This window comes from Pezoporus occidentalis, unplaced genomic scaffold, assembly GCF_034315485.1.
Source record: "Pezoporus occidentalis ecotype Australia unplaced genomic scaffold, CSIRO_AGI_Poc_V1 ctg3, whole genome shotgun sequence".
NCBI lineage: Eukaryota > Metazoa > Chordata > Aves > Psittaciformes > Psittacidae > Pezoporus > Pezoporus occidentalis.
In genome coordinates, this window is record NW_026914940.1 from 20404933 (window position 1) to 21530501 (window position 1125569).

The following is a 1125569-nucleotide window of genomic DNA, read 5'->3' on the forward strand; positions in this document are numbered from 1 at the left end:
TGCTTCTTCAGCAAAATCCCCAAAGCGACGACGATCAGCACGGCTCGAGGGAGTAACGGCACCGCCGGGCTCCCCGCGAGCCAGCGGTGATGCCCGCAAAGCTCCCCCACACCGGTGCGGGCACACCAGCACCACGAGGTGCCGATACCAACGCCCAAGTCACCCGCGAGCAACTTCGATACCGAGGCTCGAGGCTGCGGACCGGGAGCACACAGCTCGCGCATTTACCCGCGCACTAACCGCCCCCGAGCCGGACCAAGGCGAGACAGGCTCTCCGAGAGGCAGCAGCACCGCACACAAAAATCCTAAAAAATACCTTTAAAAAAAAAAACAACCCTCCTTTCTTCCGCCTTCCGACAACCTTCTGCAACCGGCCGGTTTGATATAAAATAACCCGGTGAAGCGAAGCCCCCGGACCCGGCGCAGCCGAGAGGAGACACCGAGCGAGCCCGACCCCCGCCGAGGCCACAGCAGCCGCCGCCGCCACCTCCGCCAGGCCCGGCACGGAGTGAGCCAGACCCCTCCCGCCCTTTCACCCGCCGCCGCCGCCTCGCAGCAGCCTCCCGCAAGCCGTTAAGTTTCGAATCCGCCTCCGGCGTGCTCCCCCCTACCCCCGTCCCTCGTGCCGCCACTGCCGGCCCCAGCCCTCACGGACCGCCGGGCCGCCGCGGCCTCCTCGCCTCGTCAGCGCCCTCCTCTTGCCCTCCCGCGCCGGGAGACGGCGGCAGGATGAACCCCAGCGCCCCCAGCTACCCTATGGCCTCCCTCTACGTGGGGGACCTGCACCCCGACGTGACGGAGGCCATGCTCTACGAGAAGTTCAGCCCTGCCGGGCCCATCCTCTCCATTCGCGTCTGCAGGGACATGATCACCCGCCGGTCGCTCGGCTACGCCTATGTCAACTTCCAGCAGCCCGCCGACGGTGAGTACTGGGGGGCCGGGCCGTGGGGCTAGCCGGGGCGGCCGCCGGCGGAGGAGCCATGTTTCTCCCCCGCCCCCACCACGGCTCGGCGCGATCCCCCTCCCTCCTTCCCCACCCCCCTCCCGGGCCGCCGCCGCCCCGCGTCCATTTTCCCATCCCGGCGCTGCCGAAGCGGGCTCTGGCGCTGCCGGGACGGGCAAACTTGCCGCCGCGCGGGGGAAGTTTGCGGCGGGGCCGCTGCTGGCTGACACGCGGCCTCGGGCCGCCCGCGCCTCGTGGCGGGGAGGAGATGGGGGGGGGGGAGGCGCTTCCGCCGCCGGGAACCGAGAGCCGGCGACGGGCGGGGAAGGGCCCCCGCATGGTGGAGCTGCCCCGGCCGGGCCGCGGGGTGGGGTGGGGGTGAGTGAGCGTGTGTGTGTGTACGGGCGGCTTTTCCACAGGCGGGCAGGGCACGTCCGTGCGCGGCTGCATGAGGAATCTGGGATGAAGGCTAGCTTGAAGAAAGCATCATAGTCATTAGCATCTTTTAATAACTATGCTGGAGCTGGGTGTGTATGCGTGATTAAGAAGCCAAAAAGAAGGAAGCAGGACGTACCAGGATGGTTTGGTAGTTCCACAGATGTCCAGTCAAAGCATAGGCCAAAGCGTAGCATGTTAGGACACCATGGCATGTCTGTCACATGTAGGGGAGGGGGTGAAGTCACTTGGGCCTCCTTTGCTTGCCCTTCATGTGGCAGGCTGTACGCTGATCCATTTCTCTTTACAGTGAATTCTTTATTAAACTTGCTTTTCACAACGTGTTGCTGGTATCAGTAGAGAAACTTTCCATGTAGTTCTGGTCATGTTTGTGCTAAGTTGGCCAAACAGGCCTGTTCATTTGGGAGGCACTTCAATAAAAGAAACAAATGTGACTGATTCTAAGTTTTGTGGAGTACAATTAAAAGGAAGGAAACCCCAAAACAACAGTAAAACCCCTAAGCGACCAGCTAGAACATGTTTGATTTCAAGTACAGTAAAAAACTTTCTATTATAATGGTTTTATTTTCAAGGATATAAAAGTGAGGTATTTGAATTACAAGCTTTTCAAGCAGATTAACTGACTTGCAAAATTTGCTTCACTATATAGTCATTATCAGATCAGACTTTGGTGTACCACTGATATCTGTATCTAAGTGGTAAAAGTTATTGTCTCATCTTTGTAATGGGCAGGTATTTAACCTGCTATCAGCTCACTCACTTCAGGAAACTTTTAATTTATCTAGCCATTGTTTAGGATGAGACAATTTGAATGCTTGTTTTAACATACCTTGCTTTCGTTCTATAAAAAACTGCAGTACAGTTTACTCAAAGAAAAATAAAGGGTTAGCAGTGCTCTGATAATGTCAAGGCAGAAATTGATGGTGATTCAAACACTTCTGCTGCTTAGTGATGACAGAATTCTGTAAGGGCATCTTTATCGTCATTAGTTGAGCAACCTGTTCAACCCTAGGATTTGCGACTTGCTTTGTAATTTGTCAGATATGGGAAAAAAATGCGGCTTATTCACCTGAGCAGTGCTTGCATTCAGAGTTTGAGAATGTGCCTCTTACAAAAATGCTGTTACTCCAAATGTTGGTACATACGTTTCAGACTTCAGGAAGTGCACATATTTTATTCTACACTTAGTCCGGTTCAGCTAAAAGCATTTCTCATCTGTATCAAACTTGCAGCTGGCACGTATCCATAAGCATTTGTTTAAAATATACTTAAATGATATTGTGTGATCATACTTTTGCAACATGATTTGATATTCTTGGCAAATACCTAGAAAGCATTTGATTTTTTTTTCCTTCTTTATAGATCATTCTATCCATTTACTGAAACCTTCAAGTAAGAGGGAGATTGGTGAAATAGCAGGATTATTCTTACACTGGTTTTATTTTTATTCCAGAGTAGCTGCCTTTTCTTGGTTTAGCCTAATTCTTAGCTATATCTCCAGCTATGCTTATTAAAAAGCTAGCAACAAATAGCTGGGGTTTAGAAAAATGTCTTTGAAGGTGTGTTTGACATCACCAGCTGTCTGTAAACCGGAGATCTCAAAGCTCTCCCAAAACCTCATTAGACCTGATGACACATTGGTGAGGTATGCACACATTTCATAATTGTGACTTTTCAGATTTGAGTCACAGTCTGGAGCAAAAACCCAGGCACTCTTGTTTAATCACTAAACTAGAAATATTCTTGAGTAATCTGAAACTGTGCCTCTCCCGTCACATTTTTCGAGTGGTTATGTTTCCAGAGGTTTCTTAATCTTACAGCTGTTGCTGTGCATGTTCAGCGCAGTTTAGCATTAAGTGTATATTTCCTGTGATTTTTTTAAATTTAGTGGACTGTCCAGTTGCTCACAACTAAAAAGGGAACTGGTGACTCATTCAGTAAAAGCTCCAGCAGAATCAGCAGAAGTACAGCATGGGGTAGGTGTGTCCACTTGGTAACAAGTTAACTGCTGGATGGAATTGTCTCACCAGCATGCAGCCTTTCCTGGTTGAACTGCAATGAAAGTAAGCCAGTTTTACTAGTTATGGATTTTAATGAGACTGGCTCAAACCTGTTGTCGGATGTATTCCAGTAATGCTTTAAAATCTATAGTGGAATGACGATGTGGTGTTGGCTAAGCAGGAATCTTTAAACATCTATTTCTGCTCCACAGCAGAGGTGAGGAGAGGTGTTACGAGTTTCCATGCAGTCCTTGTCTTTGCGGAGGAACTGCATTGGTCTAAGTGCAAGCTTGCAGCTAGTTAAGAGTGGCAGTGCTTGCAAAGGCTGGGAGGGACCAACTTTGAGTCAGATGTTTGGGAAATGTGTCCAGGAACACACATTTTTGAGGGAGTGTTGGGATTATTCTAGAAGCAATTAGCATGAATTAGAAAAGCCTCTTTTCTAGTAAAGGAAGTACTGTTACTGCTTCTGGAAATAATGAACTGTTTGTTGCTGGCACTTTTATAGGTGCTGGCAGTAATAATTCTAATTACTTTCAAGGCAATAGCAGTGTGTTCAATGTTTCTACTGTAGCTAGCCTGATTATCCACAGTTCTTACTTTTTCAGCCATCTTTGGTTTTTTTTTTTCCCCGTTTGTAATGTAAAGCCTTTCAATGCTTTTTGTTTCTCATTATCAGTATCTAGGTTGTCTTTTCCCTTCTGCTTAATTTATATTAAAGTTTGTGAAAGCTTTGTTAACTTATTTAAAAGACTGGCAATGTTTAAATTTTTTTGTGTCTTCAACATAAATTGGTTGTTGACTTGCTACTGTTGTGTGAATATGGTGATATTATCAACAGGTAATTTTTTCACAAACAAATGTTAGATGTTTGTTTTGTTAATTTCTGCAGGTGTCTTTCAGAGAATGAGCTTCAAATGCATTTATAATCTGAAAATGTGGCAGGAAAGGATGTAAAGCAGGGTGTGCCACCTGAACCAGAGGCTGACAGCAGATTTTGTTTTACCATGAAGATAAAAACAGCACTTAAAGAGCAAAAACATAAAATAGGGGTTTCCACAATGAGATTGGCTCTTGGTCCTTCTAAGAATAGCAATTAATGACATGGTTTTTAAACGAACACTAAACTGATTTCAGTCTTGTTAACATCATATGGCTCTGCTATATGCAAATTGCAGTGAAGTGACTTAGGTGTGACTTCAGGTATTCATTGGGACTTTTTTCAGTGTTCTTCCAGACATACAGGAAGAATGACAAAAAGGAGTTAATGCAGGAGATCATTGCTTAATAGCTTGTTGACTTAAAACCTTACAGGCATGTCTTGTTGCTTTGAAGGGGTATATGAAAACTGAAGAACTCTTGCTACTTCTTATCTAAGTATACTGAGATCTTAAGTTCAGGATTTGAAAAGTTAGTTACAGAGTTCTACTGTAAAAACTGCTCAATTGGAGTAACAAAACCTGGTTTATTGTTTTTGCTGTTTTAATGTTTGCTCCTTCACTGAGCTTGTATGTATTTCATCATAGCTTTTAATATACATATCATTTCAGATTTTGAAAATTGAGCTCTTTGAACTGTCCCTTTCCCAGAAATCCATTACAGGTTTTTTTTTTTTGTCACTAAGGAAGGAGTTGTGTGGAACAGCTGCAAGAGCCAGGCTTGAACTCCACCTAGCAAAGATATTTTGTCAGTTTAGGGTTATTGGTGATTTAGGAGTTCTTATATTAATGTTTTCAAAAGGCCTCATGTAGGCACCAGCCGTACCCCTAAAAGCATTGTTACTGATATGATAACGGATCTGTGTGGTGTGGGAGTGGCCTGCTGTTTTTCAGAGATAAATGTTTAAACTTCTTATGGAACAGGTTGTAATTGCCATCACTCAATGCATTTTCTCCTGTTACTGTGCTGTCTTTTCATAGTGGAGTCTGATCCTTAGCTTACTAGCATTTCTACAGCCTGTTCAGCTGACTTGTGCTCCTTCCTGTCCTGAGTGCAGCTTTTGCTGAGGAGTTTTTGCCAGTTTTTATTTGCTTAAAACAGCGGGGTGTATTTACATTGGAGGGTTTGGGTTTGCATCTAAATGGTGGTGCTTGACTTAAAATAGTAAAAGTTTTCTGAAGAATTGTACTTCAGATGCTGTTTGTTTGCTCATTAAGATAAATTTCGTGCTTCCTACTAATTTCATGATGTTTTTCCAGCTGAACGAGCTTTGGATACCATGAACTTTGATGTCATTAAGGGCAAACCGGTGCGCATCATGTGGTCTCAGCGTGATCCATCTCTACGCAAAAGCGGTGTAGGAAACATCTTCATCAAAAACTTGGACAAATCAATTGATAACAAAGCTTTGTATGACACATTTTCTGCTTTTGGAAACATCCTATCTTGTAAGGTGAGTGGAAAATTATTGGTGTGTTTAATGGTTTAACACAAAACCTCAAGTTCATGCTGGAAACTTTCCATGGGTTTTACAACAGGTTTTCTCTTTGATAGGTGGTATGTGATGAAAATGGATCCAAGGGTTATGGATTTGTACATTTTGAGACACAAGAAGCTGCAGAAAGAGCCATTGAAAAAATGAATGGTATGCTGCTTAACGACCGCAAAGTGTAAGTAGATATATATGTAATTGGGGGTCGACAGACTGAAATTTACTTTACAGCAGATAAATGCTTAAAACTCACCTAGAAAAGACAAGCTGTTCTAGAAATCTTTAATTCTGAAGAGAATTTAGAATTGTAGTGCTAGGAGTACTATGAATTGTATCACCTGCCTATTCTAAAGGCAGAATAAGTTCAGAAAAGGCCGGTAACTGACTCTAAAGGAAAAAATTGTGTCTCAAGCCAATGCTGTAATGAGGATCTGGGAACTTCTCTGGTTTTCTGATCTTACTGGTCTGAGATAAAATGCAATCCATCAGATATTCTGAATAATGCTTCCTTTGTAAGAGTGAGTTAGATATATGGTCCATTTTTGGGGATGAAACTTAAAGCTCTAGAGTTACTTAGTCCTGAATAGTGGTCAGGTTACACTAATGTATTTATATGAATGTCTATTAATAGGCATATCTAGGGAATAGTAGTAGAAAATAAACCTTACAGAAACACAATTTTTTTAAACATTGCTGTTCTATACTAAGGGGGAAGGTATTTGCTACTTGGTTAGTGATATCTAGGCTGGGGGGTAGGGGGATGAATGTGCCTCACAGCTATGCCTGAGGGATCATTATGGTATTTGGCATAGTTGCAAAATAGCTCTGTAAATACTTGGGAGGGTTTGGAAAAAGAAAAACAGAAATCAGCATCAGCTTACCATCGTGGATTACTTTTACATGTAGAGATGGATAGATCAAGTCACATACAGGGAGACCATACAGTTAGTCCTGCTTATTTTGTGCTTGACTGGCATACTGTGAATTCTTTTAATCAAATTCTACCTTTAAATAGAATTTAAACCTTTTTAAAATAGTAAAAAAATAAAGTCAGCATGTAGTCATAAAAGCACATGATCTATGTAAACTTTGGTAAATTACATCACAAGAGGTGATTTTGCCTTGAATTTCTATTCAGGCTAGGCTTTTAGAAGTTAAAGTATTTCACTCACAGTCAAAATCTGCACCACATTGCACTATCATTCTTGCCATCCCTTGATTACTATAAATGGGGCAAAGTTGACAAAGTTTGAGAAAATACTGAGTTACTGTGTGCTATTTCATTGGATTTATCATATTTGGAACTGTAAAGTTGGACAGTACAATAAAATTTGAGCAGAAGTCTACTACAGTCAGAAATGAGTGGTTGCTGTATAACGCCTGTACTAGAGCAGTTCGTTGGGTTACAGAGTGCTGGGTTCAGCTTCTGGCTTTCTCGGTGTGAACTGACCTTTGCTGTTCGCAGCCAGTTTGCTATTTACCTGTGTCTATTTAAAAAAACAAACCAGCCCCCAAACAAACAAATATCTTGTTTTGTTAGAGGCTGGGAAGTTGTGGAAGGGGTTAGTTAAATATCCTTTGCTTAAAACTGAGCCGGTGGATCAGAGAATGGCAACTGCTTTAAGGCTGCTAAGTTTTAGTATGTCAGAGGCATTATGCTGATACCTAGAATTTCTGTTTAGCCACTTCACCCGCCTATTGTCCAGTTCTTATTATCAAACGCTGTTTTGTAAGAGTAAACAATCTTGCCAATGCCTTGAAAGCATTTTTGTGCTAGTAACTGCGATATGCACACTGACGTAGCAATGGATAGTGAAACTGGTTTTCTGATGAAGTTTTATGGTCAATATTTTATCTAAAGAATTTCATGCATATAATGAACAACAAAAGCTATTAAGATTAAAGTATTTATGGCAGAGGATTAAAGTAAATTTTTGAAACTTGACAGGCATGCTTTAATCTACATTATTCTGTTCTGCAACCAGATTTGTTGGAAGGTTTAAATCTCGCAAGGAACGTGAGGCAGAGCTTGGAGCCAGAGCAAAGGAGTTCACCAATGTTTACATCAAGAATTTTGGAGAAGACATGGATGATGAAAGACTTAAGGAACTCTTTGGCAAGTTTGGTAATGTCTTAAACCTTAAGTTTATATAAACACGAGTGAACTTCAGCTTCTATTTTATCAGTAGGATGCTTTATAATACAAGGAATCAGCTGGCTGTTGGCATTTAATTCCAATTTCAAAGTGCAGTAATAGCCACTGCAAAATTTTAAATATGCAGAATAGCATATATAATCCTGCCATCGGAATTGTTCCCAGTAATCTGAAAATGATGTCTAGAATATGTCTTTGGGATTTGAGTTTTTATTTTGATGTTGCAAATAGAAGTATTTTCTGGTTTAGTATATATCGATGAGTTCACTACAGGTTATATGACAAACGAGTTTGCAGCATTTACAGGAAATTCCTTTCCACTATTGAAGTGTCTGTGGTTGGAATGGTAGCAAATTTAGCTGCTAATGTCTGTCACAATTTAGTCTGTGAACTGCAATTTTTCAACGATTTGGAATTGCTGAACTGGAATGGTCTTTCACCAGAATAAATGGTGAAGCACATACCTGACAGAAAGGCTTCCTCTTCAGCTTTCAGTATCTATTTCAGAGGATGGAAGCCCTACTAATGCTTTTAAAATGTCATAGTTTCTAATGCCAAGCCAATTTAATTAATGTAGAGATGAAATTCTGACCCCACTTTGGTTGAAAGCACAGTAGGGGAGAAATTCAGCATGGCAGACTTCCCTCATAAAGGCTGAAGTTCACCACCAGGGCAAATTAGCGATTTTGTATTGATGGGTACTGTTTCCTAAATACTGTTATTGCTGCAGGAGTAATTTGTAATACAAGTGAAACAAACTAAATGTTAGGACTTCTAAACAGGACTTTGGAAAGGTGAGAATATCCTCTGTAGGCAAAGTGTAAGTATTTCATTCTCTTTTTAGGTCCTGCCCTAAGTGTGAAAGTTATGACTGATGAGAGTGGGAAATCCAAAGGCTTTGGCTTCGTTAGTTTTGAAAGACATGAAGATGCCCAAAAAGTAAGCTTTTGGTCTTCATTTTAGGAATTCTGAAGCTGAGACCCAAATAATATGTTTCATTAAGTGATCTGAAATCCTGTGAATTAATTAAGGGCTTTTAATTGGTCAAGAACACTGCAGAAAAAGCAGGTGTCAGCTTCCTAAATAACTTAGCATAGTTTCTGTCATTTAGAATGCTCTCTTAGGAGCAAATGTCAGTTGATTTGAGGAGCCTGTTAAGTCAAGATACTCTGTAAGACAGCTAGAACTAGTGTAGAAATGGGGAATCTTGAAAAATTTAGTAAGTTATTGTAGTTGTGCTTAAAGGTCTTGCTAAAGATTTGCACTCCGTCATGCTGGGCAACATATAAGCATAATAAATTATTACATCTCTGCAAAACCCAGATGAATCGTTGGATCCAATTTGGTTGCACAAAACATTTGTGCAAGGCAGAAAGGATTGTGTTTTCAGACTTAAGTGCTGCAAAGTCAGCGAGAAAGCTAATAGTTCTATGAAGCATCTTTAGCACAGCTATAAGAAAGATGTTGCTTTTACTGTGAAGAGTAACTTTGAAAGAAGGGTTCTTTTGATTTGTATATGTGTCTATAACGTGCCAGTGTGCTGTACAGCTTAATCCTTTGTCAGCTGTTTGCCTTGATGTGTCAGTTGACTGCGGCAGTAGAGAAAAACCCAGCACAGAATGAATTGGGGTAGCAGATGAAGTTTGCTTTTCAAAAGGCATTTTGGTGATTTGTCAGTACTGCAAGTGTACAAGCAAGAGATTAGAGCAAATCCTTTTTGTCTTGCATCTACATTGTTCAGTCTTGTATACATTCATTGATGAATTGATTCTCTTATAGTAGTCAGAATCACTATTTAATGTTTCAGATAACATAAAATTCTAATATCTTAGTATATATATATTTAATGGCTTTGATCAGGAAGGTACATAATAAGCTGGTGACTTTTGGTTTGAAATCAGTTGAATAAACCTATGCCAGAATTTTCACCTCTTAATAGTTGTAACTCAAAACAACGTAAGGAGGAAAAAGTTTATTTTTTATACTGTAAGTATTTCCTTAATGAAAAATTAAAAATTAGTTTTAAAAAAAGCCATATATACCAGCTGTAGCTTAACATACGTTATGTGAGTTATTTCTTTTCTCCCATATCAGAATAGATTTTTGCATCCCTTGTCACTGTAACTGGATGGAAGACCTTCTGAAAGCAATTTCCATTTTACTTTATCAAGAACGTCTTGGGTTATTTTGTGTCAGCTAGTGGTATTTTAGATAGATTGGCTCTTTTTCTGGAATACTTACATAACTTTTTGTATTGGAATTACGTAGTTTTTTTTGCATGCCTGAAAAACACTGGAATACAAAGCACTGCTAACTTCTTGTTTTTTAATGAAGGCTGTGGATGAGATGAATGGGAAAGAGCTTAATGGGAAACAAATCTATGTTGGCCGGGCTCAGAAAAAGGTGGAAAGACAAACGGAGCTGAAGCGCAAGTTTGAACAGATGAAGCAGGACAGGATCACCAGATACCAGGTTCAGTTTTAATTCAAGAGGAGTAATTTTATTCTACAATATTTTTAGCTTTACACAGGTCATTTGCTTTCAAAAATAATTTGCCTTTTTTTTATTTATTTTAGGGTGTAAACCTTTATGTGAAGAATCTTGATGATGGGATTGATGATGAGCGTCTTCGAAAAGAATTCTCCCCATTTGGTACAATCACTAGTGCAAAGGTAAAGTTCATAGATGGTGCTTATCCTTTCTCTAAAAATGAACAGTTTCCATTTTCCTTCACCAAGGGAGAGTGATTCATTTCACTGATAACAGATGTGACCCAGTCATTTATCACTGCTACTGTTCTCTCTCTATATATATATGTGGACACCTGCTTTCTTGATTATTGTACATCTCAGGTTAAATGCATATGATCATCCTTTCTTGAAATAAACTGGGTACTAATATTAATGTGAGAAAATGGCATCTCTTCATTGGAGTAATATGTTTATCATTATTTCATTGAGATTTTAATCTATTCAGTAAACAGCGATTAGTTAAGCAGTTATATTCCTTTTTATAAATCAATTCAGTAGAAAAATTGCAGCTCACTTCTAGTGAGCTGAAGAATGAAACTCATGCAAGTTGAGTAGATACAACATCCTCTTGTTTTAAAACTAAATTTTGTGCTGACAGGTCATGATGGAAGGTGGCCGCAGCAAAGGATTTGGATTTGTATGCTTTTCATCACCAGAAGAAGCCACCAAAGCTGTCACAGAAATGAATGGTAGAATTGTGGCTACTAAACCATTATATGTAGCTCTAGCCCAGCGTAAAGAAGAGCGTCAGGCTCATCTCACCAACCAGTATATGCAGAGAATGGCAAGCGTAAGAGCAGTACCTAATCCTGTAATCAACCCATACCAACCAGCACCTCCTTCAGGTTACTTCATGGCAGCTATCCCACAGGTACGTGTGGAGATGAGTAACTGAACATTTTGTTCTGTGGATAAAATCTGTTTAGATTTAACAGTTAATATAACTATTAGCAGGTGTCCAGAATCTCAGTATTCTAATGTCCTAGCAGAAAGGTGGTGGACTGTTCAGTATGCCCTTCAAAGCTAATGTAGTTACACAATGTTTTTGTTTGACAGACTCAAAACCGTGCTGCATACTACCCTACTAATCAACTTGCTCAGCTTGCTAGACCTAGTCCTCGCTGGACTGCTCAGGGTGCCAGACCTCATCGTAAGTCACTTCCTCACCTCTTCCCAGTGACTGTGGTAAACTCCAAAGCATTTACCTTTGAGCTTTAAATACGTTTTCACGGCATTATAGGATGAGTCTTCTTTGTCATGGTAGTGATATAACTTCTGAACTGTTCTTTGACGTCCATTGTTTCAGCATGTAACTTGGTATATTTTTTCTAAAACATAGCATTCCAAAACATGCCTGGTGCTATCCGCCCAGCAGCACCTAGGCCACCATTTAGTGCCATGAGACCAGCTTCTTCACAAGTTCCACGGGTCATGTCAGCACAACGTGTTGGTGAGTTTGATTTATGCAAATTTCAAGTATTAGACTTTTTATTTTGCTCATTCAGAATGATCTCTCGAGCATTCATAACTTCAGTATCACAAGTGGTAACACTTCCCTCCTCCCTGGCTCTTACTAAATGAGTAAATTAGTAGTTGCTTTAAATATTGTCCCAGCAGAGATGCCTGCTGTAATCCCATCTCTTTGGCAAGAAGCATTTCTTCTTTTAGTATGCAGTTCAATAATGCTGCGTGACAGCTGCCATTTCTAAGCATTGTTATGGCAGTTCTAATAGGTTGCATGTAGAAATAGTGAGATGGCATGATTTTAGCTCTTATTATTTTGTCATAGATTACTGTGAGCCAGTATCGTTTATGCAGAATCTGCACATCACTGAATAAACCAGAATTGATTATAATAGAGTCTTAATTCTCTCAGAATGTATTAGGCAGTAGTATTTTTTTAGCTATCTGCTTCATGAAAGCATCTTTTTTAGGCTGTTGACATAAATTGCTCAGGAAATAAAGTGTTGTTTGAGGTTAGAGTGAAATTGAGTTAATACTCAACCAATGTGGATGTTGTCTCACAGATCTTTCAATAGCATGTGGGAAAAGCAGTTCATTAGAAAAGTGACTGGAAAGTAACCTCCACTAAACTTTGAGGTTTGCAGATACAACCAGTGATGTGACAGTTGACAAAGCTATTGAGATGAATCTATAATGCAGTACGTATATTAAGTATTCAGTTTGGGCTGATTTGTTGGTTTGTTTTTTTTTCTTTAACTTGCAAGCGTAGACTAAGTAGAAAAATGAATTATACACAGAATTATGTTACTTTTTTCAGCTAATACAGCAACACAAACCATGGGTCCACGTCCTGCAGCAGCAGCTACTGCAGCTACTCCTGCTGTACGCACAGTACCACAGTACAAATACGCTGCAGGTGTTCGTAATCCTCAGCAGCATCTTAACACACAGCCACAGGTGGCCATGCAGCAGGTATGTGACTTCAGGAACTGGTCCATGCTTTTGATGATGCTTTTTGCAAAGGAATATGGTGAGTGGGAGTACTTGTGGTTGAGTTGTCTTTGTTATTCTAGAATTGAAGCCCTGCATTATGGCAGCAGAATTAGAGCCTTGAGGTTTTAAGTATATTTCAAGTTCACCTGGGACAGGATGTGATCCCATGTTGCTTCATATTTTCCAGTTGCTTGCTACCTTAGCCTGAATTCTGTTCGTGCCTGCTCCACGGTGAAGTGGTTGATACTAACCTCTGGTATCACTTGGCTCTAACCAGCTGTATTTGATTAAAGTGCTTATTTGTAATTTCTTCCATGCCTGACAGTACAAGCATTGTTTATGTTGAGTTGTGAAACGTTGGGCATCGTAAGCTGCACCTAATTATGAACTAGAATTTAATTTTGAAATGGTGTTAAATTAAATTTGCAGCCTGCTGTCCATGTGCAAGGTCAGGAACCCTTGACTGCTTCCATGTTGGCTTCTGCCCCTCCACAAGAGCAAAAGCAGATGTTAGGTATGTACGCAGTATGTATATGCCTTGTAGCCGGGTAGTCAAAGTAGTCTTACCACTGTTAAAATGTGGAATAACTGGTTTTATCACTAGAACAGGTGTTTGTTTCTCTTTCTCTTGAATCTAGGTTGTTTGTCTGATGAGATTGGTCACTCAGATTAACTTTTATCTCTCTAGGTGAACGTCTCTTTCCTCTCATTCAAAGCATGCACCCTACTTTGGCGGGTAAGATCACTGGGATGTTGTTGGAGATTGACAACTCTGAACTCCTCCACATGCTTGAGTCTCCTGAGTCTCTTCGTTCGAAGGTAGGTGGACTGCTTCACTCTAGTTCTATCAGCAGTTAAGTCTACACTGATTGAACAGCTGTTTATGCTGGCACAGTAGAGTAGCAGCAATGCAACGGTGGCCCAGGGCAAGAAGTTAGAATATCCTCTTTCAGGGGGTGGCAGTGACTTACATTAGCACGAACTGCAACTGTAATGTTATCCCATTCTTTTTAACAGTGCAGGCATTGTTTGTGTATATAATTTAAACTGTTTCATTATCTTAAATATGCAGAAATGACTAAGCTCCCCTTAATTAATTTTCCTTCTTAACAGGTTGATGAAGCTGTAGCCGTACTACAAGCCCACCAAGCTAAAGAGGCTGCTCAAAAGGCAGTTAATAATCCCACTGGGGTTCCAAGTGTTTAATAAGTAAGTTTTCTGAGCAGTGTGGTTTTATAGGTTGATTGGGGCAGTAGCCCTTAGTCCATGGCCTTCTAAGCAGCATGCTTCCAGTCTCTGAATCATTTGCAGCTACAGCAAGTGGCACCTATGGTCACATTTGTTAACAAATATTGTACTAAATCCTCTTGTCCAGCTATGTAGCTCGCGGTTAGCAAATGCTACTGGTATGTCTTGCATATTTAGCTGGTATTAGAGCATTGGTTTTAACAGCATATTTAGCTGGAATTAGTTCTAGGTATGTGTGCAGAAACAAGCAGTTCTGTAAAGTGCTGCTATTCATACTGTTGTTCCAGAGGAACTTGTGACGTAAGCTTAAAACGGTACTGCAACTTTATTTTTCCTTAGAAATGAAGTACCTTATTCACACTATAATTTGTATACATTTGCCAAAATCTAAAATTATACAGTAATTAAAACTTCATATTGTCTTGACTTCACATTTTGGTGAATTTAACTTTGATGTCAGTTAAAATTCTGATTCTCTTTACTGCTTCCTGTGGGGTTAGTGTCTTAATTTGCATGACAGGAAGAGGCAAAAGGTAGCATCTTCACAATGTTGAAAGGGGAAAATGTTGTGGAGTTAAAGATAATACAGGAGTCTATTCTTTGTTCAGTCTAGTTAGGTTTTGCCTATGAATTTACTTCCCATATTTATAGCCATCAATTGAAGATGCCTGCTTTAATATTTGATCACTTAAAATTGCCCCTTTTTTTTTCTTGGTCTTCATTTCTGCAACTTTCCTTTTGGAGCCAGAATTTGAGTTATATTTTTGCCACACTTCTTGCTTTCTCCACGACACTTTCACACTGCTTTGAGACCAATACTCTATATGCTTCATGAGGGTTTAGTAGTTGGAAATTACACTGCTGGTGTAGTTATTTGCTGAGCCTTAGTATGTTGGTGTTAAGAGTAGAGTTACTTAGGTAACTTACAGTAACAAGTTAATTGTGTGTAGCTATTGTGTGAGGCTGTGTGATGGTATCAATCACTTTGGTGTGATTGATACTGCAAAACCCGAAAGTGCTGTTAGGCTTAGCGTTGCAGAAGGCATGTCAGGAAACATAAGGTGCTGCTTTAATTTACAGCCTAACAACGTTGTTTTTGTTTGCAGAAAGATCCGGGACTACAATCTAGAACTTCGCTTCACCGAAGAAAAAAAAAATCTAAACATGGAAAAACTATTAAATATTGAGAAAAACATTGCAAAATATAAAATAACTAAAAAAAGGAAAGGAAACTTTGAAGCTTATGTACAGAGCAACGCCGGGGCTAGCAAAACAAGTGCTAGTCCTAGATTACTTATTGATTTAAAATCTAAAAAAAATAGTAAAATAAAAAATACAAATTAATGTTTTATAAACCCGGGGGAAAAGAATTTTCAGCACAGTACAAAAATTTAAAGCATTCCTTTCTTTAATTTTGTAATTCTTTACTGTGGAAAAGCTCAGAATATCACCACTGTTTTAGTTGACAGTGAGAATTGATAGCTGAGCAAAGAAACGTAATTTGGATTATAAAATTCTTGGTTTAATAAAAATTCCTTAAACACTGACTGACTTGTGGCAGTTTCTTTTGTACAGTGTACTTCTCATAAGGTGTTTGTTCAGGGTGCCAAGTTAGAATCCCACTCTATAGTGTGTTTCTGGAGCTAAACTTACATTTAGCCATCTGCTACTGATAATACAAACTTAAGCATTAAAACAGACAAAAAGCTAGATCCATAGCTGGGTTTTAAATCCTGAATAGCATGATACCTGAGCTCTTGTCATTGTCAAATTTGAAATAGACCTTTAAATACCCTGCTTTTTGATTATTGGTAAGAAGTGTGAAAGGCCTGCATTGGAGTTGTGTAACACACCTTCACACGATCCCATTTGGCCGTGTGTGCATGGTGCAGGTTTTGGTGGAAGGAACAGTTTCCTTAGGTCTCTGGCTGTGTCTTTAGCTGGCCAGTGAACTGCAAGATGGAGGCACAGTCACGTATGGATAGAGGTGAAGGAGCAAGGACTGCCTGCAATAGGCAGTGTTGCGAAATACCACTATTGTGAGTATAAGAACACAGGGTGTTCCTAGAACAGAAAAGGTGAGGCTTCCAGGTGGCAATATATTGAGAACTGAATGCATAGTAACAAAAATACTGTTACTATACACAGTAAATTCCTCTGTGGACAGGACTGCTTAATCCTCTGAGGAGGAGATTTCTAGTGCTGTGTATCCTAACAAGTGGATGGCTACTGTTAGCTTTTCCTTTTTAATCTGCTAGTGAGAGAACAATTGGTTTAACTTTGGTACATTTTGTGGGTTTTTTTAATGTGCTGAACCTTCTTGTCAGAGGCAACTCTGAAAGTCTTGGCTAGCTCTTTGGTAAGTAAATTACTGAATTATTACTGAAAAAGGATACAGTTGGGGTGATTTAAATCAGCAGTTTTGAAACTGTTTGAAAGAGATCTGAAATTGAATGAGGTTCCTTATTACTTGACTCTAGAGATCTTGTCCATAACTTCCAGTTGTAATGTGTCTAAGCTCTGCATACAGTGACCTAATGCAAAACTGGGTGGGTTGGGTGTTGTTTTATCAAATTTTGTGCATGGAGAAATAATTCTGGCAATTTTAGTAGCTCCAGAAATCATCTTCCTGCAAAAGGTGAGCTCCTGGTTCATCCTTATGTTTGACATTAAAAAATAAAGTTGAAGGGGGGTGGAGTCCCTCGTTTAAAAAAACTGCTGCTTGGTCTAAATCTGCTCTAGTGTACAATACCATAGAATCATAGAATGGTTTGGGTTGGAAGGGACCTTAAAGATCATCTAGTTCCACCTCCCTGCTCATGGGCAGGGACACTTTCCACTAGTCCAGGTTGCTCAAAGCCTAATCCAACCTGGCCTTGAAATAATAATTGCCCATACTTTATAATTGAAATATAATTGACCATAGAAATAACCCTCTCTTCACTCGGGGCTGATAGGACCTTCAGGTCCGCTTATGTGTTAGTCACTAAAAAGCAGTGGCAGCAAAAGTGAGCAGAGCCAACACTAGCATGTGAGCTGCTTAATTTGCTACAGGACCTTACTGAGGCTGAGAGCTTTGTAGGCTTAAAACTTCAATGCTTGATCAAGGCAAAGTAACAAGTGCTTTTGTTGTAAAACAAACTGTGTAAGTTAGCAGATAACATTGAAGTTGGCCATCTACAGACAGATTATTTTACAGTTGCTGTCTTGCCTTCCAACCCTCCCCCTCCTTCTTCAGGGGAATATGTTGTGCAGACTTGCAGAAATTGAGAGGCATTTTCCACTTAGTTTAGCCCATAATTGGCTCTGTAAGCTCCTTAATCAAAATTGATAATACAGGGGAGAAAGGAAGTAGTGAAGATGGCAAGTTCTCCTCTTACAGACAATGGAAACCTGGCAGGCTGGCAATGAGGAAGGGACAAAGCTGTTGCAGAGGATGGCATGATTCTTATCCATGGCAGTCCAATGGGCTCCTGTTGCTGTACTTGAAGGTCAGAGTTTTACAGAATTGCAGGAAAGGGCTAGTGAGTTCTTTCTGGAAGGGTCCCCCAAATCCTTGTTTTATAGGAAAAATGCCAGTGTTCTTTGACCCTGTTGTTGCAGTCTTAAAGCCCTTCAGCATGCTTTCTGAACTGACACAAAAGAATTCAAGAGTGCCCTTATTTTTCCCCTTGTGCAAAGATTTTTAGACCAGAGTTTTTGGAAGTGAGTTTAAGAAATAATTCTAACCTAGAGAGGTGAAATCAGTCTGGCATAAATGAACCCTATTTAAAATCTCTCACTTCACTACAAAAGCATTAGGTTAAGCTTGTACAAGCCTTATGTTCAGTCCTGTCCTGATGTAGGTAGGCTGGGTTAGCCTTGAATTTGCAGTCCTGAAGTGTATGACTATAATTAAGAATTTTTTTAATCGAATGGTAAATTTACAGAGGAGATGGTTCAGACAGATCCATACAGGATAAGAGATTGAATGTACAACTGTAATTTCATGTAATTTCAACTGCAAAAACATTGAAGCTTCGGAGATAGCTTTAAGCAGTAAAATACTTTTATTGCTAAAAGTATTTAGCAATAGAAATGCTGAAGAATCAGATGACATTAAAAGTTTAACAGAAGGTCTAAAGGATGATGTAAAGACCTATTTGCAGGAGTTTAGGGCCCTACCAGGGAAAGTAAGAGCCCACCTCAGTTGTGCTTGTTTCCACAGATAAGAGGTAGTGTCTTTGGTGAGTGTGCTGGAGTTCACCAAACTAATCTTTGTGTTTTGTAAGAATGAAGTTCTTTAACCTCTTGCATATGTGGAAACTGAGAAAGGAGGAAAAGAAAGGCTCTTCCAGCTCTGTACTGGGCTTTTGTGGGTGTGTCTAGCACCAGCATCTGTACCAGCCTGAAATACTTGGAAACGTTTGTGGTGGAACAGCACAGTGAGGCAATTCTGCTGAGGCAGTCATGACAGTTTAAGAAAACAAAACCCTGGGTTGGTTGGGTTTCTTCCCACTCTTGCTTAAGCAGTAATTGCCCACTCTATACCACAGGCACCTGTTTAACCAATGTCTTAAAGGTGGTTTGCTTGTTTGGGGATTTTTTAATCTTAAGAGATAATATGTGTGTTAGCACATTTATCGATGTGTTTTTAGAGTACTGCTGTAAAACAACATACCACAGAGAAAAATCCATTTCTTCAGTAGCAGTAAAGCCCTGTTCCCTTGTGTTAAAGGGCAGACTCACTGGCAGTCACTTCGTTCTGCCACATGTGTCAGAGGCTTACACTGATCCTCTACTGCCCTGCAGCCACCCAGCACTAAGCTGATTTTGCTGTCTCCTCTGGTATTTCATTCCTTCAGTCCTTCCCTGCCTTCCACTCTAACCACAGCAAACACTTCAGAGTTTAGCAGCACTGAAAAGCCTGCTGCAGAAATTAATGGCAATTTGAACTCACCATCTGCTTTCCCAAGCAGAGTGGCTTTACAGGCAACCAAATCAAAGGTTGTGTGCCCAGGTAATTGGGATTGTATGTGTTCTCTTTGCTGCTCTGCAGGTTAGGAAACCTGGATTTCACTAGGTCCCGGGGCAGGAGTGGCAAGGTCATGGAAATCAAGATGTTCTTGAGTTGAGCGAAGTCAGTACAGGTGCTGGTTTACACTAATGGTTTACATCCTTGAATAAAGGATGTCTTCAGTCTTTGCACCTAAAAGCATTTTCTTCTCAGGACCACTGTTCATGATTGTTATGGATAACTGGATGCTGAAAAACAGACACTGATTTGGATTAGGATTCTCAGCAAAAAGGCTTCCAGTATCTGAAGGGGGCCTATAGAGGTGCTGGGGAGGGACTCTTCATTAGGGTCTGTAGTTACAGGACAAGGGGTAACGGGTTAAAACTTAAACAGGGTGTCGTGGTTTAAACCCAGTCAGGTAATTCGTTCGCTCACTTCCCCCCCTTTCTTGCCCTCCCCCTGCTCTCGGAGGGACGGAGAGGAGAATCGAAAAGAATGCAACTCCCACGGGTTGAGATAAGAACAGTTTAGTAACTAAGGTATAACACAAATCACTACTGCTACCACCAATGATAATAATGATAAAGGAAATAACAAGGGAAGAGAATACAACACCTCAGCACCAGCCGACCGATAACTTGCCCCCCCTCAGCCCGACCAAGCACCGACCGATACCTCCTCCAACCCTGCAGTCTCCCAGCCCTTCCGGCTAACTCCCAGTCACCTCCTGGGCATGACGTGCTGTGGTATGGAATACCTCTTTGGTCAGTTTGGGTCAGGTGTCCTGTCTCTGCTTCCTCCTGGCTCCCCCTCCTCCCTGGCAGAGCATGAGGCTCACAAAGTCCTTGGCCAAACCAAAACATCGCTTGTCATCAGCTCTGTTCCCGAGCTGAAAGTCAAAACACTGCACTGCACCAGCTACCAAGAAGGGGAAAAATGACTGCTACTGCTGAACCCAGGACACAGGGGAAGTTTAGATTGGATATAAGGAGGAAATTCTTTCCTGTCAGGGTGGTGAGGCAGTGGAATGGGTTGCCCAGGGAGGTTGTGAATGCTCCATCCCTGGTGGTGTTCAAGGCCAGGTTGGACGAAGCCTTGGGTGTATGGTTTAGTGGGAGGTGTCCTTGCCCATGGCAGGGGGGTTGGAACTTGATGATCTTAAGGTCCTTTCCAACCCTAACGATTCTATGATTCTATGAATTCCGTATCTAACAGACAGATTTCACCTTTGGTAGTGTACACGAGCATACCTGTTCGCATAACTGGTATGTGTTCTGGTTCCACATTGAGGGGATTTTGTTTGTGTCTTTAAGGAAATTAAGGCCAGGCTGGATGGAGCTTTGAGCAACCTAGCCTAGTGTGAGGTGTCCCTACCCATGGCAGGGACGCCTGGATGATCTTTAAGGTCCCTTCCAGCCCAAAGCATTCTAGGATTCTAGGAATAACTGGAGACACATACCGAGAAAACTCCACCAAACTTCCTAAACCCAATGAGGATTTGTATTTATTCTCAGCAGGCCCAGGAGCTATGGTCCAAAGTGAGAGCGAGTCACAGTCTTGTCCTTGGGACCACAATTCCCTAGGCTTTCACAGTTACGTGTTCCTGGCCCATCTCACTTGGGATTCAGTAGGAAACTCCATTTCTGTGACTTAGTATTCCGTTTTCACTCCCTGCAGAAGTAGTTTAAACTACTACTGAACATTTCATAGCTTTCCACATACACAAGTTGCCCCTGAGAGGTGATTTGAGGTTAGAAATGTCTTCTGATCAAACCCAGCACAGTCTTGGATTTACTGGAACCAGCAGCTACTCTTGAAAAAGTCTCAGTTCTTCTCTCAGGTTACTTTTTGGTGTGAGTATGCACTTTGAATTAAACCACCCTGTTCCTCTTGTCCCTTCAACTAGTCCTTTCCTTACAAAGAGAAACACTACATCCTGCTACATCATTAGCTGTCTCATCAATGTGAGGGCAAGCAATACTAAGAGCCTCACACCACCTCTGCAGTGAAAGCCATAGGAAGGCTACAGGGTCTGGCTGGGAAATGCTGCAGGTTGTCTCTGGCTGTGTTTCAAAGGCAGCATGCTGACTAGAAGAGGACCTGCAGCTCAACTGCTGGTCCTCAGGAGGAGGTGTCTGGGACCTCCCTGTTCTCATGTGAAGGCTTGAAGAGTGGGGAATCCTTGTACGCCTTACTCCTGCCAGGGGACCATTTTCGTCTGGGTTCCTGTCTCTTCTGAGCCACTGCCTCCCCTCCTCAGAGGTTTTCCCTCACCTGATGAACCAGAAGTACACAAAAGCCCCACCAAGATACGATTCCTCCACAAGGCAGGCAGACACCAGCAAACTAAATGATGTTCCTTAGGCAACTGCGAGTCCTTGTGGTACAACCACCTCTGAGAAGGAAAGCTTTTTACCTTCTGTAGAATGTGGTCAGTAATGACAGATAGCAGCTGTACCCACAGGAAAACAGAGCTGGCAGGGTTGCAGATCCTTAGGGCATGGCCTTTGAAGTGTATACAAATTTGAAACATATTTTCAGCTGCAGTAAGGCCACAAGGAGCACAGGTAGCCGGATTTGGGCAACAAGAACAAGGGAAAAATGTTTTCAACAAAATAATCTGAAACTTAGATTTCTCACTTGTATTGGGGTTGAATGTAATCATTAAGAAAGAAGGAAATGACAAGCTGGGCCAACATAACTGACCTGTTGCACATTAAGTACTAAGAGGAGTGTATCTGTGCCAAACAGTCTCCTGCTTCCCACATAATCTGCTAAAGAAACATCCCTGATCAAGTCATGTTCCAGCTGGCTATAGCTGTCCAGAGGTATGTACTTTTTTATAGCTCTGAGGGCACATAGATGTTTCCTTTTGATATCTGAGCATCCAGAAAACAAAAATGATGCCCAGGGCATGTTAACTGGTTGTGTCACATTGTGGTAACTGGGACCTTGGGTTACACATGTTCTAGGTTAAACCTGAAGTCAGCAGATGACATAAAACAGGGATTACAGTTCAAAAAGTGCCCCCCCAACATGTCGCATTGCCACATCTGTAGGCAGAAGGTTGCTTAATCCTTGTGTCCCTTGCCACTGTTAGAGAGATTTGCCACAAAAGGGTGCTCATTTTCCCTCCCATAGTTTTCCAGAGGGGAACCAGATTCAGGCAGATGAGAAGAGACCACCAACCTGGAATGGCAGCAGAAGTGGAAAATTCCTGCCCATGTCCCAGGGCAAAGAGCTTTCCTCTGTCTGCCTGTACCCCCATTTTTTCCATCAAACTGATTCTGCAGCCACTTTGTCTCCTGGGTTACAAGTAACGATGGGGAATTGCCATGTTTGCCACATCCCAGCTACAAGAGTGGCCTGGTATGCAAACAAGGATGCACACAGCCTTGCTCAGGAGGGGAAGGAAAGTTCTTCCGAAGCTTCCCAGAGCACGGGTGCCTCATCTGCCAGGTGCAACAGGGCAGCTGTGGCACCAGGAGCTGCAGCATTTGCTCTGTAACAGGGAGGTTACAATGGGTGCTCCACAAGTCATCAGACTGGTTATATTTGCACAGATGAAGAAGAGAAACAAGTCAAGTTATCAAACATGTTGCACAATGTTATTTTACCGAGTCTTCTCCATTTGCTCAAGAATGCCCACAGTTAATCCTGTTTCTCAAAAAACACTTCTTGTTCCACTGGTAAGGGTTTTCCCCAGGTCAGTTAGTGAGCCACGGCCCTCCTGGAGTAATTGTCTTCCTTTTGGTGAGGGCAGAGCACTGCACTTATGCCAGGTCCCAGTCTGCAGCAGAGCCATTTCAGCTGCATTGTTGCCACGCTGATGAACTCATTTCATGCCCCCAACAGCTCACACTGCTTGGGTAAGGCTGTGAGAACTCCCACAGTGGTTCCTGCAGCGCCTTTCCTTCAGGGGTACCAGAAATACACTATGAAACACAGCAATTGTAACTCATCTTTATTGTCTGGCAATTAGCAATGTATGAAAGTCCCATGGCAGAGATGGACCTGCTGTTTTAACTGTATTTGACCTTCAGTGAGGTCAAATTTTCTTCTTATTTTCTTCTGAACCTGCTGCATACCGCTCTCACCAGTTGGTTCCTTGAAAACCAGCGAATTATCATCACTTCATAGTGAATTGTCACTTTGTACCCCACTTCCCTGTGCTACGCACACCTGCTTCACTGCTCCGCACCGACCAGTGCCCGTCACCCCTGCTGCCCTTCCAGCCCCCTTTCCCTGCAGGCCATTCGCTTCCCCCATCACCCTACCAAGGCTCTGCCGCGGAACCACCCCACCACAGGCCCCTGTTTCGGGGGGTGTTAATTAACCTTTCCCGGAGGGATGTTAATTAAAAGCCGCCGCAGAGATAGCGCCTCAAGGACCGCTCCGTCTCAGTGCCCGCGCGGTTGCAGCGCCCCCTGGCGCCGCGGCAGCTCCTACCCGCGCCGCCCGGTGTCTCCCTCAGCCCCGCCGCTGCCGCGAGGGGATGGCCCGGCTGGGGCCCGCCATGAACCTGCACTTCAGCATCGCTGCCGCCGAGGAGCTGCGGGACAGGCGTGGGGAGTGGAGCTGGCGGCGGGGTGGTTCGGGCCGGGCGCGGTGTGCTTGCAGGTGTACTCGGTGTGTCTGCGGGGCCTCCTGCTCGGCAAGGCGCGGTACAGCCAGCTCCGCCGGTGGGACGCGCGGGTGAGGCCGGCCGGAGGATGGCGGGGAGAGGGGCACCCCGGAAAGCCTCGGCGGGGCAGCCTGAGGGGACCGGCGGGATCTGCGTCAGGCCGCGCCCCGTGAGGGCTGCAGGGCAGGGAGGGCTCTCCTTGCCCTCGCAGACCCAGTGTGGGATGAGGACGGCGAGTTGTTTCCGCCCAAATGCGTGTTGTTAAAGTTTCCTTCATGCTGATCTCGCAGGGAGGATATGCCTGGTCCCCTCAGTGATGGGCTGTTAGAAAGGCAGAGCTTCTGCTTGCGTGGCACTCGTGTCTGCAGGGTGAAATCCAGCAACAAATGAGAGGCAAATCTAAAGAAAGCCAAGAGATGTGACGGAAGGGTACGGTAAGCTGGCTTAGTGGGATGCACTGGCCAAGCTGTGGGCTCCAAATGCCTCCTTTCCTTGGGCTCTGGGAGAGAGGTGCAACTGCACTCCTGTAAGAGGTCTTTAACCCTGTGAACAAGTCTAAGTGTGTAGAGGTCAGTCCGTGCAAGCTGCACAGTCAAGGCAGGGTGTTTTGGACAAGGCAGGGGTTAACTGAGTGTGGGATCCTTTGGCCTGAATTGCCTAAGTGGATACCTCAGGAGTGACCCTTTCCCCAAAGGCAATTACAAAACAGCTGGATCACAGGCCTGGAGTATTCAAAGGAACAGTGGGCGTTAGGAAATAATGTGGAGTATTTCAGGGTGACCCTGCCTGTTTATTTCTGCTTTTGTTTTGTTTCTTGTTGAGTTGCCTCTGTCCCTTTCCCCTCTATCTCTGTTTCATTTTTTTTTTTAGGATGATAAAAGGGAGCATGTGATTTGAGCTTTTTCATGGAAGCAGAATGGCTGCCAGCCTTCGCTTTGCTAGCCTGATCTCTCTGGCCTTCACCAGTCCTTGGCTCCACACAAGATCTCTCCCAGCTCTTCTGTCAGTGTGGGTCGTCCTTGCTGAACAGCCTTATTTTACATTTTATTTTGACAGCCCTATTTTAGGCCCCTGTTTGATTAATACTTCTTGTGGTAGTGGCTTAAGTAGGTGCTCCTTCTCTTGGCAGCCTTCTCTCTGTGCTCTCAGTTGCAATGATAGAACCACTGTGGAGCAGTTCTTACAGCCAGCCAGGTAACTCCAGATGGAGATGGATCCATCTCTCCCAACTCTGTGTGACTGAACAAGCAGTTGAAGCTGCAAAGCTAGAAAACAGCTGAGTCAGCAGCAGGCTTGCTACGGGAAGCTGTGTTTGCTGAGGTGTGCTTTTGTGCCCCAAACTCTGCAATTCTTTTCCCTGTGGGAGCTCTCACTGTAATATTTTGCTTTGGTTAATGGAGCATTTTGGATAACATATCTGAGCTAATAAACCAGCTTATGTATTTGCATGCTTTTTCTTCAAGGCTTACGGTTTCTTGCTCAAGAGTTTAACTTCATTAACACGCTCAGCAAAATCTTCTCCTTCCCTGCATGCTGTGTTACTAACAGTTTGCCCCTTGCTGGGCTTTACAACTTGTTCGGTGATTTTTATTTTTAATTGCTTCATTCCTGCTGTTGGTAACTTCCATACTCTGTCTTGAAGCTTACAACTACACTGCTGTCCCTTAATTGCCTTCTCTATCCTTATGCGAGATGCTTGTCTGTAATCATTACATCCTGTTCTGCTTATTTTGCTTTAAATATTTTGTTAAGGTAGAGAAACGCACACATAAAGAAGTCTTAAACTCCAGGATACAGTAATTCAAGCCTCGTGATCAGTGTGTCCCACACATGCAGCATTTCTGTGATGGATAAGAATTAGGAATAAGCTTCCCCTGTGGACAGATTCCTGCACAACTGTACTTTTTAGTTTGGCTTTTTAGTTTGGCAACTGATCTCTAAACAAATATCATAATAATGAATCCATGTTCTGTTGTAGGACTGAAAGGAACAGATTATTTCTTGCATATTTTTAAAGCTTTCACTGCTGTATTTCAAGCAGGGAGTAAATAGGATGCATCCTATGAAGGATTAAGAGTGAAATGCAACACTGGTGGATCTGGATAGCTGCCTGGTCAGGTAGGTCCAGCTAAGAGAAAATGGCAGTGCTCAGGGTACCCTGGCTTGGGGCTGAGATATGTGTTTTCTGTGGGGTGGCTTTAGGTTGCAGAAAGAAACCTAAAGCCTTGAAGGGGGAAGAAGAGGGAAGGTCAGCAGCAGGTTTTGAGTAGGGGATCCATCTCTTATTGTGGCTTTCACATGGCAGGGCAGCAGGCACCTGGCACCACCAGGTATAGCATTGATGACTTGCATTTATAATGTAGATTGAGTTTGTGAAGACAAATGCTGTCCAGTTTCATTCTGCTAGAATGAAATTCCATGCTGGTTGCCGATAGTCTGGTGGATTTTCAGCACTGTACACAAATACACACTTAGTTGACAGGTAGTTTTCTTTAATTGGTGGGAGAAGTTTCTTTTCTCTGTAGCCCAAATCTTGGGGACACACAACTGTGGTTCAGGAAACTGACCAAGCAGTTGTCACTGAGATAAATTCATTTTAGTTTATTTTACTCTAAGTAGGCCAGAGTCTCAGCTTGTGCAAACAGATGATAACAGATGGTACCACTCCGTGTAGGTGAGGCATGGCCTGAACACAGAGGGAAGAGAAAGGACCTCCTTGTTGTCAGTGTAGCTCTGCCTTTCTGACTTCTGGCAGGTTTTTTTGCTGTATCTCCTCAGTTTGCCTGCCTGTGGAGCAGAGATAATATTTTTCAGTCCCTGGGGGAAGATCACATACATGAAGGACTTTGGAGATTAAAAGCCCTCTGTACTTAGGTATTACGCTTAGCTTTACACAGAACCAAAGCATGTAGTGCTACCTAACTCTTTTTGCTGCTGTATCTCTTGAGTGGCTCATGCATATCTAATAAACAAGAACTGGCAATGTGTGGCCACTGTAGGGAAAGTGGATCTGTCGGAATATGCCTTACTCCTGGTTTTAGCCAATGGGCAGGAAAATGTATTGCTAATTCTTGCAGGAGTAAACTTTGTTTTTTCTTCAAGCTTCAGCTGCTGAAGTCATGTGAAAGACAAGGGCAGCTGGGGCCAGAGGGAAAATGTCATTTTTCACAGGATTTAATGATGCTAATTGCTGAGTTGAATACTGGTGCTTAAAATTTAATTAGTAGGAATGTCTCAGCATACTACAGGAGTCTCATTTTCCTGATCAGATGCTATATTGATTTTATTTAGGTGAAGGAATAGCTAATCCTTCTCTTGAGATAATTTGCCTATGGCAGAGAATTTTTACACTTCCAAGTGACCAACCTATCTTATAACTTCTTGTGTTAGCATAAGGTAATTGTAGTTCTCCAGTCCTTACAGATGTGGTTATACATGCAGTGGTAGTGTTTATACAGAGACATCGTGCTCTTGTTAGCCAGCTAATACAGCTGGAGCAAGAATCAGGTAGTTTGTATTCCTGAAAGAGTCTCTGTTTGGTTTTTGTTTGTTTGGGGTTTTATGTGTATGTGTGGTTTGGGTTTGTTTTGTTTTGTTTTGTTTTTTCTTTGACAGTACTAGATTATCTGATAAAAGTTACTACCTCTCACAGACAAAATAATAAAAGCATCTGAGGTAGCACTAATCAAGGGCAGAACTCACCAGCTCTTAAAATGTAGTTCTGTGGATATAGATCGAAGAAATCCTGTATGGACGTATTGGGAAAAGAAGACATCTCTAACCATACCTTGTTTGTCCATGAGGTGTATAAGACCTAGCTGATAAGGTTAATACAATGCTACTTTTCTGTCTCGGAGCAGGAGATCAGAAGTGGTAAGACTGAAAATGAGAAACCTGACAAAAGAGGCTGCTCAGTTGGGCTGCTTCTGGTGGTTGCCCAGGCAAAAGCTTTGCCCTTGCTGTGGTCCCTGATGGCCCCCAGGGAGGTGCTGGGTGGGTACCCTGTGCCCTTTGTAGGTCATCGTGTCTCACTGTCAAAACAAGAGAGCATTGAAAATTCCTTGGAAACTGTGACTGTTTCTTCACTGATCTGTAGCTTTCCTTTGGCTGGCTGTGCCTGCTTTTCCTCTAAGGTTTTACCTGGCAATGACCAATTCGATGGCAGATGGGAGATGATCTCAGCTGGAGCAGTACCCTCAGAATGGTAAGCTTGGCTAGACCAACCTGATCACCTTTCATACAGAAGGCTAAAACCTTTGAGGATGTGTCTCTAATTGTGACTGCAGGGTGCTTTACCTTCTATTCTCTGTTGAGTAAGGCTGTGTCTAAAAGGCTGGGACTAGATGTTGCAGCCTTGTCCTGTCTGGTTTACTGCTTGTAGAACAGCAGCATATCTTATTTCTCTTATTTCTGAAGCAGCTGCCTTTCTGCAGCTTTCCCAAAATGTAAAGGTGCAGTTTCACACTAAACTTAATTCACTTTAGCCTTTCAGTGGCAGCCTGTGGTCTGACTTTCAACTGTTCTTCCAGATCAGTGAGCTGAGCTAACCATCTCTACTGCTTCACAGCTGCCAAAGCTGACATTGGGCTGGGTGTGAGAACTCGTGGCTGGTGGGTAAAAGAGGAAGGCAAAAAAGGCAGGCACTTGGACTGGTGGAAACGTAATATGGAACTGGGCTCTGTATCAAGTCTTCCCTTTAAGAGTTTCCAGGTTGACTTGTCATAATTATAATGAGGTTGTAGAAAAATCTCGGGCAGAATGTGTTGTCTTATAAACTAGGTTTGCAGGATCTTAGAATGCATCTCAGGAGATTCATATAAGCCAGGAAATTAACTAAATAAAAATATTCTACTACCTCAAAAGAAAAGAAGGGATGAGCTTGAAGAGGTTTTGTAGCCTCTGGCCTCAAATACTTTGGGCCAGGACTTACAAAACAAAACCTTAAGATTAGTCTTTAAAACTTGGTGATTATTTGATCTTTCTCGCTTAAGTATTCAACAGTTACTTTTGGTATTAGAGGCCCAGAATGACCATGGATTTATGTGGCCAAGCACCTTCCTGTAGTTTTGCTTTGGGAGAATAGCAACACTACATGTGTTTTGCACCTGTCAGCTTCAATGATTTAACAGCAGGCTAGTAAAGGTAGCTGTGCCAGAAACCAAAGGATAAGTAGTTTAACCAGCAGTCATATATACAACTTTTTAGACATTAGCCATCTTTTGGCTAAGTTTGGCTTCCTCCCTCCCTGTTTTCCTCTTGTTTTTCAATTACTTTGGATTCAAATATTACCAATAGTGATGTCTTCAGAGGGTTTTTTTTGAAAGCTACAGCAGGTAAGTTTTGAATTTTTCAGCCAAATAGTTTGTTATATGAAAGAGTTGAAATATCCTACCTCCTGAGTTCAAGGCTTCCTTTGCTATCTTCCTTTTCTTGTGTTCTTAGGGTATTTCTCTGTCTTGTAAAGCAGTGAGCTCCGATGACAGAGTGCTCTCTGTGAAGCCTGGGTGGCAATAATAATAGTGGTATTATTGTTTTGTCCATATATGAACTTCTTTCTCACATGGAAAGAACTGTTTGCTTTGGTTTTATATCCTGTGGTGTATCTGATGAATCTAAACCGTTCCCAGAAGAGTCTTTGTGAGAGCTCAATAGGAGGATTACACACATGCTTGGATTTTGCAGCTGTAAATGCTTTTTGGTAGTGTCAGTGCTTTGGACTGATAAGTGTATTGATGACTGCTGTGAAAATGTCATGTTCTCTTATCTTGCAACTGTAGTGATGGGCAGAATCTGGCATTGTATTTGGGCTGGTGCAACCTAGATAACTCTTGCAAATCCATTTTCATGTGCTCTATGACATGTATGATCCTTGGCAGGCTTGGATAGCTCTTGCTTGTGTCTGACTACTGCAAGGTGCTGTATTTCTCTTTTTCTCCCTTACCACCTCTCCAGCTGCTGTTGTTCTTATGAGGATGGTGGTGGTTTGGAGCAGGTGGGTGCAGTATGACTCCAACAGTATTTTCAAGGATGGGATGATGCTTACTTTTCTGGGAAGTGCTTGGCATGCTTCTGGTGCTGCTGTAACCCCACTTGTGGTGAGTTATTCTGGAGAGAGGAAATGTTTTGAAGGAGCATGTAAGAGGTTTGTGACTTGAGAGCTCTTTGCTTGCTATGTATGATTAAAGGAAGTTCAGAACCGCTTAGGAAATTAAGTATTCCTAACAAACTCTAGAAAGGTTTTGCCTATGTACTTTGTAGACAAAAAGACAGTTTATTTGCAGTCTTTTAAATTCAGACCTACTAAAATGCTCAAGACAGTGAATTAAAAGTCCCTTTCAGATTTCTTTTGTGAGGAGTAGTCTCTCTTTAGTTCTGATCCAGTGCCAGCTATAGCCCTATGGATGACTCCCAGCAATTACTGCCGAGTCTTAATTACTTTTGATGAGACTGATAACAGGTCTGCTAAAGAAAGTTAAATCCATCGGGAATGCCTGCAATTTGCCTTCAAACACTGCCAATTGCTTTAGTTTTGGCAACAATCTGGCAGGATATAACTCCTCAAAATGCATGTTTGCAGTGTTTAAAGATGTCTTTTGGCATGCCAGTAGATTTCTCTCGACACCCCATCAGAAATGATGTTGTATATTTAGGTTTCTCTGTACTATAGGCCCTTTTGGTGAAGAGGGGTGACTTGATAAGTACATGTGTAATACTTGATTTATAGGTTATGTATGTATTTGTGCTTATTAAGGCATGTGATGACTGTGCTGCCAAAAGCAATCAGTTATTTTGTAGAGTTCAAGGTAGGCACTAAATTATACCTTAAATGTTAGTGCAAGGTTAGTACATTCTCAAGACATAAAATTACCCCAAATTTCTGTTCTGTAATACAATGGAGTTTCATACATGATGTTTAGGCCTACTGCTTGGCAAAGACAGGAGTTCTCCAGCTTTTATTTGTTAACAATTTAAACTAAAAATGGTTGTGCATACGTAAATTACTGCTTCCTAATACAAATAACAGTAGTGCTTTATGTGTTCTTTCATTATGGCAAAGAACAAACTCCTAAGAGAGATCAAATAATTCTGTGAGAGACAGAAGTGCATCCACTGTCATTAGCTGTGCATGGTGCCTTTAATTGGTGTAACTGGTGGTTGAATAAGTATTCATTTTGGCTTTTGAAGAATCTCGCTCAACAGACTGGCTTTGGTGTGCATGTTCCAGTATTTATCAGTATACTGGGACTTGTGAGATGTGTTTATGGCAGAGTGATGAAACTTCTGTGACAGCATTGAAGACATGGAGTGAAGTTCATCTTTAAAGCACCTGGGTATTGCTCTTTCCTTATTCATTGTTGAAGATGTTGTAGCAGATGTTGAAGATGTTGCAGATGTGTTGTAGGATGCCAAGTGCTGCATGTTGCTTACGAGGGTTTCAGTGTTACTGCTACTTCGTGTTGAAACCAGGCATTACCCCAAACTTGCTCTTGTTTATGTTACATTGCAAGAGGGATGATTAATGAAAGATTCAAGAACAAAGCATCATTAAAGTGATGAAATAGCATGCTCCTTTTCTGTCAGTGGCATGGACCGGCTTTTATTAGGCAGTCTTGGCTACCTGAAACAAGTTAGTGCACACCTGTACAAGCAACCTGCCAGCTAATGTAGGAGAAGTGACAAAGGAACCGCAATGCAGGTGGTGATGAACAGGAAGCAGTCGGCCACTCTTCTGCCACCACAGCTATTTATTGAGCACAGATCTGTCTGAAGGTAAAACCAGCTTTTGTAATAGAAACCTTCAGTTTTAGTAGATTGAGATGGATAAGATTGCTAAGCTAGGGTTTTTTTCCTAAAAATTCTACCACTGATTTGTTTTCACCTTCACTTCTGTCTTTCATTATGAGAGAGAATAGAGCTGTTCTCTCAGGTAGCCTATTAGTGCTTGGTTTGTTTTCTTGGCTTGTCTTAAAACAGGCAGTATTTAAGCTTCTCACTGAAGAGATTTGTGTACGTCACTGACTGAAATAGAAGATACAAAAGAAAATCAAACTGAATTTGAGACCCTTTTGGTCCTTGTCCTGTGTTTTTCTTCTGAATGTGATGGCTGTGCAGAGATGAGCACTCACTGGAGCGGGAAGGCTGTGCAAGGATCATGGCTTTACTGCATCTGCCTGACAGTAGTGAATATGACTCTTTTGTATCTGCCCTCAACATCATGCTGCCCCCTGTATCATATCTAACAGGGCAAACTTTTCAAGTGGGTACAAAGCCATGCAGGTTAACCCTGCTTTCCAAGCCCCTCTTTTGGCCCAGCAACACCTATACCTCTTGCATAGGTTGTTATGGTTTGCTCCTTATAACAGGCATGCTCTGGCTGTTTCCTCAGCAACCTAGTTTCATGGGAGGAGTTGTCAGGGGACAGGAGGGCTCCTGACACATGGGGAAGCAGCTTGGCACAATGGATGCTTTGCTCAGAATGAGCATTGCTGGAATATTTCCAATGGTATGTAGTGGAGTTGAACAACTGAACCCATAACTCTCCTGCACCTCCACTCTTCCAAACCCTGCAGACTTGGCCAGTGACCACGCTTCAGTATATGCCCTGCTACCTGCAGCCCCTAAAGACAAATGGCACAGTTCTTGCAAGAAGTCATTAACAAGATGTGACTTTTGTGGCTGTGTTGTGTCTTCTTTTTCGTCAGGAGAAAGACAGTATGAGCAGTTACATGCAACCCTAACAGTCTCCTTTTAATGGAAGTCCACTATATCCTTGAATGGAATTCATGATCATGGTATGTCTCTGTATTAGGCACCCATGGAATAAGGTGGTTTATTTGGGATGTAGCTGTGAGGACAGTCAGTCATTATGCATTTATGAATAAAATTGAGACACTTATTCTTGCAGCAGCAGAGGTTTCAAGTCAGTGATGTAGCAGGCTGACCTTTTCCAGTCTCTGTTGCTGGTAAACAGCAGCTTTTAGCATGTGCAAAAGGATTCAGGTGTTGGTGAAAGGACAGATGAGAAATTTCTGAGAACTTGAACAAATAGTGTGAACCAGTGCCTGATAACAGGCAAAAAGCAGAGTTCTTATGTAGTCCTTCATCAAAGGACTCTGTAATGTGCTTTTCCTTCTGAAAAGCAATCATGAGGTCAAGGACCGAATAACATGAGAGCTGTGGTGTGTGTACTATTGAAAGTGTAGGTAAAATGCAAGCCAGAAATCTGCAGGTGTTGCCAGGAATCAAAGTCGGTCTGATCGTGGGTTGCATTTTGTTGGACAGAGACCATGTCTCTGACGATGCAGGTCCTTCTTCTCTGCCCTTGCAACACACTGGGCATTGTGCAGGCAGTGGAGGAATGCACGTTTAACAATCCTGTAACTCACAAATGTGTTTGGATGTGTATGTACACAAACAGGAGTCAGGCTGAATAGCTACAATTTAAGCACTGCTCTAAGAATGTTATTTCCTCATATCAAACCAGGTTGGGTTTCTTATTTATTAACTTCTATTTTAAAAGTACAGCTGGCCTGAAATCTGAATTTCATGTGCAAAGTTCCCATTTCTTGTGTTCTGGCTGGGGGGGGGGTTCTGGCATAGAAAACTCTGAAGAATTTTAATTCAAGGATGTCTGGTTTATTTTTCTATGTTAAGATTCAGTTCAGTGCCCTGACCTGCTGTTCTTTTCAACCATGTTGTAATAAGGGCCTCCGTTCTCACCCTTTCTCCTTTTATGGCACACGCTTCTTAGCTGAGCAACAAATCCCTTGAGAGTTTGCTGAGGGTTCAGGTTGGCATTGACTTCTGTTAAAACAAAATCACTTAAGTTTTCTAATGGAAAACTGTGAGGAAAGATGTAGTTGCCAGTGGAGAACTGTGTAATAGATATTCCTTTTGGTTCCTTTATTTGCAGTTTTTAATTCGAGGTTTTTATTTTGTTTGTTAAAAGAATTTGTTCTTTTCACCAAAACCAAAACACACAGGAAACCCCTCACCGCCTCTATGTTATTCTGTATTCCTATGTTAATGACTGAGCTCTGCTTCAAGTTTCAGGAGCCAGCAAGTGGGGAGTAGGCAGCAGTTCTGGATGTTACAGGAGATTCTACTGCAGGATAGTAGCATCATGAAGGGAAGATTCAAAGAAGCAGTGCAAGAAAGTGTCCAATTCTAGTTACATGGCACATTCCCTGAATTTCAGGAGCAGTAGTGTAAGAAATGTGGAAAGTACTGCTGAACTTGTTGGCAAAACACGGGGGCAGGGTGGTGGTGGTGGTGGTGTGGGCGTTGTGTTGGTGCCCGCTTTGAGTAGATGAGACAGTGACTCTTAACTACTTTTTCCAAAACCTAAACAGCAGCCTGCAGAGAAGATCTGAACTTCTCTGACTCGCTGCTGCAAATTCCTTTCAAGAGTGTTTTTGTGTCTGCGGTGGAAGTGATTGGGATTGCCGTGGGCATTTACTAAATGGATTATTGCTAATGCTGATAAATGCTCTTCCCTTTGTATTTCTACTAAACTTATGCTGGATTCTCACGTCTATTTGTATTTCTTCACTTAATACTGTCTTCTGCCTTACAGCCTGCACTGTTTCCTCCTTTCATTTTTCTGTAAGTAAATTTTTTTGGTCTCAACAATACTTTGCTGATAAGAGGCTAAACACAAATATTTATAACACTGAACAATGTGTGGAGCTTCTGGCATAGACAGTTCTGTCTTCTGTGCAGAAGCATGTGGTAAAGTGGGAAGAAAATCCCCAAACCCAACAGTTTAATTCTTATTTTTGAATTGCTATATCATAGCCATAGTAAGAGAAAAGTGATCAAAAGTTGGAGATAAGAAAGTAGGGAATTTGTCCCCAAGACCATGAAATGAAGCTGTACCTGTAGTTCAAGAGTCAAATAAGGTAAACAAAGCAGTTTTTTAAAAGACTGTCGAAACCACTGGATTGAGTATTAAACAGTGATATTTAATGTGACCATTGTAGATGGGGCTGAGATTTTCTTTTCTCTAACACATTCTTTCTTGTAGCTCTTCAAATTAATCTGCCTACTGTTAGGTTCCATGGTGTTCTTGGAGAACTCAAACTATTAGGAAGTGGCTTGAAAGTGCCCTTTTTCTTCCTCTCATGATTACTGAACATTGAGGTAGTCAGCAGGGTAGGATGCTGTGACAAGTGACTCCCTTGGTGTGGCAGAAGGGTAAAGTGACCTTTATGTCTTTGACTCTGGGCTGCCACAGTGGATGAGGTGGCCTATACCCAGTCTGTGAAAGCTACAGTAGCAGCAGTGAGGATCTGGCAGAAGCAGGTGCATGAAGTCTTCTATGTCCTTTCCCTATGGGAGCTTCCACATTAGCAGCCCACACTCAGAAGTGCTTCCTGAGGTGTGTGAGCCTTTGCCCTCACCTTCACCCAGTACTGCTGAGGCCTGGGTAGTAAACTTGCTATATAGTGATCTGCTTGCTCTTTGTCAAGAGTCAGTGATGAGCTACGTGTCTTTACCTCATTCTGCTGTTTGCATCCCATGTTTGTTCTGAGTTTCACATACATCTTTATTTATCGCCTGTGAAATGTTTCATACCGAAATACGTGTGCCAAAGGCATTTGTAAGAAGTGTCTGCTCCTTCCCACTTCAGGAAAGTGGTAAAGTACTCGGGTAAGCACCAGATATGATGATCCTTGATGTAAGAGAGGGGCTTTTGTATCTCCACAGAGGCAAAGTAATGCTTATATTAATTAAGAGGATTGATTAGACCTGTCTCCTGGATAAAAAGGAAATTAATTTGAGGATGAAGATTAAATCTGTGTGGATACCCAGAAGGACTTCAGACAGGGCATTCGTTAATACCTTGAAAAGAGGTTCTCTTCTTCCTTAATATGTGCAAACAGATTTGTAGGCATGCAGCTAGGTGAAATACTGGTGCCAGGAAAACCTGTGGGAAGTCTGTTTAAATAAAAAAGATTATAGTTTTGTTTTCTCTCAAGACCCTTTTTTCCCCACATATCATTCTACAAACTTTTGACAACATGTTCTTAATTTTTAAACGTTTTGGAAAAAAAGGTGTTTGCATTTGATCTTACCTTGAAGTAACTCTTAAGCCAGAATTACCAGAAAATGTGGTCTTTCAGACCCCAGAAAGTTACCAGTATGAGCTAAAAGTGATACATCCTACTATGTTTTCCAGGGCAGCCAAAGAGCGGCAGTGGAGTACCCAGCATAAATGTCAGCCTTGCCACCCTGCTCTTGTTGATGGTGGAGTCAGGAGATGCTCCTATATGCAGGCACCATGAAGACTCTGCAGCAAGATCCTGAGAGTACTTGAAACCTAAGGGCTCCCAGATCTTTTTAAGTACTCCCATACCTTCCACCAGGCTAGGTGGATACAAGAAATTAAAAATTAATGTTGCATGCAGTATGTATAATTGCAGCATTTTCCTCCACTATTTGTTGCAAGGGAAGTACCTCACCTTAATGACTTAAAATGCCAGGAAGACCATTGCTGTCCTCTGGTACAGGGCAGTTAACAGGAAGAGGAGCTGCAGTGATGAGTTTCTGTTGCCTCATCCAGAAGCATCCCCAAGGGAATTCTCAAACTAATCTCTATTCTCTTGAAAAAAGAAACTGATTTCTTATACATAGCAAGGCATGGGGCTTTCTGAGTTTGAGTTCAGGAAAATCTTTTAGAGAAATAAAATCTTGATATAAACCCAGTGGGAAATACCCCATTCCTGTGCACTGCCTCACTGTTAGAAATGCATGCTTTACTTCTAGTCTGACTGCATCTATGATCAAATGACAGGCCATGGATCTGGCTTCTGTACTTCAGTTTTCCAGATTGCAAATCACCCCTTTATTATGACATTTCTCTGAGGTCACTTACTTGACAGCTTTCTTCTCATGGCCTAAACACTTTCAGGTTTCTTCTTATACCCTCTCCATTTGTGATGGCTTTGAATCTTGAGCCCTGGCACTGCACAGTAGCAGTGTCTCTGTTAAGATACCATAGCTTCGTTATTCTCACTAGAGATTTTCCTATTTATAGGTACAGGGGTGCATTTTTTAGCTTTTGGCAAGACTGTGGCTTTGAATACTTGCACGCAGCTGCTTATCCACCTCCTCTTTTTGGAGTCTCTACTTCCTAGGACGGTGACTGCATCATTCCTACAGATGCTGAGACACTAACTTGTGCTCAGCTTAACTTCAAAGTGATTTTCCTCTAATTCTGCAGTATCTTCCCACTTGCAGTTCTGCATATGTTTGGGTGTTTACTAAACAGTAACCTGAATTATTTTACTTGCGTAAATAGGGAAATGGAGCATCAGCATCTTCAAAAGAGCTCCAGCAATATGAAAAGCAATTAAACAGTGTTTTGTTTCTACCTAACAGGATACATTTAAGATCCAAACCCAGAGAGCCTTTTTGGATGTTTCCCTTGCTGATGACAGCAATAATAGACTTGAGATCCAGACACTGGACACTGCAGAAAGAATATTAGAGGTAATGGGTTTCTAGAATTATGTTGAAACTTCCATTTCTGAGAAGTGGGGGAAAAAAAGAAGATAATTTCGGTCAGGAAGTTATAAAAGACCCTATTTGAAGACATTCAAAACAATCTGTGGTTTTTTGGGGGGGTTTATTGGGGTGGGAGGCATTGCTCATTTTGTTATGAGTGGTTTTGGTTCTTGAACTAGTCTGTAATTTGCCTCATCTTAATGTTACACACCCTCTGCTTCTATGGCATTTGGTTGTCAAATTCAGATTTCCTTCATACATGATAGAAAAGGTATACTATTTCGTATAGGGACACACTCTTAATTAACTCTTCCTTTTGGCTTGGCATAATGAAAGCGCTAAACATAGCACCATAGAATCATAGAACAGTTAGGGTTGGAAAGGACCTTAAGAAATGATGGTCTAGTCTTGACTTATGTCCTGGCTGGTGTGCTGCTGTTAGAACTTGGTGTGCAACTGATATGTTGTGTTTTTCTACATACTTCTCCTTTACTTGTTTTGTGTCACAGAATCATTTAGGTTGGAAAAGATCTAGTCCAACCGTTAACCCAGCACTGCCAAATCTACCACTAGACCATATCCCCCATGACATCTACACGTCTTTTTAAATACCTCTAGGGATGGTGACTCCACCACTTCCCTGTGGAGCCTGTTCCAATGCTTGGTAATCCTCCCCTGATGTTTGCTGTGAAACTGTGGGACTTCCTGTTGGTGCAGTTCAAGTACTGTGGCTGTGGGATGTCCGTAACAGCTGTTGTAATACATACAGTAAACACTTGCTAGCTACATTTTGAAACCAGGAGCAACCAAACGTTGTTTATACAACTGGTTGGCTTGCATCTGAAACTTTCAGATGGGACTCCCTTCATATGCCAGGAGAGGGGGAGCAGTGGTGACTCTGCATGTTTTGTGTATTTGCATGTGTGTGTGCACAAGCAAGGCTGAAGTCTCTGCCTTGGTTGCTTCAATTTCCTAGTCTTTACAGCAATAACAAAGCATACACCTGCCAGATGGGAGCTCATTTTTTATGGGAATCTGAAATTTCCTCTCATCATGCAGGAAACTGTGTGCTGTATTTCTGCTGTGCCTTTGCAGGCTGAGTTTGTGGAGGTAGTTCTCAGCTGGCCATAGGTACCAGCAAGCTGAACACGTGTTTGCTTTCCTCCATCAAGCTGGCATGGTCTGGCCATGTCAGATACACGCAGTATCTGTGCACAGTTACCATGAGTTGGATAACACAAGGTAACCCCTTGCTGGCTTTGTTCTGCCCTGGGGTTTGCATCACCTGAGGCAATGCTAGGACTGGTTCTTCCATGGGAAGGTGTCAGAGTTGGCCTTAGACCCTGCAACAGGAGACTTGTGGTGTGGGAAATGCTGAAGGCAAAAAGTGTTGGGGATTGCAGGAAGATAGGAATTTTGATTTTGGGGGAGAGCAATATAATAGATTGGAAGAAGTAAGGAGACATCTTTTAGATAAGAGGCTTGCTTAGGGACCTTAAGTAAGGAAAGGATTTGCTAATATACTTTAAAAAATAGTAATAATTTGGGCTTGATTAACTTGTTAGCTTGCAGTGGGTCCAGATAACTTCCAAGCCGGGCAGTGATGTTGTATGTTGCTTTGTCTATTGCATTTATAGACACCTAATCTTTATGTGGTGCTGTAAAGAAACAATGGCATGTTAAATACTGCAGACACCATTTCTTCCTTAAGAAGACCTTAAGGTTGAGATGATAGAACTTCTAAGCACTATTTAACTCCTGTGATTGTATATGTGCTGCTACACTGACTGTCTTTTTTGCAGTGCAGGTAGATTTTGCAATGGACATTCCCTAACATCCTGGTGCTCAGGCAGCATATACCAGCTTGTGCTTTGATCCGAGAAATAAAATAAGTCAAAATCCTACTGAATGAAAGATGTGTGTTTGACATTCCTGGGAAATGCCATCCAGTATCCTTAGCATTTTGCTACAAAGGGGACTTCTTAGCACAGAGGCAGAAAGAATGGAAGACGGTGCTGCTAATACTCACTTTTATGTCTTTTATACTTTTTGAACTTCTGTAACTCTCTTCCCATTATATTTGGTGTCTGAACTGAGTGTGAGGCAAGTGATTTTTATGCTCTGCTGCCCTCTCTGGTAACAGCCCTCATATTAACAAGTATAAGGAAAACTTCATGAATGTCTTCTTCAACTTTAACTTGGAACAGTTCTTCCCAACCTATATTGAGCTCAATGTCTACTTTTTTCCATGCACAAAAAAAAAAGCCTGCTTTTTAAACCAGCTGATACAGCTGAAGAAAACCCTTCTGAACTGTGGAGATGATTGAATTTACAATGCTACCACATAGAAGTGGTTTGGGATGGTCACCCTTTGGAAGAAGACTGAAAACCCGTATTTCCACCTTATGCTCAAAGAAAGTCCAGCTTCTTTGACCACAGCATGACTCCTCCATCAGGTTGCACAATCTGCCACATGAGCTATGGCAGGAGTATTCTTGGGGGTGGAAAGTTTTCTTACAGCTGCCACACCACTTTCCTGAGAGATCTTGGGAGATTATGGTCACTGCAGGATTTAGGAATGCTCTGATGGCACTGTGCTCTTTTAGGTTACGGCTGCTTTGACTTATGCTTTTATTTTTCAGGACCTAAACCAGAACTAGACAATTGCCCCCATCTGATTCAGCAGTTTCTGTGCTCACCTCTGCCTGATTTTTCTGTCTCCATTAACCCATTCTGCAGCTGGTCCTGCAAATAAGTTCATCTTCTGTTGGTGCTGCTTCATATCCTCTGAGAGGGCAGGGCAAGCTAAAACAAATCCAGATGTCAAGCTGGTAGAATTTTTCCTCTGTATGCAATAATGAAAGCTCAACGGACCTCAAGTCTGCTCTTGTCAGAAGCCCTCTTGCAGAATTGTAGAATCCTGCAAGTAAGACCAGTGCTTTCAATAAATAGGCAGGGGTTTTAGATATTTCCTAGAAAAACAGAGGACTCTATCAGCTCAGAAGATGCACACATCCTGTAAACATACATATTTGTAATTCTCCTGAGCAATGTTGTTAGCTCATAGCACACAGTGCTCACTGTACAACACCATGTGAGGATTTAGTAATAAAAGATTTGGAAGAACATGGCAGATGCCTTGTGGTAGAGGATACTTAAATGCATAACAGAGCAGTAAACATTTTCTGGTTTGTTACATTTTTATGTTCTTTTGAAACTTAGAAACTCCTTTTTTAAGTTTGAAACTCCTCACAAACTCAAATGCTGCAATACAGGAGTGGTTATATTTGCTTTTAAACAGGCAATTAAATGGGACATAAGGAAAAAAATATTCAATACTTTCTAACATATTCCTGCTAATGGGTAGCTAAGTTCCTCATCTTTGTTTTTAAAGGTTACATTGTTCAAGATGGGGCTATCAAGAGAATTAATGAAGTATTTTAGCTTATTTTTCTTTCAAGATCATGACAATAGAGTGCTCTCTGGTAAGTTTTACATTGTGCTTAAACCAGCCCTCCCTTAGATATTGTGTTGTCTGAAGTGACTGAACCTGGAGTCTGAACAGAGCTTGTATGAGCCTGCTCAGGCTGAAAGACCCACCCTGTCTGATAAACCCCCTCCATTCCTCTCTCCACATAGCTTGGAAAGAGTGGTAGTGGGGAACGAAGTATGGCAGTACATTGTGTGGTACAGGGGTGAGACCTTCACATACAAGTATCATGTTCCTTTTGGTTTACGCAACATGTAGCAACTTTGCCACATGGGAACTATTGGGTGTATCTTCTCGGTAGGTATTTAATCAGATGGCCATACCTACATGAAACAGTTCTTAATTTACAGATCACATGCTGAGTTTAACAATGGGACAGGAAACTCTTTTGTTATATTTCTAAACAATGTCTGTGGCTTACTTTCCTTTGTATTATGACATGTTTCCTTTCTTAACTGACAGAAATGTAAGTTTAACCACACCACGAGGGCACTGAGCAAGCTATATCTCAGGGTTGTGAGTCTCTGTGGTCAGTGTGAAGGAGCTTTTCTGTCCTCATTGGTCTGTTGATGTCCTGTTTCCCATGTGGGCAGCTGTGTGGATGAGGCTGGATCCAGACCTGGGATGGGGTAGGCTCGGGTCACATCAGGAAAGTGAACACAGTGTTTGTTTTTGACTGGAGAAAAGTTTGGCTTTGCAGCCTCTCTGTGTGGCCTTAACAAGTCATTTAGCCTTTTTTCTTCTCATTGGTATAAAGTTGTTAATGCTCTTCTGAACCTTCTCTAGATGAAAGTCCAGTAGTAAAATCAGGCTTACTCAGTGGCATAGGAACTTTACTCTTGTGTCTATTTGATATGTTGTTCCCCTGCCCCTTTCTCTCTGTCTGTGAAAGGTATCTCTGAGTATACAGAATCCCTGGCTATTACTGTGTCTCATGTATCTGGATATAACACATTTTATATACTTTTCTGTGGTTGCAGATGGAATTATTTTTTCCTTGCACTGAGATATAATCAGATACACAACATAAGATAAAAGTCTTTCAGTTAATTAAATTTCAATGCATCTTCAATATTCCTTTCAAATACATCAAGTCCAAATGTAACCCACAGTCCACTGCCAAAAAATGTTTGATGCTTATATGCTTAAAATGACATGTTTGGGTGTTCTGCTGAATTGTGGTATTAGCTTAGAAATAATTGGTTACAGGTTTGGGCCTTCAGACCTTTTTAAGAGTGAGCAGGAAAGTAGTGACTTCTGAAGAGTGACATGCTTTTCTTGCTGTACATTAGTTATACTGCTTGTCTGGTGTTCAAGAAAAACACCAGTCCTGGGAGCTTGCATCAACATCTTTTCAATGCAGAAACATCTATCCTGCTTAGCTGTGTTCTGAGAGAAGGATATTCTGTAAGACCATAGTCTAAGGGAGCAGAGATATTCTGTAAGTAATAGAGCTATGTAAGTTTACACTCGGGAAGTGAGGAAGATAACTAACCTCTCTCCATGCTTTACCCAGAATTTAATTTTGTCAAGTTTCCTGCTTCTCCAAAAGCACACTGGTAACCAGTACTAACTGATAAATGAGAGCAGTGGGGCTGTTTCACTGACTGTCTCTGGTTTTTCTTCTTTTCCCAGTGATGAAAAAAGTGGCAGAATTTGAACTTCCTTATGTGAGTTTTCAGAGCATGAAGGAGTTGTACTGTAAGCTTGGGATCAGAAAATGGTGAGCAACAAGCTTAAGAGAAACTACCAAGATGCGTGAATGGAGGAAGAAATCCCTTGAATAACTTGGCTACAAAGTCTTTAAGCCTCAGCAACTTACCTATTTTTCTCTGAGGCCAATTTGTTACTGAAATTGGCTGGCCCTGAAGGTTTTATATTTTATCACTGAAAGTGTCCTTTTCTCCAGCTAGTTATTTATTCCCTCTATTCTTTCAGAACCTAGAGAGGTACTTTGTAGCTGCTTTCCTCCTAACTTTTATACCTGCATAATGCAGTGATCACAAATTGGAATATACTTGTAAACTATATAGAAAAGAACTTTAAGTTCTGAGTTGCAAGCTGCAACTCTGGGCAGAGAGAGGTTATTTTATATCAGAAGTGTTCATTTCTATATGCTAATACAAAAGATACCTGAGGCCATAGCTTGAACATTTCTTTTGGTAAGTGGCCTGGCTTAAGCAGCAGTGCACTCTTCCCCTTTCATTTGCTCAAACCTTGGGCTCCTCCTCAGTTATGCTGGTAGAACTGTGTGGCAGACATGGTGAGCTGGAGTGGAGAGCTAGCCTGGCCTAAAAACAAGTTGCTGGCTGTAAAATTTATTTGGTTTTGCTGGCCTATTTTTGGCCCTGGTCAGTTCCCCAGTCTTGTTTGCTGTGCAGCAAACAGTTATGCTGACTGGTGGGTGAGGATAAACCCAGGGGACAGTGAATCTGGTGCCAAAGTCTTGCTTGTTCAAATAGTGCCCTGGGGGTGCAGTTAGGCAGTATAGCTGAGCCAGGCTAATGGCTCACAACTGTGACTGTGGCATGGTCTGTTCCCTACAATGAAGAAGAAGAAAAAAAGGTTTTTGCACGCTTAGTGAGTTGTATTGGCTGCATCAAATGAGTGCTAGAGCAGCAACCATGATTGGGAACAGAAGAGGAAGAACAGACCATATCTTTTGGTGATAGCAAACATCAAACCACAGAAACTTGTTTGATGCTTGTAACTTGTCTGGTTTAGATCTACTGGGCTAGAGCTTGACCTCTGCAAAACTTTCTCTGTTTCTTTATATGTGCTCTTACAAACTGCAAAACCTAGCAGCCTAATAGAAGAACTGTATGGTTCTAAGGCATGACAAAGGGACTGTATGAGGAGATACTTCTCTCATGCAGCTGCAAATCACAGAGGTAGGAAATGGCAGCTCTGGGGTGGTTTGTGTGCTGCAGGAAGTGTATTACCTGCTTAATGTAATGCAGCTGGCCTGCTGTATTCATTCTGTCATGTAGACTTATCTAAGCTGTCTTCGAGAAGACAGCTCAAGCTACTAGCTGTTGCAGCATGGCACTTGGATAACTGAGTATTTAACTTGCTTTGTTGCTGTACTGCAGCAATTCTACAGTAGCTGGTATTGCAGCTGGCTGGTGTACGGTCTTGTATGTCAGCACTGCAGCATGGCACTGGATGCTCTCAGAGTCTTACCAACTTTTATGTAGACAAACCTTGAGCTGCTTGAGAAAAGGAAGAGGGAAGTTTTAGTTCTAAACTGCAGCTGTTATGTTTGGTACCACCAAAATCAAGGTGGAGAGACTGGATCACCAGACTTCAGTTTATTTCCATTCTGCTATAGTGTATAAAGAATAAGCATAGTACACACTTCAGAGGCATAACTGGTTTTTGTTTTGTTACTCTGGTAAGTAATGGGATCTTTCCAGGTTGTGCTCCCATCATATTTCTCTGAAAAATCACAATGCCAAACTTGGAAGCATATCTACGTATTTTATTACTTTTCTTTTTTCCCGTTTGCTTGGAAAAGGTATATGGATTCTTCTCTTGACACAATGCTGATGGATTGTACAGCTTCACTGAATTTGCTATATATGCAGGTAAAGCTGAAAGGTCTTTGTAATTTTGAAAGCTATGAAAGGTGTTTGTAATTTTGAAAGCTATCTTTCCAATATTAATATTTCTTGAAATGTTTGTAAATGTTTAGCACTGCTTTGTTGTGCTTTTCTAAGTGCTGGGTGTAGCTGTGGTTGATCATATTCCTTTTCCCCTCCAAAATCATGTGCTAGAGATTCTAACTCATCTATGTTTTGTGCATGGGAAAAGTATTGAATAAAAAAAGACACATTTAGGATATTTAGGTATTTGTCTCCTCTGTTTTCAAGTGTATATGGATGTATCTGTATCTGTAATATGTAGGCACTCTGCCGTCCTGTGAGAGCATTTGATTTCTGAACTGTAGGTGTGTTGAACTGTACTAGCTTTGGAAACTGTTAATTCAGGAGGAAAGAATAGTGTGGAGTGAACTTGACCTAAAATCAAAGGCCTTGTTTAAAAAAAGCCCTCTGTGTGTGTTTCTAAATGTTTGTGCACAAAAGGAAATACGTTTTTGTTGACTTCTTTGGCTATTTTAAAAAACTCTCTTAAGGCAATCCAGGAAGTTGAGAGGAATTGGGTTAAACCAACAGAAGAGCAGATGCAGGAACTTGGATTCCTACAAAAAAAAAAGGCAAACAAAGTAAAGGTAAAATGGTATCCTAAAAATAACATAAACAGATGAAAGGGGTGGTTTTTGAAGCAATGATGTGACTTTAAAAATAGAGCATGGTTTTGTGGAGTGGTTTGAGCTAGAGAGCCAGGTCTCCCATATCCTGGTCAGATACTGAGCCACCAATAGGAAAGGAGGTTACCATCCCTGCTAGCATTTTAAAATAACCGAACAGAATTCCTTGGATCCTGAAGGTTAGCAGGAAGTTTTTGACTGTGAATGCTATTCTTTATTTGCTGAACTCGGATGCAAAGTTTTGTCATCCAGATTAGGAGATCAGATGGAAATTCAGAGTGCTGGGACTACTGTTCTCATAGTTCTTACTGGTTAGTTTTTTGTCTTCCTATCATCATATCTCATAAGCATCCAAAAGACTCAACTCATCGTATTCAATGTGTGTGTGTGTAGAAATGAAGTTTCTAAGTCTGGACCGTGAGTGCTATTCTCTGAATCAAGCACCGACATACTGTGGTGAATCTATGTCCTCCCAGGAGAAAGTGTTAGGAATCTGAAAGATTTGTCTTTATAAGTCACTAGATTTCACTTGTCTTTACAGAAAATCATTTCAGTTCTGTCTTTTTGGTGCAGTTCCTGGAGCTGATTTGAGAAATGCAATTCTATGGATGCGTACGGATTGATCCTTGCATTTGTGACTATCCAGAAGAAGGCTGTTCAGCTGACATCATTGTCGGCAATAATGAGATTCACTGCTGTATAAAACTTCCTACTAACCAGACCAAAGAGGTCAGCTTTAAAATCAACAGGTTAAGAAGCTGACAGGTTACTTTTCTTGTAAGTACTTCACCGATTCTGTGTCTGAATTCATTTTTTCTTCATGAAAACTAAGGTAGATGGGGAAGGGCAGATCTGGGGAGAAGGGGTGGTCTGTTTTAAATCCCTTTCACTTGCCCATATTTCCCTCCAAACCTGTTCTGAATCATACTCCCTTAGCAGCCTTTATAGCAGCAACCATCTAAGCTTACTCTGCTATATTTCTCCCTTCTGTGGTATTTCATGTTATACTGTACCTGCCACTTTGCTTTCCTGTTGGAGTTGTCAAGAGAGTTTTGCATGGGAGCAAAACTGCTTTAGCCACCTTTAGACTTCTAAAGACCCCATTGTCCTACCTCCTACTTGCACCCTGCCTGAGAAGTGTGCTGGTACAAATTTCAGCTGCTTTATTTATATGCTATATAAAATGAACCTAATTGATTAATTCTGATTTAAGGCTGAACACCTTGATGTTGCTTTTAGTAGTTTCTTCTGTCCATTGGAGGGTTTTGGTTTTGTTTTACAGAGTGCTACAAAGGATGGTGAAGAAGACACTCTGGAGCTTAGATTTGAGTACAATGACTCGGGCACATGGCAGTGGAGAATTTTGTACACAAAACAGGTCAGTTCCCAGTCCTTTTAGGATAGGATCAGATTAAAATGTATCTTCAGCCATAAGGCATCTTCAGAAGTGGCTGATCTATCTCTACCAGAGAGCAGCAGTGATGCTTTCAAGCAGGTTAGCCTGGTGACAGAGTTATGTGGGAGAAAGCGTTTGAGTTCCTAGTGTAAGAGGAGGAGAATTTTTGTTTTCCATTGAAGAGAAATATCTAGCAATCAGCAGCAAGCCTGGGATGAAGTGTGGACAGGAGCCATTTATATACTGGTCTCAGTAAGTATCCAAAATCATTAATTGGTCAGACCTACCTAAGGTCAAGGGCTCCCATTTTACACAAAAATCTTATTGTTCAAGTATAAATATGCCATGTTAACACAGGCTAATGGAGGGTGTGAATATATGACATTGTAAGTATATTTTATTTTACATATAAATAATTCTTAAATAAGATTTTATAGGGTGCCAGTCCTCCTACTGTTTTTTCAGGCAGCTCTTTAAAGATATCCAGGAATTCAAGTCATCCATCTGTGGTTATGCTGCCTAGCAAATAATCCAGACTCTGCGATATCAAAGACAGCACCAGTCTCAGTTTAGGTACAGAGCTTCTATATAAAGTGCATAGCCTGCTATTCAAGTAAACTGCTTTTCTTTCTTGCTTCTGAAACCAACCCAGCAGCAGAAAGGATTTTTCAAGTAAAGCCAAAATGCTTAATTTATCACACATGACTTCTTAATTCCAGGGTGATGATGTAGTTCACACAGCTATTTAGTAAGTGTTATTTTCCTTCCACACTTAGGTTTTATGAGAGCATGAGCCATAAGCAGTAAGCTTTCTAATTTCTTTGCTGCTGGAGAGAAAAAACAACCCCAAACCAACCTAATTCAGTATAAATTCTCTGTGAAATCCATTAGGGTTGTGCTTGATGCCCTGACATGTTGATTAGCAATCCTGTGTCCCATTTTGCTCAGAAGTGTGAGGAAGAGCTAAAGGCCAGAAATATGCTTCTATGTGGAAGAAAGAAGGGTTTGATGCAAGAGCCCACTGCAGAAAATGGCATGACTGGATGATTTGGAGCTTAATCAGAGATGGTTCCCCCCTTCATCACTGATGTTGTAGAATGTTTTGTCTTCAATTCATCTTTTGGTGCTTGATACCCTACCTGAGATGCTGCTTTTTGGAGAGTAAACAGTGAGGTGCAATTCAGGGTGAAATTCAGAACTTAACTTGGGCTGCAGTATCCCAACGAGTTGTACGGGCTTATCAGACAGCCTAAGGAACTAAGAACACCACCGTTCCTCTCTGAGGTGCCTTTGTTAGGTACCCAATATGTTGGATGAGTGCATACTGCTCTGTTTGTATTAGGTGTGCAAGATGTGACTCTGAGATGGTCTACAAACAGCTGCAGCCTTCTCACGTAACCACCAGGCTTTTGATTTTTGACAGTGCCGAGTGCCTGTGAACTCCAGCTTGCGTCATTTGTTGAAGTGGTCTTGATGCTTTTGATTAACCTTACTTAGTCCTTCGTTTAATTTAGCAGCCTTTAAGGTAGGAGCCACAGACAACTAGAGAGAATAACTTGCCTTACAAAGCCAGTCATAAAAATTCTTATTCTCGACTCTGAGCATTGCTGTGAGGGTTAGTCATGCTGAGGCTGGGCTTTAAGCAACTGCAGCAAATCTGGTGCACTGTGGGGATGCTAAGCACAGAGTAAAATTAACTGACTCAGGGAAGTAATAGTTCAGTATTAGGGACTGCAGTTTTCTGGTGGAGGACAAATGGAAGAGTTGAGTACATCTTTTAATAGAAGAAATCAGAATGTTCTGTGGTTTATCCTTTTATCTTCTTTAGGCCTTTTTGCTCAGTAGCTGCTTGAAGAAAATGGTATCAGAGCAGATGATAAAGGCAGCCAAAGAAAGCCAAGAAACAGTGAGCATGTGTGTTTGTTGGTGTCAGAATTTGTATTTAAAAGAAATAAGTCTGCTACTCTAACATTCTTTCAAATGTGCTGAGAGAAGTCCCATTGAGAAAAAGGATCTTACATGTTCCAACATTTCAGTAGAGAATGAATTGACTAAAAAGTACATCTTTGGTCAGTTTTACAGAAATAAACCACCTTTAACATTTAAAATACTATCATCAGAGATTTAATAATCTGTTTTGCCTTCCCTCCTTGACTTAAATTTTTGCTGTGTATGATAAAGGATATCTGTGGCATAATTTTCATATGTTCTGCACTACCCTGTTGTATCCATTTCTGGCTTCTGCATTTCCCCCCCACTTCACTTGCTTGCTCCATCTGCTGCAATGTTAGACCAATTTGAGATCTGTGACATTCACACTGAGAAACATTTTGGGTTTAAATAGAAGTGTTAATTAAATGAAATTCAGGTTTGTAGCTAAAATACTTCTGCTATCTTTTGTGTAGCCTTTAAGGATGAAAATGTTTAGATACTTGTTATTTGAAGAAATAATTTCCAGCATTAAAAATGGCTTTGTTTAACCTTGTGCTACCTAAAGATTTTGAATGTCTGCTAACTGAAAACTTCTGAAGAGAAAAAAGGGAAGGAACATGTGTGATCTTCTAGACCCATGCTGATTACAGTGAGCAATGAGGCAGTGAACAGCGTGTTATTTCATAGTTTTAAAATAGAAATGATTCAAAAGAAAAGACCAATTTTAATTTTGGAATAGATTTGACCTCTCCCAGTTTATTTGTAATGGAAGTACAGTAAACATTTAATTATGAAGATGACCATTCATTACTTTAATATTCAGCTGTTGCTAGCATTGCTTGGACTTGATTAGCTTGGACTAAAACAGAATTATGAGAAAGGTAACTATGCTAGTTCATTTCCTACACTTTCTGCTGGGTTTAACTGAATGCTGCTTTGCTCAGTGTAATTTATGACAGTAGTTGGGGGAGCATTCAATCTTATTGTAAACTTGAATTTTTCAATCTGTTTAGGAGATGAAGATGCCTGAATGCATGATAAATAGTAAGAAATCCAGCATCCAACAAAAGCAGGTTAGTGAGTGAGAAATTGTCTCCAAGATGTAAATACAGCGTGTAGTGCTTGCTAGTGCTGTTTAGCCCAACCTCTGTTTTTCTGGTTAGGGAGACTCCTAATAAATTTAATATGAACTTCTTCAGGCAGCAGAAGAAGCTAAGCTTGAACTTATGGAGAAAGAAGAGGGCAAGAAACATGCCTGAATGAAAAATTTACTTTGGCTGGGGTTTAATGACAACTTGCTTCATTTTATTGCTGTTTGAAGGTGTTTCTGAATGAGACGCTTGAGGTTAAAGAGAGTATATACAGACTGTGTATATCTACATGCAACCCCTGATGTAGTTGACGTACTTGGATTCCACACTGGGATTGTTTATGCATGTGGATTGCTCTTGATTTTCCTACGAAATCTGACTGCTGCACTGGATTGTCTATTCAAACAATAATTTATCGGCTGTTATGCTGATCTGTTATTATCACTGTACTCCTACAAAGAGGGTAGATTAAATATTAGGAAGAAGTTCTTAAGTGTAAGGATGGTGAGGCATGGGAACAGGCTGTCCAGAGAAGCTGATGATGCCCCATCCCTGGCAGTGTTCAATACCAGGTTGGATGAGGTTTGGAGCAACCTGATCCAGTGGAAGGTGTCCCAGCCTGTGGCAGAGGGGCTGGAATTAGATGATCTTTAAGGTCCCTTCCAACCCAAAGCATTCTACAATACGATTCTATGATGTGTTACCACATTTGGAACTGCCATTCAATCTGCACCACACGTAGTACACTGCAATACGCCTTAAGAGCAGAAACAACTGTTCTTTTGTCCTATTCCAGCAGGGAAAATAAAATCTGTTCTCTCAAGTATCTCTTAGAGAGATCAATCACTGCTCCTTAACAGTATCATGTCAGACTTCCTAGCTTAATTTTGTATTTGCCTATAATTACTGAAATACATATACTCTTTAACTATTGTTTCACTGCAGGTAGTTCATTCAGGTTTTATATCAAGGAAAAGATTGTTGGTTAGGCCAAATGAAGATGACTGTGTATTTGAGAAAATAGGAGAAGAGGACCTGTAATAATTTATTTTGGATATTTTCTTTCAAAATTAATTGTCTGGGAATAATAAAGCTGTAGTTGAAACTTTGGGGAAATTTTTTTTGCCCTTATAGTTCAATCTTCAGTGTAATTCCTTGCCTTTGCAGAGTCCTTTGTAGTATTTACAACTCTACTGAACCAGTTTGAAAAGGTACTTGGAGATGTCTTACATGGATACTTTTTTGGCTTTTTTCCCCCCAGACTGAAAATGTTGGAGCAGAAAGGGGAGGGCTAATTAGAAATGGTGCTATTAGAGAAAGAAAGAATATTTACCTATCAGTTATGTTTCTGTGAGTATTGGGGTTAGGGTGATGGCTGAGCAGGCTGTTGCCACCTAGACATTTATTTGGAAAATGCATTCCTAGTGAGTGGAAAAGGATTTCCTACAATCATCCCTCTTATCAGGGCCAGTGGTTCCTTTCTGGAATGTGGTGCTGATGTGATGCCCTTAGTGACCTGTTGAGTCAGTGCCTTAGAGACCTGTTGAGTCTCCAAAGCTACTACGCTTTGGAGAATTGAAGTTAACCTATGTCACTACATCAGAAGTTGCGCTGGTTTACACTGATGACACTGAGGAAAGCAAGTACCTGAGGTAGCTGGATAAAGGTAGGCATGCCGTTAGCCACATGCCTAACTTGGCTACTACTGCAAGGAGACTAAAGGGCCTAAACCATGATATTCTCCATACCAGAAGGATCTGGGTTCTTCTTAATGTTTTGCCTTTGAAAGGCAGGATCAGCTGTGAGAAAAGGGGAAGGAAGTGAAAATCATAATAAGAATTAAAAAAGACCCCAACAAACCCCAAAGCCCCACTAATGTATTTTGGGGGAAGTCAAATGCCTTCAGCCCTTTTGTATACTTACACTCACAGCACCTTGATGCTGGACACGCTCCAAGGGCAGAGGAGCTATACCCTTGCCTGCGTTTTCAGCTATGCAGTAGCACACGCAGCGGTATAAAAAACACAGTTTCCCCCAAGGAGTAGTTAAAACAACTTCGTGACGTTTCCTTTAACAAAAACAGTCAACTACTCCATTTTTGTTAATTTTGTTCTTCTATCCCCCAGCCCCTCGGTTCGTTCCATTCGGGCTGTTGCCCCTCTCCCGTCATTTTCTGTCTCTCACTCTTCGTTTCCTACTGTGCCAAGGACGTCCCAGGGGAGGGGTCGAGGGTCCCGTTGCAGCCCTCGCTCCCGCTGCAGGGTTTATTTCCCGATGCGGCCGGGTAAGCGACTCAGAGCACAGCAGCAGCTGTAACCGCACCCTCCTCTCGGGGCCGGGGAAGGCGGTGCCTCCCCACCGCGGCTCCGGGGCGGCGGCAGCGCTGCGAGCCGCCGTGTGTCCGCTCCTCTCCGAGCCGCACGTAGCGGGAGCTTGGAGCGACCTCCGCCCAGCAGGGGGCGCGCGCGGTCTCCACCGCGCTTCTCCTTCCCTGTTGGCTCGGCTGACCCGCGCCGAGCCGCCGCCGAGGGGTAGGTACGGCGGGGGATCCGTCTGCCGGCCCGCGGGGAGCGCCGGGGTGGGTCGGTCTGTCCGGGAGCGGAGGGGAGGGGTGGGCGCCGTGCCCGGGCCTTGCCGAGCACTGCGCGCCGCGGAGTGGGGGTAAAGAGCAGCGGCACCGGCCGCCCCGAGGCGGCAGCGCTGTGGCCGGAGCGGCGGCGGGGAGCGGGCCGCATCCCTGCCCCAGGCCGCCGGTGAGGGCGGCGGCGGCGGCTCGGCCGGGGGAGCGCGGAGAGGGCCCGGCCGTGACAAGCACGGCGAGCGGCGGCAGGAGAGACACTGGGCCGAGACCTGCTGGGGAGCGGTGTCGGTGCCGCGCTGGTGGGTTTTGAGAGCGGCGAGCGCTGCGGGAGCTGCGGCCGCGGGAGGGGGACGGCGGCAGGACAGGGGCTGCGTCCTGACAGGGCGTTAGTGAGCGTGCAGGCCTGCGGCCTGTTTGAGCGTATTGCTGGGGGGGTAACAGGCGATAAAAGAGACTAAAAGGCAATGCGTGGTTTTGCTTTTCAACCTGTCCTCAAAGCTGTCTTTGATAAAGTAATTGCTGTCTTTAAGGGAAATGGAGTAGTTACTTTTTTCCTTAGACAACACTAAAGTTTTTGATCAGCTGCTGCAAAGGGTCTTAGTATTGTGCTGAAAAAATAAGGATTATACCCGAGTTGTAAAGAGGATGGGAAAATAACTTGAGACAAACTGGTGAGCAGTATTGAAAAGAAACTCCATCAAGTGTGAGAATAAAATTAGTTCTTTGAAGATCTATCTTGAGACCAATCTTATGAAAATTTAAATAAAGATCATAATGTAGCAATTAAAACTTCAGTGGTTTAATTTGGTAGTGATGAAGGGTTGGGAGGCATTGGCAATACAGAAGAGGGTACTAGACAAAGAGAATTCAGTGATCCTGAGGGCTGGAGTTTGAAATATAGAACAATAACAGTTTAAAGAGCATGGGTTTGCATGGTAAGCACACAGTTTATAGATGAAGTTCTTACCCTTTGAAAGCAACACAAACCCAAAATATGTTTTAGGTAGTCACAGGGTGTACGTATAAGCACATGGAATATTTCAGGAGGCATTGCTTTATACGTGTACAGTGATACATGATCCCTGATCCATTCAGCTTTCTGTAGTACAGATGACAGACAGGCTGATAGGCCTGTCTTTGAGTGCATGAGCCTTGTCCAGCAAATTTCAGTCGTGGCGTTTACTGAGATTCTGCTGTCACCTAAGTGAAGACGACAGAGGGCACCATTTTGCTGCTCCAACTTGGTGTACCCACATCTGGGGAAGTTGTGTGTTTCTGATCTCTGCATCTGAAGGATACAGCAGGTTATAGGAGGACAACTGAAAGGGCCAAAGGACTGGAAAGCCAGGATTGTTCACATTAGAGAGGAGACGGCTGGGGCATGACCAAGACTTACGAAATGAAGGCAGTGGATAAAACGAAAGTTATTTCATCCAGTCTTGCAGCGCTGGGATGGGGGTTGCTTGCTGGGGCGGCTGGCAGGGCAGTTTAAGGTGGCTATAGGCAAGGACTTCAGTGGGTGTGATGGGGAGTTGTGGAGGCAGTGTGGGCAGGTTCAGCAAGGGATTAGAAAAGCTGACAGGAAGTCTGTTGAGGGGCTGCTAAAAGGACGAGTTGGAGGTGGCTGCTGGGGTGTGTTTGGGGAATAGGCTGCAGTTTGCAGCCAGCCTCATGTGCTCTCCCAAAGACGGATCTCTGATTGCTGAAAGCAGAGTGCTAGGCAAGCTTGATCAATCTCATCCAGGACAGCAGTTTCTGTGAGCTTGTGATCAGTCTTTTCAGTGGGAGAATTTTAGTTCTGCAGGGTTTAGTTCTGGGTTCTGAACTGTTAGAATTTCCATGAACAGCCTAGAAAAGGCAGTGAGCAACAAGGTGCTAGTGTTGGCTGATAACGGGTAGCAAAGATAAGATTTGCTATGAAGAGCTGCAGAAGGACCCTGTAAGTCTGAGTAATTGATTACTAAATGTAATGGCACATGAATTTAGTATAGGGAGAGTGATTCAGATAGCATAAAAAGAATCCTAACTTCCCATATGAAATACTGGTCTCACAGTAATGAGCAGTATTTTGTAGTTACATTGTATGGTTCCATGAAAATGTAACCACAATAATCAGCAGCAGTCAAAAAGGCAAATCAGATAGTGAGTATTATTGGGAAACACATAAAGAACAAACCAGAGAATCTTGTTGTGCCACTGTGTTAATCCATGGTTAACCTCAAACGCCCTGTGTGGTTCCCCCACTCCATCTTCCAGCTCAGAAAGCATATAGTAAAAAATAGCGAGATTAGGAGAAGCAAAGCAAGAATGGTCAAAGACACAGACCCCCTTAAATATAGAGAATGGCCAAAAAAGCTGAAACTGTAAAATTCATCCTGATTTCTGAGGAGGATATGATGAGGCCTGTAGAGTCATGAGTGGCAGGGAAAGAACAAGCAGGGGTCAACTGCCCATTCTTCCAGCAGGAGATCTGGTCCACAGGTGAAGCTAATGAGGCTTTGATTCAGCAAGATCAAAAGATGTAGTTCTTCACAGAGAATTGAGATGGAGAACTTACCAGAGTATGTTGTGGATATTACATGTGTTGAAGAGGAGAGTGGGGAGGTGCACAGGGTGGGCACTGAGGGGTGCTAAATATACAGGAACCCCATTCAGATGAGAAAGGATTTGAATGGAAAATGCAAACACTTGCCCTATTCTTTTTTCTTCTTTTTTTTTTTTTTTTCTTCCCCCTGGTCTTTGCTTTTAGCCACCATTTGAAAAATAATGCTAGGCTTAAATGGACCTTTGCTGTGATCTCCTGTGGCTGCTTTTACGTGAGCTTCTTATTTACGGGAGTGACAGTCAACATGGACTTTCTTCTGTGTGGGTTTTTTCCACCCTTTCTCAAATAGAACTGAGTACCACCTGCCAAACCTCTTTAAAGAAACGTGGCTGTTGCTGTTCAGTGTCTGGGCAGCAGCTTTCGTGTTGAATATAGTCTTTTTCACGTAAGTTACTAGCATTTACAAAGTTATTTGAAGGTGGAAGTTTTCCCTGTGCAAGTGATGTTTTCTGTTTCTAGGCTCAGCAGGATCCTTTGCTGAAATTGGTAAACATTAGTTGAGCTGCTTCACTCTCAGGTGCCATAGTTACAATTCCAAATCTATTTCACATCTTTCCAGTAATTTTCCATTATATTTTTAGTCAATTCCAGCCTTTGTGCACATCAGGAGCTTAAGGATGGCCTCCCTGATTCTCCTTGGACATGCCAGTTGTCCCTGGAACCTGTAGACTGCTGATTTACCCCCTTCAGTTCATTAAGACATAGTGTTGGCAGACAGTACTACTACAGGTTTGCCTACATGGAAAAATATTTTGAGCCTAAGCATGGTAAAATAACTGTTTATGAAAAATATCATCAATATATATGAATTAGAAATATGACCTTGATAGTGTTACCATATCATCTTACTTATCATGTCATGTAACGTGAACCAACATGATCCAATTAAATATTTAAAGTCATGCTGTATTGATAGAGATTTAGAATATTGGCAAGTAGTAATTAACTATTTGGGTTTGATAAACTGGTTTAATGATTAATGTGAAATAACAAACTAATGAACAAGCAGAGTAATATTTTAAAGGTAAAGTCAAAGATACAGTTCTATATAAATGACTTATAAATTTAGGCAACATCTGCTTTCTAAAATGACCTGCTTTTGTTCACGAGCTGTTGGATTTAGTGTTGCATATGTTACTAAGGTCATGTCATGAAGGTTATGTATGACAAAGATGACATAAGGTATTATATATATTATAAGAAATAAAGTAAGAAAATATGGACTGTACAGTAATAAGTGGTTTAGTGACAGGCTCTTGGCTGTTAGTTTACTTTTTTGCTGGAATAAAGCTGACTAAGCTCTGACTTCTGCTGATTCCTGCTGGACACTGAGTTTTTCCCATTTTAGTAAACTTGTCATCTCAGAGTTACTGTTTGTCTAGGAAGGGTCTGATATTTTGGGAGGTGTTTTGGGTTTAGGTTTCATGTTTTTTTTTAAAGAAACTGGCATAAATGCATATGTTTTTAAAGGAAATACCTTTGTCTTCAGAGCTCAAGCCACATAACCACAGTCCTCATTTCACAAATACAGCAGCAGAGCTTAAAGGAGGTTGCTCTTTGTACCACAGGGGAATAGCAGTTTGGATTCCAGAAGTCTTTTTCATCAGGCTTTATAAAATCTTCTTTCAGGCCTCCCACCGCTTCCTTCTCAGGAAAACACAACAGTGCGGGGGGTGTGTGAGTGGGTTCCGGGCCGCGGTTAGCTGTCACCCCGCGTGGCGGCAGTGTTCCCCTGCCTGCATCCCTCGCTGCTCCTCGCTGGCCGCTGCCTTCTCTTGCCGAGGGCTGCTTCGAGCTCTGCAGCAAGTTTAAATGCAGACACTTCATTAGGAGTGGGACGAATTCTCTCTGGTCTGTTAAAACAAACAGATAAACCAACCGCCAAACAATATGCAGTGACCTTTGATGATTTCTTCATTAGCGTATACTAGCACCCTACCTGTTCCCAGCAGAGACAAAGAAGGAATTTGAATAAAGGTCTGTGAAAAGGTTGGTAAATATGACCGATTTAAGTGATTCGGTAACTTCCTATAAAAGCAGATGTGTGCAAACTGACCACAGTGATCAGGGAAGTACTGCAGTTATGTACTGACTTATCTGACCTAGCTGTGGGGTATTGAATTTACAGCTGATTTGAAGAAAACTATAAATTGCCTTTCTTCCTAAATAGTTCCTTTGTGGAAGATGAAAAATGAGCAAGGTTCAAAAATGCCTAAATGTATATTTGATAGAAGTTAACTGCACTGAAACGTGATGCAATTGATTTGCCATTTAAATGTAGTAAGGATAAAATGTTTGTGAATCTGCTTGTCAATAAAGGTGCTTTAAAAGAATGATCTCTTTCCTATTGTTCCCTTAGTCTGTATACATAAATACACAATGCATGTACTATATTATCTGGGGAAGTATTCTGCAACCCTGGAATGGTATTTGAGATCTTGTTCATTTTTTATCTTGTAATGTTGGCATACTCTACATTGATGAGCAAAGCTTCCTGTTTCTCAATGCCACTGTCTGCTGATCCATAGACGAGCAGCAATAGTTATTCTGATTTTTTCGTAAAGCACTTTGTAGCCTGTACATGGAAAGCACTAGGTATGTGCAGTACACCAGAGTTTCTGCTCACAGGATGGTCCTGACATCAGGAGAGTATACCTGTATGGCTCATGTCTGCAGAAGGGAATGACTGAAAACAAATGGTATAAATAATGTTCTTGTATTGCCACCCATGTGTCTGGCTAGGGATGAGAAGGGAGAGGTAGGTCTTATGAACCTGCTGTTACATTGAATCCAGGAACCGTTGGAAAAATAACTAAAATGCTGCAAAATATAGCTCTGTGTAGCTGACATTGTGCTGTACTGAATCTGAGATGCTGCTTTTAGCAGCAAATCCTTATTAGTGAAGCAGTAAAACTCTGTTCCTGTTGAATTCATAAGATACAGGTTTTTAATGGAAGATACAGAGCTCTCAGTGAAGCTTCATGTAGATAAAGGGGCTCTTTCCTAAACAGAAATTATAATTGATCATAAGATATTTTGCTCAACATAACATTGACTCAGTTAAATGACTTCTCAGTGACTTGCACATAAATACATGTATGCATGAAAATGTGTGCAAGGAATTTCTCCCTCAGCCTACCTAGAAAGAAGAGAATAATATTGTTGGGTTTATATTTCAACAATTGGTTGATGTTCAGAGGAAGCACAGCTTAATGTGGTGGGGTTTGTTTGTTTGTTTTAAATGATTAAGTTAAGCCTACTTAAAAAATTAATCTTGTATATGCAAATAGAGCTTATGTTCACATAGTGGTTTTAAGGGAACAATCCCATTTGACCAGGAAACATTGTCTTCAGAGATCATGAGCTTTCAGTTTAAGCAAAGGACTAGAATGTTTTTCATTCATTTAAAGACTGAAGAGGAAGAGCTTCGCAAGCCACTGCCACTGAAGTACTCTCAAAATGCACTCTTTCTTGACTTTTAGTTTCCATTTCTTGGAGGAGGCAGTTTCTTTTGTAGTCTTACTGATGCGCCAGTTCTAGATGTTGAAGTGTGTGCTTATATTGAGGAAGTGTCAAGTACTGAGCAATCTGGTATTGTTCCCTTGTCCTGATGTATTGTTTTAAAACAGGGACAATTACTTCAGTTTGTCTGAATGTTCCTGGAAACATCGAAGTTTTGCAGAACTGGATATCCCATGTAGCAGTGACTGGCTCATAAATTACAACTTGTCGAGTTCATTCACATTTTTGCAGTGGAGAGATGGGTCCCATTAGTGATTCTGTCTCACAATCTAGCTGTTCTCTCCTTTTTCCAGAGCTATTTGGTAACTTAAAATGAGAAGGCAGAGGCAACAGCATACATTTACTGCAAAATAAAACTGTCCATGGTTAGCGCAAATTTAGGACTACTTTAAGAAGTGACAGAACTTGTATCTAGCCTCTATGGTTTGAGTTACTCAAGATCACTCCTGACTTCTGCAGGTGTGAATGTGTTGTACAACAGATCAATGTGTGACCCTGAGTTACTGTTGTACACAGTACTCGTAAGAGACAACTGGCTTCTAATACAGATAAGTAAATAATTCGCACAGAATCACTCAATATAAGCATTCCTTCTGAAAGCAGAACATTCAGTTAAATTTTCTTATCCTCTACTAGCGCCCATGCTTACAGCATAATTTCTGAAGTTCTGTTAATAACAGAACGCTGTGTCGAGGCCGTATCCAAGTTGTATAAATTTAGGGAAAATGTATTCTAATATTATGCCTTTCTAATGGCAATCATTTTTGGTTGGGAGGGCGTCTTTGATTTACTTTTTTTTTCACAAAAACTAATTTTCTATCAAAGGACCAAGTTATTAACATCAAAACATTTTTTCTTTTTTTTAAAACCCTATCATTTAAAATATGTATTTTAATTAGGCACTGATCCATTTTTAGAAGCAGTCATTTACTGAACCAAATCAGATATAATTAACTCCAGTCGTAGCAGGAATACATAGAGATATTAAGAACGCTCAGTTTGCAATGCTTTCATGTCTTGTTCCTAATGCAAGTCTGTTTGTCCTAATATATGCCTGTGCCATCAGTGCTTAACGTAGATGTACCAGCTCCTAGGCAGGTTCAGAGTTGTTATCCAATTCATCTTTCGGAAGCAATTTGAAGAGAATGGCCAGTGCTTTGGAATTTTGTTTCTAAATCCATTGCATTAGATATTCATTACAGCAATAAGCTTTTTGATACATACTGTGGTCAGAAATGTAACCACAGTTTGCTTATTCAAAAATGTCTAATTAAGTTGGCTATTGTATTTGTTCTGAGTTTTGCTAGACAAGAAATACTGCTAAATTGGGTTAAATTTGGGGAAAGAATATCATTTGGAGCCTGGCATTTTAAAGATGGTGTATAGCTCAGCTTTGTATGCAGCTTGTATCTGGCATTGGTTAGGTAGCCATATGTGAAATAGAATTGTGTTTGTAGGAAAAAATCTTTTTAATCACAAAGAAAAATCAAACCAGATGGTCCAGATTTTTTGCCTTGGGAAGAAGGATTTGTTGGGATTTTGTCTTTCTTTATGTGAAACACTAAGGTTTCACTTTAGCCTTCTACACTTCAGTGATCCATTCTGAAAGATTCTGGTGATAATAAATTCTGAATCAGAATGACTTCCAGCCACACTTTCTGATAGCTGCTAATCTTTGTGCTTCCTTTCCTGAGAAGATAAGGCAGTGACAGCTTTTTTTCTGGTATTATTAGCTAATGTTTCATCAGATTTATATGTGAAGTGACAGGGAATTCTGTAAGGGTTTAGTAGATATACACATCTGGTATGAAAGTGTAAACATTAGCTTACGTTTAACAGAGTGTGCTATAATGTTTCTCAAATAGCATGCATTTCTTCCAGCATAATATTCTGCTGTTGTGTTATGTTAGGCCGTGTTGTATAAAACAGGTCTAAACACTCAAATATTACTTTACAAGTGAACCTCCATTGTTTTATCAAGTACAGGTAGGGTTTTGCACTCTTGATATGCTGTTACTATGGCTAATAATCAGAGGTTTTTAAATGATTTATGACCTGGCTTTAAGGAAGATTTAGTTCAGAATGTAAAGGTCACAATCGCATTGTACAGAAGCTATGCCCAATGTTTTTCTCAGCAAAGAGACTAACAGAGTTGAAGGGAAATTCTTTTATCATTTATGACTTGGGTGGGCAGTAGGCAAGAAAATTGAAATTGCTGTCAGCTGGGAATTCCAGCTTTACTACACTGAGGGGTTTTGTAACATATTCATCAGAAATATGAGTAAGTACATTTTGCTTTCTTCTTGGGTAGAGTAATAAGAAAGCTGTTAGTGCCCTAAATGACACCAGTCTTGCGTGAAGTGTTTCATGGTGCGTCAGTGAACTGGCTTTTGCTATTGGAAATGACTGTGGAAAAGGGTGCCTGAGCCCGTGATACACCGTCACGTGCTTAAAAACATGCTTGCAGCCTAGGCGAATGTACTCTGCTTAAGATCATTCCTCATACAGATACCAGGATGTAGAAGTTATTCCCATCTCTTCTGCATCCAAGAATAAAAAAAAACAGTTGTGCATTCCTGCGCTGGGAATCTAGACAGTGTTGACACATGTAGCAGAATTTGTCCAGATAGGAAATACAATAATGAAGTTTAAATATGATTTACTAACCTCAACAGCCCCAGATGCTGCAGCTGTTAATCAGACCAGAGTGTAAACATTTTGAAATTACTTTTGTAGGTACTTTGATCTGGAATTTGATCTAAAACATGGGGGAAGAGCTGTAGAATACAGACGTTATAAACTCTCGAAAAAAGGAGAGGTTTTAAATCTAATTCTTTGGCTATAGGCCATGTTTCCGTTCTCCTGGCCGAATGAGTGCACTGGTGTGGAAGGATACCTTATATAGATGAGAAAATGTAAATCTGCATATAGCAGACTTAACAAGGGCTATTCAGAACACTGGTACATCATGAGCCCAAAATACAAACCCCAGGGCAAGTGAAATACACTGTTTCAAGTGAAGTTTCAGTTCAGTTTCCATTCAAAGTTTATCTTGTAAAATCACTTTTTCTTGTGTCCCATAAGCACACTGTCATCATAACCTCATAATTTGACTCATTTTTAAAATACTGTTCTGCAAAACTTAAATCACTGTTCATTAAATACTCTCTATCAAGAAATCCATGGTGAAACATTCATCTTCCTCTTTTAGGGCCTGATACAGAAAAGGACTTAATCCTTTTTTTAATAGTAAGTCAGAGAAACTACGTTTGTGTTTCCTTATATAGAGGTTCTAGTTGAACCCACAGTAGCTCTGTACTTGATTTTACCATTGTCCTTCTTGTACCCACTTCCAGTTTCCACTTTCAGGTGGGTAGTTTCAGTTTTCTATGGTCAGTGTTGCTATTCTTGCTTTTCAGTAGTCTGTATATCTGTGGCACTATAAAAATAATGTTCTGCAAAGAGTATTGAAAAATACGTTTCTTGCAGAATGAAGGACTTAGTATTTATAGTAATCACGCATTTTCAGCAACTGACTGTACTTTGTACATCAAGTTCAGATTCAAATGGTAGAAATCATGCTGGAGCTTTGCTTATCGCTAGTAAAAACTGTAGTTAGCATCACTGTTGACTGGATTGTATACGGTTTCCTAGTTTATGAAACATGGCTCTTCCTTTCAGTTCTGATCTCCAGTGTTTTGCCCTTTAGTACCAATACCACTACATGTGATCTTTTACTGGTTGAAAGCTAATGGCTTGTCTTGCATTTGTGACATTGATCTTATCATTTTCTGTAATAGTAAAGCTTTGCTGCTGTTTCCAGAGGTGTAGACTGAAAGGGGCTCTTTCCATATTACCGACAGGGAATGCAGCACACAAAGTTAGTATGTACAATATGAAGATTTCAGAGTTGGTTTATGAGCTAGTTTGCATTTTTGCTTGGGAAGGCTGAGGACTACCAAATCGTGTTTATTTGCCTAGCTTCACCATAATTTCTTCCCACTTTATTTGCAGGTTAGTCACCTGCTCCAAAGAGAATCGGAACGATGTCCTACGTGTTTGTAAACGACTCTTCCCAGACAAATGTGCCACTGCTGCAAGCTTGCATCGATGGAGATTTTAACTATTCCAGACGACTGCTAGAGAGTGGTTTCGACCCCAATATTCGTGACAGCCGAGGCCGAACTGGCCTTCACCTTGCTGCAGCCAGAGGAAACGTAGACATCTGTCAACTCTTGCATAAATTTGGCGCTGACTTACTAGCCACCGACTACCAGGGTAACACAGCCCTTCACCTGTGTGGGCATGTGGACACCATCCAGTTCCTGGTTTCTAATGGACTTAAAATTGATATTTGGTAAGCCACTTTATTTTATTTCTATTTTTTTACTTTAAACTTATTTTAAAGTTTAACGTTTTATGTGTACATAGAATCATAGAATAGTTAGGGTTGGAAAGGACCTTAAGATCATCTATTTCCAACCACCCTGCCATAGGCAGGGACACCTCACACTAAACCATATCACCCAAGGCCTCGTCCAACCTGGTCTTGAGCACTGCCAGGGATGGAGCATTCACAACCACCCTGGGCAACCCATTCCAGTGCCTCACCACCCTAACAGGAAAGAACTTCCTCCTTATATCTGATCTAAACTTCCCCTGTTTCAGTTTTAACCCGTTACCCCTTGTCCTATCACTACAGTCCCTAATGAAGAGTCCCTCCCCAGCATCCCTATATGTAACACATTAGTCTTCTCTTGCCAGAGCCTTCCGTATTAATTTCTTGCTGAAATGTAGTATGTGGTGCAATTCCACTTTAAGATATCTTTTAAAAATCCCACAAAATTAAGAAGGCAGGAAAACAATAAGAGGCCACTTCTGCTAGTCTGTGCAACAGGCAAAGCAAATAAACAGAGCAGCTGCTGGTGGGGGCTGTTGGAGCTAATCCTGCCTCACCGCTGACATTGCAGCCCTGGGTTAGCCAGACAGCCAGGTGTGGGTGGTTGGCACCGAAGGAAAAAACACATTGACTGCTCTAAAAGAATTTTCTCCACTCCAGTTCTATTGTTTTAATTGTTGCACTGTATGAGACAAAGGAAATACAGCGTATGTGTGTGTCAGTTCATTCCCATACTCCTTTGGTAACAATGCTTCCTTTCAGTGCTTTCCCCCTCCCTCAAAGTCTGTGACTCAGTTCTTCTTTTAAATATTGTATAGTCTTTCCTTCTGGCTTCCAGCAGCTGTCAGATGCCAGGGCTCAGATGTAAGCTCTCAAGCTGCAAAATAACTAGCTATTTCATTGCAGTAATGGAATTGTTTTCTTTGTGGCACTTTTGCATACTTACAACATGTGCAAAACCAGTAGTAACTTTGAAACCTCTCAGTTTTTTAATCTGTTGCTTTTTCACCTGTACCTCATTAATGTTTTCAACTCGGCAAAAGACCAGATTCTTTAAGGGCTGTGGCTTTGGCTTTCTTTGTCCTCATTTCAAACAACTGGTGAAAATGCTTAGTCTGAAGGCAGCTCTACTCCGGTACGATTTTAATAACAGCAGAGGGACCATCTGTATTTTATTTCATTTTTGCCTGATGTCCTAATACTCCCATGGAAAAGGAACTATGAGGAACCAGATTGCACAATTTCTTCTTGAAATTAAGCTTAAATTTGAATACTGCCATAAATCTACTGCTTATTTTTTTGTTCTAACACACAGAGATTCCTATTAGGTTACAGTACTAGGAATTTCAATAGTATTTAGAAGAGTTGTGTAGTTTCAAACCTAAACATACCAGTTTTCTTGTATAGTCAATTATGTTGTAACTTGTATAAATGGGAATTTCTTACTGTCTGGTATGACAGAAAATAGTTCTGGGGACTTAATTAATTGTAATGTTTTATACCGAGTTGTCTTGTTACAAAATTTCTATATTAAAAGTTTCTTTTCTTCTCATTTCCTTTTGTGGGGTCATTTTAGCAATCACCAAGGTGCAACACCACTTGTTCTTGCAAAACGAAGGGGAGTGAATAAAGATGTGATTAGACTGCTGGAATCTTTAGAGGAGCAAGAGGTGAAAGGATTTAACAGAGGAGCTCACTCAAAGCTGGAAACAATGCAAACTGCAGAAAGCGAAAGGTATTTACAAAACAAAAATAATTACTAGGAGAAATAATATTAATGGCTTTTCCATTTCTGTGATTGACTTGATAGTTAAAGGAGAACTGAAGATTTCAGGAAGATTGCTGGCAATTTCAGGTAATGTGTTGGGTTAGAGGGAAGTTACAGATGAATTCGTAAAGGTCTGATTCTGGGAATGTGCTTATTTAGAATTTGCATAAATTGTACTGGCACAGAAAGTAGTAGCAAATTAGTGGGACTAAGAAGTGAGATACAGGCAACCCAGAGGAAAACTGGGATGGCACAGACAAAAGCCTGGGATGGCAAGGGGGGGGAAATTAGTAGGGATAAATTGTGGTTCAGGAGCACAAACTGGAACTTCATTTACCTAAAGCGGTATGCTGTAAAATGGAATTTCGTCACTGGAAAGTGGTATAGGAGAATAGGCTTGATGTAGTTCATGTGGAAGTAGTGAAGTCAGTTCTAGGAGTTGATGCTACCCTGAAAACACAGTGAAGTCCTACAAAGCATAAAATGACATACGTCCACTGTGTAAAGCTGCCAGTGCTGTCGTAAAAAGCAGTGTAACCTATGTTGTGTATTACAGTCTATAATGCTCTTTAGCCCCAGTCGAAATAAGTTTCATCCCTTAAGAAGCGTGGAGAAGCGTTACTTCAGTGCTCAAGGCAACAGTGCGTCTCCTTGCGAAAGAAGGCAACTAGAGGTCTGTGTAGCCTGGCAGAGGGAAGGCTAAGGTGTGTGGCTGCTGACAAGAAATACTGGTTTTAGACAACATAAAGTGACTATTTAAGACAAAAGATGATGATAGCACAGGAGAAAAAAGACACAGATAAACCACAAATACTTTTCTGATGGAAAATTGGGAGTGGTTTTTTACCGTGAGCTTCCAAGACAGCCTTCTTGTAGGATTTAGATGAGGCAAGAAGCCTTGCACATTTCCAAGGAGGCTGATTCTCTTGCAGCAAGAGATCACTGAATTGCCAGTAAACATGACAGAACATGGGTCTCAGATTAATAATGCAAGAGATCTTTCCAGTACTGTTTTGTTGTGTTGTGTTGTGTTGTGGGGGGTTGTTTTGTTGTGGGTATTTTGTTTGCTTGTTTGTGGGTTTTTTTTAATGATATTGGAAACAGAATATCAGTGTTGCTTGGAATACTTGCTTTTATAATGTATTTATTTTATTGTCTAATAATGAGCATGAACTGTGACTGCTGGAACAGTGTGTCACAGAAGACGGGGAGTTTTGTCACATAATTGTTGTTCAGTTTGTGTCAAAATGCACACAGCTGGTACCGTAAATGAAAATTAAACCCTGTAGCTGGAGTTGTTATCTAAGATACTCTCAGTGAGCAGATTGGAAGTTCATTCTTATCCATTAGTGACCTCAGTCATCAGAGAGACTGTTTTAAGCCCTGAAATAGAAAATTTAATATTATTCTCAAAATGACACGGGTATAAAAAGAATTCATGCATGTTATCTTAACTACATTTCTATGAAGGTTGCTTGTCACACAGCAATGCGTTTATGCTGGTTTTGTTTAAACATATGGACCAACAGCTCAGCCTCATTTAAGTTCCAGTTTTTGATTCGATAGTGTCCCTTTAATGAACATAGCTTCCTTTCTGTTATTTGACCTTCATAAATGTTATATTGTTTGCTTTGGCAAGGAAGTCAGCAACTCTCCTTGGGGAGAGGCACAGAGACATAAACAGCGCACTACCCAGCATGTTTGTGAACGTGTTTAAAATGTCTGAAATACATTATTTTTAAAATAACAAATAACAGATGCCTACAGCAGCGAGAGAAGTGAGCTTGTCTGCTGTTTGCTTTGTAAATAAATAATGTCTTCATAACGGTTGGCTTTTGAGACCTCTGCAGTTTCGTTCCTCCCTCTTAGTATTATTTTCACATTTTAGAGACGCTTAGATGAATGTCTTCTGTCCTCTCCCAGCGCACCAACTCTCTTACATTATGTATGAACCTATGGAGAAATAATGGTTGCTCTTTCTGAAAACAGTCTCTGGCTTAAGTTTTCTGCTCCTTATTACATGCAGTGCTGCTGCTCTGGAAGCAGAGGCCAGAGCTAGGTTCCCGAGTCAAATTCATTTTCACTTGCTTGGCACTCCTCCCGGTGAGGAGTGGCACTGTGCCCTTTGGAGGCAGAGCTCGCTCTGTCCATCTTCCAGCGCAGACAGTCTGTCCATGTACACAGCACAGTGTGACCTGTGACTGTGCCCGCAGGTGCATCCAAATGTCAGTTCTACGTTGTGTTGGAAACAGAAGAGAACATCTGTCTGGGCTGTGGGACACAAACCTCTTCTGTAGGATGCACTGCTGCATTACCTTTACCATCTTAAGCAGCTGTAATTCATAATAAGAACAAATGGAGAAGAGAAGGTTCCAGGGAGACCTTAGAGCATCCTTCCAGTACCTAAAGGGGACCAACAAGAAATCTGGAGAGGGCCTTTTTACAGTGGTATGTAGGGACAGGACAAGGGGGGATGGCTTTAAACTGAAATAGGGAAGATTTAGATCAGATATTAGGGAAAAAATTCTTCACTATGAGGGTGGTGAGGCACTGGCACAGGATGCCCAGAGAAGCTCTGGCTGCCCCATCCCTTGCAGTGTTGGATGGGGCTTAGAGCAGCCTATTCTGGTGGAAGATGTCCCTGCCTGTGGCAGGACAGGGCAATGAGATTGATTTTAATTGGGTTGTGATATAAAATAGCAAAAGTGTTTTCTATGTACTCTTTTCTATTTAATGAGCAAGCGTGATCTTTTCACTTAAATTACATTGCACCTTTATTTAACCTCTGTGTGGTTATGTATTAACTAGTTAGTACTTAACGAATGTACTTCTGTTCGACACCAATGGCTGTCTTATTAAACCCTTTGTTTCGCTTGGGAAACCATAATAAGCAAGGAAGATGACTAAATCTTGCAGCTATGGGCAAGCAAACAGAGCTTTACAGTGGGTAAATATCTAAAAACCAAAAAAGCCAAGCTATTTAATAGGCAGTTCCTGAAATCTTCTGCTCATGATGCTGCAATACTCAAGCAAGCTACAGGAGTTCAGGCTAATTATTCTTCAGTGGCTGTACTTCCTAAGAAAAAATACCTTATGAATAGTGGGAAGTTTTTCAATGGTGTAATCTTAGGAGAAAGATTTATAAGTGAGACCTTTTTCTGATAACAATCATTTGTCAATTTATTATTGTCACCAAGAACAATGGCATTTCTGCAGTTAGTTTTGACATGGAAATTACTTCTCCCTGAAATGTTTTCTTTTATTGTTGCTATAAGAGATATATAGGAATGTGGTAACTGAAAGCAATTAGAAGGGGAGAAAAAACTGGGTTTTCTCTGCTTGCCTTCTGCTGTTGACATCATCATGTACGTAGTTGGTTTCACCACTTCTTTTCTGTGCTTGTCAAAGCCTGATCCTGTAAACACCTGTGTGTGTAATTTCACTTACGTGAGAAGTAACAGGACTGTGCAGATGGCTAAAATTTTATGTAAGTAAAATCAAGTGATGAGAAAGTTTCCCTATTCTATGTGAGGTTTTTCGTACAGCAACAGTTTCCTGTTACAGACTAGTTGGTTGAAACGGCAAAATAAGGAGAATGATACAAGAAGCCACGCAGTATTTGAAACAACTTATGTTTTCCTGAAGGAGATTCATTGTCAAGATGACAGCTTCATTCTGATTTTATATTTGTTTCTCATTTAAAAGTGAGAGTTCCAGTCCCTAATTTATAGTCTCACAATTTAAGAGGGCCTGATGGATTGGTAGTGGAATGTTAAATATCAGAGCAGTTGCTGAGCACCATAGGATAGAAAACACAGCAATGCCAATTTGTCTTGAAGATCAGAAAGTTTCTGAACTTCTTGTTACCCAAATTTATTGTTTTCTGGGATGTTTTTATGCTAGAGAAGAGGCCTCTGGAACAAAGAGGTTCAGAAGAGTAGTAAAGATCACCACAGATTTCAGAACGTAAATTATATTGGTCAAAGTTTCCATTTTATTAGTCAGAGGTTATTTTTACATCATAATTTGTTAGCAAGAGCTGTGCCCCTTGAGGTTTTAGCTTATGCTTCATTAAAGTTTACTAAGCTGTATTTAGTAGTAATTATGAGAACTGACTTTTGAAGTCTTCTAGGTGGCAAGCCTACAAACAAATAGCATTCTTTTTACACAGGTTAATAAAACATCCTTTCAACTAAGTAAGTTTAGAGTTAGGAGTCTTTTCCTGATCTGCTTTGTCTTGACTTAGCAGAGGCAATGCTATAAATCTGTAGTTTAGATGTAGTTTTTAATTTAGAATGTTTCAGTTGCTCTTAGTAGGATTACTGTCATACTTAAAGGTACATTCTTTTGCTCTGATGTATTTTTAACTTTAATCCTTTGTAGTGCGATGGAAAGCCATTCCCTCCTTAATCCAAACCTACAGCAAGGTGAAGGAGTTCTTTCCAGTTTCCGGACAACGTGGCAAGAGTTTGTGGAAGACCTGGGCTTCTGGAGGGTCCTGCTCCTCGTCATTGTCATTGCTCTTCTGTCGCTTGGCATAGCGTACTATGTTAGTGGGGTGCTTCCTTTTGTAGAAAACCAGCCTGAACTGGTGCACTGAAGCAAATGTGCAGAAGTGCACCATGGTTTTCCCTGTTCTAATGTTATTTTGAGCTTCTTGGAATTATTCTCTTGGTGCAGGCAGTGGCAGCTGTAGATACTGTTTGCCTTTTGTACTTATTATTAACCCCTTTGAAAGAGGGATTCATTCATTTCAAGGAAAACACTAAATTCTAAAGCATTCCTAAGCTACCTCTGACTTACCTTGACTTGCAAATAAGATGTGAAGATAATCCTCTCTGTTGATAAAATATTATGATTGGAAAAGGCCTTTCCTAATAAATACTAAATTCCTGGGCGTGAGAACTATATCCTAGTACAGAACCAAATTTGATTTATTTTCCCTATGAAGAGGTAAATCTATTGTTGGATTTTTTTTGTGTGTGCTCGGGTTGAAACAAAAATATTCTTTTGTAAGTCCTCCTCAAAAAATCTGGATAATATAATAATGCATACTGATATATAGACAGTAATAAGCTGCAACTTTGTGTTCTTTTAATGCCTCTCCATAGCTTCATATCTGCTAGCTTATGAAAAGAATGAGAAATAGTTTGAGTTTTTCTATGTCTTTAATGAGTAGATCACTCCTTTATTTATTAGGTTAATGTAATGTTTCTTCTCTACATGGATTTAATGTTGTTAATACCTGCCTGAAGTAAATCTTGTAGAACAAAGCTGTTTTTTGTGCTTTGGAAGTAAAGTTGTTTCAGCCTTAGGCTGAAAATTTTGCCTTTTTGTTGCAATGTTACTAAGCAAGCCTTTCTTTGTGAGGGTGATTAAAAAGTGATTTAGGTGTTCTGCTCTGTATATAATAATTCTGTAAGGTCATTGTGAAATATGTCATGAAGGATAACTTCTTATTCCGCCCACAGGGACAGAGTGAACCATACAATTAGTATTGGTATTGTGTTTGTGGAGAGGACTCGACTGCATAGGATTCCTTTCTAGAATTGTTTTCCATTTCGGTTGTTTTCAGACAACACTTACAGGCTTATGGATTATTTTCTGAATATGCAGAATAAAAGGATTTTAAGTGTTACTATTTAGGAACATTGTATGAAATTAAATGAAATCTTGACCCATTCTGTACTTAGCTGTGACATCCTTTGTTTGTAAATAGCCTAGGGATATGAATCAGTTACTCTTTTATGAAAGCTAGAAAGGTACTAGGCAGTAAGTTGGTGGCTTTCAAAGAGCAGATTCTCTCCTCCCATGCTGATCAGACAGCTGACTCTCTTGCTTGCTATTGCCTTGAAAATCCCAACCAAAATGAATTCTGCAAACCTAATGAATCGTTGTTTTTTGACTTAGCCACTCCTGAATTGTTGCTAAATAACATATAACAGTTAAGAAATTTTAAATGATTAAGTATTGGCAGAAGTAACCGACATCTCTCTGTTCTGCTACCGCATGTATTTTTCTGTCTTGTTTATGGGTTTGAGTAAAGAGGGTTGTTGTCTGTGTTTTGATGTGTGACACGGGCTTCACTGAGCTGGGCTCCATTCTAAATTGCATCTGAATAATCCTTGATCTCATTTGTTAAGTCAAAGGTTAATGAAACGATACTTTTCTAGCAGCTGCAGTGCTGCAGGAAGGAAAGCCTCTGAGGAAGAAAACAACAAACCAAACAAAAAAAGGCCCCAGTGCATGCTCCTCTTCTGAATATTTCAATTATTATATGTCTGGTCATGAACAGAGAGTTATAAAGTCATAGAAATCTAAATCACATTCCCTTCTCTCAGTAAGTACATTTCTGTTAATAATACACTGTGTCTTGGATAATCATGTCGTCTCTCAGTGTGTACTATCTCCATAATTTGTAACTGTATTCTAGTATGGGTGAATGCCACAAATAAATATATGTAGTAAATATGGTTTTGTTTGTTATTACATTAGTGCATGGTAATGATGCTACCCCATCTTACTGAGCTTGGTTGGTTGTTGTGCATTGTTAATGAGCTTTTCAGAAGTGTGGAGGTTCCCACCCAGACAAATGGCAGCCACACTGTCAGTATAAATGAGGTTTTAGAGCATGGTTTCTTTAGATTTGCCTGGTTTATTTTCACTGGTGTTACTGAATTGAAGTTGCTGTCTGGCCTGTCTCTCTCTTACATAAGATATCAGGTACTGAACATGCGCTAAAGAGGTCCCTCGAGATTTAAGATTATCTATAAAGGGGTGCAAAATATAACCAAGAAAACAAAGCTTGAGCCTCAAGTAGCCTTTCCTACTTTGCTGTACTTTGCTTATGCTGTATGCAACAGCTGCTTATGCAGCTTCAGAGCTGTGCATTGAAAAGGTTTGAAAAAATTGTGTGTATGATGTTCCAAATTAACATATTTTCACTTTTTAAACCCAAAGAGACCCAAAGCAGTGTCTGAACTTCACTGTGTAATGACTGCTGCTCTTTGAAATAAGGATGTGATAAACATCTGACTACAAGAGGAATTTGATCTGGATATACCTCTGTTACTGAAAAAGGGCAGCTCTGCCTTTCAATATACCTGTAAACATTAACATCTTCCTTTTCAAAGGTTGATTCTAAAGAATTAATTTACCTCCTTTACACTAGATTCCAAGGAATACAATCTGTCTTTCCTACAGGAACAGACTTTAGCCTGCTTCCTCTTGAAACTGTTGTCGTAAGGAGTTTCACTGTTAGAGCATAATGGCATAGATTGTTCAGATTGTCTATAGGTCAGTAAGATTTATTTAGTTATTGTTGCAGTCTGGATACCTTGATCTAGGGACTCCATTTTGCTAAAGCATTCTTCAAATCCAAGGCAGATTGCTGTTTCAAGCTGTTCTCAAGCTAATGAGCTAAAACAGAGTAAGTAATTGAGAGGGGAAATGATCATGGACGGATGAAGTGATTTTTTCCAGTGTTATAAAACTTGGTGGACAAGATCATGCAAGGTAAACTGGAGTGTAAAATAGATGCATTTAGGCTGTACTGCAGTGGGCTGTGCCTGCACTCACATTTATTCCACACCTGTCTTACATTGTAGTAGCTTGTTCATGTACCATGTATTTTTATCTTCAAGGGCTTCTGTTTTCACTCATATTGGTAGTTTGCTTTGTGGAAGGGGATATCTGTTCTGTGACTGTCATGGGGTGTTTCTGGTTGCAACAATATGACAGCTATTTCATTACTGGACATACCTGGCACTGTGAGGAAAGCTGCTATGAGAGAAAGAACGTGGTTGCACTTTAAATTATTGAAGCAGAAGATTTAGTCAGTTTTTGGGCTCTGCAGCTGGTCTGAAGATTGATTTTTAGCATGAGCCATCTCTCTGTCTGTTATATAACTTAAGTAAGTCAAAATTATCACCTTGACCATCTATTGTAGATGGGCTAGTTAGCTAGGTAGCTGATTTTCTAATCGAAATGTGTTTGGTCATAGTACTTTAGAGAAATGCAAATTAATTTATTCAGAAATTCCATAACATCATTTTAAAGTAATACTAAAGGTGCAAATTGCAATTGAAACTCTCTGCAAACTCAAAAAAAAATGGGTAATGTCGTCACATTCAGAATTTGCAAGTCTAGCATATGTTTAAATGTTACGTGGAGTTGAATTTTAACAGAACTGATTTCTTCCTCAGCTGACACACAAGCTAACTTGATTCTCTAAGCCAGTTGTTTTTGAAGTTGTTCCTGTTGCTGAAGCCAGCTCTTTGTTTAACTCAGATTTGCATTGGTGATTAAAATAAGTCTTAAATGACGTGAGAATTACATCAGAGTGCTTTTTCTTCACTCGGTGTTCATTTCTTACATTTCACCATTAATCCTTGGGGGTTGGTTACTTGGGATGCACTTTCCTAAATCATCCAGAATGATGTAGAAATTGTTGCAAATTGTTGCTGCATTTCTCATCCCTGGTGTTGGGGCTTTCTGGAAGAATTCAAATGTCATTGCACAGTTTCATAACTCACAGTTCCCTGCAAGTGCTGAAACTTGCAGCAAGTTGCTGCAGGTGCAGATGTTGAATCATGAATCTCAAATCTCTGTTAACATGGTGCAATTAATTTCTGGTGGCAGTAGAGATAATTCTGTACCCACACTCAGAGGGTAGTGTGATTCACCTGTTGTCTTGAACTTATTCAAGTGCTTTGGCTGAGTTTTGTGTTGCCTGATATCTTTGTATTGCTCTTGCAAATGTTTCAAAGGAGGAACACTTCTAAGATACACAGTATTGGGAGACAAATGCAACCAATTGGTAGGTCTTTGCTGGGAATTCACTGCCAGGGAGCAGAGTGTTCCTACGGTCACTCTGCTACAGAAATCTGAGATGAAAACTGGAAGTCTCCATCTGACAGTGATGTGGTGCAGCCTGTGCTCTCACACAAAGCAGAACTGACACTCTGGTGTTGCAGCTGAAGCAGTCTGTGTGCAGAACCCTGAAAAATGTGTTTCTGCTGTAGGCGTTTATAGTTTGTAAATCATTGTAACTAAGCGTTAAGCAATAAGCATTTCCTAATGACTGTGATGAGACAAACCGATTGTTCTTCATTACTGCCAAGGGAATGGGAAATCTACTGGAAATTGCCACAACTAAAAATCAACAAATCAGGATTTCTTCTAAAGTCAACAACAAGTGGAAGAACAAGTCACAGCTGTGGCTTCAAGTGACACGTTCTTTCTGTCTGTGATTTTAAACTACCTTCTGGATAAGGAAAAATGGGGAGACGTTTGGAACAGAATTTGTTGTGTGGTGGTTTGCGGAAAATAGGAGGGAAGTGAATGCAGTGAGCCAAGACAGCAGCAAGAGAGGCAGAGCAGTGTGGTACCTTCATGAATCACTGCTTAAAGGCCAATCCTAATGCCTGTAAGAAGCGTGAGGAGTGACCAGTAACAGCCTGCTAGCAGGAGGAGGATTTCACTGGCTGGTGATGACACCATAGCATAGGGGTGGCCATGCAGCCCTGCAACCTGAGCTGGCCTTCTTGACTTTCAACGTCTAGAGCGCTGCTATTTCAGACAACGGCGTGCTTGAATGTGTGCCTACATTAACAGCTGCTCGTGTGGAGCCCGAACTGGTTCCTCTCATACAAGAATCCTTTTGCACACAGGTTAGCAAAAGAAGTTCCACCAAATGTGAACAGAAGCTCTTTGTAAAACATTAAATATTTCTGGTGTATTAAATTATGTTTATCTAAATATCAGAAGGCAGGAATCCAAATGAAGGATCAAGTATATACAGTAGTATCTTTGCCAAAAAAAAAAAAAAGACCAGATAATATCCTCTTAATGTAAAGCAGTAAGAAAATCATAGTAAATTTGGTTTGAACTGTAGAATATGAATTCGTTATTGAGCCAAATTCCTTCATATGAGGACTTTTTCAAATAACACAATCTCTGTCAGGTAAGTGTTCTGGAAGAGAGGCTGAGAGCCTTGCATTGGTGTGAAGGTATGAATGTGTAAAGGTTGCACTGGCCTAATGAAGTTGTGCATATTGAAACAAACTAGTTAATAATTTCTGCTGGATTTCTGCTAGCAAGTAAGAACTGGAATGCCATATGCTCATCCTCATGCTGCTGTTGTCTCATTGCAGGCTGAACATCTGGCTTGGTTTCATTTGGTACAGATACTTTCGGACAAAAAGTGAAGCATGTAGACATCCATAGGTTTAAGCTGGCAACCACCGTTTCTGTAGGAGACATAGAGACTAATGGAGTACCCCAGTGAAAGTCATGGCAGCTTCTGTGTGGACTGGTTTGTCCTGCCAGATGCATTCCTTACAAACCAGTGGGTTTCCCATATACCTTGCTGGTTTGAGTCCTTGTGTCAGTCCATGAACAGTGGTTAACCAGGGCCTGAACTGAAGGCTGTTTTCAAACATTTTAATTGGAACAGAAGGCAAAGCTTTAGTCTTTATTTCAGAGTTCAAGGAGCTCTCTTTTTTTTCTCTCTCTCTCTAATGTTTACTAGAATTACAGCCTGCAAATGTGCACAGATAATGAGCATGTGTGTGTCCTTACCCTCTGCACTCCTATGCCAAAAGGAGGTTTAGGAAAAGCAAACAAGGCCTCCAGTGAGATCACTTTGAAATAAGGCTGATTTAAGGAATTCTGGGGCTTTTGATCACCAGGTTGGTGTTTAGTATACTGCCAGGTTCCTGTTGAGTATACCACCAGCTCCGGTTTTATTCGTTGCACAGACTTAACGTATTTTCTTGGTCCCAGTGATACAGTTTGGGAAGTGTAGATCATGTTACCTACCTCACAAAGGTGTGCTACACCCACCAACGTGCCATTATGCTGATGGTAAGTGAATTCTTGTTTCAGAATGTTATTCAATTCTCTTTGGTTTTCAGAGTTGCGCTGTCTGATTTGCAAAGTGAGCACCTCGATTGCTAGTACAGGACAGTTTGCTTAGTTAAGGCTTGGTTGGTTTGTCCATTTTTCATGTGGAATGCAGCAGTGGTCAGGGGAGCTGTTGGCCCTGGTTTAACCTGATCCTCCAGAAAGCCTCTGCAGATGGAGCAAACTCTTTGAGGATTAAAAGGAATAAAGCTGGAGAGGTGTCTGTAGAGGTGTCTATTCCCTGCATTTTCACACTTCAGGACCCTGGGCATTTCATATTGGGTATTTGGAGTCACTGCCAGAAGGACGACAGCTTTGTAGAAACTTCTGGCCTTTATATGTTCCAAAATTCAAAGGTGAACAGTTTTGCAAGCTCTTGTCTTCCTCCAGGCAACAAGCGATGCTCCCATAGAGCAGTATTTTTAAGCCAAGTAAGCAATCTAACTGCAAGTCAGTTTGTAAATCTTAACTAACGTAAGGGTACAAGGACTCAGACTTTACCTCCTGTGGGCGCTCAGGCACCTGCTGTTTCATTCCCAATGTGCTTCCCTGCCCTGGCACTAATGCTAGCACACATCTGACCCAGGGACCTGCACTGGGAAGCTGTGCCAGTTAGCCCTCCCACTCCCACTGCATTCTTCTCATCTCTGCCCCTCTCTGTCATTTCATCACCTGCCCTCCAGTCCAGGCCTCTCTCATGCTTCACCTTGACTTGAGGTTTACACCGTTTCTGATGCACCAGAGATTTTGTTCATCAAAGATGTTTCTCTCACATAATTTCATCTTGTCATCTTCATTGCTTACAGCACACCATAACCCATCTTATTTGAGCCAAGCCTAGCCGAGTCTATGCTGAAAGCTGTTGAGGAGGCGGAAGATACCATGCTTTGAAGAAAGGGTATCAGTTTGCTGTAATTCACCAGTCCATTGCTACCAGTAGTAGTCATCTTTTTACCTTCCTGTAATAAAGAAACAAGAAGCTAACATTGTATGAGTCTTGTTTTCAGTTTTTACTTCCTTTTTCTAGCGCTGTAGTTGATTCTGTTGGTACTGTCATTAAATCAGACGTAAGTCATGTGTGGATTGCTTCATCTTTCATTAGAAAATGTCTGAAATATGACTTGTGAACAAGCTGAGCTTGGTATGAGGAGTCTGTGCACCGCTTGTGAGACTCTGTATAGTGGGACTGGATGGAGACCAGTCTCTCCTGAACAGGGTATTGTAGCCTCTGGGCTCCTGTAGTCTACAGAAGCAGTACAGATCACAAGAGCAGCACATAGGGATGTCCCGCATTCGCCACTCTTCTTTTGGCTATGGCTCCATAATAGGCTTATGCTGGTCACATAGAGGATGCTGAAGTGGCTTCTAGAGTGGACATACACCACTGGAGACACTCCCCTTCTGTTGCAAGACTTTTTACATAGGGCAGAGTTAGTCTATGAGGCCAAAAGAGATGTTTAGAGATGAGACCAGTACAGCCACGTATCAGTGATCTGGTACAACCAGCTTCACATGGGCCATGGGTTATGATGGTACCTCAGCTTTTTCAGCTATGCCCTGTACTGCACAGATGAGACACGGACACACATCTGCTGCAGAGGCAGGGAGGAGAGGAAGTGGGGTCTGAGCTGTGCACTCAGTTATCTCTGCATGGCCAGTTAGCAACCAGGTTGGAGTTCAACCACATGTGAAACTCACTGGTGTGCAAGAGTGAGCACAGCTTCTTCATAAAATTTTATATGGGCAACTTCCCCGGTTTGGGGGTTTTTGGTAGGCAAGCAAGCATTAGGATGTGCGGTTCAGTGTGACTTTTTGGCACATGCAGGAAGAATGCTGAAAGTAATGGATCAAAAAGAGTAAGGAGGAAGATTCAGAGAGAGATTAGCAACTTCCTTAGAAACTGCAGATGTTTCCAAGGAGAAGTAGGCAGATGCAGATGTGCTCCTGGCAAAGAGAACAGTTTTGGGAAGATCTTTTCATTTTCATTCTTCCAGTTGTAAATATCCAAGTGTCATTTTACCAGAGCTTTCAAAACGAGCAAAACAGTCCCAGTTTTGTAGTAAGAAACATAAGCAGAATTGGAATTTTCCCTCTTGACTAAAACTGATCAGATTTTTATTGTGAATTTTATTTGTAACATCATTTAAAGCATTTCTGTATACTGGGACTCAGAAGGCCACGCATCTGAAATGATAATGTATAGCAGGAGTAGTGTCTGGTTCTGACTTACCTACCCACAGAGTAAGTTTAGAATGCCAGGCTCTAAATTCAGTATCAGAATAAGTGATTTCCCCATCTATTTTCTACATGTGTGTATTGGATCAGGAGCACTTTTGGCTGCTTGACTTTAACCAAAGCCAAGTTCAAACAGGGCTGTTCAGTTTATTCTCTACTTTCTGGGGTTTTATTGTTTATACTTTGTCACTCAGATCTCAGTCTCTGCCTCTCAGTGCACAAAAAAAGATTGCTGTAGATACTTAAATCTGAATCTACCAGCAACAGGCTGGGATTAATGCTGTGACATAAGTTGCATAAGCATAAATGAGATGCAGTTGGAAGAGAGTACATGGAGCAGGTAGCTTGCAGCTTGAACTGCTCTGTGCATTAAGGCCTTTACAGCTCCCGTCTGATTACTCAGGGAGCTATGTCAGGTTGGGCATCTCCCTTCTCTTTACCTATAAAAGGAAATGAACTTTTTATGGATGGAGACTCTTAATGGAATGAAAATGAATTCTTTATTCCCACTCCAGAGCCAAATTCCAGACCGTCTGGTTATAGTATTATCACATAATCGGCACTTCCTTTCACACTCATCTTGGTTAATGTCTCACAGAAAGTCTTTGAAATTGCAGGGTCAGTTCCATTTAATTTTCTTAGTTTCCCTAAAATATTTCATCGTTAAGAGGACTAAATTAATATTTCAATTCCTAATTTGTTTCAAATGGGTTGGTGGGGTTTTTTAAGTGTTCCAGTACATACAGATAGGTCTGACATTGAGGAGCAGACTTGTATAATGTAGAGTAGAAGCACAGAAATAATAGTCCAGAAACTGGGATAACAGTATCACTGCGGGTTTCTTACAGCCTTGTGGATGCCAGGGTCTGCACAGAAGGAAGGAGCAGTTGTGACTTCTCTGGACTTAAAAGCGACCTTGGGGTAAATCTCCATAAACTTCATGTGAAATCTCAGACACGGACTGGATTTTGTTTGTATTGAAATCTCATGACATCAGGCTGTTGTGTCTGACTTTCAGTTTTGCTAGAAACACTGTTGGAACACTCTCCCTCCTGTTATTCTAGTGCTCCTGTTCCGGGCTAAGTGCTGGTGAGGTCTGACAAACAGAAGTTGGCTCAGGTTTCTTGAATGGCAGAAAACATTTATGTTTTAGAATTAATGCTTACTTTATCTGTACCTTTTGTTCCTTTTGATTCCTCTCGTCCCGTAATGGTCTGCTGGAAACATGCATTCCACAGTGAGTCAGCATAGCCTGCTGGGCTGAGCAGAAGGCAGACTTGGGAGTTATAAATCCAAGCACTTGCTGTGTGGCCTTAAAAAACTTACTTAACCTCTGCCTCCCCACCAGTAAAATCGGAATAACTTATAAATCTTTGAGAGATGTTGTCATTAATATGCATAAAAGGACTTTAAAAACAAATGCTGGTGCTGACAGCCTGTAGGCTTTTTTACTCAGTAATTGTATTCTTTTTACCCAACATATACTAAACATAATCTAATGACAAAGGAATAGATAGCCTTTGATATGTCAATTATTAAGCTCGTTGTTTCCTGTTGTTTCTCTAGCACTCTTAGGCATGCATGGATTGCAGACAAAAGCTCTGATCTCACATCATCACTTTCCAGCTGAGACTCATGCACCTGTGTGTGAAGTCCCATTGATTTCAGTGGCTGTGGGCAAGCGCAGTGGGTGTCCAGAGGTGATTTAGACCCAGAATCATGGCCCAGTATGGAAGACCTGCCTGTTTTCAGCTCGACATAATGAAAATGGAAGGCGACTGAAATACAGAAGCTGAGACGGGTGTCTGCCATTTCCTGAAGTTCTTAAGAAACCCATTCCCAGGTTCAGTGCCTCTGGCTGCAGTTCAGTGTAGACAGAGTAGGAAGGACTGTGAGCAAGGCACTTCCCTTTCTTCTTTCTGGTGGATGTAGGGGCTCTCACATTTCCCTGTTGAGTGGGGGATCAGTTTTCACTCTGGAAACAAGTTTGGCAGCAGGAGGATGTATGAGCTATGGAATCAGAGGTTTGGAAGGTCTTCAGTGACATTTCTCCATTCTTAGCACATCATTCAACAACAGCACTTGATGGCCAGGTCCTAAATCCAGTGCCCAGTCTCAGAAGTCAAGCCAGACACTGCATGTTTGTGTGCAGGAAGCTAGGGGAGTGCTCTCCAGCCATGCCATGGACTCACTGGGGAGCTGCTTTGCTCAGACTTCTCCAATCCCACAGTTACTCAACTTTCACAGGGTGAAGATGAGTTTCTAAAGAGGGGCTGCTCGCTTTCTCATGGCATTTCCAAGTCTTACCTGTTCTGCTTGCTGGGTTGCCAGCCCAGGCACTCACCCAGGACCATATCTTAAAGGCCCTATTCAGCTGTCATACAGCCCTTGCCAGCACTGGGTCCTGTGCTGTAGAGGTTAGTGCCAAAACCACTCGCAGCCATGCAGGAGGCAGGGGCTGGTGGTCCAACATGTCCTTTGGTATCCAGAAGGATGAAGATCAGGAAACTTCAAGGGAAGGAAAGAAAAAAAAAATGATAAAAAAGGTAAAAACAATCGAGTATCCACTGGGAGACAGGAGGGAGGACAAGTAAAGGGCACTCAAGACCCTGATGGCAGGTAATACTTTATGAGGCTTTATTCTGGCTGCAAAACTCATTGCTTTCACCACCACTGTGCATGGTATTGGGCTGTGGGAACAGAATTCCTGTTTAAGCTGCTGCATTGAGAAAAGTTGCCTGGAAATATCACTTTGATTTTGGTGGGGCTCTTGGTGCAGCATAGCTATCATGAGAGACACCTATCTGCTATGGACACACACAAACTCAAGAGTATTCCTAAGGCTACAAAAGGTACAAGTTAGGCAGTCTTAGAGCTCCTGTGTAAGATTCCCTGCTCCTATTTTCTATTGTGTTGTGCTTTATAAAATGTCCTTTACCACAGACTTTATTGCCCTGGGCTGGGGCAAGATCAAGTGGGAATCCCTCTCGTTGGTGTGCATGCCTCAGCCTACATTGGCCACATTGACCACTAAGTGATCTGTCACATTGATTGTTGGAGGTGGCTGGTTTCTTTTCCCAAGTAACCAGTGATAGGACAAGAGGTAACGGCCTCAAGCTGCACCAGGGGAGGTTTAGATTGGATATTGGGAAAAATTTCCTCACCTAGAGGGTGCTCAGGCACTGGCAGAGGCTGCCCAGGGCAGTGGTGCAGTCACCATCCCTGGAAGTGTTCAAAAGCCGTGTAGATGAGGCCCTCAGTGACATGGTTTAGTGGTGGTCTTGGCAGTCCTGGGATAAAGGTTGGACTTGATCTTAAAGGTCTTTTCCAACCTACTTGATTCTGTGATTTAAAAATAATAGTAATTCTGATTCTAGAAAAATCTTTCTCCCTCTGCAACCAAAGATCCATCTTCCTTTGGAGCAATTGTACCCTGTGCATTCCCTCACTTGGCTGCTTGCTCCTTTTCCGTGAGGATAAACAGAGTTTTAGGAATTTCCCAGGTGGAAAATCCCTGTCGTTTATGAGAACTCCGTGTGGAGGGTTGTGTGCAACAGCCACTTCACTTTCCTTTCAGCCCAGTATCATTTTTATTAGCTTCATTGTCTGTCTTAGGGGTAAAAAAGGTGAGAAAAGGACTTACTAGCCCCTCAGTAGTTGTCCAGATTCCAATCTGACTTTCACCACTGTAAATCCAGAGTAACTCCACTGAAACAGTGCTATTACTCAAGCTTCTGACTATGGATTTGCCCATCTTTATTATCCTGAGGCTCATTGTACATAGAGATATCCCACAGAGATTGAGAAAACTGTGTAAGAAACAAAACTGTCACTTTCCAGCTGTGTGAATTGCAGGCAACTTTCCAACAATTCACAGTCCAGAAAAGTATTTTTGGATATGGGCAGCTCATCAATTCATCAGAGATACTGCTGTGCCTTAGCAGGGAAGCTAGCAAGTAACTCACCCAGTGGATTTTGTTACAGCGGCTCTGTCAGTGTAAACATCTGGTTATAATTTCTGACAGGAACACAAAAGGGTGGCAATACTGATTGACAGTTTCTCTGAGAATGGGGGAGACATAGGTGAGCTGAGTTGCGTTGATGAGCTGGTTTCTGTTGCCAAATACTCTTCCAGGAGTTGTTACAATTTGCAAACAAAGATATTTATTTGCCATTACAAATCACAGCTCAGCCAGTGACATATTCAGTCAGTGCGTCCCCTCGGCACCCTGCTGCACTGGCCATGTTGACACCCTTTTTACTCTGCCAAAGCTGATCTGCTGTTTTGTTGGGGTGGTTTTTAATCACCCATCTCTAAGATGAGGTTCTTGCCTCCTTTTCTGAGTCTAGGCTATAGATCTGATCCTTTGGATGAACTGTACTGGCAAGCAGGATGAGGCTTTCCAAAATCTTTTTCAGTTTAGGTCCATTCTGCTGTCTGCAACACCAGAATAAGCTTAAGTTTTGGAAGAGATGGTTTGACAGAAAAAGGATCTTAATCCTTTCTTAAGCAATTCTAAGAAAAACATCTATAACAAGTGTGAAGTGCAAGCCTCCAGCCTGTTCTCTCAGTCCTTGCAGATGCAGGTGCTGGTGTGCTGGGATTCCTAGTGCTTGTATTGGTAAAAAACTGCTTGTAAAACTTGGAGGTGCAAGATAATTCTTAATGGGTGGAACTTGGCTACCCAGTGTTAACTGGCAAATCTGTCTAAATTAAATGTTGATTAAAATGCTTGGGCTCTGCTTGCAACATCTTTAGCTTTAAACTCTGAATGCACTTTCTTTGTATTGGAGAAAAGAAAAAACCAAAGGAGGGAACTTGGAGTTTTAACGATGGGGTGGTTTGAAGACCAAGTCCTGAAACGAGTCCTGAGTGCAGGAAAATTATTCCGAATAGCATACTGGAAAGTCAATGAAGGCAAAGGCATCTCTCCATAGGGCAGGGAGAGTTCGTTTGCCATCTCAGCTGGGTAGAAAACAGGAAGTCTGAAAGAATTAGACCAAATGTGTCTTCCTATATAAAGAGGGTAAACGGCCATGTGATTCAGGAAAGGAAAATACTGTTTCACTGGGAACAATGAAGTATGATTCTTTTTAACATTAGAATTCATTTCTGTCATTCCCTCGCCCCAATTTAATGGCACCCTGCCTCATGAACTTGCAGTGGCTTTGTCTTTACTTGCCATGTTTATTCATAATTTATATTACACTAAAGGCCTCTTTGTGAGAAAGTGATATTATCCTGCCATGATTACTTTAGGGATATTAAAAAGGGAAAGAATACATTTTATGCTGTTTTCTTAGTTTATGTACCCTGTATCTTTTTTCCGCTGTGCTAATAATGGAGAGAGTCCAGCATAGGCTTTGTAAGTCACAGGCAGTGTAGTTCCAAAAAGGCTGTTGTGAGTGAGGTTATCATCACAAAAGATTTCCAGAGACCTTGCAGGTACTGGATTCTTGAGAGAAATTGGCTCTTGTTCCAGCTAATGGCAATGCAGTCTTTATGGATTCCTCTGTCAGGGAACGCACGCAGTGTGCTTTGCACAGAGCTATGCAGCATAAATATTATGGGTAAAACCCATTCTCTTTGAGCTTTGGATTGTAAAATAAAGAATAGTGAAAATTCTGTCAAACTAAAATTAGGCAAATAGATACAGTGTTCATGGAGTTACTCTGGATTTTAATACCTGTTACCTGAAAGCTGCATCAGGCCTTAAGCACTGACTTCACGCTTCTCTGTAGTCTTTTAGTTCTTGGCCCTGACACGTCCTCTTTCTATCAGTGTAACATGATTCACCATTTTACAAAGATTATTCATGTTCTCTAGCCTGTGTAGCCTGGGGTTCCCCAACTGAGAACGGGACCAGTTTGTGTTAGGCATGGCACAAGCATCCTGTTCCTCCATAGCATGCAAACCCTGTTCAGACATACCCCACATATTAATCATCATGGTTCCCTGGAGCTGGCACTGCTGATGGCAAAGCTTGGTAACAGTAATGGGTGTGTTATATCTTCCGGAAGCGCATCAGGAAGTAAATTATTTCTGGAAAGACACCAACTGACATTACAGGAGTTTGAGCCACCATCTGCAGGAGTCAGCAAGACTTTTTCTGTAGATAGCAAAAATCATTTAATAATGAGGTGGTTTGAAGACTAGTTCCTGAATGTAGGAAAATTATTCAGAATAGCATATTGTAAAGTAAATGAAGGTAAAGGCATCTCTCCGTAGGGCAGGGAAAGTTCGTCTGTCATCTCAGCTGAGTAGAAAACAGTAAGTCCTGACCAGAGCTTCCACTTTTCATGCTAAACAGAATGAAAGCACAAGCCATTTGAGCTGACTTTAGTATTCCTTACTCTCTGACAAGCATGTGAATACATCATTATGCTGTTTGGACAATTGTCATTTTCCACCCCACAAGTTGCTTTGGTCTGTTTCCTGTCTATGGCATTAATTTCAATCAGCTTTGGGATTTCTTATAACACATGCCATTCATGTTAATGGATATTTTTTAAATATCACAAAAACACTTGCATTAGCATTAAATAAAAACCATCACTTGTACTATCCAGCCACCAGGTACATGGCTTGCTGTGCTGATGGTCCTCACAGAGGAAGAACACAGAAAGCCATGGCTCTCTTGGGCCTCTCTGTCCCAAATATATGTTGTAAACTCAATGACGAAAGCAAGAAACTGTTTTCTATCCTAAGACACACCTATCTGAGCTTACAGCAGAGCCAGGTTTTACAAAGCTTTCATTCTACGTGGGCTTTTATGACTAGCCACATCTCCGTCATCTCCGAGTGCATTCCAGTGATGCCTTAAGCCCTTTGCCCAACATCTGTCCAGTGGGGCTTGTTCACTCACTGTTGCCATGTGTCCATGCTTTCCAGTTGAGCTTTCCAACAAAAAAGTGTCAGTCTCTCTAGACTCTGCTTCCTGCTATTTTCGCTCAGGCCTCACTTTCTCAGATAATGCCTATCTTCACCCACATATCCAAAGCAGCTTAGGAGGCTGCTGAGTAGCTTCTGCAGTTGCAGTTGCTGTGTGGGAAGATACAGACTTCTTTTTCTCAAAATAGCTCTTCTGTCAATTTGTGTTCTATTTCTTTTTCCTGCCTCCTAAGGCCTTGAATAGTTCCCTAATTTTGGTTGTTGGAAAGCTGTCACTAAGCTCTTCTCATAGCCCAAGCAGAAACAAAACAGAAATTCCGCTATGTGTGACCATCTCAAAACCACTTCTGCTATGAGCCTGCAGTTCTGCGATAGCTCTTCTGACAGTGAGACTCACTCCTAATGGGCAGTGACAGCAGTCGAGCTGCATTGACTCCACTGTGTTTGACCCATTTGGCAACTGACCTTCTTTTCATGTGCCTGTTGTGATGTGTGGGGCTTTCCACCATCCAAACCTGCCCCAGATGCCTACAGCTACTCCTCCAGCACAAAAGCCTCTTCTTCAGAAGTGGATGTTTTGTCTTTGGAAGACAACAACTAACAGTGTCACCAAAAGCCCTGTCTGCCTTTTTGGCACAGTAAAGATCTCCTCAGTTTCTTCAGTTAGATTTCTTCAGTTTCTTTGCAAAAAGCCATCCCCCCTTGTAGCACAGTTTTTCCATCCCCCCTGCTGTCCCATTCAGTGGTAGGAATGAGTCATGGTTGTGAAGCAAATTAATCATCTGTTCAAACTGAGCTCTAAGTTTCTCAGCAGTGCAAATGAAACTGATTTTCGCTGTTGCAAGGATGGCCTGGCCTAATGTGAGAACTGAAAGAACAGAGTGAATGACTGGGGTGGGCCTGCAGTCAGATGCGCTGCTTCTGCCATTGCCAATGGAAAGGGAAGAGGACATAGTAGTGACTTGCTGCAGCCAGGTGGGCTGTCTTCATGAACCACAGGTGACACGGAGAAGAGCAACGGGCATGGAGCTACACAGCAAATGGAGAGAAACCTGAATAACTACATCATCCACTACAGCAGGCAGCAGTCTTGTGGAAAATTAGTACATTAAGAGTATTGGTCACTATAGTTGCAGTTAGTGAGATTCATTGGGAATGATCACTCACAGTTATTCCTGCAGCATCTTTTAAGCATGGGATTTCAAAGCACCTACTGGAAAAACAAGCAAACAAACAGAAGCCACTAACAAACCACCAATATGTGAAAGATTTTGAGCCCCAAATCAACAATTCCCACTCGGTATAAATATAAATAAATGATATAAATAAAACCTCAGTTAATTTGCAAAGTCAAGCACTCAATGTTACAAATATGTTTCTGTTGAAATTGATTGTGGTTTTTTATACAGGGGCTGCAGCTCTCAAAGCACGTTACTAACCCCCCAAAATCTTTACTACACCTCTGTAAGAAGGTGAGATATAAATGGGATAATTGTCAGTAAAGTGGATGGAAAATTGGCTGGACTGCCTCACTCAAAAGGTTGGGATCAGCAGTACAAAATCCGTCTAGTGGCAGGTTACTACTAGTGGTGTCCCTCTGGGATGGATACTGGGGCCAACACTGCCAAATGCATTTATTAAGAACTGGAACCTTTGTATGACACCAAATTGCAGGGATGTGGGTGATACGTTGGAGGGCAGGGCTGCTATCCAGAGGGACCCTGACAGTGGGAGGAATAGACTGACAGGAGCCTCATCACAATCAGCAAAGACGAATGCCAGGCCCTTGACATGGGATGGAATAACCTTGTGCAATGGTTCAATCTGGCCAACTGTCTAGAAAGCAGCTTTTTAGAATGGGTGTTGTGGTGGGCATCAAGCTGAGCATGTGGCAGCAATGCCACAGTAGTTAAGACCAACCGTGTTGGGCTGTATTAGCAAGAGTATAGCCAGCATGTCAGGAGAGGTCATTCTTCTCTATTATTCCACACTTGTGAAACCACAGCTGGAGTACTGTGTCCATTGTGGGGTTCCCCAGTTCAACAAGTTCATTGGCAAACTGGAGCAAGAGCAGCAGGGGCTCTCCAGGATGGTGTGGGGGCAGGAGCACCAAACATGATGTTTGAAGAGAGGCAGACAGAGCCTTTCTAGGTTTTGTCTAGGTTTTATCTATTTTGGGTTTTGTTTCTCTAAAAGAACATGAGAAAAGATAAGCTATTTGTCTGGTTATAAAATAGTAATTGAACCTGAACCTGGAGTTCTTTCATCCAAGAAGAGTGCCCTGATCTTCATGCCAGGAAGTGCTAACCTCCCTCCACTTTCCTTGGCACCGCACATGCTCCATCTGGAAAAGTAGCTCTGAAAAGAGTAAGTGAGGAAAATACTTCAGTAAGAAATTTCTGACCAGGCCTATCTGCTGCCTGCAGTGCAGAACCATGCAGCAGCTTCAGTACAAACAGTGAAGAAAAAACTTGCTCACATTGCAACGGCTCTATTTCTGGCACAGAAGGAAACTGGGGACAAAGAAGTTGGCCGGTATTTTGGGATTAACACCTCTGAAATGTGAAATATGTGCCAGGACAGATTATAATCATAATGACAGAGCTTTGCTTTTGTGTCTCATGCAGTAATGATTTATTTGATCTGAGCAGTGATTTCCCACAGAAAAAAAAGTAAGAATTCATGTGGTCATCAGGCACCTTGTGACTGTGATGCTTCCATATGTGGCAAGAGGGGCAGTGTTAACTACAGTTTGGGAGCAGACTTTGTGAGCAACTACAAAATAAAGATGCTTTCAGTGACAAAGGTTGCTGCCTTTATCTTACTGCATCACTCAAACAGTGCAAAGAGATGTAAATCTGTCCTAAATGTCAGATGAAATCTTTGCTCACTGCTTTTTCATCACTCCTTTTGCCGGAGATGTTGGTGAGAGCTGGAAAATGCTCACCTGCATGACAGTGTCCCACACTTCAGCCAAGTCTGAAGAGGCGAACATGGGGAAAAACTGGCCCTTATGATTTTTATTGCCTCTCTTTCAGCTGAATTTAGTTGAAAATTTGATATTTTATCTTTCCATTTTAATCTTCCGTTGCAGTCTTGAGCTCTTCAGGGCAGGCATTGCCTCTGCCTGAGTGACCAGCGTCTACCACAGCCACTACTGCAACAGAGAATACTTATCCCCAGCTATCCATTGTGGGCACTGTGGATAATGGTGGTAGCAAAATGAGAACCAGGAGGAAGTTATTTTTGTGCTGGTGGTAACAGGGCATTTGGGGAGACCATGTAGAACAACAAAACCATGCTGCCATGCTACATATTAGCCAGCAGTGTTATATACTATGTTGTCTTGAATATTGCAAAGACTTTTTATTCAGTTCCCAAATTGCTTGGTGAATACAGGGAAGATTATTCTGAATGGATTTGATGGTCAAAAGTTGACCATCCTGACTTGTAGCTCGCTGGCGCTTGGGTGAGGCCCAAGGATGCTTAAAGATGCACTTTGCCATCACAGGCACATTTGGGAGTTCCCAAAGAACCTGTGAACACTTGGCTTCCCACAACCACTCTGGGAATCCCAGGGAGTCTTTTGTTTACAGTCTTCATTCTGGTTCTGTTCAAACACAGATCCTGGATCCTTCCTTTGACTCCTGGATCCCACTCCCCTCCCCAGTTGTCTGTTTCCTGCCGCAGCCATTCACACTGGCCCTGCCCGCCCCACATCCTCTCTTGGTGCGGAGGGGGAAAACATCCCTGCTAGACCGCTAACGAAGTCTTCCACAGAAAATGCTTCACATCCAAAGCCAGGATGCATCTCTAGAGAAAAACAACTGCTTTCTTGAACAGGGCCACTGTGTCCAAATCGGGCAAGGAAAGTTTTTAAATAGCCTTAGCACAGCCTGTTTACCAGCTCCCAGGCCATGAGAGGGAGCTTTTAAAATGCTCTTCATGTACAGCAAAGCCTTTTGTCTTCAAGAGTTCAACACAGGCCCCTGTCCCAGCCACACAGTCCTGTTTACCAGCAGGCTCCCATCCTTTGCCCCTCTGCTCTGGGGTGCCTGCTTAAAGTGAAAGATGCCAGCAGCGTGCAGTGACGCAGCCATCCATTCTGGAGCAGTTCTTATCTCGTGTTTATATCCTCAGTGTACAGCTTGCTCCAGATTTGCCTGCTATGGCTGGCGGCAGAAAACGTGCTGCCTGACACATTCAGAGAGGTGACAGTCAAAGGGTTTTCAGTTTCTTTCCATCACTCTGATACTCTCATTTCTTCTTTCCCTTTTAATAAATCTCTAGGTTTATAAAGTCATGTGTGTGAGAAGTTTTGCACAGTTTGGCAGGGGCATGTTAGCTGTTAATCTATGAGCCTTAATAAGTAGTTTTAGCTCATGGTGAAAAGACTAGTATTTCTGATAAGCCTGTGGCAACAGACATAAGAAGTCCCATAATTACAGTTAAATAACGAGAGTTTCTTACGGTCTGGAGCCAGGGGACAAGGTCAGGAACCTAATTGCCATGGCACCTCAAACTTGTACAACTGTGCCAGTGTGGTAGGCATCATCAGGGGCTGATGTTACATACCGTTATTCTCTCCTGTTGCCTCCTTTTACATCTCTGTAACCCTGGAGTCTTCACCATAAAAAATAGACATGATACAGTGAGAAGCAAGGCAGAGTTTAAGATATTTGAGTTTCTTAATTGTATTTCTGAATTATCCAGTGTCCAGCATTGTAGAAGATGGTGTTTAAACTGTTTAAAGGTGTTTAACTCTTGAAGCTTCAGAATTTCTTATTTGCAAAATAAGCCCATCATGTTCTAGGGTATTTTGTATAATATACATATTATATAACAATTTGAGGCCCAGCTGGATGGACTACTCTTCTTGAGCTTTTTAAAATATGCGTGACTGGATTATAACATATTGATATGTGGTCTTGTTTCTGGAAGATGGGTTGGAATGTGCAAATCTCCCTAGAGGAGGAGGTAGATTTAATCTTTTTAAGAGGACCTCTCAGGCTTATAACCACCACAGGCTGTACCCTCTATGGGGACCCTTTGACAACGTCTTGGAAGATTTATCTACAAAGATACCAAAGCTCAAATACCTGATCAGTTTCTATATAGACAGCCTCTGCGCAGATACTCCAACATCCACCCAGTACAACTTGCTTCTTCTTCCTTTGGATCAATAATGGCTAATAAGGATGAAGGTACCACATCAAACTCCTTCAGCATACTATTGCTGCATTCTGACAGGCTGTTGGCTGAAAGGAGGGACCTGCAGGCAGTGTCTATTAAGAAGAAAAAATAACAATAAAGTTTTTAACACAATCCCTTTCATTTACAAAGCATGTGCAGAAATCTGTTTCTTTCAGAGCAGAAGAAATGAAATAGGAGTGACAGCATCTTGGAGCTGGGAACAAAGGCATTATCTTCCAGCCAAAAGTCTGTGCTAGGGTGGGGGGAGATTTTTCCTGCTATGAAGATGTCTGTTTGTCTACACTTAGCTGCTATCTTTTTTTTTCTCTGCTGTGTCTGCATGTCTTTTACACTCACACAAACCAGCAGAGACAGCAAAGGAGACACTCTGCCTTTGTTATGAGGAGAAATCTCTGTTGTTGGAGTGATTTCATTTCAGAAGGGAGCCTAAGCCTAAGCCTTTCTATAATGCTGGGAAGTGACTATGTCTAGCCCATAATGTTACTTATCATTGTAATAGATCTGAAGGTGTAAGGAAACAAATAAGGAGAGGACTGTAAGTTTAATTTTTCATGAGACCAACCTATGCCATCAAAAACTATACAAAATCTTTGGACAACCAAGATCTTTTTTACAAGTCTGAGCTAGAAACTGCAGTTTTCATGGTACTGGTTGGGAAGGATCGCTTTGAGACCAGTTGACTTTCAATAAAGTACTTTTAATAGACTAAGGTAATGACACTGACAGACCACAGAGGGAGTTGGCAACGGGAGAGGTGATATGCTTGGGTGGTCCAGCAACAGGTAGGGAGCACCTGAGGACTAAGAGGGATTAGTGGGTGAAACAGTGCAGGATGACATGAAGCACACATCTGTGCTGATTTTCAGTGGCTAGCAGAGGTAAATATCGTTTCCTAGGTTTATTTTTGGTAGGTTTTTCTCAAGAAGGTGAGCAGAGGTGGGCTGCTTTTTTTCATGAAAAATACTCTCTCATGGGAAGCTGGTTTAAAGGCTGTCTGGGAGAGGTCATCCTGCTGGGCAGTGGTCATGGGCTCGCTCCCTCAGAGACTGTAGCACATCACAGCTAGAGTCTTCCCCCCTCAAATTCTGCACTGGGGAAGATAATAATAAAATCCAAATAAGTAATAAGAAATCCAAAATATAGTCTATATATTCACAAAGTGAATTTTCCCATTATTTGGTATTTTTTTCCTGTCATCTCAACTTGTCTGATAAACTAGTGCAGCCATCCCTAAGCCATTTTGAGTGTCTTTTCTGACACAAGAAAAATCACACTATTGATTCCCTTCAGGTTAATTTAGCTATGAGAGGGTGTGAGTGTGGTTATGTGGGTGCGGTGCATGGGTATGCTTATCAAAATCAGATAACACCAGGAAACTAATTACAACTTTTAACTGCTGTTGCAATCTCTTCTGTGGAAGAGAAGTTTTCACATGAATATTTCTTGCATTAGAGGTGAAACCAGATCCCTGTCCCGCACTTGCTGTGTTTGGAGGGCTGCCAGAAAAACTCTTTTAAAAAGGCATTCCTGCTGGAATATGTCACGGACTATTCTCGCTCCCAGCTCTGACAGGCTTCAGATGGGGAGCTGGAATGCAGACCTCCCAGTCACATACAGGAGTGGCAGCATTCGCAGGGCTCACATTGCAACCTAGAGAAAATAAGCATCAAGGCAGGGGCAATATCAGATGAAAGTGACAGGAAGGAAGAAGCAAAACCATGTGCTGTGTGTGGGGAGCTCAGCAAATCCACAGCTCCACAAATCTGCCCCTAACACTAGCCAGAGCTTAAGTCAGTGTAATGATTAGATGGGATTTACACACACGTACTTCTACTAAGAACTTATTTTTGTTGCTTTTAAAGGTGGTAGCCCCACAACAGAATGGCTGCCTAAAGCATAGTTTGAAAAGCAAAGGGAAAAAGAAGCGTCTGAGCTGAGTAAGGTGAGAATTAGATCATAGAAAACTCATTGAGGCAGAGTATTTGACGCAGAGTCCTCTTCCTGAATCTTCTGGTTAGCCCATCTCCCTTGGAAGGACTACCCTGCTGTATGGAGAAAAAAGGGCAAATACATATATTCTGAGCTAGGGATAATTTCATTTTAGGTTCTTTGTTTCCCAGGTATACTTTAAACAAGCAGACCCCGCCACCTCCCACTAAATGTTTCCTGCTTCCTTTGGTGTCATGTCAGATTAAACTTGTACTATCTTCTACAGATCATGTGAAAATGGTTCTATTTTTGCTGGGTAACTGTCATGAATATCAATATATCAAGTAGAACAGACTGTGATAATAAAAGTGTTGATCTGTGTGGCTGCTGAAATAGTGGCAGTGAGTGAATCTCACTGATATTTAATTTGCAAACTGAGTTGCACCTATTTAGGGAGGGGGAAAACAGCAATGCTCATATAGATGAGAAATTCAGCATTTAAAACCATTCATTATTAATGATTCAAAACATACAGTTCCTAGAGCTGTAAACAAGTTTGGTATTCTGCACACTAATTCATAACCATTATCATATGTAGAGAACAAGAAGTTACTCACAAACAGATGTTCCCAAACCCATTCATTTAAGGCACATTTTACTTTCCAAGTCCTAGTTAGCAACTTTCTGTGGTGGGTGGATTACATGAAAGGATGGGAAAGCAGGGATTAGTTTGCCTGCAAAGGAGCAACATCTCCATGTCTGTTCTGGAGTCTTTTCCATCTCGCCTTGCTTGGATGAGTTATTCATTTTAGCCTTGCCCTTTCTACCCTGGAGGGCACTCAGCTTTATGTTCCAAGGCACTGTGAGGCACTGTGAGATGCCAAACTCGTTCTATTACCAGACAGCTGTATCATTAAATGTGTTCTTTGCACTGGCTGGTAATGAAGCCTGGCATTCACAAATGCTTCTGCCCAGAGAAGGCAATTACCTTGCCATAAGTTATAGGTGAGTTTTCAGGGAAAGGAATGCCAACAGAGAAGGGAGGAGGAAGAATTACTGCTCGAAGTATAGCTAATTTCAAAGTGACTTCATGTTTCTCAGGGTCTAGTTCAGCCATACTTGAGTACCTCCAAGCATGGAGATCCCACCACCTTTCTGGGCAGCCTGTTCCACTGGTTAAGTACTCTTGTGAAAATGTTTTCTGCATGTCCGGCTGGAATTTCTCTTGCAAACTGTAACCACATCTGTTCTCCTTTTGCTGTGCATATCCAAGAAGCACGTAACTCGGTCTTTGCTGTAACTTGCTATTCAGTAGATATAGGCAGCATGAAGACCCTCCCTCAGCCTTCTCTTCTCCAGGGTTAACAAATCCAGTTTTTGCAGTCCCTCCTCCCGCAGCGTGTGCTGCAGCACCGTGACCATCTTGGGTGGTGACCCTCTACTGGACTGTTTCTAATTTGTCAATGTCCTTCTTTTATTAGGAGGCCCAAACCGAACACAGTACTCCGAATGCAGTCCCACGAGTACAAAACAAAGGGGACCTTTACATGGATCCTTACAAGGAAAAGTACTATCATGAATTACAAACCTGACCAGGCTGTGCTGAACTCTCTGAGAACTCCATCACTGCAATTACTTAAAGAAGGCTTATGAGAAAGATGGGGAAAGACTTTTTAGTAAGGCCTGTTGCAATAGGATAAGCAATAGTGGTTTTAAACTGAAAGAGATTTAGACTAGATACAAGGAAGACATTCTTTATGATGAGGGTGGTCAAACACTGGAACAGGCTGCCTAGAAACGGTAGGTGCCCCATCCTCGGAAACATTCAAGGTCAAGTTGGACAGGGCTCCGTGCAACCCAATCTAATTAAAATGCCCCTGCTCACTTCAGGAGGGGGGGTGTGAATTAGATGCTCCTTCCAATGTAAACTGATTCTATGATTTAATGAGCATGCTACTGACCCTTTCTCCTACCTTTCTGAGAAAGCCAAGGAAAAGAAGACAGGGCCAGACTCTTCTCAGTGATATTTAGTGAAAGGACAAGAGACAATGGACACAAACTGAAATACAGGGAACTCCATTTAAATGTAAGGAAAATGACATCATACTGTGCAGATGGTCTAATACCATTCAGTTTGCCAGAGGGGTTGTGAAGCCTCCATCTTTGGAGATGCTCAGATCCCAGCTGAACATGGTCCTGAGCAACCTGCTGTGGCTGACCCTTCTTTGAGCAGGGGTAGGCTGATGCATGCGTCTCCAGCGATGTCTTTCAACCTCATCTGTTCTGTGATCCTGTGAACTGCTAAGTGGGATTAAAGAAGCTATAAGGCAGGTTATAGGAAGAGGGAATTTCTATTACCCACATTTGGATCAATGCCTCATCAATATGAGATCCAGAGATACAATAAAATATAATTTCCTAAAAACCCTATCCTAGAACCCACAAAAAGATGCTATTCCGGATTTAATGTGGATGGCACACAGAACCTCCTTCAAATGTTAATGGGAGAGCAGTTCTGTGATAATAATCACAGTACAGTTAGATCAGTGTTGAAATGGGAAAGAACGACCCAATATTCAATTTCAAGAGTATTTCAAAATGAGATTGAATAAAATATGAAGTAAAAAAAAAAAGAGAGAGAGAAAGAAAGCAAACCTTAAAAAGAGCTGTGAAAAATCAAGAAGAGGACGGGCAACTGAGCTGCTGTTAAAAATTCTTATATTAAAATCCCAGGTAAAAGTCATGCCACAATTTGAAAAGAAAACAATGTGGTCCAAAAAGGCTGCTTCATGGCTCAGCAGGAACATTAAGGATGGTATCACAGATAATAAGTTAATGTTTAAAAAATTAGAAGCTTACCTGAATTTGAACAAGAAAGCCCATAAAATATGGCAAGTCAACCAGATACCAGAAATGAAAAAGGGCTAAAAAAGAATGTGAGTTGAGTCTTGCAAAGGCTGATAGTAAATAGTTCTTTATATAGCAAAGGCAGGAAGCCAGCTAATTTGATGACAAATATGTAAAAGGGCACTCAGGGAAGACAAGGAATCAGCAGAAATGCTCAATGAGTTTTATGTACCAGTCTTTCCTGGTACATAAAGAGCCCCTGGGAGAGCCCCAAACCCAACAGATACTTGATAGCATTTCATTAGAAGAGCTAGACCAATCTGAACTTAATTTACAGGAAATATCAGCCCAAACAGAGAGCTGGAGGTCAGTAAACCAGCAGGACCAGGCACTATTTACATGATAGTTCCCATGTGAAGCTGTAGGTGTATAAACTGTCATTACAGATGGCCTCTGTGCCAGAGGAGGGCAGAGTTGCCAGTGTAGCTCCCAGCTAGAGGGGTCTTGGGTAACAACAGACCAATGAGTCTGACTTCCATCCCTCCTGTGACAGCAGAGCCGTAAGACTGCTGTACACACAAAGATGATGTCAAGGGAAGCAGTCAACATGATTGCTTTAAGGGACAATCCTGCCTCATCAGTCTGCTGGAGCTCCTTGGCGGAATAACAAGTACATAGATAAGTTGGACATAACGTATTTGGATTTTCAGATAGCTTTGACAGTTTCTCAACAAAGGCTATGAAGATACTAAATCACCATGGATGGGGAAAAAGGGTCCTTTTGTAATCTGAAAGTGGAAAGGTTAGGGCTCAACACTGACTTTTCAGGTCACACAAAGGCAAGACAATGTTTTGGGAAGAATGATCTAAATCATGCTCACCTGGTGCTGAACTCACAGCTGGCAGCCATTACTCAAGGAACAGCTCTTGGAGTCACCATTGACAGTTCCCTGAAAACCTTGGCTCAGTGGTTGGTGCCAGCCAGAAAGCCGGGAAAATGGTGAGCATCCTCAGGGAATCTGCTGAGAAGAAGATGGAGGGCACCATTTTGCTGCTCCAGCTTGGTGCACCCACATCTGAGGAAGGGTGTGTAGTTCTGGCCGCTGCATCTGCAGGATACAGCAGGTTATAGAAGGGCAACCAGAAGTGCCAAGGGGTTCAGCTTCCTTAAGAGGAAAGACTGGAACGCCAGGATTGTTCACATTAGAGAGGAGATGGCTGGGGAGTGATCAAGACTTCTTTGTACTCTTATCTTTCAGAGTATAGAGCTGGGTGTGAAATCTGGTCACCTGGCAGTGAGGGAGCAACTAGCTAAAAAGAAAAGCAATTGTTTCCAGGAAGCCAAAGAGGTTTGTTGATGGTGTTGGTAGTCCCCCAAAGGAACTTGTTGTCACAGGGACCGGGGTTGTTCCTCTGATCTCATCGCACCCTGCACCCAGAAGGCTCTGCAGATGGCTAAGCAATGTCATGTGTTCTGCAGGAAGTCAAGTTTTTGTTCTGTCACCCTTGAGCCAAGGGCCGACCCAGCCCATGGGTGTGCAGTAGCTTTTTAGTTGAGAAGCAGCAGAGGTCCTGCAATCAGTGCTGAGGCATTTCCATTAGAGCAAGGCATTTGCTCCAGTCTTCTGGCCAACTTGTTTTGAGTGTCTTTTGCCATTATGTGGTTTGCAGTTGTGTCCCAAAGGAAAAGAAGTTCTATGTGTGCCCTTTATGCTCTTTATAGGATATATAAAAAAAAGGGGGGGGGGCGTGTGGAGGAGAGGGGGAGTCCTTTGTTTTGAGTTTCCTTCCAAACAGGATTTTTTTGGTTGTCTTTGGACTTTTTGCCTTGTTTTGTTTTACTGGTTAATGTCATCATTCATCTTTCCTGTTTTTGCTGTAGGACTTAATAGACCGTTCACAGATGTGCACTGGAAATTCTCTCACTGGAAATGAAAAGGTAGTGTGCTGAATCTCAAATACGAATAATCTTCAGTTGTAACTTCAGTTGGTATTGCTCACAAAAGCAGGCAGAAAAGAGATTTCACCAGAGCTTGTTGCTTTGGTTTCCTTTTTCCCTGGAATTTTTAAAAACTGCCTCCCAATACTTGCGCAAGCCCCAAAATAGGTTTTTACAATAACATCACAGCTCAGTTGGCAACCTTCCCCAAAACAAGTCTTTCCTCATCCCATACTTTCTTCAGCCCTTTGCTAAATGCAGTGGAACTTTCTAAACAACAAAACCTGTTTTTTTCTTTTCTTTCATCTCTTCCCATTTAAAGTAACTTGTTGCCTGTTCAAGTATCCATTTATGCTGTTTACCGCAAAAACGCCAGGCTGATTTGTAGACTTATTTCCCTAGTTCTCCCTATCAGCTGTTCTTCTCAGGATCTCCTGCATACATATTTTTCCACTCAAGCTTGTATTTGAGCTCCTAGATGTGACCCTCTCTCAGCTTTCCAGGTCTGCTCGGAGGAGTTTCCGCCACATCTGCTCCACATACTGAACACTTTTGGAGATGCTGAATCTTTTATCTTTCTTAATTTTGCATCTTCTTGTTTCAGTCAGGACATCTGCTTTTTAATGGAAAGCCATGACTCTCAAGGCCACCAGTGACAGCGCTATACCATCTGGCCCATTAAAACAATATTCCCAAATACTTCTGTGCATATATATGTCATATTTTCTTCATAACATGTGGCAAAAAGCACTTGGTTGGAAAATGTACTATTCACTGAAGATGGTGGCAAACATCCCCATGTCTGCTGTCCCACCCAGTGTGGGAGTTAATCATGCTCCTGCAGAGAAGCTGCCTGACGATTCAGCAGAGAAAGGTGGCTGAGCACCAAGGGTACCAAGCATCTCTGGAAATTGTATCATGTTGTTTTCATTAGTTTCCAACCTTGGTAAGCTGGAATTGACTGAATGCTCTGAGGGAGTTCAAAATGAGAACGACTGAATCACAGCAGACTCACTGGAATGACAGAAGGCAACAGCAAGCAGAAGTCTGCGTGAGTCATCCTCAAGACAGAGGCCAGAGAAAAGGGTGGGTGTGCTTTGTACTAAAGCACACGGCTCTTCTGGGGACATGAACTTCTCAGGGGCCTCTGCTGTCCTATTCTGGTCTAAATGCAAACAGAGTCTATTGATTTCTATGAATTGCCCTAGGTACAGATGGGGTCTGCTAGGAGCACGAAGTACAGTGCCACGAAGGGTGTTGGTCTGAATCCCACACATCAGCACTGTCCCAGCACCCTTGTGTTTTGACAGTTTGTAAACCATGTTGTCTAGTTCACAGTAGACAGCTGCCTGGTAAATACAGCCACCACCAAGCCTTTGCTTGAAATCCCAGAAGGAAATGAGCTCCCCCATCTTCTACATATCCTGTGTTTGTTTCTAGAAGGACATGTTTTACCCTGACATCTTCAAGTCAAGTAGTTCAAATCAGATACAAACTGCTCATCTCTGATGGAGACTGCTCTCTCTCCAACATGCTGATGCTGCTCCCAAATCTCCTTCCGTCAGAATGAGTTGGGTGAGATCAGGCAGTTTAAATCATCTGATGGCTTGACAATTTAACTCCTTTTGACCTCAAAAGGTGAGGGATGGCCCAAATTAATGCCCACCCTAGCAGTGTGCCAGTGCATGGGGGCTGAGCAGCCAAGTTCTCACCCTCAAGCTCCCTGCTGCTGAGTGTCAGACAGCATGTTTGAACTACTCCTTCCAAGTGACTCCAAAAGCTGCCTCTGGCCAGGCTCCTGCTGAATTTTCCATTCAGGGCACTGTTATCTACAAGATGTTATGCTTCCACATCATGGTCCAGGCGAGGATCTCAAAGCTCTTCATAGATGCAAATGAGCACAATCTCATCAGCAGCCTTCCAAGAGGGGGACCATCAAAAGCCTCAGCTTGGAGCCATAGTAATGGAGCTATTTTGGTCCAAGGATGCATTGCTGTACCTCCCACCAGTGACGGAACAGCCTCAGCTACAGCAGTGGCAGAAAGAGCTGAGGGCACTCAGCACAGTGACTGAATGGGCTCCCATCCTGGCAGGGAGAAAACAAAGGGCAAAACCCAGCCAACCTGTTAAAAGCATCCCAGAGGTTATACTCCCACAGAAGTGTCCACAGGCAAACCGCAGCACCTGTGGATACCTGTCCCTTCTCTGAAGGAGCAGCTAGCAGCGACTGAGGTGACTGAAACAGAGCCTGACCTCTGTCCTGCTTCCCCAGCTCCCATAGCTCGCCTCCTCTCTGCCTGGCTTTATCTTCCTGGGTTTGCTGCTTTTGCTGCTCTTTCTGTTTGTCACAGGAAGAGTGCCAGCGTGACCATAAACTGTGTTCTCCTGTGGCGAGGCCCCTCCACATTCAAAGGAACAAAGTCAGGCTACTATTTACAAGAAATATTCTAATTTCAGTATGTGAAACCATCATCTTGACAACTTCTTTCTGTGCCCAAGCATGAAAATGTTTGCTCAGACTGGACCAAGGTCTGTTTCAAGTCAAAACCTCACAGACAGGCATTCCTGCATCCTACAACAGCATTCTCTCTGCACAGGGACAGTCAGTGGTGGCTCAGTGCCTAAGAAGCATTGCTGCTCTACACATGAATGAGTGGCCAGCACTTCCAGGGCAGTTCCACTTTTTAATGCTCTCTGATGTCCAATAAAAATATATATGCTAAAATACGTGTACCAGCTGCCTTGATCTAAGCATCTGACTTACCTGCATGTTCCCACCAATCTTCAGCAGCAGAGAAAGCTACAAGGCTTACATGTAAAAACATGATAAAAGCAAAACCAAAGGATATTCTCTGCAGAGAACCATGGCACAACAACTGAGGTGGCATGTATGTATACGCACATGTGCATATTGTGCATTCCTGTCCTTCAGTGTTACTATCTTGGAAAACTAAAAAATAAGACAAAATGATCACACTTTCTTAAAAATGATGAGATTTTAAAAAGTCAACATATAGGGAATTCCCTGTCTTCCACTTTTTCAGCCTTCAGGTTCTGCTCTGGAATATACTTTCAAGCTTAAAAAACAAGCATTGTTGAGATTCCTGTATACCCAAAACAGGGCTGGAAAAGACACCATTTGTCATGAGCCACACACTGAAGCTGTGAGAGCTGGCAGCGGTGACAGTATAACAATTAAGAATAACATTTTTTCCAGATAGGATAAACACCATTTGTCACTTCATAAGCTTTAGGATTTGAAACTGGAACTACAACTATTTCCTTTTCTCCAGATGTAAATGATGTTGCTTCATCTTCTGACATTGCAAATATTAGTAGACATCATTAAATGAAATTAAAACCCTCTTCTTTTTGAGCTCCCCTCCCTTCTTCGCGAGTTCTGACACTGTTTTCTTAAGCATTGACATAGAAGTCATCCAAGTGCTTTACTACTGATTTGCTGTATTACCTGAGACTCAAAATATAAAAGAAAAAAAAGATTCAGAAAGGATGACAGTATGTGGGAATACTTGAACTTCTCAGTATCTATACTGGAAAAACCTGGTATTTGTTATGGCAGTGTGTTTTGGAATTGCAGGCCTAAGGGCTGTGTGGCAGAGGTAAATTTGCAGCTAAATTGGATGCCTGGGTATCTTTTTATTATGACAGTTGCACCCTTTATAGAAATGTCAATAAAGCTGCTAGCTATTAATTCCATATGTCAGCAAATGGGAGAGGGATGTGACCATGTCTGTGGGTGTGGTTGGGAATGCTTACTGCAGCACCATGGGGCAGAGGAAAACTAGGAAGGATCCCAGCAGGATTTCCAGATATTCCCAATGCAACAATCTGGTGCGCATCACCCAGGAAGCTGTGGAAGTGCTGGACATGTAACAGTTTTAAACACCACTGAAAATCCTTCAGCCAAATGTATGCCATTAGGCGAAACATAACTGGAGGGTGCTGGATGGACCATTTTTTCTCAGCAAAGTTAAAAAGGGATTTCTAATGACCACAGATAAATAGGATCCAGGCCTCTCGCCTCTGAGATGGTGTAATAGAGTGTTACAGAGGAAGATGAGCCAAACAAATGGCCAGCACCAGCAGCACTCCCTGCAGTTCTCAGGTCTTTCTGAAATCTCTCTCCTGCTCTCATGAGCTCAGCTGTGAGCCATAGAGAGATGGGCTCCTCTAATGGCTTCTCATTTCATCTCCCAGAGTCGCTGCCAGAGCACTGCTTGCTGGTGTCCTCTGCTCCTGCCTAGGCTTTGGGCACTGACAAGTCACAATCTTTCCAACTGTTTTTCTTCTATTGGTCTTGATTTTTCCCAGGCAGTGCCCTCCACAGCACTGAGAGGCAGCCTGGACGCAGATGGCCAGGCCAGAAGCCTCTCCCCATGACAAAGCTAAAGAAAACGCACATTCCTTTGCAGAGTCATCACTAGAGACACACAGACCCCTTCTGCCCACCCCTGCTCTCACACTGGCAAAAGGTGGTGTCCATGTCTTGGGGGAGAAATGCTGCTGGGCCGCTGACCCTCTGCCTTCCGTCATGGAGGCTGTCCTTCCTGTGACCCAAGTTGGTGCCTTGTGTTAGCCTGCACTTGGTACTCCAGTGAAGAACAGCATAACATGACTCTGTCCACCTAAAGGAAGGTTAATTTAAGACACTTGATTTAATTACAGTTCTTGAGAGAACAACATCCTGGAGCTATCGCTAGGAGCAAAGCAACAGTTTAGCTGGGGACAGAAATGCCATGTACAAAATGAGATGAAAACCTGTTAGAAACTGCAAAGTGGCATAACCCAAAAAGCTCGCGTAAATGCTGAACCTCCTCAGCTTAATGTTGTGCATTGCAATAGTCTTTCCCCACATCACTGCACACTATGTCTTCACCAAGACCCTAGCACACTATGATAGGCCATGAATGAAGTGCTGTGCCCAAGCTTCTCCCTACAGTTTAAGGCCTAGGTCCTTGCCCCTGGGCAGTCCTAACCCTGCCCTCTGCTCCCACATGAGAAGCAGCATTCTGAAGCAAGGACCCCACTTTGTCCCACAGGCACCATCTCGGTTCTGGGGAGAATAGGGACCAGCTAGAAGGACAGGCTTTTCAGCCTCCTCTGCTCCCAGAGTACCTTATGTATAACCCTAAAACATTCTTTATCATATTAAAACATCCTGGGAACATGGCATCTCCACTCTGACCCTCTGACATTCACTCTGGCTGCCTGCAGTTTCCCATCTGGGGAGGGTGGAAATCTCATGATGGTGTCCCCCATCTAAGCACATGCCTGTGTTGGGGTTAGGTTGCCCCTGGTGAGATGATTTGCAAAGCAAAGCCTTCCTGACCTGAGCTCATGTTTTTTTGGCCATGCTGCCTGCCTGCCCTGGGCTGTGGAAATACATGTGTAAGCTGGTTCATGATGCACAACCTCAGAAGCAGGAGAGAAATCATTTGACTTGTATGTGTCATAGAATCATAGAATAGTTAGGGTTGGAAAGCACCTTAAGATGATCAAGTTCCAGCCCCTCTGCGATGCCAGGAACACCTCACACTAAATCATGTCAAGAGCACTGGAAACAGATCAGCATGAGGCACAGATGCCTTTTGCACTGGAGAAAAAAGGAGCATTGCAAGCCTTTTGATGTCTCTCAGTGAGCAAGCAGTGACATCAACAAAGACAGAAAAAGATTTAGAAAAGCATACTTGTAATAGCTGAACAAAAAAGTGCCCAAAAGTGGCAATTTTGATAGCTTGGGAGACGATTTGTTTTGTGTTGTGCCTGATTTGCCCATCATTTCACAGAAGATGAAAACTTGAACAGGAAGCACAGTCAAAACGTTCTGGAGAGATAAATGGTTGCTTCATTTCCGAGTGCTAACATCCTGCCCAGGGTGAACTTTCTCCATCCTGCAGTCAAAGATGGGAGGTTTCCATAGGCCTCAAGATAGGCATGGTTTAGGCTATATTATTCAAGGCACTTCTGAGTGAGGGGGAGACAAGGAGCTTGTAACAGTCCTCCCCTTTCACCTTTCCGCTTGTCCTTCTGCAGTGAAAGAGTCTCCACAGCCATTATCACCCACCTCCCACTGGCTTTGTTGTGACCCTGATCCAGGGAGACCCCACCTGTTTAACCAAGAGCCAAACAAAAACTGAAATGAAGGACTGTGACTAATTAAGATGTTACCTTGTGAGCACATTCAGATGAAAGCTCCAGGGAAGAGAATACAAAACTCCTAAGTAGCTCTAAAGTGGCTCTTTTCACCAACCTTAAAGCACAGTACCACATAATAACTCACAGCTGCACATATTTGATCCTCCTCTAGCATCAGCTCATGCATTATTTACATCCTTATTACTGGCAGTGGAGCTGGGCAGAAGTGACGGTAATATCTGTTTACACCTGATGGGAGACAAGCGTTTTTCATAGCTCACACTTGTTGCCGAACAGGGCCCAGAAAGGCAGGCAAGGAGCAGGTGGGAAATCAACTGAGCTTGGAGAAACTGGAACCCTTTATAAACCAGACAACAGGGAAGAGGAGGCATGTTTGGGAGCGTGAGCAGGACTGAATGGAAGGTGGGAGAAAGAGAGGAATCTCGTTCACTTTTGCTTCTATACACTGCTGCAGCAGAGAAAGTGAAGAGAGGAGTGACACAGCTGGAAAGTCCCGCAGGATTAGCATTGCATGAAGCGACTGCATGCTCTTAGAGTGAGCTGAAGTCCTTGTTAGTAGAGTCCACTGATTGACACTTCATGGCCGATGATAAAGGTGAAGGGGCAGGCCACTGTCCCAGGCAGGGAGCTGCTGTCTGGCTCAGACCTCTAATTGGCAGAGAGGGCCCTGGTGTGCCTCTAAAAGAGGCAGTGAGGCACACCATACCCTGGTGCTCAGCAGCCTCCTGCCATCAGGAGCCAGGACTGCTGTCACGTAGCCTAGTTGCGGAGGTGGCTGGTGGCAGCTTTTGCGTGGATGAGTGCCCTTGGGGAAATTGATGGACACCACCAATTACACATCTGCAGACCACGTGGCAGCTGAAAACTTTCCCTCTTTTCCAATGAGGTCAAGAACAAAATCAGGAAAAGCTGCATTTTCTGTGCCTGAAACCCATGTTGGCTTCTGCAATGCTGTCCTGGTGGCAGGGTATCTTTAAACAGTAGTTCCAAAATCCTTGCTGGACAGCAGGGACAGCCTTCCCAAATAGGCTGCCAGGCAGAATGGTTTGGCTCTGCTGGTGCCTCATGGTTATTACCAAAAGGATATTCCAGGACCACATCCAGCTAAGGCAGAAACAGACAGCTAGCACACAGCCTCCCGTACACCATCTGCTCCAGAAACTGGAATCAAGACCCAAAGCAGCAGCCCTTCAGTCAGCAACATGACTAAACCCAGGTCAGATGAAGCCAAAGTCTCCATTTAAATAAGCAGATCTCCAAGTATTATTTCCCTGACACACATGGTAGCACCACACAAGATCAAGCTAGCCTTTCTCCTGTCCTAAACCCAAAGTCAGAGGCAGCTTTTCAAAGAATCATGGATAGATCTGTCCAGTTGCGCCTAATCCATGTGGGCCATGAAACAGGAGCGCCACATTGCAAAAGCTCTGTGTGCTGACCTGGCTGCAGAGGATGAACACGAGGAAGGAGTCAGCAGTATGAGGCTTACATCAGATTAAGTTCCTGTATACATGGAAGGTTTGGACTCAAGTATGCTACTAGTTGCAACCATTAAGGGCAGCCAAGTCTCAAGGACAAGCAGATGAAGGGCATGGGAAGAAAAAAGGTCCAGAACTGTACAAAAGCACCCAGCCCACTGCTCAGAGGTTTGGAGGACCTCTGAGCAGTGGCCCACAGGGGAAGCATAGCTGCCAGTGTGAGAAATTGCCAAGAGTTTTAAAGGGAAATCCCACAGCACAGCATGACTCTTGAGTTGCCCAGATCAAAGCAGCTTTGTAGTGCAGAAAATGTGTCATCAGAGGGAGGGTAAAAATAATGGGAACCTCTTTCAGGACAGCTTATTACTGGGTAAGGGATAACCTGCTTGGTACAGACACCCCATGTGAGATTTGTGTAACCCTCACTGACAGCCTGGCACATTGGCAGTGGGCTTGAGAAAAGAGGGTACAACGTGCTCCGGATCAAACCAAGCTTGTGTGCATGGTCCGCGTTTGCAGTCTACACCACATTACAGCTAGTTCAGCTGGCTTCTGTCTTGCAGGACACCCAGACAATTTTGTCTGACCTTGCATATTCTGTAGTGTCATCCGGTGATTTAGGAAAATGTAAGGAGACGTAGCCTCCTCTTTCCAGGAGCTTCCTTCACAAGGCAGCCTTTCACAGGACAGCTACAGTAAAAGTCCTTATATTCCAGACCCCCCTCCCCAGGTTGCTCTGTGCAGGGCTGAAGTACACATGCACCTCAGCATTTGCTCCTTGAAGACAATCCCCCACTGAGACCTTTACCTGACTCGCCTGGTTTGCCCTGGCTCCAGCATGTGACTGATGTAAGCAGTAGGACAAGCCAGGTGCAGGGGAATATGTTTGTTAGCACATTCCATCCGTCCAATTGTCCTCAGATGCTTAAGGAGACCCAGGAAGGCAGCCATGAAGCTGGGCAGCTCTGGCCTTGTCTGTAATTGCTTCCTGTGCAACAACTTGCAATTAATGTGAGAGCTACAGACATTAAGACTATTGCCCCACCAGGAACAGAAGCAGGAGGAGACCTCCCTGACATGATTTTAGTTCAAATTAACTCAGGATCTGTGTGTGCTACAAGAATCACAATTCATGGGCTTAATCCTGAAGGCCTTGCTCAGTAATTTTTCTGGAATTGAAACAGTGGCTAAATACTTTGAGCCTGGGTGTCCTGCTTTCTCCCAGCAGAAATCCAGTGTTGTGAATCCCTCCAGAAAGCTAAGGTACCAGACCGCTCTTCCATGTTTACTAGTGAGACCTGACAGGAGCAATGGCAGGGCAGCTTCAGACCAGACACCACTTTATGGTGTTCATAAAGTGATGGCAGGCGCTGACTCAACCATACTCGTGGGACAGAGAGAGAGAGATGGGAAAGAACAGGGATGGGATTCCTTGCACTAAACCAGATGATTAAGTACTACATGGTGTAGTACACTGTGTGTTCTGGCTGTGCCTGGTGAACCCAGTGAAGGCAAGGGGTCTTGAGGCATTTAGTTCAGGCACTCAGCCTAGTAATAGGCTGACCCATTATTTCTCACAGACCATGGCAAGACATCACAAAGAAAGATGTCTCTTCTGTTCAGTATTTATCTTTACGGCTGAGGCTTCTTCAAGGACTCCCTGTCCTCCCATCCCCTACAGGCTGAGGTCAAATGAGGACACAAATCTTACTGATAAGGTTGTCAAAATATGCCAACTGAATGTCAGATGTGATTAATAAGGAAGATAATAGTGATGTGATTGATCATAGGGGACATGCAAAACCAGTTGTACAATGAAGAATACGTTAAAGGAGGAAGAAGAGCCGAAGCAGAGCCAAAACAGAGTAAAGAGGTTTACACTGCACAGGAAAAGTCAAATCTGGGTGCTGCCACAGAAAACTTTACTATGAATATACCAGTCATTATGGGGGGGGCTTGAAACATCTGTGGGAAAGTCACCATCTTATGCCATCTGGATGGTTTTGGGATAACTTCCAGAGACACTTGTGATTTTATTGCATTAATGTGTGGCATTGCATTCCCTCGTATACTGATTTTCAGCCTGGACATCTATCCAGCTGAAACATCTCTGAGCGGTGGTGGCATGCATCCTTAAACAGTCTAGCTCTGTAACACTGGTTATGCGGCAGACCAGGGATATAGCAGGGAGAGGAAGTACACACACACACACACACACACCATTTTGCAGGATTACAAGGATAAAAAAATGAGCCACAGCTTTCCTATTCCTTATTAGCATCAACTGCTGTGGCACACATGCTCCAGGTCACCCAGGAATCATAGACTCATAGAACGTTTCGGGTTGGAAAGGACCTTAAGATCATCGAGTTCTGAGCCCCTTGCCATGAGCAGTGATGCCTCACACTAGAACATGTTGCCCAAGTCTCTGTCCAGCCTGGCCTTGAATACTGTCGGGGATGGAGCATTCACAGCTTCCTTGGAAACCTGTGCCAGTGCCTCACCACCCTCACCATATATCCTTATATCCAATCTAAACTTCCCCTGTTTAAGTTTGAACCTGTTACCCCTTGTCCTATCACTACAGTCCCTAATGAAGAGTCCCTCTCCAGCATCCCTATAGCCCCCCCACAGATACTGGAAGGCTGCTATGAGGTCTCCACACAGCCTTCTCTTCTCCAGGCTGAACAGCCCCAACTTTCTCAGCCTGTCTTCATACAGGAGGTGCTCCAGTCCCCTGATCATCCTTCATGGCCCTTCTCTGGACTTGTTCCAACAGTTCCATGTCCTTTTTATGTTGAGGACACCAGAACTGCACACAATACTCCAAGTGAGGTCTCATGAGATCAGAGTAGAGGGGCAGGATCACCTCCTTCGCCCTGCTGGTCATGCTCCTTTTGATGCAGCCCAGGATACGGCTGGCTTTCTGGGCTGCGAGCGCACACTGCTGGCTCATGTACAGCTTCTCATTGATCAAACAATGAGAAACTGGTTTCTCATGGTCATACTGTCACTCAGATTACAGCTGTTTCCAACCCTACACATATTTGCACCAGAAAGGGCTGAAGGCTGAAGGTCTAGGTGGAGGAGGAAGGGAATGGCTGTGCAGAGAGTAATACGCTGCCCTATCAAAGAAAGTAGGGGAAAGGCAGGACAGGTTTTACAATGCCATTTCAGCCATCCCAAAGCACCTCTCAGCAGAACCAACAGGTAAGAGCACATTACTCACTCTGTGTGTGTAGTAGGAGTGAAGAGCACATCACCTGTACCTCAGAAGGTGGCAAGGCACAAGGAAGAGCTCTTGCTTTCCTGGCTCATGATTTCTTGCTTACGCTGTTTCTGAGAGAGTGGCCCCACACAATGCTTCAGGCACAGAACAGGCCACTCGACCCCAGCCTCAGCCTCATTTATTGCCTTGGGTTCCAGTTTACTGTGAAAGAGCTGGACAGGGCAGACCTGGCAGCTCAGCCTGGGACACCCTTGGGCCCTTTAGGTACTGTGGCGTCCACAGGTAAGCCCTGCCCTGGGCACTCACTTGGTGTGCTCTGCCTTTCCTTTCCCAGCTGCACCAACACCCTCCTCTCCTTCTGTGTCCCAAGGCTACCACCTTGGCTGGGCTGAGGAATAAGCAACAGAGAAAGCAAGTGCTTTGCACCCATGAGAGGGTGTTTCTGTGTAAGCTGTCAATATACCGAGTTGTACTGACATAGCCCTGGCACAAATGCATACAGCTGTAACCTACACACAACAAAACTCCAGACAAGCATACACTGATGATGGGAGCTGGGGTCATGGCAAGAGAGCAGGTTTCTGGCTACCAACAGCAGAAATTTGGGTTAATCTTTTATGCCAACAAAGTTTCCTTTTTAATTTAAAGTGCTCTTTCATCCTTCTGCCTTTCTACTCTAAACCAAATATTACTTTTACCTACTGGAGACTCACTGCCAGTCAATAAAATGAAAAAAAACATTTCTCTTGCAATGTCACAAAGCCCCATCCATTCTGGGGCAATTGCACGTGTGTAATTTTCCAGGTGGCAGTGATAAGCAGCCTGTGTGTACAGAAGAATAAACAGTATGGCCTTTAGACGCTACTCCAATTGCCCTAGATTATTTCCGTAACACCTGTACAGGCCCTTAACCAAAGCCTTTGGCTGACTCCAAGTGGAACAGGACATTTGATGCTGTCAAGACAACCAAATGCCGAACAAAGAATTTAGAAAGTGTCTGCAAACAACACTGGAGTTGTTGGGATATTTAAAAGTGTCTTGAGCAGCTGTAGCCAGCTAAAGTACATAAAAGAGAGGAGTAATTAATTCACAGTGGTCCACACTGTGATTTATAACACACAAACTGGAGGAGCAGGTGCCTAAATGCCATGCTCCTGGCTTGTTCCTGAAGCCCAGGTAACAGATTTTCAGTTCCTACCAGACAAGGTAGAAAAAAAAAGCAATGATTTACTGCAGTGGCTGTAGAGTCAGGTAACTCCATTATGAAGGGTTATTTTCTCTTATCCATTGACAAACAAAATGAAGAGCCCTGCCTCTAAGTAAGCATAGAAAAAAGCCCAGTTCCAAGGCAGCTGCTTCCCTCCTAGTGTTTTCTTGGGTATGTTTTAATTTTCACATTTAGTGGTACATAGTTCCCTCTTACCTCAAATCAAAATTTCACAGATTCCTCAGACCACTCATGCTCTTCCTAAAGCCAGTAGGAGTTTTGTTGATGGTCAGTAGGAGAACTAGCTCCAGTGCAGACCCTGATCCAGTGTACAGGCATCAGAAAGGATGCATAGTACATAGGGAGTACATAGGAAAACAGTGTACCTCCCTCCACACCTCTGCTTTAGCAAAAGACACAGAAAGGCCATATATAGAGGTCAGTCCCACTTCTGGGCTTGGCAGAGACCCTATGTTTGCTGTATGAACCTAATGCACCCATATGAGGTGTCAGACAGCAATATGTATACCTGAGCTAGAGAAAAAGGGTTAGAAGGAGCTCCCGGGTTCATGAAGCTGAGCCCCTCACTGCCACAGGCATTGTGTCTTCATTCCCAGTGTGAATTTTCAGACAGGACCTTCCCCTGGCACCCCAGCCCTGTGACACCACACATCACATGGTGGCTAGGCTGTTCAGCCTCTGTGTGTGCGGGAGCTGGATTTTCACCATACATCCACTTTTTGGAGTCCCTAAGGTTTTCATGTGTCCCTGAAAAGTCTCCAAATTTCCCTGGCACTCTTGTTCCTTAGCCTTAAACCTTAGCTACATAAGGTTGTACCCCTTGTTGCTCCTGCAGCCAGGCCTGTGATCCCCTCTTGAAATCCTTAATTGCCAGTTTCCTACAGTGGACCCCCTTCACATCCTTCACATCCTGCCCCATGCCAAGGACTCTGTTCTCCCTCATCTCTCTGCTACACACCTGAGCCTCTCTGCTCCTCATGTCTCCAGCCACTCATGCTGTCACCTGGTATGCTTCTTCCCCAGCAATCAGCACTTCAGACTTCTACCTTCCCTGTTACCTGCTGAGCATCTGGCTGCAGTGTCAGCTCCACAGCCAACAGGTGATCCAAAAGAGGTGAGAAGACAGCAAGACCTGTGACATGGAAGCCTATTTACTTCCTCTCTTTGCTTGTACTGTCCTATGGGACTGATTGGTACCAGAAAGGTGCAGGCATGGGGCACCATCCAGACACAGCTCATATCTCTTCTATGAATTACAAGAAGGAAAAACTTATGGGGTGGTTGTGGGTAATGTCCAAAAAACAGCCCCGGTGATGTTCTTCAGCTGGTGCCGCACCTCAGGTAGTCCTTAAAGGCTGGATCTGAACCAGTACACAGCAGCTTGGGGACCGCTCTGTGCGTAGGCATGAATACAAAGGTCACAAGAGCTGCAGAGGCTCTTGCAGTCATGCACGAGGGGTGGCTGTACCAGCTGAGCCAGGAACAGCTCACAGGGAGCAGACAGCAGAGCCAAAGAGCCTGTGAAAATAAAATCAGCCCAAAGGCTTGAAAGGAGACAAATTTCTTACAAACCGCACTTTTTTTCTGCAATGCTAAAAAATTGTGCTTGAGAAATCCACCTCTTCTTACAGAGAAATTCACCCAACTTGCTCCTGATCTGGAGAAATGCTTCTGAGCCCAAAGTGAGTCAAACAGATGCGAGTATGTCAGAGCCTGTGAAAAGCTAGAGAATCTTTATGCGAAATGGCAGCCCCACAGAAATATACCCAAGATTGACTTTGAAACTTAGTCACAACAAGTCCGACCTGAACACCAGAAATGGTGTCAAGAGGATGACTTTCATGAAGTATCGAGGCAGCTCACCCGTTCCACCCCTCACAGTGTCCCTGCTACCTTCCCAAGGGCTGGTAGCTCTGATCCTCCCTGACTGGCTGCTAAAACCTCTGCCTCCACTCCCGGGACGTAGCCCAGCACTTTTGCTTTAGCATTCTGTAGTGCAACAACAATGTAATATTGAAGAGGAGCATGAAATTAAATGTGGTCTCAAACTATGTCTCCCCAGGAGCACTGCACAGGTTCATTATTCATTTTCATATTTAATTAATTCCAAAACTCCATTTGTGGATCCTGTGACGTGCGCTGACCCGGTGCAGCACAGAATCAAGGATTCTCACCACAGGATGGGAAGAGCTTGAAGAACACTCTTCGACTTTCTGTGTGTCTGAACATAACTGTGAGGCACATGCCTGGGTTCCCACGACTCTGCAGCTTGGGCCTGTGATCTGAAGTTAAAGGTCTGTCTTGGTGCTCCTTGGGCTCATTTTTCAGAAGGGATGAGCACCAAACTGAAGTTTTTGGGAGCTGAGCTTTGAAATTATAAGTATTATTTGGTGACGGATAGTGTGAAAAATGAGGCATATCTTAAACTGTGTCCCCCAAGCTTTTTAATTTCTCACCTTAATCTATCTCAGTTTCACCTAATCAAATCTACCTTACCTTAAAAGCTAGCTCAGTTTGCCATCAGCGATGCACATCACTCCCACTGAAGACAGGGTGTTAGGCACAGAAACTCATGAGGCATTCCCAGGTGATAGAGATGAGCAGCAATGCTAATAAAGAAATGAGAAAATAATTTCTTCTCGGAAGCAGGGTTTGAACAGCATGCAGTAAATTCACAAGTGGAACAGCTGAGGAAAACCAATCTTGCCTCATTGCTCAATAAGTTAGTACTGCACATTGCATACACTGAACGAGGCAATGAAAAAGGAAAAAGCAGAATATATGATCAGGTAATCAGCAGTGTGCAAAAAAGACTGAATTGAAGTGGCACAGGACTCCCTAATCCTGGTCTTTCCTATCTCTGGCTGCTTGACTCTGCAGCCTTAGTGTTCTTTGAAAAGAGATTTTGGGTTATAAATGAGTATTTATATTACAGGAATACCTTAATTTCCCCCTTATAAGATAAGGGTGAGATAAGATGCACCATTACATGCACAGCATCTGATCCAGCAAGTTTACAATCTGAAGAGACTAGTATAGAAGGAAGAGGATGTAGGGGAAAAAAATAAGCTTAAATACATATTGTTGTGTGTGAATATATATATGCACATGCACATACACATACACAAAAGTGCATGTATGTATAGATAGATGTTATATATGTACTCATTTAGTATGTATATGCATGGGTATCTGCAGAATATATATAATTATTTGTGTATATGTCTTGAGTATTTACGGAAGCACTGCCTTTCCCCAGCTGCCTCGTAGCCTTGCTAACACACAGTGGCTGGTTTTCCTGCTGGTGTCATAGCATCAGAGAGCTGCAAGAGGCATATAAAAGACACAGCCTTCCAGATTTTCGGGGAGATGTTCCATGCATAAGGTCAAGTGGGATGATACTGCAAAAAGTGTATGTGAAAGGAATGGGCAAATTTTCTGAAAGCTTCTAGGAAATTACATTTATAATTAGGTTTGAATGAAAATGTTTTGAAGAAGCATTTCAATGGGAAATGAGTTTTATATTTCTTCTACTTACTTGTCTTTTTGTAGAAATCATTCATTTTGATTACTCAGTTTTGAAGGAGAGAGAGCAAACCCTAGTTTTTTGGTTTCCAAAATGATTTGTGTGTGCATCACATGAAAACTCAATGTATGAGTTTTAACATAAAGAAACACTTTTCCACTGTGAGGGTGAACATGCACTGGTGCAGGCTGCCCAGGGAATTTGTAGAGTCTCCACCCTTGGAGACATTCAAAACCTGCCTGGACACAGTCCTGGACAGCTGGCTGTAAATGCCCCTGCTTGAGCAGGCTGGACCAGATAACCTCTAGAAGTCCCTTCCAACCTCAACTACTCTGTGATTCTGTTCATTTGGGCTAAATATAGAATTCTCATGATTTAGATTTCTAATTTATCATTTGCTTTCATCTGCAAATAGCAAAAGTGGTACTCAGTAGTTTTCAGTTATTTTTGAATCATTAAACCCTAAGTGTTTTCCAGTGGAAATACAGATTCATCTAGAGTGAAATGAAACATAATCACAGGAAGTGCAATTTTCTCATTCATGGGTTACTGAAACTCCTCATTCTGGGTTAGAGGACCCCAGAAGGGCTCCAAAGACCCCAGTAATGTAGTTTTTATCATTAATAACTATTTATTTTCTTGGAAGGACTGTGAGCTCTGTGAGGCACATTCAAATGGTTACCAGTGAGTAATATTATAATACGTTCATATTGAGACACATGCACTACTCCCATCCTTTAGGTCCTAATAGAGATGTCCTGTAAACACCTGTGGGCTATTCTTAGGACATGTATTTCCATGTCAGTCTCACACACAGCAGCCCTTGCTTCTAACCTCCAATGTAGTTTATTTCTGGAGTTTTGTTGATTCATTTTTGAAGTGAACAATTATCTATTTCAACCAACCTTACCAAACCCAACATGAGGGTTTACAAGAGCACTGAACGTACCAGGAAACCCACACAAACACTCTTTTGCTTTCTCAAAAGCCTTCTTTTGCTGTGTACAGACTAACAAATCAAAGTGCCTGCAGTGGTGACTAATGCCTCCCTTGAAGAAAAGGACTGGTTTTGTGTGATCTGCTGTACTTAGCAAACCTGCCTTTCTTCATACTCACCAGTGTAAATAAAGACTAATTTAACTGAAATCAGTGGTTATACCAGTGACAAACTGGGGTGTAGTAGGACCTGATTCAAGCCCACAGGGGTGAACATACAGTTGTTGACACGTGTGTGTATCTCAGGCCAACGCCTCAGCTTTCAAAAAGACTGAGAAGCCTTGAAATTGTGTATAGCATCTGTACCAGCTAAACTCTGGTCTTTGAAATACCCCTTCTCATTCTGACCCAAGAGGGAAGAGAAAAATTACCTTGTCTTTATTTTGTTATTGGTTAGCACTTCTCTACATATTAATAGCAGTCAAAGTGCCCACCCTTCCTTCCCAGCCTGCTAAGCAGGTATGACTGAAAGAGGAATGATTTTTCAGAGGAGGAAACTGATGGACCTATGAATGTGGGAGACAGTGCTTTCCAAAACGTGGGAGAAAGACAAGGAAGGGAGGGCTGAGAAGAGGCAATCATTCACATGCCACATGCATCTGCGAGTCTTTGCAAATCTCTTCTTTTTCATTCAACTTTATTTCACAGCTGCATTCAGTTGCTCCAGACTTACATAAGCACAATTGTCAATCAGTGTTACAAATGGTCTAGCTCTCAGTCTGCTGTTGTCTGCTCTCACACAGATTTTGTACTAATCCTGATGGCTGAGTCCCATTTTGAGCACCTTGCCTTAAGTCTAAAGTTAAACACAGGGAGTTTTGTCCTATTTCTGATATAAGCTACTTAAAAAACATGTACTTGACTCAGGAAACTTCTACTACTTCATATTTCTTGATAAAGGTACTTCCAAAAAAGGTGCCTGTATGTGTGGCAGTGTTTGCTAGAGGCACACTGGTAAATGGGTACTCTGTGTCCTTTTGGTTGGCATTAAGATTGTAATGAATCATTGATAAAGCTAATAATGCACTCAGTTTAATCTAATATTACAGCACAGTAGCTGCACCCAGTACTTACAGCACAGGAATATACAAAAGTAATTAATTTTACACTACTGAAGCTACTGCAGTTGAACCTCTCCAGGTTATGAAAGTTTGCCAAAACAAGTGATGAAAATGATCACCATAGACTATGGGGCTGAGCTTTAAACAGCTGGGCCAGACTCAGTGGCACTGTAACAAAAGAGGGTATAATATACATCTAATGTATCCTAAGCAGCCCATAAAACAGCCATTGACACCTACATATGAAACTGAGCTACATGGGTGCGCGTTTCAGGCAGGCATTGCTGCTTCCCAAGTCTTTCATGCAGCATTATGGGTGTTTACTTTACAAGAGACTCACTTCATTTGCAAAGTAAGAATAGAGAATATGGGCCAAAAGTAATCATAGTGTTCAAGACAGCCCATTTGTTGGTACGTACATTAATACCTTTTTGATGGAGTCTTGCAGTCATGGACCAGATGAAGCGCTGATCCACTCCCTGAAATGGCAAACTAAGCATTTTCTTTTAAATTAACATTTTTCTTACTTAAATCAGAATGCTATATTCCAGCTTACCATACATTTAAGTAGTATCCATAAAGAGACAACTCTCATCAGATATTGTGTCCTACCCAGGTGGAAAAATGTAATTGAATGCTGCCTTTTCTGCCTCTTCAGAAACTGTAGCATTAACTACAACAGAAGAAGGAGGGTAGGAAAGGAGAGGACAGGAGAGGACAAGGATATGACTGCCTTGAGCTTGTGAGGCCATCAAGCCCAGTCTCCTACCACATGTACTTCCTTTTGGAGATGTTTCCAGCTTAGAGACACACATCACCCCACTGCCAGGCTCACTCTCAGGAGTGAGAGAAAGGAAACATCAGCTCAAGCTCCCAGCCAGCCTCTGAGGGAAACCATCCTCTTCCTACCCAAATGCCTGGCATGTCACATCTCCAGAGGAAAATCAAACAGATGGACTTGACCAAACAGGAGTTTATTGGGCAGGAAAGATGAAGAACAGAAAAACCTCCCCAAAGACAAGCAGTCAACCCACAGCTTGACTCTTGGGGGAAACCTGTTAGGCTGGATGGCTGCCGTCCCCCACTGCTTCTGGCTGGATAAACAGAGACATCCGTCTCCTCAGCCCCCTGCAAATTGCTCAGTTTTGACTCCCACTGTTCAAGCATTTGGCAGCGGCAGGGAGAGCAGCGAGTCCCCTGCTGGGGAAGAAGGCCTGCAAACAGCTTCTCACTTTCACTCCTTGTCTGTAATTTCTTTACCTGAAGATTCCAAAAGCAGGCAGTGTTTCTACTCACCCTAGTCATGTAGGGTTGGTTTGCCCTTTGCTATCATAACAAAGGGATGTATTTCACATTAGTTATGACATGGTTGCTGTTCTTCCTCAGGCTACCAGGGCTTGGCCAAGCCAGACATGGTGGGACTGAGCTGGGCATCAGGTCCTAGCAAAGTCAACTGCCCCAGAAACATCTACCAGGCTCATGCATCATGTTTAGTAGCAATGCTAAGGAAGCAGAAGAGTTCAGTGGAAAAAAATAGTCCAAAGGCAGATATAAAATGTTAACAGAGATGGAACACCACCAGGAAACAAGAGTACTCTAGCCAGCTGAAATAACACTGAACATTGGAAAATTGCTATTAATCTAGGAGATAGCCTGTCACAGCTGAAAAACAGGGCTTCGGCACAGTCCTCCCTGGTTTTGCTACCTCTTAGTTCGATCTTTACAGCTAATCTACTTTGCTGTATTTACTTTATGAATCTTGTCCAGCTGGGTCATGGATGAGTTTTACAGAGAAAGTTTACTATGTTGGTCAACACTGGGGTGAATCTTGCCAAAAAAAACAACTCTGCTAGCAGTGTGTTGAGTTTTATAGTGATAGTCACTGCAGACTCTTATTTTGAGCATTCTGCTTTATCACCAGGACCACTTGTTTGAACAGAGAAGATTCTTACAACCACACAACGTGGCTTTTTAGCAGGGAAATTTCTACAGTCACTATTTTATCTCTGAAGTTACCATAAATTTCCATCAGCTACTTCCCTCTCTCTTTAGAGATCTATAATGATAATAACAATAATAACAGATCATAAACAATTATGAAAGGTCCTAGCCAACTCATTTCTATCCATAAAGATAGACCTGCTTTGACTATTGTCCCTGCTGTCCAGAGTTCCCTTCATGAGTTGAAGTCTCTTCTGTTCCTGTGCTTATTTTCTTGCCATTTGGCCTGGCTTTCTTCAGCTTCTCTTCAGCTTTGTACAGAGAAGATTAAAACAGAAAAAGAAATAATGAAGAAAAAAAGACCCAATTGCTTGAGATGATTTTTCTTCTTGGTGAGAATGTCTGTCTCTTCAGAGAGACCAATTAACATTCTCATCATCTCTCTGGACCTAATCTAAATATGAATAAAATATCAAACCCTTCCTAAAATTGTTCTTTGCTCTTCTTAACACACTCAAATTAACTTTTTGACATGATGCCAGGCAGAACTTCAATACAAAATGCACAATTCCTCCCCCTCCACATTTGCATACCTCAGTGCTGCTCCATGTATCACTCGACACTGCTACTGTAACAATGGACATGCAGTCTTCCCCAAAAAATCCCAATAATGTGTGACAATTCAGAAATGTCCCCAAACTTTGGTGCTTTTGGGTGTCTGAATTATGATACACCGTTTATGAACAGACAACAGACTCTGTCTTTAATCTAACCACACCTTTTTATTGGCTTAAAGAAAGAAACTTGTACTGAGCACAGAATATCTCATGGAAAGATGAAGAAACTCTTCTATATAGGAACACTTGCAAGGTTCTTGCTCGTTTTTGGCTAATTATGGTTATTTCCACATATAATTACCCAAATTTCTCTTGCAATCAATGTAATTGTGCTAAGTTGTTTAAAAATCAGCCTCATTAGATTTTGCCTGGTAAAATGTACTGTTTCTCAAAACCTAAATTTTTATCTTATGTTAGCCGCCGACATGCCTTTAAAAGCAAATAGGCTTTCTTTTGTCTTCCTCCTCCCTTTCTTGCGCGCCAGTGTGAGTTTTTTTACATTCATTACAGCTTAGCAATAGTCAGAAAATTGTCTATGCCTCCTGTAAAAAGCTATTATATGCCTCTGCAAGTTATTGTATAGTTCACTTTCATTTACAAAACTGTAAAATGTCTAATCTTTATGGCTGCAGAATTAAAAGAATATTTCAAAATGTGAATATTGAATGTTTAGGCCCTGTCTGACCCCTACATCTCTGTCTGGCTATCCACCTTGCTGCTTTCATTTCCTTTCCAGAAAGTTCCCTTTCTCTATGCAGTCACTTACAAGGAGAAACTATAACTTGACTGTGGCTAGAACTGCTTCATAGGACCTGCCATGCTGTTAGCAAGCATTTGGGCTGGCATCATTAGTATATGATGCTCAGAACTAGCAAAAAGTGGGGCTTGTGCTCTGGGGACGGAAGGGCACTGGGGTGACAGGGAAGAGTGGTGCTCTGCAGCTGCCGGAGATGAGCTGAGAACGGCCACGGCTCTGCTCCAGCGGCACATCAGAAAGACATTGCCCCTTCAGTGATATGTTTAACCCCACTGGCACCCTGTGTGGTGGGAGAGCCAGCTCTGCCAGCTCAGCAGCCCCGAAGTTACACCCAGGAGGTGATAATTGTTGAAAGAGTAGCAATAAGTGCCATGCTGAGTGTGAACATCCACTGATATGCCTCCACAATCCTCTCTCTGAAGGATACTTTTTAGCATCATGTTTTCTTTTGGAATAAAAGCTATTTGCTCATCAGTAGTAGCTACTTGAGACTCTCTTGTGTGTTTTCTTTTAGCTAAAATAAATCTCTTTTAGCCCTAAGGACATGCCATGATCACCATTTGTTCTAGAGCATGAAACAGGAGAGGAAGACAGGTACAGAGAGAATATAATTAAACAGGACATTGAATTTAGTATGGGGCAGTGCCTGAATCATGTGAAAGGCATTGTAGCATAGAATCATAGAATAGTTAGGGTTGGAAAGGACCTTAATGTCAGCTAGTTCCAACCCCCCTGACATAGGCAGGGACACCTCACACTAAACCATATCACCCAAGGCTTTGTCCAACCTGGCTTTGAATGGGATGGAGCATTCACAACTTACCTGGGCAACCTATTCCAGTGCCTCACCACCCTAACAGGAAAGAATTTCTTCTTTATATCCAATCTAAACTTCCCCTGTTTAAGTTTTAACCCATTACCCTTTGTCCTATCACTACAGTCCCTAATGAAGAGTCCCTCCCCAGCATCCCTATAGGCCCCCTTCAGATACTGGAAGGCTGCTATGAGGTCTCCACTCACCCTTCTCTTCTCCAGGCTGAACAGCCCCAACTTTCTCAGCCTATCTTCATACGGGAGGTGCTCCAGTCCCCTGATCATCCTCATGGCCCTCCTCTGGACTTGTTCCAACAGTTCCATGTCCTTTTTATGTTGAGGACACCAGAACTGCACACAATACTCCAGGTGAGGTCTCACAAGAGCAGAGTAGAGGGGCAGGATCACCTCCTTCGACCTGCTGGTCATGCTCCTTTTGATGCAGCCCAGGATACGGTTGGCTATCTGGGCTGTGGGCGCACACTGATGCCAGCTCATGTTCATTTTCTCACCAACCAGCACCTCCAAGTCCTTCTCCACAGGGCTGCTCTGAATCTCTTCTCTGCCCAACCTGTAGCTGTGCCTGGGATTGCTCCGACCCAGGTGTAGGACCTTGCACTTGTCATGGTTAAACTTCATGAGGTTGCCATCTGCCCACCTCACAAGTGTGTCGAGGTTCCTCTGGATGGCATTCCTTCCCTCCAGGGTATCAACCGAACCACACAGCTTGGTGTCATTGGCAAACTTGCTGAGGGTGCACTCAATCCCACTGTCCATGTCAGCGACAAAGATGTTAAACAAGACCGGTCCCAACGCCGATCCCTGAGGGACACCACTTGTTAGTTGTCTCTAGCCAGACATTGAGGCATTGATGACAACACTTTGTGTGCGGCCATCCAGCCAGTTCTTTATCCACTGAGTGGTCCATCCATCAAATTGATGTCTCTCCAATTTAGAGACAAGGATATTGTGTGGGGCAGTGTCGAATGCTTTGCACAAGTCCAAGTAGATGACATCAACTGCTCTACCCCTGTCCATCAGTTCTGTAGCCCCATCATAGAAGGCCACCAAACTGGTCAGGCAGGATTTCCCCTTAGTGAAGCCATGCTGGCTGTCACCAAGCACCTTGCTGATTTTCACATGCCTTAGCATGCCTTCCAGGAGAATCTGCTCCAAGATTTTGCCAGGCACAGAGGTGAGACTGACTGGTCTGTAATTCCCTGGGTCATCCATTTTCCCCTTCTTGAAAATGGGGGTTGTGTTTTCCTTTTTCCAGTCATAGGGAACTCCCCTGGACTGCCATGATTTTTCAAATACAATGGCCAGCGGCTTCGCAACTTCATTCGCCAGCTCCTTCAGGACCTGCAGATGGATTTCATCAGGTCCCATGGACTTGTGTACATTCAGGTTTTTAAGATGGTCTTGAACCAGATCCTCTCCTACAGTGGGCCCGAAGTCTTCATTCTCACAGTCCCTGCATCTGCCTTCCAAGACTTGCGTGGTGTGGTCAGAGCATTTGCCAGTGAAGACCAAGGCAAAGAAGTCATTAAGAACCTCAGCCTTCTCCAAATCCAGGGTAGCCAGTTCTCCTGATAGCTTCAGGAGAGGGTCCACGTTGTCCCTAGTCTGTCTTTTATTTGCAATGGAACTATAGAATCCCTTCCTGTTATCTTTAACATGCCTAGCCAAGTTTAATTCTAACTGGGCCTTAGCTTTCCTAACCTGGTCCCTAGCTTCCTGGACAACATCCCTGTATTCTTCCCAGGCTGCCTGTCCTTGCTTCCACCTTTTGTAAGCCTCTTTTTTCCTTCGAAGTTTCCTCAGCAGCTCCTTATCCATCGAAGCAGGTCTCCCGGCCCTCCTGCTGCCCTTCCTTCCAGTTGGGATGCAACACTCCTGAGCTTGTAGTAGGTGATCCTTGAAAATCAACCAACAGTCTTGGGCCCCCCTGCCCTCTAGGGCTATATCCCATGGAACCTTACTAAGCAGGTTCCTGAAGAGGCCGAAGTCTGCTCTCTTGGAGTCCAGGGCAGTGAGCTTGCTGCACGCTCTTCTCACTGTCCTGAGGATCTGAAATGAAAGGGGGTCTCCCCATCTTCAGCGCTTAGAGGTGAGTGGCGTCTCAGGAGGCTGAATTCCAGGCAGCCCCTCAGTGGGTGGTGTGTGGAGCCAGGCTGAGCCCCTCCACTCTCCAGCCTGCAGTGAGGTCCCATGGGTGTGAAGGCAGGATTTGACCCACATCATCTTCTGAAAAAAGAAGTAAGTGACAAACCTAAGCACAGCTACAACTGATTTTTCTCTTACCTGAAGATCTGCTACTTTCAATGCCACCCTTTGATTGTAAAAGAGATGTTAAACTGAGAGTAGATTTTGAGTAGTTATTAGGAATAAATTTGTCACTATGAGGGTGCTGAAGCACTTGGAACAGGTTACCCAGAGAAGTTGTGGCTGTCCCATCCTTGGCAGCACTAAAGGCCAGGTTGGATGGTGCTTGGAGCAACCTGGTCTAGCAGAAGGTGTCCCTGCCCATGGGACGGGGGTGGAACTAGATGATCATTAAGGTCCCTTCCAACCCAAACCATTCTATGACTCTACATTGATCATCTGTAAAAGCTGCAGTGTAAAATACCTCAGTCATGGTTTTAAGCAACCCAGGCAGGAGAAGAAAAAAGTTCTTTAAATGAAGATGCATGTATTCTTGTGACATTTCCATACAACTGCAGTTTTGAAGGGAGCCCAATGCTCATTACTACACAGGCTGTTCTTCAGAGGCCAAACCTGACCTTTTAGTCAGATAAAATTCCCATTTGGCTGAGCTTATTCATACAGCCTACAATTTTGTTTGAATTCTGCACTGACTGAGAAAATTTTAAACTAGACTGGAGAAGTAATTAGATTAAGAGTAGGGCTATTAAAAAGTCCTGTATTGGCAGAGAAATGGCTCTGCCTCAGGAACTAAGGCTCTTATTGTACATGTAGTTCCCAGGAATCTAGGTTTAGAGGAAAAGTGCTTTATAACAGTGTATTGCAACTGTAGGGAAGAAGATGAGGTTAAAGAATGGCCCCAGAGAGGCTAATCAAACTAGGACTTAATAGGCCACTCAAATATCCAGCTTTTCTGTATGGTAGATCACAGGTCAACAAAAAGACTGTCTTGCAAACTCTATCTCCCCTGCTTTCAGGGTTGTGGAGATCATTTTTTCTCCAGTACACATTCACAATACTCCTGGGGCAGTCATATTCATTACTTCTGTGGAATACCGTTTTCCCCCTGCTTTTATTAGAAACTAGCAGCTGGAAAAGATGCGGAGCCAGCAACACGTGATCAGAAGAGTCTGTGGGGACTGCCAGGCAGCTCTCCATAGATCACAGTTGGAAATTTCTAGACAGGTTGAAAAGAACTGGTCTCACTGTTCCTCTGTGCACTGACACTGTCTAGTTGTGCCAAGAAGGATATTTAGCAGAGTATTATATGGGTTATGATTTTTCTGAATTTTTTTATCAATAATCTAAAGTCAGGCTCAAAGAGCAGGCAAATGAATGCTCACGGCATGCAGCATTTCCAAAGCTGTATTGAAGTCTTGCCCTTTTGGGTAAGATGTTAGTTAAGCACAATTATTAATTTGAAAACCAAAAAAGGGACAGGAAAAACCTGCAAAACACTAAGGGAAAATAATCTAATTAAATTGGTAGGGACATAAGAGTTGGGGAAGTGACCAAGCTTCAGAGAACTGGGGGTGCATGGCAGGGCTGTGCTCTGTCAAACTGGCCAAGCCAGTTGGAACAGCTTCCTGTATTTCCCAAAGGAAAGAAAATGCCATCAATACTCTCCTCCAAGCATATTTGTGCACATGAAAGAAGGGAAGGAAAGAGTCTTCTTTCCACACAGCTATTTTCAAACTGTCTTTCATTTACCTGGCTTCAAAGAATGGCACTAGGATTAGAGATGTAACTATGATCAGTTTTATTTATCAATCAAACCCTTCTCCCCAAAGTGTATATTCTAATGTGGAGAGATCCTTGAGCAACAGGGATGAAGGAACCTGGAAATGGAAAATGTTCAGAAGGCACATCTAGGTACTTTTATTTAGCAACAGAAGCACTAGTCAGTTTGGATGCCCAAAGATTTGCCTAAGTCCTGTTAAAACATTGCATCTGGTTTTCTTGTTGCTCTGCTACTTCATTCCACACATGAATTATTCTGAATATTTCTTTGACAGTTGGTATAGAAGTACCATATACCCTGCTAGTGTCCATTTCAGTTTCAGGAAACATAATATTTAGATATTATGGATTATTCTTCTTGTAATTAAACTAGCTCAACAAGTTTAATTGCTCAACTTGTTTAACTTGTCAACTTGCTCAACTCCAGTTGTGGTTTAGAATTCCTCTGTTTTCTCCAAAGCAGGACATACTTTAGTGAAGTTCTACTTGTTCTTAATTTTTCATTTTCTATAGGCAACAATCTTTTCTCTAAGTATTTTGCTTAAATTGACTTCTCAACTGAATGCAACATTTTGTCATCATCTTTAGAATTCTGCAATACTGCTGAGATGGCCATAATTGACAGCTTCACTTCTCTTGTTATATATATGTGTCTGTGTGTAAAACAGAACACTATATCTTCCAACAAAAATATTACAGGTTTACCAGCATCATGTCTTCATAGTGTGCTAAAATAATCTCCAGCATGCTATATTCAGTGTTTCTATTTATGCATCCTGTATTTTGCTTAGCAGTAAGCACTAAAAGAAAGCAGGCCATCATGTGTTATGAGGATGTTAACACTGAGCTCATCCTAACCTATCAGTATTGAGGTTGATTCTTGTTTTATAGCAACATGTTTAGAATTATTCTTTTCTGGCTTCTGTGCGGGGAACATGGGCTTGGACTCAGAAATGCAATGAGGCTCAAGAGCAGATGCTCCAGAGTAGCATTCTGTCTCCTGGTTTTATACCATTTATCCCATTGAAGCCTCAGCTATAACTGAAGGGAGTTGTAGAAAGCCTCCTCTTGTCAGTTTATTCACTGCTGAACAGCCTACCACTTCTCTTCAAGGATGGCTAAGAGCTACAAAGGCAGAACTAATGCCTGTGAGCTGTTGGGTCTGGGTGCCCATGCCAGCTGCATCACACATGCCAGCCCCTTCCTCTCTTCAAGCAGGAGACACAAATGGTCTTTTGGGGAGTCCTACCTTCGATAGTAAGCTTGATAGCTCAGCCTGGACTCTTCAGGAAAAAGGGACTCTGAAAGGGTAAACACAACAGTTCAGTATGGTGAGAAGTACCTGTGATCTTGCACTTTCTCCTTCTATTCATTCTAACTCCCCATTAGTCCTGATATGCTTTAGTACCAAACAGGGTACTCTCAATGGCTTTTACTTGGCTATAGTGTCCTTTACATGCCTCTGGTATTGCACAAGCACTACATCAAGATTTCATGTGTAATAAAAAGGAATAAAAGCCACCAAATTGTTTGCTCACATCCTTCCATAGCAACAACAACAAAAGAAATCCTTGAAGATTGCCTCATTGCCTCCCTCCAGTTGCCCGTTGTGATGTGGCTGACAAAATCCTCCAGCTGTGGAAAAATTGGTTTAAGGGTCTTAGAAATGGGATAAGAGTTTGTTTGCAAATTAAACTATGTAAGCTATCATCACTGACTAATTACAGCACTTTGCTTTTAAGTACGAGCATTTATTATACCAAATAACTCTGCAAGAATCACTATCTAGATTTTTAGTAATGCTGTGGAGGAAGGAAGAAAGGAACAGTTGATATCTTCTGCCATTTGACTAATCTGAGGGCAGAATTCATCTTACCTAACCGTAACTGTTCAAGTGGTAAGCATGAATCTAAGATCATAATCTGTGCTTTCTCTATGCTGGAAGAAGAGAGACAGACGGAGCCAGAAGGTGTTTCATAGACAACTAGTTTACATGAGGTTATAGTATGTCATGGGAAAATGGCATGACTTACATATATGATAAAATGTTTACATTAGCCTATGACTTCAGTGTCAGAATATAAACTATTTAAGTATCTCCAGCCTTCAGAACAGCATGGTATATCCTTCATATCCTATTTTCAGGTGCTCAGGCTCCAAGTGTTTTTTCTTATCATGATAAGTAAAAAAAAAGTTAATAAAACTAAACCCATCAGTCTTTCTGCATTCCTATTATCAGATGACAGGAACACAGTTTGTGAGTTGGAGATATTTTTCCCTTTTTGTCAACAAAACTAAAATAAGCAAGCATCCTTCCATGCTTGACAACTACCTTAACCTCACTTTTAGGGTGGAAAGGTGTTTCACTGGTGTAAATTACAACCTAGTAAAAAGCCAGTGGTGACACTGGACTCTAACTTCTAGCAGCACACAGAAAGAAACTGCAAACTGGAAAGTGATCACTTCAGAGCAATAGGAAGTTACAAAGCAATGAAAAGATTCACTCCCAATAAATGCAAAATCCTGCAAAAAGGAAAAAGAAAATAGGAAATGGCAAAGAGCCTAAAGATTTCATAAAAGTTTATTGTCATTTCTTAGGCAGTGACGTTTTTTCATGTAACCAAGCAATACAGCTGTCACAAGGGAGGTAGGGAATCAAAAGCAGGAGTGTGTCCTGAAATCTGTGCTGTTAAGCTGTAATTCAGCACTACAGACGGGATGGCAAACATTGATGGCATTGGAGTATCTGTCATTATGACTAAAGTAATTGCTTCATTGAGCCCTGTCTCTAGCAATGGACAATATCAAAGGCTCCAGAGGAACTGTTCTACTATGAAGACTGAATGCACGTGTGGAGGGGCAAATTCTTTCCTGGTTGGTGGTTAGTAGATTGCATGGCCCAGATCTGACAGCTAAATACGTCATGAACTGGGGTGACCTAAAGCTTAAAACACACACTCCTGGCATTGCAGAAAGACCCCCATACGAGCAAAGATTTGTGTTTCCAGTTACTGTTCCAGGAGATAAATTTGTACCAAATCCCATAATCTTTGCTTTGTTCTAACTCATCATTCCCTACTGAAGTGAAGGAGAAAACAATCATGCATCAATGGCAAGACTAGGTTATCAAGATCTCAACTGACTCAGTTACTTCAGAAGTGCTGTGCAACAGCACAGCACTTCTCTGCTTGGAAGGCTGGTGAGCTGTTGTTCATCACTGGGCTCTGTGCTCTGTGGTTGCATGGCTGGCTGAACCCATGTAGAGCTAGCCCAAATGCATCCTCATCCCCCGCGTTATAGATAAACCCACAACAATGTCCGAGAGTCTGCTTGCTGAGCAGTATGGCTGCCCTTTTGTTGCTTCAAATAGAAACCTGAACTATCTCAGTGGTTAAATTTAATCAAAACTTGAAGCAAAACAAAAAATTGAACAAGTTTCAGTGTTAAGTGTCAGTTCTAAACCTTTAGAAATAAATATGGTGCATGAATACCTTCCAGAGAACAATGAATAGCACTGCAGACCTTCCAGAAAGTGACAGGTAGAACTGCAGTCTCCAGAGGACCCACTTCTGCAGGTCTTATGGTAGACTGCATCTGCAGTGAGTATAGGATTAGGAATGGAATCTGGAGGAGAAAATGATCTCCCAGAAGGCAGGTGAAACTCTAATCCTTCCTTCTCATCATCCAGACTTTGTGACTCATTACCCTTGGGTGAGAGGAAATCTCTGTCCCTGTATCTTGGCCAGACCTGAGAGCAGGGGGTGAAGAGGGGCAGAGTGAATGAAGTCTTAGGTGTCATGTTTAGCTGATCTAATGCAAAAATAGAAAGGAATCAGGGGGAAAGAAACCCTGTGAAGACAGGCCAAGGGTAAAAAAAGGGAAGCAACACCAACACACAGAGCACTTTCTGCAGGACCAGAGGCAGACACAGTCCTCAAAGAAGCCAAATCCACTGATTCCTGCCTTGATTACTTCAGGACAGTAGACAAATTCTAGCATGAAAGAAAGAAAGAGGCTAACTCAAGACACCTGGTTCTAGAAATTAACAACTGCAGCCTTAAACATATGTTAAATATGCTTTAAATCAATTAAGTTTTCTTTCTGAGGACAGGCAAAGTCGGCACACCAACCAAGAGCTGTATCACTCATTTGTAGCATGGCAGAGGTGGCAGAGGTGAAGCCAGGTGGAGGGTCAGCTCCTGGGGACTTTGTTAGACAGCAGGGGAAAGAAAACACAGCACAGCATTCTCCTCACTTTGCCAGGAATGCAACTGCACATAAAATGCGCAAACTGCATATGTTTTCTAGTCCTATAGTTTTAAGCACGATAAATAGACTGAACTGAACAAGACTCTGTAAGATGTGGTTCAGAGGATTATCCCATAGCTGATCTAGAAGGTCGTTAGCATGGAAGCTGTTATGGATGAAGACCCACTGCCCATTCTTAACAACCCACGGCTCGTCTTCTCCCAATTACCATGGTCTGTAGCCAATCTGATATATGCCCAGGAATGTTCTGCCAACTATGTAGTTACATGGCTAATGGATGACAAAAGAAATAGGCCTTTTCAATGAACCCAATAGGATTCACTTCTTGTCTTTCATGGGTCCAGAACCCATGTGTTCTTCCTCTGAGTAAAGGTGGCTGGCTCATCCCCATGCAGGCAAGAAACTGAGCTGTCAAAGGCTTCAAGAATGCAGAGAAGCTAGAAAGTAGACAAAAGTACTTCAGATTCTGTAACAAATATTAATAGTTTTAAAAAAGCTATTTAAAATACCCTTTCACCATGAAGTAAGTTGGTCTTTAAGCAAACTAAAAGAAAGGACTCCCACAATGCTCCTGTGGACTTCTCACCCCTCACAAGCCCTCTCAGTGTGCAGGCTGACTGCTATGGACCTAAAAGGATGAAGCCTGTGGGAAGTGGTCTCTTCATCTCCCTCGAGGCTTGGAGCTCACAGTGGCAGCCCTTGAAGTCTCAGAACAAACGCTTCACGGTTCCTTTGCCAGCTCAGCTGCCTTTCATACACAGGAGAAAAGATTACCATAACGGCTGGATTTGCAGCTGATGGCAACACTGCTGGAGATAGCTCTGTTGCCACTCCTTTGTTGTAATGTTCTCCAGGCCCCACTGGAACACGGCTCTTGAAGATACTTGCACCCTCAAGGCCAGCACTGCAGCCTTGTGTATGGATGCAGAGGCTTGGCTCAACCCTTTGCAATCTGCATCCTCAAAGTGCTATTTGGAGTAGTTCTCCAAAGCTAACAGAGTATCTGGAAGTATCTGGAAGAGGTGTCAGGAAGTGGGGCTCAGCCCTAGACAATGCACATTTCTGTGAGCACTAGCTTAGACTGCAGAATGAAGAAGCTTAATACACAAAGCTAATCTCTACCAAATGTTTGGAGCATTATGTCAGTGGTCTTCATTGATATTTCTCCTTCTCTGTAGCATGGTCTGAGTGGTGACTAGAGTGAAAACCTTTGGCTGCTTCAAATACTTCCCTTGCATGTGGAAAAGACATTTGAGACCAGTAGCTATCTTCCAGTCATGTTGCATCATGGCCAAACTAGGCCTGTTCTGGTATGCTGCCTACCATGAATCAAAACTATTTAGAGCTCTCTGTCACAGGTTTAACTATATACCATTCCTGCGTAATCTCACAGCGCTGCAGTCACTGCCCTCTCTCTGTGCAATGACTGCCCCAAAAGGGTCTTGAAGTCTTGAGAGCTGTTGGAGGGATTATTGTAATTGGATGCTCCTGACCCGGGGAAATTTCTGTAACTACCTTACATCTGGAGTCAGCTTCATGCAAGGAAGTAAGAGGTTCCCACTTTACTCTGGAGGCAGTCTGGGGAGGGCCTGCTCCTGGCTAACCTGAGGAAGGAGAGACAACAGAGGAGACTTCTGGGCAAGAGGTAAAAGCCACAATTGCTGCCTCATGAGGGTCATACCGAGCACAACCACAATAAAGAGCAAACCTGCCAGAGATGTTGGCAGGAAGGCAGGCATGGTCACAAGTGCAGTGCTTGTGGTGAAACTGGCACCCTGGTGGTGGCCTCAGGGCGTAGAGAAGAGCAGCTGTACACGGCATGCACAATTCACCTGCTGGTGCTGGGGAGGACCAGGCTACCTCAGTGTCCTACTCGCATCCTCCGCCCTTGGACAGCAGCTGGGGCTGCAGGATGCTTTATTGCAAGCAGGAATTGCCAGCCAGTCTGGCAGAGCTGTGTCTGCAGCTCCCATGTAGAGCAGGCAACTCTCCCCATGAATGGCCTATCCACCCTGCTGAGGCCCGGAAGGGTGATGCTGTTCTGGAAAGCTCTTCCTGCACAGAGGTCCTGTGTCCTACTGCTGCTTGTCTTTTGGCTCTCACAGCCTTAGCCACTGTATCAGAACCACGTACCCTCTAAGCTGGGACTAAAGGCAACCACTCCTCACTGCCCCCCACCTCTGCTCTTTTCCACCACCAATGTGGCAACACACATCAGTGCTCCTGACAGAGCCCTGCTTGTGCAAGCACCTCTTGAAGTCAGTGATGGCCAAAGCCATGCGCAGTCTCTCCATTAAGACTGTGCTGGGACCCTGAGGGCACCCACAGTCCTGACTGTCCCCTCCCCAGGGACCCCACTACAGCCCCCTGGGGCCATTAGCCCCTGCCCGAGTGACACTGCAGCAGGGCCACAGCGCTGCCCTCCCCGTCCATGGGTCCCACTGAGCTAGGCCCAGCTGTGGGCTCACATCCCAGCCTGGCTTCAGCCTGTCCCCAGGGAGGTGCCTGATGTCCAGGACTGGGGCTGTCCCTGTGCCCCCCAGCTGGCCTGGCTTAGGGCAGTGTGTCACCACACAAGACAAACCTTTGAGTAACTGTGACTCAAAGGACAGCTAAATCTGATTAGCTCCTCAGGGAAGGGCAAGTCTAGATGTCCTCTGGCTCTGCTGAAGATGGACTGTAGATGAACTACCTGAAGGTCCCTCTGACTGAATTGAGACCAGCTTTAGAAAAAGTACAGGCCCTTCCTGAGCAGGGTTATTTCCACCATGATTTGAATCTCTTCACATTTACTGATGCTGATGAAAAAGTTATTTAGAAAACCCTCATGCACTTTTACCTTTATGCAGTGTTTCCTCCTAACCCACTGTTTTCACACTTAGAACAGCAAAAACATTCTTGCTCAAGCTTTTCAGAAACTATTTCACCTTTGGGCAGAGACTAAGCACACAAAGTCTCAACCCAGAAAACCAGAAGTTTCAGGCTTTTCTGAGTAACAGAGGAGGAAGGCCCAGGGGACTAGAATTGAAAGAGTGCTGTGCAACAGAAATGATAGTCTGCTGCTTTTCACTATGTAACTCTTACTTGCTTTTCATTAATTTTTCTAACAAATTAAAGCTACCTAAGGATACAGACAGTTATAGCAACTGACCTTTAAAAAGGGCTATCTCTAAAAAATTACATAGGTATCACGCATGCATCTTGCAGCTCCTCACAGTTAGGCATCTGACTTCCAGAATAGTTTCCAGAGTTTAAATATTACATCCAGGAGTAGGGTTTTAGATGTTAGAGAAATATTAAGCTCATAAACCAGAAACCAGTCTTTTACAGCCTTCTGGAGCCTTCTAAGGCTAACAACTGATACGTGTTTAGGAGCAACTTCCTGTATTCAGGCACCCAGATTTATCTCTTTCTATTCTCTCTCTTTGGGGCTGTCAATAAACCTATTTAATTGATTCAAACAAATAGATTTCTTTCTTGCAATAGACATGTTTTGGTTGTAGATATCCTAAATTTTCTACCTTGCTTTTTCTTTGTTGACCATGACAGAAACTGATTGGATGAGATGATGTAACTGTAAGATATCTGAGAAGTTTGAAATGGCTATAGAAGCCTTCATCTTTAATGTTTTATGACATGCTGATATTTTGGAAAGTTCTCATCCTGCACATTGCTTACTGGTATCTTACCACTTTCTAACTTGGATCAGTGAGGTTGCATATACATCAGATAGCTCTATTTGACTTATTACCCTAGGTTTGTCATCATGGTACCCTCTATTTGAATATACTTTCATTTTATCTTCAGGATATGATTCTATGATTCTATTCTAATGATGCCTTTTGAGAAAATCCTAACCTAGATTTCTTACAAAGTATGCATGTTTTAATCTACTGTGCTCAATACAATCAATGACAATCAGTGTATGGCAATCTTTCACAGAGGGTAAATAAGAAGCCTGACAGAATTCAACACTTATTACTGTTTATGCAATTTGTATCTTAGGCTATACTAATATGTAACAAGACATTTATCAGTTACGTACTGGTATTCGTCAGTATTGTCATTTTTTGCATGCCTGGTTGAAAGATATGTTTATCTATCAATGGATATTGTAGACATTTTAGTTCATCAAAGGCTTTTCTCCTTTCTTCTTTAGTTGCAAGTCAGAACGCATTTTTATATTATATTTTCTCCAGTGGCAAAATTGATCTAGACAGTTCTTTTCCTTCCCTATGCCACTTGTTCCTGCTGCCACATCAATCTTCTTCTATGCTTTTTGTGCAAATGCAGCCATCTGTGGGGCAACACTGTAAGACAGATTGCTAAAATCAGGGGTGCTAAAAATAAATTCTCCAGAAAAAAAATAAATTGGCAAGACAGTTGAGCTGGAAAATGTAGGAGAGCGGTGAATCCCCAAACAAAGGGTGTTCTTCAGAACAAGATGAACGAAAGGTCAGGGACACAAATGTGTGTGTCAAAAGGGGAAAGGTTGAGGAAGTCTTTTTTTCCCTTAAAAATGATGGACTGGAGACCAGATGATGGCAGAGGCTGCAGGAAATACACAATTATCTATAGAAAAAAGACTGACAATTTTACGTTGAAGATGATGGTTGAATATTCAGATAAAGATTTCTAAGAGTTATTCAGATGTGGGATCAGAGACATGGAAATATTTACCCATCATATTTGATACTCTTCCAACATAAGTTTAAAGAAAAGACCATACACACATGAAATTCTCACCCAAGGCAATGGATTTTACAGTGCCTTTTCATATGAGATAGCAGTGTTTCATCTGTAAGTACTGAAACTATACAGAGGCCAGCGCTCTATATGAGCAGAGATTGAGAGAGGTTATACTGAATTAAGATAAGGTTGTCCATATCATGCGCTTTCAACATTCTCTACCACTAAGAAAAAAAGCACTTTTTTTCTCAGCCCTGTCTGCTCACTTCTCTTAATGATACAATTTTTGCCTTCCATGTTTGACCATGTGCTGTGCACACTTATGCCTCCTTAGAACTACCAATGATTTGCTTGAAAGGCAGTATTTTTGTATTCTGATACAATATTTTGAACTTCTGTGCCAGCAGCTGAATTAAATACCAGAACGTTTTAATTCTAGATGTTCTCCAGCAAGTGTTTTGGAAAGACAGGCTTGTTTGCTTTCATAAATCTTGTATGCTTCACAAAATGCAGTGTGCGTGAGGTATTTTCCTCTTTGTTAAAGGGTTTGAGCAGCCTCTACTTTTCTTTAATACCTATCCTCTTCTAGGATAATAAGCAAGCAAGCAAGCAAGCAAGCAAACTTATCTTCCCTACATATCATAACAAACCACTGTCAGGTTTTGTGTACGGCTTTGTGCAGGAAAGATTCTCTTTCCTCCCTGTGCTTTCTGTGTTTTGTTAATTGACTGTTTTGAATGCTTCTGATGAAAAGCACCTACTTGGCTGCAGGCTCTCTGCAGCAGAGCTCTCAGGAGGGTGGCTGCTTGGGGGTTTGCTTTGTCCCTCATTGACCACCACAGTGTCTGTTCAATCTCCTGGTGCAGAATTTTAAAACCCTGGACTTCTAGCATTAGCCAAGAGACTTCAGGGTATTTGTGCTGATTTGCTGAATCCCTTTGGTCATTTAGAAAGTAATACATTACTGCATTGCTTTGCATTCCTTGTTGCTGGCTTTTGTTTTATTGGTGGTTGCATTACATTTGAACTGGTAAAATGGTTAGCTGTTCCTGTTCCAGTCCAAACGTGTTCACTGTCCTATTGTGCTATTCTACACACTAATCTTGCTGTTCCCCCCTTCATCTTTCCATCATTTACCTCCACTCTTGCCTTTCCTTTTTCTCATTTTATGAACTTCAGTTCTCCAGTTCCAGTTCTCTGTACCAAATCCCATACGTAAGAAAGCGGCCAGTCACCCTGTGTAAACACTATATTCTTCTGCGTTATCTTATCTATCTGAATACAATGGCACCATTTACATGCCTTGAATTACATGTACATGTTTGCAGTACTGCAGTCTAAGTAACTGACCTAGCTACCGCCTTTTAGGAGCCTAACTAACTCACCTAGCTACTGCTTTTTAGAAGTAAAGGAACTGCTGTGGTTTGTATGCAGCATACCAAAATTCCAGTATAATCTCATTGCTGTTACCCTCATTTTCCACTTCCCCACCCCGTTTGTTGTAATCGCCTATTCTGTCATTTCAGATTAAGTATCTCACCAGGAATGACTTGTATTCACTCTTAATTTGATGTGCTGGAAGTAGTCCTATTGACTTAAATGGAACTATGCACACAAATAAAGGTAGGTATACATACAAGCCTTCATCAGACTGTACACCGCAAATCACGCAGGAAAAGCACGGTACATTTTATTCATTTTACAATATTTGCACATGGTAAATGCCGGCTGGGTAATCAATAACTTTTTCCAGAGTGAGCTTTCAGGTTTCATACCAGCTTAACAGAGGCACCACAGGACAAACCCCAGTTCCAGAGAATTCAGAGATGACATGAGACAGTATGAATGATTAACTATAGAAGAAAAACAAAACAAAACAAAACAAACCCGCACGATTTTAAACGAACGTGGTATTTTTGTGTGCAACAAGTTCTTACAATGTGCCAGAGGACAGGGAACAGGGGTTCGGAGCTCGTCCAGAAGCACAGGTCAGGAGCAGACAGACTGTGGGAGAGGGCAGCAGCTGAAACAGGGAATCCCGTGGAAGGCCGTGTGAAGGTCGGTATTGAAAACAGACGTAAAATCGAGAGGTGGGGACGGGTGAGCTACACAGGCCGGCCCGGGGCCGACCGGGACCACAGCGGGTGGCCGGTGCCCGGGTCTGGCTGCAGCTCACCACGGAGCGCAGGGACATGCCACGGCAGGGAAGTTGGGGGCTGCTGGGCGAAATTCGTTCCAAATGTCAAAAAGGGTGGTGAAAAGGAAGATCCGCCTGTATTTTACAGCACGGAGTAGGCGCGTTGCCGCTTCGGCGAGTGAATCGGCGTCATAACCTTATTGACACGCCTCGACAGGTCACTCCCCTCCGTGCACTTTCACATTTTAACCGGAACGGAGCCCACGGAACAGTCAATAATTACTCCGCATTGCCGCTTCCGTGGGCAGCGCCGCGGAGTCCGCACTCACCGGCCCAGCGACCTGAGCGCCACCGGGGAGCGGACACCGCACCCGCCGCTCATGGCCCGGCAGAGCCACACCGAGCCCAAGCGCGGCGGGGAGCAGAAAGAGGGGCACGCACCGCCGGTCCCCAGCGCCACGAGGGGATCGCCCCGCCCGCAACGGCCGCCGGGAGAGGGCGAGGGGGCGGCACCGCCGTGCGCGTGAGCTCAGCGCGTCGCGGAAACCACCCACGCGGGCAGCACCTCCCCTCTGCGGGCAGCACCGCCCCTGTCCCGCCCCGCCCGCGCAGCGCCGGCCCCCTCCGCGCCTCACACACACACACACACAGGGCGCACACACACACATAGGAGCTTCCTGCGCGGGGCCGGGCCCGGGCGGGCGGAGCGGCGTCGCTTCCTCCCGCCGACTCGCAGGTACCGGGGGTGAGCCCGCGGCGGGGCAGCGGGTGCGGAGGGGTTCGGCAGTGGCGCAGGGCGTCCCCCGCCTCGGGCCTCGGCCGGCAGCCGCCGCCCTGAGCGTGGCGGAGGGTGAGGGGTGGAGCGGAGCCGTTGAGCCGGAGCCGCCTCTGGGCGGGGGCCCGAGCTCGGGTGGGAGAGGGCGCGGGTTGGTCTCAGCCGCGTCCGGGGGAGCCGCGGCCTGGGGGTGTCCCGAGGCCCGGGAGGAAGCCGGCGGCGTCCGCCGCTGCTCCTCACATTGCTGGAGGGTGAAGTCATCGCGCCCATTGTCTCCCCTCGGTTCCCCCCGGGCGGAGCGAGGGGGCCGTCCCGCCCCGAGCCTTGGCGGAGGAGGGGGGCACGGCAGGCCCGGGGGGCTGGCGAAGTGTGGGAGCTGCTGGGTGGGTTTCGTTTGGCCTTGGCAAGGCGGGTGGGGGTTTGTCGGAGGGAGCTGTTTCCCGCCCGGGTGGGCCGCGGCGCCGCGGGGGCCCCTTCGGCGGGCGCCTCCCTCCTGCCGCCCGGCAGCGGCCCTGGGAAGTCTCGCACTTGAACTTGCAGGGCACGGGGAGAGCAGTGCTTGCCACTCCCGAGCCTTCGGCGCAGAGCGGGTCAGGGTTCGCACGCTCGCCTCTGGGAGTTTCTAGTTCGTATTTCTCTGCTCTGCCGTCCATCTAGGGTCTGGTGACTCGGGGGAAGTGGAGGCGTTTCGAGTGGCCGCGGATATTGAATCTCGGCTGTAAAGGCGCTGGGGACACAAGCAGTTGCGGTAGCCAGCGTCTTGCTGAGTGTTTTCCTTGCCCAGGTCCTTCTGCGGGGCTGGGAGTTTTCCACCTAGCAGTGGACTGTTGCAGGCGCAGCTTGGAGGGATAGGGGAAAAAGGGGTAACAGTTTGAAATCCAGCGTGTGTGTACGTGAGCTGAGGAGGTGATGGTTGGCAAAAGGGAGGTGTCCTTCTGCCTCTCCCCTTCTGCTCCAGTGCTCCCTGACAGAAGGAAATGGGGCTTTGCCAAAGGGGTAGTAGTGGAGCAGTTATGGGGATGTGCCAAAGGGACAGCAGTAGAATGCAGTTACTGCTGAGCACAGAAATCAAAATTTGAAGCCTGCATGCCCTTGTGGTTGCTTACTGGAAATGTGCCTGTGTTTCTCTGTGAGGAGCACAACAAATCTTGTTTCTGTTAAAATACCATAGTTGGCACCGGTACTGATTAGTGTTTTATCTCAATTGCCATCAAGGACAGCGTTATTTATAAAAAGCAAAAGGCAGTTTGGGAGGTGTGTCTCGCACTGTAGACAAAGCTACTGATGATTTAAAAAAATATTTTTTTTCTTTCAAACTGTTGGTGGAGGGTTTTTTTTTTGTGTGTGTATTTTTGGTTTGTTTTTTTTCCCAGCTGAAGAACCACGTTTCAGTATCTGATGAAATCTTATTTACCAAGTTCATTGGAAAAGAAGGTTTTCAGTTTAATACCTAGGTTAAACTGAAGTATAAATTCTGAATTGCCTACCTAACAGAATTCACTTGCATGCTTAGAAATGACGGCAGTGTAACATTACTTAAGTTTCCAAAATCTTGCCATTGTTGTCTATAAACGTTTGAATGGTTGCAGTTTAAGATTTCAGAGAGCTGAGAGAGCACTTTTTTTAATTGTATGTGAAGGAGGCCTTTTTGGATCAGAAAATGAAAGTTTCACTTTTGCATAATGGCAATAATACAACTCTTAAAAATGAATCCACTAAAAGGCTTCCACACACAACTCTATATCCGTATTTCTTGAAGTGTGCCAGAGTTTCAACTGTTTTACACAATAAAGTGCTGAATTCTAGCTGTTGTCAGCTGTTTTTAAGTTTGAGGACATCAGATCATCTTTTCTAAAAGAGGGAGTTGAAATGTGTGTGTGGTTTTCTTTTCTCCCCCTTTCCTTAAAATCTATCAGACAAATGACATTTCTTGCACAGAGCAATCATCAGATTTTGATTAATTATGCTTGCTGAGCCTCAGGAGGAAGATGCTTGACAGATGTATTTGTTTACCTTTGTAGTGTGTACAAATCCTGGTCTCTCCATTAGTAAATGAATCATTAACACTCCCTCAGCTATGGGATTCACTGCCAGCATTAATATATGCATTAGGAAAACTTGCTTTATGTGAACATTATCAACATGTGAAAGAACACAAGCCCTTGAATTCTTTTGCCAGTTGGGTAGAGCCTTTTGTGGTGGAAAATGAATATACTTTTTTTTTTTCTTTTTCCTGTTATTAGTTACCAGCATTTAGGTGCTACTCTCCCTGACAAAAACTAAAGACTGATTTTGTTCAGTGGGCAGGGGGTTCTCCCTAACCAGTCCAGGGTTTGTTTTTTCCTGTTTGCTTGGGCTTTTTTGATCCTTATTTAGTCATGCTACAGTATTTCTCACAAAGATTCCCCCTCCACACACTTCTTTCCAGGGAAACAAAGTAGGATGCCTACATTTTTTTCACTGGACTTCTGAATCCCAGTTTGGAGGTGCTAAGAAAGAATTTTGAATGCTGAAATACAACTGTATTCGCTGTGAGGTCAGTTTATTCTGGCCCATGGTCAGACATCATAGTTAGTGTTGTGATTTGTTTTCTGAATTGTACGTAAATACCACATACCAGCCTAGTAGAATAAATTATACCACCTGACTTAACTGAGTTGATGGATACATGTTTAGGCTTTACTCTTTTTAAAGTGATCCTGACTTGCAGCTGAGTTGCGACTCAGTCTGATTTTTTGCTTAAGATGAGAAAAGATTCTTTGAAGGACTAGTAATAATATTCTAACACTGGCTTATCCATAAAGAAGTTGATTTCAGATGTTTCTCTTTTTGTATTTGTCTTAGCTCTAAGTTTCCATTGTCCCTTCTGTGTTAACTGTTGGAAGATGTGTAGCTGAAGGAATCGGTGTCTGAAACACAGCTTCAAGATACTGAGAATGGTGTTGGATCTCCCATTGCTGAAAGCACCTGGAGGTAGACTTCCACGAAGAAGGTAAAACGTTACATTCATCTTTAGAGAACTGGTTGCTGTAAGTAGTGTTGCAGTGTATGATCCCCCCCCACTCCATAGGAAGAATGTGGAAGAGGGTGCATTAGTACCTCAAAACCATTTTTTGTTTTTAAATTGAATGTTCCAATTTTTTTCACAAGAGGAGACTTCCTTTTATTTCTGAGTTTCTGAAGTGGAAGTTTTATCTGTGATTTAGTCTGATAGTTCATTTCTGGTAGTTTGTCTTTTAAATCTTCCGTGAAATATTTAAAGAAAAATCGAAACCTTTTTGTGTTGTATATAGATTAGTTTTCAGACATTGTGTGATCTGCTTCAACTCGGAAATAAATAAAAATCCAGGTAAACAACTGTGAGTTTGAACTAAAGAGTAGAATTTAGAGTAGAATTTCAGTCTTCCCTATGAAGGTTACTTCAAAAGACTTCTTCAGGCACTCATTTTTTAATTCTAAGTGCTTTGTGATGAGTTACTGTGTAAGTAGGGATTTGGTCTGTTGCTGATACTTATAGATTGATGGATTTTTTCCAAACTTACGTTAGCTAATGTTCACCTCATCTCAGATTTTCTTACAAGTTTGTTCTTTAGTTGATGAGAAGAGTCTGTGTGAAGAGTCTTTGCTCCTCGGAGTCATAAGGCAGCTTAGTCTTCAGTGATCTCTGCTTGTTTCATGTACGTTTCTGGCACTTCTCAGGCACTGAAGAACTATGCTTTATCTTGGTTTTGATTGCTGGTCCTTTTCTGGTGTGGTGAGTTGCTTCTTTTTTAATGCAGGTACTCAAGGATCCAAAATAAAGCAATGGCTATCTAAAAAGAGATGTAAATTTTATGTGGGACTAGAATATTACAGGGCTGTACTAGAAATTTTCTTCCTGCTGTGAATGTGGCTTATACCAGCTTTGGATAGTCTTTGAGTTCCTCAAAGTAGAATTCAGAGAAGGAAAAAAAGTCATGAGGTGTCATTTGCGATGTCACCCTTAGATCTTTCCTCATTAAGGTAGGTTGGGCTGGTCTTGACTGTGGTTTGCTTCACTTTCATGGAAGTTGTGGCATAGTTAACCCTACCTATAGGTTTATCCATGAAATAAGAAGTAGGAGTATTTCTGGTTTAGGTTACTTTTTTTTTTTCCAGTGGGAAGTTTGCTCTGGGCTTTTCCATTCTTGAACTGTGGACTGAAGTCAGTTACCTGCTGGGTGACTAACTAGCATCTTATTGGACAGGTAGTCAGAACACTGCAGCTGTAATTGCCATTTACAAGACAAGATCAGCTGTAGCTTTTCCTTTTTTTTTTTTTCTAAAGGGCAAGTTTCCATCAGGTTCACTTCACATCTCGATACATTTCACCAGTCTAGAAAGTTCATGTAAGGGTTGCATTAACCTAAAGCAGTTTAGCAAAGAGACCTAATGGAATGAGCTTAAATAAAAGTTACATATACACAGGTGTTTCCTCAGGCATTAAAACTTCCTCTCTTTAGAGGCCAGCATATCCCCTAATGATATCTTCAGCAAGACATTTGAAGGGCATCTTGCAGAAATAAATGTTTGTACCAATTCTATTTGGTATAGTTGCTTGGTTTTGCTTCCTAAGTAGAACACAACCCTTGTTAATGCAAGTATCCTGTTATTGTTCAGCCCAAACTGTCATTGTGGGACCGTGTCAGTTCTGTTTCCATTTATAGTTGAGACAAATTACCGTTAAACGTTTTTCCATAGGTCCTTTAGCTACTCCTGTAAGGCAGATTAGACCTCATATTCTAAATTGGAGCCCCTGGCTGTCCCCTTCATTTGTTCCATTTAGTGAATGAAGAACTGCTTCAGCAAAAGAAGTAACTGGAGGAACTGTCTAAAGTAAGAATCATGTTGCTTTATTCTCATTGTGTTTCACTGGTGCTGCATATCCTTAATAAATCAACGTATCGCTTTTAAATTTCCCAGTTAATGATCAGGTTTTTCACATAAAACCAGACTCTGCAAGCCACAGACTTAAGTTCTATTTTTATCTGAAAATACCTAATCTGTAAGACAGTTCCAGCTATACTGTTAAGTGCCCTGTGTTAGACTTCCAGTGAGACAAATTTACATCATCTATATTTTCAAGAAATGGTTTGTAGGGAGTGTGAAGTGGTCCTGCACCTTGGAAGATCTGCTGAATAGCAGAGGTTCAGGTGGGGCTGAAGGTTGTAGTTGATGCATGAAGATTTTGCAGCACTGCCTGGCTAGCACTTTGGATATGACATCACAGCAGTAGTGTTGCTGCACCTTGGTTTTGTTTTTAAATATTTACATAAAATAGCTTAGTTAACTGTCTGCTTTTAGACAAATAAGAGTCTGTCTTGGCACCATAATGGTTGCATTCCAGAGGAAGAGCCTACCAGTGGTGCCACGCTTATACGCGTCATATTTTCTTTGCTGAAAGTACATGGTGCACAGAACTTGCAGTATCTTTCAGTGAAACTGTACAAGGGGAGTGATGTTCTGGCAGATCTAGTGCAGTATCAATCTGCAGAATAAAGATTTATACCTTTTTTAGGAAATAAAAGGCTTTTATTCTGTGAATTAAATAGTTCATGAATGCTTTGGGCTTTTTATGACCTGAAAATTGGAGGCCATATGCTCAGTCTATATTTGGTGCTGCAGCTCTTCCTTATATTAAGCTCTAATTGTACCTTGACAGTATATGTTTTTGTAAGTATTAACATCTGTAAGGGAACTGTATATAAGTGAAGAAGCTGACAGCAGTTGCTGCTGCGTACTGTTTGGCTTTTCTCCTTCGTATCAAAATGTTTCATGTAGTGAGTATCCAGTTGTCCCTCAAACATTAGTGGAAGAACAATTGGATGTCAATAAATAGTGGCTGTAGTGAGACCACCAACTGGTAAAGGTGGAGCTTGCTGAGAAACATTTTGTCAGGTCAGCCATGGGAAAGTATCTTACTTTTGGTTTGCCTTTCATATTTTCATAATAAGTAATATAATATGTTGATCAATGCAAAGAAATGTGACTGTCAGATGAAGTGTATTCAAGGTTAAGACTTTATTTTTAGAACGTGTACTGGAAAAATAACTTATCAGAGATTTCTCCACTGTGTGTCCTGATGGAGGTGTTCTGAGTTTGTGTTCCTCTGTCTTAAGTAAAATATAAACAGAATAAAGCCTTTAAAATTACTTCTTTTTTCTTTTTTAAATTAAAGACCTTGCTTCAGTTTCCTGAGAAGAACAGTTACCTTCTCAGTTTCATTGTACATGTGAAGCTTTATCTGATACTTTCTTTTTGATTGACTTTGCATTTTCAAAAAAAGGAGTCAAGCTTTCCTTTATATGACACAGCTAAAAATACATCGTGGGAGGCCAGAAGCCCTTTTACTCAGGGTCAGAGATGGAGGTATCAAACTTCTAGGTCCTTTTTAAGCAAAGGGATCTTCAGTGCTTATAGTCTGGGAAGCCAGGCTGTTGCTTTCCTGAAAGTGTAAGATTCTGTAGTCAATGTAAGTTTATCTGTGGGACAACATATAACGTTCTATTGTGCTCACTGTTTTTCTTAATTTTACAATATCATGGTTTTAAGCCATCTCCATTTAGACTGAGGAATTTTTTTAACTAGTGACCAAAAGTATTTTCCTCTTTTAAGTTCCTGCCTAACTAGTTACCTTTTTTTTTTTCCTTCTGCTTCCTGTTCCTATTTGCTCTTGCTTTTTATTTTTTTACCCCTTTATGTGGCAGTTTGCTTTTGGTCAGACTTTATCTTTGGTGGTGGTATGTAGCTGCAGAAAAGTAGACTTTTCCTTCTGTGACCTGACACCAGGCAGAAACTCAGCCAGGGTAAGAATAGAAGAGGGCCCTGTAAGCTCAACACAGGACTCCTGAGTCTTTCCATTATTAACAATTAAAGATGATTCCAAGATGAATTAGGTAATGGAGTAACTAACTGATGAAAAGAGAACAAGGATAAACAAAGAGAAAGATCCTGATTATTAGGATTACATGCAGCCTGCCTGTCTGAAAAAGGCAGTACAAGCTCTCCTCTTTTCAGTGTTAATTTAGTTAGTAGATAAGGTATATCTGGCACATACTATACCTTATCTCTTGCTGTTGAATTGAAGCTTTGCAAGGAGCTGGTGTTTACTGGGGCATGGGTTAAGAAAAAGCAGCATCCTGTTCAGTCCTGCCCAGCTTTTTCTTTAAAACAGTAAGGAGTGAAAATGGTTTCTTTACACCTCCTACACCCTGCCCTAATCAACATAATATCATGGCTGGATCTAGGCGAAGAAGTGTTGTTTCAGTAAAATATGAAGACAGTGACGTGGTTTTGTTTTCATTGGTTGGGGTTTTTTTTGTTTGTTTTTTTTGTTTGTTTTTTTTCCTCTGTTGTTTGATGTGTGAAGTACTGCCCTATTTTTTTTAGGGCTATATAATCATATCTTCATCTCAAAGTTCATGCTATATTACCTTTCTGTTTTAAGGGTAACAAATAATTTCTAAGTCAGTTTCAGCCTGGATTATCTCCTGCAAGCTGTGGGGATATTTGCACTGTATGGCTTTCAAAGCCATTACATGGAAAATGGCATATGCACAATAAATGTAGAGCCACAATATGCTGCATTTGTGGGACAGATTATTTTAAACCTTCTGTAAATTTGCCTTTGTTCATCTCTGGTTGAAAGTTAAAAAAAAAAAAACAACAAAACCCAACAAATGTATTTTGATATGGTTGGGGTTCCTCCTGACACACGTGAAATGCACCTCTTCAGAGTATGCATAACATTTTTATGTGCTGAAAGTCATTCAGTGCAAGAACAAATTAGAACTCTGAAAGGAGGGAGCTTCCAGTTGGCCGTACAATGAGCAAAAATACAACACTTCATGGAAAACTTTGGTAGATTGATGCTTTCATCTGTAAAAAAGCAATGTAGGTACTGAAGCTGTCTGTAAAATGTAGTCCTTCTGAAGTTAGAACTATTCACCTTTAAAGTTCAGTTGTCTGAAATGTGTGCTTCATTTGTGCAGTATTACTGTAGACTAGTAACAGAATATGGCTGGCTTTGGATTATTTGATGAGGAAAAGAAAACCTTGGTTTGATTTGATTTTCTTCAGAAAGGGAGATTGGGTATACCGTCATTATCATGTAATTGTCAAGTCATCAAAGGAGTTGACTAGAGTATGGCTTTGAGTAAATATTGTCTGTGTGCATACATGCAGTAATTTTAAATTATGTAATAGGCATTCTGCAAAACTGCATTTTGAAGGTGAAGAGTGGCTCAGGCTTTAATGGTGTGTGGCATGCAAGAACTTTTTCTAGTGTAAAGACAAGGAAGGTGCCTTAGGATGCTGATAGTTCAACTTTGTTTCTCAGAAAACATGATGGTGAATGCACTAGAAATACTAGAAACAGGTAGGTATGGCTTCAGCAGTGATTAGGTGACTTATTTGCCCTGTTTTTTTTTAATGTGAAGGATTGTACATGTCAAAGCGAAACTGATTCTGCCATTGCATACAGTTTATTGTCATTTTAAGGTTTCAGGTCAAATTCTCAAATGTTAAGAAAAGCCAGAATTAAGGCTGAAGAAGCAACCATAGTTAGCTTGCTTTTTGTGCCTACTTTTATTAAGTTGTAGTCCTTAAATACATAGCTGTGGCTTTCTGGTTTCTTCCTTGCAGGAGCATTCTTTAGAATGCTTTGCCCTGTCCACTGGTGAGTCTATCTAGGTTGGACAGCAATAAACCTAGTCTCTGGGGCAGTTGTTTCCTTATTGAATAAGTTTGGAGATACAATGAAAATAAAGCAGAAGACTTAAAAGATTTTCTTCATGCCTGATGGAGCTATCTGAATCCTGGCTATGTGTTGTGGTAGTTACTGGTTTGGTTGGGGTGGCGTGTGTGTGTACAAAATTGATATTGCAGGTGTCTTTGAACATATAATTTGCTGTGTAGCATAGCCTAAACAAAATTAAGTTCTTGGGTATCTCGGATCAAGCACCTGAGGTTGGTAAATAAATCCATCCTTAATCGTATGCTTTAATATTGTGTCTGTTAATAGGAATTATACCTATGCTACTTCAGTGGGATGAATATGCTATTTGACTATTTCAGCAGTATTAATCTAACATATCTGTGCTCTGCAGTGGCCCATTTAGATGCAGGTTTGTTTTTATATATATATATATGTTGGGGGTTTTGTTTTTTGTGGGTTTGTTTTGTTTGTTTGTTTTGTTTTAGTGTGTTTTTTTAATTAGATAAGAGGGTATGATCAGTAAGAACAAATAAAATATTGAGTAGTGACCTGATTAAATGTGAACCTGGCAAAGATTCTATGGGGTGAAAGGGGTAAGAGCCATGCAGTTAAACTGTCATCATGTACTTCAGCACTCATATCCACACTCCAGGGCTCAATTCTGTTTACTTTATGAAGTTACTTCTAATGTAGTTTGTGTGCTGTCCTAGCTGTTAAAAATAATAATTGCAATCATATCAGCAGGTTTAGAAGCTACCCACTAGGCAGACTGCTGCTATTTGAGCTAGTGGCATCTAATAATACTCTTTCATGCTTTATAGGGATCAACCCTAGACGGTATGATCCATGTGCTTATGCAGAGGGTTTTATGGATGTCTTTGGACTGTGAAGGATGGGCACTAGAGGAAGCCATGCTTTGATAGTGCAAGCTGCTTTGGCAGCTTTTTTTAATTTGTTACTAACAGCATACCTTTTGCTTTCTACATACTTCATAGTGTTTTTTCCAAATCCTATTTGTGTGTAGTCAGGATTTTTATTAGGAAGATACCTTAGCCAGCCTAAACTCATATCCTTTTCAGTGCCTAATCTGATGCCTCTGTCTTGTCATTTGAGGATGCTCCCTGTTTCCAGTTCAATTGCTCTTTTAGGGTCTCTCTTACCTTTCCCCTGTAATTGATACCTTCTAGTGTTGTGATTAGCTAGTCAGTTCTCCTGCCTCACTGGATTTTTCATGAGATATGTTGTGTTTCTTACCTGTGCTGGAGTTCCCAGGTTACTTCCCTTGAACAGCTCCTGTCCCTCTCCTCACTCTGTGCTCCATGTTGTTTTGTTGTGTTTTTTTTTTTAATTTAAATTCTTTCTAGCACTCTGGTGGAGTTCAGCCATGGAGGAGTTCTGGTGCAGACTTCGGTTGCCCTTCTGGCAGCCACCACTTCCACTGTTGTTAGAATTGCAGCATGGTTTGGGTTGAAAGAGGCTTTTGGAGCACAGCCCTTGCTCAAAGCAGGGCTATTCCTGGTCAGGTTGCTCAGGATTGTGTCTAAGCAAGTCTGGACTATAGCCATTTTTGGTTTTATTATTCCCCCCCCTGGCCCCTCCTCTCTCCACGATTTGAATCCTGGGCCTTCCCCCGCCATAAGAGTATTTTCTACATTGCTGCTACTTTGTAGTGGGATTTTAGAAAGGGTAAATCAGCTTCTTAGCTTTATTTTCTGGTGTTTTGGCCCAGCATATTTTATGCCTGGAAGTGAAAGGGAGAGTCTGATTCCAGGCTGGATCAAGTTTGGGAGAGCTTTTAGCAGATTAAAATACATGCTTTTTTGCTGAAAACCGTATATCTTCCTCTCCCATTCCCCCAAACTTGCAATATTTGCTGTATTTGCATTTCTGGAAGGCTCATAAAATGCACATCTTAGATACATAGGCCAGAGTTCAAATTCCAGCTTTGAAGTGTGCTTGTGCTAAACCTTTTCAGAGGAAATACTGAAAGTTTTTTGTCTTTTGTAAGATTTTCTTTACTAAAATGTTGTGTTTAAGATGTGTGGGGTTTTATTTGTTATTGGCTTAAGTAGCTTGGTTGAAACAAGAATGCTGAAGAAGATCATAGTACACAACTTTCAGCCCAGTTTTGCCTGAAAAGATTCTGAGCAGCTTTGGAAATAGTTGGAAGTGTCAGTCAATCATAATGATAAGAGTTGCTAGCCTTTCTTTTAACAAGAAATGATTGTCTTTTGAAATAAGTGAATGACTTAACTGTAAAAATTAGGTGAGTCACAGTGAATTTAACTTATTACTTTAGCTTTTGTTTTCAATAGCATGGTTATATTTTCCAATTTGACTTAATCTGACTGTCTGCTTACATTCTTCTCCCCCATAACATCTGCTGTTTAACCGTGAAGTGCTATATCCATCCTTGCTTTAAGCCTGCTGTTGCTTTTTGTAGGCGTACTGCACTCTTTTATGCTGCTCGTATCTGGCCTGTAGAGTAAGTTCTGGTAAATGATTGCCTTTTGAGAGTTAGTCCCACAGAGTAGTGTAAGAAGCTACTTCAGAAGCTTAGCTGGTATTGTAAAGAGATTCTTAATTTCACAAATAGCCACAGTGGTTTAAAATGTTAAACCTGTTGCCACTTCCTATTTATTAATGTCTTCTTGGAATTTACTAACCTACAGCCATCTATAATGAAATGAATGCCCCTGTTTGCATTCAGATATGGAGATATAGCTTAAACCTATTTTACAGGCACTTTAAACTGAACATCAGAAGAGTGCAAGGTGGCCCTGTTCTCAATTTCTGTTGCAGGGTAGGTTAATCTACAACTGAGACAGCATGGGCAACTACCTGTACTAATTTAAACACTTTAGGCTGGTTAAGTAGGGCTTCATCTGTAGGACTCTCAAACTATGTAGTGAAGCTTACTGGAGCATACCGTCCCTGTATACCAGAGCATCTTGCTTTGAGCATTGGAGAAGACTCATTCCCTTTAGTATTCAACATTTTAAAATGCAGGAAAATAACATCTTATCTGTCTGCATTCCTGTAGAACTTGTCTGCCATGTTTCTGTCCACATCAAGTTGCTGTGTGCATTGTTGGAGGAAGTTATATTAAAATATAAAACCTCTGCAAGTTGCCTACCTGCACATTAATATAATTTTGTTAAATGTATTTTTTTTCCCCCACCAAAGTAAGTTTCTTAAAGTTATATATATCTTAATTAGTTTTAACTCCAGGTGTTACTGTAACTTGTGCTAACTGGTTTATACAATAAGTTTGAACTAAAACTGAGGGCATCTGGAAAACAGGGTAGTGTCTTATGGAATTCTGCAGTCAGGCTTAAAGGGTTTGGGTTTTGTTTATAACTGTCATGTCCCTAGGTATTTTACTGTTTAATTGTAGTGATGTTCAGGATTTTCTTCATGTATTTACAACTTGAAGTGACATTGGTGTTTTTCTGGTACTGTTGTTTAATTTTGTGCTTAGGCCATACCACAGAATGCTTGCTAGTACTGTGGAATAACTGTGGTCGCTTTCCTTTTGTAAAGTAGTAAGATAAATGTTGAAATGTATGTTCTAGCAGGTAACTTAAAGAAATGTTTGAAGGATCTCCTGTGCTGACATGAAGTTTCTTTTTTTAAGAAACTAAATAGATTTTCAATGAAATTACACACCTGCTTCCTCTAATGTATTTGTGTAACTATTTTCTTTGGAACTGTAGGAGGAAATAAAGGGTTTCAAATAAACAGCAAAGCTCCTGACTTCAAAGAACTTCCTTCAAAAGTGAAATAACTTCACTTTCCTTTCTTAAATGAATAAAACCCAAATGTAACTTACTTTGTTATATGTTTCATTAATGTGTATAGATCTAAAGGGATTTTCATCTTGGGTCTTTTATAGGGAAAGAATTATTAGTATAGGATGCCTTGAATAAGGTTACATGGAAGATATGGTTTAGGGGTAGACTTGGTAGTGTTAGGTTAACCTTTAAGATCATCAAGTCCACCTGTTCCACCAGCACAGCCAAGGCTACCACTAAACTATGTCACTGAGGGCCTTGTCTACACAGTTTATGAACACTTGCAGGGACGGTGACTCCACCGCTGCCCTGGGCACCCTATTCCAATGCCTGACCACCCTCTTTGTGAAGAAAACTACCTTTCAGGTAGTTGCAGAGAGCAGTAGAATCATAGAATAGTTAGGGTTGGAAATGACCTTAAGGTTATCTAGTTCCAAACCCCCTACCATGGGCAGGGACACCTGACACTAAACCATACCACCCAAGGCTTTGTCCAGCCTGGCCTTGAACTCTGCCAGGGATGGAGCATTCACAACCTCCCTGGGCAACCTATTCCAGTGCCTCACCTCTCTAACAGGAAAGGGTGGTGAGGCACTGGATATATCTAATCTAAACTTCCCCTGTTTAAGTTTTAGCCGGTTACCCCTTGTCCTATCACTACAGTCCCCAGCATCCCTATAGGCCCCCTTCAAATACTGGAAGGCTGCTGTGAGGTCTCCAAGCAGCCTTCTCCAGGCTGAACAGCCCCAACTTTCTCAGCCTGTCTTCATACGGGAGGTGCTCCAGCCCCCTGATCGTCCTCATGGCCCTTCTCTGGACTTGTTCCAGCAGTTCCGTGTCCTCTTTATGTTGAGGACACCAGAACTGCACAGAATACTCCAAGTGAGGTCTCACGAGAGCAGAGTAGAGGGGCAGGATCACCTCCTTCTACCTGCTGGTCACGCTCCTTTTAATGCAGCCCAGGATATGGTTGGCTTTCTGCAAGTGCACACTGAAGCCAGCTCATGTTCATTTTCTCATCGACCAACACCCCCAAGTAAGGTCCCCCCTGAGTCTTCCCTTCTCCAGACTAAACCCCTCAGTTCCTTCAGTCATTCCTCATCACACTTGTACTCCAGACCCTTCACCAGGTCTGTTGCCCTTCTCTGGACCTGCTCCAGGACCTCCATGTCCCTCTTGTAGTGAAGGGCCCAGAACTGAACGCAGGATTTGATGTGCAGCTTTTCCATCCTGTTTGATTCTATGCTTCTGTAATGGTTGGACAAAATAATCTTGAGGGTCTATTCCAACCAAAATGCTTCTGTGAATTAGTGTTGGAAAATATTTACTTAATTTATTCTCATCTGTTACCTATCTTTATTATAGTGATGCAAAAAGAAAAGTTCTCCTTGGAGATGAGCTCCCCAGATGAGAAGAGGTGCTACAGGTAATTTTTTCTGTAGTGAGGCTGCAGGGCAGTGTCTCTTCTTCAGTGACTCCTTACTTAGAGTATCCCAAAAATAGACTAGATAGCATCTGTTCTCATGCTGTGCTTAACCAACACATTACTTAAGGAATATAATTAAAACAGAATAGTTTTTACTGGCAAAGGCTGCTTAATTAGGATGCCTGCAAGATATTTGATCTTCAAATAAGCTTATGTATACACACAGATCAAATGTTCAGAAGTGTTGAACACCCATTTCTTTTCATTGTTCTTATTATAATTACAGTATTGAATGCTTCTGAAATTCTGTCCTGGTTAGATTTCTTTTGCATACCTGACCTATAAGGACCAGTTCCCCCATCCTCTTAGGATGCTGAGTGTGTGTGCTCTTTGCTGTGTTTGTAAGTGTATGTTTAACATTTTCAAAAACTTGATGCTTTTTTTTTTTATTTTTTTGTTCTGTTCTGTTATCCAGACTTTTTATTAAAGTGTGCTCCTTTAATCCTACCCTCTATAATACAGTGCTTTCATCTCCTGGAAATAGCATCATTTTTAAGATTTCTATCAGTTCAGCTTTACTTCACAGCAGTTTTTTCGTAGATGGGAGAAACATTTCTGAGTCCGTGATGACTGAAATAGTTTATTCTTCTTGACAAGCCAGACCATATGTAAATTACGTATGAATACTAGGAGTATGTTTTATATACTAAATACTGTCCCTAGCTCAGTAATTGGTCTGACTACTTCTTGCTTTTAATCAGGACATATTATTAAATGTCATAAATCAAAGTTTTTTAATCATTGGGAAAAAATCCCTGTCACAGTAGATAAAAGTGTACTTTGTTACCTTAGAATAAAGTTACTTGGGTTTTTGTTTGTTTGTTTGTTTTTAAACGAAGCTTTTCTTCACAAGCTTAGTATTAGTTAGAGTAGGCTAGTATGCTTACATTGTAATAAAGACCATTGCTTCCCATCCTGTGTTTGGTATTTTTGGAAGGCTGTTTTTTAAGAAAACATCTGTTAGAAAACTGAAATACTAATGTATATTTAGGTGGCCCTAAAATTTTAGCTCCAAAGCTGATTTAACACTCAAGGCTGATTTAACACTCTTGAGCTTTAAGCTAACAGTTAACTCTGAGTGAGTTCACACTCCTCACCAAAAATTATATACTAATACTCTTTTCAAAGGCAAAACTTTGAATTATTGGAGCATCTGAAACCCAAGCCATCAGTTTGAAAAATTTTCCCTCTTGCCAGTTGTGGTTGCAGACTTGTTTATGGCTAATTAAAACATCTGAGGCTTTTAAAATAATGATTGAAAAAAAAAAATATTTAGAGTAAAAGCAATTGTTTTGCGTAATTGGGTTGCTATTACAGTATTAGATATTTTCTTTCATTCAGTGATTTTTGATAGAGTATGCGGCCTATTTTAGGTGTTATATGTAATCAGAGGGGAATATGCAAATAGCAGGGAGTTATTTCACCGTCTGCTGTAAAGGAAACAAAGGAAGGGAATTCACCTCTGAGCTACAGTATGGTACCTGGTTTGACTGTGCTTTACCTGGTAGCAATACGCAGAGTATCAGAATGCTCCTGCTGTATCTCTTTTTTTTTTTTTTTTTTTTTTAATGTAGCTGATACAGTGATTGACAAGAAGTCATATTTCCCTCTGCCTTTACAACAAAACCAAACCAAATCCAAGTCCCTTCCCCAGTCCAGACTGGGAGAGGACAGAAGTCAGGCATTGGGCTGGGGAGACACAATGACTTCTGACCCCTGCAGGTGGCCGGTGAAAGCTTTGCAACCTGGGATTAAATCACTGAATCGGATACCAGTGTCAGCTGAAAGACATCCAGCATGTTCCAAGGGGATTCTATTACAAGTTTAATAATGCTTTACAAAAAACATATCTTCTTAGGATGAAGTTCTGCTTGTTTTTTTCCCCCTTGTATACTAGTTTGGATTATGGGGGAAAAATATTTTAGTCCAAAACTGAAATTAAAGTGGTGTGGTACCTAGCTGTGGTTATAGCCTGATTCTGTTCCTCTGTATATGCAACTACACAGTCATCTTAAAATGTACTGTGACATCCTGATTCAATCTAGCTTTTGACTGCCATTTTAATTTTTGTGGAAAGACATTTTCATGAGAAATTGGCTTTTCTATATACTTTTTTACAGTTATTTTTTATCCTCTTAAATAAGAGATGAGACAGTCTTGAAGTGGTGCTCAAGGGTAACAGGCTTTTGCACTTGCATGAGAAAGTGATTTCAGAACTTGAGGTTTATTTCAGTTGTTGTAATCTTATTTCTTAACAAAGTTCATTGAAGGAAGTCTTAGTGGGATGCAAGTGCTGTATCACTAGCATATCTGTAAAACAGAGGCCTGGAGTACAAAATAAAGCCTGTCATGTGCACAGCTGGAAGGAAAATGAAGGGTTCACTGTAATTTGGCTTTTCTTTCACATGTTTATTTGGCTTTTCTTATCTGGGCTGCTATTCCCTCAGTCAGTGCACTTATATATGGATCACTTAAGTCCCATTTATTCCACAGCCAGCTGAAAATGTGATGCATCAGAAAGACTGTGGAAGAAACCTGTGATATGTCATAATAAAGAAAAAGACCCAAATTTGTTTTTCTTCTCTGAACAATCCATTGTTGCTAACTGTTAAAACCAGTTTTTTTAGATCAGCTTGTCGAAGTTCCTGTCACTTTAAAAGAGAATGAATTTTATGTAAGACCAAAAAATTTCATGGTGTTTCTTCTAAAGGTTTATTATTGCAGTCTGATTCATTTCCTGTTTTTCTGTTAATGCACCGAGAAACGCAGAAACAAATACCCTTCAATACTTTGTAAATCTAGAAAATATGTAATCTGCTGTATTGCAAGTGGCTGTGTGTAGCTGCAAATGATGCAGAACTTTATACAGTAGTCCCCTCTGCCAGTCTCTGGTCATGCACTTGCTTCCCTGGCTAACCTTGCTGCTCCAAGGTCTTGCATCTCTCTAGGTGACAATTCTATTCAGGTATGAGAAGGATGAGGACAAGTTAGAACTTTTCTCATGACAACAAGAAGATATGGAGTAATACTAGTAGTAAATTAAGTACTGATTTTAAAGGAGTAATTTTATTTTTGAGCTGTGTTTCATTAGGCTATTGATCTCCTTGCCGTAGACCTTCTTGGGGATTCACTGCATTGAGATTTGATATTTATATGGATGGCAATATAGAAAGTGCTAGAACATACTGACATGGAGATAAACTTACTTTCTGGATTTCAAAGCAGTCTGAGGTTAAGAGTTCATGTTTAGGGCATGAGCCCAATGGGAGATGCCTTTCACCTTTCATCTGTACCGTAGAGTCCTGCATGCTCTGGAAACAGGATCCTGTACTCTTGCAACTTGTGTTCTTATGTTCTAGTGACCTTTGAGGATAGTAGGGAATGTCAGTGATTATTGAAATAAAAGTGTGTTTTTTCTCATCATTACTGATATCTAGAACTATACTAAAATTGTAACATTTAAATAAATTCTAAAATTTATGCTGTTTGAGTAAAATATAGATATGCAATATGTTAAAGGTGTATCAAAAGATTGTCTTACATAAAGGTTTAATCCCATCCCTTTTCTAGCAAAGGCTTGGGAAAAGATAAGCGCTTCCGGTAGGGTGTATATATGATTCTATAGTTCAAGCTGTAATTCACAAATTTTTGAACTAAGAGACAGTTGATAGTTTGCAGTTTCTTCTACAAAACATAACCAAATGAAATAATTGCTTAAATGGCTTTTTAAAATTAAGTTTGGGGTTACAGTAGTATAGTATTTAAAGTCCTTTTGAATTTGTCTTTCAGAATTAGTTTGAGAGATGGTATAGCAGGCTTGGTCTTATATTTATTTCTCAGTTGGGGAAGGCTGCTTCACTTTGGAGAAGCAAAGGCAAGACCTTCAAGCTTTTAGATTCTTTTTATAGTGAACTTTTGTATGTGTAGGTTGTTTTATTAGGTGCTTAACAACAAAAAATTTTATCTAAAAGTACTGACCTTTTTCTGTTATGGTTTATGAAGTTAGTACTGGAAATGTCATTAAGTTCTTTGGAATTGTTTTTGTCTTTTTTTTTATCAGGTATTTGTCTTCCTTCCAGGTATGTGGGTCCTTCAAGGATGCGAAAGACGTACTCTTGAATGACATCAAATATTTCCAGGCTACCATTACAGACCATGTATTTTGCTGAGAAAAGGAAAATTTAAGGGCTCTTTCTGCAGTGATGTCAGTCATATGGGGGATATTGTACTGTAAAATGAGCAGTGAATAGAAGGGAGAAACAAAATTTTTTCTGATGACATAGGTGGATATTTGAGAAACTATGGGGATATGTATGCTTTATTTGTGCTGCAAATGGTGGTGGGATCTACAAATGATTCTAAGGATAGCCATGGTGATGAGACTGGACTGGTGTGCTGTATGTTTTAGAGTACAGGCAAATAAATGCGAGTTGTGAAGTTACTGTGCCTTAATGCTTAGTAACTCAGACACAGGAGGCTGACCGCTTGTGCAATCCCGGGCTGACTGTGATATAAGACACATTCTGTCTGCCATTAGGCTGTTCTGTGTGTTGTCTGTGTGAGAGCTTGGGAAGTCACATTATCCATCTGCCTCAACCTCCTACCTGTGAAATAAGAGCAATACATCCTTCGTGTTTTGTGTTTAGAATTAACACTATATGAAAAGAAACATATATGCCAAGTGTACAATGTAGTGGAAATGGTCCTGGTAGGTGTAGGGCTGCTATCATCAAGTAAGCAAAAATTCATCTATTCAAGAGTGTATGGCTGTATGTGCATACGATGCTTGGAACTGACTGTATTTTCTATAAATAAGATTGTTTAAGACTGTTTAAATACTTACATTATGAAACCAGGCATCCAGATTTTTTTATTCTATTTAATTAAAAATGTAGTTGGTCTGAAGCATTTATATTTTGTGGCCCAATGTGGATATTTAAACAAACAAAAACCTTACCAAATATTGTTTCTGTGAATGCAGAGAAAAGGTTTTCTTACTGCTTAAAAATATAATCCCTTGCAACTGTTCTGAGAAAGTTATATGTAATGTCTGTGTTTGGGAGCAGAGGTGGTTGTCTTTTTATCTTTTTTTTATTTTTAATTTTCTCTTTAAAGAAGCCTTATTCCATATTTATTCTTTCCTTGGGAAAACTTGAAAAGAATGGCAAATTTTTAGAAAATGGTTTTGAGTATTTTCCTTAAACACTGGTTGGTGTGCACCTAAATTCCTGAATATTTCACATACAACTAGGCTTTTTCAGCTATTGCAGCAACTGGTGAGATAGTTAAATTTTGTCTCCCAGCTGCCAGGCATCGAGTCATTAGAGACCCAAGTGAGAGGGGGAAATGCTTCCTCTGCTAGGTCAAGAGGCTTAAAATGGAAGATGCCTACGTCCAGTTCAGAGGAGGTAGGAGAAAAGGTAGTGAGTAGAGGCAACAGAGGAGGGAGAAAGCAAAGAGATAAGTGTAGGTTATGAGGAAGATCAGGAAGAAAAGGTTGCATGCTGAGATAGAACAACTATGAGGACTGAAAATACTGAAACAGCTGCTTTTAATTTTTTTTTCAGATCAAATCTCCCTTTTTATGATAGCTTTCCCTATTTCCCCTTATTGCTCCCCTCCTGCCACACATGTATTTCTGTAGCTTTCAAACTTCAGCATCTGCAAAAGAAAATGATAGAAGGAAAGAAGGGACTGCTCGCAGATATTATCTTTAACCTCTGCTAAGTACTGGCCAACATCAGGGCCAGCATGTCATGTGGATTTGGTTCCTGGGGATGGAGGAGTGGGAGGTTTAATGAAGCTTAGCCTTGGATAGCTCTCTTAATACCCTGTGTCTGCAGTTGCAGGTGCATGGATTTATTTTGCAATTTCTTGTATTCTTCCACTGAGATGTATTCCACAACCTCTAGTTTGAATACCACTGGAGCAGATTGTAGTCTCCATAAGGGAAGGCATTCTTCTAGGTTTATTTTCCTTTTTAGAAACCCATGAGCCAATATTAATAAAATCTGTAATAAAAGCTAATTCTGGCTAATGCTAGCTAAGTCTTCTCATTTGGTGTCTGCACATAACTAAATTCTATAAAATTTTGTAAGAGAAATTCTTATGCCATATCAACAGAACAAAGTATTGTTCACATTTAAATCATTATAGACAACAGCCACATTATGTGGAGCATGCTGGGTTATAAACTTAGGGTAGGAAATGCTGGAATGAGGTGTCTGTGGTAGCCCTAGCTGTAGAGTGTTTATCTGGTGTTGGGCAAGGCCATTATAGAGTAGTTTGGTGTTTTTCCTTTATGCCTATCTTTAGACGTTCAGGTGTTATCTGTAGGTACCTACTACTGTCAGTGCTCAGTATAAGTTTTGAACCTATACATTTCTATATGAGACAAAACAACCTTACAACTGCGGCAGACTGCAGTATCTTAATCTTATTTCAGGTGACAATTTCAGCCTTCATGTTTGTTTCCCATTTTGCACATTTTGAAAACATACTTTTCCATTGAGAATTACCATGAAGATTTCACAGGAGTGCTCTCAAGATTAATTTGTTAATGGTTTTGAAGCCATTAATCTGGTAAATATGTCTTGCAGACTTGGGTGGTATTTGTGAGTTCAGTGTTGTATAATGCTGTTGTAAAGCAAAAGAAATTTACAATATATAAGGTACGTGACCTTTAATAGGGAAATGAGAAATGATGCCTTTCTACGGGTGGCTGGCTCCAGAAAAATCAGTATGTCTGTGTGATCCTATAGGAAGTTCAGAAGCCAGACTCAGCCTTTAGGATATTTCCATCTGGCTTCGTGCCCTTCTCCCCAAGACTTGGAACAGGCTGCTAGAGCACTAAGTGGCATCCAAAGAGCAGTAGTCTTCCATCTTCTCTCACTCGAGTTCACCTACATGGTATTATACTTGCAACTTGTTCCTCTAGTAATCAGCCAGCTGCATGGGTGGGAAGCAACTGGCCCCAATTAGTCTGCCACAGCACCCTTGCAGTTGCATCTCTGAGGACAGGGGAGGAGATGTCCCTGAAAACGGTGACAAAGATCAGATAGTCCCATCAGCACATATAATGGCTGGATACTAGAGCAGCATTTGCATTGTCTTCCAATGCAGCAACTACACACTTAAATGTATGGACAGGAGATGCTGAATTTAGTTTTTATGGACAACTTGCATTCTGTTACCCTTAATTTTTGAGCACTCAAGTGTACAGTGTTAGATGTCCAGACAGTTCTTAGTGTAGCTCTGTGTGCTTCTGTTAGCCATAGAATATTTGGTAATGTTGTATGTCAGAAGCAGATAATGTATTTATTGCAGCAAGGACTTTTTTGGGGCCAGAAGAAGGATAAGATTGTCTCTCTTGTAACCACACTTGCAATATGATTATGGTAGCCTTGCTATGCAATTCTGGCTAGGTATGGCATGGCTGCATTGGAGTTTATGTAATACAGTTCAGTACACAATGGGAAATACTTGATTCTACATGAAAAAGATCATCTTAATATAACAGTTTTATTGCCCTGGTTGCTCGAAAAAAACTCGGTGTCTCAGCTTTCTTGTTGTATTTTGGTACTCCAGACAAATGTAAAAGGATTAGAAAAGATGTCATTAGGATAGAAAGTTAAAGTTGTCACAAATGCTGAAACACAGGCATGATCCAGACTTGTATAATTAATTTTCATCTATGTCATCAAGCCACACTTAAGGAGGGAGTTGAAGGTGTTGCTTAGCCTAGTGTAAAATAATTGTGTAAGAGAGTACAAATGAAAAAAAGGGCAGCTTCTAAAAACCTGTACTTTTTTTTTTCTTACTGTCTTGAGATCAGTTCGTGTCATATCTTTCCCCCCCCCCCCCCCCCTTCCCTCCTCTCAGTAATCTGTATGCCGTATTGTTACTGTGAAATGAAATTGGTGAACAAATAATGCTGCAGCAGTGTGCCAGTTGTAGACACTTGTGATTTCTCTGGTAGCTTATCTTTCACTCCACCGATTTTGTATTTCTTCTGCCTGTCTCCTTTGCCTCGCCCTCCTTCTGTCTGAGGAGCACAATCCTCTCTCTAGGATTGTGATTCTAGAGGTGACTATGTGACTGGACATTTGGAGGACATTAAATGGAAAGGAGAGGGATTGTGTCCAGACAGGGAAGGCTTTAATAACTTGCTAGTTGCTTCTGACACAAACTCTTTGCCATTCTGTTGGAAAGCTGCAAATGTAGCTGAAGCTGCTGTAACCTCTCTAATGGAGAAGTGTGGGCAGATATAAACTACTCCAGTTACATAAAAAATTGAATCTGAACAAAGCAGTATCTTTTTAAATGTAGCTCTTATCTTCCCTGTACAGAACAATGTCATCCTGACCAGCGGTTGTTTATAAAGGCTGCACTCAGTGTACAGTTCAGTTTGAGTTAAGGCTTGCTAGTATAGGTAAATAATGGAAGTCTTGCATTGTGACATGAGTGTTGGCTTGGCAGATTGGTTTTCTTCTTTATTTGCATTTATTATTCACATTCTCTACCTGCTTTCATGTTAGAATCCTTTTGAATGTGCCATGGCCTTATTGCCTTCTTAAATTCCATTGCCCACCTCTCACAGGTATCCAACTGTGATACTACAAGGTGACAATTTCCTTTTGCTGGGTGGCAACAGTTTTGCTCTTCTAAAGAGGATTCTTTAATAATAATGGTTAAAAATTTGCAGCAGACTACTTCTGTAGTTGCATGCTGTTTCAGAGTGAGGAGTCATTTATGTTCCTTCAATCCAGTATTTGATAGCTTCCAGTCAGTAGAGTGATTTGAGGATGACTGCTAAACAGTGGGAATGCACATGAAAAAGGTGAAAAATAAGGACAGAAAGGGAATTGTCATTAATACTTTCTTAATAATGGTATTCTTAAAAGATGTAAGCAGGAAAAAGAGCTGCTAAAACCTCAGAATTAAATTTCTGAATAACATTTCAGTTACAGCTTTTGATTACTTTTTTTTTTAGTGCAATGTTTATAGGCTATCCTCTGGTTAGAGAATAGCCTCTAAACCCTCCTTACTGAAATACTTTAATATACCAGAAATGGAAAAAATTGACTTTAAGTAAGTAAAATTTGGGGAAGTATCTACTATTTCGAATCACAGACTTGAAGCTTCTAAAGAACAAATCATAAAATTTCCTATTTTAACAACTTATGTTAAAGTGATCTGATTAAAACGTCTCACTTCTAGACTACTAGAACTTTGACATCTTGTGTCTTTTTGGGGGCAAAATTGTTAAATTTCAAAATTACTTCAAAAGTTAATCCTACAGTGGAAACAGTTGTGCAGCTGAGGGATTTGCAGGGGACTTTAGTTCCTCAATAACAGTTATTGGGCCTGTATTATTCTGTTTTGGCACTGGTACAGTGTATGATTCATTTTTGTCTCATGCTAGCAAGGAAACCACAAGCATATTGCAGCATAACAAGGTTAGAGAAGTATATTTCAAATCAAATATGAAACAGTCATCAAGGATATTTATTAATTCTGTGGAACTTTCGTCCTGTGTTATAAAGCAGATCTGGGGGAAAATGAATCTCTTGGCAGATGTTTTACCTTTGCCATAGGCAATTGCGTGCCGGCTGAAGAATGGAGCTGGTGATAATACTCCATTCTTGAAACCTCAAATAGTTTTGGAGTTTGTTTACCCTGGCTGTTTCCTCCTCTTCACCACCCTCCTGAATACACATAACAGTGTTTGTTGAATTGGTTTTGGTAGCCAGAGGAAAGGTCTGGGTTGAGACTAAAGCCTAGGATTCATACCTGTATAGTGATTCTTACAGCTGAGGGGAAGTAAGCTGTGATAGCTGGACTTTCCAAGGCGCAGCTGGCATTGGGTCCAGGTATTTTATATTTTTCCAGTCTTGCTGGGAGATGGCAAACACATTCAGGTTTGTCCAGATCACAGTCCATTGAGCTTGAACAGTTGACCGCTGTTAACTCCAGGTAATGTTTGATAGTGTCACCAGGTTATCTAGAGGCCGACGTGGCCCTTTGTGAACATGAAACTTGAAGCTCTTTGGGTTTGTTTTTTGTTCAAATGTCAACATCATCTCTGGTTTGTCTGGTTTCTCTGCCAGATGCTCATTTTTCTCCCAGAAACTGATTTTCATTCGAGAACAGTGATGTTGTCCGTGGCTGGGGAAGCTGAGTGCTGTTACCCTTGAATGTTCGTGTGCAGGTTTGTAAAATCCATTTAAAGTCTGCTTCAGCTACTGCTGTCCTCTGTGAAGGGTCTTGTCTTTTGTGTGGGACTCTCAATATGTCAGACAGAAGCTCTGATAGAAATGAGGAGCCTTTAATTGTAAATGTATGGGGGTAGCTGAGAGTGAGGTGTGAGGATGGTTTGCAAGGTCCTAGTGCCATTAGTGGACTGCAAGTGTTCTTTTGTGTACAGACTTGAGCTTGAGGATCTGAGACATGAGCAGTCCCACTTGTGAATGTGCCTTCATGTCTGTGTGTGGCTTGCTATGTTTGAGTGAAAATTCAGAATGTTGTCATTGTTGGATTGGTGCAGAGGTGAACCCTGGTAGCTGTGAAAAGCCGAGTGCATAGAGGAGCCTTTTGAGTTAATTTCTGAGATCTTTTTAGTATTATTGTTCATTCCCCAAATAGCTAGTGTGAGGTATTCTGCCACCATCATAGACACAGTGTCTGCAGGCAGTTTCAGGAATCTTTTTAAAGTGATCTGCGGAGCATACAAACTGTTAGCTTTGGCTCCAATTTCTGCTTTTAGAGTATTTCAGATGTTCTTACTTGAGGCATCTGCTTTGTTTTTGAAGATGGAAAAGAAGACAAGTGCACTGCTGTCTGCCCTCTCTCTGTCTGGGTCAGGCTGCTTGACTCGAAAGGACAAGGTGTGCTAGTTGAGGGCTTGTGCTGGTTCCGGCTGAGCTGCTATGATGGGACAGGAGGGCATAAACAGGGCAGCAGGCTGTGCCTCTGTGTTGCCTACTCTCTGGTCACTGCTTAGCTGGTTGCTTCAGCTGACCTCTTCAGTTTTTATGGCCACTGCTTTGTTCTCCCTCTGCCTTTGATTGATACAGAGAATTACCTGAAGCCTGGAAAATGAGCCAGTTAGATGAAGAGACTGTGCCCGATACAGCAGCAGTCTCGGACTGAAAAATTGAATTGTCCTCTCTCACTTCCTGCTCTTCTGCATTTGTTTCTCGATTCAGGAATCTAGCCTCTGAGTTACACAGCACAATGAAGGCTTAATGTAACTACTTCAGAAGCATTTGTTGGCAAGAAAACTTTGACGTCAGCAGAGTTAGGGTGAGGTTTGCATTGTGCACATGCAACCACTCCGGCTGGTGTGGATAATGGCATGTAGGAATTGAAGCAGGATTTGGAGGGGGGTAGGGGTGGTGGTGGTGTGTGGAATCATTGTGAATGGTGTTTGTAGCATTACTTCTAGGTGTGTTTTGTGGGTAGAAAATGTACTTGACAAACTATATGTTGTCCCATTTGTTTATTACAGGCATTTCAGGTTGTTTTGTAAATATTTATGCCTGACACTCTGCTTGCAGGATATTGCTTTTAGCTCTTTAAACTGGGATTATAGTAGCAGTTCTTTGCTGGTGTTCCATGCGAAAGTATTTTTGAGCAGCAAACCACATGTATTGCTAAAGGTTTTGTTGTTTTTGTTTTTGTTGTTTTTTTTTTTTTTTTTCCCGGTGTTAACGTGAGGTTTAGATAAGCAGAAAAAAAACAGTATTCATCTACTGCAATTTGAAACTCCTAGTGGTTGACTTCCAAGTAGAAAGAAAGCAAAGACTTAAAAACTGTGAATTCATGAGCTGCCAGAGAAAGCTGTATTTTACTTTTAAGATGAACAAAGAATTGACTTTTGTTATTGTTGATTATTTCTAAGTCAAAGAGGTTTGTTTAAATATGAAAGCCTGTGCTTTATATTCAGTGTAAGATACTTGTTTCGTCTGGGATTTATCTGGCTGCAAACAGCTCAGGAGAGCTGTGTAAGGCCTGAACAGAATTGTTTGTGTCACTGTGATGGGATTCAAAGTCTGGCTGGAGGACTGCAGCTGATGTAAAAAAAATAAGCAAAAAGCTTTTGTAGTGCTTACTCTGGTTTTTAAAGGGAAAAAATCATCCCAGCATTTGAGGACTGTCTCAGGTTTAGGCTAGCAAGTACTCTTGGCCAGAGGCAGCATCTTCTGCACTCATTCAGTTTACCAAACGTTATGTTTCTGTGGTCTAGGAGGCTTTTATATCTGACTTAAGGTGTTGGGGTTTTTCTTAGAGTTTTACTAAAAAGGGTATAGTTGAAGGCGTATTACCAGTGTTGCTGTTTGAAAACCACAAAGTACAGTTTTTACCTCAGAGCCTGAAATAGCACAGGTTTGCTTGGAGACTGTAATTAGAAAGTGTTTAGCTGTTCACAGTAATGGAGAAAAGCACAGTTGCTTTTCTAGGAATTGCCTGATGCTTGATTTATATGTGAACTTTTTCTTTTGTGCCTGTAATTCTTTGAAATGGATGATGTGTCACAGTCTGTCCAACAAAGGGGCCTAACTAATGATGATTCCATAATTGTGTAGAAAGAGCTGTTTAAGATGATGCTATGTGGAAGAAAAGAGTAACATCCACCAAAAGCGTATTTAAAGGTGTGTTAGCATATGTGAGATTGCGCATGTAAATATGGAGGGGGAAAGTATTAGGGGGAAAAAGGCTCTCTGCTCAAAAGCATGAGGGCAGGGGAGCTGTATTTCAGCTGTGTTATGGGGCCTGGCAGTGGAGGTGTAGCTTGCTAATTTAAAAGTCATGGAGTAAGTGGAATAGTGCAAATACATCTTGACCCACACTTACTTTTCTGCTTTCCGGCAGCTGCTCACCAAGTGTGCCAGCAAGCACTGCTGCAGCACTCCTCAGCTGGCAGGGTGGAATCACTCCAGGTCCTGTGCGTTTTCTTCTGACTTTGTATTCAGTTGTTAAGTATATTGAGCACAGCAGGGAACCTTGGAATGCTGGGTTTTTTTTACAAGTTTGTTGTGAAGCATTCTGACAATCCAGAATATCACAGCATTGCCCGGGTTTCATCACCACTGTGATGCAGTGTCTTCTGACATGAAAGACTGTAAGACCGCTGGCTAATGCGCAGTGGCTTGCAGAGGATTCACAAACTCTCCTGTATTGCTGTATGCTTGGGTGCCGTTTACAAGGCAATAGAAGTTTCACAAGAGTAAGTCTTTAAAGCCAAGAGTGGGTGTTTTTGCACAAAATTTTCTAGCCATTGGCAGGTTTTTGTGCGTAGAGAAACTGCTTACTCCCCAGTTGGTTGCAGTTACACTGTGTTGCTGTCAGTGAAAAATGTTTGGAAAAACTTGCATTAAAACTGGCTAAGCCTTGCTGTGTGCTGACATAGCATATTTTTTGGCATTGGAAATTACGTTGTTGTAGGTGGAATAACTGTGCTGGCAGAATAACTCCTCTGGTTGACATATATTGTATTTCCAGCATAGGTACAGCCTCAGGTACACTTTAAATGTCACTCATTCAGCTTTCTCTTGCTTTGTGCTTTTTAACTACTGGTTACACTGTTTATAGTGCTAGTAGACTCTTTCTGTAAAGGCTGCCAGATAATTCCCCTTCTCTTGCGCTGTCTATGCTGAATGGGCTCTATCTTTTCAGCCTGGTCTTTTTTATTTATTTATTTTCAGCAGGACTGGAAGAATCCTTTCCACTGACTTGCCCCCAAAGAAACGTCAGGAATTTTCACCTCATGTATTCACAAGCAAATACATCAGTGCTTGATGCCTAGTCAGTTTGTCTTTACCTTCCTCTTGTAATGTTCTCCTTTTGTTCTACATTAGGTTTGGCATTGACATAAGTTTCGTGGTACTTTTGCCATTTCCTGACGCCAATGGTTTTTCTGGAGGCAGTGAGTGTTTCCTGTCTGGAAGCTAGAGGCAGTGTTCCTGGCAGGATGAAGTATTTTTGTTTCCCTGGCTAGATCTTTCCCTGTCTTTGTTTTTGTCTCTGTTTTGTTTTTTTTTTGTTTTGTTTTGTTTTCATTTTGGTCTGTATTTGAAATTGCACCAGTTTAACCAGAGCTATCATTAAACAAAAAATGGACTTGGTGATTTGAAATACATCCATGCAGTGTTTTTCAGTAACATACTAACGGAATAAATTCACAGGCCAGGCAGCAGTAGGATTGGGTATATTATACTAGGCTTTGCTCTAATCTCATTTCTTGGGTGAACAGGAGCAGTTAGTTACACTGGGGTACCTTTGTACCTGACCTGAGAGCAGTTGCAGCAGTTATGGGATTAGCCATAGCAGAATTCAGAAAACTCATAGTTCTTGTCTGTATCATGGGCTTGATGCTGCTAGAATAGACACACAATCACCCAGGTCTTTCTGAAAATTCTATATTGAATTATATTTACCAGAATTAGTAGTTTCTCTGTAAAGAGGCGTCAGCCGAGATCAATACACAGTGGCTATTCAGTTCTCAAGGGCCGAGATATTGTCAGTCTACAGTGGTTTAGTAAATTGCTGTAAGTCATCACAGTGGCTTTCAGAAACTAACCCGGTTCTTATGACAGCCCATGGTAAGGTAACACAGCCAAAATTGATCTCACTGGAAGAATTCAGAACTGTTACTAACTTGCTCTTCTTTTTAACTGTTTTAGTTTACAAGTTTTATCCAAAGTATATCTGTTTTGTTAATAAAACTGGGAAAATAGCACCAGAGGATTAAAAAATAATCCATTAATAGTTTCCAGCACTTCTGTGTTGAGGCAAAGCTGTTTCAAGATCAGTGTGTGGGGTGGCTTTGTTTATTTTTGTTTTTGTTTATTAATATATTTTTCTTTCTTTCTCCCCCACCCTGAAAATAGAGGTTAGTTTTATGCCAGAGAAAAGACAGAGCTGGAAGAGGCTGCCTGTTAGCTGATCAAGAATGTCTTCAGTTCAAGACAAACTTCTGGCCCTTGTTGAATTTAAGAATCAATAGGGGCCAGGAACTGAGATCTGCTAACTCTTATATATCCTTCCAGACTGCCGTCTCTGTGGCATAATGTTCAGATTCTGTGTGTAGTGTCTCTGGAAATTCTGTTATTGATTTCAGATCCCTCTACTACAATATGTCTCACCTTGTATCTTGATACGCTTATATCTGGTTTTTCTAGTAGGACAAACTTTAAAGCCTGGTGGAAAACAAAAGCTTGTCAGAATTCAATATATAGCCATTACTGTTTGATTGGGTAAAACTACAGATCTGAAATGACATTTAGGAATGCTTTTCTGTAGGAATGATCTCGGCATTCGGGAGTGTTGCAGTGTTTTCTACTTGCAGGATTGGTGACACTGCTGGAAGCAAAACTTTCTGAAGTTGTTTCACTGGTGTGTATATTTATTCCAGTTATTGTGCAATGTATAGTTTGGAATAAAAAGCAGCTGCAGGAAATTCCAGGGTATCATTCAGCAGTAGTAAAGAGTAAAACCCAAAGTGGTGAATACTTGCTTTTAACTAGAATAAATATAGAGCTGAAAACCTGAACGCTTGCTTTGGGATTATTTTGCTATAGTAGTTGCCAGATAATGTGCTTTGTTTTATTTATAGTTTCAGGCTGCATTGGTGAATCAATCTGTTCATACCATATAAGCCTTCTCAGAAGACATAATTCAGAATTAAGTCCCTTAGCTCTTTTATATTGACTGCTCTTACAGATGATTAGGATTTTAAAAGCAGAATTTACAATATATTTTCTCTTTAGGGGTGGGGAAGACTTTGGGTTTGAATTTTTGTATTTGTCTCAGGTAAAGTCATCTGTCAGTCTTTTGAATGATGTGTTCATACTGGCTAATTTTCAGCTGATGGTCATAAAGAATGCTCTAATACAGTTAGATTAAAACTTTTTTTTGTGCATAGGCAGTTTGTGCAGTTTTTAATCCTGGAGTGCTGCTTCCACATTCCGTATCTCTAGCTATATTTTGGAATTGTCAGATATTCTGGAACATTACTTCAGTGTATACATAAAAAAAAATCAATCTCCCCACAATATTTAGAAATGAAAGTACATGCTCAACATTGCCCAGAGAATGTATTCCCATCACTTAGGCAAGAAAATAATTATGCTAGTGTGAGGATTCTAATGATTAAAGGATTAACATAGTTAAAAGTTCTGGTGATGTTTTGTTTTCCTTCCTTCCTCTCCTTGTCTTTCCAAGACTTTGGTTTCTGTTGGCTGAGTTTGGTGTACATTTGCTTACAGTGCATAGGATAAGCTTTTCAACACAGCAAGCAAGCGCATAGTTGAACTAAGACTGCTCTGCTGAGTTAGATAAGGGAAAATTGATCCTACTAGTCTTATTTGAAAAAGATGTAGGCCTGAAGATTCACAAAGAAGCAGCTCTCCAGTGAGTTCTTAGCTTTGGTCAACCATTGCACTCAATACCCAGATTTAATGCTGCTGGTTTGGAAAATTAATGTTTTTACAATTTAAGGAATTTTTGCTTGTTTGTCACCAGACTGAGGGGAGGTGCTTGAAGTGAACTCTCTTCTTTAACAAGCGTTATGTGCAAGAGGAACAGTTTTGCTGGAGTTGGCAATCAGTCATTCAGAGACTTTCGGAATGAGTTGAGCAGCTTGTGAGACTTCCTTTCCTAATAGCAGCTGTCATGGACACATGATGCAGAATGTATTGCACAGAAATTTCTAAGGAAGAAGCATAACTTGTTTTATTAATAAGCTGTTGAAGATTTTTCTAGCTTCAGGATTGGTTTGTCGTGTCACTGTGACTTTTAAAATAGAACACTGTATATCAGTTAACATTTGGCAATTCTGCAGCGTGTACTCTGCAGGCTTCTGTGTCTTTTAAATACGGTCAATCTTTTGACTTTAGTGCCTGGTCAGTCTGGCTGTCTCAGGCTTTGAACCTAAGTGGTTTCCTAGTCTGTCTGTTTGCTTTATTGTTTTACAAACAATATTGCTTTGTTCTGGAAGTGAAAGTAGAATTTCCAGATAATTGACACAGGACTTTAAGGAAAAATAAAGTGCAGTCAGAATAAACTGGGACATGGTAACAGTGCAGTATGTAGATTTTTAAGAGATTAAAATATCTCTGTCTCGCAAGTGCTTTTCTCTTAAATTCTTGTATAACAGTATCTCTGAATAGCGTATTTTCTTATAACATGATTTGGAATATGAAGTAACAATCTGGACAGAAAGTTGATTAGAGAAACCATGTTTTATTTCAGTGTTTTTTGAAAGATACTTTACAAATAAATAGCAGTCTCCTTGCTTTAGTGAACATCCCAGTTGAAATGTAGGTGATCACCTGAAAAGAAAAGCTTGCATGTGATAAGGGAATTACTCCAGCCTTTTGTCTGCTTTTGGTACCTAGTGATACTCTTTTATTTAATTTTTACAAGGCATTACATAGCGTCTGTGAGCTGATCCCAATTATTACAAGACTTCCCAAAAGTAATGCAGAGTCTGTTTATAGGAACACCAAAGAATGTCCTTTTGCTCCTGGAAGACCTCATTTTTCTCACTCGGCACTGGTCTAGTGGTCTACATGTGTCAAGCTGGCTTGTCCAAGAGAGTTTAACTTCTTTTCAGATTAGGGATATGGGCCCTACTCTGTTCTGCTTATCAGTTCTGTGCTCGTATGGGTATGTCCCAGATCTTGTCAGCACCTTTGCTGAGCCGGATGCAAACACCAGTGTGAAACTGGTCAGTGAATGCCTGGTACAATAAGTGTGGGCAGCTTAACTCCCAGTGTTTGGAATATGCACAAATTAAAAACATAAGATTATTTCACTGTACCTGTTCTTCTGTTGTTTGAAGATATGTAAAATTTGAGACTTGACATGGCAGATTTCTAAAGGCTTTCAAAAACTGATCAGGGGAGTCCTGGTTTTGACAGCTGCGCAGGGACCATTATTTCAATAGGCTATACGAAGTATAAAGAAATGAGAGCCTAATTAACTGAATGATCAAGTAATTTTAACTCTGAAAAAGATTTACTAGAAGTAGAAGCAACTGTGGTAGCTTCCATAATGAATGGTCTTCATGCTTTAAGAGAAGCATTCACCTGTGTGGCTCCTAGAATAAAGAGTAAAAATACCTTCCTGAAAAAAGTGTCTGAGATACTAAAATTACTTTTTTGCTTAGATAAACTTCATAAAATGTGAACTACCATATCAGTGCCCTCTTTTCAAAAGAGGAAAGCCGTAATGAAGTGAAATTTACATGAGTATATTTTTAAAGTCATTTTACACAGCTCAGTTTGAGTTAAATGACTTAAGTCACTTCGACTTTACATTTTTTGCATCCTGGCGTAACCCTAACAAATCACTGTAAATGTCCGATAAGTATATGTAGGTTTAAGTTTGGTTTAAAAGCTTGAGAAATCTGCTGATACAAATTTGTTAACTTTGTTTTATAGAATAAAGTTTTCAGCTTAATCCAAATATTATCAACCCTTTTATTTCACCTTTTATTAGAAATCAAACTTAGAAGTCATCCAAAAAAGCCACAGCAATTAAACACGTTTAGAAGTCAGTCTTCTAAAGATGTAATGGAAAACATTGCTATTCTTGGTTTCGGTTTTTGAGGGGAAATACATTGAAGGAGTCACAATTAGCAGAAAGCACTTACTGCAGTCAAGCATTTCACTTATACTGTGTTATGTTACCATTAAAGGATTTTAGTTTTCAACTTGGTGTGTATAAAAGCTCTGCCAGAACGTTTGTTGTTTCCACATAATTTCCATTTGTTTACTTCCAAGTTGCAAAGTGTTGGTTCTGCTTGTACTAAATCATCTGTGATTAAACCACCTAACAGCCTTAGCATGCTCTGAGACTATATGCATTGATGTGAATACGGTGGGGTTTTTCAGTGGGACATAGTGCTGCAGAAGCACATAGCTGTCAAAATTGTTTAGCTGTTTCAGACTGTTCCTTACTGTTTTAGCCATGCCAGATTTTTAGCTGAACCTGAGGCATGTGTAGAGGGAGCAGGGGTATGTTCTTCTAGAAATCCTCAGGCAAGCGTTTCTTTTCCCCCAGTTTAATTTAGTAGTTTAAGCTTTTGAATATTTTCTACATTTCATTCCAGTAGTTTTACAATTTTTGCACCATAAGAAGCAAAATGCGGTTTTGATGCCTCTTTCTAGATGCTTAAAGATAACCTTGATGTTAACATCATAACTTAGAAATTCCAGATACTATGTGATTGACAGGAGATGCTCCTTGGAAGAGGAAGGCAGAAATGTATTTTAGCTCTGTGGTGCATTGTCAGTGGATGAACTTTGAGCTCTGTTTTTTTTCTTTTTTTTCTTTTCAGCTCTCTTTAAGCTGGAGCAGTTTAAGCATCTCTAAGCATCTCAAAAAGCAGCTACAGAGCATAGATGTTAGAAATGTAAGAGAATGAAGCTGGTAGCAATCAGTTTTAATAAAGCAGTAGCTTTCAGTATGCTAACATAAAGATGGTGCATGGTTAAATTGCAAGGAAGAGCAAATGCCTGAAATGAAGAGTGGTTTTTTTGGTGTTTTTTTTTGCAATACAGAAAGTCTTCATTTGCCATTTAAGCACCAATTACATGAGGGAATGTTTGAGTATTTTAGTGAGGATGTAGCTGTATCTGTGTTAATGGTGATTTTTCTCCTTTGCTAGACAAATGTTTAAGCCTGCCTTCATTTTGCAAATGTGTATGAAGCTGCTTGGCCTGATGGCAGACTCCCACATTTGTTGGTCCGGTATGCTCAGTTGAAGGTGTAGTGGAAGAGCAGGCAGAACAATGAACTTGTGCCTCTGGTGTGTTTGGGGGACAGTTTGGAGCATGAGGGAGTTAGTCTTCCACAGAAGCTGGCTTATAGAAGTGTAGGGCTTTTTCTTGCAAAATCTGTAGGGTTGTACTTGGCTACCCCAAAAAGTTTGGAAATTTTCAAAAAAGTTTGGAAATTTGTAAGATGAGACAAAGAAAAGTTCTGTCATGGAGAGCTATACCAGAAGATACTTTTTACCCCTGTGATTTTGTCAGCTGAAAATTTCTCCCTTTACAAGATTATTCTGATTTTCCTTTCTCTCCCCCTCTGCTATATGGTCAGTGATAGCACATACTTAAAGCAGCATGGTCAAGAAGAATTCTAGAAGGACATTAGCTGGATGTTAGGTAATTTTCCTCAGCAAACAGTTTAGGAAAGATTTCTGAAGGAACAGATTGCAGTTAAGTATTGAGCTTTATGAGAGTTACATCTTTAAACGTCATTTTGTGCTTTTGGAGCTCTTCAGATGACAAGGTGTGTTTGTGCTTTGGCAACTGGTGTTTTGTGGTAGTCTGTGGCATGAGCAGAATGCGAAGCGTGCCTGGAATTTGGATGTGTGGTAGGGCTTTAGGGATGGCAGGAAGCCAGAAACATGGTTTTTCTTTAGTCAGTTAAGCGCTTTTGAGGAAATGTTGAGGACAGTGGTGAACTTACATTTTTAGATACTCTGTGTGCGGTTTTCCTAACCCTTTGCCGTTGCCCATGTTAGTTTCCTTTGTATGTTGATGGAGTTTATACTAGTCAGATGGGGCAGAACTTGCAGAATGTTGCTGGTCAAAATCAGATCCTTTGTTGTTATTACCCTAATTGTATGTCTCGGCTTGTTTCAAGACTTACTTGATTCGGAGTTTCATTTTTCAAACAGTGTATTTCATGTGGACACACTGTTACTGGAATAATACAGGCGCTGTGTTCTCTGGCTGTACAGAATCAGATCATTTTTTTCCTTCTTTTTGTCAGTAAAATCATGCAGATGCTGTGTTGGATTGGGCAACATGAGAACTGGCCAGTGCTCCAGATGGTGCTAGTAAGGCTTTTATGGTTTTTAGCATTGTAACATTTGTCTTCATTTTTTCCTGTAATAAATCATCTGCTGTATCTTTTCACTTCAGCAAAGTCATCTTTGAATGTCACTAAAATGGTAATCCAAAATTACTATATAAGGAAGAGTATGGCTTTTAAAACTGGCTTTATGCATTTAAATCTAGAGAGCATAATTGATGATTGTCTGAAATAACTGGCAACTTTCCTATTCAAAACCCTGACAAAGTTTTAACTATTTTCTTTAGAAGAGCAGTCTGCTATTTCTGAAAGACTGCTTATCAGATCCCATTACACACAGAGAACTATAGAACTAATGGTCTCTTTCTTTAGAACACGGGAGAATCTTTGTTTAAAAAAAAAAAAGTAAAACTGGTTCATCACCAGAGCTGTTATTTCTTGATTTCTTGATTTTTGTACATCTGTTGGAACTGGCAAAAATGCTGTAGTACGCATTCTTTCCTCTCCAGAGAAAGGGAGGAGGGGAAGGCTTGTGGTCACAGGCTTGGCTGTATTATTGTGTTTATTTCCTACTTTTTTTTTCTATTATTTTTTTCTTTTAAAAAAAAACAAAAAAACAAAAAAACGCACACACAAAAAAAAAACAAAGAACACCAAACCCACAAACAAACAACCAAACACTGTCTTGCCTGAAATGAATGCTTGGAGAGGATGGCAATTTCCACTGTCTGGTAGGATCTGTGTGAACATACGAATGTTAGTAAGAATGTAGTTATAATAATGCTTTCAAGGTTAGTCTTGTACTTCTAAAACATACAGATATAATTTATCACCAGCCATGGGCTATAGGATTTGTGTATTGGATACTGTCCACCAACTGTATGTATCTAGAACATCATGTCAAAGTCCGCGAGAGAAGGATGTCCTTTCTGTCATCACTGTTGAGCAGTTTCATTTATTTCACCTTTTCCCTTTAGATAAGGGAATACTTTAGCTCATTTAATGAGAAACAGCAGCTATAAAGCTACTAAATTTGTTCTGGGAACAGAAGCAGGTAAAGTATCCAAGATTCCTTTTGACTAGATTTTAGGCTGAAAATGTTCCCTTAGGAGGGAATGAAGAGTGGGTTATGTTCTTGAAATATGCTTTAATAAAATAAGATTTTTTTGGATAGTGTTCCACAGAGGTAAGATTTTGCTTTGGGAGGGAGGTAATACTAATTCAGCATTTAAAAAAAAACAGACTATAGTGGCTTTTAAACTTTCTTAAAAATCAAACAGTCTAGTGATCTAAAACACACGACCTCTATTTTACAAGTCAGATGAGAGGGGGGTGTGGGTACTATGTTTTTTTATGGGTGGGTTCCCTTTTTTGTTTGGGTGGATTTTTTTGTTTGGTTAGTTTGGGGTTTTTTTCTTTTTAAATTCTTACACTTGAGGAAGGAAGTATTCTGGTAGGTACTACTGTAGTATTATGGTAGGGTACTACTGTACTAGATGATAGTATAAATAGAGTAATGTTGACTTGGCTACCTGCTGGTATGTATATAATATCAAGCTACAGCAGTCTGCAGAGGACCCAGCAGTGGGTGTGATGCACATGTTGCTTTGGTGAGCTGAACAGCCCGTGGGCTATTTCTGTGTTTCCTCTTCAGAGAGGGATTCCTGCTGCTGGTGGTCAGCCTTCCTCTGAAACTTCCTGGTCTTGACCCCGTCATTTCAGTGATCCTGTCCTGAAGACAGGAAATAGTTGGAAGTAGTTGAAGCTTTATATGTGATGAGAATCTGGGGTTTGGGCTTTTTTTAATAAAAGTCAGTATAATGAGAAAATCAAATGTCACCTTAACTACTGATTGCTTGAATAGCAATACGGAAGTTGAAGGGCAAGACAGCATTGGCTGTCACTCACTATGTGGCTCTGCTTCCTGAAATATTCAGGTGCCTTGCATGATAAAAATGCATCTGGGTACTTCCCTGAGAACCCTTACATTTTGAGAATATCTTGAGTTGTTTATCCACAGTAATTCAGTTCCTGCTGTCTAAATGGATTCCAGATAGACACATCTTTCTTATAATTAACTATATAGGGTTTGTACACGACATATGGAAAGTGTAACATAGAGAAAACAGAAAAGTTTCCAGTGCTCTAAGCTTATTACTAGGCTTTGTAGAAGAACTTGTTATACACTTCTTAGCTGTCACCTTGGGTTATGGTAATTTCTACACATGCACACATACCATCTCCCTTAGGGAGCAGGGGAGTAAAGATGCCGTTCTCAGCACTTACTTAAGTGTTGCAAGGGTATTCCTTGACCACAGGGAAATTTCAGGCTTGTTAAGATGAGAAGGATGTAAAGGATAGAACATGATAGAAAAAGTATCATGTCAGATGGTGACAAGATGGTAGTAATACGAATAACAAGTCATTAGAGTGCTGTGGCCTTTCAGAACCGAAAGCGATGGGTGTGTTTCTAATCTGATTTTTTGTTTGTTTTTTCATCTTTCCTTCTAATACAGGGAATTCCTTTGAAGAATATGCTGGAAGCTGTTTCATGTGAATTTTCTGCATGAAAACTCTCAAACTGGATTACATAATAATATGCCTGTATTCTCTGTTATTTTGATCCTTAAAAATGATTAACGTTGTATATGAAATTTAAACCATTTCTGATGAGTGACCTAGACATGAGTTTACATCGGCAAATGGGTTCTGATCGGGACCTCCAGTCTTCTGCCTCCTCTGTGAGCTTGCCATCAGTTAAAAAGGCACCAAAGAAAAGAAGAATTTCACTGGGCTCTCTTTTTCGGAGAAAAAAAGACACAAAACGCAAGTCTAGGGATTTAAATGGAGGTGTTGATGGAATTGCAAGTATTGAAAGTATTCATTCAGAAATGTGTACAGACAAGAACTCTATTTTCTCCACGTGTACCTCTTCTGATAACGGAACAACCTCTAGCAGCAAACCAAGCGGAGACTTCATGGAATGCCCCTTGTGCCTTTTGCGGCACTCCAAGGACAGGTTCCCGGAGATAATGACTTGTCACCATAGATCATGTGTGGATTGTTTGCGTCAGTATCTCCGGATAGAGATCTCTGAGAGCAGAGTTAATATTAGCTGTCCAGAATGCTCAGAACGATTTAATCCTCATGATATTCGTTTGATACTAAATGATGACATCTTGATGGAAAAATACGAAGAGTTTATGCTTAGGCGCTGGCTGGTTGCGGATCCTGATTGTAGGTGGTGCCCAGCTCCGGATTGTGGGTATGTACTTTGTTTCCCAATATTTGCAAAAAAGTGACAGCATAAATAATGTTCATAACATTATGCTTTTTGAAAAGTTAATTGCTTTGCTTTAGCATTCTGTTTTGTGGTGTTTGAGTAGGTGGTAGGCAGAATTCTGTTAAAACCCAAAACAACACAACAAATGAAAACCAGAACAACAAAAAAACCCTCCTTAAGCCACGGCCCACTTTCCAATGTAAAATTCATCCTCAAGTAGGATTTTTTTCTAAACAGGGAATTACAGCAGTGTCATGAAACTTAGTGGTAGGTAGTTGCTATGTACCTTCATCAGGAAAAAAAAATTGAGATGTTGCACTTCCAAGGCAACAGTGCAAATCTCCAGCTAAAGAGAAGTGAAAACTTGGTGGCTGTACTTTTAACTTAGTCCATTTGTTAAAGCACAGTGGGTATTTTGGTGGGTTTTAACTGTGAAAAAATGATTGAAGATTTTTTTTTTTGATAAAAAAGCCTTTCCAGCCTTAGATATCATCCATCCTGTGACTGGTTGAGACACTGCCTGTTGCCTGTCAACAGGATTGTAATGTAAGATAATAATCAGTTTGTTCCTGCTTATTATCTGAGGAACATAGTGTTTTATCATTGCTTTAATACTTCAGCAGTTCTGAAACCATTCTGAATTCTGATGTGAGTAGGCTGAATGCTGCTGAGCAGCTCATCACACTTTTCTGCTGCTGGTGTCTCATAATGCCCTTCAAGTTGCTATTTTAGAGATTGTGTGTGTTGTTATAATGTCTAAAGGTTATAGCCATGACTACAATCCGGATGTGCAGTGCACACTGGAAACGAAGAAGGTGACATCTGTTTCAAAGTCTCACAGATGAGCAGTAAGTAGAAAGAAGAAAAGGAAGAATGTTGGAAGATAAAAAGCAAATTGGTGACTATGTAAATTGTAGACTGTTAGGTAGATTAAGTATTCATATATTAATGTTTAGGTGTCTAAATGTTTAGGAGGCTTTCAAATTTAACCTGTATGTTAAGAAACTTACTTGAAATGCAGTTTTGCTTTCATACTTTAAATGAAACAAAATTTGCTAATGTGGGTCAAAAGCAGGGGCCGAGAAGGTGATAGTCCCTTATGTGCTCTGGTCCAAAGTGGATGGCATTCCTGTGGTATAGTTTGAAAAGGAAAATTACTTGAGAGATGGATTGGTTGCCTAAGCATTTAACAGCCATGTGGGCAGAACCAGTTATAGTTTGCCTGTAATATTTTGATACTGCAAAAGGAAACAACCACTAGAAGGCTTTATTAGATAGGTAGAGGTATGCTTTGCTCAACTTTCCCTGAGCGTTTGTGTTCTGGACAAATGTTACTCAGGGTAATGGGAAGTATGTAAGAACTGTTAAATCATTTTCTGTTAAACCATGATTTGGTGATTCAGATACTGATTTAGTACTTCTGTAAGTAGTCAAAGTCAGATTTGTTTAATAGAGACTCTTCACTGTGCTATTTGTTGTGCATAAGTCATCTCTTATAAAGTAAATCCGAAGTACCTTTAAATGGTCAGAAGCTGTAATGATAACTGCTATAGGTAATATACCATTATAAAAAGTGGATCTTCAGAGTGAAAGTTACGCACAATCATGTGCAACCACAGCAAATATTTAAGTTGCTGCTTCAGAACTGCCTCCTGCATGCTCCTTACTCTGAGAGTGAATCCTGTGGAAAACACAGTATGCTGCCAGGAAGCTAAACTAATGCAGTGTTTGTGTGAGGGGAGTTCTCATTACTAGTATAAAGTTGGATGAAGTTGGTTACTTGGATACTTCTCCACAGGATCATTCATTATGGTTGTCATCCTAAAGAAACAAGAGCTTGTGTGATCATGTTTTGTCTTTTTTTCCAACCTTATTCTGGTCACTTTTGAAACCTTTAGCACCTTCAGATATGTTGGGCAGAGAGGGGTGAGCACTCAGCATAAGCTAATCTAAGAACTTTTGGGGAAAAAACCCACATATTACTTGAGCAAGTGAGAGTAATGCCTCCAAGTGAAGTAAATACCTGCATGTATATCCTACAGTGACCTTTTTCAATTCGGCCTTTCAGGCAGCCACTGCAGCAGTGTCTGCAAGCGGGTATATGCCTGGCTGGGAGCCTGCTGCAGCACTGGTCTCTCACCTCACCATCGGCTGCAGAGATGAGAGAAAGCACAGGGAGGTGGGGAGAAGTGGCAGAGGTATAGAATGTAGTAACAGGGACTTAATGTTGTTGAGGAGCGTAGGAGGGGGATGAAGGAATAGTATAGGTGTGAGGATTAGGGATGCAAGTGCTATTCAGACTTCCACTGAACAGCCTATGTCAGCATTGTTTAATGATGAGGTATCATGCACAGTATGCACAAGCTTCAGATCAGCAGATACTCACTTTAACAGTTATGTGATACAATAGTAGTTCAGTTTTTCATTGCTTTGGCAACTGTACTCAACTTGTATAATATGCAATTGAAATTGAGGGCTATATTTCTGAACAGTTTTTGATGCGTAGTGCTGGCAGAATGCATTGGGGTTATGATGATAGCTGAACTGATTTTAGCATGGGTCAAATATTTCATGAAGGAGCTGGATGGAATGCATTTACTGAATTTGCAATTAATCCCAAAGTAGAAGACGTGCAATAACTTTAGGGGGTAGCATTATTTCCTAAAGTTGTCTTTAAAATTAAAAATAAGTAAAATAAGTACTGTAATAAGTAGGGAATAGGTGGAAAGTAGAGCATCTCAGGAAGAAAAAAACTGCTGCACAAATAGGTAAGAAGGAATTGAGTGGATAGTGCATGACAGTGCTTAGGCTCTCCTCAGCATTGACAAAACATCCTATGTAATATCATTCCAGGGCTTGGGCATCACACTTGGACAAAGATCTGGACCAGATAAAGAGAAAATAATTCTAAAGACTTTGATCCCTGATGGGGAAAAAATGAGGAAAGGGAAGAAAAAAAAAAAGGAAGCTAGGTGTCCTGGGTTCAGCAGTAGCAGTCATTTTTCTCCTTCTTGGTAGCTGGTGCAGTGCTGTGTTTTGACTTTCAGCTCGGGAACAGAGCTGATAACAATGATGTTTTGGTTTGGCCAAAGGACTTTGTGAGCCTCTTGCTCTGCCAGGGAGGAGGGGGAGCTGGGAGGAAGCAGAGACAGGACACCTGACCCAAGCTAGCCAAAGAGATATTCCATACCACAGCACGTCATGCCCAGGATGTAACTGGGAGTTAGTCGGAAGGGCTGGTAGCCTGCAGGGTTGGAGGAGGCATCGGTCAGAGCTTGGTCGGGCTGGGGGGGAGCGAGTTATCGGTTGGCTGGTGGTGAAATGTTGTATTCTCTTCCCTTGTTATTTCCTGTATCATTGTTATTATTGGTGGCAGCAGTAGTGATTTGTGTTATACCTTAGTTACTAAACTGCTCTTATCTCAACCCATGGGAGTTGCATTCGTTTCGATTCTCCTCTCTGTCTCTCTGGGAGTAGGGGGAGAGCAAGAAGGGGGGGGGAGTTAGTGAACAAGCTATCTGGCTAGGGTTTAAACCACGACAGTTCTTTTGGTGCCCAACGTGGGGCAAGAGGGGTTGAGATAATGACAGATCTGACTGGATTAATAGTCACTCGTCACAATGGTGATTTATTGGCTCTCAGAGTTGTTCCTCTTGATCTCACAGTTTCAGAATGTTGTAACTTACGTAGAGCCGGTATTTGCTGTGTTAGTGTTTATCAAGTGTGGGGCTTGGGCTAAGGTTTTTGTCTCACTGTACTTTATGGCAATGACTTGTAATAGGGGCGGGCTCCAGCAGCAGGGCGGGACGGACGTGGCCGTGGATTTGTACCTGGCTGTCCCGCTGCTCTTCACCGTACTGGTCCTCGCCTCCGTCTTGTGAGGCCGCGGGGAGCCGAGGGGGAGCGGCCCCGGGAGCCGGCGGCTGCTGAAGCGGCCCGGGAGAGCGGCCCCGGGGGCCGAGCGGGGCCGGAGGCCGGAGGGAACGGCTGCCGGTGGAGGAGGTCGGGGCGGTCGAGGAGCGAGGGAGAAGCAGAGGGAGAAGGCGGCGAGGGGCCGAGCCCCGCGGCAGAGCCGAGCCCCACGACGGCCGAGAGCATCCCCCGGAAGCTGCCCGCCGACCCCCAGGAGGATGCAGGAGACCACGCAGCATTTTCCAGCAAGGCAGAGGAGGAAGAGCTGAGCTCAGAAGAGAAGCTGGTGGTGGGAGAGCCGGCAAGCACAGCAGCTACACCAGCCCCAGTGACAAGTACAGCAGCATCGTTTGAGAGTTCTGAAGGTTTTGAATGGCCTTTGGGTATCCTTGGGACCTGCCTGCTGATTGTGATGGGGATCAGCATGTTGGCACACACACAGACTGTGTTCTACCCACGACCATTTTGTCTGATCTCAGAAGTTAAGCAGAGTCAGGTTTGGGTCTTGTCTGGGGTTAGACGACTATATAGGAGGACCAGGAGATTTTCCCCGAGGCTGGACACTCATGAGTGGCAGGGTGTGTGGGACAGTATGGGCAAGTATCTAGTCCACTGGGCCCCTCCAGTGCTTTGGAAGTGTCGGAGATGGAAGGCAGCTGTATGGAGTCCCCAGCAACAAGCTGCAGAAACTGCTTAAGGGGACAGTGAATTATTTTGAGGCTGGTGGGCCCATGACATTCAGGCTATCAGGGGAGAAATGCAACATAGAGATGGACTCATGATCGAGGGGTGGACTTAGCAATGGACGCTACTGCCCAGATTATTCACGAGTGTGAACACTGCACACAGTCTCTCCTGCTCTGGAAGACTTACAAGGGATGGAGCCTGACATCATGGACCAGGTGGACTCAGCAGCTTTGTAGGGACTGGTGCATGCACTTACATAAGAGTGATGGTAGTATATTGAAAATGTGGGGTCTGAGCATGACGTGAATGGTATGGAATAAGGGCTGGATAATGTCCTGGGTTCAGCAGTAGCAGTCATTTTTCTCCTTGGTAGCTGGTGCAGTGCTGTGTTTTGACTTTCAGCTCGGGAACAGAGCTGATAACAATGATGTTTTGGTTTGGCCAAGGACTTTGTGAGCCTCATGCTCTGCCAGGGAGGAGGGGAAGCCGGGAGGAAGCAGAGACAAGACACCTGACCCAAGCTAGCCAAAGAGGTATTCCATACCACAGCACGTCATGCCCAGGAGGTAACTGGGAGTTAGCTGGAAGGGCTGGGAGTCTGCGGGGTTGGAGAAGGTATCGGTCGGTGCTTGGGCTGGGGGGGAGGGACGTGTTATCGGTTGGCTGGTGGTGAGATGTTGTATTCTCTTCCCTTGTTACTTCCTTTATCATTGTTATTATTGGTAGTAGCAGTAGTGATTTGTGTTACACCTTAGTTACTAAACTGTTCTTACCTCAACCCGTGGGAGTTGCATTTGTTTCAGTTCTCCTCTTCGTTCCTCCAGGAGTAGGGGGAGAGCAAGAAGAGGGGGGGAGTGAGTGAACAAGCTATCTGGCTAGGGTTTAAACCATGACACTGGGTTACTCTGTTATAATGGGGTTGGTTTACATCATGGGCCCCCATGAAGCAACAAAGACTATTTAAGAAGTAAATACCTTTGAGATGTCTTTCACTCTATTTGGGGTAAAAATAGGTCGTCGAGATGGTGAAACTGGAACCAAACAGATCTTGAAATAAAGTAGTGAGTATATTGCTACTAATTCTGTCCCAGTGGAAAATATCGTGTCTTTCCCAAGAAAGAAACTAGAGATTTGTTAGGAGGAGAACCTCTGTTGTCGTAGTTAATGTCCTCAACAAGCTGCTTGGGAGATATGGGATCTCTTTACTAAAGCAATTTAATGTCATGAATGGTCCATACTGGTGGCACCATGGACTTACTGATCCTGGGCTACTTCATCCTTAGTTTTTGTTGCAAGCTCAAATGCATCCTGACTATTGATGGTACCTGAAATATTGTAAAAGTCTGGACCGGCTGCAGCCTACCTGTAGTGGCTGTGTAGGGGACATTGACAAGTAGGTGACCATTCCCTGGGGAAGCAGCATGGATAAGGAACCCTTTTGGGCTTTGTTCCAGACCACACTTTTTAGATTCTATTTCCTCATATCAGTTTTCCAATGTCGTTTTAGCAAGCCTTAGTAAATCACTATTCCGAATGTGCTCTGTCATTTCTTCTGTCTGAATTATTTAATGATTTTGCTCTGAGGTTGTATTGCTGACAGTATTAGAAGGGAGCAGCAATTCCTGTCGTTTATCTTTGTCAAGCAAAAAGCAGATTGGGCAAAAAAGTGCAAATTCCTTCATTCTTCCTCTCGCTGTACATCCTTTCTTCAATTGCCCAGGGAGGTTGTGAATGCTCCATCCCTGGCAGTGTTCAAGACCAGGTTGGACGAGGCCTTGGGTGATACGGTTTAGTGGGAGGTGTCCCTGCCCATGGCAGGGGGGTTGGAACTTGATGATATTAAGGTCCTTTCCAACCCTAACTATTCTATGATTCTATGATTCTAATTAATTGCTGTTTGTCTCTGGTTTTTGTTTTACTCATTATTACTTTGAATTTGGTTGGTTGTCCCTTCTCTCAGCCTGACAAGAACTTTTGGCTTTTACATCACCTGTAAAATGAATGCAAAATGTTGAAATTAAATCTGTAATCTTGTACAGTTTGAACTGAGAATAACTTTGGTTTAAAAAGTTAGTTTCTAAAGGTAATAAATCAGACCCAAATGGGGAGTGCTTTCAGAGATGTGCCCATTCTTTATTAGCAGTGGGAGGCAGGATATAAATTGATACTTTGTTCTGTGGTCTACAGTTGAGATTCTTTGATACATTAGTGGGTCCTGAATGTGTCCCTGTATACTGAAGAAGCATTTGGATCAGTGTCTCTTTGTGTACACACAAAGCAATTATCTTCTCAGTTGCAGTAAGTGGGGATAATAGAGCCGATTAACTTGGCAACAATATAGAAGAGTCTAGCAATTACTGAAACAAATTTTTACTTGGAAAGTAAGAAATATTTGAAAACAGGCAAGCACATATCTCATTTTTATTTGTCACTGCATCATCTTAAAGGTTGAAAACTCCTAGTTGTTTGCAGAACTTCCGGGGGGAGTGAAGCTCAAACACACTGTTTCAAAACACCAACGAAAGGGGTAGGATTTGCATTAACTTTAGAGCTTCAGATCTAGCTACTCTAAAATGAGTAATAGCTAAATGTGCAGGTACATATATGAGTGGGGATAATTTTAGTATCATTACTGATACAGAATATTTTGAGTTAATTTATACAACTGCTATAAATTGGGAAGAGGGTAGAAAAAAAACAATTTCGTCTTCTAAAATGGAAATACCTTCATTTGAATAGCCATAAATTTAAGCCCTACTGCATTTATAAGTCTGTTGAAGTCTATTCAGGGGAACTGTTCATGTGAAAAGTTCTAAGTGCTCATACCAGTGGACTTAGTTAATTTAAAAGAAAGCTATTGCATAAAATAATTGAAAAAATTACAATGGGTAGGAATTAAGGCATGTATGTTTGTGTATATATATATTTAGGATTAATATTAACTGTAATACACACTGTATTTTCATCCTGTAAACTTTAAAATGCAAACCTGATGGAGGAATTTATTTGTGACAGATCACTTAGCAGGGATCCTCACAGATATAAAAAGGATCAAGCTTAAACATGTTCATAGTGACTGGGACACTTTTGAAACTATAACTTTTTCTGTTTGCTTAAATACCTTCTCTGATTTTGTTGTCCCATTCTTCTAAACTGTGGTGCTTTGTGACTGTGAAGGTTACAGTGGTACGTTCAGCCTTAAATACAGAATATTTCAGTACTGATTTAAGTTATTAAGGTGGGGATTAGCAAAGTGTTGCACTGGTTGTAATATTTCTGTACAACCACAGTCTAATGTGATAGTTGTGGAAGAAGGTGGTAAGGAAGCTAATGTCAACTCCTGATGTGTCCTGCCTCTGTACCTGTTTCAGCTGCTCTGGCAGCTGTCTTGTCTGCTTTGGTCTATAGATAGAATTGGTTTTATTAACAAAATTCTCTCTTGCCCCTCTTGATCATTCAAGATATGCTGTGATCGCTTTTGGATGTGCCAGCTGTCCCAAGCTTACGTGTGGACGAGAAGGCTGTGGAACTGAGTTTTGCTACCACTGTAAGCAGATTTGGCATCCCAACCAGACCTGCGATGCTGCTCGCCAGGAGAGAGCTCAGAGTCTGCGCCTGAGAACAATTCGTTCTTCATCTATTAGTTACAGCCAGGAATCTGGAGCAGCAGGTATTTATGATTAAGATACTGTGTCTGTAAAATATCTTTTTTCATACATTTGCGTAATTAAGCCTAAAAAGCAAAGAAGGGAATAAATAGTAGCATGGTAGATACTAGCTGCTTTGTCTTTATATTTCAGAAACATAAGATTACTATTTTAAGCTTGAATTCAAATTTTAAATGTTATTATTTGAAGTATTCTGTGACCAGAGCACCTGACTTCACTCTTGGAGGCATTTTAAATTCTTACTACTTAGCTGAAAAACACAAAGTCGAAGGAGCTCTGCAAAGCATTCTCTGTGTTTGGCACACTGCCTTTATTAGTTACATCACACACTGGGAAGAACACTTACTTTCTCCACCGTAGGTGAAATTTCACAGAGCTGCCAATAATAAAAGCTGTTAAAAATAAAACTCAAAACTACTTACTTTCTGCGTTCAAAATAGACTGTTAGTCTGATGCCAGCTCTGATGTTTGACATCTATGTTTGTTAGTACTAATTTCTGTTTTTCAGTAAAATGCTCGTCTACTAGAAAGCAGACCATTCTGTATCTTAAAATTGAGCTTGTTTGTACCTCCTGCCAAAAAGAGGATAAACTATTTAGTATTTTCCAGCGCAAGAGTCCAGTTTGCTATTGGTAAGAATTGGCTCCAATTGCACCAGACTCTGGTTTATTTGGCAACTTTGTGTCTGCCTGATCAATCAGGGTAAATACCTGGTGGAGTCTCTCTTGTACCTAGAGTGAGTCTCTCTTGGACCTAGAATGAAGCTGTTGTTCTCCAGCCCTAGACTTCAGAGACTGATTTGTTTTTCTTGCTGGCTTATTTTAACAAGGCACCCCATCTTGCCTTAAAAATTGGCATCCTGCTCTAGTTATCAAATACGTTCAAATAATAAACTTCAAATAAATGGGCATGCCAGCTCTTTCCTGGACCTTTCAGTCCCTCCCAACATGAGCAGCAGCAGCCCTGTGCTGCAAGAACTTCCTCAGTTTAGTTAACTGCCCTATATGTTGTGCATTTGTTCCCATCTGGGAGTAGCTATTGTGTTCTTTCACTGTCTGTCCCTGTGCACTGGAGTTGGTAGAGTTACTGTTTTGTGCTGGTTCTGCACCTCTTTGGATATATTTTATACCAAGTATATTCCTTCTTTTCCCTTTGTCTTGCCTAGTAGCACAGGGGCAGTACACTTGGACATCTGAACTAGGCACTGCAGGGTGTTTCTGCTGCTGTGAATAAATAGCTTGTCCCAAAGTGCAGGTGCTAACCAGTAATGTGAAGATGACAACTATGGCTGTGTCAGCATACAAGTGTTTCACTGTTGCTCAATGACCCCTTGTTTGTTAATGACAGAGCTGGTCCGTTATCCATGTTTTTCAGTATTTGACCTGGGAGCAAGGAGAACTTCCAGAATTTTCTTCTTGCTACAGTATTTTTTTTGTAGGGAGTAAGTACTAAGTAGGGCTATGAAAAGGACTCAGGAGGAGGTTCGTGATACCAAAGAAACATATTTGATGTGGAAGGGGGGATGGATTTAAGATAAGAAGAAATAAGAATGGAGACTCAATATTCAAGTAAAGCATTGATAACAGCATAAAATGTAAAACAGGATTATATTTAAAGAGACGATATTATCAGTCCTGTATTAACATACATGTTTAATCTCTGATTCTAATATATGTTGCATTAAGCTTAGAAAATCCTTGAACCAAGTGCATGCATTAACTATTCAATTACTTGAATGTGAGGTGATATGCCTTGTTTTCTTTAGTTCTACTCAGTCCAAGGTTTACAAATACAAAAAGATATCAAGTCATTGCCAAATCAGGATGTGTAAAGCAAACTTACAATAAACTTCTTCCATTTTTCATATAATGGTTCAGTCAGTTTTCTCAAACAAATGTCTATATTTTGATTAAATCTGCTTGATCAAGAACTGATATGATCTTAATATTCATTTTTAAACAGCTGATGACATAAAGCCATGCCCCCGTTGTGCTGCTTATATAATAAAAATGAATGATGGAAGCTGCAATCATATGACTTGTGCTGTTTGTGGCTGTGAATTCTGTTGGCTGTGTATGAAAGAGATCTCAGATTTACATTATTTAAGGTACATAGAACAAAAAAATACCTGTGTTGTTGGCAATTTGTTTTCCAGAATGCTTAAAAGTAGATTCTTGGGTGCTGTAAGTCTGACTTTCTTCCTGTTTGAGAATCACAGTTGAAGTATCTATATCTGAGAAGTTTTTAATGCATGTATTAAAATTAGTGCTGTGACATTTTTATCTTAAAATACCTTCCTAAGTTTCATGCATGCAACATGTACTTAGTAGAACAAATGAGGGTTTAGATTAACATACCTACTATTTTCACTGATGTTTTTATATACTGCTGTATTGTCTTCATAGTCATACAGAAACTCTGTTTATATAAGCTATCACAGGTCAGCATGTAGAGAAGAGAAGGCTGTGTGGAGACCTCATAGCAGCCTTCCAGTATCTGAAGGGGGCCTATAGGGATGCTGGGGAGGGACTCTTCATTAGAGACTGTAGTGATAGGACAAGGGGTAACGGGTTAAAACTTAAACAGGGGAAGTTTAGATTGAATATAAGAAGGAAATTCTTTCCTGTTAGGGTGGTGAGGCACTGGAATAGGCTGCCCAGAGAGGTTGTGAATGCTCCATCCCTGGAAGTGTTCAAGACCAGGTTGGATGAGGCCTTGGGTGATATGGTTAAGTGTGAGGTGTCCCTGCCCATGGCAGGGGGGTTGGAACTAGATAATCTTAAGGTCATTTCCAACCCTGACTATTCTGTGATTCTATGAATACACAAAATGCTTCTCTTTGTGTTGCAAAATATGCTGTAAAGAAAAAAAAACACAAATAGCTGATGTTTGGTATCCATAACATCTGTAATTTCAATCTAATAATTCTGGAACTAAAGAACAGTAGTGTATAGTTATGTTGATTTGTTTACAATTTCTTTACACTTCTTTCTATTAGCCCTTCAGGTTGCACATTTTGGGGAAAGAAACCATGGAGCCGTAAGAAGAAGATACTCTGGCAGCTAGGAACACTTGTTGGAGCTCCTGTAGGAATTGCCTTAATAGCTGGCATTGCTATTCCTGCTATGATTATTGGAATCCCTGTGTATGTGGGACGCAAGGTAAAATGTACTACAACTCCTAACATGCTTCAGGTTTTTTTACCTCCTGCTTTGTATGACTTAGGCAGTCTTCCCCTGTGTTAAAAAAAAAACCACCCTGAAAACAGAAACAGACCAACCCCCCAGAAGACACACCAACCAACCTCTGAATTGTTCAACTTGTACAACTTATTGCAGTTGTACAGGAAGGAGAAGCAGTGTGTTTAAGAATGCAGTTCCTCTTAAAATAGGCAGCAAAACACTAACAACTTCCAATTTCTGCATCTTGCCATGGAAGTTCCTGCAGGCTTCTTTGTCCAAGTTGCTTTGTTTTTAATCACTGTTTTCCCTTGTGCCCCTTAGAATTAAACAACAGAGGAGAAGGAAAGCAAAAAAGGTATCCTTATTTTTCTTAAAAACAGGTAGTTAGCGGTATTTTAGTACAAAGTTCTGGTAGTATAGGTGTTTGCCTGTACATATTTAAGCATTTATACTCAACAGCTCGTTGGTTGCATTGGGCCAGTCCACTATATGGAGCAGTGTTCCATGCAGGTAGCTAGCCTGCATCTGTCTTCATTTAGTGTTTGTGGGAATCAGCTAGGAATGATGATGTTAATCATAAGGTAGTTTGTGTATTTCCCCTAAAAAATGTAGCAGTTTTTTATGATAAAATAAATGACAGATTGCAAAGAGAAGAAAAGATAATTGCATCTCCTATTTAGGATAAAGTAGTAAGTTATTCAAGTCTTTTGGAAATGGACTTTCTGAAATGATGACTTGCTTTAGTAGGCACTGAGTGTTCAGTTACATGTCCTGGATGGCATAATCAGAATGGTGTTTCTGCTTTTATCAGCATGGATTCTCACAGTGACTGGCACAGGCACATAATTCTGCTTTTACTTGGAGTGGAGGGGAGGGTGTTTCTCTCACATGAGCTGTTGCTGCCAAAGTCCAGAGATGCAGCTTTTCAGTTGTATTCTTTTTATTTTTTACTTTCAAGCAAGTACTCCTACCTTCTGCTGTGGGTTTTTTTTGACCCTTTTGTTCTGTTTTATCTTAGTCACATACAGTCATTAGAACTGTATGAAGGGTAAGAGGAAGAAGGCAGCAGTTACCTGTTTCAGATTGCTGTTGTGTGTTCTGCTCTTACTCGTTAGATTTTGGGATAGGCCTAACATTGTCTTCCTACATGAAATTCGTATTGTTCTGTCTTCAGCTGACATAAAGAATCCTTTTGTTTTACAATATCCCATTACATATTTGATAATTTTTAAGTCCACTTTAAGTCTTATCTCTAAACAAACAGCGCTTCCAGTTTTTCTTGCCCACTTCTCAAGAAACCACATGGTTTGAGACTTCTGATTTTCATCTTTTCTGGATTTCCTTCCAGCTGTTCATACCACCTTTGGTTTTGTACAGTTTGAATATAGCAGTGAAGCTGAAGCATTACTACTGCTGAGTGAAATGAAAGGGTGATCCTCTGCATGTAACTGCCAGTTACTTCTCTCTACAACATGCTATTTTCATTTTGTATACTCTAAAACACATACACTTCCCCACCATACTGGTAATTTAGGCTCTTGGTTTCTTCCTAAGGGTAGTGTAGAGCTCATTGCTGTTGTGCTGCATCTTAGTCATTTGTCAGCTTCTCAAGGCTCGTATGAACTCTGGCATTCTTGCAACCTTGCCAAATTGTATTGACCTGGAATTCAACACACATGTTCTTCCATACTCCTGGTTAATGAAAATGTTTAATGCTATTGGATCCAGGGTATATCTCTTGGGGAAGAAAAATACAGAGTGAATAGTTTCAGTCTGGGGAGTAAAAGAAACTAATCACAACTCAGATGTTTTCTGTCAATTTTCCTTGAAGCTAATAGATTTCTCTAATCCATTTTTCAGTCTGGACTATTATAACCTGTTTGTGTGTAATACAAGAAAATGTCAAAATTTTGTTCGAATGAGTGCATGACATCTGTTTCTCCCTATCCTCAAGGCTTCTTGTCACAGAAGAAAATTAGATCATCATGATTTTTACTTGAAAAAAACCAAATCAGTTAGCCTCTTTATTCCTATTGCTTTGGTATCTACAAGTTCTCAGTTTTCAGTTCTCAGGAAATTAAAGTTGAGTTCACTGGTCTTGAATTCCCCAGCCTCTTGTTTTACACCTTTTTAAAGACTCATTGCAATTTAACTGGGGTTTTTTTGTTTGGTTTTTTTTTTGACATCTTCTATGGATAATAATTTTCGAAAATTATCATTAGGCTCTCTGAAATTGTGCCTGCTGAGGTGTTTTTTAGATCAGTTCATGTATGTACACTCTAACCTGCTGTTTTCCTACAGGTCTTACTCCTTTGTCACTAGTCACTTGGCTCACAGTTGATCTTCAGTGACAACTAGAGAGGAAAAAAACTGAACAGGGCTCCAATTTTGTCTGCTGGCTGTCTTTTCTTTTTGTTAAATGGCAGATTGATCCATTTTGGTCTTCCTCTTACTAGCAGTGTACTTGCAGAATAATTTCTTGTCAACTTTGATGTCCCTTGCTTTTTGTCTCCTCTGTTTTAACCTTTCTGATTTTGTCCTGACACCTTCATGCTGTTTCTTTCTATCCATTCATAGTAATCTGACCTACTTTCTATTTTCTTATTGCTGCTGCTGCTTTGGTAAAGGAAGCTTCCTTGTTCTTTTAAAACATTCTGTCGTCCTTTGCATTGGAAGAGTTTGTGTTTGTGCTTTGATGGAGCTTTGTTAAGGAAGTGCTAGTGCTTTCTTTTTATAGATATGTCTTGTAACCTACCAGAGGTTTATTGAAAATCCCTCTTCTTCTGGCCCAGTTTTTTGTTGTTTGTTTTTATTTTTTTTTATTTGAAAAAAAGTCTGAAGTCTTCTTCCATGATCATTCCTACCAGTGTAACCTTATATCTCAATATTTTCAATCAGTTTCTTCTCTGCAACCTCTCCCTTCCAGTCCTTTTTATTGCTTTACATTTAAGGAATCCAGTAGCCTTTATACATAGTTGTATGCCTTTTGTTTTGGTACTTAGAACTGTACTTAACAGTAAAAGTCAGTGCCTGAGGTGATCCTGCTAATTGCTCAGAGCCCCATTAAACCTGATTTCCCTGGGTTTGAAACTCTTATACACTCATACTGTTCAGTTTCTCCTTTTTAATCCACAAGTAGCTATGTTCCACGTTCAGTCGGCATAATGTACCTCAGAGCAAGTAAATGCATTCTCTTTATATGGAATGCAGCGTCTTCTCTGCCCTTTCATTGTCTTGCCTGAACAAATACAAATATTTTACATTTATTCCAAAATGAAGACTACCCTACCAAATCTCTAATTAAAATTTTAAACTTAGAAACCAAATACTTAAGACTTCCACTCATGTCATTCTTTTTGCAGTAGCATATTGATAAAAATCAGAATAATTACAATATTTTGTATGTTCCTCTTGAGATGTGGTGAGGATTAATTTAACTTTATGACATCCATTAAGATAGCGACCTATTGTTCTTTTGTAATTATGTCTTAAGCAAGAATGATGACAGATGAAGCGCATATCCCTGGAAAGCCACATTCTCAGAGAGAGTAAATGAAGCTCGCAAAAAGTGGGAAAACCCTGTAAAACACTGATCTTTGAAGGCCTTCCAGGTTCATGTGGGGTTTCTGGCAGATAAGTTTGAGGCAGTAACATTTCAGAGTTGCTGCAGGCTTGAGCCATCAGTAAGGATACTGCTTAGCAGATTCCTTGGTAAATAGTAGCACAGCAAAAACACAGGTTTGCTGAAATATTTCTTGTGTCAATAGATTGTCATGAGGGGTGCCAAAGCAATGGAGTGCTTGGTCTCCCTTCCTCCCAGGCTATGTTTGGTGAAGGATGCCTTACTACAAGGATTTTGTGGCTCTGTTATGTCAACCTCTGTTTTCATGTTTCTGTGAAAGTTTCACTCTGTATTGTTCAGGGGAAAGATGGCTGGGAATAAGAAGTATCAATGTGATCAGACGTGGTAATTCTTTGATCTTGAAAATAGTCTGCTTTTCCCAACCATGTAAGCTGGAGTAATGATTAAACAAACAAAAACAGCTGGTTTTGTGATTTGGCTCTTCTAACTTGAGGCTGAAAGTAAATGCTTAATTGATGGATGGGAGGGCTTCTAGCTTTTAAGAAGTTGTCTAAAATGAAGAATTTTTCTTTGAGATAAAGAGTAAATTGTGACATAGAATGTGATCTCTCTGAAAGAGAGCAGGGTACAGGTTCCAAACTATGTTGGTTCTTCCATCCCTGAAGCAATATATTACTGATGATAATACTCTAAAACCTCTTTCCCTTTTCTTCAGATTCACAATCGATATGAAGGCAAAGACATTTCAAAGCACAAGCGAAACTTGGCTATTGCGGGTGGTGTAACCTTATCTGTAATTGTTTCTCCAGTTGTAGCTGCAGTAACTGTAGGTAAGCAAATATTATTTTGTGTACTGGTCCTGAAGCTTTGTAAGCACTTTTGAATAAAACAGCTGGGAAGTCCTGTAGTTTCCTTTTAAAGGTGAAGGAACCAAGACAACGAGGAGTCTGAGACTATACATTTATTAAGGGGAAATGGAAGATTCAGTACTTAATTTGAATGCAGCATTTCCTGGAGAAAAATAATATTAAATGATATTAAATATAATTTTTATCTTGCAAACTGAAGTTATCACATTATCATATCTGGCTTTTAAAACTGAAGTACATAAAGATTTTTTAAAATGATTGACCAAGAAAAAACTTGCCACAGAGTCTGTTTGTGTTTTAATAGCTTCATATTAAACTTTTCTCAATGCAGGAGACAAATACAGTCTCTTACACTTAATGTTACAGTAGCTGACAAACTATTTGTTATGCTCTAGGAGTCAGTTTGAATTCTGTCACATTTTTTCTCATAGGTACTGTTGAGAATAGCATTTGAGGAAAATCTGGTGGCTGTACATTACAGAACACCTGTCTCACCTTACCATGTAATTTCCAGATCACTGTAAACAAGCCCTCATTTTTTTTGAGGACTTGCCCAGCGCTGCCTTGCTCCTCTGTTGCAGCACAGGCATCTTTACAGTTGCACAGCAAGCTGCTGTGTAGGACTGATTAACGTTATGATCCACCATTTAGTTTTAAGCCGGCTCAGCCCCCTGATCCAATTCATCATGCAGTTGTGTTCCACCCTGTGTCAGAAGTAATGCTTAGAGAGGAATGAGTGGTGTCAGGAAGACAGTGCTGCCTTTAGCAAGTGGTAGTTTAAATTGCCATGAAACTGTGGCTTTAAACTGCTTGTTAACAATGGTGGACTGCTGTGCAAATGCAGATGTGCTAGTCAAAACTACCTCTGGTTGTATTGTTCTCATGTAGCTGTGATGTCGGATCCCTACTAAACAGGCAGTGGGACACAGTCTCATAGTTGTATTTATGGCTGTGCTTTGCCTCATTCTTTCAAGCTGTTTCTTATTCCTGATCAGTCTTCTTAGGGAAAGCAGTTGTGTTTTATTTTGTGAAGTTTTTGCTCTTGGCCCATTGCCATTAACATGTGTCCTCCAGTCTCAGGGCATTATATGGCTTCCAAAATAATGGCCTTGAGAACATGGATTTCCTCCTTGAATGCTGTGGAATTTCTAGTGAAGGGGCTTCCCTATAACTGGAACCTTTCTTTTAGGTTAGACTGCAGAGCCTTTGCATTGGGTCTGCCTCCACCACGGTGTTTTTCAGTCTGCCATTTTTCCATACCTTCTGTGTACTTCCATCAGCAAAACTACAGAATGCTGTAATTCATATGCCAAAGGAGTAATTTTGACAGTCCACTAGCAGTGGTGGGATGGATGTGTGTGTATATAGTATGCGCTTTCACTGGTTTCTCTTGCCATCTTGCTCCACAGAATTGTTTTCTTTTAAGGAAAACTTGCATAATTAAATTTCAAATTGAACCAGTCTGATACAATTAATATGAAAGATCCCACAGTAATACTAATGTTAAGTCCTAGTAAATTGATAGCAAAGCTGTGTCTGACTTGAGTGGATGCAAAATCAAGCCCCTTATTAAATTAGTAGAGGTACTAACACTTCTAGTTGGATAACATTTGTAATAGATCTCTGCTATTTCTGCTTCTGAAGTAGCACATTATTACACAGTCCCCAATGGAGTTTATATAAACCTTTAAAGTACTTTGTTTGTAAAAGTTGTTATGGATGTACCGGAAGTATTAATTCATCAAGCATTAAGCTTCTCTACCTGCCAATGCTGATGGAAGGCATTCTGCCTACTGGAAGTACTTTTCTGTCATTTCACCTTGGTGATTTACCAATGTATCTTAATTTTGTTTCCTCCTGATTTCTTTCAAGTGTAAAATACTAAGTAATCATGGAAAATGGAACTGCTTTTATGAAAGGCTCTAAAATATCACATTTAATAAAAGACTGTATTTTCCTGTGTAGGTATTGGTGTTCCTATTATGCTGGCTTATGTGTATGGCGTGGTTCCAATTTCCCTCTGCCGAAGTGGAGGCTGTGGTGTGTCAGCAGGCAATGGAAAAGGTGTCAGGATAGAATTCGATGATGAAAATGATATAAATGTTGGTGGAACAAATGTGGCTGTAGGTAAGAAAATTCAGTGTTTCATTTTCTATAAATATGGATTTTGGCTTCTATTTGGCCTTAGATACTAGAGTACTTATTTGCAGTTAGGACAAATACTTCTTATTGCTGGAAGACCACCTCTAGATGAGGGTAGCTTCTCTGTGTTCATAGAATCATAGAATAGTTCATGTTGGAAGGGACCTTCAAAGGTCATCCAGTCTAACCCCCCTGCAGTGCGCAGGGACATCTCCAGCTAGATAAGGTTGCCCAGAACCCCATCCAGCCTGTCCTTGAATGTCTTCAGGGATGCATGCTGTAATACAAGCATCATGAATTTTCTTGCCCACTTTAATCAAAGCCAGGCTCAAGTCTTTTCCACAGGCAAGTTTTAAGGTAAAATTAATGCTGGGTTTTTTTTAGCATCCTGATTTTGTGGAAGCTGGATGCCTTTTTTTTTTTGCTACAATAGAGGGAACTGGGGAACTGAATCATGATCTGATAGCTTATTTTTTAATTATATGGCAATATTCTTTGTGATAGGGTGTCTCTGTGTTCCTTTACTGCATGTTACCTGTCATATCCCTGGTTAACATTTTGGTATTTGGAACCTTATGTGATGGTCTCTTTGAATTCTCTCCCTTCTTCCCCCCCCCCCCAGCTATTCTTTTGTGACAGTATGTTTAATAAATCCTTTCTGTCAGCATAATTTCAGGAATGCTTTCCATGGTCACATTCTGGAAACTACTATGCTCTACTTCCATAACTGAGAAGCCTTCTTTATTTCTGTCTAGATACCACTTCAGTAGCAGAGGCACGTCACAACCCCAGTATAGGTGAAGGAAGTGTTGGAGGCCTGACTGGCAGCTTGAGTGCAAGCGGTAGCCACATGGATAGAATTGGAGCCATTCGAGACAACCTAAGCGAAACCGCCAGTACCATGGCCCTGGCTGGGGCCAGTATAACTGGGAGTCTCTCAGGAAGTGCAATGGTTAACTGCTTTAACAGGTAAGAGACGTTCTTCTTGCCATACGGTATCCTGCTCTACATGTAAGCAGGCAAAATGGTATTACTAGGCTTTTTGGTTTTAGTTTTTTAAAACTGGTTTCTATTAAAAGGAGCTGTGTCTGGGAGATAGAGACAGTTTATCTGTGATAAAGTTGCTGGCTTCTAGTAGATCCTGCCAGACCACAGGGCTCAAAAGAGAGTTTGCATTTTTTTTTCAGGGTGAGCAGGGTGTGAGATGTTGTTCCTGCTTCCCAGGAGAACAGCCTCTACCCAGGAGTCAGAGGGCAGCACCTCATGTCTGACTAACACAGTTGTGTTTTGTGGGCTATCTCGCCCTGAAGTCAGAACTGCTGACTTGTTCAGTAGTCTGCAAGTACCAGGCTGTGCCTTCAGAACACCTGGGTGGAGTGTGGATTCAGAATGGACATAGCCAGGAAGAGAGGCAATTGGGCAGTTGGCCTTGCTGAGGTGGCAGCTTCTTGTCACTTATGTGCTCAATGCCTCCTGTGAATTAGGGCCTTACTGTTTGTTGGCTGTCCTGCACCCTGGAGAGAAAGGGAGTATCTGGAAAGGATTGTTAACATTTATGGTTCAGGGTGGATTTTGCTCCTTGAACGAGGTGCTAACACTGCTGATTTTTTTGAGTAATTTGGAAATCCCGGTGTGCTCAGGAGTGCAGGTTAGCATCAAGAGATCCCTTAGGCTGGGACAGTGTTCCAGGCTCTGACTGCTGAGTGAGGAATACCTGTCCTTTTCTTTAGAGAGCCAAGAGTGGAAAACAAAACAGAACAAAAGCTTGCTTCCAGTTCACTGACAGAGCATATGTAAAGAAGGCATAGGGAAAAAAGCTTGTGATTAGATTTCTGGCTTATCTGCTCAGCCCAATTTAAGATTGCTCAGGTTTCTATTATTCCTGTTGCAATATAATATAAAGCAGAGTACAGAACACAGTTCTGTCTGTTATTTGGTTAGTAATAATTTTGCAGCTGGAGAAACATGGGTAGTGTCATTTCTTGACCTTATACCCTTCTGATTTGTTTTTTTCCATCTTTAAAGTACAGGACGCTTACCTGTAAAAGAATTGTAGTTGTTCGTAAATCTCAGGGAGGAAAGAATCCAGGAGCTCTGGTTAACAACACAGTATTTTGCTTTTGGGGAAATTAATCTGGTTTTACTTTGAGCTGTTTTAGTTTGTTTGTCTCTTAGTCAAAAACCAGTCATTTTTGATAGTGGGAAGAGAGAACCTGTTTCAATAAGGTAAATACGTGCATCTGGAGTAACTAAAACTCTTACTACTGAATGGGGGAGGAACTCTACAAGGTGACACTAATTTTCACCTAGTATGCTTTAACTGCAGTAACAGTACATGCAAGTCTTTGTCTTTCTCTCCCAGACTGGAAGTACAAGCAGATGTGCAGAAAGAACGATACAGTCTGAGTGGAGAATCTGGCACTGTTAGCTTGGGAACAGTTAGTGACAATGCCAGTACCAAAGCAATGGCAGGATCCATTCTGAACTCCTACATCCCTTTGGACAGGTAAAAGAAATGTGGTGAAAACAGCAGATTAATAAGCCTTGCTTTTATTAAAGGATATTCTAAGCATGACTCAGCTGCTCTGCTTTAATTATGACCCTTTGAAACTGCGGATTTTGTTACAAACTGAATTACATGTGACTGCTTACATTTTGCCAAGGTTATTTCCAGAGAGAAATGCTATCACGGCAGCACAGTGAAGTGTTTGGTCTTCAGACTTTGTGTTTTTCTTTGGGCTATTTATTTGGTTAAACACTTCTTTAAAATATGTTAATGGCCCTCTGTTTTGCTATGCGTTTCGGAAAGTAGTGGGAGTTTGTTCTGCTGTGTTAGCTGGCTTGTTTTAGATTAACACTTAAACTCACGAGTCTGCCTTGTTCTAGGGAAGGCAACAGTATGGAAGTGCAAGTGGACATTGAATCAAAGCCAGCCAAATTCAGACACAACAGCGGCAGCAGTAGTGTTGACGACGGCAGTGCTGCAGGTCGTAGTAATGCCGGTTCGTCATCCGCCTGCATGCCAGAAAGTAAATGTAGTGCCACCAAGTGGTCCAAAGAAACAACAGCAGGGAAAAAAAGTAAAGGTAAGCTGAGAAAGAAGAGTAGCATGAAGATAAACGAGACAAGAGAGGACATGGATGCTCAGCTGTTGGAACAGCAAAGCACAAACTCCAGTGAATTTGACTCTCCCTCTCTTAGCGATAGTATTCCATCTGTAGCAGATTCGCACTCGAGTCATTTTTCTGAGTTTAGTTGCTCAGATATGGAAAGTATGAAGACTTCCTGTAGCCATGGTTCCAGTGACTATCACACTCGCTTTACCACAGTCAGTGTTCTCCCAGAGGTGGAAAATGATCGCTTGGAAAACTCTCCGCAGCCAAGTGGAATCCCTGTGCCTGTTCCAACAGCCCCAAGCACTGATGTTCCACAACTGAGTTACATTGCCGAGGAAAGCATTAACAACGGATCTTCAATGGATGTAGGTTTAGGTGTTGGTGAAACACTGAAAGAAACAAACAACAACCATTCACAACATGCTGTGGAATTAAGCACTGCTATTCAGACTGAAATTTAAGTCTATAAGTGCTGCAAATATATACTTACCACTAAAGAACCCTGTCTGAAAGCTGGTTGAATTACATATGACTTCTGTAAGCTTCAGGTGACCAGCAGAAGCGAGGTTTTGATATAACTGCATTGTCTGATAAGGCAAAAAACTTAATATGGATCTTAGACCTGTGTGAAGAGACATGAAGGCTTTAACCAAGTGCATTACAGCAGTACAGATACGTCCATGTTTTGGGTTTTTTGCCACAACTTTGCTTGAAAGCATATACTTGGTGTATTTAGATAAAAACTGGTAAATTCTTAATATGTTAAATGCTGAAATGAATAATATGTCCTGCACTGTTCACTTGGAAAATATGGGGTTTGGGTTAAATGGGTGTTAGCTGAGAGTTAGTGACTTAAAACCATTCTTGTGTGAACTCTATTTAAGGGAAGCAAAGGTTCTGCAGAGACCTGGACAAACATATTTCTACAGTGAATACTCGTAATGACAGTTTTGTTTCATAATTGGACACACTATTTAGAATGCATGTAGAAGGAACTGCGTCTCTTCAGATGGATGTAGCCTGTGTCAGAAGTTTGTGTGTGTGTGTACATTTTGAGCAGGGTTATGGCATTTTACATAATTTTAAACCAGAAGCAATTGGTACTTAAATATGTGGTGTAACGGAGACATCGCCTGTGAAGAACAGTGGGGTTATTTATTCATGCAACCAACCACACAGCAGATAAGGTCTACTATATAGTGTATAAAAACTGTAAAATACCAATCCAGTGATTTATAAGCATTGTAGAGAAGCAGGTGCAGTCACCTTTCAGCAGGGGGAAAAACAGTGCCCCATCCATTCTTGGTGCCTTTGGAAAAGACTGGGTTTGAAGTGCCTGGTCGTTTGAGGATGTTACTGTAATGTTTTCCAAAATGTCCTCTCTGGCCACCTTGCATCTCAAAAGAAAACTCTAGTAAATAAAATGACTGTGGTAGATAAATGTATAGTAATACTGAAGTATTAGCCTACCAAAGACTCACTCAGGCTTTAGCGGACATGACATCTCTTTGCAAGACATGTGTACCTTCACTCCCAACATCAAAGTGCAGTGCAATGACTGTCCGACTGCAAAGATGGGTTCCAAATATGCTGGCTTTTTTCTTTTCCTTTTGCATTTGGAAGCTGTACAGCTGAACACAGGCCGAAGTTGTCCAAAGCGCCTGCACCGTTAACATTGGTTTTTGCTATGTAATTCACTAATATGGAGGAAAAAAAGAAAAAGACAAAAAAAAAAAAAAAGGAAAAACCCTTGTGAATATCAGAATAACAGTTAACAGTGTTCTGTCTTGTGTTTCATGTATTGCCATTATGGTGCTACTGGAAGTTTGGTTGGATACAAAGAACATGCCATGAGCTGCAGTCCTTTTCCATGACTTATCCTCACCAGTTTCAGTAATACGCTTATAACACTAGTGCCAGTTCTGTTATTTGGTAATGCTTGTTACAGTATTTGTATATTTGCAGTTCAGTTTCCTCAGTAATATGCGTGTAAACTGCATATCTGAAATAAATGTCTAAATACTGACTTCTAGTGGTCCTTTGCTTGCTGTGCTGATGAGCTGTATGAGAATGTGTCTGTTCCCAGAAGGAGCTGTGAGGCCTTTCCTTTCATGTAAGGTGCTGACTGCTGACATCTCTTGTTGCCTTCAAACGTTTTTATTGATGTGTCCTTTGGCAGCTGAATGCTCTGATACCTTGAAATACAAGATCTAAAGCTGCATTTTGTAGAAGACTTTAGCCTGATTTCTTTTTACAGAAGAGAGCAATCTGAGCAGCCTCTGTGGCAGGCAGGACATAGAATAGCTTTGAGAGGCATAAGTGTATTACTGTTTAAACAAAATTGCACTGCCTTGGCACAAGTAGGCTGTGGTGAGATTGTGGCACTAAACTCAAACTCTACTTTCTGCATCTAAAATGATGCTCTTCTCAGTTCCACAGTCTGTATGAAGTTACGTGTGAAACTGCAGGCTGGCCAGAGTTTCTGGGTGACAACTGGTACTTCTTGCTTGGCTGAACAGCCTATTATTCATTAGGCTTATTTCCTCACTGCATTGTGACAGACTCAGGAAGTAAGAAACTGAAACTGGTTGGGATGCATTACAGAACACACAGCTGAATACTTCATCCCAAACCCATATGTAAGATATATATCAAAGGGAATAACAAGAGGAGAACTGTTATGCTGGGTCAAGTCTAAAGCTACAGTTGGAGCATTGTCTATTCCACTTCCAGTGGCAGAAGCTCAAAGAGAGATGTAACAGGTAAGTGGTGCAGTGTGCCCTAGAAATGGCAGCAAGGCACATGGGCAGTTTTTGCCATATCATCAGGCACTCTGAATTGGAAGCAAATGCAAATTTTGTTCTGTGGGGAGGTTTGTGTTAACAGCTCCTTTTTGTGCTTTGTTCTTGATTGATACCCCCCCATCTGAATGCTTTTATAAAGGACATTGTTCCCGAAGATTAATTGTATTGAATTAAGGTCAGCATTAACTGAATGAAGCACCAGTGTGTGAATTCCACTGTGATTTTTCAGGCCTGTACAGAAATGTCTGTTAGTCATGAACTGAAGTGTTAACTGATTCTCATCCAGGGGCCAGAGAACACAGTAAAACATGCCTTGGTGAGCCAGTCGTGCTTCTGTCTCTGCACAGTGACAGGCAGTCCAGCTGCTTGAATGTCCTGCAAGACCTGTTTCTAAACCTCCAAGTAAGTCAAATTTCAGTCTCACTCGACCACCTTCAGTTTGTCATCTTAAGCCAGATGTTCTTTGCTCCATGCCATGCAGCAGAAGGTGAACCTCCCCTTTGGCTTTTATTTTCGGTTTAGTTTTGAATCTGATGTCTCAAGCAATAGCTGCCTTTTTTGGCAGTAAAGCATCTGGAGTTTTACATCCCTTTGCATTGAATCAGTGCCACAAAATTCTGCATGAGTGAGCTGGCACCTTTTTAGTGGCATGAAAACATCTTTTGCATGGCTTGTACCTCTTCCAATCATTTTGATCTGCAAATCCAAATTAAATAGTTGCCTATTTAGTGATGTCATCACTCCTGTGGGTAGCAGTGCTTTATAAAGGTAACCGAGCAGATGGCTGAAAAATATGAACTGAATTAATGAAATTAAATGTAATTTCCTAACAAAAGTTTGCTTGATTCAGGTGCTGTGGGGAGAGATTTTAGTTTCATTACTGAAAACAAAACCCCAGGCCCAAAATGCCAGGTCACGTACTGTGGCGTTGTCTGGTTAAAATTTATTCAATCATATTTAAGCCAAGTCATACCAGGAAGGGGTCAAAAAGTGTTGAGCAGAAACAGACTGGTAAAATACCCTGTCCTGTGTCAGTGTTTGAAACTGGGGTTTTGGCCCACGCTGCACAGCTGTGCTCTGACGATGCCAGAGGCTCTGGTCTGAGTGCAGCTGAGGGACTGCTTGATACTCCTATGTCTGCTGTCTTTGGTGTCTGTGTGCTGCGGCTCCCAACCTCCACTGCATTGTGAGCTTCAAGAAAGGGGAAGTGAGGCAGGAGGTGCCCACGTCATCCGGTGCTGATGGATGGGGGCATGGGGCTAGGGCCGAGCACTGCTCTGGTGTCAGCACTAACATGGAGCTGCCACTTTGGCGACACGGGAGGCCCGAAGTGAGTGGGACTGTATGGCTGAGGAAGTCTGTCCTGCTGCTCCTCAGTCACAGGCAGCTGTGTGTGAAGCTCCTGCCAGCACTGCTGCCCCATCAGCAGCACCCAGCTGTGATGTTCCAACTGTATGCTCTCTGGGAGCTGTGGGGAGCTGCAGCACCTGGGAGCACAGGAGGGGCAGAGCGTTCCATTGCCAACCTCTGGGCTGATACCACCAAGTGAAGCTGTTGCACTCGGCTGCCCCTGAGATGTTCTGGGTTTGGCTGAGGCAGCAGAGGGGGCAGGTATCCTCCTGGCGCAGAATCCTGCCTCTTCGAAGCAGCCGGAAGCTCAACCACAAACACAGAGTTGCTGTCACACCTCGTTCATGGGCCAGGCCGGGTCAGTGCATAAACTTGAGACATGACTGCTTCATTACCTGCCTGCACACCAGGTACCAGCAGCAGCCATCCATGGTGGGCAAAGCCATCCAGCTGACCAGGCACAGCTCTCCTGTCACCAGATCCTCTTGAGTGTGCTTGACAAAAGGACTGTTATTGCCTATCACAATAAGGAAATTAAAATTCACAACAGCCTGAATTAGAGCGGTTGGGTTTAGGCAGCAGACCATCAGCATGATGGGGTTTATGTGGCTCAAGCTACCCTTTACCCACAGGCTGTGTGCTCAAGTTGTTTCTGAACCCACCACTCTGGGCCAAGAACTTTATCCCCCTATAATCCCTCTTGCTTCCTAACAAAAACACTCTCTTGTTGCTGAATTTATTTACAATTTATTTATTTAGGAAGCAGCAACTGAGAAATAGCACTGGGCTGCAAGGAACTGACACCAGGGCCCTGCACTGCTGCAGCTGGAGGATGTGCCTTGCACTGGGATGTGTGTAGGAAAACAGTGCCGCATGGGCAGAGCCCCATTGAGCAAGGGAGCACTCCTGGAGAAGTGATGTTTAATGCTCCTTCAGCCAGGCATTGGGGTTTGAACCCGCTCCGAGGTGCCTGCCCTTCATCCTTGGGTAGCTGCAGCTTGCAGGCAGCGAGCAGTTACACTGACCCAGGTCACACACCTCCATTTACAAGTGGGGAAGGAGCCTGGTTCCCTGCTGTTCACAAGTATTTATTTTTGTTTATTGTAATGAACAAGTGCAAATACTTCAGTTTGCTTATGAAAGGCCTGGCAGCCACCGGGAGTAGCTCTGTAGTTGGGCAGCTGTGTTACATAAAGCAGAGCAGGTTCTGGTGAGTGGAAAAAGACATCAGAGCAAAGTGTGTGGTTTGCCAGTAACTGGGCTCCCACAGGTCTCTGCTGCCCGCACTGCTGTGCAGGAAGCGTGGAAGGGAATGGTGGCGAGGGCGCTGCAGTAAACCAGCTTTTTGGCCAGTGACACAACGGTGCTGTAATGATGCTCATCCCCTGCAGCACCTCTCTGGGTGGCAGCAGTGGTTCCACCTGGAGCTGCTTCCCTGTGGATTTCAGAAATACTTTGAAGGGATTGAAGCAACAGCAGTGAAGCCCTGGTTCCCGGCGGGCCCTGTTCCCTGGACACCAGCCATCTTTCCAGTAGTTACAGAAACTCGCTGCCTCCACGGGCGTTAAAAACAGGGTTTGTATGCATGGCAAGGGAGTGTTCAAAACAGGCATCAGCTGTTGAGGGCTGCAGAGGTTCCTCCCTCTGGCCCTGATGAGGTTTCCCCAGGAGATGTTCCCAGGAAGCACAGGTTTAGGCAGCCCTCACCTGCCAAGTAAGTGGGTTTAGGACATCATCTGGAAGTTTTCCTTTTCACCCCCTGTGCCCCCAGGATGACTTCCAGCAGTCAAACACTGCCCTGCAGAAGGGGCAGGCTTTGAAGCCTCGTGGCTTCAGCTTGATCTGTTCAGGCCAAATCAGTACAGGCCCTAACGAGATGTTTGAGTTGACTTTTCTTGGAAGTTCATTCTACATCTCTAGGAATCTTTTGCCTGTCAGTCCAGCACTCCCGGTGCCAGTCTGAACTAAGCAGCCAATCTCAACAAAATCTGAATGAGGTAGGACCATCACCAAAATGACTGCAACCACAGCTAGCCCACTGGTGGTGTGACAGACAAACAGCTCACCTGGCAAACTGAGCCATTTTTCTTACATCTGAGAGTTGCTAACTTGTTTAAGAAATACATATTTGACTTAGTCTTTCTGTTATTAAAATAAGAAACGTTTCAGTTTCTTTTTTATTCCCTTGTAGTTCCCGTATTTCTTTAACTTTGGAAGCTGAGACCAAAAGTTTCTGATTGAGACAGGTATGAGGCACATCGGACAAGGCTTGCAGGTAATACAGCTGACCTGATACTTTAAGAATAGACGTAGCAAAGGTTTAGCACAGCTACAGCTTTAAAGGTCTACTACTCGTACTGCAGGGCATTCGTAATTATTGCATCAGTGGCTGTTAAAGGTCTTCTGTGTCACAGGTTCACTTCGGAGGGAGGTGAGGAATAAGGTGCTGGAGGAAATTCAGACATCTCTCAGAGCTGCAGCTGATGCCCTGGAGCTGCTGTGAGTGTGTGCCCGGCCTGGTGGCAGCTTCATGAACTCATGACTTCAAGAACATGTCTACTCCCTTTGGGATCATGGACTGGAATGAGCTTAAAGATCTTAAAAAGCAGCTCCTGGAATGCAACAAAGGCTGGGAACATACTGTAATGGTGGTTGAGATCAGTGTCAAGCTCTAGGAAAGGGGATGTCTAACACAGAGTGGCTGGGCTAGGTTGGAGGTTGTCTAAATACTCAACCAGCCAAAGCTTATAGCCTGTCTCAAGACTGAGGAGAGCAGGCTTAATCACACACAGAAAATGAAAACCTATTTGTTTTGCTAGGGCCAAGTTTAAGCTCTCCAGGAAATCCTGCCCTCTTGTTACTGAAGACAGACACGCTCCTGATCAGCTCTTTGCTGTAGGAGATGGGTGACTTCACAGCAAAGTGCTGTTTTTTTGAATCAGAGGATTTCTGTTAATCTCCTGCTGACCACATCCGAGACACGTGGGTACAGAGCCCTGCTTGCAGCAACAGCTCCCTCCTACCAGCACTGCCTCAGTTCTTCATTTAGGACTTCTTACCAAGGGGTAATTTTAGCTTCCTGATCTGTTCATCTCCATAATTTCCACCTCAAACCCAGTTAACCTCTGGTTCAGCTGACAATCAAGTGGAAGGTATTACAGGAAAAGGTATCTTCCTGGACTACTGGGCTACTTTTCCCTGAATTACTTTAAGGTTTCTAGTTTAATTGCTAGGGACTGACCAAAGCTTTACTGTGATACTGTACACCCATCTATGACAACACATTTCTTTTTCTTCATGGATAAAAGATTTATCAAGAACACTCTATTTAAAATCTTTGTATTGCTAATAATGTCTGTCTTGTCTCCTAGATGTGCTAAATTCCTTCTTGATTTACTGCTACAACTATTCTGATGTTTGTCTTTAGCATCAAAAGGAACTGTACATATGAGATACCGACTTCAGCAGTCAGGGCTGCTTCTCAGAAGATACCTGAAGAGTTTTTAATACTTGGGGGTTTGGGTAGCATGAAAAAATACTTAATTTCATCATGAGCTTTTCTGATGTGGTGGCTTTTGCCACTGGCTCTTACTCAACTACAGTTTCCAAGCAACTAAAACTGTTAGGACTACATAGCTGGGTTTTATGCTTTCTTTTAGGCAAAGTAACTTCTTCCTAATCCACGTATTATTAATACAATCCTCCAACTTATTACTTACTGTTATTAAAACCACTCTGAATTCTACTAAATGAAAATGGATTAAGTTTTCTAAACCATGTCAGTAAGCTGCACACATGAATGTTCTCTGAACATACTAAACTGCAGACTGCAATCGCTAACACAGAAATTAGTGAAGGTACCTTCCTTCCACCATGACTGAAACTGTCTCTTTGCTGGTTAAGTACAATGGGTCACACAGAGACAGGTGAGTGACTGATCTCTCCTGAACATGAGAGCCTCATAAAAAGAGGGCATTTAAAAAGAAAAATCCTAAGTTGTTTTAGGAATTAAAAGCCTTGTTCTCGGCACTCTACTTCTGCCACACTCCACATGTCAGGATTACAAGCCTTAAGAGTATAGAACCAGGAAAGAGATTCCAGAATTACACTTTTCAAGAAAAAAACCCTTTATTTTTTTTTAGTTAATCTACACCTGAGCAATATTTTCATTAGAACAACATTCTTGCTGCTATCTCTGCAGTGCCAGTGAGTTTGACATTTGTATCACATGTGCAAAGAAGGCATTGGGATATTTTAAAAGCTTTATCTTTAAAAAAGGAGCTTTGTCAGAATCCAATATAAAACATGAAAGTACTGCCTGAAATAAAAAAAAAAGTCATACTGGTCCACAGAATGGTTTTACTTTTGGCTTTATCAATGTCCATAAACAGAAATAGCTGGTGTCTGACATAATCTGATTAAGGAACTCAGAGTTAAGTACTTTTATTGCTAAGCGCAGCCGCTTGTTCTGTGTGTAACTGCCACCTCAAAGGCCACATGAACCAGTGGTCCTTCCACACACAGAGAAAAAGCAGAATTCTCTGTGCACTGAAAACTACTTGCTTGCCAAAATCCATACCCATTTGATAACTATTTAATAATTAATTATTGTGATTTAAAGTGTTCCATGACAAGCTAACATATTATTCATTCACCTTTGCTGCTTACCTGTATTACAGAAATAAATATTTAAATCTGTTTTGTATAGACCAGGGACAGTGAAGAAACAGGAGGCCTAAGTAATGTATCTGCAAAATGTTAATACTTTTTGTAAACTCATGTTAGCAAAGCTATTGCTAACTGACCCGTTTAGTTTGAAGACACTTCTTTATCACAAGAACATACAACTCACAAAATGATATAACAAGTGATGACTAACAGTGCTCTCTGTCGTACCATCAAGATATTTCACATTATATACCTAATGTAAAATATATTTTCATATATATAATTAAACCAGTCTAAATAAAATCAGTATGCTAAACTACATGAACTCTGCTACTGAACACAACGATACGTATTAAATTCTGGAGATTAAAAATGTATACAACTACAAGAAAAAAAAAAAAAGAGCAGCGAATTTTAAATGTGCATATGCTGTCAAAACAAAACAGATTTCAAACAGCCTGGGTAAAGACCCAGTGCAACCCATGCAAGTCTTCAGAGTTCAAACATCCATCTTCTAAACATCAACTATATGCATGTAACCAGTACATTTTAAGTTCTTAAAGTTCATAAACCTTTTTAAGGCTCTCAAGATCTTCTGAAGAGTACTGATTATTCTGGTTTTCTGGAAGTAAATTGAACAGCTGTTGAACCTGTTCCTTCTCATTTTTGCTAAGAAGGGCCAGCACCACCTGAAAAAGCAGATTATTTTATAATTAGCATAGGTTGATTGAAAATCATAGTATCTGACAGAGCCAAAATCTGTGTACTGTTTCCTTTTAAGATATGAAAATTTCCTTTAGGTTTCCATGTAACTGAAGCACACATTCAGTCCAGGTTCTTACCTTAAATCTTTCTGCTTTGCTCAAGTAGAAAAGGTGCTGATATACAAGACCAGGATCTTTTCCAACTACGTAATATTCCAATGACTGGATGAAAAACAGAAAGATTTCTCCTTCAAGTTTGTTACTTAGCAGCACTGGCAATTTTTGGGGATCAGTAATTGTTAAAAGATCTGCACAAGCAGCTTTATCATTATTGCTGTTCACTGCATTTATAATCTGACCGAAGTCATAAGCATTAGTTGGTTCAGAAATAGGCAGTTTCTCAGAGGTCTTCAGTGACACACTCTCCTGAACTGCTTCTTTAGAAGTAATGCCATCAGTCACATCTGATGTAGCAAACAGTCTCTCTTCCTCTTCATCAGATCCAGTCACCTTCACAAACAAAATGGCAACAAATCATTTTAACGTACACATACAGACAACCTGAAGCTTCATAAACTATATGCATATAATCCATCAATGTCACCACATTAAAGTCAGCATTTTACTCTTCATAAAAGAAAGGCACCCATGCTCTTTTATGTTCTACTTCCCCCCAGAATAGTACCTCTCTAATTCATCTTTAAAGGTTTGTAGTCAAAAGTGTGTATTTTACATTTCCTTTCACTGCTTGGCATTCCACTGTAGAAAGAGAACCGAAGACCACTGGGAGAAATCTAAGGAGGACTCTACATGCAAGTCAAGTCATCAGACACCAATGTTCCATTTCATCACTGCTGTGCCTTCAGAACAGCACAGCTATATATGGCAGCTACATCAGGTTGCTGGTGAAGCCTCGCTGTGGAAGAGAAAGCTCAGCATGGTCTGACTGCCTGAATACCCACTTAACTTCTCCCAGGTGTGCAGCCTGCAAAGAGGTTCATGAATCGGTCACTAGAAAATTAACCATGGGTCCAACTACATTTTCTAAATTCTATTTCAAGTTACCAGGAGTCATGGAATTTGTATAAACTGACTAAAACTCATTAAACAGGGTCTCTTCAAAGGAGGCCAAGTGTTTTAGAAAGTCTAAGGCACTGTATTGCACAGTACAGGGGGGCTAAGTTAGTTTTTTTGGAAAATACTGCACTGGGCTTACAGCCATTTTGTTCTGTTTTTCAACAGTCTTTACTATCAGAAGAGAAATCTTGATTGTCTCATATATTTATAGCTTGATTAAAATGGAATAATAACGATAAATCCCAGTTTCTGACTTTCTTTACTTTGCAGCCTGTTTTCATGGACCTAGCTTATACTACAGCAGATGAGCTAGGGAAAGCTCTCTTAAGAGGGCAGCTATAATTATGACAGCAAACATGAATGATTCCTGCCCCACCCCTGGAAAAATTACCATTGCCAGTAATGTAGTTAGCTGGTCCCTGAACAATGTGGTCACTTCCCAAACCTCCTGTGAACACTCTCCAGGACCCTTTGTTTGTCACAACTGAGAGCTTAACTAACACTACACTCAGTTACATAAAATCCCATGAACTCGCGACAATGTGAAGTGTTTCAGTAAAACGATTTTTTTCTGTATTAATAACTGAGGTTTCCATTACACCAGCATTTTGAAATTATGTTATCAAATTACAGTATCACCATACAGACTGGGAACTATGTATTTATCGGTTTCAAAATTAAATGGGAAAAAAACCCAAACCCGAAACATTCTTAAAGGACTAGCAAAGCTACAATCCAAAAATATCAGATGACTGAGAAAATCCTTTCGTCGCCTAATTCTATCCAGAACTCTGCAATGCTAACATTTTGATCCAGTACGGAACATTACATCACGTATTTCTTTTACAAGATCCTACAGATGTTTTACCCATACTTTTGCTCTTTAAGGTGGGACTTCATTCTTCAGAAACTTTACTGCTAGCACCAGAACAGCCAGCATGCCTGCTGACAATGAACCTCTGCCAGCACAACCCCAGAGGCTTCCTGAGTAGCACGGAATTTAAGAGCACAACTGCTGGTACATTCTGTAAAACAGGTACTCTAAGTCTAAGCAGTTTTTGTTTACAAGGAGCACACCCTCAAGTTTTGTGGCCTCTAAATGTACTTTCTCCATTCCTGCTATGGTTCTGAACACACTTCAAAGCAGTCCAAGCTTTACTAGGGAATATAATGGACACTCAATACATATGGCAAGAATCCTCCAACATGCCCTCAAGATAACATGAAAAATACAATTCCAACACCCAAAAAAGCTAGAGCTAAGAAGTGAAAAACAAAAGATTCAGTATTATCTTCTCAAATGTGTGGTTTCTATACTGCCTGCTGTTACAAATGAACACACATACCTCTTGTATGGTTATTTTCCTCCTTTGCTTTTCCTGACTGCCAGCTGCAGCACTGCTGTCAACGTTAAACAGCTGGGTTACCTCCTCTAGTTCCTTTTTTGCTTCAAGAACGTTTGGATCTATTAGAAGTACTCTGTTCAAATCATCAATGCTGGCTTGATAATTCTATAAGCAGAAGGAAAAATACTTTTTTCATATGCACACCACTAGAAAAACAAATGTGAACCCATAACTTCCTTTACAATTAAGGAGAATAAAAATACTGGGATCTCAACATTAAGCAGACAAAAATAATCTAAATACAGACAGTGTAATTTCATTATGGTTTCAGGGGAAATTCCCTATATGAGAGAACAGATTATTGAAGATTGCTGCTTTTAAGCACAACGGCTTACAGTGTAACACTGTAAATTTTTGGTAATACTTAAGACTGGGATGATGTTATGAACTCTGAGATGAACAGGTTTAGGAGGGCAAACACAGCCATAGAGTGTTATTAGGACTCAGACTTGTGTTTAATGTTTTTATTTCAAATATTACCATTAAAAATTATGGGGGTTTAGACTAAATTTTCTGGAGAGACAAAGTTAACAGCATCAATTCTGTGGAAGATTAGAATACCACAGGAAAATCAAGACACCTTGATGGCCGCAGTTAAAAATAAGGATGAAATGTAGCAGCAAATAGTAGAAGACCATGCAGACATTAAAAGATCGATGTCATTTCTTTGTGTGAGGGACCTCATATTTCTTCTGTTGCTAAGCAGTTATCATCAGGTTACTATAAGTAATGGGTATTAGCATGAAAAGAAATCCTCATGTACCAGCTGAGGTATTTCCTCAGCATCTCAACTGAAATAAAAGCACTAGTGTACAAGTCACTCATTTTCTGTTTCCTACACGAACTATTTTGTTCAAAACTGATGACCAGTATTCAAGGTGCAGAGACACTGCAATAAGTCTGTAAGTGAACTGAAGCCTGCTATGGCATGAACAAAGTGAACTAGAATTATTTAGCTTTAGCAAATGAATGCAGGAAGGGGCATACTGCTTTAATCAGGACATAGCTACTAATTAAGCTAAACCATTTGAACTACAGGTATGAGCATTCACAACTACAGAGAAACGAGATTTTGGAACAGTCTTCTGGAAATGATCACAATGGTCAGCAAACAACCAACCCTCCTGGATTTAAAAATACAGCCTGACAGACTTCTCAACAAAAATCATACAAGATGGCTGTACCCAAAGCAAGAGACTGGACTATAAGCCAGACTATAAGGACACGCAGACCAGGGTCCTGTGTCCTATGTTACAGGCCTGATTCATCACACAAGCATGATTTTTTTCATGATCTTCTCTTAAATACATCTCAGTCAATCTATTAAAAAAATCTCATTTACTCCATTAAATTCCACTGCAGTCTTTGTGGTTAAGTATCTGGATATTTATACAGGAAAACCAGTTCCCAGCATAGTTCTTTGCCAAGCTACATGCTTTTACCTCTTAAATTTTTTCATAACGGAATCATTAGTCAACCTCAAATCACTTTTGTTATTTTCTCTGGCTTTCCGAATCACTCACATTCCTGGAATTAGCAATAATGAAGGCATTAAATCCAACCACAACAGAGTATTTTGGGAGTCCCCAGCAGAGACTGTTCTGAAAGAATCCATAAGCAGTGTGTTTCACGTTATGTCTTCAATAATACAAAACCAGCATTTTTTTCCTAGGATATTCAAAAAGCTGTAAGTTCTCTAATCCTTGACATTCTTCACTACCGGGTAATTCCCTTTATTTGACTGGTAGAATCACTATCTGCCTTTCCTCATATTTATACTAATTTTTTATCAACTTCAACAGCATAAGGTTACAGATGATTAATACTGGGTAGCTTGGTGTAATTACAGAAAAAATTTATGGAAAAATAAGACTTTTTACCACCTTTGAAAATTAAAGCAAACTTTCAAAATTTCATAGCTACTGCAACAAAGGAACAAATTTATCACAAACAGAAAATCTCATGGCTTCTATGACTTGCATTTGGAATTGTAACATGGGACAAGAATGGCCTATTATAAGGCTAAGCGCAATCCTCCTCAGGTGATTCAAGGGCTGAGAGACCATCAGGTAATTATTAAGACGTTAAATATAACAGAGGTCTGAGGTAAGTATTCACTTGATAGACACTGCCAAACCTTGGTGGATGCCTGGAGTGATCACTTCCAGTCGTGAAGAGCAGCGTGGGAGAAAGCTCGTGAGATGCTTGTTTAAAAGACACTTGTAAAATTTCATACAAAGTAGATGAGGATAGCTGCCATCATGAGCCAACAGAAGTGAGAAGCTGGTAATTCAATACCAGGTAAGTGCTGACAGATAGGGTAAAGACTGCTATCAAAGGATTACGAAGTGCAGGGGCTAATTAACATGACTGAAGAATGGGAACCAACAGGGACAAAAGGAATGAAGTCATTCAAGTGATGGAACACGAGATTTGCAGTCACATTTAGGATGGATATGAGCAATGTAAGCCTGCATTTATGATGATCAAGTAAAAGGATACTCAAAAAACTGTAAGATGAGCACAGTATGGACACCACCACCAATGTGTAGATGGAAAAGGCTGAATACAAACATTGCCCAGAAAGTGAGAAAGTAGATCACTAACAAAGGTTCTTAATGTGCTTCGGGAAGGAAGAGAAAACTGAGATAATTAAAACCCTGGTTTAATAACGACAAGCACTCAAACATGAGCAGATGCCAAAAGACAGCTTGAGATTTGAGTATGGACAGTGGCAGGCAGACTTGAAGAGAATCCATTTGTCATCAGCAAAGATACAGTGAACACCCTGACATAAAAAACAGACTGGGATACCCAGAAGAATATTAGAACATTAGAACAGAGCTGAAACTTGCATAATCAATCTCCAGTCAAACCTCATTTATTCCAATGTTCCTGTAATAAAGTCAACAGGTTTTTATGTTGCAAAAATATTTATATAAGATTTTATGTATGTCTAATGCTCTAAAAAGTAATAAAACATCAGCACGGCATACTTTTGTATTTTTGTATTCACCCATTGAGTGCAACTACCTGATTGTCTTTGAAGAGGATAAGCAAGTTTAGAAGTGCTTAAGAATACCTGCCATGTTCTTTTTCCTCACCTGTAATCCTTTGTACGCTAGTGCTCTTCTATAAAAAGCTTTAATATTAGAATCTTCTATCTGAAGAACATGATCACAATCCTGCTTAGCCTCTTCATATTTACACAGTTTCAAGTAACAGAGAGCTCTAACACAGAAAAACAGAATACACTGCAACATAAGTAAATTCTACAGTGCTGTAGTGCCAACAGTATCTGACTCATAAATGCTCATTATAATACTTCTCATAATTCACTCTCAATGTGGTTATTTTTTAAAGCACATAAAACCCAGTAGGTAGTAATGACATCTCTGGATAGAGAAGGTCAATTCCTGCAATAAAAGTCAAAATTAAAGTATGACTAATGCTTGAAATTAGGCAGATATGTAAGTATTTTAAAGGCAGAGCCTATGCTAGTACAATATCATAGTACAGTAGCTGATAGAAGTGTTCTAGATTAAATAAACAATACTTCTTTCTGCACATAATTATTACTTGGAAGTCTCCTCTTCAAGTAGTAGCCTTATCAAATCCTTCTTAGTTTGTGAAAGCTGGTAAGACTGCAGCATAAAGAATTATGACGCAGAATTAGGTCAAACTTTAAAATAACGCTGTTGTATGGCCATGTTCCTACTTTCATTTTCTCAAAAATGTACATTTTTCTCTGAATTATTCCTTTTCATATCTGAGATACTGCTACTGCACGTTAGCTTTTCATTAAAGTCGTATCAGTATTCTCCAAAATGCTGCAAAATGCTACACTTATTGTAACTTTCACTATTGCATACTCTATTTATATAGAGATATATAAAGATACGTGTTAGTGGCATTATTACTTGATCCCCTTGGAGAATAATGTGGTTTAACAAAAAAATCAGTTAGAAACACTCATCAAGTGGGAAAAAAAAATTCCTTTTTTTACGACAGTGACTAAAGGGATGCAAAAAATCTGTATTTCCAGTGAGAAAATACAACTACTACCACTAAAAGTGGGTTTATATTTTGCATCTTTACCTGTTAGTGTAGATTGCACATTCCTTGGTATTTAACTTCATGCATTCGTTGTATTTGTTTACAGCTTCTTCATATTTACCCTCTTTTACAAAACCATTCCCTTCAGTTTTTAAAGTCTTGAACTTCTGCTCAGCTTCTTCACCTATATTACAAAAGGATCACAGTGTTACATAAGAAGGTCAGTTCATTAATGGTAGCTGAATAACCCACCCACACTAAAAATAAATGCCTGGCAACTGGAGTATCTATTGGTCTGCACATTGCCATTTCTGTCCCAGATCTCCTGCTCTAAGAAAGGCATGAACCACCATGTCTGTATTTGGCACAACACATATTTCCCCATCCACCAGTGTAACTACCTTGCTGAAAATAACAGGAATGCAACAGACAGCTCTATGCTTTCATCTCCCTCTGTCTACACTTTCTGTGTGCAGAGGGACTGCGTATCTCTACTGGGATACCAGTTTCATTTACAATGGTGGAGATTTAATCAACAAGATTAAAAGCCTTCTAAATCTCCACCATCACACCAAGGTGGCCATAATTTGAGCTAATGTTCTTCCTACAAGCAACTATCTATCACAATTACTATGCTAAACTGACAAATGACAAACAAATCATCACATCAGCAGGGGTTAGTGATTTATCAGTAATATCCTGTTAATAACTATTTATAAAAGATGCTTTGAAGAACCTCAAAACACCTAACTAGGGTTTTTTTATTAATATTATGTTCTTTTGTAACTCTCTTTCCTTCAAAACTCCCCATCATTTCTTGCATATGTTTCTGGGTTAGACTACAACTTTTAGCTATGTTTGCAGTGGAAAACCAATCCTGACTGCAGTTTCATGTCTCTGTTGTGAGCAAACAGTAATTAGTAGCATAGCTCTAAGTAAATCATAATGGAAAAATCTATTTTTTTGTACTTTGCTAAAGAATAACCATCACATTTTAAATGATGGATATAACCAGTTATTTTTAACCAATAACTGAACTCAGTGAGTTCTTTCATAAAAATATAGCAGTCCCCTATGCCAAAAAATACATGGGTGGTTGGGTCAAAAATTTAACAACAAGAAACCAGAACTAAATTTTGCAAGAAACACAACTAAATTATAACTCAAGTTGTAAAACAGAAAAAACAACAAGACAACTTGCAAAAAATCCCTTTCATGCAACAGAAAGCCTTACTTACTAATTTAATTAAATTCATGAGAAATTTTTAACTACTGACTGATCATTATTGCTGGCATGCTTGTGCCACCAGCACAGGTCCCAGTGATTTAGTACAGGCCGAAATAGGCTACCACAACCTTAGGGTCAGCCTGCAGTGAAGAAAATAAAGTCTTCATTTAGTACTTCTAAACTCAAAGCCTAACCAAAGTCCCACTCTATCTGAAACAGACCGAGGCATGTTTTGCATCAAAATACCGCACTTCATAAACACAGTCATGGCTGGTTTTGTTAACTTTTGTAACAGGCTAAACATGATCACCACTGTTCTCAGGAGTCACTCATGTGTATACCTTTCACTACAAACATCTTCAAATTCTCTCTTGACAAAATTACATAAGGTTATACAGATCCAAACTTACTACTTGAAAGGTTTAAGAAGGTTGGTTATACACTGAAATAAAAATCCAACAAGTCATATTCTTTAATAGCAGAAAAAGCCTGGAGTACAATCAGTACAACAAAGAGCACTTTTCTAGCTAAGCATTTATGTTTAATAGCAATGACTGTGTAAGGTATCAGTTTTCTATTTCATTAAAATAATCCAAGTGTTAAACCCAATTGCTGCCTGTTCCTTAAGATCCATGAATCAGTAACAACATACAGTGGCAACTGTAATGAAAATACTTGACATTGGACATCTTAAAAAAAGTGAAGTTTTTATCAGTTTAATTGAGCTTAAATTATACAGCATCATGCCTCATGTTTCTTTAATAAAAAACAATTTTCTGTAGCATTACTGAAGCTTAGTACACACTACTATTCAAATCATTTCTTAACCACATTACTGCAAGTTTCTAGAACTACATCTTATTCCTGAGAAAAACATCCAGTTTTCACAAACATATAAGTTGCCTGCTGTTTTACATCAGGTACAAATAAATTCAATACTATTTGAAAGATCTTTTTAAAGTAATTAAATCTGTAGTGCCCAAAAGCGCAGATTATTTGAGGACATGCATTACTGCAGTAATGTGTTATGGACAGATAACCCAATCACTGCTACTTATTTAGCCAGCAACCCAGTAGTTATGCATTGCAGCCTCCCCTGCATTAATCAAGGTGAAGATTATCTTCAACACTATTTTTCTTTAAATAAACTCGAAGGGGAACCTATTAATAGTTGAGTGAAAAATCATAGTTAAGGCATTTGCAAAAAGAATGCTCCAGGAAGGTTCCTTCACCTGATTTACAGGAAGAGAAAAATAGAAACTGCAATAAAAAAAAAAGTCAAAAGGAAGAATGTATCCTAAAGGAGTTAAGCACACACTGCTTATATACAAACAAATCTAGAATTAACACCTTTGAAAGGTGACTACTGGCCACTGTCATAGCTAGAATCCATTGTAAAAAAGTAATACTCAGAAGTGTTTTCCTATAGCCCATGTCACAAACAACTATCATCTACAAGTCTACCCTTTCTAGTCTGAAGAACTGAGTAATGCTTTCATGAAGAATTAAATGACAGCTACAGATTATGCAGCTGATTATGTTACCAAGTGATTGTTTGTGTGGTGTTTTTTGGGGGTAAAACTGTATATAACTGTAGTATGATGTCAGGGAAACCACTGATACTTGTGAGAGGACTCAGTATACTGATGATGAGTATTTCTGATGTGTTTTATGTAACTTCGGAAACTGCATGCTGCAAACTACATCACTTAGTTTAAAAAAAGAAATTAAAATAAAAATTTAAAAGAAATTAAAATAAATCATACCTGTGGCTCCCTGAAGCACATGAAACCAAATCATGTAAATGACAATCACCTAAATTGGTTTATCACAAAGGTCTCTGGTAAATATTTTCTAAAGCAGTTTCTTTGACATTATTAAATCTTATTCCATTTTATAATTAGGATCTTTCTTAGAATCAGCTAGGTTGGAAAAGATCTTTAAGGTCATCAAGTCCAAAAAAAAGGAGCAAGCTCCAGCTTCAACTCCTAGTGACAAAAAGTCACTTAATGCGAAGTCCTCTCATCATATCAGACATTAAACTGGTAAGAACAGATACTACACTTGATTTTAGCCAAAAGGCCAAGAAGTCATTTTCCTTTTTTGTATATATATATATATATACACACACAAAATATATGCATTTGCTATACGTACAATTCATCGACAACTGTTCTCTTTTGCTCTCTGTAGGACATCTTGGCATATTTTCTGAAGTAAAGTTTCCTCCATCCCATCTGTGTAGCTGAGCAGCTACTGGTACAACTGGAATTGGTGGCAGTTTCTCCCTCCAACTGGGACCATCCTGATCTATTAATGCCTTCGTTATTCTGGAAGAGAAAAGTCCCACCAACATGACTTTTCACATATTTAACTCACACTTCAATGACTTACACCCAAATTAAATAATGCGATGTTCCAATTTTAAAAAAACTAACCAAGCATTTATCCTGAAGCATAAGTCACAGCAGTCAGTGGTGGTGCTGCATTCGTTTCAGATTTATACTTTTTCTGCTTTTTAGAGTATTTATGTTAGCATTTAGAAGGTAAGAAGCTGAGTTCAGCAGGATCTGTAAATATTTAAGCAAGTGATTTTGCAACTAAGCTTGAAATGCTGCCTACCACATGCTATAAATAAATCGGAAAAAAGATTTATTTTGTTTACTCTTCTCACCTGTTCATAGAGGTTATTTGTAACAAGTGTAGATTACAATACCTAGATTTGCCAATATCAGATGAAATCTCTTACACAACAGTTTTCTAAATAACCAGTGCAGGTCACAAAGTAGGTATTAAGCTGCATTTTAAATAATAGCCAGAAATTTATCAATCAATCATTGTTTATCCCCATTTAAAAATGGGAAATAATAAAATATATTAAAACTATTTACAACACACATGTTTATATATTATACATTATGTATTAGCCATTATATAGTATGCATTACATATAACATATATATTATATATTATTTTCTATATATGTATTATATGTACATGTATATATAGGTCAACTATTTCTGTACATGAGAGGTTCAATTCAAAATCCATTCAAGTGGGAGTTACCCATTGCTGTGATACATTTTGGAATAAGTCCTAAGTCAATATAATGATTAAAGCCATATAAGATTTCATGGCTCCATTACAACTTCTGTGATGTTAAAAAAAAGAAAACCAAACCAAGAGAAAACCCAAAACATATTCATCAATTATGAGAATGAGAATAACAGTGGGGTAAACATCTTCTAATCTCAAAGTGATCTTAAGAGTCAAGTTCAACTGGGGACAAGTCTAATATCTACTTTAACAAAGAAAAATTCTGAATTGAGTAGCAAGTCAAGTCACATGATACCACAGCAAATAAACCTGAAATCTGTGTATCAGGTGTACTTCTATCTAACACAGGTATAAAAACCACTGTATGAATACACATCTCCCCAAAAAAGAACTAACCTAGAATGTGACATGAAGAATGAACTAGAATGAGTATAAAGGATCCAATCCAGTTTTCTTGCTTAGTTTTGGTCTTTTAGAAAGTCCCACAAAGTAAACCAAGAGTTCTACAGTAAAACATGCTGCCACTGTTTAATTTTTCTCTATTTATCACAATGGGCTTAAAAAGTTTGAGAAAAAAACTGATCTAGAATTAGATCAGCAGAAAGAATCCCACAGTATTTGATGATAATCATTATTTCCTTTTGATTGCAAAATAACCAGGTAAAGGGTTTATATTAAAAATTATATTTGTCTTTTACGTGAGATTAAAACTATCAGACTGAACACTCATTCCATTCTAAGATTTCTGGAAAGCCTGCTTAGTTAGGCAAGTACAGAAGGACAAGCCTTAACATGATTTATCAAACCCACCCTCAGACACATGTAGGATGATGAGTTTTTCCTCTCCTTCAGCATCACCACCCAATTTCCCACCAGAAATTAAAAACAAAGAAATTCTCCAATAAAAACAGGTTGTTAAGACCTGACATTCCTAAAATAATGAAAAACAAAATAAATTGAACTATGTTTTGGGGTTGTCCCTTTAAATTAAAAGGCAGTAGAGAAAATAGCATTTTTTGTTAACATTTATTTTTAAAAAAGGTCTCTTTGGAAATGAAAATAATACTTTGGGAAACAATTTCAGCTTAATTCATAAATATAAAAAAAATAAATTATAGCAAAAGTTCACTTATGCGGGAGGTCTATGCTTTAGAAACTAAGTATCTGCAAGCAAAAATGAATTACCAGCAGAAGAGAAGGAAGAAGCAGCTGAAATAAGGTGATGGGCTGCCAGGGAGGAAAGAGTAATGAGCAGTGAAGCTAAAAGTATAAGGAAGGCCTAGAGAGGAGAAAAGGAAGAGTGTTAGGAGAAATAAAGGGAAATAAGCTTATTACTAAGCAAGTTACAAGTCAAGAAATATGAAAAGAGTATCTGGAGATAAAATAAGCCAATAAGATTTTAAAAAAAGAAAGTATAATAATCGCACAGATACAAGGACAAGCAGTTATGCATCCCACCAATCCAAGTGCTCCATTGCTGGGACAGATATAGGAGATTAGTAACAATTTGTTGCTATCAAAAATAAGTTTTCTAAGAGGAGATGATAAAGTGTCATCATGTCCACCTCTGGTCAAGTAAGCAGAATTTAAAGATATTATCCACTTTTTAATGAAGCCGTAATGTAAGTGCTCATGACTTTGTCTTAAAAGGGTACTAGATTCCATTGTTAAGACTTGCATGCATGTGGGTTCCTGCTCAACGATTAATGGCTGTTACACTTTCATAAATACTTTTTTTTTTTTACCCATTAAAGAAAAAAAGGAAAGAAAAGGGATTGGAAAAACCTATCATTCATGCACTTAAATACTTACTATGGGTTAATAAGACAGTCACTATGGTGTGTATACACCAATTTTACACTATTAAAATATAATTATAGAAATTGAGAAGTCTCTCTTGGCAGCAAAAATTCATGTTGGAAGTATTAACATTTCAGTTTAAGATAATATTCAGTCCTATTTTTTACACCTTTAAGTTTTGCAGCCAAACACTGTATCAAGCTCCCTCAGTGTTTCCATAACTGCAGCATGCTGAAGAATTCACACTTAACACACATCTCCAGCTGCCAGAGGAAGACTGCTAATATGAAAAGGAAACAGAAATGTCAGATAAAAAATATGGACCTTAAAGAACTACTTTATGTGGTATCAAATAAAAGAAAGAAAACATGTTGAAGTGCCAGAAAAAAAAACTTTAAAATATGTTTTTAAAACAGAAAGCGACCTACTGCTGGCAGAGGAAAACTGTGAAGCTACAGGAAAACAAATGAGACAGCCAGTCCTCTAGTTATAACACTATTTGTGAGGATCCTGACTTTGAACTGAGGGTGTGTGTAAAACAAACACTACTGAATTCTACTTTTCTGTTTGGACTGATATGAGATTTGTAAGTGGAGTTACCTATTAGCACTATCATTTGCTGCTTGGATGCTGCTGTCTATTTGTAGGACTGTTTTATAATCTATGTATGCCTGTCGATATCGCTCCATACACTCATTTGCCATTGCTCGTCGTAGAAGAGGCTTAAGGGAAAATGGCTGAAGCTCCAGAGCTCTGGAGGAAAAGAAGAAAAATGCAGGATTGAAACAGAGTAACTGAAATAATATTAGTAATATTCTTTTATGATATACACAAAAACTTTGCTATTTCAGATGGGTCTTACACTAACACAAGCAAGGAAAATGGCACTAAGTGGTTTATATTAATACTCCAAATGACACATATTTCTGAAATTGTTAGTGCTTTTACAACTTACTCTACTCAAACCCCCATCTTCCATCTGGAAAACTGCTTTTAGCAGAGAGAAAAGATTAATGGAATGGTAGCTGTTCAAGAGCAAAAGCTAACTTTCTTAAGTCAAAACCTATCTTTCTTTTCAATGCCAAGATGTATGGGGATTTCAAGTACAGGGTGCTTTTGCCTACATGACTTTCCATCCTTCTTCCTTACGTGGAAGCGTGCATGTAAAAAATACATTTAATAAGACATGAATATGCACCTATTTCTGACTTTTTGTTTTGTTTTGGTTTTGCCTGTTTTTTGCCTGTTTACTTTTTTGATTGTGTGCCTAGTCAACACTGAGCTCAACTCCTGACAGTGTGCAACCATAACGCCTCCCAAATACCATGTGCTTTTACAGCAATATGAAGAAGCAGTCCACAAAGGCCTTACTTATTAAAGACTAACTTCTATAAATCAGTGATTCTTACTACAGAGGAAGAGATACAAATTTTGAAATACTGAAATTAAGATGCATCTAGCCAATTTGATTTTACGGAATCGTAAAGTAATTCAAGCTGAGAGACTCCTAGTCCAACCATCTGCTATAGGTGGGGTCAGCCCTGAGATCAGCCAAGGTTGCTCAGGGCCTTATCCAGTCAGGCCCTGAAAACCTTTAAAGGAATCTCTGCACATCTCTGAGCAACCTGCTGCTATGCCCCACACTGTTCATGGGGAAAAGATCTCTCCTAAAACAAAGCCAGAACCTTGTGGTTTTGCCTGTTGACTCTTGTCCTGCTGCTGCCAGAGTGAGTCAGGATCCATCCTCCAGGTACCCCTCCTCATAGGTACTGTTAGGCTGCTGTTAGGACCTCTAGAAGCCATTCTCTAAGCTGAACAAACCCAGCTCCCTCAGACTCTCCTCTCCAGGCAAGTGCTCCAGAGTTCACAACCACCTCAGTGACACTTCATTGAACTCACTCACTCCAGCTGATCACTGTCTTTCTTGTACTGGTGAAGCTCAAAACCAGCACAGTTAGACAACATCTAATTTAGTTAGATATTGCCTAACAAGGGCTGAGTACAAGGGGATAATCACTTCCCTCAGTCCAGTGGCTGTGCTCCTGTTCATATGAAACCCAGGAGGCTGCTGGCTGCCCTTTCTGTGAACTGGCTTTGCACCATTACTCCTCCTAAAGCTAGAGAAAAAAGATTACTCGAAAAAACATTTCCAATTTCCATTTCATAAATATCACTACTGTTCCATTTGTCTTTATGTTGGATTGCATTTGCAAATTGCTGGATGCATTTGAAAATTACAACAGCACACAACATCATAGCACCTGCAAACCTTTGCAAAAATGCTTGACATTCTGTAACTCAGAAGAGTATTGATGTGATTTCAGGTTCCTAACATCAAGAATTAAGAAAAAAAAAAACAACAACTATAAATAAATTTAGAGGAAGCCACAGCCTGAAGAACAGCATCTGTGGGAATGGGAAAGTACAGTTCCAGAGTAGAATGCAACTATACAGCCAGGGACCAAACCACACTACAGTACTAAATAAATTAACATTAGTGCATAGAAGCTCTATTTCACCTCTGTAGTAAGAATCATAAGGCACTACAAATCAAGATCCAACAGAGGGGGTTTTATACACTTCTAAGCCCTAAATAGCCAGAACTTAATAAAAGATAAAATGTTCAGTACTTATTTTTATGCCATGAATATAAGCACTACACCACTTTTTACTTTGAAATCAAGTAACCTATTCATAGATCATTCTTTGTGTTGTGCTGCCTAGAGAACATTTAATTGACATTTCCCGGTTCCTGTGTATTTGCAGTTTTGCAGTTCTGCTTCCCAGTCTAAATTACTTCTACCTCTGTTGTGCTCACTAGGCATCATGGCTCCTTGTGTAACTGTAAAATATGCATGACATTAAGGACACTATCATTACGCAGTAAGAAAATAAGCTTCCAACTGGTAAGAATCCAAAACCCCCTGTCCTATTATTGATTTCAATTGAAGTCTTACATACTTCAAACCTCCTGAAAAATGCAATGGCTGTTAAGTATGCCTTGTTTTACCAGACAGCTGTGCTTGGTCCTTCATCTATTTTAACAAAATATTTACAAGTGTCGAGGTTTAAACCCAGTCAGGTAACTCGTTCACTCACTTCCCCCCCCCTTTCTTGCCCTCCCCCTGCTCTCGGAGGGACGGAGAGGAGAATCGAAAAGAATGCAACTCCCACAGGTTGAGATAAGAACAGTTTAGTAACTAAGGTATAACACAAATCACTACTGCTACCACCAATGATAATAATGATAAAGGAAATAACAAGGGAAGAGAATACATCATCTCACCACCTCGCCCCCCCCAGCCCGACCAAGCTCCGACCGATACCTCCTCCAACCCTGCAGTCTCCCAGCCCTTCCAGCTAACTCCCAGTTACATCCTGGGCATGACGTGCTGTGGTATGGAATACCTCTTTGGTCAGTTTGGGTCAGCTGTCCTGTCTCTGCTTCCTCCTGGCTCCCCTTCCTCCCTGGCAGAGCATGAGGCTCACAAAGTCCTTGGCCAAACCAAAACATCACCTATCAGCTCTGTTCCCAAGCTGAAAGTCAAAACACTGCACTGCACCAGCTACCAAGAAGGGGAAAAATGACTGCTACTGCTGAACCCAGGACAACAAGTCATTCTTTTTTTTTTTTCAGATTACATTTTCAGAAAACTTTTCTGTCAGGCAGAATATATACAGTAAGTCAAAAATTTAATTAATACAAAAGTACTTTTTTTTTTTTTATTTTGGGGGGATTTGCAACAGTTGGGTTACGCTGTAAAAAAAATTATTAATTAGTATGATTTCTAACTGCCTTGGGATCCTTTCTTGCATGTTAAGCATCAGTCTTACTAAGCCTAACTATGAAAATATAAAAAAAGACTTCTAGAAATATACTAATAATTTAGTGGAAGGCAGTGTTTCAAAGTTGTTGAAGGTGTCTAATCTTCTCTAAATCTGGTATCCTTAAAAGCCACAATAAGCAGAAAGGATTTTAGCTCAATTCCTGAACAGCTGTAATTACTGTTTATAACTATGACAAGTATGTATTAAATAAAAACCCAAACCAAAACAACAAACCAAACACAGAGAATACACACATGTACACCATGCACATGCTTGTAAGCAATCTCCAACACTGTGATAACCATCTGGCTTAACGAAGTTTCTGCACATAAGTTATTACAGAGCATCACTGAAATAAACCTGCATTTGTCTTAGAAGTTTTAATCCTGATACGCATTTCTGCATACACAAGAAGCCTAACGAACAACTGCACTCACATAAGACAGGAAGTTAAAAGCTACTCTGTCCCTAGGTTCCATGTGATTGTTTACATAACTGACAAAGATCTCCCTTATTTAGAGGGATCAAATTTAGGGACTCAGTCTTTACTGACTGTTCTAAGTCAAACTGCAATAACAATATATCAGTTAAAATGTTTACTCATCATCAGGAATGCTGTTGGCCCACATGGGAGGTTGCAATTTACCTGTTACAATCCTGAATGCAGTCACTGCAGTTCCCTTCTTTGAGGTAACATGCTGCTCTGTTTGAGTACAAGATACTTAAATCATCTGGACTCTGTTCTCCTAGAAGAAGTTACAATTAAAATCAAAGACGGTTACTAAAATGACATTCAAAAATTAAAGACTCACATACTGTGACACTGCAGTGATGTAGTTTGCTGACAATGCAAAGCTGCAAGCAGCTTTCCTTTATCACGTCACTTAGAATATGTAATTATTCAAACACATAAATAAATACAAACAGCTCTGCCCTAGGAAGTTAAAAGTATTGTTTCAGTCATAATCTTCTATTTTGTGTCATGTAAACTGTCCTTCACTGAAATCACGAAGAATTTACTGCTCAGTAACTCTTGCCAAAAATCCAGGGTTAGGCTAGGTTAGTTCATTTGTATTCCCTTTAAATAATCTAGACAACAACCCTAGATTTAAGTATAAGGTATTACACTCACCTAGACCATTGACATACTCAATTGCTTCCGAGTATTTGAACACAGCTTCTCCAAACTGCCCACTCTTAAATAACTCATTTCCTTCACTTTTTAGTTTTGCTGCAGCAGGAGGAAGTGACATGGAATTGCCACCACCAGCCGACCGAGACCCTGATTCAAGCGATCCGGAGACCTCCTCAGCTTCAGGACTTTCACTTTTTTGATCACTGTGTAAACAGCCATTAACTTCACCTTCACAGTCTGACAACTGCCTCTGTGTATTTTTCTCTGATGTGCCTTTTTTTAATCTGCTCTCAGTGGATTCCTTCTGCTTCTGTGTCTCCCTGTCCTCCGCCTTACTGCCCCCTCCTTTGCTATGAAACTTCCTCTGCGCGTTGCCCATTGCAGCCTCTCCCGCTACCGCCTCTCCTCCGACTGGCACGCCAATTCCTACAAGGAAGTTAATGAGCTGAGTTAGAGCTTGCATCATCAGGAGAAACTATCGTCCTGGCAAAAGAGGGGTGCACAGCTAAAGACCAAATCCTTCAGGCATCCTAGTGTTATAAAGATTTATTTGCCTTAGAAAACACTTTCAAAAACACAGATAAATTTCCTACTTACAACTAACTTGCAATTATTACTGAGAAGGTATTACTATGAAATGTAATTTCCCCTCACCGGGCACACTATGAACCCCTGTTCTGTGGTGTCAGAGTGGTACAGAGTTCACCTTGAAATTAACTCTTTACATACTGGCTGTTGCAGTATTGGTACTTCGATTTTCCGTGACCAAATCAAAACGCTTGCATGTTAAAATTAAAACACACTGCTAAGAAACCAGTAATGGTGCACACGTCAAAACTCTCAAATACAACATAAGAGGCATAAAAGCTTATAAATCATTCTCAAAGAGGTTTCATTTAAACATAGTGTCAAAAAGCCTTTTACAAATAATCCTGATGATTCAACTTTCACTATTCTTTATTACTAGTTTAATTCAGAAAAATCATACAATAAGAGTATCAGATATTAACATATATATTCCTTCTTCACCTGAATTCCTACCAGATTGCCACCACAGTATTCAAATACAGATTTCTGCAGAATGCCTGACTATTGATAGTACCAGTCACACAAAGGCAACTCTGTGTTTGGTATTCTGGGGTGCTGGGATTTCACCTTCCCTTAACTTGATGTGTTCATCTGTCCAACAGCATTTTTTCATGCCTTTGTATATTGCAGTGACACTTCCAATAATTCAAACTAAACTTACGAAGTTGATTTAATATGGATGAATTCCAGGTTGTTCCAAATTACAGAATTATTTTTTTAAGGCACAACATGCTACTGAAATCAAACTGAAAAGAATAGCAAAACATAAGAGGTTTAAAAACAGTTGATTCTCTTGTGCCTAATAGACAAAAGCTCCAACTGTCCTTCCTAGCTCTGGCCTCTGTCTTGAAATAGCATGTTTAATAATAAGTTCATACTACACAGTGGGAACAATGATAGCATACATCTATTCTACTCACACAGACTCTTTATAAAACTTAAATATTTCTATTTGAGACGTACATCCATCCATGCAGTTAGGCAGTGCCCAATATGCCAAAAAGGTTTAAAGTCTATTTGGTTGAGAGGATGAGGGGAGAAAAGCTAGCTAGGCCAATGAGCGAAGCCAGTGATAGTATCACAGTAATTTCCTTAGGATACATGCTAAAATACTTTTTGCTTTACATCCACGAAACCAGACAATACTCTGTACACCTTCTAGCAAAATAAAGGGAAAAAAAAACCAACATTTTAAATATCATGGACAAACAGGCAATTTGACAAGATTTTAGAAAAGGCAGTGAAACACTCTAGAAGCACAGCCCAACTTTCTGAGCCACAGAAAAGTCGATAATGTGTGAATAATGACAGGTAATGACGTGAATGTCATTAATATGAACATCACTTTCTGAACACAGCAGAAAATTTCCTGAAGATGAAGTGCACAGAACTGATCCTGGATGGACAGGGGACATTTATAGCCTTTGGAGCCCTCCTGATAATACGAGTAGTTATAGTCAATGGGTTTAGCTGTCAGGTTATGCTAACTGCCTAAGTATTTCTGAACTGAGTGAACACCATGCACAAAATTGCTCAGATATATATTTCTCAAATCTCATTCTGTTTTTCACGTTCGCTCTTAATAACATAACCGCTACTCTTGTATTGGTCGCTGCAGAGAAATATATTAATGAAAGCAATATTCTGGGCTTGTCATAGGGAAAAAAAAAAATAAATAAAAAAAAAGCACTTACAAAATTTTCTTCAAAAAAAAACCAACCCCAAAAAACCCCTCTGGATAGATCATAAATTCCAAAGAAAAGTTACTGAAAATTAAAGTAAAAAAAGTGAAAAGTGTGGGCAGGATTTTGACTAGAATGACAGTAAATACAAACTAGCAAGAATTTTAATTCATGTTACCATTAAAATAGCAAACTTAAATTGGAAGGAATGTCATTAAACAAAAGCTACTGAATACTCCAAAAGGAATATTTGTTTGGGGTTTTTTAATGGATGACATTGTCTTTCATTTGAAAGTAGTTTCCAACTATACGAAGTTTTTATTCTCCAGAAGCATGGCACAAAAATAATGGTGGCAGAATGAAAAGTATCTAAGTTCAATTCACAGTTAATTCATTTATTATGAAGCCAGGAAACATTTCCAAGTCTTTTATCCACACTGGACTGGCTATATATGAAGACAACTGGAATGGTCCAAATTTCCACAGATTAAATTTTAATAATAATTTTTCTTTTTCCTTTTTTTTTATATGGTCAGCAAATTTTTATGAATTAAAAGGGCTACTTAAAATACATTTATCTTTAAACCGTATTTATCACTGTATGACTTCTATAAACATGTCAAAATATCAGGCGCTTTGTCAAATACATACAAGACCTTTAGTTTTTACAGTGTCTGCTAGTTTTTACAGTCTTAAGACATAAGCAATTTTCCATTTCTATTGTACAGAAAGGATTTACTTTTTCTCTCAGTTACACAGATGAAGAGAGACTACAGTCTTTATATATACTGTTTTGTCTGAGAAATCAACTTTTCAGAGCTGAGGAAAACAAAAATATTTTGTTGTTTTTCTTCCAATCTCCATGCTATAAGTTTAGTAGGAATGCACAACGCTTACCAACTAGAATGTGAAATCAGTGTGACTACATGACTGGACTACATGGACTACTGGACTGACTGTGACTACATGACTAGATGTATAAAAAAGACAGATAAGACGTTTAGTCTATTTAGTGCTGTTAGGTTCATGGAACATACCAGATTTATTCAATAACTGAACTGAGTTTGTATTTGCTTCTAGTTGTACTTGAAAACAGAGTAATATATGAAGGTGCTTGTCTCCTAAATCTCAGAAATACCTACATGAACACATGCGACATTTACGTCAGTTGGCAATCCCCTGTTTAAAGGCCTAACCTTTCATCAACAGAATGGGAGTCTTCCTATGGAGCTAGAAGGCACTTAGTCATCTGAACGCTCCCAATGAAAGCAGCCCCAAATTAACTAGTATTTAAGACTAAGGACATGATCCGTCTTCCAGGGTTTTAGCTGAGGTGACTTAGTAGATACCTACTGATTTTGAAAAATATATTTTCCTTAAATTTCTTTGCAAATAAGGCATTATTAACTCACACATGCACAGTTTAATATTTACAATTAACCTGTAAAAGCCACACACTGATTTAATTTCAAGATAAAGAGCTACATCGACAACAGAAAACACAGAAGTCACAGTTGTCAAGCCACATTACCTTAAAGAACCAACAGAAAGGAGAAAGGGTGGGAATCAACCTAAGGATGTCACTCTGTCGAAGGCCGGAGCCCAGACATGCAGCTGAATCTAAAAACAACCTGCCAGTGCAAGCCTCAGTAGCACCTATTGCTTCCCTTCCTCCTCCAAGTCATATATTCTGATTATACCAGTAGCTTCATCTCAGCAGTCTTGCAGTTATTCACACACTAATCCAGGAACAGGAGCTGCATTCAGCTGCTTGGAAACTATATACAGTACAAGAATTACATATTGTTCACCTCTAATACATACTTTCAGACTAGATGATCTGTTAGGTTAAACAAACAAACAAACAAAGATTGATAGATTTCAAAACAAACAGCAGCAAAATAACCAAATTACATGCCATTTGGTTATTTTTACACCCTCTGATCCAGTTACGGGAAGAAACATGCAGAAGAAAAATGCAATGATGGGAAGGCAGGAGACCTGTGTGAGAGAAAGAGCTAAGGAACACACAGTGTTCTCTAATACCCGAGAACATTCCCAACTGGGTCCACACCAAAGGATAGGTATAAAATTACACAGAACTCAGGGAATTAGGTGATTTATAGCAATATTTTCCATCTATCCATTATACCCCTTCTAGAAATAATTCCAAAGATGTGTAATAAAACTTAATTCTAGATTTCACTCAAATTTAAGTAGTGAGTGCAATTTTAGTCTTCAAACAGGCAAAATTCTTTGCAAGCAAATATGGATGAATTGTGTGAATAAAGATAGCAATAACAAAGGCAAAGATTTTTTTCTCAGATTGAAAGTAAATAGAAAGTAACCTGACATTACTTTTATTTCCACTGCTTCTTTCACATTCAACTGTATTTTCACCTCTTTCTTCATCACTTTCTGAATCCTCTATGTCTTGAATAAGTATCCTTTTTCCTTTGCCTTGAGTCTCAGATACAGGCTTTAAACCTTTCAGTTTCTTTTCAACCTCTAGCAGATTTTTCTGCAATATAAAAACACAGAAAAAAACCATGACATTACTTTTCCAAGAGACAGTATCAAAACCAAGATTAACACTCAACTTCTGTCTCTTAGAAACTCGGAAGATATCACACAAATACTTGTCTTGAATGAACTGCTTAAGGAAGAGAAAAAAAAACCAACCAAAACCAAACAATCAAACAAAACAAAAAACACAAACACAAACAACCAAAACCCAGAAAGAAAAAGAGCAAACTGCATTATAGCAGTATCTGGCATGGTCTGCTCAAAAGAGTAAGAAAACAGATTATTTCTAGTGGATTATTTCCAGAATCTCAAAAAAAAAAAACAAACCTAAAATCAGTTTATCAAAATTTATGCTATGGTTTCTGGCAGTTAGCAGAAGGACACTGTTGAATAATGAAAAGGTTTGCTCCTCTTGTAAGAACTGCAAATTAGATGACCAAACAGCCTCTCATTCCATAAACATTTTTGATTACTCAAGATAAAATACTCCAACTGCACTTTACACTTCCAGAGCAGAGACCCAACATTATGCACTATTCTGAATTGAATTCAATGCTGTAAAAGGAAATGCCATTTCAGTACCCACTTCCTCAAGGAAAAGTTAAAACAAGGACAGGAACAGGCAATGATTCATGTGAACATATTGAAGAATTCCAGTTAGAGACAATCAATTTACCTTTATATTAGTGACTCTGCACATAAACATTAACTCTACATGTGTTCAATACATTCATATTTATCTGAAGAGGGTTTTGAGGATCCTTCAAGCAAAGAGCAACTGACAAAATTCCCTGTCGAGCACTTGTCACTTCTAAATGTCTCAGCCAAGGCATAATAGCAGGCAGAGATAAGAACAAAGTACAGACATCTGCTTTCAGCTACAGAAGCATTACTCAGCAAAGCTACTAATGAATTTACATCTCTGGAAGAGTACTCAAAATGAAGGAGTACCTTATGCCTGATATTATAACAAGACTCAGTACAGCCGATTTGACAATCTTTTCACAGACTGTTGTGGAGTTTGTCAACACAGACTCACAAGCTATTTAGTGGTTCAGTCTTGCAGACTGAAAAAAAAAATCCCAAAAGCCCTTTCAGAATTCAAATCTAGAGACAGGTGTTTAAAAAGAAAGAAGGGGAAATCAGGCAGGTTGATTCCTTGGTTGATGTGAAACTGTGGAACAGGACTCTGGACAGGAATTCAGTTCCAAGAATGCTCTAAAAGGGATGAATGCTGTATATAGTGAATTTGACATAATAGGCTTGGACCTCCCTCACTGGTGCAATAGCAGCGATCATATAATTCCATGGAAAAAAGCAGCAATCATCAAGTTGATAGCAGGTCAAAATGTGCCAAAAGAAGCTGAACAGAATTCAGGTGATGAGGCAATTGCACAGCACCCAGAAGTCATATGTAAAAAAAAAAAAAAAAAAAAAAGCAAGGGAATGTAGCAGTTTGATGGATTCCTAATTGACAAAGAGACATTTAGTATCAGAACTGCCTGGTCCTGAAGATTCTCAGGACACAGAAGAGCCCAAATGCAAGGCTTAGGTTCTAACCCACAAAACACCCCTAAGAAGCTACCAATGAAAGGACACAAACAATCCTCTCCTAAATAGCTGAAGTAATAGTCGTACAAGGACCACATCCTGACCTTGAGTTTCCAAAGAAAGCTTCTGGCTTTCTTAGATCCAAAATTGGCTAAGGAGGGTCCAGGTTCATCAGAAGGTATGAAAGGTTTTTCATTCTAGCCTGGGGGTGAGAAATGAGGATTTATAACATCATGCTGAACTAAGGACAGAACCCAAGTAATCTCCTTTTAGGTTAATAATAAAAGCTTATCATCTCTTTAGATTTTTCGTGTGAATTATGTGTCAGGTTTAAATATACCTATCCCAGGGATCTTCTTGAGCCAAATGTCCAAGTAACTTTGATCAGCTAAGACACTAATACTGTAATCATGTTCAGTAGCAAAAATTCAGGCACCTAAATTACACTGGTAGAGAAGACTTGAGTGCCTACAAGTTCTCACAATTAAGTAGTAAAGGTACTTCAGTAGGCTGAAGGTCTGGTCACATTCAAGTACCTAATTTCCACCACAGGTACCTATGTGATCTTGAGAAACTGACTGCTGTCACAGCAGAGCACGTCCTCAAAACTCATATTCAAATCAAACAATATAAGCTCTACGTACTTCATGCTACAACTGCATACAACCTGTTGCTAGACATAGTAAACTCATTGGTCTTTACCTTAGCTATAGCATTTTGTGGTTCAACACCTAATACTCTGTTCAGGTCCTCTATAGCTGCCTGGTAATTCTGCAGCTGACTGTGTACAGTAGCACGACGCATAAGAGCTACAAAGGAACAAAGAGTATTATTTATGTATTTGAATCACAAAGTGGATAAAATACACTTTTTTTCAAGGGTAAACCAGTTTTTAAAATTCTGCATTTAATTCATAATGACTGCATTAGTGTGTCTGTTCTCTTGATCATTTTTAATGATGCAATTTCACATAATGCCTTTTGAGATGCCAATCATGAACTGTGAAGCATCTTTTTACATTTTTCCAACTCTTCTCCTCCACCCATGCAAATATAGCCATTTCCTTCAGAAAAGATTAAATCAGCAACTTCTACTGTTTTCATGTTGCTTTTAAAGTAATTAAAACTTCAGTGTGGGTATTATGGAAACAGTGCATTGTATGCACAAAAGAGGGCTTAAGTCGTCATATGAAAAACAAGTTAGCCCCATGCTACCCCATAAGAATATGCATTACAGATCAACAGAATGAACTGCCTAAAACTTCCCTGACCTCAGAAATACTATTAAAATTACTTTGGGGAGCTCATCTGTTTCCTTATTCATACTTGGACCTGATCTAAAGCTCAGTTAAGTCAATGGACAACATGAATAGACATGTACTATTTTATTTGCTAGAAATAAAGTACCACATAGAAGAGCAAGTTTATGTTCTCCTTTACCTTTTAAGTTGCCAGGTTCCATATCTAGTACCTTCTCACAATCCTGCAAAGCACTGTCCCAGTCCTGAAGTTTGATTTCTGCTTGAGCTTTGTTGTTATATGCAGCTGCAGTGGGTATTACTGATATACTTCTGAAAGAAGGGAATATTGACTATGGTAGGCTCATAGCTAGAAAGCCTGAATGTAGAAATACTTTGCTATTAGAAGCTGAAAACAGTATTATAACAGTATTAGTACTGATACTCTAAACTCCCTCCTGTGAGACCAGAGGCAACCATCCACCAACTAGATTTACCATCTTCAGAGGTCTGTTGCTTGCCAGGGCTTAGGTCTGAGAAGCTGCAGAAAGATGCTATGGCTCACCTATCGCTTAAACTGTTACCTCTTGCTACCATCCATCTAGTCTTTAATAAAACTGTCAAATGAAACCTTTGAGAGTATCAAGAGTTAACTACAGATCTTTGGAAGTTATAATGGGAGGGCACACGAGCTTCTCCTTGATCTTGCTTGTAAAAGGGAAAGACTCAGGTGTCAGTGGATGAATTTTCCAGGTTTGGCTATGTGACTGGTATTGCAGGTAGGGCTTTAGTTTCTATAACAACAGGATCATCTCTGATGAACAAGGACAACTGGGATGCATATGACATAGTACAAGAGAATCTTTGCCCACACCCTTGCTAACCTAGCAAGAAGGACTCTTCACCGTGAAGAGGGGACAATAGGGAAGTGTCAGGGTGACAGCATACTGCAAGAGATACAAGGAAAACTTTCTTCACTGTAAGGGTGGTGAGGCACTGGCAAAGGTTGCTGAGAGAAGCTGTGGCTGCCCCATCGCATCCTTCTCTTCCTGTTGTCTGTTCTGTCCATCTTAAGCTCTTCTTCGTTTGAAACAAATACAACAGAGATCTTGTAGCAACAACCTCTATTAATATAAAGCCGAAGTCTGAATGTAGTGCACTGAGCACTAAATAAGGTAACCTGAAAGAGTCTTAATTCTTTTTAATCCTCTGTCTATATACTTTTTTTCTGGACTGCTGCTAATTACAGACTGTATTATGGTGATGCTGTACACAGTGATTTTTCTTTCTCCTAAGAAGAGGTTATTAATTTTACTTATTACCAACTGAAGCAATCCTACCAATATGGTTTTTTACAATTAATTTGTAATGAATTTAGTTTTTCAGCACACTGCTTATCCTTTTATTTTTGTAAACTTGCCCTTGACTCTCACAGGGTTTGAAAAATCTGAAGAAGTTTGTGAAACCTGCAAATTACATCCCATCACTATTTAACCATTTCTCTTTCTGATAAATAAAAATTGCTATCAGGATGCAACAATGCTTTAAGGATTCTTCTGTCAAACCTTTTTGCCCTTTTAAAAAATAATCTAATTGTCACTATTTGTCTCAGTAAGAAGCTGCTTTAATTACATTGCTCTAAAAATAATATTCAGAAGTAACAGCCATTAAAATGAAAGAACACAACAGTATTTACTCACCGAGTATAATATGTCACTGCTTCCACATAATCACCACTGGCAAAGGCTTCATTGCCCTTTTCTTTTTCACGAGTAGCAATAAAAATCTTCTCCTTCTTTGTCATGCCTAGAAAAATAAATATTTATACATAAAAAAACTAATAACTGGCACAGATGTAATCAAAACACTATCAGCTAAAATATTCTGAATGCCATAATCTTTATTATTTTTAAAAGAACATGACTTACTAAAAGACAAATTTGTATTGTATTCTACCACTGGTTTGTAACAGATGTATGCTCTACTTCTTTACCTAGCACTCTCAACCTAAACACAACATAAATATTTAACTGATTATTAACACCAAGACTAGATTTTATTTCAAATATGGCTTCATGTTCAGTTGACCTCCTAACGTTTCACATTTCTAGGGATTGAGAAACCTTCAACTCTATAATTTGTATTCACACTCTACAACACAGTACTACAATTGAAGAAAAACTGTACGTTTCTAAGACATTACCAGTTGTGTCTATTTTCTTTTTGATTATAGGTGGACTTGGCCTGCTAAAGAATCTTGCTTTTGAGTTACTTTCTTCGCAGCTTTCATCAATTTTTGAACACTCCTTTTCCACATCGAACCTTAAATTAATAAAATTACAGATTTAATGATACTGCATAACAAGACTCCTTTACTAATAGAAAGGCTTACTATATTTCTATTATAAACCAAACGAAAAGAGAGTTTAAGGCTGTGTTCAGTTATCCATGACTATTTAGGAAAAAGATGTTTCATCTTATCTCCTTTCCTTGTGTTGGCTTCTTTTGCGTGTGTGTGCACTTGCCCTGCTTTTACATTACTTCCTCTCTCCCTCATCCCAACAACCAATATTCCATTTAACAAATAAATAAGATTAAATATATATATAAAAGATTTAACATACTTTTCCCATTCACTGTAATCCCGTGGTGTGTTTTTCTTGTTTCTTTCTTTGTTTTGTAAATTTTTGTTCTGAAAAAGAAACAGCCAGCCTGTAAAACAAGTTTCTGAAGTGGAAATTCACAGCCTTTTGTTTTGTTTCTGCAATACATATTCCTAGTAACTGACACTATTCATGACTCTTCTCAGCATAGTCTTCAAAACTTTGTCTTGCTTTAAAGAAAATCTTCATGTATTTCACATATCCTAGTAATCTGAGGAACTCTTCAGCCTCACACTTTATCTTCACTGGCCGGTTATGTCACAGAGGAATAGGATAAAAATTTCAGATAGGAAACTGCTCTTCTTAATTAGTATCTTGTGCTGCCACCTTGCAAACCATCCTTTCAACACAGCAAGGGAAAACTCAGTGTTGGGAAAACACAGCCTTGTGATGAGGTGTTTGGCAGCAGTAACCTTGTTTTAGGCTCGCCATTCCCAAGATAATGCAATGCACAGATTAATATTGTCCCTGGAACCCTCACAACAAATTTACAATGTTTTGACTTCAAAATAGTGTCTGGACTTCTTCTGACTATGTCACACTCCATTCAAGCAAATTCCCAAGATAATTTACACTCATTCTAGCTTTTAAATAAGATCCATCATTGAGGTTTGCCTTACCTAAAATTTATCCTTAGGACCTTCCTGCAACAATCAGTCCCAGTAACACATTCAAGTAGTTTGTATCACAACCCATCTCCTACACTAATGGCACCTATTTCCATAGCTGGCACCTTTGTCAACCTTTCTACCTCTGTCCTGAGACTATATTTCTGCTATGTCCCTCTCTTCTTGTTGACTTCAACAATACTTAATAGCAAGGTGTGGTTCCAAACAGGTAGAACACTCAGTTCAAAATATTACCATCTACTCTGTCCTGGCCGTTCAGCCCTCTTCTTAACCTTGCAATCCAACATTCACTGAGCTGCACTGCAATTGTTTGTAGAGTTGCAGATTTACAATTTTCTGGGATCAAATATACAATTTGATAGAAATTGCAGCACAATCCCTAAATATCTGTAGCACTTCAACTGAGCACATGATAAACTGGACCAAAGAAACAAGCAGCAACCTCTTAAACTAGCTTTACCAGTGGTGACACTGTAACTAGGAAATACCTCTGCAGTTGAAGTAAACACCACAATTTACATAATGCAAATGTGGCCCTTCCTGTGAACACTTCTAACTATAAAGTTAGGTTACACAAACTTTTACAGTATGCAACTTCAGAATTACTCTTAATGCTCTGAGTCTTTATAGAAGCTTCCAGGCCAGGTTGGACAGAGCCTTGGGCAACATGGTCTAGTGTGAGGCTTCCCTGCAAGGGGGTTGGAACTAGACGATCTTAAGATCCTTTCCAACCCAAACCATTCTATGACAAGCTAGACAAAATGAGAAACACATTTTGTCTAAATGCATGTTTGGAGGAGGTAACTCCTAAATATGGCTTCCTGAAACATGAGTTACCATTCTACATCCTGGCTTATATTACAAACTTAGGAATTTAATAAATGTTAAATCTTTTTTTTCAAACAAGAAGTCCTTATCTTAAAGGAACACAAAAATAGTGAAACTTTCTGAAGAAAACTCATTTAAGGTATTTAATAATGCAACTTTAATTTAGGGAGAAAACTACAGCATGTGAATGCTCCATCCCTGGTAGTGTTCAAGGCCAAGCTGGATGGGGCTTGGAGCAACCTTGTCTAGTGGAAGGTGTCCCTGCCTGTTGACACCTTCAAGGTGATCTCAAGGTCCCTTCCAACCAAACCATTCTATGATTGTATGATTCTATGTCCTTTTAAGGACTAAGGCAGAAAAGTTTACTCAAAATGCATGATTTTTAAAGTTCTAGGTCTCATTCTTGGGACCACTGTAACCATGTTGTAGCTCCAGGAGAGTCAGGAATTTCTCAATGAATAATACTTCAGAGCATCCCATCCAAGAGGCTTTGGTGAAAAATGATCATTTGCATGCTAAGAAACTGAAACAAAAAAATCGCTGCCCTTGTCCTCTTTTTGCCACAACTCACAATGCATTGATCCCACAGGTTTTGAAGCCCAGTAAACAATTTCTAGACCAAATATCAAAACATGGACTGGCTTCAGTTCAGATGACACAGAATTAGGCCTTGGCTCTCTTCTGGGCTTTCTGTTATGGTGTAAGACATAACTACTCGGTGTCAGCTAACCGGTATTCCTTTTTAATTCAGAAGATCCAAAATATATGAAGGCGCTACAGATACTATCACAGTGGATTTCTGTAACATAAAACTTGGACTTTAGTGTGAGGAGGTATCTGAAGACAGAAATCATTCTGGAATAGTATTTAGAACTGTGTTTGGCAAAGGAACCCAAGTCTGTTGAAATCCCATCAGCAGTCATTGGGAAGTATCTTTAAACCAATGCTTTAGTTCTGTCCTGGAAAAAGTGAAGCAGCAAAAGTAACAGTTAAGCAATGTGGACAGTAAAGAACAGAAAAACTCAAGCTGTCTCTCCAGTCCTCTTTTCTTTTGGGGTATACATATAACCTCACAGTTCTGGGCAGTGTGAAAGAAAAACAGGGGTATAAGAAAATTCCATACTGTGTTAAAGAGGGAAATATGGCATAAAGTTCACTCTTTTCTTTTTTTTTGGAAAATATTCCCTATGACGTCACATCAATAAAAAGAGACCACCATCTAGAGTTATAAGCTATTAGCAGTGAATTGAAACTGTACCTACATCAGCAAGAAAATCTGGTTACAGACACAAGATGCTTTCATTTACCAAACTCGTACCCATTGGTACAATCCACTGTTTTAGGGTCAGTAAGGTTTTCTCCAGAATTGGCTTCATTGAAGATACTGAACTTTTTATGCATCAGATCAGATGAAGAGTCTCCAATCAAATAACAACATAAAATTATAGAAGGGTTTGTGGATTTTCTTCTAGTAGAGAGTAGAAATTTATCATCCCGACTTTGTACTTGATACCACATTGCAAAATTATGTGATGCCAGTGTAAATAATAATTACAGTCCTAAATGACTAGCAAAAAACTGTTTAAAATTTGTAAAATTACACCCAGCTTTATCAGCAAGAAAAAAAAGAAAAAAGGAAAAAAAAAAGTATTTACAGGTATAAATTTAGTGCATACTATAGAAACAGCTTCTTTTTATTCAGTACTGATCTAGTAGTGCTATAACCACACTGCTATATTAAAAGACTGAATTCTAGAACTCTTCCAGGACAGGTTACAATTACTTCAGAAGCCATCTGCTTGGACAAAAGGGATGGAAATTATATACCACAGGCAAGGCATAAAGCTGTATCTAGGTTTTCTGGGTAATAATGCTAACACCTCAACCTTGTATGGAAAACAAAAGTTATAATAATAAATAATTATTCCAATATTTTTTTTCAAATTATCAATTAATAAAAAATATCACATGACCTATAAGGATCCTTTTATAAAATTTCTCACTTCCAAACAAACAGGACTAGCTCCTGTCTGGTCTTCTCCAAAAGGAACCTAGCTCATATGCTTAACACCACTTTGAAATGTGAATCAAAGAACATAAAAGGGTATTTAAGAAGATTTGCTCCAGAGTGATTGCTTCATCAGAATTAAAACATTATTACAAGACACCTGCTAGTACTAAGGAGGCACATTAGTCTTTTGTAGAGAAACTTAAAAGGTTTATATTTCCTGGTTAACAAAATGAAACTAGTAAGAAAGGCTCAGTGGCTGGAAGTCTATAGAGATAAAATTTCCAGATTTTAGAAAGGCATATGATTAATACACAATAGAAAACTAGAGATACCTGATTAGCAGGAAAACAACTGGAACAACGAATAGGAGGCAAATTATCTTGTCTTTCATGTAGTGGATCTGTTCTCAGGAATTGCGGTTTCTTACCATCTTCATTCATTTCTGTCACCCAGCTCTGAAAAAAAATAAATATCTGTACGTTAAGGCAGTAAAGCAGATATACTTCATAGTCTACAATGACACTAATAACTATCTTTATAATACAGTGCTCTTAATGGGGAAAGCAATTAAGACAAAAAGCAATTGTGCTTTTTTGAATAAAAAGAAATCTACAAAAAAAATTTGTAGAGCTAAAAAGGAGAGTAAAGATTCAATGACACCAACTCAAGAAAATAATAAAACCACCACCATAATCTTTTGATCACTTCCTCATTTAATCAAACAATTGCATTCTACTTACGCACAAGAAGAGGAAGATTGATAACATCAATGAGATTGTATTATGACCATTATAAATTAGTTATACTGTACCATCAGTTCACCATTAATTATCTCCCATTCTTCAGCTGTGAAATCAGAAGCTGTGGCTGCAGGCTTTTCTTTTCTCAGAGCCCTGCTCCTTGGATCTAAGCGCTCAATACGCTTTTCACAAAACAATGTAAGTTCAGGGTAACATCCCTCCTCACCAGACCTTTAAAATTCAAAGATATAAAAGTTACAGTACTGAACTGCACTGGATCTTCCATATTTCTCTTCATGTATAGTCATCACAGAGACTGAAGAGGAGTATTTTCCTGTTACAATTTGTCCTGAGTTCAGGACTATAACCAGAAAATTCCAGTCAGCTAAGCTTCAACCACTTTCCAATGCACATACATACACAGTTCAAAATTATCATCACAGTGCTCAGGAAAAAATGATTGTGGTTTTTTTTTCTGTAGAATTTAAACAAGAATTTCACCTGAAATGACCACACTCAGGCAAGATGGCAGTATTTGAGAAAAACTGGCACTGGGTTACTCAAATCTTTTGGATGGTTAGAACAAGACTTGGATTTCTAGCATTATCATTTGGACACTTTTAACAAATTTTTTTTTTTTTTTTAATTAGTCACAAAAAGGTTCAAGACAAATAGAATATTTAGGTACAGGTTCTGTTGAATTTTACAGAGCATTAATATAATTAGTAATGAAGGTAAGAAAATATGTTTACCTTAATATCCTCAGAATCTTTTCCAGGTGTTTAACGTCTGTGCATTTTTCAATGAACTTGTAGTCCAAGTGACCAATGGGTATTTGAAATGTTTTAGTGGTTCCTTGATCCATAAAAAATGGTAGTGACTCATCACCCATAACTAAATATTAAAAAGAAACAAATGCAGCAATTCCATAGGCACTTAGTTATATTTTAAAGCAATGCTAATTTATGAAATAACTCTACTCATGCTCAGAAGTACTACTCTGTTATGCAAGCAGAACTATTGCCACAAAAGAAAAAATTCAAAATTTAAGACCTGGCCACACAAACTGGTTTTCAGAGAGGTTTGCTTACAGAAGTACAGTTATGAGATATGCTTTGGAAAAAAGAATATGGACAAGCCTACTGATTCTGCAAGGCAGAACATGTCAGAAAGAGTGCTTAAAGATATCAATTTTTGCCTACTAGATTCTCCATTATTCTTTAAACACAATATGGTATTATCTATTTTAAGCAAGTGTGGTGTGGATGGTGCAGTACCCTGTACTTTTTTTCAGAGGCAAGATGTTAACCAACTCAGTGCATGTAATGGCATGGTAACTTTTGCCTTCTCTTTAGCCAAAATAAAACCAATTGTCTTTCTTCACTAACTGCATTTTCTAGACCTCTGATTATCTTAGTTTACCAATCTAAATCTTTTCCAGTAAGTCTCTAGCTGATGAAATGACGTTTTCAAATGGGACACTTCCTGTCTCCCTGTACCTTTCAACTGCTTATCTGCATCTTCTTCTATTTTGATTCCAAGCTCTGTGAAGCAGATGTTATTCTTTTTTTTTCCTCCCCATGTTATATAGTGCTTAAAGTGATGTTATTTTAACAAGAACAGCTAGCTAGTACACAATAATAGCAACGTATAAACTCAATTAAAGTAACACAATTACACACATTAATTTTTAGTTGCACAAAAAAAGTTTTTTAAGCAATACTCGATTGTAATTGGTCGTAATTAGGTATTGCATAAAGACAGGATTCTGTCCTGAGAATGTGCGGTTTCAGTAGAGGAGAAACAGAGCAATACAGGAAACAATAGGAGTAAAAAGCAAGAAAGGCACTCATCACAGGCTGCAGCACTTTCTCCCGTGTATTTCCGTACCTGTCAGGGAGCTGCCCGGAGCAGCTCTCGGGCCAGGCGGTGACACGTACCCCTCGGTCGCACGGCACCGCCGCAGCCCAGCGCGCTCCTCGCCTGCGGGCAGCTCCCCGCAGCCGCACCGCCGAGCCCTGCTCCGCGGCCCTGAGAGTACCGTCTTTACCCCCGGCGTCAGGAATTTACTTTAAAGCCGACACCGCCGGCTCCCCTAGCACCACAGCGCGGCCACCCGGTCCCTAGCAACTGTTGCCACGTACAACATGGCGGCCGGCCGCGCGCACGGACGGGTGCGGGGCAACGGCAGGGCAGTGCAGCTGCCCCCCTCGGTGACCGCCTTGCGAGGCTTCCGCACAGCCCCGCTGAGCTCCAGCAGCAGCAGCAGCAGCAGCAGCAGCAGCAGCAGCGGCAGCGGCGGCGGCGGCGGCACCGGCGCAGCGCACACCCGCACTCACCTGCCTGGTGCCGCACTGCCTCCTGGAGACGACCGCAACCTAACACCTCGCCTCAGCCGATACCCGCCTCCCGCTGCGCATGCGCTGCTGAGCCGTGTGGAGCGGAGGGTGAGGGGCGGGAGCGAAACGCTAGGCCTAAGGAGGATGGCGTCGGGGTCGCTCCTCTCCCTCGCACGGCGTGGCCGGGGTCACGACACGGAAACACAACATTTAGGTTATGTTTTATTAAAACTACAGCCCGGTTTGTTTTCAGTGTAGTATTTTATCTAGCTTAGAACAATCCCCTCCCAACGCTGGTGCCTGCAGTGGTGCCGCCCTGCAGCCCCCGGCACTGCTCTGTTAAGCACGTCCGCACCACTTCCTAATAGGAGCAGATGCTCATCTGTGCCTTTGCCCACAGACCCGCAGAGCCCGTGCCTTCGTGCCAGCAGGCCGCTTGCAGCATGAAAACTGCCCTCTCCCCAGCGGGCAGCTCTCAGAAGCCTTCGAGCCCTCGTTGCTGTTGTGCAGGCACACACTGCATGCTACGTGTGCCAGTAGGGAGAACAACTGTTGCAACTGTGCAACGGTGCAGTAAAATTGCTATATTCTCATGCATTTACAGCGAAGTGTATCTGGCTTCCAAGAAATGAGATGAGAAATGTATTTACAGCTAAAATGAGATAAGATACCTAAGACAATCTTTATCAAACATCTCCAAAATACAATCTCAAGAATGCTTTTTTATCAGCGGCAATGACCCACTGCAGTTCATTTATGAGCCAGTACATGGCCATGCAGTCTGGCACAAGGATACCTCACTATATTGATAAGAGATAAACTGTCTTAACACACACTCCAAACAGGTGAAAAAAAAAGTACTGGCTCATCAATACAAACCCACTTTGATGTTTTTATTACAGTCCCCTGAGAAGCCACCAGAAAAACAAAACAAGATGCTATTTTTGTTTTGGGACACTACCCAAATTATAGGACAGATCTAATTCTTTCCCAGGCACAACCAAGACAAGAAGCACACTGGGAATTCCCATTTACACATTGTTCCTGATGTTTACCTTGCCTCCCCTCTTCTTTTCTGATAGATTATTTTTTTGACACTTCCTTTACAAACAGGTGCCTGAACTGGGTGCTTTTGAGTCCTTTGAGATTTGCTCATTTGTAATGGAGATTTGCATTTCAGGCCTAGCCTTGTGTAACCTGTTTATTTTCAGTAGAATTTATTCAAACCACTGTTACTTTATGGAGTCTGTAAGAGTCCAGAGAACATGTAACAGAAGTTAAAATGCAAATAATGTTTAGATGAGAGTAATGAAAATGAGGTTAACTCAAAAAGAACACAATACCACTGAACTTAAAACAACTACTGCATACTCCAACTACAATTTAAAGGACAAGTTTAGAAATCTACTGCTGGAAGACAATAGAGACATGATTTAGTATAACAGTAAACTTTAATATTTCAATCTCTTAAAACACAAATAACAGTGTGCATTTGTACATGAATGAATTTACAAAGCAAAGTTATCAGAAAGATTAAACTGCCCTCATGACATCACTGTATCTTCAGCAGACATTATCGGGCATCAAAAACCACCACTGGAATAGTGCAGTTAAAGAAAAAAAATGCATTGTGGTTGAAAAAAAAGATGGGGGGGAAGAAGATTGTCTAAATGTAAAATCACAAGTAACTACATAATTAAAGATGAGTTTTGAAATGCTTTTAACTCCACAGCATCTTTTCTTAAAAGGCTGAATAATACCAACAATCCATAGTACACCACCCAGCATACTATCATAGCTTAATATATTTTGCATAGAAAATGTCAAAAAGAGAGAAAGTGCCAGGAAAAAGTACAAGGTGCCCAATCACACTGCAGAGATTTCCCTATAGTACTTTGCTCTACTATACTGATTTCTGGCCTTGAAAGATTCTTACATCCTTACTCAAATCTTCCACTCTGTTTCCCTTATATATACCTTGTCTCCGTCCACAACTTCCCAAATGCTGTCAAGTGCATGTTTAAAAGGATACATCTTTTTGTCCTTTTCTTGTACATTATTCTGTAGCCACATTCTCTGCATCTGATGGGATCTCTTGCCTTTATTTCATTTTCTGTATGACATTCTGACATGATGAAGATAGAGTGGTTAAACAAAACCAGCAACTTTCAAAAATCGTAACAGTCAAATTCCTATTTGTGGCAAATGTAACAAAAACCAGCTGCAAAGAATCTGTAGCAAGAGCTGAATGGTATCAAGATACTGCATAAAAAAAGAAATTCACAATCTTCAGTTCTATTAAGATCAAAGAGGATCTTGCTAAAAATCACCAGATTGTTACTGTACAGAATATATTCCACTCTTGATACAACTAGACTGCCTACTAATGAAATCTTCAGCTCATTCTCCCAACCCAAGTTTATTTTCTTAAAGACAAAATACTTCAGGTATTCCCAAAGTGATGGCTCAAAATCACCAATTCTTAAGTTGTTGACATATATAGATAAGAGAGATTTGACTACTGCACTTCAAGAAAATATGAGTAGCATCTGTGCACATAGCACTTTCAAAAAACTCTTGAAGTGCACTAAATAGAAGGTCCACTGTCTGCACCACAAGCAGACACTTGGAGAAAGCATCCTCTGGAGGTGGATGACCTCCACACAGCAATCTCCACAAGCTCTCATGAATTACTTCCACATTGCTATCCAAATACACCCCATGTATGTGGTACCATCAGTGTGTAAACCTTTAAAGAACACCAGGAACCACACTACAACTATTCATATTTATGCACTCTTCAGTATAATGATTAGGCATTCTTCATTATTAAAACACCAAATCTCCAGTAACAAGTAAAAAAATTGATGTCTTTTCTTTACCTCCACAAATGTAAATCATTGGCTGCTGCTTTGGAGGCTGAACATCCTTCTGTGAATCCATGCTCTAAACAAAACACACATGCACATCATGTATTTTTTTAATTACTTTTTCAAGGCGTACATAATCATTTCAATCTCTCAGTCTAAAGCTCAGTCTAAAGCTCAGCTTCTCAAAACCAAAGTAACATCAGGTTTCTCAGAGCTTTACCAATCTGGTATAGAAAACCTCCAAAGATCATAGAATCATACAGTAGTTTGGTTGGAAGGGACCTTCAAAGGTCATCCAGTCCAAACCCCCTGCAATGAACAGGGACATCTCCAATTAGATCAAGTTGCTCAGAACCACATCCAGCCTGGCCTTGAATGTCTCCTGGGACAGTGCATCCACCACCTCTCTGGACAACCTGTGCCAGCATTTTACCACCCTCACTGTAAAAATTTTTCTTCATGTCCAGCCTGAATCTCCCTTCTTTCAGTTTAAACCCATCACCCCTCATCCTATAGCAACAGGCCCTGCTAAAATGTCTCTTCTCATCTTTCTTATAAGCCCCTTTTAAGAACTGAAAGGCTGCAATAAGGTCTCCCCAGAGTCTTCTCCAGGCTGAACATGCACAACTTTCTCAGCCTTTCCTCATAGCAGAGGTGCTCCATCCCCCTGATTACTTCTGTGGCCTCCTCTGGACCCTCTCCAACAGGTCCATGACTTTCCTGTACTGAGGACTCTACAGCAGACAGCATGACATTTTCTATTTAATGAGATTCTAAACATTAAAGCCCAATTAATATTTTACTCCTACCTCTTGCCAATGCCCTACTAAAAACATAAAAAGAAATTATTTCTTACGTAACACTATTATCAACAGTGTTATCATAAAACAAGATAAGCTTTGCATTTTCCCTTTCACCCTCTGATACAACACTAGCTAACCTAATCTACCTTTTCATTGATTTAAGGAATTATAAATCCTTGGAACAGACTGTGGGTAGAAGAGTAAGAGGACTAAAAAAAAAAAAAGGGGGCGGGGGGGGTGGGGGTGTCAAGGGGCAGAGAGAAGAAATTCCACCCTGAGAATCATAACATATGTGTGCACAATCACCAAACTGATCAAGAGTTTGGTAACGCAGTGCTACTCTTCAAACACTTCTTAATGCCCTATGACATTTTTGATTGTTTGGATTTATTTAAAGACAAGCATTCCTTCGCAGTATATCAGACTAAATAGTTACATATCCTCCAAAAACATGCTACTAACCTTTAAGTAATCCTATTCTAACACAGAAATATGGCTGCAACCGTAAGTTTCAAGGTTGCTCCTGTAACCTCTAGACAGATAAACAATACTTTTTTTCCACACAATTCAAGACTAGACTAGGATGTATCTCCTTGTACATGCTTTTTTTTAATCTTCTGAGGTAGCTGTTTTCTATGTCACTGTTCTGTCTGACAGAGAAGACAAAGATTCCTAACCCTTATGGCAGTGAATTGCATTCATAATACTTCTTTATAAGCATGACTCTTGGCTGCTTTTGCTTAATATTACAGTAAGGATTATTTCCCTATCTTTACAGTTTGTTTGAGCTAGGATGTTGGAAATAGAATGATAGGTTTGACAGAAGCAGTTCATCCTGTTTAAGAGTCTAATCAACACCTAACAAACCACCTTTTTAAAATCCCATTATGCCACTCCATTTGAGGGAACTGGAAATAATTCATTAAACTCTATAGCTTTCAAGTAAGGTTTTGCTCTACCTTAACCACAGTGGCAACTCGATCCACAGGTGTTATAGCCTTTTTGTGTCAGTACATTATAGTAAGATTAACATTATAGTGATAATTATAGTAACAGTACATTATAGTAAAATATACTATAGTAATTCATTAGCACTTGAAAAGAGCAATTTGCAAGCCAGAGAGCTGAACTAAGGACCACAGCTGCAGTGGTACACTGAGTGCTGCTCATGCAACAAAATATACTGCTACTAAAGACTACAGCTATGTATTTTGCAGTGAGGTGCCATGGATTGGCCGGCCTCCACGTACCCTGCAATTACAAGTGCTGCCGAGGTGCCACAGGCAAAAGGCACACAGCGATGCACCCGGGTGCAGCCGCCATCTACCGCCAAGACGCGGGACGCCGGCCGAGCTATTACGTACCTGTGAGAGCCGAACCCGCTACTTTACGCCCCGTAGCACCCACAGAGGGGGACGGCCAGCGGCCTTCCTCAACTGCAGGAACAACAGCCCGCCCCAGTTCCGCACCGGGGCCTTCCCTACCTCCCCGGGGGGGCTTTACGCAGGAGCAAAGGTCGAGGCTAGGCCAGGCCTTTCCCTACTCCCCACAGTCTCTGCACCTCCCCGCTCCGAAGGGGACTACCGGCTGCGACGGAAGAATCCCAGAACCCCCAAACAAAACCCAGACCACCACTCGCCTGCACGGCAACTCCACCCGCCCCGCTCTGCCCACGGCGCCGGCTGATGACGACACACCGTGCGCCGGTGCCGCCCTGCACACCAGGGCGTGCCGCTGTGGTACCGGCCGCCAGAGCTGGAGTGCGCACGATGCGGATAGTCTCTGCCCGGCCGGTTAATCCCGACACCTTCAGCCTCCTCCCCTCTCGGTAGTGAAGCCGAGAAAGAAAGAAATGCTTTTATAACGAGTGTGAGCGTTAACCGCTTATGACGAAAGCGCAGAATATTCGGTGGCATTTGTTAAACGTTCAAGCTTTCGGCTGAATCGTATCGCCGGTGTGCGAAGAAGACAGCGGGCGGTGCAGGGGTAGTGCGACAAGATCGAGCGCACCCGGCTTTTCGGTGTGGCGGCGCCCGACCGGCTGTGCGTGCGCGGGTCGGGCAGCTGCGGGCCTTTTAACACGTCTGGGCTCTCGCCTCCGGATCTTCAGTTCTATGTAAGACACTTGGATAAAAACAGCATCTTGGTATTCATAGAATCTCAGAACCGTTTGGGTTGAAAGGGAATTCAAACCTCATCCAGTTCCAACTCCCTGCCAGGGCCAGAGAAACCTTCCACCAGACCAGGTTGCTGAAAGCCTTGCACACTGCCAGGGATGGGGCAGCCACAGCTTTGGGCAACCTGTGCCAGTGCCTCACTGCCCTCACAGTAAATAAATTCTTCCTGGTGTCGAATCTAAATCTACACTGTTACAGATTAATGCCATTCCCCTTTGTCCTATCACTACATACCCTTGTAAAAGTATTTTAAGCTTGTGGGCAGTATCATATGTACCCGTATTAATCCAAATTTACAAGCCGCGATGCAACACATTTTAAGTGTGAGTTACTATGAAAGAAATTCAAACGTCGATGATTCCCGAACTGGAATAGCACAGACGAGACTTGGAATTTCACCGGCTGCACTCTCGGTCCCTGGCTCAGCGTCACTGGCGCTGCAGATTTGGAATCCTCGCTGGGCATTTAGCAGAATAACCCATCTTTGCTTTATTTCTGAAAAAAAATGCTTAACAAATACTGTTTTGAGAATATGCCCATTTAAATTACTTCATCATTTAAAAAGTTTCCTAATTTAAGGAAATGTATTTCTTCTCCTGAGTATAAAATGTTTCTTAGCCACCCAAATGCGTGGATGTGCATGAAGTTTTACCAGTGGTAATTTATTGATACTGTTCTCATAGTAGCAAATCACCTTCATACATTACCTACAGCTTATCTAAAATAAACTCGGCGAATAATAAATAGCTGCGCTTTTCCTATTTTTTTTATTTAAGTTAAACGTAATGAAAATACAGTAGTGATTTCAGGCAGCTCTGAATAAATATATAGAATAAAGGGAATGTGAAGCAGAGCCGGAGGGAAACCTGAACCCTTCCCTTCATGGTAAATGCATGCGAAGTAATAACCATCTTATAAATAAACAAAAAAACCACAACTGTTATTTCCGCACACCCGTTTTAAAACGCGTTTGTCAAACCGGTAATTTTAAAAGAACTTGTCAATAACTCCACGCCATGAAGAAGTCAGTTGAAGTTAATTCTGTGAAGCTGCCTCCCTTATTAGGGAAGGAATCTTATAATTGCTTGATTATTGTCAGCTTTTACCTGTTCGCTTGAAAAACCAGGATGTTTTACCAGATCTTAAAGGTTCGTTCCTTCAGTCTGTTCTGAAACAGCCCACTTCCCTCAGCGGAGCGCTTTAACAGCAGCCCGTGATCTGATGGGCGGATAAACTCTCGCCCTAAGGACGCTCCTTGGATTTGGAGGAGCAGAAAGGGTTGGGGGCTGTGTGGGAGACCTCCACTGTCCCAGAAAGGGAGACAGCTCTTGGGGAATTGGTAGGAAAGAGTAAGGAAAGGCTTGTGGCGGGAGGCGGCGAGGTGCGGGATACTTCTAGATGATAAACAAACGCGGTCAGAGCCAAGCGCAGCGTATGCTGCAGACTGTCTTACCTTGTTTTGTTTAGAAGCAATGTTCTCAGGTTTGGGGGGTTTGGGTTTGTAGTGTAGGTTTGCATTTTTCTGATTCGTTGGTTGGTGGGTGTGTAACGCATTTTGTTAAATCGCGCTTTGTTTTTAGCGCGATGTCTCTGTTTATTGCATTAAATGCGGCAATTACAAATTGTTACTTTTTTTTTTTTGTCTATCAGGGTTTGAGTGACGAGACAAAACTCGCAGCTACTGGCCCGCTTTAAGGAGCTAGCAGGCTGCCAATTTCACAGAAAAAAAAAAAATCATTTATTTTATAAATAAATACAACTATTTGAAACATGTTTTCTTCTGATACACGTGAAATAGACGATATTACAGAAGGCACTTCTGGAAAACTTGTATTACATGCTGGAAAGTTTCTAACGATTTCTTCTAAAAAGGAAAGAGCAGATACCCTGACTTTTAAGCCCGTGTTTCCTGAAGCCACTCTGAGCCTGCCGGGCACGTCGGCTGTCAGAGACTGGAGGTTGCCAGAGGGGAACGCTGCAAATTTGGGGATGACAGTATCTCATTTCGGCGTTCTTTTGGAAAGCCTCTACTTTGCTTCTTTAGATGTAGGTGTTGCTTTTAGAGTCGCACACGACGATTTCATCTCTCTCCTTCATTGTCCGGGTGGAGGAAGAAAACTGGAAGTGTGAAGAGGGAAAGAAGCAACAAAATTAGAGATAACCCGGAGTAATATTAGCGAGATGAAGGGGAATAACACCCAGCAGAAGGAGAACACTACAGTGATTTAATTGGGTCTTCTTTATGCCCCTGTGTAGCAAGCTCCTGCTTCCCCCCCCCCGTGTAGCCCCACATTATCCTTACCGAGCTCACAAAAAACCAGGCACCCAGGTACTCGTGGGTTTGTTTATTCCTTTTTTTTTAAAAATTTATTCTTAATATACAGTTTAATTAAAACTAAAACCATGCAAAACCTAAGCGACTTCTGTCTTCCACCCGACAGTTTATTTAGATGGCGCTTGACAAACGCTCGGTGATTGCTTTGTTTCTGGGCTGCCGGGTACAAACGTACTAATTACTCGCATTAATTAGCACCCTTATAATTCAACCTTAAAAGTTGTGGTGTAAAGTTCGTTATGTGTGAAAGTCTGTGGCTGGCTGAGATCAAGCCGCGCCTCTGCGGCCCCCCAGCCCTGGCAGCCCCTGCAGGGAGCTGAGGGGGGTCCCACAGAGGCGGGAAAACCGCGCCCTCCCCAGGCACCTGAGGAGAAGCAGGGCGCGGGGCGGAACGACTCGGGGGTGTCTTTAATGGTGGGCTGGGTGCGGCGGGGGCCGCAGGGCTGAAGTATAAAGTGTAAGGAGAAGGGTAAGCCCTTTCGTATCTTGGAGGAGTGGGCTTTCACGTTCGGCGGAGCCGTCCTCCCCAGGCTCAGGCCCTCAGCCCTCTGCCCTGCCCTGCCTTGCCTTGCCTGTCCCGAGGGCCGCAGCACGAAAGGGGTGGGGGAGGCAGTGTGGAGCGGTTGGTGCGGCGGGTAGTTCAAATCCAAGCGAGGGAAAGCGGCGGCGGCCGCACGCGAGGAGCCGGTGTGGGTGGAGAGAAGCGAAGCGGCTCCTCACTAAGGGCAACGGGCTTCAGAGCCGGGAGGCGAGCTGCTGGAGCGGTAGGATCCCTGTTCTCTCTAGTCTGCAGGTCCTTGCTTTCAGCCCTCAGGGGGTCCCGCCAACCGGCTCAGCTGCACCCGGTGGTAGGGGGCCTCTATGCTCTGAATCCTGTGCCCAGCCGTTTGGCAGATGAGGGAGTAAAGCTGTTACTGTCCGGCATCCCAGGTGCCTGAGGTACCCTCGGGGGTTGGTCCCTAGGTAGCCGTTACCTTCATCGCTGGATAATTAGATATTGCAGTAAACGCATAGATGAGCTGACAGTTGTGTCTTAGCTAGGTAACGTTTCTTTTGCACCTCTCTCTCTTCTCTCCACATGCTTTCTCACTTCAGGTAATCAGTAGCGGTAAACAATACTTTGACTATAGAACCTTTCCTTTGGAAGATTTGTAGTTGCTTCACAAATTGAGGTAAGTGACCCACATCTTACAGATAGGACCTAGCTATACCATCTTCAATATTAATACCTTTGAAGGCACTCATAACTTCCCTGTTTTTATATATGGATGCTTACAGAGCAGGGTCTTCAGATAATTTTACTGCAGATATGGTATCTGTTTAAATAACAGAGAAAATAAGTCTTGTACCACTGGAACTTTGCCTTTATCTGTTTTGTTAACAATGGTGGCAAGGACAGAAAAGTTCAAAGCATCAATGTTCAGTGTGTGTTACTGGGGAATGTAAATTAGTACTGTAAACAAGTGACTCCGTCCTATGATCTCTGCTTAAGTTATAGGCACCATTTATCACTGCCTTCTATGACCAACATTTTTATCTCTTTAGGACACTGTAAGACTGAGCTTGTCAGAAATTATGTCTTGTCTAAATACCAGAATCCTGTTCTTAATTTAGTTTGGGACTCTGAATATGAAATATTTTGTTCTGTAAATTGCAGTTGACTTGTAGATCAATTTGAGAACTACAAAATTGGTAATAGATGTGAAAAATGCATACAGCACAAGAATCTACATCTAGAAAATAAGGATTTTAGTCCTTCCTCGGTAACTGACTTGCTTGTATGACCAGTCTTTGCTGCACATGTGTTTTATGATGTCTAAGCCAAGGTTAACAACACTTTCAGAAATTACCTCAAGATCACCAAATGAAAAGAGCTTGATGTATTGGATATAGTAGATGAAAATTTCCCCTCATAAAAAATGAGTGTTTTATAATTTAGATAGGTCATAAGAGGTTTTACTAAACATCTCTTATGAATGTGAGTAGCATCTCATTTCATGTGAGAGATGTTCAGCAACTCTGAAAGCCTTTCCCTTCTGTAGTGTATTTGTAAAATGAGACTTTTTGTTAAACTTAAATCTTCATTTGTACAAGGAAAAAAAGTATATACAAACCTCAGCTGTATACCGGGACTTGCTGTAAAGAAGCGTAATGGACTTTGTTCACTACTGTATTGCAGCAGCTTTCTTAAAATTTCTTAAAAGTTGTTCTCTCAGAATCCATCTAATAAGTTTACAGGCTCCTCCTGCTGGGCGCTAGAGTATTTACAACGTATTTACAGCTTGAATTGCCAGCATTCTGTCAACTCTGCTGTTCTGTTCTCCCCTACAGCTGAAAAAACTTGGTTTTCTATGATTTTTATGTTATTTGAAGCACAGGTTTGCTTAAGTTATTTTATGCTGTAATATTTTAAATTTCCTCTGCTTTCAGTTGTTCATAAGGCTAAGTGATTGGAATGTCCAAGAATGAAATTTGAAGAGTGAGGTTTTCCTTTTGTTGTTTCTTCAGCATGTTGGCTGAACACTAAGTTTCTAAACCTGCAAGCCTCTGCACTTTTGTTAAATGTGTGTTTAGTTTCACTGTGTTTAAGGAAAATATTAATATTTTTAAAGGTAAGTGTGGGTATGTGATTTTTGGGGTGTGGGGGATGGGGGCATTGAGATTTTGAATAGCCAACTCAAAGTAACACTCAAAGTTTAAAGGTCTGTTTATCAGCGTTTTTGGTAGGAATATCTCCTGACAACGTTTGTGAACTACTGCACTTCCACAAATTTCAGCATAGAAAACTAAAAGCTCTATTCTTGCCGATTACACAATGATAATGCCTTATTGTTACTACAGGTTTCTTAACAGGTCTTCCTCCTTTTATGAAAACAAGAGATGTTCTTATGTGGTTCTCTGCTCTTAGAGTAAATAATCATCTGAAGAGCAACTACAAAGACTCTTCATACCTTTTTCCTATATTTTAAAGTTATTTTCCAGTTCATAACACAGCATTTTCAGCCTATTGCCTAAAATGTTGAAAAGTGAGGCAGTTGAAATGGTAAACACTGCTTGGAGTTGGTCCTCCACTGTTAAGGAAGTTATCCCTAATTCATTTTATAACTAGCTTAATGCTGTGCACTTGTGTTTCCTATTTGTGCTGTCATTTATTTCACAAAATGAAAGCAAGGAATGAGGACAGCTCAGTGAGGGGAAAACAAATGTGAAAATAAGGTACCTGTAGAGGTAAATGGGAGAGGGAAAAGAAAAAGGCCAGACTTCAGAGTTTGTTGTCATCTTGGAATTATTTTTACGTACCTTTCTTTTCTGGAAGAATTTTCCTCAATTATATGGATAGATTCTTTTGTTGTTGCTGCTTTAAATCTATTTGATTTCATACTAATCCAACATGATGCTGTAGGCCTTTATGCCAAGTTCTGTTTGCTGTTCAAGATCCTGTTCTTTTTGAGCTTCTATACATTGCTCTCTCCTCCAGAGTAGAAACCAAAACAAAGCATTTTCTATACTGCAATGATCTTCTAAAATGCTTTCAGTATGGGTCAAAAAATGCTAACTAAATCATCTAAAATCATCAAAGGATAGTTCCCCTTTAACCCCTTGGCAATTTTGGTTCCCACTGCCTGTGTTTGGTGTCTAGGGGCTTGACTAAGTCACAACTTTTGGAATATTAGCTATGTCTTAGTATTTGGTGTTTAAGCCATCTTTAAAGTTTCCTATGTTTGTCTGTTCTGAAAATTCAACCGATATTTCCAGGCTTTGTGTTCCAGAATACCAGTTCTAGAGGCCAGTAACATACCCCAGTAAAAGGTGCCGATTCAAACTTTGAAAGTCTTTCAATGTTGATGTGAACTGCTATGGTCTCTGTGAGAACAGCCCTTAGACTGGCATTTATTCATAACATTTTTTACTGTGTCTTGTGTTCAGAAAGCAGTGACCTATTGCCACTCTGGTTAACGCATGAACGGCAAAAAATAAGTCTGTATTCTTATATCTCTTATTTCAATGGATGCATTGGTCACTTGTAACTTTATTCTAGGAAAATATGTAGTAGTTCTTAAAAGCTTTTATACTTAATAAGTTTGAAGGAAACTTTATTTCTGTGTGCGTGATGAGAGAATGTGTATAGCCAGCCCATCAGTTTCCTTGAAGTGTAAAGCTTCAGAACACTCAGTTTACACACAGAACTGAGCAAAAGCAGAGAGCTTCTTTACAAGATAACATTTAAATGCAGGTAAGAATGCACTACTGTTCCTGTTGTAACTAGAGGTCAGATTTTATTCCACCCAGGGACTGTAGGGGTCTAAATAAAAGACTTGTGGACTTGCGACTTCATGCTTAATCCTCTCATTTTTCTCAAGGAAAATTTGTCTAAACCTTCTTAATAGCTCCTGCTAGTTCTTAAGACTGAACTGTTAGTGGTTGGATGTATCAATATTGTAGTGCTGATAAGAATCTTGGTCTTATTGGAATGAGAGGGAGTTTTGTCACCAGTTTCAGCCCAGATGAGATTAGCTGCTGTGCTACTTATTTGAAATGTTTTTCCTTGGATGAGGATTGGCAGATCAATTGGCTAACTGGATATACATTTTAATATGCCTCATGGTATACTGTGTATTTTAATTAGTCATTCTAATGATCTACTTGATTGTAATTTATCTTTGTGTTCAACTATAAGCACTATTTCTACCTAGGACTAGTGTAAATACTTTTTGTCATGGCTGCTAGCTTGATAGATTTACAAAAGGCTTTCTCACTAATCTGAGGGTGATTTGGTGACTACTTTTATCATTTGTTTCAGAAGTAACACTGGTATCCTCATTTACAAAGTCAAAGTACCAAGCAGAAGATGTCGGACAGTAGTTCCATAATGTTCAATGTTCTTAAAAGAAATAGATTAACCTCTCCCAGCAGCAGCTTGAAATACTCCAGTTTTAAAGACACGTGTTGCACTTCATTATTTTTGGACAGCAAATGCAATGAGCCAGTAAAAGATTCTGATGTAAAACATAGAGAAGGGCTGAGTGCAACAAGTTTATCATTGCTACAAGAGCATTCTGAGCACATTCGTCCAAATGTCCCCTTTCCTGTGTCACCATGTATTGAAAATGAAATTAATTCTATCACCTTATCAGAAAGAAAAGAAGCAAACAGAAGTGCAGATTTTTTTGAAACTCCTAAAGTGAGTAGAAAAAGCTCCTCACTACGCAGGAGGCTGCTTTTATGTAGGGCTGTTCCAGCTGACACAACTGTAGGATGCTGTGAAAGACAAGCTGGTTCTTCAGGAAGGATCCCGGGGAAAATGCTCTCTTGTGTTTTGAGCTGTGAAGAAAAGCTTTCACAAACTGCTTCAGATTCTCTAAAAGATAAAGGTTACAAATGTCTTACAACTAGTACTTCAAAAACTGAGGACTCTATTCCTGATTGCTCAAAGAGGAGACTTTCCTTTTCACAACAAAGAACTTCTACACTAGATGAGTCCAAATGTAAGGATCCCATATTGCTAGAACCGGAGTGTTTATCTCCAATTCAATGTAAGGATGTTATTGTTAGCAATGCTGATGAATTCAATGAAAGTGCCCTTATAAGTGTTACTGACGGGTTGCTTAGGACTCCTACTTACAGTGTGTTACCTGAGGCCAATGAGGGTAAGTTTCTGACTTCCATCAACAGTCCTATAGAGAACTTTAACTTTGAACTATGTGATATAAATTCTCCCCCTGTTAAGCTGGCAAGTTACCAAGATCTTTCAACACCTGAGGATAGTGGATATAATTCACTTCATTTGGACAAATCGGGAGACTCATTGTCTGATCATGAGGGATCTTTCCAAGAGTTATCCCAAAAACGTAAAGAAGATTCCAAAATTCTGGATAGTAAAAGAAAGACAAGAAAACTTGAACGAGTTAGAAGGTTATCCACTCTTCGTGAACAGGGCTCACAGTCAGAGACAGAAGATCGTCATGGCAGTCCTTCTACTTCAGCATGTATGTTAACAGAAGAAAGCAACTTTGTCAGTGAAGACCATGCATTAGTTTCAGAACAGCCTACTGGAGATGTTGTTGTAAGTCATGGAGATCTCTCAAGAACTCCAGCTCTGAAAGTAGTTCATGAAATTTGCTTGCAAAGACAAAGATCAGACCAAAATCAAATATTGGAGGATATTGATGGAACAGAAATATTTGCATTAGAGCATGTTCTTGCTGGACTTATTGGCAAGAAAATGGGCCTTGAAAAATTAGATATTTTAACAGAGTTAAAATACAGAAATTTAAAACATGTTCTTGCTATAGTTTTAGATGCTTTGACAGTGGAAAGTCTATGCAGGTAAGTACTACTGCTTCCTTCTTCCCTCCTGCCCCCTCCCCCAAAGAGGAAAATATGTGTTTCTGCAAATAAATCAGAATAACTTCTGGAAAGGTGTCAATAGATTTTGTTTGTAAGGCAATGAAAAAGTTTTGTTGCCATTAACTGAGTGGCTCTTTCTGTGTAGTTTTAAAAATATATTGTATGGGGGGAATTAAAAACCAAAACAAATGAAAAGCCAAGCATGGGAATTAGTAAATTTAAAACTAAATCACAGTATTTTTAAAATGTAAAATGTATTAAAATTTTATTTAAGTGTAGGAAGTTCTTCTCATTACAAGTTCCCCAACAATGTGTAGTACTCAAAACACATTTTCTAGATTTTTTTCTTGTGTATTTAATTTCCTCAGTTATTTCTAAGTACAGAGATGCTCAAAGAATTTTGATTCCTGAGTAATGTTCTAGATTAGTTTTTAATTAATAGAGGCTGTCACTTATTTCAAAGAAATCAAGAGTGCCATGTGTTCCATAGTTAGAGGGAATGGGAGAATAGGCATGGATTTTTTTGGTAACATTTAATGCATGAAAATGTTACTTTGGAAACAAACTTGGTAAGTGGAAGGAAGGAACTTAAATAATTTTGTAAGTCAAAGATACTCTGTGTTATTTATATTGCAACTGTTCTTTAGGCTCTTCTATTATTCTATACAGTGGTGTGTAAGAGTATATGAGAGCTATATTTCCTAACAATATGGTGAACTAGAATATAGCAGTAGTCTGTAAAATGACCAATAGGACATGAAATCATGCAAAAATCTTTTAAAGGTAGTCTTACTAACGTGACTTCTGTACTTCTTGGCAAAAATGTGCAGGTGGGTAACTTTTTTCGTTAATTTGTTCCAGCATTTGGGAAGTAAGCAAAAGCTGGCGTGAAATCATTGTACAAGATAAAAGTGCAGATAAGAGGAGAAAGTTGTACATAAAACACCTGAAAGAAGAAGCTGGGGTAAGGTTGGTCTCAAAGGTAATTTTTTATGTTTTTTTTTTTTTCCTTCAAGTGTGGACCAAGGCAGGTCAGAGGAAAGAGGAAACATGTTGTAAAGCTACAGAAAGGTAGCTGGTACATTTCCAACATAAGTATGTGAAGGATTCTAGTAGGAGAATGTAATAGCTTTTATTACTTTTCAACTGTCCACAGTCTGAGTACTAGTCTTTCAGCTATGCAAGACACTGCCCTGCCCCATGCCCCTTGAGAATCCTGTAGGATCTCTTCCTTAACTGATTCTGGCTTTAGATCTGAAACCTTGTTCACACCTTTGTGCCATACTTTTCCTCATTTTCCATTTCACTCTATGCTGTAGGAGGCAGCCTAGACTACTTCCTGTTTATTTTCAGGACTGCTTGTAGCAAGGCTTCTTCATGGTGTACTTGTGAACATCAGGACATGTAGAAGTTTTTTAAGGGGCATCTAGAAGAGCAAGCATGTTAATAGCAGTATATATATATATATATATGTTTGGGTTGGTTTTGGTTGGTTGGTTTTTTTTCAGATCCTCCACAAGTGTATACAGACACACTTCACTGTAACCTTGCTTTAATTGTGATGAAACTTATACTTGCTATTTCCATGCTTGCTGTTGAGATGTGTCCAGATTTGGAAACATGAAGTCTTCTGGTAGAGAGTGCTAAAAGACAGTTGGCTTTTTACCCTGTTCATTGGACTTTGTTTTTAATAGTTCCTGTCTTTTGTTCTCTTACTAAACATAAATATTTAAGGAAAATACAGGCACTATACATAATTTCATTTCCTAATGTGTTGTTGCAGAGGGAAAACAAAAAAAAAGGGCAAAACCCAGCTGCAAATCTTAACTAAAACCTTATTTCCTTTTGTGTGTTTTTGTTTTTTCTTCTCTCTGTTTGCTCCCCTTCCCCCCATGAACTTTAACAGGAATATTTATTGAAAGCTGAAGATGCTGCCACAAGACTTAATGTCCTCAATAGATCTGCTCTAAGACCTGTTCAAGCTCAAGCCAGAACTCCTGTCTTACAAACACCATCTTCATACACTGAAGTTACACCTAGGAGATGCAGTTCTGTTCCCCATTCGAGCAGTAGACAGGAAGAATACATCAAAGTAAGTAGCTAAGAAACTCTTCATTTTCAGTTTTTAGAGACTTTTCATTTACAAGGTCTGAGCAGCTCTCGTCTCCCTCCTCTTGCTACAGGTTGCTAAAACTCTGTGCACTGATGAAGCTATAAAACCTTGTCCAAGATGTCAATATCCTGCTAAATATCAATTGATAAAGAAACGGGGACTATGTAGCAGAGAGACATGTGCATTTGAGTTCTGTATTTTATGTTTGTGTGCATTCCATGGGTCAAAAGAATGTAATAGTTCATCTGCAAAACAGAACAAAAAAGATGCTCCTCCAGGAAGTGCCCAAAGCAAAAGAAATTTAAAAAGACTCTAAATTTGTAAGACATGTAAGTCCATACATTTAATTCCCTTCCCCCTTCTCCTAAATTCCTAATCTTGTTCATATTATTCCTAAATACATGCATTTTGAAAGTCTCAATGTGTTTTTGCTGACTTGTCAAGATAACTTCTCATGTATATATCTTAATTTAGCAGATTTTTGTTTCTGAAAAAAGTGAACATTTCAAAACATTTTGTCATATTTTACCTGTTGCATAGTAGGTGGGCATTTGCTAATATCTGGATTATTTTAATAAAGTGTCTTAAATGTAGTCTTCAATATCTGGCTTCCAGCACCTCATAGATGTTTAAAAATGCAATTTTTGTCTTAATGACAAATTAAAGAAAATTATTTTTTAAATAAATCTTTTTAATGGAATTTATTTATTTGCTTTAAGTTACAGTGAATGTTATAAAGTGGAGCACTAGGTACATACCCCAAAAATACTCCTGCCTATATAAATGATGATACCTCAAAAGCAATATATTAGTTGTCTGAATTTTGTATTAGAATAATTACTTTGTTTTTCTCTTAGCCTCTGTAATGTAAGTCAAAGGAATAGCAATTTCTAAACCAAGCTGTAGTATGTGAATGTTACATTGTACTGTTTTTTTACAGAGTTTTTGTCTTTACTTGAAAAATTCAGGTGATACTGTATATATTCACACATCTAAGCATGCTGTTGCATTACCCTTGTTGCTTTGAACTTAGTTTTATACTTTGCCTGACTTTGGCTCCCGGATACTGGATTATCTTCATACTTCTGCTTGAATTAGAGGATTATCTACTGCTAGAAATCATTCTTTCTCTATCTGAGGATTTAGTTAAGGGAATTCACTGATTTTTGCTCTTGAACTGAATATGCTGAGCCTTTACAGTAGAAGAACTCAGTCTGTCTCTTATAATACAAAAATCATTTGAGGTATTTTTTTGTTTGCCTTTTTTTTTTTTCCCTTGAAATCCAGGTGACAGAAGTGGACACAGTACCTGCTCTATGAAGAGGTAGTACCAATTTACTTCTATTTCCCCTTTCAAGGAGTTAACTTGTCACCAGCATCTTGCAGAATGCTTGTAGTCAGCTGGTGTTTCTTCCTCACTCTTCTTCTGATTTTTGTCCTATGTGTTATATTTGTGATGATGCAATTTTACTGTGTTTGTAGGTAAGCCTTATCACTGAGCTATTTAAAAAGTAGTCTTAAAAAAAAACCAACTTTCAACTAAGCACAATAAGCTGTGTATTTGCCTCTAATATTTATTAACGTATATAATTTGGTTCAGGATGTTCTATAAACATAACTTCCTCATCTCTAACTGTTGTGATTTGTAATTTGGTTAGTACTTTCAGTGTATCTGACTTCTGCGGTAGTAGCTCCACATAGCATTTGGAAGGAGGAGAAATAACATGGTTAATAAGATGCTTATGGAAGTTTTGGTACTAAATCTATTAACCAAATATGGTATTATTAAAGAAGGGATCAGTGCAATATATCTGCCAGAATCCTGTTTATTGCATGAATAAAATTATCAACACTTTCATTCCATGCATACTGGTATTTGCTAAGCCTTTGCATTATACTTGTCTAGGGTTAGACTGGTAGCACTTGAACTGGAAGACTGAAAAAAGAGTCTGTATAGAATCAATTCTGAAGAAACAATTGAGGGGAAGGATTTGGGAGCAAGGTAGGGGTGTAAATTGGTTCTGGTATAGGCATTATTGTTTTTTAATGGTAGCATCTTGAATATCTGCAGTGTCCCTCCAATGAGGACTAGCTTGAGAGGAAAAAATCTTGACTACTATTTCACAATTTTGAGTTTTTCTCCTGTTTTGACATCTCTAAAACTTTTTTTTTTCCCCTCTTCTAGATCTGTCTCACAAAAATCTTTTCTTGAATCAAATGTCTCTTGTTCAGTTAGGTATCACAAATGTAAGTATGCTCTGGTGTTCAGGTGAAATGAGTTCTCTGCTGTCATCCAGTGCTATACTTAATGTGTGGGGAAAGAATAACATATCTAACAGAGCACAAGCTATGTTATAGATATCTCATAGCCTGTAAAAGTTTGGGTAAAAGGAAACAGAATTCTTTCCTGATATTTGATTGCTTAGTGACAAAAATGAAGGCTCTGGGGTAGGAGAGTGGAAGTAGCATTTGAGTCCTTGTTCATATGCATTTTCTATATACTGTATCTCTCAATTAGCCTCCATCAGATACCACTAAGCTATATCAGTCTCAACTTGAAATAAATAGAAAAGGAGAACATAGGTTCCTACTTTGTTAAAAAAACAAACACACTCCCCTCAAAACCAACAAAACCAAATCATCAACCCCCACCCCCTAAAAAAAACCAAAACAACACCACAAAGTCAAACCCAAGAGCAACACCCCTCTTGTCCCTGCCCCAACCCAACAGTCCATGAGTGTCAGGGGGTCTAGGGATTCATGTCCAGCATCTTTTTCTACTGGGCTGAATTAATTCCCAGAGACTCAAGGTCAGGTACTAATACTTACAGCTAGCACAGGGAAGAAGGATGCAATTGGTCTTTAGCTAAACATGACAATGATCAAAAGTTTCCAAAAATATTCTGACCATCATTATTCTCTAGCTCAAGAATTTTTCTTACAATTGACAACAGATTGTTGGAAAGGGAGGAGTGAATTGTCTTTCACTCTGGAAGATGGGGATGATGAGTTAAAATTAACGTTCAAGATAATATTTGGTTTGTTGGCTGCTGAAAGTCTTACTCTCGCAACGCTTATTTCCCTTCAGACAGACGTGATCTGTAGTAGGAGGAGTGATGTTACCTACAGAGCATGCCCAGGGAATGCTTTAATGCATTTAGTTTTTTGGAGGTGATGGTTTGAGCCAGACCTGTGGGTTTAAATTCCTGAACAGAAATCTTAGACGTAACATTTTGCTCCTGACAAACGTTGCTGCAAGGATTGTACTTCATAAATCTTTATTTTTTGGAGCAGCACCCATAAACCTCAAGGTTTGTGAGAAGGGAACTGAAATTACTTAAGCCTCTGATCATTCTTGGTGATAAGAATGGAAGAGATTAGGCAAAAAATTTGTTATAAGTCTTTTGAATTGTTTATAGGATAGAGCATTTGTATGTTCTATCACTAGTTAGCTAAAAATGATAAAAAAAAATTTGTTTCTTAATTTAAGGTGCTCATCAACACCTACCATATTATTTTCCTATTCCATATGCTGGTTATTCATTAGTACCCCTTAGGCAATTTAGGCAACGTAGGTTAATTTTAATAAAAGAGGTAACTCCCTTTCTTTCTGTTTCCATAGGCACATGAAGAAATACAGCATTGTCAGATTAGAAAAGGGATTCCTGGAGTCTAGCACCAAGCTCTTAAATCAACTCATCAAATTCTGCCTTAAAACTGGATATGATACTGTCTTATGACCTTTATGTTGGAGACCTTTTGCTCTACTGTTCATTTTGATTGCCTTTTTTCTAAGCATTGTGATTCAAGTAACTATTCTTCCACTGAGACTTTTTTTCCCACAGTGTTGTTATGACTGAGTGGTATAAATACCACCCCACTCTTTATTTCATTGACAAAAAACTCTTAACTTAGTCTCATCTCTTAGATACAACCTTTGTTTCTTGTACTGTCTTAATGACCCTTTACTGTTACCATTGAAATCTGTTCTTTCAGTCAATGCAACCAGTATTCCAGGTAAAACCTCCTTAAGATCTTGAATAACATTAGGGCTTTCTTTTCTGTGGCAGAAATAATTTGACCAGTGCATATGAAGACTAGCATTTCTTTTACGTCTTCTGCACACTCACAATTTAGTGACTAGGTGCAGTACTCCCATGTTCTCTCACAAATTTTGAATACATTATTTTTTTCCATAAATTCTTACTGAATCTTAAGTGGGTAACCTTGTACTTTATGCTCCAAAGCTTCAGGCTTTCTTCTTTCTCTACTTCAATGTTGCAATGATTTAATATTTGATGTGATTATATTATATTTTTATAAATTAAAATTCTTTGTGGTGACTCTTACATGATTTTTGATGCAAAACATCTAGCAGATTCTTTTATCACTTGTCAGATGCCCAAAGAAAATCTGACTGTTTCTTGGGAATGATGTGTTTCTTTTTAGTTAAACAAAAACAAAGCTTGCTTTTACTTTCTGAGCTCTGATTAGTTGAAATTCTCATTACAAGAAGACTTAGCACGTTTTTTCCTCTTAACTTTGACAAGCCACTGTGCAGTGTTAGAACCTGCCCAAACTTGTCAGAAGCCTAAATGCTCATAAGGCCTTATTGAGTTGGGTGCTAATGGATGAGTAGTAAAGAAACCAACTCTTCAGTTGAAAATATGTGTGGCTTGGCATTCTGAATGAACTCATAAACACTGTTGAATATTAGACGCTTCATATAAAAATAGATTTCTGACTTGGAGACTGAAATTCAGGAGTTAAAATCCTCTCTGATTCCCCTTCTGCACTCTAAAACTCATTCTGAAAACAGTTCTGCAAGGGTGGTTGTGTCTTAATTCCCCCCAGTCCCTGGCAAATCGGATGTGGAAACTGTGCCCGCATTTCAGCTGCTTCCTCTCAGTCCTGAATCACAGTGAAAAACCTGTTTCTGTAAGCTGTTTAAACATTGTGTCATGACTAGAACCAGCTGAAGCAGTAGAAGGATAATAACTTCTGGGAAGCAATAGTATCCTAGATAAACACAGTAACACTTGCTAAAAGTTATCATTTGGAGCAGCAAGGTTACTGCAGAATTAGTCAGCAGTTGTGCAGTGGTCTTCCACTTCAGCAAAAATGTTAATTATCATCCTAAAGGACTTATGTTGCTGAAATGGAGGACTCCTGTCTCATTCCCCAAGTACTGAATTGGGTGTAATGCGTTATTTGGGGCCCGAAGAACATGTTTCTAGCAGTGCTCTGTCCTGCCGGGACATGGTAGCTCAGTGCCTAGAGTATATGTAGACCATCACAATACAAAATGAAGTTTTCCTCTGGTATGAATCCATCACATTTTCCTGGTGTACGTTTCAATTGATCAGATGCTGCACAGATAGTGGCAATGGCAACATCTTTGGCTCTTAAATGGGAATTTCAGTTGTGCTGGCAACATTCTTCCATCTTTCAAAAAATTTTATACACAAGAAGAACTCTCATGAAATACTGGAATTTCAGATTCAATTTTCCTTTATCCTTTTCCCATTGTCTACTCTGTGGTGTGCAAGAACTATTATTGGGATGCCTTGCTGTTGGAAGCATTTCTGACAAGATACTGTTCCAAGACTCTGTATTGCAAATAGCCATAGTGTGAAGGAGCACAGTGGGTCCTGTTCTCTGCTTGAAACAGAAATGCTTAGTGGTGCACTGTTTATGTTCTGGACTTTTTCTTTATTTTAAAGAATTGTCGTAGAGTTGTCCATGGAGAACATTATACAACACAGAATGGATAATAAGAAAACAAACTAATTCTTGAAATGCTTTGCTTAGTTAACTAACTTAAATGTAAAGCTATCTTAAGTGTTGAACTGCTTTTCTCACTGAAAACAGTCCTTGATTTCAAATGCTTTTCTGTTGGTAAAAACATTTTATCAGAAGGGGGCACCAAAGATTTTTCTTACAGAGAACTTCAGTCATTTCCCCTCTTGCTTTAACCCTTATACACTAACTGAACAATACAAATGCAAAATGTTTTGAACAGCTTAAAGCAAGGGTGGCCATAATTCCAGTCCCTAGGAGCTTCCTTTACAGGGTGAAGCTGTGCTGGGCACACAGCCAGGTCCTACAGAAACCAGGCAAGATCATAGAATCATAGGTTGGCCTAAACAGTGGCTGCTGGCTCAGTTCCTCTCTTAGCAATGGGCTTAGATTATCCTGCAGTCTCGATGCTAGCCTGGTGTTGGCTACAAAACGTATCTCTCTCATGGAACTGTTGCAACTGAAGTATTTGAAAAGCGATAGTTTCAGGAGCTGCATGCTCTGGATTTTATTTCCCAAAGAAAATAATAAAATCCAATATACTTTTACAAAGTATGGATAATATACAAGTGCCTCTTCAATCTACCATGATTTAAAATGATCACAGGAAAAATAACTTATTGTGTGTGTCTTATACTTAATTGATGTTCTGATGCCTTTAGTGAACAAGAAAGGGAAATTATTATCTCAAAACTGGAAAGGGACTAAGTATCTCCATGGAAGATATTTTAAACAATATCAGAATGGCAGGATTTTGTTAGGTTTTTGTTAAATGAAGATCGGGTGAGAATTTGAAAAATTAATGTGTTTTTTATCCTTTAACTAAGTACTTTTGGAGTCTAGGAGAGCAGCAAGTAGGAAAGTAGAATACCTACAAAATAAGAAGACTAATTTTGTATGCTTTTCTGAAGCATTATTGAAATCTTAAGGAACACTAATTAGTTATGGATTCTTACACCTTTCTTAACACCTATTGCGTTGACACTGCTGTGTTCTGGGAGCTGATGTCCATGAAATGTGTTTCCTTCTTCCTTCTGATTTCTTCTTCTTTCTTCTCCCACTCTCCCTCCCCCAAACCAGATCAGTCTCCCAGTCTGCTTCATGAAGCTGCTGCACAAGCAGCTCCGGTGGCATGACACAAAAAGGTGGGAAGTGATGATCAGTGGGATGTGCTGTTTCAAACAGCACTGCTGCTATCCACAGGCTTGATGCACCAGTAGTATCTCTGATAACTTAGCTCTTAGCTGGAGAATCCTGGGTTTGAGGACTGTTGTTGACATCTGTTTGACTGTAACAGATGGAAAAAAGATGGAAAACAGACTGGAGAAAGATATGCATGCTTTTAGTGTTTCTTGTTTGGTATATGCCACCTACTGTCAGGAGATGATCTTGTTAAAGGACCTGTTTGGCATTACTGGTGTATGTTATTCCTGTCTGCTGAATAGTCTTCATACACCTCTTCTGCTGGCTCTCTAGTTGGCTGGAACAGCTTTTAAGCCAAGTTCAAGGAGCTGACTGGCTTAAACCAAGCTACAAGTAACCCCAGAAAAAAGAAAAAAAAATCATGACATTTGCTTCCACAACTAAAAGAAAGAAATGGTGTTAAACCTGCAAAGCTTAAATTAGCACAGCCAAAATGTATTACAAACCACAGCTCTAGTTTATCCACGTGAAAAATTTAGAGTAGACAGTGACAGCACAATCTTTTGTACATAGTGCCAAAATTTCTGATACACCCCCTGATAGCAAAATCTCTGTGAGAAATAACTGTTGTAGTTTCTTCTGATCTGTATCTTCTGTTTCAGTTGAAAGCTATGCTATGTTAATTGTAATGGGCTGCTAAGAAAAAAATATCTCTGCTTGCTGTAAGCTTATGTTCCATGGTAGTTCTTTTATGTTGTATGTGGTTTGATAGCTGTGGGTCTAGTAGTTCTTTCCTAATTTTCATATTTTCATAGAATGACTTTATTTCTAATATACTTCTTCAAACTGCCACAATCTTGGTGAATGTTTTTTTTTTTCAGTTAAGTCTTAATGCTCTTTTCCAAACTTAGAAAACGTAGTGTGATACTCTCCCAGAGTTCCAGCAGTTATTTCTTAGGACACTCACACAAATTTGTGAAGGGATAACATGACTGCAGGTATGTATACAGAATCATAGAATCATAGAACAGTTAGGGTTGGAAAGGACCTTAAGATCATCTAGTTCGAACCCACTGCCATGGGCAGGCACACCTCACACTAAACCATGTCACAAATACACTAAACTATGTCACTAAACCGTACCACCAATTGCTGAATGGTCCTTCCAAATCTAATTCACTTTCCAGGTGTGCCTTGTATTCCTTTTGTCTTTTCTAAGACTTGGACTAAACAAAGATTTATACGAAACTTTTAGAATCATAGAATCATAGAATAGTTAGGGTTGGAAAGGACCTTAAGATCATCTAGTTCCATCATAGTGCGATGCCTATTGTATCATACCCCCGTAGACGTTCACACATCTCCACATCTCTAATTCCTCTTGTTAGTTCCCCATGCTACGGGCATTTGTATAGAGGCATCTGAGCCAAGATCCAACTGAAGCCGGCTCATTGGCTGGAGTGGCTGGAATATCTCTACATTGCTCCGAGCATTTATTATAGGTTCTGGCAACTGACTGGGTGTGTTGGGATGGAATGATGCCCCCCTCCCCAACACATCTAGTTTAAAGCCTCCTTGACCAGTCTGGCAAGCCTCCTACCGAAACTGCTCTTCAGACCAGCTCCACCAGCCCCCGCTAGACCTGGCCTACAAACTCGGGTCCTGTGTTCAAGACACTTTTAACCCTTTATTAACCTGGCTAATCATCCTAGATTTTTTTAGGTCCTGCCCTGTATCCTGGAGAATTGACAAAAGGATTATCTGAGCTCCAGAGCCCCTAACCACCTCCCCCAGGGCTCTGTAGTCCTTCTTTATGTTCCCTAGGCTACTACTGTCTATATCCCTAGCACCCACATGTACCACCAGAAGTGGGTAATAGTCTGTGGGACTTACTAGAGCAGGCAGCCTCTCTGCCACATCCCTGATCCGTGCCCCTGGACTTTAAAGACTTTAAACTCTTTAAAATTCAAAACTTCTAAAAACCATTTAAACTTCTACATTGTCCTGGTAGAATAAGATTATTATAGGAATCCTTTGGTTGTTGGTGACACGGACAATTCAAGGAATATTCTCCAGTGACTATCCAAAAAGAGACTTCTGCAGAGGTCTAGCTCTTTGGGCTTGCCTTCCCTCTGACAGTCTCCTCCACTAGTAAAAAGTTTCTGATGTTGATAGACTAAAGCTTTGTCAGATCTTTTCCTTTACTATTTTAGAATCATAAAATCATTTAGGTTGGAAAAAACCTTTAAGATCCAGTCCAACTCTTACTCTAGCACTGCCAGGTCCACAACTAAACCATATCCCCAAGTGCCACATCTACACATCTTTCAAATGCTTCCAGAGATGGTGACTCCACCACTTCTCTGTGCAGCCTGTTCCAATCCCTGACAACCATTTTTGTGAATAAATTTTTCCTAATATGCAATCTAACCTCCCCCCCCCCCCCCCCCCCCCCCCCCCCCCCCCCCCCCCCCCCCCCCCCCCCCACCCCGGTGCAACTTAAGGCCATTTCCTCCTGTCCTATTTCTTGTTACTTGGAGAAGAGACCAATGTCCACTTTGCTACAACCTCCTTTCAGGTATTGTATTTGTTACTTTTTTGAATGAGTAATTAATTATGGGGATGTTCATAACTTCACTGTGACCACTGCCAGGAATCAAACACAAGTTAGCACCTAAAAACACAAGTGCACATTTGGATTCAATAAAGCTATCCAATTTATGTCTTTACTGAGCAAGTCACAAGGGGACTTGTTCACCCAGCAATCTGACATAGCTTACATGCTTGTTTCTCTTAGTGCAAATTTTGTCCCAGCAGTTTTGATCTGATTTGCCTGAGTGATACTTTAGTTGATAAATTGCTGAAAGCCTAAATTTCTGAGAAATGTGGAGGAAAGGGACAATGACAGCATAAAGTCTTCACTGAAAGTCCACTTTTCCAAATGGCTCTTTAGTAAGGAGCAGAGGAGGGAGATGTCAGCAGGAATGGAGAGAATCAATCTATGTTTTCCTCCCATTTGTCTTCCTGTGCAGATCTCTTTCTATACCGGCCTTATGCTAATAATTTGAAACCTATTTCTTGTCTTTTTACTTTCTCTTGTCTAGAATTCTCTGTCACGCCTAGCCATTCATCTTTTCTAAAAGGTCAGATGCTTTTTGGGATAGATCATGGCTTTGATTATATTTATGAAACATTCTGTAGATCTGCAGTTCTGCTAAGTTAAATAATAATCAAAATGAAAATAAGAGCAAGGAAAGAAAAATGTGGAAAGGGGGGTAAATCAGCTTAATCAGGGACTGGTAGTGGCAGGACAAGGGCTAATGGGTTAAAACTTAAACAAGGGAAGTTTAGATTAGGTATAAGGAAGAAGCTCTTTACTGTGAGGGTGCTGAGGCACTGGAATGGGTTGCCCAGGGAAGCTGTGAATGCTTCATCCCTTGTAGTGTTCAAGGCCAGGTTTGACAGAGCCTTGTGTGACATGGCTTAGTGTGAGGTGTTCCTGCCCATGGCAGGGGGGTTGGAACTAGATGATTTTAAGGTCCTTTCCAACCCTAACTATTATATGATTCTATGATTCATATCTTTGTTTCACCTGCTGGTGAACTTTTAACTGCAAAATAAAATCAAGACTGAAATGCACACACCCCCAGTACTTGACTAAAATCTATGTTGTTAACTAAGATAATGAAAAAATGATAACGACTGCTAATAGATTCTTCATGAGAGAATACAGTATTTCCTGATGAGCTTAATCCAAAATGCAATCTTTGAAGCACACTACACAGAAAACAAAAACCTATGAGTTTTATACCAAAATATATCAGATGACAGGAGAGAAAAAGGACTTCTTTTTCTAGTGGACTCATTTCCACACTTGAATTCTATCTAAGCTGAATTGTGGCTTCCACTTCTGATTAAAAAAAAAAACCAAAAAACCCAAAAACGCATTCACCATGTTTCTTTGTTTTTTTTTTTTTTTTTTTTTTCAAAAATTACAAGCAGCTAGGGAGGTTTAGGAATATTATACACCAAAGACTATATTTAAACCTGCATCAAAAAGAAAAAGGGGAAGGGGGTAAAGAAGTGCTTAAACATTTGAAATCATATTAAGTAGTTTGGTTATGAGACAATACAGTCTCATATACAGTTCAGTGCAATTCTACCTGTTGGAAAGGGTTAACTTCACATTTTATGGGTGTCCTGGGTTCAGCAGTAGCAGTCATTTTTCTCCTTCTTAGTAGCTGGTGCAGTGCTGTGTTTTTGACTTTCAGCCTGGGAACAACACTGATAACACCAATGTTTTTAGTTATTGCTCAGTAATGTTTAGTCTGACCAAGGACTTTCTGAGTCTTGTGCTCTGCCAGGGATGAGGGGAAGTCAGGAGGAAGAAGAGACAGGGCACCTGACCCAAACTAGCCAAAGAGGTATTCCATACCACAGCATGTCATGCCCACTATATAAACTGAGTGCAGTTAACCAGAAGGGTTAGATCATTTCTCAGTCAGGCTGGGTATTGGTCAGTGGGTGGTGAGCAGTTGTATTCTCTTCCCTTGTTATTTCCCTTATTATTATTATTGGTGGCAGCAGCAGTGATTTGTGTTATACCTTAGTTACTGGGCTGTTCTTATCTCAACCTGTGGGAGTTACATTCTTTTGATTCTCCTCCCCAACCCTCTGGGAGTGGGGGGATGAAGCGGGGGGGGGGGGCAGTGAGCGAAGGCTGCGTGGTTGAATTGCCAGCTGGGTTTAAACCACGACAATGGGCTATCTTGTCATGCTATTCCTCTTTCATTTACATTAAGTATACCTATTTGAAATATTTCATAATCACAATAGAACAGAATCTTTGAGGGAACTTGCATGCAAAAAAGCCTGAAGCATTTATTCAGTTCTAGGATCAGAGACTTGCTCGGTAGGGTGTTTTTCAGATCCCACTTGTGGAACACCTAAATTCCACTGAAATCCTCATACAGGAACCTGAATTCCTTCTTTGTATTTAGCTTTTGCTGACCATAACAGAAATGTGACTTTTTATATCCTAGAGTACCCCCTCAAGCCAACAAAGAAACTAACATTCTGGGAGTAGACTCTATTCTATATCTTTTAATGTCTTTTCTCCTTCTACCCAGCCTAATTATAAACTTTTCCCTAATTGTGGGAACATGTAGCTGCCTTTGGATTTCTGGGCCCTGGCAGTAGGAGGAAGCAAAGAAGGCTGTTACCAAGGCTGCAGGTTGTGTTTCTGGCACACTGCAGTGGGGCTGTTTGTACATGTATGGATGCAGAATTATTTGGTATGTGATGTAAATCCATTGGTCATTAGTCATATGTTTGGGGATTTAAGGCAAAATCCCACATGGCTGGAGGCTTTTGCTAATGTAGGAGAAGACAGAATATCATTTTGGACTAAGAACTGCCTAGGCCAGTCAAGAAAAGAGCATTTAATTTCTATTCTTGCTACAAGCATCCTGAAGTTCCTAGTTCATAGGCATCTCTTTTGGGACCGTATCACCAGTATGCCTGATATCCAAGTCTGCTTCAGGGAGATCTGCATCCGCAAGAGAAGTATTTGCTTACTGCTCAGCTCACCCCATGCATTGTTTACAGTGTCATAGCAACCCCCCTTTGCTGGGAGACATGCAGCAGAGGCAGGCTGCCCTGGTGCAGACCAGCACTCACCAGCCAGGTCCAAGAACTCTGCAGCTTCTATTTCTGGTCTGCAGTAAAGGATTTCACCTTTGCAAATGAGATTGTAATCTTGTAGATGTGGGTGCTGGCCCTTACGTGTGTAGATCCAGGATGCAGTCGAAGAGGCTAACCACTGGTATGTAGTGCTTCCCATGCAGGGGGATGGACCGAAACTATGTCAGACAGGGGTCTGACCCAAGGGTGATTGTCTTAGGTACAGAGATGGTGATACAAAAGGGGGGGATTTGGACCTGCTAGGTTTAAATTCAGTAAAATTCCTTCATCTCAAGACAGAACTTTATTCCCTTCAGACGTAATCACGGAAGGCAGAATACCCTTCTAGAATGAGTGAGATTTTGATATCTGGGAACACCAACAATCACATTTTTAAAATTTTATCATATGATTCATAACATTTGCTCTTCGAGGCTCCCCCAGTCTCATAGAAATCTACATTTTCATTAAAAACCAGCAAGATTCTAGTAATCAATTTTGCAGAGCAAAGCTGACAAGTTAACTGATACGTATGAGAAATAATCTAGTTAAATAATACTTGAATTATATTTAAATCATTCTTGTGGTAGATTTTTTATTTAATCCTTTTATCCTTTTTATACATGGGTCAACATTACTGCATGTTCTTAGAGTTTATTTTATTTCCTCAGGCTAAGTTATTTTATTTAAGAATATCCAGGAAGGTTGTCATGCCTCACTACTTTTTGTTTCTGTTCAGTAATCATAGTTGAACAAGCTTGACTGTATTGCTTGAATAACATATTTCATTTTTGTATTTCAGAGCCTCCATGTATAACAGAAGAAGTGTTTGTAAGTATGCTTTATAAAGCTTGATCATTCATTTTGTCATGCAACTGTAGAACACAAAAAGCAAAAGACATTTTTGGAAACTGTTGCCTGATTTCTCAATTCTTTCTTCTCTGTAAGTATGGAGTACCGAGCAATTTCTTGCTATTTTTCTCAGACAAAAAAAAAATTACTTAGTTTGAAAATAATTAGAATGTAAAAAGTAACAGGAAACTATGGAGAAGACGGATGGAAATGAAAAGGAAAGTGAAATATGATGAAGGAATGAAATCATGAGCTCAAATGTTCAACATGACAGGTTTAACAATCTTCTCCTTTATCTTTTCTGCTCTTTGCGTCTAGCTCATTGTAGGATTTCTCTGTTGTTTGCCTTTTTTACCTTATTTGTTACTCTGTTGTTTTACCTTATTTGAAGTGGCACAAGCAATGGATGAGAGGAAATGGCCTCAAGTTGCATCAGGTGAGGTTTAGGTTGGGTATTATGAAAAATTTCTTCACAGAAAGGGTTATAAAGCATTGGAACAGGCTCCCCAGGGAAATGGTAATAAAGAATAAACTAAGTATTCAGAATAAAAAGAATACCCCCCCTAAGAATAAAATTAGTCTTTAAAACTAATTTTTGTTGTTGTTGTTGTTGTCTGAGAAAATACTATGAAATGACTCATTACTCCATACTTTCTTATTTGTAGTGGTAAATACCTCCAGAAGGAGTCACCATCCCTGGAGGTATTTAGAAGATGTGTAGACATGGCACTTAGTGACATGGTTTAGTGGTGAACTTGGTAGTGCTAGGTTAATGGTTGGACTTGATAACCTAGAATGTGTGAATATGCAAGTGCAACTATGCTTTCAAATGAAAATAAGACTGACCCCAAAAAAACCCTTCAAACACCAGAGGACAGTATATTGTGCATAGATGCAGTAAGATCAGTAAGTAGCAAAGCTTGCTTTAAAAAGATCATAAACATTTTATTGATTAATCAACCACTGTGTTTACATTTCTTGCTGTTATATGAGACTGCAGAGAATTATATCCTTAGCAAATTAAAAACACATGTTACCTGTATATTCTTAAGGAGCTTATACTTCAGCCAGTAATAAATGAGTTGTTTTGAGTAAGTCTTTCAACACAATATTTTAATGAGGTATTATGATATCTGTCTGTCTTCAGATTCATGCTTATCAGTGTCAAATCTAATTTTGCATTGCCCAAACCAAACATAAGGCACACTGAAGCTTGTTTAGATTTTTTTTTTTTATTCTGTTGTTATTATTAATTATGTTAACACTTGCTGAATTGAGATTTCTGGGTCTGATTGATTGCCTAGTGACATTAGGGAGAGGATTTTCTGTTGACTTCAAAATGTTTTGGGTTAGACACTTTGGTAAATTCTCCTATTTAATCAATGCCCTAACATCTCTAGGTCCATGGTACTGCAAGTGCATTGGACCGTGGTCCTGTGATCCAAAAACCCCACTATCTCTGTAATGCAGGAAACATTGCTTTCAGTGTTGTCAGTATCTTCCAGGAATAAACGTGAGCTAACTTGCCTGTCCTGTATCACTCCCAGCAGCAATCACAAATGCCAAGGAATAAGTGTTGTCAGGTTAAAGCCAGACAAACACTTTTAACTTAAAGAGAAAAAGGATTTGTCACAAGACTTTTGCTGATATTCGTAAATACATTTGATTTGGGTGAATTCTCCTTGTGTTGCAAGACAGGAATAATAGAATATTCAAGAATCTGAAACTATTACAAACATTTAGGAGTCTTCATTATATTGAAGATAGATTTCTGAAGACCAATGAAATAATGTTCTACTTCTGTCTTCCGTTGAATGGAAATGGGGGCTTCGTGATTTGTCAGCAGCGAAAAACATTGATTTCTACTGTGCAGTTTTTGACTCTGATTAGCAGGATTTATAATGCAGGGGTCAGAACAGGTACAAAACCCACCTGCAGATGTAGTCTTTACTTCTGACGAGGTCAACAGGAAACATCTCAGTTCTGTCAAAGAGATGGCATACACTGCTTGCTGGTGAGCCAAATTATAGATCAGTGACCTCCCTTTTATTTCCAAACATCTGCCAAAACATCTCCAAGCAGCAGTGTGGAAGCAGAAGCAGGCTCTAGTGAATGTTTAGACTCTTCTTCTTCCCAGATGCAAGAGAGAAAGGTTTAATGTTGGGAATTTCTAGACTCTTAGCTTAATGCACATTTTTTCAAAAGTAAATGAACAGATTTCCAGCACTTAGAAGCTGTTGGGTTTATGAAGGCTTTATCTGTAAATTTCTTGGCAAAGGATTTACTTTCATGTGTGTTTTTTAAATTGCTAAGGGCCTCAGCAATGTGCAATGGCTGGAATATAACAACGATGCAATGATTATATTCTCAAAAGTGTGAAACAACATTTTGCAAAAGTTTGCATGTCATATCTCATGGAAAAAACATTGAGGCAATAGTGCATTCAAACCATGTTAGTGCACATTAGTACAAGCTTTGCTTTGTGGTTTTATTTCTCCATAGGAGGAATTCTTAGCCACAGATGATACGCTTGTGGAATACTTTAATGAATTTTTGAGTCTTCCGGTAAGTACCTTACAGAAATCCCTTGCAAAATATAAGAAACACCTGACTAAGATTAAATCAGCTTAAAATATTTTGCATTTTTCTACTGGGTAGTTAAATGACTTATACAATATATCTGTATTTTAATGGTAGCAACTCTTATTGTTTAATGTTATTATCAGTGTCAGGAAAAATAACAGTATCTGCACTTCTGGGGACAGATATTGTCTTGCAAGTTAACATATTTAAATCATGGCTCACTAAAATAATATGGATAGGAAATGAAAAAAACACATAAATACTTATTTAAATAGTATGAGGAGTCCACATTTACTCCAGTATCACAACAAGCCAGCATAACAAATGTTTGTCCTTTTGCATTATTCTGGCAGTGCACTCGGTGATTAATAAACATTTTAGCTCAGAAACCAATTCTGTTTCTCTTCATGGCTGTGCAGGTGTGAAAGGTGGCATGCCTCTTCCTCTCCCATCTGCAGCTGGAAGGATGCAGCCTTACACCGTAGTTTGTGTTCTGATCTGGTTGCAGCTAGACCACTGTACCCAGTGCCCTATATTTAACCAGTTGTCCTATATTTTTCTCCTTTTCCTCATCAACTACCCTTCCTCCCCACACTGTTGTGACAGTCAGATGTACTGTCCTGCTCCCTTGACATGGCAGCCTCAACTTCATTTTAGTAGCCTTGGCCCTGACTATCCCTATTCTTTCTGTCTCCACACCTCACATCCCTATTCTCCCTCAAAGTGGCACAGACCTTTCCGCAGCATAACTCATGGCTCCTGTGGGGTCTGATCTGAGGCAGAGCTGTCCCATGGCCTGTGCCCTCCCAAAGCACTGCAGTCCAACAGGCTGTACTGTGAGAACATACACCTATTTCTGCAATTTGCTTGGTAGGAACCACCACCAGCATTAGGAAGGGGCAGTATATTTTTTGATGCTCCTTGGACTTAAGACTATGGTGTAGCCACCATTGGAATAAATTGTTATGATTCAGGCTTATCAAACCGAACTAGACACAGATGTGCTCTCTAAGCCACATCACAGATTTGTGTAAAAGTACACATAATGGGATTTGCAGAACTAAGGATGGCAGAATGGACTCTCCATACCTATTTTTTATCTTAAAATAAAATCTGGAGGTATTAACTCTGTATCAGAATGTGGGGTTTATGCACAGCAGCGATACTGACTTCCCTGAGGAGACTCAGCCTTTTCATACTTTCACCACACTGCAAGATTCCTCAGAATAATTTTTACAAAGCTAGGGAGACACAGATGGAAGAAAATGTGTGTGAGAGGGCTGTTTCCACACACCCCCCCCCCCCCCCTTGCAGCTGTTCTAGAATATCTGTCTAAGTCTAAGCCTAACTACATAGCTTTTAAACCCAGGCCTCCTTCCTTGTGCCAGATTGTTCTTAGCACAGGAATACCATCCTCCATGCCTTTGCTGCTTATTTGGAAACTATGCTTCAAGTTTTCCTCAAATCACAAAGGACAGAGTGGGTAAGAAGTTCAGCTTGCTTAGTTTCTGGGTCTCCCTGGATGTGCACAGATCTCAGAACGTTTATTAGAGGCCAAAATTCTCCTTGGCCTCAGAGGGCTCCTCAGCCCCTAGTCTTGGCGCAGCTCAGCAGCTCTGAACTGCAGTGATTGTCCAGGCATTCCTGACCGCTCTGGAAGCCCACAGAAAAGAGTTTACAGACACTCTTGAGTAAACACTGTTTTATGCTGGTAATCTTGTTAGGTTTCTAAGATGACACATGGTCTCTATTCTATGTATTGACATATCTTCATGAAAGCATGCTCTATTAGCTACTTTTATCTGTAATGTTCTCATAAATGTTTTTATTTTCTTTGACCTTTTCCTGAGGATTTACCCTCTTCACGATTAAGTTCTATTAATTCCTGAGTTCTGTGGTTTGAATACCTTATATTCCCAAGTTCCTTCTCCTTCTCAGAAGGCTTCTACTAAAACACCACACTGAAATTTCCATTGCTTTATTCTTGTTGTATTTATATGCAGTTGCCTGGGAACAGTATTACCCAGGTGTGCTAGTAGTTAGGCAACAAGTTAAACTGAAAATATTGTGTGACTTGATACCAGAAATCAGGGGTAGCATATGCTTATTTTAAGGGACTGCCTCTGCATTGATTTATAATGCACCGGTAGTGTATGGAAAATTGTATTACTGGGGACTTGCTGTAGCAGCAGCAGATTGGGGTTGTTTTGTGTTTTTTTTTGCTTTGATTTACAGTATATCCTTTAAGTGATCCTGTTGTTATAATAATATTCAATACAATCTGACATGAATATCTAGGTACTCCAAAGCTCTATATACTGTAATGAAGGATAGTTTGTACAGAAAATACTTATGAAAGATAAAATAATACAAAAATCCTCATGAGGGCACTTGTTGCCAGTAGTACAATGACTTCACAATAGCAGAAATCAATTACGTGACACACAAACTAGTAAGTAATCTAAAATGAAAGATTTGAGAGAAACATTGGCAAGAATACACTTCCATTTCTAGCCTGATAGGCATCCCTACAGTTTGAATCTTTTATCCATGTATCTAAAACATCCAGTTTTAATATATTCACCCAAGAATGAAAATTCAGAAGCCAGGAATGAAAATTCAGAAGTCAAGAATGGCCATCCAGCTCAGTGTTGGAGGCTTCAGTAAGAAAGTGCAGTAATGTCAACTTATTTCTCCTGAACTTTGTAAGCTGACTGCTACTTGTTCTACTCCAAGTCCATGCTGTGGCCTTACCTCGTAATTTTCCAGTTACCACTGATCCTGATGAAGGCACACTCCTCCTCTTTGCAACCTCAGGGAGTTGCGCTAGCAACGAAAGTGCTAACTGTACTTCATTTGAAGCATATTCAGGAGATGACACTTTTGGTGGCAAATCCCTGGCTGTGGGTTTTGCTTGCAGCAGAAAGCTACCAAGGGATCACAGTTTCATCAACTTCAGATTTGAAGACTACTTCTTTTGAAATTGTTCTCATTATAAAAGCTCTCTGCTGAGTAGTCAGGATCCAGAATTTGGTGCAGGTGATGATTCTGAAAACAATTAAAGCCCAAGTAATAAACTTTGAGTGAATTGGTCTTTCTGAAAGCAGAATGGTCCTGAAAACCTAGTGCTCTCAAGAGCAGAAACAGCCCTGATCTACAAAGTAGCAAAAGATGGAAAGGACAGAAGGCAATCCACTGTGCTGTATAGTTCCAGCCCTTCTCTGTTTTGAAGATGGCTGTGACTAATTTGATGCATCAATGCATCAATTCAATGCATCAGTGCATGCTCATTAGTTTCCTCTTGTCTTTTCTAGGTGTGTGGAGGGAGGCTGCAGGTGCCAATACAACCTCCCTTAAAAAGGCTTTACATTAATAAGGCCCCATATGCATATTATGTCAAGACTCAGGTCTAGAACTTGCTTGATATCTTTGACATTCAAGAAAGCAAAAGAAGCATGTTTTACTTTTTTTCTTGTTGATAGTGGGTTTATTCAAAATGTTAATTAGATTGTGATACGTAATTGTGACCTGTGTCTTACCCATCAATGGAAAGGAAATCCTGGACTCATTAAAGTCAAAGGGAGATTTGCCACTGGCCATCTGCAGTGTGAATTTTCCAGATACTTCATAGAACTGCTCAAATTCTCTTCTGGTCTGGACTCTCACTGACATTTAATTATGCTACACACCCCCCTGTCTTAAGGAAGTTTTGGCAAAGCTCCTCGATGAGGCCTCTATTAATTCCCACCCTTTCAAGGCCTTAACCTAAGAGGCAGCCAAGCTGTGGTCATTCTATTTCTCCTGGAATCTAACTACGTTATTTGGGGCGGGATGTAGTGAACGTATTTACACTTTGTTAACTGTATCTGAAGTTATCTGAAAACTGTTAAGGCAGAGAACAGTGAGATTTATACGCCTGACATCCTGGTAACATGGTGATGGATGCTGTTTTGGTTTCTGTTTTGGGAGGACCGAGAGAAATTTGCCTTCCCTTCAGTTAAATGTATAACTTCAGGTTTCAGAATTATGTATTCTATTTATTCTTCAGCTGAAACCATATTCAATGTGCATTTGACAGTTAAATTTCTTTGCTGTCAAAAATGTACATGCAATGGTTTATTTATTTAATAGTATTGCTGTAATACAATCTGAAAACTGCTTTTTGTTGTTTGCTTGGAGATTTTTTTCTGATGCTGAGGTTACCACACTGAGTTACATTGTTCATACTGAGTTCAAGGGGAGAATTGTCTGAGTGAAACAGTTTGCAAAATCAGCAGACCTCTTATTTGTTGGTATTCTCAAGTCCTAGTTGATCCTATTTATTGTGTTAAATTCATAATGTATGAATCCCAAGCTTCAAGGCTCCTGCCAAACCATATTTATTTTTTCTTAACATCTTGAGGTATAATTTGTCTCTGGAGTTTTCCATCTTCAAGGGATCAAAAATTGGCCCAAACTAGAGAGAGAATGATACACTTAGTCTTTCCTTAGTGTATTTTACTTGTCTGTAAAAAGCCAAAGCACTTGCCAAATGTGGGGTAAGAAAGATATTTCTTAGTATATTAGATTGGCATGGATGACTTTTTCCCCTTCCTTCCTAGTGTAGGTTATTACCCACTCATTGACACAGGCATCTTCACTGAAGAGATTCATCATTATTGTAATGACCTAGAATATTGGTGGTGCTATAAGCCTCTCTCATTACTGTCCTGTGAAACATTGTATGATTGTACAGGTCTTGGCTTCTGTGGAAAAGGTTTTAAGTTCACTACAGGGTATTGAACAGGGTTTTTTTTTGCTTTTTTTTTGTGGCTTGTAATGTGTGGGAATGGTTAGATAGTGTGTTTTGCTCCAAAGTTCTTCACATACCAGAAGGGAAATGGATTGACTGATCCTCTCTCCTTTACTGTAACTGGGAAAATGTTATCTACAAGAAATCACACTTTTTTTTTTCTGTTCTCATTTGATTTTTTTGTCTTAACATTATCATTTTATTTTTGTGGCTGGGATGAGTTAAGGAGGTCAGGACTTACCTCTTCTTTTATTATGCTTATAAAGACATTCTGATTTATCATTCTAGTTTTCCTAAGTAAGCAAACTATTCCAAACTATTCTAGAATACTTTTATACGATCACTTTATGAGATGCTCTCTCTAGTAGAATTTGATATCTGTACAGAATCATAGGTTACTCAGGCTGGAAAAGGCATTGGGGAGGTCTGTAATCCAGCTTCCTGCTCAAAGCAGAGACAGTGCTTTAGTATTGAAACCAGGTTGCTTGCTACTTTCTCTTGACCTTGAAAACCTCCAACAACTGATTTCATAGTCCCTCTGGACAGCATGTTCCAATGCTAATCATTCTACACACAATACCTTTTTTCTTATACCCAGTTGAGATCTCTATTTCAGTGTATGACCACAGTCTCTTGTCCTCTCACCATGCACCTCCACAAAAAGTCTGGTCTACTTTCTCAGTAATCTTGTAAGTACTTTCAGGTTGTTGCTAGGTCCTCCTAGAGCTGCCTCTTCTACAGGCTAAATAAGCCCTCTTCCCTCAGCCTGTCCTCACAGGGAAAGTGCTCCAGCCTCTGACCAGCTCAGTGGTCTTCTGCTGGACTTACTTGAATATGTGAACATTCTTCCTGCACTGGGAACCCAAGACTGGATGCAGTATTCCAAATGCAGACTTATTAGTGTCAAGTAAAGAGGATCTACTGGCTACTTTCTGACTGATACAGGAAGTATGTGATGCCCTTTTGATGTTCTTAGGTATAGGTAACTACACCTTCGTCCTAACCCCAAAAGTCTGGACAAGAACAACCTTTTTCAGTCAAGTATGTAGTGTATGAAGTTTTAATCTTCTTATCCTATCAGTGTATGTTCTTTGTTCCTCCAGTATATTTGTCTTACAAAGGATTTGTAGTCAGACTCCTAAAACAACAACACACTTTACATTTGAAAAATTGTTGCTTGCATCTGTTTCACTACATTTAAGTTTTTGTGTGTTTTCTGTTTAGGTAATTAGAATGTATACTGAAAAAAATGAGATCTAGAGTAAGTTATGAAGGATTAAGTAAAAATAGATGTGTGTGATAAACTAATGTTGTTGCTTAGTTTCCAAAGTTAAACAACATGGAACTAAAACAATCTGATCACATCTAGTCACGTAGCCCTGTATTATGGAATTTGTACTTTGTTTGCTTTTTTCCACAAGCAAGAGAGTTTCAAATCTTGAAAGACTGATGCACCTTGTTTCTTAATGTACTTCTGTTTCTTTTTTTAAAAACATGAAAAAATAAATAGGGAAGAATACATTTGGAGGTTATTAAGGTTGCATAGTTAGTCACATGAATATTGTTAGCAGCCCAAATTAGGTTTGAAAGTAAATGAAATATACACATAGCAAACTGGGAGGAGGTCTGAACGAAGTACAGAGAAATCTACTACACATAAAAGGCTCTTTAAAATGCTGTTCAGTACATCTGAAAAAAACCTCCAGAGTACCCTGGAGAAAATTAATGCTAAAAGAGGCACAAGGTGTCAGAGAACAAAAACCAAGCCACGATTTCAGCTGAAGTTAGGTAACTAAACAGACCAATGCAATTCAATGCATGGCTCTGAGCAGTGACAGTCTGATGTCATAGGTGCTAACCATACACTTAAAGCTCTCACATGCTACATGTTTTGCCAGGCTGAGCATCCACAGTGAGACATTATGGGATAAGCAGGGAATGTTGTAACCACATGTTGCAGCCACATGGTTCGATCCTGGGCTTTACTCTACAAGACTTTGATTAATAAAGGGGCTTCAAACAGAAGCAACAAAATAGCTGACACTGACATGGTTACTTTGGACTTCTATAGGTGTGGAGAAGAATAAAATTGTCTGTGATATATTTCTATAATATATGTAGCATGTATTCAGCATCTATGGTATGTATATGAATTATGTCTATATTCTTATACATGTGATATATAAAAAGTTCAAGGAAATTGAAACCACAGTGCTTGAAAAAATAAAATAATCTTATTAAGTGTAGGCGAACGACAACTGTACAAACACCAGGTGGGATCATGTCTGGAATGAAGCCAAAAAGAATTTTGGCAGAGGGTCTGGATACGGCCAGGATTTTCTTCAGTTCTTAAATACAACATGCCTTCTTGTCTTCCAGCTCTGTGTGGAGATGCTTATATGCTCTGCTTGTATATCATCTCATATTCACAACTGTCTTGGGTATCCTCCATTACTTGTAAAATCCATCCATATTTTCCCTCTTAATTTTAAGGAAGAGCATTTGAAAGATAGTCTTTCAGGGAAATACCTAATACCAGAGCTCAAAAGATGAAAGATGATTCTGTCTTAATGTGTACACATGCAGTGTTTTTTTCTTTTTTTTTTTTTTTTTTTTTTTTTTTTTTTTTTTTTTTTTTTTTTTTTTGTTGTTTTTTTTTTTTTTTTTGAGTTGACAGAAGTCACAGTTATGTAGCAGAAGTTGAAGTCTGGTCAACCTCATGTCTCAGACACTATCTGAACTGGTGATGTATAATAACTCACTACAAGCCTTAAAAGTTCTGGTAGGTATTTGACCTAAAAGTAACAATATGATGAAAAGCCATTCTTACATATGGAAATTTTCAGTTTCATCCTCTTCAAATGCATCTCATTTAAAAGGTCTGCTTCATTGCTAATCTTTTCAAGCCTTGATTGTTTGTGGTAATGAATAGGAGAATAGCACTGGAGATCTGATCCTGTAGGTAAGTAGCCCCCTGCAGAACAGTTACTAAAGTCACTGTGAATGATATATTCCAGACATCTGTGTACTGGGTCTATTATTTGCATATGAAAAAGAATGGTCTGTGATCTAGAATGAATTAACATTCTTCACAATTAAGCGTAGCTGAGATAAAAAGTAGGAATGCATTGGAAAACTACACAGCATAGAGACTAAAGAACAAGAATACAGCAAAAATTATTATTCCAGGCCCCAAACATAAGCTACTGCGGGCAAGAGAAGGAAACCTCATAATACCAGGTTGCAACCTGTAGGATGCTCCTATACTATAAAAATTAACTTTCTTACATTAAAAAAGTTCCCTTATTACAATGTAATAAAATTTCCAAATATTTTTTTTTGCAGACATTTGCCCAGACAGTTAAGTTTAACTCTGACTTTGGGGTTTTTGAAGTTGTTAATGATGCCCCACAATGCCTTGAAAGCCAGCTGAAAAAAAGTCTACATGAGCAGAAAACTCCAAAGCCCATTTATGATGCTCTAAGGAAAGTAAAGAATGATGGGCACCTCTCCAAAATGCGCACTGCTTCTCCAACCTTCAATATTGATGCAAATTACAACACTATGGTAAGCATCTTATAGCCCCTGAGTTTATATTTAGATCTTACTGTAGAGATACTGGCAGTAGTTTTTGTTGTGTTTGGCTTGGTAGCTTGGGAAAAATGTTAATTTATGTTAGGAAAACATAATGATGGGCCAAATTATGCCCTGCAATGCACATGTGTCTAGCAGACAAGTGAATGGAATTACAGATGTACATCCTGTAGCACAGAATTTTGAAGATTCCGTAGGGCAGGATTCAGTTGTGTGGTCTGAATACTTTTTAATATTAAAAGAAAAAATATTATGACAACAGTTACTTTACTAGTGATCCCTGGAATGTGCAAATTGACTGAAACTAATGCATCTCAGTCTTTCCTTATTAATTAATTTCCTTGTGTGGCTATGAGCTCATCTGTGGTCTGGCAACACATAAGTCTCTCTTCTATTAATTCCCAAAGGATTTACATGGTTACCATCAATTGAAATGGCCAGAGAAAATAATCTTTGGCAAAAAGAAAGCAAAATTAATGGAAAGATAGGTTGGATTTTAGAAAAATAATCTTGTTTTTGACTTGCCCAGACATTACCGATTTTGGTATTCTTACCTGTTTACTTTACTTTCAGGGCTTTCTTCAGCACCAAATTATTCAGGTTAAAATCAGGAGTTGAAGCGCCATATGCACCTGAAAGAATACAAGACAGTATAATTAGTTGTGGGACTTTACCTTTAAGCAACAGCTTTTGAGGAGAAAAAAACGTTTCACTGGGATACTTGGTTTATTCTTTTCTTGCTTACTTTGCATAGGTGTGACTGCTGTGACTTCAGTTTGTTTCATTCAAGGCCAGGCTAAGGTATTTCTGTATTTTTAGAAGTGGCTGCTCTAAATTATGTCATAGCTGGAAAGCTGAGAGAAAAGCAAGGAGCTGTAGCAAACTGCTATTTTGCCTAGTATAAGCTTAATTATTTTCACAAAAGAAAACAGTGTTGAGAGAGGTCAAAAGGCAAACAGGTTTAACAAAGTGATAGTAATGTGAGATAGCAATTATCTGCATCTAGACTGAAAAAATGCTACAACGGCACAAGGCTCACAGGCATCCCTACCATGTTAAATAATTATTTTCACAAATATTTTGCTTGAGAGCACAAAACTGGAAGAACTATTCTTGATTTCTTACTTGCTCTCAGGATTAAACTGAGGAAACATTGTGTGCTTGTGCAAGTGTGGCCAACACTCTGTGGGATAACCTTACATCATTGCAACTGTGGATGGCCTTTCTTGACAAATTCAAAGCCATTTCACTATTGCTTACATCTTTCATGTGGTTTGGAGCAACACAGCTCCTATATTATTTAAGAATACATTGCTTTCTCTGGGCCATTTTCCATAGATGATGGTCTTTTGTGGAGTGATACGCCTCAGTATGCTTTCTTCTTGGGAGAAAAGGGTGAAGTTTTTTCTTATTTTTGACTCCTTCACTGGGTAGGTAGCATACATTCCTCACCCAGTTGATAATGCCTTGGCATCTCAAGGCTGAACTGGAACAACATGGCCTGCACACCAGCATATCAAAAATTGTTACTGCAACTACACAAGGTGAAAGAAGCCAGCTTCATTCATTGTGTTACGCTGTGACAGAACCAGAAGTCATCATCCCAGACCAACTGCATCAAGTAGTTCAGTTCATCTCAAATAGGATTTGATCTTTCAGGCATCAGCTGATGCTAGCCTTTTTCCTTTAACTTTCTTCACACTGACTGAAGAGACTAACAGTTGCTTTGAATGTTACATTGCTACAAAAAAGTAGCAAGAGGCCATCACTGGCACATTTCTAACGAAAATGAGCTATGGTTGGAGAATCCTAGTAGGCATTTCAGGCTACAGCTTGAATTTAAACAAATCTTACCTAAGAAATACACCTACAGGTATTTTTCTCTGTATTTTACTTCCCTCTTAGACTGTTACAAATTTACAGATAAGCAAAAGTTCTCTGCACGTGTGCATGCACACTTGCAAATTATTGATACAGAGGTAAATACCTTCTTATCAACAGCCAAAATCAATTTGGTGTAAAATACATTAAGAAAATAAACCTGCTGAGCTGGGTAGAATTGATCACAACTATGGAAAAAACCTGGCTGGCATCCCACATACCTTACTTCAGAGAAACCCCAGTTCAGCAAAACACTTAAGTATGTGTTTAACTTTAATCAAGGGAAGTTAAACACATGCTTAAACTTAAACACGTGCTAAAAGCTTTGCTGGATTGAGTCCCAGCAAGGCCTAAGGCTGACTGGGTAAGGAAGCTAACCAAGGTAACAAAACTCATCAGATTAAATGTAGCATCTTTCTCTGGGGGAAGGGGAAAGAGTAGAGATTCTTTTGTTCTGATAGTATATATAATGTTGTGTACCAGCCATGTACAGACACAAACATGAATCACTCAGATAAAAAAACTGGGCTGTTATTCAGTAAATATGTAAATATTAAATGCCAAAATAAAGAGACAATCTTTTGTATTTCAAAAAAGCTTGTCAGTTACCAGAAAGAGGCATACACTGTGTGGTTGGGACTAATTAGTCTCCATCTCCACAAATTAGTGTATGAGCCACTGCCAACATAAGCTTTTCATATTTTGAAATATTTTCTTCTCTCTAAATGAAACCACCCACATTCTGAGTAATTCAGATATTTTTTTAATCCCCTACAGATATATATGAGGCAGAATAACCCTTGTCCCTAATGGAATATTAGCTCATGGAAATAAAATTTAAAATGTAATCTACACAACTGATTATTTGATATAGCAAGTAGCATTCACCTTTGCCCCAGCTTCACCTGTTTTTATGGACAAGAAGAGTTACTGCATTCTTCCAAACCATCAGTCTCACTTTCACTAGAAGGAAAAATGCACCTCAGATAAATAAAACAGCTCATCCCCTAAGAATGGAAAAAGTACACTCTTAAAAAAAATATTGAAGTATGCTGTGTGTCATTTCTAAGGGAAACAGCTATGGATCACTGCGGCCCATAGTCAGAGATCTTGCTCTCTGTGTAAATTCTTAGGCATTGTTTTTGTTTGCTGGCTCTGTATTTGCTCGCTGTTCAACACATCCCTTTCATACCCCAGACCACTCTTTGGAAGCACCTCCCTTTCTGCTTTGATGAGGCACTGATGCTTGGGCTGCCTAAGCAGAAATCTGTTACCAGCCCGATTCATAAAATACTTAGGTTTCCATTATAAGTGTTACTTTGTGCAATGCAGTTCTGCAAAGCTCTGACATAAAAGTGAGAATCGTTTTAGCTGATAGGCTTTTTATTTGTTTGATTTTGTTTTTAATATCTACAGCTCTCTGATTCTCAGAGTCTAATTTAATTTAAGGGTTTCTTAGTCTTCAGATTCTTGAAGAAAAATAGTGGGTTTTTATAAAATGTGATGAAGTCAGAAAAATCAGCTGTTTCCTGTTGCAAAAAAAAAAAAAAAATCTATTTTGCATTTTGATTTGTACAGCAAAAGCACGATCGACGCACATACTATTTCTGAAGAAAAAAACACCATGATTTGTTAAAAAAATTGTACTCTTATAGATGAAATCAGATTTAGACCTTTTTAGCTGTTGTTAGGAAAGTAAATCAACTCAGTTATCCCAGCATGGTAAAGGCTAAACTGGACCTCACTTGGAGTACTGTGTACAGTTCTGGTGTCCTCAACATAAAAAGGACATGGAACTGTTGGAGCAAGTCCAGAGGAGGGCCACGAGGATGATCAGGGGACTGGAGCACCTCCTGTTGAAGACAGGCTGAGAAAGTTGGGGCTGTTCAGCCTGGAGAAGAGAAGGCTGCGTGGAGATGTCATAGCAGCCTTCCAGTATCTGAAGGGGGGGCTATAAGGATGCTGGGGATGGACTTTTAGGGACTGCAGACATTAGACTGTAGTGATAGGAAAAGGGGTAACGGGTTAAAACTTTCCAATCTAAACTTCCCCTGTTTAAGTTTTAACTTATAAGGAAGAAATTCGTTTATAAGGAAGAAATTCTCTACTGTAAAGGTGGTGAGGCACTGGAATGGGTTGTCCAGGGAGGTTGTGAATGCTCCATCCCTGGTGGTGTTCAAGGCCAGGTTGGACAGAGCCTTGGGTGACATGGTTTAGTGTGAGGTGTCCCTGCCCATGGCAGGGGGGTTGGAACTAGATGATCTTAAGCTCCTTTCCAACCCTAACTATTCTATGATTCTGTAACAACAATAATGTCCACTGCATATTTGTTTTCCTGAGACAATGCCTCTGTAGAAGGGGATTGGAGTGAATCAGTTACATGGCAAACAAAGCAAGGAAGTCAAGAAAACTGCAAATCTTTGGCATTTCTTTTTTAATAGTGCCTTGATAGAGAACAAGCAATTCAGTGGATTAAGAAAGAAAGGCTTCCAGCATTTCTTGAAAGCGACTGTTATTTTGAATACAGGTATTACAATCTTTTATGCTTTCAGTTTTAAATTTGTGTAGTTTTTCTCTTCTGTTTAATTTATCTTGACAGTACTCTTAATATGTTTTCTCCCACCTCTAGGTCTGTTTGTTTAATTTTAGTATTTTTGTGACCTGGATAAAGTAAAATCAGAGCCTTTTTTTCACTCGGCTGTTTGTAATTTTCTTTGACCATGAATTACTGTTTTCTGAATCTGTGTTCCACAGAGATATCATGGTAGTAATGCATCTTTCTCTGATCAATATATAAGCCATGTAAGTGGAAGTTATGAATCCATAAAATCTATTTAGAAAAAAATAAGCCAGTCCTTTTTATTTCAGTTACTAGCTTTGTGTCTGTGGGACCCACTGTCAGACTTCCTTTTGCAAGGTTCTCTGTGGGATGCTGTGGCATAGTTGGATGATGCACTGTTATACACCTGCTATATATTTCCAGATGTCCTTTCAGCAGATGCTCTTCATGTATGCTTTTTTGAAGATCTGCCTCTACATCCTTCAAGGTTCTGTCTAGATCAAGATAAGCCGAGATGCTAAAAGGGAAACTTGCATTTATAGATGAAGATACCCCAACCCTAGAATGAAATCCTATTTTCCTTCAAATAGTGAGGACAAATTAAACTGGGCATTCACTCATGGTCGTAGGCTCAGGCATAGGCTTTGTTTTTCCCTTCACATGCACTTTGGTTGGTTTTGTACTGCTTTCTAACTTAGCTAAGTTTTGCCCCAGTTCTTGAGCCCGGAACACCAACATTATCAACATATGGTTCTAAGACTGCCTTTTTTGAACATCCTGATGTTCACACTAACACAAGATAGCACCAGAGGGCTCTTCAGTCCTATGATGTCCTCAGACATCTGCCAGTTGAATACAATAGCGCCAGTTGTCAGTTGTCATCTGAAAGTTTAATTAGTATGATCACTCCTGTGGCATCACTGCTGGAAGATTGTTTGTATCAGGAAGTGTAGTGTCTGGTGATGATACCAGACTTCTGCAATCTGGAACAATAGTTCCATTTTAATGATCAAAATATTTGAGGGCTTCTTAGCAGGGCTTGGGACTGCATAGATACATGTAAGAGCATCCTGACAGAAACTGGTTTTACTGGTAAAGACTGATAATACAAGGCAGGTCACCATCTGTAAAGCTGGTGGACTACAGAATGGCAGTACTGGTGTTTATGAACATGACATAATATGGGTGAAATAGTATGATCTGTGAAATAACATGATCGAGGTCATGATCTGCTGATCATGACCTTCTCTGTAACAATTTATTTTTAGATGGGTCATGGGTTTTATTGCCTATTCTGGGGAAAAAAACCTCAACTTTTTCTCTGATTAAAAGCTAAAATTAGCTATTGTCTCAACATTTAATTTCAGGCTAGCTAAATTGATATCACAGGTAGAATGGAGCAAGACTGGCATTAATTTCATTATCGATAATGACTACTATCCCTGGATAAGGAAGCAAGACCCAAGTCCTTCCCCTCCTGAGGAGGATGACACTTCGATGACTGTGAGAAAGTTAAATATATCGCTTGGAGTGGTAATATAAAAATGTTTAGTGGGTGTAACATCAAGATATATTGAATGCATTGGGTGAAATTATTGTAACTGAGGTCACAACATTATTGGACATCTGATTCTCTGAATATCCCTCATTTTCAAAGCTTTTTGTACTGCAGATGAAGGTTGTTGGTTTGTAATATAGCTAAAACACAAGCTGTGTTACAAGTATGCTCAGCTACCATCATACAGCTCTCTTCACTGGGAACTAATGGTACAGAAATCTACACAAACAAACTGCACAAAATGACTACAGACAGTAAGCTCTGCTCTCAGAAACACTGCAATAAACAGAAAAAATTGAATTGTTCTATGACATTTCTTTTCCTAGGCTACAGTTTCTCAGACAAAGGATTGTTTTACATTAGCAAAAGGAAGTGAATTAATGAAAACTACAGATTCATTCTCACATCCTGTAGCTTCTAGTCAAACTCAGTGTTTGTCTGGACAGCGTGAAAGAGATGATTCATTAAGTGAAAAAGATAGTCTTCTGGGTAAGTAACAGAGGCTCAGCCATAGTATTTATAACAGAACTCTGACTAGGTGGAAAGAAAAGGCATTCCAAGAAATTGCTGCTAACTCGTTATATTCTGAGTATCAGACGATATCTTAGGTTTCAGACAGGGATTTGTTTCCACAGCCACAATGTTAAATGAAATTTTGAGCTACAAACCAAGAAATTTTGTGATAGTAGAAGCCTCTTTTCTTACATATTTCTGTTTCATAGATATCTGTAAGTTTCAGCTGTTTTTCTTGTTTGTTTTTCCATTTGATATGTTTTGAAAGACTTTCTTCATAGAATCATAGAATGGTTTAGGTTGGAAGAAACCTTAAAGATCATCTAGTTCCAACCTCCCCTATCCCTGCCTTTTTGTCTGGATTCTTTGGGTATTTGATAGTGTATGGTTTGTGTTGCAGCCATCTTCTTAGGGTATTTATGAGAGGCACTTTCAAAGGCCTTCTGGCTGCCAATTTTTATGAATCTTATAGAATGTAATTGTGACAATTCTGTCAAATTCAACTGAAATTGTTCAGCAGGTTTCAAAGAGAGAGAATGCATGTGAGAGAACATAGAGATTGCTTGCAGGTTAGGGACATTATGGGCATACCTGATAACCTTGCTTCTGTTAGGTAGGCAGTAGCAAAATGAACAGGGAAGTCTCAGCTTATGTTAGGAGTTCTCTGGCCCCAATTCTTGGGGGGAAAAGCTGCCATTCCACTCTGAGGCTTGTTCTGATGGGACTATGGTGTCTAATGGCTGGATGGAAAATTGGAAGACATGATAACTCCAGAAGTCTGTCTTCTTCCTCAAACCCGTAAGGATCATCCCAGGATATATATTGCTGATGCATGGTTTATTAATGAAGTTATTGAAACTGCTTTTGTTTGCAGCTCATGACTTCACCACTAATTATTGCAGTGCTTTGAGCAGAGAGGTCACACATGCGCCATTCTTGCAGAGCTTTTATGTAACTCTGTGTTGCAGTGGGCTGGGCGTAAGCCTACAGAAAGCCTCTCTGCCCTGTTTGCCTGAAGCTGTCCTGCAGTCAACAACATTTTGCCTCAGTTAATATTTTACATCTAAAAAAATTATTTTATAACATAGACCTTCATTTTCCCTGTGCTTATTATTCTTCTTTATGCTAATTTCATGGGAAATCCAGCATTTTTTGTCAGAATTTCTATTCAGGCACAGTATTCACCTGGTGTCAGGCACTGGAAGCAGTAAAGGGCATTAGTTAAGTTTCTCAGAGTCAGCCTGCAATTAGAAAGAGTTTGAATTCCTTGCTCACTGCTTCAGTTGGATCAAGGTTATCAATTAATGTCTTGAGCAAAACCCTGATCCACTTGACTTTTGATTATTCAAGAACTGTGTTTCTCCCTCCCTAATTGCCTCAGGTCCTGTTAAATCATTCTTTATGTTTCAATTTCACAGAAATGTGTTGAGAAGGTATAATTTTTCTTTGTCAAGTGAAAACATTTGAATACAATTGTCTGTCTGTGACAGTGGCCAGCACTAGTTAGATGAAGCTTCTTTTTTGGAGAAAGATGGAAAGAATGTTTAACTACCATTGCCATTTATTGACCAGGCCACCATAGATGTTTGCACTAGCTGATGACATTACAAATGTGAATTCAGTGGATCTGAGAGATTTAGCCCTTTTCTGTCGCAACCTTATGTAGGACATGTGCTCAGAGATTGTATCAGTCTCCTCACTGACAATGTTTTGCCTACCTACAATAGTGATACAATACCTGCATCTTGGCTTTAGGGAAATACAGATTCAGTCTATTCTGTAGTTTAAGCACTGGATTGATATGAAGATATTGTAGAGCCACAGCTGAACTATGACTTTTTGTTTTTTCTTTATTTCACTTAGATTCTGCTGCTGTTCATAATACCTGTAGTTATTCTGCTCAGTTTTATAGGACTGACTTGTACAGTGACAGCAGCATTAACCTAGCTGAGCAGTATGCATAGTCAAGGTCATCTTTGTTAACATGCTCCAGAACTACTTGATTTGCTGAAAGTCTGGCAGAAGTAGAAAATGTATTTGAGCAAGTTAAATCAGTGAATTTCTTTCTCAGAAGACCAGGATGATGGGGCATGATTAATAGCATGGAGACACTGAGGGGCTGGGAAAAAAGGAATTAAATAGAGAAGTGTAGACGAAAAAAAACCAGGGCTGGTCACTGTTATAAACTTGTTAGTTATGAAATATTTTTAAATCTAAATGAGCCATTCCTGGGTGGCAGATTGGACTGCAGGATTATTAAATGTTTCCAGAGCCCTTGACATAATCATTTGTTTTGTTATCCCATGTATGTCAAGAATTTACCCAACTGACAGAGGCCTGTTTGATGCTTTAGTCTTTTCCAATAACCAACTTAAATAGACAAGAATTATCACTTACTAGTTTTCTCAGGCCTAAACAAAACCCAATCCTGCTACATACTGTGACTTTGATCACACTATGATCACAGGCTCAGGAAGAAAACAGATCTTGCAGCACAACAAGGTGGTTTAACAAGTGCTGAGGAGCTGGGTTGTTCAGCTGAGTAAACAAGACAATTAACTCCAGAGGAAGTTACTCCTGAACTCTCCTGCTCTGCTGGAATTCAACAGGGAATGAGTTTCTGAGTCATGGGGCTGAATTTCTAAACCCATAGCAACGGCAGAAGCTATTCCCTGCTCTGCAGTGTGACATGGTCTGATTGTTCTGCAGTAGAACAATATAAAAATATATTTGCATTTTTTAACTTGGAAATGTTGATATGCAAGAGAACGGTCCTGAATCTAAAGAGTCTTCAATGATCTTTTCTGATTTAATGCAGAAGCAGGTTCCCTGTCTAAGGAAGCCCACCAATGGAGTTTCCTTCGCCCTTCAAGGAAAGCAAAAGCCATCATTTTAAGGAAGACATCCAGAGAGGCTGAGGAGGGTTCTTCTGTGGCCATTGCTGAACTGCCTGCTCATACTCAGTTAAGAGTGTATGTAGACCCGAAATGGGACAGTGCAGCAAAAAAAAAAAATGAACAGGAAAGCGTAACTATTCAGACACCAGGAGAATTCATACCAGATTATACCCAACTTGTAATGAAGGAACCTGCTTCAGAATCGACTCGCCAGCCAACTGCTGACATTCACAATAATGTGGATTTCCACAAACAGCCTGAACTATTTATACATGAGCTATCAAATAATGAATTTGCCTGTGGCACTGCAGAGTCACTCCTTTCCCAAAGTTCTCCATTTTCTGTCTTGGACTCCCACAGAGATGTAAGAGAACAAGACACTGAAGAAGTAAGCTTAAAATCAAGTTCTGAAAGTGGTGGGTCAGACAGTAGAGCCTGGTGTATTAGTCACAGGACTTCTGATACTGGCAACAGACATGAGTTTGAGAGATTCAAGAAGTTCATTAAAGGAACACTTGGGGAGAGGTACTGGTGGCTCTGGATGGATATTGAAAGACTAAAGGTGCTCAAAAACACTACAAGGCAGCAAAGGTACTTCTCATTATTTAATGGTTATTCCCATTGTTTTAATACTTGTAACCCAGATGGATTAATGCAGGTTTTGAGATTTCAGAATAACTTGTAAAGTTTGAATAGTACAGACACATTCAAAGTAATCATGAGTGTCATAAGTTAGGAATGACTCGGTTGAAGCCGATAAAACCGTTTTTGCAGTCATGTTTGCAAAGCTTACATGAAGTCAAAATTACCATAGTATTATGGCATTGTTTAGAAAGAAATTTGGAAAACAGGTGACAATAAAAAAAAACAAAAACCACCCAAAAACTTAAATTCACAAGTAGGGCATTCAGTATAACAAACCGCTTTAACGAATGGCTCTGTGGAACTCAGATTGTCTATTCTAAAGCACTGTACATTTTACACACAACTTGTCTCTAATTTGTGGATTTTTTGTCTTTTGGCCTCTGCAATTTTCTATTAAAAACACTTTGCATGACAGCAGTTTAACCAGTAGGGTGATCTGTACTTGGTTCTGTCTAGCATTTGGTACATACTTATATGACTATTTTTATTGACTCAAGGCAACTCAATAAGATGAAGAAACTGTATCTTTTGAGCAGTGGAGACTACTTCCTCAGTTCAGAAGTGTTACTCAGACTTAACTTGTTGCATGGAGATCAGTGGAATGTAAGGCATTTAAGACGGATTCAGCCTGAAGTAGTGAAACCTCTGCTTCTTTACTGGTACGAAAAAGTGAACATAATATATTTTCCTTTTCTTTAATAAGCTTATTAGGTTTATTTCACTTCACTTATCCCATGGCAATTATGGGGAGCAATGTCATCATAAATACTAGCAGATGTTGCATCTGAATTTTTAGTTGATCCTAAACTACACTGCAATCTGCTGACGAGTCAGGTAGATCTGTCTTACTGAGCCCGTTATTTTACTGCCAGAGCATCTGAGCTACTTTGTGTATAATTATCTTGGATACCATTCAAGTAAACTTTAGGCTGCAGGTTAGAGAAACCCCTCCAGGCATAGAAGGTTAATTCTGTCCTAAGATATTCCCCATACTGCCCTTCTCAAGTTTCTGAGGATGCCCTGTGTATACATCTATGTGGAAATTGACCCTGAGACTTTACTGTTCAATGTCTGTCATACAAAATGCCTTTTGCTTTATTGACAGCTTAAACAAGGATACAAATTCTAACCTGTTTCCAAAACATAAGCTAATTTTTTGAACATATTCTCTCCTCCCCAAGGGGGTCAAGAAATTGCAGACATAAACAAGTACCTGCAATTGTGAACTTTGCTGTGGAGCCTCATGAGAGTTGTGGTGTATGTTCTATGACCTACAATCCTTCCCTATTATGTGCTGTAGGATGGATGGGGCATATCCTACTGCAGACTCACACAAAGGCAACTATGTAATGGTGCAGAATTTGCAACCTAAGTTTATTTATGTTTGGCTTGGTTTTAGATTTGGAAGAGTGCAATGTCTAAACATATCTTTAACACTAAGTGCTTTTTAAATTTAGGTGCACATAGCTCCATATTTTGATACAGGAAACACCATTATGGGGGAGGGGAAAGAAGCCAAATAGCCCAGTATTTAATGTTTTGTGAAAGTTCTACTTTTTAGATTTGTGTTTTGTTTTGTGTTTGGGTTTTTTGTTTTGTTTTTTTTTTTCCCCTCTAGGGGTCCCAGATTTTGTGTCACTGATTCAACAGCAATACAAACTGCCAGTGCAAAACTGAAGATGTGGCACACATGCCAACAGAGACCAAGGGTGGACATTGATCCTTTTCCACATATAGTATCATTGCTACCATTGACACTTAAGTCTTGCATGCCCAGGATACCACCTTCCCTTTCTCAGGTAGGTAGGATCACAAAATAGAAAAACAAAGCCTTGTCCCATCAAAAATAAAGATAAAACTCCTTGAATTCAGTGGAATAAGAATATAGTACTTGATTCTTATGAAGTCAAGATTTAGCAAGCTGGTCTGTGGCAGATGCTTGTATATAAAAATGCAACACTATTTTACTATACTTTATGCAACAGGATGCTATAAAACAAGTCAAATTATCTTCTCAGTTACATCCTGGCTATTTCATAGGTCTTTTGGATTGAAATGTAAAATGAAGTATCTATTGGCACAGATTATGCCCTTCAACCAGTTTTATCTTAATTCAGATTAATCCTTACTTCACTGCAGTTACCCTGAATTTACCCATTATGTTTGTAAAAAGGACACAGTTCTTATCTTCTGTTGCCTGCATCCTTCAGTCAACTACACATGATTTTTGCTTCTATAGAGGGTCATAAACACAGACGTTTTTGTAGCATGTCACTTGCAGGTGGCTACTTCAGTTTTGACTCTTGCTTGAAAGCCTGAATTTGAGAGATAACTGCAATGAAAGCTCCTGGTTTTCAGCGGCACAGTGTTAAGGCTCAGGACAGAATGTACCTGAAGAAAGCGACTCAGGTCTGTGGTTCCAGTATCAAGAACTGGATGGGCTATGCCATGGATCTGTTCACACACACATCTCTTACTTTGAGTTGGATAGTTTCAGGCTACAATTTTATTTTTTAGAAAGCAAATTCATGGAGATACTGGAGGAAAAGCAGTGGGACAGATTTCCTGTTCAGAAGAAGCTGGGTTCAGGAGCCAGATTCCTGCTGATCACAGCAGGAATAGGAGCCAGGCACAGCTGCCTCTTACAGAGACCAGTTCTGGCTTCACAAGGTGTGCTAATGATCCAGGACTAGCTGTAGGTTAGGCAGACAGGATCCTAACTCTGCAGGTTTTCCAGTCCCTGTTGAGTTCAGTACTTGAAGAAAATGATGACCTGGCACCCATGCACCTCACAGAATCAGCTGATGGACTGTTTCTTGCTGCTTTCCCTTCCCTCCCCTCTCCTCCACTCCCCTTCCCATCCTGAGTGACTGTATCTATTTTACAGCGACCTACTTAAGGCAGTCCTAGTAAAGAGTCACAAAACATGTTCAGGAGCTTTTCACCTGACATCTGCTGTAATTTCTACCTGTTAAAAATACAGTTTTAAAGCTATAATGGTTATTACAATGTGCTGAAAAATCTTGCAAAATATTCAGAGAAGATTTTTGCAATTTGCAGTTTTCCATACTGTGATTGACAAGGAAAAATAGACCTGAAAACTCTTGAATATTTTTTAGTAGTTAATGAGAACATGTTAAGAAAACACAAAGGTGGAAAAATAACCAGAATTGTCTTATTTTTCTGTTATTTATTTTAGAAAAGTAGAACAAGCTCACCAGCAACTTTATTAAAACCACCTATGTCAAATTTCTCTTTGAAGAAATCATCAAGATTATCACCTACCCTACCATCAAGACAGAGCCCCCAAAGGGATGACATTTCTACCAGTAGAAAGTGGTAAGTACAGAAGTCCCTTGTACTTCTTTCTGCATACCAGTGTACCTCAAATACTTATGAAAGACTTTTAGATCCTACTGTTTTAATGAATATTTTTCTTTACTATAATGATCTGCTTAGGGAAGCACACTTATGGTACAGATTGCATGCATGGAGAATTCCTCCCTGGCTGATTAGTTTCCCATTTGTTTGTGCCACCACACAGAAGTGTTTATTTCTCCAAACACAAGTGTTTTGCCCTCATTTGTGTAATAGTTGATATTCTCTACATACATTAATATTCTTTTAACCTGTCTCAAGCACTTACCCTCAAAGACATGCTGTATCAGTGATTTCCACAGGGCTGCATGAAAAAGTAGTCCTCTACATTTCTTACATTTATTGTAAGTTTGAAATCTATAGGTACTTTTTCCTCTACTGTTCACTATGTCATTCTACCTCTTTCCATGCCCCTTCTTAGTTGTTTATTTTATAAGAAGTCCTAGCTTTTCTTAAGTATGTATTGAAAATTTTGTTTATTTGTGGATCCAGGCCAAAGTCAGCCAACAGAGACATGATTCATTGCTCAGCTTTGGATGACACCAAAGACTCAAAATGCCAGGGTCATAGAAAGTACACCTATGCTGAGCTGCTCCAAGTAAGTACTACTTAAAAATAATAGTAATCTTGAATCATGGGTTAAACCACTTTATTCTCTAGTATTAAAGGGGAAGTAGTCAACTATGGGGAGAAATTGCTTTGATTACATAAATCTCCATGCCTTATGCAGAGGTATAATTAGAATGTCAGCATTTTCTGTGTGGTATCTTTCACCTATCTGGTTGGAAATCATGGCATATACAGAGGTTTATTTTCACTAGAAAATGTTGATCTTCTCCATGGTGACCATGTGTTCAGTAGGCTATTATGGAAAACTCACTGAAGAAATGCTTCAGTAGAATCACTGCCTAGAAGAGTATACCAGACTTACAGTGAAAACTGAATCTGCCCTAGAAAGTCATTAAAATAATAAAATCCTGAAGAGAAAAATGCTCCACTTGTGCTATTCCTCTTTGTTGTTTGTGTAATCCACTCTTTTCTTTGTTGAATTATTGCCTGCTAAGCAGGCCCTCAATCCAGCAAACTTCAGGAGGCACAGGCTACACAGTAGAGCCTCTTCTCAATAACTGTTAAAATGCTGACAAACTGAACATATGAGATGTCAAGATCTGGCAATTTACAATATATTCAAAACCCTTCATGTTTGTGGAATGGTCTTAAAACAGCCTGCTGTTTCAGTGAGATATTGATACCCATGGTCTCACAACTAGAACAGCCCACCATATTATGAAATCTGGGCTTGTTTACATATGCATGGAGTTCACTGATCACTTGAGCACATGATTGATTGTTTTTTTACATAAAAATCATACTTTATTACTTCACTGCAACCATTTTACTTCTTTGTTAATTTTGACAGAAGAAAAGGCTAGTCTTTGCAATTAGGGGACATTTGCAGTCAGAAACTTACATTCAGGAAATGTTCACACCATGAACTATTAGTTTTTATACAACTTCATAATTCAAAATTTCCCTCTAGCTGAGAGAAGAAAATACTATCCATTTACATGTACAAGGCTAGACGGGAACCTACAGTCACTACCCCAGTTTGCCATGATGCAAAGGGGAATGCAGGAATTCATAGTTCATCTTCATACTGGGGAGGGGGTTCTTCCTAATCTGCTTCAGAAATCTGGCTTTCTCCTGCCCTTCTCCATCACTGTTACTGTTGGGAAAGAAGCTTGTTGTCAGCCCCCAGACTCATTTGCTCCCACTTCAGCTATCAGAGACAGCAAATCAGTGAGTTTCTCTCTTGTGATCATCAGAAACTTACCATTTTGTAACCTCCTCCAGCTTCTCTGTGAGCATTGTTAAAATGGATATATCCTTCCTCAAATGCTTCAGGATTAAAAAGCATGGATTTCTTGCCCCCTAAATACTCATGATTTTGTTGCTGATGTCAGTATGTAAGCCCAGGAAACAAATCTTTTGTTCCATGATAGTTAATTGTTTTGAGGCTTGACCAAATAGCCACCTGTTAACTTAATCCCAAACATGGTAGCCTGACCTCAGTCAGCTTTTGACAGCTAAGTAATATGGTCTAGTATCACTGGAATTCCCTGAATTCAGAGCTAGAGTTAATGACAGAAATAAGGCTGGATTTGCTTTTCCGTTTCAAGTATTGAAGAGCCACCTAAAGGTTACTATGGCTATTTTGCTACTCTGTGTGCCTTCAGTCATCAGACTTATTCCATTGGATGTGAGTACCTGGTGGAGAAAAGGTATGGAGAGTTATGATCAACTGCATATGTAATAGAAAATTGAGTCTAATTTATTGGGTTGAAGATACCAATTGAACACACTGCATGGCCCTCCATTGCAATATACTGACATTTGAAAATAATGAAACCTTCTTATTCTTGCTGTATAACCGTATTTTATTTGTCCAGGGGAAAAGTGCTTCTGGCAGTGCTGTCTTAAGGGGATCAAGAATGGAAAGCATGCTGCAGTCTCTTTATTTGGACAACAGAGCAGGCTACTACTTCACACAGTTCTGTGAGAAGTCAGGGAATAAGGTATGATCATTTTCCTACCCTGTGATAATTTAGTCGACAATTGACTGAATGCCAAGTTATAGAGGGCAGCCAGACTGAAAAAAAAAAATGGAGAAAGAAAGATTGATGACTGGATGAATTATTACTTATGAGACTTCAATCCCTCAACAACAATAAACTGTTCATGTGTATATTCAAACTAATGACAGGTCTTAACCAAGCTGTCAGATCCTAACTGTCTCAGACCAACTGGAAATCTGATTGTACCATCAGGGATAAAAAAAGACTAATTGTTCTTAAAAACTAGCCTTTAACTTGGCAGAAAAAATGAGGTCTTAACCCACAAAAACATTTTTTAAAAAGATGGAAAATCTGCTCTGCTATTACTCATGATAATATACCTCCTTCTTACTTGTTGTGTTAGTGATGTCCAAAATCTCCAATGTTTTAAAAACGTTCTTCTGCTTCCATGAAGCTTCTTGGATTTCTGGGAAACATAACACTATTTCTTTGCTGTAGTCAGCAGATCCATCATTCATTGCTGGGTGTAAATTGAGGATTGGTTGGAACAAGTTATGAATCTGAGTCAGTGTTCAGTGGCTTTGCAGAAAAATTGAGTCTTTAGGGGAAACTTGAGTGCAATCAAGATGGACATCTGTTTCACTGTTGGCACAACCCAGAATCCAGCAGCAGTAGCTAAAAATGCCTTTGGCTACCAGAAGGCAAGAGCCAATATTTCTAAAGCTGAATACCTTCATCTAAAACTGTTAGATGTGTATAGATAGAAATCTACATAAAAGTAACTTATTTTTTCATCAGAGATAAGCACCTACCCACATGGCCTCTAGTCTTTGCAGGTGCCAGACTCCTTTGAAAATTATTTCCTTAAGTTTCAACTACAACTGTGGAGCCTATTTCAATCATATGCCAGGTCTGGCAGCCTACAGTTTGTGGAACAAAGTTTCCTGCCTTTATCTTTTTGAGACACTATCTTTATTGTTCAGTGGTAGGGTTTTCAGGGTATTTTTAAGATCCAAACCCCATAAGCACATGGTTAAAAGAGAGGACCTGGGGAAAGACTCCTCCTTCTGAAATAACTTTTGATGTTTGTTTGGATTTATGAAATGAGGCCAAGACACTGTGCCTCAGAAATGCATGTAATAAAAATGTAATGACTGTTCCAGTAACATACATCAAGTACACAATATTTAATTGTTTTGGTTACTGCTGCAAAATGCTATTTCACCAGGGTACAAATCTTGCATGTCCATTATCAGCATTTCTTCTTTAGTGCTGGCTTTATGCCACTGAAATGTGGTTACTCTTCAAATGTTAACTACAATGTTAACAATTTTAATGGCCAATTATGCATAAAGGATTCAATAAAAGATATAATATCACAGTGATGATGCCATTAAATATGTTGTCCTTCTGCCAATATGCCTCAGAAGATTAAATCCATCTTAGATTGAGCTTGATTTATGGTGACCCCAAGGAGATAAATAACTTCTTGCATTGGAAAGTGAACCTTTTATAAAGCTGTGATATTTGGGTAGCAATAACTTACAATATTTTTCATCTGTAGTTGTGGAAGAACAGCGCGTATTTTTGGTTTGACCTACAAGCTTATCATCAGCTTTTCTACCAAGAAACTCTTCATCCTTTCAAAATCTGCAAGCAAGCTCAAGTAAGTTGTAAATAATGTGTTTTCCCTTCAAAAATACACTTGTTCATTCCCTTCGAAAATACATTTGCTTAGTGTAAAGACTGAAAAGAAGATAGAAAGCAGAAAAGTTTCCAAACCTTGACAACCCACACCAAAGTAAATCTGGATTGTGGACAATAAGAGAAGCTCTTGGGATTGGTTCCATAGTATTTCTTGATTTAAATGTTAAACATGCATAGTTTGATTTCTAGGCTCTGCTGCCTGTTCCAGTTTTATCTATTACACTCAGCTTACCTAATCTCCCCTTTGCTACTCTGTGTCATATTTGAAATTATCTGCTTTGTGTTAAGATCAGAGATAATATTTTTCTAAATCATCTAATTGTGCTTTACCTTTGCTTTGACCTGTGTGAGTTAGAATTGCAGGGCTCAGAGTCCAGACCTTAGATAATGACCTTAGTCTTGAAAATGGATCTTTCACTGGTCAGTTCTGCTTTTTCTGATTGTCAGGGCATCAATATGCTCTTTTTGCAGTTGTCATCCTTTCCATTTGATCTTTAGACCCTCACTTAACTGTTGAGAGGAACTGGTATTTCCTATAAACAAGCACCCTTAATTACGCATGCACTGTGAGTCAGGGAATAAACATGGCTCATCACAGGCCATGCGTGCTGATGCTGTCAATAACTGCAGAATACTCTGAGACTGCCAGGGAAGGAGGCTGCAGCAGTGTGATATCATTAGAACTCTCAACTTTTAAAATTACTTTGTGAAACTTTGGTCTGTTTTCCTTCTGCAAACCTTGTGTAGGAGTATATCGTATCTGCGTATTTCAATATATGCTGTAATAAGCAAAGCTACTTCACATGTCTTTCATGTCTTTGAAATTAATATCATAGAGAGCAGTGGCTTGCTCTCTTTGTATGGTTTATGTTACTGAGTGTCTGGACTTCCTTCTATTTGTCTTCTTTTCCTATTTGGAGATTTTACTGGGGCAAATGACAGACTTTTGTGTATTTGTCCAGAATTACCACTTGAGTGTTATTTGTACAGAAACACCAAGCAGAGGCCGAGGCTCCCTTCTGCCACACACTGGCTAACTTAAACTGCTACTCTATTTAATTGTTTTTCCCTCCAGCTCTACTTATGACCTGAGGCTGACTGTCTCCCCTGTCAGCCCAGCCCAGTGGCTAGGGACACTGCTCACAGCAGGTGTACAAGTTAACCATACCTAGATTGTCTTCATTTTCCTATATGTTTTGTTGTAGGCCAAATCTTAGCTAATGGTCCATGGTAGTTTTCAACTTGGTTTCATTTCACACCAGCTCATATTCTTTCTGCAGTGGTTGCATGGCCCAGGTCCTTTTTACTTATTTCCAGCGCTGGCCTGGTGGTGACAGCAGAACATCATACAATCAGTGTTACCAGGCAATTACAGAGAGCTCCATACACATGGCCATTAAAGTAAATACATCAAAACGAAATATATGAAACTGTTCCATTAGCATAACTAACAGCTGAAATGTAACATAGCAAATCAACACATGTGCTGTAACATTTGGTATCATTCTGTAGCTTGCCTTTTAAGGCTGCACAAATATAATTCTTGTTTTCACTGGAACACTGTAAAGAGTCAAGCTGCAACCAATCTACAGGGTCTGCTTATCGAAGAGATGCCTTCCCAAATTCTGTGCTCACCTTTGGCACAATAAGATAGTCATTCCAAATATTCCTAAGAGAATGTGGGTCAGATTCGCGCAACCCATCGTCATGTATATTTTACTATTTATTACAGAAAGACACATCCAAAGTATTCTGTATGTGTTCTGCCTGCTTCCTATTAGAAACAAGAGCAAACCCGGATTGCTGTGTATCTGTTAGTCATTGTTTCATTTGTTAGGCATTTTTATGATAGAGTAAGAAAGTGCGTTCCAAGGTATATATTCATTCACCCAGGAACAGAAACTACAGTGAGAATGAAATCTGATGGATAAAAATAACGATGAGTACTGGTAATCATCCAGGAACATATATGGTTATTCACTATAAACATACACACGAGTGTAAAATAAATTGAGAAAGAAAAGCAATAAAGAAAAAGATACTGTAGTTTTGGATAAAAAATAGTTATTTATAGTTAGAAGATTTAATGCAGTTATAGCAAGCACAATATTTTAACACTAGAATCAATTTAGACAAAGGGAATTATCATCACTGTTAACTTTTAGGGTCAGACATAAGATTTATGTTAGTGGAATGTGATGACAGGGTTAAGGCAGTTTAACCTTTCCATTTTAGACCAGCCAGTGCATTGTATTCTTCCATCATATGATTCTGTTGAGCAGCTGCACAAGCCCATCGTTTAGATCAGATCAATATTCATGCCTTCGGCTGCAATACAAGGCACTTGGAGTTCAATATTTTCCATGTTTCTTGCTTCACTCTAGTCATTCTGCAATTGCTTACCAAAGACTTCTCATGTGGGGCTGAATTCACACCAAAACCCAAGGCCTAAACAAGTCCTGATTTGGAAAGTCATAAATGAGGCTAAAGACTTAATCTGAATTTCTTAAGTGTTCTGTATCTTCAGATTTGTGCCATTATAAGCTCTGATCAAATTTCCAGATAGGTTTTTGGGTTTAATCCATCACTTATCCTAATGCAATTATAGGAAAATGTATAGCTGGCAGGTAGGGAAATTCTTTATGTGTTACAAAAGGAGCAAAATACTGAATAAATAAAGTACAATGTGCACTTCACATCACATGCGTAAGATTTTTGTATGAATTTGATAACCTTTAAGTTCATTTAATGTCATTTTTTCCTATTAATGCTTTAGGAGATTAGCCAGTAAAACAGTTTCACTAATTCATTGAGATTCAGAAACCCACAAGACTTCCATGACATGGGAGTCAAAAAAGGCTATGAATATTCTTTTTTAAAGGATAAAATGTATTTTCCCACTATATCTTGCTAAGTTCATTTCCCAGTGTTGAAGTCTGTGAACACAGCCACGTTTCCTCTATTTTGGCATGTCTAGAACTTGTATCTTGTAACTGCTTTATCTGCAGTCCTTGCATGCAAATCTATATCTACAAATGCACCTGAACCCTCAGCAAGGGACACAGGGATGGATGCTCCTTCTCTTTTCTCCCGTCTGCATTCACTTTGTCACCTTGTGAAGTTATCTTTCTACTTGGTGGGCCAAATCCCATAACAATGGGTTCTTACCAGAATTCAAGAAAAAGATGGCATTATGCCAAATCCTCAGACACTGTAAATCTGCATCCTTCAAAAGTGAAGAGGCCATCCTGATTATAGCACTGAGGGTCTGGTCCTTTATGTTAGGAAAAGTGGACTCCTGTAGCTAGCCTAACCACCTCTAAATTTCTGCTTCACGTGTATTAGCCCTAACTATTCACATGTAATAGCCCTAACTATTGTTTCTGGGAAAAAAAGTCTGTATTTACCATGCTCCAGTTTTGCATGTGAAATGATACAGAACTGGGGATTGGGGGGGGTGGAGGGGTGGGGCTGTGGGGGCCATAGGGCAGAAGGAGTTCTGCAGGTAGAGCAGCCTGCAAAAGCAGACCTTAAAATGGCAATATATTGTGACAGTGTTTATGTGAACAGATTGTCAACAGTTTTTGACTAGAGCTTCCTTAGTCTGGGCAATTTCTGACTCTGTAGGCTGAAAGTTTTTGTCAGCTCTAAAGAAAAGTAGCAAATATACTCAAGTTAACTCATTTCATACAAAATCACAAGGGGAAAAAAGAGTTTCATCCAAGAAACTTGTGCAATGTTTGTTTTGGTTTTATTCTTAAAACTATGCTAAAAATGATCAGCCACTTAAGGAACCTGGTTAAAATATTAAGGACGTGTTTTGGACCCTTTTCACTAATTTATAGATCTCTTGTGTGATTATATGACTCATAATAGGTGGAGCAATGTAGCCCTAATGACGAACAAAATGGTTAACCCCTCTATTTTTGAAGATACTATGTCTTGGTATCATTGGACTAGTCCCTTCTAATTTGGCTATTTTATATGTTAAATGTTTTGGATCAGAGTAGAACATGATGTAAATGAAACTTTTCTAGTGTTAGGGTTTTTCAACATAACTTCCAACTTTCTGATATCACTAATTGTATCTAATTAATGCTGTCTCTGTTAAATTTAAATTTATTTGGGGATTTGCTGAGGAGGGCATAATTTAGGATAAATGTGATTATTCTCAACTTGCTATGACTCTTCTTGTGGATGTCCTAATTCTTTGACCTTACCCTTACACCTGGGGTCTTTATTGCACTGATAACATGGATAGCCACAAACCATCTTTGTTTTCAGTGATCAGATCTATGTAGAAAGGGGGTGGAATGCTGCATAAAGAGTAAATATAGTAATCATAACAACATCTAATTGGGGAATGGATGTCAGCCATCATAGCCCTGTATTCCTCAGTGACCTGGTATCAGGAGAGTCTAAAGGGTGTGTTTCAAAAGGTCCAGAACAATAGGAATGTAGTCTGGTGGTTTTAAATAAAGAGTCTAATAGAACAGAATTTCATTTAAAACAAACAGAAACATGATTATTCAATGTAATCAAACATTCTCTTACTATGCTTGAGATTTAAACACAACAGTTTTATTACTGCTGAACATAGAGTAAATATATTATTTTCTTCTTCTATACCACTTTGTACATCTGCTAGTTACAGCTAGATTTCAGCAACATAAGGAAAATGCAAATTATCAGAAACCTGCATTCTTTACTGTCAAAACTGTGTGATAATAAACAGTGAAGGTGGGCTCCTCAAGGCCATCCTAGAGAGAAATTTGATTATGCTACTAATCTGATTCCTTGAACATATGTTTGAATATTAGTTAGACTTTGAAAATATGAAGAAGAGAAAACATGTATAAGTACATGACATCTACTATGGCAGATTCTTTTCTCACTCGCTTTCCTAGCTGCAGTAAGAATCATGCTGTATTAGAAAGATATTCTAGAATATCTTCTTCCAAGATATTCCTGGCAGAAAGTGCTTTTTCACTGAGTTTTCAATGTTCTTTTTCATGGCAATTTCTGAAACATTTAAAAACCAAGAATTTGACTTAGGGGACTATTTGGACGAAAAAAAAAAAGAAATAAAAAAAATTACCCTATGCTTCAAGAATGAACTGATAGAGAGAAAGAAACACTCTCCAGGTTCAGCTTTCTTCTGTCTGTACATGGCAAACTCTGTGTGCTCCACAAAAAAGCATACTGTAATCTCTGCTTTGCTAAGTATTTAGAACTCAGTTGTGCAGTGCTATCTCCTGTTATGGATCCTATCCCATGATAGTGTCACTCATATCAAAGAACTGTGCATGAGAATCTCCACACAGAATTACAGAATTAAATCACTTTTTCACTAATTTTAACCTTAGATTTACAAATTCCCATCTATTCAGAAGAAGACACCTTCACAAGTTGGCCTAGCACATATTCTGCAAAACAGCAACGCAACTTCATGAAGAATGCAGTTGCTGTAATGGTTGTGGTTCCTGAATCTAACAAGGATCAGTCAATATTTCCAAATAAAAATTACATTAAGGGTTAATTTGTGATCTAACTTTACTTAAAAAAGTAGAAATGGCAGGGAAGTCAGTTATGGCAATAACTGAATTTCAGGCAAAATTGTAATATTGGTGAAAACAAGGCAGGTTTCTGATAGGTTAGTATCTATCTAAATAGAGGTTAGTATAGGTTAGATAGGTTAGTATCTTAACTAGATATATGTTTAGAATATACAGCAAGGCAGTATGGGACAAATATACATTAATTCTCTCCTCTAATGGACTGTGACCATTGGAACAGATGATGGCTTAGAATAAGTTTTCTTCTGTTTTATTGTAGTTCCTTTATGCAACTTACATTGCCCCATCTGCCAGTATGGACATTGGACTTCATCAGAGGAAGAGAAACATGATTTATCAGAAAATTGACCCAGCTTTTGAAGATCTTTTTGACCCAGCAGAAGAATATATCCTCACTGTTCTGATAGAACCGTGGATGAAGATGATGGAAGAAGACAAATGTACTTACGGAAAGGTAACTCATCTGGATGATACAGCAAAAAATTCTTACGATGGTGGAAGAAAACTACAAGAGCCTTCATATGCAACCCTGTTACATTTCTAGTCAGAAAGGGAGAAGTATTATGTGGTGTTTTGCTCACCCACTCCTTTCTACACTGATGAGTGGAGCAGGCTGGGCTTTTTGCAGAGAGCAAATTTCTCATCAGAGAGGAAGGTGCAAGCCTTGTGGACCCCTTGGTCTGTGAATTAGGGAGGAATGTACCTTACTATGGCAAAATTTCTCTTTGTACTCAGGAAGTGTCATGTTTCTGCAATCTTACCATTGATCAAATAAAAATAAGCTGTGTTTCTAGAGCATTAGTACCATGATGTTAGGCCCATATTAATTCTATCATCTATTTCCTGGTGTTCAGAATTAAAGTGCAGCTACTGCTTAGCATAAGAGGAAATGTGATATGGTGATCCAGCTGTATTTGCCCTGAACACTTTTTAGATAGCTGCCCTGCTGTGTAAGGTCTAACTGTGCCCTGCAGGCTTCCTGAAGCAGGTGGCTCAGTGGTCTACTCAGTTCTAATTCCAGAAAGCCTCTGAAGGCTTGAATTTTAAGCAGGCTTATGCAGGTCAGAGGAAATGGCTGCAATCCTGACTGTGCTTTTGACAAATCAGAAATGGTGGAGCAGCGGTGGATGCTGTGGCTCTCTGCAGTTTATACTTTCTTACAAGTTACCAGCTGCAGGTCAAACTTCTAATTCCAAGTCTTTAAGATCTCTCTCTTTTAGGTACAGAAGGAGAAACTTACAATAAGAAATCAGGAGGTGGAGGGTGGAAGTTAGTTCTTGTTCCTATTTTTCTCCACTGTGACCTTAGCATCTCCATTTTTACAGTAAATATTGTTACTTACAGCTGATACTTCTGTCAGCATGTAACGAGAATGTGCATGCATGCATTGACCCCACAAAAGATTCTGAATTCCTTTTGTGGCAGTTTTGTAGTACAGTGTATTTTTCTTACTATGTTGTGCATGCATGTATGAATAACCAGGAGAACAGATACCCAAAATAAAACTTGACAATGACCTTTTAAGCCTATTAAATTGTGGCCAATATTAAACATTTAAGAATACAGTATAAGAACAGGAAAAAAAAAGACAGTATTGCCAGCTTCAGCACTCTGCAACTGAGGAGATGAACGAAGCAGTGGTCTTATCCACATTTTTGTGTCATAATAGTCTTTGATGAGTAGGTTGGTTTTTTCCCCCCAGGGATTTATGTAAATGTGTCTTGAGTCATTTTCTATCTTCAGCCTCAGTGCAGTAACGGGTTCTGTGTTTTAACCATACAATAGGAGAAAAAAATGTGTATCTTGGTTTTCTTGCAAACCTCTCCCTGATAATTTCACATGGTGCCCTAGTTTTGTATTTTATGAGGAACAGTGTACAATTGTTATCTTGTATTCTTAATGTTGTTATACTTTTACATGTTTTTGTTTTATCCCACTTCGGTTACATCTCTTTGAAACTCAGGAACCCTAGACTATTCGTCCTCTCCTCTCACAGAAGGCATGCCATACCTTTATTACACTAATCACCCCCATCTGTTAATTCATATATTTGTGATGAGATGTAAGCAGTACTCAAGATCTGAATGCACTAAGGATTATTCAGTGGCAGACTCATGTTTTCTGTTTTGATCTTTGTTCCTTTCCTAATTGTTCCTTGATTCTAACTGCCTTTTGACTCCTGGTGAACTTTGAGTGGATGTGCAATACGTAAGCTAACAGCCATTTGCAATGATTCCAACATCTCTTAACAGAGTAAGAACAACTAATCGAAAGCCCAATTTGGAGCTTATTAGAATGACTTAATTTTTGTTGTCCTTTAATTCAGCTGCCCTTTTATCATGCAGATACTGAAGTGTCCTGAAATCCTGCAACTCTTCAAAGTCAATATACTTTTTTTTGCCCTGTGGAATCATTTTGCAAACTTTGCTGTATCCTCACTCACTTCCTTTTCCAGATAATTTCTGAATGTTTAAAGAAAACGACCTCAGAGCAGATCCCTGTGAGACTCTAATGGGAACCCCACCCCGTAATAAAATTTATTTATTTATGTATTTTGCACTTTTTACCTTATAATTAATCCACACAGGGGCTTTCCCTCTCATCCTGTGATAACTTAATCTCCTTCAGAAATGTTGAAAATTTGAACTTTGAAAAAAACCTTATCAAAATGAAATATACTAGTCCAAACACATCTGCAAAATATTCTCTTCACTTTTCAGCATCTTTTCTCAGCTTTCAGGTAAATTATTTTTTTCTAAGCTATTTCAGCTATAATTGTTCATGAACTGCAGAAAACCATGTAATTGGTCTATGATTGTATTAATATGAAGTTTTTGGTCAGACATTAATATGAAGTTTTTCTATCAGACTAGTTTTAGTGTTTTGTAAATCTATATTTTCCATGTGTATTATCAAAACTAGTAGTCTAGTAGTTGATGCCAGTCCTCACTGAGTCGGGTCATGGACTCAGCCAAGTATTATACATCATTTTTATACAAAAAGGACTCTGCTTTTGAGCACTCTCCAAATACAGTGCTTTCACTGCTTCTAGTGATTGAAGAATTCCTCCAAAGTAAGAATTGAAAACATAAACTTTTGCTTTAAATTAATGTGTTTGTCAGTTTATACCTCCTTGAGTTAACTGAGGGATAGTCTATTGCCCTTTCAGTTTAGATGATGCTTTGCTTTGCACGTGTAGTTAGGTGCAGACTTCTCAGTGCCCTAATAACACAAACATCTTAATCAGAGCATGAAAAAACAAAACACTTTTGAGCACACAATACATGTGTTTGTGAAGAGTTATAATACATAGATATAACATGACCTGTTCTAGGAGGCACTAGAGTCTCTTTGTACAAAGCACAGACTGATGCTTAGGCACACACTCCTTCTCAGCACAAAGACAAGGTCTGCTTTACATTTTGTTCAGTCCCTGGCTCTACTCTTCCCTTTTGTTCTACCATACAGCAGGATGTATTTGGCCCATTATGAAACAAGATACTTTAACAAGAATTAGGTGAGTCCAAAATTGTTTCTCTGGGACATAATCAGCATGTATCTACATTTTTATCTTTAAATGAACATGAAAGCAGGAGATTCCCTTTTTATTGTTGACTCTCATCCTGCCTCTATCTGCTTTCTGTTTAAATTATATAAAAAATGTTTTGGATTATTTTCCTATTTACTTTTAAACTATGTTTTCTTTTAAAGGAAAGAATATCCAAAAGCACTTTATAACAGTGGAATAGAATTATTTCAAGCCTGAAGGCATTCAGATAGCACAGTGATTAGTGGGTGTTCACATGTAGACAAAAGCATAATGAATATTAATTTAAAATCGGCCTTCTCTCTCTTGAGCATAAATGCATGTATAATAAGACCATAGCTTTCTAATCTTTGTAGTGGGTGTGCTGATCTGTATAACACATTGGCTTAATTTTGCTAAATATCCTAAAAACTGCATTTGAATGGTTTAGTCAGCTGAGAGGCTCATCAAACTATTCCTTATGCAGTTACTGATTGTTTTCATGTAACATCGAGAACTGCTCTAGTTATATACATGAAGCTTCTAATTAAATTAAAGCACACCAATACTTCATGAGTTCTAACCATGGGCAACTTATTATTTTAAAGCATTACCTGGTATAAAACTAAGAAGGTGCCAAGAAAGTCTGAAAGCTTTCACCTTTGTTATTTAGATATTTTAGCATTCTTATTTTAAATTTCCGTTTCTGGAAGTCTGTGCCACTCTTACCTTTTTGACATTTCCCACTGAGAGTCACAGTTTTAAAAACTTTTTCTGATTCTCAGTGACAGTCTGATACATAATTTGCTGGTATAAGCAATCAGGTGCATTTTATACAATATACACAGCAGAGTATATACACAATATACACAATAGATTGTATGCACAATATAATTTAGCAATTTTTTTTTATACAAAGCTATTTTTTAAAAGATAGTTTTTTCGTGGTGTTCTGTGGAAATCCATGTTATCTTACACAGATATGAAGATTTTGTTCTACTAGATCTTTTAATTGAATTGTTTCTCATAAAGATGTAATGTCTAGTATCTTCTAAACATCAACCTCATTACTGCCAAATGCATCCTTTTCTATCCCCTGTCACTGGCAAGGTGCCTGTTCAGTTCTCTCCATCTTTCTATAACGTGTACTGTAGGGATGACATAAGATATTATTTTTATTAGGTGGAGCTGGTGGAGGAAACTCGACAGCTGGACTCCGTGTACTTTAGAAAGCTCCAGGCTCTGCATCAAGAGAGGGGTTCCAAGAAGCATGAGGTAAGACAAGTACCTACTAACAAAAACAAACTCATTTTTCTATCAGAAAGGGTTGAGTATCAGCAACGAAAGACTGACTACATGCCAGTTTGGAGAAGCTAGTAGTCTGACTTCTACCATTAATTCTGGGGAATGATTGACAGCTATTGTGTTAATTACAAAAATAGGTCTTCTGCCAGTAACATCAGCATCAGACCACTGTATGATTGGAGGCAGTAACAGAGTTTCCACTAAAGTCTGTGGAATGTATTTTGGGCCCTTAATCTTGAGTAAATACCTACATTTCAAGTAAATTACCAGTATATATTTGTTTATTTGATTATGGAACCTGGTATGTTTAAAGCAAACATAAAACTAAAGCTGATTAAGAGCTGGAGCTTTAATTTATTTTCTCAGAAATCAAAAGCTGCTCTACAGAGACAGAAGTTATCTAATGCAAGGATTATCAGACTGAGCAAAACATAGAGATGAAAAAAAGCAGTTATGCAAGTGAAAGAATTTCTTCCCTCAGAGTACTGTTGCTGACACTGGTCTGCCACCTTGCCCTGATGCTCTCAAAGAAGACAAGCACTTGAGTCAAGTTCCCAAAGAATTGACAGGTCCTAATCTATCTGACCTCATCCATGACAAAGAGAAGTTAGAACACTTCTGGGCTTTTCTTAACGAGCGTTCTGCTAGGTATGTTTTTTTGTTATTATTATTTTTCCCATTTCTAAGTTCAGAAGAAATTTTTGCTGGGGATCTTGGCTATCTAAATGTTCACAGATTTTAGCCTTTTTAAAAAAATGTGTTTGTATATTTATGAAATACACATGCACATTGTACATACAACTGAATTGCCTTAACATTTTGGGGTAAAAATTCTCCCTACATAACATGCTTGTATTACAGTTCTGCTTTCAGTTTCTGCTTTCATTAGTGGCAAAGCCCTGAGGAGAACAATTAGCCTACAGTGAATAAAAATTTCTCTTTTTTAGTACAGACCCAATTTAGTACATTTTAAAAATTAAAGCTGGGTATTATAACAATGTACAAATAGAAGACAGACACGTTATTCTTACAGTGTGAGAACAACTGCAGTTTTGTGTTTGCACTGATCTAAACAGAATTAAGGACCAGCTTGCAGCAGATACAGTTTATGCAGGGTTTTTGAAAAAGTGAGCCCATTTGTTTGAAAGTGAGCATCTAAACAGAAGTTCTAGTACTGGCAGAAGTAAATGTGACTTTGCCCCCCCCCCCCCCCAGTCTCTATCCTGTTTTAGGAAAAGGCAAATATACTTTTTAAGTAACTGCTAGCAAGTTCTGAAACTGTCACTTCCTTCCTTTAACCTGGGTTCCCATAATCTGATGCTTTAAGTACTGCGTCTTGTTTCTAGTCAAGCACTGCTATCATTTTAGACCAGATACTGGTCAGCTCTTCTGCAAGTGTCCAGAGATAGACATCTAGGACAACTCCTCTGGCCAAAATTCAGTGTCATCACTTCTGCAGGTCCCTATGTTCAAGTGAATTCTGAATTAGTTATCTAGACCAGTGGTCTCCAAACGTTTTTGATTGTGCACCCTATCAGTAAAAAATTTTTGAGCATGCACCCTCGATATATGTATATTTATTTTTTATAAATTATATACATGTCCTACTGAAGTTCTATTATTTTCTTACTGTTCCCCAATGAACCATCTCTTTGCACACCCTGCTTTGGAGACCACTGGTCTAGAGTTTGCCTCTAACTGGGTAAATGGCAGAAATCACCAGATAACAGGTCACTGGCTAAGATCAGGTCTTGGGACAGGTACACTGAGTTACCCTCGGGACTTCCTGCCTCCCTGTTAATCACAGACAAGTCCCATTTTACATGATAGACCCAAGCAGAGAAATATTTAATTTATGGAGAAATTTTATTTTGTAAAAATTTATAATGAATTAAAAATTTGAAAAAAGTCTCACAAAACAGTGTTTCAGAGCTGAGTCCAGACCTAGTAACTCTGAAGTCCAACCGGCATGCTACAGTTAAGATACTTAATGGTACTATAAGCTTGAAGTGATCCTAGAATTAATGCAGTCTAGAAAATTTCAGCAAAACCCAACAAATATGTCATTTGCTTCTTAATCAAAATGTGTAATTTTGTTATTGCCTAATTACAAGTGATCCAGGTTTCAGGAAGGACAGGCTGATTACCTCAGCACAAATTCTTGTTTGAAAAGAGTTCCATCAATAAATATTTTGTTAAATATATAGGACATATTCACACAATTGCAAAACAGTTACTTTACCCATTACTTTGGGTTAGTGATTTACCACCACTTGCCAGACTGCCTATTCACATGCTCCTGATCTGTTGAAAGGAAAAAGTAGAGTATGGTAAGACAAGCCACCACTGTAAACAGTTTAACCTAACATACTTTCCAATTAGATATTTTGCTTTTTAAATAAAATGGACATATTTGATTGTTTGTCATTGGCAGATGCCAAGGAGTAGCTCCATAAACCACAGTGACTTGGATCACTTGCATTTGGGTGAACTTACGTTGTGATGAACTAGCAAATGAAAGAATTTCAGTCTCAACAGAACTTAGGTCTCAAACTACTTTTGAAAGTGGACATCTGTTCTTAAATCAGTTAGATGCTTTTGAAAATTTTATTTCTAGATTAATGCTTTGAAAAAAACAGTTATTAACTGAATGGAAAAGTGAAACAGATTTGTCTTAATTTAATGTTTCATATTTTCTTCTGCAAATATAGTGAATATCCTCATTAAAGTGCTCACAAAACTTCAGATAATAAGATACTATCAGAAAACAGCCTATAAATAAAGCTGAAACTGTAGGTATGTCACTTATTCTGTCCTCTGGTTTAAGGAACAAAACCAATATATGTTCCATTAAAACAAACTTAAATTAATAGTGTACACATAATCAAATATGAACAAAATTTAAGAACTGCATATGGTGATTAATTATCATTTACTATGAATATTGAAATAAGTAGTAGAACCAGTGATTTATGGAGAGGCAGCCTACACAAAGCCATAGAAACAAAAGCTACCATAAATTGTTTTTGTCTGATTGACTGCAAACTGACTTAAGCTCTAGCACTTCACACAGGGTAGGAACAGCGTGATTTCTGGGGCTGATGTTTCCAGATGTCATCCCTCCTCCTTTCTCAGGCAATATTACAAGGAGGCAGAACAGGAAGTGTCAACTCATCTCTTGGTGGCTCACAGCCTCAGTACTGCTTCAAATTCTCATCTGTTTCATTTTTCATTCTCTCTGTGAGCTCTGCACTATGACTCTGGTTCACAGTCCCTGCTGGAATTAACAGCAACACACTGCGGAGGTTACTTCTTTCAGGGTACCTCACAAGGGACTTTAAAAGAGATCCCAAAGATGTGTTTGATCTGCTTGTTCAACAAGTGGCATGGTCTCACCAGATGGTACTAGCAAATTAAAAATGACATAAAATTTCAGTCCAATCTGACCTGGTATTTAGGACTTGAACATTCTGGTGGCTTGTGATTAAAGTAATAACTCTCCAGAATGTTGATGAAATTAACTCAATATTGAAAAGACATTCTGTTTAAATTTGTTTGTAGCATGGATCTCATGTGCTGGCTAGATATTGAACAGTTCAGAGAGACGCTCCACAAGGATAAAGAAAATAGGGAGGAAAAATCTAAAGACATTAAAAACAAGTACTTCAACAAACAATACTTCTTTGGACCCAACAGCCCAGCTACCAGAGAACAACAAGAACAGGTACCAGTTACAAAACTGTTCATAGAAAAAAAATCACACTGAATATGACTGAGATAAAAGTCCATAAGCAGCTTTGCTCCAGGTTTTCCCCTGGCTATCTCCTAAAATTTTACCTGTATTTTTTGGCCAGAAATCTGGTTCTGGTTGTGGCAGTCTCTTCCTTCTTGTTCAGGCTCTTCCTCCCACTCTCCTTACAGAACATCTCTCTTAAACCCTGATCTGAGGCTGCAGCCAGCGCATGCACAAAAAAGCTCAGAAAAAGTGTAAAAATGGCTGTCAGGTAGAGTGACTTGTTCCAGGTTCCTATCTTAGTACATCAGTAAAGCTACAGACAGCAAGTCTGAGCTGTGGTACTCTGATATGTCTTGATACTTCAGAAATTTACTTGGTCAAGCTGGGGTAGTATTTGCTGGAGTCTGTATTCTATTATAGGTAGGGACAAATGTAATCTGTTCCCTTTTATGAAAAGTACATGTGAGCCTTGGGTAAGCATGCATTAAATGCTTTGCTTACAGTTTAAGCTCATGCTTTGCTAAATCAAGGATGTAGAAAGATGAAGGATTTTTGGTATACACAGAAGTTTATGTCATGTGTTATTGTATTTGGATTGCTCAGATAATTCATTCAGGTGGAGGATGGGGACAAATCCTTCAGGATCAATTTTCGGCAACAGTTCTGCTAGAAATTCAGCAATGTGTCCAGAAGAGATTAGAAGAACAATGGCTGCCATTGTTCCTGGCAGATGAACACCATCGGGTGGAGGGACAAGCAAAGGTAATTTTTTAAGAACAGCAACACATCCAGACTTTGCGTGTTGTTTGGCTCATAATTCACTGTTGGGATAAAATGCTTCAGATGAAAAGCAGCTCACAACTCACATTCAGTTAATGTTTAAAGAGACACTGTTGCATGTACAGGTTGAAGTATTTAGCCTGGTAACTGTGAAGGTAGTTCCTCTGAACGCTTAGTCTAGCTGACAGTATTATTGTTCTATCCTAAATGTGAAGAACCTGGTGTTGGTTTTGCTGCCAGCCAGGCTGCCAGAAGAGTAATCTAATCTTTGCCATAGTGCTTTACTGTCTATATGACATTTTGCCCTAGCCATACCCTTACATACAGAAGAAACGCTGCTTTGTATAAAAAATTTGCCCAAGGGGACAAGAACACAAGCAAATGAGTGGGCTTTCCCTGCTGTATTCTCTCTCTTCCTCTCTCTTTTATGCTGCCTGTATTCTCCCATCTGGAGCTGTGGTGTAGAAATTACTCCAGGGCTTGTGAAATCTGCTGAGTGGGGATGTTAACTGCTACAAGCCTTGTTTCAATTGGTTACTTCAGAAAGTTGCCAGAAAACTGGGAATGAGGAGCCTTTCACTCCTGCTGGCTCATTAGAAGGACTGGGGAATGGGCAGAGCTAACATCTGCCTTTTATGAGTGTGCCTATGTGGCTGGGATCTATGTAGGGAGATCGTCCTGATGGTGACAGATGCAAAATGACTTGGCTTTTTGCGCTTCCACAATTGCTTCTGAAATGCAAATGTCACATCAGAAGGAAACTTGACAGTTCCACCAAGCAGACAAATACGCACACTATGGTGATTCATAAAACTTGTTTTCTATCCTCTTTTTAATATCAAAAAGGTTATCAGAAGTGTTGTTGGAAGTGCATATGAACTGTAATTCTTTTCATTGATTCAGAGCACTAAGCAATCTGAGAAGTATAGGTTCTGATAAGACAAACAGTGATTTTAGTAAAGAATATGCTAATTAGAGCAAAATTTCCTAACCCTCTGCCCTTTTCAGCTGACCTCTGCCTCCTTTCCAAGCCCTGGCACAAGACCATGCACTAAGGCTAAGCTGCTTCCAGGTCTGGAAGCTAGCTCATGCATCTTCTTGCACCTGCTGCACTGTGCTGGCAGGGAGAATAGCCCACACAGTTTGGAAGATGCTGTATTCAACAGTTTATAGGAAATACATACTTCTAATGAGCTTTCAGTCTTTCTACTCCATTGATGTCTGAATTCTCTTTTCTCTTTCTTATTGCAAATTCAGAGGATGAAAAGGTCCTTTGAAGAAAGTATTTCAGAAGAAATGAAACCAGATGACATTCTCAAATTGGCTTCATATTTCACAGTGACCAAGTACAGTGGCCATGCTCGGTAGTCCTTACTCAGAAAATCTGCCCTTGATTTGAGGTGTATTTTTCCTACAAAGAAGCTGTGAAGTCAAGTCTGTGTTTCTGATATAGCTGTCCAAAGGAACCAAAACAATTTCATACCAAAAAAAGAAAAGAAAAAGTCCCAAATTTCTTTCTAATGTAATTGATCCCTCAGAGCATTATGGATAAGATAAACCAGTGGAAGAGTGCAGTCTGACCGCTACTGCCTGTTGCCTTCTTTAACTTCCCTCTCTTGATGAGCATGTGCTCATTTATAGCTGAATGAGGGATGGCATTCAGTGTGGGTCCACAACACGATTCAGATATAAGCATCCATATGAAGATGTATCAACTATAATAGTTACTGGGCTGAACAGGAAACAAGAAGAGTTAAAAAAAGCAATTATAATCTGTTCAATCGTAGATAAGGGACATAACTGAAGATCTTTCACGACAAAAACAGAAGACAACTAGGCTGTGGAAGGTAAGTGAAGTTTCCTGTCTCTTGTGTCTGCAGTTTCACCGTCTTTTTCATTTGGACCTTGCACATCCTTCACAATTTCCATGCTGACAGTGTGTGGCCCAAATGTAATGCTGTTGAAAGCAGGCATGATTGTATTGGCTGCAGTGGACTGATTGCTCACATCACTGGTGAATTTAGATCCCTGCTGGGTGTTCATGGTAAATTTCTCTCCCTTCCTGGCTGGGGAAGTCATACTTGAAAAAACATGTCTCTTGTCCTGGGCTTTGGAACACTAACCCTCCTCAAACTGATATTGTACCTTTAATTCACATTTATCTGTATTTTGCATGCAATGGACTTATTGGGACAAGCTGTTCATTCCAGCATCTGGTAGTTTATTTATTATTGCGAGTGGATTACGTGCAGACACAAAAGGGAATGTGAAGTATGCAGTGGAGTGGGCAGGTTTAATCGTATCTCACAGTATCTGTTTCATTCAGAATTGTATTTTAATCTTACAGTACTGAGATAATATCAATTTTAAACATCTTAAACCTCTGTAATAATACATTTCATCAGATGTTTGCCAGTTTTTTCCTCTTGAAGAGCAGTGAACTCTTTGTGATTGCCAACACACAAGTTGTGTACATTTATTCAGTTGAACTTTTATTGTCTGTTGAAATCAAACTGGAGACCCGGTCACCAATTATTCATGCAAACCATCAGCTCAAAAGGGATCCGAAGGGCATGTGGGTTCTGTTAGCTGAGTTTTCCCTTTGTCTGTCAGGAAGATGGTTATTTTCCCTGTTCTGCTTCAAGGTTGACCCATAAAATAAGCAGTGTTCATATATTAGTATAGGGATGGGAGCAACATTTTGTTCTTCCCTTTATGCACATGCCCCAGAAACATGTTTTCCAAAAAGTTGCCTAAATCCTGGTCACAGGGGGCAGAACATGACTGGAGAATTGGAAGAGGGGTGAGATGATCCCACCTTACTGTCTAATCTGAGCTGACTTTATTTTAACCAAAGGACCTTTTGGACAGCCACCACTCACCCTTTTGCTAGGGTAGGCTCCTACCCCTGGCAGCCTCTGTGGCAGGACGTAAAGTATAACCCCTGTTCTTAAGAGAAGCTGCAGAAAGACCTTCAGGTTAGAGTCAGGTTAGATTTCCAGGGCTGTCTGCAAGAACTAAAAATGCCTTTGTCCTGTGCTGACCATTGAACAGCACTCCATCCCTTCAGGACTTCAAGAATTTTATACTGTTACAAGGCACTTATCATTCATCCATCTGATAACAAAAGTGGGTTGTTTGGCTTGCTTCTCAGTGACAACACAAGAACTGTTTGTTCAGGAAGGCAGGCCAGCCTGAACTTATTTCAAACAAACTGTCTCTGAATAAGCCATTTTTCTTTCTCCACCCTTTCCTGGCTGCCTACCACTCTGTGCTTTGCAGCATGTCTCGATGACTGTGAAATGTCTCTATGGCTTTAAATTTCCTTTTACTATTGGTGGCTTTATTCCACAGAGAGCAAACTCTCCAGCTTCTGTTGGTGATCATTGCAACACATTTCAAAGCTCATTTTGTTGGTGAGATCCCTGTCAGAAGCATTTTACAACTTTAAGCTATGTGGTTTTTCTGTGTCTTTTTCTTTGTTGTTTGTTTGCAGAAAACTCAAACTGTTCTCTAGAAAAGTAGCCTGTTGCCATAATCAATAACAATAGCTGTTTCCATACTTTATAGTATGTAGTCATATGGTCTAAATCATTGTCAGTCATTTCCTCTCCCATCACATCTTCCAAAAAATGCTGCCCAAACCAAACTGGAAAAAAAAAAAAAAAGAAGAAAGAAGGAAAGAAAGAAATGAAACCTTGCCACATTCTATTCCATCCATGCCATAAACTCATAAACTACTGAAAGCTAGGATCAGTGCAGATAAGAATCAGACAGTTTATGCTAACTATCGCCTTTGTTATTGCTTTCTGAAACAAAGTTTATTTGGTGCATTTATTTCTTCTTTTGACAGCATGCGAACAATAAGTGTGTTTCTTCATCTAGTGAAGTAATTGCTTTCCGCAAAGCACTGTTGAATCCAGTAACAGCCAATGAATTTCAACGTTTTGTGTCACTGCAAGGAGATCTACTGGCCAATGGATTGCTCTTTTGGCAAGAGGTCCAGAAGTATAAGGTACAGTGGCGAAATGGTGCAAGGGAGTATCACTCAATTTGTAAGCAAATGCATTCAATACTGCATATTAGGAGAATTTTAACAAAATATCTCTAGGTATTTTCTTGTTCATCGTAAAAACTCTTTCACTGTTTAAACCTTTTTTCTTCTATGAAAATTCTCACTTCTTAAAAGATATTTTAAATTACTTGAATGTATTATTCCTACATTTCTTTATGTTTTTCAAACTGTAATATTCTTCTAGGTCTCTAAAGGGACACTACTAACTAGCTAATGCCCAGATTTTGGTATACATCTGCTGAGCAGTACAAAATACGTGAGCATTAAAATGTTCATTCTGTCTTTCTAGTTGCATACTGTTAAATAATGGGATTATTGCTGAATCCGGCAATCACTCAAAAATCAGAGAAAACTAAACTTTTAAATTCAATCAAATGGACAGATACAAAGACAGTATCTCCATAAAAAGCTTATATGTACAATGCAGAACCCAGCTCCCTTGCATTTTGTAGTCACTTTTGACTGGAGCTGAAGACATGGCTGAGATGAAATGTGATGGGGAAGGTCAGCAGGGATTTCCACTCTCCCAAATACATCACCCTTTGTGAAATTGCTGCTCTGTGGGGTGAAACACAATGGGAAAACTCTGGAGTGAGCTTTAAATCACACTGCAGTCTCCTAGCATCACCCTGGACTGAGCACAGGGACACCACGTATCTTTCACATGTTCCTCATTCCTTTTGCTTCTGCAGTGTTGCTGATGCAAAGGTGCTACCACAGTGCAGAGCCTTTCCTGAGCTCCTAACCATAGGCTGTGTGCACATTGCATGCAGGAAGCATGAGGTTAGAATAGGCTCAGAAATTAGGAGGTAAACACAGCTGATGCTGCAGTAGCACATGCATCAGCATCAGCACTGGAGATCCTGCTGTAGGCATATGGGTGTAATTTCATTGTTTAATTTTACACATTTGAATTTGGGGTCTGCTTAAGAAGCTGAAGCTCCTTTGTTTCCAAGGCAATCTCCCCTCAGATCCCCAGGCAAGGAATCATTGGCTGAAATGCTCTCTGGGGGTGCTGCTGTATCTCATTTTTAGAGTGAATAGCTTAGACTAGAAGCTTGACATGAAGGCACCTGAAGTTCCAGGGCATAAACCCTTCTCAGATTTATGACTCTTCATTGCTACATTGTGGAGGACATGTGGAGTGTAGTTTAGACTTTTTTCTTTGTGGATCTACTCTCTGAAGAAAGGCTTCATTGTTTTTTGTCCCACTCCCTCTCCTTCATTTGTTAATTTTACTTGTCTTCTTATCAAGATAAAGTACAATCTGACCATATTTTCACATGCATGAGATTTGTCGTGGTTTGCAGTTGATGCTCTTTTATAGAAGCAAAGGGCTAGAGTATTAGGAGTGTTGTGGGTCAGGCTGAACTGGAGGCACATTGCCAAAGACGTGGGCAGCACTTTGCACAGTGCATGCTTGTATTGTCTGAGCTCTATCATGCCATCAGTTTAGACAGAACTCCCTCTAGGAGTCAATGACTGCATCGCTCCCTGTAACCCATCAGGCTGGCAGCACATCTTGGGACAATCCCCAAACATTTTTTATTTCTTAAACAAATACAAAAAAAGATAACTCTGTGGATCATTTCCATCTGCTCCTCTGTGCTCATGTCTCATCCCTCTTCATATCATATGGCCTGTTTGTCTTCTCACTACGGCTCTCTGCCTTTTCTTCTATGTTAGATGAACAAAGGAAGCCGTAATATGTTCTTAGGATATATTGAATATGTTTTTGTATTGCCTTACTTTGTTCATTGTAGCTGTTATCGTTCTTTTTTCCTTCACAAAACTATTCATAATAATAGAAGCCAGCTCTTTCGCATACCACATTTCTGGTTAAAAGCCCTGTTTTTAATTTCTTTGCAAAGTAAATATCCAGCCTCCTATACCAAAACTAAATGTGTATTCTTCATTTAGAGCTCTCTTCCTGAAAATTCTCTAGAGGGCTCATTGTGTCATTAGACAAGATGATCTCCTAATGTTACAGAAATTTCTTGGTGTTTATGGATAGATGGAAGGTTTGTGTTCCAAAGCATTTGAAGGATGTTCACTGAATTATTTTTCCTTCTTGTCAAAGTCCAATTGTAGCACTGTCAGAGTGTGAAGACACAGTAATAACAGGCTTTACAAGAACAACAATAGGATCACATTAAAAAAAGGTAGCAAACCTCCAGTGTTCCTTTGACATCTCACCCTTGTAAGTTCAGGTTTATTTTATTTTCTGTTCTGCCCAGAGTTTTTTCAAACACTGAGGTTTTGGGAAACTAGAAAATGAATGGTGAAACTAGTAGATTTCAACGAATGGAAGATCATACTGGTAGTTTAGGGCATGGCTTTGCCTTTTAGTTACCATGGGTATGCTAGTCATAGCAGGCTCATTGTGAGAATCAGTGCATTCCATGCTTGTAGGTGTGTTTCTCTTTTCAGAAATGCCTCCTATTTGACAGTAACAGACTGAATGCAGAATAAATACTATCATGTTTCATTAGAACGTGCAGGCAGAGATTATTACCTAAAAGCAAAGATTGCTATTATCTGCATTTGCAAACCAGAAGGCCTGCTCATGTCTTAACTATGTCTTTGACCATGCACATTTGCTAAAAGAATTTTGTCCTACATACTGAAAGGATCTACTGTGTAATTATTTTTGTATGACTATTACTCTTTGATCACTGGGCCCCTGGAAAGGGTCTTGCCTCTCTCTCTCTCTTTCTTGACTGAATATGCTATTTTTCATCTTTCAGGACTTGTGCCATTCTCACTGTGATGACACCACAATCCAGAAAAAGATCACCACTATTATTGACTGCTTTATTAATTCTGCCATACCTCCAGCTTTGCAGATTGACATCCCAATGGAACAAGCAAAGAAGATTTTGGAGCACAGGAGAGAGCTAGGACCTTACATTTTTAGAGAGGCACAGGTAAGAAGCTGGGAGAATCTTTATAATGGGTCTGGCTAGAGTCTGCATGTCTGATTTTAAGGAGAGTCTTTGTTGCTCATGTGACAATTTGGACTCCATACATAAACATGGGCATGAAGGAGAACAGTATAGTAATGCATTTCAATGAAGATTGTACAGTGGAGCTGACAGAAAGGCTTCAGATTTACTGCTCAATAAACCGGGCAATCTCTGACAGCTGGCAAGGCATTACCCAAGACTGTGTTAGGAATTCTGGCAGTAGAAATCACTTATGTCTATGTTTTTAATTGCTCGCTCTTTACCACTTGGTTAATGAAAGCAAAGTAATTTGTAGTTAGAAAGTTTGTAGTTTTTGTAGTTTGTGAAAAAAAAAGCAGATGTGAGTAAAGCACAAGACAGCTTCACTTAATATCTTTCCCTTTATTACAGAAAGCCTGTATTAAATGGCAGTAGACAATTTTCTCTCTGATCTTCGTACTAATCAGACTGAACAGGGATTTGTTAACTTTACTATAGACTTACTATTTTCTTATTCCTCAATACTGTCTTCTCTGTTCAATCTTCTAAACTTAAGAAAGCTAGTTCTTCTTGTTTTCCTTAAAAATCATTGCCAACACCTTTAAGCATCAACTGTGAGTTTATAAAGTGTTTGGACCACAAAAGACAAATGGTTTGTCAGAGAAAAGTGTACCTATAGGTCCTAAGAGAAATAGAAGTGTCATTTCAGCCTGTGTAAAACCCACTGAACTCCAGAAACATGGAACAAAACCAAGGGAAGAACTTGGCCAAAAAGCTGTGACAGGCACATGAGAGGGACTCGCATGTCACTTTCAAGTCCAGAAGCAGTGAGGTGCTGAGCATGTTTGGCTCCTTTGAAGCCTAGTTTCTCAATGAGAATTAAACATCTAAACAAATTGAAAAATGTGAGCCTTAGTACGTGCAGCAACAGAATTGACTGACCCCCTCTGTTTGCTTTTGTAAAATTGTTTTTCTTATTCTAGTTCAAAAAAGACCCTGTGAGAGATTATATCATTTAGAAATTATCCAAGATTTGCTCATAGATCTGTAATGTGGTTTAAGAGCCTTTCCAGAGGCAAAAAAGTATTTCCTTTCTCTTAAGGAGGGGAAAAAAGCCCTCCTCCTAATGAACTGAATATTTGAAATACTTGAGCAGAACAGTGGTGCAAAGGCAATTCTACTGGTGTATATGTTATCAAGAATACTTGTAAAAAATGATGGATGTTTTCATTAATGCAAACAATTGTTTAGGGAAATATATAAAAAAAGGAGGTGCCTTTTAGCTGTGTTTTAGGAAGATTTCTCACCAATAATAAACACACTGATGAAAAGCATGTGCTGAGCAAAGCTGGGCTGAAATGTCAGGACACAGTACGTGGGAGGAACAAGGCTGTATATTGAAAAAGAAATAGTTATTTCATTCTCATGGTAAACTACATTTTATTTTACAGTAAACTCTGTTTTCTTAATATAGTCAAGATTGACTTTTTTTTCTTCCTGCACAGATGAGTATTTTTGCTCTTCTGTTTAAATTTTGGCCAAAATTTTGTAAGCTTCAAAGCAATTTGGCTAGTGACAAAATTCTACTTGCCTTGGAGAGAAAAAAGGGAAAAAAGATGCAAAAGAAGGAAGATGGAACAGCAGAGGTAAGGTTCGCAAAGTTTCGGGTGACAGCTGACAACCACATAAAAACTCCTTCATGAGCAAACACACATGAATTGTAATATACCCTCAGCCTGATCCAAAGCTACCAACATCTTTTTGTTAGAATTCAAGCTTTACATGCAACCCAGTCCTAGGGCGATTAGTTCCCTATCCTGCCGATGCATATACATATGTTTAACTTGAAGCAGATGAGCCAGTGGAATACTCCTTTTGTTAAGCAGAGAGGAAAATGTATTTTAGTCATCTTTTGTGCCAAGAGAAGAGTGAAAAAGAGGGCTGAATTTAAAAAAATATAAATCTATGTATGGTCCATGTGTACAATGGACAGCATGCACTGTCGTATTTTAGAATATACAGTTCTGGGTCACTATTGAAAGCTAAACAAAACAAAACCAAACCAGATTTCATATCTGCTTTTCAGAGGAAGCATTTGAAAAGTCTGCACATTATTAAAAAAAGCCCAACAAAAGTGCTAATTGCTTTGTCTTTGTCTTTTCTTGAATATTTCTCAGCTTTGACAGTGAATTTGTTAGACTGTTCACAATGAGTTTCCAGACAGTTTCAGTGTATTAACAGAACTGTGACCTCTACAGAGGAATGCTTGCTTGTAAAATTGTTTTTCTTGGAATTTTGTTATAAAAATATAATGGATTTTTTTTCTATTGATTATAGGCTTTGCAAAAGTTTATTTTTTACAAAATGCAATTGTTTGGCCAGCTTTGAGGAAAGAACATTCATTTAAGGGCAGAGAAATTATTGGACTTGCAAACCATCATAAGTAGCATTAAAAGACCTTCACATATTTTAAATACCACGTACACATGTGTTGAGATGTTACTCATGATGAGAACCACATGAGTACCTGGACAGATAAAGACATATATGCCCATAAGAACATGTACACATTGTGATCCTCTTTCAGACACATGAAAACTGAGGACCAGTGAAGCATTACTCAAGGCCACACACCAGTGTCAAGTGAAGCCTAAAATCCAGGAACTCATGTTCCTTTCTCCAAAGCACGTTGCTCCATACAGATATATCTGGCAAGGCCATTGGCAATACTTACAATACAAGAATGCAATATTTCAAAGTAATGCACTTCTGCATTTTCACAGACTTATATTTTCCATCTGTTTGTTGCCTCTCTATAAGATTTCTGATTAAGATCAAGGAAGTAAAGAACAAATCTTGGCCAGGAGCACAAAAGCTCAGCTTTTATGGAGAACAAACGGGAAAGGTGAATTACCCTTCTAAGCTGGGAAATAGGATAAGAAATTTTAGAAAGTGACAGGCAGAGAATGCACTTTAGTAAATAGTCTGCAGACTACTCTCGCAAAAAAAAAAAAAGAAAAGAAAACCAATTACCTTGTAAAATTTCTTGAAAGAATAGGTGGAACAGGTAAGTTTTTAAAACCCTTTTCCCTTTCTTTTACTGTTTAAGGAATTTGCTATTTCCTGTTCTCTTGCCTAAGATTTCTGTCCTCTTGGTAACAAAACTATTCAACTGATTCAGTATCCCTGAAGAATACTGATAAGGTTCATCTAAAGTAAGTGATAGCAGGTTCACTTGGCATCTTGTAGAATGTGATGATTTCTTGGCATTTAAAATAATGTCTGTGCTCCCCAGTCTTGCCAGGCTCATGCTGAAGGACAGTAAAGCTCTGGCAAGGGTTAAAACCAATATCTTTTTATATATATCCCCCCCATCTCTGGCCCCACGAATCAGTTGCCATTTTGGGTTTATGTCAAACAGAAGAATCAGGATCCTGAAAGAGAAATACTACTTTCTCTTTCCTCACAAATATGTCCCTAGGGTGCCAAATCTACCTGGGCTCACCTCAATTTCTGAACTGACTGGGTAGGAGTTGGACTTTTATGTAGTACAACAGAAAAAATGGGCAGACAAGGAAGTTTTCACTGGACAACGATGCATGACTTAGTATGACTTAGTATCATTTGACAATAATTTTTGTGTGTGCCTAGTTGTTATTTATGGAGCAAATCGTATCAAAGGCTACCCGGCAATTGACTCAGGGCAAGGGAGGAGTGGCTGACAGCCACTCTCCCCACGGCGAGGGATGCCAACCAAGCACGGTACAACGCAAAGACCTCTTATCTGGAAAGCAGGAAGGGGTAGGTACAGGGTGAAGTAAGCTTGAATGTTCAATATAATGTGATTACTTCAGTACAGAGCTGAAATAGTTGTTTTGAAAGATACTGCCCTGGGAGAGTATGGTTTGCTTCTGTTTTCACATATTTGCCCTTAGTGTGACACAGCTATACGGACTCATCTTTGGTTCATCTGTGGATTTGTTCCTTTATTAACTGCTAGATCCACATGAAATATACTTAAAATACTTTTTACATATATCCCTCCCCCCATCCCTGGCTCCACAAATCAGTTGCCATTTTGAGTTTATGTCGAACAGAACAATCATGTTCGTGAGGGAGAAATACTACTTTCGCCTTCCTCACAAATTTGTCCCTAGGGTACCACATCTACCTGGGCTCACGTCACTTTCTGAACTGACGGGGTAGGAGCTGGACTTTCATGTAGTACAACAGAAAAAATGGGCAGACAAGGAAGTTTTCACTGGACAATGATGCATGACTTAGTATGACTTAGTATTATTTGACTATCTCAATAATTTTTGTGTCTGCCTATTTGTTATTTATGGAGCAAACCGTATCAAAGGCTACCCGGCAATTGACTCAGGGCAAGGGAGGAGTGGCTGACAGCCACTCTCCCCACGGCGAGGGACGCCAACCAAGCACGGTACAACGCAAAGACCTCTTATCTGGAAAGCAGGAAGGGGTAGGTACAGGGTGAAGTAAACTTGAACGTTCAATATAATGTGATTACTTCAGTATAGAGCTGAAATAGTTGTTTTGAAAGATACTGCCCTGGGAGAGTATGGTTGGTTTGCTTCTCCGTTTTCACATATTTGCCCTTAGTGTGACACAGCTATATGGACTCATATTTGGCTCATCTGTGGGTTTGTTCTTTTATTAACTGCTAGATCCACATGACACATACTTAAAAAAGTATCATTAGTCATTTTTTGCAGACTTCCTTGATGCCAGTATCTGTAATTTGTTGTATATACAACTGCATTTTACCTCCAAAGTAAATTTTGGAATTTTTACTTTCAAGTAATAGTTTCAACTTCCGCTGTAAATCTGTACTTACTCCTTCCATGCCCTTCGCAGAGAAAGGTAAAACCATAATCACTGATTTTCCTTTTCCATTATTTCCCTCACCTTTGTTTAATCTTCTTAGCAGTAAGTTTATTTGTTAGTAAGTTGTATGTCATGGGATAAGACACTGGTGCAATGTCATGGGATATGACATTGCCATAACATTGCCTAATTTATTATTCAAGACATTATTAAAGACCTCACTTAATTCACCATTCTCTAGCAAATATAAACTGCAATATATTAGTATACATGCTACTGCTATATTTGCTTTGGCATCCCCATTCAATTGAGTGGGCCACAAAAGTTAGTAAGCTGGCTTCTAGAGAGAAGAAAATTGCCTGGGTAGTTCTATACCCAAAAGTCATCCTTATAGATGATGGGCTCATAGGACAGTGGGTGTGATGAGGAAGGAAAGGCACCTTTTTATAATTTTGGTATCATTGGACAGAATTTACAAAGATACAGCCCCAGTAAAACACTAAACCAACATGAAAATGACAAATAGTTAGTCACCAGACCAGCTTACCAAGGGTTACAGTGCCTTGTCCTTCACTTTGAATGTTTTAAATCAGATTGCCTGTTTTCCTAACATGTATACTGTAGTTCATTCACAGATACTGGACCAAGCTGGAATTAATCATGACAAATCCAATGTTCTACATTTATACCTGAGGCCAAATTAGAGGATCACAATGGCCTCTCTGTCCTTAAAATGCATTCTGTTTCAGATCTGCCCTCTCACTTAGCTGTATTTTGGAGCAGGTATTGAATCTGAAAGGACGGTAGTCTGCAGGAGTGAAGAGGTCAGGAAACTTTGCTTAGGACAAACAAATGCTTTTTAATCTTCTGCTACTTTTCATTATGCCAATGTGAGGAATTATGAAACTGGGCATTACAAAACGTTACTGCATATGACACTATCTTGTTCCCAACGTTAATTTTTCCTTCCCCAGATTTAGCTTTTTACTTTAGCTCAGTAACTATAATTTCCACCTAATTATGAGTACTTATTATTAGCAGGGTAAAGAAGGGGGGACAAAACCTGGGACAAAACCCATCAGTTTGCTAAGCAGTGCTTTCACAGATGAGACTGGTGTGGAGACAGGACAAGCACCATTTTCAGTTGGACATGAGTCACAGGTGAATAATAAACATGTTGCTATAGATGTCATCATTCAAGAGAGGGGAAATGTCTTGGAAGAATGGGAGGGTGGAGTTTGTTTTTGAATGCTACTGTCACATGGTTCTTCAATAATTATTCATTCTTTTACAACTAACTTCATTGTTATAAGTTTACCTACCTTATAGGTGATTTTTTTTTTAAGATTTAGGTTCTGAGGAGTATTACTATCCAGCAACATATTAAACTCTTTATGTGTGCAGATTTAAAGATCATTTTAATTTAAAGATAAATTGAAGACAATTAAGTTCAATTCTGGAATAAGAAGCTTTAAAATACTTGTGAATTTCATGTCCTGAAAGAATTTGGTTTAGGCTTGAGTCCTGTTCTGCTCAAATGTCAAAAACGGAAGCTGAACTCATTTAGGAAATCCAGGTACTTGAATAGAAAACCTGTCAGAAAACAGGTTTTTAGTATTCCAGAACAACTCTCATGATGTATCAAATCTGTAATGAAAAGATAACAGTCACTTTATTGGAGAAACAGGAAGAACAGACATGCCACCTTGGGCAGATCAAGGGATCATTTATAGCTGAGTTGATACTGCCATAATGGGGAATCTGTGCAACCACATAATCACAGCTATGATGTGATGCAGGAGTAAACTGCACTTTGGTCACTCCTTGTATTCCACTGAGCTCTGCCCATGGCATTATGTTAGCGAGGCGCAGAACATAGAAATAGGCAGCCTGAAATACCCCCAAAATCTGAAACCACCTTCCAAACCTCATAGTTAAGCTCACACTGTTATCCCTTAAACAAACCTTTTTACCTTTGCTCATACTTATTTTTAAAAAAAAAACACAAACTTGAGTTGAGTGAGCCAGTATATCAATATCATATGTCTAAGCCCTCAAGAAGAGGCCAAAGTACAGTTCTCATACTGATTTGAGAGAGTGACCTTAAATTTACATGGAACCTGAACTGTGGTTGTTGCCATGTAAAGAGCAATTGTTCCTTAGAAAAGGGAAGGATGAGATCTCCAGTTGATCTGCCTGTAGCAGTAGCAGCATTCTGCTGGAGAGGGCAGGGAGAAATAACTGTGAGATTAATGAGAACTTTGATGATTTGAGGAAGGGCACACAGGAAGGATGTGGCAGGGAGATTAAATTAAGTCCTCAATAGCACAAAAGACTGATATTTTGGGAGGGAAAAGGTCTGCTGTATTAAGGTTTTGAAGAAAAAAGGAGAGAGAATAGCACTCAGATCAGGGATGGAGAATAAATGAATATAAACATCGTATCGATCAAACTTGCTTCAATTGCCTTTCATGGTGTTTCAAGATTCACTTATTTGCAGCAACATATTTTTCTTTTTTTTTCCCAGGATTCCAGTATTGTCATGACAAAATTTCTCTTCTTAATAATTGTAATTATTCAATATCAGGGATATAACATAAACAAGATTTTTGTCTTACTGTTGAAATTGACCAGGAACTGCAAGTGATATGATCTGGAGGCTGATCATTTTTCATGGTTCTTTCAGGCTTCCTGGTCCTATTCCAAGTACATAGAAGCCTTGGAGCAGGAGAGAGTACTTCTTAAAATGCAAGAAGATCTGGAGAAAGCTTCATCATCTGTCCTTACAGGTTGTTAACCAAGCTCTGCGGTTTAGGAAAACAAGCTTGTAGCTTAGGTGAAATTCTCACAGTGTAAGGATTTTGTTCTCCTTTGGAATTGTGGATATAAATCTCTGCCTCTCTTACACTGTCTGCAGGGGAGTTGCTCTCTGCACTGTACTTGTGAGTGACAGTAGGTTTCCTAAGAAAGGGAAAGTGAAAGTTGTAGGGTATCAGCATTGCCTTTACTGCAGAGAGGAATATGGACATTTCTTCATTCTGCAGAGTGACATGGCAATCCTATTTGGTTCACATACGCATTTCACCTCCCTGGCTTCTCATGCTTCATCAACTTACATACAACCAGAGAGATGCAACTTTTTTCTCACCAGTTTGTCAGTGTGCTTTTGGGGGATGTAAGAGGCATTGCTTCATCCTTGTTTCAGCTGTGAATATCTTCTTAGGTCTTCCCAAAGGATTTGATGACCTGTTTGTTCATTAAATAGCCCAATTTAGCAGTAGGGCTAACAATAGCACTATGTAATATTAAACCCCTTCAGTTTCCCATTATTTTAATTTTCTTTTCATATGCAAATACCTCATCTATGTCCTTCCCCAAGCCTTGAAACTCTGAAAAATCCACAATTTCTCCAAAGATTAGTGTGATGTTGGAGAAACACTCAAATCTTCCCAAGAAGCAGAAAGTGAATACCAGATGCCAACAAGTGAGCTTTGAAAACTGGGTTCTTAAAAGCTAGTTTTCCTGCTGTCAGTGCTGATGCTTATTAGTAGCGAGTTATCCCACTCCAAATCACGTTTAACTGAAGCTGTACAGCCTCAACATGAAGGCAAGATTATTCTTCACTCCAGTCATGGTAAGCGGACTTAATGCTGACCAGATTGACTTTGTTGCAAAATGGTACTCTCTGAAATGCTGGTAAGTAAGCTTTCCAGTTAAAGTACTTTAAATAGGAGTGTGAGATAACTGGAGGAAGCTCAGACCCCATGGAGTTACTGGCAAAGGCTTGACACAGAACTAGTAATAGATCATCTCTGCCAAAGCCAATTAAATATTAGAATGGGAGAAAGAAGTGGGACAGCAAAGAGGTCTGATAAAGACAGAAAACGAGATTCTGCTTGAAAGCTTGAATTCCTAGATGGAAATATCCCCTGGAGGTTTTGGTTTGGTTTGGTTTTTCTTAAGCCTATGCTGAAATTAGATGGACTTGAAAAAATTAACAGAACTTGGACTATTGCTGCCCTTCCTCCTCTGCTTCTCTTTCCTCTTCTAATTCTGTACTTCAGCACTGCTATTTTAGGGAAGTTGGTGTCCTGCCCTTGCTAGTCCTCTTGAACTTCTCAGTGTCTGAACACACTCTTCCCATGGCAGCATTTTCTTTATGCGGCTTTAGAGATAACTGCAGCGTTCCTTGGTTTTCCTCATGTTCTCTTATTGTCCTCCTATCACCTCCTCTAGTTAAAGTCATCCAGTCACCTTGGGTCTTATGCACCCCTGCAGGTGTTACTGTATTTCATACATTTATGCCTTTTGTACTGCAGTTCTGCTTCACACATGGCTACATCACTGTGGTGAGTCCTTATGCAGGGGCTCTGGTCCTCTTCTGTAGCTGAGAAACTTCCAGCTGTGCCCAGTGCTCAACAAGGGCCTCCAAGGCAGCTGCAGCTCTTGCTGCAGGACAACCCAGCAGTCCCTGGCCCTCCCTGTATTCAAAACCTGAAGTTGCATTCCTGCCAGCCATCAGGCTGTGCTATGGGCTAACACAGTGATAAAGTAGTGGTCTTGAGCTGTTTGAGAGGTCTCTCCCGACAGCTTCAGTTGCAGCTTGCTCTGCAATACCACTGGAGATTTGCCAGCCCTGCCTAGTCCCTCCCAATAGCTTGTGTTCCCATGAGTAGTTTCCTCTTCCTCCACCATGACCCACCATGTCCTTAGCCGTGCTCTGCAGTGATCTGATCACTCTCCTGGTAGGGTGAGGTATCTATAGATGACTACTGCTGCTCTTGATGGAACAGCTTCTCTCCACTTTGCTACAAAGGTGTCCAGACCTTGTGTATTGGCTATAAATGGCAAGGTGCAGGCAGCAGGGGGGCTGTAGGTGCAGCCTCTGTGAGGAAAGTCAGGGGCTGCTCCATGCCAGACACTGCTTATTCCAGTCAGCTCCAATGGACCCACCACAGGACACAGCTGAGCCCCTTATGGTGGCACCTTGGGGAAATGTGTTTAAGAAAGGAAAGAAAGACAGAGAGGAGGAAGGAATTAAAAGAGTGAAAAACAACATAGGGAACACCAAGACCAGAGAAAGAGGAGGAGGTGCTCTACGGTGGAGCAGATATTCCCTGCAGTCCTGGGAGGACCCATGCTGCAGTAGAGGAAAAGAATGAGAAGAAAGAAGGGGCTTCCAGTGCCTCGCCAAAGGAAATGAGTGCAACTTGTGATAACAAGGAGAGGAGAAGAGGTGCTTGGAGTGAACTTGAACCTGGGAAAGGCAGGAAAAGTGTCTTCTCTAAGTGTGTAAATGTTTGTTTCTTCTTTTTCTTGTTTTTGTTTCCTACTACCTGAATCAGTAAGGATTTATTCTAATTGACAATATATTAATTCGCCCAATTCAGGTCTGTTTTGCCTGTGACAGTAATTGGTGAACAACCTTCATCTTGATCCACAAGCTTTCTCTTTCAAGGTTTTTCTCTTTTCTCTCCTTGTCCTGCTGGGGGGAGTGGGGGAAGTAAGGGGGTGAGCAGCTGGGTGGGAGACTGGCTGCCAGTGAGGGTCAACACAACCCGACCTTGTTTTCCTCATTTTGATGCATTTGTTGAAGGACTGTTCTGATGATTTCAATTGGCTTCAACACAGCAATGACATTCCTTTATCTTTAAAATCTCTCTGAAGGAAGGGAATGCTGTGACATTCAATGAAGCTGGTCAGGAGACACAAAATTAATGTGCATGGAAGGTTTGTCCTTACATTTCTGAAGCAAAGATGATGACCTGGAATATTATTAAGAACCATGTGACATTAGTCAGGGGTAGAAAATAAACATCTTCCAGTGTGTTCCATATCAGCATGATTGTGATGCTGACTCTTGTGTTACTTATTTATTTAACGCTACACTTTGAGGTTCAAATTAGAGTAAGATTCCACTGAAGTATGCATGGTACAAACAACTAAGCAGTCTTGGGCCTAAAGATCTTATAATTAAACCCAGTTCTTCAGTGTGTGATCTAATGAATAAGTGAAACACTGCACTGAACTGACATTCCTGAAGCTGTGTCTTGGCACACTATGATCTCAGTACTACTATTCTCGCAACTTCTGCTCATCAAAGATAACTCAAGAGGTGTCTGAGCTATCATAAAATCAAATGCTGTTGTGGTTTATTCCCAATCCTGTCTGATTTCTGGTCTAAAGTACATCTGCTTCATTTCTAGTTTTGATCCACCTGAAAGGCGTAAAATACATTAGGGGACAAATGCGATTGAAAACTTTTGTAAAATGTCATTAGTCCCAAGGTATTGCTTACCAGAAGGTTGCAGGAGCTCTTAGCGCTTGCGCAGCACTCTACTTTCTTGCTTCTTTTCACAATTTTAAGAGTTCAAGAAAGAAATGGGTTAGAGTTTATGTTGGGACTAGGGCCAAAGGATTAATTGGGAAGTTAAGAGGGGACAGGGGCAGAATTAACTGCTAGGCAGGGGGCAGGATGACGATAGACCTCTCCACATTTTCCAGACCACTTTAAACACCAGTCCCTAGCCACAAAGTTGTTGGCTCCATTCGTCTCTACATATGTGTAACGCATGTAAGAGAAAAGGCACTTCAGTGAGCTCCAGCTTGCTGAATCCCTGAGGACTACTCCTGTGTTATGGATGTGATTGTCTTCCGTTACCCCTCTCAACCTCTTGGGCAATAAGAATGAGCCATGCAGCCCTGTCTCAGTTGTCAAAAATAAAGTTTTTTAACTTGGAGCTCTTAGACCATACTGCTAAGGACCATTCATGAGTGCTTTCCTTCTCAGTGTGAAGTGGCAGCTGACCAATTGTCTTTTTATTTTTGACTCTTGACACAATGACCAAGAGTTGTATGGGATTTCCATCAGGAGTCACTTCAAACAGACTGGCAGGGAAGAAAGACATTCTCTTTTATGGAAATAGCTGCCCTGCTCATATATCCTTGCAGAAGGAGCAATGGAGATTAATTGGTTCAGTTCCTACTTTCCCCACGATCTGCAGAGTTTGCTTCGTGCTTATCTCCATTCCTTCGGTGTTTGGATTGTTTGCTTGTGTGATATAACCTGAGAAAGATGTCTTGGGTAGAAGCCACAAGAGAGTAAAACATAAAATTCTTGTCCCCATTTTTCAGGTTTTCCCAAAATTTAACAGAAGCAGTAAACTTTAATGCACAGTATGTATGAAGAGGGCGGAATGTAGCATCTTGTAGCGAGTAGAGCACATGTGGTACTGTGTGGCCTACCACTCATTAATGTGAAAGGCAAAGAAGAATCATGAAATACCATAAATGCAGTGATGTATATCAGTCTAAAAAACATGTGAAAGGCCACCTTCTACTGCTGTGGTCAGAACAGTGCACGCAACCAAATGCTGTAGCGCAGCAGTCCGTTTCAGTTTTGTTGTATTCTTGCCTTTGTGGCATTTTGAGACAAATAATACGTAGACAGTGCTTATCTTATGCTGGTAGCTTTGACTTGAATCATACTTGGTTTACTTCTAAAATGAAAAATATTATTGAGATATTGTCACAGATGATGAAACCAAGTCTTTGTGAACATGTTCCAGCCTTGCCAAATTGTTAATGAAAATTTACCAGCCCCCACGCAAAATCTACTGTCCCAGACAGTTACTATGATTAATACCATACACATCTATCAAACTTAAAACCAAAGGAAAATAAAAGTACTTTCTGTACTTCCATGAGAGAGTAAAATTCCACAAACTGCCTCTATGCACTCAAAGTTCCGCAAACCAATGACAACCTTCAATCCAGTCTGCAGTTCTGTCTCCATGTTAACTAAAATATATATGCATGTATATACGTGTGCATACACACACACATGCACAGTCACTTATAGCCCATGTCTCTAGTATGCCACTGAGGAGGATAACATGTATTAGTAATGCTAGAGACACGGGTCATACCATTATGCCAATTTAATGTGTTAATTTTGAAGAAGTATTGAGCAACTGGACAAGGAATATATTAAGAGACTTGGACCCTTTCATTTCTGGGTTACTGAATCTAATCTGATGCAATGGTAAATACCCCATAACTGCTATTTGGTGATACATCTGTAACAGAACCATGGTTTTAGTCTCATGCTGAGAGAGCAAGTAACGACTACTGCCAGTTCCAGCACAGAGTCTGAGAACTGAACAGGTACAGAGATTAACTAAACCTTATTGTTCTAAATGAAGACTCCCTTCAGAAAGCTTGCACTCCTACTGCCTTTTTACCTTGTTCTTGAGAAATATTCCCTCTCAGGTTGCTGATCTACATCTATATGAACTCAGCAGTTCTAAAGGGGTAGAAAGTTTTATTCAACGATTCTCATACCTCTCCTTTTAGATAACTGTTATTCCTTGTTTGTTTTAACTATGTATACTTTGGGAGTTTCACAAGTCTATAGCAGAGCAACAGTTCTCTGTGGAGTTTGCTCCTACAGACAATAAAAACAATTCTTTTTCCAGAAACCTGCAAACCTAGAAACAATTCTAGGTAAATTTATGCTTTAGTGGCATTCAAAATACACAATCCAATCACATTCATTCAGACTTACTTCTGTTGTTTACTCCAAAGCAATGCAACATCTTGGGACTATTTTGGATTTTTTTTAAGCCATTACTTGGATTTTTAAATATTTATGCTTAGACGCTAGTAGTGTGTATTTCACTTTTCTCTCATCAGACTTGGCATGTTTATTAAAACATTTTATAATCTTTGAGGGTGCAGTCCTGATGTTGCTCATGCAAATACTGTTGGTATCAAAACAAGCCGTGCCTATGCAACTTAGGAAGGGGCTTTATACATTTTGCCTTGACTTCTGTCTTGCTACTGCATGGCACAAAGTATCAGACTAAGATGAATTCCTGAAAACATATAGCACTGGATTATGTTATTAAGGTGCACACTTACACATTTATGACAGTGGTAGTGGTCATTTAAAACAGGGAAACAGGGCAAAATGCTTTCTCATTTGTATCCGTAAAATGCTGGTTTTGCCATTGCCTCTGTACTCCTCAGGTTTCCTTTTGAGGTGCGATTTCTTGAAGTACTATTAACAGGGAATGGTCTTAAAACTCTAAGTAAGTTGTGAATTCATTTGTCCCTTCCAAGGTGTGGAAATCTCGTATTTAATCATCAGGCACTGAGACCAATGAATGCAGAGAGGTACTTTGCAGACACAGAATAGACCAGGTTCAGCAGACCGAGTTTCTATGTACTGGTTCTCTTATTATACAGTACTGGGTGGCCAAGGCTAGACTGGTTTGTGACACACCTTCTACATCTTTTACATGAGAAGAATCAGTGTGACTTGCTTTGCAAATAAGATTGACTTAAAATAAAGAGAAACCTGAATTAATAAAGTCTGCAGATAAAAGCACCAATGAACTGGGTATTTTCATAAATGCAGGGCGCTCGGTTTCCTGCTGAGTACTAGAAAATGGCAGGTGTCCATTGCTCCTTCTGTGCTTTTAGCCTTGTGCGGTATCACAGACATGGGGACATTTTCTATCCTGTACCACTTGCATGCTTGTGAAATAGCCAGCCTCAATCCCACCCAGTGCTATTGCTCTAGTCAGAACTATTTACTTTAGCTTATGTGTGTGTAAAAATGATTGAAAAGAGACCAGGTGTTTCAAAGTTCTCTCCCAAACTTGGAAAAGAAAATCCTTAAATTATTTATGTTTCTAATGTTAATACTGGGCCATGCTGATCACTGTGCGGCTGTATGCGGCCAGTGGAGCTGCAGAAATCCAGCTTGAATTTAACCTGTTTAAACTGCGCAATTACATTCAACAGAAGATTTTTGTTACTGCCTTTTATAGAAATGCTTTTAGTCAGTCACTGTGAATCATGTCTGAATACAGCTAAGATGGGGTTAACTGGTATTTATTTTTTAAGCTTATGGAACATTGCTGGGTTTAATACATTCAGTAGCTGCTGTAAAAATTTTAGGGAAAGACAGGTTTGAACAAAAATTTTAGATCTGAATCTGTGCTCACAGTTCAAGCCTACCTCTAATGACCTGATCTGGAGCATACCCAGGATTTCAGAGAGTTATAATTCACATCTGTGTTTCTAACTCCTTCATGCATGATTGTTTGAATGTGCACATTTGGAACAGGTCCACGTCTAATAGGCTAAATTGTAGTTCCCAAATCAGAAGCCACATGGTATTGCTATGTAGTTTTTCATTTTCCCTTTTATTACATAGCCTTCAAATAAGGTTCTGCCAGTCCAGCAGATTGGATTAACACAAAATACCAAAGTCTACATTTTCTGCCTACCTGCTAATGAACTCACACATTCTGATTTCTACCAGTGATTTGAGAAAGCCTTTACACAATGGCCACTCCACCAAGTAATAATTAATCAGAGTGCTGGAGCAGACTGGAATGATGCAGGACCCACCAAGCTGTCCTAGTATGGTAAGGGTAGTCAACGCACAGATCTCTTAGTTTTAAGATTCATGGAGCCAAGCTAATTTATATGTCGAGCACAGGCTGCATTTACTTGGATTTCCCTCTATTTCTCTACTAACTGAAATATTTTAGTTTCATGGTAACATATGTGAAAGTGTTGACAACAGTATTGCTTATTCCACATGTTAATTATGTATTTGTTCAGAGTGTGCATTTCTCACGTTAAGATTTCATTTCATGTCAAAGGAAAAGCTGAAATGTAGTTAAGTGGATTTGTGCTTTTAATTTTAGATTAAAATTATAAATTTTTTTTTCTTCTAAACCAATCTTGTACATGATTCCTCTGTACCATATGCGTTTGAAAATCTGGTGTTGGCAAGAAGTTTAAAAAGAAAGTAATACTCACTTCTCAGAAAAGGATTTTTGAACAAAGCAGACCAATTGTGCCATTAATGAGAAAGTTAAATGAAACAAATGACAAAGCAGACAAGAAAAAAACACAGCATCACACTCAAGGAATGCATAGGCACACAATAGCTTATGCAATATCCCCCATCTGTCAGAATCAGTAAATACAGATATATCACTGGAAATATTCATTACGATCAGTCATGGTGCCTATGGATCAGTAAATGTAATCAACAAGCTTACAGCACTCTTAGTAGTTTTCACCTGTAGGCAACTATGTTAATTTCATCCCAGCTGCAAGACCCAACTGATCAGTACTGGTTTTGTAAACCCCAGACCACAACTGGTTTGAATACCACTCACTCCTGAAAAAGGTACTTCGGGATTCGAGTCTGTCACATCTCTAGAGTGTATATGTGTATGTGCAGGCATTTACACGCCTATAAAATCAGCACTTCATGGACTTGTGTTTCTGTGCAGATATAACTATATATACATTATATACATATATGCATAAAATTACCTTGTTTGGTAAACTATTTTACTGTCATAATCACATACTGCTTAATTTTGTTGTATATCACCTTTTTCCTATTCCAACTATTTTCTTATGTGTCTTTTTTTTTTTTAAAGAAAGGTCTTTGTGTTTGTATTCGTGCTCACTTGCATTTGAGAGAATGCAGCCATTACACTTGCCTTGTTGAGGATTATGGTTCTTTCCAGAGGTTTGCATGGCTGCTGGAAAGAGAAAATAATGCACTTTTTGGGAGTTCTTTTCCCTCTAGAAATTATATACAAGAAAAAATTAATTTCTCTTTTTTTTTTCTCCCAAATGAGAAAGTAATTAACAGCATGTGTTGGGCCATTCACTAAATGCTATGATAAATGATCTATTATTTTCAAGCTAATGAATGGAATGTTTGTTCTAAAAATGGAAACTGTATGATTGTGTTCACCTTCCAGTTACGACCTTTCAGTTCAAAGATCGTCTTAACTTCTGGCTGCCTGATCCTGAAATTTGATGAATGTATTGAAAGTTCTTCTCTTAATTCAGATCTCCAGAGGTGCTTCAGCACCTGGCAGTAGTAGGCCTTCAGAAACACTGTGAAAGCAAGGCTTTGTCCTGCAGCTCCACACAAAACTAGGTTAAAAAAAACCCAAAGCAAAACAAAATCAAAACTCAAGGCTTGCCAAGGCAATGTAGTACTAATCACAGATTGTATTCCAAGACAATAGTTAAGCATTGGAAACAAACTGCCCAGAGAGCTTTTGGTATCCTTATTGTCATCAGAGGGGTTCTAAAACCAGGTAAGATACACCCATCTGCCAGGGATGTATTTTGAGACTCATATTGGGGCAGAGGAGTGAGTAGACAAACTCTTGAAGGACTTACTTTTTTCTGAATCCATATTCAGGTTGTTCTGAATGCAAAAGCTTAGACTTTGCTGAGGAATCTTATGAGAGTCAAGGGCTGTGACACTTCATTTGCTCTGCACCCGAAACTCCCACTGAAGCCAATTATTCAATCTAATTTAACAAAGACCACAGCTTCTCTGGCTGTGCAATTGTTGGTAACCATCAACAAACTGATTCATCCACAATTGGGCCAAATGTTACAAAATCTGTTTCTGAGTTCTTGTTTGTACCCCCATCATAAGATTACACCAAAATTAAAGCATGCAGTACTTGAACTAACTTCAAAGGCTGAGCTTACACTTCTAGCTAGTTCAGCCTTTTTACTGGTTCATGTTTTCCATTTGGCTTCAACATCCTGTTCCTTACTGATGCCCTTCTAGAGTTTCATTTACAAATATTACATCCCTGGTTAGTGAGCCATGCTAATTAATACTGTGGTGGAGGCTATGGATTATAGTAATCTCATGCCTCCTGCTAGGAAAAACGCAATTTTTCCAGACATTTACATGTAATGCTGTATTGAACATGGCCAAATTTGTCTTAGGAAAATGAACTCATTTAATCAAAATATATTCAACCAAGGTTTCTTATGCTGTTATCTATTGCCAGTTTTGTTAATCATGAAGCCCAAAAATTTCAATGCAGTAGAAACCTGAGAGTCACAATCTCCTAATTAGATTATTTCAAACAAAACACTGAAGTTAAAACAGGCTGGTTTAAGTATACATATTTTTAAAAGTTTATGCCAATAACAAGTTTGCTAAAAAAAACACGAACAGATGATTTGACTACTTTCTGGAAGCCCCACATGTCTGACTGTGCCTCACCTTTCAAACCAGGGACCACAGTCTGACACGGATTTTATCTCCACTGGAGACTTTGGAGTCGAGACTCCCTTGACTGGAACTTCGAGTGTTGCCTAATTTACAATTGTAAATTGATATTTGCAGCCATCAAATACCAACAAATATGAAACAAAAGCTATGGAGCCTTTACACAACACAGCAATCCTAAGTCGACAGGTTCTTCCAACACCAAAATAAACAAAAGCAATGGCAGTTTTTAGGAAGAGCGGTTATCTTTTATTAGACCTGGTGATGTAATTGGAAATAACGGATGTGCTTCCAGGCTCACAATTCATTCACCATGTTAAGAAATACATCATCCCTGGGGTACTTGTTATTTTATTTTTGTTTTTAACTCTGTTCATGTACTCTCTTTTCACAAATGGACACAATTTGGTTGACATGACTTCAGTATGATGATACAAGTCACAACAAACCTGAAAGAGATACCCCCTCCCCCCTTCTAGACTGTCATTTCAGACCCAGAAAACTTGTCAACATCTCCTAACACTCACCACGTCATCACCTCAACACGAATGAAAACAGACCAAAATGAGAGGTTTAGAAACCTATGAGAAAAGGTCTAAAAACTCGGTACAGGAAACAACTGCTAAGTGGCATTTTATACGTAACCTGGCCAGGTTTTTTGTCAGAATGAGCTGTACCAGGTGAATTGAATAAGGGGCACAGATGTCTCTAGGTTAAATCCTATACAGTCATTCTCTCAGGCTGCAGTCCATACCTGAGCAAGGCCTCTTCTCTCCTCTCCATGCAGCTTCTTCCTCTGAGGGGAGCACACTGAGTCAGGACCTGCCCAGAGCAAGCATGTTGAACCTAACCAAGGAAGGGGCTAAAGACAGTGCCTTGTGGAAAGTGAGTCCTACCTTCTATCTGAAGGAGACTTTCCCATTTCACAGCCACTGTTTTATACCCACAGGTAGGTTGGTCTGTCATTTTCTATAAGAATTAATTTCTTGAAAAAAATTGCAGCTGTACAAACAGCAGTAGTTGGCCACTTTCTGCTATCCTGGAGGTCAGATAATCACTGGTCACATCAAGGAAAAACAGAAGCTATCAGAAGGGCCTGGTCTAAACCCTGTGAAGGTATGAAGAACACTCCTTGTTCCAATGGCTTTGGACTACTGAAGGGCACCCACAAATCTGCTGATTAGACTTACTGTAATGCATCCATGACCAAGGAGGAGAGTACTGGTGAAGGTACCAGATGCATGCATGTACAGACTGACCAGGATTGCTGGACAGGACATGCAGACATTTTCTGCCATACAATCATTTCCATAGGATGGATGATGTTTGGAGCTAGAAAGTTTCACCTTGTGTGAGAGTAAACCATGCCACAGCACATCCTCCAAACTGTGCTTTGAAAAGAGTGTGAGAAGCTTGGCCTTCTGTCCTTGTGTTACAGTCCTTGCTTTCATTTTCAAAAGGAGGAGCTCTGCTCCTGTGCTGTTCTTACCCTGGACACTTGCAGGAGCTGACCCAGGATAGGAGTGCTTGTAGACTACATCTGATGGGCAGTCAGTTGCTGAGCTGGAAGTGGAGGGACTGAATTACATGTAACAAGTCTATGGGTTGACTGGTTACACTGCATATTGGAGTATTTGTCTGTAAAGGTGGTTTAACTCCAAAGATTCCTGGTAAAAACAGGATAAGTAATGAAAAACTTTATTGGATAAGGTACCTCTGCGCAAATACAGATTGGTATAGTGGTTGCCTTTGATGAGTTTATTTCCAATGCATACAGGCTACATAACATTTTAAACCACAAAAGACAGACTAATCATAGAACAGTTAGGGTTGGAAAGGACCTTAAGATCACTTAGTTCCTGCCATGGGCAGGGACACTTCACACTAAACCATCTCACCCAAGGCTCCAATTGGCCTTGAACACTCCCAGGGATGGACCATTCACAGCTTGTTTAAAAATCCAATTTATCTAAACAAGGTTTTCCCATTGCTAAAATTGTGTAAATTTGTTTCAGATAAGGCCTCTGAACGTGGAGGACTTCAGAGTGAGAACAATACAAACTATACTCCAGAAAAGGAAGCGGGTATCACATGAAAATGTCTCAGCTGTGGAACCTGGTGTGTTTCTAGCTCTTGGGCCTGAATACACACATTAGCCATGTCTTGACTGCAAGTTGGGAACTTGAGAAATAGTTGTCTCTCCTTAACGATATAATTCCTGATGGTACCAAACACATGATCATTCACATAATTATATCACTATTTGAGGTGTATAAAATTACAGAAATCTGTCCCTTTATAAGTTGAACAAACTTAAAAAATTAGTTTTTTTTTTTTGAGATTTTTCTATTTCAGAAGCATGCATAAAATCAGCAAAGGCTTGTGAAATCCCTGTCTGCTTCATTTATTCTGATCTGAACTCTTGCTTTTTTCCTTAATTTATTTTTCCCCTCCTTTGTTTATAATGAGCTTTTGGAAGTATGAAAATATTTTTCTTCCCCCTACTAATTTTGACTTTTTCCACTTAGGAATCATTGATTCTCCCTCATTTTTTTTTTTGTACAGCTGTCATTCCAATTCTGCTAAATAAGTTATTGTGCCACAATATCTTTCTTTGTTCCACAGCACCGATTGATGTCGACAAAGCCATGGCAAAAGAGTGTTTGATTAGTTAATTTTTGTCACAGAACTGGGAGAAGGAGCACAAATGTATGTGCTTTCGTATGTGGCACATAGCATTGTTTGATTTTTCTTTTTCTTCTGTGATAGAGAGGTAGATTTTATAATAAACTATTTAGGAATGTATCTGGCTCAGGGGATTGCTGATGTCCTATGTGATCTTTTTCCAGTAGATTGGTTCTAATTTGATCCAGATTATGATTATCTAAAGACTTTTTGTGGCATATGCAAAATCACTTGATTGTCACAGTCCTGTTCCTAGTTGGCTCCTGTCCACACCACAGAAAGTACAGTCCTAAGTATCACAGCTGGCACTCTTTGTGGAAAAAAACAAGGATCCACTGCCTGAATTTTCTCTCACTAAAGTCAGAGGTAAATTTTGTTTTAAATTTCAGTGAAGCACAAGCAAGAAACGATTTAGCATTGATGACTTCCTGCACTCCTCAAAAGATGATCCCTTTCAAGGATACCATGAAGTATCAACTGTTGCTGGTGCTACAGTATTTTCGAGATGAAAAGAGGACTGCGCATTCTACTCTGGTAACTGTGGCACCTTTTGAGCAAACAGTCCTAATACAACTGGAGCAGGTGCCAGAAACCCCAGGGACTGGATGGACTGGGAAGGAAATAACTGCTGTTGCTGTACTGTATGCCTTGGTGTTTATTTGCTTTGATGCGTTTGGATGCATGAGGTCTGCTCAGGTCCAAAACCACATTCAGATTTATAATTCCTTCAGAAACTGGAGTGATAGGAGCAACTCTGTGCACTGACTTAATGGAGCTGATTATCCTTTCCTTCCTTTCATGCCTCTTCCTTCCAATGTACTCTCCATCCTTTTTTTATCCCTTATTTGCACCATCCTGAACTGCCCTTTATACGGAACAATAAGGAGTTGGCTGTATATTCCACACCAATGACATCAAAGAATAATAACAACTAGCACTTCGTTTAGCATCTTAACTATAACACAAAGATGCCTAGCTAGCACTGTCTCAGGCACATCTTTTCTTTGTATGTGACCAGTTTTCACATACACAGAAAAGAATTCAATGACCTGGCCAGTCATGAAGTAAGCTACTGAAAACAGCAATCAAGATTTTTTTATTTGCAGACCTAGGTCCATCCACCAAAATACTCTCTCTCACCAAGACTGGCATTTATGGTAAAATTCCTCATCGATAATTTATAACAATAGTAACCACAAAACCTGCTATGCTTTTATTCCAATTGATTTCACATCCTCTTTTTCTGACATTGTGAAAAACAAGGGCAAGTTGAATGCAGATTTTAAGATGCCCTAGACAACTCTCCCTGCCATTCCTTTCCTGGTCTCTCTGAATGACTGCACAAGCTCTCCTCAAGAACAGCAGTATGCTTGTGGACCCATATATTTTCCTTAGACCCCCACAATCAAGTTACAGATCTATCTTGCCATTCCTTCTGCAGGACATCATTAACATTTGTCTTTTTGTGTTAATCCACATGGGAAGGATTCTTGGGCAGACATTCTTTATTTTGGTCTCAACTACTGTAACAAACTTCTCTTCATTTTGAGGAACACTGTCCAAATTGCATCTATTCAGACTGCTGTAGCAAAGAACACTCTCCCAGCTTGTAGCCATGGCTGTACGATTTCTCTCTGCACTTTTCTACTGACACTCTCCTCTTCTTCAATCCCATGAACGGAAAAGAAACTTCAGTTTAAAGGGCCATCTCCCCTGTCATTTGATGTCAGGATCTGCTGGCTTTGGCAAGGGAGTGCAAGGCTTTAATGAGTATCTTGCTGCGCAGGAGGGGCTTCAGTTTCTTGAAGGCAGGAATTCACAGCATTTAGTGTAAATCCCCCCAAGACTCCCCAGGAATAAAAACGACAATACCACATGCAGGCGGTGATCAGGTGGAATCCATGGGCAAAGCACACATGTGCCTCATTTCCGAGAAAGGTACAAAAATTGGCTAAAGGATAGCTAGGAAGGATTACCAATTGCTTAATTTGTTTCTAGGCTTGGCCAACCCTTCTTAGCAAACTCTAGAAAAGATTATTATTTCATGCACTCTGGTATTCCCGCCGTTTGGATTTGATAGCCACGCTGGAGATCTGGAAAAGCGACTGATGTCTCCTGGAAGGGCAGAAGGCACCGATTTGTGTGGGGAATGGTTGGGGCAGTGGCATCATGAGGGCTCTTGGTGGGCGTGAGGCCTGCCACCCGCCTTGGCCCAGCACGCTTCACCAAGACTGCTCCATGCCGCTCCCTCTGCTCTGCACCACAGCGGCGCACAGCCCGAGCGCAGCCCTCGGTGGGCGCAACCACGGCCCCGCCGACGGCTCGCAGCTGACACCGCATCCGCGCGGGCCGCGCCGCTCCCTCCCAGGCGCGGCAGATCGCGCACTGCCGGGTTTGGGCCCAGCCGCTCGCCGTACGCCGTCACCGCCCCGCGCGCATGCGGGACAGCGGGGCCGCAGAGGGTGCCCGGGCGGCGGTGCTGAAGGACGTTGGTGCGCCAGCGCTGAGGTGAGGTCGTGCTCGCTGCTCCCTCCTCGTGCCGCGGGTCCCCTGCCCCTAGTGCCCCACCACAGCCCAGCGCCCGCCGCCGCAGCCCTCCCCACGTCTGCCGCCCGCCCCGCAGCCCGTGACCTCTGCGCGTCCCTGAGGTTGCGGGGACAGGCCCTGCGGCCTCTTCCTGCGGTAACGGCGGGAGGGGGGCCTCGCTGGGATGGTTCCTGTGAAGTGGGAGAGGAGGGTGGGCAGCACCAAGGGCTTTGGGGACAGCTTGGTCTTCTCCCGGGCTTCGCTACCGCTCCGGGGGCCTGTCAGCGCAGGGGGCAGCACCCTGCGGGCAGCCACAGCTGGCTGAACCTTGCTTTAGACCATGTGGGGTTTTAGTAAAATCCTACCGGATAGCAGGATATCCTTTAATGCAATAAGGGTTGCAGTTACTTAAAAGAAACCCCAGACCACTACACGCGCTCGGGAGTTCAAGAGGCATGTGCTTTTCCTTAGAAATGAATAAAATGTGATCAACGTTATGAATGTCATCTGATGTAAACACCAGGACAGCAAGCCTGAAATGACAGATCTTGCAGGAAGAGAAGAATTCAGTATGAACAGTGAAAGCCAGTCTTGATCTGGCTGTAAAAAAACTTATATAGATTCACGTCATAAATGCATTGCCCTTGAATGTCATCCCTTAAACACTCTCATTAAAAGTCTGATAGGAGCGCTGTTGCTTGTACTGTGAGCGTAATTGTTGCACCATACAAAAAGCACGATCTTTCTAGAGTAGAGCTGCAGAAAATTATTTAAGTAGAGCGTATTGTCCCATAATTCCTTTTCTTTTTTCCTTTTTTCCTTTTAGGAAATACAATCACCATGTCGTCTGCACTGTTACCTAAGCCACAGATGCGGCGCCTTCTGGCCAGGCGGATGAAGCTTCACCTATTTGGGGCATTTTTTGTATCTTTGGGATGTGCGGCTTTATACAAGGTGAGCTCTGCAGTCATTCAGTTATAAACGGGGCTCATTAGAGTGCTTTAAGAATTCATGATATTTCTTTGTTGAGATTTGGTTGAGCTGTTCATCAGAAAGCTTTAGTAATATATTTTTGTAAGCATGTTTCCAGAACATAAATAAATCTTCTAATCTTCATTTGAAGAAATCATATGACTAACCTGATGCTTTAAGCTGTGTGATCAAGATCACGCAATTCATGACAACTTAACCTTGAGTCTCCTTGTCCTAGACTACTCTTAATCATGTACATTAACTCTAGATAGTCTGTGTCTCTGTCACAGTATCTAAGACAGTATCTAAGAGTGTTGTCAGATTCTTATTTCTAGGCTGACTTCAGAAAACTTGCTCAAAAGCAGTTTGGAAAACCCATCCTTGATGTCAGTGTGGGGAAGGCTGATGTGGTCATTTTATCCTTTCTTTTGAAGAATCGTGGAAATGGAACATTACATTTCCAAAAACACCCCACCCACTTATAGATTGCTTTTCATGGTCCTTAAGAGACTTTGGTAAAGATATGAGTGGTATTTGTTCTTGTGTGCCTTTAACAAATGATTCTTGGATCTCATACACACAGCAAGCAACACAGAGTTACTGTGGAAGAAGTAGATCATGGTTTGCTTGTTGAACTCATGCAAATGTGATTTGCAGCATTTGAGTACTCAGGAAGCTGTTGATAAAAGTGACTAGAAATTAAGCTGATTTCAGGTTGTTCATCACAAAAATATCCCAATCTATGTACACTTCTCAGAGATCAGCAAACATCTCAGAAATGAGTTTGCACAGTTTAAGTTCAGCATGTACGTAAGACCTCTGTTAAGAGGTAGGCAAGCTTGGTTTTTGTCAGACTTACGATATTTTTTTTATTAATAGTTAATAAAACATAGAAGGTTTTGTACTTTCTTTGGCACTCCTACATTAATACAGTAGTAAGGCAGCAGACCATATTTAGAATCGAGTAACATGGATCTCAGTTGTGATTTACTTTATTACATGTTAAGATACTTTCGGACAAACCCGCCTTGGACTTTCCTTCACGTCTGGGGGCTTTTGAAGCATATCTGTGTGCTTCGTGTGAATGAGTATCCAAGGAGTCAGGACTGTTTCTGTGTTGGTGAGCTGTATGAGTGGCTTGGAGGTATTGTAAAACTTCACCAACTTCTGTAGCTGATCTACAGTGTAACTCAAATGTAATTGTTCAGGACGCCTTTTTATCTGGAGTTAAGAGTTCTGCAGCTGCCCACAGGCATAAAACTTGCCGTAATGGCGTGTTTTAAATACAAAAATATTAACAAGGAGGTTATTGGACACTTAAGTGTCAATATAGGTGGAGTGTTTCTGGATCTTAAAAGTATAACGTGCTATCTTGTAACAGACTTTCTTTTTAAGGTTTTACTTCAGATAATTGTTTTCTTGACCAGTGGTCAGGTAGACTGAACTGTGGATTTGAACAGAAATAAAATAATATTTTACTTATTTGAGAGAAAGGCTTTTAAGACCAATGATACAAATCATAGTGCCAATAGAAGAAAAGTCCTGGTTGTAAACCTTGGCAAGGTCTGATTTTCTGTGTGTCACTTTCCAGTTTGGAGTTGCTGAGCCCAGAAAACGAGCTTATGCAGAGTTCTACAAAAACTATGATCCCATGAAGGACTTTGAAGCCATGAGAAAAGCCGGTGTGTTTGAGTCTGCACCACCCAAATGATGGCATCCTGATTTACAGGTAGTAAGCTACTCTGCAGTAGAACAGGAATAAATTAGGTTCAGTGAAACATCTTGCTTTCATTTGGAGGTTCTTTCCTTTTGATCAAATAGAAGGATGCTCCTAAAGAAATAGGATATAAATTGCATTTGAGATACCTCTGGGTAATAAAAATACGAAGAAATATGGGAGCTGGGGAGAGGGAGTAAGGGCAGAATACAAAGCTCCTGATACCTTGTGGATAATTTGTTTAACTTCTGTGATACAGGAGACTTGCAAAGAGTGATGCCAGGCCTTTCTCTCCTCACGCAGCCATGGAGAAGAGACTTGCCTGCTACCACTGTTATGCTGCTGCTGTGACACCTTGAACTGCTTAGCTTTAGGCTATCTATATGTACTACTTGGGTAATTGGGGTAGCACAGTGAGATGAGATGGAGAGGCTGTCTCTCATAGCATGCATCTGAATGTAAGGGAGAAAGGCAGGTTCCACACATCCTTTTGTCTTTTGTAGTTGGTGATGGGGAAAGATAACTAGTCCTGAGAGGAAATATATTTAAATATATACACACACACACATATATAAAAATTGCAGTGGCTCACAGCTCTGTGTGCTAATATTCAGATTTTTGCCATCCTGGGTGAGATGGTTTAGTGTGAGGTGTCCCTGCCCATGACTGGGGGGTTGGAACTAGATGATCTTAAGGTCCTTTCCAACCCTAACTATTCTATGATTCTATGAATTAAGGTTGAATAGAGCTGTGTTCACGATACTGTTTTCCTAGCACTTAACGCTGCCTTTTGTTTGAAGACTATCAGACTTTGTCCTCGCTTAGTCTTCATAACACCAGGAAAAAAGTCCTGATTTCAACCTTGTCTTAGTTATTAATGACCATACTCACTAAACTGCACGAGCTCATGGTGTGACAACTCAATAAAGAATTCCTCCCCCTTTCTTGATCCGAATTTCTTACATTGAGTTCTCTGCTTCTCTTAAAATTACTTCTAACTAATCTAGGATGATAGCTTTTTCATTCTTTTGGAATGTTTTCATATTATGATCATTACGTGATAATCTGTGGCTCTAATTATGCCGGCCAGCTGGATCTTCTCAGTCTGTTTGCATAAAGCAACAAGATTGAATAAAGGGTTTGTACTCAACACTATTAATATTAAATTCTGTTGTGTGACAAGCTAGAATTATCTGATTTCTGAGTAACACCATTACATTAAAAAAAGCAGAGGTCTTCTGAAAAGTTTAAAAGTTAAAAAAAGAAAAAACCTCTGTGACAGTCCCTTTGGTTTGGGATTTTGTTTTGTTTTTTTTTGTGAGAGGGAAACTTCTGTCCTTTAGCTGTGACTGCAACAAAGATAAATAACGAAATGCTACATTTAACTGGTTTTATTTTTGTTAATTCTGCCTCTGGTTTGGTCCCATTGCTTAATATATTGGCACTTCTAAACTTTCTTAGACACTGGAATTGCATTCTTTAGTCAGGTGGCCTTCATCAGAGTGTTCTGAAAGGCCATCTGGTGGTAAAATCATTTGAAACAAACACTGTCAACAAGGATGCATGTTGAATATTTAATTGGAATCATGAACAGGACTTTTTTTCAGTGCAAATAGAGCTTTGCTCTCTATTAGCTGATGTTTGCAGCTTAAAAAAAATTGCACGTTGTGAGCACCTGTTAAAATTAAATGTTTCCTAAACATTTCTTCCATTCTGTAATTACACCAGCTCAAAAGAAAATGTGAAAGTCAAGGCTTTAGATGGGATTTTGTTTGTATTGCTCATGGTTCTTATTCCTTAGCCTGTTTGTATCATAACTGATACTTTTCACTTCTTTACAGTGGAAAGAGTTTTTGGGTTCTTTTTTAATGTATGCACATGAATGCTTAAGTAGGAGTAGGGAAAAGCAATGCCAGTGTTTCAGATGTTCTGGAAAGACACTGAAAATGACAAGTACACAGAACAAATGGAGGACATTTTCATTTGCCTCAGTAGTTTAAATCTTGGCTATGGAGATTGGATGGAGGTTGAATTTGATGCTTTTTTGCTGTACTTACCCAAGGGTATAGTGGTCATGCATGCGCTACATCTCCCATTTTACTGGAACATATTCTGTATGTGGCAGTAAATACAGTGGTTTAACCTCATTGAATACTGACTCTGGAATTAGCCCCAAAACTGAGGAAAGGGAGGGGAGTTCCTTAGCTAAGGTATTAGCTTGGCATGCTGCATGGAGTTTGTTCCTGCTGGGCATGCAGGCAACTTGGTACCTATGGGTGAATTGGCATGGACTTTGTGTGGGGATATTGATAGTGAGTACAAGTGTAAATTTGAGGAGTATCCTACCTCTAAAGTGTGCTCAGTAACAGAAGAAAGGGGCAAGCTAAGAGTTTGGTGCTAACCCCCACTTGCATGACTTGTCATGGCGCACAGCTGGTCTTGGGTTGTGTTCAGTAATGTGGAGAAGCAATTTGAATTTGGTTTTCTTCCTTTCTTGGTAGGTTGCCTACACCACTTGTTTCCTTTCTGGCTTCTATCTGAAAGCTACATTCCTTTCTCTTTCAGGCCCTTAGCAAGATTGATTCAGTTATCGGTGCAGCATGTATAGTGGATCTGACATGCTGTGCAGTATTGTTCCAGCTCTTGATTTGTTCCATGTTTCACTTCTGTTTGCCACATGAAGGGTGTGTGAATCTTAACCCATAAGGAAATAACAGGGGGAATTCCTTTAGACGAAACCACCACATAAACATTTCTCTCTTGCTTTGCATTCATACATGCTAATAATGTTTACTTAGAGCATGAAGTTTGTCTAACTTAACTTAGTATTTTTTTTATCTTGCAGATACCCGTCAGCCTAAGGAGATGTGGTGACCGAACCTTATTTGTTCACTGAATTGTAAAGTGTAATGCACTTCAGTGCATGGCAAACTTTAATGTAACTCAAATAAAATACATCACAGTGGCATTAGTTGTCTTCATTAATGTTGAAACGCTTAACTGCTCAGATGCTGGGAGGAGTGATGGAAAGTCTTCATAAATTGCTCAAGGTGACCAAGTCTCGTTTTCTTTTCCCCAGGAACTGTTTGCTTCTGGTTTGGCCAAATTCCATTTTTGATAACAAACTGTATCATCTTAAGCAGTTACAGCTAGGTTGTCCTAGGTGCTGATGGGAATGTGCAAGAGGATAGTTGTTATAGGGAGGGGCTGGATTTCTGGAAGGGTCTGGCCTCTGGCTCCACAGGGTTGAACTGGCCTTGACATGAAAGTCTTTGGAGAGGAATTCTGGAAGTACGCTGGCCAACCTTCCTGTCTGTTTCTGTTGTCATCACTGTGTTGCCATTGTTGCAGAAGCCAACTGTTATATCAAGACCTAAAAACTGTGCAAATGCACACTCTTACACATGGTATGCTACTCTAATGGAAAAATGACTTTAAACTGCAGGTATTTGATGTATAGGGAAGGGGAAAGATAAATATTTTAGGGTATTACAGTAATGAATATCTTTGCATGCTGCTTCTAGACATGTATTATTTCAAGTGTAGTTTTGATCTCTGCTACGCTCTGTGTAGTACATGACCTGATGATCTGTGTTCTTCCACGATACCTGTCACGTGGAAACATGCTTTGTGCATTGTCTGTTGCTGAGGTTGATGATGAATGGTACTGGGACTGTGGCTCTTGATTGCTGAGTGTGAGTTCTGAGAGAGGAGTTGGAGCTGACGGTGTGAAGGGAGGGAAGGCTTTGTACGGAGCAGCATGACAAATTAGGCCATCTGTGTTGTATTTGAAGGTCTTCAGTTCAAATCCTGTTTGGAGTAACTCTATTATTTTAAATGGATCATTAACTACTTAACACTTAATAGGTATCAGTGAGCAACATTTGTACTATTGAAAGCGCGTAGGTAATGTATTTGATGGAGAGTACTATTACAGAGCAACGTGGAATTTTTAAACTCTCCATACAGGCAGTGCTTCCTTTAAGCAAAGAAAGAATTTGACATTAGTGGTGCAGGGGGAAACCATCTTGTAATCAAAATACCCCTGCTCCTATAAATGTAAACCAGAGCTTAACAATAGCAAATGATACCCATTTATCTTCCCAATGTACAATATAAACATTCCGTGCCATTGAGTACTGACTAGCGTTTTCTCAGGCTTGTCTGCAGGTTTAAGTAGACGGGGGTCTTCAGTCATACTGACAGCTTCCGAGGCAAAGAACTTGCTACTGCCAGGTGTGCTGGCTAGCAGACCTGCCTTCCCTTGCAGCTCTACCCTCTACTCTTTCCCATTGCTGTGAATTAATTTACTTTTAAAGTCCAAGTTTCTTCTAAACTGTTATAGCCAACAGCTGTTATTGTTGTAGTCTGTGTTCCTTCAGTTACCAGCATGTGCTGATTTAAAGAAATGAGAGCTTTGTGACTGACGGTTTCTTTTTGACCCTACAGCAGAGCTGTTTCTAGCTAAATCTGTTCAACCATGACAAGGACAGGTGAGCTTCAACTGTTATGTCTGTGCTTTGAGAGGCTGCAGGGTAGAACTGTTGCTTTCTGTGTGTATGGATGGGTATAAAGCAAGTGCTTCCTTTCAGCAGCAAAGGTAAAAACTAAAAAGACATTTGAAGTTGTGAGCTTTCCAGGTCTAAAGAGCATTATGAGAGCAGGCATGTTTTAAGAGTACACACTGGAGTGCTTGAGCTGCCAAGTAGAGACAGCTGCTCTTTGGACAACTTTGTTTTCGTAGTTCACACAGCCCACATGTAGGAGAGTCTTATTTATATGCCATCTCCACACGTTTCCATCCATGTGGTCGGAAGGGGGAGAAGAAACCTGCCTAACACAGTAAAGATGCCAGCCTGATTCACTGAGTGTAATTCATGGAGTGTAATTTAAGCAAGTGTTCATTCCAGGAGAATATAATTCAGAATAACACAAATGTATCTTAAACGATGGCTTCAGTCTGCAGTTTACCAACTTTTAGAAATTAAACTGCTGCTTTCCCTCTTTTTTTTAACAGGTGTGTGTGCATTTTCTTGGCTGGTCTGTGTACTACATAAATAATGAACAGATTAGACTAATTCACATAGTAACTACACTGCTGTTTTGATTCAGTCACAAAAGCAGAAAACTTTTCAGCACTCTTTTTTTCAGCAAGCTAATCATCAGTTTTTACTTACCATGTATTGTCGTGATCTATTGCATTTTTTAGGACATGAATCTGATGGGGTCTTACATGAAGCTTGCGTGCCTGTCCTGTTCTACACAATGACCTGTTCATTCCCTGTAACCAAATTACCAAATAGCTCACAAACCCAGTATTATAGGAATAGCTTTATTATCTCTAAACAATCTCATTATATTACAATTTGTCCACCAATATGCAAAATTAGAAGTATTAAACTATTTCCATAAAATATTCAGGAATTAAGCATGTGTGCGTATATACATACATTTTTTTAAACAGCATTATTTCAACAATGAATAAGTTATTAAATCACTGTATGAAATGTTGATAATGGATGGGCTTATTTCACAGTCAGAAAAGGGCAATGCAGATCCCAGGCTTCTGTATTTTCGGTACACAAGAGACATGGCTTTTACAAATACCCTTTAACAAAACAGAACTCATGAGAAAAACATTGCAGTTACTAATTCACTGTGCATTTGGTCATATCAAGTATGCATAGAAGTTATTAACTATAAAGCATATGCATCTGCTTCAAATGATGATCAGCTTTTATTCCAGTTCTTGTCTCCAATTCTGGCCATGTTCAGGAATCCCCATACAAAATTCATGTCCATAAGTACATAGAAAAGAGGGGAAAAGTAAGACACATAGTTGAACACTAAGTAAGCTTTTGGGTTTTAAAACTGCCATAATCATATTTGGTTTATAAAGTAATCAAACTCTGCCCAGAAAGAGTCTTTTTTTTTTCTCACAAACTGTAAAACAATCTGAAAAATAAGACACTTACTTAGAAAGCTCTTTCATCTTGATGTGTTTAACATATATTTGTAAGTGTATTGTGATGGCATCATGAACTGTTAATGTAACTGATGCCTGTGGGTCCATAGTTTTTACTCACTCAACTTGAAAAAGAAATCTCACTTTGCTTAGCACACATTTGAAAGGTCATGTTTCTAAATATCTCTAGTTTTATCTGTTCGAAGATGATAACAAAATGAATCCGGGCTCATTTGTAGTAGTAGCTGGTCAGAAGTAAGCAAGACCCAGCAAGGCTATATTTACCACCTGCACATCTATGTTACATTGTACTTGTGGGTTTTTGGTAGATTTTTAAGGAGACTAAACTCTGTTTCTTAAATTTTTGAACTGCATGTTACTGGCTTAGAGCTAATGACCAGACAATGCACGATGTCATATATACGTTGAAAGTCCTTCTGAACATTTGACAGTGGATAAAATAAAGCTTCTGTATCCAGAGAGTTTTAAAAAGAAATTCGTGTTGTAGTTCATGTTTTGCTCTCCAAACCACACAAAGGCACTAGTTTACATTAAGGACTAATGTCCTGCAAAACTTCAGTCAAATAAAAGAAGCCATTGTAAGGTTAAAGTGGTGCTACAACCCAGCTGTCACTAGTAACTTACTTATACCAGCCACACTGGGGTTTTCAGATTTAGTGGGGGAAAATGTTTTACCTCGGGACATACATGTTGGTAGGGGTGCGTGTGTGGGGGAAAAAGGCTCGGCCTTGAGCAAGTTTTTACAGCCCAGTTATAAAGCTTGTTTATAACAGAAACTGGCAGACCCTAAAATATGATATAAAGGGTACTGATACACATTGTGTATGTGTGGCAAAACTGTCTGTATGCACACTATTTTTCCTTGTTCTCTGTTTTTTGGCTATTGAAAGGAAAAAGGATTTTGATAGAGCTACAGTCCAAGGCTGTTTGTTTCTTTTCCCTTTAATCATCTGCTATAACACTTGCCTTCCAGCACTAGTATTTTGGCTAAGGAGCAGGAATGTTGTCAAGATTAGAAAAAGCTATTGGGCTTTGTTATCATCTCCTACCTCCTCAAAAATTGTATGCAACTCTACTTGATGTAGGTTACTGCAGAGAAAGCACTATTTTCAAAACAGGAAGACATGACTATACTCACCACAATTGTTATTAATTAAATCCTTTTCTCAAGGCTTTATTTTTCACCATGGTGAATTTGCTAATGAATACTTGGGCAAAATTTGGATCAACTACATATTGGTATGTTTTCATTGTAGTTGGAAGGTGTTCAATAGCCACGGTCTGCAACGCTGGCAGTGTTGAGGTGCTGGGAGCGAGGTGATACGATGTCTTTGTGATGTACTCCACAAGGCGGTTGTATTGTTGTTCTGATAGTCTCTCTCTAGCTCCATCTGCCTGAAATGCAAATGTAATATTAAACAGTAATATATAGATAATATAGTTACTAATTGACAGTAGCTGAACTTGGTAGTAAGGGCAGTTAACTTCCACATTACTTTCTGTAGTTAAAAATCTTCGTCCCTGGGATCTTTCTTATAATGGTCTAATGGTCTTTCTTATAATGGATGTTTTAATGAAGTGTTCTCCCCATAGTTTAGTGCTTGGTGGATTAGTCATCCTCTCCTTTACTATTTTGGACACTTTTGAGAAGCTCTAACTGTGCCGTAGAAAATTTAAGCACTATCAATCATCTTTTGAACAATTTCAGGGATGGACACCTTGGTCAAAAGTAGATCTTTGCAACAGATCAACTCTAACTTCAGACAGGAAAAGCATCTGAACCCCTTTTAGAAAGATGTCGGTAGCTCTCAGTAGTGCTTATCAGATGATAGCAATTCTAATTAGCAAAAACATTTTCTCACAAAGTCCGATTGAAGACAGCCCATAGATATATCTGGGCACTTAAGTTTAAGTAAATCTTTAACTTGATTTAAAATAAAGCCTAGAAGCTACTTTCCAGATGAACATTCTATGATGGGATATATCCATCTGTTTCTGGTAACCAAAAAAGCCGTCCTGGGTCAGAGCACCCAAAAAACCTTTTTTTTTTTTTTGGTTTAAACAAAAGGGTTTTACTAAAGATGGCTTGGGGGTGTCATTTCTGGAGAAGAAATCAAGGTGTCTGTGCAAACTGCCTTTTCCACCACCATGAACTGGTAGGGTTTCTTCCCTGCTTGAAGGCTGAAATAGAGGTTCAAGGTTCTAGCAAGAGGGATGCAAATAAGCTACCTCTAGCAGAAAAAAATACAAGAAAACAAATGCTGTCAACAGAAAGGTGGCTTCTACCATATATACTCCAAATAAAGTATTAGATGAAAAGCCATAGGCAAACCTGGCTTTGGAAGATCAACCTGCTGTGCCCTTTTTGAAGAAGAAACTGGAGATGACTATGACCAGCTTCAGAATGGAAGGCATGCAGGCAGGCATCAAGCTAGTTGCATAATTTCAAACAAATGTATTTCAGAAATACCACCATGTATGCCACAGAGGTTTCACTAGCAAAGTCATCCAGAGTAGAAGTTACTTCCAAAATACGACCGTGAGCAAAAAGGCAGAAGCTATCCTAGGGCTTGATGCTTCCACACTGACACTTAGACAACTGCTGACCAGTTTCATTTTTGGAGGGTTTAAAATGTCTTTGTCAGATGTCATGGTAAAGATTCAAAGACTGCGCTATCACCTTCTGACTGTTTTTCAGGGAGTTTTACACATGCCTCACTAGATGCGGTGGCATTTTCAAACAGTGCCGTTGGATTCAATTTAACATCCATGATCAGTATCTTGTCACATCTCTGGACTGCAAGGCTCATTTTAAACAAACCCTTGCTTATTTGAAGAATGAATTAATATGACTGATAGACAGTGACAGATGTCACATCCACATCAAAACCGGCCCCTCTGGTTTTTTTTTACTGTGCCTTTGGAGATATATTTGCTGCTCAGCAAGTAGAAACACTTCTGTTTCCAATCATCACCACAAAAATGCTAAAGGAAGCAGGCTCATGAACAAGCTCAGAAACTCAAGTTGGAGTCCATGCCTAGAAAGAGTGGAAATGATGAAATGGGCAGAGGAGAGTGTGGTTTCCATGAATGACCTTAAAGGGAGGGAAAAACGGTGGAGAATGGTGTCTGAGCCGTATAGAATTACAGAACAGTTAGGGTTGGAAAGGACCATAAGATCATCTAGTTCTAACCCCCTGCCATGGGCAGGGATGCCTCACTCTAGACCATGTTGTGCAAGACTGTCCAGCCTGGCCTTGAACACTGCCAGGGATGGAGCATTCAGAACCTCTTTGGGCAACCTGTTCCAGTGCCTAACCACCCTAACAGTAAAGACCTTCTTCCTTATATCCAACCTGAACTTCCCTTGCCTAAGTTTTAACCCATTACCCCTTGTTCTATCGCTACAATCACTGATGAAGAGTCCCCCCAGCATCCTTGTAGGCCCCCTTCATCTTCAGTCTGGTGACACAGAAAAAGTATCATCTCAGCAGTTGTTTTACCAGTTGAAAAGAGAGAAACATGCTGAAGTCCCACCTACGTAAATAGATTTTAAGTTATGGGGTAAATCTTGCATGTATGCGGCTCCACCATTTTTTCTGATTTCTACTTCAGGACAGGTAAGCCCTGGGAAGCTGGGTTATAGTCTGACCTAAAGACCCAAGTTAGTTATTAAAGGAGATGGAAAGGGTGCTGGTATCCCACACACCTGCACTTGTGAACCCATTCTTCATTCACCCCCAGGCTATATTCCACAAATGCAGCATAATTATTCAGAAGGAAATACTAACTGCCCTTGGATGGTTTTCCAAAGTAACTGGGACCTTACTTGCTCCCAGATGACTGCAACCGTCTGCTTCTCCAGACAGTTTCAGTTTACCTTATATTGTCAAGACAACACCACAAACTTGGAATTGTTGTTATTCTACATTTTTTCCTAACTGGGACTAAACGTTGTCACTAAGTGCCTTAGCCCACTATTTTGAACACTATTAATAGCCAGAACATTCAATGACTCATAAGTGAATCAAGAGCTGCTTAATGCACCTGCAAGAGGAATCTTAAAGATACCACGTGCTGTCATGCTATAAGGCCATACTTTCAGGTTAAGAACTCCAGTATTTTTCCAAAATTCCTCCCGTTACAGCTTATAAAGAATAAACCTTCAGCAATTCTAACTCTACAGTAGCTACAGCACCTTCATGGTGCATTCAGATGTGTGTGCCACTGGTGGGCTGCTCTGTGCACACTGATTCTGGTTCTTTAGGTTTTTTTTTCACTGCTTTAAAAACTCCTGAGACTGGTTTTCAGCTCCAGCCATGATACCATGTAGCACTGTCATGGAAACCCTCTTGCAAATTATCACAAAGAAATTCTGGAGTATCTGAAATTTCAGGGGCCTTATTGTCGTCTTGACATTGTGAGCTCTACCAAGAGCAGCTGGAAGAACAGGCCTTTTGAGTTTGATATCTGTCTGGAAGCAAGCGGTGTCTCAATTACTCTGGAAGATAATCCAAGTACAATTAATGTTTCCCTTTCAATAACAATGTTGTCAGTGCCAGAGTTTTCAAGATCCCATCCAGACTATTCTTAGCCAGATGGATTAAGTTATATATTGTGGAAGCGAACAAGCCATCAGGCAAACCTGTTGCTGAACAAGTTAAAATATGCTCTATAACATCTCTGGTGATTACAGCTGTAGAATAACTCATGTTTTGTTTCCTAATAGTTCCAAGAAACTGAGGAGAAGGAAGGGAAGAAACTGGTTTGGGTACAGCTGAAACAAAACTTGGCAATTAGTTTTGTGAGCAGTAAGACAAAAAGGTGGATTTTTATAATATTGAAACTACACGGTTCAATCTTTGACTAAATTAGTCAGAAAAATAGACACAATTTACATTTGGTAACATTACCTCCATTTTGCTAAACTTTCCATAATATTTTGGTTGACCTGACTGGGAATTTTCCAGCTTAAAATTCTGGCCATCTTCACTAATATAACTGTGTACAGATGTGCCTGCACTTCAGCTGAGGACAGCTTCAACGCAACAGGATGGCCACCATTCATAGTTTGGGACCATGTCTGTTTAGGTGTAGCTCTCCAGCTCTGAGGCTGCTCACTGCAAGTCACAGCTTGCTGCTCCTAAGGTTCCTTTTCCTAATCATGTTCTAAGGGCTTTTAGAAGCTCCTGCCAGCACCAGTACTGTACACAACACCGCAAGCACCACAGAGAGGAAGCTACTAAATATGACATTTCCCAATCCACTGAGAAAAAAAAAACCACTATAATAAACTTTATATAAAAGAACATTAGTTTAAGTAATCAGTAAAACTTTATGAAGCTTTTGGAATCTCTTACTGTGTAGCTGCCTTAGCATAAAAAACCTAAAACTTCCTTATTGTTTGCCTTACTTTCAACTGCTCCTCCTTGCTTATCTCTTTCTTTAAATTTTCACACAAATTTCAGCATCAGCATCTGCATTCCGAAGGAATATTTCTCCAGGTCTGTTTTGCAGAGCCTCACTCAGCTTTTGCTGTCTTGCCACCACTAACTTTGCACAACTGGAACACTGGCACTCTTCACTGCTTGTGACATATCATACATTTTCACTGCACTCCCAAGAGCCTGTGTCAGCAAAAGAGATTGTGTGCTGAGGCTGGGTGGCTCAAAGCTTACAGCTCCCGGCACTGCTACACTGCTGGAGTAGGACTCCCATATTTCTACCCAGAACTTCAGAAAAAAACATGTATTTGGTCCTGGGCCTCCAAAGCAGGTCCCATCCAGTGTGTGTACTAGCATGTGTATATGGGAATGCTGGGCTCTGCACATGCCATGTACGGTTGCACTGTGCATGTACTGCCACCACTTGCCCAGAAGTCCTGTACATTCCCAGCTGCAGCAGCGGTGGGACTAGAATTAGGCTCCCTGTCCCTCACCTTCCCCTCTCCCTTTTGGGCAAGCAGCCCTAAACTCAGAGCAGTAGCTTACTCCTCACCCCTTGCACAAACAGATGCAAAGACAAGAGTCATCACACTAATAAAAGAAGATCTAGGCTGGTGCTAAAGTTAGGGTTATGATGGGTTGAGTGCCTCAAATGCCTTAGGGAGAACAAACTATATTCCTCTTCCCTCCAGGACAGTAGCTCTGGACTGAGCAGGATAGTCTGGATTCAGTCTGACTTGTCCCTCCGGCAACCACTCAGCACTCAGGGATAAAAAAAGCTGAGCTTCGCCCACCTACATTAAAATTTAAGTAATGCCTCATGTAGCTTTGTGGTGAGAGAAGGCAGCTTCAACAGCACTCTGTGAGACTGAGGTTAGTGGAAAGACAATACATGTAAATAGAGAATTCACCACTAAAAAAGGCTTTCATGAGAAAATCTAAGCACTGTCATGATACAGATGAATCCTTGTTGTGTTGGAATTGATGGCAAAGCTCTTCAGTGACTTCAGCGAAGTTAGGATTTTACTGAAGGTGCTGAAACGTCCCCTACTTTTTGGCACACCCCATACTTCACGGGTGTTCTTTTCTTGTATTTGCAACAGAGAAATTAAGCAGTCTATGAACTACCTGACATAGATTTAGAAAAACAGTAACTGGGATATGTGTGTTTATTTTTGAAATGATCTCTCATATGATTCCACTTGAGAATTTAACACAATAAACATTGTTTCCCGAAAGTGTAAAAATATAACATTCTTCTACCATTAAAAGAAGATAATTCATCCAAAACCTCAGTATTCAAATGGCTTAGAGATCTTTCAATATGACGATGAAGGATTTCTGCTCTTACTGGCAAACTTGGTGCATCCAAACTCAGCAAAAGAACTGATCCGTTTTAAAGTTAGCATTTGCAGAAGAAGGAAGATCTAAGCAAGTAAATACAGCTAGCAGCCAAGCAAGACCACTGCACTGGAAGAAGCAAGATAAGAAACATGCTGAAAGGAGCTGTTAGATGTCACAGAAGAATAAAAGGAACTGTTCTCACTGTGACTCTGTAGGCACAGGCAGCCTGTAACTTGCCAAACAATAAACAGCCCATGCACATATAGTTGTGAGAACCTCTTAAGAAAAGAGGTGGTGCTTACCAAGAACCCAGACTTCCTCTACTTTATTGCTGTCACAGATATGAAATGTCATGATCAATAAGAGGACAGAAGAAAGAAGCCAAGTCACTTTCATCCAAAGTTGACTGAAGTCAACCTTGGGGTGCATGCGAGCAGCAGTGCTACAGGTTTGGCACTGAGACCTCTGGCCTCCTGACCCAAGGTGAGTATGCCCGTTGCTAAAAGCCTCATCATTGGTGTAACTTTATCTTCAAAAAACCCACCATACTCAGGTCTTTACCTCCAATTCAGAAGGCACTCGCTGTTGTTTCAGCTGCACCTTCAGCACATCTTTTTGCTGCTCATCTTCCAGACAATCTATTTCAGTCACGGGGAATGCCTGCTGCTGCGTGTCTTCACTGATGCTGACCACAAAGAGTACCTCTGAGGTGAGCAGCAAGCAGCCTTCATGCTGCTGGCCTGATCCACTCACAATCATGACGTCTAAGGCCATATGGACCTCTGGCTTTCCCAGAGATTGCAGCATTTTCCTGCATTATCAAAGGGAGGGTGGAGGCAGAGGAGAGAAGAAGAACAAAAAAGTACTCAGTGTTATGCATTGGCTCCTCCAGGACTTCTTTTGAACACTTAAGCCTGTAACTATCACCTCAAACTTTAAGCCAGGGAATATTTTTCAAATCTCCATTACTGAAAGATGTAAGACTTAAGATTTAGAGAATGAATGTGAAACTGTTACTTATCAAAACTCTTTAATCTTTTGCTGCAAAATTGGCCTACTAACTGTGCTAGGTCAGCCTATTTCCCATCTTAATAGAAAAATTACCTTGAGAAGTGGCTTACAAATTCAGCACAGAAAATAAAGCTATCTTCACTAACAGCTGTTTCTGGAGAGGTGCAGTATTTTTCTTGGGCTCAGCACAATGATAAATAAGTAAGAACTCACTGAATGCCATTAAATAAAGATCAGCTCTGTAGTTCTAAAGCTGGAAGCAGGTCAGCAGCCCATCATTTGCAGATTGGGTTTCTATGCACTACCTTTGTGTTTAATGTTCCTAAACAAACTGCCATAACTCAGCCTTTCCTAGGGAAGCAGCCTGTTAACTTGACCATGGGCCAGAACCTATTAATAAACAATGTGGATGTAAAAATGAGCAAGTGTCTAAATAATTTTACCAGACATATTTGACGTGGCTATTTGGAGCCTGCTCAACACGTTGATCATCTGGATGAGAGCGCTGCTTGGGAAGCTGAGAAAGTCCAGCTCCATGCAAAATACCTGTGGTAAGAGAACGTAAGTTTTTAGTAGTTGTTTTCTACAGAACAGTTACGTGTTGCAGTGATGTCATCTGTTTAGAGCAGTTCATAAAATAGTGCAGATCCAAAATGATGTCACATCTTTGGAAGCTGTAGTCGAGATAATTCATTAAATATTACAACGCAAGAGTTGTGCACTTAACCCCAGTGATCTTGCATTAGCAAGAAACAAAAAAACTCCACTGTGTGCTCTAAAAAGCAGCCATACACTTGCAATCAAGAAAAACACAATGCTCCTGAGAGCCATCATTCCAGAGTAGGATCGGACACATCACTTAGCATTTATGCAGAAAACTCAAGACCTTTGTTAACTTTCTTGCTTAATATTAAAATAATTTCATATATGTGTCACGATTAGTACAAATTAGAAGGCAAGTTTGCCTAGATACTGTATCTAGATGTTCAGTTACTTAATCCAGGCATTAAACAGATTCATATACATTTATGAGATCTCCCGGGGCATCTGGTTTATTGTGAATTCTTTCTAATGCCAGCAGAGAACGGAGACTACAAGCAGCAGTTACACAGGTTTCTAAACAGACTATCCAAAGCTGAAGGCGATATGGTATGTATGCTTCCAGCTAGCCTGAGAACTCTTAAAGATGAGGTATGGTCACCAGAAAGAATGAGTGGCTTGAAAAAGAAATCACAAATTAAGTAGTTTTACAAAGTTTTACAAGGCAGACAGGCAGTAGGTTACGCAGCGAGCCCTGCAGTGAGGCAGCTCAGTGCGAAGTTACTCTTTAAAGAAAGACATTTTCTTTTGTCTAATTAAGCATTCCATGGAAGCAAAAGGCATTTTTGCATAAGGGTGTCAATAACTCAGATTCCTTTTTACACAATGGATAATAATTTAAACAAAACATCAGCACTGAAAAAAAAAAACCCTTTAATTTTTAGCACAGATGTTGATGGTAGTACTTAAAAGCAGCATCCCAGTTGTAACAGTTGGCTTACCGAGGTTCTCAGCATTATGTGCGTGAAAATGTTATTTACAGATGGAGGAAGAGAGAACATGTGTTTATTTCTGTGTGGTCCCCCACCCCTCGGTCTCCCCCAAGAGGCACGGTCCCATTTCCAATCCAGTTGTGGGTAAGAGTTACTTGAACTCTGTGTGTTTTCCTCTCACGCACCATCAGCTATTATTGATACAGTTTTTATGTTTTTTTTTCCTGGCTAACTCTTTTTGTCACATGCTCATGGAAAACATGATGTCTTGTATATCGTATCTGCCATGAAAGTGTCCTTCTTCTGTTACAAGTTTCTTGATAAAGACTGCAGCAGAAGTAAATCTAGAAAGAGTAACGCTGAAGGCAGCAAAACCAATGCACAGGCAGCCAGCAACAGACTGAAGTTTCTGATTTTACTGATACGGGTTTTATACCTATGGGATGCATAATTCAGGAGGACGGTTATTATTTACACTCATCAAATAAGATAAATTTAACTTGAAAGAAGTGTAATAATTGTTTCATTATTTCTTTAAGTAGGTTGCTTCAAGGAATGAGTTCTGCATGTGATGGGAAGCATGGAAACAATATCCCGAACTTAAGCCCTGGGAGAGCTACTCATATGCTAATCAACATCGCAAACATAAATACTGCTAGCAATTAAAGACTTAAATCTTTAAGATTTATCCTGTGTAATTAGTGAAGTAAAATTATTGACACATTGTTCTTATATCAACAGGTCACCCTCCTTTTCTTTCCTGACACCCCTTTTAAATATCCAGACCAACAGCTTTGATTTATGGATACTGGAAATAAATAAATTAGTGCATTTTCATATTTTTATCTTTTATGGTTTTTGGTCATTCAGAAGTATTCACATCACTTTGACAGGATTCATCACTGCTGTCACAAAGTGCTCAGCCTAGCTGGAAAACCCACCTCTGGTTGTTAAAAGGTTACTTGTATCTCCAAAACCAGGAATCTCTTCTCACAACTCCGCAGTTTAAAAGGGATGCTCCCACTACATGACTCACTTCTTTCTCCCAGGAAAATAACTCTCTCTTTGCGTAGAGACAGCACAACTCTTTCCTTGCTATAACAAAGCAATCTCAAAATAACACTCTAATTGGGTATAGTGTTGCTCTAATACTTTTATGTCAAAAGCTCTTTTGTAAGCACATATGTTTCTGTAACTAATTCTACTGTATTCCAAGAATTACTTCATGCTTTCTGCATTCTGTGTTGCTGTGGCTGTACAATGCTGATCAGTAACACCACAGAGAAGCAGAACAGGATGGCTTTTAAGGAAACGAGCACATTTATAACTATTCAGCACTGGCATTTTTAACCTTTCTCTAAGTAAGCCACACAGCTACTGAGCCAGGTAAGAAAGACACAGCAGGTTGTGCCTGAAAAGCATTTTAGAATTCAAGTGGAGATGCTGGAAATAGAGAAACTCACCGTAACCTGTCTGGGAGACGAGCTCAGCTGCTCCTCCGATGGGCTTTGTGAAGACCCCCATGATTCCTTTCCCCACACCCGAGATGACCCCTCTGGCTTTATGCCCAGCTGAAGCCTGGGCCTCAGACACTCGCTGAAAATTCTGCATCGGCTGATCCACAATCCCAGCAATTGCACCTGAAAAAACAAGAGTCCCAGCAATTAGTGAAGATTAATATCCCAGAATAAGAGGAAATCTTACTGCTGGATGTGAATGTTGCCTGGATGACCGACTGTACCCCACCCTTCTTATTACAGCTATTTAGCATGCAACCAATTAGCTAAACACGACCTTAGCTGCAGTTTCAGATAAGTCTCAGCTTCCTCTTTTTTTTAAAACACATTTTACTTTTCAAACATTCAGATCACCGAACCTGACAGCGCGTTTTCATCTTTCAACTACTTTCGCTAAATCCTTTTGCTGAGTTGGTTTAATTTAGCTCATTTTGTGTAGCAATTCTGAAAATGCTGGGCTTGGAATAAAGTCCACCAGTTTTAGAAGACTGGAGCTGCTATGGAAATGAGATTTTCATGTAAGCCTCAGATTGACTTCATGAGAATAAAAACTGCCTGTATTCAATACATCATTTTTATATCCTCTTCCACTGCCAGAAATGTTCATAAGTTAATGCAACTTTTGATATATTACTAAGATTTGCAGAATTAGACTTTGAGACTTTTTGTTACCATTTTGTGAAAACGATCATATTTTACTTTAATGTGCATGGGTCAAACTTTTACAAGTGACACAGTGACCTTCCCAGCTTTTAGTATCAACAGAGAACTCCAGCTCAAATCTTCCTAAATGTAAACAGGTATGTGCGGTGGTACATTCCTTTGATCTTGAGTTTACGCGAGCCACTTAACCACAGACATGTCTCTAGTTATTGCAATTTTGATAGATAAGCTATTTGGAAATTGCTAAGAGTACAGGGATTGGACAAAATGACATCAGTTAGGAAACAGTGTGCCTGATCCGAGGTTCTCTGCTCAGCGAAAAGCAAGTTTGCAGGCTCCTTGGTACCTTCTGCTGCAAATATCAAGATAAAACAACTATTTAAGAAGTAGGCCCCTGTGTCACCTTGGTGACTAGGCATTTTTACTGCAACCCAGACATCTCTGAAGATTCGGCTTTGAATGTGGAAGCAAATCCAGGCATAATTCCACAGATTCGGACAACCACAGCTGAGGTATTTGGCCACATGTGGTTACCAGCATGAAATGCACTAGTCAGCTAGCTGCTAACCGGTTTTCAGATGGTTTTAGTTACTGTTACTGGATAAACGGAGAAGTTGCTGACTTTGAACAACAAGAACTAATATCATACTTGGACACTGGTATCCTGTCCAAACAAAAAAAAAGAGACAAGGATGAGAAGCAGTACACATTCCCCTAAATCCCTGTCCCTGAGATACTATCTATCAGCAATTCAAGAAACTTGCATTCCCTATAAATGCCTCCCTCTCCTCTTAGAGAGACGGCTTCCAACTTCTACATGTGTATCCTTTACTGATAAATGTATGGTATTTCCCAAGAAAATGCTGGTCTATTTTTAACGTGACACCCAGCTTTTACTGAGCTCCCTCACTGAAGCTGAGCGTGCAGCTGAACACTCACCCTCTGTACCACAAAGGCCGTGAAGCTTCCTCAATGCCATGCCATGGAAACGATACAATTTTCAATTCAGTTCTGTTTCATTAGTACTCACCAGCTGCTCCTGCTGCTTGACTAAAATAATACCCCAACACGGCACTACACAATTGGGATTGTTCATCCAGTCTTTTCTTTTGTGCAATTGTGATGCATTTGAAGACATAAAACAATACTTGGTGTTCTGCTAAGTTACAGTATTATGTTACCCTGTGACCTCCATCACCCTATCTATTGAGGTCATCCACAGCAACTGTACTTTCAGGACAGAAGTTATTGCCTTATTAAATGTAATCCACCTAAGTCCTAGCACTAGTAAATTATTTACTGTGATACACTTGAGCAATGTTATAAGGTAATAATAAATAAGAGCCTACTCCAAAGGACCTGAGGTATGCTCCAGGCACTTCTCAGCTGGAATTAGGCCCAGGGGACAAGGAAACAGAATGGAAACTACTGTGACTGTGTTATATAACATTATTTATATAGTATCCCAAATAATATATAGCTTAATTAACCAGTTGTTTAGTACTTCCACACTTTGTTATTCTGCCATTTTATGCATCCTCTGAACTCGCCTGTGAAGCCATTGCCCTTTTGTACCTGAAATCCTTTTGCAAGTTGTGTCTTTCTACCTGCAAAAAATATAACCAATGATGTTCTCTTCTCTCTCTGCTCACCCTTTTTAATCTCTTATCTTGAACTGCAAATCAATGACAATTCATTCATGTACTGTCATTATGCCCACAAATCACATAATAAACTATAGCTTTACTCTTTCATTCAAGAGTAGCTGGCCCTACCATCCTTGCATTGGAGGCAGGATCTGTGCAGCTCCTTTCCTGGGTGCATCATGTGTGGGCAAAGGAGAGGGAAAAAGACACAAAAAGGTCGAAGGCTGAGCAACCTCAAAACCCGACAGCAGTGGGAAAATGATGACACACATGTGAGGTTCACTGCATCTCCTAGTACCAGGAACTGTGCAAAGCAGATGCTCCCTGGGTCCATGTGGCTTCTTTCTTGTGAACATAAAGTTAGTGGTAGCAGCACCATGCTGGATGGGCTTACCACAGAAGGTCTCTCCCCCAAGATTTCAGTAGGGTATCAGGGAAGCACAGTCTGAAGACAGCTATGGTGTCCTACTTCTGTCCCTGTCTGTTCTCTGTAATGTCCTTTGCCCTTTATTATTTTTTAAATGAAACCATTCTCTATTTTTGTTTTCATTCCTACCCTAGGCATTTAATTTTATACGCATGTCCACATATGTACACACAGATTATGTATGTATAAAGAAAACCTCAATAAAATTAAATACCAAAGCAACAAAACATATTCTTCCATTACTGGACAAAGAAGTTCCAGCAACATCATAATATCTGCTAAACATCAGATGGGGTGCAATCAGGTTAATGCATGTTGCTCAGTAAGCATAAAAAGATACTTTGATAACTACAAAATTCAGATAGAATCATAGAATCGTTACGGTTGGAAAGGACCTTAAGATAGCTCAGAATATATCCCTGTATTACTTCAAGAAGAATTTGATTATGGGCAGCAACTGCTTTGCACGCAGACTGACAGTCTTTGGTAAACGTAGCACGGCTTTCAGAACTCGGCAAAGCTCGGCTTGCTTGTGACAAACTCTTTCAGACCAAGAACTAGTTGGGGAAAATCCCCCACCAGCAGAAACTGTCCATGCGCTGCCATGAGTCTGGAAGGTAGCCAAGCTGAAACCATTTTGTTTCCTTTTCTTTTCTCTTCTCTGTTGTCCGTCAGGATTGCCACAAGCATTTCACACTGAAAACACAGCTGAAGCCTAGTCTCATCACAGCAAACATCACATAAAAATACAGATAAAGGGAAAGAGCACCTGTTGGTGTGCATTAATATATCTGCAGAATTAGTGTGTGGAATAGCATACACCTTCAGGATTAGCATGGACTCTTAGTATCTCGCTTGTAGATAGGCAAAGTGGAGTGGCTCTGATTCAGTGATAGCTGCACAGCAACAACAACCACCACCCATAATATCAAAAATTTGAACTACTGAAATCCAGGCCTTACCTTCTCTAGTAGCACAGTTGCACTGTCAGTCACTACTACTATCAGTTCACTTTCCCCAAAAGCAAGCAGGAGTACCTGAAATGTTGAGCACTTTTGCCATTGTGAAAAATGTTGTCAGGTTTTTGGTTACTCTGAAATGCTCAACTCCTAAAGGGAGCTACTTCAATATGATATTTTTCACTAGGACCAGTAGTTGAAAACAAAGCTTATAGTTTCCATCTCTTCTTTTATACAGTTATAAATTATTATTTTAAAGCCTGAACCCAGCATGCAAAATGCAAAAAACAGCTCCTTGGTGGGGAGTGCCAATGATCTAAGTATTTTACATACAATTCCATTGCATTTTTGTCTAATATGAAAGAAAAAACACACCTATCCCAAAGCTTTTGCTTATTTTCATGCACAAACATTGCTAAAGTGATCCAGAAGTCTCCCTCAAACCAGAAAAGAAGACGACAACAAGCCAAAGATAACAATCAAATCAAACAACACCCTGACAGTGCTTGAGTCATTTAAAATGAGACAGGACAAAGCACTTAAGAATGTACCACAGGGAACAACTTGCACTGAGGAGGAGACAAGAGTACATGATTTTGGCCCTCATTCAGCAAAGCACTTAAGCATGTGCTTAAGTGAATCAAGGCCACCATGAGCCAGATTTTCAGAAAAATCAGGAATGCAACTCTTCCTTCTGCACAGATACCACAGCGTATTGGTGAACCGCGGGCTCCTACACGCCCGTGCCTAGGCGCGAAATCTGCATTTGCAGTTCTTAAAGCTGCTTGCCTGAGTCAGATGGCTTTTACAAACATGACAGTCCTGTGACTATCCCAGAAATCTTTTTCACATGGCTCAATTATTGCCATTAGAAAGCTATAGAAATTGTGGCTTCCAAAGGTCTTGCTCCCTGCGTCCCTGTGCTCGTTGGAACTCTTCATGATTGTGAAGGGAGATAAGACAGCAGTTTCATTTTGTTACGTATGAAGAACATGGAAGTATTTTTTAGAGTAAGCATCTTCATGTTTACTCTGAACATGCCGGTAAAAGAAAGCAGCACGGTGATACCTCCCCTTCAACTGTGACTGGTTGTGGGGGGAAACCCACTATATTCTTTAAACTAAATGGTGAGGACAGAAACAGCTTTCTGATGTGTTTGTAAAAACTGAAATGCAGGTCTAGTCATAATTCAGGTCTCGACACAATTTACATGAACGCTGCTGTGCATACGAAGAAAACACGCCTTTTAAAAATCCAGTTTAAATAATTATGGCTGATACAAATTCAGAGGAATATTTTCAGTTATTCCCTCAGTGAGAGGTCCCACACTTGTCGAATCCAGCTACACATTATCAGTAGCTATTTATCTGGGTGCTGCATTGCCTCCATTGCTAAGAACAGAGGAATTTTGCAGGCAGGAATCTCGTAATGGCAGGAGTAAGAACAAGATTCTAGCTTGCAGAGGAGCACTGTCTTAAGTGCTACTATGAAGCCCTAAGCTTCTAACATGAAGTCTGATTTTTCAGGAACTCAGGGACGCTGAAATTCTAACTCCTTTTTTTTTTCTGCTTTTGTTTTTAACTCGGGCATACTCCAGCGGCAATGGAAGCCTTGTGCACAGGGAGGCACAGGCGCGGTGTATTTGTGCATGCATGGTACACATTCCCCACTCTTCTGAACAGCAGAAACTTTGCTTTGCTGCAGCCAAAGCGACAAAGTTTTGCTCTGCAGGCTGTACAGCTGATGCTTTTAGTTCTGAAGAGCTCTGGTGTGTCACTGAAGGGGACAACCACCACGTTACCTCGCTGTTTTATTAACGACTGAGCCAAGATCACCAAACCATTTCATCAGCAGATACACACCACGCTGACACAGTTCTTCTAAAAGTATAATCTTTCCTCCAGCTACTCAACCTGACTGCCCTTAGCCCAATAAAACAAGAAGGAAAAATAAAACCTTCTCCGAGGTGCCTTTGATTTGCAACACCAGTAACAGCTTACTATTGGGAAAGTAGCTACTAATATATGAAATTTCTCCTTTATACGCATTTCTCCCAGGACACTTGCTTGCAGCTTTACAGGCATTATCAAATGACAGTGCTTCACATCATCTAACGTTATTGCTCAAAATAATTTCCAGTAACTTAACCCAAACTTGTAACATTTTTACCACTTCCTCTTCAGGGCTTTCAGGGTTGCGGTTGCAAATTTAGGAGTTGTGTACACTAGTGAAGATTAGGAAAGAGGACAAATCCTTTCAAGCTTCAGCTCTCCTAACCTTTTGCACTGTACTGCTTTTGGTCACTTTGATCTCGAAGGGATTCATACTCTTTAATACGTACTGAGGAACTCTGCCAAACAATACAGTTCTGCATTCCTCTGCTGTGTGACAAGAAACCTAAAAAATACAGCCCCTTACTGCAAAACTTCTCAGAGGTTTTTTCCAGTGTGGGTTAGTTTTCGAATTTTTAGGTATTATTTTGAAAAGGCCAGAGTAATCTTCACTTCTAACTACCAAACCCCTTGGCTGCTCAGCAAATACAATTACACTGAATCAGGATAATCTGGGTCTTTTTGTAAAAGCAGAATTCCTCATCAAAGCTTACTTAACATCTGCACTAAGTTCAAGTGGTTTTCAAACAAAACCAAGAATCCCCAATATCTACAGTGCAGCAAAACCAAGCAGGTTTGGAAGGCATTCCTATAACTCATTGGAAAGTAAACATCAGCATGATGACGTCTTTGTGCTTAGTTACAAGTCACCCTGCCCTGTGCAGAATTATTTGTTTCTTCTCAGAGATGCATTATGTACCAATGAAAATATTTCACTAATAGAGTGCAAATTTGCTCTATTAATCTCTGCAATTATTTTATCAGGAAAAAACATACACAAAATTCACGAAATATAATTCACTTGATAAAAAGAAACAGTATCTCATATACATACCGTGAGGCTATTTCACAAGAAAATACCAAAATAAACAGAATTTGCAAGTATAACTCACATGTTGAAAAGGCTGGTGAGCAGATCAGAAAACAGTATCATCACTCAACTTGATATTTAATAGTACATTACCTAGAAGGCTAATGCCTAAACGAGAGAGCCCCTGTCTCAGTCCTTCTCCCAGGCTCTCTGGAAGCTGCCTTCTCCATTCTTCTTGTCTGTTGTAATGCTCCTCATCCAGTGACAGCCTATCCATATTCCGAGCAAGACTTGTTGCCAGATTGGTAATTGATGTCAGTGTACCTAAATACACGAAGATATACATTTGGGTCTGGATCAAAATGCTTTAATTTGAAACACGGAGGCGTTCTATGCCTCACTGCAATACTGAGCTTACGAGAACAGCAAGTCAGCTGAAAAGTCACCCATGTGTAACTTGCTTTACTATTTGTTAAGCATCACCACACTGCTTCTACGGTCTACGTCACGCCTTTTACATTAGCTGGTACCAGGTTTGCCTGACCAGTGGGAACAGCAGCTCACCCAAACATCAATTCCCAGCTCCCAAACTTCTGTGGGGCTGACCTAAACGGAGGGGGGTGTGTGTGTGTGTGATGGAAAGGTAAACAACCGTTTACAGGAGGAGCCAGGGAGGAGGTGTCCTGAGGGAGCCCCCCAGGAGGAGCAGCAGGGTCCTGCCGGGGTCTCTGCAGGCGGCAGAGCCACGCGATGGCACTGTTTGTACAGACTTCGCAACACAAAAGCTGCTCCTGCTCTCCGGCCAGCCCAGCCCTGCTGTCAAAACCCATCCACGCACTTACACAGCTATGACAACTGTATCTATTCTCTCTTTTTTTTAAAGGAATAATGAATATGATGAGGCGACAGAGTGTAGAATTTCTGATGGTTAGCAGAAGTACAGAACACCTTTCATATTTCTGCAGTTATCACATGAAATACCGGCTGAGCCAATCTCCATTTCCCACTGGGAGGTTTAAAATTCTGAAGTTTCTGAAATGTTCTTATGCACTGTAGTTAAGCGGTGATCTGTTTAATACATATGATGTTATATGTGAGCTTTGTTACCCTCCCAGCACTTCGCCGCAGCCTAGCAAGCCAAACAAAGCTGCAAGCAATATTGTTTAAAACTTTAACACATCCTTTAACAACGCCTGACAACAAAGCAGTAGTTGGAGCAACAAAGTGAAAGCTCTACCTTTGGAAATGTGTTTTACAAATGATGTTGTTCCTCTGGAAACTCCACTGACAAATGCTCCCGGGCCTCTGGTCAGCCCTTCATAGGGGAGCCTAAAGAAATCGGCTATGCCATTCCCTATACTTCTCACCAGGCTAGCCGGGCTTCCAAGAATTTCCAACGATCCGACAACCCAGCCTGCATGGAAAAACAAGACATATGTTATGGCTGCAAAACCTGCAGGAGCAGCAGTTGTGAAAAGGTTATTCCTTAATTATCTTTTTCACACTAGTATTCATCGCATTCTGACCTTCCTTTGAGCAAAACACAGGAAATAACTCATCCACTATGAATTCAGAAATTGCAATCTTTCATACTTCGTAAATCAAAGAAATCCTTTTGGCAAACTCGCAAATAGCTTTAGAATGACTTCCTTCCAGGAGCTTCCCGTATTTCTGCTAAAAGTGTGCTAGGGAGGCAGATGCTGGAACCTCACAGCTACGGAGGGATGGGACTGGAAGTTCAGATCGCCAGGTCAGTTTTAGACACTATAAGGCAGCCTGGTGATCTCACATCCTTATGTGATAGAATTGTGACAGGGAGTTTACACTGATACAATGTACTGCTTTACGGGAGTGTGCAGGTCAATTGCTTGATGGAGTGTTAGGAAAGGGGATGCAGATTTTTGACAAGTGCTTAAGAAGTTATTTTAAATCCACCCCAACGCTTCTAAGCTGATCATTTTCTTTCAGAGTGCAGTGAAAGCCAGACAAATGTCTTTTGCTCAGTACAGTTGTGTAAACAGCAATGACATCTACATGCTGATTAGGTTACTCATAGGGGAGTATTCCTTATGCATGTCCCAGGAGAGGTATCTGCAGATCTGGTTTCCTATATAAGTGCAGGGCTGCCAGCAGCTTGCTGGATGGCCAAGCATGCAGCAATCTGTTGCTGGAAAGCTGTCTGCAGGTCTTGTCTTTCTCAGGCTGGTTGGCAGCAGATTTATTAGGAAATAGTGCTGCATAACTTTCAGCCCTGAGAGAACGATTCAGAAATGGCAATAAACCTTAAATGGGAACTGCCTGGTCTTTGAGTCCTGGTACCATGAATTCCAGCTGGCACTGTGAGAATGACACTGGGTGTGACAGGGATGGGACACTGAAGGGTGGCCAGCTTGTCCTCCTGTTCTCCTGCTGAGGGCCTTGATCTGCACTGCCCTCCTCATTCCCATCTCACCACTGCAAACTCCTGCTATCCAGATGCTTTTCTTGTTTTCTATTAGCCCCTCCCAGTCACTCCTGTGGAAGGCTGAATCATGAAACTGAACAGAAGAGAAAATGTTACTCATATGCAATGAATTAATCTCATACTATCATTCTAAGCTCCTGGAAAATCTATTATTCTTGTTGAATCTGTCCCACATTTCAGCCCTGGCAGCTTGAGAACTCCAGTATCCATAGCATAAAAAGCGGGAACCACAGCAGACATAAGGGAGAGGGTGGGATGGACTATGAGAACAAAAATCAAGTACTACTGGCAATGCAATAAGGAAGGCAGCAACAAGCACTGTGGCCCTGCAGTGCCTGCCCTGGAAAGGAGCATCCCCTGGCAGTCTCTCCCTGCTGGGACAGGGGAAGCCAGTACTCAGGCTGGGCCTGTACTCCCTCCCTGTAGTATTTTTAATAAATTATCTGTGCCACTGTGTGAAGTGCTGAAAAGCTGGAGGGGTGGGGAGGTGTGTGCAGATGAAAGAGATGTTCTTTCTGCTTGCTCAGATCAATAATGTTACAATAATCCCTTACAGCCTTCGTTGCTTGTTTTTTTTTTTCTCTCTAAATATTCTCATCATTCGTTGTCCTGAGGTGGTGGTGCAATGGAAAGCAGCTGAATGACACCACAGCTTAGTGCCTTGGTGCCCTCCAACTCCCCCAGCAGACACTGCCAGGCTGGAACATGGGAGACTCCAACTCCACTCACCTGTTTAATCAGCTAGTGTGCTCAGGAATGAAAACCACATTAAATGCGTGAATGAAACCAGGCAAACACAAAGCTGAGGGGGTTGCCTGGTATCCTGGGGGTGAGCTGTGACAGTCTGCCCTGGCTGGTAGGCTGCCGCTTTTGGGAAGCTCTGGAAGGAGCATGCTCACCCCTGGAGAGCACATGGGAGGAACGTGCAACCTGCATCAAGTGTGGCGCTCCTTGGCCAACACTCAGAGCAAACCAAATGGCTCCTCACTGCCAGCATGGACCACGCAATCCAAGGAGGAAGGTGTGGGAGTAAGTAAGGATAGGAGAGTGATGAATCAGGAATAGTTCCTCCATTCAGAAGCTCTGTGCTGCATTATACTTTGCAGAAATACAGTATCATGTCAGGTTACCATTTCCCAAAGTATGCTTAGTAATTACGTCCACTAGTATGACTATATCAGCAGAGAGCCACTGCAGTTTCTTTCTAGGCAACTATAGAGTTAGATCTGGCTGATATCAGTGATCTTTTTAAATAGAATTTTATTAACTTTTAAATAGAAGCCAACTTAATTAGAAAAGGATGGGAGATTTCCATTGCAAGCTTTGCTAATTTGAGACAAGCAATGCTAATCAGCATATCTGAGCAAAGCTCTCCAGCGCTACTCACTGCTTAGAAGACATATATTCTAGCCACTCTTTCGGAACATATGGGGGGCAGCATGACACACCCCTTTTAGCAAGCTATGGGGTCAATCCTGCCCTCTCCCATAGGGCAGCAATGATCCTTCATACAGCTAAGGGCAAAATGAAACTAACCTGTTTGGAGCATAAGGCATACCTGTTTGGGAATGCCATTCGTGCAGATGCTACAATGATTTATGCATTGGACAGTGGTTAGCAGAAGGGGGTCAAACAACCTGTCATTTTTCAGATTAATGTGGCTAAAATGCAGGAGAGCAAGGCCCTTTTCCACAAGAGACCAATCCAAGAAGCATAACTCACCTGATGGTGAGGGAAGGTCTCACGGTTTGCAGACCATATAAGGTTTTTGCTTATTTTTTTTCCTCCTTTTTAACTTTGTTGACACAGCCTTCTGACAAGTGTCACAAACTCTTCAAAATACAGCATCTTCTTTGCCCAAGCAAACATTAATCAATATAATTCACCATTTTAATAATGGTAACCCCTTTCAAAAAAATCTATTTTAGTTTTAGTGCTTTGAGTGTGGTTTAAGCAATGACTAAATATATGCTTATGTATTTTCCTGAAGAGAAGTTCCACTGAAGCAAACCTGACTTCATAATATTTAAACCTGTTTGCTTCCATCTACATCATGAGCCCAGAGCAAGGGGTGGCCTTTGCACTGCACCCTGCAAGGGTAGCACAGGAGGTAAGCCCAAACCAGGCTCAGGAATCCCTGACTCTCATATGTACCTCACCTGGGATGTTGCAGATGGAAAGCCAGTATAACCCCAATTTCCTGTCGCAGTCTATCACCACTTGTATCACCACTCCTAGGCAGTTGTGGGGAGAAACATTCACACTGGGCCATAGTTTCACTCTTAATTAGCAAGAAACTACATCTCCCCTTTTGTACTATGGAATTTGACTGTAAAACAAATCCAAATAAGCAGTAAAAGGAAAAACCTGCAAATTTTTGGAAGCAAAATAATGCAAGAAAAAAGTGAATCAGTGCACACTGTGCTGGTGCAAAACTGTGAGAAAGACCAGATCAACATCTCACTATTTCTATTTATAAATACCTGAAATGCATGCGTACAATTTTGGAAATTGTGCACAGAAATTAGGTCACAGCTATGCTTCCAGCACATCAGGATTCCAGAAAATCTGACAGTTAGTATTGCAGGAAAATAAATCCCATGTTTCAGTGTGGATTGCATTACCTACATGTGAACATGGAGAAGCTTCCTCCTGTCTCAGGTAAAAATTCTGTTCCAGACTAAGACATGTCAGAGACCAAATTTCATAATTTCTAAATTAATATTTATGGGAAACAGAATACACCTGCTAACCTAACAGACTAATTGCTTACTATTGATCCTATATGGGAAAAAGTTAGTAACAGCAAACTTCATAGTTCTTGGATCAAAGGACAACAAACATCTGCGTGCCAGTTTAGCATGAAGGCTGTATGAAGAAAGACAGAGTCCTAATCATAAACTGCAACCAAAAGGAGTTTTAACAACAAAAAAACATCCAAGGCTATAATTTACTTCTGAATGCAGAGCAACATGCTGAATAATTTGATTAAACTTAGTTTTGGGGAGTTTATGTGAGGAATGTGGGTTGATTCTGACTAGTGCTATAATACAAAATGACAAAACCTAAGCCTGCTAGAATACATTTTTATGCTGTGTTCAGGGTTTCATAAAGCTTTCAGGTGGCTGGCTAATGTTTAGCACAACCTTACAAACCTTCACTGGTGTCTGCTCAGCCATTTTATTTCCCTTCTGTTGTATGGCAGAACATGAAAGGTGCCTGAAAATATCATTATCAAAGAGTGTCTGAGGAAAACAATAATGTATGGTTAACATCAAGGTTATTCAGCTTGAGAGACAGTCACAGAATCCTGGTACCTAATAAAAATGTTACGTGTTAAGGAGAAGTACTGACCTGCTCGGAAAAGTGCTCCAGCAGCATAATGCATGGCCAAGGCATGGACAAGTTGCCTGGCAGTGGTGAAGATGGGTCCTCGCTCAAACACAGAGAAAGAGAGAGGGGTGTGATCTGAGGCTATATACAGTTTCAGTGAAGCATGAATACTGACAAGGAGATTAACAGGTTGTATTGTTAATTTTCTTAGCTTCACTGGCTTGACCAAAGCTCTTGCATGCTCTCTCACTTGTTCAGGCAGCACCAGGGTAGTATCTGAAGTATGCATGGATTGAAAAGTGGTTTTGTTTTCTGGAAGATATGTATCAAATAAAGTCTTAATGTAGTAAACAAAGGTGTCTTCCACATACAGCCTAGCTGGTTTGAGCTCAAAGCTGAGGTCATTTATGTGAAACATGAAATTCTCTTCCTCAGAAAAAGCAATGCAGAGTTTTATAAAACAGCTTTCTTTATAGCTTTCCAAATCTTTGTTACAAATAGTGAGGTTGCTCACTCTGGACCACTGCACAGTCTCATTTTTTTCTCCTTGGCACAGCAGGACTGCAAAATGGAAATTGGACTTGCTGTACAACTGATTGTCTAGTTGCAAGTCTTCACAATACACTTGGAGACTATGAAACTGGGGGAGGCCTTCCATGGCGTCCCACTGGAACTCCTGCGATAGGGGTCTCAGGTAGCTGTTGGCTGGAGCCATGTGGAGGAACATGTGGTCTGCTGTGAGACGCAGAAGTTCAGATGACACTTTGTGGTTTGTAATATCATCAAATGCAGCAAGACTCAACTGACCGATGAACATTTTCAGTGATAGGGTCTGCTCTTGACTTCTAGAAAGGAAAAGCAGTTTTGTTGCTTCATGTACTTTGAGTTCACCCAGCATCTTACTTTCTAGAAAGCTGTCAGAAGAGATGTTCTCTATAATACACAGGAAACTCATTGTACAAGTCCTGTTACTCTTAATGGGATCTGGCAGCTTCAGCCACCACTGTGGATAACACCCAGGAGGTCTTCTAAGAAATGGGATATTTCCATCTATCCTCTTTCTTTCTTATCAATCAACAGGATCGTTTGGACAGGAACATCGTTATATACACAGTAATTTCCTATACTTTTTTTTTTTTGTAACAGAGCCAGATGTTAAAGCAGACAACATTACAATTTTCTGATAATTCACATACAGCCTCAGATGTTACAGTATTTTCTGAGAGACACTACTGAAGGTTACTATTATGGATAATTCATTTCACACCACATACAATGAGTGCCCTCCAAGGAAGCCACCACAGCACTGAGAGCCTCCCTCATGCAATGTTAACTGCCCATTGCCAAGTTTAACTAGCAAGTGGGCTATTATGTATCGCTGATGACCAGTTTCTTGGGGATTAATACTTAATTACTGCGCAAATAAAAACAGTACAACAAATTCCACTCTAATAGTAACAGCATTGCTGGAGGCCAGGCTTTTTGCGTCTTAGAAAGAGGTAGTGTTATAATTGCACTTGAATGGAGCTGAGGTTGCAGTGTGTTATGGAAGTGGGGAAGTCTCCTAAGAAGAGTGTTATAATGAAGCACGGTTATTTAATGACTGTAAGACTATTTCTACAGCCCTTGTACTTCAAAGTTCCTGCCAATTTTAGTGGGAGCTTGTACAGTTACAGATGGCAGGACCTGGCTAAATACATTTTATACTGAAGAACACACTCAAAATTAATTCTGAAGGGAAAATCTGTGTTTTTTGTTGTGTTTTTTTTTTTTTTTTTAAATGAACAACACAGGACTTCTTTTTGTACCAGGCATCCAGTGTTTACCCTAAAGTGACATGACTTTGGTGTTAGATTGTCCTTTTTTAACTGTGACATACAAAGCGTAACATCTGGTCTAAACATGCCACAGAGCATGCAGCAGTATTAAACAAAACAAACAGTTAAGCCAAAGTTTGTTGGTTAGTTAAACACTTAGAAAGCTGACTGACCAGTCAGCACTTTTGGCAATGCTTTTTCATCACCTTTTATGTGCTTTATGTACCTGTTGAGGTTGATCTCGACAGGTCCTGCTCTTCCTTCTGGGGCCAAGGTTATGACTATTGTTCCGCACTGATGGGCAATGTCCACATAAACATAGCCAAAGCCAGTTAAGAACACAATCTAGAGAAGAGAGTTAGAAAAATACGGAATGCCACTGAAATTACTATTTTTAATGTCGGAATAAGAATTAATCCTATTAGAGATTTCTTATGCAAATCATGACACTTCAGGAAAAACAGAAACAGATCTCAATACTTTAGAAAATAACAGCTCTGATACTTTAAGTATTTCAGTTGAACAGCAAGATGAAATTTGCACCTCATCCTTTAACTGCATAACTGAATATATTTTAATATGAAACTTCTTCTCCAGAAATAAGCAAGATGTGCTGGAGAGGGGGGAAGTTATATGAGAACAGAATAAAAAGGAAATTTTAATTTGCAATTTTAGATGAAGGAGAAAGGCACATTCCTAAAGCTCTGCACAATAACACCTCCACTGGAAAACCAACCCTAAATTAACATTATGTTGCTATGCCCTAGCTCAGAGCTGGTTAGATGAGTGGCTGATAGCATGATGCTAAACACATGAAGATTAAAAATTAAAGTAACATTCTGGATTCATGAAGACTTGCTTAACAACATTGAACACATTCTTAAGCCATCTAACCTGCATTTGAGAGACAACATTCAAAACCAAGGTGTTGCCACAAAGAAATGGCAAAAGTATTAGAAAGCATAAAACATTTTAAAAGGCGGGAAAATGGGAACTTGACAACAGGTTTGTGTCTTGCTTACAGATGAGCAAATTTTCATTCTGAATAAGTTGTCCTTACGAATAAATATTCTACTTAAAGAAATAACATATTGGGTTTTGTAGCTTAATTCTACAATAGTTCTGAGCAAGTTTTGTGTTCTTCCACAATACAGAAGACAAGTCTTTTCAGGCTTGGAAAAGTCACAGCAGTCTTTGTTAGAGCAAACTGACTTCTATTTTGTAAGGCTACTATCAGCACAATTGTTTACAAGATTGCAACGACAGAAGAGATAATTTAAAGGAATACAAACTCAAGAGATAACACAAAGATAATGGGCTAGCATAGGTAAAATAAACAGTTGTTTGCTTTGAAGAATCTTTACTGCTGTTAACAAATCACCAGAAGGAAAGCACTTGGAAGTTTAGTAGGTCAGCTCTTAAATAGATTCTCTATATTACACTACATATAACAACCTTGCAGAGATAATTAAATTTCATTTATCAAATTATGTCTTATTCTTCTGAGAATTACTATACAAGAATTCATAATTTTGATATTTCAGTTTTAAACTTCTGCTTATCTGAAAGAGATCTGCAATCCTGCATGATGGAAGTGGACAAAAAAAAGGACACTGAATTTTCAATACACCCTCATTATTCTAAAAAACCCTTACTGATCTTAAAGATTGGAAATTTTAATTCAAATTTCAGATGTTATTAATTTTTGTAAATTAATAACATTTTCATTTAATAGAATAAGTACCTATCTGTGACTAGGTAGAAAGAGCACAAATTAGTCAAGATCTTCTAAATCCCAGTTGTTTCACAATCTGAACCAAGCATGTGAAGCTATTAGCTTATTCCTTATTTACTTATAGTTTCCTAAGATGGACTGAGAAATCCTGGGGAAATTCTCTACTTGTAAACCCTAAAACTTTGTTAACAGAAGGCTACACTTCTTATTTGGAGAGTTCTTCAAATAGACAATGATCCCCAAATGTTGTCTTAGCATCTAATTCCTTGTAGGAGCCAGATACTTATAAAGAACCCTGGTCTGGCATAACATTAATGGCTGAAATTTGAAACCTTGCATTGCTTGACTGGCTTGCTGAATGAAACTGAACTACTTGCAATATAACATAACACTCAATAATCAAGAGCATTTTTGTGATTGGTCCCCAGGGAAAACATCTGAAACTAGTATTTCTTTCAAAGAGAGAAGCAGTTTATGTTGATTCCATGTAAACTAATGACTTCAAAGATGGAAAAAATTCCCATCAAAAAGAATTACTCCAGTCAAGGAAGTTTTCATTTACCTCAAAACAGGAGAAAAATAACAGAAGGAAACAAAAGGGTTTTTTTGCTTTGTTTTGTTTTAAAAAGACATGAGTAGCTTCTGTAAAGACACAGAGGGAGAATGACAGTGATGATTCTTACAAGATGTAAAGATAAAAATCCTGTGTTAATTAAGTCACCAAATAGAAGGATTTTCCTGGATCCTTTGCTTATAGGGGATTCTTTGTTTACAGGGGCCAGAAATTATCAGGACTGATTTTTTCCAGGGAACACCAAGTTGATGAAAAAGAAGTGAAAAAATTCAGTGCTAGAAAGCCTGTATTTTTATCTAGCTATTTTTAAAAATAGCCAGTGAAGAAGGTAATCTGTATTCTAAAACTTCCACAGGATGTGGATTAGGGAGGAGAACTCCCAAAACTTAAATAAAAAAAAAAAAAAAAAACCACCAAAAAAAATGGCCTCAAAGCCCAAAAAACCCAACAGCACTTAGAGGAAGAAGAGCTCCAAATACTTACCTAAAAAACCCCCTGAACCCAACAGAGTTTAGTTAACCAACAGAGTATGCTTCTTGCAAAGGAACAATATACTGTGCAGGTCAGAAAGACAACCATTTATGCTGTGAACTCGGAAAGAGTTCATAATGATTTACCTGTGTTCCTTGATTGTTGATATCCACAAAATCACTCCATTCATTTACTAATTCATCATATGACACCACTTTCAGAAGAATGCTGGGCAACAAATCTCTTGTTTTGCAATCTGGATAGCTGGAGACTTGATGGTAAAGTTCATGATGAACTGAACATTCAGCTGGAATCCTTCTACAATAAACTTCAAACTTTGGTGTATCTGAAATTTCATAAAATATACAGGATTAGAACTTTCTAAAACGTGCATGAAATGAAAACTCACCTATGCTTACACAAACAAGGAAGTTTCTGTCTAAAATATTACTAATAAATAAAAACATTACTCTTCTATTGGTTACAATTTTATATGTTTGGGTTTTTTTTCCCTTTCTTTTTCAATACACTAAGGTTTACATAAATAATGTTCTACTTATCACTGCATTAACATTAATGTTTTGTGTTACACTTGTGAATCTTAGGAAATTAAAATGTTCCATAGGATTGAACTGATGTCAAAAGGACTCTACTGCCTACTAGTTTCCTACAGCTGAGTCACCTTGATGGATGCAACTAGGGAGACCCAAAAGCCTGGAGTCATGTAAATTCATACTTCTGACCTCATGCTTAGCTCCATTAGCTTCCAGGCTTCAGTACCTTCCAGAGTCTGTCACTTTCAGATGGATCTTTATGAGGGCATCAAGTTCTTGTTTTATCAAAAACACATACTGAACTCAATTTTGCACTGGAGATACAGAAAAATAATCTATACTATAACACTGCACTGTTTCTGCATACTACCTACCTTTGAAGTTTTCTTTTACAAGCAATGGAACAGAGCACCTATTGTGAATAATTATACGAGGGCTAGGATCTTCTGTAAGTGTTAGGTACGTCACACCAAGATGCTCTTGGTAAGTGAGGGCTATAGCTCTAAAACAGAAGCAGATATATTTGATTATGCATGTTTTGGATGAAATCTTTACATATCATTACTCTGAACAATAGAAACATTCAAAATTAACATCTTTAAGACTCTTTATAATCAAGTTCTTAGTCACAGATATTTACAAATATTTAGGCAAGTACATATCTCCACTGAGAATTATACTGAAACAGAGAAATGCGTGGAAATACCACAAAAAAACAGTATTAGAGAAGAAATCACTTAATAGAGACAACTCATGAGTTAAATCAAGTATGTGTGTTTACAAGCTGAGAGCCCTGGCCAGCAGAGATTTATATTAAATTAAAAACATGAGATTGTAGGTCCAAATTTTCAACATAAATCTTTAAAATTTTCCAGAAGAATTTGCACGCATACTTCTTTGATACACATGAAAGATATTTTTAACAAATACATAAATTTGTAACTGACTGCTCTCCTGGAATGATCCCCAATGCTATCACCCCTTCAAATGTTAATCTTACGGATCATCACTACATAAATTTCTAAAATGAAAATAAATTAATTTAGTTCTACTTATTAGCTACATAAAATGTCTTCATGCATAAACACAAGTTCATGTTTTCTTGTGCAAATTTATTGGCTCTTTCTAAAAAACTTCACCTCATGGTGATTTTAAAAATCCAAACAGCCTGCAAATTGGATTAGGATCACGAGATTCTCTGTATCCTTCTCGCAATCATGAAGAAGCTTTTCTTTGTTCTTCCCATTATTATTTTTGTTTTAATCTGAGTCTTTATGAGAATCTTTAGTACCCACACTGATACTTCTTAGACTACAGAGGAACAGTATGTGGGTTTGAACGATATCAAGCACTTCAGGCAAGAGGAAGATCATATTGCTGCAGCTTCTCTAATTTCATCAGATTGTTTCTTGTTTATACCAGTATAAGGATAAATAGATTCAGATACGAGGTCTGAGAACTGAAGTTGGGCATCTGACTAGTCATCGGACTGTTACTTTAAACTAGCTGGGTGCATTTGTTTGTAAGTAGAATGCACGTTTCGATCATTTCAAGCTTTAAAACATGGATTTTTTTTCCTTGTCTCAAAACAGTTTCATTCCTTTTTTGCTTTTCCTGTTTATTTTCTTATTATTCTTGCTAAAATGTATTTTTACCTTTTATAAACAAAACCTAAATTTCTGTATTGTATCATTTCATACTGTCCTTGAGCACTCAAATTGTTACCTGCAAATTGAAAAAAGACCATAATCTCAAAAAATCCCTTTTCATGCTCTTATTTTGTATGCACATAAAAAATAGCAGTCCATGCATTATAAAAATAATTGTACAACTTGTACACAGTCATAACATGAAACCATTTATAATAAAAGCATCAAACCCATCAAAAGATAACAATTTTTAAATTAAAGTAAGGCTTGCCTCTACATATGGGGGGCATGTGTTACTCTGACTTCTGCATTAATGTCTTATGGTTTCTTCCTAGCTGAGGCCTTATAGCAACACGCAAAGATCATTATTCATGACTGTTCAGCATACAGTACCTGGTACAAAATCCACTTTCACTAAAGACCCCTGTGGGCACTGCCACGCTCTGTCTAGCGAACTCTTGTTTAATGACAGCTGGTAGACTCCACAGCTCACAGCTCCCTGCACAGCCGCCTGGACTGAAACTCAGCAGCATGCGTTTTTCAGTAAGAGGCACCCCTGAAGTTAAGGGAGTGGTGTCTGACATCAGGTCCCAGCAGGGCACAGCACTCAGCACCTCACTGGGTGGTGCCCCAGCTGGACTGATGCTGAACACCGTACTGTCTGGTGAATGGAAGTCCTGGGAAGAAAAAAGATGGTGGTAGCATGACGTACTGGCTTCTAACAGGAAGTTAATTCATGATGACCTTGCACAGAACAATCTCAAGTAGCTAATGACCACAACTAACTAAAGGTTGCACTAAGCTGACTGCATTAAAAGCTGTTGGGCCAAAATCTGTCTTTAGGTATACTTATGCAGTTAACTAAGCACAGTTATCTACAGTCCAGTCTACATCACTCTACCAAAACCAACAGTTATATCACTGTAATAAAACCATGAGAAGAAAATCCATTTATAGATACAAAGCTAAAACCAGGTTTTAGCCTTAACGGTTTTCCAGTTCCCCATCCAGTAAGACTGCCACAAAATGTGTGATGCACAAATGTAGATACTGATGTGAAGAAAACTAATGCAGAAGGAAAACAAAACAAATAGGGAACTTTTTTTGTTTACCTGCCAGCTCCTCTAGCAAGTTCAACCCTGAGAATTCTTTCCACATATTTTACTATAAATGTAATCTTCAATAAATATGTACAAATGGTTGATTAAAATATATTGACCATGCATACATTTTGGTTCCTGCAAACTAGTCCTTAGATACACTGTGCAATTATTAGAAAACTGATATTCACAATTTGATGCAGTTTGCTGAAATACATAAACTTTGGGCACGTCTCTAGTTTTGCAGCTTTGTTCAGATAACTGGAATCTTCCCAAAAGAATAACAAAAAGTTTTCAGCCTGCCAGGCCAATGCACCTCTTTTACACGCAAACTCAGTGAAAATTCTCAGAACAATTTCATCAGCTACTATGGATTACGCTGCCTATTTTACAGAAATGGCCATTAGTGCCTGAACAGATGGAGAACAGGCAGAACTAATTCTGCAATGTGCAAGAATCTCCTGCTTTGCACAGATTCCTGATCCCAGTTAATTACTGGAGTTGAATTTACCCAGGATTCTGTACTTTAAATAAAATACTTTAGCATTGTTATGTCTAAAGATTTCTGTTCAAGCTCTTCTATATGCAGCTGAAACCATACAAATCTAAACATACTGCAGATGACAAGCAAACCAGTACTGACAGTGCTTTACCTCTTCTCCCGAGTGGGTTTTGGAAATAGAAAGCTGTGGCCTATAATAGATTTGATATGGTGTACTATTGATCACTGTTGTCTTATCTTCTATTTGTAAAATTTGTATACCTTGTCGAACCATTGAAGAAATGCAGAACTGACACAACTGTAAGACAATAAAGAAGATGATGAGGTCACACACAAAACCATAAAATATAGTGGCAGATCTGCCATTTTCTTTTTAACTGTGGAAATCCCATCTATATCCACACACTTTGTAGCTGGAGCCACATCAAATACTTTTGAAGTTGCATCTATCAATGTTTGCCAAACAAGATGGAAAATTCATTAATTATTTTCCAGGAAATACTGTATTATCTTTATGAGTTGGGCAGAATGATTTGGAGATGTAATTCTTTAAATTATACTTCATACACTGTTTATACTCTCATTAACATAATTAGGGAGGAGCTTTCACACTGCTTACACTTGATTGCTTTCATTCACTATTTGACTTAGTTTTTACATGATAAAGTTATAAATCAGGATAATTTTCTTCTAACCTTTTGATGACCTGGAAAAGCACCAAGTTTTATCTCAGCTTCAACAAAACCTTCTTCATCCAATGTTACTACTTCCCCATTATCGGCATCCTTCCATTTTGGGGAGGTCACATTATGAACCAGTTTAATTGCCACTGATTTGTGCACAGTATTAGTGTTTGCCCAGTATATTCCAACCTGAAAAGCTTCCTGCAAGTGAAAAATGATCGATTATTACTTGTTGGCAGTTTGATACAGCTCTACTAGAGTTACATGTAGTTTCCAGTATGAAGTCAACCTCATTTTTTCCCTTTCTCCCTCCTAAAGAATCTTCTTTGTTTATAATTCACCCTATCTCATTATCCAGTGTTTCCTGGTAGCATATGAAATACGAAATGACTCAATCTAAACCACTCTCAAACCAAACATTCCTTCCAGGTGGTCAGCTTTGCTACTGCGCTCAATCCACTACCCAGGGGCTGGTCAGCACAGCAGGGGCCAAAGCCTTTATTTGGCCTTTACAGCAATTTACTTGGGCTGCTACATTTTGCAAATTCACTGGCTGAATTGAGAGGGAGTAGGCTGCTTAATCAGATGGTGTGAAGGTCTTCTTCCTGCAGTAAAAATGTTTAACTATGCATCTTTAAGACATGTTGCTCTTCAAACATTCCTAGTATGTTGTGCTACTCACTTGGTGAGTCAGCATGGCAAATTTCTACTGTTATTTCTGCTCATCATATGACTAACAGTGACTGGAAAGTGGGAATCATCTGCATTAATAACCATTCTTCAGAATCAGAAGGTTTAGCAGAACTATGCCTGTTAACATCAATGGTAAAGTTACCTCAAAGTTGGGAGGTATAATTATTTTCCCAGTAGGTACTTGAAGAACAATCTTCTCTCCTTCAAACAGCCACAGGTCCCACCTGGACTGATTGATAAGCAAAGCCCAGGGCAGAAGTTCAATCAACAGAGTTTTAACACACGGTTTCCACACCGACAACTTTACCCGCATTGGGCTATCCCACTGGGAGAGTTGCTCATTGCTGTTCCAAAACAAACCAACAAACAAATATAGTCAAAGGAATAATGAATTCAAGATTACAAATGATAAGCTGTCATTTTCAGAAATTTGCAAGGCTTTTCTGGTTCTGAAAAAGAAAAACAGCCTCTTCTTATCATCCTGGAACATACCCAGATGCTTTCAGACTGATTTAGCTATGTGTAGGCTACAAAGACATATTTTCAACTGCATAAGCTCAACCTAAGTTGGTCAATTAAAGAAATATGTTCACAGAATTATCACTATCCTTCAGAACTAAACCTGTAACTTTTAGAGTCATAAAATCACATTTCCATTGTTTTTTTCTCAGCAACTCCCTGTTTCTGTACTTAAACAGCTGCTGAATAAACAACAGCCTCTAGAGTTGCAGTAAAGAAGGTGCATTCACAATAAAAAGATTAATTTTTCTTTAATCCTTGCTGATGTTCACAGTGTAATCAAGGGCAGCCCCTAGGCTGACTTCTATTTTTTCCTACCCACGACAGATTCTGCAGCTTACATACAGGAATCACGTAATTATTGAAAACATATTCAATGTTGAACACATATAGTCTTCTTGAATGTGATTTAAGTTTATTTGAAAAGGCAATGCAATAACAATGAAGAAGGTTTAGCAAAGAATTACCCGTCTGAATCCTTCCTATTATATGGCCATGCAGGCTGGGGAGGATTAGTGGTGCCATAGAACTCGGACAGTATTTGGTTGACATTGCCACCTGCATGGGATTTAGTCGCTATCTGTTTAATTAGCGTGGTTGAAATAGGGACTGCACACTCTGATGGATCATCTTCCTCCCTGTCATTGAAAACAGATTCAGTCACTCACACAACAAGATTAAGGATTAGTAGCATAAACATTTTCTTAAATGAAGCTTTCCAAGCTCACTCTACAGTAGGAACAATCACAAGCTAATCACAGATGAATCAAGTTACAATGTCTAACAACTTCCTGAGCATTAACTGATACACATGAATTTGTTATGACACTGTAATGACCTTTGCGTCTGAGACCCTAGAAACTCTTCAGTATTCCCCAAAAAATATTTCAAGATCATTTAGGAATTTATTTTTCAAAACATAAACCCATGGACTGCTTAAGCAAAAAATGCTGATGTGCTTAGGACAGTTATACCAAATTTAGTATGTTCTGTCATATAATTTCAGGCCAGATATGCTTGTTCTGTCCTATCTCCTTTGCATATGCTATGCTCTCAGAAACAATGCACCAGAAGTTACAGTGTAAATTATTCCTTCTTGTCCTGGGTTCAGCAGTAGCAGTCATGTTTCTCCTTCGTGGTAGCTGGTGCAGTGCTGTGTTTTGACTTCCAGTCTGGGAGCCATGTTGGTGAAACTGATGTTTTCAGTTGTTGCTAAGTGATGTTTACCCTGACCAAGGACTTTGTGAGGCTCATGCTCTGCCAGGGAGGAGGGGAAGCCGTGAGGAAGCAGAGACAGGACACCTGACCCGGGCTAGCCAAGGAGGTATTCCATACCACAGCACGTCATGCTCGGGGTGGGGGGTAACTGGGAGTTACCCGGAAGGACACGGGCTTCTGGGTGGGACTCGTTTCTTGGCCGGTGGTATCGTATTCTCTTCCCTTGTTATTTTCCCTTATCATTGTTGTCGTTGGTGGTAGCGGTGGTGATTTGTGTTGTACATTGGTTGCTGGACTGTTCTTGTCTCAACCCGTGGGAGTTGCACCCTTTTGATCCTCCTCCCCATTCCTCCGGGAGCGGGGAAAGGGGGAGCCCCCGGTGGGGGGGGCCCTCGATTGTTGTCAGCCCAGCACCACTCACTGGGAGTGAACAAGTTGCCTGACTGGGTTTAAACCACGACAGTTCTTTTCCATACAAATGAACCATTTTCAAGGAAAGCGAGTATTTTACCTGGCTTGAAATGTCAGGTGGTGTGTAAGATCAGGTTCTATATTTTGCAGTGCTTTCTCCTGCCCTTTCCCTGGAATCACTTGTGTTTCATTCAGTCCCAGACTTCTTTTCTCTAAATGTATGATAATTGGGTCTGGAAGATGGCTCCTTACAATGAAAAGAGGGCTGAAAACAATCTACAAAAAGAAAATAATATACCAATTCAAGGCTAATTTTATTCCAGTATTACAGCTGTTGAAACAAGCTATTAATAAATCTGTCAAGTAGGTCATTCTACCCTTGATTTATAATATGACATGTAAGGCATAAAAGTTTAGATTTCAGAGACATAAAGTGTACTTACTAATCGTTGCTGCGCATTAGAGTTGGGCTCTAAAGTCAAAATGGTGCACCACACATATGTAACTGAACTCTCTGAAGATGGTACCTGTATACAGAGAGATCAGCAGCATCACACTAAAATTATTTCAGGATGATAATGTTCAACATTTTATCATATTAAGCGGAAGTCTAAATGCTAAGTCCCCAGCTTTCTCAAACATTTTTAATGCTATAATTCCATATACCTCTTTCTAGTCATACCTGAATGACAGTGCTGTGTTCTGTATGTTTAGAACTTAGACATACATCTCGGGACCAGTCTTCATCTCCTGTAGCTTTCACACTCAGTTCAGTGAGCTCATTATTTTCTAGGACATATGAAGGCAACTTCTGCTTGGCTGCGAGGCAGTTGATGTGTTCTTTTATTATGGCCTGTCCATCCTGGCTAATGTAATGCTGAACCACTTTCAGTTCAATACTTTCGGAAAGGTAACTACAGACAGTCTGCCTTCCACAGATTAGGATCTAAAACACAAAAATATGCAGCTCATATATAACAACGGTGAAAAAGAAAGGTCAAAATGGAATTACAGACTGAAAACCTGTACAAGAATAATCTCCCTATTTTAGGCTTTCCCAAGCACTGCTGAAGGCAATGAATGGTAAAACATTATTTTTGTTGGCCAAATGTATGTGCAATTTCATAGAAACCTAGGCATTAAAATGCCTGAAATATTGCTAACGCAGTATCCGGGCTTGAGAGAAACATGTAACATATCCACTTTCGTTCCCACTGAACTCAGCAGTACTGTCCAAGGCTGACATAGCTCTGGATTGGATTTTAAGAGTACCGTGATGGTCTCAGAATGCTGAGCCCTTTCTGAGCAGACACAGTGAAAGGTTTCTACTGACGCCTCACTTTCCCAGCACAATCCAGCGTTCCAGACTTTTCAGTATGTTTCCTGTTTTAATGCTTATAATTCCATTAAATGGCTGTACCCTATTTCTGTATTTAAGTGCACCCACCTAGAAAATCATCAAATTAGACTCAGAGTTGTTGCTGTCCATCATACACGAATTGTTTATCATAGAACATATAGCTGACTTTTTGTAAGCTCTATGAAGAAACAGTATTCCATGTGTATCCCTGTGTAACCATCTTCATTTGCTTTTCATTAAGGAGGGTGCACACTCTAGCTACAACCTACCAAGCAAAGTCTCAGCAGGGCTTTCAGTAAAACACCAGGCACTGTTCTCATCTGAGAAGGTGTATTTCTGTTGCACAACATAAGGTGCTCTGTCATATCCATGAGCTGAACATGTTACGTCCACCACATGCTCTGGCTTCTGCCAATGCAGACTTCTGGACTGCGGTGTTATTAAAGATCTCTTTACGAAGATAGTATGTGAAAAGTCACTGCACAGAAGCCTATTTTCAAATGTTAATTGGGTCATTACTTCTTTCTCCTTTAACAAAACTGTCAAAACTTACAAACCATGCAGAGATGTTTACTAGAACATGTAAAATACATGGTGGCAATTGAAATTTTAAATGTTAATATACATATGAAAGTGAAGAAAAACTTGCAAAATCTCACCAGAACACCCCCAGAAGACCGTTATATTTAGTGTGGGGTGTTTTTTTTCAGATCCCAGTAGGAGAGAATAAATAACAAGGTGACTAATTTGTGAATTGCCCATGTTATTTTTTCCAAACTGGATCAAATACTTACTTGCTTTTGCACTCCACTGAGCTGCTGAACTTTGATAATAAGTGATGCTGTCCGGCCCTTGTACTGAATGGTACGAATAAAGGTCCCTGTATTGTCCACACTGAATGGTTCAGACCACCGCCAGTTTCCCCAGCCTTCAATACAGATGTGTAACAGCTGGAAAGAAAGCAATTACTGCTTCAATACATAACTGGGGGGGGGGGGGGGAAGCCTTGCAGTAGGCTAGGAATTCCCATGACAGAAAAATATTCTTGGCTTTAAAACTCAGCAATGCTAAGCACACCAGTTCGCTGACTGATCCACTCAGATACAAGCAGAAGAATCAAAAATACTGTAAGATAGCTCTGCATCATGCATGCCTAGAAATTACCTGCTTTAACAATGTATTTGGGATGGTAAAAATCCAGCACACAACTGCTTCAGAAAAAAACAGTATGTAGACTAGAAAGATAAAACAGGAAATAAGAGGTTTTCTTTAGTGCCCTTGAAATTGTTCTAGAAATCCACCCTCAATTATCCGCAAGGTGATAGGGAATGCGGTCCAGATGAAACTTCTGGCCTTCAGAATAAGAGAAAAAATTACAAATACCCTTCCCTTCAAAATAAAGATGAAAATCTGTATGTCTACGTGTACAGCTCACGTATAAATGTGTGTTAAATGTAGAACTTAGTATATTGCTGAGAGATGGGAAATATTTCATTTCTTACACAAATGTGGTGGCAAGTTCAAGCTTGACTGCATGAGAAGAAATTTAACTGCATAATTATACTCCCTGTGTGAGTTATTCCGGAAAAGGAGTGGCTTTTTTCCAGTTTAACTTAAATCACTTCCAGAGCAATATAGTCTTTCATCATTTGAAGAGCCTTTCATCCATTTACCCACCATACGCACTTACCTCTATCCCATGGAGATTCTTTAAGCCAGAGTAGTGAAAATTGGTACTGTTCCATGTAGGTCAATGAAGTTACATAAATTTACACCAGCTGAAGATCTGGCTATTTAGTTCTGTATAGATCTTTTGTGGCTGTGCAAACTTAAGGATGTGAGTTACATATAAGGGATCAAAGCAATAAGCATTCTGGGTAAAACTTATTCTTTGCAGAGGGCCAGCAGAGAGCCTAAGCATCACTTAAGTCCTTTAAAACAGTTATATAAAGGCCTTGTGGGAATTCTCTCAAGGGTTGAATTTCACTCTGATTTTGGACATCTGTCATTAATTAATTTAAGTAATTAAGACCAGGATCAGGCCCAAATTATTTATACTAGCAAAAATTGAACCTTGTAAATATGATGTTCTCACGTGATTTGTTTCTAGGAAGAGATAGCACTGGCCATGGGTCTGGCCAGATGGACTTAGTGAAGGGCTGGATGATGGGGTTTTTCATTGTTTTAAGAAACAACCACAGCAACGACTTTCAAAGACATTACAACTCAGTAGACTGTTTGCAATTTGTGGTATCCTCAGCACAAGTTACACACAGAACAATAACATCCATTCAGTGGGTGGCTTTTGAATTTGCAAGAGTGATGACTGTTGTGTTCAGATTCAAATTAGTTTTATGCTGGAAGCACAAAGGCTAATATGTGCCAGTGTGAACATGGGCATGCATCTGGATGTGCACATGGCTGGGCAGAGCGTTATATTCTAGAATACATTGAGGGAAGCTATGCACTAGGATACTCAAAGTCGTAAACAAACACGTCACTTTAATTCTTAAGTATTAGTTACAGAAAAGGAAAAACAAAACAAAACAAAAAAGTCCAACTGCAGTGGTTGGAATCAGTTCAGTTTCTTACAGAGGCAGCTGGGAATAAATCTCATCACATATGAAAACTAAGAGAAACAAGAAAACTGTTTACTTTGGAGAGACTGGTAGCTGGAAATGACAGCCAAATAATGAGAAAAGGTACTAAAGCTATAAGGCACACAAAACATGGTGTGCTCCAAAGACAGATGTCATATAAATGCCATAATTGATGTTTAGTAATTTTATGTAGCTCCAACATTAGGATGTCTCTCACCCTGTATAAACAGCTTTGCTCATGGGCTGAATGTTCCCAAGGAAGGCGCTGTCAGCTTTTCCTGAGCAGTCATTAGAACACAAATGTTGCCTTACTAATTTTCTTTGTAACATAATGATTAGTCTGCATTTAACTTCACGGTTCAGAAAGCGAAACAAAAAAGATATACACATACACACACGGGTAAATGCTACATACAACGGGAACAGCCTCTGTAAATTAAAGATATCCAGTATATTTGTATTAGTGACATAACAATGTAAGAATTGGGTACTGCATAAGTTTACTTCTGAGCCAAGAAACTGCATTCCATGAAAATGCAAAGGGATCTCTGGGCAAATCAGTCATTTAAATGTGAGATTTCTGGAAAACATGCCTAGAAGTAATTAGCAAATGACACTAAGCGATACAGAGATATATGGCAGGAAATAAAAATTGAAGCAATTTTAGAAAATTAAGTAATCAGGTTTAACATTATTTTAGCAGAAGACGTCGTAATAGATGGCGTTAGATACTCAACAAGGCAGAGCTCTAAACCTGACCAAATACTACAGATTCACAGTAATTGCCATGAAACTCCCTTTCATTTATCACACTTTAAGTGAATTCTAAGTATTTATTAGATACTCTGCTTAGAGAAAGTTCAACAAGTACAGCTACGTATGGTACATATATTAGGAGAAAAGAGAAGTCATTGCATAAAGTTAAAAAAAAATATTCAATGGACTTCAAAAGCATTCTAATAAATATAATCCAGTGATTAGTGGCAATTCCTAGTCTAGAGAGAATTTAAAACAGACTATCTATTGTACATGTGAAAACAGGCACTCATTTGTGTAACCATTTGATTTCTGCATTTTCTTTTAAGAAAATGGATAAACAGATAACACAGAGTTTTTTGTTTTGACTAGATTTTGACAGGTTTGGATTTTTAAATCTGAGCTATTATAGATTTCTGTTTCAAGAAGGAAAGAAATTACCTTCAGGGAGGCAGACTAAGATGAAGCTGCTACTATTGGAGTAAATGTCTAGAAAACCTGTATTCTTTACAATGTCTCTTTACAGAATGTTTCTATGTACTCCTCAAAATTCATTTAAGTTTTCAGCTAGCTGTGTGAGTGAAGGATAAGAGCTGAGTAAATAAGGCTAAGTGTCATATGACAAGGCATGAAGACTAAAATGGGGGATTAAAAATGAGACTAAGAAGGGAGTCTGTCCAGAAAAGGCAGCATTTTCCAGCTGTGTAAGTAATTTAAAGCTTGTGGCCTCAAAATGCTTAGTGATACAAATTTGATTTCTACTTTGCTTATAGATCAACCAAAGTTAGCTTAGTTTCACTGTAGTTAGATTACATCTGTCTTCTAAGTGAAACTAGAAAATGCTTTTGGGGAAGAATAAGGGTTATTACTCTTGACTGAGAGACTGTGAGGAATCAAGTGAGGACCTGGTTAATGATGTGGAAGCAGTCATTTTTTTCTAAGAGCTATAAGACAGTAAAATAAAAGCTGTGATGACACAGAAACATGGAGGAAATGGAGACCTGGAGATGGGAGCTGAATTCTAAGACTTGAAGGTATAGTAAGTTTTCATTGAAAAATTAAAGGAGAAGGATGATCAGCATTTTACGGTTTTTGGTTCAGGATACAAGGAGGCTCTCGACCAGGATTATGATATGCCACAATAAAATTAATTAGTATTTGGGAAAACAGTGATTGAAATGTTCATTCTGCACATTGTCAGATACAACGACCACCAATTCAGTTTGAATTTCAGTTTGGCTTCATTTTCTCATGGACCTGGGAGATCTGACCAGTTCTACATCATTGGGCCTTGTAAGACAGAAGGGCAGTGCAGAGCATGGGAGAAAGCAATTTCCATAATCCCATGCTGGCTAGTAGCAAAAAATGTCACACTTGGTAGATAAAACTCTGAGCCTTGGGGTGTCCTGGAGATGTTGTGAGCCTCAACATAGTCTGCAAAGCCGGTCTGAACCTCACGGGTAAACCTAGCTCTACACATTGCGGAAAAGAGTCTTCTGATTAAGGAACAGTAACCAAATTATCAGGGTTCATGTGATTCATGGATGATACCAATCCTTATCTGCTCCAGATATTATCTAGAGAGTCAATTACATATAACATAGTATAACCATTGATTTCAGATGCAGGACTCCAAAGGAAAGCAACAATACATTTGTCACTACTTGAAAAGTGTAAAACAGCATAAACCAGCTTTTTTTGTTTTTTTTTTTTTGTTTCTTTTTTTTCCCCTGATGTTGTTCTGTAAATGACCTGTGAAGGATTATATAAAGTACAAAAAGTTGTGCAGAGAATTTGTAAGATCCCTAAACAATAAGACAGGAAAATATCCCAAAATAAAAGTCACAGTTTCTAAGTTCACAGTTTCCACAGAGCATTGTATATCATCTTATACTTTATATAACCCAACACCTGAAAGAATGGCAACTTCGAAATAAGTAACATTGAATTATGATCCTGCTGGACATGCAACATACATGAAAATTTGGCTTCAGTCTTTTCTTTGTAGGAGGAGATTCTTAAAGCTATTTCCAAATCTACATCTACCTTTAAAAATTATGTTTATAAAAATCTAGAAAAAGTTGTGCTATGCAGGCACACTATTTAAAATAAGAGAAAAACAACTTTAAAAGGGTTTCAGAGAAGGTATTACTAATATACTAACCACTAATAGCTATTCAAAAATTTATAAGTGTGCATTTAGAAGACCAGAAAAGCAAATGATAAGAGATATTCCCCCCCAAATTCTATGTAAGTAGCAATAAAGTGACAGAGAGCTGTTTCAGGCATATTTACCTACTTTGATATGAAATAAAACTATAATGTTTATAACCAGTAATTTCACCACATTCTTACTGAAGTCATTGCCCAAATCAACATAGGAACTGATTTTTACCCACTACACTTCTCAACTGTTTCAAGTCAAGGATGGTGAAAAGTGAAAATGGGCATCATAACCTTGGAGGAAGGCTCTGGAGAAAGGTCAGGAGCTGCTACTTTAAATACAGACTTCTCCTATGCAACATTATGTTTTGCTTAGGGAGTAAAATAATGAATATAGATCCATTATTCTTTGCTTTTTCAGAGGACTCTGCTGAAGTTTGAGTGTGGGGAAAATAACTAGTGATAACTAGCATGTTATAGAAGATTTCTACTGTTTATTCACAAGGAAATGATCTCTGCCGAATATGTTCAGGGGACTCCCATGTGAATAGCTGTGTTTTACATTTGCTGTGATCCCCAGTGTGACCCTCTGACTGCCTACTGTCTTGCAAGACAGAACTCCTTAACTGAGTAAATTGCTAGGAAGGTCTGATCTCTCCTAACTTCGGAGTTTCACCCTATGTATCATATGCTCCAGTTCTCCTAAAAAGCACAGCTGTCTTGGAGACAAACATGACTTTTGACATAACTGGGGCCCATCCCACAAAGCAACTCGAAGATCAAGATAAGGAGCGCAGACTGGATCCAATAATAATGTAGGAGCCAGTGTTGTCTGTAAGGCACAGGAGTGATGTAGCTTCTCTTCCCTTTTAATGATATCTAACAGACCTAACTTTCATTAAAATCTGCAAAAGGAACTCGTAAGGTCTGGCAACTTTTGTTAGAATTGCTTAAAGCCTTAAATATCATCAGTTTTGGACTTACCCCAACTCTGAAAGGGACTATATAGTAGGGGGTGTCTTATCCCTAAGGAAGGACAAAACCTCATGAAATCTGAGGAAAACGTGGGGGATGGAGCAGAATAGAAGAGAGAGCATTGGACCTCAGACTTATTACTGAAATATTAGCCAAACTAGCGAGACCTGCAGGAATCAGAGTGAAAGTTAAAAGGGAAAGGTTAGGTTCCCTGAAATGTAGAATATCCGGGCTGTGAAAAAATGAAGGAAGGAAGGAGCTTTAAGTTAAGCCAAACAGTTGGAGGGACACCATCAATAGCTGATAAATCCAAATCCTTGGTGTGCTATAGCTGATTTTGTAACATGAAAAACAGTTTTTAATTACAGACTATTGTAGCTTCATTAATATTAATTCTAAATGTAAATAAAGCATTATATAGAATATAACTATGAGCTACTACAAAAATAACTTTAGGTATATATATGTTAAATAATTCAAATGGGCAATTACTGCATCTCTCACTATGCTTAATTATCAACAAAAGAAAAATGGAGAATTTTCTTGATGTGAATGTAAAAGAAATACAATCCTTTTAAAACTATTTATTTTCATTTAACTGAACTGCCTTGCCATACTAGAAAAACATTTTGCAGAGGTTAAATAAAGTATTTCATGGCAACCGCTGCTTCTTAGTGCCTGTGTAACAAGAAACATGAGCCAGCTGAAGTTGTGCAAGTTGGTTTTCTTTCCCAGTAAGAGAATGTGGTATCTAAGACCTTGTCCTAACTCATTTTATCCCCAAGAGTAAGTCAAGTAAGTCAAATATGAACTAATGCCTGGAGGGAAGTCCCTGACTCCAGAAGTATGGATTATTTCACATTTATCTTACAATCTGCTCTCAGAGTTCTTAAAATTCACTAACTTGGCAAGTCAGGAATTATCATGAGAAATGAAATAATTTCATAACTATGAAGTCATCTAGCATTCCACGAATATGACACTTGGAGGGTTTGTCCATGCTTGGGCATTATTCTGACCTTTGGATAACAAGCTGTTAGATAGTCTTGCATGGAAACAATTAGAAAAGTGCCATAGCATAATAGGGACAACCTGATGTCTCGATTGAGTCTTTGTTTTCATTTCAAGGATTTGTATTAATCACTGAAAAAATTTACATGACAATAATATTTAAACAAACTTATTTCGTATGATCTAAAATGACAAAGGATTGTGCTGTTTAGACTGTTTAGACGAACTGCCATTCAGAAGCATGCGAAATTTAGTGATTCATATTTAGCATTAACCAAATGAACAAACCTTACAGATGGATGCCAAGATTCTCTGACCTTTGTAATGAAAATTTGCTTCTATCTAAATAGTGCGTGGAAAGCCTTACATTTTTCAGTGAAATTACCTCAGTGCTATTTTTTAGTCTCTAAATTTCCCATTAAGAAATGGCTGTTAAAAACATTTAAAGAGCAGAAATATTCTTGAAATGATTCCAAAGGCTGGGACAAGGGAGTTACAGCCCCTCTACTAGAAGAGCCTGCTGCCAACAATGTGGTTGAGTCAGGAGGAGTGAGCTGTTGTTAGATTCACCATCTCCTGGGACATGGGAATCCAACAGGACACTCCTGACTGTTTATGAGCCCAGTTGTTCCCTGAATCTGATCAGAGCAAAACAGAACGGGGAAACCCTTTGACATCACCAACTTTTAGCTGAAGAATGAACATCTGAAAAATGACTCTTAAGTTCCTACTGTCACCTCACCCACTCCCTAATGTGTGATTTGGTTTAATGCTGGCTTTCTCCACCTTTCATCCTACACTTTTCTTTTTCATTTAATAACAGACTTACATAGTGGACATGGAAAAAGAATATTTTGCACTGCTCAAGTCTGTGACTGAAAGGACAAGCTAAAGATCAATGTTTAAATATTAAAGTTCTGCAGGTGTTAGATGGCTAATGCCATATGTTGGGCTGGTGGTCTTTGGCAGCTCAGCTGGAACAGATAGGAAGTATCAGCAAACAAGCAGCAATTTTAACTCTTCTACTTTTCACTCTGCTTCAGATAACCTTCATTAACCTTCATTTTCAAAACTCTTTAGAGTTTGCACCACCATCAGAAATACACCATTATTAGAAATACACCATAATCAGAACGACACCATTAGTAGAACTACCTAGAATGATGGTCAAAAATAGGATTCTTCCAACTGGACAATTTTATATCAGTAACCAGAAAACGGATGCAAAAAACTGTTATGGGACACCACAGGCATTTGTTTGTATGAGAAAACACATGTCCTTTTCGAAAACGCGACAAGGGCCACGCAGTACTCCAGTGTCTCTGTCTCCAAAGGTCCCCCCTCTGTGTACTATGACACCAGCACACACCATTTAAACAACTCCTCTATCCCTGGGGTGAGACTGTCCTTTATTAGGCTGCTTCCTCTTGACTAAGGCCTTGACTTCAGCATCAACTTCAACTGTTTAGTCTGGCTGAATTTGCTCTGCACAGATTACTGTATTTATGTAAAATTCAGTAGTTTTGCATATCAGCAACTGACATATGAAAGAAAAACACAGTAAATTGGCCATCTCTGCCTCTCAAAGAAACTTGAAAGTTGTCAGCAGTGAAAGTGGGCACAGCTCCTGTTTAGAATTACCAGCCAAATTTCACCTTTTTCGCACGCTAAGGCTGGTATTTTCCATGGCCCTGGAAGAGTTAGGAACACCCAACCATTACACTTCTCCCACGAGCTATAAAAGTTTTAGCAACTGTGCAGTGCAGGACTACTGCTCATCAAGTAGGGTGGCACAGGTCTCTAGTCTCCCACTCAGCAGGAGATGGGTATATATTAAAAAGAGAGAAGAAATGGCTTTGCTGTCTCATAAATGCTTATTTTTAGATTTAAATTCTTGCCCTGTCTTGAATCAAGATGAAAAATCCATTTTTCACCACCACTCACAAAAAACAACAACATGGTTTCATTGAAATATTTCCTGAAGATAATTTTAAAATAGTTTACTTCAGTTTCACTGTTTATCCTTAAAAAAACACCCAAGAAACAGAAATGGCATTATTTAAACTTTGTAAATGGGGTGTTTCTGACAATTTAAAAAATCTTTTCTAATGCAAGCACATGCTGAGTTGAGAGATTTGTCCAGTTTGACCCTGTTCTGCAAACAATTTCAGGAACAGATGCTTCTGGTAAAAATAATTCATTAAAAAAAATTCCCCAAACCTCTAATGTACATCACAGAAAACAGACACTGACCACTTAGTTATAAAAACCTGGCAAGCAATCTTCCTTTGCTTTTTTTTCAGAAGCTTCAGTTCCCACAACTGCTCAGTTTAACAAAAAGCGGTCTTGCACATCCAGTTCTACCCTCGAGTAACTTCTAAACACTTCTGGCTTTCCTCACTTTTTGTTTACCTTTTCTCTCTGATGCAGCCCCGGCATTTGACTCCTGAAGGAACCAGAGCTTTAGAGATAGTTGAGACCATAGAGAAAGCCATAAAGCCACCAGCCAGCTTTAGTAACTGCTGCATTCAAAGGGCTGTTTCTGACATACCTGTGGGGACTTGTGAGAGCGCCAGCTGTACTGGTGACTGTGGAGACTAGCCAGCAAAATATTTTCATCAGTATCCACCTGGCCAAACCTCAGTGTCTCTTGTGTGTCATTACAGATCACAAAATGGCTGAAGACCAACTCCTCTGCCTCAGGGCATTGGTTCTGAAAGGAAAGGGATATGAAAACCAGTAAGCATCAGATTAATTGGAAGACATTTGGCAGCTGACTGCCCAGTGGCGACTGTTACAACACAGAAATGCTTCAAGATCTCTTGCCATTAGCTTTGGTCTCATAGTACTCTACTCTCTGCAAAAAAAAAAAGGTGTTTGGGTTGACAAAATATATGCTAAGACTTAACATATTTTACTTTATGTTTCTGTAATACTTAGAAATTTAAAACTACAATAAAAACTTGATTTCCTCATCTATGTGAAAGACTTCAATGAAATTAAATTCAGTGGGAAATGACAGATCACATAGGGCAGATGGGGCACTGCAGGCTGAACAGCATGAAGAGGTTTCTCCATGCTGACAACTGATCTCTCAGGCAAACAGGCTGCACTTCCTCTTCCCCAGCTGCTGCTTCTTTGAGATGCTGCGGTCGGTCAGGAGCAGAAGACACTCTGCTGATACCACAACGCTTTAAAAAAGGGAAAAAGAAAAAGCAGGCTAGTCTGAAAACGCACCATGCAATTTGACACAGTCTAATAGGAAAAACAAAAAACTGTTACAGGTTTTAAAGCGTTTTATATTCTACAATACTTTTTCTCCTGCTTGCAACATCCTTCCATCCCTTTCCGTTTTTCATCTGGCTGCTTGTCACTTTATTGACACAATGAGATTATATGATAGTCATAAAAATTACCAGAGCTACAGGTCTTCCGTCCCTGAAGGCATGAACCCTATACAGGAGAGGTCAAAGTGTGACTGACAATTTGATTTGGAGATCATCTCTCATATATTTCTGTCCTAGCCATTACTGGGCTGGCACCTCCCACTTTCAAGCAACTATCTAGCAACCATAAAAATTACTCCAACAAGGCTACATTTGGATAGTCTTCACGCAATTTAATGGGTATAACACAAAGAACTCTTCATCTTCTGCTTTTTGTTACCTCTTTTTGACCCATCTTTCCTAGCACATACTTTTGACAATGCTTTATTGTTGGTTGGTTTTCTTCTCTCCACAATATAGCCCAGCTGCTCTTTTCTCATCCTTTCTTCCCATGATGTTTGCTCCAACTTATGGGCCCTTCATGGTCTTTGAGAGCTGATTCTGTTTCCCTCCTTGCTCTCTCAGCGGACATTTTAAACAGACAAAATAAAGCTAGCACCTCCTCTGTCTACGATCATATGGGTCTCTAGTTCTTTGATACCAATGTGCCCGGAAGCATGCAGAAATTCAGAGATCAAGCAAGAGAGAGAGAAAATTTTTTCCTCATAGACCCCTATGGATCATTAGTTACCCATGAAGAACTGTTTCGTACATTGCTTGTAGCAGACTGCTGGGTGACACACATGGAACAGATTTTCTGAGAAGTGAAGTGTGCAAGGTATTTGAGCTTGAATGCACGTTCACAACTGTTATTAACTTTAGAAGAACATAAGGTACAGGCAGGTTGCGATTCCTTTTGTGACTGGATGTCAGAATGGTTGGCTGGGAGCATTTGTGCAAAAACCATATTCACCCTAGCAGATTTAAGCATATTTACATTAAAGCTTCTCTTCAAATCTCATTAATTTTTCTGCATAAGATCAGGTATCTTCTGTGAAACAAGATTCAGGGAAGCATAACCAAAATCTCACTTTTTCAAACCAGTAAAACTCATTACAGAGCAATATGTCTGTATCACATCCAGTAGCAGATCTGGGTATGCTAAAGGCTGACATTTACAGTGCCACTTCAGAGTGCAGAATTTATTTTGGCATTTTCTAGTGGCAGATCTATGACTTTCTACTGTCAAGCTGCCATACCCACATACTCATAGGTCTACCACATGTATAATATATATATTTTCCTGTTACAGCTTTGCAAAATGTTCTTTTTAAAAGGGAGGATTTACTATCCACAGAGCTTAACATGTTGTTATAGTCAAATCTATTTATAACCCATGGGGAATTGAAGAAATTGTTGGTTATTGTTTTTATTCCAATACATTTTCTTGCCAATTACACAGAGACTGGAAGCACAATATCAGAAGATTGTCAACTTCCTTCTTTTTACCTGAATAACTAACTTAGTTTCAAGTAAGTTAACAAAAACTGTAGGTTCTTGTATTTTCCAGAGGGAAAAGAGAATTTAGCAAGTTTTTGGCATGTACAGAACTCCTAAATTGTACTGAGGGAATGTTATCCCATCAGGAATTATAACAAGACTTGCACACATTTTGGTGCTTATAAATGATGGTCGTTAATCATTAGTCTTAAATTCTAGATTTGCTACTAGAATCTACTGCTTTTAACAGCAACATTTCTCAAAGTAAACCAAAAGAGGTATTTTAATCTCAAATTATAACACTTCCAATGTTTTAATCAAAGAAACATCAACACATGAGGAACATGGACTGCTTCAAGTGAGTCCAGATGAGGCCACAAATCTGCGCAAATAGCTGAAACACCTCTCCTGTGAAGACAGGCTGAGGGAGCTGGGCTTGTTCAGCCTAGAGAAAAGAAGGCTCACAGGAGACATAACAGCAATCTTCCAGTACTTAAGGGGACCTACAAGAAATCTGGAGAGGGACTTTTTACAATGGCACACAGCGATAGGACAAGGGAGAGTGGCTTTAAACTGGCGGAGGGTAGATTTAGATTAGATATTAGGAAGAAATTCTTCACTATGAAGGTGGTGAGACACTGGCACAGGTTGCCCAGAGAAGCTGTGGCTGCCCTATTCCTGGCAGCGTTCAAGGCCAGGTCGGACAGGGCTTTGAGCAACCTGGTCTAGTGGGAGGTGTCCCTGCCCATAGCAGTGGGGTTGGAACAGATGATCTTTAAAGTCCCTTCCACCCCTAACCATTCTATGATACGATTCTGTGAATACGGCATTGCTCCATGCTGCCAGGCTTAAGAGAGAGCTACTAATACCTCAAGTCTTGATAATAACAGCTGACTAAAGGATCAGCAAAGAAGCCTGGGAATATTTTAGCTCAGTATGGCAACTACACACTGTACAGGCAAGTTTCTAGGAAACTTTTCTTCTAACTGCAGTAAATGCAGGGGATTTTTGCCAGACGGTACCTCCCAAGCTTCTTGTTGCCTGAGGAGCTACAGAAGTTCCATGTACCCATCACACGTAACTGGATCTCAAATTTGCTGCTGAAGTCTGACAGCAAAAGCTTCTAGGATAAGCAGAAAGTAACAACAACAACAACAAAAAAATTAAAGAAAAAATAGCAAAGGATGGAGTGAGGAAATTTTGATTGATAAAAGAGAGTGCAGAGAAATTAGACATAATAAAACCAAACAGAACTTGGCCACAGCAGATCACTGCTCGAGTCGGGCTGGGTATCGGTCAGTGGGTGGTGAGTGGTTGTATTCTTTCCCCTTGTTATTTCCCTTATCATTATTATTGGTGGCAGCAGCAGTGGTTTGTGTTATACCTTAGTTACTGGACTGCTCTTATCTCAACCTGTGGGAGTCACATTCCTTTGATTCTCCTCCCCATCCTTCTGGGAGCTGGGGGAGAAAGGGGAGGGAGTGAGCGAGCGGCTGTGTGGTTCTGGGTTGCCAGCTGGGCTTAAATCAAGACACACATCTCAACTCACAGCTATTTCAAAGCTGGATCTGGAAAAAAAACACACCACTATAAAAGCCTAGGGTTCTTTATATGCACAAAGTTATTTTCTGTGTGCTTCACAAGCTACCGAAGACCTATGCAAGCCTTTTTCTCTCTCTCCAACACATACACACACTCTCTCTCTTTCTAGCACCTAATAATGTTTTTTGACTCAAAAATTTTAAAGTGTTTTTAGCAATTTCTCATCTCCCTCAAAACTCCTCTGAGAGAAAAGAACACTTTCCTTCTGATAGTTTAAACTTCATTCTTACGGCAGTGTCCTGATGTTCTCAGCTAGAAAGGTAAACTGAAACTGCATGCAAATTTTCTGTACCTTTTTCCTTTGTTCTCCGTGCTTACGGTAAAAATATGGGTAAACTACTGTGATCACAGATGTCATTTTGACTGATCCCATCTCATTAAGAAAACTTATGCAACTGCCAACAGAAAGGTTAAGCACCACACAGACCTCAAGGAAAAGAAGTTCTAATGGTTTAAAACAGGTTTAAAAGAGGAGCTTTTATAACTTCTGAGGGGCTTGGGAAAACATTTGCCATGTGAGACCACAAAGTTTTTCTCCCTGGGAATACTCACTTAGAACTGTACCTGGGGAGCTGTTTTCTCACTTCACCCCGTGTATCTAGATACCACAGGACACCAATGCTATAAAATAACTTGTGAAGGCTTAAATGACCAAGTAAATGGGAAAAAAAACAACATACCCCCAGGTATACTCACAGGAGACACACATTTTCTCTCTCACTAGATACTCTGCGTGTTATTATTAAATAATAAAACTAAATTTTAAAAATCCTAACGTTCCCTGCCCAGTTATTTGATTATTAAAACAATTATTTTAGCCTTGCATTTAGATGTACATTAGTCTGTTTCTGCTTATACTTAAACAAGGATTTCAGACTAGACAGTGAAATACGTCAAAAGGGGAAACTGTCTTTAAAAACTGCTAATCCTCTCAGATTTTCAGCATGTGACTTAGAAGTATAAAGCAAGTTGTATGCCTGGTGTTTTTTACACCTATCTTCTTTCAAAATGTTCATCATTACTTAAACCACAACAACAAAAAATCAGTCCACATCTAAGAAACAAAGACACTGGCAGAGGCTTCTGGTAATCCTGAACTCTTGACCTAAAGGTGCAGGGTCAAATTGCTTCATGCTTCATCTGCATGTCCACTGAGTACAATATTACTTATTTCAGATATTAATCCAGTAAAAAATATGTGGAGAATTCAAATAACCTTTCCTGCTTATTAAATTCATGCTTCTAGTTGGCAACATTTATATTGTACTTTGTGTGAACAGCAAACATCAAATAATGATTATCATTGGGAATTTCATTCCCTCCCGGTGCAGTCCCCCCCTCCAAATCTGGAGGTAAAGCCACATACAAAACGTCTTGGTAATAACTAATTTAATAAGCTGTTTTGAACTCAATTGTGTGTTAACTGTTCCCTAATTTTAAAGTAATGCAAGTTTTTAATCTTGAATAGTCAGGGCTAGATACCCACCACATCAGAACATGGTGGCAAGTACCCTTGACATGAGAGGAAACGAGAAAATTACAGCAACAATTACAGAAGTATATCCTCCTGTGGCTCATGTTAACATTGCCAAATCCATGTATAAATCAGTACCAACTATTCATAGAATGTACCTGTCAGCAATATACTATGCGACATATGGCTCTACTTAATCAAATATACAATTCCATTTTTTCAATTCAGAATATTCCTTCAAGGCACAGAGTAGTCAGTCAGTCATTCACACTCTGATGTGGTTTAAAACATTTAAATATTTATGCACCATATTTTATTTATATGTATAGTTATGTCTGAGAGATCTTTTCTTTTTTTTCCATCCTAAGAGGAAACTGACCTTTCTGAAGGCCATTTTGCAGTAGTTGCCACACATGTCTTAGATGAGGGACTAGTACTAAGTCAGAAATATTCTGGGTTTAAACAGCCTATCAACGACTCTTTTCTACTTTCAATGTTTGTTTTTTATTAAAGGCATTGTTCAAAATATGACAAAAACCAGAAATTGGAGCTACAAAGATTTTTGTTCACATTGACATTTGAGCCAGCTGTAAAGATTTAAATCACACTAGATCTTGTTTTATGAATGTCCTTTTGCAACAAGAAAACCATGGAATGCTGTTAAAAAAGAATTTTTTGATATAAAACACATGTTCTGTCCTTTTTGGGGGGCTTTGTTATTGTAGTGCCATGATAGGTAATTAATTCCCAGGCTCCACATAGGTTTTCAGGCAGATGAAGAGAATGATTTGATTTCAAGGCTACAGTGGAATAAGGGAATTACAGGCCTTCGTGGGGTCACTGAATAAGTACGGTTCCTTACGCTGGGACTGGCTTCAGCCATTAATGCTGCTTGTGCAGAGTGTAATGTGAAACTAGTGCTGAACTTCAATAAGGATAGAAGTAGTAGCTGGAAACAATATTCTCTACCACTCAGACTGAGCTGTGCTTACATACCATGCATCATTCACCTTTTCATAAATTAGTGGAACATTATGCATTTCAAGACCAAGATCCTGATTATTTTGATATAAATCCATGTAGTTTCACAAAAACTCAAGCAGTTCTGGCTACATTTACCTTTACATCTAGCATTCATTGCCTCCTAATTTTCATTTTTATCACGGAATGAATGTTTATTAGCAAAAAGCACTTTTAAATTAAAGCTTTTGCACCTTGGAATAATTTTAATGAATGCAGTTGGTATTCTAATTTGATATGCAGTTAATTGCAATAGCTACATTTGTTCTCATTATTGTTTTTGCCTACCTGCTGCCAAGCTTGAATTGCTGTATTTAGAGAATGAAGTGCATATTGGCCAAAGTTGATGAAAACGGGGTCCACCATTATTGTGCAGTCCAAGAGCCTTCCTACTGTGCTGCTGGAAATAGCAATCTGCCCCCAGATTTTGAAAGGTTTCACAACACTCTGCATAGTCATGTTTCGGCACTCCAGAAGTTTACAGTTGGCTTGAGTTGAAAACTGGATCTCCTGGAACACTAACTCATCGCTCCACTGACGAAGATATACATGAGGCTCAACAAAGGAAATTATCATGTATTCTAGTTCAGACGGCATGTTCTTATCAGATGAAAATGGCTGAAGAAACTTTGGTGGTGCTGAAAAGTAAAAGAACGAAAAAGATCAGAGCCTCACCACTGAAACATTCTGTTTGGTTTTGTAAATTGCGTTTTAACTGTTTGTACATATGATGAAAAGAAGTAAAATTCGTAAGAGTCAACTTTTCTGAAATCTGACATTAATCCTGTTCACACTGTTAGATGTAAAATAGAACTGTAATTAATAGCAGCTGCAAACAAAAAGAATCTGCAAACCAAAATCTTTTTACCACAAATAGATTAGCCACCCAAACTGCTTTATCAGCACACTGCAGAATACTTCAGATTGCCACCTATTTGGAGCAGAGACCATATTTCTGTGAGAATTTTTGCTGTAGTAGATATATATGATAGCATGTTTTGAATACAATAAAAATTAGCAATATAATATTTGCTGACACGACTCGCAGGCTCGCAGGCCTCAAAATGAAAACGGTCTTTACTGCAGTGACAGAGTTCAAGACCAGAAACCCACTGAGATGCTACATATTACTGCATAATAATAGAAATTAAACAAAGTAATATCTTGAGACTAAAGTATGAGAAATATATTTATAAAAACTGTTTTATCATGTCCACTGAAGTCTCAGTCCTGGCATAGGGATGAGCACTGTGGCAGCAGATACTGCAAGGCACATATGCCACTTCTGCGGCATTCAGCATATGAATGTTTCCTCTGATGTTATTATTTATGTTGCTAGAACTACTCACATGCTTAAAATCAGAATATGCTCAAGTGCTCTACAGATTTGGAACCAAAACACTCATCACTTCCTAGAATCAAGCCCTATTATTCTGCAAATGCATAATGGATACAGTAAGTTTTGTGCTCCCTTCGTGTACAACATAACACAACAGAGACCCAAAACTTAAGGTCTATAACAGGAACAACAGCATAAGCATAAACTCAGTTACTGTTGAAAAATGAAACAGCTGGGCTTGACTTTAATCTGATTTTTGCCTTTTCCAGTACATGTAATTTTAAAGATTGAGCATCTGGAATTGGAGTGTAATAGTGCGGGAGATTATAGTGATAGAGGTAAGCCTATAGACAAGAAATTATTTGCTAGACATTGAGTGTCAGTCTTGGTATGATTTGATAATGCATATATTATAATACTTGCAGAAACACAAAAACTACTCATGGAGAAAGCTGTCCCTGTCAAAATTATCTAAGATATTTGCTCATCTTCCACAGAAAGTATTCCTGGCATCTGCAAATCAGACAATAATCTAAAGATCTCTTGGAATGTATTTGCCATTAATGCAATGACAGAGAGCACTGAACAAAACCAGATGTAGCTCCAAAAGTGATCATAACTGAAATAACAGTTAAATCTGCAGTTCTCAGAGCCTTTCCAAGGAATTCTTACTATAAGGGGGTTTCAAAATCTTCAAATATTTTAATAGTACTGTTAATATGCTGGAAAATTTAAAAGACAAAATTCATTCATTAAGATGGCTCAAAACTGAAGTGGCACCTGCTGTCACTGATCAGACTATGGAAAACAACGGCTTCTACAGTTACCCATTCTGGAGGGAGGAAGGGGACTGATCAGGCAGCCCCACTGCCTACCCTATGTACTTTCTCAATGCACCAAAGTCATCCATTTTACCCTCAAGTCTGCACCACCAGTGGCTGCTGGTGATAATTTATTGCAAGAATGCCTGTCTGAAAGAGGAAATGTGGACTACCTGCAGCAGAAGTGCGATTAAGCAGCATGTGTGAACTATGTATTTTAATTTTCCTGTGTAAAGGAATACATACCTGTGCCTAGTTGATCAAGATGATGGCAGAGGTGGACTTCCACATAGCTAAATTGGATCGACACACTCAGTGATGGCACAAACCAAGGAGTAAAACAGGAGTCAACCCTGGTACAGGCTGCTAATGCTGTGGGAGTCACAAGCTGATCCCATGCACTTTGTGAGCCAGATTCACTTTCTGAGCTGTGGAAGGTACATAACAAAATGGCAGTTCAGCAGTTCCAGGATTTTATCACTTTACAACAGGACTTGGCCATGTGCTGTGCTGGTTTTCCAACACAGCCAATGTCATAGTTTTCTAATTGCTAACGTCAGTGTATGTGCTTTTTCCCAAGCAGAACATAGCAGACAAGTCTGCAATTCGACATTGCTTTTATCATGCTGCACTTTCAATTTACAAACTGTAACTGCAGAAGCAAAGTGTACTTACAGAAAATAAAACCAAAACATACCAGGTATCTTTAATTGCTGGTATAGTTGAACAGAGTACATTACTGTTACTAAAGCTGTAAGAATGAGCTGAAAGTTAATCTGGTCAAGAGAAACATTTCTTTCATTTTAAGGAGACCAACTCACAACCATCAAACTACTGTTATGTATAAACCCTGTCCCTTTAAGCTTTCTTTCCTTTGTCCTTCTCACTCTATAGAGTCATCATTTAAAAAACATCTCCAAGTATTGTAAGCTCAGCCTGGAGCCTTTTACCAGCACCTATTACAACATATTAACTATACATTTAAAATGCCATCCCGCTGATTTTTTTTCCATAGCCGTGCTCCTGACGCCATGAATTTCCAAGCATTATCTTTCAGTCTCTTGAGAGACACTAACACTACATTACAATTCTACAGGTTGCTAAGACACCACTGAAGCACAAATAAACTTTCTAATTTAAGCCAAATCTACCCTTAATGTTCCTTATTCTCACTCCCTTTGCAGTTTGGCATTAGAGTTTTAGTTTGAGTCAAGAAAGCTAAGGTCAAATCCTCAGTCAAATAATGATCTTATTTTTAAAATAAAATTTAATGAAGGACTAGCTAAGGCCAACTTGCTATTTTTGTCAGAAAGTAATAGGCTTTTACAAAGCACTGAATAAACATTTTAAAGATAGTTTAAATGCAAACTTAAGTTTAAATTGGTTTTCAAAACAACGTCTTAAGCCTTTAGGACCAAAGTTTTCATAATTCCATGCATGTTAATACAAAATTCTGCACAAATATAGTAGATACTCAAGAAGTTCAGCTGCAAATGCTTAAAATTCCATGGATAAGTAAATTTATCACTATTATTTTGTGTTACGGTAGCCAGCTAGCACGGTATTTATTTATGGAGCTCAAGTCCAACTTCAGATTTGTGGACATAAATTAAAATACTTGTTTAACAGTAAAACATGACTAAAATTAGCTCGTTATCAAAGAATCAAGACAAGACATCAAGAATGGATTAGGTTTGTGAAGGATGAAAGACAGATTATCATATTTTTAGTTGCTTTCCTGTGCTTCTTTACGTCTTCAAATTGCCCGCTCACATTTCAAAAATGGTGTTGCAGGTTTTTAAGAACTGGCATATTAGGAAATAAAATTATTCTTTGTGTTTACATGACAAAAGATCTGTGGGACCGGACTAGGGTCAAAGAAACAGGATGCTTTGCTTTGCTCTGACATGGATACTCCTTAGATTGTTTGGAACCAAAGCATGGAAGCAAATCCAAAAGCTGCCAAAATCTGGAGGCTGATTTAGACCATTTAACACTTCTAAATCTATGAAACTGGTTAGTTCTCTTAGAATAACTCTTCACATTTTAATTATTGTTGATCATTGCATTTTGATTAGAAACAGAAGTTCAGGGACACATGGAATTAAAACAGAAAAAGGGCAGAGAGGTTCAAACAAATGTTAAATTATGAGGCACTTTTTTGCTTTTAATTATGTTTTAATACTTTCAGTTAATACTTAATTTGCATCAAACAGCTATAGCACTATCTGCACTAACGAAAAAGGACATTTATTTCTAAAATTTGAGGTTTATTCTAAAATGGTAAATTTCTTTTCCTTAGAAGCCTATTCCTCAAGTCACCTATCAGTGACTTAGCATTTTAATTTCCTTAAAGATGTTTTTTTTGGAGATGGATGTTTTCCATAAAATAAAAACCCAAACAAAATCTCTAAATACTTAGTCAAATTTTATATATCTGTTTTTTATTTATCAAGCATTCTACTGTGATGGGACCTTTCTCATTTCTCATTCATAACCACACTGATTACAGGGCAACATAACATGCCTCATGCAGGAGGAAATGTGGCAGGAGCTTCACACCAGGGAAATAATTTAAAGCATTTAGCCATACTTTGCTCGACCTTTCCTGCCCCACAAGCAGCAGACCAAGAAGACGTAATATTCTGGAAGTTAAAATGATTGGAACAGTAAGATTCAAAGTGACTCATGGACAATCACTATAGAAACCAAAAAGACCCACCACTAAAATGATTCTCTAACAAACTTCAGAGTCCAACCATATGCTTAAAAAAATAATCAGAGTGAAACAGCAAATGAGGATGGGACAGTGTTGCTCCCTGGGACAGAACCGGCTTTGCATCCTCTCCCATGCAAGGGAGGGACAAATGCTGGCAGTGAAGGACTGAGAAAAGCAGAACAATGTGGGACAAGCTACATTTTAGAAAGGAAAATCACTCTTCAGAGACGAGATCACCTTTTAGAAATCATTTAAAAAGAAATGCAATGAGGATTCGTTCATCACTGTTTTCCTATCTGTTCCTTGTTCAAGTATTATTATCTGTGAAGGAGTCCATTTGATTTTTACTCAACTAGAAACCATAGCAAGAATTATAGCCCCCATGTCATTATGAAAATAAAAATGTGTAACAGTATAAACCAGTTACAGTACAAAATATACTGAAAGCAGCATCCAAATTACTATAGTATTGATTTAAAATAAATTGTAATAAGAGATCACAATATAGAATGAGCAGTTTCTTAAGGCAGACTGCAGTCCTTACAATCGGTACCATGACCCTTCGATTTTAAATTAAATCCCATTTAAACTTTTTGCCTAGTAGACTTCCGTCAGACCTTTAGCACTGCTACTTTATCCTTTTACCTCGCATAGAGCACAGAAATCAAAAACACAGTCCTTCATCACATGCTGTGCACAAACAGAAAATAAAGCGGCGTTACCCAGGTAACTTTGTACTAAGTCTCGGTGACCAACAGTAGGAGCATTAACATCATAGCTAGATCTCACTGTGAAATCAAAATCTGTGCATGAAATGAATACAGTATTTAAAAAAATTCCAGCATTCTCTTGGCTGCTTTGGAGCTACAAAATGAACTGTCAACTGTCCACAATTTTTCAGCTGGGGAAAGAAGGAATAACCAGCTTCTACTGCTTTGTGTTTAGCACAAACACATGCTGAGAGATGGGTGTAGCAAAACCAGAGGAAATTCTACACAAAACTGACCTGACGTTAATACTTGAAATTTCTTTTTGCCTTTTTTTTTTTTTTGAATCCTATGAAACAAAATTTTTAACATGGAAAACACCTCCATTCAAAGAAATTATATATTATAAAATATGATAGCTTCACATCAAGCAAAACAGTTCAATTTAAATACATGGCAACTGGGAACAATGACTTAACAGTGACCTGCATTATTCTTGTTATTTTAAGAGTGGAATATTTAAACCAAAACTGCCATTTGTGATGAAACCGCAACATGGGAAAATATCCACTGGGAAGAAGAAAGAGACCACTTAATTCATTTAATTTATGACTCAACTGCTGGTCTGAACCCAAACTGTTAGAGGTCAAAATCCAGTACATCATTACTTTGAATAAAAGCTAAAACAATTAGCAAGAAACATGATCATGATTCCTTACTTTAATTTTTAAAAAGTAGCAATTTAAGGCTCATTTAAATGTTTTTGTACTTGTTTCACGGTTCGTATCTTAAGGCATTTTCAATTGCTATTTCACATTAGTATGTCAGTAATTATAAAAATACTGTTTACATTACACCGGAGATGCACAAATATATAAAACATCTTGCAATGGAATCCACTTAAACAAAGAATGATAAACTCCTCCCAACCAAACTAAGGAGGAGCTTTAGTGTCTCACCAGCCAAACAGAGCTTTAAACAAAAGTTATTTTGATTATAATTTGCTAGTACTCCAACACAAAAATACAACCTCTGAAAATATTTTATGATCATTTCCTTTCAATTCCCTATTTTATGGTCTTCCATAAAAAGTCATTTATGCCATATATGATTCCTTTGAGAGACACTATGCTGAATCCCCAAGGGAATACAAAATTATTTTATTTCAATCTTACTTCAGATTTGTTCATTCGTTGAATAAACATTGCTAAATGTTCATTCAAACCTTATACATTCATTGACTAATGAATGGTCTGCAAAACTCTTAAAAATAAGCAATATATACATAAAAATTATGTCCTTAACCAGATAGCTCCTTGATTTTTATACTTCTAATTCGATCCTGATCAAACTCAGAAAAAGCTTGCATACCAAAAGATTCTGATCATGACATCTTTGCATATTCCTATATTCATTATTGGTTGATATACTTCAGCCTGCCAGCTACTGCTGAACATACCAGCTGGATCTACATCTTCTCACAAACCTTGGTGTTTTCCTGTCACATGAGCCACATAAACTTCACACGTTATAACTGATGCTAGGAATCAGTAATAAAGTACTTAAAACACAAGGGACTAGCTTTCTGCTATTAATAATTAGCATATCATAGAGGTTACCACAAAAAAAAACACCTCTGCAGAATCTGAAGGAAAAAACATCCTTGAAGAGCAGCTGCATGCATATGGCAGCTGTTAGTCTGACCCCAAATGCAAGATCAAACTGAGAAAATAAACTTCAACAAATCTAAGCATTTTTGTATTTTGTAATTAATAGTGAATTAAATTTGCTAATCAATCACACAGTTACAGAATGTAATTAATGACAAATCATAATGAGTGTCCAGGATAGCAAAGATCCTCTCACTTGCAGATCCCTCAGCCTTGAAGTTCCCTAGTCTAACACTTGGCACTAGCTTTGAGCATGGCTCCTTGTGGCTCTTCTCACAAGTCTGTACCATCTCATGTTAAATGTCTACTTCAGGAACAAGCCTAGCACTGAAATTTACCATGATATGGGGTAGTCTCCTCCAAAACCAAAAAAGTTTGGCATTTTTGGCCAAGTAGAATCCAGAATACATTTTAGGGCTCTTGGTCACAAGAAAATATCCAAACTGTTAGCAGTATGCTTGTTTGATGAAGCCAAAATCTCAGCAAAATTACTGCCAGCACAGACTTCCTATCTGCTACTAAGGGTCTATAAAAGTTGGCTTTCTCTATGGGTCCACAGCATCTGTCACCATCTCCTAACAAGGCTTTCCCTTAATAGAACATGATCCTTTGGGGCTTAACTGTTACCTTAAACTTGTTTTGTAGTTGTAACTATATGCATTTCAGTGTTTGTGAAGAGTCCCAAAATCTCCAGGTCAGTGACATGTGACTGGTGTGATCTGCTTGAAGACACAGCCAGTGTCTTCAACAAAGCAACAGTGTGCCTCAAGCACCATAGGTCAAAGCTTCATCTCTGAGGTTTTTCTGATCTGTTAAGTTTCTCTGAGAAGAATCACCTCAGGCTGGTCACAGAGTCATAGAATGGCTTGGGTTGGAAGTGACCTTAAGTATCATCTAGTTCCAAGCCCCCTGCCATGGACAGGGACAACTTTCTGAACAATTTCAATGCATTAGATTAGCAGATCTCCCTGAATGAAACACTGCATGTAGTGATGAACCCTATTTGAGCAGAAAACAGTAAACACAATTAAACTGCCAAAATTTTGATGAAAAAAAACCTACTAAATTTCACTACTTCATTTTCAGTTCCCACCGAGTTCACATTTCTGTGGTGTTAAGCTGACCAGGAAGGCAATTTTGCCAAGGTCCCACATTCAGAGGAATTAACCTTGTCTAAAACACTTAACTTCTCAATGATGAAACTGCATTCTTCCACAATTAACATCAAGAAATCATTTCCAACCTGATACTATTAATGGAAACCAGATGTTCAGTTTTCTTCATTGATTTCGTTAGCCATGTTCATATGTCCTGATTTCTCTGATTTCTGTAGCTTCACATAACATATATGTTGGATGCTGCACACTCATTCAAGCATGTGTTCATATACAGGCAGCAATAATCAGCAAAAAGCAATGATTCAACAGGGTCATTCTGGGTTTTCTGCTCTAGCTACACAATATTAAGAAGATCTTTGAAAGCAATTCCACTGCTGTTTGTGTAGAGAACTTCCACTCATTTCTTCTCACTTTACATATTAACCAAAACTGGATGAATGCAAACAAGAGTATTTATCATTGTACATTGTTTCCAGCTGTAAACATAATGAAAAATGGATCCCAGTGTTTGGAAACACTGATTAATTTTCTTTAGCATTATAAGCAAGCTTTGTAAATGATAATGTAATGCTCTTGAAGTATTCAAGTTTTGTTTAATATATTTAAAATAGTCACTTGGCTTATTTTACTCATTGACTTGCACTGAGGACAAATTAAAGGTGATGTATGGAGAGTACATGGAAGAAGAATGTTTATTACTATGTTATACAGTGGATTGCGCCTCACCCTTCTTTTGTCAACTAGCTAATTTTACTGCATTGTGCAGCTAAGAGGTTTCAGTACATGGCCTGTTTGTCTTCATTCTACAGGAATCCTTGTATTCAGAAAATGGATGAATGTAATGCTGCCAGGATGCCTATAAATCTAAGAGAGCCCTTTTTGTGCATAATACATGCCCTTGCCTGAAGATGAACTACAAGTCTGAGGGTCATTTAAGACCAGCTACTCTTACCGCATATGAAAACAGTATCTTATTTCCTACGTCTCTTTAAAAAGATGTCTCAAGAGTGTAGCATTAGATTTCTGTTTTTCTCTCCTCCTTTAAAATTACCTTTGGTCATCAGCCACATTCTGACTGCTATTCAGGACAATCCTCCACAGGTCGGAGGCTATGAGTTCTTTCTGATCATTCACAAGGTTGATACTTGGTAGCTGTAGTTCACAGACTTTGCTTTCTGACAGACTGAATTCCCGGAATGCAACAAATGATTTCTGAAGCTCATCCCAATACTCCAAGCTGCAAGGAATCTGTGATAAAAGGGAGAAGGCATAATTATTTTATTCTTGATCAAAAATATAATGGGATTTACTGTACACACTAAAAGTGTTTTTTAGTTTATTTAGTAAATTAAATTAAAGCTGTCATATAGAAAATCAGAATTTTAACCACTACTCCGATTCTGAGCTATCTTTACTTAGAATGTTTTTACAACATCACTGCAGTATAATGCTTCAAACCTTTCTCTTGCTGGGCACAGAAATAGCTACTTGTTCCACAGTAACTTGTTCCACAACTAAACTGATCGTTACGCATATTTTGCAGGTAAAAAAGTCATCAGATGTGATCACATTATGGGATCAAGGCAAATCATTTTGAGAACCCAAACCCAATAAATACATGGTAGCTTTGGTTTAATTACATCCCTTATTTTTAAATCTGTATATAAGCCACTGGGATTATTTCTGGATGTATCATTGTACCTGGAGAGAAAGTTATTAGAGATACTTCTGAAGGCAGTAGAAAATTTTAATAAAACCATGAATTTTAAAAGATTGGGTCTTAGGCCTCCTTTTTTTCTATTTTTTTCTTTAATAATAGCATGAAAATGAACGAAAGTATGAATTTAAAACAAATGCAAACTCAGTGAGATATGAAGATTTTAGAATTAAGATACAGAAATCCAGTTATGGCATTTGCACATGCTCAAGAAATAATAAAAATGAAGCTGACATAAAGCAAACAGTAAAAAAAAGTGCTATTACTTTTTTGTATCCCTTTGTTTCTTTGTATAGACATACATATATAAATAACCACAAAAGAAAGTAAGAATGTGGTACAGTTGTAAGAAAATCTCAGCACAGCTAGAAGAAAGAGCTCTGTAAGTATTCTTCATTGCTACTCAGTAAGGACTATAAAGCACTTGACGGTGACAGCAGGCTAATTAATTAACAGGAATGAAGGTTAAGAAGGAAAATTCAGGGAGCTCAGTGGTTCAAGCTGGGGAGGGCAGGGGAACACAAATAATCACCAAAGAATTCTGGAGGAATTAACATGTGGAACCACAGAGCCTGAAACAGGGACTTTTACTACATGTGTCAAGTCACAATGATACCTGAAGACTGCAAAAACCAACTACAGTCACTACCATTTTTTAGTTCAGGATGGAGGAAAACCAACCAAACAAAAAAAGTGCCTGACAACTGCCTGCAAAACTCTGATGCCAGTAATGTATAAAACAGAGAGGAGCATAGCAATATCAATCAGGAGTGCTGATTTAATTTCAAAGACTACAGTCTGAGAAAAAGGAATTATTTTAACATCAAAAAGCACACATCATATACATAAAGATAGCAACACATATGTTTATAAGCTGCAGATTCAATTGGAAATGGTGAAGATACGCAAATGTCAGCTGGAAAATTGTGAGGCACTATGACAATGCCTGGAAAAAGCAAATGCCATTCTGAGACATGTCACGTGAGATACTTCCAAAAGGAAGAGGCAAATAAGAATTAACTTGTGTAAGACACCAGTGGGGCCTCCTCTGGGATATGACACACTTTCCAATTCTTCATGTTAAAAGTGTATTAACTCACACTGGGATCTGTGCAGAATTGAGGACCAAATGAAGGACATCAAATGGAACATGATTTTTCTACCCAGAAAACTCAGGAGAGAAATAATTAATGGCAGAAAAACTCGGTAGAAATATGGATCAAACCAGAGTTGCTCTATGAATAAAGTGTAAGGCTAGAAACCCAAAAGAAACAGATAGGGAGGTTCAAGGACAGCCTTTGTGCCTGTGACAGCTGCTTTTAAAAGCTTGATCTGATAATAAGCTGAAGACAGTAATAACCACTGGAAGGAGGCTGGGCTTGATGACCCAGAAAACATCTTTCTTAGTTCTGTTAACTAAGAGAACCATGCTAATTCTACAACAGTGCTGTGCAGCAATATGAAATATTATATTATTGTGTTTGTAGTCATATTCTTTTTTGCTCTTTGTGTCACTACAGTTTTAGATTTCAGTACTTCTCAGTATTGAATTATTTTAATGTTTAATGCCTGTGAACAAACACTCAAGACCACAATACCACAGCAACATTCCTACTCTTCAATTACAGATGTATCCAAGGAATTCCCCTATGTTAACTATGAACACATAAACAGCAACTTCCATCATTTGCTGTCTTTCAGACTACATTGTGAAGTCATTCACACTCACATACTTCTTTTTTAAACCTCTACAGCCTACATTTGATTTTATTTAAAATATTGCAATACTTGGCATATTTCGTATTTGAATAATTTCTTACAAAAGGTTGCAGGCTTTCATGGCTGTACAGGTACTTCTACATACAGCAGCGTGTATTTCTGTGTATTTTTAAATCTCAGTCCTTAAAATACCTTGAGACTCTTTTGGAATCTGATTCAATATATTTGAATAGCTGGTTTGATCTTGTGCCTCCTATTGCCTATCAACACCCAAGTTATCTTCTCCTGTCAATGAGTAACATGTGTGTAACAGAAGTCCCATGAAGCTATCCTATTATTTAGGATATTTATTTCTTTTAAATTACACCTCAAACAAAACTTCCTTTGTTTTAATATGCAAGTCTCCCTAATGTGAATCTCACAAAATTGGATTAGAATGGCAAGTAGGGGACATTGAATGAGAGACTAAGCAAGGTGATGAATTCTATTCCCACTAAGATTAATGATCTGGAAGAACAAATTAAAGAGCACAATAAAGAAATTTTGTAAGTAGCACTACAATAGGAAAAACATAAAACTATCAGTAAGGCCATTCATCTCTCTTTATATATACATGTCTAAATATATACATATATATAATGTATGTGTGTATATATATATATATATACACAGAGACCAGTAACGAGTGGTGTCCCTCATGGATCGGTGTTGGGACTGGTCTTGTTTAACATCTTTGTCGCTGACATGGACAGTGGGATTGAGTGTGCCCTCAGCAAGTTTGCCGATGACACCAAGCTGTGTGGTTCGGTTGATACTCTGGAGGGAAGGAATGTCATCCAGAGGAACCTTGACACCCTTGTGAGGTGGGCTGATGCCAACCTTATGAAGTTTAACCATGACAAGTGCAAGGTCCTACACCTGGGTCAGAGCAATCCCAGGCACAGCTACAGGTTGGGCAGGGAAGAGATTCAGAGCAGCCCTGAGGAGAAGGACTTGGGGGTGCTGGTTGATGAGAAACTGAACATGAGCTGGCTTCAGTGTGCGCTCGCAGCCCAGAAAGCCAACCGTATCCTGGGCTGCATCAAAAGGAGTGTGACCAGGAGGTCAAAGGAGATGATCCTGCCCCTCTGCTCTGCTCTTGTGAGACCTCACATGGAGTATTGTGTGCAGTTCTGGTGTCCTCAGCATAAAAAGGACATGGAACTGTTGGAACAAGTCCAGAGAAGGGCCATGAGGATGATCAGGGGACTGGAGCACCTTCCGTATGAAGACAGGCTGAGGAAGTTGGAGCTGTTCAGCCTGGAGAAGAGAAGGCTGCGTGGAGACCTCATAGCAGCCTTCCAGTATCTGAAGGGGGCCTATAGGGATGCTGGGGAGGGACTCTTCATTAGAGACTGTAGTGACAGGACAAGGGGTAACGGGTTAAAACTTAAACAGGGGAAGTTTAGATTGGATATAAGAAGGAAATTCTTTCCTGTTAGGGTGGTGAGGCACTGGAAGGGGTTGCCCAGGGAGGTTGTGAATGCTCCATCCCTGGCAGTGTTCAAGACCAGGTTGGATGAGGCTTTGGGTGATATGATTTAGCATAAGGTGTCCCTGCCCACAGCAGGGGGGTTGGAACTAGATGATCTTAAGGTCCTTTCCAACCCTAACGATTCTATGATTCTATGATATTTTTTCCCTAAGAAAAGCAGGTACTTCAATATTCCTGCCACTTAGGAACTTCAGGGTAACCTCTAAGTGAATTATGAAGAATTTGGAAAGGCACAGGAATGACTGCTGGACTTAGTAGTATGAGAAGCCAGAAAGACCATATCACCTAACAGTTAAAGCAGGCTGCTAAGCACGTTGAAAAGATTATTCCTCTTTATTTTTGCTCACTGATTTTGTCCTGTGTTGTAATATGTCAAGAAATCTACCAGAGCAAGAGACAGTATGTTTCAAGATGCCGTCTGCACAACATTAGAAGTAAAAGGTCAAAGACACGCTTTATGTGATTGCCTATACAAAATACAGCTCATGCTTTGGGACTGTCTAAACTGTAAGCTTTCTAGTTTTAAGCTTGCAAAAGACTTAGTTGACTTAGAGTCTTTGATTCCTACATATCTAGCTTTATTTGTTCTATGGGGTTTATTACTAATGCCTGATCTGGATAAGTTTAAGGAAAGATGGTAGCTCTGGGCATTATTAGCTGCCAAAAATAATAGTTGTGAAAGCCTGGAAATGGGCTATAATGCCAGAACTGAGTCATAGGCAGTGGGAATAAGTGAATTAACTGCAACAAAAAATTCCCCACATGTAGAATTAAATATGGTGCTTTTACCTTTAAATATTTTAATAAAACCTAGGCTATAATTCAGACAATTGTTATCTGTTAGAAAATGTGAGCGCTAGCACTGCCCCTATAAAACCGAACACTAACAAAGCATAGCTAACCACAAACTTCTCTGCCAAAAACCAAGCTTGTTTCTTCAACAGACACTTCTCCATAGCTTTTTATTTTCTTTCCTAGATCTCCAAGAAAGTTTTAATCACAAGGATTTTATTCACCTGTAAAATGCAAACAGAACCATCACTGTACAGTCCCTGTCACTCACATGTGCATAAAACTGTGATTTAACTCGGATTTAACCAAGAATCTCCTAGTTTAATTTTGCAAGAAAACCATATACTATGAGACAAACGTTTGTTTAGAAGGATGATTACAGCAACAGAGAGCATAACAGCAGTTAAATGCTTTTTTTTTTCAGCAGCATTAACGACACAGAGCAGAAGCAGAAATCAAAAGCTACATGAAAACAGCCTGAACACTAAGTACTTATAACAAAATCTGTTAATAAAATAAATACATTTAAAGCAAAGCAGAGGTTTCAAAAATTCCTCCTTTTTCTCTTTACTGATGTTAGCTATAGACATGGGGGATCTGATAATTGCTTGCCACTGTTCTGATGAAGAATGGAAATGGTATTAACAAATTCTGATAGGAAGGAAAGCAGTTTCCTCCAAGTGACAGTTTCAGTCCTGTCCCCGCGAGTACAGGACACAAAGAACGACTCAGCTGAAATAGTTGCCTTGGAGCAGAAACCTTTTGAATTAGGAATGTGTGGATTCCTGTTCCCTATGGATTTCTCTTTTTGTCCTATTTTATGGGAAAAAAAATCATATATACTACATTAACATAGACATTACAAGAATCACGTTTGTGAACCCACATCAACTCTCTACAAATAGAAGCAATTCCAACATTAGCAGAGCTGAAACCTTTATCATATTCATTTCACAAAAAAAAGAAAAAACCCAAACCAAAAAGAAACTCAAAAACGCTCTTAAAAACCTGTATCCCTCAAGAAATTTCCCACTTTTGTCAGCTTAGTAGGAAGTCATTGTTAATAACCAACTGAAGTATGACCATTAATGAACTGCAATGTGATAGATCATGTTTTTTTAAATTCTTCATATAATGTTTACATATTACCTATACCAGAATCAATGAAGTCCTTTTTGGAAACCAGATGTCAAGAAATGCTATAGAATCTGTTAATGCTATGTTACGTATCAATACTTTTATGCATGTGTTGTACACACTATTGACCACATGGATACTCCTTATTCCCTCATAAAGTTATGTGTAATAATAAAACACAATGGGAGACAAATGCCTGTTGATCCATATGTGCTTTTCAAAGGCTTTCATAATCACAACATGCTTCTAGATTTTCCCATGTCCTGATGTTATCCTCCCAGCTTTAGAATACTTTGCTAATTTGGATTTTAAAAGCTTTGGGTACACACCACTTACCACTAGGTATGCTCCTATAGCTAAGCTCTCTAGCTGAACTGAGGGCCAATACTAGTGCACTTCCACAAGGTGTTATGTTACCGTAAATGATCAATACCTATTATTCACTATACATATTGTCATAAAGCCAACAGATCTCAGATAGAGACATCACTGCCATTTGCGACAGTGATGGCGACAGAAATAATTAAAATATCTCAATTTCTCAGCTAATCCCATCTTTTTCACAGACATCTTTTTCACCTCTAGGAAAAAGCTACAGCCATCTGCCTACTGCTTTGAGGTTGCTGAATGACGGCTATATAAAAGTATTATTGCTTTGTTACTTAAATACCAGAACATGTAATTTTTAAATCAGTATGAAAATGGACTTTTAACTATACATGTGTAGATCTCTTAGGCTGCAAAATACATCTTGTCCAACTGAGAAAGAAAGATATTAACAGCTGGGTTGCAGAATGTGCTTAATGTTGTTTTCAGTGATGCTTCCTTTAGATTCATGTTTTTCCTATAAAATAAGCTTTCACAGAATACATGTTCATTTCTTGAATCTCAGTCCCTCAGATCGTGGGCGCTTCCTCTTGGAAATGAATTTATTCTTGTTCCAGAAACAACTACTGTACAAGAAAATGTACACAGAAGACAGGAAGCGTGTGTGTGTTTTATCTCCTCCAAGCAGGGCCACCTAAGTGAATGAGAGGCAGAATACAGTACAAACTAGCACTTTGTGTAAGACATCAACCCATGCTGAGATTTTAACTCCAGCTTCCTGAGCATGAGTAAACTGATTACTCTGTCATAAAGCTATTCTGTTATTAGGATATTTTACTGTTTTAGAGCCAACTGCCTTAAAAATACAATTCTCCCCTTAGGTGAACAGTAGTAGCAGGAAATAAAAAGCTTTATCCAGATTTTCATTAGGGAAACAATTCTGGCAATAACTACCAAGAACTTTACTTTTAAATTTGATTTGGAAGTATTATTTATATAAAACAGCAAAAGAAATATACTTTCCTGTGGAAAAAATAAATACAGAGAAATGAAAAATAAAATCAATATTAAGTGGAATAAAACCTCTTTAATATGCCTGTTCACAGAACACACACAGTCCAATATGACCAGTGGAACAACATTTTGAACAATTGTACGATACTTCAACATCCACGCTGCTGTTTATCTTATGTGACTGACATTGTGAAATCATGCTGCAAACCAAACTGCCTGTTGGATAACATTTTTTTAGCCTTCCTCAGGGCTAAGATTGTATCATATCAGTGTGGAAAACAGCCTCCCCTGGCACAGCTACAGACCACCAATTTTCCCTTTTCACGAAGATCCAAATAAAATAACAAAAAAAAAAAAAATCTAGTGGTTTACAGTGAGGTAAAAATTCAGCTCAGTATTAGTAGTATTAAGATTAGCAGTAGTAGTAGCATTAAAAACATTCTTGCTGTACAAGGAATTTGCTGTCCTCCCGGCTCGATCCCCTTTGTGTTTTTATTATGGTTTTCTGTACTTTGACACCATTTTGACTTGTTACATACTCGTATATTTTGGGCAGTTAAAGTTATTCCATGGTTCACTCTCAATTTTCAACACTCAGGAATAATCAGACACCACAACTCTAAAAGTTTTTCAAAATTATCTAATATAATTTCTTCACTGAATTTGTTTGACTTCTCTTTAAAATCTATTAAGAAATTTCTCCTAAAGCTAGAACATTTAAATTATAAATACCCACTTTAAGATCAAATACGCAATATCTGCTTAATTTTTTCCCTATTCATACTGAGGTCTTTAGCTGAATAATGAAAATAACTACTATTTTGCTTCCTGAGTAATAACATATACCTTAGTTCTTTCAACTCTATTTAACAAATTTATTTATGGTCCTATTAGCATATTTATTTCATTTAATTTAAATTTACATCTATACTGCAATTTATAAAATAAATATTAAATACTTAAGAGAAATGTGTGTAATAGATGTGAAAGAAAACTCCTGTCTTCTGAGAGAAACTGTTCTTTAAAAATATATAACTGCCTTTTAGCTGACTTTGGAAAAAAACTTCTATACATCTTCAACTAATAGAAGCTATAAAAAACCCTTTGTAATATTGGAACCAGTTGAGAAACCACAAGTATTCAAATGCAGGAAATCATGATTTTATAACATTTTAATGTGATCTACTCTTGGGAAACAAAGTTAACCAAGCCCTATTTCTGTACAGGAAATATTCCACTGTACAGTTGTAATACATTGTGGTGAGGGGTACAGCTGCAATTTTTTCACCTGTAATGCCCCACTGGTATTGTGGCTTACTGAATTGCATCAAGATTGCCTTCCTGTCCGGAAAGCCCTCTAAGTACAAACAAGACTCTAAGCCCAGTTTTTATTTTCCCTTGGTATCAGAATATGGTAATTTAAGAGCCCTGAGAAATGCTTTTTAACCTTTTAGAAGAAATATGTAGCATTCTTTTATTAGGAATGATGTTCTTTGCCTTTTTAAAACAACATGTGACCAACTTATCAATTTATCAGGCTAGCAGGTTCAGAGCAAATGCAGGTGTGTATAGTAATGTAATCTCTCACAATACTGGCTTTTTTCATTACTCTAAACACACTAAAAGCTTTTGTTAAGAAAGCACAGAATAGCGCTGTGCTATAATTGAGACTTCTGCAGGACATTTTAAACAGGAAAATGATACACAAGCCCATATTTTTTACTAACTGTCATTCATCTCTCAAGATGAACTGAGTTTATGTGAAGATCACTTGCTTTTCTAATAGCAAAAGCAACAGTATTTAATTTAATTTATCAGTGTCAACCTATTGTTGCATGTATTGAGAAAGAAAAGCATACAGAGAAGAGATCTTTCTTACATTAGGGACTTACCTCCTCCTTGCAATACTCCTTATTCTCTTTTTCTGATAAAGGAACAATCTGACAACAGTTTTCTAAAGGCTTTTCATTTTCTAAGCTTCAGTATTGATTAATAATGTAAGCACTATGCTGTTGATATGTAGTCACCTCTGGGATTGAGGGTAGCAATCTATTAATACATAAAGTATGGCACAATTTTCAGATACAGGCTATTTTGACCACATATTCTCACCACAGTAAAGCCTGATTCCTACAAGAAATGTCACAAGATCAGTGCACAGCAGGAAGGACTTGGGTTTGCAAAGTTTTATAAATCAGAGTTACAAAATCTGAAAAACTACAGAACACGAGGAGAGTGTAAATCTGTCATTAAGATAATCTGATGGTTTCGTCAGTCCTCTGGCACCCGGTAGAATTTTCACTGGCTCAGTAACCCCAAAGGGTAAATTTCAGTGTGATGCACAGGCAAATTATGCACAACTTCCATTAACATTCCCAACAAGTTACGCTTAACTCCCTGCAGACTGCACAGAAACTATAGGCCAATGATACAGTCTCATCCTGATGCAGTGAACACTAAGATCACACAGCAAAATAATTAAGATTATACACACAAAATACAGTAACAAAATAGTAAAGTCTGACATAATCCTACTCTCAGGCAAGGAAGTTCACAAATAATGTTTAAAGCTGGAATTTCTAAAGAGAACAGGCTCCGTTTCACCATCTGCTTAAGACTCACTGTATAATACTGCAACTCTTTTAGCCCCTACTTCCTTCCTTGCAGGAAAATGAAGACAATGCTTATCATTAATAGTCAGAGTTTTAACTTTGGGAAACCTGCATAACTCTGCACAGCATCACAAAACTTGCTAGCATCAGGCTACAAGCCCTCTTATACAGACCAGTTGCTTATATGATGACCTGCATACATTTTGGATGGATGTAAACACTTTCTACTGACAGGAAAGCAGTTTCCTACATTATAATTACAGGCATTTGTTACAGTTCCAGTTTATCATCAGATACGCTCACTAATTACACTGTACTGTTTCAAGCTTTTGCAACTCTTCACACAATAGAGTGCTCATAGAAACTCTGTATGCAGTCTATGTATAGGAGGAATAGGATTAGTACAATCATTTTGAGTAACATTAGAAAGTAGAATTAACAAGAAACTGAAGTTTTAAAAAGCAGAATCCTAGTCAAAACACCAAATTTGCCTTCTGAGTAATCCACAACAGCTAGACAAATTATTTCACCATCCATCTAAAAAACCTGATTATTTGAAGACATGTGCTGAACTGCGTAGCAGCAGAGCTAAAAATTTGCAAACTGAAAGGTTTATTGATAAGCACAGTTGAACTTTACGGCTTATTATCTAATAATACTATGAACTTAAATCAGTAACGTGTCACACACAAATCATCTGGATTTCCAAAATAGTTCTTGCTTTGGGAATGTAAAGAAATAAATCAAACATGAATAAAATTTGTGGTTTCCCCAAAAGTTCTTTTCCCAGACTCTCAAATGCCCAGCTGAACACTGCAGCCCCAATAGGGAATGAAAAGTAAAAAGGAAGCAGAGCCAGCCAAAAATGAGATATTCTCGGTTAAAAGGAAAAATGAATGTCTTTGACATTGATCGTAATTCTTTTCCTGTTGACTGTCATGTCAAATCCTTCCTGGAATAATGACTTACAGTAGGTCTAATGTCAGTCATTCTTAAGCTCATGCTTCCTTAAGCCACTGTTTAAACAGCCACAAGGTGTTAGAAAATGACTGTTTATTGGCTGACAGCGTTGAAAAAATGAGATTCCAGACTTCAGAGCTTGTCAATGCTTTATTTAAATAACCTAAGCACGTAAGGCAATGCAACAGACAATTCTTTGAATCCACATCTTTTGAAGTTGGAAATATTTTATGTTCTCTTACAAGGGATTTCACCATCTCAGCAAATGCTCTGAGTGAATTTTACCAGAGTGGTTTTATTTACCTAGTCTTTCCTCATTAAATCTCAGTTAAGCCCTGGCAACCTCAGAACTACACTCATTGCCCTGATTTCCTCCAGCAGACCTTGAAATTTGGTTAATTTAATCACCACTTTTCTAAACCAGAAGTGCTCTGTTTATTAGGACACTATATAAAGAAGAAAGACCTCAGCACATATTCATCTTTTCATTAGCTGTTATAATGCTGACTATGCTTGCATGCAATAGGAATTCTAGCAGGTACACAAGGGAAACATCCTCAAATACAAACACTTGTCAGGGCTATAGTTCAGTAGACAGTTTATTTTAACTTCATATGGAGAAATGAACAAATGTCACAGATTATCCTCCTTTTGTCTTGTAAGCTTTAAGAGCTTGCATCTTTCACTGGATGACAATCCAGAAGAAAGAATTTTAAGTCTCTATTGGTGATGCAGCTTATATAAATCAGAGAGCTCAGAATTTGGAGCATTACACATTATGTGATCACTTTGATTAGACAAATCTGCTTTTCTCCACCTTTTAAATCCATAACCACTTGTGTAAATGCTCTTGTAACAATACATACCTGCTTTTTTTTTTTTTTTGAGATATGGAGCAGTGTCAGCAATATCCTTTATTGGAAAGATACCTCTACAATGGATGGCAAACACTAAGCATCTCTGTAAAAAGTTCACGAGCCAAAAATAGGCCTTCAGCGGCACAGAAAATCATTTGCATGTCCTGTTCATCTGCCTGAACAGAAAAGCAGAACAATTCCCTGACATTACAGAAATTATTTTCCTATTTTGCTGAGGTCTCTCTCCTGCCAACCCAAACTTGTCAACCTCATTCTTGGTAAAGATAAATGATATAAATACGTGGCCCAGATGAAATGAGAAAAGTAAACCAACATAGTATAACCAGAGATGAAGGCAAATGCAAATCTGAGGTTCTCAGAATGCAGGAAGACACAGGAAGAAACTAAGTGCATAATGCAAGTACAGTTTTAAGCTCCATGGCAAAGATACCCGACAGCACTTTCTTTGAGCTTAAACACCTAAATATAGTTAACTCCATACTGTATCTGTACAATTTTAAAGTCATTATATGCCATAAAAATCATATTTTCCTTGAAGGCTATTACCAGGCTTCAAAGTCCTCAGGGGAAGACATTTTATGCACAGATTCACAAGAATGAGAATCATCACCGCCAACAGATTCTAACTTTTAACTGCTATGGAACAAGGACATCACAGAGCAAATAACAGACCTTTTGCACAATTTTTGCTATAGACACTATCTGCATAAGAGTGTCCTAAAAGTAACCCTAACTTTTGGAGCAAGAACAGTAGGCTTTGTCTCCCTGGTTTTGTGTGCATAATTTCTGTAAGTACATAATAAAATAGGCTTTTAAACTTGCTTATCCACATATCTTCAACCCAAGACTTTCTCTTAGCAGTAATTTACTTGAATCAAGTAAAAGTTTCACCTGCTGTAACTGAGAAAGTCTCAGAGAGCATCCCTTTTGATGCACCAATATAAATCTTCAATATTTTAAATTAATGGCATTGATATTTCATCTTGCTTATTACCTTTTGAATTAATTTTTTGAATTTTTTTTGCAGGTTTGGACTTTCCTCTGCTTCTATGGTGTGAATATGATTCTCACATCAACACTGTTCCACCCTTTGCCCTTGCTGATTTGGGCAGTAATGGATTACCCTGCTTTACATTGATATTAGATGAAGGCAGCACTGGAATTAACTTCACTCTTAAGAAAGGTGCGCTGTCTTAAGTAAAGTTATCAGTGGAACACACTTTTTCTTCTTGATGTATTTCAAAAATAATCTTAGCAGCAGTCAAGATCAAAAGGGTAAGCCTTTACTAAGATTTGAGTTCCTGTTTGAAGGTCTTTCTTTTCTGTAGTTGCCCCTTATGCAAGGGGTACACCAGAGGTGGCTTAGAGCAGTATTAATCACATAACTTGGACAAAATGCAGCCTATTTACTTTTTCTTCTGGTAAGAACATGAAACTACTGCTCTTGTGTGTATACTCCACCTCACATTGATCTTTACGAAGATATTTAGCTCTATTTAGAGCTTTCTAAACACGAACCAAAAAAATCTCACAACTTGGAACACAGGCAATCATTAGTAGAAATAAAAAAGAAAACTGGTAGAACAGACAAGAGCTGATAGTTTTGATCAAGGAACTAGAAAGATATTCAGTTTAGAAGACTAAGGAATATTCTACATCAATACCACATCTCTTTCTTGATAGAGAACTCAGTATTAACTTCTGTTCCCAGTTAGCTACACAAGATTGCACCCACAAGCACAGTGGCAAATTGTTTTTTGCTTTACTTAATTGATTTTGTGTTCTGAAAATAATGCCCGTGTATATCCTTCATTACTAAGAACTTGCAAATATTACCACATAAACTTTGAGAAGGTATATTCAGAGCAGATCTTGGCAGTGATGTAGGAAGAGGTACCACGGAAGTCTAAAGGTGTTTTCGAGAATGATAAATCATGGAGAGCCAAAGAACATTTGTAGCATTTGCAGCATTTGCAAACGGGACAATGAGGGAAGAAAAATTAAATAGAATGGGGTTGCAATGTCTGGTAATCAGGGAGAACAAGTTCAGATACTCAATCTCCCAAAAGAAACACAATCCTGATGTAGTTTCTTACAAGTGCATTTAGAATTCTCTCTCACTTCCTTTAAACAAATAGATCAAACTTCTATTTCAAATCACTAAAGAAAACGCAACATGCTGTGCCATGGCAGAAACATCAGTTGCTTTTTTCCCTTCACAAATAAAAGCAACAATGTTGGGATTGTAAAATAGCATTACCAACTCAATCAGTGAAACATCTTTGCAACAACACAAGTAAAAGGACAAGAATAAGCTCTTGGGACAATCTAGAGATAGCAGCAAGGTAAGGTTAAGAGAAATATATCTTACATCAACTCTTATAATCTGAAGCTGTTCACTTATACAGCAGATGACAAGCAACTTCAACATCTAGAGAAATTCTTTTTGTGGTGATGCTTTTGCAATTTTCAGGAATTTAATAGCTGTCAAAGCAAAGCAATTTCTAAAACCTACCCATGAATAAAACTATATGGCTAAAGTTTAACAAAGATAGCTTGATGAAATGTCACAGCAACTTACTCAAAAAAAAAAGAACATGTAACTGGCAAACTTCTAAATCAAGACAAACTATGAAGTGCACCTTTGCCTGTGTTTATGCAAATTAAAAGACTGAGGGAAACTGGTAACACAGCTGGTGACATTATGGGTCCTCTTAGCATTTGAACATATACACAATCCAGGGAAAGTTTTAAAATGTATTTTTAATGTACTACGTTATCATTGTATTTAAATTCAGAACCTTTTTTCAAAACAGTTGAAGTCTCCGGCTTGCAGATGTTCATCTAATGGTTCATGTCACAAAGTGAATAAAAGTGTTGTTTTGTCTTTTTTATATTTTGTGAATTTTCCATATGCGCTAAAGAAACAGACATATATCCATATGGGGAAAAAAGTGGAGCTGACAAAAGACTTCCTGAATAAAACAGAACCTAAAGACTGTGATGAGTATTTCGTAAATGCAGTTTACCCAAAGAATTTGAAAATCAACTCCATATTACTTATTCCATCCATCTATGTTAGACTACTAGAAGAATGCATACTGTCCACGTTTAAAATGGCTGTTTATATACACTGTGCAGAGCTGCTCTGTGTAGGTGCATGGCCATTTCTGGAAAATATGATAAATCACCACCTAGAACCAGGCAACAGTTATTGCCATAATTAACGGCCCACTACCAAAATATGGATCGTCTTGCAGGCATTTCTGCACTCTGTGCGCCCCAAATCCCAGTTTTTAAATAGATGCCCTCTAATTTGGCTGACATCCTTCATCTCTTCCTTGTAACTAAAAAGTCCAAGGTAGTAATATAAGACTAAGAATTAATCAGTCATAAAATTGACAGACCTTAAGAAGAAAGTGTGCCGCAGTAAAAAGCATTATGGAGAGAAGGTATACAAGAACGCCTGACCACAAATCTAAAACAAGACTAATGGAAATAGTTCTCTATGGTCACTGTATAAGATTAAATGAAAATCTGAACAATTACATGAAGACCAGTAGAAGCTGACAGAACCTGAACACTGATAGCTGAATGCTTCCCAGTTTCTGTCTTACTGTCCAAGGCAATCACAGGTGAAATGAAAGATGACTACGACCACCTTCTCTTCTCTAGACCATAGCATGGAAGTACAAAGCAGCAGGACGGGTGTGATAGTAGAAATCCAGCTGTGGATGCCCACTTTAAGGACTGACGTTACCCCTATACAGGGTCATACTATTACACAAGCACGTACATTATGCACATGATGTCTGTTATCTATAACGGAAGCGTAATGTAATTATACCAGAAATTTGGTGTGCTGTGCTCTGAAAATACCATACTGAAAGAAGGTAAACTGCTGGCTTTCATAGCAACCTAATAGGGTCATCAAGACAGCATACCATAACACAATTTTGATCTTTGATTCAAACCTCATGCCAAGTGGTGCTGATTTTTTTCCACTTAATTTTAATTTTCATATAACTAAAAGGAGCTGACATTTGACTGTCTAGAGGGCAAAGAAATTGGCAGGACACTTACATGATCTCACTAACTGTATGTGCACGGTAATAACATTATACCATTTATCTGAGGAAGATTATCCTACTTATCCATAACTCAAAGCATATTGGTGCATAATTCAATTTTAAAAGCAATTTTTAATGTTATAGCAATAATGAAATATAATTCAAGATTTCTGAACAAATAGGAAGAACTGGGAGATGCTTATTTCCCTTGACTCACAACACTATTCAGACTAACCGGCAGACTGAAATAAAAATAAAGTGATAGACCAAATTTGTAATACAAAAAAAGAATCTGAGATTAACAAAATTAAAATTGAGCTAAAATCAAAATAGCTATGCAAGGAGTAAGAGAATTTATAAAGATGAATTACACTAAACAGGAGAGAATGTAGCTTTGGAAAGCGAAAGCAAAAATTCTCAGAGTTAAAGATAACTGCAATTTTGAGTTATGGTCTATTTTTTGGGCATAGAGTCACACAGCTGCAGCACTCAGCCCTTCTCTGAAGGCCAGTTCCATGATCTCACACAGTCAAACTGAAGCCCACTTCAACCCTCTCAAAGCAGAATGAGAGAAAACAGATTGTTTCTTTCTACGCCACAGATCTTACTAGAAGAAGGACAGCCACCTGTCACCGTGGAGACATGAGAGGAGGGCTCGATTGGAGATTTAAGTTCAATGATTTCACTGAGTCCTGGCAATTTCAGACCAGGTCATTCCTCAAATTTTTCAGTTTCAAATCAAACGAAGTCTCTAAAGACTGATGGATGAAACCACAGGAAGCCAGAATAAAAACTCTATATGCTTGCAAACCAGAAGTTGTAAATTTGGCTATAGCTTATGCCACGGAAGAACGTTACAGGTATGTGATTAAAATGTTTGCACAAGTAGTTTGAAAACCAAAGATGTGCTCAAGCTGTGGAATTTACCTCCTAGTGATTTTACAGAGCTCCCCAGATTTGTTTTGTGCTCATTGTTAACAAACCCAAGTTTGAAAATTTTCACTTTACAGCAGTAATGTTTTCTTTTGTTAATAAAAGAAGAAAACTGTCATTACTCACCTGAAGAACATCTCCAAGGTCAGCAATGCTAATATCTGGGTCTTCAGTGGTATTAAAAGGAACAGGGTTAATTCTTACAAGAGTGAGCACTCTGGGTTCTGGATACCTCCACAACATCATCCCTGGACTATCCTCAGTTTCACTGTAAAACACAACTTCGTAGGCACCAGGCAGTTTTTGTGCTTCTGTAAAATGAAAGAAAGCTATAATCTGTTATATAATTTCTAGATAGAAGCATGCTGGTTTATGAGACCAAAGTAGTTAAAAATAAACCCCTCAGGATCAAAAGGAGAGAAAATAAAAAAGCAATTTCCCTGACTTTTAAAAGATTACAGCTTAATGGAAAGAAATCAAAAAAGTATTTTTCTTTTTAATTCTAGCAGATGTCTTTTCAAATGCTCTTCCAAAAGCCATAAAGTTATTTGCTGTAAGAGGCAAATAATCTTTAATAGATTACTACTGTATTTATTTTAAAATAAAAAAAAGAAAGAAAAAAAACCCAGAGAGCAATAATTTGCTTCTTACCTGCATCTTGTATATACTGGAACAGGCCAGTTCTCAGATCATCCAAGGTATGCTCAGTTTTTGAGGCCTGATTCCTTTCCATAGAAAAACACGTGGGGTGTGTACGCTTAGGTATCAATTTTTCTACACTGCCCTTTTTATTGAGGTACTGCCACAGAAGGTCCTGGAGAAGAACTAAACAGTTCAAATGCTCCTGACCCCAGAAAACCTAAAAAAAAAAAAAATTAAAAAAAAAAAAAGGAGAAGAATAGAAAAGAAAAAGATAAAACAATTACATACAAATATTTAGTCATTTTTGACAGAAAAAAACCCTCCCCAAACCAATATAAACTTTATATATCTTTCAGACTGTTCTCCCTATACCTCAATTGCTTGCAAGTATCCTTATTATGAAGATAAAGAACAGGAACAACAAAAAATCTCTACAGAGCCATTTGGCAAATTTGTTCTTTTCATCAGTCAAAGGAAAGTATTAATTATTACCACTTACAACTGATACTGTTGCTGCCTGGAAGAGCACAGACCTTAGAAGTCATATGCAAGAACTTTCAGCTGAGTGCAGTACATAATGCTAGGACTGGTCACAAGTTTTGCAGTTTAAGATTATGACACAAAAGCCTTAAAGATGCAAACTTTAAGCTGTTCAAAGAGCTTATTTGTCCAAAAGTGGAATTCTGGAATGCATTAAAATCTAAGTGAAATGGCAAGAAGATGACTAGAACGACGTACAAAAGATCGTCTAAACCACAAATACTGAGTATATATACAACATATGAATGGGATGTGCTGAAAATTCTCACAATGAGGTTTAAAAGTGTAAAGTTCTGAAGCTTAAACCAGAAATTTAGAAAAATATTTAATAAAAAGTGGCATTTAAAGTCCAGAAGGTTCATACACTTTGCAGCAAAATAATAAGGGAAGTAGACATCCCTCTCCCCCTGCTTTTAGAAGCAGCATTGCTCTTCTGAAATCAAACTCCTGTTTGAGAGAATCACATTAACAGAGACTAGTCCCTTAGTTGTCATGTGCAGGAGTGGGCCCAGAAGCAACAGGGAAGACAAGGAAGCAACTAGCAGTTAATAAAGAAATAAGAATTAGCACCAGTGTGGGATCAAATAAAAATAATCAGACAGCAACTCAGAAGTCCATGGTATGGGTAGGAGTAAAGTAAACAGGTCAGGTGTGCACATAAAGAGCAGTGCAAATATTCAAATATGAAAAACAATTCAGAAGATGCCTAAAGGGAGTGTAGTAAGTCTGTCACAAAGGAAGTGTTTCCTTCCCCTGCATATACATGTGAGCCCATGGAACTGATCCGGAGAAAACTCCAGGAACAAACTCGCCAACAAAGTTTTCAAGCTGACAAGCAGGTATTCTTTATTGCGGCGCCGGGAGACACGGGGGATAGCTCCTCCTAACGTGTGTCTCCCCATTGCCACACAAGCCATCCTTTTATAGCCACTGGGCATGCATACATATTCATGAGGCTACGTATGGATTACATAATTTTCCAGAAAGTTCCCCGCGTGCGTACAGAATTGTGGTGGTGGTCTCTGAGGGTCGTTTACTTCTTCCAACAATCTTCATCACTTCTGGCAGCCTCTGAAGCATGCGCAGTAGATGCTCACACCAGTTTAACGGGTTTGTTAGCACCAGAGACATAATTATCCTCCTACTTATCAGTTAGTTTGACTGTAGCCCATCCTGGACACCTGCGGTTCCCAGATACTCCTTATCCCCGTGTCCTGTTTTTCTAGGCTGTTTTTCTTAAACTATGTCACAACTATGTCAACTATAACGATTTATCGTGTGAGAATTCTCAGTATGTTCTCTAGCTGTACTCTATTTTTTTTTTCTCTATGTATCATGCACCTCAGTAATTTTCCATTGCTACTGTTACAAAGCCATCAAACTTAACATTACTTAAATTGAATTGTAAAGGTTTCTATATTCCATTTTGTGATTTTGTGCCCCCTTGTTTCAGAACAAAGACTCTTGAAACAGAGCTAAACAGCCAGTCCTGAGCTAACACTCCTGGGCTACTAGGGCACGAATTTAGTCCCTCAACTGCATTTTCTGAGTACGTCCAAGCTCAGGGTCCCACCCTTGGTTGAGTACCACCTCAAAGGAGCCCCGTGTCACTTAAGCTCATCTCAGGGGCCTCAGTCCCCAGTTGACAGAGGAGGGAGGAATGTTTTTTCTCTCCCACTTCTGTTAATTTTATTTTTAGGCAGCTGGAACTCCAGAGCATGGAACTCCTGCCACAACATTCACAGATGAGGCACCGATTTCACGTACCTTCTCTAGGCTCGGCTGCAACACAAATTAACAGTGGTAAAAGATGAGGTCACATTTAGAGCTGGTAATATCATTACCCATAAATAAATTAATTTGAAACAGAATTGCTAATGCTTTTGTCAGCATTCTCAAATTTATTCTGCCAGACCAAATACTTAAAAGTTTTCTTCAAAAGTTAATTACCCCAGTGTATGCTCTAATAGTAAAGGGCTATCTCAGATTTATAGATATTTTTCTGGTCCTCATCAAATCCCCACTATTTTGGGATAAAACCCCCCAACACTTTATTATTAACAACAAGTAGATCTAGTCAGCCAAGTACCTGTAAATAACAAATAAAAAAGAAGAAGCGAAACAAACTGACTTTAAAGATATAGTTTTTAAAAATGTATATTATTCAATTATCCCTATTCCCAGGGCTGTGGTTTTAGGAACTTTTAATGCCAATTCTGGGAAAAGACCTAACGGCACAAGTAAATCTCAAAATTTCCTTTTTGTCTTTTATATGCTTGATTTATATATTTATTTTTAAACATTTGGTGTGTATAGATACTACAATAAAAATAATTAAAAAAAGACATATCTTAAAGCCCACTTGTTTAAGCCTCACAGAATCTATTTTTCATTTCCAGAACTCCCACACTTCTTGGACTGATTTCAAGTTGTGGGGACTTCCAAAAAGGAGAGGATATCATGGAAAACTGAGTATTAATTGCTACAAACAACAGCTTATAATTACTCCCAATGAGAAATTGGTGTAAGTTTAAAAAGAAAGGATACGTATTTCTTAAAGCTATCCCAAAGCATTACAGATGCACAGCTCATAGCCAAACACACACATAACAGAACAGGGTCCTTGATATAAGTGTTAGTAATTTGACCCAGTAGTTTAAAGGGAACACACACATACAGCTACAATACATGACTTAAGCAGTATTAAGAGAAAACAAACCCAAAACATCGTACACAATTTTTCAATCAACAGTTTTACATGAAAGAACAGATACTTATTTTAAAAGGTTAAATAAACCCCACCAACCCAATGAACTGTTGTAACCTGCAATTTATTTATGAATATTTCATGAAATTTATTCATAAAATCCCAATCACCCAAAGCCAGTACAGTTCAATAGCAGAACCATAAGCAGCTTATACAGACCTGCAGCAGTCCTCCTCTCAGATCGATGTATATTTTTGGAATAGACTGCTCCGGGCCAGGATCACCACTGTGTTTACACCACTTGGCTTCCACATTAACTGAGCAGCAGAAAGGGCCCACCAGAGACCTGGCTCTTTCTTTGAGACTTGTTTTAAGTAGGAAATCTTTTATGTCAAGGACGAAAGACGATCCATGGATTCCTAAAAAGACAGAAAGACAATTAATGCCGCTTGTAGCTATTCTCCCAACATTCATGTGTTTATTTCCTGAATACACTTTACCATGAGCCAGGGAATCTCTGCCCACAAGAAATTAGGCACTCAATTAGTCCCACTGACTTCCATGGAAATTGTTCTGTGAGCAATTGCGCTCCTCTCCAAGTGAGGGCATCACAGTTGGGCCACAGGACTTGTGATTTTATAAATTTTATTGGGTTTATTTTAGCTTCTGTCTTCCAATCCTATTAAGAATACTTTATATGGTGCTGCAGTTATGAAGCAGGTATGTCTCATGTGCATTCCTTACATAGAGACATTTGCCAAAACATCATGACTTTTTACGTGTGTATTTTAAGGTTTATGAGAAGAGACATTTTTCAGTAAACTATGATTTTTTTTTGAGAAAGAATACATTAAGAACAAGAACAGCTGATTCACTTGCTTATATTTTAAACTGATAGGAAAAAGCTATTTTTAACGATTCTCTCTGCTTTTGTTAAGGTTAGTTATTATAAAATATTGCCTTGCTAGACCTTAGAGAGCTGAGCAGGAGAATAAGGGTAATGTTTGAATTTAAATAATTCAAAACAATTACTGTAACTCAAGATCTATAATGTGTGTTTACAAAAAAAAAAACATTTAATCTAAACTTTTCACATCGTGATCACTTGCACTTTACATAGCTTTATAAAACATAAAATGATAAAGGCAGGTTAGATTTCTGACAGAACTTATGTACTCTCATTAGATACAAATATTTTAAGAAAGAAACACGATCTAGAAATGTCAGATCTCTTGTGAATTTAACTTACTGCAAATCACTGTTTAATAAAACAAAACACAATATATCTGTATTTCTTTTGTATATTTACATGAATCAAGTTTGGGTTAACTTTTTTGTTTTCTGGTGCTCGTACTTTGACTCAAGACTGAATACTGAATGTCACCATACTTTACAATGCCCACAGCTTATTCTTCTAATGAAACACGATTATTCACAAAAGGCAAAAGATTAAAACACACCTAAGGCTTACATGCAGATTTTTCGAGGTACAGTCCCATTTCATATTTTCACACTTTTTCTGCTAGAAAAATCCCACAGAAACACAACTCATTGTTTTGAATACATGCAGTAAAACGCCTACAAATCTCTCCTGGAATCCAGAAGTGACAGGAGTTACGCTTTCATAATACCAAGAAATATTTCGTGATGAAATATATTGCATTTTTCTCTCCCTCCTTTTTTTTTTTTTTTTTTTTAAACCCAGCATCTACTAGGAAGTTGGTGCAACAGTCCCTATAGCGATAATGGCACTGAATTGCATCCACCCTGAGTAGGAACCACAAAAAAGAAGCAGCTCACCCTTGAGCAGCTTAAGAGTTCAGTATGAATCATCAAGGGCTTGAGCAAAACTTCATCCTATGACGATCAACAGGACTGCTGTCAATGATTGGGAAAGGGGCTTTAGCTCTGGGCTATTTAGGTTGGCTTCTGAACCCCCGCATCTGGTCTCATGTGAAACAGGTCTGTATGACAAAATCTGTTCAGTCTTTTTTTGACACTGAACTTCAGCGACAATCAAGAAAACTTAACATCAGCACCCCCTGACACCTCTCCTTTTGGTATTAGTTCAGACTTGATTCTGTAAACTGTGGATTGAAGCACCTTCACAAACAGTCTTAAACTGAAAGAAGAGGAAGCCCTTTACAGGAAGGGCTCACCTTCACCCTGCTATGCTCAGTCCAGTCATTTTAAGAGGCAGTACAATATTTGGAAATTAATTGTTTTGATATACTGTACACAGAATTTTGATTTTAAAGAGGAGAAATTCTCAGTAACTATTGCACAATTCTGCAATATACAGAAATGTTCTATAGTTTTATTGGAATACGTGCCAAGTTACAGAAATAACAAAAGGGAAAAAGGAATGCCAGAATACAAGTGGTTTTATTTATGTTTTCTTTCACTGGGATTACACTTGGAAGGATTATACTTTGCAGTCTTTTTCTGTTGTCATCTCCGCTCCACAAAGTACAAAGAAAACACAACATCCAGTGGCTTAGAAACAAAACTGAGCACATAATACTGCTGGTTCAAAATCAGCACTGCCTTTCTCAAATGCCATGCAAACAATGATAAATGTAGACACAATTAAAAATAAGGAAGTGTTGGTAAATTTTAAATAAATAAGATATTACAAGACACACATTGGATTGTGACACACAAATTCCAGGAAAAGTTTGGGGATTCAGTAAGAGCTTTTTTCTTTTTCTTGTTGCAACCCAGATTGCTCTTGTAGAGGCAAGAATCACATCACCATTCTAGGAAGGAGCTTATTTTAACATTGCTAAATGCCATACTAACATTGAAAGTATATACTCAGTTAGTGAAGTTGCTTTCCTATGACTAAAGCAATGACCTCAGAAAGCAAAAGATGCAAAAGTATTCTGTTTTTTTTCCCTCCCCCACACTATTTTCAGTCTCCTTTTCTGCATCTCTCACAAACTTCTATTGCAGAATTCTAACTTCAGTTTAAACAGATTAAATGAAAGTCTCCATCTGAAATGAACTTGAGAGGGCACCATATAGAAGTAATACATCTTCATAAACGATTGCTGTCATATGTGAAAGTTAACTTGTTCTGTTTGGATTACTGTTCACAAGCACCAACGCAGTTTCCAGTACGTGCAATAATTTACTTCTAGGAACAAACAGTTTCATGACTTTTAAAATACTCCTCCAAGAGACTAATAAATATGAAGCACTTGCTTTGGACAGTGTTTAAAAAATGCTGCCAGCCCTCTGTTGTCAGCCTCCACCCAGACCCACAGCAGCATCACAGTGTGCTGCCACGCTAACTGAGCAAAATGCAATTTACACCAGGCTTCTGCATGCCATTGGAAGAATTTATGATGACATATGGGCAAAAGGAATATCCAGGTATTTTAATCAGCTGGAAATAATGTAGGAGGGTTTGAAAAAAAGTACTTGCTTGGTAATGTCAAGAAATTAACTTGATTGGAAATTAAAGATGTGTATCATTACAATAGAATAGTGAAGAAAATTCACTAAAAGAAAACATTGCTTTGATACTCTAACATCTTTTTTTTTAGGCAGTAGAGACTTGATTTATCCTAACATTTCCAAAGGCATCTCACAGAATATGAGTACACTAATAGAGTCATAAATATAGTTGTATTAGGGTTTATATATGATAGCGCTTATCAATAACAGGAGGCTCCATTTGTTAAACTGCTTTGTGTGCATAAATTCATTTGTGCGTATTGAAAAAAAAAAAGAGCTGATCAATGTTAATAGATGCAGCAAATGCATTAAAACAACCCTTGCCTTAAAGTAACAACCACTCAGTCTTTAGGCAAAACAGGTGTTAAGAAAGAGTTCTGTTACTTTTTCCGGCTCATAGACAAAGGGACAGACAATGTTTTGACATTACAGACTGTTTTCAAAAATATTTTAATACTGATATTTGAACCAACTCCAAATGAAACAAGTAGAAATGCAGCCGGAGTTTTTCCCCTTCTACTATGCTCTGTGCATCTGCCCTTCCTTAGATAGCTGCCAATCCTGTTTGGTTCACTGCATTGTCACCTAATACAACGCAGAGCACAACTGTAATTGGGAAGCTTCAGTATGGGAAAAGAGTTTTAAGAAAATGGAAAAACATACAATAAATATAGGAAATGGTGCTGGGCTACAGTCAAGCTATCTTTTAAAAAGTCTCTTGAAGATATTAGCTTTGCAGTGCTAGGAAGAAAACTGTTTTTCTAAGTTTGGGGCAGCTCAGAAGCAAGCCTGCATCCCAGAGCACAGAGCTGGGCAAGCTGTTTCCGACTGGGCAAGATGCACGCAAGTGATGTGGTCTGCACTAACTGCAGCAGCTGGGAGACTTCATTCCCACCCAAAAGGTCGCTGCACACTCTGAAGTCCAGGCTCTCCCATGGGCCCTCCATGCCTGGGTGGCAGAGATACAATCTGGCTGCTGAAGGTATATTAGCAAGTGGTTTTCCTTACTGCCTTCTGCTTTCATGTCACACATTACTAAGGTGATAATTCTTGCTTCTGGGTGTTCACTCTTCTCATCTGCAACTTCAGTAGCTAAAGTTGCCAAAGATACTAAGCTTTTAATATGTAAATATGCTATTATAGCTAATATATTGATACATTTATCTACGCGATTTTTCTTTTTCCTCCTAAGGAAACTTCAGATACAGCAAGTATTGAGTATTTCTACTTAAGTTACACTGCTCTGTTGACAGGTATCCTCTATGAAGCAGTGTCTGAGAAGAAAGGGTAACAAAGCTACGAAAATAATTACAGGAGAAATACTGCAGTTAATTTAAGAGTCAGCCAATTTATTCAAGTCTGGAAACAGTAGTAGCAAACAAATGGTGAGATGTAGTAAAGGACAATTTTCCAGGAAAGGTTTAGTTAACAATCCACTGACCGTACTGGATTTTTCATTAGTGTTGAGCTGAATCTTATGATAGTTCATTCTCCCCATGAGAACAATATTTACACATTACCAATTAACTATTCTTTAGTGAAAGAGTTTTTCAGAATTACATAGGGACACATATGGACTCCGTAAAAACATGAGATGTGTAACACACGGTAAACAGAAAGTAATGATCTTAAACAGGCCAAACCCTTGAATTCGTCACTAATAAATGTCCCCATGCATTCAGCAGTCCTGGCTGCTGGGAGCCTGTTTTCTTCAAATACTTCAAACACTAAAATCCAGGAACATTTATTATTTTAATCCATTACAGGCAGTGCTTGATTTAACTTTATTGGTTGTGGTGGTGGTAGTAGTTATAGTGGGGGTAAAGCTATGTTCTTTTACACATAATTTCAAAAGGGCTTAATTATATTTTATAGCTCAGGCCAGGAATCCTGCTTGTTTTGTGTCTAACAAGGTTCAAATGGAGTTCAGGTCAGTGATGAATCAGAAGAGCAGTCAAAGATGGTTATCTATTTGAAATGAGCTCATCTCCCTTAAAGAATAACTGGCAGGTACATTATGTTCGTTACTGCATACTACATAGCTGAAAAATCTCTATTCACTTACGATTTGGCAATTTTGGATTTTGTAATGCCTGATCAAAGAGGGCATATTAGACTTAAAATCTTAAGGGATCTTCATTTTTGGTCAAGGCCATCTTTGGTATACAAGAATTTAGAATATATTTGTAAAGGCCTCTATTGCCCTCTTATTCTTACATTCTTATTATTAACTAGACAAAAATACATAATGGAAAACAACAAATACTGTGTTCATCTTGCATCCATGAGTCCAGATTTCAAAACTGAGTGCTATGCTGACATGAGTAACACTTGTTTCTCGTATCATAAACATTTTATTTTTAGATTATCAGCAGTTTTCAGAGAAGTGACTGAACAGTCTCACTCCTGTGTTACAGATGGGCATGGAGAGTTTTTTAAATTAAAAACCCCCAAATCTACGTCTTTTCATATCTCTGTTTTAGATGGCTGGTTGAAAACTTTGTTTTATTTTCAGGAGATAGCTGGTACCGAAAACTGTCACTGATTTATACAGTTGTAGATACATCGCACTACTAAAAGATCAGACACTGAATAGCTGCACAGTAAACGAAGCATTACAAAACAGTGGGTGCCACTCAAAACGTAGCCCTGTATAATTGCCATAAGGCTGAGTTAAAATTACAGGTTTGGTGTCTTGCTTCCCTGCTCTACGCTTGATTCACTGGATTTCAACTGCTTTAATGAAGTAAATGGTCCGTGAACTAGAGGGTAACTTTTCTTTATAAATAAACCATCCTTGATGATCATGCCTGACAGCACCTGAGTTGTTTTGAGCCTCTGTAACCCAGCAAATTATGCTTGTGGAAGACTAAGGCTTGACAGATATACCCAGGCCACACAAACTGAACAGGTTTCCTTGCAATGTTTGGATGTGGCTCCCCAGGATTAGGGCCAGTCCAGGTCCAGGTTCCAATGTTCCTATCTTCTCTCCCCTTCAATCCTTCCTCTCACGCCCTCCTTTACATATTTCTCTGAATCCTCTTTTGTGCTGGCATGGTCATCAAAATGTACCTGTCCAGTAAGCCAGCTGAAGGAGACAACCTTGCTGGAAAGCTTTCTTTCCTGTCGGGTTAGTTTTCAGACAGACCAGTGACCTTACTCAACAAACAGCTGCCCAAGGAACAGAGCTACCACAAGGCAGAGTGTGGAAATGTGCAGCCACAGTAACCTGAACCTCCTATGGAATTGCACCTTTTGTTTGGGCAGGAAGCTGATGATCTCATCCCATAAAAAATATTCTTGTCATAGAAAAAGAAGAAACATGTTGTCAGTATGTCAACAATTTTAAACACCTTAAGGAACATGTCCTTAAGACAGGGCAGTAATGCCTAATATCTGTGTTCTCTACCTCAAGCTCCAAAATATAGATTGAACTGGAAGAAATGCACAGAAATCATTAAATGTATAAAGAAAACATTCAGCTTTCACTGTTATCTGTATCTTCTCATGAATGTAAATATTCTATAGACTTGACTGTATCCATGAAAATGATGCATCACCTACTAATACCATGTACAGCACTGGGATCCACATAACAAAAGAAATCCCAGTCTCAAAAAAATATGCAATTGCTTTCACAATAAAATCTAAAGAGATTAAAAAACAACTGTATTTGTTCTGAATCAAATTCACTTGGAGTCTACTTTTAAAAGTCAAGTTATTTAAATTGAAAATGCAGTTCTACAAAATTAGTGCATACTGCCTTGATTCAACTACCTACAACTAACCATTTTTTCTTTGTTTTTCCCCACAAGTTAACATACTAGGTCATCAGTAGCAATTCTGAACCCTGTTACAAAGTACCAGTAGGGAATCTGACCAGGATTAATAGTGGTACTTAGTCCTGGGATTAGGTGGTGTCTTGTTTCATGGATTTTAGGCCATCTGTTCTTCTCCCATACATTATACTCCTGCAGAACTATAAACGCACCTCCACCTCAGGGACTATAGAAAGGAATTAGAATTCTTCTGCTTTTCATTATCACAAGATTCAGTAACTCATTTCATTGTCAGGATAATCCCCTTTTACTCTTTCTTTTGCGCTTACAGGGTATGCCAAAATGACAAATAAAATCCCAGATGCTAGAAGCTTGATGAGGTCTCCACCTTTTCTTGAAAGTTGAGTTTAAACTACTTGGGACACGGTGTCAAACCTGACAGGACCTTGATGCCCACACCCAATATTCATTAAGGTTTGTTAGTGATTTGTATAGCTGTCTACAAGCTGCACTTCCACCTCAGTCCTCAGTGGCCATTTAAATATTTAGTTTGTCCTCTGGCTTTTACTGACAAAGAATTAATTTCCTATTGTTCAAGTGTTAGAAAGAGTTTATATTTCTTTCTAAAAGTAACAAATGTCTTCTGGGTGTTGTAAATGGCTTGTTACTGCTGCATATTATTTTAGGTAGTCATATCTAATTTAATGTTTTATTTCCCCATGGGCTAGCTTGCATATCTGCAGCATCCAAAGGCTATGAAAACGCCTTAGCAGAGTTTTCTCAAGAGAGCCAGTTAACTCCAAAATGAATCTTGGTCTTTGCTCTACACTAATTAATAGCTTCATTTAATTTTTAGTATTTCTGTAAAAGTATCTGAAGTACGCAATTTCTTTCAGGTTTAGTAAAAATACTTGCCATTATCATACGCTCAACTAGTGTTTATTTTTTCCCTTTATTTATATGCTAAAGTAATCATCTCTGTGTATGGGATGAAGAGCTGGGGAATTCTGTCTATGATCTTTGGAATATTTTATGTCCATAACTCTCTTGGTTCAGACACTGAACAGCAAGACTTCCCTCCTGCATCCATCCAGAGCAAAATAAGGCTTCACTGAGAGGCTACGGGCTTCTTGCTGCCTTTCACTCTGGGGAGAACACAGTCCTCAACCTCTCTCATTTATCTGCTCTTTTGGCAGGTAGGTAGTGCTAATTTCAACACTAAATCTAAATTAACCAAAAACTATATAATTGCTTTCTATTTGTTCATATTGATTGCTAAAAATTATTTCAACTTTACCGGCATGTGACTGCTCTGGAGTGAGCTACGTATCTCAAGTGAGATACCAAGCAATCTCAAATCTGACTGGGTACATGGAACTCAAGGGCTCTAGCCACTTTGTAGGAGATGTCACATACTTCATAGGAAAGGAATAAGTAAACCAGGTCTAACAACAGTTGTTGAACCTGGAGTTTTCAGCAACAGTACATATAAACTGCCAAAAATGAGCTAAATGTCCGTTATTTGCTTTTTACAAAATGGATACAAGTTTTAATTTGCAACTTTAAACCACTAAGTATAAAATGACTACAGATAAATATTCTATTTAACATCAGTATGACTTAAAGTGCTGCCCTTAAGAGTATCAGAAAAACAATACTGGTAGCCTCTAATAAAAATGAATAATACATATTTTTTTAAGTGGATTTTGTTTTGGTTTTTTTTTTGCCAATACGCTGCATCACATTCTACAATAGTATTACTTTACTAAAACCAAAATACTTGGGATTTCACCATAGGCACAGAGGAGAACATAAGTATTCTAGCAGAAATAGTAACCATGTTGTTATAAGTAACTATTGTATTAAAACATGAAAAATGTCCAAAAAATGAAATCCCTTGACACACTAAAGGTTTAGGGTTGTATAACAGTGCAGCAGGATATGTAGAAATGGTGGTGCTTTAATTTGATCCAACTGGAATTCAAGTGTTCAACACTTACAATTTATTTTGTTGAGAGTGAAATAATTCAACTAATTAGTCCCTCCGTTTTTCAGAAGCTACATCATTTCACTTTCATAATAAATTAAGAGGAAAAATTAAGACAGAAGGCCTTGAGATTCCACGATTAAACCAGGAAAGTCTAGAGGGAAAACTGATAATTATATATAAAAAAGTTACATAGTAAGCTTCCTTCTTAATTTCAGCTAAAAAAATCAAAGCATTACACAAGGTCACGCACTTTTGTTTTCCCCCTATAAGGGAGGAAAAGCTGACAATACATTCTTGCGAGGTTTTTTTTTAAATAATTCCTAGCAAATAGGATTCGTTACAAACCAACCTCATCTCCTACACTAAAACTCATCTGGAAAGGGGTCATTTACATTGTTTATAAAATGCTGCCACATAAAATGTGTAAAAAAAACATATTTCACTAAAAATAGCTTGCGTAAGTAAGGGATTAGAGTAGTTTCTACTGCTGTAATTGTTCCTTTGTAGTTTTTTCCAAGATGTTTTTGAACAGTGTTTTTAACTATGTTTATTAAAGTCAGCACATCAAAAAGGATCAAAGAGAAAGCTAGTGAGAACCAAAGAAACCCCAAGCGTATTGTGTTGTCTCACTGGGGAGTTATGCAGATTCAAGTAAACAAGTGCAAATTGTTGAGGTTTTAATGAAAATTTTCTACAATTATTGTATCTGAAGTCATTCTATATAATAACATCTGTACAGCAGATGGCCATACTGTACAAAAGGCAAGCAATGCTCCTTTTTCTTCCTCTGTTTTAACAGTACATCTGAGATGACTACTTTTGTCATTGTGCTTAGTTTGGTTCAGCAAATAATTCGTAAAATGCAGCTGCTGCAGATGGTCACAATAGTTATTTGACTGTAAAATCAAAGCCACAGTGAAGTATTTGCGTATTAGTTTCGTTCTATAAAAAAAAGCTGACATTAACCCTGTTCAGCTCAAAAGGTATATCTATAAAATCTTTTGTAAAAAGAAAAATAGTGAAGAACTGATATATTTAAATACTCCTTGCTTCCAAGACACAGCTACTACACTTGTTTAATTCAGTTAGCTTGCATAATTTCTTTGCAATAATAAAACAATCTTGTTAGTAACTGTGGTATTCTTCTAATGTATTTTTAACACCAGATTATAATATCATTTTCCTCACACTGAGTAATTTATTTTCTTCCCTGAAGTTATAATTTCCACTTTGGTTTCTATCAGCACTTCAAATTCAAATTAATAGTTATAAATAAATATAAGATAAAAAATATTAAAAGATTTTTCCACTGTTTCAGTCAGTTTTGTGAAAGTGTCTTGCACTTCTTGACACTTAGAACAATTTACTGCTCCACCATAATAACACGCAAAACCTCATGCACAAGTATTTTCTTTTCATAAAGCAAAGATAAGGCAACTTCAACTGGAAAAAATGTGAAAAAAGTCTGCTGATGTCTACTTACTGTCTCATCATAAGTTATTCATATAGAATGACTGATTTCCATTTTCATTAGATTCAGCATCAGTATTGCTTTACTTAATAATGCTTGCCAGACTGCAAACATACTGAAGATTCATGCATAGCTTGTGACATGAAAAATAAAGACTGGCTTCCTCAGACTGCCAGAAGAATTAAAAAGCAGAACTTCGTAGCAGAATATTTCTGAGGCTTAATGTGCAAGACAAGGTATGTCCTTCTCCTGGGAGGATGAAAAACTCCAGGGTAAGTGATATACACTGCTGAGTTTGCCAAACTGCTTTATAGTACAGACAGAACAGGCTTGGCTTTGATATATCGAAGCTTGCTGTGGACACCAAAATGTACCACGGGACAGATAATGTATAAATGATAGAGGGAAGATGTAGAAGGAAAGAGGATTATTACACAGAATGAAAACTAGAACTATTTAAAGGACATTAGAAAGGCCTTTTACTCAGTTGCATTGCTTTCTATGCTAGATTGCAATTCGATTGGAAAAGCGTGGGAACGCAGGCACTGCTCCTGCCTGCACTGCTGTTTGTTTATGGATAAATCGAGAGTTTCAGGCTCCAGCACATTCACAGGCTTTCATGTCCTATGAACCTTAAATTTTTCATTTTTAACTTTTAAAACAATAAAGAAACACTAAAACTTGCTGGCCTGAGGAGAAATATTTCTAATGAAAAAGAAATAAATCACCACCTTGCTTGGCTTAAAACTTGTTCCTCTCAGCTACAGACCATTTTACCTTGCAAGCTGTTCTGCCAACTACCTACATCTGGCTCATCTCCACATCATGTAAATGTACCATCTTATTAATTTTATTAAAAGACTAATAAAAGATTTTACAAAGACACACAAAATGTCTTCATTTTAAATGACTCTGGTATCCTGTTACCCAAGGCGTAAAGTTTCCTTGCAGTTCTGCAGTAATGAGGCCAGAGCGCCCATTTTCCCTGGGTGATTCTCAGCTGTGCAGAGGAAGCATGTAAAAATTGAAAAGTTCACAAACCTGAAGAAGAGTAACAGTATGGCCCAACATTTACATAGAAGAATATCTCAGGGCTCTGAAAATTATTTTTGTATCTTTGTAAGCAGGAATATAGGGTCCTAACAAGAAAATGTAATTGTAGAGTGAAAACCATCAAAATGTTGCCCTTTGAAGTATGTGCTGAATTATCAGAATACCAGAATAGTGGTTCTTATAACCACTATTCCAGCCAGAATTCCATCAATGAATTAGTAATTACAAGATGAGGGATATTAACTACAAAATTAAGCACTCCTGAGTGCTGCCTTACTGAAAGGAAATGGAGTCAGTCAGGGATTTGTTATTTTCTGTTGTGGATTTACGATGTTAGCTAGAGGAGTTCCTCTCAAAGCCCCGCAGTTTAAAATGGTAACTAGGCCAACACTTGAACAAATCAGTAGCACTTGCAGCTTTCAAAACCTCTTACCTGCAGTTTTATGTCCACTTTTAACATTCAGGCTCCCTCTGAGGTTTGATACGGAGAGTAACAAACAAGGTTTACAGGGATGCGGGACGGTTTCCATCGAAACAACCATTTGAACGGTGTGAATAGAAATTTTCTGGAAGCAGGAAAGGGCTTGCCATAACTTTTCTTGTACTGAAGCTTTCTGCACAGCGTGGGTGTGCGCTGCAGGTAGCACATCCCTTGTACCGGGATTTCTGGTTATTGAAGTGGCATTCTCGTCTGGAATAATGCCAGCTGATGGGTCAGCCTCCTTCCTGGGTTCATCATCATTTGTGGTTATGATTTTCTTCAAAAACTGGTTTATTTGATCAAGTCTGGCAAAACTGAGATTTGCTTTCAAAGGTTTTGATATGTCCACATTTATGTCAGCTGTAGGAGAGAGTTGGAGAAAAAAATATGAAATGCTATAGTGCAATTATTCAAGCAATGTAAAAATATTAGTCATTTCATCGGGATAACATTATTTCTACCAAGTTTCATGAAAAGGACTGACTGTTAAAACATAATGAAACTAACTTTTTTAATAAATCTGAATTAAAACATCATGAAAAATACTACAAGGAATCTTCACAAAACACAGTTTTAAAGGAAAAAACATATCACAATGTGGATCTTATTTCTCTGTTTCTACCCAGGGATCACCACAGCTATCTGAAAGACACACACTTTATCTGAGCGTGTAGGAGGGTAAACACATTAGTCCTTTTGTGTCAGAATGAAAATATACTTCACATTCTCTTGAGTTTTGCATCCAGTAAAACTATTTGACTGAACTCCAAAGCCAACAGCAAACATTTTAAACACATTTAAATGAGTAACATGTATATTCCATTGTTTTCTATACAGCTAACATGCAGTATTCTTCAATGCATTTTCATGATGAAATGTGAAAAAAAGTCAAATATAAAAGCCAATGTATGGTGAGATTTCTTTGTTTTCCAGGGAGATTGGAATAACCTAATATTTTCAAAATGTTCTTTGTCTCCTTAGTAAAGGATTTTAGTACTTCCCAGACTGTTTAAAATCTCACAGAATTTTTAGAAATCACAATTAACATGAACAACATCGACAAAAGTGACATTGTAGTAGTTGAGATGTTGCAATTACCAAGATCATTTCACAGATGGGAAGCAGGATTTTATGACGGTTGAAACTCCCTTCTGTGCTAACTACTTTTTTATCAGTACATTACACTTCATTACGGAAATCCAGCTTTAACTTAGCTTTAAAAAGTCTTCATTTCAAATTCAGCCAGCAATGAGACAGCTACCCTGGGCAGGGGGAAAAGGTTTGCTTTTCACTTTCCTATTTCATTCCCATTGCCCCACCCCCAAGAACCCACAATGATTAAAATTCTGTGCACATATCTAAGCTAGATTAAATGTTCACTACTTAGCTTCAAGTTTCACTATAGATGTATTTGAGAAACACTGTTTGTTCAAGGTTTTGCACAGATTAATAAGTATTTCACCAAAATTAGGACCTAGTTTCAAGTTGTCCAGGATCACATTCTACCCTTCCTGTAGATGCAAACTGATGAGCTCAATTCTCCCACTCTTTAGGTAAATTAGAAGTTTTCAAAACAATGGTAGGGCTGCAGGAGCAGAGTTTCAGAGCTGTTCTTAAGTGTAGGTTTATACTTCAGAGAGTCCCAGGCACAGGACAAAGCACTTTTCTGACCCCCCAAATATCTGTGGGGTTCTAAATTTCAGTTAGATTCTTTGGTATCTTAACACGTAAGTCTCTGAATTATAAACTAGCATTTTTTTCTACAACGGTAAGTGCAACTTACTAATGGGCATATAGGATTTATTACAGCTGCACTAAAAAACCCCCAGCAATCTTAAAAAAGAAGTCTGTAGTATTCCACAAGCCACAGATAACTGAAATTTAAGACTAAAAATCTATTTTAACTTAGAATTTTAATTAACGGTTTTCTGAAAATGCTTTCTCTTGTGTTAAAGTCTTCCATGCTGAACTAGGAACTGTGGCAAGACACTTGCTAATGCATGGGCCTAGTAAAAAGGCAAACATCAAAGCTAGGAAGCTGGACATTACAAGAGAACAGACCTTTAGGCATCCAAAATCCACACATGATCAACTTGGAAGATTTTTCAAAATGCTTATGCACTGATATTTTTAATTAAAACCAAGGGAAGAGAAATGTCATAACACTTTTGAAAATCTCTCCACCCTTCTTGGCAGTAAAGAATACCCCAAGTCTCCCCTGCCTTTTTGCACACATCACGGGTTCTCTCCTCCCTTTGAGTGGAGAAAGGAGACACAAAGAAACTGAACACCCACGTGACATTATGATATTTATTTAATTATGATACTCAAATGGAAAGTAGTGTTATTCTAATTAAATGTTTTAAAAATAAACAAAAACCCAACAAACAAATAAGCAGCATTTTTAAAATTACCCAAGTCTGAAATCCAAACTGCACTAGGATTTGGGCTTCTGAACCATTTAGGCACTTTCAAAACAAATCCTTTATCAGCTTAATTTTGTCCATTAGTGACGTAGTAACACAGGAATAAAACAGATGTTCTTGGCTTTGCTACAGAATTAAGTTTGTAAACAGAGGAAAAGGACCCTTATTGCTTCGTGATACATCTTTCACATCTAACTGCTTTGTCAGTGGCGCATTTTATTGCAAACACTTTCTTATGTACTTATGGCAATATTGCCCAAAAGAGGAAAAAACAACAAAACCCCGACAACCTATGATTCTAAACCCCAAACCAATCAGATGTAAGTTGACAGACCAAATGCCAAGCTAAAGCCAGAGAGTAAAGTGATTGAGAAAGATTTAAAAGGAGATGAATATGAGAGCAGCAGTTCTCTCTTGGGCTTCCTCAAGACAGAGGAGGAGGAAGACGCAGGGCTCTGGAGAAGCTCACCAGTGGAACAAGCATACGGCACCTCCTGTCCTAGCCTGTGGTTTATCACTGCTGTTAGTCACTTGTTTCCATAAACAAGAGAGCAATAAAAAATGGACACTAGGACACCAGAGAAATGCAAATGAGTTCCCTGTTTTCTGTTTGGAAGCTGTACATGTTACACAGAAAAATGCTGTCATGACTGATAACTTGACAAAGATTTGTCTTAAGTTGTTACTATTACCTAGTGCATCAGCCGTGACTGAAGGCGGTGGCAGACACACGGATAACTGCAGAAAATGTAATTCTGGATCTGTCAATGCAAATATTTTAACTATCTATCTCATAGTGACACAGGTTATTCTCACAACTGGGGAAAGATTATGTAAGGAGATTCTTTGGCATTTTAAGTAAAACGTTCAAAAAAAATAAAAATCCAACTGAGCAATCAACATTTTTCTAGTTTTTGTCCTGCTTTACACTTAGCACTATAAGAGAAAATTTAACATTTCTTCTAAGAAAGCATATTTAATGCACAGAAACAGTGAAAACTGTTGAAATGTGAAGAGCTATTTATAGCAGATGATGAAGACAGATGTACAGCAGCTTCTCCATTCATTCAAAATGAACTAAGATGTTATGATGTAAAGGGTCACCTAGATGCAGCTAGAATAACATTTCCAGGGTTCAAAATCCAAGGGTACCAGCCTTTTTAGATGATGTTAAGCACCTTGGGAAGGACATCACAGAACACTGTAAAGATTCTGTACCACTAGGAAAACACAGGTTCCTATAATACAAACAAGTCATTGAATTGTCCAAAATTACATGAAAATTGGGACAGGGCAAAAGGTAGCTCAAAGCTGCCTTTAACTCCTCAATTACATCAGTCTCTTCTTTGGCTACCAGTGACTGGATACCACAATTACAGCCCAATGCTTTCTTCAGATTTAAGACATAATACATAATAGCAGTAACTCCCCCCTCCCCCAGCTGATGTTATGTATTTCCAGCAAATAAATAGTAAAGAAATTACTGTGCTTGTAAAGATTGCATTCAAGTGAGTTATTTCTGGTTATGTTTACATCAGACTGAACTAGATGATATCATGATATCAAAGCTTCAAAGCTCTTTTTTTTTTTTTTAATTACAGTGTAGCATTTGAATGTAGATTTTGACTTGTCTTTCTTTCGTTTTCTTCGCTACAACTTTTTAGATTATCCAGTAAATCCATGTCTGTCAATTATTAGTTTCTAATTACCCTTCACAACTTTCTGAACAGCTACTAGGAAACAGAATGATGAAATAACTATTGAGTTAAAAGGAGATTAGATAAATGTAAATAAATTACACTTATTATATGCTCGCACCACACCAGGAGATGACTTAACAGTGAAAGGAAAAGAATCACGTTGCAATAATGAAATCAGAGAGGGAATTCAGGTCCCAGAGGCGATTCTATGGAGTTTATGTTAATGTACACCTTGTGGGGGACCAAAAAATAAACTGGAATAGTTTCCTGAAAACCGTTTCCAGCTATTTTCTCATTTAAAAAGTTCCAACTTCACTTGACCCATTAGTCATCATATTACTTACATTTATTATGTATTTTGAAATCTATTACAAAAAACTCAATGGATTCAATATGGCCTGTTTGAACAAAATCATAACATCTATAAAAGAAAACCTACGAGCAGCACTCTGAAACTTCTGTCTGAAACAATTTCTTTGTCGTTTTATTACTCAGAGCTGCAGATAAAAAATTTCAGGGTTATGAGTATTTTACTCTTGTTCTCCATAACATTCAGATTTGTACTGTGAAGGTACAATTTTATTCTGTGAACTTGGGGTAAATGATATTACTCAAAAGGACTTTTTATTTGGTGGGCTATGAATGAATAAGCAACACAAAAATAACAGAGCTCCTAGCAAGTTGCATTAGGTCAATCCCAGCTCTTACTAAAGTCGGTGAGTTTATTCTAATATATCCCATAAGTTAATGTACACCAGGTAACTATTTCTATGACTAATAAACTATCATAGTATACTCTGAATTTGAAAAACCAGAAAGTAAACTCCATTAAAATTATTTATAAACTTTATTTATAAGATTGGGATCTTTCCACAGACTATGAGAAATGCTGAACCATAAGAGAGAAAAATATGGCATTTTCCAAAAATTTGTTCACTTCCCATAACCCTCATTCTCCAGTAGATCTTTTATTTCTTACACCTAATATAGAAAAGTTCAGGTCTGTTGTCCTCAAGTTGGACATGGGTCTTGCTCTCCCCTACCCCAAGAAGACTGTAAAATATTAAAATTCTTAATAAATCGTAGTGCTATAAAAGAAACTACTATTTGCCCTAAACTCTTAGGAGGGTTGAATTTCCTAATCCTAAACAGTAGAAGAGCACACAACAGACACGGAACATTTTACCACCAGTAACATTCTTTCTCCGGGAGCCACCCATCCTGATGTAGAGAGTTTAAACAGAGGAAATCTGAGGAAGGTAAAGGTAATCTTGAGCCCTGATTCTGATTTGGAGTCAGGGTGGCCCTTCAGTAACAGGGAAATGGCTGAATTGCAAAAATTAAATTTATAAAAATAGGAAAGAGAGAGACATGTAAAGAAAAGACTTGCTGTACTGTTCTCAATTGTCCCTAGTCAGGCATCAAAAGAAAGACAAATTAAAAGAAATTGAAAAGCAAGAAGAATCCAAACGAATTGTTTTTATCCTCTAATTCATCATTCCCAATTTGGATCAAGGGAAAAGAAGGAAGAAACTTGAGACAAGGCTTCAGAGGCCATCTGCAGTCCATCTTGTATTCTGCTTCTGTGAGACAGATGCCAATTAGTCTGGGGGAGGCTGGTAGTCACTACTCAGTATTTCTACCTACTGCTGTCTGTGTGCTGCAGCCCCAAGGAAGCAGCTCTCTAATGCCAATATGGCAAACTAAAGCCTTATGGGAGCTTCATCAACTTGAGCCATGAGGGATGTCCTCAGCAGTAACAGCTCCTGCTTCCATGATCTAGTATGTCATCCACATGATGTGAAGGTGACACTGAAACATTAACAGCTCTAGCTAGCCAGTAGCTGGGCTTGAGACCTTGGACAAGGGTCAGAGTGATGTTAGTCTATTAATTTTTTTAAACGGTCACAACTGAACCAAAACAAATTGTTTTAGGTCGAGAAGACCAAAAATACCATTCATAAATGATGGAGGGCTACTGCTATTCACAGGATGTTGACTGAAATTAAACAACTATGCAACTACCAAATACAATACAGAAGTGTGTTAAGGATTGCGTGGTGAGGCCAAAAACTGTACTGTGAAATGAATACCCCAGCTAAGGGCAATGCTAATTCTCAGAGAGTCAGGGAAGTTGAAGCACACTACAGTGAGAAAAAATAAATTGTTCCAGGTCATGGAGCATGTTTATGGAAATGAACCCATAAGTACTAACTCTGTATTATCTGCTTAGCTGCCAAATAACACATCTATATTAAGACATACACGGGGGAGGGGGGGGGGGGGAGGGGATGAGAGGATTTCAGAAAAATGAGCAAATGCTTGAAATAAGTTTTAAAAGAATGCCAATACACTGGAAATACACCAATAAAATATTTTCCAAGTTATCCATGTGGCTTTGGTGTGCAGGTTTCATTTCTAGTACTTAGAAGTCTAAGAAACTAAATTTAAAGTAACTGTTGCAGACACTGCTTTTAGAAAGGTACATTAATACACTGATACTACAGACAACAGATGTGTCAAAACCAAGGCAATACCTACAGGCTGCTACACCTGTTTGGAATATTTCTCTTTGCCCTCTTAATCAAATAAATATCATTTCATGGCTACAGTGTCAGCGCTTTAAAACCTTGTTTGCAAAAGAGCAAAGGGAAAAGAAAAACCTACTAGAAAGCTCAAAAGTTTTGCAAATGACCCAGAGTTAATTAGAAAAGTCTGCACCCTGGCCAGTTCCCTTCTCACGTGTCAGCTCTCATTAAATCAAAAAATTCTCATTTCAAAGTTAACAAACACCATGGTTAACAAAACTGTTAAACTGGGATCAAGTGGGCACATTCCTAGATTTATATATGATGTCATGCTAAGCAGCCCACAGCTGAACTTGCAAGTAGTATGAATAATTTTTCAATATATTAAGTATCTGATCTAATGCTAATTTTCTCTCTATAGGCTAACTGTGCTGGGAACAGGTGGCCCTGCTTTCAATTACGGAGGGCTAACATGCCAGTGTGAGGCCTGGATTAGTTCACCTTCTCACAGGGAATTTGCCTCGGTTGGGAATGGATTTATTATGGCTTCACACATGGAATGGAGCTCATGTCAGCTGAGGGCAGTGATACATCATATGATTCAAATTAACCTGCTGTGGACTGTTCCGCAGGGCTGATATTGTGTATTAAAATGACGACATTTTTAAAACAGCTTGAAAGAAACCAGGATTGCTGAAGTGCAATGGTTCCAATTTGTTCCAACTAATCTATCACCTGCTGGAGATATTATTATAGTGGGTTTCTGGTAGCTGCTATTTTCCAGGTTTCTCCAAACCACTGACCTTGCTAATGGATCCAATTGTTGCCTCGGCAAACAAGGGGGGAGAAAAGCTGGAGAGAGAGTGCCATGGTGCAGTTCTGTTTGCTGCTTTTTATGCACAACCCTACATCCAGCGCTGTGCCCCCCATGGCGTCCAAATGCTGCCACGGAGGGACTGCCAAGACAGAGCAATCCCCCGGGCCCCCCTAGTTCTCACTTTATCTTTCAGTGGGGCACGGCATTGTTTAGTTTGCCTGGATAGTTTCTTCTGTAGAAATTATTTCCAAAGGTGAAGTATCAAGGACTGCAGTTATTTCACGCTGTGCAGTCTTCCCAAGAAACTACTGAGGGAAGAGGACTTTGGCATAAACCATCCATATTTTGCGCGTGTAAGTATTTTAAGGTGATTTGTATGAAGCTGCACTTACATGAACATGTTCTGTATCATTTGCATGCACAAAGAACGCATCAAAAAGACAGCTTTTATAGCCAAGAAGCACAGTTGATTAAAAAAATAAATCCAACGAAAAGACTAGAGGGCAAAGTGAATAAATTTTCAAAACCTATTAAAACAAGATGGTCATATTTGTTCTTCACCTAATGAATAACATCTAATGCTGAAGCAATAAATAGCTCACTTACGTATTCAACAAGAATTAGATGTACAATCCAGTAAGAGACTGAATATAAAAGAGGGCAATGTAAACTCATGTAGATGGAATTTAAAAAATTTTAAATAATTAGTTACTGTAGAAAGAGAAAGAATAGTCCTTTAATACACTGTGGGGTTAAAGTTGAGGTCTGTTCCCACAGGCTTGATGATGAATGCTTATTTCTCCTAGGATCCTATTACCTTAAATCTGGAATATCATTTTTCTTTAGTTGCCAAAAATGTACAAAATAATCAACTCATGTGGCAAGAAGTGCATTAATGTATCCTGTTATTCTCATTTAATTAGTGATTTCCAAGTTTTGCTACTTGCTGTAGTTTTTTGATCTCTGAGCTAATACGGACTAACAACCTGGTTTTCTGTGTGGTGAAACCATACTATTTTTCTATGGAACACTATCTACTTATTTACTTCAGCTAACAAACTATTTACAAGGAGTACTGGTTTTATCTAACACAGCAAACACTGGGAACCCATTTCTTTCAACTGCTCGCAAGGTAGTTTGCATCATAAAACAGTCATGATTGATTGCTGCATTTGGAAATTTAACCTCAGCACAGCGACAATGTATTTTGTAAGAAAAATTACATTAAAATTAAACCCCTGAACTTTGCACTCTTAAAATACATACAGAAAACTGTATAGTTATTCCAACTGCTACATCCAGATTTTTGTCTGCCTAGGCACAGCTGTCATCACATATACTGACTTCTCAGAACAGGAGATCAGCTCTACCCAACAGGTAGCACCTACTGGTGCATCCACTGCATCTTAGTAATTTACTTTCCGCAGTTATAAAACGCACATGCATGAACAACTATGAAAACACGGAGTATGTCCTTAGAAAATATATAGTTAGCAGCACCATTATTTGCCAAATGTTCACCAAGAAAGAGTACACCTTTCAGTCCTGCAGCATAAGCATAATCCAGAAGTGCCTTTATTTATTCAATTTATTAACTGTGATATCTCCCATCACAAATATCATTTGTCTGATGACATTAGAAGAGCTCTCAGGAGTTCTGCTGAGGTTCTTGTCCTCAATGAACAACAGCCAGCTTAGTTAGGATCTGGCGAAGCGGACACTTTCTCCAGGCTTGTTGACGGCCAAGCTACCTCACCATGGAAGAAGTTGTGGTTAGAGGACTTCTTCCCCCTAAGGAGGGTTAGTAACTTGTTTTCCAGTAGCCTGCTGAGGAGCTGTCAAGCTTTCATAACTCTTTGCATGTGCTGTTCTGACGCAATCACATGCAGAAAGCGCCTATCATTACTCATCCAGTGAAATCTCCAGCCCCCAAGGAATGCTTCTTGGTAAAGGTTAGTTTATTTGACGAGGATCTCATAGTGGCAACAGCTGAGTTCAGAAAAATCTGCAAAGGAATGCAGAGCTGTTTTGCTATATTACAGCAGCAAAACACTTCATTAAAATTCAGGCTAATTACTGTTGAATCCTGCGTAATCATAGTTCCAATCAGCAGCAAAAAAAAAAAAAAAAATTAAAAAAAAGGCATTTTGGCTAAGAAGAGATCCTAAAGGAAATCTCTGAAGTTTTATCTGCTTTGTGAGAAGAAGTAGACTGAAGTTTATGATGCATTAATTTATGGGTTTTTGGTTCTCTATTTAGCCAAATACCATGGAGGGGAGAGATTTAACACCGATTCGAGATCTGACTGAATTGCTGAGAATGGGGTAGACACTTAGGCTACTTGTGAATATACTTTGCAAGCTGGTACAACTCCCAAGTTTGCTAGTTTAGTTAGAAGTCTGTCTCACTGACAAGAGAGCAACAGGGAAACACCTTCAAGCGTGTAATAAATGAAATATACAGGCTGAGCCAAGAAATTACAGTGAGAATCTTGAGGAAAGAGGAATGCACAGGAGAAGGACCTGGGAATATGGGAATCTGACAGATATGGGGAGAGAGGAAAGAAGAACTGGGGGAGAGGGAGGAAAAGGAAAGGATGGATAAAAGAAAACCAATCTAGCAGCAGTGTCCAAAAGGCCACTGACAGTATGTGTCTCTACCTCTCTTGTGCTGGTTATGACTAGAATGAAAATATACTATTATTATTAATTAATTTTTCAGTTCTAATGATTATAGGTCTGAAGGTTCAAAGTCTTATTAATGAAGCCACATAAGGATCAATGTAACAAAGGCTCTGCATTATTAGGTGGTTATAAATCTTCTCTTAAATGATGCATTTAAGACAGCACAGAAAAAACAAAAAAGGGGCAATGAGGAGGTTGTTCATGTACTTTATTCTTTCCTCAAGGTTCCTGCCTGCCTGCATGCAAGAAATGGATTTTCAGGTTACTTAACCACAGTATTTATGGTCAGCAGTTAAGTATGTATGTCTCATTCTATGACTGTTCAATTTGATGTTCTGGGGTCTGATATGCAGAAGTGATACTGCTGCACCCAGGAACAGCGTGAACTGTACTTCCAACATCTAAATTTCTATATTTTTAAGTATCTTTAAAACTGTGTGTTTTAAATTGGTAACCTTAATATAACAAGAAACCCTTTAATTTCCCTATGCCTCAGTTGCCTTCTGTGAAATGGCAAGGGCATACTATTCTACCACCCATGGGAGGGTTATGCAGATAAATTAGTATTTCCATAGTGCTTGGATCCTAAAGTAGTAAGCAACATAGAGAAAAAAGGAAATGCTGCTCTAGAGCTGGGTTTAGATAGCATGCTGTATGAAAAGCTCATGGAATGAAAACAAAAACACAGTACTGAAGAGCTGCTCACTAAGTGACTGATTGACAACAATTCATACTGCATAATGAGTGAAGTAAGAAAGGGGAAAATACAGAACGCTACAAATCGTAACAAATATAACAAGAGAAATGAATGATGGTGGCACAGGTAAACGTAAATGAATTATCTAACTTTCAATATAACCATATATTATTCAATATAACCATATTATTCAATATAAGTCACATTATTTTAAGTAAATACTAATAAACCTTCACACTACACCACATAATATTGTGTGTGAAAGAAACACGGTATCAATATTTTTAAAATTTCACGGTGCCAACACTTTAGATGACAGGAATCTGCAATGCCAGGTACCAAAGAGCCCCAGAGAACGTGGCTTATACAAATCTTCAGAAACATTTTAAAAGTCAGCTTTTACAATAAACACAACTGTAACACAATTTCAGCTGTCCCAGGGCTAGAAGCAGGTAGGCTTCATTCCTTTGGAGATTCCTCAGCCTCTGTGAGGAGTAAAATTTCTAATTTCACTCTGGGAAGAAAATAAATAATCAGAGCTTAAACCTATGGCTGGTCCAAAACTGACCATTCCCCAACTTTGGCTTCAATTCAGAGCAATTGCTGGAAAAAAATTTCACATTCATTAGCAAAGAGTAAATTTTTCTGATGATCTGATGTGTGTGTGTCTGTATGTGCATATCTACATAGAGAATACATTAGAAAATGGGAGGTTAAAGTGCAATGTTTACCTGGTCCATTAAGGAAGTCTTTGATTTGCACAGTGATAAGAGGTGGAGGAATACCACTTTTAGCATCTGCCTCTCCTGCTACTGTTTGCAACCAGATCTTGCAATAATCCAGAGCTTCCGGTAGAGTCTTCCCAGGATCTACAGATGATAATGATTGTAAGCCATCAATGATATTCCAGGAAGATAATACATAACAAATTTCTACATACAAATTGATTAAACAAAATTAAAAAGTTTAAAATGTATCACAGTAAATACTACTCCTAATTTGACTGCTATAAATAGCATTTGTGCCTACAGACAGATGCATGTGTATAACAATGCATGCATACACAGGCAAAAGGGCAAAGCTGTAATTACACAAAATGTAGAAAACCCACAAAAATATCAAGTAAAATATGAGTAAAAGACATCAGTTACCATAAGATGACTTAAAATAGCACAAAATTTTAGCTTTGATTATGATGATACTTAAGCAGTCCTTAAAAGAGAAATCATACTCAAAACCTGCTACTTCTAGATTGTGTTTTCATAGCCAGGTAGAAAAAATAATAATGGAAAGATAAGTTATAAAGGCTAAAAGACCGAAATGCTACCAGATCTCAGGAATAGAGTATAACGACAATGCAGTTATATAATTCTCTTTGGAGTTTCACTCAATAGCTAGCCAGTAGCTATTCTTGCATACCACCTTGAATTATATCCCTTTGATCAGTCTGTAATATGACAACATAATACTACATAAGTAATTTCCTCCAAGTGCTACTCTTGCCTTCATTTTTCACATAACGCAAATGGCAAAAACAGTAGTATAAAAAGGCTTTTTCACCTTTAGCAACTCATAACCTTCATTATAACAGTTCTCAATTCTGGCACTACAGGTCTTAAATTCTAAATAATGAATTATCCTATATTATTCAGGCTGCTATGTTAAATACTGAATGTCTGCCTCATCCTTAACTAAGGAGATTTTCTTGATGCTATTCTCTCCTCCCACTTACAGTTAATTAAAACCTGCTGTAATTGCTTTGTCTGAGTGGATTCCTTTCAATAACAGTATTTGCATATCCACTACTATAGTCAACATATGGTATTGTAGTATCACAATCATATGTGGACTGGGTATACAAAGTCAGCTTTGGAATTTGTATTTCTTGACATTATCATGTGATTCATATAAAACTTGGCACATATGAACCCTTATGCGATTTCAAAGAACCTACTGAAACCAATTGATCATGACTTTAGATCTATGGAAAAGATCAAAAGTTAGCACATTCTTCTGTTTTTATTTGATCAATTTTCAGGCAATGACTTTACAGCAGTATTTGTACTGCATGGCATATACATTACAGCCTTTCCTTCCCTTTATTCCTGCTATACATTTATAAAGTCAGCTCCTAACGGTTATTTAAGAGCTGTCACTGCATACAGCAGATTTGTATATCTTCCATGTGAATTTCTACATCTTTATGGTTCTTAGCCCATTCCTTTAATTACATTAACCAGAATGGTGTGGCACACTCCCTTTTCTATAGTAAATGCTTTAGGGAATATCTTGCTTCCTGTGTCTGGGGTTTGTCTAGTATACTGAAACTAATAGTAATAAAAAAATCTTTACCACCAAAGTGTACATCTTTTCCAAAATATAGTTTTGTAGTTGTTCTGAACAGGATGTTATCTCTAACTTGGATATAGAGCTATATATAATATCTGATAGCTCATCATAAATAACATGCTAATGTTTTTCAGACTATATAGTGTAAAGCATTTTAAAAATTACTGAATATTGTGCAATAAATATCACTAAATCAATTAAATTATCTCTACATTATTGTTCCTTCAGAAGTACTAATATAAACATTTATGTATACCAATATGGGGCAAAATATTGCAATATTGCATTATTTTGTCTCATTCCTGAAAGATATAATCACAAACTGTATACAGCAACCTAGATCACCCACTGGCTTTTCAGAAAATCCAGTAGATACAAACATTTCTTCTGAAGAATGCATTTACAGGTATTCCTATTATCCTAAGATGTGTTTATGTTATAAAATACCTAATAGTTATTTCAAAGTTGAAGCTGTTTCAAGATGAAAATATCTCTGATGAAAAGAACTTACATAGCAGAAAATCCTTGCATGACATAATACATTAGCTATACACGGACTGCCCTCAGGGCACTGAGAATGGCAGCACATAAGCAGAGAATCAAAAAACCTAAAGGAACCATGGGGCTCTCAGGAGATTATTTTGCTCTGTCAGGTCTCCAAGGACTGCAGCACCATTACCTCATTACCTGGGGCACTGAGTCCAACAAAATATATTACTTTTAATCCCGCACTGGCCTTTCTGATTTCAAGCATTTCTTTCTTTTTTTTTTTTTTTTAACTTCTTATTCTGAAAGTGAGCTAATTCTGGAAGCAGGATAGTGGCCTTGACATGATTTGTATTCAGAAGTAACACTCCCAAAGGGCCAGGCAAAGAACTAGTTTGAGTGCCTCTAAGTCCATGGCATATGGTTAATTTGGTACCTGGGTTAACAGTGTTGACCGTACATCCAAATATGCCAGATATGGATCAACAAGCAAGCTTTTACATAATGAAAAGAAAGCTAAAATCCAGAGGTTTCAACCCTGACTGTGACAGTGTATACGTCAAAAGCTTGAGGCAAGTTCCAAACAGAACTTACAAAATATATCTCAATAAGAAAAATTCTTTTACATCAAAGGACTGAAATATGCGTACCTTAATTAAAACAACTGCTAAAGTAAAAAACAGCTATGCATTTTCATAGGATTAAGGATCAGAAAAGGAAGAAAGCAGTAACAATCAATCAATCAATCCCTATGCCAAGGGAATCTCCAGAGAAGCATTTGAATGAAAAAGAGAAAATTTAGACTGAAAAGTGAGGAATTCCTGATGGGGAGAGCTGTCAGGAAAAGGACTCTTCTCCTCAAGGAAATGATGGAAACATTCAGAATGTTTAAAAATACACTTGACAGAACACTATAAAATATACAATGGGGAACAATTATGCATCAGCAGGGAACCGGTCTGAATAATGTATTATAATAGGTCATTTCCATTTCCATTTTCTATGATTCTCCCAAAAATCAACACTTAAATTTGCAGTTATTTGTATAAAGAAAATGCTGGAGAAAACCCAAGGGATGCATATATAAGTAAAAGGAGAGGCTAGAATTACTCCACAGCAAGCCAAGAGAGAGAAAAGAAAGGCTTGAGAAGTCAAGAGTGGTGAAGACGGCCAGAAATTCTATCCTCTGCACCATGTGAAAAATTTGTCTGTGGCAGCAAAAGGCAAATAGTGAGACAACTATCACAGACTGCAACCAAGACTGTAATTGAAAATCTGTAAGCCTCAGAAGCTGAGGCCTTCAATACCTCCACATTTCCAGCCCTCTTTCTTCTTTCCTAGAAAAAAAGTCAAGCCATTTTAGAATCCACCTAAACATTCAAAACCCTTTCAGTCTTGCTAACGTCCAGACCTCAGCTCCAAACTTCACAGTTTATGAAGTATCTTCCTAAACTTGATTTGAATTTGCAAGATTTTGATTTCAGCTGCTATCCCATCATTCATATATTTACATCAGACAGCAAAACACAAACCTCTGAATTAAAAGGAGAGTTAGTTAGAGGAAGGGAAAGAAGGGAGGCAGGATAAATTTCACATCCTGAAGCTTTGCATTCTCCAGAATGCAGTTTTGTTCCAGTTTGTAGCTAAGAGCCAGGGCAGCTCAGGGGGAATAGCTCCTCGGAGGCTTTCATTGAGGGGGCTCAGCAATCCACAGCATCCCTGCAGTCTGGCAGAGGACAGGGCTGCTGAGTGTGTGCATGGAATGGCAACTTGGACTGTTCAGCTGGAACTTAACTCAGACCAAATGAGCTCTGCAACATGCTTTTATTTCAATGGATGAATCATATTTTGGTCTACAATCAATTTTAAAAGCCAGTATGATGCTGCAATCATCTCTGCATTTCAAACTCCGAAGTGGAACGTTTGGTCTTGTTTTAAAAATGGTTTCCACTGGAATTTAAAGAACACAAGTGGGAAAACATTTCTACAAGTGTACTCACAAGTGCTGTGTCAGGAAGTTCAAAAATGAGCTCTTACAGTAACCTGAGGAATGCACATTCCTAGGCCAGCCTGTCTTTACGGGAGGGGGCTGTACCCCTACGTGTCCACGGATACAAATGTAGTGGACAATAAATATACTTGGAGGGGAACAGGTGACACTCCAGCAGAACTCCCTCAATGCTATGCTACGAAACAGCCTTAAACCCTCTCTCTGCCTTGTAGGAAGCACAGGCTGACTGAGAGACTGACTGAATCAGACTTCCTGCCAGAGCCAGCCTGAATTGCTCTCCATGCAGCCTGGGCTTTCCATTAGATCAGAGGTTACATGTGGTCTTAGCTACTGCATCTGCTCTTCATGGACCTCCTGCCATCAAAGGCGTGGGTGTAAAGTAAAATAAAATAAAATAAAAAACAAGATTAATTCTGGACGGCCTCACAATGCTTGCTTTTTGCAAACGCTTCACTGGCGGATGTTGAAGAAATTCCATGCATAGCAGTTATTTACTGAGAAATTTCTCTCCCTTAAAACAACCAAGCACCACAATGTCCTCTTTGAAAGTAAACAAACAAACAAATAGAAAAAAGATTTTTCAAGAATGCCCAGAGCACAATGGTCAGGAAATGAGGCAATTTTGTATCTGGATTACATTACCTGAAACAAAGCAAATAAAGATTTAAAACAATATTTATAAAAGCAGCTTATGAGATTACATTAAAAACAATTGCACCCACTTTTATTTAAGTGGAAATGACCAATGCTCTGTTTGCAAAAACTAACAGTTAGCAGATGCCTTTTTGTTAAATATCGGATGAGCACTGAGTAAAAAAAAAAAGGTTGGTTTATAGTATTTTGCAGGCTATATATACAGAATCTTACAAGTAAACTCAGGGAGCAACGAGTCTTCTTAATAGTGCTAATTAAGCAGTTAATATTTATTGCATTAATTTATTTACTCTGATTTGAAGTTCCTATAGCTGGCAGTAGCATAATTGCAATCTAGCTGTGCAATTACAAAAATAATTTAAAACCACAATTGAAGCAGTTCAGCACAACCATAATAAACTTGAGCTAACATTTTAATAACCTAAAAAGTCTCCTCCTCCTCCCGACTTGCAAGTGGACTTGGTTGGAGAGAAGATCTGAGGAAATTGAAAGCACAACTTTCAAGCCTTTAGCTCCAAGGCAGACAAATTCTCCCACATACAGACACTGGCCTGATGGAAATGAGCTGCTACTGCTAATTAACACACTAACAATACTTTTAAATAGCCTATTTCCTCTTATTTTATTCTTTTAATTTCTTGCATGCTTCAGAGAGTAAAATAACACAGCTAGTGACGGAGGGGATAACATCTTTGAATGTAGTTTCGTGTTTTGGCCCCTGTGCAATACTCACAAAACCAGTGACAGCTTAATGTGCAAGATCCTGAATTTTAAGCTCTACTACCATGAATACTTTCAAAAATAAGAACAAACCTGGCAGTGTACAAGGTCAGGTTGCACAGAGCCTTGTGTGACATGGTCCAGTGTGAGGCGTCCCTGCCCATGGCAGGGGGGCTGGAACTAGATGATCTTAAGATCCTTTCCAACCCAAACCATTCTATGATTCTACGATCCAAATAAAATATATGTGGCTTTGTAAAAGTATTAAAAACTTCATTCCTATATATGTTCAAAGAGTAAACCATCCTAAAGTAAGTTTAATTTTGTCATCAGCCCAGGATTAAGAATTTTTCACCTTGAATTTCTTGCTGGTGCAGTCTTACAGTATAATTTATTATACTGTATATTTATTATTATTTAATTTATTAAAACCTTCATAGAACAGACTCTCCTCACACTACCAGTTAGGCCCATTTCTGAATTCTATTCTTCGTTTATTTACAGCTGATCAATATATTTCTTAGAAATACGCTAAGGGGAGGTAAGGGATGGAAAACAACTAGATTCAGACTATTACCAACATTTTTTTTTTACCCTAGAGATTTTCTTTTTGGAACCAACATGCATCAAAAAATAAGACCCTCCTAATTTCACAACAGAATTCTGTATTTGCTTCTGCCTTGCAAGATTTGAGAGTTGTTTCAAAACTGGGATTTTAGTCTTTTAGAAAAACTTGAAGAAATTATAGCACATATTTCATAAGACCTGAATCTACTGCTGTTAAACTAACAGCAGTCAAGTCTTCAGAATTACACAACAGAACTGACTGAAAAAAAATTTAAATGCTTTAAAACATTCCTAAAATATTTGTATGCAGTGTATATGGTGTGTATATATATATATATACATACACACCCACACACAGAATGATGATTTGAAATGGTAGAGCTTTTATTAGTATGTTTTGGATGTAATTACATATTTCATATATAGCTTAACCATATTAGTATAAGTAATGAGAAACCACCCCCACAGGAGTACCAATAAAACTTTATAACACACATCATGTATTTTATCCTTTTGCCCAAAGAAATCTCAATCTTTCTAGGTTATTATGAAATTCGCAATCTCCTCATACGCTCGATCTTCTGCACTGCTGCTGTGCTGGTGCTTAACTCCATCATGTGATGTAATGCACACAATGTTCTCAACAGGCCTGCTTACCTAGTCCCACTGTTTAAATGTCTGTTGTTTGCTTTTTGGTTTTGGGGTGGAGTTTTTTGTTGTTGTTGTTTGGGTTTGGTTTTTTCCCCAGGAGGAATACACTCTATCACTTTCTATAATGCAGTTTTAATACATCTTTTATGTTTACCTTGTGTCCTCTTTCCCACCCTACTTCAGGACTACAGAGATAGCTGCATGCATACAGACAGAAGAAAAGCAGTCTTCTGAGAGTTTAACGGGAAATACTCTTTAGCAATATTTGCTGGAAATTAACTGCCATTTACACCCTCTTCCCACCCTCCAGACTTTGATATATAGAGAAATACAAGAATGTAGTATACAAAGGCAGAAAAGCTTATGTCTTTCAAATAAACTTTATAGTGTTCTGGATTTGGATGACACATCTCTCTCAGATAAAACTTTCAGCAAATAGTCATAACATCAAGACAAATTGGTGTGACTGATGAAATCAACTGCAGCAATGCAGAAAATGCCATCTGAGCTTCTGATGCTGTATTATAAGGTATACAATATATAGAATGTGTATATGTATGTAATGATAGGACAAGGGGTAACGGGTTCAAACGTAAACAGGGGAAGTTTAGACTGGATATAAGGAGGAAGTTCTTTCCTGTAAGGGTGGTGAGGCACTGGAATGGGTTGCCCAGGGAAGCTGTGAATGCTCCATGCCCGGTGGTGTTCAAGGCCAGGTTGGACAGAGCCTTGGGTGGAATGGTTTAGTGTGAGGTGTGCCTGCCCATGGCAGGGGGGTTGGAACTAGATGATGTTAAGGTCCTTTCCAACCCTAACTATGCTACAATTCTATGATTATAGATGATTCTATGTTATATACATATGATTAATGATTCTATGTTATATACATATATGTTATACATATGTATACATATATATAAAACACATAGTTCATGACTATTTTCCCTCAAATAGGTGTGCTAGAAATGAAAATTAGAAATTTACAAAACTAAGATGCTTCTACAGTGGTATGACATTAATCCCAAACAATGCAATTACAGGCACAGCACATCTTCCTAAACAAGAGGCAACAAAGACTTTACACTCCTACTTTGCTGTGTGAATTGGCATGTGACTTGAAGCGTGGATTAGTTTTATTAACTTATTAATGCATTTAGCATAGTGTTTTTAGGCACTAATACTTTGGTACCCACCTCTCAAGCTCTTCTGAAAAGAGCAAGCTTCAGTAGCAAGCACAGAGTTCTGTCTGATACATGAACAAGGTAATTACTACCTCTCACAAAGGCTGAGACCAGAACTTCTGCCTTCACATAATGTCTGACACCTGCCTCCATACTCTTTGACCCTTGCCTGACAGGGAGACAAAAGCCAAAAAAAAAGGGCAAACCCCATGTACAGCTGATTTTTAGTCCTGCAAGACAACTCCTCTGGGTTTCACTTGAACAACTGCTGGTGATGAAGGAGCTCTCTGGCTGAATGTTACTACTATCTTTATAATTTAAACTTCTGCCATGCTTATGCGCTCTATGATCCACTTGCGATTTGTAGGAAGACTTTATTTCAGCCTGTGTCTTCTAGAATTGTTCCCAAAAATGTGATGGTGGAAGATTTCCTTGTAAGAGCAGAATGGAGAGAACTTTGCCTAGTGCATTGGTAATGTAGTGGCAGCTAGTACAAGAACACACTTCAATGCCTCAGACATGAGAAGTCCAATAGCATCTTTCCAAAACACCAAGTTAATGAAGTTGTGATCTTTAATTTACAACTACTCCCAATTTGCCTTCAAGCTTTGCTTTGTTAATTCTTTTAATTGTTACAATGTCCACCTTCTATATGGTATTTAAGAAATATACATGAGAATCTGGAGTAAATCAAATTCATGACAGCTGTGCTTCTTTTAAGACAGGATGGCAATAGCAAAAACAAAAATGCAAGAATGATAAAATAAAGTGTATCAGAGAATGAATCTTCACCCTATTTTAAGTATCTTCTCTCTGGCTGTCTAATCTTCCTCACTGTTTAATCCCTCTTAAAAGGTACACTGTAATTTGGATTTCTAACAAAAGATAAGATCTATTAAAACCAGCACTTTAGTCTTTTGCATAAGGACATTATTTTAATGCCAATTAAAAAAAGAAAAATATTCTCAAAGATTCGGTATAGCTGCACAAAAATGCATATTACTTTTCACAACCAACGTTATGAACTCTGGCAAGGGAAAACCAGCAGTGGTTTTTACCTACAGGTCTCATTCAAACCCCCCATAACTTTCTGGCTATGCGTTCAGCATATCTCTGTATCCTCATTTACACTTTTGGGGGCTAACACACTCTAATGATGTACCTCATCTAATTCTTATACCCAATGTTGGCTATCAGATAGATGAACTGCAATAATTTGATTTCTCTCTTCTGCAGTACAGATAAGACAGAAAAAGAAAATTTCAGAATATTTTCTTATGAACAGTTATTCAGATATTTCTTATTATAAGCTTTGCACATATGTGCATTCATTAAGAGAACGAACTTCTTGCAAAACACTATTACTCAGCTGAATGAAAACTTAAAAATATATGACATCATGAGATACCATTTGGAAGATCACTATAATTTTTTTACAGTTTATGATCAAAACACCAGGTGCTTCTACAATGTTTATCTTTAAATTCTATCAGTAGGTTAGTACAGGAAAATATTGTGACCTTCAGTCATTAAAAAATGGCTTTTATGAAATCACCTTGGATTACAACTCTTCCTTACAAAACACTGAGAAGTTAGAGTAATGCAATAATCCCTGTCGTAATCTGGTAATGAGAAAGTAATATTGAGGAACAGGAAGAACTGGTTGCTAAAAGGTTAGATCTTAATTAATTTCAAACATTTCACACACTTGATTCGGCTGTGGGGTATAATCTTAAAAATATGTATATTTACTGAATGATTTTCAAAGACATGTTAAAAGTCTCCCTGCTGTTTCCTACCACTCTAGTTAGCTTTGAGATGTGCAGTTATTTTGGTAGTTGCAACCAGGAGTGAAAGTTAAATGCTCTTACCTGTGGACTTGTAGTCTGAGGCTACTCCTTTAAGACCAGCATCGAACACTGATATTTCTACCTTTTGCTTTCTGTGGTGGCAGCTCAGTAGCACAGAGGGCTGTGAAATGATGAGGTAGAGAAATGGCTGTAGCTCTATGTCCCCAGCTCCTCTCCGACCAGGCTGCCGAACAATAGTTATACCCAGGGCTTGTCGAGCAGACGATCTTGTAGAAGCATGCAGACTTTCCAGTGACAAAAGACCTCTCTTTCTCCCAGCAGACAGGGGAACATTACTGTTCAAAAGATCGTCTGCTGTGATGGAGGAAATAGATGGCTGACTGGACTTCTTGGTATCATGGTTGCCACCCGAGCCCGCTTCTGGAAGGTTCAAGGAGCTTTTGCTTATTTTCTCTCCATCTTTCTGATCTTGTACTGATTTTGATTTAGGTAAGGCAATGCATGAGTAAGTCATCAAAGAGATTCGACTTGCTGTAACAAAAATGTCAAAAGGAATGAAATTGAGGTTCTTCACGATGGAAGACTGGCGGGAAGGACGGGCAATGCGGTGCTGGCTGGTACCACTCTGCTGCTCGATCTGAATGATTCTGATCTTAACACTGTCACTGCCAATCCCACTGTCCTGTGCCCCGCTATAACGGGACAAGGTCTCAACTGTTCCTCCATCAGACACATCCATTTTTTTCTGCTCTTGTTTGGAAACCTGCAAAGGAAAATATTATATTAACTCAGGATACCCATATCCCAATTATTTCCATTTCAGTGGCAGCAAACAATCACTATATAAGCATGATGTCAAAAGACAGAATTATAAAAAAAATATCTGCCAAGTTAACTTTAACACAGTAATCACTCATGAAAACACAGCAGGTGTCTGTTCCAATGAAATGATGACTCACAACGGACGAAGTGCCAAAAAACATGAAGGGGGAAAAAAAAAAGGGGTAATGATTTCTAGGCTTAAATGACTCCTTCTTCAATTTAAAATCTTTCTTTAAAGACACTACAAAAAATGTATGGATTCATATTAACCCGTATCTTTGTGAAATAATGCATTGTAAGTAGAAAGCCTAGTCAGAATTGTTTTTCAGTTTTGAGCACTGATGGTCAAAAAGTCCTCTTTGGCGCTAAAATATTTTACCATGATTAGATGAAACAGATGTAATTCTAATCTACTGCAAAAATCACAGAAAGCTGTTAGGAAATTGTAAGCTTAAATGTATAAGTATTATATTGTAGAAAAAATATTTTTCTTAAGAGAACTGGAAATGACAGCTGCCTTAGATAAAACACCAAACTTAAAGGAAACGTCACCATTATCTAAAGATTGGCTCTGTGATGGGGTAAGAGCTCTTAGTTTACCAAGGATCACCAAGGCTACATATGGTCTTGGCTGTGACATTCACGGGGTTTCACATGAGAAATCATTGCATATTGAAATATTTCAAAAGGAAAAGACACCACTGATAAACAGGAAAAAGAAAGTTACTTCTATCACAGAAAATATAAAAGTGAAGCAAAAAGTTGCAAATCTGCGTCCAGGGACTAATAGCACAAGGTCAGGAAAAAGAGATAGCTAAGATAAGAAAGTGCTTCAGAAATAAAACACTTTCAGTACTGCTTGTGAAGCAAGCAGAAATCCTACAAAGAGCTTGGGGACAAGATGGGAAGCATATGCTAAAATGTTTGGACCTCTCTGTAGAAATTCAATAATGATAATAATAAAAAAATTGTGTACCTAAGTCCTCAGAGTCACATGGAGTTTAGAGTAATGCATTCACCCTGTATAGCTTCCACAGCACAACTAACACTTCTATCTGGGCTGCCCAGAAGTGTTTCTGCTCTGCTCCATAGAAGAGTTAACAGAAGAAATGCCCAACTTGGATTCATGACCCATCCAGCCCAGTACACCAATTCTAACAGCACTAGGAGGAGATTGACAAGAGAGACCATGGACCCTGGCCACTTCCTGCAATCTGTTCCTCTCCTGCTCCCCAGGCATCCACAGCTGTTGCATTTAGGATGCCAATGGTACACGCCTGTGTAGTTGTTTTAGTAACTATTTCTGGACTTCTCGTCCATGAATTCATCTACTTTTTCAACATGTTGACAGTGTCTGGGCTTCTCAAACTTCTGGGAAAGCAAGTTCCATTTTTCTTTCTTTTTTTTTTTCCTTTTTTTCTGTTGCCTTAAACCAATCTCCTACTAGTGTCATAGCATTTCCCTGATTTTTGCAGTACATGATTTGAATATTCAGGTCCACATTCAGCTTTATCATTGTTACTATGACTTTGTAAACCTTTATCATAGCTTGCCTCAGCCTTCTCTCCAGAAAGGGAAATCCCAGCCTTTTCAGCCTCTCTTCTACCTTTAATCATTTTAGATTCCCTTCTCTACCTCTGTAACTCCATTAGTACTCTACACAGTACTCAAAGCAGAGGGATCACTATGGTTTTATACAGCAGTAAAATGATGCCTTCTGTCTTCTTCTCAATCTCCATCCTGATGTCTAATACTTTGTTGGTTTTCTTTGGCTGCCACTGCACATTAACTCAATGATTTCATTTCTTTGTTCCAAGACCTACTTCATTAGCTTCTTTCTACCTTCTCCATCCCACTGAATCTTTCAAAAGGCAGACAGAAACTAGGGAAAACCATACCTTAACATCCTCTTGAAAAATATCATAATGAATTACAAGTACTTATGTAATTTATCAGCAACTTAACTATAGAAATGAAGGGCAGTGAATTAGTGAATTTCTTCAAACTTTGGTCTTTTTGCAGCAATATTAATAGATTCCATGTATACTGCAGAAACTGGGTTGTGGGAGAGCTAAAGAAAAGCAACTTTTTAAAGGTTCCTTTATATTGTATTTTATGAAACAAAGAAAGCAACCCTCTCTCCTTTTCTTTAAATGAATGAACATACTAGAAAAAAAGTATTACAGAGGAAATCCTTAAACAGAACCATTAACTAGCTGAGATTTTCTTTGAGAAGGTTTTTGCCAGCTCTGGTTACAATCTTTTCAGATTCACTCTTGTACATATTTTTCAAATAACTAATAAAATTCCTTGCGGCTGATTTCTATGGCAGACTCATATCACTGACTTGTAAATGTGATACCACTTTTAACGCAGCCTCTGTAAAAATAACTAGAGACCATTTTAATGAATTACTATACTGTGAGCCAGGAAATCCTGATTCCTCCTGATTCCTTAGCAAAGTTAGGCTACTTACACCTCACCCTTTCTGGTAAACTATGAAGTGCTTTGCCCATATCCTGCACTGATGGAACTTTCAAAAATGGTATAGATGGTTTTATATCACTGATGAATTGAGGGCAAGAGGAAGGCAGAAAGGATGGAGCTGTGAAACAATCTGCTCTATGATTTCATGGAAATGCTGCCTGAAATGAAGTAGAGGGCATATGCTGCTAAACCCAGCAGTTTTTAATTGCTCCATAGGCATCAGTTCAGTCTGATGTAAAATCTTCTTAGAAAGTATGGTTCTGTAGTGAATGACTCTCTTGTGGGTACTACATGTTATTCTCTTGTTCTCTATGCAGCAGAAATTTCTATAGCCACCTGACATTTAGGTTATGCTTGTCTTGGCTAGAGGGATTGAAAATAAAATGTCATCCACTAAATGACAATCTCCAAGGAAGAAAACCATTGCATGTGTATGACTGGCTAGAGGGGAGAAACCACAGGACTTTTGGTTTCTGAATGGGTCCTCTTTCCTCATACTTAAACAGATTTGACTTGAAGCCTAGCTCTTTTCTTCTGCCTCTTTTTATAATCAGGTATTCATTAAATGTGCTGGTCTATGTAAAGCACCTCAAAGAAGGTAAGAAAGTAGCTCTGCTTCCATCCCCATTCAGACTATAGTTTTTCTGCAAAAATTACTGCAAGGGTGCTAATTGGTCCCAACTGCCCAGTTTCCTGTTATGCGGACATTTGACTACAGAAACTTTACTGAGACCCCAAATCAATTCATGCAGGTCACTGAACAGCAGTAACTTTTTCTCACTACTAAGCAGTATGGAATACGAACCAGTGCCTGAAAGGTGAAAGACACCATATCCTATTTCGGATTTCCATGCCACCTGGTTCCACAATGAAACTTTGACTTATATATGTTCTTACCACATATATTATAAAAGTTGGAACAAGTGAGTAATGATTTGCAAGACAGCTTTATATAACACAACTTGGTACAAAATAAAGGTGCAGAAGTACCACTATATCTTCTTGCATCAATTTCAGCTCTGTAAGCATCAAGCCTTCCAACCAAGTATCACAGTTTACCTGAAAATACACATAGTAATAAATTTGGGAATCATTTAGGTATTCCTCTACAGGTTACACTCTGAGTATAACCTAAAAAGATTCTTTGCTTTATTATGGAATAAATGGGCCAATACTTAAAAACGTCAAGAACAGCAATATCAGCTTGCTGTTAGCAAATGCAATGGTAACATTTATCATTGGGCTGTATTATATCAGTTCTCTTAGTCTTTACATAACCCATTTAAAATGAACAATAAAAGTTTTCTTTAATTAGCTACTGGTGTGCATTAACATGATCATGATTAAACCATAAAAAACAACCGTAAGTTACTCTGGTCCCCTATTCAATGTGTTTTAAATTATTTTAGTTGAAAATGTACTTTGAGTCCCTTTTAAAAGTTCGACCTTCTCCTTTCAGAGAATTAAATGCATATTACTGCAGTGGAGAAGATAATGTTTCAGACCTCCAGGCATATATTAAACGCACTGGCAGCACATTAGACAAAATGCTTTACTTATTAGATACTTCCTATTCTAAACAGTGTCATCAAAGGCTAAAAACAAAATCCATATAAAAGCTGCACAATGCTTCCACACAGAACCTGTGCCAAAATCCCTGTACTTTCCAACTAATGAGGAAAGGATGTGTACTCTTAACATATGAATGTAAGATTTTCCAAGCATTCACTTTAGGAAACAGGACTATTGATTCCACATGGCCTATGTTAAATGAAACTGTATTGGTAAAATAACCTTTAAGATATTTGGCATGATAACTATAATTAAACAGTATTCAAAGGAATAAAACAAAAGGGAATTTGGTTCCACAATGGCTAATTAAAATAAAATGAAAAAACACAGCATGTCATCTATCAAGATAAATTGTTATTGTTTAAGAACTATTTAAATACTGTTAAAATATACTTTTAGATAAAATCTGAAAGGACTGGAAAAATATTTGTGGCTTAAAAATGGATAGTTTGGTGAAGAAAAAAGTATAGGACGCTGAAATTTTATGCTGAGATAATAGCTTTAAAGCTTTGAGCACAACCAGATGGTACTTAAATCAGAGGTATTCTACAGTTTCACTGTCAGAATGAGCTGCAATATGGAAAGGTTTTCAATAGCTAGAAAAAACATGTCAAGATGATAGTTTACTTCTTAGATGACTTCAGTGCATTTTCTCGTCCTTTCACAGTTATATATCCTATCAATACTAGACACCATAGAAAAGGTGTTGAAAGCTACACTAGTAGCTAGGGAACTGTGGCTAATTCTTTCTTTTCATGTGCTGAGATAGGTAACTTTACTAGTTTAACCGTTTGAGTTCAATAGGGCATATGACACATATATCTATCTAGTGAAAGGGCATGGAAATAGCATGTCCTGTAGAACACAGAGGTAAATACATCATAAAATCAGGGGTAAAGAAATAGATCTGCTTTCCAAAACTGGCAAGCAGTCCTATCTGAGGTGGCTTCAATCTTAACCAGGTAACTCTTATTATTTTCCATTCTTGCTAAAAGCACTTAGATGGTAGAGACATGTCTTCAAAGATTTCACTCCGTAAAGAGAGGCAAGTAAAACCATGAAGGCAAACACAAAACCTAATGATTTAGACCAATAATTAACACATTTTCCAAATTGGAGGGGTGATTTACAACAATTGGCAATGTTTTTTTTTTTTTCCATTATATTTTAGCTGTTTTAATCTCTCAAGAGTTTTCAATAATAATAAACGTAAGCATGTGCAAATTTCACTATAAATGTTTCTACTGGTTTTAGTTTCTTTTTCTGATACTTCACAGGATGACTATTTAATTAATAGAATAATTGTAAGCAACATAATCTTTGGAACTGCAACTGCTCTAGATAAAAAGCATCTACATCTGCGTAGTTTTTACAGCTTCTCATATTAGTTATGGTTATATAATGACACTACTGAAGTAAAATTTCCATCCTTGTGAATAGCTGTTCCTTAACTGATCACAACCCTTCAGCCAATCATGAGATCATTCTTCACATTGCATAAATTATGGGAAGAGTCACAAGTGTGAAACCACAGAATCAAAGTGCCAATCACATCTGCTCTATCACTGTGGCATGTGACCTAGTTTTATTTCTGTTGCTAAAAAGTAGTAATATTTTTACAGAAATAAAAATCTTGACTACCGCACAAACTCAGCTACAGAAAAGGAATATGTTCCTTTCTGAAGCAGTGCTAAGGAAAGGAACATATTTTCTATCTTTTCTACCTTTGTTCTAAGAACTCAATCTACTCCATCTGAATGAGTCTCCCAACAGTTTAGAAATCTATTTGACGTACCATTGTTAGCCAAGGAACCTTTTATTTTTTGGTTAACCAAAGTTTGCTACTTTGTTCTACTGAGCACTTCAACTAAAACACTTCAGCTAAAAGTAAACCATATTTTTTTTTGCATATGACCTACATTATTGGCTTTAATTCCGACAATTAAAAAATAATTTTGTAAATTGACATATTAATCTCACACAGAAAATACGACACACATACAAGCATACCAGACTGCTAAATTATGTCTTACAGTCTAATAAAATTCCTCTTTTAAGTTTTAAATTAAAACTTCAGTCCTACAGTTTAATCTAGGCAGATTTATTTCTACCTGTATCAATCCAACTGCAGAAACATGAATCCAAAGCTGTCCTCCAAACAGGGAACTATTAAATCAAGCCAAAATGAGGCAACAAAAATATCAGAGATGTCTGAAATAGTGCATTTCGTACAACAGCCTAGTTTTTGTTTGTTTTTGTTTTTGTTTTTTCCACCAAGGAGCTTCCTTTTTAACAAAAATTTGCTGCAAAACAAATGATACAAATTTGAAGCACAATGGTGTATAGGAGCTCCCAAATCTACAGATATTCTTCTGGCAGGAATTCAATTTTAGTTTTGATAGTAATTCAGGAATTATGTGAAAGATGTGAGGGCAAGGAGCAATACAAACTCAGCTTCTTTGTGCAATATTTTTCCAACTCTTCAAAAGTCAGTAAGAGGCTATATTCTGTTAAACACTGATCCAAATATTCATAAATCAAAGCTGTGCTAAATGTTCCAACTGTAACGTGTATATGCAAATGCTAAATCCTTTCTAATGCCAACAGAATTATTTTTTTAATCTTAATACAAACCATATGTTTGTTTTGCTACTCCGTTAAATGCCAGTAAGAAACTTTTGTGTTCAAAAGAAACACTTTCAGTTTAAAGAAACTGGCCTGAAAGCTGGCTGAGTATTTTACCCAACAGTAATTTTTTATTAATATTTTTTTACTAGAAGTATTAGCTTTTTTGTGTTGTTTTTCAAATTTAATTTCAGAATTTTAAGTTCATATTTTTGCTTTTATATGAAAAAGTCTCGATTAAAATAAGCACACATTTACTTTACACAAGGTGAAGGTTTGTTCATTTTTGCACTTTTCCTTTTTTTCTGGTGAAAGCCAAGAAACAGTGCTTTTCCATGGGAGTCTACTTGCACATTTCACTTGTACACTTTAAAAAGCAGCAGTTGAAGCTTCAGCTTGATTTTGCATAACGTTCTCTAACATTTCAGTGTTAAGGTTTCGGTACAAGAGTTCAGTCCTTTCAGAAGGCTGAATTAACTCTCATTCACTGGTGTGCCTAAGTACATTGAGAAAACTGAAAACACAACAAAAAACATTCAAGGACTTACATTTTTAAGTCATTAAGGCTGTGGTTTCACAACAGAAAGCTTGCCCTCAAACACTAGACAGACTAATTACCTAATTCAGTGCCCAGACTGGCTGTATAAACAAGTTTGGCATTGAAACTGGCATGTCACAGCCCATGGTGGGATTATTCTAAGTGACCAGTCTGGGAAACCACAGAGCTACTACTGGGTAGCACCTACCACAATAATGGGCTTAGGTGCACAAACCCCTGGAACCTACACATTGATGTTTGCTTGATCAGATGTTCCATTGTAGATCAAAAACTTTCTCACTTGATGAATAATTTTAAAGAACTCCCTGAACAACTCTTAGCTACAACAGTTTAAATAATTTAATAATAGTAAATACAGAAATATCAGATGATTCACTGTTATGACATCCAGAGATGAGAAATTCAAGACAGTTATTTACTACCACTGGAGTAAATAGAATATTCTCCCATTGACTAATATTCAGTGTTCTGTAAAATAAATGAAAACATGTAGAAGCAAATGCCAAATATCCTGGCAGAGATTCAAAGTAGGATTCAGCAGAGCCCCAGAATGCAAATTAAGGCATCATTTTTAGGAGAGAATGAATGAATGTATGAACAATGAAGAGTCATTTTTGTAATGCAGCAAAGTAACTTGGTACTTGACTTTCATAATACAGAATCTACCTACAACCTCTTAACTGAATTAGTGTACAGTTAAATTAACTATCCCCAAAATCAATTTCTGCAGTCTTTTCCCTAGAATATATTATAGCCTTTATCTGTTTTGAGCATCTTAAAGGCAATTAAATTAACTAAATCCACAGCAGACTGAAAGATGCCATGTAAAAATATTGCCCAACTAAAAAAAGTTCCTTCTACAATATTTCCAGTAATATTAAGTCAGACTGAGTGAGATAATACGCCACAAGCAGAAAAATCCACAGCACAGGAGTATCCAGTGAGAAATATCCAACTGCTCACAGATGACTGCTCACTGAAATGCGTGCTGGTATCTCAGGTGCCTTAGGTTTTAAAGCTCCCAGATGTACAGAAAATTATCTTTCCTGCCGCACTGCATTTTTTTTTTACATTGTTAAATTTCACCTGTATCAAGCCAAATAAAGTTGTATCTGGCCTAATACTTGAGTAAATCATGTTTCACTTTGCCAAGAGTATCTTGTAACAAGACTACATGAGGAATTAAAGCACATGAAGTAACATGAACTAAAGACAAGGAAATTAAGAATTCCAGAATACGTGTTTTTGGTAACAAGATCATCACAAAATATCTCCACTTTCAGCAAGCTGTTTGTCACAGCCTTGGTGTGCAATTCCATGCCAGACTGAACTTGTGTCTCCTCATTTGTGCCTTGTATGACTGTGTAAAATAGCCAGTTCAGGGTCTTGAAACATCCAAAAAATAATCCCAGGAAAAAACAACCAAACAACAACAAAATCAAAACAAAAAACTGAGAAAAAATATACTTGTTTTTTGGCCTGTTCCATTTCCTGCACTGGCTCATTGTACAAAGTGGAAAAGGAAAAGGACAGATTGTGGCAGCCCAGCTTGGATTAGCTTAATGAGCCTCAAAATCGCATCCTAAATTGTGCCCTCTGAACTCGTTTAAAATAATTAAAATACAGAAAAGAACTGTGGTATTAGAGCAGGAACAAAAGGTCAGAAACAGGACCTCTGTAAGCCCACTTCAGGCGTAGATGACACACAGAGCTGCATCTTCAGGCTCTTCTGAGTGATCAAGCCTGGCAATATTCCAACTGCCTTAGTCAGTGCTAGGAGGCTGCTTCAAAGCACCCAGCACTCAAACCATGCTGAGATTTGACTTTATACCTTATTGGAAAATCAATGGAGAGTTGTTATGAAACACATCCTGCAGCAGTCTGCCATTTTCAAAGCTTGTAACTGTACCACCAAGATTTAATTGGAGCCATCTCTCTGTGGGCTGACAATAACATTAAAGACAATTAGAGGGCCTAGATACAGTGGCTAGTTTTCTTCATGAAAAACATTCTTGGCCTTTACATGCTTCTATACAGCATTATTAAGGCACATCATATTAAAGATGAAAAAAGATTGCAGGTATTACTGAATATTATTTACATATACTGTAGTATTTTTCATAACAATGTTTTTCCAGTTTTTGGGCCATGGAGCTCCTGTTGGTTCACGAACAATTGATGCTTTTCCCTGCTTTTTCCCTTGTTAAATGTTATTGAAATACTTCCTAATATTAATCTAAGTACAATGTTTTTAAAATTATGCAACTGCTACAGTGGCCATGCAGAAAATACACACTGTTGTAAAAGGAAATGCACACAGCATAAGAACACTGTGTCTATGCTCCACACTTCCAAGTATTTGTGAGGTGCTGCCTTAAAGCTAGTGTTCCAAATACCTTCCAATTCAGCTATAGAGACTGTGCAATGTATTCCTTTTTGCACACCATTTAAAAAATGGCTCTTATTCCTAGCACTGAAAAAATGACCATTGAAAAGCAAGCTCAGGCAGGTCCATCTTCTGGAACCTCCAGACAGGCAAACACTGGACAGAACTGCTTTATCTATTTACAGGTAGTAAAACGATGTAATTTGAAATGATCATTCTTTAATGTACTGCTATAGATTTTTTTTATCAAAAACAGTCTTTGAGGAAGTATCAGCATTTTCTGTCTCTAAAGCATTTTTACAATACCAAACCTGCAGTGCATAAAGTGGTATGACACCGCTATGAACAACATTTAATCATACCTTCAATTTATAGCAAAATAAAAGGGAGAAGCATAAAAGTAATGAATAGAACAAAACCCACACTCCATCTAAGGGACCAATGTTCCACTTGAATTATTACATAAAATACTAACAAATTTTAACTGTTCAGTGTGATGATCATTTTTATATACACATATATAGTCATATATACAAATATATATAAAAAAAAGGTTTTGTTTTTTTTTAATAAATTTTCAATTTTATGGCACATACTGGAAAATTCCAAGTCTGTCAGAATGCAGCACATAAAAATCTGGGAAACTTGCTGCTGAATTCAGGTTCAGCTTGCTGATAAATTCATAAAGCCCTGTTCAAACAGCCAGGATGCACAAGTTAGCTATGCCAACTTTCTGAGTTTGAATTATTTTGGTAGCCAGGACATACTGATCCTGGGCCTGAATCCATTTACTACAGTGGACTTCATGGTGGACATATCTGGACAAAGACTCAATGAGTCACCCAGCCCAGACCTGTCCATCGATTACTTTTGATAAGCACCAAGGATCCAATAGGCACATTCAAGGTGTAATCAACATTCATCTGGCGAAAAGGCCTTACTGCCAGATAGACTGAATTTTATGAAAAAGAGGGATGTTTTCAAAGGCACATAGAACAGTTAGGTGCCCATCTCCCACTGAGAATAATAAGAGTTCGACAGATAATTTATTTGTGATTCTGAATCTCGCCTATTCTCTTCTGTGTTTTGGAAAGCAAAGAATCCGCAAAAGCAGCTGATCCATGGATACCAGATCACATATTTACCGGAAAAGCAACAAAAGACATATAAATTAGTGCAAGTATACAGCTGAACTACTGCAAACACACAGATCTATCCTTGTAGCTACGCGAAGAAAAAATGCCTTTCTAAAATACTGTCTTAACTCACCATTTTTCAGACAAATATGAGTTTCATGAAACCTGTAGGCAGGATCTCTACTAGTAAAGCTAACATTTTCAATTTCATGGATTCTCTATTTTAACCAACATTCTAATAATTTGAAATAGTATTCCCTGTTAATTTCTGAGTATACTCTACTAAGTCACTATTACTGTTGTGCTTTGATGAAGGAAGTTAAAATTAGTGGAAATCTTTACTTAGGAGATGTTAAGAATGAAGCTTTCAGTCTTGATTCATGCAATGAGTCACAGGCAATTTGGGGGGAAAGTACAGTTTAACTGAAATGAAAATAGTTGGAAATACTGCCTGGAAACTTTCACTGAGGAAATAATTGCTAATATGCAAGGTTATTAAGCAAACCCTTTAAGCACAGCAGAAACACCAAAGTGCATACTATGTATAAACAACTGAGAGCTTTACAATGTCTTCCCTCTAGATAGGTACTGGTGGCCAATTATCCACAGAAGTTCAGAGTAATTGGAAATGGATGCAAACCTGAATTTGATTCAGTAAATGTTATTAGTATCATGTGCATGACTCATATGAGTGTCTTATCACAATCATAATCTATGATTTCACTGTTTGATATAGCAACCAGTAACTAAATCAGAGTGAAGTTAGCTCTAAAAATTGAAGTATTATCTTTAATCTTCTCCATATTTGTCAAAAACACTCTGCAGCGTAAATCAGCGTGACAACTACCTCTATTATCTAAATGGAAATAGAAACACAACTGGGTTTTATCATACTTATCAAAGTCAGAGATCCTATGCATGTACTTTGTGGCCTTGTCACCAAAGAGTGACACAGTATTAACATGTAACTCACTGTAATTTTACTATAATGGTTTTTATGCTAGATGGCAGAATACATCAAACATTAGAAATAAATGAAATAGTGAGGCTTTATTATCTTTCCAGTCTGAACACTGTATGTCTAGGAAGAAACACTATTACATTCTCTACCCCATTCAAGGAAAATCCAGTGCAATATTCAAATGTTCAAGGCAAGTGAAAACTTATTATTACTGAGACAAGTGAACTTCGCTGCAAGCCGGACATAGAACAAAAATGAATTGTCGGGATTCAAAGAGGCTTAGAAGCCCACATAATTCCAGAAATTAATGTGGCTGATCAAGGTGAGGATATTAATCTCAGAGAATTATTGTCTAGTTTTGGAAACCTGAACTGAAGTGTAAAGTACCAACTATATTCTTGCATTCAAAATACCTAGTTCAAATTCAGCCATCTCTAAACTTCTGCACTGTGGATACAACTAGGGCAGCATTGCAGGGATGAATGAAGCTCTCCAAAGCAATCTAAAATGTTAAAAGAAATACTTAGATTTGAAACCTAAAATTAAATTATGCATTTTTACAAATTCCAGATTAACACACACTTCAAAGTATTTGTCACAAGAATTTTTCACTGTGTGAAATCTCTGTGCCTCTGTGTCATCCACATACATGCATATGTCCTTTCGAGTAATCCTCTTGTATTTTGCCTTCATATCTGCAAAATGGACCCTTTTTCTCCAAGCTTCCCATATTAGTGTGAATTTACTTCAGTCCCTGAATCCCAAAGATTTCTGCTTTGAAGAGTCTTAGTAAAATCACAGCTATTTTCTCAGCACAAGAATTGCATCTACGGTTCTACTGGAATGAAAATGTTTGCTCATAGGAAGTATCAAAAAGTACTGCACAGCGCTTCAAAAAGATATCTCCCTGCTGTTTTTGGCAACAAAATCAAATGATGAGACAAAGCTTCCTAACAATGGAAACGTGGTAAGGCAATGACTTAAGATACTGGCAAGGACTTTATTTTGATAGTGTCCTTGAACTAACCAAAGATCACTTTATTTTCAGGAAAACATCCGACAAGCGGCTTTGTGGGAATCCAAGTACTGGTAAAACTACCAGGAAAATGATGCAAGAGTTACTCAGCTACTCCAGCTAAGGGTTTTTATTGGCATCATCAAGAAGTTACACTTTTGGCACTATCTCTGACACTATCAAGCTACAAGTTTATGTTTAAAACTGAACCGAATAGCTCAATGGTATAAATTATCAGAAATTAATGTAATTTATATTTTAAAAAAATTAGCTATTCCACAGATTTTAAGTACTATATCAACAGCAAGACTCGACAGAAAACACAATAATGCCCAAACCATCAGATAACCCAAACCAGACTATCTGTCCAAAGTAATACAAATAGTCTATTTTACCTTCATGTGAACTACTAACATGTCAAATTGTCAAAGAAATGACAATTTGGCTCAACGGAAATTGTAAAGCAAGAATCTAATGCAATGAATTTACATCTACTGTTAAGAAAAATGGAGAAACATTTTTTTTTCCTTCCCAAGAAAGGGAGTAATCTTCCTATGTTTTCCTCAATAGAAATAAGAACTATTTCAGATTCACCAGCGTCAGAAACTCTCTTCATGCAGCATGTACATTATTTACAGGTTTTCAAGATAAGTTTCTCTTTGGCCTGTGACTTTCATTCAGGTGTGAATACTCTGCATGTGGTACAATTTCAGTACTGCTAGAACAGTGTCCCACCTATATAAGCATCTACTGTACTGCATGCTATTAGACTTTAGCAAGCTAAAATTAATTTTGACTTACTGCACAACATCAAAAAACAAGGCAAAAACCAAGAGGGCAATACTTTCTAACATTTGTTAGAGATCAAGATATTTGGACTTTAATTTTCTTATTATCTTTGTCATGAAGAACTCATGCAATTTGTAGGATTCAATCTAGTAAGTCACACTCACACAGCTTCCTTTCACATTTCAAGGTTTCAGGTCCTTTACATGAAGAGAAATAGGAAACGTATGTCACCTTACAATTAAGCAATGACCATTTTACAAAGGAGCTGCAGAACACAGATTTTCAGATTTAGATGAGATCGATTCAGATGTCATTCTTTTACTAAGGCCTAATGAATAAAGAATCTAATCAGACTGGATTTTTATTTCTTTTTTTTTTGTTATTGTTTAAAACATTAGAAAAATTACTAAACTATAACATGGCTATAGTTAATCCTGCTCAGCATACAACTGACAGTAAATGGCCCAAGCATACTATTGCAGCTCAGGCAAATTAATTTGAGAGGAAACAGTAAACACCACTTAACTACGTCCAATAAAATAACCTGACCTCTTGAACATCTCTGCACGCATTTGATTTTATACATATAGAAGCCTGTTGTCTTCAATGTTTAAACTCACTACTGATAAAATAGAATCATAGAACGGTTAGGGTTGGAAAGGACCTTAAGATCATCAAGTTCCAACCCCCCTGCCATGGGCAGGGACACCTCACACTAAACCATCTCACCCAAGGCTCTAACGAACGTGGCCTTGAACACCGCCAGGGATGGAGCATTCAAAGCTTCCCTGGGGAACCCATTCCAGTGCCTCACCACCCTTACAGTAAAGAACTTCTTCTTTATATCCAATCTAATCTTCCCCTGTTTAAGTTTGAACCCGTTACCCCTTGTCCTATCACTACAGTCTCTAATGAAGAGTCCCTTCCCAGCATTCTTATAAGCCCCCTTCAGATACCAGAAGGCTGCTATGAGGTCTCCACACAGCGTTCCCTTCTCCAGGCTGAAAATCTACTAATAAGTAGTCTTGTCACTCTTCAAACAGTATTAATAGCTCTTGAATTTCTGCTACAACATGCAAATGGATTTTTGAGAAAATATCTGTACTTGTTCCCTGCCCAAACCTCTGTCATGATCTACAGGATGTACCATTCTACTAGGCAGTCTCAGATGCTGCAGCAGTACCTGAATCTGAAAACAAACAACAGCTAGCCAGAAAGATGGAAAAGGTACGAAGGTAGCTAATGTGCTTAATAGCAGTACACTCTAAAAAAAATTATGCTTCATTGCTTAAGAGACTGTGGGGTACTAAAGTGAAGTTCTGGCCTTAAAAAAAATAACATCTTCATCGCTAAATAATCACCTGGTCCATGCAAGCCACAAAAGTGGCCAGTGCCTACTACTGAATAACAGCTTTCCCTCAGTGGCAATACCTGCTTTAGTTTCTCACCAAACATTGACTGATCTTGACAAATACAAATAATAACTAACTCTGAGACTTCATTCTGTTTTTAATTTGGCTGAGAAGACAAAATATTACATATTATTTGAGGAAGAATGACATAGACAGTGATCACATTAACTTTATTTACTTCTAAAAATAGGCTGAATTGCATGAAAAAGACTGTTTTTCACGAAGGAATGCCAGAAAACAGTGAGGATCCTTCCTGCAAAGAAAACAGGGAAGTTGAACATCAAAACTGCTCACTGCTCACTGACTACAACTTCGACTACCTCTTTACTGGCTTCAGCTATCCTTTCTCCTTTTATTTCCCAGCTTCCCCTTTAAGAAAAAATTCCCCGTATTATTTCACTCTAAAATGAAGAGAATTATAGAATCCATGTGCTTACAATTACTGTCAAGAATCAAGTTTTCTTCACTACCAAGCAGGTGATGTTCCATGTAGGGAAGAAACTGTAACTGGTGCTGCCTAATGGTAATGTTGCCACAGCCTCAAACTCTACTGTATACAAGTGTCAGATGACTTAAAGGAGAAGATTAGCCAAGATCAAAGAATGCAGAACCCCCATTCATACATCGTGTGACATAGCACTCAAACTTTCGTCTCCTCATCAGATGATTAAGCAAATCATCACTATGACACATTCAATGTCCACAGTGTGAGAAAGTCCAAGCACGTGTTCTCTCACACTTTTGTTTAGGGTGATTTTGAGCCACGGTGTTCTCCTTATTGATTTTGTCCTGCCTACATTTCAACAACCAACTATATTTGTTATTTATGGCAAAACCATAATAATTCTTACATGGTTTCTGGTTTTCTAATCCCTTCTTGCAGAAATGAACCAATTTGTGTTCTTGCACATGTTCAATTAATAACAGTATTTGTATTATCTCTGTAATCAATATTTCTGATTTTTTGTTTAACACATTAAATGATTCAAAATGGCAAAGTTTTAAATTAACTTTACACACCGTTTAGTTATTAAAAGCATTTTCTTTTGATAAAAAGGTACAATAGTATTTAATTTACTGATAATAAAAATAATGTCTACAAGTTATGTTCAAAATATTGCTAGGTAAAATACATATTAAAGAGATTGGACAGAACATTAATGTCTTTTAGACTATTCCACTAAATGTATTATGAGACAGAAGAAATGTAATTCATTGAGCAGAGACAGGAAGGTATGGATCAGATAATCAAATAGTATAGGCTAAGGAGGGTGGGAGGAAGTGGACTGAAGCCCAGCTGCACTTAAAACTCATGTAAAAATTGTTCTATCTCATGAGGCTCCATTTTAAAAACACTCAGAAAAATACCAGAAGAGAAAAGAAAAAAAACACCCAAACCCCACAAACTCTGAGAGGTTAATTACTATTAATGGGAACATAGAGGAAAAACAACACTTTGGGGTTTTTTGTTTGTTTCTGTCTTATTACAAGTTTTTATTTTGCTGTTTCGTTTTTTTTTTTCAGAAAACAACAGTCCCTATGAGGTGTTTTCCCGTTAGCTATGTTCCAGCATGGCAGTTTCAGTACACTTTAAGAAAGCAGGAAGTCTTTAAACACTATTGATACAAAGCTCCACAGTATTCTGATTAAATACTTATGTGTTTCCTTTCATTAACAATACAAAATATATTTCGATGTTGAAGCAACATTCTTTGGAGTGTCCACAAAAGGAAGATTTGGACACATGCCTATAATCCACAAACTTATTTGCAGGTTATTGTTTTGGGTAAATTCCTCCCAGCTATATTTTATGTGTAATCTTAATATGCATGAACATCTTACCAGCTTAATTTAAGCAGTCACAGAAAGTATTAAGGAAAACGTCAGAGAAATTGGTCCTGAATCTTGCACGCTGTTTAAATGACTATGGGCTACAACTTCCAATACTCTTCCACATAGTTTGTGTGCTTGTGGACATACAAGACTAGAAGGATAAAATGGTTAATAGCAAAAAGGAAACACACTTTGATTCTATATTTTCAAGATTGGTTTTACTATTCTAAGAATTCCTTACCTTGTAAGTTTAATATCATTTGTTTGTTGATTGTTCCTAACTACATAAGTCAGAATTGCTTATTAAACAGACACTTCATTGTAAAATTTTTCTTAGCTTTGTATCTCAAAGAAAGACCATAACCCCTATTTTTTCTTTTATTTTATATTTGCAGAGTCTGAGCATAAAGATTTCTTCAATACAGCCATTTTAGTTGCAAGAATCAGTTTAGAACATTTGTGAGTTTTTTTCCTAGTAATTCTACAACAGAAGCTAAAGATCACACATATTAACATTAAAACATATTTTCTTTTGCCTCCTAGTTCTTCACTTGCCTTTTTCACATTCTAAGGACATTCTTTAGATCGATAGCAAATAACATTTCTCCTTAGCAAAACTTTGTGAGCTTTTAGGTTATGAAGTGATTTACTTTTAAAAATTTATATGGGGTATAAAAGGAATAGTCTGGATTTAAAGCATACAGAAGTGGCCTTGATATACAAGAAAGGAAGCATGAGACATCTAATGCAGGTGACAAAAATCAGAGCTACTTTGCAGATCTACTTGTGGTGTATGCTTAGGAACTACAGCTTTCTGCAATCCTTCTCACCTGAGAAAATGTTTCTCTGGAAATAGTACATTATTTCCAAAGGCATAAAATAAATGCAGTAAGAAGCCTAATTTTAACCCCTTGACAAGATGCTTGAGAACCTCTGTCAAACGGCTTCAAATCCAAATAATCCACATTTTGTTACTTTCTCTTTACCTTGCTTCTTAGTGCTGTTAACTTAAATTTTACACTTTGCAACCTAATTTGAAGTTTTATAATATCTCACACTTTTAAACATACAATTATGGCAAGAAAAAAAAAAGGAAGCTACATTTACGGATTAATTATTAATGCAAAAATGAAGGCAACACATCTCGGGAGAGAATTGCTAACAATTTTATTAATTATATATATTAACCAGCTGCAATAAATTGTGATTCTCCAATTAATGTAGTGCTAGCTTGCCAGAAAGCATCTCACAGCCCAGGATATCAAAGATATAGTATTACATGCTGCATGATCTGCTATTCCCTGAAATGAAAATTTGAAGCTTTAAAACATGGGGAAAAACTGAGCAGATATGCAAGAACTGATCAATAATTGTGCAGCCTAAGAGAAATATGAAATTCTCTGAGAAGTATTTTACTAGTTCACATTTCAATACCTACCATTTCTGGGACATTACTGTTACCATATGCTAAGTTTGCTCTGCTTCTAGTCATTGCAACCAAATTTCAAATGCATAATGATAAAAGTCTTTAAAGCCTCAGGAAGCTATCTTCACACAACATTACCTGTTTTATGTGCCAACAGAGTTTCAGATATCAAGACACACCTAAAGTCATCTGATCTATATAAAATACAGAAACAAAGACCCTCTAACACTGATTACCTTAGACCTTAGTAACTAAAAGACAGAAGATAAACAGTTTCTTCAAAAGAACCTTGTAAATGAGGATGCCAACTTCTCAAAGTTTCAACATACTAAAAATACTTCCAATTACAGAAGCTTTCCATAAGGATACTAACCAGTCAACACAACATCTGTGCAACATGTGCATCTGCCACTTCACACTTTGGCTGTCTGGCTTCTTAAGTAGTATTATCTGGAACTTATTTTACCAGTTTTCTGATTGTTATTATTTCCAAACAAAATAAAAAATGGAAAATAAATTTATGTTTGCTTTAAACAAAAAATATGGTATTATTTGATTTTTTTTTTAATTCTCCACAGAAGTAATACATTGATAACCTTGACCAAAGTTTAATTAAATTACTCTGTTGAACTACCATCAGCAAAAAAGACTGCTATAAACTACGCTATCATTCCTTCAAATTTTATGTGTGATATAACTGTAATAGCACTTTTGAAAATACCTCCTGCTGATCATGTTCTTTATTTTACAGTGAAGTTACAGCAACAACAGAGGGTTGACAAGATTTCTGTAAACAGAAATAAACTACAAGGGAACATAAGAATGGTACCACTGGGTCAGACCAAAGGTCATTCTAGACTGCTGTTCTCTGACAGCAGCGGTAAGTGGATGCTTAGGGAAAAAGTATAAATAAAACAAGCCCATACTTCAGCATACTGTTCCAGACTTCCAGAGCCAGCATGTTACAGGGTATTACAACTTATCAGAAACACTTTCTTAAGCCTAACATGCAGCAATAGAGAATGGCTTATATCTTCTGCAGATATTACTGCAGTATCTTTAATATGACAAATCAGTACACAGTTTGATTCAACCAGGCTAGAAAGGAGTCAGCTGCTACAGATGAGTTTTCTCTGCCTTCTCCCTTTTGGAGGCCTCTCAGTTAATAATTATTTTGCTGTAATTAGCATGTTGCCTACTACTCATGAAGCATTTGCTGATTTTTGGGTACATGAGCAGATCGAAGCTGTACTTCCCCCAGCCTTTCCCATTACTGGGATAACTACAAGTAACAATCTGTTCACTGTAAGATATCCAATTTTTACATTAGTTAAGACTCCAAAAATTATTTTTGTGGTAAAAGAATAAAATGCCAAGATCGAAACAACTTTTGCTTTTCCCCTGTCTTCTTCCCTCCTTTCCCACCCCAAGCTCTCCATATTAATATCATTTATTCATTTATTCAGGAAGCTGGTAATGTTTTCTCAATTTATCAGAACATGGGAGTTAGCCTTATGGAACATGTCGCATCTGCTGGTGGGGTTTACCCAAAGCGAACCAAGAAACAGGTCTAGAAGAAAAATATCATCTGTGAGGCTGATGAATACCACCGAGGCCAGTGCTTGGGCAGCCTAGACAGAGTGCTCAAAAATCTAGAAGCAGGTATTAGGAAAGCAGAAAACATTAGCCAGCAGGTTGTGCCTTCAACTTCTGAGAGAAAACAAAGCTCTGCCCACACGAGGTTTTCCCCCTTTTTGCTCAACGCTGCCCCCAGGTGACTGACAGTTTGTGTTCATTTGTTTTGTCTGCAAATTGTGCTTAAAATACGTTAACAGTTATAAATAAAAATTCCAAGCAGACACTTCAGTCCCAGGTCCTTCTTTGTGTGACCATTTTACAAGTACCTCTGACCCCATCCTTCACCAGCTCAATCATTAAATGCAGCTCTTCCTCAACTTTAACAAGATTTTTTTTTTTTTGTATGTTTTGGGGGGGAGAAAAAACTTTTTAAGCATCAAATTTGTGCAGGAGCTATTGTATTCCAATGGCTAGCAACACATCAACACAATAAGAGCAAATACCCTGAAGAATTCTGGAAGCTTTCTTTGTTGCTCAGGCAGAAATGACAGAATGCCAGAAAGGAACAGGGAGGTCTGAAAGCCATCCAAAACAGGGACAATTTTTTGGTTTCTACTTATACTATGAGCAAATTTTTCTGTATTTGCAACAACTGATTGTTAAGTGCTGAGTTCCTCACTGCAATTAAAAACTTGTAAATAAGAAATGAATGATGGATGCAAAAGATGATGATTTGGCTATGATTCTTTCAAGAAATAGCTTATTTTGGGTTTTATTAGTCTATTAGCTATCCATTTGAATTTCAGATTTTATGGGACAGATACGGCCTTGCAGCATACTGAAGCATGTATTTGGGCTAACAGAAAATAAACAAGACTACGTAACCTGAAAAAAGGGATGGAGGGGATAGGGGACAGAAAATGGGTGAACACTTCAGATGACATCCTCTGGAAAATACCTCAGATGTCTAACTTGCCTTGAATTTTAAAAGCAAGCATCTTACATTCACTAGCATAACTGATTACTCTCCTTGAGCCATAATCCTCGCAGAGATTTTGTGAAGAAAAAGTAAGAATTCGGAAGTACCTTTTAAGTTCTTCAGGGAAGATGCAAAATAACTGTGTTTTGTATTCATAAGTACCTCCAATCTAGATAGTTATTAGCCAGGAACATTATTTAGGGTACCTCTAAGCAAAATGATTATTTGTGCATAAACTAATGTTTTCCCCAAAATCTAGCCTTACTCTGAAGCTTACAGAGGCATACTTTGTACAAAAAGATAGCTGGTAATGACCTCAATGGCCATATTTCATGGAGGAGTATAAGATGCACTGACTTTCAGCAAGATTCATTACCCATGAATGCCTACATGGACAGCAGCAGACCAAGATGAGTGTTGGTTTGTACTTAATTTCTTTTTCAAAGAGGAGCTCTTCTATTTTCCACTTCTAAATGCTGATAGGACAAATAAATGCTCTCTTGCCAAAAATCTCCAGGTGGTAAGTGATGGACATCAGGAAATGGATCTGCCAGACTAAGAAACTCCTTGAGAATTCACCTGTTCTATCACTGATCAGCAGTAAAACTACTTATCGTTTATACTGGAAAGACCATTACCAGAATATTAAGCATTCTTTTAAGAATGAGGAAATGTTGTCTTTTTATTAACAATGCACCTATAATCTTAAGTGCATCACTGAACAAAATCGTGACATAAACTTCACTCATATAGCTGTATTTCTTTTCCTGGCACTTCTGTTTCTGTTCTCCATGTGCAGGTATTATACGTTCTTGCAAGAATTTGGCATATATTAATTCTGAAAAAATTAATAATTATGAAAAGGCAGCAACATTCTTTGCCCCTCAGGTAATTTATCAGACACCACATGTGTGTCCCTCCTCTAAACCTGTCAAGCAGATCAAAGCAATAGTCTTTGCAATAATAGACTATACTTTATGAAGTCAGTAGAATAGGTCTACTGTACATCAAAGATGAATTTATAAAAGAGTATAAAGCTAGGGCTTATAATAAGTAAAAACACAGCACTGGAGAACTGGCATGAAACTCTTTATAGAATATTAAAACACTTAAAAAAAAGATTTACCCATAAATCATCACTTCTTTATTATTTTTGTCTACACTAATCTTTACAACATTGCCCTATAAACCATCAAATACAGTCCATTTGGAAATCACACCTTTAGTTTAAACAAGGGGTTGCTACTTTAATGACTGCCAGTATTTATGTAACCAATTCATAAAACAGAGAACAATAATGTATTTTATTTTTGAGGCAGGAGACAGTTATTTAATCCTTCTATTTACCAAGAACTTCCAGTGAAATCAAGCCTCCTAACTAAGATTAATTATGTTTATAGTTGTTCAACAATCCTCAGGATTTATCTAGTCAAATATTTGGAGGAGAGTGAACTTTTTTCACATCTTAAATGCTGCTTTTTTTCCCATTTTTCCCATTCCTCTCTTTCAATACACATTAAAAAATAAAAAATAAAAATTCCAATGAGATTCAAAGCAAGTATATATCCAGTGTATTTTTTCTTCATTATTCCAGCTATAAACAATACTATATAAAAATATAGTTTGCTATTTCAAATATGGTTTCCAGACAAAAGGGAGAAGAGGTAACAAAGACTGCCACTCTGACATTTGTCATTAAAAGCAATTATTGAATTTGTGAAGTCATAGATTGTCAATTTTTAAACAAGAAATAAGATGCACTTCTCTAGTTAAAACTAGAGAACAATTACTTCTTGGAGAAGTTTATGTATTACTATAGAGGATTATCACTGAATTATTATTTTTTAAAAATTATTCAAGAGGAAATAATTTAAAATCTCTCTAATTAAAAATATCTCATCTTAAGATGAATTGAAGGAAATCTTACAGTGTGAAGTAATTCCAATCACATTAATTTCCACTGTCACCTTAATCAAAGATTCTATGAAACGGAATTATCAAAACACCCTAATGACAGAAAAGCTAGCACACACTTTGCTTCCAGTGTTTGACAGCTTGATGAAGGACATCCTCTCTCTTTGCCCACATCGGTTTTAATGCCATTTCTTTCAGCCTTAACACAGTACTTGTCTCATTCAGGCTATTCATACAACTTTCTGAAACTGCACCCATCTATTTTCAAGTTAATACTTTTAATTTCATTTTGGCAATTGTCGTGGTTTAAACCCAGTCAGGTAACTCGTTCACTCACTCCCCCCCTTCTTTCCCTCCCCCTACTCCCGGAGGGACAGAGAGGAGAATTGAAAAGAATGCAACTCCCACGGGTTGAGATAAGAACAGTTTAGTAACTAAGGTATAACACAAATCACTACTGCTACCACCAATAATAACAATGATAAAGGAAATAACAAGGGAAGAGAATACAACATCTCACCACCAGCTGACCAATAACTCGCTCCCCCCCAGCCCGACCAAGCTCTGACCGATGCCTCCTCCAACCCTGCAGGCTACCAGCCCTTCCAGGTAACCCTCAGTTACCTCCTGGGCATGACGTGCTGTGGTATGGAATACCTCTTTGGTCAGTTTGGGTCAGGTGTCCTGTCTCTGCTTCCTCCCGGCTCCCCCTCCTCCCTGGCAGAGCAAGAGGCTCACAGAGTCCTTTGGCCAAACCAAAACATCGTTGTTATCAGCTCTGTTCCCGAGCTGAAAGTCAAAACACAGCACTGCACCAGCTACCAAGGAGAAAAATGACTGCTACTGCTGAACCCAGGACAGCAATTAACCTGTTTTCATTAAAATTTGTTAAATCTCCTACTTCCTTAAGCTCATAAATCAGTAAAAATTCCAGTCATTAGTTCTACCTTAGTGACTAAAATAGAAAACAAATCCAGTATCAATACCAATCCTTCAAAACCCACTTGATGCCTCTAGCAAAGTACTGATGATTCGATAATCCCTTAATGAAGTCAGACTCATTGTGATTGATGAAACAGTGTCATTCAGTGTAACTACGCTTGGAAATAAAGAGCAAGTAGATCAGCTTAAGTTAGTGAATTCATTATTGGTTATTTATAGGATTGGTGCCTGTGACAATCTAATATCATTCTAGCCCGCAATGCTAAACTGTTGAAAGAAGAAAGTTAAGAACTGCTCTTGGCACTTGGAAGGTTATAGCAGGATTTTCAAGTAGGTTAAACAGAACTCTAGCAATCCTTACTACTCTGCTTTTATAACCACAATAAATATTCCAGGAAATTCAGAAATGCCAAAGCTTCAACTCTCCTATTTCAGTAACAGAGCAACTACAACTTACATTTTGATCTTATGTTCAAGGCACATGTACAGAATTCTATTTTTAATTACAATGTTCTGATAAAAAACAACAGTATTATGCCTTCTAGCCCAACTAAACTATTTTTTATGTCAGCAGAATCAGAGATCTCGTTGAATTCACATTGAGAAGTCGCAGTCTTACTAACTGAATAATTGCAAGTTCCTTCAATTAAGTTATGTCTGTGGATTTTGAGCCCCATGGATAGATTGTTCCAAGTTATAAACATATTTAAAAGAAAATACTGTTATAATTACTGAGAAAAGCTGGCGAAGATCCTATTTTTATCTAAATACTCAAAGAGATAAGAGTTTTATTTCCTGCACTATTAAATGCCCTTTCTAAACTTTCCTTAACTATACTTACTTTGAAAATTCTTCAGATGTCTTTGCAAATAGCACATAATAAATTCCGGAGTACTGTCAAATCAAAACATGCTAAATAGCTGTCTAGCTTTAGTGGTAAGAAAGAACTAGGAGAGCTCTTCCCTTTTACAGCTAATTGCAAAATTATAAATTCATTTTCAAGATTGCCTTGCAGAACTGATTGCAACAGATTCCTAGTAATAACAAAAGCAAATATATGTAAAGACATAGAAATATTTTAACAGTGGCCTGACTTGAGGGTCAATATTCGTTTTCATACATTGTAAAAACAGAGATAAAATTGAAAAGGAATCCAATGAGATCCTCTCTAGCAGGTATCAAGTACTGCCCCTGTTTTTTAAAAAAAAAAACAGGAAAAAATGGTATTGTGACTGTAGGAAAGCTTTGCTGACTATCACAAAAAATAATTTCAGAATGTGACCTCAGCATTATTTCCCTGTTTCAGAAAGTCTTTAGAAAACAGGACCTACATGTTTTCAGTTTGAGAAGTTACCAGAAGCAAAATAAAGCTATTAGGCACTGAAAGACTTCTAATTTTCTGTTTGCATGCTTTTTTAAGGGGAGAAGATTTTTTGTTTTGCTCCTACTCTGCGCTAAAGAGGACCAGCATTAGAAATATCATCAAGATAGCCATATACATTACTAGAATATAACTGCCTTAATTTATCTTCCCATTCACTCCAAATAGCAGTGCATTTTATCAAGAGTAAGATAAATCTCAGATAATCTACATCAGTAGCTTTTAGTCATGTTTTCAAAGACAAGGATTACAGAAATATTAAGGACAAGCATACTGTAAATTACATATACTGAGTCTCAAAAAAGACTATAAAGTTTTTAGAACATGTACAAGGCATTTCTCACATGTAATTTAGCAGGTATCACCAAGGATTAAAACATAGTTAATTTATATCCAGACAGAAACTGTCAGAAGTATTTTGCACTGAAAACTTTTAATACTGATGATTGGCACTAATTTGCTGTAAGCCAAAAAGAATATGGGAAAAGGCAACCAGTTCATTCTTCCTCTTCTCTTTAGAGAAAGAGCATCACTGCTCACAGACATGTAATAACATTCTGTTAAGTTATTTATTCCTGTAAATAATGAGCTGCACACATGCTTTTTTTTTTGTCTTGGACTGGATGCTAAGCAGATTATAGCCTTTCCAACACTTGAACCTAAAGTTCTTGATTTTATTTGAAACCCAGCATTAGACCATCATGCTGCCACAGGAGGCTGGGGAGGGAAAAGCACAAATACAAATTTCCTATTTGTCTAAAACCTTAAAAAATCCTACCACAATTGCTTTCCTGACTCCAAAGGTCAAATGTTTATTAACACATCCAAACAGACACTTGCAAACTCAGGGTATTTCCAGTCTTCCTTACTTTATTGTTTAAAACTCCATCCATAAGTTTATGATAATTATGGATTGTTATTATAACCTATAAACCCTGACATTTTACACTTCAAATTCATATACATACCTATAGTTCTGGGCTAAAAGCTGGGCTCCAAAAAAATCCATTTACTATAATCATGATATTTTGAAAAGATAAATGTCTAGTACCCCATTAAATTACTGCTGCAATTTTACTACCTGTACAATTAGACAAAACCTAACTCTGTAGTTATAAGATTTTTCAATTTCACTTAGATACAGAAATTACTTTGGTTTTGAATGCAATGTCCATGCTAAATGAACCCCCACACTATTGGAGAACTCTGCATTTCTCTATAGAACATTCATTACATTGGATGAACAGCAGGGATGAGTGTGCATTTATGTAAAATTTATGTAAGAAAATAATTTCAATTTTCAGTGTGTAAGACGTGTAACATCCATGGTACCTAATGGAAAACATCAAAGGAAAAAATGTTTTCCTTCCAGTGACTGGTGTCAAGCAGGTCATATCCCTTTCTGGTACTGAACATCTGTTGGGTGTGAATTAATTTCAGTGGCATAGGTTTCCTTAATGAGTGTTGTGCCAAAACTGTGATACAATGTGGATAACCACCTGCTTTCAATCTACTTAAATTCAGTCTTTTGAAAACTTTCCATCCCTTTTTTAGTATATCCTCACTTACACATTAGAAAAGACAAATGAAATATTAATTATACAATGGCAAGGATTCAACTTAATAAGGGCAGGAATATTCATGAATGTCACTGCATTTTTTTTTAATTAAACTAATTTTTTAATTAAACTAATTTGCTTGCATAAAAAATATTTCATTTCTTTCCTTTAAAAATAAAGAACAAACTGTTCAACTCCTGCTGTTGAAGAGCCACAATCTCTTCAGCTGTTCAACTATACCATAAAGATTGTTTTCTTTCCAACAAAACAGGCTAAACACTGAAGAAAAAGCTTTCTAGGCATAAGCCCCAATGAGATACAATAGAAAGAGGAGGTGCTGAGAAACCTGCTGGTTCTCTGAAGCTCATTTCAAGGGCAACTGAAGAAATCCATGAGAAAAAAAAACACTGAAGACTATCAGGTACATAGACATCACCACTACCTCTGCAAGTGCCTGAGCTGCAAATACTGCATTACAGCTGGGAAAATAATGTAGGGATGCAGAATTAATGCATCTGTTCTTATATTGTTTTCAATTCATATGCTAATATAGGGCTAAATAAGTTTAAGCCACTATGGCCATTACTATACCATGTGCAAATATGAACTGTATTTATCTAGGCATGTCAAATATTTATCTAGTATTGGGTCTGAAATCTTTCTGTTAATCCCTATCTACATTCTGGGCAACAAATTCAAAAATATTGATGAATTTGTCACAGGAAGTACTTGTGAAAATTTCAGGTACTTACACAAACAAGACCACCAAGCTGTAAATTTGTAATGGTGCTTTCCAGAATTAACAAAAACACTGGCTAATATGGGACAAAAGCAGTGAAAGGAGTAAGTACGCCATCCCTTCCAAAAGATAATCCAGAAAAAAAACAACAGATTTTAAAGAAAAAAAAAATGAAATTTTGGGAATTCTGAACAAAGGCGAATCTGCAACTGAAACTATCAAGCACCAGATCTGTTTCTTTATGACTCGTTTTCTTTAGAGTCAACAAACACACAAACAAACACACAAACAAACAAATCCCCACCCAACACCATAACATTCTGAAGAATTTTTCCTGCTGTGTGAGGAAAAAGACAAGTCTTCGAATAATTTCAGAAGACACAAAACCACATTTATTCTTGCTTTTATTACATAATTTCTAAACCAGAGTGACTCTGCACAAAGAAAAGATTTCAGTAGATGGTGGGAGACCAAGAATAAAGAGGTAGCAGGAAGAGAGTCAGAAGACTGAGAAAAGGAAAGAACGTTACATTAGCTTCATCACTTAAGGGTGGCTCTTCTACTGTGGTATACTAGAATATATACATAGATCAAAGAGCACCCTCATCTCTGGCTTTCCTAATGATGTGGTTCATCCCTGCCCCCTTAAAATATGTTTTTTATTTTGGTAAGAAGTATAAAGATTTATCTTGCTTGAAAACACGGGTTTCAAAATTGGTCATGTGATATTCTTTATATATGGTTGGTTTTAAAGTAGACTTAATATGATGACTACTTGATATTAATGAATAACAAAATTTATTACTATTGGTAAAACCACATGCCCCAGGTAGTCTTAATACACCAAAGTTCTTCTGTATCTAATAAAAAGAGATTTACCTGCTTGATGATTTTTAGGCTTTAGAGAATGCAATTCACTGATTTTTTGCCTTAACTAAGTGTGGCTTATTTTTTCAAATCCAAGGCAGATTAATAGGATTTACTGAACTCAAAATCACATAGATTAAAAATTGATAGGGAGTTGTTATGGTTAGTTGGAGATTATAACATTAGAACCAATTCAGTTATAAAATCACAGCAGATAGACTTCTGATACAAAAATCAGTGAAAGGACGCCAACATCTTCTTGTCATGTCCCTCAGCAGTGTTCTACACCAAATAAAGACTCTTCCTAACATCCAGACTTGAATAATGTTTCCTTCCATTTTTAATTATTTACCTACTTGTATATCTCTGTAATTGTCTACACAACTCTAAATGATTCTACTTCAGCCTTGATGTTTGCACTTCTTAAATATTTGTGGCTTCACAGCTCCTAAACATTAATCTTGCAGCCAAGGTGCATGCATTTGACTCTTACAATCCACCACCTGCCCCACAAATCATAAGCAGAATCCCTAAATATTTTGTTATCTTTGGTTAGCTTCAAAGAGCTGCTGGATGGAAGAGCTATCATCAGCTCACACAGTTGGGACCCTTGAGTGCTCACCTTGCTTGAGAAAGAATCAGCAGGGAGCCTACAGAAGGAGTGCTAGAGACAAGCAGAAAAGGAGTCAAGCTTTATATATTCAGAGTTGGACATTTACGACCAGCAGCAGAAATTACTGGATCTGAAAAAATACAAAGCATTCCTAAGTGTCAAAAAAGATGAACACAGCTAAGTGACAAAGCTAAGATGGTCAAAACAAAGCTTCTGATATGCTTTGCCCTTCCTCAGAACCCACAAAGCAGGTACCTATCAGATTACCCAATTGCCATCTATGATAAAGCATCTGGATCTGTGGACATGGGTAGAACAGTGGAAGTCTAAAAGAAAGGCATTTAATACTTCTGCAAAATTCTTGAACCTATGTTTGGACATTACAGTCTGGCTGGGTGAACTGACAGATGGAAATTAGAGGAATGACTGATTTCAGAGGGTATCGATTAATGGGAAGCAGTGTATATGTGCAAGAGCAGGGATGCTATCCACAGGGACCTAGACAGGGTAGATGAATGAGCCAAACAGGAACCTTTGGATGTTAAACAACAGAAATGTGAAGTCCTCTACATGAGAAGGAAGAACCTCAGCAATGACAGAAGCTGCTGCAGAGCAGTCCTGGTGGGCATAAGCAAGTCATGTGCCTGGGCAGTAAAGGTGGCCAGCAGTATTTTCTACGGTATCCACAGAAACATGGTCAGTAGATTGAGGGAAGTCATTATTGACCTTTAGTCAGCACGCATGAAATCACATTTGGAATGCTGTGCCCAGTTTTGGTGCTCACAGTAGAAGAAAAGTATCAGAGGGAACCAGGATGGCTACAAAATTAATACAGCAATATCAGATGATGACAGAAAGTTTAATCAGATGGCATCCATGGGCATGTGTACAACTACCTGACTGTAGTCCATTGAGAAGATGGTGCCACTCTTCTCAGAGATGCTCAGTAATCGGACGAGAAGCAATGGATACAAGAAGGAACACAAGAAACTCCAATTGCATATTAGGATTTATTTAAAAAAAAAAACATTTGGGTGGTCAACTAGTGCCCAGGGAGGTTGTGTGTTTTTCATCTTCGAAGGTATTTAAGACTTGACTGAAGCCCTAGAGCAACTTGATGTAATTAGGTGTGCTGTATGCAGGGGCTGGAGTATATGAACTCTGTTCAGTCCCTACTGACCTAAATTATTCCATGATTCTATCCTATCTTAAGCTTTCTATGTTAAAAAAGCAAATCAATCATAACTTTACACATATGCATAACAGTGTTTGAACAGACACAACCAGGAAATAAATAAGAGATGAATAAACAAGTCATCACTACTGACTTTTCCTTTAAATAAGACCTCATACTGTAAAAACAGCTTCCTGAAAACAGGTCTCACCACATCTTTAAATGTGGCTGAACATCTCTTGCCTGCAGGAGATTTACACAATCTAGATTATTATCTTAATTAGTAATAACAGGAGTGCCTAAAGGAAAGCCAAGCAAATACACTCATTGCTTTAAACCACTGTCATACAAAATTCCATTCATAACCTGAGTTCCAACATAACTTTCCTTTTGTCTCTCAACCCTAGTGCTCACACCTTAAATTGCACTAAAGCTTTCCACTAAGTCTGAACAATGACTGTGTATTCCATATGCTCGGTTTTGCTCTTTTTTTTTTTTCTTAAAAAAGGCTATGTCCCTACTAGCAATGTGGAATTTTCATTAGCTGTACTCCTTCAGAAACAGGAATTTCTGGTAACTTTCAGTAGTCAGAGCTATAAAAATTCAAACGCATTTCTAAGAGTTTTTTCAGTATTTCATCTGCAGTGCCTTTAAAGTGGCACTAATGCATTAAAAAAACGTGAAAAACTTCCATTCTTGTTCTCTTCCTCCATTTAAGCAACTCTTGAATCCTACAGCTTCTGTTACAGTTCATTTCAGTATAAAAGTACACTTTTTGACAAATACTCTACAAAATCTTTAACAAGAATCTATTTCAATCTTATTATTCTACCAGACAAAACAGGACAATCAAAAAAACTAATTTCACTTATGGTCAGTTATCTCAAGAAATTCAAGGCATTCTTTTATCCCCTTTCTTATTCAGAGAATGCCCATGTACACCATTTTTACATACTTCCATTTATTGTGTAGTTATTCATTCATTCATAAGTCCCTTATGAGAAGCACTGTATGTAACGGGCATAGGTTCTGAATACCCTTGAAAATAACTGAGTAAGTACTTACTGCAAATTCAGTTCAGTGGTGTAATGTACCAACATAATATTTATTCAAAAATGTTCTATTCCTTTCAACTTCAAAAAAAAAAAAGGAAAAACAAAAATAAAAAATCACTGCCATACTATCTTGGGGTAGGTTTGGAAAACAGGTTTCATACATTCTGATTTGGAAATTAAACTTACTTGGTTTCTCCATTTAATTTTGTACTTTCCCATGGGGAATACAGTTTCTTCCTACTCTTCTGTTAATCATGCTTAAGCATCTAATAGAAACATTGGTGAAAATCCTCAAACACTACAAACAAGAAGCTCTAAATTTGCAAAGAAAATAGGCGCTGTGGGTAGGAGGGAAATCTGTTTTCTATGAATTGTCCTGCTGAATAAGACTGTGTTGAATGCAACTGAACAATGAACACTACAGCAGGAGAAACAGCACAGGTTCTGTGCATCACTATGATCCGCCCAACAGCCTAGGTAATTTGCAACACCTCAGTAAAGCCTTTGGAGGGTGGATAACTTCAGCTCAATTTTTCTCTTATAGACATAACGCATCCAAAGGTGTTTGATGAACTGGGTAGTGCCACTGCTGGGGTTTTCCTTATAATGTGTGAAAGGGCATGCTGTATGGGACAGTCTTTGATATCTGGAAAACAGTAAATGTCATGCGCATCTTCAAAAAAAAGCATGGAGGAGGATTTAGGGAACTACCTGATAGTCAGCCTTACTGTAGTCCCTGGGAAGGTGAGAAAACACATTTTCACAGAAGCAAATTACAGGCACTTTAAGGGCAAAAAAAGCTTTGGGGAACAAATAACACGTATCTACCAAAAGGCAAATCATGCCTTCCCACCATCTAATTGCCTCCTATAATGATTGAATCTGGATGCCCTTTGCTCTGACTGTAGGAAAGTTTAGACAGAGTTTTCCACAGCAGCCTTGCATCCAGTGTGAAATGAATAGGTAGATGACAAGGTGTGTAAAAACCAAACTGGATCACTAAAATCAGAGACTAATGGCGACTGTTCCAAAGAGTAGCTGAACTCTAGTCATAGAGTGACATTCCTCAAGGTTTGATCATGTTTAATATCTTTATTAAAGACTTAGCAATGACACAAAATGTACCCCAAGAAAGCTCACAGATGACACCAAACTGGAGGGAGTTGTTGATACAGTGAGGGGTAGGGTTGCCATTCAGAAGGACAGTGACAAAATGAAGGAAATGGTTTAACAGAAACCTCATGAAAGTCAAAAATAAATGCAAAGACCTGAACCTGACATGGAAAAATCCCCGAACTAATACAAGCTGAAGGCCAACTGCTACAGAGTAGCTTTGCAAAAAACAATCCAAGGGTTCTTGTGGACAACAAACTGAACATGTGACAGCTGCATGCCCCTTTAGAGTTGAAGGCTAAGCACTTACTGGGCAGCATTAGCAACAGCAAAGCCAGCAGATCAGAGGTGACATTTTTACCTTTTATTAGATACTTGTGAGTCCAGAACTAGAGTACTGTCTCTAACTGAGCTCAATAGAAGAAGAAAAAGACTGACAATAAACCTGAGCGGGCGGAGGATCATCAAGAGAGTTATTGGTTAAAGCACAGGATTTAATAGGTAGGTGGTTTGTTCAGATGGAAAGAGAGAAGGCTAGGGATGGTGGTGGAGTATTGCTGTTTACTGTTACCTAAGCAAGGTTACAAAGATGGAGACAGCTGGTTTTGGAGATGTATAGTGAAATGTTGAGGTGCAATGGATAGAAGTTGTACTGAGCAAAACTCTGAATGGATATAAATACAAAAATGTGACGGAGGGTAGTTAATCTCAGGACAATTATCTAGATGTGTGGTGCAACCTTCTTCCTTGGGGATACAGAAAGAGTTGGTGGAAGAATACACTGAAAAGCTCATCTAGCTTTGACATTAGTGTTCTTAGCAGAAGAATGGTCTCCAGAGGCACCTTGTAGCCTAAAATATGCTTCGATTCTTGGTATGAAATAATTAGTGGGTGTGAAGTACAAATAGCCACATGCGGGCTTCAGAATTCATTCACTGAGGTGAAAACAGCAGGATACAATCACTGTATTATGTTTCTCTCTGCTAACTAAAGGAGAAACATGAGGACAATAATAAATGTGGATATATCAGAGGGCAGGATTGTTTCATATAGGCATAAAAGACTACAGAACACTAAAGAAAGAACTGGACAAAAAGTAACCAACTAATGGATTTCATGTTTTCAGTATAGTAAATCAAGATTAAATTCTGTAACTTATTAAAGAGAAGCCACCACCTTGAACAAGAATTATTCCATTACTCATTACAGGAGACCTCAATAATTCAAGTGAGATATTAATGAAGAACAAATAGGCATCTTGGATGTAGTCAGAAAACAACCTGTCTGAAAATACGTAGCAAATTGCTTTTAAGCTTATGCAGTGAAATCAGTCATGCAGCACTTCTGCACAGCACCAACTCAAAAGTAAAATTCTTGGTATCATTTAAATATTCTGATTCTGAAAACAGGAAAACAGTGCTCCACAAATTATTTATTGAAGATATTCCCATATATACTTATTTATAATGTTCATCTCCAAAAGAGGCCCTGTATCTGTGAAGTATCCAAGGAAAAGAAAGATACACAGCATTTTTCTATATCTTTCATGCCTCGGCATGTTAATAAAATGCCTTTTATTTCCCTCTATCCTTGGGAAGGGATAAAGCAGCAGGGGGTGATGTGATGCCTAGATTAGCAGATACAAACAACTTTTGAGATTTTGACAGGATGAGGAGAGAGAAATATAAGTAGTTTGGCTGCTCTAGAGCATTCCTCGCTTCCACCCAGATTCACATGAATGCCGAATCTGAGAGATTCAGGAAAGGAAGATGAAAAGTTTTTTCAGGTCTCCCATTAGCCAGATTCTTTGAAAGGAAGAGCTGATTGCGTATTTCTCTTTAACTTCCTCTTTAGCTCTTGTTCCTATTTATGAAGATTTCTCCATGGTCCAACAGCTATTCCACGGGAATTAGTGTCCTGTCATACATTAATTTCTATTGTCTTAAAGATTACTGTCAGCCTGACTAGATCCTTGGTTTTGAAGAAATACACTTTTTTTTTCCTTAGGGCAAAGTTTTAACTTTCTTTTCTTGTATCCTTTTTTTTGTATCAGCCCAGAAGTTTAATAATTTAAAGTAACAATTCAAATTAATAATTTAATTTAAAATCTGTCACAGTTGGAGATTGGTGTTCAATGAAAACTGAGGTATCAATTTCCAGATAAAAAATGACAAATTCAAAATATACTTGCTGAACACAGTAAGACTGCAGAAAAAAGGAGACATTAATTGTTCAGAAGATAAAGGACCCTTCATGATGTACACATCTCCTTTCTTACAGAAGAAGTATAAGAATATTCAGAGGTGGACTGAATATTAGGGACTTGAGTGAAGACAGTTAATGTGAGTACACACAGAGAAAATTTTATAGTTCACTGACTTTTGTGAAGCACAGTGTAGTATGCGAACTTACAAGATGCTGAAGCTTCAATAAAAGTTAAACATCAAACAGCCTCAGAAACCTAGCTCAAAACTGATTTCCTTCATTGTTTACATAATTCTTTTCATAAGATGCTGTAGAACCACCTTAGTCTAATTTACTGAATAATATTCTTGTTAAAATATCACTCATCCTGTTGTCAGAATACTCAGATTGCATTTTAAAGCTGGCCAAAGAAACAATAACAAACTTGTATTTCATTTACCTTTTAATTTTACCTAGATGATACAAACACCTGAGCTGTGGCACTCTAAAAAACCCAAAAGCAAACCAGAAAAAAACCTACCTCAGTGGTACTAGTGGAAGGTTCCAGTCCAACCATATTGGCTTGTACCAGCTGCTGAAGAAGTTGTACTTGAGCTACATTCAGGAAGAAATCCAGGTTTGTTGTTACATTTACCTCCAAAGAATGACCACACACCAAAATTTCCTGTTGAGAAATTAAGGGAAAATACAAGATAACAGCCATTCTGGAAATAATTTTCAGCCTCTATGTAACTGTATTGTGATTCTCTGCTGTAGTCAATGCTTCAATATTGACTTATTATGACAAATTAATACTACAAAAAACACAGTATTAATTTGGTCTTTTTCAGGAGAAAGTAGTGTCTCTGGCTTCTAAAAATGGATGTAGCTTATTCTTTCCTTTGCTTTCAACAGTATAACTATTAAGACAAATTTTGCAAGAAAAGCATCTAATGTGTCAGGTCTTGTTTCCATCTCTTGGCAGTACCAAACAGTGGACTGTCAGATTTTGTTTTACACTTCCTTGGCAGTAACTCCTATTGTCCTTTACTTTCAAGAAAAGGGTATTTTTTTTTTTTCTTAAACATAAAATTTGCTTAATGTGTAATGAAATCCTGTGTTGGAACTCACTGATAACCAAGGTAATTGATTTCTTCTTGCCTGTAAACCATTATTAAAACCTTGGCAAAGCTAGCTGGATGGCCACTGTTTTACTGGTGTTATCTAGCACAAAACAAGCTTTTCACCACAGCTGGCAAGTGATAAAGAGATGAAAACCAGAACCAATGCAGAAGGTTTGCTTAATAAGTAGAAATACTGCCTGTTCTCCTCAGAGGGTTGCATAATGTTCAAGCTTTTCGTAATCTAAACTAGACCTCTCCATCAGGGAACATCATCCTGGGAACAGGTAACAAGAAGAATGTATGTACAGAAAACACTGAAATTCTTCAACATAAGGATTAGTAAAACTCAGAGATTATTTTTTAAATAACTTCTATGCATCCTAGTTACCCCCCAAGCTATTTCATTTTTACATGAAATAACTTGCCACCTGCCCTTGTGATGACCCTTTACACACAACACGAAGCTGTCATTTTTTTCTTTCTATACCCATTAGCTATTATTTTCCAACAATGTACACCTATTTTGCATTACAATACACACCTAATACCTTTTAAACTCCTGTACCAGTTTTGCTCTTCCCAGGAGGTAGCTTTTACAAGAAATACTTCTTGTGAACAGACAAAATCTTTCTGATATTTCCCCTAAATAAAATCTTTTAAATTCTTGAGCTACAAACTAATGCCAAAAAGTGAGCCAATACCTTTTGTCTCTAACATGATCACTAACAAGCTGACCCACAGACTGGTAACGGTGATTGCTAAATCTGGAGTACCATGAAGTGTCCACAGTAATGGTGGGGAGTAGATGCTTTGTGGCAATCTGTGGGCTTGAAAATCTGGCTAAAGAAACTCAACTCGACTTCTTATAGATACTGTACAGATTGCTTTTCCAGGCTTCTTTGAGAATACATTGAATACAATGGCTCGTAATAGTGCCTCTTCTCAAACCTTTCCATCACTTTTAAAAATACTGCTGGAAATCATTAAAGGATTCCCATTTTCCGATTTGCAAACAGGATTATCTACCTCTAGACAGGCTGCCTTGAATATCAAATACTATACACAAATTCTTTCTCCAGTAGAGGACAAACATTTCAGCTAGTTACTAAAACTCTTACCGCTCCCCTATCGCCAGGGTGATCTCTGTATTTGAAAACACACTGGGATACTGCAAATGGTAGAACAGTAAAATTAAGATTATCAACATATTAAAAGTTACGCTTTTTCTGTTCATGCTTTGTACTAACCTCTTGGTGTAAATTCTCTGCAGCATCAATTTTTGTAAAAATAATTGCAGGAGCTGCTGTTATTCGAACTGTGAAATCTGTTAGAATTGGAGTCAAAATCGCTCTCCTTTCCTGATGCCGCCTTATGCTAATAAAACAAACAAACAATCTGTTAAACCATTAAATGAAATTACATTATATATTGTTGAGGGGGAAAAGCTTCTTATATTCTTCTTTACATTCAGCATAGGTACCAAACTGCTTCAACACCAGTTTGGCACTTGATTGCTTCCTCAGCATGCATTAAATATCATCTTCATTATAAATCATGTTAATTGCCATCTTGTAGGCAGACTTCTACCTTCATTTCACAGAAAAAGTATGTCTAAATATTTGACTCTTCATCACATCTCCAGGCAGACAAGTTTGACACTGCTTCTTCTACTGTTTAATGAACTATACGTAATCATTTGCACAAAGATACAAACTTTATTATCAGCATTTTTCAAACTTGCCTGTGCATGCCCTTCATTTCATAAAAAGCTGTCCTGACGTCTGTACAGTATTTGAATTCATGGTATTCAAAGTCTGTGGTGAAAACATTCTGCACGCAACAACATAACTGACACAAAAATCAAAGACATTAAATATTAAACTAGCACATCGCATGAAACTCAGGGGTTCACACATTAAATTTATAGTAACTATTGCCCATAATGTTTAAAATGCCTTGAAAATTGAGACATGTCAGTCATCTTCAATGCTTCTGTCATCGTTTTTTCTTTGTTGATACCTTTCACTCTAAATATCGCCATTTGCTTGCCAATAATATTCGTGCATTAAACTTGATAATTACATTTCTTTTCCAGCTGGGTGTTTGCCTTTGATTTTTTTCCTTTCTTTTTCTTTCTCTTTTTTTCCTTTTAACCAAATGCTAAGCCTAGAGGCACACCTCTGTTGTAGATAGATCACTAATAGCTTATGACAACACATTCCAAATAGCCAGAATCTTCTGGGTCAGGTCAAATAAACTATTGACACAAAATGCCATCTGAGAGCCTCTGATCAGGGAAAAAAAAAAATGTAACGAGATCAAGATGGTGTTCAGCCCTAAAAGAGGATACAGTTCAAATTCCTGGGAGAACCCTTCTATCAAAATAGGTAATTCTTTTCAGCTAACATCATTTATAGAAATGCTAAATATCTGCATTTCACCAAGGAGAACTCTAAAAAACAGTAAGACGTTTTAGTCCATGGTAAGTTTTCCTATGCTTACAAAATAGAAAGTTATCAACCATGAAACAATGCCAGCTAAAAGTATACACTAAATTATGCAGATATCTATCATGGTATAAAAAGAAAGACCAAACTACACTGTCATATAGAGGAAAAAATATGTATCTATGCAGAATTTTTCAGATCTATCTGCATGTCAGTTAGGTATCCCTGTCTTCCCTTTTATATCTCTATCGCCAGTAGTGGACACATGGTGTTTTGGACATCAGCATAAATCGCGCAAGTGAGCCAGGTGCACATACTGTGCAATTAGACAATTAGTCTTTACCATCATCTAGAGTTATCCTTGTTAATGTCATTAAACAATATGGCTGTATGCCTGTCTATGCAGAAAGCTCTGGACTGCATGTGGAATAGGTAATTAAATCTCTTGATTAAGACTGGTATTGATATACACAGTCTAGTAAAGGTAATAGTTCTGAAATGGATTCTGTTGAAAAGTAAACAATCTCAAATGATGATGGTTTGTAGGCCAAAAGTTAGGCCAAAAATAAATCCAATAGGTATCATAACGTGACTCTAATGCTGTCAACTTCAAAAGATTCAAAATCCATAGATGACAATTTATTGCTTAGACTATTTTGATGTTCCAAATTCTACTAACAATTTGCATGTGTCCTCAAAACAGGTAGAAAGCACAGTAATCTATAAGGATTATGAACTATCAGACGCAGGTAGGCCTGAAGCCTTTTCAATTCATTATGGGCAACAGCGTACAGAAGTTAACAGCAGATGCTATAGGGCACAGAGCTAGTAATTATTGAGCACAAGTCTAATAAACTTGTGCTTCAAATGACCTTCACAAACACTGCCGGGCAGGCTGCAAGCTACTGTACGTAGTATGCAGCATGCTTAAGAGCAAGCCAATTACTGAGCTTGAGAAACCTACCATCTTACATTAAAAGCTTTACCTTCCCGGTCAGCTGTAGTTCTGCTGATCTTTAACAATGTTTTTTAAAGCAAGATTAGTCCAATTAGATCCCCAAATTAAAAAAGCAGAGCCATTAGTGGTTAGTGTACACCTTCAACTGAGAAAACGGCCTTAGATTTTGCAAGTTCTACAAATGTTTCTCTCCCTGCCATCACCTTCAGTTTAAATTTAAACCAGATGGCTTTGTATCCAATTCCTACTTCCCCTTTTCAGTCGGATGAGACAGAAAAGCTTTTGTTTTTGAGGAAAATGAAAGAACTAAGTAGTAGAACTATTCTATGAAGGAACACACAACTATATATTAGAAAACCCCTATTTGAAGGGGCATAAAAATGCTAGTAAGTACGATTGCAATATACAAAACAGCTGTAGTAGCAAGTTACTCATTGAACCCCAAATGTAAAATTAGCTCTGTTCAATCATTGTTTAAATTATTTTTCAGCTCATATATATTCTCATTTATTAATTTTAAATGCTATTCTAGTAGATAGTACAGTGAATATTAAGGCACATTTTCTGTAATACAGATTGCTTGCTGATTTTTGTTCCTATGTGGTATCCCTGTCCTGCTTCCATATTTCTAGTTGGTGAATTTGAAGTTCAGCCAAATCAAGTATTAGCAAAATAATTGTAAGTACAAACAGAAGGCAAACAGAGCACGGTAAATAATGAATGGGGAGGATATGAGAAAGAGCACAAAAGGAACAAAGAAACAAATTCCACTTTGAATTATTAAGTCTTCCACACTGCACCTAAGTGCACCATTAACTTAACACAGGTGTACGCCACATGAGCTTATGAAAAAACTTGATTGTGAAGAGCGTAATGATGGCTCTATGTCTGCAGCACATTCATTCCATGGTTCATTTATGCATCTGTTATATATTTGTCTTGGAAAAAAAAAGAAAAAGCTAGTACTTTTAGAGATGTTAAAGCAGTTGATCATCTATACTTAAAAGAACAGCACATTTGAAAGACCATATGCTAACACAAAGCAACAAGGCAGCAAAGCAGTTGTGATCAGGCCTGGAAGTGCCTTTTACTCAGTGCTGAATTTGGGCTATATCAGCATGATCACATGAACTCTGGTTATGGCGCACAGATCCACACTATAAAAGCATGGGACAAAAATGGTCTTTGTCCTCAAAGGCTTACAATTTAACTATAAGAAAAAATATGCTCACACTCAGGGAACTACAAGGGAACAATTAACATTACCATAGGTAATAATATCTGTACAGTGGCAAATTGAAAGCTGTCTTATGAGTTTTTATATTACAGTAGAGTAGAACTGAATGTTTTGGAAGGATTTGGAAGAAGACATTGCAATAACTTCATGAATGTTCACAGGAAATGCTTTTATAACATACAGGTTAGCTTAGGTGTAAGCAAGAAAGTGAAAATTAAATGGTAACTGGTATGATGAGGTCTGATAAGCAGTGAGCATAGATGTGTCAAAATAAATGTGAAAAGACATGTAAAGGGAAATGGATAGATACAGGAGTCCAGAAGTACCTTGAAAGCAAAGACATATGTAATAATTAATAAGACAAAAAATGCTGTGGAAAGAATAGAGGAAAAAAGTGAATAATAGAATCTTGTAATCAAAGCAACAACATTTGATTACATCAAATCAAATCATCAGCATTTGATTACATCCTCTCAGAAGCACATTGAAGTTATATGAGCAGGAAGTACTGCCAAAAAGATGATGTTGCACTAATTAAGAGATGTGATGATGTGAGGCTGGATAAGCTGTGAAAATGCACAAGAAGGACTATAACTTGGCCTTCTTATGTGGAAAAAACATAACCAAAACAAACACTGGCCAGTAAGAGCTAAATATAACCTAGATGTGAAACCTGGAAATTAAGCCTTCTTCTTAAATATATTTTTTCTTAATTAATAATACCTTACTGAATCTAGAGTTTAAGCCCTTATATACTTAAGAAATACACAAGCCAGGAGGCAACTCCTATATTCAATTCATGAATGACCATAAGTAGCTCATTTATACCATGTAAGTTTACTGTCTACAGAGAGATACATCCTCACAAAGAATTTTGCAACATAGAAAGGTAAAACCCCCAAGTATTAGTGTGGAATAGGCCACAAAATCAAACCAACCTCTAGTAGTGCGAGGCATGCAAAACTAAAGATGTTATGTCAGTTAGCATGCTAACTTAGAGCTTTGACTTGCAGGTTTCCCATGTAGTTGCATAAATCAGTTAATCACTGACTCACAAATGTACTAGGATATCTAACTACTGGTAACACCATCATGCCTTAAACCTCCAGCTCCTAGTGGGCAAAACAGTTCACATCCTTTCAGCTCTCGGAGGTGTTGCAAAGACACACTGTGGGACACTGAAACATAGCATCATCATGAGGACTATCTAATGAGCAAAATTAGACAATGAACAAACATACAACATCTGGCTTTACAGAATGGGCATTGTTATATAATTATGGCTCAGTAAAACTAATTTTCATCTTATTAAAAATGCCATGCAATGTTTCTTTGCTGTGGAGTAACAAAATAACATATTCCATCTTACTAAGGCTTTGTACAATATGAACACACCACGACTTCAGGTACAGGAATTAAAATACAGGAGTGAATATAAATGTATTATTATATAAATGCATTATATTCTAAAAGATCCACAAGGAATGGCCATATTTCCCTACAAATGGATCTACAGATCACTTTTATCTGATCTTTCTTATTAGAACTTCGCAAACTACACTTCAACTTTCCAAAAAGCATGAAAATGAAAACTATTCAAAGAAAAATCTGTAGGAAACCTTTCTGAGGATCCTTGCAAGGCCAGAGTGGTATTTTGTTCAGTTTTGTACAACAGATCATTGGCTCCCTGACGTACTCAATGAGAGTTGCAGAGAGCTGTTCCAGATGGTGGCATGCCAAGGATAAAACTGTAATGCAGTATATTGCCACACTCAATTCATTACCACACAGAGAAATAATGCTTTTAAGATCAATTAATTTTTTTTTTAAATAGAGTTTATTCAGGCTGCAGGAAGCAGAAGTTGCTGCTGGGAGCTGTAGAAGGATTGTTCAGGGACGGGGGCGAGGCCTCAAGAGAGGATATATTTCTTTATTTCCTTCAGGGCTGTTGTTTTTTCCATTGAGAGGAGGGAGAGGGAGGAGGATATCTGCAAGCTGAAAAAGCAGTTTTCAATCAAGAAAACTTCTTTTGGTTAAGTACTCCCAGTTCCCCACATGCTGTTTGGTAAAGGGAATAAATGTGGACAGGTTTCATTTGTACATAACCTTATTAGAGCTGTCTGACTGTTTCCAGTATTCTTTTTATATATTACCATTAGGGAGCTTTTTATAACATCTACAGTGAAGTATAAACATTTCATAATGGAAAGAGTTATGATTCCCTCATACTCAGTACAGTACAGCATTTGGATATTTTTTTCTAGGAGACAGCACCCACCCTATCAGAGTGCTCCAGTGCCCCCATTCTTCTTGAGGTGACCTGCAAGGGCACAGGAGGCATCACACCAACACTTCACAATAGCCCCCTCCCCAAAGAATTTTACACTAAAAACATTAAAATATTCAACACTTAGTCTCAAAGCAGGACTCCTTGCTTTCCAAATTACAATGTAAAAGTAAAAAAAATTCAAACCCATGCGATATTAAGTACTAGAAAAACTGAACTCTGAAAAAGTGGTGGGAAAATGTGAAGGATTGACTTTCTGTGTAAAGATTGTTAAAGCATTTAAATGATAAGTTATGTCACAAGCTTTCACATCTGTTTGTATATCCATAGACATTATATTTACAATTATTTGGTTTTCATGTGAATTTTTAAAACAAGTCCAAATTTCAACCCAGTAGGCTAAATTACAATATAGCTTTTTTGACAGGTTTTAGAACTTTTATTAAAAACAAAATTACAGTAATGCTTTTAGGAATAGGAATATTTTTCTGTAAAGTAACTGTATGAAATACATGGATATAGGTTGGATTCCATACTGCACCACACAGCACCTAAGAATTAAAAAATGATGGAAACAGATCTCAAAAAAGAATCTTAAAACCCAGTGAACCTAATAAACCATAACACTGGGCCTAAACCATAAGTAAAACCAAACAGAAATATATTAAAACCAAACAAAGAAATTAACCCTAAAATAACTCAGTAAAAATAATTCATTATGTTCCAGGTTAAACATGTCCAAGGAACTTAAAGAATTAAAAAAGAAAACGGTATCACAAATAGGTGAAAGAATAAAGCTTCTGTGACAGTTGCAGGAAATCTTAAGATAAACTTCACCCTGGAAACACTAAGCACAATGTAAAACACCATCCAGCCACCCTCTTGGTGCATGCTGGAAATATCTCAGTGGATAGCAGAGTTCAATGTAGGTTCTTCCAGTTCTCAGCACACCACTTCCACAGATCATAAAATAAACCCAGATGCAGCAAAACTGACTGCCAACTAAAAGGCAAAAATGCAAACATCCTGAAAAAGAACTGTCGTAAATGTGTAAAATTTTAAGCCAAAAGGATGAGAAAACACTCATAGTTCTCTTTAAATAATTTCAAGCTGGAATTAAAATACTGTATTGCATACCACAAAGGGAAAGCTAATTACAACTGAGAGAGATTAAAACCCAAGTAGAAGATTCATTCAAAAGCAATTTCAAAGCAAACATACTTGTTTGTCAAATATATTTGAATAAAAGTTTATTTTGGACATTTACTGAGGACAAGAAGAATGCACAAGCAGTTATAAAAAAGAAAAAAAAAGAGAACTCATTATCTGCAATAGCTGTTTCCCTTATCTTAATAGCTGTTCAGGGATCCCACCAAATTTCCTATTCAAATCTATTAACCACAAAGCTCAGACCAAAGTGTGCTGGCAATACGATTCCAGTCACCAATGGGAAGGAAAAGGAAAGACAATTCCTCAGTGCCTGGTTTTGCTCAGTTAGCTCAACTCTCTCCTTGGGAGATTAATGTTATCTTTTAAGAAATGCCGGTGGCTCTACACTATTCTGTGAGAAAGAACTTCATGGGCAACCTGCCCAACATCGAGGCCCAAGTAGAAGGTCATAACGTACTTTTTCCAAGACTGAGAATTTAAAAGAAAATTCTCTATCGAATTACATTAGCTAAAAAAAGGAAATAAATTGTTAAAAGACAGGAAAGAAGCAGGTGATCCTGTAAATTAAGAACAGATACCATTACTCTGTTTAAATTTTTATCTGTACTCATGTCACTCCATGTGGTTTTATCATTATTTTTGTTAGATCTGCTTTTCCTGCTGTTTTTCAGTGACAAAGTGGAATTCATTCTTGATCACATCTTTTTCCTGCATACGCTCCTCCAGAGTGAGCTTATTTGCTCTCTTGGTGATTCATAAACACACCACTTACAAAGCTCAGTCCGCCTGCCATCCTCAGGTAGCTTCTTCTGCTACAGCTTGCCACACTTTCAGAAAAATCTCTGAGTCCTCATGTCTCCCACCTTTCTTCGAAAATTAAACCAGGAATAGTTCAATTTTTGTCTTTCCTTATGATTCTGCCTGTTTTTCTGTATCACTTTTAGGAACACATCCCTTGATTCAACTATCTTAAGAACCATGAAATGACGCACGCATTTCATAAAATAGTATTGGTTTTGTATGAATTAGATATAAAGGTCTTTTAAATGAAAATGAATAAATGTGTGGGCAGACATCTTCTAGCAGAAATGCTTCTAAATCTCCAAAATTACTTCTGAAAGCCCGATCTTGGCCATCAGATATTATTCCAGTCCGGTTAAAGAGAGAACTTCAACTGCTACACAGTCTATAAAAATTAATTTCAAACAACCTGTGTGAATTTTTAAGTATAAAAAATATATTAAAACTACAGAAAAATTTTCAAAATTTCACAAATTCAGGTTTTAAATTGGTTATTAAAAATATTAAAATTTAAAATACTGTGCAAGTGTATTTTAATGCTTTGTCTTTCAATCCTGTTTAGATAGAGGGTGGGGCTTTGCATGCACATATCATACAATACACATTCTCAAAACTCATCTGATTTTACTTGCAGAAGTGTAAAAACCACTTCAGAACCAGCTCAGAAATGTCCACGCTGGTTTCCTCAAGCTTTGTAAAAATACAAAAAAAATAAATTAAAAAAAAACATAACCCAAAACAAATCCAAAACCTCTCATTGCTTGTAGACTGAGAAGCTGAAGTCTCAGCCTCTGAGATTACTTTTACAGATGTACAGTAAGCCACTCAGCGCTTATAATGGAAACAAATAACAACTAGACAGTGACTGAAGTGTAACAATAATAGTAATGTGCATTGCAAATGTAGAATACAAAACTCCATGGAAACATGTTTGTAATTTACAACAAAACCAATACAGAATTATCTGATTCAGATATGCTGCAAATGGTACCCGCGGTGTTGGTGCTATGTAATTCTAGAAAAGAATAAATTAAAAAACCTTCTTACCTGCTGGCCATGTTCCATTCAAGTGCTGGATTTTGAGAATTTCTTTCACTCTCTGTCAAAACCCCTCCTTTTCCATTTTCCTTCTCTGGTTTCAACTGATTCCAATGAGCAGTACCAATGTTTATAGACTGAAGATCTATTTGGTACTGTCTGTCTTCAACCTCTGATCCAGGGTCTCGAAGTATTCCTAGATTCAGTGCTTTTCTGTAATGCCAAAGGGACAAAAAATTTTTAAGAAAGGAAAAATAAATCAGCAGCAAAGATCAAAATCAGATCAATCGGATACACATCAAGATACAAAGTTAAGAAAAGTAAGGCAACAATTTTGCCATTCTTGATTACAAATAAGCATTATTTTAAGCCTAGATCTTCAGAAGTATCCAGCTGCCTCTTTCCTATGGAATTCAGTGGGAGCATGCAAATAAATATATTTCAAAATTTAGGCAGAGCCACCAAAATTGATACGACTTCAACCCACTGAATTTACTGCACTTTCAACTGGGTTCATATGAGCAGCCTTAAGGGGAAGCAAGATTAATTCTTATCTACTGAATAGATAGAGGATGTCACACTCGTGTCATCAAAGAGAACTGCAACATATCAGAATCACAAACAAATTTATTATGAGACAATTGTTGCACTATTCAAATTTATTAAAAGAATAAAAATTAAAAAAAAAACATTCCAAGATGATGGATCTTTTTAACGTGGAATCTCAGTACAGTTCTTTGTTATTAAAATACTTGCACGTGAGGAAAAAGCATTTCTGAGTGAACCACATTACTTGTGGATTCTTCTAAATTCTTGGGAAATTGTTATGCCCAACTTCAACAAAATATTCAAGAGCTACTGAATGAGTGGAAGCTGGTGAGACCATTTGGTTTTACCAGTACCAGAGGAGTCTCCTACTACCATTTGTCTTTTGCTAATAAGCAATAGTAAATCTTTCAAAAAATTTTCCTGCCTTTTCTACATGGGGAACAATACAGCTTTATGTGCACTGCTCACTTGATATTATAATAAAAATACACAATTGATCTAGTCACTGTTTTTCAAAACAAGGGAATAAGGGTATCTTAGTTATTATTTGCTTTGAATCTCTGATCACACCAAATTTCAATCTATTTTTATGGATCTCATACATCCCAGTGAAGTTTAAGTTTCTTATTTGCAGATGCCATCCAATCTACTGCTCTACTTTAGGTTGTTGTCTTAGGCCAGAATAGTTATTTAGTATATAAGTGCTGTCTCCACAGAGAATTTAATAATTCTGCAGTTTGGTTAATTATTGATGCTAACAAGCAAACAATAAATAAGGTTTAAAGCAGCACATCTCAACCTGTGATGCATGCATTGCATGCGACCTATATGTGCAGGTATGCAATCGATTTCAAGGTGCAATCCCAATGCAGTCCAAATCCAAACATGGTTGAAACTGCTGATACCACCGCATTGTCCCTAATGGAGTAGGCTAGCAATTAAGAAAATTCAGTAATTAATCGTATCTACCTACAGAGTCATGTGAATGGCAGGAAAGCCATTTTGATCACATCATTCCTGGTGAGGCACTGTGATGGCATTGTTCAGTAGCCCTAAGAACTTCCTTATATGTTTAGCAGAAATACACTGAAAATCTGTTATGTCAGTAGTGCTATTTCAAAATTAAATGTGGTTTCTTAAAACTCAAGAATGTGTTTGTCAACTTTCCACATACAGAGATCTAACCACAACAACTGTGTCGTTTATTATTCTTTCTAGGCATTATTTCATCAATTTGAATGCAATTCTTTAAAAAACAAAACAAAACACACAAAAAAGACCCACAGATTATTGTATGACACAGTGACTATTCACATAAGTTTTCTAAGACAAGTAAATATTATGTTTTTTTAAAATATTACTGAAAATAAGGAAAGATGTACTTATTTTACAAAATCTATGAAGTATGTAATGAAATGAAATGAAAGTATGTAATGCAATGAAGTATGAAGTATGCAATGAAGTATGTAATGTAATGAAGTACTTAAAATACAGAATATGATACTAATTTCACCTGCATAACGAATGCTTCTCTCCTGTACTTGAGCATAAAGAATCCTTTCCATCTGTTTTATTTATAAGCAGTTTAATAACATACATTAACCTGCACTTGGCACTATATTCCTGAGGCTTGCTCAGCACAACCACAACCTTGTGAAGCAAATTCTTCAAGCAAAATGTTGTTGTAAGTGCCAACCTGTGACACTCATCATTGTGACACTGGCTTTCTCCCCCTCATAAATTTACTTTTTTAAATATAAATCACAATGAAGTTAGTCTTTGACACACATATTTAGATGCAGCAAAGGTACTATTCAGATACAAGGTACTAGTGTACTGCACTGCTAATACAAGGTTTATCTGTCTATTAGAGCTTTTATGATTCAATCCAATCAATTCTGTAGAATCTCAGGGACTGGCTGTTTGTACCGATTTGCGTTATCGCAGCCTAATACCTTCCAACTAGCATAAAACCTGCATTTTCATGCTCTTTTTCATCCTCTTCTTCCCTCTCTACTATCAATGATCTCCTATATACAATACAAAACTCTTCCCCTGATCTTTTAGATACACCATTGAAACCCAAGCAAAAAATTTCTGTTTCTAGAGATTACCCCTTTCAAGATACACATTTTATGCATATGTGTAAAATACGAGGATTAGCTACTAATGCCTTGATGTTTCAACTAATCCAATTATTGCTTTCTTGGGAAGTACATCCAGCCAGTTTTATACAAGGATCAAAATTTCCCAAAGAAATTATATACATACAGTCATTTACATTAACACTAATTTCTGGTTTTCCGTATCAACTATTTTCCTAAGTATGCCACCAACTTATTAGTTGTATACTTCCTAGGAGGTTGAAAGTAAGTTAAACCACAACAGAATTGGCCTAATCTTAAGCATACATGCTGTGTAGGAACTATTCAGCTTTCAAAATCCTTGTGGCAAATAAAACCAGGGAAACAGAGTAAGCCAAATTCATTACTTTTCTACCCCTAGCATAAACACTGTTTTACAGATGAAATGTACCATGGGGGTTATGATTTCAATTGCTTGGTTATGATTTCAATTGCTTCCTCCTTCTGTAAGTAATTTCACTATCCCACCTGAACCTTTCAGCAGGTGATGTAGAACACAACAGTTCTTTTGGCTAACTACTTTGTGCCCTTTATTTGACAAGTTTTATCAACTGCAACTATTGAGTCATACAGATATTTACTTTCACCCGAAACCATTTTAAAAAGGTCTGATTTTCACTGAACTATCATATTGCAAGAGAAAACAAATTTGGTTTTGAACATAAGAAGAAATTTGGAGAACTGAATTCAATGGCTTGTGCCTACTTTGCACATGTATCTGATGCTGTCTCAAAAGGAACAGAAAATGTTGGCTTGGTCAGAACTTGAGATGACAAATCTAACTGGATGCATGGACAAGTAGAAGAGCTGCATCTGTCAGTTCTTCACATATTGTGCACAAGAAGGTTTGAGACAAGGGCAGAACTCCTGTGGGCCTGCAGGACATATTTCCCTCTCCCTAAGGCTAGAACATGAGAAAAGAAAATAGGAGTGCCAGATTTCATTCCTATTCTCTCTAAACTCGCTTATTATGTGACTAAGCAGCAAAATCAACTCCTTCAACAGTTTACTCATATATATTGCAGGCACAAAGCCAAAACGATGCTGTGAATATGATCAGTTGCATAGAAAACATTTTGAGATCATCTGATATACAGTGCTATAAGAATGCAAATACATAAAAACACGTATAAAAATTAACTATTGCAATTTTCTATCAAGATACAATTCTTATTTTGAAACCTAGTAGGTACATACTCAAAGTTAAAAATAACAACACCCCCCTGCACCCTTTAATTACAGTGCTGGTGCCAGGTGGGTGTTACTATAATTCCATTTGCTACCCATTTAGGAAGGTCAGATTTTAGTGAACTGGACCACACCAAGGTCAGGACTGGTAGCACTACCTTGATCATATAAAAGCTACTAAACACATGAAAGGAATCACAGTAGATCACACATCAAACATTTTGGCTGTATGCTTCCTTCCCCTAGTCCTACGGGCAGGAAATGCTCTACATATCCTGTGAGGTGACCAGACATTTAAAAGTAGCCCTTTGCTCAAAAGGCTTTGGTACAGTAACTGCCTGCAAAGAAGCTGAAGAACTTTGGAAGAACAGTTGTTTTCCAGTTGTATCTGGAAGACAGTATGAATGATCCCTATGATGATAAGGTATGCTATGGTAAACTATAAAGTAATTTCAGTCTCCCTCTCTTGAAAAAAAGCCATAAAATGAAACAAAGCTGAAGCTTGCAGCTGTGCATGTAGATGTCATCTGTTTAATTACTTTTGTAATTTTATTGTTTAAATTCCTCAGCAAAAATAATAGCACGAGCAAGTCTGAACTTTCAAAGATCAGTTTTTCATTTTTATACTGTTTAACATTTAGACAGCTTGAGAAATATCATTATAGCTTTGAAGCATTCAATAAAATTCAGGGAGCATAGTATAAATATACAGTTGACAGACTGTATAAACGATAAGTACGCACAATTCCAAAGGAAGGTCTGTATGATATTTTTGGATGCCAAATGCGTCTAGAAAAAACAAGTGGAGTAGAGTTTCCTTAAACAGAGTCAGTGAGAAGAGAGCTTGAAGAGCTTAAGTGGGTGGAGGGGAAATCGGGGTGGGGGGGTGTTAGGAAAAAAAGCCAGAATACAATATAACCATAATCTTTTATGCTTTTGTTTCATGGTAGAAATAATTTCATCTCAAAATTTTATGCTCTTCAATGATGAAAGGTCTCTTTTGATTTTTCAAATATTTCATGTGTACTTGGTTTACAACAGAGCTAAGGTAAATAATGTGATTTTTCCCATTGCTTTCATCCTGTATTTTACTTTGTTTTAACTGATTTAACTAGTTTAGTGGTACAATACCTCAGTCTTTTTAGATGTTGTATAATTTCATCTGGAAATACCGAGGTTGAGTTCCACTGAACAGTCTTCACATTTGATGCATGGAATTTCTTCCAGTGGTGTGGTACAACCTGGTAGAATGGCACAAGCTAGAATACATGCTGTCCACAGTGTGTTTGATAAGCTGACATGGGACAGGATTTCTTTTTGCTGTTGTGTCAGTATATCAAACTCATACCGGGACATCAGTCAAATTCTATACAAAGTCGAAGAGAAATAAATACCAGCTTTCCCTTTATATTAAACAATATGTACTGATGCATATTTTCAGGATGCGTGTATTTGTAATAGATGATGTTTATAGCATAGATAATACAACAAGAAACTACTCTAAAATATGAATGTTTCACTTTCCAAGTCAATTTACTTAGAAAGTTAATTTAATCTTACTTTAAGTAAGTTTAATTTAATCTTTGGCACTGATTAAAACAGCTTCTCAAGATGTATTTTCCACTTGTATTTTCTTTTTCCAGAATTACTGTATCAATAACAGCAAGATGGAACCATTTTTAAAACACTGTATATGATATTTTAAAATACGTCAATAACAAGGTCTTTAAAAATTACCTCTAATTCTTCTTTTCTGAAGTCCTTGCACTGCTTTTTCCATTTAAATATCACTGGGAAACTGCCCTAGTAGAAAACCCAGTTTATATTCATTATGAAATATATTATCTTTCATGTCAAAACCAGTATTTTGTCTTCCTTAAAGCTCCACTATACTATTATTAATGGCACTTCCAAATTCAGTATGAAACCATACCTAACAAGACATATTGAAGGGGAGTTTACTTCTAAATACACTTTTGAAGAGGGGAAAAAAAGGAAAGAAAAAATGCGTAAATGAATTTCTTAGTTTACTCTCAGTCTTTCTTAGGACTGCAAAAGGCAGAAATTATTCTTGTTCATAACAAAATAAGAGATACACTGAATAATGTGTATTTCACATTTACTCCAGAGAACTTTAGAAAGGAAGTAAAAAACAAGTGACTGTTTGATTACCCAATTCAGAAGATTATAAATTTACTCTCAAAACACAATTAGCTACTTGAGAAATCCAGATTTGCCTGAATGCTGAATTTTTTTCACGATAGAACAATATTTTCACAGACATTCATTGTTTTCCTACTTTCCTCCTAGTTCAGTTGCAAATCAACTGGTTTCTCAAGATACTGATGCATACATGAAAGTCAACTTGGTTTGATAATTGCCACAGTCTCCTCTTCAGAGGCATGTCTGCATATCTGCTGCAGACATGCAGCATGACTGCTACTGCGGAACCCAGGACACTGCATAATAATCACATCTACTGTATCGTATTTTGAAGCAAGGAACTTCCAGACTCCCAGTCCTCCCAGTCCTTTCTCATTTTAAAAGACATTATAGCTCCCTAAAATTAATTTTCCTGAAAATGCCTCTTGAATATTTTTGTACCTGTAAGTCTGAATTACAGTTTTGAGTTCACACGTCTGCAGCAGAATCTCTTGCTACACAGACAGAAGCTAACAAACAGGCAAGATCTGTTACACAGAAAATGATTCTTCCACTTTCCAGTTTAGCTGTTTCTAAAAGAAAGTTACTACCAACTACATATTAATAAGCATTCTCAGTTTGCTTAGTGTAAATGCAAGCACACTCATTTTAATTCTTAAAGGAATGAAGGGGTGAAAAGCAATTGTTCAAGCTGGTCTTTCTCTTCTTTTTATAAACTATTACAACTTGAACAATCAAGGTGGTGTTACTAATACAGCACAAAATTAATTTGTCTGGTAGGTTACCTCCTTCTTTTGCTTAGAGAATTATTCTTGAACATAATGAAGTACAGAGTGCTCTCACACTCCCTTTTCTTGCATTACTCTTTACTGGATTTTTATAGGTTTCTTGTCAACTGACTGAGAACCAGATGAAGCATAGTACCCAAGCTTTCCACCTTCCCTACAATCTGTTACGGTTTTTTCTTCTCAGAAAAAGCTTAGAAACATCCATCTCTTCCCTTATGAAGGTAAAATACCCTCCTGAACAAACCAGTTCCCCACCACTATTTTCCAGTTTGTTCTGGAATCACAGGAGGACTGAAGCAGAGGAAGAAAGTGCTCCACTACAGTATACTTTGTGGAGATTATGGTATACCTTTTGATGGTATTTCACCAGTTCTTTTAGGGACTTAAGGTAAAGCTGTTAGGTATGTTATTACTAGAGACTTCATCTCCTCCTTACTATATCCTTCCTCAAAAAATCTGTGAGTCACACCTAGAAATCAAGAACATTCCCCTTGATTTACAACCATTAGAGAAAGTTTTCAAGAACTAACAACTTTGACAATGGGTGAAAACTTCCACAGAGAAATCTAGGAAGGCTTTCTACCAGAAGCAAGGGACTAAAGCTATTGACGAGTATTCTGCACATCACTGAAAGGACTGGGTTTTTTTCCAAACTTCTTTAATTAATTTCATGAAACATGCAGAAGATATGGAAGGATGCCGCGGAACTTCAAGAGATATCTGCTTGAAAGTTCAGTTTACAAAGAAATCCTGATGCATATATTCTCATCTTAAAGTCTGTAACAAAGCTATGACTACAAGCCACACATTTTGAGTCCTATCCTTACAGTTTTAAGCCCACTAATTCCTCCATATTATTAAATACAGTTACTGCAACTTAAATGTACAAATAATTATTTCAGATTGAACTGACTGTACCTTTTAGTTTCTTCTATAAGGAAAAATAAATTGGTAGCTTTTGTTTTAAAAGGATTCTATACTGCTAAATCTTAAATTGTGATACCAATATATTGAACTTTGTGAAAGTATACTTCTACATGCACACAGATGCACCACTTTAAAGGGGTTATTTCTGTAAAGGCTTTTTAACATATTTAGAATATGCTTTAAAAGATGAAGAAAAGAACAAATGAAACCTGTTAGGAAATTGACCTCAAAACTCATTGTTAGGACAAAAAGTATAAAAGACATAAATATTTTGGAAGAACCAGAAAGAACAAGTAAAGGACATGAAAAAATAGGCAGAGATCAAACTCAAGAGGATTCTCACTCATTTTAAACTGTTGTTCAGGTAACTTTTAGTGGCAGGAGATAACATATGCTTAGAAACCTACCCCGTGCCACAGGAAGCCATAAAATACACCACTGCTTTTGTAAACATTAAAGCCTTCACACTAAATTGGATAAAGCCAAGCATGTAAACAGAGCTTGTTAGAGACGCTTTTTAACAGAGGTTTTAAGTAATCTCTACTTACAGGGCAATACCTGGCAAGAGTCATCCTCATAAACTCAAAATACACTGTGTATTCACACTGACCACGAAAACTACAAATTCCAATGTCAAGTAGGTCAACCTACTCCATGAGGCACCGAAAACATAGAAACAGCGCTGGTTATGAAGAAAACTCAAGAGTGTTGTTTTCTGCCTGGAGCTAAACAAAAATATGCAAGGACACTACACAGATACTAACACACACATAAATACCCAGCTCACTACACTGCCCATTTGAGAAACAGCAAATTCTATCATCTGTGGTTAGTTTGAGTCCAGTTTACTAAAGTTCCTTAAATTTTTTATGAGCTGCAATGTGTAAAGAATACAATATGTAGGTTTAAAAGACCATTTTTAGAAAGCAAATTGTACAACACTTGTTGTTACATAATGTATCAGGCACTTTTTGATTATGCCAAGAACATAGAAAATCAACCACTGAATGCTGTCTGAAGAATAAAGTGCATTGAAAGAAAGCCTGAGCCAACACATACCAGAGAATTGCATCCCTCTGAATTTTTCCTGAATATATATGCACACATATATCCAAACTTAAATTGGGAAACATAACCACTTCAGATTTACTTTGCAGGTGGATTTGCTGATCTGCAAGCTTCTTCCTTTTCCTTGGAAAACTGTGACATAGAAAAATTACATGATACTATTCAATAGTTAAATAACTTTGGTTATCAGGAAGAGTTCAAATCTGTTCTGTCCCTGTCCTGCATTTACAGGATGTATCTATGTATAGATACTCCTACATTCTATTTGTACCACCTCCACACTTGTTTGTTTTCCATTTCAGGACATAGACCGTCACTCTAGAAAATGAAGTATCTGTGATTTATGCCAACCACTGACACTGAATCATCATCTCTATGGAGATGCCTGATACTATCTCTGTATTTTATTACTCTCAACATGCACTTGTGTTTGCCATTAACATACCAATGTTAGCCATTGCCTTCTCACAGGAAACAAAAACCCTAACAACAAAAAGCATCAGAGGGCATGAAAAATGTCCTTAGAGGCTGAAAAATACTACATATAACTTTGCGTCCTACAGCGAATAAGCACCCTAAGAATATGAACCAGTCCTAAAAGAAAAAGTAGTGATGGATTCAGATCTTTAAGGAAAAAAAAATAAATATTCTGAAACTCAACATAAACACTGCACATAACGTTTTAATCTGGTTTTAATCTGGTTCCTTTTTTTTTACTGCAGCATAATCAGCTGGAGCAATTATGCTGCTGTAAATAATGGGTGATAGATAGTGTGCACAGTGAAAGCTTAAACAGAAGAAACATTAAGCGTGACTTCTAACTGTACCTAAGGTGACTGAATGCTAAGCTACATTGAAAAATTAGTAAGGGCAAGGACTCATGCTCACTTAAACAATACAATTTGATTTGTTCAGGATAACAGTAACAAGGACTTAATTTTGCCATGGGAATTTTGAATAGCATCCCATACAGAAATATACCCAAATAACATGTAACTATTCTGTATATTTCTGATAATCCTTTCTGTTAAATAACTGAAAAATGAATTAGGAATACTCAAAAACATTAAATGGCAAAGAGACACTCGCAAACAGCTTTGCAAAAGAAAGAAATCTATCCAAAAAGTAGTTTAAGAACTGTGGTATGAATTTGCCATAGATAAAACCCTGTGAGGGACATCAGAGAACCCACAAATATTTATGGAATGAACCACAATCTGTATACAGAAGTTAACAAATGTCTCATTACAAATGGGATATTGTTTTCCCAGTAACAGAAGCACACAACTTGCATTATATTTACCTTGAGATGCTGTTATAGTAAAAAATGCTACAAATTAAAAACATCTGCTTTATATATTACTGGAAAATGCTTTTCAACAAACAAAACATTTGATGAAACCAAATCTAATAAAAATTACATTTACTCACAAGCAGTTAAGAAGAAAACTGCATAGAATAGTAAGTTTTTTAAAGCTTTACCAAATTATTTTAGGAGAAATTTCTTATCACAGCCAAGACTTCTGGATGTTAATTTTTATTATTAGGAACATTTGTTACTGAAAAGCAATCTTGATATGTAGATTTATTTTAGGAATCAGCAAAGGAAACCCTGGGAAGGAACTATTAGGAGTTTGTGTAAAGTAACTAAACAATACTTAAGTAACTTGTATAGGGGAAGCACTCCAACTCTTAAAATGGCATTAATTCCTAAGGATTAAGTAATTATATTCTCCCACACCTCCCCTCATTCCTTGTTCCCCCAACTAACGGGCAGACTATAAACCTACTTAGTTAGAAAAAAAAAAGGGAGGCAACGTGAAAGAAGAAATGTAAAAACGTCAATAATGTTCCCTTATAATATAAAACATACAACACAACTCACATTAAAAAAACCCTCCAGCTTTGAGATTACCTTTTATTTTCCATTTTTTACAGCTTACCTGAAATATTTCTCATTGCATTCATGTTGCTCAGTACGTAAACTGTGTAAGGTATCCTGGGATTTTTAAATGATATTTAATGTCTTTGTGCCTTTTTTTGCTTACCTTTTTAAACTGTTACACTCTGTTTAATAATATTAATGCTGAATCTGAGAACTTTATTAAAATTCTTAGTTCAAAGTGTCAGATTCTGTACTGTGTTTCAAAAGCCCAAAGCATGATGGCATATTAAGCTGATTCAAATCCAGGCTGCTGCAACTCTACTTTTTTGGTAGGGCTAATCCTTGTGTACCTATACAATAAACAAGCTCAGGGCAATGACCTGACTGAAGAAAATTACCTGATGCCCCAAAATTTTTCAGTTCTTTCAGCTCCCTCAGCCAGCACAATATACACAAGTTCTACCAGCAACACCATGGAGCTGCACAGAGGTCTTAGCACAGCTTGGCTTTAGATTTGTAACATAGGTGCCACCGTTACTGTTCAAGGAACACTGTGCCTAAAGTAACATTAAAAATCAACATTTACATCCACTCCACTCTGGGCTGACACAAGGAAACTGGGGGCCATGCCTTATTCCTTTAGCCCCTTCACTGGGCACGGCCAGTCTGCACATCACTTGCTTTGGTGCAAAAGGGTGAGCTGACTTCTCTAAGGAGATCTTAAAACATCTGGCATGTCTTCTGTCCACCATGGTAAATCAAGAATTAATGTGGGGGAAAATTTACAGGTTCAAAAATATTTTCAAATGGGAGGAATGGAGGACCATTATTAAAGTTCAGGGAAGCAAATAGTTACACAACCTGATTTCAATGAAGATTTTGTGTTTCGGTGCTGGTTGAGGAGAAAGAGACATGAGATTTCTGAGGCGTTTGTTTTAAACGTGCAAAAGGTTATGAAACAAAAAAGAGAAGAAATGACTCTTTCTAGGGAGAAGATAACAAGAACTGCAATATCCTTAAGGTCTCAATAAAAAACTCTATGCATAACAGCAATTCATCATCCAAAGATCAGGAAACATTAAGGCAAGTAGTTAAAAATAGTGTGCATTTCAGTATGCAAAATGATAACGGAACACAATAAAAAGTTTTTAAATGTTTAAAGCTAATTGTAAAACAATTTCTGTTGATTTGCTTGATTTTAATTGGCTTCACTATAATGGGTAATAGGCTTCATCACAGCCAGAATTGCATTTTTTTTTTAAGAATACAAAAAAATATGTTAAACAGCACCAGTACAAAGGAAGCCCTAATCTCTCCTCCACTCAGTCACCGAAAACATTCCAAACAGACTTTTGAAATCAACAGATTTCAAAACTGAAGCTGTATGAACTTCACATGTCAAGTTCCATATATACCACACAGCAAATGCTAATTATGTGTGTTAAACCAGTATTTGAAACAGCAAAGAAATATCAGAAGACCAAGGAGACTCTCAGTTCAGGCTGCTGTGTATCTTTAACTTAGCTTTGACTTTGCAGAGCATAGGGTAGTTAAGATCACCCGCAGCTGAGAAACCTTTTTATAGAACAAAGTATAGCACACTAACACAACAGAGAAAGCAGTGCCCTTGTGAAAGTTTTACTTTACAACTGCTATTTACTTCTGACCTTAAGCTGTTAAATGATGGCATCTTTATTAAACAAAGACATGGAGTACATGCTACAATAAATCATATAAAATATAGTATTGAACACTTTGTAGCTTCTGTTTTTGAGGTGATACTTCTCTCATGCCCCTCTCAAGTTCACAGCTGAACTGATTGACCTGAGAATTTCAAGACCTGAACACACAGGCCAGTTTAAAGGCAGGCTGAAAACTTATTTCCACTTTAGTTTTAAATCATACGCGTTTAGAATGAACTTTACCTGAATAATGAAACAATCATAACCACACTGTAAGCTCAAAAGCTTTACCAGAAAAACTGTGGTTGCCCTGAGCACTGAGATCTTAACTGTACTTCAACTCCTTCACCTCTTTGTAAATGGTCTAGAGTGAGGCAAACAGCCAAAATAAGGCCTGAACAAGAGGTTATCATCACCATATTCGCCCACTGAAGTGTGAGTGCAATAGCTAGCCAGGCACTGATCTGGAACTGGTACGTGTGGCCAGGGAAGACCGCTGCATTGCGCTGCACCGCTGAAGAACAGGCACCTCCACAACGGGGGGTTATCCTCACCATGCCTCACTACTTGGAGTCCCTCATAAACGCATCGGCAAGTTCCCATGAACTACCAGGTCAAACTTGAAGGAATCTGAGACATCTATGAAGTTGCACTTCAAAATCTCTGCCTAACTCTACAGCAGGACTCTTGGGCACACATAAACACATCTCTGTGAATCTTCATAAAAAATCATTTCATTCCTCCTCACTTCTCCTCACCAAGGACTGAGATGCTGCTAAGGTAAAGAACACAGTTATGCAAATAACTCAGCCAAGTCAGAAGCAGTGTGCCAACTGAAAGGAAGAACTTTGCAGATAGAATGTATATTAAGTTCCCAAACCAAAACTGAAAATATATCATTAAGGAGGGATGCTATTTTTAATTAAAATTGTATTTTAAACACATGCATTGTCTGAGAGTTACTAGGAGACTTCAAAAAATAACTTCGACAGTTTTACATACTTCAATTTTGCTCTGTTTGAATGAATTATAATTCCTCTATTATTGCCATTTACTTTTCTTCCTGACCTATTTAGTATTCTTCCTGACATGTTTAATAAGGTTTCAAAATGAGCTGCCTTGATTAACAAACAAACGGATGCTTAAAATGACACAGTATTGCCAGTAGTTTTTGATAGGAATGTTTCTATAAAACATATTTCAATTCGCTTAAGGAACTGCATGAAGAAATTAAAAATTATTGTAAGAATCAGATTCAGTGCTAAGTGAAGGGAAAACATCTAAGGTGGGTATGTGTACTGAGCACACAGTGATTAAACTGAAGAATTAAAGAAAAAAAGTTGCAGAAATGCTTATTTTGAAATTTATTTTGACTGTCATAGTCTGAGAAATTAATTTCAAATATATGCATTTAGGCAAATTTGTTATCTATTATTGCAGATTCCAGTAAAATTGACAATTACAGAAATTCCAAGTAAAAATAAGACTGATAGTTAAAGCTGAACATTTTAAAAGTTGAATTCTGAATATAAATTTAGCTTTAAATAGCTTTTGGTATTTGGTAATTAACAAGCTACATTTCTGAAACTAAATGGGCAGTTCCAGCTGTTATTTTACAATTAGTTTCCACTGAGGGTTTTAAATTAATAACTGCTGCTATAGCTTCAAACATGCCAATGTTAATTAGGAATGGTGTTTCCATGTAATGCTATCCATATATATGAATATTTTACTGGGCGAAAGGTTTAAGCAGACTTTTCCCCCCACCTCTGCTAAAGATAGAAGAAGAGAAAAATGTAAGGCCAGAAAAGACTTCTTCCAAGCCCTGTCTTAGAGAGAGGTATAGCTTACTTACAGAAGATAAAGATGACATTCTTAAGGTCATTATGCTAAAAACCCCATGGGTTCAGGTACAACAGCAAAGGGCAATATTTAGAACTTGCTATTTAATATGAGCATTTTGATTTAAACCCCAATTCAACAATTAATAAAGCTAAAGATTATTAAATGAAAAAAAAATAAAAACCAAAAAAATGAAAAATCCAAATTAAATGTGGAGAGAATCCTGTTAAAAACAAACAAACAAAAGATGACATATCTTGAGGAATAAAACCCCTATCCTGGTCTAAAATCAGAAAAATCAGAAAATAAATTACAGGATTAAGTTTAAAATAGTTGCTGTTATAATTTTTTTGCCTAAACGCATGAAGAACTGAACATGGCACCAATGTGACCCTGTTCCACAACTTCTACGCAATAACAGAAAAACCTCTCCTTGAAATACTAACATTTTTTTTTCCTATGTAATAGGAAAACCTCCACAGTTTATCCATTTTGAAATTAAAGAATTAACTGCAATAGCTATTGTATAATGCATTGTAACTTTTACTTTTTTCAATTTCTTGGGGTACATATGCACATTTTAATAAGCTGATTCACTGATTATCTTTGTTGCCATTATTCAAGGAAAAAGAAAGAAACTCAAATCAGCATTAGCTAATTCCTTTTTTACCTATCAAATAAGCTTCAATGAAGCATGGAAAATAAGTTTTATTATAACCTTTATAAAATAATCAACTCTTCAAAGGAAATTATTCATATTAGGTCCATATTTGGGGAAACATGTAGTTATCCTAATACTAAGATTTCTATGCAAAAAAGATTTTTTTTTAGCTGTTAATTGGCTTGAAAAGGAAACCATCAAAAAATAACCCCTTTGCTCATACTACAGTTACAGAAAATCCAGGCTTTTTGTAACAATAATTTAAAAGTACAGTTTTCTGAATATAAACACGTGCACAGCAATTTAATACTGTACAAAAAAATATTTCTGAAGAGAAGATGCTTATAGATGTGGGTGCTGCTGAAAAGTTTTGAAAAGCATTTGATTTTCTAAACCACATTTGAAAGAAAAAACAGATTTCCACACAGACTGCTGGCTATGTATGTGCTTCTTACATAAACTCCTTCCATCATTCTTTCCTTCCCCTCACTATCAGCACATACACACAAGATTGTTTATTACTCCTTTTTTTACTGAAGGATTTTTGTTAACTAATTCTGCACATCACACAAGCACGTTCTAGATAGAGGTCCTTAAAGATAAATATTGTTTTGTTATTTGTAAATGTTTGAGAGTTAAACAATGGAAAACAGTAAACTACAAAAATTAAAAACATAGTAGATTAGATAGATTTGTAATAAAAAATACTTGTATGGATTAAAAGTTTTATGAAAGAATAAATAATTTACAACTACCCTTTAATGATTAAACTCTTTGCCATGTAATTCTTCTTTGGGGGATGGAGGGTTAGGGAGATGGGGGGTGGTGGTGGTGTTTAAGGAATTTCCATTTACATTCATAAATTGAAAACAGTCTAAGGACAGCTTTATGCTTTGATCTATGAAAGATCTACACATGAAAATGACCATGGAACATTCAGACCTGGACTATTAAGCTTTGATGTATGACATGAATGAAATCCTTGGATCTCAAAAATGATGAATCCAGAGCATAGACAACAATTAGATTCTTTACTGGCCAAGCTGAGGAAAGCTTGTGATTCAGTTCACCTAAACTTCTGGTACATGATAGCTTAGCAACATATATTCTGGACTTCATAAGCAAAAGATTTTTACAATAGCCTTCCAACAGCCTGAATTCTCTTGTGCTCTTTGTCAGCCATTTCATTTTTGTATTACCAATATTATACTCCATCTGTTTACAGATATTCCCTAAAATTCTATTAATTAATGTTTCATGTCACAGGAGGCCAAAACCAGCCAATGGCAATTACCTACATAACTGAACAGGCAATTTGCACAGTATTTGGTATAACAGAGCCCTTATCCCAACAGAGAAACAGAACTAAATATCATCTCAATTTGTACTTGGAGCTGCTTCACATTTAAGCAGAGACATGCATCTACTTCCTCTTACTTTTCAGAGAAATATAATTGCTGGGTCTTGTGATGGTTTCCTCATTTTTTAAAGAAATGCTCACTGCTAATAAGAAATCTTAACTGAGGTCCTCCTCGGTGAACAATGCTACAAACACCTCAACTCTGACAAGTCTCTATGTAGTTGCATACAGTTAAGTATCCTAATTTCATAACACTAGCATTGTAGCAGAAGCATACCTTTGGTGTTACGTATCAAGAAATCCATAGATGACAGTGCTTTACAAAGATCTCAAGGAAAAAGAAAGCTTCAGCTGGAATTTTTATCTTATTAGACACCACAGAACAAAACAAGAGTGAGCCCAGGACTGAGAAATTCAATTTTTTGCCTCCAAAGAGATGCTTCATTTTTCTTGTAGTTACAGTATTTATAAGATTTCCTTCTGATGCACTTTCTCTGACTTGCTGACCAGCAGGTCAAGTGAGGTAGTTCTCTCCCTCCACAATGCTCTCGTGAGACCCCGCCTGGAGTACTTCATACAGTTCTGGTATCCCCATCATAAAAGGGACATGGGACCTGCCGGAGCGAGTCCAGAGGAGGGACACAAAGATGACCAGAGGGAAGGAGCACCTTTCTTACGAATACAGACTACGAGGGCTTTGGTTGTTCAGCCTGAAGAAGGCTGAAAAGAAAAGGGGAGGCCTTAGAGCAGCCTTCCAGTACTTAAAATTGGGACCTACAGGAAAGCTGGGAAGGGACTTTTCACAAGGGCCTGTAGTGACACAACAAGGGGGAACATCTTTAAACTGAAAGAAGAGAGATTTAGATTAGATATCAGGAAAACATTCTTCCCTGTGAGGGTGGTGAGGCACTGGCACAGGTTGCCCAGGGAAGCTGTGGATGCCCCATCCCTGGCAGTTCAAGGCCAGGCTGGATGGGGCTTTGAGCACCCTGGACTAGTGGAAGGTGCCCCTGCGCATGGCATGGGGGTTAGAACTAGATGATCTTTAAGGTCTCTTCCAACCCAAACCATTCTATGATTCTATGAGATCAAATAACTGGCTGACTTTCACTCCATCAGGGCATTAAGATAATCTTCCTATTTCAGTACTCTTCCTCCCCAAAAATGCTAGACCTTTCTCTGTTTTGTACAGTGTACTTGACCATTAATTTGGCCACTTCAAAAGTTCTAACATACACAGCATGATTACATCAGGAAATGACCACTTCACCTTGTTTTTCTATAGCTTGATGAGCTGTCTCTAAGCAACAATCCCCTCCTCCCAAATCCCAAATTTAATATGATCAGGTAGTTAAAACCCACTAAAACATGTTTCTCTCCTTCACTGCTTAGCAGAAACTTCTTTGACCATCTAACTTCTCCTCGGTTTCAATTAACTGCTCTTCCCTCGCTTTAGCCAGGGTAAGCAGCTGCCTCACTTGCTTCTTCATCCATCTCCTTTACCCTGCTTCCCATCCCGAGCCCTTCTGGTATCTACAAGAGTTCTGCTCCAGAATTGGTGGTTTCTTGAAGGTAACATACAATTCTGTTTGAAGAGAAGCATACCTCAGCTGGGGTTTAAGAATCAGAAGTTCATGAAAAATCATTAAAACAAACCAACTTCTAGGATTTAGTGGCACAGGGGGAAAACTGAAAAGGAAAAATTGTCTCTTGCTGTGAACAGCTGAAAATGTGTCAACTTCTTCAAGGGGACCTATAGTTACTGTTATGGTATATGCATTTTTGTTTACTGCATAATTAAATTAGCCTGTTTTCTACTGGAGAAAATAGTTAATTTTAGACTAATTTTTATATGCTGTAAGAAAACTGAAGGTACCATGTCAACACATTTCTTTCCAACTTTCAATAACCACTTGCAAAAATATTTGTGCCCAAACTTTTGAGGCACATGGTTTTCTCAACATTCCACTTTCAATTTAGTTCTCTTTCAAAGTTAAGCAAGTAAGATATTTTCTCCTAAGACATAGATGGAGTCACTTCAGCTTAGAGGCCAGAAGTGGCCTGGTTTATTTAGTATGACCTGCAGCCATTCCAGATTTACCTTTTATGCACTGGCATGCTGTTAATGATATATGAGCACATTCAGGGTTTTTTTGCATGAATTTATGGGAAAAATTCAAAAGATTTTTGGGAATTCTATTCAGCCTTTATCCATGAAAATGTTTCTCAGCCTTTCTTAGAAGAATAGCTTCTAAATGAGAAGCAAAAATTCTTTCTCATGAAACAGTACAAAAGTGACATTAATTTCATGTGGTTGTATTTCAGACCTAAACAGAAGACTTTAAACCAAAGTGACACCGCAAATTAAGTTTGTATCCCCACTCCAGAAACACTGTAAAGACAGTGGTTCAGACAATAATTTATTTTCTTTTATTCTATTAAAAGCAGCAGAAGCAAATTAGAGGAGAAGAGAGGCTGGAAAAAGAAGACAACATGTTGGGATTATTAGAATGTTGTAGCAGCTAATTCTTCAGTAATCAACAGGCTGCTGTAATGTTTTTTTCTTTTAGAGTCTTTAATGCTGCATATTGTACTACTTCTACCTCTGTTGGTATTTACTACAAAATCATTCACCAGAATACATGAGTTACACATTGTGTGGGTTTGCTCATTTCACTAATTGAATTTTAAGCACTCTATATTAGCCTGTTACACATTTTTGCTATCTAGAACCATCTCCCCTGGGCAGGTTAAAAAGGGTAAATACTGTGTAAGTTAAGAAACCTTGCATTTGGAGAAACAAATACTAACATCAGGCCCATGTGCTAAAAATATCCCTGACGCCTTCTTTCATTGAAGACATACCATGTCCCCTGCCCTAACAATACAAAGCCTTTTGTATTTATCTCATTTTCCAAAGAAAAAATGAAAAATGGTGAAGCTAACTCCACTCACAAGTCCATTGGTCTAATAGCAGTGACTGCCGTGTAAGAAAATGAATGGCTATCTTCAACCTTAACTACAGTATGTTCTGGATCAAAAAAAAACCCCACATGCAATTATAAAATGCACCGACTTTGACTCCTAACTTAAATCTTAATATATTTACTTAAAAAAATATTAATTTATATTGCTTGAAAGCATTGAAGCTTGCTTGAACAGATCAAAATAGTAACCCTCTTCCCAAAAACAAAAGACCACCCACTACCAACTTCAATATTGTCTCATAAAACTCTGCAAAGTAATTCGACACTCTGCCCGATGTATTTTAAAAACACTAAAGCTAGTATAATTGAATGCTTAAAGGAACAAAGATAAGACTGAATCATTTGGCAGCTGCTGAGAAATTAGAAGAATGGTGACAGCAGCAGTTAGAGGAAATTATTGAAAATGGCAGACATTACTCAGAAAAAGATACAGGAAGCACGGTGTTGTGGTGCTGGTCACAAAGAAGTCAGTAGCAGTCAGATGAGAGGTGTCTGTGGCACAGTGCTTGTTTCTACTTTACCCATTTAATGTCTTGATTTCTAAAGGAGGACTGGAGCATATTGTAACTGTATAAAACTATGAAAGCCAAATATACACTGCACAAATCTAGGTGGGAAAATTTATGTATATAAGTCCCAGAGACCCATAATGCAGAAGGGCATCAGACCCTTTAAGGAACTGAGTGATTTCTGGTTTGAAAAGCACTGGATTTCTGCATTACAGGTAAAGCCACAATTACGAAGATATCATACTCAAAAATATAAACTGGCATAGCTTCATTGATTTTAGGTGTAAACTGCATCCCTCCTGCTGCTTACTCACTGATTTGTAACGTGTGTACAAGGAACATTACACAGATCCTCTCTAGGTGACAGGAACGGCCTTATGGGAGCTGGAACTTGCAGATTCCACTTTATGAATGGGGATTTTCCTCTTAAATTTTTGGTTGCTATGAGAAGTGGAACCTATACTTGGTTCAGATATCAGATGGGAGTCTCTTTGGACTGAGAGGGCAGAAGGAGGTAAAGCCTGTAAAAATCTTGGGAAGATCTCTTTATCTGTGGGCACACAGACAGTTGGATCAGGACCTGCCACCCAAAGCTGTTGGTGCCAGGCTGTAAGATTTCATCCATGAAAGTTCAGTAATACAGTAGATATAATGCTCATTTAACAAAGGAAGGAAAAGAAAAAAAAAGAAAAAGAAGGTATCGACTACTATAACTAAACATACAAGCAAAACCACTAATTTAAATGTTTCCACATGGAAATATGAAGAAAAAGCCTCTCTTACAACTTCTAAGTGATCAGAAGTGAAACTGGAGATACCTCATGGTCTCCTAAAAATCCTAGTCTTGACAAAAAAGTAAAACTTGCTGTCATTTTCCAGGCAGTAAATGTTTTACTGCTGGGAAAAGATTTTGATGTTTGTAATTTCTATTGAAGAGCACTATGAAGTAGTTAAAAATATTGCCACATCTGAAAAACAGACCAACGGGAAGTATAAGACACTTGTTCATCTGTGACTTTTCTCACTTGGTATTATTTGCAACCATACTTTCATGTCTGGCAACAGTGCCAACTCTACTAAGGATCATATATTACTTTTATCATGTTGATTACATATGTTCACCAGTTTTGCTGCCTATATATGATTTGTGTGGTTTGCACATACTTAGTGACACAATCCAGAGCATGGCATTTTCACAGAAAATGTGTTTACTGCGAAAGTGTTCCTTAGAAGTTTGCGTTCCTTTCAGCTTTGATCTACATGACATCAAGAATCCTACAGTTTGAATATATGTTCACCATTTATATTATTAAGATCTATCTCTTTCACACTATACGGCTACTGAGCACTTTGGTAGTCGCAAAAAATTTCCTGTTCTCTTAGGTGAACTTAGTCGTAGCTGAATAAAAGAAAGCCTCTTAAAATGTTCTCATCTGTGAGCTTAGGCTTCGTAATGACTTGACATTTAAATTCTGGTATTCATCAGCACTTCACAGAAGAACTTGGTTTGTCTAAATGGGTTTGAAAGCCCACAAGTGAAGAAAATCAGAAAAACCTGGTTTTGAATATCAAAAGATTGTATGTGAAAAGTATTTTTACAGGCTGCACGTACCCATTTTATTGATCAATTAACTTCTCCCAAAATGAATTTTTCTGAGACCATATATGAAAACCCAACCCCCTCTCCAACACTTACTGGTAAATGTCTTTTCTGAGCACAGCTCTACTAAGAGGGTTGTCAGCCTGAGGAGCCATAGACACAGATCCAATCTTGAGAACCAAAGTGTCTTCTTTAATTGCTGGATTAGCTGTAGTCAGGAGAAGAGAAAATACACGTTTGATTAAAAGTCAAATGCTCATAGCAGAAACTCTGAAAAACTATTTCTTAAAAATATCTAAATAAGAATGTCTGCTAAAGATTCAGTTTTGCACAGGAGCAACAACTAATGCATAAAAACCCCCAGAAACAAACCCGAAAACCGAAACACCATAAAAACAATAGCACTGCCGTTTGTAATACATAAAAGACAAAAGTATTGTTATTTCATTTCCCCACAGAGTTTTATCACAAAACTAAATCCTCGTCTGTGACCTCTCATTTTCTCTGATGGTTGTATTCCACAGACTTATTTGTGATTTGCCTGTTTCTTCTTATCTGCTGAAATAACAGCATGTAAAGCAGTCTGAATCATGCACCGTTTTTAATATGGTGCTTGAAACACGGTAGGATATTTATTGTAACCATCCCAGTAGCATTTGGTATCAGTTGCAACACACATGAAAACTTCAAACGCAAGGACTGAAAAAGAGAATCTGAAATTTGACACATATACAAAGAACAACATGCAACAGTGGACAGTAAATTTCACATCAATAGCAAAATTACTCCAAGAAGAAAGATCTCTGCTTTCCACTTCATGTACATCATAGTCAAATTTCAGCCACATTTACAAATTTTCAGTTCTAAAAACAAACAGTAGTCATAGTAAATAGAAAACCAAAGTTCTGCAAACAAAAGTTCTGAAAAAAATAGCAACACATTTCTCATAGAATAGAATCATAGAATCGTCAGGGTTGGAAAGGATCTAGATCCAACCCCCCTGCCATGGGCAGAGACAACTTATGCTAAACCATATCACCCAAGGCCGCTTCCAACCTGGCCTTCAACACCACCAGGGATGGAGCATTCCCAACCTCCCTGGGCAACCCATTCCAGTGCCTCACCACCCTAACAGCAAAGAATTTCCTCCTTATATCCAACCTAAACTTCCCCTGTTTAAGTTCTAACCCGCTACCCCTTGTCCTGTCACTACAGTCCCTAATGAATAGTTCCTCTCCAGCATCCCTATAGGCCCCCTTCAGATACTGGAAGGCTGCTATGAGGTCTCCACGCAGCCTTCTCTTCTCCAGGCTGAACAGCCCCAACTTCCTCAGCCTGTCTTCATATGGGAGGTGCTCCAGTCCCCTGATCATCCTCGTGGCCCTTCTCTGGACTTGTTCCAACAGTTGATGTCCTTTTTATGCTGAGGACACCAGAACTGCACACAATACTCCAGGTGAGGTCTCACAAGAGCAGAGCAGAGGGGCAGGATCACCTCCTTTGACCTGCTGGTCATGCTCCTTTTGATGGAGCCAAGGATACGGCTGGCTTTCTGGGCTGTGAGTGCACACTGAAGCCGGCTCATGTTCATTTCCTCATCGACCAACACCCCCAAGTCCTTCTCTGCAGGCCTGCTCTGAATCTCTTCTCTGCCCAACCTGTAGCTGTGCCTGGGATTGCTCCAACCCAGGTGTAGGACCTTGCACTTGGCATGGTTAAACTTCATGAGGTTGCCATCTGCCCACCTCACAAGCGTGTCAAGGTCCCTCTGGATGGCATTCCTTCCCTCCAGGGTATCAACCGAACCACACAGCTTGGTGTCATCAGCAAACTTGCTGAGGGCGCACTCATACTAAACTAACTCTGAAGTTTCCTTAGAGGAAAAGACTGAATCTACTGCATCTCCCTCTCAGCAGACATAGACATACACAAAGCATTTGAACAACATTTTGCCCAGAAGTCAAACCCTCTAGTCCCCACCTAAATATAGATGGTTTGCTTGCCAGAACTAAGGTAGAAAAGTTAAGCTGACAACAACATCCTGTTTGTGATCAAATCAGAACCTGCATTTTCAACTTATAGATCAAAAATATGGGCAAGGCATTATACTAAGTGTTAGAATTCCTGCCACTGCACACAAAGTTTAGTTGTGGTGTCAGTTTTTTTTTTCCCCTGATACATAAGAAAAAGGAGTAAAGTTACCAAATATACTTCAGATTGTAACTGCAACTTGATTAGGTAGCAGATGTCTAATTCTGAGAACTGGTTCTGAATAAAATAGATCTTAGGCTAAGAATGTTAATGTATCTCTGACACTTAGCAAAGCCAAATAAACGTAAGACTACTTATTAGAGTCTCTATTATGTAAAGGTTTTAGGATATGGTTCTTTTGTGTGTGGTTCTTCCTGTAAGGTCAAAAAATTAAGTCAATCTTAAACCAGAAAGGGTTACAGGCTTTAATATTTTCAGCTGATTTCTAACAAGTGGTAATCTAAGTCATGATTTAGGATGCTGAATTCTTATCCCCATACATTAACCCATGACTTCTTCCATTAGTTTTTCAAAATCTGGGAATAATGTATTAAACACAATCACAGTCATTATAAATGCGTAAAAACTGGAGGGGGAAAAAAAGTCTACACTACTCAATATAAGTGCAGTGTAGGAAAAACTAACAGACCAAAGTGTAATAATGTTCACAATCTTACTTGTTTTTACTTACTCATCTCAGCCTTCTTTTTTGCTGAGATGAACACATTAGGCTCTTCTAGTCCTTTCTTGTATGGCTTCTCCAGCACCTGATTAAGATTTTTGGTGCTTTTCAGCACCCTCTCCAGTTTTATCAATACCCATTTTTATAACAAAAAGCAAAATGGACATGATATTACAGCTGCAATATGCAGAAGCACAGCTACCTCCCTTATTTCCTTTCACTATGTCCACTGTGACTGTTAAGATGTTTCCAGCCACTGTTTCCCAGGATAGTCTCTCCAGCCTGAGGATACAGTTTGAAACATAAATTGTTTCCTTGATACATAATTCTCAGCTTTACAAGATTTAGTATATTTTCTGCAAGCACTGATTTAAGCACAGTGATCCAGATGCATGGCCTACTGAGTACTTAACACTATTTTCCTCAGGAAATTCTTTGCAACATACGTTGACATTAACAGCAATGGTTTTACATTTACTTTCAGATTATTAAATACCAATTTCACTTATTATTCCCAATTGACAACTTGAGTTGGTTTGGGGTTTTCTTTTAGACTACTAGCTAGCCATTTTAAATTTATTTAACATTTGCAAAGATATTGTATGCGGATGTATTTAAATGAGAATACCATGAGACACAACGCCAGACTCCTTACAAAAGTCTAAGATTATCAAATCCTTGCACTGAATTGAAACCATAATGAAGAATGACAATCAGATGTGTTGAACAAAATAATTTTCCATAAAGCCATTATTTAGTCAGAAATAAGTAATACTTTGTTAACTGTACCCTGTAAGAGGTATTCTTCCCTTTACATTCTGTGAGGAGAGTAATAACACTACCTCTCTCCATTTTATTTGAACATCACACTTTTCATTTTACTAGAAATACCTTCAGCTGTTAAAAACCTGCGCTTCCAAGGTGTGTTAAAAATTACCCACAGAAGACTAAGATCTCTGAGCACAAGCTACTCCGACTGATTTGACACTCTTCAACCATAAGCAACGAGGATGTTACAGACATCTGTTATGACAGACTTCAAAGTAGAGTCATGTTCATGTGACAATATATCACTTCTACAAATGCAGGGCATACATCCATTCAGTATGCCGCCTTTTCTTTTTCACTATCATCAAATTTATCATGGCCTTTCTAGTGATTCCTGATACTTCTAGTACGTACTAAAAAAAATTCCTATTGTCCTCAAACCAGCCAGATGTGGATTTTCCCTGCCTTTACCACTTCTCATCAGTTTTTTGCAATTTATGATTTTTATTTACAGTGTTCTGCTAAGCAGTAATTCTTGTTTCTATTTGTTACATATCGCTTTTATATATTGTGTTGCCTTTACTTCATTACTAAGTGTGGGCTGTTGGCCAGAGCTTGAAACACTACCTGATGTATTAACAGATCAAACTGTGATGGAAAGCAGCATTGCTTATTGCCTAGGACAGAAGGCAGCCCTCAAATCCATTGCAAAAAGAAATGCTAATCTTGTGCTGGTGCAAAAACACATGAAACTAAAAGGTTATAAAAGCGTATGGGTATATTCATGCTTGTGCAAATGTAAATTCCCCAGCCTAAAACCCATGTTGCTTATTTCATAGTGTATGTGTACCACAGTTAACTGTGCAAGTCTGGTACTGCATGGCATGAATAAAGAACAGATTTGCCTTTTTTTTTTTAACTCTACCCAAAAAGTTACAATTACATGCATTTGGGGGGGGGGGGGGGGGAGGACAGCTGCAGTAGCTATCACTAGGTACAAGGTACAAACAGCAGATGACTGACTAGAAAAGAAACTGAGGTCAGTGTTTTTCTACTTTTACTGCAGTGATCACAACTTGAAACACCCAAATTTTAAGGGACTAAAAACCCCTCTTAATCAGTAAATGATGAATGATGATGTTGGGGATGTATCCCCACAACATGTAACAAGTTTCTAATCTTGTACACCAGTAACATGGGTCATATTCAGCTCTTATTCCTTATTATTGCTTCCAATTTCTATTGTTCTTGAAGACAATAAGCAGTAGAAGAGAAAAACTACTTCACATTCAGAAGCAGAGAAGAGTTTCGGATCATATTTCAGATTTTTCCAGTGGAAGAGGTTTGCTGGATTTCTTACTTATTTAGTAAAGCTAATCTTTACTTTATTCTTCAAAAGCATACATAGTTTTTCTTCCTATCTCCATGCTCAACCATTTTGTTCCCACAGTAGCATTTCTGTTCTTTGCTTGCTATTCTGTTCTTTGCTTGCGTTTTCAAGCAAGGGATAGCAACAGGACAAAGTAGTTTATCATTTCTGTTTAACAAAGTATACAGCTACAGAGCTACAAAAATACAGTTTAAAAAAAAAAAAAAATCCTTGACAGCACACCCCAGAACTCCCTTCCAACCACAATCATAATTCTTTCTTGCCAACACAGCTAGTCTAATTTTTATCTTCCTGTGTTTTCAGGATTCCCAGTTGGAAAATTGTAGAGGATGTTGGCAAAAAAAATTATCTATGTAAATTCTCCTTGTCTGCACTTCTTGCAATTAGGTTGTGAGAAAAACCTAAAGACTATACTCTTAGGATTATATTGTGTGCTATTGTACATAACGGTAAAAAAAAACACCAACCACCCATACCTACAGGACTTATGTAAACATATCAGGATTCCAGTAAAACTTCTCTCTAGGAGAACTGCTGGCAATGGGAGCAATCACACTCCTGCTAGCTGCTACATGCGGGAATTTTAACACCAGAATCTCTTTATTCACGTACAAATATTTCAATAGGGATGTAAATATATTTTAAGCATGAATGGAAAAAAATTTATTACAGAAAAAAAGTACTACCATACATAAAGTAGCTACTTACTGTTGTTTGCAAGAACAGCTTATGCTATCCACACCTCTAAACACCTGAAAGCCTCTTGCATAGAAGTCTGAATGGTTAAAATTTACTAAATAAATGATAAACATTACCATCTTTTGGGCATCGATTATAAGGTACACTTTAATAACATTCTCCAAACTGAACTAGAACATCAAACTGCTTCACTACTGTATGGTTTTCTGGGTGCCAATTCCCACAAGAGCTAAGGCTCCCTGATTACACTCCATTGCTGGAACAGCCGCCTATGGAAGACTGAACTGGTATCAGCATAATGAGATTAACACAAGAATCACTACTGCAAAATTGGGTTCACTTTCCACAATTCTTGACCATATAGGTATTGGGAAAGCAACAAACTTTTCAGCACGTCTGTAGAGAAGTAGCATGAATGTTGGATGTTTCCTAGCACTGCTCTTAACAACTGAAGGCCCCAGCAACAGTCAGTGATTTAACTTAGAGTACGTGTTTGCAAAATTGAACAGCAAAATAATATAAATACTGTACCTTCAGCAGTGTGACGATCTTCCTCATTTTTGGGAAAGAAGACTCTTATTACACCAGTGTTAATGTAAATCAGAGGCAAGTTGCGGGAAGTTAGAGCATGAGTCCTCATAGGCTGGCCTGGTGATTTTCTTTTCTCTTTTTGACTCCTTGGCAACCTGGCTTGAAAAATGCTTGCAATTGCATTAAGCAAAGGAAAACAGAGGACCACATCAAAGGCCTGAGCAGAGAGAAGGATCTCATGGAGGAAGTGAGGAGAGCCATCAGTGTGACCTTCTGATAGTTTATGGAATGTTCGTCGTTCATTTCTTGATATCAGTTTGTGTCGGACATTTTTTGTCACAGCTTTGGTGTAAGTGAGAGAAAGAAATCCATGTTGCTGGTGTGAGCCATCTAAAAGTTTTGCAGTTGTCTGTTTCAAGGAGAAAAATAAAAACAAACAACTGCTGCAAAAATGTACACATATAACATCCATCACTCATATTCTCTGTTAGTTGTTTATGGTTCTATATTTTCTAATAGTTTTCCACTGTCTTTGTATAGTAGAAAAAAATCTTTCATTTTTCTGAAAGAACAATTTGTCCACAGTGCATCCACACTTCACTGTACTGTGGCAGCTAAAACTGATTTGCTGAACATTTTGTTTTCTGGTAATTTATGTTATATGCAATTCAAAACTAATCAGCCAAAACCCCCACATATTCAAGGGTCAAAGTTTACCCATTTTTTCTGTTAATTTTTCACACAGATATGTATTTTGATTTCTCCTTCACTTCAGACATTTCAAAAGTAGATCTTAGTCCCTTGCATTACTCCTTCCGTATGTGCAAATGGTGCTAAAATAACACATGGATGCTGAGGTAGCTTAACTCCATCTAAAAATGGGTGTATAAATGACCCATAGTCAACTAAGTACTCTAAGAATTGAACTGGTTTTGCCCTCGTCCCCTCTGAGTATTTAAAGAGAACAGCAGCACCACATGCTAAAGTACATCACTTAAATAAAGCTAAACTGTACTGTACTATAGAAACAGCAGATTCCTTCAAGACATACTTCCCAGCTAAATGTGACAATTGTATGCTTAGCTCCCAGAAGATGCATAGAACAGTTTTCATATTACCTTTGAAAGTCTTTCAGTAATACATTGTTACTGAGTAAAAAATGTAAAAATAAACACTAAGAAAACCATTATTTGAACAGTATAATAAACATTTTGATAGAATTCCAGTTTGTTTAAATATTAGCTATAATCATGTGAGCACAAATTAAAGCAACTACATTTTGCAAGTAGTTGCTTCTTTCAGCATTTCAAATTTGATTTTAAAATAATTTAATATTATTTAAACTTTTTAATGGAACAATATCTTCTCTTAAATAAACAGGATACAGAGCTTAAATGCTGAAAAACTAGAAGCTTTTATGATTAAGTAAATTAAAACAAATCGGTAAGTTAATTTCCTGTAAGAACTGCAACAAACAAAATAAGAGAAAGTATTACCAATCACTATTCTTGATGAAAATAAATCAGACCACACAGAACTTCCACTAACATAAAGTGATTCTGTACATCCATACATTTGTGAAGATAAATAGTCCAATGTCATAACACATAAAGTCTTTCAAGGATAAACAGGCAAGAAAAAAGAGGTTAAATGTGTGAGATATTCTGAATCAGCAAGTAATGTTCCAAGCATTCAAAAGAATAACTCAAATATAAAATTGTTACATAACAGAATTATAGAAGTGATTTTAAAAGGTTGCATAAAGGAATACCGCAGTAATACAAAGTACTAAAATCCCTAAGTAGATATCCAAATTACAGGAACAAAATGTGGTATACATTAGTGGCTGTTACATATTTGGTTTTCAAACATTACTGTATGTGCTCACTTGTAATAGAAATTAATCCCATTGACTGCACTGGACTGCTTCTACATAGCAGGTGGTGAAACATCAACCTTCATTCTTGTACCTACTAAAAAATGACTGACAACTATTACTAAAGACTAAGAGGGAAGTAACACAACTAATACAATCAGTATAAGCAATACATGTATTCTGTACCAACAAAAAGAGATTACAAGAAAGAAACTAAAGCCATTTGAGTTTTTTTGTCGTTGCGTTTTTTTTTGTTTTGTTTGGATTTGGTTTTTTAATCCAATTGGTATTTATTAGTGGAAGTTCTGTAGTAAAAATTTTTTTAAAAGATTCTTACAGAGGGAAAGAAGCCAGAGAAGTTACTGAAAGGGTCCTGCTTGCTGATGGGTCGAACCAACAAAGTACGTCTGTTCAGCTTGTCAGTACAGGAAAGGAACACACCTCCATATTGCCCCAGAGACCAAGAATCTTCCCCAAGACTTGAGGTAATGAACAAGGCATGGAAGAGGGAAAGAAAAAGAAAAAACAGTTGAAATACATTGAACTTGCATGTTTCTACATAATTGGAAGCTAAAGCCTTTGCCATACTGTCCTGGGTTCAGCAGTAGCAGTCATTTTTCTCCTTCTTAGTAGCTGGTGCAGTGCTGTGGTTTTGACTTTCAGCCTGGAAACAATGCTGGTAACACCAATGATTTCAGCTGTTGCTCAGTAATGTTTACTCTGACCAAGGACTTTCTGAGCCTCTTGCTCTGCCAGGGAGGAGGGGAAACTGGGAGGAAGCAGAGACAGGACACCTGACCCAAACTAACCAAAGGGGTATTCCATACCACAGCACGTCATGCCCAGTATATAAACTGGGCGCAGTTAACCAGAAGGGCTAGATTACTGCTCGGGTTGGGCTGGGTATCGGTCGGCGGGTGGAGATTAAGACCATGAGAATAAAAGTACAGTAAAATCCTGGATACAGAAAAGGGACTTACACCTGGATTTTCAGCAGATACCTTCATTAGAACGAGGAGGAGAATGATTACAAGAATTAAAAAACTGAAAGAAAAGCTATATTCATATATGTTACAAATCATTGCACTATTTAGAAAAAAATAGCTATTAAGTACTAAAAAGTACTTTGTACTACAATTCCTTTAACATATGAAGAATTCCTATTTAACATATGAAGAATAAAGAAAAATATGTTGCTGAAGAAGAGTTATTCAAGGTAAGCACCTTAGTTTACTAAAGAAATCTCACCAAAAGCTTTTCTTTGCATTGTAGGAATATTCCTTCAAAATGTCCTGACTGCCAGTCTCCCCCTGGCCTGGAAGACAGAACGTTCACCTTATCTATTCTCTGCTTTTGGTTTTAGACTACAAAGATGTAAAGACAGAGAAAGGTATTCTGAAGATATTACAAAACATAAATGACAACAGTAACAATACTGTCAAGTAGAAGAAGTTTTTGCTTGACTGGTTTGGTTGTTTTTTTTTTATAGCCTCAATATGACTTTAGCAAACAAGTACACCCTGAAGTTGAAAACATTCCTAAGGGAACTTCGGCTCCTGGGAATGAAGTACCTTCTCTCAAGCTTTCCATAAAATCTGTGGACAAAGCAGCTTCTTCAGAGGATGTAACTACTGGGATTCCAAAGCATTTTAAAGCATCATGACTTGATTTTAAAAAGATTTTTTAAAATAAAGTACAAATCCTGATTATAAAATATTACAAAATACAATGTGTACAAACAATAACTGCATTGGGCAAAAGAACAGGAATTCAAATTTTATGTCTTTTTTTTCAGGCAGCTGATTAAAAAAAAAAAAAGTCTTAGAAATGCTTATAACTTTTCTAAACTGATACTGTATTTCCTTCCTACAATATTTTGGGAACAACAGTTGTGCAATAAGACCTTGCAGACATCATCTCTTGCTTGGGCACATTGCACAACACTGCGCTGTGTGACAGACACAGATGATCAGCGCAGTTCCCTGTGTTACAGTGTTGCTAAGCCACAGCAAAGGAACAGCTCAGTTTTTTAGAAACTTCTTTTATGCCTAAGAGCGTAGAGTATGGTGCTGTAAGTCATTACATGTTGCCACTTTTTAACACATCATGAAAAGATATTTAAGGAATTTCCCATTCAAAAGTTCAGCTAAAATTAATTACTTTTTTTTTTCTTTGTCTAACAGACCAACAGAGCAGTAAGTAGGAAAAACCACTCTCCGGATTCGTACTGATTGCTGTGGTTTTCTTTGGAATCAGATGTAACTCTGAGAAAATGCAATTCTGATTTTTATTACTTAAAAGGTTAAAATAATTTCACTGAAATTGAACAGTTACCTTCAATTCAAGAAAACAATTAAAAAGGATAAAGAAAAAAAAACCAAACCAACCAAAACCCCTGCTGCCTTCTTTCTTCCTACGTGAAATAAAAGTAGAGTAACTTCCAGAAATTACCTGTTTCTGTAATGGTCAATATTGAAGCTTTCTATTTTACATTTGATTTTGGTATAGACATCCTGCATATCCACTGAGGCACTGAGATCTTCTACTTCACTGACAACACAAACTTCTGCAATAGACAAAGACCAAAATGATTAATCTGAAATTTGACAGGTTTTAATCTATTTAATTTATTTAATTATCTATTTAATCTATTTTTTTTGCATCAAGTGTCACACTGAGAAAAGAAAACAACCTTAGAATCAAAATCTTTTTACACAAAAGTGTAGAAACTTGGAGGGTTTAGTTCAGGTGTTCACAGCATAATTCCTGAAAATGTATAAAAAAATATTTGCCAAGATACTTACTCTAACAATATATGACATTTCTTTGTCTCAATAATAGTTTTTTAAAATCAAAGGTTCACGTACATCTCTCTGAAAATTACTTTTAATCGTTATTCTCCTTTTCTATTCATATTTCTATGAGTAACAATGATAATTGCTGAGGAACAGCGTTTCCTAACGAAAAAAAACCAACATAATTTCAAGTCTTGCAGTACATTTACAGAATCTGAGTTCCTTTCAAAAAACTACTGTTCGGATGATAATCCAGTTCTAATATTGAAGAAAAAAGAGAAGCTTTGTACCACACGTATTTCTTATTTCAACACAGAAGTAGAAACTTCTACTTGAACTCCATATTAAACTTCCTATGACTTTAAGGATTATACTATGATGGTTCAGTTAAATTTGTATTTGAAATTATCAGTAAAAAACTGCGTGTCTATGCATGGACATAAACCACTACTAAATCAAATAAAAATGAAATACAATTGCTTCTAAGGCAATAAACACAGCACTCAAGTAAAACAACCAAGTTATCGCCAATTTAATATAATAATTTTTCCAGAAAGGGGAAGTTCATGCCGAAAAACAGTACTGAATTCAGATTACATGTAGTAACCTAACTACAGCTTGTTGCTCTAGTTTAAAGATAGATCTAAGCCATTATTTTTGCATTTCAGTGTTTGATATTGTCACGAAATGTTCCGTGCTGTTAAATAATGTATGGATTTTAAAATAGTATACTATAGGAAAAAAATGCTAAATACCTGTGCCATTATTTCTAGGATCACGAGCAAACAATTTTATAGTAATTTTTGGCAACATCCACTGCATCCATAGGCTGACACGTCCACTTGAGACTCCAATATTACTTGTTGTTTGTTCCAGTGTAATGGAGTCTGAGAATGGAGAATCATCACCACCCTGAAGAGAATCACCCTATGAAACAAATGTAACAGCTGAAGAAAAAAAAGTGCTCCTTTGCACCACTCCTTTTTTCTTATGCCTAAACGCCACTTTTTAATATTTCTGTTATTTAAAAAAGGTGATTGTCACTTGTGATGTTCTTAAATATATGCCACATTGACAAATGAGCTTGTAGAAGCTTCTGTACCATCAATTATCTCTGTTCATTCCCTAAAACATTAAGGACTCAACAAAGACGACACAAAAGATTAATGTTTTCAGGAAAGGATCATGACAAATGAAAGCTTAACTGAAAATCCTGCTACAGTGGCTTATTAAACCCCTGCAGGCATGTTCTGATAGTTCTTGATGGCACAACTGAAATATTATCAGCAATGGGACTTCATCCTGCTCTTTAGCTGGAACCTGCTGCCTCCAAATAGGAAAGGAAAGATGCAAACATGTAATTGCTCATTGGCTCCTGGTGTTTACAGCCTATTAAACTGAATGCAATGGACACATGTCACTAATAACAATCAGAAGCCATTAAAAATCCACCAGCATCTTCACTTGCAACTCCAAGTTGCAAGTGTTGAATATTTTCTTCATTATTCAAGCACAAAAGGAAAGGACCATGGTATTGTCATTTGGATCCATTAAGGCCAAGTTGTTTCTAAGATTTACAGACCAATAATCACCCAAAATCTTAACTTCCATTGAAGGTGAGGAGGATTAGGAATTGTAAATTATAATGAACAACATGCTCAGGACTTTTGAGATTTATCTCATGACTGAGACAATGTCTGCAGAAGGCATCCTGGAATCAGAACTACACAGAAAGCATAGCAGTTTGACTGAATTTGTTTTAACCTATCAGGCAAGAAATGACAATGCACTTGCTTGAACTTCAGATATCCCAGAAAAGCTTACTTTCAGTAGCAAAGTTTAAAATCTGACAATACTTGAGTCATTCTGCTGTCCAAGACTAGAGAATGTGTGTATGGAAATTCTGTTAGCAAACTATTTTCTGGATGTGTAGAACTTATCCCAAACCAAATGAACATTTCTTGGCTCATATGGAAGCATTTATGTTGATAAATCACATTTTCAATCAACTCAGACCTACAGTTTAATTATAGGATTTCTATCACGTGTACATGTCCTCTTACCACCAACCTAACAGTAAGAGAAGACAAGAAGGTACCTTAAGATCCAAATACAATGTCTGACAATGCGCTTCTAGAGTTTATTGCATAATGAAGAATATGAGTATTTTTACTACTTTCTTTCTCAGAGAAACACTGAAACACAGCTTCTGCTTCACGCCTTCAGCTTTACATCACTCAATTAACATTTACCGATTTTTTTTTTCTTGTCCCAGCAAAACTCTTAGAGAAAACCAAGAAAACCAGCAAATGACCTTTACCCTTGAAAACCTCAGGGATACCTAGTACAATTGGTAAGAAACCATCCACACTGTCAGTAGCTGAAATAGAGTTATTCATTCATACAAGGAAAGGAGAGCTTGTACAACTAACATATGTACGTTAGTGGAAAATAATACCTAAACATAAGATTAGAATATCTGGATCGGTTCAAAAGATGTAATATGAAATGTTGAAATGAAAATTAATATTCAATTCAGCTTCAATTATATACGGTAATGGTGGCTTTACATTAATCAAAATAAATGGAAGAAACCAGGTATACTTCCATTTATTTTTACGTTTATTCTTTAAGCCATTATTGCTTAGCACTCTGAACAAACTACCTGTAGAGCCATAGGTGACCATCTATCCCAGTTTCAGCTTCCTGGTATAATTTTCTTCCTGGTATAATGCTGTGTTTTGGCTTTAGTCTGACAATAATGTTGATAACACACCAACGTTTTAGTTGCTGCTAAGTAGCGCTTACCCTAAGTCAAGGAATTCTCAGTTTCCCATGCTCTGCCAGTGAGGAGGGCACAAGAAGCTGGGAGGGAACAGACAGGATACCTGACCCAAACTAGCCAAAGAGACACTCCATATCATAGAACATCATGCTTATTATATAAACTGATGGGAGTTTGCTGGAGGGTGGCGACCACTGCTCGGGGACTGGCTGGGCATTAGTCAGCAATTGTGTTATCTCCCTCTTCACTATTAATACTGCTACTATTATTATATTGTACTTTATTTCAATTATTACACTGTTCTTGTCTCAACCCACAGGTTTTACCCTTTTTCTGATTCTCTTCCCCACAGCACGCATGTGCATGCATGCGGCTGCATGCTACTTAGTTGCCCACTGGGGTTAAACCACACCATCTTTGAAAACTGTTAAGATCTAGAGATGTAAAAAGTTAGCTGCTGCTAGTATCAGGTTTCTTGGTTTCAGTCTCCTCATCTCACTCTTGAAAGTGAATGAAAGGAAAGAAATCAGGCTATAGCTCCGTAAGACAAAACTTCAGGCTCAGTACTGATGGAGATGCTATATAGCACTGTAATGCTCATTCCATGGTGATACTACAGAAGTAAAAAAATAAATATCCTATTCTCATCAATGAAGTTTTAAGAAAATCAGTTGTATTTCCATAATATTATATATATTTTATTATAAGATGGTACATTTTTTAAAAATCATCATAGCTAGATTTAGAAGCAAACTGCAACACTTGCCATATGGACTGAGAAATTAGATTTTGCTTTATGAAATGTCATTCAAATGATGATGAGATTTTGCTCTTCAGATATCATTTGTGAAGAGGAAAACAAAGAAATATGAGTCCAATTCTAACTTTACCATGATTCAGGACTATTAATCCATCTAACGGTGTCTTTTCGTTATGAATGTAACTAGCTAGGACCTAATTCAGGTATGTGCAAAATATACCCTGAGAGTTTCTAGAATTAAAGCTTCTGTTTTTAAATTTTAAGTAGTTCAACTTTTTAAATCTCTAGGATTAGAGATTAGTGCTATTATTACTAATAATCAGTGGCTAGGGAACAGCAAATTAAAAAATGCCTGGTTTTTCAAACTTCAGACTGATCTGAAGTGACTGGACAAGGACAAAAGGGTAAGAGCAAGATTAACCAGAAAGAAATCACAGCTGCCTGTGCATGAAGGAGCCACCCAAAGACAATTTCACTGAATCACAGAATTGTTCTGTTTGGAAGGGTCCTGTGCAGATCACCTCATCCAATCTCCTGCCAAGCCAGGGCCACCTAGAGCAGGTTAGGCAGGTTTTGAATTTCTCCACAGAAGGAGACTCCATGACCCTCCTGAGCAGCCTGTTCCAGTGCTCTGCCACCCTCAATGTAAACAAGTTCTTCCCCATGCTGAGGTTAAACTTCTGTTTTAGTTTATGGCCACTGCTCCTCATACTGTTGCTGGGCACTGAAACCCCCTTTCAGTCTTCTCTAGACTAAATAGGCCCACATCCTGGAATCTCTCTGAGCCCTCTTAGCTCAGATCCTTGGATGGATTTCACAGGATATCAAGAAATGGAAGCCAATTATTTAAACCTAATAAATTATTTTTTATTATTTTATATTATTTTATATAAAGGACCCTGCGGTGTCGTCCTCCTTTTTTTTTTTTTTTTTTTTTACAGCTGGACTATATTTCACGTTCTTTCTGTACTTCAGACAACACTTCAGACACTTAATTTGCCAAACTGTATCTCACAAACTGTGACAGAGGGGGTGGGAAGCACAGTCAGTTTCCTCCTTGCCTTGCACACACCCCCTCACTCTCCCACTGGACATGCTCCAAAATGTTTTTTGTATGAAAACTGACTTTGTTCTAAAAGTTTGGCAGGTCTCTACATTTCTGATAGTTAAAAAAAGAAAAAAAAAACCAATAGTAAATGAAAGGGTATGGTTAAGAGCAAATACGCACTGCCACCATGGCAAGTTCTGAATTTTATAATTGGTTTCTTTTATTTTCGCAATTTAATGTCTTCAGATGTTTTATGCATTTTGTTGACTTTTTTTTTCATAGAGAGCTGGTTTTGTTTAGTGGTTTGAGCATAGAGATAACTTTGTTCTGTAGAAAACTGACACTAATTTTCCCACACTTTTCTTTAAGATTAGCCTTCTGAAGATATCAAATGCTGTACTATGGCGCTCAGAGAATCTTCCAGTTGACAATTTTTGCACAAGGCTACCTTGTGTGAGATTCTTGAAGAACTGCATGTATCTAGCATAACCCCAGGCATATATAAAAAGCAAACTAACCCAGGAATGTGCAATCAAATTTAAAAGGAGCAAATCTCAAATTTTAGGGAGTGTGGTTCCCTACCAACTTCCAAGCTTATTAAATCTACAAAGTTTACCAAAAAACAGAGCTACCAGTACAGGCACAGATGTATCATTAGAAACTGCTTCCTCCTTTTCTAAATACATAATGAAATAGACAGTATATCTGATATGCTATAACCAAAAAAATTCACAGATGAGGAAAAATGGCCAACATGCTTGCAGTTTCTGTTACTATTGCTGAAGCTAAGCATTCACTGGCTTCATTCCAATGATGCTTGCGATGCTGATGCTTGTCTGATTTGCAGATGTTTCTCACACTTCAATTTCTGTAGCAAGTGAGGTGGCTTTATTAAATCATATTCAAAATGTGTAGCACACAACTACATAGCTGTAGAACAAAACTCCATTTAGTCAATGCACAAGTAAGGCCTCCACATGCACGTATTTCTGGAAGTGAACTTGAAAAGCAGTCCTTGAATTTCAAAGTCAAAGGAGGATGTTGATGTAGAACATTACCAGAAATAAAGGAATTTGTGAACCTCTGGACACAAACAGAGGCAGAGTAACGTGGGGGTCAGACACCTGGACCTGCAATTGCCAGGGTTTTGGAAGCTGTTCTACCACAGAGCCTGCAAGTCCTTGCCAGGGTCTCAACTTGTGTGCACTACTGCTAGCTAGCTTGAGAGCATAGCTCTAATTGCAGTAAGCCGAGGCTTTCAGCGATAACCTCTTCTTCACAGTGTGCCAGCTGCAGAGCTTATCAACAGACATCCCCAGCTGCTCAACACCATGTCCCCGGTAGCGGTTCCTGGGTTACTGGCTCCACCCACCCCCTACTTCAACAATTCAATGTGAACATACTCTGATATTTTTCTGTCATTCAAACACATGTAAACAGTTGAATTGGACCATTCTTTTCTCAGTGGCAGAAGCACTGCAGATGCTCCTCCAGAGGCAGATACTGCTATACGGCTATCCTTTGGGAGCTGAAAAATGAAGCAACTGCATTTCTTCTTAGCCTTCTGTTCATGGTACTGTAACCAGAACCACTGGGCAGAGTCGCAGGGGCTAAAAAACGGATGGTCTGCAGTAGCTGATGTCTTTTCTCCCCTTTTTTTTTAGCGAGGTCAAATTGTTAGAAATTTTTGTAGTCCAAAACTAAGAAACTGAAGTGAGACGAGACTGTGCTCTGGTTTCTCATGCAGTTTCAATTTTCATTTTGGATTTTCAGCACCCAGCATGGTATTGTTAAATATGTTTATGCATTAATTTTCTGCTCTGTTTCCAGATCTGCAGAAAAATCAAGCCAGAGTCAGAAACCCTGAACTATTTTCCCACAACTTCTCATGCCAAGTCCTAAAATATACAATTTAATTCTTTCACCAATTGTTGCAAATTGACCAATATACAGAGTTTATTTTCTTAGCAGAATTTATCTTTGTTCATCAGGAAGATCCAAACATATGAGGCCTTCATCCTTGGCCTGCCTACAGCTCAGGGATGATCAGAGTTTGGCCACACTAATGCTATGCCTTATCAAAATAACTTCTGCGTTCTTGCTCAATCACTGAGTTTCCCCAAGGACTAAACACTTCTACCACTGTTTGTACTTAAGTAAACAGTAACAAGTGGCCTGTTGTAGTCTGTACTACCTTTGCTTTTGCTGTTCCAAGGAAGGAGGGTAAAAATGATTAACTGTTTGCAGCCCTCCAGCACTTCAACCTCTCACTCATGTTTCCCTGTCTTACCACCACCCAGACTAAAATTCAGTAAGCTAGGTAGCTTTACCCACACAGGCCTGTGGTGCTCACTTTCAACTTGACAGCATGAAAAGAATTACACAGAGATTAAAATATAAATCATCTATAGATCATGTAAACAAATTACTTTTTTAACTGTTTAATATAAACATCTGTGAGAGTTTGCTTTCCTCCAATTCATTTATAGGAAGTCCACTGCAGCTGAAAGAAGCTCTAAAAATAATCATTTGTCTCCCACCACACAAAATAACATATTAACTGTAAAAATCTCTAAACTTAGGAAAAAATACGCCTATCACAGCGAAGTATTGTTGTTTGACAGACTTCAAGATTTCAAGATTTAAAAATACAGGAACATAGAAACAAAATGCAGATGCTGATAAACTTCTGAAAAATCTCCACAAGTCAAAACTGCAGAAATAAATATTATTAATCACTCTATATACTTCATTGCTGCTGAGCAGCAATGACTATAAAATATATAGCTGCAAGGCTGATTGTAGCTGATGTACTCGATTTTTATACATTACCTCTTCTATTTCTTTTATTTAAAAAATTATTGTTACAACAGTCTGAAAACAAGTTTTAGTTTAAAAATACAGGGTGGTATTTTCCAAATCAAACAACATGGATCTGGATTTGCTCCCACTGACTTATTTGCGGGAAACACTAGGTCAATATTAGGTACCTTTAGATTTCTAAAAACCAAAATATATGTAAGTAATCAGTACTACCATTTTAGAGAGGGTAAAGTTATAAAGTACACAGTATTTCAAGAGATTTAAAGTATTTTTCTCTTTCACTGAGGATTTGCAAGTTGTTTTCAGACTTGTCAGTATCAAGACAGCAATCAACCAAGGTTTTGTTGGTGTTAGGTCTCTTGGCCAGTAAGTGCCTGCTCTATAACTGCCTCATCTGCTTTTATTGCTCCCTTGACGGAATTCAGAGTCTGTGAGAAGGGAAAGGAGTGGTCTAGTTCCAACTAGCAGCAAAACCACAGAAAGTGATAAATGAGACCCAGGAAAATGGTAGAATGCTGCTCCATTCTTCTCATTTGGCTTCGCCTTCTTTCCCCTCTAGTGCTCACTGAAAGCATGCCTTTTTACAGTCATCCTCTGCTTCCATGCACCACCACGTATTAACCTTGGTCATCCAACTAGGTGACTCACCTCACTCAAACTGGTGCCTTGACATAAAATTAGTTCTAAGACTGAAGGGATAATATTTTTTTTAAATTTGTTTTGTTTTAAACCTGTCTTTAATAATAAGAAAGCACTTGGTCAAGACAACATTGGATGTCCTGTAACAATCAAATCATTTAGATGAATCCTCCACTGGATAAACATTCTTTTTCACCATACAGTACCAATAAGCTTTTTCAAGACCGACATCAAAGGTGGTCTTAAAGTGTAAACATTGACTCACAAATTCATAAATAGGATAGTACCCATAAATTCAAATGCAGCATTTTTTAGCTAGTAATCTTACAGGAATCTAAACTCTGGCTTGACTCCCCATGACAATGAATCTCTCCAAGTGTGGGGTTTTTTTCAGTCACGGTAATTCAAAACCTTCGTATTTCTCCTTTATTTTTTATACTGTTAATTAAAGCCCTTGTGCACCCTACATATTGTTTTTATTTTAATCACCTCAATACAACTAATATTACCATCCAGTTAACCAGAAATGGAATAAAAATTTTTCTCAGCTGCCAAGCCAAAAATACTAGCTTCCTACTTCAACAACCCTGTGAATCTTTTCCTGACAATATAAAAATTACCCTTTTAATCCTTATTTTCAGTTCCTGACAGAACTTCTCACAATCTCAAATAGCTGTCCATGCATACATTCTCCTACCTCACTGTCTCCATTAAGCAATTTACACCTGCCTCATTATGCTTTTCTGTCTGTGCACTTATATATCCCTTGTGCTGGCTCTTCCTTCTCGACTGCCTTCCTAACCACAGACAGAACACTTTAGGCTGAGAGCTCTGAATGGTGATGATGGATAGGAGTTCTATTCCTCAGTCTTTCAGTCATATGAACTATGGCTTCATGCAAACATTTTCTCCTGCTTGTACCTTTCTTCCTTCTCCCATGTCTTTAATAATATCCTCAGACCATGGTCAATTTTTAAATTTATTTATCCTGTCTAAGCACAATGATACATTTCCTTCAAACAATTTTCAAATCTCAGTCGTGAAGTGCTATGTCAACTCTAAGCCTCCTATTGAGAAAAAAAGATCCCATATTAATTCCACGTGTCTTAATATAACTTTCTATTTGAAGAAAATTGAAATTATGGTGTTAGTTTTACAGTGGAGAAGACCGAACGCAAATTCCAACATTGCCCTTTGATGGCTAATTCACCAAACTTCCTTTAGAGCAGGAGAAAAGTTAGATAGCCAGTGCAGAACATTTGTTGAGAATGGGAAGAAAATTAAATAAATGGTTTTTGCAAAGGGGTAGGATATGAATGCTAAACTTGGAGCTATATTACCAAAATAGTCTTGGTAACATATGGATTAAAACAATTACTGAATCACTTTCAAATAATGCTCCAAGTACAGCACGTACTCCAAATAGTGCTGTCTATATAGAGGGTCAAAACCAAATTGTTATTTATAAAACTGGTGGTTTCTGAATTAATGAAAAAGGGATTTGATGTGAGTAGGTGGAAAACCACTATTTTTGTGACCATATTGTTTTCTAACTATTATTGCTTACCTTCAATTCTGTATCCATGGTAAAATTTTTCAGAATGGAGATCACATACACATAGAACACATCAAGCCCAATGTTATCTACATAACCTAGAAACATTTTAATGAAACAACTTAAGAACTGAAACTCTAGCTCAAATACCTTTTAATGACAGTTACCCCTCTGTGTGTGTGTGTGTGATGCATATAAAAAGTAAGCATTAGCAATCAGCATTTAATTTTCTCCAAACCCAGGAATTAATATAAACCATAAACAGGGTGAAAGCAATCCTGGCCAAATGTTGTTGAATATGAAACTGCAATCAGTGTTCAAACTGCTGTGTATTTGCCTGTCTTCCAGAAGTGTTCTATGAGGTGCCCCCAAAATTGCTATGTTTATCCTAAAAATGAAGCCCAGTCTCTCAGAGCAGTCTCCCTGCATTTTAATAGCTTCATATTAAGAATGAAGCACTGCGAATGTACTACACAACACTGATACAAACTCAATTCATCTTACACATTTTTGTCTCTCTCTTGGAGCACAAACAAGGCCAACTCATTGTTCTAACGAGTAAGCCTGACGGGTACTAAGAAAATCACAAATACTAGGCCTGTTCAGTTGCACAGTCTCCTATGATGCACATATTCCACTATGTATCATCTACCTGGTGACTCACAGCTCACGATACTCAGGGATAAAGTTTAACACTGTACTGATGTTGAAAAAAGAATCAGCCTTCTTTCCTTGGCATGTCAGAGAAGCAGAACACCTTCCCATGCCTCAAAAAAGTGTTTTACAGTCTTAGGCACACACAGAGATTAAGATCAGGTACCAGATTTCTCCAGGCACTTATGCATTGCTGTAAATTAGAGAAGCAGAAATACGTAAAACCAAGGGGCCAATCTTGCTTGCATTTGAAGATGCATATCCAAATTCTTCCATTTTTTAATGAAAGCCTACCTCTGTAGTGGTCCCAATATCAGCTGATGGGCTGTACGTGCTGGTATCTGGTGGAGCGGTACCAACACTACTTTTAACTGGAGAGCTAGGAGGAGCAGGTCCTGTCATGGTTTCAGTATACACAGATGATTGATAGAGAATTCCTTTCCTCTGAATTTTATTCCAAACTTTAGTTGTGATCTCAGCCAGTTCATACAGAAGTTGCACCTAAAAGAAAAGAAAAAAAACCACCAACCTTTTCTAAGATGAAGCTTTCCTTAAAGGGGTGAAGAAAAATAAAAGTCCTCCACAGAGACTGAGAATGCAGCAAAAATGAACTTCTCACCATTTATGGTGTTCTGATAAGCAGCTACATTGCAACTAAAATAATTAACATCAGTTACAGTATAATGACTGTGATAAAAATAATCTGTTTTTTCTCTAAACATACGGTATGTAGCTCAAAACCATAACCAATAACATGGTCTTGTAAAAATTTACTAATATCTATTTTGACAAGTCAACAAAGGTAATTTATAGTACATTTCATATGTATAGGTACTGCCTCAGAAAAAAGGAAAATATTAGAACAGTATGATATACTAACAATGCAAGAATTATGCATTTAAATACTATTAAAATAATGATCGCACACAGCATATGAAACTGTTCCATTTTTGGAAGAATATCCACTATCAAACTCAATTGTCTCCTGGCATATGTCATTCCTATATTCAGAAACACACTGTTTAACTTGTACATTGTTTGACTCAGATCTAAGATATTTACACAAGTTTTTGTAAATAAGCATTAATCACAGATTTTGTATGACAACACACTGCAATATACTGTATAAAACAAGCTCAGAGAAAACTGCAAACAATATATAAGCAGATCCACAGCTGGATACCATACCCAACTTGCCATTATAAAAAATGGAAATTCTCATATTTATAAGAACTTTAAGCCTCAGGACATATCTACTCTATGAAGCTGGCTTCTTATGTGGGCAGAACAGATGCAGAAAAACACTGTTGTCAATCTACATTTGATACAAAACAGTACTTGATTTTGTGCGTGAGAATGTGTGATGAAGTCTCCAAGTACACGCTACAGTTCTTTCTTCAGAGATACAGTGCTGGAATTTTATAAAAACCTTCTTAATTCATCTTGGATTTCCTTTTGAAGTTTCAAGGCTTACAATGAGCAGGTCATACACCCTTTTGACAGAACTTTTCCTTAAAGGACATAAACTTTTTTGTGCACTTTTTGTCTTTGTACACAGAGCAATGTACAGAGAAACAATAAGTGGCTGTGGCCCAAAGTTCTTTTTAGTTAACCTTTAAAATATTTTGTGTCTGCAGCACTCTGATATGCACTGGTAACCTTTAAATTACTAATTGCAAATTTCTAAGTTTTCCTTAGTCTTTTCCATGTAACACTGGAAGATCAACTAATAATGTCCATCCGATTGACTGAGTAATATAACATTAACTGGTGTTGACACTTTGCTGGCAAAAGAGTCTCTAGAAAATTAATAGGACACAGGCACATATCCAAATCATACATGTTTGCAACCCCTCTCTCCTCCTCCCCCTCCCCCAAATGTTTTTGGTCAAGAAACCAAAGGATAATTTCAGCTATACTTGTCTTCATGAAGCAGGGCTTCCAGAAATTTAATTATGCTACTGTTCTCAAAGGCACAAAACAACACAAAAGAAGGAGCTTGTGTGTCTATATACATACACATACACAAGGTAAAGAGGTTTGTCGTCGGGTAATCCAACACTTAAGAGTTTAAATTCTTAGTGAGGTTGCAACAGTCATAGCAATTAAATAATTACTTATGTTATCTTTTAAAATTGCTCAGGTTAGAATCTTTGCAGCCACTCCAAAGCAGTGCCTATTTTAGACAGCAGTGTCAGCTCTCCAAATATTGCCAGCAACCACACACCAAGTAGTATGACACTAATACTTCACCCTGCTCTGAAACCAGAGGCAAAACAAGTTCACCAATTAAAAACGGCACACTTTGATAATTTTCATGGAGATACGTTAAAAAGTAAAAAAACCTAAAACTCCTCACACCAAAACCTCTTGAAAACAAAAAAAGAAGGCGCAAGCCTGCATGCTAATAAAGTTTTAAAACTTCAGATAATTAGCTAAAGTTATATCTTGGATTACATTTAATCCACTTAATTTTACTCCATTGGTTGTTACATGTTAAATGTAAAAATGGAAGGATTTCTACTTCTCCTGTTGGCTGAAGTTTTTCAAGTGATTAGTCTCAGTATTTTGAAAATCCATTTCTGATTTTATTAGAAAAGCTAACGTTAAGTGTAAGGCCTCTTGCCTTTATAAGTATTTCTGAGCATAACAGTTAATATATAATAATTATTTTTAGTACTCTCTATTCAAAAGAAGAAAAATGGTATGACAAAAATAGGAATAACTCTGCCAGTATTTGTTAAGAAAAGTTTCCCTCTCAGGCTGCTTCTACTCCCTGCCTAGCAAAACCACACATAACTCAGTAAGACCCCACTGACTACTTGGCAAAAATCTGTGAAGTTCAGTATGTTACAGCATTTTACACTTAAAAAATAACACATTACTACAAAATTGAAAATTATACCAAAAGACAATATCCTGGCAATTTTGCACACTGGAAATATCTCTTGACTTTAACAATCCTCAGAACATGGTTTCCTATTAAATCATAATAGTCATATAGTAAAAATACTTCACCTTTGTTGCCATTTAACAAATTCACTAAGTATCACCTACTTTAAGGCTGTCATCTATGGACAAAACACAGTCCATCATTCTAAAGAATCAAATTTCATACTCTATTACGAAATTGTAACTATCAAATGCTGTTTATGCAATTGTATTTTCCATATGCTGTTCTTGAACATCTAGTTAAAGACAGCTGATTAGTTAGGTTAGGTTAGGTTAGGTTAGGTTAGGTTAGGTTAGGTTAGTTAGGACAGTTAGGTTTTTTCCCCTTTTGCATGTGTAAAGAAGAAAGAACAAGCAAGGCAGATACAAGGCAGAAAGGGCAATTCAAGAACCTTTGCTAAATGCCAATAATTTGTCCTCACCCTTTTGGTCACCATAATACTGCAGTAAATGAGTAATACTACAGTGTACAGAGGAAAGAATATCCTTCAAGACAACAATATATGTTCTGATATTCTACCATACAACTTCACTGTAACGTATCACTATACCCGTAATATGATCTACACAGAACTTACAATTTAAACTTCTAGTACAAATATTTTTCCATAGTTTGCAAAATGAATTATATGATCACACTTAGAAGCTTGAAAATGTATTTTACTTGCTCCATTTTTCCTTTTAATTTGCACCTTAAATTTAGATAAGACTTCCATTTATAAGTTAATACTATTGATGTATTATGTATATTAGCCATGAGTAATCCTTTTGGAGATTTAAAAAAAAATCAGAGTTGATCAGCCAGTTTGCTGGAATTTCACTGAGAGTGTATTGATCAAATGTAGCAAGCTGTTTTTCTACAAAATGTTTACCAATTCTCTAAATAGCTGTGGTATCAAGATTAATCTTGACAGCTCTATGAAAATTAATACATAACAAGGCAGGTTTACGAAGGCTGTGAAATTATTCATTGCATGTAATGAAAATACCACAAAGTTACAAAATAAATGTACTTTAAATATAAATATATATCTTTAAATGCAAATTGTCAGAAAAAACCATAATTTTGCCCTATACATTTTTAACACAGTAACAACCCTTTATGTGTGCAAACATATCTCTCATACAGCTTCACATTCTGAGTAGATCTTGTTGAGGCTGCTCAATTTTAATTTGGTATGTCCAGTGAGGAGTCTCACTCTACCATTCTTCCTACTGAGTGGAGCCTACCTGGTGTAGAAGACAATGGCATAAAGCAAATGAGTCAGAAATAACTTGTGTGGAAAGTAGTGAACAGGGAGGGAGATCCCATATTAAGGGTAAAATAAATACATAGTTTAAATCACTTGTTTCATTCATAGAACGTGGAATGAGGCAAGGGAAAAACTGCATGTGACTGAGAAACATATTGTAATGAGTACACACAAGGCATAACATTAAAATTCCACCAGCCACCTTAGCTTTAGTATTCCCAGACTAGGCCACAGGTTCATAAATCTTTACAAATGTGATGTGCTGTCAATCAGATCAAAACTATAATAGTTTGTGTTCTTTCCCTTTCCTTCTATTAAGTGAAACAATGAACAGTTCATTTTGTCCATAAGGTCCTTTGAAAGATCTTTACTATGACTAGAACTTCAGAGCAGACAGCATACGAATGCAGACCCCTACTCAGACCTCAAAAGATTTGCAGTTCCCAAGAAGAGTGTTCTCTTCAGCACTGCTGGAAACATTGCAACTGTCAGGAATGTGCTTTGAGTTGTAGTAAAGATTACTCAAAATTTTGCATAGAAATCCTACTCTATTTGGAACTACAGCAAACTTGATCCAAGTCAGTAAAATACAGGGTGCACCTTCTGAAAATCTAGCAACATCTCTGCCTTTTAATAAACATAACTGAGGTCATAACTTTTGTTTACATACATTCATCTTTTTTTATACCATTGTCTGCCTAAAAAACATTTTATGCTCAAAGAAATGTTAGTTCTCTGAAAATGTGGTAAAAAATAACATTAAACCACTTCAATGTATGAATCCACAGTGACAGCAGAACAGCATTTAATGGTACATCTGCAATTCATTTCACTCCATCAGCCAGAAGATGCATTTATACTATAGCTATTACATTTTGAGAAGAGTTTAAATTACAAAACTTGAGAGAGCTTCAAAGCAAATCTTAATCTAAGCACCTTGATCTTGATGGATTTTAAAAAAAAACTAAGATAGAACTTCTTCCACAAAATGCATAACAATTGTACTTAAATCAAGTTATTTTTAATTTCCTTTCATAAATCAATTAGATGTACGAACCTGGGGGTTGGAGCATTTTATTTCAAGGGACTCAAGGTCGACATGGAGGCAGACAACAAATGAGTGTCTGGATTCTGGCCCCGAAGCAAGCAGTTTCTGTGAAGTGACAGCTAAAGTAGAAGTACAGCCCATTGGTTCCACTAAATTAAGTGTCATCTGTTGCCCAAGAAGAGTATATATACTGAAATGATGCAGACTAATAGTCCATGGAAAAGCATCACCTAATGATTAAAAAGAAGGAGAAACAGTTAAATAATTGCATAATAAAAAACTATGCTATCATTTTCTCAAAACTCATTAAAAGGATTACCCTAAAACCCCTTAGAAGTCAGAAAAATCAACAATCATTAAATTGATCTCAATCTCTCACAAATGTAATTCAACCATCAATTCCATTTTATACCTCAAAGTCTAAGCAATAGCAACAAATTTCTTACAACTTTCTAAAAATTGAAATCCATTGGTAATTTTAAGCCCAAGACATGTACATATACAAAACATGTACAACATAGTCTTTAAAGAAGTCTTTTGGCATTATACCATTTTCCTCAAACTGAAGAACATCCAGAAACCACTCCCCACTTATTTCAGCATACAGACAGCAGAGGCAGTTCCTTCCATTACATACATGTGTTTTTATAGGTTTTATCACTAAAAAATTTCTTCCACAAATTCACAGCTTGCATCCAAAGAGAGTGGTGCCAGAGTAAAGCCTATCCCAATGCCCTGCTCAGGTAAACAAGACCTTGATCAAAGTACAGCTCTTTCTACTGCTTCCACTTAACTTCCTAGGAACAGAATGGTGATGGATTTTGTAAAAACAAATTACTGCAGACATACATGAGCATTTTGTTTCTTACATGTAGGAGGGACCCTACCCACAGAAGTGCCTGGCAGTTTACCATGAATTATTATCAAGAATAATTTGTGAAAGAATTGGCAGTGTCCAGCTGAATTACAAAAAGCCTGAAACTTTGGTACAGTTTTCTTTAGATTGTCAGTAAATGGGAGTTTCAAAAGCAGGATCACAGAGAGAAGTATCTGGGTAAATCTTGAAAAGACCACCAGGAATTCTTTTTAGTGAGGGAATATCTTCCACAGACTATGGAAACATGATGGCAGGTACCCACCAAAGCTGCTTGATCACTCCCCTCCTCAACTGGATAGAGAAGAGAAAAATATGATGAAAAGCTTCACAGGCTGCAGGTGGGTATCTTCTCCACTTGCAGTCCTCCCCACTACCAAAACCTTGCCACATAAAATCAATACAATCCCACATATGATAAATGGGTCACAGAGAGGCTCTACAAGAGACACTGAACTAAAACTCAAAACATGCTCAGCAGAAGTGAGGAATATGAGATAGTGACAGATACGTGAGTAATTCTCCTTTCACCTGAAACTTTTTTTGCATAACAATTATTTCAGGTTTTGGGCTTGTTTGTTTTTTGGTGGTATTTTTTTTCCTCTAAGGAAAATTTCATAATTCCATTTATCAGATTTTCTGCTGAGGAATTTGGTCCTTTTTGGTCTCCACTTAAAATGACAGAGAGCCTCTGCCCAGCATGTGAATTTTCTAACCACCAAGAGAAATTTCCTGCCCCAATTCAAAGTAACATCAGAACGGTGGAATGTAGTCTCAGATCCAAGAGTAGGCTGGTGAGCATCCACAAATCTCAGCCTGGGCTAAAACAGTCTTCATCTTTGTACAAAGTACAGTCACTTGGAGAAAGAGAAGGAGAGAAGTTCTCCTTCCTAAATCAAAATTCAGAAGATTATTTAGCATGAGGTTTTATTGTTCAAGATTTGGGCCTGGAGCCATGGGTAAGAAGATTCAAAATTAATCTAATACCCAAAGCATGGGAGCCAGTCTTGAGAATCAGAACAGAAGATGACAGACAAATAAAATGGGATGGGCTTCTGGAGTCTCACAGGGCAACAAAGAATACTAACCAGTATATTTAAAAGGTGTATGGAGAGTTGTTAGCTGCCTGGTGTGGCCTACAGTCAACACTGTCCTGCTGAGAAACGACAATACCAAGAAATGGCACAAATTGTTAACAGTGATTATTTAAAAGAAACTTTAGAAAGGTTTTGAGATTAAAATAAAACTGGATCCAAACTCTTTTTACTGTATTATTTTAGTAAGAGTTTTATTGTTTCTTCCTCAGGTGGCACTGCAATAAATGTACATGGTCAAGAGCATATACCAGAAGAGTCCGTGTGTCTCATTCTAAGAAACTAAAAACTTCAGTAGTTTATTTTGAAGCTATTACATACTGAAAATTCAGCTCAACCAAATTAACTTGAAAATATTTTGGAAAGGGTTCAGATTAGAAATTTTAAAGTAGCTAGTGAGCTGTATTTTGTCCAAGTTCAGTCAGCCAAGAAGTACAAAATACTAATTATAATAGATGGAAAAAATTCAAATGTGAAGTCAACTCTAATGACATGTTTCTAATTACCACGCATGAACTTTGTTGGTTTTCTTTTTTTCTGTGACCGCCACAGTAAATTTACATTGTTTCTATTTCATGGATTAGAAAGAAAGAGTCTCCAAGGAAAATACCAAATGTTAATTCTACTGCGCTACATTCATTATCTACCTTAAAAGGAAAACACCAATCAAATTTTATCAATGTGCGTAAACCACAGTACAATCACTGTAGTAAAGATACGGCAAATTTAGAACTACAAAATTCCCCCTAATGTCATCAATTACCTCTTCTTCACTTCCATATAAACTATGTGACCATTCTAAAAATATACTGGAACTAATCATCCGATAAACCCTTATTTTGTGGTTGAAACTGTGTTTCCTTTTATTCATTAAAAAAAAAAAAAAACAACAACCAAAAAACCAAAACCAACCAGCAGTGTGCGCTTGCAGCCCAGAAAGCCAACCGTATCCTGGGCTGCATCAAAAGGAGCGTGACCAGCAGGTCAAAGGAGGTGATCCTGCCCCTCTACTCTGCTCTCGTGAGACCTCACTTGGAGTATTGTGTGCAGTTCTGGTGTCCTCAACATAAAAAGGACATGGAACTGTTGGAACAAGTCCAGAGCAGGACCACGAGGATGATCAGGGGACTGGAGCACCTCCCGTATGAAGACAGGCTGAGAAAGTTGGGGCTGTTCAGCCTGGAGAAGAGAAGGCTGCGTGGAGACCTCATAGCAACCTTCCAGTATCTGAAGGGGGCCTATAGGGATGCTGGGGAGGGACTCTTCATTAGGGACTGTAGTGATAGCACAAGGGGTAACAGGTTAAAACTTAAATAGGGGAAGTTTAGATTGGATATAAGGAGGAAGTTCTTTACTGTAAGGGTGGTGAGGCACTGGAATGGGTTGCCCAGGGAAGTTGTGAATGCTCCATCCCTGGCGGTGTTGAAGGCTGCCTTAGACAGAGCCTTGGGTGATATGGTTTAGTGGGAGGTGTCCCTGCCCATGGCAGGGGGCTTGGAACTAGATGATCTTAAGGTCCTTTCCAACCCTAACTATTCCATGATTCTGTAATTCCTGATCTACCACTCTCATAGATCAGTATTTTTAAATTTTTCAAGCATCATTACTGATTAAAAAAAAAAAAAAGTGTTCATTAAGATGTTTCAAGTGCTTTGATAACTTCTTAAATATATAAATACCACTTTCAGATCTTTGGCAGCTGACTGACCCTGTCATCAGACAACTTGCAAAGAACTGGCATTCATCATTTACCTGCTATTTCCAACAGTTCAAGAAGACTCCCTTCCTACAGAGTGTTTGAGTTATTTTTGCAAGATATAAATAAGTATTTGACCTTTAATTTCCCTCCCAACCCTAACCATTCTATGATTATATGATATATAATAACAAATTTTTGCTATGTGAAAGCACTTTCTCTGGTAGTTATTTGATGCACTTTCTTAGCTAGAGTAATGCCCATTATAAGCCTTTTCAAATGCATGACATATAATACTCATAAATGTACTTTACTAATAACAGTTACATATTTGCTCTCACTTTTATATGACACTTCTCTGCTTTAAAAACCAGGCTGCAGAAGTGGCAGATGCACACAATGTTGTGTATACAATGTTGACACTTGTGCAAAAAGAGAAATCGCATTTGTTTCAAATCAGTAATGGTAGGAGAGAGATCACAAAAGCTTTATCATGCATACAATCTGGGATCTATTCCCAGACTTCCTAAAGGTATCCTCTGCAATCTTCAAAAAGCATCTTGACAACTCTGTCTTCATTTGCCTTTCCGCACCCACACTGTGGCATTTTACATGGATTTCCAACATGCCCACGTTACCATGCAACATACAATGTTCTTTTAAAAAAAAATATTGCAGTCATTACATGTTAGGTCACTTTAGAACTTCCAGTCATGCAACAGGGAAGCAGTTGTACAGCTGCAAAATCCTAGGTGCACCCAGTCAAAACCCCTAAGGGCTTAAGTCCAGAGCTCACATTCAGCAGATGAGATTTAGTTCAAGACTTCAAATGTAAGCACAAACCCACAGGCTTTTCTAACTTAAATCCAGCTAGAGACCTCCAACAGCTGAACTCAACATTAACAACTTGTTCATGCAGAACTTCATTGCTATTCAGATACTGATGAATGTCATTAAAATGTGACTACTGATTTTATAAGGTCATTAACCATAATAAGTAAGTTAAATGCCATAATTACCAAGTTTTACAGATAATGACATTGAATATAAACTGAAATAAACTGAAAGAATTTAGGTTTAGATTAAACATTTGGAAGAAGTTTTACTATGAGGGTGGTGAGACACAGGTACAGGTTTGCCCCATCCCTAGCAATGCTCAAGGCCAGATTGGATGGGACTTTGAACAACCTGGTCTAGTGGAAGCTGTCCATGGCAGGGAAGTTGGAACTAGATGACCTTTAAGGTCCCTTCCAATGCAAACCAATTTATGATTATATGAAATAGCACACTATTTGAATGTCAAATATTCATCTTAAAGTTTACAGAAATTATGTTTCAGCTGTTAGTTAAAGTTGCACTTTTTTTTTAAATACAATGCAAGACAATAACTTCTAAGAATGCCAGTGTGCTGCTGTTCTACTTTAAACATTCAGCAGCCATTTTTTGCAGGTTGAAATCTATATGCTTTTATTATATTGGAGTAGCTTATGTCCAATACATTTCATCATGATTTCTTCACACACTAGTATTAGAAGCCCTAATTTTCTATTTCCCTACAAGGCAGAACTTACTGAGTTTAAACATATGCTACAAAAATCTGTGAGGTTATGTAACTTGTCATATTTCACAAACAAAAGCCACCTCTCAGATTTATATGTTTGGAGTACAGTGATTTACATGATTGTCAGTTTCCTGTTACCCATATGAGAATGTGAATACGATAGGTATCAATATCAACAACAATTTTAAGGTATTCTGAATACCGGTTTCTAAATGTGTGTTACTGTGTCTTACCTAATTATCTGTTTCTTACTGTATCTGATGCAACCACAGATCTTCACAAAGGCGAATTCATAAAAGTTACCACTATCATGTCTTTGATTTATTTTCCTATTACAACATTTTCACCTTTTGGAAGACAACTCAGAAGTCCAGAAGTCCTGATCATAACAGCATATTTTGTCAAACTGTAAAGTTACTAACTATCACTACAGGTTGGAACTTCGAGAATATAGAGATGATTGTCAAGTGTTTGAAGTGGGACATAGTGTGCACAGAAAGTGACAACTCACCTTAAATGGTTCTCTAAACATTTCAGTTCTGCTTGGACTGAATTTCTAAGTATTCAATCTCTTCTTAGTAACTAGTTTACTCAAAGGGCCGCTACAAATAGGACAGAGGTCCCCCTTTCCACAAGAAGAAGAAAATGAGGTAGAAAAGGGGCAACAGGTACAAGCTGCACAAGAGAAGGATTCATGTTGATATAAGAATTAAGTTTTTTACAGTAAGAACAACCATTCACTGGAACAACCTCCACAGGGATATGGAGGGTTTTAAGAAGTGACTGAACAGGCTGCTGGTTATAATCAATCTCATCTAGGCTTCTCTTGACATGAAAGTTTGGACCAGATGATCATTCAAGGCCCCTTCCAACCTGGGCTGCTCTACAATTCTGCAATTCTATTTTAATATTTTCAGTGAATATTGCCTCATGTATCTATAATCTGATTTATTTGAATTATAAAGATAATACTTAGTGTAATTTAATACCTTTATGAACTTAGTGTATTTGCTATTCAACAGAAGTTCAACAGCATATTTCATGCCTTAAATAGATAAACCCATTTCTGTTCATATGTTACTTAGTACAACTGAGCTGTTAGGTTTCTGAATCAAAGTACTGTACTTAAAATGTTCTTTTAAGTATACCTACAAACTACAACTACCTCAGAAAAGAAACGTATCAGGGCTCTGAAAGCAAATAGAAAAACCCGATTGTGGGACATTTTACAAGCTATTTTTACAGTACGTTGACATCTCGAGGTCAGTAAGTCCCTGTGAGTAGGCTCCAATATCTCCAAGTGACAGTATAACTATGCTCCCTCTTTCTCTGCTTTTAGTTGTTCATGCAATAAGAAAAATGAGTGATCATACAGCTTTCTTTAAAGTAACTATGCATCCTTGTAAACAAGCCTTTTACTTAGGTCTTCTTCATAAAAGAAGGACTGAGTCCAAAAACAGTTTCCAGGAAAAGCAAGGTTGAATAAATATAATTTCAGAGAGATGGTAACATGTCTTAAGAATGATGGTACATCCCTGAAGACTTGGTCAAAGATAGAATGCAAACTGAGAGACTCTCCCAATAAAAGTCCATAAAAATTATTTACCTCTACATGGGAACAAACAAAGGAGGTGACTTAGAAGCTTTGGAAAACAAAATAACATTCTGTTGAAGATGGAGTTTTGGCATGGAAGAAGGCAACAGCTCCATTAGAGAATCAAAAATATCAAGATTGTGAGAACTTCTGTTTGGCATTATTCCCAGAACACAAAGCCACACACAAATAAATTCCTTACCATAGGCTTTATCCCAACAAGGGGGATTCTTTTCCCTCACTAGGATCTTTTCTTCAAATCTGGGTTTAACAAAATTCAACTGTCTCCTTCCTTTCATAAATGGTTCAAATTACATTATCGGTTAAAGCAAACAAAATAGTTTGGTTAAATTTATTTATCATTTATCTCTCACTTTGATTAGCAAATTAGATCATTCCTACTGAAAATTATTAGGAAAAACATACCTTTCTCTTTTTTTTTTCTTTTCAGTTGGCAGCATCTCTAATATGACAAAACCACAACAATTCTTTCCAAATAATAATAGTTCAAGAATACAATAACGAACTGTACACCAATGTACTGGTTTGGGCTGAGATACTCTTAATTTTCTTCATAGTGGCTGGTATGGTGCTATGTTTTGTATTTGCAATGAAAACTGTTAATAACATGGGGATGTTTTAGTCATTACTGAGCAGTGCTTGCACAGCGTTAAGGTATTTTCTGCTTTTCACACTGCCCCACCTGCAAGTAGGCTGGGGGTGCACAAGAAGTTGGGAGGGGACACAGCTGGGACAGCTGACCCCAACTGACCAAAGGGATGTTCCATAGTATATGATTCCATGCTTAGCAAAAAAAAGCTGGGAACAGGAGGAAGGGGAAAGACAGAGCTACGGCATTTGCTTTCTCAAATAACTCTTACGTGAGATAGGTCGCTGCTTTCCCACAAATGGTTGAACACCTGGCTGCTGATAGGAAGTAGTGAATTAATTCCTTATTTTGCTTTGCTTGCATGTGCGGTTTTTGCTTTACCTATTATATTGTCTTTATCTCAACCCACCAGTTTTCTCACTTTTACCCTTCTGATTCTTCCCCGTTCACCTAAGGGGGGAGCAAGTGAGTGGGTATTCTATGGAGCTGAGCAGCCCACTGGGGTTAAAACACAAAAACTGGCATTTCCATGAAATTTTTAACTTAATTATGAGGCACTATCTAACGCATTATGGCATTAACATAAACCCATAAACCATAAAGTTTTCCTAACCTGCCTCAGTTCTCCCTCGGGATTCACAACTCACTGCCTCCTTCTGTCATGTCAAACCAACTGTAGGTACACAGAAACTTGAATGACAAAAGCCAATGCAGGTAAAGATTGCACTTCTGAATTCTTTTGGCTTCAAAAACACATAAAACATGACAAAATTAGCTCTCTGATGATGTTTCGCACTTATCTCTGGGGACCAAACCCTGTCATGATTCTAGCCATCAGTAATACATAACATAATATTAAAAAAGCAGCATAGCACCAGAAGTTTTCAAAATAAAGTGATGATAATTTTCATAACAGTTAACAACTGGAAATTAAAGAATAAGTGTACTTGAATTTATCACACTACCTTCTTCCAGGATTGGTCTCAGCACAACAAATGGGATTTCCTGCAATGGTTCCATGTGTTTGTGTCCAGCACTCATAATCTTTATCTGGGGCAAGCAGATGACAAGTGTGCCAGGCATACTGGTCTGCCCATGGTACCAGCTTCGCACAGTCCCAGGAATGTCACCCGATACAATTGTACTTGGGGAAGGCAAGCTGTCATTCGGAAGGAATACACAACAAGATTGCACTTCAAGCTGAAAAAACAAAACCAAGAACAATTTCTAAGAAACAGATCACCATTTTTTTCCTCCCAGTGCGGAGTATTCATCTTGGTACAAAGCCTCAAGTTACTCATCTATCACAGTTCATTGAAAACGCTCTTGGCTTTTAGTTGAATTAAGAGGAAAGATGGTATAAAATGATGGCAAAAAATGTATACTTGCAAAGTATGATTATGGCAGGGTAGGGAAGAAGTGTGATTTTGGTCTGTAAATTTGATCAGAAAGGTGTTATCATATAAACAGAACATACCTCTGTCTACATTTCACCAGCTTTTTACAAGAAGCATAACTGAGTCACAAAATGTTCTCACAATAAAGCTGACAAAGGCCTTCTCTTTTTGTAGTTTTGTTAGCAACAGCTAAGCCTCTAAAACTACCCAACAATTTATATGCTATTACTTTCTACAAAGACTTCTTTTAAGACTTATTTCAGCGAAAATTCCATCTTTACATTGTCAAAAGCAATGAGCATGTACAAAAAGTCTGACCATCAGGTAAACTAGGAAAAATATAAACTGACTTTAAAACAAATGGATGGGTGCATACATACACAAAGATGATAAGGGTGCTTGAGCACCTCCTATATGAAGACTGAAAAAAATGGGGCAATTCACTCTGGAGAAGAGAAGGCTGTGTGCAGACCTCATAGCAGCCTTCCAGTATCTGGAGGGGGCCTACAGGGATGCTGGAGAGGGACTCTTCATTAGGGACTGTAGTGATAGGACAAGGGGTAACGGGTTTAAACTTAAACAGGGGAAGTTCAGATCAGATATAAGGAAGAAGGTCTTTACTGTGAGGGTGGTGAGGCACTGGAACAGTTTGCCCAAAGAACTGGTAAATGCTCCATCCCTGGCAGTGTTCAAGGCCAGGCTGGACAGAGTCCGGGGCGGGGGTCATGGTCTACTGTGAGGCATCCCTAGGGGGTTGGAACTAGATGATCTTAAGGTTCTTTCCAACCCTAACCATTCTATGATTCTATGAAAGAGAGAAATGAATAAAGGTCACAAAGTTTATATAGCTTTTCTCCCGTTTTCATTGCAAAAAGAAGTAGTGCAAATGAAAAAGTGCAATGTGAAATTGCACTTTTTTGTTCTTTATTTTCAAGCAGTGCTGTTACCCTGAAATATTTCTGACATTCTGCCATCTCCTTGTGAGCTTCTAGCAAGGCCAAGTGAACCCAAAGCAGGAATTCAACTCATCACGACTTGTTAACTCGGAAACAGTGTAAACTGCAGTCTCTGTTAGTCTTCCTTGGCTCGTACATGTAATATTCTGCACCTGGATATCAAATAGCCCTAACAGCCTGCACACTTGAATGGTTTATTAAGCAAGTACAAGCTATGATTCAGTTCATGTCTTCACAATGTTTGGAAAAACCTAGTGTATGAAATGTTGGACACAAGATGTTATTTATAGCTGTGACAAAAGAACATTTGTTTGCTGTAAACTTACGCAACAGTGTCTTTTGATTTGACATCATTGAAGACACCATAGCTTAAAGCTGATAACCAAGGTTTGTACTCCTTACCCTCCCCTGAAGGCTAACAGTCCCCCAAGACCGCAATAATGATTTGCAATAGAGATGGAATTCCCCAGCACTGTAAGTACTTTGCCAGCCTAGTGAAGAGAACACAGATATTCATCTTTATTTGAACATTTTTGTGCCCTTTTGCTTAGACAAACTGACAAGAATTCACTACAGAAAAATATAATTTTGCAAAAACAAATACATTGTTACATGAAGTCTGTGTTTGTTTCTAGTTTTAGAACTGTTTGAGTTGTAAAATGAAGTTAATTGCATCTTTGATAAGTAGTTTATTGATCCAAGGTTGCAGGGTGCACTTTATTTATACTGGATGAAAAGCAACGGTGTATTGTTACAGATGTAATAAATTTGGATTTATTTTTTTTAAATGGTAAATTAGTCATTGTGTCAATTTGCAAAGATTTTTACAGTGACACATTAGATCGTTTTCTGGTCTATTAGTAATAGGTTGCAGGTCAAGCCATTGTGGGATAATGATAAATAGATGACAAGAGAACTTCTGATCAGTGAAACTTCTGTTCTATCTGTGCATTTGCTGAATAAACAGTTTATAACAAATCATCCATTCTCCATATATATGTACCCATGAGGATTTACATTATATGCTGCCACAAACCATGTGGTAATAATAATCAAAAAATTCCACCACCTTGGAGAGATACTGTACTTCATCACATTACCAGCAGCAGGATCTGCAGGAGATGTTTTACTGAGTACTCCTGAGAAGAGTTCTCAATACTCAGTAGGGTTTTTACACTTAATTTTACAGTTCAGTACATCTTTGTACTGAAGAAAATTCATTAGATCATTTTTGTTGTATTTTACTTTGCCATATCAAGAATATTGAAGTAGAATCACAACAGTTTCACTCCTTCAAATGCCTGATGAAAATTACTGTTTACATAGGCAGCTACTTTGCAATTCATTTTCAAACAACTTAATGGCAGTTGAACCATGAATTTTGGTGGGGTTTACATGACTGCATCAGGGCCTCCATACATAATATTACAGGTTTGCTTACAGATATGGTTGGCTTACTTGTGCTTCATTTAAATTTTTATACAAATAACAGAATTTTGCAACATATTATTGCAGGATTCTAAGGCCAATACAATGCTCACCAAGAATTGCACATCTTAGTGCAAGTCATGCAGTTATTATAATTACATAAGAAATAGTGAACTTGGACACACAAGGGCCCAAGAAGTGCAAAACTGAACTGCACCTGCTGAATTTCTCAGAGGCAGATTCTGCTGACACCCAACTATCAATTTCAGTGGTATTCATGCACATTTATCTGACAGAATCTGGATATCTGTTTAATAACAAGTGCCAGTGAAGAAATGGAAGAGTGCGCCTAAAATGATGGATCTATATGTTGAACAAAAGTGAGAATGTGCGCTACAGATTGCTTCACCAATCCGAAAGCGCTTTAAAATATATGTAATCCAAATTCTTAAAATTAAACTACATCAATAGCATATACTAAAGCTATCATATAAATCTTTTTACACTTTTTAAATAACTGTTAAACGGTGTGTCTAAAATTGTGAATTTAATGTAAAATGTGACTGATTTATGTAACTGAATATAAATCTGCAGCAGTAAATCTTGCATTAATGTAAGGATCTGACAATCCAAGGGAAAGAAAATGAAGTAATCTGCCAGTAAGAAGTCCTCAAGCTGGGGGTCAGATCCTACTCATGGAAACCATCTGGTTGGGACCCTCCAAGCCACACCAAACACAAATGATCTTTTAAAAAAATATCCTATTCATTAATGCTTCACAGCTGCACTGAGTGTTACTTCATTTTTCCATGGCAACATCCTTTCTGTTTCAAGGATCTTATTTCAGTTTTGGTAGCAACATGTTCTTTTGCCAATACTGAACACATTCGTGTGTTAAAGAGAAGGAATTATTACAAATTCTTGAAACAGAATCACTCCCTATTTTCATTTCTATTATGTCAAGGCCTATACATGCTAAGTAACGTACACTAATGATAAACCAATGAAGTAAGCAGTATCTTCCCTTCTATTTTTAAAATGCTACACAAGGCATTTGCTCTCAGCTTTTACTAATATATAAGCCTAAAAAAGTGCCATGACTTTAAGACTTTTGTACAGAAATGAAAGTATTAAGTTACTGGAATAAATGGAGTATTTTTAATTCATATTCTATAAAAAGAGAATGCAGCTCAATAGAGAGAACAATGATTATATACTGCAGGTCTTCCTAACTGAGAAGGGTGAGCAGGAGGGAGTGAAACAAAAGTGACACGCCGTAGTTATGTGCAAGTGCAACAAAGGGGGACAGGTTGTACAAGAGTCTTCACAGCCTTTCACGATAGTGATACCTTCACAAACCCGTATTTTGTAGCTACAGACCAATCAAAGGCGTTATAAATGACCCACAAGTGACACTCACATAAAGGTGTTTCCTCAGAAGTGGCGCTTCTGTGCATAAATACATTACATGCTCTCAGCAGACAGGTGAATATGTTTTTCTGGGAGTTTCAGGTAAAGAAGGTAATCCTCCAGTGACTCCCAAAACTGAAAAGAACCACCACTACACATCTCATATAGGGGTTCTGGTGTGGTCATTACTGTAAGACCATCCCTCAGCCTCTGACATCCAAATTAGCTCTACCAAATAAGACCATCTGCATTTGAGCCAGACACAAGCTGTGTGTTAGAATTCAAAAAGGCAAACCAGATATCTGTGTTTTGAAATTAGACAAAAAGTACAAATTACATAAATGGAAAGCAGAGCACATGAGTGAGAAAACTGAGAGAGCAGACTACCTGTCCACACAAATGAGTATAAATGAGGATTAGCTGCATTTTGTTTGACCACTTAAAACATTGTATCTTAGCTCTACACAGTATTCCTATTATTTTCTAAGAAAGCTTGATTTTAATTTTTTTAATTAAAAAAAAATTAGTAATAGAAAAATTGATTTCTTTGTCAGTTTGTGGTAAGTAAACAACTTAAGAAATCATCCTCTCTCCTAACTGCTGAATAACTTCTGATAGTTGTAACTGCTAAGTTACAAGTCATAGAATCTCTTCCTGACCCATGAATAAAGAGTACTGTTCAAAGACTAGGAACTCTAGTCAACTCTATCCTTTAATTTCTGTTCTTTCAATCAATGCTTCACTGACTAAATTTTGTACAAGTTATGCTTTAAATAAAATATTACTTTCAATAATTTCAGGAAACACTCTTTTTTTCAAATAATTTCTGGGATATTTAAAGGCATGTGGAATATCTGGCTAAATTTTATATGTAATAATTACACTCTCATTTAGTTGGGGTTCATTGCAACATTACTCATTAATTCATTTGCTTTTAATACAGATCCTTCATTGTTCTCAATGGAATTCAGCATTAACAACCAATTAAAAATAATTGTGTTTATACTGCTCCACAATTTTAGCAACTATTAGGATGAAGAACACGTGAAAAGTGAGCACTACCCTTCTACAGGGTGCAACTGCCAAAAAGACTTCAAGGCTGCATATAAAATCCTACAACAACTAAATAATAAAAATAACTTCTTATAGTTAAGTATGAAAGTCTTTTCACTTAAATACTAATAGCTAACCACAACTCTAATGCACAACATTTTCATGCAATATTCCATCATGAGCAAGACAGGGCTAAGGCTAAGCAAGTACCAGCTTTGGGTCCAAAATAAACTTTCCAGTTACTTTGGTTCCAAACACATTTACTTACTCAAACTTCCACTAAAAGAATAATCCTTTGATGATTTTAAGTTATGAAGTTCTGTTTTATCTGATGACAACTAAAGACTTTTCTGTTCTACAATCATGTTAATAAAAGATCCAGGAACATGAAACTAGCTTTAGAAAAAAACTAAGAGTCTATGTGCTCAGCATATAACCAGACAAAACATTCTAGAAATTTGCCTTTTTCATGCCAACTTATAAAAAAACACAGAAAATCAGGATGAACTTAACATAAAAATCTATTTATGTGTTTAATAAAATGAGTATTATGGTTAATAAATAAATATACTGCTCTTGACTTGAAAAAGAGACTCATAATTCTCATCATCTTATCACCTATACATTGCCTTGCAGAAATTTCAGCTTTCCCATTTAGGCTGGTATTGAAAGTAAAAAGCTATATATGTGCATTTATGTCTTGAAAAAAATGTATTTAGATAAAATAGCCACAAGGACTGATAGGAATAATAAAAAGAACAGCAAGCATATCTATAAATCCTTCATATTTCACCAAGAAGGAGCACTGTGTATTTGTCTGGCAGCATGTTCTGGGACTTTAGTGTTTCCTTGGAGTCTGCTGAAACTTTTCACTGGTAACATGTAATGTCCTTCTGGCAAGACCCTGGCAAGTACTTTACCCAGTATGATCAAAGCATAAGGACGAAACATATCAGAAGTGTGTAAGCTGTTGTATGAACTCATAGGGTCTTTTTAATTTCAACACAGAAACTAAAAATGTAATTTCATATTCATACTGATGAAAATAGAAAACATGAGTATGTTACCAAAAATAGCTGTAAAAAGCAAATAAATCTAGAACCTCAAACACACCGGAAAGAATATCTAATACAAAAAATCCCCTGCCCACACTAACTGTTTTAACTCTAAGCCATGAGTTTATGCTATGTAAGAACAGAAATACATTTAGAAATGACTGAGAAAACATGTGCCTATCACTGTCACCATCTTTTATCTCCACAAAACAGACACTAATTTGGGTGCAACCTTTTTTTGTTTGCTTGTTTGTATTTGGTAACTGACCAACTTCATTTTTAGCTGGTATCTTAAACATTCTTTGAAACAAATTCAGTTTGCTCACATAAAAAAGCGTACCTCAAAAAAAAATTCAATTTCTCCCATTTATAAAGGACCAGCTCTTCAACATCCTCATTAGGATATTATTATTTTTATTATGACTCAAACTGTAAGCCTCATTTAGATAGGGAATCTGACTGTGACAGGTACCACCCAGACACATAACAAAAATGAACTGCTTTCTTCAAACAGCTTAAAAGTTACCTCTCTGGACTCCCCTTATCTAGCCATTTCAATCTCCAGTGCTGACAACATTAAGAAAGAAAGGAAAACAAACAAAATACTCATGAAATAATGGTGAAAGAGCTGGCTGAAAACTAAACAGCTAACAGAAAGCATCTTCTCAACTTCAATGTTTTGCAATCAAGTCACAAATCTGAAGTTCTTGCTCAGGCAAAACTTAAAACTTTCAGAATTTCTAATATTGTGAACCCAAGGTACTTCCTGCATGAAAGGGGCATAAAACAAACACAGGTTCTGGGACAACACCATATATAAGAAAATATATGTCTTGGTAGGAAGGAACAGATGATTCAATGATTACTTTCTGTCAGATTTAAGGGGTCTTTGTATTTTTAAAATTTTATTTTAAGACAAAACCAGTTTTGCTACAATATACTGGAGTACCATAATATACCAATCTCAAAGAATGCACCGTTCAAGAGGCACAAATTATAATAATTGAAGTTAGGGTAATTTCTAAGCAGGCACTTCATTCATACTTGGAAGCACAGAATCTTAATCCTAGCATTTCAAAGCCTGCCAGTTTTTGTTCTTGCAGTCTTAACACTGGACTTCAAACATGGCCCTTCTTATGTAGTATGCATATATATACTGCATATACTGCTTTGCTTTTACTGATCAGTGATCACAATCTAGAAGAATCTGGGACGAAAAGGTTTACTTCAAGTGGTCATCTACTTGTCCTTCATGAAAAGGTAGACAAGTAAGCAGCTGAGACATCACTGTATAACATCATATATACCAAGAAAGTGTTTATCATACATACTTTCCTCAACTATATTCTGCAAATCTACCAATGGATAGAAAGGTGTATAGGTATGTTTATAATATAGAAAAGTATTATAAGCATTTTTTCTCCATTTAATTTTTAAGGATCTTCCCTCTTAGATATAAAATCTATTTCAAAAATTAATATTCTAAAACCAAAGCATTCTTTGCTTAATTTACAAAAAATCTGTATTTTATTTTTCATTCTCTAAGACTTTGAAACTACTGAAATAAGACAATAAAACTTGGGAGCTCCTTTAAAAAACCTCTAATAAAAACTGCTAGGATGCATAAAAAGAATCATAAAGTTTAGAAAGACATAGGGTTTTTTTCACTTCCTTTTCATCTTACCTGAAGTGTAAGGCACTTAACTGCATTCCACACTATTCCAATAAATTCCTTCATTCTTTCTTCAGGACTTCTGCAGCTTTCAGATGAGTTCAGCATGGTTTTCACAGGAAGTGACAAAGGACGAGATTCTAATGCAAACATCAAATCTCAGTTACAGACGGAATATATAACTAAGTAATATGCTTACTTGTAGCAAAGAAAAAGATTACTTAAATTCTAAAAGAGATTTTCTCTCACCATGTAACTCACTATGGATGCAATAATAGTGTGTCTATTATGAGTTTTAAACTTGGCAATACAACTGTATCAGTTGAGGCCAGTGAGAAACGTAATGAAATGAAATGCTTAAACTTTTTAATGTAAACTGCTAAGAAAATATTATGAAGAATTCTTGACCTAAGCAAATTAAGACAGTTTTCAAAGTGTGATAACCTATTTGGTGACAGAATAGCAACACAAGAAGTACTCACATACACTGCTGCCAGTTTAATCTAAAAAACGTTTTAGTTTTCTAAAATTGTTGTAAGAAATGGAAGACAGCCCACATTAAATTGCAACCTTTGATTAGTTTTCTTTTAAAAGTTCACTTAAAAACTTGAGTATGCTTCAAAAAGAAAAAAAAAGTCATAAAAATTAAACCATTTTCTTCATCAAGCATAAGGTACTAAAGTATGACATATTTCAGCAAAATTAAATATTTTCTAGTAAAAAGAGAAATTTCCTTAAACTGTTAGTGATTTAGTAACATAAAGATGAGAAGATTTTTGGTAACAGAGCATTTAATTGAATACAAGCATAGTAGAAGTACAAAAGTGGACTAATGAGGAGACCAAGTAGCAACAGCACATTCATTCAAGACTTTATGAATGGTACATAGTTCCTCCTGTCATCTCTTACAGAATATCCTCTTTCTTATGTTTTGGGATACCCACCAAATTATTGTCAGATTCTTCAACATTTCCAGTTTTGGCCTACATGTTGTTGAGCTGACAAAACTGCAGGAATAAATTATGAAGTCTTCGTGATTTCATTTTAAACTAATTGAACTCGGCACAAAGGCGACTATTTGTCTCCCAGTTATACAGCTAGGAGAAAACTGTGGCATACAAACTACAGAAAAACTGTCAAAATAAAATTAAGCTACCAACTGAACTCAGATAAGCAAAAGTAGATGCCCCTTGATATGCGTCACTGGGTCTTCAGTCAGTTTTGGTCGTGCAAGGAAACATGCAAAGGTTTTTAAATTAAACATCTGAGAGGTGAATTTCTGCCAAGAGCATGCAATGGTAATGCCACTTGAGGAATAATTTTGTGACTTTTTTCTCCTCAAGGCCATAAAAGACCAGAGTTGATTAATATTTTAGACAAAATCCTTTAACAAATAGTATTTTTAATGACCTGAAAAGAACAAGTATTAACTTTATTAAACTGATGGGGAATCAAAAGATTCAGAGAGAGGTGGCCAAAAGAGTGAAACAGAATTTTTACGGCTGCAGTATAATTAGTCCTCGCAGATACTGCTGGCTCCAATTATGGCTCTATTAGAAGATAAAGAATGAAAACTGGATCATGAAAATGTAAAACATGACATCTCAGGATTGTCTGTTGTAGGCCGTCCTGGGGAGACAAACAAGTAAACTATTCATATGGAGAAGCAGCGTGGAGTAGTTACTTCATAGTTTTTTATCACGTGGACACTCACACCATGCAGTGAGTATTCCATCCACATTATGAATGGATTAAATTAAAAACATTCAGTGAGGAATAGCTGTTCTGTTTTAACTTCTCACCCTACTTCAGTTCACACCACCATCTCTGTGTAGTCAGGCTGTACACTACACATATTACAAGGTAAGAATGAGGAACAGCTTGAGTATCAAGAAATATTAATATAAAAGAGTTACTGCATCATAGAACTCCAGAATACAAGTGGGGTAAGGGTTGGAACTCTGGAAATTTCAAAGGCAGGAATGCTTCAGGTCAGGAAGATCAGATAAATACAGTGTAAAACTATGCAGCACAACCAGCAGGGAATATCAGCATTCTACATCACTGAAGAAGTGCATTCTTTGTGAGTGGGATCTAAAGCTAGATTTTAGTCAAGTCTCCTATGCTTTGTTTGCTGGGAAACGCACTCTGCTAATTCTCTCTCAGTTAGGGAAATGGACTTTCTAATGCCACAAACAACTACCTGTGAATGAAAACCAAAATCAGCTGCTGAAGCACCACCTGTTTCTCCCCATATATGTGTAATCCAAACCTGCAAAACAGAACACCCACAACAGACAACACCTTCCTTGTAACACACTATACTCGATCAAAAAGGCCAAACCAAAAAAACAGCAAACCAAAAAGGAATCATTCAACCAGAAATCCTGGAAAATAGAGAAGCAATAAGAAGTGTTTCAGAGTGGAAAGAAGAAACAAGCACAGAATTAACTCCTGAAAAGAAGTCTTCTGTTCATTTTTTTCCTGTCCCAGAGTTTTCTCTGAAGGGATGCTGAGAGAAAACAATGTCTTAATTCCCTATCAGGCAAGGCCATCAATAGATGACAGTTGCTAAGAGACTGCAGTACTCTGGTGTGGCCATTGCATGTGTTTGGCTAGTCCTCTATAGCAGACATGTAGGCTGGATCAGCTCCATCTGTCTCACTATGAAGGTTAATCTCCTAAAATAATTATGCTACTCGGCTACTACCTAACTGAAAACCTTAGGAACATTTGCTGGCACTGCAATCAGCCTTGTGTTGAAGCCCAGAGCCAGTCAGCAATAGCTAGATATGAAATATGAATTGTATGAAATACTTACAAATGGATGGGGGGGGGAACCAACAACAAAAAAAACACAAACCAATGGAGGGGGGACTGCTTTAGGTTGTACAAATGGAATTTTTAGGGAAACCAGAGTACAGGAACATAAAATTTTCCTACTCACATCTTCTAGTCCTATTTTTGTAAAAAGATACACCACAATTATTTCAATCATAGCATAGCATCGACTAGGTTGGAAAAGACCTTTAAGATCATCAAGTTCAACCAGTCTCTGAGCCTGCCACACTCACCCTCAACTGCAGAACACACACTGGTGATGATCTGAGTTTTCAGAAAGGGCTGATAAGATCAATCAGAATTGAGCTATCAGAAGTAGCAGCTTTCATAATTCATTTCACAATTTATGGTTAAAGTATAGTGGGAGTTCCCAGTGACAATCCTGCAAAATTAATCATAAACATAACTGTCTTTGTAGGAGATGCCACTAAGCAAGACTTACAGGCAAAAATTCTAGATAGAGGTGCCTTTCTTATATAGACATATTCTTCCTCTTTTGTGGGTTTTTATTTTTTTAGCCTACTGGGAACGGGTTGCTTTAGAAGTCTGATCCATAAAATATTTAGAAGTTCTAAAAATAGATAAGCTCTTTGGGGAAAATGGTGCTATTCTGTGCTATTAATATTCAGTGACCTAAGGAACACAAAAGCAAAACCACAACTTTTGATGTGTAAAGATTTGTGGCAAATGGACATTTCCTCAAATAGATCAAAGCAGAAAAGACCACAGATCTTCCACATATTTTCCACTACTGGGTTGAGGACTAATGATAACCTGTACTCACAGCCGGCCCCATGCGTTCAGCTCTTCCTCTCCTTACCGCTAGTCACTGAACTAAAGAGAAGCAAAATAGAGAGCTAGTATCTTACTCCTAACGTGTATGTGGTGCAGATCTATCATGTCTCATCCCTCTGGCACAAGGTGACTCATTTCCCCCAGCCCTCTGTGTGCCTCAGACACTTCATGCATTAAGAGGGCAGCAGCTTCCTTCTGGTCGGAAAAGGTTATCCTGCTGCAGGCAAACCTGTACTTTCAGGGATCCCCAAAAGCTCAGAGAGCTCCTACTGAACAAGGTTCATTGTCAAAAAGCCATGCCTCTCCACCATCTCATTGTACGACTGTACTCAAAATGCACCTGTCATTTGATGTCATTTGAAGCTTTCCTTCCCACATCACATCATCTGCCAAACAGCTTCTCACACATCAGAACTGAGTTAAGCTGAGAAAAATCACAGTGCTAAATAATCATAGTTACTAAGAAGCCATGACAGCAAAACACATGAACATTAATAGTATTGAAAAGAAGAAAGAAATCACAGGAAGGTAAACTGCTACTACATGTCTCTTTCTGGAAAGATTTTTCCAGGGCTCAAATTAGAAGTAGTCTCCATAGTGGCAAGGAACTCACTGGGATTTCTTAATATTTATTCACATTTTCATGTATTAGATACGGCTTCTCATCAGAAATAAAAATACCAAGGTGTATTTGTTGTAAGACAAATGTAAGCCATTAAGGAACTGATCAAGAGGCCCAAGGGATTACAAATGAGATTAAAGCGCAGTGGAGCAGAAAATTCAAACAACTCAAAAAAAATCTAAATATCTAAATGGCCTACAGCTTTTTTGGGATTGTTTGTTCGTTTTTTTTTTTCAGAAGATTAATTGGTTTCTTCATATGTAAAACAAAACAAGAACTACACACTGCCAAAAAAACCACCAAAGACACCACCTATTTAAAACTTACTTGCTCCTTTCTGTAAACCAGCAGTATTTGGATTCTACATTCAATATTATGAAAAAGTAAAAATTCAGTGAAGCTTGTTACGTAAAAGATTGTTTTTCCTTAGGTTTGCATTCCAATTTTCCTCCTAAGTTTACATACTTTTATATATACAGCAAAAAAGAACTAAAAATATATTTCTACAGGGAGAGATGTATGAGGCATTACAAATGATTCACACTTTTATGTATATATGTACAATGGCCAAAAAAACAAATTGTGTTCTCAACATAATGTATTTCCATACAATAATTATGTTCCATGATTTAATATTAGAACATACAGAAGAAACTGCAAAAACACAGTAATATCTTGCAAAAAATACTTCATATCTTAATATACAATTTTCCCCTCAATTAATTAAAAAAATAGAAAGTTAATCTAAATGGCAGGCTCACAGAAACCATCAGGTGAAGCTCAAAGCTGTACCTACCAATACTTTCTGAACCATCAGTATCATCAGAAGTGTTTCAGAATATTCACATTTTATTTTTGCTGTATTACAAGCTATTCCCTATACCCCCATTCCTGGATGATTGATACCTGAATTGTTCAGGTAAGAGATTTTTTTTTCGTAAGAGTAGCCTATGATCATCTTTATGTAGAAAAACATCGGGATACTTAACAATAAAAGTAGTACTTAAGTAACTTAAATAACAGCAAGAAGTCCTTTTAAGCTTAGAAAAAAACGCAGTATATTTGCCCACATGGTGAAAAGTCTTTGCATAAATAATTTCTTTACTGGGCTTTGAGCATTTTTGTATTCTACATTGCTTTCACTAGCAGTGCAGATAGTACATGACTTTTATCAATCAATATGACAGTTGAGGCACTCAGTCCTTCACAACCAGCCAGAGCAAGTCCTTTACACCCAGGGAAACAGCAGCAGAGAGGTATAGTAACTAAATCAGGATGGCCATTCAATGAGTTAGCAGCAGAATAAGTGTTAAAATACAGAGGCTTTTGACTTTACACCAACATGCCTTTCCTAGGGTAAACATATGCCAGTAAACAAAGACAAATGCGATCATAACATTGTTTTGCAAGCATAAAGGATCTGTGTCAAAGTGGGTGTTGGCTAGGGAATGGCTAGAGTCGGCATTTTCTTCCACCAAATTCTTAGCAATTGCTGCGCTATTACTGGTAAAAAATACCTATTTAGTTCTGGGAACAAAAATAAAAAACGACTGACACTTCTGTACAAATCAGTAACAGCCATTCACATGCAAAACTGAGCTACTACATTAGTAATTATAAAAATGTGTTATACGTGTGCTCATATCTGAAAACTGTGTCTGAATTTATCTAAATATTAATTATCGTTCCAGAAAAATTTTATACTATGGAGTAAGAATTTCAGCCTTTGAATTTGCAAAAAACTTTCCTGGTAAGTGCGGGAGGAATTCTGGCTAATTTTCTGCCTTCTTAAAAATTCACTGAAAGTTTCTTAGTCTTTCAGATATAATCTAAAAAGAAACACCCATTCTTTTATCTCTACTTTGAGTTTCTCCACACAGAAGGCATGTTTCATATACTACATTGGCTTTGTATTACTAATGTTTTTGACATCCACACTAAAGAAATCATGCTAGGTATGTGACTGTCCAGCCATTTTAAAAGTTACTATAAATCATCTGTGCCTGGAGACCTTCCTTTTAAATAACTCTTCCAGGAACTAAACGCTATTTACAAATATATAAAAATCCTAGTGTTTTCAGGCACCCCAGGTATGATGTGCGCCAGATTTCAAGTCCTGTATTTTACTTTGCCTATTTAGCGCCTATTTAAGCTAGTTCATTTTCCCAAATAAATTGTTAGTCATACAGTTCATAGCAGGCATGACTAAACGATAATCATTCAGTTCATTGAGCAGAAATACTGACCTACTAATTCAAATACTTCAGATAATCCATTGATTTCTTACCAGCCAGACTTTCTCTCACATTTGACAGATTTCTGCATTCCAACAGCTCATTTTATCTAGTTCAGCATTCTAGTTGCACTTTAGGGAAAAAAAAAAATCAGCAATTGCATCCAGTTTTGCTAACTAAAGGTCCTATTCTGCCACACTGTACTTAACAGAAAGTTTATTAACTTTAGATGAAACCAACTAAAAACACTAATACAGCATCAGTTGGTCTAAATAGAGATGTAAGTATCTCAAAGATACATTTCTACAAGGTCTAAGCAGGGGAAAGCAGGTAGAAATCAGCAACAGGAGTTCTGTCCTTACTAGAAATCAGACAATTTGTACAGGACAGAGAATATAAAGGCCATCTAAGACAGAGTTTTTAACTTTCTTGTTATGACACCATCCTCCACCTGCTTGAAACGCAAATGAATAGTGGACTAAATATAACTTTGCACTTAAACTTTAAAATTCTCTAATTATTTCTCTGTATGAACAGTAGCTCCACAGAAAAATATATCAATGCTTCAGAAACACAAATAAAGAGATTTTTCCAAACTGGAATGATTTCATGTCCTACCTATCATTTTCCCCATATGCAGATGCTCTTACACACCACACATACACCTCCTGTGGGACAAACCAATGCTGGATTCTCTGCTCAGCTTTGAACTTTGGACTGAAACTCCATGGTAATACTTAAACTGTAGTGGAATTAAATAACAAGTCCATGCTCTGACTTGTGGACCTGATCAACCTGGCCTATGGTAACGGTGTCAAAACCCCACCATTGTTTAATTCTCTCTTGCAAATGCCCTTGTATTCTGTCCACTGGGCAACAAAATGGAGCAATGTCTGGTCACTGGCACAAGACTTAGTAATGAAAACCATTTGCCTGCTGTCATATGCCCTTCTGTACACTTGCAATGTGGCTAAAATGCAGCCACCCCTGTACCATGACCAAACACCTGGATGCTGCCTAACAAGAAACAGCAAAATTTTATGTGACAAGTGTGCTTTCAGTTATTAAACAGGGCATTTAGTTTTCAGGTGCCTTTGTAAGAGGCTTCAGGACCTACTGCAGCTCTAAGCTTTGTGACTTCTCACACGATACTCTAAAGTAGTTTATTTCATTAAAAGCATTCCTCATACTAAAGTGCATGTGCAAGGCTACTTTTCTACTGCTACTGAAAAATTACATGCCATAGTCACTGGGTTACACCTCACAAGACTGTATCAAATTTGTGTCTAGGACATAAAGCACGCACTTTCAAGCACTGCTTAAACGTTGGGTGTCCTGGTAGATGTTGGTGAAATCAAATTTCAGTGTAATGGCTACATAAAGACCTCTCTAGAAGACACTAACATCGCCCCAAAAAATCAGTTTAATCTTGAAGCATGGTAAATGTTAAAATTAAAATAATTATAATAATTTAATGGCTTAATGTGAATGAAATCTACAAGTCACTTTAGCAATTTATGAGCACCCACCTTGAATGTGTGAAAACAGACACTGGGTTTAATCATTATTTAATAGAGTGCAAAGGGCAGCTTTCAAAGATTGCGCTAACCATCTACTGCAGCCCCTAATATCTTCCTGTGTAGGTATGCTATATACGCTATATATATATACACATATAGCATATTAATACACATATATAGCAATCACTTTGCCACTATCTGGACGTAAGAGCCACACCTGTGTAAAGCTACGGGTCTGCAAATCCCTTTTCACTCAACTAACAGGGAGCTGCTGAATTGCTGAGAAGGGGGGGGAGGAGAAGTGAGTGCATGGAAGAATTGAGGTAAATACTCCTTTTTGGAAAAAAAAAAGGAAAAAAAATTTATCACCTTGCTTGATAACAGCTGCATCACACAAAATTTAAACCATATATTCTAATATTGTACTCTGGTTTTGAAGCCTCTGTGGTTAAGGGGATTTATAAATAACTACAGGTTTAGACTTAAGAACAGAAACCTTGGATTTTCACAGATACCATATAAATAGTAGTTTTGCTCTTTTCCCATGCTTCATTTTTGGCAAGGTCTCAACAGCCATTAACTAATAAACTGAACTCAAGATCAATGTTTTAAATCATTTTACAGCTGTGATTACAAACTGCTTTCAGCTAATACATAGGGGTTTTTTTTAGCAGTTCTCAGGGGAAGGACTGCTGAGATCATGCTAGACTTTGAAAAGGATAAATTCAAAATCACCACCTGAACAGCATGATTTTGAGATACAATCTCAGTTTGAAAAGACTATGCATATGTGTGCTTGCTACTAATGTAGGAACCTTAGCTCTCTGACAATTTAAGGCATATGCAGCTAGAGCCTTGATGATGAAGAAATACAAGGCTGACAAGAATCATTGCTCCTTTCACCTGCAATGCTTTTGTAGCATAGGTAGCATCATACATTCTAGACCTATAATTGCTGGTATTGCTGATTTAAAAAGATTAAACAAATAATGAAAGAAAACTCAGGCAAAAAGTAGGTGAAATTAAAAGATATGAAATAAAGTGCAAAACAGTGGGAGTGATGGACCCAGAAAAATCAGAAAGGAGAAGAATGACAGGCACCCTATTTTAAGTTTAATAAGCTAGTCAGTCATTCATCATATTCCAGCACATTATATTCCTGTAAAGAAATGAATTGTGAAATAAAGGATGCACTGAAACTTCTCTGAGAATGAACTCTTGCCTTTCCCACTTGCATCCTTCCAACCTTTTCTAACCACTTCAACTGTTGCTTTTGTAATCAAAGAGAGAATTAGTATTACCACCTTTCATTTATTAGTATCAAACTTCATGCCACAAAATTGTTTCATAGTGAAGCCAAGTATCTACTTAAGGACAAAACCCTCCAGGATTTAGGCTAAACATATTTGTGAAACCAAATGAGTAAGGTAAATGGTTGCTAACAGGTAGCTAACATAAATGAAACCTAAGAAGTTTTCATTTTTGCATTAACGTGTGCTGTACTAAGTAACTGATAACACATCTTGATATTGACTTTAAATTAAAAAGTGGGAGAAGTTGTGATGCACAAAAAATCCTTCCTTTGCTTCTGGGATGTTAGTTATAATTTATCATTTGGTTTTAGCATTTCTGCTCTCACACACAAAACCCAAAACAAAAGCAAAACTGACATTTATGAAATTTCTAGATTTTGAACAGTAACATTTTTTTTTAGTGTTTGTTACTGCAGAAAAGCCAATATTCAAGGTGAAGAATAACAAAGGCTGAAGATCTAAACTGGCTACCAAGCTGAGCAGGTGTAAGACTGGGATGCTAATTTCAAAAATCAAGTCCAAAGGTACTTCTGCAAACTAAATGCATCATTTTATAAATTGGTCATTTATATAAACTAATCTAACAGCTGTTCAGGCAAATAGGTGGGTCTGAATGTCGAATATTCAACATTTTAAGGTTCTCTAGTGAATTATACTTCTGTGCTTTGTTAATCAGCACAGGTAGAATTAAAGGCAAGAACAAACAAGTCGTATTTATGATATCATGCTAATAGTTATGATGTTGATATAGCAAAAGAGATAAATATAGATAAAAAAGAATATACTTAGTATACCCATTTCATTGCAGGCAAAAATAAAAGAAATCCACAAAAAAATGGTAAAAATGAAAGGCTAAATTGTAAAAATAAAGGATATTCACAAATGACATACAAAGAGGCCTCCAAAATGAAACTATTCTTTTACTACCAGTGATAACATGGCAACCCACATAATACTAAGCAAACAGATTTTCTGGGTTTAGTCCTTTTTAATCTCCAAATAACAAATTACCCTACCACTAACAGACAAGACTGTAATCTTAGCTTCAGCAGACAACATCTTGAAATACTTCATGGTTATCTGGAAATAAACATCAATGCAAAGGAAAAGATCATTTGTTCAGTGTATTTCAGAAGGATTACTAAAAGTCTCAGCTGGATAGTCACTTTTTTTGGACGATCTCCTACTTTACTACTTGCAGACAGTACAATATGAGTAAATAGCCTAGAAAATCCCAGAAAGCTTTATCATCTTGATTAGCGATAAAGTTTAACTTCAGCACTCTTAAGGGGCCAGAAAATACTCTTAAATGCAGTAACTGCTTGAATTCCAGAAACAAAAGTGCCAACAAATCCATTTTCTATGGGAAAGTGATTTTGAAAACAGTGATTTTTAACCATTTCTGCATAAATCTTAACTTCTATACATACTTTCAGCAGTGGGAACAGACTGACTGAAATCAAAGAGATTAATCACAGTGTATAAAGCCTGATAAAATTATGGACTAAAATATTAGTATCAAGGCAAATAGCAGATATTCCATTTGAAGTGTACCTCCTTTATCTCATTTCTGAAAACATGCTACCTGAAACTATTAGGGACTCAAAGAGATGGCACCTAAATGACAATGAGAAGAAAAACATATATTTCAAAATGCAAGTTTGACTATTTTTTATGTTAAAAAAATAAATTTTCTGGGAGAATATTTCTTTAAAACTGAAAGTTGTCCCACAGCATTTGCACAGCTGATGCTCTTCAATTGCAGACACATGTAATTCAAGGAGGTTGCAATAGCAGAAAGGCTAGTTTGAATGAAGTGATCATACCGGTTACTGTTTTTGTTTTGACAGGACTGCTGGCATACTCAGAGGCTTGATTTGACTGCTGCCTTGCCAAAGGTGCACTTCCAACTGATGCTTCATCCTCTTTTTTTCGAGTTGCTGACACACCCAGCGGAACAGTTCCTACAGACTGCTAGAAAAAGAAATGCCTTGTGAACCACTCTAAACCAAAACACGTTAGTACTCAAGACACTGTCAGAAGCGTAACTTAAACTACATATTTTGAAATGTATAGAAGACAACTTAAAACAATGATTGGAGCACATATACTGTGAAAACAAATTATCAAACACTACAGTCAGACTTGAACTTGTAATCATTTCAGTCCTGTTAAGCTGAAGAAAGCTCCATGATAACAACAACAAAAAAGTGAAACATCTTTTATTTACTTAAAATATCATCCTTGTTAACCAATCAAATGCATGTGAATAAACCTGGATGATCACCAAAGCAAAATCATTATCTAAATGTTTAATGGGAACTGGAAAATTGTAGCCAGATATGAAGATATTAAAGTTTTGAAAAGAAATGTACCAACCGTCATTAAACTTTGAAAAAGATGCATAGGTATTTATACGTTATTGTATTTCCTCCTGACATTTCAAATATAAAATTCAGTTCTGACCACTGCCAATTTTGAATTGTTTTGTCTTTCCAGCACATCAACAAATTACAAAATATTCAAAATATGACAGTGTTAAACAAAACTGAAGGAACTGAAATCCAGATTGAAACACCACATCCTTATTTTAAGATTAGGAAACAGTGACATGCCTTAATGCACATGGGTTCTGGAACTGGAGGTTCACAAATTAATAGGGTCTACTGGCTTCGCTGTTACTTTTTTTATTAACATAAGCTAGAAAAGACAAAATAATTCAAAAAACTGGATCCTCAGTAACAGTTGGCTGTTAATATTCTGCTATAGCATTAGCTGCTATATAAAATGTAGATGTATCATGGTTGACAAAAAGCAGAATATTTCTACCATTGATTTTGCAGAGGGTTATCATTTAAAGATGACAAAAGTTTTTTCCTAAAGATCAGACATTAGGCTTACAAGCATCTTAATCAATTTTGTGTAATTTAATTTTGCTGGTATTGAAGCGAAAATGTAATCCATATAGCAGGGTAACGAGAAACCTCACACGTTGCAGTAGGAATCTCTGTGGGAAACAAATTCGTGTGAGGCGGGCAATGTGCTTGTAAATTTTCTCCAATAGAAAACAGATCACTGAATCAAGCAGTGTGCAACACGTGCACACATATACAAACCCCAAAACAAACAGAAAAAGCATTTAATTGGAGGAGCATGACTTCCAAACGCCTTAACCGTTTTCCACTATAAAAGTAAATTAAAATAAGAAAGACAATTAACTATTTAATCCCACTCCAGTGAAAACAATCAACTTATATATACAGTGGTATGCAAAGTTAATAGGAAAATACTAATGTCAATGACAAACAGAGTTCTCATCTCTCCTCCTCCCTCTGAATGTACAGTCATGAGCTTTGTCTCCAAAAGCACTAAAAAGTCATTCTGGACTATACAGTAACATGCCACTTTGGTGTCCTCTAGCTATTACAACAACAAAAAACCATCAGCTTTGAAAAGACGAGCTTTACACCACAGAAATACTTCCCATGTGCATACAGAGAGAGAAGCTGAAGTTTTATAAACTTTCATCAGGCATTTTTCATCAGTTATGTTCAAAATGCAGCAGTTCATCTGATACAACCTGGCATAAGGCAAAGCCATCTGCAGCTTTGCCGTGACAGCAACTGTTGAGCCATAATTTGGCAATTCTGGACATAACACTGAAAGAACACTGACTTGCCAAAGTGAAGCAAGAGTTTCTGAAGAACAAACACAGACAGTGCAAGACAGTACTAAAGATAATAGGTTGGAAATACTGTCTGAAGCAGCAGTATCTATTCCTGAACCCCTGAAGAAATGGATCAGCAAAATATAGTAAGTTACACCACTAGTCATATACTGAAAAACATCAAGGCTATCACAGCCAGACAAAGCTGGAAAAAATTATGACCAAATCTTGAGTGCTTGAGTGCTGATCTGGACAATGAAACAGCTGTTTCATCTTTGCTCACTGAAATCAAGCCTGATGTTGCTGTTGATGACGCCCAGTACAATCTTGTCAGGTTTTTGGCATAAGATTTCTGGTTAAAAGAATGCAGAAGATGAAAGATCAACACTGAACTAGATGGAAAAGGATCATCAAGATTTGGGTTTTAGCCACAAACCAATGAGGAAATTGTGGCTTGGGAAATAGCAGATGACAAGAGCCCCACAGCTGTACGAAAAGATGAATCTGATGGGAAAGGAAACATTGCAGGCAAGTGCTATCATAAGCATTCATCACAAGAATCCAAATAGATAGCTATAAAGTAATATGTAGTATTTTAAGTTTAATACACCTACTCAGGATGTAAACTTTATGGTTACTAATAGGTAGTGTTATAGAGCATATGACAATCATTACATAAAGTTAAGGAACTATGGCAACATTTATATGAGATTGTTTTGTTGACACAAAGTCAAATCAGATTCTTTTCTAGAATACTGACCACAGTTTTATCAATGAAATAATATTTTGTGCCTATTATACACTGGGTACTAGATTAGTAGTAATACATGCTACTCAAACCAAGAAAATTTACTACTTTTCCAGTACAATTATTACAATTAACTTTTTAAGCAGGTGCTAAATCTACAGGAAAGCTATCCTTTTCCTAACTTAAAGTTTATTGACAGAAATAATCTAACACATTACACACCATGTTAAGGATGTGTACACAAACCACGCATACATATATGCTATTCATGCAGGTAAATGGATCAACAGGTACATATTATATTTTTATTTTACTTCATACTGTGCAGTCAACATGATTTTGGAAATTATAAAGATCTAAAATCAGCAAAAGGCACAGACAGTAACAGCTAAAACCCAACCTGCCAACAATACCAAGCCCCAGGTATTTCCTGATGTATGTGGAGATATGCCAACTAACTAAAATATCCTGTAAAGAGGGCTAGTGGAAATTTGCCCCAGGTAGAATAAATTAATATTTTACTTTACTTGGGATTTTCAGTAATTAAATATTTTATTTCTGAATTGTAACCTCCCACAACTGTGAGGCTATAGAGGATTCAGGCAGATCTGGGAACATGAGAAATGCGTTCTAAAGAAAACTTGACCAACTGAGTAGATGAGTAACTTTCATTTGAGGGATGCCTGGACTGTCACATCCCTGATAACAAACCAAACAAAGCAAAAGAATATTCCAAGATAAGAACTTACATGTTATCAGTAAAGGGGGAAAAACAATAAAAAAAAATAAAAAAAAAGAAGCACTGGCTTGTGAAATGCTGAATTCAGAAGCACCAGCTCGGACATGGGTTGCCATCACTAAAATGGCACCAAAGCCTGCTATCCCATACAGTGGATACTGAGTGCACAAGGATTGATGTCTACATGTGCAGTAACTTGCAAGCAGCAAGCAGGAAATAAAATTAATGAAATTTTTGGAATAGGGACAGATGGCAGTTCCACTCAAGAAATGCAAGATCACTGTCATGCAATCACACTACCTGCCTCAGAGAAGAATATTCATGTATGCTGCAAGACTGTCCAAGCTGTGCCAGAATGAGCTCCAACAATCAGGAGGATCTACCCTACCTGCCTTGCAACAAGTTCTAATATCATGAAATCATAATCGCTGCTTGACTACAGAGTTACATTTCATTGTTTTGATTTCTGAGATAAGCAATATAAGCACGCACCTAAATTGCTTCAGAAAGCTCAAAAAAAATTAGGCAATAGGCCTGGTTTACAATTAAAATTAAATTAATTAATAAAATTACATGAATTAAGATTAAATTAATTCCTAATTAAAAAGATGAGGCATGCTTAACCCCTGGGGTTCACAAAAGCACCATCTTTCCTGGCAGACGATCTTGCTAATTCAAGTGAGTGCTTCAGGTAGGAATTTCAGGTATGCTTGGAAAACTGCTCTGCTGATAAAAAAGACCAATCATTGATTAGCTGTAATTTTTCCAGACTTATGTGATGAACTGATGTTAGCCAAGAATCCCCACATTTTCACCAATTGCTCTCTGTCTGCAGTTTCAAGGGGCCTCTGAAAGTAGAAGATATAAGGTTCAAGTCCCATGTAGTTTTAGCTCCTTAAGTAAGCAGTAACTCTATTCGCACACCCTTCAGAAACTTGATTGCTTTCCTAGGGGTAAGAGTGACAGATCCTGATAGGGATAAACACAGTGCTTTTGGCCTGCAAGAAATATCAGAAATCAAAATCTACTATAGTTTGAGAAATCTTTGCAGATCAATAGAATTATGTTTATCATGTAAAAATGCTTGTTTTATCAAAGCCTGTCCTAAACGATAAAATTATAATATTTTATGATGAAATGACAAAAGGTCTGTGCTTGTGTGGGTTTGTTGTTTCATTGCTGCCAAACTGAATCTTATAAGAAGTGTGACTACTCATGATTAATATCCACTTACGCTCCTCAGCAATGGCATTATACTGACCTATGTCCAACACCACCAATTAGGTAAGAGGCAATAATGGACAAGACTATAGATATAGAAGTGGCTTATTTTGCACAATGCTTTCATTTCAAGAAAGCAACTGAAGAATTACACCACATATTTCCAGTAGCCATGACAGAAATTCAAAAGCAACATGCCCATTAGTTCAAACTCTGAAAGTGCCTCATGGACTTTGACTGGAACATTCTCATTGTTTCTGTACTTCAAAGGGGAGAATGGTAAACTTGCAGATGAATGTTGAAATTGAGAATGGATAAAGAAAACCAAGTTCTGTTTACACCTATTTATCCTAGAGCACTGACCATATAGCCATAACAGCAACCACAGTGGTCATTATTCAAATATGCAACAGCAGTCACACTTTGGCATGCATTGTCGCTTTGTGACAAAAACGTAATACGCTGCTGTCCTGGGTTCAGCAGTAGCAATGCCATTTGCTGAAAGCATCTGGCACCAAATATTCTGTTGCATTTAAGAAAATAATGCTGAAGCCTTAAAGACTAGTTCACTGATTGCTGTGCCAAACTTATCATTTAAATAGCTTCTCTTTCCTTTTGCCATTTACCTTCAGTCAGACTTTTATAATCCTCATTTATCATTCATCTCACTTTGCAGACACCATCTAAGAATATATCAGGGCACAAGATACAGCATACTGTATACTACATAAACATGGTTAAAACATTTCTAATCTAATTGTACAAAACAGACACACTGGGTAAAGGAGGGGAGAAAGTGCAAAGAAGTAACTGTATGAACCATGTAATACAATGGCCCCAGCAATTACACTAGATGTACAATTCTGAGCTGCTGGGAACCAAGGTGCAAGCAGAGGTAGGATTAGCAATAGTCTAACAGTAATAAATGAAAAGGGGTTTTCCTCGCTGAGCTGCATGTGCCCCCACACTCCAACACAGCAGACATTCACTGTTCTGTTCCAGCTGAATAAAATCTCAGGCCAAACAGAATTTACATTTCTTGGTGGCTTCATCACACAGAAGGTAACACAGTACAGCTTTATGGAAAAATAATTGAAAATCCATGGTTTTTGTAAAAATACATTTACTTCTATGCTTCTATCCTCTCCTACTTCAGCTTACGGAGTTAAGTACATTCTGGTATTTCTAACTTTTCATGCTTTCATACAAAACCATGCCACCACACTTGTATTACACATAGTAAATGTTGCAGTAAAGATATAAAATGCACATACTACCAAACTGGAACTACAAAGCTGAGAATCCCCTAGGCAAACAAATCTGAAGAAGTTCTGGTATGTAAATGCATACCTGTCCCTGTGGGGAGCTAAACAATCCCAGCCTACCCTGTATGCAATCAGAAGTTTATATGGCTATAGCTGTGGTCTCAGATAAATGAATAATTTGATTTAACTTACTGAACTCAGTGTTATTACTTGACAGAATGTGTATACACATCCAAATGTACTGAAAGATTTTTCTCTATGTTCAGATAAAACTCTCAATTTTGACTTACTCAAAATGACAGAGCAAAAAATTCTGTTAAGCAGACATGAAAATAATTTCAAATGACTACACAACTCCAAATGCTAATAACTTTAGAAATGTGATACAGTAATTTTAATTGCAATAGATCACAAATTTAAAAGGCCAAATAAGATAATGACAGAAATTACAAAATAACTGCTTAATCAAAATTTGGGTAACAATTTGCCACTCGTGATCAAAACCATGGACAGGTAAGTTTCTAAGGTAGTCACTGAACTTTTGTTGTCACACAGTATACAAGCACAACCAAAAGAGAAAATATTGAGGAACAAATGATTATATATATTAATGTTAAGACTTTTATATGAATGTTTGAAATAGTCAGGCTCAATTATATTTTAGATGTATACATAACAGCACTGCAAAAGTAAATAAATGGTCTGTTTTAAAAAAGAGGTACACCAGGAAATGTTGCACTGCTCCAGTAACGATGCAGGAATGAAAAATAACTTAACAAATTAAAACCAGTGTAAAGTTATTAAAATGATAAAGCAACAATTCACACATTGAATTGCTCAGATGGTGCTGGTGCAGAATGAGCTTAATGGGACTCAATGTTTGACAATAACTACCTGCCAAGGTCATTCACTCACAAGAAACAGAAATGTTTATAGATGTGTTAATCCTCCCACTTCAAGGGCCCTGTATGAAACTACCCTGATGTGCATAGTGTTCTATATTTATGAGAGAAATATCAAAAGGTTCTTATATGGGCCACCTAATAATAGACCACTTGTAACTGAGACAGAACATTAGGCTCAATTATGACAAATTTCAGTTTTAGAATATTCTACTGGTTTGTCAAACAACAGTTAAAAGTAAGTTTAAAATCAGGCAAAGCCTGTGCTCTTTCCAGGTAAGGAGTATGAGGCATGAAAATTAAGGTCAAGAACACATCAAAGAAATCCTTGTGCCATGCAGACCCACAGCCTTAACTTCTTGTATTTTTTTTTCTGAGCACTTCACATGCAAATACATGCTTTTAACATCATATACAGAATCTGTTCCAGTATTTACTTATGTCAAGTTAGGAAATGTATGAGTCCTCTTCTCTTAAAACGGGTTTTAAGAAGAGTAATGATTTTATAAAAAACTATGCAATTATTAAAAATACCATCCCAAGCAGTTAAATATGATTTATTCTCCAGACACAGGAGGCTTATGAGGTCTTAGTAGTTAAAAATAGTTGCAAAATATGGATCCTAAGCAGTGTTCACCAAAAAGAATTCTCTATTCTTCTAATTAAACATTATAAATTAAAGCAATGTGAAATGAAGATTTTACTACACAAAAGCTAGCATTTTTAATAATTTGAAATAAGATCAACAGTATAGGCAGCAAACTACCAAGAACAGGGTGACAGAAAAAAAATATATGCAGTAAGAATGCACTACTGGCATAAAGGAAAGTTTCCTCTCTCCCCATTCCAAAAATACGTACCTGCTGAATGTGTCTACCAGCTCGTTTCTGAGGTTGGTAGGTAAGCCAAGTATGCAAGACTGGATCGATGTTAATTGCTAATCCTTGTATACTGGACAAGAGCACTGCACCTATAAACCACAGAAAAGAAAAGAAAACGTAATCTCCTAAAGAATCTCCATGTATGTGTTCATTTTTCTCACACACAAATCATCCTTGCTGCAGACTTCTGTTTGGATTGGACTTATGAATGTAATTTAAATTCCAATCAAGAACAGCAATTAAAACATAACCTTCAGTAACTTCATGAAAGTGAGAAACTTGCCAGCACTACCAGTTAGGGACACACATATAAAAAAAAAAAAAAAACGGAAAGAAAAAAGCAGGGAATTACTTTTTGATTTTGCTTATTACAATTTTTGCCAAGAAAAATACTTGTTTTCACAAAGTTGTATGTGTAATTCAATACACACAACACCTTGCCTCAGATTCTCAGCCAAAAATAACATTATTCAAGAAATGAGCCAGTAATAAGACCCTTGAAAGAAACAGAAAAACATAATGCATGACTCCCCCAACCTCAATACAGAAAAACTTGGTCAAGCACAGTGGGTTCTTTTAAGAAAGATTGGTCAACTTTAGGTTAGAGTTCTGCTTAAAGCTGCTCGGGATAAAAGTTTTCCATGTAAATGTGGCCACGAATATTCTTTAGTGGACTAGTTAGGCAAAATAAGGAAAATTTTTGAACTCTGCAACGTTGGCAATTCTTGGTATTGTGAGTTCTTAGGATTTTATCCTAACTTTTCAAATGTATGTAATTTTCTTTATATTCACTTTTGAAGTCCTAGGATTAGAAGATAAGGCTACTATATCTTAAGGCTCAAAATAGAAGAAAAACTCAGTATCCAGAAATCTTAGCATATACTTCAAGACAAGGACACCAAAACCAAATTTGTGAAGTACTATTTCCATTAAAGCTGCATTAAAAATCTGATGATGTACTAGTGAGGCTTTTCTTTTAATAGTACAGGTATAGTATCTATCTATAATCATGCCAAGTGCAAGGTCCTACACCTGGGTTGGAGCAATCCCAGGCACAGCTACAGGTTGGGAAGAGAAGAGATTCAGAGCAGCCCTGCGGAGAAGGACTTGGGGGTGTTGGTTGATGAGAAAATGAACATGAGCCAGCTTCAGTGTGCGCTTGCAGCCCAGAAAGCCAACCGTATCCTGGGCTGCATCAAAAGGAGCGTGACCAGCAGGTCAAAGGAGGTGATCCTGCCCCTCTACTCTGCTCTTGTGAGACCTCACCTGGAGTATTGTGTGCAGTTCTGGTGTCCTCAACATAAAAAGGACATGGAACTGTTGAAACAAGTCCAGAGAAGGGCCACGAGGATGATCAGGGGACTGGAGCACCTTCCGCATGAAGACAGGCTGAGAAAGTTGGGGCTGTTCAGCCTGGAGAAGAGAAGCTGTGTGGTGACCTCACAGCAGCCTTCCAGTATCTGAAGGGGGCCTATAGGGATGCTGGGGAGGGACTCTTCATTAGGGACTGTAGTGACAGGACAAGGGGTAACAGGTTAAAACTTAAAACAGGGGAAGTTTAGACTGGATATAAGGAAGAAATTCTTTCCTGTTAGGGTGGTGAGGCACTGGAAGGGGTTGCTCAGCGAGGTTGTGAATGCTCCATCCCTGGCAGTGTTCAAGACCAGGTTGGATGAAGCCTTGGGTGAGATGGTTTAGTGTGAGGTGTCCCTGCCCATGGCAGGGGGGTTGGAACTAAATGATCTAAAGGTGCTTTCCAACCATAACCATTCTATGATTCTATGATTCTATTGCAGCAGAATGTAATTGCAGAGCTGTAAAATTCAAAAGCAAATGGATTAACAAAGGCATCACTTATACAATACAAAGGGAACCACATACATTGAAAAAGTGTGGTAAATAGTAATCGGGTTTTTTACCTTTTCACATAAGCTTTGCAATTCTACACCAAAAAAATAAATTAAATAATGAAATAAATAACAAAATAAACTCAAACCCAGAAGTGGAGAGGGACTCTTCATTAGGGACTGTAGTGACAGGACAAGGGGTAATGGGTTAAAACTTAAATAGGGGAAGTTTGGATTGGATATAAGCAAGAAGTTCTTTACTGTAAGGGTGGTGAGGCACTGGAATGGGTTGCCCAGGGAGGCTGTGAATGCTCCATCCCTCGTGGTATTCAAGGCCAGGTTGGATGAAGCCTTGGGTGGCATGGTTTAGTGGGAGGTGTCCCTGCCCATGGCAGGGGGGTTGGAATTTGATGATCTTAAGGTCCTTTCCAACCCTAACTATGATAAATCCTGGTTACTGAATGGTCCCAGCTCCAAGTTCTAGACAGTTAGAGTAGTTCTAGAATTCAAAGAATCATAGTTCTCAAAGCGATTTGTATTATATTTGCCCTATAGTATGCAATATAATTATTCAGCAATCTGAACTTGATGATAATTTCAAATAAATTCAGGAAGTTTGTCACATAATGTACTTTCAAAAAAAAAAAAAAATCAGAAAAAATACACAGCTCAAAACAAGTAACACATCATCAAAACTGGAAGTGGAAAAACAAAAAGTCATGAGTTTATTGTATATAACAAAATTTTAAAACCAGCTGAACTCCAAATGGCAGAAGAGCCACCAGCCTGGGATGACGCATGCGAAGCCAGACAAGAACAATGGGAAAACGGCAGTCATGAAATACACAAAGACAAATGATCTGCCTTGCACAGGCTTGGAGTTGGAACACACACTGTGAGGAACTCCTATACACAAACTAGTGTCTGTAAGCTGATGGTTTTAAATGTCAGTAATAAACCTTAGAAATAAATCTGCAGTTTAAAGCAAAGGCAATGTCAAGTATACAGTAAAAGGGTAACATGCAATTAAGAAGAGCAGTAAATATGCCTTGAGGCAAGATCTGGAAGAGACCAAAAAAAGGAAGCAGAAGGTAACAGCATAAAGTATATGCTGCAACCATTAGCTTTTATAAGATATTTGGATGCCAAAATAAGAGAATCCTGCATCTTTAAGAGATACCGCCTGTTGTCAGCAATACATAATGAAAGGTTTAATGTGTATGTGATATGACAAGTGGGAGTCAGAGACCTCCCAAAGAGTGAGGAATAAAGTCAGTCTACAAGTAAAGTCAACAAAAAATCCCACATTTATAACAGACTCCTGAAAAGAAAAAAAAAAACAGTGTTACTGCAGCACATGATGCTAGTTACTTGGTACAGTTTCTTGTTTACTGCAAAAAAAGCAAACTGAAACTAAAAGGTTGAATACAATTAAGTTCTTCTTTGAACTGAAACTATCTTTTCACTTCAATGAAGTCACACTAACACAGTCCCATAAAACTCTGAAGTAAGGTATAACAGAGGGCAAAATGGTTTATTTTTTCAGTTCTCTTTTGTCCCTGACAGATTGCACCTGGAAGGAAAAAAATGAAAAACCCAGTACAAGTAGTCAGATAAGAAATTACATTATCTGTCATTCAATTTGACTATCAGGTAACTCTGGCCTCCTACCAAGCCACTTCTGTCACATTGAATTACTGAAATTTACTGCCATATTTACTACTCAGCCACTACATTCTAAGAGCAGTCCAATCACCACCACCTATGTGAAGTTGTTTTCTGTGTAACAGCTTTCTTCAAAATAAATAACTAGTGGTCAAAGAAAAGTTTCTCATTCCCCCCCAAAAAAGTCTTAAACTCGTGTTTTGTTGCCAAGAAGTAAGAATTCCCCCCAGATTTCAAGGAAGATCTCACTCATGTGAGGACCAAGCTGTAAGCTGTCAGCAGACTCCTTACACGTCTAAGAAAAAAAATCAATTGCTATTTTATCTCTGTCAAAATGCAATGCTCAAGTTTCCTGGCTTTCATTAAGATTGTGGTGTTTTCTCCCCTCCCATTTTCTCCTTTTAATTAAATTTACATTTCAGAAAACAACAGACCTTAGTCCCACACCATATGAGGTTTCCTTTCCAGATCCCAGCTCTTGCCAGTTATCTATTACATCTATCTAGTAAATTATTTAAAAAAAATAAGAATTGAACCCGACACCACGTAATCATTGAACATTTGACAATTTTCTCAAATGTCATGGTGTCGTTTGTGAGGCACAGTTTGGGCAAATAACTTCTTTCCTATGTTTCAGCTCCCTCCTGAAGGTATGAACCAAGGGAATGCTGCAGGCGGGCAGTAGAAGATGAAGAGGAGGCAGCAGAGCACAGCTGCGCTTGGCACTCCCATCCTGCAGACGAGCTTCCTGACAAGCTTCTTTGGATGGTAACAGCTGCAGCAACAGCACTGGTCTTCCCAAGGGACTGAGGCGGGGGGCGCTCCAGAGGAGAACGTGGGGCCTCCTGCACTTAAGCTGGCTCTGCCACCACCTCTTCCCACCTTGTGCTGAGCAAAGGCTGCTGGAGGAACAGGGAGGAGAAGGTTCACTAGCCTGGGGCTCTAGCCCTACCCTCTCCTCCAAAGTGAAATTCAAGCATATAATAATTTGGAGAAAAAAAGGGAATATGGTACACTTCTGGTGGGGTGGAAGAAAACACCTGGTGGATACAGCTGCAGAGAAAAAGAAGCTAGAGGTAAAGGCATCTGTCGTGGACAGGTGAAATGGGGCAGAACCAAGCAGCAGAGTGGTCCTGAGGGATGCTCAGTGGTCATAAAAGAATGAGAAAAGGCTTCAAATATAACAGGAGTTTAGTGAAAAACATTTACTAGGAAGCACAGACGTTAATAGTTCAGTCATAAATTTACTTACTGAAACTCAGCATACAACAGTAACATACTATGACGCACTAGACATTGAGAAGCAGCCTTACTATTTGTGCAATGTATTTATATAATGTAAACTGCATAAATTTGCACCGCATAAAATGCATTTTCTCGCTGAAGCAATTATTGATCACCCCCAGATAATTCTTTCTCTGGTCTGTGTGTGTGCAGTATCCAAACACATCCATATTGCTACATGCAGTAAAAACTTTCAGTAACACATATTTGATATTCCTCTATAAAATGAACAGAAAACCCTCTGCAGGAAACAGAAGTTTAAGTTACAGTTAATGTATACTTTCTGTTGGGGAAGGATCACAAATATGAACAAAGGGAATGACCTACAATAAAAACTAATTGTGACAAGCTCTGTTTATTTTTAGTAACTAAGTAACTAAAGAAAACATTACCATCTTGCTACATAAACTGCACCAGGAATTATTTTAGCATTGAGCTTATGACTCCTAGAGGTCTCAGGACACATGAATAAGCAGGTGCTTACACAGTTTGATCATCATTAATTAGTACCATTAGCATTATTAATTTAGTATCCAATTATTTTAAAGGCTAAGAAAAAGAAGAAATAATCTTTTTACACATTATCTTACTGTGGTGAAGGGCATTTCCACTAAGGCATACTATAAAAATGCAGATCTCTGCATATTACAGTCAAGTGAAGAGTTCTTTTTTATAAAAGTATATAGGCAATTAGCTTTTTCTGCTAGCTGACTTGGAACAGATGCATTGTAAATCATCAAATGTGGAAACATCTAACGGTTTAATTTTAGCCTGGGAGTCAACTAAGGGGAAAAGAGTGCCCTTCACTACTCACCTTACTGCCCAAATGCCTCGCTTACCCACATTGCAAACAGGCTTTATCAACTAGCTACCCTATGGCACCACAGCCATTCTCAGTCACATCCCAAGCTGAAGAATGAGAGCTGAAGTAAGAGTGAGAGATTGCAGCTATACAACATGAAAATTAAGTAACTAAAAAAATTAAGTCACTAAATTAAGCAACCTTTCTGTCCACTTTGGAATATTAATGACAAGACAATATTACGTCTTGCAAAAAAAAACACCTTATCTAAGACATGGAGTCCTGCATTTCATCCTGAATTGCCAAGTCAGACAAGGGAAACAGATATTTCAAGCTACATCAAAGTTTATGTGACTGTGAAAAATTAGTCTTACATTATACCAGCTACAATAGGTTAATAAATTTTGTCTAACAACTGAAATATACGTCTGCATGTCTCCCTATTCAAGGTTGACTTGAATGATTACAGATGGCCTTTTACGTAAGTGCTATCCCAATTTTACCTCAGAGAAAAACCTCCAAGTCTACTGTACTTTGATGAAGTTTTATGTTCACCAAATGCTTAAAATAAGTCTAAGATCAATTAATTTAGTTGCTTAGACCGATAGTAGAATAATTCATTAAAACAGAAGTAGTGGGGTAACATTTTCCCATAAACTAAGGCGCTTTGGTCTGTAACGTCAAACACAACTCCTTTACACAACAGTTGTTTGCTCAGGAATACACACCTCAAAATGTTTTAACACTATTCCATATGAAGTATATAAATAAAGAGCTTTTGATCTTTGGAAACATTCAGTAAGAATGTACTTCTACTGCTGCTGTGACCTTGTAATTCTCCTACTTAGATTTATAGCAAAAAGCAGTAAGTGCTGAGACAAAAGAGGACGGCATTATTATTTTTATATAAAAAATAGAGAAAGTGAGGCAGAGAAGTTATTTCATCACACAGCAGGACAGCAAGACCCTGGGACAGAATTCAGATGCTATGTGACACAGCTACATACCTACTGTAACTAGTAGAAAAAAATCAAAACAAAAGTTGGTGTGTGACTTGTGTCAATCATAACTCTAAATTACATGGGCTAATTTCAAATGAATGTTCTGATAAGCCATCCTTAAGGTTAAAGAAAAGAACCTAGTTCCATCAAAACACATACCCAAATACTCACAAATGCTGAATTATGGAATTATAACATAAAATTATAGTCAGACATAACACAAGGCAAACCACAAAACTGCTGATCACTCTGGGCTGTATGAGAGACATCAGTTATCTGAAGTACAAGGAGCTACATTTCTGCCAATCAATCTGAAGCAAGGTCTATCAAGCCAAGGTGTGGGTAACAACCCCCCATTATTTCATGTCATCTCTGCCCTTTGATGTTAAGAATGGAACTGAGTCCATTTATTATTGTTTCTTTCTCACTGAGGAAAAACTTTCTGACATGCTGAGATGCAAATTTTCACAAAAATGTTAGCTACTCATATTTAACTGGTTTGGTATATGGATGTTTGTTGGTTGGTTTGGGTATTTTGGGGGGTGGGAGGGGAAGGAGGAAGGAGGAAATCTTGAAAGGCTGCTTTGTTTTCCAAAATTCATTTGAGCCAAGTTCCAACCCCCCTGCCATGGGCAGGGACACCTCACACTAAACCATCTCACCCAAGGCCTCGTCCAACCTGGTCTTGAACACTGCCAGGGATGGAGCATTCACAACCTCCCTGGGCAACCCATTCCAGTGCCTCACCACCCTAACAGGAAAGAATTTCCTCCTTATATCCAATCTAAACTTCCCCTGTTTAAGTTTTAACCAGTTACTCCTCGTCTTATCACTACAGTCCCTAAGAAGAATAAGGAGCTCTAAATTTAACTGACAGAAAGGACTACGCAGACAGAAAGCAAGTGTATATTATGACTTCAAAACCATACTGTCAGTGAGTGAATAAAATGATGCAAACATTTCAGATGACATGAAGTTAAGAACACAAGGTTTGTTTCATTCATTTTAAAAAATAGGAGAAATACAACTTTCCTGTTGCCCAGAAAGTTGCATTTCCACTCAGGAAATGAAGGGTGGCCCAAACTGACTCCAAGCAGAGGCTGTTACTAGAGGCATTCAGAAACCCTGCCGGGCTTACAACTAACCACTTCAGTTTACAAACATATCTACTGAAGTCTGGCTCCTTGTCTTTTTGTCACCAAAAGTCCCACTAGAAATCTATCTAGCATTTGATGTTATAAATATGATCATCAATCTGACTCTAAGTCCTTAGACTGTGTTTATTGTAAAACTCCATGGATAAGACCTGCTCTGCTAGCATCGCCACAGAGCCTTCTCACATACAGAAGAGCTCTGAGGCTACCATCGGCTCTGCCTTTATATCAGATACCACCACAATTACACGTATGACAAAGATTGCTTAGACCTCTAATGCCATGAACCACTCGATCATACCTGACAAGGTTTCAAAATGTTAGCAAAGATTTAAGAGTTTTATCTCATTTAGCTCTGCAACAAAAGAACTCAAATATTTCTGTATGGAACCAGTACAACTTGCAGTTACTCATCCTTGCAGATCCAGAGGAGACTGTACATTCCATTAAAGTAAAAAGTTGTTTGGTGCTCTGCAGAAACTATGAGGTAATTTTCCTAATTTTCTGATTGCTCTACTTGGCTGAGATCTCGATTCTATTTTAAAGGCAGTGGCGGATATTTTTCAGAGTACAATGAATTTTAATCTCAGTTGTAAAATGCAGTAATTCCACAGAACGGATTTCTGATGAACTACTGTAAACAGACTAGAAACAAAAATTCTATGTGGATATTTTTTGTTAAGCAAGAATTTTGCTAATTACTACATTTAAAGGACTGGGATTAGAAATGAGAGGAGTCAGGCAGCAAATCCTTTTTTCACTTGATGTCAGGAGTCTAGTACTACTTTTGGATCATATTCTATTCTGCAAGAAAAATGTGAACGGATTTAATTATAAAATAAGAATTATTACGGCTGAAACCCCATGTTTTCCTAAGGAATCAACAGCATAAGGACTGGCAGTATTTCTGGCTGAGTTCAAGGCCAGGTTAGATGGAGTCTTGTGTGACATTGTTCAGTGCAAGGTGTCCCTGCCCATGGCAGGTGGGTTGGAACTAGTTAATCTTAAGATCCTTTCCAACCCTAACTATTCTATGGTTCTATGAAAGCAGATTCAGTTACATAATCTACTGGAATTCCCAACACAAATTCCACAAAGTGTTTTATCAAAGGCTTTTAAAGAAACTATGCTACCTGTAAGGTATAAGAGAGGAAGTTAAATAGAAAAATAATGTGAGAGTGGATAAATGATATAGCAGAAAAGCAACAGTGATAGGAAAACACTGTAATTTTCACTATGGAAGAAGGCAGAGCCCTGCAGGGACCAGTGCTGTCCAAGACATTCCAGGAGATTAATGCAGCGACCAACTCTGCTGAACTCTCCAGAGTAACCAAGAACAGGGATGACCAAAGTACTCCCAAAGTATCCCACCTGATTCAATACAGATAAGCATACTTTTCCTACTGATATTGCTGCCTCATATCTTAATTTTACATGTAAAATCATAACTTAGCTGAGTGGTGTGATTCAGAAAACAAGATTTCTGTTTATTCTAGAAAAGTGTTAATATCCAGTAGAAAGGAAGGAACAGGCAATAACACAGAAAATATCATTTACACCACTGCATAAATCCATTGTGTACTGAGAACACTGCATGTAGCCCCAGTCAGCCAAAATGATCAGTTTTGAGCATTCAAACTTGGAAACTTCTGTTTCACAACACCATTCATTCAGTATTTATACTCCCTGATTCATTCTATGTTCCATGCCAAAAGCATTATACATTCTCCAAATCCCAGAGCAGACAGCACAGAAATAAAAATGTATACGCACATGTTTCTTGAATTTCACTTACTGGTTAAGTAATTTTCTTCAGTTTTAAATGATGGCCTATTTACTATAGTGAACTCCAAAGCAAATGGGTTTTGAACAACTCCAGGTCCAAACCACCTGGACGTGGACCTCAGGGCCTTAGACTAACTGCAACAGCAGAACCTCTTTTCCAAATACAGTATTATTTGCAGAGTTTTATGATCGCATTGTTGTTAAGTATGTATACAGATGTCTAAGTACCACCAATAGCTGTACTTTACATACTGCTTATACAACCATTAACTGATGAAAATACCAGAGTTTTCAGATATGCAACAAATGAGTTTCAATCACTGTAGGCAACGCTGCAGCACAGTTTGATTAAAAATACCTCAAAATTCCACACAGAAACTTCCGCACAGAGAGCTTCTGCTGAAGGGCAAAGGGCCATGGAGACACAAGCCACTGAGAAACACATTTCAGTGGACAAAGACCTCTTGCAAGCAAGTGAGGGAAATAATGTTTGGCAGTGTGATTGCTGAATTAAATCCTGCAGTTGCTTATGAAGGAGCTTTGTCCAAAACCAACTAGCCGCTCATAGGTATTCTCAACCCTCTTTGAGGGAATACTGGACATCAGGAAACCTTTTTTTTGGGGGGGGAAGGGAAAGCCTCAAACTGCCTGTTTTATTAAATGACCTTTTTATTCTTCCACAACAACAGGACGGTACCAACAATAAGAATCAAACAATTCTGCACCAGCCAGACAGCAGACTGAAATTAAAGCATCCTTATGGACAAATGATTAAGCTTCAAGATGTAAAAGACAGCCTGAATGCTCCAGCTGAAAGCTTGCATAACAGCAGGTTGAAGATCATAGATGAGTCAGATAGAACCATTCTTAAACTTGTGAAGTTTAGTACTGTACCTTGTAAAATCAAGATACAGCAGGAGGACATCAGGAAAGAAACACAGATTTACCTGTATCTTTAAAGGTCAGGCTTCCCCCTGACTTACTAACAAAGACATCTCTATTGGGTAAATTCTCAGCCCAGAAACACAGCCAGGAATATAACATTAGAATTATCAATATCCCATACAGCTTAAAAAAAAAGCAGAAAACAGCTGAGGTCTGCTCCAAGGCTCTGAAATCATGGGAAACAAATCTTTGCTGGAATACTTGATTTCATTCTTGTCCCAGCAGGAAAGAGAGGACCACATGTCATCATCTCTCAATGTATCAGTCACGATCCAAATGTACTAACCTTAACTAAGCTATCAGAATGACAATAAGCTCAATATTTCTACTATGAACACAGCAGAGTGAAGCTTTACTATATACAGTTTAAAACACATAATTTCTATGAGGCATCACAGTGTAAGCACACTGATACCAGGACTGCATCCTCCTTTTCTCTATGCCCAGATTGGTAGAGTGCCATCACACCATTTCTTCTATTGTGATACAACATTATAGGAAGATTGTGAACTAATGATACAGTTACAACAAGCAATGCCTCAATATATCTCCTTCTAAGTGATTTTATGTATCTCCAGTTTGTTGCTTTCATAATATGGGTTCTAAACTAAAACCAGGAAATGCTGCTTTGAACACTGCCAAGAGTTTCTTAATAAAGTTCAGCTTCTGTATTTATAAACACCTCACTATCATCTGCCAAAATGCTATTTTGCAATTTCTTACAGCAGTACTCCTCTGGGAACTGCAACAGGATTCTTCCCCTATGGCAACAAGGCACCGAGGGAGCTATTTTCATTCCTTCTTCAGCAGTTGAAGATTTGTAGTGTTGTGACTATGGATACCAACTGGTCTTGCACTTCAAGTTATAAAACGGAATTCTTTTCAGCAGTAGATGTCTTGTGTACCTTCTCTTAAAAATAAGCTGAGTAATATACAGCTGTGATTTCTGCTTCCTTTTCTCTTGAACATAACAGCCTCTCAGAGGCAACAGGGAAGACACAGAAGATTTCACGTAATTTTTTATGTGTTCAATTAAATGAATACACCCATAGGCACAGAGGCTGGGGAATCAGAAAATTATTTAGGAAGGCAAGCAAGCTTTACAGTACACATTCTACATAAGGTTATTCTTTCCTGTAGCAGGGAAAGTATGGAAAAACATGTCTTTTCTAAATAGAAAATCCTAATTCATATATTCCTTTATATTGCTTAAGAAGATTCCATGCTCTACACCAAGGATTTAAGACTGAAATAAATAGTACACCAATGAGTTGCCAAACAATGAGCCAGAACAAAAATAGCCGCAGTATATTACACTGTCAAAGTTGTGACACTACAAGACAGGTAAAGTTACACAGGCAGTTCTAACATTAATTATTTATTTTTTTTAATACATGCTCTCTAACGGAAGCTTGATATACAGGACTCCAGCTGAAAACAAATGTTTTCTTCAAAGAAAAAACTTACAAAAATATGGAATTTGTAGTCCTTGGTTACTTAGTAGGAAGCAAACACAATTTTTAGACAGTATGAAGATAAAAATGGCATGTTTTCTAATGACAGTCAATCCTGGTCCTTTTTGCAGCTGCTGACTGCATAGGCAGTAATTCCAAAAGGAGCTTGCATTTGTGAATAAAAAGTCCATTTCATTGAATGTGTGCTCAATTCCACAAAAAAGGAAAATAACATGTTAGAGGAAAACTTAGTAACATATTAACTCCAAATTTGAAGGAAATTGCACAAGTCTATTAAAGATAATTTGATTTTGAACTTTAGAGTACCATTTTGATGCACATACACCTGTCATGCAAAACCAAAATCCTCCCTCAGCTTATAAAACCTACATAGAATCATAGAATAGTCAGGGTTGGAAAGGACCTTAAGATCATCTAGTTCCAAGCCCCCTGCCATGGGCAGGGACACTGCACACTAAACCATATCACCCAAGGCCTTGTCCAACCTGGTCTTGAACACTGCCAGGGATGGAGCATTCACAACTTTCCTGGGCAACCAATTCCAGTGCCTCACCACCCTCACAGTAAAGAACTTCCTCCTTATATCCAATCTAAACTTCCCCTGTTTAAGTTTTAACCCGTTACCCCTTGTCCTACCACTACAGTCCCTAATGAAGAGTCCCTCCCCAGCATCCCTATAGGCCCCCTTCAGATACTGGAAGGCTGCTATGAGGTCTCCATGCAGCCTTCTCTTCTCCAGGCTGAACAGCCCCAACTTCCTCAGCCTGTATTCATATGGGAGGTGCTCCAGTCCCCTGATCATCCTCATGGCCCTTCTCTGGACTTGTTCCAACAGTTCCATGTCCTTTTTATGTTGAGGATGTAAGAAAGGTGGGAGAACAGATAAGAATCCCCACATGTACTGACATGGTTGTACCAAAACACAAAAAGGCATGGACTGACATCTCAAATGCTGTAATAACTATTCACACCTAGAAGAGGGGTGCCAGCTTCAGAAAGTCTTGGGAACATGCTGTAGTTTCAAGAGATTCTAGAAAGACGATTTTAAACTAACTACATTACATATTTGAGAACTTTTATCAATATATATACAGTGTACTATTAACTGAAACATTCCTACACAGCATAAATACCCAGGAGAACTGCCCTGCTGCTTCATATTGTGAAACTGCCTAAAATATAGATTGAATTCACACATCAGCATATTGAATGTTTATAGTGCAATCCGGATTCCTTGCCTGCAGTTTTGCTTGTTACTTGTCTAACTTTCATCTGGGATGCTAGCAAGCTCAGCAGAATAAATAGCTTTCCTTTGTATAATCTTCTTGTAAATAAACACAAACCCTAGAATAAACAACTAGTTTATTAATCACAGATTTAGTCATCTCTGTATGAACTGTAAAATTGCACCTTTACTAGTAGCAATTTTATCCCCTTCTAGAATAGCTTCATATATACTGGTTAGAAAGAGGAATTGATATGACATGTCCTCTAATTATCTGGTACCTTCCTAAACCAGCATTTATGCTGCTAGAAATGTACAGTAATTCAGACTCTATAGACAATGGTGATGGTCACTGTGAATGTTACAGATAGAGATTAAAGATCTTAGCTGGGCAAGGGAAAGCCTGTCACAGTTCTTTTAAAGAGATGCAGCAAATAATGTTAAAAATGACAGAAAATAAAGGATCTAACAAAAAGCACCAACATGAGAAATACTGGAGGAGATTGTTGACCATACTGCCTTTATTACTCTGGGCCATTTTTAATATTTTTACAGTATTTTTAAAAACTTAAATAATCTCTCAATTCATAGAGATAAATGTTCACAGCTAAATTTAACACAAATTTAGAATTATTGAAATAACTTTACTCAATATTATAATGAATGTTACCATGATCACCAACAGACAAATATAAAAGCATGTCTTTACAGGTCACATAGAGGACATAAAACCAAAGGATTAAATTAAAGGTTAACGTTTAAATATTCACAATGCAGGACAGTATAAATTTCATAGAATATTATTTAAAAAAAAAAGAAAAACAGCAATCATAATATCCTTAAAGATATCGAAATTGCCAAACTAGATTATAAAAGTTATTTTATTTTTCTGCCTGAAACAAAGCTGTGAGCCTCCAATGCAGCAGAAAAGCTAACTGTAAAAAGTAAATCTTTTCACATGAGAAATTAATGCACAAAACTACAAACAAAGCCAAAGGCTGTGCAGTCCCTTTCTACCTGCAGTGATCAGGGAGATTGTTATTTAATATTAACTAGTTGTTTCAAATTATTATATCATTTAGTTGATGCACAATTATGTTATTCTTCTCAATGCCAGCATATCTGTACATTTCTGAAGTACAGGTAACATCAGCTGTTAAATTATTCTAAAAATTCAGAAGAGCTAAACATGATGCATCCAAGGAACTGAAATACCTCATATAGTAAACTCATTTTCTTTTAGACTGAAATACACATTCTTGAATGGTGTCAAGATTTACGATCAGTATCTTCTTACTCATGGGGATCTAATCAAGAACTTATTTGTGAAAGGCTTGTTAAATCTCAGAACTAACATTTATGAATTATAAGAAATCTGTACTAGGTTAACTATCCTAAATATGTATTAAACAGTTAGTTATACTATTATGTAAATATACCTGTTTTCAAACCTGCTTTTTAACCTATCACCGCTGAACTTTTTAAAAACTTTGAAACAAGGTAAAATTTAATTGATTATATATATATTTTGATTAATATATTCAAAATGGTCAATGTTTAAAATCACTTCTTGGTAAAACTGAGAGCAGGAATTTTACTTTCACTTTTGGGGTTGAGTAACTGGTTCTCTTCACTAAAATTAACAACACTGTCCAGTTGGCTATTATTTACCAAAAAAAAATATTTATTATAGTTATTTTTAAAAAGCACATACACTTCTCCGGCACAGGCACTGGAAAATCCAAGGTAAGGCAAATTACAAAACTGCATCTCTTAACCAGTAGAAGTGCAGAAAGCTGCTGTCATACATTTAGGCCACAGTGGGAGTTTTTAAATATGTTGTCTTGAAAAACTGATTTTTAAGTGAAACCAGCTTTCACGTTTTTACAGTGTCTTCTGAGAGTAATGTTACAAATAAACAGAAACATGTAACCTTTAGTATTATTTTGGCAGTAACTTGAACACTGAAGCTTTAGGATTTTACAAAGCTCATTTCAGATTTTTAGAAAAAAAGTGTTAAGTGTATAAAACATCTGCACAAGCATTATAAGAACATGGAGTTTACTTACAAAGCAAATATTCCTGCAGATGGCTAATGATACATCATGATATACTCAAAGTACTAATTTTCGAAGCAGATCTTCTGGGGATGTGCTCCATAAAAGTGGTTTGTGCTCTTGCGTCATATTTTAGAGACTTGCAGAACCTGTGCCTGCTACAAACTACGTAGATCAACATTCACGGCATTTCTTAAGGTACACATCAGACTAAAAATTGTAATAGAAAAGAAAGCAAATCAGGTAAAACCAATCAGAAAATAATCAGAGTTCTAAGCGTTAAAAGAAATGTTTATGTTTAGTTATAACCATGCTTTAGATACTCCACACAATTTCACATTTTCTGCCTGACACCACATGTATGGTCCCTACCATGTAACCATAGCACTAGCTAAACAAATTCTTTGCTAATCTATGCATCTTAGTGCTGCATTTCTGTAGTTGGGCTGGAGAGGTGCCAGTTCTAAAACCAAAAGGTGAACATAACAGCAAATACACCATCATTTCTGTACCTGTAAGAAGAAAAAACCTAGAGGATTTTACCCCATTTTCTTGATATTAAGGGAAATAATTCTGACCAGCTGCTTCTTCCCCAGCTCATTAACCTTATAATTATTTATTACAATTATAACACTGTGTGTAGAAACGATATTTCTGGAATAAAATGCAGATGCTTATCATAAAGTCTTGTGCCTGTTTATAGCTTTACGTTTTCTGATATTAAGAGGATACTTGGCTTTGGGGTTGAGGGTTTTTTGGAGGGGTTATAGTTTGTTCTTTTGTTGTGCTTCTGGTGTTTTTTTTTAAACTGGTGAGAACATTTTAAAACTGTTTAAAAAGTGACTGATATGTAAGCATTTCAAGCATGCAGTCATCATCCTAGCAAATCTCCACCTTAGATCATGGACTGAACAATTTTAAAGGTTCATTGAGTCATGGGTTTAAGAGAAAACCAGTTGATATATACTGTTAACAAAAGGAGCTGTACCATTCATGCTGCGTTTCAGTTGCTTCTCACTCTTTTACATAGAACAAGCTTCACCCCCTTTGTTACTATTGCTGCATAGCTGGTTCCTCCTTGTATGTAAATTTATATCAATTCCAAAGATTATTAAAATCACTAAATTTTCTGCAAATATTAGTCTATGCTCAGCTATCTCCAGAGTGACAAGCTAGATGCTAAACAGTTGTGTCTGTCCAACAGAAGAACGTGTCAAGATAGTTCAAAATAACTCTGTTTACTTAGCTGGTTTCAGTCCAAGACAAAAGCAGATGAATAGTTAACATGACTGCCTTGAATGTTTTCAATTTCATGTTCTTATTTTACAGATATATGTAAAGAAAAGAATCTTTGTCTCTACTTAAAATCCATATCATTTGCCAGAAAATAATTTTGTGTCGCCAATAGCTAGGAATATCCAAGTTAGTTTTGCACAGTAACTAACCTGAATACCTCCTTAATTTAAGGAAAATAGCTTCTATTCAGATCAGTCCAGTTGTGTTCGTGGTGTGCCTCGGAGAAAGAAAGAGGGAAGTTCACAACAGCAGTCTGCTACAGTTAGGACATACTGGGAGTACATTACCTAGTAGAATCTGCTCTAAATTCTCATGCTCTCAGCCAGAAACCTCCTGCACGGATTGCTACAAAAACAGCAAGGTACACTAAGCAAGACAGCACCTTACTGTGCTAGTACTGCTTGCTGGTTAGGAGAGAATGTTTATATCAGTGTCTGCATCTGTCAAATCTCTAAAGACCTGATAGCACCCAAAGTTATTTCATTAAATACAGGTGTCCCTAGTACCTTTACATACCCTTTGTAACTCAATTATAAACTGAATTCTGTATTAATCCCTTTCAGAAGAGCACACAACTCAGAACATCTTCCTGCACAGCAGCAAATCCTTACCACAAACTGCATTATGACTTTGTGTTTTAACAATCTGCAGCATGTTTACAAATTTACAAAAAATATTATCTCACAGCCTCAAGAATTTGTAATTTTGAGTATATGATTTTCTAGTTCTCCTCTGTCAATATGTTCTGCTAAACAAGAGCAGGGTAACAGATTTTACTGGATGTTTAATGGATGTTTTAGATTAAAACAGGCTAAAACTGAATTTTATTAAAACTCCCAGCCACTAAGAAAATGATGTTCCATATTTGACATAATTTTAATAGTGATTAAAAAGAAATACTATAATACTTGTAATGCAATCACAGTAGCATAGTAGGAGTGAAAGAGAACAGAAAGGTATTATTTAAATGTAAATGAATCTTGGTTGTGAGAATACAATAAGCAAATGTATCCAATGTCAAACAATGCTGAAGTACAAAATTCAAGGTAAAAATGGATGGCAAGAGTAACCTTATTTAAACTTCAACTTTTATGTATCTGTCCTAGGTCATGCATTTACCAGCTACAACCAGATCAGATATTCCTTAAATATAATACATAATATATGAAAGTTGTAAGTATCCTGCCACAGAAGTATGGTATAAAGGTAATACACCTGTTAAAAATAACCGGTCTTAAACATCTATTTTGTGTCAGAGTACAACTTAATGAATACTAACTATCTTTAAAAATTGAGGCTCTCGGACATGAAAGATGAGTATTTTTAACATCAAAGAACCTACTGTACACCTCTATATTAAACATGACATTTTCACTTAAGCGGAATAAAGCAAATTAATGACTACATCATCTGTGGATCTAATCTGGCTTTTTTTAGTTGTGCCCATATCTTACACTCTCCAAGCTGCAGTGGCTTCTGAAGCAGATACAGCCACTGGAAGACAATATTGTACAGATGACTTTTGAAACATCCTGTATTTGATATACAGCACATTTTATACTCTGAAATATTATTATGATAAGGAGAACACTGTGGGGGTAATCCCCACAGTATTTGCAATTAAATAATCATTTACTGATAAAAAAAAATTCACAAATTAATTCAGTCTTGTATTATTTTACAGAAGAACACCCACAAACAGTTTCTTCCCAGTATCAGAGAGGCACTTAGCATTAATTGCTGTAATATATTCTACAGAGATACCACTGATACTGTAACATATAGAAATGTTAAGATGTAGATTTTTTTTACTATTATTATTTTCTTTACAACTGAAGAGATAACATTCTATTTAAAACACTCCTCAAAAATTATATACTGTATTTATTCACAGGATTTGCAGACCGACTCCTCTAACCCTAGGAAAGACTCCTGCCTGAAGAGACCATTACATTCAGGAAAAGGGTAAGAATCCTCCATGGATGCCACTTGAAGAACAAACACACACAGTTCCCAGCAGAACTAGCCCATCCTCCCAGACTCACAAGCCTCTGGCCCTGTTGGAGCACTCTGGCTGCCACATACTAATTCTGCACATTCCTTCATGCTCACATGCTAGAAGCAATCTTGTTCTAACAAATACGTAATAGATGCACTGCTTGTGCCTATCTGCCTATGGCAGATAACACCAAAACCAGCATTATCTCCACGTAGCTGGTCAAAGTGAAACTGCAAAAGTAACTTTCACAGTACATGCAAGGATTGAACTAGGTGATCTTTAAGGTCCCTTGCAACCCAAACTATGCTGTGTTTTGATATTTCAATCACACTAGATATCTCACAGGGAATAAAAAGAAAAAAAAGTCATTTATTCTAGCCACAAACTTCACAGTACTCAAGCTACTGTATAGCTTAAGTCTAATAATAAAGCTCAAATGTAATGTAAATCTTTATTACACAGAAGTTTACTTTCCTGTCACTACTACCTCATTTGGAAGCAACCTCCGGTTTTGAATATCCTTTAAGTATTTTCCATTAGTGCAAAATGCTTGTAAATGTTCTATAAGATGAAGATTTGAACAGATAGCGTTTAGGAAAGAAACTTTTCCTCATCATTCCTTCATTACCAAGTTGGCATATTCTGCAAAATAGATTAAAAATATTGAAAGAACCTATAATCTCCTTTTACTGAGGTATTATTCACAGGCAATGCAATTTTTGTATTGAGTTGCCACAAAGAAGCACATTTTTTAAGCGATCACTTGGAAAATGTGGATCCTAAATGTCAGCCCATGTATCATATCTTAGGGGCCTGATGCAGGAAGACATGAGGTAGGCTTCCATGGTAAGAGGGAAGGCACAGGGTTGAGGAAGAATATCACCACATCAAACCTCAAAAAAATGTATCTTGTATCTTTTTCTTTCCAGATTGCTTATTGGATCAAAAAGTAAAAGAAGTATCATCAGACAATAAGTTATGAAAAAGTTCCAACTTCCTCTATAGTCACAGACTATCTCCCAGGCATAAAGGAACAGTATGGCCCCCTAAAGAGACCCAGCAGTGCCCTCTGGTGATCCAGGTCAAGTTGAGCTGTGTTACATGGGAAGAACAATGGACCAGTGCCCCTGAAAAAGCTCCAGAGGAATTACAAAGAGGCACATCCGATTTGGGTATTTGTGTACTGTTCTGTGACATTTCGGCTACAACTTTTTTTCTTTTTTTTTTTTTTTGTAATGAATAAAAATTATATCTGCATTCGGGGAAAAAAGGCACCAGTATGCATCATGTCCAAAATACCTGTTGCACGCTGTGAGTCCTTTGCTAACACTGAAGATGACAGCAGTAGGTAGAGCAGTTTTAAAGGATGGGACAACAGAAGAGGCATTTGTTTTCTTGTTTGCCTCTCCCTCCCCTTTTTAAAAAAAAAAGTTATGTAAGAGATTCCCACAAAAATATGGCAGGTTCCCACAAGAACATCACAGGCTGGTGTGATTTAAATCAACTAAGTGCAGCAGACTTGTATTACTTTTTGGTCTTTTCATGAGTTTGGGAGAAACAATGGAAAATAGCAGACTGGGAAATTCTGGCAATGTTGCTGATCTCAGTGGAAATCCAGAATTCAAAAGCCTCCCAAAGTATTTAGGTGTACAGCAAGATCTACCAGGTTGGAGCCCCAAAAGAAAACTTTAAAAACATATTTTTAAGGCATAATTAATTTAGGGTCTTAATATACTAACATCATTACTCATGTTTTTACCTTATTATCTCCAACTATGCTTAGTCTTGAGGAGTTCTAACCTTTCTTCCATCCATTCTGTTATACAACAGCCGTCTTCTACCTGCCTCATCTCCTTTTGAAAACTCATGTAATTTATTCCCAGCACAACAGATATCTTTATTCTCATCAGTATCTTCCCCTATTTCTTAAAATGTAGTTCCTTAAGTACATTTAATATTATTTAACATAATTACTTTTGACCCATCAGCATATCCCATACTCTTACAAACACGTTGTCCTACACCTACCCCGTCATTTTCTTTTTCACTATGCTGAGCTTTCTGAACCTGTAATACACTTTATTTTTCTAATGTATCATTTACTTTTACAGTGTCACAATTTACTGTCATCCAATTTGAAAATCAATTTTGGTAACTGAAGTTTTCTAACTATCATTATATAAAAGTCTCACATAGGAAATTTCATCTATTAAGTTCCTACTAGATCTGTTTTATTTCTATTTGAAATTTAAACAAAAATGATCAAGGAAGCAGATTTACTGCCCTGCATACATTTTGATGCTGTAAGCCAAACACTAAATATATTTTTCAGTTGAATAGATTCAACTGGAACATGAATTAAAAGAACCACAAATTCAGAAACAGGGAAAGAGAGCAAAACTTTAATATGGTATTTTGTTTTTTTCAATACAAGTTATGGTTAATATATGTAATATATATATGCAATAATTAATGTGGTTAATAGGGCAAGAAACTTTTACATATTTTGGACTCTCACTTCAGAGAGGCACTGGAATGGTGTTGCAGAAGAATCAGTTAACTCAGACCGTGTGGATCTCAAGTCTTTCCTCTTAGGTATAAGAAAGCACAAGACAAGGAGTGTGTCACTCAGCTCTGCTTCAACAGCTGTTCTTCCACTCCATTTTGTCAGCTAATTTTTCTCTGTAGTCATTTTACTGCTATCTCCTCTGCAACTGGCTTTTCATCTGCCTTAAAATGGCACAGAAAAGCAGCAGATTCATTACTACTGAACATGACTTCAATTTTTATCTGGACATGTAGTGAGTTCAGAAGTAAACATTCTTTTAACCTAATTCTTCCCTGAAATATTATTACCCCTGCTAATCCATATTGTACCTTAATTATCAATAGATACTTAGGGACATGAATAATATGCTGCTGAGCTACTGTTTCATTTTCCATAGTTTAAAAAAACTAAATGTTTCCATTCCTTTTCTGTTCATCGCAGTAAAAGGCAGCAGCATACACTGGGCAGGCATGTGATTTGCTGACCTGCGCCACTTTGCAGCACCGCCTGCTTGGAACAGAGAACGAACACTTTTGCTGCTAACAGGCAAACATGCAGAGCTTGCTAGCCTTACAATGAGGGGACATTTCTAATTCCTTTTTCATTTCGTCTTTATTTACATTATTTCATGTTAGTTTAATTCCAATATTGCAAATGAAAGCCTCAATCTTAAGGCAAATCAGAAAAGTAAATTGAGTTACCGAAAGGATAACTTACTAGTATTTACAAAAGTTTACTGTAGATATAAAAGTTGTTGTAAATGCCTACATATGCCCATTCCTTCTCCTACAGGAAATGAACAAACACTATCACCTATTTTCCAAATAAATTCACAGTTCAGAGGCAAGATTATGCCTTTTAATTAGAAAACTGAATTTTATCAAAATACACACTCAATGAACAGAAAATAAAAATTTCTATATCTACAGCTGAAGAGAATGAAAGATGTTCTAGACATCAAATGGGAGAAAGCTATTACAGCATGCAGCAAAAATGGTTGGTCAGTACAAATTCTATGCTCTTAAAAAGAAGAAACCAAAAAACAATCACTGACTACATTTAATAGATTACAAATTGGTGTCACTGTGCAGAACAAATTTAATGTTGCAAATGGTGATGTATATCAGTGTGTTTAAAACAAACTGGAGTTAAGCAAGCATATAGTGTAAGTATAACACTGACTTTGTACTTGTAAACATCCTTTCCACACAGAGCCCTTTGGGACACTCAAAGAATTTACTGAATGAGCTACTTGGAATAAATAAAGAACACTCGACTTGGCCTGTAAGAACACTCGACTTGGCCTGTAACACTTTAACTGATTAAAAAAAAGTTTTAACTGTTCCCCCAGTTGCCTGGAAATGGCCATTTAAAAAAATGCTGCTGTGGCAATAGTAAATCTTTATTAATTCCTCATTTTTGGATTTTCCTGCACAAGGCCTGTTAAAAATAATCCTTCAATCCAACCAGTTCAGGGCTGAAAATACAATACTATAGAGTGAACCACACAAAAGCACAGGAAAAAAAAGTAAATTTTTTTTTTTTACAGAAACCAGTTAATTGTGTCAATAAGATTTGCTTAAGTGATAGCTGCATAATCTAAATGCGAAGATGCTCAGTTTATTACTGAGCATACTAATAATCATCTGAGGATAATAATACATAACAATAGATAATTGCATAATCTAAATGAGAAGATGGCAGTTTATTACCATGCTTAGTTTTAACAAAAATCACCTTTAACTCAGTATCATGTACCAGTTACATGACTTCATTCAAATATTGTTAGAGATGACCTGTCAAATTTTATTTCGAAAATCCTGAAACCGATTTTAAGAGGTTGCAGCTACACTTACGTAAAAGTCAGTTACAGGAAAACTTCAAGTACTTGAATCTCCATTTTGCAGTAAGACGATTTCCTAGAAAACTTGTAGGCGACAGGTGCATTTGCAAAATTACCAATTATAATTACACTTAAAGTGCATTTCTTTCCAACTTCTCTGTTTGCCAGCATCAGCACGTCCCTTGCCATACCTTGTTTTGTTTGAACGCCAAGCAAGTAAGAGGAAGTTGAAATCTAAGAGCTCAGAATTGATCAAAAAGATTTTTAAAACTGCTTTCTATACAAAATGCCTTCCCTACATCCCTGTGCGTTCTGACTATATCCATATGGGGGCAGTAATGTTAAACAAAATAAACCACCCTAAAGTAGTCACCTTAATTAATTTGTTCGCAGACAATTTCTTAAACAGGAGGCTCTGAATATAATAGTAAATAAATAAATACATTTGAAGGCTACTGCTCCTCAGAACTTTGTTTAAAGGGCTACCAGAGAGTATTGGCTCTTTTCACCATCCAGAGCCTAGATCTATTTATTGGTGTATTTTATTGTTCCTATGAATAATCTATCACTATCTTTGCATTGTACTTACTAAACCTAAAGCAGTACCTATAATGCAGCGCTATCCTAAGACAGGCAACAGATGGGGAGGAACTTGTTCGTCCACTGTGTCTGAAAGAAAAAGGTGCTGAAATAAGTATTATGTATTGTCACCCGAGTAACACGTACTGGATTAAGAGAACTTTATCTCAATATAAATTATTCTATCAGATCAGTTGCCTTTCCCCTCCATGGAGGGAATTTTGGTGGAATAACTTCTGCCAAAACATTCAGAGCAGCATCTTCTCTCTTGAATAGAAGCTGGCCTGAATCAACAGCCCTGCAGACTCACAAATGAATGTCCTTTCAACTGTCATCCTGGACCCCTTAGGCACACTTTCCCAAACTAGATGAAAAAAAACACTATCATGTATCTCTGAAAAAAAAAAAGACAAGCTTTACACAAAACTAGATGATTAAATCACCACCAATTATTAAATGGTTTCCTAAACGTACCGGCAATCTACAGGGAAGGAATCATTGTTAGGTAAAAGGCTGTAAAAGCACAACAACCGACTCTACAATTTATTCGAAGAGACAGACCAGGAATATGAGCTATGGAAGCATAAACGTTTGCAACGTTCTACAGAAAATTCTACACAAAAATCAAAACCCAGAAAGTATGTCAAACATACAGTGATCATTATCCTGATCCCTTCATTAAAACTTACCATTAACATCCCCAAAACAACTTTCTGACTTTTCTAGCACAAGAGTTTTCAACTTTGTGTGGTAAAAGCGTTGTGGAGGTGCACCTCTGTGAGAAAAGGCCCCCCACTCAGACACAGTCCTCATACCACTCAGAAGTTTGAAACCCTCTAGTTTAACACAAAAACTTTCTTTTGTGTTCAAGATGCAATGACAACTACTTAATAACTTATGCGGGACAGAAATTTCAAAAGTGGAGTTACTCATATCAACAGAACTCCAAACCACTATCATAGCTGTGCTACCTGGAGATGGAAATTATAAAAGGAATGTAAATGAAAAAGAAATCATCCAAAATTATACAGTGCTTTCTTGGCTCTGAATACCATCAACCTTGGTGGTAAAAGATCTTGAGTCTGACTCACAAAGAATCATATGATTGACTTAAAAATCAACATATCCTAAAACCTACATTATTTAAGGTATATCTAATTTTGAAAAATTGATTGGAAGCTCCTTGCTTCCAATTGCATTAATGCTCCATGCTTCCAAATGTATATATATTTCAGGACAAAAATAGCCCATTCCCATTACCCTTCAATGAAGCTGAACCTGTTTCTCCCTTACTCTGCATTTCCCAAGGAAAATCTATTGTCTTTTCACCTTGCAATCTCCTCCATCCGCTATTCATAAATCTCTCTCAACCTTTCATTTGATTATTCACAGATTTTTCTTCTGTTTATTCTCAACAAATTCACAGAGCAGAGGGAAACAGGAAAGTAAGGAAAAAGGAAATAAGATTACTTTGAAGTGTAAACAGATACACTTTATGTAAATATATGTATTTATATTATTTTATATATGATAATTCGTATTGTATATTTATATATTCATATATTTATACATTTATATATTCATAATTTTTTATATTTATATATAGAGAGAGAAAATCAGACTCCAGGAATGAATCACTGTTATTCATAAAAACTCATTTTATCTCAGGACTCAAAACCCCAAATACCTCTTCATTCCCACTACGCTGGGAAATATGCTGACACACTCTACAAAGCAATAGAGTAGTTGATACAAATCTGGAACAACTGCACAAAACATTTTGCTATCAACAAGATGTGCTTGCTGATCTCCCAGCCACTTTGAAAAGAAGAAAAATTATTTAGTTGTCTCTACAAGAAAACAGAAGTCAAAGTTTAAAACCTAGCTTCAAAAAATTCTAATGAGATCTGCAAAATGACATGCAGTACCACAATGCACTGGATGTAATTCAATTCCCAGAGAAAAATAAATTTGTATTTGATGATGATGGTTTATATTTGTTTACTTTTTCTTTCCTAGGGACTTACCAAAATGCCTGTGGCTTCCATAGAAAATTAAAAGGAAAAAGAGCAGAAAACTTCCTTATTTCTTACCATATTAGACAAGTAACTATGCCTGGCAATGTTACCCAGTGATTCTGATGCATGAAAATTTTGAGAGCAGGAATGAAAAAGTGTAACGGGACAGAAGACGAATTTCAATATCAATACAAATACATGGGAGCCACCTAGTCAGTCTGAAGGCCCAATAGCTTGAGTCACTTCTGAAGTAACTGCTCAAACCCAAAGCTTGGCATGCAATTTTCAAAGCAGCAGAGATGAGTTCTTTTACTTTTGAGGCAAGTGGGGACTGTATTAGGACTAAACAGCACCCTTACTTAGAAGAGAATGACAACCTTGAAGCAGATTTCCGGGCAAGTAAAGGAAAGCCTTATTATCTGTGTCTGATCATTAGCTCATGGAACAGACACTTTCCTATATAAAGGGCAGAAAAGGGTCAGAGCCACAGAGCATGTCTAGTGATTATGCTGATAGCTATCATGCCCGCCGACAGCTGGGGGAATTGTGGGGTGCATTACACAAGAAGTTGACTTTATGGCTGCAAAGGTATCAGCTTTCTTCATAATTTGGAACTAACAGGGAGTTTCCTCTTAAGGCAGATGGATTTTTTTTCTGGACATTTGAGAAGGATCTTGGTTGTTAATGCTAAGAACCTGTACAAAGAGAGAGAATGCTAACAACTGTCTTAATTGCACTTCTGACCAGAATACCCACAGAGATCTAGACTAGCAGAGCTACTGTATCAGATAAAATTCTTTCCCCACACATTGTTTGTCCTATTCAATCAGGATCTTTCAGATAAACATTTTGGATTTGGCATCAGCAATTCTAATTTTGCTTATGAAAAGAGGTGCTGAAAGGTTTCAGTTTTGAAAAGCAAACATGAAACATCCCTGGTGCACAAGTTCATATTGAAAGAAAGAAATCTCACTATATATCAATCCTTGGCAGGGGAGGGGGGGGGGTGGTGGTGGTTCCTGGTAAAAACTCAGGAGCACTAACTTGTCCACCTAAATCAGAAAGATATTGTGTTCTCCTTAAGTAACAGAACAATGTGGCAACAGGCCCCAGGTACTGCTATTCTTTGAGTTTCTCTTGGTAAGTGTTACCTGTGAGGAGTGGGAAGAAGAAGGAGGAGAGGGTGGGAACAGACTCTGGCATACGTACTTTTCATTTAGTCTAGTTCCCTTACTGCAAGGAACTAAAACACATTGCCCAGTTTTTCCTACAGGTCAAAAAGTTTGTTGTTACCTAAAAGACAGCATATTCAGAGTTTAGAAGTAATTGTAAGCACACCACAATAAATCAATCAATCCTGAACTCCACCAGAGGTTGTAAGTCAGGCTATTATAAAATTTACTGCCCAAGTTGAGTGGAATGTAGAGTGATTCTTCTCAGACATTCCAATTTATTTCAAAAGACGTTGAGAGTTCCCGCTCTCACAGGGATAGGATGAAACTATCAGGTATCTTTAATTTTCTTAATTATCCAATCAGGTTACATATGCATTTAACCCAACCTAAGACTGCTCTGATGCTGACAGCAGGATGTGACCAACCTGTGTGCTCCTAACCACAACACCCGCAATATTCACAGCAATGAGAGCATCATCCTTATATAATGACAACTAATTATATCAGCTAAACCCAACAACAAAACTATGGGATTAGATACTGCCCTGCCTATTCTCTTAAAAGTAAACACACACACAAATACATACATATATATAGATAGAACATGTAATTCGTCAAAGTTTTTGTCCCCCCTTTAAATGAGTCTAGTATCCACCTGGTTTTTATTACACAGTTAAACAATTTCATACATGAAAATAATTCACTTGCATCAAACCACCAGTTCAGATCGCATTACTTTTTATCTTTAGTGCAGAGTGTTTATCGGATCATGGAACAACGAAATCCATTATTCATGTGAGATAATTAGGCACCGTATCATTTATGTATTTAGGCTTGATTCTTTCTGGGCACCTCAGACTGCCTTCTGCCCTCAACCCCCCTCCCCCCCCCCAACGTCAGGGTGGCTATCATCTTATATCCCAAGCAGCTGTAAGGCTGTTCCAGCCTCTTCAGATACAACATATGGACAAGAAGCTTTCCCACCTTACATATAGGAACATATGTATACATACTGTATATACATTATCTGCATCTTTCAAGCAGAGACGCTTCTTACTATCAGCATTTAGTTTCTTTCACAGATCTCAGATTCATTATTAAACCTCAAAGCTTTATGCACAGTATGATGCTGGGAACTTCGACTATGGTTACATGGCCAGGTCCGTTTATATTCAGCAGAAAACACAGGTAAATGCTGGGCTTTACTTTTGATATGACAGTAGTTACTTGAAAACATATCAGAGGAAAAATTTCTCTCCCCTCTTTGCTGACCCCTCCTCACTTGACCAGCAGCAAGGCTACTAGGTGACCTAACAAGCCTTTTCCACCTCTTGCTTCTTGTGCTGGCTCACAAAAGGAGAGGCTTTGAGAAGGAATTTCAATAGAGATGGGGAAACACGATGCACAACAAGACAAGAATAAAGAAATTAATGAAAACAAAAGACATTTGGGAGATTGGCCAGTCCTTCCTACTTCAAAGGAAAGTGACTTTCTTGACCATTTCAGCATCTTTTCAGCAACAGATGAAACAGAAGTGGCTTACCCTTATATACTTTCCACACTACAAAATACAAATTTTAAATAATATTACCATTAAAAAAAAATAAATTCACTAGTTGAAATCTCATTTGTTGACTAGAAAACAGGTGTGGGTTTACACATCTAGAGCTAATAATTGTTGAGTTTTCTATCACCACAAAAAATTAACTTTCAGAGGAATAAGATACAGCCAAGGATCTACTAATAAATCAGCAAAATAACAGATGGCAAGTGTGAAATCAGTTTGCAGGTTACAACAGTGTTATCCAGTAATACTATTAATAAGTAACAATCTGTCATTGTTGCTACTTAAGACAAAGCAGTGTGTTTATACTTTCAGCTATTAAAATCAAAGTTATTTTCCAGGAAATAAGGTGTGTTACACATCCCCATTCTTTTCCAGTAAAAGTTGTTGTTAGGAAAAGTAGTTTGTTGCAATCCTGTAATAAGGTTTTTTATCTTTTCTTACAAATCTCATAAACAGAAGCATATAAATAATTATGCTAGTATTGTCATTTCCCAGTATTGCAAAAATATTGTAAGGAGCCTGTCCTGCAGTCTGCAATTCTAAAATATACACTAATTTCACTAGTGGATTCACAACCAGATAAATATCCTTCTCTTCCCTTCCACCCTCCTCCCCCAGAATATAAAAAACACATATCCTTATCACAGTAAGAATACTACTAGATAATTTCCCCTTATTTTTAGATCATTCGCCTTTTCACTCTGCCTTCTTTACCATCTAGGTTTAGGATTCTCTCCATTATAATCCTGTAAGAGCATAAGAAGTATAAACAAAACAACTGCACAAATTAACCAACTAAGCACTTGAGGACACCTGTCAAGACAATAATGTCTAATGTTACACTTACGAGGGTGCTATCACTTTCTACTTTGGCAAAGTATGGCAAACTTCTCACTCTATCCAAATAAAACCAAACTTACTTGCATGCCACTAGTTTCAAGCACGGCCCTAACCCTGCTAATGTTATCACTGCAGCTACTGATTACACTCCTCCCCACAGCAGCAGAAAGTCTATTACTTTCTCCTTAGCAGACCTCACAGAAGAGGAAACAAATAAATAAGCAGGAGAGAAAGAAAAGCTTGATAAGAAAGGTGTTAACAAAGGACATTGCTGTCAAAGTGCTGTAGCACAGACAAATCCATAAATTAGCTGCATAATCCAATGAGACTGCAGTGACAGCTCTAACACCCTAATGCCTGCTCTTTATCAGGCAAAGACAGATCTAGGCCTTTGACATGTGATGTAGAATTATTACAGATGTGGGTTATCAAACCAAGAAGTCAGAAAGAGCAAATCTACCAGCAGCTAGCTGATCTTTTGAGCATCAGCCACTTAATAGTAAGAGAGAGAAAGGCTTCACAAAATCCAACTATTTCTACTTATTTAACACTTGAATTATGGGACTACAAAAGTAGTCCCCCTTAAGAGACATTTAGGATCTTTCCAATAAATACAAGATAAAAAGAACATACAAATTGGTACATTACATCTAAGCTTTAACTTAATTTTCTGCCAAATCTGAAAAATAAGTGTCCCTCAATTCTGATAATCTACAAAAAAGAATTGTTACAGCCGAGCTTCCTATGTCTTTTCCTTTTCCAATGTAATAAAAACAATCAAAAAAGAAAAAAAAAAAGCAAACAAAATAATCAAAATAATTTTGCAGAATCTTTGCTTCACTGAAAGGATAAAGAAAAGCAGCTGAATAATTTGCTTATTCCCCATTTGAAGATTTAATATTCATGGTAGGTTGCTACTTTGACTCCTACGATGCCACGGTCATAGCTTATATGATTAAGCAATTTATCTCTTCCAGAAATTATGCTTTCTTAAACAAAACATGGGAGCAGATCTGTATGAATAACGTAAATATATTAAACACTTCTTAAATGACAGTCGCCACATAAAATATTTGTCACAACTTGAATCTAAAACCCCACACCTGAGGATTCAGATGATTAATTTTAAATGTTTGCTTCCAAATTTGAGATGCAATATAACTTCACATAACCTACATGTTTCTTACTAGCCCCCAACTTCTCCTTTGAAAACCTTCTAATGCACTTATTTTATTTTTAAAAGGTATATATGATACTCACAAGGTAAAAATACAGTGATTGCTGGGCTTAGGGAAGCACAGTAGAAAGAGGTAAAGGAAAATACTGGAAACATTCCCCTTTTACGAGGCTCCCTGCATTACATGTAGACTAATCTGGCTTTTGTTGGGCTTGCCTTCCAACCCGTACTATCATTAGGAGACTTCCTATGTTCTCTTCTGGCCCCAAATCTTACTAGGTTCATGACCTTTTCAGCAAACAAATATAAGTTTTACTAGTACTGGCATTAAACAACCCTGCTGAAAAGTTTAAAAGTATTATAGAAAGGCTCTTGCTATGAACAGCTGAAGAACTATCTTTAGTTCCTTGGGAAAGAGCTCACTCCTGAGCCTTGGGAGTACATATGCAGGGATTTTTTACATCTTCCCCAAGTGCTAGTGGCTCAAGGAGTGCATGAGCTCTAAGACTTCTAAAACCTCCCCATGACTTCAGTGGGAGACAACCATAAGCACTGAATGGGGATTGTGAGCTCAAGAACTCTAAACCTGATGGATAGAGTGGAGGTACTGTAACACTGCTTAAAAAACTAATTGTGGACACAATTTCTTTTTCTTCATTTTTTTTTCCAAATGGAACAAATCAATACAATGCTTTTTCACAAATAATGCAACACTATTCAAATCCCCTATTAAATTCCATGTGAAGGAAACTTTCTGCTCAAATCACTGAAGGTTTGCCAGCAAAGTGGGTTTATTGGTAAATACCACACATTCAAGTGAATTAAATGTGGCTACAGATTGGGCAGCAATCCACTTTTGGCTGTCTTCTGTTTTTAGGCTTCTGCTCTCACGACAAGCTCTATCATCCAGTTTTAAACCAGACTGTACAGCCATCAATCCTGGACAGACATTAAAAGGTCACATTAGCTGAAGGTTTATATCTTTTACCCATCAAAACTAACACTGATTCTTTCCTTCTAGTGAAGTAGGAATAAATATATAACTAAGCATTGTCTGCTTGTGTCTTATTCTTGTGATATCTTACATTCTAATTAAGATTCTGCTTTGAAATAACAACAGTTTATAAACTGAAATATCACTGATCCTTTAGTAAAAGATTTAAGGTATGCAATTTATACTATTTCTATGTTTTGCCATCATCCGAGCAATAAATATACCTTTTTAAAAGAAATGTGAAGCACAACCTCTAAAATATTCATCTATAACCATCACTCTTTGCTTTATCTGAAGTAGGGTACAAAGCAATTCTTCAGAAAGAGATGACAAAATACATTATCAAAATCATCATACACCGTTTTTAACTGCTGTTTAAGAATAGCTAGCTAATATTTTACTTTAATATCTACATTAAAGGTATACAGTTAAATTGTCCTTAGTAATAAAGACTCTAACTAAACAGCGGATCTTGCAAATTAAAAGCCACAACAGAAACAATGCACCATTATAGGTGTGTCTGCCTCGATGATCTTCAAGGTCCCTTCCAGGCCAAACCATTATATAATTCTACGATTATAATGAAAGCTAAAAAAAAAAAAGGTTTAATGGCCCAGATTTTATAATCATAAAGTAAAAGGAACACTTGATTAAAGACCCATTCCAACATTTCAGTGATTGAGAATCTCCTTATATTTAAGACAGACTTAAATACTTAAGTATAAAAAAAACTAAAAAAAAAAAACAACAACAACCAAAAACCAAAGGAACGAACATTGTCTAATTTTTATTTTATGAATCTAAGACCTGTTTGTACAATATCTGGAGTTGCCATTACCATCTCATTGGTTTCCGAGACTATAATATTCTGTTTTATCACTGTCAGCAAAAGTTACCCCATTAAGCCCACTTACCTCTTTTTGGAGGAAAAACCAGAAACTAGCCCAGTTTGGCTTAATAAGCACCCAGTCAGTAAACTGTGCTCTGAGAATTAATACTGATTACATTTCTTCAAGAACAACATGACCTCTGAGGGTTCCTCCAGCCGCTTCTCTCAAACAATTGCCACCACCTCATCTTATCCGACTTTCAGCCAGCTTGTTCGCATCCAAATCCTGTATCTTCATTAGGCACTGAGAAAGGCACTATCCAAAGCGGACATATGTAACCGGGTGCCGTTGGTGCAATGCAATCACTGTTCCATGGAACAGTATACAACCATACTCAACAGGTTGTTAAAATTCAAATATTTCAAGCCTGCATTTTAAACAAAACTTCTAACTTTTGCTATCACATAGGAGAAAATAAAAAAAAAACCAAACCAAACTTCTGAAGTAATCTGAGTGACCAGAAACAATCATGAATGAACTGTGACACTTGACTGCTTCTTACAGAAAGCACACCTGAACACCTACAAGAGTGGTGCCAGCTGCAATCTTAATCTTCATTACCTATCTTCCTTGTGTTTAGTATAGAATCATAGAATCGTTAGGGTTGGAAAGGACCTTAGGATCATCTAGTTCCAAGCCCCCTGCCATGGGAGGGACACCCTACGCTAAACCATATCACCCAAGGCCTCGTCCAACCTGGCCTTGAACACTGCCAGGGATGGAGCATTCACAACCTCCCTGGGCAACCCATTCCAGTGCCTCACCACCCTAACAGGAAAGAATTCCCTTCTTATATCCAACCTAAACTTCCTCTGTTTAAGTTTTAACCCGTTACCCCTTGTCCTGTCACTACAGTCCCTAATGAACAGTCCCTCTCCAGCATCCCTATAGGCCCCGTTCAGATACTGGAAGGCTGCTATGAGGTCTCCACGCAGCCTTCTCTTCTCCAGGCTGAACAGCTCCAACTTTCTCAGCCTGTCTTCATACAGGAGGTGCTCCAGTCCCCTGATCATCCTCGTGGCCCTTCTCTGGACTTGTTCCAACAGTTCCATGTCCTTTTTATGTTGAGGACACCAGAACTGCACACAATACTCCAGGTGAGGTCTCACAAGAGCAGAGTAGAGGGGCAGGATCACCTCCTTCGACCTGCTGGTCATGCTCCTTTTGATGCAGCCCAGGATACGGTTGGCTTTCTGGGCTGCAAGCGCACACTGAAGCTGGCTCATGTTCATTTTCTCATCAACCAACACCCCCAAGTCCTTCTCTGCAGGGCTGCTCTGAACCTCTTCTTTGCCCAACCTGTAGCTGTGCCTGGGATTGCTCCGACCCAGTTGTAGGACCTTGCACTTGGCATGGTTAAACTTCATGAGGTTGCCATCTGCCCACCTCACATGCGTGTCAAGGTCCCTCTGGATGGCATTCCTTCCCTCCAGCGTATCAACCGGACCACACAGCTTGGTGTCATGGGCAAACTTGCTGAGGGCGCACTCAATCCCACTGTCCATGTCACCAACGAAGATGTTAAACAAGACCGGTCCCAACACCGATCCCTGAGGGACACCACTCATTACTGGTCTCCAGCTGGACATTGAGCCACTGACCACAACACTTTGTGTGCGGCCATCCAGCCAGTTCTTTATCCACCGAGTGGTCCATCCATCAAATTGATGTCTCTCCAATTTAGAGACAAGGATGTCGAGTGGGACGGTGTCGAATGCTTTGCACAAGTCCAGGTAGATGACATCAACTGCTCTACCCCTGTCCATCAGTTCCATAGCCCCATCATAGAAGGCCACCAAATTGGTCAGGCAGGATTTCCCCTCAGTGAAGCCATGCTGGCTGTCACCAAGCACCTTGTTGATTTTCATGTGCCTTAGCATGCCTTCCAGCAGAATCTGCTCCAAGATTTTGCCAGGCACAGAAGTGAGACTGACTGGACTGTAATTCCCCGGGTCATCCATTTTCCCCTTCTTGAAAATGGGGGTTGTATTTCCCTTATGTATGTAAAACATGACTTCCAAGACAACTACTGACATTAAGTTACATACTACTCTTTTAAAGATTTTTCTTCATGTATTTTTTATTTCCAAAATTCATGAGGAACAGCAAATGCTGTAGAATTCTACAGCTTAAGAATTTAGGAAAAGAGCTCTGAGGAAGACTACCAATGGTTCTATATTTGCTGATTTACTACAGTCTTTGATTATTATAGAAATTCTATCAGTAGCATGTACTGAGAGAGAGCAGTAATATCCAACCTCTCAATTAATTAATTCTACTGAAAAGCAAGTGGTAAAATTAGCCTTGAAACATACAACTGTACTTGAACACATATTCTGAAAAAGCCCCCACTCAGTTATAACATTTCCAGTAATAGAGAATATATAGATGGTCCTTTGCAAATTGTTCTAATCCTTACCTTTATTAAAATACACACCTCTGAGTTTAAACTGTCCTGAATCAGTTCCATTTGTTAGATTCTGAAAAGAATAAAAATTCTGTTTCCTTACCAATTCATAGATTCTAAAGCTATCTCTTAACTGCCTTTTTAATAATCTTAATAAACTGAGGCATCATTATTTAAAATAGGTAAATCACACAAGCCCACATATCATCAGCATTACAATGTGATATTTACTGTGCTACTGTTCACTTTGGCAACATTTGGCTGACAGAAGTAAGCATCCTACATTTCCCTTTCCTTCATGATCATTTTTGCTAGCATTCATTGTACTCCATATGCACATGAAATTCCACATGCATATTCCATAATTTATCTAGAACTGGTATTGGCCAGGAATGCCAATACTACAAGGGTTATATTGTCTCTCTTTAAACCCCTCCTCTTCTTCACCCCTATACCCAGAAAAAACAACACATCAGCAAGAAATACAGAAATCTGTGTCATGATACAAAGGCACTCCCACTCTAAACCAAAGACTATCTGTTTCAGATCACAATTATCCATCCCTTCTCACTGTCATGTATCTAATAATGTTACACAGAAAGCTTAAAGCCCTTCAGGTAAGCCATCCTGAATGAGAAGCACTTGACAACTGAGTAGTGAGATGATGAAGTAACCAAGTAGTTAAGGAGAGAGGATCTGATCAAATTGATAGTTGACAGTTAGGGGCGAGCTTTACTGTAACACAAATAAGTACACCTGCTTCACCAGACCTGATCTGGGCCCTCATCTAACAAGCACCACTCTTACACAGAACAAGAAACAGCTCATCGAAACATGTTTTCATTCTCTTTACACCAAATTCAAGACCGGGTCATGTCTGAATAATATAACTAATTAGCACTGCACTGGTATAAACATTTCAGCTGCTTGGTTCCTTGGGAACTGTGAAGGAAAGTAGTGAATATATTTTCCCCAGAAAAGCAATTACAAATTCCAGGAACTTAAGTTAGTTTAGTCAAATGTTTCCCAAAGTACTACTTTAAAAAAAAAAAAAGTAAAGGTACGGCACAAGCAACCTTCCTCTTAAAGAAAATCTCATTAGTATATTACTGCACAACTGAAAAGGACATAATTTATAAGGGCGTTTTGAAACAGAAACAATTTTAAGGACTGCATTACAACCAAGGGGATGACCTTCAACTTTGCTCCTTTTGCCAACACCAAATTAAAAGAAATGTATGGAGCTTAATTTTAATTACTTTCTTACATTCATACCACCAGTAAACTTCAAAGCACATTTTCCAGCAAAGAGATCTAACTGTTAGCTTAGAATAAATCCAAATGCTTTTATCTTAGCTACTGTCTGCAAGTATCTCCTCCATAAGCCCCAAGTAAGGACTTCATGCATGCTCAAATCTTACATCCCATCCTGCATTCATTACTTCACCCCATTAACATTCCATGCAGAGAGCCCTTTGCTAGTTTTATGAGGCGAAACCACAGACTGTCAGGTTAACAAAGCCCTGCCAAGAACATTCCCCTCAGTAAAACTGTTCGTCGGGAGTCTGTTTACATAGATTTGCAATGAATTATTAGCATTATGGAACTGGAGGAAAGTTAAAATGTTTGTAATAAAAATATACAACTCATCTCTATACCTACAAATAATGCTGACCACTTTCCTCATCACTGTTACTATTTAATGATGTAACTGTTTATTAAAAGAAATTAAAAACATAATTAGTATACTTTATTACTTCATATGAGTGTTTTTTTCTTTTTCTTTTTAATCAGTTTGTTATAGGGTGGTAAAATGGAAAGGCTTTACGGCTTTTAGGACATGTGGATTGAATGTTTTGTGAACTGTTCTGACTTAAAAAAATATTATTACATTGGTACCTGCAATTCATTTGGTGATACGGATGGCCCAAATACATATTCTTATACGCCACATATGTAACATCATCATCATCATGACAATAAAAACCAGGCTGGGTCAGTTATACTGCAGTCTGCCTCATTAGTGTTTAACAGAATTAAATGAAGAAAGCAGTAGTTCTGGAATTTATGTATAAATAATATTAATTTGATAATTAAACTATTATTAATGCACAGATCATAATTAGTGTATACACCTATACATACATCCACAGTAAGAAACAGGCACAACATACATGCATTTACACTGGATCACATCAGTACTCCCTCCACACCACCCACATCATCTGACCTGCGTTGCTTGTATCTTGCTGCTCTAGAAGCACCTCAGGTGCTTACAGGACTCCAATTGAAGTCCTCTTTATTCAAAAGTTTCTTCCTATTTTGCAAAGAAACAGCAATTCTTTGTATCTTTCAACAGGGCCACAGGAACACCTGTATTCATTTTAGACTGAAGAAAACATTACAAAATTACACAGATTTTTATCTATAAAATAAATTTCACTCCCCTAGGAGTTGGTCAGTGCTTTACCCAACTTGTAAAAAGGGAGATATTGGGTGCTACCTTTATTTTAGTTCTAAGAAAGGATGAAAAGAAAAATCAGAAAAAAGATGTTGAATAATACATATCATGGAAAAGAATGGTAAAGAAATAAAGCAATATGCTTTAGAGATGTTTTGTACAATGTTTACTTTTAGATATTTTCTCTAGCTGATGAAATAAGGTTATAGAAACCTAAGATTTTATGTAGGTATTCTCAACCAAATAACAATTAACGTAACTGTTATTCAGGTACAACTTCTCAGCAAACCTTTATGTCTAAATTATCATCACTACAACAACACGCGCTACAAAGCCACGTGAAAATGTTGGTTTGGGTTGGTTACCTTACATAACTTACACTTTACCTCAAATAGTCAAAAAAGAACAGAATGGGAAAAAAACATCTTGAAATGATGATTGCCACAGGAAACACCAATTCAAGGGAATTTCCCAGCAGTGTCTATTTTCAATCATGGAAAATATTTACACAGTTCATATACATCACTTTACTGTGGTTTTAAGACAAAACCTACTAGTTTCAATAATTTCCAAAGAGATCTTCTATATTTTCCAAAGGTCATTTAAGCTTGGAAACACAGTAATTCTAATCTTGGGTTACCTGGTTTCATATTGTACCATTTCTCACAAACACGAGTACAGTTAAAGCAGTTCAAGTAAGATTACTTACATGACTGATTTGATTCTCATTGCAAGTCCTAAATGTGGCCTGGATAAAATATCACTCATTTAAAAATCTCATTTGCATGTGACATTACACAAACGGTACATAACTTGAAATAACTTGAAATCTCAGTAGACACATTGCTAAACTACTAATTTTAATTTTGCCCTAAAAAGACGAAAAAAAAATGTTAAAGGTTAAGGTCATAAGTAAATAAAGAGGTGTATTTTCACAGGGACACTGCTTATACAGTAGGAACTTAGGATAAGGACCATCTCCCATAGGTAGCCAACTGCATTAAGAAATCACTACCAAGTATTTCCAAGATCTGCACTACAACTTGTTCAATCTCGAGTAAAAGGCCACTTCTTTTAGGCAACTGCCTGTTGTTGGTCCCTTGGGTGGTCCAAGACCTGGGTGGTCTAGTAATTTTAGCTTGGACAGCTTATTTCAGTTTTTACTCTATTTAACTGTCTCACATCACATTTTATTCTTCTAGAGAAAGAATTCAAACTTTATTAAAACAAGAAACAGTCTCTTATTTAAATCTTGCTTCCTGAACATTAACGCGGGTCTTATGAGAAAACTGTATCGCAAAACCAAAACAAATAAACAAAAAGCTTTTACACTACATCATTCCAAAATGAGATCAAGGACCGTAAGGACCCAAACAAGTCCTGAACATGTAATACACCTGCACAGTAGTTTGTAATCTTTAATGTTGATGTTATTATTAATGTTCTCAAACCACAATTTCTGGCAGATCCACCTGACAGAACTCTTTTTCCATCATTTCTTTTTCTTATTAGTGTGGGATGCTAGAAGGAATAGAGTAAGTCAGTTCAGGTAAGATTTCTACTTCCACAGTTGGCTACATTGCTCCTGGCGGAGCTCTGCTTTGATTTCCACTGCATGCACTTTACATGCAAACTGTTGTGGTGTGAAATCATTTGAACAACCATGGCATGATGGAGCACTTATTCTAAAACTGTTCCTTAAGACATGTTACTCTCCAGAAAAACAACAGCAACAACAGAGCTGCACTAATTACTGAACCCCACCACTTAACCAAGTAATGGCGAATAACATTGCATCTGGATGCAGTTCACAACATTGCAGTTTTCCAGCACTTCTTGAGAACTATTGCCCAAGAGCTTTTGCTGGGCCTACTGCAAGCTCAGGCTTATCCTTTATTTTTTCCATCATACTCTTGTTAACTTTTTTCCCTCTCCAAGTACTTATTCATTACATATATGGGACATGAAGACTTAAAGATAATTAAATTGTCTTAGTTATCAAAATGTGTAAAATTTTGCAGCAGACAGCTCAGCTGCTCCAGTGATATAAATATTCATTAAAAAAATTTAGGCAGACTAAAATTCAAAGAATATTCCAGTAAGATTATTTTTTCAGATTTAAGGCAGATACTGAAAAACACAAGATGGTACCATTAAGTAGAAATAAGGAATGGCGTGTGATCAAAATAAAAAAAAAGGAAAAAAAAAGCCCTCACCGAAGGACAACTGCTTATTAAAAAAAAAAAAAAGTCACAAACAAGTAATTCTGATCAAATCAGAAAATCCAATTTGAATGTTTGAGCAGCGTTTCTACATTTTTCTACAAACAAAAATGTGTTTTTTCAAATCTACTTCCCCCACCCTTTTTCTTTTCCCTGAAGAGAGATGATTATATTAGTAAGATTCCTCTCACAATGCAGAAAATTTATTATTAACTAAGGTCAAAGAAGTTCTGAAAGATTCAACAAACACAGTGACAAACATGTGAACTGCTATTACTATCTCCCCAGCTGCCTTCAGGAGGATTTAGTAATGACGTTGCTAAAGACATTTGAAGTTTTTCTTCAGTTTCAAACTAAGAATCAATTTAACAACACAGATTATAAAATTTTACTTCATGATTTCTGTTTATTCTTAGCTCATTATTAATGCATTAGATGCTACACCTTGCTTCAAATATACACAGTCATTGCATCCTATGGGAAAGGAACTGTTATTGGTATTACTGGTAATAATTGCGCACTATCAGACTTTTAAACCAGAAAGTGGTTTAAAAAGAACCACTATCCAAGTTCCAGCTAAGACAGTCCTCCTCCTTTTGGAGAAAAAAGCTTCAGTTAATATATTTGATTTTTTTTTTTACAACATACTTGCTTCATCAGTACTCTTAAAATTAATAAATACACATTTAACAAACTAATTCCTCCCTATCAGCATTATTTATGCTGGTAAATAATGCAGTACCCAGAAGTTACCACACCGTCAGCTGGACGAGGACAGTGTCTATGCCCCAGAACAGACACTGACTTAGGAGATTGTCTTTTCTTCACCCAAGATTGGACAGTCTCTGGCATTTGAGAAGGGGAAAAAATAACCATAGAAAAAAAAACTGCATTTGTTTCATTTAAGTGCGTTTTAATACCTTAAGCAGGCAAAAGAAATCTTTGTTCTGAAGAATTAAGAACCACCAAACAAACAAAAATCCTTCTTTAACACAAGGATAAGCTCCAAATCCCTTACGTGAAATCTCACTGTGGGGTAGAAGCAGCATTTGAAACAGCATAAAAAATACTTTTAAATATACTTAAGTCTTAAGCAATAAACACATTTAAAACTGTTCAGTTATAGAATTCTACTATGTTATTGATTTTCACATGGAAAATGTATGAGCAGCATATGTAAAACTGCTCAAATCATTTTGCTGTTAAACAAACAAGCACATGCCTAGAGGGGACAGAATAAAGTAACTGGTCTCCTATGATGAATAGCATTAACTTGCTCTGGCCTGCCAAGTCAGTAAGCAGTGTGAATTTAATGGCAATTAGCTGAGATCAAAGTTGAAGTACCGTGAACAAAGTAGGTAAAACTGACAGTATCAAAGAAGGGAAGTATATCATGGCTGACTGAAAAAAAATTACTTAGATTTATTTAGAATGTTTGGAGCTGTTAATAGAAATGGACAGATCCTTACACAATGTTTATTTTCAAAACAGTATTGCTGATTAAACTGATTTCTAGGAGACTGCTTTCATGGGTAAATTGGTCAAAAAACCTGATAGTGAAGTAAACTATCCTATAATAGCTCCCATTGTGGACACACTGCTCAGAATGGTATTTTCTCAAGAAATTCAACTCTGAGTCAAAGGCAAGCATTTTCCCTCCTACATGGCAAACAATTTATCAGCTACTCAAAGCAACAGAAAAAGTTCACAGGCATCAGAAAAGCAGAAGGGGAGAGAGTCCATGTGGTTTACATGCAGTAGGCTTTAGGGACTACTAGTAATAGGAAAAATATTCCTCATTAAACCTACATGTCTTAATCAAGACTGACCTAAAAACCTATAAATTTAAATTATAAATGATTAATCTGGGTAAAACAGCTTTAGGGTTGGGGGGGTGGGTTTGCTGTTTTTGTTTTGTTTTGGATTTATTTTTAGGGCTTAAGGAGACCTCCACTTCCACATATTATTAGCAGGAATTAAATTCCTATCTCAAATATAAGATGCATTAAAAAACCTACAGCATGCTCACTAATTCTTAAAATATAACTACTATCACTATAAAATTTCACACTTCATGTAAAATCTTCCAAGAGAGAATCTGACAATATTCTTACGGTAATTCCCATAATATTTTGTGTGGATGTTAACATGCATTTTTACAGATTAAATGATACACAGAGAAGTTAAATAATTACCCAGGACCAGTAAGTCAACAGAAGAAAAAGCAATTAACACAAGACACCTTCTTTCTACTGTAACCACTAGCCAATTTTTTTAATATAAGTAAAATAATAAACAATAAAAGCAAATTGAAATGTTGTTTGAATTAAATTCATTAAACTAAGGGGAAAAAATGGCCAGTATAATAAAGAGCAATATATTTTTGACCTTGACCTGAAGGGTAAAGACTCAGCAGTTCTTCAGCAATTAGTCAGTGAGGTCCATGAGAGATTTGCTTGAGCAAGGACTAAGTTTCTCAGAAGATCAAAGATAACTGGTGTTATACTTTGTCCTAAACAGATTCACACTTTCCATTACTTATTTACATTGATCTTATGACTATTTTTATAGATGCAACAGAATAAGTGTGCTTTTACTCTTTCACTAATATTTGTTTAATTAAGTTAATTAATTACAGCTTAACTAAAATATTGTACAAAAGACCTCACGCAGCTTTCAAAGTGTAGGCTGAATCCTAATCCCTTTCTTTTCTTCTAACTAGCAGTAAGGATGAAGTCAATAAATTGTCAATTAATAACATACTTGCTTTGATGGCTCTTCAGTAATTTACTTTCATACCACTTCATAAATTTTAGGAAAACTTCTGGGATCATTGATACAGTACCTCTGCCATGGGAAAATTTGGTTTAAATCTTCTCTGCTGCCAATAAACCAATAAGACTAACTGGCTGATAATCCTCCCACACTACACTGTTTAGGTACATGCACTCAACCAGCGAAAGTTTAATTTGTTCCGCTAATGGCACAGAAAACTACTCAAACTTATTCACCATATAAATTTGCACTTCAGTCTGCTACATTCTGTTTCTCCTTAGGCAGAAAACTCAAGCCATTGAATGCTTTGTAATTCAGACTACTTTATCTTTTCCTTGATCCAAAGCATAACAATGATAATAGACACTATCAGTAACTTAATATTAAATGGCACTTCACAGAAGAAACATACTAGAAAGTCTTAGAAAAGTCTGAACATTATTTGCTTTGGCACACTGACCTGCAAGGCACATTCTACCATTGTAAGTCAGTGTAACGTTATTCATAAAGTATCACACTAAAAGCAGTGCTCCTAGCCACCTTCTACATAGCTCAGGCTACCATACTTAGTAACTTTTGTCTGGAATTTCTAGTGGGATGATATGTACCATTATGAGGTACAGCCTATTTGTTTGGAAATCAGTTTACAAAAGCACACCAATAATTTAGTAAAGAAGCCATATGAAGCTCAAAACACTGATTTTCTTTAAAGTTCAGCTGATAGCACTGATACAGATTTACATAAACTACATCTATTACGTATAAAATAATGTGGCATGCAAACTTCATTGAAGTGTTGCCCATGTCATATATTCATGACAAGTCAAGGCTAGGTGGAGTCACGTAAAAAATTCTTAAAATAACTGTAAAGAAACTATTATGTCATATTTTATTATTGTCCTATTTTATGAACAAACTACTGGAGAACATTAGAAAGACTCCATCAACTGCCACTCTATTTTCTGTCCTGCTGTATATATGGAGAACTTGCATTTCCCCAAGAGATGTCAACCGCACTGCCCTGGTACTGACAGAAACTAGGTAGGATTTGCCAAAAACCACCAAATGTTTGGCTGGCATTCTTCCTGGGGTGTGAAAAACTGACTGGAGATTTTCCAAAGGGACTGAGTTATGGATAAAGGAATTAAAGAAACTGTCCTCTTGCTCCTCTTGTAATCCTCTGGGAAACAAGCATCAAGAGCTGAAAACACTTCTATTTTCTCTCACATTGCAGCTCTCTGATATATTTATAGGGGCATGTCAGTGTCCTGTGGACCACAGGATCATTTCTCTAAGCTTTCTCCCCAAATCTCAACAATACTGAGAACATCCTATTCACAGATACATTGAGAATAGCTATCTTGTTCTCTCCTTACACTTTTAACGCGTGCACGTCTATATACACGTACATCTAAACATGAAGATAGCTGGGAAAATTATGACAGCTGTCTGACAAGAAGTAACTGAGTGCTCTCACTTTTTCTCAACTGCAATTAAGAAATTAACTCTGGCCGTTTCGAATTCTAATTCTGGCATTCCAGTTTAAGAAATTAATGGTAGGAAGATGTCATTATCATTCCCTTAAAAAAAAAAAAAGTTCTCTGTAAAAAGAATAAGGACTGCAAGAATAAGTGAGACTGTAAGATGGGTTACCTTCACATTTCTAATAGTTATAAGAACTTTTTTATTTGTTGCACTGGTTCTCCTTCCCTGAAGTAGCAGCTGTAGGGAGGCTTCTACGTTCCAAAGCTGTTGTGACTCAAAGCCCTCCGCAGCATGAACCCCTGAACAACTATTCACAAAGGCTAGGTCAAAGGCCTGGAAGCACACAAACAGCAGTCCTACATGCTGGCTGCTACACTACGAGCCAATAACCTCCCCTAGAAAGAGCATTAAGAAAAAGGAACACACAGAGGTATCTGTATTAGACAGAAGCAGCAGACCTTTGCGACTTTCCAACACTGGCCTGATGTTGGAAAGCGTGGCAGGAACTCAGATGGCGCTTTATTTCCTCAAAGCCAGAACCAAAACAATGCTGGTAATTAATACAGAGCTATAGTGGCTCCCAGTATAACAGCATTTACTTGCAAGTGTTTCACTATGGGACCTCACAGAAAATGAATGAAAAACATCTTGTTCCCTTAACATTACCTCATACTACTTTAATACAAGTATGCTTCTTAATTACTAATTTCTATGCTCTTAAAAACAAATGTTCTGGAGTCACTTACTCAAGTATATTCACACCTCAATATACAGAAACCATTTATTGAAGCTAGCTGAGCTGCTGCCATTTGAGAAGAGGTGACAAGCTGTGGTAGCTAAAGCCAAATAGAGCCAAGCCACAGTCAAGGCTAGAAGGGTTAGTGCATCCTTCTTGGAAATATCCCCCCATCATCTTCTGGGGCAGCTTGTTAGAGTACATCAGTGGAGAAGAGCAATGCAAACCATTCCAAAATGCTCCACTCTTCACGACAGTGTAAGTTAATCACTGTCCTCCCAGGCTACATAGAATTGTTTAGGTTGGAGAACTTTTAAGATCATCATGCCCAACCATTAACTCAGCACTGCCAAGTCCGCCACTAAACCAGGTCCCCAAGCACCTCATCTACACATCTTTTAAATACCTCCAGGGGTGGTAACTCTACCACTTCTCTGTGCAGCCTGTTCCAATACCTGACAACCCTTTGGGTGAAGACATTTTTCCTAATATCCGATCTAAATCCCTCCCGGCACAACTTCAGGCCAGTTCCCCTTCTATCACTTGTAACTTGGGAGAAGAGACCAGCACCCACCTCGTTACCTTTCAGGTAGTTGTAGGGAGTGATGAGGTTCCCATGAGCCTTCTCTTATCCAGACTAAACAACCTCAGTTCCCTCAGCCATTCCTCGTAAGATTTGTTCTCTAAACCCTTCACCAGTTTTGTTGCCCTTCTCTGGACCCACTCTAGCACTTCCATGTCTCTGCTGTAGTGAGGGCCCCAGAACTGAACACAGTATTTAAGGTACGGCCTCACCAGGGCTGAGTACATGGGGACAATCACTTCCCTGGCCCTGCTGGCCACACTATTTCACACAAGTCAGGATGCTGTTGGCCTTCCTGGCTACCTGTGCACACAGCACTGGTGTGCATTACCTGTGCACACTCACATTCAGGTCCTTTTCCACCAAGCGGCTTTCCAGCCTCTCCTCCCCAAGCCTGTAGCATTCCATGGGGTTATTGTGAACTGAGAGCAGGACCGAGCACTGGGCCTTGCTGAGTCTCATACAATTGGCCTCAGCCCAGCCAGCCAGCCTGTCCACATCCGTCTGTAGAGCCTCAAGCAGATCAACACTCCTGCCCAACAAAACTTACTGAGGGTGCATTCAATCCCCCCATCCAGATCATTGATAAAGATATTAAACAGAACTGGCCCCAACATTGAGCCCTGGGGAACGCCACTTGTGACCAGACACCAACTGGAATTAACCACAACTCTTTGGGCTCAGTCATCCATTTTTTTACCTAGTACACCCACCCAAGCTATGAGCAGCCAGTTTCTCTAGTAGAATGCTGTTGGGAATGGGGTCAAAGGCTTTACTAAAGTCTAGGTAGAAAACATTGACAGCCTTCCCCTCCTCCACTAAGCAGGTCCCCTTGCCATAGGAGATCAGGTTAGTCAAGCAGGACCTGCCTTTCATAAACATATGCTGACTGGGCCTGATTACCTGCTTGTCCTTTACATGCCGCACATCATGACGGCACTCAAGCTGATCTGATCCATAACCTCCCCCAGTGCCAAGGTCAGGCTGACACTCCTGTAGTTCCTTGGATCTTCATTCCAGCCCTTCTTGTAGATGGGCATCACACTTGCTCACTTCCAGTCAACTGGACCTTCCCAGTTAGCCAAGACCACTGACAAAAAATGGAAAGTGGCTCAGTGAGCACTTCTGCCAGCTCTCCTAGTACCCCTGGGTGGATCCCATTTTGCCCCATAGATCTGTGTGTGTCCAAGTGGTGCACCAGGTTGGTAACCACATCCACGTGGATTACAGGGGCTTCACTCTGCTCCCCATCCCTGTCTTCCAGTCGAGGGGGCTGGGCACCCAAGGAACAACTGGTCTTAGTATTAAAGACTGAGACAAAGAAGGCATTAAGTATCTTAGCCTTTTCCTCATCCGTTGTCACTGTTTACTCAAGAAAAAAAAATCCAATTAAGGATGGAGATTGTCCTCAGCCCTACTTTTGTTGGTAATGTATTTATAGAAATATATTTTATTGTGTTTTACAGCAGTAGCCAGATTAAGGTCTAATTGGGCTTTAGCCCTTCTCATTTTCTCCTAGCATAACCTCACAAAGTCCTTGTAGCCCTGAGTGGCCTGACCCTTCTTCCAAAGGTCATAAACACTCCTCCTTTTAATGAGTTCCAGCCAAAATTCTCTGTTCACCAAGGCCAGTCTTCCCCACCAGCACATGGGGCCTGGTCCTGTGCCTTTAAGATATCCTTTATGAAGAATGTTCAATGCCATTCCTGGACATCTCTGTCCTTCAGGACTGCCTCCCAAGGGACTCTGTCAACCAGGCTCCTAAATAGGTTCTGCTGACCCCATTCTCCTTACTTGTCCAAGAATTGAAAACTGTTATCATTTCGTGATCACTATGTCCAAGACAGCCTCCAAACATCACACCACCCGCAAGTCCTTCTCTATGCATAAACAACAGGACCAGTGGGGTGACTTCCCTAGTTGGCTCACTCACCAACTATGTCAGGAAGTTATCTTCCTCATACTTCAGGCACTTCCTAGGCTGTTTCCTCTCTGCTGTATTGTATTTCCAGCAGACATCTGGTAAGTTGAAGTCCCCCATGAGAACACAAGCTAGTGATTGTGAGACTTCTCCCATCTGGCTACAGAGTATTTCACCTGTCTCTTCATCCCGGTTGTGTGGTTTACAACAGACTCCCACCATATCTGCCTTGCCCTTTCCCCTGATTCTTACCCATAAACACTCAACCCCATCATCACCATCATTAAGCTTGAGACAATCAAAACATTCCCTAGCACACAGGGCTACCCCACTTCTTCTCCTTTCTTGCCTATCCCTTCTGAAGGGATTACAGCCATCCACTGAGTTTGCAGCCATCCACTGCAACAGTCTAGTTGTGCAAGTCAGTCCACCATGTTTCCATGACAGCAACTATGCTGCACGATGGCTTCCAGCTTCTCCTGTCTGTTGCCCATGCTGTGTGAATTGGTGTAGATGCACTTCAGTTGAGCTATTGATCCCACCACCTTTTTGGGGGGAGAAGCTCTAATTCCTACACAAACATTCCATTCTCAGGTGCTCCTGTTGTTTCTAACACACCACTAACTCTTGCATCTTTGCTACTGTATGGATTCCTCTGCCACAGAGATGGCAGATTAAAGGAACATGATAGCACATCACCCCTCAAACATCGGTGTCCTGCCCTCACGGCCACCTCTAGTGAGCCTGGATTTATCTCTTTCCCCCTTCAAATCCAGTTTAAAGATCTTTCAATAAGCCCTGCTAATTCCTGTGCAAAGAGTAATTTCCAAGAGATATCTCCAACCCCTCTAGTAGTGCTACCTTGGACAAACTTAAATGAAGATTTTAACCATCATACTTCTACCTCTGAGGTGGATTATTCTTGCATCTCAGTTTTCCCATTAACACGAAGGAAGGCACGATCTCTGAGTTCATGACCTAACTTGCTGCCATTGGGTAGAAAACACCTGTTCCTTCCATCACTGTTCTGGGATAGTGATTTTCCAGAGGAAAAAACAAGTTTGTATGGTGCATGTTAGAGATACCCAGTTCCACAAAACAGACTGAAATTAAGTACAAGCAGTCTTAATTCTACTTGTAACAGACATAAACCCAAAAAAAATACTTGATCAATCTCTGAATGGTCCTTAAGTAAGCATCCCTGCAGTTTCACCAGCAGTCTCAACTGCTGCAAGATTATTATGAGTATACATGGATAGATACAACATGGATACTGTTGTCTGCCTCCAAAGAACACCACAAAAGCAAAGTTCATGGTGCTCTTACAGATACTCCAACAAGCAAAAGTGGATGTTCCTGCTCTCACTCACCTTATGTCATGGCAGCTCCTACAACTCCTGCAGCAGAAGAGCGGTTACCTCTGTACTGCTTACTTGGAAAGTCTAAGGATACTTGAGACACAACATCTGGCATTTCATATCAAAAATCTGTGATTGTGATCAAAAAATCTGTGACTGTGATCCCATTCAAGCGTAATGGGACGCACACTCTCTGGCATTGTGCAACCATCTGAAGAAAAATTAAAGCTGAATAGTTAATTTCCTACATGTCTATCTTTTCAAAGGAAACATGGGATCATGCTGTGAAGACAAGGAACCTGGCAATGCAGGCATCTGCAAAAGATTGTGCTAGCTGCAATATCCTAACAGTGCAAAGAGGCAGACATTCTTTTAATACATGGCTTTTACTGGCTATTATACCCTTACGTTCTTAGTGCAGATGCAGGTAGCATTTTTTAAATTGCTGTCCTTACACATGCTTTATTTTGATAGTTTACAATTCTGTAAGATTCCTACTTCCTCATTACAAGCACAATAAAAGTTACGGGAAAATCCATGTATTTATAACAAAGCAAATAAGGTCTTAAAGCTGGAATAATCTGTGCATTAAAAGTGTGCAAAAAGCAGATAAATATTCTGATACTTAGGTCCTAAATGTTGAAACGGCTCTTTAAAATAGAAAGTCTTGAATTGAGGATGCCATGATTAAAATAACACTAACTTGGTTAACAGTAAATGATCACATCTCCTTTCAGACTAAAAATGTAGACAACAGCTAGTAGCTGACATCTCACTTCAACGTTTTACAGCTGCTCTAAAGCAAAGACTTTAGACATTTGAATGCATGCATGCATTCTTATTTTCCCAGGATTTCAAAGTCCACATCCAGGCTGTTGCTCAGCCAATATAAATGAGTAATTCAAGGAGGGCATGACTGCTTCTTGTATTAACTTGATAAAGATGTTCCACTCGAAGTGCATCAACAGTTGTGTTAAGTCATCCCTTTCACAGGCTTATACTCATTCTGTGTTATGTTACCAGTGAAGAAATAAAAAAGTGTATTATTACAAAAGTCTTTACACTAAATATAGTAAGTATTTAGATTATTATTATTATATTTTTATTATGCCTGGCTTAAAATGTCAAAATACAATCAAATAGACCTTTATTATTTCCTGGTTTTCAATTAAAAACAATTTTACCAACTGACTGCAATCTGCACTCAAGTTTCATTTCATTAGTTTTGGCATGCAACTTAAAGGAATGATATGTTCTCTTTAAAACACACACATCTATTTTGAGATAATTCCATTATACTGAAGATTACTTTATATCCATCAAGTTTTGCAAAAGTTGATTTAAAAACAAAACTTTAATATAATAAATTAATTTTAAGCTTACCCTTTAATAATGAATCTATTATCAAATGTACAAAACAACTATTATGCAAGAATTTTAACATCTGAAAATATTAATCCAGGGCTTGAGCTAAAATATCTTTAAAATACTAAAAATACATATTAAATATCTTCTATTTTCTTGTATAAATTTGCAGATCACAACAGGGAAAGAAGATTAGATCAATACTGAGCTCCTTTTTCTCTTATCACAGCAGGATCATTGTAAGAGACATCAAAATTAGAGGGAGAAGAAAATTTATGTTCTCCGTTCCTTAACATATTTCCATTTCATAGATAACCAAATATGAACATAGTTACACTAAATATAAAACATATACTGCAGAATTTATTCAAAGCCCAGAGAGGAAAAAATGTCCAGTTTATTTAGAAGATGACTGATTACATCTGACTGATTACCTTCTATGCCATGGACAAATCCACCACGTGCTCCATAACCCTGTTCAGTGACTAATGTTGAGCCAAACACTATTTAATGCTTCATTAGATTCAATCACATCTTCTTTTATTTTTTCCAAGTAAAACTGCATCTATTTACAAAATTTCCATTATTGTTTGCATTTTGGGGGGAGTGGTGGTGGTGTCTGAATCCTTATGATAACCAATTCTAATATTACATTTTATCTTGTATCTAAGCAAAGTTTCTGAATGGCTTAAATAGTTTTATTCCAGAAATAAGACACTTCTGAGGGTGGGAGGAAATGGGAAGAAGCAGTCAGACCCTGAATTATTCAGATTATTATTTGATATTCATAGAATAAAAAAAAAAATAAAATCACAGAATGGTTAGGTTGGAAAGGACCTGAAGATCATTCAGTTCCAACTCCTCTGCCATGGGCAGGGACACCTCACACTAGACAATATCACCTAAGGCTCTGTCCGTCCTGGCCTTGACCACCGCCAGGGATGGAGCATTCACAGCTTCCTTGGGCAACCCATTCCAGTGCCTCACCACCCTCACAGTAAAGAACTTCTTCCTTATATCTAACCTGAACTTCCCCTGTTTAAGTTTAAACCCATTACCACTTGTCCTACTGCTACAATACTGAACACTAATTTTCAGATTACACCTTATTTTCATTTATGGTTTGTATCATATTATTAGAACATGGGGTTTTGGTATTGGGTTGGGTTTTCTTTTTCCCTCTGGCATGACAGTTATCAACACTGATATTCACAAAGATACAGATCAAACTCAGATCAGTCTGACTCCTTTCATGTCCACCTTCTACAGGCTGTTTTTCCAAGATTTCTGGACATGAAGCAGCATAGTCAAAGCTACTACTCCAGCTTGGCACTGATCCCAGGCAAATGGCCCAAGAAGTGACAGATAGTGCACAGGGGCTAAAAGTGAAAGAGTTGGCAGATGCAGGCAGACTCTTACTGTGCCAGCTGTAAGCGCTGACATGTTTGTTCGGGACTTCCCATCCCTTCAGTTCGCATTGTCAGGCCAGCCATTCCTGCATGCATAACCATGCAATGTTCTCATTAATTTCAGATAGTACATACCCAAAGCGATTCACTATTTTGCTTGCAGACACAAAGAATCAATTTTCTAAATCTCTAGGGGAAAATCACCTTTTCTCTTTTTTCCAGACCCACCTACTTCACCTTGAAAATATATCAGGAATTAGGAAAACACTTGGGAAAAGCAGACTTCGCATTAATTTGCTAGGCTGTGTGTGGAGCACAGTATTAACAATTAGCAGCAGAACAGTGTCTGAAAGAGCACTTAGGACTCAGGACTGCAAATTGCTTTACTCCAGCACATGTTTCTCCAGCTAGAAGATATGGGCAACACCTAAAATCTTCTCTTTCAGACACAGCTTCAGAAATACAAATTTATTTTTTTCTTTTCTAAACGTCTTTCCTCTACTGAAGTGTGTAAATCAGATTAAAATTAAGAATCCAAAATATTTAGCTATTTAATTATATACCCACTCACTCTAATCCTATCACTACATTTCTCAAATAGATTCAGTACTCCACGTGATGCTGAGAATATCAAGATACCTCAAATATACAGTATTTGTGCTGGAAGTTGATGTACTTCAAAATGCGTTATATAGAGATACTCAACATTTAATGCTCAAGTTACAGAAGTTATTAAATAGAAAAGTTACACAGTGTACTATGTATCATATTGATTTTAAGTACTTCTGCCACCTTACACCAAAGTACATACACAAGTAACTTGCACATGTTAGTTCTATTTCAATGCACAGGGAAAAGAAAAATGAAATCAGCTCATACATCACAGAAGTGATTAAATGGTCTAAAGGTTAAAAGTGGCTAATGGTTCCTGCCGTTCCAATTTCCACATGGTTTGCAGACTTTTGATAAAAACAGAGATTGATTTTTCAGAAGCTTCACAGCACATGAAGAAAATTAAACTAATTTAAATGTTTCCAAAGTTTGATTCATTAAAGATAATCTGTCCAAAATCACTTTTGGTTTGGCCAGCTACAGGAATGTGTTTTAGCTTGGGGCTCATCACCAGGGTTGTCTAATGGAATTTTTTAAAAAGTCAACATACTACTAAGATTCTAATCTGCTTTGTCTAATCTTGGCTGTGAACTGCTGCTTTCTACACAATACTAACTAGTCAGTCACTCGGTAATGGCCCAACTTTATTTTCTGACCACTAATAGCTATTTTTAACATCATCGGAAGGAATTTCCGTGGGAACTTCAGCACAGTAATATTTGGGCAGAAGGGGACAATGTGGTTGAATATTCACTCTCTGTATTTAAGACTGCTTCCTAAACTATATAAATGAGACTGTCGGTACACTTGTATGTATTGTGTGTTTCTCCCTCCCCTGCGGAAGTGTTTTAAGGCCAGGCTGGATTGGGGCTTTGAGCAACCTGACCTAGTGGAAAGTGTCCCTGCCCATGGTGCAGGGTTGGAATTAGATGATCTTTAAGATGCCTTCTAACCCAAACCGTTTTATGATTCTATGATTATATCCAGAACATTGAAATCTTGGGTGTGACCCGTAGTTTCTTTTTAATCTACTATAGAGCAGAACTAATAAACTTCCTGAGAAAGCAACCTGTAGGTTTAGAAACAAATATAAATTTAGATCATTTTTGCATTAAAAATAATTGAGATAATTCATTTAATGCTGTTTTTCATCAAATGTGCTAGATTTCTGTTCAGATATTATTTAATCACTTATTACTAAAATTTGTAAAACAGAAACTGACCTGGTCAAACTGCATTTAGATTTCACCAGGAAAAGTCTACTCATTTTCAGTGATATCTATTTATCATTTCATTACCAAAAAATAGCCATGTTAGATCATTTAGATCATCAAAGCAGTAATGAGAGCAATATTATTCAATAATAAAAGCTGGAAACAGTTTAAACACCATTTGAAAGTAAACAGTTACAGTCCCTTATGCCCATGTCTGGGAAGCATCCAAATGAAAGTAGAGATCTCATGGCATTTTTTCTAAATGAGTAGGAGCTATCCCAATATGTTGGCTAACATGTATTTTCTCAATTAAAAGCAGATTTCAATGTCCAAAGCTACGTGTCAGCAATTGCTACGAGCCTATGCCTGTGACATTTCCAAAACTCTCTACACCATCAATGAGTATCTAGTCACCTTGCTGAATAATTCTATTCCAGATGCTCAAGTGGAAAAGGTGAATGTATTCTCATAAGCACATGAAGCACAGCGACATTACCCTATACTGTTATGGAAATAGAAGTTATCATTTGAGCCCACCTTTTTTATTTTTTTTTTTTATGTTTCATGCCAGAAGCGTTAAATATGATTTTGGTGGCCATATGAAACACTCTGATGCTGCCAGATTGGAAAGTGAACAAAAATCCTATGGAACACACATGCATACATACAAAATAAAGGCAGCAGAAATAATCTCGTATCTGCCATTCCCTAACTTGCACACATTGAATGAGTTAAAAAAGGCTTGTTTTTTCTTTTTAGTTTCTTCTACAGAATTTTCTAGGTTATGTGCTGTTTAAAGAGAAGGTGCAATTTCCTTTATGCCCTTTAAAGCCTGTAGACCTGATGTTACCCACCACTCAAGACCTCAAATCTTCAGTTGCCAATATTGAAGCACAAACTCTTATCCCAAGGACCTCAGGATCATCTACATTACCTATAGGCAGAATGCTGTTATCCTGAGTTTGAAAAAATTAGAAAATCAGGCAATGAGTTTACAATGAAAAAGGTATAAACCCAGAGTTCCAAGTCCCTTATTCAAAAGATTTCCTAATGCTATGTCCTGCTATTTGGAGTCCTCATCCTCACTGTTCAAGTTTTGTTCTTATTTTGCCATATTACTGTTAAGAAAAGGAAACTGGAAAAAGGCAAAAGCACATCTTGGGCTAAAGATACTACTCAGGTTCCATAGTGCAGCTGAACAGTACACCTCAAAATCAGGCTTGAAGGAAAAACAGAAATATTTTCAGGGAACTTAACTATACAGGCTGACTTCCTAACAACTGATAGGACAGAGAGCAGCCTATTTCTTTTTTCAATATAGATTTTTCAACTACCATTTTACAAAACTCAGAATCCTATTTAGTTACAATTTCAGAATTTCAGGGTACACGTATTGCTGAAGGATTTATAGCATATTACAAGAAATTGAATGTAACATCAGGAGAGAGATTAAAACAACTCTTCCCCCAAGAGGATTTGCAATTACATGATGGAAAGTTGAACAACCTGCCTTATTTCTGCACGGTATACTTTCTATAACCAGAACTTAATGCCAGTTGCCAGAGCCATGCAACCCAACTGTAATGTTAATAATGGAAATAATGTAAATATTAGTGTAGTATAGTATGTCCCTCCCTGATGCTGCTCCCATGGACATGAAATTTATAATGCAAGCCAGTAGAGCAACAGACTGCACTTGAGGACAAGTTCACTTCCCTCTTAGAAAAAGTACTAAGTGCTGGATCTTTGTAAAGCACTATATACAAAGGTCATTCAGGTCTGGAGAAATTTTTGATACTTATCATGGCTGTAATGCATGACATACTGAGCTGTGAGGGTAATGGGGAGGATGGAGCACACACAGGCTGGTGAATGTGGAAAATTAAATGCATTTAAAAAGAGGCTTTTCCTTTCTCAGATTGGTATTAACTTGCATTTACCAACTTGCTCTTTCCCACACCAATATCCCTTCCTGAACTGCTCAGCAGCATCACTATCTGCTGCCCCCAATTCAATTTCTGATAAAATTAAAAGATGTCAGAGATTTTCTTTCCTACAACTAATTTCAAAACCATAATAGAGGGAAAGGGAGAGGAAAATTGCATTACCACAAAATACTTCCACCCACAATTTCTGTAACTCTGAAAGCTTCTAAATACAGCTACACAGTTCAGGCAGTTGAACTGCTATTTTTAATCCAATTCTGAAAACTAGAGGGCATTACTATTTGCCCAAGGAAGTTGTGAATGCTCCATCCCTGGGGGTGTTCAAGGCCGGGTTGGACAGAGCCTTGGGTGACATGGTTTAGTGTGAGGTATCCCCTGCTCACGGCAAGGGGGTTGGAACTAGATGATCTTAAGGTCCTTTCCAACCCTAACTATTCTATGATTCTACCAGGAAAATTCTTCAAAAAGCATATACTTATCTCAATTTAAATTCACCCTACTCCAACTTCAGAATACATGAATACTGTGTTTTCAGTAACTTATACTATTAGCATTCATATTTTTCCAAGGCAAAACATGAGAATAAGCCAGATTTTAAAAGCAATTAAGAGGATATAAATGTTGTGCACTGCAAGAGCACAGATCTCAAAAGACCAGAGTCCTGGCAACGATCATAATCCTTTTGAAATTGTGCATATTAAGATTAAAGATCACTTTGTTCCTCTATTCCCACAACTAGTTGGTATGGTAAAAAGATCAGTCCCCTAGTTTTATATGTAACATCTTTAACATTTGCTCTCCTTTCTGTGCATGTGATTAAATGTAACATTTTGAAATCCCAAAGTTCTGAGAAAAACATAAATCCTTGTCCACAGCTGCTGTTTGACTCTGGAAACACATGCATTTTCTTTTCAAGCATCTACCATCAAAAATCCCAAAGGACTTGAACTGGAGAACACCTGCATCTCTTCATTTAGTTCCAATAACAGAGTCTAAACTTCAAAATTACAAAAATAGATTCTATGTTCAGCTGCAGCTACATTCTGCCCCTAATTCCCGTGAACAAAAATGCTAAGAGCATGAAATCATTCAGGCAAGCTCTGTCATCGAGAGGATAAGATTTTTTGCACCAGAAGCCCAGTGGGAACTTGATAGAAAACTGGCAACAATTACAGATAAAGTACATTGTGAAATCCTCAGGGAGAGGAAAGGAAATGTAATAAGATAGATGGGTATAATTTTTACACATTTATGCCCAAACCACAAATGTGACTTGTCTTTAATTACTCCAATATATTAAGCATTTTTACTCATTCATTGTGTCAAATCTTTCCAAAATACTCCATATTGGTTTATGAATTCCCTTTTACAAGTGCTATTTTTTTATTTACTAGCACAAACATTCACTTAAATTGGAACTGAGAACTTGAAAAATATCATTGTTCCAGTTTTAAAATCCAGATTTTGCAGTCCAGGCAGTCAAAATTCAATTAAAAAATGCCAATGACAGGCTTTTTTAACTGCAAGAAAGGGGGAGTGGGGGCATATACAAGTGTGTATGCATAAAAATGAACATATGTAAAATCGCTCAACTCCTTTCAAGTAAGTTCTAACAGATAAAAATCTGCTGGCTTATTATAGAAAAAAAATCATGTTCCTGCCGGTACATTTATGGTACTTTCTTCATGTTTGAAGATATGATTTCTTCAGTCTTAAAAATATTTTCTCTTCACAAATTATTTTTTCCTTTTGGGGACAGGAAGAAAATGGAGTGATTTTATCTAAATTTACAAAATATTGATAGTGGAAAAAAAATCCCCAAATCTTTGTACGTTTAAGAAAAATATCACTTAAATGAGAAATACCAACTTTTACAAGGTTGCATATTTGCTCTTCAGCCTTCATGCAGCTTTCATAAACTAGAGAAGCCTTCTCACTCTTACTTTGCTCCACTGGGTATATCAATTTACCACACATAAGCATGATATTAATACAGGTACTTCTGGTTACTCCCTTATTCCACTGCTGCATTACTGAATTCAAGATCAGCTCAAAGAAAACTTTATTAGCTGTATTTTTTTCTTTTAGTTCCTCTTGATTCAGATGTAACAAAGCTCTCCATACAGCGGCTGTGCACACACTCCCAATTATTCAATATGGCAAAGCCAACAGAGCTTAATCAGCTCACCTCATCTATTCAACAGCTGTTCATAATTAAATACTAACACCAGCGTTCATTTTGCAATCTCCCCGGTTCTCTCAAAGGCCAGGTGAAACAAACAAGGTCTGCAGCTTGCTCCAAGGATTACTAAAGCCAGCATTATTTCAGAGAAGCAGTAAGACGACCTTCTAAAGCCTGCGGTAATGGAATAATCTCCTCTCTTGTACTTATTTTATATGCTATAGTTGAGATAAAGACTAGGAAGCATATCCACTGATTTTTACAGCTATGTACAGTGATTTCTGGGACAGTTTTTCATACAAAAAAAGTATCCAAAACTAAGCACCAGTATTTAAGGACTGAACGAAATCATATTTATATTCCTCATGGCTAAATACTTCCTCTAACATAGGTGGTTCAGTTTTTCACTGTGTTAATGACACTTGTGCCCCAAACAGTAAAACACTCAAGCTAAGTAATCATGAGTACATGCACTTCTGATATATAATACCTACTCTGCCTGTATATGCTGTACATCACACACTTTAATACTGCCCTTTTTCTAACTACATTTTATAGAGTTTTTTACTTAATTTGTCATACTCAATGCAGCACAGCACTACTAGAATTGTGATTTTTTTTTCTCTTCCTCTCAGTAGCAAGAAGTGAAATAGAAGAAATAAAATACTACTATAAAGTGCTTATCACTCTAATTACAACTATACCCTCAATCTTTGCAGGCAAGCAGTAAAAGGAATTTGCACAACCATCCTGATCACCCTGGATCGTACAATTCAGGTGGCACAAGACAGTAGACAGTTGCTGACTCGACAGGGAGAGGATAGGAAAGGTCCCCTACCTGTTCTCCAGGTAAATTCAAGAACCTCAAGCCATTTGCACAACCTTCTCCTTGGCATTCTATATCCAAATAATAGCTTCGATTTTAGACCAAATTGCTTTCCCTTCAACTTCACAGATGTATAATGAAATGGTTACTCTTCCTGCATTAATTTTTATACAAGCAAAAAATTATTAAAAATCACTTACACAGGCATTGTATTGCATTCCAAGATTCTTCAAGAGTACCCAGGAATTCTCCTGAAATTGCTTCTCTCGGTTTTACACACAACAAAATATTGTATCATTCAGTTCTTAGCAGAGGAGGCTAACCTGCAGCTCTTCAGCTTTGTACAGCTCCAATGCACCTCCTGCCCCGCTGCAGGGATGTGACCATCAGCTCCATTTACACTGAGCTTGCAGTTTTCTGAATCTCGTATATGGGGAGAAGTAAACTGAGTTTATCCGAGTGCTGTTTGACAACATACCACATCCCATCCAGCCGGAACTGCTGTCTCCCTTGGCTCTTTTGAGAAATAGTGTGTGTATTTGGAAAGTACCAGCTATACAGGTATTTGTATATGTACTTTGTAGAGTCAGGAGATTTGTCCAACACTGGCCTTATTTCCAGCAATCTGGTATCACTGAACAATTCTAGATGATTTCTCTCATCTCTCCCAGATAGATTTTTTTATTATCTCTATAAGCAGGTTGCACTAATCTCTTCACTCTTCTCTGCAGTCCAAATTCCTATTCCTGAACATCATACCTAACGTCATCAAGATAAATCGTTCAAATAGCACAACTTCAGTACTGCACAATCATCTCTAGTAATACAGCTTTAAACAGCTCTTTTATTCCCCTGAGCCATAAGTTGAATTTGCTGTGAAATTATCCAGTATAGCTTTCTTAATTCCCAGAAATGACTGCAACTGACAGCATAAGAGTTTTTATGCTCTCAAATCACTTCATGTTTTCTCTCCATGTAATTTTCACAGTCATAATGAAAGGGATAGCCATATCTCCTGTATTAAATTGCCTTCATTACTTCAGCAAGTATTTGAAAGCAAAGGCTTTAATTAACTCCCTCATCTTTTGTATTGATGCTGAGATAATTTAAACATTAATGTTTCCTAGTTTTAATTTATATTTTAAAAAGCCTACCAAATCATTTGCAGTACACTATTCTTCATGTTTACTGGGACCAAAGCTTTAGCATAGTAGTCAGATTTTCCCTTTCACTTGTCATCAGTCACAGGTGCCACCTTACAGATGCAGAAAAGCAGAGCTAAAGTCAGAACATGCAGGTCAGCAACTACCACTGAGTGCACAGAATCAGTACAACTTTCCTGAGGCACTTTGGTGGGGGGAGAGAGAGGGAGTGATGGTTCCAGTAAATTTTCAATTCTAAAACCTTACCATTTTAAAATGTAGCTCCATTCATCTACAAAAGACATTTGTCCATTACAAACCAATTTTCTGCCTCTCAAAGTCCCTGCATATGACACTGGCCAGCACTTCATTTGTCAGTGCCTTAATTCTCTTAGGCATCTCCTGTCACAAACTATCAAGTACTCTCTACTATCTAATTGGACTATCCAAAATACTGATGAGCTAAAATGTATGTCATCACTGTGACCTGTAACAAAAAGCAGTAATTCTGTAGTATAGGTATGCACAGCTCCTTTAAAAATGTAACTAATATTTTAAGATAAAAATCAGAAAATTAAACTGAAAAGATCCTAAAAAAGGGCAGAAAATAAAACAATCAAAACAATAATAAATATTATTAATATGAGTATTTAAAAGCTACTTAAGACAACAGGTGTAACAAAGATTTTCTTTAACAAAAAAACCCACATCTGAATAACTCAGAGACTGTTGAATCATGAACTGCTTTTGGGCGATGTTTTAAGGGCAGGAACTTAAGATAATTGTTATAATAACAGTGCTGTAAACATTTCCAACATGATGCTCTCCAAGAAACATACAAGTAGAGTTCCTGAAAAAATAACCTAACAACTGCTGGAGTGCATAGTGCTTACAAATATTTGCTTTGCATAGGAATCAAGTGTTGCTTACATAGGCACAGAAAAATTACAAACATGGTAATAAATTCACTGTTATTTTTTCAGACTAATGGCATTCAACCACCCTTACACATGAAAAAGAATTAGAGGGAAAAAGCACTTTTGAAGTTTACTTTCGTGTTTTGTAATATTGCGAACAGCTAATTCTTTTGCTTTCCTTAAACTAGATCATTCTGGGGTTTGTTTTTCTTCCCCTATTTGATTCTACTCTTATCACAGCAACAGGGTAAACTTTTAAGAACATGAAAGCATTGTTTCTAAAATGCACCATACCGACAGCAAAATCTAGATCCATATGTATTTCACAAACTGTATTATAGTTATTTTCAACTAGACACATTTCAAAATTCTCAATGTTGCTTAAAACAGACCAATGTTTTGTTTAAAGCACAGAGAAACAATAACAATGTCAGGTAAAAGTATTTATGCCCACAAAGTCAACAACACCCTTAAATTTATCCAATCCACTCTCTGAAAATATGAACTTGTTTCTTATTCAAATCCACCACAATACCAAGTTTGATGATGTCAAATGTGTGCTCTGTAGCATTTTTTAAATAACTTTTTTATTATTAACAAATTTTATGTCAAATCTTTATTTATAAATTATGCTGCAAATTTGTATGAACCATTTTGAATTCAGTATGTAAATTTCTGTGTAAGAAGCTCCACCTAATAGACACAGGGAAGAAAGAATAAAACTTGTCTTCTCAGCATGGATCCTGCCCCCAAAAAGTTTACAAGAGGTTTTGTATAAATAATTTAAAAGGCAACCAAACTCAACAAAAGATTCCTTATTGAAGAAGACACATCAAAATACAGCTTTTATGTTTTCTATCTCGAAGTGAGCTACAGTTATAACGTGTCCAGTGTGTGTAAAAGACACTTTGGCATTTGGCACATTTTATATCAAGCCCCTCTTTTGAAAATTATATTGGATAGGAAAAATGTAATGTGATACCAGCTTAACAAGAGTTTTGCACTTACCAGAATTATGGCAGTAGTCCATATACTGTGGAATTTGGATTGTAAAGGCTACCAAATCTGGAGCTAAGAGAGATTCCGGCTTTCTACTCTCATTGAGCCATTTACTGCTGTGCAAGTCTCTGGTGTCAGAAGGGCCTTGAATTAAAGGAATCAGCTTATCTTTTCCACCATCACCTAAAATAAAGATTAGACTCCTTACAGCTATTAATGTAACAAGATAAATTTTCAACACAGAAACATTCACTAGGTCAAAGAGAATAGCTATTAACATTGTAAGTGCAGAATTAAAATAGGAAACAGAAAGAACAATCTCATATAAACTATTAAACAACTTCCTGAATGTTATCTTGTAAATGTCTTCACATTCAGGAGGATTTCAAACAATAAATTCTCCTTAAAATAGTAATTTCCATCCCAACTTTATAAAATAGTATCTTTAAAAATCAGCATGGACACAATTTAGACTTCAATACACTATATTTTTAACGTTCTTGACATCAGCTGTCTTTATATATATAAAGAGATCACAGACATTGACCAGAAAAGTTCCTGCATACTCTTCAAGAAAAATTCTGTTAAAGAAATTTCAAAACTATCACAGAGCCCTCAAAAACTTCACAATCAAAATATATGCTTGTAGCACTAATGGAAAATGAGACCTTAGGAAATAAACAGAATATATCAAAATTATGCTACATATAACGCAAAATGCAACTATTCTGTGCAATACAAAAATGCAGTTATTCCAGTTTCTTTAATTCTTTTAGATTAACATTACTCTCAGCAGGGAAAAAAAAAACAAAACAACCAAACAACCAAAACCATAATCAATACCAAAAGACCTTTAATCTTTTATTCAGTGTAAAAATTGACGATACTGGGCCCAGACTAGATCATCCTGGCAGAATTAACAATTAAAAAACTCAAACCAGAATACAAAAACCCCTCTCTGATTCATAGGAACAATGAGTAAATTCTTGTTTCAGTAACTCTCCTTGTAAAAAGCAAGGCCAATTCTCCTATACAGGCAATAAAGTTTTACATGGTCCAGCTGCACATACCTGGGGCTTTGGCACAAATTTTTATTGATCCCACGGTCCCAGAGGCGCATTTGACCAATGATGTGCCGCAGTACTTCAATTCAACATTCTGGATTGAGCCCTCAAGAGTTGGCAGGGGATTCTTAGATTTCACACCTAATAAAAGAAAACTGCAAATGTACTAGCCTGTTGAATTTAAATATTTTTATATTCCTTCACCAAGGCATTTAAACTTAATTATACTTTAATTATCTACCTTAGATGTTCTTATAGCATTTTTGTTGTGATTCACAGTTTTTAAATGGAAGTGAGAGAATGCCATATATGGGCATTTTAATACAAACAGTTACACATAAAATATATAGAGATACTGTGAGAAAAACACAAGGCCACTTAGAAATTGGAATAAAAATATGTATATATATACATATACATTCACTTTTGTTTTCACTTTGTAAGTGCCACCTCTGCTATTCTCTTTCATGTTTTTATAGTGACCCTTTCATTTCAGGATCTTAGAATGACTTAAGTGTTTTCAGCTTGCATTTGGACAACAACATTTTACTCAGTAGCAACATAAAGCATTAAATCTGTGCAGCTGAACAGCACAAAAGGCCAGTGGCACACTTGCCATTTTTCAACAGAAACTGGAGTTCAAACCTTGCCTTAGGTCACAAGCGGAAACAAGTTTTGGTGGTCTTTCCTCAGCAGCCCCCATTTGTGCACACCACAAAACTACTGCACAGGTTGGAAGAAATCAGTGCTATTGGCAGTCACTTCTAAAGAGCTGCCTAGAACCGTGGAAGCAGCAGCAGGGGTTCTTACAAGTCAGGACTGAGATATGCTGGCAGAGATCAAGGGCAGCCCTCAAAACAGCCCCAGAGCATGGGTGGAGGAAGCCAGCCCTCCTATTCTGTACAGCACTGCCCATCAGAAAAAAACATACACATTTACTTGCAAATTACAAATAGTTTCAGCACCTGTAAGAAATATGAAAGGAAAAATTAACAGAAGTTACCGTTTTTTATGGGTTCTTTTCCCCTCATGCAGAAGTGACTTGGAATTTGTCCGTTAAAATTGGCAAGCAGCTTGTTACTTATGCAAATGTTAGTATAATTATGGAACTGTTTCCTTGCATATGTAACATAGAATGTGTTCCAAAATCCATAATTATGCAAGGAAAGTATTATGAAATATCAGGTTAAAAAAAAAAAAAATTTAAAAGCATTTATATGTATTTCAAGATAGTTACACACATTAAAAGGAACTTAATATATTGTCTACAGAGTGAACTCACTAGGTTTCTGCACAATCTCTCAAAGACTTAATGCAAAGAACAACCTCTAATATGTATTAACTAGTAAGGAAAAATTCCTAAAATGTGACAGGAAACACTAGATTTAGGATTAAGCCTGGTAACCGTGCTTAGTTCACTCTGCCTATTCCAGTTCCTAAACACTGAAATGTATTTGGTGGTCCATATAAAATCATTTGGTAAGCAGACTTCTTGATGTACTTCTTAAACATATTTATTTAAGTTTTGCTCTAGTAAGACATTAATTTCTGAATTAAAAGTACTTTCCAAGGTATGGAGGGAGAAGCATAATATAAAGGGACACATAAGCATACATTCTTATAAAAATTTAATCTGTCTTCAAGCTATACCCAGCCTTTTTCCTAATGTGTGATGCCGGAAGGCTTCAGGCTCAAAGAATGCTCACTGCAACCCATTTGTGTGCTTGTCACTACAATATCCCGTCAGTTCTTAGTCTGAAAGATCAGCTACCAGTTTTAGTCTCCTGAATACACCCCCATTCCCAGTCCTGCCTGGGGTAAGCCTCTTTTAAAGCTGAAAATCCCCTTTGATCTGAGGCACAGTATCAGACACAACACATGAATTTGTTAAAAGCAGATACAGTATTTGTAGGTATTTCCCAGTCTTGGCTCTGGCTCTTCAAACTTCCTATAAACTTGTGCAAATAAAGGCCATTATGTTGAGGAAAATACACACACACACACACATACACACAAACACACACATATATATAAAGAGAAGTAGAAAAAAAAAAAAAAATTTCCCTGTCTTCTGCCTATTCGAAAACAAAGATTATAAAATACTGCTAGTAGCAGCCAAGATTATGGTCAAAGCAAAACAAATCTGAGTTCATAATTTGACCCCCATCTTTCAAGTCTTCTCAAAACTGGTAGCTTCTTGCTATTTCCATCTTTCAGCAGCTCTTTTATCCCTCAAAATACAAGGTGTTATGTCCAATACATTTCTCTCACTTCACCATGGAAGATTAAGTACTTTTGAAACTAAATATTTTCATCATGGAGTCTCCTTTTACATGCATTGCCCTGGCCAACCTCTTTGCATTAGTTACATGTGTAACTTGAACTTTGTTTTAGTATCATATTTGAAAACAAGGAACCAAGTTTTACATGACCATGCTTCCTATTTGTTTCTGTTCACTCCTATTCCCTCACAAAATAACTTCTGGACTTGTTGAATTTCAGCATGATATGCAAGGTTATCAAAGACATTTGTTTCCTACAATTTTCATAAAATTGTGCGTATGTTTGTCCTTTTAGCTGACCAGTCAGCATATTCATGTCAGGAAAGCATCACTCAAACTCGCCAGTGCCCTGTGTTTCAGTCAGCCAGCAGTTAGGGCTCATGATGGGCAGCTAGGAAAGCTGAATGGCTTGGCCTTGCAGAAACCCACGAACCCTCAATACATAATCATACAATTAACAACCACATTTTAGTGCATACGAAGAAGTAACTGACAGCAGTAATAAGCTGTTTCTTTGGGGATTAACACTTTCTCAGTTATTTTCAATTTTTTGAAAATAGAACAGTATTAGGAGAACATAGCATAACCATGCCCCTCCTCTTCAAGGTTGTTTTGACATCAAATGGCAACATAATCCTACTCTTAATTTTAACATCTGATAAACACAGCACCCCACAGTAATCAAGAAAAATTTCCAAGAAAAAGCTGAGAGATACTCAGAAAACCAATTTATTAATGGTTATATAACCTACAACGAGGAATAAGGACTTTAGGAGGCCTAACAAGACTTTCATCACAAAGACAAAAATCACCTAAACCTAAGGTGATTCTCCCTGCCAAGTTACAAGTCTCTTTTTGAAATCACAGGAAATTTGAAAACTTCTAGTGAACCATCTAAAATGAACAGGTTTAATATAGGGAAGCAGCACATTTTCTTCAGTCTCTGAAAATTTTTTGAAATTATGAACCACTCCTCATAAACTTGTCAAACTGGAAAGCTACTCTACAGATAAGAATCCTTGTTTCTTATATATACCTATGACAATCTATAGTTTCCATCCCTGTAACTTTAGCTCTTCCTAAATAATCTCCTTTATTATCTCTTTCATGATGAGACTATCGCTGTAAAATCAAAGTCTCAACAGCTGTACAGATAGCTAAAGTGTTCCTTAAATATCTATTTCAGCAAACGAATGTTTAAGCGAGTGAAGACTGCGACTCCCTTCCCTCCTCTCTATGTTCATCTTTTTAGAGGCAGTGTCCTCTCAAAGGATTGACTGAGCAGGAAGATGTTAAAACTCCTAGATAAGAAATACTCCATGCCTCCAAATACCAACTCAAACTTAGTATGGAGAGAACCACTCCACTTAGTTAAGATACTGAACATGAATTCAAGGAGGAACCAGAGAAATCAAAGCTATCATTGCAAACATCAACATTACTCAAATTCAGTGACCTGGAAATGAAGCATGAGGAAGGCTTACTTCCAAAGTGCAAGACAGCAAAGCAAAATTTGTGCCACACTCACTCTTCTGGAATCATACTTTCAAAAGTCAGCACTGTCATTTACTTGACTTTGTTGCTCAGTGTAGTCAAAACTGGAGAGCAGAGTGATCATGCTTGTTTTCCAGTACACCTCAAATTCTTCAGTTCATTTAGTATTTTCATCAGGAGCATGGTAATGAGACTTTATGGAGATAGATACATATATCTGTCTCCACCAAATACAGCCTATGGCTGCTTCAGATAAAAATGACAATTTTATACCTGTGTTTTTTGTACTGGCAACATCTTGCCCATTGGAGAACTATTTGCAGTAACAATCAGGTGTTTCTTTCCCAAGATGTAACCATATTTATACTTGGTGATCAAGCATTATCTGTGTTAGTTGAATCAGACTATCACACACAGAATACAACACATCTTCAAACTCCTAAAAAGCTAGATTTTCCATACTGCAGAAACCTAAAGTAGGCAGAAAGATTTTCTGCCCTAAAAATCTACTACACCTTGACAATTTACACCTTGTGCACACTAACTCACTTTAACTCCAAGCCAATAGTGCCATTCTGATCTAGAAACACTCACAGAGGTATCACACTGTTGAGGAAGGTTCTCCCACACTTTATAGCAGGCATTCACATCCTCCCCCCAACTTTGATCATCATAGCTTTGTCTCTCTGCATGTATATAACCCACCCAACCATGCAGCCGGCCTGAGGTACCTGCATTCAGTGACATTCTATGTGCAAGCAGGAGGGAATTAAATTCCTAAAGGCAGGTCAGAGAAGTGACCTTTCTAGATCAGTCCAGGATTTATACTAACAAGCCTATTAATGCTGAGCAATCATTTAAGACCTGTTAATGAAGTTAACTAATTAGCGATTTTTACCAATGGCCTACACATCTTTCACCAATCCATTCATAATAAGGCAAATTTGCAATGATCAATGGAAAACCAAGAGACAAAATCTAAACTGTTAACAGAAAAGACAGGAAATCAGCAGAAGAGGTGTGTTACTGATTCTGAGGACAAGAGTCAGGACTGTGTGATACCAAATCCCTAAAATACAATAAATAATTCTTCAGAAAGATCATAAAGAACTACAAAATATGAAATAGGAAATTAATAAGGCATGACTAAAAATTCTAGAAGCAGCTCCACATGAACTCTCTCCATATTTAGGCTATGGCCTGAGATGGAAAATTTTCAATATTTAAAGCATTAAGTAGCAATAAACTATGGTTTGGCAATACAGTATAGTAGAAGACTGTCTTATACACGTCAAAATGATTTCAAACTCAGTAAAAAGATGAATCCATGAATAAGCAAGGAGCTATTAACCAAATGAAATAACATCCAGGCCTACGTCTTACTGGAATTAAGAAAAAATATCCAGTTATTTTCACAGAAACATATATTTAAGTTTTATATATCTAACAGAAAAACTAGTGATAATTAAAGCATAAGAGAAACCTGATTTCTTTCATGAGAGATATTCATTTGTATTCAGTCCCTGATTAAGAAGTGAGAATTTCTAAAAGTCTGTACTGAACTTTGTTACAAAGATAGCACTTCTGAGGAACTTGAAGCTAAAACCAACCAAACTTCATTCCTTCCTCCTTGCAGTACAAACATAACAGAAGCCACAAAGACCAGATCTAACTGGCATCAGTCCTACTTTTCATGTTCGAAGTATCAGGGAACATGACCTTTTGCATTCTTTGTTGCAGTAAAACAGCAGCAGCATAGGAACTTCAACATCTCTTTCAATTCCTGTGCTTCCTCACATACAACACCTAAAGAGAGAACACTTAGGGGTTTTTTCCTTCCTTTGATTTTGTGAGGTTTTGTTGCCTCAGTTTTTTTAAATCAGAAAAACAGAACAAAAGAGAGCTAGATTCTAAAATGTAGAAGCCATGTTATAAATTTATAAATACTTTCTCAGTTTTCTGTAGTAAAACTGAATCTTTGTGATGAAGCTCCCCAAACATCTTACTGTCTTCACGTTTCATCTGTCACCATAGTCCGCAGACCACATTTAGCAGCCCTCACATAGATGTACACAGGCTACTATTTTCTTTCTTCTTCAAAACAGTAATTCAAGCAGCTGATTTCATCGAGGTGTCAAGGGATGGGCCTATTTTATTATTTTTTTTAAATAACTGAACTTTATTTAGCATTACTGTTGCTATTCTGATTAGCATAATTATTTATTTTCTTGTATCTGTGACAGCTCTTGCTTCCATTTTCTTTTCAAACATGATACTCAAAGAGAAAGTAAGTGAATAGAAGTGTGAAAACAGTTATTGACAGACTGAAATATGCAACAAAATATTTATCAATGTATCTACCATTCTCTTCATCAGAACATAAGCTGCAAAACCCAGATGCACACACATGCACAACACAAAAATGAATCTCTTCATGTACTTCCAGTATGCTCGCGGGCAGGTTTCGGAACCAAGCACACAGCCAGTTATACAACGGTCTCCACCTTGGAGATCAGTATTAAAATCTCTGTAACTAACCACTATAATCCTTAAACTGCCTGTATAGTAATTAAGGCTTCTCCACTTCCAAAACACTAAACCAGATATAGCACCATCATTTAGTAATGGAGATTTACATATTGCAAAAAAATTTCCCAGCTTGCTAAAGAACAACAGTATTTCACCCACAAGGAGCAGGCAAGTCCCTGATGTTACACTCCCATTTTGAGACCTCACACAATGGCCTTCATACAGGTCTCATCTACCAATCCACAAACTTCTTGATTTTCCTAAAATATTGCTTCAAATGGAGAGGGAGGAGGAGGAGGAGGAAAACAGGACACAGACACACCAAACAAACAAAAACCACAAAAAACACACAAAGAAAAATAGCCGCAACGAGACCACAACAACTTTTCTGAAAATACATCAGAGCTGGGAAATGGTTGAAAACTCCCTCTACCCACCACACTAAAGCCAGCCAGCAACCATTCTCGGGGCAGGGTACGCATACAATCCATGCATAGTCTGACTACTGCTCTTTCTGATCCGAGTAGCCAACATTCAGAGAAGGAATACCACCTTCCACCTTAAAAATACACAGTTTTGCAAATATTTCTAAAACCTTACTGTGAAAATTGTAGGTTTGGACAACTTATTATTGGTAACACTCAGGCTATTTAGGCATCCCAATTATAAGCATTCCTAATTGAAGCTATTATTTTAGATCTGACAACATGATACTGGTCAGGACACAGGATTAAACTGGCTTTAGTGGCACTGTTCCTGTTCTTGAAAACAGAGGTTCATAAAGAAGAAAAAGATTTGATTTTCCTTTCTTCATAATTCAAGAGCTGCATTTTGGATACTGCAATATCATTTGAGACAAATCATAGAAGCCCAAGTTAATGCATTAAAATAATTTTTGTCTTCCAAGAAAACATAGAAAAAAACATCAGAATCTGAATTTCTAACTCAAAAATCATGGCCTATCAATCCTTCTGTTATACATTGTCAGGAGACAGATGCTTGAAGTGACATGCTGGAATGTGCGGAATGCTTCCACAATACAGATAAATAAGAACTTGAGAAACTTTTACCATAAAGTGTTTGAAACAAGATCCTGAAAAAGACAGACAGATAGAAGAGGAAAAAGCTTACAATTTCCACCCCTAGTAATACACCCTTTGGTTGGAGACATGCACTCACAATTGGTTGCTTCCATCTTAGTTGTAGAAGTCTTCTATCCCTTTCAAATATAGTACTTTTGCTGTATCTGAGGATAAGTTCAACAGCTCATGAAAAAAGTCAAAACATAAAGTATATTAAAACACTATTTCTCATTAATATATGGTAAGAAAATCACAAAAAAGCATGAGCTGCATTTTCTGTCCTGAGATTCTATAAAGTCTAGTTTAAGTTCAATCCAGTACCAGTTCAAACGCCTTATATTCAAATATGCTGAGAATAAGTTGCAATACATTGTAGCCTCTGGAAAACAGGCTGCATTTTACAACTCTCTTAGTAAAATGCTGTGTAGCAATTAGAGAAAATAGACATCTACAGCTTTCTAGGACAGCAAAATGTAGGATGAAAGAATAAAGTCTTAGAGGAACCACAGGTCATCTCAAATCTCATCACCTTCCGTTTCAACTGTGAAGCTCGTTTTTTAAAGATACATCTATTTAAATATGCTATTTGGCAACTATGAAACTAACAAAGCCTGGTTTCCTGCAAGTTTGTATTCCTTAGAAGTTAAAAAGCTTCATTCAGCAGAGCAGATGCAAACCTTATAGTGCTATGTAACATACCTACTATGAAGGAGAAAAGAAATGCCAGATCTCATCCACACGATTATGAGCTTCCCTGTAACACACGTAACACCTGATCACCTGCTTGCTGTCAAACAGAGTATCTAGTGACTGAAATCTCTCACAAGGTTAATTTGAGATAATTGCATTTAGGACAAAACCCATAAAAAAGTCAACAAATTGAGGATTTTAGAGGATGGACATAGTCACTCCTTAGAAGAAACTGCAAAGGTTTATAAAAATTCAAAAGAAGGGCAGATGTGTTCAGTAACAGTATTACCAAAAATAATAAAGATCCTCTAAGGTATAATCAGCAATTTTATTTCCTGAGTTGCTGAGGATGGTGGGGGAAGCAAAAGAGAACACTAACATCTTTCACTTGGGGGGCGAAGAAAGTCAGCAGTCACATGGTTAAAAGACAGACAGCAGAGGTTGCTGCTGGGGATGCTGACAGTAAAGGAGCAGGAAATGCGAGGAAGACTAAAGCAGACAAGGTGGGCAAGTAAAACATGATACAGATTACACAGAAAACTTAAAACACAGTAAACCAGTATTATCTTGAACAGTCTACCCACAGTTTTCTTTCTCAGGCCATATATGCTGTTTTAAGGACGAGAAAAGATCTGAAGCTACCCCTCCACCCAGAGTTTTCCACATGCATAGACAACAAGATTTCACTTTCTTTAAAGATAAGTTTTCTTTCCACCTGGAGTATCATTCTTAATCACAGTTTTCTATATTTCGTTGCATTTTTTTTATAGTGCTGTGCTCCTCCCAGCGATTTAAATATACATTGTTTAGGATATAAATTTAAAAACACAATGCTCTAATTTTAACAAAAATGTTTATGTATTTTTTAAAATATTCTACTGAACTACTCAGGACTTCAAGAGAAACAGTACATTTAGTGTCTGGAATGGCAGTTTCTTACACTAGGAGGATATTAACCTTTAATCTTTGAAATCATTAAAGAAATGTTTGTAGAAATATTTTTAGCCTCTTTATCTGGTCAAAGTACTGGAAGTTAAGTCGTGTCTGTACAAACCAATCATTTCACCAGCAGTTTTATATTTCTTTAAAGCCTCATATAAAAAGCACCTGCTTAAAGTGAGTAATGGAGTTTTATATTCATTGCACTTAGGAACAGCGTATGTAACCTATTCCGTTTTCCTCCCTTGTGGAATATATTTCAGCTTATATTGCACAGCACATTACCGATGTGTATAAAGACTCTCTGATCAGCAATTTGGACTGCAGACAGCAACCTGCATGAGTACACTTTTTTCCCCCTCCTTAAATACAGTATCCACTTGATTCACCGATGCAAATTAAAACCATCCTTTAAAGATGATGATCTCACCTTCACAGTGAATACATGAAGCCCATACATACTAACGCCATAACAACGTCAGGCTACAACCTACAGCATATACCCTGCATAACCAACACACACACTGTCAGCATTATGAAAAAAAGATATTATCTTCCCTGGCCAAAGTATCTAAAAATCTCCATTAGCAGAATTCATTTTTGAAGGATTGAGAAATCTTCCCGTCTATTAGCACATAAGAAAGAAAATCTAAATCCAAATTAATAATAACACAATTCAATCTCAGAAGCAGCATTTTGTCAAAAAAAAAAAAACATGAAAAAGGATACTTCTGTATATATAGCTTATAAAAGCACATGCTTGTGACTTACGTCCTTGTAGTTGAGAAACTTAAGGAATTCTTCCACTCGCCCTCAAGCATAAGGTTTCCCTGAAGAATTCTTTAGTATGGTATTTTGATAAAAGTAGATACTTGCAATTGCCTAACAGTAGTGTTCTTCAATTATGCCAATATTCATAATGGACTTGAGTACATAATTTAGGCATGACCACATAATGAAAAATATATTATTTTTAAGTAAGCTCCTGTTTTCCATTTAAAAAACAACAGTGAATTTGGACAAGTCAATTTAAATAATTTTGCAAACACTTCTGCGTGATTAATGAGTCATATAATTGTATTCATGAATTCATTGTAATACTTATTACTACATTACACTAAGAAAGTCCATCAATTTCAATGTATCTCAAGCAGTGTCTTTAATAGACTGGTTTATCCTCTACACACAAAATCATACCTTCACAAAACCAGCTGCTACCTTAAACAGTTACTCTTTGCATCTTTTTTTCACGCACATATCTCTATCTTGTTAAGTTTTAAATAACATGGAAAATACATCTGCCAACCCAACTTAAACTAAGCATAGAATTACCTGTCAATATTATTGCACGTAAGTACTTACTCACTGAACTAAACAGGAAGAAAGGGTTCGAGCCCCATGAACATTAGCTTGATTAGTACCTCATGGAACGCTGCAGAAGAAGTTTTGAGGTCAAGGCAAGTTTACAGACCCCATGAGAAGTGGAAGGAAGAGATATTTTACAGCCACACATTTGAAGAAGTAATATCTGTGATTGGAGAAGTACATGTTTTATAACTTACTATAATTAGGTTAGCACTACAGCAAGCTTGTTTGCTACAAATTTTAACTCCAATATACTTAGTACAGTAAATCTTGGTAAATCTACTGACTATTGAAACATCTGAGGAACAGAGGACTTCAAAGTTAAAATGAAATCCTGATAAATCTTCACAGTGTCTCAGAATGATACCAAAGGGAGAATTTGAAAAGAAGAAAAAAGAAAAGAAGAAGAAAAAAAAAAGTCTGCTTTTTAACACAGAGGAGCATTACAATGAACTTACTCTTTTTTCAATGTTGTTTCTTTTGCCAATTAGACATCCTTACCATAATTTCAAATATGTACTGAATGTCCTTATAAGTATTATAGCTTGGCTTAGTTCATAAAAGGAGGCCTATATGAATGCCAGTTGTACGCTTTTCAACAGAAGGATGTAAACTTATTTAGCAATCTGTTTTTCTCTTTCATCTTATCTCTAGTTTCTGTGTAGATTTATAATGCTCATTGTTTCCAATTTTAACAAATCACCTAATGGCAGAAAGGAAAATATGTTAACCTTGGAATTATTTGCAGTTGTAGAAATCCCTTTTGTCTGGCTCATGCAAGGCCTGCAATCTGTTTTAAACACAGATTGTCTGTCTTTTGTCTGACAGCCACCAAGCTGCACAAATTACTTTCTGCCTGTTCACCTGTTTGCAGCTGTGTCTGTAAGCTAAGGATTCTGTAGTTTGACTGGAGCAGCCACTCCAGGATTGATGACATGTGCTGCTGATAAACTGAGCAATTTGAAGAAATTACTGGGTAAACTTATTGAAAGACATCTGTGCATGAGCTGAGAACTAGAAGCCTTCAATTGTGTGTTTGCAACCTGCAGTGGCGGCAATCTGTTTGAAGTGATATCCCTCTATAAGACAGCTGGCCCTGACACAAAATAACTAAACCATCTTTGCAACATATTTCCCCACACGCCAATAGAATTCTGCTTTTTCAGTCTTAAATACACTTCCTAAATAGAGGATACAACAACAATTAGGACTTCCTATACTCATCTAGCAGAAGTAACTTCTTTTGAAGTGTTTCCATTTTTCACTGAGATTGGGCATTTTGTACTGTTTCTCGGCCTCCTCTGCTATGCAGACTGGTTCTCAGCAGTTAATGGTAGTTTGAGCATCCCACAGGCACTCTCACTCCATTACGTTAGACACAGAGTCACGTCTAATCTAAATATTGGGAATTCAGCTCAACTCTTCCTTCCATTTGCAGCACATCTTCAGCTAACTAATTTTAACGCCTGAACTTCTGCGCTAAAATTCAGTAAGCACGAAAGTTTATTTCCAAACCTTGTAAACCTGGATAACGTTTGAGCTTCTGGGGGATATTTGCAGATGTTAATTTTAAGCTCAGAAAGTCCATGACTGCTATCTCAGGGTGAGCCTGTCCATGCACATGTGTGTATGTATGAAATTCTTTTGGTTTAAAAAAGCTCCACCAGACAGGGGAGCTGTGTGTGATGGCTAGTCATTTCTAAGCTGTACAATTACATTTAGCAAAATAAATTCCTAAATCCTTTGGGACACATTCTATGCTGATATACTTCAATGTTGCTCCCATTTCCTTTGTTCTTACACAGTTAGCATAAATGTGTTTCAAGTACACACTGTGACACAGTAAGCCAAAGCAGATTTCTACACATCTTCAAATGTTTTAGTAGCCCAAGGAAAAAAAAACAACCAAACAAAAAAAAATTAAAAAAATAGTAATGATTTAAAAAAAGTAATTGAAAAGAAAGCATCTTAAACCTAAAAATGTAACTGCTGAAGGAATTTTCAAAGCCTGCAGTCAGAAGCACAGAAACTGTTCACTTTCATATCTGCACATTAACCCCTTCTTCCCCAAGTCTTCCTTTTATACTTTTAAAAAGCATGAAGCATGCAGTGCTTAAGTATATGAAGTGAATAATGAAAACAAACTATTCATTTCACCTTGTTTTCTTTGCAACTAGTTGATACTAAAAGTCAAGGTAGTGATTGAAATGATCAAACAAGGCATATCTGTGCTATTTGTTATTTTTAGCAAATGAAATTAGTGCTTCCATTTTAACTTGTCTTTGAAAGCAAATATTACTTTTAAAAGTATCTTCACAAATAAGATCTACTAACAATTTTCAGAATATGTATTAAATTTGATGAGAAGTTATCACTGCACTTAAACACATTTGAAAACAGAAAAGCAAAGATTAAGTAGCTATATAAACTGGGCTTTCACATTTCAGAACCCATAAACTGGATTCAATACAGAGCTGAAGTGACTTGGAAAAAAAGAATATATAGTACAGTGTATATGCATACAATAAATCAAGCCCTGATTATGTGCAGCTAATAACTATACATCACTAATAATAAAACCCTTAAGATACTGTGCTTTAGCAGATATCTAAGTAAATAAAGTACGTTTTTCTCTTTACCTTCTATGTGTATTGTGAGTCAGAGCATTTTTAACATCAGCTTTTATTTTAAAAGAGCGAAGTCGTGAGAACATTCTTATGTACCACTTCATAACTCTGACACCAAGTATGTATAAAAAGATTAGCCTTTATTTGGTATAAAATCAGTTGGCAGTTTTACATCTGTGCAATGCAACATAAATACCCCAGCTGGCATCTCAAGCTCACACACATATGGACTTCAAAACAGAAACTTCCTTATTTGCAGCACTGCCAGGGTAATTTTGTATACTCTGCATACTACAGCTATTTGTCAGGCCTCTGCAGGTGTGCACTGCACATAAACACACAGCTGTAGTCTAGCAAGCCAAGTGTTCCATCAAACACATAAAGGGAGACCTCAGCAGCTGGATTAGTCATCCCTGCAACAGGTCCAGGGAGAACAATATGGGTTAGTATTTTTGGAAAAGCGTGGATGGTAAATTTATGATTATGCTGGACTTACCAAATAACTGCTGGATTGTGTCATTTTTATGCAACGTCTACTTATTAAAGTTTTTGTTAGAATGGCTGGAACAGACTGAATGTTTTTTAGTTTTTAATATAAACAATAAGGTAGTTTATGTATAAAATAGTTTATTAAGTGCAAAATGTTAAAAGGTTTTTATGCTAGTGGTTGGTTTTTGACAGATGTTACTATTATTTGCATTGGCTTTAACAGACAAATCACTGGAATCAATTATAGTTAGTGTATCATAAAGTTTCTTATTAGCTATATATTATACTTTGTCACATTTACTATAATTACATAGCATTTTTCTATCTCTATGTTTTTTGCTCTAACTGCTTAGATCACAGGTGAGCTCCTAAAAACACTTGATTAAAAAGTGCAGAATAAACACTTTACTGTAACTGGCTTGCTTGCTTGCAAACACAACAAAAGTTACTCTTTCTCAGAACTGTTTGGAAGACACCAGCATCCACAGAATTTCATGGTGGTCATACAGATGTTAAAAGTATTTTAATCAACCAGAAAAAACAGTAAGCCTAATTTTATGCAAGTTTCCTTTAAGAGACTTCATATGTCAAAAGCAACTATGAAATAAATCAATGAGAAAATGAATAAACCTTTTTAAACAATTTGCTACATATTTATCCAGATTGTTAGTGTATGGCATGTATTTTTAAATTTAAAAATTGTCTCAGAAAATATAAGAAACTATGAACACTATCAGGAAAAATCCTACATACATTTCATCCATTAAACTTTGGGTTAAAATACCGTGCAAGCATATGTGTTTGCTTCTCCATGGTGTTTGTTTAGAATCACAAAAATTTACCAGATCTTACCCACAGCTTTCTTCTCTGAAAACCATATATTTACACATTCATAATAGCTCTTTCAGATTTCACGTGCTGGGAGGAAGATGTCATTTCAACACATCGGTAGGGTGGACGTCCACCGGCACTGAGAATGTTACCACATTTTTCCTTGTGTACAGCAGTATTAGGCAGCACCTGGACACACTGTGAGCAGGAATCCATCCCAACTGCCTTTCTTCATTAAGTTATAATTGCATAATTCCAAGAAAGAAGGGATTCCTAAAGGTCGCTTTCTTAAACATGACCTAAGAATATTTCATGACCATGTATTTGTCCTCCACGAGAAATATCACTATTGGTGTCTCAGTAGTGTACATGAGGGCTGTGTTAACACTACAGTAATGTAAGATCTAATTATTAAAATTACTGATAGATAACTAACAATCACATAAAGATTTCATCATGTGACATAAAGGCAGCTGTTCTTTGAAGCCCAACAGGTTGTAGTAAATGCTGAAAAGGCACACGTGGCACCAAAGACAGAGATGATTGATACTCAGACATACTCAATATTAGAGCCACTAAAACATGGCTTAACAAAATTATAAAGAAACACTTCAAAACAAAAAAAAATGGATATTTAGTCTACAGGGAAAACAGAAATGGCACAATTAATTATTCCTTTTATGCTACCAAATCTATCTTTCTGTATCAAAACAGAAAGATCTGTAATTTCAGGGATACATATTTTGCACCCATCTTGGATCTACAGCTTGCAAAAGAAGGCATCCACAAAGCTTCAACCATGGAATTACTCTTTTCCATGTAACCACATTCCAGTACAACTAAATCAAGCCATAGACCATCTCCTAAGTCTAAACAGCTCAGGCAAGGGAGTACTTTCAATGAAAGGTCCTTTCCAGGGAGAAAAAAAAAACAAAAAAACCTTGAGATAACTGATAGGGAACTGCAGTTTTTACTCTAATGATGAAAGATATGTATCTGTCCAGCTAAATGGGCAGGGATTAGTGCATTTTTTTTTGCCTAGACAAATCAAACAGTATTCAGAATTTCTCCACAATCAAGTCATCTACACTTTTGTTTTCTTTTAATTTAAAAATCAAACTTGACAATTTGTCCACCATAGTGGGCAGGGATTTTAGGCACAGTTATATTCTATGTACCTTAATCAGTTCCTGCCTAAGACTGTATCAAACCCTTCTAGAATAAATCAAAACTGCTGCAGATAGCATTAAATTCTTTTTATCAAATTAATAAAAGTGCATATAAGACGCCCACCTGAGAAGTACTCAAGAATACTGATGAAAAAGAGCACTGATGAATAAGAGGATTTCATGGCTTGAAAATTATTTAAACTAATTTTTATTAAGATAATTACTTAAAATACTTAAGACATTCCTGCACAATGTAGGCCGGCAAACCTTGAGAATTTTGTAAGGTATATACATCTTGCCTACTGCTGGAAAGCTACAAGCTCTTGCTGGAACAACAAAAAATGGCTGGCTGTTAAGTTCATCCATTCATACAATGCATTAAAGAAGAAAATTCATAAACAATTACTGGAAGGGTGCAGTGGTTTCCTAAATTAAAGTTTGAGTCTCAGCAGTGACTTTCAAGTTTTAGAATACACCATCACTACCACCGATGTTCTGTAAGAAACCAAAGAAAGTTATGGCCCTGTTCAAAGTGCATACCAACTGAAAAAGGGTCTTGATCGAGGTGGGACAGGCAGAGATACAGTCCATTTATACAAATGGATATAAACGCAAGAGTAGCAAAAAAGATTTCGGAGCAGAAAAATGGAAGGGAAAACTGCAACATATTCTGTAATTTTAGTCTTTACTGCAGTTATATCTTAACCTGGTAAACATTAAAATTAAAATGCCACCTAACATCTTAAAGTGCTTGAGAAATACATATTGATTGCATCTCCACAACATTTTAAAAACCTGATAAAACCTAAATTGAACTTCCTATATTGAGAATACACTGTCACCCAAACAGCTGAAGCAACATTATCAAACTGTAACCAATTCCAGACCCTTTAGGCACCACACAAACCATGTTTACTTCTCTCTCCATTCCTACCTCCACTTTTTTCCCATTTTTCTTAAAATACAAGCTATTTTATAGGGTGACTGTAATATGATACTATGATCATTGCTGATTGCAGTTAGAAACAGGCCCTTCTAATCCAGCTGCTCTCCACTTCAACAAATGCCATTTAAAAGCTACTTCATAAAAATATTATTGCTTCATACTTAAAAGACATTAAGCCAAGATTTTGGAAATTCCATTCACTTGATTATATCAGCAAGTGCACTATATGCTAGATTTATCATTAAAGCAAAATCCATGAGAACTGTTTTCCAGACTTCACTTAATGCTCTTATGACACATTTGGCCAATGAAAAGGGATGAAAAACAGTAGTGCTTTGAAGCAATAGCCAGTAAATGCTGCTGTGGTTTACCAAGAGTGGGATACGCAACATATTAGACCACAGTTAATGACATTAAACCATTTCTTACGGGTTTTTTAAAATATGTCCTGTATTACTTGCTTGGAAACTACACAACTGCTTCGCCTTTGAGACTTCACTTTTTTCTGTGGTAAATTGTATCTCTTACATCTACTGGTAATTAAATCAGTAAGCAACTACCACTGGTTTGTATTTTATAATACTATTTAAGGCAAAATAATAAATAAATAGCATGTTCTTTTCTGTTTCCACATAAAATGAAATTCTAACTTTATGTTCCTTATTCAAAAGATCCGGGGAAAAGATTACTGTGAGGAAAACAGGATAATGTATTTGCATACTACCTACTTGCATAAGATGCTCATTGATAAGTAGTTTCTTTCCACAATATGCCCATGAAATCTGTGCTTAATGTAATGCTTTCTTTACACAGTTTTACAGAAAAAAATCTCCTGGCATATATTTTGATGCAGTAGATTTTTAAAGCCTTAACTGTAGTCTTTATGTACAAGCTCTTCAACACAACAATGAAGAGGCTTATTTACCAAAATAAAACTATTTTTCCTCTCTCTTCTGAAGTTTTGAAGAACAAACAGATAATTAATCTTCAAAACCCATTTGCTTCTCTAGCATTTTTAAGTATTTAAATACTAATTATAAATCTGTGGTTAAATCCTAGCTAAATTAAATCCTTAAAGAGGACTAAATGTCTCCATTATATAACAATACATTGTATATTCTTCGATGTAAATCAACAGATCTGTGAAAACACAGGGGAGCTTCCTCTCAGAATTTAAGACAGAGAGCTCACAGGTGAGAATTAATTTCTTCCTAGCAGTCCAACCTGTTGCTGTCCCAAGTTAAGAACTCAATTCTCGTAAATCCTTCAAGTTTTTCAAATGAAGTTTTTCACGCACTGTATTGTAACACGTTCATTTATGACTAACCTATGTTAACTAATAAACTTTTACAATTACCATAATCAGTTAACAGTAAACTGTTCAGGTCATTTTTACATAGCTTCACTGTAAGAAGACACTACTATTCTTCCCCAGGGACTATGAAACCACAGTTTTGCTAGATATAGTCATCAGCAGAGTGAGAAGATTCATATGCGAGAGATTAGTCATGAAATTAGTCAAAAAAAATATGTAACAGGAAAGGCAAATGGCAACAGCCCTTCTAGTACCTGAAAACAGAAGAGCTACTGTCTTCTGTTTGCTACTTAGAAACTTAATATTTGGAAAAAACACTGATATAAAAATTGGAACTTCTTTTTTTTTGAGGGGTGAAGGGGAGAAAGAAGGAAATAAGAAGATACAGGACCCTACAATTGTAACAGAACATATTTTCAGACAAATCACTTTCCAGATAAAAACATTAAAAAGTCAACAGTGGTGTTCTCAGTACGACTTTCAATATTGAGACTATAACTTCTGGATATATTAAGTCTCCTAAAGAAAAATAAAATTAGACAATTATTGTGCTTAACAGAAAACTGTCCTTATTAGCAGAAGTGTTGAATAACATGGTTTTTAACACAAGTTACACTGCACACCAAAGTGGCAGTGAAGCTCAGATCACATACCCTCATTTCCATGATCATTTTCATATGTCTAGAATGCATTAAATACAGTACCATCTTAAAAATGAAAGGCAGACATTCCTTTGGAAATTAATTCAATATTTAGCATGTCACACTCAGAAAAAACCTCCTCCTCTCATAATGCAGAAAAATTGGAACATAATAAACAACTAAAAAGATCTTTATTATTTCATTTGCCTTATTTTTGTCCTACATGCACAAGCATACACTGAAGCTGTGGAAAGATGGCATTCATGTCTAGAATCCTGTATTCTAACAACATAAGCCATAAGTCCTTCTCTGAAAAGAAACATATACAGATCCTAAAAACATAATAAAATAAAAATCAACATGGAAACTTCTTTACCATGAATTTCCACATACCTCACATTAACTACTCCTGCTGACAGACTTTGATCTCAACAGTCTCCAGTCACTTTCAAGAAAGAAACACACACATCAGAGAACATTTCTTCTTACCAGATTCTTTCCCCACAAACAAAAATTTAAACCTACATTTAATGTATATACATATCTTGAATCCATACTTGGTAGCGTTGCAAAAGTCAGAGCTAAGGGGTCCATGCAAGAATGCTAATTAGGAATTGCTGTGAATATTGCTTTTCTTTATGCTGACTTTTGAAGGGAACCAAATTGCTCCAGATACAGTCTGTATCTGGGTTATCCATTCTCGATTCTCATGTTAACTTCAACTCTGAGGGCACTTGCATATGGAACAAAACTAAAATTACCTAGTCTGCAGCAGCAGTATTCTTGCTCATTTATAATTATTATTTCCAGAGCAAACCCATGGTTCTTTTCACCATGGTAAACTGAGATCAACTATTATGCCCTTCACTGTGAAGAAATTGATTATTTTTTTCTGGATAAACAGGGTATCTTGTGAAAAGTCACCAAAGAATTAGTAAGAGGCAAGTAGACCTGTGTGACATTCTCCCTGAAGATCATACAACAAGATATGTTAAATTAACTTGCACTGTATTTCCGGACTTCTCCTTATGATACTACAACAAATACAGAAGTTTCACACATGGGAACTGAAATTAATTTCACAGTTCTATAAAGCCCCTACTCAGCAAATGGATAATAAACTACAATAATGAAACTTTTCAAGTTACATCCATGCTTTGAAGAACATGTATAGATGTGGAGGAGCAAGGGATAAGTTCAGCTATATGACAGAATAAATAAAATATCCTGATGTCATGCTTCTCCATGTACAATGTGCTAACTACTTCTTGTAGTGGTTACACAACATATCAGAGTGTAGTTCCAAGACTTCAGACAATGTCAATAAATACAGGAACAAAATTTTTTTCAACATACTGACCAGAAAGCATAATTAATAATCAAGACATATGGTTCAAATTAATTCCCAGAGGAAACAGTTCACTAATAACCTTTTCACAGAGTACACAGAATACAAGCAATTTGTAGACCAGCTACATGAAATGGCAACTGATGTTAAACCCACAAACTTTCAATAGGTTTCAGCCTATCATGGGGAACTATACATCTGTCAATACATTCACAAGTGGAAAGATAGGGGTTGCTATCTTGCTAACCCGAAGTATTTCACTGCAGTGGGAGACAATACACTAAAAATACATCATGCAAAAGGCATAAACTATTTACAACAGGAAACCAAGGAAAGAAGGACAGTGTTAACATGATTTATGAAAGTCAATTTGCCCCGTAACAGTGACCCAAATAAAATAAAATAGTAAATATTTCTAACACTGGTGACAAAGCTAAAATAGACCTACTACCTTAAGACTTAAATGCCTTTTAAAGAAGAAAATATGTCTGTACTGATACGGACAAACATATATGCAATGTGTAAAATACAAGAAAAAAAATATGACAGACAACTTATTTCTTGTATAAGGAATTTTCTTAAGGTGTTCTGTTTGGCTTTTTTTTTTTTGGTTTTGGGGTTTTGGTTTTTTTAATTTTCTCTGGTAACTATGCCATCACTGTAGGGTGAGGCCAAAAATATCCAGATGTTTTAATAAGAAAGATTAAAAATCTCACTGATCAAATTTTGTTTTTCCAGAAGACATATATTAAAAATGGAATTAAAAACTGCTGGCAATTTTAGAAAACAGCTCATTTAGAATTACTCCAACAAATCCCTTCCAGTTAATGCGTTTGTCATATTTTTTAAGAAGGGAGCACAGCAGTTTTGCAATTCATTAATCTACTTTTCTGCCACACGTAAGCTGACAATTCTCAGTTACATTCCCTAAGTTTTGCAGAAGTCCATGCAATTGCAGCAGAAATTTGAAAACCAAAAAAAGCAATGCTATGCATCTTAGAAGAATATCACCTGAAGAAATTTCATCTGTGTTGCTGATGAGTTACTTTGCTAGTAGAAAAAAAAATGTCACCTATACAAACACATGGCATACTCAAGGGGAATTTAAAAAAAAAAAAAACAAACCAAGGATGAAAACGAAGACAAACACTCTTGGTCCAGCTGCACCCAGTGATCGCTAAACAGGTAGACCATTTATGTATTCAAGCAACTGAAGGCCAACCTTCCTTAGGAAATAAAAATCCCAAAGGAAATGAAAGTGGAAATGAAACCAAGGGAAAAGGTATTTGGCTCTACACCCTAAGGACTGCCTACAGCAACATATTACAGAGAGGTCCCTAGAGTCTGGCTGAGCTTCAACAGTGGCACTATTACACCATAAGTATGGGGTCATCAGTGGCATAGTTGGCTGATTAAGAGATGAGGTAATGTATTTACTTATTTCAGTAAGAAACACCACAAAATACAGCCATACAGTCTGATGTACAGAGAATTTTTGTCAGATAGCAAATACAGCAAAACACTGAAATCAATCATTTAATTAGAAGTGGCTGAGAGACTTCAAGGAGATTGTAGGTTACCTATTTGCATAGAACACAGAGCAAACCAAATTAACCCAACCACCAGCCTCAAAAAGAAAATGAAAAACAAAACAAAACAAAAAAAAAAACCAACCCAAACCCTCAAAAAACACCAGACCACAAACAGAATAAATTTGTATTTGTTCCAATTTGTTCCACAGAAGGACTTTTCTTTTTAACTAAGAATTACCTACAGGGCAGGTATAGTAGCTCTTAAAAAGAACACTTGCTTTTATTTTATATTTATATTTTATAACATTTTATTTTATTATATTGCTTTTATAGTGTGGATAATATCAATGCTTAGAATGGTTCTGGGTACAAATAGCAGCTTTCTTTGCACATCATACCCATGCAACTGTAGAGAGGCTTGCTTTACAACTCTTTACAATTGTAAGATCCCATTGCAAACAGAGTTTGTATATGCACCTTCCATAACCAAAAATCTCTTTTGACTCCTACTGTAAATTTCTCCTTTTACATCTCCTAGATAAGATGACAACCTTTCAGTGTTGACTTTTTCCTCCTCCTCTTTAAGGCCTGAAAAAAACACAGCTGATTTTATCTGCAGAAATCCCACCGTATGAGATTGGCTAAGTGACAACTTCTAAAATGACCACCAAATAGTAGTAGCATATAAAAGAAAAAACTTTACTTTACAGAAAGTTACTTGCCACTTCAAAATTGAGGACTAAGTCCTACCTACATGCTGGCTACAGATATTTGCTTCACAAATTTTCAATGTAGGGATGTTATTAAAAGAAATTTCAGCTGGTTTACCTCTCAAGACTAATGCCCCAAGTATTTTTTTGGCACAATGCTACAAGTATGTTACAGCATAGCAGAATGTAGAATTTCATCAACTTTGACATACTTGTGATTGAGGCAGTATGGACTTCAGCAGTACTAGACAAGGCACAAAGAAGCCTATGCAATTTACATTAGTCGAGCACAAACAATAAGAAGTGGGTATTAGTAATTATTTTTAACACACAAAGAATGCAAACAATCTTAACATGCAAAATTATGCATCTTTTAGAAAGTAAAAGAAAATAAACTGATGCCTTAAAACAAGAGCTTGCGATTACTGCGGAGCATGATAACAAGACCAGCTTAGACATTCATTCATCCACCTCTAAGGTCTCCCTCTTGGGGCAATGCCATCATTCGCTCTGCCTTGAGTTGTCTCTAGTTCTCATGTGGGCACATTATAAGCCAGATAAATGGCTAAACTGACTGAAAAACAACCCCTCCTCAGAAGGAGAAATTTCCAGCTGGATCTACAAAAGCTGAACTAACTGCTCAAGTATCTGCCTGATCATTAGAAGGTGTGGGAAAACTGTCAGGAGTGCAAAGGAGGATCACCTCTTTACACAGCAGTATGATCCTGCAGCAGCTAAAACTAATAGGAAATAGCATCCTTTGTAAGACAATAACGAGAGGTTTTAAGACCCTCTTAACCTTATGAAAATGCCCGCAATCAAAATCTGGCACCAAAACACTTCAATAGTGTATACAAGAAAAAACAGGTGTCAAAAGTTTCAAAACTGTATCTTTGTAAGAGCTAGATAAAGGGTTTAGGTGTTTATTCCTTGAACCCTTAAAGCCTTCCATTAGCAGTATGACTAGACTCAAAAAAATGGTTTAAAAAAAAATGGCTCAAACACACTGTAACCATGGGGATTCAAAGCAAAACTCTGAATCCATCATAAATGAAAGATGATAATTATCAAGAAAGAACACAAACTACTGCTTTGTTTCTGGAGAATGTACTTAATATCTTTCCTTACAAACCTAAAAAGTATTTGTTCTGAGCTACTGTCAAGCATCAGAGCCCTGTTGTACTTCTAGTGATTCTGAACTAGTGATTCTGAAGAGCAGCTACGAATGCCACCATTATATTAATATACTATTTAAATTTTAAGAACCATTATGGATTTGCCATCATAGCAAATAAAAAAAAATTACATCCAGAAGATACTATCACATATTAGTAAAGGATGTTTTGAATTTAAAGCACTTCAAGTCTAAGGATCTGGAATCAGGGAAGTGAAGAGACAGATGTGCAGGAAAGACTGACAAACTCAGGAGTTGCAGTTTCCACCTTGCATCCCCGCAAATAAATTAACTAGAAAAATATTACAAATTAGTGCTCAGAAATTTTGGATTTGATTTTTTTTTTAATTAAATGACAAAAATCAATAACATGCATTTTTTCAACAGGGTCCCTGTAAGTAATTACAGATCCCATATGCTCAGAGGAAACTCAGATGCTTTGGATTCTCAATTCTCCTGTTGACATAGCACGACACAAAGTCCCTGTTGAATTGCCGGCTGCTATGATCCCTGCACATTTTCAGCATCCATACTTTTGAAGAGATACTCTTTGTATAAATTTGGTCTAAAATTCTTGTTCAAATGTACATAATCCTGGATTTTACTTCAATGGATCCCACTAACCATGTAATTCAAATCATACTTTGCAACTGCCCTATTACTATCATTTGACATTCTTACTAAATCATATATTTTGCAATACATAATGGTGAGGGGTATTTATTTCAACAGTTCTGTGAAAAGGAGTATTTCTCCTCTGAAAAGTTCTGGAATACTAAACTAGAAAAGTATATTCAGTGTGTTTATAAATAAAATATTCATAACATCATGCAAATGCCACTAAATCAAACAGATGCACAGGCAGTCTTGAGTCAGGTAAATGACATATTAGTATGAACAATCATAAAAAATGCATAAAGAGTAAGAAGCCTATTTAATGAAAAAACATAGAAATGTTTCCATATGTTTTATGAAGTATTCTTTACTTTTTAAATGAGCACATTCAGATTTAGTCGCTGGCTTTGTTTCAGAGAAACCCCATCTGTACACTACATCGCTTACAGGCACATCTCAGTCATGCAATAGCTATGTCACAGCTCATATATCAAATAAAAATCACATTCAAGGCCACACAACCTTATATGCCCAAAGTCTTCCATTCTATTTAAAGTAATCCTAAGAGAGCTCTTATTGCACCTCACTGCTGATGTCACATGACTTTTGTTGGGAAACAGAGTCCTACAACTGAAATATCAAACAGCTCTTAACACAGATGAGAATGATCTAAAGGACAACTCTATTGCACTTAGATATTCTGGAAGGCGCTTTTTTTTTTATTTTTTTACAAAGAAACAGGTGTGGAATTAAAAGTATAAAAATAGTAGCACTGCACAACATTATGCTGTACTGCGAAAAGCAGGATAAAACACAGGCAACTCACAGCAGGCTTAAGGAATTCCTCTGACACATTTAGATTCCAATGCTAGTAAAGCTGATTGCCCACACCAAGGACAGAAAGTGAAGAAGTTGTTATTTGACCTTCCCAACATCAAAGGTCTCAGTGCCGAGACAATCTCATTTCAAACCCAAGAGCAAGGATAACCGACAAGTGATAATCAATGGCAGTTTATAAACCCATTAACTTTTGTTGCAAGGAAATAGTATGAACAGCCATGTTAGAAATCTCTGAAATCATACAAACACAACTTATCTCTTCCACAGAACACACTGAGCAAGCAGAACAGGGCTGAAACATTTCTCTATCTCCTTTTTTTCCTCCCTCTTATTATCAGAAAGTTTCCTTTGCCAGAGAGAAATTGTGCAAACCAGGAAAAATATCTGAGCTAGTCAGCTAAATACAAATGCCTCACAATTGAAAACCACTGAATCAACTGGAAACAACTGAAAAATCTTCAGTTAAAAGGAAAGATGCATTCTTGCCACTGTCTACAGTTACAAAATGTCCCTGAATTACTGGAAATATAGATTCAATAGTTCTTGCCTGGTGACTTTCTAAGCTAAAGAATCTTTCCAGTAGCTTATGAAATGGCCAAGTCACTATATAAGAGTATGTTAGTTGTTTTGTTGGGGTTTTTTTTATTTTAAAGATTACACTGAAGAATGACATGGCAATCATCACGAAATCGTATCAGACTTACTTAACTTCAAGAAGTCACTTTTACGGGTTTTTTCCTAACAGCATTTAGTAACTTGTATTTAAAACAGCAAAGCAAAAGAAAGACAAGACAACTTCGATAACATGTCACAGGCAGCAAGCTTTTTAAACTTTAGGCATTGTAAGCCTGGATTCTCATAATACTGATGAAACATTTCATTTTGCAATCACTACTCGCTACAGATAAAGCTATAAAGTTAATATGCAACAAAATGAACAGAAGCCTCACATAAAGAAAACATATACACAAGATACAAATTAAATATAAACCAATAGCAAAATATAAACTTCAGCTAGTACCAAAAGCTAACAAGGGTCAACTGCATTAAACAGACACAGCCTGATCAAGAGGACAGTTCTGAAATCAGCTGGCTCCAGTTAGAGATCTGAGGGAAATAACATTTCAAACAGAAAATAATTTGTGAAGCATCAAGTAACAGAGAATGAAAAGTAAAACCAAAAAGCCCTGTGATCATCCAGCCTTAGTTCTTTAAAAATACAGGCCACACAATTCTTCTCCTGTGCTTTAAACAGCAGCATGCATCTATCAAAAAAAAAATGCTTGCAATCTCAGAAAGTTGCTGCAGTCATTAACTACTGTCAATATAAAAAAGCATCTTCTAGCTGGAATTTCTTTTGGCTGCCGGAATTTGTTACACTTCAATTTGCCAGACAGAAATGTTTTATTCTAAATACACGATGCAGACAACTGTCAGTAGATTTGCCTCTTACAAAGCAACTTTTACGGGCTTGTAAGTAATTTCTGTTACGAACCTCATTTCCCATTCTGAAGTCCACATGAGCCTTAATATCAGTGGCCTTTCAAATGCCAAAACAATGATTTGATCAACATTTGGAAGTCAAGCTGCTCTCTGAGGGAGGACAAAACAATGTACAGCACTAACCTGACATAAGCAACCTCGAAGCTGTTTCTCAGCATATGCTGGTTTTGTTTATATGCTTAAAATCACTGAAAGCCAAGAAAAAAGGGCAAGGAATGAAAAGATATTCCCCACTTGAATACAAAGACTTACCCAAAAGAGTGTTCGTGTGTGTGCGTGTGTGTGTGTATGTATCTTTTATATAGGTAACAGTGAATTACAAAAATTCTACTTATTTGAACTCTCTCATCTAAATAATGATTCAATGCCTTATGAAAAGAACAAAGCATCTTGACTCTACAGCCAGCAAGTTTCTGAGCTCCCCTGGTAAGCTTTGTCCAAACAGGGAAGCATCCATAAGAGCACTTAGGCTCTGAATTGTGATTTTAAGTGCAACTGCACCAAGAAGTAATTTTCTAATTGACTAGAACAAAAAAGCTCTGTACTACCTCAATGAAATAGAAAATGACTTCTAAGGAGAGGGGAAAATTTAAGTGTGTTTTACAGAAATGAAGAACATATTTCCCTTTAGATTGTAAAATGCTAGAAAGACCTCTACTGAGGTATTGAGTTCTGACTACAACTTACTAAACAGCATATTCTTAATGACAAAAAGTTTCAAAACAGCAATAAAGCAAAGTCAGAGTTGGCTAAAAAAAAAACAACTAGTTAATGATGCTATTTTAACTATTTTTACTTTTTCCACTGTTTTTACCTATAAGCACATTCTGCTAATTTTTCATTATCACTTTAGTCTTTTCTTTTTCACGATCACTTTGGTCTTTTCTTTTTTCTTTTCTTATATCAAGTTTTTTCAATATCCTGCCACCTTGAACAGTTTTTTCTTTCTGCCATTCTTGAGAAAGTCTTCAAACTGACTCCTGCAGTATTTCTGTGATTTATCAGAAGCTTATACTTTCATAGATGAAGTGTGGACTGGAATTCCAAATAGACATTCAGGCAAATACTGAGGCTGGCACATTAAAGCTTCAAGTTTCACTGGTCTTTGCAATAGGAACTTTTAAAGTACTATAAATGCATAGGAAACAAACATGCTATCGGAATACATTCAATTATATCCAAACAACTGAGAGCAAAATACTGAAAGAAAAGGCTGCAAAGGAGATTAAGGAACGTGATACACATAGAGAAATTGTTAATCCACTCACAAATTTGACTGCATTACAGCAAATAAGAATTTCAAGAGAACACTAAAGAAAACCTCATCAAAAACTAATTAATACACAGCTAATCATGTCATTTCGAAAGCCTAAGAACAAAGCCACCTGATGCAATTAAAACAGTCCCATGTTCACCCTGGAAGGATTTGTACAGTTAAGATGGGTTCCAGAAAAGACTAGGCAGTATTATAGAAACATACGACAATCTTCATAACTCAGATCAGCATCAGAATACAACAAGGAGGGAAATACACAAATCTAGTTCTCTATGAATTCATCCATTTGATTTGTTCGTGTGCTTCAAAGTATTCTGTTATGAAGTCTGCAGCTTCTTTTTCTGCAGCCCAGTCTTCTCATCAAAAGCACAGCAAATATAGCATATGACTGAATGCTTAATAGATGAATATTAGAAAAAAATATGTGGCAGTGTTCAAGGCCAGGTTGGATGGGGCTCTGAGAAACCTGGCCTAGTGGAAGGTGTCCCTGCCCACAGCAGGTGGGTTGGAACTAGATGATCCTGAAGGCCCCTTCCAACCCAAACCATTCTGTGCTTCTGTGAACTGTATTTCTTTATTGATCTCACAACCATACATGTAGACTTTACCATGGTTACTGCAATGCCTTAATAACTGATCGCCAGCTCCTTCTGTTGATCATTTTCCCCTCCAGTTTTTAAGTTAGAACAGCTCTTCACTGACATCGTTAAAAAAAAAAAAAAAAACAAAACAACCCTTCCCTAAAGGTTTACACTCAAAGTCAGACAAATCATTCAAATAAAGATAAAAAAGGAACTGGGAGGGCATGAGCTGGGAAGACTGAGATCATAACAATAGTTTGTTCCAGTACTAGTCCCTTTTCCAGCTATTTTTTCTCTGTATTTACAAAATACTCTGTAAACGCAAGGGTAGTTTTTCAAGCCCTTGTGCAAATTTACAGAAGTCAAGTTTTATGAATTAAAGAAGCAGTTGTTCTTTTTGCTGAATATGGTAGAGGTACTATCTTGGTGATAAGCACGAATCTGCTGGCAAGCTGTGTTTCATTGATAACATATGGGATACTGCAACATATGAATGGATAGCATCATAAAAGTGATCCCACTGGGAAAGTAGCCTGGACATGAAGTACACATCAAAGCAAGTTTTATAAAAAGCTCTCTTGAAAGACAGAAGATCAAGTGCTTAGCACTTTGGTGATCACAACCACCTCATCTAAGCTCAGTGGACGGAATACAGAGTTAACTTATGAAACCAGAAGCTATGAGAGCTATAGCAAGATGCAATCATACGGGCTTTCAACAGAACCACAAATGCTGGGATGTCAGTGCCTCAAAGCTTTGCCGTAAAGCTTACAGTCAGTCTAAAAAGAGTAGACAAATATCTATGAACTCCCAATGTTTCTGAAGTGATCAGTTTGTTGGCACAAACAGTATATTTTTAGACGCAATTTCCTACGAGCATGCCCAGAATATTGCAGTTCATCCTGAACTCTACCTTATCTTCGTTACAACACAATTTCACAGCATTTGAAAAGCTACTGAATACATGCAGAAACTGTATTCTTTAGAAGATAAGTGGGAAAAGAGTAAGTATAACAGATATCTAACAGGTGTTTTACACTGTGTAAATTTAGAATTGTGTTCCCTAAAATTCTAAACTTGCCAGTCAGTCAGGCATTTACTGCCAAGAGTGTACCAAGCACAGGACTGTAACTACTTACAGCAGCAAATATTCATTGTCAAGCACTCATTCAAAAATTGCATTTAAGCCCTGGGTTAAAAATAATAATCCCTGTTCCCAATTCCTTGTTTTGTTAACAGATCATATCAAAACAACCCTATACTTCGGTACATTTTGGATGGAAGGAGAGACTGTTCCCTTCTGGAAGGCACTGCTACCACTTGTTTCCATTCTCGTGGGTAAAAATGGGCTGACTTCTGATACCAAGTCACAACAGACTCATGTGATGTCCAAAGCCTCTGAAAAACATGTATTTTATTTCTAAGTCTAGTCATCCTTTGGAAGTGTAGAAGTTTGAAACCTTATCCTTTACCAAGCAAAACCCTAACTCAATTTCTTACTTAAACTCCTCCTGTTGCTGAACTCACTGCAGATGGATGGCTGACTACTTCTTCATAGTGGTAACAAATCTGAAGATACTCAGAAAAGAGAATAATTCTGCATCCCCATATTTAGTTGGGGTCTGGATTTCTCAGATGACATGCTGACATATATGTTAAAGGGGAGCAACAGAATTTAACATATTCCTTTGACAGTCAAAATATCAGACAATACAAAGTCAGAAAGCTGAATGGACCCAGCTATCACACAGAGGGGTACAACTACACTTGGAGGATGGTTTTTTGCTACCTAAACTGAAACTGAAAGATATCAGATAGCTTCTGAGTACAATCCACTGAGCGCACACTAAATAGGCTGATACAGAGATACCAGGGAAGGGATTTTTCAGGATTTTGAGAAGACAGTAAAAAGATAAGAAAAACATTCCAGAACATATATCAAAAATGGAAATCTCAAGGACTCCCTGACTTCCTAAAATGATAAGTTGCAACAGCTCGTTAAGTGAGCACAGAAACTTTTCTTGGTCAGCTTGTAGTAAAACATGTGACTAGTTTATTAGTGTTTTTACTTGTTACTACTTTTCTTTAGAAGCTTTTAGTTAGCAATTTCAGTTACTAAAATACCTAGTTTAAGATTTCTTTGCTACATCATAAATCTGAGATTCCATACAGGAGAATGAAAAAAGACAGTGGAGATAAGAAAAAAGTAGTTGGCACAAAGCTGCTGTATCCAGCTGTGACGTTATTCAAGCAAGGTAAAAACAAGAGATCTAACAGCAGAAGGGAACTTAAAAGTTTCTGCACAGGTGCAAGAATACAACACTAGGTTCTATGATTCTTGCATCTTCCTCAGAATCATTCAGTATTCACTTTTCAGAAAAGATAGAGCCAGACAATATGCTCCTACTAAGGTGACAATTCATGCAGAAGAACTAAATGTTGTTTCTTAACACAACCAGACACCTCAGAGCAATGAAGCTTTTCTTATTCCAACAGCAGGTAGAGAAAAACCATGTCAACATCTTAAATGGAAAAAGTTGAAAAATTACTGCAATATTCAAAAACAAAAAGGAACAACAAACAAAAAAAAACCTTACCACCTTTTTATCAGTCTAGACTTAAAGCATTTCTGTAACACTACCCAAGAGCCGCATTTCATCTTAATTTCTGTATTTTCAACATAGTTACTCCACATATACCCTGCAATAATCGAGGGGGGGAAATGGGTACAAAAATCCCCAGAATAAGCATCTTTAATGAGAAAAACATTTGAAACTACAGCCAAGCAACAGTTTTACCCTCCACACCTGACTGATCAGATTCCTTGCTGTTTATTAAAGCAGAAAAACAGCCAAATCAAAATGAGAAAGGAAAAAAATCAAAAGACCACTAAAGCACGTTGAACATCCAGGGATGTGACATAAAAATAGTGAAAGGAGGAAAATCATGATCACGAATGAGGTGCAGCAACAAATCAGGGTGTAAAGACAGGAGAAATCAGCATAAGAAGGTGCAATATCTGGATTTATTTATCATGTTGTCCTCAAAACAAAAATAAAAGGGGGAGAGGGGGGAACCAAAAAATAAGGATGAAAAAGGTAAAAACAATGAAAAAGTAAACCACACATTTGTTTTGATGTGTATCCATACCAGCTTTATGATACAATCATAACAGAAAAACTAAGCTCAGACTGGGGACTACGCTTATTTAGATTATCTCCAACTAAAACAAAGGTGGTTTTGGAAATAGCTCTGATTACTTTCTCTGAATCAACAGCAGCCCCGGTTCCAAAGCATGTTTTGGAGTATGTTAAGCAGATGTAGGAGCTCTTTACTCTGCATAAGATAAAGCTCCCAAAATTCAAGACGTGTGGTTAGACATAGAATTATGACATCTCCTTAGAATTCAAGCTTTTAATTAACATACCACATAGAATGGTACGTATCTTTATTGATGTTAAAAATCCTACACAACAATACTGCAAAGTAAGGAGTGCTTTCCTACAATAGTGCCACACTTCAAAGCAAGATCAAAGCAGTTCCATCTGCTGTGCCATATTTAATTTTCCTATAATGCTTCACACAAACAGAAGGGACATTCACTGAACACTGTTAAATAATACCATAACAGAACACCTCCCTTTCTTCCTTTATTCCTCCATAATTCCAAAAGCAAAATCAAAACTGTAAAATATTAATTTAAAAATTTTCTTGCATATTATTGCTTCCTGAGAATCAAATATTTCATTAACTTTGTCTGCCTTATTGTTAGTACCTTTTTAACATTCCTATTTATTTCTACCACTGGTAGAATTTTTCTCCAAAAGAACTGCCCACCTTTAGGGACATAATGCTAACTAAAAAAAACATGGTCAAAGCACCACTCTAATTGTCAGCTAGTGCTGTCCAGTAAAATAATACTTTCTGTTCTGACCATTACCTTATTAGAGGTACCTTGCATTAATTTTATTGTATGAGTATGAGTTGAGCTATATAGGTAGGAGAAACATTATTCTTTACTGCAATGGTCACAATAATCATTCCTCAGTCTGTATTTGAACAGTTTAACAGCTTAATCTCCCACAATATATAGTCCTGGAGAATATACTTGTCTTGACTATCCATGCATTTACAAAGTGGGATTTGAATCTATAATCTCTAGTCTTAAAATAATCATATGTAGCTTTTTACAAAGCCTGATTTAATATAATAATAAATCATACGGAGGCATCGTACTAGCAATTGCGATCGCAGTGTTTAATACTCTGGAAATTTTCCATGGCAGGAAAACCATTAGTAGCTATCATCTTACCTTTTCACAACAACCAAAAGGCTCCCACAAATGGAACGTAGTTTTCCATGTTATTCATTAGAGTCCATTACATAGAAGTAATGTTACAGCATACTATATTTCGTAAACTATTTGCACTGTAGGCACTGTTATGAGTTTCCAGCAACAGTCCAATACTTGGAATCTGCCACATGATTTCAACTTATTCCAACTTTCAGCTGATCAAGACTACACACATTATGCAAACTCACTACTCAAGATCAGCCTTCAATACTGCATGTTTGCAAACAGAGAACATGCTTCTACTGTGTTTAACAGTGTTTAATAGTAAATAGCAACTACAAAAGCCTGAGAACTGAAAATTGTAAACAAAACGCTGTAACAGGCAGTTTTAACAGCTCCCAACAGCTTTGTTTTCATTTTAAGATGAAAGGAGGTCCATGAAACCATAAACAGAAAATATTACACAATTACTAGATATAAATTATTGATCATTTCTTCCTGTTGTATCACCTGTATTCATTTTCATTTCCCTCTCAGAATATCTCACTATATAAACTGATTTCATAGCTTACAAAGTAGGATTCTTTAATCTGAAGAGGAAAAGGAAAGATGCTGAGTTCTGAAATTTCCACAACTGTCAAACTACCAGAGTGATCGTATCAGAAGTATTTGATGTCATAAATTAGTATGCTTCCTAATCAAACAACAGTGAGGCTGAGTTTATATTATACATACTTATAGCATCATAGCTCAGGTTATATCTAGTAGGCCTGAGAATCAGAACAGGAAACAGATCCCAGAGCATCATCACTGAGTTTTAAATAGCTTGGACTCCTCTGTTATAATTCTGTTTTAATGCTTAAAAAGGTAATAACCAGCAGTAATACACTAGCCATATTAGCAGCCCTCCTATATGTACAAGGAGATTGTGATGAAGGCGCAGCTAGGCTCTTCACAGTGGTGCCTAGTAGGAGGATGAAAGAAAATGGTTGTATTGAAACAAAAAAGGTTCTGCTGGGATAGGAGGAAAATTTTTTTCACTGTTTGAACAGTCAAGCAGGGCTACAGGTTGCACAGAGAGGCAGGGTGTTCTTACTCTTGGAGATTTCAAAGTCTGAATGAATAAAGCCCTAAGGAACTTGGTCTGATCCACGACTGTAGCAGAAGATGAGACTAGAGATTTCCTCCTGTCCTTCCAACTTGAATTTTCTGATGACCTTATTATTTTTTGCCAGGACCAAAGAAAAAGTTTCCATCTGCTCTTTTGAAAGGCACTGTTCAGCTAATGGTAGCATGACTGGGGTCAATACTTCTCTTGCAGGACCTCTGCAAGCACATTCTTCTTAAAACAGACACCATAAAAACCCTATGACCTTCTCATTCACATTCTACTTTTACATTAGCGACCACTGGTGGCTTCCTGGTTCACCCTAAATTTGACAGCAAATTCTCTGGGTCATCCCCCAGAAAAGAATCTTTCCTTCTGTTATCTGAAGCTTTTTATCATGTCTGCTCTATGCTCTTCTCATATTTTGCAGATCCTATCATGCAGCATATTCACGACTTATTTCTTCCCAACTGTCTTGTTATAACACTTAATTCCAGTAGTTTAGCCTCAACATGCTCTGCTGCTCTTAGAAAAGAAGCTACCAGTTCAACCTCCCTGTGGAGTTTTTCACCTGATACAGTCCATGGCAGTTAGAACACAGCAAAGAGGCAGCCTACCTCCCTGCTGTCCAAACACACCTTTCTTAATGCAACAAGAAGTAACATAAAGCTAACAGCTGAACAAACTAAACAGGTGCTCTCAGTCACAGCTTCCATTGCTATTTGTGCAAATAAACTACAGACTCTGGAGGAAGGGCACTATTTATAGCTCTAGGCTTAGGTGTCTTGCTTTTTGCAGGCCACCAACATACCCAACAAGAGTTCACTGTTAATTTCAACACAGACACTGGACTGAGTTCTCCTGCAATTCTGGAACACAATTCAACTTAAGAAGCTTATATACATATATGTACATCTATAGATCTCATGTATCTCTTTCACAACCTATTGATTTTTTTTTTTACCTTTGCATTTTCTCTGTGACTCTGCTGTTGACTCTCAGTATACATCCACTTTCACCACAACAGATGTTTTAGAAGTCTCAAGTGGACTTTTAAATACATGAGATTCTTCAGCATGATGTCACAAATCAGAATCAAGCTTGTATGAATGCTCTAAGTATGTCTACCACCATTCTTTCATCAGAATGCTGTATGTTTCATTTTCAAACCTTAATAATATACACTAATTTAACCAGAAAAAATAAAAAGGCAATTCTAATGACTGGTTTACATGCCTACTTCACATGTTAGTTCCTCATTTCAGGCCACTACAGAATCATTACTTCAGGCAGAGGATTTACTAAGAAGCTACTCAACAAGCTGAACTCCACAGATTACATCTTAAAGAGATGGTTAAGTCCCACCTATCCCATGTTCAGTGTCAGTTCATGATTTAAGAATATAACTGAAAATGTTTAGAAGAGAAGAGAAAGGATTATACACAACTATACTGAGTTCAAATAATTACGGGCCAATTTGTGACTAGGTTGCTTATCCACAGTCTTTTTCCACCTGAAATTAGAGCTGATAATCTATCAGACTTCCAAAGAAATTTACAATGCATAAAAATAAATTTATTTACACATTGCATTTATAATCCCACCTGAAGGCCAAGTACACATGTGGATACAATCACCCATGAAAGACAGTAAACTGTTGCCATGGTTTAAGCCCAGCTGGTAACTCAGAACCAGAAAGTCAAAAACACAGTACTGCACCAGCTACTAAGAAGGAGAAAAAACTACTTCTACTGCTGAACCCAGGACAACTGTTTACACTGTGCAAGTCTCATACAGCTGTGTCCTGCCACTCTCTAGCAATTACTTAACAGAATACACTCTCACACTTTGATTTTAATCAGAAAATTTAAGTAGAAATGAATGCAAAAACTGGCTATATTACGTGGAAGAGAGATTAATGCCAATATGCTGCAAGGAATGATTAGAGTTTAACAACCTGCATTATCACTAGCTTCAAAATGTTGGGCTTTTGGTGGGTTTTGTGTTTTGGGGTTTCGTGGCCAGGGAGCAGGTAAGAGGAAAAAAAAGGTAGTTTTTAAAACAGTGGTATTAGAAAGGCAAGTCACTTATTTCAGTCTTTTTCCTAAGTGGTTAAAAGAACTATGCAGCAGCTCCACAACCCTTTTTTATATGTACACCTGGGAAGAATACTCAATCCTGTTACTTTCCTCAGCGTTACCCTGATGTGGTTTAGACCAGATGTTTAAATGTTACAGTATGTACATTTTCTTCTCTTCTTCCAAGGCAAAAGCAAAATAAGAGGAATATTTGACTTCACTCCACAAGAGACCTATTTAATAGTTTGGCGGTTATGTAAGTAAAGGTAGCTTGGCTAAGTCAATGTTGACGACATACAGAACGACATGATCCTAATGAGTTGGAAAATATTGGCTCTCATGAGATTCAACCAGATGCTACTGCGCTGAGAAAGCTACTGTATTATTGAATTTCATTTTTATGAGGTAAAATTTATTATTCAACCATTAAGGTATCCCACATGAAATCTTGCATAAAATAGTTTTACAGTTACTTTCTGGAAAGTAGATTTTCTTTTAACTTTAAGACATCATTTACATGAGGGATTCAAATGCCTATTTGATCACCTTCAATAGAGAAATGTAAGGTCTGCAAGCAATTTTCCCAAAAATACCAGATTAATGGAACCGAACTGTCAACAAAATAATGAACTACCTGAATAGGACAAGGAAAAAGTGGTAGCAAGTTCCAGTTTTCCAGAGTAAACTAAAGCCATGTGTGACTGTGTATATGTTTTCTTGGCTGCCTGAAATGGTTAGAAACTGAGCGCTTCAGGTACCTACTAACAAATAATGAAAAAATATAGAGTAAACTTATTCCACGGGATTAACTACACTCAACCTTTGGAAGACCTTAACTGGCACTATTGTTCTAAAATTTTGGTATTTTGTACACTTATTTTTGAAAAATAAAGTACAATAATAATTGTAAAACAATTTTATTAACATCAGTGCATCCAATATATCTACTTGCAAAAATGTAGAAAGCGTGATGCATTTCAGATTCACATTTGTTTCCACATTTTTAGTGGACGAAATGCAAAATCAGGATGCTTCAAACATGTGCAATCATAAGAACTAACATATAATTGAACTGACATGGAACCCACTGTTGTGGTTGTATACCAAAAGGATTATAAAATAAAACCACAACACAAACATAAGTTTCCGAAGAGCTCTGTGTGAGCTTTTTTTCTTTTTTTCTATACGTAATGCATTATCAAAAACTTATAATGCCTTTTTCTTCACTCATGAAACACAGCAAGGAGCTGTTTGCAGCTGTTTTATTTATCCATTTCTTATTTTGCATTTTGTCACTTTGTATTCCTATCTACTATTTTAAATTTTCTATTGCTTTTGTTCTTGCATAACTTCTATTTTAGGCAGCATTATTTTTTCTTGTACTTTTAATGTTAAAGGCTATTTACTCAAGTAATAAGTTTCATGGTTTACGCTTACGTAAAGTTTTTTATTGTCTTGGCTTCTCTGAACCCCAAAAATACCAGTTGCCATTTGAAAACATCTTTTGCCATGCAGACACTTCAAAACATGGCTTACGAAAGTGCTACAGTATCACTCCAATGAACAGAGGTGCTCTCAAAAATCCCATTAAGTCATTACCTGTATTTTTGAATTCCAAATCAGTCATAATTAAAAATGTGTTCTTAGCAAAATTAAACAGCCTCAGGCTAGGGCAGGCATAATATTTAAGAATATTTACAATAAATATCTAGTGTAAAACCATATAATCTTCTTGAAATGCTCATATAATGAGTCCTTCACAAATTCTGAGCTCAATTAGGTAGTCTCAGTACCATACTGATCTTTCTACTGTCGTTTTAAGATAACAGACCTTACTGATACGTATGACAAACACAAACTTTAAGTAGTACAGGCATTTCATTCTTAAATTCTGTCAGAACCCAAACACACACAACTTCCTTTTGAGACTTCAAAACTTATTTTTTCAGACAGCCTGCCTCTGGACAAGTCAATCAAAAGAGAAAGTCTCAGACCACCTGATGAAGACAGCAAGTCTAATAACCAGCAAAACTATGAATTGAGGACAGGGGTTTTCTGTTAGTAGAAAAAGGTTTCTGAAGAGCAGGGGGAGGAAGGTAGGTGGGGAACACAAGTTTGCTAATCTTGAAGGATTTTGCCCTCCTGGTATTCCATTTATTCCCAACAAGAATTTGTACAGGAAAGAGACTGAGTTTGTACTGAATCCCTACACCATCTTCAGCATAAAATAGTTCTGAAAAACATTTCTGCTCCAGACAAAAGACAAACCAAAGGACAGAGCCCCCACATACTAGATACAAATTCTGTTCCTATGTTTCTGGAGCTACACAGTGCAGAGCTCCCTTTTTAAACCACATCCAGAGAAAATCTTTCAGGAGTTACCCAGCAGACAGGTTCCCAAAGAGGCCTATTCATACCTTATGAGACTCTCCACAGCATGTCAAAGGGCCAATAGTCATGCGTTTTTCTGTGATGTTCTCTCCTTTTCCTGCAACTCCTGTATCTGTTCTTGTATTAAATTTTGGCTTTCTTATCTTTTACTGCTTTTCTACTTTTACTCTCTCTGTTTCTCCTCCCACTTTGTCTTCCCTTGCATATCTCTTTCCTTTTTTTTTCTTTTTTCCTTCCTTTTTTTCTTTTTATTTTTTCCCTAATTCATCTGTTCTTTCCCTACAGCATGTCTTATCCTATATTGTAAAGCACAGTTTCTTTCAGTGATGCATTTTTAAAACTGGAGATGGCTGTGTTGGAAAAAGCATAAAACTAGGGAAAATAATTCCTGCTAAAAAAATGAAAATGTATGCTGAGAAGATGCAAAGGGTTGTGGTATCGCTTTTGAGTTCAAGTAATACTAAATCAATGTTATGGAGACACGCCACTCCCAGAAGCACCTGGCACAAAGCAGCAATAGAGGCATCAGGAGCTTAGCAACAACTGTTTCGGACTATTAAGTCTCTTCAGTCACCACACAAAAAGTGGCAACACAGACACAGGCACTTGAGAAACATGCAGGCTATGTAAACAAATGACAAACACATCTGAGATGACCTACATACAAGGAGTAAATTATAGAAGAAAAATCTGACATCTCAGTACATTTTCAAAATTGGCATCTGGAATGGCAATGCGTAACTAGAACACTTCTATAGGAGGGCACAGTTTGTTCACAAAGGACAAAAAGGAATGGTAGTGCACTGTGTATGAAGAATGTATAAAATCCTGTGATCTAGACGTTAGGAAGGCAAGGTTGCTGGAAATCTCTGGCTAACAGCAGACCATTAAAAACAGGAAGACAAACCACACAACCCATTTCTTCTTCTTTTTTTTTTCTTGAAAATAATGTCATGTCTGGGCAGGGCTTTTTTATTTATTTTTAACAGAGACATAATAATCTAGATTATGAAATAGCTGTTTGTCCTGCTATATTTCTAATTAGTTTGAAAGATGGTTTTTAGAAGTTTGAAACTGTAAAGCTAGAAGATAACTTGGGCAACAGTACTCATGAAACCCCCAGTTTCTGATATTTGTAACAGCAGAATAAAGCAATGAATTTCAAGAAAGATCCCACAAGAAATAGGATAAAGTGAAGGTAAGGAGATCTTTGATCCTATTGTTAACTTTCCCTGCAAAAATACTACAGTTTCATAGGAACAAATATCAGAAAAAGCTAAGGAACAAAGGAAAAGAGCTATAAAAGAAAATAAAGCAAATACGTTAATACTTGGATTATTTGTACAAAACTGATCAAAGAAACAACATCCACAACACAACAGGATGAAAAGCTATTTTCTTTAACTACTGCTGTGCATAGCTAAACATAAGCTGTGATCAGATGGAAAACACAGCACCAATGATAGAAAGATTGCTATTCCTGTGAGATATTAGGGAAAAGCTCATCTCTACACCCACAAAATTGCTCAGAGTGAAAAAGGCAGGAGGGGGAGCCCAAATAATACTCTGCTAGGCTACTCCCAGGCCCACCACAGGAGCCTTCAGCCCATCAAAGGCTGCAGAGGGGCATGCAATGGCAAGAGGAAACCCAAATCAAGGACTCCTGAGGAACATTAATCAGCTGTTGATTTATGCTGGAGAAACTATGCTGGATATTAGTAAAAGAGTATCAGTGATTAACAGATGTGCCTTGTTCCCTGGAAAGTTCCTTGTTGACTACTTTTTTTATTGTTTTTTAGTGAAGTAACTATGAGGATAAAGAAAGCTGAAATTCCAAATTCCCTGTAGAATTACAGTCAGGTTATTTTAGAAGCTTATACACATACATAATATTGTTAAGGAGATACTAAGTACAAGGATGATTTTCAACAAGGCATGGTATTAAGTTTTATACAAAGGTAGTTTTATGGAAAGAACAAAGCTATGAATTAAGACTAAAGGGCAGACAGCAATCATTTCATAGCCATGAACTCAAAGCTACCTTCACTAGTTTACGTGGAGTGCAAGGACAGAAGTGTAAAATTTACCAGGTCAAGAACGTAGCCCCAAACAAAAGAAGATCAAAACATGTGTACTGTACTGTTCATTTACTTTAAAATATGTGCTCCATATTTCTGTTCTGCTGATACATTGCTAGCATGGTTGTATCACAGGTCATTGTACTGAAGGACTGAAACATGTCAAATGAAGTTAGTTTGGAACTGTGCAAACCCTAGGACCATATGAAATTATCAAATGACTGCATTTTCACATTTTTCTGAAGTGTGGATTGTAAACCTGCTACCTTCAGCAGCACCATTACTTGAAAATTAGAACATGACAGTCTCACCCTTCGGTGACCCACACAGTCTAGGAGTGAAGAGAATCACTGACTTTTGGGAAAGAAGATAAAACTAAGCATTTAAAACAGTTATTCCAAGGGTTACACACCTAGAAATATAACAGGTTTTTTCACCATTAAATCAATACAGATTTGACTTGAAAAAAACAAATAGACTGAAAAATACGACTGAGAAAAACACAACTGATAAAATGTTCCAGTAGTAGTCTAATCTACTATTCTGCTTCAAGTCATGATTTACTACATCTGAAACACTCTTCTAACACGTTCTCCAAGACTGATAATGAGATTCCAAATGATCTCAATTATTCTTGTTAAGTGTTTATTCACAACAGATAAACAATAATGAGTCTAAATTATTCTAGCCTACATAGAAATATAAAGAAAAAAGGTATTCTTCTGGATGATCTTTCTGCTCTTGAAGACTACAGTAAGGTGGTCAAAATCCTTAATTTACTCTACAAATCCATAGGTATTTTGCAAAAGTATGACAGCAACCAATTTCATTATTTATATCATCATCATCGAGACTTCCATATTTTCAGCAGTTTCAAAACAGTTCAGTAACATTTATTTATGAAACTGGATGAGAAACACCTGCAGCCCTTTAAAAAATTCAGTGTATGCCATTGATTAATAAAGCCCTTAATAATCCAGCTTCACCTCTGAATGATCTTAAATTACAACACTGCACCATATAAGGCAGCAAGGGTGGATGTTTCAGATGAGGGAAGCATGGAAAAATTATCCTATATGGGAAAATTAAATACATCCAGTGATTGGTGCCAAGGAGTGAAGCTTGGTGGCTTAGCTTACATCCTGGATTTTAAGCATAAGCTATAAATACCCATACATATACAAAAAACATTCTGTCTGTTAAGTACTGCAAGTAAAAGCATGGATTTAAAGGATATAGTTGTATGCACATTCACTAGCAGTGCTCTGTGCAATAATAAATACTTAACCAAATGCATCACATATTTACCTGAAGTTTGGAAAACCTCACTCAGTAAAGCTTCATTTACCACCACCGAACTGATGTTTCCAACAGGATGACACCAGCTCTGATAAACAGTTTGAAGCAGAAGGGTTTGAGCTCTAGTTGCTTGAACTGTCAAATTAGGAAGTTCAAATATGCATTCTCTTAGCGGGACATGAGTTCGCTTGGTCCTGTTTAAAATATTAAGAGAAACAAAAGGAAAATCATTACTTTGATGCATAAAAGTAACCATTTAAAAACTTAGTCATAAAATACCAGACTACAAGCAGTCAGTTTGTTAGGTTGGAGCTGTGTCCCTGTTAAATTGCTTCCAAAAGTTAATTCTACCAATACTGAAATTCACCCTAAACAGGTCTTCTGTTACATGATTTAACTTTGCATCTCTCTCCAAAACATGAAAGGGAAAAAAAAATACATATATTTTATCTAATTACCTCCTGGGTTTATAATATTTAATAAAAGCAATTCCAGATGCTCACACAAAAATAAGAGCTACTCATAAAATCATGCACTTATTAAAAACACAGAAGAAATCTGTTCAAAAATTGAATTTTCTGATTTTTTTTATTTAAAAGCTTACAGTGAATCACTAAATCAGATATGTTCAGTGTTCAAAGAAAATCACATACAGACAATATCCATACAACAAAATACAAAGAGCCTTGCATTCCATATTTGTCCTCATATTCCATATCTGGCTGACACAGAGTTCATTAAGTGATTCTGATAGTCTCCAATGCCTTTTTCCACATAACTGGGGAGTAGGAAGTGGTGAGAACAGCCATTGCGAGAGTAGTACAAGGTAAAGGACACTGTTTGGAAATAAACTCTTCTGTGAAAATACAGTCCACTATCAAAAAGAAGTCTCCGCCACAATTATAGTGAAGTCAAGTAAGTCACCTTTTGCTCCTCATTTCTACACTATTACCTGAAAATAAGCAACAGGTTGATTTACTACATCCAACAAAAGCTGTAAAGGTCCTTTAATACTGTCATATTGTCAAAAGATCTTCTCCCTCAATTCCTTGTCAGTACAGCTAACTGAAAACCATTTTATCTGGAGCAAGAGGAATTAAATCTCATCACATGTTGGATACCTATAGTATAAACAAACATCTGTACCTAAACTGGCTGTACAGACCCTTTTAAGGTAAAACGAAGGAAAACAGCACATATATATGTAACAGCCATTCACTCTAGATCTGAAGATTAAATTAACTACTTCCTACAGGTCACTATTTCTGCCCACAAAGATTACAATTATCTCAGCTGTGGATGTCTACACCATAGAACAAGATTTCATAGATCAAACCCATCCACAAAAGCCAATTCCATTGCTCCTCACTAAAAATAAAAACCAGGGGATAAAAGAAAAACTGATTCTGATGAAAGAAGATATTCAGGAAAGTTTCGCAGAAAATGGATGAAAATACAAATGAAGGCCAAAGAACAAACAAAAACAGACGTTGTAGACTTCTGTAATAGTAATCAGTATTCTTTACACCAAGGCTTTTCAGCCTCATAAAGCCTGCAGTCAGGATTACCTGTTTGAAAAAAACACTGAGAAGGGGGGGGGGGGGGGGGGGGGGACGGACCAGCAACAAGAATGTCCAAGTTGGAATTCACTTGAAGCTAATGCCACAACTGTGCTGCCACCTTCAAATGCCATTTGCAGAAAAAACATTAAGGAAAACCATTTCATTATCTCCCATAGGGAGAACTCAGCCTTGTGTTTGGTACCAGCAATTACCCTCAGAAGGAAGGAAAAAAACCAAAAAAAAACAACAACAACAAAACAACAAGAAGAGCAGCCTGCTGTTTCAGTAAAACTATCAGTCAGCCAATAACAGCCAAAAGTAAGCCATGGGCAACACAGTCTAGTGTGAGGCATCCGTGCCCATGGCAGGGGGCTGGAACTAAATGATCTTAATGTCCTTTTCTAACCCAAACCATTCTGTGCTTCTATGATATCAATCAGAATTTTTTTCCAGTATTGCTTCTTTTCAAGCCATGAATTGTGATTTTTTTTTTTTTTATTATTTATCTCATTACAGAAATGCACTCAACGTTCCTTTCTGTTCTGTCCTGGGTTTAGCAGTAGCATTTTTCTCCTTCTTAGTAGCTGGTGCAGTGCTATGTTTTAGACTTTCAGCCTGGGAACAGCGCTGGTAACACTGATGTTTTTGATGGGTGCTAAGTAATGTTTACTCTGACCAAGGACTTTTTGAGCCTCATGCTCTGCCAGGGAGGAGGGGGAGCCAGGAGGAAGCAGAGACAGGACACCTGACCCAAACTAGCCAAAGAGGTATTCCATACCACAGCACGTCATGCCCAGTATATAAACTGGGTGCAGTTACCTGGAAGGGTTAGATCACTGCTTGGGTCGGGCTGGGTATCGGCTGGCGGGTGGTGAGCAGTTGTATTCTCTTCCCTTGTTATTTCCCTTATCATTATTATTGGTGGCAGGAGCAGTGATTTGTGTTATACCTTAGTTACTGGACTGTTCTTATCTCAGCCCGTGGGAGTTACATTCTTTCGATTCTCCTCCCCATCCCTCCGGGAGCAGGGAGAGGAAAGGTGGGGGGAGTGAGCTAACAGCTGCACGGCTTCTGAGTGACAGGCTGGGCTTAACCACGACATTTTCTTTTTCCTTTTGTTATCCTTTCAGATAACTTACATTTTCTACTATTTCCCTCTTATTTCTGCATAATATTTTGCAGGATTAGAACTAAACATTTCAGAGAAAAAGTTGCTGAGTATTTCAAAAGACAGGTTCCCTGATGCAAGATGGGGAAGGAAGAAGGTAGAAAACTTCTTTCAACAAAATTCAGGAGGAACATGACTCTGCAATAATTCCAACTGAAATAACATATTTGCATTAACAAATTCAAGGGGAAGAGAGGAACATCTGCGAAAAACTGTGACAATATGACAGTGAAAAAGGTATTCTCTTAAAAAGTTTGATTACTCATTTAATACATATTACAGCTACTGTACTGAATTTGCTAAATTTGAAACTTGAAAGTTTCACATAAAATAGTCCCTTAGAGGTAGTAACAGTGTATGATTTTTTTTTTTAACAATATGCAAATTCTACACTTACTCTATTTTAACAATCTCATAGGAGTAAAGTCTACTGGTCCTTTTCAGGTACCTTTCATTCAATTGCAGGAATGGGAAGGTGAAGAAAATAAATCTATTTTTATAGAAAAAAAAGAAAGCAAAGCAGGGGGAAGTACTGTACCATGTGTGCAGCAAATGTTGCTTAGAGGGAATTTTAACTAGACCTGGCTAGTGATGAAGGTACATTTAAAATTCAGGATTTATTATAATAGTTTTGAAAAACAAATAATGCATTTAAAAGAACTTAAAATATAAGTTTGCTACCAAACTGCACCTGTTAATACAGAAAATCCATCATTAATAAGGTACTGAGCTATATTTAACCAAGTTTTATGACCCAAGAGATAGATTCAAGCAATAAGTGAAAATAAAAGTACAAATAATTTTTTTCAGTAAACCAAGTCAGATCTGTGTTTCTATATTGTATCATTAAATTTGCATTAAGCATCTGAATATGACTTCATATCAAAACTCATCACCATATTAAAACAGTTATGGCACATAGCTGGAGTCTAAAACCACTATTTAAACTGCACTTTAAAAGTTTAACAACAATAGGAATAATTATTTCTCAAATCTTTACACTCAGGAGTTAAGATGCAGTTCTGAACATATGTTCATTTAACTGAACAGGTTAAAAACCTACCAATTCAAACACTCTTCTCTAGGGGAAAATAAATCCTAATGTAACTAGCAGGATAGGCTACTCATTAAAGCTGAAATTGGACAAGTTCCAGAATAAATTTAAGGAAATATGAACAAGCAAGTCTTGCTGTGTAGTGGCATGGAGTGAAAATGAATCTGTCCAAATTAAATGATTTTTAAATGCACTTTGGTTGTACCCCAGTTTGCTGACAAACTGTAATACAGACTTGCTGAAATATTTGGATAAATCTGGTATACCGCTAAAGAAAACAGTTTTCTTCACTGTTTTTGAATGAAAACAGGAATTGGTCCTTATTATACCCTGCGCATAGGCACCAATATAACCAATCCATGTATGTTCATAGGCCTGCTATGAAATATCTTCAGTTTGTAGACTTCAGGAACAGCAACTCATTCTTTTAAAATCAACACCTCAGAGTGCCTGAAAGAATATACTGGTGAACAGCTGGATCCAGAGGTTTATATAGTGTCCCCAACTGCAAGGCTGGAACCTGCAAAATGTTTTTCAAAAATTTAATTTTTGTTATTACTCATATCCTGTACAGTAAAATACGATTAGTTCATTTTTTCCAAAATAACAAAACCAGTAACCTGCTACTAGAACCCAGCAACTGTGTCTCAGAAGAACCTGAATGTAATTTAAATGCCTAAGTAACTTCAGTCACCATTTGCACTCCTTGCCTCTTAGGCAAAAAAACAACCTATGCTGGTTTTATATTTGACATGACCAAAGGCTTCAACTACATACCTATAACAAATCCATATTTCTACTTAATCTGATCTTTCACATCATCTTAAAGAAAATTAAAATGTTGATCCTTTTACTTAATATTTAAGCAACTGGGTAAGGGAAACAATGTCCAGCTGCTTTATGACGAATATCAAAAAATCTGAAGAGAGCCTGCACGGAGAAGGAGAAATGGAAAGGAAGTTAACTACTACAGTCCTGGAATTATTTAGCTGTTGCTCCTTTTTTTAATGCAAGAATGAAGTCATACATCAATAACTGTTAAATTATTAAATCTGCTTTGGAACTCTTCATTCCAAAAATATCTGCAAGACCGATGTCCTCAAAACCTCCTCTTCTATAGGCTTCACTAAAGGCTGCCTGACATCTTATGTCCCGTCTTACACAGAGGAATTTTCAGCAGCTCCAGGTGCCTTAGCCTCTTACTTGTAGGGAACACCACTACTCATGCAATTTATTACAAGGGAGAAAACAATGAACTTCAAGATTCACCAAATTTTTTTCTTTTTTTTTTTTAATGAATAAAATAAAACAACTTGTTCTGTCTGAAAACTTTAAATAAGGGATTAGAAGGGAACAAGATGATCATTTGAAAACTGACTTCTGTATACTATATTTTTAATATGAGCTCTGGAATTGAAATTGTCACTGGTGAAACATGTTTGTAAAGTGTTAATTCATACCTGAATTTCAGTAAAAACACAGATTTCCTTGAAATAATAGTGACAAAATAATGCAGGCAAAGTACAACCTTCAATATGTTTCAGATAAACAGAGATTATCTATTCTCAACTTTTGGTACAGTTTGTGTTTTAATGGAACAATAAAACCTAGTTTTATTCAGCAAAGCAAATATAAATGCATTATTACGAAGGAAAATAATTAATATAATCAAAGAAATTTCTAAAAGGAAGAAACCTTACCAAAAAAAATCCCTTTGAAAAAATGCATGACTCTGAACATACATGTAAGGAGCTCTAAATTTTGACTAGTTTTAAAATAACTTAGTTTATTTTGTTACATCTGGCCATTAGAAGTTATTATCATTAGATTAAAACTGATGATCATTACATGCACCATCATCAGATAACAATACTGGTTTGTGAAGCAACAAGGAAGCGAGAAGCAGTGACCTCAGTGGGATGGTTACTGTAACTTTATCTGCTGTGAGACACAAAGAGAAAAATGTAGAAGGCTGAAAGAAGAAACAAATGACCTGGAATGTGAGGGTAGGAAAGTCTTCATTTCCCTCAGCTTGAATCCAACCACACTTGAGCATCAGATGAGTCTTTCCACCCACTGGATTGAAAGTTTAAGGGAAAAAAAGGGAAGAAAGCAGCCTATCTCCAAGTTAAGTCACTGCCAACACACTTCAAAATACAAGGGATTTGAAATAAAAACGTGTTAATACCAACAAGGGGAGAGGTCTCAGGATTTTTGGACACACAATAAACCAAACTGGCTGCTAAAACTGTAATGCAGGAACATGTTAAACTTGCAGCTGCATTAGAAAAACATATTTAGGATGTTTAGATCAAAATCAGCTTACTGGCTTTGGGAAAACTCACGAATGGGACAGATGCTAAGGATGTGAACTCCCATCAGATTGCAAGTGGAGGTCAGACACTAATTACTCTTTCTTCCTTTGGGGAAGAAAAAAAAAAAAAAACATAAAAAATCCTTTCCTAACCACTAACTAATACTTCTCTCCAGAAAGAACCATTAAAGTGATATAGACAATCTATAAAAGACTAAAATTCAAAGTTCTCTGCTCTGAGGAGATTATAATATGAGCCCTCAGCCTTCTTTCAGTCTTTACTATATATGGCTAGCTTTAGACACATTATCAACCAACTGAATCTTGTGCATAAAGTTACATCTTTGAAGAACTGCATCTTCAGAACTCCACAAGGTGTGTGTGTGGGAAATCAGAAAACAAGGAATAAGAAAGTTTCCTCATGGAATGCAATTAATGCCAATTAAGGACATTTTTTCTCACACTTTAAACATCTTTCTTTACTTCTGTGAGGTCTGTAACTTTTTTACTTGAATCTGGGAAACTTATTGCCATTGACTGTGAATATAGGTAGCAGGGATATGACATTTAGCTGCATTATGTTCAAAGAGATCCAAATATAAGGTCCATGAGAAAAATCGGTATGCATTACAGTGACCAAAGATAAAACATAATTAAAAAGACAAAACAAAAGAAAAACCACCAGAAAGACATTTGGAAAGAAGCAAGGACTTCTTATAGGGAACCACTGGTTTGATGAAGGTAGTAGAGAGGCAATCAAACCAGAAGCAGAGCACTTTTACATCTACTATATGTTTCAGAGAACTAGCTCTTACTCAGTAAAGCAGCAAAGCTAAAATAAATGTAATCATTATCATTTTCCTCCTGGTAAAGGATAGTTTCCGGGGGTGAAATCACCTGGAACTTGGAGATGCTGTAACTAAACAGCTAGAGATGACCAAGACCACCAAAAGCACTAGAGCTTACTTAACAAGTACAAATTGCTAGAGGCCATAAACCTCCAAACAGCAAGGATCTCTGTTTCCTAAAACTTTGTATTTTTTTGTAAATCCAGTATCATTGCTTTGGATACTGCAGTGGAATCTCATCTCAATAGCCACAGGGCTGGAACAGAGTTTGGAAAAATGTCTTCCCACAGAGCAGCCTGCTTTACTGTCCAGAGAAGCAACTCATCATCTCCCTTTTCCTGTATTCCTTCCCCCTTCACTCAGAAACAGCAGCAATAGCTGTTAAATCAATCCTCTAAATCTGCCACACAGAGCCATTGGGTTGCCATTAGCAGGTAAAACAGGGAGCCAGGAGGGCTCGGAAACACACTGGTGCGCAGTGAAGAAAACTACACTGGCAAACAGTCATCTGTTGAACACAATGCCACGAAACAAGAATAGGACACAAAGGCTCCTGCCATTTCGCAAAGAGATCCACACTTCATCTGGTGTTATCAGGAGAGCAAGAGAACAGCAGCCATGAGATGCCAAGAAAAGCATCTACTTCCATCATCCTTTCATGCTGTCAGAATTAAGAGCAGCAGCTCTCAGAAGCCATCCCTTCAATCTGAGGGAAATTCATACAGTAGCTAATAATCGTTATTTACAAAATATTTCTGTACGGTACAGGATATTATATTGTAGGATAGAATTTTGCTGCATTACTAGGAGTACAAATAAGGATTTTTTATACAGATTTCTATCCAACGTGATTCTATGATCTCTTTAAGTTGCAGTCATTGTTTTGTTTTTAAGCTACTGTCAAATTACCTTTCTTATTCCTAGCACAGCTCAAAATTTGGCATCTTAAATAAAAAGTAGTTATCTTCTAACAAATTTATTTCAATTGCACAGGTATTTCATTTCTTAGTCTATTCCACTCTATTCATGATTTCAAACTCTTTTCCTACTCCAAATTTCCAACGAGACTTTCTTCTTTGCTGTGTCTTTCACCACTTTGATAATTATCAGTCAAACATGTTCAAAAATTACATACACATTATGTACAAGAATACAGCCCAGCTCATGGACCCTATCTGTGGTGAGGACCTTTCCATTTTCCAGAGCCAGCACAGCTGACCAGATGAGCCTATCCCTGTGGAAAGAAAAACTTGAGTGCAGAGCTGTATTTTATGCAGAGGAAAAGTTGTCATCCCAGAAGACAATGATTCACGTGTATACACTGCACAACAGCAGAAAAAGTATAGAGGCTGTTAGAATTAATATATTGTGGCCTCACTAATTTGCAACCTCAAAAGAATTTTAAAGGCTACCAGAACTATTTAAAACAAAACATTAAATCCCAGTAAATGCATGCACTTTTTACTTCAAAGACTACAACTGTTAAGTCTAAATTTACCAACTTAAGCACTGACTCTGGCATTGACTTTACACCATTCTTTCATTAAAAATTAAATTTCATTAAAAATTAAAAAGCTTTGAGGCAAATTCTATGGATACAGGGGGCTTTGTGTTCAGTTCTGGTCTATTCACTACCTCTATTTCATTACTTAAAAACCTCCACAAACTCTAGTGAGTCTTCAAGACCATCAAAATTATGGTCACATACTATGTGACATGGTTACATACTGAAGAAAAGATAATGTCAGTAAAACACATAAGAAAAACATTTTCTTGCTGTAAAATATGGCTACAGCCAAATCCAAGAATTATGCAAAATAAAAGTTAAGAGTATAACAAATACATGTACTTTAAGAGCAAGCAACTTAAGTCAGTGACAGCGTTATAACAATTCCATTTCAATTTGCCCCTTTAAAACACAAAAATCAGATTCTTAGTTCTGCCATCCTGCATGTATGTGCACATTTCTTGACTACCAAAAGAATATTCACATCATGCTTACCAAATACAATTCCTTCTACTCAATTATTCATTTTGGAATCAGCTATTAAACTCAAAGGAAAAGCTAGTTAGACATCAGCAAATAAAACTAATTAAAATTTATTATAGAATCCGCGGGGGGGGGGGTTAATACATTTTACAATGGATAAAAGTTCTGATTAGTTGAAAAAAATTAATCCACAATTCTATTAGTGTCTCAGTCAACATAATCCTTTCCATCTCTTGCATCAATATCAGAAGCACCTGCAACAGGTATAACTGGTTTCCAAATCTCTTCTGATAAACAGATTTTACTCTCACAGTTTACTGTTCAAGGGCCTCATCTCACATGAGACTAACTTCAGTTGTTCTCTTTCTTCCTTTTTTCCACAAGTTGCCCTCTAATATTCTCATCCAAAACATATACTAAAATCATAGTTCAGAAAGTGGGAGCTGATATCATTTAGAAGATCAAAACCTAATGAAAATCAGGCAGTGCCTTCCAGACATACAGGCCCAGTGGAGGTCCAAAGATTAGTGTGTCTTGAGTACAGTAGCTGTTACTCAGTATGTACAGCTGAAAGGTTTACTTAAACTTATTTTTAAAGGTGTTACTAAAGAAATAGTAATTTTAAAGATAATACAAAGCTATAAACAACTAGGATGAAAGTGCTTGAGTAAAAATGGTCAGGACGTTTCCCTGTACAAAAACAATGTACTTAGCCTTAGCACTTAGCCTAGGACCAAAGACAGATCCTAACCTATGAGGACTATTCTCATGGAAAACAAAAAGCCTGTCTATGTCTCAAAGGGAACAAGCATGAGGAGAATACAACAACAACAAAAAAAAAAGATACTGGACACAGGACAGTATGCTGCTCCTGCCTAGAAATGAACAGAGGTGCAGTAAAGCTTCTATGGTATTACGGACTGCTGAACACCCACATAAGCCTTTTTTTTTGTTTGTTTATATGCTGCTCCAAGTGAACACAAATATAGCTTTTTAATAAAATGGTTTTAGTCACCACCTATCATGGTTACCAAATTCAACTGCGTGTGACATTAACTTGCTTGTATAATTTAACTGTATAGATTATGCTTGCATAATTTAATACCATGAAACTGCTGCTACTTCACTCCATGTGGAAATGACGCCTACCACCTGAAAGTGAAGCTCTGCGAGTTGAAGAAGAATAGGCTACAGCTTGCCCAGCAACATAACAAGGCTCCATAAGCATAACAAAGGTAACCATAGAAAGATAAACAAAAATCAACAATTCTGTACAGCTTGTTCAATAAGCATATAACTGATTCAAGAAGCCCTTAAACATACAACTTTGGTAAAGGAGGATTATTTGGTACACAACGTGAACAGTAAAATTTCAGAAACATAATTCGATAGGGAACTATACCAGAAGTCCTAAAGCATGAAAGACGATCTACATTTTACTTCAAGTCATTGTACTTAACAACTACAACCTTTTAAAATAGTGCTTTCAATCCTATCAAGACCCACAGCATATTCTTAAAAAGAAATGCAAAGATGAAAGGTAAGAGAACAACTGCAAACACTAAAGCTCACTCCTTCAAAATCCTGTGTGCTAATCAACATTTGAATGGGGCAGGTAGCAGGATGACACCACCGCTGACCTCCATGCCCTTCAGTTTCAGAGTACAAGTTTCAAGCAGGTTAAGTCCTTATTTGCAAACTAACGTAGGCCAAGCGCAGGCTCCTGTAATGGCCTGTGGCTGTGTATACAGTTTACCTCTAAGCTTGGTCCCTGCCAGTCTCAGGCCACAGCAGCTGGCACTTTCTCAAGCAATGCTGAAGAGACCAAGCGTGCCAGAAGCTGTCCCCATCCACAGTGTGCAAAGTCTGACCATATCCTTCTTAAGTGTTTAATTGTTGTTGCTTTGTTTGGGTTTTTTTCTCTCCTTTTGGGAGCAGAAGGAAAAGCTACTGGTGGGCATGTGGATATCAACTGAGACACAGAGGCCACCAGGCCTCAGGTCCACAGATTGCTTTCTGGAATGTTTTATTTTGCAGAACACACGTCAGCTCAGAGACTGTACTTCTCTTTGTGATTCACAGATGCACTTCAAGGGGGAAGGCTGGAAGCAGAGGTCACCAAATTGCAGGCAAAAATTTCAGAAACAAAGGACAAAACACGTGTGAACTGCCACCAGTGGATCTTTCTGTCCAGAGTTTACATGAGTAAAGCTTCATAACCAAGAATATTACTGAAAATCCCAACCAGATACTTTCTACATATAAGGATAACACTAAGAGCAACAGAATTTTCTAATACATCTAATACAAAAGGAACATATAGTAGGGATTCAAATTTTCTTTACTATTTATGCTGCTTAGTAGCACTTCAGCTTTAAGACAGTAAGTCTTTCATACATTTTACCAGTCTCAAGTAAAGCAAAATGTGGATTTAACTCTGAAAATCCTACGCATTTTGAAATAAATGATATTTGCTTGTTTCCAGTGCAAATTCCAGACAATACTAGATAACGTATTCACCATGTGCAGTCACTTTCCCAGGACAGATAGATATTAGTTAATAGGCTTAATTTACTTTCACTGAAGAGCCTTAACAATTAGTCTAAATACTACACTGAAAACTCTACAGATGACCACCCTTTACTGTCAACTCTGCTGACTTTCCTCCTCATGGACAAACTATAAAAATACAACTGCTTCCAATTTACATTGATTAAAAGTGCAGTTTTAACAGATTTGCTGAATGCCGCCTGCCACATCTGCTGCAAAGCAGTGACATTAAATATGGACTTGATTTAAAAAAGAAAAAAAAAAATAAAATAGGGGTTTCCAACTGAAGTTAATTTGTAGTCACACTAATCAAGCTGCAAGTCATGTACTCAGAATGCAAAACCCCTCCTGGACAGAGGGCTGTTCTTGGTAACTGACAACAGCTCCTTCCAGAAGAGTGCACTTGGAAAGCGCCTCAAAATGTTCATGTTGAAACTTGATATGCCAGTATCACTGCAGATTAGCAAGTGTTTCACACAAGTTCCTTACTCACCTTCATCCTTATACACAAGCATGGCCTACTTCAACTTTTATAATGAAAGATATGTTAAACCATGTTATCAGTAACAAATCATTCTGTTAAAACTAAGTCTTAAATCACCACATATTACTATTCACAAGTTGCTATGATACACTTACATACTTTACTCCTCAAAGATGCACAGTAAACCAAATTTCTTATAGTGTCAAATTCACAGCTTACAACAGTGAATTTGAAAACATCCTGAAAACATCTACCAATAAATTAAAAACAAAACAAAACAAAAATCCCTGATCTAGTATTTATGTTCTCTGATGCATTTTCTAGGTGATGGCAGAGAAGCAGGGAAGTACACAGTGCTGAAGCAATCCAGTGTACTCCCTAGACTGACCATTCACATCTGATGCAATTCTACACAACCACCTCTGCAGAACCCAAGAGAATGACTATTTCTGTCTGCCTTCGCACAGCCCATATCACTGGCATATCTCAATAGTTCAAACAGGTCTTTACATGTGCTAGCTCTAACTCACATGATGCCGACGTGCCTGAAACCCTTTCCTGTCCTAAACACGGATGGCATCTGTTCAGGCATGTAATCCCAGATCTTTCCTGTTCCGAAGGATACCCTGAATTTTCATCTGGCAGTTATATCCAATTACTGACATAACTAATAGTCACAACTGAATGCCACCAAATGAGTTTCATGTGTTTTCAACCTGTTTCTGCTTCTGACCCAGGAAACGAGCATGCCCCTCAACTGCCCATGTGAAACACAATCCACATCCAATCTAAATTGACATTACTCTTGATTTACTGTGACTAGTCAATAAAAAGGGGCTGCCAAAATCAAGACCCAAGTGTCAATTTATTGGAAAACTTCCTAGATTTATGATCTAATGTTCACAGTCTGTGGATATCTGGCTCTGTGTTTCCTGCCAGCAGGGCCTGCTTGCCTCTTAGTATAGCAACTGCACAGATGCATGTACGTCTCAGTGTAACAACTGCATGATGGCTAGGTCCTATGACTTCCAGGGTCAGAAATCTGTGATTTTTAGTGCTAAGCAACATTACCCCATTGGGCATGCCCATAAAAGATGTTTCAATCAAAAAAAAGTAATAAAGACAGTTCAACTGATTGCCCATTATATACTTTTAACCTTCTCATTAGTGAACAGAAAATCCTGACATGTCCTGCTCTTAATGAAGTAGCACTTTGTTGGTAAAGGCCACATAAGCAGGAGCTAAATTCTTTGCTAAATAACTTCTTACTGTGCAGTAAGCCAGACCTTCATCTACTACATTGCTTGTAGATCAACACAAACTGCTCTCTGGTATAAATTCCCTGATACCCTTAAAAACACACGGGATTTTCAAGATGACCCACAGAGCACACATGAGCAGGTGCACATCCTGAGTCATACTGGAGCTTAAATGAGTTTACAGGCTTCTGTAAGGAGTCTAAAGATGAAGTCTGTCAATAAGAATACAGTTGTATGGAATACGACTACATGGCCTTGATTAAGGGAGCGATATTTGCCTTGTATGGGATACATGACAAGAAAATGGAAGTAAAGCTGTATAAAAACACAAAGACCTTTACCGGAGCAAAAGCTTGAGCAGAAATCCAAAGAGCAGTAACACAAGGTCTTTAGAATCTTCAGGTTTTGTAATGTTAAGTGAGAAATTAAAAAAATTTAACTAAATTATGTGTACATAGTAATCAGTACAGTGCTGGTGTCCTCAACATAAAAAAGACATGGAACTGTTGGAACAAGTGCAGAGGAGGGTCGTGAGGATGATCAGGGGACTGGAGCACCTCCCATATGAAGACAGGTGGAGAAAGTTGGGGCTGCTCAGCCTGGAGAAGAGAAGGCTGCGTGGAGACCTCATAGCAGCCTTCCAGTATCTGAAGGGGGCCTATAGGGATGCTGGGGAGGGACTCTTCATTAGGGACTGTAGTGATAGGACAAGGGGTAATGGGTTAAAACTTAAACAGGGGAAGTTTAGATTGGATATAAGGAGGAAATTCTTTCCTGTAAGGGTGGTGAGGCACTGGAATGGGTTGCCCAGGGAAGTTGTGAATGCTCCATCCCTGGTGGTGTTCAAGGCCAGGTTGGACAGAGCCTTTGGTGACATGGTTTAGTGGGAGGTGTCCCTGACCATGGCAGAGGGGTTGGAACTAGATGATATTAAGGTCCTTTCCAACCCTAACTATTCTATGATTCTATTTGGCAACTACATGGTGACAAAGTCAAAATAAAAGCTAGGAAGTCAGGTTAGGAAACACAGATTGCTGATATTCAGGTTGCTGGCAAAGGATGTTTCTCAATAGCATTGTATAATAGGTAGCCAAAAGGAGGTCATGACCTAACATGCCACTCTAATGTAAATATAACAGATTCTAGAGACACAGTAAATATTTATCTTCACAGTTAAATCTGTGTTGAAATATTAAGAACATATTATATAAATGTTCCTAGGAGTTCATAAAAACAAAGCCTACAGAAAATACACATATATATTCCATGTGAGGATCTTTTTATCTACAATTCTACAATGATGCCCCAGTACTATGAGGGCACATATTAATAAGATAATTACATCAGGACTGTAAACCCACATCTTTCATAAGTGAAGTAAGTGCCATCATATCTCTGAGCAGCTGAGGTGCCCAGCACATGAAACACATGACTTCCTTTAAAACCAAACTTTGAACTTTCGTCAGCTTTTGTCAATAAAAACACTAAAGGAAAGAAACTCAATCTCAACACAACTCAAATCTCATGTTCCAACACAACTCAAATCTTACTTTATCAAGAATCCTTCCCCACCCAGAATTACATGACTATTAGCACACTGCCTACATTTAAGCTGAAATTTATTTCTTAACACACTACTCGCAGAGAACAGCTCAAAAGAAAGAATCTTTGCAAAAATTGTATCCATGAGCCTCCCAAGGATTTTGTTTGTTTACTAAGATCTAATTGCAAGTGTCTATTCCAGATTTGTTCTGATAGAGTAACAATTCAGAACAGTCAATTAACTGCTGTGTACTCTAATCATTAAAGTGCATGCCATGAAATCCTAGATACTCATTTACCCAGCAAGCACTCAACTTTTTGATAAAAGGTTCATTCACACGCTCAAATTTAACATAACCAGCTATTAGTTAAGTCTGTATTCATGTTTCCTTGCAGACAGCAAGCCAGCAGCTATTGCTTTGGTCTCAAAATGAGAACAAGAAGACTCATTATCAGGGTAACACATTCCTTCAAAGTAGACTACTGGACTGAGAAGCTGAATAGAAAAGATGCAGGGACAGATCACATCATCTCCATTTATAACCTTATTCTACCAATATTTAAAGTCTCAAAGCCTGTCACAGGTGGAGATAGTAACTGGGAACCTTCACATAGTCCTGATAAAGGAAAATCAGAGTCTGAACTCTTGTCATAGGAAGGGAATTTAGAGTAGATAGGTAAAGAAAAGAAAAAGCAATAAAATAACACACATAAATGGAACAATATCCAGCTCAAAATATATCAACAACATACTTCACTATCAATCCAGACATGAGAAAAATAAAGGAAGGCTATTCAGAATCTATATTCTTTAATGTTACTTTAATATTCTTCAGAACTACAATAAAGTGATATTTTATAAGTGACAGAGCATTGTAACACTGAAATGTCTTACGCTAGATTACCTCATCTGTTACCACAGACATTGTAGCCAAAGAAAAAAAAAAGAAAAAGAAATCAGCTAATTTTTAGGCAATAAACATTCTTGTCATTCATTATAGGCTTTTAACCATATTCTGTTAATTCTCAGTTGGTTTTAGACATCCTCTTGAAAGCTGCTTTACAATCTGGCATGCAACACTACATAAAGTAGTTGTAAAATATTGACATTAACATTGTATTTTGCATCTTGTTATGTCTGACAAAAACAAAAGACCAGATGTTTTTGCTTTCATATAAAAATAGATTAGCTATACAATTTAAAAGATGTCCATGACTTAGTTAAGTAGAGAGCTTGAGCATATTTCTTTTATAAGAAGAAAGTGCATTAACTGTAATTAAAACAGACATCAATCTAGTAGGTAAATGAAACAACACTTTTGTAACATTTATGGTTATTTAATGGACTTTACTGGGTCAATGTTGCTGAAATTTCATCTGTTAAAAGATGCTACCTATGTTTATCAATTAGTTTTAAAAAATAAATATTACTGCAGTTTTTTTATACATTTTGAGATTATTATATTGAAACTAGAAAAGAAAGCTATTCTACTGATTTATGTCAGAAATAAAGTTGAGATTTTCACTGCTAACTCAAAACACACTACCTGAGGGATTCCATAACAGTTCATAAAACGTCTTTGTTTTTAAAAGGTATGGTCTGTGGTATATATTTTCTATGAAGAAACAGAGGAACACATGTAGCATCAGATGTGTGTACTTTAAGAAACTCTGGAATGTGAAATCTAAAAGTCCAAATAAAGCAGGTGGTATAATTTGGGGGGGAGGACTGAATTTGAGTTTAATGACATTACCAGGTTATCCTACCAGACTAATTCTCACTCACTGCATGACTTCAATGAAGCTCTCAGTCCTCATGCTGATTTCGATTTAGTTCAAGTGCTATTTGATGTGTTTCATCTGGAGTTTTATTCACTTCAAACTACACTTCATTTAACCAAGCTGCTGCTGTACTCATTTGTTTTTCTACTTTATTACCCGCAAATTGGTGTTGCTTAGTTTAGATAAATTGATGGAATAAGTTAATCTTATATAATTATTTCACACTGTTAATAAATAAATAAGCTTTAGAAAGATAATCTATCACAGGGAAAAATGTGAGCAAACTATTAAAATTATTTTAAAATATGCTAGACCACAGTAAGTGCTGGTCTTAGAAGATCTGCTAGTAAGTGCTGATAGATCATTTGCTATTTTAAGTCAGGACCACTCCCCTGCCTCCAGACCCCAAACTACTGTTTGCTTTTATTTCTCTATGTTATTAGTCTACCATGCTCTATTTTCCAGCTGGGCACACATTGTAATGCAATGTGTTTTTAAGAGAGAGAAAGTGAGCAAGACAGAAAGCATGAGAGAAACAGAGAATGGCCGAGAAAGGGAGAGAACACTAGCCCAAGACCATGCACACAAGAGACAGGGCATGACGGCAAGCATGCAACAGCACATGTGGAAAAGTGTAAGAAACTAAGCATGAGCAAGCAAGAGATTGAGTGCAACAAGCACAAGCACACACAAAAGAGAGCACAAGGGCACTCATGAGAAAGCACCAGCACTTGAATACCATAAACTTGTCAGATGACAGACTTTTTCCAACTACTTTTCATCTCTAAAATATTATTTTTGTTTTGCATACCTAATCATGGGTTTTATAATGTACTAAAGAAATTTAAGATTACCACCAAACATTAATTTATTTCTTCAGTTTACTAACAAGGATCACTGACCAGAGCTTAGTGTTAAATGTCAGGTAATGTCAGGAAGGGCTGTCAATCCTACCAGAGTACCGAAGTACTCTGATTAGTGCTGATTATGGGTCATCCTGGTAACATCTACTATTTTTTAGCAAACTGCCATAACAGAACACCAATTAATTTGAAGTAGTTAATACTTTTCTAAACTATTGATGGAAAATATGAGAAAGTCAATTAGGCTGCTACCACCTGGTGGTGTGCTGATTATGCTAAAAACCTCATATTTAACAGGGTATCACAACGTATGAGACATAAACTAGCATATAAACTTTCACAAACAAATGTTACAAGTTAGCTATACAACACAGTGTTTGAAGCCAAAGTATTTAGCACATTAACCTGCTTTTCTGTTATCTTATTCTTTTATGTAAGATTCTTTATATGGATTTAGTCATAATGTAGTCTTTGAGCAGATAGCTACTGCTCAAAATGAGGGATAAAGAAAACTAATGTCCTGCCCAAAGTACTGCCAATACACATTTTCATTAAAATACTTTTTATAAATACAATTTTTAATTAATAAAAACTATTACATACTGACATTAAAGTTTACAAGATTTAACCTGTAGAGATGAATTTAAAACCTGAATTTCTGTGGCATTAAAGAAAAAGAAAATTATACAGCTCATTTCATAAAAAAAGCACAGAATTGTTTTCAGAACCTGATCACAATGTTAAAACACTTCCAACTGTAATGACCAACAGAAATAAAAGTCTAGAAGAGACTGTCTTTTTGCAGGGTTGTGGTGTTTTGGGCTCCTCCCCCACATTTTTTGCTTTTTATTTGGTTGAGTTTAAAACAGTGTCCAGGTTTCAGCTATCCTTACAAAGAAATTTGTTATTCATAACAGACTTAACAGGAGAATATGGCAGAAGAGATGGCAAAGTTAAGGGATTTGTAAGGAGCCTGGTGTTTTTAAATCATTCATTAGAAACCCCAAAATAACTGAGTACATTACTTAAATAAACTGTATATGCTTAATGCTCACCAATATTTGGGAAACTTGACCAGCTTGCCATAAACCGCAGTACTGAATGAGGGAATAACTGGAACAGGGATGCAGTACAATCCTTTACTGTCCAAAGAAGTCAGTGCTGCTTGAAAACCAAATATCTGAAACAAATTGGGTTGGTCAAAGGGTATACTATTGCATGATTAGATTACTTTCAATTTACTTTTATAATATGATACACGCATTTTTAAATACACTCAACTACGACATAAACTGTGCATTATTTTTAGATACTTTATTTTCCCCTCAAACACAAACATAACTACCCAAATTTACGTAAATAAATGTCACAACAAGAATGCATATAAAAAGTATCTTAGAATCATAGAATCATAGAATAGTTAGGGTTGGAAAGGACCTTAAGATCATCTAGTTCCAACCCCCCTGCCATGGGCAGGGACACCTCACACTAAACCATCTCACCCAAGGCTTTGTCCAACCTGGCCTTGAACACTGCCATCTTCTTCACTCAAAAAATAAGGGTTAACTGTGCTCTGAATTTAAAAAAAAAAAAAAGCCAATTTATAATTTACTAACTAGAACACATTATTCGATATCCTTTAAACTGCAAATTGCACATTGCCTTTCATATAAAATAACTAATTGTTTGTAATTATAAAAACATGGACCTAAAAAAGTGGTATCTAACGAAATTAGAAGCTTAACAACCCTTTTTTCGTATTAAGAGCATCTAAAGAAAGGTTCAACAACTATTCTTTCCTCGTTCAATCTGGAAAACAAATGGTATTAACTTCTTAACATGATGTATCACGATTCACGTAAGAACAGAACACTTTGGCCTTTATTAAAGCTAGCAAATAAACCCTATAAAAGTCAAAACTGAAGGCCCCATTTCGCAAACACTGATCAAACAACTGGTAAAAACTTTCTGAATAGAAAAAAATCCTCTCAAACTGAAAAATATACAGATGATTTGCAATATTGCCATCCCAATCACTTTAAATGAGGTAAACATGTCACCCAGAAAGCTTAAAGCTTGCCATAAAATCCTGAGACAGAATCTGTTTTATGCAGGTAGTAAGAATTTCATCGTTTAACTCTCTATTAAGAGATCAGCACAGAAGTGAATGGATAATTGGGAAAAAAAAAAAAAAGAAAAAAGTAAAATTAACAGTAGCAGTAGTAAATATTTACATTTTAGTAGCACTCAAAAGGTTTCAAACAGCCTGAGCACATCCTAAAAGGTTGGAAGCCCTTTTTTTAAAACTCCCCTTGAGATTTCACTTTTTTGTTCTACTAACATCTCAAAGCAATTTTTCAGTAGCTTCTTAATCTCCAACCTCACAATAAAAACTCTTCTCATATAATGGAGCTTTAATTGACAACATTCAGAGGTTTTTCCTCTTATAATGAAAAAAAAAAATTGGTAACAGTTTTTGGATGCACACCTTCACCATCATGGTTTTGCTCTATCAATACTGCTAGAAGTGATGTTTTTTCCTCATAACATCCCATAAAGCTTCTAAGTGTAATTCACTGACATCTACATATTCTATCAGCACTATCCTAGAAGAGGGTAAAGGCTTCTTTCCAAATTATTTTAACTCAGCCTTGCCACAAAGACCTTAGGGCTTCATCTGCATAGTTCCTTTTTGTGAAGTTCTGTTCATGTTACAAAACATTTGGCTCAAGTCAGAAGCAGCAATCCCAAACAATGACATTCTGCAAAACATGTTCATTCTACGTCCTTTCAGATAAGCTGAAAACCTTCTCCCAAGAACCCTGCTAACACTCAGGATTATCTATACTTGTATTAACTTTTTCTCAGCACACTGCAGTAAGAAACAGATCTCATGCCTTCTTTTACCTTCAGATAGCAGTGTGAGTAACAGTAATGGAGCAGGTTGTCAGACGGTTGGCCAAGGCTGCTGACCTTATGCACCAATTGCTCGGCATACATCGGCACTGAGTGCTCCAGGTTAACCTTATCCACCAAAATTCGGATGGAAGGTAAAGGCCGCAGGGGCTGGAAGCTTGCAGCATTTAACTGGCCACTTACATTCTAAGGGAGAGGAGAAAAAAAATGCAATTATTATGCTAATATGTACTTTCTACCATATTTATATATTCTTGCCTTCCCACACACTCAAGGAAATCTACATGTAATAAAGTGCTTATAGATACCATGGCCTTACAGTCATTATAATATGTATCTTTACAAAAACATTTCTTCAAAGTTTAAAATATATGTATAAATTTTTATCCAGAACTGTATTGGTCATCAGTGTCCAGGTGCTGGCAGCGAGGGAGCTGCAGGGGAGGGGGGGGCCTCTGTGAGGGGAGACCAGAAGTTGCCTTGTGCCGGACATGGCCAGTTCCATCACAAGGTACATCTGAGCCCATCAGCACCTCTGTGGAAATGTATTTTAAAAAGCTAAAAAGAGCAGACAGGCTGAGAGGAGTTAGGGAAAAAAAAAAAACAAAAGTGAGAAACAGCAAGGTCAGAGAAGGAGGGGGAGGAGGTGGTGTCCCAGGCAGAGGAGCAGAGATTCCCCTGCAGCCCATGGAAGAGACCACACACAGCAGAGCAGACCTCCCCACTGCAGCCTGTGGGGAACCCCACACTGGAGCAGGTGGATACACCCTGAAGGACCCTGTAGCCTTGTGCAGAGCCCACACTGCAGCAGACTGTTCCCTCAAGGACTGCATCCTGTGGGAAGGACTCACACTGGAACTGGAAAAGAGCGTGAGAAAGATGGAGTGGCAGAGATCAACAGTTATGGACTAACCACAACCTCCCTGTGTTGTGGGCCTGAAGATAGAAAAGTCAGGGAATGAAGGACTGAAGTTCAGCCTGTGAAAAAAAGGGGATGGGGGAAAGAGTTTATTTTGATCCCTGTCTTTGTTTCTCACCACCCAAATCTATTTTAATTGGCAATAAATTAATTGTCCCCAGGTCAAGTTTGGTTTGCTTATAACAGTAACTGGTAAGTATCTTCTCCCTCATTCATGATCTCAACCCATCCTATTCTCTCCCGCTGTCTTGCTGAGGAAGGAGAGCAGGACAGTGGCTGGGTGAGCACCTGGCAGCTGCCAAGGTCAAACCACTACAGAAATATGCAAAATTGAAATATTTTGTTCTATAAAATATTTGCTTGCATTTTTATCCTTTCAAAGCACTGTCACGAAATGTGCTGATCTAACCTTTACACTGTCATATATTATTATGCATTCACAGTCATGCCAGACACACCCAGGAGCAACCTGCTCCACTTGGGCTTGCTTTGAACAGGACTTTGGACTCTTGGAGATCACCTCCAGAGATCATTTCCAATCCAAATTACTTTATGGGTCTAAAACCTGTATTAAACTTGCATCAAATTAGGACAATAAGTTGATGTGTGCATGATTTCCAATCCAAAATTCAAAATTACTATTTTGAATATGCTTGGCTTCACCCATTATAAAAACACCATCTGTCCATGCCCATAAGGTGAAAAGCACTGCAATCCACTGGGCTACTCCAGGCTGAAAGGAAATAATACTTCCATTAGGCACCCAACATTGTCCCATCCTTTAACACTTACAAGCCTATACCCTAATACATCAAGAGATAACAGATAACCAGTTTCCTCACTCCAGACAGCAGTCTAAATTTTAAAGATACACATCCTTAAGTATACTTACTGAATGACACATGCTTAACATTTTATATATGCTGCAGCCTAGAAACTAATGAATCAAGTGAAGTATTAGTGTATATATTGTGTGTATTTCGATTCACCAATGAATATGGCTATACAAGCACACTGTAAGAAATACCATAAATGGTTTTGTCCTCTGTGCTCTTGCACATACACAATCATAAATCACATCAATATGCTGTAAATAAGCACATTCAGTAAGAAAATACAGCACAAGTCGGTGTTCTCCTAGTCAGCATGTATCTATTGAGTTATCAAGGTCTTCATTCCTTCCATCATCTAATACTACTCAAATCTATCTCTAAAACACAAACAAAAACCCCACAACTTTTTCAAATGGTTTTCATCTTTCTTACAGATTAAATGCTTCAAAAATACAGTTACTTTCACAACACCTTCAATTTATACATGACTCGACAAGTCTAGCTAGTTGCTGTACACAGCACTTGTCTTGGGTATCTGAAGTTAAGGCTCCTGGACACTGAACTGATAAGCAATGTATCTGGCACAGTGAGAAAATTTAAATGAAATAGCACACGTTGATATAAAGATCTGAATAAGTATCTGTGCATACTTACCTTCTCACCCATGATTATTGGTATCAAGTGGTCTAGTAAATTGAATTCTGCCACAGGGATTATAACTGTACACTTAAGAACAGTGAACGTTGTAAGTCGAGTGGGAATGTATTCCTCCAATGATGCTACCTCTTCTGAACTTGGCATAGCTCTATTTCCATCCACAATATCTACAATAAATCAAGATTATATATGGTTGATTAAATATACAAAGCATATCCTATAGTTGCTGTTTCAGAAATGGTTAGGGACTAGCAAAAAATTGACAGCTTCCCCCATGCCTTTTATATTTAATAATTTTATCCCACACTGGTTCTAAGGCTAATGCAACCATAAGTGGATTTTTCTTCCTTTGAAATCTGAATAGTTCTTTCTTAGAAATTAATCTTGACAGTTTACCATTGCTTGTTTCCATGTATTTTTACCCTACATAACTAGTATTTCAAATATATACATACCACCAGGGACACTTTCTTCTCTAAGACTCTGAATTTAAGATAGAGTTGCCAATGAAATAAGCCCTCCTTAAGCCCTCCACGGAGGCTTGTGATTGAAACAAATGGCCTCCAAAGCATCTGAAATTATCTCAGAGGTATTTCCAACATTGTGGGGGATAACACAATTAATTTTATCATTTAGATTTTGCTCTTTGGACTCATAAAATTCCTTGACATATTTGGAGTTCAACTATTTGGAAGTCACACCTTCAAGAGCACTGAATTTAGTCTGGTTTAATTCTGTATGTATGCATATATGCAATAGGAGCAAACCTGGCTTAGTTCTGCTGTATGGCTCGTATTCATGTTCCAGAGCACAAACTATCATTTTCATTATCCGATGTACTGCACTGCTATCCAGTCGAAGACTGAGTGGGCCCACAATGAGGCATTTTGTAGACATCTCCTGAACATTTCCAAAATCTTCACTCTTTGCTGAAGAAATGTCTTGCTGATTCCCAGAAACTATAAGAAGTTTTAGAAATGACAACAAATTATACCAAACAATTGGACATAATAAAATTTATCAGCTACTTTTGTTTCAAATCCTGTGATCACAGACTTATAAGTACAGAGAAAATACAACAATGCAAATTGAACACATAAATATACTGTGACTGGTTTAACATGCTTAAACAAACATTATTCCTTTCAATGCAGAGCAAACAGGGCAAGATCCTGCCCTGCCTCCAAGCACAGCACAACTTAGGAATGTTTCCATTAATTCTGCATCTCTAAGCTTGTGATTCTCTGAGGTGTCCAGACTTCTGTGGCAACTTACAGGTGCCAATGACAGCCGTGCTGTTCAAAACCTTCTAGAGTTTATCACAAAGATATCAATCCCAAACAATCATGGAAGAGGTGTGGTGCAGAGACACTACAGATACGGCCCTTTCAAATGTTTGAAATGCTGGTACCTGGGCTAGAATAGCAATGAAAATCACACACAATTGCACTGTCATAAACCAGACTGACAACTGAAGATAAACCCTTCCTCTCATTCACTGATTAGGTAAAGTATGGTCAGTGAGAATAAAAAAAATCTTTAATTATTATGTCTCAGACCATTTTTAGAAGGACTACCACAGAGAATCTGGACAGCACATACTCCTTAGATAGCACAGTACACCATAATCCACCTGGTCAAAGCTGTGACAAAGAAGAAAGCCAGGAAAGGTACAGCCATTGCCATGAAATTCACCCTGGTTTCCACAATATAATACACCTGCAATTGCAGTGATGTCCCTTTGATAAGCCCTCCTTGTACTCACGATCATGTCATGACACAGCAACCAAAGACTGTGTAAGCACTGGACTGACTTTTCCCTGATGATCCTTCTCAACGGCAATATTTTTCAAGTGATTTGCAAGCTCTTACCCAACACAGATCTTGTACACCTACTCAGTGAAAGACAGATCCCATCCCTTCCTCTTTTCACCAATATGCCTTGTATAAATCAACCTATTTCCTTCGATAAATCAATAACCTCCTGCTTTCCTGTCACAGTTACAAACTAAACACACCTGTAGAGAACTATGACCCAAAACCACAGGAAAATCTGTCAATTCCAAATTCCCATTATACCATCTTCCTCACTTACACAATCTGCCTCTACTAACGTAAACAGCAAGACAAGCTCGGGTTATCAGATTGGGCAGTGGGAAATGCAGCTGCTGCAGACAGCTGACCTACCCACTTTGTCAAAGCGATGCAGGATCTGTCAACTTCTGAGTAGCTGAGGCTTTGTGGTTAAGCAGCCTGGCATGGTGTGCTTCACAACTTCAAGGTAAATCTTTGAAATCAAGTGGAAGAACTTGTTTTACTTCCAGTTGCCTGTGAGGAACCTAGCTGTCTCTCACCCTTCAGGGGACCGCTTCCTTTTCCCATCCTCCTTTCCTGTACTAATTCAAAACAGTGTTTAATGGTGGAAGTGAGCTTGGGGAAAAGGTAGAAAAGATTGGCTTTTTTCCCCTTATGATTGAATCATACTCCATAAAATGTTGTTGCTTCTAAGGACTGTTGAGGAGAAAGGTTCTGAATAAACCAAGACTATGCTGAATTTAAAACACACCTGCCCTAACATTCTGTAGACTCAACAGAAGAATTAACTTGGTCCCTAAAAACGCAACAAAAGTTGATGATGAGAGCATTTATAGCCACTGCTTCCCTTAGTGATTTGTTTACTATTTCTAAGAAGAAAAAGGAAACTAGAAAAAAGAAGAGGACAAAAAGATACTACCTGATAAAATCTATTCAAATCTTCAGATGGAGCTGAACTTACAACCTTTTTAACAGATCCTGAAAAGGACAGGTTTTTTTTAAAAGCCAGCATCCAGCAGGCTGACAGGGTATGCTTTAATTAATGTCTAGCTAACACACAATTTTGTGTTTCCAATTCTATACAGTATCTAGTTCAGATGAATGCTACCAAGAAGTCTAAAGAACATTATATTACATTACATTAAAAATATCAAGGTCAAAAGCCTTTAGAAGTAATAACAGCCTACCTTTTCAAAAGACTCACTTGTATATATTGTATGTATATGAATAATATACTGAAATGACAGAATTTATACAAACGACTTTCTGGAATAGTTTCATTTAATTTTAACTAAGACCAAAGAGAATGTGATAGAAAACCTATTAATTCCACAGAAGTAGATGAGCACAGGTTACTTTTGAAACTTCGCAAACACAGAAAGGAAAATAATTTCTGTTCACTGAGTATTCAGCTCTCAATAAACCGTATGTCTAACTGGAAAAAATTAAAATCTTAAAATGAGAGTGCTGCACAATAAACTTGCCACCAGTACAAGACGGGTACACATTATGAAGAAAATGTAACTTCAAAAGTACACCCCATTAGGCGCATAGGTCATGTAAATCAGTGATGAGGGAACAGATAAGCTACACAATGTTCCAAGGAAATTACTGTTTTGCACTGAAATACAAAGCAGAAAATAGAAAAATAAAGTTGGAAGGGAAGGACGGGAAGAATTCCAAAATCAAGACTACTGTTCAGGACTATCTGTCCTGTTTTCATTTAAAATACTAAAAGTGATTAATGCATTTCTGTAAGTGACAGATGAAACTCCTGAGGTTAATGTTATCCAGGAGGCACTTGTGGTTTAATCAGTAATCCTATGCTTCAGGAAAGGTTAAAGGTACAAAGAATGTGTCAAACCAAAATTGCCTTGACAGATAAAAATCTTACAATCACAGTAACTGCCTCCTATAACTTAAGTTGGGTTAGTTTTTTCAGGGGAAGGTGGTGTGCACTGATTGTAACTTAAACGTAGTTAATGTCAAAACAAGAAATAGTCAAATGCAAACTTTTTCAGAAATACTTTAACATAGACACCACATATTAAAAATGTAGCTAGATTTACATTGTTTTCAAAATCTTGAGGGTTTTATATCTTCATTATAAAGAAATAATTTACACCTATTTGTTCATCTTCTTTTCAGTAACTACGTACTTGACTTGCAGTACGGAAAAATTAGCTAGAAAACTAGCAGAAAATGTCACATTTGCTTTTCTGAAGAACAGAACTATATTTGAAAATTTAAGATTTTAAGTTCCTGATTCTACAACCATTTAAACCATTAATTTAAAAATTATTACTCCATTCTTTTATGTAGTCAGGTAGCTGAAATTAGAGGAGTTATACTGAAATAAAAGCACACAGCAGCCAAGCTACATTTTGTGAGATGTCTTCTGGTGAGTGATGCAGAAAGTAAAAGCAAAGGCCCTGACAAAATAGACTGAAAGAAAGAGCTTTCTGAGCTCTGACAAAATAGACTGAAAGCAAAGCTAAGACGGGGAAAAGACAGTCAGAAAATACCAGTAGCCTGGCCTGAAGGTTAAAAAAAAATAGTAAAAAAGTATTCCTGAGTTCAGCAATTTCTGAAAAGGGTCAGTTACAGTCAGGAAAAGCTGTACCATTATACATTACATTACACTCCTCGTGCATTCAAAAAAAAAAAGACAAAATACTGCACAAAATCAATTTTTCCTCATAATCAAATAATCTGTGTGTTAAAATTTCTACAACAAAATACAAAAAGGGGATAAAGCTTACCCTACATCTTCAACTTTCCTACAGAAATTAAACAGTTATTTCCTTATTAGAAAGAGAAGTAGACTGCAGAAGAAGTTTGACTTTGTGTACATTTTCTCAGCTTCACATCAAACCCACAGTACAGAGAGGAAAGCCTCAGAGCCAGGAAAGAACTGTTAATTTACCTAGTGTATCCCTCTACTATCAAAGGCAATAGGATCACCTATTTCTTTTTATCAGCTTTACATGATCCATACCCTAACCAAACTGGAAGTTTTTCTTACTTACTCCTTTTAAACTTAACATCCAACAAGCCCAGAAAACAAAAACAATTAGGAGTTGAGACTTCTTACATGCAAAAAACTCCAGATGAGTTGGACTAGGTCGTAAGGATAGATAAGAAGTTCAGTCACAAAATAGCAAGAAGTTCCCAACAGATGTCCACAGAAGTCGGCTTCATGATAATAAACACTTAGGTGGGGAAGAAAGGATTGTTTAGGCAATAAAACTGCAGAGCAGCAGTTGTAGATGACAATCTTCCTGGGGGCAGGGGGAAATCACATCGCAATTCATGATAAAAATATCCATATAAAGATATATACATACTAATTGCTGACACATTAACTCATTTGTCCTGGCTTCTATGACACTCACAAAAGTAGATATACTTACTGCATTAAACTGCACTGTACTGTATTGTCTCAGATTTAGAAAAGAATTTGTAGGAAACTCAAAAATTACTTAGAGCTAGCCAATATCTATGTGTGCAAGTTTTAGGCTAATATTTGCTCGCAACATTGTTCAGACATGTATATTTAAAGATTAATTTTCTCATCCTTGCATTTTATTTCACAGAAGAAAATTACAGTCCTTTTTCATCTTCTACTCCAAGTAGATGATCAACTTCATTCTTCAACCAGGGTCTCCTAGAAGAGCTTTTCCTACCCCACCCCCAAAGTCAACAATGACAACAATTAAAAAAAAAAAAAATTAAAAAAACATAGTTTATGAATTCACCACTACAAGAGAATTATGTTCAGTTTAGCAACTGACTATAAAAGATATCATTGTGATTAGTTATGTAAGTAATTAGGCAGGGAAAAAAAAGATCATAATCAACAGCTGACCAGAACAGCTAATCTCAACTATATCAATGAAGATAAAACCATTTCAATGAAGAACCTGATGTTAAATGTAAGGTAAGTTAGAGGACAGTTGGTCAAGGACCAGCTAGGCAAGAAAAGTCTTTGTTTCTATTATTTAACATGGTAAACAGAGACAAAAAGGTACCTTTGCCACCGGTGCTTTCCATTGTGTACAAGTAATCCATGTAGAAAGCCCCAAACCTCTGCATTCCAGCTATCTCTGTGTACGTCTCCTACCAACAAAGCAAAGCAAACAAAGAAAACGTTGTATAAGGAAAGAATCCTGAGATTACCAACCGATAGGCTGGTATGAGTGAGATACATTCATGTTTGGATTTGTGCATCAACACACGGAAAGGCTTATCAAAACAAAGGACAGAGGTTATCCCCCAAAGAATTCACCTTCCAATAGGTAATGTAACTTCTATTTGAGGCCACACAAAGGCACATCCATAATTCCAGTGGACATGCCGACCAATTCATCAATAACAACTAGTTAATTAGTAGCTTTAATGGAGTAAATATTCTTCACTTGACCTCTTGCATCCAACAGATCTGTCTAATTAAATATACTGAAAACTGAAGCTCATTCATTCTAGCTTTTTTAAGGAATACTGTGGGTTTTATCTTTAAACAGTAGGAAACTTACTAAGAATTTATGTCATTATTGGGATGTATATATAACATAATCCATTACTACACAGCAAAGTTGCTTCCCCTCTTATAAATAAAAAAAAAAAAAAAACAAGCAAACCATAGCAGTACTTAAGACAGGCCAAGGAAAAAGTAAAACTTAAAACTAAAACACACGATGGGAAATGTCTGAATATATGTAAGTACTTGTGATTTCGCTCCACCTATGAACACACCTGGAAGCGACCACATGGGTCATCACATCCAGTCTCTAATAACTGCAGACAAATCAGGGAATAAAAGTTTCCTGCACAATTTACAACAATAACGACTATCAGTGACTGAAAATTTGTCCCTAAAAAAGGCAGAACTAGCAAAACTTCCTCTAAGTAGACAACTGTAGCACATAGACAATGAGATTAATATTGCCCAAGATCTGGTTTCCAAGACAGCTTCTTAATTTGAAGACCATGAACTACTTCCTGTTTGGGTTATAGAAGTACGTGCTGCTAAAGCTTGACCTTTTGCTAATATTTTCTCATATCTCTATTTTCTCTGCAGGTGTTCTGTAGCTAGTGCTTTTTGGAAACTATGGCATTAATCCATTTTTTTGAAACTATGGCATTAATCCATTTGGGGGGGGCAGGAGAGGTTTCTTTTGGACATGTCTTTGCAGTTTTTTTGCCTTTTTTTTTTGGCCAGCTGCAAAGTAAGACTCAGTTAAATAGGACAAAGTAATGAAAATCAGTCTTCTAACAGTACACAAATCGAAATAATCATTAGAAATCCATTACAGAGCATTAGAAATATTTTTCTAAGACATATGTAACTCTCTGACCTTATGATGAGCAGCATCCAATATAAATTCTGCACGAATACTATTATTTTCTGGACTTCTGTAATCAAATAGTGAGTTGGTAAGGTAGGTCATCCCTTTTGCACTCAGATTTTCACCGCAATTAAAGAAGTAGGCCTCCTTTATGAGGTAGTAGAAATTAGTACAGCAAGGGAGAGAAAAAAATATAATCAAGTTAGCACAGCAGCTTCAGTTCTCTCATAATACACTACTAACATGGTAGCATCCCTCAAGAGCATATCTCACTATGAATACTGATAAGAAAACTAAAGTAATGTCATTCAAATAACACTCCAGTTCCTGACCATTCCCTCCCTATTTTCAAATGATTAAAAATGGCCTGAGCTATAATACAGAACATGCTAGATTCATTTGAACAGAAAAAATCCCCAGATCATTGTTACTCTAAATTCTGCCCCATCCTATTAACCATACACGAGCTTATCACAACATACTCCCATTTCACTGGCTGACCAACACCTTTCAGATATTTTCTCTCCTCTTCATAAACGGTTATTTCAGTGTATGACCTGCTTACTACTGAGACGGGGGGGGGGGGGGGGGCACAAAATTGTAAAATGGAATATATAAACTTTTAGAATCAGTTTTAAGTAATGTTAAATTTGATGGCTTTGTAACAGTAGCAATGGAAAATTACTGAGGTGCATGATACACAGAAAAAAAAAACAACAGAGTACAGCTAGAGAACATACTGAGAATTCTTGTATAAGATAAACCATTATAGCTGACGTAGTTTTAGGCCCTATGACCTTAGTACAAAATGAATGTAAGAAGAACAGGCTAGAAGAACAGGATGCAAGGATAAGGAGTATCTGGGAATAGCAGGTGTCCAGGATGGGCTACAGTTAAACTAACTGATAAGTAGGAGGACAGGAGGATTATTATGCCTGTGGTGCTAATGAATCAATTAAACTGGTATAAGCATCTACTATGCGTGCTTCAAAGGCTATCTGGATATCTGATTTTGTCTTAAGAGACTGAAGCTCTGCTTCTACTTAAAATACAGATATTAATACTGTTTTACTCCTTCACTTGATATTGTTCTCACCAACCTTATTGAGAAATTAGGCAAAATAATTATTCAGTATTTGAGCCACACTTCTATTATCTTTATCGTACAGTATTCCCATATCTTTCCTTCAAATCTTCTGTTGATTTAAACACTTTGAAAGGTTTTCAACTGTTTTAATTCGTTATACAACATTAAAGTATGCAGATAAACAAAATGATGGGGAGCAGTGGGGTTGTCAAAAAAAGAAAAAAAGGTCTCCTGTTTTACAGCTTCTCACTCTTGGACATTTGTCTTTCCAGCTGTAAGTAACAGACACTGATCTCTATATTCAAGTGACACATTCAAAAAATTTAAATCACAATTGGTAACAGCAGCCTTCCCAATTCTTGCAACCAAATATTTTAATGAAGCATACCAGAACTGCCTATTCAGCAAGTCAACTGACACATCAATATACTTACTTCATCGCTCCTATTAATGTTCTCTTCAAAATCCTTAATTCCCATAATTCCTTTAAGGCACATAGCTTGGCAACCAACAAAACCTATTTGGCAATCAAAGAAAAGTTCACCTTTCATAAGGACCTAGTGAGGGAGAAAGAAAAGTGATATTTTGAAGAATTCTGAAGAATTCTGCTCAACAGGAAACAGACAAGACGGACAAAAGTGAACCAAAATATGGTTAAGTTTATATATTTAAAGCTTTAATAAAGAGCAAGTTCATCAAACAGGGCACTTAGAAGGAAGGTATTAGTCTGGTGTCTGATTACTATAGAGCTAGATCTTTAGAGAATTTCTATCTAAGTGATTATTACAACAAACACACCCAACACAGTAGAATATGAAAAATCAGTAATGAAGTAATTTCAAAATATTTTATTGGAAACTACTTATGGTATTATTTATAATGAATAAAAAAACCCTGTCAATGGAAAATTACCTCAACTGTGGTTCCTTCTTGTTCCCAGCATAAAACTTCTTTGGATTTAACTTTCTGAGGGCTGTAATAACTACTTTCAGCTTGCATTTCAGTGAGCTATGAAACAACAGGATAAACACCTTATATAAGTCAATATTAGTATTAAACAGCAGTAATGTCATTAATACACAAAACTGATGAAGACAAATTAAACTATGAGCCAAAATTTATTAACAAGCAGGAAACAGGTGCAGTTAAACAGCTGTAACACATTATCCATATTAGAACTTCTCATATTCAACTTCTGGTTGAAGTATGCCATAACTGAAAGTTTTAAATCCACTACAGTATTTTTAGTTTGCTTATTTAAAGAGAAACTATGTGAAAAGATGGAACAGATACACAGCTGCGTTATTAACATAGTATCAAATTAGCTTATAAATTGCTGTAAAAGTCCATAAATACATTATTTATTCTTCCCAGCAAATAATTAAACAACATGATAATATTAAGGAAGCATTTTCATTACAAACATACTCATTTTTGTTTCTCATCATGGAAAACATGTATTTATATTTCTTGCATGATTTCAATATAAAAATTTCAAGTGGCAAAACCCACATTCAGGTTAAAAAGCATAGAACCTGCAGCTAAAAAAAAAAAAAAAAAAAGATAAAAAGAGACACAAAATAACGAAGGTGCCATGTTTTGCATTAAAAAATACTTGTTTATTTGTGTTGAGCAGCTTGAACAGTTCAAATTCTCAATTTTCTATAAAAATATCCACAATATCCACAAGCTCTCATTATTTTCAAGAGTGGATACACATGGATGTTGTTTCAAATTAAATTTTTTTAATTCAAATGTCCAAGAAAATTGTATGAAGAAGAAAAAAAAAGTATCACTGATCACCCTTCAGCTGTGTGCAATTATTGTAGAGGAAAAGCAATTAATTGATTAAAAGAACTCAGACATTACAAGAATAATTTTCACCATTATCAAAAATGCTACATTTAATTTGGCATGATTTTTAGCTGGAATGATATCAACTGCTCAGAATGCTAATGCAGAAACTTGACCTTATTTTTTAACCAAAATATGAACCACAAATTAATTCCATACATTCTTTGCATGCAAGCAGAACAATGAAATCTGTTTTCCTCCCAACTGTCACCATATTAGTATCATACATCACATTTCAAATTTATAGAATGCAAGATGTTACATTTTAAGTAGTTTTTATCACTTCTTAATATAAAATGTGTAAACTTGCCAATGAAACATTAGAAAAGCCCAATGCAGCAAATCATATTCTAAAGAGAAATAAGTATTATTTTTAATGAGTTTTTTCATGTGAGGAAAGAGAGCACAAAATTACTACTGTATGACAACACACAAAAGTAAGAAGATGCTGAGCCACGAAAAATGAGAAATTTGACATTTGGTTGGTTGTTCAGATTTAAATTCAGGGTTTTTTAACTAAAGGAGGAAGAAATTATTTTCCATTATTTATTTTTAGCCTGGCTTTTCTGCTGGTTTGGTTTTTTGCTTTGTTTTAAACTATGGCTGAAGCAGACTAACACAAAAGAACAAAACTGAATGTTTGTGGAAGTTATATTATGCAATCAAATTTGACAGAAGACTGAAGGCTTAAAACATTAGCCTCCCCCACGGAATGCTTGCAAGTCCCAAAGTCACTTGTCTCATCCTTTCCGACAGTTGCTGAGCAGCTAAATGCTCTGCCAAACAAAAATAGCTAAGAGAAAGTAGCCATGAAGCCCCTTAAAGCACTCTCTTGTGCACAAATGACAAGCCAAACAGGCAACAAAGGAGCTGCTGATGGTACTGAGAGTATAATCATGCACATAAACATTATATAAGGATTATGAAAAGTACTGCTGTTAATCTGAAAGGCTCAAAGTCATAAAAATCAATCTTAGTTATCCTGCTTTTCATAGAAACGGTAGTATTTCCTGTTCTGAAGGATTCTGGCCTTGATTTAACATATGTTTAATTGTACAACCAAGAGCCAGTTTCTACTATAGTTCTGCATACAGAACTGCACGCATATAGTTTGGCATGTGAAAAGTATTTTGCTAATCCAGAAACTTAATTTTTCATTTCTGTCAGTACATGTCAGTATCTTATTCAGACTTTCCAATAAGCTTATGCAAGGACTAGAGAGAAGCTCAGCAACTGTTTTGAGACTGGTTTGCAAAAAATACTCAACTCTTTCTCCACATACATAATTTATAGCTCAGAGTGTGTATGCCTTTTAGCCTTTTGTTTCTTTATTTCAATTCCAACCCATGGAAAATAATTTCAATATTATCAATCTAAATGCATATTTGCACATATTACAGCTTAAAAAAAGAAAAAAGCACACCTATAATTTACAAACTATATGATACTAAGGCTTTTTCATAAAGAAATAAACAAACATCAGATAGAATCTGCAATAAATGATCATAGAAAACCTTTTATGCTTTCTCTTCCACAAAAAAAAAAAAAACTAAGTAAACTAGTTTCTTTTTAAGATGAAAATGTTTGCGCTCAAATTCTAGCTCAAATGGCATAAACACCTTACATTGCAATAACAACACCATACCTTCAATGTTCACATTTTTTGTTATTTGTTAATGTAGTATTCCCTGTTTCAAGTCAAACAGTACACAAGCACTCAGATAACCTTTATGTGCTTTCTCAACAAGCCAAGTAAATCCTATAAAACATAGGGAAATACTTACCTTAAAAGTTACTGTTGCCTTTGTACAATAAAACCCAACTGAAACAATAGGATCCTTGAGGGATTGAGATTTCTGCTGATGCAGCATTGTTCCATCATCAGTTCCAGCAGAATCATTCTCTTCATCATCATAACTCACAATAGCAGGAACAAAAGACCAAGCCCAAGAAACCCATCCTTGTTGCTGGTCATCATCTTGATGTAAGTAAGGATCTTGATTAATATACTGCGTAGGATATTGCATTACTGAGCTTGTTTCATCTTCCGCACCTTTTAAAACGAAAACTAAGTCAAATTTCCAATCAATCATGCTTGAAAATTAATTTATTATACTTGAAATTGTAGTATGTGAAATTTATCTGGGACAGTATTCCACATATGAGATACTTGATTTATGATCATAGAAAATACACAGATTTTCAATTTCTGAATATAAATTTGCAAACACTTGTTTGATTCATTAACATTTTCCTCAAAAAAAGGTCTTTGCAATAGTTCTATTATCATACATCTGCAGTAAGACCAGAATTTGTCATGTTTTCAAGACAACTTCTAAATAATGATCTACTACAATCTTGTCGCTTTCAATTTTAACGTTAAATTAAAAAAGGACCTCAATTGTAAAAGCCCTGATGAGGTAAAAAACCTTTCTTTAAAGTAACTTTTCAGGTATTCAAAGGTACAGGTTTATCTAGACTCAAAAAAAGCTGGTATGCCACTTGCAAGACAAAAAAAAAATATTTTTTTTTCGTAGAAGGCCAACAGTTGAGATAACATTTAGGACAGAATATGGGTTTTCCAAAAGATACAAGTCTGAGATTCATGATCCAAATCAGTAACACGGTGCATGTACAAACAGCACAATTAGCTTAGCCTGTCTGGCTTCATCACCACTCTTATATGACTCCTGCAGGGTATTAGCTACTTCAGAATTACCATTCTGAATGGCACAGTACAGGACAGATACAGTATCGAATGTATTTTTTATCCAAGAACAAAAGTAGGCATAACCCCTATACCCTGTACTCAGAGATACAATTCCTATGCATTTCAAAGTTTTTACTCTTTAGTCAAATTAGTCTTAGTCTTTTAGTCTAATTATTTATACACTTGTGCAATGGGAGAAAGCACATGAAAAACCACTCATAAGAATTCCCTGCACATACTTAGAGGTGAGGACACCTTCTCCCACAAGGGCAATGCAAGCTTCCTTCCTGCTCTCTTTACAAAGCAGCGTCAGAGATCAGATTTCAACCCAACTGTAAATCTTGAAACACAGGAAATACAGAAGAGGCGCACACAGAGCCTTGGAAATGGCCAAGACTTACTGTCAGATATAGAAGGAAAAAAAACTTGATAAAGAGCATGACTAGAGTAGTTTAACCTAGACTACAGCTGGCAAGTGCAGAAGAAATGGTAGAAGGTCTGCCAAAAGAAAGGAAAAAAAAAGTGGAGTCATGCGTAACATTCAGCCATCACTTAGCATACCTCTTGCTGCAGGATGTGTACACACAGAGACAACAGTAAAAGATGCCAAATAATAGTTTGGTTTATAACATTATTTAGTATTTTGGAAGCCAATATAAGAACACACAAGAGCAGCTAGACTACAGTGGAGATATCTATATACCATGAGAAAGAAGACAGAAAAAGAGGAAGATACACCTATCTTCCATCGCTAAATTGAAACTACTACAAACACTATGTATTAAACAGTCCAACTTTGGAACAAACACACATCAGTCTAGTGAGCAACCCACAAAATCCTCTAAATACTTCAAAGTAATACTGACTGTGTTAGTTTGCAACCAGGTAAGGCTGATCCAGCTAAGACTGTAGCTACCTAAATACAAGAGCTGGCACTAGGGGTAGAGGGAGGGAATACATCACCATCCCTGCTGGCAATACAAGGCATTTTCATCCGGTTGAATCAACCATGAAACTGCCTAAATGAAACTTGGTAAGCACTTCAAGAACACAGCTGTAGATGTTCATTCTTGTATCCCTAAGTAATGTAGATATTAAATTCATTTCCTCATCCATATTTTAGCTGTTATAAATTAAAGAAGTGACTGCAAACTCACAGCTAGGACACTATAATTAATCATGAATACAAAAAAAAATGGGATAAATCATATTTAAAAAAAAAAGAAAAGAGAGAGACATTTAGAAGGAGCAAGAGTTATCTGACTGATAACAAATGCTTTGGTGCTGACCTTGAGAATGCAATAGCCCTTAAATCTGTCCTTGCAGCATGACCTGTCCCTGGAGAATCACAAATATAACACCACATATGCTTTCAGGGTAATAAATATTTCCTGTATGACTTTCCTTTGCATGTATTTATGATACAGGGAGGAAATAATACGAACACCAGCAGAAACTAAAATCTTATGCACCAAGCTCTAGTCTGAAAGGCATTCTGTATCTCCTTTTAAAAGCAAATGTACAGCCAACACTTTCTAGTTGAAAATCTGATGCCATCATAATTGTAGCACAAATTACAAAGTCACACACTCAACTGACTGTATACTGATACATTTAAGAGGTATCACACTTATTTTGTAGACAACAACCCACTACAGTGATTCGTAGCCAAGGTACCAGTACTGCAAAACAGTTAAAACTTCAAGATTTCTTATTTCTCCATTGATAACATAATCTTCCTTAAACTCAAACCTCTGGGTCCTACTACACTAGAATACACTCCCACCTTACAGACAACCGTAAATCAAGGGAAGAAATCATAACTCCCTTTTACTACCAAGTTGCACAGTCTACTGGATATGGAATGAGAATGTAATATTATAGAAAACCTTCAGGTTCAACTCCAGAGAATCTGCTTTCTCATGGTATGTATCTCCATCTAGTTAAACAAACTTCCCCAAGCTTCTGCTCCTAGTCTACTTGCCTTGTCTTACTGTAAATTGAAACTACCCAATAAATAATGATGCCACAACAATTTTGAAGTGCTGGAATAACACTAATAAAGTACTCCCCATGAAATTACTTGGTGGTGCTAATCAATTACTTTAAAATTCCAATTACTTAAATGATATCCCAACCTCAATAAAATTCAGAGCAGATGTATGAGTTACTTAATGGTGACACACAAACAAGTGGCAGTGATTTTAAAACACCAGAGCCAGGACAAGAGGTAGGAGATGGATTTTCTATTTTAACGGCAAAGGAGACTAAATAACGTGAAATACCACAACAAAAGGGCAAGTGCCACTGATTTGAGGTACAAATAACTAGGCAGTTAATATTAAAGTGATATGTAAGTGTAGATACCAAATAGGGACAGGAAGATGTTAGTTATCTGACAATGCAAAACCAAAAAGTGGTTTTTTTATATCTCACATACAAGTTCAAGCAGAGCAACTGGAAATACACTTTGCTCATCGGAAGCACTAACAAAAAAAAGTTGCTTGCATTCTGCCATCTACATGAAACCACTTTTAAAATCAACAGCAGGAAAACTGTCTTGATACTTAAGCTCTTATAAGTAAAAACTAAAGGCCAACGTGTGACTCCTATATTTCAAAGATTTAATCAGATTTTGAGGGGTCTCTATTCAAGAAGCATTAATGTTTTAATGGGATCTCAGCAACCAGTTACAATCCATTATTATAGACGCCTACAACAAAGTTAGTTACTGTCACACTATCAGACAGCTGCACAACGGATTGACTCCAAAAAGCCCATTCCAGAGGTGTCTGTCTACGCTGAATCTTCAGTCTGTTGAAATACAAATTGCAAGTATACCTACTGTTCCTGAAGGATACCAAAATATATAGGCAAAAAAACCCCTCCAATAATGGAGGTAGAAAAAGATTATAGGGGTTTACTGCACAGGTCATTTACCCCACAAAACACAGGAAAACATAAAAAGCTGAAATAATATTATATAGCCAGGTACAAAGATCATCTTGTATATGTCCATTTCTAACCCTTATGAGAAGACAGACAGAAAGCGCAGGGATGAGAAAAACACACAGGAAAATGTAACTGCACACATGACCTTTTTTCCTGACATCATTTCAGTCAAACTAGGGGTCATTTTCTCCACTATGTTTCTCCACTCCCCCACCCAAACCCTTTAACACAGGGCGCAGCTGCTTTTCCTCATCAAGTATTGATAAATAAATCTATTTCAGTTCTTCCATTTTTGTCCTATTAGAATACGGCAGAATCAATTCCTTCAACAACTAACGCTCACCTAGAATTTCTCGCTGTAACAAACTACTTGTACCTGGTTTTCTCAGTCAACTCAAATCTCATATTCAGCCCAAAGCTGACAATATAGTAAACTCATTCTCATGACCTGCTTTCTGTTCCATTGGTATCCAAAAAATTCCTCACACTACTGTTCCAACCACAGTTTTCAATAAGGAGCAACTCAGCCCATTAAAAAATGAGTTTCATAGGATCTATGCAACATTTTATTCTGTTTCCTGCTGTAGAAGTGTTAACTACTTGCGTTCAAAGGCCTACTTTACTTTCAGTTAGCTTTTTGAGAGTAAAGATCATGATAAGGTCAGTGTGCTTTACAAATATTAGAAAATACCATAACATTCCTTTGGGATGTTTCCATCCTTTGGGATGGAAAGTTACTGTTATTATTGCCATTTTACACCTGAAAAATACACTTCATATGCTGGAATCACATCTGCCATGGATTCCATTTTATGAAAGAAAATAAAAAAAACAAACCCTAAACTTCCACAATACAGATTCTTAAGGCAAATATTCAGAGTAGGTAGCACCAGAAACTCTTAAAACCACTCTCAGAAGCTCAGTAGCTCATACTGCTCATGATTCCAGCTTCTCTTATCTGTCCCAAGCTTCCTATTCAGCATCTCTTAACTTCATCATGCAGACCCACCTCACCTGTCTGTCCCGCTGCCCTGCATCCCTCCCTCAGCAATGCAACTTTCCATTTCAAGTCCACTGTTGTGCACGCAACAAGTGCTAAACTTCTGCTTGAGCTTTTTCTGTTCTTCAGTCATTTCAGATCATTCTTTACTTAACCAGCTCTAGTATTTCAGCCTCAGATCATCAACCTCAACAGCTCTATACAACTAAATTCCAGTCTCTCCCTTGCATCCTGGCTTCTTGTCCTCTTTCATGCCAAAACTGTTTACACGTCTAGTTACATTAGCAAATTTTCCACCACAAAGCGAAAGCTTATTCTCAAATCCAATCCTACCACAAATGCAACCACTGGTTCTCCCACAGGCCCTTGTCCAAACCCTTCTCACTTTTCTATCACTCTGCTCTGAAATACATCGATTTCCTCCTTTGCATTAGCAGGACAGATATCCAGGTCCACAATTCAGGTAGCCCTCTGCCCATCAGAAAAAAAAGCCCTGTCCAGCCCTGAGCAGGAGCATTGTGCAGTGCACATACAGTATTAAGTGAATTTTTAGACCACATTAAAGTGAGTTTCTACCTGTATTTCTGACCTGTAATTTTATCTGTGTATTTTGAATGCTTTCAGCTTAAACAGAATGTGAGCAGACTTTTTCAGGTACCAAAATACATGTTCACGACACAGGCTACTCTGCTGAAAAATCTCTAGGCCTTGGTATTACATTGGGGTATACAAGAATAAACCAACTGCTGCTGGAATATTCTTAGACATGTATAGGTGACTGATTTTATTATGTCAACAGCAACATAATAAATGTAAGTTCCGTCCAAAAGACTAAGAAGTTGTGATAACTGAACCCAGTAAATTATTTAAACTGGAAGGGTGGGGACTGCTTACGAATAAATACTGGGTAAAACTGCTTAATGAATCTCCAGAACTCTTTCAAAGAGTTATAAGAACACAATCTATGACGGAGGTCTGTACATTATTAAATTTAGGCACAATTCCAGTAGAATTAGTCTTGGATTTCATGAAGTGTTACTCTTGCAAAAGAAAACTGTAGCTAAAGTAGCTCAGCAGATAACACTTGTCATTTAGTATTGGACTTGATCACTTTTTTCTTTTTCTTTTCAGAGAATAGTAGCACATTCAAAGTTTCTTCAGAAAAGCTCAAATCTGTGGTTGGAAAATTGGATAAGAAAGGTACCATGAAGTGCTAAGAAAGTGAGGGGTTTTCCTTCTGGGACACAGACATAATATGAAGTCAGAAGAAAAAAGAAAGTCACAAACTGATGGCATGGGTAACCTGATTAATGTCAATCTGGCACTCCTGCTTAACTGCACTGAACAAGGGGGGGGGGGGGGAATAATTAGGTATTTAGAAGTTTTATTTATGTGTGTGTATGTATGCCTACACATATACTAAACTCTATGTACGAAATAAGCATAAATGGTATGAATGCACAAATGGTATCAGTTTTAGCCTCTATGTGGCAAAACATTTTGCAGGAAAGCCAGAATTGAACTGTTTCTACAGTTCTCTAGCTTCGCAACTAAACAATTGTCATCTTGTGTTCTGGAGGAGGCTGTTCTGTCAAATATATATGAGCATATAATTAAACTCAATGACAATTTTTGAGCACAATGTAGTTGAACAAAAATTGCATAGGAAATTACAGATTTCCTCCTTGGTAGTTATCATCACTGCAACCTTAGTCTGACAACTCGTGTGTACATCAGTGTGAAGTTACATGATACTATTTCTTTGTTAGATTACTATTTTATTAAAAACTAGGAAGTCATGTTCACAGTTGTTCAAAAATGAACCCAAATAAGAATATTAAGTACTTCTAATCATATGTCTTGGGTAACAAACTCCACATTTCTTGTAAGGCAAATAGTTTCCAGTGCAGAAAGCTATTTGAGCCTTACAGAAAATACAAAAACTGTTTACAGACATCTTATTTGCTCAGTTCCACATAGCAGGAGCATCACTGTTGCATGGTAGTGACAGATAAACCCGAAGCACCCTACTGTGTCACAACTCCTAAAACAGTGGTCTTGGATAACATCTAACCTTAGTTTAGTCAGGACCATCAGAATACTTTTCAGAATAGAACATAAAAAATATATTAGAGCACTTCGTACTTACCCAGCACAATGAACTGCCTCTAACAAACTACAGATTGCCAAGACACTTTGCAATGACTAGCCTTGCAATTTATACTTGTAAAAAGCAAAGAAATTAATGTTTTTAACATTTCTTTTTAAAATATAAAAGTATATTTACCTGTGATATTTCCCAACATATCTTTAGTGTGGCTAATCAAATCTTCACTTTCCCCATCTTTGAAGTTGCCTATTTCTCCATAATAAAGAGCAATCCCAAGTTGCATTATACGTATGAACATAGGAAGCTGCTGATCAGAGATTGAAAGTTTCAAACTTTCAACTAATGTGTGAATCTATAAAATGAAAGAGAACAAAGCAAATAATAACAAAGCTCTGTCATTATTACGGCCAACTTTTAAATCATATTCATTTTGTATGAGCATTCTAATTTCTAAAAGCAAAATCTGCAATACAACACAAGGCAAAGGGCTGCAGACAATAATTGTCAAAAGTATATGCTGTTTGGGCTGCTGCAGAAGCGATCTGCAGGCTGAAATGTCAGATGTAATACATTTGCGTATATATATATAAATGTTTTGGTTGTTTGTTTACAATTGTTGTTGAAGAAATTTCTAAATCATAAGTCACATAAGAACATCTGATTAAACTTTCATTTTTGTTACAGAGTTTCATAAAAGTCTTTGCGTGCTAAAAGAAAACTTAAATACACTGGTTTTAATACACAAAGTCCTTCATTTTGATTCTTTCCCATCTTTTCTTTCTTCACCTTTGGACCATTATTCTTTAGATCATTATAGACAAATATTAATTCACTTAAATATTGATCTATCATCATATATCTAAATGTTTCAATTGAGCACATCTCTGAATATGTTCAGAAACAGTATCTTCTTGAAAAAGCAAAAAAAAAAAAGAAGGTGAGAGAAAGAAAAAATGTTAAAAAAAAGATTTAAAAGTAAGTAAACTATGTAGAAAATAAAAATACCTAAGAGTTTATATGGGTGGAGGGGGAGAAGCAAAAGACGGCTTTGAACCAGCTGAAATATGCCTTACAAAGGGGCAGGGGCAATAAATGACCACAAAGAAAGATAACTAGAAAAGCTTAATACAAACTTAATTAAATTACTACTGCCTGAGAGTACTCTAGTATGTTTTTTATTTTAGTCCAGTATCCACTGAAAAAATTAAGTAATAATGAAAAAACAATAATCGTCATTTTTACAACAGTATCATTTTAAACTATATGGAAGACTGTGTCAGTATTTCCATTAATGTGTGCTGTCAGAGGTTTGTAATTTGATCACAAACTTTTGCTCTGCAAAACTGGCATATAGGACTTAGCCAGGTACAGATTATGTCTCCAAAATTAACAGAACTATATGGCTAATTTAAAAATCAGGCTTTTTAACATTAAGATTCACTGTCGATATGCAGTAATCATACTGTCACCACAGAACATAAAGACCGTAACTAGTAAACTATAGACAGTCCTATGATGATTCCTTATTATCACTGGAGTTCAGAGATATTCCATAGGTCCTACACCTGGTCGGAGCAATCCCAGGCACACCTACAGGTTGGGCAAAGAAGAGATTCAGAGCAGCCCTGAGAAGAACTTGGGGGTGCCGGTTGATGAGAAAATGAACATGAGCAGGCAGTGTGTGCCTGCAGCCCAGAAAGCCAACCGTATCCAGGGCTGCATCAAAAGGAGCGTGACCAGCAGGTCAAAGGAGGTGATCCTGCCCCTCTACTCTGCTCTCGTGAGACCTCACCTGGAGTATTGTGTGCAGTTCTGGTGTCCTCAACATAAAAAGGACATGGAACTGTTGGAACAAGTCCAGAGGAGGGCCACGAGGATGATCAGGGGACTGGAGCACCTCCTGTATGAAGACAGGCTGAGAAAGTTGGGGCTGTTCAGCCTGGAGAAGAGAAGGCTGCGTGGAGACCTCATAGCAGCCTTCCAGTATCTGAAGGGGGCCTATAGGGATGCTGGGGAGGGACTCTTCATTAGGGACTGTAGTGAGAGGACAAGGGGTAACGGGTTAAAACTTAAACAGGGGAAGTTTAGATTGGATATAAGGAGGAAATTCTTTCCTGTAAGGGTGGTGAGGCACTGGAATGGGTTGCCCAGGGAGGTTGTGAATGCTCCATCCCTGGTGGTGTTCAAGGCCAGGCTGGACGAGGCCTTGGGTGATATGGTTTAGTGGGAGGTGTCCCTGCCCATGGCAGGGGGGCGTGGAACGTGATGATCTTAAGGTCATTTCCAACCCTAACTATTCTATGATTACATACTTTTTTGTTTATAAAACTTGGAATAAGGACATGTTCCAAATTATTATCAGTTACCCTGAGCCAAAAAAAAAAAAAAAAAAAAGAAGTATCCAAGATTTTGTGACAATTATTATCTGGATAAAGACTCATATGGCCACTATCATATCCACAAATCTCCAAATTTGCCCAAAGTAATCAGAGGCATACAGCTGTGCAGCACATACAAGAAACAGGGGCATTCTCCAAATTGGACATGATTCCTAATTAGCTCCCAACCTTAAGTTCACAACAGCCTAGGAGTTCCTAAACCATGAGCCAAACAAATGCAGTATCCTAACTGAAAGAGTGACACTTTCACATCATATTCTTGAGAAACGTCCATCAAAAGTTATCTCAAAATTGACTATTTTGCAGTGCATACACCTGAAGCTTACTTTTTATTAAAACAGGAAAAGCCTAGTATACTGTGTCTTAATTTAGAAGAGTTCTCAACTAATTAAATGGGCACTACCAGCATTCATCGAGAAAGGGGGGGATGAAGGGAAGGAAGAAGGGAAGAGGAATCTCACATTTAAGACTGCTCAGAGCAGAAAAAGAAAAGTAGGAGGGAAAGGTATTTTAGTCTCTCCACCAACCCAGTGTTTCGCTTTTGCACTGCAAAAAGCAAACATCACCTCATGTCAGGTGCCCACAAGTAATATTGCACCCCTGCTCACTGGGAACTGAGCTTGGCTTGCTAATCCACTTCACATGGTTCACTTCTTAGCGTTAATACGCTGAAGTTTCTTGTTATTTATGAAAGTTCAAGCTACATTTGAAAGAACAACATAAGTAGAAAATCATTTCCATCTCATCGCAGGCATGTTGGGCTTTTTTTTTTTTTTAACAGATTATCTGTAGGCGTCTTTTTTTCCCTTACAATTATTATGTTTTCTTTTTTAAAACTTCAGGAAAAACAGAACATAGTAAAGAGCATTACTTCCCTCTTCACATGCTGTTTCTGTGCACAGACTAATTGCATTATAAGAACAAAACACAATCACAAAATCTCATTAACAAAACCCACCAGCATTAGCTTTTCATTTTACTTTAAATCCCAAAGTATATTTTGAAAAACCCTCAAAACTTCACAAGCAAGCAGCAAAATAAAATTTTGGATACCTACTTTAATAATAGATGGCATTTTGGAGTTGAGGTTATCGTAAGTAAAATGCAGACGAGTCCTGAAGGAACATTTGTACAGCAGAGGTTCCTGGTAAAATTCAATTTTACCACTAGCATTTCTCTTATCAAGACATACTGTGCAGTCAGAAAAGTTGATCATCTTCCTCAGTACCAGATCAGTGGCTTTAAAAGAAGTATATAGTTTAAAAAACATAACGCATAAGAAAAATAAGTTAGGCTACATGTTCTTATCTAGAATAAAGCAATACAAAATGGATGGGTGGTCATTATTTAAATCATGAGCTAAGTACTTGCTTATGTGACTAAAGAGAATAATTTAACCTGTCACAGACTTCTTCAGCTGAATACTTGAAAGTGAGGACAAATTAGTTACACCCAATTCAAATTTACATCCCTTCACTGTACCTTAGATCTATTTATAAAATAAGAGTACTGCTTCATGTGCAAGCATAAGACAAATAAATATTATTCTCATTATTCTCCAAGAAAGAATCTTGCAGATTTTCCCAAAAAGTTTTCCTTCAAATCTTTCAAAGCAAACAAAAGCTATTGCAGCAATCACAACATGAAACGTATTTTGTAATTTTGTCATATTAGATAATTCTAGCCAGAACAAAGAAATGGGTCCAGTGGTCAGGAAACCATCACGTAAATTCTCCATTCTAACAGAGATCTTCTGTGTGATCTTGGAGTACTCTTACTGTGCCCAAATTCCACCTCTACAAATGTCAGTAAGAACACCTGGACTTAGGTGCAAACAGTGGTAATTCAAAGATGGAGACATTCAGACACTGAAGACCAAAACAAAAATAAAAAAATTGTCATTTGGGGCTTTTTTTCCCTGAAAATACGAAGCAAGATGAAGCACATCTTGCAGTGGTATGCCACGCTCACTACAGTGTAGCACATTTTACTACCTCTCTAGACAGAGAGTTTTAAGATCTCACAAAGAGTTGTAATGAAATGCCTTAAGATACTACTGCTCATTCACAAAAATAGAAATAGATTCCCTAAGCACTCACTAACAGCAGCAAGCATAAAACTGAAGGATGTTTGTGCTTCAATATAATCAATATTGCTTCAATATAATCAATAAAAAATCAATATAATTTTAATTGGCTCTCCAAAATGAAGGACAAGGGAAAAACTGAGAAGAAATTAAAACAGGAAGTATCTTCTGACAAAGAGCCATTTTTATTTGATTTGATTTTGATATGAATTTGAATGCCTCTACAGTGATACCTAAAACCAAAACACATCCACTCACCAGAGATATCCATAAATGCTCGATCCCAAAACTCATCCACTGTATAGCATTCTGCAGAAGTAATATTCACTGAGAGAACAATATCATCTTCCACATACTTTAATATTAGATTGTTGATCACAATGTTGACATTGTTTACAACACGCCTGATCAGACTCTGAACATAACCTATAAAATGAAACAAATTCTTAGGAGATATAAGGAAGACATGATGCCAAATTCATTTATTACTAGAATTGTTTTTTCCAACTTGTACTTTTTCTTTCAAAATCAAAATTAAAACACACTAAGTATCACTAGCCTTTATTTATCCAAAAATCACAGGACTTAGAACTCTTTAAACATTCAGAGCAGTTAAGTCAATCAGAATCCTGGAAATGTAATAAACTATAGGGAAAAAAGTGTAACTACTAGGAATACGCTCTAGAATAAAAAATAGATTTTTGGTGGCAAGAATCAACTTTCAAACTAATTAAGAAAAAGGAAAACTACGGATTGTTGTACACAAAGAATTTTAATGACAGTAATGTTTTTACTTGAAAGACATTTAGACATAGGTTTGGAAAAATGAACAGCATTTCCTAGGTTACATTTCAAGTATACGCATACTACACCTATTTGTTTTAGAAGTTAACTAAACATTAATATGCCTAGTACATTTTTCATTCTAAAAGCTAATATAGCCACATCATGCTCAGTGAGACCCCTGTGAGACATAACAAAATCAATTGCTGTCAACAACCCAAATAGTAAGGACCTGCACTGATGCCTGTTGGGAAGAAATCCATTTACATTTTTACAGCCATAATGTGATTGGAAAAATGACCTCGTCTGTGAATTCCCAGCATGCAGTAAACACTCATATTTTAACAACATGGTAAAGAAATTAAATACTGCACATATTCATGTCTTTTATGTATATTGAATGTAACTATGGAGCTAACCCATTTCTGCTGGGAAAAAAAATAAAACTAGAAATTTCCATGTTTTAAAATTTGTAACATTACTCACTTCTATCTAAAAATACATTCAATACATTCCATAGAGATCTAGTCTGGTAACTATGCTGAAAAAAAAAAGCCAGTTAATGATACAGTTTTAAATTCAGAGGCTTCAATTGTCTAAGACTACACCTTTTGGGGAGTCCATAGATAGCACTGACAGAAACAAACTTGAGGAAACAAAACTCAAGAACTGTCACTGAAGGCCATATAATCACCCAGTTCTTTGGCAAGGCTCTGACTCATAGGTGAGACCCAAAGAACCAAGGACCAAGGAACTGCCAGAGTTGAAGCACTGTCCATGGTAGCAACTTGTGGATGCCAAGAACCCTGCAATTCCAGGCAACCAGAGATTATTGGATCCAAGAGCTTTACGAAAGCCTCCAGATCTGGCTCCTCAAGTAGCCACTCCAAAGCAAGATGATGCTCTGCAGTACATTATATTCCACATGACAAATTTCAATATTATCTCTTGATTCAAGGCAAAGCATAAACTTTCTGTAAAAAGAGTGTTCAAGGCCAGCTTGGACAGGGCTTTAAGCAACTTGGTCCAGTGGAAGGTGCCCCTGCCGATGGCAGGAGGGTTGGAACTAAACGATCTTTAAGGTCCCTTCCAACCCAAACCATTCTATAATTCTATGAAAAGACAAAAAAAAGCCTCGCACAAAAAACTTTAATGTCTTTAACCCATCTGAAATACATTCCCCAAGAAAGCAAACTGCAATTCATTCCAGTACTCTCAAATTTCATTCTTCTGCACAAAACACCTCATACTCCAAATTTTTGTACAAACTCAGAGACAACAGTAATCAAACATATAGTTCCTTGGAAATATTTACATGATACAAAAATGTCAAAGTTCAACTGAGCCAAATTCCACATCAGGAAGAGGGTTGGGGGGAGGATGGTGGTGAGCACTTCTACCAGTAGATACAGGACTTGATAAGAAACATCTCTCAGAATGATTACTCTCATAAAGAGAAAACCACACCTTTAAACTATTATAAGAATAGTTCTGAAAACAAACTGTCTGAAAACATACAAGAAAAGGACTTAATGTGAACCACTGAGCAGTTAATAAGCAGCAGAAAACATAGTATTAAACAGAAGAAGCAAAGCAGCAGAGGGTAAAATCTAACACACTAACCCTACAGTTTATTTTTCACTCTAATCTACCACGAACTATAAATTAGTTCTGTAAATTTATTCAACCAAATGGAAGGAAAGGTATAAGGATTAACCACATTTTACTGCAATTTGGTTCTATTTGATAATATTCAAGTATTTCACTCAACTTTACATGATTTGTAGGTCAACAAAGACATCCTAGTCTAACTTAGACACTCTGGCCACCTGAATGAAATTTAGGTATTTTATATCATTCAAATACAGTTCAGCTTCTGAAATTATGGATTACCTGGGGGTAAATCAGGGTCAGGAGAAGCTGACTGCTGAACTCGTCGTGGTTTTACTGCTGATTTCATGCTTTCCATGGTGCTGCGGTTTGTTGAACTGGAACCACAACTTTCGTGGTCTTCCTGCTAGAGGAAAGAAAGCAGCTGAGTCAATCAAAAACAAAAAAAAAAAAAGAAGAAAATAAATATGGGGAGACCAACATGGTGAAGTTGTGGTAAACTAAACTTGTGTTATTATTTTTCCATCAATCCAGTTCTGTACATGAGTCTAACTGCACAAATCATTACAAAACTAGCTAGACAACTTTAAAAAAAAATTGTAATTAATACATTCACTTTTATTTTAAAAAAATCATTTAATTATTGTCAATTGAACACTTCTCATTTAGCTGCATTTCTGCTGAAATATTCCTTCAGAGACATAGCTCTGCAGACCACCAAAACAAATACAAGAAAATACTGAATTTTATGAGCTCACACAGCTACACAAGAAACCACCTCACATGGTTCCAAGATGTCAGTCATTCTTCAGCTAATTGAAACTGACTCACAAAGCAAAATATTTTTGCAGACTTTCAGAATAGCTCCAGAAAAGATACATGAACTGAGGACACCTGCTCATCTTGGGCTTATATATAGCTTATTCACCTGAAGGAATTCAGAAGCAGGAAACATGGCTCAATTAGAGTAGATGATATGAACCTTGCAAGGTAAAATTCACAGACACAAGAAAATCTTAATTAGCTGAATTCAGAGTTTTAAACACCTCACTAGTATTCCCATTACATTCCAGAATGACAGTTTAACTACAAAACTCAAGTGCAAGAGAGCCAAGAAAAGTAATGCAAATATTCTTGTATTAGAAAAGCAGGTTAGAAAAGAAGCAAATTACAATTTTTGGCCCAAGCCGAACTATTTCTTCCATTGATGCAGTCTGTTGTAAAAAAGGAACAAAATGCTCTCTGAGTCACGGCACTACTAGGATCAACAATGCGTTCACAAAAGAAGGGTTTGGGGAGCAAATGTCAAGTACTGCAGTATGAAACTGTAATATTCTGTAAATTCTCTAATCACCAAAAAGCAGACAGCTTAAACTGCACTGAGTTTTTGTATAGGATAGATCATGTGTTTCCCTGCATGCTGCTTGGTATTTATAATACTTCTCATATTTCTCTCAGAGAAATTACAAAATGAGATCCTCACATTACTTGCTTCTTAATAGTTTTATGCATGCAAAAATAGAATAAGAAAATAAAAAGTTACGTTACATGTAATGATGCATTTTAAATAAGTCTACAACTTCAAAAACAATTGAAGAGACAGTTTCTTTCCTTCCAGTCTGTCTTTAAAAAAAACAGAACTCAAAGGGTAATTCTCTGATAAAGCTGAAATATCATTTCAGTAAGAAAAAAAGATGAGCAATATAATCTTAGTGGGGCGCATGGAGGGGAGCAGGGAATAAAGCTGAGTTTATTTGAAGAAATTGCAGAAGACAGAAGATAGACCCTAGATAGCTTCTAAAACAAGGCCGAGTTACCATTTCAGGCACTGGAACCAGCTTCCCAGGGAAGTGGTGGAATCACTGTTGCTGGAAGTGCTCAAGAACTGTGTAGATGAGGCCCTTAGTGACATGGTTTAGTGCTGGACTTAGCAGTCCTGGAGCAATGGTTGATGATCTTAAAGGTCTTTTCTAATCTAGTTGATTCTATGATTCAATGTGTATTTTGTAATTAGAAAAGCTCAGTTCCCCTTCATGTCTCCAGCTTACTTAGATCATAGACTTTTAAGCTAAGATTTCTGAAATATCTTTTTAACTATACCTTCTTTCTTGGAAACCAGTGCATATGTAGCATGAACGTATTTTTTCAGATGAGTCATGCTGCTATTTATGTTTTGAACTTGCAAAATACCCTCAGGATGTCAGAGTGACCAAACAGCTCAATTAGCACATTTCCTCCTTTCCTGAGCACACTTATGGATTGCACAGAATGCTGTGGTGGGACTATTTAGTGATTTGATCTGATAGGATCACATTACACTTGCCTTTTAATATTGATGTTGGCTATGAGGAAAAGAAAGGGGGGGCAAGAGGATGGGAAAGGCAGTCTATTTTTGAATTGTTGATTGTATCAACTATATTCAAGAGTAAGTTTTCTATCTTCATACTGACATGACCACATTAAATGAATCTTCTCATAACTTCATGCAAAGTCTATGTGATACTTTAATCATACAGAGTATAACTAATGCTTGAAGATGAAATAAAGGCAGTTTACACTTTTACCACTTTCAGAGAGTTAAGAAAACATACTAGCACACCAGGTTTTGAGGAGGTTTGTTTTAAAGTAAAGCGGCGAGAACCCTTAGACTGTCTTAATTTTGAAGGTCTCCGATCTTAGCCTATAAATAAGTTCTATACAATAAGCTTTCTATATTTCCCTGATCTACAAGTCTGTTGCAATGGAAAATGGCTGCAACCATTTAGAGAAGTTGGACCTAAAAGCAACCAAAACAAAAACATACATGTTCCAAGATGATGCCGTAATAAAACACAAAATTTTATCTCAGAAATCAATCCACATCAAGTAACAGAGCATACCTACATTTAAGAAGAATTCAACCTGACCAAACATTTGAAATAAGTTTTTTAATCTGGGATAACATCCATTCATCTCCTTATATTACACAATTATCAAAAAGGTTTTAGAGCTGTACGGCTTTTTTTTTTTTTTTTTTGCTCCTGAACACACACCAATTTCCGCACAGCTACTAATACTTTATAAAACAAATGTTGTACTCTTTTATTACGGGAAGATGATAACAGTGGCCATGACCTTACAGGAACTACATTCCTATGGAGATATATATCCAAAAGCTTTCTGTATCTGCACGCTCCTGTTCAATGTTAACTTTAAGAGCACACTATTAATTTCTCAAACGTGGCTGCCTCATAAGCCCAGAAGTAAAACATGTTCATTAAAGGGATGGGAAAAAGTTCCAAGCAAACTGCCAAAACTAGCATAATTATGAAACTATTTAACACTGGAACCAACTAGAGTCACACACTGTGTCTAGATCACAGTGATGTCATCAGAAACACTCAGCCAAAAGGCACTAAAACTACTGCGCTCCCATAAATCCACCTCACACCAAATGACAAACATTTGAAAGTTAAAGTCAAAATTATACTGGGGGTGGGAAGGGAGTTACATTCTGAAAGTGCTAATAACTGTAGTTATAGCATGAGATTTGATAAATGCCTGTTCATTTTAGCAGTAACAAGTGATTACAAAAAACAGTCATAACATCGGAAAACTAAAATACTCACGATGTATCCAGAGAGATGGTTTTTAAAGAAAATGTCAGTCATTTACAAAAATATGACACAAGCTAGTGGGAAAAGGTAAGTAAAGCCCAGAAAACTTTAAAAAATCTAACATGAGGTCCTGCCTATGTTATACAAATATACCTTGGATTAGGACAAATAGAAGGTTGCACAGCCCTGCTCCTTCTTTTCTTTTGGCAAATGCACCAGAGCAGGTACTCAGATTAAATGTTTTTAGAGAGCACTATGGTTACTTCTAAAACTATCTGAGTCATAAGTAACATGCTAAAGACACCTAGGCTAGTAAATTCACGTGCAAGTTCCTCAATTTTCTACTGCAATATAAAACAGTTACTGCCAGATTTAAAGCAAATTAAAGCTGACAACACCTGAACACATAACAGATGAGGGTTATTACCATCTTTCCTAACAGGCGAAGCTTATTATCTTTGTTTGTTTTTCTGTTTTCCAAATTCAAAATACACACTACTTTTTTTCTTTAAAATGACACTCTCTCATTTTAAAATACATAAATGTGCAAGGCCTCCAAAACACATCTTATGCATGCTTTATGCGAAAATACTGCTTCCTTTTGGGGATCACTTAGCTATTTATGCAAATATAGTCCTGCTTTTATCAAATCAAGTTAAAGAAAACAAGTTCTTGGAGAGGAAAAAAAAATCATAGTACACTAATTTCACAACAACATTTCTGCTGGCTAGCATAGATCAAGCATTACTTGCAAACAAGTCAGCAACTTTACTACAATCTCCGTAATTCGCTGCACAATTATCCTGCAAGGAAAACTTTACTAAGAGTTAATAACAAACGGAAATATGGAGACAGAAAATTAATATTATTTTTCTAACAAACAGCAAACTAGCATAACAACAATGAAACAGAGAAAAATCAGTGACCTGAACATGACATCTGTAAGTATTTTTGAAAGTGTTCATAGTCTAATGCACATTAACTTTAAAATTATATACCTGGATGTATACTTAAAAATGACAGTATAAAATACAGAAGATTTAGCCAAATCAGACTGTCTTACTATTTTGTAGAATTATTAAGGCATTCTGTATTATATATGGAAATTACACTTTCAAATATCTATTCAAGACAGGCCATTTTCTTTCTTTTGCTGTCACAAAACCCAATTTTGAATCTTTTTGAACTGGCAAACCACATAGAATGAGTGTTCACAGATTAAGCTCTCTCTCTAAGGCAGATGAGAACATGATGGAAGACCTTTATTTTCCTACTAGATTCTTTTTTTTTTTTCAGTATTATTTCCCTTAGGAACATGTCAAAAATAAACTATTAAAATTATGTACTCCACTATGAAAGAGAAATACAAAGGAATTTGAGGAAGAGATGCAGTGGTAACAAACCTTGATGGGGGAGGGGGAACCAACAAGGGTAACCTGGTTAAGAATAATGGACAAACTGGAGCAATCAAGAAATAATTTAACAAGGTCTTTGCCCGTATTTCATCTTTGCACCTGATCTCAGCTGATGTTAGATTCAGAGAAAAGAGTATCAGCAGTGACCAGCAAAGCACACTAAAAGACCTACACTAGATCTACCTCTTGGCCTCTTATCATAAGCCATATTTTGTGAATTCTATAGTAGCATAGCACAATGTGCTCTGAAATAGAAGTATGAGTTAAAAATCCACGTGAAATCTGTGGACAGGCTGAAATGCTGCCACAGCACCCCAGATGAAATCCAAGAAGCCTGTAGCAAGTTTGTTGCAGTGATCCTGCAGAATGTCTGCTGTCTGCCTACTGATTTCTGGGTAATAGCATCTCCCGGTGATGTTGCCACTGTGTTCATTAGCTGATTATCTGAGATGTTTGAGAGGAATGTTCCCTTTTTTACAAGGAAGGGAGCTGTCAGTGTCTGAAAGCCTATGGTGACATGGCTATAGAGCCAAACATAAATAAAACAGGCTATTCTCATTAAGAGTTCCTGAGAAACACAATCCAAGTTTTCAACACCCAAAACAGAGCAACAAATAAAGACTTTGCAAGTCTTCTTGAGGGAAGTGAGTTGTACAGATATCTTCTATTTTGGAAAGAAAGTTACATTATGAACTGCTAACTTATCATTTAGTAAAGTTTAATACATTTATTGGGGGGGGGGGGGGGGGGTGTGACCACCTACCATGACGTAAATACTTTTTAAATAGAAATAAACATCTCAAAATGGCTTTTCTGCAATTTCTCCTATGACAAGATTTTTAAAGATTTCACTCTTCCTCATGTTACAGGAAATCTGCCCAGAGCTTTGGTTTGGGGTGATATTGTAGGGATATCTTACTCCTGTAACATTATTCTGTGCTTGTTTAACACCCAGCACAGGGGAGTCCTGGTCTTTGACTAGAGCTCTCAAAGCTACAAAGAAGAAAACAACAGAGTAAGAAATATTACGGTAGCAACTGGCAGCTATAATAAAGATCTGGCATTACTACAGAAGGAAAGGTGGAAGGGATGAAAACAGAAAAAGCAGTTCCTAAATGTTTGTTCCACAAAACTCCCTGTGCACAGAACTCTTGTCACTCATGAATTTTCAAACCAGGGTGGCCTGAAAGGAAAAGATTCGGGAAGAGAGACATAGCAAAAAGACTGATGCTAGGCGAGCTCCTTCACCAAAACTGCTGATGTGGGACATCCTTCATACAGGATTGATGTGGGCTAAAACTGGTCCCTCTCAGGAAAATACTGCAAAAGCAGTGACCTACAATATTTTTATTCTCTTTTCCAACTTGTGCTCAGAAACCATCAAATCTAATAAAATTAAGAGCATTAAAAGAACTGCTGTTTATTAAAATAAATCTTGAAAACTAATCTGAATAAAGAAGAATATATAATTCAAGTTGAAACAGTTTACTGCCATATATAAAAACTCCAGAACAGTTTTGACTGTTCTGCTGTCATCCAGCCTAACACACAACTCAGGGATTGTTACAGGACCATGACACCCACAGACAGATCCAGACACTGAATTGGTCAGCACCACCACAAACACTTTTTTCTTACACCACTGCATTTCCTCTGTATACAGTACTGGTATTGAAGACAGTTACATTTTTTTGTGTGCTATTCTGGAAGACCCTGTACTGAAAACTGGACATACTCTCATGCTTGTTACAGGTCCCTTGAAATATTAAATAGCTGAGCACCATTTCTCTAGCACTTACAAAGTATGTTGTCCTGTGCACTGCAGGAAGATGGAAACAACCATGGTGAGCATGGCTCAATCACCTCACCAATTCATCACACAACATCTGGGAACCATTAGCAAAAACTTGGCATATCCAGGTCACTCTTCTTGCAATCTGTTCCACCTGCTAGAAGGCTAGCAGTAGTCCCTAGCCCTGTTTCATCTGGCACCAGACACTTCACCATCATATTCCTTTGTGGTGGCAGGTTACCAAGTGTACTTGTTTCCCCACACCATCATAGAGGGTAGCAGCTCCATTTCACACTTTCTTCAGGGGGTACTTTAACCCAACACATTTCCTACTGCAATTTATTAGAAAGCCAGATTCCACATGCAAGATTTCCCTCCACCAAGCACCTGCCAAAGATGTAGTAATAGTTTTTATTACAACATAACATTGCCACCCACTTCCTTCAGAGGAAGGCAGAATACTGTCCAGACCAAGTTTTCCCCTAATCCCAAACACTGTTGAACAGCATACCTACAGCAGGACCCAGCAAACTGAGTAATACACAGCACTCAAACTTCTAACATCACAACAAACTCTGACACATGACAGGGAAAGACCAGGCAAAAGTCTGTGCCTCAGAAAAACTTATTATCCATGAGAGATCCTTTCATTGCTGGGCATCATTCCGGCAGCGTGTGCCTTCAGCAGCTACTGGGGGTTGAAAGAGAGGAAAGGAAGCAATGAACTGGCAATTGATTATACATGTCAATGTCAGAAGGATTAGTATACCCTCTAGGGTCTCCCCAGCTGCCACTGATTTTTACAAATTTATAGGTTATTATCCTTAAAGCAAATAGTTCTCCATCAAAATTGTTTTAAACTAGTCAATATGTTCAAAACTCACTGGAGCAGTGCAAAAAAAAAAGAGGAAAACAAGACTGAATGACAGACAAAATAAAAAATCATTCTGGTTTCCTTAAGATACCAAACTTAAAACCCAGTGCAACTGAAAAGTACTGGGGTCAGATTTTAGCCTATCAGTCCTTTCTTCCTCAGTTACTGTTTGAGATGGGTCCAAGCCAAATTCGAGCTTATGGCCATTTTCCTCATGACAATAACTGAATTCTTCACAAGTTGGGAATGGTATTTTTCAAGATATTTTTATCCAGTACAGGGAGGATCAAGCGAGAAGAGATTTCTCAGTAGCAATACTCAAACTCTCTACAGTTTTCACTGCATTCTACAAATTCAAAAGGACTGGGAATTTCATTAAAGAAAAAGTAAGATCTCAGCAAACAGTAAAATGTACAGCAGGAGACTGACACTAGCAAAAATATATTTCCTCTTTTTAAGAACTATTCTTCACAAGAAAGAATACTTACAATGGCTTTTTAGGGCCATGTTAGGACAAAATTTCATTTCCTAACTTATTTCCAGTAGTTATTCTCATGGAGCATACTTTTTGTGTATTATATGCACATACATGTATGCAAATATATGAATAATATCCAAATAGCTTTACCAAAATCTACTGGGTGAGTATAATGATGAATTTTAGAGACCTCCATACACCTGGCTGAAACATCATTTGTCCTAATTTAGATTTCTAACTTTTCAAATTCTAAACACAGAAGCCAAGCTAGTGAAGGATTTCACTATTTAGTTGTCTCAAGCAAAACTTCCATAAAAGCAAGATCATGATTTTATCAAAATGTTTGCCTTTAAACTTCCAATTATACATTAATAGCCCTACTGGAATTGTAACAACTCCGAATAAAAATAAAATACTAAATTTTAAGTTGACTTCCAACACCAATATGGGGAAGAATACATTTTCACTAAATGTAATTTATCAATTACATCCTATCTAAATAATGTTAAAAACAGACTAAACTACAAAGCTGGACAAGTGGCTGCAAAAGCTTCCTGGTTAATCAATGTAAAAAAAGTACATGCAGGTACAACTTATTCAAAACACATACATTGAGTTTTTACTTACAATCAGTCATTTCTTCTGCAACTGTCAGTCTGTGATGTGTACACCATTTCCAGGAATTTATTGCTCTTTATAATGTACTGCTTTTTAAATAAGGAAGCTTTTGAAACATTACCTTAAACCTAAACAAGCAATAATTTATCTTCTAAAACAGCAATCTATCACACACAACTACCAGAATGCTATACATTAAGAGAAGTGTAGCTGTCAACACTACATTACAACTGTTGCAAAGTTTTACAAAATACCCCTGAAATTACAACGCAACATGATTTTTTTAGTCACACTGGTTAGTCTAAAATACAGTGTGCCTCCTTGCAGGCAGCAGGGACTCTTTATCAGCATCCAACAATAATTATTCTTTCTAGTGATCACCATGTGCATGCCACTTCCTTTCTTACAAAGATTTTGACATACAAAATTCCTCAAATGAATGTACCCTCCTTGGTACAAGCTGATCAGAAGGAATCTTCTTTTTTTTCTTTCTTTTTTTTTTGCTTTACATAAAATTCAGAGCAAATCCCCTTCTTCCAAATATGTGCCAACCCCTTTGAATGGAAAATATCAATTTTGTTTCATCCCTGGTCTAATTTGCAATTAAAGAATGAGTACAGGTTTAAAATAAGGGAGGAAAGTGTCAGTAAGTTGAGTGCCCAAGGGAACAAAACATAAGGAGCTGGGGAGACAAGACTGTGACTGTGCTCAGCTGTGCACTCCAGCCACATGCAGAAGTAAGAGATTAAAAATTGGACAACAGGGTGGAGATGTAAGATTCAAAAGAACTTGGGGAAAAAATATGTATGTGGGAAAGTTAAAAGCCTGGAAACATCCTCTAATCTCATGCATTGCCAAGCAGAAACACTTAGCAAGAATTTAGTGTGGAAGAAGAAAATCATGTATCCTGTTTCAAATCAAAACATGGAACATCATCCGTAACAAAACTACTGAATAACACAGGTTAAGGAATATATTTAAAGCTAGACTCACAAAAATATTCTCTTACATATATAATTTATCAGTTTTTTCTCTATTAATTTATATTAAGAAACGTGTTTTATAAATTTAAGGTTGACCACAGGTAACACACCAGTAAGTCATGAACTCATTCAGGTTTCTCTAATGTTTATCTTTTTATCTGGTTGGGATAGTGGATAGTTTTAGCTTCTTCAAAAACTAACTTCAAGCATACTACCCATAATACTATAAAGTCATTTAAATGCATCTACATTCACACCAAATGAAGAGGGTTTTCCTTGACTTTTGCTTTTTATCTACAGTCCTGAAGAGCAGTTGCAGCAGATAATTCAATTACTTAGAAGGCACTTCATAAAAAAAAGGCTTGATGTGAATTCTACATAATACCAATACCTTCAGGACTAGGATTTGGTATTATGTAAAACAATCCTGTATTATCCACTCATGGCAACCTCTCAGGGATCAGGGTTTAGCACCCTCCCATGGCACAGACCATAGTCCATCTACTCGTGGAACCACCATACACAGAGAGACACCCTTCACTTATTCTCTCCAGGCTGGTCTCACTACTGTCTTTCCTGCCCCTTCAAACAGCCTGTGGACCACATATTCACCCCACATCTCTCAGTGTATGTTAAGCTACATCACACATGTACCTACAAAGTTGGACACTGCAACTATCGCTTCTGAATGAGTCCTACATACCATTAAAATGAATAAATAACACTTTTAAATGTGTTTTTTTCAACATACAGCATTGATACACATTGTTGAAGTGTTCTGGAAATACAAAGTTCTAAAACACATCAGTTTGAGCAACATTTTTTCCTGAAATCTTGAATAAGCTTTGTCAACTGGTTCAAGAGCTGCTCTTTCTCAAGATTTACTGGTGGGGAGAAACACAAGTTTGTAATTCATCACACAGGTTAAGTATTTGGTTTATAGTTGATAAGAAAAAACACATCTAGCGTTCATATAGCTAACAGGCTGGCAGATCATTATTTCCAAATTTCCTGGTCAAAAACCTGGGGTGCAAAGAACCACACACTCCCACTTCATGCTGAACAAACACCGAAGCACAGATTGCTGCAACAGGCATTTTATATCTATGTGAGCCTCAAAATCAGTTTCTATGGTATAATATACAAGGTTCAAGTAGACAATATGCTACATATTATGAAAGATACCACAGGACATGATTGAATTAGTGCATCATACTGATATGAGTCTCAATATAGTCACACTATGATAACTAAATATTCATCTTTTAAAATAGACTAAATAGCGTTTCCTACATTGTGACTTTCAGTTTTTAGAAATATGATCTGGCAGTTAGAACTTCATCCTAATGCTGCTGCCTTTGTGGAAGCACAAAGGTGCACTTACATGTAAGTACGTGAACAGCTTTTTTCCATCAGTCTTTTTTAAACCTACCCCATACTCTACAAGCATTAGGATGAAGAATAGAGTTTAAATAGAAAAAAACAATATAAGAAATCATTTAAAATAGAATTTAAAAGTTACTGTTTCAATGTAATGATTAAAAAAAATCAAGAGATGCAATACTGGAGATAGATTACCTGTGGGGTTTAGTAGCTCTTGAAAAAATAAAACAGTAATAATACAGAGTAAGAACAAAGAACACCTATATTATGTGAAGCCAAAACTTCATGCCAAATCACAATACAGAATATGGAAAAGTTATCGATTGCGTATATACTTTTATGATTTTCATAAAAACTCTAGATAACAAAAATACTACTAGTCACAGTGCTATCACCTACAAGTCCTTATAAATTTTTACATGACAAGTATCAATGATAAACTTACCTCCAAATTTATATTATTAATACTTCTAAACATACAGATGAAGCTTTCTAAAATGTCACTTCTAACTAAAAAAATTAACCTGTCACATATAGGATCACAAAAAACAAGGAAACCTTCACCTTTGGTCTTTTATACCTGGAGTATAATCACATTCGTTGCAGTCTTGCTTGTCACATACCTCTGCTCCTATGTACAGATAGATTATATTACAGTCTTTTAACTACTTTTCAAGAAAGATTACTTCATGAAGGCATTGTGTAGTATATAAAAACAGATTAACATACACACAGCATATGTGGGTATACTTACAGCTAAACTGATAGGTATTTACATATAGTCTGTGTATCTATATACATACTATATACTTATAAACTTTAAATAAAAGTGTCAGATTTCTAATATCATTATCTATTCAGCCATTATTTTCGCAACTAGTTCCACAAACAAAAGGGTCCCATACATATCTGCATGGACAAAACTCGTACTATGCAGGTTTTCCCCTAGATTTTGTCTGCAAAATAAATTTTAGAGAAAAAAACACAGATGGCCCAAATACAGCACAACATTTTCCACAAGTAATCTGTGTTCCTGTACTCAGCTTAGCAAAACAGTGTGTGAAAATGTTTCCTGTGACAAGTATCACATGATATTCATCTGTGGTATTCACAATGTGATATTTTACTAGAAAAATATCCTTGCATTTAATAAAAAACTTTGCATGTGGTACGTGTTGTAGGCCAGGGAAAGTATTTTTTGTCTATTCCTTTTGTAACAAACATCCATAACTTTTCGTAACTACCCCTGTAAATTAAAGATCTTGGCCTGATTTGTTTTTTCCCCCCACTCAGGTTTTACACTTCAATGTGAAACATTTCCTTGCCTGATCAGGTTTTTTAAATGTATAGAGATTATAGACTTTTTAAGACTATAAAACAACAGTGCTAAAAATATATAATGAAAACCATATTTATTTATTTATTGCATAAGAATATGCTTGGTTTAGGAAATCAAGCAGAGGCTTAGATTTTTCTTGCAATATGCAAGCCACTCTCACCACTACACCACTTAGGTCAATCATAACAAGATTTGGAATATTACATTTTTCTAGTATCAGATGGAAAAATTCTTAAGCTCCAAACATAACAAAAACTGAATGCCTCAAAGCCTAACAGGCATGATGTGAGATAGCAGAAGACTGAACACATTTCACTTGTTTCTACATGATGGGGCCAACTGGGATTTGTTCTAGAATAAAAGCTTTGTGCTCTAAACAGGCCCTAAAGATGAGTCAATATACCAAGACATTAGCTTTTCACTTTCAGAGAGATTTGATTAATGTAAATCTCTGATTAAATCATATTTGTTGTCTCTCATTGGGATGTTTAATCAAGGTGCACAGCACTGATTTTCAAGGGGCTGAATTTATAGATAGTGACAGCTTTGACTATTTACAATTCCCAAAAGCAGGAAAGCACTTTAAGGCTGCTGAGGATTCACACATAGGAAGGATTGGAAATTACCAAGTTTCAGCGTACTGCGCTTTCATACTCTTTCCTCATCAACTCTGATTTACAGCTGCAGAAAGCAACAGAGTAACTCCTAGCAGTAGCTTTGTGTTCTGTCGCAAGGGACAAATGACCAAACACAACAGAAGCATTTCTCTAATGCAGAACACCCTGCATGGTTTAATTTTTTTGAACAAGATTAAATCCCCACAAAAAAAAAAAAATTTAAACAATTATAACTTCGGAAGTCTTCAAAAGCACCAGAAACTGAGGGCCTCCAAAAGGAATTTTTGCTGACTGCTGCATCAGTGGCATGAAGAATAGAAAACTGCAGGAATGAAAGTGCAACCGCTGAAAAGTAGCAACGCGTTTCAGTTGAATCAAGCACATAAAACCAGAGCTGTTTTTCCAGTCTGAAAACTGGGCATGTTCCACAGAGTGCTGAGGAAACAAACGCAGAAATACATGGTGCACATCACATCCCAGGGGACTCAAGAAGGACCAACATACTCAGCACTTCTTTACTGGTCCCACCCCTTTTAATTTCCCCATCATTGCTCTTATGCAAACGCTACACTTGGCTTAATACACTCCATTATGCTTATGCCCATCCACCTGTATTCATGCAACCAAAAGATGACAGCTCATTTTGCCAAATATCTCATGAAGAAAGTATATGCCAGCCACAGACCACTAGTCAAGTCCTTACCCACCTTTCTATTGTTAAAATGATCAAATTACAGTGTCCCAACCTCTGTAACGAATTCTTCCTAATGTCACGAAGGAAAAAGGAGAAAATGCTCTTTATTTCTGCCTTCCACCCCAGAGTCTCATGTTGCTCCCCTTCTGCACTTGCCAATAGGACAGAGCATGCATCTGGGGAGAGTATCAACGCTGTGGCAGTACATACATCAGAGAGAATCATTAAATCAAACTGAAGTTTTCTCTTGTACTTCCAAGTGTGCAGTAACAAGGCCAGGGATGTTCAATTTCCTGGGGCTGCTATCCCTGCAAATATCCTGATCACAGTTTAAAAACAATCCTTCATACCCAAGAAAAACTTTCAGGCAACAAACTAATTTTTTTGGGTGCCATATGTTAGCCCAAGGAAGAAACCTGTTTTATAGTAGCCCTAAAGATGAGGGAAAATTAGTTCAATTCATAGACACCTTCTTATAAGAAAATCAGATTAGATGGTCAAAAGGCTCCTGTTGATCTTAAAAGTCTATTCATCCAGGATAGTAGGAAGCTTCTTAACACCAATATTGACTACTGAATAGTGCCAGAAAGGATGACTAGTAGATTATCACAAATGGAGGTGGATAGTATGACAAAGATGAAAAGAGACAAAGGAAAGAAGAAAGCAGAGTGGTAGAAACAAACAAAAAAAGTACTCCTTTAAAATAGTATATTTAATAAAGGAAGAAATACAATCTTCACCAAAAAGTGTGAGTCATAGCATGGCCAGGCATCTGCCTTAATCCAAGGGGGGAGGAGGAGACACAACTAGTAGGCATTGCTGTAGCTCTCTTTCACTGGTATCTCTTTTGCTGTGTAAACAATTATCTCTCTAAAAGATTTTAAAAGGACCAAAATTTTCTAAATGGCTTATATGTAAGGTCTGTAAGTTCACCAAAACAGTTTGGAAGAAGTTATGAAAATGGGTTTCTGAACAACAGCCAAACCAACTAGCCTGAGAAAATTCCCATACGCATCTCACACCAGTACTTCAGTCAACTACAACATACTAAGTTGAACTACACACAGAGTGGTAAATCTTAGTTCCAGCATTATTAAATGGAAAAAAAAAACCTCACTCACAGTTGACAGTAAATTTTAATTTGGCATCTGAACGTAAAAGTATGTCCAATAATTTATTTTGATCATACAGAGACAATTACATACATGGCCATTACTAGATGCATATTAAATACCTCAAGATCTATAAAAGTTATTGGAAACAGGTTTTTCACCATACTAGTGTACACTTCTTTAGATGAGTACCTTTTAAAACATCTGAATATCCCACAGCGCAGTGTTCAGAAACCAGGTGCCAGGATGCACCTCAGATACATCCTTTTATTCTTGATATAAAACCAGACCATGTAAGACAATCTAGTTAGAATGGAGATTCTGTGTTCAAGCATTTCCAATAAGCAATGAAAGACACGTTTGTTAACCCTCCATACCTAGCAAGGTTGTATTTTTTCCTTCCCCCACCACCACCTTCTGAAGAAAGGAGCTACCTTTCTCAGGTGGAAGGAGCCCAAGTTTCCAAGTGACTCTGCCCCAGTATTGCATTCAAGTAGAGTTCGGGACATTCTCCTCAGAGTGGGGAGGTAGGAGGCAGCCAGCAACAAGGGAAGACTCAATTCATTAAGCCTTTTGCTGAAGTCTATGCAGGTGGATTATTGAAGCTATATTACAAAATACCACCATGACTGTATAACAGCACCTTGTTATGAGCTATTCAGTAAAACACTTTATTGAATAAAAGTACAGCAAAACCAGCTGTAGCAAACTATGCCCTCCAGAGAATCGTGAAACTACCTGCTACTCACATGGTATTTTGTGCAGATGCCACTCATACGCAGGAAATTAAAATGGCTAAGTATGTTCAAACTAATTTTTGGGCAACAAAACTATTGGTTTCAGAACTGCATTAATCAAGAGCAATACAGGAAACACACTGGGTAAAACTACTGAACTAACTACCTGTGAGTTTTGACAACTGGGGAACCTGCTGGGCCACACACACAGTGAGGGAAGGGCTGTGGATAACAATGGATGAGATGCCAACCTTTAGAGTCAGGGGCTTTGCAGACTTCTCACGTACAAGGACAGTGAAGGAACAACACTGCCACCCCCAACCTGATCTCCCGCAGCACCTTAAACACTACACCCTGTAGCAACAAGAAGCCTTTTGCACAACCTACAGAGCCAGTGCTTGGCCCAAACAAAAAAGAATATTAGCTATTTACACAGTGAACACCAAGAGGTATGCAGTTTCAATATAACAGAGACTAAGGCCCAGAGTGAGGACTACCTCGGAATATGTTTATGTACTAGAAACTAGTTCTAAAGTTTGATAAACCTATGAGCCTTATTACAGACTTTTTCCAAAGACTTACACATTGCTGGAAGTTTGTCACAGCTGCTGTTACATGGGCACAAAAGAACTGATTTACTGAGCAGACACTGTAACCCCAACACATGGGAATATACTATTTGATACCTTTCAGAAGTTGAACAAGACAGATGAAGCCACTGTTTCTTCCTGAATGGGCTACACATGACAGACAACCAAAACCAGAGCAAAGGAACAATGTGTATTTAGGAATATGCTTTTATTTTTTATATTGCAGGAAAAATAGGATAACCTTGCATGATCAAAGCTATTTCTTATTCAATAGTAAGAGTAAATGTGACAGAACACGTCAATTTATATTCAAGAATAAATACCAAAAATATTTTGATTTTGTGCAAAAAGCTGTATCAGCCAAAGATGACACAAAGATACATTTAAATTCATCACAAGAGTGTTCAACCCTGAAAGAAAATCATCCTATACAAAGGAAGCTATTATGACCTGAAGGTGGTGTGAGACACTGAACTGAGATCAGACTCCACCATCCATTGTCTCAAAGATTGGTGTGAGAAGCTGAGGTCCACTATGTCAAAGGTGGGTGTGAGAACCTGAGATAAGACTCCACCCACCATCCAATTGTCGGAGAGATGGGTGGGAGGAACTGAGATAAGACTCCATCCACCATCCATTGTCTGAGAGATGGGTGTAAGGAGCCGAGATGGGACTCCAGACTCCACTGTCCATTGTCTGAGAGATGGTTGTGAGGAGCAGAAATGGGACCCCACCATCCATTGTCTGAGAGATAGGTGGGATGAGCTAAGACTCCACCCACAATCCACTGTCTGAGAGATGGTTGTGAGCAGCTGAAATGGGACTTCTCTGACCATTGTCTGAGAGAGGGTTTTGAGGAGCTGAAATGGGACTCCACCATCCACTGCCTGAGAAATGGGTGGGAGGAGTTGAGATAAGACTCCAAGGTCCATTATCTCAAAGACTGATGTGAGGAGTTGCTCTCCATTATCCCAAGGATTGCTACCAGGCATGGGCAGTGGAAGAGCTAGCTGCAAGACCAGCAAAACTGGATGCATGTGACCCACCAGGACTGTGCAGTATGTGACATTAGGAACAGAGGTACTTCCCCTTAACTTATTACAAAAGGGGAAAAAGGTAATTGCTGTGGGGCCACCAACTACTGAAGAGAACTATGGACCCTTGGGACACCACTGGATCCATGGTGTTGACTATGTCTGCACCCTGAATGATTGCTTAATCTCTATCCTTCATTCTGACCTATTATCTTTTTTTATAATAATCTTTTTATATAGTAAATAAAGAGACTGATTGTGGCACTTGACCTCATTTGCATCTTAATTTCACTCTGGGGCTCATGAGGAAAGTATGTCCAACACCAGGTTTTATCCAGTTGGACCTTGACAGGTATTCATAAAGCTGCTTTTAGAAATCACTTTTAAAAGTGCTACATGTCTCCCTAGGGCAGGGGTAAACACTGAAAATAGCAGAACAAAACATTCAAATATGTTCTTGCTTTCTGCCTTCACAGGATTATTATACATGAGCCTTTTGCACAGATCTAAGAAATGTGTTTCTTCAAATGAAAAAACAACAGTATAAAACACAAACATGCTACACGTTAAAGATTCAAGTATCATCACTATAAAGATTTTTAATTGGGTGAAGGTATCAAATATTACATATTCATAAAATTTAAAATGTCATACACCAGACATTTTAGATGGGCAAAACTCACAGGTCAGACATCAAAAAAATGAGCAAATGTTAATACTTAGAACAAACTGGGGGTGGGGAGAATAAAAATATAGGATAATTTTGAGATGAGGCACAAGGTAGTCAGGGGGAAAGGAAGGAACATGTATGTCTGTGGTGCTGCTCTCTGACAGCCTTCAAGCAGAGCAGGACAGGACAAAGTTTGAAGTGGAAGGGCACCACCGCTCTTAAGAGCTCAACCCACCAGACCACACTTCCTTGATGTCTTTGTTACAGCGGAATGTCACTAGCAGGGGATCTCTTCAGAACTGCTAGCAGCAATCCCCACAGCTTTCTCTTCTTGTGGCACTACCCATCATTTGTTCTGCAACTCAGAATCACAAAAGACCAGTGTCAGCAGATCATAAACAATTACTTCAAGAGCTGTAATCCATCTTCTATGAGCAAGCAACACACAGTGGACTTGTACCAACCCCACTGGTGCCAAGGAATGGGTAGGATCTTGGTATTAGTATAATCAAATGATTGGCTTAATAATGGATAAAGACATGAAGCATCAGTTTCAAACTAGCTGCAGTTTACCCTCAAACAGTCAGAATCATATAATTGCATCCCAAACGAAGAATCTGTGGGCCAGAGCAATCAACTTCTAGCCAGGTCCATCATGGCTGGAGGGAAGATCAGCGCTCATCAGCTGGCAATTCTGAAACAAGTCCATTCCTCACTGAGTGCTGAAACACCAGCCAACTCACTGCAGTCAGACTCATGTGGTCTCATTACCTTGATAACCTGCCTTTAGCACTAATGTACTTTAATACAGACAAAAACAGGGCAGGGAGCAATAACTGGAAGCACCAAAGTTTACTTTCAGATTTTTGAAACACTGTGCTTTGGTACTGGTTTCAAATAAATGTTTCCAATATTCCTGAAATTGACACATCTTTATTTTGTCTGATCAAAATACCTATGTGTGTGAAAAAAACAGGAAGTGAAAGGTGGCCTTGAGACACACTAGTTCTGAGTGTGTCCAGCTCTCCTCCAAAGAAAATCTCCCTGATGGTGCCCTGTACAAGCACAGGATTCATGTCCTTTATTAGGCACTTCAGTGAAAAAGACACCAATAATGTTTTGGAGGAAACACAGCCAGAAACACAGTCCAGAATGGAGAAACAGACATCCAAGCTACAAGTCACACACAACAGAGCAGCAGCTTAATTAGATACAACTCAATACTGAATAGTCCCAGAAATGTGAGGGTCCTGCTTTGACAAGCCCAAAAATATTGCTCTGTGTTTTTCCAAACACAGTATCTTGTTTCTTCCACGTCCCACCCCCCCAAGACAAAAGAGAAAGTAAAGCTAAAACAATACTGTAACACCATTAGAAAGAAAACACAATTTTGCAGAAATATGTTTTCATAAAAAATGCCAAAATTAAATGACTGAGCAGCTATAGCATGCTCTTCAAGTTAATTTGGGTAATACACACACTGATAGAAGCTAATCTCAGCTTTTCTAACAACTACAGGCACAGTTCACTTAGTTTTACTTAACTGAAAACAGAAGTGCTTAATCAATTAGTACACTGTAATAAACTAGTTTTATAAGCCACATTTATGACTGGAATACTCTTAGATATGTAATAAATTAAGAAAATATGAGAGTATCTTGACCTTTAGATAAGTCCTGAGGAGGGAAAGGTAACTGTAAGATTTAGCATCACCGATAACTAGAGGATTTTAGATGAAAAACTGTTGTGTGCATATAGGTAGATAAGAAAAAAACGTCCACTGTTCACTCCATGCCACCCAATTGCTTTCAGCTTTTAGATGGATACAACCATAGTTCATTTCTGTACATGTCAAGCAAAGTAGAACATCCTTAACAGAGCAGGAAATGAAGTTTTATTTGTTGCACAAAATAAATCAACAAAAATGTAATGTCTGTTGATGACAATGAAACCACTAACATATGCACTTGGGACTCTGATCTATTCTGTCCACCAGATGCTCCCTCCTTGTGGAAGACTGGTAAAAAGAATTAGAGAGTTCATTGTGGCTTAAGCAGATTTTTCTCATGCTGTTAAGTGTTTTTCTAAAGTTTTACTGCAAAATCCCAATGTTCTTCATGATTGTAAGCAAGTATCTAGGATGAACAGCCTATAGCCCACAGGCCATATGTAGTATGGCAGGACAATTCATCTAGCTTGTTCCCTTTGGCCTCCTCTCCTAAAGAGCCTCAGCTGCACACCAGATGACTGTTCTGGAGCAGGCAGCCTGCTCCCCACGACCATTTTATCTCGGAGGCTTGTAGCCTCTCCCCCATCATATAATGAGCCCATATTTAAATACACGCTGGGAAAAGGGTTGAAGAGCTTCCAGGAAAGATGGCCGCTTCCCACTGCCAGAACAATGCATTTACCCCACAGCCCTGTCACTGTCCACATCTGAGGAACATATGGGAAAGAGGTCTATGAGGAACAGGCTGAATGATTTGTATGGAGTCAGCAGCACACTTGTCTGCCCACTTTCTCAGATCTTCATCAGGCCCTGCTGGGGAAAAACTGCAGGGCAGAAAGCTTAAACACCTGGAATCCAGTAGAAACGTAAAGGCTTCCAGGAGGCAGCAGAACTACACACATACACAACACAGTCCAGATGATACTCACCTACAGAAAGTGTCCCAGAAGCCACAAAATACAACACTCTTCTGCCACTGGGAATAAAAAGCAAACCAAAGAGCAGCCCACCCACCCAAAGGACTGGAACACAACTGCTCCCAACAGCAGACAGCAGGGCAGCACTTACAGGAGACTACTCAGCTCACAGAACCGCATGGAAAACCACTGTGGTTTGTTGGACAGTAGTCCCCTATTATTCACACGATTGTAAAATATCAGCGTTAATAACCTTTAGGCTTAATTCTAAATAATTATACATTAGCGCTGCTGCAGCAGCGCTCATTTGTAAAATATGACAGGCTAACAAGAAAGGGAAAAAAAAAGAAAAAAGAAAAGAAAAATTTAAAAAGGTGCTTTGCTGTCTAATGAAACCAAAACATTTTCAGCTTGAACTGAAAATACTTGCAAATTTCTGCAAATAATTATACAAAATCTTCCAGAAGAATAGCATGCATATAAAATGCTGCAGCAGCTTTTAGCTCATTTGCAATGTGGAAGGCTGAAAAAGAAGGACAACACCCAACAGCATTCAGGGCTCTTTAAACCTTTGTGTTTTGACCAACAGCCCTACTAGACACCAACCAAAGTTGACAGGTGCCTGGGTAAATGAAACCAAATGAGGATCCTCAGTAAGCCAAGGTCACAGCCTCAGGACATGGTTTCTCAGAACCACTAAACAAACATGCCAAAGAGAGGACAGAAGGAAAAAAAAAAAAAAAAGAAGAAAAATCATATACCTCAATAGAGGGATCAAGTTTTTTCTCCAGAGGTAAAGAAAGAAATATTTACAGTTAAAGTTCATGTTTATTTAACAGTTGGAGTTAAATTAGGAAGTTGACTGAGACAATTGGACAGTCCAGAGTATTGCCAACAGCACAGTAGAATTTCCTTGGGGTTCTAAGACCTCTAAAAAGGGTAAGACAGGGATTTTTTTTCTTCAAAGAGCAAGTGCCCATTTAAACGTGAACATTTCCCTGTTCTTTGGAAGAAGTACAGCTCACTGGGATAAGAGTTTATTACTGCCCGTAAAGCGTTAAAATACAATCTACATCAGTTATGCATCAAAATTATTTAGCAGGGACCACTCTAAGTGCAGGTACTATAAGGTAAGTCACAAGCAAAAGGTGAATAAAGGGAATTTTTCTGCTTAAGTTTAATAACTGTATCTAATAAATTATAATTGAATCACACCCTTTCAGAGAAAATACCACTCCTTCCAAAAGGAACAAGCTATAATTTCAGAGTATACTTTGTACATGAAAGAATTAAGTGTATTTTGTCGTTTGGAATTTTAAGATGCTTTTACCAAAGGTGGATAAATTACAGGTTTTTTCCACTACAAAATCTGTAATCATGCCCATTCTGAAATAGTAGGGTTTGCCATAATGAGGAGCTAAAATACATTCCAACAAATTTAACTATGCTTTAATCTATCAACAAATGAGGAAAAACTACTTCCTCTCCAAGGAAATATTTTTAAATGCATTACCTCACCTCATTCCCTGTTAAACCACACCAATCCAAACTCTTCACCTGGCTACATAAAACAAAGCTGGATTGTAGGGTCCTGATTTGATGTCAGCTGGACTGGGACAAATCTGGAATTACTCCAAAGTAAATCAATTGAGGTATTCCAGACCTACGCCAGGGAAAGCTGAATCAGAATCCGACCCTAGACTTCTAGGAATTATGCCAAAGATGATATATAAATCCTTTCACCCTATAGCTTGGAACAAAGACACTGACTATTGGCACTGCATTCCCTCGCCGCAAGTAGTTCAGAAAAAAAGCAAAGTAAAAATCAGTAAAGGTACAAGGATTACTCTTAATCTTTCTACTTTATACACCTGTATCTACACAGCAGAACAGCTTCTCTGTACTTTATAAAAAGAAATACACCACTTACATGTTAGTATTTGCATTTGCCTTAGTAAAGCTATTTTCTAGAATATAAATCAGCAAGGTTGTAGTATCTAGTTTCAACTCCTATATCTACTTGCCCACCTGCAGAATTAAAATAAATACTTTTGTTGGTTTCTACTTTCAGTAATCAAGTGTATCAAAAAAGTTTTTTTCTACCTACTAATCTCTTGACTGTTTTTTTCCAGAAACATACCACATTCAGCTGCCCTAACAGTAATTCCAGTGTATTCATCCTCAAATCCACCACAGCTTTGAGATCTACAGCTTACTCCAAAGTTCTAAAAGGCAAGTTACAATGGTCACCGCTACATGTTTAACTTACTATGCCATTCAATTTCTTGCAAAGATGGTCCATAAAAGAACTCCAGAAGAAAAACTGTTTTGGCTGGTTTGAGGGAAGGAAGAAAATAAGTTGAATATACACTGACTACCATTCAGCTGGGCACAGGTGAGAGTGTCTGTCCACAAAACAGTCAGAAAAGAGCTTTACTCTGCTACCATTGCCTTACGAAAAAGTGGAGTAACAGGGAAATTATGACTACGCAAATCAACTGTGTACTAGGTGCTATGAATGTTTCTTGTCCCAACTGTTCCACTTTACCCTCAAGCAATAATGAAAAGGAGTTGGATAGAAAGCTGCCTTTAACATGCATTTATACACACACACGTACACAGAAAGAACCAGCTTTCTACACCAGTGCAGCACAACAGGTAAATAGGTCTGATGCTTCCTTACTTGTTAAGTATCTAAAGCAGTAAGTAGGAAATAGGGAACTACAGTTTTAACTGAGTAAAAGAAACATCACCTTCCTCTGAAACAAAAACTTCTCCCCTCCACATGGGCAACACTACTGAACTGTCAACTTCTGATATATTTCACAGGTAAAGTGGGAATAACAGAAGTGGGAGATGTATGGATGTGTCAAATAAATGTGTAAGAAGCAGCTCACTAAAATGAAATTGTATGGTAGGACTCATACAGAGATGAGCACAGAAACATGACTACCCATGCAGAAAAGAGAAGCACTTGCTTTTGGTTAAAATAAACAACACATTTTGTTAACAGTGGCATTTAGCATACATTTATAAGTTCTCATGGGCATGACTAAAGAGAAATGTGCATATTTGGGGGTCAAGGAGCTTTACTGGCTGTTGGTGTACATAGTTTGATTCCTTTTTTTTTTTAATAGAACATAAATTGCCACTGGCAAGTTACAGCCAAATACCAGAATCCATTTTAGAGAATGTTATGGAAGCAAAAATAAAAGAGGAAGGAGGGAGAGAAGAGAGGGAGAGAAATGGGTAAAAATGACTATTACTCATTCCCTATTTGGTAACAATAAAATATTCTCAACAATATGCACGTTTCCACAACTAAGACCTGGTGAAACACTTTAGCCAGGACATATTCCCAGCAGGGTTTGCAGCTTCTACACCAACAAATCTCTACCCATAATACACTCCAGTTCCTGGCAAAGTCTTATATATTGACATCTAGCACTTGTTTTCAGAAACAGCAGCATGTATCAAATAAGCTCAGAACACTTCAATTTTCATCAAATACTTATTTTCCACCAACAATAATACTATTGAGAAAAATCATACGAACCTGTTTATGAACATATGTTGATTTAACGCTCAATTTTGAGATTCTGAATTCTCACTGTATTATTTCCCAATCAGCTCAGTTTTGAAAAAGGACATAGTCTGCTTCCTCATTCCCTATGTTGAGCTGAAACTGCAAAGTGCATTGACACAGCACTGAAAAGACAGACATCCTGTCCTGAATAATCTCTAGTCCCAGAAAACAACTGCAGCCCAGAAAGCCAAAAGTATCTCTGGCTGAATCAAACCAGCAGGTCGAAGGAGGTGATCCTGCCCCTCTACGTCTGTGAGACCCCAGTTGGAGCACTGTGTAAAATTCTGGTGACCCAAACATAAGAAGGACATGGAGCTGTTGGAACAACTCCAGAGAAGGGCCAGGAGGATGATCAGAGAAAGCTGGGGCTGTTCAGCCTGGAGAAGAGAATCTGTGTGATGACCTCACAGCAGCCTTCCAGTATCTGAAGGGGGCTTACAAGGATGCTGGAGAGGAACTCTTCATTAGGGACTGTAGTGACAGGACAAGGGGTAACAGGTTAAAACTTAAGCAGGCAAAATTCAGGTTGATATAAAGAAGTTCTTTAGTGTCAGGGTGATGAGGCACTGGAACAGGTTGCCCAAGGAAGTTGTGAATGCTTCATCCCTGGCAGTGACCAAGGCCAGGTTGGATGGAGTCTTAGGTGAACTGGTTTAGTGTGCAGTGTCCCTGCCTGTGGCAGGGGGGTTGGAACTAGATGATCTTAAGGCCTTTCCAACCCTAACTATTCTATGATATGAGCTATGTCATTCGGTCTGGGGTACGTTCTACCCATCCAGAAAATTACTAACAGAATTTCCATACTCACATTCTCCAGTCGTGGACACCAGAATGACTCAAGTATTGTCAGATTTTAAACTTTGCTACTGAAAGTAAGCTTTTTTGGGATATCTGAAGCTGAAACAAATGAATTATCATTTCTTGCCTTATAGGTTAAAACAGATTCAGTCAAACTGCTATGCTTTCTGTGTAGCTGTGATTCCAGGGTGCCTTCCATAGACAACATCTCAGTCATGAAATAAATCTCAAAATTATTGAACATGTTCATCATAATTTACAATTCTTAATCCCACTCACCTTCTATGAAAGGTAAGATTTTTGGATGATTATTGGTCTATAAAACTTAGAAACAACTCGGCCTTAATGGATCCAAGTGACAATACCCTGGTCCTTTCCTTTTGTGCTTGAATAACAAACAAAATTTTCAACCCTTGATGGAGTTGCAAGTGAAGATGCTAGTGGATTTTTAATGGTTTCTGATTTATATTAGTGACATGTGTCCAATGCATTCAGCTTAATAGCCTGTAAACACTAGGAGACAATGGGCAATTAAATGTTTGCATCTTTCCTTTCCTATTTGGAGGCAGCAGGTTCCAGCAAAAGAGCAGGATGATGTCCTGCATAAGGCCAACTAACTTTAAAATGCATGCTCCAAACGTTCCTTCTGCTAAACTCACAGTTTCTATCAGATTTATGATGTTAAGTGCCTATTTTTGTAAATATGCTAGGATTCTATAGCAAGACAGAGACGACCCTAGAAGAGCTCTCTTGAAAATGCACATATACTGCAAACATCCTGTTAAAAATCAAACTTTACCTGCTAAACGAAGAAAATTGGAGCTGCAGCCTCTGCAGCTGCAGGGCTGCTTAACAGCCTACAGGAAGGTCATATATTAAAAGTGAGGTGCACAGCTAGCACCACACAAGCACCTGAAAAAGAGCTCAGTCTCCAAACCTGGGACATTGATTTGGGAGTTAAAATGAAGTTTACGTGTAGTTAGATGCATAAAGAATTAAAATATTAACATATATAACCCATATTTATACAAAAGTAAATATAACCATATCCAGGGTTGCATCAAAAGGAGCGTGACCAGCAGGTCGAAGGAGGTGGTCCTGCTCCCCTACTCTGCTCTCGTGAGACCTCACTTGGAGTACTGTGTCCAGTTCTGGTGTCCTCAGCATAAAAAGGACATGAAACTGTTGGAACAAGTCCAGAGAAGGGCCACGAGGATGATCAGGGACTGGAGCACCTCCTGTATGAAGACAGGTGGAGAAAGTTAGGGCTGTTCAGCCTGGAGAAGAGAAGGCTGCGTGGAGACCTCATAGCAGCCTTCCAGTATCTGAAGGGGGCCTATAGGGATGCTGGGGAGGGACTCTTCATTAGGGACTGTAGTGATAGGACAAGGGGTAACGGGTTAAAACTTAAACAGGGGAAGTTTAGACTGGATATAAGGAAGAAGTTCTTTAGTGTCAGGGTGGTGAGGCACTGGAATGGGTTGCCCAGCGAAGCTGTGAATGCTCCACCCCTGGCAGTGTTCAAGGCCAGGTTGGACAGAGCCTTGGGTGACATGGTTTAGTGTGTGGTGTCCCTGCCCATGGCAGGGGGTTTGGAACTAGATGATCCTAAGGTCCTTTCCAACCCTAACTATTCTATGATTCTGTCCTTAATTTTAAAGGACAAGCAGACTAATTTTTTGAGGGTAATGGGTTGTTTAAAACTTCAGAAGTGTTCTTTCCTCTTTGCGTAGGCCACATTTCCTAACACACAACAGACATCTTAAAAAGGCAATTAGTCAAAGCCAATATACCTTAATAGTACTAAAAACCAAATAATCTTTAATTCTGAAGATTTAAATTTTAGAAAACAAAAAATGCAATTTAGAACAGATGACAGGAAACCTAGTCCATACGTCTATCAAACCAACTGTATGAGTATATCAAAAGATATAAAGCACCACAAATCACAAGGCACCTACGGAATTTGAGGTCTTGAACTTCAAAACCCCAGCAGTTGACATTTTTACTTCCGGAAGAAACTTGTTTTTAAACAGTGGTCCTCCACCAGTATAGCAACTTAAGATAATCTATACATGTCAAATTAGCTTTAGAGTACTAGCACTGCATTGCGAAGACTGTCTTTTGATCATTTCTGGAAACTGAAGCAAACTATCAGTTTAGAAAGAGCCAATTCAGAGAAGAGAGGCAGCAATAAAAACAGGATTTTTAGAGCTATACTTCCAAAATGTGAAAAGCAGAAATATTTTGCTCTCTACCAGCACTTGAGTCAGATTCCCACAGCACACATGAGCACAAAACAAAGAGTGGCACCACTTATGAGGTGTCTATGGACAGTAATGAGACTATACTTTGATGTCTGTCAATATGAAGGACATCAGGACTTCACTTGTTCATGCCTAAGAAAGAAATTTCATGATGACAGTCTGAAGTGCAGCTGCACTGCTTAGTTGTGCCAGTATCCATTACCTTCCTTGTTAATCACTGCATCCTCACCTGCCTAAAATTCTTCCAATTAACTCTGAAGTTTTCTTGACAAGTGATCTCATACCAGAAGGTTCTGCTCTATACACAGACTTCCAGACACTGCTGGAAGTAGGATATGAATATTAATTTGCCATCTCCTGTCCATGCCAAATACATAAATATCAAGTGCTGGTACTTGCCTGCAAAACAGGACCTGCTTGACTACCACAGTTAGTTTTCTTCTAGTTTAAGAGAAATTACATTCTGAGGGAGCAAGTACAGACTGTTTGCAGAACATTTGCCACTAAAATCATTATAAAAATTGAGAGTGATAAAAATCTATCATTCTGGAAGCTTAGATTCTGCTTTCTTACCTTTTTCCTCAACCCCTGGATACGAGGAACATACACTTTTACTAGTCTCGGAAGATGCTAGGGGGTGTGTTTTCATAAAGGAGAAGAGAGGAAAATAAAAGAAGTGGTGTTTGCACCATGTCAGTTAAGTAGATGTTTTGTGAGATTACTAATGGCACAGACAAGCTAACTATAAAGAGCAGAGAAGTAGGCACTAAGTGTGGGTTAGAGAGATTTTATGAACCAAGTCAGACAGTACAACATCTGAAAAGACCCACAGCTGGTCTAGTAGGATTCACCATGCCCCTAATCTGAGACTACACCATGGCTGGTGATCACAGAACATTGATTCTATTAAAAACTTGCACAAGGCAATTGCTCTTATTAATTTCAGTTAACTGCTGGAGCACATTACCATGCTCCTAGAATACATTTTCCTTCAAGTTTCATCCAAGAGGGATCCAGCTCATTAGTTCCAAGACCAACCCACGACAGAGGCCAAAGCACAGTAAAACCAGACAGCCGGATTTTTTCAAAAGCACAAATTTTATCTGAACTACAGCATGAAGAGGTACACAGGTAAGGTCTTGTTCAGAAAGCAACAGGCAAGCTGAGAAAAGGCAACATTTACTCACTAGATACTACTGCTCCAACTGCTACAGGCACTGAAGGGAAAACTGTAACTCTACACATAGCTCCCGGCAGCTTCCTTATCTTGCAACACCAGCACTAGCACAGAGCCATACCCTTGCCTTGTATTCTGTTCATTACACTTGCAATTTGCAAAGTGCATCCATTTGAACATAAAAAAAACACAAACAAACAAACCCACAACCTATTAAAAATCATTGCTATTATACAATCTCAATGCATTTTGAGATAACAACCAGGCTGATTTTAGAATCATAGAACATTTAGGTTGGAAAGGACCTTTAAGATCATCTAGTCCAACCACTAATAGTTTTGACAATATCCTTCTTGAACTGCATTCAAAAATCCAACCTCCTTAGCAAGAATATAGCCCAAACTATATTTTTGACTGCTTTTCTGTTCCTGAACCCGGTTCCACAGAAAATATGCCTGACATAGTGTACTTGGCCTCTCTTTTTAGAGATGTATAATGTTGACATTTGCAGGCCTAAGTATTTCAAGGACTGAAACTATCAAGTTTTAAATCTTTCTAACAAGCATTTAATTTTCAGCCAGTTGGAAACTGCTTAGAAGACAAGCTGGCAGAAAGAAAGGAAAACATATCTTGTTTCCATCTTCCATGTACATGTGTACTGTCATGATAAACCGGGGGAATGTTACAACAACCACAAAGTTCAGTCGCAGCGGGCACTCCTACATTCCCTGTCGTGCCTGGTCATCTACAGTTTGTGTGGTCAGAAAAGCACCCGAAATTACTAAAATGTAACAGGGACTTAGGTAAGCAAGCCAGCTATTCAGGTTGAGGCAATGCTATGGCAGTGGACTGACTTGTACAGCTAGAGTATTAAGAAACGTGCTCACAGGCATCTGAACAAATTCACAGCAAAGGCAATTTCTTCTTTTGGCAGCAGAATTACTGCAATTTACAATGTCATATACCTTGCTTTTAAAGTCTTTTCATATGAACGTGCTTAGAAGAAAAAAATAGAGGTAAATTACATGGTCACTCTTGCTTGCCCAGTTAGAACATATGAATATTAATCCATCTGTAAGCAAAGCTGTTCAGTGTCTCCTCTTCAGCCACTCACATGAAAACACTGGATATTCAAAAACAAGTGTGTGAACCAAATGCTCTGAGCCCTCTTCTAGCAGGTGCACTTACTGCTGCCTCTACTGAAAGAGTAAGTTTACTAAATATTTTTGCAAGAGATTTGTAGGACATGGTATTTCTCCCTTAGAAAGATAATATCCTTGAAAGAAAATCTCCTACCTAAAACACATGTTTTCTATGAACAGTTTGATGTGAGAAGAACTCTTCAGACTAGAGTTCTTGACAGAAAATGGCATAAAATCCAACCAAAGGCTCTGCCAAAACTTCCTAAACCTTTGGAAAAGATTCAACTACTTAAAGTCCAATTTACATATAGGATTTTTTCCATTTAAAATAATATGCAAAACTGTTCTTATTACTTACATACACTTATTTGTATGCACACACACAGAAAATGGATGAAATCCCCTTTGCTATATTAAGCTATTAAAACACAAATAAAAGCAACATGAGCTGGCTGCTACATGATGAATTTTGTATTAACTTCATCATTAACCTGAGATCATAACTCAACACTAGTGATCACATAGTTTGCTTCGTGTAGGACAGCTCTCGATACAACCTTCACCTTAAATTTCACATACAAGTATTAAAACTCAGTATCAGATTTACTGAATTAAAGATAACACTATGGAAATAAGTAATGAAAATATTTCACAAATGAAGACCTTGATCTTCTACATCAGCAGATGAAAAGTAGAATGGTGGGCTGCTACAAACTCAGAGTTGGTCCTCTGACTTCAAGTTTATTTTTGCTGTCACTGAACAGCATACATATATACTCAAAAGGGATAAAGAGCACTGCTTGTCCATACAGCCACATTCAACCAAACTTTTACAACCCAGGTGAGAAGGAGAAAAACAGCAAAGCACTGCCTCAGACCTAGAGCTAGCTTTACCACCTAAACCAAAAACTTCATATAACTATACCTTCAAATACAAGCTTTCTGTCTGTACTTTCAAAGTCCTTCATAACCTGTCCTGCATACCCTATCTACCATCTTAATCATTTCCCAGTTACGATCAATTTCTACTTTTAGCATTCTTTGATGGCAGTCTCTACTGACTGTCAGATAAGAATATGTCTGCTATTCTGACAGTCATGATGACTGTGAGCTGTTTTCCACTGTTTCCACAAAGATATTACACTCCGTCAAAACTTTCTTTGTAGTATCTTATAAAAAGAACAGTGCTTAATTGTCTGTATGCTGATCCAAACAACTATTCGGCTTCCCTGTGCCCATGAGCACTTGTATCTAACAGTTTTCCACGATTCCATAATTAGTTATCCTTGGGGTAGGGAAAGTTTCCATTTTCATATGCATCAGCATACTCCTGATGCGCTTTGTCCTGATTAAAGACAAGGACACAGAAGTGAAGCAGTAACACAGATAAAAAATTTCTCCTTGAATCTCCTGATTTGCATCAGTTCCAAAACTAAAACCAACAGAATTCAAGGTTGAACACAGAGAAGATTAGTCTTGTCATTAGTTATAATATCAGGAAGGTGAACAAAACACACACTGGCTTATCTTGGTCAATCTGCACCATATGAATTTAAAGGGGAAAAGCAATAACCTTTGAAAGGCTCAAACTTTGAAATTCACTGACAGTATCACTAATTCTACACCATGGATTTTGTATATCACTGGGCGAACTTATCAGTTATACAACATTTCTCCTTAGAAAAGGAGACTATTAGCATAAAACTAGAAGTTGAGCTATTACTGTCTGCTCCAAACTTTCATTCCAGGTAAGGAGATGCTGCAGTAGCATAAACAACAAAAAACCAACCAACCAACCTAGCACTGAAACTGAACTATGACACAGCATCAGAGTAAAAGCACAGATGTACAAAAGCATTCCCCAGGGGGCTGAAGCTCCTCAAAAACATACAAAAGGAGAGAGGTTTTTTTGCTTACAAAAAACTGTAGGGTCCACTTGACAATAGCTTCTAACAACACTGTGTATTTGAATCCCCACAGATCTTCAAAATCAATAACCTTTGAAATAGCCCCTTTCCAAAGAATACATATCACACTAAATTGAGGTCAGAAACTTTATTTTTTGCTCAGGTGAAATTATGCATGTGCTTATTAGAAGTTTGACCTCAGGAAGGAAACACGGGATCAAGACAATCAATTTTTGAGAACTAAACTTTCTTGCTAATTACACTCTTCACTGATATGAAGTTCTTGGCAGAACAGCTCCAGTTGGTGCTAAATCCACTGAAAGTTCATTTTACTACTATGTTCCACAGATACATTTTATTTCACTCAGGTTTTTTATTCACTGATTGCAAACATTTTTGTGACAACTGGCTTTGGCCAAGCACATTGTCACACTCAAGTTAGAATACAAGAATCTGTCTAAACATTTTCTTTTCATAAAAAAGCTTTCAAATAGTAATTTAAGAAATAAAATTAAAGCTGTCAACTTTTAAAAACATATCCTCAGAAAACAGCATAAAACTGTTTTCATTTACATTCTTGTTAGTCAAAGATAATCCTCCCATGGCACAGACTCAAATTTTAGCCTCCTGAATGCACATACCACTGAATAATTTGTTCAAATGTCAGTCGCAATTTTCAAAAATCCCTTCTTGCCTCTGAATCTTAAACATCTGTAACAAATACTTGTTTTGAGAGTGCTTTACATTTGTGACACTTGACCTTTTACTGTATGCACCACAAAATTTAAGTTTCAAATACCATGCAAGCAGGAAATCTGATCATTCCAGCAGTAGCCATCTGCGTGGTCCAGTATCAAATATTAGTTCTGGGTTGCACAAAGTCATAGGCTACAGATCTTCTTCTGCAGCTTCTATAATTAGTTGCAATTTGCTGCTTCTAAAACATTTCTTATGGAACATCTGGCCTCAAAATCTTACCTACCATTAGAAAAGTACTTAGCATTTGGCTGTTGTTGTGCATACATGTGTGTATGTGCACGCATGCACACGGAGTGAACTACAGGATGCAAGTATATGCTTTGTGGGTGGCACACATAGGTTTAGAGATTTCTATTCCAGCAACAAAATCCTTTTAGCTCTGTAACAGTAAAAGAATATTACAAGAAATATTAAACATAATGGAAACGTGTTTTCAAATGTTTCTGATGGCTTATGTCTAATTATTGATGTTAAATGTTAACAGCTCATCAAGCACCCTACCAAACACTTGAGAGCTTTGCACAAGCTGGAATTTTCTTTTGCATTATCCTTAATATAGCTGGAGGACTGTGTTGAAATTAAAATGTGAACAAGGCTTTAAAAAGAAAACAACAAAAAAGAAAAAAAAAAACCAACCACAAAACCTCTCTAGGGTTAAAGCACCATACTGAATAAAAAAAAAAAACAAGTGCAACGTTAAAATACCAAAGTACTTTTTGTTAACTAGGTTAGACATATAACAAAATCAAGCCACTGCATATTTCAGTTTCATTGTGTCAGAAGAAAATCTTTCCTGAGCCTGTGAAAAACAGTGTAATGGCAAATTATTGCAAGCAACAAAACAAAAAGCCCTTTGAGACCCTCTCATGTGAGAAAGCTTCTAAGTACATTCAAGCAAATACTGTAACTTCTGAAGGGAAAAAAGAATTCACTCCTGGATCTTTAAAGCACTCCTTTAATAGTAACACCACATGTTTTGAAAAATGCCCAGTGGTGCTGCCCACAGCTGTCTCAAGCAACCAGCACTGCTCCTTGGGAGGAAGAAGTTGGAAGTGTGCAGGAAACTACATTGTTCTTGAAATACTTTTTTTGTCAAGTCGTAAGAAAAATCCAGCAAAGCACTATTAACATGCTGTTACATCTGCAAGAACACAGCTACAGCTAATAAAGAATTAAAAATAAGCATAAACAAAGATACTAGCCATGATGAGAACAATATCAGCCTCTTAAAAAAATAGCAGGGACCGCACCTTCACGTGCCTGATTCTTCAGGTGGCTTTAAAGAAGGTGACCATAGAAGCTATTATTTTCAACCTCTCAATGTTAGAAATGCATTCATCACATTTCTTACCTGAGCCCCGTCCTTTAATTTCAAGATGCATTCCATTGTATTGATGGTGATAACAACTGGCTCTGATCCCAATTTTGTCCATGGCACATGAATCCGAAGTTCATGAATATGCCCGCTTAAAAAGGTAAATGGTAGTTTCAGCTCCTAGCAACAACAAAAAGAGTGGTGAATGAACTACTGAAACACATCAAAATTCAAGGCACATTTGTAACTTAAAATAGTACAGTTCTAGCACAAAACATAAGTCAGAATTTATTCTGTCTCCCCACATCAGCAGCGTCAAGGCATGGGCCTTGACAACTAGCTTTACAATCACTTGCACACATACAATTAATCTAGTCAAAGGAAACATTTGGATTATCGTGTCCTTAATAATCAAAGACAATTTAAAGGCACCTCTTCTGCACGAAGCTATCGCAAAATGTGTCACTGTTCAACAGACAAGAAGAAATGAACCATGTGAAAGTAAATACTTAAAATTATACACAACCTGCATTATTCTGAAGAACACAAATTTGGAATTAAACAAACATTGACAAAGCCACAGCAAGTCAATGTCTTCAAAAATATTTTAGTTATAAGAGATTGGAGCTTAAGATTGGCCTACTGTGAACACATTCACAACAAACTGCTCCGTAATACAAAGTTATTAAATTTTTCATTCACAAATTCGATAACTCCTCACCAAGGCCCTATGTGTATAACACACTACTCTAAAAACTGGTGCAAGTCAGCCCAGAACTCCTAACAAATGCCTGGTGCCCCACCCAGTCAATACATAGATCACACCTCTATAGGACAGCCCCAGTGACCCAGCTGATGCTGCATGCAGCGAATCAGCAGAAAACAAGGTACCAAGGTTTAAATTCTTTGGATACAAAGTGCTGAAATTCCCCCAGTAGATCCAGGGGTTCTCCCAGGAATCACGAGCTTAACACCTATCAGACAAACGATCAGTCTAGAGACCTGGTCCCAGAGCTAGACATAAAGATTTGGAATAAGGAAATAAGTGCTTAGTGCAAAATAAATAAACCATATTTGATATTATTACAGAATTTTAAGTTCGCATTTTCAATACTACGTATTCTAATGATAAGACTTCAATGATAATGTACTTCCTGATCTCCTATCCTGACATTTTTGGCTATAAAGGTTTTAAGTCTTAATGGGGAAAAAACAACAGATGTCTTTAACTGGAGTTGCTTATAGCCTGGTGTTTGTGTCTTCACCTTAGATGCTGGGAACTACAGGTGTAAATATTCTCAGGTTGAGGAAGAAGTGAATCTAAGTCTCCCAGGTACTCAGCAATAGTTCTCACCATTACAACAGAATATTTTCAGTTGGAAGGCACCTACAACAATCATCTAGTTCAACTGCCTGACCAATTCAGGGCTGACCAAAAGCTAAAGCATGTCATTAAGGGCATTATCCAAATGCCTCTTAAACACTGACAGGCTTGGGACATTGACCACCTCCCTAAGAAGACTGTTCCAGTGTTTGACCACCCTCTCAGTTAAGAAATTCTTCCTATGGTCAAGACTGAACCTCCCCTGGCTCAGCTTTGAACTACTCCCACAGGTCATATCACTGGATACCATACAAAGAACTCAGCAACTCCATCTCTGCTTACTGTCCTCAGGAAGCTGTAGAGAGCAATGAAGTCACCCCTCAGCCTACTCTTCTCCAAACTAGACAAGCCCAAAGCCCTAGCCATTCTTCACAGGACATTCCTTTTAGCTTCCACCAGCTTTGTTGCTCTCCTCTGGACACATTCAAAGACCTCCACATCTTTCTTAAATTGTGGTGCCCAGAACTGCATACAGTGCTTAAGGTGAGGCCACACCAACACCACATACAGCAGGACAGTCACCAATTTTGACCAGCTGGCTATTCTTTGTTTGATGGACTGCAGGATGTGGTTTGCCCTCTTGGCTACCAAGGCACACTGTTGATGCACATTGAGCCTGCCGTTTCTTAGTAAACTCAGGGACATAAACCTTTGTTCAGCAGAATTTCCCTGACAACCTGGGACTTAAGCACCTTGGCTCAATTTAGGTACTAGGTACTTGCATGCTCTGACTCGGTACTCCTGTGAATGAGTAGAAGTTAAATAGAGAAGGTCCGTGAAAATCTGAGATCAAGCAGGTAAGGTGGTAGGGAATTTTAGACAAACATCCAGAAGTGGATCCAGAAAGCCTATTTTCCTGCACTGACTTCAGTCGTACCCCTGCTGTATAGAAGTTCTACAATAACAAAATTTGAGGACGTTTTGCATTTAGTACTGGGCATATATAATAAGTCTACCTTCTGTGAAGCTAGTTAATATGTGCCTGACATCTTGAAACTGTATTCAAATCTTAGTGGCATGTTTTCAAAGCCCACTAAAAATTTTTTCATAAGTTCCAAGTTGAAATAACTATCACTGCAACTGTGACAGGTTAGCATCCTGACTCTAATTAGTCATCCAAAGGAGAAGCCACCTATTCTTACCCACAAATACCTAGCACCATCAAAGTGACAACAGCTCCTAATAGGAGCAACATTAAGGAACACACTCTCCGTTCCACAGATACCTCTTTAGCCTTTCTACTGGTATGACTAAGAAGTTCATCTTGCATCCAAGACCTAATAGTAGATGAAATATATTCACTGCAAACAAAATCTTCAGAGAAGACACCTCACAAAACCATAGCTATACGTTTTGTTGTCGTAAAGCTTTCAGTTTGTGAATTAGGTTTCAGGGTTTACTAAGTTTTCATTAACTAATTTAAAAAGCCACACATCTGTCTCATGTCAGGGAACCTCCTTACTGTTACCTCAGCCATGCTTACAGAAAGTCACATCTAATTCCAAGCCCCCAGTCCAAAAGATGAGAGTTACAGGCTTCCCCATGAAAACAGTTTGCAGTAGTCACTTTTTTTTAAAAAAAAAGAAAGCATTTTTTTCTTCACCTCATTCACTAATATACTGAAGGATTTTAGCTCAAAGCCTCTCTCCTAAAACTTTAGCCTTAGGCTTACAGTCAACCCAAACAAAATTTTAACCCACAGAGTCTCAGTCAAGCCACTGAATAGAAATACTGAGCAGTTCAGTACAGACATTGCTACACTGGTCATACAATAAATGAAAAAGTACCTTATGTCCCGCAGCCTGGGGGGAAGAGAGGGAGGAAGGCAGGCAGAAAAAGATATGGACTCTAAAAGTACATTCCAATTTAAGAGACAATGCTTTCATGAATCAAGACAGCAAGCTATTACTATTAACAGTAATAGAAATAAATTCCTTTCCAGACTTGCAGGCACATAATTTTTATGTTGCTCATCAATACCATAACATCTATTTATAACCTGACTTGTGTTCACATGTGTAAGTTACAAGTTTACTTCAAAAGGTACTCTAGAATAGATATTTTTCCACTATTTGCTGGATAGATTTAACATATTCTCATCTTTGTCTAGTTAACTGTAAGATAGTTAAAGAAACAGAAACAGGAATTATTTCAAAATGAGGTGATACAACCAAATGCACAGCTTACTTAGAAGACAGTTCTTTCTCAAAGGAATTTGCCTGACATTATCCTAATTGCACAGCCAAATTTTCTTAAAGCCATGCAGACAAATCTTTGTTATGCTATTTCAGTAGACAATACAAAACAAATGTGTGCCAGATTTAATAACTTGCTCATAATACAACATATCAAAGACCATTTCTTTCTGTCCTCCTTTTCTGTGCAATCTTTCCCCTTTCACTAAGTACTGAGCGTTTGATGACCCACAAGTATGCAACATGACATGGAAGTATTAACATAGAATCTGGTATGAGTTGTGAAGGCCCTTAAGATCATCTAGTTCCAACCCTTTGCCATGGGCAGGGACACTGCACACTAAACCATGTCACCCAAGGCTCTGTCCAGCCTGGCCCTAAACACTGCCAGGGAGCATTCACAACCTCCCTGGGCAACCCATTCCAGTGCCTCACCACCCTTACAGAAAAGAACTTCTTCCTTATATCCAATCTAAACTTCCCCTGTTTAAGTTTTAACCCATTACCAAATTAAGGACAGAAATATAGAATCATAGAATAGTTAGGGTTGGAAAGGACCTTAGGATCATCTAGTTCCAAACCCCCTGCCATGGGCAGGGACACCACACACTAAACCATGTCACCCAAGGCTCTGTCCAACCTGGCCTTGAACACTGCCAGGGGTGGAGCATTCACAACTTCCCTGGGCAACGCATTCCAGTGCCTCACCACCCTTGCAGGAAAGAACTTCCTCCTTATATCCAATCTAAACTTCCCCTGTTTAAGTTTTCACCCATTACCCCTTGTCCTATCACTACAGTCCCTAATGAAGAGTCCCTCCTCAGCATCCCTATAGGCCCCCTTCAGATACTGGAAGGCTGCTATGAGGTCTCCACGCAGCCTTCTCTTCTCCAGGCTGAACAGCCCCAACTTTCTCCACCCGTTATCTGTATAGAGGTGCTCCAGCCCCCCAGTCATCCTCGTGGCCCTCCTCTGGAGTTGCTGTTTGCTCCATGTCCTTCTTATGCTGAAGACACCAGAACTGGACATGAACGTCAGCTGAAGTGCAAGGAGTGAGGGGAGAAAGAACAGACTTGTTCCCAAACCTTTTATAAGGTGCTTTGTCCAGGTAGTTGTCACCTATGCTACTGTACCCGAATAATCACTACAGTTCCAGAAAAGCTGGAATTCTCTGAAAATGTTTAAGGCTCCAGACAAAGATATCCAGGGTATGTGCATTTGTATCCAAAGTATAAAGCATAAAATTGAGGCTGTGCTTATGCCAGATAAGGAGCAGGGAACCAGGCTTAGGATAACAGCTCAGGAAAGGATGTTAGAAGACCAGAGCAGTTAAGGCAACTAATTTTGGATATCACAAATCCATTCACACAGAAGGACTTTCTTTTCAAGGGAGCTCTCTGCCAGCTGCAAAGGTCTTGGGATGTTGTATCACTACATACTCAGAAAAAGAGTTTTGCTGAGCAGGCACCCTTACCACAAAAAAAAAAACACTTGAACACTGCCAGGGGTGGAGCATTCACAGCTTCGCTGGGCAACCCATTCCAGTGCCTCACCACCCTGACACTAAAGAACTTCTTCCTTATATCCAGTCTAAACTTCCCCTGTTTAAGTTTTAACCCGTTACCCCTTGTCCTATCACTACAGTCCCTAATGAAGAGTCCCTCCCCAGCATCCCTATAGGCCCCCTTCAGATACTGGAAGGCTGCTGTGAGGTCACCACACAGCTTCTCTTCTCCAGGCTGAACAGCCCCAACTTTCTCATCCTGTCTTCATACGGGAGGTGCTCCACTCCCCTGATCATCCTCATGGTCCTTCTCTGGACTTGTTCCAACAGTTTCATGTCCTTTTTATGCTGAGGACACCAGAACTGCACACAATACTCCAAGTGAGGTCTCACAAGAGCAGAGTAGAGGGGCAGGATCACCTCCTTCGCCCTGCTGGTCACGCTCCTTTTGATGCAGCCCTGGATACAGTTGGCTTTCTGGGCTGCGAGTGCACACTCCCGGCTCACATTCATTTTCTCATCAACCAACACCCCAAGTCCTTCTCCGCAGGGCTGCTCTGAATCTCTTCTCTGCCCAACAATTTTGTATTCATTGCGTATTCACATCCCCATTTAAGCTAATAGAACATTAGCAAAGGTATATTATGGCAACATTTGCTTCTACAAGAGCCATGACATTAACAGATTGCACTGGATGTTTAGGTACCCAGATGATAAATTGGCAAAGATGAAGAGATCACCCACCAGCAAACTGCAACTATCTGAGAGGGAACAACATAAGTGACAGCAGCAAAATCCTAACTGTACCTGGTAATGTAGCAAGTTTGATATATCCAACCCAAGTCACCATTTGTTATTTGGACAAACCCTCTCTCTACACAGTATAACAGTAGAACAAGTGGAGGTTTTCACAACCAATACAGGAGATTTCAAGACTCAACTGGAGAAAACCTCAAGCTGATCTGACATAATACTGGTAAGAGCCCTTCTCAGAAGAGGTGGTTGGACTGGATAACCTCCAGAATTCCTTTCTGATCAACCCTTCTCAGATTTCCTAATATATACATTAAAAAAGGCTTCAAATATTCATGCGAGGAACACATCGTACCAACTGAAGTCTAGTATCCACATCAGCTGTATGAACAAGCCATACCAATAAAGTGAAGAACTTGATAGAAAATACACAGGCCACCGGGTACTTCATATAAGACAAATCAGGCTCTTTACAAAAGCACAGAAAACGGGACAGGATCTCTTGTAAGATTGTCTCCTCTTCCAGAACAGGATCAGAGATCACATTCTTTCACATTTTAGAAGGTCTCCCAGTAGAGACCATGCAGCCTCCTCAGTCTTCTCCAATGCCTCATAATCCGATTAAAACAAGGAAATTTCCCTTTATGTCCAATCTAAGTCTCTCCAAATGCAATTTATTCCTTGTCTCATCCACGTAATTCTTGTCCTATCTTGTCTCACTTTTTTTTTATTCCAAAATTAAAACACATTACCTGTCTATTTAATTTTTTTTTCAGTGGCCATATTGCCCAAATCTCCCATTATTTTTTGCTGCATTTCTCTCAGCTCCTTCACTTGGACTACATCTGGACACAGGACACCAGCTAAGACTCACTACATCAACATAAAATAGCTTTATTGGTCTCACACATCCAAATCCTTGTCAACTCAGGTAAGCACACAAGGGAACAGTCCCTCCGCTAAGCGTTAATCAGTTCATATTGACAGCAGGCTCCAGATTCTGTACCAAGTGTTTTACTTGGTCAAGCTTGTCTTTTAAAGGCCGAGAGCCCCTGATCTAATCCACACAAACCAGCTGATCAACTCTGTCCTTCAGTTACTCTGAAGTTAAATACAACTGGAATGATGAAACCTGGAATTATAAAACAATACAGAGAACACAAATCTGCACAATTAAAGAGAGCTCCTACTTTGTGACATTCTGTATTAGTTACTATATGCAATTAGTAAATATGACTGGAAAAGCAATTAAGTTTATGTTCATACTGTAAAACAATAGTTACCGAAATAGGAAACATGTCCACAGAAAGCCATTCTTTTCACACCCCATAACTTACAGGGTGTGCAAAGAATTACCATTCATTACCAAACAAATGGCATGGAATTAAAGCAAAAATAACTACATGCAGGGAAAATAAAGGGCTTGCATAAGAAGAAAGCCAGCAAGTACTGAATGAACGTTTATCTGTGCAGACCAACCTAAATTAGTCAACTTCTTTTAGATCAAGGACATAGAGTGCAACTACTATAAACATACCTGTTCAAGCACATCTAGCTTTAATTCAAGTTTACTAAGTACGACATCTCCTCCCCAGAGTGACAACTGTAGATCTGAAGGCTTCAGATTCTTTATGTAGCGATTCACATAACTCATTAGAATAGGAGTAACATAGGACTCCAGCATTCTGGAAGATTTCTGTATTACAGGGCAAGCACTAAGGAAAAAAAACAAGACAATGAGATATTATTCATAAACCTGTCTGCCTAACTTTCAATAAAGCAAAAGTTATATTGAATAGATGAAAATTTTTATTTCAGACTCTGCTTTGTAAACATGTATGCCTATATGTAGAGATACATATACTTACACATAAAGGTGAAAATACATACCAAAATGAAAGCACATTTATTTGCATTTACAAAGTTCCAGTTTATACATATACATATACTAGAACTAAAAACTGGCTTGTTCACTATCAAAAGAAAAGTCAACCTAACCAAACCAAAAAGAGAAGGAGGTCGAGCAGTCTACCATGCTTTCATATAAAACTTAAATGACACAAACCCTGTCATTTTTAATAGACAGAAATCCGTATTAAAACACCCCCTTCGATACACCTCACCGACCTGATAACCTGAGCATCGTGTACACTCCAAAAACGCCATCTTCCTGCCACCCTTAACCCTAAGCAAACCAGCACCTTTCACAACCCAAGCTAAAGATGCATTGGCGCTTACCACCAATCCCCGCCACCCTCCCGCCTTTTCAGCATCCCGGTGTCCTTAGGGGACCCCACCCCGCACCACCACCACCGCAGCCCCTCCCGGGCACACCCAGGAAGCCAGGAACCCCCGCCCGTACCTTCGGGACACCCCTCACACACACACAGCCCAGCCCCACGTCTTCTCTGCACCCCTTTACCTGCCCCTCCGAGGGGCGTGAAGCCCTGGCCCCGAAGCGCCGCGCCTCCGCCCTCACCGGGCCGATCAGGCCGCGGGAGCCCCGCACAGACACCACCTTTCCCCGCTCCTGCTCCGCCGCACGGGCACTTCCGGGTTCCCCGCCGCCTGTGCCCTCCCCCAGCGTCCGCCACCGAAAGTCCCGCGCGGGCCCGGGTTTGTGACTCAGCCGGAAGAGTTTGGCGGCAGGACCGGGACAGGGCCGGGGCCGGAAAGCGGGTGTGAAGCCGGCGGAGGTGACGCAATCTGCCAGGCGCTGCCCGCCGGGGCCGGGGCCGTTGGGGAGGTGGGAGGGGCGGTCCCGCGGTGCATGCCTGTGAGCGGCGGAGCCCGTGGTGCTGCCCCGCACCTTCCTCCGCAGAGGTGTAAATCGCAGCGCAGGGGAGCCCGGGGCGGGTGACTGGTTTTCAACCTGTGGCACCATCAGTCCGTGGGGTGTGTTGAAGCTCCAGGTTTTGTTTCACAGTGTGCTATTGATCAATGAGAATTTGGGGCAATCATGGTGATGGCAAAGATGTTGTGTGTTTCCACTGTGTTTAATAAGGCACCCGCTCAGAACGGGAGCAGAACTTAACTCAAAAGCAAACCAGCTTGGGTTCTGAGTGTCACCATTCCACATTTGAGAAGAAAGTAACATAGGAATACCTTCTAATTTATGCACTCCCAAAGCTGAATATGTTGATCAGAGAGCAAAGCCCTCCCCGCTGCCCTGAGACCTTTGGGGATTGCTCCAGGGAGCAAGTGAATTCCGTGGAAAAGCATGAGGTAATGCACTCCTCGCAGGTTGGCAGGCGGATGATCTGGAAAAAAAGCTGGGACTGTTTTCTCCGGGGCGAAGTGCAGCAGGCAGTGCCTGTGGGCATGGCTTTGATGTAGATAATGAAAAACCTTCCACAAAGGCCTCTGATTTGAGTTTTGAAGAAAAGCCCAGGGTATGCCCATTGAGTTACACATTCCTTCTGGAAATCTGAAATCCTGTGTGTTCTATCTGTATGGTGTTACACGGCTGGAAACAGAAAAAAGAGAGCAGTATGTGGCACGCAGGGTGGGGTTGTGTGAAGCTGGGCCCAACCAGTGAGGGCTGAGGTAGGAGTCCACCTCCCACAGCAGTACCTATGTTGAAATATGGCTAAACTAATCCAGGTCTGAAGGCTCCAGCTCCTGATGGGTTGGCTGGCTGCTCTGCCTCTGGTATACACATAGTGAGTTAGTAATGAATCTACTCTCGTTTTACATACACCATTACCTCATTTGCTGTGCCATCACTGCTTGTAAGACAGTATTCACTTCACAAAGGACTGAAGCAGCTTGGACTGCTTTTCCTCTTACTACGGTTACCACTCCCACAGCACATACTGGAGCATATGTTTAACTGTTCTTCAGCAGCTGTGGCATGGTAACCTGTGGCTAAGAGGTGGTAGCAGGTAGGTGAAGGACAGACAAGCTTCAACATGATCAGAAGTTCTTTACTGTGAGGGTGGTGAGACACTGGAACAGGTTGCTCGGAGAAGCTGTGGATGCCCCTGGCAGTGTTCAAGGCCAGGCTGGGTGGTTTTTGAACAACCTGGTTCAGTGGAGGGTGCCTTTGCCCATTTCAGGGGGATTGGAACTCGATGATCTTTAAGGTCCCTTCCAACCCAAACCCTTCTATGATTCTATGATGTGCTTCTGACTTACAATTTATCTAGTGCTAATATTCTCAAAGAGTTCCTTTACACAACTGCTACACGTTTCTGCCCTTCCGATAGAGTTGTGGGAGTGGTGAATTTTACTGGTAGAACTTTTGGGGAGTCTGCACAGCAAGACGTGAATTAATCGACGTTAATGGAAGCAACCTTGTTTATAGCACATCCTCCCTATACAGTTGCATTGACGACAGAGGGATGTGCCCACAGATAAGTGTAATGTTGAAGCACACACTAAGCATACATCAAAAGCCTTCCTTTCAACAGAAAAGCATTCCTTTGTTTCTTTGTCCATTATGTGATTAGTTTTGAATGACGCGTGCAATCAGCAAACACTGGAGTGTTTTCTGAAAGTTTGGAATTGAAGAACAACGCCCTATTTTGGTAAAAATCAGTAAACTAGAACAAGAGTAGGGGAGACACGTAGTGCTCCTGGCAGCTGCTTGGCAGACCTAGCAGCTCAGAACAGCTCTGTAATTTTCCTGGCAGTTGCTAGCATTTCATTATAACTACTTCCATTTCAGTTCCACTTCAAGTATGTTGACGTCCTGAATAATTTATTTCCTACAGAAGGAAAAAAAAAAAATACAAAAAATGGGAGGAAGGGATCATGAGGGAATCAGTCTTTAACAGAAAGGAAATGGATGGCATGAAATGTAAGCACGTGGAGAGGGTTACAAGAGGTCTCTTAAGTACAAAGGGATGAGAGCTGAGTACATGGGGAATTAAAGGTAACAGGCAGGTGGTGTGTAGTAATGAACTTGGGCACACAAATGTAACGAGGGCATGTCTGCTGGAAATGTCATCTGTCTGAGGCAGTACTATCTCTTCAATATTTCAGCAATTTGGTGAAAAATGTGCAGGATAGGTATAAACAAAAAGTGCAGATCTAGTGGTGCACACATCTTGTTCATTCATAGAATTTGAGGAATTCCGAACCCCTTAAAAGCTAACAAAAGTAGATACATGAGACTGGGAAGATGTAGGCAAGATTATGTAACATTTCTCCGGAAGTGAAAAGGGAACAGAGCTTCAAGGGAATCCTCAGGAAATGTATCAACCTGCAGGGGACCGTAGGGTAATGAAAGAACGTTTCATAGTGTTGCTGCTGCTATGGATGATTCACCATTTTCGGCACCAGAAGTGGGATCAATGAAGTGCAAAATGGACAGCAAAAAAAGAGTTCCTAAAAAATTAGTAAAGTCAAGAAAAGGTAGAGGATGTTTAAGTGACTGTCCCACTGCCTAAGTCAAGGGGAAAAACAAGGAAATTAGACATCTAAATAGATTTTTTAATGTTTGGCCTAGGCTCTTTGCAGGACTTGAGAGACTCGGGGGTTACTGATGAGGAGGACTGAGAGACAACCTGTAAGAAGCTCCTTTTTTTCACTGCAAAAAGTTTTCGGTCCTTTAGCCTTTTCCATCACTATGTCCCCTAGCTAATACTGAACGCTTTACCGAGTTAGCTTACTGATGTCCGTGTGTATCTTGCTTTGATTCTGCCTGTCCTGCTTCAATGCTTCCAAATACAGTGGTGTGAATGTGGGTAGTGGGAGAAGACTTTGCTATTCTATGATTCTTTATACCCTACTGAGGTGCCCTGTAGACAGCAGGAGTCTGACAGCATGAAAGAGATGGTAATGCTAAACAGTCAATGTAATAGAGATATTTTAGAAACACCTGTGAAGGAAATAAAAATTAGTTGGGTTTCTTCCTCCTCTCCTGTTCTGGGTGCTAAAACTTGGACTAGTTAATTTGTAATGTTTCCTGGTTCCTTTTTCTGTTTCTACTACAAATTATTATCTGTAGCAAAATATATTGTGCATTTTATATCTTATATATATGTATATAAATGTGCATTTATTATATATAAATATATTAAGATTTGTTGTCTCTGTTTTACAGGGAATTTCCTGAGTTCATGACTAAACTGACCAAAATTATTTATCTTCTGATATTTTCCAGACATTTAAAAACTACATCAGTAAAAGCAAGCAGTATAAATCAATGTTTTACTATTAGAATAGCTTATTAGTAACGTGATGTTATTTAATTATTAAATCATGTATAGCCATCAAAAACTGGGAGGCAAAAATTGCCATACCACTTTTATTATTTGAAGTTATTTTCCAGTTGACCAAAATTCACACAGATATGAAATCTGAAAAAAAATAAAGCCTAATAATAAAAAAAAATTAAATTGCACATAGATTTTCATTGTGATCTGAATGTTAGGCATATTCTAGTTTTAAAGGTGCAAACGATTGTCTATCAATAGTTTTGTTTGTTCTTCTATTCCTTAAATTTGCCTGAAAATTATACTGAAGAAACTTTCAGCTATAGGCTTAAAGTGGTAATTTTTTTTCTAGTGTTAAAGAAAATAGATTAAACTGTGGCACTTTTAAAGCAGAAAATCTGTATTAAAATAAAAGTAAAATAATTTTAGAATTTGTAACTGTGATTATGAGCAAGAGTCTGTTGAAACAGTTAAATTCACACTACGTAAAATTGGAAAGCATTAATTCAGTGAACAAAGGTCGCAAAGTTCTGGAACAAAGTAGCTTTTTGATATATAATCCAGCTCATTGCTGCCTCATCTGGCTTTTTAGGAAATCGCTTTTCCCACCGCTTTCTAAATCTGGTAAATTTAAATCCCTGTAGCAGCTTTGAGATAGAATGCTCAGGACACAGGGGCGCGAGACACTTAACGCAGATTTGGGTGCTAACCCATCTCAGGGGTTTTACCGGCTTCCCCTGGTGTTTCCTCTGTCAGGGAGCATTCGTTCTGAGTTAACAGGGCAAACATCTGATGAACCCTCTCTTCAGAAGGATGTGCAATAGACTAACAACCGATTTAACCACTGTGAGCAGGGCTGGGTTGAAAAGGGTCTGGTCCAGATAGTGATGGTGCACGCAAATGTAAGGATGAATTTAACCCACCACAGTAAGTGTGGTGGGTTAAGATGTAAACTGCAGGCATAAATACTTTTTAGATATGTTTAGGTTGCTTTGGGAATTATTAAACCTCTGATGTAGAGGCAATATTGCATTTCCAGAATACCTGTGGTACTGAACTTTTTTGTTCACACAACAGAATGAATGAAAGACAAGATGGGAAACATGAATGGAACAGAATGGGAATGTACAAGCAATGCAGTTTTGATCTTCTGGGAGTATAATTTCCAAGTAAATCGTGAGAGGCATGCATGCCCATCTAAACCAGGGAACTTGAAACTTGGAAGTGTCTTCCAAGTTTTTGCTGAATTGGTAACAAAGCAGAGCAATTACCTGTATTGCAGCACTGAAATTTTGGGGTTTATAAAGACATTTGGCCTGTTCTAATATGTGTAAAGGATTTACGTATCCTTTGGGTATAAAGAGGTACCTTTGACTTCTAAACTTAATTATGGCATACATCAAAAAAAGTCAGCCAAGAAGATACTATTTCTGATTCTAGTACATGAAATGTATGTTTGACAATTTTAAATGTCTATGTAAAGAAACATGTAATTTATTACTGCCCCCAGGCACAAGGAGATTTATGCACTGAAAGTTTCACACAGGTTTTGCTTGACTGTTGCTGTACTGTTCATGCAAAACATATGTATTTCTAATGACAACTTCTAGCTTACATTCTTTTAACAGTTCTGCGTTTCAAGAGTTAAATGACCCCATTTCTCTGATATTTATTCATTTTTATTTACAAAACTTTACAAGTATATAATTTTATGTGTATTTGTATTTATAAATAATTTCCAATAAATAATAAATACATGAATATACAAAAATGTTTCAAATACATATTTATTTTCCTGATTTTATCAATAGTATATGTTATCAAAAGATAAAATTTAACTGACAGCTTCTTTCTGTGTCATTGTTTGGTTCTTTAGAGGGTGAAAATAGAAATGGCAAAGCTCAGGAATGTATTTTGCTTGAATTGTGTTAAATCCAGTTCCCTTTTTCATTTATCGGGAAAATGCGTTTCTCAATGAAGCTATAACCCTCTGTGATGCCCCTTCTTTGTCTTTTCCTGCAGCTAAAGCTGGGTGCATTTCTGCAGGAGCTGAAGTCTGTTCTAAAGTTTCTTCTTAACGTAAATGAAAACATCCTTAGATTTGATTTGTATATTGTAGAGCTAATATTAATAAATATCAGACATGTTGAACAGCTACAAGAACTGCAAAGCCAAGAAAACATGTCAGCTCCAGCCACCCTTGGAACCTGATTGGCATCCACAGCTCCATATGAATAAAATCTTTGTTATTTCAGCACTGATCTCCTGGGTTTCCTGGGCTTTATAGATAACTAAGCATCAGTCCTAACACTGAAATCAGTCTGTATAAATTGAAATCAGTCTGCAAAAGAGACAAGGGACTGAAAAGAGGACATGTAAAGCATAGAATTGAGCTACTTGTATCTTTTATGTGAGGGAAGCTTTCTGTCATTTACAGAACTTCCTTCGGTAATTTTTAGGTCTTCATCCTAGCATATAACTTTGAAGCCTTAGGTAAGCTTATTCTTTTCTCTCAAAAAAAGTATACATATATTAGCATTTAATTATTTTCTTACATATTTTGTATGAAATTAAGTAGCTGTTTCACACCTCTACAAAAACCAATGAAAGCTCTGCAAAGCTGCCACTTATGATGGAAGGACTGCTCAGGATTCCTTCTGCCCCTGAAAAACAAGATTTAGAATCTTGGAAAAATGTATGCACACAGCAGGAGGTTTGGAGGAAATTACAGCCTGAAAAGGTGGGCAAAGAGTGGCCATCCCCTGACACCAGAAAGGAGACTGTATCAATGCTTAAAGCCTGGTGGCTCAATTGAATTTTAAACTGAAAAGACAGAACAGGTGACTACAACACAGAGGTTGTAGAAGAGACCTGGAAAAGGTGATTAGGAAATAGGGATGCCATCCACTCATCAGGTTGCAGTTTTGAGATGGTTTTGGGGTTGTTCAAAGTTTTGAGACACTGTGGGTTGTTACAATGTTGTATAAGGTATTGCAAATAATTTTATTAGTGACGGCTTTTACTCTTTTCTGAATCTTGCTCCGTGTTGGAGATTCTGAAGTTCTCTGGGAGAAATTAAGGAAATATGACTAACCCTATCTATTAGTAATTTACGTTTGTGATGCAGACTGCAAAAATAAAGCTTGCTGACCTCCAGACAGTAGTTTTCTGATAGCTTGTTCAAGCTTTAGATAGACATCTTATGCCTAAGAACAAATATGTATGAATCTATAAGATGGAAAGAATGCTAAAAAATTAATTCTTAGTTTCTCTTTCAAAGATTGACCCCACATGATCACCTCCTTTATGGTAAACATAGGTGCAGGTCTCATAACCTTATATCCAGGTGTTTTGTCATCACCTTTATTATGTTCTCAAACACACAACATTTCTAGAAATTGGAATTAGGTCTAAATTTAGTGTACTGAAAAGGTGTTCACTTCTGAACAGAACATAGCTGCTGGTTTTAATTCTGGGTGAAATGAGCCATTTTAGGCTATTTTCTGTTTGTACCTCTGCTCTGCTTCACACAGTTTCTTCTTCATCAAGAAATAAATCTACATGAAAAGGGAGACATACTTGTATTTCATAGGTAAGTGTATTTGCTTCTTTCAGACATACAAATTTGATACTGAGAGAGGATGAATACTTGTTTTAGGGCAGCTGGACAAAATAATTACCAAAGTAATCTAAACTTCACTAATGGAAAACTTCTGAAAATGGAGCAGCTGCTGTTAATTAGCCAAGGTGAAGTTCATGTTCTCATCACGTCATGTCTGAGGTACCACAGCATTTTTTTCTAAAGCACTTGACAATTACAAATCTGCACCATTCCTCTTCTCCACAAAGTACCAACTTCCCTTTGCATCCCTCCATTAAGTTCTCTGAGTTTTAATTTTCAGTGCTTTGCATTTCTTTTAAGCACATTACCTTTACTCTCCCTCCTTTAGTCTTGTGGCAGATCCATACTCACTTCTGCTCTGACACTGATGCAAATCACCACCCCGACACTAAGTTTTTCACCCCATGTGTTACCACCTAAGCAAGTCTTTCATACATGGGGACATGTTTTAAACATCTACAAAGACTCTCACTATACTTTGTCATCTCCTTTCTTAAAACTCACTGTCACCAGGATGTCTACCAAAATGACAACAGCTACGAGCAAGGGAACTGATACCCTCCCTTGTCTGGTGGATCACTGTCATACGATTATGTCCTTGGGCTCCCCGTCCATCAGTCATATCTCCATGTTATCTGTTACCTTAGGTTGTAATTAGGTGCAACATTTTTTCCTGTGGTAAAGCTGATGTGCAAAACACATGCCAACTGTTACATCTGGGGAAAGTATAAAGCTAGATGACATCTTTATGTTGTATATTTTTCAGGCACTGACCATCTTTGCCTTCTGAGTTTGTGCAGTGTCTTGTAAAATACTGCTTTGATTTCTCACTGCAGCTTTTAGCTCTGCTGCAGTGCAAATAATTTTGGTAGCAAAACCCTTTCAATGAGATCCAACCCATTGGACTGGAGTCATGCAAATTCAGTTTGCATTACTTGGATGGCCTTTAAAACTGTTTGAGTTAAAAGCAGTGGACATTGGCTCATGGAGGATTATATGGCTTCTAATCTCTTCCAGCTCAAGGGCTTCTCAGCAGCAGACTATGTGAACTGGCAAGAGGACTAAAAGCCTTCCTGTTCACTGCAGTTCTCAGAATTGTACACTAGATAAAGAGAGGGATATAGTGACTGCAGAGAAATACAGCCAAAAGAAATGTGGTGTGTAAATATGACTCGGAAAGTAAGTGAACACAAGTCTGAGTAGAGCAGGAGTTTAAACCAAAACATCCTAGAAACTTCAGGGAGCTGGGAGCACCTCCAGTAGGTCTGTCTTTGTCCAGATGCAACAAGAAATAAAGCACTTTCTTTTGAGACACTGAGGCAAAAAAAGAATGGACAACAGATGTGACATTTTTCCCAGCTAAGCAAACTTCTGATGAGCTGGGTCACTCTCACTTTGCAAAGACAAAAGAACAGAATGTAGTACAATCGCCCTTAACAGAGTTGTAACAAACACATAGACCCTGACAGTCTTGCTTTCTGGGGGTATGCTACCTTTTGTGCTCCTTCATAGATGGTTAGCACTGAAACCACTTAAACATTACCATCTCCAACTGGGTGAGAAGCCAGGGCCATGTCACAGTGGTTCTTTTCTTCTGAATCAGTGGTCAATCCATTCTAATGAGAAAAAAATACAGAATAAATATTGTTATTATTTTACATATCCTGGTAGTATTGTGTCGGTCTGTTGGCTGTATGGTCCGGGAGACAGTGTTCTGGTTAACATTGTAAAGGCTGCTTTCAGAACCTGGAAAGTTAGAACATATATTATTTTAATGAAAGCATAGATTGTGGAGGCTACAACAAAATCCACAGGAAGATCCTAAATCCTCCAACACTTTAGATTTTTCAGCAGCCTGGATTTGGATTGACCCTAATAATGTGTATACTTAGCGCTTAGAATCACATATATAGGGTCCATAGAAAATACAATTTACCAGCTGTGCAAGTATTTTTCTAATGACTCAGACTCTTTGCTTTTTTGTTATTGTATAAAAATGTGATGCTTTTAAACTGAGCAGCATAAATTACATTGTTGCTTCTCTGCTGTAATATAATGTAACCTTTCCCATGGTTATACATTTTAAAAGGGTGGTATTGAGAGTTCTGTGTACCCAGTGCACCTCCTGGAGTTTGGTTGTTCTCTGTCATTAGAGTGGCTTTCAGGTACTTGCTGTAACTTGCTTCCAAATCATCAAAGATGTAAAATCTTCCTCTTAAATATTTGTGTCATAGGAGACATGAGATACTGCTGCTTTTGGACATCTTGTTCAAGGGATAGCTTCAATTCTTAAGTACTTTACTGCCATGGAAAAAAAAAAAAGTGTTGCAGTCACAAAACGTACTTTTTGCAGACTGATGCCAAAAAATAAATTACCGTACATGGTAATGTACATAAGTCTCCCGTGAGACTAAACCTGGTAAAAAAAAAAACACAAAAAAAACCTGTATCTGAGGCAATTTCCCTACAGGAAAGAATGTGGATGAATGAAAAATTTGTTTCCAGGCAAGGAAGATAGCAATTTCATTTTCTCATCATTAAGAGTCTTGATGAGATCAATAGGATCAGGACACAACTGAGCCCTGCATGGAGTAAATCTGGGTGGAACTGAGTCAAAAGTATTGCATTACAAAATCATCAAACATTAATTTCTTCCTTTATTTTTAAGTTTTGGTACAGAGATTGCTCCATGCCATCAATCATTAAAAGGTACATGCAAAATATATCAAATGTCTCAGTTAAAAGCAAAGTATAAGATTCCTCTGCATGATCTCTTATTTACAGAGACAAAACTAAGATAACAATAAAACAAAACATTAAACTGGAAGATGTGTGATGTTGCTTTTCCATGTAGAACATGACACAGCCCATGACTTACTGAGTGTCCTGCTAGTTATGAAACAACCTGCCCTTTGGTGGGAATTTTGCATGAGCAAATCAGTTTGCAGAAGGGCTATAGGATCTTATTTTATGCTCACTTAAATGTATGGCTGAAGCATCATCAGGAGGCTTGACTGTGGTTTAACAGGTGTCCAATACATAGAACATAGTCCTGAAGGATAATGACTGCCAGGCTGATGCGATGTGTATTTCAAGAGGCAATTTACTGTCAACTTTTGTTTATAATGCACCACAGATTGTACTATAACAGCCCGTCTTCCAGTATAATTTAAGTTTTCCTAAAGTTCAGCTCGCTGTTGTGTACATTTGTGCATCTTTCAGGATGTTAGGAGAAAATATTTTTTTTTCTTACAAAATAATTGCAACAATTTTAAATGAAATATAATACAAGTGAATGCAGTTTCTTATATCGAAAATAAATATATAGGGTTTGTTTTTCAAGAATATATTACAAAAATATTAATAAGTAATGCAAAAATGTAAGTACCTAAACATAATTTTGAAACTAGAAACAAAGTTTATTTATACTGTGTTTATTGATAAAGGATTTTTTGTTATTTGAGAGAGTTATATTTGTAAAATGTTGTTTCCTTAGATATGGCAATGCAAAAGCATTTATATTCTTGTAATTATTTGCACTTCTATTTAACTTAAGTACCATGTACATGCTTGGAAACCTAGCTTTCAATAGCAGCAAAGTATGTACATAATTAGTAATGGGGCCCTCAATCATTCTCCCTCTCATGTTCCACTGTTTTCCCATATTCCAGCACAGTTATGTGCCCTTTAAGCTATTTTTATCAAGTGTGACAACTTTGAACTTGTTCCAAGACCATATTGCCTTAGATGTGACCTTCTGGTGTGGAAGTTAAATGTTCTCTGAAAATCTTGCATATAACATGTACTTCTCTATATTTACTCTTAATCTAATATCTTCAAAGAATACCAAAAAGTCAGTGAAACATGAACTTTTTCTATAACAGCCTTGGAGCCTGATCCTTTATACATGACTTCAGTAGGATTTACACATGTGTAAGGACTGTGGACCATGTGTGCAAATATGGACACATGTTGTATCATATTAAGGTTCAATAATAGGGCTGGCCAGGAAACAAGGATTCTGTTTCGTGAAAAATTCTGAGGTTTTGGCATTTGGTTTCATTCTGAAGCAGGGTGAAATCAAGACATTTCAGCATGTTTGAAAGCAAGACAGTCCAAGGAGACAGCAGGCAGACAGACATATCACTGGGGCTAAATAGTTACCTGTCGTGGTGAATCCCTGTTTCAGGCACTGCTTCAAATATGACAGCAGTGATTTAAACCTGGATGTGCCCTGGGCAAGACAAATTTCCTTGCTACCACATTATTAGGTGTCCACAAGCAAGTGAAGCCCTTCCTCCTCATTTTGACTGAAATTCCATTCTGATGTTGAGGTGGGCAGCTCTGGTCCTCTGTCATCAGGACAGGCAGCACTGTTCGTTAAGCTTTTTGCTTGTGGAGCATCTCTGGACAGGAGATAAATTGTGTGCCAAGAGACCTATGTGATGTATCCTATCACCAGACAGGTGACAGGCCGTGGTGCTGTCCTCTGCTACCTCACAGCACTCGAAACCTCTGCCCACTGGTATTCCCCAAGTGCCCAAAATCTACTCAGCAGGCACTCATGAAGCAGAGTTTGGGGACAGGTGATGTAAGCAAAAGAGCCAGGTGTGATGGTTTTATATCTCAGGTTTTTTATAGTGTGCCACAGTAATTCCTGTCACTGGAGTTGTTTGTGTGCTATCCCTGCAACTTGTTTGTCGAAGAAGTACAGCTTTTCTCTGGGCTTACAAGGAATCAGGTATACAAGGGATCAAATTTTCTGTTTGATGAATGGTATTTGCTTATCAAAGAAATGCTGAATGAGTACGAACCCCATCAGCTCTGCTTAATTTCCTCTCATGTGAACATTAGCACTATTCATTTTGTTCCTTTAAAACAATTGATAGAAAGACTTTGAGATACATATATCAGATGCATCTGTATCACTGCAATAGCAATATCAACAAAGTTTTTAAAGTGCACCTTGAGCATTTTGTGTCCTAAAAATGCCATTATATTGTGCTGACTTTTTCTTCAGTAATGTTATAGACAATGATAATAAAGCAATTCACACACAATTTATAGTTCCATTTGGATTGTACTGTAAAAAATAGCTTTTCCAGGCTAGATACAAGCTCTAGCAATCACGAGCTGATATTTTAATTTAACTAAATTTGTTTTTAATATTGATTTCATGCAATAAAGTCCCAAAAGAAATCCCAGCAAGCTTGAGTGAAATTCTTATGGACAAACAGCATATAGCTTTGCTTGTGGGTTGAAAAGGACTTGAAAATATTAATGGATGCCTATTTTGTTCAGCTGCTTCACTGCCTGCAAGAACTGAACTGTGATAATGATAGGAAACAGCTAAAACCAGTAAAGAAAACTTTCTAGAAAAGGAAATAGCAATTGACTGATACTGCTTATTTTAAATTTGAACAGTTAGAAAACTGATGAACAGAAAAAAAAAATCTAGATGTTCTCTGTACATTTTCTACATGAGTTTGTTTCCAGGAGAATTGTCTGAATTTAGTCTCTATGTTTGAAAAGACTCACAGGCGATATTTAAAATAAAACATGTTTGCTTTCTTCATCATTTGTTGCTAACATGACCCAAGACAAGTTTCTGGTACATTTTGCCTAAAGGCCAAAGTAATAATTCCAATCTGAATTTAAAATACAATCCAGCAATTTGTCCTAGATCTTGACATAGGAATCAGCCAAGTAGACTTTTCATCTGTTCTTTTTTATTAAAGCAGTATTTCAAAAGGGAATTAAAAAAAAAAAAAAAAAAAAAAAAAAGAAGACCAAAAACCAAAGCAGGGAATTGGAGCTGCCCTTTTCTAAAATCAGATGATGGTTAAGTTTTAACATTTATGTGATATCACCAAAGAGGCATGACCTAGTCAAGCAGGAACAGATTAACAGATGATACGAAGTGTAAATGCTGAAGATCTGCTTTAGCGTACATAGTAAGTATTATAAGTATGGATTATTCCCACTTTGTAGACGTGGAAGCAAATCAGGAAGAGCGTAACTAGATTTTGACCAGAACTTGGTGTTAGATACAGGATTAGAATTCAAGAGTCGATTGCTATTGAGTGTAGTTCATTAGCTGAAACTGCTAGGCATGCTACTAGATGTCTGGAGCTCTTGGTGACTGGTGATCACACCAGAGGCCACCCATCCCAACAACCATAGCTCTGTACACAGCATTTTTGGGCTCTCTAAACTGACCCACTCTGTTAGCAATTGTGGGTAGTTGCTCACTTGTTTATGCTCTAACAGGCCACAGCCAAACACAAAGAATTAATTCTTTCCACAGAAATTCTCAGATTGAGCTCTTTCACCAAGGATATATTTTAACATTGCATGTCCCCACTGTGCAATTCAGATAAAGTGAACGAGCAAGACAATCTGCAATAATGAAAAAGGTAGATTTAGATAATAATGAAAGAGAGTAGATATAGATTAGATATAAGGAAGAAGTTCTTCCCTGTGAGAGAGCTGAGACACTGACACAGGTTACCCGGAGAAACTGTGGCTGCCACATCCCTGGAAGTGTTCAAGACCAGGTTGGACAGGGCTTGGAGCAACCTGGTGTAGTGGAAGGTGTCCTTGCCTGTGGCGGGGGATTGGAACTAGATGATCTTTAAGGTCCCTTTCAACCCAAGCCATTCTGTGATTTTGTGATTCTGTGATTCTGTGATTCTATGAACAATGCCCAGCTGATCATGTGTCAGATCTCTCCAAAATGAAACTTTGATTGCCCTGTGTTCCAGACCTCGGCTGGGAATGGCTGTGAGAGGCAGCGTGAGCAATCTGTCTTTGTGGGAAATAAAAAAAAAAAACAACAGCATTAATGCACACTTTAACAGTAAAACAATTTAAATACCATTTTAACAAACAAATCCATTAATGGACTTCATTGACTGTAAGCCTCTTGTCTGAAAGACAGAAGGTGTCAATCTTCATGTGCTATTGGTCCACCAAGAGTGGTATGAGCAGCAGGGATCTCACAGCTGTATAAAAACAGAGCAAGCAGAATGGTTTAAAACTCGTTCTTTTGGGAGGCTAGACAAACGAAATCTGTCTTTACTTTGATCTCGGTTGTAGATGCAAATGCCAACCAGAAGAGGGAGCGCATGTCAACTGGAAGTCTATTCCCAGAGCTCTACTGACTCAACTAATTGTTCTGCTGACAAATACAGCCATGTTGGCAAAATAAATAAAGAAGGACTTGCCTTCTAGAAAAGGTCAAAGCTGATCAGAAAGGAACTGATACTTATATACTCCTCCTAACTGCCCTAGCAGAAGTATTTCCACATTTGAAAGTGGCTTGATTTTAGTCAGAAATGTGTGTCACTCTTGTGCTTTCATGTACATTACTCAGCTCATGAGAGCAACAGCAGGCTCCTTGCTGTGCCTCTCTTACTTGCAGCTCCCATAGGGATCACTTATGCCTGCAGTAGGAGTCATTTCTTCCTGTAAAGAGGCCATGACAGTTAATTGTCTTTCTCTTGTACTCTCTTCCTTTTTACTCTCTTTTTGTGACCCTTTTTAGAATAGGTTTTGCTTTGCTTTATTTCTCCTGCTGTTCTGTTCTCCAGCTGTCCTTCCACCCTCATCTCCTTAGGCACTGGCATACAGACAGGAAGCTGCAGAGGTCTGGCTGCCTGCAACACTCCTGCTACTCTTGGGTGGCTCACCCTGCTTGCAGAGCAAGCACCAAGTGACTCCAGCCGTAGCTCGCTGCAGCTGGGTCTGTTGGCAGGAGCGCTCCACTTGGGGAGAGGTGAGGTTTCACTGCCACGGGACTCTCTGCTGTCTTTTCCTACGCCCTCTGATGCTGGACCACAGCTCCAAATAGCTCTTGGCATCAAGGCTGCACAGCTATGACCATAGGGTAAACCAGAGGGGTTCCATGTGTGTGATTGGGAAGCACTGATTACTCCGAGGGATTTATTTCCCGTTCAGTTTCACACTCATCTGGGGCATTTTCTTTTCCTCCCGTTTTAGCTTTTTCACCCTGCCTTATCTTATGCAACTCTCTTATTTTTCTTTTCGCCTTGGCTTCTTATGCTCTCTCTCTGTCCCCACTGACCTTTATTTTTTGCTCTTCTTCTCTGTCACATTCCTTACCTTCCACTCCCTGTCTTCTATTGTTCCTCTTATTCTTGTTTCCTTTAGTTACCCCCTGCCTTTTCCTTCTTTTGCTTTTCCCTTCTTTGTTCTTGCCCTCACCTGTTTGCCCCTGATCCCATCTCCAAAGTGGTATCTCACATCTTCATCCTACAAGAAAATAGTCCTGCTTACAAACACATCTGTTTTTCTCTCCTGCTGGTCATGTGAATACATCTTTCCTTCCTTGAAGGGAATAGACTCTGATCAGGGTTGCAAACATTTATTTTTTTGATGTTTAGAATGAAACAAAGGTTTGAGGAATATTAATTCAACATATTATTTTCTCATTAATGTTTAATATATTTGCTTCTCCTCACAGTCACTGAACTATATTATAGTATATTTTGATCTTAACAGCAATCAATTAATATATGAACAACAAATATAGAATCATTAAAATTAAATTGCAAAGTTTATTTTCATTTGCAGTTTTCCTGATCATATGTGCAAGTTACATATCTGCACTTAGAAACTAAGAAGCTAGGTATATGTATTCATGTTTACTTGTTTAAAATCTGTCCTATAATGTAATTGCAAGTTGTTATTAAAAAATAATTTTGAAAATTATTATTTTCAGTTCATTACTGAACCAAACCCAGAAAACCGTTTTCCTTTCTGTATTATTAAGACCAGAAGATATATAAATGACAGTTTTATTTGCATACTGTAATGGGACAAGAGACCATTAGATTTTACATAGTATAGAGTAGCTAATATTATTCTTTTCCATCTTTTTTTTCTTCTTTCTGAGTCACTGAGCCCTTGATCTTTTTAAACAACACTAGGTCAAGTCAGCTATCTAAGGAATAGTTTGCTAGAGAAAACAAAAAAGCAATGGTGTCTGACAGTCTTCAAATGCACTTTGTACCTTGTTGTTTTAGTGTCAGCTATTGACAGAGCTAGTTGTGAAAATTTCTGGTCCTATCAGCAGCAACAATTCAATCTTCTACAGCACTTTTCACATCAGAGCACATTACAAATAGAATGGTCATCCTTCTGTTGATAGAACAGGAGGTTGCAGTAACCAACAGGTTGCAGGTAAAGGAAAGATCTGACTAGAAGAAATAAAATTCCAGCATAAAACAAATACAAAATTATGTCTTTCAGTGACATTACCCCCCAGAAAAGTCTTACATGAAGAACTTTTCAAAGCTTGCTGAAATTCCCTGTCCTTTGATCTGACTTTAGGTATAGTTACAAAAATAGTGAAATTAGGGTCATTTTTACTGACACCATTTTGGATTAGTCACGTCTTTCTTTTTTTCTTGTTTTTTATTTTTCTTTCCTTTTTTCCTTTCTATTTTCTAAAGTACAAGTTTGGTCTCTGAGGAAACATTCCCTCTCTGCCACACAAGTGGTAAATAAAATCTACAAATAAATTCTACTATTTCCCCAAATGTATAGGATACAAAAATGTATTCATTAGTGTGAGATATAAAAATGTAGACTCACACTTCTGAAATCTACGACTGTTCCTTTCACACTTGTGCCAAAGGCAAACAAACATAATTCTCCCTGGCAGCTGGACGACATTCCAAACAGCCACCACATTAATTCACTCACCTCCATCAGCCTCTGCCTGCAACCTGCACAGCTTGCTGCCAGGAAGCCTGGCAATAAATTCCACCTTTAAATACCAAACAAGGTAGAAAATACCATACAATGCATTATTCCAAAGGGCAGAATGGGCTTGCTTGATAGGGATACCGAGGTAGGGGCATTTCTACTGCCTTTTGGCATTGCCCTTACTGCACTTGTGGAAGTTGGCAGTTGTCATAGAAAATGTAGGTTTGCACTGGCAGTTGAAGGCTGAAATTTTACTCAAAATAGTCAGTGAAGTCCATAGTTGGATGTTTAATTAAAATTAAAATTATTAATTTTGAAGATTTGCAAACCAATGATAACATCTGATGTGATTATAAGGGATCAAGCTTGGAATTTCTGTGCTTCTGGGGAAGTGCTGTGGACACCATGCTGCAGCTCTGCAACATCTGTTAGTGCAAGGCTTCTTATTTGCCCTCCAACAAATATATGAAAATGGAGGCAAGTGCCAAATAATAACACTATCTATAGTTATAGATTCTGTTTATTTACTTTACCTTTTTTTTGCATATATATGTATATTCCTATGTATGCATGTTATGTACACAAAACCATTCCACTTTTCTCTCAGTCTTTAAGTTGTTTTTCTTTTAATTTCAAGGTGAAAGCAAGAAATAAACGTAATTCTGTTCTTGAAGGAAACAGAGTGCACCTCTCTTGCCTAATAGCAACTTCAAACAAAATGGCCACTGTCTCAGGAGACAGATAATTTTTCATCAAGATAAAGCTAGAGTATGCAATAGAGACATCACAAACCCAAAGATTTTCAAATACAGGCTATTTTGTAGCTTTTTTTCTATTAACCTTTTTTAAGAGTGTTGTGTATGCTGAAATAAAATGAATGCAGTATGTTAATTTGGTTTTCCCTGCAATGATTTTCAGCCTGGAAGAGCACTCAGCAATCTAAAAGTTTTCCTATTTCTCAGCTTCTTATGACTGTGAAGATCTGGGCTGGAAAACTCAAGGGAAAAACTGCCGAAAAAGGTTATGACTGGTTTGGCTTAAGGTTGAACTCAGCACACGAGAAAGTCAGCCATTCTGTGCATTAGGATCCCAGCCAAATGTAAGTGACGGGATAGTCAAGGAATAAAATCATTCTCAGAATTGTAACAGGCACTTCAAAACTCAAAAAGGTTCCACTTTGTGTTTCACATAAGTTGCTGACAATAATTTCATGCAAACTGCTTCCACCCGTGTTAGCTTTACTAACTTTGCGTTAAATCACTGCCTTTAGGGATGGCAAAAAAAAAGCTCTCTCTGATTAGTCTTCTCTCTTAACTTTATCTTTCTAGAGTTTTGCAAAGCTGGTAAAAATACAGAAGTTCACACAGAACAATTCATTTGGATTTCAGACAACTCTTTGATAAAATTGTGTGCCATGAGCTTCTGTATCAGCAAACATAGCTCATTTTTGAACAATAGGATAAGTAGTTCTTTAAAACACATTTTACATCTTGGAGAAGTGTTACAGTCAGGAAAAGCTTATACCTTGTAGATCTATACATTTTTCATGGGGTTTTTTTGAGTGAACACCTACTCCACGTTACACCAATGATTTATCTTCAGTGCTTCTTTTTGTGGGGGTAGGAGGGTCTTTCATATTTCTCCACTTCCCTTGCTCTTTTTGAAGTTGCACTAGGCTCTCCACCTGTAGCTTGTTTATTATGTCGAGTGGCTGAAGTTTCTGTAGAATTAGAGCTACAATTAATTTTCTAATAGAAATTGAATTCAACGTCTGGTTATTCCTCCTTCAAAATTCTAATTTCACTACATTTCCTGCCACTGGATCCTTGTCTGGGATGAGGTTTTGTACTGTAGCTATAAACTGTGCAAATGTCTCCTCTTTTTTTGTTTCATGACAGCAGAGCTGAAAACTCTCCTTTGTCCAAGTTTGATTTAGTCCACTCTCCACTAGGGCTGATGCTTTCCAGCCCTAGTGGAAAGCATATCTCAGAATAATATACACTGTTTTGTGGTCTTCCTAAAATATCAGCATAGGGTAAGGAGCTATAGGGTCAACAGGTCTTGCTGTAATGGCTAACTAGACAAGGACCAAGTGCTGCAGTCCTTTCACATTTAAAACTCCTGTTGACCTCTGCAAACCATAAGGACATAGTCGGTTTTAACTGTCTTCACCTCAAAAAGGGTATTCACTGGGGAAAAAGAACAGGAGGCAAAATTACTTCACTTTAGGAATGGCTAGGAGAAATGTATCCTCATTTGTACTTGAAAGTCTTCCAGTGCTTCAGGTTTTGTTTTTTTTTTTCATACCAGCTGCTGAGCTTTATTCAGGATATGTTAAAGTTAATTTACTTTTTTAAGAAATTACACTATTTTGCTGTATTTTTTCTCTACCTTCTTAGTGGAGATTTGCGGTCTGAGCTCCAGAATTAGAGCTGCTCTTGATCTGGGAGTGTTCAGTTTTGAGAAGTCCCAAGATTTTATCCTGTGTTTCAATATTTGCTTCTTCCTTTATAACTGCCATTCTTGGCTGTAAATGAACCCATGACCATTTTAAGCTTCTTTTCCTTCAAATGTGTTTCTACCCCTTACATTTGTAAGATCTGAAAATACAAACACAAATTTGATAAAAGGTTGGAAGTTCAAAAATTCCACCTTATTTTTTCTGGAACTTCAGATTTTTAAGCCAGTCTCATGATTTTTGACATCTTATAGGATGCCAGTTTTAGGGTTAAAAAACCTGTATGTGTCAACATGAGTTTAAAACCAAGAGACATAATAAAGTCTTAAAAAACAGATGACCAAAAAAGAAAGAAAAAAGGAACCAAACACACACACACACGCCAAACAGACTTTTAAAAGTGTTTGCAATTCAGCTATTCTTGAACAGGGACAAAATTAAGATCCTTATTTTTCATTTTCTATGATTTCCATATCATATTTGCTGAGTTTACAGGTCAAAAATCTGTTTTTTCCAGCTGCCAATTTACAGCTTCCACCTGAGATTTGAAAATAAAAAATATTCATTCTGCCTCATAGGTCATTTCTGGTAATAAAGATTCTGCAATAGGAAATTAGCTGACAATATTGTTGATGATCTGCAAAACAGAATAGAAGCCAGCTCACCCTCCCAGAGCTCCATGGCTCTGCAGTGCTAACAATAGTAAAACCAGGCTTTTGGTCAGAAAAGTAAGCAGCTCTAATTCCAGGGTAAGCAGGGACAGCTCTGTTGAGAAAGAATGTGTACCTTAACATAGCAACTTTGCTGCCCGTAGCTCTGCTGTAAGCCGCCAGCACTCAGCACTGGGGCAGCGCCGCGTCCCAGCGGCAGGCAGCTGGCTCTGCCTGCCTGCCTGCAGAGGTGCACCACCAGCCTCCAGCTTCACCGGGATGGGTTGTCAGTGCCGGAGGGAAAGAAAGAAAGAGAACTACCAGGTTTTGGGTGGTAAGGTCCTTCAAAGGGAAATGCTAGCGGAGACGAGATGTGCTCTGCTCAGCTGGAATTAGTCACTGGAGCAAACAGGGCTCACCTTTCCTGGGTGGCTGCGTGACAGCTGCGATTATCTCCATCATGAACGAGAGCTGGTATTTTTCTTTCTTCCTGTCCCTAATAAATAAATTACAGTGACTCTAAGAAAGATATGCCCCTCAGCCCAGAATTATTTTTCTTAAACTATCTTCACGTAAAACTTCATCTGTATCAAAGAACCTTCAGAGGCTCTGTCTCTTATTCCACCCTACAGGAGAGGGAGAACAAGACACAAACCAGGACTATGACTCTAAGTTTGTTCACAGTCTGTTCCTTAGGAAGAGCAACTACATGCATGAGCAGCTTGCAACCCCTTACAAGGTTAAAATCTTGCCCGTGGCAAGGATTAGATTAATGAAAATGCATAAATAACATGGGTTTGTCTGCAATGAAACATTCAGGTGTCTGACTCAGTATTATTACCAAGAATAATTAACGCAGCAACGGCGAAAACACACATGTATACAAATGAGGTGCTGATATTCATGAGATAAATCATATTTATCATGAACTGTCTCACCTGCCTTCTGCTCTGTATGCCATCTAGGCCTCTGTGACTACGGTGAAGCAACCTAGAATATATTAAGAATCAAATAACCGAAAATACAAATTGCCAAATAAAAGTTTTCATTCCTTTTCAGAAGCAGAACAACCATAGGTCTTGGATAAAGTGGTATTTAGTGTTGCACCTGGGATGGATTCAAAGGGGGGAAGAGTACAGGAGAAGGAGAGCTCCGGAGATAGCAGAATGCAAAATTATGGCATTATGAAACATGGAACAGCTATTTTGGGGCTATTTTAGAGGATTCTTAAATAATAAAATGTTCTTTACTAGGTTGTCTAATTCGACTCATGCAAAATGGGTAGAGTTATTTTAGAAGAGAGTAAAAATATATTCAAATTAAACAATATTTATCATTCAGATGTGGGGTTCTTCATCCAGCAATTTTGGAATGAGTTTCATTGTCAAACCCAGAAAAAAATCACAGATGTCTGCCTCTGAAAAAAATTAAATTTATCCAGTTTGTTGATTCCCACAAAAGAAGATAATCATATCATTCCTTTTGGACATTTGCCAAATCCCTTTGGATAATCAGATAGAGATGACTTGGAGTTGTGAATAGTTGCATTTCTGCTGTGAACTACAGTAGCTCTGTTTTATTTTCTTCTGCTGTGGACTTTGCTCAAAGAATGCCAGCTCTGTGGATTTTATCTTCTTTCCTGTAGGATTCTAAATACAGTTCCATTTTGTGGTGGCTTGCAATGTAACGAAGCCATATGAAGTGACATCACTGGCCACAGGAGGATTACTGGAGAGATTAGCACATTTATTGCCCTCAAATATCTGCCGAACAAAGTAGGCTTGAGGCAAAAGGAAATATTCTCATTGCACTAGGGAAGAAGAGACACTGGTGTGGTGCAGCACTTCTTATCAAATAGGATGAAAAAAGAGGAGCCCCTCTCTGCATTCAGCAGCGGAAAGGAAAACCTTTGCTTCGCTTCTGAAAATATTTATGAAAGGGAATAAAAAACCAACTCCAGTCGATGTACATCTCCTGTTACAGAGCTACAGCCCTGAGTCCAGCACCACTCTTTTGATGTCAAATGACACCAGGAATTTTGCTCCAGTAAGGCTACAGAATTTGGCCCACTAAAAATGACTAGGTTGTTCTTTAATTGTCAATCAGCTTTTCCAAGCCAAATTCTTTTTCTTGTTTACATTCATGTAAATCCATAGAGGAAGTAAGATGAAGTCATTGGTCCCTCAGTTACCCCATTGTAAAAAATTGGTTTTCTAAATTCCATGGGTCAGCTTTTAGGGACTTGTTTTGTTATCATTTTAGCAAACATTCTGAGTCCCAGGGAAGTTCATCACCTGGCAGTCTCTTTTTCTAAAGTAGCACAATACCAAAAAGGAATCAAAAACCACTTAGGAGGTTTTACTTGAGACTGCAACTATGGCGGAGGCACAAGTTTTGCCAAGTGGTTAGCTGGAGGCCAAATTTTGCAAGTCCTAGATTGCGTGAGTATTCCTTTCTACTTGAAAAAGACTCACAATTTGAAGGACTGCTCATGTGAATAGGGATCTGCAGGATTTGGTATTTTCTGCAAGGCTGAAATCATGGCTTTTCTGCATGCAGTTAACCTGCATTTTGTTTAAAGAGATCCCATCAGGAAAGTGGAAACAGATTTTTCTTAACTATGTGCTTACAGTTGAATTTAAAAATGCTGCCCTTGTCAGAGGTTAAACTGTTCTCTGCCTCACTCTTATAAGCATTTTAAACTATCTACATTCAATACTGTAAATAGAAAATACAAGGAATGAGACTACAATCTAAGCACAGGAAAATGTAAAGCAAAAGGGCAGTTTTGTTGTTCTTCTTAAAACACATCAAAAGTCCATCCAGCTGATTGTGCTTAACCAATAAAAAGTATGGGTTCACACCAAAGAATAATTTATTCTGTGAATTGAAAGCTTTAGAAGGCCTTATTAGCAATGGTGAGCACTTATACACACAAGCAAAGTCAATGGCCATATGCACATGCTTAAGTAATTGCTAATGCAGATAATGCTGCAAAACTGGGGTTAAAAGTATATAGAATAACTAAACATGGTTCTGGTAGAAATTAATCAAAGAAAAGGCCAAAGTTCTGAACCACTGAAGTAAAATAAATGGGGAGGTGTGTACACAGAAGTGGCATTCGAGAAAATAAACCAATTTCTAATTTCCATAGCATCCCTCCCTGCTGTCTTGGACAGAATTAAAAATCTTATCTTAGCAGCTTAGACCTATCTCTATTGCTTACTTTCTCAAAGGTCTTGACTTGTTTTCTGTGTGGAGAGAGTTGGAGCTTTTTCCTCTGAGGGTGTAGCTAGAAATGTTTATATGCACATCACTGAACCTATTGTGCCTCCTGTCCACCCTCTCTCAATGTCAATATACTCTACATAACATGATCAGTAGTGCAGCAGTGTAATTAGCTGCAGACATCTAACTGTGCGTTAATAAAAGGCCTAAAGAAAACAAAAATCTGTCTTCCAGCAGGAGTGCCTGTCTAAACATTGTTTCCAACCTCCCAGCCTTTACATACCAGTACAGTGCATCTCTTCCCTAACAATACCTATAAATGACCCCTGACTTCAGACAATTTTTATTCTTTAAAAAATTATTCATTGGCCTTTCTTCTGTTTATTTTTATCACTTCGACTTTTCTCTACCTTGCCCTACAGTTTTTGTTATTTTCTCCCCACCATTCTAGATTTCTTGCACAAATTTTGTTCTATTTCTGTTTCCCTACTAATTTTCTCCTTTTAAATTCTATTTTTCACTCTACTTTCAGTTTGCATGTCACTTCCTCTACCCAGCAAGTTCTTCTAATTCTATATTCTGCTGTTCTTTTGTTTCACTTTTTGTAGCCTCTCTCCTGACTGCCCTTGCTTTGTTTCATTCACCTCCACCTCCTTCTTCTCCCTGGCTTTCTGCTACCCTTCAGTGTACCCTTATGTTTATATCCCACATGTACTTGAAAATCCTGAATGAAATAGTATGGAAGTATCTTGGAACCAAATGCACAAGGAATGGCAGAGTATTTTCCTTAACATGGCAAAATCTACAAAATTTTTAAGAGATGGGAATCTTCTTTAGCGAGTAAATGGGGCAGTTTGAACACCAGACAGTAACAGTGATACATAGATACAGCTGGGAGGAGTCGCTTTTTGAGGTGCTTGTCAAGGCAATGAAGAAAAACTGTTCAAGTTAAAAAGAAAAATCAAAAAATCATGAGAGGTAGCAAGCAACTGGGACTGACTGTAAGGCCTTTTCTGTCTCTGCAACGCATTTTACACCATAAGATCAATAACCCCCCAATACAAAGTCCTTACCCTAGGTAAATCCAACTTACCAAAAGCAATTTTTAAAACTGGCTCCATGTTCTTTGCATTTCTTCAATGTATTCACACTATTTTTCTCATTTTTACTTTCTAATATTTTTTTTCCTTTTAAGTTACTTCTTGTTACAATGTGCAACAGTTGTTTTCCCCTACTTTCCTCTTCTGACTTTAGTGCGCTGTCACTCCCCATCTCTGTGGATGACTTCTGTCGCTCTTTCTCCTTCCTGTGTTCTTCAGTCTGACTCTTCATGTGCTCTCTTTGCATTAATCTTTTAACCCAGATGTTTCATCATACTTCCAACACTGCTTCTCACCACACTACAAATCATATATTTATGCTCAGCTAACATAGCCACAAAAATTGCCTCTCTCCTTCTTCCACTGACATCCGCTTTCATTCCCTCCTATGCACACACATTGCACCAGCACTTCAAAACTAAAACAAATATGTGGATACATGAACATTTCCCCAATATGTGTTTGTATGTGCAGGCTCCACGAATCTATTCAAACGCTGGTTTACAAGCTCTATGCCAGACTCAATTTCTGTGGTAACTGTAATACAGCTTCGTACTGAAACACGTGTTCAACCTCTCTTCAGCACATGTACTCCACTTTCTTCTAGATCTTTTTTCCACATGTGCACAGAATCTCCTTCTCATGTATTTTCTCCTTTCCTGATTGATCCATCCTCAGATGACTTTTGAATAAAGAGGTTCAAGTTTTTCATAATAAAGTATCAAATCGATTGAAAGTAGTTGGGTGAGTAGTTGATGAGTTGTGGAGGATAGGTTTGCCCCTCTAGTTTGGAAAAACTCTGGTTTTCTCAGGATAGGTTTTTTAGGTATTTATTCCTGAAAGGAACAAAGAACATGTGTTTTTGAAAAGCAGGATTTTGGTAGCAACTTGCTGAGCAACTGGCCTGGACCAGCATTCTTATTTGATCTTAGAAGAAAGCTCAATTGTCTTTTCAGAGGACAGTATTTATAGTATGCTTTTGTCACATTTGGTTTTAGGTTTTTCTGCTTGCCCTCAGGCATATCTAAAAACTAAGATAAGAGCAGTTTCATAACGGAAGTGAGGTTTCTCAAAGTGTAAGGAAGGACAACCATAACTATCAATTCTTACACGACTAGTGACTGCTATGCAAGTGGTACAGTGCTACCAACCCCTCTAAGGGCTGGCTAAGTGCCACAGAAAGGTTCACACACTCCACGGATACTCTGATTTACTTTACAGCTTTTCTCCAGGTAATCTCCCCTCCTCTTGCTCACCTGTCTAAGGACAATACGGAGATGTGACTTCCAGCCTTTGTGCTAGAACACTTTTTTGCAGTCTACCTATTTTACTGGACGTCGACAGAGCACTCTCAGCACTACAGCTACATTTCCAGTCTATGCCACATGAGAAGAAAGGGCAGGCACTTGCAGAGGTGGATGGGTCCTCAGCCTACAAGAGCAGTGGGCCAGAGCCTCAGGATGTGGCACACAGCAGCTACCCAGTGAAGATCCAGAGGAAGTGTTTCAAAGTGCGCTTAACCAACAGCCCTTGTGACTCTTGGCCTGTACAACGTTCGCCTTGCCAACACCCTCTCAGCTTCCAGGGATTTTCTCTTGTTGATCACTGATGTGCTTAAAAGCAGAATCTTGACTAAAGTTCATTGGACCTGTCTCTTGCCCTGTGTTTAATCTGTTCAGTGCCTCCATCACACAGCAAAAACATGTGATTCAATCCACATGTGCTGCCTTCAACCCTCAAGCTGTTCTCAGGCTCTCCACTCAACTTAAACCCAATCTAGTTGACTCCTCAGCTTCACTGGGAAATTTTTAAAAGCCAAAAAGAGCTATTCAGCTCTTCAGACTGCAATTAGACATCCTGGTGTATGGGTGCTTGATGTGCCCTGGGGTTTTGGTTCCTCAGATCAAAACTGGGGATCTGGTTAAAACACAGGGCAGCTCTCTTCTGGACAGGGTACCAAAGTTTTTTCCTGATGGAAATGGAGGTGCAATGGAGCTGAGTAGGAAAGTGACATGTAGTGGGAGCCCAACTTAATATGTATGGGGTTCCTATGCTGATGTGTTGCTTGCTTAACTTCAGGAACTCCAAAATGTTTCCAGGGCCACCAGTCTAAAGAGGTAACTTTAGATTATCATGCCAGCCAAGGAAGCTGTCAATGCCCGTCAGCAAGTAATGTTGAGACACTTGTCCCTTACTTGTGCCCCAGGAACCTCAGGGTGTTTTCTGTCTTACAAATAAAGGAGCAGTAGGAAGTAGGATAGACTTGGACAGCAACTCTGAGACCCTATGCTTGTCTTACTGGCCAACTATGGCTGGTCTTTGGTAGCAATTGGACTAAACTGTTGATTAATGTCTGTCAATAAACTGTCAACTGTTTATTGAAATAAATTTCAATAGTTTATTATACTGAAATGAAACATATTTTCAGAATGAAATACTAGCTACCTTCTAAGCATAAACTTATTATTTGCATAAAATGATGTCACATCCTTTTTGCAGTCACTTAATTTATCTTATGGTAAGCAGTTTCCAGGCTGATTCACCTGTATGCCAGTTATGCACCACAGAACAGACTCTTGTCCAGTGGGTTTCTTTGAGGGCTTGATATTGCTTTGGTTTAAAACCTGCATAGTGGCAGCTTCCTCTTGTATCATGTGTGTGAAAAAGCAGGTACACACAATGTCCCTGAAGTCTCAATTCACAGGAAGCCCAGCAAAAACATTGTTTAGTCTCACGCATTAAACAATGTCCAGGAGCCCAGGACATGTCTCCACTACCAGTGAAGAAACTTCTGCCTGAGCCGGTGCGGGTTGATAAGCAGTAGAAGTGTGCCTGGACAAACGAGTTCTGCCTTACACCATCCTGCTGCCAGACCCTGTCTAGCTCATTTGCACAGCAGTGATCTGTGCCATGCCAGCTCGCTGACGTGGCTCACTGCAAGCTGAGGGATCACTGCTGGACTCCATGTACTGACAATGTTAAGGAGTATCTGACTCCCAGGGAGTGGTGGTGGGCAGGAAGAGGAGATGCAGAAGAGGGAAGGAAGGCTGACTGCTGACTAATTTTTAACATTACGTTCTCATTTTATATTCTTATCATCTTATTTAAATATATTTTTATTACTTATGTTTATGCTTCTCCATACTATTTTCTCTCCTCTCTCTTATTACATTGTGAGAAATATTTATTGGTATTTCTTCTAAGACTCTTGAATGTGTGGGAAACCCTTGGTGCAGCCACTGGAGAAAGATGCTATAGGAAGAAAAGAACTTCAGCATGATGCTGTCATCACACCTATTAGGGAACATATCTCACATCTTTAAATGTAATGACAATAACCAATAGACAAGCATATAGTATGACGCCATTGAAACAGAACTGAGACATTGCACTGAAGACAGAAATATTCCATAGCTTTTGTGTCAAGGTCACTCCTTCTAACAGGATAAAAACACGTACTGGGAAGAGTGTCTGGCAATAGAGTTATGTGTGTATGTTTAAGGGCAGAAAGTCATAAACAACTTTCAACAAAAGCTTCTGACACTGCAAAACTAGACTACGTCTGTATATACAGAACTAATTTTTAGCCAGAGCAGTCCTGCAGCATGAAAATAGAGAAAATGTGCAAGAATTACTCTGACAGATAGCAAATCCAGCCATATACCATTTTTAACCAGGGATGAAAAAAAAGTGAGCCTCTGCCCGATGTATGTGAGAAGTGGATAGTTTTCCTTTCTTTATTCTTATACAGCTGTTTTCAAGGCAGGGATTTGGAAAATGTCTGAAAACAAACTTTGCAAGTCAAAGATTTACAAGTGGTTGTGTCTAGCTTTCTGATAGGGTAACCAGACATCAGGGAAAAACTTTGCTTGCCTCTCAAGAATATTGGACCTATCAAGATGAATTGGGCATAGAAGATAGTGTATGTAAGGGCAGCTGGATGACTGAAATAGAAACTCTTGAGAAGAAAGCAGAACCATTTTGGAAGGAAATCTGTATCTGGAGAGCCAGAGGCACAGCAAACTGGCCAACCTATAGCAAGGATATCCAGGAACCTGGTGAGCAGATGTGAGAAACATGGGGAAATGTGGTCCAAGCAGCAAAAGAGACTATGAAGAACTGCAGCATCCCTAGCAGGCCTTGGAGCATAGTAGGAATGGACCTTTTGAGAAAATGCACCAAGAGAAGTTAAAATTTTTGGGTAGATGTTACTTGGACAGTAAGTATTCGTACATCTCTTGCGAATGCAAAATAAAAGCACTGTCACAGTTGAGTATGAGCAGTCTATATTACTTTGTTTTCATGCTACATTTTGTGAATTGAGACTGTTTACTAACTGAGAGACAGTAACTTAACCCGGAAGTGTGTTAACTTGGGTGTTTGCAGTCACCTGAACACCATATGAGACTGCATCTCTGCAAAAAAGCAAAGAAAATATATAATCAGCCATTCCTGAGTAAAGAAATATATGTGCCAAGAGCCTGAATGTTGAGGCTGCAAACAATGTTGACTGCATATTTCTGCATCCATAGCCCCAGCATCGCTGTCACTAGTGGTGGTGAGAAGATGAGGAAGAACAGTGCATATGGAAAGATGAGATCTTGCAACCACCAGTAACCTAACTGGCTTCTGAACAGGAGACCTTGTTGTAATGGGATCTGTCCAGGACAAGCTGTGATCTTGAAAAAGCTCAGGGCATTGAAGAGGTAAATTCTTGTTAATATAATGCAGCAAAAGGCAAGCATGTGTTTCTCTGAGACGTTATTACAACACTGGGACACTGGCATTGCTGTGAAGGATAGTAAAATCTGCCTCACTGAGATATGATCAGCGATCAGCACCACATTGAGAAACTACAGCCACCAGCAGGACTGACTGTGAGACAGCCTTTTGGCACTATCAGAAGATAAACACTCATTAAACTCCTACGGGGTACATCCAAGACCCTGTGCTACAGCACACTGTGGAGCAACACCTCTCCAAGCCCTGAGGAAAATACCTTTGATCCCACACACAGTTAAGAAAAGAGAAAAAGAGAGATGAGTGTGTTAAGATATGTACAATGCTAATGGCTTTAAAACTTCAAGGGTATGTAACAGAATGCTAAGCTTATAAATTGGCCGTGGTATTTGCACTTAATTTTGGTGTCTCAAAGAAATGCAATAAATGGCACATTAAAATAAATATATTCTTTATGTGAGCACATTGTCAAGGGTAATTTACTGTATAAAACATGTCCATCCTTACCCTCTACTGTTGGTTGATATCAGTAAACTGAAGGCCCATCTGTGCAGTAAACACAATGCCAGCAGCAGCTTTAATCTAAATATTTCATGCAACAACAGTGACTATGCACAAGAACAAGGTTTAGCACAAGTTTCACTGATCTCCTCAGGGTGTCTGGTTTATGCAGGTGCCTATGCAAGTCACAAATTACTGATGACATTGTTTGAAGTGGTGTGGGGATGTTTACTCATTCTCCAAAATGAAGCATAAAGTGGATTGGAGGAGGCACTTGGTTAGAGAAGACAGCATGCAAGGCTGAAGGAATGCTGCCAGGCTATTGAATTGTGTTGATTCTCTCTCTACCCTTGCTTAAAAACTGAATGATCCCAGGCTTTTGCTGTAGATTTGGAGGAATCCGCCTCCAGGCATCCCTTTGCCTCACCATGTGCTCCTTCCTTACAGTCTCCTGGGACCAGTGATGTTCAGCAAGGGGATGCCAGAAGTCATCCCTCCCCCTGGCCCAGCTCTCTCCCCTGTGGAAAGGTGGGGAGCAAGTTCTGCTGTGGGTGGAGCCACCGCTTTCTCTTCTCTTCACCAGCTGATTTGCCTTGCAGTGGAGACCCTTTTGCTCCAGTAAGCCTGAAAGCTGTTGCACACAACCACGTACATAGACAGACATGAGACAGTCAGGCAGTGATGGGAGTTCTTTCCTGCACCCATGTCCAGCCTGGATATAATTTGCTCATATATAAGGAAGTTAAAATCTCTTCTGATATAATTTTTTTTTTTAACTTCTTAATTATTCAGAACGTTAAAACTTTGACTTAACCTCTGAATGTTGAAGGTCAGTAACCTGCTGAATGTAACCTCTCAGTGGGCACTGCAACCAAAAGGAATCCAAGAGATCCAGGAGCATGAATGAAGAGTGAGGAAGATGTGACTGCTACACTTAGCATTGGTAGGACTCATGATGGACTACAGCCCTTTCCTGATGTTTACAATCCATGGAGGATGCTAATAGATTACACAGACTATGGATAAGAGCCATGGGACTGATTAAAGAATTCAAAACCATGTTTTATAGCAATCGACTCAGAGTTTAATCTGTTGTTTTAAGAAAGAAGAGGCTAAGGGATGAGATGATCGCAGATCATAAGTGTCTATGGCAGGGATATGATTTTGATAAATGAGAGTTACTCTAGCAGACAAAGGCATAATAAGATTTGATTGCTGGAAGCTGAATCAAGGCAAATTCAAAATAAAAATAAGGCACAAAAATGTAAGGGCAAGAATAGTTGTTCCTTGAAACAATTCACTAAGGGTTGCTGTGGGCTCTCCATCACTGGAAATATTTTAATTGAGATTGGCTGCTTCTCTAAACTTTGTGCTCCAGTTCAAACAGGAATTAATTCAGGGAAGTCCCATGGCTTGTATTATAAAAGAGGCCAAGCCAGATGATCACAGTGGTCCCTTCTGAATTTATAATTTATGAGCTCTGATACAATCAGACCCTAGTACAATATAGCCATAGGCAAAACCACTTCCTATTCATCACAGATTATTCTGAGAAATGTTAACATCGTCTCATTATTTCATCAGGATAAATCAGGCATTACAGTTTGTGGCTGTATTAAGCTGGTAAAACATAACTGTAGTTTCATGTGTCTTTAACCCATTACCTTAAAAAACCTCAAAATATTTACCCAGCTCATCCTAACTATTCAGCATAAAAAGCATTTAAATGTTGAGAACAATGAGTTCAGGCTCCAATACCACTGAGTTGTCCTTCAGTAAGAACACACAAAATGTATCCTAATAAATGAGCAACCCTAAAGTAAACCCTGCATCACTATCACCTGGATGTAACTACACCTAATGTCCCCTTGATCTTTGCACAGAACTCTCATTGCATACACAGCAAGAGCAGTAAATGTCTCTAAGGAGGTAGATACTGTTTCACAAAAAGGTTTAAGACAAACACAGACAGCAGAGAAGTGCTGATTTAGTAACAGAATATTTTACAGCAAAGAAGGTCACAAATTGGCAGCGTTAAAGGCTTTATTTTGGTTAGCTGACAAGTGCGAATAAATGCTGTACAGAACAGGTAGTCAAGTGCCAGCAATATTTTTCTGTTGAAAATGTTATCTCCACTTAGATCTTCAGTACAATATCATCAGTCAATCATAAAGCTGACTGTTCCAGCCAAATATTTTTGCCGTTACACAATTCTGTGTGAACACTGGGTTCACGCAGTGGAGACATGATCCTGCAAACCCTGAAGAAGAGAATGTTTTCTAATCCAAAAAGAGATTCCCCTTTATAGATCAGGAAATTAATCTTTTCAGAAAGTGGCTTTTAAAACAAGCTAAATTCCTGTTCCAGATACATCACCTTAACTAAGTTTACAGAATTGGACCTTTCGTTACTAGGGCAGAAAGACAGACAAGCAACTTATCTCCAGCATATTTTTCATGCACAGTCAAGTCAGTATCTTGTGACCAGATTCACAGAACATGTCTTTTTAACTAGCTACAATTTTTAGAAATCAGATAACTAGGAACAAGCAATGGAGTTAATGGTGACTTTAAGCAGAAAATAGAACAATTTATTGGAAAACCACATAGCCAGTTGTGCCACATTAGCCACTGATTCACACCAGCCAAATTTATCTGAACTGTCCCAATCAGACTCTTTATTGATTATTTGTTTAAAGCTCATAAGGAATTAGCATCTCTTCAAAAATTATGATTCTGTTTTTCATAATCCTAACAAAAGAAATTTCTAAAGATCTGTGGAGTCCCATCCCTTTTCTTCAGAATTAGATATTTTAAATCATGGTAAATAGAAGCCACATAATACTGCCATGAAACATGTACTTGCTGATCAGCAGCAGTACAGGTGATTAAAAAGGCAAGCGGATTGACTTAATGAGATGACAAGCAGCAACTTGTAGATGAATTTTCAGTATGCTACAGACTTACCATCAGGGTTCAAAATAGTAATATCTTCTTTGATTCTGTTATTTTTTAATTGTCCTGACTGCATCTCTACAGTCACATCCTGCAAATCTTTTCCCTCTTCTGGCTGTCTATGACACTTTCCCACTGCCCTTTCCTCTAGACATCCTCCTTCCATTCCTGACATTGTCTCTCCTGTGTTATGTCTTTTGCATCCTCTCACTGGACATTTACCTAATTTATACTACTCGAATTCAGCTTAAAACCACAGAAAACAAGGTCAGCATTTTATTCTGTACCATAGCACACAAATGTCATGACTAGATTTGTACTTTTTTGGTTTTCATCCCCAAACTGATATTTAGGCAAAGAAAATGTGTAGTAAATCTGTTACCAATAGACATAATTCAATAATTTCAGCACAAGAAGATGAGATTAATGATTTTGATATGGGCACTGCTTTTTGGTAAAGGAGTTGTCTTTGTGGTATACCTTTTCGTTGCCAAAAAGATGCATGGATTGACCTGCATATTTCAACAATTAATGATCATGCTGTTGTGCACTATCGGGGAGTGGGAGGAAGATCTATTGGCTAAGAAAAGTGAAAGACTATTTGTTTCAATCCCAAGGAAGAACTAGCAAAACAACCTAAATGAAAGCAAAACTCCTGAAAAGAGCATTACGTCTCTGAGAAGATGAAAGGGGGATGTCAGTGATACCATATGATTTATAATAGCTTTGCAGTTGCAGGCTGTGATGTGAGAATGTGAGGTGTTTTCCTAATAAGAGGTATAAGTGCTCTGAGTTGATCCTTAAATAAATGTATAAAGTGCTGAAAAGCACGAGCACAGAGTATGGGTTGAGAAGTGTAAATAAAGATATGAAATAACTGCTCTTGAGTGCAAGAGGCTAGGTGATAGAACAATGAGAATGAAAGAATATAGTGTTCCTTAAAGAGTTTACTGTTTAGTGAGAAGAAAATGAACATACTGTCTTCAGTCCTTCACTCCCTCTTTCTTCTTTTTGTCATCTTGCCAAAATCGTTTGCTTTTGAAAAATAATGTTTGGGGTTTTTTTTAAAGAACAATTTTCCTTATACCTTAATACATTGCTTCATTTCTTCAAAGTGCTCAGCAAACATTGCTAAGTCTTCCTGATAATAAGATTCTAAAATATTACTATGAGATAGAGAAACTGAACCCTGGAAATGAAATGACTCCTATATTTAAAGCTTCTAAGTAACACTCTTGTACAAATAATGATTATATTAATAAACAATGCTGTTAAATAGCTGATAGTGAAACCAAAGGTGGAACACAAGATTTCCTGCTTCTCCTCTTAGTGTTGTGGACCACACAGCCTGCCTGTAGAAATCCATTTAATAACGTTCTTACTTTCTGTATGAGCCTCTTATCAATGAGTAATCAATTCCTGAGCTATCAGTTTAATAAGTTACACATTATGCCTCATTTGCACATTTTATCAAATGGATCTATGATCCATTCTAAATACTTTATGCTCTGGGAGTATGTTGGGAATCCAATGTGACCTAGAGAGATCCAGATAGCGGTGGATACAGTATGACTCCCACAAATGAACATGATAGTCTCCACAGCTTCCTGTCTAGGAAAACGTCCCCACATCAGAAAAACTGATTCCACAATTGACAAGCCAGACTGAAAGAATAATGACTGCTAGGTCTGTTACTAACATCGAGGTTCCTTTCATGATCAAGCTGAAACAAACTTAAGGGACATTGCAAGTTCATTTTGCTGTAACTGCCCATTTATTTATTCTTTAAGCTCTTAATCTACAAGCAACTTGCATAAAAAGCAAATTTACAACATTATCACTGTCACTTACCCACGTGCATAAGGTTCAGGTTTGCCCTGGTACATCAGGAGTAGGCAAGAATACATAGTTTGTAAGAATACATCAGAATAGGACAAATACTATAGAACACTAATAGAATACAGTAGAATGCAGAGAGCTGTATATTCCATTGCATGGGATAGTAATGCCTTCTGAAAATACGTTCTTCAGCTGGCTCATCCTCATACAGATGATCTCTTCTACAATTGCCTTCTGAACATCACAGAAGGATTTTTCAGAAAAAAAAATAATCAAATATTTGTAAAACTCTCTGATAAGAATACTTTTATATGTGACTGCTCCAAACCTTTGATGAAATGTAAGCACTGCTGGGCATATAGTTCATAGGAAGCTGTGCTTTTCTGCTAACTCACTGAAATACCAAATCCAGCATTCTGGATTTGGAACACTCCCTTGAGGACTTTGTGACCATAAACCAATAAATGGATTACATTCATTCACATGCTTTTTTTCTCATCTGTGACAGATAATGTGGCATGCCACAACTAAGGTAAAATGGGATGGTCAAAATGCAGTTTCGTTCATGCCCTACATTTCATCAAGAAGAATCAGGATAGATGCCAAGACTTTCAAAATCTTGAATCAAATACAGAGGCTGAACCCAGAGGTTTAAATAAGGACACCGACAGTTTTTAGTTTCTGGATGGGGACATCACTGTCACGGAGCAGGAATACTCACAGCCCAGCTGCAAATGGGTAGAAATTGCACTGAAAGCAATCAGCTTGGGAGTATGAGGCAAGAACTCCCACAGTTTTCTTTCCTCTTCCCCCAGCCAGCAACAAAAATCCCACAGAACAGAAAAAGTTCCTTTTAGTTTGGATTTCAGATGTTAAAAAATAGGTATGTCACTTTTATACAGCAGCTGATGTATGAAGTCTCAAATAACACAAGAATTCTTATGTAACCCAGTAATCAGTGGACTCAATTGTTTATAATATGCCAACAGTAAATGCAGCAGGAATTTATAATCATATTTTCATGGGGAGTAAGCCAAAACCCCTTCTGCAACTCAAACAAATGCTTCACTTTTTCATTTTGGACAGGTTTAAACACAGAGATACGACAATGTGTCAGATAAATTTCTCTTGTGGCATTTTCCCCATAGAGGTGACGCAAAGAAAAGTCAGAAGATTAGCTTGTTATGTCCAGTGTGTATTTTATAGTTATTATACAGGTGGATGGTTACAATTGTCTGATGACAAAATCCCTACAGGAAAAAAAAAAACAAAAAATTACTTCACTAGCTACATTTTCTATTCTTCCTGTCAACCCTCAGCTTTTTATTTTTCCTTCTCTCAAAAGTTCTTTTCTTTCTCAACATATCTCTCCAGTAGACTTTGTTTTCTTCTTTCTTTCCTGCCTCTTTTAGACTCCCTCTACAATGGAAATCAAGTGGGGTTGACTGAATTGGTTCAACCACAAATACAGCTCCAGCACCTGGAACTTAAAGGCAGATTTCCCCTGACTGATGTCTGCTAGTCCTGACTGTTTTGAGACAGTATTCTAAAATCATTTCTCAGATGTTTCTTCAAAAGACATGGTCCCATTCTCAGTAGTAAAAGAGACAATACCTTCCTCAGATCCTTGCTGTTGGCCAACAGCTGCTTCCCTTCTTCCCCCTTCCACTCACCCCATCTCTAGCTTGAAGCCTTTCCTAGAAGAGATTTCAGCCAGGAATGTGCTTGAGCACCCTAAAAGCCAATCCATGCCCTTCTAAAAGTCCCAGCTCTGGTAGGGCAGTGTTCCTGCATTGGCTTTGCTACACTAGGATTTATAGCATGGTAGCATTGCAAAGTACATCTTCTCTCTTCTTACTTTCGGACATGGTCATTTTTAGACACAAGCTACCTTGGGCTAAAGGGAGAGGAAAGCAGGCCTCCCTGGAGCCAAACCAGGCCCTTTGCCAGGAGAGCAGGACAGGAGTTGAGGGGATGTCCCTGGCACACACACGTGCTGACTGGTGCAGGGAGGTAGGGAGCATGGGTGACAGTGGCAAGAAGGGGTTTTTGTCAAGATGCAGCAGTCTAGCTAAGGAAAATAAAGGACTGAGTGGTGACCCAGATACTTTCACCCTGGTGGTAATTTCTGGGGGTCTTCTGCTCAGTGTGGTCCCCTGCTACCTCTCTGATATACTTGTGAGCCCTCAACCTCACCTTCCTGCCCTTTTTTTGCCTTTGCTCCTCACAGGGTTTGGGGTTTTTTTGGTTAATCCTTTCTCCTTTGGGGAGATCTTGAATCTTTGGTTGGCCCATCAATGCCCCAGCCAGCCCCGGGGCCAAAGCTAACAAAAGCTTCCCTTCTCTTCTATTCATTTCTTCTCAGAAGGAGGGGAGAAAGGGTTGACATCCTGGGGACAAAGAAGATGGAAACAGCAATCAGACCAAGGCACAGCTATCATTTCAGCCTGTGAATGTGGTTTGTAATGGAGAAAATTAAGACACTGTTTTCCCCAAGCCCTGCAGACAGGCCAGTCTAGGGGCACACTGGAGAATGTTCTCTTGACCTGGAAACATTTCACAGATTCCTACTGACACTGATTCCTCTCCCAAAGTCCAAACCCCACTTCAGTTCAACACCTATGTTTATGCCACAGCTTTAAAGGCCAAGATCTCAGCTCAAAGTGGTGCAAAGCTGCCAGTTTTTTCCCTTGGCTTTGGGGCAAAGCAACCCTTTCTGCACTTGAGCAAGGTGCTTGTCTTCAATGATGAGGCTAAGAGATTTGAGCTTGAAACATTCTTGGTAATACAACTTCAAGATGCTTGGCAAGGCTGAACTCCCGCAGAAGATTCTAATGCAAGAAAACAGATGAAAGCTGCAACGTGGTTGAAGGGAATTGCAGAGGTTGGATTGAGGACAGGATTTGGCCTCTACCACTGAACATTCATGAGGCCAAACATGATATGGAAACTGTTTCACTAAAATGTACTCCACAGAATCAACATGCCAGAGAGCCTGAACAGCTTCATTTATCACTGTTCCACTGCTGGTGCTTGCCTTTACACAGGGTTATAACTTTTTCCGTTAAATCCCATGTCTGACTCTCAATCCCTATTGATTTCTAAGGATGCCGAAAGATGTTTATAACCAAATCTGCGTATGACTCCTTTTTTAAAAGATATCTACATGATTAAAACACTCCTGACCAAGAACGTAAGAGTTTGGATGTTGTTCTGAATCCATTGAGAGTAAATAGCAAATGAATTGCTAAAGATAGGTGTGGCAGAGAGGAATACTACACTCTTTAGTATAGAATAGTGTGTGTGGCAGCACCCTAACTTTACAAATATGGAGGGAACTATGGAAAACTTGAGATTCTTTGCTATCACAGAACACAGTTAGTCAAGGATGTAGCTATTTTTTTACTCTCCATCTGATTCATTTATCTTACTGTTCCCACAATGTTTCTTTGAAGTAGCCCAAATGCCACTGGCTAGAAGAGCTTTCCACTGTTATTTTCCCACAACTTAGTTGAAAGCTGCTCAAAAAAAGGTTTCAGACATATACACTTATTTTTATGTGGAAATCTTTAACTCAAGAAATGAACTCTTCTGGCCCATATCCAATATTTATCCTAGTTACACACTTTTAAAGCGATGATACTGATTTGCACCACTAAACAAAGAGCACATTAGTATTCAAGCAGTCGTTTTCCACCCAGCTAAGCTTTCTTTGGAATGTAGCTGTCAATTTTTCCTTTTTCAGACCCTGAAGGAAGTATCCACATTTATTCAAAATAAAGAATCCAAACTTCTGGACTCCTTGGAGCAAAATAAGCCAGAAGGTGGAGTTGCAACAGTAATTATGATCACTTTAGTGCCCGAGGACAATGTCTTTAGTTAACTAGATGCATTCCACTGCTACTAATGAAGTCTGCTCATGTTTAAAAATGTTTATTTTGTCCTATCTACTCGTAGCTTTCAATGCTATTGACAAATACAAGCAGTGTGTGCATTCAATAAACATGTGAAAAGAATCACTGAAAACATCCCTTTCTTTTTGCCCCGACATCAGGGTCAAAGAATCCATTTTGTAAACTACTAGCTATTCTCTTATTTGATGTAAATGTGATAAATGTAGTGCTTATCACAGCCTACAAATAGTTTTTAAATTGTTTTAGAATAGTGTATATGTACATAAAATGGAATTTATCTGATCAGCTTTCCATATGAAAATACACCGATTACAGAGGCTGGGGAATTGTAGAGCTCAGAGAAAATGTGAAACTTTGTGCACTTCAGCTTATAACATGGGAAAAAAAATGTGGGAAGACTGTGAAGCTACAACCCTATGAGATTATTTTGCTTCCACTTTTTGCACAGGGGGTTTTGATGAGAGACTGCTTTAGCTTCACGTGCAATTCCTTGCTACAAAACTCAAGATGGAAAAAAGCATAAAGACTGTGAGCTGAGAAACACAGTGCAGCGTAACTGTGCCTGTCTGTAATCTCCACCTTTTTAGTTTGAAAAGCTTGAGGGATATTTTTCACAGGAAGAAAAATCTTTTTCTGACATTATACACTGCATCTTCCTATCAAAATGTGATAAGCAGAGCTGAAGAGTTGACTGGCTCAATACCATAGAAATTAGCACTTGTTTGAAACATGAGAACATTGCCTTGTTGCAGGCATTCAGAAATGATACTTAACTGTCAAGACTTTTTGCCGTCATTTATTTATATTCCTTTGACAAAAGTTCATGCCACAGATCTGAGATAAACTGTGCTGTTGTAAAACTAGTGTAAAAGCTTGCCTACAGTAAAGGAACTGAGAACTGTAAATTATTCAGACAACCATGAAACAGTTTTGTAATTCTGTTGCACCACAAGTTACTACAGGCTCAGAAGTTCTGTGTGTGTGTGTGTGTACCCAAGTGCACGTGTGTGCATGTGGGTGCATGTGCACGTGTGGGTTGTATCTATATGGAATTTTCATAGCAGTGGATTTTTTTTTTAATCTACAGCCACATACCTCAGAAAAGTTAGTGCAAGTGTCTGTCCTCTGAGCTAAATTAAGAGCAATTTAGTAATTTAGTCCCTCCAGGAGTAGGAGGCCAGAGACGGCAGAAGATGCCACCTGAATTGTGCCAGAGCTCGATCAGAAGTAAGCTGCGCTCAACCAGAATCCAGTGTGGGATGTAGAGGCTGGGAAGTCAGCTGGTTAGATGGAGGGTGTGTGTGTGTGTGTGTGTGCGTGTCTCAGTGTCCATAAGAAACAGCAGCCAGGGAAGCAGTCCTGCAAGGAGAACAAACCATAGCGGCACAGCTCTAAGGGAAACATGCTGAGCTACAGAAGCAAGCTTGGAAACTCTGAGTAAGAAAAGTGCCTGTTGTTTGTTTCTACTGCATTCAGAGAAACAAGATTCTGAGTACATGCTTTGTAAATAAACCAAAGACATTCCTGACTCCTATCATCAATTTCTCCTCCTAATGGAAAAAATCCAGCAAGTTTCCACTCTGTGTATAGGGGCAATAATATAAGCACGAACACAGGGTCAAGTCAAGTGCTATCCTCACTTATACTGGTACAGCCCTGATCAAATCAATGCAGGAAAATGCATCCCTCAATGGAAGAGTCAGAGAGATACTTTCTCTTGTATTTGAATTTTCAAACCCAGAAAACCAAATGCAGAGGGATCAACTTTGCGCATTCCTTTGGCTAGAAAGAATGCTGTACTTCCAATAAAGTGAGCAGACTTTGATTTCTCTGAGAAGTTTTTATTTATGGACCAGTATTTTTCAAGTCCTGAATGTACAGAGTTAGCTTGTTTAAATCCCTTCTTCAACCTACCCAAATGCAAAACAGTTCTTGTAGCTCAGTACCAGGCTGCCTCATGAGGAGGTGTGAGACCTCATTTTTTCAGACTGAAATGCTATGAAATCCTTTAGGTAAGTAGCAGGTAGTACAGGCACCCAGTCTCTGTATGGTCAAAAATATTTTTCCGTAAGTGCAGATCTTTGGATAATATAATTACATATTTATATATTAAAAATAAATTATAATATATATATTGTAATATAAATAACAAGGGTGTGTGGGAGAGAGAATAAAGAGTTTTCCTGTATGGGAAGCTTGAGTCATGTGTGGTTCATGAATAGGAAGATTCAGAAAAAGCCCTCAGAATAGCTGCAACTGCTGGCCACCACATCCTTTAGGTCTGGAGTTCATTACTGTTTGATAATGTAACCTCCACATCAACGCCATATTACAGTTAAACTCTAGCAGAAGCCTGGAAATTTTCTACCTTCTATTAAAAAGTCAACTTCAAAAAAAGATCACCTTTATTCCCATGAAAACATTGCATTTGAAGGGTTCTAACTTCTCCTGGGATACTGTAATAAAAAAGTGCATGTGGGGTTGAGTGCAGCCACTGACATCAAGGGCATAATTGTGCAACATGCAGGCAGGGTTGTACCAAGTGCATTCATGCAAACAGCCTCGTGCACTCTGATCACATCTTGCAGGATGACAGTGAAGAGAGCACAGATGAGATTTAACAGTGAACTGAACAGTATGACCCCAAAGACTTTTACCAATGTAACCTTCACTTGTACAAGAGAAGTCCGAGTGCAAGAGTAGGGGTCCTGACCACTGCAATAACACAGGTAAAATAGTGATAACTAGACTGTGATTAGAAAAACTGTCTTGTCAGTCTTATCACATTCTGTTTTGAAGGACCTACCTCTGAACTAGATTTCTTGTTTGGAATGTCTTGAAGGAGTAGGGCAGCAGCCAAGAAAGCACAGTAGCCCAAATGGTGTCAAAGAACAGCTGAGAGGGAATCTGTGGGACACTGCCTCTCCAAAGCTGCAAAAGCTGGAAAGACACAACAGGTGTCACCATGTGCTGGAGTGGGAAACAAGTAATAGCTCTAAGAAGGACAAAGTCTTGCAAGACATTTGATCTGTAGTTATAAATGAGGGGGGAACAGTAAACCCAAATTACAAAAATACAGGTTCTAAAGGAAGTTGACTAAAAAGTCCAGAGAAACAACAAAACTAAAGGAGTGACTGTCCTTCCAGTCTCATCACTTCTGTGTTTCTGGCTGTGTGGTGGCTCAGATTTCAGAAACTGGAAAGGATGGGCTTTTTTACTTGAAAGTGGGCAATTTAAGTGAAAGTCAGGAGAATGAGGCAGGAGGTGCACAGTAGGACTATTATTCATTAGCAAAATAATGACTTCTACATTTCTGTTTCTGGAGAAGGTGGTCCAGAGATGAAGTCTAGAGAAAATGGGGAAGGAGATCAAAGTCAAAGTCTGAAAGAACCTTTTGAAATCAGTAGGGGAGCATAAGAAGGAGTTTCCAGGGGACTTGTTAAAAGAGCGATTACACAGCTGTGAGTATCACAAGAAGACAGAGCGAAGACAGAAAATGAGAGGACAGGTTTGCAGGAAGATGATCTAATTGCTAAGAGAAAGCATGAAATGGGGAAGAGCAATCCAAAAGGAGCAAGGCTCAACCTAAGGAGATGAGGTGGGACTGGTCTGAAGATAGAGTCCACTTACCCACAGGAAGTTCATGCAGTTGATGAACAGCAAATCTGGTTACATTGCCACCTCAGCACCTCCCAGACAGCCAAAGATTTCTCCCCGCTCAGCTGGGCTGATATCTGCTTCCCAGCAATGGAAGCCCCATTGCCTTCCAAGTGCCCCCGTCCCTCTTTCTCCCACCGCCAGCTGGCCCTGGTGCTTACCCAGCCCTGCATAAAGCCAGAGTAGAACTAACCCAACAAAGCAAATAGTTTTCCACCAGCTTAGTGTACTATTAAGCAATACTTTAAATAGCAAAGAAAATACATGGGATGACATATGGAGACACTTTCCCACAGAAGCATTAAAAGGATTTTAGCACTGTGCTCAGTTTCAAGACGTATGAGTATCTTTGATGTCTGTAGCCCCACCTTTGCTACTACTGCTTGCAATCTCAGAACACCAGATGGAGAGCAGGACAGATATACAGAAGCCAGTGTTTACTCTGAGCAACAAACTAAAAAGACTACAATATTTAAAAAGTGGGAGATCCATACAGAAGCATGTTATTTCTACAGACACTAAAAGCAACTGAAATTTAAATGACAAATTCTCATCACACTGTGAAGCACCTTACACATTTAACTGAAACTGCAAAAAACATCAATCAGATGTCTTTGGTCACATCCATAACACAACAGATCATAAATGTGGAGATGAGAAGGTGGGAAGATAGCACTCTGCCAAGGCAGGTGTGGAAGGACTATGCCAATGAAGAACCAGGTAATATTAATATTGTACCCCAAAAGACAGCAGCACAAGGCAATATCTTATCGCTGTGGAACTGCCTGTCAGCCACTGAAACATCTAGTTGCTGTGGGATCTATGTTAGGCTTTGTAGAGCACGCTGATGTAAAAAAAACAAAAAACCTTCTAAAATCTTAGAAAATGTTTATCTAAACAGCAATAAAATGGTTTTTGGTCATACACATGTAAATTCAGCTCAGGGGTCAAGAGCTCTATATTATAAATTCAAAATTATTATTAGATGCTGTGGGGATATAAAAGAATTTTAACAGTGCAAACTGGTGATAGTATGTACGTATAATATAGTTATTCCCCAAAAAAGGATGAAAAGAATAAAATGATGAAAGTGTATGTGTGGAGACAGCTACTCACTGCAATAGTCCATTTGCACACAGAGAATGGCCAAGACATTAAAGGTCTTCATTTGCAGAATGCATTTAGTGAGAGAAAACATTATATATGGAGGCAGGAACAAAAGCCGAGCCTTTCACTCTCTTGGCTCTGTTTCTGTGTTTGCTCACAAAACAATTGCTGACTTTAGCTGAGTCCGACTTACTGTTCAGCCTCACCTCGGTACTCACTGTCAGCACTCGCATTTTCAAGGCTTTGTGATATTCTGTTCATCATGAGCATGGTAGGATACACACTTGAGCTCAAAAGGCCACAGTACATGTGCATCTAGCAGAAGGAGCTATTTAGCTGGACTGTGAGGTGGCAGTTCTCACTCAGCTTTCTGCTGAGCGTTTGGGAAGGGCAGGCATCCAGGGTACACACACCAAGGGCAGCTCTGTCGTACTTGTGCCTAGGGTGGGAGGGAATGGCTATAACACAGTGCCGCTGACCCGGTTTGTTCAGGTTCACATCATCTTTGAGGAGCAGGGGAGACACTTGGAAGCTCTGGTCTCCCCAGGTTGCGCACCCCATGCACCTGCAACGTGTGTGAGCTCTGTCTCTCTTAGTGCAGACTATGGAGGTGTATGGGCAATGGAGAGACAGAGACATACAATCTAGGTATTGGAAGAGACAGCAGCCAGGGTGAAGCTGAGCAAGCGCTGACTGCAGAGCCAGGGAGAAAAGCAGAGAGCAGAGCTCCCTTTCAGCAGAAAACTCTCTGGAAACGCTTGCCAGGGATTGTGGGAAAAGATGTTGCGTGCTGCTGCCGGTCCCTCCTCAGGTTCGGGAAAGCAGACTCTGTTTATTCTTTGTAAATAAAGAGCGTTGCACCAGAGGATTTATCATCAATCTCACATCCAAAGGAAACACCCAAAAAGGCCTTAAATGCTGGCTCACCTCTCGGACCAGACTATGACAATACACTGGCCCCATTTCTAACCTCACGAAATACTTGCAGGAGTACCAGTCCTAACTGGCAGAGCCAGACTCTGTCCCTCCCTGCTGGGATAGGGAAGGAGCTGCCCTTTCTACAGCAGCTGGGCTCGGCCCAAAGGCTCCATGCATGGAGTTAAACCCCCTGGGAAGGGAGCACTTGGGGTCAGAGGGTCTGAGGCAGGAAATGTGGGGTAGACCTGGTTGAACTAGTCATCTCTTGTACAGAAATCATGTCATCTACCTGGGATAGCTTTAGTGTCACTAATACTTGCACACAACTGGGGCTGTACCCCCAGGTGGAAGGTGAGAACAGGTTTGCAGTACAATAAATCTCTTTTGAAAAGCTTTACCTGGGGGAGAGAGAGGCTGGATCTCAGGTCTCATCCTCCAGGTACCTCACACAAGCAGTCCTTAACATCTTCTACAGAGGGTCAGGTTTTCTCCTTTGATTAAAGCAAGAAGGATTTTGCCAACGATAACCTCATCTTTCTGTGAAGCAAAGCAAGTTAACTCAGTTTACTTCTCTCCTGGCCTGGCTAAAGGTGTCAGTTACTAAATGCAAAATGATATCTGATAGCAGCTGAGGGCAGAAAAGGCAAAAGTCCCACCTCAGATCCAAACCTCAGATGGAAAGTGCATGGGCAAAATACAATCACTCGTGCTTATCCACCCTCATTGGCATGTCGAACTCTTTGGAAAAATTATGTGGGATCTTTGTCATGAATGACAACGGCTGATTTCATCTCTTATCCCAAAAGACTCCACTAAAGATCCTGAGGAATTTCCTAAGTAACCACATATGTTGAACTGTTACTTATCTTAATGAAAAAAAGACAGTCACTTAACAGAAAGATATCCAGAGATACCTTCTATGGATTATACAGTAAGTACCCCCCCAAAAGAAACAACCTAAATTTATACAAGCACAAATTTTCCATCTGAAAATACTAAATGTAATTGGTTTCCATCTTTTGAAGGAAGTCCTGGCTCCACTGAAGTCAATGGCAAAACTTGCATTGACTTCAAATGGATCAGGACTTAAACCTTTGCCTTTAAGAACATGCCGACTGATTCCTGAATTTTCTTTGAAAAAAAAACAAAATCAAAAGAGAAATGTGCTTGTATTTAAAAGTTTTGATGCCAAGTTTTGTCCCAGGGTGAATTACTTCAGCCTTGATATAAATCTATCAAAAAAGGTTTAAAAAATGTAAAGATGAGCACACCCTTAAAGAATAACCCTGCTCTCCTCTTCTGCTTGGGTCCATATAAAAGGATTTTGCACAGACAATAAAGTGAATAAATGAGAAAAGATAAAATAAAAAGCCAAATAGTATCCAACTTTATGGATATAGACTGCAATTTAGAAATAGGCAACGTATTTTAGTCTGAAGTATTTAATAGTAAAAATATTTATTCTTCTGGCTTCAATTTTATTGCAATGCCCAATATGCAGGAAATAAAATTAATCTATTTAAATTACATCAACTAATATTAATTAATTACAGATACTTAATCTGACTAAAAGAAGATACCTTTCCCATTTCATTTAATGTCTTGCACGATTAATACAAGATAGCTGACAGACTAAAGGTCAATCTATCACTGTATCCTGTCTTCAGCAATTTTAGAAGCATTTGTTTAAGGACAAAGTATAAAGCTAGGGCAAGAATAGGAGTATCAGGTCAACATCTGCTGAAATGCAGTAGATGCAGAGTTCATTGAAAGATTTTATTATTTCTACAAATTCATGTGAGGTTTTCTAAATCTATTCTGTATCTGAGAATACTGTCTTGTGGAGATCAATGAACTAACACTACCATTTGGTTTCAGCATAGACCACATTGAAACTTCTGCTTAATTAAAATATTTCCATCCTTTCCATTGTAATCGTGATTTGTTTGTAGTAATGTTAATCAAGAAAAATTTCTTCTGTACACTGACGTTTAAGTAGAGAAACAGCTGGAGCTGTGTCTTTTGACTCTGTCCAAAAATTAACCAAGCTCCTAAACTCGAAATAATGCCCAAACTAAACAAGTCATGCAGTTTTCCCAGATGCACTAGCATAGCTCATCGATCATTGCAATGATAGTATGACACGATGACAATACAATTTTGCTATATTAGTTACAATGATACTAAAGGGAAAAAAGAAAAAGGACTCGACGCTGCAGAATGTTGTAGAAGCTATTTCTCTACTTTCTGATTATGATTAAATCTTGGTGTGCTTTGAAATCCCTAATGTGTAATGCAAACCAGGATTTGGGGTGTTAGGAATGCATCCCCACCCTGCTTCCAAAACGTTCTGTAAATTATCATCTGCAGACCCCAAATCCTTGAATGGAGGGGGGGGAAGGAAGGAGATGAAGGCAGGGAGAGGGAGAAGGGGGGCCAAAGGGGGAGAGAGAAGAGGAGAGAGATTAGAAGCACTTTTCACCTCTGGGTCCCGTCAGTGTGCTCAACGCCGAGAAGCGTGCTTCAAATCCAGTGTTATCGTTAGGCCCGAGTCAAAGGAAGTGAAATAGTCTACTGAGAAAACAGTGGAAAAAGTAAAGGTCCTAAAGAAGTAAGTGCTGCATGTTGAAACGTATGCATGTCACACCCCATTTGTCTTTCATATTGAAGAATAAAGCAGCCTGTCCCGCAGCAGTTATTATACACCATATTCTTTATTTTAAAAATGCAAGAAATTTGGCACAAAGAACAAAAATCAACTGATGAAAAGCATTTATGTCATGGTTTAAATTAAGACCTTTGTAATGCAAGAATTACATCAGCAGTGGGCTTAGCTTAATGAAAATAAGACAGTGTTTTTAAAGACCATGAACGAACAAATCCTCTCTGCTTTCTTAAAGAGAGAAAAGACAGATATAGATAAATAGATAATTTCAGCTGAAATCAGAGCAAATCACACTTTGCTACCTTTAGGAATTACTGAACTTTTTATTCCACTGACAATTGTGGGTCAGCAAAGTCAAGCGAGAAGTTATTTTCTATTCACATGTGGATTTTAAACATTTTCAGGGAATATTAGGTATTGCAAAGTCTGTTTGATATTGTCGTTACTTGGACTTCTGGTTAAGATTAATTGAGATTTTATATTTTCCTCTCTTGTGACGTTTTCTTTTTTTTTCATTTTGAGTTCACCTAACAAAAACTTAAAGTTCTACTTTATCAACTTTTTAAAATGTTTATTAGCAGATTATTTTGATATAATGATGGTTAAGGATTTAATAAAAATCATTTTGAATGAGAAGAAATTAATGAATGCGAGCCATTCGTGGCTGCTAGCAACGACAGAGTAATGATTTGATTAATGTTAAAATATACAGGTAGAGGTAGCAAAAGGGGAGTTTCTTCTCTTTGATATGTATTGTTTGATATAAACTTTTGTCATCTGTTCTTTGTGCATGTTTTTATCTTTATGGGTCTGCCAAATGTTTTATGAGAATATAAAGAGTAATTTTCTGATGAGAAAGGAATATGGTAAAGCAAGATAAAATAGGGGTTTCTAGTGGAAATAAGTATAGAATTTAAAATCTAGAGAGAAAACTTTCTTCTGTAGTATGGTGAGTATAATATTTATATATTCCTTTACTGCATTTATGTTACAGAAAACTGCAAATAAGTTGGATCAAGTCCATGTTTTGCTATTTCTGATGACAAATGCAACCATGTTAATCACAAAACATCATATATTTGGGGGGTAATATATATGTATCAAAAAATCTGTGTTATTTACTCTATATAAAAAACCCACGGAGAACTACTAAAAACTGATTTTAATGGTATCAGTTGGGGGGGGGGGGAAATTACAGTGTTTTGCATTACTCTGTTTCTCTTTGTATATGAATTAATTATCTGCATGCTGCTAAATTATCATAAATGTTTGGGTATGAAAATAAATCAGATGGGCACGGACAGGACATAATGGACACCAATGTTTATGTTTTATAAATATATTCTTTCTGAACAACATAATCAAGCTACCACCAATATTTGTGATGATGCTGTATTAACACATTGCTAGTGTTAAAGATTAGTTATGATGAATTAATTAGTAATTCATAACTCTGAATTAGCTATGGCGAATAAATTATTTCTGATCTGGGTAAAACTGGCTATCCAAATCCTGAAAGATCTTCACAACATTTCTTAATGTGTCCTTCAGGATTTCCAGGAGAGTCAGTTCCATGATAAAACAAGTCTTTTCCTCTGTGCCTACATGCGCTCTCAGTAACGAAAGGATGAGCAGCAGAGGTTTTTCTCAAAGAAAAAAAAAAGTTTTAGAAAATAATTATTATTTTTCACTGTCAGAGGACTTCTAGCATCTGTTTCATTTTTAATAAGTGCAGATAATGATTTAATTTCATTTTCCACTTCCTTTGGCTATGGGAATGAAAGGATGAAGGGAAGGCAGGGCCTGATTCTGCACCCAGAGCAGATCAGCAACCATGGCTGGTTTCAATGAGACCTGCTTGAAAGCAGCAACTGCAAGACTGGGCCTGATGCTAAATGTGATCTGGCATGCAAGAAAGGAGATAAGGGATCTGGATCTTCTGCTCTTTTCATTTGAACACACAGACAAGTTTCTTATTCGTCAGATACAACCTTTCCTCTTGCAAGTGTTGTCTCTCGGGAGGTCTCAGAAGGCTGTTAGGAGTGTGCTCAGTTCTTGAAAAATAGCAGGCAATACACAGAGTTTACCAACAAATCCCTCCCTCTCGCTAAGTATTGTTTTCAAGGAATTTAGGTAGGAGCTAAACAAAGCTAAACAGTTTCAAGCTGTCTAAAATGGAAAAAAAATATTAAGGCTTTTCTTCCAAGAATTCTTTGCCCGCTTGATTCCTGCATGTGAAATACCTTGTGCTTCCATCATCTCTAACATCCACAGCTGCCAGGAAATAAAGCGGCTTAGTACCTACTTTCCTAGCAGCAAAAAGGGGAAAAACATGCAAGACTTCCTTCATACACAATTCAAGAGAAAACCAGGCAGCAGACAAAAAACTCTAACATCTAATCCACTCTGCCTTTTACAGATCACCTTGAACAAAAGCCAATCCCAATATCAGCATTGTCCGATGGAGTGGCAGTTGTGTGCTGTGAGGGCAGTAGGTACAAGAGGCTGGGGTGGGAGGCAGAGAAGGTCAGTCCCCATCCAGGATTTCTTCCCCTGTTGTACTGAACAGTGTCTGCATGCTGCTGTGTTGCTATGACACTACGCTCCTAGAAACTGCAATTAATAAGCAGAGCAGCCTTTCTTACTGGGATAACTGCTACTTCTCTTTTGCCAGAGGACTTGACAGATGCCGCAGTGAAAAGATAACAGTTCTTTTCACACTGCCACTGGTAGGTAGGTAGGTATCTGCTCTCCTGCCCTGCTGAAGTTTCTGAGCTTTCAAAACACTTCCCCAGGCAGAAAAGGCACCAACATGAAAAGCGCTTGCTCCAAGGGGTCGTTTTTTTGTGGGCAAGGTTCTGACAGCTGAGATTGCCAGGCAGAATCCTGAGTGAGATGTTTCATGCTGTTGTTTACAAAGCAGATATTCTTTCTGATGCGCTAAGTCAAAACAGCAGGTCTTAAAATGCGGTCAAAGAAACGTGCTTTCTGAGGCGTTGGCTACTCACCTGGTACTAAATTCCTTCCTTCTGCTAACTGCTAAGTTGCATTAGACACAGACAAAAACCCATTACAGATTTTCCTTACATTAATTTTCTTAATATTAATTTTCCATGTCAGCGAGGGTTCTTATTACCGCAAATATGTTGTGCAACTGTGGGCTGCGCAGCTAGATCTGCATCGCAACTGCTATCGATTAAGGTATGAGCCACATCATGAAAATATTAGAGAATGTCTGCGTTAAAAAATTAATATCTTCTGTTTAAAGCAGATTTATATTAGGGATCCTAAATCCTTAGGGATTTATAATAGGGATCCTCAGCCTAAAGTGTTTTGGGAAAACAAGCCATTCGCAAGAAACTTGGCGTGGAGCTGATGATCACGGAGCCTGATCTTTGCAAATGTGTGTGCTCATAAATGGTTTTATTTGTGACAGAAGCAGTACAGAGTTTAAGGGCTCGAGCTGTCAGACGACATGCATACGTGTTCGCAAAATGGCGGCGCAGGCAGTCATACGAGTCTTAAAGACTGCACTTTGGTATGAGACGGGAAGAATCTCGCCAGCAAAGGTTATTTGAACACACTCACTTATTTCTAGAATATGGTAAGAGGTGCTGCAGCTTTAGACTTGAAGATTATTTGCTGTTAATCCACCTCTGTTACAAGCTATAACAAGAACTCTGCCCATGCTGTAAAAAACCACTAATAAGTACTGTCTTGACTCTAGAGCCTGACAGCCGCCCATTTCAGGAATGGATGAGCAGAGTCTACCTTCCCTAGCTGCATGGTCAAACTACAATAAATGATAATTAGCAAATTAAAACTTAAATAGCCTTCCTGCCTGTTTGAAAGGGAAAAATTGGTTACAAACGTGTTTTTTCTAATGCTTAACTAAATTTTATTGCATCAATGAAGTGTGATTTTTTTTTCCACAGAAAAAGAAAAGTCAAACTTTACCCTCCTCATCATTTAAAGCTGAGTTTCATATGCAGACACATATTTATATACTGGCTAATTTTTGCCCTCCTAACTCCAGTGACTTCAATCTTTTCATTTGGAATTGCCCTGACACATTCCTGCTTCCATTTATTTTAATTATCTTGGATTGTGACTCTTATTTGGAAACTGGAGCACTTGAACTAATTCAAAAGTACTTTCTGAAAGAAATATTCTTATACATAGCATTTTGTAACACTACTGTTGCAACATTACAAATTGGTGGTGTTTGACCATTGTAACAGAGCCTACCACTTCCTTGCTCTGCCCTTCTGAAATGTTTACTTTAGCCAACCAAAAAAATATCTAATTAAGCCTCATGATCAGCCTCATTACATAAATAAGTGTTAGTTTCCTTGGGTTGCTAACAAGAATGCTGAGACGCAGATGGGTTAAATGAGTTGTTAAAAGCCACACAGTAGCTGCATTTTTATTACAAGGGTTAGCTTGAAGGGTAGCTTCACTGATTTAAAATATGAACAAAGGAAAGAGAATCCATATGAAAAACAAATGAAAAAAATTCACCCTCTGTGGACAAATTTCTGCTGAAAAGGATATGCACAGTGATCAAAGCAAAGTTTAAAGAATGAGCGTCTGGAAAAAAAAACCTTTAAAAGATGTTTTAGTTATAATAATGCAGTTATCTAAATGTCAGTGAATTTGATCAAAGCTGATCTACAGAGCTCAGGTTTAGCATTAGGTGAGTCATTTTCTTTTATTAGTGATGTTTTTTCATTCAAATGGGTAAAAAGGTGGGAGTTTGGATATGTTGAAGGTTTCATTGGCTTACAGTAGGGACAGACAAATGAGGCCCACCTAGTTTTACAATCTGGCCACCAGCTACTTTGTTTTTAATAAAATGCAGCATATTGAAAGGGCATGTCTCAACATGTCTTGACCCATCCAAACTGGATCAAGATAGAGAGCCCCATATTGAAACCCAGGACAGGGCCTATTGTCCGCAGAGAGCAGGAAGGTTCCCTGCTTCACCATGGGGCAGAAATCAGCCAACCTTGGTCCTGCCAGCCATGTGCCCACCCCTCTCCTGGCTGCTTTGAGGGGGAACACTTTTCAGGCTCTATTGCTGCAGGGAGTTCATTCAACCATCTTGACCTATCTTTGTACTACCACACACTGTCTGAATTAAAACCAGAGTGGTGTTAAGTTCTCTAAATGCCTAAATGGTAGTTTACAAAGCCCACAGCACTGCAAAGCAAACCTGTTTGAGAATAGTCCCTGGGACTCCCCGAAGAGAAGCAATAATGTACTGGCTGAAATTTGTCCTCTCATGGCCCCTGAATAGCAGATATCATTGCTGTGAGCAGCATTTCAGGGCACCTCTGCTGCAGAAAAAAAAAACCTCAAAATTATGTCTTAAAATAAAGCCACCTTCCTAACCCTCTTTCTTGTGGCTGGAACACTGTAGTGTGCTTGAGGGTTTGCTAGGATGCTTAAAGAGCAAACCATGCCACAGTTGGAATGGGATTTCTTGAGTGTCATTGGAAAGTTGTCTGCTACAACAAGGCCCTGATCCTCCGTTGATCTCAGTGCTATTAGAAAAAACAGTATGTATAGCAGTGTTAAAGCTGAGAGCTTGGGGAGCTGCTACTTTTCACAGCTTGCAACTGAAACTGTGGAAGTGAGCTTTACAGCGCATTCTCTCATCTGCAATTTCCTGTTGCTGAAACCTGAAGAATTTCAGTCAAGCCAGGTTGCTGCCTGCAAGTGACTGTGGGGCAAAGGCTTTCGAGCAGGGAAGCTCTCATGCTCTTTAGTGACACGTGCCCATGTGCACTCTCTTTCCCTGCAATACCTTGGAGCAAAAGTCAGATATCTCATCCCTTGTGGGAGAAGGGAAGTGAATTTGTGTTTATAAGGGGGTTAAAGAATACATAAGAGCAGTTTCTTGGCAGTAGCTGAGATGCTGAACTTTCACACCCCCTGTTTTCCCTGCACTAACTTGTTCATCTGCCCGTATCCTCACTTCCCAGTTGAAAAACCCTGTGAAGTTAAAAACAAATGCTAGTAGGGCTAGACTTGGGCAAAGGCAGCAAGGTCCCCACCTAAGCCCTCACTCCCATGATGCAATCCCAGCTCATTTGGACTTACTGGATGGTTTTAGGGAACTGAGCCTGTTGTGCCCCCTGGAAAGGACAGAACCATGTGGCTACATCACAGTCTGATTTTTCATTAAAAACTTTTCATGTCTAGAATTCCTGGTTTGCTTTAACCTGGCAAACGAGGCTCAGAGAGATGTGAGCTGCCCCCAGCCGAGCCACTGCAAAGCTGTTACATATTTTTTTCTTACTGAGAGTTTGAAAATATGAACAATGACAAATATACAGTTGTAGCTTGGCAAGAACACAACATGTGATGGTATGAGCTGCCACATGCCTCTTAACGCAGCATTAATTTCAAGACCCACTTTTCCATGAAATAAAATTAGAGGATAATGGGTGCATGCCAAAAGAAGATGGGGAGGATCTGACCCATTCACCCAGACTCATTCTGCCATCTATGTAGCTGAAATCCCCTTGAAGGCTTCCTTGTTTTCCTAACATTTCTCTGCTGTGGTCCATGCCCATGCAGCTTCAGGACAGGATCAGACCATCGTTTCCACTGTGGAGTGGGAGAAGGAGGCCACAACGTGGAAATGAGAGTCAGAGTCATGGGGTGCTTGTGTGGTTAAATGACTCACACCAGCAGAACCAGCTCCTGGACTAAATCAGGGGCAGGTTTATATTGTGCCCTAGCCAGGCAGCCTTGAAAGGGCTCTGAAGGCCAGGGCACCCTGCAGGCAGGTGCACTGCTTTTGCATTGCCCTCACAGGCAGCCTGAGCATGCCTGGGGCTGGAGCTGCCCATGAATCCCATCTGCCATCACAGCTGGGCCTCCAGGCAAAACCCCAAGGGTTTTCCTTCCCGCCGCCCTCCTGGCCAGCACAGCACACAGGCAGACAGGGCAGCACGCAGCTGGCACAGCATGGGGAGACACAGGGTTGGGCTGGAAGTATTCATTAGGGCCGTCCCCAGGACTGGCTTCAAGGGCACTGCAGCAGGCAGCCTGTGACCATGGGTGGTGCTGAGCTGCTCCCCCACAGGCGCTTTGGTCCTTTTCCTGCTGACGCACTGAGTGCTGAGCGTTGCTGCCTAGCTTAGCCTGGGGGGTGGCATGGGACTGGGGAGGAGATGGTGCCTCCACAGTCTGGGGGCATTCACTGCGCGTCCTGACCGCAAGCCCCAGAAGGATGTAATCCAGCTGCCTGCCTGTGTTTATCAAGCCGAAGAATTTAGAGTTTAAGTAAAAGAACCATGATACAGCAGTGGAAGAACCTAAAGCACATAACTTATGGAAGTTACTTGTGGGTGAGCAGCCGTGCCCATTTCACCCAGATACTCAGATGCAAGCTCTCCCTGTGTGCTCCATGCGGCATGTGGAGCACAGGCTGCTTTGAACACGGGCAAACTTGCATTAACACGATGAGAAGGAGCAGCTACATTCTAGCACATCAGTGATCCATGCAAAATGGGTCACCGGGAGATTTAGAAACTGTACCTTTCAATCCCAGCCAAAGAGATACATCAAGGCACGCCGATGTGAAGCACGACTGACACACCTTGAGGCATCTTCAGCGCATTGAGTGGTAGTGACGCCAAAGGATATCAGCTGGCAGTATCTGAGACAACGTCTCGTAAATAATCTCTGAGGAAGAAAGAAATAAAGTTTTTACTTCCTTTTACACTTGAAAAAAGAAAAGCCATCAATCAGTCTACTTCCCCAGACAAACGGACGGGTGTCCAAAATGCCCTAGCATGCAGAGATCCCTCACAAGCATGCAGCAAGGTTGCCGCAGGTCAAGGCGCTGCCTGAGGAGTAGGAGTCTCGCAGCATTGCCTATGGCAAGGCACCACCAGTGCTGCCTGCGCCGGCAGGTTTACGCCCATCTGCACAGGGAGGTGAAGCTTGCTCCTTTCAAAGCCAGAGTTCTGGGAGATTTCTATAAAGGTAAAGCCAAAAGAGCTGGGTTTTGTACTCTTCTCCCAGCCACAGCCCTCAGCCCTGTGAGGCGATGGAGCCACTCTCTGGATCCTACAAGAATTTCAGGGAAGCAAAAGTCCTGCTGCTCCCCTTTTCCTGCTGAGAAGATGCTGGTGGCAGATAGACCCCAAAGGCCTGGAGGTTTGCTTGTCTGCTCTGGAGCGGTCCAGGGACTGCCCAGCACCCTCCTCAATGCCCTTTCACTTCAGCCTGATGGAGGACAGCTTGTGAGAGTGCTCCCCCAGTTCCCAAAAATCCAAACCAGCTCCGTGAGGCCGTGTAGCCCATGTGCCCATCTATACCCCTGACTGCACGAGGGCTGGGTACTCAGCCTGTTTGTACTCCCTACTGGTACAGCCTACCTACTGGTACTGGCCCCTGGCAGGGCCCTGCTGCATAGCCCGCTCACCTCGGGCTGAGCTTGGTGTTTTCTGTATTGGTCAATTTTAAGATAAGTTTTTAAAGTAAATCTGCACTGCAAAGTTTTGTCCCAGTGCTGGCAGAGGAAGAAGCCTTCCTGGGGAAGGCAGCCATGCTCCACTCCAGCTCCACTGTGTGGGATGGTGTGAGGCTACTGCGCCTGGGATTAAGTGCTATCAGGTCCTGCTCCCCTCATCATAAAGTCCTGGGGTAGTGTTTGAAAGTCACGTCTGGGAAAGGGTGCTCAGGCTTGTGAGGGAGGCTCAAAGGAGGGGAAGCATCTGAGCTTCTGTTGCCTTAATTCTGCAGATTTAGAAAAGGCATCTAGTGTTCTCAGTGTAGATATTTTTACATCTCTTGTTTGATAGACTAGAAGCTTCTAGAAAAAGTTTCACAAACAGCTGCATCTGGATTTTCAACAATAGAGATTAAAATTGATGTTTTATGCAGACATGATGTCTTTATTTTGAATGTAAGTAAATATTTTGAAATCTACATTTTCCTTTTTAGTAACAATTAAAAATAACTTTTTTTGTTAGTAGTTGCCCTATTTTTGCCATCATTACACTGTTATAAATAAGAAAAAGGAGTAGTAAGAGCTTCCATAAGGAGGAAAAGAGATGCTGTGAGGAGAGAAATATAAGCTAAAAACACAGTGCAATATTAAAATAAAAGGAACATATGTCCAAATCCTTGTGTAATACAGTTTGGTAAACCAAGTCACCCTTCTACACATGAAGGACTATCTCCATTTACAGGACATGGAGCAATCAGAGGCTCTGAGCCAGCAGTGCTGCTTGGCTGACCCGCTGCAAACTCAGTCTTGAGATTTTGGGGTCACTGCATTGCTTCTTTCATTCACCTGAAACCGCTGGCTCCTCTTGACCTCCATGAGGGCCACGAAATCTGGCAGCTGCAGTGCTGCTGCCAGCAGCACTCGCATCCTAAGCAGCCAAGGCTGCTGCCGGCTGCCTGCACTGCCGATCCTGGTCCCCTTGGGATCACTCTGCTGGCTTTGTGCCAGACCCGGCATGCTTAAAATGGTCTGAGTACATCTATGGCACTTGCACTGATGCCTCCTGAGTGCCACGTGGATGTGGCATTGATTAATGGATACAGAAAGGAAGGACCAGCAGGGAAAACAAGCCCTGGGTCAGTGATGAGAGAGGAGCCCATATGAGCCGGGGGCTACAGGACAGATTGAGGCAACTAGACGAAGCTGGGAAATTGGTTTAAAAAGAGGGAACCAAGAAGTCTGACTGAGGGAATTTGCTTAGGAAAAGAGAGATTGAAACACAGGGTGAGACACGGGAAGGCAAAAAAGAAACAGAAGAAAAAAAAGTTGGAAACAGGATGGAGGGGGCACTAGGCAGGAATCAGGGTATAGTGCAGAATGAGGCTGAGGTGAGAGAAGCAGCTCCTGGAACAACCATGCAGAAGTAGAGTAGTGAGAAGGAAGAGGGAAAAGGAAGGAGAGAGAGTTCAATAACTAATGTTTTTTCACTTGTCTCACTCAAATGGCTCAAATAGTGGAACCCTCAGCACCAGCCTTTAGCCCAGCCAGACATGACCATGCCACATTCCTGGGTTGCTGCTGGTCTGTTTTCCAGTTAGATCCAGACTGTGCCTGTTCCTGAGGTGGTACAGGTAAAAAGTTGGGCTTTGCCAGCAAAGCTGTGTTGGCATTGGGAATAATCTGTGCTGGTCTGTAATAGCATGGCGTGCTGTTGCTGTGTAAGATGCCTTCATAGAAAAGCATTATGCACGCATAGCTGGGCTGGGCTGAGCTGCTCCACCATCGGCTGTAGAAAGCATCCATTCTAGCAACTGATGTACAAAGAACTCAGTTTTCAGATATTACCAAAAGGACTATAATTTTTCAAATTGATTTGCCCCCAAAATGAAGATTATGGCCACATCGTATCTTATTATCTGATGGGTTTTCGCCCATGTACATTCATCCCTGATATGTAGCACAGGTAGTCCCTCTCACTGCTCCACCACTGCAGCTGCTGCCTCTAACACAGCAAAAGGTGTAGAACAAACACTGACAGTGCAGGAGGGAAAAAATCAGTGCTGAAAAGGAAGGGGCAATGGCAGACAGAAGAACATGGGGAAGCGGTGGCAAGTGGTTTGGGAAGCTCCAAAAAACTGCAGAAGGGCAGAGCTGTGTGCTGTGTTCTAGGACTGAGCTCCAAAGGGAAGTAGGATACTTCACACAGACAGAAATGGCAGGCACAGGGATATTAATGTGTTTAGTGTTTGTGTTGTGAAAGTCAGGATGGCACTTTATGGCTGTAAAAGCCCTAGCCCTGCCCAAAAGACAGCTTTACAGAACTTGTTTCTGTTCCCAACAGGTCTAAAACCAACAAAACATATGTGTTCTTTATAGCTGCCTCTGAAATTTCCAAGGGAGAGATGAGCTTTTTAAAAGTGAATGGAGCGTGTCAGTGCCATAGGCAAGTGTATAGATAGTAAAGAGAAATACTAAATCGTCCTCTGACATTTTAAGATGGTAGCTACTGGTTTAACTTTAAAAACTAGTCCAGGGACCAACTGCAGTGATACTTGTCACTGCCCCTCCTCAGCAATTTGGGCTTCGTTCTGGCTGCTGAACTTATGAAATCCTCAGAAGATAAATTTGCAGTCTGTGTCTGCTCGGGGCGGGGAGCTTATTAAACAAGCAACCCCAAACAATTAAATCAAACCTTAGCTATATGCAATCATTTTAATTTCGTCCTTTGATATCATTCATCTGATTAAGTTATTTCCAAACAAAGTGCACATAGAACTTGGCCTAGGAGAAGCGGACTAAGCCCATATGTATCCTGACAGGGGTGTTTACTTGAATGGAGTTATTCCAGCCTTGCTGTGCGTTCCTGGAGATGCAAAAGGGCCTGGGGACAGGAACTCAGAGAACAATAAGGATAGAGAAACCGAGAGGAAATAACCTACTAGGAGAGCAGGAATGCAATGGGAATAGACAAATCAGACAGAAAGAAATCAGATACTGGATAGATGGAACGAAAAGGGAGCAAGAGATGCCTGTAGAGAGAGATTTGGAGAAAAGCAATACGGAGAGAGGAGCAGTTTGGAGAGAGAGGACAAGGGCTTCCAGCATGGGGGGCAGGCAGTGCCAGGCGTGCAGCACCCCAGGCAGGGAAGAGGTGCAAGTCACAGGGGTGTGAAGAGGAAGTGAGCAGGTGGCCCTTAAATAAACTTTGACTAGGAAGGCTCTTCTTCAGTCAGCAAACCAGTATTTCTGGCTACAGAAACATTTTCCCTCCCCATCTTGCTGGACAGGAGCATATGGGGAGGTAGGCCTTGACTAACTGCTAAATTTTAGCTGAGCTTGAGACTGCCACATCAGTTAGAACTCACCTGGCTGCTTCTGCCTGTGGCAGAGCAGGGCTATCCCAGAGGTCCTGATGCTGGCCCTGGAGTGGGCACGGCAGCCCTCTGTGGAGGCAGCAGGCAGATGAGCAGCCACAGGCAGAAATGCAGCCCTTTCTGCACTGACAGCCTGACTGCAGCCCAGGTGCTGGAGGTTTTGACTTGCTTGCTCACTAACAGGGTGCAGGCAGTGCAGTTCCCTGCTGCAGGACCAGAGAGGGTTGTTGGAGAGGGGACACCCAAGCTCTGTCAGCATCTGCTCCCCGTGAGCTTGTTGGGACTTGTGACCCCCCTGGACTGTCCCAGAGCGGGACTGTCCCAGAGTCCCAACACCATTCATGGTGGGAACCCTCCCCACTTAGTGCAAAGATATCGCTCCCCCCTGATAGGGCTCCCTGGGCCCGGAGTGGGGAAGATTTCTCTTCATAGTCTGGGAGAGGGAAGAGCAAGATGAGTGTCCCCAGCCTGGCAATGAACTTTCCAAACTACCCAAGACACTTCAGGGAGGGTGCTGGGGCTGACAAGAGCAGTGGGAAGGCAGAGGAGGGATTGCCTATCCAAGGCACCTTGCAACACATCAGGAAAAATGCCTCAGGGCTGGCACCAGGACTTCCCGGAGGGGACCAGAGGCATTGGTGGGGGCCTCACAAGGGTGGCTAGGAAGAGGAGCCCTGGGGTGGGTGCCACCATCCTGCTACCCGTGTACTGGATGCAGGCTCTGAGCATGCATCCCATGGGGTGGGCATGCCGGGCAGCCCAGAGTCACCCCGATGCGGGACAGCTGGAGCTTATAGAGGTGGCAAAGGAAGTACGGGGGGAGGGGGGGGGAAGGGGGGCACGGCTTGGCGAGGGTGCCCCGAGAGGGGAAAGCAGCCCTTCTCCTCGTACGTCCCCCGGAGATGACCCGTGGTGGGCAGCGCGCATGGGGGGGCTCAGCGCTGTGCGGAGCCCGCTAATGTGCCCCGGGGCGGTACTTGTGCCTCGCCATTTGCTTCCAGAGCTGTCAGGAACGAATCGTCTTCTGCGGGATAAAGTCCCTATCTACGCGGGTGAATTACCCGTGTCCAAAGTCTACTGGCAGGAGGAGGCTGCCTACTGCAATCTCCGAGAAAGGGATGACTTTTACAATGTATGAGCTGATTGCAAATAAGTTACTAATAAGCCGCTTTGGCATAAGAACGGCTCTATGCATTATTTCCTAAGATGCGTTTATTTGCAAGTATTTCTTTCTTTCTCTTCTTAAAAAAAAAAAAAAAATCGCTCGGGAAAATAAAAAAAAAAATACAGAAGTTAATATTTAGACATTCATACTATTAAGTAATAGAGCTATAAACTCTCAAATCCAGCACTTTCATTTTACTAAACAATAGATAACACAACAGCGACAGTGAAATAGGCCAAACAAAAGCAATCACCAAAATTGTTGTGACAATACAATCACCCGGTTAGGAAATGTATTCAGTATGCTTTTACCATTGCATTGACACAGCAGGGAAAAAAAGCCTGAATGTTCAGAGAATAATACAACAAGGCAGGAGGTATTTGGAAAAAGAAAAAGGATTTATTTTGAAATACACTTTTAAGGGATACTTTGCCTCCCCGATTTGTTACCGGTGTCCATCTGACACGACGATACAAAACAAACGAAGAAAACCACGTTCTGTACAGAGCTCTAAAATGAGCCGCGAGTATCTACAAGACGACGAAGCGTTACGCCTGGGTGTGGGTTGGAGAGGGGCCCGATCCTGCAGTCCGCACTCTCTAAACGAGTTTCGCAGACGTGTGGTAGGAAAGCTTGGCCCCGAGCGTGCCTGTGTGCCTCCGTGTGTGTGAGTGTGTGCGCCTGGGAGTTCCTACAACACAGTCCTTGAGTACAACGGGCAGGTGGAGCTGCCGGCGCGGGTCCCTGGCTGCTCTAGAAGTCCTGCCGCGGTGTGTGAGTTAGACTGTGCCGCCGTAGATCACAGTTTCGCCTGAACACTTTGCCGCACTGCTCACAGTTGTAGGGCTTGATGTCTGTATGGGTAAGAAGGTGAGTTTTCAGGTTACTTCTTTGATTAAAGGTTCTTCCACATGTGGGGCATTTGTGTGGAGATTCCTGTTCAGATTTGAAGCAAGCAAAGGATTAATCCTTTACAAACTACCTGGTTGCAAGTTATCACCGCACTTTTTTCTTATAGCAACGCACAATTTGAAATATCGGGGTCGGACACGAGCGACCGCAGCCCCGGGCGGGCGGCAGATCCCACCTCCGGCCCCAAAAAGCGGTACTTCATAGATATCGGTTTGAGGCATTCCGCGCTCCGGGGGCTCACAGGAAGGGGCCGCCCCACCGTGCGCCCGCTCCGGGGCTCCCGTGGCAGGACTGCCGGCAGGGCATTACGCTCCACACCGCTCCGCGCTGCCCCGCGCCGCCGAACAACGAAAATCGCCTCAAAGCAGCGGCGTGGGCAAAACCAAACCCGGGGCTCGCTTCCCGCTGCCAACCGCGTCCCCGACAGCTTTAAGCCCATGGCCCGCGGCCGCCGTTTTCCCGTTGGCCACCCGCAGTCGCGGAGGTATCCGCAGACTGCTTCCCGTCCCCGGGGGAGCACGGAGCCGTGCAGCCCCGTGGCTTCCCTCCGCGCCGGAGCCCCGTTCCCCCGACAGCCGCAGCCCCTGCGCAGCGGCGGGCGAGAAGGCTACGCGCCGGCGGAGCCCCGCGGAGGAGGCCGGGGAGCGCCGGGCTCACCTGCATGTGTAGGGTTTTGTGGACCGCCAGGGTCCTGGACTGGCAGAAGCCCTTCCCGCACTCCTGGCACTTGAAGGGTTTCTCTTTGGAATGGATGTACCTGAAATACAACCCGAGGAGTGAGCAGCACTGCCGGGAGCGCGGAGCCCACCCGTCCCCGGGCCCCGCTCCCCCAAACCCGGCTCCTCTCAAGCGCCCGCCCTCTACTTTCCCCCTTCCCTTTCCTGTATAGCTCTGTTCATGGCTGAACTCCTCAATAGGTTAAAAAAGTCGCAGTAATTTGTATCGAGGTGTGTTCGCACTCTCTGGTGACAGACGGGACAGCTTCGGCTCCGCCGGGCGGACCCCAGCGTGCTCTCCTCGAAGGCAACGCTGATCGGCCGCGGGGTGCGGAAATGGGCCCACCTGCACTTCCGCGCCTCCCAAAAGCAAAACAGCCAGGGGAGGTCACAGCAGCCCCCCAGCGCGGGTGTCCGTCCCACGCCGAGAGCAGGTTTTGGCTCCACGGAGTCGGAGCGGGGTTTTCTCCTGCTGCCTTCCCGGCTCATCCCGGAGCAGTTCAGCCTCCCCCCGCCCCGCCGAGCGGCTCCCCCACAGCCCCGGCCCGGTCCCCGCCCCGCGGCGGCGGCCCCTCACCGGTGGTCCCGCAGGTGGTCCTGCCTCCGGAAAGCCTTGTGGCAGATGTCGCAGGTGTAGGGCCGCTCGTCCGTGTGGGTCCGCTCGTGGATGAGGAGGTTGTAGGACTTGGTGAAGTGCCTGCCGCAGAACTTGCAGATGAACTCCTTTTTCGTCTTGGAGGGCAGGCGGCCGCGGGAGGGCTTCCTATCCGGGGACAGTTTGCTGATGCCCGACAAGGGCGAGGTCAGTCCGGGGCTCAGCTTGGCGAGATCCCCCACCTTGGGGGGGTCCTCCTGCGTGGCGGCCACGGCCAGGTTGGCAAAGTCAAAGCGGGGCCTGTCCTTGTGCAAGGCCGGGAGGACGTGAGCGATGGCCCCTTGCTTGGGGTGGAAGAGGTGCGTGGCAAAGGGGAGCGCGGGGAAAGGGAAGCGGGAATCCACCAAGCCCTGGGCGGCTGCCATCTCCGTGATGGTGGAGCGGGTGATTTCATGCACATTGGGGTAGCCCAGTGTCCAGTGGTTCATGTGCATGGTTTGCACGGCGCTGAGTCCATACAGACCTTGCAATTGGTCCACAGTTGCAGGGAAGGTGTTCACAGCCTGGAGGAAGGAGTAGTTGGTGAGTTGCAGGGACGGGTGCAGCGGGATGGGGGCTGGCAGTGCCTTGCTTCCCATCTTCCCGGGGCGGGTGCAGGCAGGCGGTGCAGCTGGTACCTTTGCTGGGCTTTCAACACGGGGAGAAAATCCTGGGAAGAGGGAGAAAAGAGGGTAAAGAAACTTTTTCTGAGAGCACCGTGGTCCCCCCTGTCCGAAGTGAACGCAGCGGTGGGGCCGGGGAGGGCCGGGCAAGGCTCCGGGGCGCTGCTTCGTTGCGGCCCCAGCGCCTGCCGCAGCCCCGGCGGCCGCCACCGACCCAACCAGCGCGATCGCTTCGACCGGAGAGTCTAAAGCGTTAAAAAAAAAAAAACCTAAAAATATCACTCCCGAAATACGCATCCAAAATTTAAATTAAAAGGAGCAATCCCAGCGCCGAGCCAACCGAAGGAGCCGCAGATTCAAATTAAACGAATCGTGAAAATATACACCCGGAACGGGGCCGGGGCGGCTGCGATCCCCGCCGCCGTCCATCGCAGGTCCCACCACGGGGACAACCGTGGCCAGCCCCTTTGCCCCTGGCCAACCTGGGCCCCGCCGTCACTCCCTGCTTCGGCCCGGCTCCTGCGGGCGCAGAGGCCCCGATTCCGACCTCTCCTGGCTGGGGCCTCCCCGGGAAGGAGCGGGGTGCTCACAGGGAGCCGAGGCCAGCCCGGGGGGGCGGCGGGGGGAGAATAACCCCCACGTTCATCCCAGCACGGGTGCTTATTTTTCTTCCTTCAACAACAACTCATTTATCAAGATAACCGAGAGAGAGGGCCGGAGCTGCTGCCCGCACGCACACCTCCCACCCAGTCCCCCGCGGCAGCGATCCCGAGGAAGGCGGCCGGCCCCGCTGCCTCTCCGGCCCGCCAAGGGCTGCCCGGACCGGCGCTGCCCTGCAGCCACCACCTCCGTCCCGCAGGGTCGCGGAGGGCTGGCGCAGCCCCGCTCCCCGGTCGGGATCTCCTCCGGGAGCTAACGAGCGGAGGGTGAAGAAGGTTTCTCTCAGCCCGCTCGACTGAAGCCACCGGGCCCGCTCCTCCCGCCGGCCGGGGGACCCCGCGGCGCCCAGTGGCCACGCTCCCTCCGCGGGGCAGCGGGTCTGGGGGCAAGCCCCTGCCCTCTCCCTGTTTTCTGTGAGGGTTCGCTTCAAGCAGCCGGGCGGCTGCCACGACCCATGAAAGCGGCTAGAGCAAGAGCCGGGAGCTCCCGGGCCTGTAAACAAGAGGTAGGGCCGAGGTGCCTCAGCACCTCCTGGGATTTGGGTGGAGGGGATGGTAACGCGGAGTCTCCAAAATAAACAAGTGTTCCCGTCTCCCCGAAAAAGTAACCTAAAACACACCCCACCTTCCCAAACCACAACAAAACCGAAGGGAGCTCTCGGAGCGCAAAGCCCGCGCCCGGGAGCACAGTCTCGGTCCCCCAGGGCGGCCGCCGCCGCCCGCAGCCCTCGCCGCTGCCGCACGGTTAGGGCCGCTCTGCTGGCACCGGGCAGCGGGAAGAGACTTTTCGATATTTCGTCTAAAATCCATTTCTCCTCCGTTTGTGGCACCATTTGTGAATGGGCCCTCGAGGGGGGGGAAATGCGGGAAGAAAGTAGGGTGTGAATGGCAGCGTTCCCCCTCCCTGTTTTCGTTTGCCTTGAATCGCGGTTCTCCTGGATTTCCTCTGCTCCCTCCCAGTTTTACTAGTTTGCGATTGTCTCGAGACCGGGAACAGGGATATCCACTCGACCTATTACATATGGCGACCTTTTCTTTTTTGGTGGTTGGGGGAAGAGAGGGTGGTTATATATAGAGACTTATTTTTAAAGATGTCGTAGCGTGTGTCCCTCTTCGCTTTCCGCCAGGAACCGACACAGAGGCAATAAAATCACTTCACCTACTGCTACGGCGGCTCCTGCCCCAGCCCAGCCGGCGGGGCCGGGTCTCGGAGCGATGGGTCTCGGAGCTGTGATCAAGGCAGGTAGAGCATATCTGCGGGGGGACGCTCGCCTTTGACCGTGGAGGTCGATGGCTGTGTGGGGATATCACTGCACGCCGCTCGTTTTCTTGTCAAAGAACCAAGTCAGAAAAACTATTCCGGCCACAAAATACGCATTTTAACACAAACTTTTCAAACTACACCGTTGCATGACACACGGTCCATCTATTACTATTTGTACCCGGAGGTCACTTTATGAAAACTTAACAAAAAGGCCCAAAAGTGCCTTCGTGGGGATTCCAAGGCTATTTCTAATAAGGTGTGAGGGAGACAGTCAACCAAAAACGGATGTTACTTAAATCTTGGCACTTCCTTTTCCCTTTCCCCTCAGAGCGCTTAAGTAAATTAAGCCCGGTGCCCCGGCAGGGAGCTCCACTCTACCTGCCAGCTGCCGGCCCGTGGCCCGGCCGCTGCTCCCCTGCGCTCCCTCCCGCGGCGGGGCTGGGGCCGCGGCAGTGCCCCAAGGGCGCTGCTGCCAGTCCTTGGGCCGCCTTTGCTGTCCTCCAACCCCTCCCGGAGCCGCCGCTGCCTGCGCAACCCGGTTGTCTGCACGGACCCAGGGCTTCTCCAGTGCGCGCCGCGGGCCCGCGCCGCGGTCCACGCACAGACCGGTTCCTCCCCTCAAGGAATTCCACGCGAAGGACACGGACCGCGCGCTCCGGGAGGCCCCGCCGCCTGCCCAGCACCAGCGCGCCCGCGGCCAGCGGCGGGACCCGCTCCCCCACCACCGCGGAGTTACGAACTGAAAGTAAACCCGGCGGACCGCGCTCCCTGCAGAGGGGTCACGCTCTTCCGGAGCCCTGCCTCGGACCCGCGCCCTGCTCCCGCCGACGGCAGCAGGCGGAGCGGGCCGGAGAAGCCACTTACCGACCGCAGCCGGCGGCTCCTGCTGGGGCACAGCCGAGGCGGCCGCCGCGGCACCTTCACGGAGACATTAGATCCACAGCGGGGACGGCGGCCGGCATGGTGCGAAGTGCTGGGCGGCGGCTGAGAGCTCTGGCGGTCCCGGGGTCCCGGGGCCCCGGCATAGACCGCAGCCTCCCGACCGCAGCCTCCCGCCTTCGACCCCGGCGATGCTCGGCGCGAGTCTGAGCCGCCCCCTGCCCGGTCCATCACATTTCAGCGGTGAGTGGCGTGGAGCGCTGTCCCCGCCCGCCCGACGCCGCCGCCGGCCCACCCCGCGGCGCGCACAGCCCCGCGCTCTGGGCTGCACCGCTCCGCCCCGACGGGACGGGACCGCCCCTAGCCCCTGCCCCTTCCCCGGCCCGCCCCGCCGCGCCGGCCCCACTGTTTACTTGTGTTTGGGTAGCAACTGGGTTTTACAGCGGCCGGACGTCCCCCTATTTCCCCCCCCCACACGCCCCCCCCCCCCCCGCGTCACCTAAGGTGACTTTTCCCTCCGAGAGCAGATCTACGCCCCTCGCCCCGCTCCCGGCAGCGGGGATTTGCACGCTCCCTGCTCCGCACCGGCCGCCTCTGCCGCCTGCTGTGACCAGCCAGGTTGACACACGACTTGCTTAACTACCTAAATACCTCAATAACTCAATACCTAAATACCTCAATAATACCTAAATACTTGAGATAACTCTCCGAACCCAGAGGGCGGGGGTCCTGTGGGCGCCCATACCTCCGAGGGCCCCTCTGAGTGCCCGTAACGCTTACGTCCGAACGGCCCCTGGCCGTCGGGTCGGAGCACCCCACGGACTGACCTTTCAGTGGTCCGGTTCTGCCTTTTAACTGCTATTTGAAGGCACCTTAAGTGGGGAAGGAGAACCTCTCCGGAGGACTGCCGCTGCGCGAGGACTGTTCCTACCTGGGACAGACAGTTTCGACAGCAGTTTCATTACCGGGAAATTTACTGCTAAATGGGGCCTCTGCGACCCTGTTCACATTTCTCGATTAAAGCACTGTTCCCATTTCCTTCGTTAGCTGCCGTACGGTTGGTTGCATACAGTAAATTCGGGTTGAATTTTTATCTGTAACGTTATCTTGTTCTGCGCGTTACTTAAATCTCATGTATAGGGAATTTATGGTATAGTCCGGACCGGAGATGGGAAGTCGGCTTTGAGAAGTACGAAAAGATGTCGGAAAAAAAGAGGCATTTAAAAACAGGTTTGAAAATTTTTCAGGGTCGAGTCTGTGCCGGTGAATTCGAGCCCGCGGACGAGAAGCGGACACAAGTGGCGGCTGCGTCGGGATTAGGGATTTTTCTTCCTTTAAGTAGAAAGTAGAGAAAAATAAAACCAATAGAGGAGGGGGAGCAGGAGTGGGCAGCGGCCGGTTTGCGTGTCCCCTGGCCCCTTGGCAGGGAGGGCAGCGCAGAGAGGGCTGGCCCTCGGAGCAGCCCGCGCCAGCCGCTCGGGCGAAAAATGCCGTGTTTTAAACACCACTTTCCTAAATAAATAGCATTTCACTTGCTGGGCTGTGAGGACACCGGGGCTCACAGCGCCCAGGACAAGAGTGGTTCCCCTGGCCGGACTCGGGTGGGCGCGGAACCCAGCCGTGTTTTGCCTGCCACAGGGAGGCCGGTTCTATCAAGAACGAAGCAGAATAGGGACTTCACTACCGCCTTTTCCTCCCCTCACCGCTGGCTTGCGTACCCCAAGGACGACACCCCCGAGGCACGGATCGGGGGGAGGTCGTTTCAGGAGAACCGTCATTTCTTGCCCTTTGCAGCAAAGGAAAAAAAGAGCCTCACTTGCCGGAGACGGTGGGAGCGAGGGGGACAAGAAGGGGGAAAGTGGAAGAAGAATGGGGGGAAAAAAACAACCCACAATCAAAGCCCCAAAATGCTAGCAAGAAAACCCCCCAAAACCCGCTGCAGAGCCCAAACCGACCAAACAACGAAAGAGCCTCAGAGCGGAAGGAACGGGGCTGGCAGTGGAGAGGTGCAGAGTCCCTGCCCAGGCTCTTTGCTCCCCGGCCCCCGCGGGACGTTTCAGCCACGCCGGGAGCAGGAACGCCGCGCTCTGCTGCTGCCGGCAGCCCCGCACATCTGCTCCCGCTGACCCCGGCGCAGCCTGCCGGCCAGGCCAGCAGGTGTGCGGTGAGAGCTGCTGCGAGCCCCGCCGCCCGGCCGCGCCGTCCGGTGCCTCAGCACCCGCCGAGACCGGGATCGCTCGGGCGTCGGACGGCTCCGAGGCAACGGACCCCCGTCGAGCAGCGGTGACCCCGCTGCGGGCACAAGCCGCTGCGTTCCACCGAAGCCTCGCAGGTCCGCTTCCACCCCGGGGGCGCATCTTGTGCCCCAGGGGCTTCCACCCGGCTGGGCAGCGGCCCCCGCCCCGCTGTGCGCCGGCAGGTCGAGGCGGGGGGCGGCTGGACCAGAAGCGCTGCACCAAGCGGCGGCCCACGGTGCTGTAGCGCCCCCTGGAGGTCGACGTGGAGCCCTTCCCGCTCTGCCGTCTCCGGCCCCGTCCGGCGCGCTGGGGGGAGCGCCCCTGCGGCCCGGGAGCGGAGCTCAGCCAGCACCGCCCGGGAGACGAGGGCAACGCGGCCCCGAGGTGGGGTAAAGCAACGGCGCTCTCCATGGGCGCCCGAGTGTCCACCCCGCTCTGCTGGCTCCCACCCCGTGCCGACACCGCCACGGTCATCTCCGACTCCCTCCTCTCCACCCCAAAAAGTACACCCGGAGCTCTGGACTCTGTCCGGGGGAGCAGGGACTCCGGCAGTGTTTGCTCTCTCTGCGGAGAACAGATTACAGCCGTTCCTCCGCTGGTGATGCAGGCCGGGGCAAACCTTGACCACCCGCCCCGTCCTGAGCACTGAAATGCACCCGGGCGGGATGGGGAGGGGAACGACACAGGAACCGCGGCTCGGCGGCAGCGGGGCCCCGCGTGGGGGGCTTGGCGGGCCTCCCGCGGAGCACCGTGCACGGCCACGGTGCGCGCAGGAAGCTGCTCAGAGCTTTGCACACCGCCGCCGGCACCGAGGGCGGCCGCAGTCGCTGTGGGACTCATTCCTACTGACATGAGTGGGGCAACAACTTCGGCGGGAGCTGGGGTGCGCCTGGTGCCCGAGGGAGGAGGGGGCCCGGCGCGGAGCTGGAGCTGCCGGTGTTCTTGCAGCACCGACTCGCGGGGGTACCAAGGCCGGCTCCGGCTCGTGAGACAGGGGCTGCACCGAGGGAAGGGGCCCGGGAGCAGGGCACCCTTGCACTCGGTTACGAGGAGCCCCTACGGCTCCCGCCGGCCGCCTGGTCGGGGAGCGCTGGCGATGCACGCAGGGCAGAGGGGCCTTTCGGCAGCGTGGGCACCGGCGGGCCTGCTGCCAGCCCCGGGCTGCTGCCCGCCGACAGACGGGCCGGTGCAGCAAACGGCTCGGACTGTACACCGGGGACAAGGAAAACAGTGACAGCCGGTCGACCTGGCATCTGATTCCGTTGCTGTTTCTTGGTGACTAAAGTATCACTTCAGTCAGATTTAGCGCGGTGGGTTTTTGTCTTTAGTTTTTAATGCCCCAGTCAGGAAATCCGAACGAGTTTTGGACAAATAGCGCAGGCAGCCGGAGCCGCTGATGGCCCCCCCGGCACCGTCGTTGCGACTCCCGCTCAGCACCGCTCTCTCCCTCCTCAGACTTGGACCCACATAGATCGCCGCGATTAATTTCCATCAAAGCAAAAAGCATTTAAGCACACAACGCCCTCGGCGGGCTGCATCTCGCCCGCTCTTCCCACAGGCGCGCAGCCTTTGCCGCCCCTGTCCCGCGGTGTCCGGCCGTGGGATTGCCACCCGACAGGCACCACCACCAGGACAGCCAGCCCGACGGGTGCCTCCTAGCCGTCCCTACGCTAGGGAGCCCGCGGGGGCTTTTGCTCTTCAGACACCGCCGCGCCCCGGCTCCCTGCTCCCGGGAGCATCACGTCGGGCAGAAGAAGTGACAAACCGCCGGAGGCCGCGGTCAGCTTTGCCGTGCGCACGACGGCGGGCGCCCCGCGGAACTTGCGCGCTGTGCTACGGTGCGGATGGGGAAAGGCGGGTGCGGAGGCGGCCGCCAGCGCCGCTGGGAGCGGGGCGAGGAATCTGCCCTCTGCGGTGTTGCCGCAGTGGGTTCCGAGTCCGAGACAGCCGGAGAGGCCGCGGAGGTCTCTGTGGAGCAAAGGCTCCGTGGCGGGGCCATAGCCTGGTACAGCCGGCCTGCGCCGGAGGGATGTCTTGCCCCCGCCCCGAGGACACGGAGATGTCCGTCTCCTGCCTGGAGGAGCTTGCTCCTTGCAGCCGTCCTGCCTCGAGCGTGGTGGGCCCACCCAGCGGAGCCCAAAACCGGCGGCTTTCTCCCGCTCGTCCCAGCCTGCTGCCTGCTGACCTCCTCAGGGAACAGGGGGAGAAAACCCCTTGATAAACGTATTTTTCTAGCCTAAAGCATCACCCATACACACATACAAAACTCCCTCCCCCTGCCTTCCCGCCATCAGCAATGAAATGTTTTTGTGGTGCCTGAAATGAGCAGCTGTCAAGACATAAAGAAATACAACGTGCCGTACCTTATTACAGTTTGGTTTAAGCAGCCATTTGGCTAAGTCTTTCCTGCCGTCAGCACTGAAACACTGAGTAGGGCTGTTGCCTACAGCCACGGCTGCTGGAAGCACGGACACCCATCACACACGAGTGGGGCCCTTTCTCATCGCCCTACACCTCCCCGCCCGCGAGCTGAACCTAGGGACTTGCAGAGGGTCCCCAGGCTGGGAGACCTCCCTTACTCTCTCGTGCTGGCATTTTACATTTTACCTCTCTTGGCAGACGTGCCAAGCAACAGCTTGCAGGGTGGAGGTCTGTCTGCTGCACAGGGCAGGGCTGGTGTGCTTCGCTCCCAAGGAAAGCAGGATTTCAGGCACTGATGAAGCTCTGCAGCTGCCTCAGGCTGGAAGGGTCGTGAAGTCTGCAGCCTCCAAGCCAACTGTTAGGAGTGAAATCTAAGAGAAATACTGTATAAAAGCAATACATTGGTTGAAGAAATGCACTTCTACGCTTGGTCGCAAGCCTTGTAACTCACCTAGGACATGAGAACTCCAAGGCAGCAGAGAACGGGGCCCATACATCTTGTCCTGAGTCATATATTAAATAATTCCATTTCCTTTCAAGAACATTCTATATCCCAGCGAATAACTTGATTTTCACAAATAAAATTAATACTATAGGTTGAAAGTCAGCAAACAATAGAAAAGCTCAGAGGGGTTTTTCCAGTTGTAAACATGCAGAATCCATATGGTCATTAGATACATCTGTGGGTTAAGCACTGATTTGTTTATGCAAGCCTGATGCTTATGATACTCTTAAACGAGGACTATTCTGTTGAATATATGTATACTGTAATCCCCTTTTACCTACCCTCTGCATGTGTGTTTCCTGTTTTCAGCATGCATTCTCGATGTGTAAACTGTGGTGAAGGATATGTTATAAACCAGGATACTACAGAGCATTTCAGATATTTTCAGAGCTTTACAAGCACGGTGCAAGCATATGCAAATCATCACTTACAGATGTGCACAATGTCTGTATTAATCTCTGCATGTTTTTTCAGTTGTTTGTGGCATCTAATTCAAAGAAAAGGACAATAATGGATACTACAAAAAAGTATCAGTTGTTTCTGGGTAGACTCACTGCTACAACGTCCAGACAACTCTTACTGATGAAACCCCACACTTAATAAAATCAGTGTTTTCTGAAGTTAAGATATTGAAGATTCCTGAAATACAAGGAAATCAAGGGAAAACTTACCTCAGTAAAGCATTTGAAAACTCTTAAAGATACTGCCAAGGCTGAACAGTGCCCTGTATCTCTACTGGGTATGATGCAAAAAAGCACTTAAGCACATGCTTAAGTTCACCACTACCCAGAGCAGTACCTAAGCAGGTGCTTCAGTTTCTTTATATGCCAAAATCACCTGCTGAGTGTGTGTTTTACTGCTGGTTTAAAAGATTTCCTGAATCAGGGCCATTATTTCCAGATTGCCTCATAAAAATAAACAAATTAATAAAAGCTTATAAAAAATCCAAGAGCAGTTACTATTCTAGGGAAGATTTTTCATCGTACCTACTTTCATGTCCTTTTCCATTAGCTGCTGGCACTCAACCATCTGTTATGACCACCTTGAATGCTGGTGACCACCTCAGTTTCTCCTGCTATCTCATAGCACCACTGTGCGCATGATTTTGTGGGGTGAAAGGACAGTTGCTCCAGCATATTTTTTGTGGCTGTGATGCTGACTGATACACGTTGGAGGTATTTTAGAGCTGAACAGTTCTGATCTAGCTTATGGTGTGGGAAAAAGAGTCCTTTTCCTCCATGAACTCTCCACAGCCACTGTTGAGAAAGATCAGGGCAAGAGCATTCTGGAGTGCAGAAAGACTGCACAGTCAAAGCAATACTTTGGAACTGGAATAGGTTAGTCTGAGAATGTATCTCAGTCAGGCAGGGAGCAGTCAGGAGACTTCATTTTAAAGAATATTCTTCTATTCCAATTCCCTTTCCTTCCCATCTCTTCCCTTTCCTTCCTTTTTTTTCCTATAAAACCAGGACAAATCTGAACTGAGATCCAGCAGTGTGTGTCCACCTCCTTTGCCCAGGGATTTCTGTTTTCTGTTCCTGTGGTGGTGCATGCTTTGAGGACTGGCATTCCACTTGCTCTCCTTAGTTCCTTTTCCTAAACCCCTCAGCAGTGTTTGAGGGACCTATGCAGGCTGGTAAATGGAAGGATGAAAACTAGTGAATGGATGGTCCTCATTTTGTCCATTCTGGATGGCATTGTCCATCGCATAAAGAGTATCAATTATTATTGCAGATCTGCCTTGTCTGCATTAACTATTTCATTTATTTCACCTGCTCACCCATGACAGGCTGGTGAAAATTATTAGTAGGTTATGCTGTTCTTTCAAACACCCCTTTGGGAACTGTTTCCAAGAAAAATACAAATCCTATTCATTTCAGCACCAGAACGCATTTTAGCACCAGGGAAGTGCTGAAAGCCAAGGTCATTACATTACAGCAGAAACAGAATTGCCTTGAGGCCTCTTATTTTCAGCTTTTCAGATCAGTGGAGAGGGGAAAGAGATACTGTCAACCACACCACAAACTTTTAAGTGCAATATGCATTCCACTTTTCCATTTCATTTGTCCTGGTGATTACTGATTGTTCAAATGCAACCAGGAGCTTTCAAATTTCACTGTTGCCATGTCTCTGAACTCCTGGATGGAGCCTAACTGTGTAGGTGCAGTGCTTTGCTGTTTTGGAAGGCTAAGTGTATGTTGAAGGGAGCCCCAGAACTCCTGGGGCAAGGAATGCTTTGGAATGACAACCTTCCCAGCTGTGATGGAAGCAAGGATCAATGGTGTCTGCAACATGAGGGGCTTTCAGGGAGACTAGGACAGTCTACCTATGGAGAGTTGTGAGGATGCCTCCATCATTAACAGAAAGGGTCAGGACAGAGAAATCAAAGATGATTATAGTGAGAAAACATTTTCTGAATCCAAGAAAGGCCCTACAAGAAGATTCACAAAGCCACCTGAAGGGATTCTTGAACAAAATGTGCTTGAACTCTTCATGAAACATGGAAATAGAGAATTCCCCGTGACTTTGGCCAGAGGGCTTTGAACAGTGTGGCATGGTAAGAATTGCTATTGGGAAGAAGCAAAAAGTAAATGTAATAGTGTGTTTATTTCAGCCCAAGCTGGTATGAGAGTCGGTGGCCACAGCAGCATTGCTGACACTCCTGAGATCTGAAAAGGAGACCACCAATAAAGGTCATTAGCTAAGGTTTAGCAAGGTTAACCCTGACCTTTCCCCATTCTCTAGACAGCTCTTGAGCAAATACAAACCACAGTTATTAAAAACTCTTAAGCAACTACAATAACAAAATAGAATGGAGTCAAAACTGCAGATCTGTTTTATTCAAAGCATAATATTTACAGATGACAGATACTGAAAAGCAGCAGAACTGGTTTTAAGGACCATCCCTGTACATAGATAGTAGAGGCACACTTCAAAGCATTCAGTGTCTTGAACTACACTGAGACATGAATTTAAGCTTTCCAGAAAGAGTATTTTCATTCCTAGAGTTTGGCAATTCCTACATGCCTGGTAAAGAAGAAATCAGAAATGCTCGACTTGCTGTTAGAGTTACAGGTGGAGCCTAAAATGCTAAAAGGCTGCTCAAAGCATTGCTTAAGTCTAATCTAAAGCAGCATTAGTTTAATGTTATCTTTCCCCCCTCAACGGCTTCAAGAAGATACATAAAACCAGACCAGAGCTGATGTTTACTTTTACAGCTAATGGTTCCTCAAATCTACAAGAATTTCTAAGGAGTAGATAAAAGCAGCTGCAAAAGTGATCTAGAAATAAACATCCAGAAGAAAACATAACTGCAATCAAAGTTCCAGCTGTTCACATCTTAATTCTTATCAGTATTCTTTTAATCAGGCACATTTTGAAGTCAAAGGCTTATTTCCAACAGCTTTTGTCCATACACATATATACGCTAAAGTCCCTTGAAATATTACAGAAGTTCTGTTTCCCATCAAAATAGTGTACACTGTCACTGAAATTATTAATTTTCTTTTCCTCATCCCCCATGTTTTCTCTTCTGGGCCCCTCTTTTGCATCTGGCATGTGTACTGATACTCAAGATGACAAATACTGATAACTGCAAAGCTGCAATGCTGCATACTTCCATAAGGCAAAGCTTAGCCAAAGTTAGTCATTGATTTATGTCCTGTACTCTGTTCAACAGCACAAGGGTGGCTTTTTTTCTTTCTAATTCCATACCTTTAATCCTTGCCACCTTCAACTTACTGTGTGTCAAATTTATTGTTGCAGCTGTGGTTTCTTAAAATGAAAGTATGCTTCTTGAAGGCAGTGACACATTCTTCAGTTTATTCGCAGATTTAAATGCTCAGTTGTTCGAAACCGCCTGAACTCATTAAAATCTGATGGTGTGGTGCTTTTGCCATATTAAATGGTTGATAGAGAAGTTTTCAAAAACAAATGAAGGATGTTGGGATAACTATTTTTACTCAGCCCAAATGTGTAGAAAGTGTGGTAATGTTGGCAAAGATCATAAGCCCAGGGTTCTCTTTGGTGAAGAGGTTATTTACAAAATACACAAGGCAGAGAAAGCTCTCCCACACATAAAAAGCCTTGTGCAGGTGTACAGATGAAAGGAAACAAACTCTGCACCATCTAGGTACCATATTACTTAGGATGACTCAACGACCCACAGTAGGAGAGAGCCCACAAGGCAGATCAATTTCAGAAGAAACTATATGCTTACAAAAAAGAGATGCAGAAGTGTTTATATCATGACCTGCACTATTTTAAGAGAATACCCAGCTTCCCTGTGCTCTCCCATGGAAAACAGACCAGAGGCAAGATGCTGTAAAATATATCTCCATACACTTGTGAGTGCTCCAAGTTCCCCTTCCAACCCCTTTGACAACTATCTGAAGGATTACTCTTCTTGTAGGTTTGCTGGTGAAAAGGACCATACCTTTGCTTCAGCCATTTCAGTTCAAAGTCTGGTGCAGTAACTCAAACCCGCTTTTATCATCCTTAAAAGCTAAGAGGTTAGTGTTTTCCACCAGAGCAGCTGAGACACGTCCCATTCCAGGAAAAGGCCAAGAAAATAGCTGAGAACAGTAACAAACCGCTGCAAAAAATCTGCCAGAGGACATCTGTCAAAGTCCAAAGAGTTCCAGTCATGTATTATTTCATTTGATCCCAGAGGCTAAATAATGTACAGGAAAGATTTAATAATGTTATGCAGATTATGTGTGGAAATGTAAAAGGAACCAAATACAATGCCAGTTTGAAAAAATCTTCATGTGCTCATAGCACTATTATTGCTGCAGTCAGAAAACACAGCTTGAGCAATAGGCTATGATAATAAAATTAAAAATTGGAATTGCTAGAATATTTACTCAGGTGAGGCTATTTGATTAAAAAATATGATTTCATATTTTCCCTCTGCCAGGAAATTATCAGTGGAAAGAGCTCCATTCCTGTTTCCACCACATCAGTTCCATTGCCATCTGAAACCCTGATAGTGAAAACATGGCAACCAAGGTCTGCTGCTCACAACATTTCCAAACACCAGTGCAAAGGAGACTTCAGCTGCTGAAAGGAGAACAAAACCAAACTGCCTTCGGCTACATCTGCCTGCAAGTTTGAGTTACAGCATCTGACTGAACTAGAATTTCTGAACTACAGGTATGGCCCCTATCGCCAAGTCACTTCCATAAACAGTAATTTCTGGCAGAGGAGGGGGAAGAGGCAGCTGGAAGGGTGATGTGAATGGCCACCACAGGATCTGCCAAATGACATCTGTCAAATCTTCTGGTAGTGTAGTTCTCCAATGCCTTGTGACACAACTTAAATACTAGCAAAGGAGAGAGTATTAAACAGGATTCTTAGCCAGGATGGCCATGGGCTCCATCATTAAAAACCCAACCTGAATGCAGAAGCAAATGGATCCTATCTGGCCATAGCAAAAAACTTCTGTGCAGACTCTCACAAAGGAAGAGAGTGTAATGTTTCCTAGATTTCTTGAGGCTGGCAGTTGCGGCGGTCTTCCTTCAGCTGGTGTTTTTATCTCCCTTTGGATAGCAGGTATAGTTTTAGTAGCTGAAAACTTATGCTCACCAGTTTTTCTTTCAGTGGAAGGATCTAACACTTTTCTTTCCAAGGTTGGGTTTTTATTTGCAGGGAGTTCCAGCGGGTTTTTCGGTTTCTCATTTCCTCTTGCTATTTCTGCCCTCATCTGTTTTGCAAATGGCCACCATAATGTTAAGCTTATCTAATGGCCAGGCCTCTGCCTGGAAGAATGCTAGCATCATTTTGAAAATCACTCATCTGAAAGCATTCAGAGGAGATGGTCATCACCTTCTCCCTGAACCTCAAACATAAAACTTCCCTGATAAGTGCATATTCCAATACCATGAAAAACAAGAAGTTGCTCTTAAATTCAGATATAATTTTAACCAGCCTCCTTGGGTGACACTTTGTTGAATTAATCTTACTCTACAAATAATAAAGTCTTTTTAAAGTCTTTTTTTTTCAGTCTTTGGAAAAGATACTGGTTGTACAGACACAGTAAAGAGTGAGTGTCCCCATGATGGCTTCACTGTGAAGGCAGGTTTCATTCCACAGTTGGTTCTCCTTTATTTGTTAATTGGGATCCTTTTTTTCTTCACTTGTAGGGTGTAGTCCAGGTCCATCTACTCTTGGGTTTTGACATTAGGCATAGCCATTGCAGTTGCTACCATCAGTGAGATTTGGGGGCTTTTTCACATGTCCTGCTGAGAAAAATGGCAAAGGCTGAACAATTTTTTTCCCCTTGGTAAGGGCACATCTGTGAAAATGCAAGACTTGTTGCAGGTCTTTATGTGCAGACATGCACAGAGAACAAAAATCTCATGAATTTTGTTACTGACCTTGTTGAGTTCTGGATTTTATTCAAAAGGAGGAATTCAGTAGGAGTATTGGGTCTTCAATTTAGAAACTTGAGAAGAATCCTAAAAACACTACCCAAGGTCTGTGTTAAGACACTCTGAGGACACAACATGTAGCAATAAAGATTGATGTAAGAGCTAACAAGATTAACCTTGCAAAAAGAAAACCAGAAGTTTGTCATCATAACATTTATTTAGTTAAGAAGGAAGAGATGAGAACAGTTCCTATACATTCTATAGAAAAAACAAGTCTGTAGGAAAGGGGTCTGTGTGGAAAAATCATCACTCATTCAGACTTCTATTTCCCCAAAGAGAAGGAATTCTGACCTTGTCAGAGATAGAAAAAACAGGCCCAAAGGAGGAAACTGCAGTATGAAGACACCTACACAACAAAAGACTACCCTCTGGAGGAACCTTATTTTGGAAAGAGGGCTAACAACAGGAAGAGAAAGTTCTGCCGGCCGCTGCAATGTGTTGTCCGAAGGGCTGATTCAGTCAGCTCTGACAGAGAGAGAGACCTCCTGAGAGACTGCTGGGAAAAGCGTTTCCCAGCTTCCACGGATCCCGCTGCCTCAGCGCTGTGGGATCTGCTACTGACCACAGCAGGAAAGCTGCCGAGTCTCAGCCGCTGAGCATCAGTCAGTTTCTACTCTGATATACCAGAGGATGCAGGAAGCAGAGAGGCAGGAATGCATGACAATACTAGAGGAGTTATCATAGTACACAAGGCCTTTCTGGAAGAGAAAAAGAAAGTCATACACTTAATACTGTTTTATTAGACTACATAGTATAGCTTAGCTTATTTATTTTGAGTAACTAAGACCATATTTAGGCGGAAGCTGTATTTAAGTTATTTCAGTAAAAATTTAAGGTTAAAACAATAGATATATTGGGATAAACTGGCTGGTGACTTACATGGGCTGTGGGTCTTCCTTTGCACAGTCATTTGTTGATTAAACAAACCTTCTTGAGGCTGAGGACGCTGAATAACAGCAATGAGGCTCCTTCCAGCTTCTAATTTGCATGATAAGGTCCTGTGTATAGCCTTCCTGTCCTAAGACTAGGAGAAACAAACAAAAATAGAATTTCTGGTGGAATCCCCTACATTTCTGAAAGGTATTATTTAAAAATTAGACTGCAAGAGATTATTATCACAGGCATACCGCTTTAGAATAGACTTCCTAGAGGCAAAGAAAGTTTTGGGAAAACCTCTCAAACAATTCCTCTTACTATAAGACACCTGTTCTCCTTAAACCACTTTTTTTTTTTTTTTAGTAGAAGTCATCCCAGCTGAATTAAATTTGTTTCCCTTGGGCCTGCATTTTCTTTAGCCAACACAACAGCTGCACCATGTGGAGATGAGCCACAAGAAGTGTAACAACACATGCTTGTGATTGCTGTATCAGCTTTGGCAGATTTAAGTGCAGAGGTCTTTAGCTGCCTTCTATTAGGAAGCCAGCTTTACAATATATACAACATCCTGCAAAGTAGTAGCAATAATATTATATATAGTTCTATGTATTTCTTGTACGAGCTGGTACAGTAAAATGAGAAAGGAACTGACTATACTTATAGCTATAAATATTGTAGTAAGCACAAACATTCTCTTCTGCATGCAAAGTAGGAACAGAACAGGAGGATGGGTTAACTACAATAAAATCCCCTGAGACCCTTGTGCTAGCTGTTATCCAGTCCTGCAGAGACACTCAACCATTCAGAATGTGCAGTAAACCTGTTATTTCAAAGCTGCAGTAAATTTAATCTCCCCAAGAAATTGCTGAATTCCTGGAAAATAATGCATAATCTTGGTTTAGCATGCCTTTTTTTTTTTTCCTCATTTCAAGAACAGGTGCCAAAAATTGTTCATATGGAGTCTAATTCAATACACTTTAGAACAAAGTTTAAAAGGGTGCTTTAGAGGTGCTTAATTAAGAGCTGTTGAGTATCCCACACCCATCAAAATGAGGTATTTGTTTTTGAAAGACCATTTTGAAAGGTAAAGATAAATGCCAATAATACAGCATAGAATTGAGCATTTGTGTCTATATTGTGTCGTTCTTGTTACTTTCTGTATAGTGTACATATCTGTGGGCATTCTAACACAGTAGTGTGACTTCATCCTTCCTACATATTTTCTCACTTAAAATTGCTATACCATTGCATATTGTATAATGTGCATTGCATAGCATACATTGATATTGTAATGCATTATACATTAATATGCAATGCATATTATACAACTTTGCATACATGTCCCTGTGACTCTGAACAGCAAATTTTCCCACTGCCTAATGTTTCAGATGCTTAGTATCTATTCCAGGATAAGGGGACCACTTCTACTCTGTTTATCTTCTCTGACTGCATTGTTTTTAATCAAATGAACCTATGACACATTATTAAGAGGTTATGTCAAATAAATTGTAGTGTCTAATGTGATCTGCCTCCAGTTTTGACCTTTCCTCCATCCTCCTGGGAGATTAATTGAGCCAAGGATGGAAACACTAGTCAAGCAAAAATCTGTGTTCGTATTCACACTCCCATGATCAAATTAGGCACCACTCTCCTTTGAGAACTGATCCCCAAAGAAGTATATTTGAAAGAAAGACTCTGTTGATGTTAACAGATTTTGGATCAGGTCCTAGAGACATTCTGACTAGTTTGAACTGCATGAAGCAGGGATTTACTATCTATTAATCTTCTTTCCTCCTTCTTCTCTTTCAGTTTTCATTGTTTTACCTAGTATTCAAATTAGCACATTCATTTTAAAATTAGCTTTAAGGAATTTAAACTGCATATTGCTAATCTGGTAAGAGCAGCTGAACACCACTAGTGTAACAAATTAGATCATGGAACTACAGGAGAGCTCAAGGATGAAGCAAGAGAACTTGTGTACTGGCTAGTTCAAGGTTACACAGAAACATTGAGCTCTCTCTTGTTTAGAAAATATTAAAATGTGCTATATGAACATAAAAGAAGTAATGTCTTTAAAAGGATTAGCAGTTTTACTCTGTAGGGATCTATGGGAGGAGATGGACTCCACCCTGAAGAAGATAAAAGACCTCAGTTTTCTCAGCTGGAAGGAGTGATTCATTTTAGGTGGAAGTGGTATGCATGTGATATTCCTCATGTGGTAAATTAACTGTTTCCATTAAGCTCCTAGCATATGGAATTGCTCTCTTTCCTTCCGCTCCACAGTGAAAATTATGCCACCAGAACATTTTAGTTTTGCTAAACCCAGCCTGGGTAAAAATGTGCAGTGTTGATAGCTGTTGACAAACTCTTATTCCGTATTAAATGAATCCATTAATCTTCCACTAGTTTTCTGTTTGCAACTAAGAAAATCTATTTTTCAGTAAAGGAATACCGGGAAAAGTTTAGGTCTCAAATTCAATGGGGTTCATTAGCTCTCTAGATAGTAACTTGCTTTATGTTTTGCTGTCATTTTATAGCCTGACCTACGTACACTCATTCAGTCACTTCAAAGTTCTGTTTTCAGCAGACAGTTCCTTTGCTCTGTCGTGACAGCAGTTTAAGTATTCATCCTGGGTAGGGGTGAGAATGTGTAAAACTCTCCCCTGTTGAACCAAGCCGAACCTGATTAGAGGAGACTCAAGTCAGTACATTGTATAAAGGCAGTTCTGTGAAACTTCATTATTTGCTGGGTTGCTGTTTCTTTAGTACATGAGCTACTGCGGGGAAGGCTTCCCACCGCTTTTAAGAGCAGAATGGGAACATAAGTACAAATCTTGATCTTTTTCTTGTTTTGAATATATCTCTACTTTGCATGGGATTTTATCTTGTAATCAGACCCTTACTTCACGGTCAGTCATGAAATGGCTGTTATGACACTGAAATTTTTTTGGGAAGTTTTAAGACTAGAACTGTATTTAGGGTTTGGGTTTTGATTTGTAGTTTTTTTTTTCTTGTGATTGTACATGCTACAGGAGTATCTTATTTGGACTTGAATTGTGATATTCTGGCATGTTTTGATTGGGAAAGGTTGGAAAATATTAGGAAACTGAAATGTTGTGGTTTCTGGATTTTAAAGCATGATTCCTCCACATTGATTAAAGAATGATTCCTCCACATAACAAACACTTGTTTTTTGGTCCCTATGAAGCAAGATGGAGATGCATTTCAGACATAAATAGGAAGGGTTTCATTAAAAAAAACCAACACCCCAAACAAAAAAAAAAAACAAAAACAAAAAAAGACCAACAACAGAGTTCTATAACTGAATAAGCTGTAAGGATTTTACAGCATTGCTTTTGTAGTGCTCAGTATTCACAATATGCTCTCCAGTTGTATTGAACTCTCCTTATTTGTCATTTGTTGTTCTGCACTTGTGCTTCCCACCTATTTATACTTCTCTTCGATCACTTCTGAGAGAGGCCCACAAGGGCAAGGAACCTTACCTCTTTTAAATCTGAAAGAATGGGTCATGGTAGCCTCTTGAGAGAATTGTCCCTAAAAGAAAAAAAAAAACCAAACTCCTAAACTTCCCTAAACATTTCTGTCATGTACACCTCAACTCTCAGCTCAGGAGCAAAAGGAAGATGGGAGAAAATGCAGCCCTCACAGAGGTGAAAGCCTTGGGCATAAGGCCTGTATGTATTCAGGCAGCTGACATGCATTTCACATAGCACTTGCTTCATCAAGTAATGATGATTCAATCATTCTTTAGTTTTTGATACTAGTTTCCATTTTGAACGCAAGCATCAAGGCATGCTAGTTAAATGTTATTTATTCTCTAGGGTGTGAGCACACTTCTTTGCAGACTGAAGAACAGATGGCTGTCCACAGAAAGAGGGAATATTTTTGTGTAGAAGGGAATCCAGAGTAACCCTCAGCATTACCACAACAACAGTAATTGTTTTACAAACCAAAATATTTTTTTTTTCAAGTCGATGATAATCCGGAGATCCCATGAGCACAATCAATGCAGCTGTAGTACAGACTGGAATATCTTCTGTGGTTAACTGTAAATAGCAACTCTGTATCCATGGTTTATTTTTACCATAGTGTGCTATAATAGGAAAAATAGCAAACGGGTAGTCTATATATAGCCTGTTACTAAGACTGTGAGTTAAATGGCTAGTCAACAGAAAAATCCTATCCTAATCAACAAATTTCTTTAGGTCTAGTAGTAATTTTTGGATACAAAAATGATGTATATTAGGCAGTGCAGCTAAGTTTTTACTACTACAGGTTGTTACTGCTCTTTTTAATGTCAAAAAAGAATTTTGTGAATCATGCTGATTTTAATAAAGTGTATATGGATAGCAGAACCTGCATCTGTATTGCCTGATTATTTATTTACTGCATCTTTTTTTGCTGGACCAGCAAAAAGTCATTTTCCTTTTACATTACATTAATTAAGCATTAAGTTCTGAAAAGTTAAGGAGAAGAAATAAAAAGCAACTGTTCTTCATTCCTAAGCTTGATTAAAAACTCACTTTTAGTTAAAACTCTCAATTTTAGTCCAAACTATTCTTCAGACAGAATATGCTGTTGTTTTATTTATAAGTATTTTATGATTGACAGGGTTAGAAAAGTATATAACAAATTCTTAGATAAGACTTCAAGGTTACTTCACATTAGACATGATAGGTAGGAAAAAATACAGGCAGAAGTCAGTTTTTCTTATCTTCTGTATAAACAAGCTGGTATTTCATTCAAGGCCTTTTCTTCAACTTTCAGCATACCAGATTGTTATCAGGCAGTCACAGAGACATGCAAACATGGTGTTGTTGACTATTTGTCTACTGAATTTATGAATTAGTTTCTAAGGAGATCAGGCTCCTGCATTCGTTCTCTCTTTGTTCTTGCCTGCCATTCCTTGCCTTTCTCCCCTTCACACTCATTTGTGACTTAGCTAGCTAGTATTAATCATGTTTGATGAAAAGCTGGAGGTCTGTAATTACAGTAAGTTCCTATTTTTACAAAACTCGTTAAGTGATGTGTAGAGGAGGGAATGCCCAGAACTTCACACAATACTCCAGGTGAGGTCTCACGAGAGCAGAGTAGAGGGGCAGGATCACCTCCTTCAACCTGCTGGTCACGCTCCTTTTGATGCAGCCCAGGATATGGTTGGCTTTCTGAGCTGCAAGCACACACTGCCAGCTCATGTTCGTTTTCTCATCGACCAGCACCCCCAAGTCCTTCCCTGCAGGGCTGCTCTGAATCTCTTTGCCCAACCTGTAGCTGTGCCTGGGATTGCTCTGACCCAGGTGTAGGACCTTGCACTTAGCATGGTTAAACTTCATGAGGTTGGCATCAGCCCACCTCACAAGCATGTCGAGGTCCCTCTGGATGACATTCCTTCCCTCCAGCATATCAACCGGACCACACAGCTTGGCATCATCAGCAAACTTGCTGAGGGCGCACTCAATCCCACTGTCCATGTCACCAACAAAGATGATGAACAAGACCGGTCCCAACACCGATCCCTGCGGGACACCACTCGTTACTGGTTTCCAGCTAGACACAGAGACATTGACCACAACTCTTTTTGTGCGGCCATTCAGCCAGTTCTTTATCCACCGAGTGGTCCATTCATCAAATTGATGTCTCTCCAATTTAGAGACAAAGATGTCGTGTGGGACAGTGTCAAACGCTTTGCACAAGTCCAGGTAGATGACATCAACTGCTCTACCCCTGTCCATCAGTTCTGTAGCCCCATCATAGAAGGCCACCACATTGGTCAGGCAGGATTTCCCCTTAGTGAAGCCATGCTGGCTGTCACCAAGCACCTTGTTGTTTTTCATGTGCCTTAGCATGCCTTCCAGGAGAATCTGCTCCAAGATGTTGCCAGGCACACAGGTGAGACTGACTGGCCTGTAGTTCCCTGGGTCATCCATTTTCCCCTTCTTGAAAATGGGGGTTATATTTCCCTTTTTCCAGTCATCAGGAACTTCACCTGACTGCCACAATTTTTCAAATATGATGGCCAGCGGCTTAGCAAGTTCATTTGCCAGCTCCTTCAGGACCTGCGGATGGTTTTCATCAAGTCCCACGGACTTGCGCAAGTTCAGGTTTTTAAGATGGTCTCAGACCAGATCCTCTCCTACAGTGGGCCCAAGGTCTTCATTCTCACAGTCCCTGCATCATATATCTCCTGGAAAACATGTACTATTCTGCAGTTTTCTAGTAGTGCCATGTATTACTTACAACGCATGTTACTTAAATAAGCCAGGTCGAATACCTGCTTTTATTTGCTACCAAGGGAACTAGATAAGACTCTTACTAGAACATGCATTATTTATTTGCATGATATATGAGTTACTTTGAAGTACATATTTGAAATTTAAATCTTACCATTAGTAATACCTGTTAGAAACTCAGACATGAACTTCACCAGTAATTTTTATTCTTCTCAGGTTTATTATGAATTATGTTCAACTGAGGCAGAATTGACATCTTGGAACTTTCTGTTTCATGTACTTAGGGGCTGGGGGTCTGTCTTAGCCTGTGATTATACAGCACCTAATATCCATGCCATCATGATTCTTGATTCCACTGCAGTATAAGTAATTATAATATAAATTATTTTATCTGTTTACAAAAGTACATTATAATATAATTATAGTACTTGAAAACTAAGTATGGTCTTCATCCATCCATCCTTTGGTCTAAGGAATTACATCAGATATTGATGCCAGTTCTGCAGAGAAGGAAGTCCTAATGCATGCTGATAAATTGGTGAAGTGGATTAAAAGCTTTAGAAGAAAAAGAGTTTGTTTTCTCCTGTATTTTTAAGATTGGGCTCCGTTAAGCTTTTTCTTACTCATCTGCCTTCTCAGGAGTGTTACATAGTTCCACTGTTGGAAGAGATCATGGGAATACTCATGTAGATTGTCTGCAACTTCCTCATCTCCATGTTGTCTAGACACCAGCAATCTCATAGTATATTCATGCCTCCTGAACATCTAGACTTCCCTTGACTGGAAAGCCTGAATGAGGTAGTAGAACAGAGGGAGTCTGTTTTCCCTTCCAAAGTTCCTTCTTTGCTGGTGGCTAGGTACAGCATTGTAATGCATACCAAATCAGTGTTGCATTTCACAGGACAGTTCCCAAATTCATGTTGCAGGGGAAAGGTGAAATGGTGTTATTTATTACAATATAATAGACTGAAAATATAATTTGAAAATCTAAGAGATGAGTAAAGTGATCTTGAAGAATACTGTGGTATGCGTGTTATCTTATTGATATTTTATTTTCAGCATAAATGTACTTAGAAAGCATTCTGGTGGTTGAATAAGGCACAACTGCAACTTCTGTGAGAAAGTTATGGGATCAGTCCGTATTTTTTGGCACCTTCCACCTCACTTAACTTCTTCTGTTTCAGATATCTTGTTTTTTTTTCACACTTTCTTTTTTTAGTGGCATAGATGGAGGACATTCCTGCCACTTCTTCCTCAATTATCAGGTAGTCAGGGTATTTTCTGGGAGGGGGGATTGTGGTATTAAATGGTTTTGAATGAAGAGAGTGAATATCTAAATCTGCTATTCTTGGACAAATTTTCTTTCTTTCAAACCTTTCTTGTTCCTATCACCTGTCATTAAAGGGGGGAGGAAGAATGGCAGATTAGGTTGTTTAGCCAACTTCTTCCAGAGAAAGAAATATATCTGTGAATGGGAAGAGGGAGCATTTCTTGGTTCCCTTTGTCCTGCTGTTACAACTATAATATAGTACCTGTATTTTTTCTAAGACTTCTTTTCCTTGCTTGAATGTATAGTTTGTCACAGGTTTGGCTTGAGATGGGGAGCTGGAAAATTTTATCTTCTCTGAAATAACCTGAAAGAAAAATACTGGCCTAAAGATTTGTGTCAAAGGATGTGGAGACAGCCTCTGCATTCCAGGAGTACCAGAGCCATATAGGGATGTCAGGCTTCCCTTCATTAGGTGAAACTGGTGAAATGTAATTGATCAGTGGATACAGCCACACCCTGTAAACCAAAGTTGGACACATAGCATCTTCTACCTGCTTGACCTCACTTGCTCTAGAACTGACAGATGGGAAGTCTTGCGGGGTTCTTCCTCACCACTTTCTAATGCACTCATACCACACTCCATCTGAGGCATCCACTGGCTCCTTCTCCTGGGTGGTTTTTTTTGGCATCTCCTACAAACTGTCTATGGTATGCACATATCTGGCAGTACTGCTGGTGAGCCACTCTGGCCTGTGGGATGATACTTGGAAGATCTCTGATGTTCTATTGCAGTTTTTCCATGACTCAGAAAAACAAAGAAACCTAAAAGGTCATATGGTGGTGTGTGATTTGTTTTATGGGTTCATTCAATATTGCCATTGTGTATTTAGCTCAACCACAGTGAGTCAACTGGATTGGACTGAGTCAGCCAAAACAGAGAACTTGCACAACAGTAGGACTTCAGTCATTCAGGAGATGAAATTAGGTATGAAGTGTGGATTCTTTTTAGAGGGCAAATGCTGTTGTACATCTAAGATCAGTTTAAAGTGGAACTTGGGCACCTCAGTATTTTTATGGATCTTATCCAAGTGTTTTACTGCCTTAAACTTCCACTAGTCAGGCAAATAAACATACTTGCAGGAAAGGATACAGAAATTGGCTTGAACATTTAAGCTTTTCATGTATTGACTTGGCTGGATCTACTTGGATGCTTTGTCAGTGTCTTAAATTGCTATGTAAGCAGAAGAAAATCAGGTCAAGAAATTGCAGATATCTATCACATGGTACTCAGTGGCCTAAAATCTGCTTGAATAATTATGTGAAAGCCTATGGCTTTGCAGGATAACTTGTATGCTTTGGCATTAAAAAGTCAAGTGCCCCATGCCAGCGTTTTTCACCTCAAAGCTGCACCGTCAGCCAAGGCAGCTGGGCAGAGCAGCTCCCCCGTCCTGCCATGACTAAGTTCAGTCTTCCTTTTTGCAGTGCTCTGGAGCCAGTTGTCCAAGAAGAGATCTCACTTTCCAACGAAGGGCTAGATTCAGCTGGGCTCCGAGCGCGGCCGTCCCGAGGCTGGAGCAGAGGGACGGATGAAAGGCGCAGGCCGCCCGACAGCGCTGCCCCGAAACGACAGGGCCTGCGGGTGGCAGCGGGGGAAGAGCCGTCCTCAGCCTCTGCCTCAGGCCACGAATCTGCCCCGGGCCTGCCCTCGCCCCGAGGCCCAGCTCCAGGGGTCGAGGGATGAGGTGAGCGTGTAGGGGACGGACGGCGGTCGGTCGGTCACCCCGGCGGCGCCTCAGAGGCCCGAGGCTCTGTTTCTCCGCCTCCAGGCCAGGTCCGTCCGCGCGCCCCTCCCGCGGGAGCACGTCTGGCCGGTTCCTGGGGAGGACTACACCTCCCGGCGTGCCTTGCGGAGCGTGCCGGGACCTGAGGGCCCGGTGCCTCAGCCCAGCCGCCACCGCTTCAATGCTCTTCCCCTCCCGCCGGCGCGGCACCGCCCGCTCCTCCTGCGGCGGGGCGAGGCCTCGTCCCTCCCGCCGCTCTGAGCGACCTCTACACCGCCCCATCAGCACTTGCGATGTCGCGGGAGTAACCAGTGAGGGGAGCGGGGGGGCGGGCCTCCGCCGGCAGCCGGGCAGGCCTCGGTAGAGTCGGGTGCCTGAGCGGTGCCGCGAGCGGTGGCGGCCGAGGGAGGGCGCGGGCTCCGTTTAAAGGGCCAGCGACTTCGCGCGAAAGTTGTGAGGAGTTCAGCGGCTGCCGCCCCTTCGGTGCCCAGGGGCTCGGCCGGGAGCCCCCCTCCTGGCGGTGGGGCCGGGGGGCCAGCAGCGGCATGGAGCAGGCAGCGCCCAAGAGGTAACGACCCTCCCTGGCCGCCCCGGCCCCTCCCGGAAGCGAGCGCGGCGGCACGGCCAGGGTGAGGCCTTGGAGTGGCATGGGAGACCTGGCCCGCCTGTCTGCCCCCCTGCCTCCCCGTGACCCCGGCGGCCTCGGTTAGCTCCGGTACTGCGGGGCTTTGAGAGGGACGGCGGGGCAGCGAGGTGGGCTGAGACCTGCCTAGTGGCTGCAGCGGTTGTGTTGCGTTGGGAAGGGTCTTTGGGAGGAGGGGGCTGTCCCTGAAATCATCGTCTGGGTAAGCGTGTAGGGGGAGGCGAGCCCTTAGGGTCTAGTTAGGTTATAAGGGGAACTTTATAGCCGAGAAGAGTGCTCTGTGATCTGTGCGCTTTGTGCCTCAGGTCTGAGGGAGAAACCGATGTAAGGAGTTGTTCTTATCTTTCCACACCAGAAAGTGCCCTTGTGTCCTGCTGGTGGAGGGATGCTTGTGGGGGTGGGGGTTGCATAGTTGCAATTGTAAATCAGAGAGTGGGAAGAGGCAAAAATCATGAATATACCCACAGTATGTGTATTTTCTGAAATACATAAGCTGGCTAGTCATAATGGCTTTCAACGAAAGAAAAGGAGATTTAGATTAGATATTAGAAAGAAATTCTTCACTGTGAGGGTGGTGAGACATTGGCCCAGGGTGCCCAGAGCAGCTGTGACTGCCCCATCCCTGGCAGTGTTCAAGGTCAGGTTGGATGGGGCTTGGAGCAGCCTGCTCTAGTGGAAGGTGTCCTGGCCCATGGCAGAGGGTTGGAACTGGATGAGCTTTAAGGTGCCTTCCAACCCAAACCATTCTGTGTTTTTTATGGTATCAATGGTACATGGTGGGGTTTTTTTTTGGGCATTTATAATTTGTCTTCTTTTTGTGTGCGTATGTAAAGATGTGAAACCATGAGCTTTTGCTTATAATGTGGCACTGTCATCTTACAGCACAAAATAGTTTTGCTTTGATTGTATTGTAATTGCATTAAATGTAATATTTAAATTGGAACAGGCCTTCCTTGGAGGTAGCTATATTCTACATAGAATGTAGTATGTGGTACACAGAATGGAGTTTCACAGTTTACATATATACTTTCTGTCTTAGCACTCCAACTATTTTATTTCCCGTTAATGAAGAATCTACGGACTGCACAGTCTAAATTGGTGGTAGAAGATAATAAGTTTTACATTCTATTTTAAAACATTTACATTCTACATTTAAATTTCTTTAAAACGGCTTCCTGCAGGATGACAGGACTTGAGAAGAATGCAGTCTTGAACTTCTGTTTTCTCCTCCAATAATACATCAAGTAACACTATCTACTACTTGAAAACTTTGACCAGGAATTGATTAGTAGTTGCTATGTGGAGTGTCTTTAGCAGGCAGTGAAACAATATCTACTACTGAAAACTTTGACCAGTAATTGTTTTGTGATTTTGCAGAGTGGTTTTTAGCAGGCAATGGGGTGAGGAGGAGCAGGCCTAGTACACTGTAGTTTCAGGCTGATGTTGCTGCACGTTTCAAATAAAGGAAGTGGGACAGGCACTAGCAAGAGTTTAGGAAAAGAAATAGGAATGTCTGAGGAGTAATCAGTGTTACCTGGATCAGGGCAAAGCTTGGGATATGGTGGTATTGAAGGATTGAAAATCAAAGTTGAAGTTAGCATAACCTACCAGACTTTTTTTTTTTAAGATCTGGGGTTTGCTCTAACTTTATTATGATGTGTCTGGCCTAATTGAAAGTGAGGAGCTGCTGAAATACTTAGATTCGGTCAGGAAGAGCTAGAAAGCTGATGAGGGAACTTTTAAACTCTGGCATATTATTAGACTTCCTGTGTTTTTTGACGCTTATTTGTGGAAATTTGTGATGAGAACTTAAGGGATTTGTTTCTTCAGTAGGGAAGAAGATCTGAACTTAGTTTTTCATAAGAAGATTTGAACTAAGTTTTTTCATAAATGTGTATATATATCCCCTTTATCTGTTAGATTATTTTTTACAATTTTCTGATTTCCCTTTTTTTTTTTTTTTTTTTTTTTTTATTCCCAGGTATTCTGCTAGGCCATCTCCTTTTTCTGCAAGTCTGGAAGGAGTATGGATTATTTTTTATGGGCAGCATTTTTTGTTGTCTGCCTTGGATGCAGTAGTGGCTTGGAATGGCCACGCTGGATTTACTTGGCAAAATAGATACTAGCACTAGACTTCTTTACTTTGGTGCCTGTTGTCTACAGGAGCAGTTACTGTATCTGTACGGCAAGTTCAGAGGTAGCAAGAATTTCATATTAACACTTCAAAAGCTACACTGATGTCCTAGAAACCCAGTGTTCCTTTACAGCTATAGGGCACTTATGTTCCCCTCTTCTCTGTAAAGGAGCACACAACATGGTGTGTTGTGTAAATTGTTAAAACAGCTCTTCAGAAAGTAGCAGTGATGGTGGCCAAGTGACGGGGATGCTGTCAAAATCACTAACTTTTATTATTTGACTGAGGTACTGCAGCAGTAACCAAAGACTTTTAAAGAGGAGTCCTTTTCAGAATAAAGTTTTTTACTTTAAAAATAATTCAGTAGTTCTGATTTTATACTGAACAACTTGTGCAGTAGTTCACATAGTGTTTTTTTTAGTTAGAAATTCAGAGTGCTTCAGATGTGCTTTGTACTTCTTTCCTTCACTAAAAAGGACATTCATTCTTGAAATACTCCAGTTACAAAATTTGCCTCGAGTCTTGTAACTTTCCTGTGTTATCGTTGCATTTTTTTTTCCTGTATGTGTTTGCATACTCACATATGAGGACCTAGGTTGCATGCAAGGGTAAAGAAAAGTAGCTAGAGATGCAGTTCTGTCAAATACTTAGGTTTTAATCATAGAATGTTTAGGGTTAGAAGGGACCTTTAAGGATCATCCAGTTCCACCCCTTTGCCATAGGGGACACCTGCCAGATTAGGTTGCTCTAAGCCCCCTCCAACCTGGCCTTGAGCACTGCCAGGGGTGGGGCAGCCACAGCTTCTCTGAGCAACCTGTGCCAGTGTCTCACCATCCTCATAGTCAAGAATTTCTTCGTGATATCTAAATCTCCCTTCTGTCAGTTTAAAGCCATTCTCCCTTGTTCTATCACTACATGTCCTTCTAATAAGTCTCTCTCCAGGTTTCTTGTAGGCTCTGTTTATGTACTGGAAGCTGCTCTAAGGTCTCCCCAGAGCTTTCTTTCCTCCAGGCTGAACAAGCCCAGCTCTCTCTTGCCCATCTTCTGTTTGTTGCTGCCAAATAAAAGGCTGCTCAACAAGCATGGAGCATGTGAATTGAGGCTTTTGAGGTCCTTTATTTAAACTCGGGCAGTTTAATTTTCACTGAAATACATTTTTTTTTAAATTTTGTGTGAAGGGACAAACTTGTTTTTTAAAATAGTCTGTGAAAGATGTTTGTAATGTCAATGAACATGCCAGGGCACGTGGATTGCAATTGTGAAATTCCTCCTGAAAATGATGGGACAAAATTGTAAGTTTGGGTTTTATTGATAGAAAACTTGGTGTAAATGCTCAATACAATAATGTAAACTGTCTTACAGTTGCTTTTATGTGTGTGAATGATATAAAGCAGTGTAAATATCTCAAGGCTATCACGTGCCACCTCTGTTTCTGATGACTGTAGTGATTTCTCTTGCTACCTTCTCTTTTAATATCAGTATAATTGATCCCAGCCATTCTTTTAAAATGTGTCAGTGTGCTAGTTCTTCTGAAAGACGGACCACCTATATTGGTGTTTCATGGAGCAACTGTCCAGTTTTCTGTAACTCATGACAGTAATCGATGGAGTTACGTTCTTCAGCCCAGCTTTATTTTCCTTTGTTAGTTTTCAGGGTATTTTTTATGCGTACCTCTATAGCACATCACCAGTTTATTTTGTAAAATCTATATGTAATAACTTAGGAACTAAACTCATACTTTGCTTTTCTTTCTATAGTTTGTGTGGAATATCTCTTTTGGGTCCTAGTTCAGATTTTTTCTGATCTTTATGCTAGGGTTGGTAGTCTTGTCTGCTTCTCATGGTTTCCAGGTGTTTCTGCATTTAGTTATGTGGAGTTTTGCTAATGTACTCATGATGTATGAGATTCTGGTCATGCTAAATATGAATGTTTTCTCCTATCAACTGGATTTATAAAAGTAAAATTCTCTGTTAGGATTTGTTGCTCTTATTTAAGACACTAGGTGTTATGCAGAAAGTTAAACCTGCTTGGAACAAGAATATCCTTTTGCCAACTCTTGTCCCAGAATTGTAGTTTTGTTAGTCTTCCTGCTTTCAGGTACAGCTTTACTTTTGGAAGACTACTGAAGTAGCCCATAGTCACTGCCTAATGATTTTTCTAGAGGAAAAATGCCAAATCACTTTCTAGCAAGATTTTATACTTGTCTTCTATGCATATCTTTAGACTTTCTCACAGACATTCACACACACACGTGTGTGTGTGTGTGTGTATGGTACTTTTATCCTGTGGCTAGAATAAAACAGTGCCTGAATTTACCAATTTGCTTATTCTGTTTTAAACACTTATGTTGTGAAAGTAGAGGACCCATGAGGAAGAAGAATGAGATGCTTTCTTTCTCTCTGATTGTTCTTGAGCCCTTTGTTTTTTCAGTTGTGCCTCCCCCTGCCCCCCTGTATTTCTAGTCATGCCTCAGCAGATAGGTATTTTGCTGGGTGCTCATAGTATTAATTTCCCATGTAGAACATTTTGTCTTTAAAAAAAAAGCAGTGATCCTGCTGAAATGTTTGGTTCTGTATGACTTGCCCTGCGTGTTTTCAAGGTGTGGATAGTAAGGCACACACACACTCAACTCCTGATAACAAAGCTGATTCTGAAGTCTTAGATGTGTTTCTGTGTCCCAAGTTTTAGTCGCTTATTTTTAACCAATAAGATAATATTTCTAGTCATCTTGTATTACACTTAGTGCTTTTCAGCCAGTTACCACAATTATCTTCCTCTTTCTTGCTTCTTACAAAGTTTTTGTAAATGCATTCTTTATTGCAGCCTTTGCAGAACAGTGCATCACGTTTTCTTCTGTAGTTAAAAGAGCTGGGAATTCTGTTAAACTTCTAGAAATAGAAATCATTAAACAGTTTAAGCCATTAGGATCTTTCTGTGGTACAAAGAACTGTTGTTAATGCTGTCATTTGAGCATCTGGCCTAGCATTTCACTCTTACAATATATCTGTAAAGGAATTCACTTTGAGCGGTCTATTTGATGATGAAATTCTTGAGGTTGACCTGTTTTTCTGCCTTTGAATAGGTTTAGTATTTAGTGTTAAGTGTTATTTGGTCTCATAACATGTTTGTCAGAGTTGGATAATATGAAAATAGTTTTAAAACTACAGAATGCTTATTTTTTTGGTCTCCAGGTTGCCTGTTAAGTACTCTTGATAATATGTTATTTGGTAACGACATGAGTTTTGATCTTATTTCCCTGCGAGATGTAAGTTCTGTCTGTCCTGTTAAACCATGACACTATCTTTCTGCCTCTTAGTCTCTAACAAACAGAGAGAGGGCAAAAAGGAAAGCAGAGTTGCTGTGTGTTCCTGTGTTTAATTTGTAGTCTGCTTTTGCAGACTTTATTTAGCTGCTCTCATTTGTATTTTGTGCTGCTTTTCGTATTCATGAGTTGTGCCTTTGATTTGCTGTGGAGATTTTTATTCTCCCTTAAACACGCATGCTTGCCAGCTTCTTGCCTGTTTGCTGTGGCAAACTGCATGGTTTTAGAGGAGTTTATGCACCTTTTCTTAATGCTTGTGGATGTTTTTTGTATTCATGTAATTGCTACATTTGTGGAAGTGTTTGATATATAAATGTGTAGCTCTCTCCCCACATCTTGTTTAATACCAATTAATATGACCTATATGCTTATACAATTACTTTAAATTTTTGTCTTTACTTAGATGATTGGCAGTAGCGAGTCTCTTCTGACCCAGGAATTCCTTCATCAGTCTTTTCACTTGAATTTGTATTAGTTCTGTATATCACAGAATTACATCTCTTAATATAAAGGAGTTTCTTTTAAACAATGTTCTTCCAGTGTTACGATTTCTCAGTCTTTTCTGTCCATGCCCTCTTCTCTTCCCCTACATATTTTCCATAAGTTCTCATATTCTGCTGTGCTTCAAAGTTGTTTTTTTTTTCTTTTCTTCTCTGTTTTCTTTTTTATTATTTTTTCCCTCCTGCATATGGAATACATTGTCTATATATAACACTACAGCACCAACTATTCTTCAGCTCATCTTCTACTTTAATAGTACCCTTGGATATCATTTAGAGTTAACTTGTTATTTCAGTCTTGCAGCAAAATTCCCTGTAATTTTGAGGGTGAAGGATTTACATGTTGCAGCCACCCAGCTGCCCTGCAGTGCATGCGTGGTTGTATTTTCCTGTGCAATGTTCATTGTCAGCCCTATTGCAAGCTTACAGCCAAGTTATGTTCTGAGATCTGCCAGGAGTCTGGGGTGGCTGGATGTATGGGAATGCTGGAGGCTGGAGGAGGGCTAGGTCTGCTTGTGAAAGACAAAGGATAGTGGTAGGAGTGGGTTGAAGGTGGAGGGAGAAATTGTAGGGTGATATTGAGTGATTAGAGATGTGTGAGAGAGAATTGGAGGACAAAATGTGGTGGTGTAATGTAACTGGAGATTTTGTTGCACCTGTCCCTATGTGCATTCACAAAGACGCAAGAGAGGGTGCCCCAGCTCACCCATAGATTCAGTGTTCTGCTGTCACCTGTAAAGGTGAAGTGTTACCATATGCTTCCAGAGTCATATTGACTGTCTGGTTCCTGCTTTTAACTTCTTGTAATTCACTGGCTCATGAGTGGTGCAGTTTAGAGTAGATACTTCATGTGGGTGAAGGACTGATTTTCTACTTTATCCTAGATAACAACATGGCATACTCTAGACAGTAATGAGCATTTGTGTTCATGCTGGTTGCTTTTTGATGAAAGGTGAGCTTTATTGTATTCTGTGGCTGTTTCTGCTTTAGCAAAGGAAGTGGTTTGGACAATGAGTTGGATGTGAACATGCTGCTTTATTGAGCAAGCCAGTGGGAAAGTCGTAATGACAAAAATTGTCATAACTTTCTCCATCTTATGTGATGGTTGATTTAAGTTTTATTGCTGCACTTTAATTAGGCATTTTATTTTCATTGGAGTATGTTTTTCTTTATACTTTCTTTTTCCTTGTCTGCGCACTTATATGAAAATTTGCTTGATCTACTCCCCAACTAAACAAACAAGTAACTTTTTTCTTTCTTTTAGCAAACTGAAAAAGCTAAGTGAGGATAGTTTAACTAAGCAGCCTGAAGAAGTCTTTGATGTTCTGGAGAAACTTGGTGAAGGGTAAGTGCAGCTATTTATAAGGGGATGGAATCAGAGGGAAACAGCATATAAAGCATGTATTGGAATATTAAGTTACAGAGAGAGTGATTGTCCTAAGGAATGCTTTTCTAGACAAGTTTTAATGATAAAGCAAATGCACGTATCAGTAGACTTCCATGCATCTCCTTAGATATTTATGTATTTTTAGATGTCGCTTCTTTATTAACACAGCAAAGGTGCTTGTGCCTGGAGTTAGATACACTACCCCTTGATAAAGACTCATTCTTCAGAGGCATGTCTTTCCTGAGGTCCCTGTAGAACCAAATTTTTTGCAGCCTGAAAAACCCCTCAAACTTCTGCGTGAATATGTGTCCTTGACTTTTAGATATGCGTCTGTGACTTTTAGAGTTTCTGCATAAAGGACATGAGTGGCAGTTTATCTTGTATAAAAAAACCAACAAACCCTCTTTTATTTGTAGGTCTTATGGTAGTGTGTTTAAAGCAATACACAAAGAATCTGGACAAGTTGTAGCAATTAAACAGGTCCCTGTGGAGTCAGATCTTCAAGAAATAATTAAAGAAATCTCTATAATGCAACAATGTGACAGGTAGGTATGACAGTTCTATTCCCTTTCTAAGAGTCTATGTGAAAATGTGTTTGTACTTGTGAATAGAGCTGAAATATATGTAGATGCAAAGGTTTTTATGTGGAAAATTAAAACAGCCTGTGTTGGACAGCTTACTTAAAGGAACCTCTTTGTGGACTTCCTGCTATCCTTAGCTTGGATTTAAGGATGTACAAATAGTCTACATAACAGAAACTGTTGAAAGCATAAGTACTTGCCTCTGCTTAGAATTCTCCATGCTTGCTTCAGTTAACTTGTACCAGCAAGCCGTAAGGTTAATATTTCTGGTAAATGTCCTGGGCCTTGTGAATTCAGAATTGCCTGTTTCAGAAGATAGATAAAGATGTTTCTGGCACACAATGAATGGTTAACTTCCAAAATATAGTTCTATCACTTGCCTTTTTCATGCAGAAACAGACCTTTTAAAAAGTGAACAATCTTGTAATAGTTCTGAAGAAGGACTGTACCTTGCACTTGTTCACAAAACAGTCATCCCATGACTGCTAGTATTGTAGGAATGGAAGCCTTAATGTCAAATGTCTGCAAGGATGGAGAAATTACTTTGCATTTCCTCTATTTTGTGGAGATATCAGTTTCTTCTTTGTGTATTTTTTAGGATAATCTTTTAAGGTGTTGGCTGTAACTTTGAAGTTTGCTGAACTGTAATTTTTAACAACACTTGTGGAGGTATTTTTTGTTGGTGGTTTTGTGTTTTTTTTTTGTTTGTTTGTTTGTTTTTTTTTTTCCTTTTCCCTACTAAGAATTCATCTATTTAGCAAACTTTTTTTCCCAATTTAGTCCCTATGTTGTCAAGTACTATGGCAGCTATTTCAAGAACACAGATCTGTGGATTGTTATGGAATATTGTGGAGCTGGCTCTGTTTCGGACATCATTAGACTTCGTAATAAAACGGTGAGTTTTTTTTTTTATTCATTTTAAAAAAAAATAAGACACTTACTAAAATTAAACTGAATTAAGACAAGAAGCTGGAATAAAAGTCACAGTTACAAGATCTTGGCTGATGCCAAGGAGTATATGTGTGCCTTAGGAAACAAGCTCATGCGGTTGCTGACTATCTGTCCATTCTTCTGTGGAGCAATCAGCAGCAGAGGCAAATGCATTTTAAAATATAATGATCCTTTAAGTTTCTTGAAAACTACAGTTCTGTGCAAGGCAAAACTTCTGGTGGCTTCTCCCCACTACCCTTCCACCTCACAGTGTGTCAAGCAGGCCATTTAGTACATGCATGGTTTGGAAACAAGCATAGAATTGTCTTGCTGTCTCTCAGTAATTAGGGAGCATGGGAAGTAATTGGTTATTTCTTGAGGAATGAGAAGGGATATCAGTTAAGGAATGTGAGAGGGAACCAAAAGAAGGGTTGTATGGAAGAGTCTAAACAGGCATACAACAGCAATAATGTAAAATTGGTCTGGGTGTGCTTTGTACAGAAAGGACAGAATCTGATGTTGGAGGCTTTTCAAGGAATACACCTGTGGTGGAGTAAATATGGACTTCTGTCATAAGTGGCTAGTTGGTTTAAATATAAAAAAGAGGGTGTGAGTAAATGTTCATTTCTGAGAATACTACATGGGTCTCTGCTACCTATCATGCTTGGACAAGAGGGTAGAAATACTGATGAGAGAGATTATATTCCTGGTAGTAAAAACAGGGAAAAGCTTGAAAGGTTTTGTGGTACTGAGTGTCTGACTGAGAAAATAAACATAAGTAAATGTGAAGAGGTATGTTTGGCTTCGTGGGGGAGGCAAAGTCTTTATATACAGGTTCTCAAGCACTTCAGCGTAATGTTTAGAGGTAATTGAGCAAGTAAACTGGTTGCCAAAGATTACGACAATATCAAGGATGAAACACAACTATGAAAATTAGAGAAAGGTAATGGGGCTGCCAGAAGTTAAGAATACTTGTCTAGAAGGAGATACTAAATGGATTATGGTACTTCTTTGTTGAGAAGAGGTACCTGGAGGGAGAGATGAGGTGGAAGGTTTTAAAAACCATGAGTACCATTAAAGAAGTGAGTTAAAATATGGCTATATCTTACTGTTTATTAGAAAACAAGAGTTAGCAGATCCAAAGCAAATATTTTTTCTCTACACATGATGATGAGATCCACTGTATAGTTATAGAAGATCTTATTAGTTGCTACAAGTTTATTTTCAAAAGGCAATTGAGTAAGACAAGGAAAAAATCACTGTGGCTGAACACAAATATTTAGCGGCTGCAGCAGGAAATGCATATGCTTCAGATCTCTAGGAGGGTGAAGCAGACAGCTACCACTGTTTACTTGACATGTACTTACATTTGGACAGGCTGCCAAGCTAGATAGAACTTTCATTTTGGCTTAGGATAGGGTGTGTTCTCGTGCATGTAACAAAAAATCCCGAACAAACACAGAATCATAGAATAGTTAGGGTTGGAAAGGAACTTAAGATCATCTAGTTCCAACCCCCCTTCCATGGACAGGGACAGCTCACACTAAACCATGTCACCCAAGGCTCTGTTCAACCTGGCCTTGAACAACTCCAGGGATGGGGCATTCACAGCTTCCTTGGGCAACCCATTCCAGTGCCTCACCACCCTCACAGAAAACATAAAACATTGCAAAGCAAACTCCTCCATTTCTTATTTTGCCATGTGTATGTCTTGCAAGTTTTGGGAGATTGCGGCAGAGGCTTTTGACCTGTTTGATTTCTCTTGCTCTTTGTGGAATAGTGATCTAATCACCAAGACTGCTGTGTGATGGCAAGTTTGTGACTGTGTTACGGGAATGAGGCTGCTTAAAGTAATTCAGCATTTTGTTAGTGATCTTAAATATATATATATATACACACATACACACATAAAGGAAATAAGAAGTGATTTCACTGTACTTTCCACAAGAAAAAAAAAAGAAATACCCTCACTTGGAAGTTGGGAGGGAGATTCTTACTTTGTCAGAATGTTTATTGATTAGGCCTAGACACACGGGGTTATGTGTTCCTTAATTTTCCTAAGTTGTCAAATGAAGACTGTGGCTTGTCTGGGCCAATAAGAAGTTGATTTTCTGCTTCTCTGTATGTAAGAAAAAGAAACTGAGGAGGAGAGAGTCGGAAGTAGGAACTCTTACTTTAATGCAGGGGTCATTGAGATCATAATTTGGAATCGAGGATCTTAAAGGCCTTTTCCAACCTAAATAATTCTATGATCGTATCAAAATAAGTCATAGGAAAAGCTGGATGTCTCCTCTTATTTGGGGAGGAAACATCACTGTGCATTTGCCCTTATTGCTTATTGCTAAGAATTTGCTGGTCATCTTTTCTGATATCTGTGGTTCCCCATCTTCTTCAAAAGTTTTGTTTGGAAGGTGAGCAACACTGGACTTTAATGGACAAAAAATGACAGAAGTAGAATTCAAAAATAGTTGTTTTTATTTAACAGACTGTTTGGAGCCTATTCATATAGAGAGGTTTTCAGCTTGACAGGAGCCGGTTCTTGTCCAAGATGCCCAGGCTACTACTTTGAAGTTAGATCAACCCCTGGAATTCTGCCTTGAAGCCTTCTAGTGTGCCAGGCAGATCAGCAGCACTAGAGCAAGCTTATAGTGCCTGTTAGCTCATCTGAAGTGTGGTGTTAATCAGTCCAAGGCGACAAAGCTGTTTGTCTAGTTTTGTTTGCTTTTCTCAGAGCCTGATTTGGGAGATAAATATACAGTCAAACTGTGGTATTACAACCAGAAAGGGCAGTTCTGCTGTTATCCTCCAACCTGGCTGATGAGTTTCTTCCTTTTCCATGCCTCAGATGCAGTGATTGTGTGTGGCCACAGGGTGATCTTGGGTAAGACTGGTGATCTATCTCATGGGAATACTTTTTCCTCTCTAGTTCAATCTCCCCACGCACTTGTGGGATAATTTGGGACTTATGGCAGCACAGTGGCTTGATCTGATGCAAGAGGGACATTAGGAATGAGCAGTAGGGAAAGAGAAGGAAAAGAAGGAATGAGACTGACTTTTCCAGTGACAGCTTGCAATAGGTTGAGATAATTACAGTGTGAAGCAGTACTTTAGGTCCTACTGGCTGGTGTTAACATGGGAGAGTGTTCACACACCAGTGACTCTGCCTCTACTGATAATTTAGGGTGTACTTGCTCACCTACTGGATTATCTGGGTTATTCTAATCCTTATTCCAGGGCCAAATTCAGTGACTGTAGCATAGCACATAGTGGCTGTGCAGTGGGTTTATCAGACAAAACCTTATTTGGGGTAGTAGTGTAAGTGATGAGTGTAGCAATGTGCTGCTGTACAAGTGGCATGCTGTCTGGGTTCAGAGGTCCTGCATCTTATATCTAAACTGTGACTTCCTTTACATACCAATTTATTTATCAATTACATTATAATTTATATACATTGCCTCATGTATTCTTATTATCATCTCTTATGTGTTCTTAGCTCATTACTTTTTTTTTTTTTTTCCATGAGTTTAAACTCTGGTAATTCAAATGAATAGTGTATCTGAATCTCTAGATGCTGTGTTTGAATGTCCTTCTGGTTTTGCTTTCTCTATATGCTACCATGGGGGTCCAGGGCAGCCCTTTGTTCCTGCTCTGAGCTAAAAGGACTTTGCTCATAAGATTGTTATTTTGTAGCTTTAAGCAGTCATGTTTCTCAGTAATTTCACAGTTTGGCCTTTGCTGCACTAAAGTGCATGTGTTTTGCAGCTGTAAATTGGCTGTCTAAGACCTAATGACGCTTCTGTTTTTGTTTAAGTAGCATCTATCCCAGTATAACATCCTCAGCTGAACCATATGGATTAACTAATAGCCAGCCAATCCATACACAAAGCCTGAAATTCCTTCTGTGCTGGCTAACTTGTTTAACTGATCTTGGTATCCAGAAATTGTGGCAATGGACAAGTCCATCCTGGATATACTGACCGTGTTTTGTTGGTAACCCTTGAATAAATGGGCTAGTCAGCTGTGTTACTGTTCAGAGTCTGATGTTTAGGGGTCTGAGGATAAGATGGCCAGACTGTAATTCCTCGGTTTATTTTTCCTGCTGTTTTTGAAGATGGTGTCATAAAGGACATCCACCGATTTCTGTAACTTTTTGAAGCTGAGAAGTAGCAGCCTTGGGTTGGCACTAGCCAGCTCCTTGGCACTTTTGGATGTGTCTCATCTGCTTCCATGGATTTGTATTTGTACAATTTATTAGAGTAATTCCTAACACATTCCACTTTGCTGTTAGGCAAAAAAAACTCTACTAAAGACTGATGCAGAGAAGATGCTTGGGAGATTTCTGTGTTTTTTGTCAATAGGTTGACTACCCCATTTAGTAGCAGACCATGCTGCTTTATGTGTCCTTATTAATATGTCTCTGCTTTTCATATAGAGTCATAGAATGTTTAGGGTTGGAAAGGACCTTAAGGTCATCTAATTCCAACCCTCTGCTATGGGTAGGGATGCCTCACAGCACCATTTCAGCCAAGGGCCTGTCCAGCCTGGCCTTGACCACTGACAGGGATGGAGTATTTACCAATTCTTTGGGCGATCTGTTCCAGTGCCTCACCACCCTCACAGCAGAGAACTTTTTTTTTCATATCTAATCTTTAATTTTTTTTTTCCCTTCTAATATGCTTAGCTCATTCAAGATGGTCTCCTGCTCTTCTTGCTCATTATCTTGCATGTCAGAGAGGATTGTTTTCATACTTTGAGGTGGTTGTCCTTGGTGCTCAACCAGCTCTTTGAGGTCTGATTGTCTTTTGGGGGACAGCATGCCCTGGGATCCCACTTACTAGTTCCTTTAACAGTCTGAGGTTTAATGTCTGGAAATCTGGTTCTGCTACTTTCTTTTGTCACTTCCTTCCGTACCTTAACTTCTAACATCTCATAATCACTTGCCAAGGCTGCTGCTGCCATCCCTGGGGAGTTCTTACTCATGAGTAACTGGACTAGTAGAACACTCCCTGTAGTGGGCCTATACAACACATCCAGTAAAAATTATTACTGCTCACTCCTGGATATTCTTGTACCCTGCCATGTTGCCCTCCCAGGATGTATTGACGTTGTTGACACCTCTGTGAACAATGGTCTATGATCAGAGGCTTCTTGCAGTGCTGAGGATGACTTATCTACTTCACCTTTTTGATAGGGTGGTTTGAAGCAGATGCCATGGTGGCATCCACCTTTTGACCTATAAACTCTCAACAAGCTTAAGTTTTCTGTAGTAGAACTGCACGTAGCTGTAAAGCTCAACCCTTCATCCTTCCTGCTTGTGTCTTGTGAGGAGCCTGCATCCATCTCTCACAGTGTTCTGGTTGTGTGATCTGTCCCATTGTGTCTCTAATTCCAGTAACTCTGTATAGCCTGTGCATAGCTCTGCAGCTGTGCACAGGCTGGCAGTTCTTCCTGTTTGCATCACAGGCTGTATACTTTTGTACATGGGGTTTCAGATATACACCTGTCTGCCCTACTTTATCTTGAAAGGAGTGAGAAAACCTCCTCCGGAATCCTTTCTGGTATGTGCTTCGCCATTCTCTGTTCCTGTGCTTACCCAGTGTTTAAAGCTGCACTCACTACATTAGGAGGCCAGTTGGCAAAGTTGCTCTTGACCCCCTTTGTCAGGTAGATGATGTTTTTCCCTAGTAGTCCTTCTTCCTCTGAGATCCTGTGTTCATGAAAACACTAATGCTTTGCTGCTGTTAGCAGGCCTGCTGGTGGAAGGTGGCGATCTGCAGATGCATCTGCTTCTGCTTGAGGCTTTCTTCTTATCTGGCAGGATCAAGACCACCACCACACTGATCCTTGTTCACCTAACACAGGTTATTCAAGGTCTCCCTTGGTGATGCTGTCAATGGGGATGGTATGAGCAGGTGCATAGATTGTGAGCCAAGTGATCTGTTTGCAAATGTGTTTTACATAATGGTAAAATAATGAAAACTCAAATAAATGTTTCCTGCTTGAAAGGCACATTGTACTGACCTTATTCTGCTTTGTCAGCAAAGGACTTTGAAGAGCCAAACTAACTCAGTTGCTGCTCATCTCAACTGTGTATAGACATGACAAATGCATGTCACTGTGCCACTGAATCATAATTAAAAATCTCTTTTCCTGTGTTGTCTTTATTTGCTACACTGCTGAAAAGGCTCTGCATTACTTCCAAGGTTGTACTCAACATCTGGATAGCCAGTTCAGTACTTCATAGATGTTGTATAGCAAGCTGGAACTTGGTAGTGAAGAGTAAGGGCTAAAGAGTCTGCCTTCCATATTCTAATGAGTTCTTGATCTCTCTAAGTGTACTTATTAGTGCTAGCTAATATTGAGCATGTGACCATGGAAGATGCTTGAGATTTCCTGCAGCAGTTTTCCATATGAAGCACTAGATATGTTTTAGATAATTCTGTGTTGCTGCTAGGCTGTAGCAGCCTAGCTATTTTCAAACTTTATTTTTTTCAAAATTTTCAAGACTTTGATTTGTTAGCACCGTCTTGAATTATCCAGTATGAAAATCTTTATTTGAGAAGAGGAGTTGGAGTTTGTTACATATGATAGTTAATAAGCATTACAAAAGGTACTGGGATTATGTTGTCAAAGCCACAAATCTAAAAAAAAAAATGAACACTGATCATCACCTGTGCAGTGAATGGTCATTGTTATATTGTAAAATCACATTTTCCATATGATTATTTGCAGCATGACTTGGGCTCAGTAGGAAGAATGACACTTGCTGCTTTAACTTGCATAGTTGAGTAAAACTGGTAGTTCTCCTGTGGTAGTGAGTTCTTATTCTGTCCATTACTTGTAATATTGAGGTGTCCCTTTACTATAATAAAGGAGGAAGAACAGAAGGGAAGAAGGGATTATCTCCATTAGTTTGAGACGATTACTGAAAGTCTTAGATCAAACTTTTTCATTTTAAGTAACTTAGATGTCATGATTTAGTACCTCACTCAAGACATAGGCTGTGATTTTTGTTTGAAGAGAACTGTCTTCACACGTAGCATGCAGATCTGCTTAAAAATGTCTGAAATGTAGTTGCTCTGAAAGGTGAAGCTTAAGGGAACTGGCTTCAGGAGAGTGTAGTCTTACTGAAGTTCATAGCAGGCAGTGGAAACCAGAATCTAACCTTGATTTCAGGTTAAAGCTGCAAGTATAACAACTCTTTCTCCCTGAAGCTTTCTGCCATATTTCATAAGTTATACTTCAAATATTACAGGTGGGAAGGGTATTGTAGTAACTGTTGTCTCCCTTGCTCGTTTGCTCATCTCTTCTGAATCTCTGACTCTTTCTTAGTCCACCTTGTCTTCACATAAATGAAGGAGGTAGGCCAAGTATGTGATGATGATTAGGTGAGTGATGGTAGAGCTTGATAGCTTTAGGTGGAAGAATGATTATACCATGGTGCCTTTATTTGCCAGGAAGTGGATTTAGCCAGTGTGCTTGACTTGATCAGACTGTTTAGATGCAGTAACCTGATACTTCCTGGAAGCATCAAGCTTAATGTGCATGTATTAGTGTAAAAAGAGCATCTGGGAATGGACTTGGGCAGTTAATACAGTTCAGCTGACCCAGAACCCTTCAGAGAGGCCCTCAGGAAGGAGAATGTGAACAGAGAACCCATAGATAAGTTGTCCCAGCAGTTGCATGGATTAGGTAGTGTGTTCTAGACTGTATAAATGCACTTCTGGTTCTCCCTTGTGGATGACATCCATTTCCAGTTAGACTTAAATATGTGGATTAGCTGGTCTCCTAATAGATGTGTAACACCTGAATTTGCTGTGATCTGCTTTGCTCCAAATTTCCATTTTTAAAGATTGGTTTCATTGCTAACATTTTTTTTTTAATTTTTAATTTTAATCTATAGTTCACATGTGGTTTTGATGATGAAAGATTTGAACCTGCTTCATGGCTGACAGCTGACTGATATTTAGGGGGTAGCACCAGCCCATCAAAGGACTCAGCATACAGCATTGGAATTAGCCAAAAATACTGAGCAGATAAATGTTCCACAGGATTTTAAGTGAGGATCTTGACACAACTGGATGTTGGAAACAAAGTGGAAAGATAATTACTGTGAAATTATACTAAGGTCCAAGGTGTAGAACATGCTGTACTCACAGAATGGTGCTGCATATTTAAAAGCTCAGAATAAGATAACTGTTTTAACAGAAAACATAATACCTACATGGTTTGATCAGCAATAGTACAGTACAAGAACCATACATCCAGGCCAGAACAGCAATACTGACTAAAATATCCCTAGTATTAAAAAATAATTTTCTTTTAATTTTTCTGTGTGGTAGTTATCAATGGCATTACTTGTATGCCAACATCAAGCTACTTGTTAGAACTAGGGAGTACTGGATATTAAGTAGATGGCATGCTGTGTGCTATGGCAAGGTGTATTATGGCCTGGGTCTATACTTAGCTGTTTCCTTTGTGAGTTGAAAGTCCCTTGTAGGGGCACAGACACTACACTTCCTACCTTCCTTGGTAACCTGTTCCAGTGTTTGTTCACCTCCACAGTGAAAAAGTATTTTCTGATGTTCAGAGTAAGCCTCCTGTATTTCACTGTGTGCTCACTGCTTCTGGTCCTGTCACAGCACCACTGAAAAAGGCCTGGCTCTGTCCTTTTTGCATGTTTCCCTCAGGTATTTATATGCATGAGAAGATCCCTCTTGAGCTTCCTCATTTCCAGGCCTAACTCTCCCAGCTCTCTCAGACTTTCCTCATAGGAGAGGTGCTTCAGTCTCTTGAGAGTATCTGTAGCCCTTTGCTGGGCTCTCTCCAGTGTGCCTGTGTCTCCCCTGTATTGTTGAGCCCAGAAATGGACCCAGTACTCCAGGTGCAGCCTCACCAGTGCTGAATAGAGGGGAAGGATCACCTCCCTCCACCTCTGTCAACACTTTGTGTAGTGCAGCCCAGAGTACCATTTGGCTTCTTTGCAGCACAAAAAAATACTTAAATACCATTTAATATTGTGCAAAAACATCTGCAGAAGACAGTTTTGGTCTACGGAACCAACATAACTAAAACTTTCTGTGCAATGCTTTGTATGTCCAATAGGGGAAGAAAGGGTCTATGTATGGCTCAGCTGCTAGACTGCTATGGTTCAATAGTTTGTGGTTTTGGAAGTAATTTTTTTTTGAGAATTTTGTAATTGTGTGTTTTCAGTAGCATGGATAGGTAGTGTCTGCTCTGCACAAAGCTTCAATTGCACAAAAATCATCAGGTTATTGCATGGTAGTGTTCAATATGGCAGTACATCATTTTCTGAGAAGGTAATCTTGTTGAGGGAAGGTGAGTGTACTCGGCTTGTTGAGTAAGGCTGGAAATTAATTTTGTCCTAAATATTATAAGATATTAAAGCTAAACGTTATCTCTGTGTATTATTATGCATATACGTGTCTGCGTTTAGCAATAATATGAAGAGTGACTGCATCAGGTTATACAGATGATGATGGTAAGTGTGTATGTTCCTGATAAAACACTGCTTGTGCTCTCTGCTTACTTCTTAGAGGTGATGCTCACCCCTATGAGCTTCTGTGACCACTAGATGTATTTTGATAATACTTAAATTACTTCTGTAACATGTAGCCATGCTATAGCTTTCCTTTATTGCTGGTCCCCAGATGGTGCATCAGGCTGCAGTACTCTAGAACTCACTTTCTTCTGCTTTGCTGGATTCTCAGGCCGTAGCTTTTGGTACGGTTGTTCTGTTGCCCTCTCCTTTTGAGAGCTGGATTTTGGCATGCAGCTGCAAAAGCACTTCTATATCCAGAGCTGGTCCAAAGATCTCTATGTGGTTTAACTACTAATTTTTCAAGAACTAAAGCTAGGGATTAAGCTCATTAGGAACACAATTTACTGAAGAGGGACCTTCTCTGAGGACCCTTCTAATCAGTTTCTCATAATACTTATTTCTAGATAAAGCGGATAAGTTGTTTGCCTTTCTTGTTATGCATTTGTCAATGCTTGGGATTGTTTTTTGATACATGTTGAGGTTTAACTGCGTGAAAGTCTTTGGAGATTGTACAGGACACTGTATTGTTTCTGAATTGGGGTGGATTTGGCAAAGCTCTGGCAGAAAGTGTTAACACTCAGCATGCCGTAAGCCATTCATGATACATGTTAATAGCTGGAGTTTAAATTGCCTGTAGTGTGTCTTCAGATAATCACAGTTTTAGTGTATTTCAGATTATTAACTCACATGCTGAGGATTGTCTCATTCTCTCTATGTCCTTCTGACCATGCTTCGGTTTTATCTTATAGTTGATTTAAAGTACCTTCTTGCTTGACTCCGTATTGCACCAAGGATGTAAACCCATCAGTGCTGGGAAAACAGTCTTGTTTGAACTGTGCATAGCAGGGTTTTCAGTTCTCCTAGCATACAGTCCTTTGAAGCAGCATAGCAGTCAGCATAAAGTAGCACAAATAAGAGCTTTGAGCAGCATGCCACTGAATAGAAACACTGGAAGATCTTGGAGATAAATGGCAGGCAAGGAATTCATAATGCGCAGTGGAGGTGGTAACTGCTCGCTGTGGAGCTAATGCCACCATCAGTTTCATCCTCTGCCTGCATACAGAGAGGTTTATAAAAGTCACTAGGTCTCTTTGAGCGTAGCAACGCATGAACTTATTTGGAAAGCAATGCCAATTTGAGCACCTCCTGCTCCGCTACATCCTTGTTGACTGTGCCACAAATTGAATCAAGAATCAAGGAACTGATTTGTTGGGAAAAATAATTTGGCAGACAGTTTATTTTTAACTAGGGTCACAGTTTTTCAGTGGAAGGACTGACACACAGTGGGAATTACTGCAATAGGTTGCAGTGAAATGAGGGATTCAAGCTTGGCACTGCTGTTAAGTAAATGTATGTGTAACTGCACCCTTGGGCTCCATGCCCAGGTTTTATGAGACTGGATAGAAGCTGGAATAGGGAAGTGGTTCTGCTTGTTAAATAATTAAAACTTGTTATGAGCAACCCAGGCACAGATAATCTTGCTGACTAATCATTTTTTCCTTTCTGTTGAGTCATTTTGTTGGCTTAGAGTGACTCTGAGTGGGGCTTCTTGTTTCTTGTGGGCTGTGTGTTTTTTGGAGAGAGGTGCGGATGTGTACCAGAGCTTTCAAAACTGAAACTGGAAGGAATTGCTATTGCTCAGTTTAATTTATATGTAGGATTGGAAAAATAGAGAAAGAGGGAAAAAATGCAACCCAGTGTTGCAGCCAAATTAGAGTATTCATCTTAAGTGTTGCAGTTTCTTGCATTTCTAAGAATGTGTGAAGTTCATTTGCTTAGCTCTTACATTAAAGCATTGATGTGCCGTAATTGAACAGTGTTTCCGTTGCGTGAATAGTTTCTTTGTATTTCCGTGAGAAATTGAATCATATGGAATGAATTGTGTGTGATTTTTTTTTTCTTTTTTTTTTTTTTTTTTGCTTGTATTCTAGAATAAATGTTGATGAAAATCTGAGAAGTATTCTCAGAGGGTCTAGTACTGGCAAAAGATTCACTTTTAGCTGTTTCTCTAATAACACTTGTTCAGGAGTTTGTGTTCTTATTATACTGATGTAGAGTAATGAAGATAAACAACTCTGGTAGCTGATGATTTGTAGTTTATGCAACAGATAACTGAAAATAAAGTGCTTTTTTTTTTAATTTATTTTTTTTATTTTCCACATTGTATTTTCTTTGGTAATGAAATGTCTGTCACCCTGTTGCTAGTTGGTATCTGCAGCTTATTGTATCATTTGTGATAATATATGAATTCTGCAACATATTAAAGTAGTAAATAAGAGAAGCATTTTGAACTACCCAGACTACACCACTTCTTTATTTATAATAGGTATTTAGTTAATCATTGAGGTGTTTTATAAGCTTTAAAACTGAAGTTTGTCTGGTCTGCTTAAAAAAGTCAGGTTACAGAGTTCTAGTGTTTCCTTTGTGGTGCATGTGTAGAATTCAATAAATATCCCTGTTGCAATTTTATTTCTCTTAAAAAAAAAAAAAATTGAGTTCAAATTGAGGAATTATCAATTCTTTCAAATTAGCAATTATGTTTCTCAGTTTGTATTCAGTTACTTGACTAATTTTAGAGTACATTTCTGTTCATCCTGACTGAAGAGTAAACAGCAAACATGATGTGAATGAGAGCTGGGTATAACTATGCAAAATGTATTTTTCATTTTGGGCACTCTAAAAGTTCTAAAGAGCCTCAAATATTCTGCCTTAATTCTCAGAAGTAACTGAAGGCCATGTTATCAGTAAGGAGCATAAAGAAATCTCTTAAAAATTCAGCATGGCTGTAGAAGGTAGTATTATGCACTGGTAAATGTGATGTAAAGCAACATGTTTTCTCAAAGACCAGAACACACCACAACTACTTTGAAAGTTATGGGCTGACATATTTCATTATCTTCACATGGTGGTAGCTGTGCGGCATGCCTTATAAAATATATTTAGGGCCAGCTATGTTAAGATTTCTGTTGATTCAATTGTACAATTTTTATAGCATAATTGTAATACGATATAACATAGCTTGTGTGCTATCTACACTTAAGGACTAACAGGAAACCTTTGCCTAGACAGCAAACTAATCAACATTGTTGGTAGACATTTTAAAAAATGTGATATTTGTGGCTGAAATTGAAGAGCCATATATTCAGTCTGATTGTATTTTCCTATGAGGATATCATCTAGCAATTGTTGAGTGCAGGTAATTTAAAATGAACCCAGAAGTGCAGAGTACACTCATTCTCTGCATCATTTGTCAACAAGAAAAAGAATGATGTAAGAAAAAGTCCATAGTACCTGTTTGGAATCCTTTCTTAGTCATTTCTGTAATTGTCTACTGTTAAAGGAACTGATAATAGTTACTGGCACCTTCCAGCATAAGAGTACCATGACATCTTAGTTGGTAGGGATTAGTTTTCAGGGCTGAGCGGGGTTTGGGGATGGTCATTGGGGCACATATGTATGCGTGTAATTCTACAGCTTTGTGTCAGTATGGAGCACAGGCAAATTGAGAAATACTTGTTTTCAAAAATTAGCATTTACTTACATTCCATATACAGTGAAGGCACTATCTGTAAAAGGAGTATCTTACTTGAGAAACGTCAGTAAAAAAATAGTTGGGAACTGTTTGGGTGTTTGTATTTGTGCATGCTGTTTTATCTCCCTGCAGATAATAACTAGCAAGCTATCTGCCTGCCAAATATATTTTTCACAAGCTTTGTGATAATTATTTCATTATTTTCTGTACTCCTTTATCACTTTTATCCCTTGCTTTTTTGTGTGGGGTTGGTTTTTTTGGTGTGTTTTTTTTTTTTTTTTTTGGTGGAGAAGCTCTTTATTCATCTCCTCTAACTTGTAAATTACTGGCAACGAGAAACTAATGGTATTGCCGTTAGGAATAACTGGTGGACAAAAGCTGGATACTACTAGATGTCTACTAATTGTAAGTGTAGGAGGCATATCATATGCTGGAATTGGAGAAATAAAGAAAACATGACATTCATTTTATCTCTTTCCAATGTAGAACTGTGCTAGTATGTTGGGCAAACTGTGTAATGAACTTAAGGGCATGGCTACTTGAGGAATAGCTCCAGCCTTCCACTGTTGAGAAAGGACTATATCTCTTCTACCAGGGAAGTGTTCTGGTATGTGCCATCTAGTCTAGTGGTGACCGCCATTACCTTTTTGATGAAGGTAATGCTGAACTTGACATTTAATATGTATGATCTAAGTGACAAATGTATTAGTTGTTATAGAAACTGCAGCAGTCTTTATGAAGGATGTCAACATCTAAAAAGTAGTAACTATTGATTGACAGTAGGAACTTTTGTTTGAAAGAGAATACTGCATATTCTGGCATCTGATCTGCATAAATCAGTCCCTTCTCTAGTTTTGTAGCTTGCTTGCTCTAATTGGACTCTATAGACTTGTAAGAATCTAGCAGTATGGATCAAGTTAGTAGGTCATAGTTTTGAATTGTAAGTGGTATTGGGATATTCCTGTGTAAAAATACCTAAGGTATGTTGTCAGTATTTGTAATAATCATTATGAAATTATCATGTTTTAAATAGTTCAAATATATGGACTCTGTGTATGATTTTATATTTTCTTGCAGCTAACAGAAGATGAAATTGCAACTATTCTGAAATCTACTCTTAAAGGACTTGAATACTTGCACTTTATGAGAAAAATACATAGAGATATAAAGGCTGGAAATATCCTTCTTAACACTGAGGGACATGCAAAATTAGCTGATTTTGGTGTGGCTGGCCAGTTAACAGTAAGTACCTGTGGAAAGATAAATTTAAAATGCTTTAGTGCGCCTAACTGCGTTGTTTTGTTGTGCATTGAATTTTGTGTCTGAAGAGTGTCTGACTAGTGGTAGAGCTAACATTCTTTATTGTGATGAGTATTTAATGTATTGTAAGGCTATTTAGTTTTTAGTTTTTTATTTTTATAACCCAGTGTACTTTAAGTGCCTGAGGAGCCCGCTTTAAACTTTTGTTTGGGGTTTATGGTCATTGTCACCTGTTCAGCCTCTATATGCAGATGGGCCGATTCGGTTTGGTCTTAATTGGAAGTCACTGCCATTTGACCTTTTGGGTGGCTAATTTAACTTTTAAATATAGAATTAATATCAAAAGAATCTGAAAAAAAGCATCACTGTTTTAATTGCATAAATAATATAATTACAGGATACAATGGCAAAACGTAATACTGTTATAGGAACTCCGTTTTGGATGGCTCCTGAAGTAATACAAGAAATTGGCTATAACTGTGTGGCAGACATTTGGTCCCTTGGTATCACTTCAATAGAAATGGCTGAAGGAAAGCCTCCGTATGCAGATATTCATCCAATGAGGGTGAGTGTGTGTGGTGATGTTTCCTTGTTTGTTGTATTAGAAAATCAAAAACATAAGACTGGAATCATAAAACTGGATGTTTATGGACAAAGATTTTTAAGACTAAGGATTTTCACTTGCTGTCTTGCTTCTTGTTTACTGCAGTTTGTTTTAACACATCTCTGAAAGATTTCAGAATGCCTTTATTCCCACTTGAGGGAGAACTAAAGCTCTAACTGCTTAATTGACTTGAAGGCAACATACAGAGCCTGTTCCATACTGTACCTGGAGCGTTCTGTAGCCAAGAGGCATTCTCCTTTGAAAGGGAGTTTTGAAGTAAAGATGACCTAAAGAAGAATTTGGAGTTGTCCTATGCGAGCACTGCTGATATTTGTAACCCTTGACAATTTTTATTTACTCCTGACTCTTAAACTCTGTTACTGAATTAGTTTACTTCTTGCAAAATAAAATGTGAATAGAATTAGTTGCTTTACAAAAAATAGTAGTTACAAAGGAATTATTTGGAGAAGTTCATGGGGAACAATGTTTTGCTAGGAATAACTGTTGCCACTGTTACTCATGTATCTTTTTGAAATGGGCTATAGAATAGCTACACTGATTGCACTGAGCATCAGTAAATACTCTGTTCTTGAATTTTTTATATCCAAAGCATTAATATTAGTAAGGCACTTTATACTGCTAAAAGCAGATTTCCATCTTTGTGATTTGCTGCAAAAATGGCATACATATTTTATTCAGTTTTCTTTTGCTGGTTTCTTATATATCAGGATCTTAATATAAGGAAGCCACAAACGTTGAAAGAGAAGCTACTGTTCATATATCATTACTGTAGGTGATCCATATGTGAGTTCAAGTGTATTTAGTGGTACTGCATTCTGGATTTGTTTGTTTGCTTTGTTGAACAGAGATGTTTCTTGAAGTTTTATGGCAGTGTGGAGCTCTGTTAAAGCTAGTGAGTGTTTTGCAGTTAGAAACATTACATAATTTTGGAATAGAAGCATAGTACTTCTCCTGCATCATATTTTTTTTTTACTGTGTAATTAACAATTTTAACATTATCATTCAAACTGAAAATACTCATATGAAAGCTGAGAATGAAGTATTGTTGAAGCTTGTTGTTGATGGGAATTTAATTTAAAAGGAAATAACATTTTAAAAAATATTCTTAAGAAGTATTGATTACAAATTAAGTACATTTGAATCGTGCCGTTTTTCTGTTTTGTTTGTGTTTTTGAGTGAAAATGCCTTAATTAAATCTGAGTTCATTTTAACATCATTATATATAATTGCGCTAGCTGTTGAAAGGTGAGAGGACTATGTTGTTATATGTAGAAAAAAATTTTCTCTGATAATAGCTGCTTGTAAATCAAAGGTCACTGAGTTTGAAAGCTTGTGAATCTGTTTAATTCTTGTAATCAAATGAATGCTATCAAAGGCCAAAGTAATTTAACACAACAATTCTGGATTACATAGAACATGTGTTCTTGTTAATAAATTACGTTATGGTTTTAAGGGCTTGTATGCAGTTAGTACTCTTTTGTATATTTGATACCTACAGTTTTTCTTAATTTTTATTAGTGAGTTGTTACAGTGGTTAACAAGAAATACACAGATTTAAGTTGCAATAGTTTTCCTAGTGTCATATGATACAGCTTCACAAGACTTTTGGACATATGTAGATGCTTTCCTACTTTGTTTTAGTTATGACACAGAATTGATCAGGCAAGCATGAAAGCTTGGGCAATTTTTTATTGCTTTTTCTAGATGTTGCTGGAGTTCTGTGGTATTTATGTAAGGCACAATTTTGTTACTTGGGAATGCATGTTGAAATTACCATGTGCACTATTTTGCTGTAGGCTGGTTGGCACTGCCACAAAGGTAATGCACTGCCAGTAGGCCATTTCCTTGTCAACTGCATTTACAGCTTAATAGAAATATTACATGACTTCTTTAAACAAGTGTTTTGGCAGAGAGGAAATAGCAGATTCCATGCAAACAAGCATAGCTTCCTCTGCTTAACCACACTGTAGCTACTCCAAAGAATTGTACTAGTTTCAGCTGGGAAAGAATGAGAAGTGAGGGGTGCAAAATGGAATTTCACAACGGGGGGGGGGGGGGGGGGGGGAACAGACATGTTTTTCTGTGTAAGTATTCATGTTTTAGTATAGTTGGCTGTGTAAGTGTCATCAATGCTATTTCACTTGTTCTCTGCTGCAAACCTAAGTTCAGCAGAACCTGCAGTTGTCATACTTGGTTTGAGGCCCAAAGGTCAAGGCTACTTGCCAGCCCAGTAAGTTTATTGCTTTTTTTCATGTAATAATTATGGAATGCCTCACATTTGATGTCCGATGCCTTCTGTGTTTTTGCTAATGATGAAAAGTGAAACTTTAGCATTTTCTGAGTTTTCATCGAAGGGTATTTTCAAGTAGTTGCAAAGGAGGAAAAAATACCAGCATCTTCAAGGTTGCCCTAAAATTCAGTGATACACTCACTAGAAATAACAAGGAATTTGCTGGTAATTCAAAATTCACTCAAACCTGGGTAACTTAACCCATCCAGCAGGCATTGGATGCAGTAGTTTGTACAGTAGCCAGGTTTAATGTGGCTAGTGGTGTTTGCATCTGCCTTTGATTGCTCTGCTGGGATGAGCAGTTACGGATTTATAGTGGATCTAATTAAGGGGGGCTTCAGTGTGGTTCTAGAGCAAGACTCCATCTCCTACTCTGAGGCTGCAGTGACATGTCTTAACAGCTGCATTCCTGTGTCCCCCACTGACTGCAGCATGTATGCTGGCCTGTAGTGATAAAGTATTTATGTCTTACCACTGTCTGGATTTAATTCAAACCATTAACTGCTCTACTCAGTCTTTCCTCTTCATGCAGTATCTGTCTGTTTGTTTCTAAGTCTCACTCTTCCCCTTTCATCTCTAATGGAAGTGTAAAGATCGGCACTGTTTTGCTGGGATAGTTGTGATTTTGCTTGTTGGTAAAAATGTGTAACCTTTTTTGAAGTATCTTCTGTGTTTGCTAATCAAGCCGTGATCTCAAGTTTGTCATGTGAGAGTTTTTCCTGGTGGAAGAACATTTTAAGCTGCAGAGTTTTTATGTGATCATAACTCATCTACTGCTGATACTTGTCTTTTATTAGCTTTATGGCAAAGTGTTGTTAATCTCTTTGCTAATCTTAAACCTTAAGAATGTCTGTCTGGTTTGTAGGTCCGTTCTCTAGGACCGCCCTTACCAAAGATTTTTCCTTGTGTTCGTGCAATGACATGATCACTCATTGCTGCAAGGCTGTGATTTTTATGATCAATTTAAGCCAACTCAAGTGTGGGCTGCTGGTTATGGAGGCAGCCTGTCCTTAGTCAGGAGTTCCTGACCTTTCTGTTAAGCATACACTAGCATTTCTGTGGCCTCGCATGGAGTTGGATAAAGGAACCGATGTTTTGAAAAATTAACCTGATAGAACTTCTTGTTGTAGGAGCATGTACGCAGAGGAAGTGGGCTGGGTGGAGTTACTGCGTTTGGCCACAGCCATACACTGAGCCTTACAGACCAACTGTAAAACTGCAATCTGCGTTTTATAAAATTTGTTCTTTTTTGCAGGGTCAACACACTGACAGGTTGGTGTGCTTCAAATGAATGCTGGTAGCTCTGTTCATCCCTTCGCCCCAAGAAAAAAGAGCCAAAAAACCTCCAAACTCTTTCCTTTCATGCTTATCAAGCAGCTGCAATAATTCACATTGCTGTGGTATGGAAGAAGCTGGTGGTAGATGTGTTTTTCAACACTTCACAGTATTGGCCTTTGTTTCTTTATGGTGAGGTTTGTTGGAAGTGGACATGTGGGCATCACATGTTCTGCAGTGAATTGGAGGAAGCCAATTTGAACTGCTTCCATTTGCCTTAAGTCCAATCATGATATTTATTTTTCCTTGGCACTTACCCAGATAATCCGTGCCTCCTGCTTAGCCTGTGTCATTTCCACCCTGGACTAATCTGTTTGTAATAACCTTTTATTCCTGATGTATCTTATAGCAATCTACCATTTCCCAGTTTTTTCTATTCTCAGTATATTGCATTAAAACTGAGGATTGAAGTGAGAATTATTGCTGTGTAAAGCTGTAAGAACCAAGGAAGGTGTTATGTTGAGCATTGCTGTCTGGTTGAGACCAGTTTTTAATCATTGAGAAAATTATTTCCTCTATGCCTTTTGTGCCAGAAGCTGAGGAAAGGAGAAAAAGAAAAACAGCTTCTAGTGATGTCAAATGTCTTTCTGTGTAGTCACTTTTGCAGTTCTTCTCTCCAGCAGATGGAATTGTCTCATCAGTTTCTATTATTTTCACTCGGAGTTCATCTATCTTATCTCAGCATTACTGCTCTTAATTTAGAGTAGGTTTGTAGAAGTATATTATCTGGTTTTCTTATTTTAGTGCTTTTGCTTATCTTTAGAAAAGAGTTTGAGTTAACTTCTAAAAGTCCTTTTGCTTTTAAGAACTTTCTATGAGACAATCTTTGTTAATTTGTAACTTGAGATCTTGGCTGCTGCCTCTATAGATACAGTGAGCTAATATTTAAAGAGATTTAAAATATGGATTTTTGATTGTACATTGCAGTTTATTATTTTACTACCTCTTTAAGATCTTGTGAAAGAATGATAGTGAGCTGTGGAAAGACTCACTGAGTGTGATTCCTCAGGGAGGTCATAATTCTTAAATACTTCTGTTGTGCATTCTGTATTATGATAGGTCCTTACAATTAAATATATGATGTGCTTTTAAGTGTCTTTGTACATTAAAATTATTTTAAAATAGTTAAACCTTGGGTTTTGAAAAAATCATGTGTGACCATAACACGTCCAGTTCTTTGAATGGTAAGAATGCGTGTAGCTAAAAGAACAAAATAGTTTCTTACCTTTCCTCTGGATCTTCCATTGTGTCATGTCTTGTCTTAAAAAAAATGATTTCTCAGGAAAGGGTTTTGGTGTATGTTGTCTTACACAATGCCATAGTCATTCTAAATCTGTAAATAATATATAATATTATATGTAATATAATTTATAATTATGTAATTTATAATGTATGTTTACAGCAGGGACCTCAGATGGCTGCCTTAACAATATCACATCAGTGTCTTAGGTTGGCGAAGCATGTCTTGCTGCAGGCTTCCCAAAGAGCTGTTGGAAGAACTTTGGACCTCTAGGCTTTAAATGCAGTTTTTGTTTGCTTTAAACAGACCTAAATGCAGGTGGTGGCTGCAGAAGGGTGGTATTCCTACCTGTTGTCATGTATTTTCATCACCCCTTTCTGCTGGAGTGAGCATTTAAATGGCTGCATAATGAGCTGGGTCAGAAAATGGATCCCTCTGAAAACTAACCAAGTAACAAGAAGTAGCTTTCGCTGATACTGTTAATATGATGATTGAACTGGGTGGGGGCAAAAATATGTGGGTGGAACCAGTAGGAGGACTGGGTTGATCCCTTCTTTGTGATCAGCCAAGTTGGTGCTGAGGTTGACTTAAAAGTAATTGCAAAACCAGAGTCTCTCCTGCTACTGTCCTAGCTGTCCTTTTGGACTTTTCTAGTTGTGCATATCAATAAAATGAGACAGGGTTCTAGAACTTTCATGGGTATTTGGGCCTCTATGAAGCCTTCTTCCTTCTCCACCTCATTTGTTCTCCCACTTTTAAATGCTATTGCCACGATACAGCCAACTTCACAGGTTAAACTTCCACTGGCCTTCAGTTTGAATGCAGCTGAAGGTGGTGTTGCTTCATAATATGGTTGCTTCTGTGGTACAATATATACCCAGAATTTCAAATAGATGTTACAACTTTAGTTAAGAAAAAAAAAAAAGGCACACAGTTAATACCAGACAGTATTTATGTAACAGAAAATAAAAGTATGTTCTCTATATGGGTTTTATTTTTTTAAATAAAAAACCCCAATGTCATAGGAGTTACTTTTCACATAAATCACCACGAGAAATGTAATTCCATATGGTAATAGGCTATGTTTCTCATAGTTTTCCTGTGAGAAAGTAGTAGTATTATATGGTTCAAACCATATGCTAATTGCACTTATGCTAATAGCAGTGGTAATCTGGATCTTTTATCTTCGGTAGTTTTTTTGTTCAACAGCTTTGTTTTGGGGTTGAACTCTGGATGTGTGATTTTATTTAATGGTTCTTAAAAAGAAAGCTTTAATTTCTCATTTAAGTATGCTACTACTTCAAATCAGTAAGCACCTGTCCACCTGATCTGATCAGAATGTGAATAATCATTGTCTGGTGATTTTTTTTTTTTGTATGAGTAAAAAACCTCCAAACAGATAAGGTGCTTCTCTGAGCAGTACATTTTGAAATAAAAAATGCCAAATGCTTTTTTCATTCAAGATTTATTTAACTTGTTAAATTAAGCATAGATTTTTAATTATTTTTTTTTTAACCTTGAAGAATGATCAGCATTTATAGTGTGTGAACAGATGAGTTTAACTGAAACTGCAAGTACCCCTGGGGTATAGTCTAGTTTCTTGTGATGCAGAAATATTATTTATTCCCATTTTTCAGTATACCTAGCATAGAATTTTAATGAAAGTTCTTAAATGCCAAACCATGGCTTATACAAAAAAGATAAACAGAGTAAAAGAAATAGTATGTGAGTTGTCCTTGGACACTGAAGACAAGTTTAGAGGCATCTGGGTGCAAAATACATGAAATAAAGCCTGTGATACTTTACTAATTTACTTAAATGGCAACTGGTATGTCATTGCTTGACTTGACCAGATTCAGTTACAGGTATGGAGCCTCACAGAAAGTGATGTGCTAGCAAGGCAGCATCCAGTTTCCAAGACTTCACAGCTTGCTGTGCAGAGGGTTTATATGCTTAATGTTAGCCCATTTCATGTGGATAGGAGAGGTTTTTTAATACTTTTGTGAAAGAAAGATAGGAGGCAAAAACCACCCAAATCCAACAAAAAGAAAAAACAACACCAGAACCATTTTGTCCTCTGGTAAAACTTACAGATGATGAAAAAATTCTCCCTAGTATTCCAACGAGGTTTTTGAAGAGGTTTTGCCATGTTGCCTTATCAAGAGCCTGTAAGATTGACAGATCTCCCTGGTTTAGGGGACTCTTGAAAGTATGAACCACATAAAAGACTGGATACATACAGTAGGTCAGTTCCCCCCTAGAGATTTGCAAATGGGTGCAGAGCTGGCCTGATAATCTAATTTGTTATTATCAAGGTACTACCTTGTCAGTATCTGGCTCTCCATAGAGAAGAAAAAGGGCAGAAAGTAGGCTGTAAGGAGCAGAAGCAAGTAAAAGATGGGAGTAATGGAATATAGGGTTAGTTTGAGTTCAGCTTTAGGAGTGCTCAAAGTGCTACTGGGGTAAGACGGGAAGCTGTGTGAAGTCTGGAAGAAGAGCTCACTAATGAGAGAAAATCAGTGCTTTATGCAGGTTCACATTCATTCATATTTGTCTAATCAGCACAGAATGATATGACATTAGTATTGATACATATACTGTGAAAGCTTTAGATGACTTGGGATATGATGGTTAAATGGGAGGATGAGAAGGCCCTAATTCCTGTCCACATGAAAGCTTTTGAAAGGTCTGCAATCTGATGTATGTAATTATTGTCTTCCTGTAGGCATTGCTTTTCTTATCTACTCCTTTTTTTCTTATATCTCTCTAACTTGTTTTTCCCTTTTGTGAAGAGATGGCTTGAAAGTTCACACAGTTTCAATATGAAAAACTGCAGTTAAACATATTTGTGGTCACAGAATCTAGCATTAATATTTTACTGTAGCTAGTGAATGCATCCTTGCTCTTTCACATCATTAGATTTTTTTTGTAGAAGAAATAGTGTTTATTACTGTAAAAAAAAAAAACAAACATTTTTTTTTAATGATATCAGGTTTGTTGGTTGCGTAATGTGCACAAAAAGGAAATGTTAATCTGTCATGTGTAATAAGGTAGCAGAAGCAGAGAATATTTGAAATTTGGACTGAAACTGGAGTTTAATTTGAATTAAATGGAAAACATTTATTTTGTGCTTCTAAATGAGGATTTAATTAAATTAAATCAGTTCATCTTTTTAGACTTACCCCTGAATAGGTAATCTGTAACATACTTCAGTTGATGGTTGGCTTTCTCCAACTTTGATTAATCACTTTCAAAGTAAGCAGAGGATCAGTACTGTAATTTCATAATTACACACAAGTGAGTTAACTTGAAACTTTAACTGAAATAACTGTAAAAGAATTTTGATCCTGGTTAGTTTCATGTAATGCTGTGTATCTGTTGTGTACGATTCAGATTCTTGGAAGTGCTAATCTGAAAAAAGGACCCTACCGTGATATTGCTCATTTATTTGAGTGATGCTTTAATAGGGAAATGTTTGATCTGGGAATATTACTTTTCAAAGATGTTGGAACAGTAAATGGAGGCTGAATGAAGCTATGAAATTGATGGAAGGATTCTTGATGACTTGACTGAGCGTTGCAGCAAGCTCTACATCTGTAACCATTGCTCAAGGTTATTTGATAGAACTGATAATGTGGGTAAAGCCAGGAATGTATTCAACAAACCTAACATGGCATAGGTAATGGTATTTTCTGCTGTTGAGCTGGCTGCTTTCTCCCTGGACAAATGTTAAAAACAAACAAGCAAGCAGACCTCCACCAAAAAGCTCATTCAGAAGTTTTAAATCACTGTAGATCTGCTCATTTGTGATGTTAGTAAAACTGTAAACAAAGATCAAAGTGTAAATCAAAACTATTTGGCAACTTGAAGATCTCAAGAAAATTTTATTTGAAATAGGCAATTGGTAGTAAATCATCAAGATGCATTAAAACCAGAATCACAATTTTAATGTTACAAAACTTTTTTATTAACTTTACATTCTTGAAAAAGCCTTTCCATCATTCGTGCACGTCATTGTATACTGAATTTATTAAACTTCTTTTCAGCTTACAATCTGGACTTGGAAAATTATTCAGCAAGGTGTTTATGGGTAGATTTATGAGAACTCCTTTTACTAAAAATTCCACAATAACCTGCAGGATACTGTAAAATATACAGCAGGTTTCAAAACTTTTAAGTTAAAAGCTATATATATTTACTACAGATATTTCTACTTCTTTTTATTTCTAACTTCTTTCAAATTCCAGCATTAACACAAAATACACAAGGTTAATTTTTATCCAGAGCTCTGGCAGCTGGCTTTATTGAAAAGGAGGGAATTTGTGTATTGCTTTTAATTGAGGTAGGTCTATTTGGATTTTTGTATGTGACTAGTGTCTTATTAAGCCAAAAAAGAACTCAGTAAATAATTTTAAGAGGTTCTTGGAAGCTTGAATCAATGCTTATTTATTGAAGTGAATTAGATGTTCATTTTTTCTTACACTGACAGAAAACATGTTAAGTTTTAGCTAGCTGATTTGGAAGAACTACTTTATAGAGTTAACTACTATTATCACCAAATTCTTAACATGTTATTACACTTTTTAAAAGCAAAAGTGTATTTACTTGGGTTTTAGTTAAAGGTATATTTATTTGATTTTTAATCATATGGGAGAAAACCACAATCAGATTAGGAGGAAAATATTAAACTTTTACTGCTACTTACTGAATACTTTTAAATACTTAGTGTGTACTGGTTATTTACTTTTTTAAAAATCTAAAAATTTGTGTAGATTAAAAGGAAGGTAAAATGCGAACTGGAGAGAGCTTATTGAGACTGTATGTACCCTGTTTCTGTCTTCGTATTACATTGCCTTAAAGTGTACTCTAGGTCATTTTAAAGAGGATGATGCGTATTTAATGGAAGAAATTTATTTATTTAAAGGAAGGGTTGCCAATCAGTCTAAATTTGTTTCAGTTAAAACTTGATGGTCTAAAGACAACTTATAATCCTTTTCTTGTTATAAAGTATTGTAAAATTTGTAGTAGTATCAGTTAAAAAGTTTATGGAAACTTTGCTTTATGGTGGTTTAAAATAGAACTAAATCTTTAATTTGTATTTGATGGCACCTGTTTTCATTTTGTTTCCCTGGCAACACCAGTGGTATCAGAAATTGTCCATGGACCACCCTGGTTTGAGGGAAGAATGAAACCAGCCTTGCTTTTACATTTCAGCCTTTTAATTTACTAACTAAGTACTTAAACAAAGCTCTAACACACAATCGGTAGTTTGTGAACTAATATGAATTATTTAGTGATTTTTTTTTTTTAATTAGAGTTTTCTGTATTTAAAGCCAGTTTATGTCCTTATTTAAAAAATGCATTCAGAGACTTCATAGGAAGTACTTTTGATATCCCATGGATTAAAAAGCTGTTTTTGAAAGCTGTGTTTTGTACCTGGAGAGAAGTAGAGGAGAAGTTCATAGTTTTTTAGACAGTGTGGTCTCCTTTTAAATCTCTATTAGATCCAAATTTTTATTCCAGATGTAAGATCTCAGTATTAGCATTTCCATGGGAAAGAAAGCAAGCCAACACAAGTGTTACCTCCAGATTTCTGTTTTCTTCTGTGTCATTTTACCATGCCTGAGAAATCACGTTATGATGATTGTACATATGGTGTTCCAAGCACTTCAAATATTTATGCATTATCAGTTTCTAGTTTGTGTTTTGTAAAAGCAAACAGGGACATAATTTCCAAAAGCTTATTGTTACCTGCCTACCTTGAAAAACTGTGCTTTATCAACAAAAGCTTTCTGACTTCTGAATTCCCAAACTCCATGCAATATGATTGCACAATTGATAAATTGATGATTTGAAAAAGAAAAGAAAATAGGTTGGGGTTATGGTGAAGCAAATCGAAACTAACAAGATAACGAAGCACTGGAGAGTCTAGGAAGTTTCAGGCATGTTAAGTTTTCCATTCTCCCCAAGAAATTTAAGAGCTTGGGAAGATAACAAAGTGATCTGTTCTCAGAGAAGATTATTTTAGTAGGGAGGACCTCTGATGGAATTCAAGGGAATCTACAATAGCCCCTGTGATACTTCCCAGCATCCTGGTGCTGTGACTGTAGGCTTGGCAACAGAGATGGCAGCTTGGTATTTTCTCTGCTGCTGCTCCTTTTTTTCATGCTAGGAGTGTTTACATAGGTAAATGTAAACCAGGTAGCATTAGTGAGCACAAGATTTATGGGCAAACTGACATGGATGTTGAAATAGTCATCTGTTTCAACTGGGATGTTCTCTAAGAAGTCTAAGAAGCTTGAACTGTGACCTTGGGACAGAGGCCATGTCTGCACTTGGCAGATACACACAAACACGTGAGCTTTGCCCATGTGGTCCTCCTTTTACTTTTCTCGAGAGCAACTGTGTGTGTGCTTTAAATACTACATTTTTTTTTGTGTATTGTCAGATGAGGAAGGAGTTACTTCATCTTGCTTTCTTTGTGTTTCTCTGAATAACGCAAATAATTTATGCAGACTGTATTTTTTTTTTTTAAATATTCTCAAGCACAAAGTATTCAATTTCTGAGGGTGAAAATGAGCATGTATAAGTTCCTAACATTTAAAGCAAACTGAAAGAGGAACTTTAATGAATTCAGTGTTGTGAAACATATTAATTGAATTGTACAGAGAAATTGTTAAGAGTTTCTTAAAAGCAGGTCCTTGCATTCATATGAATTGTCATACATAAGTGGTGACTCTGGAGCAGCTGGATATGATGCTACTTTCTTGGTGTGTAGGTATGAGGAGCACGAAGTATGTAGAAAGTTCTTGCTAGACTGGAAATACTGCAGTAAGCTGACAGTGCTAAAGAAAGGTTTTACTGTGTTAGCCCTGGATGAACAGTAGGACAGGCTAAAAGCCAAAGGGCATGCGTGTCTGGATGGTGCTGAAAAGCTGATGGATACTCAGCACTTCTCTTAGAGTGCAGTACGTAACTTGGCTCCAGATCAAGAGCAGTACACTGTGCTATAACGTATGTCTATCCAAAGCAGCATACCTGGTGTCTGAGCTCGTTTACATGTTTACCTCTTTCCATATAAAAAATATGTGCTGTTTCAGGCTGTAATCTGTAATACTGGATTCATTCCTAGTGCCTGGACTACTGTGGGCACAGAAGTACATATCTCTAAGTGGCTGAAGCATATACACTGCGGTGTTTCTGCTGCTGGCTAGTTGTCTTTATGCCAGTTAAGGATAGATTAAGATTTTTGGTTCAGCATCACGTTAGCTGATACAAAGTTTAACCTATGAAATTCATGTTTTTAAAATTAATTTACCAGAGGAGACAGTGTATTCTGTTGCAGTTTCTGATCAGTCTTTCTGACCTGGCATTACCATCACTAAAGCTGCTTTAGTGTTGTCTGACAGGAGCTTTGATTAAAAATCAACTGGATTAACATGCTCCTAATATGGCTACGCAGCACAAGTGTGACTAACACCTAACACGGGCACGTTTTGTGAGTATGTTTCATCTACCATAGGTCTCAATAGCGATGATTATGTGGTGGAACAGCAGTCTGGGACACCTGGCCAGCTGTCCTGGACAGACTTCCTCAGTGAACACAGAAGACGGATATTGCTATGACCTGAGTCCATCCATTCTAGCCATACCAGAAAAGCACAGTAACACCCTCAAGTGCAGCCTTTCTCATCCAGGATTTTTCTGGAAACGTTCACAAAATGGCTGTAACTTAAGGCAAACATTCTCAGAGTTTGAAGTATATAAAGAGAAATTTAAAATAATTAAAAAAAAAGCTTTCAGAAAAACAGAGAAAAACGTCACAGACTTTAAACACTTTTGCCAGCTTTTTTTTTCTTCCACCTTAACAAAAGCGTAAAAATTCATCAGCTTGCTGCCATGGAAGGAAACACCCCTAAGGTGTGTCAAGATTTTTGCCCCTAGTGTCTTGTGATCTCTTGTGCTTGTCTTACCTGACAAACTTGTCTGGTATTGCCACTGAGCTGATCCAAATCTCTGATTTGATAGAAACCTGCCTTTTCTGGGGGGTGATTTGCTACCAAAAAAATAAGTTCTGTTCATTTTAATGCTCTCAGGGAAACACTGGAGGAGTTGGAATGCATGGGATGAGAAGATTAATCTCCCTTTTCTGTGGTAAGAAGCTGTTGCATCAGCATAATTATATCATGTCACCTGTGCTGACACAGCTGTTTTTTGAACAGCATTGTAAATTTTTTCCTTGATGTGATACTGGTTGGGACAGGGGCAGACTTTCTGAAGGAGGACATCTACTTTAGTATACATGAATGTTAAGGTCTGCAGATGGAGCATTTGTTGAGAAACTGCTTTTGTTGAGAAACTACTTACTTCCAAATGAATGGGAAAATTACACTTTTGTATTTATAGTATTCAAAGAGTTGGGTGGAAAACCCGAAAAACTTTGGGAAGAAGTGCTCTGATTTGTCTTGCAAGGCACATCGCTTGTTTTGATTGAATGCCTGTGATATTCTTCACCCCATCAAAGAAAGTAAGAGAACCTAAAGTACATTCTTGTAATCTAAGTTACTGAGTTACCCTTTGCTTCTGAATCATGCAGAACATTTAAATTACTTAACACATTTTTCACTGTTCACAGAAGGTGTTCTCATTACACCTACTTTTGCATGTTTGCTCATTAACTTTGATTTTTGCAAGAGGGGGTCAAAGCAGTCTGTTTCCCTTTCACGTTATATTTGTCTTACATTGTATATGTTTGTTCTTCTTAAAACCTGATTTCAAGGGGATATTTGTAACCACATCAAAACTATCTGTTTCTGATTCATCTGCCTTTTCAAAGTGTTTTGTTGATAGATTAAGTGATCTCTGTGATGATTAATTTTTAATTCTGTTATTAACAGGTGATTTAAAGAAGACCGTTTGGCCTGTATTTAGGCAAGCTTTGCTTTCAGCAAATGGTATACAGGTCATTTTCTTCATATTTAAAAATAAAGGAAATCAGTATTTGGTGCTCTTGTGGCTTATTAATGGTAACGTAAGGCTGCATACAGATACACAGGAAAGAAAGTTGTAATGAAAACCATCTTCTTCATTTTTGTTTCCTTTATCACCTCTTCCTTTGTAAATATTTTAATATAGCTGCAGAGCAAGGGTAAAATTATGTTTCTGAATAATAGCGTTTGGACTGTTAACTTTAAAGCCCAAAATAAAGAAAATGCCTAATTAGGATGTTTTATTTCTGACTTTCTTCCAGGTATAGATCTTGATTTAGCACATTTTGGTTCCCTGGGGCAACTTGAGCTCATTGGCTGACTTATTGTAGAGGTTGTTCTTGACTCCTTAGTAGTTTATCTTCTTCTTATGGTTAAGTCAGTGGGTATAATGTTCATTTTCATAAGCCACTAAGGGCCATATGTGCCTCCAGATATTGTTTCATGCTCTGTGTTCTTTTCCCACTGATGCTTAACAGTCAAGTTAGGATGTTACCTTGATTACTTAGAAAATAAAACCGTGGTTGGCTTAGCTTTCTTTCAGACCTCAGGGGAACTTACTTTCCATAAAATTAACCTTTACTGTTAATGGAAGAACAGGGTCTATAGTGAATGTCATAATTACATTTGTAACAGTTATAACAGTCAGCAGAAGACACGTGGTGACTAGATGGAGACTGGCAACCCTGGCTATTACACAGTACCCTTTTTTTTTCCTCCTCTTTTTTTTTCTTTCTTTCTTTTATGACATTACTTTGATCAAAAGGCTCTTTCAGTGCATGTTACTAAAATAAGCACTTTTACATTCCAGAATCTCAGTGACTGACAAGTTCCCCATCTTTTTCTGCTTGACAACTATATTTTTATAAATAGCATTGCAGAGTGACTAAAGGCAGTAAACTGGATTACTAGGGGCCAGTCTGAAGCTAAAGACAACCACTGAAAATATCTTCCTTTCTGTTTAAATTGGTAGACTCACAATGTGAAAGTGACTTCTGCATTATTCCCTTGACTAGCTTCTTTTTTGCTTTCGTGTTATGAACTGAAAACTCTTAATTCATGATTGCTGTGCCCTAAACAGCCTTTAATAAAGAAATTAAATTTTATTTGATTATTTGTGTTTCAGAATTTATTGGTAAACATTCAGGGAATATTAATATGAGGTTTGTAAGAATTCTGTTAGGCTTTTGACACTGAAATGGTAGCTTTTGGTTACTATTGAGACTTCAGAATTTATTAATAAATAAAGATTATCATCTGCAAAAGAAATTTGTTCTACAGAGTAAAAGGTTATGTTTCTAATGCCTTTGCATTTCAGCTGGTGATGGTTTGAATTTATGACACCCAGTTCTGTGCCTTAGGGCTTGCAATTCTGTAACTTTTTTCAGATGCATCAACTAAGCGTTGCCTAATTTGTTATGAAATTGAAAGAAAAGTTGTTCAATAATTCTGACCAAGTTCTGCTGCTAACATCTGTTTCCAATAAAATACCGGTAATACGATAAGAATTTGAGAGAATTGTGTGATTACTGGTTTCTAACAGCCATTCCAATGACAGTCAACCAAAGGTGGCTTTACCTTCTTTGACAGAGTGGTTTGTATGTATGAGGTGTTAAGTTCAAATGGCAGAGCAATCTAATGCTGGGTAGCACGTGAAGGTAACAAAGGTAAGGTGTGTTGGGTCTGAAACGTGTTCTTCACAAACTCTGCCAAATTTATAAGTTCTACATTATCTCTTCTTCAGTTTATCACTAAGTGTATTTATTATTAAGGCAATTGGTTGAGCGTTTACTGCTGAAATAAAGGCGACTACTTGTTACAATTAAAGTATGTATGCCTAGCTTTTCTTAATCAGTATTTTTAATGCATAAATCATGGTTCCTAAAGATGTTGCCTCCTTTGGCAGGTGTGGGATGCATTCTGGAAGTGGAGGGTGTTAGATGGCCCTCTTTTGAGCCAGAGTAATGGTTGGCTGGTCCCCCACCATAGGTTAAGGCCGCACTTTGATGCTTACTCTATGTTGTTAAAGTCAGGTGAGATCTGCTCAGAACTATTATCTTTTTCCTGCTTTCCACATGAATTTTCCTCTCTTGCACCTCCTCTCTTATCCCTGGTGCTTGTGCTAGGCAAAAGGGAGCTCTCCAGCAGGCAGGAGAGAAAAAGTAAGTAAAGTGAGTGAAGCTGGCAGTCTCCTTCTTGAGAAGTTGCAGTTCTGTTTTATACAGCTTCTCTTTCTCTGCATCTGTGAAAATTGTGGGGACTTGTTTGAATTACATTTTTGGTCTTTATGTATGTGAAGTGTGCATATTAGAGGAAGAGTAGGTACCGCACTTTACTCTGATTTGGTATTTTTTATGACTGACTTAGCTGCTGTTTGTTAGGAACTTTAGTGAAGATGAGAACCCAGCCATTGGTGATCTCTTCACTGAGGTAACCTCTGCTTGCAGATTTTTCAGCAGGATTTGTTTCACCTGTTTTTTGTTATTCTGCATGCCAGCTTCCTAAGGAAAAGCAATGGCTCTGAGGTCAGGGTATGCCTGTGAGTAGCTAATGGGATGTAACTGCTACATTGTAAGAACTCACCCTTCCTTAACTGCTGTACCTTGTGCTAATGTATGGTAGGATTATGCTTCATCTCTGGTATGGACAGCCTTGATAGGGAAATACATGTTCAGAGGTGGAACAGTGAATTTAAAAAACTTGCTGCAGAAGATAAATGGTCAGGAGCTTCAGGATTTTCAGACGAAAGTGAGCATTATGTTCTTGATAATTTCTTTCCCATGGTTACAGCCTACTTCCAAACATGTGAAAACCTGTCTCTGCTGATTGAAGGTGAAGAAAACAATTTTTATTTTTACTGGTATTACACATATATACATATATATATATATATATATATATATATACACGTATATAAAAATGGAGTTGGTTATTTGAGGGAGATGTGTGTATATAAAATATATTTACATATCTCTATAATTAAAGAACTTGTGCTTATATATGTAGAGCTTTTTTTTTTATATACAGGGATTATATGTATGGATCTCTCTCAGAGAACATCGATATATACAGACATACACACACACACACAGGAGTTCTTTGATTATGTATGTTTGCAAATAGTGCTCTAGTGCATTTGGGTATTTTCAGGCAGGCAAAAGTGTGGATTTGTTAAATTATTTTTTTAATCTTCATGTTTACCAACAGTCAGAAGGCATTTGTTTAGTAACCTGCATGAATGTCTTCTTGCTGACGATAACAAGCATGAACTCATAGCCTCTTCATAGCTTTTTATTAAATGTTTATGCCTATGAGCTATGATGAACTTGAATCTTGATCTTACACTAAACTGAGGCTGTATCAGTTTTATTGACAAGAATGGGTGCCTCAAATGCTAAACTAGCGTGTACAAAATGTTTGTTGTCTACATGGGTCTTTTTATGCATTCCCAGCATTAACTGGATGCCAAATATGTCCTTTGGAGCAGAACTCATCAGAGCTCCTGGTCAATCATTCTGTATTTGTCTGTACTGTTAGGCAGATTCACATGAAAACATTTTAATTTTGACTTCCACTTGTTGGATATGGTCATTGAAAATATAATTAGAGTCACTGAATCTCCAGAGGTCCCTTCCAATCTCAGCCATTCTGTGGTTGTGTGACTCTGTTATCCTTAAGAAATTCTTTCAAGTCTGTAGTCATTTGCTTCTATCTGCACATTTTAATAGTCTTCCTTTTTTGTTGATCTTGGATCTACAGAGGAACAGAGCAGCTTGAGTTTTGTGACTCTTTGTGCAGACCTTGAATGGGATTAGGTTATTAATTTCTTATGTTGGGAAGTTAACTGTTTGTGTGGTGTGTGGTTTGTTTTTTTTTTTTGTTTGTTTGTTTTTTTTTTTTTTTTGTTTGTTTGTTTTGTTGTTGGTTTTTTTTGGTTGTTTTTTGGTTGTTTTTGTTTTTTCCAAAAATTGCATGCATACCTCAGCTAACATTACCAGTGTCAGGCATGCTTTATTTTTCTATATGCTTATGATTATCTCTTGTCTCTATAGTCTCTGCTATAGGGAGCTCTATAGAAAGTATTATCTCAAGCTGGGGGCCATCATATTGGGTAATTCCTGTGAAGCTGCTTGAGTGGAATAAGTACATACAATTAGAACAAAAGAGGGAGGTGAGATCTTTAGCATTTTCCAGGTGTGCTTTCTTCGATCTGCAAAGCCTTCACTTGGTAGTTCCATACATGTGCTGTAAAGTACTGTGCCATTTGGAGGCTGTTAAGCGAGGTGAGTCTTGGTAAGATGCTTTTTGAGATGGTTTTTCATGTGAACCATGCGGTTTACTTGGTGAATAGGTACGGTATTACTAGAAGAGGGAGTATGAACGCTAACGTGAATTGAAGGAGAAAGTATAGGCCATTTACATGTAGCTGTATATATCTGCCATCTCTTGAAGAACCTTTGCATTCAAAATTCCTTTCCTCTCTCTGCCTTGAGCTCTTTTTGTATAAACTGGATACAAGCTGCTAGGAATTAAGGCTATGATATGGCTCATTTATATGATATCAGCATTTCTAGTCACTGCTTCAACTGTTGTGATATCGTTTGCATATTTGAGTGATTGCAACAGCCACATTGCTAAATTATTTTTTCCCAGTAATATGGGCTGTAAATTTTTGTTCCCTAAACTGTTTTGGAAGGAATGTTATTTCTGTGTGTACCTACAGTAACTGGGCTTTGCTTTCAATTGTTTTGTTGTTTTTTTTTCTTTGGAGTGTCAGTCATTTTAGGGAAGCTATGATGCATGTCTTTGAATGGAACAAAATGAAATAGGTTAAATCAGACCCTAACAAATATTTAGCGAATGTTATTAATAAATGTTTGGGCAGGTCTGTACAACACAGACCACAGATCAGAATCAAAACCTGTAAGATTTTGTCAGGATTGCAATAAAACATTCCCAGTTAAATAATTTTATAGTCTTAATGCTTGCTGCTTTTTTATTTTTTTTTTTAATTTAATTTTATTTTTTTAATTGTTCTTCCTTCAGGTTAGTTTAAAACTTAGTTTAAACAAAGAAATTTAAAAGCAAGACCAATTGACACCATTGTGGATCTGTTATCTTGGTGTCTGTATCTTTTGGCCATCAAAAAGTTACGTATTTGGCTCTGAGCTTTTTTCTTAATTACATGAAGGAATTTTTTCCTGTATCCATGATCCTGTAGAGTGCGATCATTTACATATAACTGAGCAGCTTACCTGCATGATGTCTCTGTATTTGCTCTAAGGTGTGTGATATTTTGAAGATGATGACCAAGTCTGGAGGACATCTGATTAGTGTTAGATGCCATTAGCATAATGGCATGTAATTAGCACGTGTCCCATTATGCTCCTATTTCCTGTATAGGGTGAAATTTGTTAGAAGCTGAGTAGATCATGTTGAGAGGAAATAGAGATGGTTGGGAAACCTTGAGATGATGCAGATAACTGACTTGCATAATTCAGCGTTTTATGGAATAAACAACTAACTGGGCTTACATTTTATAATACATGTTGCATTTTACTCTAGCAGTTGATGCTACTGTTTGAGAGGTGGAAAACTTCTGGGGGGAAAAAATCCAAGATGCCAAATCCAGACGTGGTTAGAAAGTAATACCATTGACAGATTTGCAGTCAGTTGCACTAAGTCTTAACCGATGTTTATTTAGTAGCATAGATTTTAATTATCATTTTATAGCTAGTGTTTTTGTCAGAAAAGATTCAGCCCTTGATCATGACTAAGATGTGAACAAAGACATACTGTTTATTTGCTTCTTGGAGATAAGCTTGAGGATTTTCTTACCCCTCTGGAACTAGTTTCTCTGCATTATCAGTAAAGGTTATTGTATGGCTAATTACATGGCAGTTCAGGTTGATTTAAGAATACAAATGTTATTGCAGAAATAGAAGAGGCTTAGACCATTATTATTTTTAGTGTTCACTAAATCTCCAGTGCTATGTTTTTCTTTTTTACTGTTGTAAGTTCAAATGAGCAGGCTTGAAAAAGTTAGCCACTGGGGATAGTAAAAATAAAGTGGAAACTACATTGTTTGTACCTCTTAGAATATTAAAAATGTGTTGTTTTTTTTTAATTGAGTGGAGAAAGAGGGAACAACAAAAACTTGGGGTGAGTCTGTTCTTATCTGTCACCTCAGGGTGAGAAAGAGATGGCTTTTAAATTAATACATTTCAATGTGAGAAACTAGAAGGTGTGCAAAAAAAAAAAAGAGGAAAAAAAGTAGTTTCTAACTTCAGTTCTGTGTTTGATGTTAGCCAAAATGTAATTCAAGCAATTGTGTTCTGTAGCCACTGTATGACCTACCCAGCGGCAATCAGGTCCCCCCTCCTTTTTTTTCTAAAGCTAATTGGCCCATGTTTAGCTTACTAAATGTCATCTGGATTCAGTAAAAAGCAAGTGACCTGCATTGAATTAGTGTAATTGTAATACAAACAGCACATCTCATAGTTTCAGTCTTATACAGGAAAAGAGAAAGTTGGAGAGATTTTTCAGTTTGATAAATAAAACTGAAGATACAGGGAGCCAACTTTGACTCACAGTTCATTTTACCTTTTTACTGTCTTCTTATAAAAAATAATCATTGGCATTTGATTTTTTTTCTGTATGTTTTCTCTTTGGAACATTTTCCCTTCTGGAAGAATTTTCCTTAGGATGTATGTTGTGCCAGTTCTTCAGTGCTATGAAGAACTGAAGTACCAGTTCCAGTGGTATATTTGAATTTTTGCATTGACTTTAATCTTATATTATTTACTTTGGTTTCAAAGGGGTGTTATTTTTTTAAATGCAAGACTAGTGTCATTCTGTAAGTAATGTTATGGTTTGGCAAGGCGTTCCTTTTTGTATGGTCATTCTAATGTCCAGATCTTACTTTGTAGTGCCTCCCACTGCTTGTCTCTGCATCATGGCCTATGGAGTAGAAAGAAAAGTTCTGTTTGCCCTAGTAACTATGTTTCTTTACAGAAAAGCATGTAGATAACTTTAATCCAGCAATGAAATTAAGGGGCTACAATATAAATTATATTTTATGAAGCTATTAGGGAGAGTATTGGAAATACTGGCTAGGCAGGGGCAGTAGCACTGCTCTGTACATATCTGGTAGCAGGGAAAGCAGCATCAGTCTTTTATTCTCTCAATACCTTGGTTGTCAGTGAAGCAGAGACAAGGGAAGTTTTCCTTCTTTGCTTGAAGGTAGAGCTTTAAGATGCAAGAACTTAATACTCAGTTACTCTTTCATAGACTAGAAATTCTGTAATTAACTGTAATTAATATCTAGAATATTGTAATCTGTCAGTTTAATTTTAGTTCTTAGTTTGCACAGTGCAAGTGAATGGGTCACTTTTCTTTGTGCTGGTGGTTTGCTTTTGCTCTTACCTGTTCACCTGTTGCCATTGTAAATAATGAAGCAGGAAGAAGGAAACCTTGTAGTGAGCATTCTTCTTTTGTGTTTCATGTTTTGTTCTGTTCGATGTGATCATTCTGTACTTTGGATGTCCCAGTGAGCTGTCAGCCACCGTAGGTTTTTAAATTCACAGCGAGCAGATTATTTTTATATCAAGATTCTATTCTAGTTGTGGCATGACTAGATTAAATTCCTACTTTGTGCTACCTGTAACCTCTCAAAGTATAGACTTTTAAATGTAAGTCCTTGCGTAATCCACATAAAATCCGAAGCAGAGTAGCTATTGCAGGGTGAGAGAGCAACCTGTGAAGGATGCACATGGAGTTTAATTTAATTTAATTTCATGAGGGATACATTACACCCTTCCACTGAATTTCTCAGATAAAACATGGGGAAAATGTTGTCTTCTGAAACTGCATGACTGGCATGAACACAGGATAAATGGGGAGGTGGTAGTGGTGTAAAAAAATCTTTGAAACGCATGCCCAAATTCTGATCATACAATTCTGAAACTATTTGTCTATAATTTTTGGTAGAATATAATGACAAATTCAAAAACTTCTTAGGTAGTTATTGGAAACTTACCTACTCTGTAACCTGAAAATTCATTCTGAAATTTAAACTCAATAGTTGCTCTCTTTTGAACTATCTTCAGTTGATTTACATCTTAAAGTGTGATGCCTAAAGCTGAACACAATACTGCTGCTGGAGGTCTAATGTATCCTGTCTATAAAAGAACTACTGCATATTTCCTGAATGCCTTCTGTCATTACTACTGTGTGTAGTTATAGCAGAGGTTTCGCATTTAATGTCCACCAAGCTTACTACAGCTTTTTCTCACAAATATAAGTTACTTGCTCCTTGACTATTTTATAGTAAATATAATTGCAAATGCAGTTTTTCTGCGTCATGTCTCAGTAAATGCTAATATGTTTCTGGATGTAATCACTGCCTCATTTTCTCAGGACCTGCAGAAAATACTGTGGGAAGAAGAAAAAAAAATATTATTAAAGTAAGCTGTATTGTTAGACTTTTCTTTGGGGAAAGTAAGTTTCTTAGTCTGGGTAACATAATTCAAACCGTATAGGCTTTATGTCTGAATTTTCAAGATACTGAATCAGGAGTAAAAGAAACTACATTGAAAGAATACTAAACTAATCATTAGAGTATTCCCTGGATTCAGTCACGTAATGTGCACCTTCAGAATCGTTTAATTGTTTTGTAACTGAAGAAACTAGTTGTTCAGATATAATGCTGAAACATAAGGTTGTTCTTGTTCAAGATTCTTAAGTTCTAGATCTCTCAGATTCTGTGGTAGGGGAGGATTTAAGTCATAGCAGGATGTTTCTGTTTGCCTGAGGTACCAGACTATAAGAATGCTGGGGAGGGACTCTTCATTAGGGATTGTAGTGATAGGACAAAGGGTAACGGGTTAAAACTTGAACAGGGGCAGTTTAGATTGGATATAAGGAGGAAGTTCTTTACTGTAATGGTGGTGAGGCACTGGAACAGGTTGCCTAGGGAAAGTTGTGAATGCTCCATCCCTGACAGTGTGCAAGGCCACGTTGGACAGAGCCTTGGGCAGCATGGTTTAGTGTGAAGTGCCCCTGCCCATGGCAGGGGGTTTGGAACTAGATGATCTTAAGGTCCTTTCCAATCCTAACTATTCTATGATTCATGAAGACACCTTCTTCCTCTTTTGATTCCTGGACACCTGTGTGGCTGGGAAATACTCTTTAGGCAGTGAGTTGCCTGGCATTTGAGGAAAGATCTGTCATAATGTATAATTTGGTCTGAGATGCTCTTAGCTGTTGGTGGAAGTTCTGTAGGGGTTATGGTAGAACCTTGATTTGGTTAGTGGTCTGAAGTAGTTCCATATCACTGTTACGGTGATTTCCTCACAAAGAGGAGGTGTTGCCCATCACTATCAAAAAGTAATTTTCTCCTATCCAACTATGTTTAAAAACTATTTCTTTCCCAAATCTGTGTCAACAAAAAATTGCATTATAAAGTTATACCACTGTATCAGATACACTTAATCAGGAGGAAGAAGGGCATGCACATGTATGCATGTATGGGATTTTTCTGATTTGGGATGGGAGTTTTGTGTTTATTTTTTTAAGGTAGAAAAACAGGAATAGATAGTCTTTTTACTGAAAGATGTATCTTGCTTATCCAGTACTGAGGTTGACGGTACATTTCCGAACAATCATGAATTAATTTGTGGATCATTTAGATTTTGCTTTTGGTGAGTGAAGTTGTTGGAAATACTGTCTTAGTATCTGAATGCTGCAGCTCCTTTCAGGTGTTTGAAACTCTTGTGTGTTTGTAAGACTTGATGACTTTCATTGTCTAATTTTCTGATTGTGTTTGCTCTTTTTAGTCATCATGATTATTTTGGTGTGTTTTGTTGTCCCTGGACACTGTAAAACTGTGGAGGCTTGTAATCATTGTGGATGTGAACTTTTAATGTAACCTTTCAATAAAATGTTAAGCAATTACACTGATTTGTACCTATATGGGACTGTTTGCAAGTTGAAAAATTCTGTATATATCAATTAAAAAAGAATAATTTAAGCCCTTTAGCTGCCCGATGTAGTTTAAGCATAAAATCTTGAGTAGCCTGAAATTATTTTTGCTCTATGTAAATGTGTTTGCTTTAAAGCAAATTTAATTTCACTTATTTAAATCACCCTCCTCTTCCCACCTCCCAAAACCCCCAAAGAAACAAAACCCCAAGAAAGCCAAAGAACAGTTAAAAAACCTTAATGAGATTGCAGATATTGCCTTGCTTTATTTTGCATTTCTGTAGACTTTCAAAAAGCATTTGTTGCACTTGAAGAGGTGTGATCGTAGTTGGAGGAGGAGATAACCTAGAGGATCAGATTGCTGGATGTCTGTTTTGTAACTTCACTGATGTCAGAGAATTCATAACCTTGCAGGTGAAATGAGAACTTGAATGTTACTTCACTAAACAAAAAGGAAGTGGAAGGACAACATTCAGCTGAATGGCAGAATTCAAGCTTATTTTGTGCTGAAGAGCTGGGTTCAGGAAATCAAAGTAGTCCCACTGAATTGCATGGAAAACTTCAAACTATTCCATTTTAAAGCAGAAGATAGAATATAGGGACAAGATAATAGTGGAAAAGTACACAGGGAAGAGTTCCCCCAGTCATAGGGAATTATTTAAATATCTTGGAAGAAAGCCTGGAGAAATAGTGATAGGTCTACTAGACTTGAAAGGAGAGAAGGAAGAAATAAGTAAGCAAAATAAGGCCATTGTGGATAACTGAAGTTCATTCTTTGCATACAACTCCATAAAGTCATTTGTTGTGCTGCTCCCAGATCTCTTTGGATAGTACAAGTGATGACTTTCGAGAGGTCAAGAAACTTTCAAAAATGAAACAAAGCAAAAACCTGGATAAGTTGGTAAATTACCTGGCAATAGGACAGCATTCCCTTTCTGGGAAAAGATTTGTGCTAAGAAGTATTTTTATTATTCATCTGAGAAAGGGTTTGATGATGAACAGACATATGCAGATGACATGATCCTTTTAGATGAGTTAGCAGGAGGAACTTGTTCTTTGTCTGGCTAATTGGATAACAGCCAGTGCAATAAATTCTGCTGAATAAATATACTAGGGCAGATTTGTCTTGGGATATGGTAGAACTTTAAACTTATGATATAAGATGGGATTGAAAAAATCAGTTGTATAAGTGAGCTTATTTAGAACCAATAAAACCCCCCCAACAGACTGCACGAACTTGTGGCCTGAAGATGCTGATGACTTCAAGCTGTTGTCACAGAACAAATTATTTGCAGTATTCTTTTGAAATTTAAAGCAATTCTTTTAAAGGAAGTATCATAGAATATCTCAAGTTGGAAGGGACTCATAAGGATCATTGAGTTGAACTCCCACCTTTAGAAGAAAGAGGTTCAGAGGTTAATCTTGAGGTACAGTTCTGTTTGTATCATGGTGCTAACAAGGCAAGAGTTGATCCTTTTCAGTAGATTTACAATTGCATTTACTGTTGCAAAATGTTTGAGATTGGGATCTTTACATTCTTGACCTATTGTAATGCTGTCAAAATGTTACGAACTTACTAGCAATAATAAATATACAGGTCAATATAAAAGGCTTATCTTTCAGTAACCCATCTTTGCTGTTAACCATGTGATTATTTTTTCCATTATGTATCTTTTCTCTATGTTTATTACTTTATTACTTTACATCTTATGTGAATCATACTTTGCTTTGAACAGCAAAGGTCATCATTCCAGAGGGAAGCTTGTGACAGTGTTTGGCTGTTGAACCAGTGGTGATGGTTGTGGGGTTTTTGGTTTTGTAGTGGGGTCACTTATTATTATTATTATTATTATTATTACTATTATGATAGTGGTTTGGGTGTTTCTAGAATTAATATGTGATGTGTCTGTCATTTTATCAGAAATTTTTTATTTCTAATGTATGTAGTATTGTGTATGTGATTTAAAAGAACTGTCGAGGTGAGCGCAATAGAATTGCATGTTAAACATCACATATATTTCCTCATAATATTACAAAGTTTCACAAAAAGTTTTGTTGTAACAATATTGTAGTTCTGTATTAAAAAAGGACAAAAACCCCAAACAAAAAAAAAGTCTCAACAAAGCAAAACCAGTGTAGAACCTGCTAGTATCTTGCCTGTCTTCATGCTGATGTTTTCATTTCTAGACAGCTGTTGATTCGTGTAATGGAATAATTAGTGGTGTTTCAATAGACTTTTTAAAGGCTGTTCAAGAAGGGGGGGAAGTTCTATGATATGCATCACGAAGAAGAGAAAAATGTCTTTCAGCTGATTCTTTCTTCTGAAGTTAATGAAATGTTACAGTATTCAGTATTTAACTCCCCTAGCCCTTAAATAGGATTTTATGCTCTACAACGTGTTACTAAATGTAAATGTATTCTAGAGTTTTTCCTCTGCAGTAGATTGGTAAACTAAGTAGTCTAATTGTGGCGCAGAAACTATGGAATCAAAAACTGCCTGTGGATGTCTTGTATCCATACCCCTTGTATAAAAAAGTTTCTCTCTGTAGATATTAGCAATAGCGCTTCACAGCATGAAGATGATGAAATCAACACAATATAAATATCTTTGCTTTCTCCTCCAGTAGCATTCATTGTACTGGGCAAATAATAACAGTAAGAGTTGTACTTTTGATTTCCAGCTATTTATTACAAGTCATTTATTTCAACTAAGCAAAAGGGATAAGCTATTCAAGGAGCTAAAATCCAAAAGATGTAGTACCTCTACCAAATTACTGTTGATTATTTAATGTGTTTGTGGGCTGTATGAAATATAGATGTATTACCCTGACTGACAGGAAGAACGAGCTGCAAAGATTTTCTGATTAGGAAATTCCAGCGTAGTATATGAGGGTCTCATTTTTCTTTTGGCATTTCCTAATTCATCATCATCACCATAATTACATTTTCACGCCAATAAAATTGTCCATAAAAGAACCTTCACAAAGAAAAAAAGAAATGTTTTCAGCCTGGACTTCATTTAGAATGCTAGGCCCTGTAAGAATAATAAAAGAAAATTCTGTGCTAACTTGCGCAGTTCTGCTCTCATGGTCCTTAGTCCAGTATTTATCTTAGCTGTAACTGCTGCTTATTGGGCAGGTAAGTGCTTCCAGGCAACAGTTATGGTAGAAACTGTGTTAGATTGTGTAATGTCCAATTCAGAACTGATCACTGAAAGCTGCTCTGGATGATTTATTCCTGCCCCTTCCCCCCATCTACTGTCACGTATATACTGTAATCTGCTTTGGATTCTGGTTTCACACAGGGTAGGACTTACCACAGAGCAGTGCATGAAAGGTGATTTGAAGTAGACTTGGGCTCAAAGGTCAGAGGTGGAAGAGCCAGTTCAGACGAATTTGGAACGGACTCTGTTACAGGCAGGTGAAGGCAAACACTGATTAAGCTGCCATGGTTGCTCAGGCCCGAGTTCTGACACCTTGCAGCTTAGAGGTACTTAAATTTGTGTTTTGTTTTTATAGAGGGTGATTGAATGGTTAAAACTGAAGACTGAGTCATACAATCTAGCACCTTGGCTTTATATTTGATGTGTTACTCAAGTAAGGTGTGCCAGCCTTTCAGTTACCTAAGACCTAAGGAAATGTGGAAGGTGATGTTTAAGGTGGCAGAGGGAGAATTAGCCCCAGGTCTTTTATAGATTGTTGGAGCCTGCCGGCTTTAACAATTTCCTCCTAATGTTTCCTGCAGTTTCTGCCAGTTCAGTCCATGTAGATGGATGGATGGTAGCTTATATTTGGCCTTCCTTTTAAGCAAGTTACCTAACACTGGCTGTATGAGCATTGTCATTTGTTCTACCATGGGAGCAGAACTAATACCGATAACTGTGGAGGACTCCTAGAGACAATTATAAGTGGAGTGGAGGCAAAAAAATTGCTACAAGTAATAGTTTGGGAGAATAGAGGGACTGGAGAAATATATGGTAATATGAAAGAAGCATGACAAAACCAAAGTCTTCTAAGTTTCCTGCTTCTCTTGACACCTATGGAACAGTGACTGAAACGGCTCAGTTTTATTTTAAAATAGGACAGAGTTAATTTAGGATAGAAAATATGTATTTGACAAGAAATGGACACAAAACTGAGGAGTAAGTTCCTGTCAGATAAGCATTTTGATTTTATTCCTGGAGATTTGGGACTAGCTTTATAATTCTCCAGTGATTGCTTTGCAAGCTTCTTGGAAGGAAACAGAAGCAGTTGGAAACTAAACCATAGACTATTTTGAAAGAGAGAGGGGGCTTGACTTTTACAGAGAAATATGCAAGCAAAACTGAGGAAATAGAAGGGGAAGATGGAATAGAAAACCAACATTTCACGCTAGTTAGTGAAAGAGAGTACTGAGAGGTGCGTGCTTGTAGTACATGGCATAGTTAACAAGTTGGACTAAACATTTGGAATAAGTAGTTTCTATGTTTTCTTGTATTGCAAAAATGCATCTAAGTTTTGGATTTTCAGCTACAGCTCATGTCACATATCAAGATTTAAAAAAGCCTATGATTTAAGCATTAAATAAATATACATGTTTCTGAAGTAGGTATCTTCAGCAAACATACAAAGGATATATGTGAATTTAGGACCCAGCTCTAGCTCTTGAATATCTTTTTATGACTTCTATTGCCTGCCATAAAAGAATGATTCATGAATTCCCTCTTTCTTCTTATTGTCCTTTGTGAATTATAAAGGAGTCACTTCTTTGCTGTGGTTCTTAACTGCTGTGTAGTTGATGGAAAATAATTGGCAAAGGCAAATAGTTTTCCCAGAACACTGGAGCTGAGTAGGGCTCTGAAACTAAGCTTTGATGACAGGTCAATGTTTATTATCAAACAGGAGGTACACATTTTGACACCACCTAAACAGAAGTTACTAGAGCTGTGTGTTTTCAATAGCTACTGCAGAGCTGGCTGTTAAGGGTAGCTAAAGATAAGATCAAAAGTCATCAGTTCAAAGTTCAGAAGAGATCATTACTTTCAAGGACAGAAACAGCTGAATTTGTTAGCCACTGCTTTATATCAGAAGCACCTCACTGGTACTGCAATTAATCGTGTATCACAGTGAAGCAGGTATGACAAATTACACTCAAATAGAGTGCCACATGTCCTGTCTCTGTTCATATACTAGTTTGGCAGCTGCTCAGTGAAAATATAAAGCTGTTGTATCATACATATTTATTAAACAAAATAATTAGGTTTCTTGTAATTTTTGTATTAGGCAGATAATGAAATGAGTTGTTTAAGTATTTGAATTAAAGCAAACTATTCAGTACTGAAATATTTTTTCATTAAAATGATATTAAACAGGGTTTTTGCATCATTTTGCATAGTTGCGCTTTTGTTCAGTGCATGAGAACAATTTTAGACTGAGGGTTTGAACTATTTAAACGAACTTTGAAGGCCAGCCAGACTTCTCAAGAAGTTATGGATAAAATCTCAGAGTTCCCTCTCCCTTCTCCCCATGTTTCAAACACCACTGAAGCTTCTGGTGCCTCTGCTATGTTAACAGTGTGCATAATCCCTCATTTCATTTTTTCCCCTTTTCTGAATAGGTATTTCTGACTATGCTTGTAGAAAAACAAATACAGAACTTTTACTCCCTTTCACTTTGGAAAATGTGTTTGAATTGAATGTGGTTTTAGAAGAAAATACCATATTATTTCTGTGAAAAGATCTAGCTCTTAATAGTGTTGCTGTCATATAAATCTTAAGCAATGATTACAGAAGTACAGCATTCCCCATTATTGTACAGTAGTCTCTCAGAATTGTACTGCCTTTTTGTTTTCCTCCCACAAGTGTAAAGCTATAATTAGAGAAAAACCTGGGAAAAATCATAAAGAAAATAGCACAGTATATATGTTGTTAAGTAGGACAAACATTTTTTTTATATAGTGTGAATATTTTTCCTAGTTGAAATATCTGTCTGCATATGGTTCTTGACAGTGTTGTATAGGTAAAATGCTGCCTTTTCAATTCCAAGTAAATTCTAACTGCTAGTAGGCAAGTTACTTGATTATTTTATTTTTGTCATCTTTTAGTGTTGTCTTAGGTCTTTTTGCATACAGCCCTAAACCTGATTAAGGAAAGCAAGGTTTAAAACTACATCTGAAGAATTATGAATACAAAAGGAAATATTAATCCTACCAAATTTTCTAAGCAATTCTCCTATAAAACTGAATACAGGGAAAAGAAGGTGAACTTACTTGGCTTTTCACAGCAATTTTATATGTGTCTGTTTAAACAAGCAGCACTGTCATCTGTGCTGAGAATTTCTAAAGAAAATCATTTCTCAAGATTGATAAACAGCAATAGGTAAAATAACGAGTGATGTGCTCAATGGGGTACAGTTTAAACAGAGAAAATCTAATGGGAAGTAGGTACATTAGTAGCAGATGGATTTACTTCCTGAATCTTGATCCAAGTGGAAATCCTAGCTTACTTAAAATTTGTCTTCCAGATTCTCAGCCTGATAAGAAAGGTGGATAAAGCAATTTATTAACTTGGCGTCAGTGCTGTGATGATGTTTTGTTTAAGCTTGCTATTGTTGTTTGATTTTTATCTAGGCTATTTTTATGATTCCTACAAATCCCCCTCCAACTTTCCGGAAGCCAGAGCTCTGGTCTGATGAATTCACAGATTTTGTGAAGAAATGCTTAGTGAAAAATCCTGAACAAAGAGCTACAGCAACACAGCTGTTACAGGTCAGTGTTTCAGTTACTGAGGAAATGCAAGTTCTGTGGCTTTTTTTTTCCCTTCAGTCTCAAACCAGAACTATTGTGAAAATTTCTAAGGGCAAATCTGAATTTAACTATTATTGTGCCTTATTTATTTTGCACTTTGTGGTCTTTTCTGTGTCAGCTCCTGTATCTCTACCTCCATTTTATTTCTCCTTTGCTGTTTCTAAAAATTAATTGCTCTTTATATAGTTTAGGGCTGGTTCTTGCTATTAAAATTTGATCCTTGCTTTGTGGTTAGAGGCCCTCAACAGATCTCAGGATTTAGGCAAGTGCTAAGTAAAGGAATTGAGCTCAGGTTCCTTATCAGTGTGGACCACCCATGGACTATATTCAGTCTTCCCCTCTGGTCATGTCAAATTCAGCAGACAGGTTGCTCTGTGTCCTAGATGGTTCTGATGCGGATGGACAATATAACGAGTTTGTTCTTGGGCTGAGTTATACCAAGTGGGCACTTTTAAATTTGAGCCACATGGCAGCATGGACCTTTGGAGCCAAGGCAGGGTGTGCCAGGCTTTTGCCTGCTTGCTGACATGAGCTTCTGGTGGCTGCAGAAATTCAACAGTTGCATCTTTTTGGTACTAAGATAGAAATAAAGCAGAGAAATTTCAGAGAACTACAAAAAACAAACAGGAGGGACTGATCTGTTAAGAAAGATTTAGTCTTTGTGAAATGGACATCATTTTACAGGGGCCACACATTTGAGTGTGCGGGAGAGAGAGAAAATGCAAAAATAGTTTTTTTCTTTTGACCCTGTATTTGTGTTATCCACTGCCTTCAGGGCTGTCGTAAGCCTTAAGTAACTAAGGAAAATCAAAGAACGCGAAGGAGGAAGCAGTGGAATTTCTAAAAAAGTTATAGTAGGTTCCATGATGATTGAAATGGAATCTAAAATTTCCTGTAAATAAACTTGTTTGATAATGAGACAGAAGTGACAAATTTTGTAAGGTCCTTTGCTCCTTTTACCTTCCTGATTCCTAATTCATTAAAGTTTTGGACATTTTAGTGTTCTTTCATGCTTTTCACTGCTATTGGTAAATACTGTTCTTAATTTTCTTTGTTCATCAGACTACATAGGAATCTGATTTTCTGAAATTTCATCTGTAAGGCAGTCATGCTGAATTTATTTTGTCTCTAGCTAGCAAGAGCCTCTTAAAATTTAAATACAAGTGAACTCCACTGCAAGGAGCACATAAAAATTTTGCAAAGTAGTTTGCAGTAATAGATCATCAAATTCATAAATCATAATTTTTTTATTTTCTACACTGTAAAAACACCAAATGTAGACTTCAAGAAGATTAAAAATTGAAAGTTGCAGATTTTTTATGACCTGTGAATCAGAACTTGAGGCCTTAAAGGTTTGAAATTTGTATGGTTAGCTGAATACTGTCCCCTGGATAGAAGAGGTTTGCATTAATCCATGCAAGTAAGGTGAAAACAAACAAACAAGCGAGCAAGCTTCCGTGTTCCTCTTTCCACATGCTTACTGGCCAGAAAACCAAATACTATGTCCAGCATAAGTAAGTGTTACCTTTTCTCCCAGATGGAATTTGGAGCATGTATGATGGAGCTCGGAACGCTATGGGTTTGTGTGAGTGGGAATGAAAGTACTGTTTGGCAGGGAAAGATCATGGAGAAAAAAAGGAGAGTAACAATGAATATATCAAGGGAGAAGATAGATAACAGGTGCAGGACATCAGGGTTCATCAGTTCTGTTCTTCATGGAACTTTTTTTTTTTAATTTATTTTTTAGTATTTAATAGTACATTTCTGAGGTGCTTAGAGTTACATTTTGCCTAAATTGTGTTTGCATATAGGAATGCAAAAATCAGGCTTTTTCTAATGGTAGCAAAATGAAGGTAAATGGTATTGTGCACATATCTTGGAGGAAGAAGTGATGTTTTAAATGGCTTTGAATTAAAAATTAGTCTTCCTGCTGAAAGTAAGGTATTTTTTTTTGTGTGTTCCACATTTCAGCATCATAGATCAAGAAATGTTTTATGACAGGTTTGTTGGACTAGGCAGCATAGTTGTTCTGCTTACAGCTACTAATTTATGCTGTCAGTTTGTTAAGATTAATTAAACTCTGTAACTGAATATCTGAAAAAGTTTGTTTTTCTATGTCAGACAATCGCCACTCTATTTATTTACTACTTACTGCACGTTTCCTTTGGAAAATTATATCCTTAACTATAAAACAGTTGTTATATTTTACGTTTATGTATTATGTTTCCCAAGGCTTGCTCTTATTAAAAATAGAAGCAGCTAAAAGATCCTCTATGTGTGTTAGTGTAGATTTTAATTATTGTGTGACGTAAAATACTATTTATCACTGAAATCTGTGATGTTGAATAATACTTGTAATTACACCTGAAACTTAACTGTTGTAATGATGTTGTGTAATTTAATGTTGTGCTTTTTTTCCCCTAGCATACATTTATTAAGAATGCCAAGCCAGTTTCAATTTTAAGGGACCTGATCACTGAAGCTATGGAGATAAAGGCAAAGCGACATGAGGAACAGCAGAGAGAACTAGAAGAGGAAGAAGAAAATTCGGTATGCATCTTTTTTTTGTATAACTACTTCATAGATAAGTTGCTGTTTTTCCCCCTACTTGTACTGCTGTTCAGACGCTTTCCTGGGTTTCCGCCTGATTTGTAGCCTGTTGAGAGCTGAGTATTGCACTCTTATTTATGATGAGCAATGCTTCTGTGACTAACGCCCTATGAGCTAACTTTCAGCACTGTTCCATGAGATGTCCTAGTGGAAAAAAATCCCAACAACCAACAAACAAAAACAAACAAAAAACCAAACCCAGACTGTTAAGGTTTCACTTTCACATATGGGCTTCTAGACAAATAGTTTAATTTTTGGTTCAGGGCACTTTTTTCTATTTTTATTTTTATTTTTTAAGTCTAATACACAGAATAGGTATGACATGCAGTAAGTAGTAATAACAATATGGTTTGAGTCAAGTAGTGCCTGTAAAGTGAAAATGGTGACAGGATTTCATGCTTTAGATGACACTGTCAAAGGAGAGAAGCAGGTCATGTGATAAATAAGTTGCGTTTAGAATTGTTTGGCAATGTTAGGAATAAGTCAGTGTGCCTGGCATTATTACTCTCCCTACATGATTTATTTTCGGGCAGTCTGTGGGCATATTGCTGTGCAATACAGCAGTATGTGCTTCAGAGAAGTGTATTGCCACTCATACAATGAGTCATTCAAGAATAACACACAGAGAAGATGGAGACTGGAATGTTAGTAGAAATACAGCTTTGAGCAAACAGAAAAGAGCAGTGCAGTAATGCAGTCTGCAGTGTCCCACATTGTAGAATCTTTGTTATATGTTAGAGAGTGTTAGGTGGTGATCTATATATAGGAAAGCTTTTTCAAGCAGGTATCTTTGGAGTGTTTTGTATTCCAAAAGACAGCATGGTCTTTTGTTTGCTGGATGTTTTTCTGAGTCTGATCTAAGAGGATTGATAGCGCGTGTTTATAAAGATTTGTTTCCTCTGGGTTATATTTGCTTAGTAATAAAACAGGCAGGGAATGAAGGAATGTTGGGGGTTTTTGGTGGAGTTTTTTTGGATTTTCTTTTTTGCTAGTAAGGAAATACTGCCTATGTGGACGTGTGTAACTTGACATGCAGAGTTGTTTGTGACTTAATTTATTGGATAGTTGAACTCTGAAGAGACTGATTTATCACCAACATAAAAACTTAATGTCTTTACTAGAATGCTTTCCTTCCTACTGTTGCCTTCTGAACTGTAGACCTCAAACACTTGGACATTGTTGATGTCTTTTGCATTAAGACAAAATTAGGTATGACATCTAATTACTTAGTTTGAAGTTCAGATGGTGAATCGGGTTGCCAAGCATAGACGAAACAATCCATGCCAGTTCAGTATGTGGCATATACTTTCCCTCTGTCACTACTGGGTGGGAGGATACAACACAGGTTTGGTTCATGTCAACTGAAGAAGCATTTAGCAACTGCTCATGGTTCTTGCATGGGTATACAAGTCAGAATGTAACACTGCGCTCCCTGGCCCGCTCCCTCCTTCCTTCTTTCCTTCCCTCCGCTCCCCCCCATTATTCAGTGTTTAGTGTAAGGGGACCTCAAATCCAGGACTGTGAATGCTCCATCCCTGATGGTGTTCAAGGCCAGGTTGGACAGAGCCTTCGGTAGCATGGTTTAGTATGAGGTGTCCCTGCCCATGGCAGGGGGTTTGAACTAGATGATCTTAAGGTCCTTTCCAACCCTAACTATTCTATAACTTATGATTGGGGCAGGTACCTGTTATTTGTGTTACTGTTGCAGTAGATGGGAGTTTTTGCCATGTACAGTCAGGAGAAAGTTTATGAGTTAAAAAGGCAGTGAATAGTTGGCTCAGAAAAGAAAGGTAGTAGAAAAATAAAGATGAGCATGACTTCAGTGTGATGAAAGATAGATGGGGAGAACTTGGCAAATGAACCCTTGTAGTTGTATTACCTCAAGTGGAGAGATTAGTAGATGAGTCTTTAAGATGACAGGCAAGAAGGATGAAAAAATCTTGCTAAAAACTTCAGCAATATGGATATTTTGGAAAAAAGTGGTATTTTGTTAGGACAAGCCCTTTTTACTGCTGTACTTGTAAAAGACTTCAGAATTATTTAAGAAAACCCCTGACATTGAGCATGCACATTATGTTGTATAGTATCCTTGGAGTTAATTAGTGAAGTTCTTCTAGAAATAGTTTTATCCTTAGTAACTTGATGTCTTGTACTCCTTTTTAGTTTTCTATCCTGATACTGGCTTAAAGGCTTTAATTGATTAACTGAAATGAATAAATAATGCCAAATTATGTTTGCAGGGGACCTTAAGAGAGGTGGATCCTGGATATTGAGTGCATAATATATTGCAGTTGGATGTAATTACATAAGCCCTTGCAGTTGCATTTTTGAGCTAAGTAGTTTGCTTCCTCAGCAAGATAAGCTGGCTGCCTGTCTGGGTCTGTTTTAATGCAAAGCAAATTTTGTGAAGGATGGACTTAAAGTGACACTGAAGGTAGGCTGAATACAAAGCGCAAAAGAGATTAATGCTGACTATTCCTTAATGTTTTGGAGCATAAGGTGACAAGTTTAAAAGTTCCAGTGAGTGGTTACTGCATATTGCTAAAGAGTGGAAGTGCTTGAACTTCATACTCTAACTATGCTTAATAGGTTATTGTAACTGTTTTTCTTTGAAAACACAGAAAGGTTAATCCTTACAATCTTAAGTCTGCTATGCTGAGAGAGGTCCAGTAGTAGACTAGGCCACACAAATAGCCTGTAATCAAATTCAGTGTGGTCTGAGGTAAATCAGGATGTTTTATATTTGCTGCAGACCTAAGTGTGCTTTTGGAGTGACGGTAGTTCAGAGGATGAGTTGGCAAGACTCATTGGAAAGTTTACTGATTTGAAAGTTTACCTGTGGTTTTCCAGCAAAGGCCAGCATTGCTCATGATAGAGAAAATGGATATTTTAAAAAAAGTTTGTGTCGTTATTGTGAACTTCAGCAGGGAGAAGGAATAGATCTCTTTGAGATGCATGTAGAGACCACATGCAAAAATAAGAAGATATGCCACTTGTAAGTGAAGCAAATGAAAGAAAAGTACTAGCCGGTAATGCTGGCAAAGTGGGAAGTGGCACTTGTCAGTGTGATAACTTCTTATGTTTTATATTGATCGTGGATAGATAAATTTATTGCTGGAGGTGATTCTGGAGAGGTTTTGTGCCTTTATTTTCCTTTAGCTCTCTGAGCATTATTGAAGACTATAAGCCACCATGTATTTACTGCTGCAAAAATAACTTGCAGTAATGGACAATGGAATGTCCTTTTTTGCTGTAAGGTTTATATTGAATAGTTAAACTTCAAAGTAGAAAAAGTTTGCCATTATAAAAAGGTTAAGTAAAAAGGAATTTCTGTTCCTATTTTTAAGAAGATTTTTGCTTATGTTCTTGTATGCTGTTGAGATGTTTAAATTCTCTGTTTTCATATGGTTTTATAATTCCAAAATATAATTTGTGGTAGGGTTTGTAATTAGGATGAAACTTTTACTTTTGTTAAAACTATTAATATTTGGTAGTAAGTCTGAATTTTGCTATCAGTGAATACATGCCTTTAATAATTTTGTATTGCTCAGTAAGCCTTGAGTTAAAACAGGTTGGAATTACTTAGCTTTTAATAGAAAAATAGAGGGTACAGGTGAATGAAATGAAGAATATTGATTGTAAGGTGAGGAGGAGGGATTTCCTTTTTGACAGTTTGTATAAACTGTGTTTGCTAGTGACCTATGAATAGCTTTCGTGCTGTCACAGTGCAGAACTAATCTTGTTCTTAATTGTTTTTAATAACTGGTTGTCATGTAGACTTCCCATGTCTTGCAACTGAGTCTTAATGTATTATGTCATTGTAAGAAATTCCAGATTCATTTGAGAGATTACACCAGCATCTTGTCCAGTTGCAATTGCTAAAGGTTCTGATTGGTTAAAAGCATGAAACCAGCCAGACTAGGAAACAGCAAACTTAGAATTAATAATTCTATCAACTGACCTTCTTGTACTGTGTCCTGAAAGCATCTAATTAAAGTACTGCATGCTAGAAGACTCCTGAGCAGCATGCAGTTGTGATTGAGGCCTGAATTAAGTGAAATTCTGGACAGCACAGACGTTAGTTTTCAAAACATAACGTAGGCAGAGGTTGATCAATGGACCCAAAAGCTGCTAAAAAAAAACAGGATAAAAACCAGAAGAACAAAATGAAAGCATTGGAATATTTGTGTTTGTAATTTAAAAGTAACCCAAGCAAACAGCAAATCCTGCCAAAGCCCCCACTTCAAATTGAAATAATGCTTATTTTCAAAATAAGCTCAAAGATTATGGTTTTCATTTCATTTGGAACTTGTTTGGGTAGCTGCCAGAAAAACAGTAAACCAGTTCTTTTACACTTCTGAGTGTTTATTCTTTCGCTTCTGGAAAGAGAAAACAGGTAATATGAGTGCCAGTTTGGTATACAGTTGGGGATAAAGTCAGCAGCCCAGCATTCAAGTATAAAGATAAATAACTATTGCACATTCCTCCTTATGTCCCTGTTTTCACAGAACCCTGCAGAAATACAGGGCTGCTTGTGTGGAGTTTGCATGACTACGCAAAGTTCACATACAAGTTTTTATAAGCCAACATGCAATGATGGCAGCAATTCTAGAAAGAAATAATGAAAGCCCCTATGTTACCTTGTGTAATAGTACTGACAGCTGTGCCTATATTCATATTTTAACATCTATAAATGTTCTCAGATTGTATATGGAATTGGAGTCACTGTGCTGTTAGAAAGTAATAGCCCCCTAGCACATAAATTTTTGGAAAATAACACTTTTTAAAGCTGATTTTTCCCAGTGGTATCCCTGTGAAGTCCTTACTGTAGAAGTGCAAAGGCAGACTGAGACTCAAACTGGGAGAAATGCGTATTCAGTCACACCTAAAAGCAAGAGCAAATGCTAATGTCATGTTAAGTGGAGTCTAGCAATGTTAAAGGTCTCTCATGGGCAGTGAATTGAGTCTATATACTGTTGAAAAAGAATGGTTTCAGTTAACCTGTCGGGGGCTTGAATTTATTGATCTAAGCCCCCAAGAATATCCTGTGTGAAGCACAAGTAGTTGTGCACATTACTCACTTGTACATGTTTTAGGACCCACCAAGAAGGGTATAAATTGTTCTAACTATGATACTTTTGTTAGGAAACCAGATTTAACCCTAGCAGTTATATTTTAATAAAGTTTTTATAGCTTTGATTCCCTCTTAAAGCCATATATGTATTCATTGTAATGAGCACTGGGATTACAAGTGATTTACATAACTGAAAATAGAATGGGGAGGAGGGGCTGGGTTTGGAGAATTCATCACACGTAAAGATTTCGGTTATGTACTTCATTTTCTAGATTGATACAGGCCGTTTTTGTTCAAATGAAGAAGAGTCGCATCCCTAAAACTGATTCTTAATTTTAATTTTTACCACTGTGTGAACATTTTATACTGTGGGAAGCTGTCAATTATAATGTAAATATTTTTCATGATCTGAAACTTTGTATTATGCAGCTGTAAACTAATGGCCAGGTTGAACAGTCTTCATGTCTGTGTTCTTCCAGAGAGATACAATATTGTTACAAACTGAAAGAGGGGAAGTTTAGATTGGATATAAGGAGGAAATTTTTTCCTGTTAGGGTGGTGAGGCACTGGAATGAGCTGCCCCGGGAGGTTGTGAATGCTCCATCCCTGGTGGTGTTCAAGGCCAGGTTGGACGAAGCCTTGGGTGAGATGGTTTAGTGTGAGGTGTCCCTGCCCATGGCAGGTGGGTTGGAACTGGATGATCTTAAGGTCCTTTCCAACCCTAACTATTCTATGATTCTAAGTAGTGCGCTCTCAATTGAGTTTTATGCCTGTTAGGAGAGCTGCTCGTGTGATGAGAATGCCTTCTGACAGACTGACATGCTTTGATAAGTACTGAAGTAATTGTACAGATTTTTTTAATTAAGCAAAAATTGCAAGTGGTGTATTCTACAGAAGGTTAATCCCAATATCAAAGTTTAAATGTTAGTTTAGGCGTTACTAAACATGACCAGTCTCCTCTCTTGTACTTTTTTTGAAGTCTGATGTGAACTGGATGCTGGGGTTGGGCAGCTGTATTATGAGGAATGTAAAGTAACTCGTTGCCTGGCAGCTCACAAGAGACATGTCTAAATATTTATTTCCGTGGATCTTTAAAGGAATGAGCTAACAAGCAGCTCTTCTTGTATGTTTTCTTTTACATTTTTATGTCTCTATTATGTGAGGTATGCTTAATTATTTTAGAATATGCAAAAAAGTACTTTATTTTTCATAGACACTTAGTGGTTGACAACTGTCAACAAATTGGCTGTCAATAATAAATTATTCCCCTATGTAGGATTAACCATTCATACAAAAGTTTGTTTAATCATATATTAATTATAAGAAGTTGATATCTGTCTTTTAAGAGTTTAAGTAATGATTGTTATAATTATTCCTTTATTTACAGCAATCCTTAATTATTGCTGTAATAAATTCCTGTATATTTTTACAATATATAGTTATTTTAAAGGAACTGGTGAATCATTTGAGTTATTTTGTATCTTAAATCTGGTACACCAGGCTGTATCTTTCTGGAGGTTTTATATTTACTTACAAACACCTGAAAGGTACATGAATATATATGATGTATCTATGCATCTGCTGCTATAAATGTAACTTTGCATGACAAGCAGTGTTAAAACTTTCTGTTTTCATAGCGTTTTTCCTTTAAGCTAAAGAACACTTGACGTGTGTGCTAATTGACTTTGATTGCAGTCCTTTAAGTGTCTTGAAGTTAGAAATATGTGATGAAGACTTTGTCAAGTAAAATATAGCTACCCAGGGGGCATAAGCTACTTTTTAAGACAATATTGCTAAAATCCACAGCAACTTAGAGCCAGAAACTGATCATAGGAAGAATAAACATAGGGAAGTAATTGTGCACAGAAAGTTGTTGTTACTAGGTACCAATTAGGAGGAGGTAGAAAACAAGCTTAAATGCTTGTTTTCTGACATATGTCTACTGAATTTGATGGGTTTTGACTGTGCTGAAAGATAAGTCTTGACCTGTTCTGCTGACGTGTGCTCAGTATTAAGCATATACTCTGGTCGTACCTGAGCTTTGTACATGTTAGGAACTTTTACAAAGTCCTTTTTCTTGACCAAGCTGTATTATGTATTTATGTAGCTGTTACAGTGCTTTTACAAAAAGATAGCTGTGACTACAGCCACATTTTTCAAAGGTGATGATGAGGTGTTAATAGTAAATGGAATTATTTTACAGGATACTAAGTTTTGCCAGCATGTAAATCTTCCTGTAATGCATTGCAGGCTAGTTAGCCGTCTTTGGTGCCCTCTAGTGTTCTTTTTGTGTTCACAAACCATAGTGAAGAGATTTTTAAAGGCAAGCTACTATTATGTGTTTGTCTTGTTTATTTATTTTTTTTTTTAATCAGTCTTCATCCCTTTTTGTCCTATGAATGTTAAAATTGGAGCAGAAAACTCCATTAACCATAATCACCTTGGCTCACTCACTGCTATGATCATGTAGGCTCAGGTATAATGTGCGAGGCCATCTTTTCAGAGAAAATTCTTGCATGATGATGCTATCTTCTATGGTACAAGCATATGGTAAATGTTGTATGTTGCTTCCACTGAAGTCTTTTTGAATTTGCTGTCTTGATAATGTGGTCTCTCTGGTTGCATTTTCATGCTTTAAGGGTTGGTTTTGTTAATCTTATAGTTTATTCTGGTAAATAAGGAGATCCAGAGAGTTAGTGCCATAGGGTTGCAGCGTATCAGCAATGTTTTACTTGTATCTGCTTTATGTTGTAATGTTGTTCAGAGTTTCTGTAGTTTATTGTAATTTCTGTAGCATATGTTTTCATGAACAGCATGAGAACATGACATTTCAGTTTTAATTCCTGATATTTTTTTCCTGGTTAAGATTGAGATTTGTGTTTGTTTTTATTTAATCAGTGAGTTTACCATTTTTTTAAGGACACAGTAAAAGTTCTACATCAATATTTACAATCTTTAAAGCATAATCAGAATTTGTACAAAGGAGTAGCTTTCATCTCTCATGTTAGTCATAGAATCATAGAATAGTTAGGGTTGCAAAGGACCTTAAGATCATCTAGTTCCAGCCCCCCGACATGGGCAGGGACACCTCACACTAAACCGTTTTGCAAAATTTGAATCAACTAGATCCAAGTTGTAAAGTTATTTTATAGAATCATAGAATAGTTAGGGTTGGAAAGGACCTTAAGATCATCTAGTTCCAACCCCCCTGCCATGGGCAGGGACACCTCACACTAAACCATGCTACCAAAGGCTCTGTCCAACCTGGCCTTGAACACCATCAGGGATGGAGCATTCACAGTCCTGGATTTGAGGTCCCCTTACACTAGACATTAAATAATGGGGGGGAGCGGAGGGAAGGAAAGAAGGAAGGAGGGAGCGGGCCAGGGAGCGCAGTGTTACATTCTGACTTGTATACCCATGCAAGAACCATGAGCAGTTGCTAAATGCTTCTTCAGTTGACATGAACCAAACCTGTGTTGTACCCTCCCACCCAGTAGTGACAAAGGGAAAGTATATACCACATACTGAACTGGCATGGATTGTTTCGTCTATGCTTGGCAACCCGATTCACCATCTGAACTTCAAACTAAGTAATTAGATGTCATACCTAATTTTGTCTTAATGCAAAAGACATCAACAATGTCCAAGTGTTTGAGGTCTACAGTTCAGAAGGCAACAGTAGGAAGGAAAGCATTCTAGTAAAGACATTAAGTTTTTATGTTGGTGATAAATCGGTCTCTACAGAGCTTAAGATCATCTAGTTCCAACCCCCCTGCCATGGGCAGGGATGCCTCCCACTAAACCATGCCACCCAAGGCTGTGTCCAGCTTGGACTTCAACACCATCAGGAATGGAGCATTCACAGCTTCCCTGGGCAATCCATTCCAGTGCCTCACCACTTCAGTGAAGAACTTCTCCCTTATATCGAATCTAAACTTCCCCTGTTTAAGTTTTAACCCATTACCTCTTGTCCTGTCACTACAGTCCTTAATGAATAGTTCCTCCCCAGCATCCCTATAGGCCCCCTTCAAATACTGGAAGGCTGCTGTGAGGTCTCCACACAGCCTTCTCTTCTCCAAGCTGAACAGCCCCAACTTTCTCAGCCTGTCTTCATATGGGAGGTGCTCCAGTCCCCTGATCATCCTCGTGGCCTCCTTTGGACTTGTTCCAACAGTTCCATGTCCTTTTTATGTTGAGGACACCAGAACTGCACACAATACTCCAGGTGAGGTCTCACAAGAGCAGAGTAGAGGGGCAGGATCACCTCCTTCGACCTGCTGGTCACGCTCCTTTTAATGCAGCCCAGGATACGGTTGGCTTTCTGGGCTGCGAGCGCGCACTGAAGCCAGCTCATGTTCATTTTCTCATCGACCAACACCCCCAAGTCCTTCTCCGCAGGGCTGCTCTGAATCTCTTCTTTGCCCAACCTGTAGCTGTGCCTGGGATTGCTCCAACCCAGGTGTAGGACTTTGCACTTGGCATGGTTAAACCTCATGAGGTTGGCATCAGCCCACCTCACAAGCGTGTCGAGGCTCCTCTGGATGGCATTCCTTCCCTCCGGCGTATCAACCGAACCACACAGCTTGGTGTCATCGGCAAACTTGCTGAGGGTGCACTCAATCCCACTGTTCATGTCAGTGACAAAGATGTTAAACAAGACCGGTCCCAACACCGATCCCCGAGGAACGCCACTCGTTACCAGTTGGACATTGAGCCATTGACCACAACTCTTTGTGTGCGGCCATCCAGCCAGTTCTTTATCCACCGAGTGGTCCATCCATCAAATTGATGTCTCTCCAATTTAGAGACAAGGATGTTGTGTGGGACAGTGTCGAATGCTTTGCACAAGTCCAGGTAGATGACATCAGCTGCTCTACCCCTGTCCATCAGTTCCGTAGCCCCATCATAGAAGGCCATCAAATTGGTCAGGCAGGATTTCCCCTTAGTGAAGCCATGCTGGCTTTCACCAAGCACCTTGTTGTTTTTCATGTGCCTTAGCATGCCATCCAGGAGAATCTGCTCCAAGATGTTGCCAGGCACAGAGGTGAGACTGACTGGTCTGTAGTTCCCTGCGTCATCCATTTTCCCCTTCTTGAAAATGGGGGTTATATTTCCCCTTTTCCAGTTGTCAGGGAACTTCACCTGACTGCCGTGATTTTTCAAATATGATGGCCAGTGGCTTAGCAAGTTCATTTGCCAGCTCCTTCAGGACCCCGCAGATGGATTTCATCAGGTCCTGTGGACTTGTGCACATTCAGGTTCTCAAGACGGCCTCGAACCAGTTCCTTTCCTACCGTGGGCCCGAGGTCTTCATTCCCACAGTCCCTGCATCTGCCTTCCAAGACTTGGTTGGTGTGGTCAGAGCATTTGCCAGTGAAGACTGAGGCAAAGAAGTCATTCAGAACCTCAGCCTTCTCCAAATCCAGGGTAGGCAGTTCTCCTGATAGCTTCAGGAGAGGGCCCACGTTGTCCCTAGTCTGTCTTTTATTTGCAATGGAACTATAGAATCCCTTCCTGTTATCTTTAACATGCTTAGCCAAGTTTAATTCTAACTGGGGCCTTAGCTTTCCTAACCTGGTCCCTAGCTTCCGGAGTAACATCCCTGTACTCTTCCGAGGCTGCCTGTCCTTGCTTCCACCTTCTATAAGCCTCTTTTTTCCTTCAAAGTTTCCTCAGCAGCTCCTTATCCATCGAAGCAGGTCTCCTGGCCCTCCTGCTGCCCTTCCTTCTAGTTGGGATGCAACACTCCTGAGCTTGTAGTAGGTGATCCTTGAATATCAAGCAACAGTCTTGGGCCCCCTGCCCTCTAGGGCTATATCCCATGGAACCTTACTAAGCAGGTTCCTGAAGAGGCCAAAGTCTGCTCTTTTGAAGTCCAGGGCAGTGAGCTTGCTGCACGCTCTTCTCACTGTCCTGAGGATCTCAAATTCGAGCATCTCGTGATTGCTGCATCCAAGGCTGCCCTGGAGAGTCACATTTCCAACGAGCCCTTCCTTGTTGGTGAGCACGAGGTCAAGCATGGCACCTCTCCTTGTCGGCTCCTCTGTTACTTGCAGAAGGAAATTGTCTTCCACACAATCGAGGAACCTCCTGGGTTGCTTGTGCAGGGCCATACTGTCCCTCCAACAGATATCAGGGTGGTTAAAGTCACCCATGAGAACAAGGGCCTGCGAGCATGAGGCTTTTCCTATCTGTCTGTAGAGTGCTTCATCCGCAGGTTCTCCTTGATCAGGCGGTCTGTAACAGATCCCCACAGTAATGTCTCCCATTGCTGTTTTTCTGTTAACCATGACCCACAAACTCTCTGTGGACTGCTCACCTGTCCCCAGACAGAGTTTCATACTCTCCAGCCTATCCCTAACATAAAGGGCAACCCCCCTTCCCTGCATGCCGGGCCTGTCTTTTCTAAAGAGCCTGTAACCTTCCATTCCAACACTCCAGTTACAGGAGCCATCCCACCATGTTTCTGTGATGCCTATTATATCGTACCCCCGTAGATGTGCACACATCTCTAATTCCTTTTTTGTTCCCCATGCTACGGGCATTTGTACAGAGGCATCTGAGCCGAGCTCCAACTGAAGCCGCCTCATTGGCTGGAGCAGCTGGAATATCTCTGCATTGCTCTGAGCATTTACTGAAGGTGCTGGCAACTGACTGGGTGTGTTGGGGTGGAATGATGCCCCCCTCCCCCAACACATCTAGTTTAAAGCTTCCTTGACCAGTCTGGCAAGCCTCCTACCAAAACCACTCTTCCCCTTCTTTTGTCAGACCAGCTCCACCAGCCCCCAGTAGACCTGGGCTGCTGTTTTTCAGATCCAGAATAGTCTACTGCTATTAACTACGTCTTGTATTTGTGATAAATACTGCAATGATGGTTCTGGAAGCAGTCTGTCTTAATCCGTAAGATTCGTTACTCTGGGGCTTGCGCAGGCCCAGAAAGTTTTGTATTGCTCTCTCTCAGTACATCGTTCCTGATCTAGGGAAAATACTATTAACCAAAACTGTGGTGTACTTCTTTTTTTTTGGGACAGCTATTCTCTTAGTACTGAGGTGGGCTTTTGTGAATCTTAGTCTTCTGAGTACTAGAAGATAACTTTTCTCTTTGCTGAGAGACTATAATAAGCTGGAAAATGAAATGCTATTCATTGGAATGAATTCAGGTACTTGATTTGACTGAAGAAATAGAATACCAGGTTTTTGTAATGAAGCAGATGTAAAAAAAAAAAAAGGTCACATAGGACTCCATACTTGCTCATAATATTAGCCATCACATTTTTTCACCAACTTCCAAAATAATACTTCTGAGCTTCAAGAAAACATTTCTTTATTTTCAGATTTTAGTTTTAGTAAGTTTAGGACCATATGGCTCTGCAAGTGGATGTTACTATTAGTCAAGCAAAGCTGTAATTGAGATGTAACTAACTGTGCCTTAAACTCAGAGGTTTGCCTGTCTGTATGTTAAAGATGCACATTTGTAGCGCTCAGTAAGAAAAAGCAGTGCATTGTGAGCCAGTTTTGCATTGTACTGCAGTACTGAAAGAAGCACTTAGACATAACAGCTTAATTGTTCTGGTACTTTTAAAATGCAATGCAAAGAGATGCTTTTGGACTTTACTTTCTGAGATAAAAATACAACTTGCAGAAAACACAAGATCCAGGGGGAGGGGGGTGCCCGAAGGGGGGGTACTAGAAAAAAGTTAGAGTCGCCACCAGGAGGAGCAGTACCAAAATACTCTCATTTATTTACTAAAACAGCCTTCTAGTGCTGTAGCTGTAAACGGTCTGTATCTTTGGGGATATCATGATTTTTTTAAGGGTAGGGTACTAAATATAGTGTTTTAGAACAAATAAAAAAAAACCTAGAAGGAATGCAAATGAAGAACTTGAATATTTTTACAAGTTATAATCTGGAAAATAATGATTCTTTTGACATTTGAAATTTTATTCACAGATTTAGGTCTGAATCCTGGTTTCAGCATGTTGTGCTATTAGCCAGCAAATTATAATCAAAATTGGATCTATTTTTGTGTCTCTGAGTTCAGATGTAATTGAATAATTTTCAGGAGCTTGTGTATCAATATTACAGCTAACTACAACTCACTGGATCTGCTTAGACCAACCATTAGGGAAACAGCACTCGGGCCATGTAGCTGGCTTGTGCAGTACACGTATCCTAGGCACAAATTGTCTGCTGTGTCAGGGAGTAATAGGAAAGGAAAGAGTTCAGATTTGTCGCAGGTGCAAAGTGCTACTGTATCTCTTCATGGTACTGGCTCCCCCAGTTATTTGGTTATGTTCTTTACAAATGTTTTTCAACATAGTATCAACAAGTTATTTTGCTCACTCTGGTGACAGGTTTTTAAAGAGAACTAAGTATTTGAAGTAAGCAGAGTCGGTTTTCTGTTTCTGAGGTGGACTTCCAAAACTATTTTTTAGGATTGTTCAATAACTAAATTGAACGTGAGTCTGTCATCTGGATGCTGTGTAATGTAAGATGCTGGGCATGATACTGAGTTAAGGGTGATCAGCACAAAGCTTTAGTGGTAGTCTGTTGCAGAATAACCAAATCACTTTCTATAAATTGTGGTACTGATTTTGGAACCCTGGGAGGTATAGTGGATCATGAAAATAACTGAGATATTAAAAACCAGATGCTGGTATGAAGTGGGTGTGTGGGCCACTGTTTGTTGTATTCACCCTGCCATACATCTGTGACAAAGAAAAAGCTTTTCTTCCTTTATATGGAATGCTTTTTTATTTTGTAGTTTGTTTTTAAGTTTTAAATCTGTAAATCTAGCAGCAGGTCACATGAAGATATAAAATTAATTAAGTGGCTGCTTCTTAGCTTTGGTTTAGTTCTCTTTAAATCATCTCTTGCATTCTGGCAAATGTTTCTCTATAGGATGAAGACGAGCTGGACTCTCACACCATGGTGAAGACCAGTTCAGAGAGTGCTGGTACCATGAGGGCCACAAGTACAATGAGTGAAGGAGCTCAGACAATGATTGAACATAACAGCACCATGTTAGAATCTGACTTGGGGACCATGGTAATAAATAGCGATGATGATGAAGAAGAAGATGGGACCATGAAAAGTATGTTGTTTATTTTAATTTCCTTTCAGTAATGCGTTTTCTCGTACTGTACAAGAATGCTGCATCATCAGTGGCTTTTGCTGGGGGGGGGGGGATGAGGGATGCGGCTATAGTTGTGATTTGTTTTTTTTTTTGATTCTCAGCAATAAGAGCAAATGTACTTTTTTGTTTAGTTGTTAGTTTAAGTAGGATGATTCCTCTCATGAAAACACTTGGTATGTGCACTAATTTGTTTTCAGGCTGAAACAGAATATTTTCCTATTAAACTGGGAGGCTAGTGGTTAGTACAAGGGATCTCAAACTCATCAATTTCAAGCTACGGAAAAGATAAATGATGGGGAAAAAAGGAAAGGGAAAAGATATTATAAGCAATTTCGTGTAGAGGATGATAAAGTAATTCTTAGGGTGGAAGTGGGGTTTAGTGCAGTTTCTGTGCACCCTGACAATCACTTCAGGCTTAATAAGCAAGTTCTATATATGTAGTATACCAGATCATACAACACTATCCATGTAGTTTTTATATGTGCTGGGAACAAATACCTGTTAGTATGCCAAACAAATCAAAGAAGTGTCATTAGGTTTGCACTGCAGTCTCTTACCCATGTCCTGTTTGTCTGCTGGAGACATTGGTTTTAAAACATAATCTTATTTTGAATTTTGAGTTGATTCCAGTAACAGTCTGTAGTTAGAAAGTGAATTACCTTCCTACACCTTGGCAGTTACTCTGTATAATTCTTAAACCCATTCTTCTTACTTGTCAAACAACAATATATAAGGTCTGGGACAGCAGGTTTCCTTGAGACCTATAACTAATGAAAGAAAGCCAGTAAATTGGAGGTAGCCTGATGGCAAGCAATAGTTTCATAATTCAGCTGTCAGGCAACAGGTTTGGTTCCAGCACTTACTTGCTGAAATTTCCTGTATTTTGCGTTAGAGAGCCATTGATTAAAACCTAAAAATAATTAAAGAATGAGACCTCTGCATCTCTCAGCTGATAATACATACAAATCATGCCCACTGTAGCTGATCATCCTCTGGTTCCGTGATGCATGTGCTATTGGCTGAAACAGCAGCAATAGCTGCCTAAATAAGTGTCACCAGGAAGGGACATGCAGATCCCTGCTCTCATGAAAGGCAGATGCAGATTTTGTGCTTTATTGTGCTTGACAAAGACACAAGATTTCAGAGTTTGCTTGCTTTTTCCTAATCATAGCATCATAGAATCATAGAATAGTTAGGGTTGGACCTTAAGATCGTCAACTTCCAACCCCCCTGCCATGGGCAGGGACACCTCATACTCTGTCCAGCCTGGCCTTGAACACGGCCAGGGATGGAGCATTCACAGCTTCCCTGGGCAACCCATTCCACTAAAGAACTTCTTCCTTATATCGAATCTAAACTTCCCCTGTTTAAGTTTTAACCTGTTACCCCTTGTCCTATCACCACAGTCCCTAATGAAGAGTCCCTCTCCAGCATCCCTATAGCCCCCCTTCAGATACTGGAAGGCTGCTATGAGGTCTCCAGGCAGCCTTCTCTTCTCCAGGCTGAACAGCCCCAACTTTCTCAGCCTGTCTTCGTACGGGAGGTGCTCCAGTCCCCTCATCATCCTCATGGCCCTTCTCTGGACTTGTTCCAACAGTTCCATGTCCTTTTTATGTTGAGGACACCAAAACTGCACACAATACTCCAATATATACCAATATATAATATACCTTTGTAGGCAAGGTGGGCATCTTCTAGATGTTTGTGTGATTTGATTTATATTAAATCAGAACAGGTAGCTCAAAAGTGCTCTTTGGTAGTTTTGAATAATAGAACATTGCAAGAAAGAAGCTTGGAGAAATAAACTTAGTGAACTAGGGAACTCTCCTTCCTAGAGACACAGAATATTTAAGACAAACTTTTTTTTTGATTGCTCTTGTGTTTAGCTTCATGTTTTGTTTCCTTCTGCCTTTTGTTTCACTGCTCAAGGACAAAATAAGTAACAATAATAAGTTTTTATTTATAAGTGCCCATGCTTAGAGGCCTCTGGGAGCCATGACAGAAAATAAGTAAAACCATATTTTTTTCACAAATAGGGAATTGTGCCCAGATAAAATTAGGATTTGGAACAAAAACAGGCCTGTCATCCTACCCCAACATACAATATACAGCATAGCAATAAAAAACATTCATGCCTTCTTGCTTAGTATGCCTATGCACACTCTGGGCAGAGACCATGTGGTATGTACCTGGAAGGAGAGAAGAAAATGCAAAATACAGAGAGGTGGGAGGCAGAGCTTAATTTTAGGAGGTTTAATGTGGAGTGGAAGAAAGAGTGGGATTGATGTAAGTTAGTACTGCTTTTGTTCAGCTGCCTTCACTGTACTTCTTTTCATGTAGCAGCTTTTTCATATCTCGGTTCAGAGACTGGTGTTCAGACCAGCTTCTTTGCATTCCCTTTGTGGCTTTCTGGCAAGTTTTAGTGTTAGGGCTTTCTCATACACCAGAGAGTACTTCTGATCATCCAGTTTTCTCCCTTTTCATTAACACTCGTAGAATCATGGAATGGTTTGGGTTGGAAAGGACCTTGAGATCATCCAGTTCCAACCCCCCTGCAATGGGCAGGGACACCTCACACTAGACCAGGTTGCTCAAGGTCCTATCCAAGCTGGCCTTCAGCACTGCCAAGGATGGAGCATAAAGCTGTCCCCGCTTCTGGTTGGGTTTGGTTTTGCATTTTTTAAACTTGTATTTGCTGTCTGCTTTGGGCTGGCAAATAGGCTGCCTCTTGCCATTTGGACTATTCTAACTTGCTTCAGTCTTCAGTGAAGCTACTAGGTAGTTCATGATTGGTAATGAATATGTTAAAAGAGGAAGATAGTGACTAATTAGGTGGCATTTGACAGATATAATGTAGAAAAGTGGTCAGGTTTTTGTATTATTACTATTTCCCTGTAAAGGCATGAAATGTTTTAGGTTTAGTCAGCCTACTTCTTAAACCCATTCTTCCTTCTTACCATACAGAAAAAATAATCTTTGGGGCAGCAGGCTTCCTTTCCCTCCCTCCTCTCACACAGGTGAACTGTCTCCAGACCTGTTACACCAGCAAAGGAAAGCCAGCAAACTGAAGGTAGCCTGATGGCATGTGATATTTTTATCGTTCAGCTGGTAACAACTTTGGTTCCAGCACTTCCTCACTGAACTTTCTTGTATTACTGTATTATGGGGTCCTTGGTTACAGCCAAGGACTTCGTGCTGTGGAAACTACATTTTGAAGGGAGAATTCATGAGTTGTTTGTGTTTATTTATTTAGTGATTTCAGTGCTTTCAGTGAAAGAGATTGTGCCATACCGTAAGTCGGTGTCCTCTGTGGTAGGAAGTGGATGCTTGGTTAGCTTTGGAGTGATGCTTCCTTAACCCTTAGAAAGGCCTAACTACCACAGCTGATTTTTCAACTGAGAAGCAAAACTTATTTATAACAACCTGTGACCCAGGTCCTATAGAAGTTCAGCAAGGAAGTTTAATTACAGGCAGATTTCAGTGGTGTTGTAGTCTGGGCATTGATATTTCATGGATGTAGCTTTGTTCAAGCATGTTTACTGTGCCCACATTAAGATGGTTTGCTTGATGCCGCATGCAGGTGTACTAGGGCTTTACTCTTATTTATAAGGAGAGAGATGATGGGAGTTTCCAAGCCTATTTGAGTCCTTGAGGCCTCTTCTGTGATTGATAGTAAAGTTGTTCATTTATACTACTACTAGTGGCATCTTTTGCAAGGGGTTGGAGTTTTTTTCCAAAGAACATTGTCATGTTGGCAATTCTGCTTCAAGAGCTGTTGCAAAATGCTAGCTTAACATGGATTTTCTTTGTTTTGCTGAAAGCAGAAATAAAGTATAACTCAGCTGGATTGGACTAATGGGTTTATAATAGTAGTGTCATTGAATATTTTTTGCTTTTCTCCAGAAAGTGGAAAAATAGAAAAAAAGTTACTAAACAAGTTTTACAAGTCTCGTTCTCAAGAAGCAAAGTGATGTTTTGTGCAGCAAACCCTTTTCCTCATTAAAAATTTTTTAAACTTGAGTTCATAGTCCTTCAAAAGTCTGTGAGGGCTTCAGTTGGTTGAAAAAATATGTGAATTTTCTGTTTAAATGCCAGTTGCAATTATCTTTGATAAGTAAGTGTATTATGAAAAGAAACAAACAAAAGACTGACTGAGGCCTGAATTTGAATCAAGACTTGAGTGTGTAAGTCACGGTGATGTGGAAACTACAAATTTGCTAATCACTTTGTTACACAGCTCTCAGTAGTCAAATGTTTCTTAGATACATCATTTGGTAGACACCCAGCTGCTCTGCCTAAGGAACTGGTGACCTGGTTTCTGCTAATGTTTCCTTGTGATTCAGAAAAAAGTAGATTGATAGTCTTAAAATGTTGAAACCATGGCAAACGTTTTTAAACATGATCTTATTTTATTGAGGAGTAAAGAAAAATGAGAGCAACTTGGAAAAACTAAATCTTCCTAGACTGGAACAGTTTTTGCACTAATGGTTTTCAGTGGAAATTGGATTGATACTAATTGTGCTGCAGGTTTTTTGTGGCAAATACATAGCTTGTGTAAAAAGCAACTTACTGGATAGTTGTGAATTAATTGCCCTTAAAGGAATCTTTATGTATTATACTTTTAAATTTCTTAATTTATGGAAGGCTGTTGACAGCTGTTAGTCTGTTGTTCATCAAGGTTAGAAGTGCTTTTGGACCAAAATGATCTTCTGATAACTTTATATTTTGCAAAAAAAAAAGTGTAACCTACATCAGTTTACTCTGGCAATGGGGGGAAAAAAACAAAACTTGAAACACCTCTGATCCCATCCTTTTGCAGGCAAAATATTTCTGGTTTTGTGTGTGAGTTTTTTATATTTACAGTGAAGGTAAGGAGCTCTTACTCTTTTAAATGGGTTAACTAACTGTATACTGAACTGAAATCAACAGTTTTAAATTCATTTTTATTGAAACAAATAGAACAAATCCTGACAGTGCAAAAATAAATGTGTTTTGCTCATTTTGGAATAGTTTCAGTCCTGTTGATCCACTTTCCTTAATATGTATTTGATAGCAAGGAATTTGGAAGGGTTAGTTTGTTTTATGTATGTAGGCGATCTACTATTTTATATATATAAGGAAGATATTTATAAATAGCTCTAAAACGTGAGTGTGGCACTTGGAAAATCTTTAGTATTTTCTGTTACATGAGAGGAGAGAGCCCATCTTACCTGTAACGGGCCAACATTTTGGTACTGAAGAGTTTTGAACAGGGACACTGGTAATCTTGTTTCATCTTCGAGATGTACTTATAAACAAGTACAGCCATCTCAGCAGAAGAAAAAGATTGGTTGTGAAAGGCCAACAATGTGGTGTCCTATCTGTTTGGTACAAATACTTTCAGGGGTTTTAGGCAGCAATCAGCAAGTAATAAAAGGTTTCTATCAAGGAAATATGCTGTATTTCTGGTTTTAATTCCACCTACTTCATACTACTACCTACTCTTGGATCGGTTTCCTAAATGTATGCTTTGCTAAAGTCTAAGTTCTTTCATTTTTGCCCTTTAGTGCTTATTTTTGTAGTTATTTGGCATCCCTGTGGTTTACTTCTCATCCCTTCACAGTCCTGGACTTGAGAGATCCGGAAACCTCATTCAAGTGATCTTGAGTTCAGTGGGGCAAACTTGGAGATTGTGGAGGAGAGATGTCTGCTATGTGGTCTGTTAAATTCAACCTGGAGTTTAGTTCACTGAATATTTTTACGGTTGTGGTTGTCATTACTTAAAAGATTGTGAGTATAGATAGCTAAGATCTGGGATTAGAAAAGAATATGGCAACAACTGAGAGACAAAACAGCTAAAAAAAAAAAGTGAGGAGGAGAAGGTGTATATGGAAACATGTCAGACTAAATAGAGGAATCACCATGGAGTTGAATGGAGGTAACTGGTGTCAAGTGCATTAAAGCCTAGACCAAGACAGCAGAACACATCAAGGTCTTACAAGAACAGAATAATGTAGAAAAAGCAGAAAGACAAGAGCAAGTAAATCCACATGCTGTAAAGGATGGGAGTACAAGAATAAGCATTAGTGAAAAAAATAGGCCGCTATTAATCATGAAGCAAAATCAGAATGAATCTAAAAAATTTTTAGACAGAGGGAATGGGAAGAGGTGATGGAAAAGGAAGGGGGAGGGAACCCCAACCACTTAATGAATGAATAAAAACAAATGTAAAGCCAGATGAGAAGATCAGCAAGTCCTAGTAATCACGTTAAACGCATACTTTCAGGATACTTCTAGTGATTTACCTTCTCACTTCCTAAAACAAGTAGTTCAAACAAAAATTCCTATTTTTTTCCCCTCTGGCTTAGTTACATCTCTCATCCTGTTTCATATTTTACTTGTGCAAATGTATTTCGTATTTCTCTATGCAGAATCTGTTACACTGCAACCAAGTACATTTTTCATGAGTTAATGCTATGCAGAATATAGTCTCTGAGGTAACAGTTATGTAGAACTACTAAAGCATTTCTTACGTTTTATTTATTGTTCTGTTTAGTAATGGATTTGCTTTGAAATCCCACAGATGAAAACAAATTTCAGTGATATAGGGTGGTTGTTGTTTGTTTGTTTTTAAAGAATATAATTAGTTTCATGAAAGGGGTAACAGAATGAGAATTCACACTGATCTCAGTTTGCTTTGTGAAGCTTTTGCAGCTGTGTAGATGATGACAGAAATCCCCCAGGGCTTCCACACCATGGAGATATGGTGCTTTGCAGCCATCTGTAGAGTCTGATCCCATAATTTGCTGAGAATCCCTATTGGCAACAAATTTAATTAAGCAGTTTCTAGGCACCGTTTATGTGTTGTTTTTTTTTTGTTTGGTTTTAAGTTCTTTTTCTAAATAATTTTTCAGTCACACCTTTGGTGAGACTGATGGAACCTGCTTTCTTGCAAGTGCCTGTAGACTAGGCCTTGAAGTTAGGGACATTCAGCACCCAAAGGGATGCTTAGCACCTTGTGTTATTCAGTCTCTATAACAACAAATAGATATTGCATGAAGTAACTTCTAATAATATTTGTGTGTGCAACTCTGAAATGTCTTGAACATTTCTCCACGTTGTATCTTGCTACAAAAATATCACTTTTCAACTATGAGCTTTTATACCAAACATCCTCAGGGGATAAATGGAGGCTTGCACCACATACAGATAACTGTATTAATTCTGTAAAATCCAAGAAAATTAATAAATAGAGTTTATTTTTTGTAGTGCAGTAAATCTTTAATCTGTAAATAGTTTTAAGGGTTTTTGTTGGGTTTCTTTTTCCTGTTTCTTTCAACTAAGGAAATGCTACTTCACCGCAAGTTCAAAGACCATCTTTCATGGACTACTTTGATAAACAAGATTCCAAGAATAAAAGCCCTGAAAACTGTAATCAGAACATGCAGGAACCTTACCACATATCCAAAAACGTTTTTCCTGATAACTGGAAAGTCCCTCAAGATGGAGATTTTGATTTCGTAAGTATATTTTTATTGTTTAATTTCTTGAATGCTGTTTATTTTGTATGTGCCAAAAATAGTTAATCCTTTTCTAGAACTATGTTAATACAAGTAAAATAAGTAAACTTCCAAGAATACCATCTGATTATCTAATCTAATTCTTCATCCTGGTTGTTGAAATAAGTACATTTGCTTACCACAGAACCTTTTTAATGAGTGGTCTTGACATTAGGAATACACTTCTTTGTAAGTACCTTTTTTTAAGTGTTTGGGATCCTTATAATTGATGTGTTTAAAGTTTGACCCAGTTCTATTAAAAAAAAAATAAATTGCTACAGGCATGAAATATTGTGGTGTTGTTTGCTGAGTATCTCAGTAAAACTGTTAAGTATTTTAAACTGGATTGAAGCCATTTAATCAGTCTCCTTGGAGATGGTTAAGATCACCTGCTTGTTGGTACTATTCCAATAGTGCACATCTCTCTACATAAAATTTTTCTACCGTACATCAGCCAGTCGAGTTTAGGATGAGGTTTTTCCTCCTCCAAAATATATGTGGTTTATTTCTTTTTGCCTATGTTACAAATTTATAATAGGGGCAAAAAGGAAATGTTCCTAAGTTACAGGTTACTCTTAAAGTGAAATACTGTTTAGAGACTTGATGATAGCTATACCTGGTTTTCACCCTTGTTTATTTTTTTACATGTTTGAATGAAAGTATTTAGTTTATCTATTGTAGATTAAGCATTTTCCTAACTGCAGTGCAGTAGCTAAATATGATCACATGGCACCTTTTTGAAATCACACTTGGGATTTGGAGAAAAATGTTGTGTTTAATTTTAGATGACAGCTGTAGGTGTGGGATTTTTTTTCCCAGTTTTCACTTACTGCATTTCTACATAAAGCTGACTCTTAAATTTAAGATACTGGAGTAAAGCCAGTTAAATAGCACGGTACATGCTGTTGCTGCTGGAGAGTTTTGATTAAGTCAGATTTTTGTTAGGGTGGGGCTTTTTTAGGCCTTTTTTTAAACTGTAAAATGCAATAGTCATCATCCTGATGTTTGACTAACAAAATAACTATTTGCACAATTCATTGGAAAATAACTGGCCGTTATTTAAGTGGGGTTATAGTGGCAATAAAGTTGCTCTTAGCACAATTGAAAATTCATCCTATCTTTTCTGTTACTTGTTAAAAGGTGCAAGGGAAAATGATTCTTCTGGTAAAGGCTATGATCCTGATTCTGTAAGTGCTTATTCATGAATAATTTTTACATGGATAATCCCATGGAACTTGTTGGTAATGCTTGTACATACTAAGTTGCCTTATCAAAATAGGAATTTGTCATAGAATCAAACTTGTGGAGTTGTGATCTTCAGAAAACTCTCTGATCTGTGTTGTAGGCAATCCTTGCCTTAGTCTAGCAAGTAAGAGACATAAGAATCATAGAATCATAGAATGGTTTGGGTTGGAAGGGACTTTTTAAAGGTCATCTAGTCCAGCTTCCCTGTCATGGGCAAGGACACTTTGCACTAGTTTCTCAAAGCCCTGTCCAGCCTGGCCTTAAAACACTTGCAGTGATGGGGCATCTGCTGCTTGTCTGGGCAACCTGTTCCAGTGCCTAGTGGAAGTTACGTGATGTCCAGTTTGTCCTCGGCTTTCTAATAAGGCATGTTGTAAGGCTTGTTGCTACAAAATTATTCTGATGGAAGACCAAATAGGATTTAAGGCAAAGTGAATAGATATTTGCAGTGTACATAGTTGAGAGTGGGGCATGGAATATTGATTAAGCATGACAAATGTCAGATATTTCCATAGATAAGCCAGCCTAAGAAAGAATTTGGGAAGTCTCTTCAATTATGGATGTACTGCTTCAGAACAGTCCATTCAAGAATGCATTTCTCTGAAGCATCTGGTAGCAGCTGATGTCACATGGGATATTGGTTTTAACAGCCTGCTGGTTTGAACCACAGGCAATTATTATCAATATATTCTAGAAACACTTCTATTTATATTTTAGACAGTGAGTGGCAGTATTGGTAAGTGGCCTGTAAGAGACTTTCTGAAAGGATAAATCAGTGGGCAGCATGCATAATATATTGTCTACTCTTTGTGAGATCACCACGATGTTTTCAGTTGCTGACATGAAGTCTTTAAATGATTCACGAAAGGGATAAATAATGGAAACTTTTACTACTAAATAATTCAGTTCTGTTTTGTTTGGAATTAGCCTTAATGGGATGTAGAAAGGGATCCTAACAGTAAATGCTGACAGTCATAATTTTATTTGAAGAAGGGTTTGATACACTAGAACTAAAATACAAATGATCAAAATCTAATGTAATGCTAGTATGTTCTAGTAGTATTCCAACGTTCTACGAGGAAGAGGAGGTAAGCTAAAATTGGAGGTCACTAAACTCAATTGCTAAATGATACCATTATTCTTTCTTATCAATATCCCTTGTTGGCCATACATAGCATGCCAGTGCTGGCAGCCACAAAGTGCTTTGCTTGTGAGCTGGAGCAGACTGACAGTGCCATGCTAAGAAGAGATATTCAAGTGTATAGGATGGAAAGATGTAGAAGTTTATAGTGTATGTGTCACAGCATATCTAGAGAAGGAATAATGCCATTTAAGTCAGAGGGAGAAGGGAAAAGGAAGAAAACTAAATCCTTATAGACCCCTTCAACTAACCAGTTTGCTTATTTCTGTGTATAAGGTGAGCTCTGCAGAACTGGAAGCTAATTCTTGAGACAGAACAGTTTGTTTGCTTTTAGTTCACAGGGGTATTTCTTCCTTTTGCTATTATATTTCACTGTTTGATATAACAATACATAGTTATTTGTTCAAATGGCAAATACATGTAATGCAAATACAGCACTTAGTCTTGCACGCTTGCTGATGCTTTTACATAATGTAAATAAATGATACAGGAGACTTTTCTTGGAAGGTATATAAATGAATGTATAAAATCATGCAAATTGAACTTACCACTAGGTCTGGTTTAAAAGTTTTTGTGTGGGCATAGTTTTCTGCCCTGATGTAAATGTTTTTAAAAACTCCTTGCCAATGAAAATAGAAGTGAAGACTTTTCCAAGAATATAAGATGCTTTGGTCATCAGTCTGAGCTAAAAAAAGGTAGTTTTAGCAATGTTTTTTTCTTCTGAAAGTACATATTTATGCTTTGTTTTTCACTGCTGAAGTACATCTGTTTTGCAATTCAAAAGCTTATCTTATTTCTTTTTCACTAATGCCATATGGGAATTTGAGATCCATCTCTGACTGATGTTCTTGCTGGCCTTCAGTTTGCTGGTTATTGATGCTGTGCTTCATGAACTGATGAGCAAAAATTGCCACTGCAGACCTTAAAGTTGTACATTGTATTGTACAAGCAAATAACTTTTAACTAGACTTAATTCTGGTACTGTAATCACCTTAAATGTTTACATTATTCCGAATTTATCCTGTTATGTAAGCTTCAGGATTAAGGTGCTGGTTTTCATGCATAGGAGTTGTCTGACACTACATTTCTTCTTTGCTTTTAATTTTTTTTATTTTTTTTTTCTTTGACAAGAAATGTGCAGAGGGTTGTGGTTTTATTTTGTTGTGTTGTGTTGTTTTTTTTTTCCTGATCTTTGCTTGCAGTTTTTTTTAATTACATGTTTTTGTTGTCTCATGATAAATTCTAAAATCAGAAGTATGGGTCTTTGATATCAGTGAATCTTACAGAAATGTATTTCTGAGGAAGGGTTTGTAAATGTTTTGGTTTGGGTTTTTTTTCCACTTCAGCCTTTGTAATGGAAATGTTGAAGCTCTGATTGGATATAAATCTTACTAAAAAAGCCCCAAACTAATATTTATTCAAACTTCAGCTTTTATATTAAACTTTCAATATCTCTGTTTCACACTCAAGGATCATCAGGGATTTTAATTTTTAATTAATTCTCTCAGGTTATAGGCAATTCTTTTGCACATTTTCGAGGAGCATGCAGCAGATGGCAAAATTAAAGCAATGTTTTTAACCCTTATTCTGTCAGTTTTTCTTGGGGTTAAGTGATAGTTTTATTCACAGCAAAACCTTGATGCCAGTAAGTCTAATCAACAAGATATTACTCATTGTGAGGAAAAGTGGCATAATGTCCTTGAATAAGTAAAAATGCGGTAAAGCTATACAGTGGATGGATATGATATTCATAGAAATGTAATGGTGCATGGTATAAGCAGCTTTTCATAATAAGGCTTAACTGTTTAATGGGCCAACTTTCAGTTTTCACTCACCCTTCAGCAGCTTGGATCAGAATGCCAAATAAAGGCAAACGATGTGTTTGTTTCGACCATCTAAGTGATCAGTCCTTTTAAGAAGAGTTGGTTTTTTATAGATATTATGCATTCCTATGACCGTGTTGCTGTTACAATAGTTTTGTTCCTTCTGTGGGGAATGTTTTCCACGAGATGTGTACGTGCTGGAGAGAGCTGTGTATTAAAACTGCTGATGTTGAAGTAGCTTGCTCAAATTTCTGTTTGTCTTTCACAGTTGAAGATCTTGTGATATTTTGTGTGGCATTTATCACATTTTTATGGGCATTATAGAAGATTTTTTTCACCAGAAAAGGTCAACTTTTAATAAGCAAGAAGTGCCCAAAATTTTTATCATGTGTAGATAAAGAAGTAAATCTTAGCTTTCTAGATTACCGTACAGTGTGTCAGTGTTGTTAAAGAATCTGCTGCTTACATTTTTACTATATCATGACATTTTACGTCTCATTAAGATATAAAATGATTAAGAGGTGAAATTGTTTAGCAAATCCTTCTGCCCCTTAGGAATGTGTGTTTGTGTGGAACATGATGTTAAGAAAGGATTTACAAGAACTACAGTGCAGTGATATGTAATTGATAACCTGTATAATTAACATTGCTCAGAATGAGTTGCTGAACTTCATTTGCACTGATTGAATACATTATTTAATTTTAAATGAGTCATTTACTTTTTGTCATGACATGATAAATTGTAAAAAGGCAAATCTATTTATTATAGCAATGCTAGGGTAATGATTTCTGTCTTTAGTAGAATTATTTCCAAACAGGAATGGTATCCAGATTGTTAAATATTAAACAGTGAACATGTAGATCATGTTTTGCAGTAACTGCAGTATCATGTTTAAGTGGATGCATTTGGGTGACTTAAAGATTTTGGAATAGCAACAAAAATTTAAAAAGCCATCTGTTACCCTAGGCAGAATATTTCCCTGAGTTTCAAACAGAACAAATACCTTAGATTATAATAAGAATGAAATAATAGTATGGAAGATACTGAACGCTTTAGTTAGCATTCCTAATATATAATGTGACAATTGATTCAGTACGAAAGTAAGTACCATAAAATGACTGAAGACCATATAGAATTTAATTAAAACTTCAGTAACAAAGTCAGGCTGAGTTAGCGTTGTTGGAAATACGTTTTTGTCCAAAACCTTGGCTGGGTTTACTCTGATTTTATTTAAGCAGCAGATGAGTTTGTTTGGACAGTCTTCTTTATAATTAATGGGAATGCAAGTATTTAATCTATTTTCAATCATTTCAGATTCTGCTCTAAGTAATTTGGAAATTTTAAATGAAGTATTAACATATATTCATTTTGCTTTGGTTTTAATTAGTTGCTTGAGTATCATGAAGCCTTTCCAGATGCTGACAGGAAGACTGTTTTCTTAATTAAGCAAATATGAAACTTGGGTTTCTGGATTTGCGTGGGCTGTAAGCATATGAGATAAACAGAAATATTATTGGTGTTGACAGTCAGCATGCAGAATTTCATTCATTTTAGTTCAGACATGGCTAACAGAAGAGAGGCTATAAAATTAATATAACGATGATAATATGCTTTATCTAGCTCATTTTGTGAGGACAGTGTGAACCTCAGTAGTGGAGGTTTTCTTTCCCTCTTGTAACAGGCAGCTGTTACAGAAGCTTCTTCTGCATTGAGTGGTTACTTAAAAAATTAAAGGTGTGGGGAAATTCAGTGGGAGAGATACTTATATTAGGAATCCACTGCAGATGGTTTTCAGGTCATGGCTGTGATTTGTTAGACCTATGTTCAGGCAGGCAGTAGGGGAGATTGTGCCACCCTGACATACAAGATAAAAATATAATATTGGTTGTTTGGGCTTGTTTTGTTTTTGTTTTGTTTTTTCCATTAGGGAGAGAGAATGTATGAACACTTTTTTTTTTTTCTTTTTTTAACTCTCATTCAAATACTGACTGATTGAACTAAATCCTGTTTGTATGTTCTGACCACAAAAGGAGAATTACTTTTCCTGCAGAGAATGGGGGAATACACTACCTGAGCAGAGTGTTTTTCCAACTAGTATTGAACATAGGATCCTCTTTCTTTTGAACATGTCCCTTCCCATGTTAGCATAGAAGCAAATAATTCATCCCTAGTAATGTGTTTGTTTATGTAACTAAATTATTTAGGTTGTAAATGGAATAAATCCTTTCTATTTATCTTGAATTGTAGGATATTTTTAAAGCTGTAACTCTGATCATGGAGTCATTTGTGCCAAAGTGCCAAGGCTGTACTTCTGCGGTTTTGGAAGATGAATTGTGCTGTCTGACAAAGGTTATATGAATTCTGTACCCTAAAGGGGCACAGAAAACACCCTTCTAGGCAAAAAAGCTTTTTACATTCTTAGGTGTAAAAAACACAATTAAAGATTTTTTGCTTACCAGCATGCACTCTGAAGATAAGACAAGAACTCGGGCTTGAACTGCAGCAATTTATTTGAAGTTGGCCAGTAAGAATGTCTAATAGAATAATAACGCATGACAGCGGATTGCCTCAGAGGGATACAGAAGTTGCCATTTCTGTGAGTGTTGAAGACCTGGTTAGATATACGCATCGGGGTGGTTTTGGTGGAGTTGATCCTGCTTGGAGCAGGGAATTGTTGTCGGTGACCTCCTCCTGTAAATGTTTCTGATGGATTTATTTCCTATGGCTTTTTAAGCTACTGCTGGTGGCTGATGTTTGTAATCATAAAAGACATTGGGAATACATAGATCTTACAAGCTCAAGCTTTCAAAAATAGTGACATACAATTTGTTTATTAGGAGCACTAGTATCTTGGAGGAGCTAGACCTTGGGTAACCTTGAGAGTTTTTCACAATTACAGTCAACTGTTATTTCCAAACACGAGTCTGCCTCTGGAATATTTCAGCCAAGATTCGGTTGATAAGACTTAACCATGTTTTCTCTCTTGAAAGTTTAAAGTATCTCTGCCATCTTATTTTATCATGTCAAATAGTTTAAATGTGCAGTGTATTTTTTTAATTACAAAATAGTGTCTAGTGAGAAGACACTTTTAAACTTGCATTTCTGCCAACTTTCAAATTCTTAGTATAGAATTAAGAATGAAACTACTTCACTCCAAAGAGTTTAAATAGAGTTTAAATGCTTGCATCATCTAACACCCCTCACCCCCCTTTTTTTTTCTCATTAGCTTGAATGGAGAGACTGAAGTGTAGCTCTTCGGTTATACGGCAGGTCTGTAATTTGTGCCTAGTTTAAGGAGACAAAGAAAAGAAGTAAGTGAAGCTGATGAGCTGTGGCAGTGCTGCTGGTTTAAAGTAACATCTTGTTACCTTAGTAACCAGTTGTCTGTACTAATATACCTCTTTGAGATCATTGTGTAATAGCTAAGTAATGTGTATTACCTAGAAAGAGCTTAGAAATACTGGAAAAAAAGAGTTGTGGATGGACAAGTTTTAGATGATCCTTTTTTGTCCACCAAACCAATTCAGTTTCAGGTCTTATTTCTGTTTTCTCTTACAGAAAAAAAGGCGGGGGGGGGGAGAAGGGAGATATTTAATCCAAATACTTTCCATGTTGCATGAATCACTGTTAGTGTCAAGACAGCATACCACATCTTTGTGTGTAATGTCTGATCCCCAAACTGAGTGCTGACACCAAGGGATGTGTGTTCTACTTCACGGTTCCAGCAGAATTCTTTGAAATTATCTCTATGACAGTATCATGCAAATCTACCACCAAGGGACAAAATCTGTTCTTCTACTCTTTCCTATGATGATTAATGATAATGAAAAGAAGTAAAAATAAAACTTGCCTCAGGAGAGTGGGCGATTGGAATTTTGCGAGACTGTTTTAAGTTAATTTTTGTAACTCCTTAGTTTTGAGGAGGATTTCCTCATTGTGTGGTTTAGTAAGGAACACAGGATGGTTGTTTTGTTGGTTGGTTTTTTTTTTACCAGTTTAGCTTTTTCTACATTTCCTCCTCTTCTCTCCCCCACCCTTTTTTTTTTTTTTTTTTTAATTTTTACTGGATTCGAGTGGGAACATGAGCACTTGTCAGGATTCTAGCAATTTAACAGGGAAAAATTTGGATTAGTTCAATGTCTGTGTGGCTAACTCTCAATAACCAAAAAGCTTGTATTAGATTTCTGTGCCTAATGTTTTGATTGGCAGCCAATAAGTGCCATGTTTAGACTGTATATTAAGCATAGATGTTAAAATAATACATTAAAAAAATGCTGGAAAATAAATGCTTGACATTTAATACTATTGACCTTTATGAAGAACAGAAAAAATTCTGTGTGGTTTTTGTTTGCAAATAACTTGTAGGATTTGAAGAAAGAGACTTCTGCATTGCCTTCAAATGGAGGGCTCTTAATACTTGGAGATCTTTGTTATTTGGAATTAATATCTTCAGATATCTGATTAGATTGGATTTAGCACACATAAACCACAATACTAAACCAGGGATTGCCCAGAATATTTTTGTTTACATGTAAGTTTTATTCCTTCTTGTAACTTGCATAACTCTGGGATAAAAGGTAACTCCTATGCAACTTGAAAGCAAAACCTGTGTTTGTATAAAAATGCACTTACCATTTTCATTTACTTGTATTTTAGTAATATGTGAAATATATACATTAGAATTATTTTCATTATTTGGAGTTGTAGCATTGCTATGCCCTAGTCATTTTTGGTGAAAAAGTTGAGGCTTTTTATAGAGATGTATGCAGTGTCAAGCTGTAAACTAACCTTTTGGAGGCTTGATTCTTATTTTTCTTTCATTCATTGTTGTTATTTGTGCCTGGATAAAAGCGTGCCTCATGGGTAGCACCAATACCTAAGTAACAAAACATGTAAAATCACCCAAGACAGGGGAACTACACTGACATACCCAACAAAATCCCTAAATTAATTTGGCAAGATTTTATACCTATTTTAAGGTGCTGTGAGTAACAGTTTAAAAATAAAGCTGTGCAAGCCCAATATATAAAGCTGCAGCTATTGTCAAACTCTCTATAGAAGGGTTAATCTTATATTTGCTGAAGTCAGTGCAAAGCTCCTACTGATGGCAGTATTTTTAGCTTCTGAGCTTATTAAAGAAACCACTTTCATTTGTGTGTCTAAATGTGAAACCGCATTTATAGTTAGGGTTTGAAGTCTCACAGTTTAGACTATTTCATTCAATATTCCTTGGTTTAGGATAAGTATGCCTAGTTCCTAGAAAAGAAATACCTTAAGAATTAACACTTATTTAGCATCTTAAAGATCTTGTATTGTTTACATTTATGTTTGTGTTGATAGTAGGAGTTGTACAGGTACAGAATACTAGTCAGAAAATTTAGTTTCTTAATCTAAATAAGATGTACCAGGCCAAAACTGTTGTGCAGGAAAAGCTCTAAAGATACAGTAGCACAGTTATAGTTGTTTCAGAAAGCTAATAGGTGCTCAGCTGAGAGCCCTGACTGCATTTTCCTGACAACTTTTAGTGTGCCTTGGTGAGGACTAAAGTTAGCTTAAACCGTTTTGAAGAATTTAACTTACTTTATTGCAGCACACTGGGGTCATGGACAAGGTTAGGTCCTTAGCTGAGAAGCGGGAACTTTGCAAACTCTGCAACCTTGACTACATAATACTGCATGAGCATGCTGTAGTGCTTGTAAATGTGAATTAGGTGGAATGTTCTAAAAACATATTTGACATTTTGTTCCCTTGTGGTGTCACTGCAGCCCAATGTATTTAGGTATTTAGTTGGGTTTAAAATTTGAATATTGTTCTTTCAGGTAAGAATGGATGAAAAAATATTCTTCCTCATCACCCCAGAAAGTTGTCTAGATCCAAAAAGATGTCATAGTAAAAACAAACTATCCAAAAATTGCTGTCTCTCATTTCATTGTGTCCTCTTGAAGACTGTGCATTTTGATATAGGGAGTTACCTTAAGAGGGATGTGAATGGAAGAGGAAGCTTTCCTACTGGATGCTGCTTGGGCATTGGTCCCACTAGAACCTGGAGCAGGTGCTTATATTTTATTAAGGTATTTCTTCATGTGCTGCTAGTGGAAAGGTTTGTTTGCTTGGTATGTTGGTATATGTTTTTGTGGTTGTATGTTGGTATGTCATTGTATGGTTTTGTGGTGTTGTGTTGTTTGTTTCTTTTTTTTTGTCTGCAGCATCAATTGGATCGTCACTTTCCCAGAATGGTCATTTATTTTGATTCAAGCAACTTGTTCATCTAAGATTGCTTAAATAAGATAGTTACAGTCACATGGTCTAAATGCCATCCACACAAAAAAAGTCACTCTAAAGAGATGGATAATCATCTCAAGATGAGAACTGTTACCCTAATAATGTGTAAAGAGATAGCAGTGAGATATTGCTATGGTGCTTGTGATGTTATGTGAATAGGGTAGAATGGGCTTTTTATTTTGCTTTTGCAAATTTGAAATTTCATTGCTATTTCTGTTTTTCTAAAGAGTTTCTATTAACTAATTGAATACCACTGTGAGTCAAGAAAAAGAGATAGATATATGTAAGCCTACCTTCAGACAGATTCAGTTAAAGTAGCGAAGGCATTAAACTGAAAAATGAAACTGCTTCTCCTTTGGGATATTGTCTGTGACTAATGATTCAGTGAGATGTGAGCACCTGTGTGCAGCCCACCTTCAATGCTACTTCATAGAATCAGAAGAGGAATTGGTAGGAGTGTGTTAATCATAGTGCAGCTTGCTGTGTACGTGCTTGGCTGTTTCATGTTGCCTGTTGAGCTGGTTAACTTGTCACAGGTTTCAAAGAGACCTGGGTTACAGTAGATGTTTTTCCCTACCTCAGCTTCTCTGACAACTGCTAGTGTGTTTTGAGTGGTGTAACGTAGAGCCTGTTGGAGGAATGATGTTATGGCTAAATAATGCACCTTTCACACTAAGTGTTTACCAGGATTTAACTCCCAAATTGTGCAGTGCCCTTTTAGTAAAAAAAAAAAAAACAAAAAAACAAAACAAAAAGCCCAAATAAACAACAACAACAAAAAAGAAACAAACAAAAAAACAAACCAAAACACTCCAAAACTAAACAAAAAAATGTAAGCCCCAAACAGTTTTCAGAGTAAAAGATTTTTGCAGAGAAAAAGAGCTGGAAAAGGGCTGATGCCTCTGACGAGGATTTCTGAAGGATTTGGGAGAAAGAGAGGTAGGTGGAGGGAGGCCAAGTTCCATGTTGCTTAAGCATCTCCACAGCCTGTGAAACTCAAGAGCCCTGTTTTCTCTTCTCTGCTGGCTGATGACTCTATGGCAACAACCCGCTGATCATCTCAGAGGTGGGCTAATTCAAAACTACAGGGGAAAACAGCAACATTGGAAACCGTGGTTAGTTTGAAACTACCTGACCTGTTTTCTGTGTTTGAAAGAGCTGTTGCTATGGCAACAGCAGCTCAGCGAGGACCCAGCGCTGTGAAGTTTCAGAGGTTCAGCAGTCATGTGCATGTGGAGGGGCTGCACCACTTCCAGCACGACGCTGTGTTCCATGCACCCACCTTTTTGACAGATACCTACGCTACCCTAGAATTAACAGATACTTCAGAAAACATCTTACCTAAGTCCTAATGCAGCAGTTTCCTAATATTCCTGTGTTCATCCTCTCAATTTTATTGCAGCTTCACAAAATAGAGCACCTCCAAAGAAAAATAGTTGCCATAATCTATTGTCCTCAAACTATCCTGACACGATACACCATGATCATTTTGTTCTGCAATTCCATATCCCATGTTATGGAAGTCATAAGCTGTTTGACCATGGATTATGTAGAAATTAATTCCAGATCTGAGATGCCTTCATTGAAAATTAGCCTGACAGTTTTAATCAGTGAATTATTATCTGAAATGCCTCTGCTGCAGGCAGTCACCATTATAACATATGGGGATTTGCAGATGGCCAGTTCAAGAAACTATTTTACAGCTTTAAATTGAAAATCAGTGCAGTGAACTTCACCTGGCATCTGGTGTGTACTGTGCTTATTGGGAAAACTGTTACGCAGTAAGTGGACAACAGTATAGCATGCTAACAGAAATATTTGGTTTGTAGAAAGTTTTGGTTAGTAGATTCTACTGTAATCCAATTTTCACCTTAGTGCAGTTTTTTTTTATTACAGAGTGAGAAGAGTGATTGTAATGTGGTCCATGTCTGAAAGGAAAATGCATTCTTGCCAGGTACAAATTTTGAGAAGTTCTCATCACAGGATTAGGTGGGGGGCCCAGACAACCACCTCAGTTATAGTAATACTAGAGCCTTTGCCTTGCTGAGTAGGAGCTATGAGAAGAAAGAGCACACTAGCTAGCTTCCTTTTTTCTTTCTTTCTTTCCAAATTTGTTAGCATTATTTTGGATTTGTACATGTTGAGCCGTGCATTGAAAACCTTCCTCCATCTCTAACAAGCAGACTGTAAGATCAAATAGGAAGGTGAATGTTCATCTGTGATGTTTATTTTATTGGTTGTCTGTGGAAAAAGTGATGTGATAATTGTGAGGCATTCTCACCTAATTTCAGTAAGTGCAAACAAGTGTTAAAAAGCCTGTTCAGGTGTTGAAATCAAATGCTCAGAAGTTAAGGGATGATGTGTTTATGATCACTTGACCCATTATGGACCCATTCTTTAACTGAATTTTAACTCACAGTCATATGACTAAAGAATGTGTTCAGTAAGAAAAAAAGCAAAAAATTAAGGTTTCTTAAGGAGCTGTAAGATACTATTCCCTAATGTCTTTCAGGTATTTGACTTCACATTCTTCCAAACAGTTTTATACATAGAATCATAGAAGGTAATTTTATATCCATTGTAAAAGGAAAAGGAGGAAGAAAAGCAACATCTAATCCGTGCAAGCAGAATAGCCCTCCACTACGTAACAGTGGTGAGGTTTGAAAACTGAATTGTAGAATATTACTACCCAGATCACTAAGTGTGCTGAGTTGTAGAGGCAGGAAATCAAAAGGAGAGGGATAGACTGCTGGGAGCCCAGATAGAAGGAAAGGAAGGAAGATTGACTTAGTCTTTCTCCTGCTCATCGATAGAATTAATATGAGCTGATCCCACAGAGGTATTTCTCTGAACAAGACTCAAGTGGCTTTGAACACTAGTCGTTGTGATAAGAGAGTCAGTCCAACCCAGCCTTTGTATAATACTTCATGTGTTACAGAATTGTGTAGTAGATTAGGGAGATGAGATTAGGGACTGATAAAGTGATTAAGACTTGAAAGATCAAGTATCAGTTGTTTCTGCTTTATGAGAAGTGGAACTAGCCTTAAAATGCTTTTAAAAAGCAAGTTGGAATAGATGATCTTTAAAGGTCCCTTCCAACCCAAACCATTTTATGATTTGATGAAAACTATGAGGAGGAAGGAGTGGCAGAAGGGATTGTTGGGGACTAACCAAAACTGCTCACCCTTATAGAGTCTTTAATGAAGGAGTGAAGTTGAGTCTGGGAAAGAGAGGAAGCAGGTGTTACTTTAATGTTTTTATTTTGTTTCTCATTACCCAAATCTATTTTTACTGGCAATAAATTAAATTTCCCCCATATTGAGTCTGTGTTGTCCATGATGGTAATTAGTAAGAAATCTCCCTGCCTTTATCCTGAGGCATGAGCTTTCTCATCCTGTTTTCTCCCCCTGCCCTGCTTAAGGAAGGGGAGTGAGGGAGCAGCTGGGTGGGTATTTGGTTGTTAGTCAAGGTTAACCCACCACACCTGGTATGACTATAACTAGAAGTTCATCTCTACCTTTGACATAAGGGTAAGTTTCTTGATCTATATCAGCTCTTCTTTATCTTTTCCTGATAGAACACTTCCGTTGTGCGGCCACAGTTTAGTAACTAAGAAGCACCATTGGAGATGCTTGATTTATTGGAAAGAGTGCCAGGTTTGGTTCCCCCTCAGCGATCTAAAGCACAAATACCATCTGTCCTACAGTTAAGATCACTTCAGTGAGTTTCTATGTAACTGCTTAGACTTGCCAGAGACAGAGAATCAGTCTAGCTGCTTTTCCATTTCTTTTTACAGAACTGTCCTCAAATTGCCCCATATCTCATGTACAGAAGTTCTGCTTTCAAATTCCTACTCATTAAAGTCATCATCTTTCTCTGGGACTTCTCAGAAGAGAGCCTTGCCTGTAGTAACAAGGGCTTCAGAGTGGCCTGAATGCACTTTTTAACTTCCTGCTGGAGTGACTAGCTGCCCTCAGAATTGTGATACGAGTCAGAGCTGGCTCGAAGCCTTCTTGCTATTTTGCAACAGCTACATGATTGGAGAGTAAGTATAGTAGTGAATGTTTAAGTTTTACAGCTGGTGAAGTTCATCAGGCAGGCACATGCTTTGTACAGATACACCCCAAAGGGCAGTTGCGGTTGAAGAAATTGATCCCACCTTATCTATCCCACATTGTGCTCCATGGTGGCAATAGGTGTTAGGAACAACCTAAGTTTTTATATATCAAGAACATACCAGGATGATAATTTGTGTGAATAAGCAAGGATGCATGAGATCTTGATGCTCTGCAGAAAAGATGATGATGTATGGGGTTGATATATCTAGTATCAGATTTACATTGATCATCTCTTGATATCCCTGACAATATTGGTAATGGAGACTGGAAAATTGTGGGTGAGTAGGCTTCAGGAAGATACTCAAGCTAGTTTTCTGGGACCTGAGATGCTTCAGTGGGCCTGTTTTTCCTGGTAACAAATAAGAAATATTTTTGATTAAGTGAATAAATGTCTTGGCCGGGTTTAGCCACAGGGTCCCATTTGGGGGCAGTTTTTATTGTAGAATCTCTTCCAACTCTCTGATAATGCTTAGGTTTGGGATTTCAGGCTTGCTGTCACAGGACTTGCATTGCCTGACTCCTGAAGTCTTAGCCCAGATTGCTGAAAGTCTCCTGATCCTACACTGATCCTCTCACAGCATCCATATCAAAAAGCGTTAGGAAGTTCACTGTATGTACATGTACAGCCAGTTGAACCAGTTTCTGTAGGTGGTGGCCAGCTTTATACTCACCCTCTATGGTCTGAGGGAGAGGTTTCCACCATGTTGTTCTGAATTATTTTCTGAAAATAAAAGTAGCAGTTGTTCTTCAGGCACTCTTTAGGAACGCACCTCTCTCCTGGAAGTGTTTGTATGACATTCTCCATTGAAGATTCCCAACAGCTTAATAGGAGTTTTCTGGTTGATCTAATGAACTGGGCTTTTATTGAAGACTTTAATGTTGTTTTTACATCCCCTGTGGGATCATTTCTCTGAGCTTAAGGCTACATGTTTGCTTCTTCATTTTTCTATTTCTTTTAGTGAAAATGGTAATTTCTAGTGAAAATGTATCATGAGTTATACTGGCTTTCTTTAAGTTGGAAAAAATTATGTAAGGTTGTACTTCATGTGGTTCCTGCAGAGGCTGTTTCAAGCCAGGAAATCAACTTGCCTGCGTTCTTACTGAAGTCACACACTGAGATGCTAAGATATTTTAAATTATTTTAATTTTTTAAAATTTGGACCAGGAGTTTTAGGATGATTGTTCAGCTTTTCAGATAGATGACCAAAATACCTGTCTGCGTATTGATTTTCCTACAAGGAAATGGCGTAGTGAGTGAGATTAGCATGCTGGAGAATCTACTGCAGAGAGCTAGGGGTGTGGTTCATTTGCATCCACATGAACGCAAGTGGGCTTTGAGATCTGAGAAATGTGTCTATCCCTGAGACTTGTGTATTTATCCTGACAAATTCTATATGTGCTCTTTGTAAGCGTGGTGCCATCATGGAGGGCTTCTGGGCATGATGCTGCTCTTGAGAGTGATTCTTCGGTTATGATGTTCCTTGAGGCTTTACGTTTCTTCATCAGTCAACCCGTAGGTTCAGCTCGTAACAGAACTTCTTCAAGAAATTAAATTCATGTGTATATTCCTAACTCTACCTGAAGTCCCATTAAAAATTACTTGAGATTCTGGATGTAAGGAATCGAGGGTGCACATTTTATAGCAGCAATCTTCACTGCACAGCCTTGAGTATATATGCCTATATACTCAAAGGCTAAAGGGAAGAAAAAGGTCTTTCTGGGATTGTGCAAAGAGCAGTGCATTTTGAAGACATTCTAGTTATTGCTCAATAACTTATTTTAGGTGGTGGCATATATTCTTATTTATAAAAAGTAAAAAAGCCCTTTGGGAATTAAACAATTTCAGGAAGTATATTTCAGCATCCATTGGCTTAATGAAATAAGCAGAATTAAGGGAGAACAAGAAAGAACTTCTACTTGACGAATCCTACATCTAAATGTGTGGTTCTTTGCATAATAACCACTCATTTATTTTTTGGGGTTGTTAACTTCACACACTGTTGCACGAAAATGAAAAGAATGAAACCATCAAGAGGCTGCAAGTCTTCTGGTAACACTGGAAACTGTAATGCTTGTTCTCTGTCACTGCCAGGTTTATGGTTTTGATATCCTATCTGGGCATTTAGAACTGGGTTGGGGTTTGTTTTTTTTTTCTTTTCAGTAGTAAGGCATTCTGGGACAAAGATTAAGGGAAAAGCTTCAGCAACAGCTATCAGAATGAGAAGAAAGCCTGGACTGTGGCTATATTCTCCATGGCAATACAATTTTACTTGTAACTGTATTAGAGCAACAGAGCTGTAGAGGTAAATAGTAGGTGATATATTTGAGTTATACTTTTATATGCTAATATGACTATAGCAGACATTCACATTCCCTTATTTCAGCAGTTACTGGAATTTTGGTTAAAACTGAAGTCCTTTGGATATCCATATGGTATGAGAAAAGAAAAAATAAAAAGATGGCTCTTGAAATTGGATAGAAAGGGTTTTTTTTTTTTTAGCTGCTGCTTTGTTTCTGTTGCAACAGGTGTAAAATTCCAGTAACCTGAGAACTACACAAGTAAGAAGCTGATCAAAAACTATTCCACATGCTCATGTAAGACTAAGGATAGCATTTGCATCCCCTGTTTTAAATGCTTTTGTTTGTTTGTTTGTTTTTTAATTGCTTCCATGTGCTTGTACACAAACAGATTCACCTCATACCTCTCTTCCTTCCACCTTTCCCTTTACTATAAACGTTGAGCACAACACTGTGATAAACAGTTAATAAATAAATGAATGGATAGATCAAAGAATTTGTATGCAATTAATCTCAGATGTAACATATCACAAGTCGCACAGGAAACACCCTTTGTGTCAGCTATACATGGCCAATAGATTCTTTGTCAAGTGTGATTTATCACCTTTTCTGATATGAACCCTGACTATGTAAACTTAATTTTGATTTAGTTAGAATTTTCTGGCCAGTGATTTGTATTTATCAGCTACTTAAGCTTTCTTATCTCTGTTAGATATCTGCCTATCTCTAGCTTTGCCTCTTGGAGAATTTGTATTGACCCCCTTTGACCCTGTCATCCCTCCTCTTTGCAAATATCATGTTTCTGCCTCTAATTCACCATGGCATTAACTTGGCTTACCTGTGTTATTTAAGTTGTAGTTTACAACTTGTGTTTATGATACCATTTCTTTAGTCAGTAGTTTGCATCTGTCACTAAATTGTGGGTAGATAGCGTTACCTTGAAGACACCTTGTGTGTGCGGAAGACTCGCTTCTGCTGTTAATTTGTGGGCAGGCAGAATTTCTCTAAAGACGTTGTAACTGTGTACACTACTACTTGAGGATCATAGATCTGTGTCCTTAGCTCTTTGGGATTTCCCAAACAAAATGGAAATACTGACCCTAATGTAATGGGAAAGAATTGTACAAGTTATTTTTCTCCTTCAAATTAAAAGCAGATAGGTCCCAAAATACTGTAAATAGATGGCTTTCTTGCAAAGGGTATAAAAGGTGACTTACATAGACTGTTTGTTTGGTTTTTTTTGTGGACTTTCAAAAATTTTATTTCAGATAAACTTGCATTTCACTTTCCCTTTATATTTAAATGAGCACCTAACTTAAAACAAGTCACAAAACCACGCAAGTCCATTCAACTTGAAATTATCAGAACAATCGTTTATTCTTCCTATAGTTTCTAAGCTTATACTTGGCATGTGTTGACCCGGTAATTTGAGTACAAATACATATAGAGGATGTCTTAAAGTAAATTAGGAACTGAATAATAATTCCAAAGTTTTATTTTCTTCTGTACCATTGCATTATTTTTATTTAGTAAGGAAGTTCTCGTCCAAACTACTATTAATCTTAAAAATGATAGATTAAAGTTATTTACTAAATGATCTTTTTTGTATCCCTACTAAAGCAGATGTATTACTGAGTGTTTTTTCCAGACTAGCTTAACATATCTGATTCAAAGGTACTTCCATCACTTTCCTTGGGGGCCTGTGTTACAGTTTTGTACAGTTTTATACTGTTTTCTGACAGCTAAACAATATGTTTTTTTTTATCTTCAGTTCAAAATTTATGATGTTATGCCTAGTTATAGGTTTTTGAACAATCTTCAACAAATCTTACTCCTCCAAGGAGGTATAAACTACTCAAGTTATATAGGTTATTACATTTTTTCTTATGTGACTGTCTTAGGGAGAATATTGCACAAATAAACCAATATATTCACAATTTATAAATACCCAACCCAGAAATTATAATAAAGATTTGGAGTTAATTGCTACTTTGAAGGTCCCTGGAGCATAACAAAGTTGTCAGTAGCTGCCAAGAATATGATCGATTCCCCCATGTGTAGATTCTGTACTTGAATCAAGAGCATCTGCAGGTGAGAATAGCTGGTTCTCTGGGAATAGCTGATTCTCCAGGAAAAAGAATAGGAATAGTTGGTCATGTGCCACCTTCCATGAAGACCTGCTTTCTCTCCCTATACACTGAACGGACACTAGGCAGACTCAGAGGAAAGGTTTTCAAGCTAAAAGCCTTTCCTTTTGACTATGAAGACAAAACACTGTCAAGTTAAAAAAAAAAAAATAATAAAACCAAAACCCCCCCAAAATCAACAAACCCAACGAAACAAAACCCCTCTGTTGTTTCATGTGTGAACTGTTCTAAGATACCATGCAAATAGATTATTGGTTTCACGGAAGGAAGAGGCTAGCCCCTGGCAAACAGAAAGGAATTGATCCTCAAGGATGCTGCAAGTGTTGTTAAAATAGTTGTGTAGTGTAGAAAGCACAGATGGTGCTATTATCTTCAGTCTTAGTATTTCATTTGTGTAATCCAGCGGTTTGTAGGACTGCTTTTTCTGAGTGAATGGTATTCTGCTTGGACTATGTTGTGATGTCTTATGGCTGGTATTAAGGGCTTGAAAGAAAAAAGTATCTTACACTAGGTTAATTAAGCTCATTACTAGATACATGAATGCTAATTTAAGGAAACAGTCTTTGAAACTTTTAGGATCATCTCTTGATTCCAGAACAAAAGGTGAGGCAGGGAGAGGGAAGAGGAATGCATACTGATTTTTAGGATTTTATTAGTATTTTCACCATGGATTTGTCTTGCAATATTTTTGACACGTATTTGTGCCTCTATTTTGGCTATCAAAGTATAGTTAACTTCGTGCTTTGAACAGTTCAGACATTAAATAATGTCAGTTTATTTGGATCAGATTTAACTGAAGAAAATGTTTATTTTAATTTGCCTGTGTTGCACTTGTGAAATGGTAATCCCTTCCAACACAATATCCCCCCCTGCCCCGCGAAATACTTTTCAGGAAAAAACTATTACTTTTTTTTTTTTTGATTTAGAGACTGAATTTTAATTAAGTTTTTTCTGCCCATTCGTTTCAGAGTTCATGGGAACTCAGCTGTATTAGAGCATTTTGCCATATGTAGTTCCAAGGCTTTTTCTTCAGATCACCTTTTTAACCTCTAATTTTATTCCTCTGTAATGTAACACACTAATTTTGCTTCAGGTTATGTTTGTCCCTAGCATTGTTTGAGAGACAGGATTAGCTTCATTTCAAGCTAACATAGCCATGCCAGATCTGAAGGGAATGAAGCACTGTTTGAACCTATGACAAATGATTTCACAGTATTGTTAGTGGGTGCTATATTTGTGTGTTTGGCATAGACTATGTTGTAAGAACAGGTTTTTCTGGTAGAGGTAAAGCAATGTAATTGCACTGACTAGGGACTTTTTTACTGAAAGATGACGGGGGAAAGATTCAGATCTGAGTATTTGTTGAAAGAATTTTTTAATTGCAGTCTTGTATTGGAGAGTAGTGGAGAATGATGGCAGAGAAACAGAGAGCGAGTGATTCCACAATGAGTTCATAGCAAAGCTGGAACAAGATGCAGGGGTCCTGCCATCAGGTCTCATGTGAAGCGTGAACTCTGTTCGCTCAGGATACTTTCTTACGAAGTTGTGTAACCTAATGATTAGTGAATGTTGTTTTTTTTTCAACAAGCATCTACCTGTTCAGATCTACTGTATATGCAGAACACTCTTGTTATCTGTGTGCAAAACAGTGGCTCTCTCAGCACTGATAGAAATCTGTTCTCATGCTTAAACATTGTCAAATTTCCAATAGGCAGCTTCTGTCCTGCTTGTGAGTTGGAATATTCTGGTTTAGAAGTACACAGTGGTCAGTAGTAGAGAATGTAAATAAATATTATAAGAGTACATCTTTGAAAGCCAGTGATTTATGAATTACCCAGTAGTTTGGTAGATATTTGCTTAACATGCTTAAATTTTAATTCCTGCTTTTCCTTAATATTGCTATGGACATTGTTTATCTCAAATACACTGTGTCTTCACTGTTCTGGCATGTTGAAATGGGAAGTGCTAGGGCTGTAATGACTACCAAAGTCATAAGTGCAAAAAACCTTTGAGGAGAAAATGTACTTATATTATTCCTATACTTAAATATGAATTTGCAACGTAACACACACACCACACACCCCTCCGCAACCATAATGTGAAATTATGTGTATTGGTTATATTATGGAAACGTTAGGTTTTACTGAATTTTCTGTAGCCATTACATTCTGTTGACTCTAAATCCACACACCATCTTGTGTCAAAGCTGTTTGGCTCTTTTGCATCATATTGTCATTGCTATAGCATCACGTTCCCTTTGTTCGTAGGTGCAATACTCCATACAAGATCACTAGTTTCTGAAAAAAGTCACTTCAGCTTCAACATGCTGCTGCTTGTCAAATATAGATTTAGTATAGTCTAACACATTAAAAATATCAGTAGTGTGAACTTAGTGTTTACCCATGGAACTGTTTATAGCACTATTGAAATCTAAGAGGGATTTGCATTAATAATGAGGAAAGCCATAAAAAGTGTGTACAGATGTTTCCTAATGCAGTAAGTCTGTTGCTCTAAAGGCATATGATCACATTTGGAAAATTGCTATTGCATGTCTTGGCAGTTCGTTAAAAACTGAAAACTTAAAGCTAACTGGTATTTTGATAGACTAAGTTCAAGGTCACCTTTTGTTTAAATGATATTTTGTTTTCTGTAATTAGACCATGCCAGGTGTATTAAGTATGTAATTAAAAACACAAGGTTTGGCTAATTCAGAGTAAATGAGAATGAAATACAAGGTCATTATTCCTCTTTAGTGAGACTCCAGATGAACAGTGCACATGGAACTATTTATAAAACATTTTGCATGGTCAAAAATTGCTTTAGGTTGCTGTCCATGGCTTTTAAATTAAACTACTCACAGATTCTTACAAAAATACCTGTAGCATAGAAATATGTTCCCATGCCTAGTGTCGAATTTGAATGGAAATAAAATACGTATGATGTACAGTTTTATGGCATAGATCTAAAAAAGAAACAAGAAAAGGAAAAAAGAAAAAAAGGTAGTGAGAGAGCCTGTGAGGTACTCTGCAAAATGTTATTAGGGTGAGCTTCCACTGACAGCCGTGGTACTAAGCAACTGATTCAAAGCATGAACTGGATGATCTTAAGGTCCTTTCCAACTCTAACTGTTCTATGATTCTATTCTATGGTTCTATCATATAATAACTGAAAGTGAGTTGACTACTTTTGTACTAGTGAATTGAGTATCTTCCTTGGTAAACACTCCGTGTAGTACAGTGATGGCATATCTCCACTGCAGTAATCAAACCTTAATGGAGGTAGAAGTCATCTGTCGGCGTTGATATTCATTGCTTCTGCACCTCTGACCTGCATAAATTTCTCCTGAGGGCCCTGTGGTTCCCACAGTGCGGGGCTGGAGTGGGATGTAAACTATGGATCTGACCAGATCAGGGCAGAGGAAGTTGGTTTAACCAGGTGGACTTTTGTGGCCTTCCATATCCCAGGGTTAGCATCCTGGGTTTTTGGATTGGCTTTTTTTCATACCATGTGCATTCTACAAAAAGTTAAGTCTATATGCTAAAGTGTGCTGCTTCCATTTCATTTATGTAAGTGAAATCCCTTAGATTTGTCTTCAAAAATTAAAATAGTCCAAAGCTTCAGGGGTGCATGAAGTTTAAGCTAGTACCTACAAAAGTGGTATGTGACTGGCTGTGGGGATTTTGTGGGGGCTTGTGCAGCGTTTGATTTTGGGGGCTTGGTTTTTGTGGGGTTCTTCTGGGTGGTGGTGTTGATTATTTGTTTTATTGTTTTATTTGAAATTTTAAAAAGAAAATGAAGTCCATGCTCTAAAATCAGTCCCTTTGGAATACAAATAAATTGGCACCACTTGAACTCGGGTGAAATGAGGAGCATCTATACTTTATTGAACAAGCAGTGTCTATACTTTGTTTTCATGGGCTTTGGTATTTTGAATATTTCTGTGTAGTTGAAATTCTAAGAGCTAGATTTAGTTACACATTTTCTTTAGAACTACAGTGTACTTGGAAATGCTTTTTAGTGAGAGGCAGCTATTCTTCACGGTTTGCATCGACATCTTCACTCTGTTTAAAAAACGACCAGAAATGGAAGAGGTGCCTCAGAAGGCCTATCAGGAGTAGCCAGCTGTGTGGAAATGCAGTTACCAGAAGCAAATTCATGAGCGTCATGCTTATGCTGTGTTTCCTGAGGGAAAAATTTCAGAATGCTTGCACAGAATAGCTGGATAATTCTTTTTGCCATTTGTATTTCTGTAGAGGTAGGACCAGAATTTCAGCAGGTTCAGAAATTGTGACAAGCATGAGGTGATAATTCTTAATCTTCTGTCGATATCTCATTATCTGTTTTAGAATTTAGGCTTGTTAGATTCCTAAGTGAGGAAGAAGGAATACCATGGTATTGCTGGGCTGGTTTAGTTGTAGTTATGAGAATGTGATAATGCTTGAAATTACTTTCATGTCAGATTACTGCTTATTTTTCTAAAATATCCCTTTTTTTTTTTCATGGTTTTGCCTTCCCCATGTTTACTGCTACATAACTAATCCTGTTTCCTGCTGTCTGTGGCTTTTTTTTTTTCCTTTAACCTTATTTTCTACTGTAAAATGAGTTCATTATTTTTGCTGTTTGTCCTGACAACCTTGGATCCAGAAAGTATTAATTTCTTGGGACCTGCTGCCAAACAATTGCAGTGGGTTCTTATTCCATAATAATCCTACTCTTAAATTGGAAAATAAAGCTACTTGTCTAAGCTGTACATTGCAAATCCCATCTCATAAAGGAAGCAAAGGTGGTCGAATGTACCTGGGCTTTGAGGAGCTGTTGTCATTGATGGTAACCTAATGCAGCTGCCAGTGCTTCTCCGCAGACCAGAGGAACTGCCAATGCTCCTCTGCAGACTGGACAGTGAAGCTAGCACCTGCTCTGTATGTGTCCATCTTGAAGCTGATACATACATATACTTGTGTCCTGGGATCTAACAAGGCACTGGAAGAAAGAGCATCTACACGCATGCACCAGCAGCTGTATGTGCAGGGTCTGTAGCTGTGCAGCTCCTGTAGCAGTCCCTGTCTGGGAATATGCAAAAGTGGGTGTTGGTGCCAGAGCCATGGGAATGCCTCTGTCTATTACCGGAATGCATACTAAAGTTTTTCAGCTAAAAATTGAAATGAGTGCCTGATGTATGAAACTACTGACTCAGGAGCCTGGTGATCCTGCCAGCTCTTTTTGCAGGACTGACTATATTAAAAGCATAAAAGCAAAAGAAAACAAAGCCAAACAAAAAACCCCAAACAAACCACAAAATCAAATACTTATCAATTTGGAATGCAGTGTTCCTGAGAATATATAAACACATAGCATAAATCATATTTTAAATAAGATCTGGTTTGCATCTTATTATCAGCAACACAGGTTTTTTAACTGAACAAAGGTGAAAGATTAAAATAAGACACATTCCATTCCTGAAGTTAAATGAAAGCATGTTTGTGCTTGATATGATAGGAAATAACTTGAAGAATATTTTATTCTTAAAAAAAAGGGGGGGAGGGGGGGAGGGAAAGGTATTTTAAAGCTGCCAAGAACTTTGTATGCAGGTGGTTATCAATTGAGTAAGTGTCAGGTTTTCAAGTGAAAGCTGTCTGGCTTATCCATATGTGTTTTTTTTATGAGTAGTTTTTTTAACCAATTGTGCCAGCAAACTTCATTCTTTGTTTGTCTTGTACTCATTTAAATATATAGTAGCTAGTGCCAGGCAGTCCATGATCACAACTAACCTCTGGTGAAATTTTTACTACAGTTCCTGTGCTTGATGCATTCGTGAACATGGAATATTTATTTTCATGTATGAGTAATGTCTTGCATTCTTCGTGCACTCTTTAAGGGAGTTTTTATGCTTGCTGTGGTGGTTGCTGTGGTGGTTGAATCTTTGTACATTTGTACGTCAAAAAAAAGTATATATTTATGAGGAAAAAAGTACAGAGTAAAAATACTGCTTTTCATTACTTCTGTTAATAGCAGCCATGGTGTACTTGTGAAGCAGGCAAGAGATATAATTTTGCTGTAAATACAATAGGACTTTGTATCAATTTGGGGGATGTACAGGAGACATCTCAGGAGATTGGTAAATGTCTTAAGATTGCTTTTGGTAAATGTCAGTCTCATCCTGACACTGATGCTTTGGGAAGCTCATATCTTAGATGGACAATTGTAGGAATCATAAACAAAGAGTTTCCTGTCTCTGTTCCTTGCCAAAATTCCCTATTTCTTCCTTCTTGAGTGGATATACTAGGTGACTTCATGTTTTGAGTATAGGAGGGCTCTAGTTTTTTGACTGTGGGAGGCTTATGTTAAGAAGTGACATTTTGCTTTTAGAGTATACGTTTTTAAAGGTTAAACTGAACCATGTTCAGTCAGAGCTTTGTCATTAGCAGCAGACATCTCAGACTTTGTTCCAGTTTTGAATTTTTCAAAGCAGTCACCTGAAACTAATAGAATCCTTTAAATTAGCACGTATGTCATGATGATGCGGTACAGGGGATTGAAATACAATTAGACTGCACTTCAAACTTTGTTTCTTGAAAAGCTGTCTGCCTTACAGGATAGGTATTGTGATAGCTTATCACATGGTTTTAGACCATGTACTGCCCTAGATGGCAGTCAGTGAAAACCTCCCTTTCCCTGCTGCCTTTGGGTTGCTGCTTCAGGTGGGGAATAATCTTGGTCTGTCCTTTTAGTAACACCTTTTGATCTCAGTGTTATGTGTTGCATTGCATGAAGTCCAACTGAATGAGGTGTTATAGTCCTTATCAGTAAAAGGGCATAAACCACATTTTTCTTGCAGTATTATATAATCTCAGTATTTGGAGAGCTTTAGTAAGCTATGCAGTGGCTCACTTTGCAATACTTGCAGAATTTATTTTGGTCTGATTTTCATATTCAGTAGGTCCACAGAGCCTTAAATTCATAGGACAGAGAATTTCCTTATAAACATTCAGTTTTTGGTGACATAGACTGGGATTGAAAGTTTTGCTGTAATTAGTTATGTTGTTTTTAATGACATTTGAGTTCTACGATTGAGTGAAATAGCAATTTCTTCATTGACGTATTTTCATTAAAACATTTTTCTTGAAATGTCTTGCATGTTCATCAGAGCTGTCACAATAGTTGTGGACTCCGCTGTTGATACACTGCTTTTAAATTTGTCATGTTTTTGGTATGTGGTGCTTTTGCACAATGATGGGAAGATGTGATGCCAGCTTGCTGGCGGCTTTTCTGAGGCAGCAGCTTTTGAATGCTTCCAAATTCAACCAGAGGCTGCCTGAGCAGTTAACTGAACACAGGTCAGGACCTCAGCAGTACCACTGAAGCAGCTTAAAGGGTGGACTATCAGTGACGCCTGAAACTTTTTCTCCAAAGATGTTATTTGTTCCTCTTCAAGGGTGTGAAAACTTTCTAGAAGTACATTTGATGAGTTAGATTGTGGTTTTGGATTTCATTGTTGTATAACTGCAGTGCTGGAGTAGATCCCCACCTACATCCACTATTGGGCATAAGTGACATTCTTTTTTTTTGTAATGTGAGAAGATCGAATCTATATAGAGAATAAAAGAATCTGTGGTACTAGATTCTTGTTCTATTGCTTTTATTGGCTTTTCATTTTTCTAATGATATTTTTAATGTATATTAGGAAGAGATAAATTATTGCAGTAGTTTCTTTTGTAAGATGATGTTATAATAAAGATTTCAAAAGCATGTATTGTGTAGCCCACTGATAATGTCAGGTGATCATACCACAGCATTTACTGTTGTGCATTCTGTATTTTAAAAAAGCTTTGTGAAGTAAGAAAACAGTTTACAGTTGAATTTTCTAAGTCTACTATTCCCAAACCTACAAGAAATAATTGATACAAAAGCTTAGCTCACTGGTATTATATTTTAACTTACAGCTTGTTGTGTTTTCAGATGCCTTGCTGGTTTTGGTATAGGTAGGGCAGTCTTGTTATTTTGCTGTCAAATATAATATGAATCCTAAAATGTGCTGAGGATACACTATCTCTGTGTTTCTTCTAAAGTGCTGTGAATACCAGAAAGAGAAAAGCCTCTGTGTTGGTTGCCCCCCAGCCCTGCAGAATCCCTCACTTGTATTTAAATTCCTTGTTTACAGTTCTGCTTGGAGGCAGAATTTGAGGAAACTACTAATCCCATTGCCAGAGCTTTGGGGAAAATATTTTATGTGATTTAGCAGTTGTAGTGTATAAAATCAATTTTATTCACTTTGTCATAAAAGCACAGCCACCTTTCATAGATTTTTATGATTCCCACCACTCAACCTATACTTCCCCAAAATCGGATATTCAACTTTGCTATGTGTTTTCTGTTAAATCGTATTGGTGTTTCCATTTTTTAATTGTACAAAGAAGGTTTTTTGTACAATCTAGCTGTATATTGTTTTGGTGTGTTTCATAAGGAAATGAGACTTAAGTGATTGTTCTGTTTCCTGTGATAACTTTTGAGTGGTATTGTCCAAATTCAGCAAAGGTGGAGGTTTCAAAGGAAGAGAATTTGTTGTAAGTTTCAGTACTGATGCTGCTAACAATAAGTTGCTTCTGAGAAGAGGGATCCAGATAATAGCTGTGCTGATGTATCGGCTGAGGTCAGTAGTCAGCTGTTGTCTGTGGCCTGTTGGTGACTTGACCTTGGCTTCTGTAGCTTGGAATCAGAGACAGGTGGGTGCCATCCTATTGCAGACTTATTCAGGAGATAGGGATTATGGAAAAAGAGAGGCATGGCAGAAGGGAGCACCTTCTCATTTCTGTCTCTCTGCTTGTATTGATCGTAGCAACCAGGTAGCCAGAGAGCTGAGTCCATTTGGCGTGCTCAAAAAACATTTGACGCCCCCTTGTCCTCACCTCTGCTCTCTCCCAGCTCACCCTGCTGTTGCAAAATTAGTAGGTGTCATGCAAGGAAGTGGTCAGGAGCCAGAGGATTTCACACAGCAGGACTGACCCTTTTGGCTACCTCCTGTCATTAGATCAGATTAAGTGTAGAATGAAGCTACTTCCTTACTGTCTGTCATTTTTTAGACTGCTCCAAAGATTTTTGTCTTTGGTTTAGTTGCAGCTCACCTGAACTAACGTTTTTTAGGCAAGAATTCCCTTCTTTGTACAATGGTTTCCATATGTCTGCTGACTCAAATCTGAATTCACCATCTTTGGTTTGAACTCAGTTTTAATCCCATCTGCTTTTTTGTCCTTTTTTTGAAATGAGAGATGTAAAAAAGAAAGTGTTTCTTCTTGATTATGCTCTCAATAAAAGTTAGTGGATAGCATCCAAAAATGAGTTGTGCTAGGGAGAGGATCGATTTTGGCTTTGTTAATTCTTTGAACAAAGAGCTGTAAATGTATTATTTCTTCTACTGTATATAAAACTTTGATTTTGACTGGTCTGTGTGTTGATTCTAGGTTTGATAAAGAGATATCTGTATAACATTAGTTTTTATTTTAGGAGAAATAAATGCATTAAAGATGTTTTGCTTGTAGGTAGGAATGTCATATTACCCAGCCTGTATGACTTCCATGTTAAACAAAATTCAGGCTCCAGGATGTTTTCTCTGAAAGGTCGTTAGAAAGGTGAGGAGCAGAGATGAAATGATATCATTTAATGTTTACATTTATTATACAGTGCAGTAGTGGGTTGACCTACAGGAAAATAGATCCGTACATTTGAATTCCTTCGTAACTTCCTAAGTCAAGTTAGTTCCTTCTGCTGGAGGGAATATTAGAAAACCATGTAGAACTGGCAGCAATTTAGCTATTACTGTATTTTGGTTTTGAGGGCTTTTAACTATTTATATCGTGCAACACTGCAGCACTGGTGTTATAATCAAGAGGGTTTTTTTTAGAAAACCCAAACCAAGTTTCTCTCATAATCTCTGCTGAATTTTTATCAAACGTGTTTTGGTTTTGTTAGAGGTTTCAACTAATCCGCATGTAATATCTGTTGGAGAACACTGGCAGTATGCCATATAACTACCTCTTTTGATTTCGCCACCTTAACTGCCCTTTGCTGGTTTTCCACCTTTTCATCCGTGAACTTGTTTGTGCTTGGAATTTTCCTTAAGGCTAGTGCTGACACAACTTATTCTATTCTTATCGGTTTCTATGGCGTTTCATCCTTCATTGCTCCCTATTTTCTTACACGATTTTCTATGGTTGTTATAGCAACAATAAATAGCTAATTTGTCTGTTTTCAAGCAACATTTCTTTCAAAATTTTGCATATTGCTGAGCAAGAGGTGAAATATTTTCAGCATAGTTACGCAGATTAATACAATTAAATTACATCGTAGTTTTGCAGTGTTGCTGCTTCTAGGCAAGGTATTATGCACTGTGATGCTATTTGGGAGAGTATAAATAGAATGCATTTGTGGAAGTAGGAGAAATTATTAAGTTACTGAAACGACTTCTTTGCTATTGTTATTCTAATGCCAGGATGTGGTAAATGTGACTGCCATTCTAGCAAGATCATCATCAACCAGGTTAATAGGCATTTAGTTCGTAATTACTAGGGTTCCCTGTGCAGTGCAGACCATCAGATGGCATAAGTACAAACAGAATGAGTTATTTCTCTAAGATCCTCTTTAAAGCAAGAGGAGATTCTGGTGGAGGAAAGAGGGGTGTGATTTGAGATTGAAATGGGTAAGAACTGCAAGAAGCCAATACCCCTGGAATGACTGTTTAAACTCAAAGTCAGTGAAGAAAATGGAAGTAATCAAAATGACTTATTTTAAAAAATGAACTGATGGATCAGGTCCACATTTTTTGTTGGTGAACACAACGTGCTTATGTTACTAAAGTACCTCTTCATATATTTGGGATTTTAAAATATTTTGAAGTCATAACTTGCATTCATTGTGCCTTTTAATAGAGCCTTTGGTGAATTTGACATCCACTGTAACAAAATAACCTACTAAAATTATTTTTTTTTCCTCTAATATGATTTTACAGCATTGTGAATTCTCCTAACTTACAACAGTATTTGTAATTTCAGCTGTGTGCACATGTGTGTGTTTGTGAGATTAAGTAGGAATATTATAATGAAAACCTTACCTTTTCAGTGCTCTCAAAAAGAAAGCAAAGCAACAGAACATTGCCTTTTTCATGTCTATAGTATTCTTAAATTATTAGTGTAATTTCTCTGATGATGGGATGCTAAGACATCTAGTCTTTGGTTACACTCTGATTTCAGACCATAAGAATGCAAGGTCTCCAGCTGTATCAGCAGTGGTGCAAGTCTCAAAGACAGTAAGCAGAAAAAGAGGTATAATTTTCTGCCTATCCAAACCTGAGCTGGCAGTTTGTTTCTTCTGGGAGAAGAGAATTGGCTAGTTGGTCCGCTGCTGAATATGTGTGGTAGTTCAACAAGGCAGCTTGTATTAAAAACTGTAACAGCTTTTTCAGAAGATGATGGCTTAAAGCCGAAAGCCACTTCTCTGTCACCAGTTGAGTTTCCAAGTGAAAATACGTCCTTCTTTTGGGTGGAAAGGGGAGAGGAGTTTGGTGCTGGGGACTCTTTAAATTAATACATTTCTGAGGTTCTTAGAATTTGTTGCTGTATGTTAATACCAGGTTTTCAACTGCCTGATTTGGTGCCATTTTCTGTTAGTGACAGGATGTAGACTTCAGAAAGATACGATCCCCCCCCCCCCCGCGTCCTTCTGCCACATAAGGTGAATTTCATTAGCATCGATACAAGAACATATGCTATATATTTATATATCTTTCTGAGATTAGTTTTTCTTCAACAGTAAATCCTAATGCCCATACCCAGATATGTGCAATAACTGGATCAAGAAGCAATCAGTGTGCATGGCTAAGTTCATATTTCATATAGAAAGTCCAGGACAGATACGCAGTCTTTTTGACACTAAACTTGTGTTAACCTAAGTTTCCCTGCATTTGTTTCTGCTTATGCATATTCATCAGATCTGTTGGTGATGAGGGAGTTGTTCCCACCCTCTCTGTTCTTACCAACTCTGAAGAATTAATATGTGACCAGTGCCATTAGTTTGTACTTTGTCTCTCTTCAGTGTTCTGTCTTTGAATGCAGGATATCATTCACAGTGAGGAATAGATGTTCTGTAAACAGAAACCCCAGTGATGTATTTTAAGTAAATTGCTGGAGTATTTAATAACCTCAGTGTTTATATTTTCATCTTTATTTTGGAAAAGCACTACTCTGAAGATGGTCAGAGCAATTGAACTGCTTTTATAAGGCACTGTAAATTGAAATCAAATTTTCTTTGGCTTTTAATTATTTCTGAAAGTGCAGTTGTGAAACACATGATTTTATTTAAAGATGAGCCTGTGAGCTGTATAGCACTTGACTGCATTGAACACAGATTTTGTTTGAGTACTGACACCTTGCATTTAAGGAATGCATTTGTCTGGCTGATATTTTTGTTATCCTTTTATATAGTCTAGGAATGTGCTGGATGGACTGTTTGGCATGAGTTGGAGCTTGATGGGAACTCTCATTATTTCCTGCCCTGGTAGTTGAGGTTGGAAGTAATATAGATGAGGCCCTTGGTTCTACTTCAGTTTCCACATCATGAATACTAAATCAATTTTAAAACCTAGATTAAATTCCCAACAGTGTTTTTCTGGAGAGGGATTTAGATCTGAAAGTTAAAGACACTTGAGCATTACAGATGTTCAAGTGCAGTATGTGTAGCATATTCATTGTTGATGTACTACACAATAAGTAAGATTTTATAATTATTTTCCTTACAGATTTTAAGTTTAGAAAACGGAAACATAATTGAAACCTATATAATTACTCAAGATTGATTGATAAACCGAGCAGAAAGGCCAGACAGATTCTACTGAGACTTGGGTCACATTGTAAGGGTTTGCAGAGCTTGTGCCGTTCCCTAGTTGTGGGCTATGTAATTGACATAAGTTACTCCAGAGATGCAGAAGTAGAATAGTGAGCATTGTAAATTGGGACTGGGCTTAGTGAGTAGTGTTGGCGTAAAAGCTTGCACAGTACCTGTTTGCATTGCATAATAAATCACAACTATATCTGCAGATTATAATAATTAAAAACCCTAGAACAACAAAACATAAAAACTAGTGTTGTTCTGTACTCTGTGGCAAAGCAAATAGATCAAATGCTGTAGATACTGTGAAGGTAATAAATGTGCTAATTTTTTGCTTGATCCACATTAATGTTTGAATCAGGCAAAATATTTGATAATCAAATGTTTCTTTGGCAAATGATTTTGGAAGTTCTGAACTCAGTGAATATTCCACTGAATCACTGACTTTTGTTCAATGAATATAAATAGAGTTTCTAAACTAATACAGCGTGAGCATCACACTTCAAAGGGTGGATTGTATTTTAGATAATAGAATGAGATTATTATGGTTAAGTACATTGTTCAGTATTGAGATAACTTGGATTTCTTGTTCATTAAAATGTGTGGTCTGGGTTTTTTTAACTTAGTATTGCTTAGTTGTATGCTGGTGCATGGGCTTCTTGATTAATGTGTTCTGACATGAATTATTATCAATTATTATCTTGTTCTGTATTTTCAGGATTTTCTTACTGTATTACTTGTAATGAGAGTTGCCTACTACATGTCTGTTAAGGAAAAGACACTATATTTAAAAGCTGCTAGCTAAGTGGTAGATTGTCAATTTCTGTATTTGTTCACTTATTTTAGATCGAATTTAGTCTTGATTAGAAGCAAGATATTCTAGATTAAGAGCATTATAAGGTGGATTTAATCAGGTTTATTAAAAATTATTTGTTAGTCTGTGTTTGCTAAGCTCTGTTTCACAAATGTGGAGCTGATGCATTTTTTGCAAAAGAAAAATGAAATTCACTTTAATGAATAGGCTCAAACTGCAGTATATGTTACGATTTGTAGTTAAGACTTCAATAGAAGGCAGCATTAGGAAGAGTTAATAAACTATTGCTTAAGGTGTAAAGAGATTTTTCTAAAATCTGCTCCGTTCTTGAGCACAATAAAAATGTTTCCTAAACAATTTAAACCAGTTTTCATAACATCAAAGCTGCCATAGGCAAACGAAATCTCCAGCCCCTGTGTTGGTGAGCTGCTGAATGCGATGTAGAACAGTTCCCTTCTGCTTTCTGGGGACAGAGAGGACCGTGCTGCTGTTGTTGGGAGCCTAAATCTTTCAGCAAGCTGAGTTTTTCAGTGTTTAGGAAAACTGCAAACCACATCAAACTAAATAGGTAGTCAAGCTGTTTGGCAGGAGAGGGGAGAGATTTCCAGAAAATGAGTGAGGAAGGAATAACAAAAACTTCAGGAACTACAGATTGAGACATACTGTTTAAAAGCCAGCAGTGCTTCTGGTTAAATTTTTGAAGCTGTGCAGAAAATGAAATGTGCTGTCTAGCAAAGATGATGGTAGCCTCAGCCTGGGGGGTTGTGTCTTCCCTCCCTGATCACTGTGACTGTGCAGCATCCACCACCTGTGTGTCGGTGCTTAAGCTCAGGTAGGCTTGGCTGTCATTCTCTCTAAAGGCGATGACCCTCATGGCTTTCCTGAGGCAGGGATCTTGTTCTCGCTGCTGCATCTGACAGCTAGCATCTCTCTGCTTAGCCCTAGCTTTGTTCAGTTGCTGCATTCAGATTCTACTCTTTCTGATGTCTGGCAGGCCTCTTTCAGCTGATATCTCAGTTTTACTGTCTTTTTGCTGCCTTTGTTCCATGTTCTTCTTTCTGCCAGGATTAAGAAATCTGGCATTTGTTGCCTGTGAAGTGCCCTGTCAGGGGTATAGGATTTTTCCTGTCTATTTTGTACCCAAAGTGGCTGAAACCCATCCTCTCTTGTACGTGACTATGAGAATGCATTCTGCATGAAATAAACCCCAGGAAACAGAATGCCTATCATTTTTCCATTTATTAAAGATGATGTGTTATTTTCCCAGATCCTTTCTGAATTTAAACAGACGTGAATTTTCATCCTTATAAAGAATATAACTAAGTCAGGGTTTCCCAGCAAACAAGATGCAAATTTGCGTGTGTGTTTTGGGTTGGGGGGGTGCATCCCTCCTCCAACAGACTTTTCCTGTTAGGAAAATTTACTTTTGCTCTATCCGTTCTTGTTTTAGTTTTGAGTACCTACGTGTTGTACTTCTGAGAAACCTGAGATCCACTTGTATTGTACCTCACTGGGGCACTGAAGTTTGAGGTTTAAAATTCTTCTAGTCCCTTCTACTGCTCTTCAGGTTAAACACTCTTGTGAGGCTGGTTTTAACTTCAAGATTATCTCTGTTCATGTATGTATCTTGCTGTGTCGTAACTCATTATTTAGGGAGTTTCTGTTTTTCTTTCTGAAATAATCTGAGCTGAACTAGCAGAGAAAAATAGCTTTAAATGATATCATTATGTACTTCAGGAATTTGAAGATGTTAATACAGCTTTATTTTTAACCGCAGGTCTTTTATTTCATGTTAACGTCTTTTCAAATGCAAAACTGCATAGAGATTTGCATTTACAAAATACTTTAACAAAACTAGGAACATATTTTTTGTTTTATCTTTAGGATGTTTGGGGTCTTAACTAAGTGGATCTGCTTTTTAAAATGGCTCTCATCCCAAACAATTTATATATTTGTTCTCAGTGCAGCTTGTATTTAAGTGTAGGTTACTAGAATTTCACAAAAATGTAATAACTGCTATTTTCTGAACATTTTTAAAGTGGTCCTCTCATAGGAAAATCAGATGTCAAGGAAGCAGAGCCTTAACTTGAGAAAGCTTTTGAATATGAAGGTGACATTTGGGTTTATATAGCTGAATGATAACTTCAGTTTGCTGAAATGTGATAGGTAAACTCAAGGGCACTGTAATGTTGATAACTGAGCCCGTTAGGAAGCACAACTAAAAGCACTTGCTCTGGAGAGCTACAGATGAATAGAGATAAAATGCTGACTTTTTGATTCTACTTAGTACATTAAGGGCTGTAGCTAGAAAATTCCTTTTGTATTGTTATTTAGTAATACCTGAAAGGTTTTGGTTTTTTTTTGGTTTGGTTGGTTTTTTTCTTCCCATGTTTTGTTTGGTTGTTGCATTTGTGTTTGTGTTGTTTTTTTTTTTCTCCAAAAGCAGATAGGGCTAGGTATAAATCTTGTGTATTCTTAGGGCAGGTATGCTATCAGCTTTGCTATCAGCACTGTGTGGTTGTGTTTGCAATCAAGTTTAAATAGCATGGTGAGTATCCAGATGGAGTGTTTTTCCTAGACTTGAGATTATTTACTCTGTCAGGAGCTCTAGTAAACATTTATAGTATTTTCAGGGCTCACTGTGCCGTTAAGCTTGAGATGTCTGGTATAGAAAAAACGTAGTGTATAAAAACCCACCAAGATCCTCTCTGAGGCATTTGAAACTGTGAATTTTTGCCTGTGATACTCAAAAAGTAATTTTTAAAAATGTCTGTGATGGATGATGCAATTCTGCAGAGAAGGTGATAGCAAATTGAATGTCGTGCTTCAGTAGACTCAATTGTAAGCATGTAACGTAGCAGTAGGCTCTGTAAATTACATTGGAAAAAGGGAGTAGTAGGATTTTTTCTTTCTGTACACTTTTAAAATTAATTAAACTTACTCTTTATCAGATACTAAAGTTTTGATCTCAGAGGTGATTATTAATGGATGTTTTCTAGCTGCCACGTTTTTGAGATTTATTGCTTGCTGTTTATTTCCCCGTGTTCAGATTCTTCTAAGTTGTTTGTTTTCGTGACAATTATACACCTCACAACTACATGAACATCACTTGATAAAAAAACAATGAAAAAGATATTTGAACTGCTTAGGATATAATAAAGCATTAATAAATGCTGTGACTGGTGTTGTCAGGCTGGGTAAAACTGCAGCATCTCACAGCACTGTTGCTTTTCTACCGTGTTTCACAATGATCTGCGCTTTTCCTTAGACTTCAGTTCCTGTAGTCAGGATTGCTAGTTAAAGTTTTTGGCTACTAGGTATTTTTTTTCCCCTGAACTTTTTTAGCCTTTTTGATAGCAGAAATGTTTAGATTCTGGGTGCCTCCTTGTGACTTCAGAAATGAAAAGGGAAATAAAAAGACACCTCCCTCCTCCTAAAACCCTTTTGGAATCTGTTTTTTAAGGGTAATTTAATGAAGGTGAAGGACCCAGCTCATGATTTTTGAATTTTAGGATTGGGAGTACTCAGCTTACTCAAAGCAGAGCCCTGGGCCGTATTCAACAAGCATATGTAAATGGTAATGCGCACTAAGGCTACTGAAAACTGGTTTGTTTCTACTTTCTTTTTTTCCTTCCCCTTAGTGGTTTGCTATTGAAGTGTGACTTTGTATGAAGCTAAGAAAAGCCTTCTAGAGCTGAAAAACATTGATGATAGTGACTAGGATCTAGCTTTGCATTGTTAAAATGATGTAGTTTTAATGTCTGAGCAGAAATAATTCTGATAGCGAAAATAGGAATAATGGGATGCTTATATGAAATTTTATCCCTAAAAGACTTCTTAAAATTACGTGAAGTTGTCTGTCTATATTTTTCTCTTAGTGCTATGTGCTTATTTTGCCCCCAAAAATGTTTAAACTGTAGTTCTGTGGAATGAACTTTGGCTTTTGAAAGTTAGGATGTTGGTCCTTTTCTTACATAAATTGTTCAAAAATAATGATAGTAAGTTAGGTCCTTCTTGTATTTGTACATGTCCATGTTTTGTGTTTTGCAACAGGGAAATGTCCTGAAATAAATGATCTTGCTCTATCCCCCCAACCAAATTTTTTTTATTGTGAGTGATTGTAGTGACAGCAGGGGTGTGGGTATGGTAGCAAGTCAGAGCTCGGATGTGTCTGAGGGTGGGTGTCTGAGGCAGCTCATAGCCTGACACTGTTTGTATGAGGTCAGCATGATTTGCTGTATAAACATAGAGCAGTTCTCCCCCTGTTGCTGCATGGGAGCAGATGAACATATGACAGTAACTGTGGAGTATTTCCGTGCACACAAGCCTGAGACAACTACTACATAAGTGAGATTCACAGATTTGGGGATGTAAATTCATAGATGAAAAAAATTGGTTAGAAAGGCCCACCTTGTACCTTTTGGATCCTGACTCAAGTCTAGTTTCTTATACTGGTCAGAATTTGAAGTCATTGTTGGAGCTTATTCCATTAGAAAAAAGAAACTGCTTAGCAGAGGGAAAGGAGCAGCTGGATAGAAAACGTTTCTCTTACCTGAGGCCACTAACAACACAAAACATCCAAGGCATGCACTGGTTGAATCTTAGAAAGTGCTATAGGCAACCCACTTTGCAATTGCCATTGTTGCAATTATTGTTGTTAGCCATTCTGTTGATAGTTCATATTGCAGGAATTACTAGCAGATGGGAAAATAGATGACTCAGAATACAGTATTAACAATCCATATTTTTTTAATCAAAGGCCTTTAATAAGGCATGTTGCATCTGTAAGATTCATTTAAGCAGTTGCTAGGAAGAATTTGTTTTTTCAAGTAAACACAACAAACTTGATACACATTATTTTTTGATTGAATATCTATTTTCTTAACAACCTAAACCCTGAAACTACATTTGCTTGTTTTCATTGCACCAGCTTAATGGCAGTGTTCCATAATTTAGTTTGATAGACTGGAGGTTTGCAATGGTAACTCATGCATTATGGAATTACTAATGAAACCTAATTTTATTGTATTGAAAACATCATGGGTCTAGAGCTTTTATTTACCTCTGTTAGCTGTCAAGGGTGGATTAAGATTATAGTGTGCTACATCCACCAAAACTTTGGCTTTCGCCCCCTGAAAAGTTTGGATAACTACAGATAGGTGCTGGCCAAGTGTGGCTAATGACTTCCAGACTCTTTTACAGATCACTTCACCTAAATCCATGGACCAGAAGCACCACCGAGTATCTCGGATGCATGTCCTTCCCCCTGACTCCTGTGCTGGACGCAAGTGAAAGCCAGTAGTCAGGATTTGAATTGCACCCTTTGACTTGATGGCTTTTGAGAGTCCATTTTTGGTTGTATTTTATGTCCTTTTCAGCTTATTGCTACAGAACTCAGGTCTGTAGACAGGGACACATATATATTTTTCAAGTGCCCATTTTGATCTGAATTTTTGTCAGTGTGATTTGACCAGGGTTGTGAACTAAATATGAAGGGTACGATGTGGGTCCTCCTGCAGGCAGAAGTAGTATTGACTGCAAGTAGTTATTCTTTGGTTTGCTGAAAATACTGTTCCAAATGAATCTGGTCCATCTGAAGTGCAAGAAGTTAGACTCAGAGACCAAAAAAGTAAAAACTGTTGCAGTTCCCTTGCTGAAGTTTGGTTCTGGGAGATGATTACATCAGTAGAATTCCTTCTGTGTCACTGTTTGAAGACATGTAAAGAAAGCAATTGACTTGAAACCAGTATTGACCAAAATAAGAATGTTTTCTGCATAGGAAATACTCTTCTGATGAAATGCTAAACTGCACTGCATTCAGCCAGCCTTGCATGACAATACTGGGTTATTTTTTCCTTCAGCTACAAAACCGAGTTACTGCTTCTTAAAACCAGAGCGGTTAGCGGTTCCTGCCACCTTCACACAAAGGGAGTACACCTCTCTCTGGAGCTCTCGTAGCTCTGACCTGTGCCCTGAACACAAACGGATCGCTTCATGCTCAGAGTTGCCCTTCTGTTTTTTTTACTGTATCCCAGCTTAATGAGGATGATCACATTAAGAAAAGCTTGCTAACAGTTCTTAATCTGTTCAGCTGCTTTTTAACTTCTACTTGTAGTCTTTCTTGGAAAAGTCTTTAACCCTATTATGACTAATTTGAAAAATGAGCCAGGAGGAGGTAGATGATTGGTGTCCCGCTGGTAAAAGTTCAAGATAGGTTACACCAGGTACACTTTTACCAGAAATTCCATTCACTGAAGACCTGTCTTGGAGGTGGCCCACCTTTACCCTAATTGCCATCTGTTGTGTGGTTGTGGGTGTTTGATCTCCAAAAGGACAGGACTGATTCCATTGTTTGGAGTGGCAGAAATTGAACGATCTTTACAGTACCCTGATTACTGAATTGCTACAGTTTACAGCTTTTAAAAAGCTATCAAAATGTAATTTAAAGTCTTTTTGAATTCCTATAGCTTGCACGCTGACTGTTCTCCACTCCCTTCCCATTAACACCGGTAGCCCTAGTAGTTACAGCAACAAAGTACATGGGAAATTATTTATGGCAGTTAAAAGTGCAAGTGGTAAGTAAATGAGTGCTGAGCTGTATCGCTTTAAGAATTTGAACCAAAATATTTACATGCAGGGGAATAAATTACACAGGAATAAGTATCTTGAGTTATTTCTGCGTATCTCATTTGGTACATTTGCTGTTGCATTCAGTGTTAGGACTTTTGCAGGCTTTTAGAGGTAACAAGTTATTATCTACAGCACAGACGGAAATCAAGAAGTATTTTTAAATTTCTCAAGGAGACACATGTGCAGGGACACTCACATCTAGATTCAGCTGTGGCTGATTAAATGGTTTTTGCATCTGATATTGGATAGAGGAGACCTTCATAACGCTGTTTTCAGTTTCTTAATGTCCCCGTTTTCTGTCATCCTCTTCTTTTGAATGTCCTGATCATCAGCCGTTCATGCAGATGAGTGCTGTGGCACCCTGGGTTCCCTGGGTGATGTGGCTGAGATCATTCTGGAAGATTCTTATTATCTGGATTTAAAAATTCCTTCCCTTTATATTCTGATTTCCACCCCAGTTGTCTGTGATCTTTAAAGAATATTTAATTCTGTTTGCTGGCTCTGTTTCTTGATTGAAATTTAAATAATAACTCACCCATCACATTCTTCTCTGACAATCTATTAAGAAAGTGGTTTTCAGTGCAGGATGATTATGTGATTGCATCAGTTGGAGTCTATTCTGTGCAGTTTAAGCCTGATGTCTACAGTGGTGACCGAGAGGGAATAAATGGCTGCCCACGCTGGCCCAGAGTGGGTAGGACACTTTGTCAGTGACAGTTCTCACAAAATACTTGCACATGAGATTATTCACAGTACCTTTCTTAGACTGTTTGCGGGTCTGTGGAGTCCCAAATATGTTTCCCTGTCATGTGCTAAAAAAATAAGGGTTTATTGGTTATCTGTGCTGTGTTGGGGTCAGTTAAACAGGAGAATCAGCAGTGTAATTCTTGCTTATTATAAAGCAAATCTTTCCAACACTTCTCTAAACCACTTCTCTAAAAGAGTATCTTCACTGAAAAATGAGTCACGGGCCAGTTTCATTTACCAGTGGGCCAAAAGTGAAAGGGAGTGGTGGAGTTTTTTAATCCTTTCTCTGAAAATGAAAAGGTGTTTTTCTGTAAAAGTCTTGGTGACTGAGGCATTATGATTCCTTTCCTCCATCCTTTCTTGCATTTATCAAGCGGAAGAAATACTAGGTTATATTTATTTAATTCCTTGGGAGGCAGCTCTTTCCTTCCTAAAAAATGAAAGGTGTCATTTGAGACAGAGTTTGATGAGCTACTGAGCACATCTGAGGTCTCTGAGGCTTATACAGGCCTGAGGATCTTTGGACCTGGAAGTTATTTTGACATCTGGATTTTAATTCTCATCTTCATTGCAAATCTTACGGTTAAAATGACATTGCATGAAAATGTGTGTTTTCCTCCATGTGCTCTTCTACAACTTTCTTATCTGCACTCCCTCCTTATTATGACTTTAGGTTATTTGTTCACTATGTCCATGGCAGGGGGGGTTGGAACTAGATGATCTTAAGGTCCCTTCCAACCCAAACTATTCTATGATTCTATGTGCAATGTAGCCCATTAGTAGAAGTTGTAATGCTGGGTTTGTATGTAGCAGTATGTGTTGCTAATTTATATGCCTCAGATGCTGACAAAAATAAAGATCAAAACTAGTATTTCATTCCTCAGGGAGAACAGATCAGACTGTGTTGATGGAAGACTGCCCTAGATTCATGAACGAAGTATTGACTCATTAGTAGGTTGATTCAGGAAATGTTTTCCATTTCCCCCCCGAGTTAGGTGGTTGTGCTTGTTTGTGATGACAGAATATTTGCAAACAAAATATAGATTATCCCTTTCCTAAAATGAAATTATTTGTGCTATTGGAAAATTGTTGATTTTTTTTTTTTTTCACACTCACACATAGGCAATTCTGACAAGAGAGAAACACAGAGAGGCACTGGACTTCATCAGGGGAAAAGTACCTAGGCCAGCTAAAGGAACATACTTAAAAGGTGGATCCTTCCCTGCAAGTAGCTGGGGCAGTAGTGCCTAATGTGCCCCAGTACCTGGCAGGACTCCAGCCTTTATTTGCATCATCCATCAAAGCCAACAATGATTTGTTAAATGACCCGTTGCTTTTAATGGATGAAATGTAATGAACTGTTTAACATTGTGAGAAAATATTTTTAGAAAGGAGAGCTTGGTCAAAGCTAACTCTCTCCCCTTCCTATGAATTCAGGAGATTATTTCATATATTATTGAAACACTCTGTTAGCAATTTGCTTTGACTAGTTCTGGCAGCAATCTGTTGAGGAAGACAGGTGCCTTGTCATTCGTAGCAGAAAGTGCCTCTAAATACCTCTCGGACTATTGCAGCAGCTGTCTGATTTTTTCAGGCTTCTGTAAGATACTGCAGTTCAGTAAGAAGTATTTCATTAAGCAATGTAAGTTATATACATGAATGTAATTGTGTATACTGTGGCATGCTTTTTTCAGCCGAATGAGTTCAGATCCAACCCTCTATTTATTTGCAATCTATTTGCAAGGTTTGCAAAGTGGGTTTTTTATTTTATCGTTTATATTAAATATACTCTGTGTTTTCATGTGCTGTTAAATTATTTACTGTGGAGCATTCTTAGGCTTTTGGTTATATAAACAGTTATATGTGTATACATATACTCAAAGTGTGTAAAAACAGTGCAACTGTAAATTAAGGAATCATGGAACGTAGGGGTTTTCATTTTTGCTTAAAACAGGTTTTAATCTTTTTGGTTTTTTTTGTTTTGTTTTGTTTTGTTGGTTGTTTTACAGTTAAAGAACCTGAGTTTAGAAGAGTTACAGATGCGATTAAAGGCTTTGGACCCTATGATGGAACGAGAAATTGAAGAGCTTCGCCAGAGGTACACTGCAAAGAGACAACCTATCCTAGATGCAATGGATGCAAAGAAGCGGAGACAACAAAATTTCTGAGTTTGCTATACGTGCAGAGATAATACTATGAGTCAGTGTGGACACTTTGTAAGTCTGAAGGAATTTGATTATTAGAGTTTTCATGACCCAATCTTTTGAATTTTCCTTCAATTACAGTGGGAGCAGTGAAAGAGCATACATGTGGTGTTCTGCAGAGAAACTTTAACACTTGTGTGTATTTTCAGTCTTTAATGGAATAGAAGTTTAATCTGTTACGTCTTAATCCTTTTCAAGTGTATAGTGGTAACTCAGTGTTGTACTTTGGGGTTGTGCTTTGGAGCACCTGGAGCGATTTCTTAATTGTGCAACACTACAGAGCCTTATGTTGCAATGGATTTTCCTCCCACTTGGTAGCGTATTTATTACATAATCTTTGGTTATCCTATTTATTTTATGCCTGTTTTCTTTTTTTGTTAGGAAGTATTAGGATGATATTGTGGAGAGCAGAACCAGATTAGATAAAACTAGTATTGTGGTATAATTGAAAAGCTCACCAATCTTTTAAAAAAGTCCAATTTCAGCAGGCTTCCCAATTCAGGACAGCACTTGAACATGTATCCAGCCCATTCATATCAGTAGGATATATGCATAACATGAGTAATAGGCGCATGTTTTTCTGCTCTCGTGAGCCAGGGATTGTGGCTGTAGTTGATCAATCCAGTTGTTATGCTACAGAGCATTCTTTTAGACAGTATTTCTGTCATTTTTACGCACACTGAATGATCCTTCATTAAACAAGAAAACAAGTGCCTAATCAGTTTTGATTTTTCTCTTCTTTAGGAGAATCGATACTTGCAGTCACTCCTTCAGTGTAAATTTCCAATTGCTATTGCAATTCTGACCAGTATAAAACCGTTTTGCACTGTAGTTTTATAATGAAGTAACAGCTACACTTTCTGAAAATGTTTTTTTTAATTCATTTAATTTTTTTATCAGTTTTCAGGGGAGAGGGCAGTTATTACTGGTTTGTGTTTAGTTTGGTTTCATATTATAGGTATGAAAGGATAGTAATTTAAAAGCCAAAGAAAATGAATTGAATACTTATATATAATAAGTACTGAAGAGAAGCAATGTTTTGCAGTCCTCTAAGGGTTTTGTCCTGCAATCGCTAGACATTCAAAATTCCTGTAGTCGTCTGCTGATTGATTTTGGTGGATCAGAAATTCAGGATCAAGCTCTTAGTATCTTTTTGCAAGTTCTTCTGTCTGGTTTATATTGTGGGTTATCTGGTAGGTAGAATTTACAACATTGCAAGAAATATTTCAGACTTAGCAGAAAATGTGATCCACTTTCTGAACAATCTGCTGTGTTCTGTATTGATACCTTTACTCTTGTTGCCTTCTGTGTAAATAACTTTACTGTGATAGTCATACTTCTTTAAATACTACAGCTGAAAAGATCTTTACATTTGAACCATGAGCTGTTAAGCTTTTAATGGTGACTACTGTATGGGCATCTTCTGTTAAATGTTGTCTGGAAGTTTGTGATCATCTCATACCTCTTCACATTTACCGTCATCATACGTGGACCATTTAGATGGAGCAGTGCAGATATTGAAAGTGGTGCATTATGTCATAAAAATGATGCAAAAGGAAACCAGAAGTTTTTACAAGATCAGTGTACTACAGCCGTGCTGGGACCAGTACATGGGTTTGAGCTGCATATAGCCGTTGTTGCCATTGTCATTCTGTGTGTTTGCGTGCATGCCACGCTCTGACATACAAGCCCAGACTGTTTGAACTGGGGCCATCCCTTACGAAGAAGCAAAAACACAGGAGATCAGCAGAAATTGCTTTAGGCAATATAAATGCACCTGGTAGTCTTAGGCCTCACATTTATACAGTGAAATGATGAGAAATAAAAAATGGTGTAATCATATCACAGTGTCATTAGAGTATACTCATAATGCAGAAAAAAATAACAGCACACCCCCCCCCCGTATGGTTCTTATTTATTTAAAGTGAATTTCTAATTCTTGAATTTTCTCAAAACTCAAAGGTGTGTGTGCATACATGTATTTGTGTAGGCATACCCACATATATGCATATCTATATATAAAAGAAAAAGTATAAAACAGATTTAAACCATCAGGAGAGGAACCTAGCTTGCCTTTTCTTGGTGTGCCTTTTAAACAAAGTGTCATTGTGCAGACACTCTTGCTTGCATCTTTAGCAGCTTTCTTTTCCCTTACTCTCTTAAACTATTCCCTCAAAAATTAGACTTTGATTTTTAATAATGTGGCTTTACAGTGTAATAGGCAATGTAATAAAATGATCACAATTTGCATATTTTATGTATTCTGAAAACTTGGTAATGCAGTGTGTTAAATATGAATTGCCTGTCTAGGAGACTCCACTAAAAGGCTGTTTTAGACTAGAGCTGGTGCAGTCTGACATCTGAAAGATATCAGAAGATAAACAATATTCTTTCTTCACTCCTGATCTGTCTGCATGGAAACAGCTCAGATTTTGTGCAAATGCACAAACACAGGTGTGGATTATACATGGAGGAGAAAACTCTTGAGAGCCATGGAATGAAATAGAAGTGTAAACAAGGTACTTAAAATGGGTGAGAAGTAACTTCTGATATACTGCAATCTGGGATATATTGGACATTTGTGACCAAAGAATACTTTCACCAGTTAAAATGAAGTTAGTAATGTTGCCCTTTTAATACGGTGCACACTGAAGTCAGTGTACGAGCTGTCTTTGGCTTCAGAAGCCAGTGTATTGGGCTCTAAATAATGTGCAAGCATAATTTAAAGAAACAGGTTTTATATTGAGAGATAGATATGACTTATTTTTGTTTCTTCTGTTTATGTAAATGAATTAAGTCATCCATGTTGTTGACTTCCCATCTCTACTGGAGGATGAGCATCTCTGTAAAGGAAATCCGACAGTACAATAAATACTACATTTTACAAGCAAGCCTTGCAAGGAAATCTGATACAACTACTGACAAGTTAACCTTCAGTAAGATTTTAACCAAGCAATTTCTTGTTTGCTTCTGACTTTGTATGTTTAGATTTAGTAAGTAAACAAATTTTGAAACATCATTACTTATTACTAAACATTTGTAATAAAAGCTAATTTTTCATGTATAACAGTTGTCTTGTTGTTCATTCTAACAGAAACAAAATTACATAAATAATAACCATCAATGTTCATTTCCATTGTCATCTCTCATGCTTATAATACTGAGCCCAGCTGTGAGTGCGGATAACCACATCACTTGAAGTCAGCTCTGGAAAGGATTTATCCAACTCAAGATGTTGCTGCAAACTCTAGAAGTCTGAGGATCTCAATGGAAGAGTATCGGGCGTATCCTCAATATTTTGTGGAAGCCACTCTGCAATCTAAGGTTGCTAAAGGCCTAATCCTGAGGGAGCTGAGCATCACCCCAACCCACTGGAAATGTTCATAGACACCCTTTACCTGGAGGTACTAGTGGACATTAGCAGCCTTAGGTGTTCCTTTGATTTTTCTAGTGTAATGAGAAGTACAATAGGTAATGGATAGGCTTAACCAGGAGAAGAAAATCCATTTAATGTCTCAAAATTTACTCCATAGCCCATTTCTTTTCTGAATTTTAAAAATTACTGCTTAAGAATTTGCCCACAAAGGCACTTCAGTAAAAGAGACTTATGAGCAAAACTCCTTAATGAACCATGGTATGCTTGAAGTGACAGAATTCTGCTGCTAATCTGAACTAATCTGACAATTACTGGATATTACATTTATTTACTGTATTTGACCATGTATATTTAGATGAGAGTGCCCAGTGGCTCAGGCTGCTTCTCCACCCAGCGTGTTGAACTTCCAGATACAAATACGGCTCATGATGCGTGAATTCCTGCACAAGTCACCATTAATAGGCAGTGGTGCTTCCACGCAGAATGTATACTGTGCAACTTCTGTAAAGCACTCTGTGTGCACACTGTTTTATCAATGTGATATGATGAGGGTTACATTTTCTTTTTAAGTGTATATATAGTTATAAAACTAATTAAAAAGACCTTATGATGTGAGGAAGTCTTTATTTCTTTTCATTCATAAATATTCAGGGCTCCAGTTTACTGTGGTATTTATTTCTGTATTTCCAAAGCAATGATGGATGTTCTGTAATCACAGAATCATTTAGGTTGGAAAAGACCTTTAAGATCATAAAGTCCAACCATTAACCCAGGACTGCCAAAGTCCACCACTGAACCATATCCCGAAGTACCACATCTACACTACCTCCGGGGATGGTGACTCAACCCCTTCCCTGGGAATCTTGTTTCGGTGCTTGACAACCCTTTCCGTGAATTTTCCCATTATCCAATTTAAACCTCCCCTGGTGCAACTTGAGGCCATGCTATGCAGTTTTCTGGGACACTAGTTCTGGGATATTTCTCTACCAGGCTGTGGTACAGCAGTGTCTGGCACACTATTGTAAGTGAAAGCCTTGGAGAAGTCTTCGGGTGTTTTTGCTGCTGCTTTTCCGCCTGCTCTGGAGGATGAATGTGAGCATTACTTCTGAGGGCACCCCTGAGCCGAGTGTTCTTGGAATGTTGTGCACAAATGCAAATGTTGGCAACAGCTTTTATTCTCTTTTTCTATTCAGTAAAGTCTCGGCTGTCCTGTTTTCCCTTCATTTGAAAATACAGGAAGTTCAGATTCTAACCAGCTCTTTCTCTTCCGGGGTGTTTGTTAGTCCCACACAGGCTAGATACTAGGTACTTTTTCCCACTGTTTGCCTCACAGATTCCTCAGGATAGACTTGTGGTTAGTTCCACTGGGCCTTATTTGTCACAGAAACAGGAAGAAGCAAATCATTAAAAATCAATTTCTTTGGGGAGAAATGAAAAAGCAGACAGACAGTGCTTGCATCTCTCCAGGTCACTGATGAGGCCAGCTATGGATGGCAGCGAAAAAGTGTGGCTGACAAAAGCAAATGAGGTAGCCATCCACATAACTTACTGCTCTATGTTGCTGTTTCACAACTGATTTTTCATTCATGTTTATTGTCTTTTATATTTGTGCTTTACTTATTCAGTTACTACTTTTAAAGATAGAAGTTTAAAATCATGAATTTTTAAAAAATTGAAACATACCATAACTGATTAAATAAACATGGGGGAAAATCCCAGTCAAAGGAAAGGGTGGTGGTTTCTCTTTTCCTCCCCTACTCCGTTCTGGGGTCATGGAGGGTTTCAGCTGCAGCTGATGTTTGTCTCTGCATGGAGAGGCTTTCCCTGCTCTGTCCCTGGGTGTTATGAGTGCTGAATGGGCTGTGCACATGCTCAGGATGCCGTGTCAGTGCTGTGCTCTCGTGGGAACCACTCTTCCCTCCTACCCTTCTCTCCCTTCCCTGTTGCAGCGGAGGCACTGAGGCTCCTGCAGTGTGAGGAAGCAGCACAAAGTGGTGAGTAGCTCTTTGCCCTCAACAGGCTCTGTGTGAGTCTGGAGGCTGTTGATCAGCATCAGGACAGCACTGTGCTTAAACCAGTGTCTGTGGTCTAGGGGCCCTTGCAGGAGCCAGCTCCCTTTCTCACCAAGGCCACGCCGTGGTGACAGGTGGCTTTTGATGCAGAAGGCCACAGCTGTCTGCTGGTTCGAGTGCAGCATGGCCACAGCCCCTGGTGCAGATGTGGGCATGGCCACCCCAAGGTATGTGAAAATCACATTGAAACATTGAAAAGTAAAAAGTTCCTTGTGTCCAATTTCATATTGATGTACAAAAACCATTTAGTGCAGTGGGAGAGTCTGTGTAATGGCATCAGCTAATGATTGCTGCTTGCTCTACACCAGGACATTTCATAGAGTAGTAACACTATCCCTCAGTCTCCCAAGTTGTTCTTGTAGGCACTGGGTTTAGCTTTGCTAGACATAATGGTGAGAGCGGGACTTTTCATGTGCCGCAGGCAAACAGCCAGCGTCTTGCCTTGTGCTTGTACTTGTTCAGTGCAAACAGGCCTTTCTGAAGGCCACAGCAAATTCAAAGGGGATAAACTGAGAGTGAGCAGGGAGCTGCCTGGAGCCAGCCAGCAGGAGAGCGATGGAAGGAATGAAACTAATGTGATCCTGGGCTCCAATACGGGTTTTCTGATCGCGACAGTGGGGGAAGAAGTTAATGCTATTTACTCATGCACTGCAAACCCCAGCAACCTTCACAGTTCTTTTCTTTAGGTGTCACAGCTTCAGAAATCAAGTTTGTAAATGTACACAGCCACATGCTGGTATATCTGGATGTATTTTTTCTCTGTCAAATTAATTAAATTGTGTGCTCTTTACTAAAGACCTGGACTCTTCTTCCTGCGAACAGTTGGAATTTTATATTACAGTACCTCTCCCTAGCCAACTCCCAGAGCAAAACATGTCCCTCCAAGTCCTGTTTCTCCCCTTAGGGCCAGTATTTGGAGCTGACCAGTATAATGGTTCTCTCACTGTACAAAGGTGTGTGCACACACACACAGAAGCAACCCCCTCTACCTCTTAATTCATCCTTTCATTCCCTTGGTGTTGCTGAAAGGGCTGATGCACACATCGATGTTTATAACATGACTTGTTCCCCTTTTCAGATCTTCCTGCTGCTCTGTGTTCTTCCTGGGCTTCCAAGCCTGCGTGGTTAAGGAAAATCTCACAGCCAATACATCAAAGAGGGAGACCAAAAGCTTTTGATTTGATTTATCTGACACTAAGCCTGTAGTGTGATGCATCAATTGATATTTCATTTTTATTACAGTACAATGGGGTATACAGGCTTAACAGCAAGAGGTGTCCTTTTGATCTCATGCACATGAAAACAGGTGTCATAGTCCAGAGATTATGGAGGTCAGAGATTATTTGAAGAAGGATTAAGTGGAGTTATCAGTTTTCTTAGCAACCATATCCAAAAGCATGAGATTCTTTTTAAAATGCATGCTGTATTCCAGTCCGTAGGTATGTTGCATTTTTGTCATATACCGATTTTCCCTGCTGAAACTGTGGAAGAAGACCAGAATTTTTTTAATTGTTTTGTATTAAAAGAATGCAGAAGCAAATCAAACTCTGTACTTGTATATACAAGTAATAAAGAACTTCTTCTGAGTCTCCTAAAATCCAGGAAAGGTTTTGTTTAGTTTTTCCTGTTAGTTGATCTTTACAGAGTAAAGTTCTTAAGACCATCCAGAAAATAATGGGGTAACTGTGTTAATGTTCAGCACTGCACTGATTTATAGACGCATAATTGCTTAATCCAAATCCGATTTACCTCTGAAAGTGAACAGAAGTCTCCAATGCAGTAAGTGCTAGTTGAGTATTTCAATAAATACAGCTGAAATACTGCTCTGATGCATTCCAGGAGTCTCTCTTGTGCTGTTAGAAACTGAACCAACCAAAAGTGGTTTGTAGTCCAGTGGTTTGTAATGTATGTGCTAGAAATTCTTGATGGACTATATGCTTGTATTTTTTCAGCAACCTGTCCTGCTAAGGAAGCACATTCACCACTGATTGCTCAGGTTTCACACAAATACAGTAGCTTTGGGGCTGTATATATTCTACAATGCGATGTGGCTGAAATCAATAGGTAAAGTGTTCTATTATTTGATAAACCTGTTTCTTCTAATTAGTGTATTTATAACTCTTTTGTTGACACCCAGATATTTAAACATCCCCCACATATGTAATTATTGGGATAAATAAGTAATTGAGGATTTCTAAGATCACAGGATCCACATCCCAACAATTAATGCAAATTTATTCCAAGGGTGGGTATAAGTTTGAAGCCTTTTAAGTGTAGCTAGCATTGATTTATTCAGCCCATCAACTGACACAATTCTTATACATCTCATAGCACTTCAGTTACAGCCTCCACAGAAAACACGACAGTTGGGTCCTATCTTGCAGCTGGAGTAGGAGGGAGTCTTAATCGCCAAGTGTTTGACTGATACTTTATTTGTAGGCAGATGCTGAACTGAGATGTTTAGTTCAGCTGCCTGCTCTAGAATGAGGAATGACCATTCAGTCACACTGAAGAAGAGATCACTGCTGTGTTTCTGAGCTGCTTTCCGGCTTCTGTTCTGATCAATGGAAATGGTGCTGCTCAGGGCTGGCACCGTGCTGCAGACCCAGACAGCTGCTGTGTTCCCCCACCACAGCCGGTGATAGAAGCAGCATGGCCTTATCCCAGAACACCACGAGGCTGCCAGCCTCATGTTCAGAGCTCCCTGTTGCTGATGCGATTGAGAGGGGGTATGGCTAACACCCTGGCTGTGCTGAAACATTTGGGAATCTGAACCTGGGGATGCTGGTCTCTGGTGTTTGGTGCAGATCTCTAGATGAAACCATGCAAGTCATGGCTGTCCTGTGCACTTTGCAAGAAAAGAATCTGAACACTATTCCAGCTGCAGCTTTGCTTTCTAGTCAGGTTTATTCTTCTTTTCTGAACTGTATAGGATTAATGTTCTGTTTAAAGGCCCATGAACCTAGACTAATCTTGCATTCACCATGGGTTTTTTCTCACCTTCTTCAGCAGGATGGTGAGATGCATTTTGCTTTCTTTAATTGCGCTTTGTCAGGATGGAAAACTGTCAGATATTCTGTGATTCTCTCTTGTTTCAGGAAGCATTAACTGTCAGAGCCTTTTTCTTCTATATTCTCGGTATGTCTAGACTGACCTTTCTCTGAATCTAAGGGGATTTCTAAGAAAATCAAATGCACCTAGAAACGCCTGCCACCTCCTGTTTCCAGCGTGACTCCCATCTCCTGGCTTGTTCAATGGTTTCAGTGCTTTGAGGCTCCTGCCAAGTTTGAGGAAGCACATTCATATTTTTGTGTACTGGTGGATGGGCCAGTGCTATGTAACAGCTCAACTGAGGAGGGGGACTTTGTGCTCTTCAGCACTGCCCCGGTACCACTGGTGAGAGCTCCAGCGCGGTTCCAGTTTATTGTGCTTGAGGCACCTGAGAGCCAGGAGTGGGGCTGCTCCCACTAACAAGTATAAGGAGGGCCCAGTGCATTTTTGCCAGTGAAACCATAAGAAATTTGCTCTCTATTTACAAAGCATTTCCAGCACCGCAGCTGAGAAGCTCCATGCACAAACTGACTGTCAAACCTGATAGCTCACCTGACAGGCTGAATACAAAAGGATCCAAGAAGGAGCTGCTGCATCCCCTGTTGAGGAGACCTGCCTATCTCTCTGCTGACTGTGCAAGAGAGGGGTAGACACGTAAGAGGGAACTGGATGGGGACGCCAGCTCTCTTGCTGCTTTCCAGGTTTCAGCTGTCTTCTTTAGAGTGTGCTCCATGGGGAATACCAAGAACCACTCCACCAGAGAAAAATACATCCAGGCCTTCTTCCTTTGGGTTTTCAGGGTAGGGATGGAAATGTTATAGAAGGATCATACTAACAGAAACAGCAGGAAGCTGTGCCTTGGTATGGGAAGAAAACGAAAGAAACAGAGAACAGATTTTTCCACAAACTAAATCACATCTTTGATGTGTTATCTTTGGCCATACTTGGAATACCTAACATATGGAGGTGATAGCCCATGATCTGAAGTGCCTAGGCACTGGTACAATAGAAGTAAATCAGAATTTACTTGGTAATTAAGCAGGTGGTCATTAAAGGGGCTATGCTTGGATATCAATGTTGAGAACAGTTCCTAGAATGGCACAAAACATGGACAGTTTCCACTGAAAGTTGGTAGGATTGACATTACTAAGTCAGGAACTCCAGCCACTCATTTTGCTGTGCTACAACCCCACCACATCACCCATTCGTTCATTGCATGTCAACGAATAGCCACGTTGGGATACAACAAACAGACTGTGAGGGTGGACCAAGAGGTACAGGAATTTAGATGGGCAGCGCAGTGGCTGCTTATAAGCAAAGAAAGATGTTTAAGTACCACTCATCTTCCAAATGTGATTGAAGGTTTTCTTTGAAGGTCAGCGGTGTGATCAGTGGAACAATCTGCTCAGAACCACACAGACTTGTGAACCTCACAGAGCACCGGTGCATGTGGTCATGACAAGCAGATGCTGGACTGTGCATTTAAAACTGGGAACTCTTCGGGTGATTTAGAGGAGAAATTGGCAGGTTTATAGCAGACTTCTTCTGATCCCTGAAAACTTATCCCTGTTTGTTTCTGAGCAGGGACCAGAGAGAAGCCAAGCCCCTGTTTTCCCCTGAAAGGCAAAAACAAGAGGGAGGTGCTGATGTTTCTTCTACACTTCTGTGAAGCTGAAGTGTTGGATTTGTGCCACTGCCTCCTGTAGCCAGGTGCATGCATTTATCCAAGTGAAGACTTGCATGATTTAGGGTTGTGTGTAAAGGGTGAGGTGATGTCAGGCAAACAGTTTTCTGCATGGTCTGGTGGGAGGTCAGTTTGAGTTTCAGCACCTGTGAGATGATTCTCAATCCCCTGTACTAGGAGGAGAAATAAATGCCAGAGCCAGACCTTTGTCAGCAGTGTCATGCTAGCTTGGGAAACAGTTTCTAGACTGTTTGGAAGTTGCCTCCTCCAGTTGACAACCCATCATTTTATAAATGAGAGGTGAATCAGGGTGATGTTTCTTAACAACTGCAACTATTGCTCTGAAGGTGCAGACATTACAGCTGTCTCTGAATCAACTAAGCAGAGAACTGTTGCTTTGAATAAGGTATTAATGTATTGCCTTTTTTTCCATTGTTAATCCAGCAAATTATTCTCAGGCGGGAAGCATCAGGAAAAGGCAGAATCAGTAAAAGATGCTTCAGAAACTGAATATTCTTTGAGCCCTCCCTAAATAGTGGGAAACTTGAAGTTACAGGAGATCAAATTAATTTGTGGTGTAACTTAGTGGGAAGTCAGGCACATAAACTGGGAAAAAAACAAACAAAAAAAAAACATGATGAGAAAAGAACAGTTCTGGCACAGCCCCTCACCAAGGGATAGGAGTGGTGACTGTGGCTTGAATGTTGTTTGAAAGCACCATCAAAAGTAGATTCAAAAGTCTGGAGTATTGTGAGAAGAAATGAGTAACTAGCACAGCAAGGGCAGTTACTCTAAGGTCTTTCTGCTTCTTGTATGTGCACAGCTGGGGCCTCTAAGGATGGGGGTTGTTTGAGAGGAGATGAAAAGTCATGTCAAGTTGATTTAGCTGCTACAAGTGCTGTTTTTATGTTGCTTAGTCCCTAATCTGTGAGGTAGAGAACAAGAAGCTTGCACTATTTGCTCAACTGAAAAATGTGGGTTCCCCATCACGACCACCAGTTAGGAGAATGTATATGATTAAAAGAAACCTTTCTTCACAATGAGATCCAGGCTTCTCTTTGATCATAAATATAATACCCTGAAACTTAAATCAGTTCTTAATCCTTGATGAAATATACTTTTTTATGCATTTAATTTCCATTTTGTGGCACAAAGCTGAGTTCTTGAGTGTGTCACATGCTACTGGGAGAAGAAACTCAGTACAAAGAGCACCAAATACAGTCATTCCCTGCAGTCTCATAGAGTTCCATACAAAAAGGTACAAATACTGGAGGTATTAAAGTTGGAAAATTAAATGCGAAGTTCTTTGTTTTTAATTTTGCAATGTTAAGTAGCTCATGCTATAGATAATATGTGAGGAAAAAAGCAGTCTGCTTTCGAAATGGATGAAGTAGTCTGCAGAGAAAGAGAGAATTAGCAACTGATGAAAGTAAGTGAATAATAAACCAGGCAATAATGCAAAATCTGAACATACATAAAAAGCTTAATCACAATCTATATATAGTTTTTATATCTCAGGAAAATAATGTAACATATTGCTTTCTTGAGGACATCTCCAACTCTCATAATAGCCTAAATTTGTATGAGAAATCAAGATTCTCTAACAGTTTATTCCTGGCAATAAAGTAAGTAAGTTGCCTCATTTGAAATATTCCCATAATCCTCATTTAAGCAATTCAAAGGTCTCATCTGAAAGAGAATAGGAGCAACATTTCCACCAGTGCCAGGAAGGTGACTGTCACAAGCCAGGAGGAGCACATGCCAAGTGCAATGTTCTTCATTAAACTGCACGTCCGTAACAAGTGGATTTCTGACCACAACAGTTTCCAAGTTTCAATCGCTGGAGAAAGTGGACAATTAATCCTCTCATGCTTCATTGCTGACCCGCTGTTTTATAGAAGTGAAAATGCCCCACTCTTACAAAGAGTGATTGAAGAAGTCTGGTGAAAGCAACAATTGTTCAAACAGCATACCACCTCATCTCCTCATTGTGAGGCTTTGGAGAGATTGAACTTTTCTTTCAAACTGAAAACATTTTTCTGTAACTTCATTTAATGAGAGACGAAGATTCTCAGCACTTACTGGATTGAGCCCTAGAATAGAGGTTACTTCATAAAATGGCAGGAAAGGTGTGCTTCATTCTTCCTTACCAAGATATTTTGAGGGAGCCAAGACAACATCGTTTAACTTGAACAATCATTATCCTCATCAGTGAACAGTTCTCTTAGTCATAAGCAAATATTAAAACTGCTGTACAAAGCAATACAATATGATATAATATTCAAACATATTAAATCTAAGCAGAAGTGGTACAGAAAGAAAAAGCTACATCTCCTAGAATGGCCAGGGGAATACAACTTCCAAAAAGAAAACTAAAAGGAAGCTTGGCAGGTATAACTCTGTGAAACTAAGCATTAAGGACATGTGATTGCTGTCTATAAATACAGCATGCATGCAATCACTAAGAAGAAAATGAAATATTTAAGCTAAAGAACAGTGGTGGCATGGGAAAAAACCCAACTGATATAAAGCAGCCATTAATAAAATTATGCTGAAAGTTGCACAAGCCTTGGAAAGCAGCACAGATCTGGAATGCTCTTCCGGAGAATGGGAGAGCAAAAACCTGACTACTTTTAACTTGGAGTTAGTTAAGTTTATGAAGGGAATTCCTGTGTACTGTGTAAAGTCATTGTCATGATAATAGGAACATATTAAATTTCAGTACTTTATTTATTTAGTGTCTTTGATCCAAAGCACTTATATAAAAAAGCAATAATATAAATTCCTTTCAACCAGTACAATAAAAGTTGTAATTCCTTGGGGTATTTCATTTTCTTTAGTAAAACACAATTTGGACACATTCCATTCAATATTTGCAGAAATGACAGAGCATTGGCCTTATGAATAATAATAAATCTAGAACATAACATAAGCTATAGGTTATTGAAATGATGTGTTGCAAAGTTTGGTTCCAACCTTTGCAATGCCGAACTAGCAACAGCTGAGGGAATAGGTTTACAGGTCTCTTTGAGTAACTGCCCTGAAAGTCATTGGCTTTCAACTCTGGGAATCTACTGCTTGTGAAACTGAGATAAAACCACTGCTTGGAGCTGGATTCTTCAAGGCCCTCAGCCAACAGACCTAGAGAGAACTTGCAGTGCCCGTGACATCAGTACAAGAGTTTGCCACCCTCACAGCATGTAATCCAATGGGAGTGTATGTGCTGCAGAAGCCCGTCTCTTCCTTCCCTAGTTTCTTTCATGATGTGTCAATCCACCAGGCAACCTAGTGCTGTGCTGTGTTTTGGATGGGTGTTTGTAGGTGTATGATAGTTTACACACATGCAATATGAATCAGGGACTAAACTATTGCATTTGTGCCTGTGAGCTTGCCCTCCAGAAATGAAAACACTAGCAAAATCTTTAGAGTTTGGACAATTAGTTTGGATTATCTAGGTCTACCTTCAGGGCCGTGCAGATGACTCTTTGATTTTCAGGGTCAGCAAGCCTAAATAAGGGATTCCCCCTATTCAGGGGATTCGTGCTTTATTTTGCCAGTTGGGCCACTCCTTGTTGCAGTATACAAACACAGGCTTCCAAACATGACAATTTTAGCTTTAGTATTTTAATTTCTCTTCAACCAGTGTGAATTTATTTTCTAAAGCTCTCCAGTCTTCACAAGGAAAACTGGAAAAAAAGATTAAAAATAATTAATTGGAATGTTATATGTAATAAATGGAGTGAAAAAGCAGCAGGATCTGAAAAGAAATCCTGTTCTTCCCCCAGAGTGACAGTAGTTTGTTTTCTATCACAGATGCCTAGAAGTATAAAGAGAGGAAAGCAGTGGTTTCTGCCTGTCAGCCACAAGTGTTTAATCTCTGTACAATTGCATAAGGGGAGAGACTGAGCACTCAGAAAAGAAGTTTATGCAGATTCATGATTACTCTTGGAAGCCCAGATCATCTGCTCTCTCATGTCTTTTTTTTTATATAAAGAAAAAAGTACAGGCCAGCCCTTGAAAGGACTTAAATTGTCTACATCACAGAAGCAGGTAGGAGGATCTGCCCACAGTGAGTGCAGTATTGAGCTCTTTCTCTTTATCTGTTCCTTTCTTAAGTCCTTGTACTCTTCCTTAGCTGTAAGTTGTGAATTCCTTTCTGAGGGAAAATGTGACTTACAGGGTTGTTTTTTTTTTTTCCTTAGAGTTTCCTTGGCAGAGAGCTTAATGGAGTTGTCTGCTATCAACACCTGCTTTCAAGCTTTCCTGATAAAATTAGATTTTATAGCTCAACATCACATATGGCATCTTTATAATTAGTCTTTTTGCAGTATATGAATGTCAGTTCCTAAAATGCTGCCTTACTGTTCATGTGGGAATATTTCGCCTCATTAAACAAATCCAAGATTTTAATTGGAGCTTCTAATTGTTGAAAACCCACGGTTTTGTATGTCTAATCTCAGAACCATTTTGACAGACTGAAATACAGCATATCTTCAGCTTCACTGGAACCAAGCTGTGTGCAGATCACTTCTGGAAATGGGAACCTGAGATGTCGTCATTGGCCTCCATACCTAGAGTCACCTGTGGAAATGTAGTCTTTCAACACGTAGGTATCTGAAAATGAAGGGTGGGCTTCTTCAGAGGGCTCATTACTGACCTAATCTTGGAAGCAGAGGTAGGTCTTTGCTTAGGAGCTTCTGAAAAATATTACCATACAAAACATTTCAGAACAAGAACACTCAGTTTTTAACACACATGCTCAAGGGTAAGCAAACTTCCACTGAAAGGTGAAGCTCAGAGGTCTTTTCAGACACGTGACGATCAGAATTACCAGTCAGAAAGATGTGGAAGAGTGTTCCTGTGTCAGTGATTCACAGGTGATTGTTTCAAACTGCTATAAAACGTATGGAAGTCCTGCACTAGTACAGATACCAGTACAGGTGATGGGTGATGTTTTCATTACTCGAGTCACAACTGAGAATCTTTATTCCACTTCAGTACGCTCATTTCTGTGCTCAGATGAGGAAATGCACAAACCAACAGATCATCACTATACCACCAGCACTAATGTCATGGAAGTGGTAACATTTGTATGGAAAAGTCAGCATTTAGTACCGATGCAACAGGATGAATATGTGCAAAATGTCAACTTGCAATAGAAATGTCTTTAGTTTCTCAAGTGCAAAGTTAGTGCAGTGTCAGCAACACTATCCTCTAGGAAAAAAAAAAGACAAATAGGAAAACATTTACAAACATAGCTCTTGATAGCTCTCATGCAAACTGCTGTCAAACTTGTACACTAATGCAGTGAATCGTTCAGGCTCAGCTCACTGGGGGTACTCCTGCTCATATTGGTAAGACTGGCCATAAGGGACTTAACTTTATAAGCATAGTAGTCCCTCAAGTTGACGGATGGAACTTCTTTCATGCCATCACCAAAATCACAGCTTCTCATGGCACTCTCTAACTGCTTCTGACGCCTATAAAAGTGGGAGAATTTATTGAAGATCAGTGTAATAGGAAGCACTACCACTAGGATACCAGCTAGGATGCATGCAGATGCTGTCAACTTGCCAGCAGTGGTCCCTGGCACAACATCCCCGTAGCCAACTGTGGTCATGCTTACGGTAGCCCACCACCAACAAGCAGGGATGGTGGCTAACCCCTCATTCTCTTCTTTCTCAATGGTGTAAGCCACTACTGAGAAAATGGAGATGCCGACAGAGAGGTAAAGTAGAAGAAGCCCCACCTCTCTGTAGCTATACTTCAGGGTGGCTCCAAGGGACCTGAGACCTGTGGAGTGTCTAGCAAGCTTTAAGATGCGAAAGATCCTCATGAGTCTCAGGACTTGTGCAACCCTGCCTAAATTTGCTAAAGTTGGACTACTTTCCACCACCAAGTTGACAATTAAAGTGATATAAAATGGAAGGATAGACATTAGGTCAATCAAATTCAGGGCATGCTTGAAAAACTTTAAAAAGTCAGGAGCTACTGCAAATCTCGCCACCAGTTCGAAAGTGAACCATGCAATACCAAAATGTTCCACGATTTCAAAGCGAGGGTCTTCCTCAGGGTTCCCGTTGCTGTCAACTATCTGAAAGTCTGGGAGGCTGTTCAGGCACATGGTCACGATGGAGCCCAGCACCACCACTATGGAAAGGACACTGAAGATACGGCTTAAGACTGAGTACCCAGGATTATCCAAAGCAAGCCAGAGCTGCCTTCTGATGTTTCCAAATGGCTGTTTATCAAATTTAGAGGCATCATTGTAGAATGCCAAAATCTCATCAAAAGAAGATGTGGTGCTTTCCTGGTCACTTTGTTCCTCCCATTTCTCTTGGTCTGGCTCCATTTTCCTCCCATGGTAGCTGTAACTGCAGCAGGAGTCTATAAAGAATTCATTGATTCCCCAGTATTCAATCTCCTGGCTGAAAGAAAACACACAGAGTTCACCCATCACATGGAGCTTGCCAGTGTTATAAAAATGTAGCACGTAAGGAAAAAGCTCAGGGTTCCTGTCAAAATAAAATTCGTTCTTGGTGTCATCATAGTCATCACAGAGCTCCAGGATTGACTCCTTTGAGTGGCAGCTCAGCAGTTTGCCCAGCCTGGTCTCGGGGAACCTTAATAATGTGTTGGATCTCATCTTTTTCTTAAAGCCTCCAACGTTGATGCTGATCTCATTGTCTTCAAAATTCGCTTCAGATAAAGCCTTCAGATTCTGCCCTGTCATAGTGAGCTCCTTCCAGAGGTGTACAGGGAACGAAAACCTAGGATGAAATTACACAGTACATCGGCAAGATGAGCAAATCTACAGGATGTTCACATATTGATGCCTGCTTCTCTTTCTCTTTTTCTTTCTCTTTCTTTCTTTTTCTTTCTCTCTCTTTCTTTTTCTTTCTTTCTTTTCTTTTTCTTTCTTTCTCTTTCTTTCTCTCTCTCTTTTTCTCTCTTTTCTATTTCTTTCTCTTTTACTTTTTTCATTTTTTTCTTTTACTTCCTTTCTTACTGTCTTCCTTTTCTCTCTCTTTCTTTCCCTCTTTCCCCATTTTTCTCCCTTTCCCCTCTTTCCTCCCTTCCCCTCGTTTTTCTTTTCTCCCACCTCCCACTGAAGACACTGAGGGCGGCTCCTTTGTTCCCGCTGCAGGCTCCAGTCCCTCCCCGTACCTTTCACCTGGGCTGCGGCTGTCGCTCCTACGACCCCCCCATTACCCACGGCCTTTGTGCGAGCGGCTCCACCCGGACCTTTCCCCCCTCCCGCCCCACCACACCAACACCCCCGTCCCTAGGCTGCCGCCACTCGGGGCCGGGCTCCCCCCCCCCCCGCGTTGCTCGCCCAGCCGCGCCCCAGCGGCCGGAGCCCCGGCCCTGGCCCCATCTGCCCCGGGGGCGCCGCCGCCTCCGCCCCTCTCGGGCCCCTCGGCGGGGAGCCGCCCCTCCCCGCGCCCCGCCGCTCCCGCCCTACCTGCTCTCTCAGCGGCCGCGGCCCCCCGCCGGCGCGCCCTGCTGCCCCCGGTCCCTGCCCGCCATCGCCGCCGCCCGCGGGGGCCGCCAGGGCTCGCCTCGCTGCCGCTGCCGGTGGGGTGCCGGTACGGGTGGGCTGCCGGTGGCGGTACCTGCGCGGGTACCGGTGGCTGTGGGGGTGCGGTGCTGAAGGGACAGCGGCCGCGCGCCGCCCCGCTCAGCGGCGGGAGGCGGCGGCACGCGCACTCGTCATGGCGACGACCCCCGCGGCTGCCGCCCGCCCCGCCGCTCCCACGTTCCCCCAGACAGACCCCGCCGGGCGGTCGGGGGCTGCAGCGCGGAACGGCGGCGCGGAGCCGGGCAGCCGCACGGCGGGAAGGCGGGCGCGCGTCTGGGGGCCGGTGGTCGCGCTGCCCGGCTGAGGAGGGGCGGCCCGGCGGAGCCGCTGTGTCGGCGGTGCCTCCGCTCCTCGCTCTCGCTCCTGCCCCCGCGCACCGGCGCTGTGCGGGCACGGCAGCGGCGCCGCAAACCGGGGCTTCCTCCCCCCCGCGATCCTGCCTCACGCCGGCCCCGAGCGGCACAACTTCCCGAGGGGGGCCGCCCGCCTACAGCCCCGCACCCCGCCCGCTGCCCCCTCACCCTGCCGGCGGCAGCGCGGGCAGGGCCCCGGGTAGGGCTGCCGCCACGCTGTGGGGCCGGGGGTGCCCCCGCGGGGCTGAGGACCCGTCAGAACAAGCAGTGCTGGGGAAGCGGCGCTGCGCGCCGGGGCTGCCCGCCGACCCTCCGGCGCCCTCCCCACACGGCCCTGCCCAGCGATGCCGGGAGGAATAATCCTCGCCCGCTGCACCTCGAGCGGAGGGGCTTGGCCGCCCCGTACCGCTGCTCCTGGCGGGGCAGTTTCCGCCCTGGCATGTGGAGTAATGCCTAATTACATGGTCACCCATGGCAGCGTGTCTGCCCACGCTGGAGGCGGCTGTGAAGTAATCTCCCTCCTCCTGCTGAGCCCGGCGGGAGGCCGAGTTTCCCTGGGGTTAAGGCTGGTCCTGGCAGCTATGGGAAGTGGTGGCAGTCCCTGCAGAGCATAGGTGCTTTGTACCGGGCTAACCCACATCACGTCCTGCCAGCTGCTTATGACCAGCGCTCACTCATGATCCCACACATGCGGAGTCCAGCTCCTGGAAGTGGACTGATGTTGATGCTTTGCAGGATTCGGAGGTGGGGGGAACGAAGGCTTGCTTGCTTTCCCCAGCCCTGGCAGAGCATTCCAGCTCTATGCATCCCCTTCGGCTTGTTCCTCAAACAAGCTCCAGATGCTGCCCCTGCATGCTTTTTCTTGGGTGGTGCTTGCTTTTGCCTTGCTTTCTTGATGGTGAGTGCCTTCTGCCTCTCTTTCCCCCTTGGTCCTTCAGCATGGCTCTCCCTTTGTGGCACATGCCCTGGGTCAAGGCTCTGGGTCTCGGTGTGTTCACCAGACGACCAGTGGCACCTCACAGGACGTTGACTCCACACTGAACTATGCACACCAGGCTGACCTCCTGGGCAGGGAAAGTGCTGCTGCCGCTCAGTTCAGTCCCCACAGCTCTTTTCCTCCTGGGAAGGGGTGCACAGGGGAGAGACACTGCACATAGCAGGGAGAAGGCTTCACAAATGCAGTGGGGACTTGCGCCTTTTCCTGTAACAGCAGCTTTTCATCTCCAGAAAGGCAGCTCTCACGCTTCCCACTGGCAGCCTAGCTGTTAGGTTCGTTTGTGACAGCTTCCTCCTCTCAGGGCTCTGCTGGCAAAACACTCACTGGGGATGCTGGCTTTTAATGCCTGGGGTAAGAGATGGCAGGACACAGGACTGGGAACCTTCACGTTGGTATTTCTGAGTTCGATGCCCCCTCCCTGTTCCCCAGGGCTCACAGGACTTCTCTGCTGTGATTTCCCACTCACTGTTAGAACAAAAATCTCTCATGTTCCTTAGTGATGATGCAAGGAATCGTTAGCTGCTGCTGGTGGTGCGTTCAGGTGGTGTCTGTGTGCTTTCACCAGCTCTGTGCTACCCCAGGTATCTAGTCAGGGCTTTAAACATACTGAAACATCATCAGAAAATTTGTAAAAAAAAAATTGCATTACTTCTCTTTCTTAGAGTAGATATTTTTTCCCTACTGCTGCTTTGGAGGAAACTAAGTGAAGATACATTTAGAGGATTTTCAAGCTTTTATACATTGTTCTTATCTTCTAAGCCACTTGGCTAAGAAAAAGGATTGTAGGCAGCCTCATACTCACCCATCTCTGCTCTTATCCGTACCCTGGAAAAAACACTGGTCACTTTTCTAACATGTATTTTCTCATTAAGAGGCACAGTGAAGTTTATGTGGAGATACTGGAGATAAACAGCAAAGTAATATTGCTGTGTGAGGATACAACTCCCCCTAGTCAAATACAACTGCCTCTGTAATTAGGGCTAATTGGCTCAGCCAGAGAATTTTGCTAATAAGGCTAAAATGGTTCCAGCACCGAAGATAGTAATCCAAATACACCTGAGTGCTTCTGCACTCTGCTCCACAGATACACGGCAGGTCTGGTGCTGATCTAGTGCTTTTGTCTTGCCCAGCAGTAAGTACAGGATGAATTGCTGTGGATGCACTATTGCTGGTGGAATCCAAGGCAAAAGATCTGCTTTGATATGTCAAAAGGAATCAGATATGTCAATTCTGCACTAAGAGCTTGTGATGTGTCAGGTAACAGCAAATTTTGGGATGCACTAATAATAAATTGAATAAACATATACCAACACTGTGTCTCCACTGACCTGTGGACACTTCTAAGACCGGGGAGAATGCAGGAGGAGTGCTGGGGTGGGCTGGGAATTAAGGAAGTGTGAAAAATTGCCTGTTGGAGGGGGTTGATAAATGAGTGACTCGTATTACCCTGAGGTGGTGTTACAAAAGCTCAATTAACTTTAGGTTTGCTGGTTAGAGTTGTTGACTCTGAGACTGTGAGAGAGAGACGGCTTTTTCTCTTGGTACGATTTCATTTAAGGAAGATGAGAAGTAGCCAGCACTGTGTAAAAACACTCTTGGTATGTACATGTGCCCATCAGGGCTGGTCTGGGTCTGGATACATAAACTAACTGCAGAGTGCTTGACTGTAAACCCTGCTTTGGGCTTGTGGTGACCTGAACTGTGAGGAAATGTGGAATTAATCATTGTGCTAGTGACCGACTTGATGTAGGAGGCTGCTGCCTAAGGAGCAGCCTTAGGCAGCAGCCTAGCCCAGGTAGTCCTCGGGCTACCTCTCCTGTCTGGTCCCTCTTGGCGGTGCCACCACTGCAGCAGCTGCACTACCCTGCAGTGAGTTTAATGCTGCTGAGGGACTCTGTTCCGCAAGCACAACAGCTTAGATATGTTGTCAGCTGTGGAAGAAAACCTGCTATGACTGCTGCTACTTCTACAGTGTTAATGAAGTTGAATGTTGAATATGGAATATAATAATTAATATTGCATGTGATAATCAATATTGAATGTAATAATTGCATGTGATAATCAATATTGAATGTAATAATGACGTTTAATATTAAATAGGGTCTAAAGGAAGATATGGGACCTAAGTCAGTGGTTTTATTGGCACTTCCACTTGAATGGTGGATAGATTCACTTTGGACTTGAGGACACAGCTATCTATTAAGCTGAAGGTGGAACTGCGGTCTGAACTTAATATTTACTGGAACGTCGCCTTCTGGCCCTGGAGCCAGATTCAAATGTACAGTCTTGTTGACTATCTCCTTTTATTCCAGATGGACTGGATAATCTTGGAGTCCTAATGTGTTAGTTTAAGATCAATAGATACGGTCTGTTTTAGTTTGCCAAGCCTTACAGGCTGGGAGTGAAGCTGAGATCCTTTCATGACAGCATTCCTACTGCCTCAAATATTGACTGTGGCCAATTGGTGAATATGTTTAAAAGAAATAAAAACACTTTGCACATAATGCTCGTTTAAATACTGAAAAAGGATGGTTGCAAAATACTGCCAAGTCTAAAAGAATGAGTGAGTTGAAAATGTGTTTAAACAAATTCATAAAGGCTACGTCCCTCTCTGGGATATTTATCCAGATGATCTGAGTACAGCCTAAATTTGACAGAACCCTGACTGGGAGAGAATATTGCAGAGGAGGAACCTTTCTAAACATGCTTTGTTCTTACCCCTTCATGTCAGCAAGGTAAAGCTGAAATTAGACCTGCTACATGATCTTTCACCTGTTCTCAAACTTCCCATAACTGCAGGCAGAAGTGCCATGAATGCTCCTTCTGTAAGTGCCCTGACTGACATGTCTGCTTTTCTTAGGAGGCAAAGGCTTTGCACAAGCTCTTGTGCCATTTGCAGTATAAAGTGGGGGAGGGTCAAACACTTTACTAAGCTAGAAGTTTACAAGGCAGTGATAGCAGTGTCTGACAAGAACTTTCTGTTTTCATACTGTGATGGAGTGGAACTCTAGTGGACCACAGAAAGGCCATCTGGCAGCTAAAGAAACTGAACCATGGACTGAACATGAAATAACATTTAGTTTTGGCTGACAGCAGCTCAACAGAGTGACAAATACTGATCTTTTGTGGTGCACCGATTGCATGAGCAATGAAATTTTACTGTGATGACTGCACTATTATGCCTTTTGTTGTGAGTTGACCTGCTTAGTCACTGTTGTGCTTGCTCTACCTGTTTCTAAACTATGAGGGACACATGATAATAATTTACTCTTGCAAGCTCTGCGGGGAGCGTTGTCTCCCTTGATTAAACCACCATATCCCAGAGTCACGGAGTGCAAAGAAAAAAAGGATTATTAGATAATTGTGACTGGCTTAGTATAGATTGCAGAATTTCAGCCTTCTGTCCCCTGCTGGAAACTGGTGGCTGAGATGGGTGAAATAAATCACATTACAGACCCCACTGTCAACGTATTAGAGGAGCCTGCAGTGTGTATGCTTACATGAGCATTTTACTTGGGCTTGTGCTTTTGAAGTGACCTGCTTGATCAGCTCCACTACCTTGATTTTGTTTATGCTGACTCTGAGAACTATATTTCTTTTGGATGCTACAGGAGTAAGCATTTTCAGTAGCAATAAGCAATGGGAAAGAAGGGGTTTCAGAGCTGTAGTTTTGGATATATGATGGTGACTCAATACAGTTCAGTGGTCACTTTCCCATCATTACTGGTGCAGTCAGTAAGAGCATGACCTCTTTGATATTTGCTTGAGTGCAGATGAGGAGAAAGAGGATCTTGCTTGGATCCAGGTCATAGCTATTAGTTTTAAATTGTGGCAAGAAAGCCTAGCTTTGTGCTGTCTGTCAGCTGACTTGGAGCATCTAAAGGCTATTTCACTTGAATTTGGAACTTAGCCATGTGTTTCTTCCCTTAGACTTCTCACACTTCTGTGTCTAGAAAACAAAGCCATGGGAAACCCAGCTACAGCGCAGCTCCTCTGGGCAGATCCCCAGATTAGATATATTCTCAGCTGATTTGCTCTCACTGAGAACATGTCTCATGCTTAGATGGTGCAGTGCTTTGTCTCAGTTTTTCTTTTTGCACTTTTAAAGAAGACAGGGAAAATACTACTTGCTATATGCAAGTGAGAAATAGCTCACCCAAAGCTAATCTGGGACCCTTATTCTGAAAAGAATAATTAGGATAATTTCTTGTTTTCATAGATATATATCTGTGACACAGGCATCTCCATTAAAAACCCCAGGGGAGCAACCCTCACTTGGAAACATTTTACTCAGAAAGCATGAGAACCTCCTCCAAACGTACATCTATTTAAATCAGGGAGGAAAACTGATTTTGATTATGAAATGAGCATGTCGAAGGACAGGAGGAACCTCTCAAGCTATGAGACCCAAGGTCATAGGTCTAACATCCTAGAGAAGCAAAGGGCCACGCAATACTTTACACAGGTTAGTAAGCTTCAAGTCAGGATTGTTCAGTGTTGCAATGATGGACCAGCTCCAGTGTTACCACCACTGCCCGACCTGTGTGTCAGTATTACCTCCTTCTTTCTTGGCAATTCCTGACTTTTTTTGAGGAAGTTTGGAGCTAGGAGACCCTTTGCTAATCCTGTGTTTCAAATAAACAGCAGCAACATTGAAATTCACCCAGAAGAGACTGCTTCTGCTGCTGAACACAATTTCTTTATCCAGTGAATCCCCCTCCCAACTCTTTGGATGAGTTTCTGATGGGTATCCAATTCTTCTTATCCATATAGTCATACCATACAGCATATATCCTGCCATGAGACCTGCCCTACCGCCCTTAACACCCTGTTAGCGCAAACAGCACCAGCACACTGTGCTGCCTGGCCTGTCTCAGGTGCTCTGCAGGAGTGTCCAGCCAGGCAGCCTGCCATTGTCTTTTGCTGCCCAACTTCATCACTAGGGATATTGGCAAGGACAGACTGATCATTTCATGGCCAGCATTCACACAGCATGAGGCTAGTCTGCAGTGAGCCAGGTAGATGTTGGAATCATGAGAATCTTTACTTAATAAAAAAAAAAAAAAATTAGGGAAGCATAAGAGAAAGTTATACTTCATCTACCCAAATGTATTTGTTTTACAACTGAAAACCTTAACATCCGGCTAGATCAGTGAATGAGATAAAACAAACAAACACAAGAAATGGAAGGTAGGCATACCAGCAACATTCCCTGCACCTCCCGAAGGTGTTTCTGGAGGGGCAGAGCAGAAGATGCTCTATCAGCTTTCTGTGGCTGTGTTGCTGCTGTCACCCCTCATTGGCTGCCCAAACAACTTGATGCTGCAGTATCTGGTGTCTGCAGCCATATTCTGTCTTGGGAGAAAGCTCTACTTAATCGTTGGCTGAGGTCTGAGATTTGAGTGGAAAGATTTCAGAAAGCTAATGTAAGTATTAAGACCCAGCACTGACCATAGAGGACCATCAAGTCACTCCATCAAGAAAAGATCAGTTTGCCTCTGAAGTCAGCCTGAATGTGAAGAAGCTTAAGGATCTTGGATGACTAAAGAAATAACAGCATGAACCTGAAAAAGACTGGTTCTAAGCTTGCAGCACAGGTATATCCTCACTGCCCAGCATTGCCAAAAGGTAAGGAGTGAGAGGCACATCATACCCAACCAGTTTCCTGAAGCTTAGCCAAACAGGTGCTGTGCTCTCTCCCAGTATGTGTGGACCATTCACCATTGCCTCATAAACCACCACATGCAGAGCTCGCCAGCTGGCAATTTAAGGTAAATATCTCTCGTGTGAGACATCTGTAGGAAATTGCCTGGAAAGGCACTACCTGGGAGATACACGACCATTACGTGATGCCAGCAAAGTATGATTCGTATGATTCTGTAATGGTATCACCTGTGGTTTAACCAACTTCTGTTTGTAACAAACTAGAGCACAAAGAGAAGTATTTTTGTGCAGAAACATTACTGTGACTGCTATAGGGTTTTGCTTTATAAAAAGTTCTGCTTAGTGGAAAACACACAATCAACTTTAACCATTTATTCTTTAATAACTGCCCACACATCAAAAGGAATTTTAAAACTTCTTCATAACCTACATAGTGCTTATGCCTCATTTTTTGAAGGGGAGAGCACCCTCCACCTCCTCTGAACATACTAAGACTGAGCTACAGTCCTTCTCTGCATCTTCCATTGTAACTTTGCAATAATAGTAGCTTTCCTGAAATGTATCTCAAAGGCGGTTTGGGCTGTAAGTTATGCTAATAGCTGGACATGCCTATCTGAGGGTCTGATTGAGAGTGTGTGCATTCTTACATGCCTCCAAATATATTCTGGTTGTTAAGAGATCTCTCACTAGCGTATGAATGGCCAAGAAACTATTTCCTTTGCGTTTGATTCACTTTGATATTTTTGGATTATCTTTAAAACAAGAACAAGCCTTTTTTTTTTTTTAAATCACTAAATAAGATTCTAATTAATGTTTCCCACTGCTATTGTGGAACAAAAGGTTTTAAAGTTTCTGAAACACGTTGGGACATCTGTGCTCATTTTCTATACACAATGCAGAAAGTCCAAAACATCATGGGAAACCTTATTCTGAAGGGATGCCAGTCCAGATACATAATCTGAAGAGTTTCATATGGTTCCGATCAGATTATAAAAAAATGCCTCTGAACTGTTTTATCCTTAGCTAACATGATTTTAAGCTTCAAATTTTTTAACTTCAGTTCAAGAAAACACTTAGCGATGATATGCTTAATTGTAACCACCTCTGGTTTTCACAATCATGCTTTTCTTTGCTCTCCTGGAGAGCATTTGTTATTCCTATAATAAGAAGTAAGAGGAAATAATGAAGTAATTGTTTTCAAGAGTGGGTACTATGGAATTATGAGAATACAGCAGTAGTTTAAACTTCACCATTCTGCTCGCTGACTGACTCATTTGGTATGAAGTCAAGTGAGGGCCAGCATGTGAGCACAGGAAAACCTGATTTCCATTTCATTTGTTTTTCTTTTCAAATGGCTGCTTTGTGGAGCATTTCTGAACTTTGCTGCAGTTGGAATATTACACTAACCAGCTGCTGATCAAAGACGTCACTGAATCTAGGTCAGGTCTAATTTGTGAAGCTTGCAGTTAGTCACTATGGCAGCTTTCTGAAAGGTACAGATGGAGAATCCATGAGCTGTGGGAACAGAATTATGGGGCTTCTTCTCACCATCAGTTTTAATGCAATTTGTTTTATTTCCTTTTCCAGGAGTTCCTTTTTCTCAGAGTTCCTAGTAAAAGAGAGATTAAATGTGACAGCCACATCTGTTTTAGGAAATTCCTGTGGAGATATCAGATTGGTAGCTGGCTCAAGGCATGTTAAAAGTGAATGCTTCTGGTCTGAGCAGGTGGTCTATGAACATTATGAAAAATCTGTAGCCTTTTATAATGACTTTCATCTCAGGATCTCAAAGCGCTTTATAAATATCAGTTGATCAAGCCTTGCAACATCCCTGGGAGGTGATCACTTTGTAATTGAAGGGAGTGGGTTTTATGGCTCACAAGTTTGCCGCTGGCTGTGAAATCCTATTTGTGACTCATACAATCTGCCACAAGTAGAGCAGATGTCTTGCTGCTGTGTCTGGAAATAACTGCGATGCAGTGGTGCTGTGCCACTGGTATGTGGGTCCTTTTTCCTTTCTGATCTGCTCCACTGTCTCTTGTTCTCCCATTTGTGTTTCCTGGTGCCCCCCTGCCAAGTGCACGGGATAGCCATGCTTTCTTTTGTATGTCCACCTTGTGCCATATTTTCTAGAGAGAGCTTGACATAGATGCAGGTTTTACAGGTTGTTTCTCTGCACTTCCTAGGACAAAATGTGCACTAAGATGTACTTCAACCGTCCTTCTCCCAGGTGTAGCAGTGGGGAAAACAGCAGTGCTCTCCCTTCTCAGTATTGTTGGGGTTAATTTAAAGGGTTAACTTAGCATCATGGAGACCAAGTCAATAAGAGAGTATCAAAAGAGCATCTGACTGACCAATGTCCTGCAGCCAGCAGAAGCTGCCTTCTAAAGCAGATCTGTCTGCGCTATGGATGGGCTGGAGCATGAGGTTTACCAAGGGCATGTTTGCTTGAGTGCATATTTTGTATTTCACAGCAACCCATGAACAGTCTTATTTCAGAGTCCAGTCATAACATGAGAAACACTATTTGTGCATGTGCATCCATGTATGTATGCATGTGTGTGTATGCACTGCTTGTATGGTATTCACCAGCACTTTTAGATGTTAGAACAGGACTTTGATACAAAAATAATTTTCTCTGTGGTTTTTTTTTTAATTATAATTATTTGTTTGCTTCTGTAAAGGGTATTTATGTGGAACACACTTTGGCTTGCACTGAACATCATACCTAAAATTCAGACATATTCTAGCCTTATTGTAACCTCTTGGGACATAGCCGTTCGGGCCCTCCAAAGTGGTGTTACTTCCTTTAGTAAAATATGGGATAGGGAGCATGAGGAAGATCAGTATTTCCAGACGAAAATACACCCAGTTGCTTGGATAAAGACATAAGGCTTTGCTGTTTGTGTGATAACACTCAGGTTATTTAAGTATCAGCTTTTGACAATGTTGACCCACAATCCATGATGCTGATGGTAAATCCTGATTTGTTGTTTTAAGTTTTTTTTTAAAATATGATTGCCGTTCAAGTCTGGAACTTGTGCTGCATATTATACCTCTTAGTATAATAAGGTTAATAATACCAACTTATCCCCAGCTAATATTTACAGGACAAAGAAATCCTTAGTTATAAAGGTATGTGAGTTTTTTTATGCTGTTACACCTGGGGACAACTTGACATCAGATTTTCAAGTGGTTATAATTTTAAAATTTGCTTTGTAAAGAACTTCACCTTCCCATCTCCATGGCAGTCACCACATCTGGATCTCCACCCTGATTGTGACCTCTGGCTATTGCCATAATATAAATGTTAAATAAACATAATTATTGATAAAAAGCGGGAAGGTTATTTCTTCCCCTGATTTGTGGTTTAAAAGATTTCCATGGACATATGCTGTTCCTAGTCTCCACCTATCAATAGATTAATGACCAGTGTGTGAGAACACTGTTACTAAATTTAAAAAGCTGAGGATTCTTTCCAATGGCTGAACCAGAGTGACTGAGTTCAGCTTTCAGTCCATTTGCATTTTGGCTATATCACAGCATGCTACAAATTGCTTAGCAAAAAGTATTGAATGATCAGATGGAACCAAAAACAATCTGGGAGAAACTGGAAATTTTACTGGGAGAAAGGAAGCAATCAGGAATTTTACAGCTGTGAAACTTTGTTCTGTACCCCAAAGAAGGGAACAAGGAGACTAGTATCTTGGAGACTGAAATGTGTAAAAGCAGGCAAACCTTTGTACACTCAGAGCATCCAGTTCTCAACACAGCAAACAGTAACCTAGAAACATATGTGGCGAGCAGTAACACTCATAAATCTTAAGAGATTATGTGTTCCTAATGTGAGACTTCAGACTGATCTATTTTGTTAAGTGCCAAACTTCAGCATGATTCAATCAAGTTTTGCTTAATCTGAATTTATTTACTCTTTGTGATGATGATTCATTGAATATGTCTGTGGTCCAGTCTGTTGAACTCATTTATCAGGCATTTTGATGGACTGGTGATTTGTCTTCTCTGAACATTTCATGGTTTATTTATTTATATCATCTGGATTGTGTAGAACAAGAATTGCAGTTCTGCTAAGAATTAAACATTCCTCAACGATGCCTTTAGTAACAGGAAACACTCTCTAGATAGGTATTCTTGTTGCAAGGTAGCCAAACAACAAAGCCAGGAAACCTTCTCTTATCTACAGATCAAATTCCCCTAACTAAATTCCTGTGTTAACCTGCGTAGATTTGTGTCAGAGACACAACTTGGCAAAGACGGAGGAGCAACAGTGGTAAGGTTTCTCTGTATAGGACATGGAGATTTTCTGGAAGCTGGCCCAAGATTATAGGTCATCCCAAGAGAAATAAGACACAAGGTTTTTGCTTACATAGCCCAATCAACATGCAAATACTGTGCAGAGAAGCATTCTCACACTAGCTGTCCTCTGGTACTTACGGTTAATGATAGAATAAGACAGGCCAGGACGGACTTCAGCAGAGGTTGGCAATTTATATACATTCCCAAAACTGTACAGCTGTTCTCTACTGAAATCCATGTCACTATGACTACATTGCTGTGACTACTTGTTAAAGCTAACTTTAGAAAAGCTATGAGCAGTTGGTATGCCTACCTTCAATGCAGGTATGTTGCTTTGGCCTTTTGTTTTCCAAGGGAATATATCTCACCAGGTGACTCTCAGAATGACTTCCAACTCTCTACCTGTGAAGAATTAAACACATGGAAGAGGCGAAATATTTCCCAGAAGGGAAGCTGCTGATTTTCTGTACATATGGGCGCAGAATAAGAATCGTCTCTCTTCTGAAGGGGTGCAGTCTGCTAGGTCTAGGCTTCCCAGTGCAAGAGATACGGACATAACTAAAGTGATTTCAGTTAAGAACCATATAGATATTTAAGGGGCTGGAGCATATGGTGTATAAGGAGAGAAAATGAGGGCTGGGGCTGGAGAAAAGAAGGCTCCAGGGGATCTAAATAATGTGTATAAAATACCTGAATAGGTAAAGAAGTACAAAGAAGATGGAGCCAGGCTCTTCTCAGTGTTGCCCAGCGATAGGACTAGAGGCAATAGGAACAAATTGAAGCACAGGGAAGTCCATTAGAACATAAGACTTCTTCAATAGTCAATTGAAGTGGTGGTCATACACTGGCACAGGTAGCCCAGAGAGGTTGTGGAGTCTCAATCCCTGCGGATATTCAAAACTCTACTAGACAATCACATCTCCAACCTTGGAGATATTCAAAACCTGACTGAACACTGTCATGGACAGCATGACTTTACTTTGGGCAGGGGATTGACCAGAGGCTTCCCACAGGTGCCTGCTAGCCTCAGTTGTTCTATCACATTAAATCATATTCCATCACATTAGATCAAAAAACCTCAAGTATTTGTTAGTGCATATTTTCCTGACAATTGATGGCAGTGAGCAGAGCAGTTCAGCATATTAAGTAGATGTTAATCTTACCAACTTTTAGGCATATGATGTTCTTTTGGTGAACGGTCAAACAGTGGTTATGAATTAGAGATCAAGCGCCATTAATGGAGCGACAGTATTAGAACATGTGTGGTAGTAAATGTGTGCACAGGTATGAAGCATGGAATATCAGTTGAGGGTATAAGAAGAAGTAGAGACGTAACTGAAATACCAATTAGATATGCTCTTTTGCTACCATTCAAGGACTAGCGTTCTTGCTATACCACTGAGCTTGATCAGATTTTGGTTCCTTTGGTTACTGTTGCTGTCTCATGAGCTACATCAGCCTGAATTTGGCTCAAAGCCTTCCTTAAGGTGTGTCTCATTTGGGGATTTTGCCTGGTCATTAGAAACAAAGAAATTGTAAAAATCTAGTGTTACGTGGATTTATGCCTTAAGTCAGTGGAGTTGAAAGTAGCAATAAGTAAGTTGTTGTAAGGAAAAAAGGTAACTGTTTTTCCTTTGATACTGTCTTCTGGCCTCCCAGAATTGTTTTGTAGGTTAACTAGCTCTAAATAAAAAACCAATGAGCCTGTATTTGAGGACAGTGAAACGCATCTGAGATATCCCAAACACATTTGTCACGTTTAAACACATCTTTTCATCTTGTCTTCTTTCTCACAGCTTCTGAGTGATGTTAATAATAATACGATTTATTTTGGATGGTTGGTTCTGTGATTCTTGCTTCTATATTCCAAATGCAATACTTCGAGCCTTGGCTTCTTTTCTTCTGCAGAAAAATGCATTAGGCTTCTTCAGTTATTTTAGGTATTTAGAGCTGGAAGACCAAGACACATTTGTATACAGGTCCAAAGTTATTAAACAACCAAAGGTACTTCAGATCTAATTGTTTCATTAGTGCATCTATGATGATTTTGATTGAGGTAAGAGATTTACATTATTAAGAAGAAGAAGAAGAAACAAGTTTGGCCTTCATGTATAGATACATGAATTAGATAATTTGTGATTTTTTAACATGGGAAAACAGCCATATTTAAAAGATAAAATATACCCTACTAATACTTATAGTGTTACTTATCTGAAAATAATTCTACAGGAGTCAATGTAGTTGGAAGTAATTAAAAGAAGATCAGAACAGAAATCTATGCTTTCAGTCTGACTTAGGTTCAGAAATCAGCACAGGGACTGTGCAGAGTTTCAGGAAGAAGGTATTAGTTTTCTTATCTAGCTAAAGATCCACAGCGGGTTATTCATCCCTAAAATTTATGGAGACAAATGTAGCCAACTGATCCTCTTTTAACAATATGGCTTCATTTTTTTTAAAGCTGGAGGATAGCCAATATGCTCTATACCTATAAAATTAATCAAACCTGAGGGAAAGAAGCTGGAGTGACAGAAGGAGACGTTAATTTGTTTGAAGAATATCTTCTTCAAGAAGATAGGTATGATTGTTTTCCTGTGGAATGCACAAGTCATGCCTGATCATATGCAAAAACTATTTGACAATAACAGCATATCAGTATTAGCAGCTTTTCTAGTGTCTCTCCACTCACTCGCTGAGCCATGCTGAGGGTACAAAAGTTCCAGTTCTGCTGTTTACCCAGCTGTGGATCAGCTGGTTCCATATGAGGAATTTGTCTTTCCTGTTTGCTTTTGTAAAAACCTAAGAAATGACATGAAACAGTAAGAAAAATAAACCCAAGAGAAAAGAGCATAATAATTGCCAAGCCAGGCTAAGGAATAACAGAACTAAAGTTGCCATGTTTCAAGTCCATTACTAATTGTATGACCACAGTGTGGCAACTTTGGAGGTTTTTTTTTGTTGTTGTTGTGGTTGGTTTTATTTTTGATTTTTTTTCCTCACTGCAGAGGATGGACCTGCTGTGGGATGACTCACAGTTACCTCATTGCAAAAACTGGAATTTTGGAGGGTGATGGCAGAGGATTTCAAGATAGGAAAGGATTGTGCTGTGGTTTGGGAAACTGCGTGTTGTCCTGGTACTGGATTTTGTTGCTATTATGGATTTTGTTGTTATTCTCCTGAACATCACTCCTATGTAACGCTGGGCTAGTCACTTAACTCAAAACTTTTCACAGATGGTAACTGATTTTCTGGAAACCCTGACAAGTGGAATCTGATATGGGATATGCTGACTACACACTACTATGGGAACTGTTCTTTGAAGATGTATTTCAGACTCTGAAATATAACCATGAGTAAACATAGAAGATAGTACTTCCTTCTCATCTTCAGGAGCCTGGGAAGATAAATAGTCAGTGTTTGTAGAACACCAGGATCCGTCACAGGAGAAGACAATAAAAGGCCTTTTTTTTGGGGGGGAAAGCAGCTGTGTTTCAGCACTGTGTCAGATGCTAGGTGCCATACCTAGAATAACAGGGTAAGATTATTCAAATATTGATGCTGCTACTTTTGTGTAGCAAATTAGTGGAGAACCATAGAAAAGCTTTGACAGTTCATTTAATCCACTCACGTGCCTGAAACCAGGACTATCTAGGTCTAATATATTCCTGTTAGATACTTGTCTAAGCTCCAGTGACAGGATTTTTATGACTGCATGATTTTCCATTGCTTTACTTTCCTTACCATTAAGAAGTCTTTCCTGGTAGCTATCTGAAACCTCCTCTTTGCTGCACTACTTGCCCAGTCATCAGGGGAGGGGGAGAATGGTTCATCTGTGAGAATGCCTGATAGGTCACACATAAAGAGTGCACAACTGAGATTATCCCCTTATTTCCAAGGAGATTTAAAAATTGCCCCAGGCCAGTGGTCTGCAACAGCATAGGCTTAGTGTTGATTGCCTGGAGACAGAAGAGGCCCTGGTAGTCCTGGTGGACAGTAGACCGGCCAATGAGCCAGCAATGTGCCCTTGTAGCAACAGCCTCCAGGGATGCATTAGGTAGAGTATTGCCATCAGGTTGAGATAATCCTTCCCTTCCACTCAGCAGTGCTGAGACATGTCTGGAGTGCTGGGTCCAGTGCTGGATTTCCCAGTGCAAGACAGATGTGGATACAATGGAGCTAGTCCAGTAAAGGGCCATTAGGATGTTTAGGGGACTCAAGAACCTGGCATATGAGAACAGGCTGTGAGAGCTGGGGCTGTTCAACATGGAGAAGGAGTCTCATCAATGTGTATAAATAATTGAGGGAAGAGTGTGTGAAGAAGCTGGGGCCAGACTCCCCTCTGTAGTACCCACTGACAGGACTAGAGGCAATGGGCACAAACTGAAACACAGGAAATTCCTCTAAAACATAAGAAAAAAGCCATCTTCAACGGTGGTCAGGCACTGGCACAGGCTGCCCAGAAAGGTTGTGGAGTCTCAGTCCCTGGGGGTATTCAAAACTCTACTAGACACAATCATGGGACACTGTTTTGGGTGGGGGACTGACTAGGCAATCTCCAGGAGTGCCTGCCAGCCTCAGCTGTTGTGTGATTCAGTGCCTCTAGGAGCTGCATGTAGAAAGCATGATCCTGGCAGTTACCTCCTGCATATTGAAGATATTGTGCATCTATTCTTTGCACCGAGACTGGAGATGGCTGTTTTGCTCATGAGCTGTCTGCATAATAATGAGAATTAAAGTAGAAATACTTAATGTCTGAATACATTTTCTGATTCTGTATGGTAAGAGCTCTTCCTTATGAGGATCTGAAACTTGGGTGCTTTCCCAGCTGTCTGGAGCAAGGCATAATTGTGGTGGCTGTTTTTTTCTGTTGTTTTTTTTCTTTTTAATTTAATTCCATCTTTTTGTAGTTTTTCAAAAACATTGACTTATCTAAGTAAGGGAATACAGCTTGTTCTGAAGTCTAATGCTTCCCTCACCAGTGATGTGTTAAAATGCTCCTCACTTTCACTTTTGTCCTTATCTTCTCCAGACAGCTGGGAAGGCAGTTTCCAGTGTCTTATGCTTGAAAACGTGATTTTCAATAGATCTCTTTTCTTATTCCTTTCAGCCCAGAGCCTTAGATCTCATTTTATAATGCATTGAAGCTTCTTGTCTAGGAAACTGAGTGATCTAAAGGTAATTTCCAGTATATTCTGGACATTCTTATGGTGCATGAAAGAGGTTTAACACCTTAAAAGAATGAACCTCTAAGATATTAGCTCTAGATTAACCTACCCTATAATCAAAACTAGATCTCATAATTCCCTTGCCCTTACCTCTTCACCCTCAGATTGCCTAAATTCCTGATCCATTTGCATGTCTGTCAGCAAAGTTCCTCTTAATCATCAGTTTCTAGTTCTGCCTTAAGAGCCATCTAGATCCATATTGCGATGAACAGTCAGCACTGAAGTTCAAAATCCACTCTTCCACCCTGTCCTATTCTTCTGCTGAATGTTTTCCAGATTCCCTGTGCCTCCTCCCTTCTCCCAGACAAGAGAGTAGAAGCCTGAATGGGAAGGTTCCTGACCACTGCTCCCTCTGCTAGGCTGTGTGGATAGGGCACTCTTTGGGGAGCTGGGAGATGTGTGCTCAACTTCAGTCTGATGAAAGGGGCAGAAGGCTCAGGTCTTTCTCATCCCTGAGGAGCAGTGCAGCCCCTAGGCTGTGAAGTGTGAAGGTCCGTCATTTGAACTTGACTTTTTCCTAGGTGGTACCTGCAGGCAGGTAACTCTCTAGTTCCTTGGCCTCTCTCTTTTTTTTTTTCATTAGCTGTCTTCTGGGTTTATTATTTTTTTCCCTTCCCAGACAACTGTATTGTGAGAACAGTTTAGTGGAGAAAGAGGCTCACCTCTTTTTAGGATTTTACAACAGATGAGGTATGTCAGCGGACAAACTCTTTTATCTGGACTGCTGTCACGCTGGCTGCCTTTGCCCCTCTATATCATAGAACCATAAACCCCTATAATGGTTTGGGTTGGAAAGGACCTTAACATCATTTAGTTCTACCCCCCTGCCATGGGCAGGGACACTTCACACTAGACTGTGTCTCCCAAGGCCTTGAACACTGCCAGGGATGGAACATTTACCACTTCTTTGGGCAACCCATTCCAGTGCCTCACCACCCTCACAGTAAAGAACTTCTTCCTTGAGTCTAATCTGAACTTCCCCTCTTTAAATTTTAACCCGTCTTGTCTTATGGCTACAGTCCCTGATGAAGAATCCCTCTCCAGCATCTTGTAGCCCCCCTTCAGATACTGGAAGGCTGCTATGAGATCTCCACGCAGCCTTCTCTTCTCCAGACTGAACAGCCAGCTTTTCTATGGGAGGTGCTCCAGCCCCCTTATTCTCATGGCCATCCTCTGGACTTACTCCAACAACTCCATGTCATTCAATCCTCTCAAAGACACAAACCTGTTTCCTGGAGCCTGTTCTCTCAGGGTTTTATGCAATCAAGCTGTAAGCGATTCAGAGAAAGAAATGCCAGACCCCTTCACAGGTAGCTGTTTCACAGGGCAATAAAGCTCACCCTGTCAATGAGTCAGCCTATATTTCTTCTAGCTTGTTTCTGACCCTTGTTACTCCCTACTCTTCCTTTGTGATGTTTCCACTGTCAAAATAGATAGACGTCCCCAGGGTGGTTCCTCACCTCCAGCAGATAGTCTCAACATTAACACCTGAGCACACTCTGCTCTCTTTGCTTAGCTGTCATGCAGCCAAACTCATCTCATTGACTTAATTCCTCATAAATCAACAGGTCCAGATACTTACCCTATTGCTTGCTTTGTGATGAGTCTGCTCCACAAACTCACAGCCACTTTGTTGGTCTCTGCTGTTATTAGGACCATCTGTCTCCCTCCTTTAAGCACATTTCTCCACTTCATGTCTGCATTTGGGGTTGAGCTTCCTCCTTCTGAGTATTGCCTTGTGCCCATCCACTTGGCTGTTTTGTTATTTCCAGCCTCTCTAGGTTTCTTTATGTTTTGTGTCTGTCCCCGTTGGTTTACACAACACTCTCTAATTCATAGGAGTTGTTACATCAAATATAAATTGAATGAATGCAGTGTTTACTGCTTCCTTCCAGATTATTAATAGACATTAAATAAAACCAGACTCAGAGCAAATTTCTTGCCCTCCTTTCCTCCCCTCCCCACACCCGATCTGTGCCCCAGATATTCTCCCGTCAGCTCTTTATGTTCATGTTTATCTTTTGTTCCTCCTTGTTTATGGACTCGCAGCCTGTGTTCCATCTTAGTGACAGTGCTCATTTTGGAGCCAACTTGCATCCATTTTTCAAGTCGTGTTGTAGCTGAGGCTTTTCTCAGGACTGGCTGTAGGCTGCTTCTTCATTCCCTTCATCTGCTGGCTTTGTAAATCAATAAGAAAAGAGTGATCATGTTTGTTGGGCAAGATTTAGTCTTTGCCAACTGTCTGGGATGACTTTCATGCTGGTGGTAAGTAAATGCATCATCACTGGTGATGGTGGATGTGCTCCCTTTTGCACCAGCAGTGAAAATTCTTTGTGCTCTTCACTGCTTATTGAATTAATTAATCCCACTGTATTTATTAGTGCAGCCCCTCAACAATGTAAAATATGGGTCATGATGGCCAGCTGGTTGTTATTGCATGCTGGCTCTCATCTACTTTCTATCAGCAAATACTTTATCCATCTGCTTAGAAAGGTCTCAAATTTGTAGCAAGAGGAAGGATTGCTATTGACAAATTCTGACAAGCAAATTGTGACTGATCTAGGAGGGGGGAAGCAGAAGGGAGATTCATGTGGTTAAAAATGTCATCTCAAGCACAGCCGACATCCCTCTCCATTGCAGTAAGAACTGCAATATGGCTATAGCAACCTGCTGTCTGAAGGCAGCGTCAGGTAACAGGAACTCTTGCACCCCCAACACTTATTGTTGTCACTCCACAACATGCTGCTGCCACGGCTTAGCCGTACAGGTTGGTGCAGAGAAGGCAGAGAGGAGAATCACTAGGATCTTGCAGGAGACAGGCACATGGGGATTAGCATCACTGAGACCTGATAAGGTTATGAAGAGAAATGCTGTGTAGGGTTTCCATTCTGTTTATTTCTCAGAAGTCCAACAGTACTGAGAAATGCAAGTAAAAAATTTTTCTTTCCATGAGAAATGTGTCTCACTGTCTTGTCAGTTTCTTTTTGCCCCTTATGTTAGGGGCAGAGTTCAAGCCTTTCATCACAAAGAACTAATAAACCAGTCCTGGTCAACCTGACTAGTGGTAGCTCAGCTCATTAATGGGCTACCTGCTGCAAGTGTTTGCTGGGTAGGCTTTGGGACAGAGGATTTGCAAAGAGGTCTTTCAAGGTGAGCAAGGTACAGGATGTTTATGGATCTTGAGTAAGAAAACCTTAATAGATAAAAGCATGAACTTCCAGACTGGGGCAATAGATGGAGGGATTCAGAAATGGCAATGTGAGCAGCGTTATGACCTAATGTTTGATCCAGCATTGAGCTGGGTAGGTCCTGTGCCTACGACTTGGTCAATAAATTAAATGTGTGCAGGCTGAATCTCCGTCAGTCCACGTAACTGGCACAGGAGGGGCCTTAAGTTTGCTTAGCTTCCAAAAAAGGATGACTGCATGAAAACCCTAACTTCAGCTACATCTCAAATCATGCCTTTAAACTGTTTCAGGAGTGTTTGTTGGAGCAGACTCAAGGCATGACAACAGTTATTCTTGCAACCTTGCAATTACTGTGATTGAGTTCACTGCCTAAGAACAGTCTCTGGTGCTTTTCAATTTACTTATGCGGATGATGCCTTATACACAGCAAGGGACAAGACAGAGTGTTGGCCAGGGTTTGGAGCAAAGGCCAATCTCCAGTTTCTATGGACTCCATCACTCGCAGACATGCACACGTGTCCCCAAGTCCCCTGTGACACATTATGGATCCCCAGTAAGGTCAGACACCAAGCCTACCCAGCGACTAGCCCTTGCATCCTCGTCTCCACTTGCCTCACCCAGACACACATGTGCACTTGCACATACACACATAAATGGGTCTCCCAGTCGACCCTGAGACCCCATGGTGTCTCCAGGGGTTAGCCTGGATCGCATGGTGCCTCCAGTACCCAGTTCCTTAAATGGTCTCACTTGCAGGCATGCACACATACCCAGACCAAGCTTATGGCCACTTGATACCCAGCTCCCAGGCCACTTCTATCCACTGGCTAGTCCAGCTTGGTATTTGCTATCAGTGATACACCATTGTATGAACCCTTGCTCACACCCTAGGCACATTGGCCCTTATGATTTGTGATCCAAATCAAGTTGCTGGCACGTAGAAGTCCATACACACTCATGCATGCAGAAAAGAGTCCTCTCACCCAGGAAAATAGAGATGGGGGTTAATGAGAAGACAAGACAGGCTGTGCTGCTCAGATGCAGAGCACAGCCAAGAAAATATACTGACCAGCCACCTGTTTATGTGCCACCACCCCCTTTTATGTCTTTATCTGTCTCTTTTCTTATGCTTATTTCTCCAAAACAATCTTGGTCCATTCCTTTTCCCACTTGTGGTCCTTTATATCGTCCCATACATCTCCTCCTCAGGCTGGAAGGTACTCTGGAGAGCCTTTCCATTGACTCACCTTTTGTAGGTGTCATTCCTGGCCCATGGGGCTGATCATGAATTGGTGACAGCCACTGGAATGTTTGGGTCAGGGGCTTTGTTTCTTTGATAACAAATCTTAACAGGCATAAAACAGCATCAGAATTCCCCGATGAAGGTCATCTTTTAGAAATAAAATTAAAAAAAAAAAAAAAGGCAAATGTGAAGGAGTGTATGGATGAAAAACTTACAAAAAGTCAAAACCTGGCTACCAACTGATCTGGACTGACCAAGACAGAAGGATGGCTTCAGGATGGCTTCCAAGGCCTTCTGTTGGACTCTCCCCAAAAGCTTGAAGTCTAGCAGTCATGTCAGCAAGTCAGATTGTGATGTAGAAGTCAGCTCTGCATAATTTCCACAAAGCAACTGAGTGGGTGCTTCTGGTTGAAACCAGAAGTGCCTGTCTGAACTCCAGTACAGTGTGTTCCACTTGACCCACAACCAGTAATACATTTTCCTTATGTCTAGATTGTTGAGATCAGGATATAATTTTTAAAGTTCCTCAGAAAGAAGCAGACAAGCATGGGCATTCTCACCCTCTGCTACTGCTCTATGGCTAGACAGTCAGGTCAGCAGTGAGGAGGTCTTGTAGGTCAGGATTTATGCCTCTTCTTCTGCAACAGTGTGAGAAGCACAGGCAGTGGACTGGTCACTCTCTGAAGTACTTCTTTTGAATGTTGAACAAGGAAGATGCTGGGATGCATATGCACAGAGGTGAATGAAAAGAGCATTTCCTGGCTTTAACTTGCACCACTGAACACATGGCTGGGTTGGTTTTTGTCACTTGAGTGGGGAAGCAGAAAGATCACAGATCTCTTGTTGCTTTATTCACAGGTGTCACTGTGATGCTATAGATACTGAGTATTATAAATGAGATCTGCATCTCTTGGCCTTAACAGAAGTCTCATTGTAGAGCCACATGCTTTCTGTAAGGATGCTTCGTATGATAAGGGCTATAGTCTGAAGATACTGCTTCTGTGAATTAAGGTTACTGGTGATTCTTTCAGCCTTACGTAAAAAGCATGTAACTAGGACAGCTGTAGCTGCAGATCCACTGACTGAGGAATGAGGAGATCAGGAATTTTTGTTCTTTGGCATAGGCAGCATGGATGTTGCCCTGAAATCCTGATTCTTGGATTACATGGGAATAATGGGGCAGAAAAATGACATTTCCGTTACTTTTAGGAAACAGATTTTTAAGCTTTATTCTCCACTTAAGCACGTAGCAGGAATAAACATATTAGGATGGAGTGCTCTGTCTTCCAGTGAATCCTTTAGGAGCTAAAAGCATTAAATGGTATTAAGCCTCTCCAGCTCAGTCTGAAGCCGCAGTACAACAGAAGATTAGAAGCCACTAACTAGTCCCTGCTGTCCCTGCTCCTCAGTTTTACTAAGCAGTCTCAGCTGCTATGGAGGATCTGGACCTTTCTGTTCACAAGTGAAAAATGTTCTCAAGGACTATGTTTATGAAGGCACAAAGCATCTATTGCATCAAGCCACGTAGCCGAAGTGCTCTGTTTAAATTGGTAAAGCCACCCATGGTTTGAATGACATCTGCAAATGTCATTAAAATGCTACTCTTCAGCCAGCATGGTGATTCTAACAAGGGTCCCCAGTGCAGAGACACAGCATTAGTGAGCTGCCAGTGAAATTCCCAGCCCCACGCACTGTGCTGAAACCACATCTGCAGTAATGACACCAGACTTGTATGGCTTGGTGCAGAAAGTTATGGCCAGCTCTTGTCTCCAGAGAGGGGAAAAGCGAAGGGTTTAGAATGACTTTGCACCTGTGAAACAATGTGCTGCTATTACAATGCCCAGCACCAGCCAGTCTTTGCTCCAGGGAGACCTGGAGTGCTATAGAAAGCTTTTTGCAACAGCTACGGTCGCTATAAACACAAACAGAGAAAGCAGCTATTAAAAGATTTTTGAAAGGCTCTCTGTGGGTTTCTGTTCTCTCTAGCTGCCTCTGGAAAGGTTAAGGATGCCGTGAATGCCAAATGACAAGCTTTGCAGTCCCCAGCACTCCTGAGACCTGAAAGAAATCTGCTGGTAATTGTTTTAAGTTAATGATTCCCTGCAGGTTGATTGCTGCTTATGTGCCGAGGGGTGAGAGGCTGTAGTTACAGAAGTTATGCAAACAAATTGCCTCTGTGTTAAGGAATGCCAAGCTGCCTGCTCAGTCTAACCCACTTCTACTTTTTTTTACTTCAAGTTCTGTTTGCAAACTCTGAGCTTGGGCTCTGCTTGTTATATAGCCTCCTGCTAGGATTTACTGGGACAAATCTCTGAACCACAGTAGGACTTTGATAGCAGGATACTGTCTCTCCTAGTTAAATTAAGAGAGACTTCAATGTGTTGCATTTAATGCAAATCTCATTGGCTATTAGGTTCTTGGGAACTTCCTTCTCTTGGAAAAAAAAAGAAAAAGATGATCTTTTCAACAGATTGGAATTGTGTTCAGTCCCCATCTGTGACTGATCAACTGCCCCTCAAAGGTATTAGACCTGGGTTGGAGCTGGAAAATCACCTGGTCTCCAGAAAAGCCAGCAAGGAGACTTCATTCTGAAGCTGGATTCTCTAAAGGACTTGGGTACACAGGTCCTATCTGCATGGAACTGTAGGAGCCAAAGCACACTATTTTGCTCTCAAACATCCCAGCTCAGCAACTGTCTAATTCTAGAGACATCTTAAGTCCCTGGGAAAAGGTGCAAGAAAGGCAAACTCCCGCTGGAACTTAGCATTAGGCTCCTAAAACCAGATGGGATGCCGAGCCATATTGTGCAGTGTCTTCACAGAACATCAACCATGTGTGCTTGCCTAGACAACGGAGCCGGCAGACACAGGCAGGTTGGAAGCTGCTGGCTTTGAGCTACCTGGCACATATAGCTATCCAGCGGGATAAGCTGAACCAGGATCTCCCAACCCTAAAATCGCGAGATTAAGACATTTTGCTTAGGCTGCAGCCCAGCCTTCAAGGGAAGGTGGGTGAAATGTAGACCATTCCCTTGTATTGGGTTGCCTCTTGGCTGTCTTTGGCAGTGAGCCACAGCCACAGCTGTGGCATCAGTGTGACACCAAACAGTGCTGTCCCTCAGTGCTGTGCCTCCTGCAGGCTCCTTGCTCCTTTCTCCAGGAAAGATGGGGACAGGAGCATTGTGGCAATGCCAGGCTCTCAGCTGAGATGCCTGCAGTACAGTGAACCCACTGAGACTGTCACCTACCAGGGCAATCCAGGTCTTTCAAGGCAGAAAGCTGCGCTGGCTTCTGATTTAGAGTTGGTCTTAAACTCTAGATAAAGGCAAGGTCTGAAAGAAGATGGGAGGATCTTCTGATGGGGGGATGTTCTCCAGAACATTCTACAGAGAAGTAAGCTTAGCCCCCCACCCAGACCACACAGAGGAGAAGAAAACTCTCCAGGGAAGGGGTTCCTCCACCCCCATGCAGCCTAATCACCAGCATTGCAGTAGGCATGAATTGCTTTTCAGGAGCACCTTTGCCAGTAAGGCCAGGTCCTGCCTAAAGCAAGGCATTAGATTGGGAAGTCTAATTCAATGGCAACCCCTGTGCCCATGTGGCTGTCTGCCATCGGCTGAGCAGAGTGCAGCTTGATGTTACTAATGGGGAGGTACCCTGTTAACTCCAGAGGGCAGAGTGGGAGCAGGAGATTCATCACCAGAAGCTCAGGCAGGCTAACAAAGGAGTGAGGTGAGTGGCACAGAAACTCCATTTGCTCAAGTTAGCAGGCCTAGGGAGGTGGCAGTGAGGCTGTGAGTCCTGTAAGCCAGGGACTGGGGTGAGGGCTAGACCTGGGACTGCCCAGCAGCCACTGCAGTAGGTATAAAGGGAGATGTTCTGTTGTCTGGGTATGTATGAAAATCCCTGATTTCAACTTTCAAGGCTCAGTGCTGGCCGTTTTCAGCTTACTGGAAAGCTATCAGGCAGCTGGCAAGGTGGGCAGAAGAGGATGAATTTCCCTGCAGAGCTGAGAGGAAAAGTTCCTCACACACCATCAGTCCCTGCTGCAGCCCCAGTGATGGTGACAGGGATTCCCCAGCAAATGCCCAATGCATGTTGTGTCAAACCCGCACAAAAAGCCCTCTGCAGCAGATCTGTCTGTCCGCTGTTGGCTATGGGATTCCACTGCAGGGATGCCACCGCAGGAGCTGATGGGGTAAAAAGTAGTTGACTTGGTTCAAGCATTCATGTGCCTCTACCATCCACACATTCAAAGGCAGAAGAGATCCAAGTGCTCTCCATTGATCACATAAAACTGACACCTGAGAATGGTCATCTGATCAACTTATCTGTGTGGCAGGTGATTTAAGCATCAAACACAGCATGAGGCTTGGTAGGCAGTATAGACATAATACGTAAAATTCCAGCTTCCTTTTGAAACCAGAACTCATTCTGACAGTCTTATTTTTGATGATGTATCAGTAAAAGTGCTATGCCCGTTATTATTTCTAACATTATGTTTTTCATCATTACCAGTCATGCATTAATTCCAAAACAGTAGCTTGAACCCTGAATTTTTTCCATCATTTGCAGGCTTTGAAATCATCCTGTAAACGCCTCAGCAAATAGAGCACAAGCTTCTCTGGGAACCTGTGCATTTTATGTAAGATGAGTATGTGATCATTTTGAACTCAAAGGCTATTTTTGTGATGTGGGGGAGAGAAAGGCAGTTAGAGCTGAGAACCTGGATGATTTCAGAGGCATGCTGAGCTTTACCAAGGGAGGTGAACTTTTCCCCTCTCTGGAGCTTGAGTCTTTCAGTGCAATCACTGCTACAGTTTCTGACAAAGCCAGCTTTGGGGGAATATTGTTATCATCCACTAAGGGAAGAGACACACACGAGATACCTACACACAAGAACCTGTTCTTTTCCTGAAGAATTTAAACAGATCAGAGTGGGAAGCAGAGTCTTGAACACAGTATTATTATTCAATCTGTCGACATGAAACCTGTTCTTTCAGAATCAGCAGCACCTTCACAAATCTTGTAATAGGCAGCTGCTGCTTAAAATAGTGTAACACAGACCAAGAAGCCAACTGAAGGCTTGAACAGTAGATTGCCTACACATTCATGCTTTTCTTTAAAAATTACAAATTGATTACACCTCTATCTGAGAAATATTCCTACCTATGGCAATACTCTGTTCAGCTATATCTAGCTGTAAGCTTCCAAGTCAAATAAGCTAGTAAGTGCATACACATTTATGTTTCTCTTGGTAATCATGACCTTTCCATAGTATTCTGCAAGCTAATGCTCTAGCTGTCAGTGATATAATACAGATGCACGTTTCTCTGTCAAATAAAGCTGTGCACTAGACATGCAATCTCATTGCTCTTGAAATAAAATCAACATGGAAATATTTTTATTTCTACAGTAACTTAAATTAGCAGAAAAATTGCAACTGAGTATAACCCCCAAGTAACTAAATGGTATGCATCTCTCATAAATTGACTACTACAATCAATATGGTCTGCATCATCTACATGAAAAGAGCGCTTTCTTCCCATCCATACAATAAGGCACATAATCACCTCTGCAGGCCAAGAAATCCTTCGGCAAACGTACAAACAAAGTAATATGACTCACAACAAACATCTGAACAATTTCTATCAGTAATGTTTTTGATGGCATCTGTCACCTCATCTTAGATTTCATTGAGTGATATGTATCACGGACCAAACAGAACATAGTTATCCATTCCAAGAACATTTCTCTGCCTATTACATTTGTTAGGAGAAGAGACAATTTCTTTTAGCAGTGCAGTTCATAGATGCAGAGACTTTTAAGTCCAAAAGGCATTGCCAGCTGAGGCCAACCTCCTGTATATCTCCAGCTTTTCAATTACTTCCCATTGCTTCTGAGTCCAACAACTACGTCTTTTAACTAAAATTTAGCTTGCAGAACAGCATTCAGACTTGAACAGGGGACATTATGAGAAAATTATGGAAAATCCATCCCTTCCAATTTTTGTTTCCCAGTGGTTAATTGTTCTCACTGCTAAGAATCTGTATTTTATTTCCAATGTGAATTCATTTGGCTTCATCTCCCATCCATGGTTCTCATTATGCTTTTCTCTATGAAAATTAAGTGCCACTTCAAATTGGGCATTTTCTCCCATTAATGTGCTTGTAAATTAGTTCTTTGTCTTCTTTATTTTTTTAATCAGGCTGCTCTCTGTAGGTCTCCCATTATAAGGCATTTTCTCTGGCCCTCCAATACTTTGAAACCTCTCTGCATCTTCTTCAGTTTCCCAGAAGCCTTCTAAAACACATGAGAAAGACACACAGTACTGTGGTTTCAGTACCCGTACTCGGTGGCAGATTTCAATTAGTTTTGCTCACCATCAATTCCTTTATAATATTGCACTGGGAATTTCTGGTATTTGTTTACTGGAACCTCGTCTGAGTCACTCATCCCAGGCTAGGATTTCTCCTCTCTTCAAAGATTTGGTTTCCATTCCTTGTTCAGCAGTATATAAAGTACAATTTACCTGTATTAAATAGTATTCAGACAGAATGAGCGCAGGATCTCAGTGTTGCATAACTGTCCAGCCTACACACTTATTTGCCTTTCTGTTACCAAATATCTCATTAGTAATGATTTTATGCTTCCATATCACTGGTGAAGATATCAAACAGTGCCAGGCTCAGCATCTGGCCTGATAGAGCTTTAATAAAGCCAGCCTGATAATGGCTATCACTATGGTATGTCAGTTCCTCATCAGATTAGTGTTCACTTTATTATCTAACGCTATCATCAGATCATTGTGTAACACTAGATCAAGTATCTTGTCAAGGTGGACATATGGATTGCCTTTACCAACCAAATATGTGATGATAAATAAAGTGTTCTTTAGCTGCGCACATTTGTGAACTTGCTGAATAAACCTTGATGAGATCTGGAAATTCAAAGTGTAGCATCCTCTCACTCTGTGGAAAGAATAACTGCTGTTTCCAGTGGTGTGGTGGTGGCATGAACTGATGGCCACCAGTAGTTCCCAGAGCCTGCTGAGGGCTCAGCTTCTCCCCCCACAGCCCATGCAAGAGCACCTGCACCCACCATCAGTCTCCTGCTCCTCCTCTCACACCACTTAAGCAGGCTGGAGAGATGATGCCACTGGGGAGGAAGCTTTTGTTTACATTCATTTCAGTTTAAGGAGAGGAAGCAAAATGGGGTTTTAGGCCAGCCTAGTGTTGCCCTCCAAGTGCCTGTTTATCCCTGGGATGGTATTTTCTCATCTGTGGTTGCCTTTTGTGAAAGCCATTTTGAGTCTCCCCTGTGAAAAGCCCTCTCCTCCCCCAGGACCAGGAAACCCTAGGCTGTGGAAGCCTCACATGTGTTCATTTGGTGACCTCCTCCATCCTTTCACAATGATCCTTTGGCACTGGAAAAACTGCATCTGGCTACATAAGCCAGCTTTAGGTTAACTTTGGAGTGCTGGCCCAGCTCTGATAGCTCCAGTGGGGCTGGAATTTGCTGTGTAGCACTTGGCTGGCAGTTGCAAGAAGCTCTTGAGTGGCCAAAAAGAAAAAAATTGTATGTGGGTTGCAAACCATGTGAAGACCCTTTACTTCTTTTTGCAACTTCTCTCCCAGATTTGATGATTTCTCCTTGATGGCAGGGCTCTGCTTTTTCACTTTGTAACTGAAGAAGCTTATTGCTAGTTTGTGGGTTTCTGAAGAAGTGTCACCCTTTATTGCTCATGTGCAGCAATGATATTAAAAATAAGCCAGCCAGTTGTCATAGATCAGAAACATGCATATGAATTAGAAACAGACAGTAAGCAATATCTGGGAAAATCCATATCATCAAAAGCTTAGAGGGTTGTAGTCTAGTTCAGTTAGGTCACAGGTGAAGCATTTTGAAAATGGGATCAATAAATAGGTTTGTATGAACTGTGAGTGTATTTTTAGTGAAACAATTTTTAACTTGGATTTAACCATTTTCCTGTAGAATCCACAGCTCTGCCATGCTGAGTTACTGTGGGAAAGGCAGGAGAGGAAATTGAGCAGAAATGAGCTATAAACAGAAATGAAACTAACCCGATTATTCAAAGTCTTGAGCCTGAACGTAAAATGGGTGTCATTAAAATATGGAAGTTTTACACCATGGTCATTTATCTTTCTCTTGGCAAAGTCTGGGGAATTCAAATTATTACCCCCTCACAGAGGGTTCAAAGTACTGATGATGGCAAGGAATAGTCAACATTGAACACCATCTTGTGTAGGGAATGCCATACCCTCATTATATATGACAATACAGGATATTTATATATGTGTAAAGCAATGTGGTACCTCTTCTGAGAGCATATTCTGTGCAGAAGGACTCTGGTGCTGAGAACTCTTCATCTGGGAAAGTGATGTGAGGGTTGTGGGAGAGATTTGGAAGGGTCACAGCAGGGTCTAACCTTTGTCTTAATGGCTTATCTGCTCAAGTAAGTTGTGCATCCATGAAGTGAAGGTTTGTTTTCCTCATCCATATGAGAACTAAGAGAAGTGATCTACTAATATGATAAGCCCCTAGAATAAGGGGCAGTTGGCAACCAGGCTGTGATTCTGTGAGTAAACTATGTGTTGCTCTGTATTCTGAGTCAGTGGCAAAATTACTGTCTGCCCTGGAAAACCTCAACATATGAGACAGTGCTGCCAACACTGATTTAACACAAGTCTCATCATATTTCTGTTTTTTTTTTCTTAGAGCTGCGAAGAAAAGTAATTGAGTGAGAATCTTAGGCTGTATTTAAAAAAAAGAAAGACAGTGGAGGAAAAACTCAGGAGACATCACACGCATCCTAATGCCTTGGAAGACAGAGAAAAAAAGCCAGTGAAGGGATTGATTGAGCTGTTAAAAATCTCCTACTTGAACTAATTTCATTATTTCTATCTTGCCAACGTACCTCCTGAATGTTTGACAGCTTTGGCAATTCAGATGCTGTGGCAAGAAACTAAATGGAAAGTAATAGGAGAACCTGAGTTAGTGAGCTACACTGTCATGGGCATTCCTACCAGCTCAGGTAAAAGAGCAATTTGGCTGTGTTAGCAGGCTGTTTTTAAGCTACCATCTCTGTGTATGGGCACTGCGGGAAGAGCTCCATGCCAGCTGGATGCAGGTCACGGTGAGACTGCTTCAGCTCTGCCCCTGGCTTGGGCCAAACCCAGCCAAGCCCAGCTCCTTCTTGCGCTGGCCCTGGTGCATGTGTGGTGTGCTGGGGGCTCGTGTAGGACTTCAGGGTTTGAAAAGAGTGGGGAAGGTCTGAGCAGACAGGCTGGGGCTACAGAGTCTCTTGGTGCTTTCCTCGCATGTGAAAGGCTGGAGACTCCTTGCAAGCCTGGCTGAATGTGACTCTGTGCTCATGCAGGAAGATGAGCTTGGGCAGAGGGCACCAGTCCCCCCTCCACCAGCAGTGGGCCATGGGTGGTATCTGGCCTGTTGATGAGTTGCTTGATCCACAATTAGTGGCTGTACTGGGTCTCCCTGTGAAGCTGGTGCTGGTCCTGCCTGCCTCTCAGATACATTGCTATACCTCTAGTGCCCATCTCCATGGCCCCATGACTGCGCAGCTCTGCTGAGGCCACAAAAGACCCTTGGCTGTGACAAGGGGAAAATGAGGCTGCTGGGTGAGTGTTCTCTCTTTTCCATTCAGAAGGCACAGAGACACTGGCTGTGGGATACCTTTTCAAGCATGACATGTGGTGAGGGAAAAGGATGGCTACAAACAGGCCTCAGCCAGTTTAGGTAAGGAAATGAACTCATGGCGAGTAATAATATAAAAAAGACAGTAGAAAAATCACAGCTGCAAGCCCAGAATACAACACAAACACAAAATAAAACTTAAAAGCCCACAGAGAGAACTGCAGAGATGCCCCCACCCTTTTAGATTGTCAGCAAACATCTCAGTGGCAATATGAGTGGAAGGCATTGAAATGCACTCAAAATTCTGCAGCCCTCCAGGCTGATAATATATGCACCTTGTAACTCAAGAAATGCAGGCACCAGCTCGATGGGCAGACAACATTTGTTAGCTTCTATCAAGATCATCTTTTTTTGGTTTTGTTTCTTTTTTTTTTAATTTTATCTTTTTCATAGGAGAAAATAGGCAATTAGACTAATGTATTAGTAGGGTTCATTAATTTGTCTTCTCAAATTCGAGATGAATCACAAACTCATATTCAGTTGTTTTCCAAGTTGAAGAATAGATTTTAAATTTTCCTTTCTCAAGCAAAATTCATGCGGCCAAAATTTGACGGTTGCTGCTGGCAAGTCTCTTCCAATGAAAATAGGTGTCCCTCACATGCTGAAACCCTGTGCAGAGCCAGAACCTCTAAGCAGAGTGCCTTGCACTTCTAAGTCTTTCTGAGCAGGGGCCACAGTCATGAAATCTGTAAATAAGGGCTGTGTTCTGAATTACAGCACAGGGAATAATTGGCAGCAACTGGCTTGCCTAGTGAACATTACTGGCCTTCCAAGTAGACTTGCCCCAATGTTCCTAAATGCGTTCAATGTGAGCTGCTCATGCACAGATGTCTGTGTATCGTTCTGGCTTTGCTAGCTCGGTTGGAAGCAATTAATGATGTTAGTGTTTGATGCTCAAAATTCAGGCTGCAGAAGTCTCAGGAGTTTCTTTCCTCCTTCAAAGTGAATGGTTTGTGTTGTTCTGGAGTCCTAGTTAAAGGAAGCATTCAAGCATGTTCTGATCAATGGACAGGGCTGAAAGCAGACTCCCAGGGTAGATGTACGCAAAGCTGAGTTCTTTGTTTTTTCCTGTAGTGTTTGCTGACACTGCCCCATTCTGGCTTGCAAGCCTGCAAGTACACCCATCGGCCCAATTCAGTGCTCCAGGCAACTTCCTTACCAAATTTGCCAAAGATTCATGTTCCAAAAATCTCATCTTTCAGTTCTGAAAAAAGGATGTTTATAGTCCTCATTACCGTGGAATAAGGTGAAAAATGTATAAAACATGTCAATGCTGTCTTTAAGTCCTTGTTTATGACAGGTGGAGCTCATTTGAGACTCTAAATGCTCAGAAGGCCATGGACAGATTCCTGCCTCCCAGCTTAAACAAACTTTGAATCAAGACCTGCGTGTCTTGGAATACCTCTCCACTGTCTTGTAACAGCAGCCTCAGGACCCCCATCAAGAGGTCCTGTGCCAGCCACCCTTACTCCTGCCCTCTTTGGCATGTTCAGAGGTACAACTCACACACATGCTCCAGGGGATGTTGGAATACGTGTCTGAACACAGCTACATGATGACCTGCCAACAGGCAATCTTTCAGAAGCAACCAGTCAGTGGTCACCATGGCAGCCAAGTGACCCGAAGATGCATGGGCTGCTGAGCCCATCATCCTTCAGAGCTACATAGACATATGAGATTAAATGGCCAAAATCATGAGGAAGACAGATGAGGATTTGAGGCCACAGTCTACTGAGAATGTAGCAAAGCACTTAAGCAAAGCAGCAGTCCAGCAAAGCACTTAGCATGCACTTAACTTTAAGCCTGTAAGCAATTCATTTTTGAGTATTCATAATGACAAGGAATCAAAAGAAGAAAAGCTGTCCTATATTACAATGTTCTGAGGATGTTCATATATTTGACTTCCGTATTCAGTGAAATGAGACCTTCCAAAGCTTAAAAAATGTCCTGTTGATAATTATTAGATCGATTAGTGGTTACTGAGAAGGAAAGTAAAACAAAAATTGGATCTTTATTCCTCAAAACCCACAAGGTAAACAACCACTCCCTCCACAGCCCTCTTACCAATGCTCCCTTGCAATGCTGCATACCATGAGTTTGTGTATATGTAACACTGAAAGAATCTCCAGCACAGTGCAGTGTATGATCCATCCTTTTATATTTAAGCTGCATGAGTCACACTGCATTTAGAGATCTCCTTCCATGTAAGTGTGATCTATTTACAATCATGCGTAGGTTTTCAAGAGTTTCACAATAGCTGGCAGAAAAGCATAATTTATCTAAAACCTCTCATTTTGTTCTGGCCTATTTGCTAGTCATTTGAGTATAGCTATTTTTTTGATAATACAATGTCTGACTCCAAATTCAGAATAAAATTTTGACTCTGCTCTATCTGAGGTGCTTTATTTGCAAGCAACTTTCTCCTGACAGGCTTTTGACATTCAACAGTGGGTGTTTTAATGCAGAATTAATGAGAATTTTATCCTTATGCTTCTTGTAGGATCCGGTATTTCCATGTACTGTGCATATCTCAGGAGTCAAGGACATTCAGGCAAATAAAAGCCACTGGGTTGTGCCTAGCACAAAGCTGGTACAGAATATAACTTTTACGAGCCTCACAAGATTAATTTAGACTCAGAAATCTTTATTATCCTCATTCCTTTGTTGAAAGTAATAACCAAAACCACAAACTACCATCAGAAGAACCACCCAAGCAGTGAGCTGGTCACTGGCAGATCTTCTATATTAGACCACTGGGGCTAAATTCCATTTGTCTTTCTGTGCCTGATGTTCCTATTGACGAGCTCCAGGCAGCTGCCTGCTTACTGCCTTATTTAGGTCCTATGAATCACTCTCTGAGGCTCCCCCACTGCCATAAGGAGATTTAGTCTACAGGCTTTTCTACACTGACTCAAAGACAAGGCTGACTTCAGTGCAGCTGTGCATGAGTGTGGGGCTAGGTCCACACAGCTGCTGGTCCCCTCTTCACTGACCTGGTTGCACTTACCTTTTCTTGCAGGTTTTCCATCTGTGTGTCATACCAGTGTTCTCTTGGATAATAGCAGTAGGCAAAGGACTCCCTCTTCACCTTTTCTCCTGAATGGTATCAGACTGTGTAAAGCAATGAGCTAAATTAGGAATATGGAAATTCCTGGGAAATATGGAAATAAAATGGATTTATATTGTTTTGCAAAACATTTTGAGATGTATTGTTGGAGCATTCTATATAGAAGCTTGGTGCTATTATCATTATCAATAACTGGCAATTCAGACCAGAAAATAAATTTAACAAATGTAGCACTGAGCAAAAAAGTGCATCTCTCACTTTTGAAGGCTCTGCAGATCACATCTGCATTCACAAAAGGTGCACCTAGAATACAGGTGCCCCATAGACTGAGACTAGCATAGTAAAGAGTAGCAAAATAAAGAATTGCCATGGAGCATCTCCAGTCATCTCTATATGCAATACTAGACAGGCTGTATGATTCGACTCAGATATAGTCACTGATTATTCACACCAGGTACCTGACTGGACACAGTGGGTTCTGCCCCCACCCCATCGCTGGATGTATTTCTGGGGTGTAGAAGTGTGTAGTAATCATTTTTAGGCAGCTTTTGCCGAATTTCAGGAGGTGGACACAGCCTGGGTGCATACATGGACCAAAGTGCATCCTCAAAGGCACTCACAAGTCCAGGAGTTCACATAAAACCTGTGTAACTTTTCTATCAAAAGAAGCAATTTCTGCCCTGGGGTACCTGCTCACACCTCACCCTTTTTGGTTTGCTCCTGTTTATCTGATAGCAGAATTTAAAAGCAGCACAAATTCACCAAATGGGAAACCGTGAAGAATCCTTCTCCTGGGGCAGCAAAATCGAAATCCCATGAAATAGCTCCATGAAAGCCTACTGCAGCAAACTTTGCAGATAGTCCTTCTCTGTAGCTTCAGGCAAGTAAGAGCCGTGCAGTTCTCACCCTATTGAAGTAAACAGCAAATACCTCAATGACTGAGTGCAGCCAAGATTTCACCCAGGAATTTAAGTGCTACAGCTCTATAGCTTTCTTTCCTGACAACTGGGAGAGATGGACAACAGCTTGTTTAGGCATATTTAAAAACAAACTGTTGAAAGGGAATCTAAGATTGTTGCTAAGACCCTTCAGGCATTTCTGCTATAAAACCTGACACAGAAAAGCAGGAGGATTTGTTTCTGAAGGTTAATGCTTTTTCTTTCATACTCAGCAATAACACCATGGAAGAGAAGCTGCTCCAGGGAGTACCTCAGTCATATTTTGCCAGGAACAGGAAGGCAGATTTCACTTCTGCTGTTGGAATTGCTCCCTCCCTGCACTCTGTTGAGTAATTTGTGCTGATGATGACATGTTTTTGGGGGTGCCTGCTCTTGTACAGAGATGTCTTTTGCTTTTTGGGAAGGATCACGTGTGCTACATGACAGGTATTTATAACTGGCATGTAAGTGACCCTGAGCCTCCATTCAGGTTCTTCTTGCAAACCCCATTTGCAGCTGACCCACTTGAGCACTTTGCCAGGATCATGAAACTGTTCCATAGTTTGCTTCCCTCATTTGTTTTTCAGAGAGTCTCTGTAAAAGTTTCTGAGACTGAGAATGTTTGTAGACAGGACAGAGTTTATCTGCACACAGACCTTTATAGTTGTTGATAGTGCTACCTCCTCAGGATTGTGAAGAAGTGCTTTGCTTAGGGTGGGATGAAGGGAAATTCCCTCTCCTTCTCATGACCACATTCAATCCTGAAGAGAGAGATTTAACCACAAGAATTAGGAAAGGATTTTCTGGGACTGCCTTGTTCAACTAGGGACTTGTCACTGGGGCAAATCCATGGCTAAGGCTAAAAAGTTGGGGTGACTGCAGCAAGACCATAGCATTCAAGTCATGCTGAACAGGGGAAACACTGGCAAGGCTGTGCTGTCCTGCCTCAGATTTATGTACTGCACTCAGTCTTGGGGATATACAAACACACATCTGATTTCTCTAGAGAAATGTACCCAAGCCAAACCTAGCCACAGCTAGGTGAGAATATTGTTATATCTGAACCTTGAGAAAACCTTGATTACTTACCTTCAATCTTCTCCTTTGCCACACCACTTTAAAAATAGATCTTGCCAGGTAGATATGTGTAGACACATTTTTACTACTCAGGAGGGTTTAACATTGGAGCAACTTATTTAGGGATGTGTTTCTGCTGGTTAAGTGTGGATGTGTTCAACAAAAAGTTTCAGACAGGATATAGACATCAGTCAGTCTCTGAGATTTTCTGCATGACACGAGATCCAGCTGCATGATTTTCAAGTACCCTTTCGTCCCTAGACTCTGCATCTATGTCTTCCTTTCCCAAGAGAGGGCACTGTGGATCAGATGGGTTGCGGCCTGAGTGTGACAGAACCCTTTATATTTCTGTGTCTGACTTGATTTTTCATGTATTTTCCTTGTATGTTATATACTTCTTGCTTTTGTGTGCTGCCATTGCATACCAGAGAGTGTTCCTCTTTAATTTTCTTGATTTTGAGAATTTTTTTATGCACATGAGAATTTCACAATATTTTGGTGAGACTTGGGTCATTCTTGTAAAAAAGTAGATCTATTACAAATCTATTAATTTCTATTTCTATAGCCAAGCTTGTAGTTTATGTGAATAAGATTCAAGTCATTAAGTTCGTAGTTAGACTGCATGTATGCCAGGGAAGGGGATGATCTCTTTTAGGTGGCCTCTTTATTTTGGACTAGATTCATCATTTTAGTACTGCAAGTCATTTCAGCATTTGAATTTCGTTTGTCACTAGAGGTGGTCCAAAAGAAGAAAGTTTGATCTGAGAAAAGTCTGTAAAATATTGGCTTGGGCCAGATTGGTGTGAAATTTTTTTCCTGTCTTTCCTTTAATTCAGGAGCTTCAGCAGTCCCACCCTTCTGTCTTGCCCTGTGGACAGAAATGCTGGGGCTTGTCTCAGTCCTCCCAGGACTTGGCTTTGCAGCTGGAAATCAGTCAGCTCCACCTGAGTCTCTGTGGGATGCCAGCATCCCTGCCCAGACCCAGTCAGAGCCAGAGCTTTCAAGCTTCTCGCTTTTTGGAGTCCCTGTGTCTCCACACTCAGGGAGTGCTGCCTGGCATCCCTCTCCCAGCCCTGCAAACTGGGGCTGGAGCCCCAGACGCTGGGGCTACCCTGCCTACAAGCAGAAGTCCCAAACTGCCAAGAACCTATAGCAGATCCAATGAGAGGGGCCCTGGCTTTGCGTATCCTTTCCAGAATCCAGGCTGGGTTGTGCTTATTTCATTTAGTGAAAGCTTATTAAGATTATTCAAACAAAAACACTGCAGGAGTAGAATCATAGAATCGTTAGGGTTGGAAAGGACCTTAAGATCATCTAGTTCCAATCACCTTATGCTAAATCATATCACCCAAGGCCTTGTCCAACCTGGCCTTGAACACTGCCAGGGATGGAGCATTCACAACCTCCCTGGGCAACCCATTCCAGTGCCTCACCACCCTAATGCGAAAGAATTTCCTTCTTATATCCAACCTAAACTTCCCCTGTTTAAGTTTTAACCCGTTACCCCTTGTCCTGTCACTACAGTCTCTAATGAAGAGTCCCTCCCCAGCATCCCTATAGGCCCCCTTCAGATACTGTAGAAACAAAAGATTTTCCCATGAAGTATAGTTATGTCAGGGAAATTCCTTGCCGTGTTTCATATGATTACAGGTAGCCTTTAGAGCTAGCAAGATGCTTCTTTTCAAAGAATGCACATATTGTCTAAGATATGAAGCAACGAGCCCTCCTCACTGGTGTTTCCTATTTGCCCCTACCACAATCTGTATTACCTTCCTCGCGATTTTCTGGAAGATAAACAAATCCTATCCTGATGGAGCCTGACCAGTCCAGACCATGTGCCTTTAAAATCCAGGAGCTGCTCTAAGGATCCGTTCTGGTCCTGGAAGTTTTGTAGTACAGACTTTTTGTAATTGCACTAATCTTCAAAGCAGCGAAGTGAAAATTCATGATGGGGACGACAAGCCACAAAAGTCATTATTTTAAGAAGTATCTCATTTGCCAGGACTGCCAGCTGCTGGCCAGGCACTGAATTAGCTGCCTTCCTCAAACAGAGATGTCCTCCATCTGCTGAATAAACGCTCCTTTTGTGCACATTTTCATAGCTGAGGTTTGAACCAAGAGCCTTGTGGTCTGCAGACAGCAGCTCCACAAAGACAGCCAAAAAGTTTCTTGCTCTGGACTAGACAGACAGGAAGCTAAAGCCTTTCTCAGCTGGAAGCATTCTTTGCCTATCTCACAACATCCCTTCCAATCATATAAAAATCTTTGAAGGAGAACATCTCTCTGCAATCCTTCACAGAGTGAATCCGCTCCGGCAAGGCATATTTTTGGGAAGGAGCCATCTTTGCTTGGTGGTCCTGGCTTTTGGCATCCACCATGACTCAGTAGGGAAGAGAGAATAAATAAAATACTATTAAGAGGTACAACAATGTTACCAAATGGGATTGTGCCTTTCCCAATTAGAGTTGTTTTTCCTATCTCCATATGTTGCATATTACAGAGCCCTTTTGTTGGTAAACATATCCATGGCTCCCTGCAGGGTGCCAGGACCACTCACCAGCAACTTGGAGACTGAAATTGTGCATGAAGTCTGATATGCCATGCAAAGACCGTCTTGTTTCTATGTTTCTACTGTAACACAGAGAGGCTCTGAGAAGCTGGAAGCTGCTGGCAGTTGGCACAATGATTCTTCCACAGGTACCTCTTCCTAAGTAAAAAGAGGAAAGTTGGGAATAGTCTTAGTGATTTTTGCTTCTTTGTATGGTGGATCAACAGTAATAATGACCTAAAACATCTCCATTGCTCACTTCCGCCTGAGAGTCTGTGAGACCTTACCAAGGACTCAGTAACAGCACATCTGTGAATCAGGCAATATTATCACTGTTTGTAGTTGAGATATGCAGAAGCAAAGTGATTTTCCCAGCACTTAGACACAGGAGCTGGTAACAGGGTCTTAAAAACTCACTGTGCATCAGCTGAACTGTGCCTGTGTTCCTGCTGTCAGCCCACGGCAGATCCAGCTTAACTGTCTTCCTCTGTGGACCAAGTTAAGTTGTTACTTCGCCTTTAGTGGCAGACTTAGAGGTTATAAACACATGCACAGACAGTTACTGGGGCTTAGTTGTTGCGTGATTATCTGTGTATGATGGTAACTCTCTTTTGTGTCTAAGCCTTGAAATTAGCTGGCACATTGTTGGCAGAACAGGCAATAAAATTCCCAAATCCTGGTCCTTGGAGCTGTGCTTTAAGCACTGGCCTGTCAGTTCATTTAATGCTTCAGCAAACCAGGCACAACTTTGTAACAAAGCTTGAGCACGAACCCCAAGAGACTGAATTTTCAACTGTAGGTACAGCATGGGCTTTGAAATCAGATCTGTTTCTGACTCCAGCTGTTACTCCGTTAGTCTTTCCTGGCTCACCGAGCAAAAGCTGATGGGCACCGGAAAATTTCTTTGTCATCTATTTCTTCATTAATTGCTCTGAACGTGTGTGGTTCAAGAGTGATGTAAATCATCATTGCCACCTCATTCTATTTATCTGTTTCTTCAGCAGGCTCTCATGGTAACAAGCAACTACTGTATTTAAAACTACCACACCTACTCGGTACAGCGCTTTGTGATGGAAGAGTGAGAGAAAGAAAAAGAAAGGCAGGAAAAGAGAATGATAAAAAGACTGAGAAAGTGATGGAGGTAAAAAAAACAAAAAAGATGGAACCTCGTATCCTTTATCAGAAGACAGGAAAGATTAGCTTTATTTCTGGAGTGACTATGAATACCAGATCAGCTAACTGCAGTTTAGGTCTTTCTATATAGTCTACCCAGTCCCAGTTATTTTAATTCTGTGTTGCCAGCTGGCCTCTGCAGAAATCTATTCAGGGTTCAATTCTAAACAGTAATGTTTGGGAAAAGTACAATCTAAAACAGACAGATCTGTATGTGTTTAGGTTTTGCTTTCTTTCCACTTTTAAATATTAAAAATTGACTCCAGCTGTGGGGTAAAGTAACGCCCAACCTATAAAGACACTGACAAATAAATCACAATGCAATTTGCTGTGCATTTTCTGAGGTCTAAACACCAGCTCTTGAAAGGAATTTTCCATGATTACATCTTGGGAAGTTATCTTCACTACCAACAACTCATTTGACTTTTATACTTCTTAAAAGTTGTCGCATTCCAGCAGCGCCAGACCCTGCCATTACTTCTTTGGCACACATCTCAGGAGTTAACTGAGCTATCTGATGCTACTTAGGACATATGCAAAACTTCACTATCCCTATCTAGCATGTTGTTAACCAAAATATCTACCTTGTGTTTTTATAATCCACTTTTTACAAGGGTAAATCACTGAATGACATTTCAGCCCCCTCAGTTCTGTTTGAGTCCACTTCTTTGCTGTGTCAAGTTTAGGCACCCTTACCTGAAGTGAAAGCTTCTATTATTGTTCATCTCAAAAATCACTGAATAACAGAAGGTTTCCCACTTCATTGGGGTGCAGCCCTGAGAAGTCAGGTCTGGCTCCTGAATTCTGATCCAGCTCACCCCCGCTCATTTTGTGGCCTGCAGCAATCACTCCTGCCTGTCCTACATTTCCTCCTCGAAAGAGGATAAGCATTTAGTGTTTGAGAAAGGAAGAAGAAGATGGAAATTCCACCCTAAAGGCACTGCACTTCTTTTTTTTTCAGGGAGCAGCCATTAATCCACAGAGTCCCCTTCATCTGTACAGCCTGGGTAATAATCTAGAAATAGTTCTGATGTTGATATCATATTTTTAAAATTATAAATTAACTTACAATTGGAAAAAGCTGGCTTTGAACCAAACCCCCTTGAACAACCCTATTTCAATTATTTACAAAACATTTAAAAAAGAACGTTTCTGGCCACTGCCTTGCTCCTGCCAAAAGCTGCAATGTGAACTTTTTTGTGGGGAAAAATGATGAACGCAAAAATTCCTGACCAGTTCTACGTTGCATGGCATTTCAGTGGTGCTTCCTTCAGATCTGCAAGTTGGTCTCCTCTTGAGAGCCAGCCTCTGGAAAGCCTGTCCCCACCAAGGAGGGTATTTAAGAGGTTCCTGCTGTTCACTACCTCCAGCTACGCTACTGCTGCCTCTGTGGTACTGGCTCAGTGTTTTGTGTAGTTTTTTTTCTGAACCAGATCAGTGAAAAATTAAAAGGCTCTGCTAAAATATGCTTTTGTTTCTACTGGATCAATTCCCTGATCCAGCCAAAGTTTTGCATTTCTCTAATACAGGGAATAGGGGAAAAAATGCTTGTGGAGATGCTTGGAGCCTCCTGCACATCTGCCTGGGCACTGGAGGAACCTAAAGTGCAACTTTACTTTTAAGACATCACTGGGCCTACAGATGAGTTGTTTCTGTCCCAACACCTTTCGCATCCCTGTTCAAATCCACACACAGGGTCACTCGTGGGCAGTGTCAGACCATTCTCTAGAGCATCACCCTCCCCGTGTTCTTCTGCATCGTTTTGTTGGAGTTACTAAACCTTCTTACCCTCAGGAGGAGTGCACTCAGGACTCCTCTTCACCTGGAAGTACAAAAAAGGAGAAACAAGGGCATATTCTTAAGTGGAATAGTAACTACAACATAAGCATGAGGTAACTATGAGAAAGACTGAAAGTCTCCAAAGCTGTTGCCACCGCAAGAGCTGCAAAAAGATCCAACCAAACCAAAAAGGTTTCAGTGAATTCAGCTGATGTAGAAGCTGAAGAAAACCTACCAAAAAATGCAGGGAAAAAAAAAAGAAGTTTCAAACAGATGCAATCACTAACCAGAAGCAATTGACTGTGAATTGTAGCAATATCACAGTTCTGAGAGAGATAAAAATACCTGGCTTTAAAAGGGGTGATGGGTGGAGAAAGGATCTGGAAATTTATAACTTAGACAGCTTTGTGATGATTTAAAGTTATTCAAATAAATGCTTTTATTTAGGAGCACCCAGATGGCAAAAAATACAATACAAAACAGGAACATGGAATTGTCAAGAACAGATCATGTCAAAGTTACCTACTTTCCCTCTCTGGAAAGACAAGGACATCATAGAAAGGGGGAAGTCTTGATGATAGTAAGATTTCCTACTTTTTTTCTATACATATTCTCATGCAGAAACCTGGCAGTTTGGTCCAGCTGAAACTGCTACGGGGAGTGGGGGGTAATAGTTGCATGCATGAGGTTTCATAGACGTCTGCCCTGGGCTTGGTATCGTTCTGTATTTTCATGAATGATTTGGATGATCGAAGAACAAACATGCTTGTGAAATTCACACATGACCACCATGCTGGCAGGCTCTTTGGGGGCCAGGAGAAGAATTTAAAATGATCTTGATAAATTTAAGAAGTGGTCTGAAAGTAATTAGGTGAAATTCAATAAAGGCAAGTACAAAGTCCTAGACTTGGGCAGGGAAAAAATCTATCACACAAAGACAAAATAAATGCAGGAATGTCTCTTTCTGAAAATAAAGCGATTTTTGAAGCAGAAAGGACTAAAAATTGCAGTCCAATTTTCAAGAATCCTGAGGGCAATAAGACTGTCAGGTAATGAACAGGCACTCCTCTAACACTTCAGCTTTAACTTTTCACCTACATAAAAGAACACAGGAGTTCTCACATTTCCATTTCCTAAAAGATGGGGAAGGGACAATAGGCTGGCTTTGCTCTTCCCCCGTGCTGGGACTCTTCCTTACTACGCTACTGCTACAAGTTAACGTCTATTTGGAAACCCTAGGGGGAAAAAAAAGTGAAAAATATATGCCTTTTGCTTTCCTCATGAATATTTGTACATCAATATCAAGAGCCTCTCTATTTCTCTAGCTGATAATATCCTGCCTGGCCACATGGAGTTAAATCAAAGCAGGCTGTTACTGAGAAGCCAGCAGGAAATGAAACAATGTAAAGCCGTAAGTAAGTATAAATGTTTAAGGTCCCATCCTGGACAATACCAAGAGTCCCTGAGAAAGCAAGGGGAATCAAACATTGAGAAAATGGTCCTGAGTGTCTGCAACATTTGTTATTGGAGGCACAATTGTTACTGCAAGAACTCTTTGCTGAATGACAGCTCTGTGGTGGGTTATTCTGCCATAATCAAAGCACAGGGCCAAGAGAGAGCAGGAGGCTATGGGGACGCTGGTGTGGAAGGCAGTGTGGGCAGGGGTATCTGGAAAGAGGTGCTGCAGGACAGGCACCCACCTGGGGAGGGCTACCTGCCCTCTGCCTGGGCAGCAAGGAGGCAGGAGCTGGTGCTCTCACCTTTGCTGCTCTGCAGCCCTGTGAAGATGCAGAGATGTTTTGATGCTGTTAATGATCTCGACTCCCTCCAGCCTCTTTACAGTGACAGCATTTACATATCCTTACAGAGCAGTTGTCACTAACGGGGCTGCTCTGGTCAGCACGGAGGGTTGGTTCACTGGAGGGTGACATGGGAGGCTTTCCCTGCAGAGTAGGATGAGCTGCCTACACTTTGCTCCCCTGGGAGGGGGTGACTTCCACCTCCCCACTTTGTGTGGTGGGGCTCTGTGTCTGTTTAGGTTTTAAAAAACACCATTATTCTAATCGATATAAAGGGCGTAGGCATCTCAGGGACCTTGGGAGTTAAGTGGGTGTAGGAGGGAGCGTCTGTGTCCTACACAAACAGGCTGAAGACTATGCAGAAAGAGAGAAAGGGAGAGATGTTGCAGCACTGGAAAAACTGAACAAGTGACAAATGTTCTCCCTCTTAGTAAATGAGTTAGCAGTAAAAGAAAATAAATACAAGTTCACTGTTTCAACTCAGAGCCAGCTTTTGCTGTCTTCAGCATGCGGCCTGTTCCTGGGCACTGCAGCTTCCAGCATCATGCAGTTTTAATGATGTCTCTGCAGGCACACAGACAAGTTTTGAGGTCAATGATTTTGTGCAGGAGGACACGTGGGGTGCTACTGTATCCATTGTAAGCTCTAAGAAATTGATGGCAATTTTGCAAACAAGCTAAAGATCTCAATATTAATATGCCACTTAGGGCCACTCAGCAAGTAATGTCCACTCTTCCAAGGATGGTAATTGATTAAAATAAAAACTTCCATCAAAAGCCCAAAAGATATCAGTATTAAATCTAACTACTCTGCAACAAATGGCACTTTTTTTCTCCTTGCCATTATGCCGTAATGGCAAAATAGAAACAGTATTTTACCTTTTATTAATTTCTCTGGGTTTGATTACATTAGCAGTCCTGTAAAGGCTAGCAACCGCCACCCAGAGAGAACCAGGTTCATGACAGCATGACTGGCTGATATAAATGAATTGTGGCTGTGAGGTGAGAACTGATAGTGTTAAACCAGTATTTGCTGTCTGAAGAGGGATGTTATTTGCAGAGGAAATTAATTCCTGTGCACAGGTGTTTAAATGTAATTCAAGCACTTAGGATTTTGTGGATGGGTGATTTTTACTCTGTTGTGCATATTTGCTTTCTCTCCCACTGATACCCATTGATACTGAGAGGCTCTTGATAGTGATAGTAATGTATCGATGTACTGAAAAAGGAGATCATTGCTGTCAGCTCTGAAGTATCAAAGTTCCACTGGGGAGGGAAACATCACTTTTGGCTCCCATTTTTGCTGCCAGCCTCCCATGGCCCTGAGCACCAGCATGGCAGATAACAGGGACACCTGCTCTTGTGATTGAGCTTTCTTCACTGCCAGAGAGCATTGCACAGGTAAAGCTCATGGCATCAACTAAGGACCACAAGGCTGCAGCAATGCTTGTAGCCTGGCAAAGAGACACTGTAGATTCATATGACATGTAAAGGGAATACTTTTTACTTGCAGCTGTGGACAGGACAGCACTGCAAAGCAAACACCAGCCTTTCTTCTTATAGCATCTTTTTCTGTGTGTAGGTTTTCTGTGTTTCCACCATAAACACAAATATATTGCCATTCCAAGCTACAAAATTTGGTAAATCCTAGTGTAGGAGTCAAGTGGAGTGCTTCAAATGCTATGGGATTTAGGTTTCATAAATTCTCCAGCTAAGATCACAGTTGTACTCAAGGACCAGCTGTCCCTGGAGATACAGCACTTCAGGCTGTGATGCCTTTACTTGCCAACTCTATAAAGAAAAAAGAAAGATAACTTAATCTTCTATGTGTTGAGGATGTGTTCAGTGATCCACGTAGCTTGGAAGGAGGTTACAGAAAGGCTCAGCACTACAAATGTTTGTTGCTACTTTACTGTGACATTGTTCTGAGACAAAATCATAGAATCGTAGAGTCACAGAATGGTTTGGATTAGAAAAGACCTTAAAGATCATCCAGTTCCAACCCTCCTGGTGTGAGCAGGGATACCTCACCCTAGACAATGTCGCCCAAGGCTCTGTACAACCTGGCCTTGACCACTGCCAGGGATGGAGCATTCACAACTTCCTTGGACAACCTTTTCCAGTGCCTCACCAACCTTACAGTAAAGAACTTCTTCCTTATATCTAACCTGAACTTCCCCTGTTTCAGTTTGAACCCATTACCCCTTGTCCTATCACTACAGACCCTGATGAAGAGCCCCTCTCCAGCATCCTCGTAGCTCCCTTAGATACTGGAAGGCTGCTATTTACCATGAAGCCTCCAGGTTGAACAACCCCAACTTTCTCAGCCTGTCTTCATGTGGGAGGTGCTCTAACACCTTTACCATGTGGTTTACCCCCCTCCCACCAAAATGTTGACTTTTCTATCAGTTAGCTAGGAAAAACATCCTAAACCAGGGTCTTAACTCTAGATTCTCCTCTGTATTTTGAGAAGCAAGTAATTACAACAGCTTGTGATTTTACTTACATGGGTGTAAATAGTTGCAGCCAATGGAGTTTTATGTGAGGAAAAATATCCCGAGTGAGACCAAACAGGTCAGATAATCCCTTGGTGTCCCTGCTGACAGGGTGAGGTCAGTGCTTACTTTAGCCCTTGAACCATACCAACTGTAAAGTAGTATTAATATTACTATTATTACCATAGTAATTTTTCCTTCTGCAAAATACTCCATGTGGCAAGATGCTGAGTACATCAAAGTCATTTTTAGTGTTCCTTTCCTTCTGTGCTCTCCCGTCTCTGCTTCTCTGTCCCTCACTTCATTGCTCTGAGAGGAGATTTTTGTCAAGCGTAAATGTCAACTCGTATGTGAAGCTGAGACTTTGTGATTTTGAAGTGTCTGCTTTTGCCTGTAGAAATCATTAAGTACCACTGGTTGGCTAGTGAGCTGGGGGAATGTCAGTATTTGTTGGTGCATACCTTATAAATCATAAAGTAACTCAGAGCAGTGAGACTGTGTAAGTGCCTGTACCACATAAGCGATTGTTGCTGCTGAGTTCCCTGCTCTCCTTTACTCTGCTCATCCCTAGAGGTACCTAGTGCAACTTCCCACTCCTTAGCATGGACAGACAGCCTATTCAGAATCCAGCTGTGTTGATGGAAAAGATGCTTCTGGCAGGCATCCACATTCTTCATCCTTACAGCTTGCCCATAGGGATACAGGTGGAAGTGCTTTGTAGCCTAACCCCAGTATTGGCTAAGGCCAGCACTTTTAAAGTTTTAAGTCACCCAGGATGATTTGGCCTCGCTGCTCAGAGAGATGGATGCTCACATCTCCTTTGGTGCTAAGAGAGGGGCAGGCAACAATCACAACTGCACACAGAAGGGCAGTGCAGGCTTAATGGAATCCCTTTACAGCTGCTGTAATTAAGCTGATGCATTTTTGTACACACAGAACAGGAGTGAAGTTTCACCTGGGCTTGTTATAATTGTATTAAACTGGATTTGAAGCACATGCTTTCTTGCACTGGCATCTTTGGACACTTTTGCAATACTAGCAGCTGAGCCCAACATGAGTGTTGTTTGTTGGCCTTGCAACTGGAAAGAGACACCAGTGGGATGGTTTACACTGGGAAATTACATCGTTAAAACATGTTGCTCGGGACTCCTGGTGACTACCACAGTGTAATTTCCCGTCATAAACAAGGCCTGTGAGACAGCTGTTGGGAGGTCAAGCATCAGTGGGCTGGGCTGATCCTGTTCCCATCTGAGCTCCTTGGACAGCAGGTGACTCAGCGACATGCTGCAGGCACTGCAGCCACAGCAGGGCTGAGCCCCAGCCCTCAGCACCATCCCCATGGCATGGTGCAGGCAGGCTGTACAGTTTTGCTTGCTGGCTGTAAGTACCACCAAGATTTGTTGTTGCTGCTGTTTTGCTGATTTTGTGGTTGGTTTGTTTGTTTTGTTGGTTTGTTTGTTTGTTGGGGGGGGGTGTTGTTTTTTTTGTTGTTTTTTTGTTTGTTTGTTCGTTTAACAGGCTTCAGAGAGCTAGATCCTCCTTTTCTTTTTTTTCAGTCTCAAAAGAAGCAAAATGTCCCCTCTTCTACTAACTTTGACAGGCTGTGAACAAGATCAGAATAGGAAAGTGTCAATTAACAGATTGTGTATGCTCAGTTCTGTGACTGAATGGGCAGTCAGTGCTTTCAGGCAAGGATAAATATGGCAAAACATAGCACAGGCTTTGAGGTTCTATTATTTAAAATTCAGTTGCTCCAAAAAGCAAGGGCTCATTTGCTCCTTGCTGTTAAGCAGCTACAAAGAAATCAAAAAATAGCACCTACAGAAACTGTTAATTTAAAATTTAAATGGGAACCTATGGTTCAATTATATATAAGGAAAGGTTGAATACCAAAGGATAGTTGGTTGTAGTTCAGATTGGGTTAATTGTTTCCAGGTCAAGACAAAGTTTTTGATTCTCTGCTTGTATCTCTTCAGTCACCCTGTGCACAGGCTGCATCTCTTTACACAGGACCTTGATAAGGTGTGGTCGTCATGGGACTTCTCATACCAGATTCTTAAACAAATTTGAAGTAACGTGCTATTTTTGCATACTGTAGTGTATGCATATTTTATAGCGTGAAGTAGGAAAATTTTATGTTAAGGTAAGGATAACTCTAAGCAGAAAAAGTTATAAAACAAACCCAGGAAAAGTAAAAGAGAAAAAACTCCATCTTCAGCCAGATTAACTTTTGTCTCTGATTTTCCACAGCGCTGCAGGATTGCAAGAGGTGAAATGGGAGGAGGGAAAGGGTTTGCAACCACATCCAGGGCAAGAGTGACCTGGAGAAAAGGAAAATGTCTTCCAGTAGTAGTCCCCATTAGATTGCTGTAAGTGATCTGTGAACTGTGTCTTAGCATAGCATCTAGGAGGCTCTGTTCCATGATGTTCCCAGGCACAGAGGTGAGACTGACAGGCAGCTCCCAGGGTCTTCCTTTTGACCCTTTTTAAAATGGCTGCAATGTTTCCATTTTTCCAGTCACCAGGGACTTCACCATGGCTGCCATGGCTTTTCAAGTATCATGGAGAGAGGCTTGGCGACTACATCAGCCAATTCCCCCAATAACACCTCTCCTACTTAATACTACATTGTGGCACTAAAGGTCCTGTGGAAAGCAGAGAGCGACTTCAGATCTTTTGATATCTGGATGGAGTGCCTAAAAGTAATAAGGTTTTCAATAGAAGATGTACAGAGTCCTACAAAGTCATGTCCCCATGAAGCATTGCTACAGGAACTACCCAAAAAGAAAGCCTGTAAAAGCTCTAGTCACTTGGAATTCTTTGTCTATCATTATTCTCCAGTGGGTAAATAGGAATCATAAACTGTGGGTAAGAGTTTAGGCCTTGTAGGGATACAATACTTGAGCCATCCTTAGAGGATCTTTGTTTTTACTTAATTTAAAAACACCTCCCTTTCAATTCCTGTGTATTCCTGTAATTATCCTGTGGTTAATTGAGAAACAGCTTACAATGAAGCACTTCAAAGGTAACACTACATTTGCAAAGGAAGGAATTTCTCTCTGACAGTTCAGTAGCACCAGCATGTGCTGGAAAATAAGCATGTACCAGCAGAGAGTATGCTACGCATGGGAAATCCTAAACAAACTGCTTATAATGTAACTGCACACAGAGATCTAACATGATTTCAAAGTAGCTTCTTGCAGTATCTTGGAGCACTGACTCAAACCGCACATAGCAAAGGGAAGTTGCTGTTGGTCTCCGTGTAAAAATCATTATTAGGGAAAAGGATTATCTTTTTTGTCATGCTTTTACAGTGGAGTCTTGGTCTGTGCTGGGGGAGCTGTAGGCGTTAACTGTTTTAACAGCAGCAAACACCAAATACACCCTTCTTTGTTAAAAATATGGGGGTGGCATCTGTAACCTCATCTTCAAACAACGTAAAATCGAGCTACTGGTACTGAACTAATATATTACAAAAGCTTGATACTTGCAACATGCTATTTAAAACCACTGATGTATCTACACAGAGAACACTTGCAAGCTGTACCTGAGTCTGATGGGTGATCTACTAAAATGCCTGGCAAATACATTTTGCATTGAAAGTTTTCATATGAAAAATTTGCTTTTTTTCATCCTTTTTTTTTTTCTTTTCCACAGCAAGAACTTTCCAGGACAATTTTCATTTGTTCATTTGGAAACCTGAGCCTGATTTGGACTTTTTGTTAGGTTTAATTAAAAAAACAAAACAAAACTACATCATTGCAAAAAAAAAAAAAGAAAAAAAATGGCCCATTTTCCAAGCAGCTTTCTCAGTGCTGTGACCGCTAGTGATAGGAAATTCACATTCAGTGATACGTAAGGCAAAAATAGCTCAATGATATTTTAGACCACTTTGAACTGAATGCCCATACAGCTCTCAAAACCACTGATTTCAACCCAGAAGCCTGCTGCCTCGATCTCCATTCCCTGCACCACAGAGCCCTGCAGCACACCAGGCAGCTTCCCTGGCAGGCTGTAACAGAAGTTTCCATGCAACAATTCCAACTGAAAACTGAAAGACAGCGTGTCCCAGATCCCCTTTCCCTGCCACCAGGGATGGGCATGCATATCTGGACTGGGAAGGGCTGTGACGGCATGGTGCCTGCTTGTCCATTGGGATTTCTCTTCTCCCAAACTAACCCTGCAACACTTTAAGTAAGAAATTAGAATACATTTTTCTTCTTTGTTTTAGTAATCTTTGTCTACTTTTCGGCTTTCAAAAGTAGCAAACTCAGGAGCTGTAGGCAATCTCTGAAGTCCACCACAGATTTAATGGCATAATCCCTACTTTGCCATTCCTATATCCCAGGACAGGTGTACGCATACAGAAGATTCATCCTGAAAGATAACACAAAAAGAGAAAAGACAAGGGGATGAGACAAAACTTTTTAGAAATGGCAAACAGCTTTCACCCAATGTAAAAAGTTAAGAGAAACCTTTCACACCCTTCAAACTCTGACATACCATTTCTCACAGAGAATGTATACCACCCTCTAGGGAAAAGGAGAAAAATAAAACCCCCTCAAAATGTCAAAGACCAAAAATCCTCCCTGGGTTACAGTTTTTATCTGTATCTCAGCTATTTAAAAAGCCAGTCACTACAGTTTGTGTCATATATTTCAGTTACACGTCTTGAGCCAGCAAACTAGTGGATATAAACCTGATCTGCATAACCTTAGCAATAAGTGAATATATCTGTGCACACTCTAAACAGTACTTGTTTAAATCAGAGGAATTGCTGTGTTTGATTTATAAAGAGATGAGTAGGTTTCTGCATGAAACTCTGCTAGTAGTTGAAAAACCCTGTTCCTCTATGGACTGAAAATGGGCTCTCCCCACCCACATGTGCATCTGGGATTTGATCACCGACCTTTAGGAGAAACCCACAAAACCTATTCCACTTAGGAGAGTATATTATAGGGCAAAGGAAAACCTTACAGGCTTGAGATTTGGGTGGAATCCATTTATTCCACATGTGCAAAGACTGGATGAGGAATTGGAGGATCTGCAACAACCAAACTGAAACCTCTCCATGTGTTACACACATAAGCCACTCTTGATTGAAATTCTGTAAATCTTTTCCTTGTATAATACATTTCCTTGTCTAGTATAGGTTGATTTGAATTTATACTGCTCTTTTTTTCTTTCCATCATGTTCAAAACTATCATAAACAGTCTGTAAACTCTATCACAAATGGCTTTCTAATAATAAAAAAGGTATTTTCAGAAGAAAGATCTGTTCCTCATGTCTAAGTTGAAAAAGGGACACTGTCACGCAGTCCAAGGTAGAGAGATCTATTCATCTTAAAATTATTATAATATGGTAAAAAATATAATATATATAGGAAGGAATACTCTACAGACTCTAAAGAAGCAACCAAATTTCTGGCAAGAAAAGAAATACTTTCCCCAGAGGAAGTTAAAACTCATGGAGCATCCCTGATGCAGGTATTTTCTGTATGAATTGCTTTTAAGAACTTGAATAGATAATCAAATAAAACTGCCTATGCCTAGAAACCCCCTAAATCACATGAAAAATACGTATTTTCTCTACTAATGAAGTTAACTGCTTCTTCAGCAAAGTATTTAAAATCCATAATTTGGCTGAAGAAAATGTAATACACCCCCCCCCCCCCCCCAACAGATACTCCTGCAGAATCCTGTTTACTTACACCATGATAGTATTCCTCACCAAAGCAAACATCAGCATTTCTGCAGCAAATGCTTCAGGGATGTCTACTTGCTCTTTCAGGAGGCATCTGTGTCAATACACCTCAGTGAAGATGTTCTTTCCAAAAGAAATCTATCACCATGGTCTTGATTTATTATTATTTACTGTTGTGCTGTCCAAAAAATCCCCAATTTTTTGCCTCCATCTCTGAATATCTGTGTAAGATGTGTTTGTTTGGATGGCTTTACAAGGATGAGAGCAGCATTTCTGAAACACTACAGTGAGTATTGCTGGAGTTAAAGAGAAAATATTGAACTTTGATCTTGGGTATATACGAAAGCTAGCTTATAATCAGGATATCTTATCTGTTCTTAGAAGTCAAATGGTACATTTATGAAAACAGAACTTCTAAGGAAATAAACCTATTGAATCTTAATTTGAAACACAAAGTCAGAAAAAGATCTTGTCCTTTGTAATGTGAAGAAAGCTTGTTTCCAATTCTCCAAATATTTAACAAGCAATATTGTGTATATACAAGCTTTGCGATATCAACTGACTGGTTATTAAACATATTTGAGCTCTTCTCCTGCTCCCAGCACACTCACACACACATAGACATATGTGATATTCATGTTAACAATTTATTTCTTGGAATAGAGAATCCAGTGTACTCTCAGTCCAGTTATCCTGGAGGCTGCCTCAGGTTATTTTAGTTTTTATGTTTAATATTGCAGGGATTTTATGGATTTAGCAAAATACCATAATTTTTATTTTTAAATCACTCTTTTTTTTTTTTCCAAAACAGATCCAGTCCAGATCGGACCTTATCATTCTCTGTCTCAGTTCACTGACACCATATGTAAGGTTGTCAAGGCTGTAATACATAAAGTATCTGGCTACAGGGCTGGTTTCACTGTGGTTTTGGAATACAGATTTTATAATACGCAGTTTCCTTCCTCTGAAGCCAATGGGCTATTCAGTGGAATAAGGCTTCTGAGGCACAGGTCAGATCTTCAAAGGCACATATGTACCCAAATCCTGTTTAAGGATCTTCCAGTGATTTGAAGCGACGTACCTTGTCCTATCATAGAATCATAGAATCATAGAATCGTTAGGGTTGGAAAGGACCTTAAGATCATCTAGTTCCACTCCCCTGCCATGGGCAGGGACACCCTACGCTAAATCATATCACGCAAGGCCTCGTCCAACCTGGCCTTGAACACTGCCAGGGATGGAGCATTCACAACCTCCCTGGGCAACCCATTCCAGTGCCTCACCACCCTAACAGGAAAGAATTTCCTTCTTACATCCAACCTAAACTTCCCCTGTTTAAGTTTTAACCCGTTACCCCTTGTCCTGTTACTACAGTCCCTAATGAAGAGTCCCTCCCCAGCATCCCTATAGGCCCCCTTCAGATACTGGAAGGCTGCTATGAGGTCTCCACGCAGCCTTCTCTTCTCCAGGCTGAACAGCTCCAACTTCCTCAGCCTGTCTTCATACAGAAGGTGCTCCAGTCCCCTGATCATCCTCGTGGCCCTCCTCTGGACTTGTTCCAACAGTTCCATGTCCTTTTTATGTTGAGGACACCAGAACTGCACGCAATACTCCAGGTGAGGTCTCACAAGAGCAGAGTAGAGGGGCAGGATCACCTCCTTTGACCTGCTGGTCACGCTCCTTTTAATGCAGCCCAGGATACGGTTGGCTTTCTGGGTGGAGGAGGTGGCTCAAACTGTCGTTAGAGCCAGATTAAACAATCATTGAGGTACTCCCCAGACAATTTCATGACAACTTGTCCCCTAGCCTTCCTACTAGACCACTAACATTAGACGTAGGCAAGACATACCCTTCTTTAGGTGAGACTTAATTGATGCAAACAGAGCCATCTTCAGAACTTGTGCTATGGATGAGATTGAAAGACCTGCATTATTTTCTTGTGCTTGGATTGCTTGAGTTCCCATGATGTTACTGCATACACACCTGCAATGAGCTTGCTGCACAGATGGTCTGCATACACATGCCTCTGGTATGGACATCTGATGCTTCTGGGATGCACAAGACTGGCTAAGCAGGAGCAAAGCAGCTGAACAGCACGTAGGCAAGAGTGTTGATAGTGTCCAGAAGCACTGTGCTTTCTGTGTCTTCTGTATGAACATGCAACCTCTGAAGCTGCCCCAGAGCACTAGATCTGCTGTGTTGGTGCGTGGTGACAACAGCACGTGCCTCCAGCAGAATTATCTGCTGCAGCACAGTAGCCACGGCTGCAAAGTCTGGAGGAGGGCCAGTGCACTTGGAGCTATTGTACTGGACCTTCAACCAAAGCTGCTGTAGGCCCAGAAAGTCAGCCAAATACAGCAAAATCCCAAAACTAAATTAAATCTCCAAGAGAGAAAGAGGACATGTGATGGAACGCTCAGCTGTGTGGTGTTTTGATCACCAGATCTAAAGGAACATGACCTTGCTCAGCGGCCCCTTGGGCTCTGGCTATCTTATTTGGACATGTGCTTTTGGATAGATGAGTATCCTCTGACATCTTGGGATGTGTGTGGACAATGGTAGATTTAGGTCAGAATTTACAGTGGCAGAATAGTGGCTTCAGCTGTGTACATGCTCATTAAGAAAACAGTTTTGAAAGGGCCCTTCAGGCCAAGGCTACCCGACAAAATCTTGTTGGTTTAGATGTTTTAAAAGGTGCATATGACTGAAGGAAGAGGAAAACATACAGTGTATGTACATGTGAGGAGTACTGAAATCATCAAGCCATCAAGATGTAGACTGAGCATGTTTGCTTGTGTTACTGGTCCTGCTATAAAACAGGTGACACAAGGCAGAGAAGCAAACTGGCTGAAGGTTCCCAAAGGTTTGCCCTTACTCTGAAGAGCTGTGTCATTGGTTTCAGTAGGAAAAAAATAGAGCCCTCAGATACATGGATTACAGCCTAAAGTTTGTTTTGAGCAGGTATGAAACTGGGTGATCCAAAAGATAGCTTTGGCTTTCTGACATTTGCCAGATGGGCAAAAGTGTCAGGAAAAAAAAAAATAACAAGTTTTTCCTGCTACTTGTATTTGTTTTCCCTAAGTCATCACCAACCACTCTCTGTGCTCACCTCCTTGGTGAGTTTTAATGTTCCTGCTTAGCCAGAGCAAATATTCCTGAGGTATTTGGGGTCTAACTCTGTTCCCTGAATATGTATATGAAAAGCAGGTCTCTGGATTCTCAGGAAGTTCCCCCTACTTCTTGCCCTGGATCCAAGGAAGACACAGGTCTTTGGACCTGTGCTGGGAAACTGCAGAGGTGTAGACTGGGACAGTGCTGATCTAAGCCTCTCAAAGACCTGTGGATAGGGACAAGCAGTGAAGGGAAGGCAGATCACATCCCCCAAGGATGGAAGAATTGAGCAGATATTTGAGCTAAACCTCACAGGCAATTTCTTCCAGCTAATCCCTGCCATAATTTTTCCCACAGAAAAGCTGATCCAGTACATCATTTCCATGAGACAGAAGGCAGTTTTATCACTGCTCACTTCTCAGAGGTCTTAGACACTTGCTTTTAATCATATAGTGTATGCTGACATCTGGTGGCATTCAGTAACCAGATCTTTGTTAAAAAAATAAGTTTTGGTTTTAAGGAGTTTGCCTTGTTGTTTCCCCTTAGTTGGGTCCAGAAACATGATTCCCCCCAGACCGCTTCAGATGGGGGACTAGTCTAATCCACATGCACGGAACTGCCATGAGACACTTAGGTGGGCACTGGCCTCCAGATAAGGAAGGAGCCATCAGCTGAGGGATCTGACTGAGTTCAAACACAGTTGTTCCAGCAGAAAATGGAGCAAACAGCATCTTACCATTCCCAATTCTGAACATGGAGAATCACTGCACTGAAAAGGAGTGATGCAGTGTGAGGTGTCCCTGCCCATGTCAGGGGGGCGTGGAACTAGATGATCTTAAGGTCCTTTCCAACCCTAACTATTCTATGATTCTGTGATTTAGCAGGAACAGAGTCACTGTAAAGTCTTAGGTGGTAACAATTCTCCTGTAATTTACTTCATCTTTAAAGAAAAGAAAAAGAAGCAAAATGGCATGTATGAATAACAAATGAGATGTACCAAAACCTTGTTTCATGGCAAATGAGAACAAGTAGCATGGAGTCAGCTGTCATGGTTTAAAAGATACCCATGATGTAGCTGTGCCATTAAAATTTGGATTAAAATTATGTTTAAATTTCATTTCCTCCAGTCCTTACCCTGCTTTTGATTAGTTTTAAGAGCAGTTGATGGTCTTGTGATTTGAAGATTTTGCATTTTAAATTTTGTGTACATGCTCTGGAATTTTATGTGAAATTGTGGGTTTGATCTTTGACCTCTGTTTACTACAGTCCTGATTTACCACTAATTTGATAGCAAGCCATAAGGGCCTACTGTAAACAAGCTGCTCACTTTACATAGCTGTGTTTGGCTCCTAAATGAAGAAGTATGTACGGAATATACTATGGGTACTGTAGCCTCCTAAAGAAATAATAAAAAACACATCACTGCTTAGCTCTCCAGGTAACGTTTACATTTGGAGAAAATAAGTTGCATGCCTAATAGAGAGAGAAAATGCAGTTCTTATCCATCTTAAGTTTGTTTGTTTAAAATTGTTCTTTAAAGTATTTGAGAGCTCAGGCCGCCTCTTTTGAAGTCAGTGGGAACTTTGCCATTGATTTTAAAAGGATCAGGATTAAGCCTAAATTGGTAGGGTCTAAAAGACAAAAATGAAAATGTCCAAAGTCTACAAATCTCTCACTGATCCACCATCCAGAAAGGAAAGACAAAAGCCTTCTCCAAGGTCTGTAATGTACATCTTGATTCCAGGACTCCTGGTTTATGTACTTTTGTAGACTTCAAGATGGAAAGCAACTTCCAGTCAGGACAGTAATTGATAGCATATGGAGTAGTACATACTTGCACCATGGACTTGTAAAGCTGATGGGGGAAGGGAGATGAAAGCTGCTTGTAAAAATCAACAGACTGCCTGTACACATCTTCCACAAGTCGTCCTGCACTAACACTACACAGTATACCCTGCCTGCAACCTACCCCAGGCAGACTCCCCAGCTCACAGGTTCAGGCCTTCAGGTACAGCCTTACACACAGGAACTGACCCAGCAAGTCTGCTTGTAAACATTTAACCAAGAAACATGTCCGATCATCCTGCCTAAGCTTAGCACTTTTTGCACTACTCTGGCACTAGCAGCCACATCCTTGGAACAGTAGGTAAAAGCAAGGTCTAAACTTTCTCCTGCATCAGCCAACTGGGACCATCCACCCCAGCAGTGAACTTCCTCACAGTGCAGAGTAGATGGTGGTGGGAAAACCTAGGTACCCTGGAGGAAGGGCTGTTTTCCTATTTGGCACAGGAGGAAACTGCAACCTCTTTCATTTACTGGCTTAGTAAGAACTAAGTAAATTGGTAACTGTGACCAGAGCCTGCCCCAGTTAAGAGTGTGGTTGATTTGCAGTGATAAAGTGTAAGCTCAGAGAAGTGAGGGGACATGGGCAAGCAAACGCGAAAGGCCCTCTTGTCTCCTCTACATTGAAGATTCGAAATGAAGTGACGCTGATGACAGGTCAAGCTGTCTATGGATGACTTCGCGGGCTAAAGCAACTAAAGGTAGGAAAGTACATAATGACTTTGTTAGTTTATGTGGTTCCAATATTAGATAAGCCAGAGTTCAGGGAAACACCTGATCAAGCACCACTCTAGACTGTCTGAAATTGAGGCTGACAAAGCACCCATTGCAGTCTCCAAAGCCTTGTGACCTGACAGAGTAACATTATCTTCTGTTAACAGAGACCCACATTTGGCCAAAGAATATCAGATAAAAATAAAGCATCAAAGTAAGGGAACCCATGCAATTAAACCCCACAAGTTTCTTGTGTCTCTATTGATTAGAGGTAACCCAAGCTGTTAGGAGCCTGATGAGAACTACTACAGAAGGCGGATGACTGGCATTAGAATGGGAGGAATCAAAGCTTGCCACCTTGCAGATTACTCAGTTAAATAAACCTTGATATTTTCTAGAAAACTAGCACAAGCTGCATCTACTCCAGCTGCACATGTGCTACCTCCTGCTGTGTACTATTCAGAGGGAACAAGATGCTACTCACAGGGAGAATCAGTCCTGTCCTGATTCTGATGTGTGTGAGCCACCACAGTCAGACACAAACATGTACTTCTATTGCCTTTGCCCAGGTGTGAAGACAGAGCTAACAATAGCAAATCAGGTCACCTTTCTGAAGAGACTTTCCCTGAGGTATTTTTTGACCTACCCCAGATTCTCTGTGCAGAAACTTGCAGCACAGCTGATTGCCACTGAAAACTGGAAATGTCCTCAGTCAAAACATCCTGCAGATCTCATCTTCTGCTGCCACTTCATGGGACGTTTCCTCAGAATAACTTAAGCATCAGTCCCAAGGGCTTTAATACCTTTATGCCAATCACCTCAGCATCATTTTCAGTCTGAAAACAGCAATGCACAAGTATGAGGACACTTGCACATACTGAGTTGTTTTTTCTAATGGAGGGTAGTAACTGAGCAGAAATAGTTTCTAAAATGCTCTTTAATTTCTTAATAGGTCTGGCTTACAATGTAAAGAAAGGTTAAATTCATCTGAATAACTCCAGGCTCTCATACATGCGAGACAATCAGAGATTTTTAATAAATGGAAGCCATGAGGGTTCCATACATGTTTAGACAGAGTGGGCATGTCTGGACCCAGTACAGAACAGCAATCCATCACTTCTAGATCAAATTCAAAAGCAATGCAACCAGGGCTCCATATAGACAACACTACAGAAAACCTGTTCCAATAGCTTTCTTATGCAAGAGAAAACCACAGTCACATTTGTATTTTAGGCAGTGAACCAAGAAGAATGAAACAAAACAACAGCAACTGTCCTCAAGAGATATTTCAGGCTGCTTCTCTCCTCCCACTCCCCTTATACTCCTTTTCAATCTCTTAACAGTGTGCATTTTTGGCTACAGAGAACCATACTGCAGAGGTCACTGGCAGGCTGGTGGGGACCGCTGTCACTTTTGGCTACCAAAGACAACTTCCCCAGCATGGGGAAGCATCGACCTATTTTCTCCCCATGTTGGCCTGGGGCAGAGGTGACTGTGCAGGAAGGAAGCAGAGGAATGAAGGAAGTTTCCTCAGCCCAGCAGCCTTTCACAACCAGTTGCTGCTTTTCCTCTTCACCCCAGGGCCTGCTATCCAACAAGTGTAAATTGAGGATGACAAATAAGAACATTAGCCTGGTGTTTCTGCTACAATGATCTGCCTTGAAGTAGCTCATGTTGACACTTAAATTGTCAGCAGACTTCCAGTTTAGGGCTCCAGTCAGAAGAATGGGTCCATTCACACTTCCCTCTGAGCTATTGTTGCAGCTCTCTCTAGACCAGGCAAGTATCACTGCAGCAGTTTACACTCCAGTTCCACTTTAAAGGTTCTTTTTTTTGCAACCATAACCCAAATTGCATAGAAACCTTTTTTTTTAATTTATTTTTTTATTTTTAATATAAGCTTAGACTCCAGGGAATAATTAGACAATGCTGAAATAGTAGTCTGCAGCGATTTACATAGCTGTGAAATATTGGAGCTGTTTTTATCCAGTGTACCTATGTATACATGGCTTCAGCTAGCTCCAGTATTTACAGAGGACTCATTGGATCTGTGTTCACAGAAACTGGTATTTCAAGTTAGGCCACACACAGGAACAAAACATTGCTTGTTATAAGGCAAGGTTTTGTATTTCAGGGTGTTATACCATCATCCAACTGAAGCGCTACCTTGTCACTTCTGCCTTTCCTATATCACCTTCTGGCTGAGTTAAAATAACATCTTTGTGGCTAATGCAAACATTGGTTAGGTAGTCAAGAAGAAGAGTATTAACTGAACTTCAGTTTCTTTCCTGCAACTGCTTGTTCCTTCCATTTTTGAACAGGTTAATTGCACCAAGGGGCTGTATCCTCATTTCTCTCTCTGCAGTCAACTTTGCTGCTGCTCATTTCCATTATCACACCTATTTGCCTGCTGGAAACTCAGTCCCCAGCCTGCTCTTCTGCATGCTGACTTTTTCTCACTCAGGGCACCTTGCCAATGGCAGGACCACCAGTCCCACTGGAATTAAACAATCGATGGCAATTCTTGAGAGTAGGAGAAAATTCTGTAGCAGGTGATAGAGTAACTGCCTACTGACCCTTGTCTGTTACAGTAATTGTCAGGAACCTGGATATTTTCAAACCCAATACACCCAAGGTACAGTATGAGCTCTCTAGATTGCAAACAGTTATCTTTTCCAGAGCCTGAAGATGCAGGGGTTTAATTCTTCCTTTCTATACTTTTCTATAAGCCTATTTCTCTCTCCCATGTAATTCTGCTAAGCTCCTACGTTGCTAGATCCTACTCTCCCTTTTAATGTGCTTTTTCATTTGTTGTTTTCCCCAGGAGAGCTTAAGTGATAAAATAAAAACCAACAGCATGAAAGGATAAAGCCACAGTCTGGGAACAAGCCCATTGCCTGGAATCTCTGCAAAGAAACCATTCAGGAAATACAGCCAAAGAATAAATGACAGAAGTAAGAATTTAGGCAAGTGACTATATGCATATAGGAACAATAACTTCCGATGCTTTCAACCCAGCAATGAGGAATTAATAACTGACCATTAGATTTAGGCACTGATTTGAAGGAGTTAAATTCCCAGGCTACCTTTCCAGAGCAGGGTGGGGCACTGGGGACATCAGAGAGTGAAAATAAAAGGTACCTGAATAGCCTGGCAGGGAGCAGCAAAACCTGTCAGGCTTCCTCTCATTTCCTATGCTACAAATACTCCTTAGCTGAGGGTCTCCTGGTCCCCGCTGGTAGCTGCAGACTTTGATTGCAGGTGCCTATGTGTGGAGCGACCCACTGAACAGCCTTCCATGCACCAGGAAGTGAGTGCTGCATACTGGTCGTGCTTGGTGCTCCTCACAGCAACTCTGGTGTGGCAGCCCATGGAATGGCCAGTGGCTGGGGCCTGAGGACAGGGACATGATCATCCTCCCTGCTTTGGAGTGGGCATCCTGGAATGTGTCCTTTGGAGGGCCAGACACTGGAAGTGAGTCCCTCTCTGGACGCTGGTACCATACACACAAGGTAAGTGTCAGCCATGTGGCCTCATGCTGGGGGCCAGATACAAATGGACACAGGGAGAGCAGGGTCATCATTGCAGTCTCTCCCCACTATTCTCTGAAGAGCCCCTTTTCAGTGCCTGTTTGTTGTGGGCACCTGCTCCCCCTTCACCCTGTTGTTCAGCCTGTGCAGCCCTGGTTTCCTGCTCCAAGCAGTCCTTTGTGAGCAGGAACTGGGCAGAGAGCTGCGTTGTTCTGTGTAGAGCACTGCTGGTTTTTGTCATCAGTGTTTCTGTTGCTGTCAGTGATGACAATGTATTTGGGCAACTGCAAAAGACAGACTGAAGCTGCCTGAGATCTAGCAACTTGAAGCATCTGTTAACAATAAAAATGAATTGGAGGTTGATTAAGCCCTTTACCTTTTCCCTGTTTTTTGTTTCACAGACTAGGAGGCATGGGAGGTTACTCAACATTCTTGTTTTTCACTGCATCAGAAGCAAACCACTTTTTTATGATGCAAAGTATTGGTATAAATTGTGCATAAAATGACTTGCAACTAACTGCTCTCCTTAATCTGTGAGCAGCCCAGTAGCAGGTAGTAGCTCAGGGAAGGTCCCAAAAACTTTCCCCTCTGAATTCTTCATTTGCTACTGCGTGAATATCCTGATGGCAGGAGACATTTCTCAACTCCGTGTTTTCAGAGGGAAGGAAACCTGTGAATTCCTGTGCTTAGGTCCCTAGAGCAGCAGGACTCTTTGCTGGTAGCAGAACTTCCCAGGACCAGAGCTGAGATCCCTTACGAGAGACAAGTGTAGAGCCAAGGGGTTTGGGAGTTAGGGTCTCAGAGCTGCAAGTGCTTGCAGAGTTGCCAGGGAAAGGCAGTAACAGGGAACTCCCTCGGCATGGGAACACCCACCTGCACGTCATGGTGTCATTATCAGTTTGCTTGCAAAACATCCCAGCCCTGTCCCGGTACTCCTTGTGTGTGTGTGGGGGGGGTGTGTGTGTGCGCGAGGACTGCTGTGTTTTTAGTCTGGTGGTTCTCTGGGAACACATGAATCATTTCTCAGAGTTGCTTGGCTGTCTATGGCTGAGACTGATTTTTCTGTGCTTCCATTTACTTGAGCTGAAGCTTTGGAGCAGGTAATGATCAACTCTGGGTCATGTGTTTTCACATCCTTTTGTGCACCCCCATTTTCACACGTTAAATGTTTGGAAATATGAGAAGCAGCCTATTCTCCCTCCATTCCTGGCTGTGATTCAGTGGATCAATCCAGTTTCAGGTCTTCACACAAGGACTCTTTCCCTTTTCTTGAGGCCATTTCATTCTCTTGGTTTGGTTTAAAGAGGAGCTCTTTGTTTTCTGTCTCTTACCAGAGACAAGTGCCCCAGCTCCCACCTGCCTGGAAACTCCTCAGGAAGGCTGTGATGAATTGCTTTTGGAAGAGTGTTTTTCAGCCCTTCAGCCCCATGAACCATCAGGAGGTGAAAGAATGAGATCTGTTTTCAAGAGTCTGTAGACATGAGGGGCTTGGCATGGCTGCCAGTCACAGCTGCCTAGTGCCACATAGGCATCAGAGACATCCACATGGGATCAGCAGATCTGATACATGTATTGGGGAAATCTGTGGCGCTAGAGTGAGTAGTGATGTCTATAAACACGCAGGTCCTGGGAAGAAGTTAAAGCGCCTGTGTCCATGTGGCTGTGCAGTTTAATACCTCCCTCTGTCGGCATTACATTTCTTCGCTATTGTTTTGTTAATTGTGGTTATTCTCCTGTCAGTGCTAGTTGTCAACATAAGGGTAGAAGGCCAAATGTGAAGTCATGAAAGAAGAGTAGAGGTAGGGCTTCTCCTTGGCATCAGTGTGGATGTAGCTTGGTTGGTGCTTGAGGAACTACACCTCTGAAATCAGCAACACAGAATCCTGTGCTGCCACAGCCTTCCCTGTCTCAGCACTGTGGTGTGTGTCATGGGAGTGTTTAATGACGCAGTAAAATCTGATGAAATATGTACTTAGCTACCTGAAGTATTTCCTGACAAACTAATATTATTGTAATATTTCTGGGTCTGCTGTGGTAGTGAATATGAGAAGTCGCCACCTGTGGGCCTTCTCTGCTTAACGGACAGTGTATGTAATTGCCTCAGTTTAATCCTTTATTTCCCCCAGTCCTTCTAAAAGGTTGGTTGTTTATTTCTGATATTGCTGTTTATGGATAAAACCATTTCTCAAGACTAGTTGATATTATCTACAATATTGATCTTGGTTTGACTTTGTATCAGAGAAGGAGAAAACAGATGGGTAAGAATAGTCAGCAAAAGCTCAGATGTAATACTTCTCTAACTCAGTATTTCACATGGCTGTTGTGTGCTGTCACAGCGTGTAGCTGTTCAAGTGCGGAAGCTGAGCTAGAGATGGAAATTCATTTCATTCCTGCTTCTTTTTCCTCCTTTGCCAGTCTCTTAATAAACTCGGAGTTATTGGTTACTGGTTGCCCAGATGCTCACCTCGAGAGCTTGTTTTATTTCATGGGCTGCGGTAATAAATCATTTTGGCTCTATATTTGAGGTTTAGAATGTGGACAGCTCTTTCAGATGGATCTGTGGCCTCTTGTCCCATGACAATATATCACAGCCTGTCACAGGCCATTGACGCAGGTGGTGAATACATGCAGCCAGGAAACCTGATCCTTTGTGTGGTCTGATCGGTGGGCAGGGTGGCTGCTATAAGCTGTGATGAGACATCCCACAAATAAAACACATCTTTGTGAGGTCTGCCTACACTGCCTTCTATTGTAAATATGAACTCTAGATTTCCTGTGAAGTGTTAGGGCTTTTTAGCTCATTATGTTCAAGGAGAAACAGTACTCAGTTCATCCCCTCAGTACTCAGTTCTTCAGTTCATCCCCTTGCTAAAGGCTTGATGTCTTCTTCCACTGAGCCTCAGCAAAGTGAGGGTATGATTTGGTCCCAGTTTCTTCCAGTGGCTGCACAGTCCCTGATGGTACTCCTGCTGCTGTGAGGGCACTTGGCCCTGCGCTGCCTCAGTGCAGGAGGGCAAGGAGCTGCCACCATGGAGAGGAAGACTATTTCTCTGTTCCGCTTGGCTGAGGAAGCACCCCAAAACCAGAGAGGGCCTCTTCATCTGGCACTGTCATCAGAGAAAAGAGTTGGCATGGCACATCCTACAAATATTCACCAGGGTATTTTAAGTGCTTGATGAAATTTCCAACCATGACTTTCAATAAGGGAAAGTTCTAGAGCGTGTCAAGGTGGATGGGAGCCAAGTTTCAAGTGGGGCACCTTTCTTCTCACAGAAACAAACTACCAGGTATTATTGGGCTATTAAAGGTTGTCATGATTTATGTGAATGAAGATGTAACTGGAAATGATGAATGAGAACTTGTCATGGAGTGAAGAAGTCTCTCCTGGTCTCCTGGTTGCCTCAGCATTGCACCACCTACTAAGAAGGAGAAAAAAATCACTGTTACAGCCAAACCCAGGACAAAGGTGAAGGCAAACCCTCCTGATTTTTCCACTTTAAGTGTTTCGTAGGTTTTTAATGCCATTTTCTCAGCCTCAGTAGGGTACCTCATGCTGTAGTCTACTTCCTGATGGACTGCAGATGTTAACTGTTCCAGGCTAATCAGTAAGCCAGTCCTGGAGCATGGGGAGAGTAGAGACAAACTTGTCTTCACACAGCTCTCTGCTACTGTACTCATCTGTGAAGACTGGTGAAAAAATTTTCCACTTCCCCCCAGCTCCTTATTCTGAAACTGTTCCCTGAAAGGAAACAAGGGCATTGAAACTCATGGTGTTCTTTAGTTGTCAGGCTGGTGCTGGGCAGTAGATACAGCAAACCAGATCAGCCCCACATTTTGAGCTTTGAGGACACAGGACCCAAAGCAGATGTTATTGATGGAAGAGCTCATCCTCCATCTGTCTGGACACTTCATCTCTTCAATATTGCTGGCAGAGCTGCTTGAACAAGTCCTAGTTTGACAGCCAACAGAAGCTGGTGAGCAAGTCCCCTTTATTTAGGCTGAAAAGTCACAGGTGGTTTTGACTGAAGCAGTCTTGGTGGTTCCTCCTGGAGACCTCAGCCAGTAGATTGGAAACAATCAGTGTCACAGGGCTGGGGCTGTGTTGAGCACCAGCTGTAACTGCTGAGTGCCTGTTCCCTGATTCTCATTGGGCTGTGTTTCCTTAATCTCAGACTCTTTTCAGGGCTTCCCATCCCAAGAGCTGCTACAGTAAAATGAGTTTTCAGTTTTCCCGAGTATGTTAAGGAACATGTGCATTTATTTATTTTTATTAAGGTGACAGTGAGTTAAACAGGAGCTTTGTAATTACACTGATCTGTTTTAAGAGGTTTGAGAATGTTAATTTGGGAATTTGTAGGTGATAAGGAACATGACAGTTCTTTTCATTTCTCAGAAAGTGCAGTGCAGAAGACAAATGCCAAGGGAACTTGAGACACAAGTTAATACATATCCTTCCTAGTGCAGAAATTATTTTGCTTTGGACTGTTTCAAAATGGTATTTCACAGGAAGATTGTAGGCATAGCGCAGACTAATATCAAGCTCAGCCACTCACAACAAGGCTTAAATCATAAGCACTGCTCTTCAGAACAGTGATCTGGAACAGTGGAATCGGATTTAGTTTGAAGCCAGCAAAGCAGGGTCTGTGCTACTCTTCCCTTAGCACTGATTTGGGAAGACCAAGCATGGGATGAGTCTGAACCCTACCTTGATTTGGAAAGGTCTGGCTCAGTGCAGTGCTTTGTGCTCCCTGCCCCAAACTTCTATGCTACTTTGCAAATAATGGACTATATTAGATTGGCTGTGGCTGCTGTGTTGATTTTAGTGTCCCAGCCTTACCTGGGAATTACAAGGTGATGTGGGTGAAGGGTTTTGCCTGAGCAGCCAGACCTATCTGCTCCTGAGATTTCATGGGGTTGCTGTGTAGAACTAGGACATTGCTGCCACCCAAAGTGGTTCTGTTGCTCTCATCTTGAATCTGTGCTTCCGCCACTTCATTTGCTGTAGCACTCATTTGACTACTTGATGGGGCACTTTGCCTGGCTACACTGACAGGAAAAAACTCATTGATATAATTGTTTATATGAGAAGGGCAACTTTTATCTAATGTCACCTGTGACATTGGCCCCTTACAATTTTGTGACCCAAAGAAGACTTCATTTCTCTTTGAAGCTGAAGCATGATCTTTCTCTTCCTATGCTCTTGAAGTCTGTTTTGGGCATCAGAGGGGAAAAAAAGAGATATTGGAATCTTAACCTTGCATGTCTCCAACAGTGTGCTGGATCTGATTAACTCCTGTTTGAAGGAATAAAAAGAATCCAAAGTAGAAATTTGACCAAACAGAAACCCCAAGGCTTTAGAAAGATGAGTGAACAACAAACTGTGTAGTTCAGTCATAAGGGAGGTGAGGACCTTTGGCTAACCTAGTAACTGGAGGCTGCAATTATTCCATTTGGAGTTTTGGTGACATGTATAAATTGTTATGCTCATGTTTATAATGTCACTACAGATTGTCCCTGAAGAATGGCATTTGTTAATGTGAACAGTTGGGAGACATGATTTCCATTCTGCGACTAATCTGGACTTTGGAACATACTGCCAGCATCTTCAAAAGACAGTTGGTGTGTGAAACCGACACCAGGCCTGGAGCAGAGATCTTAAATGTGGCAATGATATTTACAGGGTGTACTCAAAAGTAAATAGTCAGTATCAAACTAAACAGATGTGTACTGCTTAAATTGAGGCTATACCAGTGTAACTCCATTGTCCTCCACGATATCCATTGTTGATTCATCTAGGCTGGAAGCTTTGGCCCTGTTTAGTGATATGAACTGTTCTGCCCATGATGAGTAGATGAATAGAGGTTATGGAACTGTCATAGAAATCATGGGATGAGACATACCGTGACTCTTTGGCTGTATTCCCCTTTGTATCCTTCTATGTTCCATAGAATCAATGCTGTGATGCAGAGGCCTATGGTGAATGCAAAGTTCAGAGGAAAACACCTCCATGTGTGGAAGCAATGACAGCAAAACAAATGCTGGTTCCTTGGACATGGCTTCTTCATATTGACTGAGGTGAAGTAGTAACATGGGTGTACATAGTCTCTTGCTGAATTTAATCCTCTAGAATCAAACCAGTTTCATGGGAGATAAAATCTCCACCAGTCTTGGCTAACATATTTGATCACTTAGCTGTCATCCTGCGCAGAACAAAGTCATTTTGCCATATGATATGGTTTACACTTGAAGCCTTTTTCTTCAACAGCCAAAGGTATTGGCACTGAAAAGAAGTTCCTGTGAAGAACAATCAAAATGTTTTAGGTACATAAGAGACTTGTACCCAGACAGTTAAACCCCAATTAAAACCTAGTTTAATTTTTTGGGGATCTCCAGCTTGGGAGTAAATAGATTGTGACTCCACTTACTTTGCTTTATGACTCTAACCTACTATGTTTTAATGTTTGTCTTCTGCTTGTGTTTTGGTTTTGCCGGGGTTTTTTGGTGTGCTTTTGTTTGTCTGTTTTTCTGCCTGCTTTGGAATTTCCACAAGGTTCGTGTTTATTGATTTCTAATGACATTAGTATCTTTCAGTGACAATCTTTGTCTCCCTAAAGTGACTAAAGCACTGTGAACGTTCTCATTCATTGTCTGGGTTTTCATGCAGCAATGACTCAGTTATTATGTCAAGATGAGGGAAAGTAAAGCTTGTAGTGTCTGCAGAAGCTTCAGTCAAACAAATAATAGTAGCTTTCATTTGATCAAGACTCTAGCTCCATCTTTTGACTATCATACTGGTTTTGACCAGAGTTAATTTTTGTCATAGTAACTTGTATGGTGCTACGTTTCAGATTTGTGATGAAAAAAGTGTCAATAACATGCGTATGTTTTCGTTATTGGTAAGCAGGCTTGTACAGCATCAAGGCATTTTTTGTTTCTTGCACTGCCCTGCTGGGGGTAGGCTGGGGGTGCACAAGAAGCTGGGAGGGGACATAGTTGGTACAAGTGACCCCAAATGACCAAAGTGATACACCATACCGTACAAGATTGTCACAAGCAATAAAAGTTGGGGGAAGAAGGAGGAACTTTGGGAGTGATGGCATTTGCTTTCCCAAGTGTTATGTGTGGTAGAGACCTGCTGGCTTCGAAATGGCTGGACGCCTGCCGGTGGGAAGTAGTGAGTACTGGATTTTGCTTTGCTTGTGCACACAGCTTTTGATTTGCCTGTTAGCTCGTGGGGTGAGACAGAAACAGGTTTGGGTTTGTATTTTTTTTTTTTTTTTTTCAGTTTTACCCCCCTGATTCTCTCCCCCATCTTGCTGCGGCAGAGTGAATGGGAGGCTGACTGAGCTGAGCTGCTGACTGGAGTTAAACTACAGCAACTATAGATTAGAGGCTGCCAGGACAAACTGAAGTGCAATGTGTGGTTTACAAAAGCACAGAGATGACAGCACTCGCATCATGAGCCAGATGCTCAGTTCTCCTTCTTTTTTTTTAATTTTTTTTTTTTTTATTCCTGAGAGGGAGTAGAGGCAATTTCACTTCATGGCCCCATCCCTGTTCAGAAGCAGCTTTCTGACCCTTATATCCTATACTAATGCAAAATTACCAGAGAAAAGGACAAAGTTCTATATGTGAGAACCCCTGTGAGGTACACTTGCTGAAAGATCAGTTGTACTCAAAACGGAGGGGAAAAAAAACGAACTTGCCACCTTGTTATTTTTGTAGGTGCAACAGAGAATGTCATGAAAAGGTGCTAAAGGTACCTAGAAGGGATCATTCGGATAAATTGATTTGTTTTCTGCAGCAGAAGGGAGAGTAGATACGTTTCTTTAAAGGTTTTATTTGTTATTCCCTAATTTGCATCTTACATTTTTGACCAGAAGTATCTGCAAATTAAAAACATCCGGTTGTGTTTGTGTGAGTATGCACCCATATGTATGTGTGCGTGTTTTAGAGTGCAAGACCTCTTGTTTTGAAATCATCACTGGTAATCTAGCAGCTGTTTATATTTCAGTGAATAATGTTGCTAACCAGAAGGTTCTGCCTTCTGCAGTCCAGTCTTTTTTTTTTTTTTCATTAGGAACTATCTGTAAGTGATTAACATTCTGTGAAATGGAACTAGGAGAGCCAAATGCATGAGGTGCAGGAAGAAAAGCAAGGAACTACAGTACAGCACCCCTCCTCTGCAGGAACAGCAGATTGGAAGGGCCTTTGGGCTGCCTATTCCTCTACCATAAAATCAAGTAGTAGTTTAACAGAGGGATCAAACTTTGGTTTAAATGCAATCAGATCTCTTCTTTCCCCCCTCCCCTCTGTTGTTACTTCTGTTAGAAGCTGCTCTGACACACCACTGGTTTGGAAGTGTCTTCATTTCCAGCCTTGGTTTACTATTGGCCCACATGTGTGACACTGGGGTTTGGCAACAGGACATGTTCACTTGGGTTGTGATGTGGAGAAGCTTTTTCTGTGCACATCAAAGGAATGGTTAGTTACAGCTAACAGAGGATTAATTGAGACAGGATGGGAGACAAGCCTGCCTGGAAAGTGATGCTGGAGAGGTGCATGCTGAAAGAGACGTGTCATTCCCCTCATGAGCTCTTCTCAGCTGGTAAAGGGAGATTTTTATTAAAAGCTCTTTCAAGAATTGGTAAATGTATTGGCTACGTTTCTGTCAGGGTTTTGTGTGTCTCATTTAAGCGGAATCAGAAATAGCTCATTTGTACTCCAGCATGATTGTACTACAATAGCAAGAGGGAATGAGCTAGGTATGCTTGGTTTGGATGCATGTTTGTGTGTACATGCAGAATGAGCCATGTCTCTGACAGTACTCTCTGTGCCTTGTTTTGCAACCTCATGAAACACTTAAAAGCACTATTCACTCAGCTGTTGAGATGGCTCCCTTTTGAGCTTGCCTGTCTTTCTGAGTACAGGCAGAGCTAGCTCCATTTCACTTGACATGAACTGGTACGCTCCAGCTCCCCATAAGCATTGCATCTCCTCCTTGGCTTTCTATTTATGGGTCCAGGGAGCCACTTGAAACAGGGAGAGAAGCAGCACAGCCTCTCAGTGTCAGCCAGGCTGTGGTTTCTGGGTATTAATATACCTGGGCTTTGAGTGCTCTGGATTGAACCTTACCTTGTACACCAGGAATTAGACAGGATCAAACATTAACATTCAGAAAGCCTGCTCCACGGCAGCAACAGAGGAGTATCCCTGAGCCAGCTGGCCATTTTGTGGGAGTAGCTGGTCAGGCAATGCTGGCTTGTCTCTTTTCTCCTGAGGGACCTGTAAAATGGCAAAAGTGTATAATTATTTTCTTGCTTTTTCTGGTATGTTATTTCTATAGTTGCCATGGAGATGTTATGTGATGGTCCTTGAGAAAATTGTGTAAGATATTATCAGCTATGATTGAAATCCTCAGAGCTTCTGTTATACAATTATTGGAGAAGATTTTAATTGTAATCTAAGTAGTAAGAATATGAAATAGTTTTTGGTTATGCAGCAAAGTATACCAGGCTGTTTACTTGAGGAACGGTGTAAAAATCCATTCTGCTGCTTCTCCATTCTCCCATTTATTTCTGATTTTGAGATTTGCTTACTGATTATAAGAAATTGAAGTTTAGGTCTTGGGAAGTTTGGTTGTAACTCTTCAAAAGAAAAAAAAATACTACTCATAATGCTTTTTACCATTATAGGGCTTGGGTATGTTTGTATATAACCTTACTGAGCATATAGAAAGTTGCCTTAGCATATTTCACTATTCACTATTCATTTGTATTTCGTTATTGACATTAATAAATCACTGAAAAATATAAATAAAATATCATGAAAATTATTAAAGCATGGAGATGACTAGAAAGTTCCCATTTCTGCAGTTGTTTCATCCTCTCAAATTCCCATACCTTTTCATAACTTACCAGGCTCTCCTTCTAACCTTTACAGTTTGTCTCTTTTCTGCAAAAAGATGTATTAAATTTGTGATGTAATGGAAGGCAAAACCTAATAAAGGTGAGGATGCTGTAATATTCATGAGATAGGACCTGTATTTACTGTGGTCTGGAAACCAGCCTGGCTATCTGTGTAAAACATGCAAACTGTCTTGTCTTCACTCAGATTTAGCCTGACTTAGCTACCAATTCTCTCTCCTCTTCCTAGCAAAGATGGTGCCAAATGTTTTAATTGCTCCTTCTTGTAGATTTAACAATGTCCTCTTATGTCACAATAAAAATCAAATTCTTTTCATTACATGTTCCAGTACTGGTAATTGCCCTTTTATTTCAGCTGTCCTTCAGTACTTCACATGGCCCTGAACCCATATATGAGTACATGAATTGCAATATGAAAACCATTGAAACAAGGACCTTGTTTTCTTTATGCATCTGTAAAGCACTGAGTACATCCAGAGCTCCCTGAATAATAACAGCTAAATGATAAGCCTCTCCTAATTACACATGGTGGATCTTTGAAAAATATGGTTTTTGTTAAGGACTCTGAATTCCCCTTGCTTCAGAGTTACTTCAGAATTGGAAGTTTAGAAGGCTTCCCCCCCCCCTTAATGAGATCCATTCAGACCTGTCAAAATCCTAATTAACAGAAACAATGTGTAGTTTTTGAAGCAGTATGTGTCATTTTGTTTGTGGGGAACCCACTTAGAGCACAAATGCAGAAATAAAGACAAATAGGAGGAATGGTTTTAACTAGACTTGATGAGTGAGCTGACAATACACATTTGAAGTGGATTTTTTTTTTTCCTGCTCATCGGTTTATAGCATAGCAAATTTCCATAAATAATGGCCATGTACCTTTTGATCAATGCAAATCAAGTTAACTTTTCTAAGTTTTCATTTAACAGTCCTGGCAACTGCAGTTTAATGTCCATTAGGAAAACACACATGTAATATGGATAAATTGCATTTCACTGTGTAATAAAGTCTTTAATGCAGATCTTAGTCTGCAAGGGATAAATTTATTAGAATTAGTGCCAAAGGTTTAGATTTCAGCCTGGCTTTCATGTGCCGTAACCTTCCTATTTTACTTAGACAATAAAAAGACCTTGTGCATAAAATGCCTTTTTAAAATAGTGCCAGAATGCTATGAAAAGGTGCTAGGGTAAACAAGTATTAGATCCCACATGAGGGCTTGAAGTGGGACTGTGTGGAACTATGCTATACTGCTGCTCATCTATTTTGAATAGCAATATGCTGCCACTTGGCAAATGGATGCCCACTAACCCATCCAACCCTGCCAATTTTGATCTGCCTTTAGTGTTAAACATTGGCAGGTGCCTTATAAGGTACATAATGTTAAAAGGATATGGTCTGAGAGGATTATTTCAAACCTGGAGCAGCTCCTTTCCAACCCCACAAATGCAAAGGAGGCAGTGAAGGAACAGGGGACCAGAGGAAGGCATTCCTCAAGCTGGCTTTGCCACCAAGGAAAACAGCAGATCTGCATCCTCAGTCCATGGTTTGTGTGCTTGGGGATTATCCATAAAGGACTGCAAAGCCAGCAAGTGACTTTCATGGCTGGTTCCAAAACGTATTAAGGTAAAGGAAATCAAATTTCTGTGGTGTTTGTAACTGAATTCCCTAATAAAGTTTTGTCTCAAGACTTCTGTGTGGGAAGACCCACAGTGCTGTGGGTGATATCACAACTGGATGATATCTCTGTCTTCAGAGAATATAATGTTTATTACTTATCAAACTGGCTGTTCCAAAAGCCCTCTAGCCTCTAAAGGATGTTGAATGGCAGACACAGTACAAATAATGAAGCCTTTTATGTGACATGACAACAGAAAGGTTGCTGGGGCCTTCAGGAAAACACAGCAACCATTTTGGTTTGATATGGTGATCCATCTTCTGTCACAGGTCATCTTTCATTCATGCATGGCTTTACTAGCCTGGGATATGGTATCCTGTTTTTCTCTTTCCTACTTTGAGCATTGCTGTGTGTGATAACTCTTGTGTGTTAGAAATTGCCTGCCAGTTTAAGATGCGCTCTGATTTGAGAAGTTTGCAATTTTATTTTCCTCTTTACTGCATTTTTGTTCCCTGTGGTTTTCTTTAATATTGGCAGGTCTGAGTATGAACGTGTATATGACAGTTTAGCCATGCTATAGCTGCATGGAGTTACTATACTTTCATCTCATGTCCCTGAGCAGATCCCTGTGATGTTTGATCTCCTTAGGGCATTGTACCCTGGTTTTAATTCTTAGAGGTCTGCCCAGCCCTGAGTTTGGGAGTATGGTGATACCATGTTATTAATCAGAGCTCATTAACACATGTCAATCTGAAGCAGGCAGTGCAGTATAAATGCCAAGAGCAGTGCTCAGGTGAAACACGGGGTCATTACAATAAAATGACTTAAGCAATGAGGGTAAGTTTTGAGCCTAGGCCACTGCTATGAATTTGCCTTGAACACAGAAGGTTGGTTATGTTAGGCACAAGGGAGTGTCACCTCAGCAGCTTTGCATGTGGTTGTTGGGGCCCTAAAAGTGCCCACAGCCCTGCCCTGCCCTGCCCTGCCCGTAGACCAGGACCCATTTTCAGCCATGTAGGCCACCAACTTGTGCTCCAGTGATGCCACAGCAGGACTGGTCTTCTGCCCACAGCTCTGCCCAGCACTGAGTCCTGCTGAGCTGGGCCCACTCACTAGCCCACGTTCCAGCACAACCTCAGCTGAAGGAAATGCTGATCTCGGTATTTCACTGGGCAGTACTGAGACAGCAGTCATGCATGTCTCTGTATTTCACAGAAATTAAGAAGATCCAGGTTTTTGTCCTGTTTTCTATTCCTGGCAATTTCTGGAACCTTAAGAAGAGAACTGACTTTTGGGATTATGGTTCCTGTTCAGACACAGCATGGTCCAAAAAGGATATCTGTGCCAGCCTCAGAGAGGTACCTGACAAAGCAACCACCATGACACAAAAGTTGTTGCTCTAATGGAGAAGACAACAGTGCTGCAGGACGTTGGAAAACTTCCTGCTGGAGTCCCTGCCCATGCCATGTTTAAATCCATCAAAGTGGCATTTGATTCACAGTCTCTGGAGGCAGGTACTCGGGTTATCACCAGTACCCATATGATTTTGCACATTTTTTTAGATGACAGATGAACACAGCCTCATCCTCTGCCCACCAACTGCATGCAAATTTTACTTCCAGAGCTGTATGGACACCATCTTTTGGGCTGATTCCTCCCTAGTGTGCTGGTTCCCAAGTCCTGCACAGTGACTATGACCCTGGCTGAAAGCTGGGAAAAAGGAGCTATAAGGGGTAACCCAAAGACACATCTGTAAGGGTAGAATTGGCTGCTGAAATGAAAAGATCTGCAGAGATACTGGTTTCTCTTCTTGGGAGTAGTGTGGATATATTGCAGTTACTGATGTGAAAGCAACAAAATGATAGGGTAAATGAGGTGGCAGTTTCTGTTTTCTATTCCCTACTGTCTCCTTATTCTTCAACTCTTCATGATGGGGCTGACAAGGTCACTTCTCCACCCCCTCACAAGGGAGCATGTTGTCATTTAAAAAGAACAAGTCTTTGGGAGCAAGAAAATAATTTTGATTTAACTGCAGTTGTATTGAAGCTGCTGTCTGTGCAGGATGATGAGGGGAGTGCAATAATCCATCTGTGAAGTGACCAAGCTTTGAGTAAAGTCATCAAAGCCTCAGGAAGGAAAACCCATCCCCTCTGCTCCTCTGGAGCTTTAGGTGTGGACCATTTCACAGCATTTCTCTAGTCTAGAAGGAGGCTTCAGGGCTGCTAGTGTCCTTGTAACTGTTAGTGCTTGATCTCAGCAGAGGTTTGTGCTGAGGTATGCTAAGACATCTTGTCACATACTCCCCACTGCTCCAAGTGAAGGTTGTTCCCTCAGCCTGGAAAATGCACAGTGTGTGAGAGCCCTGGATACCAGCTTGTGGGGAGGGACTGCAAGATGAGAAGGACCTCCAGTGGCCAGGTACCCCAAGGTGTGCGCAAAACTCTTGAGTAATGCTTCTTATTGAATTCTTTCTGTACGCAGGCTGTGGCATTGGTGCTGTGATACTTGGCAAAGAGGGTGTGTGAGCAAAAGGAGCCCTCTGACCTCCTGCATTCTGCTCTCTGCATCTCCTTGTACAAGTCAGTCATGTCTTGTTGACATGTGGCCGTCAGCCAAGTATTTCAACCAGAGCAATTTGATGTCTGCTTCTCCTTCTGAATGTAAGCCACTGCAGAAATGCATGAGCATTTCCAACAGACAGTTGGATTCAGTTCTGTCTCTTAAAAAAGCATTTCTGTTACCCATTTGTAACAAGGCTGTTGTTTCTTCATGCTTTTGGGGATGTGCTTTCCTGATCTGAGAATTACCTAGCCACAGCAATAATCATCCCTTTTAGGATTATAGAATTATAGAATTATTAAGGTTGGAAAGGACCTTAAGATCATCAAGTTCCAGCCCTCTGCTATGGGCATGGACACCTTGACACCTCACACTAAACCATGTCACCCAAGGCTCTGTCCAACCTGGCCTTGAACGCTGCCGGAGATGGAGCCCGTCTCCCCACCAGGAGCTTACTGGACCCCATATTGCTCTTTATAAATAAGCGTCTGTGGTTGGTTGGCACTGACTGTTCACAGGTGCCCTTGGAGAAGAGTCATAAAAGCTGAGGCAGTGAGCACCGGGTTGGATGCTGCTTTGTAGTAGCTGGGTTATGTTCCCATGACCTTATTTATGCAAATGTACTGATAGTATGTCTGTCTTCTGTACAAGCTAATGGGGCTCCTCACAGAACTATACCAGTGACCTTGAATGGGCCTTGATTACACTTACGACAATGTACAAAATGTAACAATATTTGAAAGTAGACAGGGAGTTCTACCATGTACCTGTTATTTGAGCTTGCTGAAAAGATTTCTTTAAATGGCTGCTTTCCAGAATAATGAATCCTGCTTGAATGTTTTCAATTTCTCAGCTTCACAGGAAGTTTGTAAAATTAAGGCGGTCTGATTAGAAAAGAATTTGATGAGATAGCGCAATGCATTAAAGAAACTGTCGGGAGACCTGTGTTCCTGGCTGCCCTGTCAAATGGTGGGTATGTTAACACGTAACATAAGTGTGTTCCAATGTGATTGTTGTCGATTTTCCTTCTGGATTATGTAACACAACAGGTCTTTTGTTTGTTTGTTTGTGTGTGTGTGTTTTATTGTTTGGTTTGTTTTTTGTTTTGTTTTGGTTTTGTGTTTTGCTTAGTGTGTATTCTTTCATTTGTTTATTTGTGTTTTTTTGTTTTTTTTTTGTTTTCTTTTCTGAAAATAAAACCAGTTAAATGTAATGTTCAACTGCGACCTGTCTAGCTTGTTTGTTTATTTGTGGTTTCTTTTTTTCATGGGATTTAAGAAGATGTTCTACTGAAAGAGAGCAAAGCCACCTCCTGCACCAGGATGTCCTTTCCATTCCCAGTTATTTACTACTTAAGCCTTAGCCAACCTTGTAGAGGTATTATTTTAGGAGTTTACTCAGTGCAGCATGAACTCAGTGACTGAAAAGTACAACAATTAAGTTTTGATTGGGTTACAATGTGATACCAGAAAACCACAATTGTATTGTTCTTCTTAAAATAATGATAAGCATTTTTGTGTTTCTTTGTTTTGCGATCTTGCAGACTCAGCTCCTTGGAGTTTTACTTGCTGCTGCTTCCAATTTTCTGATTAGTGTCTCTTTGAATATACAGGTATGAAATTGTTTCTCTTTATTCAGTTGTTTGCATGTAGCGAGTAACTTATGTTACAATTTGTTTTTATGGTGAAGTTCAAAATACAAATTCCGTTGCATTTTTGAAATATTCCCTCTCTTTAATGGTAGTTTAAAAGTGCCCTGCTGCAGTAGTTCGCAGTGTGATAGCTCTCAACCTGTTCTGCGCTGTGATTCCTGTGTTGGAACAGGATAACAAATTACAAATCCTCCTCCTTGTAATGTGTCATAAAGAAATACCAGCTTTGACCCAGCTGTGGTCTCACTGATCATCACATGAACCTGGCTGAGTTTCCAAATCTAAAATGAAAATGACTGCAAAGTCTTAGGCACCACTTAATGAAGCAATTAATGTAATTAAATGCATAATGACATAAAGCTTTTTTGCAATATTGGGCCCCAAAACAACTTAGACCATTTTACTTTTCTTTCTGCAATTAAGATGAAATTATCTGAGTAAACATAATTTTAAATTATAAAATCAATGGAGGTACTCAATTTACAACCATGGCAGAAGGCTGTAGGGTAAGACTTCTAAAATCCTTTCTGTATTAATAATTACAATACATACTCAGTAGAAAGTTAAGTAATACATTATAATCTTTTTCTTTTAGACTTCATGGTATTTTTAGGTCTTCTAACTTTTAAGCACAGAAGATGTTGTTATGTAAGTTGTCCAGGAAAAGTAATTTTGCTAGCTTGTATTTTGAGTTGTATATGTCCCATATAAAGCTATTTCTTGCTTTTTCTGTAAAGGATGAAGCAGAAAGCTGAAGAATATGAAATCTTTTATTAATAATAACCCTTTTTATTAATGCTGGAGGATTCTTCAATGATTCCTTTCTATTTTAAATATCTTTAGTTGGAGAATCCCATTGAAAGAAATCTGCCAGAGAAAGCAGGCAGGTTGAGGTGACTGCTGCTTCTTCAATATGAGTTCCAATCTGCTGACAGTGACACTACTAGGACAGGATCTGTTTCAATGGCAAAACTCTTTTTGGTGAAGTGAAAATTCAGTGTCGCCCATAAAAACAAGGTTGTTGAGACTTCATATATTTTGTCTGTTGCAGACACTGAGTGCCAAAGTGATGATTTGCCAGGGGAGGTTCTGAGGCATGCAGACAGACTTTTATTGACTTGTAATCTTGAAAGCATTTACTGGATTTGAATTATCTTCTAGCTTTTTTTAGATGCTGTTTAAGAAAACCCAATAGCTCTGCATTGCTATTTGGCAGTTTAAACTGTTGGGGTTTTTTATCCTTTAAAAGAGATTTTTCTCCATTTAGTAACAATATCTTATAAATATGAGCAATGATTTTCCTTTGATCTCAACATTTATTTTCACACTCATTAAATGGACAAACCAAATTTTATTGTTCCCTCTTTCCTTTCCCACCATGTAGTCAGTTATCCTCCCTATCTTCCCTCTAGCTAGTTATCAGCTAAGGAACAGCCCACCATTTGCAATGTTTTTCAGCTGGATTATATACAGCCTCCACCTAAATACCATCCACACACATTACTATGGAAAGCAAGCAGGCATCTAGAGAAAGCAGGCTGTAGGAGAGCACTGGGCTCACTCTCCCGTGTTCCCTGCACATCTTTTCAATCACACTGTGCCCTCAAGAGTTATTTCTACAAGAATCCTGGGGAGAAACCAGAGCCCAGGATACAGTTAAGAACTTGTCCTATTGATTTTCAGCAAAAACTTAGATTCTTGATTTGAATATTATTTAATATTTGTTTCAGTAAGATCTTTGTTGGGCTTTTTTTGATCCATTTTTTTGTTTATAAAAATGGAACATGCAAAATCCTGGATGTTACTGTGAATTGCTAGCCTGCGCCTCAAGGAAGTTTGATTTCCTTGTGCTCCTTTTCTTCTTGGAGGGCTAAACTTCTTAGGATTTCGTCTCTTGAACATGTTCCACAGCATTGAAGCTGCAGTAACGTGCAGTGTCCTCTCAACAACAGGAACGACTGAGACTGTGGTGTACCACAGATGTTACTGTTTGGCCCATGCTCTGTAAAGCAGAGTAGAATTGGATTATGAAGAAAATTGCTTGTAACTTCCCAGGGACCCTGCAAGGACACTTCAGAAGTCAAATACCAAGTGTTGGAGAACAAAAATTATTTTACCACCATTTATACTATAATAACTATCATTTGGTTTACAATTTTTTTGACCCATGTGCAGAGAGGCTTGTGAGAAATCTGAGGAAGGAAACACTGTTCTGCAGAAATAATGTGGTAAACATTGCATCCTTCCCAATCATGATGCCTTCCTGAAGGAGACCAGTGTGATCATAGTCAAATAATTTTGTTATATACAGGTTCTTGTTGTACAGCCAGAGAGAAAACAATTACAACATGTGTCAATGATGCCTTCTCTGTGTAACAAGAAACACTGCCAAAGTATTGCCTGAGTATATATAATACCTGTTGATACAGCTATAACTGGTTTTCCTTCTGAAAATGATGCTTCACCCAAGACCTTGTTGTAAGGTCAAACAGGAGACCGTAGCCAAATCCTAAAATCTATCTAATTAATTTAGAGTTCTCCCTACAGCAGATGTGATTAAGTGCTGCCTTTTTTATTTTGAAATCGTATTTCTGGCGAGCCTGTGTAACACGGAGCAGGAACACCATGTTAACCCAGTTTCCTTTTCCAAGTTTGTTGCCACATTTCTAATTCTGCCCCATCTCCTCCTGCCTTTAATTGTTACTAGATTCCCAGCACAACTACCAAGCTTTGCTTTGGGAGAAGAACAGAGGTGCGCAGTGACAGCTTGGAAGCACTACCTAGTTAGGATTCACTTAATAATTTTCAGATTTATTCAGAAGTCTCATTTTTCAGCTGTTTCCACCACAGCTAAGAAAGCACACATCTGAAGCAGCTCTGAGTTAACAAAAAGCTCTGCAACAACAAGCTGAAAGTCATGTTTAAAAAGGAAACCTTGACACACCTGGAATTTGAGTTTGACAGCCCCCTTAATTATTCTGCTTTTGTCAGACATAAGAGCACAATGGAAGTCTTTCTTTTCATGCCTGTTCCTAATAATTAATTTTCTAGAAATGCACTCATCTCCGACTGGCTTGCCAAACAGAACCGAAGCCCTACTACGTGAGCAAGCGATGGTGGTGTGCGACCACCCTCCTGGGGCTTGGAGAGGTGGGAAATTTCACAGCCTATGGATTTGCCCCCATTGCCCTTATCGCACCACTGGGATGTGTATCTGTCATAGGTGAGACGGTTTGCCATTTCTTCCTTGGGTACATTAATTGGATGCTTGTGTGTAACTAGAGGAATAATACTTCAGGAACTGCAGCAGAAACAGAGGGGGGAAATGTTAATGTTGTGGTTTGAAAAGGAATTATTCATATAATTACATGAGCTGACAGTTTAACACAAACCCTCTACTTAGAGATTCTTTTAATATCTTTCTTTTTCTGTAGTTGTGCCTTTTGTGCCACTCTGTGCCCTCTAGCTCTTAGCAGTTGGTCATCCATTAGTGTACCAGCCTTGCTGGCTCTGCAAGCCCCTGAAGTGGGGGGCTGGCATCCTGCTGACTGCATAGAGCTGTGGTCTGATCCCAAGTACTTGCAGTGTATTTTCCATGTTACGATCACACCAAGTGGTTTCTGCTGCCCATCACCATAATTCATGTTGACATGAGCAAGCTTTCTTGACTTTTTGCAGCATGTGAGAAATAGGGCCAAGAAACTCCCTGAAATGCTTAGTTTATTTATGGACATTATCAAAATTAATTTGTTCTTTCATGTGTAAATTAGTTGGATGTTAGCAGAAGTCCTGTCCTTAGGTCTCGTTTGTTATGATCTTACTCTTTATGCGTTTTTTGTAATTAACATATTGACAGGTATGAGGTAAAGATGTTTGATAAAGAAACATACATTTTAAAGTATGTTGTCATGTTATGCTAATGCAGAGTGGACAGGGCAATATTGTACAAAGGCTGTGAAAAAAAGGAATACAGGGTGCGGCTATATCCCTTAATCAAGTTATTTCATATCCACAGCTGAAACACTCAGAACTGAGATAGCACAACAGCTCTGCATACACTGGGAGCTCATTTCCTTGCTGTTCATAAATGATAACATCTCATGGTCTGTCTCTAGCTACCAGTTACATGCTTGGAAGTGACATTGCAGTGAGTGAGTGATTCTGCATAAGAATGTAGAAAAGGTGAATTACCTTCCTGGTGGACTGCCCAGCTGTAGCGGAAGAAGGCAGCCAACCATATGTGGGTACAATTTAGCAGAGATAGTGGGGGAAGGAAACTGCAGGCAATTTACTTTAACATTTCATGTTAAACCATTGCAGAATTTAGGAGAATGGGATACAAAGCCATGGTAGCTCACCATTGTAGGAAAGATTTCTCAAAGAAAGGAATGAGATATTATCTGAGATGAAAATGTAAATTAATATGACATATCCCAGAGATTTTGGTGGCAGTAGTTGTATCTTTAACACCTGCAGACTTTTCCAGGTGTATCTGAACACAAACGAACAGTAACCAATTTAATGTGTTGCCCAAAATGAATAAAATGCAAATATATAAAACTAGAAAGAAGTGAAAAGCAGTGCTCAAGACCATGTTGGACAAGGCCTTGGGTGATATGATTTAGCGTAAGGTGTCCCTGCCCATGGCAGGGGGGTTGGAACTAGATGATCTTAAGGTCCTTTCCAACCCTAATTATTCTATGATTCTATGATTCTAGGAAGGGAAAAAATGCAACTGGTTATTAAACTGCTACAAAGTAGATGTCATATTTAGGGTTGGTTTTTATCTGTGCAGATTCCTTCTTCTTTACCTTTGCAATGTGTTAAAAAGTTGCATCCATTTCCTCCATTCTCCATTTCCTCTTACTTATAATAAATACCAAGAAAACATTTTCTGAACTGTTATAGCTTGTTATAACTTTTTCTTTTTTTTTTTTTTTTAACTGACCCACAATGCTTGTCCTGAAAGACCCCAGAAAGCACTTTAATATCTTATATTCCATTCCCATATATCAGCTGACAGTATCCATTTCATAGCCCAAACAATAGAGCTATCTGAAATTTTATTTAGTCTAGCAAACATTCCCTTAAGGAAAAGAAAATAAAAATGATGTAGACAGCCAACTACAGCAATAACTTCCCAGTAACACTTCCTACTTCTAGATACTTCCTTGTCTTCTGAAATTAAAACCAAAGAGAAGCAGAGCATCCTTTTAATTTTAGAAGAATTCATCATTTAGGGTAATGACAAATTGACCAAGACACATGTGCATCATCTACTAAAAGTGGGCAGAAGATAATTCAGTCATCAGGTCTTCCAATTTAAAAGATCAAGCAGTATTTTTCTCCTTAAGCTGTGACTTCTTTTAGGTGGTGGAGGGTGGACTTGGCACAGACTAGTTGACAGTTGTTCTGTGGTACTGTTAAATGTGTGCCTTTCATAAGTTAATTTTTTAAATGAAGAAATTAAGCAGCTGATAACAAGCTCCAAGTGTGTATCTGAACCCTGAGTCCACCCTTCTGATAAGCCTTTTTTCCAGATTTGGTGTCAACGCATCCCAGATGGTAACAGCTGACTCTCACTGACACTGGGTACTCAGAACCTACTTTGTACTGAGGGACATGTGTTTTGCAGTATGCCTGATCATCTAGGGGATTCTTTGCAGATCTCTGTCACTCTTGGTCTGTGTGACAATTTTCCTTTGCTTGGAAACTAAGGTTTTGGTAGAGGATAAGGCAGACAGGAGTCTGTCCAGAATGGATTTGGGCTGTACCCATCATATATCTTCAACCCTCTGAGACGGGAAGCATCCTGGGGCTTAAAATAGATGGAGCCACCATCAATTATGTTCTGCTACCACATTTGACTGCATCCAATTGGATTTTGCATTTAACCCGGTATCAATTAAATAGTGAAAAGTTTGTGCCTCATTCTACTGAGCTGGGTGCGCTAATGGCTGGTTTTGGAAAGAATCCAGCACCACAGACCATGGATTGGCATGACACCAGTAGATTTTAATTTGGGTTTTTTTAGAATTAAGCTACAAAGACTATATTTTTCTTCTTACACAGTGGAAGCATTTCTGTGTGTGGTTGCAATGATGCAAGCTCTACATCTGTTCAGGGTTTTAAATAGTTTGAGAAGACAGCAGTTGTTTTCTTCAAGAAAAGAAATTAGTAAATTTTTAATTTAAAAGAGGAGGACTAATACATGTTTGATGTGATCATTAAAAAGCTTTTTATACTTAAAAATTAAAACTCATATTTTACATGTAGCTCGGGTAATTTTAGGCTGTTGTGGGTTTTAGCTCATTGTCTTGGTTTTGATTGCAGAAATAACTTGGGAGTGGGGGGGAGGTGTTAGAGGCCAGTGGTATCAGAGATCATTTCTTCTGCAGTTTTCATCATTCTGTAGAACATTATTTTACACATAACTTATTTAGACCTATATTGTTGAGATCCCTTTGCATTTTTATATGTTCCTTCTAAATAGCTGTAGGGCAAGAAATTGCTTTAGGTCTGAAAACTGATATCCCTGTGTGTGCTATAGGAAAAGGTTTCTCAGATATTCTCAAAGAAATGGGAATATTTCTCCCACTCACTGTAATGTAACATCTTAGTGGCCCAAGAATCTGGGATTTTGAGAACTGTTACTATTGAGAAGTGGGTTCACCAGACTATTCTTTAAAATACTTTATTTGGACTTGCCTAGAAGATGCAACAAAAAGATTTTCAGGGTTCTTCCTTCTCTCTGTGGTGTGTTTATAACGCAGTTTCCAGAATTAAGCTCACCTTAATGGTTTCTCTTTTGAGTAATTCCTCTGATATTTGGCTTGCCTTTTTTTATGAGAATATTGGCATTAAGGCTAGGAAAAAATGTTTCATGTTTTGTCCACCACTTGTGCAGTACTAATATTTAATCATGTTAGAAAAGCTAGTGCAGGATAGCTGTCAAGGGCTTATGGACCAACGGACTGAATTCTGTAATATCTTCCTCTGTATTCAGTGCACCAGTAGTATCTATCATATAAACTAGCTGTGATGAATTTGTTCCCAGATGTCTTGGGCAGAGCTATCTGTTAAAGAATATCTGTATGGCTATGCCTACAGGTTTTCTCTAAGTTTCTTCAAATTTCTGTTAATCCTCCCTTACACAGAGCTCTGGCCCGGAAGGAGACCCACGTCCTACCAGGTCTAAATGCATCCATCCTCTCACACCCAAATCCTCTCTCTTGTCTGCCCTAAAATGACCCACAGTTGGTCAGCAGACTGGTTTTCCTTGACCTCCTTCTGCCCTCCCCTTGGACAAGAGTATATCTGAGATGTAGGCATGACAAGATGAAGGAGGTTGTAAGCTGATAGTGTCAGGACAGGGAGATGAATTGTCTATATGCAGACTCCACCATGGAGATGGCGATACAGGCACTCAAAACCAGCTGTGATTTATCTGCCAACACCTGCAGAGTGCACATGGACTTGCCTGTCCTTGTGCTTTGTGCATGGGCATTAGGAGCCATCTGTGTTTCCTGTCCTTCTGTGCATGGGAGAGAGATGCTTTATTCTGCCCCAAGGCCGTGAACAAAGCTCCTTTCTCCAAAACAGCTCATTTCCTTCTGAATGTCCTTAATAAAAATACTTGGGTACCATTTTTTAATATTTTTTTCATACTATCCTTCAGCTAAACCACTTTTCTCTTATGACTGGCATTCAGACTTTTTTTCCTTGTCCCCCTCTTACTATGCAGCCTCTGGATCCCTTGTGGAAATAAGGCTGCTCCCCATTCTCCATCCCCTTAACCTCCTGTTGATTTGAGCTGCAGTGATCAAATGTACTACCTTGCCTCGTCATCTTCCCAGATCTTGTTGACCGTGTGACAGACTACAAGATCTTGAGCTGGTGATGGATTGAAGCATCTCCAAGTGTTTCTGTACTGGGATGGTCCTGAATCTCATCTTGGAAGGTAGACTGAGGGTCTGTCTATATAAGGCATACTTTCAGGTCACATCTTAAAATGTGGCTGGCAGCAGTTGCATCCCCACAGCTTCAGCAGGGCTCAAGAGACAGTGCAGAATCAACTGGGTGAACTTGAACTGCATCATTAGGTGGAGGTAGACCCTTAAGTTGCATAAAACAGTGTAAATGCTTGGTCTCAAAGCAAAATGTTTTTCTTGTTGCACAGACTGAGAGAGGTGTAAACATTAGTCTGAATCATGGCTAGTACTCCTCCTTTGGTATTTCACCCAGTGAAATGAGTACAAAAATATTCTGCAAAATGGGTGGGTAAACCTAGGTAGCTCTGCTAATACCAGTGTTGCCTGGATACCAGTGTCTTTTCTGCAGCAAAGCTGTCACTGAAACATCAAATAAAGAAAATTGTGTCAGGCAGCTTACTTTCAGTGAGACATTTTCAGTTGAAAATTCTTTTATTGCACTTAATCATTTGCATAGATCTCCATCACTCTTGATGCAGTTTAAATTTATGACTTCTGCTATATCCGATTTTCTACTGACTGGGTAACAAAGACATGATGCTGAATTCTAGTTCTCTGTTTACCTCTTGGTTTGAGCCCCTCTAGATTTACCTAGAGTGTATCTACTAGCTAACCGCAAATTCACTTTTCCATCTGAACTATAGAGTTAATGAAGGAAAGATCTGTTGTTTCAAGAATAAACCTAGAATTTCATGGTGTAGACAGGAACAGAGCTCTTGTAACAGCATCCAGTGGTTTAGGTTCAATATGTTCAATATGTTTAGGTTCAATGGGTTTAGGTTCACTGTCCCTCCTGGGCAGAGGAGTCTTTCTTTGAGTTTTCTAAATGAATCTAACATTACCAATGCATCTCTCCCAAAGGCCTTTCTTCATCTCTCTTTTATATAGGAGCTATTCAGCCTCTTTTGCTTCTCCTTAGAGGTAGATGCTCTAATATTGTATGCTGGAATAGAGCCATTTCTCCCAGGCGGCCAACAGTCTCATCCGTCTTAAGTCAAAATCCCTTCTTCCCTCTCTAGCACATGTCCACACTGAGCTGCTTACCAGAAATCCTGGCCTGACCACTACTGCTGCTCACCTTGCCACTTGCCCCTCATCCCAAAGAGGCCTGTCTAGGAGCTGGCAGAGAAGAGCTGAAAAAGGGAAAGAGTGGCCCAAGGAACAGGAGGTTACATTCAGGGTTCAGTTCCATTTTTCTCCTTCCTTATTACAAGCTCCTCTAGACCACGGGCAGTGCTCCTGTATGGTACATAGGTTGGTTCTTACACCTGCTTGTTTGCAGGCATCATGATTACTCTCTTTGTTCATAGTTCAGTATGGTTTTGCAGTGGCTTTCTTCCTCTTGATTGTACTGCTGCTTCTTTACTTAAAAGCTTTTAATACATTAAAGTCTAAAGAAGCAGAATGCTATACCTCTATGAGGCAATTTGTCTTGAGCAAGCCCATATACTGAGTTGGTAGCAAAATGGGGAGTGAAACAGTAAGGCTGATTGGTGCCCAGCTTTCTTTGATGCTTCCACATATGACTGAATCAGAGCAGTTTAAGCAGTGTCTGTGTGGGAGACGGGAAGGCTATTGCATCTCTTCAACCACATAAAAGCCTGCTGGATATGTTTAAAATCTTACAAAAACTGAGGATTCATTGGTTATCAGAATGGACTCCTGGCTGGCTGTATCCTGGTATGGTGCAACCACAACAGCCATGAGATATATATAAACTTGGCCTAGGGTAGCTTTTTGCTATAGCACTTGATATTCTAACAAATATAAAACCTATTTTTATACTTCTGTTCTAGGTAGTGCATTTATTTCTGTCTTATTCCTAAAGAAGACCATGAGGACTGCTGATATATTGGGTAAGTAAGCGCTTGCTATTATGGACATGTGTGTCACCATATGCTTAGCAAGCTGTAACTCACACAGCCCCCCACCTTCACACTCCCACTTTCCCAAGCGTTTCGAGGCAGATACTTTCAAAATTGGGAAGAAGTGACAAAAAGGGAGAGAATCTTCAATGCATATGGAAAAGACTGCGTTCCCAAGTCCTCTGCTCTCAAACTCGTAACTCATTCCTTATGTGTTCTTTTTGCTCAAATTAATTTTCATTGTCTATTTTTGCCTCTGAGGTTGTATTTAGTATTATTTTTATGAGCTTAACACAATTTTAATAAAAACAATGAAGCTATTTACTTGTTCACTCAAATACAAGTTCTTTTTTTGCTTACAGCATAGACACTGCACAAAAATCCAAGCTAAATTAAAAGTGACAACTTCCCTTTTGGTATTAATTTTATCACTTCAAAGAACAAATAATCAAGTTGTCAAGTGTTTTGTTGAGAAACAGTCTTCACTGTAAAATCATGTCAAATTTGTCTGTGTACAAGGTTTTTTTGCATAACAGAACTGCCCAGTTTGAACACAGTAATAGTTAGAGACGAGCATATTTCAGGGTTTGGTCTTTGCACCAAGCCATCTCAGCTGGGACAGTGCACCTGATGTTGCTACAGGGCACCTGATACTTCTGTGGGTTTCCTAGCATCTAAGGAGGACATCCCAGCTGTACTCATGTTTTGGAGAGATCTGTCCAGTATTGTTCCAGGAATACTATAAAACAGTTATTTAGGTTTGGAATCCAAGTTTGCCAGCTCAGCTGCTACATTCAAAATCCCCCCCTCTCTTGACTGATCATGTTTCCCTTATGGCCTTACACATTGTGTGTTGCTTTAACTAGTGTGCAGCACTGATTTATTTTATTTCTCTGTGTTCAACTTTGCAAGAAGGATTTAACAATGTTACTACATTCCATAGGAATGAGCTGTATGATGGGAAATATGGTGATGTTTTTGCAAGCACATAAATATAGAACAGTTCTGCTTTTCCAAAGGAACGGTGTGCGATAGCAGTGCCAGCAAAGCCCTCCGGATATGCTTTGTTTTGTATTCCTGAGCCTTGTATTCCACACTGATTTATAGGTTTGCCAAGAATTTTAAAGATTACTTGAAAAAAAAATTGATTAGCTAACATCTTCCTTAATCCAATACAGTTTATGAGCTCAGGATCGGCTCACTTCTATCTTGATACCTCAATGAACATCTGTGTTTGTCAGCTGGCTGTCCACAAGGCAGAACTTCCAGATTTTTATTAAAAGCACAATAACGCAAGTTCGACCTTGAAAAGGGGCCCTGGCAACCTAACAGCTGAACAGTCTTCTGCAAATCAACCTTTCAAATCAACAGTTCATAGGTCTGCAAATACAACAGGGAGCAGCCAAAATGTTGGCTTTGTGACAACTTCACATGAGCACTGGACTGGAACATGTGTTGTGCCTAATGTTTCCAGGGCAGGTCCTTAGCTGGTGCAGATCTCAGTGGCTACACCAGCTTTGGAAGAGTTGTATTTATTTACACTGATTAATGATCTAGCTGTCTGCCTCAGTAAGCAACTTGTCCTTTCAGTTTAGGATAATTTTATGTGATCTGCTTTGTGCCTGTGAGAAACAGAAAGAATGGATTCTCCTTTGTCATGGACTTGGTATTAGAATTGGGAATATTTGAAAATGCATTACTGAGTAGGAATCCTAATTCACAAGGCTTTACTGACAGCTTTTCTTTTTCATATTTCCAAATTCCTTTGAGTCTTTAGTAAAAATTACACTAGATAAGACCACAAATACAAGCCAACCCAATTACCCAAGCCCAGATCTGATTAGATGGACTTAAGTTTTCTTCTAGAAACTGTTCTGAAATCAGCTGAAGAGCAAGAATGACCATGATTACCAAATATTATATTACTGAAATAACATGTCCTTTTCTTTTAAAGGAGGAACACTGTCAGTAACAGGTACATACTTGTTGGTGACATTTGCTCCAAATGTACCCCAAGAGATCACAGCAAGACAAGTACAGAACTACTTAGTAAGTTGGCCTTTTTTGGTATATTCGGTGAGTATCTGGTTCGTACCACCTCCTAAATCAGAAAAATTTGGGTTATTGGGTATTTTGCAGCATTACAAATTAGTGGCAGAAAAACTGTCCTAAAGGTAAATTGAAGAGAGAGAGAGAGAATCTGGGTCACCACCCCAGTCCCCAGATATGCTGATGTGCAGATGCCAGGGGAAAGTCACAGATACACAGGATTAAGAGGAATGGAAAGATTTGGGGGTTTGGTAGACTTGAGGGAAACCTAAATATGGTACTACTTATATTTCCTGTATATGTGTTCATGCCACACTGTCTGCGTGTACATATAAGTTACAGGGATTTTCTGGAATGTGATGGACTTGTACTTTTACAAATCAGGTTATATATGTTCTTGGTCCTGCTATTTTCTTTCATATCGCTCTGTTTTATCCCTGTATTGTTAAGCCTGGCTGAAAGGAGCTTTTTCTATGGAGCTGATATGGGGAGAGGCAGCCTGCTTCATTGTCACTCAGGTTAATCTGAACCTGAGTTTGAATTTTGAATACAGAAATACGATTCTGATTAAAGTATCTGTATACAAACTTCAAATACCATACATCATCTTTGATGTTTTTAATTAGCATCAGGAACAAGACCAGAGTGAGTAGGAGGAATTTTTCTCTTTCTTTTCCTCTGGAATGCTGAAAATTTGCTCCTCCAGCTGAATGTAAAAATGCAATATAGGAGATTCAGAAGCAGTTACTTTTTTCCTGGTAAAGTGGCTCACTTGGGTTATGTTATTAGTGCCCAGGCTTCTCTTGGTAGGGAGCTCAGATAGAAAGCCACTGAATAGACAGTTTAAGGACCTTAATCTTTCTCCCAGCCTGCAGACTTCACGTATATCTAACTATCCATAGGACTTCTGATTAAGCAGAAAGTACATGATACCACAGCAAATGTTGATTCTCTTGATCAATATTTTTGTGCATTTTAAGAGCTCCTGAAAGATGGTGGTACAACTCAGTGGAAGTAATTAATAATCATACTGCATAAATTACAACATACACTTTCAGTCAGGCAGTAGAGAGGGTTTTGAAGGCAATGCCTAAGAGTTTTGGGGTATTCAGTGGGGTACTCAGGAGGGTACTCAGCCTCAGAAAGAGCTTCAGCAAATCCATGTAATCAGCAGAGGGAGAGCGACTTCTTTAAGAGGAAGTTCAGAACAGGGGTCTCTGTGCTCAGTGGAGAGCCCTCTCTCTTTCCTATTGAATATTCCCTTCTATCATGCAGTTCCACCTACAGGTACGAAAACAGCCTGATATTTTAGGCACCAATTTTAAATTTCTGACTCAGCCACTTGCATAGAGGTGGTGGAGGAAGAAAACTCCACATCCACAGCCAGTGATACCAGAAATTTCTGTGCCATATCCTATTCATATTTTCTTAAAACCAACAGGATCAACAGCAAAAGGGCTTTTTCCCATCTGAGGACTTTTTTGACTTTATTTCAGGAAAAGTTGGTAAGAACACAGTTGACTGCCTAGGAAGACTGTGCTGTGTTCTTCTTAGGTGACATTATGAGGAGGTGGTAGGTAAACCCTGGACTTCTCTTCCCTCTTCTCCTTGCCTCAGCCAGCATCCAGTTTTACATGTACAACATGGGTTGTAGAAGGAGCAAGTACACAGCAAATCTTGTTGACTCTACAACATATTGAGCTGTATTTGTTAATTTTGAATTCATCTGCTTTGAGCTTCTTCTGTCCAAAAAAGAGAGAGGAATGGCTCTACGAGAGACTCTGAGATACCAGCCTGGTTATCCTGGTATACTGCTAGAGGTTCAAGCAAACCCTCCTGTAAACATTCTCTTTGGGCAAGGAATTAGCTCTTCATAGCTGTTTGTAAAATGCCTAGCACAGGTTGACTGCTGAGATATAAAAAAACAAGGCAGAAGTTGCAGAGCTTACAGTATAAATATAGAGCGAGGAGACAGTACAGCAGAATAAGGCAGCCCAACAGGCTTTCTGAAAGTACCCCCAAAGTGTGGTCTGCTGAGAAATACAAAGCCCCAATGGTACAAAATGTTCTGTGTGGGTGATAAACCATCCCCATGTGGCACTCTACTGGCATCAGAGGAGTTCTGCAGAAATAGCCTCTAGTTCCCACATAAGACAACTTTGAGTCACCTCCTGAGTCTCTGCAGCAGCATAATCATGTCTGAGCAAGAATGACTATTCTAGCTTGTTTTTTTTTCTTTTGCTTATATGTATTTCAAGTCACTACAGAAGACATCAATTATGTATGAAGCTCTTAGGTTTCCTTAAACAGAAGCTTAGTGAGTATTGGGTCATCAATATTTAATCTCTGTAAAATCAGGTTCAAAGCATTTCTGCTTTTCCTTCGAAGTGCATAGAAGATCCTCCTCATTTGTTGGTCCTTATGGTGCTGTATAACCCAGAAAAAAACAGTTGAGGCAGACAATGTAATATTTTATTCTGGTGCCTTCTGGTAAAGATTAGAAACATGGAAAAAATCATGATTATAAAAAAAGGTTGATTGATAAGACGTGGGCTTGTGGAGACTTCAGTAGAGATTGGATGTAATAGCAAAAATGATTCTAAGCAGGTCAAGTTCCTTCAGTTCTTTTAAACAGAATTATGTGAAGCTGATAAAATATACACACTTCCCATTCCTGGACTTTGTATTTAACACTACCACAGCTATCAGCTATGAGAGTGAACACTGTTTTGGGTAATTCTTAGGAGACAGCCATAGGCAACATCTGAGGCACTCCAGGAAGGGTCCCTGTCTGTGTGAGGTCCTCTTAGAAGTCATGCACTTTGCTTGCAGTATGACTCAATGTGATGGCCTCTCCTTTGTCTTGCAATTAAAGGTGACCAGTTGGTGGGTCACTGAGTGGCACAGAACCATGGAAGAACAGGTTGGGTGCTAGGGAGCACGAGGTGAGAACTAAAGCAAGCCTGGTGCAGAGGGATGTCACTCTAGAGGAAAAGGAGACCAGCTCTTCATATGAGATTGCAAAGACTGTTAAACAAGGATTACTCCAGGAATGTTGTGGGGTTTTTTTGAACAGCAAAACATTATATTCATCACGTTTTGCAAAACCAAAACACACCAAAATGTTGTGGGTTTTTGTTGTTGTTGTTGATTTGTGTTTTTTTTTTTTCTTATGATAACTATTTGGTATTTTTTAAAGAAAGGTAATATAAAACCCAAATTTGTGGTTTTAATGTTCTGAAATTCAATTGTTTCTCAGCTGTCTTTGGGAACAAGGGATCAGGGTGAAGGTAAACAAAAAATGAATTAAACATTACTATGTTCTGTTCATATTTTTGAACATTACAAAACTGGGGGAGGTGTAATGTGGTAGAGAATTTTAGTAACTGAATGTAGCTGATGACTGCTTTCCTGCTGTAGTCGCTCCCCAAAACAAGAATTTGCTGTTATATTATTTGAGTAACCTGGTCTAGTGGAAGGTGTCCCTGCCCATGCCAAAGGGGTTGGAACTGGATGAACTTTAAGGCCCCTTCCAACCTAAACCATTTTGTGATTCTATGATATAACTGCTTCTTTGAAAATTTCATCAGCGCAACACCCAGGTATTTTTGAGTCTAGTGTTGCCTTGTAGCAGCTGTTGATTAGAGTGGTGTTATAAAATGTAAAATATTATGTTGGTGACAAACCCAAGGAGATAGACATGAGGTTTTTCTATGACTTGTTACGTTGGCAAAAAACGTATGATAAGCAGATTCAGTAATGATGACAAATTTATTCTCTGTCTTCTTTCCCCCATTTGATTACTTTCCAAAGTGCACAAAAGAACTTCTCTTTCTCCATCATCTGTGTTTTCATAAGTCTTCTGAGCTTCACAGAAGCTTTTTTGACTCTTGCACTTGGTGTTTTCTTTAGGCATAGAGCAGTATTTGGGCAACTCAGGTAAGAGGGAGAATACCTATGCTTTTGAGATGGCAAACGGCAACAATTACTAAGGGAATCTGCAAAAAGGTACCTTAACAGCAAGTCAGTAAATTTAATTGTCTGCTGTTTACCTGCCAGTTATTGAAGGACCAAATTTGGACCACGTAGGCAAATCTGCTTTAGCAGCTACAGATATCCCACAGTGAGGTCTACTAGTGTGTCATTGAGCTTTCCAAGGAAACCTCCTGACAGACACCTGTGATTTGAGAACCACCACATGAAATAAATGTTTTCCTTCTTATGATGTATGGCAGAAAACAAGAAATACAGTGTTTGGGGTTGTTTTTTTTTTTTCAGTAGGACTGGAGAGAAGGGCTAAGTTGGTAGCAAAAGTAAGCTTGCATGTCACAAAGAGTGACACTAGGAATACCATAACTTAGGAGACTGCTGTTCCTCCAGGCAAGTGCTTCACTCCATAGGAAGTGAAGAATTATTATCAATAATTCTGTAAGAATTATTATCAGTAAACATGGGTATCTTTGCTGTCACATTAAAAAAGTCTTCTCAATGCTACCAGTGACAAGATATATCTAGAAGTGCAAAAAGAAAATTAAAGGAGTAAGAAATACTCAAAGTTTAACTTCTGCTATAATAGAAAAGATAAATGACAACAATTGTTGTCAACTGGCAATAAGGTTAGCTCTGAGCAGAAGATGCATTATAAAGTAATTCTTCTTTGAACTGTTAGAGCAACAAAAGTGATTGTGACATCTCAAAGACTTTGAAGCATTTATTACATAGTTTCAAAGCTCTAACTTTCTTCCTTTTCATTTTCAGATCTTAGAAATTATAATATTCTGCATTCTCCTCTATTTTTACAAAAGAAAAGCTGTGAAACACATTGTGGTTCTGTTAATGATGGTAGCACTACTGGGTAAGAACATATTATTCATTTCAGTGTTGCTGTCTGTTACTTGATAATTGCTTGTCACTCAGTCTCTCAAGCTAGTTTAGAGTAGGGCCACTTCAAAGCAGTGTGCTGAAGGAGAATCATTGAAATATTTCACATGATTCCTACTGTGCTCTGTTTTTGAAGAAAAAAGCTGGTTTATGAAACAGTTTCTATGCTTATTGTTGGGACTATCTCTTTTTACAGATTTTTTGAAATTAATACGCTGTGTACAATGGTATTCTGAGGCTTTTTTTAAACAATACTTTAGCATTAGATCTTGGGAATGCAGACTGTTTTAAACTTTGTTTTGGAGAGCAGACTAGCTGTGAAAAATAGTTCATTTAAACAGTACAGCTCAAGACCTTGTAAGCAGTCTGTAAACAAATGCAGTGATTTCAGTGATACGCTATGTCTGTACAGGAACTTTGAATTATCTATGCCCGTTTGCATACAGAATCGTAGAACACCAGGTTGAAAAGGACCTAAGGATTATCTGGACCAACCTTTCAAGTCAAAAGCGCAGTCTAGATGAGATGGCCCAGCACCCAGTGTCCATCTTCAAGGAATCCACTAATTTCCTGGGGAAATTATTCCAGTGGCTGATTGCTCTCACTGTGAAAAATATTCCTCTTGTGTCCAATCAGAATCCCCCCAGCAGTAACTTGTACCCATTACCTCTCCTGTTTTCCATGTGACTCCTTGTAAAAAGGGAGTCTCCATCTTCTTTGTAGCCACCCTTTAAATACTGGAACATGGTGATAAGGTCTCCCCTGAGCTTTCCTTTCTCTAGGGTGAACAAACTCCTTTCTCTCAGCCTTTCTTCATACAACAGCCTTCCCAGTCCTTTGACCATCTTTGTGGCCCTTCTCTGGACCCTTTCCAGCCTGTTCGCATCGTTTTTGTATAGTGGGGACCAAAACAGAGCACAGTATTGCAGAGGTGGCCCAGCAAGCACTGAGAAGAGTGAGGTGATGACTTCTTCATCTCTGCCGGCGATTCCCTTGTTAATGCAATCCAGCATCCTGTTGGCTTTCTTTGCCACAGCAGCATACTGTTTGTTCATACTGAGCTTGTCCACTGGGAACCCCAGGTCCCATAGCTGCTTCCCAGTTGGGCAGATCCCAGCCTGTGCTGCAGTCTGGGATTATACTGGTACTCTAAAGCGCAACACTTCACATTTGTCATTGTTGAACTTACTTAGATGAAAAGCTCAGACTTTCAGATCAACTTTTGGGACAGTCTTCCCATTTAAATTTCCCAGTGCTAGGGAGATTAGGATTTGTAGTTCTGAAGAAGCCTTGAAGGCTTTCCATGCTTCTTGGATGAGTCAGATATAGAGGAACCTCACAGGTTGAACTGTTTGACCTCTCTTTGTTTGGAGGAATGAAGTGTGAGTACAGCCATCCTCCCACTTCTAGTACAGAACCTAGGAGCTTTGGCAGAGCTCACCTGAGCTGCTCTGCAGCTTTCAAACCTGCCATAAGGAGCTCAAAGCACTGTGTGCTCCTGAGCAATGTGCAGATCCAGCCTCCTTGTCCCATAGCTGGAAGCCTGAAGATCCCCAGATGGGCTTCTGCACTTGACTGCTGCCTTTCTGGGCAGACCCACCATGATAGCTGCCCTAAACAAAGTCAGCATATGGCTCTGGGAGACCTGGGCCATTGGACTGTGCAGCCCTGTGTGCTTATTTTGCCATGGAGCCTGCCAGCCCTGATGCCACCACTGCCAAAGGGGCACATGGAGCTGCCGAACAGCAGCAGACACTAACTGCAGCTTGGTGGTCAAGCCGTAATCAACCAAAAATACAGTTTCAGCTGCTGGCTGCTGAGGTTTTGGTGAGCATATGCAGCTTGAGAAAAAATGTGTCATTATTTCAGCTCTATTAAAAAAGACACAAACAAATCCTGGTTCATGGGAACATTTGAAATACTGACATTTCCCTTGAGCAGGAAACCCAGAACTGCGGCTGGCTGTGATTCCTGCAGCTGTCCTGGTGCCTGCCAGTCCCCACAAAACTACACTTAGAGCCTTCTGCTGGGTCTCTGACCTTTCAGCTGAGCAGAGTGATGGGGGTGCTGAGGGAGGGCCCAGCAACTTTGCTCCAAGCTGTCTGATTCATGCACTGCTCTTAGAGGGCCCTGGCTGCAGGAGGAGTACATGAGGCTTGGGGTCTTGGTGGCAGCTTGTTGAAGGGGATTTCTGCCTTTTCTCGTATCTGCACAAATACATTTCTGGTGGAGGGTTCATACAGGTGTAAATTAAATGTGGGAAGGTTTCTTTAAAGAGAGAGCAGCCTTTGTGTTTTACTGGGTATGGGTGATGCTTTCATTTTAAGAAAATAAAGGGGTGACTGTAAAATCTGCAAACGTTTTGCTTAGTGCAACTCTGCAAGTTCATTTGGTGGGAATTGTGTTACCTCATGTATATACTGGGAGTTATCATAAGTTTGGGGGAAAATATTTCAGATTAAAGTGGGATTTCTGAGTTTCCTGCCCTAACAGCTGGAAAGTGACATCATTTGTCACACTAGCCTTAGGGGGGTGTCATTCTATCAGAGATAGGAAAACCATTTCCTAGGTTTTGAAACTTATCCCAGGGCTACTTTAACTAAAGAGATCATTCCACTTTTCAAAAAACCCCACCCAACCAACCAAAAACCAAAATAAAACGGGAAAAAAAAAAAAAAAAAAAAAAAGAAAAAGATGCTTTCTCTTCTGGTTTGTTAAAATTCTAACGGATAGAAAATGCCCTTTCATCAGAAATATATTTTAGCAGTCTTTACCCTTAGTTGAACAATTCAAACTACTAATTTTTGCTTCTAAATGTTCTTTTAAAGTAATAACTCCACCCTATTAGAGCACAGATTTCATTTTTCATGCAGGCTGCTTGTTGGGACTTGAGTGTATTTTTTGGCTTTTTATCATACCATTAGCACCATTGCAGACCAGCATTTGACCTCCTCTGCTCAGTTTTACTGCTTTGTTTGCTAAACCCCTCCACCTATTTCCATTACAGAGCAAGAAGTGAAGTACTTGGTAGAAAGGTTGTCAGGAAAACAGTGAATTTCATGATGGTGAACAGAATCATCACAAGATATATACAACTCTTAAACTCCCCCTGAACTTTTGGACTTGCTGTAAGAAAAATGCTTGCAGTCAAAACCACAGACCTGAACTCATTCCTCTTCCCCCACCTTTTCCCCCAACCCTTGGCCTGAACTTTTTGCACAGTGCAGCTATCCTTGCCAATCTGCATTTTGCAGTTATGGGAGGATGAATCAGACCACTGAAATCCAAAACTCCTCAGCTCTGGAAGAGGGTGGAACTGGATCCCAGCTGAGGGACAGTGCTCCTGACGATTAATTACCTTTCTTCAAAAGTCATCTCCACACCCTGACTCTTCTTATCGTTTTTAGTCTCTTCTGAATTTGTTACATTTTATTTGCAGTAATCGCAGCCTACTTGGGTTAGCTTCAGCAAGCCAAGAGCACACTCCAAAAGGAAACCTAAAGTAACTCTTAGCTGGTTTGTCAGACCCTTTTCTAAAAGATATGGATTGCAAGACTTCTCTGAACTGGCAACGTGTATTAAAGCCATTGCCTGCTGTCTGAAATTTGTCTGTGGTAATGCAATGACAGTGACTAAATGGATTGAAAACACACCACTGAAATACTGTATTCTGTGGCTAGATCCAGTAAATGGTCATAAGAACCTGGACCGTGAAACAAAATTCAGACCCCTGCGTTGGTTTTCTGCTCTCCACCCACAACCTGTGAGGAGAGCTAGGTGCTTCGGGATGTGATCCCAGAAGTCAGCTTTGACCAGCTTTGGCTAGCTCCTGTCTCCGTAGAGAGATCCTGAGGGGGAGGATTATTTTAGGCTGCTATTAGGAGGTGTCCCAGCTACTTTGAACAGATAACAAGTCCTCTCGGACCTCTCCTGAACAATACAACATGGACTCCAAGTTAGCTCAATAAAGTATGTCTGGAAGATGTGGAAGCTGTTACACCACCTCTAACTGGTATTCCAGTGTTTAGGGCATATGCCCAGCTCAACAAAATGTGTCCAGTTCTTTCCTCATGCTGAACTCAGTCTCTCTCACACACAGACACACGAGTCTCACTTTGAAAGATTTATCTGACATTAACCTCAGCTATCCTGCTGAAAATGGTGAAACTGAGTAGATGCAGGGTTGCAGACAACTAAGTGCTAGAGGAACTTAAAAGCAAAGTACAAAGCATGCATGGAGCTAAGGCCACTGAGTTGAGGCAGTATTTGAGCGAGCATTTATAAAATCACACAGTTAGGTTTAGGTGCCCAGACCCTATCTCAGTCATTTTAGGTTATCAACCTGTGAGTCTGACCTGGCACTTTCTCCTCCCTCACTGATGCTCCAAGGTCACTGCTGTGAATCCTGCCTTGCTAACCTCTCCTTTTCCCTTTCAGCATCATTGACTGTCATTGCTGTAAAGGCTGTGGCCAGCATGATAACACTCTCTGTGAAGGGGAAAATGCAGCTAACTTATCCTGTTTTCTATATCATGATTGTTTTGATGGCAACCTCTTGTGCTTTCCAAGTCAAGTAAGTGAGAGTCTACGTACCTCCAAACCTTCATACACATTTTATCTGTAAGTTTTATCGGTTTTGGTTCTGATACCGACTCCAGATACAAGCTGCACTTAAGGGCAACAAAATCCTGCCAGAGCCTTACCAGACACGTGAATTGCCTATGGCTGATTGTATTGTTTATTTAGGCTTTATTTTTCAGTTTACAATTGATTTCTAGATGCCACCTTCTCTCATTATCACCTTATACATGGTCTTCCCAAATTTAGTTTCAGTTTTGGGACACTGAACTTGAACTCATTAAATTAAATATATGTTTATGTAAACTGGGGGGGAGGGGGGGGAGAGGTGTGACTTTTAGAAACCTTCATCGCTGAATAAGCAAATGGCCATGTTTACCCTCATTATACATCTCCAGCTGATGTCCCTAGTCAGACTGCAGAAGAGAGTTTATCCCAGCTTTCTCCTGCCTCTGTTAAATCTGCATGCTGTGTTTTGCTACCCTGTATGCCTGTACTTTTTTAGGAAATAGTTAATTTTTGGTGTGCTGGGGACATCCAAGTTTTCCCCTCTGGCCTCTGAAGTAATTGCTTTATGCTGCCTTTGCAGATTGCTGGGGGTGGCAGCATGGTAAAATATGGCTTGCAGCTGAACAGGGTCCATTCTCTTTATGCCGGTCCCTTTGCTTCAGGTGCTGATAGCATCATTCAGTAATCTCATCTAGATTGCTCCAGTGTGAGTCTGAGTGTTTACTTGCATGATTATTTTCCGGTACAAGAGCCAACCCAGCTTTCTCGTGGCAGAACATACCATTCCCATGTGGAATCAGAAAGTCCACGCATTATTATTCAGTGACTCTCTGTGGCTGACTCAGGAACTCCCCTGTAACAGATTATAGAGTGATTTGCATCCAACTTGTCTTTGCTGGGAGAACAGCTCAGGGCATTTAAAATAGGAAATAAAAGCCTGGTAAATAGGAAGCTGCTGAATTAACTTCTTTCTCTTGCCATTTTTTTGGGGAGGGGGGTTGGGGTTATTTTTTTGTTGTTTTTTTTTCTTTTGCTCAGCCAGAATTAAAGCAGAAATTAAATGTGCCCATTTCATGCCCTGGGATCAGTGTTTCTCTCTTGGACACATTTTCTCACAGAGACAGTGCTGTCAGTCTACATTTTTCATTTTATTTGTTTCCTCTCTTGTTTTATTTGACTGCTGTGTGTTAGCTCAAAACAGCCTGTGCTGCAACATCCTCCTGGATTCAATGCTAGGCTTTGGTATCACTGTTTTAGTCCCAATGACCGAGTTTGTTGCAAAAGGGAGAAAATAATGAGGTGTTTTCAATGACTTCAAAATCCTGACTATCCTGTGGATATGTAGGATTTCTTTATTTTTAAAGCACCATGGAGACTGTTCAACAGTTGCTAAAATAACTATGCAATTACTTTAATGGCTAAAACAGATCCAAGCTTGGATTTTTACTGTGGACATATATTGTACCAGTGAAACATTTAAGTGCGGTTCTTTTTATAGGTTTTGAATACACTCTGCAGCCTCCTGATTTTTCTCTTTTGGTCTGAAATGCACTATTCACATAACAGTGTATCTACCAGTGCACCCAAGAGCTCAGAGTCATGATTCATCACCTTATGGGTAAATGTTGATAGCTGTGGTCTCCACACAAGTGAGTTAATTGCTTTGCCTTTTCATCCACCGAAGCTGACTGTGCAGGCTGCTCCAAGGCCAGCGTATGCATGTATGCAGTGTACGGCCCTGTGGTCCTGCACACTGTTACTTGGGATTGTAGTGGGTGTTTGTGTTGCCTTTCTGAGAAACACAGCAGAGTTTCCAAACCAAGGAACAAGGAGCCACCTTCCTGGACTGTCCCATCAGGACAGAGTGTCTGGGGTATGATTGCATGGATACACGTACAAATAGGCATTTTAGTCAAGTTGGATTAAGCAGTAGAATCAATGTGGACATCAATAAAGTGAAAGAGTTCCTACAAGAACTTACGTTTTCATGTCCATGCTGGAAATATAGCCTTACACATCCTGCTTAAATTAGAGCAACTTGTCCCTGGCTGCTCACAGGCAGCACTGCTTCCAAGAACCGGTGCAGACCATAAGCAATAATACCCCAGCATTCCTCCCTTATCTGTGGCAGACAAAGTTTTTCCAACAGTGCTTCAAAGGATAGCCTATGCCAGAAGAATCCACGCCAGCCTTCTTGCTTTTGCCTATTTGTTTGTACTCTGCAGAGTCAAAACCAGAAGGTAAATTCAACATCCATATGCATCTGTCTGGGGCTACTTGCTATTGTGGTAAGAAATGGTCACACTTTTTGTTAAACTGACATAAAGTGGCTTAACCTGACTTAAAGTGCAATGAACCTCCTGTAGGCATGAGGTACAGTAACACTTGTCTTCCAGGTTCTTGAATCAAGCAATGCATCTGTATGAGGCGACAGCAGTTATGCCCATTAATTTTGTCTTCTTCACTACCAGTGCCATCATTTCAGGTTTGTTTCTCATCTTTTGCCTCTCCAGAATGATTTTCTAAACATAGGTTTTTAAGAGTTACTGCTTGTGAAGAGGAACACAAACCAGTCATGTCTGACTTCAGAAAAAGAAGTTTTTCCTATTTGACAGGTGTTTAAGTCTGAAAAATTAGTTAAGTTTACAACTTTTGAAGCAAAACAAAAACAATCAAATTCTAGCATTTCCAGAATTTCTATGTATGGTTTACTATGCCTTGCTGGTTTACTAGAAGTACCTGCATTTACCCTAGCCTCATCCTGACATCCAGTAAATGCATTCACCATGTGCACACCAGCCTCTCTGCATCTGAACTGGTAGAGTAATTTTGACAGCCTGGCAAACTACTCAAATGACAACCAGCTGTGTTTCATAGTAGTTAGTGTATATTCCATTTCAGAAGGTGGAATTCTAGGTTAAGTGAAGGAAATAAAATTACCCCAAAGACTTTTTGAGCATTTAACATTTTATTCTGGGTGAGAACTTTGAACTCAGTGTTGTTAAAGAGGGACTGCAAATCTTGGAAATGGTGCGCAGCATAAGAACATAAGCAAGGAGGATGACCAAGATGCTGTATCAGCAGTGAGCCAAAATGATCATGTTGTTAGAACATTTATGACTCGTTTTAACACACACTTGGGGCTTTCCTGTCATTGCTGTGCAGGAGTTTCTCATGCAGAGCTGCCATTAATGAGAATGGGAGTTAGCTTCATGCACAGATTGCCTCAGCACCTGTGTTAGAAGAGACCTACACTTTGTGACTGAGACATGTGCCAAAAAGGGGTTGCGTTCTTGTGACCATATGGGGAATTTGGCCTTGTGCCTCCTTAAAAGATCAAGTACCTATTCAGGAATAGCTTAATAGCTTTGAGACTGGATACACATGCATTTGCACCAGGTTAGTTAAATCAGTGTAGGGCTTAGAAGAACAACCTTTGCTGAATCTTACTGGGGTGATTGTAGAAGGTACCTCTCTCATGACACCCCATTCCCAGTTACAGCCTTTGAAGATACAGTCACACTTCAGCTGTGCTGGTTAACACTTTGGTGTTTCTAAGCAGAAATATGCTCATCAGTGTTTTAAAGCTAATATACTTGGCTGTGAATTGGGGCAGCTGAGATCCAGATACACATCTGGTTCTGTCACCTTCACTGCAGAGGTGCTAATTCCTGGAAGAGAGGTGACCAGAAAGACCTAGTGCTCCTTTCAGACAGAAAGACTTGGCAAACTTGGCTGCTGGAGCCCTTAACTTGGTGTAAACTTCAGGGACACAGCTAGTTACCGAAAACCTGTTCCCAATTGGAGTTCAGATGTCCACATGGTATGTTGGAGTGGCTTAACTAAATCCACAAAAAACCTGTTAGCTGTATTGGTATGACTCTGCTTGTGAATAAGACCTTGAGTTTGACCTGCATAAAAACTGTTGCTGACAATGCAAAAAAATACCTGCATCTGTGCAGTTACTAACACAGCAGATGCTTCAACCTGATAGATTTAATCTTCAGTCCCATGCAGTATCCTGACAAAGCCTACTTAATGGAATACGGGCACAAAAAGTGAGCCCATCACAATGTGCATTAATACCTTATTTGAATTTTTTTTTTTTGCTCCATTTGAGCATGACAATGCTCCTCACCCTCCCAGCTGTAATTCATATCACTTGGAAGCCAGTCAAAATCTGCAATTCTTGTTTCTGTCACATTCCAGGGGTCATATTTTATCGGGAATTCCAAAGTGCAGCTTTGCTGAGCCTGTTCATGTTTCTGTTCGGGTAAGTGTATTGGCCTGAAATCTGTGCTTATGTTTGTACTGAAACAGTATTGCCTTGTGGAATCCCTTCTTTTCTCAGTAAGAAGAAACCTGTCTTGTTATTAAAGCATTATGGAATAGCCATTATAGTAGGATAAAAAAACATTAAAGGAAAGATTGATGTCTGTGCTTTGGGAGTTTGGAGGCCTGGTTTTGAATCCAAATATGTAAAAATGTGAGACACTTATGAACTACTAATCTCATGATGGAATGAAAAACCAGCAGCATGTGCTCCTCCAGCAGGAAGGAGAAGTCACTGTTCTCCACCAAAGATCATGTTATAGGGGGTGCTTTTACAACTGAGAGAAATCTCCTCCCATGTTACCTTCCATTTGTGTGCCCAGCTGGTCTTTGCTGCCACTAGGCATGGGCAATTATATGAGCTGCTTGCCTATGAGGCTGTACTATAAACTCTCTCCCCACATCTTCCTGTGCAGAGAAAGACACAGACTGCCTGCAGAAAAGTTCAAAGCATACTAAAAATCTGCTAACAATAAATGTTTGAAGAAGGACCTAGGTATTGTGAGAGCAGAAACCTTCTGCTGGCTACCAGCACCACAACAACTGTCCCTGGTGGGACAGGTGACACTTAAGTGACTGACAATGGGGTGAGATGGTTAAAAGCATCTCCCAGAACTGATGGAGGTGTCTTCTTGCCACAGTGATGTCAAATAAATGGGGCCGACAGCTACAGACATCTTTGTCCTCTGCAGCTGGACTGGAGTAGGTGCACACAACTGCCATCTTGTCTGACTGCAGGAAAAGTGACCAAAAAACAGAGATGGGCAAATTCAACCCATGTATTTGGCAGGCAGGAATTAGTGGTTGCATGTCCAGCACAGGGCGAATAGAAGATTTATCCAAGCATAGCAGTTTTTCACTGCTTCTGGCTTATAGCTTGCCCCTGAGACACACAGTTAAGCGAGAAAAACAACAGAGATGTTGATTGCCTGTAGCTAGACTGACTTGTTAATGAAATTGCAAATGCTAGAATACTAGATTAGATACTTTGTGAAGATTTGCTCAGGGATTCAAATATTGTGGTCTCACATAGGCATTTGGTTAGGTATATATTGCTGAAAGTGTGATTTTGCTTGTGAAACCTTTGGAACTGGTAATAAAGCTTCAGGAGACAAAAACAAGGCTGAGAGGGAGCCCAGGATGAGTATATAGAGCTGCCAGGAAGAAAAGTCTCTGTATAAACTGAGCAGCTTGGGTTTGGGAAGTCCTTGAAACAGAAACATGGAAAGAAATTATCGTCTCAGATGCAGTAAACTGTTTCTAATGATACTGTACCACTATTATTTTGTAGGTGTCTCCTGTCTTTCCTTGGTGTATTTGTAATTGCAAGAAATAAAAAAGAGGAGCATTTACAAGTTCCTTTTATTGACTGTGGACATATTCCCGGTAAGTAGGGTTGTTTTTTTTCTGTCTCTGTTAAAAGTGAGATATCAGATAATGGATGACTTAGGAGAGTTGAGTCACAAATGTGCTCTAGTCATATTCAATAAATATACTGTTCCCTTAATTTCTATTCCTGTTCCCAACAGATTTTTCAAAGAATTTTTCAGAGTTTTTCCAAGCTATTGTTACAACCGATCAAATAAAAACAGTGATTACTGGAGCAAAGAATGTTTAAATGATGGATTGGTGGGGGATTTGTTTGCTTGAAATTCTTCACAGAGTTGTTGTTTTTCCCTTCCCTCCCCCTATTTCCTTAGGACAAAATTTGACAGGCAAAATACAACCAGATTCTCACAGTTCATACTATGGCACTTTGAATAATGAAGATGACTTGGTGAAAAGTCAAGGCTGAAAGAAGAAAGCACACTTAACAGGAGGAATGCCACCAGAACAAGGATCCGCAGCACCTTTTTGTTGGACATATTCAAGTGTGTGTCGTACTCCTATATGTCAGTGAGTCATAGTGTTATTGAATCTCACTGAAAGTATCCCATGGTTGTCCTAAATGTGTTCTGAAGATAAAGGAAGCCTCAAGAAAAACTAAATAACCATTAATGAAACAGAACATTCTTCTAGTGTCAATGCCTCTTGAAGATATTTTTAGAGTCTTAATTGCCTTGAAATGCAAAGAGGCACAGAACAGGATTACAAAGGTTCCCTTTTGAAACCTCACAGATCCTTGTAGATGCTTAAAGGCAAAGGTGGGAAATGAGAAGAAATTTCATAAGTGACCGCAAAGCATTCTGCTATATGTTTAATACTTTTAAAAATCTGATTCTTCCTGTTCAGGAGTCAAAGATGTGGATGGACATATATATGGTGGACACAAATATGTACATGCAGAGTATTTTATTTCATGTGTAGAGGAAAAATCCTGAGTATCTTCTGCCATCAGATTGATTCTCTTATCTTCCAAGGAAATAGACACTTGTGTGAGGTGGGGGGAAGAAGGGAGCATTTGCCATAAACATAGGCACATGACAATTTGAGGTGCTCAGTCAAGGCAGAGCTAGGGAACCATGCTTGACATTTTACATCCTCCCAGAAGAGTCCTGTGCTGAGCTGGGCTATACTATCTGCTGGTAGCTTAGCCTGAGCTTTAGCTTCTCTTTTCAGGAAAACAAGGTTTTAGTGAAGAAAGTGCCAAGTTTTCCAGTGGGAATGGGATAGCCAGGTTCCTTCCCTTGATGTGTCCTGGGAAAATAGTCCTAAAAAAGAAAAGTAGAGCAACTCCTAAACCACTGATAATGCTGCATGACAAAAGACTGTAAAAACCAGGATCACAAAGAGTCACAGTAACAGTACAGTTTTTCCTCATTAAATGGTAATGTCTCTGAACACTGATCTGAAGAGCCAGCAGTGGTGGGAACCATGTCAATATTGTTCTGTGTTTGGGTTTGCGGTGTCTCGATGGGCCTCATCCCAGCCTTCTGGCAAGAAAGCTGCTTCTGGGCATTCATCATGAGTCCACTTACCCCTGCCTGGTAGCACTGCTCTACCATAGCTGGCACAGTGTGGGTCTGACACCACCTCTGCAGAAACAAGTGAAAGAGCTCTTGAAAAGCATTCGCATCTTGGACGAGGTACTTAGTTTAGGTTTGAGTTAATCAGCAGTTACAGATAGGGGCCATAGGCTGCGTTTCGTTTCAGTGGGATATGAGGCAATGAGGTCTCCTTTTTTTCCCCAAACAATTATTTCAGTTAAAAAACACATACAGCTGAAGATCCATATGACAGTTTCACTTCAAACCCTACAAAGCACACACAGAGCTGCAGTTTTCCTATACAGCAATGTCCCGGGAGCCAGGGAGCAGGGGGGCTTGTGAAGCTGTTTTCCAACATGGATCTTTTCCAGCTGTCACTGGATGAGACTCTGTGTCTGCACCTTACTTGTACCAGCTGCCTGGCTGTGGCCTTCCTTTCCCCTCTTACAGCTTAAGTTTCCAAAGCTTAAAGTAAAAAAAGCACATTCTTTTCATATGCTCTCCATGGAGTAGGGACATGCCTCTATCTTTCTTTTGCAAGTCAAATTTAAGCTGCTTTCTACGTTTCAAGTGAGTGTGTGCTAAAGATGGAAATAGGAGGCCTACAGCTTTTCATTCTGTGACCTGGGAAACAAATGGGTGAAAGGATTCAGTTTTGTTTCTTTTTTTAAAAAATTACTGGCCTTGGGCATCTTTCTGAAATCTGTTTCCATGACTCAGGAGGTTTGGAGGAGGTAATAAGGGTTACCAGGTGTGGGATTTTCTCTTTAAAGCAAGAAATCAAATGTAAAAACCTGTGGCAAAAGTTATTACTTATTTTAAACTACTGTTTTTCTCTGGAGCAAAAGGGATTTTTTCTTCCTATGGGATTGCACAAAAATTATAAGGGTAAGAATGTTTTCTTTAAACTTGAATGTAACTAAAATGAATTTATGGTGCAAAACACTGGTAGGAATTATATGCAATTAAAAGTTGTGATTTGACATGATTTTTGAGATGTGAGCATGTTTCAGCTAATTAATGTATTCCAAGATCAGAAAAACTCATTGATGAGAATTCATTACTGTCTGCCAAGAAAAGAACATGATTTGTTTCAAGAATCAGTTTCTAATCAATGTAATTTTCAGATTCGTATGATATTTAAGTCTCAAACACCACAAATGCCTGCTAAAAGAAAAGCCTTTTCACTGGAATACAAAAGAGTCTCTGGAGCCCTTCTTTTTAATAATGTGTTATTTTCTTGCAATGTTTTTCCTGACATCAAAAACGTGGGCCAGATATAAACTGCAAAACTTGCACCTGCAGGCTGAACTCGAACAGATCCTCCACGGGATGTGAGGAAATCAAACCACGGAAGGCGTGGTGGGCAGGCGGTGGCTCATGTGGTCCCTCAGGCTCCAGCTTGGGATCCTGACAGACCAGAACCAGCAGGACTCATTTAGTGCTTGTTCCACTGCTGGTCACGCTGCAGTAAGAGATGAAGTATTAACTGGCTATGGGCCTGGAAATGGGAGCTCTGGAGTAGAGAGAGACCATTTAATTTTTGGCATAAAATATCAGGATGCTGAAACCAAATGGTTTCAGCTGGCAAAAAAATAAAGGCATTTTGGACTTGTATTTCTGCCCATGTTAGAGGCCTGGCATTCACTTGGCAGGCTTATTGCCTGCTCCTCACCACAGCCCAGCATTTGGTGACTTCATGTTTTGTGTGTAAGGGCACTGGTCACCTGGAAGCAAAGGAGAGAGGTTGAACATAGAGCTTCTGTGCTTTGAAGCTGTAGTCTCATGAGCCTGGTAAGTTGCTTGAGTGGTTGAGTGCTGATAAAAGTCTCATCCTCTTTGTCCCATTCATGAGGCCCTGCATGGACTGTGGCTCCCTGTGACTCACTTCACCTGCCTCTGATAGCACTAGGGCACAGATAATTCGACTGAACTTTCTTTCAGTTTGCTCCTTTGTTACTGTTCTCTGAGGCTTGGCCTTTTTCTCTTTTAAATTTGTTTTTCATTCCTTCTCGAGAAATCAGCTGGACTATGCTAGCAGCTACCCGAAGCAGACAGAGACAAATTACCGCAATTATTATTGGAGGGCCAAGCTGGAAGATTTACAACCTGAGGCCACTGCAAGCAAAAGACAGAGAAATTTTTAGTGCTTTGGATTCTCAGGACTTCAAGAAACCCTTTGTAATGTTTATGGATTCTGGGTTAGAATTAGGGACATCAGTGAATAAACAGAATCATAGAATGGTTTGAGTTGGAAGCGAGCTTAAAGATCACCCCCTGCCATGGGTGTCACTACACCTTCCACTAGACCAGGTTTCTGGAAGTCCCATACATTTTTGTGTGTGGTTTTAGTTTGTCAGGGAATTTTGTTGTTTTGTTGCTTTTTTTCTTACTGATTTGCAAGTGAAGGATGACTATTCTCTTCCTAGGGAGGAAGAGAGGAAACAAGGCATGCCTTTGGCAGATGGGAGATGTTTCAATCTTTTGAAGTTGGGAGATGTGTAGAAGCACCTTCCAAGCACTCTGGCTGAAGTAACCATTGAGTTATAACATACAAGGAGGCAGCACTGGCATATGCATCACTACATATAAACCATGAAAAGTCATTTCCCTTTAGAAAGGATCCTTGCGCTTTTGTCATGTGTTAAATCTCTTCAGCACACCTGTAGCTGATCTGGCCCCTTAGGTTGCACATAAACTTATTTTTGAAACATACTACACAGGACACCATGAGCATCCTGTCAGTGCCTCCATGGCATCAGGGCTCTTGTCAGGTCCTCCCTGTGAGGAAATCAGGCTGTGTGGTGGGTGCACACCACAGGCTTACCTTTGTAAGGTACAGTGCGGACAGGAAATTCCCATGATACGGAAAGTGTTTATAGAGTACTGCCCTACAAGGAAGTTGTGCAAACCTACAGTCTTAGATTACGTCCCCTTCACTTTGGGGTTCCCACCAGGGCAAGGAAGGGCAGTTTTAGATATCCACAGATGTGGAATTATTGGCACCTTAGGAACTTCCAGGCACAGCAGATCAACCCTAAATAGTTGGGTGGCTGCTGAGTAAGTTTCTTATTTAATCTAAATCCCAGTTTCACAGTTAGGCCCCTAAATTTTGTCCAAGCCTTTGAGGAAGAAAGTGTATAGTATAAATAGTATAACTCTGCAGTAGCACTTCGATTGCTCATTGACTCAGGCATTGGTGCCAGGGGGATTTGTGCCAGTTCGCAAGGTAACAATGAGGGGAGTGATATTTGGCAGCAGAATCAGAAAGATATTGTGGTGGCAGGCGAGTTCTGCATGAACACAGAGGAATGACTCCAGGGGACCACTACCATACAGTGGTCTCCTGGACTCCTTGTTCACAGTGTCAACAGGGCATTTGTTGACAGTTTTCAAAGTAGAGCTACTGTAGAGGAATGATTAAACAGGTGATTCCAACACTGACTGTTTTACATGAAGTCAATGTATCACTGTAGCCTATGGCACTAATAACTTGAGCATGAAAAGTGGCCTGTGGCCATCAATGAAGGAGCCAATTTCTGTACTTTGCTAGATCACATTGGGAAAAATAGAAATGATTGATTTAAGCCTCCAGCACAAACACACACTTGCCAGCTCTCCAGTTAGAGATTTCCACTCTTGGAATAGGCATTGCCTTGCCTAGATGAAATCTCTGGAGTCTACTGCCAGGTCGTTTGCCAGAATCATTAAACTGGTTGAAAGAACAGCACTGTCATTTGTCTTCTGTTTGATAGCTGGTGGGCATCAATCCAGAGCAGCATGAACATAAGATCAGGACTTTTCTCTCCATTTGAAAAAAAAAGAACGTTAAATGTTTTTCTCAAGTTTCAATAGCGCATACACGAGGCCAGAGCTTTATGCTGTCTAATGCTCTATAATGCCCTCAGCCAAGGGTAAGAGCAAAAGCTTGAATGGCACAGAGGCTTCTAAATAGGCAGTTCTTACCTGTCACTGAAGGTTACTGCTGGTAACACATCGTTTGTCAGTAGAGTATAACAACAAAGCACTGGAGATTCTATTCAGTTTTCCAAGAACAGCTGTTCTGTGTTTTACAAGGGAAGGGAGCTGAGGAATATGATTTACCATTACTAAGCATCACAGTTACCCATGTGTTTGTTTTTTCCAGACAGTATTTAACAGTTAACTAACAGGCACATCCTGACAATACTGACTAGGTGCTGGGTGCGTGGATGTGCTGCAGTATTTGATGCAGCAGTGCGGATAATGGCAGGTTGCTGATATGAGAATGCAGCTCTACGTCATCTGGCCAGGCCTCCTGCACAGCTCCAGCCAGGCAATCTCCTCCAAACACTTCTGTGTGAACCCTTTGGCCCATCTACAGAAGAGGGGACCCTGTCCTCTCCTGCTAGTCAAAGTAGAGGATCCACCAATGCCATTAGTAATTTGTACTAGCAATGAGTCATTGTTTGCTTTTGAACTGCCTTATGTCTATTTTAACTTGTTTGGATTTAACTTGCAGCTATTCGTCTTTTGCCAGTGATTTAAAGCACTTGGTTAAGTCCCTCTAGTAAAATACAGTAAGATGACTAGGGCTTTTCCTTAAGCCAAACAGACAGACCTTTTCAGTCCCTCACCATCAGACACTTCTATCAGCCCTTGTTTTCTGTGGTTGTTTTCTGCTCTCTCTCCGTTTTTATGTTGTCTGCAACTGGTCAAATGCAAAGTAAAACTCAGATCCTTGCAGCACTGAAGAAGTAGCACAGAACCAGAACAGACCCAACATGCTGTGACTGGATGCCCAGCTTCCCCTTCCCCATAGGTGCAGCCCTGCCACCCCTCCCGGGAGGTGCCTATGCTTTCTGTTCTGACACTGTAATTTAACAGTGGCTGTTTTGCATGCCCAGAGATGCAACAACCTTGATTATTTTCAGTGATTTGACTTCTGACTCATTGCTGAGTGCAGTGGCAGTCCAAAAAGTAGGACCTCTACTCAGGATAGCCCTGAAAGTAGGACCTCTATCCTGCTCAGAGGTCCCTGGGAGGCCCAGTACAGCAGGAGACCCCAAATCCCTCTGTCCCAGGGGCTGGCACAGACATGGTGGCACCTGGTAGTGGTTTTAACCAAAAGCTGCCCTTTCTCCAGTGCCTGAGAGATTTGAGAGCTCAGCCTGGATTTGAGAGAAGGGTGATTCATTCAGTGACAGTTTAAAGTGCAGTAAATAAATGGGTACTGGGAGGTGTGTCTGGATGTGGGGAGACCCTGCCCATGTCAGTTGGTTTCTCCTCAAGGATGGTGATGGTACACCAGAGGGAAAAGATGTGGATATTTATCATATAAAACAGAAAGGCTTCTGTGCCCTCTGCCCCTTGCTGCTCCCAGCCTCATGGCAAGGATGTGCTTTGAAAGCAGCAGTTTAGGCATCTCCCCTCCAAGAGGATGCAAGCACCTGGTA

At 39.2% G+C, this 1125569-nt stretch overlaps 14 protein-coding genes, 3 long non-coding RNA genes and 1 pseudogene across 54 annotated transcripts; 11 read left to right on the forward strand and 7 right to left on the reverse strand.

The window, feature by feature from the left end:
• The first annotated feature begins 296 nt into the window (after window positions 1–296).
• On the forward strand, window positions 297–15768 carry PABPC1 (poly(A) binding protein cytoplasmic 1). Of its 4 annotated transcripts, none has more exons than XM_062627286.1 (15): window positions 297–922; window positions 5598–5791; window positions 5893–6008; window positions 7816–7955; window positions 8830–8924; window positions 10320–10457; window positions 10562–10657; window positions 11115–11387; window positions 11573–11666; window positions 11856–11966; window positions 12798–12952; window positions 13403–13487; window positions 13662–13792; window positions 14087–14182; window positions 15328–15768. In XM_062627286.1, exons 1-14 carry the CDS (start codon window positions 730–732, stop codon window positions 14177–14179), a joined length of 1914 nt encoding a protein of 637 aa, XP_062483270.1. In that variant the 5' UTR covers window positions 297–729; the 3' UTR covers window positions 14180–14182; window positions 15328–15768. The 4 variants fall into 4 exon arrangements, with proteins under 4 accessions (XP_062483270.1, XP_062483272.1, XP_062483273.1 ...); XM_062627288.1 differs by having other exon boundaries at window positions 7816–7946; XM_062627289.1 differs by lacking the exon at window positions 10320–10457.
• An 8054-nt stretch (window positions 15769–23822) lies between these two features.
• On the forward strand, window positions 23823–50639 carry SNX31 (sorting nexin 31). Its single transcript, XM_062627291.1, has 11 exons — window positions 23823–23912; window positions 24132–24275; window positions 32544–32666; window positions 37225–37335; window positions 40745–40835; window positions 42476–42563; window positions 44358–44427; window positions 46393–46488; window positions 48335–48412; window positions 49452–49511; window positions 50475–50639. The coding sequence occupies exons 3-11, from the start codon at window positions 32616–32618 to the stop codon at window positions 50568–50570; spliced, it is 741 nt and encodes a 246-aa protein (XP_062483275.1). The 5' UTR covers window positions 23823–23912; window positions 24132–24275; window positions 32544–32615; the 3' UTR covers window positions 50571–50639.
• A 1298-nt stretch (window positions 50640–51937) lies between these two features.
• ANKRD46 (ankyrin repeat domain 46) lies at window positions 51938–70873 on the forward strand. Of its 3 annotated transcripts, none has more exons than XM_062627292.1 (4): window positions 51938–52060; window positions 62252–62594; window positions 64213–64371; window positions 68788–70873. In XM_062627292.1, exons 2-4 carry the CDS (start codon window positions 62284–62286, stop codon window positions 69002–69004), a joined length of 687 nt encoding a protein of 228 aa, XP_062483276.1. In that variant the 5' UTR covers window positions 51938–52060; window positions 62252–62283; the 3' UTR covers window positions 69005–70873. The 3 variants fall into 3 exon arrangements, with proteins under 3 accessions (XP_062483276.1, XP_062483277.1, XP_062483278.1); XM_062627293.1 differs by having other exon boundaries at window positions 52012–52064; XM_062627294.1 differs by lacking the exon at window positions 51938–52060 and adding an exon at window positions 52178–52282.
• A 62939-nt stretch (window positions 70874–133812) lies between these two features.
• RNF19A (ring finger protein 19A, RBR E3 ubiquitin protein ligase) lies at window positions 133813–195314 on the forward strand. Of its 4 annotated transcripts, none has more exons than XM_062627295.1 (11): window positions 133813–133964; window positions 136848–136995; window positions 171363–172111; window positions 180190–180398; window positions 182359–182503; window positions 183395–183557; window positions 187877–187991; window positions 189996–190157; window positions 190928–191141; window positions 192535–192678; window positions 193059–195314. In XM_062627295.1, exons 3-11 carry the CDS (start codon window positions 171495–171497, stop codon window positions 193747–193749), a joined length of 2460 nt encoding a protein of 819 aa, XP_062483279.1. In that variant the 5' UTR covers window positions 133813–133964; window positions 136848–136995; window positions 171363–171494; the 3' UTR covers window positions 193750–195314. The 4 variants fall into 4 exon arrangements, with proteins under 4 accessions (XP_062483279.1, XP_062483282.1, XP_062483283.1 ...); XM_062627298.1 differs by having other exon boundaries at window positions 133871–133973; XM_062627297.1 differs by lacking the exon at window positions 133813–133964 and adding an exon at window positions 134248–134386.
• Window positions 195315–201550: 6236 nt separating this feature from the next.
• SPAG1 (sperm associated antigen 1) lies at window positions 201551–237281 on the reverse strand. Of its 2 annotated transcripts, XM_062627300.1 has the most exons (19): window positions 237196–237281; window positions 235609–235750; window positions 234928–235087; window positions 234449–234571; window positions 230610–230677; window positions 230189–230307; window positions 229686–229791; window positions 228188–228318; window positions 227451–227557; window positions 225030–225192; window positions 220399–220827; window positions 219913–220012; window positions 216039–216191; window positions 212739–212911; window positions 209396–209537; window positions 208402–208528; window positions 205238–205402; window positions 202953–203324; window positions 201551–202799 (listed from the first exon to the last, which is right to left on the reverse strand). In XM_062627300.1, the coding sequence occupies exons 2-19, from the start codon at window positions 235746–235748 to the stop codon at window positions 202668–202670; spliced, it is 2910 nt and encodes a 969-aa protein (XP_062483284.1). In that variant the 5' UTR covers window positions 235749–235750; window positions 237196–237281; the 3' UTR covers window positions 201551–202667. The 2 variants fall into 2 exon arrangements, with proteins under 2 accessions (XP_062483284.1, XP_062483285.1); XM_062627301.1 differs by lacking the exons at window positions 230189–230307; window positions 235609–235750; window positions 237196–237281 and having other exon boundaries at window positions 234928–235064.
• On the reverse strand, window positions 212513–212675 carry LOC134168053 (U2 spliceosomal RNA; annotated as a pseudogene).
• Window positions 237282–238627: 1346 nt separating the features above from the next.
• POLR2K (RNA polymerase II, I and III subunit K) lies at window positions 238628–240229 on the reverse strand. The gene is made up of 3 exons (XM_062627309.1): window positions 240078–240229; window positions 239228–239320; window positions 238628–238791 (listed from the first exon to the last, which is right to left on the reverse strand). Exons 1-3 carry the CDS (start codon window positions 240136–240138, stop codon window positions 238769–238771), a joined length of 177 nt encoding a protein of 58 aa, XP_062483293.1. The 5' UTR covers window positions 240139–240229; the 3' UTR covers window positions 238628–238768.
• A 5536-nt stretch (window positions 240230–245765) lies between these two features.
• On the forward strand, window positions 245766–257612 carry FBXO43 (F-box protein 43). Of its 7 annotated transcripts, XR_009966357.1 has the most exons (8): window positions 245766–246144; window positions 246476–246552; window positions 250182–251707; window positions 252590–252692; window positions 253635–253820; window positions 253912–254170; window positions 255129–255323; window positions 257464–257575. XR_009966357.1 is itself a non-coding variant. In XM_062627304.1 (7 exons), the coding sequence occupies exons 3-6, from the start codon at window positions 250230–250232 to the stop codon at window positions 254155–254157; spliced, it is 2013 nt and encodes a 670-aa protein (XP_062483288.1). In that variant the 5' UTR covers window positions 245766–246144; window positions 246476–246552; window positions 250182–250229; the 3' UTR covers window positions 254158–254170; window positions 255129–255705. The 7 variants fall into 7 exon arrangements, 6 of the variants coding, with proteins under 6 accessions (XP_062483288.1, XP_062483291.1, XP_062483292.1 ...); XM_062627304.1 differs by lacking the exon at window positions 257464–257575 and having other exon boundaries at window positions 255129–255705; XM_062627307.1 differs by lacking the exons at window positions 253912–254170; window positions 255129–255323 and having other exon boundaries at window positions 257464–257612.
• An 8515-nt stretch (window positions 257613–266127) lies between these two features.
• Window positions 266128–328626, forward strand: RGS22 (regulator of G protein signaling 22). 8 transcript variants are annotated; one of them, XM_062627319.1, is made up of 28 exons: window positions 266128–266607; window positions 267268–267296; window positions 269820–269882; window positions 278038–278259; window positions 282609–282694; window positions 284095–284260; window positions 284612–284774; window positions 287617–288286; window positions 288838–288999; window positions 289959–290139; window positions 291540–291679; window positions 292211–292316; window positions 294169–294294; window positions 295859–295960; window positions 301837–302031; window positions 306286–306378; window positions 306890–307056; window positions 309970–310132; window positions 310748–310906; window positions 312712–312771; window positions 314778–314939; window positions 317747–317926; window positions 319450–319590; window positions 321611–321745; window positions 322293–322427; window positions 323834–323953; window positions 325479–325574; window positions 328431–328626. In XM_062627319.1, the coding sequence occupies exons 1-28, from the start codon at window positions 266583–266585 to the stop codon at window positions 328455–328457; spliced, it is 4074 nt and encodes a 1357-aa protein (XP_062483303.1). In that variant the 5' UTR covers window positions 266128–266582; the 3' UTR covers window positions 328458–328626. The 8 variants fall into 8 exon arrangements, 7 of the variants coding, with proteins under 7 accessions (XP_062483303.1, XP_062483304.1, XP_062483305.1 ...); XM_062627320.1 differs by lacking the exon at window positions 321611–321745 and having other exon boundaries at window positions 323831–323953; XM_062627321.1 differs by lacking the exons at window positions 321611–321745; window positions 322293–322427 and having other exon boundaries at window positions 323831–323953.
• Window positions 328627–340936: 12310 nt separating this feature from the next.
• On the forward strand, window positions 340937–346750 carry LOC134168004 (cytochrome c oxidase subunit 6C). Of its 2 annotated transcripts, none has more exons than XM_062627327.1 (4): window positions 340937–341075; window positions 341920–342047; window positions 343657–343794; window positions 346628–346750. In XM_062627327.1, exons 2-3 carry the CDS (start codon window positions 341934–341936, stop codon window positions 343774–343776), a joined length of 234 nt encoding a protein of 77 aa, XP_062483311.1. In that variant the 5' UTR covers window positions 340937–341075; window positions 341920–341933; the 3' UTR covers window positions 343777–343794; window positions 346628–346750. The 2 variants fall into 2 exon arrangements, with proteins under 2 accessions (XP_062483311.1, XP_062483312.1); XM_062627328.1 differs by lacking the exon at window positions 340937–341075 and adding an exon at window positions 341152–341249.
• Window positions 346751–349098: 2348 nt separating this feature from the next.
• Window positions 349099–788665, reverse strand: VPS13B (vacuolar protein sorting 13 homolog B). 8 transcript variants are annotated; one of them, XM_062627312.1, is made up of 63 exons: window positions 788430–788665; window positions 787545–787722; window positions 780208–780351; window positions 746925–747048; window positions 744507–744674; window positions 743220–743401; window positions 739941–740115; window positions 732776–733044; window positions 730050–730145; window positions 729572–729694; window positions 728060–728197; window positions 726734–726821; window positions 721655–721846; window positions 720885–721054; window positions 718470–718664; window positions 716618–716742; window positions 698156–698340; window positions 656927–657061; window positions 655866–656039; window positions 595110–595219; window positions 587534–587681; window positions 576395–576522; window positions 568377–568611; window positions 559992–560212; window positions 555024–555230; window positions 545221–545392; window positions 544122–544236; window positions 542008–542149; window positions 539795–540203; window positions 533790–533901; window positions 512350–512553; window positions 503650–503776; window positions 501820–501963; window positions 466218–466920; window positions 456459–456596; window positions 444828–445235; window positions 432859–433058; window positions 429402–429609; window positions 428877–429061; window positions 412109–412305; window positions 405090–405271; window positions 402972–403321; window positions 396373–396534; window positions 387111–387266; window positions 385639–385902; window positions 385400–385483; window positions 385057–385232; window positions 383795–383965; window positions 382951–383152; window positions 382128–382316; window positions 381584–381730; window positions 380224–380507; window positions 378556–378683; window positions 377774–377973; window positions 375074–375192; window positions 373052–373875; window positions 368471–368647; window positions 367387–367557; window positions 360563–360739; window positions 358011–358113; window positions 357118–357367; window positions 350898–351163; window positions 349099–349535 (listed from the first exon to the last, which is right to left on the reverse strand). In XM_062627312.1, exons 2-62 carry the CDS (start codon window positions 787689–787691, stop codon window positions 350918–350920), a joined length of 12105 nt encoding a protein of 4034 aa, XP_062483296.1. In that variant the 5' UTR covers window positions 787692–787722; window positions 788430–788665; the 3' UTR covers window positions 349099–349535; window positions 350898–350917. The 8 variants fall into 8 exon arrangements, with proteins under 8 accessions (XP_062483296.1, XP_062483297.1, XP_062483298.1 ...); XM_062627313.1 differs by having other exon boundaries at window positions 349099–351163; window positions 746925–747045; XM_062627314.1 differs by having other exon boundaries at window positions 349099–351163; window positions 587534–587678.
• LOC134168047 (uncharacterized) lies at window positions 708949–710966 on the forward strand. The gene is made up of 2 exons (XR_009966388.1): window positions 708949–709035; window positions 710441–710966. It is a non-coding gene; the product is annotated as an uncharacterized LOC134168047 (long non-coding RNA).
• Window positions 788666–837222: 48557 nt separating the features above from the next.
• LOC134168048 (uncharacterized) lies at window positions 837223–839060 on the forward strand. The gene is made up of 3 exons (XR_009966389.1): window positions 837223–837982; window positions 838690–838857; window positions 838981–839060. It is a non-coding gene; the product is annotated as an uncharacterized LOC134168048 (long non-coding RNA).
• A 9579-nt stretch (window positions 839061–848639) lies between these two features.
• On the reverse strand, window positions 848640–854256 carry OSR2 (odd-skipped related transciption factor 2). Of its 2 annotated transcripts, none has more exons than XM_062627330.1 (4): window positions 853935–854256; window positions 850468–851194; window positions 849832–849931; window positions 848640–849116 (listed from the first exon to the last, which is right to left on the reverse strand). In XM_062627330.1, the coding sequence occupies exons 2-4, from the start codon at window positions 851121–851123 to the stop codon at window positions 849042–849044; spliced, it is 831 nt and encodes a 276-aa protein (XP_062483314.1). In that variant the 5' UTR covers window positions 851124–851194; window positions 853935–854256; the 3' UTR covers window positions 848640–849041. The 2 variants fall into 2 exon arrangements, with proteins under 2 accessions (XP_062483314.1, XP_062483313.1); XM_062627329.1 differs by having other exon boundaries at window positions 848640–849198.
• Window positions 854257–861925: 7669 nt separating this feature from the next.
• Window positions 861926–866878, reverse strand: LOC134168006 (uncharacterized). Of its 2 annotated transcripts, XR_009966359.1 has the most exons (4): window positions 866671–866878; window positions 866423–866567; window positions 865490–866241; window positions 861926–865351 (listed from the first exon to the last, which is right to left on the reverse strand). It is a non-coding gene; the product is annotated as an uncharacterized LOC134168006 (long non-coding RNA). The 2 variants fall into 2 exon arrangements; XR_009966360.1 differs by having other exon boundaries at window positions 861926–866241; window positions 866671–866875.
• Window positions 866879–875659: 8781 nt separating this feature from the next.
• STK3 (serine/threonine kinase 3) lies at window positions 875660–1000565 on the forward strand. 6 transcript variants are annotated; one of them, XM_062627336.1, is made up of 11 exons: window positions 875660–875682; window positions 883585–883665; window positions 884124–884252; window positions 885069–885183; window positions 899390–899554; window positions 899970–900137; window positions 930637–930774; window positions 933238–933363; window positions 947403–947595; window positions 954961–955136; window positions 997304–1000565. In XM_062627336.1, the coding sequence occupies exons 1-11, from the start codon at window positions 875678–875680 to the stop codon at window positions 997460–997462; spliced, it is 1455 nt and encodes a 484-aa protein (XP_062483320.1). In that variant the 5' UTR covers window positions 875660–875677; the 3' UTR covers window positions 997463–1000565. The 6 variants fall into 6 exon arrangements, with proteins under 6 accessions (XP_062483320.1, XP_062483324.1, XP_062483321.1 ...); XM_062627337.1 differs by lacking the exons at window positions 875660–875682; window positions 997304–1000565 and adding exons at window positions 876030–876289; window positions 969464–969705; XM_062627335.1 differs by lacking the exon at window positions 875660–875682 and adding an exon at window positions 876034–876289.
• Window positions 1000566–1011289: 10724 nt separating this feature from the next.
• Window positions 1011290–1015263, reverse strand: KCNS2 (potassium voltage-gated channel modifier subfamily S member 2). The gene is made up of 2 exons (XM_062627331.1): window positions 1015147–1015263; window positions 1011290–1014451 (listed from the first exon to the last, which is right to left on the reverse strand). Exon 2 carries the CDS (start codon window positions 1014412–1014414, stop codon window positions 1012981–1012983), a length of 1434 nt encoding a protein of 477 aa, XP_062483315.1. The 5' UTR covers window positions 1014415–1014451; window positions 1015147–1015263; the 3' UTR covers window positions 1011290–1012980.
• Window positions 1015264–1075361: 60098 nt separating this feature from the next.
• Window positions 1075362–1121237, forward strand: NIPAL2 (NIPA like domain containing 2). The gene is made up of 11 exons (XM_062627341.1): window positions 1075362–1075736; window positions 1091395–1091463; window positions 1094554–1094725; window positions 1101290–1101349; window positions 1103313–1103434; window positions 1108166–1108262; window positions 1112726–1112861; window positions 1115272–1115360; window positions 1117085–1117148; window positions 1118499–1118593; window positions 1118908–1121237. Exons 1-11 carry the CDS (start codon window positions 1075632–1075634, stop codon window positions 1119000–1119002), a joined length of 1104 nt encoding a protein of 367 aa, XP_062483325.1. The 5' UTR covers window positions 1075362–1075631; the 3' UTR covers window positions 1119003–1121237.
• The last annotated feature ends 4332 nt before the right edge of the window (window positions 1121238–1125569 follow it).

What these genes read in the sequence shown, in the direction of transcription:
- PABPC1 (XM_062627286.1), top strand. Translation starts at nt 730, where the DNA reads ATGAACCCCAGCGCCCCCAGCTACCCTATGGCCTCCCTCTACGTGGGG. An exon ending in CACAGGTGGCCATGCAGCAG is followed by an intron (nt 12,953 to 13,402) that starts GTATGTGACTTC and finishes TTAAATTTGCAG; the next exon opens with CCTGCTGTCCATGTGCAAGG. An exon ending in CTGAGTCTCTTCGTTCGAAG is followed by an intron (nt 13,793 to 14,086) that starts GTAGGTGGACTG and finishes CCTTCTTAACAG; the next exon opens with GTTGATGAAGCTGTAGCCGT.
- SNX31 (XM_062627291.1), top strand. Translation starts at nt 32,616, where the DNA reads ATGGAATTCATGATCATGGTATGTCTCTGTATTAGGCACCCATGGAAT. An exon ending in CTGCAGAAAGAATATTAGAG is followed by an intron (nt 37,336 to 40,744) that starts GTAATGGGTTTC and finishes TTGTTTTTAAAG; the next exon opens with GTTACATTGTTCAAGATGGG. An exon ending in TGAATTTGCTATATATGCAG is followed by an intron (nt 44,428 to 46,392) that starts GTAAAGCTGAAA and finishes TTTGTTTTACAG; the next exon opens with AGTGCTACAAAGGATGGTGA.
- ANKRD46 (XM_062627292.1), top strand. Translation starts at nt 62,284, where the DNA reads ATGTCCTACGTGTTTGTAAACGACTCTTCCCAGACAAATGTGCCACTG. An exon ending in GGACTTAAAATTGATATTTG is followed by an intron (nt 62,595 to 64,212) that starts GTAAGCCACTTT and finishes GGGTCATTTTAG; the next exon opens with CAATCACCAAGGTGCAACAC. An exon ending in CAAACTGCAGAAAGCGAAAG is followed by an intron (nt 64,372 to 68,787) that starts GTATTTACAAAA and finishes AATCCTTTGTAG; the next exon opens with TGCGATGGAAAGCCATTCCC.
- RNF19A (XM_062627295.1), top strand. Translation starts at nt 171,495, where the DNA reads ATGAAATTTAAACCATTTCTGATGAGTGACCTAGACATGAGTTTACAT. An exon ending in TCAGATTTACATTATTTAAG is followed by an intron (nt 182,504 to 183,394) that starts GTACATAGAACA and finishes TCTTTCTATTAG; the next exon opens with CCCTTCAGGTTGCACATTTT. An exon ending in TGTAGCTGCAGTAACTGTAG is followed by an intron (nt 187,992 to 189,995) that starts GTAAGCAAATAT and finishes TTTCCTGTGTAG; the next exon opens with GTATTGGTGTTCCTATTATG.
- SPAG1 (XM_062627300.1), bottom strand. Translation starts at nt 235,748, where the DNA reads ATGGGTGATGAGTCACTACCATTTTTTATGGATCAAGGAACCACTAAA. An exon ending in CACAAAATGCTATAGCTAAG is followed by an intron (nt 225,193 to 227,450) that starts GTAAAGACCAAT and finishes TTTATATTGCAG; the next exon opens with AAAAATCTGCTAGAGGTTGA. An exon ending in TGTGCAATCTACACTAACAG is followed by an intron (nt 208,529 to 209,395) that starts GTAAAGATGCAA and finishes TTTCTGTGTTAG; the next exon opens with AGCTCTCTGTTACTTGAAAC.
- POLR2K (XM_062627309.1), bottom strand. Translation starts at nt 240,138, where the DNA reads ATGGATTCACAGAAGGATGTTCAGCCTCCAAAGCAGCAGCCAATGATT. An exon ending in AATGATTTACATTTGTGGAG is followed by an intron (nt 239,321 to 240,077) that starts GTAAAGAAAAGA and finishes TCATCATGTCAG; the next exon opens with AATGTCATACAGAAAATGAA. An exon ending in CAAGAAAAGGACAAAAAGAT is followed by an intron (nt 238,792 to 239,227) that starts GTATCCTTTTAA and finishes GCACTATTCCAG; the next exon opens with TGGTGGTTTTTGATGCCCGA.
- FBXO43 (XM_062627304.1), top strand. Translation starts at nt 250,230, where the DNA reads ATGTCGGACAGTAGTTCCATAATGTTCAATGTTCTTAAAAGAAATAGA. An exon ending in ACCTGAAAGAAGAAGCTGGG is followed by an intron (nt 252,693 to 253,634) that starts GTAAGGTTGGTC and finishes GAACTTTAACAG; the next exon opens with GAATATTTATTGAAAGCTGA. An exon ending in GACAGGAAGAATACATCAAA is followed by an intron (nt 253,821 to 253,911) that starts GTAAGTAGCTAA and finishes CTCTTGCTACAG; the next exon opens with GTTGCTAAAACTCTGTGCAC.
- RGS22 (XM_062627319.1), top strand. Translation starts at nt 266,583, where the DNA reads ATGCAGTCGAAGAGGCTAACCACTG. An exon ending in GTCGAAGAGGCTAACCACTG is followed by an intron (nt 266,608 to 267,267) that starts GTATGTAGTGCT and finishes TTTGTATTTCAG; the next exon opens with AGCCTCCATGTATAACAGAA. An exon ending in CAGTTGGACATGAGTCACAG is followed by an intron (nt 323,954 to 325,478) that starts GTGAATAATAAA and finishes TGGTTCTTTCAG; the next exon opens with GCTTCCTGGTCCTATTCCAA.
- LOC134168004 (XM_062627327.1), top strand. Translation starts at nt 341,934, where the DNA reads ATGTCGTCTGCACTGTTACCTAAGCCACAGATGCGGCGCCTTCTGGCC. An exon ending in GATGTGCGGCTTTATACAAG is followed by an intron (nt 342,048 to 343,656) that starts GTGAGCTCTGCA and finishes GTCACTTTCCAG; the next exon opens with TTTGGAGTTGCTGAGCCCAG.
- VPS13B (XM_062627312.1), bottom strand. Translation starts at nt 787,691, where the DNA reads ATGCTGGAGTCCTATGTTACTCCTATTCTAATGAGTTATGTGAATCGC. An exon ending in TTAAGTGCCTTACACTTCAG is followed by an intron (nt 568,612 to 576,394) that starts GTAAGATGAAAA and finishes TTGTTTTTTCAG; the next exon opens with CTTGAAGTGCAATCTTGTTG. An exon ending in AAACCCACTCGGGAGAAGAG is followed by an intron (nt 380,508 to 381,583) that starts GTAAAGCACTGT and finishes TTTTCTTCCCAG; the next exon opens with GACTTCCATTCACCAGACAG.
- OSR2 (XM_062627329.1), bottom strand. Translation starts at nt 851,123, where the DNA reads ATGGGAAGCAAGGCACTGCCAGCCCCCATCCCGCTGCACCCGTCCCTG. An exon ending in GACCACCTGCGGGACCACCG is followed by an intron (nt 849,932 to 850,467) that starts GTGAGGGGCCGC and finishes GTTGTATTTCAG; the next exon opens with GTACATCCATTCCAAAGAGA. An exon ending in ACAAAACCCTACACATGCAG is followed by an intron (nt 849,199 to 849,831) that starts GTGAGCCCGGCG and finishes AAATCTGAACAG; the next exon opens with GAATCTCCACACAAATGCCC.
- STK3 (XM_062627335.1), top strand. Translation starts at nt 876,267, where the DNA reads ATGGAGCAGGCAGCGCCCAAGAG. An exon ending in CAGCAACACAGCTGTTACAG is followed by an intron (nt 930,775 to 933,237) that starts GTCAGTGTTTCA and finishes TTTTTCCCCTAG; the next exon opens with CATACATTTATTAAGAATGC. An exon ending in AGAAGATGGGACCATGAAAA is followed by an intron (nt 947,596 to 954,960) that starts GTATGTTGTTTA and finishes CTTTCAACTAAG; the next exon opens with GAAATGCTACTTCACCGCAA.
- KCNS2 (XM_062627331.1), bottom strand. Translation starts at nt 1,014,414, where the DNA reads ATGACAGGGCAGAATCTGAAGGCTTTATCTGAAGCGAATTTTGAAGAC.
- NIPAL2 (XM_062627341.1), top strand. Translation starts at nt 1,075,632, where the DNA reads ATGATCATCCTCCCTGCTTTGGAGTGGGCATCCTGGAATGTGTCCTTT. An exon ending in GGGATGTGTATCTGTCATAG is followed by an intron (nt 1,094,726 to 1,101,289) that starts GTGAGACGGTTT and finishes CTTCTGTTCTAG; the next exon opens with GTAGTGCATTTATTTCTGTC. An exon ending in TACCAGTGCCATCATTTCAG is followed by an intron (nt 1,115,361 to 1,117,084) that starts GTTTGTTTCTCA and finishes GTCACATTCCAG; the next exon opens with GGGTCATATTTTATCGGGAA.